Below are 1,153,433 nucleotides of genomic sequence, written 5' to 3'. Positions count from 1 at the left end.
TGTTAATAAAACAGGCTTATTCATGATTTTCAATTATGTTTTGTGATTGAAGTATATCACTCTTGAAAGTACAGACTCTCATTAAGCTACTGCCATTAATTTAGGCAGTGGGCAAACATAATTTTTAGAAATTCACGTAGATATGACGTACCTTACGTATATTGTTGCAACGGACACACTTGATCCTTTGAGTTTCATTAATTAAAAAGCTACACTGTATAAATATAATTACGCTCTGCTGCTGTAATTTTCCGAACTTTGGAGAAATATTTATAACTAAGAAGTGTAATTAAAATAAAGTTGGTCACAAACCTGGAAAAGGATAAAAAATAGTTCTCTCACCCTATGTCTTCTCCAACGAGCGACTAACAAAAGACGCTACATAGCCTAGACATTGTTATATATATATATATATATATATAAGCTTCGTGGTTCGACACAAGCTGTTAGTGGATAGTTAACAAGGTTTCCATTGTCAGTATGATGGATCTGGCAGATGAGAACCCTTGCGTGTCTAATAGCAGACGCAGGAAATGAGCTCACACCTAGCGGAAAGCAGCGGTTGTTCTTGAGGCCGTGACCAAGCTTTGTGAAGACAAAAGGCCGACACTCCAGGATGTTCCTTGCAAGGACACGCTGTTCTCGTTTCCCAAACCGCTAGGTTCAAGCAGAAATCCATTACCAAAGGCGCAATACCTGTGATGCTCATGGACTGTCCGGGTAGATTCAGGGAGGCAACAGTTTGTGTACGTGATCAGTTTGGGATAAAACTATGCACTCTAACAGTTCCATAGCCCCTGCATTGTGGATGAACGCTGATGGTGCAGACTAAGCCGATGTCAACATTATATATAAGCTCACCATACAAAATATTAGTCAGATTAGATTAGATTAGATTAATTATTCATTCCATAGACACATAAAAAAGGGAATTCTCCTGGGTGTGGAATATGTCAAATAAACACATTACAAAAATGTAATTAGAAAAACTTGAGTTTCATTAATTTTAATGATCCTCAATCAATAAACAGTAAAATTATATACATGAATTAAATTTAAACTTCTAATATTTACAGGTTTAATACTTACATCTGCTTTCATTAAATCCATCATTCAGACATTTTCTAGTTTCTTGGCTATTACAACCAAGTAATGTCAAAAATTAAAGTAAATTATTCATTTCAATGATCCTCAGCTTAAGAACAGTCAGATTGTGTACAAGATTCAAAATTAAACTTCCACTATTTAAAGGATTAAGACTTACATCTGCTTTCCATACATCCATCATTCACACTGTAGGTAGTTGCTTGGCTGTTACAACCGAGTACTGTCAAAAATTAAATTATAATAAATTTTCATTAAAATGGTCTACTGCACTTGTTGAGAAACTCATGGATGGAATAGAAGGAGTTGTCCACCAAAAATTATTTTAAATTATGTTTAAATTGTGCCTTGTCTGAAACTAAACTCTTAATGGTTGCTGGTAACTTATTGAAAATATGCGTTGCTGAATACTGGACTCCTTTCAAAGCAAGAGTAAATGATTTTAAATATTTATGTATATTGTTCTTATTCCTAGTATTGATACTGTGTACTAAGCAGTTAGTTGGAAAAAGAGATGTATTATTTGCAACAAACTTCATTAAGGAATAAACATAATGAGAAGCTGTGGTTAATACGCCCAATTCCTTGAATAGGTTTCGACATGATGTTCTTGGATTTACACTACTCAATACTCTTATTACAAGCTTCTGCACCCTAAAACTTTTTTCTCTGTTTGTGGAGTTACCCCAAAATATGATACCATATGACATAATGGAGTGAAAATAAGCAAAATATGTCAGTTTTTTTATATTTATATCTCCTATGTCTGACATCATTCGCATTGCAAACACAGACTTGTTTAGGCGCTTTAGCAGTTCGTTAGTATGTTGCTCGCAACTTAATTTATTATCAAGTTGTAATCCCCAGAATTTTACACTCTCAACTTCTCCTATTTCCATGTCATCATATTTTACACACACAGCAGAAGGAGATCTCTTGGAAGTTCTGAACTGCATACAGTGGTTCTTTTCAAAGTTTAATGACAGTGAATTGGCTACAAACCACTTATTAATGTCAGTAAAAATTTTATTAACTGCCCTTTCTAAATTTATATTTGATTTACTGTTTATTTCAATATTTGTATCATCTGCAAATAAGACAAACTTGGCATCTGGTAATGTAACAGATGACAGGTCATTAATATACACAAGAAACGGTAGTGGACCTAGTATGGAACCTTGGGGAACACCACATGTAATTTCTTCCCAGTCAGATGATGTCTTATTGCCTACTGCTGAAGTGTTACGTAATGATACCCTTTGTTTTCTATTAGTAAGATATGACTGAAACCACTTAGCAGCACTACCAGTGACGCCATAATATCTTAATTTACTTAAAAGAATGCTGTGATTCACACAGTCAAACGCCTTTGACAGGTTACAGAATATGCTAGTTGCCTCTGATTTGTTGTCCAATGAATTAAGGACATTTTTGCTGTAAGTGTAAATTGCTTTCTCAATATTAGGACCCTTAAGAAACCCAAACTGTGACTCTGACAGTATGCTATTTTCACTAAGGTGCTCAAGTAGATGCTTGAACATAACCTTTTCAAAGATTTTTGAAAAAGCTGACAAAAGTGAGATTGGTCCGTAGTTTGACGGCATTTCTTTGTCCCCTTTCTTGTGGAGAGGTATAACTTCAGCATATTTAAGCCAGTCCGGGAATGTTCCTGTGACAAGTGATTGATTGCACAAATAACTTAAGATATGACTAAGCTCACATGCACACTCTTTTATTAACTTTGTTGATATGTTATCGTAACCACTAGAATGCTTTGATTTCAAGGACTTTATGATGTATTCTATTTCTTTGGGTGAAGTAAGTGTCAATTCCATTTTACTGAGATTGCTTGTGTGCACTGGTCTCAGATTTTCCATTGCATTATTTACTAAACCTGACAACCCAATGCTATCAGTAGCAGAGACAAAATACTTGTTTAAATGGTTTGCAACACAACATGCCTTTGTTACCAGGGTTTCATTTATTTTTAGAGCTATTTGTTCCTCCTCATTTCTGGTCCTACCTGTCTCTGACTTGACTATATCCGATATTGTTTTTATTTTATTGCTGGATGTATTTTTCTTCTTCTCATAATGCAGGTGTTTAGATTTCTGGATAACCTTCTTCAATATTTTGCAGTAATTTTTATAATGAGCTGTAATGCTAGTATCAAAGGTGTCCCTACGTATCAGATAGAATTTCCTTTTTGTCTCACATGATATCTTTATCCCTTGTGTGATCCATGGTTTCTTATTAGACTTCTGCTTAATTTGAGTTACCTTCAGGGGAAAACAATTTTCAGATGAGATGCTAACTCTATTAATGAATGTTTTGTATTTTCCATTTGTGTCTTGGATGCTGTAAACATTCATCCAATTAATTTCTTTGAGCAATCTCCTAAATTTCTCAGTACCTTAAATGAGCAGACTGGTCGCTTTGGACCGCTGTACATGATGTGAAACTGGCACCAGACGGTCATGTGACTCCTCAACACTGACGTAAGTCATGACAGTGAAGCGGTGTGAATGTTCCATTCGGTTGTACCAGAACAGCGCAGACGGTTCGAAGCGGAGATGTGACAGAATGGAGGAAAATTGGACGAGCCAATGACCACACCGTGAACAAAGTTATTTGATTGTTGGTAGACTGTATCAATACGAACTGCCCACCTACAAGAAATAGTATACCACTCGCAGCAGTATAGCATGGTGAAAGAACAGTACTCGCAACAACAAAAAAATCCTCGTTTTTAGTTGGCTCTATTTGCGAGTGGTACAGGAAAGGAAACAACAAGGTACCCTTCGCCACGCACCATACGGTGGCTTGCAACGTATGTCTGTAGCTACGGATATAGATCCTGACCGACGGGAACAGGAGAGGGGGAACACACCTTGTCAATGATAATCGGTTTCAAACTCAACATGAATTCCTGCCGTCAGTGAACGCCGGTGCATCTCCGAGTTTCCGAGCGAACGTTACGAAGGGAAGTGCATGCAGTTGACATTCGGAGTGTGATACCTCGAGCCGGCCGGAGTGGCCGCGCGGTTAAAGGCGCTACAGTCTGGAACCGCACGACCGCTACGGTCGCAGGTTCGAATCCTGCCTCGGGCATGGATGTGTGTGATGTCCTTAGGTTAGTTAGGTTTAAGTAGTTCTAAGTTCTAGGGGACTTATGACCACAGCAGTTGAGTCCCATAGCGCTCAGAGCTATTTTCTGATACCTCGCTAAAGACTATTTCTCACAGCGGCGCATAAAGCTATGCGTCGTCAGTGGACCAAACACCACTAGATGCGTGTTGACCAACGAGTCACGATTTTACACCATTCCAGATGATACAACGATTCGAATGCACCTATGGTCCAATGAGGCATTTAACCCACAGTGCGTAGAGAGTATAGTTCATGCCGGGTGTGGTTCTGTGATGTATCGGGGATGATTTGGATCCACTCAGCCAGGTTACTGTGAGCATAAAACAGGCTGTTCGTTTCAACATTCTTCGTAAGCAAGTGATATTCTTTCTTTTACATCTTCGCAGTAAGTACGCTGCGAACACTCCCGTCTTCCAAGATGACAACAGCAGTGTTCCCGGTCCGACAACTACGGGTACCTCATCGACCCTCGACTGACCCGCTAAATGATCCGATATTAATCCTACAGAAAGTGTCTGGGACTATCTGCAACGGCGAGAGGCAACGTAGCAATCAACCGCTGTACATCATGTAGTAATTACCACCACTTTAATATGAAACTGATTGGATATTCATGAAATAGTGCTATATATGGTCATGTATATCGTGTAGTACACCAATGTATCATCCTCCGTCCATTGTTTCCCGCCCCTTTGCCTCCCCTTCTTCCAACTCCATTCCCCCTCCCCCCCCCCCCCCCCCCCCCTGTCCCACTTCCATACCTTTCAATAGTTCTTCTATTAAACTACTCCGCTGTAAACACCACCTAGTTGTCCGCCCCTGGTAGCTGCGTGATCAGCACGACTGATTGTCATACCTAACGGCCCGGGTTCGATTCCCGGCTGGGCCGGAGGTTTTCTCCGCTCAGGGACTAGGTGCTGTGTTGTCCTTATCACGTTCATTTCATCTCCATCGACATGCAAGACACCGAAGTGACGTCAGCTCGAAAGACTTGCACCAGGCGTGGTCTACCCGACGGGAGGCCCTAGCCCCACGGCATTTCCATTAGCACCTAGTTACAATCCTAGGTACATATTGTTTAAGTAATGACACTACTGAATCTGTGACTGTATGTCTGAAATTAGCAGAGTTATGTAAGTTAATGTAGTCTCAATAAACTACCTCTAAATACAACCATATATCTCATAACCTTTCATCAATATTTAGCAATTGTTTAAAACTTTATAGTTCCTAATATTTTTTGATAGATTTGTTATTTGTAAAATGAATATATAGTTATGTCACTTTAAAATACATGTAAAACCTATTATTGTACACTTCAGATCTTCACATGCTGTATTGGCAAGACTACATTAATATGACATTAATGAATATTCACGTAATGCAGGAATTTATGGTTAGGTACATAATATAGCATATTGATGTATTCCTCCATGTCTAACCCCATCTGCTCCCTCTCCGCCTGCCAACCCCCCCCCCCCCCCCCGCCCCCGCCATCTAACCCATACCACCATTACACACCACTCCAATCTCCAGTGCCCCACCCAACACCTGCGCCTATCCTTCTACCGTCGTTTATCTATCGCTCCTTTCTCCCCTATAACCCCAACCCCTACCAGCCCTCCAAATCACTTACCTAACATTCCACCACCTTTTGGCTATCCCTCTGCCTACTACAAGTTCTACTCGCTGCTTTGTTCATTCTCTCTCTACTGTACAGTACGGTTTTTTGGCAGTGTATTATGGGAACAGTCGTGAATTGGAAAAGTAAGGTTAGTGTCATTGATCGTGTTCTGGATCGAGGTTTTTGGGTTTTGTTGTGTTGCCTGCTTTTCGGGTGGGTCTCCCGCAATTGCGAATACGTCTGCTTTCTTTTATACAAGTCACAAGGAATCGGGTGATTGCGATTTCATAATATTACATCCTTGCGATTATGTTTTGGGATTGTGTCTAGAAAAGGTTATATTTAGACTCTGAGAAGGGAGTAGTGCAGTGTAAGGAACTTCCTCGCAGATTGTGCTGGACCCGGACTCCACCCTGGGACGTTTGCCTTTCATGAGCGAAAGCTCTACCAACTGAGCTACCCGAGCACGACTCATGACCCGTCTTCACAGCTGTACTTCCACCAGTATCTCATCTCCTAACTTCCAAACTTCATAGTCCCGCAAAATTTCACAGGAGAATTTCTGTGAAGTTTGCAAGGCAGGAGGTGAGGTATTACCGGAAGTACAGCTGTGAGGACGGATCGAGAGTCGTTCTTGGAAGCCCGTTGGTAGAGCACTTGCCCGCGAAAGACAGATGTACCAGGTTCGAGTCCCGGTGCGGCAAATAGTTTTAATTTGCCAGTAAATTTCATGACAGCGCACACTTCGCCGCTGAGTAAAAATTCATTCTGTTACATGGTATATCTGTAGGAGGCTGTATGAGCATGTAGTATAAGGCTATGTCAAGCACTTTGCCTAAGACCCGTTACCCTGTCCTGGTGTTTTTTCAGTCCAAAGGTTATGCACTTCACACGGTGGTGCCGCTTTGTAACGATCTCTGCGGTTGTTTTGACAAATGGTATCGTCAGTTATTGTATCGAAATGATGAACGGAGATCACAGTAATGTATTGGCTGTCAAATATGCATTAGTTTGTTAATGTTTATTCGCTGTGCACAATGTCAGCCAGCCTTATTATGTGTTTTTCATATGAACACTATCCTGCAATACGACTACTAGTGCGTAAGACCAGATATATGTTGAAACTTCCAGATATAAGTTGTTTCGACTAGGACAAATGATTTAAGTACGTCGGACATTTTATGACATACAAATAATGTTCTTAAATTATGAAATGGCATTTTATTCCTCAGATATTATAGTGCGCTGTATGATCTGCACTTTTTATTTATTTTCAGTTCAATTTTTTATAAGATAATGCCTATGAAGTTGAAATCACGATTGTGTGAATTAAGTGAATAGCAGTTTACAGTCAAATCGTGGAAATTTCTTTCAAAACTTATCTCATGACTGTGGTTCCCCACGAAGGAAAAATCATTAAATTTTGTTATAATTATCGAGCACTGGGACAAAACAAAACTCCATAGGAGATAGCAACGAGTTGATTTACGTATGAATTAAAGAAAAACAATGTAATAGTGTTTTGTGTAAAGTTGAAAGTAATATCAGTTTTTCTTTTTAAGCTCATAAATTAATAACTGCTATAACATCCAGCGGATTAATCTCTTTTCGTAGCATCTTCCTTACAAACACTATTAGTAACGGGGTGGGGATTTTATTTCAACGGAAGTTTTAGTGATTTTTCAGATTCCAAGTTTTAATGCTTTTTTGTACGTGTAAGGAACAGTGATTTAACTAGTACTTACGGGCACGTAGAAATGTTTTCGAGTTGTCACGTTACTTACTTAACGCACTATGCAACAAAATGAATACAGAGAAAATATCATTATAAGTGACAAAATTTTAAATTGTACGTAAAGTTACCATATCTGATGTACATAATGTCAAAGTAGTCGTAAGTTTTACAAACAAAAACATCCGCTGGTTATGAAACAATTACCTTTAGGACAAGATTCGTATATTATTCCTGTTACAGCCTTGGAAAAGTCTTGGTGCTTTATACCACTAAGAGTCGTTTTAAGCCTGTATTTTCTTATTTACGTAACCTTTAGCGTTCTGTCCACTGCCCCTAACGGTATAAACATAGACACCAAAGTGCCGTTGCAGAAGGAAGCGTAGAAACCAGTTTCTTCCCAAGAATCCTCTTAACGTATTTAAAGCTGCTAAGAGCAGTTTATTAGCGAGTGAAGAGACGGGAAAGCAGGAACGAACGAACAAACAGCATTCGTTTATTTGTTTCCTGTTAAGTACATGTGTTAACCTCTTCATATGCTAGTCTACAACACATTGCCTCTTTTTCCACTTACTGTCTCTTTTTTGTCAGAGTAATTTTACGTATTTCGACTTATGTTAATATTCCTTGTCCGCAAGGTATCACGAAATTAGAATCTCAGATGGATGTTAATCGTGTAAAGAAAGAATGTATACAGCCTTAATTTATAGCTGGTTATATTTTCGCCTAATCTTTTCGAGTTCCTAAATTACATACATTAGAGACTTTTCTTAATGTATCAAATTTTTTCTGCACATACTTGTTTGGTAAATTAAGCATCAATATGAAGTAGGCCTCTTTCTGGAACTGTTTCGGGTCTTTGCTTCATATATTCAATTTGTCGATAATCATCTGCCTAGAATATGGCAAAACTTGTAGCCGGTGCTACTGGACGAAATCGTATTTGTCGTGAAGGCGAGAAGGTCTACTTCAGCAAGTACTCCAATATGACTGCCTAGAAACCGAGACTTCCTTTTTTTTTTTTTTTTTTTTTTTTGAGACTGTAGATAATTTGTTTTGATGTTTAGAACGATGCTTAAAGAAATGCATCAAGAGTATAACAGTGTACTGTCCGCTTAGACCTCAACAGAGCAAAGATACAAGATAGTAAACTCGATCACTTACAGATTTATCACGGTGATTTGAACACTATAAATTTGGCTCTTATTTTTCTTCTTACAGCTAATAAAATGCTACTGGGCACATAATCACTGAGACTGGACCGTGGATCAATGGAAACGTGTCGTCCGGTAAAACGAATTACGTTTCTTGTTACACTAGGTCGATGGTTGGGTCCCGATACGCTGTCATCAAGGTGAACGGCTGTTCGAAAAGGGCACCGTGCCACCGACCCAGGCCGGTGAGGGCATGTCCATGGGAGCTGTGGTTGTAATCGAAACCTCCGTGACAGCTGTGGACTTCGCGAACATCATTGCCGATCAAATGGCTCAAATGGCTCTGAGCACTGTGGGACTTAACATCTGAAGTCATCAGTAGCCTAGAACTTAGAGCTACTTAAACCTAACTAACTTGAGGACATCAGACACATCCATGCCCGAGACAGGATTCGAACCTGCAGCCGTAGCGTTTGCGCGGCTCCAGACTGAAGTGCCTAGAACCGCTCGGCCACACCGGCCGGCCATTGGGGATCACCTGCTCTTTCACCTACTTAACGTCTTCCTCCACGGCGATGGTATCTTCCAGCAGGACAACTATCAGTGTCACAAGGCCATAATATTGCAGCCAGCCGAAGTGGCCGTGCGGTTAAAGGCGCTGCAGTCTGGAACCGCAAGACCGCTACGGTCGCAGGTTTGAATCCTGCCTCGGGCATGGATGTTTGTGATGTCCTTAGGTTAGTTAGGTTTAACTAGTTCTAAGTTCTAGGGGACTAATGACCTCAGCAGTTGAGTCCCATAGTGCTCAGAGCCATTTGAACCATAATATTGCTGCTGTGGTTTTAGGAGCATAGTGAACCCACGCTGATGTTATCCCAACAAATTCGCCTGCTCTGAAAGCGGCAGAATACATCTTGGAACGTCGGACACCACCTCCGCATGCAGACCCCACCCATCCGTAATTTACAGGAATTGACCTGTGCGTAGACATCTGCTGCCATATACCTCCGGAAACCTACCAATGACTTATCGAATCCATGTCACGCAGAATCGCAGCTATATTGTGATCGAAAAGTAAACCAGCACACTGTTATTCAGGCGGAGTAATGTTTTGTCTCATTACTGTAGTTAGGAGTAACGTAAAGAAAAGTCCACACGTAAGTGTTACGCGAAAAATCGTACATGCGAGTTGTTGGAAAAAGGTGAATTTCTTGTAGCGAAGGACTGGTGGATTAATTTGTAGATGCTTATTTGTGTAATGATGCGAAAGCAGGTGGTCTTAGTGCGGAAAATGATAGATTGCTACCAAATGTTCCGGAGAGGGGCCGCGCAATCCGTGACATGGCGCCCAAGACCGCGCGGCCATTCCGCGAGGCGATTGCTACCACTTGTGCAGTGAAAACTTACTTTACCGTTCTTTTACATATAAAAGGTGTAGGGCATCACACTTACTATCGAATGGTACGCCAGGACAGGAGATGCACGCGAGATGCACGGAACTTGATGAATTCATTGCGGTTATATTTGTTTATTATACGCCCATGTAACCATCATACATTTTAACAGCATATACTCTCCACGTGGCTCTAACTACTGACTCAAAACGTTTACTTCACATTAAAAACTCTTTGTAAAATTTCCTTATGACCGTTACACGTTCGTGTCATTTTGCGCCTTTTTGCACAGCATCGTGAGACGTCACGTGACACATGAACTTTTACAAGATTTTTCAAATGATAATTTATCCAGACTGTTTCATCACCTGTTCATCTCGTATTATCGTTTATGACTTTATAAGAGGGTGACGCTTCAAAACATTGTGTAATACGAACTATGACATATTTTTCCAGCAGAGGTGGTAGATTTGCAAGAAACTCCTGCTCTCGATACTACAATGCCTGTGTTAAATGTTCCTTCGGATGTGAATGCATGTCCAAAGGAACACAGCATCGTACTTATGAACAACACAGACACTGCAATATCTTATTTACCCACCGACACCTGGCAAGCGACTTTCAATTAAAATGTTTCCCCTGTATAGGGAACGTCATATGGAAGTTTGGTGCACGGATAGCCTAATTGTAAGGCTATTGTTCGCGAAAAGCGGAAAATCCAGGTTGGAGTCCCAGTCCGGAGCAGATCTGCATTGTCGTCATTTCACTATACAACAGATGGTAGTCCATATACATTTCGCGCATTCCTGTACTCATCTTAAATACATTTAAAAGAAATACTTCACGAAGGCAGTTCATTCGCCTACAAGGTGTGATTAGCTTAATGAGGCTTGTAGACCATTTGCCTACTAGGTGTGCTTAACTTAATGAGGCTTGTAGATGAAAATTTATTCCTGTCCTCCACCTGAGAACGGGACAAGAGAGAAAGTCCCTGGTAATACTAAGAAGTGTCTTCCGCTAGCCACTGTACAATGACCTGCGGGGAGTATGTGTGGGTGTAATGTGAAACAGTTACAAACCTTCCAGAAACAACTCTCTCCATCGATACAACAGATGAAACAAAGGAACAATAGCTCGTTTTCTTGCATTTTATAACAGTAAGTGGGAACTTGAAACGTGTTTCAATTAAGAAAGTCCCGTATTATCTCCAGTTAATTTCATTAGTGAAACCTTACGCAATAAGTGGTAAGCTATCATCACCCCGTGGGCGTTACTTGCAGCGCACCATGCGCATTCTTAACGAATCTACCTTCCAGAGAAATTCTGAAAAAGAAAACTAATAAGTTCTAATTTTAACAAAATATTTGCAAGCGCCTAATTATACTGGGCGTTCCAGAAGTGACGGCCAATATTCAGGGATGTGACAGGAATGATCATTCGGAGCAAAAACGTAAAGTAAACGTGGGCTGTAAAACGCATACCTTAAGAGCAATGAGCACTTGTTCATCTTCGCTACTTTGAAACACAACACTTCTAATGAACAAGTGCTCATACCTTTTAAGGTATGTATTTTAGAGCACAAGTTTACTGCACATTTTTTGCTTCTTTTGGTCCATATTAGCATTGCCCAAAATATGGAAAGCAACGAGCCTGCAGTAGAAGAGATTCGTTTCCAAGTATCGAAGATCAAGTATTGCCTACAGTTCTTAAGGTATGCGTTTTAGAGCCCATGTTTACTTGACGTTTTTGTTTCGAATGATCGTTCCTGTCATATCCCTGAATATTGACCATCACTTCTGCACACCATGTAGACAAGGTACTCATTGATCTATAGGTATAATACATTAAAACTCGGAATGGAACTTGAGTTCAAGAACAATTTTCAATACGTTGGCTTGGGTATAGTTCAGTTAGAGCAACGAAGCCATCCTCAATGCGGATTTGCACCCTCACTCTAGAAAACACTATGGAAAGGACTGTAATTTAAGCACAGACTTCCTCCCGGCTCCTGCTATCACGAAGTACGCTGCCATCGTCTACTCACTGGCCGGATAAAATCTCACTCGATATTAGGATGGAAACACCACACTTCTTGTGCAAATAGACATTTTCGCACCGTGTCGATGACGTAAAATCTTCTCAGATCTGACTATACCTGAAAATGGAAGGATAAACGTTCCGGACAACCTGAGAACTGACGCTATTATTAAGTCGAGAAGACTGTGTGATATTTGACCTCTTTCTTGCCAGTGAGCTAGTGGAGATGATTTGCCAGTGCCTTCATCTGACCTGTCAATGAAGTGTTTTACGCAATGATGACATTTTCAATGGAGGTGGATAAGTGAAAATGCATCGATTTGAGGTAGAGGCTGTTTGTTCATGCAGTACATGTAGCATATGCTATGGGTCCCACATCAACATGGGCCCAATCCCCATTGCCCATTTATCGTGGGATAGCAGTTTTGAACTGAAAATAATACAGAGTGCTTCTTAAGTACGTCTGGAGTTTCAGAAGTTGACTTTGCAAAAAGTATAGGACGTAGAGGAAATAGACACATATCATATCCCAGCAAGTTTTAAACTCATATTACAGTTGCTCAATATGGGCACAATTTGTGACGGATTGAACGTCAATACGATAATCAAACTTTTGCCATACACCTCCCAACACGCCGTGATCGATATCAGCTACCGAATTAATCCTTCCTTGCAATTCTTCCACATTAAGTGGCAGTAACGACAAGAATACACTACATTTGACATCACCCCATAAGAATAAATCACATGGTGCTATGTCAGGGAGTCATCGAGGAAGGATAGAGTCATGACGTGAAGTGCAGGAGGACGGCATAGGTTATCTTCAGTCAGAAAGATTCCCAATAATTAGTAAAGAAATGTATTTATTAAACCATCATCATATTCTGGGTCCTTTTTCCCACTGCAACGGGACGGAAGTAGTGTACCCAGCTGTCTGCGTCTAGTGCGAACGTTTTCAAATGTCTGCGAGCTGCGAAACTGAGGCGGGACATGGGGACCAGCCTGGTATTCACCTAGGAGATGTGGAAAACCGCCTAAAACCACATCCAGGCTGGCCGGCACACCGGTCCTCGTGGTTAATTCGCCGGGCGGATTCGATCCGGGGCCAGCGCGCATACCCGAGTCCAGGAAGCAGCGCATTAGTGCTCTCGGCTAACCTGGCGGGTAATGACATTTATTAAATATGAAGAAATATTAAACTTTACAAGTCCCCTAAAATACTGAAGTCTAGAGTTGGCCTATGATGCCTACGGAGCCAAAGTCTCGGACCGACGGTCGAACACTGCAGATTGTAGACTCGGCGGTAACTGGAGACTGTACAGGACTTGGAACACTGAAGAGAACTGTCCGCCGTGGCTCAGAGCTCCGGTATTTAAATAGGCATCGACCAATCGCTATGCACACACGGGATGCCCATGAGTAATTCTATCGTTTATAGTCGCCGAACCTTGACAATGATTTTTTTTTTCTAATGGAAAATAATTTTCTGTTGCATTCGAAAGAAGCTTGTAAAAAGACATCGACATAACATGTATGGGACTTAATCAAATAGTACCAACACAATAGCGTCGCAAACCACCGCCATCAGGAGTCAGGAGAAGAGGTTCCACAAGCGACTGCCCTATTATGCCAAAGTAAGGAACCACTTAACTCAGGTGCAATTCGTGTGTTTATTACCACGGCGGTCATACCAGTTACTCAAAATGGCGACCTCGAGAACCGCTACACGTTATAAAGTGATTCTCGAGAAACAATACTGCACGTTGAACATCTGGATTTAACGGCTGCACAGCCCCATGTTATAAGGCATTTCATATCTTTGAGAGTCGTCAGTGTTTCCTAACACATCTCTTGTTTCAATTTACGCCACAGATAACAGTACAGATGCGTAAAGTTTTATGAGTATGCAGACCATTTGCCGTTTCCTGAACGACAATTCCAAATGTTTTCTTAGCATGTTCCGAATGGGAGGGACATCCTTTTTGTTGATACCACAGTGATTGCCGTATGACCAGTGGGATGGCTTCCAATAACTGCGGCAGCAGCACATCTTAGGAACTCTAGATATTTGAGTATATTTAGATTCCCACCAATAAAACAGGGACCAATGATGTGTATCTTGTAAAGCACTCACCAAACATCGATAGACCAAGAGCGTGGTTTTTATCGACTTCTTTGAGTCAGCGTGTTTTTCAAGTTGACGATTAATGCATGTTGCACAACGGTCTTACCGCAGTGGTAACACCGGTTCCCGTCAGATCACTGAAGTTAAGCGCTGTCGGGCTGAGCTAGCTCTTGAATGGGTGGCCATCCGGTCTTCCGAGCGCTGTTGGCAAGTGGGGTGCACTCAGCCCTTGTGAGGTAAACTGAGGAACTACTTGATTGTGAAGTGGCGGCTCCGGTCTCGTAAACTGACATACGGCCGGCAGAGCGGTTTGTTGACCACAAGCCCCTCCATATCCGCATCCAGTGACGCCTGTGAGCTGAGGATAACTCGGCGGCCGGTCGGTACCGTTGGGTCTTCCAAGGCCTGTTCGGACGGAGTTAAGTTAAAGATTAGTGCATGTTGCGAAGATTCACTTGAGTATGGTTTGTGAACGATGCGTCTTCCGTAAACAGAATTTTGCATACATCTGCCATGTCAATTTGCACTTTTCGTAGCTAACTTTCGTAGATCTGTAATCAATTTTGAAAGTCATTGCCATGAAGCTGTAGATTCAGCAATACGTGAAGCGAATGAAATGTGATGGAGTGTACTGTTCCAGAATACTCGTTTGGTTGTTCCCTCTCGTATTTGCGAGATCCTTCTTAGTGACACTTGTATTGTGTGTTACTGCTGCTAAAATGTGTGTTTAATTTCTTTCAACAGTTGCTCTTCTTTCCCACTACGTATTTTAACCTCCACGCGTCCAGGATCTATAACTTTTTTTGTAATTACTAAAAATCTGACAAAACAGATCTATCGCGTTTTCAGATTTTTTTTTTAAATGTATGCAACCAGTTTCGGTCCTTTCTTGAGGCCACCTTCAGGCTTTTGACCGCCATTATGGCTGCTGGTAGCGGCAGACAGGGCGAGATTCTTAACAGTAAGGTTGCCATAACGGAGCGAGATTCGTAAAAGTAAGATTGCCACAAACTTACTTACAGCAGCTGAGGAAAGGACCGAAACCGTTGCAGACAAATTTTTTTAAAAATCTGAAAACGCCATAGAGAATGTTTTTATTTCATTTTCAGCATTTGCACCGATCGCTGTGTTCCAGAACGTCTTCTAAAAGTTTTTTGTATTGTTTGCAAAGAGAGATTGTGAGTGCTTGACATGATCTGGATACTCTTCAGCTTTCAAACGCATCGCTGTTCTAACATTTCGGCGGCATTCGCCATAAACGGCATTCACTTTACCGACTGTCACATACATTGTGAATGTCTCGAAAGCTTTACGGCAAGTTATCTGACTGCTACATCAGCTGTACACTGACTGATGGGCTTCAACCGCGTAGTTAAATACAAGAACCATTCGGTATAATAGGACAGATGTTTGTGGAACCTCTTCTACTGGTGGCGGGACAGTGTTTTGCGGCGATGTTATCTTGGTGTTATGTCGTTGAAGTTCTCATAGAAGCATGTATCAAATACCACAGATAAAACCATGTAGTTTCATAAAAAAAGACTGTAAAGGACAGAAATTACTTGTGAACGTCAGGAAATCCGCCATACTCTCCGATACAACTTGGCGAAAACCACACCTGGATGTCCTTAATCTTTCTGAATACCAGAAGGAGAACTTCTGTGAAGTTTGGAAGGTAGGAGACGAGGTACTGGCGGAACTACAACTGTGAGGACGACTCGTGAGTCGTGCCTGGGTATCTCAGACGGTAGAGAACTTGCTCGTGAAAGGCAAAGATCCCAAGTTCGAGTCTCGGTCCGCAATACAGTGTTAATCTGCCAGGAAGTTTCTTTCTGGATGCATTTTGGATGGCCTGTATTAGCTGGCTCTCCCTGTACATGTGAATGATTTTTCACTTAACATTCATCAAACAGAACAAATACTGTTAGAGAGAAATCAACAGAAGAAATTGTTAATTGACGTTTTCAGTGAATTATTAAGTGGTTCTCTGAAAAACTACTCCCTCTAAATTTTGAGAGAACACACTGTATTCAGTTCTGTATAACAAACAGAATACCAGCGACTGCTTTATCACATGAACAGCAGTCAGTATACAAGGAAGAATGCTCCAAGTTTTTGGACGTATGTATTGATGAGTACTTGAACTGGAAGAAACATATTAATGAGCTCATCAGACAGTTAAATTAAACTACTTTTGCTCTTCGTATAATGCTAGTTTTGGAAATAGATGAATCAACCTTTTAACATATTTTTCCTATTTCTACTCAATATTGTCCTGTGGAATAATTTTCTGGGGTAGCTCACCACTTAGAAAGGATTGATTGCGTAAAAGTGAGCAGTAAGAATAGTATGTGCAGTCCACTCGCAGGCATTCTAACTGTTCCTATACAATACAAATATTCGCTAATGACATTCGTAAAAGATAATCCTCCACAGTTTGAAAAGGACAGCGATGTCAATGCCTACAACACTAGAGGTAAAACTGACCTTCATTGCCCATTAATTAAGCTGTCATTGGCTCAGAGAGGAGTTCAGTATGCAGCAACAATAATATTTCTTCATTTGTCCTGTATCTTAAATCTTATGACAGGTACAAAGGCATGTTTCAAATCTAACCTAGAATCATTTCTCCTGGACAACTCATTCTGTTGCTTGGAAGAATTTTACTTAGAAATCGGTAGCTTGAAAATAAAATAAAATGAAACCTAGGTTTTAAATGTAGTTGCATGATTAGGACTAAAAAAATTGTTCGCTAATGTTAACACTGATCATGTGCACACATCCTGTAAACTGATTCGTTATAAATCATGTTGGTAAAAGTATCATTCAAATGATCTGAGGAACATGTAACTAACAAACTAACTAAGCTCCAGGCAAAAAATTTGCCGAATCTGGAATTCTTTTTGCTGTGAACAAACCTTTCACATTTTCGAAACATCTTTCTCCTATATATTGTCTGCTTCTTACGTCTCCCGCACAACTTTCGTTTTCTGTCAGCAAATCTCCTAAATACCCAAAAGATGCTACATGTTCCAAGGTCTTACCTTACAATGATATACTGCCGGAACCTTCATCTTTGCTGATTCTCATCACTTCGTCTTTCCTAAATCTATCCTGATCCCATATTCTTTTCCCAACTTTTGCAATCCCCTTGCATCATAAATTCTAGTTTCCCCTCAGATGTAGCCAACACCGCTTCATCATTGGCGTACTTAATTGTCTATATTCTTTCTCCACCTGCTATTATGCCTCTTGATTTTGATAAAGCTTTGTCTGTTAGTTTCGCAGCATAAATATTGAAAAGCGTTGGTAAAATCAACACCACGGACCAACCTCTCTTCAACATCTCGTCTCATACGTTTCCTCATTGTCAACCTTTACCATCACTTTTTGTGATCTGTTGTTGCTTCGTCTTTCCAGTTTACACCACCTGCCAAACGCCTCTTCCCATTCAGCAAAATTGATGTAAATATTCCTGTTCTATCATTTTTGTCCGATCTTCGGAAAACATCAAACAGCATCTCTATCCTGTATGTTTGAATTCTTTGGTGGTGCATTTCTTTTAATGCGGTTACAAATCTGCTACGACATTATTCAAAATTTCTCGTTCTCGTGGACACTGGCTGTTACTGGGAGACTAAGAGATGAGCCAATTAACTACTTACACACGTACGTGAAATCTCATGTTCGAAAATAAATACGGGACTACGAGAATTAGACATAGTTTTAATTATCGACTCGGAAAAAATGTTTCATAATTAACTTTATGGTTTTGCAGCTACGTATTTGCAGTACTGGTACGCATTCAAATCTCCTAGCTACAGAACCGTAGCATGCCCGAAGGAAAGAAAAATTAAAATGTCACGCTCATTGATGAAGCAGAGTAATACATGACGCACTGGTTATGTGCTAAACAAGTCCGATTATGAAGAACGAAGCGATGCACCATCTGTCTGTGAAGAACCAGGAATAACAAGAGAACTGGATGCCCTGACGCTCCAAGGCCAGCATATCACAATCGAGGCGACAGTGGAAAAAGTGAAAATGAATCATGAATCAGTTTTCAACATCTTGCATGACATTTTACGCCAGACCAAAGTCCCCTCTGGGTTCTGGTTCACCAGACCCACTGAGAACACCCGCCGAACTGAGTCACCAGTGAAAAGCTGGCAGCTGTGTCAGCCCAGTCCAGATGACCCCAAGACAAAGAAGAAAAGCGAGCTGTGGAAACATACCCTCCAATGCTGGAAAACGCCAGCAGCTAACTATCATGGAGCAAGGTTATGCTGAACGTGTTTGTGGACTGCCATGGTATGATGCTGGCAGATTCTGCTCATAAAGGGCAACTAGTCACGGGGACATATTACTGAGATATCTTAACGTGGTTACGAAACCTAGTGGGAAGCTATCCAAGGGACTGTTTTTGCTCCACGCCAAAGCCCTAGGTTATTCTACACGGGACGTACATGGTCACACATGTTATTTCTCTGAACTATCAAATATTGCCTCACCCCCGTATGCACGTCACATGGCAGCCAGCGACTTCTTCCTCTTTCCTACGAAGAAGAAACCATTGCTTGGCAGCCATTTCCAGTATCAGAACAAGGGATTTTCTAGAGGCAGCGGATGGTTCTATTGAAAGTGCAGCTACTACGGAAGTCCAGTGTGGGCTGTTATTATTGTATGACAGCGAATCTTGGTACATACGCTAATAAGTTAATTCGGATCCGAGTTACGCTGGGAAACAAATCAGTTCCAGTTGTGGCCAGCAGGTGCAAATTTAGCTCTGTTCACTGTTGGTACGATGGTACGACATCCATGCTGTTACGTGACATGCCCTAGCATCAGTGCAAAGTACGGCTACCGAGAAGAGAGACGAAATCAATGTGAACGGTACCAATTACAGTGCTGCATTGAGAGAGTATCGCCGACTGAAACGTCTCAGGAGAGGCTCGATGTCATTAAATGGTCTAAACGTGATGATAATGAAATTCGAAAACAAGGGTGAGCTTGCTGTAGCACCTGAAGAGGAAGGTATCCTATCCCTGTGGAAGCTACTGACGAGGTTCTGTTCCTGCAACTGAATATGCAGTGCGTGCCTTGGGTAGTGCCAATGCTCGCCGAGTTTCACGAGAACTGTCCATCCCACCGTCAACAGTACGGAAAGCTTTGCGATCTGTTTTACTCTGGTACCCGAACGAGAGCCAGGCGGTGCAGCAAATGAATCCCCCTGGTCCGCAACGACGTTCTGAATATGCTCTTCGGTTTCTGGCACAGATCGACGTTGATGGCATGTGGTTGGATAATATTCTGTGGAATGACAAGGCACATTTTACACCACAGGGCGCACTTAAACACAGCTGCCGAATTTGAGGTGCCGTGAAACCGCGTCTTGTGGACGGAGAGCCACTGCACTCGCCGTATGTTACTGCGTGGTGTGGATTCACAAGCACTGTTATTCGCGGCCTGTTCTTCCCTGAAGAGAATACACTCAAAGGGCCTGTCAGGAGCAGGATGACGTCCGCACGTTATGGAGACACTTTTGTACAGCATATGATTCCTACTTTGGATGATCGCACGAACCTGTTATCTCCAGATGTTTTCCAGATGCATCACCTGCCAGATCATCTGATCTGAATCAAGGTGACTTTTGGCGCTGGGTATATCTAAAAGAGCGCGAGGGACACGTTTGGTCTCTATCTGATCTGAAGGCCGGTGTATGGTTCAGATTCCTCTCGAACTACTGCGATCAACTGTTGTTCATGTCGTTTTACGGATGAAACATCTCGTCGGCGTCTCCGGTGCTCATATTGAATAAACTGTGTAAGCGGCGATTAAAAATAAAATCAACTTTATGCTCTTTTTCGCTTGTTTACCCGTTTCTGTCCACGTCCTCTTTCTAATCCAATACATATGGAAATATTTCTATATGTCTCTTTCATTCACAATGTCAAATTTGCACCTGGTGGCCAAAATTAGAGCAATTTTTTTTACAGCGTAAATCTGTTCTTTATGAATGCTCTACAATATCTACGAAGTTTCGCTGCCGTATGATAATTATTATAGCTCACACTAGACCTGTGTGAGTAGCTGAAATTTAATTATAACCACCCAGTGGAATGTTCCTTGACCAACCAAAATGTAGATTATTCTACAACCAAGGCCTCTGCTAAGTAACCCATCATTGTGAAAAAAATGGTTTCGTTGAAAGCTGAATATTGTACTGGTTGTCCTGGGGAGAACAATATTTATCCACATGGAATTACGAACAGTGAAATGAATTAAGATCTTTATATTCTTGAAAGAAGTACATAAAAAAATCATTCAATGTAATTGTATTTAAAAACAATATCGATTTATTATGTACATTATTCTTCGTTTTCTCTTGAAAATATTAATAACTGTGAAACAATCGAATGATTTTATGTAGTTACTTACTCTGGTCTTGATCTTCGATCAGGACAGACACGAGAGACATTCTAAGTGTACTCACGTTGCATTTTGTTTAAATATGTGTGTTTGTTAGCTCTTAAAACCTTTATTTATGTATCTTTAGCATCCTTACATGTTAGGAAAGTGTGACTTATTTTTTCAGAGTATCAGAAAGCGCAATACAGCGCGACCCTATGATTGACTGTCGTCGGCCATTTGCAAAGGCGCAACGTCTTATTTGAATATTGCTAACATTAAACGGTACAGTGCCGCGGAAATAACTTACATAGTTTACATTTTGATTATATTATTTAACTTCAGTGTCATTTTAATTTACTTGCCAATATTAACAGCACTTTTCATTAAATTCCTGCGGTCGCCGTGTATCAACTACCTTTTGTTTCAGTTACGTAAATTCACAGAAATTAATTTCTTCCGAAATGATCAGTGATAAATATGTCACACAATAATGTTTCGCTACGCGAACCGAACCGAACCATGACATCAAGGCGGCATTACTTTGACTGAAACGGCAATGCAAGAATAACTTGAGATATCTTGTTAACATACGAGCCAGTACGATGCTTCACAGCGCTCTTTACGTGTTTCATATTGTGGGCATTAAACCTTCAAATAGTATTTCCATAAAAAAGACTGTGTCATTTGCCCGTGATAAGTTGTGTTGTCACTTTAATGTGTGTGGCGTCATTTGATGTGTTACTATATGTAGATGTGCCTAGAAATCATACAGTTTAATGAACTGCACATGCACAGGCAATTAAAGCACACCACTTGACGTACGGCCGGCCGTGGTGGCCGAGCGGTTCTAGGCGCTACAGTCTGGAACCGCGCGACCGCTACGGTCGCAGGTTCGAATCCTGCTTCGGGCATGGATATGTGTGTTAGGTTTAAGTAGTTCTAAGTTCTAGGTGACTAATGACCTCAGAAGTTAAGTCCCATAGTGCTCAGAGCCATTTGAACCATTTTTTCCGAAATTCTTTCACCAAAACAGACGAAGTAAATATTCCAGAACTCGAACCAAGAACAACTACCAACGTGAGTAACTTAGAAGTAGATATCCTCTGTGTAGCAAAGCAGCTTAAATCACTTAATAAAGGCAAGGCCTCCAGTCCTGTTTGAATACCAGCCAGATTCCTCTCAGAGTATGCTGATGCAGTAGCTCCATATTTAGAATCATATACGATCGATCACTCATCGAAACATCAATACCTAAAGACTGGAAAGTTGCACAAGTCACACCAAAATACAAGAAAGGAAATAAGAGTAATCTGCTAATTTACAGACCCATATTGCTAACGTCGATATGCAGTAGACTGTCTAGTGCTCAGAGCCATTTGTGCCAAAAACAACATCATATGTAAGAAGGAATAACACCAAGTACCATGGTCACAGTTCGATATTTTACAATTTGATAACAACTTAATGTTGGGTCTAGTTTTAAAAAATGAGTGTGCACTTCCTAAACAAGATGCGATCTACTCGCAGATTTAGACTGCAGTGTTTCGCAGCCTCTGCAAGCCACTGCCTCAGTGAGACGGAACTGGCCCGTGACGGGACTCCAGCTGTGACCGCGTGTAACAGGTGCGTGACGCCCTTCTGGTTTCCACATGCTTGCGTGCTCGTGCGTCGACCCCGCCTGAGTACGTGCGAGCCGGTCGCTGCGACGCGCGACTAATTGGCCGCAGGCTGCGGCGGCGACTACTCACCACGCACACTCTGTCTGGCGTTCGCGATGAATATTTACGTACCTGTCCCGCAAGCGCAGCTTCTAACGAGACCATTTAGCGGAGTGCATTTCATGGTCCGTCGCCTCGCTCACTGTTCTACGATATGTGGCGATGACGGCGTAACACGCTGCTGATTAATGATTAACCACGTTCAACTCCCTCCTACCCCCCCCCCCCCTCTCTCTCTCTCTCTCAATCTCTCTCTCTCTCTCTTACACGCGCGTGCGTGCGCGCCCGCTCGAGCATTATTTTCCTCTGCAGACTATGCACTAAAAAAACCTTCTACGGAGTAAAAAGTTGTAAATTACATAACCAGATATGATTGAAGACTGTGACTGACTTTATTACATATAATTCGACAATTCGTATGGCTTTCTGCGCCACTGAATGATGTCTATCGCCATTTCTCCTTCTAGTATAATATTTAAGAACATTACGGTACCTTAGTTTTCAAATGGCTCTGAGCATTATACGGCTTAACATCTGAGGTCATCAGTCCCCTAGAACTTAGAACTACTTAAACCTAACTAACCTAAGCACATCACACACATCCATGGCCGAGGCAAGACCCGAACCTGCGACCGTAGCGGCCGCGCGGTTCCACACTGAAGCGCCTAGAACTGCTCGGCCACACTGGCTGGCCCATAGTTTTCCAGTTAGAATTGTTTATTTGCAGATCACAGCATAAGGTGATAAATGTATTGTGAGACAGTGAGCCCAACTGTTTAAAGAGCTTTCAACAATTCTAGGGTGACCACCGCACGCTTCGGTGCAATAGTTTCTTCCACAACCAGCACCCCCTGCCCTCACAATCCATGATTATTTAAATAATCTCTCACTTATTAAACCGCTTCAAACGTCTGGTTATTTTACAAACGAGTGAGCCGTGGTGCGCCTTTTCTGGCACACCAGCTCTTTGGCAGTACTATCGATTACCCGGCTGTACTACGATCTTTGCCCCTGTTGTGATCTGGCAGCGGGTATTTGCGATAGGGGAGGTGGTTGCCGGACTCTCTTCGAGGCGCTAGGACGTGCTTGAGGGGACGACGGAGCGAACACGCGGGCTCGGGCAGTGGTGGCGCGGCCGGTCTACCGTGCAAGACGGTCGCGAGTTTGTGGTGGACCTGTCTGATGTCAATTTCGGGCGCTGCTCGTAGCATTGGTTTGGGGGCCTGTTTTCTCGGAGAGGCCCATCCCTCGAGACCATCTTGAACAACGCTCTCCATCGTACGTGTAAGTGGTTTTGGTGCCGTCGTTTCGTCAAACGATTTGCGTTGCAGCAAGTGAACTTGTTGGTCGGTTGGCAGCCGAAAGAGTCTGTGTGACTGTATGCAGATCAGATTTTACTATTTGCTTTAAAATCCGCTGGCTGGATGACTATTAAAAGGCAGATTAGCATGAAGGCGTGGGTGTGATTTTGGGTTTATTGCCATTAAGCGACGTCCCTGGTATATTGCTGAAAAAGAAAAAAAAATTGCAACCAGTTATTCTGTTATTAGTAAAACTTGTATTTGCTAAAGCTACTCATTTATATGTAGTTCCTTATATAGTGCAATTATTGAATGTCATCACTCAACGGTAATTGTTTCTGTATTTATCGATTTATTAACGTATATTGATTGATGTTTGCCGTGTCTTCTGCGGTCTGTTTGTGTTCCGGTTTCTGCGAGTTGGGGTGCGTGGGTGTGGCGCCACGTCGGCTTCGGTGCACAGAAGCTGTGACGTGTGACGTCCCATCTAATGGGAAGTGACTCCCGGTTGGGCCCCGACGTATAGATGTTGTTTGGACGGCTGGTCGGGTGCTTCCGGCATTTAAGTTAAGTCACCCTTGCCGACGTCAGTCTGGGGTCACTGCCCGTTTGATATACATAACCTATTTCATGTGTGTTTTTTTAAATGGGGTTTTAAAGTTGTTGAATATGAATTGTTATTATAGTCACGTGTTGTGCTGGTTGGGTTTTTGGGGGTTCTAAACGAACTGATGGTTTCGGTAAATTACCTTCATATTGTACATCCATTTAAAAATTTTGTGCCTTTTTTAAAAATCAGCTTCATACTGTAATTTATTTGAAATCACTGTGGGTTATCTCTTTAAGTCTATTGGTAATTGTTGTCTGCTGTATTGCCTGAGAAGCAAGATATCTGTAATATTTTATAAAAAGATGCCCACGTTGAGTATCTCTTACCTGTTTTGACATAAACAATGAATTTGGTAGTTGTTGTTTAAGGAGTGGCATTACAAGGGCCTTGACCTTCCATCCAAAGTAAACCCCTCACCCCTCCTAAATAACAATGAGTTATGTAATAAATATTTGAAGTTAAGCGCAAAACAAGGTAAAAGAGTTAGAAAAGATTCGAAATCCCTTTCAAAGTTGATAAAAACAACAGTCGAACTCGCATTAACATTTGTTAAAGCCATCCTCAGACTTTCAGGCCGCTTATGGCTGGTGCTGCCGGCTCCCTTGGTTTTTCACGTGGTACCACGATCGTACAGTGTCGTCGTGTCACATGGAGAACCGAGGACACGCCAGCACCAGCCATAGGCGGCCTGAACGTCTGAGGATGGCTTTAACATAAGCCGAAACCGGCAATATTGAACAAATGTTAATGCGAGTTGGACTGTTGTTTTTATCAAAGTCAGCACCAGATCGCTGCACTCCACTGACGACGTTGTCTAAATTTGCGAACTTTTAAGGATTTTCGAAGTCGCTAAATGCTGTCATTATCAAAAACTAGTTGAGTATAATCTGCGTAATTTGCGCTCGAGGAGCCACACTGCTTCAAGAATTATAAACACTTCCCGACTTCAGTACTGACTTATTGTGTTAAACCTTTACAATAAGATCATATCTCCTAATCAATAGATTATGACAATATTTTAAATTTTTAAGTTCGTTGAATAAGTGTATGAAAAATTCTGAAAAATCATATGTTTTGGAACCGTTAGATAGGCTATCTGCATCTGCGACCCGGTATTTGTAGCCGTATGGTAACACAGGTTACGATTTATCACAGAATATGACCCCAAAGGAAATTAGTTAATGAAAATATGGAAAATAAGCAAAATTTTGACATTTTCATTTCATGTGACTTCTTGCTTAGGTTATTATCAATATAAACACCTAATAATTTAAAGTGTTGAGTTTCAGTTGTTGATTTACTACCACGTATTATTTATAATCATGCAGCAAGAATTACGGTAGCACAGAATTGCATTTACTATACTTTATCCACATTCTATGACTACCAAGGCAACCAAGTACGAATTTTCAAGAACATTTTATTTACATTTTGAAGTTTCCGTGTTAAGCTTGACTGCAGTCCTGAGGGAAGTTATTTTCCGGCGTAGGCTGTTTTTATTATTACGTAATTTTATTATATATAATCACTTTATTCCATTATTCAGGTGTTAGCTAATTTGGTCCCGCTTGGGCATTTTCAATCTAGAAAATGAAGTGCCAAGTGGAGAAATCAGGACATTTCCGATATATTCTTCTGTTTGAGCTCAGTAGAGGGATGTCATCAGCGGGGGCAGACAGAAACGTTTGTTCCGTGTATATGGATAATGCCACTGGAAGGATCACGGCATGGAAACGGTTTTCTCGTTTTCAGGAGGATATTTTTGACATTAGTGACTCTCCACGTTCAGGAAGACCTTCAGGGTTTGATGTCGTCGTGTGACTATGGCCTCCCGTCGGGTAGACCGTTCGCCGGCCGCAAGTCTTTCGATTTGACGCCACTTCGGCGACTTGCGCGTCGAGGGGGATGAAATGATAATGATTAGCACAACACAACACCCAGCCCCTGAGCGGAGAAAATCTCCGACCAAGCTGGGAATCGAACCCGGGCCCTTAGGATTGTCATTCTGTCGCGCTGACCACTCAGCTACCGGGGGCGGACCAGGGTTTGACGAAGATCGTTTAAACGCATTAATCCACAATGATCGACGCCAGTGTACTCGAGAAGTGGCAAATGTCAGTAACAATAGTCATTCCATCATCAAGCGAAGTTTGTATGCAATGAGGTAGGTTCAAAAACCGAGTGTATGTGTACCGCATGCTCTAGGCCAATAACACGAAAATCAGCGTGTGGTCTTCCGTACATTTCAGCTTGCTCGTCATTAATTAGCTCCTGAAGAAAACAAAACGTTCCTATCGTGCATCGTTATTGTTGACGATTAATGGTGTCTTTATGCTAACGTAAGGAAAAGAAAGGAATTGTTAAGCCCAAACAAAACAGCAACTCCCCACACAAAGACATGTCCGCATGCATAAAAGATATCATGCGTCTGGTGGAACAGTGACAGTGTGGTGTACTACGAACTGCTTCTCCGAGGTGTAAGCATCACTGGTGACGCTTACTGTCAACAACAGAGACGTCTTGTAGACGCAGTTCAAGAACAACGACCAAGAAGATAGCGTGAAAACAACACTACACAGTAGTTTAGTTGCGAAGTTATTCCGCACTCATGAACTTGCGCCCACAGATTTTCTCCTTTTCCGCTATCGATCTGACAATCTTCAAGTAACTTTCTTTCCGGATGAAAATGCTCTCCGAAAATGTCTCGACGAATTTTCGGCTCATTTCTACAGTCGTGGTTGCAAACAGTGAAGGAGAATATATTATTGATGACTAAAGTCTCTCGGCCGCGCGATCTCAGGCACCTTGTCACGGTCCGCGCAGCTCCCTCCGTCGGAGGTTCGAGTCCTCCCTCGGGCATGGGTATGTGTGTTTTCCTTAGCGTAAGTTAGTTTTAAGTTAGATTAAGTAGTAGCGTAAGCTTAGGGACCGATGACCTCAGCAGTTTGGTCCCATAAGACCTTACCACAAACTTCAAAATTACTGAAGTCTCTGTTATTTGTCTCTGCTGTGTTTGTTAAACTTGCAGGAAAACGCCACGAACTTATGCACCAATCTAATAAAAACAGACTTTACAGGAAAATGACTTCCCTGAAGAAATTTATAGCAGCTGTGGGCCGATGTATACAAAACAGTTGATTATAATACTTGAATCATCAGCAAAGAAAACTATTCCGCCTTCTTGGTATGCGGTGGCAGATCATTTATAAACAAGAAAAACAATGGAACCGACATCGATCCTTGTGGTATACCTGTTGTGATTATTCACTCTGTGATATCGCTGTCTCGTGTACACGGCGAGTGTTTTCTAGTGCGACACTCAGCCAGCATTCTTTGTCAGAGGAGGCTGGAGCTCTGGTGTGGGTGAGGTGACGAGGCACGAAGCGCTGACCTCCCAGCTGGTATCCCGCACGCTCATATCCTGCTCGTCTCCCCCGGGTGACGCCAGCCCGCCAGCCCCGTCGAGCCAGACGTCTCGGCGCTACGTGACTCCCCGAGCCTTCCCATTGTCTCACGCTATGAACAATGGGAGACAAAGCAGCAGCCGGACGCTGCCCAGCCGCGGACAATACGCTCCCCAGCCGGGAACCTCCCACCACTCTGTTCTGCCGGTTCTTGTCCCACAGTACTCGCCAAATCGGGATTTAGACGGTCAGTTTCGGCGTGGAACGCGGGCGCAGAGCAGGCGTGACGGCTACTGTGGACGCTCAAGGATTTGACAGCTGCCGGGATGGATTCGTCTGCCATCGGGTCGCTCCAGTCGTGAATCACACGCGAAGGAGCGGGCGAATAGTCGACAGCATTCACATGGTTCAGAGAAGTGCTTACTCGACCATTACAGATATTTCATTGTTATCTCCGATTCTACACCCAGTCATGAAACCAGCCTCCATAGCCGAGGCCGCTAACGCACGCTTTTGAGCTATAAAGGTAATGAAACTTCCTGGCAGATTAAAATTGTGCGCCAGATCGAGACTCGAACTCGGGACCTTTGCCTTTCGCGGGCAAGTACTCTTTTTAATCTGCTAGGAAGTTTCATATCAGCGTACACTCCGCTGCAGAGTGAAAATCTCATTCTGAAAAAGGTAATGTTCTTGGAACAGTATAGTGTACAAATTAAGCTCAGTGGGAAAAATAATATTAATCGCTCCTTTAAAAAAACATCAAAAGAGTGTACTGCAGTGCTGTAGTTGGCGTAGAACTGGCACCAGATAGTCATGTGACCATCCGCTGATGACGTAAATCATTGGTAGCAGAATTGTGGAACTACCGTTGGCTGCTGCAGACTATCGTAAGTAAGCGTAGACTACAGTAGCTTCCTTAGTAGCTTAGGTCACTTAAAGTTGTAACCGCATTACCTGTACATTAGGTATGTTGCATATCTGTCAGGCGTTACCTCATAATGATTGCTTTCCTTGCCTACGCTACCAATTTCTTAGTAGATACCCCTAAAACCGGAAGCGGTGAATCGTATAGAAACTCAGTGAGGATATAAGTATAAAGGGTCGAGTAACCTACTGAAAACTTTTGTTCTACATAAGTTATCCTCCTGTCTGTTACGTAAAAACAATGGTAATCCTACGATTTATCGCATCATTTATGTAGCGTAACAAAACTACCGAACCATTGTTTTGACAGAGTGCAACTCTAATTGGCAGTGAAATGGTGTGTGGGGGGGGGGGGGGGGAGAAAAGGGGGGGGGGGCGCACCAACGATCAGCGCACAAAGACGAGACGATGTGAAGTCGTGACAGAATGGTTCTGGCAGAAAGGGGCCCATATCTTCGGACGAATCCACAACCACCCCGTGAATGATTTTGCACTGTATGTTAATATATGAAGATAGGACTGTTCAGCTGAGTGTGATGAACTACTGGCAGCCAAATAATTTGGCATAAGAATAATGATCGTAAACAGATCTACATCTACATGTACATCCATAATCTGCAAACAACTGTGAAACGTTGCATGACAGAGGGTACGTCGTTATTAGAGCTTCTTCTCGTTCTATTCACGTAAGGAAGAGTGATTGTTCCAATGCCTCTGTGTATGTCATTATTCTAATCTTATCTTCACGGTCCTTGTTAGAGCGATATGTAAGGGGTTGTAGCATATTCCTAGAGTGACCATTCAAAACCGATTCCTGAAACTTTGTAAGTAGGCTTCCTCGGTAAAGATAGATAGAGGTCCCACACAGTAGAGCAGCATTCCAGGATGGGTCGCACGAGTGATTGTAAGCAGTCTCCTTTGTAGACTGACAGCATTTCCCTACTGTTCTACTAATAAACCTAAGTCTGCCACCTTTTATAAAAGTATTGAAACCTTACAGGCGTATACTGAAAGTGATACGCAAGTACAGTGTAACATCTTTTCTGAGTATACCTTGTCAGTATTTTAAAGGTTGGTCGAAGTATGACAGCTACAAAACCAGCCGGAAACGAATCTCTGAGCATTCTCGACCCCTCCCACTGGGGTTTTCCAATTAGAAGACAGCTACAAAAATGGTTCAGGTGGCTCTAAGCACTATGGGACTTAAAATCTTAGGTCATCAGTCCCCTAGACTTAGAACCACTTAAACCTAACTATCCTAAGGACATCACACATATCCATGCCCGAGGCAGGATTCGAATCTGCGACCGTAGCAGCAGCGTGGTTCCGGACTGAAGCGCTCGGCCACAGCGGCCAGCAGAAAACAGTTACAACTTTGAGAAACAAATAGAAATAATTATTAACTTTATGATGATGTAAAATTATTGAAACAAGTACAACAGAGTGCTCGGAGATGGCAGAACAAATATAAATACAAAATCAACAAAAACTGTATCAAGATTGCGTAAGAACTGAAATTAACCATCAGCAGTGTAATTACATATTTTTTAATAAATGAATACTGATAAGAAGATTGGTTTACTATTAAAACTGTTGTTATTCGCTAATAGACATCCAGCACACTTTACTCGCATTTGGGAGGATGACGGTTCAATCCTGCTTTCGGCCATCCTGATTTAGGTTTTCTCTGATTTCCCTAAATCGCTTCAGGCAAATGCCGGTATGGTTCATTTGAAAGGGCACGGCCGACTTCCTTCCCTAATCCGATGAGACCGATGACCTCGCTGTTTGGTCTCTTCCCCCAAATAACCCAACCCAACCCAACCCAACCCATCCAGCGTATCTGAGGCGCTACCTTCCAGCAGCCAATGTGTAGCTGAGCTGATGTCGAAGCAAGAGCACAGTGCGCCATGGGGTGAGCCTGTGTTGGTAGTCCATCCCGTGTAGCACATTCAACATATGTCCATCGGCGCACTATGACCAGTTGCACCAGGGAAACCGCAGAGTTCGCGGATATGCGCTCGCAGGCATTGGTCTCCCGCTGGTTTTATACGTTAACGGTCATGCTGTGGTCAGCCTTTTATTATTGGCAGGTTATACTTAGTAATGATGCGGTATGGTCAACACTGTATTGTATGTTTTTTAATATTAATATGTTTTCACATTAACCCTTTATGTGACAAACTGTTTTATCCAACATAAAAATGAAATACACACAGCAAAAAAAAAAAAAAAAGGTTTTCATCACCCCAGAACGTTCTCTTCGCCGATAAGAGTCGCATATGCCTTCAACCAGACAATCAAATGGCTCTGAGCACTATGGGACTCAACTGCTGAGGTCATTAGTCCCCTAGAACTTAGAACTAGTTAAACCTAACTAACCTAAGGACATCACACACATCCATGCCCGAGGCAGGATTCGAACCTGCGATCGTAGCGGTCTTGCGGTTCCAGACTGCAGCGCCTTTAACCAGACAATCGTCGGAGAAGTGTTTGAAGGCAACCCGGTCAGGTTAAACGCCTTGGATACACTGTCCAGCGAGTGCAGCAAGGTGGAGGTTCCCTGCTATTTTGGGGTGGCATTATGTGGGGCCGACATACGCTGCTAGTGGTCATGGAAGGCGCCGTACTGGCTGTACGACACGTGAATACGATCCTCCAACCGATGGTGCGACCATATTGGCAGCACATTGGCGAGGCATTCGTCTACATGGACGACAAATCGCGCCTCCATCGTGCACATCTTGTGAATGACTTCCTTCAGGATAATGACATCGTTCGACTACAGTGGCCAGCATGTTCTTTAGACATGAACCCTATCGAACATGCCTGTGATGGATGGAAAAGGGCCGTTTATGGGCGACGTGACCCACCAACCACTCTGAGGGATCTACGCCGAATCGCCATTGAGGAGTGGGACAATCTGGACCAACAGTGCCTTGATGAACTTGTGGATAGTATGCCGCGACGAATACAGGCATGCATCAATGCAAGAGGACGAGCTACTGGGTATCTGAGGTACCGGTGTATACAGCAATCTTGACCACCACCTCTGAAGGTCTCCCTATATGATGGTACAATATTCAGTGTGTGGTATTCATGAGCGATACAAAGGGCGGAAATGATGTTTATGTTGATCTCTACTCCAATTTTCTGTATAGGTTCCGGAAGTCTCGGAACCGAAGTGATGCAAAGCTGTTTTTGATGTGTGTACATGTCAGTTTATACACTTCTGATAATAATGAATAAAATTGCTCAATTTTTTATGTGCTTTCAACTCCACCGTCTCTTATGGGTGGTAAATATTCATACCAATGAATGAGGACCTCGAAATATGCGTTGAAAAAGTTTGAAAAAATGTGCAAGAAATTAGCAGTGTCAACCTCTGTTAGAAAACTTGTGTCCCCAGGAGAAAGGTATTTCTCAAAGGTGCTGGGCTCCACAACAATTTCAGACCCTGCATCTAAATACGCATCTGCAGCCACAGCTTCACGACTGTCATGAAATAGTTCTGCAAGCGCAGGGTAACAGTCTGCTCTACCTGCTGCATCTGTATTAGACGTTTCACCCTCTGGCGCACCTGACACTGTGTTATCCAGACTACTATCAGTGACTGTAGTATTGTTGTTTGAACTTGTAGAAATAGTAGCTACGTCGTCTGCATCAGTGTGCTCCAAGTTCTGAATCGTCCGCGTGCTCTTCTGTGACCCCTTCCCAGCACTTCATTCCAAGATCAGCCAGAAAGTCATCTGCCATGGAATTACGGCAACTCCATGAAACCCTTCTTATGGAACTACAGACGATCCCTCTAACTATGAAAAGCAAACATAAAATGTATCTATTACATTCCAGGGCGTACATAAACTGTTTTCGTCATATTTTCAGTAATCATCCTACACAGGCATTGTCAACGGCAATAAGATATATTATCTCAGCGTCAGACAATTTTCAAGGTAATTTGCGAAATTATATTATTTGAAATGTTCATTCTTCATTAGAAGAAGCATTTCACAGCACACAAGCAGTACAACTCGATGTAATTAGGAACTGTATTCATGACAATCTAGTTATTTACACGTACGGCGCGGAAGAAAATTATATGTAAATACTCTTACAAACGACTCCCGTATAGAGTTCATGCTTTGTAATGTAGAAAATTTTGTGGCGGCGTTCGTAGCGACAAGCAATTCGCTGTAGAAACGGCTTACGAAGTCACCGCCACACTTTTAATAGCGGGCCGACCGGTCCGCTGGAACAGTGAACAGAAAGATGAAAACCCAAACACTGATTAAATAAAAGTCGGTACTTATCTTTATTAACGAAGATACAGAAACAGTAGTGAACTCCGTGTCTACAGAAATCTGTCTAGTTCGAGTCGGAGCGGCTAGGTCAGCGTCGGCTGACGACAAACAACAACTCTGCTGCCATGAACACACAACTGACTAGCAAGTACACCATTCGGTGGCGAGTATACAACTCAGCGGCGAATACAGAACTGTCCTAGCGCTCGCGACTCCAGCGCTTAAGAAACCAGAAGCCAGCCGGCGCGCGCAGACTTGCGGCGATTTCCTGTCTCGCTGGCGCTGCTTATGCGGACGGCGTCCGGACTTTGATGCTGCCAACCTTTTGGCAGCGGGCTCGGGTGGCATTACTGGCTAGGATATAACAGAAAATGTTACTGTGAGTTGAACTTACCGTCGTTTATACCACAAGATATGAGAAGGGTAAATATACAGGTCACAAATGCTAGCTGAACACAATATAAGCTCTGAAGAACAGCGCCTCAAATGCCATCGGTAGGTATTAATACCATTACTCATTTGTTCGTAGATATCCCAAGCCTACTGGTTTAGCAACATATAAATAGTATTTAATAGTATTGATACTTATCAGAGAAACTACTGTGAATAAGTTAACGCCGGTAAAAACGATTGTTTGTTGCAAATAAGTTAATAAACAACTTTTAAGACTGGTGCTATACCTATTTACCAGAGTTACTTAAATGATTGACTGAAATAAGTTTTTTGTCTTTTTGAGATCATAGGGTGGTTCCTTGCCATCCAACACCGATAGTTATCAGGCTGTAATTATATTCTGTTGCTATCGAGACCATTAATATTTATAATGTATAATACAGATCGTTGTGGTTCCCTCAACCGAAAGTGTCAATTCTTACACATGGATAGTTATTCCAAACTAGCTGAGTATGTGGCGTTGCCCAGGTATGTGTTTATTCCAGATCTATTAGTCCATCTTCTCCTTCCCCCACTGTTTGTCCACCTCTTCCACCCTTCCCACTCTCTGTCAACCTCATCCATCCCACCCCCCTCCCCTCTCCCACCAGGCCACTCTCTGTCCATATTCCCCCCCGCCTCCGTTCTCTCTCTATCTCCTCCTCCCTCTCTGTTTTGTCTTGCCCCCCTCTGCTCCTCATCCCCTCTAAGTCTATTTCCCCCTCCCCTCCCACTCCTCTGTCGATCTCCTCTTCCCATCTCTCTGCCCATCTCATCCTCCTCCCCATTCTCTGTCTATCTCCTCCTTCCATCTCTCTGCCTGCCCACTTTTTCTCCTCCCTTCTCTTTCCACATTTTATCCCCACACTTACAGATGTTGATAGTTCTTATCCCCAAAGTATTTCTGTCCATATAGTAAGTAATATTTTTACCAAGCTTATTTGAAATTGATCCAGGAGTTTAGAACGAGCATTTTCACCCACAGCTTTGCCCGCATACGCATATTTCACACATATTTTACATATTTCAGACACATATTTCACCTGTATTTGTAGCGGTTTTCGCCGTGCATTTTCATTTTCACGAAGCTCGATGTTTATGACTTCATATCTCCTGAACTATGTGTCGTACAACGATATAATTTTGCAGGTAACTCCAGTTCTGTAAGTCGAAATTGTCTGCAGAATCTGTTGCGAATAGAGCTGTTAGTAACGAAGTAATAGATTAAAAGGCCACGCTTGATGCGACGGCTTTACTCCATGAACAACGAAAATGTAGTGAGCGATAAACTTGTTTCCTTTCATCGTTTTGTGGGAGGGGGGGGGGGGGGTTGGGGGGGAGGAAAGTGTCGTAGAAGTTTGAAAATGTTCAAACGTGTGTGAATTACACACTATTTAAACTAACTTATGCAAAGAACAACACACACACCCATGCCCGAGGGAGGACTCGAACCTAGAGCGGGAGGGGCCGCGCAGTCCGAGACATGACGCCCTAAACCGCGCGGCCACTCGGTGCGGAGCAGAAGTTTGAAATTGTGTGTTCAATTTGTTGCAAGACACTAAGTACTATCACTTCCAACAATTGGATGAATATACTCTGGCTATTATCTGCACGTGGTGAAGTATGCTTGTTTTTCACCCCCACCCATTTGAGAGGTAGATGGTTTTTGTTGTGTCTAGACAAGACAGCCTAGACACAATGAGAGGAAGCCGAAAGGCACGCGCTAAGCTAAAGCAGGATGGCGTGAGGTCTGAAACAGGATACGTAATGAATGCTATAAAGAAAAGTACGTAGCTTCTGGAATACTTAACTTTAATCCATCCTTTTGGTACATCTGGAGATTGTGGCGATACAAGTGAGACTCTTTAGATATATGCAATGTTACTAATGGCGCCTTGCTAGGTCGTAGCCACTGACTTAGCTGAAGGCTATTCTAACTATTGGCTCGGCTAATGAGCAATGCTTCGTCCATGTAGTCGCTAGCAAAGTCGTCCGTACAACTGGGGCGAGTGCTAGTCCGTATCTCGAGACCTGCCTTATGGTGGCGCTAGGTCTGCGATCACACAGTGGCGACACGCGGGTCCGACATGTACTAATGGACCGCGGCCGATTTAAAGCTACCACCTAGCAAGTGTGGTGTCTGGCGGTGACACCACAGTTTTTACCCCCAGACCGGTTCTTCCCAGATAGTAAGCGATATGTGATCCAAGTTTGGCTGGATTCAGTCAAGTGCTTTAGATGGGTGTGTGGAATGTACATACATGCGAGGGCTTTCGGAAAGTAAAGTCCGATCGATCGGGAAATGGGAACTACAGTGAAAATCCTATGAAACTTTGCGTAGACGTGTTGGACAGCGTCTCTAGCATGTCTGTCGAATGCGTCACGGCGCTCTTTTCAATTCTGAACGTACAGTGAGCTCGTAAAGATTCCTGGAACAATATTGTGCTTGTGAGAGATTACGCATGATTCCGTGCAGTCCACGCAACGTACCTATCATGCGTTTCCTTCTTCGTGAAAATTCAAGGCAAGGACAATGAGGACGCTCCTGTAGCTGTTTCGATGGGAAGCGTTGGATCACCCACCACTCAGCCCGAACTTGGCTCCTTGTGATTTATGAATGGCTGCTGAATATGAAGACAAAATTTTGGCACAGACAACAAGCTGCAGGTCAGCGTAGAGAATTGGCAGAAAGCAGAGGGTATTAGAAAGTTGGTACAATGCTACGACAAATGTCTCAGTCGGAGCGGCGACTATGTAGAGATGTAGGTGGAACTGGTAACTAAATGTTGCAAATAAAACATTTTAGATTTTCACTGGGGTTTCCATTTCGCCGACAGGTCGGACATCAGTTTACGAATGACCCTCGGACTTACGTATACACATTGAAAAACATTTAGTATGTATTGGAATTTGATTTTATGTAAAGCCACTTCACGGACCTGGTGGCGTGGTCTTCGTTGCTCATAAACATGCAAAGTGGCGAGCGGACCGCACCACGCGCCAGGTTACGGAGGATCCTGCAATGGTTGGAGCGTCGCCAGACGCCGCGGACTCTGTGGGCGCGTTGACCAGCCTTGGGCCCCTCCCGGAGCAGGAAGCGGGCCGGGTTCCCCAATATGGCGAGCGGCCGCTTCCGCGAGACCTCAGCAGCCAAGTTCACGTTCACGGCCACGCCACGCCGCGGGCTGGCACGCACTTTCGCCGTCAGCACGCGACGCGCCACAGCTGCACTTCCGTGGCGTTCCTTCCAGCACGCAGCCCTTCACTGTCTCACAGCGCTCAACACTCTCCATTTCTGAAGCTCAAGCATCACAAACTTGCTGGCGTCGGGGACCGTTTCGACCCCATCACACTGCCACACTGCTGCTTATGCACTGACAGTACATCTACATCTACATCTACATCCATACTCCGCAAGCCACCTGACGGTGTGTGGCGGAGGGTACCCTGAGTACCTCTATCGGTTCTCCCTTCGATTCCAGTCTCGTATTGTTCGTGGAAAGGATTGTCGGTATGCTTCTGTGTGGGCTCTAATCTCTCTGATTTTATCCTCATGGTCTCTTCGCGAGATATACGTAGGATGGAGCAATATACTGCTTGACTCTTCGGTGAAAGTATGTTCTCGAAACTTTAACAAAAGCCCGTACCGAGCTACTGAGCGTCTCTCCTGCAGAGTCTTCCACTGGAGTTTATCTATCATCTCCGTAACGCTTTTGAGATTACTAAATGATCCTGTAACGAAGCGCGCTGCTCTCCGTTGGATCCTCTCTATCTCTTCTATCAACCCTATCTGGTACGGATCCCACATTGCTGAGCAGTATTCAAGCAGTGGGCGAACAAACGTACTGTAACCTACTTCCTTTGTTTTCGGATTGCATTTCCTTAGGATTCTTCCAATGAATCTCAGTCTGGCATCTGCTTTACCGACGATCAACTTTATATGATCATTCCGTTTTAATTCATTCCTAATGCGTACTCCCAGATAATTTATGGAATTAACTGCTTCCAGTTGCTGACCTGCTATTTTGTAGCTAAATGATAAGGGATCTATCTTTCTATGTATTCGCAGGACATTACACTTGTCTACATTGAGATTCAATTGCCGTTTCCTGAACCATGCGTCAATTCGCTGCAGATCCTCCTGCATTTCAGTACAATTTTCCACTGTTACAACCTCTCGATACACCACAGCATCATCTGCAAAAAGCCTCAGTGAACTTCCGATGTCACCCACAAGGTCATTTATGTATATTTTGAATAGCAACGGTCCTATGACACTCCCCTGCGGCACACCTGAAATCACTCTTACTTCGGAAGACTTCTCTCCATTGAGAATGACATGCTGCGTTCTGTTATCTAGGAACTCTTCAATCCAATCACAAAATTGGTCTGATGGTCCATATGCTTTTACTTTGTTCATTGAACGACTGTGGGGAACCGTATCGAGCGCCTTGCGGAAGTCAAGAAACACGGCATCTACCTGGAAACCCGTGTCTATGGCCCTCTGAGTCTCGTGGACGAATAGCGCGAGCTGGGTTTCACACGACCGTCTTTTTCGAAACCCATGCTGATTCCTACAAAGTAGATTTCTAGTCTCCAGAAAAGTCATTATACTCGAACATAATACGTGTTCCAAAATTCTACAACTGATCGACGATAGAGATATAGGTCTATAGTACTGTACATTTAACCTTTTTTTGTTATTAAATTTCCCTGCGCCGAGACGATTGGGTGTTGTTGTGTCGTCTTCAGCATTATCATTCATTCTCATTACGGTCGGAGGAAGGCAATGGCAAACCACCTCCGCTAGGACCTTGCCTAGTCGTCGGTGCGGGTCTCCCGCATCGTCCGCTACGCTCCTCAGAGTGTGGGACATCATCGTCATTGTTATTAAAGAAGCAAGTTCAGATACAGATGCCGGACAAAAATAAAGAAGCACCGCGAGAAATGCTTGTTTGGATATTAATGCAAGCCTGCAGGTGCGCTGTTGTATTTGACCACGAACGGCACCAGTTGAATGTCCTCACTCGTAGTCAGAACAATGTACCGTGTAGTTGTGAGTGCATTATGTGGGAGCAACCTGTTGGTGCTCGAATGGTCTGTACTTTATAACGAAGGCAGCCGAAGTGTCAGGTGTTTCAATAGGCACCATATGGAAGATTTAGACAGTGTACAGAGAAAGCGGAAAAATCATTTCCTAATCCTGAAAATTTCTCGGGTATTCAGCCGGGTGGCGTCGTCCAACAGGTTCAATATTTCGGCAAGCCGACTTCTTGCCGAAATATCGCACAAGTTGGACGACGCCACCTGGCTGAATACACAAGAAATTTTCAAGCTTTCCGTACGGCGGGAAAACCTCAGATCACCCATCATCCGCTAAGTCACAACTCGGACGAAAGTGTGTGTTGAACGATCGTGAGAAACGGTCACTAAAGACGGTTGTGACGAAAAATAAGAGGACAACAGCTGCAAAAGTCACAGCGAAACTGAATGTCGCACTCTCGAACCGTGTCACCATCAAAACAATACGAAGGGAGCTCCATAAGCAGGGAACTGCAGCATAAGTTGGAATTCCAAAACCATTCATCAGTGATGCAAATGCCAGTAACAGGAAAACGTGGTGACACGTTATAAAACCTGGACTATAAGCAAGAGAAGAAATTCCTTTGGTCGGGTGATTTTCGTGGCCCACTGTTTGCAACTTCTGGCCGAGTTGACGTACCAAGAGTGAAGAAAAGCAGGGGTTCGCTGACGAAGTGAGCAGGCTTATCGGGGTATTCCTTAGGCCCCATGGGTACTCTGAAGGTTGACGTTACAGTCATTGAATAGTGGCGTTTTGTCTAATTACATCCATCCCATGGTACAATGTTTCTTACCCAATAGCGATGCTGTGTTCCAACACGACAATGCCCCAGTTCACACAACTCGCATCGTCCATAACGGTTTTTGCGATTACGAGGATAAATTTCGCATCTCCCCTGACCACCACATTCACCAGATCTCAATACCATTGAGCCTTTGTGGTATACTGTGGAGAAAAGGGTCGTGACCGCTATCCATCTCCGTAATTGTTACCTGAACTTGCCACTATTTTGCAGGAAGAATGGTATAAGATTCCCATGAAAACCATACAGGAACTGTATTCAACCATTCTGAGATAAATGGAAGCTGCACTGAAAGTTAACCGTTTTTCTATACTGTTTTAGGGAGTGTAGTACAATAGTTTTGCAAGACAGCTTTATTCATTTAATTTTTCCGAAATAATTTCCGCCACATTGAATAAACCTCTTCATCTTCTGGAACCAATCCCTAAACCAGTTCTCCCAAGTTTCTGTAGGGAGTAAGGCACACTCGTTGTCGCAAGTCTTCAGGAGGTCCTCATCACTCGAAAAATGTACTCCTTTAAGCTTCATTTTCACATGCGGGCGGTGCTCAAGAAGTTCCAGTCCTGTATCCCGGAAATATGCGGTGCACGCTTTGGCGCGGTGAGCTGGAGCGTTGTCTTGATGGAGGCACCCAGTGTCCATACTTGACTTCGGTCGCAGGTTCTTAAAAGATTGGATGACATTGGGCAGGCACTGCTCAGTGTGGCACTTAGCTGTGACGGTCTTCTGTGTCTCCAAAACAACGCGCTCCACAATTCCTCTCGATCTGAGAAAAACGGCTATCATTTTCTTCTTTACTGATCGTGATTTTTCGACAGCTACGGGTGTATCGTCATCTTCAAAGACCTAGGCCTTGCTTGGGCACTCGCCTGTCTTCGTCTAGCAGTTTCCTCGCAGCATCAATGTTTTCCGTACCTGGTGTTCGTGGCCTTCCCATCCTTTCAGCGTCCTCCAGAGTGAAATTTCCTCTTTGGAATTCTCTATGCCACCTGAATATGGTTGTACGATGTGAACTAGTCACCGAGTGCAAGAGTAATTTCTTCAAAGCACTGATCTATGTTTAGACCAAGCCCGAAATTGTACAGCAAAACTGCCCGAAACCCACTTCGTGACCACGATGCCACAGCAAGCACTTCGCTGTAACTCTGCTAAAGTGCGCGTCATTTACGACGGCGGCCGAGTTTAGGTTCGTTCTGCGCATCTGTCCGTTGTGACGAACACAAATTGTTTGCGCACTGCGCCTCACCGACAATATATTTTAGTTTCCATGTTTTATTACGTCCACAATCTAGTTTTGTGTACTTTGCCAACTTTGTTTTAATCAGAACGTTTTAGAAAAAAGCTAAATGACTCTAGTACAAATAAAAGTTTTATTACAGTCGCGAAAGACGGAATAAAAAAATGGTTCAAATGGCTCTGAGCACTATAGGACTTAACATCTGATGTCATCAGTCCCCTAGAACTTAGAACTACTTAAACCTAACTAACCTAACGACCATCACACACATCCATGCCTGAGGCAGGATTCGAACCTGCGACAATAGCGGTCGCGCGGTTCCGGACTGAAGCGCCTAGAACCGCTCGGCCACAACGGCCGGCAAAGACGGAATATTTCTCAAAATTACGTACGGCACCTATCTGGTACTTAAATTAAATGAGATATTGTTATACAGTAAATTTTATATGAAATTTAGGTATCTGGTCACATTTCATTCTGAACATTGTGGCAACTAAAATCGACCATACGGAAAGTATACACTATGGACTTTTACCTCTGCAAACTCTTCAAAATTTCGTGCAATGGTTTACTACATTTAATACTGCACAATAACTGCGTTGAACATCGAAACAAAATTAAGTCATTTATGGGGGGAAGGTATCAGTCAAGAAGATGTGTAAAAATCAAATTTTTGGGCCAAATAGATTTTGTGAAATCGAATGACAAGTGTGTCAAAGCAGTCGGAACAACATGTGTCTGCACAGGCGAGCAGTGCAGTGATGACAAAATCGCGCACAGCGCGGAATGCGGGGAACACGTCTCTGTAGCAGCGAAAGGGTTAATGCGGCCGTGGTGGCTTTACTTCATAAACTGCGCGCTCCCCCATAAACGTAAGTTAGCGAATTATACTAATACTATGGCGCTGCTTCTCTTGGCGCGTGCGTCATTTGCAACTGGCAACGCAGCAATCTCCTGCGTCTGGCCGGGCATGCGCGAGCCGCCAAGATAAAAGAATTGAACTATAGTGAACGACTACACCCACAGACTTGGCGCAGAGGCTACAATGCAAGTACGATGTATTCTCAGAATAGAGCAACAATCAGCCTCCTGCGACTTGTTGTTGCGTCGTATTACAAAACTTTCCTGGTACCCATTGTATGCTGTGTTTTTGGTGTTTGTACCTCACGCACTTGATAAGGCAGATGACAAGCTGTAAACGGAGCAATGACTCAATTACAGCCCATCACGAACTGTAGACGATCGCAAGGGAAGAAAAATGTTTCGTCATGTTTTCCCCATACAGAAGCTCCAAGGCGCTCTATAGAGTGACAGCCGTGACAGATGCATAAATAGTTACTGAGCCAAAATAACATTTCTAGCTGGAAGGCAGCTGGTGTTTGTCCACAATGAAACTGCGCAATCATTGAGCGAAAGTGTGCTGCCGCTACATTCAGTTTCAGGGCATTGTTAACACTATCTGGAACATCAACGATTGTATAAGAGGTTGATACGAAAAATTGTGGAATTTTTAAAAATGTGTTTTTATTACTCCGTAAATCACCACCTATGGGATGTATTAGGTTTGTACCAGCGATTCATATCCAAAACAGAAAAATCATGAGTTCTAAATATTGTAAATTCTGCGAAACTGCTAATTCGGAATTTGAAGAGAGAAATGCAATTCAATTCTATCTCTCAGAGCTATTACACTTGCAGCATAAATTACTATAATTAAATTTGAAAAAGTCAACTTAATACTAATATTTCTGGAATTAATATAGCTACGACTACAGGCTAGTTAGTAAGGACTTTTTGACAATTTGAGCGAAAACAGAATTACGATATCTTAAACGATTCAGGAAATATTTGAGTTTAACATCTTAGCTGAATCACCCTGCATATTAAGTCAAAATACTTCCATAATTGTGGGGTAATTCTCAGCTCGCAGTGTGACCTTCTGCAAGCAATTTTTTTTATTCTATTTTCCAAGTTTTGAAATATAAAGTGAGTTCCTAAGAACATTTGTGAGCAGCGACGCTTCTGCGGAGATACATTTTCGCAAGGCCTGAGGCTATTGCTAGTGCTAGGATAAAAGGCTTTCTACCAATAACTAGCAAGTGTAAAAATTAAAAAAAAAAGTCTGGCTATCGTGATCGACTGACCTTTACCCTAGCCCGAAGTCTAGGTTAGAAACTGGTAGCGAGTTGACGAAGCCAACGAACGCGAAAGCAAGAATCTACCTGAAACACGTTGGGCTCCGCAGAAATGTCAACATATCCCACCTCTGTACAAGTGTCACTCCCCACAACTGTCACAGACTCTTATAAAACAGCCTGTTTGCGAGTATTTTTCCACCAACGGAATTCTATCGACTATTGGAACCACAGAGCCACTTGCACCAAGAACGGTGTCCCGATCCACCTCCACATTTCGAAAACTGTGCAATCTACGTGGAAGAGGAAATTTTTTACTGCAGCATCGATTCTTCTTCCTACTCAGTTCGTGGACGTATCACCAGTAGAATGAGTTCTTATATATCTCTGCGACCTAATACCAGTCATATGCTGTCATCTTGGCCTCCCACGGAAACGGTTCACTGTCGCTGTAAGGCGTTCCTAGAATCACTCCCGAAAATCGGTTTTTGAAATGTTGTGTCCAGGGTTTTGCACAGATTAACGTACCTTCTCAGATTTTGAGTTACTTCAAATTTACCAAACTTTTTGGGGTGCTCTCGCATGTCCCTTAATAAAATCTGTGATTATTCCCTCGCTGTTCTTTTTTTTTTTTCTTTCAGACTCTCAGTGCCCCTGTTGATACATTTCAAGACTGGAATACAAGTCGTACAGGTGTTTATGAGCAATTTATTTCGTAGAAAGACTGCACTATTCCTGTCATCCCAATCATAAATGAAAGCTCCTCATTGTGTGAAGATGATTGTTACCATCAGTTATTTGTATGACTTTTCAGATTCCAATTTAGATCGGTAATCCCGTAGTTAATGGCTGCTTTATTTCTACGTCTTGTGAAATATGGAAATTTACATTTACGTGAATTTAGATATGACTGAACGAGGAACCTTCGTAGCGATCCGACTCGAAATTTGTACAACATTTTTCGATCGACATTTCAAAGGCTCATTATGGACGTATCAAAACACCACGACAGAGAATACAGCATATAAATCTACATTTACATCTACATGATAAATCTGCAGAACAAGAATTAAATACCTTAAAGGCACATCTCTACCGTTCCACTCTCGAACAATACGCACGCGAGAAACGAACACTAAATCTTTCCGTGCGAGCTCTGATTTCTCTTGTTTTATTATGACACTCTTTTATCCCTATGTAGGAGGACGTCAACAAAATATTTTCAGATTATGAGGAGAAAGTAGGTGACAGAAATTTCTTGAGAAGATTCTGCCACAGAGAAAAACTCTTCTGTTTTAATGATCGTCACCTCAATTCGCATTCATATCTGTGATACTCTCTGTCCTTTTTCGCGATAATACAAAACGAAACAGCCTTTCTTTGAACTTTTTCCATGTCCTCCGTCAGTCTTATCTGATGTGGACCCCAAACTGCACAGCAGTACTCCAGAAGAGGGCGGACGAGTGCAGCGTAAGCACTCTTTTGTAGACGCACTGCTTTTTCTGAGTGTTCAGCCAATAAATCGCAGCCTTTGGTTTCCTTTGCCCACAACATCATATATGTGGCCGTCCCAGTTTAAGCTATTCGTAATCGTAAACCCTCAGTATTTAGTAGAGTTTACAGTCTTCAGATTTATGTGATTTATCGTGTAACCGAGATTTATCAGATTCCTTTCAGTACTTGACACTTTTCATTATTTAGAGTCAACGACCACTTTTTTACCTAACAGATATCTTACCCAAATCATTTTGCATTTGCTTTGTATCGTCTGTTGGCTTTACAAGACGGTAAATGACACCATCATCTGAAGACAATCTAAGAGGGCTACTCATATTGTCTCCTAAATCGTTTATGTAGATCAGGAACAACAGAGCGCCTGTAACTCTTTGGGGAACGCCAGATATTACTTCTGTTTTACTCGATGACTTTCCGTCAGTTACTAGGACAGTGTTCTTTCTGACCAGAAGTCATGGATCCAATCGCACAATTGAGACGATACTCCATACGAAAACAATTCGTTTAGAAGTCGCTTGTGAGGAACTGTGTCAAAAGCCATATGGAAATCTAAAAATATGCAATGAATTTGACATCCCCCTGTCGATAGCACTCATTAGTTCGTAAAAATAAATAGCTCATTAGTTTCACAATACCCATATTTTCTAAATCCTAATTGACTATTTATCAATAAATCGTTTTCTTCGTGCTAATTTTTAATGTTCGAGGACAGTATTTGTTCCAAAATCCTGCTGCAGATCGACGTTAATGATACGTGTCTGTAACTAAGCGGATCACTCCTATTTCATTTCTTGCGCACTGGTGTGGCTTGTGCTACTCTTCAGTCTCAGGTACGGACCTGTCGATGAGCGAGCAATTGTATATGAGTGCCAATTACGGAGCTATTGTATCGGCATGCTCTGGAAGAAACCTGACAAATATATAATCTGGACCGGAGGCCTTGCCTTTATTAATTTAAGGTGCTTCGCTACACCTACGGTATCTGCTTTTAAGTTACTCATCTTGGCAGTAGTACCCGATTCGAATTCTGGAATATTTACTTCTGTAAGTAGGCTGTTTAGGTTTTTATGTTGGTAACACCACGTAGTGCTCCGTATGAAAATCGCTGACTGCGCTATGTGCAGTCTGTGGCTGGTTCGACTCATTGTTGGAATATTTGCTTGCGTAGAGTTGGGCGGTTGGATGTGAACAGCGCGTAGCATTGGGCAGTTGGAGGTGAGCCGCCAGCAGTGGTGGATGTGCGGAAAGAGATGCCACAGTTTTGAGAGCGGACGATCTGGGCGTGTGTCGGTCAGAAAAAGGAAATTTGTAAGACTGGATGTCATGAACTGATATATCTATCATGACTTTTGAACGCTATTAAGGTAAATACATTGTTTGTTCTCTATCAAAATCTTTCATTTGCTAACTATGCCTATCAGTAGTCAGTGCCTTCAGTAGCTAGAATCTTTTCTTTAGCTGGCAGTATTGGCGCTCGCTGTATTGCAGTAGTTCGAGTAATGAAGATTTTTGTGAGGTAAGTGATTCATGAAAGGTATCGGTTATTGTTAGTCAGGGCCATTCTTTTGTAGGGATTATTGGAAGTCAGATTGCGTTGCTCTAAAAATTTTGTGTGTCAGTTTAGTGATGATCAGAATAAATAAAGAGAAAATTATCTGAGTACGTTGAGTTTTGCTCAGCTGTTTGAAAATCAAATAACGTAAGAGTTTTTCCAGCACTGTCATTCTTTACATTCAAAGGAGAAATTTCATTTCGTTTTCCTTGGTATTAAGGTTCATGCCTAAAAATCCAGCAACCAATCATTACATCATTGGGGTACATGCCGGTTGTTAAAAAAAATTCAACGAGAGTGATTTGTATGAGTTGGGTGGTGAAGTGCTCTTGGACGTCTCAGATGGTAAGAAGTTAAGGCTACGGCAACGACTGGTGAAAGCTCGGTTTCAGCTGATTACTTGTCAATTCTCTGAACACACAGTTTGCAAACGTAGCCACTTCACAGGTCAACATCCTTCTGGCCACAAAGACATTCTTACAGTCTTTTCTGAGAATGGTGTAAATGGAGATTTTCACAACAGGTCAATGTACGTAGCGTTCGCTTTATAGTTACTGACGATCACATTAATATGAGCTGCCTGCCAGGACGGGAACAGACTGAACACTGTACAACGTCTTACTTTCTCATCTGCTGTTATTAAAGCGAGACGAAGTTAATGCAGCTTGTTTATGATACAGTATCTGACATACGTTAATTACGAGTTGTTTGTACAGCAGCAGAGCGGTAATCAGTCTGTCTTTGTGTAACGACCGAGAGTAAAGCCGAAAACCAAGTAATAAACATCTCGAAACTAATTACGTTTAATTACCAAGCGCGTACACAAAACAACAGTGAGACAAGTTACAACAGTTTCTTAAAAACATCGTGCAGCACCAACAAAAGATTTTGTGCTTAGAAGAAATTTTTATTTCTTCCGTTTCATTTTAATGTACAAGAAGACAGACTTCGCAGTTTACAGCTTCATTTACACTCCGCAAGCCGTAGTAGCAGAGGTTATTTCAGGTGTTACTATCACAACCCATTCGTGAAGGTGGAGAGGGACTGCCATGCAATAAATAGTTTATATTAGTTTCGAATGCATAGTTTTCAGTTCTCTAGGTCCATTGGCTCCATTGGCATTTACGAGCAGTTTTGATCATCTGTGCAACTCCATTGGCATTTACGAGCAGTTTTGATCATCTGTGCAATTTGCAATATGTAGGAATCATACGTACTTAAACGCTAATGCTGACTGATGATGTAGCATGAGTAAGTGCGCTCTCTGGCAGTTTATGACTGACAATGTAATTTATATTTCTATGTGGGAATAGTGACGAATTCATGGGCTTTACATTGTCTTACTCTAGTTTTTTATGAAGCCTAGTACGATAGGCTCTGAGCACTATGGGACTCAACTGCTGTGGTCATAAGTCCCCTAGAACTTAGAACTACTTAAACCTAACTAACCTAAGGACAACACACACATCCATGCCCGAGGCAGGATTCGAACCTGCGACCGTAGCGGTCGTGCGGTTCCAGACTGAAGCGCCTTTAACCGCGCGGCCACTCCGCCCGGCCCTAGTATGATACTGTAAATTCTTTTTTGAACCTAATGATGGTCTGTGGACAGAAACTGGTTGTTAAATAAAGACATTTTATCAGTAGTTCTTGGCGATAATCATGACGTTCTTCAGAAGTTTATGAGCTGTGAGGCACTACTTTCTGAAAGCATATTTGAAAGAAGAGGAATTACAGTTGTTACTTGACATTATTTGGTCAACACGAAGATAAAAGATCAGGCCAGAATAGGTTGATGTTCTCCTAAATCATTCAACTGCTAGGATGCATCCCACGAAAAAACACTTCCTTTTTCCCATCCCAGAGTATTTAGATTTCTCCCTCTTCTCCATTACACGGGAAAGGCTGAAGCTAAAGCATGCAGATCCAAGTCGCCGTATGAGCTACGGCCCGTACCCAGCTCTTCGAACTGTATGGGCCTTAGCCAGAGCGCCACGTGCGTATGTGGGGCAAATGGATCTCCTAAACAAGTGGCATTACATTGCGGCACCTGCAACAGGACATAATGACATCAAAGATATATTATGCGACCCACACAAATGGTGTGCTATTGGCAACATCGCTGATAAGGTTTCAAGAACACACGATGACGTCTATAGCCAAGAAAATTTATTCGGGAGATCTCAAACAGTCACCCAACAAATACGATAACAGGAGCGTTGGAAGGACACAAACTGAGATACAGCCACAGACACCCATATAGACGCAGATACAGAAAAAGATGCCAACGCAACAACAACATTATAGACAGACTTAACACAAGAAGTATGACACGTAGAACAGATAAACTAGATAATCATAAGAAAAGCAGACGTATCACGTGACTGGTTCATGTATCTAAACTGCACTTTAAATATAAATCATGTAAAGGAAAATAAGCAATGTAAGGAACGAGACAATCATTATATCTAAGTAATACGCCACACGGGGAGGCGAGGCTCAAGTTCAAGTTCCACCGCTTCCTTCCTGCCTATGGCGCTGGTCAAGGGAAACAGCATCATGTACACAAACATATGTAACAACAACACACACACAACGAGTAGAACTACGTCTTGATATGTTGTTGTTGTTGTGGTCTTCAGTCCTGAGACTGGTATGATGCAGCTCTCCGTGCTACTCTATCCTGTGCAATCTACATCCTTCTGAAGCTGCTGAGTGTATTCATCTCTTGGCCTCCCTCTACGATTTTTACCCTCCACGCTGCCCTCCAATACTAAATTGGTGATACCTTAATGCCTCAGAACATGTCCTACCAACCGATCCCTTCTTCTAGTCAAGTTATGCCACAAACTCCTCTTCTCTCCATTTCTGTTCAATACCTCCTCATTAGTTATGTGATCTACCCATCTAATCTTCAGCATTCTTCTGTAGCACGACATTTCGAAAGCTTCTATTCTCTTCTTATCCAAACTGTTTATCGTCCACGTTTCACTTCCATACATGGCTAAACTGCATACAGGTACTTTCAGAAACGACTTCCTGACGCTTAAATCTATACTCGATGTTAACAAATTTCTCTTTTTCAGAAACCCTTTCCTTGCCATTACCAGTTTATGTTTTATATCCTCTCTACTTCTACAATCATCAGTTATTTAAGTCTTGATATAGTAACACAAAAAATGCAATGGGTATGCCCCACGTTGTATTTCGTTTAGTGATGTAAGCAAAAATAATTCTGTACGCAACTTCAGGTGGGATAGGCTCGCTGTTTCTGTCGAGGCCCTCCCACCTGGAATAGCAACAACACGAATCATAATTTATATGTTATATTTCGTTTTAACAACAAAAGAGAATTTTCAGATAGGCACTTTCCTATCTTTCTATTATTTTCATCTAAATTTCTGATATTTATAATTTTAACATTTCGCGTCCTACAGCTAATTTAGTTTTCTTAGTAACTAATTGTTATTGCCTCTGTTTCATTGCTCAAAAAAAATTTTGCTAGTAATGTGGAACAATGCTCTGTTACATGCAAAACTATAAAGGGTGAGTCACTAGGTTTTGCCTCGGTTTCTGGAACGTATTCCTTAGGTTATTTGGAACAAAAAATGTAAATAAAGTAATGGGATCAGATCCATAATTAAGGAGCTATAGTAACTGAAAAACTCAGGAAAATGGCAGAAAAAAACCTGTTGTAGGATTTCACTATCAAAAATGCACATACTAATTAATTTAAACAATTTTGTAGCAGTCTCTTGCATTCAGAGTGGATTTAAAACAAGTGTTCAAAATTCCCTCCCTGAATTTGAAGGCAAAGATTCGCACGGGAGTGAACCGCGCTAGTAGAATTGTGTAATTTCACATGCTCGTTACTTATTGACGTTACGGCATCTAAAATACATTGTATCACTTCTTCTCGTGTTTCCGCCTTAACTTCGTACACGATATCGTTCATCCACTCCCAGATGCAGTAATCTAGCATTGTTAAACCTGGGGATCTGGCAGGCCAGTTGATATGGCCGCCGTGACCTACCCATTGATGTGGGAGTTACTGATTAAGATAAGCCGTTACCACATGGTGGAAGTGTGCAGGCGCCCCGTCATGTTGGACGTACATGTGGCGTCTTGCTTCCAGAGTAACATCCCCAAGAAGTTGCGTAAGTCTTTTCGTAAAAAGTTACCGTACATTTGATAATTTAAATTTCCAGGGAGAATAAACGGCCCCAGTAACTGGTCACACACAACACCACACCAGACACTGACACTGAATATGCAATGAAATAGAGATACTACCGTGGCAATGGGATTTTCGTCTGCCCAGACATGCATGTTATGCATGTTGTTGATGCCATCTCTTGTAAAGGTTGCTTCATCACTGAACATTATGAAGCGATACAGCTGCTGATTTCCATTTAACCAGTTCCAAAAGTGCAAACGGTTGACACATTCATGTGGCTCTAAATGGTTAACTTTCTGCACATGAAAATGATACAGTCCATTCTCATGAAGAATCCTACATACCTTAGAGTGTGAAATGTTCAATCGGGTTGTTGGGTGTCTTGTACTTGAACGAGGACTGCGCTATTCTGAATTAAGGATGTTTTCCTCTTCTTGAACGTCACGACTGCGTTCGGAGTGAATAGGAATACTGGGAAGAGTACCTGTTTCTAGCCATGTTCCATGTGTTCCACTAAATGTTTTGGCACTCAGAATCCTACGATTAGGATACCGACGGTGATACTCGGCAACGGCAGCTTTCGCGTTACCATCACAGAAGTCCAAACTGTGCACCATCTCTCCATACTCCTGCGATGAAAACTTGTACGGCATCGCAAAGTGTACTGCACACAGGAGACAATACCAGTAAACAGTGACTGCAGCATCAACAAAGTGGTTGTTATGGAAACGTACCACTCGCTGCATTTGTCTACCAAAGACTGGTCGTGTGTGGCTTCTAAGCACTGTGGGATTTAACATCCGATGTCATCAGTCCCCTACACTTAGAACTACTTAAACCTAACTTACCTAAGGACATCACACAGGTCCGCAGCTCGTGGTCGTGCGGTAGCGTTCTCGCTTCCCACGCCCGGGTTCCCGGGTTCGATTCCCGGCGTGATCAGGGATTTCCTCTGCCTCGTGATGACTGGGTGTTGTGTGATGTCCTTAGGTTAGTTAGGTTTAAGTAGTTCGAAGTTCTAGGGGACTGATGACCGTAGATGTTAAGTCCCATAGTGCTCAGAGCCATTTGAACCATTGACATCACACACATCGATGCTCGAGGCAGGATTCGAACCTGTGACCGTAGCAGCAGCGCGGTTCCGGACTGAAGCGCCTAAAACCATTCGGCCACAACGGCCGGCAAAGACTGGCCGTGTGTCCTGTGAACACAAGTGTAGCACTCCATACACTGTGGCATGTTTCAGAATTCTGTTGCAGCTCCTTAATTATGCATCTGATCACATTAGTGTATTTATATTTTATGTTCCAAATAACCTAAGGAATAACCTTTACCAACTGGGGGAAAACCTCGTGACACCCTGCATAACGTATGACCTACTTTTTAAAATACCAGTGAGCAAATCTTTAAATATGCAAGAAATGAAACGAAAAATGAAAATTTCGATTTAGTGACGACACTGCGTAAAACCCTGATCTTCCATTACTGTTCCCCTCCGTTATTGTTTAGATACGTCCTGCCTGGAGGTGGATGCACATCTATGAAATGGAGATACACGTACCAAACGACAGAAGAAACATTACAACAGATTCTCGAAGTTTGCAGCTGAGAACGCAAGGACAACATAAGTCGATTAGGCATGTGGCGATGACGTCACCAAAAAGGCACTCGCTGGACGGCTCACCCGTTTTTCCAGTGTGAACGACCTGGCTGGGCAGACCGAGGAACAGGTAGCAAGCGTCAGTCGAGAGCGTCGTCTGGGTAGGACCACGAAGCGCCCGCGTGACTGTGTTAGCGCCGCGGTAGCTGCGCACGTAATTACGACTGTAGTGTGCCGGAGGTAGCCGACACTGGTGACTCGTTCTCCGCGCCCATTACTCTAACGCTAGTGGTCATTCTCTCAGAAGATTTGCCGTCTTATTAGTATACGCACTTACAGGAGGAAAACGTCCGTTTGAAAATATGAAAAAATATACATTCACGGAAAAAAAGCAACACCAAAAAGTACTTGATGCAGAGTAAAGAAATCTCGGCATTACATTTCTCTAGGTAACGCATTTAAGTGATTAACACTGCAAGATAAAAGGTTAATGTAAGCGCGAGATAAGCCAATGCAAATGTGAAATGCTGGTACATTAATAAGCGGTGTGACCACCGGGATGTTGAATGTAAGTATGCAAACGTGCATGCTTTGTGTTGTACAGGTGGCGGATGTCGGTAGTACAGGGACGGTTAACACTGTTTGTGGCGATGTCCCATGTGCTCAATTGGAGACACATCTGATGATGAAGCAGGCCAAGGCAACATGTCGAGAGCATTCTGGGCTACTACAGTGGTATGTGAATAAGCGTTATCCTGCTGGAAAGCACTCTCTGGAGCGCTTTCAATTAATGGCAGCACAACAGGTCGTGTCAACAAACTGAGATACAGATCTGCAGTCAGGGTGCGTGGGACAACCACGAGAGGTCTCCTGCGGTCATACGAAACGGCAACCCGGACCATAACTCCAGGAGTAGGTCCAGTGCTTCTAGCATGCAGACAGGGTGGTTGCAGTTCCTCAGCTGGCCTCTTTCTAATCAACAAACCGCCATACTGACTCCGAGGCAGAACCAGCTCTTATCAGAAAACACTACATGCCTCCACCCGGTCTTCCAATGAGCTCTCGCATGACACCACAGAAGTCGCAAATGGCAATAGTTTGGGGTCAGTGGAAAGCACGCTACGGAGCGCCTGGCTCAGAGCTGCCCTTTAAGTAATCGATTTGTAACAGTTGGTTGTGTCGCTGTGGTGACAGCAGCTGGTCAGATTGCTGCTACAAATGCAGTGCGACAGGTCAGAGTCATACGCCGACCATATGGTTTTCCCTCCCGGTGGTTCCACAAGGCCGCCCGTAGCCCGGTTGTCTTGCGACGGTACATTCTCGTGACCACCGCTGCCAGGAATCATGTACCGTGGCTACACTCCTGCCATGTCTTTCTGCAGTATAGCAGAAGGAACACACTGCTTCTTGTAGCTCTATTACGCGACCTCGTCCAAAGTCAGTGAGGTATTGATAACGGCGTCTATGTCGCCTTAAAGGCATTCATTGTTGACTAACATCGAGTCACCACGTCCAGTCTCAAAGGTAACTAATAGAGATGGGTCGTTCACGAACTAGCGGGTCCAAAGGAGCGGTTCACCAAGATGAACGGAACGAGCTAGGAACGAATTCTAAGGAACGGTCCTTCATATTTCACTTCGGTCGCGGCTCTCTACTTATAGCTCCAGGGAACGGGATACGGTCGGTCTCGTTCCCGCTACGGCCCGTCGGCCCGTCTCGTTCCAGCCTCGGTCCCGTTCCCGTCTGTCTCGGTCTCGGTCTAGCTTGGCCGGACTCGTCCTTCTTCGCGTGGCCGTTCTTCGCAGTTCCACTGCCGACTGCTCATAGTTCAGTATCGAGTTATTGTTTTTCGTTTCGTTCGCTTCGCACGCCCATTCTAGACCTGTTTCAAACCTTTTTTTAACTCTGAACTTCTGGTTCTTTCCGTATTCTATTCAGCGTCCACGGCCGGTAATTCCGAGCGGTCTCCGGCGCTAGTCATAGACTGTGCGGCTGGTCCCGGCGGAGGTTCGAGTTCTCCCTCGGGCATGGTTGTGTGTGTTTGTCCTTAGGATAATTTAGGTTAAGTAGTGTGTAAGCTTAGGGACTGATGACCGTAGCAGTTAAGTCCCACCGAGTGAGGTGGCGCAGTGGCTAGCACACTGGACTCGCATTCGGGAGGACGACGGTTCAATCCCGCGTCCGGCCATCCTGATTTAGGTTTTCCGTGATTTCCCTAAATCGCTCCAGGCAAATGCCGGGATGGTTCCTTTGAAAGGGCACGGCCGACTTCCTTCCCCGTCCTTCCCTAATCTGACGAGACCGATGACCTCGCTGTCTGGTCTTCCCCAAACAACCCAAACCCCCAGTTAAGTCCCATAAGATTTCACACACATTTGAACATTTTTGTGGACCGGTAATTAAAATGTATTTTATAATTACGTAAATTACATAAAAATTACGTGATATGTAATACATACATCTCTTCAGGCAACAAAACGGCGTATCAGCTTACTTCACTCTTTCGATAAACAGCAAAAGAAATATTTGTAAAAAGGCAAGATTCTTTGTTATTAGACATGCAAAGGTCGTCGGCAAGTGAAAGGTCGCTACACTGAGCCACTGCGCCAGAGATTGCGCCAAAGAGTATTATTAAGCCGCCTCCACAGTGCTTGGAGAGAACTCGTAGAAGTCAGTGCGTGGGCAGAACTCGTAGTAGTCAGTGCCTGTCGAGGACTCGGAGTAGTCTGTGCTGAGATGTCGTAGTGAGGAGTGTTTGTTGAGACGTGCTAGTAGGCAGTGCTTGCTGAGATGTGATATTGGAGAGTTCTGGTTGAGATGTGATAGTAACGAGTCGGTGTGGAGAGATTGTAATGTCTAGAGTGCTTTTCATCAATATAAATTAAGGTAAAAAACTACTTTTCTTTTCTTCTCATTATTTCAGTGTCCTGAATAATGCGTCATTGCAGGTTCAGTCAACAAAGCATCTGGCGTGTGTTCTTGTATTAGAGTGTAATTCTGGGTTTCTTGCGCAATTATAGTATTTCTATTTTTTTTAGTTACTTCAGTATAAATGGTATTTGAAATTTCTTGTCTTGTTGAAGAAGAACCGTGTCAGATGTGTACGTTGAGTCACACTCCCACACACAGAACAATTACATTTGTGCTTTGGTTTCGTAGGGTTTATAGTTGCTGGAGACTTAATTAATTAATTGTGTTAACAGAAAATTTTCATTTCATTCTTTGTTGTTGTTCTATGCAGTCAGATTGCGCACTAAGACTAGTCAGGGCCAACCGTTTACGAGACACAGCGTAATCGGACATACAGCGACGAAAAATAAAAAAAAATATTTTCAAAAATATAATTAAGCCCTCATGCACAAGGCACACAAGAGTGGCCATTTTCCGTCTTTATTTTGATCCCACGTAAAAGAGCATGTTCATTGTTATGAAAGGCAGACCGTCTTACAACCGAATGAAGCCCGCGCTTCGTAATCTAATGTATGGTGTCACATATCGTAAAGACAATATGATAACTCCTACAATATTATTTCAGTGGTGCAGGGTGGCGCACGAAAAATCGGCCCCGAGTACTAGACTGCTCATTGTCGCTTACCAATCGTCATCTATTGTTTCGAAGTTGTTTGCGTTAGCTTATTTGTTATTTCTTCACTGCCTAATTATTACATGTTTATCTATTCTGCTCGTAGCGGTCAACATCTCGTGCGTAATTGGCGAGCAGTCTGTACTCGAGGCCGGTTTTTCGTGCGCCACCTTATATTATTTCACTACGATCAGCCACATGACGCTACAGTTGGCTAAACGAGATGTTCTGCAGAATCACGAAACTTAGAAGTGTATGAGAACTCTGTTATGAATAAAAACTCTGTACTCCAGGGGGGAGGCAAGTGCCCCCTCTTGGCGCCTCCCACCTTCAGTCACCTATGCTACTCATTTTCAGTTTTTCATAAGAACTATAGACCAAGCAAAATGAACGGTGAACATGTAAAAATGAACGGTCCCCAAAAAAGAGCGATCATCGGTGAACTAGTTCCCAAGGATCAACGACGTTGCCCATCTCTAGTAACTAACACTCACGACCGTTACGGGGCGTATTTAAAGCCAACCTGATTTGCGTTCTCTTAATTACGCTCTTATGCCACTGGCGCGATATTTGAATAGACATCATTTCTCAGATACAGAAACACGCCTACAAACTTTCGTTTATATTGCACAACTCCTTCTTGGTGCTGCTATTCTTTTGCCTCAGTGTATATAGAAGCACAGCAAATGAATACAGACGACTAAAATGTGGTACTGACATGAAGTGCCAGCTGGAATGACTGGAAGACAAATGCAAAGCTGTGGAAACATGTATGACTGTGAAAAAGACAAGTGCAAGGTACAGTAAACGTAGAGACACCTCTTTTGTAGAAAAGGTAAGCATTTGTATGAATATTAAGAGCAACGATAGCAAGCTTTTAGTACCAGAAAAGGTAAAGCTGAAAAGAGGAAGGAATACACAGATAAGAGGAAGATGCAAGATATATCAGGCAGGCGAAATATCCTATTCCAAAGAAGACATCGGTTTAGTAAGTCATGGGTGCAAAATAGTAACACGAATTATATACAGAAGAATTGAAAAACTGTCAGAGATCGTTCTTGGGATGGATCACCTTGCGCTCCGAAGAATTGTAGGAACACACGACGGCATTCAGTCACCACAACTTATCTTAGACTGAATAAAGCTAAACTTACGTTTATAGCGTTTGTACGAGAGCGTGCTGAAAAGTAATGCCTCCGAATTTTTGTGTGTGTAAACTCTTAAAGCTTCTGAAATAAAACAATCCTTGTTACCATTCTACATTCTCAGTACTGAAATCTGCAGCAATTTGTGGAAGGGTTGCTCTTCTGTCATGTTGAACGATTCTCTTCAGTCATCGTTGGTCCTATTTATGCAGGATCTTTTTCCTGCCGCAGCGATATCGGAGATTTGATGTTTTACCAGAATCTTGATATTCATTGTACACTCGCGAAATGGTCGTACGGGAAAATCCCCATTTCATTGCTACCTCGCAGATGGTGTGTCCCGCCTCTCGTGCGCCGACTATAACACCGAGCCCATAGTCTCTATTCTTCATGTCTACACACTTAATTCGCAACATAGTCACCCTGGCAACAAATGCGTTCTTCCCAGCGAGGCCGGCCGATGTGGCCGAGCGGTTCTAGGCGCTTCAGTCTCGAACCGCGAGACCGCTACGGTCGCAGTTTCGAATCCTGCCTCGGGCATGGATGTGTATGACGTCCTTAGGTTAGTTAGGTTTAAGTAGTTCTAAATTCTAGGGGACTGATGACCTCAGATGTCAAGTCCCATAGTGCTCAAAGCCATTTGCACCATAAGCGAAATTGAGAGATATTACGGAAAAATCCTGTTAGCACTCAGAAATAATGCAGATGGTCGTAGGAATACCGGAGAAGAGGAGATCTGTGAGCACATCCGGGTCAGGGAATTTAAACATGTGTGAACCGTAAGCAAACCAATTCATCCAGCGAAGCACGGATTAATTTCAGAATTCAAAATTCAGGCAGGTAGTAAATGCTTCCACGTTCTAAATATGTTCATCACGTAGGTAAGAAAAAACATCGTCTCTAGCGACTTAATGTTTATTTCATGTATTACTAAATATGTTTGAACTTCGCGTACTAGGTACCATCGAGTGATCTACAGGGTGTGGCAGAACCGACTAGGCAGTCTCTATCGATTACCGTTGGGGCTGTGGTGGGGGTAGGCAGTTGCACGTAGTCTGCCTTTGTTCAGGCGTTGACCACATTTCAGTAGCCAACATGGTCTGGGCCGGTACACATCGTGGTTTTGCCGTTCGCGCTTATTATGAAAACAACAGATCTGTGATCGCTACAAAACGAGCTTTTCGGCGACAGTTCAACATTCCACACAACAATGTCGTTCCTAGTGCATACACAGTTCGGTCCTGGGTTCGGCAGTTGGAGGAAACTGGTAGCTTGTAAGAATAGATACACATGGCTGACGCAGAGCCATCAGAACGCCATAAAATGTGCAGCGGGTGAGAACAGCAGTTCAACAATCGCCGCAATGTTGTGCTCGACAACATGCTGTTGCATTGGGGATTTCAGAGCGCAGTGTAAGAAGGATTCTGCAATGCGATTTCAGGTTCCATCCTTTCAAAATAATGATTGCTCAACAATGACGACCAACAGACTACGCCAACCGCCAAAATCTGTGTGAGCAAATGCTTGGTCAGACCCCTCCGAATGCAGCTTCCTTCAGTAGTGACGAGGCACATTCTCATCTTAGTGGGTGCGTGAATAAGCAGAACTTTCGCTACTGGGCTGAAAACACCCCCAGAATTATTCATGAAAGACCGCTACATTCTCCTGAAGTGACGGTGTGGTGTGCCATATCACAATCTGGCGTGGTAGGCCCTTTCTTGAGGAGGAAGGAGTGACTGTGACAGTGAATTCCACAGTGTTTCAATGTTGCATAATTTTCTGCAACTCAGAATGACGAGACTGTTGAAGAACATGGACTGGGGGACATGTGGTTCCAACAGGATGGAGCTACTGCTCACACAGCTCGAATTTCACTTGATGTTTTGAGAGAAATGTTTCTGGGACGCCTCGTCTCCTTGAAGGGTGATGTCGGGTGGCCTGCGTGGTCACCAGATTTCAGCATTTGTGACTACTTTCTTTGGCGATGTCTGAAGAAAAAGGTTTTTAAAAGCCGCCCTCACAACCTACCAGAGTTAAAAGAGCGTATTATTGACGAAGTGAATGCTATACCCTGCATTACGTGTGCAAGAGCTGCTCGAAACTTCAGGGATCGTTTACAACAATGTATTGTGCTAATGCCACCATCTTGAGGACATTATTTTCAAAACTAAATGAATGTAAAATGGAATGTTGTACTAATTTAGAAAATTAGAGAATGTATTTGTTAAAGAGTTTCTTTGTTATAAAAGAGGAATCATGATTCCTTTAAAAGAGAAGTTTAATTTGTTGAGGGAAGTTGTATCCCTGTATAGGCTGTTTTTATTTTTGAAATACTTTATTTCATGATTTAGCTATTTGCTAGTTTCGCCACCTTATGCACTTCCAAGCTAGCTCTGTTACTTGTATCGCAGTGAAAAACTGTGACGGTAAGCATTTCCGCACACCTACGTGGAGAAAACAGCATCTGATAGGGTCCTTAATGAAGTTGGTTTACTTCCATGATAGTTATGGGCACAACACTGTCAGACATTAATTCTTAATTACAATTAAATGAACACCCTTAGCTGCTTACAGGCGTTGACATACGTCAACGAGGACAGATGGAAATGTGTGCCCCGACCGGGACTCGAACCTGGGATCTCCTGCTTACGTGGCAGACGCTCTATCCATCTGAGCCACCGAGGACACAAGAGGATAGCGCGACTGTAGGGATTTATCTCTGGCATGCCTCCCGTGAAACCCACATTCTCAACGTATTGTCCCGCACTACATTCGTAGTGCCCCCGCCCATTATACTCATTACTCGCGGCGCGTTGCCGATTCCCGTATGAGTTCGGGCACTGTTTGTGCATTCGCACAGAAGAAGAAGATGGTCAAGTGGCCGGTGAGCCTTATATATATATATATATATATATATATATATATATATATATATATATATATATATATATACTAAAATGGTATCTGTTCTTTCGGACATGTCGATATATTAATTCTTAATGCAAAAAAGGGTCCTATTTGATTCAGAAGAGGAGTTTTATTTGCTCTGGGAGAGGAACCCTTTTATTCCTATGAGGAACGGAGATATGTATGTTGCGTTGAATATGCGTTTTTTATGTTACGCTGAAGATGTGTATAACACGTTACGTAATTACGTTTCGTTGAATACGAGTATTACATGTTACGTTGAAGATGGGAATAGTATATTACATCTTAACAAAATGTCCAGTAATACAGCGCCAGAAGCTACCTGTAGATGGCATTTTTGGAGAGACGCAGGATGGAAATTAGGCAGCCGCAACAGAAATTTTTAAAAAAGTCGGTGGAGAAAATGCCCGCGAAAGGCAAATGTCTGGTAGTGGTTTTAGTCTGTCAGGAAACTTCAGATGAACATACAACACTCTGATGTTAGACTGTGGAGCACCGGAATCCGCATGACCGTTTGACGCGTTACTCTTGGGCACGGTGGAGAATTGCAGCCCTCGGGTATTTTGATTACGTAAAGCCTTCTTATTCATACTGAAAGGTTTAGTGATTACGCTAAGTTAACCGTGACCACTTCTTACTTTGGAATGTAAGATGTACAGGAAAAGGCCATATCTCATATAAATGATAATTGATTGAAACCCTCAGCTGCCGACAGGTGTTGTTGATATACCTTGATGGGGACAGATGAAAATGCGTGCCCCGACCGGGACTCAAACCCTGGATCTCCTGCTTCGAGTCCCGGTCGGGGCACACATTTTCAGCTGTCCCCATCGAGGTATATCAACAACACCTGTCGGTAGCTGAGGGTTTCAATCAATTATCACTTATTCTAGAGAAGCTGCACGGTCATCAATGGTATCTGCTCTTTCGAGAACAGTTACTACCTTCATATACATATCTCATATTTTCAATAGACACCCATCAGAAAGGGGTCGTAAAAAAGTTATAACAATAGGAAGAAGATTAGGTAGAAGCGTTTTGGTCCAAGGACAATAGGAACCGATTACAGCACGACACGATCTAACAAAGAACACGTAGTACATGCAGTACGCAAATGACGAATGTTCTTCTTCGGACTTATGGCTAGAATGCCTGACAAACCAAACCTTTAGTAACATTATGAACCTGAAAGAACAACCAGAAAGGTTTACAAAGACATTAAATGACCTCAAAGAAGGAAAAATCAACATAAAGAACAGAAATAACAGGAATTTATTTTAAAAAATTTAAAAAGTGGTCTTCAAGGATGAACAGGAAAGTAAAAGAAAAGCTCCTCATAACATCTCCGGAGCAAAAATCAGAACATGTGAAACGAATGTGGGAGCAGAGGTAGAAGAATGCATGTAGCAGGAGTTGAAATATTGGTTTTACGTGCTCTGTAAAAGAGCTATTCGATTCGAATAAAGGTAATAAATAAATAAAGGAAGAAGGTTTTTGAAATTACTTCATTGCCATGGCGGTCTCACTGTCGTATTTTATCTCTTACAAGGAGACGGCACGACCCTGGGGTCCGGGATTTGTCCGAAATTTTGTGTGGTGAAAGAGGACCCCTAACACCTCACGTGGTTGAAATATTAGGACGTACTACTAGGAAAATTCCGAGAAAAATCGATCCAAAGTTTCTTAGGTGCCTTATGAGTATAAAATGTTAGTACACTGCGAGCCGCCGTCTGGCTTACACGATTAGCAGTTGGACCCTTACGCCAGAGGTCTCGGGTTCGATTTCTCCTCTGGCACTTTTTTTTTTCTTCTGTTGCTTGCAAAATTGCAGCGCATTGTTACAGAAGAATCGTGAAATTAATTCCCAGGAAGACTGTATAAAAATTCATTCTATAATTCACCATCAGTTATCGTCACCAATATTCCGAGACATGATTCAATATGCCTGGTTTGGCTCAAAATTATCAGAAACTCAAAACATTTTCGTAAATTTTAATGGTGCATATTTTTGTACAGATTTATTGCAAACGCCCTGCGATCGCAAAAAATCCGCTTTTATATGTTTCGCAAGATGTCGCAGAAATTATTGCTTTGTTTGTTTTTACGATAATTACCACTGCGGTTCTTGTTTATAATTATTATATGTGTAAAAACTGAATGTTTCCCAATCGAATTTGTTATTCTGATTAAAAACCCAATGATTCTCCTTGTATACTTTACTATGAAAAATGGAAAACCCACCGCCATGACTTGTGTTGTTGGAGAAAAAGAAAATAATTTTTATTCAATAATGTAACTAATTTGTTAAAGATAATATAGGTTTGGGAAACTTTCTGAATAATTGGTGGACTAACAAAAGAAAATGAAACAAAAGAAAAAAAAGTGCCAGAAGAGGAATAGAATCCAAGACTTCTGGCGTAAGAGTCCGAGCCCTAAACATCTAGGCCAGACGGCGCCTCGGCAATGGACTAACATTTTATACTCATAAGGCACCTAAGAAACTTTGGATAGATTTTTCCGGGGATTTTCCGGGTAGTGCGTCCTAATATTTTAACCACGTGGGGTGTTAGGGGTCCCCTTTCACCACACAAAATTTCGGACATATCCCCGACCCCACGCTCGTGCCGTCTCCTTGTTAGATTTGATTTTCTGACCGGTACGTTTATGAAACAAATGACTGAAATACAACCAAGTGTCAGAGAGGACTTCACTTATTTTATTTAGCTTATGGCATATAACACATCATATAGAAAAGACATAAAAATCATAAGACACAGAAATAAAGAGTAGTCACAGTGTGTAACATATAGTTGTAGATATAAAAGTGTTTAAAAATAGTGTATATAACAAACAAAAGTTCACAAACAAACATCCAGATTTGTGACATAATCTATTGCACTTTCAGTTGCGGTCAGAAACTCATTGGGGTCTCCTGCAAAACGTCTCAGAGGGCAATCTTCCACGATGTGACGAATCGTCTGCCGGTCCGCACCGCAGTCACATCTCGGGGTGGTGATTTTACCCCACCTGTGGAGGCTGTCTGCACATCTGCCGTTGTTTGTCCGAATTCGATTCAGGGTCGTCCAAGTTTTCCTTGGCAAATTGAATCCTGGTGGTTGGACATTGATGCATGGCATATTCTGCAGGTTTTGGGGCACAGATTCTCTCCACCGCATTTTCCAGAGGTTGCCATAATCCGGGTTGAGAGGATGCGTATTTTTTGCCTTTTTTAAAGAGGGGTGTCTTGAGCGCAATCTGTTCATCTCCAGGGCAAGAACATCCTTATGGATTGGCAGTTTCTCGTTGTTCAGCACTTTTCCATACTCACGTAAGAGAGCGTTCTCTCTGCGCAGGTCCGGTGGGGGAATGTTGCTCAGTATAGGTAGCCAGTGTAAAGGCGTTGGCTTTATTGTTCCTGATATCATCCTCATTGTGTAGTTTAGTTGAGCATCGATCAAGCCTGTGTGTTTACTGTTTAGCCATACCGGTGCGGCATATTCTGCTGTTGTGTAGACAAGTCCCAGAGCCGAAGATCTCAGCACAGCCGCGGAAGAGCCCCACGTGGTCCCACATAGCTTCTGTATGATATTATTTCGAGTTTTAAGTTTTGCGGCTGTATTACGTAGGTGTTCCTTGAATGTTAGGGTTCTGTCAAAGGTGACGCCTAGATATCTGGGGTAATTGTTATGGTTTAGCTGCCTGTTTTCGAAATGAACGTTGAGCTTTCTTTTTGCTTGGGCATTGTCGAGGTGAAAGCATGTCACCTCCGTTTTTGTTGCGTTTGGCCGTAATCTCCACCTTCGGAAGTAATCTCCCAGCTTTGTTAGATCCGCAGTTAATGTGTTTTCCGTTGCCTCCATTGATCTGCCTCTTGCAGCTATTGCCCAGTCGTCGGCATATCCGAATTTTTGAGAAGTGGTTTCAGGTAAGTCAGATATGTAGAGGTTAAACATCAATGGCGCCAGAACGGAGCCTTGTGGTAAACCATTGTTGAGCTTCATTTGGTCACTTTTTAAGTCGCCCATTATGACTCTGAAACTTCTATCTGTGAGCATGTTATCAATGAGGTTGGCCAGCTTATTACATGGTATGACCCGCAGCAACTTAAATATCAGGCCTTGTCGCCAAACGGTATCATAAGCGGCTGATAGGTCAATAAAGGCTACTGATGTTTTGAGTTTTTTCTGAAAGCTCGCCTCTATATGAGTTGCTAGGGAGAGGATCTGGTCGGTGCAACTGCGGTTGGGTCGAAAACCTGCCTGTTCAATCGGTACCACTTCAAGAATTTTTCCGCTTATTCTGTTGTAGATGATACGTTCCAACAGCTTATAGACACAGTTCAGCAGAGCGATAGGGCGGTAGTTTTGGGGCATGTCATTAGGTTTGCCTGGCTTTAGTATCGCTATAATCTTTGCTCGTTTAAGCTGGTGTGGGATATTACCCAATTCTAAAATATCTGTTAAGAAGTTTGCGAGCCATGTTCTAGTATATTTTCCACAGTGAAGTAGGAATTCCGGGTGGATGCCATCGAAGCCGGGAGCCTTGCCACTTTTGATTTTTGACAAGGCTGCTGCAACTTCTTCCGCTGTGATAGGCTGTGAAAATTCGGAGGTAGGCGATGCCCTTTGTTTTAAGGATCTTAATTCACGTTTGACGGTCGTGGTGTGTGTTCTGTCCCTTGGTGCTCTTGAGGTTCTAACTATATGTGTGGCCACTTTGTTAGGGGTTATCGGGTGGGTGTCTTTTATTTTACGTTTACTGCCTCCCAGGTTACGGAGTAGGGTCCATGCTTGCCTACTGGATTTAGTGAAATCTAGATTCTCCACGGTGTCCATCCATTTTTCCCGTCGAGCTGCGTCTAAGCTGTGCAACAGTTCGTCCGCGATTTCTTGGTTGTTGGTTTTGGTAAATTCCTGGTACAGGTCTTCGCATCTCTCATTCCAGCCAGGGATGTACTCTTTCCGGTAGCCTCTGGGTACATTCCTCTTAGCCGTGGCGATGACTGCTCCCACAAATCTGTCATAGTTGTCCCTAGTCGGGGGTATCCAACCTAGACACTTGTCAAGGTTTTCTGCAAAGGTGGCCCAGTCTGCCTTCTGGAAATTCCATCGTGGGCGAGGAAAGGATTTTATGATTGGGATGTTAATTCCGACTTTTAAGATAACAGGGCGATGCTGGCTATGTGGGAAATCAGACAGGACTTCACGAGTTGCGGCTAGCGGTTGGTTGTTTTTGTTTTTAGTGACAAAACATAAATCAGGGTTATAATCTCGTCTCCATGCTGCTGATCGAAATGTTCCGCGGTCCTTGGCGTCGAAAATCAGGTGGGTGTTAGTCTCCTCACTCCAGCTCATCAGGGATTCACCGTTCTGGTCGTTTCGTGCGTACTTCCAGTTCTCATGGTGACTATTAAAGTCTCCTACGTAGACAGCAGGGTGGGGATATTCTTGGAGTACTTCTGGAGGCCATGGACAGCCGGGAGGCTTATAGATGTTAACTATAATGGTCTCGCCAATTTTGACAGCAACTTCATGTATGTTGTTGTCTGTAGATATCTTACACAGGGAAGCATTTTCTATCTTATTTCGTATGTAGGTTGCCACGCCGTAATTACGGTGATAGGTGGCTCCCAGTATCTCGAATCCAGGGATTTTTCCTCTAGAGGCCAGCTGATCTATGTTTTCCGCATGAGTCTCTTGTATCGCGACTACGTCGATTTTGTTCTGAGTGAGAACTCTCTGGAGAAATTCACATTTGCTCCTACTTATGCCTTCAATGTTTAGGTGGCAGACTCGGAGGCACGGTCCGAGTGCTCTAGTCAATTCTTCATCGTTCATTTGGTCGGTATCACTCATGATGTGTTTACCAGGAGATCCAGCACAGGATTATCTGGATTATCTGGTTGCCTTTAGTGCTAGTTCATTTAGCGTTACCCAGGGTGCACGTGTAGTATTCTACTACGGACGCGAACTAGCCTTACACCCCGAGGACTTCACTGTGCGGCGTCTATGGAATTCCAGCGTGTGGCCTGTTCGTGTTTGTGCGATGGGCAGGAAGCCAGTGTTGGTGTTCGGGAGGCCTCTATCTTGCGGTTTGTTTGTACAGCAAGTGTATGTGTGTGTGTGTGTGTGTGTGATGTGTGTGTGTGTGTGTGTCTGGGGAATGCCGCCACCATCCGTCACTGTCCGTCAAGGGGGCGTGGCCGCTTGTCCCCCAGAGCCCGACAGGTGCAGGTAGCCGGCACACAAAGCCGGCTGGCTCCGCTCACCTGCCAAACACACCGGGCAGCGCCTCTTCACGGCCTTCCCGTGACAGATAATGACAGTGTAGAGTGCCAAGCGGGGAGAGGGAGACGTCGCGGCACGAGTTTTATTAGCTGTACGTTGCTCAGCGCACGTACCTCACTGTAGATCTGATGTGGTGAACATTTGCTATTCGCCTCGAAGTAAAGCAGACAGAGTTGCGCTCTACCAAAACTATGGCTCGGCAGTTTTGGTACAGTACATAAATGAAGTAATAAGTGGTAGGATTAGTGGCAATATTGGTAGCATTGGTAGGGGAAGAAGTATGAATGTGTGAGAGGAACTGGGAACCGTCGACTTCTCTTTGTTTTTTGTTTACTTGTCAACGGCCTTACCGCGCTGGTAGCACCGGTTCTCGTCAGATTACCGAAGTTAAATGCCGTCGAGCTTGGCTAGCACCTGGGTGGGTCACGGTCCGCGACTGCTAAGTGCTGTTGGCAATTTCCAGGTATTTTAGATTACTTTTGTAGATTACAATCTAGAGAACTAAGTGTCTCGAAAATGTCAAGAAATTCTAAACATTTGCAAGTTTCGTTTAACACTGGATTTTTTAAACTGCTTGCCTTATATATATCATATAAAATATTTAACTAAGTATTATTTATAGAGGATATCTTCACCGCCAGTACGTAAAGAGAAAGTAAGAGATGAACGTATTTTGGCAAAGAGATAATTATAAAACTGACTTTTGGGATTAGAATGTGAATGGAAATCAACAGTAGCCTTGCCAGTTAAATATACCGCCCTTCACCTCAACTATACAGGAAATCGATGTAGCAACAAAGAGGATGCCGTGATGTAAATCTGAAACTACTTCTTTCCGAATAGGAGCGGAGAACGTTAACTACTTATCCATCAAGTCACGCGCCAGCGTGCAGTGTAACTAATAAGATGGCTGTGCAATTGGCTCAGAGCACTATAGGACTTAACATCTGAGGTCATCAGTCCACTAGATCTTAGAACTACTTAAACCTAACTAACCTAAGGACACCACACACATCCATGCCCGAAGCAGGATTCGAACCTGCGACCGTAGCGGTCGCGCGGTTCCGAACTGAAGCGTCAAGAACCGCTTGGCCACACCAGCCGGCCCTATGGCTGTGCAGAACGCCAGAATGAACGCACTTTGCTTTGTGAATCACCTTCACTTTCTCCATTGTCTTTTTAGCATATGGGATATGCGCGGCATGTCCTTCGTGATGCCTACGTCTCCATTCTCAGAACTCCCGTAATTAATGCAGGCGAGTGTTGAATGGCAGACCTTACCATTGTATGCATATTCGTCGATGCAGCACAAAAATAATTCGTAAATAACCGAAGCCCCAAATTGTATTTTAAAGTATGGCGAAGATAATTTGTGTTTCTAACGAACACATTTTCAGGATGACTCATCAGTTCTTTACTTAATAATTACTCTTTTCGAGTAAACTGTTTGAGTAAGTGGAGTGCTACACTAGTATCTTCTCTTATATTAATTTTTGGTCAGACCAATATGTAATAGAATTTCACATAATTTATTTCAAAAAGTTCTTTCTCTTGTGGCTCGGGGCAGATGGCAGGGAGGCTTCTCTCATTTCAGTTACTTATTTTTCTTCATCTAATCAATTCTACGTTCAATGTGAATTACACAGATGGCGAACGCTACGGAATAAAAAGTCGGCGTCGACGGGACAAACTTTCATCTTCTTCCATCTATTTGTGGGGCCATCTGTATGACAGTCGAATGAGAAATCGGAGAAGGCCGACCGTCACTGACAAAGTGACAATACTGTTTCCTTTGAGAAGTGCTGGAAGCAATGGGACTTCCGTGCGGAAGTTCGATCAATAAACTTACAGTATTATAGAGTACAGAATCAGTTGTGTGTGTATGTTTTTTTTTATGCAACGGCTTTGGGATTATGACTTACGAGGTGCATTCAAGTTCTAAGGCCTCCGATTTTTTTTCTAATTAACTACTCACACGAAATCGATGAAACTGGCGTTACTTCTCGACGTAATCGCCCTGCAGACGTACACATTTTTCACAACGCTGACGCCATGATTCCATGGCAGCGGCGAAGGCTTCTTTAGGAGTCTGTTTTGACCACTGGAAAATCGCTGAGGCAATAGCAGCACGGCTGGTGAATGTGCGGCCACGGAGAGTGTCTTTCGTTGTTGGAAAAAGCCAAAAGTCACTAGGAGCCAGGTCAGGTGAGTAGGGAGCATGAGGAATCACTTCAAAGTTGTTATCACGAAGAAACTGTTGCGTAACATTAGCTCGATGTGCGGGTGCGTTGTCTTGGTGAAACAGCACACGCGCAGCCCTTCCCGGACGTTTTTGTTGCAATGCAGGAAGGAATTTGTTCTTCAAAACATTTTCGTAGGATGCACCTGTTACCGTAGTGCCCTTTGGAACGCAATGGGTAAGGATTACGCCCTAGCTGTCCCAGAACATGGACACCATCATTTTTCAGTACTGGCGGTTACCCGAAATTTTTTTGGTGGCGGTGAATCTGTGTGCTTCCATTGAGCTGACTGGCGCTTTGTTTCTGGATTGAAAAATGGCATCCACGTCTCATCCATTGTCACAACCGACGCATTCATACTGTCGTTGCACGTCAACATGGCTTGGCAACATGCCACACGGGCAGCCATGTGGTCGTCCGTCAGCATTCGTGGCACCCACCTGGATGACACTTTTCGCATTTTCAGGTCGTCATGCAGGATTATGGGCACAGAACCCACAGAAATGCCAACTCTGGAGGCGATCTGTTCAATAGGCATTCGGCGATCCCCCAAAACAATTCTCTCCACTTTCTCGATCATGTCGTCAGACCGGCTTGTGCAAGCCCGGTTGTTTCGGTTTGTTGTCACACAATGTTCTGCCTTCATTAAACTGTAGCACCCATGAACGCACTTTCGACACATCCATAACTCCGTCACCACATGTCTCCTTCAACTGTCGATGAATTTCAATTGGTTTCACACCACGCAAATTCAGAAAACGAATGATTGCACGCTGTTCAAGTAAGGAAAACGTCGCCATTTTAAGTATTTAAAACAGTTCTCATTCTCGCCGCTGGCTGTAAAATTCCATCTGCCATACGGTGCTGCCATCTCTGGGACGTATTGACAATGAACGCGGCCTCATTTTAAAACAATGTGCATGTTTCTATCTCATTCCAGTCCAGAGAAAAAAATCGGAGGCCTTAGAACTTGAATGCACCTCGTATTTTGACAAGCGAGCCACGATTTCTTATGTGCTACCATCTCGTCTCAGAGTACCACTTACAAAGTACGGCCTCAGGAATTTGTTGCACAGTTACAAAAGTCACGGTCTACCTTATTTTAGCAGCTTTCTTCGACCAACGTCAGCGATTCGACAGCAAAATGCGCAGAAGACATTGCAAGTGACTGACAAATGTTAATCGAAACAATACTTGTTTAAACAACCTTCACGCTTCTGATGCACAGTACGGTTGATTGTGATGTAGTGTTTTAAGGATCTTTCACTCGCTTATGAATAGTGGTCAACATAATTCAAGGAGCCATAACAGTGGAGGTAGCTGAACACACTGTAGCCGTTGTTAACTGCTGTACAAGATGGCGTGCATAATAATAAGATTCATTTGCAGAGATGTGGCAAAACATTACTCCTGCAGACGATTTCTCTGTTTCCTGGAAAGCGAAGAGGTTTGCCATTTATCTTCCTCTGGACTTCTGTTCCGACCATGGCTAGCACCGAACTAATCCTCTTCCTGCAGTGGTTTAGTTGACAGTTAACTGAAGTGATCAATAAGACAACAGAAGGAAGCTATAGACAACAGAAATGCATCTGTTCTGGTAAAATCGAGTATATTGTTCCTCCAATAACACTTAAGAAATTTTGGAGGTATGAATTAAACAACGCCTTCAGTCACAACTTTTTCGTGTTTTATTAACTACACGATGCATTTCGGACCCTGTGGGTCCATCATCAGCTGCACTTTGTCTTAATACATGTTTTATTTCGTCTCCTGAATGAGGTGAAATGCGTTTTCCTGTCACGAAAAGGTTTAATGTTAGGTTATGAATTTCGTAAGTCGAACGCGGGAAATATGTGCAAAATAGTGGAAAATGAACAGTGTAAACTTACCACATAAACCAAGGAAAGCATTTTCAACGTTTTAGTACCGCAAACATTCTTTTCTCCGTCGTTTTAGCACATGTCACTTCATTCAGGATGTACATTTGCGCACACATGTTTATAAACACTTCACAGATTTTTTGTACCTGGTATTGTCAAAGATGAATTTATTCGTAGTGCTAAGGATATGACTATAACCAATAGACACATGCAAGGAATAATTTTAGAATAGGTCTTTAAAATTATTGAAATAACTATGGCTTGCGAAATCTGTTTGTTCATTTAACATAGATTCTAGTTTTTTTATTATTTTATGTGGAGGTATACCTCCAGTTGTTCTAACAGACTTAGAGTCTTACCATTGGGTTCGTTACGTAGAATTACCAAATTGTTTTCTAGACTGTTGATGACATGTTTAGTTTCCAACATATGTTGTCCGCCGGCCGCAGTGGCCGAGGGGTTCTCGGCGCTTCAGTCTGGAACCGCGCGCCCGCTACGGTTCCATGTTCAAATCCTGCCTTGGGCATGGATGTGTGTGATGTCCTTAGGTTAGTTAGGTTTAAGTAGTTCTAAGATCTAGGGGCCTGATGACCTCAGATGTTAGCCCCATAGTGCTCAGAGCCATTTGAATCATATGTTGTGCAATGACTGATTTTTCGAAATTCTTGAGCCTGAAAGCATTTACATGTTCTTGAAAACGGGTCTTGAAGTTTCTGCCTGTTTTCCCTACATAGTAGGCAGGACAAGTGGGGCATGATACTTTGTACACTCCGCTGTTGTTGTATGTTTGTGTATTTGATTTTACATTATGGAAACTAAACATGTCATCAACAGTCTAGAAAACAATTTGGTAATATTACATAACGAACCCAATGGTAAGACGCTACGTCTGTTAGAAAAACTGGAGATATACCTCCACATAATCAAAAAACTAGAATCTATGTTTCGAGCGGTCAACGGGCGTTGCAGTCACGGACTGTACGGCTGGATCCGGCGGAGGTTCGAGTCCTCCCTCGGGCATGGGTGTGTGTGTTTGACCTTAGGATAATTTAGGTTAAGTAGTGTGTAAGCTTAGGGACTGATGACCTTAGCAGTTAAGTCTCATAAGATTTCACACACTTTTTTTTTAGAATCTATGTTAAATAAACAAACAGATTTCACAAGCCATAGTTATTTCAGTGATTCCAAAGACTGTTCTAAAGTTATTCCTTGCATATGTCAATTGTTTATAGTTATATCTTTAGCACTACGAATAAATTCATCTTTGACAACACCAGGTACAAAAAAATCTGTGAAGTGTTTATAAACATGTGTGCGCAAATGTACATCCTGAATGAAGTGACATGTACTAAAATGACGGAGAAAAGAATGTTTGCTGGTACTAAAACGTTGAAAATGCTTTCCTTGGTTTATGTGGTAAGTTCACACTGTTCGTTTTCCACTATTTTGCACATATTTCCCGCGTTTGACTTACGAAATTCATAACCTAACATTAAACCTTTTCGTGACAGGAATATGCATTTCACCTCATTCAGGAGAAGAAATAAAACATGTATTAAGACACAGTACAGCTGATGATGGACCCACAGGGTCCGAAATGCATCGTGTAGTTAATAAAACACGAAAAAGTTGTGACTGAAGGCGTTGTTTAATTCATACCTCAAATGTTTTGAATACAGTCACGTTTTAAGCTGCAAAGTATGGATAAAATTAAACTTCAGAAATTGGCGAGGTAGCCTGACACACGAGTATAGCCGTACATTTATGAAAGCCAGGTCCTACTGCTTCTTGCAGGACAACAGTATAAAACACACACACTCATTAGTATGAAAAGCATTAAGTTAAAACGGTCTAGCCCTGGAACTACGAGAGAGTGGAAGGACAGAGAACGTGTAGATGTTAGTTCAGTAGCATGAATGGCAACGTTAGCGGGGCAGGGGGGCAGGGCACTTCAAACAACTATTCCGGTATCGTCCTAAATATCGCCTGGTCTGCTGCGTGATGAATGATTGGCAGCATAACTAAGGACGCTACTGAATGTGTACTCAGAGATCAATTTAACCTCGCGAGCGGAAAGGTTCATGGAGGCAAACTGTGAACAGAGCATGCTCACTGTCGCTAAGATGAAGCCTGGTCGCGAACTCACGACCTTCGTAAATGCTCACCACCGTTCAGCACTATCAGCTAGTCACAACAGGGCCGATCATCGTGTCCCTCGTCACTTCAAATGTTTCAAATGGCTCTCAGCACTATGGGACTTAACTTCGGTGGTCATCAGTCCTCTAGAACTTAGAACTACTTAAACCTAACTAACCTAAGGACATCACACACATCCATGCCCGAGGCAGGATTCGAACCTGCGACCGTAGCAGTCCCGCGGTTCCGGACTGCGCGCCTAGAACCACTAGTCCCTCGTCACTCTTGTGGCCGACGAGCTCTCGACACAATAACTTGGGTTGGGTAGAGCTGGGGGAGAAGACCAAACTGCGAGGTCATCGGTCTCATCGGAGTAATGAAGGATGGGGAAGGAAGTCAGCCGTGCCCTTTCAAGGAACCATCCCGGCATTTACCTGAAACGATTTGGGGAAATCAAGGAAAACGCAAATCAGGATGACCGGACGCGGGACACAATAAGCACCCGTCAACAAAAAGATCTTATATCCATCCTAAGCAGCGCTGCGGTTACCGTTAGATCCCTTTTGCAGCGGTCAGAAACCACCCCCTAGGGTCGGGACTGCTGAAGAGGGGGCAACTACGGCGAAAACGGTGGGCACTTTCGTGTCCTTCCGCGACTAGTAGCCTTGGCCTGAATTTGAAACTAACGGCTGGCTAGCCGCTGCCAATATTCGCCATCTTGTGGCATTGTAGAATTGATCAAATTCGGACCCAAAAAATTCGTCCGCTGCTCGACCCTGTAGTCTGCTGGTTACACAAGCCGAGGATGGTTTCAGATCGTTGGGGAAAACCAGTCGATTACGAATAAATGGAGATTAATTATGAAGGCTTTTGAACTAAAAAGCCGGCCGTTGTGGCCGTGCGGTTCTAGGCGCTACAGTCTGGAACCGAGCGACCGCTACGGTCGCAGGTTCGAATCCTGCCTCGGGCATGGATGTGTGTGATGTCCTTAGATTAGTTAGGTTTAATTAGTTCTAAGTTCTAGGCGACTGATGACCTCAGAAGTTAAGTCGCATAGTGCTCAGAGCCATTTGAACCATTTTGAAATAAAAATTTAATCAACTCGAGATGCATGCCAAACGAAAGGTAATTTTCTGACCCGAATGTGATCTCAAAGGTACTGAGTTGATTTACTTAGTGCCTTCTCCCTTTGACACTGAGTTGGAACATGCAGCAGCATAGACCGGTGGCAGACCTTGTGGCCAGTCCACGAAAAGTCTGCGCTCTACAACATTGCGGGAAGACAGGCATGTCATATGAACAAACTGCGTGAGCACTTTACAAAATTATATGAACATCAGATCAAGGCGCTAAATGAATATTCCCTTATAACGTACTGGGCTAGCCTCCTCCTTCCTCAATAGGATAACCGCAGCATATGCCAAAACTGCACAAACAAGTTTCATAGCTATACATACTTCTGTTAAACTTTTTGTATTGCCACTGTAGCCTGAAGTTAGATTTATATCTCGAAAAATATTGTTTAAGTAAATAATTTAATTGCCGCGCGGAGTGGCCGCGCGGTTTGAGGCGTCACGTCACTGACTGCACGGCCCTTCCCGCCGGAGGTTCGAGTCCTCCCGCGGGCATGGGTGTGTGTGTTGTTCTTAGCATAAGTTAGTTTAAGTAGTGTGCAAGTCTAGAGACCGATGACCTAAGCAGTTTGGTCCTTTAGCAATTCACAGACATTTGAACATTTGAAATAATTTAATTAATCAACAAATTTTGTGACTGACAGCTGTCTCCGGAAAAACCTTTCCATATTTTTGAAACAGTCGAGGTCAATTAACAATCAATATGGCTTTAAATCGTTCCCTACCACTATCCATTGTTAGAATAATTATCATGGGAACTGCTTAATATTTCCTTTTCTGTTATTTTCTGCTAGTTTAGAATCTACGGTAAAAGAACTGTAATTTAGAAACAATGTGATACGTTTCTGTATGATGTATGTCAATATTGAACCTATACAATCCGCCACAGTGACCAGGAGGATATAACATACCATTGTGCAGAAAAGAAAAAAGGCAAATAAACAACGGTGTCTCGGGGTGAGGTGGTAGCAGGAGGAAGGGGGGGGGGGGCGCAGGATCGCCCTAAATTTTACACTAGGACAGCGCAAAAACCAAATAAACCGAGAAGTAACTACTTCTTGAGCTAGTGACAGAAGTGATACCTGCTTCGTAGTGGACTGCAGAGGGAGTTATGCCATTTCGCTATGTTAAAGATAGTGCTCTGGCAATATCGAAACAATATTTTGAGTGAGTACCCTTCTCCAGTGAGTCACATTTTCATACTTACCCTTCGCTTGAGTAGACTGTATGGCTAGCAGAGATTTTTTTTATTTGAACAAATTATTATGTTGTTCACAAATCCCAACACCTCCTAAGTTATCCGCGCTAATTAAGGCCACATAAGCATGGTGTTTCGCGAATGTACTTCTGACCAAAAGCAACTCTCGTAGCTAGAGTCCACATGTTTATTAATCCTGCCTTTTGCGTTCTTGTGGAGATATTTCCATAGCAACTTTCATCCCCTAACAAATATATATTTATATCTAACCAAGAAGTGAAACACCAGTTTTCATAAATTTCGCCTTAAAATTCTTTTAATGTAACGAAATATTTTCGTCCTCTATTGCACTCCCTTAGGGACTGATTTTCCAGAAACACAGTAAAACACTTTTTTTTTTATTTCCAACCCACAAGTCAAATACCAGTTGTCATGGACGTAGCCTTAAAAAACCTTTGTTGTTGTTGTTGTTGGCCGGCCGCGGTGGTCGTGCGGTTCTAGGCGCTCCAGTCCGGAGCCGCGCTGCTGCTACGGTCGCAGGTTCGAATCCTGCCTCGGGCATGGATGTGTGTGATGTCCTTAGGTTAGTTAGGTTTAAGTAGTTCTAAGTTCTAGGGGACTAATGACCATAGCAGTTGAGTCCCATAGTGTTCAGAGCCATTTGAACCATTTTGTTGTTGTTGTTGTTGTTGTCTTCAGTCCTGAGACTGGTTTGATGCAGCTCTCCATGCTACTCTATCCTGTGCAAGCTTCTTCACCTCCCAGTACTTACTGCAACCTACAACCTTCTGAATCTGCATAGTGTATTCATCTCTTGGTCTCCCTCTACGATTTTTACCCTCCACGCTGCCCTCCAATGATAAATTTGTGATCCCTTGATGCCTCAGAACATGTCCTACCAACCGGTCCCTTCTTCTAGTCAAGTTGTGCCACAAGCTCCTCTTCTCCCCAATTCTATTCAATACCTCCGCCTTAGTTATGTGATCTACCCATCTAATCTTCAGCATTCCTCTGCAGCACCACATTTCGAAAGCTTCTATTCTCTTCTTGTCCAAAGTATTTATCGTCCATGTTTCACTTCCATACATGGCTACACTCCATACAAATACTTTCAGAAACGATTTCCAGACACTTAAATCTATGCTCGATGTTAACGAATTTGTCTTCTTCAGAAACGTTTTCCTTGCCATTGCCAGTCTACATTTTATATCCACTCTACTTCAACCATCCTCAGTTATTTTGCTCCCCAAATAGCAAAACTCCTTTACTACTTTAAGTGTCTCATTTCCTAATCTAATTCCCTCAGCATCACCTGATTTAATTCGACTACATTCCATTATCCTCGTTTTGCTTTTGTTGATGTTCATCTTGTATCCTCCTTTCAAGACACTGTCCATTCCGTTCAACTGCTCTTCCAAGTCCTTTGCTGTCTCTGACAGAATTACAATGTCATCAGCGAACCTCAATGTTTTTATTTCTTCTTCATGGACTTTAACAATCCTTTAGTAGTTCTTTATTAATTATTTATTATCAAAAAACCGCCGGCCATTGTGGCCGAGCGGTTCTAGGCACTTCAGTCCGGAACCGCGATGCTTCGAATCATGCCTCGGGCATAGATATGTGTGATGTCCTTAGGTTAGTTAGGTTTAAGTAGTTCTAAGTCTAGGGGACTGATGACCTCAGATGTTAAGTCCCATAGTGCTTAGAGCCATTTGAACCCTTTTTTTTAAGAAAACCTTTCACCCACTATTGACTTTCTAAAAATGCTATACACGCACTTTTTATTTTCTGACTTAAACCAAAATTCCGGTTTTCGTAGTTCTAGCTCCAAAATTCCCTTAATAACGACATATTTTCAAAAGGTTTCTCGTCCCCTATTTCACCCTCTTAAGAGTGGATTTTCGGAAAATCCTTCTTAGACGATACCTATATTATCAGATCCACAACCTTTCCAAATTTCTAGTTTCTATCCTCAGCGGTTTGGGCTGGGCGGTGATGGGTCAGTCAGGACATTGCCTTTTATTTATAGAGATGTAGGTCATTGTTTCCAGGCAACACTCAGTGAAGAGACCTTCTGCAACCATTAGGTGACAACCAATACGACGAGTGGTAGTGTTATGATGTCACCAGTGATACAGTAGCGTTATCTACACCCTAGAATGCAAAGGTAACGAATCATTCCTTGGTCATCACAGTCACTTGACTAGGATAATATCATGTTTCAACAAAATAACGCCCTTTTAAACCAAGTTTTGGTCAATAGTAATCAGTCCTCATGATCTTTTTTTGTTTCTTCGTAATTTCATTCCCCCCATGGGGAGAAAGGAGGAGGGAATGGTGATTACCGAGCAGCGATATAGACTGAGGTGGCAGAAGTCTTGGGGTACCTCCTGACATCGTGTCGCATCTCCTTTTGCCCGGCGTAGCTCGGCAACTTGTCGTGGCATGGACTCAACAAGTCGTTGGAGGTCCCCTGCAGAAATATTGAGCCGTGCAGTCTGTATAGCGGTCCATGACTGCGAAAATCTGCTGGTGCGGTATCTTGTGCGCCATCTGACCTCTCGATTGTGTCCCATACATGTTCGATGGGATTCATGCACCATTATGGAGCCACCGCTAGTTTGTACAGTGCGTTGTTGTCAACCTGAGTCCAATGCTTCGTGGGGTATGCGCCACACTTGAATCCCACCGTCAGCCCTTACCAACTGAAACCGGGACTCATCTGGCCAGGTCACTGTTTTCCAGTCGCCTAGGGTCCAACCGATATGGTCACGAGCCAAGGAGAGGAGCCGTAGGCGATATGCTGTTAGTAAAGACACTCCTGCCGGTCGTCTGCTGCCATGGCCCATTAACGCCAGATTTCGCCGCACTGTCATAACGCATACGTTCCTCATACGTTCCACACTGATTTTCTGCGGTTATTTCAAGCAGTTTTGCTTGTCTACGAGCTGTCACAACTCTACGCAAACGCCCCTGCCCTCGGCCTTTAAGTGAAGGCCGCTGGCCACAGCGCTGGTCGTGGTGAGAGGTAATGCCTGAAATATGATATCCTAGTAACACTCTTGAAAGAGTGGATCTCGAAATACTTAATTCCGTAACGAGTTCCCCAGGAATTTCTCATGCGTCTAGTTCCAAATACTATTCCGCGTTCAAAGTCTATTAATTTCTGTCGTCCGGCCATAACAACGTCGGAAACCTTTTCACGTGAAACACCTGAATACAAATGACAGCTACGCCAATGCGCTGCTCTTTTATACGCTTTACTACCGCTATCCGTTTTGCCATCTCAGTGTACGCATATTCTGTCACATATTTTCACCCTGACACATTCGGGACCTGTACCACTCTTCAGTAATGTACCGATGTTGACTGTGGAAATCTAGATTTACTACAATAAATTACCGATTTTTTGCGACTGACTGCTGTCCTCCCTTAAATTTTTCCTAAATGTTGCGTAGGATGTTTCTGCGACGGGACTTGGTTACCAGCCCGATATTCACCTAGAGGGATGAGGAAAACCGACTAAGAATGAAGTCTACGTTGGCCGGCACACCAGCCCTCATCGGTATTCCGCGAGGCGGATTCGATCCGCGCCTATCGTGACTTACCATGTCCTTGAAGCGGTCGCGTTGCAATCCAGAGGGGTGGAAGGCAATTCCATTGAAGGACAGAAACACTTGTTTCTGACTTTTTTTGGTGCCGAGAAACAAACAACACACTGAATGAGATGAAGTATTGTCTAATGTGTATCTGTGAGTATAGTTTTTCTATGGTAATAAAGCTGGACATTTAGAAATAAATCTATACATTTCGAAATATATGAACATTTTTTCTACTGTTTCGGTTCTCATCAGTTTACCAAAGAAACTTGTAAAGAACATCTGTTAGAAATTTAATTTCAAGCTAGGAGGGAGAACAGCATCGGGAGTAAATTTTTTAATCTATTTAACGAAGATTGATTTCAGCTGCTGTGTAGTTATCTTCAGTGCTATTATATCCAAGTAGTGATGAGTCATCGTAAATAAAATCGCACGTGGTACCACATTGCCATTACAGATACCAAACAGTTAAAATAGCGTTATCTGTAATGACAACGTGGTAAGATATGCGATTTTTTTTTACGATGAGTCATGACGACTTGGATATAACTGCTCTGAAAATAGCTACACAGCAGCTGAAATCGATCCCTGGCTGGATAGCTGGGGTAGATCAGGGATCGATGCTGTACCTCCTCCTATGTTCTATCTCATTAAAACGGTTGTGCAGCACGCAGTTCCTGATGGAAGCAAACCTGAAGTTAATAGTTCCTAGATCCTGATACTACATTCCAACTCTTATGTTAACTCTCTGTCCCCAAGGTGGATTGGAAGGACGTTAACAACAAGGTCGGGTGGGACCCCACCCGAGTAGAGCGTACGACGGAGAAGGAGACCCCTCCAATACTGTGAGCTTGACGAGCCAGAAGGATATTCTAGCTGGGGATAATCCCTGAGCTACATCGGGCATGCGCTCAAAAGCAAATAGGGCGCGCGGGTGATTTTCCATCCCACGTTGCGGGCAGAGGGTTAAGGATGGTTTCGGGCCTTTTGGTCCACTGCTCAAGCGCGTGCCTAGAAAACCGAGAGGTCGAGAGATTGAACCTTGGTCAGACCACGGAAATTTTCAGTCTTCCCTCTGTCTAACATTCAACTATGTGAGGAATCGCCAGAAACGGATTTCAATTTAAACTGTAGGACCCGTTTCGTCAGTTGGATAACTGGTATGGCTCAGTGACACGCGAAGTCGCCAAAATGGCGTCCAGTTGAAAAACATGCGCACAGCCATTGACTCATACGAAATTATTATTATTACTATTATTATTACTATAACCTCACTTAAGCCTTTCTCCGCAGAGATAGCCGAAATGACGTGTTCGTTTTCCGTCCAGCGTGAACACATCAGTATTTTAGTAAACAGAAGGTGGTGGAGGGAGTAAGGAAAGGAAAGGAAAGGAAGTGATGGTATCAGCTGCATCGGAACTTTAAGCAGAATCTGCGGCATCAAGTGAAAATGTGATTCACTCTCTCCCACTTAGCGCCACGACTTATCCGCAGGTCCGTCCGTGTCGTTTTATGCTCGCTAATTGTACATTCCCACTGGAGGTCGAAAGTAAATGTGCATCTGCGCTAATGGTTTTGGGTTCATAGCCCATCGAGCTGTATCAATTACATTAATGCTTGGTGTCTGTACTTTCAGACACGTCCAAAAAAACAGACACCACATATTCAAATAATACATCGACCCGCCAGGGTAGCCGAGAGCGCTAACGCGCTGCTTCCTGGACTCGGGTAGGCGCGCCGGCCCCAGATCGAATCCGCCCGGCTGATTAACGACGAGGGCCGATGAGCCGGCCAGCCTGGATGTGGTTTTTAGGCGGTTTTCCACATCCCCCTAGGTAAATACCGGACTGGTCCCCATGTTCCACCTCAGTTACATGGCTCGCAGCCATCTGAACACTTCCGCACTATTCCACGGATTACACTCGACGCAGACAGTTGGGGTACACTCATTCCGTCCCGGGGGGTACGGGGTGGCGGCAGGAAGGGCATCCGGCCACACCGTAAACATTAACATGCCAGATCCGATTAACGATGGCTGACCCTGCGTAACTGTGGGACAAGGCTCAAGTGATAGAATTCATATAATACATCACCATTTGATTGTGCCGTCGTCTTGCGGTCCGTTCCTTTTCGTTGATGACCAGTGTGAATCGGCCTCAACACTACAGAAGAACGTGCACCACGTACATTCCTGTGGAACGGTGCATTGAGAGAGATACCCTGAAACTAACTAGCTGGGTGTCTTAGCAGACGCTGCACATGGAACGGCGTCACTCCTAGGGGAAACCAGGCCCTATTTTTTACAGGTTTCCTCCGGTGCATGATTAGCATGTCAGAGACAAACGTCCGGTGTTTGCTCCCCCACGGCTCCTTTGGAGCCGCCGCCTGTGCCACGTCGCGTCGCGTGCTCCGTCTCGGCCCCTCCCCCCCTAACCCTCCACTGCCCTTCCCCTCCCCTCCCCGCCCCCTCCACCACGTGCATGTGAATGAGACACGGCACGGCGTGGCGCGGCCCGTGTCAAGGCCGGCCGCTGGCTGGCTGGCTATGGGGACATTACCTGTCAGCGCAGGCGCACGTGCGCGCGGCGCAGCCCCACCTGCCCACCACAGCCGCAGCCGCCACAAAGGGCACACCCCGCACAAAAGCACCCTCCTCCAGCGTCTAAAGCGTTATTGCCTCACAGCCGTTCAACAGAGTTCTCTGTCGCTGTTGACTCTCAGTTATTTATAACGCACCGCTACCGAGGGCTCAATTCGTAATGTCGCAGAAGCCCGCCGCGTTCCCGTAGACTTCACGAAGGGCAGCGTACGCGATTTCGCTGAACGACACATGTTCCCCATTGTCTATAACGAAAAAAGAATCAAAAAACCTTACAGTTCTACTTTTATTGTATTTGAAATGACATTAATGCAAACCCCCACAAATAATACAGTGTCCCAAACCCTCAGCTCCCGAGGATATATACAGGGTGAGTCGCGTAAGACGTGACACTCACTTTATTCCGGGGGCGATTGGACGTATCGGCATGCGGTTTTCGGCGAACCATAGCTGACTATGGGGCACATACGTTGGTACATGCACAATAATCACAACGTTTATATTGACCGAGATAATGAAGGCAAGTACATGTTTTTTAAATGGGACGTGTTGTGACTTGGCAAGACTGCCAAGCCACTATGAGATAGCCGAAAGGCACGCGTTTAAGCTCACGCAGGCTGGCGTGAGGTCTGGAACAGGTAAAGTAATTATACTAACAAAAAAGGTACGTAGCTTCTGGAATACTTAACTTTAATCCATAATTGGTAAACATCTGTCTGACGGTACATGCATCACAAGATAAATAGCAAATGATAATGGCGCCTTGCTAGGTCGTAGCAAATGACGTAGCTATGCTAACTATCGTCTCGGCAAATGAGAGCGTAATTTGTCAGTGAACCATCGCTAGCAAAGTCGGCTGTACAACTGGGGCGAGTGCTAGGAAGTCTCTCTAGACCTGCCGTGTGGCGGCGCTCGGTCTGCAATCACTGATAGTGGCGACACGCGGGTCCGACGTATACTAACGGACCGCGGCCGATTTAAAGGCTACCAGCTAGCAAGTGTGGAGTCTGGCGGTGACACCACAGGACGGTATACTTTTTTACCATCATTCGAACACTCTGGAAAAGACGCGTATAGTGATGTAACGCATGTTGCTATTGTGATTCAAACTTTACTTAAAAGAGAGCGGATGAGGATTTACCTCCGTAGCGTTGGCCGTGCATGCTGCAAAGAGCACGGCAACTCGGCCTGCGGGTCACGCGAGGCGTCTTTATAGTCTGCAGCCGCTTCCGACCTGCAATCGTACAATATTTCCCAGCGTCTTTTAAGCGAAGTTTGAATCACAGTAGACCCAGAGCGTTCGAATGATGGTAAAAAAAGTATAGTGTCCCATTTAAAAAACGTGTACTTGCCTCATTATCTCGGTCAATGTAAACGTTGTGATTATTGTGCATGTACCAAAGTATGTGCCCCATAGTCGGCTATGATTCGCCGAACACCGTTTGTCGATACGTGCAATCGCCATCGGAATAATTGGGGCGTTAGTCTCACGCGATTCCCCCTGTATATCCTGTTATGATTTACTGTCCAGGGTTGCAGGCCCACGGTTCATACGTTGATTGGTTTTTTAACTTTACAACTAAGGAACAAAGAATTTACGTAGTGTCTGTATTTGGGCTTCAAAAATAAAAATTAACTCTAGTGAGAGGCGGGGGATTACTTTTAAAACTTCAATTATACAATGTGTGTCGGAAAAGAAGCAACATCCCAAAATCACGGACGACTGAACACGTCATATCGATCTTCAAAGAAGGTAAGCAAAATGAATGCAATAATTACCGTGGTATAACATTAGCAGGCACATCGTGTAAGATTTACGCCAAGATAATAAATCATTATCTACAAATTATTGCCGAAAAATTGGGTCAAATGGCTCTAAGCACTATGGGACTTAACATCTGAGGTCATCAGTCCCCTAGACCTTAGAACTACTTAAACCTAACTAACCTAAGGACATCACACGCATTCAAGCCCGAGCCAGGATTCGAACCTGCGACCGTTGCAGCAGCGCGGTTCCGGACTGAAGCTCCTAGAACCGCTCTGGCACAGCGGCCGGCTTTTGCCGAAAACAAAATCAAGTTTCTGTACTGATAATATTTTCATACTTGAATAAACTGCATAAAACAGAGTTCAACAGGGAAAACACATAGCTTTTATAGACTTAGAGAAAGCCTTCGACAATGTAGATAGGAAAGTCTTCTGTAACTTATTACATATGAATGGATATCCTCAGCAAATAATAAAGGTGATAGGAAGCCTATATGAAGACTCGGAATAAAGACTTACCATGCTATATCAGAAGACAGACCTATGAACTAAGCGGTTCGAAAAGGTGCAGCTCATCACTCACACTTTTTAATATATACATTGACGACATGATTGAAACATGGAAGCAACAAACCGATCCACGTTGGAGATTATCACATAGCATATATTTTTATACGATACTTTTCGCAGATAGCGTTAAAGTTGTACAGAATAGCGAGACTCCGCAACAAAGATCCATCTGTATACTGAACCAGATATCTAGGGATTATGATATGAGAATAACCCTTCCAAAAACAAAACTGATGGCTATGAAAAGGACAAAACCGCTGAGAAGTAAGATCGTGATAGGTGAAAACCCATTGAACAAGTTACTCGCTTCACTTGCCTCGGACATAATGTAAGCTATCAGAGTAGCTTCCTCCATGAACCATGGAACTTGCCGTTGGTGGGGAGGCTTGCGTGCCTCAGCGATACAGATGGCCGTACCGTAGGTGCAACCACAACGGAGGGGTATCTGTTGAGAGGCCAGACAAACGTGTGGTTCCTGAAGAGGGGCAGCAGCCTTTCCAGTAGTTGCAGGGGCAACAGTCTGGATGATTGACTGATCTGGCCTTGCAACACTAACCAAAACGGCCTTGCTGTGCTGGTACTGCGAACGGCTGAAAGCAAGGGGAAACTACAGCCGTAATTTTTCCCGAGGGCATGCAGCTTTACTGTATGGTTAAATGACGACGGCGTCCTCTTGGGTAAAATATTCCGGAGGTAAAATAGTCCCCCATTCGGATCTCCGGGCGGGGACTACTCAGGAGGACGTCGTTATCAGGAGAAAGAAAACTGGCGTTCTACGGAACGGAGCGTGGAATGTCAGATCCCTTAATCGGGCAGGTGGGTTAGAAAATTTAAAAAGGGAAATGGATAGGTTGAAGTTGGATATAGTGGGAATTAGTGAAGTTCGGTGGCAGAAGGAACAAGACTTTTGGTCAGGTGAATACAGGGTTATAAATACAAAATCAAATAGGGGTAATGCAGGAGTAGGTTTAATAATGAATTAAAAAATAGGACTGCGGGTAAGCTACTACCAACAGCATAGTGAACGCATTATTGTGGCCAAGATAGACACGAAGCCCATGCCTACTACAGTAGTACAAGTTTATATGCCAACTATATCTGCAGATGATGAAGAAATTGATGAAATGTATGATGAGATAAAAGAAATTATTCAGGTAGTGAAGGGAGAGGAAAATTTGATAGTCATGGGTGACTGGAATTCGACAGTAGGAAAAGGGAGAGAAGGAAACATAGTAGGTGAATATGGATTGGGGCTAAGAATTGAAAGAGGAAGCCGTCTGGTATAATTTTGCACAGAGCATAACTTAATCATAGCTAACACTTGGTTCAAGAATCATAAAAAAAGGTTGTATACATGGAAGAATCATGGAGATACTAGTAGGTATCAGATAGATTATATAATGGTAAGACAGAGATTTAGGAACCAGGTTTTAAATTGTAAGACATTTCCGGGAGCAGATGTTGACTCTGACCACAATCTATTGGTTATGAACTGTAGATTAAAACTGAAGAAACTGCAATAAGGTGTGAATTTAAGGAGATGGGACCTGGATAAACTGAGTAAACCAGAGGCTGTACAGAGTTTCAGGGAGAGCATAAGGGAAAAATTGACAGGAATGGGGGAAAGAAATACAGTAGAAGAAGAATGGGTAGCTTTGAGGGATGAAGTAGTGAAGGCAGCAGAGGATCAAGTAGGTAAAAAGACGAGAGCTAGTAGAAATCCTTGGGTAACAGAAGAAATATTGAATTTAATTGATGAAAGGAGAAAATATAAAAACGCAGTAAATGAAGCAGGCAAAAAGGAATACAAACGTCTCAAAAATGAGATCGACAGGAAGTGCAAAATGGCTAAGCAGGCATGGCTAGAGGACAAATGTAAGGATGTAGAGGCTTATCTCACTAGGGGTAAGACAGATACAGCCTACAGGAAAATTAAAGAGACCTTGGTTCAAATGGCTCTGAGTACTATGGGACTCAACTGCTGAGGTCATTAGTCCCCAAGAACTTAGAACTAGTTAAACCTAACTAACCTAAGGACATCACAAACATCCATGCCCGAGGCAGGATTCGAACCTGCGACCGTAGCGGTCTTGCGGTTCCAGACTGCAGCGCCTTTAACCGCACGGCCACTTCGGCCGGCTAAAGAGACCTTCGGAGAAAAGAGAGCCACTAGTGTGAATATCAAGAGCTCAGATGGAAACCCAGTTCTAAGCAAAGAAGGGAAAGCAGAAAGGTGGAAGGAGTATATAGAGGGTCTATACAAGGGCGGTGTACTTGAGGACAAAAGTATGGAAATGGAAGAGGATGTAGATGAAGATGAAATGGGAGATACGATACTGCGTGAACAGTTTGACAGAGCACTGAAAGACCTGAGTCGAAACAAGACCCCAGGAATAGACAACATTCCATTAGAGCTACTGACGGCCTTGGGAGAGCCAGCCCTGACAAAACTCTACCATCTGGTGAGCAAGAAGTATGAGACAGGTGAAATACCCTCAGACTTCAAGAAGAATATAATAATTAAAATCCCAAAGAAAGCAGGTGTTGACAGATGTGAAAATTACCGAACTATCAGTTTAATAAGTCACTGCTGCAAAATACTAACACGAATTCCTTACAGACGAATGGAAAAACTGGTAGAAGCCGACCTCGGGTAAGATCAGTTTGGATTCCGCAGAAATGTTGGAACACGTGTGGCAATACTGACCCTACGACGTATCTTAGAAAATAGATTAAGGAAAGGCAAACCTACATTTCTAGCATTTTTAGACTTAGAGATAGCTTTTGACAATGTTGACTGGAATACTCTCTTTCAAAATCAAAAGGTGGCAGGGGTAAAATACAGGGAGCGAAAGGCTACTTACAATTTGTACAGAAACCAGATGGCAGTTATAAGAGTCGAGGGGCATGAAAGGGAAGCAGCGGTTGGGAAGAGAGTGAGACAGGTTTGTAGCCTGTCCCCGATGTTATTTAATCTGTTTACAGAGCAAGCAGTAAAGGAAACAAAAGAAAAATTCGGTGTAGGTATTAAAGTCCATGGAAAAGAAATAAAAATGTTGAGGTTCGCCGATGATATTGTAATTCTGTGAGAGACAGCAAAGGACTTGAAAGAGCAGTTGAACGGAATGGACAGTGTCTTGAAAGGAGGATATAAGATGAATATCAACAAAAGCAAAACGAGGATAATGGAATGTAGTCGAATTAAGTCGGGTGATGCTGAGGGAATTAGATTAGGAAATGAGACACTTAAAGTAGTAAAGGAGTTTTGCTATTTGGGGAGGAAAATAACTGATGATGGTCGAAGTATAGAGGATATAAAATGTAGACTGGTAATGGCAAGGGAAGCGTTTCTGAAGAGGAGAAATTTGTTAACATCGAGTATAGATTTAAGGCTCAGGAAGTCTTTTCTGAAAGCATTTGTATGTAGTGTAGCCATGTATGGAAGTGAAACATGGACGATAAATAGTTTGGACAAGAAGAGAATAGAAGCTTTCGAAATGTAGTGCTACAGAAGAATGCTGAAGATTAGATGGGTAGATCAGATAACTAACGAGGAGGTATTGAATAGAATTGGTGAGAAGAGGAGTTTGTGGCACAACTTGACAAGAAGAATGGACCGGTTGGTAGGACATGTTCCGAGGCATCAAGGGATCACAAATTTAGCGTTGGAGGGCAGCGTTGGGGGAAAAAAATCGTGGAGGGAGACCAAGGGATGAATACACTAAGCAGATTCAGAAGGATGTAGGTTGCAGTAAGTACTGGGAGATGAAGAAGCTTGCACAGGATAGAGTAGCATGGAGAGCTGCATCAAACCAGTCTCACGACAGAAGACAACAACAACAACAACATCAGAGTAGACTTAGCCGCGTGGGATTAGCCGAGCGGTTTAAGATACTTCAGTCATGGACTGTGCGGCTGGTCCCGGTGGAGGTTCGATTCCTCCCTCGGGCATGGGCGTGTGTGTTTTGTCCTTAGGATAATTTAGGTTAAGTAGTGTGTAAGCTTAGGGGCTGATGACCTTAGAAGTTAAGTGCCATAAGATTTCACACACATTTGAACATTTTTAAAGTAGACTCAACATTGACAACAAAATGCAGAAATACCAAATGATATGCGAAATAATCCATAGAACACTGAGAAATAAAGTGAGAAAACGCAAAAACAGGTTTTATAAGGTAGCGACTACCCCCACATAGCTATTTGGAAGCGAAACTTCTATAACTACTAAACAGCAAGAAAGCAGAATCCGGGAGGCAGAAATAAAATTTCTAAGAGGATTTAAGTGCTATACAAAACAACATACAAGAGCAGAGCTTGGGATATATGCTTTAAATGAGAAGATCAAGTCTAATCGACAAATCTGTCCAGAACATCTATAAAGAATGCCCGATTCATGACTACGAAAAAAAGCCTCAAATTTTAAACATTTGGGTACAAGCTAGCTACGTGTGAAGACCAAGAAAAAGATGGATGGATACTTGGAAGATGGAACAGGCCTATGATGAAAACAGAAGAAGAACTCTAGTGAAGTAAGTTCAACCATTTCCCAGCATCAGTGTCACCACTTTTACGCCAGGCAAAAACAGCGTAGCGCCATCTTCAAAACACACGCGCATCTGCAGCTGTGGAAGCGTCTGCTTACTAAATTCTTCGATGGCGTGCCAAGACTGTCCCCATAACCACTACTACTGCCGGAGAGCCCATCTTCAACTGCGGCTAGTAGCGAGTGACGGCGTTCCCAGTACATTAAACAAGCCCTACCACAAAATTATGGCGCGTCATATGAAATACATTACGTTTCATGAAATGTTCTGCTATGCTGGTGGCCAATTATTCAAATGACAATGTGTGTCCGTCAGAGACTGGCGGTTCTAATCGCAAGCAAATCGTGTTTGTATATTGACTGAACTGGTATGAAAAGGATTGGAAGGACTAAGAGCATACAACAAACTTTAGAAGAATATCGAAATAAAAATCAGAGCTATCGTGACACATATCAAGAGACTCCCTTTGATCAGAGGATTACGAAACTGAAACTGGATTTTCTCTAGGCAAAGTTTTACGAAACCGCAGCGAACGCAGACATTTGTCTGCAGGGGAACAGCGACCAATAGAAATTAAAATTGTTGTGCCGCCACAAGTTTATGGAAAATTCTCGCTTTAACTTTATCTATGTTTTAATTAATTAATACTAATAAAAAGATTATCTTCTAAGTAAATCTAGTTATAAGAATTGCAATATTTTGACCTCCTTCTTCCACTGAAATACGTCAATTACTTCAAAGGGCCTTTCTAAGTAAGTGTCTAAAATTAAGATGGTCTATGCTCTCATGTCAGGCTTTGCGGGATGACCTACTATATCAGTGCGAGTAAAGGATGGTTCTGACTTCCAATGCACGTTAGTAAAGCCGGGGATAATTTGTAAAAGATAAACCAAACACGAAAACTCTAACCACCTCAAGAAAACTGATAAAGTAAATACTACTAAAAAGATCGGCATGGAAAGGGGCGTAAAATTATCTGTCATGTTACATGAGAAGCAATGCTTATTACGTAGAAACTCATGTTATAGTTTGCAAACGGATTTTATTTTATCAATTTATTTTAAGACATACAGTAAGCAGGCACTTTTTATGTATTTTTATTTAAGCCAATACGTGTTTCGGGCTTTCGCCCGTCTTCAGCTGGCCTACTACATACCCAGCCTACAGTTGTACATCGTTAAAACATCGACAGCAAATTGGATGCTGCAGCTGGCCTGTGCAAATTAACAGTTTTGTTTAGCTACAGGTACTATCCTTCATGATTTGTATGTTTACGATATATTACTGGCTAGATGTACTTACTTTCTAGCCTGCATGTTGTTGTTTCGATTTCCGCCTTTACAATCGTGACACAAACTCTCTTCCGCTTGTATTATGCACAAAAACAGCGCAGTATTCGCTATGCTGTCGACTTACATCTTTGTTTACATATCTTTGGTCAAAGCTATATTGAACTTATACTTCGTGAAAGCATTACTTCTAGTTTAACATTCTGTACGACCAAAAAGCTGTAATAGCTTAACACGAATATGCTGAGTGCTTGTATGATTATTTAATAAGTGCAATTTTGACTGGTTAATTAAACGACATCGATTATTACAAAATAGCGTACTGCATTTCATATAAAATAATGACTATTACATACTTTACATGCGGTTGGAGTGACATTTACAAACAATAGGGCAGGAAAACTGACTTTCTTGTTGTGGAATTACTATAACACATTGGCTGGGCTCAACTGGATTATGTTTTTTCGTAGCTAGACTTATGTTGGAGTGTGGCTGTGTAAGTAAATTATGAAAATTCTGCTAGACACCACCAAGTAACCTTTCAGCTGGTAACATTTTGCATCCTTCTGTTTCGAGAAAGTCTCGGGTTTCACTCTGCAGCGAAGTGTGTGTGTTGTGCCAGTTTCCTGGCGCATTAAAGTGTGTGCCGGGATGAGACTTCAGTCTTTAACTTCGCTTTCCGTATGCAATACGACTGCCGTCTGAACTAGGCGTACACGTGGCAGTACCCGTCCTCAAGGCCTCAGTTCTGCCAACACCTCTCCCACATACCCCTACTTTTCTTTGTCATCAGTCTTCTGGCTGGTTTCATTTGGCCCCCACGACATCCTCTCCTATGCCAACCTCTCCACACCCGACCAGGACTTCCATTCTGTGTTCTCAGGTACTTGCTGGATACAGGGTGATTCAGTTAAGCCGTTCACCATCTTCAACTTTTGTCGTCCTCAGTTTCCAGTAATATGTTGATGATTATCATTTTGGATATTTGCAACTGAATAAAATCAATAATATATGCAAATTTGTGTTTATAGCATTTTGTATCACGTTCTGGAGATTATTTACTGAGGTTGCAAACAGTTAGATGCTGCTCTACACGTGTTATTCTTTTACATTTTTACAGCTGTTCTGCTCACTACCGTCCGAAGTAAGAAGGTTCAGCCAGTAATGTGGAAATTGTCCGACGGTGAGGGGAGGCCTGTTGTAGACCTACTAACTCACTAGCCATATTGGTGACACTAATCCTCTGAGTTAAGACAAGTTCACACTGGCCTTCACAGCACCATCACGTCATGGCACTGTTACTTCAGGGTGTATTCACACTGTTCGTCACGTCACGCCAACTCATTTCAAGTAGCGCAACGTGATTTCAACTCGCAAAGCTGTCCTCAATAATGTATGAACAAAAACAACAAACAACGAATAACAGAGATACAATAAAAATGATGTAGAATAACATCTGACACTGAGGTGGCAAAAGCCTTGCGATACCTCACAATATCATGTCGGACCTCCTTTTACCCATCTTCGTGCAGCAACTCGAGTTGGCATGGACGCAACAAGTCGCCGGAAGTCCCCTGCAGAAATACTGAGCCATGCTGCCTCTATAGCCGTCCATAATTGCGAAAGTGTTGCCAGCACAGAATTTTGTGCGCGAACTGACTTCTCCATTATGTCCCATTAATGTTCGATGGGATTCACGTCGGGCGATCTGGATGGCCAAATGATTCACTCGAACTGTTGAGAACATTTGCATCCATGAAAACTCAATCGTTGTTTGGGAACATCAAGTCTATGAATGGCTGCAGACGGCTTGAAAGTAGCAGAAACTAACGATTTCAAATCAATGATGGGTTCAATAGGACCAGAAGACCCACTCCATTTCATGTACACATCCCACACCATTATGGAGCCACCACGAGCTTGCACAGTGCCTTGTTGACACGTTGGTCCATCGCTTCGTGGGGCCTGAGTCATTCTCGAATCCTACCATCACCTGTTAGCAACTGAAATCTGAACTCATCTAACCAGCCCACGGTTTTCCAGTCGTCTAGGGTTCAAATGGCTCTGAGCACTATGGGACATAACATCTGAGGCCATCAGTCCCCTAGAACTTAGAACTACTTAAACCTAACTAACCTAAGGACATCACACACATCCATGCCCGAGGCACGATTCGAACCGGCTACCGTAGCAGTTGCGCGGTTCCGGACTGAAGTGCCTAGAAAAGCTCGGCCACCGCGGCCTGCAGTAGTCTAGGGTCTAACCGATATGGTCAGGAGCCCAGGGGAGGCGCTGCACGTGATGTCGTGCCGTTAGGCAAGGCACTCGCGTGCTGCCATGGCGTATTAACGCCAGATTTCTTAGCACTGTCCTAACGGATAGGTTTGTCATACGTCCGACATTGATTTCTACGGTTATTCCAAGTAGTGTTGCTTGACTTTGAGCTGTGAGAAGTCTACGCAAACCGGGGAAACCACGACCTAAGAAAAGCACGATGAAATGTAGTATGGAGGCCGAGAGCAGGGCTGTGTATCAGGAGCATATTAGTTTGGAGGACGGGGGAGGGGCTCGCGTGATCAAAAACGGACGATAACGTCAGCCATCGAAATTCGGCGTGACATGACGCGATCGAAACTTAGCGTGACATAACGTGCCGTGACGGTCAGTGTGATTGCCAGTATTTGAAATGCATTATGGAATGATTTGCCGTGACCTGACGTGACACCGTAACGGCCAGCGTGAATTGACCTTTACCTTCCCCGTCACTACGGTCCGTCACTTCTCGGCCGATGCTGTAGCTCTTTGCTTCCGGAAGCAGTAGGATGTGGTGACAGTGCTGGCGATAGCTGCCGGTCTACTGACGCTGGAGGGATGGGCTCTGCGAGTGTGTCCTGAGTCAACAGCGCGCCGGCGTCGGCGTCGGCTCGTTAGCAGGCGCGGCCAGAGGGAGCCTGTGGAATGCGCGCCACGCACGCGGCCGGTCATCCTAAGCGGCTTTCGGCGTTTTTTGCCGCCGCGCCGGCCCGACAGGCAGGTAGGTAGGTGGATGGATGCAGGCTCGGCAGTCGACAGACAAGCTCATCACACGCTGCGCCTCCCCGTGTCTGCCGTCGACATCCAGGCGTCGCCACACGAGCTTAGAGCCTGTGCAGCTCCCGAGACCCGGAAGTCAGAGTGACGTCCACGTGTCCAGCAGCGCATTTCGAGTAAACTGAGCGTGACACTGACACCACCTTGTCCAGTGGTTGAGGGATCCCTCGGTAACTGCGGAAACAACAGCTAAATATTTCACTTGCAGCAATTTCGTCCAATTTGGGACGTAAGAAAGACGATAAAGTTCGTTGTATACTGGAAAGCCAAAACATTATGAACACTGCCCACTGAGGTGGCGTAGTGGTTAGCACTCTGAACTCCCATTCGGGAGGACGACGGTTCAAACCCACGTGCAGCCATCCGGATTTAGATTTTTGGTGATTTCCCAAAATAGCTTCACGCAAATGACGGGATGGTTCCTTTGAAAGGGCACGGCCGATTTTCTTCATTATCCTTCCCTAATCTGATGGGATCGATGTGCTCGCTGTTTGGTCCCCTCCCTCAGTTCAACCAACCAACCAACGCTGGGACGGGTATTACCCTAGCGAAGATATGGGCTGTAAATGAAGAAATCCGTTGAGATAAGCGACTTGGACGAAAGGCAGATCATTATTAGCATACTGCCTGCTGTTTCCAAAGCACTTGAATATATTGTTCATGATCAAATCACTGAATTCAACCTACATGACAAATTTCAATCCGGTTTCCGTAAACATCACAGCACAAACACTGCTCTAATTAAAGTAACTGATGACCTGAAATATGCCATCGACAGCCGAAAGGCAACAATATTGACGCAAGTAGACTTCAGCAAAGCTTTTGACACTGTTAACTTTGAGATATTGCTCAGAAAAATGCAACAGCTTAAATTCTCAGATAGTGCAATGAGATGGTTTGAAAGCTATTTAAAAGACAGACAACAATGTGTTGTCTGCGTAAATGAAAATCTTCCTGGACCCTTGTCTCCTCGGGAGTGTCACAAGGATCAGTCTTAGGACCACTTTGGTTTTCTTTATATGTCAACGATATTTGGTCGGTTCTGCCCACCTGTAAATATCATTTCTATGCCGACGACCTCCAGCTCTACCTAAGCGTCAGACCTGAAGATATAAGCACTGGAATCGCTCAGATGAATAATGATCTGTCTTCAGTAGTGACATGAGCGAAAAACCTGGGCTTAAACTAAATGCAAAAAAGACCCAAGTAATCTTAATAGCCCATCAGAAATTAATAAGTTCAGATTTCCGCGAACGGCTGCCTCCTATTCTGCTCGACGGTATTCCAATACCATATCAGAAAAAAGTTAAGAACTTGGGTGTAACTTTGGTTGAGCATCTGAACTGGGCGGAGAATACAGTCGCGGTGTGCCGGAAGACGTCCACTTGTCTCTATGCTCTCAAAAAGTTTCGGGACGTATTTCCACAGGACTTGAAACGCCAGCTCGTGTAAGCACTCGCTCTACCGAACGTCCACTATTGTAATGTAATTCAACAAGGCATGAGCAGTGAAAACAAAAGACGGCTAGAACTAACAATGAATGCCTGTCTGCGTTACACCTGCAACATTCGCCGATATGATCATGTTAGTGCTTCATACTCCCAGCTAGGGTGGCTGCGGCCGGACAAATTGCGTGACTACCATACTCTATGTCTACTTCACCGATTCCACGTCGCGCAAGCGCGCCAGTACCTTGCTTCAGAGATTAAACACCTTTCATGCCATCATAATCGTAACACGAGGTCATTCTTATTTGGTATTCTAACTGGGCCCACTCACAAAACAAAAACTTTTGCAAACTCCTTCCCAGTTGCCGCTGTCCGCCTCTGGAACAAACTGCCCGTTACCTTGCGCAAAATTCAATCCCCTGCTGCTTTTAAGAGTAAGTTGAAGCATTTCCTACTATCATCCTCATAATGTTTTCCACTAAATAAATGTACAAGACAAATCCTCTCCTCTGTCAAATAGCAAAGCTAGTGTCTCCTATCTTGCTCCTTTCTCTTCTTCCTCTTCATCTCTCTCTATTAACCACGCAATCTTCTTTTCCTCTGTATTTCCTTAATTATGTTACATCATGTCTCTATTCTTCTCCTCCCTTCACCATCAGTCTCCCTCCTACTCCCTGCTGCTAGCACTCCTATCCAAAATCTCTCTACTTCATAATGTCTAATTATAACAGTAATTATCATCTACGAATATAAACTCTATATGTATGTATTTTTCCAAGTGTGCCTTTGTAATTGTTTTTTTTTTTTCACTTTTACTTGTACTAGATGTAGTTTAACATGCCTGCTGAAACATATGAATGTAAAATAAGTAGAATGCCTGGTTAGATGTAAGAGAGGGCCTGATGGCCTTAATCTTGCCAGGTTAAATAAATAAATAAATAAAAATAAATGATTTATTACGCAGAGCCTGTGAATGAGTATCTAAAACGGTGAAGCTGGTCGAAAGTTCACTTTCTATTGTCGTGGGCATCTTCAGAAAGAGGAAGAACGACAGTGGAACTACTACTAGGCGCTAAATAGTTGGACGTGCAAGACTCATCACAAAACGTGGGGTTTGGAAGCTTGTCCGCTCTGTAAAGAAGGATGGATGGTGATCTATGGCATCTCTGCCGAGAACATGGAGCTCCACAGCAGACCACCCCTAAATGTTTACATGTTGACATGGTCAACTGTGATTGAAGTGGGCATGGAACCATCGGGATTCGATCTTCGATCAGTGGAAACGTGTCAGCTCTTCGGGTGAATCACATTTTTGCTGCACTACATTGCTAATCGTCTCCACAAACGCCGTCATCGATGTGTACGGCGGCTCGAAACGTGCAGCGCGCCACAGACACAGGCTGGTAGGGGCAGTATTATGCTATGGGAGACATTCTCCTGCGCTTGCATGGAACCTATGGTAGTAATCGAAGACACGCTGACATTTGCGAACCACCTGCATCCCTTCAGGCTTGATTCCTTCCCCGCCGTTGATGTCATCTTTCAGCAGCATAATTGCCCGTGTCTCGGAGCCAGAAATACTACAGTGGTTTGAGCAGCATTATAGGGAACTCACGTTGATGTCTCGATACTTCGCCTGATGTAAATCCTATGGTAGTCATCTGGGTCGCTATAGGGCGCCATCACCCCTTACTAAAATCAGCGGCCCGTTATTTTCGCGACTTACGTGACCTGTGCGTACACATCTAATGCCCCATAGCTCCACAAACCTGCCAACAAACTGTCGGATCCCTGATAAGCAGAATTAGTGATGTATTTCGTTCCAAAGATAAACAAACAAGCTATTAAGCGGATGGTCATAATGTTCTGGCTCATCACTGTAGATTCTTGCACCAGGCAGAAGCGGAGTACATAATCGCACGTTTTATTTCCGTGAAAGTATGCTGATTAAAATTAAAGATATACAAAAGACCTGATCATTTTCGTTGCCTGCATTCATGCTATCTGGAATTACAAGACTTAAGTATCATTGTTATTTGGAGATTTCTGATGATAAATAAAAATGATTTAACTAAGATCTCGCTGTCTTACCTCTAACAAGCTATATAGCAGGTTTTATCAAATAAGCTTTATGACAGGCCGTATGTCTATTTCACTTTTCTTTAATTATATTTTATTGACATTATCTTCCTGATGTATAAGTTTTTTTAGTAAAAACCTTGAACTGCTTCGCATATGTCACTACAGACTTGAGAAACTACCTCATGTAACCAACTACCGAAATACAAAACAATCACTATCGTAAATGTCTCCAGTTGCAGATAGCCAAGGTGTTAATGCTAGTATTTCTTCAAGTTACGTTGGCCATTAGTAATTAGTGTTCACTTTTAAATTTTACTCCTCAGTTGTAATGAGAAGCCGGCAGAAAGTGTCAACCTTCGTATGCCCAATTTTAAGCTCTAACTTCAGTTCAGTGCTCAGAGCACTACTTCCACACATTTACTTACATTTTTTGACACCTTAGCAGAACAAATCGCAGTAAACACATACGAATTTTGGAAAGACTTTTAATGTGCTGTAACACTAAAACTGTGTATTTTCATAAAGCTAAAGTGTAAATACGGAATTCACCAAATATGGCATGTTAGCTTCGCACAAAGACGAATACAACGTTATTTTTTGTCCCAGAATTTGCTAGAATAGGCGAAGATGGGAAAAAAATCTTAGCATACAGCTGAATATGAACCTGATTTCTTTGGTACCGTAGCTTGGCGCCTTTATCCACACGGAAATATACTGTGTCCTGCATTCCATAACAACAGGGTAAGTATTTTCGTTAGCTGTTAATTTGCTGAAACAATCTAGCGTGATTTGGTTCTTTTTTTACCTTAGAAATGTGTATTTCTCAGTCGTTGCAGTGTGTAACTGGTTCTTTTCGTCAGTCATCTTTCAGATCCATGGAAAAATGCACTTTCTGTGACAGTATGTCCAAAATTCAGCGTCCCTGCAATTAGGTCCGATAGAGAACACTGGAGAAAGTGGAAGTATTTGAAATGTGATGAAATACCAGTTCGTTACCCATTACGTGGACGCACGAATGAGGAAACGAATAAAATTTGCGGGGAGCCATTAAAGAGCAGAAGGAAGCTACTCGTGGGTCATGTCGACCTGGACAGAATTATACGCTGAAATAGAACAAATGATCATGGAAAATGAGTGTACTTGCCCCCCCCCCCCCACCACCCCTAACGAGTTCGGTATGGAAATAAATTCGCCAGCAGGGCTGAAAAATTGTTTCTTGGATGCAGGGTTTGTTGCAGGTGAAGGAAGGACAGATAATCTAAAAATAAGACGTTGTACTACGCCACCATACTTTTCCCCTCGCCAATATTCCACATAGCCTGAATCGTTGAGGTACTAAAACTCCTTTCCATTAACAGGGAGGGATTCAAACCCTCTTCGCCAAGTATACTCTTATCGCTACCTGTTGCCGGAGGCCGTTGTTATTCTGTATCCAGTATGGGCTAGCAGCAAAGCATAGCGCCTGTAACTTTTTAACCAGTAATACAGTACTACTACGCTGGTTGCATAGCGGCGTCTCTAAGGCGGTATCAGGTGAAGGCTGCAGACGAGTGCAAATGGGAGTAGGTTAGACACGCACTGGAGTGGTCTGTCGGTGCTGGTATACGGGCGTCAGACCACAAGAACGTGCCTCCTTGCTGCGGCTTCATTTCTAGCAGCACCGGCCAAATTGTCCGAGGAATTCGTTCTCGAGCTATGAAACTTTGTGGTTAACGCATCTAAACCGCTAGTGATCCGTTGACGAACGGCTTGTAATGACCTCAATCGAGTTGCGGCAGTGCGCATTACTAAATGATATATCTGGTTAAAGACGGACGGTGTACACGTAAGCTGCTCGGTTAATGGGTCAATTACGTGGTCATGTAGCCCGTAATAGTAAGAAAATTGTCAGCTTTTAACGCACAGCAGAGTGAATCTAACGAAACTGTAAGCAAACGGGACGAGCAATAAGTGGGAATGAGGTGAAGTTTTCTCGGTGCGTGTGAGCGTGACCCTTAGTGTGTGGCGTCATTGGGGGCAGATGCAGGATGGACAGAGGGCAGGAAGCAAGGTCGGCATTACGATGGCTGACTCGGCACCTACAAACCCCCCACCCAAACACTCCACCTGCTGTTGGTTTAGGCCCCGCAGCTGTTTGGCTTCTGGCGTCGAGCCGTACGACCGCATCTCGGCTCCTCTGCTGCGTCCCAGAAGCCAGAGAAAAACCAGCACTCGGGAGAAGAAACGGGGAGGATTTCCTTTGTTCAGCGCCGCTAGTTCGTCGCCAGTGACGTCCAGCCGATGGCTGATAGTAAACCGCGAACAGCGGCACACGTTGTCGTGTCCTACAGTAGAATGTGGCCATAAGAATCTGGGCAGCGCACAAATGGCTCTGAGCACTATGGGACTCAACTACTGAGGTCATCAGTCCCCTAGAACTTAGAACTACTTAAACCTAACTAACCTAAGGACATCACACACATCCATGCCCGAGGCAGGATTCGAACCTGCGACCGTAGCGGTCACGCGGTTCCAAACTGAAGCTCTTAGAACCGCACGGCCACACCGGCCGGCGGCAGCGCACAGACACAGTAACACTGCAGATATATTTTTTCTTCAGATCAGCCAATCCGAGAAATTTGAAAGACTCCAAATGGGGACCCAACTAACCAACAGTTAGTTGCATGTTCCATAGATCATATGAACGATTCTTTCACCGAAGTAATGTGGAACATGTTAACATTAATGAACACTATTTTTTAGTCCTACTCGCGCAACAACACTTGAAAGACGATTATTTTTTTTCTTGTTTTTTACTGGTTACCAGGTTTTAAGTAGAAGCTCGTCAGTAGAATATAAGGAGTGAACCTGGAGGAATCACTTGACTACAGATGTAAAACGTGCTTTACTACTTGCCAGACATCTTGATATGGGACAAATGTTGCTGAACAGTGAACTCTTTTTCTAAACCACCGACAATTTTAATTCCTGTCTTTCGCTGAATTTTTTTGTACTGCCTTCTTCCATCGAAGCACTGAAGTATTTCTTCTATACTCGCTGTTTCTTCTCAATTACTTTCCTTGTACCTAGGTTTGTCTGCCCAACTTCTGTGGTTGTTCTTTCCAGAGACGACCATTCCTTTTCTATTTAAATTTCTACTGTGGTTTTCCTTACCGCAGTAACTACAATCTTTGAGAGCCTCAAACACAACTTATTATTCCTCATTACTTCAGTACCCCACTTCTTTGCACGTTGGATCTTCCGGACCAGCCTCTTAAACTTCAGCCTATCCTTCGTCGTTACTAAATTGTGTTCCGAGGTTATATCTTTTCCTGCGTACGCCTTGCAATCAGATATCTGATTCTGGAATATCTGCCTGATCATGACGTAATCCAGCTGGAATCTTCCCGTATCTTCTCCTATTGTGATTCTTGAACAGAGTATTCGCTATTATCATCTGAAATTTACTGAAGAATTCAATTAGTCTTTCTCCTCTTATTACCGCACCAACCTTATATTCCCTGTAACTGTGTCTTCCTTTCCTTCCCCTACTAGCGCATTCCGATCCTCCATGATTGTTAGATCATCATCTGCCTACCTCTATCTACTGAACTGCACGTCCAGTATATTCAAGTACTCTCTGAAACTCTTCATCTGCCGACCGGAGTGGCCGAGCGGTTCTAGGCGCTTCAGTTTGGAACCGCGCGAAAGCTACGGTCGCAAGTTCGAATCCTGCCTCGGGCATGGATGTGTGTGATGTCCTTAGGTTACTTAGGTTTAAGTAGTTCTAAGTTCTAGGGATCTGATGACCTCAGCTTTTAAGTCCCATAGCGCTCAGAGCTATTTGAACCATTTGAACTCTTCACCTGCTGTTGTTTTCCCTAACATTACTTCGTGAATAAAATTAAATGGCATCCGTTTTGGAATGTTGGCCTCATCAGGTAATGGTCTGCCTGAGATTAAATATCCGGGTCACAGTAGTATCAGTCCACTTCATCCAACAGTACCTGATCAAAATCCGACGTGTCGCCTTGCAATGCGGTGGAAAACGCCAGGTCAGTACAATTTACGGAAATATGTGATCATTTCCGAACTGTTAAGATCCAACTGCGTAACCCACACCGACTGCAGTGTTAGTGCAAATGAAGCCAGTAGCTTGGAATCAGTGGTAAAGCTATAACGGTCAACATGACTGTGTAGCGTCCTATTCGCACTCGAAAGTGCAAACAGGAGAGCAGGGAAACGTGGTGGAACCCTCGACTGTTTAGACGGCGGGTTCGGCGCCAGTGTTTGCGCAGAGATTTCGGCCCGTGGTGAACACATGCCGTGCCGGCGTTCCTCACGAGGGCCATTTCCGTGTCCGGCAGGGAACTCGCCGGCCCACTGGAGTGGATGGCCGCCTGCGGGCGGGCCGCGGCCGGCACGCACACGCACGGCGCGTCAAGGCCGGTTCCCACTAGAGCGCGGCAGCGCGGCGTGCGGCAACGGCAGCGGCAAGCGTTTTCCGCGTTGACGCGGCGGCTCGCGGAATTGGCGTTCCCATCTGGAAGCGGCAGACGTTAGCGGTAGCCAATGACGGACAGCCACTGAGGTACGAGGTGGGACCCACCGAAACGCGCGGTGCGTTTGATTAACTATATCTTACACCTACATGAAGGAAAGACGAAGTTGGGTGAAGACATACCAATTTTTCATATTCTCATATTCTGTACAATGTACTCTTTCACATATTTCATTTTTCATGTTTTCTCATTTCACCATGAACAGATTTCATGACTACCGTTCACGATTGTTCACTATCTCCTAACACATTGAAACAATGTACGACAAAAGAAATTATTCAGATAGTTAAGCGAGACAAAAATTTAAAATGTGATACGGTAGCAGGTACACGAAACAGTAAGAACACAAAGGCTAGGGGGAAGGGATGAAAGTGGAAGCCACCTGATAGAATTTCCCACAGAGCATAATGTAATCATCGCCAGCACCTTGCTTAAGAATCACGAAAGAATAATATATATTTCGAACAGTTTTCGAAACCAGATTTTAAATTGTAAGGCATTTCCTGATGCAGACGCAAACCTGACTGAAGACTGTCAATAGCAAGAAAAGCGTTCTGAAAAAGAAAATTTGTTCATGCCGAATATAAATTCTAATGGTTGGATACTATTTTACAAAGGTATTTGTGTGGAGTGCAGCCTTGTACGTAAGTGAAACGTGGATGATGAACAGTTCTGTCAAAAAGACAATAGACGCTTTCAAAACGTGGTGATTCATAAGAATGCTGAACATTAGATACGAGGATCGTGTGACTAAAGAAGAGGTACGGAATTAAATAGAGGAGGAAGAGGAAATTATGGCACAACTTTGACAACAATAGGGGTTAGTTGACAGGACGTATTATGGGGCGTCAAAGAGTGAGGACAAAGGGGTTGGTTGATACTATTCTGATAATAATCATCTGTTGAAATACTATTCTACTATTTTATCTGTTAATGTAAGCAGTGAATTTACTCTTCCATGCACTCCTCCACAAAACATTTAAACCAAAACTGAAATCAGCTGAACACCAAATCTTTCAACCACTGTCTGACAACTACTGGATTCACTTTCAACTTTCTATAACTATCACCGGCTAGCCACACACACATACAGATATAAGGAGAACGAAAATAAACAAACATTAGTTTTCAGCATATAATTCTGCAGTTTGGCAACATGTACATAAACAAACCAGACAGGAAGGGACATGAGGTGAACACACTGTAGTTACGACGTCAAATCAGAGTTTTCAGTAAAACGTCTACTGCTAGTGACAGAAGAAAAAAGAGCGAACATGAAAATGTGCTTATGTTCCATAATCTAAGTTTTAGTTCAACCTCCAGCATGTGACCAGGTGAGGGGAAACGCATATGTCCGCCAAAAATTCGATTCACTGAAAGTAATCAGTCATTCACGTAAAAAAAGATGTGAACTGTTTTATAATCTCCAAGTATCACATATCAAAACAAAACTGAATCATTCTAGATTCCACCGAAGATGCCTTAAAGTAAAAGGCGAAACGCGTCTTGAATCAGTAAAGTACACTGGATAAAGAAAAAAAGAAAGGAAATAATCAATAGCTCTACATATTTAGTAAATTACATCTTATGAGATACCAGCAAATTAGTTTCGGTTTAACTTCTCATTCGACATGCTATTAATGCCGTTTAAAAAAATTCATCTATCCCTTCTGAAAAACTGTAGTTACTTTCATATCTTGGTAGATAAACAGATTTAGGATATTTATCATGCGACGAAATACATGACTTTTCACAAGTTATCGTTTGCAAAAAAAAAACAAAAAAAAAAACATTTCGATTTCTTGAACCGTTTACGAAATTTGCGGTTGATACAACCACATGGTTTACGACGAGCAGGACGAAGTACCGGTCGCGTCGCCGAGCAACACGCGCGCGGTCACGGCATAGCCCGTCCGCCGACATATCAGACAATATCTCGAGAACGGTGATAGCTATCGATCTGCTCTCAGCTTTAAAAACAATTTCGATATGTTGACTAAATTTCATACGCAATAATGTATTGCCTAAAATGGACTGTACGCAAAGTCCACGCAATGTGTTTTTACCTCTGCACACTCATTAAAATTTCGTGTAAAGGTTTACGTAAATGCGATACAGCAAGTAACCACGACGAATAACGAAAAGAAATTCGGTCCTTTATCGAGAGAAGATATCAGGCTGTAACATGCCCAAGAATCAAATTTTTCTACCGAATAGTTTCCTTGGAATCGGATGATAAGTATTTCATAGCTGCCGCCGCGTCCGCGCCAGCGGTTCGGCGAAAGTTCGTGTGGCCCGGGAGTCCGTACCTGACGTCACGCTCAGCGCGTTCTGTGATTGGCGGCGCGCACCTGGAGCGCGGCACGCGGCAGCGGAAGCGGTTCGACATGGTCAAACCGCGACGCAGAGCCCGCCGCGCCTTGCCGCTGACGCCATTTCCATGGCAACCACGCCGCTGACGCGCCGTTTTGACGCGCGGCAGCCCTAGTGGGAACCGGCCTTCACGCACATCGCTGTGCCAGCCGTCCGTAAGGCGATCTTTTCTGGAGACTAGAAATCTACTCTGTAGGAATCAGCATGGGTTTCGAATAAGCCGATCGTGTGAAACCCAGCTCGCGCTATTCGTCCACGCACTCAGAGGGCCGTAGACACGGGTTCCCAGGTAGATGCCGTGTTTCTTGACTTCCGCAAGGCGTTCGATACGGTTCCCCACAGTCGTTTAATGAACAAAGTAAGAGCATACGGACTATCAGACCAACTGTGTGATTGGATTGAAGAGTTCCCAGATAACAGAACGCAGCATGTCATTCTCAATGGTGAGAAGTCTTCCGAAGTAAGAGTGATTTCAGGTGTGCCGCAGGGGAGTGTCGTAGGACCGTTGCTATTCACAAGATATATCAATGACCTTGTGGATGACATCGGAAGTTCACTGAGGCTTTTTGCGGATGATGCTGTGGTGTATCGAGAGGTTGTAACAATGGAAAGTTGTACTGAAATGCAGGAGGATCTGCAGCGAATTGACGCATGGTGCAGGGAATGGCAATTGAATCTCAATGTAGACAAGTGTAATGCGCTGCGAATACATAGACAGAAAGATCCCTTATCATTTAGCTACAATATAGCAGTTCAGCAACTGGAAGCAGTTAATTCCATAAGTTATCTGGGAGTACGCATTAGGAGTGATTTAAAATGGAATGATCATATAAAGTTGACCGTCTGTAAAGCAGATGCCAGACTGAGATTCGTTGGAAGAATCCTAAGGAAATGCAGTCCGAAAACAAAGGAAGTAGGTTACAGTGCACTTCTTCGCCCACTGCTTGAATACTTCTTACCGGTATGGGATTCGTACCAGATAAGGTTGATAGAAGAGATAGAGAAGATCCAGCGGAGAACAGCGCGCTTCGTTACAGGATCATTTAGTAATCGCGAAAGCGTTACGGAGATGATAGATAAACTCCAGTGGAAGACTCTGCACGAGAGACGCTCAGTAGCTCGGTACGGGCTTTTGTTGAAGTTTCGAGAACATACCTACACCGAGGAGTCAAGCAGTATATTCCTCCCTCCTACGTATTCTCGCGAAGAGACCATGAGGATAAAATCAGAGAGATTAGAGCCCACACAGAGGCATACCGACAATCCTTCTTTCCACGAACAATACGAGACTGGAATAGAAGGGAGAACCGATAGAGGTACTCAAGGTACCCTCCGCCACACACCGACAGGTGGCTTGCGGAGTATGGGTGTAGATGTAGATGTAGATGTAGATCTCCGAAAAGAAGGCAACCACTTCACACCGCACACGGTCGATTACTTGCTCTTACCATTCGCTATTTTTAACGTGTTAGTCTTGTCCGTGCTTTTCAAAACGACAGTTCACGGTACGAATAACAAAAATCCATAGGAAAGGTAGATTTCTTGTCTCTGTTGTGGCTGACAAAGTGTAACAGTGATTTAAATTGGTGGCTTACGTAGGCATGATATGCAAGCAGCCGTTTTTTGAATTTTATACGATTTTTGTACCATTAACTAATTTTCCAGTTACTGTTGGCTGATTACCAAATGGACATGTTACAGGAACAGTGCACCTTCTGGTTAACTGACCGGACACCTATCAGTGGACGTTAATATGGGGTGTATCTACCCCTCGCTTTGATCATGGATGAAATCTGCTGGGGACAGTTTCAAGGAGGTGCCTGAATGTCTGTGCCGGAATGACAGCCAATTCTTTCTCAAAAGTCTAAGTCAGAGGAGGTAGTGACATTGGATACTGGTGACTGGAGCGAAATCGACGGTCTGTACCAAAGGTATTCCATTTGGTTCAGATCGGGACTCTGGGCAGGCCAGTCCATTTCCGGATTACCATTGTCCACAAGCCATTGTTTCACAAATGACTTTATGACAGGGTGCGTTGTGATGGTGATGCAACAAAAAATGGTTCAAATGACTCTGAGCGCTATGGGACTTAACTAAACATCTGCGGTCACCAGTCCCCTAGAACTACTTACACCTAACTAACCTAAGGACATCACACATATCCATGCACGAGGCAGGATTCGAACCTGCCACCGTAGCGGTCGCGCGGTTCCAGACTGAAGCGCCTAGAACCGCTCGGCCACACCGGCCGGCCGCTGATGCAACCATCGTCTCCAAACGGTTCGTCCACTGTACGCAGGACACACTGCTTGACAGTCCCTGTCCGTAAGTACGTGAGATATGCCTGACGTTGGTTTAGATGTGATTGTTCCTTCACGTTTCCATTTCACACTTACATCATCAACTGTCGATTTGGGCAGCTCTGGAAGGATTGAAACGTCCCTGTTGGTTCTTTTTTTTTTTCAGCTGATATCCAAAGACTAGGTCACGTCCAAAGCCACTGACCTCTCCTGATCGACCCACCATTCGACTGTTACTGTCTCTCTACTGACAATCCAGTTCTCCCCCTCCCTTTTTTGTACTGACGCATCCTCCTCTCCAGAGGTCAAATGCGCACTACGTGAGGTGGTCCGAATACTTCTGATAAGATACAGCCGGCCAGAGTGGCCGAGTGGTTCTAGGCGCTTCAGTCCGGAACCGCGCGACCACTACGGTCGCAGGCTCGAATCCTGCCTCGGGCACGGATGTGTGTGACGTCGTTAGGTTAGTTAGGTTTAAGTAGTTCTAAGTTCTAGGGGACTGATGACCTCAGAAGTGAAGTCCCATAGTGCTAAGAGCCATTTATTCACACGACGTGTTGAGTGCTATCGACAAGCGATTTCAAACTGATTCCGTACTTCTAGATTTCCAGAGGGCTTTGGACACCGTACCTCACAAGCAGTGCATAATGAAATTTCGAGCCTATGGAATATCTTCCCAGTTTCCAGAATGAGATTTTCACTCTGCAGCGGAGTGTGCGCTGATATGAAACTTCCTGGCAGATTAAAACTGTGTGCCCGACCGAGACTCGAACTCGGGACCTTTGCGAAAGGCAAAGGTTCCTTGTTCGAGTCTCGGTAGGGCACACAGTTTTAATCTGCCAGGAAGTTTCATCTTCCCAGTTATGCGACTAGGTTCGTGATCTGTCAGAGAAGTTTCACTTTCTAATAATTGACGAAAAGTCGACGAGAAAAACAGCAGTGATTTCTGGTGTTACCACTCGTGTGAATAAAGAATTGCCTTTCTGGAATACTAGTGTGACCTGTTGAACTTTCCAGTCTTTGGGTATGGGTCTTTAGTGAAGCGAGCGTTTTTATATGATTGTTAAGTATACTTTGAAAGCATACTCTGAACGGAACTTAATTGGTATACAGTCTGGACCGAGAGACTTCCTTAATTAAGTGATTTAAGTTGCCTCAGTACTCCAAGGATTTCTACTTCTGGGTTACTCATGTTGGAAGCAGTTCTTTATATGCATTCTGTAACATTTATTTCGTCTTCTTTAATAGTGTACGACCCTGGCTCATATGAAACTCTGGTCTCTGATAACAAATTTTAACTCGCTCGTTTACGCGAAAGTAAATCTAAGGAATGTGTTCAAGGCATTCAATCGATTTTACGGTAATTTTTTTTTAAAATTTGCGATTTATCTTGATTTTTAATGATCAGGAAGAATTATGATCCCTCCCAGTCAGAATAAAAGAGGTTCCGCTGAACTCGTCACTGTATAGAATACAGTACAAGAACCTGTCTCTTAAATCGCTCGTCTGCTGCAAGTCAACAGAGCTGGTTTAACCAGTGTTCGTAGTATCGTCGCGTATCGAACCTGGAACTTGTCACGGTGACGACAGCGAAGAACGCACGGAATCCTGTCTCCCACCGTTTTCAGCCAGGTGATTTTGGGAGGTAGTTCGCATCTGGCGAGTGCCAGAGGCGGGATTACGGAGGACCGTCACGTCGGCGTCTGCGGAATTCCGCAGCTGTGGCCAGCGATGCAACGCTCGGCACGTGAGTCGAACTGCAAGCAGAGACACGCCCTGCTCACGAATAGCTCCGTGTGATGATGACCTTCAGACCAGCAGTGGCCTACGTGGTGAATTCCCATGTACCTGCTTACCCATCAACTACACTCGTAGGATAAGAGAATTCAGCACTCACCTGGTGTGGATAGGTGCGCTTTCAGCATACAAAACGTTACTACTGTGTACTGAAGCAGATAAATCCAGACTGTAAGGAATTTAATTTTTAGAAGTTGTCTGTCGGAAAGAACTCCCCCCATTCATTGACGATCTGTGATCAATTAATTATCCATGGCATTTACTGCACCAGTGTGACTAGTTGAAATAACTACACGTTAATCAAAATAGCAATGGAAAGGCATTGGTTGGTTAGTTGTTTGGGGAAGGAGACCAGACAGTGTGTCATCGGTCTCATCGGATTAGGGAAGGATGGGGAAGGAAGTCGGCCGTGCCCTTTCAGAGGAACGATCCCGGCATTTGCCTGGAGTGATTTAGGGAAATCACGGAAAACCTAAATCAGGATGGCCGGACGCGGGATTGAACCGTCGTCCTCCCGAATGCGAGTCCAGTGTCTAACCACTGCGCCACCTCGCTCGGTGGAAAGGCATTGTTTCGACCATACTCACAGGGCTGGACAACTATATTTTGGCCGTGCATCGATTCCAGAACTGCGAAATGGATGCGGGCTAGTCGTCTAACATAATTTATAAACACAGAAATCCTCGTAACTAAAGCGTAATTCTCAATCCATTTCAATGCGCAATCTGTAATGATAGCACCGCACAGAAATTCGTTGAGCGTAGGAGAAAACCCAGGAAAACATGTTGCGCGATTTTGCTGCACACAGGGAGGTTACTACCATACTCCTGCAGGGATTGAGCAAAAATCTGCATGTTTGAACATAAATGCAGGTGCTAGCCAAGCCTGCAGGCAGCGCTGCTGTATTTGAGACGGAACGGTACCTGTGCAATGCTCTCAAAAGGTTTCAAGCGCCAATCGTGGTGAGACTAGTGTTCTGTGTAGTCGTGAAAGCATTGTATCGGACCTAAGTGGATTCGAACTTACGCAAGTGTTGGTGTTCATTTGATGGGTGCTTCCGTAACCAAAGTAACTGAAGCATTTGATGCTTCAAGAGACACCACAACGAAGATTTATGCCGCATACAGGGAAAGCGGAAAGACATCATCCGCTAAGTCACAATAAACATCGTTCGTAAAATCGAAGGTTTGTATTGAGTGATCGTGACAGACGTTCACTGAAGAGGACCGTGACGAAAAATGTGACGACAGCTGCAAAACTCACTGCAGGGCTGTATGTCGCAAACTGAGTCAGAACGAAAACAAAACGAAGGGAGCTCCATAAGCTGGAAATTGCAGGACGAACTGGAATCCCAAAACCACTTATAACTGTTGCAAACGACCATGGCCAGAAAACGTGGTGCCGAAGCTATAAAGCCTGGGCTATGGAGCACTGGACGAAAGTCATTTGGTCGGATGAGTCTTGTTTCACAATGTTTCCAACTTCTGGTCGTCATTACGTCTGGCGTAAGCCGTCCCAGCCGGCCGCGGTGGAAGAGCGGTTCTAGGCGCTTCAGGCCGGAACCGCGCGACTGCTACGGTCGCAGGTTCGAATCCTGCCTCGGGCATGGATGTGCGTGATGTCCTTAGGTTAGTTAGGTTTAAGTAGTTCTAAGTTCTAGGGGACTGATGACCTCAGATGTTAAGACCCATAGTGCTCAGAGCCATTTGGACCAACCATAAGCCGTCCCAGGCTGGCGCTGCAGACCACCTATTGCCAAGATTGAAATGTGGAGGGGTTTCGGTGATGATTTGGGCAGCCATTCGTAGTATTCCATGGCCCCCATGGTACTCCGCAGAGTCATACTACTGTCAAGGAGTGCGTTACCGTTTGGTCTGATTAGGTTCATCCTGTTGTACAGTGTTTCTTCTCTTAGTGTGATGTTGTGTTCCAAGAAATTTTGACCACACTAAGGCAGCTCGCACCGCCCAGAACTGGTTTATTCAGTACGAGGACGAATTGTCGTATCTCCCCTGGCCATCACAGTCATCAGATCTCAATGTTACTGAGCCTTTGTGGTCTACGCTGGAGAGAAGGCTGCATGATCGCTATCCACCTCCATCGCAGTTATCTGAGCTTGGCACAATTTTCCGGGAAGAACAGTATAAGACTCTCTTGGAAACCATGCAGGACCTGTATTTATTTATGCATTCGAAGCTGACTGGAAGCTCTTTTGGATGTCAATGCTTTTCCTACGCCGTAGCCGGCCAGTGTGGCCGAGCGGTTCTAGACGCTTCAGTCTGGAACCGCGCGACCGCAACGGCCGCAGGTTCGAATCCTGCCTCGGGCATGGATGTGTGTGATGTCCTTAGGATAGTTAGGTTTAAGTAGTTCTAAGTTCTAGGGGACTGATGACCTCAGATGTTAAGTCCCATAATGCTCAGAGCCATTTGAACCTACGCCGTGTTACGCATGGTAATGTGTTGTATTTTTGGTGTTTCCATATTTTTGTCCACTTCCTATATGTTGTTGGATATGGCAACAATGTTCTCAATGGCGTACGGGCCCTGAATCAGAAGCAGACGGACTTCCTTAATATGGATACGGCCGCATGGTACGTCACGTCTCTCTGTCCGTCGACGAAGAAACTCTTGTCCCATCCCAAAAACGTAGGCCTCTCTTCAACGAATGGTTTCAGAGAATGTGTTGCACTGGCTGCTTCTACCGTTACCTACCCTGCCGGTGTCGTAGGAATGCTCCTTCTATATGAACGACGGAAAAACCTTCTTCTGTTCTGATAAATTTGATTTTGTACGAGTCCTGAGACTGGCATTCTATTCTTCGCCGAATCCAAACTTAACAGCCTCGCTCTGATTTCATGTCCGAAGAAGCGGCCACTGGACATACGCCTCCCCCCTCCCTCCCACCCCGCACACGGCCAAGAGCCACGTGTCACCAATTGTGCGCCATGCAGTTGTCGTTCATCTTATTCGCCACGCTCATGTCATACACGCTGGGTGTAATGGATGTAAGTGTAATATTTCTGTTGGTTATTGTGGTTGGTGTACTGAACAACATTAGATCAATATTTACTTCATTTGCAGACTAGTAATTATAGCTATTTGCCTATGGCCTCGCCGTAGTGGTAACACCAGTTCCTATCAGATAACCGAAGTTAAGCACTGTCGGGGTTGGCTAGCACTTGGGTGGGTGACTGTGCAGTCTGCCAGGCGATGTTGACAAACTGGGTGCACTCAGCCCTCGTGAGGGAAATTGAGGAGCTACCTGACCGAGAAGTAGCGGCCCTGGTCACGGAAACTGAGAAACGGCCAGGAGAGTGGTGTGCTGATCACACGCACCTCCATCTCCAAATCCAGTGAATGGCTCAAATGGCTCTGAGCACTATAGGACTTAACATCTTCGGTCATCAGTCCCTTAGAACTTAGAACTACTTAAACCTAACTAACCTAAGGACATCACACACATCCATGCCCGAGGCAGCATTCGAGCCTGCGACCGTAGCGGTCGCGTGGTTCCAGACTGAAGCGCCTAGAACCGCTCGGCCTCCAGGGGCCGGCTCCAAATCCAGTGACACCTATAGGCTGAGGATGACACAGCGGCCGGTCAGCACCGTTACGATCTTCCAAGATTTGTTTGGACAGTGTTGAGAGAGAAGAGTGAGAGAGAGAATTTTAGCTATTATGAGCAGTATGTTTTTAGGTTGGTTAGTACCTCCAAGTGCATGTGGAAAGACCAAGCCATTAATGCTTACTTTCCCCTGGGTAGCAGGTCAGCTGTTGAAGTGTGGACATGTTGGCACAAAACGGTTCGACCATATTGACAGGCATAATACTCTTAGTGGTGCAGTTATGGCTATACAGAAAATATCAGGTTCAAATGGTTCAAATGGCTCTGAGCACTAAGGGACTCAACTGCTGAGGTCATCAGTCGCCTAGAACTTAGAACTAATTAAACCTAACTAACCTAAGGACATCACACACATCCATGCCCGAGGCAGGATTCGAACCTGCGACCGTAGCGGTCACGCGGTTCCAGACTGAAGCGCCTTTAACCGCACGGCCACACCGGCCGGCTAAAATATCAGGCCATAATGTTTGTGACGTTCTTGTAGAAAAACTGTTTGATGCAGAGAAAAACAACCAGCACACTGATGTGTGTACAAATTACGGTACCAGATATAAAAATATTTGCTATTAACCAGTTTAGGCGGCCGGGGTGGCCGAGCGGTTCTAGGCGCTACAGTCTGGAACCGCGTGACCGCTACGGTCGCAAGTTCGACTCCTCCTGCCTCGGGCATGGATGTGTGTGATGTCCTTAGGTTAGTTAGGTTTAAGTAATTCTAAGTTCTAGGGGACTGATGACGTCAGAAGTTAAGTCCCATAGTACTCAGAGCCATTTGAACTTATACCCATTACACCCTACATAAATACCTCATGGCATCACTATCACACGACCAGCTTTCTGGTGACGAATCAAAATTTTCTGATCACTACAAGGGCCTGTTCGATCTGAAATCAAGGAAGATGGTCTTGGGGCTCTTAACTGATTTATCTATGGCCATCACAATGGAACAAGCAATAACTGTGAGGCCCAAGGAAAACGTGCTGTTTCAGGCACATTAGCCAGTCTTTATAGCTATGAGACTGGAGTTGTCACCACATTGAAAGCAATCGCACCACTACGATCAGCTAAAATGAATTGTTGGATTTCACCAATCAATTTGCCTTTAACATCGCTCTACAATCTATTGAGAACAATCAAATGAAAGTGAAACAGATGAAAAAAGTCAGTAAACTGTTTATTATTTCAAAATTGATAGCCATAACTATTAATACATTTATCCCACCATGGGACTAGATGGCCAGTGCCTGCCCACATGTTCTCATGTTTGTTTAGACCACGCTGCAGAAGTTTCGCTGGGAAACACCCATTCTCCATACAGTTGCGATATCTTCCCATGCCACTTCCATATTTTTTTAATCCTGAAGAAAGACAATCGTGGCTGTCGATTTGCTTTGACAAAGAGGTTCATGCCTGGTTACAATCATGGTTCCGTGGGAAAGCACCAATATTTTTTCATTAACGTCTTGACCTTTTGGTATCACTGTTTGAGGAATATACCGGGGGATCAAAAAGTCAGTATAAATTTGAAAACTTAATAAACAACGAAATAATGTAGATAGAGAGGTAAAAATTGACACACATGCTTGGAATGACATAGGGTTTTATTAGAACAAAAAAAAAATCAAAGTTCACAAAATGTCCGACAGATGGCGCTGGTCAGCAAAGCGTCAGTAACGGCTACCGTGACCGGTGAGAGGTACGCCGATATGTTACAGAATCGCATCATCCCCAGCCTGGCTGATAAACACCTGCTGGAATGTACGATGTTTATGAAGGATGGCGCTCCACCCCATATTGCTAGACGCGTGACAGATCTCTTGCGCGCGTCGTTTGGTGATGATCGTGTGCTCAGCCGCCACTTTCGCCATGCTTGGCCTCCCAGGTCCCCAGACCTCAGTCCGTGCGATTATTGGCTTTGAGGTTACCTGAAGTCGCAAGTTTATCGTGATCGAGCGACATCTCTAGGGATGCCGAAAGACAACATCCGACGCCAATGCCTCACCATAACTCCGGACATGCTTTACAGTGCTGTTCACAACATTATTCCTCGACTACAGTTATTGTTGCGGAATGATGGTGGACATATCGAGCATTTCCTGTAACGAACATCATCTGTGCTTTGCCTTACTTTGTTATGCTAATTATTGCTATTCTGATCAGATGAAGCGCCATCTGTCTGACATTTTTGAACTTTTGTATTTTTTTGGTTCCAATGAAACCCCATGTCATTCCAAGCATGTGGGTCAATTTGTACCCCTCTATCTACAATATTCCGATATTTATTCAGTTTTCAAATTTATACTGACCTTTTGATCACCCAGTATATATAGTTATGGCTATTTCTTTTGAAATAATAAACTGATTGCTTAATTTTTCCATCTGTCTCGTTTTCATTTGACAACCACTTCCACTAAAAATTTCAGAACGGCCATTCGAATACAGACTGTAACTTGCTTGGTAGTCCGGAATCTAGATGCGGATGCGGAAGCAGAGTTAAAGTACATAATTCAGACGACATAACAAACTTACACAGGTCCTTAGTCTGGAATTTAGAACTCCATGAACCAATGAATCCTCATTTCCACTCATGTTGTTTACAATTTTGGCCAAGCTTCCCTACAATGAGTCTTTTATATAAATTCCGACCGCATTGTTGCCACTGTTACTGCCTTCGAGAGACGCTGTGGGAGTACTGTTAGAGGTATCAATCCTCTTTATAGCTCTCCTTCCGTTGTCAGTAAACGTACTGTTTCTTCCAATATAGCACACTGTCATGAACACAGACCACAATTGTTGCTGGCGTACTGGCCGTTCAGAATACATCCAGAGACATCGTGATAGAAAGTGCGTTACAAGCAAGACAGCGATCATACTGTGGTGTGGAGTGTTCACACAAGGTTGTTAGTATTACTCCGACAAGCCGTCAAACGTTACTACAGAACAATGTCTAACGGTTTCGTGACAAAGTTAACTTTGAGAACTGACCAATAAATATTGCTTTGGAAAATGGCCTCCAGTTCTTTACATTCAAAACTGCTAAATCTGATATGATTCCATTTTATGCACATATGTCTGAAGAGAGACTCTCCTTGATCCATTTCTTAAATTTTTACCTTTTATCCTATATACAGCGCGTTATTTTTGTCAGAAATTTGGCGGCATGTGACACAAAACAGCTATATCAGTAATTTCGCATTCACTAGGCCGTTTACTCTATGGTAGCGTCGTCATGATGCTCATCTGGTTACAAAGATCCTCACTCATAGGTTTTGTACTTCAGATAGTATTCTTCCTGTTCGTTCTAGCAATTTTAGCATTTCCAAAGATAGCACATCGATTTTAACTGATTATCTAAGCAACTGACGTCCACCAGCTTGGGTGTATATTTGAAAGATTTAACAGCAATTTGACTGCACAAAAAGCTTTATTCCACAATCTAAATTTCGGCATTTGTGTTTCAAGCATCAGAAATCATTAGAATTGAGTAGAGCGCAAGTCATCGTCAAAATATGCATCTTTCGTTATCACACAAACCAATTTTGTCAAAAGCAAATGCGAGAACATTTGTGTAATAGGCTAATTTACTGGTAATTAGCATTACACAAATGTTCTCGCGTTTACTTTTGACAAAATTGGTTTGTGTGATAACGAAAGATGCATATTTTGACGACGACACGTGTTGTACTACTCAAGTCTAATGATTGGCGATAATTGTTATACTTCAAAATGGCCTAAGGACGAAATCTAGATTGCGGAATAAAGCCTGTTGTATAGCCAAATGGCCGTCATATTTTTCAAAAAGTTGTGGCTCCACACCAAAGTAAAAAAATCATCAACCATTTCGCTCATCATCGGTGGTTTGTAAATTCTGTGCGTTGTAATTTTCTTTGTCTCTTGTCATTCACAACAATCTACCGATGAGCTAATTTCTCCATACGGTTCTATTAACGACAATAATTATTTGGTGCACCCGATAGACTATTGTTAGTCGTTATCATGAGTTTACATCAACGGATTATTTTGAATTCACCTACTCAGTACTCTAATTAACTGTAAAATGGTTCAAATGGCTCTGAGCACTATGGGACTTAACATCTATGGTCATCAGTCCCCTAGAACTTAGAACTACTTAAACCTAACTAACCTAAGGACATCACACAACACCCAGTCATCACGAGGCAGAAAAATTCCCTGACCCCGCCGGAAATCGAACCCGGGAACCCGGGCGCGGGATTAACTGTAACGGCAGTATTGTATCTCCTACTTCTTCCCGCTCCTCCTGTGAGCAGATGTCAAAAAGTATGGCAGGGCGACTAACTTTTATTGAACGCTTCATTGCACTTTAAAGTGACACCGATACGTAACACAAATTTTCAACGTAGGCACCAGGCATCTGCAAACAACGGTCGGAACGCTTTAGCTATCGTTCAGTTTCTCGACGATGGAAATCCGCTCCTTCGTTACGGAGTCATTCGACAAACGCTGGATGAACGTCCTCGTCGTCGGAAAATCTGCGACGACTGAGAATCATTTCCTCGATGCCGTCGACATTGTCGTCTGTGATCGATGTCTATGGTCTTCCACCCCGATTACCATGACCCACCTCTCTGGGTTCTTTATAAAATTATTTGCACCATTTAACTACCGCTGGACGCGACCTTGCCTTTGGGTCACATACTGCCAGAACTTCACGCTGAAACTGTGTGCAGTTTAGATATTTTGCCCATAATTTCAACTTTGGAGTATTTTTCCAATTGCTGTGCCTTTTCACCCCCACGCTGCGATGCACCTGCTGCCCGTGCCGCCTCAGAGCTGTGTCTGCAAGAAACCCGGAACGTGTACTCTCTTTAGACAACAGTCTTAACGTGGGATGAAACGTGTAAGTTACTTTCTAAAGTCATTTCGTATAAAAGATCGAAAAGACCTGGTGGGACCGCTACTGTTTCTGTAAGAGGGTTGCCCAGAAAGTAATGCACCGCATTTTTTTCTCAACCGAAAACAATGATACGAATGCGAAACGTTACATATGTATTATTCGTAGCCTTCTGAGTGACCTCGACAAGTTTCCATCACTTCCGACAGGTTATCTGAGTTTTTAGCATTTTATACCGACCGCTGCTTTGCTCCAATTACAGAATGCTTTCCAAAATTTCAAGATATTTCTGTTCAAATGTTCAAATGTGTGTGAAATCTTATGGGACTTAACTGGTAAGGTCATCAGTCCCTAAGCTTACACACTACTTAATCTAAATTATCCTAAGGACAAAGACACACGCTCATGCCCGAGGGAGGACTCGAACCTCCGCCGGGACCAGCCGCACAGTCCATGACTGCAGCGCCTAAGACCGCTCGGCTAATCCCGCGCGGCAGATATTTCTGTCTGCTGTTGACACTAGCTTGGTAGTGAAGGATATTCAGTGCAACATAGGCAGTGTATCAAACAGTGAAGTTCAGGATACAAGTGCATGGCTTGTAGAAAATAAACTGATGCTACCTCACCGCAGTACGACTCAATTTCTACAGTTTCCACCACGCAATTCAACTGACATGATTAGTGAGTCTGATCAAACCATATTTCTAGGTGTTCAAATAGACAGTAAACTGTCATGGAAATCACAAGTTTAGGGTCTTGTTCAAAAACTGAATTCTTCTATATTTACCATTAGAACAGTACCGGAATTAGTGAGGACCCAACACTAAAATTAGTCTACTTTGCCTATTGTAATTCGCTTTTGACACGGCATTATATTGTGTGGGAACTCTTCCCATTCAAAAAGGATATTTTGCGCTCAGAAACGGGTGGTTCGAGCAATGTGTGGTGTAAGTTCGCGAACCTCTTGTCGACCACTGTGCAGGCGTCTGGGAATCCTGCCATTAGCCTCTCAATATTTATTTTCTTTAATGTTGTTTCTTCTTAATAACGTGACCTTATTCCCAAGTATTAGCAGCTTTCACTCAGTTAACACTAGGTAGAAATACAATCTGCGTTTGGACTTGTTTAGAGAGGCGTGCAGTATTGTACTGCGTCCGTTGTCGATAGGCTACCAAAGCATTAAAAAAAAATCTTAGCAGTAACCCTCGCATATTCAAGTATAAAGGGAAGAATCTTCTCGTGGATCACTCCCATTTTGTCGGGGAGTTCCTGGAAAAGTTGCTAGTTTCTGTATCATATTATTGATTAAGGTAATATACATTAGCAGCTTCTCATCTGCGTATGACTTTGTTGGTCCTACGGAAGTGGAGGTGTAAAATACACTCCTGCAACCTACCCGCTCTCTTTGTTAGGTAACTAACTGAGGTATAACGTGTGCATTTATCGAGGCACACTAAGCATTTCCAGTGACTTAACATTGGAAAAATTGCCTGACGACGAGAATCAAATACGCACACACTGGATCGTTAATCTGACATCAAAGTAGCTGAGCTAAGGAGCAGTGGAATGAAACCGAGCGGTTTTCCGAGAAATTTGTGTCGGTGAATCATTGCGGTATTGCAGGTGATTTCAACAAGTTTGTGAAAGGGTGACAGGGAGGACTGTAGTCACATTCCTCGGTTGCTGCACGGAATGGAGAGCTATGCGTGAGCACGCAGCTGGGCTTCCCGCCGTCACGGCAGGTCGACACCTGTGGCGGCCTTTGTCACGACGCGGCGCTGCCGGAGACGAGTCTCCAAGGCTGCAGTCCTGCTGCTGCGGTTGTCTCCACCTGGCAAGCCGTCGACGTAGTCAGTAAAGCCTGATATAAGGGAATACAACGTAATCCGACAAGAGGCGGCGGCTCGGGACACTGGCGGCAGTTTGTCAGGTGTTTCATCGCCCACCTGGCGACAGACGGCTGTCTTAAGCCGCCTTAGGACGAAAAAAAAAATAATGGGGAGGAGGAGGAGGAGGAGTAGGGTCACACAGGATGTACAGGATTTCGGGTAAAAGTCAGCGACATTCCCCCGATGAAGAAACTAAGCGTTGGAAGCTCCCTCCGGCCAGCATGCCAGGGGGTAACAATAACAGAGTCTCTAAGAGCCGCATTATTCTTGTAGAACACATCGATAGCCTTCGGTTCATCACATCATATTTAACAAGTGTAACGACTAATTTGGGGCCTCCTCGATCAGAACAACTGCTTATGAACTCACATATCAATCACATAATACAGCGTAAGGACAGTGGCTCATGGACCGAAGACGAGTGATACGCCTTGTGAACGACAGTTGGTTTCAAACCCGTTGACAGTTAATAATCAGAATATGGAGTGATGATGACATACACTGATCAGCCAGACCACAAATTGCACGGATAACAGTGGCGACGCGTCATGGTATGGAAGGCAATGAGGCCTTGGTGGGTCAAAAAAATGTTCAAATGCGTGTGAAATCTTATGGGACTTACCTGCTAAGGTCATCAGTCCCTAAGCTTACACACTACTTAACCTAAATTATCCGAAGGACAAAAAAAAACACACACACACACACACACACACACACACACACACACACACACACACACACATGCCCAAGGGAGGACTCGAATCTCCACCGGGATCAGCGGCACACTCCATGACTGCAGCGCTCCTGACCGCTCGGCTAATCCCGCGCAGCGATCATAACACTCTGTCTGATCAGCGTATAAGTTACATGGCAGATATGTTTTGAAGTTCTGACATGTGCTAAAGCACAATTTTTGTAGTACTGCACTTCTAGATTTTGTCAATAAATATTTTCACAGACAACGGAGACCACGATTAAAAAAAGAAAATTATGTGACTATGAATTCCAGCCAGAAGTAGTTGAAATGACGGTATTTGCTGCTGTCGGCGAACGCACAGCGAACATTGCGAAGCGAACTGCATGTAATGGACATGCGTAGTCGCGTACCTCGTAACAGACCATTTGTGCAGGGCGGGATATAAAACTGGACGTCTTCAATAGACCAAGAAACTCAGAAACAAGACAGTAGATGGTATAAGGCGTGTAGTGTCGCCCGAGGAGTCATTCTGCCACTTTTCGAATGATGCAGGACTTCGAGCGCAAGGAAGGCCCAATGAGGCGTTAAACCTGCAGTGTGTGTAAGATATAGTTAAGCCCGGAGGTGGTCCTGAGACTTTTGGGGCTGTTTTCCGTACTGTGACTTGGGTACACTTATTGAACTTACCGTGAACATTAATCAAGATATTTATTTCAACGTTCTGAGACACTATGTAAAGCCCTTTCTTCTACTTCTTCATACGAGGGTAGTTCAATAAGTAATGCCCCACATTCATTTTCTCAGAACATATTTATCGTTAAGAGTCAGAATTTGGTGACAACATACATCAACATGTCTTGTCCATGTCCTATTTTTCTACGTAGTCTCCATCACGTTCTACGGCCGGGCGCCAACTTTGTGGAAGAGCATGTATTCCCTGCTGGTAAAAGCTCTTGTCCTGTAGGCGTAGCCATGTTTTCACTGCATCACTGACACTCTCGTCATCTTCGAAGTGTGTTCCCTGTAGAAAACCTTTAAGTGGCCCAAAGAGTCCGAGGAAGTCCGAGGGTGCCATGTCTGGACTGTAGGGTGGATGAGGCAATGAGATCCAACCCAATTAAGCGATGTGTTCCCGGGTTCTCAGACATGCGTGTGGGTGTGCATTATCGTGTTGGAGCAAGATTTCAGTTGGATTATTGTCCTATAGAACATGTCGGAAATGGTACTAGAGTTAATTCAGAGTCTTCACGTATGCCTCTGAATTGATGGTTGACCCTCTTGGCATCACATCCACGAGAATGACGCCATCACAATCCCAGAAGACTGTACCCATGACTTTTCCGGCAGAGGGGGTTGTCTTGAATTTCTTCTTTTGTGGTGAATGAGGGTCATGTCATTCCATGGACTGCCCTTTTGTTTCCGGCGCAAAGTGGTGCACCCAGCTTTCGTCCCCCCGTAACAATCCGTGACAGAAAGGCCTCTCCGCCGGTCTCAAAACGCTTCAACGATTCAGATGAAATGGCCTTTCTTTGAATCTTGTGGTCCTCTTTGAGCATTCATGGAACCCATCGTGAGCACCTCGTTGAATATCCGTGGTCTCCATCATTGCAGACGCCCTTCGTTTGTTGACCGATAGCTGCAGAGCCGATTGTCGAGTTGTGATGCTCCGGTCGGCACGAATAATAACATCCGCACGATTCAGCATGTCTGGAGCAGTGGTTGTGACAGGACGTTCCGAGCATGGCTGATCAGGGAGCTCTGTTTCTGGGTTTTCTGAGGCTGTGATTTTCTTTACCCATCGCCCAACTATACTCCTGTCAACTGGAGCATCGCCATATACTGCACACAAAAGCTTATGGATGTCCACCACAGTTTCTTTTTCTACACAAAAGAATTCAACAACAGCACGCTGCTTGTAACGTGAGTCGTATGTAGACGCCATTTTGACGGTGTACTACGGCTCTGCCATCAGCCAGAACGGTTCGAAACTTCACCGGCGAACAGAACAAACATCAAATGTGAAGCACCAACAAGGACGTTTGTCAGTGTATATTAATGGTTTTGTATGCTGTGGACACTCCAGTTTTCCAAGATGGCAACAGCCATGTTCACAGGGCCTCACATTTAAGAGTCCAATCTCCTTTTTATCATTTTTATTCTTCGAAAAATTAATGAAGCAAAACTTTTCTGCACATTATTTATCGATTCTTGGACAACATTTTCTGATTCTTTTAAAGAAATTCAGTCACCATTAAGCCCCCATCCGAAGATTTAACGTTCTCTGTCCAAAATAAGGCGTGTCCATGAGGTAGTCCTGAAGTCTGCAAATTTTGTCTGAAATCTAAAGACAAACAATTTTCATCTACTGTATCTTGCGCCCAGAGCAACAGCAGAGCTTTTTTTTTTTTAATTTGAAAAACTAATAAAATGGTGGACGTTTTTAACAGACATGTAATTTTGTCGTGCTAACGAATACATTTAAAAAATTGGCTGAATTACTCCTCGCGGATGACCGTAAGGCGTAATAGGCTATTTTTTACTTTATTCATTAATTATTGTAAAAAACATGACCAAAAACACACGACAAAAATACATCTTTGTTTCAAACGTATGCTATTTTATTATTTTTTCAAATTTCAAAATACTGTGCCATTACTCCGTGCGCAATATCCTACAGTTTAAGAAAATTGTTTGTCTTTGGATTTCAGGTAAGATTTGCAACCTGCAGAACTTCCGTCATGGACGCACCTCATTTTGGACCCAACATGTTTAACTCCTAGGATGTAGGGGTTTAATGGTAACTGAAGTTCTTAAAAAAATTAGAAAATGTTGTCCAAGAATCAATAAACAATATGCCTAACAATTTACCGTGATTGTTTCAATAGTTCTCCCCCCAAAAAATCGTATGAGTCACTTACTTTGTAGGATGACTGAGGAGAACGGAATCGTAAGTGGGACGTCAGCTGATTAACAGGATGCTTTACTGGACAGTGTGACCGTTGAAATTCTCTGCTACAGATTGCACAGAAAATCGTATTTACATGGCGTCTACGCTTCATTAATGTAAATAAATATGTCTGTCGATGGAGGCATAATCCGCCGAGAAACGTACGGAGGAAGTTAGTAAAAGTGCCTGGTAACATGGCAGACAGGATTTGGTCCTCGCACACTGCATATACGAGTCCACTGCGCCACTGTTTATTCGCTAATTTTAGTCTGATGTGCTGCACTGTATGTATGTTTGGACGAGTAATGTGTTCGTAGAACTCTCTGTGACGACAGATTCAGCAGAAATTTAAAAATAGTTGAAGTATGTGACCATCTCTTTAATAGCCTACTTCCCAGCAAATAAATGCATCACGAATCACAGCCACATACAGTTCCCTTCCGACGAATCAACAGATTTATTACGACTTCATTTCCTTCTGTCATTAGAACAAAATTAACTAAAAAAGTGCTTTTCCTTAAATCCTGCCGAACTTTTAGCCAAATTAGGCTAACGTAAAAATGAAAGAAGAAATTACAACAACCGGTCATTATATCACCAAATTTATATTGTTATCTTTTGCCTGTTGCGTATGTTCTCAGACCCGTCTCCAGACGTTACAGATTTAGATTATTACATAGAACAAATAGTGGATCTAATATTTGTTAATGTTCTTATTTTCTCCCTCTTTTTCATAAATGTGGCTACCGAAACATGAGCACAATGCATTGTAAAAAATCGCATGTCTTTTGCACGTGAGGTTACAGCACAGTAACATGTATCTGATAGGTTTCTGGACATCCTTCCTCAGAAATTCTCCACAGAGTAATGGTGTTCCTTAATCCATTATGGAAAAAAGAAGCATTACAATATTTTTGGGGACTCTTATTGTAGTCGTGACTAATACAAATGTAGTAACTATACAAATCTCTTGAGCCGGCCGGTGTGGCCGTGCGGTTAAAGGCGCTTCAGTCTGGAACCGCATGACCGCTGCGGTCGCAGGTTCGAATCCTGCCTCGGGCATGGATGTGTGTGATGTCCTTAGGTTAGTTAGGTTTAATAAGTTCTAAGTTCTAGGCGACTGATGACCTCAGAAGTTAAGTCGCATAGTGCTCAGAGCCATTTGAACCATTTGAACCAAATCTCTTGAGCAAAAACAGTTCTTCTTGTTTTAGTACCCAAACATGTTTTGGAGACGTTTTTCCATCTTCAGAGTCTCCATCTGTTCTCTAAGCACTAAATATTGATGTTAATTCGGCTGTTTGATGACATGAGATAAAAGAAATTATTCAGGTAGTGAAGGGAGACGAAAATTTAATAGTCATGGGTGACTGGAATTCGACAGTAGGAGAGGGGAGAGAAGGAAACATAGTAGGCGAATATGGATTGGGGCTAAGAATTGAAAGAGGAAGCCGTCTGGTAGAATTTTGCAAAGAGCTTAACTTAATCGTAGCTAACACTTGGTTCAAGATTCATAAAAGAAGGTTGTGTACATGGAAGAATCCTGAAGATACTAAAAGGTATCAGATAGATTATATACTGGTAAGACGGAGATTTAGGAACCAGGTTTTAAACTGTAGGACATTTCCAGGGGCAGATGTGGAGTCTGACCACAATCTATTGGTTATGAACTGCAGATTAAAACTGAAGATCTGCAAAAAGGTGGGAATTTAAGGAGATGGGACCTGGATAAAATGACTAAACCAGAGGTTGTACAGAGTTTCAGGCAGAGCATAAGGGAACAATTGACAGAAATGGGGGAAAGAAATACAGTAGAAGACGAATGGATAGCTCTGAGGGATGAAGTAGTGAAGGCAGCAGAGGATCAAGTAGGTAAAAAGACGAGGGCTAGTAGAAATCCTTGGGTAACAGAAGAAATATTGAATTTAATTGATGAAAGGAGAAAATGTAAAAATGCAGTAAGCGAAGAAGGCAAATAGGAATACAAACGTCTCAAAAATGAGATCGACAGGAAGTGCAAAATGGCTAAGCAGGCATGGCTAGAGGACAAATGTAAGGATGTAGAGGCTTATCTCACTAGGGGTAAGATAGATACAGTCTACAGGAAAGTTAAAGAGACCTTCGGAGAAAAGAGAGCCACTTGTATGAATATCAAGAGCTCAGATGGAAACCCAGTTCTAAGCAAAGAGGGGAAAGTAGAAAGGTGGAAGGAGTATATAGAGGGTCTATACAAGAGCGGTGTACTTGAGGACAATATTATGGAAATGGAAGAGGATATAGATGAAGATGAAATGGGAGATACGATACTGCGTGAAGAGTTTGACAGAGCACTGAAAGACCTGAGTCGAAACAAGGCCCCGGGAATAGACAACATTCCATTGGAACTACTGACGGCCTTGGGAGAGCCAGTCCTGACAAAACTCTACCATCTGGTGAGCAAGATGCATGAGACAGGCGAAATACCCTCAGACTTCAAGAAGAATATAATAATTCCAATCCCAAAGAAAGCAGGTGTTGACAGATGTGAAAATTACCGAACTATCAGTTTAATAAGCCACAGCTGCAAAATACTTACGCGAATTATTTACATACGAATGGAAAAACTGGTAGAAGGCGACCTCGGGGAAGATCAGTTTGGATTTCGTAGAAATGTTGGAACACGTGAGGCAATACTGACCTTACGACTTATCTTAGAAGGAACATTAAGGAAAGGCAAACCTACGTTTCTAGCATTTGCAGACTTACAGAAAGCTTTTGACAATGTTGACTGGAATACTCTCTTTCAAATTCTAAAGATGGCAGGGGTAAAATACAGGGAGCGAAAAGCTATTTACAATTTGTACAGAAACCAGATGGCAGTTATAAGAGTCGAGGGCCATGAAAGGGAAGCAGTGGTTGGGAAGGGAGTGAGACAGGGTTGTAGCCTCTCCCCGATGTTATTCAATCTGTATATTGAGCAAGCAGTAAAGGAAACAAAAGAAAAATTTGCAGTAGGTATTAAAATTCAGGGATAAGAAATAAAGACTTTGAGTTTCGCCGATGACATTGTAATTCTGTCAGAGACAGCAAAGGACTTGGAAGAGCAGTTGAACGGAATGGACAGTGTCTTGAAAAGAGGATATAAGATGGATATCAACAAAAGCCAAACAAGGACAATAGAACGTAATCGAATTAAATCAGCTGATGCTGAGAAAATTAGATTAGGAAATGAGAAACTTAAAGTAGTAAAGGAGTTTTGCTATTTGGGGAGCAAAATAACTGATGATGGTCGAAGTAGAGAGGACATAAAATGTAGACTGGCAATGGCAAGGAAATCGTTTCTGAAGAAGAGAAATTTGTTAACATCGAGTATAGATTTAAGTGTCTGGAAGTCTTTTCTGAAAGTATTTGTATGGAGTGTAGCCATGTATGGAAGTGAAACATGGACAATAAATAGTTTGGACAAGAAGAGAATAGAAGCTTTTGAAATGTGGTGGTACAGAAGAATGTTGAAGATTAGGTGGGTAGATCACGTAACTAATGAGGAGATATTGAATAGGATTGGGGAGAAGAGACGTTTGTGGCACAACTTGACTAGAAGAAGGGATCGGTTGGTAGGATCATGTGCTGAGGCATCGAGGGATCACAAATATAGCATTGGAGGGCAGTGTGGAGGGTAAAAATCGTAGAGGGAGACCAAGAGATGAATACACTAAGCAGATTCAGAAGGATGTAGGTTGTAGTAGGTACTGGGAGATGAAGGAGCTTGCACAGGATAGATTAGCATGGAGAGCTGCATCAAACCAGTCTCAGGACTGAAGACCACAACAACAACAACGGCTGTTTGACATAGGCAATACAGCTATTATTTTGCTCCAGCTTGTAATTTTTTATAGATGTAGCTTTTTCATGCTTCTACTTGATGGTTGAGCTATGCTTCCTAACACCCAGTATTTCACTATTTGGGTGATATAAACATTGTGTGTTAAGAAGTACAGGTCAGCCGCTCTGTGGAACACCGTAAATGAAAGCACTGAAGATAGAGAAACTTCTCCGAAACGTGTATGGGTACTACAACAAGAATAATTGTAATATATTGACACTGTCCGGAGGATAGCGATATCTGTATCAATGCAAAAAAAAGTTCCAGAAGAATATATTTGCACAGGTAGCAATTGTTACATATCCTGATTACTAGTTTGAGCAAAGTTATATTGCCATATTCAGATAATCGGATACATAAAATATAAGGACCTTACGCATGGCACATTGCCATCTGCCCTTTGAAAAAAATGGAGGTAAACTCACAGAAAAGACGGTTCCATGTAACACTAAGAACACTAAAATAAAAACCATAGGTGTATACGCAAGCCACAGAAGTGTGAAACACGTCAGTTAGAGCACACCCACTGTTGTCAGATGTGTGTACGTTGATAACCGGCTATTTATAATCGTGTTTTCTCAAGGCAGAACTAGATTTTCCATTTATAAATTAGGAAGCTCAAATGGTTCAAATGGCTCTGAGCACTATGGGACTTAACATCTGTGGTCATCAGTCCCCTAGAACTTAGAACTACTTGAACCTAACTAACCTAAGGACGTCACACACATCCATGCCCGAGGCAGGAATCGAACCTGCGAAATTAGGAAGCGAAGGTGGACAAAAAGAAAGAGATTCAACCAGAAGACGAATGTAGTAAGCTGCACTCCGCAATCCAATATTATAATTTATAGATGCCTTCTAACTGTTTTATAGTTTCTCATTTCGTTCTTAATAGATACGACTGGCGTTTTACGTGCGTTAATTGCCCTTGCCTTAATATTATTAATCCATCATGCTAAACAAAATTAGAACTAGGCAGAATCATCAGCGACACGTCATCGCCGGCCGTGGTGGTCTCGCGGTTCTAGGCGCGCAGTCCGGAACCGTGCGACTGCTACGGTCGCAGGTTCGAATCCTGCCTCGGGCATGGATGTGTCTGATGTCCTTAGGTTAGTTGGGTTTAAGTTGTTCTAAGTTCTAGGGGACTGATGACCACAGCAGTTGAGTCCCATAGTGCTCAGAGCCATTTGAACCATTTGACACGTCATCTTTACCAGACGACCCTGTAAGGTACCCCTTATCTGCAGACAAGAGCGCATTTCTATTTCCAGTTTTGCTGTTTCGCATATGTGAAGTGAATGTATCGGCTCTGCAGTATATACAGAGTGAGGAGCGAGCGGTAGGTAGCAGAGGCGGTTGACCATCTGACGCATTCAGAGCCAGTGTGATGAGGTGCCGATGCAGAGAAATCGCTTGTGACGTCAGCAAAGAGATAAGTTGGGAAAGTACATTTATTCTGGCACGAATCAAGTAATTATTAATAATAAATATGTGCTAACAAAAGGTGCCTTTTGCCACTCGGGCTTTATGAGAAATCTACGGGTCATAAATACTATCTTTTAGTAATTTTACAATGCCAGGAAACGCTGATATTAAGAAATAAATGAATAACTTTGGCAAAACCGAAGATGTACGATCTTATACGAACTATACTGATTCTGCGCTCTAGTTTCAGATTGGGTGCCGTGGTCGGCAGTCGTCGACAGGATGCCTTCGATCTAGTCATGCGGTAGACCATGCTCTCATATCATTAACAGCTTATAATCAGTGTGAACAAGTTCATTTTATGTTGTGATTTAAGTAAATTCACCATGAAAGCATCCCGTGTGAAAATCATTTGCACAAAAAAACTTCTTCTCACTTAATTACGTAAAAATGTAAATGCCGTGTGACCAGGGCCCCCACGTCTGGTAGACCGTTCGCCTGGTGCAAATCTTGCGATTTGACGCCACTTCGGTGATTTGTGCGTCGATGGGGATGAAATGATGATGATAAGGACAACACAACACCCAGTCCCTGAGCGGAGAAAATCTCCGCCCCACCCGGGAATCGAACCCGGGTACTTAGGATTGACATTCTGTCACGCTGACCACTCAGGTACCAGCCGGCCGAAGTGGCCGTGCGGTTAAAGGCGCTGCAGTCTGGAACCGCAAGACCGCTACGGTCGCAGGTTCGAATCCTGCCTCGGGCATGGATGTTTGTGATGTCCTTAGGTTAGTTAGGTTTAACTAGTTCTAAGTTCTAGGGGACTAATGACCTCAGCAGTTGAGTCCCATAGTGCTCAGAGCCATTTGAACCACTCAGGTACCGGGGGCGGAGACTTAATTGCGTAATACGTAGACAGTAGTATTGCACTTTCAGAATCCGACGGCGCTGCTACGGCTCTGCAAGGGGACATAAACTTGGAGAACCTCTCCACATAACAGATAGGAAGAATTTCCACGTTCCCGCTTACAAAGTTCAAGTCCGGACTGGCTTAATTATCGCAAAACTCGGGTGGGGAAAGTGTGGCGAGCTGTAGTGTACGCCCCTTACGCCACCATCTGCAGACACACCGGTTAATCTGAGACATTTCTGGAGGTTTAGTAATAGTGGGGGGTCCCTGCAACCCGCTTCTTATATGCGGCAAGGGACAAGCACTCGTTTCTTGCATTAAACCCAACAGCTGTTCCTGTGTATCTATAAAGTTACGTTAGTATCTGCGGTTCTAGACGGCTAGTGGAAGAGTGCGGCTTCGTGGGAGATTGCTACAGCGGCTACTATGTAAAATGACGCTAACCGCAAAGCAGAGGAGTTAGTTGCCGCAACACTGTGTAAGGGAGCGCGTAACAAGCGGTGACCAGTCGCGATACCATCGCTGCCTACCGCGGGAAGACCTGAAATGGTCAAGGGCGGCAATCTAAATTTCCAGCAACTGCCTATTTGGTTCCCACTCACCTTACACAGCATCTCTTCACGTGCCTATACAAGTGCACGCAACCTGCACGAATGTTCCTTAATACACGACCGCGGATAGCTAATCTCAGGAGAAAGGCAACAAAAATAAAGACTGCCACGTAAGTTTAGCCAGAGACAGTGAAGGTGGCTCCATCATTACTTCTCAGTTTACGGCACAGTGCATCCCAAACGTTGTCCATAGAGTACAATCTCAAGCATCCACGATGGAACTGAGCCGTTGCCGACCGAGTATCTACGACGAAACATCTGCAGTACGCCTACCGTACCCTTTTAGAGAAAGACGCGATAGGCGATATAGGGGCCCAAACTTGGTTGTTTCATGCAGCAAAATAAAGGCAGACGCTAATGCTTTGACTGTGGTCAGCGTGATAACAAAATACACCTAACCTCTGGTGAAACTAAGAAACACCAATGGAAAAAAGGGTGATACAGCGGCAGTCTGAACCATTTTTGACACCTCAAGACAGCCTCGGCACATGCTGAGACACGTGCATCAGCGCTCCCGCGAAGTCAGATAACAAAAAAAAGGGGCCCCAGTTTATTAGTCAGATTTATTCTCCAAACACCAACGGCCCCTTGCCGCAGTGGTAACACCTGTTGCCGTCATATCACCAAAGTTAAGCGCTTGTCGGGCTTGGCTAGCTCCTGGATGGGTCACCGTCCGGGTGTAGCGTCTTCTGTTGGTAAGTGGGGTGCACTCAGTCCTTGTGGGGCCAATTGAGGAGCTACTTGACTGTGAAGTAGCGGATCCGGTCACGAAAACTGACAACGGCCGGTAGAAAGGTGTGTTGACCACATGCCCATCCGTATCTGTTGGATCTCGCCCACTCGTCGCTTATAGGGTGCCTAGGGGATACAGCGTTCTCGGAATGCTATGCAACAGTTCAAAAAAATAACATTAATAGTTTTATTTCTATAAAACAGTTTTGACAATACTTAACTTGTATCTACAAAATGTCGGAAACGAGGGGGGCGACATGCAATATAACTCAGAGTCCTTTGATCAGGCAAGTTGACACACGTCACTGATAACGGTCGGTATACTGAGCTATGGATGACACGGCGGCCGGTCGGTGCCGTTATGCCTTCAATGCCCGTTCGGACGGTTTTTTCTTTGTTTTATTCCCCAACCGAATATTGATACCATCGTTACAGGTAACGCTCCGGTGTATTTCTTTTTTTAGCGTCAATTTTATATCAATGCATGTATAACTGCCCATGCTGATTTTCTCTAAAAGAAACATCGTAGAGTAAAGGGAGAATCATAGCATTACATACTGCAGAACAGTGGCCTGGTATCTCGTCCATGATCCAATCATCATAAGAGAACTTACTAATTTCTCCAAAAGGCGGTCACTTTCAGAATCTGCTAAAAATTTTATGACGCTTTCTTCTTAAAAGAGGCACATTGGTTCATAAAATGTGGTGTCACCGCCAGACACCACACTTGCTTGGTGGTAGCCTTTAAATCGGCCGCAGTCCGTTAGTATACGTCGGACCCGCGTGTCGCCACTATCAGACCGAGCGCCGCCACACGGCAGGTCTAGTGTAGAGAGACTCCCTAGCACTCGCCCCAGTTGTACAGCCGACTTTGCTAGCGATGGTCCACTGTCTATATACGCTCTCATTTGCATGACGACAGTTTAGCATAGCCTTCAGCTACGTCATTTGCTACGACCTAGCAAGGCGCCATATTCAGTTACTATGTCTTCTGAACAGATAATATTGTGACTCATGTACCGTCAAGAGCGACATTCATCATTAATGGATTAAAGTTAAGTATCAAACTAATTACGTCCGCTTTCTGAATTCTAATTCCTTGTCATGTTCCAGACCTCACGTCAGTATAGTTCTTCCCTCCTCACGCTAGCCTGCCTGAGCTAAAACGCGTGCATTTCGGCCTCCTCTTGTAACACGGTGTTGGCTCTTCTGCCAGCCCAACATAAAACGTCCTCCTTCACGTTGGTTGGCACTTGGAAAGGATGGGAAACCTCTGAGGAACGAAGGCATTATCTGATTTCTGTGTCACATAAGGAAAAACTCGGCCGCTGATAGCAGGAGACAATACTTGAACTCGCAAGCTTACTAGATATCGGTCACTGCGAGGTCATAAATCTACGGTAAGCGGCCGTCTCAGCCCTCGTTCTCTTTGTTCGCACATCAGTTGTTGCACGTTTGAAAGACTCAAACGGTTTTGGCATTCAGTTCCAACTACTTGTAACCTTCAGGCTCGTTACAACTTTGCTGTTCTTTACCTCACACTGAGACGTGTAATGGCGCTCGCGATAAAGCGCTACCGTTTTAAAGCATCATGGGCAACTGTTTCGAGCAGGTGTGCTTTAGCAGCCAACTGGTTGGTAAGTCATCTTCGACATTGCCACGTGGTAAGAGGATATTGCAGTCACGCTCTATGTTGCTTCGACTGAACTCCCATGAGTACAGTGAGCTCTCTCTTATCTTCCTCTTTCATTCTGAAAGCTTTCTTTGAACAGTATGAGCAGTTACATTTAGCTTCTAGAGTAATAGTACACTGTTCTGCAGTCCGCAGCTACTACTTGTTTAGTAATTTATTAATGATGTTTGTTTCCCTTTAAGTGTCAGTGTTTTGCTTGTGGCTGACTGCAGTGGATTTTTGGCTGCAACCGTATGCTAGCTAAGTCTGTTCTTTAAATTGTCACAGTATCTGTTTTTAATACATGAAGTAAATATTCCACAATTCTAATCTAGAACAAATGCCAACATGAGAAATTTAGAAGCAGATATCCTCGGTGTAGCTAAGCAGCTTAAATCCCTTAATGAAGGCAATGTCTCCGGTCCAGATCGTAGATCAGCCAAGTTCCTTCCAGAGTATGGTGATACGATAGCTCCACACTTGGCAGTCACGCACAACGTCTCGTTCTTCGAAAGATCCGTAGCTAAAGCCTGAAAAGTTAGACAGCTCACAACACAATACACGAAAGGGAATAAGAGTAATCCGTTGAATTACAGATCCGTTTTAATAACGTCGATTAGCAGTAGGATTTTGGAACATATACTGTGTTCGAACATTATGAATTACCTCAAAGAGAACGATTTACTGACAGTCAGCACGGATTCAGAAAATATTGTTCTTGCGAAAGACAACTAGTTGTTTATTCTCACAAAATAATGAGCGATATCGATAGGGAATGTCAAATTGATTCCATATTTTTAGATTTTCAAAAGGCTTTCGATACTGCTCCTAATAAGTGTCTTCTAATCAAATTATGGAGTGTCGCTCAGTTGTGTGACTGGATTCGTGATTTACTGTCAAAAAGGTCACAGTTCGTTGTAGCTGACGGAAAGCCATCGAGTAAAACAGAAGTAGGCCTAATATGTAGCGTCCCCCAAGGAAGTGTTATAGGCCCTCTGATGTTCCTGATCTACATTAATGATGTAGGAGACAATGTGAGCAGCCTACTTGGAATGTTTGCCGATGATACTGTCGTTTACAGTCTTTTAAAGTCAACATACGATCAGAACCAATCGCGAAATCTATTTAGATAAGATATCAGTATCTTGCGAAAAGTGGCTATTGATTCTAAATAATGAAAGGTCTCATGTCATCCACATGAGTACTAAAAGGAATCTGCTAAATTTCGGTTATACGATAAATCACACAAATGTAAAGACAGTAATTTCAACTAAATACTTAGGGATTACAATTACAAATAACCTAAATTGGAACGATCGCATACGTAATGCTGTGGGTAGAGCAAACCAAAGACTGCGATTCATTGGCAGAACGCTTAGAAGGTGCAACAAGTCTATTAAAGAGATTGCTTACATCATGCTTGTCCACCCTATTCTGGAGTACTGCTGTGCGGAGTGAGATCCACATCAGATGGAACTGACGGAGGACATCGAATAAGTTCAAAGAAATGGTTCAAATGGCTCTGAGCACTATGGGACTTAACATCTGTGGTCATCAGTCCCCTAGAACTTAGAACTACTTAAACCTAACTAACCTAAGGACATCACACACATCCATGCCCGAGGCAGGATTCGAACCTGCGACCGTAGCAGTCGCGCGGTTCCGGACTGAGCGCCTAGAACCGCTAGACCACCGCGGCCAGCTAAGTTCAAAGAAAGGCAACTTGTTTTGTATCTCCGCGAGAAAGGAGACAGAGTGTCAGGGACATGATACGTGAATTGGGGTGGCAATCATAAATAAAAAGGCATTTTTCGTTGCGGCAGCACCTTCCCGTGAAATTTCAATCACCAGTTTTCTCATCCGACTGCGCAAATATGTTGGCGGCCACCTACATAGGGAGAATTGATCATCATGACAAAATAAGAGAAATCATAACTGGCACAGAAAGATTTCCCGCGCACCGTTCGAGAGTGGAACGGTAGAAAAATAGCTTAAAGGTAGGTCGATGGCCCTCTGTCATGCACTTAATCGTGGATTGCAGAGTAATTATGTAGATGTTGATGAAATTTTAATCTTTTCCATTGTGTGTTGTATCCCAATTCTTTCTCCTCGGTTTCTTAATTTAGATACCCTTATATGTTGGGACTAATTCGATTTTCTTAGGCAGTTAAGACAGAGAGTGGAAATAAATGATTTTTCCGTAGAAAGGGCACAAAGAGGAGACATTCTGCTCCGCTCATTAAAACGGAGTGACACCCTGTCCAGCCGAATTACACATGGAGGAGTCAGTAAGGGAAATAATTTTACCGTACTGTTTCAATTGCAAAAGCTGATGACGCGCTTCAGTTTGACATCATTACGTCATAAAGAACGTTGCAATGTGATTTCTCAGGTTTTATTGGCAAGACTGGTTAATCACGTGCTTAGTTTTGTCCAGTGGAGATCTTTATTCGATTTTTCTGCAGAAAAATCACACCAATGGCTCCGCTGAACATTCTAAAATCCTTTAAGCGTTGTTTGTCTCTACTGTGCGAGGGGAAGTGCATGGACTATAAACACTCTTACCTGCGGTGTGGACACTTTAACTCGGCAGCCGGTCATGAGCGTAAACAACCGCCGTGGGGAGAGGAGTGGTGCGGACAGAACAAACCCTGCTTCTCTCTCACAGGCCTGGCAGCCTACAACCGTGATTCTTGCTACTGTGAAACAGAACGGATGTATCGTCACAGGGATTACACACCTGTCTGAGGTGAAGGGCGCCGTACTCCAATACCTTGATGAGCCAGGAATAGTCTTCCTTCTATGCAAAATAAAATAAGAAAACAAAGAGGGACGTTCAACACAATGCAAAATGGAGTGCTTGCTTTCTGACTAAGTTGTAAATGAGGGATAGTACAGGCCCAACCCCTTCTGGTATCGACCGCCATCATAATTCAACCCCTCCATCCCTCCCCCCCTCCAACCTACAGCTGTCACATTAAAGTCTACGTACAGTAGTATGTGAATTACACATCGCTTTTGACATAAGGCGCTCTAGTGAGAAGTGTTTACTGCGCAATCAGTTATTGGAACACTGTGCTGACAACTGCATGTTGCACAACTATGAGAACTTTTATGTATGCTTCTGGTTTGACAAACACTGACGCCCCCTCCCTCATCACGATTGTCGCTCTAACTCGCCTCAATCTTAATCCTATTTAAATGTCTATGTCTACTTGGAACAGCGACTGAAAAGCGGCGTCACATTCCCACAATTTGGAAGTGTACTGGATGCAACCATCAGAGAGCGACTGCAACTGGATTTAGGAGAGCTAAAGAAACTTAGTTGCTCTCTTTCTCACCAAATTGCCAGTATCAGGTCTAGAAGTAGTGATACGCTGTAGTTACGTGATGCCTCCTAGGGCTTGGAATACTTGTGTGCAGTAACACATCTGCGGAGAAGCGTTTCTTCGGAGCCTGGAGCTCTTGTTGGGATAAGCGGCTTTTCACAGGTGGCATACAGGCACACTACTTTGTTGCCTATACAGCAATGTAACACAGTGTGCTATAGTGTACAATATGTGTTACTAGGAATTACTTTTAATGTATTTAAAGGTAGAAAAAATTGCGACCATTCGCTTTTTTATGATTGTTTTGTCTTTACCAGTTTCAGGCTGCTTGCACCATCTCCAGATGGTGTCTAAATTGGATTAGAATGTGACAGTTTGGTTGTGGGTTGGGTAGGACAACGAACGTGAAAACAGTCTCAGGTATAGGTTACGTTGGAATGTGATAGTCTAGTTGTGAGTTGTCGAAGCCAACGAATATGAAATCGTCTGACACAGCAGAAATGTCAACACATCCCATGTCCGCTCAAGTGTCAGTCCACTGTTACTTACCTTCAGTCATTGGCTAACAACTGCTCTCGAATAATGAAATGAGAAATGACGTCTTACGATGTATAGGCCACTACTTGTTTTAACCACACGAAACGATGTCACGGGACTATCGCTTGAAACTATGCGGCAGGTGTAAGCGGTCTTAGCCGTACTGCTAAAGATGAGTTGGTTTCTTGGAGAGACGAGGAGACGGGCGCTCCCGCGGGGGCTGCAGACTCACTCTGAGTGCACACAGAGGCGGAAGAGGAGGAGCCAGGCAGTTAATGGTGGCGCCCGCGGCAGATCCGCCCCTTTTTGCAGGAGGACCACCTGAGTCACCGGCTGCAGGTCGTTACGGGTAGGCCGCTGAGTAAACACGCTATTAGGCGCTGAGCCGCGTCTCGCAGCGCCTTGCCGGCTAATATCGATTCCGGCGTCGCGACACGCAGTCGATACGTGGTCCCCCGCCGTGACCGCCCCCAGTCCCGCCACGCACCGCCGCCTTAAGAATGCCTCGGGCTGCAAAGCGTGTGGGGAGTGTCTCGCGGCAGGACCCCAAATGACGCGCAAGGCCGCTGTACTGAAGATCGCCGTCAGCGACGTTGTGGTTGCTTGGGCCTCCTAGCGCCATTGGCACCTAAGTCTTCACAAAACTGTCAAGACGCGTACTCTTGATGAAATCTTCTCGGCCTGTCAGCCAGATTGTGGCGTCGTATTGCTCCTACTCGTCATCCTCAAGCAAGACCTCAGCTGAAGATTACGAGTAGAAAACTCGTCGAAACGTTGCGACAGGCGGTGCCACGACTTGTCTAATAACCAGCGTAGATGCCATCAACGAAATTCGCTGAGAAAGCCTGCATTCCCAAGAAGACAATTCATACATTGTTGCTACTTTGATAACTGTGGAAATACTGTCATACGTGATCTACAAAGTATCCGACACAACGTAGCTCGTACCGAGCGAGTAGGTCTGTAAGTAGGCTGTTTAAGTTTTTATGTTGGTGACGTCATGTAGCGCTCTGTATGAAAATCACTGACTGCGCTGTGTGCAGTCAGGTGCTGGTTGGACTCACTGCTGGAATATTCACTAGTGTAGTGTTGGGCAGTTGGATGTGAACAGCGCGTAGCGTTGGGCAGTTGGATGTGAGATGCCAGCAGTGGTGGATGTGGGGAGAGAGATGCCAGAGTTCTGAGATGTTAATATGAGCGGACGATCTGGACGTGTGTCCGTCAGAAAAAGGAAATTTGTCAAAACAGATGTCAAGAATTTTATAATGACTTTTGAACACTATTAAGGTAAATACATTGTAGGTTCTCTATCAAAATCTTTCATTTGCTAACTATATGCCTATCAGTAGTTAGTGCCTTCAGTAGTTAGAATCACATCCAAAAAATTAGAATCTTTTATTTAGCTGGCAGTATTGGCGCCCGCTGTATTGCAGTAGTTCGAGCAACGAAGATTTTTGTGAGGTAAGTGTTTCATGAAGGGTATAGGTTATTGTTAGTCAGGGCTATTCTTTTGTAGGGAATATTAAAAGTCAGATTGCCTTGCGCTAAAATATTGTGTATCAGTTTAGAAACGACCAGAATAAGTAAAGAGAAAACTGAGTACGTTCAGTTTTACTCAGCTGTTTCTGTATCAAATAAAGTAGAAGTTTACCAGCATAGTCTTTCTTAACATTCAAAGGGGAAGTTTCAGATGTTCACAGGTGATTCGTGACTGTGTGTGTGTGTGTGTGTGTGTGTGTGTGTGCGTGTGTGTGTGTGTGTGTGTGTGTGGAGAGAGTGCACAGTCACCATAAACCGTCTACAACTGTGTGGATGGCTGGAAAAGTGGCCGCCCGTTATTCAATTCTGAAAGGAAGATGACAGTGGTTCAGAACATTCAAGGTTTCAAGTATACCCAGGAAAATAGGAGCATCACGTCCATGGAACTGGAGGCTGCTCCAGAACTTGCCAGAAGCACACTAAACCGCATGGTGCACGAACACCTTAAGCTTTTAAAGATGTCTGCCAAGTGGATTCCCAAATCCCTTCAGCGCCACAGCCAAGACCCAAAAGGTTTCATGTCCAAACTTGTGACAGGAGAAGAGACTTTGGTCCACTACCATGAACCAGAGACCAAAGCCCAACCAATCCAGTGGAAGCATGAAGTCAGCCTCCCGCCGAAATAGCTCCGTGCAGCACGATCAGTGGCAAAACACATGCCAGATCGAGCGAGGTGGCGCAGTGGTTAGCACACTGGACACGCATTCGGGAGGACGACTGTTCAAACCCGCGACCGGCCATTCCTGATTTCCGTAAATCGCTACAGGCGAATGCTGGGATAATTCCTTTGAAAGCGCGCTTCCGACTTTCACCCATCATTCACCAATCCGATGGGACCGATGACTTTGCTGTTTGGTCCACTCCCCCAAATCAACCACATGACCAGTCTTTTGGGACAAGGATTCAATCCTTCTCATAAACTACCTGCAGCCATCAACAACACGACTTATACGGAGACTCTGCCGAGGATACGCTGTGTAATTCAAAAGAAACTGTCAGCAAAATGGACGAAAAAAGAGCCCTTGCCACTTGACAAAAAGCTCTTCGCTATACGACTCAGACATCCAATACTGGCATCGCTGACATGTAGTACTGCCACACCCACCTTATTCTCCGGACTCGGCCCCTTCTGATTACCACCTATTCGCGGCTATGAAGAAACTTCAGCGCTGACATCATTTCGAAGATGTTCGGGAATTGCGAGTATCTGTCCTGCGGTGGGTGTGACCGACTTCAAAAAAGTTGTCAGAAAAAGGCCTGCAGGAGTTACCACATCTGTGGCCCAAGAGTGTGCAGATCAGTGGAGACAATATTGAGATAACGCACATATCTGCCGAGGCCTATAGGTTCCAAATATAAAGTGTAAATCGATGTGAAAGTCCCCTAGGACAATGATGGTAAAGGCCAAAGTGGATCGGAGTAAACAGTTCAGCGCACATTGTTGAACATGGGGTCGCGCAGCAGACGCTCAGTACGTCTTTTCAAGCTGACCGGACAAGATCGCCAATTACGGTTGCAGAGGGCACCGGACTATCGAGATTGGACCGTGGATCGATAGAAACGTGTCGTCTGGTCGGATGTATCATATTTTTAGCTGCAACAGGTCGTATCCGGGATATGCCGTCATCCAGGCGAACGGTTATTCTAAACGTGTACGCCGGTGGAGGCACTATTATTCTATGGAGGACATCGAAGTAAACTTTTTTCGTGTTCAGCTGTCCTGCTGTCGCAAGGCTGGCGCTAAATAGGGCCAAGAACGCCGTCTGCGCAGGGCCGGGGCGCCCCTCGGTTTGTTTCCTTTTCCCCGAGGTCGGCAGTTAGTTACCCGGCGCCAGCGCTTTACAAGTAAACCGACCCCGGCGCGCCGTATACAAACCGCGGGCGTTCCCACACGCGATTAAGATACGTCGCGCCTCCCAGCGTGTGTATACATCCTCCACCGTCTTTCTTGGGAACGTGTCTGGCAGAGGCGTAATCGGAAACCGGGCCGGCATACTTAATGCAGCACTGAGGCCTCCTGAAAAACGATCGGGGCGCCATTCCAAGCGATACGTGAGTCTGCTGCAACAGTGCAGCGAGTTTATAGGCGCTGTCTGGGTTGCTTTCAAACTGCACAGCACTCGCGAATGTTCTCGTGTTCAAAGAACGCCGAAAATAGACTTGTTATGAACGTACCACAGTCTACGTCAACGCATTCGCCGTAATGTTCTGCTCTCAGTAATACGAAATCTCAAATTTATCCTTGTTATGCGGATCTGGATGAGGTCTGCTACTCTTCGGATTCCTTCACAGCTGCGTGCCTTAATAAAATCATTTTGGTTTTCAAGACGCCTCGTTTCTAATAAAATCGTTGATCTTTCGGCAGTTATCCCCGCCATAGTCATCAGGAATAAAACCGATAGTAATTTTTACTCTTCATGAAGTTAGCGGAGACAGGTATCGATAGGTCGAGTATTTTACTCAAAATAATGTGGCTTGAAAACAATAAGAAGATCTGATTCAGGTCAGCGACTGTTTTACAAATTTTAAAAACGACACACGATGGTGCTTACGTTACCTTTAATAGCACTACTTACCTTAGCGTGATGCGTTTCTTCAGCATGCTGCCATCACCAGGTGACGATCTTTGTTTTATATTTCTTCGTATGACTAAATAGATGCGATGTTTCTATTCTTATTGCCATTGCCACTGCCACTGATGTTAGCTTACTAAGTTCTACCGAGAAACATCCTCTGAGAGTCAACAATTTTTTGTGGTATTGTATGGTACATTTTCAATGAAACATCCCATTACTTTCAGATGGTCTGAATATACATCTGAGGTTACATCACTGACACATGCGATATAATAGTACAAAAATTGTTAGATCGTGACTAACAATGAATTTCTCGGTGAAACTTCACCGTCTAACCTTAGCGACTAGCAATAGCAATTACCTGATGATGGTAGCATGCAACCGGAATGGGTTATGCTAAGTTAAATATTGCTATTGTCTCTGGCTAAAGGAGCAAAGTCTATTGTTTATAAAAATGAGATTACTTTGGCGAAGACGTTAACTGGAGTTGTACCGTCTTAATTTATTCTCTCTGGTAAAATGACGAAACGCGGCTCAGTGTAAATTCTAAAATGAATGTAAAACATCGTCATCACTTTTTAATATTGTCGCTTTAGGGGCCATTCTGTTAGCACGGGCTTTCAGCAACTATTGACACAAAGAAAGCTACTACATATTAGTAGACGTAACATTGCATTAGTCAAGTCAGTAACAAGGAGTACCTGTTTCAGAGAAATAAAAGCCAACTTCATCTCATTATTTAAACTTTGGTCAGGTTCTTTAGAACCGTGTACACCACAAGAGGAACGTTAACTGACAAGATTTTTGTTACCAAAGGTTGTTGAAATAGACTGAAAGTTACTCATGAATGGTGTCAAGAGTTTCAGCTATGGGAATGTGTAAGTGGACTGAACACTTTAAATCGTATAAAATTAGGGTCATTGGCGACCATTCAGAATCTCGACTGAGTACGAAAAAGTCGCATAATGATTTTGTTCGAAAGAGACAGACGTAAAAAAGTCATATCAATAGTTAATTTGTGCGGTGTTAGTGTTATAATTATGCATTCAATCATTTATCACAAGCTTTCTTATCGGGTAACAGTTTATCAATGGGATCCAAGACATTTTACACTCGTTCATAGAGGCTCCCATGTTCACATTTCTTAAGATCTCAGATAACGATTTTTAACAATCGGCGATGACTTTCTAGACAGTGAATATGAGACACTGTGATATTTTAGGCTGTAAAGGAGTATTTTCTACATAAAAAGTGAAGCCGTTGTCAAAAAGAGAGCATCAATTAACAGCGTTTTAACTAGCAACTACATATCGTGCCTCTATTGTAGGACAGGATTGTTTCCTTCCTTTCGATGGGCGACACTTATCACCTCGAAAGCTACAGTTACAAGTGCGACACAAACAACGACGTAGCCATGAGCGTTTCAAACACCCAACAACTATTTCTTGTTCAAAAGCGTAAATACATCATAAATACGTTTAAAATGAAGGAATAATTAAGAAACAGTAGTCAATGGGAAGTCGAACTCTCGATTTCTGAATTATTACAACCAAAGAATTTGTCTCCAACTTCCTGATGATGAGTTTTTATCGGTCTGAAATATGGACTTTCAACCGGAAGTGGACGGTCAGAGACACCAAATAAAATAATGTTTCATTTAACTCATTGTTCCAGCAACAAACACTTATATTCAAACGAAGACAATATGTAATCTTGTCTACTCAGCTCGCATGGACGGACACCTACAACGGACGCTGAACAATAACAGCCGGGTCGCTGACGATTGACAATTAACGGACCTCACAACTCCAGTGGGGTGGATTTTGTGCTTGTGTACTATGTTGGGATTTTACACATCTGGACTCCGCGAATTCATTAGCTTACAACTTATCCTTTGCCTACCACTTCTATCGCGTGTATTTTGCTCCACGTTTGAGTACCTAATATTGGTTTCGTTCGAAGCCTGTTCCACACACTTACTTTGCATTTTGCACAGGGGTGAAACTGCACATGCGCACCACGCTTGCGTTTACTTTTGTAGGAGACTTCAGCAATACAGGTAAGTTGGCGCTGATGCAGTTCTTAGAGATATTAGACGGCGCAGACGGCGTCGTCGTAAATCATCATGATGAATCAGTCATTCAGTCAGTCAGTCAGGAGATTGCCTCTTATCTATAGAGATTGTCGCGTCCTGTCTAGGCATGTAATACTATACTGCAGTGTCTGTGTTTACGGCGTATTATGCAACGTCCTTGTGCGGTAATCACAGCAACTATGCTCCCTTAAAGCGGGAAATCCGGGTTCGTGTCCTGTCCATAGCAGGTTTTCATGCACCGCTAATAAACTGTGCAGCTGAAGTCTAACCGTATTCGCAATTGCGAGTACACTTCTTCTATTTCATACAGCTGTAGATCGTAGCAGAGTCTACTCCTTCGGACATACATGCACAGTACACCGTAAACACAGACACTGAAGTATTGTATCTCTATTGTCAGTTTATTAAGTAGGGCATGTAACAGACGACAAAAACTTTTGTCCTTGTAGAAATATATTCCATAGCGCGGAATTTCGTAGTCTGACGCTGTATACTATGAGGTTGGCTGGCTCTGAGCACTATGCGACTTAACTTCTGAGGTCATCAGTCGCCTAGAACTTAGAACTAATTAAACCTAACTAACCTAATGACATCACACACATCCATGCCCGAGGCAGGATTCGAACCTGCGACCGTAGCGGTCACGCGGTTCCAGACTGAAGCGCCTTTAACCGCACGGCCACACCGGCCGGCTATGAGGTTCAGGTTCAGTATTCAATTGTGTTATTCCAAGTAGCCTCGCCTCCCTCACGTGGGCGCTTTGCATAAGCTTCACCATGTCCTATTGCTACTTCAGAGTCAGATTCGCTTTATTAATGAGTCTTATCCACTATAAAAAGTTTGAGGTTTGCCGATGACATTGTAATTCTGTCAGAAACAGCAGAGGACCTGGAAGAGCAGCTGAACGGAATGAACAGTGTCTTGAAAGGAGGATATAAGATGAACATCAACAAAAGCAAAACGAGGATAATGGAATATAGTCGAATTAAGTCGTGTGATGCTGAGGGAATTAGATTAGGAAATGAGGCACTTAAAGTAGTAAAGGACTTTCGCTATTTGGGGAGCAAAATAACTGATGATGGTCGAAGTAGAGAGGATATAAAATGTAGACTGGCAATGGCAAGGAAAGAGTTTCTGAAGAAGAGATATTTGTTAACATCGAATATAGATTTAAGTGTGAGGAAGTCTTTTCTGAAAGTATTTGTATGGAGTGTAGCCATGTGTGGAAGTGAAACGTGGACGATAAATAGTTCAGACAAAAAGAGAATAGAAGCTTTCGAAATGTGGTGCTACAGAAGGATGCTGAAGATTAGATGGGTAGATCACATAACTAATGAGGAGGTATTGAATGGAATTGGGGAGAAGAGGGGCTTGTGGCACAACTTGACTAGAAGAAGGGATCGGTTGGTAGGATATATTGTGCGGCATAAAGGGATCACCACTTTAGTATTGGAGGGCAGCACGGAGGGTAAAAATCGTAGAGGGAGATCAAGACATGAATACACTAAACAGATTCAGAAGGATGTAGGTTGCAGTGGGTACTGGGAGATGAAGAAGCTTGCACAGGATAGAGTATCACGGAGAGCTGCATCAAACCAGTCTCTGGACTGAGGACCACAACAACAACAACAATTCACTGTCTGTGGGTACACAGGGGTTGGACAAAAATATGGAAACAACACACTCACAACACATTATCATCCCTAATACAATGAAGCAAACCCGTTGGCTTTCAAAACAGCTTCCAGACGTCTGGGAACGGATAAATACAGAGTTATTACAAATGATTGAAGCGATTTCACAGCTCTACAATAACTTTATTATTTGAGATATTTTCACAATGCTTTGCACACACATACAAAAACTCAAAATGTTTTTTTAGGCATTCACAAATGTTCGATATGTGCCCCTTTAGTGATTCGGCAGACATCAAGCCGATAATCAAGTTCCTCCCACACTCGGCGCAGCATGTCCCCATCAATGAGTTCGAAAGCATCGTTAATGCGAGCTCGCAGTTCTGGCACGTTTCTTGGTAGAGGAGGTTTAAACACTGAATCTTTCACATAACCCCACAGAAAGAAATCGCATGGGCTTTGAAACGCCCCCTTTGAACAATTATACATGACTGTGCTTAACCTGACACACAATATTTTTAGCGCAACGCAATCTGACTTTCAAAATTCCCTACAAAAGAATGGCCCTGACTAACATTAAACCATACCTTTCACAAATCACTTACCTCACAAAAATCTTCGCTGCTCAAGCTACTGCAATACAGCGAGCGCCACTACTGCCAGCTAAATAAAAGATTCAAACTATGGAAGGCACTAACTACTGATAGGGATAGTTAGCAAATGAAAGATATTAATAGAGAACAAACAATGTATTTACCTTGATATCATCATATATAAATATAGCAGTTCATGACAAATTTCAAAACTCCGTCATCTCTCTCCCCACATCCACCACTGCTGGCGGCTCACCTCCAACTGCGCAACGCTACGCGCTGTTCACAGCCAGCTGCCGCTGCCCAACACTACAATGGCGAGTATTACAACAATGCAAAGCAGACACAGACTGCCCACAGCACAGCCAGTGATTTTCATACAGAGGTGGCGTTACCAATGAAAAAACCTAAACAGCCTACTTACATAGCCCCCATGCTCCCCACAAAATTTTTTTACAAATAGGATTGGGCAGTGGCCAATACAGAATTGAAAAAAATTTTTCATAATTACAATAACAAAGAAATCAAATGCACACACTTATTGATACAATGTTGGTCAAAAGCTAAAATTTTCTCACAGTCCATAAAGACAGCCCTGATTCATCACAGTAAAATGCAGTGTTTTGCCTTTTTTTTCAAAGTCTGAACAGTAAAGGAAAACGCACACAGAAGTAGTGGATTTCCATGCAATCTTGAAGAAGTAGTGTTGTCCTTCCAACGGAACGACAGTGCTGACTCTTGACATGCATACAGGTAATGGGCCACAACAGAGCAAACCCACAGCAGAGTCAGTCGAAATTTTGAAGAGTATTGGTGCTGACTCTTGACATGCATACAGGTAATGGGCCACAACAGAGCAAACCCACAGCAGAGTCAGTCGAAATTTTGAAGAGTATTGGTAGGTAGGTCATCACAGAGCAGACTCACTGTAGTCCTGGTAGAGATTACGGTATTGGTGGGCCACCAGAGGTGCAGACCCACTGCAGTCCTTGTAGAAATAATGGTATTGATGGATCATCAAAGATGTAGACCCACTGTAGTCCTTGTAGAAATAATGGTATTGGTGGGCCATCAAAGATGCAGACCCACTGTAGTCCTTATAGAGATGGCCAGCAGCCATGTGTTGTGACTGTGCAGGTGCACAATCACCATCGAAGAGTCTTGCGGATAATATAGCAAGTCCATAAACCACCACTTGTGCACTCACAAAGTTTTTGAAATTGTCCTTAGAACCAGCAATGCTGTTATCCAGTCCCTTGCTGAATCATTAACACACGTGCAAACACTATCAGTCCCTACTTCTCACATATTGTCCATATACTATGACCAACAGAAATGTGTGCAGTGAAATGTAACTTACAAGTTAATAATAAGATGAACTGGTGTCAATTACAATTTTATAACAGAAGAATACAATAACAAAGGTACAAAATACATCATTAAAGAACATAACAATACAGATAACATTTGTAGTACAGGCTTTACAAAAAAGTCGAAATAACATATACATCAGTGTTACAGGAATTATGACATGAGTACAAAAATAAAAGATCAGAATCACTTTTGAAACATCAACTTCACACATGAGCATTAGACAGAAAAGAATTAATAATGTCTAACTTCTTTACAAAGTAAATAACATATTATTAATGCCAATTATATTCGAGGATAACAGTATTCCTCATCATAGTGAATGTAGCTTAATACACTCCTGGAAATGGAAAAAAGAACACATTGACACCGGTGTGTCAGACCCACCATACTTGCTCCGGACACTGCGAGAGGGCTGTACAAGCAATGATCACACGCACGGCACAGCGGACACACCAGGAACCGCGGTGTTGGCCGTCGAATGGCGCTAGCTGCGCAGCATTTGTGCACCGCCGTCGTCAGTGTCAGCCAGTTTGCCGTGGCATACGGAGCTCCATCGCAGTCTTTAACACTGGTAGCATGCCGCGACAGCGTGGACGTGAACCGTATGTGCAGTTGACGGACTTTGAGCGAGGGCGTATAGTGGGCATGCGGGAGGCCGGGTGGACGTACCGCCGAATTGCTCAACACGTGGGGCGTGAGGTCTCCACAGTACATCGATGTTGTCGCCAGTGGTCGGCGGAAGGTGCACGTGCCTGTCGACCTGGGACCGGACCGCAGCGACGCACGGATGCACGCCAAGACCGTATGATCCTACGCAGTGCCGTAGGGGACCGCACCGCCACTTCCCAGCAAATTAGGGACACTGTTGCTCCTGGGGTATCGGCGAGGACCATTCGCAACCGTCTCCATGAAGCTGGGCTACGGTCCCGCACACCGTTAGGCCGTCTTCCGCTCACGCCCCAACATCGTGCAGCCCGCCTCCAGTGGTATCGCGACAGGCGTGAATGGAGGGACGAATGGAGACGTGTCGTCTTCAGCGATGAGAGTCGCTTCTGCCTTGGTGCCAATGATGGTCGTATGCGTGTTTGGCGCCGTGCAGGTGAGCGCCACAAACAGGACTGCATACGACCGAGGCACACAGGGCCAACACCCGGCATCATGGTGTGGGGAGCGATCTCCTACACTGGCCGTACACCACTGGTGATCGTCGAGGGGACACTGAATAGTGCACGGTACATCCAAACCGTTATCGAACCCATCGTTCTACCATTCCTAGACCGGCAAGGGAACTTACTGTTCCAACAGGACAATGCACGTCCGCATGTATCCCGGGCCACCCAACGTGCTCTAGAAGGTGTAAGTCAACTACCCTGGCCAGCAAGATCTTCGGATCTGTCCCCCATTGAGCATGTTTGGGACTGGATGAAGCGTCATCTCACGCGGTCTGCACGTCCAGCACGAACGCTGGTCCAACTGAGGCGCCAGGTGGAAATGGGATGGCAAGCCGTTCCACAGGACTACATCCAGCATCTCTACGATCGTCTCCATGGTAGAATAGCAGCCTGCATTGCTGCAAAGGTGGATATACACTGCACTAGTGCCGACATTGTGCATGCTCTGTTGCCTGTGTCTATGTGCCTGTGGTTCTGTCAGTGTGATCATTTGATGTATCTGACCCCAGGAATGTGTCAATAAAGTTTCCCCTTCCTGGGACAATGAATTCACGGTGTTCTTATTTCAATTTCCAGGAGTGTATTAAAAGAAGAAAAAATTCTATGAAACTACACAGAGACAGGAAGAAAACAAATACACAAGGGTACACAAACACATAGTGGGATAACACCAATAGGGAAAGGACAGGGTTTGTTTACTGCAGTATTTTGCATGGAGATCTCCCTTTGTTCATCATTATTCCCAAAAAGTCCTATCTAAGCCTGCTTTCTGTATTCTGTTCATATTTCTTTCAAAATAATTATTTCTGATTGTACAATACTCATTTGGGCCCAAATCTTTTTCATATAACTTCGCAATGCATTCTTTACCTATTCTCCATAGTCAGTTTCTCATATAGTCTACCCCCTCTTAAGCTAACTTAAATCTACTGAGCTCAGATGCTAAACTAAGGGACGAGGCAATGCAGCAGCACATAAAACAATTATTATAAACAGCAATGAAAAAAATGGAAAATTGCAAAGCAAGCTACAGTATAAATTAGCATAAGTCAAATTCAATAACACTATGCCTGGCAAACAGCAGCAACTTATACCTAAACATGACATAGCGCAAGCAGAAAAAATATTACACTAAAATGGCCATGTCTAATACCTATGTCACATCTTAACATTAGAGTGATGCATCACAATTTATTCTACAAAAGAAATTACCAAGTACTTGAAAAGAAAATTATGTGTTACTGTTATTAGTTCCTTCTTATTGTTCTTTCCTTTCCAAGTGCTCCTTTTTTTTTTAAAGAATGTGGATCATAAAATAATTATTTAATAGATCTGTTGACAGAAAGTGTTCACATTAGCAAATGCATTTCATTTTATAAAAGCAATGCTGCAACACAGCTGAAAAACGGGTATCAAATGAAATAAGCAGTTACGCAAACCAAAGCATAAAAATATCATTCAATAGTCATGTGACATTTCATAAGTTAGTAGAAATTCTCTCAACTCTCGTAGAAAGGCGCTTGTCGTAATCAGGTGTACAGATGTACGAATATTTCCCATCAATTCATAAGCATTTCAGTAATTAGCACAAAGTGCGAGTAATCATATGTTTTCAAGTAACGAGGGTGTCGCATTAGCGATGAAAGGCACACCCTAATGGCTTGTTCTCCAGGTGTTTGACACGTCCCACGTCCCCTTTTTTTTTACCTGTGCCGCTGAAAAGGGCTCGCAATAATGGCTTTTTCTCCAGGCGTCTGACACAGCTGGGTGCCCGCGACGCATTACGTGCAGGTGGTCACTTAACATTCGTACGAAAATATTTACCGCTACAGTGACAGCCTCACATAAAAATATTTCACAGGTCAAGAATTAGTGTTGCAAATCTGTAGAAACAAAATCCTATGAATATAACAGTGTCCAAAAAATGTTCAGTGGCATTGTGATACATTCACACATGATTCACACATGTCATAACTCTTAAAGTACGATTCTTGGTTTCCAACATCCTTTTTCACAAGTCAAGAGTCCCTACCCACTATTCATTACTCCTTACCTTATTACACATATACGTATCCATCGACACTCGTCAATATTTCGTCATTATAAATATGAAGCATAATCAAATAACTCATATAGCCTCAGCCTATTAATCGTAAACATACCTCATCAGCATAATACACATCGTCGTCGTAAAAATAACATCATAACACCTCAGTCAAATCTCAAAATCGTCGTAGCTTCCTCCAATAATAAAAAAAATTCTCTGCTCATGTCAAAAGTGTCACCTGCCTCAAACGTACTTTAAAAATCATGAATCCATACCAAATACATCATTCAAAGCTCTCATAGTATCACAATGGTTCCGAAAAAATATGAGCATTTCACAAAGTACAGACAAAATACAATTTCATAAGTGTGAAGTTATCCAACTGTGTAATTGCGTAAACATCTGTCACTGATGTAATAAAAAAGGTTAATCTCTCAGTTACATGATCAGATAGCTGTGTAATTTGTGTGTTAGAGAAATATGGTACTGATGTGTAAAGTTGTATAAGCAAATACCATATTAGCTAGGGCTCCTTGTGTTTGCCAAACACATGGTACACAAAGTAGGCGTATACCCCCCTGAGGATTAATGTAATTATACCCTCAGGTGTACAGATTACAGCAATAGAATGAAATATATCACGGAAAACTTTCTTTGTAATTCAAAAATCTTGAAAAATAAATGGCTTAAGTACAAAATCTCTCAAATGCGTGTCCTGTAGCGCTAAATGTGCGTCTTGTTGCAACATAATCTCTGTGGAAGTGTCGTAGTTATCGTCCTCCGAAAGCTAAGTTCTGCAGAAGTCAATGTACTTTCCTCATAATACACAAAAGTGAAATGCTTTGCGTATAAATGTCTTAGTTATTACGCTTATTGCCGTAATGAGGAAAGTACTGTGCTGTAACGTATTGTTGTGCTATGGAAAAGGCAGTCTCATTGTAGCTATACCACAAAAGTTACTACTAAAACCTGTTTTACTTTCCAGAAAAAAACAGAAAACTGTGCAGATATAAAACAGAAACACTGCAAAAGCAACATTGTAAATTGTCACTCATTAGTAGCGTCGTGATAAAGTCGTGTAGCTGTCACATAAACTAACCACTGTGCCGTCTGGTATCTCACAGAAAGTACTTTAAACCCAGAATGTATTTTCGAGTAAACCAAAATGTTGCATTAAAATCTCATTAGCAGTACCAGTATGTGTCCTAAGTGTGTAAGCCTGATAGTCGTTACGTAATCGTGCAACTAACAAGCAAGAATGTACAAATACAACACTGTGTCGTCTGTTCACTATAACAATGCATTCGTAATTTCTGTTTAAATAAGTTCTCTTGGTTCATGACTGGATATTTAACTACAGACATTGTTGCATGTTAACAGATTCTAAGTCTGACAAAGCATACTAGAAATGTGAAGTGAAAAGTTTTATGGCAAAGACAAAGTTAAAAAGCAGATTATCTCTCAATAAACGGTTTTACATGTGAAATGTGGTGTAAACCTTTACTCTTCCTAGTACGCAGAGTTTCAACTTCAACGCAATTATCATGTGATATACGTCAGTAAAGAATACTGGAATTTTTCTCAAGGTTAGCGTCTATGTTATTTTTCTCTGAGCCAGCCGGCGCACGCGGATGCCTGCGGTGCGAGTCATTGTCTGTTCCTTTGTTGGCGTGCGTCGTTATTGGGATTAGGAGACCTAACTTCTACAAATTCACCTTGCCGAGAGGGCCCAGCTCTGTTAGAATCCCGCCAGTTCTGATGAAATTCACGTCTGTCGTTTTGTCGGTACTTTACATAGTTTCTTGTTTGTCGGTCATGTGGTGGAGAATTTCTCCCTGAATCGTAACTCTGCGCCGAACTGTTGCGTCTGAAGTTATTCTGCCTCCCTTGATAGTATTTATTTTGGTTCCCATATTGTCTGTTTCTCTTATTGTCTCTGTGATAGTCATTACCACGGAGAGGTGATCTTTCCCTGTAGTTATTACTACTCTGCCAACGGTTGTCATATGGGTGGTGTCTGTTTTGGTCACGATTTGCGTTGTAAGAATAGCCTTTTCGTGTCCAGTTATTGTTTCTGTCATCACGGAATTGTGACGTATGTGACCTGCAGTGATTGTTTTCCTGTTTTCGCATCCGGCGACTGTCTGTGTCAATTTCTAATTCTTGTAGGAGTCCCTGAAATGCTTCAATATCGTCTTTGCAACGTCCTGCCAAAATAATATGTCGTAAATGTTCAGGCAATTTGAGTAAGCAAATGCGGATGAGTTCTGAGGGGCTGTATGGGTTTGAAAGATACTGATTCTTATGCAACATGTCTTCAAAATATTTCACAAGACTGGAGAATTCTGATTGTTCGAAATGTCTCATCATTATGATGCTATGTTTTACTCGGTCTTGTGTGGGTTGAGACCAATATGCTGAGAGGAAGGCATGGTAAAACTCTCCTTCACTGTGGCAATCGTGAATTACCGATCGCATTCTTACAGCGGTTCATTCTCCAAGTAGCCACACATAAATTCTAATCTGTGTTCTAACGACCAGTTGGGAGGAAAACAATGAGAGAATTGATGGAGCCATGCTTGTGGATGAATGTCGTTGCCAGAATTCTTAAATGTTTTGAATTTACGTGTAGTAATGAACAGCTTATAGTCAAAATCATCATGTCGGCAAGTCGCATGTCGGTCATTGTTATTTCGTTTCGGCGGTTCCATCTCAAAATTCGGCGTACCTTGCCAACTTCTTTCACAAGTTCTGAAGTGCCCTGTGTTGTTATTTTGTGTCTGTTCCGTATTTGTATGTCCCTCTTCCCGTATTGGGGCGCGAGTGTCCTCTGAAATACGTAATTCTTGTACTACTTGTGCCAACTGATCTTGCACCTCCCGGATTTCTCTTTTGTACTGTGTATTGATTTGATTTTGATTTTGTTTGAATTTTCTAATTTGTTCATACTCTTCAGTGTCCATGAAGGCTACAGGTGTTGTGTCATTCAGATCATCATCTACCTTTGTAGATAAGTTAGTGAACTGATCTGAAAGTTCGGCTACTTTATCCGATAGTGAAATCATTTCCTCTCTATGTTTTTCTGAACCAAGTTTCAGAGTGTCCATTTGTGTTGAAATTGTGTCTACTGTGACCTTTAAGTTTTCCTGAGTTTTTGCAAGTTGCATAACCGTTTCGGTAGATGCAACTGAGTCAAATTTTGCTTGCAAGGTCTCATGATTTTCATGAACAATAGTTTGCAGTTCTTTTATGGCTGCTTCGTGATTCTGTAGTGCATTTTCATGACGCGAAAAAATAGGTTGGAAATGCTCACAAATTTGTGTTTTTACGTCATTACAGACTTTTTGACATTTCGATTCAATGTGATGTAACTCAGCAGTTAAATCCTCACGTGTTCGTTCAAGAGTTTGCTCCAATGAGTCTAACTTTTTAAGATTTTGTTCCATTGTGTCTAACTTTTGAAGCTTTTGCTGTGTTTGTATCTGATTTTGTTCCATTGTGTCTAACTTTTGAAGCTTTTGCTGTGTTTGTCCCATTTGTTGTATTAATTGTAATAACAATGCATTGGTGTCTGAAACATGTTCCTCAGTGCTTTTCGGCAGTGAATTTACACCGGAAACATTCACATTTTGACAAGCAGAAAATGTGTCTTGACTTATTTGAGAAAACGGTGAGGATCCAAAACCTGAATCTACAGTATTTGCGAGATCGTGTCGTGTCATTTCGGCTTCCTGAGGCGAGCTATTGCCGACCGATCGATCGATAATGCTTCCCTCTTCACTAATTGTTTCACTGTCCACGCCATTGTTTGCCGCCCGCTCCATTTCCCTATGCACAATTACCAAATTACTACTTTGAACATCAGTTAATTCATTACTCGGTGGCGCTAACACACTGCTTTCATTTTCACTGTCATTTCTCAGTTTACTTTGGAGCCTAGTATTACGTTTTTCACACGCCATTATTGTCACAGTATTTCACACGACAACACAGAAAAACACAATTTGAAGAGCAAAAATAAGAGAACACATTAACATAACACTGAAAATAATATCTAGTTAATTGCAGCTGCGAAATACTTGGTGCAAATCTACATGCATGCCACAACTGTTCTACTGTACAACAATGAAAGACTGCAACTACAAAGGAGATTTTCTCTACAATTACGCGCTAGCAATAAACAAAATCTACACTAATTAAACAAACTACAACAAAAGATCAGAAGATTCCAGTGAGGTATCCTCGGCTAAGGGTCGACATATGAAACTTCCCCTTTGAACAATTATACATGACTGTGCTTAACCTGACACACAATATTTTTAGCGCAACGCAATCTGACTTTCAAAATTCCCTACAAAAGAATGGCCCTGACTAACATTAAACCATACCTTTCACAAATCACTTACCTCACAAAAATCTTCGCTGCTCAAGCTACTGCAATACAGCGAGCGCCACTACTGCCAGCTAAATAAAAGATTCAAACTATGGAAGGCACTAACTACTGATAGGGATAGTTAGCAAATGAAAGATATTAATAGAGAACAAACAATGTATTTACCTTGATATCATCATATATAAATATAGCAGTTCATGACAAATTTCAAAACTCGCGTCATCTCTCTCCCCACATCCACCACTGCTGGCGGCTCACCTCCAACTGCGCAACGCTACGCGCTGTTCACAGCCAGCTGCCGCTGCCCAACACTACAATGGCGAGTATTACAACAATGCAAAGCAGACACAGACTGCCCACAGCACAGCCAGTGATTTTCATACAGAGGTGGCGTTACCAATGAAAAAACCTAAACAGCCTACTTACAGCTTAAGTCGGGAGAGCGTGGAGGCCATGACATGAATTGCTGATCATGATCTCCACCGCGCCGAAAATTCAAAGCGTTTGACTTTGTCATCGGGTGTCAGGGCTTGTAGCAATTGTAAACGGTAAGGCTTCTGCTTTAGCCTTTTCCGTAAGATTTTCCAAACCGTCAGCTGTGGTACGTTTAGCTCCCTGCGTGCTTCGACTTCCGCGGGCTACGCGTGAAACTTGCCCGCACGCGTTCAACCGTTTCTTCGCTCACTGCAGGCCGACCCGTTGATTTCCCCTTACAGAGGCATCCAGAAGCTTTAAACTGCGCATACCATCGCCGAATGGAGTTAGCAGTTGGTGGATCTTTGTTGAACTTCGTCCTGAAGTGTCGTTGCACTGTTATGACTGACTGATGTGAGTGCATTTCAAGCACGACATACGCTTTCTCGGCTCCTGTCGCCATTTTGTCTCACTGCGCTCTCGAGCGCTCTGGCGGCAGAAACCTGAAGTGCGGCTTCAGCCGAACAAAACTTTATGAGTTTTTCTACGTATCTGTAGTGTGTCGTGACCATATGTCAATGAATGGAGCTACAGTGAATTTATGAAATCGCTTCAATCATTTGTAATAGCCCAGTACAAGTCCCATATGGCTTGAAAATGAATGTTACACCATTCTTCCTGCAAAATAGTGGCAAACTGAAGTAACAGAGATGGACATCGATACTGATCACGCACCCTTCTTTCCAAAGTAGACCACAAAGGCTCAATAATAGTGAGATTATGTGACTGTGGTGGCCAGGGAACAGCGGCCTGTCGTCTTGGGACACAGTATCACCATTGGGGAATAAACATCGTGCTATGGGGTGGACCTGATAAGTCATGATGGTCATATAATCCTTGGCAGTAGTGCCACCTTGCAGAGTAACCATGGGGCCAACGGAATACAATGATTTGTCGCCCAAACCATCACCGAACCCCCGCCAAGACTCATATGAGCAAATTATTTTCTTCCACTCCTCCATAGTCTACTTTAAGGTTTCGACACCACGTTTTCCTCTTACGGGCATCTGCACCACTCATGAAAAGATTCGGATTTCCAGCTCACACTTCAATTCTCTGCTTATGGAGCTCCCTTCGGGTTGTTGTGGTACTGAGTGGGATCGTCAGTGTGACTTTCAGCTCTAGTAACTATCGCTATTGTCATCCTTTTATTTTTCGTCACGATCCTCGGCAATGACCGCCTCTCATGTTTACTCAGTACACCCCCTCGTCTGCGTTGCGACTTGGCGAATGAAAATTTCCCACCGTCCCTGTTTGCGGTATAAATTTTCGATATTGTGCCTCTTTACCTCTTGAAACATTAAACACATTAGCTACTTTGTTTACCGAAGCACGAACAATAAGAGCACAAGCAATTTTGGAAAAATTGGAAATTTTTTGTAAGGTCTTATGGAACCAAACTGCAGAGGTTATCGGTCCCTAAGACTACACACTGCTCAACCTAACTTAAACTAGTTTACGCTAGGGACAACATTCACACCTATGCCCGAGGGAGGACTCTAACATCCGATGGGGGGAACCGCACGGACCGTGACAAGGCGCCTGAGACCGCATGGCTACCCCGCGCGGCACAATTTTCCCACATTCGAATTCACTTAGCTCCGGCATAATGCATTCAAAACTACACAGAATACTGTTCTGAGCACGACTGACAATTGAAACGTATTGAGTACATAGCACGGGTGCCGTTCGTGGTCAAATACAGCAGTGCAATGTGCAGGCTTGTCTAGCTTCTGCGCTTACGTTTAAGTATGCGTTTCTCGTGGAGATTCCTTTAAAGGGAATGGCAGCTTATAACCGTAAAGTGACATTAGGGGGACACATACACTGAAGAGCCAAAGAAACTGGTACATCTGCCTAGTATTGTGTAGGGCCCCATTGAGCACGCAGAAGTGGCATGGACTCGACTACTATCTGAAGTAGTGCTGAACAGAATTGACACCATGAACACAATAAATCCGTCCAGGCCGAGATGGCCGAGTGGTTCTAGGCGCTACAGTCTGGAACCGCGCGACCGCTACGGTCGCAGGTTCGAGTCCTGCCTCGGGCATGGATGTGTGTGATGTCCTTAGGTTAGTTAGGTTTAAGTAGTTCTAACTTCTAGGGGACTGATGATCTCAGAAGTTAAGTCCCATAGTGCTCAGAGACATTTGAACCATAAATCCGTAAGAATACGAGGGGTAGAGATCTCTTCTGAAGAGCACGTTGCAAGGCATCCCAGATATGCTCAAGAATGCTTATGTCTAGGGAGTATGGTGGCCAGCGGAAGTGTTTATACTCAGAAGAGTGTTCCTGGAGCCAGTTTGCAGCAATACTGGACGTGTGGGGTGTCGCATTGTCCTGCTGGAATTTAGCAAGTGCTATGGCATGCACAATGGACATGAATGGATGCAGGTGATCAGACAGGATGCTTACATACGTGTCACCTGTCAGAGTCGTATCTAGACGTATCAGAGGTCGCATATCACTCCAACCGCACACGCCCGACACCATTACAGAGCCTCCACGAGCTTGAACAGTGCCTTGCTGACATGCGGGGTCCATGGATTCATCAGGTTGTCTCCGTGCCCGTACACGTCCATCCGCTCGATACTATTTGAAACGAGATTCGCCCGACGAGGCAACATGTTTCCAGTCAACAACAGCCCAGGCGAGACCTAAAGCTTAGTGTCGTGCAGTCGTCGAGGGTACACGAGTGGGCCTTCGGCTCAGAAAACCCATTTCGATGATGTGTCGTTGAGTGGTTTGCACGCTGACACATCTTAATGGCCCAGCGTTGAAATCTGCAGCAATCTGCGGAAGGGTTGCATTTCTGTCACGTTGAACGATTCCCTTCAGTCGTCGTTGGTCTCGCTCATGTAGTATCTTTTTCCGGCCTCAGCGAAGTCGGAGATTTGATGTTTTTACCGGATTTCTGACATTCATGGTACACTCGTGAAATGGTCGTACGGGAAAATCCCCACTTCATCGCTACCTCGGAGATGCTGTGTCCCATCACTCGTGCGCTGACTGTAACGCTACATTCAAACTCACTTAAATCTTGATAATCTACAATTCTAGCATCAGCAACCGATCTAACAACTGCGCCAGGCACTTGTTGTCTTGTATAGGCGTTGCCGATCGCAGAGCCGTATTCTGCCTGTTTACATATCTCAGAATATGAATACGCATGTCTATACCAGTTTCTTTGGCGCTTCAGTGTAAAATGTAGCGATGAATCTGCCTATAGAATCGGCCATCATGAAGAATACTGAGGAAATAACTGCCTGCTAGGAACACAAGCAGAAAAGACAGGAGTCGGGCGTAAGGCAGACGCGCCAGCAGAAGAGCCTATAGGAACGCGGAGGATGGAGAAATGCGCTCACCCTTGGCGGCAGAAGGTGCCGAGGGCGACAGGCCATCGGCCGCGGAGAATGCTGGGGAGGAGCGAGGATTCCTGACTGCCCGTAATTGCAGGTTTCCACAGCAGGGCCTGTCGCCTCCCGCGTTGAAGGCGGAGAGGCCGTTTCCCTGGAAGTGCAGACGTAACTGGCAACCCAGGCTCGGTCGGACGACAGTATTCCCACACGGCGAATACCACACGTTAATCGTATCCATTGTGTCGGAAATAGCCCTGACTCTGCATACCCGTACAAACGTATGTACACTGCCGGAAAAAATGGAACACCCTCAGTGATCGTCCAGTGGCACCTGGGTATAATACGTTCTGTTGTTTCTGCTTATTATAATAGACTACTAATCGATTGGAAAACCATAGATTTGCTAATAGGTTGAAAGTCTTTGATTTTCTAGTTTGAAATACTTGCAAAAAAAGAAAAAGAGGAAAGTTGCTCGTAATTTCTTATGTAGCTCCAGCTTGTCTTGGGCAAGGTATCTGAATTGACTCCGGCAGATAATGTTATTGCTTTGACCTAGAAAATTTGTTCGTCCAGTACTTCTCACATTTATGGGCATTAGGGAGTCCACACGTGTACAAGGGTAGCGCCTTAAGTGGAGAGTTTATGGTAGCTGTCGTATTGTATGAAAGAAGAAAATAAACGTAATGATAATTTCCCCAAACAGGGCAATGACTGTGATGCAGGTTCGTGCTACTCGTCTGTCTTACACACATCCCTACGATCCACAAACTATTGATAGTAATACATGGTGATACCAACGGCAAAGTATTGAAATAATGATAACAAACGAACCTTGAAATTGTAATTATATTCTTCAATAACATTATAAAGCGAAAGGCAAAGTCCCGAGTTCGAGTCACGGTCCGGCACACAGTTTTAAACTGCCAGGAAGCTTCAACATTTACAAAACGTCCCTCTCCTATGACGTCAACCGAAACTGAAACAGCGTCCACATGCGGACGTAACTTTTACATTCAGATAAATTCCTTTAGTGGTGGCTACAGCAACGCTAGCTATTACACAAAAAAGTACGAGAACTGTTCGGAAAATAAGGTCCAATCGGTGGCGAAATGGAGAGCACTGCGAAAATCAAAAATGTTTTATTTGAATCAGTTATCTACTCCTTCCAGCTGCTTGTAGCTACTTAACTCTACAGTCGCCGCTCCGAACTAGACAGCCGGCCACTGTAGTCGAGCGGTTCTAGGCGCTTCAGTCCGGAACCACGTGGCTGCTACGGTCTCAGGTTCGAATCCTGCCTCGGGCATGGATTTGTGTGACGTCCTTAGGTTAGTTAGGTTTAAGTAGTTCTCAGTCTAGGGGACTGATGACCTCAGATGTTAAGTCCCATAGTGCCTAGAGACATATGACCCATTTTGATCCGAATTAAACATTTATCATAGTGTTGTACCACCTTTACAACACCCTCTTCACAGAAGGCAACCGCCTGTGCTTTCCACCAATCCTGTATGCTGATCTACAGCTCGTCAGTGTGCCAAAATGTTGTCTATATAGTCAGCGGCTCATGTGAGCAGAGATGAAAGTCAATGGGAGCCATTTACGGGATGCATTGTGGCTAATCAAACACACCTCATCGAAAACGCTGCAGGAGCATCTTCACTGCCCCTGTAAAATGCGGCCGAGAATTGTCGTGAAGGAAGAAACGCGTGACAGTTAAGTCATGTGGACTGCATAACATGAGGCGGAATCTCTCACCAGGACCTTATATTTGGCGGGAGACACTGTTTTCTAGGCGTCTTTTACGTGATTGACGTGCGCTCATAACGGAAAAGAGCGACATGACGCGATAGACGGGCACACCGGAGACAAATGGCTCTGAGCACTATGGGACTCAACTTCTGAGGTCATTAGTCCCCTAGAACTTAGAACTAGTTAAACCTAAGGACATCACAAACATCCATGCCCGAGGCAGGATTCGAACCTGCGACCGTAGCGGTCCTGCGGTTCCAGACTGCAGCGCCTTTAACCGCACGGCCACTTCGGCCGGCACACCGGAGACACATCTGTGCAAAGGTTCAGTGGATCTTCACTGTGGTTTCCATTTCTCGCCCGCTCGGACCTTACTTTCCGAATAGCCCTCTTACATCCAACCGCACCCATACACGTGTAGAATAAGAATTCCGATGTTTTTCTTCATTCTTTGTGAAACCATAAGTTCACGGAATAATGCGCCGTTGCAATCAGAGCGAGTAAGTGTCTCACTGCCGCGTCGGTCCGTATAAACATTATCGTTGGAGCGCTGTTCGCGCTCGGCGTAACGTTATTAAACTTTTCTGCAGTATTCAATAGGCACAGCACAATAATCGATAGCACAATGTGCGTACTGAGGTTTTGTACTGTTAGTGGTTCGATTGTCACGGTCGTCGGCGTTCAGATGGCGCTCAGAATGCCAGTCTGTGCGCCCTCTGTTTTGTCTCTGAATGCAGTAACTGTGCTGAGTTTTGGGGGTGAGCAGTGTGTGCGATATTCATTTCGGGATGCTACCATGCCCCGCCGACAGGAACGTACTCCTGGTGACAACTTCAGCCATTGGTACAAGGTCGCTTTATGAGCTTGTGGGAATCTGGAAGGAAGTAACGACGCGTCATGTGCGTGTTGTTCACTGTCGCTGCTTTCAGTGACGGTCCGTGGAAGGTTTCCACACCCGTGGATCAGGCTCTGAAAGTTCACGTAGTACAGACGCACATCAAGATCGACGCATTATGAGAAAGCCTGTGGCCGACCGACCATCATCTACGTCTTCAAACCCCTACGACACTTCAGGAGCTCCGACAGGCACTGGTGCATGAATGGGAGTCTGTACCCTAGCAGCTGCTCGACCACCTGATCCAGAGTATGCCTGTGTACATGTGCACGGCGATCATACCCCACATTGATGCCGGGGTATATGCGCAGAAAACAGCAGCGTTTTGTAACACAAGTGTTTCTGGGCGGGTTTCTCAACTTATCACCAATACTGTGGACTTACAGATCTGTGTCATGTGTGTTCCCTATGTGCCTATTCCATTAGCGCCAGTTTTTTGTAGTGCCACGTTGTGTGGCACCACATTCTGCAATTACTCTTAATTTATGAGCATGAGTGTAACAGGCTTACACATTAAAGACAGGCATGAGCAAGGATGCCAACCGCATTTCGGTCCAGCAAACCACTGACGTGAAATTACTAATGTTCTGGAAACTTTTGAACACATCGTTTCATTACTCGTTCTCAGTAGCCTGCAAGATCTAGTGCAAAAACATCTATCGCAGGATGCCACTTACGATCATTTGTTACAGTGCCATTTCTTCGATATGAAGGTGACTCGCTTTTTCAACAGGACAATGCAGGTCTACATAGGGCTGCTGGGACGCAACGTGCTCTTCGTAATGTGCAGCTGCTCTGGCCAGCAAAATCACCAGATCTCTTGACAACTGAATACGTATGGGACATGGTGAAAGAGGGGGGGGACTTACTCTTTCTCCAGAGCCTGCAAGAAGCATTGCAAATTGCATACAGAAGGTGCGAAGTGTTTGGGAAAAACTATCACAGAATGCCAACCGGCACCTTTCTGATAAATTGCATGCGAGAATACACGCTCGCGTTGCCGAAGAGGGGGGGGGGGGGGGGGGGGGGAAGGGATGCACGGTGTGTTGATGAAACTATCTGGGCAACCTCTGCTGTGACATGTGTGTTTCATTTGGTCTGAATTTTTTACGGCGGTGTATAATTACCCCTGAATGACTAAAATAATTATCTTAAACGTATCCTTTGGGCACATTTGTTTTTCAAAGGTGTCCTCATAAAAAAGGACAGGAACCCTTGTAGACGCTGTAACAGCCAAACCACCTAAAACAGCTTCGTAAGTTTCCCTCGCCATCAATATTTACGCCTATATCTCTACTCAGATGCTCCGCAAATCACCGTTCTGTGCATGGTGCAGGATAGCCTGCAACACTACTAGTCATTTTCTTTTGTATTCCAGTCACTAATAGAACGAGGGAAAAACGACAGTCTATATGCCTCCGCATGATCCCTAATTTCTCGTATCTTGTCTTCGTGGTCTTTTCGTGAAACGTATGTTCGCGTCAGTAGAATCGTGTTGCAGTCAGTTTCAAAGGGCCGCTTCTCGAATTTTCTCAACAACGGTTTTTTTTTTGTTTTTTTTTGTTTTTGCTAAAAGAATAATTCCTTCCCTCCTAGGATTCCCTTCTGCTTTCCCAAAGCAACTCCGTAACACTTGTGTGTTGTTCGAACCTATTGGTAATGAATCTATAGCCTGCCTCTGAACTGCTTCGATGTCTTGCTCTAAACCGACCTGGTACGGATTCCAAACACTCGAGCAATGGGGGGTAACTTGTACTAGCTTCCCATATGCGATCTCCTTTACAGGTGAACCATACTTTCGGACATTTCTCTCTATAAACCGAAGTCGATCATTCGCCTTCCCTACCACAATCATCACGTGCTAGTCCCATTTCATGTCGCTTTACAACATTACCGCCAGATATATAAACGACGTGACTATGTCGAGCAGGACACTGCTAATGTTGTATCCGAACATTACGGGTTTGTTGTTGTTTTTCCTACTCATCCGCATTAACTTACATTTTCCTATATTTGGAGCAAGCTGCCATTCATCACACCAACTAGAAATTTTGTCTGAGTCATCCTGTATCCTCCTACGGTCATTCAACTTCGACAACTTGCAGCATCATCAGCAAACAACGGCAGCTTGCTGCCCACCCTGTCTGCCAGATAATTTATGTACATAGAAGATAGTGGCGGCCCTATCACACTTCTCTGGGGTTCTCCTGACCATACCCTTGTCTCTGATAAACACTCGCCATCTAGGACAACACACTGCACTATATTACTTAAGAAGTCTTCGAGTCAATCAAACATCAGGGAACCTACTCCATAAGCTCTTACGTTCGCCAACAGTCTACAGTGGGGCATCGCTTCAGCCGAATAACTACGCCAACCTACATCCTTTTGAACCTTCTTACTGTATTCATCTCATAGTCTCCCTTTAAGATTTGTACCCCCCCCCTCCCCCCCCCTCCCCCCCCCCCCCCCCCCCCCCACACACACACACTGCCAGTGCTAAATTGGTGTTACGCTGATGTATCAGAATGTGTTCTATCAAGATATCCCTTCTTTTAGTCCAGTTGCACCACGACTTTCTTGTCTGCCCAATTCCCTTCAGTACCTCCTCATTATCCTCATTAGTTACAAATCATATCCAAGTAAACTTCAGCATTCTTTTGTAGCACCACATTTGAAAAGCTTATATTCTCTTCTTGACCAAACTGTTTATCGTTCATGTTTCACTTCCGTACATATCTAAGTTTCACACAAATACTTTCTGAAAAGACCTCCTAACACCTAAATCTACATTCGATGTTAACAAATTTCTCTTCTTCAGAAACACTTTTCTTGACATTACCTGTCTACATTTTATATCCTCTGTACTTCGACTATCATCAGTTATTTTGCTGTATAAATAGTGAAACTCATCTCCTCCTTGAAGTGTCTCATTTCCTAATCTACTTCCCTCAGCATCACCAGTTGAATTTCACTACACTCCGTTGCCATCGTTTTGGTTTTGTTGATGCTCATCTTACATCCCACTCTCAAGACATCGATCATTCCGTTCATCTGCTCTTCCAAATCCTTGTCCGCCTCTGACAGAATTACAGTCTCATCGGCAAAGCTCAAAGTTTCTGTTTCTCATTCCTGGACTTTAATTCCTACTACAAATTGCTTTATTTCTTGCTCAGTGTACATATGGAATAATATCGGGGATAGGCTACAACCCTGTCTCATTCCCTTATCACCCAGAGATTCCCTTTCAAGCATTTGGAAATCTAGAAATACGGATTCTGCCTGTTGCCCTTCATCCATAGTTCGCAGTATATCATGTGAGAACATGGAAAAACTGCGTCTCACACGAGCTACGCTTTCTGTAACCTTGATGATTCATGGACATAAGCTTCTCGTTCTAAGAAAATTTATTATATTCGAACCAAGAATACGTTCAATGATTCTGTTAGGGATATTTGTCTGTAATTCTGCGGATCCCTTCTTATATACTGGAGTCACAATACGCTTTTTTTACAGTCACTTGGGACTTTCTGTTAGCCGAGAGATTGGCAATAAATCCAAGGTAAGTAAGGGACCAATGCCGCAGAGTAATCTTTAAAACCGAATTGGGATTCTATCCGGAACTAGCAGCAGAATTGTCTGCGAAGTTTGTTTCACATATAACATGAAATGCCATTTCTACATGCAGTAACAGCTGTTGAATATCTGACGTCAGATAAATCCCGAAACGCATCATATGAGCAACAAAGTCATTCCTTGCTTGATGTTTGACTTTCAGCATTGCGACCAAGTCAGTTTGAATGCAGAACTATAGATCGTTTTAATTTCAAGTTTAACGTCGGATAACAAATGACAAAAGTAATGTTTTTTTCATGTGATATAATTAAGAATTAATAATATTAGGATTTTTTTTCCTTTACTTGTACTGTGAGATCTTACTTCTTGGCACATTTCATGATTCTAGATCAACGGGAAGTACCCCATAGGTTTTGATGATTGAGTTTGCGAGTATCAAAATGTGTGACAAATGGTCGTATCTTCGACTGCATTGACTTGGAAGCTTCAATATTTTACACTGACAAGAGATCGTGGTCCTTAGCAGGTGACACAAATTTCAACTTGGTACGTCCACTCGTGCATGAAACATTTTAACAGTTGGAAGGACAGACGGACGGGTAACAAAGTGATCCAACAATATTCTATTTTTATCAATTGAGGTACGAAATCCTAAAAATTAAAACAAAAATAAATAAAAAAGTGAATGCAGCACACATAGGCGGACAGCCATGTGAAAATATTAATCTTACATTTCAGTGGTGAAAAGGTAATTTCATTACATATATTCTGAATTACGTATTGGATACGTAAGTAGGGCAGTGTGCGTGTAACAAGAGTCCACAGAAATTTACTGCAAACCCGGAACGGGTGGAAAATTCGGAATGAATGAGAACATTAGTTCCCGAAGAGGTGGTTAATACTGTGTATACGACAGAGCTGCGCGTTACAGGCAATTAACGTGCAAAAATATAGCAGTGCAATGATTTGCGGCCAATTTTCCGCTACATTTCCGACATTAAACTACTGGTTCGTGGTTTGCTTGTCGGCCATCAGTTCAGCTGTCTGCAGCAGGAGCACTCCATCATGGCTGTCGGCTGCTCGTTGCGCCCCCAGCCGCAAAGCAATTAAAGCGCCGCTATTAAGTACGAACTCAGTGGCCACACAGGCCGAAAGCACGTGAAGATATCTCTGTGTTAGACTTGAAGCACAGTCTGATATATCACAAGGTTTCAGCCAGACATTCTCTCTTGCCACAAAGGATAAGGATTTTGTAAAGCTCCGAGCGGTCATCTCTCAGGTCGTTTAAGCTACTGTTACACGCACTTAGTAGAGACATGAGTTCTTCGTAATAGTTTCGCTGTAACTATTCATCAACAGAGCCCACAGCTGAAAGAAAGAAGGGTGGTGTGCAATTTTGTGGACCAAATTTTCTCGTTGGGAGCGTCTTGTGTTACATAGCAATTTCTTCCTCTGCACACGAATGTTATAGGACATAAAACCGCTAGTACTGATACGAAGTACCCTCCACCATTCCCTGTACAGTGGCTTTCTACATATGTAGATACAGGTGTCTGAGGAACCTTCCGCGAATTTGTTTTAAGGAACCATTCCGATATTCAAGTTAGGTGCCTTGCAAAAACTGCGAATATGAGGACAGTGACCTAACCACTGTGCCTCAGTCGTTCCACGACTGAAATTGTGTCGTTTCGTTTCATGTCAAGTCGTATGGAGAAGGGGAACACACAGAACCGATAGGCCTAGGTAATCGGAAAGCCTTTGACAGAGTCCAGTATTGTACACCGTTAACAAAAGTCCTAGTGTACAGTAGGATTGTTGATATCTTTAAAAATATGGGTAATCCGACATATCGATGTTTAGAAAAATATCATTATTCATATCATAATTCATTAAGAAGAATGGGTAGCTTTGAGAGAAGAAATAGTGAAGGTAGCAGAGGATCAGGTAGGTAAAAAGACGATGGCTAGTAGAAATCCTTGGGTAATAGAAGAGATACTGAAAATAATTGATGAAAGGAGGAAATATAAAAATGCAGTAAATGAAGAGGGCAAAAGGAATCCAAACGTGGGATCGACAGGAAGAGCAAAATGGCTAAGGAGGAATGGCTAGAGGACAAATGTAAGAATGTAGAGGCATATATCACTAGAGGTAAGATAGATACTGCCTACAGGAAAATTAGACCTTTGGAGGAAAGAGAACCACTTGTGTGAATATCAAGAATTCAGATGGAAAACCAGTTCTAAGCAAGGAAGGGAAGGCAGAAAGGTGGAAGGAGTATATAGAGAGTCTACACAAGGGCGATGTACTGGGGGGAAATATTATGAAAATGGAAGAGGACGTAGATGAAGATGAAATGGGAGATATGATACTGCGTGACGAGTTTGACTGAGCACTGAAAGACCTGAGTCGAAACAAGGGCCCGGGAGTAGACAACATTCCATTAGAACTACTGACAGCCTTGGGAGAGCCAGCCCTGACAAAACTCTACCATCTGGTGAGCAAGAATTATGAGACAGGACAAATACCCTCGGACTTCAAGAAGGATATAATTCCAATTCGAAAGAAAGCACGTGTTACAGGTGTGAAAATTACCGAACTACCAGTTTAATAAGTCACGGCTGCAAAATACTGACACGAATTCTTTACTGACGAATGAAAAAACTCGTAGAAGCCAATCTTGGGGAAGATTAGTTTGGATTCCGTAGAAATGTTGGAACACGTCAGGCAATTCTGACCCTACGACTTATCTTAGAAGAAAGATTAAGGAAAGGCAAACCAACGTTTCTAGCATTTGTAGACTTACAGAAAGTTTTTGACAATGTTGATTGGAATACTGTCTTTCAGATTCTGGAAGGTGGCAGGGGTCAAATATAGGGAACGAAAAGCTATTTACAATTTGTACAGAACCAGATGGCAGTTATGAGTCGAGAGGCATGAAAGGGAAGCTTTGGTTGGGAAGGGAGTGAGACAGGGTTGTAGCCTGTCATCGATGTTACTTAGTCCATGTATTGAGCAAGCAGCAATGGAAACAAAAGAAAAATTCGGAGTAGGAATTAAAATCCATGGAGAAGAAATAAAAACTTTGAGGTTTGCCGATGACATTGTAATTCTGTCAGAGACAATAAAGGATGTGGATGAGCAGTTGAACAGAATGGAAATAATCTTTGATGTGAGAATCACTAGCTTTTTCTTTCTTTTGTTCTTGTTATCCTACTTGTATATTTTTATGTTCATGTTCTTATAGTTCTATTAAAATTGTAATGTCTAAGTGACAAGTAAATTCAATTATGAATTGTAATGTTTATTGACAAGTCCTATGTCATTTTGATGTACTACAAGGACGCTAATAAATTGAATTGAACTGAATGGACAGTTTCTTGCAGAGGATGTAAGATGAACATCAACAAAAGCGAAACGAGGATAATGGAACGCAGTCGAATAAATCAGATGATGCTGAGGGAATTAGAATAGGAAATGAGACACTTAAAGTAGAAGATGAATTTTGTCATTTGGGGAGCAAAATAACTGATGATAGTCGAAGTAGACAGGATATGAAATGTAGACTGGCAATGTCAAGGAAAGTGTTTCTGAAAAAGAGAAATTTGTTAACATCGAGTATAGATTTAAGATGCAGGAAGTCGTTTCTGAAAGTATTTGTATGGAGTGTGCCCATCTAAGAAAGTGAAACATGGGCGATAAATAGTTTAGATAAGAAGAGAATAGTGGCTTTCGAAACGTGGTGCTGCAGAAGAATGCTGAAGATTAGATGGTTAGATCACGTAACTAATGAGGAGGTACTGAATAGAATTGGGGGGGGGGGGGGGGGGGAAGAGGAATTTGTTGCTCATCTTGACTAGAAGAAGGGATCGGTTGATAGGACATTTTATGAGGCATCAAGGGATCACTAATTTAGTATTGGAGGGCAGCGTGGAGGGTAAAAATCGTAGAGGGAGACCAAGAGATGAATACAATAAGCAGATTCAGAAGGATGTAGCTTGCAGTAGGCACTTGGAAATGAAGAAGCTTGCGCAGCATAGGGTAGTATGGAGAGCTGCATCAAACCAGTCTCTGGGCTGAAGACAACACATCATTATCTGCCATCATATACCGATATATTGCTGGAAAAGGTATCGGCATACCAAATAAATATTGGCTGCACATTGCAAATATGCTGCCTGTTTTAGATCTGTATATTTAAGTATTGATTTAGTAGATATTCTCTACTTCAACAAGCTAGCAGCCTACTTATCCCCCTTAGGGCAAGAATTGAAAGGAAAATGATGGAGTTCGTGCTTGGCCATAACCACTTTGCCAATAATGGCAACTGCAGGTAAGAGAAACAATAAAAGGTCGTTCGGTTTCGTTATATGTCGGATTTGTCTGGAACACTTCCTGTCTTCTTCCCTGTTTTTTTTTTCCATTTCTGCAAACACCAGCTATGTAGCAGTCGTAGAGTCAAAATTGCGTGGTGAGGTTTAACGTTGCACTTTCTGCTGGTAACTCCAAGCGTCATTTACGTCAGCGTTTCCCTCACACGTCTCCGCCCACGCCAAAGACCAATCTTGTCATTTAGATGTTTGTTCATCAGTTTCAGCAACTGTTTTTGAATGTGAAGAAATAGCACACTAGTTGCATTAAAAAAAATTATTTTTGTTTTTAAACGCAACTGATGTGTAATTTCTTCACCTCGGATATCTTGTTGTTGCATTCACACCGCCACTCCACTGTGCAACCAGACTACTACTTCGTGCCATCTAGACTTGCTTCACACAGTCTAAAGGAAAGACTGTACGTGATGAAAGCTGAAAAAGTAGTTAGACTCCTTCACACAGTGAAAGTAAAATTATTTTCTACTACAATTAAAAAAAACAGTTTCAAATATTTACCAAAAATTGCGAAAAAATATAATATAAAATAAAAACATCGGAACTCGATACTGTCTTTTCCACATCGATATGTCGGTAAAGAAATGTCGCTGATATGTATCGATATTTTTGGAATAGATAACGATATATCAATATTTCTTTCAACAGCCGTAGTGTACAGAGCAGGTTCTCAGATATGAGAGTGGGTTGGAGACTATTTAAGTAACAGAACACAGTATGTTGTCCTGGACGGCAAGTGTTCATCGGAGACAAAGGCAGCGATAGCACTGCCCGAGGGAAATGTGATAGGACCCCTCTTTTTCCCTGTATACATAAACGATCTGCAGGTTAGAATGATCAGCAACCTTCTACTGTCCACAGATAATGCTGTAGTGCACGTTAAAGTATCATGTCTGAGTGAATGTAAGAGTATATAGACTGAGTCAGATTTAATTTCTATTTTATATGATGAATGACAGCTTTCTCTAAGTGTGTCAAAATTAAGTTAATGCACATTTGTGGGAAAAGGAGTCCTGTAACTTTCGAATGCAGTACAACTGGTGTGATGCATGACACAGCCATGTTAGTTAAATATCTAGGGGTAACGTTGAATAGCGACATGAAATGGAACAAGAAAGTAAGGTCGGTTGTAGGGAAGGTGTGTGGTCGACTGCGGTTTACTGGGAGAATTATAGGAGGGTGTGGTTCATCTATAAAGGTGACCGCATACAGAACACCTTTGCAACCCATTCTTGAATACTTCTCTAGTGTTTGGGATCCATACCAGGCGGATGAAAGTAATACTTCGAAACAATTCAGAGTCGTACTGCTAGATTTGTTAATGGTGGACTTGGTTAATACGCGAGTATTAGGGAAATGCTATGTGCACTAAAATCGGAATACCAGGAGAGAAGAAGTTTATTCCACGAAACACTGCAAAAAGATCGTACTGTCGGCAAAGGAAATCTCACGTCACGAAGACAAGATAAGAGAAATCAGTACTCATACGGAAGCGAATAGATAGTTGTACTTTTCTCGCTCCATTTGCGAGTAGAACAGTGTAGGTAATGTAGCAGTGGTACAAGGTAGCCACCGATATGCACCGTATGATGATGGCCTGTAGGGTATGGATGTCGCTGCAGATGTAAACGTATTGTGCCTTCGGTTGCAGCAATTTTAACTCATTAATAATGAACAAAATTTTTGTGCAGTGCATATACTGGTTCTCTGGAAAGGAGAAACATTTATTTATGGTTGACACGAAATATTTAAGTAAAAAATGCGAACAGCTATTCTGTGTACAAAAGAGTATGTAAAAATATTAATTACCTCACTGTGATTTATATGGAAAGCAGTATCGATATTTCTTGATAATTTACTTTTTTTTTTATTTTGGAAAGAAAGATGAAAATAATACAAATAGATTTCCATAATTATTTTACTCTGGTTCATTTCTTCCAACAAGAAGACATGGATGGAGGCGTATGTATCTTGTAACGTATTTCTGGTAAATATATGCTGGTATTGGTAACCAAACCACTTATTTCAGTAGCATTAGCATTCATAGATGCGTGTAACAATTAATTGTACAAATTTTCAGAGGTTAATAACGAGCGGAACAGCGCGAGTTGTAATTAGTAGTGTTGGCCGCCACTTGCGAGACGGCAGATTCTTTTTTCAAATTGCTGCAATATTACGTGATATAAAACAAAAAGGACATGGGTTGCAATTGATTTCTTGAATAACCAGACTAAAGTCAAGTTAATTTCCTTCATTTTGCAGTGAGTCGTATAAATATCAAGAGAGACTCTTTTGGTTGCTGTTTCAAGGCTACCTTTTGTTCAAGTTAGAAGATTTTCGCAGTTAAGAAAGTGCTCAGTTTTGAGTTAGTGGTAAGTGTACCACGCAAACGGTGTTTCTCCACGCGAACTTGCGGAAGTATAAATTATTATTTATCTGAAAGGACATTCCGTTACAACCCTGAACTGGAGTACTTCAGCATTGAGAATCGAATAATCTTCTACAGAAAGTCTGCGCTCACAAAGGGCTGAGGTGCCGACAGTCATGAACATTATGGTCAACCCACAGTAAGAGTGACACCATACAAGCTCCTACAACATTTTCATGTTATCTCATCATGGTCGTTTCGACAGAAACTGGCAAAAAATATTTGTTTTATTAGGAGCTCTTTGTAGTACAGAATTATGACTTTCTTTTAAAGCTTAAGATTTCTTGCTTCCAAAATTAAATGCAACCCGGAAGTATTTCTTGATACGGAACATACAGTTAGTTCCATAAGAAAGTGTACGCCGTTATCTGCATGAAATAAGAGACCCTATTAAAAATGTATGTTTACATGAAAATACATGTTATTAATAATTGCACATTACCTAATAGTTAATTCGATGGCCTCCATTATCGATTATAGCTTGGCACCTTTTTGGCATACTTTTCACGAGATTTTCTGCGTATTCTCTCAATAACAATCTCCATATCGTCCTGATTTGATATGACCACTTTGTCTTGTTTGCACGTTGTACAGAGACGGCTGCCATGTTTCGGATCATTATCCTCTCGAAGCACCCAATTTGGGCCTGACTTAAAGTAGGATTTGGTTTCTGCTTAAAAAGACGCACGATCTCAGTCTCCTAGTTTTTGTTGTCGCGCACGTTAGTCCTCTCGCCTCTAAATCATCCACGTTTCCAACCTCTAAATATCGTTTGACTCACTTCGCAACAAATGTCTTTGACTTTCTAAGAATTTTTGGCAGCAGCTCCATATGAAAGCTTTGGTCCCTTTGGATGGTTTACAAGGAACACTGCCTCGTGACGCTTCAGATATTTTGCACTCATTTTAAACTGCAACCGACAAAACAAAACATTCAATTCTCACACTGTTCGTCTAAACAACGCGCAAAAGTGCATTGATTACAGATTCGAGACCACTACCAGAGATGACGGTGCGGACGTTAGATTTAAAATTATGGCCTACACTTTTTAGTGAAACTGACTGTACCTGCAGCTCCAACCTGGTTACAACACGCCGCATTCGGATGCAGCCATCCGTACAACTTCCAAGGAGAGTAGCTCAGGATTGTGCAAGCTGAGGATGTGCAACGACTGTGTGCACAACACTAAAACCCGGATACGACCAAAGTCGTATCTGATGGCCTTCCCACGTAGACATTAAAGTGAGTAGGCTGGTTAATTATGCCTCGTTTCCCCACGATAGCCGCAGTAGTTAACTCCACAAATTACTTGAAACTGCAGCGAGACTACTGAAACTTTGTTCGAGTACCACGTGTGAATCCTACCGAACCATCTGTTTTATAATTCATGATTGCAAAATATTGACACGTATTGTTTAAAGAAGACTTGAAAAACTGGAAGAAGCAAAATTCGGGGAAGATCAGTTTCAAAAATGTTGAAATGTGTGTGAAATCTTATGGGACGTTACTGCTAAGGTCATCAGTCCCTAAGCGTACACACTACTTAACCCAAATTATCCTAAGGACAAACACACACACCCATACCCGAGGGAGGACTCGAACCTCCGCCGGGACCAGCCGCACAGTCCATGACTGCAGCGCCCTAGACCGCTCGGCTAATCCCGCACGGTGAAAATCAGTTAGTGTTCAGGAGAAATATAGGATCAAGCAAGGCAATACTGATCGACTTACCCTAGAAGATACATTGCAAAAAGGCAAACCTTCGTTTACAGCTCTTTAAGACTTGTAGAAAGCTTCTGATAATGTTGATTGGAATACACCATCTGAAGATATGAAGGTATCAGGGATAAAATACAGTGAGCTAGAGGTTACTTTCAACTTATAAAGTCCGCCTCCGTAGCGCAGCGGTAGCGTTAATGCCTGACACGCAAGGGGGCCCAGGTTCGATTCCCAGCAGGGGACTGGGTGTTGTGTGTCCTTCATCGTCATTTTCATCATCACTGACACGCAAGTCGCCCAAGTGGCGTCAACTAAAAAGACTTGCAATACGGCGGCCGAACCCCGAAGGGGATATCCCGGCCAATAAATGCCATACGATCATTTCCATTTCCATACAACTTGTAAAGAAACCAGGCTGCAGTTACAAGAGTCATAGGGCACGAAAGGACGTGAGAAAGCGTTATAGCTAATTCCCAAGTATTACTGAATCTGTACATTGAGCAAGTAGTAAAGGAACCCTTGGATAAATTTGTAAAGCGAATTAAAATTCGTGGAGAAGAAATGAATACTTTAAATTTTGGCATTGATCTCACAATTCTGTCAGAAACGCGAAATATTTGGAAGAGCTGCTAAATGGAAAGGACAGAGTCTAGAAGAAGGGCTAACAGATGAAGAGTAACAAAAGGAAAACAGGGGTTATGGGAGGTAATCGAATTAAATCAGGCGGGTGCGCAACCTCAGCTAAGTTTGAGTTAATGGCCAGTAATCTGAAGACAGGAAACGTTGAGAGGAAGTCAAAAACAATCAGTGCACGGCGAAGAAGTTGATGGTAGCAAATGTAAACGGGGAAGCACTTCCAATATCTTGCAGCAATACGCATAGAAAGCACAAGTGAAATTAAGGTTTAGGCCAGAATTCTGGCAGGTAACAGGTGTTTCTATGCTCCCGAGCTCTCGGTGTATGTCACTATCTACGTCTACATTTACAGCAACACGGATACTCTGCAAATCACACTTAAGTGCCTGCCAGATGGTTCATCGAACCACCTTCACAATAATTCTCCATCACTCCACACTCGAACAGTGCGGGGAAAAAACTAACATTTATATCTTTCCGTGCGAGCTGTGATTTCCCTTATTTTATTATGATGATCGTTTCTTCCTATACAGGTCGGCGGCAATAAAATAGTTTTGCATTGGTAGGAGAATGTTGGTGGCGTAACGAAAAAAGCTTTTGTTATAGTGATGTGTATCCTGTATCATTTCCGTGACACTCTCCCCCCTATTTCTCGATAATACAAACCGTTCTTTGAACTTTCTCGATGTACTCCGTGAATGGTAAGGATCCCACACCACCACCAGGCATATTAGTCGAATTTACGGCCTTTAGATTTGATTAATTTATCGTGCAACCGAAAGGTAACGGATTGCTTTTGGGCACTCATGTGGATGGCCTTACATTTTTCGTTATTTAAATTCAGTTGCTACTTTTCGCACCATACAGATATCTTATCTAAATCGTTCTGCAATTTGTTTTGATCTGCTGATGACATTACTAGACGATAAACGACAGCATCATCTGTAAACTATCTAAGATGGCTGCTTAGACTGTCTATTAAATCGTTTACATGCGAGGCTTGGAACTTAAATAGTGGCAACTATTCATTCACAACCGATACAAAAGAGTTGTATGTTTGCACCTGTTACTGTCCTTCAAAGTAGTCACCAGCGTTGTGTAGAACCCGTTGCCAGCGATGTGGAAGCCGTAGTATATCGTTAGCAGAGCCTGTTCTGTTGATGGTGCGACTGGAGCGGTCTACTGTTCGTCGAATCTCTGGAACAGTTCTGAAGCGAATGCAACGAAGCTGTTCCTTCATCTTCGGAATCAAATCAAAGTCACAAGGACTTAAGTCCGGGAAGTAAGGTGTATGGTACAGTACTTCCCAGTCCCATCGACCGAACAGAGCAGCCACAGCTTGCGCTGTATGCGCCCGCGCATTGTCGTGCAAAATGATGGGTGAATTGCGCAGAAAGTGTCGCCGCTTCTTTCGCAAAGCTGGTCGCAGGTGATGCTCTAAAAACGAACAGTAATACTGTGCATTGACGGTCTGCTGTGGAGGAACGTAATGCGTTAGGGTAACACCATCACAGCCGTACACGAGAATCACCATAACTTTCACCATACTTTCGACTTTCGCGGCGATCCATAATGACGCTATTTGTTGGATTGGCGTTTCAGTTTTGGCTCTTACGATGTGGCCAGGTTTCATCCAGTGTTACGATACGGCGTAAGACAGCCTCTCCTTCGCGCTCATAGTGCTCCAAGTGCATCTGAGCAGCGTCGTAACGCATTCATTTCTGCATTTCTGCCAAGTCATGCGGAACCCATTATGATGCAATTTTTCGCATGCCTAGGCGTTCCTTCAGGATGCGAAGCACAGTCCTATGCGCTAATCCGATTTTGTGGGCGAGCTCACGAATTGTATGGCGTCGATCACTGTCCACTAACGTGGCAACAGCATGCATTTCTCCTATGACGACCTGCCCGATATATGTCTGCCACAGTTTGCCGACCTTCGCTGAAGGCTTTTACCCAACGTGCCACTGTTCTCACGGCAATGCCGATTCCCCACGGGCCTCTTGAAGACCTTGAGGACACTGTCGTGCTGTACGAACTCTGGCACATTCAATCTTGATCCAACTCCATTGTTCCTGTTTCGAAAACATAGTGACAACGAACGTTAGACCGCTCACTCACAAGTGACTGTTTTTCCCTCGATTGCGCGCACACCGGTGATGTGGGACGGGGGAGGTCCATTCGCTCGGAGGTAAGGTAGGTATGTCAACAACGTGTGATATCAGCGACAATAGTAAATTCCATTGCATAGTGTCTCCACAGCAGTGTTGCCACTACTTAAGTTGCAATCCCTACGTAGATAGGGAACTGTAGAGGGCCTATAACTCTACCTTGGGGAATGCCAGGTATCACTTCTGCTTTACTCTATGACTTTCCGTCAGTTACTACGAACTGTGACCTCTCTGATAGATCACGAATCCAGTCGTATAGCTGAGGCGATATTCCATAAGCACGCTTTGTGAATACAAGCCGCTTGTGAGATACAATGTTAAATGCCTTCTGGAAATTTAGAAGTATGGAATCAATTTGAAATTCCTTGTCAGTAGCACTCAACACGTCGTGTGAATAAAGAAGTGTGTGTCAATAGAACGTTCTCTTCAAGGTAATTCATAATTTCAGATACAATATATGTTTCAAAATCCTGCGACTACCTACAATAGTGATTTGTTGCTGTTATTTAGAAGATTACTCTTATTGTCTTTCTTAAATACTGGTGTGACCTGTGCAACTTTCCACTCTATGGGTACGGATCTTCCGTTGAGCGAACATTTGTATATGATCGTTAAGTATGGAGCTATTCTATCAGAGTACTTTGAAAGGAGCCAAATTGTTATAGAGTCTGGACCTAGACTAGAACTGATATGTGATTACATTTTCACGCAATTTGGGTGCATAGATCCTGAGAAATCAGTACCCAGAACAACTACTTCTGGCCGTAATAACGGCCTTGTTACGCCTGGGCATTGAGTCAGACAGCTTGGATGGCGCGTACAGGTACAGCTGCCCATGCAGCTTCAACAATACACCACAGTTCATCAAGAGTAGTGACTGGCGTATTGTGACGAGTCAGTTGCTCGGCCACCATTGACCAGACTTTTGAATTGGCGAGAGATCTAGAGAATATGCTGTCCAGGGCAGCAGTCGAACATTTTCTGTATCCAGAAAGGCCCGTACAGGACCTGCAACATGCGGTCGTGCATTATCCCGCTGAAATGGGGTTTCGCAGGGATCGAATAAAGGGTAGAGCCGCGGGTTGTAAGACATCTGAAATGTAACGTCCACTGTTCAAAGTGCCGTCAATGCGAACAAGAGGTGACCGAGACATGTAACCAATGGCACCCCATACCATCACGCCGGGGGATACGCCAGTACGGCGATGACGAATACACGCTTCCAATGTGCATTCACCACGATGTCGCCAAACACGGATGCGACCATCACGATGCTGTAAACAGTCTGCTCCTGTCTGTGATGCAGCGTCAAGGGTAACCGCAGCCATGGTCTCCGAGCTGATAGTCCATGCTGCTGCAAACGTCGTCGAACTGTTCGTGCAGACGGTTGTTGTCTTGCAAACGTCCCCATCTGTTGACTCAGGCATCGCGACGTGGCTGCACGATCCGTTACAGCCATGCGAATAAGACGCCTGTCATCTCGACTGCTAGTGATAAGAGGCCGTTGGGATCCAGGACGGCGTTCTGTATTACCCTCCTGAACCCACCGATTCCATATTCTGCTAACAGTCATTGGATCTCGACCAACGCGAGCAGCAATGTCGCGATACGATAAACCGCAATCGCGATAGGCTACAATCCGACCTTTATCAAAGTCGGAAACGTGATGGTACGCATTTCTCCTCCTTACACGAGGCATTACAACAACGTTTCACCAGGCAACGCCGGTCAACTGCTGTTTGTGTATGAGAAATCGGTTGGAACATTTTCTCATGTCAGCACGTTGTAGGTGTCGCCACCGGCGCCAACCTTGTGTGAATGCTCTGGAAAGCTATCATTTGCATATCACAGCATCTTCTTCGTGACGGTTAAATTTCGCGTCTGTAGCATGTCATCTTCGTGGTTTAGCAATTTTAATGGCCAGTAGTGTACTAACAGCTATTTTTTGCGGATAGACTTCGGGCGCAAGAAGGAAAAACCTCAAGCACCTCACTTCTGAGACAAAGGTACTTAGGAAAATGTACAGTCCGATGTAGAGAGTGAATACGAGAAATGCCTATTTCCAGCGCTTGACATGCGTAATGTACAGACACGGTCCACTCATACTGATGTGACCACCGGCTATGCCCGATACAAATTTGCAATGACAACTCACAGACGGCAGGTGACAGTACCAGCAGTGGAGTGTGTAAAAACCGTGCTGGGGGACGTAGAAAACAGTGCAGTCTTTGTCGTAATGCGGGAACTGTGTGAGTTATCTGACATCCAAAAGGGCACGATCAGTGGGTTACGGACCAAGGCTGCAAGCATTTCCGAAACGGCTAAACTTGTAAACAGTTCACCTGCCCCCGTGGTTAAAGTATACCGTGCGTGGCAGAATAGCGCTATCCAAACCCGGTGACGAGGCATCTGTGGGGCATCAAGGACCATGGATGATGGCGGTGGTAGACAGCTACGGAGATGTGTGAGGGCGAATAGAGGTGCAACTGCAGAGCAACCAACCCGCCGTAGCAGGCATCGGGGTCATGCACTCAAGCTGACTATTGTTCATCACTGACGGAGGCTGGAATCTGCAAGCCATTACCGAAACTGGACGTCCACTGAGTGGCGACAGGTGACCTTTTCAGAGAAGCACGTTTTATGCTCCACCGAACAGATGGCCACTGGTGTGCATGGCATGAAACGTCTGAGAGCAAACACCGCGAGACAATCGTTGGAACAGTCCAGGCTGGATGAACAAGCGTTATGGTCTGGGAATGTTTTCGTGGCATTTGCTGGGTAATCTCATCATTCTGGAAGGCAGAAGCGACCAACATAAATATGTGTCTATCCTTAGGGACCATGTCCACCCCTACGTGCAGTTTGTGTTTCCTTAGCATGATGGCGTCTACCAGCAACACAGTCCAACATGTCACACAGCTTGGAGTGTACGTGCGTGGTTCGAAGAACACCAGGATGAGTTTATCGTACTGCCCTGTCCGCTAGACTCCCAGTATTTAAACCGAATCGAGGAAATCTGGGACCACCTCGATCGGGTTGGTCGCGCCGTGCATCCTCAACCGAGAAACCTAGCACACTTGACCACGCCACTGGAGTCGGCACGGCTCCACGTGCCTGTCCATACCTTCCAGAACCTCACTGGCTCTTTCTGTACGTCTCACAGCGGTCCGTGCTGCAGGAGGTGGTTATTCAGGCTTTTTATAGCTAGCCACATTTATGTTACTGCGAAGTGTATAACGTACTTAATAAGTTACAGCACGTATTTGTTTTTTTGAATCTGATAACAAGTACTTCTGTCCAGCCTGTGTTTATCTGTATCGTTCCAGAGCCTAGGCGTCAAATTACATTTCGGAATAATCACACGTGTCAGGAGTGTGGTCTTAATTTATTTACAACAGCAGAGTTTCATTAGGCATAAACTGTCATATTACAAAGCGATAAGCCAAAAATTTCTGTAAACATTAAAAATGGTTGAAATGCCTGGGCTAGAGGGACAGAGAGGATTAGGTTGTGGAAAGGGGCCAAAATAAGTTGCTGTCAGTTGCACTCAACATACAAACTTTATTTATCAACACACAATATTACAATAAGGATGCAAAACACTCCAAGCTTTAACCGACCTCGTTTGATTAACTTTTGATCGGCTGAAGGACACACTCAAAATCGAAGACGCAAGACATAAGCAAGAAATTGAAATAAAAGGTTCTTATGGAGATTTCATCGAAAAACAATTTCTAGATCCTCAATCTACACAGGCTGATGGCCTTAGCAATTTAATTTTAAAGGAACTTGGCTGGAGGGCGCATGTTAAGCAATAAGAAGAGTTACAATCAAAAGGCAGAAGGCCTCATCTTGAAACATTTCATGTAAAATTCGGCTGGAGGCCTTGCCTTAACGGCAAGACAAGAACATTAATTTAAAAGGTATTAAAACTCGGCTGAAGGCCGCATATCAGCAAATAATTTAACAACTTAAGCCCTAGAAAGAAGAGTTTCAATTTTAAAAGGCAGAAGGCCTTATCTTAAAACCTCTCATGTAAAATTCGACTGAAGGCCCCATATAAAAGAACAACAATCCCATGCCTTAAGGGCAAGACAAGAACATTAATTTAAGAGATATTGATACTCGGCTGAAGGCCACACATCAACCAAATAGCTAAAACCCAAACAGGGAAATTACTATGTAATACATAAGGAATGGCACTCACAAGGGAACCTCCCCGTCGCACCCCCCTCAGATTTAGTTATAAGTTGGCACAGTGGATAGGCCTTGAAAAACTGAACACAGATCAATCGAGAAAACAGGAAGAAGTTGTGTGGAACTATGAAAAAAATAAGCAAAATATACAAACTGAGTAGTCCATGCGCAAGATAGGTAACATCAAGGATAATGCTAGCTCAGTAGCGCCGTGGTCCCGTGATTAGCGTGAGCAGCTGCGGAACGAGAGGTCCTTGGTTCAAGTCTTCCCTCGAGTTAAAAGTTTAATTTTTTATTTTCAGACAATATTAGTGTGGGAGTAGACGTGATTAGCATTCCTCCAGGTTGTACACCTCTTGTGAAACCGTTAGATGTGTTTGGTTTTCGGCAAGTGAAATACTTTGTGTAAAGATTCTATGATTTTGCGAAGCTGTACAGGTACACAAATCAGTATGGTTTACGTGATCGTGTGTCAATTATGAAAGTTCAGACACTCACACATAATCGGTTCCCATTGGAGAGGCACGTCCTTTCATCTACTAATCGCACGGTTTTGCGATGCGGTCGCAAAACACAGACACTAAACTTATTACAGTGAACAGAGACGTCAATGAACGAACGGACAGATCATAACTTTGCGAAAATAAAGAAACGAAACTTTTCACTCGAGGGAAGACTTGAACCAAGGACCTCTCGTTCCGCAGCTGCTCACGCTAACCACAGGACCACGGCGCTCCTGCGGTCACGCTATCCTTGATGTTGCTTATGTTGCACATGGACTACACAGTTTGTATATTTTGGTTATTTTTTTCATAGTTCCACACAACTTCTTCCTGTTTTCTCGATTGATCTGCGTTCAGTTTTTCAGGGCCTATCCACTGTGCCAACTCAGAACTAAATCTGAGAGGGGGGGGGGGGGGGTGCGATGGGGAGGTTCCCTTGTCAGAAGTTTCCAAGGGTCGGCCTGGGGTTGTAACACTAACGCCCGTTTAGGTGAGACAGGCAGCCTGGCCAACGACTTCGTAATCTGAAGGCAACCCAACCGACAGACAGCCGACCGAACAAGCAACAAAATCAGTTCCGCTCCACACAGCCAGCAAACGACCACAAGATTTCAATACAATGACATACAGAATATTGGCACCCACAACGACCAGCAACACCTCAGCTGTCGAACTACACGCTTCGCTGGACAGCAACAACACGACGAGGAAAATACACTGCCGAAAATTACGTCAACGACCAGGGCAGGTAATCGGAACGTCAACGGCCACAAGGCAGAAGATACCGCTGACCAACTTCAATAACAGGGAATAAATTAAGTTAAACTCCACACGAAGACGACTGGAATCTTAGCCGACTTGAATACACACATGTTGTTGCTTGCGGGAATGTCCCAAAGGCGACAACCAGGATCGAATGAAGAGATGTAAATAGTTGAGGCTCGATAGTAGGTCAAGTGAGGAGTCACTTTCATGACCAAGATCGGTGGGTGACGAACTTCGTAGCACCCGCAGGCAGCATCTCACACTCCAACCGCGCGTGCACACCGCCAGCGGCCCCGGCCACAGTCCGCGCGACGGAGACTTGCTTGCTCCTCCACGCCAACCGACCGACTCGTCACACACCGCCCAGCCGGAAACTATATCCGCCACACCAGTGGTGGTGGTGGTGGTTAGTGTTTAACGTCCCGTCGACAACGAGGTCATTAGAGACGGAGCGCAAGCTCGGGTTAGGGAAGGATTGGGAAGGAAATCGGCCGTGCCCTTTCAAAGGAACCATCCCGGCATTTGCCTGAAGCGATTTAGGGAAATCACGGAAAACCTAAATCAGGATGGCTGGAGACGGGATTGAACCGTCGTCCTCCCGAATGCGAGTCCAGTGTGCTAACCACTGCGCCACCTCGCTCGGTGATAGTACAGCAGTACTAGTATCAATACACACTGCTGCTCCCACTCACGGAGAGGACAGCAACATTATCGCGATAACTGCAGGAGAAATAAAACCACAGGACTGCAAGCAATGTTTTACTCAAGACAAGCATAACTCGAGCCAGCCACGGCTCACTAGTGCCAACTATTAGGTTACAGAACAACCAACACATAAGTATTGCGTTACAGATTGGCTATATTGAATCTACCGTTCTTTTACTTGAAGGCGCTGGGTACTGACAAGTGGTTTAAGGTACTTTGTGAGTTCACTCCACGTCAGACCAGTAATTTCGGTCTCTGCCTGATGACGATATGTGGAGCTGTGCAGTGGACTGAACAGGGTAAAACAAGTTGAGAACATCATGGACGTAAACTACAGATGGGTGCCAAACGAATTAATTGTCAAAGGAACGTCGATGCCACTTGTTACCGGCGAAGAGACAAAACAGGCACGTCGACGAACTGTCGTAAAGTTGCACAGATAAACGTGTCTAAGCAAACAGCCGACATTCGGAAATTCATGGGCTTGCTTGAAATATCAGTGTTTCAGTGCCGTATTCAGGGTCTTTGTAGGAATTCCTGCTTCTCCGCGAGTATAGTTGTTTGCCTGCACAATAACGAGCGCCAGCATTTCTGCCTCGGCACGGGGGAAGTGCCGCCACAAACCTAGGCTAATGGCCTGCCCGTGGTGGGGGCACACTGCACCTCGGCGCAGTGCGCTCGCTTCGCCGCTTCCCACCTGTTGGCGCCATGCGAACCGCTGCCTCAGACGAGGTTCTGGTAACTGCTTCCGTAAGACGCGCCCGCAATTAGCCCGACTCCACTAGCAGCGCATTCCTGGCTATTCCCTCGCCTGTTCCGATCTTCGCCGCTGAAGTTTATTGCCAGTTGCCTCTCCTGCACCAAGTCCTATCCGTAACGAGTCAGCTTACTGTACACTAGGTTGTCCTATGCAACTTTAACAAAACGTTAATCGAAACAAAACCTTTTCACCTGTCGTCATTTAGCTCATTTTTGGTTTTCAATGAAAGTAATTTGAGCTCTGGATATTTTTCAAATAGAACTCTTCAATAGGTGATACGTTATGCCTTCCCCCCCCCCCCCCCCCTTGGTGTGTGTGTGTGTGTGTGTGTGTGTGTGTGGGTGGGTGGGTGGGTGGGTGTGGGTGTGGGTCGTGTTTCCAAAGTACTACTATCCGAGAGGCTGGCCCTGTAGGGAGGAAGGTGAATGGTTGAAGTTCAACTTTAGTAGTCTTAAGCAAGTCTTGACAAGGCATAAGGTAGGTGGTGGTGAGTGATGCCTGTCTGTATGCTCTTCGAATTTGCCTTGGAAGTTTGTCAATGGCTTCATCAATACAGGTTGCAGATGAAAACTCTAAATTGGGTCGGACATCTTTTTGCAGCCACCGTTCAAACTGGTTCCAAGTCGTGAACGTTCTTGATGGATGTCGCATCGTGTCCAAAGCTTGTGTGATATGTTACGCCACAGATGATCTGAGTACAAGCAGTGTGATCTTTGGTTAGCAATAGCACTGTCGTTGCCTGTAGCATTTGGTAAATATTGATTTGAGAAGTGAGAAGATTTTCAAGTAATCTTGCTTGCTCGCGCGTAATTTATCATGAATTTCAGAAAGACAAATACTTAGCGATTTTCTCTGTACTAGTTTGGGTCAGTTAGGTTATTCGTCAAGACGTGACTGAACGAAATTATCACTTGCATTCTGAGCTGGGAACTCACCACTCCTTTATTCTTTCAGTAACTAGTCTCATGGCAGAGTAGTGTGGGATCTGTACCAGATAGGGTTGATAGAGGAGATAGAGAAGATACAACGGAGAGCAGCACGCTTCGTTACAGGATCATTTAGTAATCGCGATAGATAAACTCCAGTGGAAGACTCTGCAGGAGAGACGCTCAGTAGCTCGGTACGGGCTTTTGTTGAAGTTTCGACAACATACCTTCACCGAGGAGTCAAGCAGTTTATTGCTCCCTCCTACGTATATCTCGCGAAGAGACCATGAGGATAAAATCAGAGAGATTAGAGCCCACACAGAGGCATACCGACAATCTTTCTTTCAACAAACAATACGAGACTGGAATGGAAGGGAAAACCGATAGAGGTACTCAAGGTACCCTCCGCCACACACCGTCAGGTGGCTTGCGGAGTATGGATGTAGATGTAGATGTAATATGTTTCTGGATAAGTGATTTTTGTAAGGATGATTACAGTTGTTAAGAAATAAAAGTTTCAATAAAGTTTCGGAATACCAGTCTCTTTTCAGTCATTCAGTAAATGCAGTATCTTCCACCGTCTTCTCACGAAAATCATATTTCGTAATTGCGTGTCCTCGCATTGCATTTGGCGGAACACAGTAGCTAAAACTGAAGCATGATCTGCTTAGAATAGCTGCAGGTCCTTGCACTGCACTGTAAAAGGCTTTCTTTCCTTTCTAGGTAGTTTGCTGCTACGTTGCATTTTATGTTCATCACTTTCAATCAGTACAGAGTCTCTGTGGGGACAGGTAAACCATGAGAAATTGTTACTGTGAGTTTTACCTTACAGCCGGGATAATAACATCATTCACAGTTAAGCACTGCATTACACTTTGGGTTAAGATAAGTTCAGATTTCATTTTTTATGCAGAGAATCTAATTGTTACAGTGCTGTGTTACATTTAGTGTCTGAAACTTTATGTCAGTTTGCGTTTGTAAATTTACACTGCATTTTAATAGCTCGATTTTGGACAGTTTATTCTTTCAGAATCTTATTTATGATTTCATGCAGGATTTTTTATTGTTAGTCTTGTGTGTTGTAACTGTGGCGTCACGTATTGTAGCACTGTTTACTGCACACCGCAACACAGCAGCTTATTTAATATACAGTTTTAGATTTTCTGATTTTTTTAATTTAATGTCGTGTGACTAGGACTTCCCGTCGGGTAGACCGTTCGTCGGGTGCAAGACTTTCGATTTGACTCCACTTCGGCGACTTTAGGATTGACATTCTGTCGCGCTGACCACTCAGCTGCCAGGGGCGGACAATTTTCTGATTGATTTTGTTAAAGTTAATTGCAGTGCAGTATTAGTGTGTATATTTGTGTACACAGATAATAAGGTACGTTATAGAAGAGGTCTTATATGGACACCACGAGGCAATGCACTGTAAGCACCTAAGGCATAAAAAACTTTCGGGTTCGTTCAAATGTGTGTGAATTCCTAAGGGACCAAACTGCTGAGGTCATCGGTCCCTAGACTTACACACTACGTAAACTAACTTAAACTTCTTATGCTAAGAACAAAACACACACACACACACACACACACACACACACACACACACACACACACATACCCGAGGGAGGACTCGAACCTCAGGTGGGAGGGGCTGCGCAATCCTTGACATGGCGCCTCAAACCCCTCGGTCACTCCGCGCGGCTTCGGGTTCGTAAATGTTCCGTCACCGATTACTAAAATTCCGTCATATCCGCCAACAGCACCAGCACTGCATCAAGCTACATTTGGTCCACAACATAATGTTCTTGTAACAGACCCCCGTTTCATGATGGCCCGCAGAGGCTCGAAAACATGTTCATGGTTGAGTAAATCGTAAAATAGCTACTGGTTGCATGCTTGTTACCAGATAAATCGCCAAGAGGAAGACATATTTATGTAGATACATCAACTGCCGTCAAAATACTATTGAGTTGCTACCTGTTTCGCTTGTATACAAGGACCATCTTCTCACCCTGGCCAAAAACTTCGGTACAGCATTTTTCTTTCTGGCACTTTTCAAACTGTTGCTTTAATACCGAAATAAGTAGGCAACAATAAGTGTCGTTATTACATGTCACTAATACACTTGCTATCAAAAGTGCAGATGTGTCTACATAGCAGAAGTGTAACAGTGACATGTAATAACAACACTGATTGTTGCCTGTGCAGCCCAATATTAAGGCAACTGTTTGTAAAGTATCAGAAAGTAAAATGCTGTACCGAATTCTTTGACCATTGGCAGAAGGTGGTCCATCTAAATGACCTAAGCAAGCAGCAAGTTAATGATGCTTTTTATAACTGCCGTTGGTGTAACTATACTGAAGGAAAAAAATCGCAACGTCAAAAAATAATTAATGTAGAGCAATTAAATTTAGAGACTACATTTGCCTACGTAACATATTTAAGTGATTAACACTGCAAGATCACAGGTTAATGCAAGCGTCAGATAAGCCATTGCAAATGTGAAATGCTGGTACGTTAATAGCCAGTGTAGCCACCAGAATGTTGAACGCAAGCAGGCGAACGTGCATGTATTGCGCTGTACCGGTGCCAGATGTCAGTTTGTGGGATCGAGTTCCACGCCTGTTGCACTCGGTCGGCCAATACGCGAACGGCTATGGTAGTTGTGGATCACGCTGGGGTTGTCGTCGGATGATATCCCACATATGCCAGATTTGAGACATATCTGGCAATCCAGCAGGCCAAGGCAAGCTGTCGACATTCTGTAAGGCATGTTGGGTTACAGCAGCGTTATATGAGTGAGCCTTATTCTGTTGGAAAACATCCCCTATAACTGCTGTTCATCAACAGCGGCACAACATGTTGAGTCACCACTTTGCCTTACAAATTTGCCGTCAGCGAGCGTGGGATAGCCACGAGAGTGCTCCTGCTGTCATACGAAAACGCAACCCAGACCATAATGCCAGGTGTGGGGTCAGTGCATCCAGCACGCAGATAGGTTGGTTGCAAGCCCTCAACTGGCCTCCTAACCAACACACGGCCATCGGCGGCACCGAGGCAGAACCAGCTTTCATCATAACACACGACAGAGCTACACAGTGCCTTACAATGAGCTCTCGCTTGAGACCACTGAATTCGCAAATGGCGGTGGTTTGGGGTCAGTGGAACGCGTCTGCCTCGGAGCCCTCCTTCAAGTAACAGATTTGTAACAGTTCATTCTGTCAGTGTAGTGCCAACTGCTGCTCAAATTGCTTCTGCAGATGCAGTGCGATGCGCCCGAGCCACATGCTGAAAACGATGGTCCTCCATCTCGGTAATGCCACTACCATCAATCATGTACAGTGCCTGGATTCCTGCCAAGTCTTTTCCCAATATCGCAGAAGGAACATCCAGCTTCTTATTACACGACATTGCCCAAACTCTGTGAAGTGCTAGTAATGGCGTCTTTGTCACCTTGAAGGCGTTCTGGATTAACGTCAGCACACCACGTCCAATCGCAAAGCCGAGTAAAGCTCATGACCGTTACAGCGTTTATTTAAAGCAAACCTTATTTGCATCCTCATATTGGCGCTTCCAGCACCACTCTTGTGCGACTGGCGCGTTTTATGAACAGACATCATATCTGAGATGTAGAAATACGCTCACCAACTTTCGTTTACGTCGCCCAACTCCTTCTTGGTCTCGCGACTTTCTTTTACCGTCACTGCGTTTTCCGGGTCAGTTTTATTTTGCCCAAACCGTAAATCTTTCATGATGGTTCAAATGGCTCTGAGCACTATGCGACTTAACTTCTGAGGTCATCAGTCGCCTAGAACTTAGAACTAATTAAACCTAGCTAACCTAAGGACATCACACACATCCATGCCCGAGGCAGGATTCGAACCTGCGACCGTAGCGGTCACGCGGTCCCAGACTGAAGCGCCTTTAACCGCACGGCCACACCGGCCGGCAAATCTTTCATGAAACGTAAGCAAGCACTTTGCAAAAAATACTAGGAAGTTGAGAAATTTGAGGCTTACACTGAGTTATAGCGACAGATTTTCCTCAGCAGTAATATCCGGGATAGTTCATGCATAAAGCACACCAGTGGCAAGACGCAATCAATACCTTCACTGCGCGATAACAATGGTGAAGTCACTAATGACAGTGCCACTACAGCAGAGTTATTAAACACGGTTTTCCGGAACTCCATCACCAAAGAAGACGAAGTAAATATTCTTGAATTCCAATCAAGAACAACTGCCAAGATGAGAAACATAGAAGTAGATATACTCGGTGTAGCAAAGCAGCTTAAATCAGTTAATAATGGCAAGGCCTCCGGCCCAGACTGTATACCAGTCAGGTTCCTCTCAGAGTATGCTGATAAAATAGCTCCATGTTTAGCAATTATATACAACCACTAGCTCACAGAAAAATGCTCAAGTCACACCGATACCCAAAAAGGGAAGTAGGAGTAATCCGCTGAATTACAAGCCTATATCACTAACGTCGATCTATACCAGGGTTTTAGAACATATACTGTATTCGAACATTATGAAGTACGTCGAAGAAAACGATTTATTGACACATAGTCAGCACCGATTCAGAAAATATCGTTCTTGTGAAACACAACTAGCTCTGTATACTCATGAAGTAATAAGTGCTATCGACAGGGGATGTCAAATTGATTCCATATTTTTCGATTTCCAGAAGGCTTTCGACACCATTCGTCACAAGCGTCTTCTAACCAAATTGCATGCCTACGGAGTTTCGCCTGAGTTGTGCAACTATATTCGTGATTTCCTGTCAGAAAGGTGACAGTTCGTAGTAACAGACGGAAAGTCATCGAGTAAAACAGAAGTAATATCCGGCGTTCCCCAAGGAAGTGTTATAGGCCCTCTATTGTTCCTGATCTATATTAACGACATAGGAGACAATCTGAGAAGCCGTCTAAGATTGTTTGTAGATGATGCTGTCATTTACCGTCTTGTAAAGTCATCAGATGATCAGAACGACTTGTAAAATGATTTAGATAAAATATCTGTATGGTGCGAAAAGTGGCAATTGACCCTGAATAAAGAAAAGTGTGAAGTTACTCACATGAGTGCTAAAAGAAATCAGCTAAATTTCGATTACGCGGTAAGTCACACAAATCTGAGGGCTGTAAATTCAACTAAATACTTAGGGATTACAATTACAAATAACCTAAATTGGAAGGATCAGATTGATAATATTGTAGGTAGAGCAAACCTAAGACTGCGATTCATTGGCAGAACACTTAGGAGCTGCAACAGGTCTACCAAAGAGACTGCTTACACTACGCTTGGCCGCCCTATTCTGGAGTATTGCTGTGCGGTGTGGGGGGTCCGCATCAGGTGGGACTGACGGATGACATCGAAAAAGTACAAAGAAGGGCAGCTCGTTTTGTATTATCGCGAAATAGTGGAGATAGTGCCACAGACATGATACCTGAATTGGAGTTACAATCATTAAAACAAAGCGAAAACGTTCTGTTGGCACCCACCTACATAGGGAGAAATGATCTTCACGATAAAATAAGAGAAATCAGGACTCGCACGGAAAAATTTTAGTGCTCGTTTTTCCTGCGTGCCGTTCGAGAGTGGAACGGTAGAGAGACAGCTTGAAGGTTGTTCATTGAACCCTCTGCCAGGCACTTTATTGTGACTAGCAGAGTAATCAGGTAGATGTAGATGTAGACTAGGGAAACTCGAAAAATAGACCAGTACACTGCGTACTCTCCACCAGGCACCGTACGCTGACTTGGGAAGTACGGCTGTAATGTAGATGTCGTGATGTAGTGCCCAGTGACTGGGGGAGAAGACTTCGTCGTTGCCGGACATTTTTGTGCTCTAGTGTAGCAACCTCATTAATTGCCAAATAAACAGCTTATATCAGCCTGTACCTTGTAAGGACACAGACCTTCCTTTTTTTGTGCCCCTCCCCTCCCCACCTCTACCCCCGATTCCAGCCAGCAGCGCACAGTGGAAGTTGTGGGTGGCCGGGCGTGGCGGCGCGCTGGCGCCGGGCGCGCACTCTTGCAGTCGGGAACCCCGGCTCTCCTCTGCTCTGCTCGTCCGCCTCTGCCTCAGTCACGTCTGTCTGGGGCGAAGCCCGCGCCCCGCCCACCGTGTCTCTGGGCAGAGTAATGGCACACCGTCCGTCTGGCTGCCCGATACGTTAGCTGGGATTCCGCGCCCTGACAGCTGGCCCGAAATAGTTCTTCTCCTCGTTTCCGCATCACGAAACCGGCAATATTCTGCTTCTCGAGGAGCAGCGGAAAGGAAAAGTGGTCGGCCTACGGACGTTTCGTTCCGTCCGCTGCCTTCCGAATAGTGGATCCATATAATTAACTGCTGTGCACGAACTGTCCCTCCTGTAAATGCTACTTCTAACGTAGCAGCGAAATCGTGAAGCTGCGTGCTTCATCGCTGTGTCGACGATGTCGTTTTATGGACGTAACGTTACGTTAAACAAGGTGTTTTAACAAGGATGATCTGATTTCCCCATTTCATCTTCATCTACAACGTCTTCCATTTCCGTAATATTGTCCTCAAGTACATAGCCCCTGTATAGACCCTCTATATACTCCTTCCCTCCTTCCACCTTTCTGCTCTCCCTTCTTTGAAATGAAATGGCTCTGAGCACTATGAGACTTAGCTTCTGAGGTCATCAGTCCCCTAGAACGTAGAACTACTTAAACCTAACCAACCTAAGAACATCACACACATCCATGCCCGAGGCAGGATTCGAACCTGCGACCGTAGCGGTCGCGCGGTTCCATCTCCCTTCTTTGCTTAGAATTGGGTTTCCATCTGATCTTTTGAAATTCATACAAGTGGTTCTCTTTTCTTCAAATGTCTCTTTAATTTTCCTGCAGGCAATATCTATCTTACCCCTAGTGAGATAAGCCTCTACATCCTTACATTTGTCCTCTAGCCATCCCTGCTTAGACATTTTGCACTTCCTGTCGATCTCATTTTTGGGCCGTTTGTATTCGTTTTTGCCTGATTCGTTTACTGCATTTTTGTATTTTCTCCTTTCATCAATTAAATTCAATATATCTTCGGTTATCCAAGGATTTCTACTAGCTCCCGTCTTTTTACCTACTTCATCCTCTTCCATTAGAACTACTGACAGCCTTGGGAGAGCCAGTCCTGACAAAACTGTACCATCTGGTGAGCAAGATGTATGAGACGGACGAAATACCCTCAGACTTCAACAACAATATAATAATTGCAATCCCAAATAAAGCAGGTGTTGACAGATGTGAAAATTACCGAATTATCAGTTTAATAAGTCACGGATGCAAAATACTAACGCGAATTCTTTACAGACGAATGGAAAAACTCGTAGAAGCCGACCTCGGGGAAGATCAGTTTGGATTCCGTAGACATATTGGAACACGTGAGGCAATACTGACCTTACCACTTATTTTACAAGATAGATTATGGAAAGGCAAACCCACGTTTCTAGCATTTGCAGACTTAGAGAAAGCTTTTGACAATGTTGACTGGAATACTCTCTTTCAAATTCTGAAGGTGGCAGGGGAAAATACAGGGAGCGAACGGCTATTTGCAATTTGTACAGAAACCAGATGGCAGTTATAAGAGTCGAGGGACATGAAAGGGAAGCAGTGGTTGGAAAGGGAGTGAGACAGGGTTGTAGCCTCTCCCCGATGTTATTCAATCTGTATATTGAGCAAGCAGTAAAGGAAACAAAAGGAAAAATTCGGAGTAGGTATTAAAATCCATGGAGAAGAAATAAAAACTTTGAGGTTCGCCGATGACATTGTAATTCTGCCAGATACAGCAAAGGACTTGGAAGAGCAGTTCAACGGAATGGATAGTGACTTGAAAGGAGGATACAATATGAACATCAACAAAAGCAAAACGAGGATAATGGAATGTAGTCGAATTATGTCGGGTGATGCTGATGGAATTAGATTAGGAAATGAGACACTTAAAGTAGTAAAGGAGTTTTGCTATTTGGGGAGCAAAATAACTGATGATGGTCGAAGTAGAGAGGACATAAAATGTAGACTGGCAATGGCAAGGAAAGCGTTTCTGAAGAAGAGAAATTTGTTAACATCGAGTATAGATTTAAGTGTAGGGGCGTCGTTTCTGAAAGTATTTGTATAGAGTGTAGCCATGTATGGAAGTGAAACATGGACGATAAATAGTTTGGACAAGAAGAGAATAGAAGCTTTGGAAATGGGGTGCTACAGAAGAATGCTGAAGATTAGATGGGTAGATCACATAGCTAATGAGGAGGTATTGAATAGAATTGGGGAGAAGAGGTGTTTGTGACACAACTTGACTAGAAGAAGGGATCGGTTGGTAGGGCATATTGTGAGGCATCAAGGGATCACCAATTTACTATTGGAGGGCAGCGTGGAGGGTAAAAATCGTAGAGGGAGACCAAGAGATGAATACACTAAGCAGATTCAGAGGGATGTAGCTTGCAGTAGGTACTGGGAGCTTGCACAGGATAGAGTAGGATGGAGAGCTGCATCAAACCAGTCTCAGGACTGAAGACCACAACAACAACAACAACAACAACAATTACGAAACATGGGGCGTGCTGGCAAGAAAACGTGTGTTGTTTGAATGGGCGTGGTCCAAAGTTTCAGAAAATCGCCCTTAGATGTCAGTCAGTTTATCATCTCAGTTTGCAGTCAATCAGAAGTCAGATGGCGCCCGCTCAACAGCTTGCAGTTTACAAAGATTGAGTCAGTGATTCCGGTCCAGCGTGCTTTTCGGCCACTTTTTGGCGTTGGTCTGCGGGCACCCAAAAACATGCAACATTGCTATCGCCAATTTGAAGTGACAGGATGCTTGTGCAAAGGTAAGGGTCCAAATCGACCTCGCATTTCTGATTACATCGTGGAAAGAATTCGGCAAACATTTTAACAGAGTCCACGGAAGCCTACCCGCCGCGCAAGCAGAGAACTGTCATACGAATGTTCAGCGAATTTTACGGCGTCGTTTGGTCTATAAACTATACACAATACAATTAGTTCCCAATGACATTCTGCCTCAACGCTACATAGAGCTCACGGGACCCCTTGACATTTCCCTGCACTCTTGGCCTCCAAGATCGCCAGACGTGAACCGATGCGACTTTTTCATTCTTTTGTGGTGATATGTGAAGGAAAGTGTGTTCGACTATCCTTTACCTCGTCATATAGAAGAAGTGAAGAACGGAACAATAGTCGCCAGATCTTCTGTAAAAGCAGATACATCGTGTAAAGCTTATGGCGAATTTAGCTATCGTCTAGATGTTATTTGTGCTGCTGGTGCTAAACACATACCTAAAACTATGAGATTTTCTATTGTTGTCGTTTTCAGTCCAGAGACTGGTTTGATGCAGCTCTCCATGCTATACAGTAAAGCTACATGCCCTCGGGAAAAATTACGGCTGTAGTTTCCGCTGGCTTTCAGCCGTTCGCAGTACCAGCACAGCATGCCAGTTTTGGTTAATGATACAAGGGCAGATCAGTCAAAAAATGGTCCAAATGGCTCTGAGCACTATGGGACTTAACTGCTGAGGTCATCAGTCCCCTAGAACTGATAACTACTTAAACCTAACTAACCTAAAGACATCACACACATCCACGTCCGAGGCAGGATTCGAACCTGCGACCGACGTGCCCGATCAGTCAATCATCCAGACTGTTGCCCCTGCAACTACTGAAAAGGCTGCTGCCCCTCTTCAGGAACCACACGTTTGTCTGGCCTCTCAACAGATACCCCTCCGTTCTGGTTGCACCCACGATACGGCTATCTATATCGCTGAGGCACGCAAGCCTCCCCACCAACGGCAAGGTCCATGGTTCATGCTTGTAATATGTTTTCATCAATAAATTTGGAGCTCTGAAATCAGGTCATTGTTTTTGAAACACCCTGTGTACACGATCCTACCGCAGAACACAGATGCAGACACAAAGCTCACAAGAGGACGACCACTGGGAGGACACGAACACAGACACTAGCACGTACACAGCTACAAACGTGAACACAGAGACTCACTAACATCAACGTGAAAATATGGTGATTTAGCACTTTCGCGACGGAATCCGAACAGGATTCGTACAGCGGCAGTTAGACAACCGCACTGTGTTCGAGTCTTGCTCGTGCAGTGCCTGAAACTCTGTAGCTACCATTACGGTTCCTTTCCACCATCGATAACAATGTAGCTATCACAAGGAATGGTCTCTGTGTTGTCCTACCACTTAGTGTACGAATTGCGACTTATCTGTACTCAATACCGCGACTCGTATGTCGCTGATCTGTGATACGTCCATACTACTTTCGTCTGTCAGTAACGAACCGTAAGTGAAAAACATTCCGGAAAGCGACGTCCAGGTGGGGTCCAAATTGTAATGAAGTTCTTTGTATGCCCGAGTCCATCAAAGCATACCACACTCAGGCTAATTCTGTGTAAGAATAGCATGAACAATTTTTTTCCAAATAAAAACATCGTTTAGTAAAACTTTTTTTATATATGATAATATTACTGAGAGACCAATATTTTACGAATACTTCAAGAAGGTTTCATCGTTTCATATGCCACATCACATGAATTCATTGCAGTTATAGTTACAATTCGTTTTCGTCGTAAAGCTCATCTGTCCCAACCATGGAGACTGATGGCCGCCTCGAAAGTGTTAAAAATTGCAACTTAGATTCTTTAAACTGTGTAGACAGCAATCAAGTCACCTCCAGGCTACTGTACCTAAGAAAAGATGTAAAAAGATAGTGGGCTGCACAAATAACGAGAAGAGAGACTCTGCACAACGCTCTTCACTACGTAGCATTGTTAGCACAAAACTGATTGTCTCTAACTGCTGCGATCCAGGAATGCAACGCTCGAAGTATTTCCAAGTCTCTCGAGCCCTCCTGGTTCGGTGAGGGACACTGCTTAACTTTTGAATTCGTCTCTTTTTTTAAAGTTCGTAAAATTATTCAACTGCTTGCAATTTTTCCTTTTCTTCTCACCCAACGTAGTTTTTACTTCAGTATATGAATGAAATAATGGAAGCAGAAGGAGCAAACACAGAATTTACCGTGAACGAAAACAAGACAGAGAACGTGTTTAAGTCCAATTCTAAGGCTAGGAGAACATCACATGATCTGAAGGCCTCTAATAACTATTTTAAAACTTTTAGTTTCTAGTTGTCTTCTTAACACGCGATAATAATAAGAGACAATGTATTACATAAAAGATCCATGCCGAAAACAGAGCCTATTATGTGAACTTATCGCTCGGTTTTTAAGAATTCTCTAATTAAAAAAATAACTACGTTAAGCGTGTATTCTTCCCTTGTACGACCAGTTAATGCGTATGGGTCAGAAACGTGGACAATGACAGTCGTGTAAGTGAACAACCTAAGCGCACTTGAAAGAAATATCCTGCGAAAAATTTATGGACCTGTGAAAGAGAGACGGGGCTTGAGAATAAAGTAGAACCATGACATAGAAGAACTTATAAGAGAGAAAAATGTTTCGAAATTTATTAAATTTCAAAGAAAAGCCAGTTAGGACGAATGGAGAGGATGATAGATGACAGGCTGCCCATTTTGATGATGAAAGGCAGGTTGTATTTTAAGAGGGGGTAGGGCCGGCCGAGAGCTAGATGGCTGACCAATGTTTTGGATGCACATACCAGAATTGAGATGTGAGGATGGAAGAGAACAGAGCTGTATGACGGCAGATTGTCGAGGAGACCAAGGCCCATCAACAGCGGTAATGCCAAAAAGAAGACGACGAAGAGGAAGTGTATCCAAACCACAACTGTTTACTATTAATAGTATAGGTGTCCCATGGTAAACCTAAAAGAGGTAATACATCCGAAGAACACAAAACTGGTATGCTTCCACAGGGCAAGGGGCGCGCAACATCGCTGGTATTGGGAGATAGCATGCTTGTGACTGACCACGACAGTTAAGAGACCAGGAAACCATATTGAATGTATTAAAAAACAAAGTTTCTCAGTTTTTTTGTTAAAAAAGAACCTGCCTTATTACCATCTCACTTGGTTTAATGAATACATATCCGTCTTGTCACTAGTATCATAGGAAAGTATTCTGTAACAAAAAAGAAAGTAGTAAGCCATTCTATTTGAAGCCACTTAGGCGTCTTTTGGGTCAGTTTCGCTGCTAATTTTAGTCGCGCTGCTTGTCATGTGAGTTCACGAGAGTGAGTGCATCCCATTTAAAATTTTCCGGGTTGACCACCAACATTCGAGCTAGGACCTGTACGTTAGAAGTGAGGCACACGAAGCGCCAATTTAAAGAGGCTATGATTCGATAGTAAAAATGCCTTTTTACGTGCTTATATGTTGGCAGCGCTATGCAGCGCTTTAGGCAGCATTAATATCACTGACAGCGCTGTGCGCCCTCGCTAAGAGACTCTGTGACTGGTCGGACTCGCAGCTGGTAGGTAATAGTCAGCAGTGACGGAAGTTAGAGGTTATAGTTAGCAGTGATGGAGGTTAGGAGCAGTGCTAGCGCGAGCGGACGGTCTGGACATGTGTCCGTCATGGTGATTTAATGTTGACTGGACATGGATTGTAAAATATGGGTAATGGAATTATTGACGATTATATAATTTTTGGAGCTGGATGTCACATGATTGAGGTAAAATCTGCTAAATACATTGTTTGCTCTGAAACAAAATCATTTCTTTTGCTAACCACATGCCTATTAGTAGTTAGTGCCTACAGTAGTTAGCATCTTTTTATTTAGCTGGCTGTGTACTTGCTGTATTTATTGCAGTTCGTGTCATGAAGATTTTCTGTGAGGTTATTGTTAGCATTACTTCTAATTCATGGCCATTCTTTTGTATTAGTTAACAGTGAGATTGCGTTATCAAATGGCTCTGAGCACTATGGGACTCAACTTCTGAGGTCATGGGACTCAACTTCTGAGGTCATTAGTCCCCTAGAACTTAGAACTAGTTAAACCTAACTAACCTAATGACATCACACACATCCATGCCCGAGGCAGGATTCGAACCTGCGACCGTAGCGGTCTCTCGGTTCCAGACTGCAGCGCCTAGAACCGCACGGCCACTTCGGCCGGCGATTGCGTTATCCTTGTATATTGTAGGTCATAAGTGAATAGAATAAGCTTGAGCTGTATTTGTCAGGGAAAATTCGGTAGGTCAGTATTCAAACGATAAAGACAAGAAAAGTGACAGTGATTAAAATTCTGTCACCAGTTTCAGAAATAAATAAAGAAGTCCCACAGTTTTCATTACATGAATAATTTTTAGTGGATGCATCGAACTTTTAACACTACAAATATCGAGCTTAAACTCAGATTCAGAAGTAAATAGGGTCATAACCACACAACCACAACACCATGTCATTCGAGACTGTGTAAGTAGGTTGTTTAGGTTTTTATGTTGGTAACGCCACGTAGCGCTCTGTATGAAAATCACTGGCTGTGCTGTGGGCAGTCTGTGGCTGGTTGGCATTGTTGGAATACTCGCTATTGTAGTGTTAGGCAGTTAGAGGTGAGCCGCGAGCTGTGGTGGATGTGGGGAGAGAGAGCGGATGGTTGGCTCTGAGCACTATGGGACTTAACTACTGAGGTCATCAGCCCCCTAGAACTTAGAACTACTTAAACCTAACTAACCTAAGGACATCACACACATCGATGCCCGAGGCAGGATTCGAACCTGCGACCGTAGCGGTCACGCGGTTCCAAACTGACGCGCTTAGAACCGCACGGCCACACCGGCCGGCAGAGAGCGGATGATCTGGACGTAAGTCCATCAGAGACAGTAAATTTCTAAGACTGGATGTCATGGATTGATATATATATATATATATATATATATATATATATATATATATATATATATATTATGACTTTTGAACACTATTAAGGTAAATATGTTGTTTGTTCTCTATCAAAATCTTTCATTTGCTAAGTATGCCTATCAGTAGTTAGTGCCTTCAGTAGTTAAAATCTTTTATTTACTGGCAGTATTGGCGCTCACTGTATTGCAGTAGTTTGAGTAACGAAGATTTTTGTGAGGCAAGTGATTCATGAAAGGCATAGGTTACTGTTAGTCAGGGCCATTCTTTTGTAGAGATTATATGCCAGATTGCGTTGCGCTAAAAATATTGTGTGTCAGTTTAGTATTGATCAGAATAAGTAAAGAGCGAACGAAATGTCTGAGGACGTTCAGTTCTGCTCAGCTGCTTGAAAATCAAATAATGTAAGAGGTTTATCAGCACAGTCATTCATAAATTTTTCTATGGGGATGTTTCAACTGTGAAAAGCTTTTGAGTTTTTCAGCGTCAGACTTCAAATGGCTCTGAGCACTATGGGACTTAACATCTATGGTCATGAGTCCCCTAGAACTTAGAACTACTTAAACCTAACTAACCTAAGGACAGCACACAACACCCAGCCATCACGAGGCAGAGAAAATCCCTGACCCCGCCGGGAATCGAACCCGGGAACCCGGGCGTGGGAAGCGAGAACGCTACCGCACGACCACGAGATGCGGGCAGCGTCAGACTGCGGTACGTACTATATACTGGTACACATATTCCGGCACTGTTCTTCTTGAGTTTGCAAAGCTCAACTTAATGTCATGGCCACCTTATACGATGACAATGCTTACCACCAAAAATTGGTTATTAAAAATCCAACACAATAAGGCGACATGCAACAAATTTCGAACTGGCACGAAATGCAACATATCATCAAATACGCAAATGACTAATATTTTTGTGACACCACACAAAGAAGCGGCTTTCTCATTCCGATATAGCATTCGAATGTTGTTTGTGAGAGGATCATTTCATGTCTCGTGTAAAATGGAGAAATTTCAACTCAGCATGTGTCAGAATTACACTTGCAGGGCCTTGGCCCATGAAGACTGCAGTTTATCATCCCTTGATGTTGCTTGTCACGATAGTAACTACCTGACGACTGGCACTCGAATTTTGGATTGACAGGTTCAAGAGGAACATAATGAAACACAGTATCTGAATGGCCGCACACCACTAGCGTTTGAGAGGACCAGTACACTGTTCAGTCTACCGTATAGGAACATACAGCAGCTTCACAAATCTAGACTGAGAAGACTGGCTTCTTTGCTGGAAGACAAGTTTGTGACAACATCTGAAGCATATCCGACTGTCAGCGAGGCGACCCCTGTTGCAGCCTTTCCTCTACCTGGTAGCAGAGAGTGATGCACCCAACAGTAGCAACAGGCACTCACAACAGACGTGCCCTTATGAAGAGGCTCCGAGGAGAGTTGACGCTGTCAGATTGCATTCGTTATCACCATAGTGCCACAGCATCTGCCAAGATGGTATGAGGTACACAACATGACCACCTATGGTTTGCATAGCTATTAATTTCGACAGGAGCCATTGCATTCCTCAAGTTCTAAGGCCGGTGACTGTACCCTGTCTACAAGTTGTCCGTGACTTTATTTTTCAATGAGATAGAGCAAGACTGCATGATGTCCATGCCCTCCTGACCTATCTCAGTACAGAGGATGTTCCACTGTTGACCTTGACAGCACATTCTCCAGATCTCTCATCCAATGAAAACATGTGGTTACGGGTTGCTGAAAGACTGCCAGTGAGAAGAAACAGCGTGAAGTGACAAACCTATTTACGTCACCCAAGGTCAGTTCAGCTCGATGCAGAGCCAAGTTAGTCACAGTTGCTGCTAGATGTTACACCTGTGTGTACTAAATTTCGCACCGTGTATATTGTAAAATCATGCGCTCTCCATTCTATGTTGCATATGAAAAATAAGTTAAATTTAGTTATTTGCTACTGTAAAGGACAGGTGCAAATAAATTGGGAGACAACCACCCTGTTTAATGACAGGTATCGTGAGAATGGTGGAAACCAGCGTGCGGGAGGAGACTGGGAGAAACTGGCTGGTCAGGCTTGGCGACGGCGACAGAGTCACATTCTCCTACTGCAGAAAGATGAAGGGATGCACCACTGCGAAATTCCTCCGAAGGGGTGACATCCGGACTCCTATAGTGCCGCAAGCAACGGTACTTCCTCCCTAGCATGTCTATATGTTGGGTCACTAGAAATTGAACTCGACAAATCGCAGTCCTGCATTTGGACTGTGTACTTCCTGTTTACTATAAACAACAAACAAAATATTGAAGACTTGTAGGCGGAGAGGATTGTCCCAAACTAGGTCATCTAGGTAGATGAATTACTTTCCAAAGCTGCAGTTACTGTATAAAAATTATTTGAAGCTGGTGTAGAGGGAGATACAGACTCCAGACTGGCTGATACAAACACTGGTCGTTTGGGCCAATCTGGAGATAATTTTTTTTTTTTTTTTTTTTTTTTTTTAAGAAAAGGTCACGGTCCTGGGCCCTGATGAGCGACAGACAAGTTAGACTTCATCAGCAAGTTTACTTATTGCACAACATTGGTCGTTTGATTTGGAGGAGGGGACCAAACAGCGAGGTCATCGGTCCCATCGGATTAGGGGAGGATGGGGAAGAAAGTCGGCAATGACCTCAAAGCAACCACCCCAGCATTTGCCCGAAACGATTTAGGGAACTCACAGGAAACCTAAATCACAATGGCCGAACGTGGATTTGAACCACCGTCCACCCGAATGCGAGTCCCGTGTGCTAATCACTGCGCCACATGGCTCGGTCACAGCACCGATGAGATGTTGTATATAAATTACTGTGCTTGTGTGGTGTTGTGCCGAGAGTGATACTATTTTTCCTTTGAAATCGAGGTAGGAAATACTCCGGTTTGATAACCCACTAGGCAGTGATGCTATGGCCTCTGTGGCGGAGTGAGTGGTACCTGGTGGAGCCGAGTCGGGAAAGAGAGAGTTGATGCTGAGCCGAGAGACGGGTTTGTTGACCATGGAAGACGGCCGACTGTAGTGAAGTTTGCTGTCAGTCGAGTGCTGGTTTGTTGACAGTGGAGGACGACCGACCGCAGCGGAGGTATTTTGTGGCCTAGCGGGCAGAGCGTACACTTGCCGTGGTGGAGCGTATGGCTCTCTGATGTTGAACAGCAGCTGTGCGTTAATGTGTATGGCCTGAGAAAATGATTAGTTGAGTTTTGTCCGCAGCTCGTGGTCGTGCGGTAGCGTTCTCGCTTCCCGCGTCCGGGCTCCCGGGTTCGATTCCCGGCGGGGTCAGGGATTTTCTCTGCCTCGTGATGACTGGGTGTTGTGTAATGTCCGTAGGTTAATTAGGTTTAAGTAGTTCTAAGTTCTAGGGGACTGATGACCATAGATGTTAAGTCCCATAGTGCTCAGAGCCACTTGAACCACTTATAAAAACAAAAGCTAAGCTGAGTTTTTGGAGACAGATTTCATAACAAAATGTTTTAATCGGACTGGCTGCAGATATGTAGCACATTCTTACATGTAGACTGTTATAACTGAGTATGTTAAAGAGACTGGCTGTAGTGTACGATTGGCTACATCCACTTTACTAACGTTCGCATAGGTTTGCTGTGTTTTGTGCTTAATTCTGAACTGTTTCAGGTAAATCACTGCTTTGATAACTTTCGTGTACACTGTAGGTGAGGATGTTAACAGTTCATCTTGTGTCAAGGTAGATGTTAGTGGTAGCCAACAGAAACAGCAAAAATTGGTACTCGTTCTAAAAGGGAAGCTACTGTTCTTAATTTTTATCCCTGTGACCTTCAAGATTCAATAAGAATAATAATTTTGGTTTTTAAAATTGCAGTATCATTATTCAGCTTATTTAACTGTTCTCTACTATAGTGGTGCAACGCGAAAGTGGACAGTTCGGCTGGAGACACCAAAGTGGACAGTGCTGGTGGAGACGCGAAAGCGGACGGTTGTTCATTAGGTAGTTCGGAAGTGAAACGACTTAGAAGCTTTCGCGTTGTTTGGTATCGCGGGACTTAGTCTCTGAGCGGTGAGCAGCCGCGCGCCTGGTCTGAACTCTAACTTTTCGCGTAGATAACTTGTATATCGCGATGAGATTGTGAATGATCGAAGAGTGTCAAATGGATGTGCGTTCGAATGTAACAGTAACTCTAAATACGACCACTTTCACTATTAGTTTGCTTTCGGAATAAACATTATTCTAACCAAATGGCAACTATGTGGCGTACATCATTTATGGGTCGTCAATCTAGTTCCCGATATTATTATTACTGTTATTATATGTTATATTAACTTTGTATTTCGCAAAATTACCATCAGCCAGACAATTTAACCAAAGGGTCACAAGTTTTTTAGGGCGTGTAATGCGACATGTGCGGTTCTACCCCTATACGAGTTTGAGCCAAGACATTTCGACGAAGAGGAACCGCGTGAGAGCCCGAACGTCTTTGGGATGATATCTCGCATCAGGAAACCTTTGATCTACAAAACTTGGTGCGTGCTTCATTTCTCCTTTGAAGTAAAGTTAAAATCTGTCTCTGACAACTGTTTGTTACGTATTCTTACGTTACTTATGATAAAAATAAATGTAAAATTATTGTTTTGGTACTTCAATGCCAGTCAACTGAACGTACTGGCTAGCAGCACCACAGTGTTCGGTTCTATTTTCTGGGACTAGATGGTTGCTTAGCCGTTTTAGCGTGAATAATTAGTGTAGAATTTAACTTCTGCTTCCTAAAAGCAAATCATTACCGGATTGTAAATGGAACGTGGTGATCGTAATAAATTCCAATCTTTTCTTAACTTTGTTTATTGCGGATTGATTCATGCCGATGCCGTTGTCCCAGGTGCATGCAGAGTGTTGGGTATCCACTGTGCGACAGGGCACAAAGGGAAAGAGCAGGATGGGAACAATTGTGCCGGAGCATTTCAAACCAGATCTCTGCTGGATTCCGCACAACCCACAATGCTACCAACAACTTACATCATCGCACTACCCTTACTGGTATTACAAGTCTAATAGCCAGCAGTGTGAGATGCATTCCTCCCGAAGATGGCCGTTTAAGCGTCAGTACGTATTGTCGATGAAATAAGAAGCTCATAACTGACAAAGAGTTGTAATGTTTTCACGGAGAAAATTTTCTTCCCCTTTGACAGTATGCTCTTTCTGTTTTGCTTGTTTCCCACATCCTTGGCGTGCTACGTGCGTTGTCAGTTCCTATGGTATGTAGAACTATGTGCCTAGTAAGTGAATTAAGGATGGAGAAAACCCACCGTTGTTTAAAAACGAAATTTGGAAAATGTTGAGGCCCTTACACTCTCGATTCAAAAAAGAACGCGCAAAAGGCGACCGGCAGAGGCTGGTAGACGTTCTTTCGTCTGTGAAAAGATGTATGAGCGAAACATAAAACAAATACCGCAGCCAAACCTTAACAAAAGTTCTGGTCGATAACCCGAGAAAATTCTAATTCTATGTAAAATCGTAAAGCGGATCCAAGGTTTACATTCCAGTCGCTAGCTGACCAGTCTGGTATGGCAGTTGAAGATAGAAGAACGGAGGCCGAAGTTTTAAATTTCGCGTTTAAGAAATCGTTCGCGCAAGAGAAGCGTACAAACATATTGTCGTTTGACCATCGAACAGACTTCCGTTTGGACGACATAGTAATAAACGTTCCTGTCGTAGATAAACAACTGAAAGAGCTGAAAACAAATTAGTCTTCAGGTCCGGACGGAAAGCCAGTTCGGTTTTACAGAGTACTCTACAGCATTGGCCTCTTACGTAGCTTGCATTTATCGCGAATCTCTCTCCCGGCGCAAAGTCCCAAGCTGCTGTAAAAAAGTGCAGATGACTCCTGCGTACAAGACGGGTAAAAGAACGGACCCGAAAATTACAGACCAATATCCCTAACATCGGTTTGCTGTAGAATCCTTGAAAATTTTCTCACTTCCAGTGTTATAAATTTTCTTGAAACCGGGAAACTTATGTCCACTAACCACCGCGGATTTTGAATGCATCGCTTATGCGAAACTCAGCTTGCCATTTCCTCACATCATATATTGTGAACTATGGACGAAGAGCAAGAGGCAGCTTTCATATTTGTAGATTTCCGGAAAGCATTCGAAACGGTGGACCACTGCAGACTGCTGTCGAAGCTACGAGCATATAGAATATGTTCCCAGACACGTGATGGTCCGAAGGCTTATTAAGTAACAGAACCCAGCAGGTTGTCCTCGACGGCGAGCGTTCATTAGAGAAAAGGGTGTGGTTCAAATGGCTCTGAGAACTATGGGACTTAACATCTGAGGTCATCAGTCCCTTAGAACTTAGAACTACTTAAACCTAACTAACGTAAGGACATCACACACATCCATGCCCGAGGCAGGATTCGAACCTGCGACCGCAGCGATCGCGCTGTTCCAGACTGAAGCGCCTAGAACCGCTCGGCCACACCGGCCGGAAAGTGAGGAGGTGTTTCAGGTTTCTCCTTCTTGTGCCCGAAGTCTATCCGCAAACAACAGCAGTTTGTATTAGCGCCATGTAGAATCTTGGGCCTTCTCTGCGCGATAGCAATGGAAATACCATACATGATAGTGCTGCTAACGCATAGTTACTAACAACAGCGTTCCGAAATTCCTTCACTGAAGAAGACGAAGTCAATATTCCAGAAATTGAATCAAAAATACCTGCCAATATAAGTAACTTAGAAGTAGATATTTTCCAAGTAATGAAGCAACTTAAATCACTTAATAAAAGCAAGTCTTCTGGTGCAGACCCTATACCAATTTGGCTCCTTTCAGAGTATGCTGATGCAATAGCTCCGTACTTAACAATCAGCAGTGCCCCAGGGAATTGTGATAGGACAGCTATTATTTTTTATATATATTAACGATCTGGCGGACGGGTTGGGCAGCAGTCTGCGGTTGTTTGCTGATGACGCTGTAGTGCACGACAAGGTGTCGAAGTTTAGTGACTATAGGCGGATACAAGATGACTTTGCCAAAGTTTCTAGTTGGTCTGATGAATGGCAGCTCGCCCTAAATGTAGCAAAATGCAAGTTAATACGAATGTGTAGGAAGATCAAACCCGTGGAGTTCGGATACAGCATTACTAGTGCCCTGCTTGACACAGTCAAGTCTTTTAAATATCTGGGCGTAACGTTGCAAAGTGATATGGAATGGGACGAGCTTGTGAAGATTGTGGTAGGGAATGGGAATGGTCGACTTCAGTTTATTGGGAGAATTTTGAGAACGTCTGGTTCATCTGTAAATGAAGCCGGATATAGGAAGCTGGTGCGACTGCTGCTGAGTACCGCTCGAGTGTTTGGGATCCATACCACGCGGAATTTAAGGAAGACATCATAGTATTTCAGAAGCGAGCTATTAATACCTTCGAGCAACATTCAAGTGTTACGCAGACGCTTCGGGGACAGAAATGGGAATCTCTGAAGAGAAGGGGACTTTTTTTGAGGCACGACATTGAGAAAAATCTGAGAACCAGCATTTAAAGCTGATTGCTGAACGATTTTGCTGTCGCCAACATACATTTCACGCAAGGACCACGTAGGTAAGATACCAGAAATCTGGGCTCATAGGGAGGCAAATAGTCATTTTCCCTCGCTTTATTTATGAGTGGAACAGGAAAAGAAAAGACTAGAAGTGGTACAGGAAACCCTCAACCACACACCGGTGGCTCGCGGAGTATGTATGTAGGTGTAAACGTAATATATGTTTTAAATTTTTCCCCTTTTAGGGCTAAATTTTAATCTGTCCTGATCTCGTGACTCTTGGAGGCTTGTTGCTGACTTTTCTTCCGCTTCCCTTACTGATCTTTCAACAGCCTGCTTACCCGTTTCCTCCGGACGTTGGTCCCTGTTCCTCATGTCCCCTGCGACAGCAAGCGCCTTACAGAGGAGCTCTAAGAAGTCTCCTTAGGCAGCAGTGCTGCATAGCTTTCCGGCTGCGTCCCGCGGAATGCGAGACAGGCCTAGGTACTGTCTCCACAGCGGGCAGCTGTCGTGTGTCGAGTCGCGGCCGTAGATGGCGGCAGCCGTGTAAGGACGGGAGCACTGCGCAGGCACCCTCAAAGGGCACGCCGCGCCCGCAGCCGCTTATGGAATCCCGACCGGCGCCGCCGGGTCTCGAACCGAGGACTCCTAATTGGAAGGCGGCTGCCGCGGACACGGTGCGCCGACGCAAATGGGCAGAGCGGGGGCAGACCACGAGGTCAGGGCAGCGCACTGCCTCGCAGAGTCCCAGCCGGGCGTCCCAGCCGGCGCACGGACGGTCGCGATCGCAACCTGACGACCACTCTGCCGCCTCGGCTATTTTCTTGCCACGGCTCAGTAATTGCGGTTGTCCCGTCCGGTATTACGTCCGAGTGCACCCGACAGTAATCTGCCCAGTCCCCTTGTCCTTTTCAGTTCAGTAGCAATTTCAGTCATAAGATTGCTCTCTGCTGTTCAGTGATTGACAAGATCCCCCCTTTAACGACGGACCCAGTGTCCTTATAAGTAGAACAACGTAATAGAAACGTTATTGCTTTTTCGTTCGACGACGCGCAGGAGCGTGTTGTCCATTACGTGACAGCAGCGACCGCTAGAATGACAATATGGACTCTGACGGCGCTGCACATTTGTGTGTCCAGATTGTCCTTTCGACTAATCGTCTTCTAGAAACACTAATTCCTACGTACTTCCAGAATACGGATCACATGTGTGATTCGACTGGAAAATTACGAGGAAACGTAATTGACTATGTCGATGTTAATGAGGAGTAGCCCTGAAGCATGTGAGGAAGAACTTGTGCAGTCAGTTACGGTATAGCCGCGCGGTCTAGGGAGTCCTGTCACGGTTCGCGCGGTTCCCCCCGTCGGAAGATCGAGTCCCCCCTCGGGCATGGGCGTGTGTGTGTGTGTGTGTGTGTGTGTGTGTGTGTGTGTGTGTGTGTGTGTTGTCCTTGGAGTAAGTTAGTTTAAGTTAGATCAAGTAGTGTGTAAGCTTAGGAACCGATGACCTCAGCAGTTTGGTTCCATAAGATCTTACCGCAGATTTCTAAGTTACGTTATAGGTGACGTGCAGTGAAATATTTAAATGTGACTTATTAACTGGAAGAAACCAGTACTACGTGCACCTGGTACATACACAAGATGATACGGATGTCTGAAAACTACATACAAAATTACTAGCACTGAAAATTACTAGCATGAACAACTGAAACAAGTTCAGTACATACAAATAAAACATTCATCTGCAAAACACTGATTTTTCTCTTACGTATATGATGACGCATAATTGAAGTAGCAACTGAGCAGGAGCGACTGAAGTATTAACATTAACGAAGAGGGGTTGTCAGAAGTTGGACTCTACTGGAATACGCAGTGGAGTGTCAAGATATTGTTTCAGCTTTATTAGTGCCCACATTAGTTTCATTTTCTTAGAATGGACTCTCTTCCGATCGTCAGACAAAGTTATCGAGTATTTCTGACAGAATGTCTGCCCAGCCGCGAACTTTTTGCCCAAAAATTTTTATGTTTGTTATAGCAACTTCGTGCTCGTCTATCTCAGTCTGTAGAGCACTTGCCCTTGACAGGTAAAGGTCTAGAGTTGGTGTCTCGGTCTGGCACCAATTTAGCCGACAGCATTGCCGCAGTGGTAACACCGGTTCCCGTCAGATCACCGAAGTGCTGTTGGGCTTGGCTGGGGGGTGTGCACTCAGTCCTTGTGAAGCCAATTGAGGTGCTACTTGACTGACAAGTGGTGGCTCCATTCTCGTAAACTGACAACGGCCGAAAGAGCTGTAAATAGGCTGTTTAGGTTTTTATGTTGGTAACGCCACGTAGCGCTCTGTATGAAAATCACTGGCTGTGCTGTGTGCAGTCTGTGGCTGGTTTGCATTGTTGTTGGCTATTGTAGTGTTGGACAGTTGGCTGTTAACAGTGCGTAGCGTTGCGCAGTTGGAGGTGAGCCGCCAGCAGTGGTGGATGTGGGGAGATAGATGGTGGAGTCTTGAGAGCGGATGATCTGGACGTGTGTCCATCAGAGACAGTAAGTTTGTAAGACTGGATGTCAGGAACTGATACATATTTTGACTTTTGAACACTGTTAAGGTAAATACAGTGTTATGTTCTTTAATGATGTATTTTGTACCTTTCTTATTGTATTCTCATGTTGTAAATTTATCATTGTATTGGCACCAGTTCATCAAATTAAGTAACTTGTAAGCATTCATTTCACTGCACACATTTCTGTTGGTCATAGTATATGCACAATATGTGAAAAAAAAGAGGACTGTTAGTGTTTGGACATGTGTTAATAATTCAGCAAGGGATTGATTAACAGCATTGCTGGTTCTAAGGACAATTCCAAAAACTTTGTGAATGCTCAAGTGATGCTTTATGGACTTGCTATATTGTCCGCAAGACTCACCGATGGTGATTGTGCACCTGCACAGTCGCAACAGATGGTTGCTGGCCATCTCTACAAGGACTACAGTGGGTCTGCATCTTTGATGGCTCACCAATACCATTATTTCTACAAGGACTGCAGTGGGTCTGCACCTCTGGTGGCCCACCAATACCATATTCTCTACCAGGACTACAGTGGGTCTGCTCTGTGATGACCTACTTACCAATATTCTTCAAAACTTCGACTGACTCTGCTGTGGGTTTGCTCTGTTGTGGCCCATTACCTGTCTGCATGTCAAGAATCAGCACTGTCTGTCCGTTGGAAGGACAACAATACTTCTTCAAGACTGCATGGAAATCCAATACTTCCATGTGCATTTTCTTTTACTGCTCAGACTTAAAGAATAAAAACTGCAATTTTACTGTGATGGATGATCAGGACTGTCTTTATGGACTGTGAGAAAATTTTAGCTTTCGAGCAACATTGTATCCATAAGCTTGTGCATTTGATATCTTTGTTATTGTAATTGTGAAAATTTTTTTCAAATCTGTATTGGCCACAGCCCAAAACAATTTGTAAAATTTTTTATGGGGAGCATGGGGGCTATGTAAGTAGGCTGTTTAGGTTTTTATATTGGTAACGTCACCTAGCGCTCTGTATGAAAATCACTGGCTGTGCTGTGTGCAGTCTGTGGCTGGTTTGCATTGTTGTTGGCTATTGTAGTGTTGGGCAGTTGGCTGTTAACAGCGCGTAGCGTTGCGCAGTTGGAGGAGAGCCGCCAGCAGTGGTGGATGTAGGGAGAGAGATGACGGAGTCTTGAGAGCGGATGATCTGGACGTGTGTCCATCAGAGACAGTAAATTTGTAAGACTGGATGTCATGAACTGATATATATTATGAGTTTTGAACACTGTTAAGGTAAATACATTGTTTGTTCTTTATCAAAATCTTTCATTTGCTAACTATGCCTATCAGTAGTTAGTGCCCTCAGCAGTTAGAATCTTTTATTTACCTGGCAGTATTGGCGCTCGCTGTATTACAGTAGTTTGAGTAACGAAGATTTTTGTGAGGTAAGAGATTCATGAAAGGTATAGGTTATTGTTAGTCAGGGCCATTCTTTTGTAGGGATTATTAAAAGTCAGATTGCGTTGCGCTAAAAATATTACGTGTCAGTTTAAGCACAGTCTTTTATAATTTTTCTAAGGGGACGTTTCAGAGCGATGTGCTAACCACATGCTCCTCCATATCTGCATCCAATGACGCCTATCGTCAGAGGATAACAACGCGGTCGGTGGGTACCGTTGGGCCTTTCGAGGCATTTTCGGACAGAGGTTAGAGAGATCAAGTCATGTTATTCTTACTACCTTCAGGCCTTCTTTCATTTTATTGTTTCAGTTTCACTGTGACTTTCGTAGAATTCCACAACCTGCGTTCTTAATCTGGCTGGCTCTATTCTTTTACAGGCGCACAAACTTTTAGCCTGCTTTTTTTGTTTCATCCGAATAAATGCTAGTGTATTTTTCAATTTCTTTAATTGCTCTAAGTCTGCATGTTCCTTCTTCAATGTACTCTGCTGTTCAGTTACTGTCTCATCACAAAAGGTCGGTTTCACTTAAATCAGTACACACCCCTCTGAAGAGTAAAAGATTCATTTCGAAAACAATACCTAAGCTCTGGCTAAGCCGTTTCGCCGCACTGTTTTTTCATGCAGGTGTGCTAACAGTGCAAGATGTACAAGAGAGCTTCTGTAAATTTTGGAAGGTAAAAGAACAGTTGGTACTGGCGAAAGCAAAACTATAAGGGAGTGTTGCCAGTTGTCCCTGGATAGTTCTAAGCTCAGTCGATAGAGCATGTACACTTGCTATAGTTTAAGGCGGCTTTTCTAGCAGAAGTTTAGAGTGTTTCGCTGTGTGTGTGTGTGTGTGTGTGTGTGTGTGTGTGTGTGTGTGTGTTACATATTGATTTATATGATCGGAAGTAATTTTTTGTCCTATTTTATTTCTTAGTTTTCTCCAATTCCTAAAATTTTTATCAGAATTTGTGACGAACATATTCTATGACGAGGTAGCTTTGATTCACATGCCCTCACAGAACCAGAGGAAATTAAAATAGAGTCAAATGCAAATAAGAACATACGTATCGTCCCACGTCGTTCAATGTTTCTTAACATCTCATGGATCAGTTCTTAGAGTTGTTCACGGCAGAAAAAATCACCCTGTATAACTGAAATCATATGATGATTTGGCCGATGGATTTGCTGATGCAAAGGGTTTAAAGCTACGGTACTGCACAATTGAGGTTTACAGCAGGATGCGTAGTGGAAACGGTATGTGTGAGGTTCTTGGTGAATGTTATTGCTGTTTGTCCTACCTTGCCTGGCCTTGTTAAACGATGTGTGTATTCTAATCAATATGGAACCATCGCACGTCATTTGTGTTGAGCACCAGGTTGAAATTAAGGAAATGCGTCAGTGTTTGCTGCAAGTGGTCTCAAACAGCGGGGCTAATCTCTGTACGTTCCTGTATTACGCTAGTCTGTTGGGACCACCACTTGGTACTGCTGTGGTGTCTGCGGCAGCGTTGCCGGCCTGCTGTGTGTGTGTGTGTGTGTGTGTGTGTGTGTGTGTGTGTGTGTGTGTGTGTTCAAAAATGGCTCCAAGCACTATGGGACTTAACATCTGAGGTCGTCAGTCCCCTAGACTTAGAACTACTTAAAGCTAACTAACCTAAGGACATCACACACATCCATGCCAAAGGCAGGATTCGAACCTGCGACTGTAGCAGAGGCGCGATTCCGGACTGAAGCGCTAAGAACCACTCGGCTGTGTGTGGGTAGATGAGCTCGCGCCATCGTTAATTGCAATTAGTGAGTTCACCTCATCTGGTTCTTTGGTTAAACGGTTTGTTACTGAGCTGCAAGTGGCTATTGGGAATTGCGCCTAGAAGATGAAATGTAGCGTCGCCACTTCTACTTAAAATTTTGTTATTTACTGAATGTTGCATCTGTTAGTATAGTTTATTGGTTAATTCAGTGGTATCTGCCTTGTTGTTGTTGTTGTGGTCTTCAGTCCCAAGACTGGTTTGATGCAGCTCTCCATGCTACTCTATCCTGTGCAAGCTTCTTCATCTCCCAGTACCTACTGCAGCCTACATCCTTCTGAATCTTCTTAGTGTATTCATCTCTTGGTCTCCCTCTACGATTTTTACCCTCCACGCTGCCCTCCAGTACTAAATTGGTGATCTCTTGATGCCTCAGAACATGTCCTACCAACCGATCCCTTCTTCTAGTCAAGTTGTGCCACAAACTCCTCTTCTCCCAATTCTATTCAATACCTTCTCATTACCATCTGGCTTAGGGACCGAAATTTAAAAGTGTTATACAGTAATTCTTAATTTGGGGACTCTGCAGTTTTGTGGTTGTAACACACGGTGTTATTGTGGTATCATTTGCATTATTTGTGTCGGCCTAGTTCCAGCGACGTCCGTGGACGGATGCATTGCATACAACAAAGGCGTTCACTTGCGTTGACTGCATTGTGCTGGAGGTTTCAGCTGACACGGGAAGATAATAAGTTTAATTCAAGCTATGCATTCTCTAAATACACTCCAAGCGTGGTGGTAAAGATTTGATTCATTGTTCAAAGGAATGCTTAAAGTTTGAGTTTTGAATTTTTATTTAATTGCTTTGGCAATTTATAAATGTTTAAAAGGAAACTCTGCACTTACTGGACCCAATTCCCGTTGCACTCCTGTATACAGGGTGGTCCATTGATAGTGACCGGGCCAAATATCTCACGAAATAAGCATCAAACGAAAAACTACAAAGAACGAAGAAACTCGTCTAGCTTGAAGGGGGAAACCAGATGGCGCTATAGTTGGCCCACTAGATGGCACTGCCATAGGTCAAACGGATATTAACTGCATTTTTTAAAACAGGAACCACCATTTTTATTCCATATTCGTGTAGTACGTAAAGAAATATGAATGTTTTAGTTGGATCACTTTTTTCGCTTTGTGATAGATGGCGCTGTAATAGTCACAAACGTATAAGTACGTGGTATCACGTATCATTCCGTCAGTGTGGACGGTATTTGCTTCGTGATACATTACCCGTGTTAAAATGGACCATTTACCAATTGCAGAAAAGGTTGATATCGTGTTGATGTATGGCTATTGTGATCAAAATGCCCAACGGGCGTGTGCTACGTATGCTGCTCGGTATCCTGGACGACATGATCCAAGTGACCGGACCGTTCGCCGGATAGTTAGGTTATTTAAGGAAACAGCAAGTGTTCAGCCGCCTGTGAAACGTCAGCCACGGCGTGCAACAAATGATGATGGTCAAGTAGGTGTTATAGCTGCTGTCGCAGCTAATCCGCACATCTGTAGCAAAAAAATAGCGCGAGAATCTGGAATCTCAAAAATGTCGGTGTTGGAATGCTACATCAACATCGATTGCACCCGTACCATATTACCATATTTCTATGCACCAGGAATTGCATGGCGACGACTTTGAACGTCGTGTACAGTTCTGCCACTGGGCGCAAGAGAAATTACGGGACGATGACAGATTTTTTGCACGCGTTCTATTTAGTGACGAAGCGACATTCACCAACAGCGGTAACGTAAACCGGCATAATAAGCACTATTGGGCAACGGAAAATCCACGATGGCTGCGACAAGTGGAACATCAGCTACCTTGGCGGGTTAATGTATGGTGCAGCATTATGGGAGGAAGGATAATTGGACCCCATTTTATCAATGGCAGTCTAAATGGTGCAATGTATGCTGATTCGTACGCAATGTTCTACCGATGTGTCTACAAGATGTAGCACTGCATGACAGAATGGCGATGTACTTCCAACATGATGGATGTTCGGCACATAGTTCGCGTGCGGTTGAAGCGGTACTGAATAGCATATTTCATGACAGGTGGATTGGTAGTCGAAGCACCATACCATGGCTCGCACGTTCACCGGATCTGACGTCCCTGGATTTCTTTCTGTGTGGAAAGTTGAAGGATATTTGCTATCATGATCCACCGACAACGTCTGACAACATGTGTCAGCGCATTGTCAATGCATGTGCGAACATTACGGAAGGCGTAGTACTCGCTGTTGAGAGGAATGTCGTTACACGTGTTGCCAAATAATTGAGGTTGACGGACATCATTTTGAGCATTTATTGCATTAATGTGGTATTTACAGGTAATCACGCTGTAACAGCATCCGTCCTCAGAAATGATAAGTTCACAAAGGTACATGTATCACATCGTAACAACCGAAATAAAATGTTCAAACTTACCTACGTTCCGTATTTTAATTTAAAAAACCTACCTGTTACCAACTGTTCGTCTAAAATTGTGAGCCATATGTTTGTGACTATTACAGCGCCTTGTATCACAAAGCGAAAAAAGTGGTCCAACTAAAACATTCATATTGCTTTACGTACTACACGAATATGTAATAAAAATGGGGGATCCATTTTTTAAAAAAACGCAGTCGATATGCATTTGACCTATGACAGCGCCATCTAGCGGGCCAACCATAGCGAAATCTGGTTTCCCCCTTCAAGCTAGAGAAGTTTCGTGCCTTGTAGTTTTTTCGTTTGACGCTTATTTCGTGGATATTTGCCCCGGTCACGATCAATGGACCACCCTGTATATGACTTGCATAATACATTGACGTAAAAAAATCGCAACGCCAAAAAGTAATTAGTGTACAGTAATGAAATTTCGAAAGCACATTTATCTAGGTAACATGTTTCAGTGATTAACAATGTAAGACCCAGGTTAGTGTGAGTGTGATATAAGCTGTTGCGAATGAGAAATGCTGGTACCTTAATAACCGGTGTAATGAATGTTGATTGCAAGAATGCAAAAGTGCATACATTGTGTCGTAAAGGTGCCGGATGTAAGTTGGTGGGATGGAGTTCCGTGCCTGTTGCATTTAGTCGGCCAATACAGCGACAGTTAATGCTGTTTGCGGATGACGCTGGAGTTGTCCGATAATGTCCCATACCTGCTCAATTGGAGACGCATCATGTGATCGAGCTGGCCAAGGCAACATGTCAACACTCTGTAGAGCATATTGGGTTACAGCAGGGTCAACCTGGTCATGAATGACAGCACAACAGTTAGAATCACCAGACTGAGAACAAAGTTTTAGTCAGAGTGCTTGGGAGGACCTCGAGCATGCTCCTGCTGTCATACGAAATTGCAACCTAGACCGTGACTCCTGGTGTAGGACCAGTGCATCTAGCACCCACAGAGATTGATCGCATTCCCTCAGCTTGCGTCTTCCTGAACAACATGCGCCCATCACTGGCACCGAGACAGAATCAGGTTTAATCAGAACACACAAAAGACCTCCAACCTGCCCTTCAATTAGCTCTCGCTTGGCGCTCTGAAGTCGCAAGTGGCGGTGGTTTGGTATCAGTGGAATGCACGCTACAGGGACTCTGGCTCGGAACTGTCCTTGAGGTAGCCGATTTGTGACAGTTCGTTGTGTCACTGTGGTGCCAACTGCTGCTCAGATTGCTGTTTCAGAGGCAGTTCGGCGCGCCAGAACAATAAGCCGAAGACGATGGTCTTCGCTGCCATCCGGAGCCTGGTCTTCTTGCATTCTCGTGACACCCGCTACCAGCAATCATGTACAGTGGCTACATTTCTGCAGTATCGCAGAATGAACACCAAGCTTCTCGTAGCCCTGTTACACAACTTCGTCCAAACTCATTGAGATGTTGATAATGGCAGGCACGAGTGGCAGAGCTGATCTAGGCGCTTCAGTCTGGAACTGCGCGACCGCTACCGTCGCAGGTTCGAATCCTGCCTCGGGCATGGATGTGTGTGATGTCCTTAGGTTAGTTAGGTTTAAGTAGTTCTAAGTTATAGGGGACTGATGATCTCAGATGTTAACTCCCATAGTGCTCAGAGCCATTTGAACCATTTTTTTATTGGTAATGGTGTATTTGCCGCCATAATGGCATTCTTGACTAACATCAACTCACCACGTCCAGTCTCAAAGGTAACTAACGCTCACGACCGTTACAGTCTCTGTTTATGTATTCTCACAGTGGCACTACTAGCGCCACTCTTATGCGACTTGTGCGAAATCTGAACAGACATGATTTTCGGATGTAAAAACACGCCTACCAATTTTCGTTCATCTCGCACAACGCCTTCTTGGTTTTACAATTTTTCTCCTATAGTGTATTACTGTAGACGTACAAACGAAATCAATTCTCCTACTTCACTCAGCGTGAAACAAATCTGCGCTAACGAGCCCCGACGTTACGACCACTGCACACGAAGGCCGCGTCGAGGCTTTATGGGCAGGGAAAGTGTAGGTATAAACGACTTTGACGAATGGCAGATTGTTATGGCTCAGAGCCCGGGAAGCAGCGTCTCGAAAGCAGCGAAAGTGGTCAGCTGTTGGCGTGCTACTGTTGCGAGCAGCTATGGAAAGTGGTTGAAGGACGTTGAAACCACTACTTAGGCGACATGAAGGTAAAGGTTCACGCAGCACACAATGTGATCGGAGGCTTCTGCGCTGTGGTTCAAATGGTTCAAATGGCTCTGAGCACTATGGGACTTAACTTCTGAGTCATCAGTCCCCTAGAATTTAGAACTACTTAAACCTAACTAACCTAAGGATATCACACACATCCATGCCCGAGGCAGGATTCGAACCTGCGACCGTAGCAGTCACGCGGTTCCAGACTGTAGCGCCTAGAACCGCTCGGCCACCCCGGCCGGCTCTGCGCTATCTAAAGCAAGATAGGCGACGATTGGTGGCACAGGCACATGTATCCTGGCTCGAGCACCCCATGCATTCGTTGAAAATAAGACTCAGCAGCAGACCATCCCTTCGCGTTCTCATGTTGATGCAATGACATCGGTAGTTACGATTGTAGTGGACGCAGGTTTCATCGAGATTGGACTCTGGATCAAAAAACGTGTAACGTGGTCGGATAAATCAAGTTTCTTATTATTCCACGTCGTTGGTCGTGTCCTGATATGTCGTCGTCCAGGCGAACGGCTGCTGGAAACGTGTACTGCGCTACGGACGCAGGCCACTGGGAGCAGCACTGTGGCTTGAGGGACAATCACAAGGGTTTCCATGAAGCGTGTGGTAGTCATTCAATGCACCACCTGCATCTTACCATGCTAGATGTCTTCATCGATAGCGATGTCGTCTTCCCACAGAACAACTATCACAAGGCCTAATCGTGATATAGCACACTGCTGGCCATTAAAATTGCTACACCGAGAAGAAATGCAGATGTTAACGGGTATTCATTGGACAAATATATTATATTAAACTGACATGTGATTACATTTTCACGCAATTTGGGTGCATAGATCCTGAGAAATAAGTGTCCAGTACAACCGCCTCTGGCCGTAATAACGGCCTTGATACGCCTGGGCATTGAGTCAAACAGACCTTGGATGGCGTGTACAGGTACAGCTGCCCATGCAGCTTCAAGATGATATCACAGTTCATGAAGAGTAGTGACTGGCGTATTGTGACGAGCCAGTTGCTTGGCCACCATTGACCAGACGTTTTCAATTGGTAAAGGATCTGGAGAATGTGCTGGCCAGGGCAGCAGTCGAACATTTTCTGTATCCAGAAAGGCCTGTTCAGGACCTGCAACGTGCGGTCCTGTATTATCCTGCTGAAATGTACAGTTTCGTAGGGATCGAATGAAGGGTAGAGCCACGGGTCGTAACTCATCTGAAATGTAACGTCCACTGTTCAAAGTGCCGTCAATGCGAACAAGAGGTGACCGAGACGTGTAACCAATGGCACCCGATACCATCACGCCGGGTGATACGCCAGTATGGCGATGACGAATACACGCTTCCAATGTGCGTTCACCGCGATGTCGCCAAACACGGATGCGCCCATCATGATGCTGTAAACAGAACCTGGATTCATCCGAAAAAATGACGTTTTCCCATTCGTGCGCCCAGGTTCGTCGTTGAGTACACCATCGCAGGCGCGCCTGTCTCTGATGCAGCGTCAAGGGTAAACGCAGCCATGGCCTCCGAGCTGATAGTCCATGCTGCTGCAAACGTTGTCGAAATGTCCGTGCAGATGGTTGTTGTCTTGCAAACGTCCCCATCTGTTGACTCAGGGATTGAGACGTAGCTGCACGATCCGTTACAGCCATGCGGATCATACGCCTGTCATCTCGACTGCTAGTGATAAGAGGCCGGTGGGATCCAGCACGGCGTTGCGTATTACCCTCCTGAACCCACCGATTCCATATTCTGCTAACCGTCATTGGATCTCGACCAACGCGAGCAGCAATGTCGCGATACGATAAACCGCAAGCGCGATGGGCTACAATCCGACCTTTATCAAAGTCGGAAAAGTGATGGTACGCATTTCTCCTCCTTACACGAGGCATCAAAACAACGTTTCACCAGGCAACGCCGGTCAACTGATGTTTGGGTGTGAGAAATCGGTTGGAAACTTTCCTCATGTCAGCATGTTGTAGGTGTCGCCACCGGCACCAACCTTGTGTGAATGCTCTGAAAAGCTAATCATTTGCATATCACAGCATCATCTTCGTGTCGATTAAATTTCGCGTCTGTAGCATGTCATCTTCATGGTGTGGCAATTTTAATGGCCAGTAGTGTAGTTTGAGACGCATGACGGTGAATTCACGATGATATCTCAGCCATCAATATACTATGAGACGACAAAAGTCAAGCTATTGTCACATGGTTGTGACACATCAGTGTATGTTAGCGCCGTGTGTGCCAGCCCGTATCTTCAGGATGCAAGCCTTGATGTCAGTTAGGCGTGAGGAAACATTTTAGCCACACAAGATATATTTTGCCACCGACGGCCACACTTGACGAATCCCATCCGTTCTGGAGAGGACGTGACCGCGCGAGGGCGTATGCCGGCGCCCCAGGTGTGTGATAAGGGGCCGAGTGGCGGCGGGCGTTGGCCCCGGGTTCAACAGCCGGCCGCGGCCGATAGCGGCGCCACTGTCGGGTCGCGACCTCACGGCGCAGCCTAGCCGGCACCTCCACCTCCACCTCCACCACCACCACCTCCACCTCCAGTTCCAACTCCAGCTGCGCTGCCACGCCTCTCCTGTCACCTGTCGGCATGTCGGCACTCTCTGCCTTCCGTCTGCCTTTGGCAGTCGTCACTTACGCTCTAGGCGCAGGCAGAACTGGTAGTTTGGAACATCGCTTGGTTCGTAGTAATGCAGAATTAATAGGCTGGTGCATAAGTTCGTTTCCGTTTGGCTGTTGGTATTCCGGTTACCGTGGGTTTATTTATCGATTATCATTTATTGTCTGTATTTCACTGTCCGTATTTGAGTTTACGTATTGTCATTTTATCATTTGAGGATAGTGAGTGGAGCTCTGAACGGTAGAAAATTGGGTACCAAGTGCAGAAAATGAAACATTTCCGACGTATTCCTCTGTTGGAGTTCAATGGAGGGTTGACAGCAGCGGAAGCACTGAGAGATATTTGCGCTGTGTATAGGAATAATGCCACTGGACAGAGCACGGTAAAGAACTGGTTTTGAGGAGGATCGTTTTGACATTAGTGACCCTCCACGTTAAGGAAGACCTTCGGCGTGTGATGAAGATAGTTTAAACTCATTAATCCACAATGATCCACGATAGTGCACTCTAGAAGTGGCGAACGTGTTTAACTGTGATCATTCCACCATCGTGCGAAATTTGCTTGCAATGGGGAAGGTTCAAAAGTCGGGTGCATGGCTACCGCATGCTCTAAGCTAATATCACAAAAATCAGCTGGTCGTCACATGTGCATTTCTTCTTGCTCGTGACCAGTTGCCTAGTGAACAACAGCGATCATTCCTATCCCGTATCGTTACTGGTGACACGAAATGTGTCTTTATACAAACGCAAGAGAAAGAAAGGAATGTTTGAGATCAAACAAAGCAGCAACTCCTCGTTGAAAGACCTGCGCGCATCCACTTAAGATGATGTTACGCATCTGGTGAAAGCGAACCGCTTCTTCGGGGAAGGCGAATTGGTTCCTCGAGGTGTAATCATCAATGTTGACATTTGTTAGATGAAGCCAAGATGGCCGCCGAGTAAGTGACGCCAGAAACCATTTCCAGAAAGTTAAGTGATTTAGACAGGAATATAATTTAGTTTAACGCTGACAACAAATTAAATACGTGCATTAGTGTATCGTTTAGTCTTGCCGTTAAAGGTTTGACTTTTCTTTGCGTATTTTTTCAGAAAACACGAAAAGATCGTAACTTCGCGAAGTCGCGCTTAGGCTTAAATTTTGTAAACGTGTTTGTTTCTTATTTCAAGGTAATTTAACTAGTTTCTCGGTAACAAACAAGTAAACTACCGTAAATAGCGTATAACTTCATTGTTTTAATACAGATTTCAGAAAAACAGCGTAACTTTATATCAGAAACTTGCTTATATACATTTGTGAATAGTCTTAATTCTTGTAACGTCTTTTTTGATTTTCGGTAATTTAATTGATTTATTCTAGCTAAAGTATTATTTTTGCCATGAGTGAGAAGTGCCTGACTTGCCGTAGAATTGTTAGTTCCGGGGTTTGGTGTGATGGATGCAGTAGTTTTTTTCACTGGAGGGACTGCAGTGGCGTGGGTGTTGGGAAAGTGGATCAGGCTCATCAGTGGTTATGTAGGATTTGCAGCAGAGATAGGAAGACAGTGGAACAGGAGGGGAAAATTGCTGCCCTTCAGGCTGAGCTAGATCAGGCTAGGGAAGATCTGGACAGGTTAAGGAGGGAGAAGGGCAAAGAGAGGTGGGAAGTGGCAACAGGTACCAGAAGGAACAGGCCTAGAACTACGTCTGACAGTTTTGTGGTGAATGTCAAAAATAAGTTTGACCTGTTGCTTCAGTTAGAAACTGATGAGCCTCAAGCAGAGGTAGGTGTAGACAGGACACAACAAACTTTCAATAGGAAATTGAAAAAGAATGTAGGAAAGTCATCGAAAAGGAAGAAAGTTTTGTTGTTAGGCAGTTCTCATGCCAGAGGTGTAGGCCAACTTCTGCAGGAGGAATTAGGACCAGAATACCAGGTCACAAATTTTTTCAAACCAAGTGCTAGTCTGGATCAGGTGACAGAGGATTTAGGTTCACTCTGTAAAGGATTTACCAGGGAAGACACCGTGCTTATTGTGGGAGGGCCAGGGAACAGCATCGACAGAGATCCTGGGTACAGTATAGAGTGTGACCTGGTAAAGATTGCGTCGGCATCGAGACACACCAATGTTGAATTTGTATCTGTCCTGAGACGCCATGACCGGCCTCATTTGAACTCTTCTGTTGGGAGAGTTAATTTGGAGTTGGAACGGCTGCTTGGGTCGGGTGCGGGGGCTCATATTGGTGTGGTTCCTGTTGATTATCTCAGTAGGTGGGACTATACCAGGCACGGCCTACATCTCAACAGGAAAGGGAAGGGGAAACTGGCTGGGGTAATAGCAGGAAATTTAAGGGGGGGAGGCACTGCCATGAATGGTAAAATACCAGTGGTTACAGGTGTTGGAGCAGCACCTTTTTTAGGATAGGTAAGACAGAAATATGTCAAGTTCTACGAGAGGTCAGGATTGAAACAAATCTTCAGTTTAGGAAAGAAATTAAACAGCACAATTCTAGCACATTGGATCACCAATCACAGCTATCAATTATAAATTTTCACCAATCACCAGAAATTTTATCTCCACCAAGTTGTATCTCAGTCCTAGGTAATTGCATTGATGAATTGAAGTCACCCAACCCAATTGACATAATCTGCCTCTCTGAACACCATGTGACCACTGGTATAGGAACTAGGCCTAAGCACAATGAGAAACTCAGACAGGAGAGTACTGCAAATGTTAGAATAAGGAAAGGTTCTCATAAAAGTATAATTAAAAATAATGTAAGTATATTTCATCAAAATATTGGGAGTTTAAAGAATAAAGTAGATGAGCTTCTGGTTTGTTTAGAAGATTTAGAAGCTGAGAATGAAATAGATATACTATGCCTGTCTGAGCATCACATTGTTACTGATATGGATAAGGTAAATGTAAGTGGTTATAAGCTCTCTGCACATGTAATGAGAGAAAATATGGAGAAAGGAGGAGTTGCCATATATGTCAAAAGTTATCATTGTGCAAAAAGTATAGAAACAAAAAAGTTTTGTGTAAAGAAACGTATAGAAGCATGTGCCTGTGAGCTTAAATTAAATAAAGGCACATTTATAATTGTAACTGTATATAGGTCCCCATCAGGAAATTTTCATCTATTTCTGAAAAATTTGGACTCCTTGTTGTGCTATCTCTCAGACAGGGGGAAGCAAATTATTATTTGTGGGGACTTCAATGTAGATCCTCTGAAAGAGGGTAATAGGAAAAATGACCTTGAAGTATTACTCGGTTCTTTCAATTTGACACCTGTTATTGATTTTCCTACTCGGGTGGTAAAGGATAGCAGCTCACTGATAGATAACTTCTTTACAGACCAAGATAAGTTTAACCAGATAAATGCTCAGCCTGTTGAGAATGGTCTTTCTGATCATGGTGCACAGCTAGTTACAATATATGACATAGCTCCATTCAGCAATACTAAACAGTCCTCCAAAGTAGTACGTTCAGTCAACGATTTAACAATTGCAAATTTCAGGGAAAGCCTACAGCAGTTAGACTGGGATGAGGTGTACCGTGAACCTGATGCCAATTTAAAATATAATTTATTTCATGACATTTTTGTAAATGCATTTGAAAACTGCTTCCCCAGGAAAATAGTTAACTATACTCGTAAGAAACCTTGTAACAAACCATGGCTTACTAAGGGTATAAAAATATCTTGTAACCGGAAAAGGGAAATGTATCTGACAGCAAGAAAGAGTAGTGACCCAGAAACTATCAAAAATTATAAAAACTACTGTGTTAAATTAAGAAAAGTTATTAAAAAATCCAGGAGTATGTGTATCATGTCTGAAATCAGCAACTCTGATAATAAAATTAAAACAATTTGGAATATTATTAAAAGAGAAACAGGTCAACCAAGAGCAGAGGAAGACAGTATTACCATCAAATTGAATGAAAACTTTACGAACAAAAAGTCAGAAGTTGAAAATATTTTTAATAATCATTTTCTAAATGTTGTGGATATAGTAGGATCCAGGTGTTCATTAGAAGATGCTAGGCTGTTAATGGAAGAGGCCATATATATGAAATTTGATACAATTAAAATCTCACCCACTTCTCCCTCTGAAATCAGGAAAATAATAAACTTGCTTAAAAGCAAAAACTCACATGGAATTGATGGCATTTCCAGCAAAATACTAAAAGCTTGTTCTCAACAGATAAGTAAGATTCTCAGCCACCTGTGTAATAGCTCTCTGGAACAGGGCATTTTCCCTGATAGACTGAAATATGCTATTGTTATACCTTTGCATAAAAAAAGGGATAGATCTGATGTCAACAATTACCGTCCAATCTCCCTTCTAACAGCTTTATCCAAGATTTTTGAGAAAGTAATGTATTCAAGAGTAGCTTCACATATCTGTAAAAATGAAGTACTAACAAAATGTCAGTTTGGTTTCCAGAAAGGTTTTTCAACAGAAAATGCCATATATGCTTTCACCAGTCAAATTTTGAATGATCTGAATAACCGAACACCATCCATTGGGATTTTTTGTGATCTTTCAAAGGCTTTTGATTGTGTAAATCATGAAATTCAGCTAGACAAGCTCAAGTATTGTGGCATGAGTGGGACAGTGCACAAATGGTTTAATTCATACCTAACTGGAAGAGTGCAGAAAGTTGAAATAAGTAGTTCTCGTAACATGCAAAGATCAGCACATTCCTCAAACTGGGGAACTATCAAGAATGGGGTTCCACAAGGGTCAGTCTTGGGTCCTTTGTTGTTCTTATTATATATTAATGACTTGCCATTCTATATTCATGAAGAGGCAAAGTTAGTTCTCTTCGCTGATGATACAAGTATAGTAATCACACCTGAGAAACAAGAATTAACTGATGAAATTGTCAATACTGTCTTTCAGAGAATTACTAAGTGGTTCCTTGTAAACGGACTCTCACTGAATTTTGATAAGACACAGTACATACAGTTCCGTACAGTGAATGGTATGACGCCATTAATAAATATAGACCTTAATCAGAAGCATATAGCTAAGGTAGAATATTCCAAAATTTTAGGTATGCCCATTGATGAGAGATTAAATTGGAAGAAACACATTGATGATCTGCTGAAACGTTTGAGTTCAGCTACTTATGCAATAAGAGTCATTGCAAATTTTGGTGATAGACATCTTAGTAAATTAGCTTACTACGCCTATTTCCACTCATTGCTTTCATATGACATCATATTTTGGGGTAATTCATCACTGAGGAATAAAGTATTTATTGCACAAAAGCGTGTAATCAGAATAGTAGCTGGAGTCCACCCAAGATCATCCTGCAGACATTTATTTAAGGATCTAGGGATATTCACAGTAGCTTCTCAGTATATATACTCTCTTATGAAATTTGTTATTAACAACCAAACCCAATTGAAAAGTAATAGCAGTGTGCATAACTACAATACTAGGAGAAAGGACGATCTTCACTATTCAAGATTAAATCTAACTTTGGCACAGAAAGGGGTGAATTGTACTGGCACTAAAGTCTTTGGTCACTTACCAAATAGTATCAAAAGTCTGACAGATAACCAACAAGTATTTAAGAAGAAATTAAAAGAATTTCTGAATGACAACTCCTTCTACTCCATAGAGGAACTTTTAGATATAAATTAAGAAAAAAAAGAAAAATATTAAAAAAAACACAAAAAAATAAAGTTGTTATATTAACTTAAGTATGTTGTTAAATTAACCTAATTATGTCATGTATTGGAAAATTCGACTCGTCCACATCATTACGAAATATCGTATTCATGATCCATGGAACTAGTATTAATCTAATCTAATCTAATCTAATCTAATCTTATTTATTGTCAACAACTGAGACTTCTTGCAGACACGGTCGAAGAACAGCAACCAGGAAGATTATCTCACATTCTGCTAGAGTGACAGAAAACACTATACGATTTGTACTGTCTCGTAATTCCAAAGTTATGTCAGCGTTGGCAGACTGTTGCAAATAGTAAAGAAGAATATACTATTGCTTACTAAAGTCTCTATTGAATTATTCAAATGGCTCTGAGCACTATGGGACTTAACATCTGAGGTCATCAGTGCCCTAGAACTTAGAACTACTTAAACCTAACGAACCTAAGGACATCACACACATCCATGCTCGAGGCAGGATTCGAACCTGCGACCGTAGCAGTCGAGCGGTTCCGGAATGAAGCGCCTAGAACCGTTCGGCCGCCGAGGCTGGCAACGTTTCTATTACGTGTATCTGTTGTGTTTATTAAACTTATGGAAAAAAGCTACGAACCTATGTACCACCATAATATTGTTTTGCGACCAGAATGCCCTACATAAGCATAAGCTACTTTTGTTGTTGCATAAGCCTGTATATTGCATCCCATGTACGTATTGAAGAATACACTACAGAATAACACCACTGGATCACTTAAAGGCATCTACAGTAGCTAGTGGTGTACTCATATGACGTATATTGTTTATGTGCCGTCGACGCCTACCTGCTAACCAGATCCCACGATAGTACGCTTCACATACGCTATAATCACAAACAAAACTGAAACATTGCAAGGCAGATTGGAGGGTTGTAGTACAAACATGTTATTTTAGGAGCAGAAGACCTTGTCTAGGATAGGCTACTCTTGGTGTTCTACAGAGATGTATATTGAAGACCATGGTCCTTTCATGTAATGAGCTGCAGAATCACATCACTACGACCAGACAGCGTCTTCTACAGTAGCTAATGATATACTCATGTGACATGTATTGACTACGTAGGCTATAGGGGACTAAATAATTTGCCTGTCACTCATTTCGTACACTTCTGTCAATGGTAGAGGAACCATCCCTCGTAAGAATGCGACTAGGTTGACCATTGGCTTTTATGTGAAGAGGGAGTGGCAGTATTCCTGAAACAGCGGCGTTTATGGACTGTTCACATGACTCTGTAGATCTTCTAGAGCTCGTTTTGTTTCATCAAGAAATACGGAGAAGGGATGGGGGGAGAAAGGAGAGAGTAGAGTCAAGGATATGGTAAGCAAGTCAGCCCCTTATATTAAAGTAGGGACTGCCACTGTTTATAAAGCTTGGTAACAGGTGAAATGTTCTTTGGGGTGGTGGTCGGCCGAGGGGTATGCAAGCATATATTTCGTCCGTGAATTACATGTACTTTCACTTGTAAGAGCTGATATCCTCAGCTGAGGGAGAAACAGCGACCTGTGTTATACACTATAAATTTTAATGGTCTTGATCGCGATATGATGTATTATATTGTGATAGAGGCCATCAAAATATATAATACTTCCTTTCACATTTGTTTCAATAAATCAGAGTACCACTTGCTTTTTTTACTAATTTTTATGTGGTCATTACATTTGAATCACTCCCATCAGAAGCTCCAAGATATTTAAAAGATGGGACTGATTACTGTGACATATCGCCGATCGTATACTCGTACGCTGATGTGTCTTTTCATCTATTTACGTGCATTACATTACATTAATTTATGATTAGAAGCAGTTGTCAGTATTTGCTCTAGGCTCTAATCACATGTAAGTCTTTCTGCATTTCGCAGCAAGCTTACCACTGGATGCCACATCCTTGTACACAACTGCAGTGTCTGGAAACGGCCTCATATGGCTTCAGACTTCATCCACCATGAGATGTGTCCTTAACAGCAGTGGCCCTCCTACACAACACTGAGGCCGGTGGCCATATATGTTTCTGACGCGACAGGTGTATCATGAAGTATCACCGCCGCGCAGGGTAGCCGCGTGGTCTCAGGCGCCTCGCTATGGTCCACGCTGCTCCCTCCGTCGGAGGTTCGAGTCCTCCCTCGGGCATGGGTGTGTGTGTTGTCCTTAGCGTAGGTCAGTTTAAGTTAGTTTAAGTAGTGTGTAAGCCTAGGGACAAATGACCCCCAACAGTTTGGTCCCATAGGAACTTACCACAAATTTCCAAATTTTCCAAAGTATCACCACCAACAACTTAATGAAATATGTGAAGCTTTAAATGCCACTCACCATCGACGTTGCATTAATTATAACAATGTACTAGGATCAACTGGTACGTTACAATGGAACTAAGCCCTGTCAGAATAAAATCTAGCGAAACTGAAGTAACTGCTAGGCCACTGGCGTGGCCTTAAACAGAAGCATGGTTTAAATGCAGGAGTTTTACATGGTTTCCCTACATCAGTCAAGGTAAATGTTGGTATGCGTTATTTTTTTTTACGTTTGCAAGCTAATCCCGTTAGCTAATAATTTTCCGAAGCTGTGCGTGCTAGTCTTAAGTCGCGCCTGGATGGCTTATTCAGTAAGAGTCACGTCCGCGAATGACAAAATTCCAGGGTCAATACCCGGGAGGGTATACTGTTTTTATCCGTCACGTAATTTGAAAGTAGCTCACACTCCACTGTAGAGGGGAACAGTCATTACGGTAGCAGCCTGTAGGCTGTGGCTAAGCCATTTTCTCTTATATCCTCTCTGATAAAGGTCCTAGTCCAGCAAGGTATACATCTACTCTATAACAATAATATGGGATTGTGGTCCACTTTGATGCAAAAAAACTTTTATTATTTCCTTATTCTGAAACTAATTTGAGCGACAAATATTGCCGTCACCAGTCGGTTCTTTGATTCTATAGCAAGAAGAAACAACAGGGGGAACCACAATCTCATATTGTTGTTTTGTGTGCTAACACGGTCCATTGGAAGAGTTTCAAGATAAAATTATCTACATCTATATTTCGCAAAATACTAAAGTGCGTGGTGGAGGGCAGGTGCCGTTGTATGAATTATTACCGCTTCTTGCTGTTCCATTCACAGGAAGAATGATATCTTAAATGACTATGTGCCTGCTGTAACTAGTCTGCCCTTGTCTTCGTGATCCCTACGGGAGCAATACGTCGGGTGTCATACTATATTCATAGATACATAACTTAAAATTGGTACCAGAAATTTTGTAAGAAGATCGCCTCAACATAATTTGTGTCCATCTTCAATCGTCGCCAGTTCACTTTTTCAGCATTTCGTTGACTCTGGCACTATGATACACGAAAAACAAGGAAGCACAGAGAAACCGAAACATGAGTCTTGCCATGACGGAACCGTCGTGCTTCGATTGTCCTTGAACAATATGATCCTGGGTTAGAGCCATAGTCCGACAAACATTCTGATTTTCAGTTTAACTACTTTTTGGTGTACAAAGCATACAGGCTTCACCCATATTATATGAGGAGAAAAACTGATAATTACAATTGCTTCATACCATTACATACAGAGAACATACATACATCAAAAAAAGTTCTGCATCACATCGGTGCCGAGAGTTCCGGAACCCGTACAAGAAATTGGAATAGAGATCAACATAAACATCATAGTATGAAAGCTTTCACGACCGGATGACATATCTTCTGGTAAACCTTCCGGGATGTAAGGTCGTGGTCCATGAAACTCTTCAGCTCCTAACGTTTCGTCCAGAGCTGCGCTGGACATCTTCAGAGGGGTGTTTCTCCTCCGGTGGACAGTAGCACTACAGAATTGCTAGACAGTTTTATCCGTGACGAGATTACGATCGATAGTTAAGTTTTATCTCTGACAAAGATTATCTCTGCATATCACGTGTAACTCTGGTCACGCCCACTTTCTACGATATATAAGTCGCTCTCAGACGTCCGACCCGTCAGTCGGCAAGACTCACCGGAGGAGAAACACCCCTCCGAAGATGTCTAGCGCAGCTCTGGACGAAACGTTAGGAGCTGAAGAGTTTCATGGATCACGACCTTACATCCCGGAAGGTTTACCAGAACATAAACATCATTTCTGCCCTTTTCACTGCTCATGAAAACCACACATTGCATGTTGTACCACCATACAGCGAGACCTTTAGAGGTTGTGCCCAGATTGCTGTACACATCGGTACTTCTAATATCCAGTAGCACGTCCTCTCGCATTGATGCATGCCTGTTTTCATCATGGCATACTATCCACAAGTTCACCATGGCACTGTTGGTCCAGATTGTCCCAATCCTCAACGGCGATTCGGCGTAGATCCCTCAGAGTCATTGGTGGGTCACGTCGTCCATAAACAGCCCTTTTCAATCTATCCCAGGCATATTCGGTAGCGTTCATGTCTGGAGACCATGCTGGTCACTCTAGCCGAGCGATGTCGTTGTCCTGAGGGAAGTAATTCACAAGATGAGCACGATGGGGGCGCGAATTGTTGTCCATTAAGACAAATGCCTAGCCAATATGCTGCCGATATGGTTGCACTATCGGCCGGAGGATGGCGTTCACGTATAGACAGCCATTACGACGCCTTCCATGACCACCAGCGCGTACATCGACCCCACATAATGCCACCCCAAAACAGCAGGGAACCTCCACCTTGCTGCACTCGCTGGGCAGTGTGTCTAAGGCGTTCAGCCTGAACGGGTTGTCTTCAAACACGTCTCCGACGATTGTCTGGTTGAGGGGATATACGACACTCATCCGTGAAGAGAACGTGATGGCAATCCTGAGCGGTCCATTCCGCATGTTGTTGGGCCCATCTGTACCGCGCTGCATGGTGTTGTGGTCGGAAAGATGGTCCTCGCCATGGACGTCGGGAGTGATGTTGCGCATCACGCAGCGCATTGCGCGCAGTTTGAGTCATAACACTACGTCCTGTGGCTGCACGAAAGCATTATTCATGGTGGCGTTGTTGTCAGGGTTCCTCCGAGCCATAATCCGTAGGTGGCAATCATCCACTGCAGTAGTAGCCCTTGGGCGGCCCAAGCGAGGCATGTCATCGACAGTTCCTGTCTCTCTGTATCTCTTCCACGTCCGAACAACATCGCTTTGATCACTGCTAGACGCCTGGACACTTCCCTTGTTGAGAGCTCTCCCTGGCACAAAGTAACAATGCGGACGCGATCGAATCGCGGTATTGACCGTCTAGGCATTGTTGAACTACAGGAAACACGAGCCATGTACCTCCTTCCTGGTGGAGTGACTGGAACTGATCGGCTATCGGACCCCCTCCGTCTAATAGGCGCTGCTCGTGCATGGTTGTTTACGTCTTTGGGCGGGTTTAGTGACACCTCTAAACAGTCAAAGGGCCTGTGTCTGTGATAGAACATCCACAGTCAACTTCTATCTTCAGGAATTCTGTGAACCGGGGTGATGCAGAACCTTTTTTTGATGTGTTTAGTAGCTGACAGTTACATGTGCAAGCTACTTTCTGAAAAGGAATGACTATTTTGTAAGTTTTAAAATTTTCTGGTACGAGGGTTGTGACGATTCTAGTAGGTAACCGGCGTTTAATTTTTTAATTTGTAGAACTTAGTTCCAAACTAATCGCCATAACGCTCACAAGAAATTAGTGATTTGTATCACACACTGATGTTTGAGTAGTATAAATAAGAAGAGAAACAGTCAGGTTATTTTAAAAAATCGTTTCTGTTTTCACATTTGGCGCGATAATTGCTCCAGGGTGCTTTCTGCCTTTGGAGGAGACGATGAGAAAATATAAATTAAATACGTGTCTAACTGTAAAGTCTGCTATAACTACTAATATTCTCCATCCTGAAAGATCCTATATATTACGAAGCGTTGTGTTTGTGTTAACTCATTACTCAGGGAAAGGAGAAAGACGTTCTCTTCTAAGTGTATCTGGGCTTGGTCCCGTCACAGCAGTAAGTTACTGCTGGCGCAGGTTTTTGGCGCTCTTAATAAGTTTTGAAACTGGAAGAAGTTGTAGATGCATGAACTTCGGCGCCAGGTCCGGAGCGTGCTGTCGAGAAGCGTTGGTCTGTTCGCGCGGGCTTCGAGTGAACGGGCTGCTGTTTCCGACACGGAGGTGTTGCAACCTCATTCGGAGGCGGAGAAAGTAACCGGCCCTATCGCAATTTTGTTGGAGCCGTAATTTCGAAAGGGGTCCGCCGCTGAATGAGAAGACGTTCGAAGCCGCAAACGAGACGTGGACTAACAGGGGAAAAAACCGAAAACTACGATTTTTGCCTCTTATTCACATCGATACTGCCAAGATATCGGTCACAGGAATTCCAAGTCTCTATCGAAATACTTACAGCAGTTCCTGAGACTAGCCCGAACATACAAAAAGCGTGCAGGGCACTTCCGTTTATATATGTGGAGAGAGAAGATTTTATTATTTACTTACTAAAACACAACTACAGCTTACATTTTATGTTTGCAAGCATGAATATTTTCCTATTTCGCTTGTCAAAGAAGATGAACGCAGTGTAAGTTCTAATGGCAAAGAGGTATTTTAAGTGATATTATTATAATATAATATATTATAGTATATAGTTTTCCATTTTTCTACTTTACTTGTGCCGTGGAACCTTGCTTCTTGCCAAATTTCATGATTCTAGCTCAACGGGTAGTACGATATAGGTTTTGAAGAGTGAGTTTGCGACTACCAAAATATGTGACATACATAGCCGCATCTTCTCATTGCATAGATCTAGAAGCTTGAATGTTTTACACCGTCAAGGGCCCGTAGACCTTAGGGTCTGAATAAATTTGAACTTGAGATGCCTACCCGTTCATGAGTGCAAGGTGTCTTAATAGACGGATGGGCAGACAGACAGAGAGGCAGGTAAATTATGACAAAAAGTTTTTTCGTCTGATATAATTACAAAGTAACAATTTTCGTATTGTTACTTTTACTGTGAAAACTAGCTTGTTGACATATTTTATCATTCTAGGTAAACGGGAAGGGAAGTATCGTGTCGATGTGGTGAGTGAGTATGTTTGACGTAAATGGCCGTATCTTCTGATTGCATTAACTTAGAAATGTAACTTTTTTACATCACTAAGAAACCGTAGAACTTAGCGAGTGGCATAAATTTGAACTTGAAATCGAAGAAAGGCGAAAGTAATGATAAGTATCAGAAAGGAGAACTGCGAGAATCTTAACATCAGGATGGATGGTCACGAAGTAGATGAAGTTAAGGATTTGTACAACCTAGGCAGCAAAGTAACGAACAACGGACGGAGCAAGTTGGACATCAAAAGCATACCAGCACTGGCAAAAAATAGAGATGGGGCCCCTCCACGCTCGCACCAACGTGGTGACCAAACCAAAAGTTCTACTGTCACCTCCGTAAACATGTTTGTTATCTAGTAAGTGGATCACAGGATGCTGGGCTGTGATGTTGTCCGTGCCTACTAGTAACAAACATAGGCCTCAATTTCAGGAAGAAACTTCTGAGAATATACGTTTGGAGCACAGCATTGTATGGGAGTGAAACATGGACTGTGAGAAGACGCCGGCCGGCGTGGCCGTGCGGTTCTAGGCGCGTCAGTCTGGAACCGCGTGACCGCTACGGCCGCAGGTTCGAATCCTACCTCGGGCATGGATGTGTGTGATGTCCTTAGGTTAGTTAGGTTTAAGTAGTTCTAAGTTCTAGGGGACTGATGACCACAGATGTTGAGTCCCATAGTGCTCAGAGCCATTTAATTGTGAGAAAACCGGAACAGAAGAGAGTAGAAGCATCTAAGATGTGGTACTACAGAAGAATGTTGGACTGAGAAGGTTAAGCAATGAGCAGGTTCTCTGGAAAATCGGCGAGGAATGGAATTTATGGAAGACACTGACAAGAAGGTTCAAAAATGGTTCAAATGGCCCCGAGCACTATGGGACTTAACATCTGAGGTCATCAGTCCTCTAGAACTTAGAACTACTTAAACCTAACTAACCTAAGGACATTAACACATTCATGCTCGAGACAGGATTCGAACCTGCGACCGTAGCGGTCGCGCGGTTCCAGACTGAAGCGCATAGAACCGCTCGGCCATTCCGGCCGGCCAAGAAGAAGGGACAGATTGGTAGTACAATTGTTACGACATCAGGGAATAGCTTCCATGTTACTAGACGGAGCTGTAGAGGGCAAAAACTGTAGAGGGAGACAGATATTGGAATACATCCTGCAACTAGTTGAGGACTTTGGTAGCAAACGCTACTCTGAGATGAAGAGGTTGGCACAATACCCATATCTGAGACAAGGGGTTGTTAACAGACGGACAAAAAATGACAAAAACTATTTTTTTAGTGTGATATAATTATAAATTAACTATTTTCGTGTTTTTTTCAGTTGTACTGCAAATCCTATCTTCTTGCTGTATTTCATTATTGTAGGTCGGCAGGAAATGCCGTATAGGTTTTGATGAGTGAATTTGCGAGTACCAAAATATGTTACCTAAATGGACGTTTCTTTTTATTGCATGGATTTAGAAACTTAAATCTTTTACACGGCTAAGAACCGCTAAGAACTCGTAGATCTTAGTCTCTGAAATAAATTTCAACTTGATGCGTCTACCCGTTCCTGAGATAAAGTGTTCTTAACCGTCGGACAGACAGATGGGCGGGCGGAGGAACAAAGCGGTTCTGTAACGGTTCCATTTTACCGATTGAGGTGCGCAACCCAAAAAAGCTAAATTAAGTAGCAACGAAGTAGCTAAATATGTATAATGTTCTTAAAATCAGGAACGTAAATGTAATTTCTGGAGTACCTCAAGGAAGTGTTACAGAGCTGTCACTATTTGCAGTTTTATATAAATGATCTAGAGCAGGTGTGACCAAACAGCGACCTGCGCGGCCCATGGGGCCTGCTAATGGTTTTTGTACGGCCTGTGCAGACAGTCATAATTTCTACGTAAGAATTTCTGAAATGCAAAGCTAACTAATGTATGCAATCATTTTAAAATGTGCGCCGATCCGCTAAGTTCTGCTTCCACAAAATGGCCTGCGAACCAGAAGTGTTACCCAACCCTGAATAATCGTTACAAGATGGTGATTTTACATGGTTCAAATGGCTCTGAGCACTATGGGACTCAACTGCTGAGGTCATTAGTCCCCTAGAACTTAGAACTAGTTAAACCTAACTAACCTAAGGACATCACAAACATCCATGCCCGAGGCAGGATTCGAACCTGCGGCCGTAGCGGTTTTGCGGTTCCAGACTGCAGCGCCTTTAACCGCACGGCCACTTCGGCCGGCGGTGATTTTACATCTGGCATTTTGCGGGGAGACCATATTTTTCTTCATTTATGGTCAGCTTTGAGCCTGAAAAGATGTTAAGTATCCTGCAGTTTATGTTAAAGACATAAGATCAAGTACTTGAAAATGGCATAAAAGGCCTAAACCTGGGTTGTATTTAAATAAACAATAAAACAGTCAAATGGCTGTGTGTGCCTTCAAAAGATTCTATGTGACTGTTGCTCAGCTATATCAAAAACTAATCATAATTCCCATTGGCCATTTGTGAATGGGCCAGGAATGGGGATGTAGACGGCAGGATCCGCGATGTTCAATGTCACACTGTGGCTGTTATATGAATAACAAGCAGAAAAAGGCGACAGTAAAGGAACTGCAGTTCAAAATAATTTCACATTGTGTGTGTGTGTGTGTGTGTGTGTGTGTAAAATTCCTAGTGACTAACATCAGAGCACATACAAAACCGAAGACTGGGGCTACAGTCCAGTCGTTTGGTTACAACATAAACACCGACTGGTCCTATAAGCATTTGAGTACGTAATTAAAACGTTTGTGCAGTAGCTGAGAGACGAGATTACTATGCTGAAGGAGCGAATTTCAAACTCTTATGTTATCATCCAGATGTGAGTTTTCCGTGATTTTACCAAAAGTTTAAGACAGATGCTGGACTGATTCGTTTTAAGGACACGGCCGATTACCTTTCCCGTCTTTGCTTTAATTCGAGTTTATAACGAAGGAAGTTGAGGGCTGAACCGCCCGTCGACGACGTCGTCATTGGGGACAGAGCGTACCGAGCTGTGAGTGGATAATTGTGGGGAAGACAAAAAATGGCTCTGAGCAGTATGGGACCTAACATCTCAGGTCATCAGTCCCCTCGAACTTAGAACTACTTAAACCTAACTAACCTTAGGACATCACACACATCAATGCCCGAGGCAGGATTCGAACCTGCGACCGTAGTGGTCGCGCGGTTCCAGACTGAAGCGCCTCGAACCGCTCGGCCACACCATCCGGCTGGGGAAGACAATATACCGCGTTTTTTTCAAAGGAAACATCCCAACAGTAACCTTTTTTCGGTTTAGGGAAACCACGACGAACCTACATCTCCGTCAAAATGAGATTCGAACGCTGCCCTTGCGGAATGAGTGAAGATTGTTCTACCAATGCGCCACTTCCGTATAACTTGTTTGTGTTCGTCTCTAATGACCTAGACGTCAATAAAGCTTAATCCTTTTCCTTCCGATAACTGCTGAATACAGTCTACAGGAATCTATTGAGAAATTCTTCTCGACAGTAATTTTTTTTTTGCTTTTATTTTAGAAACAGAAAGCTTTCTACCTTCAGGCCAAAGCATATAAAGGACTTATTTAGCAAGAGGAAGCAGCAAGTAGGTTTTCTCACAAAGTGCAGCGCAATAATCAGACAAGTCTCCAGAGCGTACTGCCGAATCGATTCTCCCTAGCGCAAAGTAGACCCCCTAGATCGGGAATTTGTGCGCCACCTTTTGGACCACCCTGTAGGTGTTCTGTCTTCGCTTCTGCGATGTAATCAAGCCCAGTTTCCTGCCAGCAAGTAGTCACGCAGCCATTAGCCGGCGCTGGCGCGGACGCAGAAGGTGAGGTCCGAATGATTTGTAGTTACAGGGGTGAAGAGGGGAGAGGTTGCCGTCGTGTGTGTGCGTGTTGTAGAGGGTGGCGCGTTAATGTTTGATGGGAGTGCGTGCTGCGTGCCCCGCGGCGCTGCTGAACCACCCGCCAGTAGGGTAGGTCCGGAACAGCGGGGGTGGTACACGGACCTACAACAACTGCTCCAGTCCTCCAGTGAGTGAAAGAGCTCCGCTCTGGTTATTACTGGTCGCGGGATCCACCTCGCAACTGGGAATTTGCCGCTTTGGTGACTGTGGGTTTCAGACGACTTTTAACTCTAGTAAAGGAAGTTCAACGAGGTCAGTGCGAAATAACTGCAGGATAAATGCGAAGAAATTGAAAAAGAAATGGTCGTCGGAAGGACTGAATCAGCATATAAAAGTCAAAATAATCTTCAGTGAAATTAAAAGCGAGGGCGTCAACACTAATAGTTCAACGGAAATTTTACTGTTAAACGCAGACAGCGGATAAGTGGGAAAAGTAAATTAAAGGCCTCTACAAGGGAGTGAACCTCTCTGATGACGTGACTGAGGAGGAAACTGCAGTCAGTATGGAAGACATAGGGGATTCATTATTACTTTAAAAAACTTGCAGTAAAATAAAACACAACGGACAGGAAACATTCCTTCGGAAATTCGGATATCATTAAGACAAGTGGCAACCAAACCACTACTGAAGTTGGTACGGAGACTATATGTGCCTGGAGGCATATAATCAGATGTTCGGAAAAATAGCGACACACTTAACATCAAAATTAGGGACCATGAAGTAGATTAAGTTAGGGAATTCTGCTATCTTGGAGAAAAAGTTACACACTACAGACGAAGCAAGAACATAAAAATCAGATTAGTAGATTCATAGAGGGAATTCCTGGCCAAGAGATTTCCACTAGTATCACACATCGGCCTTAATCTGAGGAAGCGATCTCTACTTTCTGGGGTGTCTGGAGACGCTCGAGAGAGCAATGGGATACCACCCTTACAAGTCGCCCACCATTCGGCTCGCCGGCCAGGAGTGATGGTCTGGGGTGCCATTCCTTTTCATTGTGGGACCCCATTGACTGTCATCCACAGCAGCCTTACAGCACAGCAATAAATCAACGATATTCTACGCTCCATTTTGTTGCTCTTCATGATAAGCCATCCTAAGCTTAAATTTCAGCAAGATAATGCCCGCCCGCACACTCGGAGAGTTTCTACTACTTGTCTTCGTGCTTGTTTTACATATAAAGTCGCGTCGGGATGAATCTATGGTGTCAGGTTGAAAGTAAATTTGCTACCAGATAGCTTATATTTATTTTTTATACATATACAGCTACATATAAGTTCCGCGAAATTTAATGGCTTCACAGATTGCAACGAACCCCTCAAGTTGAAACTATAGGCAAAACATGATTTCGCTGCCTGTGTACAATAATGAGGCAAAACATTAGACTTGCTGTCCTCGCGAGACAGAATGCTGCCTGGTGCGTCGTAGGCATGTAAGGCAGTAGGTATATAAGCGGTGCATAGACGAGTGGAGCAACATTAGGGCGACGATATGTTCTGTAACTCTTCGTATCGACGGACGCTAGCGTTTTTGCCAAAAGCTAGATTGTTATGGCCAGTCATTAATTCAAAAACAGCCTTAATCGCATTTATTATTATTATTATACCGACAAACGGTTTCAGCCCGACATAGGGGTCATCTTCTGGGCGTTTACACCATTGGTCGACTGCTGGTGGTGTCACTCCTGTCTACATAACGGCAGGAAACTATCATGTAGACAGGAGTGACACCACCAGCAGTCGACCAATGGTGTAAACGCCCAGATGACCCCTACGTCGGGTTGAAACCGGTTGTCCTTATAATAATGATAATAAATGCGATTAAGACTGTTTTTGAATTATTGATTAATCATACTAATCGCTGCTTCTCTCCACAACCATGTTATGCCCAGTACCTGGGAACGAGAATATCGAAAACAACGAAGCATGTCGGATGTTCGTGTGCAACTATTGCTCCGGGAAGTTGGACCATTGCGGAATACGGAGAGTAGCTCACAATTGATTCACCTATTACTTTAGCAACAAACAGCAAAAGGTCATTATTCACAGTGTTGAGAATGTCTGTGATGTGGGACCTGAGTGCGGTACGGTCAAGTGGGGGTGCCCCAGGGATCAGTGTTGGGCCCACTACTGTTCCTTTTTTATGTAAGTGATATGCCCTCTAGTATTACAGGTATCTCTAAGAAATTTCTCTTTGCTGATGACACTAGCTTGGTAGTAAAGGATGGTGTGTGCAACATTGGCTCGGTTTCAAATAGTGCAGTTCATGAGAGTTCATGGCTTGTAGAAAACAAACTAACGCTAAATCACAGTAAGACTCAGTTTTTACAGTTTCTGAAACGCAATTCAACAAAACATGAGTTTTTAATTTCACAGAATGGGCACATGATTAGTGAAACTGAACAGGTCAAATTTCTAGGTGTTCAGATAGATAGTAAGCTGTCGTGGAAAGCCCACGTACTTAATGCTGCTATTTTTACTATTAGAACGGTATCTGAAGTGCGTAATCGTAATTTGCTTAATTTCGTTCGCTTATGTCGTATGGTATTGTGTTTTGGGGTATCTCTTCCCATTCTAAAAGGATATTTTTGGTTCAGAAAGGGGCAGTTCTGCCAGTAAGTGGTGTGAGTACACGAACCTCTTGTCGACTGTCGACCCCTGTTCACGAGTCGGGGTATTTTGACATTGGCCTCTCTCTCTCTCTCTCTCTCTCTCTCTCTCTCTCTCTCTCTCTCTCTCTCTCTCTCTCTCTCTCTCATATATATATATTCCTTACTGTCATTTCTTATTAACGATATTACTTTATTCCCAAGAATAAGCAGCTTTCACTCAGTTCATATTCGGCAGAAATCAAATCTGTATTGGAATCGGACTTCCTCAACTCTTGTGCAGAAAGGTGTGCAGTATACTGCTGCATCCATTTTTAATAAACTGCCACTAGCATTCAAAAATCTTGGCAGTAATCCACGTTCTTTCGAATCTATACTGAAGAAGTTTCTCATGGGTCACTGCTTTTGTTCTGTCAAAGAGTTTGCTTGGACGATTAACGTTACGTTCTCGGCCCAAGTCACTCCTAAGTGCATTTTACGTTACCTGACTGTTCGTCCACGGTCGCTGCCTAGAGGGTGCTTTGGTCTATAACATGTTGGATTTGTGCCGCCGCATTTGAAACTAGTGAGAGTCTGTCTCTAGAAAAATCTTGTGAGCGTAAAGGTTTCTTGAAATTATTGCAGTCAATCGTCTCTTTTGTGTTCTTCAATTTTTATCATCCCATTATCGGTTTCGAACCGCCTAGTTACTCATCATCAGATGGTAGATTTTTATTTATTTTTTGCAACAATGTGGGAGTCGTGTAGCCGTGGCAAGATGTGTGAACGAAACATGCAAGCACTGAGTATGGCGAGAATTATTCACATTATGAGATCGATTTTGTTGAATTACTTACAGTTATTAGTATGCGTTGGCTGGTTGTTTGTGCACAGAAGGAATGTTTTCCAGCACTTCACACGCTTAGTCACAAGTAAAACGTTCCACATGCTTTACAAAACGTAAATAAACAAAGTATCTGTGTCAATGAGACTGTATTACGGCAGAGTATCTCTTTGTTCAGTTCTTGTAATACACACTGGCGATACTAAGTATGTCTCTATTTTTCTATTGCAAAAATAACATGCAATTATGTGGCAAAATTGACATGCGCTGCTTAGGAAATCTATTAGAAACGAGTTTAGAAAATATTACATCTATAATTTTAGCACTTAAATTTCGTCTGACATTTTATTTATCTTTTGTTAAACTGCATTGATCAATAGCTATGAAATAAACAATAAACGTCACAGCATAACTTAAAAAAATAATAAAATGTTGAGCAGGGCGGTATGTGGGAGGAGATTGTGTATACGTGTGTGTGTGTGTGTGTGTGTGTGTGTGTGTGTGTGTGTGTGTGCACTAGAAAGAGAGAGAGTGTGTTCAGTAGGTGCGCCAAAGCGGAAGAGAGAGAGAGAGAGAGAGAGAGAGACACAGAAATAGTTGCTAAGTGTGTGAAGTACAGTAAAATTAACGTCACTGGAAAACATTCATTGCCGGCCGAAGTGGCCGTGCGGTTAAAGGCGCTGCAGTCTGGAACCGCAAGACCGCTACGGTCGCAGGTTCGAATCCTGCCTCGGGCATGGATGTTTGTGATGTCCTTAGCTTAGTTAGGTTTAACTAGTTCTAAGTTCTAGGGGACTAATGACCTCAGCAGTTGAGTCCCATAGTGCTCAGAGCCATTTGAACCAAAACATTCATTATATCTTCCTGAATACCATGTGCACCAACGATCAACCAACGGATATTAACAACTATTAGTAATGCAAAAAAGTCCATCTCATAATGTGAATAGCTCCCGGCACACTACATGGTTCGTTCATACTTCTTGCCGCAGCTACACAACTCCCACACTGCTGCACTCAATCAATAAATATGTACCATGTGATGATGAATTGTTAGGCGGTTGGTAACCGGTAACAGGGTAATAAAAATTGAAGAACAAAACAAAAGGCGACTGGTTACAGTAATTTCAAGAATCCTTAATTCATCACAGCTGCAGTGATCCTCATCCATAATGGATAAAAGTTTTATCTTGTGACTGTGTTCAGACCCTCGTGTTCTTTAATGACCCTGGCGGTACCCTGACGTTTATTTCATCTGTGGTAGTCTGCCTACCCCGTGAAATAGTGTACACATTTGAAAGCTGCCACGCAATTAGTTGTTTCTTTTATTCGAGTGTTTCATCGCAATGCCTGCAGAAGTCAGTTTCTGAATTCGTGTTCTGCATCAGCTACCTTTTAATGCCAATTGTACAGATCACTGGTAAAATTCTGTTGTCTGTTTTACTTCCGCAATTCCGCAGTATCTACAGTGAGCTGTTATTGCTGTTCTGGTAATTTGACTTTTTTTCTATGTTATTGTAAGCGGAGTGTCGCATGATTCTTTGTATTAAGCTGGGCCTCATGAGCGACTGGGCGAGCGTGAAAGCTGCAAACAGCACCCGACATTCCTCTTCTTCCGATGCCAGTTTATTCACCAGTTCAGTTCATGTGATTCTTATTATTAAATTTTCTCACAATGTAAGACATGTATGTCCTGGTAAGTACATCAGAAGATTGTGTAAAAATTTCTTAAAATCAGTTGGAATTAATGCTTTCGAAGTCTTAAATTTTAGCTGGTGATTTAAGTTTTACGTAATTTCATACTGAATATAGAAAGATTCGCTAAAGCCCATTTGCGTGAAAACCACTAGATTTTCTTAATTCTATCTTTTGTTTTAGCTGAAACGTTTTCTTTCGAATTGAGATAAAAGCAATAATAACGGAGATCTGTAGATTAGTCTGGTAATTTAATTATTGTTAACGAAGAGTTGGTTTAATATAAGGGTTACTATTGTACCAAATTTCCTTTCTTAAAAAAAAGAGAAAAAACGAAACGCCGGCCGCGGTGGCCGAGCGGTTCTAGGCGCTTCAGTCCGGACCCGCGCGACTGCTACGGTCGCAGGTTCGAATCCTGCCTCGGGCATGGATGTGTGTGATGTCCTTAGGTTAGTTAGGTTTAAGTAGTTCTAAGTTCTAGGGGACTGATGATCTCAGATGTTAAGTCCCATAGTGCACAGAGCCATTTGAACCAAGAAACGAAACGACTCTGGGAAAGGAATGTACTGCAGTTTGACAAAAACATATCTTTTCTGGGTGACCAGCCCTTGCCATTTAAATGTCCATGCCTTTGGTATTAAGGACCATTTCATATGTATAGTTACATGTATACTCTGCAAACCACTACGCGGTGCGTTGAGGAGGGTACTTTGTACCACTATTAGTGACTTGCTCTCTTCCTCCAACCGTGTATCGGTGGCGAAGTAGAACATTTATTAGCAACTACGTCTGTAGGCATCGCAGCTGTGCAGGGGCGGATGAGGGGAAACTTGTTGTTCTGTGTAGAAACTGTTCAGCCTTGTGCTTTTGTAACTTGGAGCAGAGTGGTTCAATTGTTTGACAGTGGGCGTATTGACTTTGAGGGCTCGTATTGCTACATAGGGGAGAAAAGTAAGCGTCGCAGACATGAGCTTTTGGGACAAAGCGGAAATCCTAGAAACATTAACAAGGCTCTATAGCTACACAATAATCTCCGGTGCATAATTTATCGCAATTGATCATTATCACAGGTCTGTTAATTCTATGGAATTCTCTCCCTCCCTCCCCCCCCCCCCCTCCCATCCGGAATTAGCACTGCCAGGTTGGAATAGGCGCGGACAGAGCTTAATTGACTCGTGCTTAATTGACCCTCTGTCAACGGGATGTCAAGCCTCCCCCAGTACAGTACTAGTTCAGCGGCAATTAATTACGAGCAGTGGTGCATTACGGGACGTGATTAATTGCTCACGACGATCGAAACAATGCGGTAGCATGGCAACAACAGACACGCACGATTTGCCCGTGGCAAATGCGTATGTATGCTGTGTCTTTTGCTGAATATATGTATCCAAATTTATAGCTACACCTGTACTCCGCAAGCCACGTAATTTTTGTGGCATAGTGCACATCGTACACCACTGCCACTTTTCTGTTTTTTATTCGCATGTTTACGGTGTTTCTTCCAACAGATAGCCATTTCTTTGTCTTCAAGCCCTTTCTTAGCAGCAACCAAACCGACATTCACAGGATTTCTACACCGTCTTATATTGTTCTTGCGGACACCAGCTGCTAAGTCTCTTAGCCGACAGCTTCGTCTATACAACATTGGAGGACAGTCGTCGAGCTCATGTCTCTCCCAAAATTACTGGTTACGACACAGGAGACAGCTGCAGCGGTCACGCCAATACCCAAGAAAGGAAATAATAGGAATCCGCTGAATTACAGACCCATAGGTCTGACGCATAGCGATTTGCTGTAGTATTTTCGAACATATTCCAACATTATAAATTACTTGGAACAAAACAAACGTTCTATTGACACAGAGTCAGTAGGGATTCGGAAAATATCGCTCCTGTGCAACACATCTAGCTCTTTATTCTCGTGAAGAAATGAGTCGTATGGACAGGTGGTCTCAAACTGATTCCGTATTTCCAGAAGGCTTCTCTTGATAACGCTCCCCTCAAGAGTCTTCTAATTAGTTTACGTGCCTATACTGTATCGTCTCATTTGTGCGACTGGATTCTTGATTTTCTGTCAGGAAGGTCACAGTTTGTAGTAACTGATAGAAAGTCACAGTGTAAAAGAGAAAAAGAGAAATGATGTCTGGCGCTCCCCAAGGAAAGTGTTAGGGGTGCTCTGCTGTTGCTAATCCATACAAATGATTTAGGAGACAATATGATCAGCCCTCTTAGATCGTTTGCAGATGATGCTGTCATTTACTGTTTACCAAATTCATCAGAAGTCCAGAACCAATTGCAAATTGTTTTAGAGTTGTGGTGCATAAAGTAGCAATTGATCCTTCAAAAAACAAAGAGTCTGAGCTCACCCACACGACTGATAGATGGAATCAGATTTCAGTTAACGAGTCTCAGGACTGTCAACGCGACTAAGTATCTAGGGTTTATATTACGAACCGCTTGAACTGGAGCGATCACGCAGGAAATGTAGCGGGGAAGTTCTAAACAATGACTGCGTTTTATTCCCAGAACACTTAGAAGATGGTTCAAATGGCTCTGAGCACTATGGGACTTAACATCTATGGTCATCAGTCCCCTAGAACTACTTAAACCTAACTAACCTAAGGACATCACACAACACCCAGCCATCACGTCTTAGAAGATGAAACAAGTCTACTAAAGAGACATTTCTACATCTACATTTATACTCCGCAAACCACCCAACGGTGTGTTGCGGAGGGCACTTTACGTGCCACTGTCATTACCTCCCTTTCCTGTTCCAGTCGCGTATGGTTCGCGGGAATAACCACTGCCGCAAAGCCTCCGTCCGCTCTCGAATCTCTCTAATTTTACATTCGTGATCTCCTCGGGAGGTATAAGTAGGGGGAAGCAATATATTCGATACCTCATCCAGAAACGCACCTCTCGAAGCCTGGACAGCAAGCTACACCGCGATGCAGAGCGCCTCTCTTGCCGAGTCTGCCACTTGAGTTTGCTAAACATCTCCGTAACGCTATCATGCTTACCAAATAACCCTGTGACGAAACGCGCCGCTCTTCTTTGGATCTGCTCTATCTCCTTTGCCAACCCGACCTGGTACGGACCCCACACTGACGAGCAATACTCCACCAAGTATAGGTCGAACGAGTGTTTTGTAAGTCACCTCCTTTCTTGATGAACTACATTTTCTGAGGACTCTCCCAATGAACCTCAACCTGGCACCCGCCTTACCAACAATTAATTTTATATGATCATTCCACTTCAAATCTTTCCGTACGCACACTCCCAGATATTTTGCAGAAGTAACCGCTACGAGTTGTTGTTCCGCTATCATATAATCATACAATGTATTCGCAATACATTACATTTGTCTATGTTAGGGGTCAGTTGCCACTCCCTGCACCAACTGCCTATCCGCTGCAGATCTTCCTGCATTTCGCTGCAATTTTCTAGTGCTGCAACTTCTCTGTATACTACAGCATCATCCGCGAAAAGTCGCATGGAACTTCCGACACTATCTACTAGGTCATTTATATATATTGTGAATATACATTATGCTCCTCCGTTCTCTGCTAGGGTATTGCTGCGCGTTATGGGATCGTTTGCCGGCAGGATTGAAGAAATACATCGAAAAAGTTCAACGGAGGGCAGCTCGTTCTATCGCGAAATAGGGGAGAGAGTGTCACGGGTATGATACGTTGGTTGGGGTGCCCATCATTAAAACCAAGGCGTTTTTCGTTGCAGCGAAATCTCAGTCACCGACTCTCCTCCGTATGTGAAAATTTTCTGTTGACGCCCACCTAAGCAGTGACAAAAGATCATTGTAATATACAGAAACCAGAGATCGCAAGGAAACATTTAGGTGTTCGTTTCTCCTGGGCGCTGTTCGAGAGTGAAACGGTAGAGAAGTGATGTGAAAGTGGTTCGATGAAGCCTCTGCTAGTCACTTGAGTGTGAATTGCACTGTATCACTTACTTCTTCTAGTAGCTCCACAGTCATCCTCACCGAGCACAGTGATCCCGTTGTAGTCCAGCAATCAGTAAAACAGTGATAGTAACTCAGTTTTAATATCACCAAAATTCAACTTTTCTAGAGAACTTCTTCAGCCGAAACTTCCTGGCTGGTTAAGACTGTGTGCCGGGACATTCACTCCGCTGCAGATTGAAAATCTATTCTGGAAAGTTTTCATATTCTTGAGCCGGGGAAACGAAGAAAAACTACGAGGTAATGAAAAACACCTAATCGACTTTCGTTTTATCACGACATGGTAACGTCTGTCTGGAGTGCGAATAAATTTCAGCAGGAGATCTAACATGAACAAGTTTGAAAGTAGACCTGAAAGTTAATTTCAACTCAAATGTAATCAATGCAGCGAAAAAACTACCAACTAACCATTAGGTCATAGACCACTTTATTTGTTGTATGGACAGCAACGAAAGATAGCGCATGGATGGACAGCAGTAGAAAGAAAAAGAGTAAAAATAACGTGCCGAACATGTGTACATTCAACAAATTTTTCAAAATCTGCTTCAGTTGGTATTTGTTGCCAGTTCCGGTTTGTAGAAGTGAGACACGGGTTTTAAATGAGAAAACCATTCAAAAACTGTTAGTAGATCTAATTAGCTGAAATCATATGAAAATTCACCTGAGAACTGACAAATATAGTTGCGTTTTTGACGAATGTTGTCTGGAAGTAGAGCGCAATGTACCTAAAGAATGTCTTCACTGTTTGTTTCAGGGTTTTGCTTTTTGTGGAAGCTGAGACTGTAAAACAACTCGTTCACGCAATCTATTCCCTCTACATCGAGAAAACATTGTAACGAAGTGATGGTGAGAGATTTACACTATTTCGCTACAACGTTAAATGAAAAGCTACGTAAATCCTTGAGACTCCAACCATATACTTGTTTCGGATCTTTTGAAGAAAGGCCCTTGCATCTTATTGCTTCTGGTTACTGTACGTGAAAACTCCCAGGTAAGAATATCACACACAGAAACATTGCGCTCTAAGACACGTGGCGTAGTAGATAGTCTCAGCTGAGGATGAAGCGAAAAATCTTAAAATTCACCTGGAAATATATACTGGACTTGACGTAATAACAAAAGCTCCTCGTATCATGTATGTTGTGAAAACGTACTTAAGCTACTTGCAGCCACAAGTTTTTACGACTGTAATCTATAAACGATAATCTAGTGGAATTACATCATTATATTGTTTCAGCTCCCGACACTCACCCTTTCAACCCGTGTATACAATCTTGGCTGTAAGATATCAGATGGCTCCGAAAAAATTGTGATTACACTATAAAAATTCCTCCATTTTAAGTGGCAACACTCTGCAGACAACAAATCACAGCCCGTTCCTTGAATCCACCAGGAACTCAAACTTCAGTGTTTGATAACTGCAAAAATATTATACCAATAATTTCTGATAAAAGGCAAAGTAACCCCCCGGCTACATTTCAAATATCAGTCGCATGTGTTGGTGGGAAATGAGCAGTGACGGTACGGCACGAAGCGGACGCTACATTAAGACACACTATCACCGAAAATAGTCGTTTTAGTGCTCGTGAGTTATGGCTCACTAATCTTGCAGCTGTAAAGAACAACGGTCCTACAGTTAAAAACGACTGGAAAATTGATCATTTCGAACTGAGAGAATGAGCACAGAAAATGTAGGAAGTTGCTTTGTATCGTACAATACCTACAGCAGGGCAGAATTCGTTCGTGAGTCACTGCGCGGAGATCCTAAGCAAGCGAACGTGCCGGCACTTGATGGAGAGATCTGTTGTACCTGAAACGAGAATAAAAATCATAAGAAAATTTTGTGACAAGCAGTGTGTAAAGTGGGAAACATCATGCTATTTTTAAAGTAATATAGATTCTACGTTGTAATCGTTACAAAATATGAAGTAATAACACTGTGTAGTGTGACAGAGATAACGTCACATTCCATACCGTAGTCTGGAGTTACTTAAAAATGTTTCTGTACCTCAGTTTGTCTTTTGAGATCAAGTAGGAAGAGATAAATCCCACTGTCAGTGTTAAACTGTTTGTCATAATTACACAAAAAAAGTCTGTGACAACATTGAAATGTTGAGTCATCTACGAAGATAATCCATCTGATTGTATCGTGATCATTAGTTGACAACAGGTTACAGTGTTCTACATGTACACACATACATCACAAGCTACCGTACGGTGCGTGGCGGAGGATACCCTGTACGGCTGTTAGTCAATTCCCTTTCCCGTTGCACGTGCAAATGGAGCGAGGGAATAACTGTCTATATGCTTCCATACGAGCTCTAATTTTTCTTATCTTCGCGGTCCTGAAGTGAAAAGTGCATTAGCGGCAGCAGAATCGTTCTGCACTCAGCTGCAAATGCTGGTTCTCTAAGTTTCCTCAACAGTGTTTCGCGAAAGGAACGTCGTCTTCCGTCCAGAGAATTGCATCTGGATTCATGAAGCATCTCCGAAAATACTTGTGTGTTGATGGAATCTATCGGTAACAAATCTAGCATCACGGCTCTGAATTACTTGGACATCTTCCTTTAAATCGACCTGTTAGGGATCCCAAGCACTCGAGCCGTACTGAAGAATGGGTCGCACTGGTGTTTTATACGCGATCTGCTTATATGCTTTTTGTATGTCACCGCTTTGTTACCTTACGCCTAGATATTTAAACAACGTGCACACAACTAACACGGTATTCGTACGTTACAGCATTGTTTTTCCTACTCATCTTTATTAATTTACATTCTTCTACATTTAAGGCAAGCTGACATTCATCAAACCACATAGAAATTCTAACCAAACTCTTGAGGAAGGATGTGCTGCCATTGCGCCCACAGACATTAAGACACGTAGCTGAAAGTGTTCCCAGTAGATTTCAAGCCATTGAAAAGACAAAGTGGGGCACACCTCATTTTGACGTCCACTAATACTTGCCTGGATACTTTTGATTAGAAAGAGTATTCGTGCTTTGTGGATCTATAGGCAGATCGCACCACTTGGTGACCGAACTGCTGCGATCTGCCGCTCGTGTGTGAGAGCCCCTTATGGTTCTTTATGCGACACCGCCAGAGATAACTTCTACTATGAAAGAAAAAACAAGAAGAAAAAATACTTCAGAGGCAATCACTCAAATCATCTTTCGTAAAGAAAGAGCTTACTCGAAAAATTTGGGGATGTCTCCCGAGCACCCCTCGCCACTCAAGCATCTCAGAGGCTGCGTCTTCTGGGAAGACGTCCTCGTCCAACTTCCCGCCTCCCCCACGCAACTCTTCACGTGTCGGCTCCACGAGAGGGCAGAGCGTCTCTCCGCGGCCGCGCCCTCTTCTTTCCTGTGCCCTTGCCGTGCCCTTCTTTGCTTGCTCGCTCGCTTCTCCGCTCTGCGCCTTCTGCTCCGCGCCCAATGTCTCACAGCCAATTGGCGGCCGAGCACGGCTGACGACGTGTGTGGCCGCCAGATGTCTCCGCCGCTTCCCGGCAACACCCTGCCGCGCAGTCTTTTGTTTCCGAACGTCTTTTGTTTGTGCGCCCGAGGGTGGAACAGCAGCGGCGAGTAGCTGGTAAACGTGAGGCTCGTCTTCACGCTTGGGACGTCTCAGGATACTGGTGCTTGTGCTGCTGCTGCTAGCAGCTTGTCACAGCCTACATTTCTTCTAGGGAGGTGACAGTCCGCCGGAAAACTTAGGGTGGGCTCAAAAATAAACAGTGCGGACGTTCGATTTTGTTTGTTGGTTTTTGTCAACTGCTTCTCTGTAACATCAGACCCGCAGACTTCGACGTACTGGGTGAGGGCGACTGTTGCTCGCGAGTTCTCTCAGTATGTATCATATTCTCTACATGACCTCACTTAAAATCACTACGAAGTGTGTAGCACAGGTATGCCACTACTACAGGGCAACAGAAAATGAGTATCACTGTTGATCCATTGCGGACAGCGGCTGGGCAAATATTTAACAAAGAAATTCGCCAAAGAGTCGTGCAAACTGAGAAGTAATTTTATTTTGTTTTCGCTACGAGTTTCGACAGTTCAGTCTGCCATCTTCACGTGCCATATGCACCTCTAAAAAATTTCCGATATTGGCATACTGGGGCAATCTGTTTCTGGGTGTCGTGAATTTTCAGGTGTTTTCTTCGAGGACTTGACTGGAAGGAAGCACTTGAAAATTCACGACACCCACAAACAGATGGCCCCAGTATGCCAATATCGATAATTTTTGAGAGGTGCGTATGTGACCTGCGGATCAACACAAATATTCATCTGTACTTGAGGACCACCTTCGTCCCTATAGGCAATTTGTTTTTCGTCGGCACGATGGCACATATCAGCAGGAGACTGTAACATGTCACACAGCTTGCAGTGTACGTGCGTGATTCTAAAAGAACCAGGATGAGTTTATTGTACTTCCCTGGTCCCCAAACACTCCTGATTTATGCCCAATAGAGAATCTGTAGGACTATTCCGACCAGGATGTTCGTCCCGTAATTACTCAACTGCGAAACGTAGCGTAGCTGGCCACGGCAGTGGAATCGGCATGGCTCCACATGCCTGTCGGTAGTTTCCAGAACCTCACTGGCTGTCTTTCTGCGCGTCTCCCAGTGGTCCGTGCTGCGAAAGTAGTTAATCACAGTTTTGGCAGGTGGTCACATTAATGTGACTGGACGGTGCAGAATAACAGGTAAAAACGTGACCAGATTTTTGATCAGATTGAACAGAGTGTGAAAACGTTAAGATGAAGCAAAGAAGAAAATTAAGCGAGAATTATATGTCTAACTAACGAACATATCGCTATAAACGGACTAATTAGGCCTAATACCGCGAGAATGAAGTACTCCGGCAAGACCTTTCTTGGAGATCGTACCATTAGATGTCACTAAATGACTGGCATGTCGAAAGATCGAGCCGAACCCTAGATTTCCCGAACTCGACGTAAACAGCTTACGAGTTCGAGTCATTCTCAACGACAGTACTAAGCAATAAATCGATAAGACTTACTGAGAATGTAAAAGAAAGTTCATAATTGCAGTCGTTGCGTAAGCACAGTGAATCGTAAAACCGGTACATGCGCAGTGATGCGTCAGTCAGAAATTTCGTACGTGTATTTGCTTCCTCTGCTTAAAATAACTTCAGAACTCGAAATCCACATTTCTAATGCATTCGGATCTGTGACTCAACATATGCCTGAAAATGTTGGGTGTAAAATGGATTATCGCTTAGACATAGTACTTACAAAGTATGCAAAAAAAACTGAACTTACTTTCGCACTCTCTGCAAGACTTACCGTTGCTATGCAATAGTTACATCCGTTTCTAATTGGTTTTTGAGTTACCCATTAGTTGTCGCACTTCGTACTCTGAAGCCGTCTTCACACGGAACGTCAATATGTACACGCTCTCCAAAATGCTTGGTGAATGCTCAGATAACGATCATACGGCACGAACCCACAAGCAAAATCAGCAACTGTGCCGCTCTCCAGTGGTGCTTGGCAGTGTATCTGGCGCAAAATCATACACACGTGAAGTATTTGCATGACTTCATTTTTTATTTTCGAAGCCGTTCTTCTACTTTTAATTCATCTTGCAATGTCTGTATAAAGCGGTGCAGATCAACATTTGTTCTAGATTCGATGTACTCTACCACTGTTATCCACATCTGCCTCCTGGATCATGGGCTACGCCATCTAGGGTGCTTTCGCTGTATTAGCACGGCTACATGGTGTTTAGTAATTCTAGTGCCGCTGCTGGTTGGAACTCTCAGCAGTTTTGCATACAGGTGAACACGTATGCTTGGCTCTACGCTCTACTTGCTGCTATAAGAATAGAGAGGTATTTGCAATTCTTCGTTGTCCGTGACGGATTGTCAATCCTCTGGGCCCGGGGTCCATTTCCGGCTGGGTCGGTGAATTTTCTCCGCCCAGGCACTGGGTGTTGTGGTGTCCTCACCATCATCCTATCATCCTCATCGACTGCAGGTCGCCGAAGTGGCGTCAAACTGAAAGATCGGCACCCGGCGAACGGTCTGCCCGACGGGGGCCCTAGCCATACGATTAAAAAAATAATAATTCTTCGTTGGTTTCCTTTACTCTTCGTTTACGTTGTGGCTGTGGGTTGATTTCCGAAATTCTCTCTCTACGTTCGCTAAGTTCCCTTTAGTTGCTGTATGGTGTGGCAGGTGGCAGTTGACGCTAAATAACGAAAAGTGTGAGGTGATCCACATGAGTTCTAAAAGAAATCCGTTGGAGTTCGATTACTCGATAAATAGTACAATTCTCAAGGCTGTCAATTGAACTAAGTACCTGGGTGTTAAAATTACGAACAACTTCAGTTGGAAAGACCACATAGATAATATTGTGGGGAAGGCGAGCCAAAGGTTGCGTTTCATCGGCAGGACACTTAGAAGATACAACCAAGTCCACTAAAGAGACAGATTACACTATACTCGTTCGTCCTCTGTTAGAATATTGCTGCGCGGTGTGGGATCCTTACCAGGTGGGATTGACGGAGGACATCGAAAGGGTGCAAAAAAGGGCAGCTCGTTTTGTATTATCACGTAATAGGGGAGAGAGTGTGGCAGATATGATACGCGAGTTGGGATGGAAGTCATTAAAGCAAAGACGTTTTTCGTCGCGGTGAGATCTATTTACGAAATTTCAGTCACCAACTTTCTCTTCCGAATGCGAAAATATTTTGTTGAGCCCAACCTACATAGGTAGGAATGATCATCAAAATAAAATAAGAGAAATCAGAGCTCGAACAGAAAGGTTTAGGTGTTCGTTTTTCCCGCGCGCTGTTCGGGAGTGGAATGGTTCGATGAACCCTCTGCTAAGCAGTTAAATGTGAATTGCAGAGTAATCATGTAGATGTAGATGTAGTTATTCTGACGACCAGATTTTCATACTAGCGGTGATGTGTATGTGGCTGACTTGAAGCTTTTGTAACCGGGCAGTGAACTTCATTTGACAGGCTACGTGAGTGTTGTTAACGGTTTTAACTACTTTTTGAAACAGTTCAGAACGGTGCCTTGTAATGTATACAGGGTAGTTATTTAATTACCTCCTTTTATCCTTTTAGTAATCGGATGATGGCTAACCACGGCAAAATGCGTTATTTTTAATAAAAAATACTTTTGCAGCAGTGACCGTTTTATTTTTAATTTAATATGATTTGTCGAATTATTTTAAACGGTCCCAGTGTTTTCACCCTGTACTCGAGAGAAAAAATTGCGTCCGCGCTGCACTCCAAAGGCGTGCAACCACGTTCAGTCAGCAGGCAACCCCACAATGTCCTCAGAGAAGGATTTAGGCGTCCAGGAGGTGTCAGCTGGAAAGTTGTCAAGAACGCCGTACTCATTGATCTGCGAATTTACGTTTTCGTCCGCGAAACGTGCGTGATTGAAAGGCCCAAGGAAAGGGGTGTTATCACTGACGACCGTTGTGCCGGAATCCCCTGATGCCTCTTCGTGTCGATAATTAGAGGCGGTGTATCTGAATTGTTTTCCTCGGCCACCTGCAATGAAACCCCGTGAATTCAACGCTCGGTGACTCCGTCTGACCTCCATGGCGGAGGAGGGGCCTAATGTGGATAAGACGGTGCGAGACGATGTTTTCATCGTATGAGGCCACCGCAATGGTGTTGGGCAGAATTATGGTGAAATTTGGTCCCAGTGTTACACTATTAACAACTTTAACTGCACATGAACTTCTGAGCTGCCGGCTTTTTTCCGCCTGTGTCGACACTTTGCTGTCTGAAACGTCATCGAGCCCGAGGATGACGTCTCAGGGTGCCACCCTTTTTCACTATTACACTATTATACCTTTGAGCCAAATTTCATTCTTACGTGTAGCAAATTAAGCGACATTTAAGAGGTTTCGAAAAAGTGACTCTGTAATTCTTTTGCGCTGTGTAAAAAGACGCGGGACAGGATAACTCAAGTGACTTTCCCATTGATTCTTGAATTGTCTTTCTCGTTTATTTTATTTTTGTAACTGATCAGTTTTTGCGCTCCCTCTGTGACTGCGCCCTTTAGGGGGGGGGGGGGGAGGCCGCTACCATATCTCGTCACAGCCTCGGTACGGCCCTGACCTCTAATAATGGCTTATGATTCCGAATAATACGCGTGATCTAGGGGTAGCGTCTTCGGTTAGTATAATTAAAAAGTTCAGGATCCCGGGTTCAAATCGCACCACTGCTTAAATTTTGAATAAAAATCACCAACCATGGTGGCCAAAGACTTTCGACGTAAGAAGTCATCCCCTATCCTACAAACGGCTTTGTCAAAGAAGGTGGAGGAGCAGGCAAAGCTTCAGGATACTCTATTGCCCTTGGGGTGGGAAACTACCCCTGAAAGGTGGAGGAATCAGCAATGGTCGACAGCACGAGGATGCAACAGGCAATAGAAACCACCTAATTAAAGACGCATAACGTGTATCCACAGGACATGTGGCCTGTAGTCGGTGTCATGATGGTATCTCCACTGGCAAAAGATTTCGAACTAATACCCCATTCGGATCTCAGGGAGGGAACTGCCAAGGGAGACGTGACCATGAGGAAAAGGTTTGGTAACCATTGAAAGGATAACGCTCTACTAGTCTGCGCCGGGAATGTCAAAAATTTGATCGTGGACGGAAAGCTAGAAAATCTGAAAAGGGAAATGCAAGGATCAATCTAGATACGGTCGGGGTCGGTTAAGTGAAATGGAAAGAAGGCCAGGATTTCTGGTCAGGTGAGTATAGGGTAAGATCAACAGCCGCAGAAAATGGAATAGCGGTAGTAGGATTCGTAATGAATAGCATGGTGTTACTGTGAAGAGTTCAGTGGCAGGGTTGTTCTCAACAGAATCGGCAGCAAATCAACACCGACAGCAATAGATCAGGTACACATGCCGACGTCGCAAGCAGATGATGAAGGGAGAGAAAGAGGTATATGGGGATACTGAACAGGTAATTCAGTATGTAAAGGGAGATGAAAATTTGATAGTCATGGGGAACTGGAAGACTGTTGTAGGGGAAGGAGAAGAGGAAAGGATTACGGGAGTATACGATTGTGATAGTAGAAATGAGAAAGGAGAAAGACTAACAGAGTTCTGCAATAAATATCAATTAGTAACAGCGTATACTCTGCTCAAAAATCACAATAGGAGAAGGTATATTTGGAAAAAGCCGGAAGATACAGAAGATTTCATTTCAGTTAGATTACATCATGGTCGGGCAGAGATTCCGAAATTACATATTGGATTGTAAGGCGTATGCAGGGGTAGATATAGACTCTGACCACAATTTGGTAATGACGAAGAGCAGGCTGAAGTTTAAAAGACTAGACAGGGAGAAGCAATGCGCAAAGAAGTGGGATACGGAAGTGCTAAGGAATGAAGAGATATGCTTGAAGGTCTCTGAGACTATAGATACTGCGATAGCGAATAGCTCAGTAGACAACTAAGTCGAAAAGAAACGGACCTCTCCAAAACGAGCAATCATAGAAGTTGGAGAGAAAAAACGTAGTTATAAAGGAAGCTAACTGCGGTGTTAAGAAACACTTCAGTTGTGCGATGAAAGAAGGAAGTACAAAAATGTTCATGAATATTCAGGAATACGGAAATACAAGTCACTTAGGAACGAAATAAACATCAAGTGAATGGAAGCTAAGGCGAAATGGCTGCATGAAAAATGTGGAGAAATCGGTAAAAATGATTGTGGGAAGGACGGACTCAGCATACAGAAAAGTCAAAGCAACCTACGATGAAATTAAAATCATGGACTGAAACATTAAGGGAACAACCGCAATTCCACTGTTAAATGCAGAGGAGAAAGCGGATGGATGGGAACAGTACGTTGAGGACCTTTATGAGAGGGAGAACGTATCTGATGACATGATAGAAGAAGAAAGAGGAGTTGATGGGGGAAGATATAGGGTTGGTTGGTTTTTTGGGGGAAGAGACCAAACAGCGAGGTCATCGGTCTCATCGGATTAGGGAAGGACAGGGAAGGAAGTCGGCCGTGCCCTTTCAGAGGAACCATCCCAGCATTTGCCTGGAGCGATTTAGGGAAATCACGGAAAACCTAAATCAGGATGGCCGGATGCGGGATTGAACCGTCGTCCTCCCGAATGCGAGTCCAGTGTGCTAACCACTGCGCCACCTCGCTCGGTGAAGATATAGGGGATCCAGTATTAGGATTAGAACTGAAGAGAGCTTTGGAAGACTTAAGATCAACTAAGGCACAACGGATAAATAACATTCCATCAGAGTTTCTAAAACCAATAGAAAACGACTATTCACGTCGTTGTGTATAATGTATGACTCGTGTAAAATGTTGCGGAATACCGAGAAAAATTTGGGGTTAGGCTATAGGCAGCTCGTGTAGTAAACAATACATATATTAACTAAAAGGGAACAATAAGAGTGGAAGATCGAGAACGAAGTCCACGGATTAAAAAGGATGTAAGACAGGGATTTAATTATGTGCTATGCTGATCAGTGTGCATGTCGAAGAAGCAATGACGAAAAAAAAAGAAAGGTACAACAGTGGGGTTAAAATTCAAGGTGAAAGTATATCAATGTTAAGATTCACTGTTGACATTGCTATCCTCAGTGAAGGCGAAGAAGAATTACAGGATTTGTGGAATGGAATGAACTGTCTAATGAGTACAGAAAAAGGATTAGGAATAAATCGAAGAAAGACGTAAGTAATCTCAAGTAGCAGAAATGAGAACAGCGAGAAACTTAACATTACAAGCACGAAGTGTATGAAGTTAAGGAATACTGCTGGCTAGGGAGCAAAATATCCCATGAAGCACGGAGCAATGGAGACATAAAAAGCTTAGAACCTGTAAAAAGGGCATTCCTGGCCAAGAGAAGTCTACTAGTATCGAACATACAAGATCTTAATGCGAGAAACAAATTTCTGAGAATGTACATTTGGAGCACAGCTTTGTATGGCAGTGAGACATGGACTCTGGAAAAACCGGAGCAGAAGAAAAATGGCTCTGAGCACTATGGGACTTAACATCTATGGTCATCAGTCCCCTAGAACTTAGAACTACTTAAACCTAACTAACCTAAGGACATCACACAACACCCAGCCATCACGAGGCAGAGAAAATCCCTGACCCCGCCGGGAATCGAACCCGGGAAAGAGCAGAAGATAATAGAAGCAGCTAAGATGTGCTACTACAGAAGAAAGTGGGACTGCGAAGATTGAGCAATGAGCAGGACCTCCGGAAAATCGGCGAGGAATGGAATTTGTGGCGGGTCGCATAAAAACAAACAAACAAACAAAAACATTTGCATACTCCTTCGCTTTTGCTGCCGTCCACTTGGAGCAAGGTACCTTGCACTCTCCACACAGTCCAGTGCCCCACTGCATTTAAAGAGTAGATCAAGTCTAGAGTGTGTGTTGTGTTTCTACATGTGTCAAACAGCAGGTAAAATGCTCCTCTCCCCTCATAGTTACGCCTCTTTCTCCTTCCATTCCTCACTCAGTTACGCCAGTTACTTATCCCGTTCAAATGGCTCTGAGCACGATGGGACTCAACTGCTGAGGTCATTAGTCCCCTAGAACTTAGAACTAGTTAAACCTAACTAACCTAAGGACATCACAAACATCCATGCCCGAGGCAGGATTCGAACCTGCGACCGTAGTGGTCTTGCGGTTCCAGACTGCAGCGCCTTTAACCGCACGGTCACTTCGGCCGGCACTTATCCCGTATCTTCATTACTAATGTTTTATTATGTTCTCCGTGAACCCCTTCTCCACCCCCTCCCTCTCCCCTACTCCGACCAGTCCACGGATTGATTAGCTTTGTTTGTCTTTACCAATCTTCCGTAAACGTTGTTGGATGGTTAATCAAGGTTGATTAAGAGTGTATGATATTTCCTCGATTTTCTGACGCAAATTGCTTCCACTTCTGCCCTTAACATGTCACTGCCCAAAGTTGTCAGTGTTCCTGACGTGCTGGAACGATCAGAATTACCGGATCTGAACTTAGAGAACCACCTTTGGCGGTTACGATCGTCTAATGTACTTGAATAAACGTCGCAAATGTTTTCGGTAGCAACTGTTGCGTTACTGCCCTTACGAAACCCAAACAGCATACAATACTGGATATGTACCTCATATGGTATTTGGCTGGCCATTTCGCCATAAACTGAAAAAATGAAGTATTTATGGGTAAACACATTACTCTAGCCTCAAAATGTCTTTGGCAAGACTTTGAAGAACAGTTTTAGCTGATATGGACAAGTACAGGAACATTACTTTCCGGTCCCCTAATAAAAATTTTTACAAGGAAATACTGTTTAGCTACCTTCTTTCCTTCTGTCTTTTGCTTGAGCCTTTGTCCCGCAGTTTCCACATGGTCGGCACTGTTACAATCGCATATGGCATGGTTAATTCGAAAGGGTGTCCAGGTTCCCTTCCTGCCACCACCCTGTACCCCCCTGGGACAGAATCAGTGTACCCAAGCTGTCTGCATCTAGTGTAAATCATGGGATAGAGCGAACATGTTTCAAATGTCTGCAAGTCGTGTAACTGAGGCGGGACGTGGGGACCAGCCCAGTATTCACCTAGTGGGATGTGGAAAACCTCTTAAAAACCACATCCAGGTTGGCTGGCACACCGGCCCTCGTCGTTAAACCGCTGGGCGGATTCGTTCTGGGACCGGCGCGCCTACCTGAGTCCAGGAAGCAGGGCATTAGCGCTCTCGGCTAACCTGGCGGGTAACTGTTAAGATACCATAGGGACATTAACCAGAAGGATTGCTTTTCTTGTAACATTTTTCCTTATGAAGATACGAACATTAGTACACCTTTTAACTTTTTTACTCAGTGATCCACTTCATCGTCTCAAGATCTGTTTAAAAACGTAGCGCACTGTAGCATCCATGTAAACACAAACTTACTAAAAACGTAACATAAAACTGACATTGTGTCTCCTATACTAATTTAAGATCCAGGTATCTGGGCTAATGTATCTTGTCCACTTGCTATAGTTGACAGTAAACAAGGAGAAATAAAAGGAAAACAGACTCCTGTCATTCAGTCAACCTATTTCAGGTAAAATTTGAGTCCATTGTACATCTACGAAGGGAAGATGGACATCCTACTCATCTATGGAGAATGCTGGTTTGCATTCCCCTTGTGTTATGACCAATGCCTGCTGTGGGAAGTGAACAATTTCCCACAAAATTTCCCTTCCTCTCAACTTCTGCTAGTTAGCTCCTCCCAGGCCACACATGAAGGTTAGCGTCAGCACAAAACACCAATTTTTCCAGAATTCTAACTCCCAGGAGAGTACTTCAAATTCCTCGGTCCTACGTTCCCATCGGAAGCCGGCATATTTCATTCTGTCGCTCTTCACCTGATTTACTTCAGACTCTGCGGACCGTGAATTCAGTGTGAAGTTGCTATAGTCACGAACACACATATTTTGGCCTCTGTTGACCCCTCCACCATAGCTTTGATCGGCTTTCTCGCATGTTTCACTTAAAACGGGACACCGGACATTTATCAACAGGCGTACAAGTTCTCCGTCTGCTTCCGGGTACACTAGCATGGGGTCAACCACCCACACTCTGTCACTCATCTTAAGGCAGCTGGAGGCCACGCCTCATTACCGCTTTCTCAGAGCTTGAGCCACCCTAAGCTGCCTATTGTCGCTTCCCTTCGCCGCTCCCAGCTGGCCTCTGTGAACTCTTGAACACTTCCCTGGGATAAACTAGCCTCCAGTAAATCGACGCGTTTCCACAAAGTTTTCATGTTGTGTGAATTACTTTAAAACCATCACCTGACATTAATTATTCCAGGTTCGAATCCTGCCTCGGGCATGGATGTGTGTAATGTCCTTAGGTTAGTTGGGTTTAAGTAGTTCTAAGCTCTAGGGGACTGATGACCACAGCAGTTAAGTCCCATAGTGCTCAGAGCCATTTGAACCATTTTTTTAATTATTCCAATACGTCCATACTATACCCTCTACAAGATCCATTGTGCCTTGTCAGTCATTTTTGTTCAGCCCTACTATTCGCTCAACGTGTGTTAGGTGATCTTTAATGACTTCATGTAAGGGGCATGGTTCTTGCCATCTTACGCCTGCTTTCAATATACTGTCTGTTCCGTTCAATCTTCCAATTCCTCTGCTGTCTCTGAAAAAATGACAACGTAATCGGGAATCCTCATAGCTTTTATTTCTTCTTCCTGAAGTTTAATTCCTATCCAAATTTTTCCATTGGTCCGTATAATGCTTGCTCAGTGCTCAGATTGGATAACATGGGAGGTATGCTACAATCACGTCTCACTCCGTTCCATGTCCTTCCGCTGTGTGATTTCCGTACACGTTGTATATAACCTCTATCTCTCTGTATTTTTCCCCGGTACGATCAGAATCTCAACGAGTGTATTCCCATCAATAATGCCAAAAAGTTTTTCTAAGTCTACAAATAGAAAAAGGTTTGCTTTTACTTAAGCTACGTTCTGAGATAAGTCGCAGGACCGGTATTGCTTCGCAAGTTCCTAAATCTCTTTGGTCACCAAGCTGATCTTCCACAGGGTCGGCTTCTAACAGTTTTCCATTTATCTATAAACAACTCGTATCAGTACTTAGCAATAGTGACTTATTAAACTGACAATTCGGTAATATTCACACCCGTTAGCACCTGAATTCTTTGGAACTGGAATTATTAAATCCTTCTCGAAGTCCGAGGGAATTTCGCCTATCTGATACAGCTTGCCCACGAGGCTGGAATAATTTTATTCATTATATAGACCTGCTACTATTCTTTTTGCCTTGTTTGCTGCTTAATCTATTCATATAAGGTCCCACTCTTATGCAAAACACTGTTCCTTCATGTGACGCAAACATGTTTCAGCACCTCTGTGCCATCATCAGTGGTAAAACAACCAAAATACGTTTCTTTAGCATTAATTTTCGTAGATTAGTTATCACCCAAACTACACCGAAGTGCCGATGGAAATGGTACAGATGTGCGTATTAAGATACAGAGATATGTAAACTGTCAGAATGCGGCGCTGCGGTCGGCAACGCCTATATAAGACAACAAGTGTCTGGCGCCGTTGTTAGATCAGTTACTATTGCTACAATAGCAAATGGTTCAAATGGCTCTGAGCACTATGAGACTTAACTTCTGAGGTCATCAGTCCCCTAGAACTTAGAACTACTTAAACCTAACTAACCTAAGGACATCACACACATCCATGCCCGAGGCAGGATTCGAACCTGCGACCGTAGCGGCCGCGCGGTTGCAGACTATAGTGCCTAGAACCGCTCGGCCACTCAGGCCGGCTGCTACAATAGCAGAATATCAAAAGTGAGTTTGAACGTAGTGTTATAGTCGGCGCACGAGCGATGGAACACAGCATCTCCGAGGTAGCGATAAAGCGGAGATTTTCCCGTATGACCATTTCACGAGTGTACCGTGAATATCAGGAATACGATAAAACATCAAATCTCCGACATCGCTGCGGCTGGAAAAAGATCCTGCAAAAACGGGATCAACGACGACTGAAGAGAATTGTTCAAAGCGACAGAAGTCCAACCCTTCCGCAAACTGCTGGAGATTTCATTGATGGGCCATCATCAATTGTCGGCGTGCGAACCATTCCACGAAACATAATCGACATGGGATTTCGGAGCCGAAGGGCCACTCGTGTACCCTTGATGACTGTACGACACAAAACTTTACGCCTCGCCTGGACTCGTCAACACCGACACTGGACTGTTGACGACTGGAAATTTGTTGCCGGGTCGGACAAGTCTCGTTTCAAATTGGATCAGTCGGACATATACGGGTATGGAGACAACCTCATGAATCCATGGACCCTGCACATCAGCAGCGGCCTGTTCAAGCTGGTGGAAGATCTGTAATGGTGTGGGGTGTATACAGTTTGAGTAATTTGGGACCCCTGATACGTCTAGATACAACTCTGACTCGTGACACGTACGTAAGCATCCTGTCTGATCACCTGCATCCATTCACGTCCATTGTGCATTCCGACGAACTTCGGAAATTGCAGCAGGACAATGCGACACACCACACGTCCAGAATAGCTACAGAGTGGCTTCAGGAACACTCTTCTGAGCTAATACTTCTGCTGGCTAGCAAACGCCCCTGACATAAATATTATTCAGAATATCTGGGAGGCGTTATAACGTAGTCTTACGGATTTATGGACAGCCCTGCAGGATTCATGGTGTCAGTTCCCTCCATCACTACTTCAGACGTTAGTCGTGCCCATGCCACGTCGTGTTGCGGCACTTCTGCGTGGTCAGGGACCCTACACGATATTAGGCAGGTGTACCAGTTTCTTTGGCTCTTTAGTGTATGATCACAATTCACAGATTTTAATAGAGAGAAACCACTGATGATGGCGCAGAGGTGCTGAAACATGGCAGTCACATGGAAAAACAGTATTTTGTGTAACAGACGGATCTTATATATAATAATGAAACAGTTATCTTACGACTGGATGGCTTCAGGGTGTCAATAGGTCTGAGGGGATGTCGTCTACTCCAGCTGACTTGTTTCGACTCAGACCTTTCAGTAGCCTACAATGTGAAATCTGTAGATTGGCTGGTTAGATTTCAGAGAGGGCCTGATAGCGCTAATTTTAGCAGCTTAATGAGTCGTCGACATAAGTGAGACCCCGTATAATCACAGATATGGTAAGTACCAATGATGTATCCATGGCTTGATGATCTAAAACGACGACAAAATGTGTATTTCTTCCTGTGGGGTAAGCACGAAATCTACGAGCGTAAGAGTTGTAGATCTCCTGACGTGCGAAAGTTTGGATGGGTCCTGGAGGTGTGATCTGATAGGCGAAGTCGTCAATTTTTTTGTTTTGTCTTAGAGCGCAAAAACAACTAGGGCCATAAGCGCCCACGTCAGAATTGTAGAACACGAAGACAAAGAGAGGAGTGAAAAACGGCTAAACGTTAATGCCAATCGACGGAAGATGAGACAGCTAAAAATAGGGATGTGGAGAAAGATTTATAAAAAATACGCCATAGAGAAACGGAGGTCCTGAACGAAAGAGTAAATGTCCTTCGCTATTAAGCTACGACTAATAAAAAGTAAAACGCTGTCGACAGCCATCGCGTCGTTCGCTAAAACGACAGATAACTCAGACGGCAAACACAAATGGCGGACCGTCAAAAGTTGAGGGCAATGAGTACAAAGTGGTGGGGGAGCACCACTTAAGAAATGGCGATATCTAAAAAGACAGTGACCGATACGCAACCTATGTAAAATGATGTCCTCATGGCGTGAGGGCCGAGAGGAGGTCGTCCAAGCTGCTGGAAGATGCTTAATAACCCAGAGCTTGTTCCCTTGAAGAAAGGACCAGTGGTGATGCCAAACTGACAGCACCTCCTGACAGATGACAACACAGAGTCGATAAGGCGATCGCTCGCGTTAAGTGGGAAATCCAGTTTCGAGTCCCAGTCCGGCACAAAATTTCATTTGCCCGAACTGCTGACGTCGATCAAGATTCGTAAAATGCGAATCAGTGTCGTAGTAATTACCCGTACTATAATCGTCAGAATACTGTTCCCGCAGACGTGCATGCACATTGTGACCATCAATAAAAAATGTAAATAAAACGACGTGGTGTTCAAGCCGATGTACTTCCACGTTGCTGGGATGCGTTGTAGAGATTCACAGTAAGAAGCTAGCACATGGCTCACGCAGGTGAGGCGAGGCAGGGGAGCGTGACTGATGGGGGTGGACCGCTACAGCAGAGGCGCACAGTGCTCCAAAAACCCGGCAGACGGCTGGGCAGGGGCCCCCGGCAGAGCGGACCAGAACGGGACGCTGCCACCGCCTCGCCTCGGCAGCCGCCGGCTGAATGGGCTGTGCGGAGTGAGTCAGCGCCTCCCGCGGGGAAACAGTTACGCTGAGCTAGCTATGCTATCCCTACCTGCCGACCTTACCCCACCTCACAGCAGACGGGCTGCCGCGTTCCAACACGCCTTCGCCATCCCTCCAGCCCATCGCGAAGCGCGCCACGACGTGGGGTCCGCAGTGGTTGCTGCACGTTCTGTAACGACCTGCTACATCTCACGAGACGTGCTTCTTATCGTGATTTGCGATCGCAGCGTTGTTCAGCGACAGTTCTCGGATGCCTCTAGCGGGCTATTCACACATTTTGCTTACCAAAACGGGTTGTGCGTAAGATCTGTTGGCGATCGTCGAAGAGGAGCTGAGAAGGCCATGGATGAGATTCTGGACTCGTCGATGACTCGAACAGCTAACTGATGGGACATTACTTACGCTGCACAACGATCTGAGATACTCTCCGGGTGGTTATAATTAAATTGCAGCTACTAACAGAGATCCAGTGTGGGCTGTAGATATCGTATGGCAACGAAACTTGGTAGATATGCTTATGCATTAATGCGGAACCAATTTACGCTGGAAAAAATTAGTTCCCGTTTTGGCCACTGTGTAAAAATGTGGTGGTCTGAAGAAACGAGTGTAGAAATGTTTCCGTGTGTAACAGATTAGGAACGGGACGTGGGCAGAAAAATTCAAACGAGTGGGACAGAAAAAGTTTATTTTATTATAAACCGGTGCTTAGACAATTTGTACTGTATGAACATCGGAGACGTCGACGAGATCTTGCACAGCTCCAGATTTAGACCTGTGGCCAAAGTAAGAACTAATTTTTCACAGTGTAGATCGTTTCCACATTAACGCATCATATCTACAAAGTTTCGCTGCCTTACGATAATTATAGCACACAGTGGACTCCCATGAGTAGCTGCATTTTAATTATAAGCAGCCGGTACTAGTTCAGGTAACATGTTAACTCAGTTGAATCGACGGAAGATGATGTTTCACCGCAGAAGATCGTAACACTGTCCCTCCTTTCAATCGTCGTACGAACATCGAAATGGCAGATATTGAGATAACCAATCGCGGAACTGAAAAGTACCTACAATCGCTTAGTAGTGGAAAGGCGTCAGGACCACATGACACACCTATAAGAATCTATAAAGATTATGCGAAAAACGTGTTCCCCTTCTAGCAGTAATTTATCGTAGATCGCTTGAGCAACGAAAGGTACCTAACGACTGGAAACAAGCGCAGGTCATTCCCGTTTTTAAGAAAAGCCGTAAGACAGAGCCACACAATTATAGACCTATATCGTTGTCGTCAATCTGTTGTACAATTACGGAACATGTTTTATGCTCAAGAATTATGGCGTTATTGGAAAATGAACATCTCCTCTACAAAAATCTACATGGATTTCGCAAACAGAGTTCCTGCGAAACTCAGCTCGGTCAATTCCTTCATGAGATCCACAGTGCAGTGGACAACGGGGTTCAGGTTGATGCCGTGTTCCTTGATTTCAGTAAGCCATGTGACACCGTCCCGCATTGCCGTTTAATGAAATAAATACGAACTTAAGGAATATCGGAGCTGACTTGTGACTGGTTTCAAGATTTTCTTGCAGATGGAACTCAACACGACGCTCTTTACGGAACTAAATCTACAGACGTAAAGGTAATATCCGGAGTACCACAGGGAAGTGTGATAGGATCGTTGCTGTTCACAATATATATAAGCGATCTACTAGAAACCGTCGGATGCTCTTTAAGGCTACTTGCAGATGATGCCGTTGTCTATACCAAAGTATCAGGGCTGACCAACGCCAGAAGATACTAAGAATTTGCAGAACGACCTGCAGAGAATTGATGAGAATGGTACAGGCTCTGGCAGTTGACCCTGAACGTAAATAAATGTAACATATTGCGCATACACAGGAAAAGAAATCCACTACTGTACGGATACACTATTGATGACAAAAAGCTGGAGACAGCGTCTGCCGCAAAATATCTAAGCGAAATTATCCAGAGCGACCTTAAGTGGAATGACCACATAAAACAGATAGTGGGAAAAGCAGATACCAGACTCAGATTCATTGGAAAGATCTTAAGGAAAAGTAACTCATCCACGAAAGAAGTGGCTTATAAGGCACTGTTCGCCGATTCTTGAGTATTGTTCATCTGTCTGGGATCCCTATCAGGTAGGACTGATAGAGGAGATAGAGAAGATCGAACGGAGAGCGGCGCGTTTTGCCTCGGGATCGTTTGGCTGTTGAGAGAGCGTTACGGAGATGCTAAACAAAACTCCACTGGCAGACGTTACAAGAGAGGCGTTGTGCATCACGGAGAGATTTACTATTGAAATTTCGGGACAGCACTTTTCAGGAGGAGTCGGGCAACATATTAGTCCCCTCCCCCCCCCCCCCCCCCCCACACACACACACACGCATCACACACACACGTATATCTCTCGTATTGATCACGAGGAGAAAATTCGAGAAATGAGAGCCAATACAGAAGCTTACCGAAAGTCATCACTATTCGCGGATGGAACAGGGTTGAGGGATCAGATAGTGGTACTGAAAGTACCCTCCGCCACGAACCATTAGATGGCTTGCGGAGCATGATGTACATGTTCAGCTTTAAATCCAGTACAGTTAAGTTTTAGTACCTGATGTCAGTTTGTGCGTGCGTAACATCCATATTCTCGATGTTGTACTGAGTACAATCTCACTCAAGTCACGTACTTCATCACACAGATTTCAAGATCGAGATTCGTTCAGTAATTTCACTCGAATAGAAGAGATTTTTTGTAAGTTATTCACCTCATTGAAAGAACAGTTTACCGGATACAAACGTGAGACAGTCCGTAAACGCAAGAAACATTAAGTCTCATAACAGTAAAATCTTCCAGTGTCTAACGGGCGTTTCATTTCTAACATGGATTGACAGTCACGTTAAGATTTTTGGCCACCGGGGGAAATATTCCAGTCGTTCGCCCACGCAGCAAGAATTGCAGCAGAAATATTATTTATAGTAAAGAACATCGGATATTGGAGATCATACATCTATTAAATTAATAAGAGAGTTCCAGAATCTTTTAAAAAACAAAACGTGAAAATTTTCTGCACGTAGCTAGATGCAAACCTGCTGCCTTTCTCTTTGTAGTTCACGATGTAATCAATTACGCTATCATTTAACGGGACAGCAGTGTTTGAGTTACATGGTACACAATTTCATCACTTGTCTAAAGGGTGGAATTCCAGATGTCATTTTTTCAAATATTTAGCTATAGAAATTTTGCTGGAATTATTGGGGTCATCCAGTTTGTAAACAGATAATTTTAACAGTTTTCTTTTTTAGAACAGTGCAAGACATAGCGTACCTGTCCGCATTAACTTGTGGTTTGCACATTTTTAAAATTTGACAGTGTCATTTGGACATTCCAGCGTCAGGTGAACGTCAACACTTTCTTCCAAGGAATTCTCGTCATACACGTTTCGGTCGGTGGTTGGTGTCACTGCTTCCATTTGTAGAACATTGTGGCCTGAAGTCTAACGTGAACTTCTACGCTAAGAGAAACGTCTCTATCGTACCATCAGCAAGTCCAATTGGAACAGTATCTCGAACACAAGATGTGGTGAAAACGCCATCAGCCTAATATACCAATTTCTTTTGAACGAGCGAGCGTCCTCTTGAACGCTAAGAGTCCTTTCTAAAACGAGTACCCTCCGTGCCCGCATCGGTTTGACCTCGTTAATTTGAGGCGTGCTTTATCCGATCGGCGTGTGCTACGTGCAGGGAGGGAAAGGCGCTTTGCTGCCGAATTCTTGTCGGTTTTCCGGCGGCAGTGGTCTGAGGGTCCGCGCCCATTAGCGGAATGAGAGAGCCGACTTCCGGCGGTGGAAGAGGGAGGGTGTGGAGGGGGAAGGGGGGAAGGGGAAGAGTGGGAGGAGTCGCCATTAGGAGGGCAGGCTGCGGGGGATGAAAGAGAGAGCCGCCCACGCGTGCGTCAGCTGCCCGCCAAATGTGGACAGCCGCCGCGCTCCTGACGATGCCGCTGTCCCGACTGCGCGAAACGATTCCTCGTGCTGAGGTGCGAGATCGTCGACATAATTTACGGTACACCAGTCTGAAAATAGCCTTGTTGTTGACAGGCTAGCGAGAGTGTACGTCTTGTCTTTATTCTAAGGAAAACAGGTACTCATATCAAAAATACAAAATTTGATCGGAAGTATCAACACGCTTTGAAGTAATGCGGAATTGGCCACTGGATGCCAAGAGAGGCGAACTCAGTAATACAGGGTGATTCAAAAAGAATACCACAACTTTAGGAATTTAAAACTCTGCAACGACAAAAGGCAGTGCTAAGCACTATCTGTCGGCGAATTAAGGGAGCTATAAAGTTTCATTTAGTTGTACATTTGTTCCCTTGAGGCGCTGTTGACTAGGCGTCAGCGTCAGTTGATGCTAAGATGGCGACCGCTCAACAGAAAGCTTTTTGTGTTATTGGGTACGGCAGAAGTGAATCGATGACAGTTGTTCAGCGTGCATTTCGAACGAAGTATGGTGTTAAACCTCCTGGTAGGTGGTGTATTAAACGTTGGTATAAACAGTTTACAGAGAATGGGTGTTTGTGCAAAGGGAAAAGTTCTGGACGGCCGAGAACGAGTGATGAAAATGTAGCACGCATCCAGCAAGCATTTGTTCGCAGCCCAGGAATTGGCTGTTCCCTCAGCTCGAACAAGAAGCACAACAATTCATATTTCAACAGGATGGAGCGCCACCACATTGGCACTTATCTGTCCGTAACTACCTGAACGTCAACTACCCGAGGCGATGGATCGGCCGCCAGGCAGCCCGTGACAGAGCACTTCATCACTGGCCTCCAAGAGGCCCTGATCTTACCCCCTGCGATTTTTTCTTATGGGGGTATGTTAAGGATATGGTGCTTCGGCCACCTCTCCCAGCCACCATTGATGATTTGAAACGAGAAATAACAGCAGCTATCCAAACTGTTACGCCTGATATGCTACAGAGAGTGTGGAACGAGTTGGAGTATCGGGTTGATATTGCTCGAGTGTCTGGATGGGGCCATATTGAACATCTCTGAACTTGTTTTTGACTGAAAAAAAAACCTTTTTAAATACTCTTTGTAATGATGTATAACAGAAGGTTATATTATGTTTCTTTCATTAAATACACATTTTTAAAGTTGTGGTATTCTTTTTGAATCACCCTGTATAAAAGGAGGCGGGGAGTATTGTGTTGTGTTGCCAGTACAGAAGAAGTAGCAGCAGAATGGGTCGGTCAGGAGAGGTGAGTGAACTATAGTCCGATTACAATTACTTTGTAGGTAACGTCTGTCACTTACCGTTACGATGTTGCCACACCCATCGCCAGCTACCACTCGGTTATAGCGACGCGCAAACACGGCGGTCCACTTAATTAATATTGTAAATATGTAGCGCGGAGCTATGTTGGAAGCGGCCGCCGTGAGGTGTGACAGAAATGGAAGATGATCTGTTGACAGCTGATTTTTAAGTGACCAATGACTGACGACGGGTGTTGTAGCCCTGGATTTAAGCTCGCGTCCTAACCTAACCACAACCTCGTGATGTATCCTAGGAAAAGGTAATCAAGAATCTGCGACAAAACTAAAACCACGACCGCTTTGCTTGCGGCTTTTAAGGCTAATATGTTTGTCGGTATAGCCGTCTTCTGGAGAAAAATTTCTATTTTAGCGGTAAGAGCGAACCGTAATTTCTCACCGTCATTGGTTATCTGAAACTACCCGAACAGGCTACACGAGCTGCCGAGTTACCAACGAGAGAGTATTCCTGGTTGACACTTGGTTGCAGATTGTAGGAGACACAATCAGATTCCAAATGAAAAAAAAGGAGGAAGAGAAAGAACAGCAAGTAAAAAAGCCAATACGATAATCAAGATGACGTGGCGAAGTACTAGAAATAAACAAAAAAACATTTTAAGTTAGACTTTACCGTGATTGTTACTGACATTAAACGAAACAACAAGTTCACTGTTTATTTATCTCCATGACGCGTTTCAAAGGTTTAAGCCTCCATCATCAGGTGGTTTTACATTTGTTAGTATGACAAGTATGTGTGTGTGTTGTGTTACGATTTCTTGGAGGAACTATGGCACTGTCTCGAGTGGTCATATGTTCCTTTCACTGTCGTAACACATAACACATATACTACCATATTTTGTAAACAAAATATTTGGCTCTTGTGTTGGCAGTTGACATGATTGTCTGCGATGCTGTCGTTTCCGCCATAAGAATTTCAATGAGAACTCTGTGCTTGGACCGCACCTCCGTTACAAATGCCATTTTGAAGGATATGTTCAGTGCCACCACCCGTCGGAACTTCATGAAACTGTAAGGGCTAAATCAAGATTATTCCATGATGTTCCACAAGAAATTCCGCTTTTCTTCAAGTGAAACTGACCGAGAAAAAGAAATGTGTTCCACACTTATTAAACGCCAGTCGTACTTGAGGGTTGTGGGTCGTTGCCTTGTCAAGAACAGAGGTTCCCTGCCCTTCTGAGACCAATACGCCCAAGTGTAAGAAACTTTTATTTTCAAAATAGGTAGGTTCATGATATTTAATTTTTGTAGATGTTTTACTGAACGACGAACTAATGAGTCAACGAGACAGTTGGCACTGTTTATTTTTAAGACTTTTTTTTTTATAGATGATGAAGCAGTTCCCAATGCTTTATTACTGCCACAGATTGGTTTTTCTCATAAAAGAAAGCTATCTATCTAGACTGAGGTTAGACACTTACTTCCTCTGCACCACCCCCGTCACTAGATTCAAGGAAACGTATTACAATGAAACTTAGAATGCGTTCAAGAATTCTGCAGCATACCGGTGACAAGTAACTCTTTCTTTCATACGTTTCGTGTGAACTGTCGAACTAGCTACTCGGTAAGTGCTAAGTACTGTATGAAATGCACATTGTGGATACACACAGAATGCTGCTAGATTATTTGTTTTTATTTTTAACCATCCGTCCTTCTGGCTATATTAAAAACAAATAAATGACATGATAACATTATGACATTATGATTCTTTAGAATCTCGCACTAGGTATCTATAACAGTCGACATTAACTGCCCTTATGTATTTGATAATACCATATCGTTCCCAAACTTCGTAACTCTCCCTGGTGTATATTGTTAAAAGCCGTATACTTCAGGCAGTTGTTATGGTCTAAAAAAGTTCTAATACTCCAAAGGATCTTTCTGCATATTCAATGTGGTAATCGTGTGGAGACGCCCGTGATAGGTATATTTATTGAAACAGTTTTTATTTCCCCACATAGTCACGTTTAGATTTTTGTATTTGTCAGATAAGTGTGCAGTTTATTGACACCTCATTGTGGCCTGTGAATCCTCACTGAGGTAAGAGGCACATCCACCTGAAGACGACAGTTCGATACATTTTTTTTTTCTTTTTCAGTCGTCTGAATGGTTTGATAAGGGCGCCACGAATTCCTTCCCTATGCCAACCTCTTTCTCAATTATTTGACGGATGGATTCCAGTCTCTGTCTTCCAACACAGTTTTTACCCTCTACAGTTCCCTCTAGTGCCTCAGAGGTAATTTCCTCATATTATTATTATTATTATTATTATTATTATTACTATTATTTATCGTATGGAAATACGCATGCAATTTACACCTATATTTACACGATACAAAAGAAATATTTATACATAACAAATGAGTTATGGTCACTAATTATATCAAACTGATATCCAGAGAGTGTATCCAACCCAGTGCTGTTGGCGAGGCATTGATTGTGTCGTTCCAGCCTCCACTAAAACATCTATTGGAACATTCCTCTACAATGTGTTCAACAGACTGTTCTGCTGCTCCACAGACGCACATCGGGGAGTCTGAGACTCCCAGTTTGTACGTGAAGGACGTACTTCTTCCATGTCCACATCGGATTCTGTTGAGCACACACCAGGTTATTCTAGGTAGTTGGAAGCCGGATATGCATCTAGGGTCTTCGTGGCCACGGCGAAGTATGCTGGTATCGTTTTTCCATTTCTCCTTCCACACCTCATCAATCTTGAATAGTTCGGGTTCTCGAGCTGTCCAGAATGGTTTTCTTGATTTGAGACGCGTGCAGGGTGGATCGAGCAGTATTTCCTGGACGGGTAGCCTTTGGGGAAGCTTTTCGTTATTAATCTGCTTCTTGTCGTCTCGAAAGTGGTGGGGCGATGCTACTGAGAGCAGACAGCCAGGGTAGTGGGGTTGATCTCACGGTACCCGTTACAATTCTCATGGTGTCATTCAGCTGAACGTCAACCTTACTGGCATGCACACTACTGTACCAGACGGGTGCTCTGTGTTCAACCACAGGATATACGAGAGATGAGGCCGCTGTACGGAAAGTGTCAGCTTGTGCACCCCAGGAAGTTCCAGTTAGTTTCCCGATAATGTTGTTCCTGGTCTTTAACTTTTGTGCTAGTGATGTGAGGTGAGTCCTATACGTAAGTGATCGGTCCAGCGTAATTCCGAGATACTTAGGATGAGGGCAACTGACTGCAAGAGCAGGACGGCTAAAAGTCTACACAAATGGAGTCCGAACTAGATCTTGTATCTCTCACCGCCAAAATGACATGCAGCGACCCGACAACGGCACTTTTAAGAGCCAAACATCAACAAAAGCTATAGGACCGTGTATACGAGTCTTACAGCTAAATATAGAAGGAATATCAAGAGATAAATGCGACTATTTGAGCAAAATAGCGATAGAAAGCGAAGTCGATTTCCTGATATCTTAACAGATCTATCAACCTTTCCCTTCTTCTTTTCAGCATGTTCCTAATGTTCATTACCTCGCCAATTCCGTGGGAAACCTCATTCCTTACGTTATCGGCCCACCTAATTTTCAACATTCTTCTGCATTACCACATCTCAAATGCTTCTAGTCTCTTCTCTTCCGGTTTTCTCACAGCCCATGTCTCACTGCCATACGACGCTGTGCTCCAAACGTAGTCTCAGAAATTCATTCCCCAAATTAAGGCCTACGTTTGATCCCAGTAGACCTGCCTTGGTCAGGAATGCCATTTTTTGCCATTTTACAGTCTGCTTTTAATTTTCTTGTGCTCCGTTTGCCATGTTTTTTTTTTTTTGTCGAGGTAGCAAAATTCCTTAATTTCGTCCACTTCGTGATCCCCAACTCTGATGTTATGTTTCTCGCTATTCTCATTTCTGCTACCTCTCGTTACTTTCGCCCTTCTTCGATTTACTCTGTCTACATTCGGTACTCATTATGCTTTTTATTCCGTTCAACAGATTATGTAATTCGTCTTCTCTTTCACTCAGGACTGCAATGTCATCAGCAAATCTTATCGTTGAAATATTTCCACCTAGAATTCTAATCCCGCTCTTGAACCTTTCTTTTATTCCCGCTATTGCTTCTTCGATCTAGTAAAGGGTCCGCTATCTAACACGCACATTACGGCCGAGAATGTGTACCTGTTTACCGCACAGATACTACTGCACAGTTACATCTCTCGAAGAGGAGGGAGGAAGTGTTGCTTGAAAGAACTGCGTATTCCTGGGCCTGACAGCAGATTTAATTTACAATCGCAAGTTAACCATACAGTAATTTTATCAGTCCCTTAAAAGGGCACACTGGTGCGCTGTAGATGCTGTACAACTGGCACCAGAAGGTCACGCGAGCCTCCGCCGTTGACGTACGTCATGGCAGAGCAGTGGTTCATATGTACCTGCGGTTGTATGAGATTAGCGCGGTAATATGGTTTGACATGAAGATGAGCCTGGAGGCAGAAGCTGTCGTATGGAATTACGTATTCCAGGTGTAAGTAGGCTGTTTAGGTTTTTATGTTGGTAACGCCACGTAGCGCTCTGTATGAAAATCACTGACTCTGCTGTGTGCAATCTGTGGCTGATTTGCATTGTTGGAATATTGCTATTGTAGTGTTGGGCAGTTAGATGTGAACAGCGCGTAGCGTTGCGCAGATGGAGGTGAGCCGCCAAGCCGCCAGCGGTGGTGGATGTGGGAAGAGAGATGGCAGAGTTTTGAGAGCGGATGATCTGGACATGTGTCCATCAGAGACAGTAAATTTGTGAGACTGGATATCATGGACTGATATATATATATATATATATATATATATATATATATATATATATATATATATATATATATATATGATCAGAATAGGTAAAGAGCGAAATGTCTGAGTACGTTCAGTTCTGCTCAGCTGTTTGAAAATCAAATAATATAAGAGGTTTATCAGCACAGTAATTCATAAATTTTTCTAAGGGGACGTTTCACAGGGACATACTAAGCTCAAATGGTTCAAATGGCTCTGAGCACTATGGGACTCAACTGCTGAGGTCATTAGTCCCCTAGAACTTAGAACTAGTTAAACCTAACTAACCTAAGGACATCACAAACAACCATGCCCGAGGCAGGATTCGAACCTGCGACCGTAGCGGTCTTGCGGTTCCAGACTGCAGCGCCTTTAACCGCACGGCCACTTCGGCCGGCGGACATACTAAGTGCCAACTATATCTATGATTAATACACCCATGAGCCAAAACATGATGACCACATGTTTAATAGCGTGTTATTCCAGTTTTCAAACACAGTACAAAAGAGATTCTGCTTGTCATGAATTCTGCAAGTACTTGACTGGATTCTGAAGTATGTGGCACCGTATGTTTGCGGACAGGTCAAGCAATTCCCGCAAATTACGGGCTGGTGGTTTACGGGTACTCATGGGTACACATCAGGCACATTTTCTGGCGAATATATCAATGTGAGTTCACTGTAATGCCCCCCCCCCCCCCCCCCCCCAAATCACAGTAGCACGATTCTGAACTTGCAAAACGGACAGTTATCCTGCTGGATCTCCGTAGGGGGAGACTTCAAGCGTGAAGCGATGCAGGTGTTCCGCAACAACGTTCAAGTAGTTCACTGCTGTCATAGTGTCTTCGATTAATACCACAGGTCACATAAAAGCCCAACTCAATGTACTTTATAGCGTAATTATGCCCTCACAGGCCTGTGGCGCGGTGCATGTTGGTGCAGCCACTCTCCCGGATGACAGCGTGTAAGGGACAACCATCTACCTTTATAAGAAATGCGATTCATTCGACAGGTGACATGTTTCTGTTGATCAACAGTGAAAACTCAGTGATGATGTGCCTGCTGCAATCATAACTGATGTCATTGTATCAACACAGGAACACGAAGAGGTAGTGTGATGTGGAGCTCCATGTTCAAGAATGACCTTTGAGCGCCGAGCTCAGGAAAACTTGCGTGCCAGCACCGGCATTGTGCTCAGTCGTCATATCTTCCACAGATCACTGCCTATCCGAGATTGCACAGAGGGTGATCCTCCTACCTCTATGTTTCGTGACGAGACGTGGTCGTCCAATATCATACGGCCTACTAGTTATTTCACCGTATTTTTTTCATAGGTGGTCATGACAGTAGTACGCCAACATGTGACCAGCGTCGCAGTTTCAGAGATTTTTGTTTCCAGCCGCCGCGCCACAACAATATGCCCTTTGTCGAAGCAGCGTATATCAGTGGATTTCCGCATTTGCGGCCATTATCTTCGCTATAATGACTGCCCATTCTTCTCCATTCCGCCTACATTCTTTCATTATTGCGTCACGTGTCCGCATCACAACCAGGAGGTATTCAACCTTGCGGTGAGCAATGGTCATAATATTTTGGTTCATCATTGTGTATCACCTACGCCTGAGGGAAAGGCAGGGTTATCCCCATTTCGCTCAATGCTAACGTGCTATTCCAATGTTGCAGATCCTCTGAAATACTGATACGATTTAGGAAGGCGGGCATAAAATGGGCTGTGTAAACTGGAGTCTGTATTAGAGAGGAAGACTTACTACTGTAATCCGTGCGGGTGTGTTAGATACAATTCCGTAGTGATTAAGCGCATCTGCCTAATGAGCAGGAGACCTGGGTTCGAATCCTGGCCTTGGTACAAATTTTAATTCATTGCTTCTGACGGTATTCTTTATCACAAAAACTATCGTGTTTGAACGCACCAATGACCACACCGTGAATGAAGCTGCCCGATCTTTTGGAGTATCAAAGTGTATTGCAGATTGTTCAACGTCTACAAGGAATGGTACATCACTGACAGCCATGTGGCACGGCCTACGAACAGTGGTCGTAAAAAGATGCTGACTGACAGTGACCAGAGATGCTGGTCGTGCCTTGTCGGTGACGATTGATTTCAAGCTCGACATGAATTATTGCAGTCAATGAACGCAGGTACAGCTCAGCCAATTTCCGGGCAAACATTATGAAGGCAACTTTCATGAAATGGGCGTTTAGTGGCGGGTACCTCGCAAAGATCTGAAACCGACACGTAAAGCTGCACATTCCCAGTGGGGAAAACAACACAGGAGCTAGAAAGTTGCTGACCGCAGTCATGTAGTATGGGAAGGTAGTAGCAGCGAATACTCTGTCAAGAATCACAAGAGGCAGAGGTATGCTTGGAAAAGCCCGGGAGATACTGGAAGATTTTAGTTAAAATACATCATAATGACGCAGAGGTTCCGATATGAGATACTGCATTATAAGGTGTACCCAGAAGCAGAAACACTACGTGATCAAAAGTATCCGGTCACCGGCTGAAAATGACTTACAAGTTCGGGGCGCCCTCCACCGATAATGCTGGAATTCAATACGGTATCGGCCCACCTTTAGCCTTGATGAGGGCTTCCACTCTCGCAGCCATACGTTCAATCAGGTTCTGGAAGGTTTCTTGGGGAATGGCAGCCCATTCTTCACGAAGTGCTGCACTGAGGACAGGTATCGATGTCAATCGGTGAGGCCAGGCACGAAGTCGGCGTTCCAAAACATCCCAAAGGTGTTCCATAGGATTCAGTTCAGGACTCTGTGCAGGCCAGTCCATTACAGGGATGTTATTGTCGTGTAAACACTCCGCCACAGGCCGTGCATTATGAACAGATTCAAATGGTTCAATTGGCTCCGAGCACTATGGGACTTAACATCTGAGGTCATCAGTCCCTAGAACTTAGAACTACTTAAACCTAACTAACCTAAGAACATCACACACATCCATGGCTGAGGCAGGATTCGAACCTACTTAAAACATCAATGTAGGTTTGTGCTATGATAGTGCCACGCAAAACAAGGGGTGCAAGCCCTCTCCATGAAGAACATGAACACATCATAACACCACCGCCTCCGAATTTTGCTGTTGGCACTACACCCGCTGGCAGATGACGTTCACGGGGCATTCACCATACCCTCCTGCCATCGGATCGCCACATTGTGTACCGTAATTCGTCACTCCACACAATGTTTTTTCACTGTTCAGTCGTCCAATGTTTACGCGCCTTACAGCAAGCGAGTCGTCGTTTGGCAATTATCGGCGTGATGTGTGGCTTATGGGCGGCCGGGATGGCCGAGCGGTTCTAGGAGCTACAGTCTGGAACCGCACGACCGCTACGGTCGCAGGTTCGAATCCTGCCTAGGGCATGGATATGTGTGATGTTCTTAGGGTAGTTAGGTTTAAGTAGTTCTAAGTTCTCGGGGACTGATGACCTCAGAAGTTAAGTCCCATAGTGCTCACAGCCATTTGAATCATTTTTTGTGGCTTCTGAATAGCCGCTCGACCATGAAATCAAAGTTTTCTCTCCTCCCGCCTAACTGTCATAGTACTTGCGATGGATCCTGAGGCAATTTGGAATTCCTGTATGACGGTCTGTATAAATGTCTGCCTATTGCACATTACGACCCTCTTCAACAGTCGGCGGTCTCTATCAGTCAACAGACGTGGTCGGCCTGTACGCTTTTGTGCTATAAAAGTCTCTTTACGTTTCCACTTTACAATCTCATCGGAAACAATGGACCTAGAGATGTTTAGGACTGTGGAAATCTCGCGTACAGACGTATGACACAAGTGACACCCAATCACCTGACCACGTACGAGGTCCGTGGGTTCCGCGGAGCGCCCCATTCTGCTCTCTCACGTTGTCTAATGACTAGTGAGGTCGCTGATACGACGTAGCTGGCAGTAGGTGGCAGCACAATGCACCTAATATAAAAAACGTGTGTGTTGGGGTGTCCGGATACTTTCTATCACATAGTGTATAAGGAAGAAATCGAAAAAGGTATGACTGTCTGAAGAGTTGACTCAGCATATAGGAAAGTCAAAACATCTTTCAGTGAAATTAAAAGCAAGGGCGGTGACATTAAGAATGCTATGGGAATTCCCTCTGTTAAATGCAGAGAAGAGAGCGTGTACGTGAAGAGTACATTAAAGCCTCAGTGAGGGAGAGGATTTTTCTGATAATATGACGGAAAAAGAAACATGAGTCGATACGGATAAGGTACGCTGGAAGTGGCAACAAGAGACTGTTCACTTTGGTGTGCAGAATACATGGGATTGGCGATATACTATCAGACTTTCGAAAAACATCATCCGCACAATTCCGAAACTATCAATAGCTGAGAACTATCGCACAATTAGCTTAATAGCTCATCCATCAAAGTTGATGTCAAGAGCAATATACAGAACAGTGGGAAAGAAAATTGAAGATCTCCTACGTGACGATCAGTTTGACTTTAGGAAAAGTAAAGGCATCATAGAGATAGCTCTTACGCTGCGGTTGATAATGGAAGCGAGAATGAATAAAGCCAAGACACGTTGATAGGATTTGTCGACCTGAAAAAACCGTTCGACAGTGTCAAATGGTGTACCTTGTTCGAAATTTTGAGAAAAATAGGGGTAAGCTATAGCGAGAGACGGGTGATGTGCAAGAACGAAGAGGGAACAACAAGACCTTAAGACCTAGAAAGAAGTGCTCGATGCGAAAGGGCATAATACGGAGATATGGTCTGTTCAATCTATACATCGAAGAAGCAATGACGGAAATAAAAGAAAGGTTAACGAGTTCCAGAATGTCTACGGAGACCACAGACAGTGAACAGAAGCACATAGAGTCGTCGGGCGAGGCGTCTGTCATCAGCACAACAGGGTCGTGCAAACCTGTCCGACCGTCCGCGTGGCGGTCGTCCTCACACAGCTATGACTCCTGCAATGTCGGATCGTGCGGACCCTCTCGTTCGACGTTATCGGCGAATCACAGTCAAAAGCCTCGCTGCTCAACCTGTCGTCTCTGTTTGTAGTGCTGACACACTCGTCCACCCGTTGACGTACTCAAAGATGTGTGCACACTGTGTTCGTCGCCGCCTAAAGGAAGGACCATATGTGTGGAATTGCTTGAGCGTTACGAGGCTGATCGTGACAACTTTTTTGATAGTCGTCGCAGGCGATGAAACATGGGTTCGTCACTTCGAACCGGGAACAAAAGGGCAATCCACACAGAGGCGCCACACCACCACTGCTACGAAGAAATAGATCAAAGCTGCATCCTCAGCCGGTAACGACATGGCGACGATCCTCTGGGACTCTGAAGGGGTTATTCTGTTTGATGTCCTCCCTCAACAACTCAGTGTATTGTGATAGCCTTAGGAAACTGGAAAACGATTTCAGCGTATTCGTCAGCACAAAAATACAAACGAATCTCTTGGTCTCCATGACAAGGCAAGGGATCAAACAAGTCTTCGCACACGAGAGGATCTTCGCTCTAGTGTTCTTCCTCATCCACCCTACAGCCCGCATCTCGCGTCTTCCGACTGCTATCTGTTAGGATCCATGAAGGATGCATTCCGTAGGAAGCAGTACCGAGGATTGTTGGTGTTGTGGTCTTCAGTCCTGAGACTGGTTTGATGCAGGTCTCCATGCTACTCTATCCTGTGCAAGCTTCTTCATCTCCCAGTACCTATTGCAACCTACATACTTCTGAATCTGCTTCGTGTATTCATCTCATGGTCTCCCTCTATGATTTTTACCCTCCACGCTGCCCTCCAATACTAAACTGTTGATCCCTTGATGCCTCAGAATATGACCTACCAAGCGATCCCTTCTTCTAGTCAAGTTGTGCCACAAATTTCTTTTCTCCCTAATTCTATTCATTACCTCCTCATTAATTATGTGATCTACCCATCTAATATTTAGCATTCTCTGTAGCACCATATTTCGAAAGCTTCTATTCTCTTCTTGTCCAAACTATTTATCGTCCATGTTTCACTTCCATACATGGCTACACTCCATACAAATACTTTCAGAAACGACTTCCTGACACTTAAATCTATACTCGAGGTTAATAAATTTCTCTTCTTCAGAAACGCTTTCCTTGCCATTGCCAGTCTACACTTTATATCCTCTCTACTTCGACCATCATCAGTTATTTTGCTCCCCAAATATCAAAACTCATGTACTACTTTCAGCGTCTCATTTCCTAATCTAATTCCTTTAGCATCACCCGATTTAATTCGATTACATTCCATTATCCTCGTTTTGCTTTTGTTGATGTTCATCTTATATCCTCCTTTCAACACACTATCCATTCCTTTCTCTTCCAGGTCCTTTGATGTCTCTGACAGAATTACAATGTCATCGGCGAACCTCGAAGTTTTTATTTCTTCTCCATGGATTTTAATTCCTATTCCAAATTTTTCTTTTGTTTACGTGGATTATGGGATAGTTATTCATGCAGTAAGAATTTAGCTCCGACGTCGATCACAGCCGCGTGGTACCACTCGGGCATACAGGTCGTCTCAGTAAGGTGGTGTAAGGCTGTCGCATTTAAGGGAAGTTATGTTGAAAAGTAAGGGTTTCTAGCCAAAAGAGTGTGGAATGCTACGGTGTACTGGAACCCTGAATAGAACTACTCCGCTTTCGGAAAAGGCGTGTTGCATTACTTGTCAAACGCCCATCGTAAATGAATTTAAGAAGTTTTAGATCAGTAACACGTATGTGACATTTAAGATACTTTAGGAAAAAGATACTACATTGTATCTAACGAAATGACTGGAAAGGTGACCGCCGCTTTGGGATGATGGAAACCAGGAAGGAAAAATTGAGCCATCAGAGATTCTGTGAGCCGCAGAAGGCTGGAAGCCGCTGTATCAAGGCGCCGAGCGTAACAAACGTGCAAATTGCGGGCCTTGCCGCTTGATGTGCGTCAACGTAGCGTGACGGACGAAAAACTGTCGTGACAAACTTACATTTATCCGACAAGGGAGCGAGTGCTCTTTTGGAAGAACAGTGGGATCGGTAGAGCACAGCCTGTAGAAGAGAGAGATACCTGTCAGTTCCGGCGCTTGTTGGCAGCCCTGTGCTTTTAATATCTTGTGAAAACACCACGTGTCCGTGTAAACTTGCGCCGTCGGCAAACACGTACGTCACGAGAGGGGCACGTGCAGGCCACTGGATCCTAACTAATGCATGAGTCTGGCCACGTACAAGAGCTCGCACTCGCGTGTCTCACGTTTCACCGTGACACGTGGCCGGCAGGGCAAAGCAACATTCCTTCCTTTTGTTTAGACATACCTGAGGCCAATTCTTGCTTATCACTTCCTTCAATCAGCCACTCTGGTGCTGACCGTGTTAGTGACACGACGGCATTAATTTTTGATTACTGAATGTATCAGATGTCACATGGAGGTTGTTTAATTTAACATCCTCGTCGTCTATTGATCTCCAGAAAGTTGAATTAACTGCGCGATGCAGTCAGTGCTTTGACTACTGAGCGGTATAGTGCAGTATAGAGTGAGGTTCAGTTCCACTTTCGGGTATCCTAATTTAACTAAATCGATGGAGGCGAATGTTGGGGTAGTTCGTTGGAAACGAATATTTACGAATTCCGCCCCTATTCTCACCCAGCATAAGATTGTGACTCATCCCTAATGGTCTCTCTCTTTTTTTTTTACCATTGGTTGCGGAGGGAAAAACGTCATAAACTCCACTTGTGGAGATCCTATGTATAGGCACAAACGTTGACGATGTTAAACATGGTCGTACTTTGTGGCTCAATTAGAGTGAAAACTATGACACTGAAAAACCACAAGAGAATGAATAAATATGGAGTAAATTGGACATCGTACTCCTAGGACTAAAAATAGTGTAGAACAGGGATACAGTAATGGAGCTTCCACCGCTACTGTGTGAATCTATACATTGAAGAAGCAATGACGGAAAAAAAGGTTAGGGATTAAAATTCAGTGTTAAAGGATATCAGTGACAAGTTTCGCTAACATTGCTGTACTCAGCGAAAGTGAGGGATAACTACAGGATGTGTTAGATGCGATGTGCAATCTGAAGAAAGAAAACGAAAGAAAGACGAAACGAACATCTACGAATTCCTTCCCTATCCTCGCCAAGCATAAGAAAGTGACTCATCTCTAATGGTTTCATCATCACTTTTTTACCATTTGTTACGCATAAAAAAAGAAACATAATAAGCTCCACGATGAAGTGTACAGCCAAAAACTTTGACGATGTTTAACATGTCGGTACTTTAAGGCTCAATTTGATTGAGAACTAAGAGACTGAAAAACCACTAGAGAATGCATAAATGTGGAGTAAATTGGACATCATACCGCTCAGACTAAAACCGATGAAACTCCGGGATGCAGTAAAGCAGTCGATTACAGCTACTGTTAATATATGCATTGAAGAAGCACATATGGGGAAAAAAATTAAGAGTGGGATTAAAATTTTTAGTTAAAGGATGTCAGTGACAAGATTCGCTAACGTTGGTGTCCTGAGCGAAAGTGAAGGAGAAGTACAGGAGGTGTTGAACGCAATGTGCAGTAAACGGAAGACGAAGATGAGGCGGTGCAGCAGAAATGAGATTAGCGAAAAACCTAATATAAACATTGGTGACGATGAGGTGGAGAGAGTTAAAGAATTCTGCTATCTTATAAGCAAAATAAAACGTATTTTAGTGCAGTGTGAAACACTACGTTGACGATCAGCAGAGGTATTCAGATAAAAATGAAATCGCAAATTGCGCTTATAGTTCAGCATCAGCTGTAGTACACTTCAGAACAAATGAAAAGTTGTACCGAACTGGGACTCGAGCCAGATTTCTCGCTTATTGCGAGTGGTCGCCTTAACAATTTCGGCTACCTAAAAACACCTCAAGGACATCCCAAATCTCCATTTATCCTTGCGGACCACAATACACACATATCACTCCTTCATCGTCTATACACAGGTTTCAAGTTCATATAGCTAGTAATCGACAATTATATTTGTTGTCTGCTTTTTCAGTGGCTACGTTCTTTGATAGCCAACTAGTGTCTGTGTGGTTGCTAACACCATCTGATAACGTGATTTGTTTTCCATACCCCTACGTTTCTCGATGTATGGTCAGTTTGGCACTTGACTACATGCATGACAGCTATATTTTCAGCACCTTATGTGTCCACTTTTGTGTGGTTTGTTTTTGTATTTCATAGTAAGTATTGATGGAAACTGCTGTCCACGGTGTATATACGACCTGTTTGAACATCAATAGTGGCAACTATTTATTTACATTTCGTACAAAATAGATACGTGTTTCAAAGTTTGACTGACCTTCAAAGTAGTCACCAGAATTGTGTATAACCCGTTGCCAGAGATGTGGAAGTCGTACGATACTCTTAGCAATGCCAATTGTGTTGACCGTTCGAGCGGCTCGGTCTATTGCCGGACGAATTTGTAGCAGCTCTGAACGGAATGCCGTGAAGTGTTTTCTTCAGTTTTGAAATCGAGTTAAACTTACGAGGGCTTAAGCCAGGGGAGTGCAGGAGGTGGTATAGCACGTAGCAGCCTCATCAGTCAAACAAATCAGTAACAACTTGCACTGTACGTTCTTGAGCATTGTCCTGCAAAATGATGGTCAGGTCCTGCGGAAAATGTCATCACTTCTGTCTCTATGATGTTCATTTTTGGAACACAACCTACGACCTACTCTATGTTTAAAGACTCTTCGACACCAACACATTTCAAAGGCAACAGATTTCTCATGATCTCACTTCCATATCTTGCTCTGTGTGCGCTTTCGTGAACTTCTTTCTAATTTACATTTGAACGTCTGATACCATGAGACTTGTATTAGGGAAACCTTTCTTCGCCTGCGCCGGTCTACCACTCATTTCTTCTTCTTGAACAATAATGCGGATATCACTCTCTTAAACAGACGAAATCATTAGCTTTTTTCACTACTACGTCATTTCTAAAAGTTGGTGTTCTCTTTTCTATTATTCAGTGTCATATTTAACATAGCTTTGTTTCTCCTTCAATCATATTCCGTGCAGAGTGCTTTGTCCATACCATTCAGACGGCCTAACTCTCCTTCACTTTCGGCCAAAAGAGTTTACTTCGCCTGCGAATCTTAGCACTTGTATCTGCTTCTCCTGGACTTTCACTTTCTTTCTGATATAATCTGTAACTTCATTCGTTAGTTCGTCTGTATAAAGCAGCAGTGGTGACAGACTCGGCTTTGGCTTGCACACTGCTTAACACAAACTTGTCTTTCTCTGTTTTATATATTATTTCCTACCACTTCTCTCCACACTATCTGTCAATGAAGCCTTGGAAGAAGACGCCAGTATTTAGACCATAAAGCGTGTAGGATTTCGATATTGAAAAAGTGTTCGGAAATGCAATGTGATGCAAGATGTTCGAAGTTCAGGAGTAGGACTAAAAAAATGGCTCTGAGCACTATGGGACTCAACTGCTGAGGTCATTAGTCCCCTAGAACTTAGAACTAGTTAAACCTAACTAACCTAAGGACATCACAAACATCCATGGCCGAGGCAGGATTCGAACCTGCGACCGTAGCGGTCTTGCGGTTCCAGACTGCAGCGCCTTTAACCGCACGGCCACTCTGGCCGGCCAGTAGGACTAAAATTCGGGCGGCAATAAGATTCTTTGGTGACACTGCTATCGTTAGCGAAAGTGAAGAAGAATTTCAAGACGCCAAACGGAATAAACAGTCTAATGAGTAGAGAATATGAACTGAGAATAAGCGGAAGAAAGACGAAAGGAATGAGGAGTATCAGAAATGAGATTATCAATAAACTTCACATGAAAACTGGGGACCACGAAGTAAGTAAACTTAAGGAATTTTGCTATATTGGAAGCAAAATAAGACATGACGGACAAGGAAAGGACGACATAAACAGTAGACGAGTATAGGAAAAGAGGCCATTTCTGACCAAATGAATCTACTAGTATCTAACAAAGAAGAAAATTCTGAGAATGTATGGTAGGATATCATGGACCGTAAGTAAACCAGAAAAGAAGAGAATCGAAGTTTTTGTGATGTGGTTCCGAAATTTTTGTGATGTGGTTCTGTAAGAAGGATGTTGAAAATTAGGTAACTGTTAAGGAATGAGGATGTTCTTCGGAGAATCGGCGAAGATAGAAACATATGGAAAACACCGACAAGAAGAAGCAACAGGATCATAGGACACCTGTTGAGATGTCAGAAAAAACTTCCGTTGTACTACAGGGAGCCGTAGAGTGTACAAACTATAAGGGAAGTCAGAGATTGGAATACATCCAACATATGCTTTAGTTGCTGCGTTGATATTATACTTGCTATATGCTTATTGCTGCTCAGCACCTGAAACTCTGCTCGTAGATTTTTGTCAGGCTAGTACTGTCTGCATTAGACATCGTATCGATTTAGACTGTTCAGCGTTTCTGTGGTGTATTCGTCAGAGGAAGAAAATTGTTGATGTCCGTGTTGTGCATCTGGTATCCTGCTGACGTGCCACGGCCAGTCATGTTATGCAATAGGAAATGTCATTAACCTTTTAACCATTCTCTTCCCCCCTTTATAGCTGCGCCACGTCCGTGTCAAACGTCCTTTGCCGCTGGCCGCGCACTGCTGTTCTTTGTGACTCATGCGACTCAGTTCCTCTGTCGCGGAGGAACTGTAAATCGTCGAATCCGGACCTAGTCTAAGCACTGCTATATTTCGAAAATAGTTTTTATAAGTTTCCACAACTCCACAACTACGCTTTAACCCATACGGCAAAGTTCAAAGTTACGAATGTGATACAAGTGACCCACGAAGTGTAGTAGTCAGCTAGACTTAGATAAATTCCAAGCTCGGACCATTCGACGCAAAATGTGTACCATTAAGGGGGGGGGGGGGGGAGCGTCCGTGAAAAGAACACGCCATTTAAAAGAGGCACCAAACCCATAATTTCGAAGATGTTGCAGTGAAATTTTGAAACATTCTTTATGTAAAATTACTTTCTTTACGGAATTTAAAAATCTTGCATGTATTAAGTTCTCTCATGAGGATATTTGAATATATCGAACAGGAGAACTTTAATAATGTTTAAATTATAATTCTGTAAGTGTAATTTAAAGTTTATGCAAGCTTCCAAGCATTTTGCCCCGTATCTCAGCTTGCACACAGAATATCAGAATTTTGTTTTTAGAAAACGTATGTTTAAGCGTACAAAATTTAGTAATTCTAGCCTTGATAGAGTCTGAGAAAATATATATATATATATATATATATATATATATATATATATATATATATATATATATTTTTAAGCGTACAAAATTTAGTAATTCTAGCCTTGATAGAGTCTGAGAAAACATAAACATTAAAAACAATTTTCAGGTATTACAAATTAATGTTCAATCTACCTTTTCTCCTTATGTCACCTCTTCAGAAGACCCCACATTTGTACTCAAGGTCCACTTTCCCTTCTAGACTTCTCTTCTAGTTTCTTGTATTCAACCTTCCTTCCTTTACCAGGTCTTCAGCTGACTTTTCAGCTGCAGAGAGGGGCTGTAAACCTAATTTTCTCAGGATGAATGAAATATCGTACCTTAAAGCCCATTCTCTCTAGTACCTTCAGCCTTCCTGTGTTCCCACCGTTACATACAAGAACTGCACCAGAAACTGCTGACGAAAATGTGGCAGAACAAGAATTCCTTCTCCATAAACAAAGCACCTGGTTTGTTACTGTCTCTAAGATACGGAACACAGTCACAGATGATCTGTAAAACCAAAGACCTCATATCACAGCCTTCTAGATGTATCCCGAGCAAGTTTGTTTCACAGTAATCCACGGAATCTTCGTTCACCTAGCTAGTATTGAAGAGTTGCTTCAAAAAGTGGGCGTGGCACTTCGGATGCGGTTTCATGATTAAAACTTCGGGAACTTATTGTCCATGAGTTCTATTAATAAAAATAAAATAAACTGAAGATTAACATTACGGGTCAGTTTCATGAACGTCCCCCTCCCCCTCCTTCACACACTCTGCTGTACTTCCAACACACTCCTTATAACGTCCTTGGGAATCTTATGGCACGGGATGAGAGTGAAAAGATACGAAGTCAGAAAGTCGTTCCAAAGTAAAATTCAGTTTTCACGGATACAATACAGTTTAGTCCTGTCTTAGTGAACCAAGCTGTTCCTATGATTAGCATCTTCGCAAGCAATCTATCAGTTTCCTGATCTAATACAAGAATAATAACGACTATTTGGATTAACCACTGTGCACTTGGCTTTGTATACTTGCAGGAAACTACTGGGATTGCTCACGCCGCATGGCCAGTCGCCAGAAGTTTTTTGTTAGATTACGTTTCAGCATTTCCTGCCGATCTATGTGACACCTATTCTGCTTTACAGGTCGGCAAGCTTTCGTCACGAGCATCCTTGGATGAAGCAAGGACAGCCAACATCGGTCCGTTTACTTAATGCTTCTTCGTAGTTGTCTAGTCATCAATGTTTGTCTCCTCACACTTCGAGGTTTCGCGGTACATCTGTTGAAGATTCGCTGTACGGATCTGTCGCCATAACCTTTTGCGTAAGTACCGAGATATTCCACCGACTCAGATGCCCGACATCCGATAGCTACTGCTGGTAACTGATGGCAAGTGTTCGTATGATTTACTACACTTCGCGCTGTAACGATTTGTCCTGCGCGAAAATCGCCTAAATCATCGCCTCTCGCCTCCCTTTCTTCACACCTAATCGTCTGAATAGAACTCTTCTTTTTGTTCTTGACGGTTATTATACAAGGTTTTTATTATTGTATGTATCAACACAAGTCCCGGCGGATGTTCTAGTCCTCCCTCGGGCATGGGTGTGTGTGTTGGTCCATAGGATAATTTAGGTTAAGTAGTGTGTAAGCTTAGGGACTGATGACCTTAGCAGTTAAGTCCCATAAGATTTCACACACATTTGAACATTTTTCATCAACACAAGGTATGAGTAGAGCACAGTGAAACAAGCGAATAATCCTAATAAAAGCAGGTCGTCAAACTAATGATTTCCCCTTTTCGACGTACTTTACAACACTGTTGATGTTTAAGCCTACGTTTATTATGAAATGTAAATCACACAGGGATAGACAGCCCTCTATTCGATTTTATAGTCATTCTGGATATCTGAGTACTGGTAAATAGCGTTTCGACAATTCTATTGGTAGTGGCTCGCCTGTGGCGACGTGTATTCCAGCGCTGTTGATAGGGGCGATGAACTCCGGGAACAGGTTGCGAATGGTTGTCAATGTATTCAGAACAAACTTGGGATTTTTGTATGTGTACAGGAATCGATGACAAGATACGAGGGTAATCCCAAAAGTAAAGTCTCCTATTTTTTTATAAGTACATAGACCTGTTTATTTCTACAATGGTTTACATCATTTTACAGCTTGAACATTTAGCTATTTTTCGACATAACCCCCATTTCTGTCGATGCATTTTTGTAGACGTTGTGGCAGGTTTTGTATGCCCATGTCATACCAGCTCGCCACCATGCTGTTCAGAAAGTTACGAACCTCTTCTTTTACCTCATCGTCGGAGCTGAATCGCTGGGACCACAATTAACGCTGACAGATACCGTGAGACTCTGAAAAAAACTCAAACGGGCAATTCAGAACCGGTGAAGAGGGATGTTGAGCAAGGGTGTTCACATTCTCCATGACAACGCTCGCCCACACTTCGCTCGGCAAACCATTGCTCTCCTGCAACACTTTCAGTGGAACATAATCACCCACCCACCCTATAGTCCTGACTTAGCGCCCAGTGACTATCACGTGTTCCCCAGGTTAAAAGAACATTTGGCTGGAAAGCGATTCAGCTCCGACGACGAGGTGAAAGAAGAGATTCACAACTTTCTGAACAGCATGGTGACGAGCTGGTATGACATGGGCACACAAAAACTGCCACAGCGTCTACAAAAATGCATCGACAGAAATGGTGATTATGTCGAAAAATAGCTAAATGTTCAAGCTGTAAACTGATGTAAACCATTGTAGAAATATCCGGCCGGGAGGGCCGAGCTGTTCTTGGCGCTACAGTCTGGAACCGCGCTACCGCTACGGTCGCAGGTTCGAATCTTGCCTCGGGCACGGATGTGTGTGATGTCCTTAGGTTAGTTAGGTTTAAGTAGTTCTAAGTTCTAGGGGACTGATGGCCTCTGAAGTTAAGTCCCATAGTGCTCAGAGCCATTTGAACCATTGTAAAAATAAACAGGTCTATGTACTTATAAAAAAATAGGAGACCTTACTTTTGGGATTGGCCTTGTATGAACGGTGGAATGTGGAATAGCCTACTTGTTGTAATATGTTTGTCCTCAAGAGCGTATCTGCATTTTGTGTCCTCGGAGATTCTGATTTCGCTCAGTCACAATATATTGTATCGAGGTAACCTCTGGCTGTTGTACCTGTGTTTGTTAGGATTGTTTGGTTGTTTCCTAGTCCTCTGTTTGCTTCTCGTTTGTTCATCTTTTGCATTTACAGCTGTTGTATTTTTTCGTGATTGTAGTTAAAATTATTGGATATGGGTTCAGGTTCCACATTTTATGAAAAACACTGTTTTTTTCTTGTTACCCGAATATGTTTTGGCATCTCTGTGCAATCATCAGTGGGTTTTGTTTATTGATAAACTGTAAAAGTGAACATATTTCAGATTGTAACTGATCTAACACTCACAGGTAAATTCAGCAGATCAGGAATATACGAACTCACATGCAACACTTACCAATCAGTATACATAGGACAAACATGCAGGAACCTTAAAACAATATACTCTGATCTCCTCAGAGAAAAGCAACCAGCATCCATAGCACATTTACCGGCCGCCTAAGAGCCCTAACCACCACCCAACTACTATAGCAACAGATTTAAAACAACTGAAATCCAGCCACGACCTATACCACCAACTAGCAACAGAGGATAGCTTCCACATGCAGAAGGCAATAGCAGAAGACAAACAAGCCTTAAATGAATACACACACTCTGTAAAGGCAAATTGTTTGACACATTTAATGAATTTTACAGAAAAGGCAACACAAAAAGAGAGAGAGAGAGAAACGTAAACAAAATTCGAAGTCGACGCCAAACTCACTGGCGAACAAATGAACGCCGAGTAGGTTAGGACAAATAACATCGTGCACACTGTGTTTTGCGAAGGGAAAAGGCGTTTGCAAAGCCGAAATTACACACGTACATTTAATATGTGTGTGAGTGCCCTCAGAATGCGAGAGAGGAAGAAGAAGTCACAACAAAACATGAGTTATAACAAATATATACGCAAATCTAGTTTGTAAATATCAAGGGATGTGTTAACTCGCTGATAAAATTCACATTGACATCGTTTGGTTTGCAGATGACAAGCTGTCAGTGCAGGACACCATACAGATGGTCCTGGAAAACACGTAATATAAAACCAAGGTAAGAAAAGATACGAACAGAAATTGTCTTTAGGCTTCATTTTGTTACATCAGTTACAACCTAAAATATGTTCACTTTTAAAGTTTTGCAATAAACAAAACCCACTGCCGATGACACAGAGGTACTGAAACATGTTTGGGTAACAAGAAAAAAGTATTTTGCATAAAAGGCGGAGCCTATATCCAATAGTTATTTCGCTTGTATCTACAATACTGAAACATTGATTTTACAATATTCTTATAGACGGAGATGTAAATGTTGGACGAGCAGCATTCTGGTAACTTACTGGCCACCGCATTAAGGTGAATTTGAAATGTTTTGTTCACGAAACGTTCTGGTGTCGATTTCCACGCATCAGAAACTCTGTCTTCATCCCCACTCATCCGTGACACTCCAGATGGACTTACCACAGCCGGTCGCCAATCGCGCATTCCGCTGTTGACTCAGGAAAAAGCTTCCACTAACAAGGTAAGAAGACACCGCATCATAGTAAAAGCATTATACCGCAACTGCGGCTTCGTCAGTCTTATTCTTGTAGATGTAATTTCCATTCTCTACGCCATCACTGAGGAATTACGCCAGTTCTAGGGAGCATGCCTTGACGATATGTAAAAAGGCGACACATGTGACAAACTGGCCTGCGTATTAGCTTAGAACGCTATCTCATTGAATCTGGAAGCTCATTTATTTCGTCTACGTTTCCGTAAAAATTTTCCGCGACAACTATTATAACATATTTTAATAAAAAGCAGTCCACATCGCATTAAATCTTTAATTCTGTTTACTGGTCTCGTCTATAAGACCTTCCTCAGACCAAGGTTCCAGATGACGTGAGCAGCGGGTACACGAAGAAGCTGTGAGATACCGACTGGCAGCTGTCACGTATTGTTGCTCACGAACAGTTCGTCACGGGTACCAGTAGGTATCTCACAGCTGCTTCGTGTACCCGCTGCTGACGTCATCTGGAGCCTTGGTCTGAGGATGGTCCTCTAGACCGAAACAGGTAACCATAACTAAAAGTAAAAACCTATTCTGATCTGGACTGATTTTTATTAAAATACGACCGTTGTTTTTCCATAATGACGCCAAAAAAGTTATAATTGTTCTCTTTTCCGTCCTAAATGTACTGCAAATTGAGAAGTTTATCAGCAGATAACTTCCTCAGTGGTCATATCATAAACATTTTAAATACTTAATCCTATTGTGTACTTCCATTCCTGTTTGATTAAAAACATTTTGCTTTAGAACGACTCTTGAAACAAGATACTAACAGTACAGTGTTGATTTTCACATTTTCACAAGTTAAGATTTCTAGCAGCTCTAAAGTGACCGAAATACCGAAAAGGATTACATATTGAAATTTTTACAATATCACTGCTGAAAACGCGGTGGAAGTAAACGAAGGATAACTTCTGGAGAAAAAGGTTCAATTTTCAGTATGCGTAAGACCAAAGAAAAAGAAAAATATTTTCCACCCCTTTTCCCTTTGTTTCGAAGTTCATATACGTTTCGGCGATGTCCCATCTTCTGTCTCTTTTTACTCATATAAATATAGTAGAGTTGTAACTGGTTTTCTCTCGCTGCAGATAACTGCCCGCTGTGGGGCTGCTTGCAAAGAGTACTCGACATTAATTTATCCATGATAATGATGGTTGAGCTCCGTGGCATAAAAATATGTATAAAGATTAGTTGGTTGTTGTATTTCTTCAAGTAAACGGCAGTGCTTGTGGTGACAAAGGTCCAGCTTGAGGTCGTAAGTGCCAACTGCTGACTAGTTTAACCGTTTAATTGTATAATAATCTCACAAAGATGTTAAAAGTTTTTGTTTCATTATTCTGCAACCAGCTTCTAAATAGCGGGTATTATGTGGAAAAATTGTTCTAGGTGAATACCGCTATTACTATTGAGGTTGAAGCTCACTCTAGTGTCAGTGTTTGCTTACAAATAAAATTAGTTGGATAAGTTCCACTTTGAGGAAACACACACACACACACACACACACACACACACACACACACACTTTCAAATAATGAGAATCACAATAGTCTAGCGTTCCGAGTTGCAAGCTTCCGAGTTAACGACGTTCTTTTGAGTTAATGACGTTCTTTTATGGTAGGTTCTCAAATCGAAAATGGCTCTGAGCGCTATGGGACTTAACTTCTTGGGTCATCAGTCCCCTACAACTTAGAACTACTTAAACCTAACTACCCTAAGGACATCACAGACAGCCATGCCCGAGGCAGGATTCGAACGTGCTACCGTAGCGGCCGAGTGGTTCCAGACTGTAGCGCCTAGAACCGCTCGGCCACTCCGGCCGGCTATTAAGTTCTCTACGGTTGCAGATGACCAACTGTGAAAGAAAAACAACTGTAACGCGAAATACACTGAGACACAGAAGCCACAGCATGTGTTAAAAAGATGTAAGTAAAAAAATTTTTGTTTTCAGAACTCATAAATACTCTGCTTAAAAATGGAAATTCCGGATGTACAGATAGCAAAACGCAGTTTTCCCTGTAACACTGATGCTGCTTTAATTTCAGCGAAACAAGTCCGAGTAGTAAAGATGAAAAAATGTGTTTGCTCAAGGCGGAGTCTATCCAAAAACAAATTTTATAAATCTGTATTTCTGAACAGTAATCAGACTTTACTTATCGCTTTCACGCTCATGGCATCATCAATTTTGGAATTATTCAAATTAGACTACGAATATCGTTTGGGTAACCTATTTCACACGCTGCAGGGTGATGGCGCCTCCCGTGGTGCCAACCTGCTGACAATCGCGTCAGCTGCCGCGGCTGCTGGCTACCTGCTACAACCGATCACCCACAGTGTGTTTTCCTCCCCGGCAGCCCCAGGTGCACGCTACATTCGCCGCCCCACCACGGCCGGAATGCCCCACTCTGGCGGCACGCTTCATTTCCCTGATTGTAGCGCCGTCCCCTAACCCTCTCCTGTTCAATTCCTCTCCTCCACGCTCTCACTCTCCCGATCCTCGCCCTCCATTTTTTTTCCCCCGTCCCGAACGTGACCCATAGATTTACGACTCGCCGCTAGATTTACTTCTGACAGTGGAGCGCCCTCGGAGCTCTACTCTGTACCGCCGCACCACGCCTCGCAACGCTAAAAAGGAAAGCCGCCCCTAATGAGCGAGCAGCTAATTGGCAGCTGCAGCCTCCGCCACAACCACCACCACGACGGCCAACACCAACATCAGCAGCCCGGCCGTCCCGGCACCCCGAGCGACGCATTAATCTGTAATTGAATCTTAACGCGGCGTTAATCAACAGGTACGGCGGCTTCACAAAGACCGTCGGCCGCCTTTGTGGGAACAACCTCTGTAATTGAAACGGTCGCCAGACTCTACGTCCTTGCGACTGCTCCGCTCCGAACGGAACAAAATGGGTTGGCGACGGGTTGGGGGGGAGGGGAACAGCCCACGGTAATGAGCAGAGCTACGGCGTCTCTCTCACAATATTTCCTCAATTTCCGCCCTGCAGGGGATTACGTGCTCTCCATTACGGGAAATGAAAGAATTTTCTTTCCAAATTAAGTTAGATAAATCCTGCTCCTAACGGCTCCACAATTTCACTGCCCTGGGTGGAACACTTGGTTGCGCCTCCTGCGCCCGGGCTTACAATGGGGCGGCAGATTCCGGAATATACTGCCTCCTCCATTTATGACTAGAGCTCCTTCTCAGAAAGAGTAAAATTTCAGATACCGTCTTCCACACTAAACTATTTGTTAATCTTTGTCTTGCATTTTAAAATTTACACATGGAATTCTTGATCAAGATTGTGCTTGGATTACAAATGAGTAGTTTGAATCAAACTGCAATCAAAATAAACCAGCGGTCTATCAGACGAGTGATTATCTCAACTGTTCAGCGGGGCGTGCAGCCCATAGGGCTACGAAATAAACAGATGGTATTTGTCCTCAAATTTGAAAGACTATAGAAGCTGGAATGCTGGTCATATGTGCAGTTCTGGAATAATTTGCGCTTGCGCTTCATAGGACGTATGAACTTCGCCGTGGTCGGTGACGGCTGTCAGAACACAATGTATTTATATTGAAGATATGTTACTTTTTTTTTTTTTTTTTTTTTTTTTTTTAATTATCAGTCTTACACTGGTTTGATGCTGCTTGCCCCGAGTTACTGTAACAACATACGGAACAGCTGGACGTGTTGGATGACTAAAGGATAAACAAGAGCATCTTCACGTCGGTTAGGTTTGCTCACCAAGTAGTGAAGATAACGAAGGAAGAAACAAGAAAGAGGTAGGACTCAAAAATTGCACATGCGAAAGGTCTCTTTAAAAAAGAAGCAACTTTTAGCCCTGCAACGGAACGACTGGAAGCCTTTGAAGTGTTGAACGTTACAGGGGTTTATTGAAGATTATATGAAATGATCAAGTAAGAAATGTAGACGTAAGATTACGCAATTATGAAGAAATATCTAATAAAAAAAGAGTGTATGGGTCCACAGTTTTGTTACTTTTTGGGTTCCGTAGACCTCCGACATGTCTGATGCGGCCCACCAGAAACTACACTCCTGAGCCAACCTCTACTTTTCTGACCAACACATGCACACAACGTCCTCCAATATTTGTAGGATTCATTCCAATCTCTTTTTCGCTGTACAGATTTTACTCGCTATATCCCCCTAAATTACACGGAGGCCTAACATCTCCTATCATCCTGTCCCTTCTTCTTTTCAAGGTTTTTTCAACGTTCCTCTCGTCGCTGATTCTGTGGAGAACATTCTCATATCTTTTGTTATAACTCCACCTAATTTTAAACATTCTTCTGTAGCTCCTCATCTAAAACTGGTTCCCATCTTTCTGTTTTCCCTTAGTCTATGTTTCACTTCCAGACAACGGTGTCCTCAAAACGTACATTCTCAAAATTTTCTTTCTCAAATTAATGCCGATGTTGGATGCTAGCAGTCTTCTTTTGCCCAGGAATGTCCTCTTGTGTTATTTTGCTTACAATGTGGGAGAGTTTCTTAACTTCATGTACTTCGCGGTTCCCAATTGTAATATTAAGTTTATCTTTAATCTGCTTTCTGGTACCCTTAATTACTTCGTCTTTCTTTTGTTTACCGTCAATTCGTATTCTGTCATCATTAGACTGCTCTTTCCATTCAATGGGTCCAGTATTTCTTCTTCACTTTCACTGAGGACAGCAATGCCATTAGTGAATCTTATCACTGATACCCTTTCACAATGAAGTTTAACCACACTCCTGAACCTTTCTTCTACTTTTGCCATGGGTTCTTAGATGGAAAAAGTCTGCATTACTGTGTTATACCCTTTCCAATGCGAGCACTTTGTTCTTGGTCGCCCATTCCTCTTTTTCTCTCTCGATACCTCTACATATTGTATACTACTTGTCTTTCTCTATAGCTTACTCCTATTTCCCGGAGAATTTTGACAGCTTTCAGCATTTTACATTGCGGGACGTTTTCTCTATGTCGACAAATCCCGTAAAAGTACCTTGATTTATCTTACGTATTGCATCCATTATCATGCGCAACATCTGAACTGCGTCTCTGGTGAGGTTTTACCTTCACCAAAGCCAAACCGATTGTCATCTAATAGACCCTCAATTTTTTTCCATTGTTCTGGCGGCAATTTGGATGCATCCGTAACCACTGGAAACTTAACCAACATAAGACGCCTAGAAGTAATCGTGTGGAGCGACCTAAAGATGAATGACAACATAAAACTAGCTGCAGAAGAAGCAGATGCCAGGTGAACAATCACTAGAAGAAGTTTAAGAAAATATATTTCATGTGACGTTACGATCACTATCAGAAAGATTTTTGTTAAACTTACCGCTTTTCCCCACTATATCGGACCTGAAATCGGAATGCTGCTCTCCCTCTTTATGCTACACCCCACGAAAAGTGGGTTATCTGGCGTTGCTTCTTTTGCTCTTTTCGTTGTTCCACGACTCTCTAAGCTGTCCTTTCTCATCATTTTGAAATAAGAGTTTCCATTCCATTTCAGGTTATTCTTCCAATCTACACCCATGACATTCCAACACCAATTTCAGCAGCAATGTTTTTTCAATAGTTCTCCCTTGTCCTACAGATGCAGTGCTTCTTTCTTTCTTTCTTTTGCTGGTGCCTTGTCCCGCGGTTTCGTAGGGTCGCCACGGTTAGGAACGGATTTGGCAAGGTTAGTTTTAAGGGGTGGCCGGATGCCCTTCCTGCCGCTACCCCGTACCCCCAGGACGGAATTAGTGTACACCAGCTGTCTGTGTCTAGTGTAATCCATGGAATAGTGCGAACGCGGTCAAATGTCTGCGAGTCGTGTAACTGAGGCGGAACGTGGGGACCAGCCCGGTATTCACGAAGCGGGATGTGGAAAACCGCCTAAAACCCACATCCAGGCTGGCCGACACATCCGCCGCCGTCGGTAATCCGCCAGGCGGATTCGATCCGTGGCCTGCGCGCCTACCCGAGTCCAGGAAGCAGCGTATTAGCGCTCTCGGCTCACCTGGTGGGTATGCAGCGCATCTAACTTTATTTTCGTGTACTGCTCTTTCTTGTTATTTTTCATACTCAACAAACGCGGAAAATAAATTCCTCTGCAAGTCAATGTTAACTTGGCATCCGACAGCGTGCTGAAATCTGTGTATGGCGTTTGGCTGCTTTTAAATTAAATGATGGCCGTTGTCAATTGTTGCCATTCTTTCTACTGGTGCATCAAATACTGTACAGTTACTGCACTAGAAAAGTAGCAAATATTTATTTATTTAGCGTATGGAAATACAAACTGAAGTGTAATTATCACACTTGAATTGTATAATTTTACAAAATTAATAGAATGCTACCCATCAGAATTAAAGGACAGCTTTTTTGAAACCCTGTAATTTCCACCCATTGCGATGCTTAAGTTTGAAAAGTTTGAAAATTGAACCAAAGGTGAGTAGAACCTCTGCATGGACTCGAAAAGCGTGCTGTCCTCTGACATCACCTTCGGGCTCGAAACGCTTCAAACAGCAATGTGTCGATACCTGCGAAGAAAGCCACATCTCAGAAATTCATGTGACGCGTAAGGTGGGTTAAAGACGTCACGTGGGCACCAAACTTCATTAAAATTCTACCCAACGCCTCCGTGGATGTGTCACAGGATCGGAAGGTCGTCCCACCCTCTCTTACGATCATTTCACCCTTTCTTTTGACGCCTCTGCGAGGGAGGTCAGAAACGCAACGAACAACGTGAAATCACGGGGTTTCCGTATGAGTGGCCGAGGAAAACATTCCACAATCGGCACAAAATGGCAGCAGGGGCGTGGTTTAGAAGGTTTCGCCTTTCCCTGGGGCGTTGATTCCCACCCATTTCGCAATCGAAAACGGTAGTTCGCAGTGTGATGAACAGCAGAAACAAACAACAGAAAAACATTCCTGACAACCTTTGACACTGCTAACACCCTCAGATACCTCAACCATTCTCCAAAGACATTGTGGAGCTGCATCATATTAAACGTGATCCGACGCCTTTGGAGTGCATCGCGATCGCAGTTTTTGCTTTTGTGTGCAAATTGGAACCACTATGGACAGTTCAGTACCATTCGACGAAAAATATATACGTGATCCGAGGCAGCCCCAACAGGTGACTGTGTGGTGTACAGCATCCAGTCACGAAATAATCGGTGCGATATTCCTTGATGGCACGGTGACTACTGATGTTATGTTTTGGAAGATGATTTCATCCCCATTATCCAAAATGACCCTGATTTCGACAACATGTGATTCATGCAAGACGGAGCTCGACCCCATCGAAGGAGGAGAGTGTTTGATGTCCTGGAGGAGCACCTTGGGGACTGCATTCTGGCTCTGGGGTACCCAGGGGCCACTGAAATGGGCTTCGATTGGCTGCCAAATTCTTCACAAGGTGTACGGCAACAACCCCAAAACCATTGCTGAGTTCAAGACAGCCGTTCAGGAGGTCATCGAGACCATCGATTTTCCGACACTTCAGCGGGTTCAGTGGCTCACGCAGGATATCGCTCTTCGTCTGCGCTACATCATCGCCAATGACGGCAGGCATGTGGAACATGGCGTACCTAAATCTGAATATATGTAGTGACGTTTACATGTTGCATGAAGTGTGTGGACGCCGTAGTTTGTAACTAATTCATGTTTTGTTCATATAGTTCAGTAATGATCACCATGTATGTGTGAATAAAAACCCTCGTGCCACCCACCCACCTTTTTTGAGCACCTGTAAAGACAGAACCCATGACGGCAGTCCCAGGCGCCGGCAGGTGGGTTAAGCTGCTGCTCTTTCGCCGCTACACGACTGCACTTGCACTTGATATTAAACCATTCGGAAAAGGAAAATGACGAAGTGGTTGCGGGTCTGCAAGCACCTAAGAAAACTCAAGGGTTTTGCTCGTACTGGTATATTGTTAAAATTCTCAGAAAATGTGGGGGAGGGGGGGGATGAGGGTGCCATCGAGGGTTTTGCCGAACTGGGGTGCCTTAGAGGGTCACACTGCCGTTTTATTCACACATGTGTCAATGTCGCATGCCGCCATAATCTCACCACAGGAGGGTGTAATGCAGGAGCGCTGAAAAAGCATAGCATCCTTAGCTGCTTCCGATCACGCTCAGATTTCGGCGAAAGGCTTTGAACGGTCCGTAGTGGTTCCATCCAGTACACAAGTGAAGAAATTGTGGCCGTCCAGGGCTCTAAATGGCTGTGGTCATGTTCGATAGGAATGGAGTCCCACAATGTCGTTAGAGAAGGTGTGAAAAGCCTAGGGTGCCAGCAGTGTTAAAGATTCTGAAGAACATCATCTTGTTGCTCTCAGCACTGCGCTCTGTCGTTTTTGACCGCGAAACATGTGGGAATAAACGGCCAGCGAAACGCGTGGTTTCATTGACGCCCTTTATGCCATCCACTGCTGTCTTTCCGTGAAGATTGGCAGCGACAGTGAGTTTGGAATATTTTCCTCATAAGAAAACTACGTGATCCCAAAGCTGCGCGCTTTGGTTCTGATCTCCACTGCAGAGGCGTCAAAAAAATGAGTCAAATATGTGTAAAGCGGGTGTGACGACTTTCTGATCGTGTGACACGGCCACGGTGGCATCGGGCGGAATTGTGACAACATTAATCTACCTTAGAGGTCACACAAACTCCTGAGCTGTGGCCGTTTTTTCTCATGTATCCACACACTGCTCTCGAAGCATCCTCCAGACCGATTGTGTTGTCGGAGAGCGCCAAGCTTTTGCACCAATGCAGAGGAAGGTTGTGTACACTTTTGAGAGAAATTTCAAAACTTAAGCATTACGATGACTGGGAATTATGGGCTTTCGAAAAAGTGATCCATTAATTCCGTTACGCAGTGTCATGTCGATATCTACACTACTGGCCATTAAAATTGCTACGACAAGAATAAATGCAGATGATAAACGGGTATTCATTGGACATATATATTGTACTAGAACTGACATGTGATTACATTTGCACGCAATTTGGGTGCATAGATCCTGGGAAATCAGGATCAGAACAACCACCTCTGGCCGTAATAACGGCCTTGTACGCCTGGGCATTGAGTCAAAGAGAGATTGGATGAGCTTGGATGGCGTGTACAGGTGCAGCTGCCCATGCGGCTTCAACACATACCACAGAGTGGCGTATTGTGCCGAGCCAGTTGCTCGGCCACCATTGACCAGAGGTTTTCAGTTGGTGAGAGGTCTGGAGGCAGCAGTCGAACATCTTCTGTATCCAGAAAGGCCTGTACAGGACCTAAAACATGCGGTCATCCATCATCCTGCTGAAATGTAGGGTTTCGCAAGGATCGAATGAAGGGTAGAGCCACGGGTCGTAACACATGTGAAATGTAACGTCCACTGTTCAAAGTGGCATCAATGCGAACAAGAGGTGACCGAACCGTATAACCAATGACACCCCATACCATCACGCCGGGTGATACGCCAGTATGGCTATGACGAATACACGCTTCCAATGTGCGTTCACCGCGATGTCGCCAAACACGGATGCGACCATCATGATGCTGTAAACAGAACCTGGATTCATCCGAAAAAATGGTTTTGCCATTCGTGCACCCAGGTTCGTCGTTGAGTACACCATCGCAGGCGCTCCTGTGTGTGATGCAGCGTCAAGGGTAACCGCAGCCACGGTCTCCGAGCTGGTAGTCCATGCTGCTGCAAACGTCGTCGAACTGTTCGTGCAGATGGTTGCTGTCTGGCAAACGTCCCCATCTGTTGACTCACGGATCGAGACGTGGCTGCACTATCCGTTACAACCATGCGGATAAGATGCCTGTCATCTCGACTGCTAGTGATACGAGGTCGTTGAGATCTAGCACGGCGTTCCGCATTACCATCCTGAACCCACCGAGTTCCTATTCTGCTAACAGTCATTGGATCTCGACTAACGCGAGCAGCAATGTCGCGATTCGATAAACCGCAATCGCAGTAGGCTACAATCCTACCTTTTTCAAAGTCGGAAACGTGATGGTACGCATTTCTCCTCCTTACACGAGGCGTAACAACAACGTTTCACCAGGCAACGCCGGTCAACTGCTGTTTGTGTATGAGAAATCGCTTGGAAACTTTCCTCATGTCAGCACGTTGTAGGTATCGCCAACGGCGCTAACCTTGTGTGAATGCTCTTAAAAGCTAATCATTTGCATATCCTGTCGGTTAAATTTCGCCTCTGTAGCACGTCATTTTCCTGTTGTAGCAATTTTAATGGCCAGTAGTGTACGTTTTCAATCCATTCAAAGGCTGCTTTCTACATTTCGACGGTGAGCTCACCTGCTACATCTTGATACAATAATGGTCTGATGTCTATTACCACAGTAACATAGAGGATATGAAGCTCTTCCCTTCCGGTGAAGGCTTTTTATATACATGCCACTGCCTTTACGGATCATGTTAATAGTCTTAATAGTCTTCCAAGCACGTAGTGGCAATTACGTGCCGGCTGGCCTTGTACCATGTCGAACGAGACTCTTATACTCCTGATGGGCGATGCCATTTCACATTTATAACCACTTTCTGTTCATTTCGAAATCGATTGGTTGCAGCGATTCGGCTAATAAAACGGTCCACTTCCTGGATTTTAACTGACCCAGATGTCCGCTTGAATGGTCCTGAGAAGAACCGTTGCAACGTAGTTACGCATTCATTTGCAAGCCAGAAGATCTCTAATAGACGGTTCTGGCTGCTTGCTTTGGTACTTGTTCAGCACCACCTAAGAGATAGGTACAGCTTAAGGTATGCTAGCACACCCAGATAGTAAATAAATCTGTACGAACTGGTTACCTGTTTTAATGAGAGCCAGATAAACGAGGTTCCACTTCCCGCACAGGGCTAGATCTTAACAAGCATCGCTTGATGAAGCTTAGATCTCCTCGTGTATGGAGAAGTATGCCTCGTACTCCTTACACATTGATTATTCACAAGCAGTGGGCGAATGGAAGTGGTTTTTTTCCCGTAGCTGTCTGCTCTGCTGTGTTGTGTTTGGAGCATTGGTGAACATCTGTCCCTGGAGGACCCCCTTTCCTCGGTGGACGGGCCGGCCCAGCCTCATGTATTGTTCCGCCAAGATCAATAATATCTGCGCGCAGACGGGTCCGGCAGGGACGGATCCCCGTCTGGGGTGAGTGGCCCTCGGCGCGGGGGCGTAGCGCCGCGACTCACTGTGATGGGGGCGGCGTCTTCGTTACTGCAGCCGCTGCCGCACCAATTACGACTCTGACCGGACGCCGACGGGTCGAGAGCTGCTCTGCGCAGAGTGCGTGGTGTCCGGGGACGCGCTGACAGCTGTCACAGGGCGCTCTCGGTTCCGGATGCTGGGAGACCCGTGCCCTACGGGTGCTCTTGCGAATGCGAGCAGAGGGCACTTCGTCCAAATCAAGAGCGCTTCTTTCGGCACTGCCCTACTAACGAAGGAGTCTTCCCACCTTCTAGGAACCCAGTTATCACATCCAACACTCGATATCTTTGGTAAGCGTCGAAGATATCCTTCAGCTTTACTGGAAAAATTATAAAGACGCAAGGGAAATGTCACTGATGAAGTTCCACAAGGTTCAATATTGGGTCCTCTGATTCTCATACACATTAATGATCTTCCATGTAAAACACACCTGCTAGAATTAGCTCTTCTTGTAGTATGATAATTCCAGAACACATGCAGCAATAGAATAAAGTGAAAACATTGTGTAATGGAGTTCCACAAGGTTTAGTACCAGGTCCATTTTTGTTTCAAACATACAAGACGTTTAAAAACCTTGTTACATATTCTTACAGGAGGTGATATCAGTCAAAGTTAGAATAAAACCTCCTATAATATGTCCAGAAGTCAAAAAATGTGAGATACTGGACAATCTGTTAACTCATTCCCGTCCGTCTGTTGCGAAGAAGTGGACACTACAGGCAGTCTACATGTGGCTACCACGTAACGTGATACAACCTTCAGGCACTCTATCAAATACGCCAGGCTCCTTTTGGACTATGTCACATGCAATGGTCTCACACACATGTAACGTTTGCACGTTATCCATTGTTGAAGTACGCATAAATGCCTTTCAATATCTCCACGGCTAGAAATCCAGCGGATTCAAGTCCGTCGAACGAGGAAGCCACGCTACCGGGCGTCCACGATCAAGCCGTGGCCCAGGAAACGTTGCAGGGAGATACTGTGGCACGATCCATAGAAAATGGATGTAGTTACGTCGTGCATAAACCACAGATTTACCCTTCGTGCGTGGGTAACGTTTTCCAACAGTGCTGGTAGAAACCAGTGGTACACAGAACCCGGTAACCAGTTTGGTGAACACTGTAACTACAGAAGTCTGTCACCGGTAATTTCTTGCAATAGACTGATACTACAGCGATCCTGATCCCTCACCTCCGTAGCTGATCGGGGGTTTTGTGGAAATTTACTACGCCATCTCTCGTTAATCCAGCCTCATCTGTAAACTGCGAGCTGCGGATTTTCAACGGCCCCTATACCTACATTTACCGATTTCCAGACATTTCATTACAGAAATATCTCTTCTACTTGCGACAAATACCACCACCTGCAGCAATATATCACACTTTTTAAACACATGTTGCCGGCAGCTATGGTCGAGAGGTTCTAGGCGCTTCAGTCCGGTACCGCGCTGCTGCTATGGTCGCAGGTTCGAATCCTGCCTCGGGCACGGATGTGTGTGATGTCCTTAGGTTAGTTAGGTTTAAGTAGTTCTAAGTCTAGGGGACTGATGACCTCAGATGTTAAGTCCCATAGTGCTTAGAGCCATTTGAACCATTTAAACACATGTTCTTCGTTAATGATCTTTAATAAGCATAAAGAAGAATTAATTCTTTTTTCAGATACGTATTATAGTCAGTGACAACAGGCACTAAGCGACAGAAGTACATAATAGTAAATATGGGTTTTAGAAAGACTATTGACCGTTTTTCCGCAAATGGTGTTTCTTCTAATTGAAAGAAAACGTAGAATATTTAGCTCTGCACATAAAGCGTACAATCCCATTGTTACATTTAATTCAATAGCGTTAGTTACTAAATAATACATAATTTTCATACTTTTTGGGTCAGACATTGAAAATTTAAACGGAAAAAAAGAATTACAGCTTCTTAAACAACTCAGTTAATCAGTTAAGCTACTTTTGCACTTAGTGTCATTAAAAGCCTTGAAGAAGGACAAATTAGCGAGTTAACATCGCTTTCATGCAGTAATGTCATATGGTGCTGTATTCTGGGGTAACTGACTTTAAAAAAAAGCAACAATGCCATATGAAAATTATGTGTTGCTCTCACCCTGGACCCCGTTATAGACCTCCGGTTAAGGAGCTGGCTATTGTAACTACAGAATGAATATATACACTAACGGAAAAAAGTCGCAACACCAAGGAGGAGTTTTGCGACATAAACGAAAGTTGGTAGGTGTGTTTGTACATTGGAAAGATGATGTACATTAAAATTTCGCACAAGTCGAGTAAGAACGGCGCTAGTAGCGATACTATCAGTATGCAAATCAAGTTTGCATCAAGTACACGCTGTAACATGGACGTGATGAGTTGATGTTAGTCAAGAATGTCTTTCAGACGACAAAGACGCCATTATTAACACTTCACTAAGTTTGAAGAAGGTCGCGTAACAGGGCTGCGGGTTGTTGGATGCTGTATCTGCGATTTTACAAAAAAGACTTGGCAGGAATGCAGCCACTGTACATGACTGCTGGCAGCGGTGATCACGGGAATGTACGGTCGAAAGAAGTCTGGGATCCGAGCGGCCACGTGGCTTTTGTCGCTGTAGCGTAGTACTGTATCTGCAGCAGCAGTTTGAGAATTAATTGATTCCACAGTGACACAACGAAATGTTACAAATCGGTTACTTCAAGGACATCTCCAAGCCAGGCGCCCTGTAGCGAGCATTCCATTGACCGCCAACCACTGCCATTTGCGAATTCAGTGGTGTCAAGCGAGAGCTCATTGGAGGGCAGGGTGCAGGTCTCTTGTGTTATCTGATTCAAGATGGTTCTGGCTCGGTACCAGTGATGGCCGTTTGTTAGGAGGAGACCAGCTGTGGGCCTACAACCAACCTGTCCTGGTGCTAGACAGATTGGAGTTATGGTCTGGGGTGCGATTTCGTATGTTGGCAGGAGCGTTCTCTAGGTTATCCCACGCATGCTGACTGCAAAACTGTACATCAGTCTGGTGGTTCGACCTGTTGTGCTGTCGTTCATGAACAGCACCCAGGTGGCTTCTTCCGAAAGGATAACCTGGCCCACATACCGCTGTTGTAACCAACGTGTTATACAACGTGTCGACATGTAGTCTTGGCCTGCTTGGTCATCAGATCTGTCTCCAATCGAGCATGTATGGGACATCATCGGACAAAAACTCCAGCTTTATCCAGAATCAGCATTAACATCGCTGTATTGACCGAGCGAAGGCAATAGGCGTGAAACTCCATCCCATAAACTGACGTCCGGCAACTATACAACACAATGTGTGTACCTTTGCATACTTGCATTCAACATTCTGGCGGTTACAAAGTTTATTAATTTACTAGCACTTCACATTTGCAGTGGCTTATCTCAAGTTTACATCAACCAATGATCTTACCATATTAATCACATAAAACTGTTATCTAGACTAATTTATTATTCCAGAAATTTCATTAAATTAAATTAAAGCGTTTCTGAACAAGATAAATTTGTTAACATCGAGTATTGATTTAAGTGTCAAGAAGTCGTTTCTGAAAGTATTTGTATGGAGTGTAGCCATGTATGGAAGTGAAGCATGGACGATAAATAGTTTGGACAAGAAGGGAATAGAAGCTTTCGAAATGTGGTGCTACAGAAGAATGCTGAAGATTAGATGGGTAGATCACATAACTAATGAGGAGGTATTGAATAGAATTGGGGAGAAGAGGAATTTGAGGCACAACTTGACTAGGCGAAGGGATCGGTTGGTAGGACATGTTCTGAGGCATCAAGGGATCACCAATTTAGTACTGAAGGGCAGCATGGAGGGTAAAAATCGTAGAGGGAGACCAAGAGATGAATACACTAAGCAGATTCAGAAGGATGCAGGCTGCAGCAGGTACTGGGAGATGAAGAAGCTTGCACAGGATAGAGTAGCATGGAGAGCTGCATCAAACCAGTCTCAGGACTGAAGACCGCAACAACAACAACAACAACAACAGTCTTTTGGTATTACGATTTTTTCCTTCGTGGTAGAAATGGCAGTAACACTGTTTATGGCAGTTACAGACTCGTAACCTAAAGTGTTTTGAAATTTTCAATAAGATGAAGCGATACGTCTCATTTTGCCTGCAATCTAGTGAACAGTGTTAGTGTATCATCCCCGCCACATTTTCCTCTGCCACTGTAGAAGTTTATTGCAGAAAAATACAACGTGATTCTCTACTCACTTGAGAAGTACAGAAATAATGAGGTCGGTACGTCAGTAGGTATTACCAGCGGCACCCACAGGTCGTGAGAACTGAAAGGCGAGCATGACTCCGCAGAGGTCGAACCCAGGCCCGTTAGGCCCCGGAGCTTTTTACGCGATCATCGCGAGGCGCTCCACGCAGAGTCACGTCGCCGACCGACTTACCGACTAGCGGAGCATTCTACCCATAATGCCTCTGCGCAGAAAAACCTCCGGACGGCTGGCTCCCCTCCAGAACTGGGAGCTCTCAGGAGTGGCCATGAATACCAACCGTGACGTTATGGGGCTACGGGGGAACGCCCTTCCCGTACTGCCTTAACGACCCCGGTTTCGGGATGCTGGATTGCTGAGCAATTGTTTCTGATAGCCTCTGCTGCCCAAGGAACTGTCATTGTCGTTCCACCTACAATCTTCTTTCCACATTCCAACCATCTGCTGAGTCCAAATCAAACGTGATGATTCAACGCATCAACAATTACTGAAAGAAGTACCAGAGCATACACCGCCCAATCGTTCTGCAGCTACATTAACATCGTGCTACACCGGGATTGGGCAAAAATATGGAAACACCGCGAAAAATGGATACTTGAAAGTACAGTGAGGTGACGAAGATCATGGGGTACCTCCTAGTATCCTGTCGGACGCCCTTTTGCCCAGCGTTGTGTAACAACTCGACGTGACACGGACTCAAAAAGTCATTACAGGTTCCTTACAGAAATAATGAGCCATGCTATCTCTGTATTCGTCCGCAATTGCGAAAGTGTTGTCGGTGCAGGATTTTGTGCACAAACTGACCTTTCCATTACGTCCCATAAATGTACGATAGGATACATGTCCGTCGATCTGTGTGGCCAAAACATTAGCTCGAATTGTCCAGAATGTTCTTCAAACGAATCGCGGACAATTGCGGTCCAGTGCCATGGCGCACTGTCATCCATAAAAATTCCATTGCTGTGAAGGAACAGTTTGCAGTTGTTACAAACACTAAGGCCTACAGGATATTGTGCCAACTTCGCAAACGAAGTTTTGTTGTATGACGATTAAGATTTTCTGGATCGTATTGTCTTCAGTGATGAATCGACGTTTCACCAAACGGAAATGTGATGCGACGCTTGCAACGATACTCTCCTAAACTGAATGGTTTTTGTGTCATACGCCGGCCGAAAGTTTATTAGCCTTTCTTTTTTGGTGAAACACCTGTAGCTGGTGTTTCTTATCTTCGTGGGCTAGAACCACGGCTGTTTCCTCAATCGGAAGAAGCTAAATCGCAGTACTTTATTTCGGAGCAGCGTAGTACGCCGCCATACTGGCGTAACTCAGTGCGTGATTGTTTAAACGACGTTGCACCCGACTGCTAGACTGATCGCAAGGGGCCGGACGATAGAGTTCGCTTTCCCTGACCTCTACGTTCATACACGATCTGACATCATGTGATTTTTATCTTCGGATGTTCATAAACGGTCATTTGTACCAGGTATGTGCCTACGTTACCAGCTGATATAGTCGACTTCAAAAACAGCATTGTTGCATGAATTACCCAAGATCCACTGGTCAAGGTTTAAGAAGAACTCTCCTATAGACTAGTTGTGTGACGAAATGTGCTTAAATTGAACACTTGTGAGAAGAACTGCGAGCTGCTCTTGATTTGATGTATTGTCTACAATTGTGAGCTAAATGTAATATAGGCTACGAAGCCTTAAAATTGGTATATTCATTCTGAAACACCATGAAGTTTTATTTGGTTATAGTTTTCTGTCTAAAATTTTGTCGTAATGCATAACTGTGTCGCATGTTATTGGAGAAGAGACTGCAGCAACCAGTCATCATTTATGCTATCAATTGTATTTTATTGTCCTTTACTAGTTTCGGGTGGTTTTCACACTCGTACACCTCGAAAGATAAAGACTATGGTTATGACGTAAATGAGATAGTACGCCTCACATTTTTTCTTAACACACGCATTTTTTTCCTATTTTTCGCGAGTATAGCTAGAGATAAGTGACAAAATGCATAGTAAACCCAAACTGAATGTCTTTTTAAACATGAGGTCGCAGACCAGTAACGTACACTTTTGTGTAGCGATCTATCAAGCACGTGTTTAAAGTAGAGCGTGCTTGTAAGTGATGAGTGCTATCGGTGTTCATTTGAGATGAAAATTCCAAATTCCTGTCTGTGCTAAGTAGCCTCTGGCGAGAGAACGCGTCAAATAATGTACCGACAAGACGGTGTAGCTGTGCACGTTTCATTATTCGCCAACGTTCACTGACACCAGAAAGGACCCGCTTCTGTCAGTTCCACAATGGCTGAAAGAAAGGTGTGCTGGCACCCTAATTAGAACGGGGTGGTAGTGATGGTAGTGGTGGTGGTGGTGGTGGCGTGGGATACGCTTAATGAGTATGACAGGAGGAGAGCTAATTAGCATAAATTCAATTTTCTGGCGGCACGTATAAGAGTAGCTTTAACAGGAGATTAGTACGATCCCGAGAGGAGTTCGCTTATTCTTTTATTTATAGTAAGATCGTGACAGTGATTACAGCGGAAGGAAAGCTTGGGGAGGACTTTGTATACAGAAAAAAAAGATAAAAGTAAAAAAAAAAAGAAAAGAAGAAAAGGACTTGAGGAGGCAACGGAGGCGCTGGATTCTAACAATGAAAAAGGAACAGGGGGAAGTGGGAGAAAAGAATGCATCAGATCATCCCGGGCAATGACGAGCTCTTTAAGAGGGTCGCATCAGCGGAATGTGAGGAGAGAGGAAAGGAAGGCGCGAGGGGCGCCAGAGGGAACCAGAAAAGGATAAAGGATTTGTCAGGCATGAAAAGAAATAACGGAACGAGGTCCTGGTGGGAGTAGCGGTCCGGCCGAGATAAGGAATTAACTGAAAAAACTGAATGCAATAATCGTCAAGCAAAGAAGACAAAGTATAATTTGTAACTTGGTAGTATAGCACCACGAAACCAATTCAGAATAAACGAATTCACGCTGATTTACGAAAGGGCACATTTTTCAAAGAATAATGAAGATATTACGGTCGAATCCGCGCCTGAGAAACTCTAAAGGAAAGCAGGTGGTCTGCCACCTATTTCTTTCAATTGCGTCCTTGAAAAAGGTGATACAAGAATGATAAAAACTCAAAAAATGTGGAGAAAATGACTACGTGAAATTCGGCTAGAAAAAAATCTTAAAATACAGTAATGTAGGAATACATTGTGCCGTGGCTTCAGCCTGGGTGGTAACGTGCTTGCCTCTCGTGCAGGCGGGCCTGGGTTAGATTCCCGGCCGGGTTGTAGATTTTCTTCGCTCGTTGTCTGGGTGTTGTGTGATCCTGATCATCATTTGGCACGCAAGTCGTCCAATGTGGCGTCGACTGCAATATGACTTGCACTTGGCGGCCGAACTTCCCCGAATGGGGCCTCCCGGCCTACAATGCCATACGCTCATTTTCATTGTTTCGCTGCCATATGTACGGACAAAATTCTCGAGAGAATTTCATCACTAAAATTCAGTGCCCATGAATGCAGTTTGATAAAAAAAAACTGAAAAGTCAGTAAAACGAAATACACAGAGGAATGGTCACGACGGGGATGCTAATAAAATCAGGGCAAGGAGGATGGAAATGGGATTTCAAGTGAGTAAAGATGTCTATGCAGCAGATCGATTTTTTCTTAAGTGAAGGATTGTGGTGTGTGTGTGTGTGTATGTCTGTGTGTGTGTGTGTGTGAGAGAGAGAGAGAGAGAGAGAGAGAGAGAGAGAGAGACAGACAGACAGACAGAGACAGAGAGAGAGAGAGAGAGATAAGGTTACTTGCACAGAATCGAAACAGGCATGTTGTCTAAGCCTTGAAGTGTAGAAGAAGTAGTAGTTTGATACTATGATCGTTCCGTAGATATACTTGGCTGCTTTTAAAATGATCTTGAAATTATATACAGAAAAATAAAAGTATAAGCAGCAGCCTTAGTGGACTACGTCGAAGCTGCGCAGGAAATCTTGAGACGGAAGCTATAAGAACCAGTAAGTGGAGTACATTCATCCAATAAAATGAACAAGAACAGAAACAAGTTCTACCGGTCAACAACAAGTCTACCTTTAATTTCAGCGCCTTGTGCCACAAGTACGACTATCTTTTGTTTTTGTTTCATCCCCCTAGCCACACATTTAAATTATAAAAAAAGTGGTTTAAAAACAATAACAGGCGTGAAAATACGTAAGGTTTAAAAGTAAAAATGTTGATTTGCTAGAAGTTTGCCGTAAAAGATAAAAGGATGATTTTTTTTAAAAGTACGTAAATAAAACTTTTTACTTCTACAGTTATTTGGTGTAACTGGCGCTGAAGGTGTTTTACGACTTGTAAGTACAAGAGTGTAGTGGATGAAAAATGGGATTTGTCAAACTGAAGAACATGGGATTAGTAAGTGAGAGCTATATGGGCGAGTGAAGGAAAATTATACGAGATGGAAATTGTTGTGTTCATAGTCCCGCGTAGTAAGCGTGTACGCAACTTTCCCACTAGAGCGCGCCCCGCTAAGCACAATAGCGCAGGCGCAGCGCTCGTCCGTCTCCGCACTACGAGATGGCGCTGTCTTAGAAACGGACCAAATTCTGCTTCCGCCGGTCCGCGTATTAATATGTCACGCAGCCAATGAGATTGCTGCTTACGTAGAACCTTTTCTCCTCGCGGATCACACTCGCGCAGTGATACCTGAACGCTCGAGGTATTATAACGAGTGTACAGACCTCCGATTAGTCAGTCTGCATTATTCTGCGTTAGTCTGCATTAGTCTGTACCAGTCTGTAGTCAAGTTTCAGTCTGCGCCTAATAAGATTATCATATTCCTGTACATAGCCATGAAGATAAATGTATAGACACTTTGTCAAGTATCAGAGATATGTGAGAATAAGATTAACGTACCAAGACCAAAGGACTTCAGGTTGTCAATTGTAAATAGCATCCAGAATCAAGTTAAGTTAGGTGTATGCTTTTTATTATTTTAATAAATGTGTGCGAAAATTAATCAAGTTCTGTTTAAAGTTGGTCACCGTCAATCTGCTACTCTAAGTGTGCAAGTGGCATTTCTATCGTCTGACCTAACAGCAGAAGATAAATACGCCACAATAAGACCACGAGACATATTGCTGACACTCGCCTACTTCATTAGAGCGACAAGTCAAATAATCTGACGGTGTATGTACCGAAGGTCTTACAGTACACACTCCACAGAAATGATGGCGAACAGGACCTTGGAAGCGAAGAGTAGAGAGGATCTCTAATACAGAGAGGAAAAGTTATTTTAAAACTGGAAGCATGGATGGGTGGCCAGACGCGCGTTTCATGGTGAGGAAACAGTGTAGGGGAGGGGTCAGAGTTTCACGTGATGCGGTGAGTGTGGTGGAGGATGGAGGGTTGTGTATCACATTCGTGGCAGAGTACGACAGACGGTAAGCAGGGGTGAAACGACTGAGTGATTAGGAAGTGTATGGAATTCGACGGCTTTCCTTCAAGGTGAGCCTATGGGGTGGGCGAGGAGGGAGAGGGGGGGGGGGGGAGATTAATAAGCGCATACGTGCTTAGTGGGGAAAGGTAGACAGATACCAAAGGCGAGGAGGATTGTATAGCTTTCGAGGATTTGGAGTGAAAGACTGCACGTGGCAACAAGAATAAATAAAATAGAACAGTTTACGGACTGCCGCCGTGTCTGAGGGAGAATTTCCGGTCTGACAGTGCCCTAAAACGAGGCAGCCGGTTCCCTGAGGTTCCCCGAGAATGTTTAGAACGCCCGACGCACCAGGGGGGCTCCGTGGCGGTCGCTCGTAAAATCTCATGTCCTCGTAAATCAGCTACCAGTGTTCGCGCCCGTATCTGCCATCTAGAACACGCCGCCGCAGCAAGCGCCAGGATCTCTATTACTGAACCGTAACCTGCTGCTCACTCAAGCTTTCCTTTATTTTCAATTCAAGTTTTTCTCTTACTTTTCATATTTTCTCTCCTCCTCCTCGTCGTCGTATGCATCTTGCTCCTCTTTTTTCTTTCTTTTTTTTTTTTTTTTTTTTTTTTTTACACAGGCCTCTGTCGGTGGAACGTTTGAGACTGCTCACGTTCGGAGACTTTTACTGTTTACTCAACACACGCTGGGTTTGTTATAATTCGTACACAGTTAACCATCCATTAGAAATTGTAATAACGTGAGGTGCAAGCAGTAGGCATGGGCTCCTGAAAGGTCTCTTTTCCCCTGAAAGGAGAACGATATATAATAAATTGCTAGAGCGGTTCCTTCTCTTAAAATGCTCTTTACTTATCAAAAACACGAAAATATAATGACGATGAGTGGCACATCTGTGAATTAACCCCTCCCTGATCCGCGCTGGTGGCACCATCGGGAGTCGTAAAGGGAAGAAATGCGAAGAGGCAGTGCGAAGTCGAGTGCTGTAGTCCGGCGCGGCATCACTTTGATGTTCCGGTATAGCGTTGGACTGTTAAAGTAATTGTCTGGAGAATAGCTATGTCACTGCTTACCTGGGTTGGTGGCTAAATCGGCATGTGGTGTTGTCTTATAGTTATGAAATGAGACGGATAAGACTAAAAATCATTACGCTTCCTTATAGGAGTAATACGATGGCGTGGAATGAAGCCCCAAAGAAACTGGTATAGGCATGCGTATTCAAATACAGATATATGCAAACAGGCAGAATACGGCGCTGCGGTAGGCAACACCTATATAAGACAAGAAGTTCCTGGCACAGTTGTTATATCCGTTACTGCTGCTACAATAGCAGGTTATCAAGATAGAAGTGAGTTTGAACGTGGTGTTACAGTCGGCGTACGAACCGAGGTGGCGATGAAGTGGGAATTTTCCGAACGATCATTTCACGAGTGTAGAGCGTACCGTCAGTATCAGGAATCCGGTAAAACATCAAATCTCCGACATCGCATCGCTGCGGCTGGAAAAAGATCCTGCAAGAACTGGACCAACGACGACTGAAGAGAATCGTTCAACGTGACAGAAGTGCAACCGTTCGGCGAATTGCTGCAGATTTCAATACTGGGGCATCACAAGTGTCAGCGTTCAAACAATTCAATGAAACATCATCGATATGGGCTTTCGGAGCCGAAGGCCCGCTGCATGTCACAAAGCTTTACGCCTCGCCTGGGCCGGTCAACATCGACATTGGACTGTTGATGACTGGAAACATGTTGCCTGGTCGGACGAGTCGCGTTCCAGGTTGTATCGAGCGGATAGACATTAACGGCTATGGAGACAACCTCATGATTCCATGGACCCTGCATGTCAGCAGGGGACTTTTTAAGCTGGTGGAGGCTCTGTAATGGTGTGGGGCGTGTGCAGTTGGAGTGATATGGGACCCCAGATACGTCTAGATAAGACTCTGACAGGTGACACGTAAGTATGCATTCTGTCTGAATACCTGCATCCTTTCATGTCCACTGTGCATTCCGAAGGACTTGGGCAATTACGGCAGGACAATGTGACACTCCACCCACGTGTAGAATCCCCTCGTACTCTTACGGATTTATGGGCGGCCCTGCAGGATTCATGGCGTCAATTCCGTACAGTACTACTTCAGACATTTGTCGAGTCCGTGCTACGTCATGTTGCGGCACTTCTGCGTGCTCCCGGGGTCCCTACATGATATTAGGCAGGTGTACCAATTTCTTTGGTTCTTCAGTGTAAATTCATAGCCAGCAAGGGATTGATTTGCTACGTTAACTTGAACACTCCTACACCCAGTATTTCCGCTATGTTGATAAACGTTCAGCATTGGGTGGCTCAAGCTGTTGGTGTATTAGAAGACCACGAATTATTCACTTTAGAATCTTAAAGCCGATGATCGAGTAATTGACCTATGTGATTTTATTCTGTGCGTCATAACATTGTTCTCACCTCGCCATAGACTTCTTAATGTCACATTATTGCCTACATTTGCTTGTGTGATAAATCATATGCCCTTTTGTGTTGGAAAAGGTACTGTGAGTCCTAAAACTTGTAATACCTGTTGGCATAAGGACACAAATTTGTAAAGGATTGCTGCTAACACCCGAGGGCTTGATTTAATACTGTATGTTTTGTACGTACGGGCTTACTTGAAGTTACTAATACTGTGTGAATATTTAACTGATCATGAATACCGTCGTGTGATTACTACGATGACTGAAATCGTGGATGAGGAAATCCTCTTAATGCTGTCATTTGAATATTTGGGAAGTTGGGACTCGCCGTGGCTATCAGTTGAAAGCCTTTTGCTTTCCAAGTGTCAATTATAGTTCTTGTCAGATTATGTTTGACTTATGAAGCACTGGATGGACACTGGAGGTGCAGTAAATGTTTGTCTTTGAAATGGTCCGGTGTCATTTGGCACCGACTGGAAAACCACGACTGTTGGCAATACTGGGCCCGTAGCCGACTGGGGCCGCTTGATTGTGCTGACCGTGGTTCGGTCACAGGAACCTACCTAACTTGGGTGGAGCCTTGTGTCTTATAATAGTTTAAACCACTGTCATGTCATTGTATCGTAAGTTTTGAATATTTAGTTGCTTTCATGGTACGTAAATGGTATTGTTTAATACGTATGGATTACTTAAGGGATTTGCTCAAGTGACTGGCCTATGATTCAAAACAGAAAAGTGTACCTTTGCCAGAGTATCATAAGGATTTAAAGATTTTACAAGGAATTATTTTCTGTAAATGTATGGCTCATATGGATGTGTCTGGATTTTTATGTTTTTAATTTCGACTGATTGCAAGTAATGGTTCTTATGAAAGATTTTAATTTCTTTTTTTTCCTTTCTTTCAATTGATCCGGTCGGGCGTAAGAATTTAGAAAAGTGTAATTAATGTTCGGTTTTAATACATTTTTGAAAGTGTTAGTCTACCTTTTGACCCACAGTCCTCTCTCCACCGCCCACTTGGTACAGCATTGATGCTATTAAATTTTTTATGGTGAAAATGATACGTAAATTTGTATCGATACATGAGGAGAAATGCACGTGACTTTTGTAATTCGCCTGTATGTTGTCCTTTGAAATACATTTATATTGGGTGGGTGTAGAAAACGAGCAGTAATTCTTAATGCTCAGAAAAACCGGTTGACGACTCTTGAAAGATTGCCTTTAATTTCCGGGGCCCTTTCTGAAACTGCACGCATTCAGAGTGGAAGTGTAGTACAAAAACTGATGTAGTAAACAGAAAAAAGGCAGCAAGCCGCTTTTTACCCTTCTCAGTATACTGTTTACGACTATCCGAACTGGCGTTGACGCAAAGACCAATGGAAGAAAACGTGGGTTCGTAATTTCACGAAGTTATCGGCTAGCCCGAAACGATGTCCAGTAAAAGGCGTCACAAGCGGAAAAAAAAACAAAATAAAACAAAATAAAAGCCTGTAAACACAGCCAAACCCAATCACTCTTCTATCAATGGCGTGTATGAAAGATTGGCGGGAACTACCGGAGAAGTGTGGAGGCGTGGTATTTGCGGACACTAGCGCCAACAGACGGGCCCACGTGACATGCACTGGCGACGCCTACCACAGGAACAAGCCGCAGCACTGGTACAACTACCGAGTGTCCCTGGCTTGCTCTCCGCATCGATTAACGGGCTGGGCGGGGAGTCCGAATCCCTGTGTGATACTAAATGCTGTAAGTAAATTACACTCATGTTGAGAAAAAACAGAACACCATGAACTACTAGAGACAGGGCATTCATATTTACAAGATACGAACATCACTACATGATTAGTATTTGAACCATGTCGGCCCGCGGGTTAAGGGTCAACATCGATATCGCGTTGCAACGCCATCTACCGGTAAAATGTGCCTGCGGCTCTCGTCGCTCTAAACCGAAGATAATGAATCAGTGTGACCTGAACAGACGTGCAGGATGCCTGGCGGACGTATGCGCGAACCGTACCGTCAAATCAGTAGTTCGAAAGAGGGTGTATTACTGGCATGAGAGAATGTGATGCATCCATCCAGGAAACTGCTGCTCGTGTGGGACGAAGTGTGTCGGTAGTGCCACGGGTGTGCACAGCCAGAGGACATGACGAGGTGGGTCAGACAGCACCACCCATACCACCCCACCGAGAAGATCGACATCTTATCCGAATGGCATTGCAGGACAGATCTGTGCCCTCCTAGGCTTTGGCGCTACAGTGGAACTGTGTAACACGTTGTACACTAATAGGGGTAACCGAGCGAGGTGGCGCAGTGGCTAGCACACTGGCCTCGCATTCGGGAGGACGACGGTTCAATCCCGCGTCCGGCCATCCTGATTTAGGTTTTCCGTGATTTCCCTAAATCACTCCAGGCAAATGCCGGGATGGTTCCTTTGAAAGGGCACGGCCGACTTCCTTCTCCGTCCTTCCCTAATCCGATGAGACCGATGACCTCGCTGTTTGGTCTCTTCCCCCAAACTAACCAACCAACTAATAGGGGTGACTGTCAGTCACCGTTCATTACAACATGAGTCACGTGCCCGTTGTCCACTTTTCCGCCTACCTTTGACGAATGTGCAGAAACGAGTTAGACGACAATGGTTTATGGAACGACGTCACTGGGAACAGGAATAACATCACTGCCTTCGCACAAGATATACAGCGACATCTCAAGGCTTTGTAATGTAGGGCGATATTGGATACAATCACAAATCACGGTTGGTGCGTTACCAGGGCAGTGTGACCTACGTGAATGACACCCTGCCACTCGTAGCCACACCCTTCCTGTGCAGAACCTCAGACGGCATTTTTCAGCAACACAATGCACGACCACTTGTTGCTGCACGAAGACGTTCCTTCTTAGTGTCACAGGATGTCAGCCATTTGTCCTTCCCTGCCAGATCACCAGACTTATTGCCAATCGAAAATGTGTGGAATATGGTGAAACGACGGGTGCAGTGCTGTGGTCCAATGCCAACAGCCACAGATGAACTTTGGAAACACGTGAATGCAGTATGGATGGCTACACCACAGGACATCATTTACGCCTTATATGCGCCGATGCCAACACGCATGGAACAAGTTATTAGTGCCCATGGCGGACACTGTACTTGCTAGGCAACAAGACAAATGCTGAACCGAGGTGACTGAAATGCTAATCATTTCTACAGAACATATTAATGTACATGTCGAGTGAATAATAACGTCCTATCTCTAGTCGTTCAAGGTGTTCTGTTTTTCTTTGAACCTGAGTGTACATACCTTACAAACATTTTGTAATACAATGCTTCTGAGCATGGCGATACTAGAGTTCGGGGGAGTAATTGTCTGATTTAGTTTTCATTGGTAGAAGTAATTTCAGGCTTTTTATTTATTTTCGTCTGTTCCGATAGACAACCGCCATTGGGTACGTGACCCTGAATGCCATTTAGCAACGCTTGAGCCTGCGACTGACTGAACTCCTACGTCTGTGGTGGACTAGGGCTGCTTGCTTGAGGCTGTGACCTGATGACTGGCTTCACTTATTTCACCTTAAGTAGGAGTGTTTCACAACGTTCGGTGAATCTTACGTTCCGAGTCCGCTAGGCTGGTTAAGTGTAAGTGGTTTTCTGATGACGTCATGTGTTCTCCCAGTACTATTGCATCGCCGCCTTCATGCGAGCAAGGAGGGAAAAGGCTCGTTGCAAGACGTTAGGTGGGTTCATCTCGCAATGAAGGTAAGGTTTATTTGTGTCATGGGACACTTTTAGTACTGAATGTTATGAAATAGTCGATGACTTAGGGGAGATCGCTTCTGAAAGGGACACGTTTATGTCACACTGCTGCCATTACACCTGAAGACTGCGTTATACAGAAAAGAAAGACGCAAACAGATAGACCAGTATCAAGTACAGAAACGAAATATACGGAACTATACTGACTGAAAAAAATAAAAAATATAAAAAAGAGAGAAACGCACCACGTAGGAATTATCCGATTGGGACGAAAATCGGTAGATGATGAGATGTCCACGTACAGTCAAACAAATGATTACCATTTCAGAAAAACTGAACGATTTATAAAGATTTGAATTTCAGATGGTTCAAATGGCTCTGAGGACTAAGGGACTTAACAAAAAAAAAAAAAAATGGTTCAAAAGGCTCTGAGCACTATGGGACTTAACATCTATGGTCATCAGTCCCCTAGAACTTAGAACTACTTCAACCTAACTAACCTAAGAACATTACACACATCCATGCCCGAGGCAGGATTCGAACCTGCGACCGTATCGGTCGGGCGGTTCCAGACTGAAGCGCCTAGAACCGCTCGGCCATACTGGCCGGCGATTTGAACTTCAGAAAAACTGAACTATTTGTAACGATTACAATTTAAGAAAACCTTAATGATGTATTCAAGAGAACGTTCCACAAATTGGGGAAGTGAAAAACGCTTTGGTTCACATCTGGACCTTATGCAAGCAGTTATTCGGTTCAGCATCGAGTGATAGATTTTTTTGGGTGCCCTCCTGAGGTATAAAGTGTCTAATTTAGTCCAACTGGCACGTTAGATCGTCAAAACCCCGAAATAAAGGGCCCTATCCATAATGCTGAAAACGTTCTCAACTGGGTAGAGATCCAGTGATCTTAATGCCTAAGGCACAGTCTGGCAAGCACGAAGGCAAGCAGTAGAAATCCTCGTCGTGTGTTGGCAAGCATTACCTTGCTGAGATATAAGCCCAGGATGGCTCTCCATGAAGGGCAACAAAACAGGACGTAGAATAACGCCGACACACTGCTGTGTTGTAAGGGTGCCGCGGGTGACAACCAAAAGGTTCCTGCTACGAAATGAAATGGCACCACAGACCATCACTCCTGGCCGTCGGGCCGTTTGGCCTGCGACAGTTAGGTTAGTATCCCACCACTGACCCGGCCTTCTCCAGACACGTCTCAGCTAGTCATCGGGGCTCAGTTCGAAGCGGAACTCATCACCGAAGACAATTCCACTCCAGTCAGTAACATGTTTAATTATTCGAGAAAGAAGTTTAATATATTGTGTATTAAACCGGGGATCTAGAAACGACGGAGAGGCTTCGTCCCGCCGTAGCCTTCAGTGGTTCACAACCCCACAACAGGCCACGGCAGTCCACCCACCCCACCGCCACTCCACATCGAACCCAGAGTTATTGTGCGGTTCGGCCGCCAGTGGACACCCCCCCCCCTCTCCCCCTGTAATGTCTCACACCAGACGAATGTTGGCCCAAAGATTTGCGTGGTAGAGTAATTATGGTGCACGCGTACGTGGAGACAGTGTTTGCGCAGCAATCGCCGACATAGCGTATCTGAGGCGGAATAAGGGGAATCAGCCTGCGTTCGCCGAGGTAGATGGAAAGCCGCCTTAAAAACCATCCACAGACTGGCCGGCATACGGACCTCGACTCTATTCCACCGGGTGGCTTCGTGCCGGGGACCGGCACTCCTTCGCACTTTGGAAGCAGCGCGTTAGGCTGCGAGGCTAGCTGAGCGGGCACTTTAGTACATACTGAAAGTAACTTTAAAGTATTGACAAAGTGAAGTGATATATTACGACTAATACAAGTGATTATAATTTATTTGTTCCACAAATATGTCGTATCATATAGGTTCTCGTAATTTCGGCATTCCATACACTGACTGCTGCTAATTGTGAAATGTTGGGTTTAGTTATGATAGAATTATTGATCGCAGGTATTGTTTCACAGAATCTGACAACAGTCAACTTTGCTGTGAATAACGTTGCTCGCCGGCCGCGGTGGCCGAGCGGTTCTAGGCGCTTCAGTCCGGAACCGCGGGACTGCTACGGTCGCACGTTCGAATCCTGCCTCGGGCTTGGATGTGTGTGATGTCCTTAGGTTAGTTAGGTTTAAGTAGTTCTAAGTTCCAGGGGACTGATGACCTCAGATGTTAAGTCCCATAGTGCTCAGAGGCATTTGAACCACTTGAATAGCGTTCTTCAATCAATACAGCGCTAATTTTGGTAGAAGCTAATCAATATTGCTTTTCATTGATCCTAAAGTGTTCAATTCATCACTAATCAGCTTTCATTCAAGTCACTCACGGCATTTTCAATTTACCTTCCACGTGCCCATCTATCGCTCCCGCCTAAATGTAACCCATTGTTATGTAACATCAGTTTCAAACAAATGTACAGAAATTCGTAATTTTTACTCAGAACGTGAGCTGGCGACCGTGTGTCCTCATTCAGTAATTAATAGTTCAGTCTCTTTCAGTTACGTAATTAACTCCAAACTTGAGTGATTACACATAATTTGTACCGCATATACAGTGCTCCAATGAGACCAGTCTGCTATTTTAAAGGTCTACTAATGTTTTTCTAGGCCAGGTTAAAGGTTAATCCACATGAAAATGGAGCCACTAATACGAAAATTATCACTCAAAATTATATATGCACATAGCTTCACATGTCCTCCTAAACCACTCGATCGATTTCAACCAAACTTGGTACATATATTACTTACTATCTGGAAATTATCACTGTAGCTGTAAGAACCACCTACGTCCCATAGGAGTAGGGGATGGGAAGAATATGACATAGAAGCGCAGCTCAGGAACATCAGAATCAATTTCAAAATTTTTTTGTATAAAGCAGACTCTTCATTTGAATAATAATTTGTATAAAAATACTGAGGGGTACTAGATCCCTACCACCCCTAGGGTGGTGAAGTTGAGAAGCCGTGTATATAAAAATATTCTAAAACGGCGGATAATACTATCAAATCAGTATCTTCATAGTTTCTTAGATTTCCTTAGGCTCATTGGTGGCAGTATCGATGACGTTTATCCCTCACAGGTAGGGGGAGGGCGAGGAAGGGCTACAGAGACAGTTACATATCAGGAAGTCTCTATAACACCTGCAGCAATTTCCACCGAACTTGGGTTGACACCTCGGATACCAAGATGTGACATAAAACCGTAACTCAGGAACGCCTGGAGCACTTATACCAAACCATTTGTATAAAAATGCTGTAGGAGTAAGATATTCCTACTACTCCATGGAGTGGGTATGGAAATAAGAAGGGAGACTTGAAAAAATATTTGAAAAGACCTGTTGGTGCTTGTTTCCTGTGTTAACGTGACTTGGAATACTTTAAAAATATGAAGTGCAGTCTGTTTCTTATTTGTGTTGTTCAGTTCTGAGAATGAACACTGCAGTGAGAAATAGATATATGACTGTAATATGTGTGACGTATACGTACGCGACTAATGATTATTAAAAATAATTATGACGTTTTCGTGTGAATGCAGCCTTACCAAGTAAAATGCTAGAAAACTTCTAAAATACTGCACGCCCGGGTTCCCGGGTTCGATTCCCGGCGGGGTCAGGGATTTTCTCTGCCTCGTGATAACTGGGTATTGTGTGATGTCCTTAGGTTAGTTAGGTTTAAGTAGTTCTAAGTTCTAGGGGACTGATGACCATAAATGTTAAGTCCCATAGTGCTCAGAGCCATTTGAACCATTTTTCTAAAATACTGAGAGATGGTTGTATGGTCTACGAGCCAAAAGCCAGTAAAAGTAAATATTAACAATGTGCTTCTCGACAAGTTTTATCGCATCGTTGTGCGAATGGATTCAAACTGACACATTATCCTCACTTCTATTAGGTCGGAGGAAATAATTATAAGAAATTCCTCTTCTTTGACGTCACTCCTTTGAGTTTTTCAGGCAATCTTCAGGGGACGTGCGGCGGTTAGGTCCCATTTCCCTCGGCTGTGGCATACATTATCAATCAGCGTATACGTCGGCGTAGTTATCAGCACGGAGGAACGGCATCTGCGGTCGCGCCAGCTTCTGGGAAGACGCGGACTCGGACGTCGGAGTTCCCCTCCACTTCTGCCGCTGACAGCTGCCACGGACCGCCGGCAACAATAGTTCCAGGAGGGTGTTTGCCCGGCGATGACGCGACGTGTTCCCGCAAATCAGCTGAGCAAACGTTCCGTGCCACTCTGTTGCTACTGCGATTGCGCAGTAAAGCTTCTCCGCTTTCCTCACGCCACATCTTAGTCCAGCAATACGATGGTTTGTTGTGTTGAAATCTGGTGAAATGGGTACGAACTGGTGACAAATAAGATTTAGTCTAAAATGTAGTAGTCACTTTACCCGCTAGGGATGTACATCCCAGCTTCCCGCGCGAAACTCAGCCTGGGCCAACTGCTGTGACTGCAACGACTTCGGAACCTGGTGATCAGAGCGAGGAAATTGGAACAATGGTTAGACATTGGACTCGCTTGCATGTGGATAGCAGTTCGAAGCTCAGTCCGTCCCGCCTTTCAGATTTAGATCTCCTGTGGTTTCCGTTTGTCGCTTAAGGCAAATGCTGGAATTGTTACTTTCATGAGGACATGACTGATCTCCTTCCGCATTCCTTCCCAGTCGAAGTCTGTCCTTCGTCTCTAATGACGTCGTTGTCGATGGGATTGTAAATCATAATCCTCCAGTATCAAACTGTGAGTTTTCCAGAATAGAATTCGCCACTATTAGTGGTTAAATGTTTCGTTAACTTGCATCTCCTATACAAACGAAGAAGCAAATAATACATGTTCGCCGGCCGAAGTGGCCGTGCGGTTAAAGGCGCTGCAGTCTGGAACCGCAAGACCGCTACGGTCGCAGGTTCGAATCCTGCCTCGGGCATGGATGTTTGTGATGTCCTTAGGTTAGTTAGGTTTAACTAGTTCTAAGTTCTAGGGGACTAATGACCTCAGCAGTTGAGTCCCATAGTGCTCAGAGCCAATACATGTTCTTGTAAGCAGCGAAACACGAAATTTTACTTCTTATATAGTGAGAAGGTACAGGGCGGGGTAAATAAAAGTGGCCCAGAGAACAGGGATCCAGGGTACAAAGAAACACAGCGCCGCAAAGTAAATAGTACTAACCTGATTCCAGCAGATGCTGAGTGACCACAATTCATCTCTTGGCACGTATGGGTCCTGGTCAGCAAGATGCTGAACGTGATCGAAGCCGGACTGCTGAAATTTCTGCAGTCTCGTCCGCAATGTTCTGCTGCAGTTCTTGAAGACTATGACGGTTGCTGCGATATATCTTAGACCTGAGTCCTCCCCACACGAATTAATCGCACACTAACAGATCAGGTGACTTGTGTGGCCAGCTAGGGCGACACCAGACTGACATATTCGGCTGGTCATCGAATCGAACTGAGATTGGATGAAAAGGTGAGGGTGCGTCACTCCATGCTGCTTCAACTCTACGCCAGAATCTATCACCAGTAGTGGCTGGGGAATTGTGACGTTACAGTCTCTCGACAATCCAAGTTTTCATTGGGTTAAAGGGTTGGAAAACGTGCTGGCCAGGGCGACAGTCAAACACTCTCTGTATCGAGGTAGGTCAGGACAGCAAAGGTAACGTGCGGTGTGACTGTTATTAAATTCTTCTCGGTATTGTGCCACGTCATTATAATAAATATCTTAATAATAGATTATAAAACCAAGGTTTTGACAACAGTATAACAACTTCTGTCAGGGCAAGACTGATTTTTTATGCGGATAGGTGTGTCTTTGTGGCAGACGATCGGTGTCAATAAGTCAAATGGCTCTGAGCACTATGGGACTTAACATCTATGGTCATCAGTCCCCTAGAACTTTGAACTACTTAAACCTAACTAACCTAAGGACATCACACAACACCCAGCCATCACGAGGCAGAGAAAATCCCTGACCCCGCCGGGAATCGAACCCGGGAACCTGGGCGCACGACCACGAGATGCGGGCTGTCAATAAGTCACATTTGTGAAACTTCAGTGACCCTACAATACAGTAGTCTAATCATGAAGAAAGGGAGAGGGTAGCAAAGAAGCTGAACGTGGACTATCGGGCTTGTCAGTGTTTGGTAACAGTCTGCATCCTCTCTAGCGCGCACGCACACGCACACGCACACGCACACGCACACGCACACGCACACGCACACGCACACGCACACGCACACGCACACGCACACGCACACACACACACACACACACACACACACACACACACACACACACACACACACACAAAATAGGCGATAGCGGAACACCACCGTGACTGTGGACAACCTACCATTTTCAGGGAAGGCGAGAGTCGTGGAAGTTCAAACTTAAAATACAAGAAGCGACTGAAATCGTTAAGCAGCCTGACATCAGTAGAGAGGATGGTTACAAACATACGCCGTCATGACTGCCGGGTATCCCAGTCCTACGGGCCATGAGCGGTCTCGGGGTTGAAGACTCACCGGGCACGGACGCTACAGCCTAATAAACAAACAGCAGTAGGGGAACTGTGAGAGCATTTCCGCGAGCATCAGGAGGAAAACATGCCCACCAGAGACCAAACGGTGATTTTCAGACTGTCGTCAATCAATGACAAGCCGGAGATTCACTAATAGTTTCTTTCCTATACTCTTTCCTATACATTTTAGGGCGTATAAAGTTCCAAAAAAATGACGTACTGACATCCATCGGCTGCAATAAGTAGGGGCACCTGTCCTCCCCCAAAACCAATCTTGCCCTGAGGAAGACCGTTGTAATCCGGTCGAAACGTAGTTTTATAGTTTATGATTAAAGTACTTTATATAATTATGTGGTACGACACCCAGAAGCCCTGTGGTTACGTCATGCTGTATTATGTCCTCTTATTGAAATGCAAGGACCAGAGATCTCGCCGGCCTCTGTGAGTGAGCGGTTCTAGGCGCTTCAGTCCGGAACCGCGCTGCTGATACGGTCGCAGGTTCGAATCCTGCCTCGGGCATGGATGTGTGTGATGTCCTTAGGTTAGTTAGGTTTAAGTTGTTCTAAGTCTAGAGGACTGATGACTTCAGATGTTAAGTCTCATAGTGCTTAGAGCCATTTGAACCAGAGATCTCGAAGCTAGGACACAGCAAGGGCCTTAAAAATTCAGAAATCTAGTCATCCGAATTACAGGCTACTGCGAACCAGAGGCAACAGTGCTGAGCACTCAGTGGTACCGTACACCATCAGCCAAGGTGCTGATAACGACGACAGCTGGAATCTGGTAACGTTCGTTTGCCTCGAAATCCCCATTTGCGAATGCACTCCATCGTGATGCTGTATGCGGAAACGGAATTTGTCTCAAACGATGACGTGACTGCTCGTCCAGTGTCATCTTTGGACGGATCCCTGCCTGCTACCGCCTCAAGGGACGCCGTATGTCGAAGCAACGTCCGTGCCGATGCTTGTCTTGCTGCGAGCAAGTCCATATCGTGGTTCAAGGAACATGACGTCGCACTACGATCTTGCCCGACGTAACGAACAATATGTCTGACCTCTTGGGCGTCAGTTGCTTGGGGTCGTTGAGTTCATTCAAGGCGCTGAAAATGGCCCTCTTGAACCCATTGTGTCTATACTCTCATGACATCTATGGAATCGCGACCAACGTTAACCACTAAAATCCGGAACAGTTAACACTAGTCTCGATAGTTAGTTACATGTCCACAGGCGATTTGAACAACTGTTTTATCAACATGATGTGAAACTAGTCAGTTTACAATAAAAGCATTTTTTTCATTTCTGATCATGCGACTACACTTAAAAACACAGTTGTTTTTTACAGGCTACCAATTTTTAAATAGAAGGTCGTCCATAGAATAGAAGGAATTGTCCAAGAGAAATGGTTTTATGTTAGATTTCAAATACGCTTTGCTAGCTACCAGAAATTTTATATTGCTGGGAAAATGATCAAAGATTCTTTGTTGCCGCATGTTGAACTCCTTTCTATAGTGTTGTAGGCATGGTCTTTTCAAATTGCGATGGATTGTGTATGACGAGTTATTCTTACTACTCGCTTTTCTGCAATCTATACTTTCGTTTTAAGTGGTGAGCTACGCCACAAAATTATTCTGTACAACATTACTGAATGGAAATATGCAAAGTACGTGAGGACGTTAATTTGTTTACTTCCAAGATTAGTGATTATACGAAGAGCAAAAGTAGATGAACTTAATTGTTTGTGTACCTCAGTAATACGCTTCTTTCAGTTCATGTTTTCATCAATGTGTACAATCAAAAATCTGGAACATTCTACTCTATTTACTGGCTCGTGCTCATCTGTTGCATGAATTGTTTGTCGCAGATAAATGATTATAATATTTTTTTCAAAATTTAAGGGAAGTCTATTTTTTGAGAATCAAATAATGATGTTTTGGAAAATTTCATTTATGGTCTTTTCTATTGATTTTCAAAACAAAATCTGTCTAATAATATGGATAAGTCTCGCCACATTCAGTAAATACGCGTTTCGTTTATACATCTTGCCACACCTACACGATTCCTACAATGCTGCCGTTCAATAAATGTATACGATCTGATGATGAATCGCTAGGTGGTTCGAAACCGCTAATGGGGTAATAAAAGTTGAGGAACAAAACAAAAGGCGAATGGTTGCAGTAATTTCAAGAAACCTTTATTCATCACAGTCGCAGTGATCCTCATCCATAATGGATGAAAGATTTCAATAACCAACATACCAATGCGATTTATGAATGTAATACCTTCTGTGCAATGTTTCCTTAGCGTCGTGCGCTATTATTCCCTTATATGTGCGGTTGTTCTGCAATGCGAATCATTTGCATTTACAATCATACAGTGCATTTAATGCCAGATTGGCATTTATTGCATGGCGCCTTCATGGTGTTGCAATTTTAATGGTCCGAATGTACATTACAAGATAATAATTTCGATTGTATAAAATTTGATCCGCGACCAAGCATCTTGTAATCAGATAATAAACCGCTCCAGCAGTAAAAGATTTATTTGTTCAATCACGACCAGTTTCGGGCGTTTATAAGTCCATCATCAGGTGAACAAGACTGCAATAGGGACATGGATATCGTAGATTACTTAACTCTTGTTAGTTATAATAAAAGAATTTCACTGCACAAAAGTAAATATCAAGCTGATACGGTCTGGCCAGTCAGAAACACAGGTTACGCGCCATATAGGCAACAAAATTACCCAAAGAAATCGGTGGCCAAAAGGAGACAAAAAGGAGAAAAACTAGGAGAATATCAAGAGAACTGACACGACGAGGCGTGTGGCCGACAGTCTGGTGATTGGCTTACTCGTATAATCACCAGAAACCGGTCGTGACTGAACGGATGAATCTTTTACAAACAAAGCGGTTTATTACCTGACTCTTATCTAGATTGCAAAATACGATGCATTTAAATATCGAGTCTTGGCTTAACAGATAACATACTGTAGCGAAAAATTGAAAAAAAAAGAAAGAGGTGCATACTACGAGAATCTCCTGACGAGAACACAGGTGACTGTGAAGGCGAAGCGTCGCAGGAAACAGTGCAACGGCGTGACTTCGGTCCTCATCATCGCCTAATCTCTTTCCGCACAGGCCATCGCGTATGCTGCTTCCGTGGATTATCAAATTTTGTCTTACAATCCCCCTGACATGAGACCAAGTTACTTCTTCCTCTTTAATCGGATGAAATGGAGCGATTTTATAGGTGAAACATTTTCTTAACAACCGAAATAGAAGGTCTTCCCCAAGGCGGGGAAAAATTTGTCCCGTTGAAGGGTAAAGGGCTGACAGGTGAATATGCAGCAGAGGACTAACACCTAATTTCGTGATCGCAGCTTCTTTTTTTCGAAGTAATAATTAAAACTTTACGTCGACCCTTTGTATCAATTGTAAATTTTCAAATCTACAGAGGTTGCGCAGAAATTTGAAAACACCAGAAACATAACACATTATCATGACTAATACAGTGTATGAAAACAGTTGGCATTCGAATGAACTTCCAGTCGTCTCGTAATGGATAACTAAAGATCCTGTACGGTTCTCTTGGAACATAGCATCATCATTGGGGAACAAACATGGTATCGTGGCATGAACCTGATCAGTCAAAATGGTCAAATAATTATTGGCGGTAATGCGGCTGTGCGGCTCATGGAATAGCATGATATGACTACTCAAATTATCACAGAATTGTGGCATGTTTCATATTTGGAACGTAAACTCGACCAGAAGTTGCGAACAGTGAGAAACATGACTTGCTCGACCAAATTATTTTTTTCCAATGCTCCACAGTCCAGGTTTAACGGCTTCCGTACCACGTTTTCCTGTAACGGGCACTTTAGTCACTCATGAGTGGTTTTGGAGTTACAGGTCGCCATAAAATTCCCTGCTTATGGAGCTTACTACGGTTGTTCTGATACTCACAGGTTACGAAAGTTCGACAGTCAGTTCTCCAGTGACTTTTGCAGCTGTCATCCGCTTACTTTTTGTCACAATCCTCTTCAATGAGAGTCTGTCGCTATCACTCAGTATACACTTTCGTCCGCGTTATGACAGCAGATGATGCTTTTCCGGTTCCCCTGTACGCAGCATAAATCTTCGACCACGGGGTCTTTTGAAACACGAAACACTTCGGCTCCCTTGTATACGGAATCACCCACCATACGGACACCAACAGTTTGCCCACGTTCGAATTCACTTAGCGTGGCCGTGCGGTTATAGGCTCTACAGTCTGGAACCGCGTGACCGCTACGGTCGCAGGTTCGAATCCTGCCTCGGGCATGGATGTGTGTGATGTCCTTAGGTTAGTTAGGTTTAAGTAGTTCTAAGTTTTAGGGGACTGATGACCACAGTAGTTAAGTCCCATAGTGCTCAGAGCCATTCCGACAAAATGCGCTACATCAGAATACTGTTCTGACCACGGCCGTTACTTGCAACGTACTGAGGTATGTTCAAGTATTCATTTTTTCGTGGTATTTCTTTGTTTTTGTCCACCCCTGTACATGGAAAAGTGTTCTGAATAAACAGAAAAAAATTACTTGCCTTAGTCTATAGTGACAATTTTATTTTGGCTACTGGCTGCCGGTTTCGGTGCCAAGTACTGTCGTCAGGCCGTCCTATGATAAATCAGTCACAGTATATAATTAGAAGAATCTTTTTAAGAAACATTTACAGTCTATTTGTTCTTCCGGCCGGAGTGGCCGTGCGGTTCTAGGCGCTACAGTCTGGCGCCGAGCGACTGCTCCGGTCGCAGGTTCGAATCCTGCCTCGGGTATGGATGTGTGTGATGTACTTAGGTTAGTTAGGTTTAATTAGTTCTGAGTTCTAGGCGACTGATGACCTTAGAAGTTAAGTCGCATAGTGCTCAGAGCCATTTTTTTCTATTTGTTCTGTGTGATAGCAAACGAATAGTTCAGGGTGCAACCTTACAATACAGGCAGCCCCTTACTTCTGGCGCAACTGGATGTGTTATATACTAAAAGTAAGGGTCAACTTTTTCTTAAAAAATCATTTTAACTATGTACTGTGACTTTTTGAGCACAGGATGGCATGATGATGATACTACAGACTAAAGAAAATAATCTTTCTGATTGTGTAGGTCGCTGTTCCAACCCACAGTACGTCGAGAATATAGAATAAAAGGAAGTTAATCGATTCAGGCAAACCACGAGGAATGTAAATCTGAATGACTGAAACAGGGATTTGAAGCCCGCCACTGAGGAATACGGGTAGAGTGGCATAATCGCTGCGTCACCTTGCTCTGTAAGATCGAAAATATAAATGATTAAAACGAGGGGCTGTAGCTTCAAGTTTCATGAGTCTTTGAAAGACAGGTGCTTGTTTGATGGAATCTGTCTAGGTCTGTCGACAGCACTGGAAAGCGAGTCACGCTGAAGGCAGTGGTGCAAAGCTGTTCTTGGATCCTCAATTCCAACAGCTCGACGATTTTTCCGTCTCGGAAGAGATGGCAGCCACTTTGCGAAAGAGAAGCAAGCAAATACTTGGCTTAACAGAGATTGTGCGGTGTCACGTTTCTCTGCAGCAGTCCTTTCTGTGAGTGCTGTACGTGTTTGCGTTTGTTTAACCTGCTCGCTGCCAGCTTCGCTTGCGATAGCCGATTCGCCAGGAGAGGCGGGTTAAAGGCACTTCCGCGGAGTACTACGCGGCCCCTGCAGGAATTCCCGAGCTGATCCGGTTGTGGGTGACGTCAGGCGTCCCTGAAGGTCGCCCAGCTCGGCTCAGCCGCTATACAGGAAGAGCGGCCAGAGTCAACGACTCCGCGCCGCCAGCCGTCACTTGTTTACCAGACACTGTGCAGCGTGCACCGCGCCACCGCCCCTGCATCTGCCGCTACCGCTACTGTTGCGCTTCGTTTGTTATTCTGTCTGTGCCCCCTTGTTTACTATCCTGCTGGCTCTGGCGTTGATCCATTTCCACTACAATCCAGTTACGAGGCGCAGTCATTGCTACATTGTAATTGTACACGAAAGAAGCTGGCTTCTGAACCGGGACTTTGATTGTGAGCGACTTCGTTCATTGCCTGCGAAAGAAAATGGCAGCATAATCACTATGTACAAATAGAATCCTGCCGAAGCTTAAATTGTTTACTGAAGAGGCAAATAAAGGAAGTAAGGAAGTATCTCATGTCCAAGTTGTTTGTCAAGAGCAGAAATTCAGTAGCCGTGACGGCAGAATAAAAATTAGTGCTTACTGAAATGGAATGGGTGCTAATTAAGCACCTGTAGCATGCACATATACGGAAAGAAATCTACGGTAACGATGTGCAGAGCAGTTGGGTATGCAGGATGGCTAAATGGCTAGAGGAGATCGTTTTAATTTTGCTCTCGGAAGTAGTGCCGATTAGGAAAGAAGAAACGCAGCAAGCAGCAGGGATTGCAGAGTGCAAAGCGCCCTTCCGTTACTTCACTGTTTCCGGTCTTCTTGTCTAGCTCGTGAAGATGTGTCCAGTTCTCCAAACAGCCAACACAAATGAAAATATTGCATGACTACAGAAATTAGATTAATTGATACACTAAGCACCGAAGAGGTCCTACAAAAAGTAAACAAAAAAAGAAAAAATAAACCGAAGAGAGAGAATGAGTGGCCATATAAACATGATAGAAAGCTGAAGCACCTACAGACATGGCCGGATGTCAATATACTCCGTACACGTACACACTATTGGTGGGTATGTAACTGATCGGCGCTGCAATCCTGTGTGGCAGGTAGAACGGGTACCAGAGGGCGTTAGTGTTGTTCGCTTTTATTATTGCTACCAGGCCTGGTATGTAAGCGGCGCAGATAGCGTGAGGTATTGAGCGATCAGTGTGAAGGGCAATGACACAACGTAGTCGTCTGAGGAAGCGTTATCAGTGCCTGAGAGAGTTGGAAAGCGGGGCTCATTGTGGGTCTCCATTTGATCGGCTGGTCGAATCGTGCAATATCCAGATCTATGACGCATTCGGATGTGACAGTGGCTCTATGTTGGACTGTATGGATACGTAAGGCCAGGCATACTCGCCGTCAAGATTTCTGTCGACTGCGTCTGACCACCGTATTATGAAATACATCTGCGCCTGCAGTCCTATAACAAGTAAAGGACTCACTGCAAAATTTGGTGTCATATCCCACCATTGATCAGCAACCAGTTGCAGCCAGGCTAGGGAAATACCGTCCCATGCGTAGACCACAACACAAACAGCTGCGTTTGGAATAGTGTCGTGACTGGGAGGCATGGACTGGATCAAATGGCTCTGAGCACTATGGGACTCAACTGCTGTGGCCATAAGTCCCCTAGAACTTAGAACTACTTAAACCTAACTAACCTAAGGACATCACACACATCCATGCCCGAGTCAGGATTCGAACCTGCGACCTTAGCGGTCGCGCGGTTCCAGACTGAAGCGCCTTTAACCGCGCGGCCACTCCGGCCGGCGAAGCATGGACTGCTGGTGAACGGTGTCACATTATGTTCAGCGATGATACGCGGTTCCGCACAACCTCGGATGACCATCGTCGGCGGTTTTTGAAACCCACAGCGGCGTTACTCCTGGCATCACGATGTGGGGATCCATTGGGTACGAGCAGGTCACGCATTGTAGTTATTGACGGAACTCTAACAACAGACGCCTTGTGTCTCATGTGTTACCACTTATGATACAGTATTGCGATGCCGTTTTTCAACACGACAATGCTTGTCCAGATATTGCACTTGTCTCGCTGAACTATCTGTGTGATGTTGAAATGCACCACTGGCCAGCAAAATCCCCACATCCGTTCCCGAAAGAACAAAGTGGGACCAGTTTGAACGACAACTCTGTCCCAGTGGCAGTCTCCAGCATATCAAGGATATTTACAACAGTTGTTTAGCCAGCTTGCCTCAGTTGAGGATAAGGTCTACAATGGCTTTATGGTACCCTTCCCAACCGAATTTGTGTAAGGCCTCCCGTCCACGGGGGTGCAACCTGATACTGCTAAGTAGATCAGTCTGCCAAGTTCTTTGTAAGGTAAGTTGCTGAAAAGTGAAACAATTCGAAAAGTGCTGTCGAAACATTTTGAGGCACCGAAACATGAAACAATATTTACAGGACAATACTTAGAACCTTTTCACCATATTCGTACTGTATAATTTTTCTTCAAAAGTATCGAATAACGTCAAACAACTGTGCCTTACTTTCCCTATGGAGCAGAGGTTTTCACTGTTAAAAATGTTATTTAGTGAAAACTGTTTTCATCTATTTACAATAAAGAGCCAAATAAACTGGTACTATTGCCTAATATCGTGTAGGGCCCCCGCGAGCAAGCAGAAGTGCCACAATACGACGTGGCATGGACTTGACTAATGTCTGAAGTACCGCTGGAGGGATCGACACCATGAATCCTGCAGGGCTGTCCATAAATCGGTAGGAGTACGAGGGGTTGGAGGTCTCTTCTGAACATCACCTTGCAACGCATCCGAAATATTCCCAATAATTTTCATGTCTTGGGAGTTTGGTGGCCAGCGGAAGTGTATTCCTGGAACGACTCTGAGAAATTCTGGACATGTGGGGTGTTGCATTGTCCTGCTGGAATTGTCCAAGTAATTCGGAATGCACTATGGAGATAGTAGATGCAGGTTATCAGACAGGATGCTTACGTACGTGTCACCTGTCACAGTCGTATCTAGACGTATCAGGGGTTCCACATCACTCCAACTGCACTCGCCCCACACCATTACAGAGCTTCTACCAGCTTGAACAGTTCCCTGCTGGCATGGATTTATTAGGTTGTCTCCATACCCCTACACGTCCATCGGCTCTATAAAAACTGAAACGAGACTCGTCCGACCAGGCAACATGTTTCCAGTCGTCCACAGTCCAATATAGGTATTTGCGGGCGCAGGCGAGGCGGAAAGCTTTCTGTCGTGCAGTCTTCATGGGTACACGAGTGGGCCTTCGGCTCCGAAAGTCAATATCAATGATGTTTTGTTGAATGGTTCGCACGCTGACACTTGTTGATGTCCCATCATTGAAATCTGTAGCAATTTGCCGAAGGATTGTACTTCTGTCACGTTGAACGATTCTCTTCAGTCATCTTTGGTCCCGTTCTTGCAGGATGTTTTTCCGGCCGCAGAGGTGTCAGGGATTTGATGTTTTACACGATTCCCGATATTCACGGTACACTCATGAAATGCTCGAATGGGAAAATCCTCACTTCATCGCACTTCGGAGATGCTGTGTCACATCGTTCGTGCGCTGACTATAACAGCGCATTCAAACTCACTTAAACCTTGATAACCTGCCACTGTAGCAGCAGTAACCGATCAAACAACAGCGCCACACACTTGTCTTATACAGGTGTTGTCGACCGCAGCGCCGTGTTCTGCCTGTTTAGATATCTTTGTATTTGAATACGCATGCCTATACCAGTTTCTTTGGCGCTCCAGCGTATTTTCTTATTTACGTACAGTGTACATTTCTCCTTTTCTCAGGAACTGTAAAACCAGCTTTTCGCGTTAAGGTATCTGGACTTTCGTGGAAGAACATCTTTCCCAGGGAACGCGTTCAATTCCTCATCCAGTCTTAACAATGCGTCACAACAAAACACTAAGAAAGTTCAAAAGCACAAACTTCATTACTGTAACATGAATGAGCGTGGCTAGAAAGGAACATCTTCCGATGTTGGTAGACGACGCCCCTTTGTCGGTGGTGGGGGTACGCACCACCAACGTCAGCGTCCAAACTTTCTTCCCGAGAAATACTGAATCGCGTTCCATTGGCGGCCTGTGCGCCTTCCGTTGGCATCCAGTGAGAATCCTGAAATCCTGTGTAGAATGTTTTGGCGTTTTCTCCTTTTCAACTGTGAATCATCCCTTATTCAGTGGTGGCTGGAGGACGTAGGACGGCTCTCACATGCTCGTATGGAACGTCACCATCTCTCATCCCACCTCAGCGACTCTCATCCCAAGTCCAAAGCGCAAGACTTAGCTCACAAAATAAAGTATGGATGAGCTGCTTACTGGCTGCAGTGATAAGGTGGTTACGCTAAATCCCCGGGATGGTTCCGCAGCGGCGTAAAGAATGCCTGATGAGCATCAGGACGCGGTTCACTGTATAAAGCTCCCAACAGACGGTACAGAGTGGACGCTAGCTGAATCTGGCATTCATACGGCGTGGCTGCCCACGGCGGCCCTCTGCAGCCCGCAGTCGCTCTGCTATCAGCGGCCAGAGCGGTTTATCTGCTCGCGCAGGCGGACCCGGAGCTGCCCACGCACCACAGGGGGAGGAACAATGCCGCCACCGCCCCCATCCCCCTTGCCAGGGTTGTCCGCCACTTTGCGCTGCCCGGCTCCCTGCAAGCCGTAAGGGTTCCCCAGGCGAGGGGGGCGGTCACTGGAACACGCAGCTATGCAGCTGCCCAGTCCTATACTCGGCTGTTCCGCTCCTTCACTTTTCCCAGTCTACTCGTCAAACTTGTGCGCTTTATCCAGCTCTCCAGTAATTCCCATGTTTCTTCTTTTTTTTACAGACTTATTGGACCACTTCAGTCAATCACTTTATGGTCATCTTCTTCAGTGGGTTTTCTTTCCGAATTACTAAGTATCTTTTCATTCGTTCATCTACATCAGGGATCCCCAAACTATTATGGACAAGTGACCCCTTTTTCAAAATGAACTGTTACCTCAGACCCCCATGGCCATATTACCTACTTTTAAGATCAACCCCCTTATTCCGCTAGCTTAAAACAGCTGCTACAGAGTGTTATTTTTCATTTTGACTTAAGTCAACATAAGAAGACAGAGTGAGAATTAGCAATGCTTTAAGTTTTAAATAAGAACTTGTGTTAATTTAATAGGAGTCGATTTTTAGACCTCGTCGACCCCCAAAATCAGTTTTCGTTTATGTCGACCCCTAGGAAACCGATATCGATCCCAAGGGGTCGATATAGACCACTTTGGGAATCCCTGATCTACATCATACTCCGCAAGACACCTAATGGTGTGTGGCGGAGAGTACTTTCGGCACCACTGTCTGATCCCTCCAACCCTGTTGAACTCGTGAATAGTGCGTGTGAAGAATGATTGTCGGTAAGCCTCTGTATTGGTTCTAATTTCTCAAATTTTCTCCTCGTGGTCAATACGCGACATGTATGTGGAGGGAAGTAATATGTTGTCTGACTCCTCCTGAAAAATGGTGTCCCGAAATTTCAATAGTAAATCTCTCCGTGATGCACAACGGCTCTCTTGTAACGACTGCCAACTGAGTTTGTCGCCAGCTAAACAATCAATTGATTCAAATGGCTCTGAGCACTATGGGACTTAACAGCTATGGTCATCAGTCCCCTAGAACTTAGAACTACTTAAACCTAACTAACCTAAGGACAGCACACAACACCCAGTCATCACGAGGCAGAGAAAATCCCTGACCCCGCCGGGAATCGAACAGCTAAACAATCCCAAGACGAAACGCACCGTTCTTCGTTGGATCTTCTCTATCTCCTCTCTCAGTCCTACGTGATAGGGATCGCAGAAAGATGAACAATACTCAAGAATCGGGCGAACAAGCGCCTTAGAAGCCACTTCTTTCGTGGATGATTACATTTCCATAAGACTCTTCCGATAAATCTGAGTCTTGTGTCTGCTTTTCCCACTATCTGTTTTATACGGTCATTCGCTCTGGACAGTTAGGCCTAGATATTTTACGGCAGACGCTGTCTCCAGCTGTTTGTCATCAATAGTGTAGCTGTACAGTGGTAGATTTCTTTTTCTATGTATGCGCAATATGTTACATTTAATTACGTTCAGGGTCAAGTGCAAGAGTCTGCACCATTCATCAATTCTCTGCAGGTCGTTCTGCAAATCCTTACTATCTTCTGGCGTTGATACTTTGGTACAGACAACTGCATCATCTGCGAATAGCCTTAAAGGACATCCGACGCTTTCTCCTAGGTCGTTTATATAGATTGTAAACAGCAATGGTCCTATCACACTTCCCTATGGTACTCCGAATTTTACCTTTACGTCTGTCGATTTAGTTCCGTTAAGAGTGTCGTGCTGACTTCTACCTGCAAGAAAGTCTTGAATTCAATCGCGGGTCTGCTCCGATACTCCGTAAGCTCGTATTCTTTTCATTAAACGTCAATGCGGGACGGTGTCAAATTCCTTACTGAAATCAAGGAACACGGCATCAACCTGAGCGCCGTTGTCCACTGCGCTGTGGATCTCATGGAGGAACAGAGCGATTTCTGTTTGCCTAATCTATATTGATTTTTATAGAGGAGATGTTCATTTTCCAAGAACGTCATAATTCTTGAGCATAGAACATGTTTCATAATTCTGCAAAAGATTGACGTCAACGACATAGGTCTGTAATTGTGTGCATCTGTTTTACGGCCTTTCTTAAAAACGGGAATGGCCTGCACTTTTTTCCAGTCGTTAGGTACCTTTCGTTGCTCAAGCGATCTACGATAAATTACTGCTGGAAGGGGAACAAGTTCTTTCGTATAATCTTTATAGAGTCTTATAGGTATCTCATCTGGTCCTGAAGCCTTCCACTACTAAGCGATTGTAGTTGCTTTTCAGTTCCGCTATCGGTTATCGCAAAATCTGCCATTTCGATGTTCATGCAACGCTTGAAAGGAGGTACAGTATTACTATCTTCCGCCGTGGAATTCAGTATTTCAGTCTTCTATCTGTTATCTTCAATTTTGGTGCCCGTGTGGTCGCTGAAAGAATGAACAGATGATTTTGACCCACTTACTGACTTTACATACGACCAAAATCTGGGTTTTTACTCAGGTCGGTTTATAACGTCTTACATTCAAAATCAATGAACGCTTCTGTCATTGCTCACCTTACACTCATTTTCGCTTTGTTCAACTTTCGTTTGTCAGTTAGGTATTTACTTCTCTTGAAACCGAGATGAAGTGCTCTTTGTTTACGTAGCGCTTTTCTAACACGGCTATTAAACCATAGTGGATCATTCCCATCCCTTAAAACCTGCCTCAGAACATACTTGTCTAGATAATATTGAACGATGGATTTGAATTTTTTTCCATTTGTTCTCCACATCTTCGTTCTCATCGCCGAATATGCTGACTGCTGAGATTTTTTGAAATTTGTATCGTGTTACCCTTGCTGAGCAAATACACTCCTGGAAATTGAAATAAGAACACCGCGAATTCATTGTCCCAGGAAGGGGAAACTTTATTGACACATTCCTGGGGTCAGATACATCACATGATCACACTGACAGAACCACAGGCACATAGACACAGGCAACAGAGCATGCACAATGTCGGCACTAGTACAGTGTATATCCACCTTTCGCAGCAATGCAGGCTGCTATTCTCCCATGGAGACGATCGTAGAGATGCTGGATGTAGTCCTGTGGAACGGCTTGCCATGCCATTTCCACCTGGCGCCTCAGTTGGACCAGCGTTCGTGCTGGACGTGCAGACCGCGTGAGACGACGCTTCATCCAGTCCCAAACATGCTCAATGGGGGACAGATCCGGAGATCTTGCTGGCCAGGGTAGTTGACTTACACCTTCTAGAGCACGTTGGGTGGCACGGGATACATGCGGACGTGCATTGTCCTGTTGGAACAGCAAGTTCCCTTGCCGGTCTAGGAATGGTAGAACGATGGGTTCGATGACTGTTTGGATGTACCGTGCACTATTCAGTGTCCCCTCGACGATCACCAGTGGTGTACGGCCAGTGTAGGAGATCGCTCCCCACACCATGATGCCGGGTGTTGGCCCTGTGTGCCTCGGTGGTATGCAGTCCTGATTGTGGCGCTCACCTGCACGGCGCCAAACACGCATACGATCATCATTGGCACCAAGGGAGAAGCGACTCTCATCGCTGACGACGACACGTCTCCATTCGTCCTTCCATTCACGCCTGTCGCGACACCACTGGAGGCGGGCTGCACGATGTTGGGGCGTGAGCGGAAGACGGCCTAACGGTGTGCGGGACCGTAGCCCAGCTTCATGGAGACGGTTGCGAATGGTCCTCGCCGATACCCCAGGAGCAACAGTGTCCCTAATTTGCTGGGAAGTGGCGGTGCGGTCCCCTACGGCACTGCGTAGGATCCTACGGTCTTGGCGTGCATCCGTGCGTCGCTGCGGTCCGGTCCCAGGTCGACGGGCACGTGCACCTTCCGCCGACCACTGGCGACAACATCGATGTACTGTGGAGACCTCACGCCCCACGTGTTGAGCAATTCGGCGGTACGTCCACCCGGCCTCCCGCATGCCCACTATACGCCCTCGCTCAAAGTCCGTCAACTGCACATACGGTTCACGTCCACGCTGTCGCGGCATGCTACCAGTGTTAAAGACTGCGATGGAGCTCCGTATGCCACGGCAAACTGGCTGACACTGACGGCGGCGGTGCACAAATGCTGCGCAGCTAGCGCCATTCGACGGCCAACACCGCGGTTCCTGGTGTGTCCGCTGTGCCGTGCGTGTGATCATTGCTTGTACAGCCCTCTCGCAGTGTCCGGAGCAAGTATGGTGGGTCTGACACACCGGTGTCAATGTGTTCTTTTTTCCATTTCCAGGAGTGTATATCTCCCTACCTTTCTTAACATTCCTTGTAGGACACGTCGTCATAGATGCTGTCACAGTCCTATGATCACTGATACCTTCCTCTACGTTAACTGATTCGGTAAGTTCAGCTCTGTTTGTTGCCACTAGGTCTAAGACGTTACCCTCACGAGTTGGTTCTCTAACTATCTGCTCAAGGTAATTTTCGGACAAGACATCCAGAACATTGCCACACCATTCCCTGTATCTGGCAACGGTTTTGATGGCATAACACTCCCAATCTATACCTGGCAAGTTGAAGTCACCCCCTATTACAACGACATTATCAGGAAAATTACTAATGATATTCTGCAAGTTCTGTCTGAAGCGCTCTACAACTACAGATCCTGACCCAGGTGGTCTGTAAAAGCATCTGATCACCATTTTTTACCATTGTTTGACACTCAATTTCACCCAGATTAATTCACATTCGGAATCCGTGATAACGTCGCTAGATTGTTACCAAATTTTTTACTGCAGTAAACACACCGCCACCATTGGCGACTAACCTGTCCCTTACCATAAATATTCCAGTCTGAACTTGGCATTTCGTTGTCATTGACGTCTCGTTTCAACCAGCTTTCTGTTCCCAATACTGTCTGTGCATAACAACCTTCAGTAAGCGATACTAATTCTGGGACCTTTCCTTGGATGCTCCTGGAGTTTGCTATAATCATATTAATCTTTTCTGGTCTCCGAGGATCAAGATTCTCTGAGATCGCTGCGGATGATTTAACAGGCCAATCGCCTTTGCTCCCAAGCGAGGGATTCTCTAACCTAAATAAGCTCCATGTGCACTCCACACGTACTCCGCTACCCTTGTAGCCGCTTCCTGCGTGCAGCCCATGCCTGACCTATTAAGGAGAGCCCTACAATTCTGCACCCGATAGCGGAGGTTTATAAATTCCCATCCTATACCGTCTGAGCCTCTGGTTTAGACCTTCCACTCTGCTCAAAACCAGAGGACCACGATCAACCCTGAGTACGATGAAACAAATTGACAGCTTAGCCTGCATCTCGTGTGCGTTGCTAGTTGCGTTCTAATATCTTTTGCCGTACTTCATCTGTAAATACCCTTTTAATTGAAACTTTCTGACGGATTAAAACTGTGTGCAGGGCAGCAGAGACTTGAAGTCGGCACCTTTGCCTTTCGCGGGCAAGTGCTCTACTACTGGTGGAATTAAGGCTGTGAGGACGGGTTGCGAGTCGTGCTTGGGTCGGTAGAGCAGCTGCCAGCGAAAGGCAACGGTCCAGTGTTCGAGTCTCGGTCCGGCACACAGTTTTAATCTACAAGGAGAGGAGGGCATCCATGTGGAGCACGTGTTGATCTCACCGCGGACTTCTAGACTGAGCCACACACAACTGATTTCATCCAAGTGTATGGGCCTGAAGATGGCGTTGACGCAACGTCGAAACTAGTGGCGAAGTAAATAAAAATTTTTAAGTACAGCTGGAGGAATTTCATTTTTAATAAAAATTATACCAGCTGTGTCACACCTCCATCCATATGGATGTACGAAGATTGAATCAAGGTAGTCTCTTTTTGTTATTTCTACCTTTTTATTTCTTTTAGCTTAAAATTTTTAGTACCTACCCCATTCCCTTAAATTGCACAAAATTCATATATTATACCTATACATTTATTTACTCCAATTCAAGGATTCATCTATGGTGTAGAAGGAGTTGTCAAGGAGACATGATTTCAATTTATTTTGAAAACAATTACTGCTGTCTGTCATTTCATCTGGTAATTTGCCGAAAAGTTTTACAGCGGCATATTTTACCTCTTTCTGAGCCAAAGATAGATTAACTAGAGGACAGTGTAACTCTTTCATATGATCACGATTGTCACTGTTGTTTTTAAGCTGGTGCGTGTTGTTGAGACCAAATTTCATTACTGAGTTAATATAATGTGAGGCTGTTGTAAGAATTCCTAACCTTTCAAACAGATGCCTACAAGATGTGAGACTATGTGCCCCACACACTATTCTAACCACTTTCGTTTGAGCAGTGAATACTTTTTGCCAAAGTGTTGAGTTACCCCAAAATATTATTCCGTATGACATCAGAGAGTGAAAGTATGGAAAGTATGTTAGCTTGCTAATTTCTATATCCTCAAAATTAGCTATTATTCTGATTGTAGAAGTTGCTGACCCTAATCGCTTTAGGAGATCCCAAATACGAATTTTCCAAAAAATGGTTCAAATGGCTCTGAGCACTATGGGACTTAACATCTGAGGTCATCAGTCCCCTAGAACTTAGAACTACTTAAACCTAACTATACTAAGGACATCACACACATCCATGCCCGAGGCAGGATTCGAACCTGCGACTGTAGCAGTCGCGCGGTTCCGGACTGAAACGCCTAGAACCGCTCGACCACCGCGGCCGGACGAATTTTCCAATTAAGATTCTCATCTACATGTACACCCAAAAACTTAGTATATTCTACGCCTTCTACTGACTTCTGTAGATGTGTTATATTTATTGAAGGAACTGTACTCCTTGCAACTGGATGTAATGTGCTTTTTCCAAGTTCAGAGCAAGCCCATTCGCAGAAGACCAATCAATAACTTTTCTAAAGATATAATTTGTATCATCTTCTATTGGAGTTCCTTTTACTGGATTAATAACCCCTGGTATCTTTAGCAAACTGTGTCAGTTTAGATTCTTATTTCAGATAAGATTGGTTGGTTGGTTGTTTTGGGGAAGGAGGCCAGACAGCGAGGTCATCGGTCTCATCGGATTAGGGAAGGACAGGGAAGGAAGTCGGCCGTGCCCTTTGAAAGGAACCATCCCGGCATTTGCCTGGAGCGATTTAGGGAAATCACGGAAAACCTAAATCAGGATGGCCGGACGCGGGATTGAACCGTCGTCCTCCCGAATGCGAGTCCAGTGTCTAACCACTGCGCCACCTCGCTCGGTTTCAGATAAGAAGGGAGGTCATACATGTACATCAAGAACGGGAGGGGACCCGTGATCGGACCCTGTGGAACACGTAATGTAATTTCACCCCAGTTACATTAAGTGGGAAACTTCTTTAAATCACTTAACCATATAAAGAAACTTTTTGCTTCCTGTTCTGTGGATAGGACTTAAACCACTCATATGCTGCTCCATTTATGCCATAGAACTGTGATTTCTGCAACATTATGTCATGGTTCACACAGTCAAACGCTTTGGATAAGACACAGAAAATTCCTGTTGGTGTCACTTTACTATTTAAAGACTCTATTATGTTGGCAGTGAAGTTGTATATTGCTGTTTCAGTGGAACAGCAATTTTCAAATCCAAACTGTGATTTATCTTATTACTGTGATGTATCCTATTACTGTAGAGATGGCTAACCACTCTTGAGTACTTTCTCGATCATTTTTGAAAATGCTGTAAGCAAGGATACTGGCCGCTAATTATTCACATCTGTGGCGTCCCCTTTTTTGTAGGGAGGTTTGACAATGGCATATTTTAACCTATCTTAGAAAATACCTTAGGTTATTGATGCATTGCAGATGTGACTCAGAACATCAGCTATAATTGCTCCACATTGTTTTAATATCTTATTCGAGATGTCATCTACTCCAACAGAACATTTATTTTTCAAAGATTTAATGATTTTCCTTATTTCGCAAGAGGTTGTTAGATGAAAATTATTCTGACTAGGATTTCTCGAAACTGACTCTTCCATGTACTGATTGGCTTTTTCTTTTGAACTATTCTCGCCAGGATTTCACCTACAGTTAAGAAATAGTTGTTAACAACATTAGCTACCTGCGTATTTTTTTTCTTCTCTAGGGCTAGCAGCGTAATATATGCCTGATAACGATATGACTGTTAAAGTAGATGTACCAAATAGCTGCAATTACAATTTTGGTGAGAATAGGTATGGATGTCAATGTCATTCATATTAGCTGTCATGTACTCACGTCTAGATTGATGTGACATCTATATTACGTCGTTAGTGGACTGTTTTGTAACTGTCACTGCTTTAATAAGATCGTAGATGTTGCTGTCAAGATGGTAAAATTAAAAATTAATTGCGACGTGACAGCAGTTAGACAATTCCACTATTACGGCGCTATATGCTTACAAAGATTGTGCAGATGAACAGCGATATCATTTTACTAACTAAAATTTGTTACTATTATCTTTGGTTGTTGCATGTGTTACTTCCTATTTATCCATTTTCGTGTTCTGAAAGGTCAATAAAGTTTTTAAAGTAGTATTTGTGTCTAAATTCTGTATGTTGGTTTTATATTTCCTGTGGGTATTTTCTCGTGTACATATAAATTTCTAATTCCTCAAGAATGTTCATTGCAAAACCTTTTGGTATTCTGTGCAGAATCTGTAGAGCATTTTCGATCGTGTCAGCAGTGTGATTTTTCAAGTGTAGAAAGACTGATTGTATTCGCTCTCTCTAGTGTGTTCTTTATATCTCACGTTAATATTTCTTCCTGATTGTCCAATGTAAAAGCTATTACAGCTGCCACATGTGATTCTATATATGCCTAGGATATCATATTTCGATGATCTAGTGGTGGCGGAAGGTAATTTTATTGAAAGGTTGTTATTAGTTCGAATGGCTAGTCAAATGTTTGTGGGATATGACGGGACGAGAAGTGACTCGTGCGAGTCGCCAGCCCAACAACTTTCACAGAACTACGTTAACAGGTGGAGCAGGCGTGGCATAATGTAATCCAGGAGAGTATTCGCCATCTGTACGGTCGACTGGATGCCCGAGTCAGCATCCGCAATGCCGCCCGTGACGGCTACACTCCGTAGTAATACGGCTGTTTCAGCGTGGGTCGGTACATGGTACCTCAGAACCGATTGTGGTATTGACCTGTACATGTAATCGTTTCATGTAGTCCATATGCACAATAATTCTTTGAAGTGAAAACCTCTAAGGGGGTGTACTATTTTTTTAACGGCACTGTACTTGTTGAACTCAAATGGGAAACACTGGAAGGAAGACGATGTTCTTTCCGAGAACGACTCTGAGAAAATATGGAAAACCGGCGAATGGGGCTGATTGTAGAACGACTCTACGCCGCCAACATACATTTCACGTAAGAACAGAGAAGATAAGAGAAATTAGGACTCGTATGAAGGCATAAACAGTCGTTTATCCGTCACTCTGTATGGGAGTAGAACAAGAATGGAAACAACTAGTAGTGGTACAAGGTATTCTATCCCACGCGCAATATGGTGCCTTGCGTGTTATGTATGTAGATGTACGATCGTACTTTTGTGGAAATGACACAAATGCTTTTTGGAATTCAAGTGATGAAAACCTCTCGGGTGACGCCATGACTGTCAGCTGATTTAGGCCTTGGCATAAAAATGACAAGAAAAATGCACTGAAGTGCCAAAGAAACTGGTACACCTGCCTAATATCTTGTATGGCCCACGCGAGCTCGCTGAAGTGCCGCAACACGACGAGACATGGACTCGACAAATGTCTGAAATATATGACGATGGTATCTGTCCGAAAGAACAGACACCATCTTCATGTAGTTAAGGCTAACCGGCCATTGACCTTCTCCTTCTGTGTTGGATGCACAGGCATTGCCCGAACTCTTACGGGACTCGGTAAGATTGTCTGCCGCGAGTAATGAGTGTAATGGTTCAAATGGCTCTGAGCACTATGGGACTCAACTGCTGTGGTCATAAGTCCCTTAGAACTTAGAACTACTTAAACCTAACTAACCTAAGGACAGCACACAACACCCAGCCATCACGAGGCAGAGAAAATCCCTGACCCCGCCGGGAATCGAACCCGGGAAAGGAGTGTAATGGACAGGGGCACTATGTATGTAGTGTGTGGACATTAAATTGGGAATGTGGGTCTCACGGGGAGCGTGAAAGGGATTAATCCCTGCAGTCACACTATCCTCTGTGCCCTCGGTGGCTCAGATAGATAGAACGTCTGCCATGTAAGCAGGAGATCCTGGGTTCGAGTCCCAGTTGGGCACACATTTTCACCTGTCACCGTTGATGTATACCAACGCCTGTCGACAGCTTAGGGCCTTGATTTAATTATCGATTCAATGTTTGAAGTAGTGCTGGAGGAAATTGACACCACTATGAATTTTGTAGCGCGTTCCATAAATCCATAAGAAAACGACAGCGTGGAATATCTTCTAAACAGCACGTCGCAAGGCATCCTAGATATGCTCAATAACGTTCAAGTCTGGGGAGTTTGGTGGCCAGCGGAAGCGTTTAAACTCAGAAGAGTGTTCCTGGAGCGACCCTGTAGCAATTCTGGACGTGTGGGATGTCGCACTGTCCTGTTGCAATTGCCCAAATCCGTGGGAATGCACAATGAACATGGATGGATGCAGGTGATCAGACAGGATACTTGTACTTGTCACCAGAGATCCCATATCACTCCTACTGCACACGACCCACACCATTACAGAGCTTCCACCAGCTTGAACAGTTCCCTGCTGACTTGCAGGGACCATGGATTCATGAGGTTATCTCCATATCCGTACACGTCCATCCGCTCGATACAATTTAAAACGAGACTCGTTCGACCAGGGAACATGTTTCCAGTCATCAACAGTCCAATATCTGGATTGATGGGCCCAGGTGAGGGGTAAAGCTTGGTATCGTGCAGTCATAAAGGGTGCACGAGTGGGTCTTCCGCTCCGAAAGCCCATATCGATGATGTATCGTTGAATGGTCCGCAAGCTGACACTTGATGATGGACCAGCATTGAAATCTGCAGAATTAGTGGAAGGGTTGCCCTTCTGTCACACTGAACGGTTCTCTTCAGTCGTCGTTGGTCCCGTTCTTGCAGGATCTTTTTCCAGCCGCAGCGATGTCAGAGATTTGATGTTTTACCGGATTCTTGACATTCACGGTACACTCGTGAAATGGTAGTACGGGAAAATCCCCACTTCATCGCTACCTCGGAGATGCTGTGTCCCGCAGCTCCTGCGTCGACTATAACACCAAGTTCAAACTAGCTTAAATATTGATAACCTGCCGTTGTAACAGCAGTAACCGACCTAACAACTGCGCCAGACACTTGTCTTATAAGGCGTTGCCGACGGCAGCGCCATATTCTTCCTGTTTAAGTATCTCTCTATTTGAATACGCATGCATATACTAGTTTCTTTGGCGCTGCAGCGTGACTCGTGTGAAGTGAACTTTACTCTGAGAGGAGTTCTTGTCCACTTAGACGGTTAAACTGCGCTGTACCACTGTGTGCGCCTAGCGGAAGAATGCGGCCATCCGCCGCCGCGTCTCCCCCATGTGTTTCCTCCAGCCGGCCGTGGCAGCCCTAAATAGACGTGGGCGGGGACAAGAAGTTCCGGACGTGCTCGCCGACTGTCCCCGCTCCGCAGGGCGTCTCTTCTGTAACGGGAAGGCCGTCGCGCCACGACGACACACAGCACAGCACAGCACAGCAGCACAATGCGATACCGCCGGCAACCGCCTCCGGTCCCGTCCCGTCGCGGGGTCGGCGACCTGCCGACCACCTGACCCGGGGTCGCGCCGGCCCACACCTCACGCGTGAGGCGAGAGAGAGAGGGGTTCCCACAGGACGTGCCGTGGCCAGATTCGCCAGGTTGGAGGGCAAGCGTGGAAATCAGCAGATAACACTAACCCGACGCCGAGGCGCTATGCCTCACTGTAGATGTAAATAACTGTGGGGTGTCTGACTTATCTACACGAAACGCTGTTCATTCTAGGGATGACAGTTATAGATTGAACCACCGGTTTTCGGTTGTATCAATTTATTTCAAACCCAGCTTAACCCTCCGTTACTCGTGCGAAAATTCGTGACATGGTCACTCGCGCGGATGACTGGTGTCATCCACAAAGCAAGCGGTCTATTTGCACACATTGAACGGTCTTTATGACTGGTTTTATGATTTCTTATTAAATCTAAACATAATACATTTAATATTTGTATACAGTATAATATATTCTAACGTTTGAAACAGTTTGACCATTCGAAGAACAATGTCTTCAGCTGAATTACTGGCATTCATGGTCCCTCTTGTTGCTTACTGACGTACGGTTCTAAATTCGAAGTGTAAGCTGTTTTTACATCAAGCAAAGCAAACACTTTTAACCCATACTTTGCTGGTTCGCTAGGAATATATTGCCTGAATGGGCAATTTGCTCTAAATGCCAAAAGCGGTTGGTCAACAGTAAGATATTCACTAGGTGAAAAATACTTTTGGCAATTGTTCTTGAATAATTCAAGTACCTCACTGATAGCTCTGATAGCACCCAACTTGTCAGTCTCTCTGCGAACACCTCTATCACGGGTATTTTCAAACCTCAGACATCTCAACAGAAAACTGAATCGGTTTTCACTTTTGCATAAATAAGGTGATTCAAATCCATTTCCTTTGAGTTATCCCACAACTTCCATATAGTCTTCCTAGAACATCTCAAAGATCCACATAGACATAACAAACCAATGAAAGCTCTGATCTCTATCGCATCTGTTTCTTTAGCGTCCGTTTCCCTACAGAAGTTACCACGAACTTAGATGATGTATGTATTACTGCATGTTGCGATAATGCTTATTATGTTTTCATCCAAGAACACATTCAGAATTTCTATTTCTGTCTTTTTTATACGAGCTTGATTATTTGGTCCAGGCAAATGCGTGGTAAAATTACAAGATCTGCTTCTAACACTGGTAGGATATTTATTTTTCATCCGTTTAGTGATTCCATCTTTCCCTAAAAAAAATGCATCCTCTTGTTTACTTTTTCCTGTGATTCATATTCGTCATTTTCTGACACTTCTTGTTCTGTTCCTGAATCATGACCGCATTCATTAACAGCTCCTCAGTCTGTGAGTCTGCGCTATCACTGTGAGCATCTTCATCACTCAGTTCATTGAACCATTCCAACCGTACATTAGGATCTCTACTAAACTCTGTCCGAGGTTTTTTGCCTTTGGCATTTCTTCCATAGTTTAAAAATGAAGAGAATACTAGGTAACATTGAAGGTAACTGCAATCAGTTTCAATAAGTCTAAATTTACCTACATGAAAGATCGATTGAATCTAGGAAAACAAAAAGTAATACAGACTTACTTAGTTTCAGAGTGTGGCAGCAGAGCTAGCGCGCATGACACTGTGTCCTCCAGACTATAATAATGTTTCATATACAATGTATCTTTCGTAACTGAAAGACAACAATGACTGGAGCTAACAGTCGGAGAGCTAACAGAAAGGTACTGAAAATGGAGCGAACTCAATCCAGCACTGTCAGACAAAATTGAGCGGGAAAGTCATGTGGATGACGAGCAACGGAGGGTTAACCAGACTATTAAAATGGCTCAAAATAACCGGTTTCTGAAATATCCGATTTTAGGATTTTTAATCCTATCCCTTAACTACTGTGGATGGTCCCTCAGAGCCGCTACAGTCTTTTTTGTCTTGTGGTATTTCACACACCCCTGTGAGGTGAAGTAGACGCTTCCGTGTACCTTCCTATCGGATAGCAAGTTACACATGTCATAAATTTGGCATTGTTGTTGCAATTTGTTTCTCATTTTTGGGCCTCGAGAGATCTCACAGACGTACCATAGTGTTTGCGTATCGTGTTTTTATTGAACGTTACCATTTCTCCGTGGTGTGGAAAGGTAGATCTTCTATGCAACGTTTTCTGTGTAAGAGTGATGTGGGTGTTCAAGAACGCTTCGGTGATTTCTCAGATGAATACTTTGATGACAGTGATAACGACACTGATTTCGAGTATTTAGTGATCACGACACTAATTCGGAGAAGGAAACTAAATGTGATAAAGATGTGACAGGTGATGACGATGGAGAAGGGTACTACTTCGGTAAGGTATTTTTGATGAAGAAAACAGAAGCTGCTAACTAACGTAAGCACAAGGCAACTCAACATTGTCTTGCAGCTGTCTGGACTGCAAAAGATTCCGAAATGTCTCGGACAAAACTTCCCGTTTTGAAGATGTGAGCCTCAAATACAGAAATAATTTTTTGAAAAATGAAAAACAGCAGCCTTTTATTGTGCTTGTTTGAAGTTGAAAACAAGACGTCCGTGTCAATAGTTTGATGTTCCGATTTGTTTGGAGAATTATAGGAGGATCTCAGTGAAATGCATGCAGGCTAAAGGCAATTAAAATTTTATTCAGGGCCTCAGAAGAATACAGAAAGTAATTACTTTCTTCTTGATTGTTAAATCAAAAATTTGGCGAAATTTCTCCCTTGATAGAATTATGGGATGGTATAATCGCTCCAAGGCTGAAACGATGAATACTAAACTCAAAGCTGATTCCAGACACAATTTGTCGTAACTGAAATGTGTTTTTCCGTGCAGTTAAGTTGCGAAACTGTATTGTTATCTCTCTAATAATAATCTGTGACTAGTAGACTACAAGCAGATAAAGGCGTGTTATGTAGACACAGGGAGCTGTTCAGCTGCTTTCTATTTTTATTGCAAACTATGAATGAACTGTTAAGTTTTCTCTTTATGTTATGTGACAAATTCGTTGTGGCCCCTCCCGTTCTAACCATTAAAGCAAGTGGAGCATTGCACTACACTGATGCTGCTCTTCGTAAAAGAACTTCCAGACTCAGGATGGTGCCATTCTGTGATATAACTGAAGTCCAAAGACGACAGTCAGAAACTACCATATACACCAGATGGGGCGAGTCTTGCACTCTGCATGTACACACGTACCATCTAATAGGTCACACCACATGCCTTAGCAGTGCTACACCATTTCTTATGCCATGTGTTTTTCGAACTGAAATACAGGTATTTGTTTTAACCGGTCGGTTTTTTTTCCATCCGTATTTCAGTCTGGCGTAGTTGCGGGAGTTTCTCAGTCATACAGTGACAAATATATCTCGATAATAATACATGATCACGTGTTCATGAACGCGGCAAGCGATAGCGCTTTGCACCTATAGTGGATACAGTACACATTCAAGTCACACTGCAACATAATGTATTACATTAGTAGAAGCCTTACTACGCTCTGATACGATGTTCTGGGGTCCATTAAGTGTTCCCACTTCTCGCCATAAGAGTGTACGTCCAGCGTCGTCGAACATGATTTGTTTTGCTGGTCCAGACATTATGGTGGGGAATGGAATTACACTGCGTGGGCGTACTGGCCTCCATATCTTTGAACACGGTACACTCCCCGCTCAGCGTTATTGTGACGCCATTCTCCTTCCCGTGTGAGCGTTTCCAGGGCTGCACTCGCTCGTGACTTGGCATTTAATGGATGACAGCGCGCCCGCATCGAACTGCGCAGGCGAAGGAGATCTTGGAACGAGTGAACATTCAGCGAACGGACTGGCTTTCCTTTTTCCACGACTTAAATCCCATCGAGCACGGATACGATGCGTTGTGGAGGCGTACTACAACACGTCCAGAGCACCACCCAGCAGTTGTCAACCGCACTGGTGGAGGAATGGAATGCCGTACCAAAAGAACTTCTCACCAATCCTGTGACCAGCATAGGAGTACGTTGCAGAGCGTGCAGTGCCGTCCTTGACGATCAGATACCCTATTAAGAACCATGTACCGCGTTTTCTAATGTCCATGGGACCATCTTAAATCTCGATGACTTGTTTTCGAATAAACGTGATATTTCTGTTCGTCTCACTGCGCATTTCTTTCAGTTACCTTCTGTACTAAACTGCAGCATTCCTCGTATACAGTGATAAGCTGAAACATTATGAGCACTGTCCACCGTGACGTTGGATGACGCCTCGTGCCGTTGCGGGCACATGACGCGGAAACAGAAGTATGTAAGCTGATCGGATCAGACATGGGCGGGGATCACCCAGCGAAGATATGGGCTGCAAATGGGGTATATCCATTGAGGTAAACAACTTTGCCAAAGGGTAGATTATTATTTCGCATAATCTGTGTATGAGTATCTCGAAAACGGCGAAGCTGGTCGAATATTCACGAGCTACTGTCGTGAGCATCTACGGAAAGAGGTAGGAGGACAGTGAAAGCACCACTACGTGCTAAATGGTTGGACGTCCACGACTCTTCACAGAACGTGGGGTTCGGACGCATGTCTGCTCTTTGAAGTAGGACAGATAGCGATCCGTGGCATTTCTGCCGAAAGTGTACGCACAAGTGTTCCGTAGCATATCTTTCACTGTACACTGTTGAACATGGAGATCCGCAGCAGACCACTCCATGTTCACATTCTGACCCAACAACATCGTCAATTACGATTGCAAAGGGCACGGTACCATCGGGAATCGACCATCGATCAATGGAAACGTATCGGCTCTTCGGGTGAATCAAATTTTTGCTACACTTGATCGATGATCGTTTCCACAAACGGTGGCTCGCTCGAAACGTGCAGCGCGGCACAGACGCAGGCTGGTGGGAGCAGTATAAAACTATGGGAGACATTCTACTGGGCTTCGATGGGAAGTGTGGTAGTAATCGAAGACACGCTGACAGCTGCGAACCACCTGCATTCCTTAATGCTTGATGTCGTCCCGGATGGCGACGTCATCTTTCAGCAGTATAACTGTCCGTGTCTCGGAACCAGAACCGTGCTACAGCGGGTTGAACACCATTATAGTGATCTCACGTTGATGTTTCGGCAACTAATTTCACCTGATGTAAAACCTAGGAAATCCATATAGGTCGCTGTAGGACGACATCACCGCGTACGCTGTCAGCGGCCCGGCGTTTACGCGAATTATATGACCTGTGCGTAAACATGTAATGCCGCACACCTCCACAAATCTACCACCAAACTGTCGGATACCTGATAAGCAGAATCAGCGATGCATTTCCTTCCAAAGACGAGGCAGACAGCTATTAAGAAACAGAGACCACTGCATAGTACGTGCAAAAGAAAGCATAGAGTTATAGATAGACAGACGCGTGAAGCCTTCAATAACTACAGTAGCAGAATATAATTAAATGATCTTTGACAAAACCCAAAGAAATTCTGGTTGTACGTAAAAACTGTTAGTGGCACCGAAGTTATGTACAGATACTCATGGATGAGACAGGAACTGAAACTGAAGATAACAAAGCAAAGCAGAAATTCTTAACTTCGTTTTCAAATGCTCATTTACAAAAGAAAACCTAGGAGTAAAGGTCAAATTTCATTTTCGTACCTCCGACAAAATGAGTGAAATAGATATTATTGTCGTTGAGACAAAGCTGAAATCTTTAAAACTGAACAAACTTCCAGGGCCCTGTGGACCCTATTCTATATTAAATTTGCGACTGAGTAAGCGTCTCTGTTAACTATCATCTACCATAGATCCCTTAAACAAAAACAACGTGCACAGTAACTGGAAGAAAACACAGGTCACACCTTTTTGCAAAAAGAGTGATAGAAGTGACCAATGAAATTACCGTCCAACATCCTTAACATCGATTGTAGTAGTACCTTAAAACTTATTTTGAGCTCAAACATGCCAGCCATTATGGATTCCGAAAACATCTATCGTGTGAAACTCAACTCGCAGTTTTCTCACATGACTTACTGAGAATTTTGGATGCAGGCAGTTACATAGGTACTGCAGCTCTTTGTTTCAGAAAATTGTTTGACTTAGTATAACATCTGCGCGTTTTGTCAAAAGTGCAATCGCATGGGGCATAAAGCGAAATTTGTGACTGAATTGAGGATTTCTTGGTAGGGAGTACGCAGCAAGTTATCGTGGCTGGTGAGTCGTCGCCAGATATGAGTAACTTCTGGTGTACAACAGGGAAGAGTGGTAGGACCCTTGCTGTTCATGCTGTATATTAATGATCCTTCGGACAGTATTATTAGTAAACTAAGACTTTTTGCAGATGATGTAATTACGTGTAATGAAGTACTGTGTAAAAGAAGCTGCACAAATATCCAGTCTGATCTTCATAAGATTTCTAAGTGGTGCAGGTACTCGCAAATTGTTTTAAATATCAACCTGGCCTTGGTTGATGAGTTTCATGGAGGTTTTTGAGCAGGATCAGATATTCTTTCTTCCACCTGTTCCAGAAGTGTTCTACCATCTTCTACAGCCGTTCAAATTCCTTGGACAAGTCCTTTCTAACTGGTGATTCTGGACCAGTAGGTAGTGTTGTGAGTCGATCACCTACAAGGAAATGTGCGGGCGACAGTGGCTCAGATTCCTCTCCCCCTTGCGTAATTGGTCTAGAGTTTAGTGCTGCTTCTATGCTGACCAGGATTGTGTTGAGACCTTCTTCGTCCAACTGTGACTGTCCTAAAACTTTTCTCAGGCAGCGTTTGACAGATCCCACCATCCGTTCCCAGAATCCTCCCCACCAAGGCGCGTGTGGGGCGATGAATTTCCAAGTGATGGCTTGCTGGACGAGGTACTCGTGCGTCTTGCTTGCCATGAGAGCCTGCCAGAGCTCCTTCAGCTCTAAGTGCGTGGCATGGAAGGTAGTAGCATTATCAGTGTAAATTGTGCTGGGCACTACTCGTCTTCCGACAAACCTTTGTAGGGCTTGAAGAACTCTGTCAGTTGACATATCTGAGCATAGTTCCAGGTGTATGGCTCGTGTTGTTGCGCATGTGAATAGAGCAATATACGCTTTCTTTGTAATATGTCCTTGTCTGACATACAATGGACCAGCAAAGTCAATACCTGTTACTGTCAATGGTTTCAGTGGTGAAACTCGTCCAGCTGGTAATGGAGCCTCAGTTTGTTGAACAACGTGAGCTTTCACCATCTTATAAGGTAGGCAACGGTGTAGAACATGTTTAATTGCCCGTCGAGCTCTAAGGATTCAGAATTCTGTTCTCAGTTCAGATAACACTATGTTTACTTCAAGGTGATGGAAACGAATGTGAGTCTGCTGGATCAGTAAACGTGTGAAATGATGATGTCCTTCAAGAAGAATCGGGTGGGGTTGATCTCTGGGTAATTCACCAACCTGCAGCCGTTCACCGAGATGAATAAGACCATTATCCCAGAATGGGTTGTAACGAGCTATCTGAGATATACGTGGTAGAGGCATGTTGTTGTTTAGTGCATGCAGTTCGAGCGCAAAATGTTGCTGTTGAACAACTTGAATCCAGTAAGTGCGTGCTTCGCCCAAATATGATGCTGTTAATTCTCTAGATGTTCTGTTTTCTTTCAATAAGTACCGTTTAAAGCGAAGTACCCATCCTGTAACTCTTAACAGCTTGAAGTAGCTACTGTACCGTGTAGCTGTTAAAATAGGAATCGTTGTCTGTACCCTGAAGACTTGGTCTGTTAATTTCTTCTTTTCTGACAAGGAGTGCTCTTCCGTCTGTAAAATTCGAGGCCACTGTGTTCTGTTCTTTGTTAACCAAGCAGGTCCATGGAACCATGCAGATGCATGGTGAAGTTTATCTGCTGTGGTACCTCTGGAGGTTAGATCATTTGGATTTTCGTCACCAGGGCAGTGCCTCCACTGTGACGGATTCGTTAGTCGTTGTATTTCCGTAACACGGTTTAACACAAAGGTTTTCCATTGTTTAGGGTTATGTTGTATCCATCCTAAGGCTACAGTTGAGTCAGTCCACAATGTTGCACGACTTGCATTATTGCTCGTGGCCTTACAGGAATAATGAAGTAGTCTTGATCCAAGAAGTGTCGCTAGAAGTTCCAGCCGTGGAAGAGTTATTTTTTTGATGGGAGCTAGTCGGTTATTACTGCAAACTAAATGGACTGATACCATATTTGTTGTGGTGCACCGCACATAAAGGACTGCTCCGTAGGCCTCTTCTGATGCGCCACAAAAGACATGGGTTTCTGGCTCAGTGTTTTCAGATACACCAACCCGTCCGGACATTTTTATGTGTGAACATGATGGCAATGTTGATACCCACATTCGCCAGCGTTTGCTAAGATCAAGGGGTAAAAGTTCATTCCATTCAATTCCTCTTGACCAAATTTCTTGAAAAATTATTTTTGCAGTGAGGGACACAGGCGACAACAAACCCAGTGGGTCATAGAATCTAGCAGTGTTTCGTAGCACTTCTCGCTTAGTGGCAGGACGATTTATAACATTGTCGGTAACATTGTTGTGAACAACACTGAGCGTATCAGTCTGTGTGTTCGAGTGGACTTCCAGTACCTCCGTATCTGTAGTGTTTATGACACCTTCTGATTGCCATATTCCAATCAGTTGGCTTGAATTTGTGGCCCACTTTGCCATTGGTAGACTGATCTGTCCCACGAGTGATGTAAGCTCATAATATAAGTTAATTACGGCATTGTCATCCTTAGCACCTGCTACAAAATCATCCATGTACATATTATCTTCAACAAGTAAAGCAGCTTGCGGAAAATTCGTTTTGTGCATTACAGCAAGTTCTTTCAGCGTGGCTGCAAGAAGAAACGGACTGCAGGTAAGTCCGAAAGGTAGCCGGATGAAGCGGTATGTAATCCTTTCGTCAGTTGTAATATAGTTTCCTTGTTGATGTACGATTACTTTGTATCAAAAAAACCTCGTGAGATCTCTATCTTTCCTGTGAAGAACTAACTGTAGAAATGCTTGTTTGATATCGGCAATTAAGGCTACTTGATGTAGACGATATCTCAGTAATATTGAAAGAATGTCAGGAAGTAAATTAGGACCTATTTCAAAAGGATCATTCAATGAACGTGCATTCTGGTCGTGCGACGAACCATCAAATACAATCCTCCATTTGATGACACCTAACTTTTCTTTCTTTACTGCATGATGTGGCAGATAAAATGTGTCACGCAATTTCTGTCCAGAAGGGGTGACTTCCACATGTTTCTTCTTGATGTGTTCTATCATTTGCGCCATGTAAATTTGTTTCAGTTTCTTGTCCTTCGTAAAGTTTTTCTCCAGTGAGGCAAATCTCTTCTCTGCTTGCTGAAGATTATTAGATAACATAACGTTGGGTTTTCTGGGGGAAGACACGACTCTTCTTTTGTCTTCGATGCAGTAGGATTTTGAGAAATCTTGCAATAACGTCAATTCCGTCTGATTCAGAGTTGTTGTTTCATCTTCTGTGATTCCCATTGTTTCTAAATTCCAGAAACGTCGTAAAATATAGTCTGTTGCTGGCGCTGTCTCTAAACTGATGTAGTTTGCCGTCACAAGGTTAGCCGGGGTGCTTGATTTGCTTCCACTAAAAATCCAACCTAGAATGGAAGGTACCAGAACAACTGATGACGTTAGTCGAATCGGAGGGGAATTTTTAACGATTTTCCAATAGTAATCTGCTCCGATAAGAATCTCTATGGGAAGATCTTCTGTACCATCCCTTAGGTCCGCAAACTGAAGTCCCCGTGTGCGTACAAGTTTTCTTAAATCGGAAGGCACAGTTGGGTGCGCGGAAAATGAGTATGTGCTTTCAAACGCAGTCATAGACGTCTTGGAATTAGTCCATGTACCCTGTATTGTGAATTCTACGACTCTACGATGCGTTGAAGTTGCGGATGGCATTTCAAAGGCGTTGGCAGATAGATCACGATGTTCTATAGTTCTTAAACCTAGCTCATCAATCAGGAACTTGGAAATGAAGCTTGACTGACTACCGCTATCCAGAATGCAGCGAGTAAGTTTGCTTAATCCTGCGGGTCCACTGACCCAAACTCGAGCTGTCTGAAGATAAGTAAAACCTGCTCAACTTACGTCGATTCTCCCTACAGATGTAGAGCCGATTTGGTGAGAAGATGAAGAAGAGGCAGCAATGTCAGTACAGATAGCTTTGTGATGACTTTTCCTGCACTTAGAACACGATACCTTGCCCTTCTTACTGCAGTTTCTAGCACTATGACCTCGGTTTAGACATATAAAACAGCGATTATCTTGCTTTAGTTTATCGATACGTTGTTGGCTGTCAGTTACTATGTTGCAGTCTTGGGCCCAATGAGAGCGAGCTTCGCAAAATACGCAATATGGTTGTAGCGGTACTTCTCGTTTAGGCTTTTTCGCTTGCTTTGAATTTATGTAAAGCGCTGCTGCAGTGGGCGTGAAGCTAGGAGATGACTGATATTCTGTACGAATCTTTTGTGCAGTGAGAACACCACGAACGTCTTCTTCCAAAAAATTAAGTAGTTACAGTACATCTCCTTCCGCTACTTCGGTTCTTCTAGCATGAATGACCCATTTCTGGCACGTTTTAGCGGGAAACGCACGCAGAATTTTCGGAGTGAGTATTTTACCGTATGCCACGACGTCTTCTCCTAAGGCACGCGGTGCTTGAATACGACGGTTACATTCCGGGAATGTACTGTTCAGCGTTTCAGGTGTCGCTGACTGTACAGGCCTTAGCGCATCCAAATAATCGAGGTGCGCCTGTATAATGCGATTGCTATCTCTGTATCTATTCAATAAAATTTTCTTTGTTTCTTCATACAGCCGTTATAGGTATTCCATCTACTAGTAACTTCGGTTGGCCTGACAGATACCCTCGTAGGAAAACATGTTTGTTTATTGTAGAAAGGGATGGGTCTTTATCAATGGTCGATTCAAATTGTTCCCAGAAGCGGGACCACATTTCGACATCTCCACAAAATGACTCAAGCTTAATTGCTGGTAGCTTGGCAGAGTGGAATACAGTTGGTTGTGTGAGCACTGGTGGTGACGTGATACTCATCTGCGACGTAGTGGCTGAAAACTTGTAATCAATTGCCTTGTGTATAGGGCGTTTGACTTTGTCTATATATTCCTCACAGCTCAGCACGTCTGCATTGTATTCATCGTCAGAGAGAAAATTATGAATAGCGTCATCTAATGAAACGAGCTTTTCTAGAGTTTCTTGAAGACGTTCCCTGTAATGTTCAAAATCATCAAACGGGCTTTCTGTCGTAAGAGCATCAACAGCCGCACAAAACCGCGTAGCATTAGTCCTCTCCCTAGTTTGCTTTCTTTTGAAGTTTGCTAACTGTATCTCTGATTCGTCCTGCATTATGTCTTACTAAAGACGGCTGTTGTAAGATTGTTTACGAGTGCGCTTGTGAATAGCATAAACGTTTTACAAGCAGAGTATGCGCAAACGTAAGTGAACGAAAACCTTTTAATAAAACTAGCTACTCTGAGTGCAAGTTTCAGGCTTGCAATACAAAGCCGCAAAAATTGTTTTGAAGTAACCAGTTCATGCGATCATATTATATTGGAATGGACTTAGCTTGTGATGCGGTCCGACGTCGTCTCTTGTTTCCTACAGCGTGAAGTAAGCCGTTAATTGTTGAAATCATGCAGGAAATCGCAATTTCTTCCCGGGTTTCGGCACCAAAATATTACGGACACACAACACCGTGATTCCAATACAACATTAATTTTCTTTCTCTCCAAGGAACGTACATCATGGAACATAAAACATTAATTCAAGGATAATCAATATTTCCAGAGTGTCTATAATTAAAAATATCAACCCGCTGCAGACGTACAACAATGAAACTTCGGGCATTTACACGTTAAACATAGGCGTGCGCAGAGATGCCAACCGTATTTCGCTCCAACACACCATCGTCACAAAATTACGAATGTTCCCGAAATTTTCGAACAGACCTCGTACATGTAACGAATAACCGTGGACATTGCGTGCAAGTGCTATTCTGAGATGAAGAGGCTGTCATACAAGAGGAATTCGTGGCGGGTTATATCAAACCAATCAGAAGACGCACGAAAAAAAAGAAAGGAATGACCTGATGATGCCAATAGCCAAAACGCCATTATAAATAAAGAAATAACTTAAGCGATCTAGACGGTTTTATTCGCAAAATATTCACCATTGTCCCCAACACATTCACGAAATTTATTTTCTTTATTGATAAATTCGTTTAATAAGTAAGGTAAAATAAATAACGAGCTGTATGGCAGTGTTACCTAATAAATGCCGAGCAGCTTGGAAAGCTATTTCTTTCTCCGCGCACAGTGGTACCTTTCGAAACGGGTGTACGAGAATTGTGACTTAATTGTACTGGAGTGATAGTGACTGTAATGGCTGTGTGTATTGTGTAGTGTCGTTATCGTGTTGTAAGAAGATCAGGGCGAAACCGGGTGCCAGCGCATAGCTTACTCCACCGAAATTAGCGTCCCTGCCCCGACGGAGATGTCGCAGTCAACAGTGTCACTCAATGGAACACTGCAGACGGGCATGGAGTTTAATTCACGAGATTAGTGCAAAGTATGGAGCTCAGGAAACTTAAGGCATAACCTCTTCTCCTCTTGCCGCCGATAACTGATAGTGAAAATTCTTTCAACAGCCAGGATCCGAAACCGGCACCTCATTGTCGAGCGCCATTGCTACGGGAAGCTAGTGCCACAGAAGGGTTCTAAAAGATCGAAACTTGAGGCTCGTTTTGCTCAGACTTCTATAGTAGTAGACTGCTCTTAGTTATTTACGACCACGGTAGTAATCACTGCCAGGCGGGCAGTTGAAACCGACCACACATTACTGCAATGTAAAAGTTTCAATCGCTTTGGTATTACAGTTATTACTTTATTTTATAAACATTTATAACATTATAACTACCGTAGAAATGTAATTCTAACCCACTAGAGGTTGACTGGCATTACACGTATAGCGAGATAGCTTTACGAAACAACCACCTGGTCCATAATCTTGGGCGGTAATTGAACGCGTAAATAACACCGCACAATAAATTTTGCTACTAAAGAAAATTTTACAGATTAATTCTTATGAGCCACTTTGTAAGATAAGGGTTGCAGTGATTATGGAAGCAATAGAGAGAGTAATTTGCGGAGGATTCTTTCCCTTCTCAATTGAGATCGAGGCCTCCCTTCGCTAAACACCGGAACGTCTAAAAAGAAATGTAATTACCAGTTTACGCGCAGAGCAGTAAACCCGAGCATTACAGGGTGGCTGGAAGTGCTGCTATGTCCGGCAACGCGGTAAATGCCTTTGTCTAGGGCAATTAGCATAAACTCAATGCGACGCGGCAAGAATGCGGAAGGTAGAAGCGGAATAACTACGCAGAGCCCCAGGAATGCGCCATTACAGGATTTTATTTTTAAAGAGGAACATGTTACGACCAAATGAAACACGTTAGCTGGAGTTGCTAATTTGTATCAAGTTTGTGCGATCCAAACAGTACTTGACATTTGATACACGTAAAGTGGCCATGGGCAATGGCGAATGTAAGAATACTCACTTGTTTGTCTGTCACGCTGCATCTACAGCTACACCCCGTAAGTCATCTTACGGTGTGTAGGAGGATACTATTGGTACCACTATATTTTTGCCCGTACCGTGTTCCAATCGTGAATGGCACGTGAGAAGTACTAGCTCTAATTTCTCGGATTTTCTCGTTGCGGTCATCTCATGTGGTAGGAAATATTGTGTCGGTAACCTAATCTCGGCACTTGTATTGTGTTGTATTGTATGGAACAGGGGACCTAGAAACGACGGAGAGGCCTCGTCCCTGCCGTAGCCCTCAGTGGTACGCAACCCCACAACTGGCTACAGCAGTCCACTCACTTCACCGCCGCCCCACGCCGAACCCAGGCTTATTTTGCGGTTCGGCCCCCAGTGGACACCCCTCCCCCCCCCCCCCCCCCCTCCGGGAAAGTCTCATTCCAGACGACCTAACCCCAATGTTTGCGTGGTAGAGTAATTATGGTGTACGCGCACGTGGAGAAAGTGTTTGTGCAGCAATCGCGGACATAGTGTAACTGAGGCGGAATAAGGGGAACCAGCCCGCATTCGCCGAGGCAGGTGGAAAACCGCCTAAAAACCATCCACAGACTGACCAGCACACCGGACCTCGACACTAATCCTCCCGGCGGATTCGTGCCACGGACCAGCACGCCTTCCCGCCCGGAAAGCAGTGCGTTAGACTACAGTAATAAATCTCTCCGTGCTGCAGGACGCCTCTATTGTAAGGTCTGCCAGTGGAGTTTTCGATCATCTTCGTAATGCTCGATCGCCGACTATAAGATCCTGAGACGAAGCGCGCAGCTTTTCGATGGAAGTTGTCTGTCTTTTCTAGTAATCAAAATTTGGTGAGCGTCCGAGACTCATGATAAATATTCAAGAATATGTCGAACAAACAGTTTGTAAGTCTCTTATTTCTTTGAGACATCGTTTCCTTAATATTTCTCCATTGAAAGCATGGCATCTGCTTCTTCTAAAGTTTCATGTCGCCATCCCACTTCAGATGGGTCCAGCTGGTCAGTTCTAGGCTTTTTTTCGATACTGATAAAAAGAAACTGTTGTGTAATCGTGCAGCAGTAGAGTTTTCCGCCTATTTATGTACATTTCGTTACATGTATTTACGTTCACGTCATTTGCCAGTCCCTGCACTAACCACCGATCTTCTGCAGGTCCTCCTGCACATTGCTGCAGACCTATGGCATTGCTGTCTTCTTATACACAACCACATCTGCCAATAGCGTCCTGGAATTTAACCCTTTGACTGCTACAGATGTTTTTTGCTCCCGTGGGGAGCGACAGCCTCTAATGGCTCACGGCCGAAAATAGCTATTAGCACGATTTTAGTAAAGCACAATACAGTATACAATGGGCAATGTATTCTTTTATTACGCTGCAGATGTGTGCTCTCTGCATTTCATGGTGACTGCAGCTTTGTTGACGCGACACTGCTTGCCCAACTCTGCTAGCTGTGCCACGAGAGAGTGCTGTGGCTGCTACGAAATACTTGTCATCCAATTTTAAGAAAAAAATATTTTTGCACGTCTCACAGTCTGATATCTACGCTCGATAAAGGAGCGAATTTATATTCGTTATTCGTCATACTTACTGTGCTCCTTCAAATTAAGTAACGCATGGCACGAAATTTTGAAGAGCTCGTAGAGGTAAAAAGGCATTGCATAGACTTTGCATACGGTTGATTTTAGCTCATACATTCCTGTGTATGAAATGTAGATTTTGTTGCTGTTGTTGTTGTTGTTGTCTTCAGTCCCGAGACTGGTTTGATGCAGCTCTCCATGCTATTCTATTCCGTGCAAGCTTCTTCATCTCCGAGTAACTACTGCAGCTTACAGCCTACTGAATCTGCTTCGTGTATTCACCTTTTGGCCACCCTCTACGAGTTTTACCCTCCACGCTTCCCTCCAATACTTAATTGGTGATCCCTTGATGCCTCAGAACGTGTCCTACCAACCAATCCCTTCTTCTAGTGAAGTTGTGCCACCGATTCCTCTTCTCCCCAATTCTATTCAGTACCTTCTCATTAGTTACGTGATATAACCATCTAATCTTCATCATTCTTCTGAAGCACCAAATTTCGAAAGCTTCTATTCTGTTCTTGTCTGAACTAGTTACCGTCCGTTCGTCACTTGCATACATGGCTACACTCCACACAAATACTTTCAGAAAAGACTTCTTGACACTTAAATCTATACTCGATGTTAACAAATTTCTCTTCTTTAGAAACATTTTCCTTGTCATAGCCAGTCTACATTTTATATCCTCCCTACTTCGACAGTCATCAGTTAATTTTCTCCCCAAATAGCAAAACTCCTTTACAACCTTAAGTGTCTCATTTCCCAATCTAATCCCCTCAGCATCACCGGATTTAATTAAACTACATTCCATTATCCTCGTTTTGTTTTTGTTGATGTTCATCTTATATCGTCCTTGAAATGTAGATACTATATCGAAAATTTATTAAAAATTGAGAGCAGAACGGTATCTAATATCGTTCCCAAGATATTGGTTTTCATATGCGGCATATAGTCTACACGGTGCCCCCAGCTCTGTCCCTGAGCACTGGGAATCTTTCAACGATTCTCAAATTTTGTGAACTGTTCTCGAAATCGAAACGAGGTTTTCCTACATATGGTAGCACGTCAAAAGCTACGCATGTTATATAATGAAAATTGGAAACTTGTTTCATTCACAGAGATATGGAAGTAATTCGGCCGCACCAGTTAAAGTTTCGGAGGAACGAGATGCGTAAACACATCAATAGCGCTTAAGCAAAACATAGAGGCAGTGATCAAACACGTCCTCAGCAGCTACAGAGTGGCGGAGTGTGGCGAGTGAACTCGTCCACATTTAATATTACCCATTACAGATGTGAGGTAATGGTTGACAAGTTTTTACAGTAATAATCGGTAACGTTTAACTGTATTTCTGTCGTAAATACACTTCAATAAAGGGTTTCGAGAGGCAGTGCTCTCATAACCAGGTTATAAAACTTAGCTCACGAGGTAAAAACATTAAAAAAGTCTACCAGCAGTAATAACAGCGACGTTCGCAAGACAATATAACATAATAATATGAATTCCGCAATTATTACTGTTGGGTGATTTTTTAGTGCTTTAAAATCGTGAGCTAAGTTTTAGAAGCTGATGACGAGCCCACTGTCTCTCGAAAAGGGTTGTTAAGCTTCTTGGAGCTTCCGACGTTATCCAGACACACAACCATAATTATAGCCCCCTCCTAATTCTACGTTAATGGTCTTCTGGAGAAATACACGCATCAACAAAAGTTTTGCGTTACCTCGGTTCCCAGAACTCCCGAAGATAGACGTTGACTGTGGATATTGTATCACGGACACAGTCCCTTTGACTGTTCAGAGAGGTCACCAAACCTGCCCAAAGATGTAAACAGCCATGCATGAGTAGTGGAGTAGCGTCTATTAGACGGAGGGGCTCCGACAGCCGATCAGTTCCAGTCACTCCACCAGGAAGGAGGTACACGGCTCCTGTTGCCTGTAGTTCGACCATGCCTAGACGGTCAGTATCGCGGTTCGATCGCGCCCGCATTGTTAATTTGTGCCAGGAAGGGCTCTCAACAAGGGAAGTGTCCAGGCGTCTCGAAGTGAACCAAAGCGACGTTGTTCGGACATGGAGGAGGAGATAAAGAGAGACAGGAACCGTCGATGACATGCCTCGCTCAGGCCGCCCAAGGGCTACTACTGCAGTGAATAACCGCTATCTACGGATTATGGCTCGGAGGAACCCTGACAGCAACGCCACGATGTTGAATAATGCTTTTCGTGCAGCCACAGGACGTCATGTTACGATTCAAACTGTGCGCCATAGGCTGCATGATGCTCAACTTCATTTCCGGCGTCCACGGCGAGGTCCATCTTTGCAACCACGACACCATGCAGCACGTTACAGATGGGCCCAACAACATCCAAAATGGATCGCTCAGGAATGGCATCACGTTCTCTTCACCGATGAGTATCGCATATGCCTTCAACCAGACAATCGTCGGAGACGTGTTTGAAGGCAACCCGGTCTGGCTGAACGCCTTAGACACACTGTCCAGCGAGTGCAGGAAAGTGGAGGTTCCCTGTTGTTTTCGGGTGGCATTATGTGGGACCGACGTACGCCGCTGGTGGTCATGGAAGGCGCCGTAACAGCTATACAATACGTGGACGCCATCCTCCTACCGATAGTGCAGTATAGTGACGAGTCATTCGTCTTCGTGGACGCCAGTTCGCCCCCATATCGTGCACATCTTGTGCATGACTTCCTTCAGAATAACGACGACGTACGACTATAGTGGCCAGCATGTTCTCCAGAGCATCTCAAGATGACTGTCGGCCTGTTACGCACTGTACATTAATAACAAACCAAAGGTATCTGGCAGAGATCATTCTGTTTCACCTAAAATACATTCCCTGGAAGAAACATGAAGCACCCAGACGGGAATGAAGAAACGAAATGGAACTCCACGTTTCGAGAAGGTATGTGGTAGTCTTTCAGTAATTACAAAATGGAGTCAAATTACAAAGAATGTGATAGTATGAGGCAGCTTATCAGTATGACATTCCATATGATCTGGATGAGATGCATGCACCGATTCGGTTGGGAAGGGTGTCGTAAGGCTGTTGAATCTTCTCCTCAAGCAAGTTGACTCACAACTATTCTAACTAGTCCTTGATATTGGCACTGGGACGAAGTTGAAATCTGAGTTCACCCCACACATGTTCTGTCGAGGCAGATCAGGAGACGCGTGTGATTTGTGTACGACCATTGTCCTGCTGAAAAGTGGCACCACTGTACTGTGACACTATTAAGCAGAATGCCCGTGACATACCGGTGTGACGTCAGAGTTTCCTTAATCGTTACCGGCCATGACCTGAAGTCATACCCCATAGCTCCCTGCACCATGATGCCAAGAATAGCACCGTTGTGCCCCTCCAAAACACTGGAGGAATGTGACCGCACCCGAAACCGTCATGATGACTCGCTGTAGATGGTCATTCGGAGTATTGCAGAACCACCATTAATCGCTGAACACAATCAATTCGACAGCATTCATCAGCAGTCAATGCTTGCCGGTCACGGCACCTCTCAAGACGCAGCCGTTTGTGGTGTGGTGGTAACGGCCGCAGACACATGGGGCGGTAATTCCCCAGTTCGGCTGCTGCTTGTCACCGATGAATGGACATAGAATGTAGCAAGAAGACGGTTACTTGTTACTGGATCGTAGGCGCAAATGTTCAGGGACTGCGATACGTCTGATGTATAATTGAGCCGTGCGTAGCTGGTGTTCGTGCCATCTCTTATTTAACATCCTGTTTTTGCAGTACTGCCACCTCTTTATGCTAGTTTCTATTACTTGTGTCACTGAGTTGCTGCTTTGCCTGCCCGTAAGCGGCAGCAGCAGCTCTTACCGATATATGACCTGCTGTATTATCTTTGCTGGACTGTTATTACTTCCCGGTCGTCGTGTGTCGACCAGTCGGTTGGAACGTGCCAGCAGTTAGTTCGGACCTGGCAGTGTTTGAGTTGGCACGCGGCACAAGTTCAGTCGAGGCGCGGCAGCAGTGAGGTCCGGACCGCCATGACTCGCCCGACGGTTGCCGACACACATGATTGGAGTGGCGACGACTTTGGTGGTCGACGGTCGGTCATCTTGCCGGATGACGTGTATTTGGCCGGCGATCGCTTATGGGTTGGCTGTGTGTGTCGACTCGTGATTCGTCCCTGTTATTGTACAGTCACTGCTGTTAGCATTGTCTGGTTCTTCGTGCAAGTGTTCGTGAAACTGTGTGTAGTTTGTGTGATTTTGATTGACAAGTTATTTTAAATGTTGTCGCCGTACTGGCTCTGAGGAGTCGGTCGGTTGGCGAGGAGCAGCCAGGTATCATCGGCGGGGCGTAGTTTGGCCGGGGCCCGCTGGCGGTCTCTACGCGGTGTCGGAGAGTGTGGCGCTGTTCCCATTGCTACGAGGTCCGTGGCTCACCGACCCTGGACACGAAAGTTGAGTTTTGATTTAACCTACCAGCAAGTCAAGACTGTTCACGTTGTGTCGTTTGGAGTTCGTTGACGGCCGTTAGGATATTCCGGCCAGAAACAACGTGGTTTTCAAGTTGGAAAATTCTAGCCACTCTCTGGTGGAGTTTCACTGCATTTGGTTATTTCAATTGAACTGCACCAGCGGAATCTTCTGCCTTGTGGCCGTTAACGTTCCGGTTACCTGCCCTGGCCGTTAACGTAAATTTCAGGCAGTGTAGTTTCCTCATCGTGTTGTTGCTGTCCAGCACAGTGTGTAGTTTGACAGTTCCGTGCATGATTGGTTGTGGGCACCAATATCTTCTACGCTGTTCCGTTGAACTCCCTGTTGTGCCCTGGTCAGGTGAAGTGGAACTTATCTTGTCGGTGAGCCCGCTGACTGTCGGTCGGTTGGGTTGTCGTCGGATCGTGAATGGTTGGCCCGACTGCCTGTCTCACCTAAGTGAGTGTTAGTGTTAGAATTACAGGCCGACCTTCGAACATCTGGGCGCCCTTGTGTAGACTGCCTTATATTTTTAAAATTTGTTCTTGTTGTTGGTACTTGTGTGGCTTCTAGCCGGTTTTGTGTTTTAAATTAGAGTTGTTTTACTCTTAAGGCCTCCAGCCTAGTTTAAAGTACTGTTTCACGTAAGTCCTTTGGCATTTAAAAAAAATTTTTGAATTTGTAAATCTTAGGCCTTCAGCCGATTTGAATTTAACTTGTTTACTTCAGCCTAGCTAATGAAGGCTTGCCTTTTAAATTTCTGATTATGCTTGTGTTTTAAGTTATTGGCCTTCAGCAGTTTTTAAATTGAAGTGGCTTTCAGCCGGTAATTAAGTCCCAAAGATTAAAGCTGTGTGTTAAATAAATTTTTTTGGGCTCTTGTAATGTTTGATCAAACAATAAAGTTGTATGTTCGAGTGTAACTGACAGCCCCTTATTTTGGCCCATTTCCACAACTTATTCTATCTGTCCTGTCCTGCGGGTTTAGCAGGGCGTCTATAATGCAGTGATCCTCCCTTGTGATGAACAGACGTGGCCGACCGGCACCTTTACAAGTATGCCTGCTCCCACCTTTCCATACAGTCCAACATCGGACCAATGCGCAACAAGTCTAGATGTTGCACGATTCAACTAGCCAACCCTTAGAAGACTCAAAATAATACCGCTTTCAAACTGTCAGGTGCAATAATGCTGTCTCATACCAATACGCGCCATCTCCGCGTCCTTCACCGTGGTCACTCAACAGCTCTTGAAAGGAATGTGTCAGAACTCTCCATTGCATTGAAAACAATATAGTCAACGCTATTCTTTGCATCGTGTAAGCACTCAGGTATCGATAATAACGATCAGAGGGCGAAACATGAGAGCGCGATTCTGAGCATTGTTGTGAGACGATGTCTGTCTGCGGGAATGGAAGTAGTAGTGTCGGTTGAGAGCTCGGAGGCAGAAAACGTATCACGCTGCCCTCACGTCAGTGACGGAAGATCTTACCACACTCAAGGCCTCATTTCTTTTATACAGCAAGGAAAGATTTAGATGGCTTAACTACGCTTGAAAATGGAATTCAAGGTAAAATTCACAAGCAAAGCGCAAAAGCAATTGCGTGGTTAGGCTCGTGATTGAAACTGTGTGCCGGACCGAGACTCGAGCTCGGGACCTTTGCCTTCCGCGGGCAAGTGCTCTACCTCTGAGCTACCCAAGCACGACTCAAGCAAAGGTTCCGAGTTCGAGTCTCGGTCCGGCACACAGTTTTGATCTGTCAGGAAGTTTCATATCAGCCCACACTCCGCTGCAGAGTGAAAATCTCATTCCAGACTCGTGATTGTTAGTTCGATATTGCAATAATCCTATGTTTGCTTGTCAGTTAAAGAAGCCTCCTTATCCTGCCAATAATAATAATTATTCTCCACGTCTAATTAATAAATAAATGCTGTGGTTATTAAATGTTCATGTGACTTTGAAATTGAAATAATTTGTTAATCTGGCACTCAGCCCTTATTGACACTTATACGATCAAAAAATGGTTCAAATGGCTCTGAGCACTATGGGACTCAACATCTTAGGTCATAAGTCCCCTAGAACTTAGAACTACTTAAACCTAACTAACCTAAGGACATCACACACACCCATGCCCGAGGCAGGATTCGAACCTGCGACCGTAGCAGTCGCGCGGTTCTCGACTGCAGCGCCAGAACCGCTAGACCACCGCGGCCGGCACTTATACGATCATTGTGAGGCATTTCATCATTATTAATACTTGTTCATGGTGCTTCTGAAGTTTTATATAGGCTTAATTAATGAAATTATCTAGTAGTTAACAGGACCCAAGAAAACTCCTTTTTATTAAATTCATTCTTAGTAACAATAAGTTTTAGGCGCTGCTGCTGCATGCTGCTCCAAATTGCTGTAAACCACATGGAAAAAGGCAGTCTTCTAAAAAGGTGAGCACAAAACGTAGGGCCAAAAGAGAGGCACTGACACACCACAACATGTCATCTATTCTAATCCAGTAAATTCCGTTGCACAAGTCTGATTGTATATCACTTGAAAGCCATTATTAAAAACGCAGTCAGATAGCTTATCCAAATGTTAGTTTTAAGTGTTTCATGTAACGATCTGTTGAGGGTTTAAATGACAGTGAAACTGACACTCAAACAACACGCACACAATGTTATGTAGGTTAGATTTCGATTACTGATAGCTTAGGTTGCTTATCGAGTCTATTTTCAGTGAGGAACATACGCAATATTGGCTGTAGCTACGTTACAGGTTGGTTGCATGTACGTCACTTTAGCCGCTGCTGCTCCATACTGTTGTGGAGCAACGTTACACTCTTCACGTCTCTTTAATGCCCTACCGGGCCTGTTAGCAACACCATATACGAGCAATACTAATGCACTCTGTTTGTCGTTCTACCTGCCACAGAGAATTACAGTTGTGCTCATTAACATACCCACAGATTGTGTCTGCATGTACCAAGTTACGTTGACATTAGACCAAGTCTTCTAGTTGCCTCACTCTTTTTGTCAGGCACTGTAACAAATTTGGAAATTTGTGGTAAAGTATTATGGGATCAAATTGCTGAGGTCATCGGTCCCTAAGCCTACACAGTACTTAATGTATTTTAAACTAACTTACGCTATGGACAAGACAGTCACCCATGCCCGAGGGATGACTCGAACCTCCGACGGGGGCAGCCGCACGGACCGTAACAAGGCGCCTCAGACCGCGCGGCTACCACATGCGGTGCACTGTAAGATTCCAGAGTCATGGAGTGCTCTTTAAGCTCTTAATGGACAGGAGCACTTTCGAGCTGGTCTTTTAAGCAAACAAACAAACTGTTCCACTAGGAGCACCTGCGTAGTTTTATGGTTTATGTGGATGCAGTAGATCTCGAGTGGCCAGCAGGAAGTGTCCTGTGGTCTAAATCGGCAATTGCGGGAGCAGATGCGCCACTCGGCATGCCACAGCAGCGTCCATCTCTTCTGGGAGGGGCCTTCGCTCTGGTCCCGAAGTAACGGTCCACTGCTCCGGCGGGCCAGAAAACGAAAACAAAACGGGACGAGGCGCCGCGGAGAGGAGCCGGCTATGCTAATGCGGGCAGCGGCCTCAGATGGGTGGGCGCGGAGCCACGAAACCCGCGAGGGGCTGACGATCCGACCAAGAAAGCGCGCAGCGCGGCGTGGGCATCACTGCGTGACGTCATGTCACGGCGGCGAGCATGCGCCCGCTGGTTATTGCCGCGTCGTGCCGCGCGGCCTGCGGAAGGCGTCCTCCGAGATGTTTGTTTTGGTCCGCGCCGACGCCGTTCCCCTTCACTGGAGCAGAGGCTGCTGCGAGGAAGTGGAGCCAGCCGTGTGTGTGTGTAAACTAGCACCGTGAACACGTGTCTTCGCAATTCGCCAGCGCTCTCAGTCTGCTGTTACTGCCTGCGTGTAGACTTCGGTGCTTGCTTTAAGAACACAGATTACATGCTTCACAATTACAGGTTGTTATTAGAAGTAACTACCATTTTACGATTACCGAAGGCCGTCGTCCTTGCGAAAACACCGTGTATTTTGGTTTGCTACTGCGCTGTACAGTAACTGACAGGTGTCCGCGGGTTTCTAGAGAAACACTGCAGCTGTTGAAGCATGCAAGGTAGAGAAACACCACGATCGATGTAACCCCCACTTGCCCAACTGGGTTACAATAGTATTTCACACACTACTCCGAAGCCTTTCAGCGTACAACGAGGTGACAAAAGTCATGCGATACCGATATATACATATACAAACAGCCGTAGTATCGTGCATTGGTGGAACCGTCACTTGCGCTCAGGTGATTCCTGCGAAAAGGTTTCCGACGTGGTTATGGCCGCACGACGGGAAATAAGAGACTTTGAACACGGAATGGTGGTTGGAGCTGTACGCATGGGACAGTCCGTGTCGGAAATCGTTAGGGAATTCAATATTCCGTGATTCACAGTGTCAGGAGCAGGCCAAGAACACCAGGTTTCAGACGTTACCTCTCACCACGAACAACGCAGCGGCCGACGGCCTTCTCGTAACGACCGAGAGCAGCGGCGTTTGCGTAGAGCTGTTGGCGCTAACAGACAAGCAACAGTGCGTGAAATAACAGCAGACATCAATGTAGGACGTATTCGTTAGGACAGTTTTGCGAATTTTGGCGTTAATGGGCTATGGCACCAGACGGCCGATGCGAGAATGCCTTTGGTAACAGCACGACATCGCCTGCAGCACCTGGACTCTAGACGACTGGAAAACTTTAGCCTGGTCAGGTGAGCCCTGATTTCAACTGGTAAGAGCTGATGGTAGGTAGGGTTCTAGTGTACCGCAGACCCCTCGAAGCCATGTAGCCATATTGTCAACAAGTCAATGTGCAAGCTGGTGGTGGCTCACTTGAAAAATAAATTTACTGAAGTCCTTTCAGTTACAGTTGGTATGAATGTGTGGTTTGCTCCACAAATTTCTGAGCATTGATCGAAAAATAGTCCAGGCCGATTTATTGTAAATGTTCCTTGATTTAATCGTCCTCATAATGATGTAGGCTGTATTTAAATGTAATGGGCTGGGTCATCAGGGTTTTCAGCTACTTGGAGACCATTTGCAGCCATTCATGGACGTCATGTTTACGAACAAATGGCTCAAATGTCTCTGAGCACTATGGGACTTAACATCTGCCGTCATCAGTCCCCTAGCACTTAGAACTGCTTAAACCTAACTAACCTAAGGATATCACACACATCCATGCCCGAGGCAGGAGTCGAACCTGTGACCGTAGCGGCTTCCAGGCTGAAGCACCTAGAACCTCTCGGCCACACCGGCCGGCTTGTTTACGAACAATGACGGAATTTTTATGGATGACAACGCGCTGTCTCAGACGACGAGTAATCGTCTTCTTCTTCCTCTTCATCATCATCACTTGCCGGACTATAATTGCTCTCGAGCGATTTGAAGAAAATTTTGAACAATTCGAGCAAATGTTCTGGCCACTCAGATCGCTCAACATGAACCCCTCAGGACATTTATGGGACATTATCGACAGGTCCGTTCGTGTACAAAATTTTTCACCGGCAACACTTCCGCAGTTATGGACGGCTGTAGAGGCTACATGGCTCAGTATTTCTACACGGGAGTTCCAACGACGTCTAGAGTCTATGCCACGTCAAGTCGCTGCACTACGCTGGGTAAAAGAAGGTCCGATATGACATTAGGAGGTATCGCATGACTTTTGTCACCTCAGTGTATAGGATGCCTTCTTCGGCCATTTCTCTAGCTGCAACGGTGAAGAATGTAAAATAAGAAAAATACAATTTTCCCAACGATAGTTGGATAGTAGAAGTCTGCAATTCGGCTGCTAGGAAAACGTCCCAACTTGAAAATTATCTCGTCGTTATTCTGGAAACGTTTGGAACGCAATGGTTGCTTCGTCTACATCAATACTCCGTAAGCCACCTGACGGAATGTGACGGAGGGCACTTCTGGTACCACTGACTGATACGCCTTCCCTGATCCACTCGCGAATGCATGTGGGAAGAATGATTATCGGTAAGTCTCTGCATTAGCGCTAATTTCTCGAATATGCTCATTGTGGTATTTTCGCGAGTGGTAAGAGGGTTACTGAGTGGGATTGAGGCAATAAATGATAGACCAAAGAAGGATGATATGTGACTGAACATGTCAGAGTCTCGTAACATCGTATTGGCAGTACTATTATGTTCATGTGACAGTTTGCGCCTTATTAGGCGTAAATCTGTTAGCACCACCACGGCAGTCCCATAAGACACTCAACATTACTTTGTCCGATGACAGGTCTTTGCCTTTTGCGGGGGTGGTGAATCAACACGTTTCAATTGCTTCCTTACTTTCTGTGGCTACGGTCTTATTAATGCACGCAGCACTCTGCTATGGTAATTAGGTGGCTGCTGAGATGATTCGTAGACTTTCTGAATGAGAGCGACCAGTCAAAGAACCCAGCGGGCGGAGAACTTCGTCGTCTTGAAAATGACGTGCAAGATGCTGAAAAGTGATCCACGAGTGATTTTAATTCTTTTCACTGTCGCCTCTTTTGCGATACCCCGGCCCTCGAATACCTTCGAGTCCCGGTTCTTGGCAGAAAGATGATCTGCCACTCCATTCCTCATCATTTATACATATACATTATCTGATCAAAGGTATCTGAACAGCCCTATATAATGTGGAATTGCCCACCAGATGTCAAGAAAGGCAGTTCTGTCAAAATAAACTGAGGCGACAAGTACCGTGTTGCTAGTATAAAAGCTTTATGACTTGGAACGTGTACTAGTCACTGGACGTCTACTGATTAAAAGATCCATCATGGACATTTCATACCCTTCTAAAGCGGCCCCAAGGTCGACCGAGATAAGACTGTGAAATGGAAACCATAGCTAAACCAAGACCAGGCGGACGCCATGTAGTGATGGATAGGGACCGTTGAGCATGAAGCGAGTGGCAGGAATCAGACTTGAGTTCCAAAGGGCTGCCAGTAGTCCACCAATCACAATGACTGCGTGGAGGGAGGTAAAAATTAACGCGGTACAACGCTAGAATAGCTCCGCGTAAGCCATACATTTCTGAAGTCAACGCTGTGCGACGTGGTGTAAGAACGACACCACAGGGCAGTGGACGACTGGAATAGAGTGATTTCGATCAGTTACTCTGGAGTTGACGTAGCAGAGATAGAGAATTCAGTTTTAGAATAAGAATGCAAGACAGCTATGAAAGACTTAAGATCAAATAAGGCACAAGGGATAGATAACACTCCATCAGAATTTCTAAAATCATTGGGGGAAGTGACTACAAAACGACTATTCACAATGGTGTGTAGAATGTGTGAGTCTGGCGACATACCATCTGAATTTCGGACAAATATCATCCACACAATCCCTAAGAGTGCAAGGGCTGATAAGTGCGAGAATTATCGCACGGTCAGTTTAACACCTCATGTATCCCAGTTGCTTACAACAGTAACATACAGAAAAATGAAAAAGAAAATTGAGGATGTGTTAGCTGACGATCAGTTTGGCTTTAGGAAAGATAAAGGCACGAGAGTGGCAAATCTGACGTTGCGGTTGATAATGGAAACAAGACAAAAGAAAAATCAAGACACCTTCGTAGGATTTGTCGTCCTGGAAAAGGCGTTCGACGGTGTAATATGGTGTAATATGTTCGAAATTCTGAGAAAAATGGGCGTAACCTATAGGGCAAGACGGGTAACACACAATATCTACAAGAAACAAGAGGGAATGGTAAGAGTGGACTACCAAAAACGAAGTGCTCCGATTAAAATGGTGGAAGACAGAGATATAGCCTTTCGCCCCTACTGTTAAGTCTGGACACCGAAGAAGTAATGATGGAAATAAAAGAAACGTTCAGGAGTAGAATTAAAATTCGAGGGGAAAGAACATCAATGATACAATTCGCCGATGACATTGCTATCGTGACTGAAAGTGAAGAAGAATTACACGATCTGCTGAATGGACTGAACAGTCTAGTGAGTACAGAATACAGACAGAGTAAATCGAAGACTGACGAAAGTAATGAGAAGTAGCAGAAATGAGAACAGTGAGAAACTTAACATTAGGATTGATGGTCACGAAGTAGTTGAAGTTAAGGAATTCTACTACCTAGGCAGCAAAATAACCAATGACGGACGGAGCGAGGAGGACATCAAAAGCAGATTAGCACTGACAAAAAACGCGTTTCTGGCCAAGCGAAGTCTACTGGTACCAAACAAAGGCCTTAATTTGAGGAATAAATGTGTGAGAATGTACGTTTGGAGCACAGCATTGTATGATAGTGAAACATGGACTATGGCAAAATCGGAACAGAAGAGAATCGAAGCATTTGAGATGTGGTACTAAAGACGAATGCTGAAATTCAGGTGAGGTAAGGAATGAGGAAAGGATTATATGGATAAAATCTGTTATGACGCCACGGAATGACTTCCCTGGTGCTAGAGGGAGCCGTAGAGGGCAAAGACTGTAGAGGAAGTCAGAGATTGGAATATACCCAGCAAATAATTGAGGAGGTAGGTTGCAAGTGCTACTCTGAGATAAAGAAGTGGGCACAGGAGGGGAATTCGTGGCGAGCCGCATCAAACCATTCAGAAGACTAATGACTATAAAAAAAAAAAAAATCTGTACCGTGTGTCAGTCTTATGGTGGAAGGGTTTGGGTTTGACGAACTTCTGGAGAACGTTAACTGTCAACAGTGAAGTACGGAGGAGGTGGTGTTACAATATGGAGATTGTTTTTCGTGGTTAGGATGCGATTCTCTTTTTGCGCTTAAGAAACAGTTAAATGCGGGAGGATATGAAAACATTTTATAGCATTGTGTACTGCGTACAATAAATGAACAGTTCTGATACGATGATTATATCAGTGTGGCAGTGCACGCTGTTGTAAAAATAGTTCCTGTTTGAGGAGAGTAGCGTTCCTGAAATTGGCTGGACTGCTGAGACCCCTGACCTAAATCCAGTGAAACACCTTTCAGATGAGTTAGCACGTCGACAACGCTGCAGACCGCAGCCTCCAAAATGACTACCTTCTACCGTTTCTGTTCTAGAAGAATAGGTTGCCATTCCTCTGCAGTCATTAGACACCTCTCTACAAGTGTCTCCGCTCGAGTTCAAGACGACACACGGGCCTACTCCTGGACAACTCCATGTTGATATCCACTAACAGGTGTCCAGAGAGTTTTGATCAGCGAGTGTGCAGCTGGCTGTGTATTCCGCCAAGCAACTACAGAGTCATATGATGACAAGTGCACTCCCACCAAATTAGCATGGACTGCTGCAACGTTTTTGCGCTTCAAACGAATAAAACCATTTACTGCAACATACTCCACTTTACCAATGGGCTGGGCCATTTTCTTTCATCTATTGCTGTTGTACTGGTTTCTCTGGGGAGAGCAATATCTCTTCATATGGAACTGCGAACAGTGCAATGAATTAAGACTTTTATGAATCTTCAAAGATGTACGTAAAAATGTACAGAAAACAAGTATCATTCAACGCTACTGCATTTAAAAAGAATATCGATTTATTACGCACATTATTCTTTGCTCTCTGTTAAAAATATTAATAACTGTGGAACAGCCGAAAGATTTTATGTAATTAATCACTATGGTCTTGATCTTGGATGACGATAGACATGAGAGACATTCTAAGAGTACTTAGGTTGCATTTTGTTTGTATTTAAAATTTTATTTATCTTTAGCACTCTACATGTTAGGAAACTGATGACTTAGTTTTTCAGAATACCAGAACGCGTAAGCGAGCCTATGAATGATTTTATTAAAGACATCACATTTACGCCAGTGACTGCAACACTTTCTTTATTCCACGATTGCAATTTCGACCTTAGGCCAATATCAAGTGCAGATTTTTGTGGCTTTAAGCCATGTCAAAATCTGCACTTGAGAATGGCCTACTCCGCCCCCGGTAGCTGAGCGGTCAGCGCGACGGAATGTCAATCCTAAGGGCCCGGGTTCGATTCCCGGCTGGGTCGGAGATTTTCTCCGCTAAGGGATTGGGTGTTGTGTTGTCCTAATCATCATCATTTCATCTCCATCGACGCGCAAGTCGCCGTAGTCTTGCACCAGGCGAACGGTCTACCCGACGCGATGCCCTCGTCACAGGACATTATATAATGGCCTAAGGCCGAAATTGCAATCGTGAAATAAAGAAAGTGTTACAGTCACTGGCGTAAATGTGATGTCTTTTATGAAGTTCTACATGACTGTGATTCCCAGGTATAAAAAGCTATGAATAATTACTGTCGGCCATTTGTACGACCGCGACATCTTATTAGAATATTACCAAAATTAAACGGCACAGAGCCGCGGAAATAACTTACGAAGTTCGCATTTTAATTATATTATTTAACTTCAGTGTCATTTTAATTTACTTGCTAAGATTAATACTAGTTTTCCATTAGATTTTCGTGCTTGCCGCAGGACGACTGTCTTTTATCTCAGCTACGTAAATTCACAGAAATTAACTTACTCCTAAATGGTCAGTGATAAATGTGCCACACATTTCTCTATGCGAACCCATGACATTAAAGCAGAATTTCATCGAAATAGCAATGCATAAAGAATCTGAGATTTTTGTTAAGATACAAGCTAGTAGGGTGTTTCACACCGCTCTTTACGTGTTTCATATTGCGGGCATTAAACCTTCAAATAATATTTCCATAAAAACGAAGACTATGTAATTTGCCCGTGGTAAGTTGTGTTGCCACTTTAGTTTGTGTGCCGTCATTTGATGTGTAACTATACGTATATGTGCCTACAAATCTCACAGTTTAACGAACTGCACATGTACACACAATTAAAGCTCATCGCTTGACGTACGGAACAGAACACATCATACTTATTGAAAACAGTACACTGTGCTGCGGTACTTCGACGCGGGGTAATCAGTTTCAACTAGGACCTACATACAAACAAAAATTTAATTGCGTTACTTCCTTTTTCTAAGTTATTGTTGTTGTGGTCTTCAGTCCCGAGACTGGTTTGATGCAGCTATTCTTGCTACTCTATCCTGTGCAAGCTTATTCATCTCCCAGTACCTACTGCAACCTACATCCTTCTGAATCTGTTTAGTGTATTCATCTCTTGGTCTCCCTCTACGATTTTTACCCTCCACGCTGCCCTCCAATACTAAATTGCTGATCTCTTGATGCCTCAAAACATGTCCTACCAACCGATCCCTTCTTCTAGTCAAGTTGTGCCGCAAATTTCTCTTCTCTCCAGTTCTATTCAGTACCTCCTCGATAGTTATGTGATCTACCAATCTAATCTTCAGCATTCTTCTGTAGCACCACATTTGGAAAGCATCTATTCTCTTCTTGTCTAAACTATTTATCGTCCACGTTTCACTTCCATACATGGCTATACTCCATACAAATACTTTCAGAAACGACTTCCTGACACTTAAATCTATACTCGATGTTAACAAATTTCTCTTCTTCAGAAACGCTTTCCTTGCCATTGCCAGTCTACATGTTATATCCTCTCTACTTCGACCATCATCAGTTATTTTGCTCCCCAAACAGCAAAATTCATTTACTACTTTAAGTGTCTCATTTCCTAATCTAATTCCCGCAGCATCACCCAATTTAATTCGACTACATTCCATTGTCCTCGTTTTGCTTTTTTTGGTGTTCATCTTATATCCTCCTTTCAAGACACTGTCCATTCCGTTCAGCTGCTCTTCCAGGTCCTTTGCTGTCTCTGATAGAATTACTATGTCATCGGCGAACCTCAAAGTTTTTATTTCTTCTCCATAGATTTTAATTCCTACTCCGAACTTTTCTTTTGTTTCCTTTACTCCTTGCTCAATATACAGATCGAATAACATCGGGGATAGTCTACAACCCTGTCTCACTCCCTTCCCAACCACTGCTTCCCTTTCGTGTCCCCCAACTCTTATAACTGCCATCTGGTTTCTGTACAAATTGTAAATAGCCTTTCGCTCCCTGTATTTTACCCCTGCCACCTTCAGAATTTGAAAGAGAGTATTCCAGTCAACATTGTCAAAAGCTGTCTCTAAGTCTACAAATGCTAGATACGTAGGCTTACCTTTCCTTAATCTGTTTTCTAAGACACGTCGTAAGGTCAGTACTGCCTCACGTGTTCCAACATTTCTACGGAGTCCAAACTGATCCTCCCCGACGTCGGCTTCTAATAGTTTTTCCATTCGTCTGTAAAGAATCGTGTTAGTATTTTGCAGCCGTGGCTTATTAAACTGATAGTTCGGTAATTTTCACATCTGTCAACACCTGCTTTCTTTGGGATTGGGATTATTATTTTCTTCTTGAAGTCTGAGAGTATTTCGCCTGTCTCATACATCTTGCTCACTAGTTGGTAGAGTTTTGTTAGGTCTGGCTCTTCCAAGGCTGTCAGTAGTTCTAATGGAATGTTGTCTACTCCCAGGGCCTTGTTTCGACTTAGGTCTTTCAGTGCTCTGTCACACTCTTCACGCAGTATGATATCTCCTATTTCATCTTCGACTATATTCTCTTCCATTTCTATAATATTGTCCTCAAGAACATCGCCCTTGTATAGACCCTCTATATATTCCTTCCACCTTCCTGCTTTCCCTTCTTTGCTTAGAACTGGGCTTCCATCGGGGCTCTTGATATTCATGCAAGTGGTTCTTTTTGATCCAAAGATCTCTTTAATTTTCCTGTAGGCAGTATTTATCTTACCCCTAGTAATATACGCCTTTACATCCTTACATTTGTCCTCTAGCCATCCCTCCTGAGCCATTTTGCACTTTCTGTCGATCTCATTTTTTAGACGTTTGTATTCCTTTTTGCCTGCTTATTTACTGCATTTTTATATTTTTTCCTTTCATCAATTAAATTCAATATCTCTTCTGTTACCCAAGGATTTCTATCAGCCCTAGTCTTTTTATCTACTTGATCCTCTGCTATCTTCACAATTTCATCTCTCAAAGCTACCCTTTCTTCTTCTCCTGTATTTCTTTCCCCCATTCTTGTCAATCGTTCTTTAATGCTCTCCCTGAAGCTCTCTACAGCCTCTGGTTCTTTCAGTTTATCCAGGTCCCATCTCCTCAAATTCCCACCTTTTTGCAGTTTCTTCAGTTTTAATCTACAGTTCATAACCAATAGATTGTGGTCAGAGTCCAACATCTGCGCCTGGAAATGTCGTACAATTTAAAACCTGGTTCCTGAATCTCTGTCTTAGCATTATATAATCTGAGACCTTCCAGTATCTCCAGGCTTCTTCCATGTATACAACCTTCTTTTATGATTCTTGAACCAAGTGTTAGCTATGGTTATGTTGTGCTCTGTGCAAAATTCTACCAGGCGGCTTTCTCTTTCATTCCTTAGCCTCATTCCATATTCACCTACTATGTTTCCTTCTCTTCCTTTTCCTACTATCGAGTTCCAGATCGAGTTTTCTAGGTATTGATCAAAAACTTCTGAGTACCCCTCCTAGGGCTTAGGTAGCCGCACGGTCTAGGCGCCTTGTCACTGTTCGCTCGGCTCCCCCGTCGGAGGTTCGAGTCGTCCCTCCGGCGTGAGTGTTTGTGTTGTCCTTAGCGTAAGTTAGTTTAAGTTATATTAAATAGTGTGTAAGCCTAGGAACCGAGACCTCAGAAATTTGATTCCATAGGTATTTACCACAAATTTCCAAATTTTTCCTAGGGCTTATTTATTTTCCCCGATTCTCTGCTCTGATTTGCGGACTTAGGTTGCGCGAACCATTGTGTGTCAAGCACAAGCGACAGGTCACCCTTGCCTCCGGGAGAGACGGGGATGTGCCGCGTCGGCGTTTGAGCCTCGCCGCCCCGGCGCGGCGAGCAGGGGTGAGAGCGCGTGTCTGGGCACGCACGCTCCCCATACGCACCGCCGCGCCGGGCGGATGTGTGCCTCGTAACCCGACACCTGCCGCGCCGTGCTTCTACACAGGCGCCGCTGCGAGAGGGAGGGCACACGAGATTGCACCGCTGAGGGCGTCCGTCGTCCAGCACCGCAGTCAGCTGGTGGGGAAGCGTCCGCAGAGATCCGCTCTGTCAACAGGACAGCTGGTACAGCAAGCAGCCTGACCAGCAGGGAGGTTTTATCGTGTTGTTATGATTTTTTACAATTTTAACGCCGTCCGCATAGTGGAAGTGCTTCGCATCTGGAAGCACGCCACACGTGGTACCCGTCGTGGTTACTGCACGCTCTGAAACGATTTGCTACGTGTCAAGGAACGTGGTCCATATCGTGATTTGCGACCGCAGCGCTCTCCGGCGGCAGATATTGACTGCACCTGGCTCGCTGATCACACAGTTTGTTTACGAAAATGCACGGGCGCAAAAAAGTTGTGTTAAAGCGGAGAAAATCGCGAAGAAGATTCTGGACTCGTCGACGGACTGAACAGCGAAATGCTGGTAGAGGAACACTGCGTAATCTGCAGAAGATCTGTGACACATAGAAGTCGAGGTTATTCGTTAACTCAGTTGAATATGGAACTTATTTTCCGCTTTAAATTTAAAATAGTTAAAGTACAGTGTATAATGTCAGTTGGGGCGCCCGTAGCATCCGTAATCTCTTGTTGTACTGACTACCATCACGCGGAAGTAACGTACTTCATCACATAGGTTTCAAGATCGAGATTCGTTTCTTAATTTCATTCCCATGGAAAGGGAGATCTCAGTTTAAAGACAACACATTGACACTCCTGCTGCCAGTAAGCTCACAATTTTGTATAAAATGGAGAAAGGTACTAGCATGGATATTTTTGAAGAAATTTAAATGTAATCATGTGCAACCATTGTAAGAACGATGTTCTTAACGAACAAAAAAGACCTGAAAAACATTGTTTCCTTGAGTGCGGTTTATTATGTGTGTGATGTATTATAATGCAAGTAATTTCAACACTGTCACTCCTACTTGCATAGTACAGCGGCCCATTTATTGTAAACATCACACCATGCTCGGATCCTTATGACTACAAGTCACTCTAACATCATTTTTGCATGCAGGACAGCCTTTCCTGCTTTCGTTCGTTTATTATCGTTGGTTCCCAGATCGACGTTTCGTTCATCAAGGGGTTTCTGGGCGTCGTCTGTTGTTCTTTCTCGTTTCCTAACAACACATTTTACACGGATCTTTATTTTTATTTATTATCAGTCCTTTATTTACAATTTGTTTTTTATTTCATCTAACTTCTAAAGCATTTTATCAGCTTATCTCTTCACTTGCCTCTACCTGCTTATCTTCCTGCTTTCTACAAGTCCTGCTTGTAACTTGCCTCTCCCTTTTAAACGCCACGCTGTGGTCCGATGTACATTCTCAGAAATGTCTTCCTCAGATTAAGGCCGATGTTTGATACCAGTAGAATTCTTTTGGCCACGAATGCCCTCTTTGCCTGAGCTAACCAGCGTTTTACGTCCTTCATCTGTCGGTCATATGTTTGTCTGCTTCCAAAGTCGCAGAATTCCTGAACTTCGGCCACTTCACAGTTTCGATGTTAAGTTTATCACTAATCTGATTTCTGCTGCTCCTCATTATTTACAGGGTGGCGCACGAAATGTGTTACCAATAGTTTCTTTCACAATCTACGGCGCACATTAGATATCCCGCTGTGATCTCTCCAGCAGTACCAGCAGAGATTGGAAAAACAAATGAGTTACGAAATGACGTGCAATTCACGATACTGCCGCTAGGAGACTAGTAAGCAGCAATGGCTGATAATGGAAGACTGACGACACAGCAACGATCGGCAATTGTGTTACTTTTTCATGAAACGAAATGCCTCGTTGTGACTCAGAGGCGTTTTCGACAACAGTTTAACACACGATGGATCCCTTTCAAGAAGAAGCGAAGCGACCTCGGCCTAAGCCTGTTTGTTCGCAGAATATTGAAGCGGTACGAGTTGCTGTACAGAGAAGTCCCGGGAAATCGTGTAGAAAGGCAGCAGTGCAACTGGGAATATCCAGACGCTGCTCCGTTCAATGCATTCTTAAAAGTGACCTCCATATGTACCCATACAAGAGGACCTGTGCACAGAAGCTCATTGAAGAACACAAGCAGCAGAGACTACTGTTTGCTCAGTGGGCAGAGGATAGCGAAGAAACTCACAGCAACATTTGGTTTTCAGACGAGGTGCATTTTCATTTAGACGGTGTGGTTAACAAACAAAATGTACGCTTTTGGGCCATTGAAAACCCACAAGTGTTTCATGAACGACAACATTATGCTCCGAGGATTACAGCGTGGGCAGCAATTTCCAGTCACGGACTTATTGGACCCTTTTTCTTTGAAGAAACTGTGAACAGCGAGCGTTATTTGAGCATGCTTCGCAATAGCTTCATTCGACAGCGTCTTGCTACTGCCTAGCCCTTCAACATGCAGTGGTTCATGCAAGATGGAGCAAACACTGTGTTGGAGTTTTTACACGAGCATTTCGACATGCGGATCATTTCACTCAGGTTTCCAGGTCGCTTCAATGACGGACAAAATTGGCCCCCCAGTAGTCCAGACCTCAACCCATGTGACTTTTTTCGTTGGGGGTACCTAAAGGAAAAAATTTTCCCGAAACGTCCACGTGATTTAATGGAGCGCAGAAGCCTTTTTCTTCAAGCTTGCAGTGAAATTACAGAAGACATGTGCCGTAGGATAATCACTAACTTCAGTGTTCGTTTGAAGGAAGTTAGGAAACGAAATGGTGGACATATTGAGCATGTGCTGAGTTAGAACAAATCTCCATGGACGGCTCTTCATTGTAGTATAGGTTCCTTTCAAATTGTATTGACAATAAATTTTATATTCAAAAACAAAACGGTAACACATTTCCTGCGCCACCCTGTATGTCTTTTTATTCTTAATCCATATTCTGTACTCATTAGCCCGTTCATTCCATTTAACATATTCTGTAATTCCTCGTTTTCACTCAGGACGGGAATGTCATCGGCGGAACTTATTATCGATGTATGTTCCACCTACCTTTTATTTCCATCATTGCTTGTTTTGATGTGGAGATCGCACAGTAGAGGCGAAAGAGTACATGCCTGACCTATAACCTTTTTGATTCTGGCACATCGTTTTTGTTCTTCCGTTCTTACTGTTCTCTCATCGTTCTTCTACATATTGTACATGATCCATCATTCCCTACAGCTTATTCCTAATTTTCTCAGAATTTCTAACATCATGCTTCATTTTACGCTGTCGACCCTTTCTCCAGGCCGTCGAATCCTGCGAATGTGTCTCGATTTTTCTTCAGCCTTGCGTCCATTAACTGCTCATACGTTATGAAATAAGGGAAGGATGTTAATAACCCTGCACAAAAAATTTGAATTAAGTACTTAATGTCATCTAGGGTTTAAATCCGTTCTTAATCACGGAGGGTAGACTCCACATTTGCATAAGAACCAGCCAAGCCTTGTGAAGCATAAAGGCTTTTCTTAGGAGTGTCCGATAACCGGCACCCAGCCTCTCTTAGTACATAAATCACGTCTTGCCTTGTTACAGTCCTCTTGTTCAAAGCGCTTTCGGTACGTTTTTCCAATACAGGAGCACAGTAAGATCCTTAGCCGCATTTGTGCTAAATTCCCATTTAACAACCTCTGTTATCCCTTGTAATAAATTACCCACGTTAGAGAGCGAGTATCCACATTAAAATGATTTACGGCTAGAAACCACTTACCTTCGTCACGCCTCAGAGGACGAAATTATTATTGCTATTGCCGTGCTTGTTAAGACTGCCTTCAGCAGAGGCTCCATTTAATGAGGATCCATTGTACTGTAAATTGACTGTCCAGCAGATTTATACCAACAATCGGCCACGGATGACTACTTAAAGTTGATAATAAAGCCAACAGCGGCTTCATAATAATGACTTGTGGGTGCTGTCGAGTGAAGCAAGTGTGTGCGTGCGAGTCGTATTCCAAGAGAAATTCCAGCAACAAGCGGTCTTTCTTGGGCGCATAAAAACTATTATCAGCAGAGATATTAAAGCCAACTACCTGGCGTTTGCTGACAGTTTTGCGATTCTATCAGAAAGCATGGATAAAGCAACTATAAAAGTCGACCTCTCGGGTAAGACCGTTAGCAGAACACGACTGAGTATCTCAGTTAAAAAGTCCAACTTTGTGATGAACACGGGTTAAGATTCCATGAAATATAAATAAGACTGATTGAAATGGCCTGAATGTTTACGGGAATGGATAAGAAAAGGCAGGTGTAGGGGATCAGACCGTAAGAGTGGAAAGAGCTTATGCATTGGAGATAAATATCTACGTAAGAAGTGCATTCTTGGATGCCATCTTCGATGCAGAACGTCTCTGAGGCGCCGAATGATTCGCTATGAATTGCAGCCTGGAGTAGCGAGAGGTTTTAGAAAGGATGATTCTAAAACAAATCATTGCCGCAGTTTGGAGAAGAGACGGATGCAAACTGTGATGTAACAGAGTACTCTACTACAGCGTGGAAAGAACCTTCTAAGCTCTGTGTTGGAGAAGGCTGACTTTTCGTAACACCTGTACGGCAAGAACGACAATAAGTTAGTTAAACAGATATTAACTGTGTTTTAACATCTACATAATCTTGAACTTGGCTGTTAATAGCAACTGCGAGCTTCAGTTAGTAAAATAAACTGCCAATCAGTTGCCGGCACATTATTAATTGAAATCTAACGTAGGTTTCCCCCCATGAACCATGGACCTTGCCGTTGGTGGGGAGGCTTGCGTGCCTCAGCGATACAGATAGCCGTACCGTAGGTGCAACCACAACGGAGGGGTATCTGTTGAGAGGACAAACAAACATGTGGTTCCTGAAGAGGGGCAGCAGCCTTTTCAGTAGTTGCAAGGGCAACAGTCTGGATGATTGACTGATTTGCCCTTGTAACAATAACCAAAACGGCCTTGCTGTGCTGGTACTGCGAACGGCTGAAAGCAAGAGGAAACTACGGCCGTAATTTTTCCCGAGGGCATGCAGCTTTACTGTATGATTAAATGATGATGGCGTCCTCTTGGGTAAAATATTCCGGAGGTAAAATAGTCCCCGATTCGGATCTCCGGCGACTACTCAAGAGGATGTCGTTATCAGGAGAAAGAAAACTGGCGTTCTACGGATCGGAGCGTGGAATGTCAGATCCCTTAATCTGGCAGGTAGGTTAGAAAATTTAAAAAGGGAAATGGATAGGTTAAAGTTAGATATAGTGGGAATTAGTGAAGTTCGGTGGCAGGAGGAACAAGACTTCTGGTCAGATGACTACAGGGTTATAAACACAAAGTCAAATAGGAGTAATGCAGGAGTAGGTTTAATAATGAATAGGAAAATAGGAATGCGGGTAAGCTACTACAAACAGCATAGTGAACGCATTATTGTGGCCAAGATAGATACGAAGCCCACACCTACTACAGTAGTACAAGTTTATATGCCAACTAGCTCTGCAGATGACGAAGAAATGTATGATGAAATAAAAGAAATTATTCAGATTGTGAAGGGAGACGAAAATTTAATAGTCATGGGTGACTGGAATTCGAGTGTAGGAAAAGGGAGAGAAGGAAACATAGTAGGTGAATATGGATTGGGGCTAAGAAATGAAAGAGAAAGCCGCCTGGTAGAATTTTGCACAGAGCACAACTTAATCATAGCTAACACTTGGTTTAAGAATCATGATAGAAGGTTGTATACATGGAAGAACCCTGGAGATACTAAAAGGTATCAGATAGATTATATAATGGTAAGACAGAGATTCAGGAACCAGGTTTTAAATTGTAAGACATTTCCAGGGGCAGATGTGGACTCTGACCACAATGTATTGGTTATGACCTGTAGATTAAAACTGAAGAAACTGCAAAAAGTTGGGAATTTAAGGAGATGGGACCTGGATAAACTGAAAGAACCAGAGGTTGTACAGAGTTTCAGGGAGAGCGTAAGGGAACAATTGACAGGAACGGGGGAAAGAAATACATTATAAGAAGAATGGGTAGCTTTGAGGGATGAAATAGTGAAGGCAGCAGAGGATCAAGTAGGTAAAAAGACGAAGGCTAGTAGAAATCCTTGGGTAACAGAAGAAATATTGAATTTAATTGATGAAAGGAGAAAATATAAAAATGCAGTAAATGAAGCAGGCAAAAAGGAATACAAACGTCTCAAAAACGAGATCGACAGGAAGTGCAAAATGGCTAAGCAGGGATGGCTAGAGGACAAATGTAAGGATGTAGACGCTTATCTCACTAGGGGTAAGATAGATACTGCCTACAGGAAAATTAAAGAGACCTTTGGAGAGAAGAGAACCACTTGTATGAATATCAAGAGCTCAGATGGCAACCCAGTTCTAAGCAAAGAAGGGAAGGCAGAAAGGTGGAAGGAGTATATAGAGCGTCTATACAAGGGCGATGTACTTGAGGACAACATTATGGAAATGGAAGAGGATGTAGATGAAGATGAAATGGGAGATAAGATACTGCGTGAAGAGTTTGACAGAGCACTGAAAGACCTGCGTCGAAACAAGGCCCCGGGAGTAGACAACATTCCATTAGAACTACTGACAGTCTTGGGAGAGCCAGTACTGACAAAACTCTACCATCTGGTGAGCAAGATGTATGAAACAGGCGAAGTACCCTCAGACTTCAAGAAGAATATAATAATACCAATCCCAAAGAAAGCAGGTGTTGACAGATGTGAAAATTACCGAACCATCAGTTTAATAAGCCACAGCTGCAAAATACTAACACGAATTCTTTACAGACGAATGGAAAAACTAGTAGAAGCCGACCTCGGGGAAGATCAGTTTGGATTCCGTAGAAATACTGGAACACATGAGGCAATACTGACCTTACGACTTATCTTAGAAGAAAGATTAAGGAAAGGCAAACCTGCGTTTCTAGCATTTGTAGACTTAGAGAAAGCTTTTGACAATGTTGATTGGAATACTCTCTTTCAAATTCTAAAGGTGGCAGGGGTAAAATACAGGGAGCGAAAGGCTATTTACAATTTGTACAGAAACCAGATGGCAGTTACAAGAGTCGAGGGACATGAAAGGGAAGCAGTGGTTGGGAAAGGAGTAAGACAGGGTTGTAGCCTCTCCCCGGTGTTATTCAATCTGTATATTGAGCAAGCAGTAAAGGAAACAAAAGAAAAATTCGGAGTAGGTATTAAAATCCATGGAGAAGACATAAAAACTTTGAGGTTCGCCGATGACATTGTAATTCTGTCAGAGACAGCAAAGGACTTGGAAGAGCAGTTGAACGGAATGGACAGTGTCTTGAAGGGAGGATATAAGATGAACATCAACAAAAGCAAAACGAGTATAATGGAATGTAGTCGAATTAAGTCGGGTGATGTTGAGAATATTGGATTAGGAAATAAGACACTTAAAATAGTAAAGGAGTTTTGCTATTTGGGGAGCAAAATAACTGATGATGGTCGAAGTAGAGAGGATATAAAATGTAGACTGGCAATGGCAAGGAAAGCGTTTTTGAAGAAGAGAAATTTGTTAACTTAGAGTATAGATTTAAGTGTCAGTAAGTCATTTCTGAAAGTATTTGTATGGAGTGTAGCCATGTATGGAAGTGAAACATGGACGGTAAATAGTTTGGACAAGAAGAGAATAGAAGCTTTCGAAATGTGGTGCTACAGAAGAATGCTGAAGATTAGATGGGTAGATCACATAACTAATGAGGAAGTATTGAATAGGATTGGGGAGAAGAGAAGCTTGTGGCACAACTTGACCAGTAGAAGGGATCGGTTGGTAGGACATGTTCTAAGGCATCAAGGGATCACAAATGTAGTATTGTAGGGCAGCGTGGAGGGTAAAAATCGTAGGGGGAGACCAAGAGATGAATACACTAAACAGATACAGAAGGATGTAGGTTGCAGTAGGTACTGGGAGATGAAGAAGCTTGCACAGGATAGAGTAGCATGGAGTGCTGCATCAAACCAGTCTCAGGACTGAAGACCACAACAACAACAAACAACGTAGGTTTGGATACTACGATGAGTATCTTCTTTATAGGAACATGATGTACCTTGTTACACTGATTAAAACATGTCACATGAATCACGAACAACGGATATCATGCTAGAAAATCTGAAAGTGAGGTGTCTGACCCTCCATCATAGTAGACAGAGCAACCAAGATCTCTGCAACACCGGGAGAGTAAGTTATGGTGTACGTGAACATATACAGTCAGAGGAGATGAAAAGGACTGCGACGAAGTTTGTGCCACGATTGCTCAAGACGACAAAAAGCAATACGACATGGAAATTTGTAGGGAACTGTTTCAAGATGAACAAACTTTCTTTCGAAAGTTACTGCTGGTAACGGAAGTTGGGTTAGGGGTACGACCATGAAACTAATTGGCAATCGTAGCAAAACTGGAGAGGGGGGGGGGGGGGTGATGAAGATGATGATGAGGAACGTCCATATAAGTGGCGCACGAGGGCCGGGTACATAGGACGATGGACAACGCACGTATTCCACACCCTACATTATGCAAGTTTTTTTAATTTTTTTATTTGCTGAAACAAGCCGATAGTTTCTTCCCAGAGGTCTTACTGAGCACACTTACTTCCATGTGACTTCTTTCGTATGTCCAGCATCAAAATGAAGAGGTCAAACTTTACACAATGGGCGAATCGCAGAGGACATTGAACACCTAAAAAATAGCCATAGGCATACTAGCAGAATGCATTTCAAAAGTAGCAGAAACTTTTCGTATTGCTGTATTTGCTCCCACGGGGACTACTTTCAATGCGATGCTGCAGAATAACATCTAGGTAAGACGTAATAGTTCTAATTGACATATATCAGGAACTTTTAGATACTGCACATGTAGCTGGAAAGACCACCTGTTTCTCATGGGGTTGCGTACTATGGTTCGTGTCTCACTATCTGCTCCCACGCACGGCACTCATTAAGGCAGCTTTGCGTGTAGATATCGTAAATGGGCCGACCGCTTCGTTCATCCCACGGCCGCGTTATTAAGGACACATTCCAGTAAACCGTGGCTCACCGCAGTCGTCTCCAGCACGGGCGCCGCACCACGGCTCGCGCGCCAGAGTCGATGACCGAGGCGGCTTCGCACCTCCTGGTAGCCACCCAGACGCACCTGTGGCATCTGGAGAAGTTTTTACAACTGGAGGGCCACCCAGTAGTAGCACGTAAGGCCGTGTCACGTTGTTACAAGCGAAATGTTATTTTCTTTCACCGAAGCTGCAGTTGGAGAAAAGCCCAAACGCGCTGGCGGAGAACAAAAAGGAAACACGTCCTTCAGTTTCGAAAGTGAACCATGACTTTTGTAAGAAGACCTTTTGTTTGGCTAATCTGGATACTTTTCCTTTAGTAGTTTTGGACGGAAGAAACACCTTGAAGATTCTAGTCCGGCAGCATACGATCATTCCGAGCATGACTGGTACTGGCACACATAATTAGAGGTCTGCGTGCATACGGATAATACCGATATATCCGTAACAATAACTACTTCGTGGATAAGAACCTGTGCAAAAATATTACTTTTGTTAAATTATAAATTTCAGTATAATTATTTAGATTTCATCTACTTTCCATTAATTGTAATCGATGGTAGTATTTATAATTAATGTTTTAAGATATTAGTATTGCCCAATTTAGACGGAGTGGCACCACACTGGCTGCAGTGCGGAACGTCCTGCAAAGAGTACGTGCGCTCTTGACAGCTGCAAAGGCTGAAGATGCCCTTCTTCTTGGTTTTGTGCACAATTGCAAGTACATCCTGGTTTCGTCGTATCAGCGACTGCGTTACCTCTGAAGCATTCCTGTTTCGTTTGCTACAACGGGGGTCAGAGATCAGTTACTGAAAGCTACCATAAGGCTCTACCAGGAGAGACTCGATCCATTGCAACCTACACTACTCTGACACCTGATTCGATAACACATACGACTCTAATTGTATTCGGAACAAAATTAGTGAATTACATCAACATTCCTGTTAAAATATATAGATCGCTGTGGCAGCAGCAACGAAAAAAGAATGCCAAATTTATAAGAGAGCGAAATCCCGAAGATTGGCAAAGTTTTACAGAAGTTCAAAATATAGCGGGTACTTCAATGCGAGATGCTTTTAATAATTTCCACAACGAAACTCTGTTTCGGAATCTGGCAGGAAACCCAAAGAGATTCTGGTCATACATACCTCACAGCAGTGGCAAGATGCAATCAATACCTTCACTGCGCGATAACAACAGTGAAGTCACTGATGATAGTGCCACTAAGGTAGAGTCATTAAACACGGTTATCCGAAACTCCTTCATTAAAGAAGACGATGTAAATATTTCTCATTTCCAACCAAGAACAACTGCCGAGAGGGAAACATAGAAATAGATATCCTCGGTGTAACAAAGCAGCTTAAATCACTTAATAAAGTCAAGGCGTCCGGTCCACATTGTATAACAGTCAGGTTCCTTTCAGAGTAAGCTGATACAATAGCTCCATATTTAGCAATTATATACAACCACTCGCTCACAGAAAGATTCGCTGGGAAGCCCTTACACATCCTCCACGCAGTCCCAATCTCTACCCATGCGATATCCGTATTTGACATTTGTGACAGGTGTACACCTGGATACAATAATGGTTTCTTAGACAAGCACGAACATTTTCCCTAAAGGCATTGACTGCTTTGTCTCAGACGGGGGAGGAAATATTACCAGTTATGGAAATTACTTTTGAAGTAATAATAGGTTCGCTTACTTTTTCCCACCTGTTTTCATTTTTATTTGACTGCCCCTTATATTTACAAGTACACAAAACCATGATTTAAAATTATGATACATTAACCCTTTCCTGACAGTCATTTGTATGACTAGCGAAAATCCAAAGAGATTCTGGTCGTATGTGAAGTATGTTAGCGGTAAGAAACAATCAGTGCCTTCTCTGGTCGATAGCAGTGGAGATACACTCGAAGACAGTGCTGTCAAAGCAGAGTTACAGAACACGACCTTCCGAAATGCCTTCAGAAAAGAAGACGAAGTAAATATTCCAGTATTCGAATCGAGAACAGCTTCCAACATGAGTAACGTAGAAGTAAATGTACTCGGAGTAGTGAAGCAACATAAATCGCTTAATAAAAGCAAGTCTTCTGGTCCAGACTGTATACCAATTAGGTTCCTTTCGGAGTATGCTGATGCATTATATAGCTTCATACTTAACAATCATATACAACCGTTCGCTCGACGAAAGATCCGTACCCAAAGACTGGAAAGTTGTACAGGTCACACCAATATTCAAGAAACGTAGTAGGAGTAATCCACTAAATTACAGGCCCATAGCGTTAACGTCGATATGCAGCAGGATTTTGGAGCATATATTGTGTACGAACTTTATGAATTACCTCGAAGAAAACAGCCTATTGACACAGTCAACATGGGTTTAGGAAACATCGCTCCTGTGAAACACAACTAGCTCTTTATTCACATGAAGTGTTGAGTGCTACTGACAACGGATTTCAGATCGATTCCGTATTTCCGGATTTTCGGAAGGCTTTTGACATTGTACGCACAAGCGGCTCGTAGTGAAATCGCGTGCTTACGAAATATCGTCTCAGTTATGTGACTGAATTTGTGATTTCCTGTCAGAGAGATCACAGTTCGTAGTAACTGACGAAAAGTCATCGAGTAAAACAGAAGTGATTTCTGGCGTTTCCCAAGGTAGTGTTATAGGCCCTTTGCTGTTCCTACATGTATTTGGGAGACAATCTGAACAGCCGTCTTCAGTTGTTTGCAGATGACGCTGTCGTTTATTGCCTAATAAAGTCATCAGAAGAACAAAACAAACTGAAAAACGATTTAGGAAAGATATCTGAATGGTGAGAAAAGTGGCACTTGACCCTAAATAACGAAAAGTGTGAGGTCACCCACATGAGTGCTAAAAGGAATCCGTTAAACTTCGGTTACACGATAAATCAGTCTAATCTGAAAGCCGTAAATTCAACTAAATACCTAGGTATTACAATTACGGACAACTTAAATTGGAAGGAACACACAGAAAATGTTGTGGGGAAGGCTAACCAAAGACTGCGATTTATTGGCAGGACACTTAGAAAATGTAACAGACCTATGCTGCGCGGTGTGGGATCCTTATCAGATAGGAGTGACGGACTACATCGAAAACGTTTTAAGAAAGGCAGCAGGTTTTGTGTTATCGCGAAATATGGAAGAGAGTGTCACAGAAATGATACAGGATTTGGGCTGGACATCATTAAAAGAAAGGCGTTTTTCGTTGCGACGGCATCGTCGCACGAAATTCCAATCACCGACTTTCTCCTCCGAATGCGAAAATATTTTGTAGACACCGACCTACATAGGGAGGAACAATCACCACTATAAAATAAGGGAAATCAGAGTTCGTACGGAAAGATATAGATGTTCATTCTTTCCGCGCGCTATACGAGATTGGAATAATAGAGAATTGTGAAGGTGGTTCGATGAACCCTCTGCTAGGCACTCAAATGTGATTTGCTGAGTATCCATGTAGATGTAGGTGTAGAAGCAAGATGCGACGACATCTTGCAACACGACTTCGTCTGACTTCTCCTTGTTGCGCAAATGATCTGCAGAAAATTTCATGATACACATTCAGTACTTACGACAGAAAGCTGTAAAAAAATGGAATGTATCAAGTACATGACAGGCGATGTTTTATGAAAATGAGGACATATGGGCCTCTATATCTTAATCAAAAGAATGTGAAGAAGAAGGTCAGATTTCATGAGAAGAAATGTTAGACCAGGGGCAATCAATCCTACCGCCACAGCTCCGGCACTCCGGCGTACCGAACGCGCTAAGAAGTGTTGACCGTTGATCTGGGTAAGGGTTGCAGATGTGTTAAGACACATGCGGATGCGGTCCAGATTCGGATGTCATTTCTCGTATCTGCGATGATCTATACCGTTAACTCTTTTTTTTCCAATCTGCTGTCCTCTGATAGCCTTACAGTCAGTCATCTAGTGATGTTTGTTATTCTGAATTCCGAGCTGCAGAAAATTGTATAATATCTTTTTACTGTACCTAGTCATAACGCTAAAAGGAACGTGTCTTTTCCCTTGTAAACGCACAATGGATCGAAGTCAGGAATACATTTAAAAAAGAAAACATAAAAGGTGTTGCATGTGTCTTAAAATTTCAAACACTTTAACTGCCTGAGTTTTTATGAATACCTACTGGGAAATAAAAACTGTGAAGGGAGATTTCTTCAGCGAAATATTTGTGGCATGAAAGTGAAAAAGACAATAATGAGATGATTGTAGTGATTACGAATAAACTGTTTAGGTACTGCATATTTAGTCTTAAAATAACCATGAAAGGCACTGATTTAGTTTATGGTAGTTTTACATGGCGTATTTTTAAGTTGTAAACCGCATTATTTTGTCGATAAAGTACACCATCTTTTTTTATATGCACTGGCCTCTTTTATATGATGAATGCGTAGTATCCCTAATAGTTCGTCCATTTATTTTAACTATAAGCAGTTTCCCACTTTAACGAAACACAGACGACTACTTTAAGAAGCCCTATAAATAAAGCTGCTTAGTAGATCAAGTTGACATTTGATTTAATTTAGTATGCAACACAACAAACAGAATTTCACTTCTATCTGCACCCTGCACAAACTAAAAGACTCTCGAAGGATAGACTGGTGTGGAAAACTGCATCAACGCAGTGTTAGGACTGAAGATCACAGCAAAATGCTATAACGACACTTCAGAGCGTTACTACTAAACATAAAATAGCCATCTGCGAGACATACTTCTTCTATATAACTTGCCAATAATCATAGAGCAAATATAAAAGAACCACACTAGCAATTCTGTGTACATGTAAACCTTGTCTATTAAAGGACTGTTGTAATCAGATGCGGAGGTATTTCTGGCTCGTCAGGTGGAAATATTCATGCAGAACCAGCAAGCCATCTGAGGGTAACGCGGAAATTATGCAGTGGGCTCGAGTAGCAGGCGATGTACGGCACCTCCGGAGTGCTGGAAACACTTTCCTCTGTCATTTATTTAGGGTAATCGATCGGCAACTTCCGTGCTGAGTGCCAAGGATCGTGTTCGCAGTCATAGTAGCTTTAATAAGGAGTCATTCCAGTTTGCTGAACAAACTGTCGCGAGGTCAGTGACTTGTGTTGTTATTTATCGTAGCAAGCAGATGATAAGTTAAATGCTTCTCGCCATGCATATAAACTTGACTAATGGAAAGATTTGGAGTAAGTCTGAAATTAAGACTGAAAATTATTTATAATGCAGGGGAAATTCTGTGAAGTTTGGAAACGAGTGTGAAGGTACTGTTGGAACTGATTTTGTGAAAACGTGCGTGGATAGCCTAATCAGCTTAATCTTTAGGAGCAAGCCTGGGACAGTCATAACTAGCTGCTAGCTGAGAATTGTTACAAAACATTCAGGGCAGAGTAGATGTGTCGGATTGCCCGACGATGGCCTCCAGGTGGCAGTACTTTTTTCCAGCGGTTTTGAAAGCAATTATATGTCCAGAAGTGTTACTGAGTTTGAGCACTACTCGAATGGATCAAGTAGTTTACTTCATAGCTCAGAAAATGTCGGTTTCTGCTCTATCTTTCGATAGCCCTCCTGTCCAAGAACTTTTGTTGGCACTGGATCCACAAGGAATTTTAGCATTTTTAATCTACTGTGGATATTAATAATAAAAAGAACTGTGAACCACGGACGACAACATCTTCTAGGCTGCAGGACATCAACAGTTACTACTTAATAAATAAGCAACAGCTTGTAATCACAACTCATTCCAATTCTCGAGTTTCAGCTGGTCCCACAGCAAGAGACGTATGTTGGTAGTATCTCCAACACAGGTCTAGACGCTGTAATTCGCTCTCGCGGTCGTTATTGCCGTCAGATTTAACATTATTTATTTCATTTATTAATTTTCCATTAATTTTCATCGTTGTACCATCTCAGTGTTACCACCCTGCTTTTCAAACATATTTAATATAGGTAGTGTTTTAATCTGCTGTTCTAATATGTGTACATAGATCGAAATGCTCGTTTGCCGCCAACTTGGAAAATCACTACACTAACAATCAAGATTTGATTCTGGTTGCAGAGAAAAATAAATTTTTTTGACGGACGATAATTTCACCTTTGCCTTAAAAATGAGCGTAAATGTAAATGTTTATATACCTATACAAAGTGTATGAGAACTCATACTGCTCTTTTGTTCAAACACAAGAGATTGTACGGTGGTCAGGATGTAATGGTATTCCCTCGACGGTTTCATAAGGCTCTCAAATTTCAAACAGAGTTATAGCGTGCTGTTTTGGTTAACGCAGTGTCTTGCTTATCTCTTGCACTTGCGTCGAGCGAGTCATGTCACGTGAATGGTACTGTATCGAGCTTTGCAGCGCATCGGGAAATATCGAGCCAGTCCGAATGCGGGTAGAGTTTCTCTAGCACTTTTCAGAAGCCCGATGAAGAAATACTAAATTCCCTCGGTGATAATAAATAAACAGATTGTTATGCAGTGAAGAAAAATACCAGTAATGTTCGGAGTTTGATGGTTTTTGTTTATGTTGCATAGAACCAACAGAAAGAAAGCGTCAGCTTTGTTCTTAACTGGAAGCTTGTTGTGAAGAGGACCAGTATTTTTTCTCTGATCTTAATTCTTACGCTTATTTTCTAAAAAAGCAAGTGAATTTAGCTGATGATAGGTTCAACTGACTGTAAATGCTCCGTTTCATTTTTGAGAACTTATGTATTCCAATGAAGTATTACCTACACAGTTCAAAGAGAGGCTTTATTTTGTGGAAACCAAGCTATATCTGGAGCTGTTTTCTATGGCACCACATCTCAAACGCTTAAATTCCGTTGTCTTCCGGTTTTCTCATATTTCGCGTTTCACTTCTATACAAAGCTATCCTCCAGGTGTAAATTCACATTGAATTCTTCCAGAAATTAAGGGCGATGTTTCATGAAGGCAGTACAAGTGTTTTTGGCCAAGAATGTCCTTTTGTCTGGGCTAGTCTGCTTTTTGTCTCCTTGCTTCATCCTTCAAACGATGTTTTGCTTCCAAGATACTAAATTTCCTTCACTACTTGTTCTACACGGTCGCTCATTGCAATCCGAAATTTCTCGCTTATCTCATTGCTGATAGTCTTCATTACCTTACTCGTCCTTCTGTTTACTCCCAATGTACCTATTCCATTTAACAGGTCCTACACTCCTTCCACATTTTTAATGACAATAGGAATATCAGCGAATCTTACCACTGATACCCACCCACTCTACGTTTTAATACCTCTCCTGAACTTTTTTTTATTAGCATAATTGCTTCTTCGATATATGGACTGTATAGCAGCCGCGAAAGGCTAAATCCCTGCCTTATACCATTTCTAATCCCGACACTCCGTTCTTGGTCTTCCTTTGTTCATGTAAATATTGTGTATTACGATCTTTTTCTGTAAGTTACAACCATTTTTCCTGATAATTTCGAGTAAGAACGTTGTCGAAAACTTTTCCTAAGTCGATAAATCCTATGAAAGTGTCTTGATTTTTGTTAAGGCTTGCTTCCATTATCAAGAGCAACGTCTAGACTGTCTTTGGTGCTGGTACCGTTCCAAACGCCAGACTGATCGTCATGTAACTGATCCTCAATTTTCTTTTCCATTCTTCTGCTTATTATTCTCGTCAGCAACTTGGATGCTTGAGCCGTTAAGCTGACTGTGCTATAGTTCTTGGGCTCATCTCGGCTTGCTTATCTTCGATACTGTGTGTTTAATGTTTCCCCGAAAGTTTGATAATATTTCTGCAGACTCAAGGATTCTAGATTCCTACTTCAATAACAAATTTCTTGCGGTGGCTATCTTAGCAACAGCTGTATATAAGTTGCAGCTGTTACAAGAAAAACGCCTTCTGCGCATTGCACTTTAATTTTGTTACATTATTCCTGCACGCAGAGGCATTTCGTCTTTTTATAAACGCATCGCCAGCGGGTGTCCTAGAATCTCACGTGATTTTTATATTTCGTTGCGAAATACTGGTTATAGATTCAAAAAGAGTTAAAGGAATTTTTCATAATAAAATGGAAAAGTATTTACAGATAATCATCTATTTCAGTATTCGAAAACCAGGCAGCTCTCCCTGATGTGGAAAACCGGTTGACATTTTTCGGTTTTCCATGTATCCATTGTGTTTTCATAACTAAACACTCAAAGTGCTATTCTCTGTGCCTAGAGTGTCATTTGTCTATGTTTCCAAATTCCCCGGGTTTTGCTTTCACTTGCTTTTCGTTAGACGATATAATTCATTCTCTCTCTCTCTCTCTCTCTCTCTCTCTCTCTCTCTCTCTGTGTGGTGTGTGTGTGTGTGTGTGTGTGTGTGTGTTTGTGGGTAATTACAAAAGGCGTTTTTCGTAAAATACTGCAATTTATATACACCCTGAACAGTTGTTGGCTCCGAATACCCCCAGCCCCCAGTCATTTTAGTAATTCCGATGAATGTTATGTGTGGATTCCGCCTTATTTGATCGCAAGTTTTACGAAGCTCTATTAAATAAACTATTATCTCCCATATCGATTTCCATTTCTTCTCCTACAATGTCATCAGACGGTTGTCCTCCTCGCAGAGACATTCAACGTTCTCTTTCCACTTGTGGCGTTTAACAGTGCACTTTCTCGTGTGCTCTTTATGTTGACGACTTTGCTGTTAACTTCACGGAAGACTGCCCTGCTGTATAGCTCGTCGCTATGCAGCGCGCAACCACTTACTACGCTGTCGTTTCTGCCTCCTTCCGCGCGCCGTCCTCAGGTCCCTTCCCGCCAGCCCGGCGCCGCGCCTTGCGTGCCGGAGACGCCCACTGCCTCCCCCTGCCCCGCGGCGCCAGCTGCCTGCCTCGGTAAAACACTCTCCGCCTCCCAATCAAAACATTCGCGCACGTGCGCTCGTTCGCGGCGATGTCGCGCCAGATGCTGTCGTCCCACGCCGTGTCTTTCCTCCCCCCCTTTCGCGTTATCAGCTCGCGCACATTGCAATATTGCCGGGGAAATATTCGCTACCACAAGCTGTTACTCTACATACGGAAACTTGGTAAAGTTTCTCTGTGAACTACGACATGTTCGCACCAAAAATAAAAAACGAAATTGTGAATACACGGGGTGCATTCACGGACTTCGTGGACGGGGAGAAGCTCGAAATAAACAGGACCAGTATTCAAGAATGGTAGTAGGAGTAGTCCACTAAATTACAGGCCCATACCATTAACGTCGATATGTAGCAGGATTTTAGAACGCAGGGGGCCTATATTGTGTTCAAACATTATGAATTACCTCGAAGAGAACTGTCTATTGACACACAGTCAACACGGATTTAGAAAACATCGTTCTTGTGAAACACAACTAGCTCTTTACTGACATGAAGCGTTTAGTGCTGTTGACAAAGGATTTCAAATTGATTCTGTAATTCTAGATTTCCAGAAGGCCTTTGACACTTTGGCACAGAAGCAGCTTGTAGTAAAATTGCATGCATATGGAATACCGTCTCAGTTATGTGACTGGATTCGTGATTTCCTATCAGAAAGGTCACAGATCGTAGTAACTGACGGAAAGTTATCGAGTAAAACAGAAGTGATTTCCGGCGTTTCCCCAGAAAGTGTTACAGGCCCTTTGCTGTTCCTTATCTATATAAACGATTTCCTCAATCTGAGCTGCCGTTTTACGTTGTTTGCAGATGATGCTGTCGTTTATAGACTAGTAAAGTCATAAGAAGATCAAGGTAAATTGCAAAACGATTTAGAAGAGATATCTGTATGGTGCAAAAATTGTGTCTAATTAACAAATAGTGTGAGGTCATCCACATTAGTGCTAAAAGTAATCCGTTAACTTCGGTTACACGATAAATCAGTCTAATCTAAAGGCCGTAAATTCAGCTAAATACCTGGGAATTACGATTACGAATAACTTAAATTGGAAGGAACGCACTGAAAATCTTGTTGGGAAGGCTAACCAAAGGCTTTATTTTATTGGCAGGACACTTAGAAGACGTAACAGATCTACTAAGAGGCCGCCTACAATACGCTTGTCCTTCCTCTTTTAGACTAGTGCTGCGCGGTGTGGGATCCATACCATACAGGATTAATGGTGCCAGCCGCGGTGGCCGAGCGGTTCTAGGCGCTTCAGTCCGGAACCGCGCGACTGCTACAGTCGCAGGTTTGAATCCTGCCTCGGGCATGGATGTGTGTGATGTCCTTAGGTTAGTTAGGTTTAAGTAGTTCTCAGTTTTAGGGGACTGATGATCTCAGATGTTAAGTCCCATAGTGCTCAGAGCCATTTGATTGACGGAGTACAACAAAAAAGTTCAAAGAAGGGCAGCACGTTTTGCACTATCGCAAAATAGGGGAAAGAGTGTCACTGAAATGATGTAAGGTTGGGCGGACATATTTAAAACAAAGGCGTTTTTCGTTCCGGCAAAATCTTCTCACGAAATTTCAATCACCAGTTTTCTCCTCCGAATGCGAAAATATTTTGTTGACGCCGAGCTACGTAGGAAGAAACTGTCAACATCATAAAATGAGGGAAATTAATGCTCGCTCGGAAATATATAGGTGTTCGTTTTTTTCCGCTCGCTATGCAGGATTAGAATAACAGAGCATTATTGTGAAGAAGATTCGATGAACCCTCTGCCAGGCACTTAAATTTGATTTGCACAGAATCCATGTAGATGTAGATGAGGAACACATGCTGAAAGAACGATGCGTTTCAGGTAATGAAAGTAAACACAGGTTAAGCGAACTCTAAGTGTCGCACCAAGAAGGAATTACCCGAAGGACACGGAAATCGATATGTATATGTACAGGCAAAAAAATGATTATAATTTTGGAAAAACTGGATGATTTATTCAAGAGAAAGAGCTTCACTAACTGAGCAAGTCAATAACGCATTAGTCCCTTAAACAAGCAGTTATTCGGCTTGGCATAGATTTGTAGCCCCGCGGTCTAGGGCGGCTCCACCCCCCGTCGGAGGTTCGAGTCCTCCCTCGGGCATGTGTGTGTGTGTGTGTGTGTGTGTGTGTGTGTGTGTGTGTGTGTGTGTGTGTGTGTGTGTGTATGTGTGTGTGTCATTCTTAGGGAAGTTAGGTTAAATAGTGTGTAAGCTTAGGGACCGATGATCTCAGCAGTTTGATCCCATAAGACCTTATCACAAATTTCAATGGATTTTTAGAGTTGTTGGATGCCCTCCTGAAGGATATCGTGCCAAATTCAGTCCAATCGCCGCGTCAGATCGTCAGAATTACAAGATGGCTGGAGGGCCTTGCCCATAATGTTCCAAACGTTCTCAACTGGGGAGAAACCCGGCTACATAACTGGCTGATAGAGGTTTTAGCGAGCCCAAAGACAAGCTGTAGAAACTCTCACCGTGGACGAGTGGGCATTATCTTGCTGAAATGTTAGCCAAGGATTGCTTGTCATGAAGGGCAACAAAATGGAATATCGTTGACACACCGCTGTGCTGAAAGGGTGCTGCGGATAACAATCCAAGCGGTCGTACTTTGCAAAATGGCACCCCAGGTCATCATACCTGGTTGTCGGACTGTATGGCGGACAACAGTAAAGTTGAGATCCCTTTGCTCTCTGGTGCGTCTCCAGACGCGTCTTATCTGGTCATAGGAGCTCATTTCGTAGCGGGACTCATCAGTGAAGACAATTCTATTCAAAAAATGTTTCAAATTGCTCTGAGCACTATGGACCTTAACATCTGAGGTCATCAGTCCCCTAGAACTTAGAACTACTTAAACCTAACCAACCTAAGGACATCACACACATCCATGCCCGAGGCAGGATTCGAACCTGCGACAGTAGCTGTCGCGCGGTTCCACACTGAAGCGCCTAGAACAGCTCGGCCACCGGCCGGCACAATTCTACTCCTGCCAATGAGATTCCAGGCCGATAATTTATCTAGAGAGGTTCAGGACAGTAGTGGGATACTAAATTGACTAAATCGCCCGCCATACGAAAAGAGCATACCGAATTTAAAAGAACGCAAAATACCAAAGATCGGCAAAAGTTTACAGAAGTTAGAATTATAACGCGTACTTGCTTTTAATAATTTCCACAACGAAACTCTGTCTCCTCGAATCTGGCAGAAAACCCAAACAGATTCTGGTCATACATAAAGCACACCAGTGACAAGACGCCATCAATACCTCCACTGCGTGGTAACAACAGTGAAGTCACTGGTGACAGTTCCAATAAAGTAGGGTTATTAAACACGGCTACCCAAAACTCCTTCATCAAAGAAGACGAAATAAATATTCCTGAATTCCAATCAAGAACAACTGCTAAGATAAGAAACATAGAAGTAGATATCCTCGGTGTAGCAAAGCAGCTTAAATCACTTAATAAAGGCAAGGCCTCCGGTCTTCATTGTATAACAGTAAGGTTGCTTTCAGAGTATGCTGATACAATAGCTCCATATTTAGCGATTATATATAATAGCTCACTCATACAAAGATCCGTACCTAAAGACTGGAAAATTGCTCACGTCACACCTATATCCAAAATGGGAAATAAGAGTACTCCGCTGTATTACAGGCCCATATCACTAAAGTCGATTTGCAGTAGGGTTTCAAAACATATACTGTGTTCCAACACTACGAATTACGTAAAAGAAAACGACTGATTGAAACATAGCACGGATGCAGAAAATATCGTTCTTGTGAAATACAACTAGCTCTTTATACACATGAAGTAATGAGTGCTATTGACATGGGATTTCAGATTGATTCCATATTTTTAAATTTCCAGAAGGCTTTCGACACCGTTCGTCACAAGTGTCTTCTAACCAAACTGCGTGCTTGTTGCATATTGAATATCACCTCATTTGTGTGCTGGATTCGTGATTTCCTGTCAGAAAGGTCACAGTTCGTAGTAATAGACGGAAAATCATCGAGTAAAACAGAAGTAATATACGGCGTTCCCCAAGGAAATGTTATTGGTCCTCTGTTGTTCCTGGTCTATATTATCGACTTGTGAGACAATCTGAGTAGCCGTGTTAGATTTTTTGCAGATGATGCTGTCATTTAACATCTTGTAAAATCATTAGATGACCAAACAAATTGCAAAATGACTTAGAGAAGATATCTCTATGGTGCGAAAAGTGCCAATTGACCCTGAATAAAGAAAAGTGTGAAGTTATTCACGTGAGTACTAAAAGAAATCCGCTAAATTTCGATTACGCGATAAGTCACACAAATTTGAAGGTTATTAATTCAACTAAATACTTACGGATTACAGTTACAAGTAACCTAAATTGGAACGATCACATAGGTAATGTTGTGGGTAGAGCAAAAAAAAAAAAGACTGCGATTCATTGGCAGAACACTTAGAAGGTGCAACAGACCTACTAAACAGACTGCTTACACCACGCTTGTCCGCCCTATTCTGGAGTATTGGTGTGCGGTGTGGGATCCGCATGAGGTGGGACTGACGGATGACATCGAAAAAGGTCAACAAAGGGCAACTCGTTTTGTATTATCGCGAAATAGGGGAAATAGTGCCACAGACATGATACGTGAATTGGAGTGTCAATCATTAAAATAAAGGCGTTCATCGTTGCGACGGCATCTTCTCATGAAATTTCAACCATCAGTTTTCTCCTCCGATTGTGAAAACATTCTGTAGGCACCCACCTACATAGGAAGAAAAGATCATCACGATAAAGTAAGAGAAATCTGGGCTCGCACAGAAAAATTTAAGTGCTCGTTGTTCCCGCGTGCCGTTCGAGAGTGGAACGATAGAGAAACAGCTTGAAGGTGGTTCATTGTACCATCTGCCAGGCACTTCATTGTAAATAGCAGAGTAATTACATTAGATGTACATACGTCCGATCATAGCGGGATCCATTTGGTTGTCATTCGCAGCTCCCTTACAACGCAGCGGTACGTCAACGGTATTCGTAGATCTTTTGTGTTGCCCTTCATGACAAGTCGTGATCGGCTTGCATTTCATCATGATAATGACCGCACGCACACGGCGAGAATGGCTACTGCTTGTCTTAGTGCTTGCCAAACCCTACATTTGCCTGCAAACCCTACATTTGCCTCCCCAACTGAGAACATTTGGACCATTATGGACGGGGCCCTCCAACCTGATCGTAATTTTGATGATAAAACGTACCAATTGTACAGAATTTGGCACGATATCCCTTGGAGGACATCCAGCAAAACAATCAATGCCAAGCCGAATAACTGCTTGCCATGGACAGAGGTTCACTAATGTATTACTGACATGCTCAATTTGTTAAACTTTTTCTCTTGGATAAATCATCCAACTTTTCTGAAATTAAAAAGAATCCTGTCGGATGAACGTCTGCAACTCAGCATTACAGCAGTGGTTGAAAATACCGCTTCAGTAGTAAGTTTCTTTTTATTTAAATCACGGCCGGTTTCGGGCTCCTTACATGACCATCATCAAGTGTTGTAACTCTGTGCTGTGACCCCGAGCACCGCGGTGGAAGAGTACAGGACGCCGCTCTCGGAGTCACAGCACAGGTTTATAACACTTGATGATGGGTATATAAGAGCCCGAAACCGGTCGTGTTTTAAATAAAAAGAACCTTCCAAAAGAAGCGATATTTTCAACGTCTGGTTTTCTGAATTTGTAATCATTTGTGTGTGTGTGTACGTGTACATCACCTCTACCGATTTCCGTCGCATTCGGATAGTTCCTTCACGATGATCTTTTTTTGTCTTGGAATGTATTAACGATGGAAAAATGCAAAGGTCGCGCAATTCCTGTCAGCAGCGCGCCGCTTGTTTGTGGGCGCGGAGCTGACGGCCGATAACGTCCCAGATGTGTTCCATCGGGTTCACATCAGGCGAGTTTCGTGACCAGGATATCGTCGTTTCACTATCATCATCCTAAAACCAACGTATCACGTCTCTGTATTTAAGACACGGACAATAAATCTTCTGGAACAACGTTGGGAATCGACACAGAATTCATCGACCACGGCATAACAGCCCGGACAATTATAATGGACATGATATTTCCGGCCGTGAAAGTCTACATTTTAGTATCTTCTGGAACAAGTCATCGACAATAGCGGAAGGCAGCAAGCATGGAAGAGTGCAGGTGGTCTACAGTAAGGTTCTCTTAGTCCACAGCCGTCGTGGTGTCTTCGATTACTACCACAGGTCCCATGGAAGCGCAGATGAACGTCCTCCATGATGTATCTGCTGCTGACGGACACAAGTGAATACATGATGGTTCTTAAATAACGGAGCCTATTAGACTTCCAGAATCATAGAGTAAATGAGTAAGTTCCGTGCTGCTTGAAAGAGTTACACTCGCTTCAGTGAACACAAGTCTTACGAGTCTCGCATTAAACACAGTGAATAAAGTTTCTGTAGCTACTCACTTATTAATAAGCAGAGCTTTCGAGTCCCAATAACTTTAGGTTGAAACGGAAAATTAAGCTTCTCATTTCACGTTTAAAAGCAAGGTCCCAGTCCAAGCTTCAGTCAAGACGAAAAATCACTTCACTGAAGCAATACTGAAAACTAATAAGTGCTCTTCGGAGCTTGTGCGCTGACCAAAAGAGCCACTTTGCGGACGGAAACGTGCAGCCCTGCTTTTGGCATGTGACATGGTGAATGCATGAAGAGGTATTATATGTCAACGACGTCTACCGTACCGTGTAGCCGTCTCATGACCTGGCCGGAGTACTGGTTGTGTCGTTCTGGGGTTGCTAAGTTCCGTGTCTTCTGCACTGGCGGGGCAGAACTGGCAGCAACCCGCACAGTGAATAATGTGTGTGTGGTGTCATCGGCGCCTAGTGCCAGCGACGCCTCAAAACCCCATAGCATACACTACGTCCCCAAAATTATCCTTACAGCTATTAATGGACATTAGTATGGGGTGTGGCCAGCCTTTGCCTTCATGACGGCTTGAAATCTCCTGGTGACACTTTCAAAATGATGTCTCGATGTCTGTGGAGGAACAGCGGCCAATTCTTTCTCAAGAGCCAAAGCCAGAGAAGATATTAATGGTGAATGTTGTAAGTCTAGAGCAGGGTCTCCCAAACTGGGTTTCACGGAACGCTGGTGTTCTGCAGGCAAAAGTATTAACAATATAGTGTTCGTTCGACGTTCTGACGATACAATGTTTATGAAAATTTGTATGAGATTTCTGTGCTATTAGTTATGATTAAAAATTGAAGTTCATCACTGAATAAAATAAGTTTCTCTCATTTTTAAAAAAAATTCATCAACCTTCAAAATAAACAGTGTTGCATCAAAGTATGAGGATTCTCAAAGTGTTCCGTCAGCCAAAAGTTTGAGAACGCGTCATCTAGAACAAATTCGACGTTCTAACTCATTCAGAAGATGTTCCATTGGGTTCAGGTTGGGGCTCTGTATCGGCTAGTAGATTACAGGAATGTTTTTGTACACGAACCACTGGCGCACAGTTGCTGCTTAATGACAGCGTGCATTGTAACGCTGATACAACCATCATCTCCAAACTCTTTCTCTACTGTATGCAATACACAACGCTGTGGCTGGAGAAAAACGCGGGTCGTTCATGCTTCCAAGAATAGTAGTCGAAGAGACGCACAATACTATTGGTCTACATTGCCGACATCAACACGTTGCAGAATCTGGGAAGACGTTTTATGCTCACGAATTACATTTATGGTTACTGAAAATCTCCTCTGTGATGGTAAAATGGATTTCCCAAACAACGACCGTGTGAAAACAGTTGAGTGTTAGTCCACGAGACCCAGGAAGCAGCACATACCGGCGTTCAACTTGTTGCCACATTCCTTTACTTACAGTAGGCTTCAGTTTCAAATTTCCACATCATGAACGAAATACGAGCGCACAGAAACACGTACCAGCTATGTGACTGTGTTGAAGAACTCTCAGCAAACAGAACACAGCATCTCGTTCTTAACGGAGGAAAATCTTCAGACGTTAACTTCGGACGTACCCCAAGGTACTCTTACACGACTAACCTACACCACAGTACGGAAAATTTCAAAAATCTTTTGGCGATTGATGCTGCTACATACAGGGAAGTCGCAATGCTATAAAACTACACTGCTGGAAAAAGAATCACTTTTAGATGTCTGCAGTTCACAAAAGATTTACTGTTGCAGCTCAAGCGGTTCTAAGGTACCAGGTATCGACCCAGGTTAGAACGGAAGTTAGCATGTGTGTCGTTCGCCAACTCAAAGTGTAGTGGAAAAGCGCCATGTGGGTCATTCCTTTAATACTTGCAGCCAGAAGGTTCAGTGTGGTGCAAACGTGTGAAGCAAGCTAGCAACCACGCCACGGAGACGCACTCGTGCTTCCTACAACCAAATGAGCGAGTCTGAAAGGGGTCAAATTGTGGAATTTCGGAGGATTACCACACAAGTTGTACGTACTGCGTCTGCTGTGCAACGATGTCGGTGATCAGTGGTCACATGAACATTCTCACACCCGTAGCCGAGGTTCTAGACCTCTACGCACTGCAAACACCAGCCTGTGTCGTTGTATTGTAGGGCAGCATTGGCAGATAATACAGATACCACAGCACAGCACAGCCTGTGTATGTGCTATAGCCTACACGGGCGGCAATGCCTCGCTGACTCTGGCATCCTGTTGATTGTACATACGGCGAATGCTGTCCTGGGATACATTACCCCAGCCTGCTCGATCTATTCACGTTCTGCAAGAGTTTTTGGTTGGCGTGTCGCACGAGGCACTTCTCTACCCATCATATCCCACCTGTGCTCAATTGGAGACAAGTCCGGAGAATATGCTGGCAAGGGAAGCTGTTGCACGTCTTGCAGAGCACATAGAGTTTGACGCGCAGTGCGTGGATTAGCGACAACCTGCTGGGATATCACCTTCCTGTTGCAAGAATAGCAAAAGAACGGGTGTAACAACATTATGCACGTACCGAGTGCTGGTTAGCGTCCTCTCCAGAAACACCAAGGTGAATCGGTGTTACGGCTTATCGCACCCGAGACCATAATGCTGGGATGGGGCCAGTGTGTCTTGGACGAATGAACTCTTCGAGACACCGCACATCAGATCTTTATAGTAGGCGCAAACGGCCATCGCCAGCGTGCAGGCAGAATCTGCTTTCATTTCTGAAGACCACGGTGCAACATTTCATCTTTCAAGTGATCGTCTGATGGCAGCAGTCGAGTTGTGCCAGTCGCTGCTGTGTCGTGAGCGGAAGTCGGCCTAGAGGCGGCAGTGCCCGTAGTTCCACTGCTAATAACCGATCGGCAACAGTTCATGTTGACATGTCTCAGCTCACAAGCCCTCTTATCCGTGCTGTGGTATCTGTATTATTTGCTAGTGCTGCCCTACAGTGCAACGATACTGGCGGGTGTTGTAGTGCGTAGAAGTCCTCATCTACGGGTGCGAGAATGTTCACGTGACCACTGATATCGACATCGTTGCACAGCAGGCGCAGCTCGTACAACCTGTGTGGTAATCCTCCGAAATTCCACAATTTGACCCCTTTCAGACTAGCTCATTTCATTGTAGGAAGCACGAGTGCGTCTCCGTGGCATGGTTGCTAACTTGCTTCACACGTTTGCACCACACTGAGCCTTCTGACTGCAAGAATTAGCTGTTAAAGGGAAGACACAGATTACGATATTCCACTGTTGGTGGACGACACTGAAACTATTATCAGTACATTACTATCCGCCAGGTGGCATATGCCGTCATCGGGTCAGAATCGACTTCGTCTTTCGAGGTGTATTATTTTTTTTTTCTAGGTAGTGTATAAGCGAAATTCAGGAAGGTATCCACAGGATCTATGCTAGAGCAGGGGTGCCAAATGATCCTCAAAGTAAGTAAAGGTAATTTATTGCGCATAAATAGACAGAAAGAACTGTTACTGCACGATTAAAAGACTGCATAACGAATTCACTTAATATCTAGGAGTTTTCGCAGGTAGAGATTCAAAATGGAACGACCGCATAAAATTATCATAGGAAAGGCAGCTGCCAGACTAGGACTTATTGGAAGAATCTATGTAAATGTAGTACACCCACAAAGGAGGCGACTTACAAAATCTTCCTTTGACCTATAAAATATCGCTCGTCACATTTTCTGATCCGTACCAGATGGGACCCACAGAGGAAGCAGAGAGCCAAAGAAAAGCAACGTGTTTCGGTAAAAGTTTATTCATTAAGTAATAAAGTTTCGCAAAGATGCTCAACTAATTTCAGAGGAAGGCTCTACAAGAGAGACGTTGTGTATCATAATGTGGATTACCGATAAAATTCGGAAATCGTACGTTCCTAGAAGAGACAACCAATGTACGGCTACGGCTGCCTTCTGCGTTTATCTCGCGCAAAGCCCGTGAAGATTGAGAAATTCATGTTCACACGCAGGCTTACCAACATTCGTTCATGCGGCGGACCATTCGTATTCGTGTCTGGAACAGGGAAGATCGAGGAAGTGACGACAGTAAGAAAAGTACTCATAGCCGCACGCCGTAAGGTAGCATGTGGAGTGTATATGTAGATTAGATAGATGTAGCTGCAGATGTCTTCTGGGGATGACATTTTTGTCCGGTTAGCTTATACTGTATGTTGAGGTGATAGCGATCAACAATGCTTTAGAATAGACAAGCAACGCACCGAATGAATGCAATGAGGACAGTATTAACAAAACTCGATGAAAGCCATTTTTTCAAAATACATTTTTCCGAATTCTAGTAATTTAATGCGAGCTCCACAAACTGGCTAAAAAAAAAAAAAAAAAAAACAGGACAATACTGAATATGTGCTGTTGTAGAATGAGAGTGAATATGGTAAAATTTCACAAAATTCGATATTCAATTTTTCAAGATCCCACATAACTCAAGTAATCTTCTTTTATATTGCATGGTTGAATCATAGGACATAAAATTTAAAAGTTAAATTTACTAGCCTGTACACTAGCATGTGTTTATTATTAGGCAATCAACGTATAAGATAAACCAACAGTTTGCTACGCGGCTCCAGTTGGCCCCTAGAAACAATGCATTTTGCCCCGCTTAATTCTCGTTGATGTCAGCCACTCTCTTGCTGCAAGATTAGTAGCTGTTGTAGTATGCTCTTGTTGGAACATCATTACTGAAATGTTAGAAGATTTAGAATATTACGAAACAGTTCAGAAGGTGGAAAGTGCAAGATGAAGCAAGACTCATCAACGTCAGAAGAGTGGGGAGCACGATTGCAACCTCAAATAGATATCTGAATATAAACTATAGCCATATCGAAACAACGAAGGAAACATCATGCAAGTAGGATGTTTGTGTTTCAGTGATCTTGCCGTTTTAGAGATAGCCCGTATATGAACATACTAAAGTTGGATAGGATGATTTCTTCCTACGACTGGCGAGGGAGAATTACACTTCTGCTGGCAAATTACAATTCTAATCGACGTAAGGAATCCCAAGTACGAATTAAATTTCTGGCTTGTGCTGAGCTTTTGAAGGCCGAAAAACCAAGAAAATGTTTGGATTTTTGCTTATAACTTGAAAACGATACAGCCTACAAAAACGTTCCCTAAACACCAGAGTGAAAGAGCATAAAATTTCGCGTAGAATGATCTACTTAAGAGCTAAAACTGATTCAGCAATTTATCCACAATCGATCGTCAAAGATACAAATTTTTACCAGTTTGAAATAATACACTGCAAACCACCAGTTGTGCCAATACGATGTTATTTCTCTACCAGTTTCGGTTCATAAAACCATCATCACTGGAGGAAAAGTTGTACGTTGGTGATTTACTCATAGATACCGGTGCAGTGGCACTTCACTGTAGACTTGCATCTGTCTTGGCTGACACAATATTTGCTAATCATTGGAGCAACTCGTGTCAAAGTATCACAATCACAAACTTGAAATATTTCTTGTGGTCGTGACCTTCTGACGTAAGTTGCTGTAAAGATTAGCATATATTGTGTGAGGCAAGAGAGATTCGAGTTTATAGTGAAGTTTCTTTGTATCGACATGTGTCTGTCAATTACCAAAGTCCAGATTTTTGTCCGATGATGAAAGTTTTATGAACAGAAACCGGTAGGAAAATTAAGTCGTGCTGGCACAGCTGATGGATTGCAATGCATTATTTGAAGTACTTGAGAGCTGTAGGTTGTTGCTTCAAGAAAATAATTTTACAAGTTAGGCAGAAGAGTGAGTTACGCTCATGTTCCAATGCCTGTAACTCACGAACGGCTACTCCGAACAATAAGCGTCATGCATGGAAGTTCTAGAGCATCAATTTAAGGGTAAAAAGAGCTCTTGAATTATAAAATTCATTTTTCTCTTTGCAAAGGGACACAAAAAATGTGAAAGTATTCGTAGCGGTAAAGATGACGCATGCATGAAAACGTCGATACGTAGAGTTTTGTAAAGGTTTGTAATTCCTTACTTTTTTTTCAAAAAAATGTTCAGATGTGTGTGAAATCTTATGAGAATTAACTGCTAAGGTCATCAGTCCCTGAGCTTACACTACTTAACCTAAATTATCCTAAGGACAAACACACATACCAATGCCCGAGGGAGGACTCGAACCTCCGCCGGGACCAGCCGCACAGTCTATGACTGCAGCGCCTTACACCGCTCGGCTAATCCCGCGCGGCCCTTTTTTCTCAATGAAGGCAATCAGTAATGAACTTCAATTATTCCGTCAACAGTCTCTATCTACGTGGATGACCAGTACAATATTTTTCAATTTTTTTAAATCAAGGATATTGAGTACAAGCCGGCCGAAGTGGCCGTGCGGTTAAAGGCGCTGCAGTCTGGAACCGCAAGACCGCTACGGTCGCAGGTTCGAATCCTGCCTCGGGCATGGATGTTTGTGATGTCCTTAGGTTAGTTAGGTTTAACTAGTTCTAAGTTCTAGGGGACTAATGACCTCAGCAGTTGAGTCCCATAGTGCTCAGAGCCATTTGAACCATTTATTGAGTACAACTAGAAAAACACCTCTCCTGTAAAATTCTGTAACGTGGTGTTCGTTTAAACGGCCTTCAATTATTTGTTGGAAACGCCTTAGTTCTTCGGTGCTGCAGATATATAGCTGCCAGAAGCAGATCTCCTGCCAACGCCGGACGTTGCACCAGAAGCAAGATGCGTAATCTCGCTTTTTCCTTCCTTTTCACTTTTTTCGCCGAAGAGCTGCTACCAGAGATGAAACCAGTTTCAGCAAACCCGCCTCGAGCCGAGCCAAGCCGGCAGATGTCCAGTTCGGCCTTTCTCCTTCCACTGCGCTACGCGGCGCGGCGTTGAGACAGCGGTTTTGCTCCCCTCCCAGCGTGGACAGACCAAGTATCTCCCAGCGCCGGCAGCGAGAGGGACGGTCACTCGGCGCGAATCGGTCGCCCACCCCCAACTTGATGGGGGTGGGTAGGGGTGGAGTGAGGGGGGTGGTGGGGAGTGGGGGAGACATTACCGGGGTCAGCCGCACGCGCCACGCCACAGCGCCGGATCAGATACGGGCGAGGTTCGTGTCCTCGGGAACATACCTGGCTCGATATCGAAAACCGCTTCACGACCCTCCGCAGCCGGCACCACCCTTCCGGACGAGAAGAAAAAAGGGAGAGAGCATGGAGGGGGAGGGGGATGGGGAAAGCACACGGTAAAAAGAGCAGAAAAAGCAAGCCAGTGATTCGCCGGCGTTGGAAAGAGTGAATTTCCCTCGGGGATGCGGCTCGGAAGAATTCGGTGCTCAAAAATAGATAACAAAATGGAGCCGGAGTTTTACCGCCGGCAGCTGCTGCAGATCGTTTCAGCCCGATGGTGGGCGCTCTTTATGACGGAGAGGCTTGATCGGCGAAAGACTTCAGGAGCAAAGGAAGGAGCAAGCAAAAGCGAAGCACTTTTACTTTTTGTCAACTGCACGCTTTCGCCTCCGTTATTATATACGAGCGAGTAGTTATCTTGAGATAGCAGTTATAAGGATCGAAGGATCTGAAAGGGAAGTAGTGGTTGAGAAGGGACCGATAATTGCGACTCCTCGACTGGATATGTTTGGTGCAGATACAGCTGAGGGTGGTACCATCGTCCAAAAGGTGAAAATTCTATGTTTGATAATTGTGAAAAATATGCTGCAGAAAGCACGATATGTGTCGCCAGGCACCGTTGTCAGTGTTGCGACCAGCAACTGGCAACCGAAATCGGATGCCAATAGCCGGCCGAGAATGTGGCAGGCATCAATATCACATAATTGCGACGGCCGAAGATTAAAGAAAAAAAAAAAAAAAAGAAATCGGGTGATTCGCTTGACCTGCTCATGTACTAATCTGCAAGCCGTCTACCGATTTATTTATTCTTGAACGTTGCAATGAATTGAGAACTAGATACGAATCTTAACGGGTGTATTAATATACTAATTGCAAGAAAATACAACGATGTTGATTTTGAATTTTGATGAAAGTATTTAGTAACTTGGATGTGGATAATTGTTTCTGCTGAACTGTTACAAAGTATGCTGTTATGATGTTGACCCTCTACCGTTCTTGCCTCAGCTGCGCCCCTCTACCTCCCGTCCTCTCCACACATAGACTCCCTTCCACTGTGAAAGTGACGATTCATGTAGGCTCAGGATCTGCCCTATTGATCGAGTCAACCTTTTTGTCAAGTTGGGGCGTAAATTTCCTTTTCCTTCAATTTGATTTAGTACCTTTTCATTAGTCACTCGATGCACCCATCTAACCTTCAGCATTGCCGGCCGGTGTGGCCGAGCGGTTCTAGGCGCTTCAGTCTGGAACCGTGCGACCGCTACGGTCGTAGGTTCGAATCCTGCCTCGGGCATGGATGTGTGTGATGTCCATAGGTTAGTTAGGTTTAAGTAGTTCTAATTTCTAGTGCACTGATGACCTCAGATGTTAAGTACCATAGGGCTCAGATGCATTTGAACCATTTTCTTCAGCATTCTCCTGTAATGCCACCTTTTAGACTTCGTTGGTTGTTTTTGGGGAAGGAGACCAGACAGCGAGGTCATCGGTCTCATCGGTTTAGGGAAGGATGGGGAAGGAAGTCGGCCGTGCCCTTTCAGAAGAACCATCCCGGCATTTGCCTGGAGTAATTTAGGCAAATCACGGAAACCTAAATCAGGATGGCCGGACGCGGGATTGAACTGTCGGCCTTCCGAATGCGAGTCCAGTGTCTAACCACTGCGCCACCTCGCTCGGTCCACCTTTTAGACGCTACTATTCTTTTCTGGTGGCACGTTCAGTGAATTGTCTGAATGTCTGCGAGGGAATGGCAGGACACTCTTCCTCAAGAGCCGAAACACTGGAAGGGGTAGCGCTGGTAACGCTGAGATATGGAGGGGAGTCGACGTTCTGACTCATCCCAGAGGTGTTCCAACACGTTCAGGCAGCGACTCTAGGCAGGCCAGTCCATTTAAAGAACGTTCTTATCCACAAAGAACTGCCTCATGAACGATGCTTGACATCACGCTAATACATTCAGTCATCGTCTCCGAACTGTTTCTTTGCTGTACGCAATACACAGTGACATAAAATGTGATTCATATCCTACGCGTTTATTGCTTTCTTAAGCGCAGTAAAGAGACCACACTCGAAACAAGAGCAACACCCCCATAGCCTGTCACAGCCTCCTCCATACTTCAGTGTTGGCACTATATATGATGGCAGGCGTCGTTTTCCAGGAATGCACCAAACCCAAACCCTTCCATACGCTTCCGCGGGACTGATCAATCCAAATCATCTGTTTTGAGTGATCCATTGTCCAGCGGCTTCGCTCTTTACACTGTTTCAAGCCTCACTTAGTATTGACTACTGAAATGTGTGGCTTTTGAGAAGTGGGTCGACCATTGCATGCTATTTTTTGAACTCTTTGAGATAGCGGGATTGGTGGTAGCACTTTGGAACTCACGAGTGATTCCTTCCGCTGGTTTCATGCGATATTTTTTTACAACCAGACTCCGCAATGCACGCTGGTTCTTGTCGGTCAGTAAATGAGGTCTGCCTGATTTTGGTTGGGCTGTAGTTGTTCCTTTGCGTTTCCGTTACACAGCCACATCGCCAGCAGTAGACATGGGCAGATTTAGAAGGGTTGAAATGTTTCTGATGGATTTGTTACTCAGATGACATCCAAGTCCACATTTCACTGAACTCTCCTGACCGACCCATTCTGCTGTCAGTGCTCCTCCGTTGATGTCACAGTACTCCCTGCATCCCTTTATACTGGCGGGTCCGCCTTTCGTGACAACTAGTGGTTAATTCAGGATTATAGGGGCGTGCCAGGACACTTTTCATCAGATAGTGTGTATACAGTTCCCATAGTTTTGTATTGCGTTGGCAATTCCAGGAGGATTTTCTGGACGGGTGGCAAGTACTCGTACATAAATTCGTAGGATCTGCACAACTGACAGGCAATATTTTCTGCGGCTAAAATCTACTACAATTGTACAAGACCTTCTCCACCCACTCCAAACGATTTGATTAATAATACAGCCACTTATTGATAGCGATTTGCTGGAAAATTCACCAGAAAAACTCTTAGACACGCCTTGAAAGATCACACGACCAATTTAGGGAACTGTATAATGTGTAGAACTGTTACCGGACACACTACAGCCGACGCATGTCATGACACTGAAACGCTCTTCATGTGACCTAATTTGTCGAGAATGAGCGAAGAAAGACAGGGCTACTTGGGGACATGCCAGAATTGTAGAAATGAGTTATTTTCTTTGGACGTGTGCACGATTACGCAATGTGCAAGAAAATGTTTGTTAAATCTTATGGGACTTAACTGCTAAGGTCATCAGTCCCTAAGCGTACACACTACTTAACCTAAATTATCGCCGGCCGGAGTGGCCGAGCGGTTCTAGGCGCTACTGTCTGGAACCGCGCGACCGCTACGGTCGCAGGTTCGAATCCTGCCTCGGGCATGGATGTGTGTGATGTCCTTAGGTTAGTTATGTTTAAGTAGTTCTAAGTTCTAGGGGACTGATGACCTCAGATGTTAAGTCCCTTAGTGCTCAGAGCCATTTGAACCACTTATCCTAAGGACAAACACACACACCCACGCCCAAGGGAGGACTCGAACCTCTGCCGGGACCAGCCGCATAGTCCATGACTGCAGCGCCTCAGACTGCTCGGCTAATCCCGTGCGGCATTACGCCGTGATGTATCGATGCGGACCATGTAGAGTGTTTACAAGAAGGGCTGTACCACACTCTACCATGTTACAAGGCGTAAGAATAATAGATCCTAACCGACAGGGGACGGAGGAGAATAACTCCGTCCACTGAGTCTATCGGTACTGACCGACCGCCGTGCCATCCTCCGCCAATGGCTTCATTGGATGCACTATGGAGGGGGCGTGGGGTCAACACACCGCTCTCCCGGCCGTTGTCAGTTTCCGTGACTAGGAGCCGCTGCTACTCGGTCAATTAGCTCCTTAACTGATGTCACGTGCTGAGTGCACCCCATTCCAGCAGTCCATAGTAATACCGGGAATCGAACCAGGGTCTTCCGCGTTGCAGTCAGATTGGAGATGTGTATCACACTTATTAATAACAACTGGTCTGAAACAAGACAAGAGCTGCTGCGTTTTGGAAAGGAGCACAGTCGTAATGGGAGACACCAGCAATTGTTCAGATGTTTTTTTAGTAAATTTCGGTAAGAAATATCTATAACACAAATCATTTTAGAAGTTAAATGTGAATCTATGCAAATTACGCCAAAATTAAGATTAAAATATACTGATCTAATTTCAATATGTGAAGAAACTGTGACCCTCTTCTCATACACCATAGATATATAAATAAATACATATTAAAATTCTAAAACTGAAAATTTCTTCAGTGAAAACAACATATCGGAGCTGCATGATGATCCGACTCCTAAATTACAGAAAGAAGTAAGGTCAGCCATTAACAATGAAAATTTCTTATAACACCTTTCCAAAAGAAACTACTCATCAATATGAACCCTCAGCACCCTAAACTTCGGTCCCAGTTCAAAATTCATAAACCTAATCATCCAATACGTCCAATCTCCAATAGCATGAATAGCGCATATCACGATTTGGCCCGATTTCTACAAGAAACTTTGAAAAAATCCCTCGTTTTCGAAAATAATTATTCCGTTCCTAACAGCCACGTTTTGGTCCAAAATATTAAAAACTTGGTATGCTGTTCAGACACCAAGCTTTTTTCCTTAGATACTAAAAATCTTTGTACCAATGTCCCGGTACATGAGACACTCATCATTGTGGAAGAAAACTTACGTCAATTTAAAAAGATCTATCAGATGAACAGATTACTGATTTTATGAATCTCATTAATGTCGTTGTCAAGTACAATTACTTTGAATTCAACGGACAACTGTACCAGCAGTCTAATGGGCTCGCTATGGGCAACCCTTTAGCCGGCATCCTCGCCGACATCTTTATCAATTCCTTGGAAAAAATCTGTTTAACCGTGTCTCAGCCGCTTCACTAGGTATCCTTTCTTACACAAGATACGATGATGATATTCTAGTCATCTATAACGGACCCGTCGATAGAATTGATCATTATTTAAACTTTTTAACGACCTCCATGAAAAAATTTCTTTCACTATTGAGCTCGAAAACGATAACCGCCAATTAAGTTATTTAGACTTGACGCTTACAATAGAAGACAATAACATCACTTTCAATATTTTTCGAAAAGAATCGTATACTGACCAAATCGTGCCTGCTTCCTCTTTTCATCCACAGTCTCAAAAAATGGCGTTTTTTCACTCTGCCGTCCACCGAGCCACCTCCATACCACTTTCAACAGAAAAGTTTAATTTACTTAAAACCATAGAAGTCAATAATGAATATACGCCTAACATAGTGGACGATATCCTCAAAAAGAAAACTGCAAGAACTACCACTCTCAACACCACATGCACTGAAATTAACCCAAAAAAACGTTTTTCTATTCCTTTCATAGGACCCATTTCCTATCAGATTCAGCGCATGCTTCGCAACAAATACAACTGCAATGTGGCCTTCTCTACTAATAATAATCTAAAGAGAAACTTCATTCATAATTTGAAGTCCATTCGCTCCCTTACAGAAAGTTCTGGTATTTATAAGATCATCTGTGATACCTGCTCCTCCTATTATATAGGGCAAACCGGACGTGCTTTCACCATCAGATATAAAGAACATCTTTTGAGAAAGAACGGCACCAGTCCCCTAAATTCATCCTTCGCCGATCATCTCTTACTTACTGGACACGTGCCTAAAGCCATAGGCGATAACAATATTCTGCATACCGAAAAGAAGGGGCGTAGGTTAGATGTCTTAGAGGAATTGGAGAATTTCAGACATCTCACCCGTCGTGATGGCCTCATTCTCAACGAACAGCTGCAGCTGCGAAATAAAAACTTTTTTGACTGTATAAAGCCATTGCTTGATCTTTGATTCAGATTTCCTCATGCAGTTTACCGAAATGTTGTTTTCCTGTCACACCTTTGCTGTTTTCTTGTATGTCATAACTAACGTTTTTACGTTACAAAATGTATCTCTATTTAAACCAGATAAATATGTAACTTCATCCTGTTCTTATTAATGCTTACGCTATGCCTGAATCAGCTGCATCACAATTTCATGTGTCTAATTTTGAATGTACAGTAGCCTAGTTGTTTCTGCGGCTACTAGATGGCGCTCGTAGCATCACCATGTTTACTTGCCCACACTTTCTAAAGTGGGCACCGCAGTCTTGTTGCAACCCTTGTTCACAGTACGAGCAGCCCTTAGCGGCTCGCCATCTGACAAGTGTTCATGACGTCGCCTTTCCGGCTTAGATCTTTTTAATATGCGACTTTTAAGTACTGCATCTTTTCGAGTCAGCACAAACTTTAGTTTTATTAATGTACTATATTCCTAATGTTTTAGTACAGTTAGTCTAATTCTGAAGACGATGCTCATAGTAGCGTCGAAACCAGGTCAATTTTGACTTAATATTTCTGACCGAGGGCTTATTTGTTACAGTATAATATATTAAAATGTTACAATCACATTATTTGTCACATGGAATACAAGCTATTGACAGTACACAGTTTAACTCGATTTATTCAGCTGCCACTGAAATACATAACCACTTCACCAGTCAACCACAGTATCTCAAAGAAAACGTGAATTCTTGTAATTAAAATATTCACGTTAGAACTACAAACGTAGACTATTATCTATAACTTACTAGGCGCGTAATTATCGTTCTGAAAAGAACTCAACGTAATGAAAGGTATGCTGAAATAACTACAACGGATGGTAATTACAGCATCTCGTTAGAGCGTGCTATACAAAGTCTTTCATTATTTCTTCGTAGATACTCCAGTTATTTCGGTTAGAAACCCATTAATTAGCGCTAACATCCGAAGACGATATAAAGACCGTTTACCAAGCTCCTTCGCTAATATCCAATTACCCAGAAACGGCGAGCACAAGTTTACAGTCTGCAATTTTTCCGAGATGTAATCCGTTTATTAATTACCGGGCACTACATATGAGGTTTTAACAAGTGATTATACGAAATAAGCTTTCTTCTCAGTGAAACAGGGAAGGTAACGGGTGATATTAATTGGTGGGAGGTTTTAGCATTGTGAAGTTGGCAGACCCTCCGTGCCTCCGTTTGATTAATATCTGGAACAATTTCACCGAACAAAAAGCTTATACGACAGCGACTTCCGGTTTTATGCCTACCTCAGTCTTCTCTCTGCTATAAAAACGTTGAAATCTGAGATTTAGCGAAAAAGTAACTTTATTGGCATATTGTCAAAGTTATAGTCATAATACAAAATCTATAAAGTTATGTATTTTCCACTGTAGCACGAAATTAGATCATAAACAATTTCCGTTTCCCCTTTAGTCGATATATAATTTATGACCTTTCCAGTTCCCAAACTCCAGTCTAACTCATGGAGGTTTCTGGAATCCATAGCTTCCATGACATCTGTCACCCATCTTCTAGGCAGTCTAATTCATTTGGCGATGTATTATCATCCGTTCGTTTTAAATGGTCATCCCACAGTAGCCTCCTTTCAACGGGTGCAATTTATTTCCTTTTGCTTCCATATTTTTCGTAACTGCTTCAGTTTTTACGTTGTATAACCTTGAGGCACCAGTAGTTCATCATAGGTATATTTCATTGATAGCAGTTATCTTTTTCTTTGTCTGTTATTTCTCAAACTTCTTACCCATATGTAATTTTCTGATATTGTTTGGTGTATAATATTTTTGGTTTTGTTTGTGATCTTGTTGCTCCAAGGGACTGGAGTTAATGACGATACTATGTTCCTCTTGCCCAGTCTTATTTTTAAAATCTTCTATAGCGTTCCCACTCGCAGGTGATGATGTTTGGTTTGTGGGGCGCTCAACTGGGCGGTCATCAGCGCCCATACTAAGTCCCAATTTTTACACAATCCAGTCTAGCCATTGTCACGAATGATGATGATGAAATGATGTGGATAACACAAACACCCAGTCCCCGGGCAGAGAAAATTCGCAGGTATAAGTTCACCTAGATATTTACAATATGAAATACATTGAATACTAAAAAATCACTGCATCTAAATCATACTGTTAGGCAGCACTCAAAACATATTCTCAGTTTTTGTAAGTTCCTCTTTAAACACCATATATTCTTCATTCAGCTTCTTCAACATGTAACTAGAGTCGTTATTATCTGTGACAGTAATCACCTTGTCATCAGCGAATATGTGGAAGTGCAATTTAACATTTAGAATTTAACATCCTCCGCTCACATTCCAATCGGACTGCTCTTATTTGTTACTTCTCCCAGCCAAATTTAAGCAATTCAGGAGCCACTGGATTATTCTGTCGAAGCCCTTTCCATATTTCTAATGCGTTTGATAACACTTTACCTACTTGAACTGAGATTTTCATCTATAATATAAGATACCAAATGCATTAATGGAGAGAGTTTAGATACCATTTTCACTGCTCCTACTTTTTTGTGAGTAAAGCTACAGAAATTTATTCGTTTTTAAATGTTTCACAAGTTGCAGCAGATGTCTGTCCATTCTGTTGGACTTGAATATCGATGCTACAATCAGCAATTACCCTACATTTAGAGCCGGCCGAAGTGGCCGCGCGGTTCTGGCGCTGCAGTCTGGAACCGCGAGACCGCTACGGTCGCAGGTTCGAATCCTGCCTCGGGCATGGATGTGTGTGATGTCCTTAGGATAGTTAGGTTTAGCTAGTTCTAAGTTCTAGGGGACTAATGACCTCAGCAGTTGAGTCCCATAGTGCTCAGAGCCATTTGAACCTACATTTAGAGTTTCTCTCATAGTCATAGCAAAATGGTTCAAATGGCTCTGAGCACTATGAGACTTAACATCTGAGGTCATCAGTCCCCTAGAACTTAGAACTACTTGTTTTTGTTGTTGTGGTCTTCAGTCCTGAGACTGGTTTGATGCAGCTCTCCATGCCACTCTATCCTGTGCAAGCTTCTTCATCTCCCAATACGTACTGCAGCCTACATCTTTCTGAATCTGTTTAGTATATTCATCTCTTGGTCTCCCTCTACGATTTTTACCCTCCACGCTGCCCTCCAATACTAAATTGGTGATCCCTTGATGCCTCAGAACATGTTCTACCAACCGATCCCTTCTTCTTGTCAAGTTGTGCCACAAACTCCTCTTCTCCCCAATCCTATTCAATACTTCCTCATTAGTTGCGTGATCTACCCATCTAATCTTCAGAATTCTTCTGTAGCACCACATTTCAAAGCCTTCTATTCTCTTCTTGTCCAAACTATTTATCGTCCATGTTTCACTTCCATAAATGGCTACACTCCATACAAATACTTTCAGAAACGACTTCCTGACATTTGAATCTATACTCGATGTTAACAAATTTCTCTTCTTCAGAAACGCTTTCCTTGCCATTGCAACTCTACATGTTATATCCTCTCTACTTCGACCATCATCAGTTATTTTGCTCCCCAAATAGCAAAACTCCTTTACTACTTTAAGTGGCTCATTTCCTAATCTAATTCCCTCAGCATCACCCGACTTAATTCGACTACATTCCATTATCCTAGTTTTGCTTTTGTTGATGTTCATCTTATATCCTCCCTTCAAGACACTGTCCATTCCGTTCAACTGCTCTTCCAAGTCCTTTGCTGTCTCTGACAAAATTACAATGTCATCGGCGAACCTTCAAGTTTTTATTTCATCTCCATGGATTTTAATACCTATTCCGAATTTTTCTTTTCTTTCCTTTACTGCTTGCTCAATATACAGATTGAATAACATCGGGGAGAGGCTACAACCCTGTCTCACTCCCTTCCCAACCACTGCTTCCCTTTCATGTCCCTCGACTCTTATAACTGCCATCTGGTTTCTATAAAAATTGTAAATAGCTTTTCGCTCCCTGTATTTTGCTCCTGCCACCCTCAGAAGAGGAACACTACCTACGACCAGCTTAGAGACAGAAGTAATGACACTTTCTGCAGGAGCTGACCACCATTTTGCAGGACAATGCTGAAGCTCGTAAGTGCAAGCTGTTACTGGTTTCTTTGACTGATGTGGCTCCTAAGTACTATACAACCTACTGCACTCCCCTGACTTAAGGCCTCGTGAGTTCAACTCTGTTTCTAAACTGAAGGAAACACTTCACAGCATTCGCTTCAGAACTGCTACAAATTCGTCGGGCAATAGACCGCGCAGCTCGAACTGTCAACACAACTGGCACTGCTAAGAGTATCCTGCAACTTCCACATCGCTCGAAACGGGCTATACACAATGCTGGTGACTACTATGAAGGTCAGTAAAACTTTGAAACACGTATCTATTTTGTACTAGGTGTAAATAAACAGCTGCCGCTATTACAGTTCCACCCCTCGTATATAAGAAAATTACAAAATAAAACAGTGAAATCAGTTTATAAAACGAAGGAGTTTATTTGTGTATGAATGCCTTCTTTAAGATAAATTTCCTAATTTTATCTATCCTTACTACAATGTGACCTAATATCTCAATTTATGGTTATAGTAGTGGTCTGACGACTGTGAAAGAAGGACAAAACCAATTACTGAATAATTAAAAATAGTTGCCGAACGTAATAATGTGTTTTTTTACTATAATTACCTGACAATCAGTAACGGAGAATGGAATTTATGTTTGATTTGATAATCCGTGATTCCGGCAGTTTGATGCCTTGAGGCACAGGTCTTTAGAATGAAAAAAAAAAAAAAATCTGATAACGTACGCGATAATGTGATGTAATCTTCTGTGGGGTTTCTGCGTGGCAGTTTGGTGGTTTGATATTGCCTAGTAGTCGCGACTGACATTTAATACTTCGATTACGCTGTGGATCGCAGCTGTCGTACTATCTATTCTACGTGAGTATGCTCACAAAATTGTAATTATTTCGCTGTGATAAGCAACCACAATCTCGCCTGAAGGACGCCGACTCTAAGCGCCTCGTTTCCGATAACCTGCCCGCCGCTGTGGCCTTTTTTATCTGATCGCCTCTGGTACAACGTCCACAGCTGCAACCGTACTGGAGAATAGAATCGCTGCCCCTCCAGATTCCATCAGTCACCGAGCGCTCTCGCGTGAGAACATACGATGTGCTCCCGCGAGCACGTACAATGGCCGTGTTTGGAAATTCCGTGTCCCGCTCGTTATCGCGGCAGTCATTAAGGCGCCCTGGATTAGATGGCGCTGCGGCAGTCCATCGCGCGCGATTACGGAAATTGCGCGGAAGGCGGTGGCCACGCGCGCTTACTATGCATGGCGGCGAACCGCGAACGACATCGTAAATCGCCGGCGTAATTGGCGGCTGCAGAGGTGCCCTCGGCGCACGGTCGGGTGTCTAGTGACAGAGTCGCAGCCAATGCGCGTCACATACGGCCGCTGTTCCAGGAGCAGGCTGCGGTAGGGTTCCGCGAAGGTGCCGGGCGTGCATCTTACTGGTAAACAGCGCCACAGGGCGATGTGGCAATGTCCCTCCACTGTTATCTCACTTCTTATGAGTTCAGGAATTTAATAGTTATTTTCACTGATGAGTCTAACCAGCGAACATTCCCAAGCGTCAATAAAAGATCTTGATGAAGCTTGGCGAGTGTGTGGAGGGGGCAAAATAGGGCAATACGTACGTTTTTGTTTGAGGGCAGTTTGACTTTGAAAGGGTCAAACACATCCCGAAAGGTAATTTGGCATTTTAGGATTAGAGGGAATATCTTCGAATCGATGATATGAGTGTTTTTCATATAAAAGTTGATATGTAATTAATGTTTTGGAAAACTGTATTATCAACTTTTGTAATAATTTGAAATTTTGCAAAATAACCCACTACCATTAAATAAATTTATTAAATGAAAACTTTTATAACAACATAAAGATGCTTTCAAGCCACATACATCCCTGTGCAAGAAAGCTGGTTTATAAAATGAACACTTTAGGAAAATAAACTGTACGCAATGTGCTTTCGGAGTATTTTCAACAAACATAATTAAAGTATTTTATATTTGTTTTATGTTTTAAACCCTTATTTGGCTTTTTATATTCATGTTTTTTTCCAGTTTACCATTTGACATTCGCTTATTTTGTTAGTTGAAAATAATACGTAACTCATTATTGTGATATAAAATAATTACAATAATGATAATCCGTAAGGAAATGCTTTATCTACATCTATATCTACATAGATATTCCGCAAACCACTGTATTCTGTAACACTACTAGTCATTTCCTTTCCTGTTCCACTCGCAAAGAGAGCGAAGGAAAAACCAGTATCTATACGCCTCCGTATCAGCCCTAATTTCTCGTAACTAATCTTCGCGGTCCTTACGCTCAATGTGTGTTGGCGGCAGTAGAATTGTTTGACAGTCAGTTTCAAATGCCAGTTCTCCAAATTTTCTCAATAGTGTTTCTCCAAAAGAACATCTCCTTCCCTCTAGGGATTCCCATTTGAGTTCCCGAAGCATATCTGTTGCTCGAACCTACCGGCACCAAATCTAAAAGTTCTCATCTGAATTGCTTCAATGTCTTCCTCCAGTCAGACCTGGTAAGGATCCCAAACACACGAGCAGTACTCAAGAATAAGTCGCACCAGGGTCCTATGTGCGGTTTCTTTTACAGATGAATCACTCTTTCCGACAATTCTCCCAATAAACTGAAATTACCTATTGGCCTTCCCTACCGCAGTTCTCACTCGCTCGTTCCATTTCATATCGCTTTGCAGTGTTACGCCCAGACATTTAAACGACTTGAATGTGTCAGGCATGACACTAGTAATACCGTATCCAAACGTAACCGATTTGATCTTCCTACTCATCCGCATCAAATTACATTTATCCACATTTAGGGCTAGCTGCCATTCATCACACCAAGTGGAAATTTCGTGTAAGTCGTATCTCCCTATAGTCACTCAACTTCGCACCTTACCGTACACCACGGCATCATCGGCAAACAACCACAGATTGCCGCCCACCCTATCCGCCAAATCATTTATGTATATAAAGAAGAACAGCGGTCCTATCACACTACGCTGGGGCGCTCCTGACGATACCCTTGTCGCTGATGAACACTCGCCGTCGAGAACAACACACTGGGTTCTCACTCGAGCCGCTCACATATCTGTGAGCTTGAAGCTCGTTAGCAGCCTGCAATGGGACACCGTTCAAATGCTTCCCGAAAATCTAGAAATATGGATTCTGCCTGTTGCCCTTCATCCACTGCTGGCAGTATATCACGTGGGAAAAGAGCAAGCTGAGTTTCGCACGAGCGATGCTTTGTAAAACTATGCTGATTTGTGGAGGTAAGCTTCTCAGTCTCAAGAAAGATTATTATATTCGAAGTGAGAATATGTTCAAGGATTCTGCAGCAAACCGAAGTTATGGATATTGGTCTGTAATTTTGCGGGTCATTTCTTTTACTCTTCTTATACACTTATGCGTAAAACATAACGCTTCTTTACACCACGCACATAAAATGACCGAACATTGTTCAGGTAATATACAGGGTGAATCAAAATTTTAGAATGACATAAAAATTTATTGTTACAAATTACAGAATCGGTAGATGTGTCATTTTGAAGCAAACAACTTCAAGTTTGATTCACGTAGTACGAAAGTACCCCGCTTTCACACCAGGCGCGCCATCACAGAGTACAGTTAAAATGGCTACTTTAACTGGTGCGGAGGGATCTTACTGTGTGTTTTGTGTATATGGATATTCTTGAAAGGTTTTCAACTCCGCAGATGGGTGAACATGAGCGAGATAGTATGGGTAACTACCAGCAAGACGGCGCACCACCTCAGTTCTTCACAGAAGTTCAAGGTTTCCTCGTTAATCGCTTCCTAGGTCAGTGGGTTGGCCGTGAAGGGACAATCTCATGACCACCTCGCTCCCCAGTCTTGACTTCACTGCATTGCTTTCTCTTGGGTGTGTATGTTCTTCCGCCGACCGCTGTGACCGAGCGGTTGTAGGCGCTTCAGTCTGGAACCGCGCGACCGCTACGGTCGCAGGTTCGAATCCTGCCTCGGACATGGGTGTGTGTGATGTCCTTAGGTTAGTTATGTTTAAGTAGTTCTAGGGGACTGATGACCTCAGATGTTAAGTCCCATAGTGTTCAGAGCCATTTGTATGTTCTTCCCCTATGAAACAATTTAGCTGACCCATAAAATCGAATCTACGCTTCCGTTCCACAAGTTACGCTTCGTTTGCAGCAACGACTGTGGGAAGAAATTGATTGCCAGTGGGATGTTTGCCACATCACAGATGGTAGTCATATCAGACTAAAATGACACTTGACATTTTTATGTAGAACTTTAAAGAAAGTTTAGTTTAGGGTTTGAAGTCTCAACGACATCGAGGTCATTAGAGACGGAGCAGAAGCTTGGATTGATTCAGGGATAGGGAAGGAAATCGACTGTCCCCTTTCAAAGAGACCTTCCCGATAATTGCCTGGAGGAATTTTAGGTAAATCATGGGAAGCCTAGATCAGGATGGCTGGACACCGGTTTCAACATGAAACATGAGGTTGTTACCAAATGACGCATCTACGAATTCTGTAAGTTATCTCAATAAATTTCTATATCATTCCAAGTTCTTTTTGACTCACCCTATACACGAAGGAGAAGCCGATGTAAAACAAATTTCAGCAGGATTTCTGTCAGAGATATTTTAGTACATTGGTAAAACAGTTGATTATGTAGTAGTGACTGCAGCTTGATTGTATTGTTTCCCAAGTGGGTATTGATATCATAATCATTCAAAAAACTAGATCTGAAAGTCTTGTCACAAAGTTCCTTCTCGCACTACAGATGTGCCTGTGCTGTCAAGCCTGTTGAAATCATCAAATGAACAAGTTCCTTGCTTTCACCTACGATGCTCTAAATGGTCTTTCAAACTGACAACAACAAGATTCTAACAGTTATACGGATGATTCTCCTTCACTAGGAAAGAAACACTCTCACAACCCGTCTGAACAGGTCATGGAAGGCCCAATGGTACCGACTGACCGCCGTGTCATCCTTAGCCGAAAGGCATCTCTGGATACGGATGTAGAGAGGTATGAGCGCAGTTTTCTGTTCTCCCGGCCGTTGTCAGTTTTCGTGGCCAGAGACGCTACTTCTCAGTCAAGTAGCTCCTCAATTGGCCTTACAAAGGCTGAGTGCACCCTGCTTGCTAACAGTGGTCAGCAGATCCAGACCGTTATCCATTCAAGTGCTAGCCATGCCCAGCAGTGCTTAACTTCAGTGATCTGACGGTGTTACCACTGTGGCAAGGCCGTTGACACTGGGAAAGAAGATATCTTTCAAAAATCTTTTGACCTTGTGAGACGTTTGTTTACCAGATTTCGATGCTGTCACAGGACGTTTGGGACTTCAAAAAGAGATTCTCGATTTCTCGGTCCAAATTCACCATTAATATTTTTTAAAACTCTGAAAAGGCGGGTCGACAGCATGAAAAAAATGTTTTGAGTGTTGTATCCGAGGACAAGAAACAGCTGTTGATCCCAAAGGGTTTAGGTACGTTGAAAATACTCCAACAGCGCATTGGGTACAACTTATTTTCCAAAATCGGCGTTTCAGAAACCAGCTTTATTATACAGGGACGTTGCAGCTCGAAAGCTTCTTGAGTTTATGTTGTAATAAAAGTCTTCATTTTTCAGAGTTAATTAATTGTGGTGGGATATTTTGCAAAATTTTAACTTTTATATGAGAAACATTTTTTGTATGTCATCGTTTCAAAGATATTCCCTGCAAACATAATATGCGAAATTACCTAAAAGTGAAACTGGGCATAAACAAAAAAATACATATTGCTCTATTTTGCGTCCTCTATACGCCCTCCAAGTTTCATTAAGATCATTTGTTACGTTTTGGAATGTTCCCTTGTAAGCAGAAGCATACTGTCAACTGCTCAATTATTTTAGGATTAGCCAACCATCTGGACAATTTTGATGTTCATCTATACAGAATTCTAAAGGCACTGGAGAAGATTGGATACAATTGACAGAATAGCTTTCTCATATTCCATGAGTGCTCTACGGGTTATTCAAGAAATGTATCCATTAGACAAAAGATCCAAAACATGCAAGATGCACTTCACATTCTGCAATGTCGAGGAAAATAAGTATCGTTCCACTGGCTACCGAGTCATGTTGGAATCCTGGGAAACGGCCAGTTGGCACAGCAGCAGGGACGCAGGCAAGGTAACTAGTTTACTACCCTGTGCTACCCCTTTGAGTTATACAGGATTAGCATAAAGGCTTCCTCCGCTTAAAAAAATAAAATTTAAGGCATTAAGCTACTTGGAGCTATTCAGTTGTGGCAAATTGCAGCTTAACTCAGGAAGACTTTATTGATAGACGTATACATGTACTCTGGCAACATCTAATTTGTTTTCTCTCTCTTATCACAGGTAACGTAGTTTTGATGTCAGAGTAGGATGTTCGCAGTAGAAAGTGCAATGTGTTTAGAGGTTTCATGAAACACGATCACCTGTTAAAGTTAAGTGATAGTTCTAAAGTGCCAGTAGTCGAGATCTGCCAGATGCAAGAGGATTAGAGCATAGCCGGCCGCGGTGGCTGAGCGGTTCTAGGCGCTGCAGTCCGGAACCACGCGACTGTTACGGTCGCAGGTTCGAACTCTGCCTCGGGCAGGGATCTGTATGATGTCCTTAGGTTGGTTAGGTTTAAGTAGTTCTGAGTTCTAGGGGACTGATGACCTCAGATGTTAAGTACCATAGTGCTCAGAGCCATCTGAAACCGCGCGACTTCTATGGTCGCAGGTTCGAATCCTGCCTCGGGCATGGATGTGTGTGATGTCCTTAGGTTAGTTAGGTTTAAGTGGTTCTAAGTTCTGGGGGACTGATGACCTCAGATGTTAAGTCCCATAGTGCTCAGAGCCATTTGAACCAAGCCAGAGCCATTTGAACCATTAGATCATAGTATGAAACGTCTAAAGGGATTGCCATTGTTACTGATATGTCAAGAAGCAGCAGACCTGGACTGAGTGATGCCACTGTAGATACCGTGAGCGTAGCATGACAATGCAGTCTAAGAAAATAGACATGTCAAGTTTCCAAAAAACAGGTGTGGTATTATGTAGTAATTCCATCCCATGGGCACCAAAGAGTTGGCAACGGAATTACAAGTGTCCGTCAGATGCTGATAGTGGTCGCGTGGGATCTGGTGGGCACAATGATGTGTGCTCACTGAGCCACACCTCCAGTGGCTGTATACCACGAGCTCCCCCTGGCGCCATAATGCAGGATGGCCAGCAGCAGCCACACAGCACACTGCACTTCCAGCCTCTTCGCTACATGACACTATGCAGACGCTGCTTATGCGTGGCTCTGACGCCATCGTTTGAACTTTAATTCAGAGAGACTCATCCTTGTTGCTACTGTATGAGCTGGAATTATTCCTTGCTGATTTCCGATGAGTCTTTGTATGCCTGGAGAAATACAAGTTTAGTAAATCTTCCGTTTACTGTGTTAACTTGTTCGCTAATCATTACTGTTTCTGTCCACTTTTCCCACATTGACAGTTACTGCGCCACTCCGTAGATCACCTCTTCTTACCACTGTGTACAAAGTCCTACACAACAACAGCAGGCATGCCTCAGAACAACTGTGGTGAAGATTTTACACAGACGACTGGATTCCATGCATGCGAGGTGCAACTCCTGCAGTATCTGCAGCCAAATGTTAGGCTCAGACTTGATGCGTCTGCTAGGAACATGCTGGAACGAATCGATGCAGACAATCAGTACCTTAAAAAGTTTGTTTTTCCAATGAAGCGACTTTTCACATCTCCGGGAAAGTAAACAGGCGTACGATCCGGATCTGGGAGTCGGAGAACTCATAATGTCATAAAACAGATACAGGACAGCCCAAAAATGAATGTTTGGCGTGGCTTAGTGCACAGCACAATTACTGGACCATTCTCTTTCACTGAGCCTTCCATTGCGGCAACAATGTACCTGCACTTGTTGGATCTATGTACTGCGCCTCAGTTAAAGGAAATTCAACCACGGGTTGTGTTTCAACAAGACTATGCAGCGCCATACCAGATGTTATTTGTTCACCAGATCTTTGATGAACTTTTACGGACAGGTCGATTGGTAGCGGTGGTCCAACATAATGGCCAACACGTTAACCAGAGATAACATTTCTTGGGTTTTATTTGTGAGGTTTACATTAAGGATGAAGCGTTCAGTTTTCACCAGCTGTGCAAACTCTTACGGAACCAATAAAAGATGCTGTTGAGGCCGTGATGGAAGAGATGTTGGGAAAGACGTGGAGAGAAATAGGGTTTCCCCTAGACGTTCTTCGGACAAGAAACGGAGTACATGTGGGAATTAACCTGTAAAGGAACTTTATTACTTAAGCTACCATTTACAAGGAACCGCATTTTTGTGTCTAGAAAAGCTCTTTATCTATAAATTTTTGTAATCAGGTACAAATTTTATGCTCACCACTTATTACCTCGTTGAGCAAGAAAGCTCACGGAACGAGAAATAATTTACGGACTAGAAGATGCCAGAGTTTTATGAAATCGTAGACTGTCACGTTCCACAGTAGTCTCTAGCCTCTAAGACCGGATAAGGCAAGTCAGATTTTTGCTTCTCGGAAAGGAACGTAGTCCAAGAGATGTGAGACTGTCCTTCTGCACGCCACAAGCAGAACTTGGGAGACACCATACCGGGTTTCGTCGTTCTTAGTTGTAGTAGTAGATCGCAAACTCATAAATTATACAGGATGTCCTGTAGTAGTAGCTCGTGAACTCATAAATTATGCAGGATGTCCCAGGAGGAATGGTCAATATTCAGAGATTCGACAGAAGCGATCTTTCAAAGCTAAATAAGTGCTTTAAACTTGGGATGTGAAGTGCACATCGTACGAGCTATCAATATTTGTTCAACTTTACTACTGTCTGCCTTTAAGCAGGAATTTTGAGCCGCATAGTACGTAATACGCCCGGGGTAGTGTGTCGTCCCCTCGACACTGACAAAATAGTGAATGTGTTTGCCGACAGTACGCCAACGCTTTACGTCAGGCGTGGCAGGCCAACTGTTTCTGCGTTCTAGCGAAGCAATTGCTGGAAGCCAGGTTAGATCGTACAAAATGGCTATAAAGTGTGCTAAAAAGCTACAAGCACACGTCAGTGCCGAGGAAGGTGAACTGCTAATGGACGAGCAAACTCGTGACGAGTAAATGTGGACTACGCTTTGAATCTCTCTTCGTCGTCGATCAAGTGGTTGTTAATCAATATGTTCAATACATCCTCGTTCCCTCGACTCAAAAACATATTGCTGGCTGTTTCTAGCGCTTCGTACAAGTCTGGAGCAAATATTCCTCTTCTTCATCGTTCAGTAAACGTTTAGCTGTCAGAAAACGCAGGAGATAGTTTTTGCTTCAACCATGTAATCCGTCAGTTCTGTACAGTACGCTAAAGTGTAAGTCATGGAATAGTAATATGTGTAGATATAGATGGCAGCAGTATCGCGTAGGCGAGGTATAAAAGGGCAGTGCATTGGCGGAACTGTCATTTGTACTGAGGTGATTCAAGTGAAAAAGCTTGCAGCGTGATTATGGCCGCACGTCGGGAATTAATGGACTTTGAAAGAGGCATGGTAGCTGGAGATGATGCAGGGGACATTCCATTTGTAAATCGATTTAACAAATGGAATATCCTGAGAGCCATAGTGTCGAAAGTGTGTCGAGAACACCAAATTTCAGGTGGTACGTCTCACAATGGCCAACATAGTGGTCGACGCTGACCCCACGAAGCCACGGACCCAAACAGTCACCAAGAAACTGTCAAGCTGGTTGTGTCTCCATAATGGTGTCGGCTGTGTTTACGTGGAATGGATTGGCTTCCCCGGTCCAACTGAACCGATAATACTGCCTGGAAATGGTTATCTCTGGCTACTTGGAGACCATTTGCATCCATTCATAAACTTCACATTCCCAAACGACGATGGATGACAATGCGCCATGTGACCGGTCCACGATTGATCGCGACTTGTCTGAAGAACATTATGGGCAAATGATTTGGACACCTTGAGTAACGACGGAAGAAGAAAGCGCGACTGATGTCCTCTCTCGCTTATCTGTCGTGGTGCCGAGATGAAGGTGCTACACCGAAGTTCTTGAATTGTAAGCGCCTATTCACCACCGCCCAAGCACATAATATCTACGACAGAATAGAACGAGCTTTTCTTCGTGAGCGAATTCATAGAACACGGAGACTCTTGGCAAGAACGGATCAGGAACTTCTGGACATTTTCTATCAACTATGTAGCAGAATGCATCGAGAGGCCTGGGACAAGTTCGACAGCATCACTCACAGGAGCATGCAGAACGAACTCGAGCGCCGCACAGAGCGACAGAAGAAAAAGTCTGAATGATGCCGGAAGCATACTGACAAGGCGATTCCCGACATGTCACGCACAGTGGTTAACCTCACTGAACGACTATTGACCGAAGGAAGTGTCTCTTCTTCAAAAAGGAGGGCATTTCGCTATCATTCCGAGAACTGTACCTATGGAGGACATTATTGCTAACACCGAAGCGGCCATTCGGACCCTTCCTTGTGAAAGGGCAGAGAAAATACGCACTGGAACAGCCAGGATGCTGCGCCGAGAAAAACAACCGGCTTGCAACCTGAAGAAAGAAGAGGTTTTGTTTTGGTCATCAGTCTACTGACTGGTTTGACGCGGCCCGCCACGAATTCTTTTCCTGTGCTAACCTCTTCATCTCAGAGTAGCACTTGCAACCTACGTCCTCAATTATTTGCTTGACGTATTCCAATCTCTGTCTTCCTCAACAGTTTTTGCCCTCTACAGCTCCCTCTAGTACCATGGAAGTCATTCCCTCATGTATTAGCAGATGTCCTATCATCCTGTCCCTTCTCCTTATCAGTGTTTTCCACATATTCCTTTCCTCTCCGATTCTGCGTAAAACCTCCTCATTCCTTACCTTATCAGTCCACCTAACTTTCAAAATTCGTCTATAGCACCACATCTCAAATGCTTCGATTCTCTTCCGTTCCGGTTTTCCCACAGTCCATGTTTCACTACCATACAATGCTGTACTCCAGACGTACATCCTCAGAAATTTCTTCCTCAAATTAAGGCCGGTATTTGATATTAGTAGACTTCTCTTGGCCAGAAATGCCTTTTTTGCCATAGTGAGTCCGCTTTTAATGTCCTCCTTGCTCCGTCCGTCATTGGTTATTTTACTGCCTAGGTAGCAGAATTCCTTAACTTCATTGACTTCGTAACCATCAATCCTGATGTTAAGTTTCTCGCTGTTCTCATTTCTACTACTTCTCATTACCTTCGTCTTTCACCGATTTACTCTCAAACCACACTGTGTACTCATTAGACTGTTCATTCCGTTCAGCAGATCTTTTAATTCTTCTTCACTTTCACTCAGGATAGCAATGCCATCAGCGAATCGTATCATTGATATCCTTTCACCTTGTATTTTAATTCCACTCCTGAACCTTTCTTTTATTTCCATCATTGCTTCCTCGATGTACAGATTGAAGAGTAGGGGCGAAAGGCTACAGCCTTGTCTTACACCATTCTTAATACGAGAACTTCGTTCTTGATCGTCCACTCTTATTATTCCCTCTTGGTTGTTGTACATATTGTATATGACCCATCTCTCCCTATAGCTTACCCCTACTTTTTTCAGAATCTCGAACAGCTTGCACCATTTTATATTGTCGAACGCTTTTTCCAGGTCGACAAATCCTATGAAAGTGTCTTGATTTTTCTTCAGCCTTGCTTCCATTATTAGCCGTAACGTCAGAATTGCCTCTCTCGTCCCTTTACTTTTCCTAAAGCCAAACTGATCTTCACCTAGCGCATTCTCAATTTTCTTTTCCATTCTTCTGTATATTATTCTTGTAAGCAGCTTCCGCAGTGGTTAGCACACTGGACTCGCATTCGGGAGGACGACGGTTCAATCCCGTCTCCAGCCATCCTCATTTAGGTTTTCCGTGATTTCCCTAAATCGCTCCAGGCAAATGCCGGGATGGTTCCTTTGAAAGGGCACTGCCGATTTCCTTCCCAATCCTTCCCTAACCCGAGCTTGCGCTCCGTCTCTAATGACCTCGTTGTCGACGGGACGTTAAACACTAACCACCACAACCACTAAGCAGCTTCGATGCATGAGCTGTTAAGCTGATTGTGCGATAATTCTCGCACTTGTCAGCTCTTGCCGTCATCGGAATTGTGTGGATGATGCTTTTCCGAAAGTCAGATGGTATGTCGCCAGACTCATGTATTCTACACACCAACGTGAATAGTCGTTTTGTTGCCACTTCCCCCAATGATTTTAGAAATTCTGATGGAATGTTATCTATCCCTTCTGCCTTATTTGACCGTAAGTCCTCCAAAGCTCTTTTAAATTCCGATTCTAATACTGGATTCCCTCTCTCTTCTAAATCGACTCCTGTTTCTTCTTCTATCACATCAGACAAATCTTCACCCTCATAGAGGCTGTCAATGTATTCTTTCCACTTATTTGCTCTCTCCTCTGCATTTCACAGTGGAATTCGCGTTGCACTCTTAATGTAACCACCGTTGCTTTCAATGTCACCAAAGGTTGTTTTGACTTTCCTGTATGCTGAGTCTGTCCTTCCGACAATCATATCTTTTTCGATGTCTTCACATTTTTCCTGCAGCCATTTCGTCTTAGCTTCCCTGCACTTTCTATTTATTTCATTCCTCAGCGACTTGTATTTCTGTATTCCTGATTTTCCCGGAACATGTTTGTACTTCCTCCTTCCATCAATCAACTGAAGTATTTCTTTGTTACCCATGGTTTCTTCGCAGCTACATTCTTTGTACCTATGTTTTCCTTCCCAACTTCTGTGAAGGCCATTCCTCTTCAACTGTACTGCCTACTGCGCTATTCCTTATTGCTGTATCTATAGCGTTAGAGAATTTCAAACGTATCTCGTCATTCCTTAGTATGGCTCTGAGCACTATGGGACTCAACTGCTGAGGTCATTAGTCCCCTAGAACTTAGAACTAGTTAAACCTAACTAACCTAAGGACATTACAAACATCCATGCCCGAGGCAGGATTCGAACCTGCAACCGTAGCGGTCTTGCGGTTCCAGACTGCAGCGCCTTTAACCGCACGGCCACTTCGGCCGGCATTCCTTAGTACTTCCGTATCCCACTTCTTTGCGTATTGATTCTTCCTGACTAATGTCTTGAACTTCAGCCTACTCTTCATCACTACTATATTGTGATCTGAGTCTATATCTGCTCCTGGGTACGCCTTACAGTCCAGTATCTGATTTCGGAATCTCTGTCTGACCATGATGTAATCTAATTGAAATCTTCCCGTATCTCCCGGCCTTTTCCAAGTATACCTCCTCCTCTTGTGATTCTTGAACAGGGTATTCGCTATTACTAGCTGAAACTTGTTGCAGAACTCAATTAGTCTTTCTCCTCTTTCATTCCTTGTCCCAAGCCCATATTCTTCTGTGACCTTTTCTTCTATTCCTTCCCCTACAACTGCATTCCAGTCGCCCATGACTATTAGATTTTCGTCCCCCTTTACATACTGCATTACTCTTTCAATATCCTCATACACTTTCTCTGTGTGTTCATCTTCAGCTTGCGACGTCGGCATGTATACCTGAACTATCGTTGTCGGTGTTGATCTGCTGTCGATTCTGATTAGAACAACCCGGTCACTGAACTGTTCACAGTAACACACCCTCTGCCCTACCTTCCTATTCATAACGAATCCTACACCTGTTATACCATTTTCTGCTGCTGTTGATATTACCCGATACTCATCTGACCAGAAATCCTTGTCTTCCCTCCACTTCACTTCACTGACCCCTACTATATCTAGATTGAGCCTTTGCATTTCCCTTTTCAGATTTTCTAGTTTCCCTACCACGTTCAAGCTTCTGACATTCCACGCCCCGACTCGTAGAACGTTATCCTTTCGTAGATTATTCAATCTTTTTCTCATGGTGACCTCCCCCTTGGCAGTCCCCTCCCGGAGATCCGAATGGGGGACTATTCCGGAATCTTTTGCCAATGGAGAGATCATCATGACACTTCTTCAATTACAGGTCACATGTCCTGTGGATACACGTTACGTGTCTTTAATGCAGTGGTTTCCATTGCCTTCTGCTGATTCTTCCGCCTTTAGGGGCAATTTCCCACCCCTAGGACAAGAGAGTGCCCTGAACCTCTATCCGCTCCTCCGCCCTCTTTGACAAGGCCGTTGGCAGAATGAGGCTCACTTCTTATGCCGGCAGTCTTCGGCCGCCAATGCTGATTATTTATCAAAATTTAGACAGTGGCGGGGATCGAACCCGGGACCGTAGACGTTTTGATTATGAATCAAAGACGCTACCCCTAGACCACGGGTACAAGCTAAAGAAGAGGTACATGCTATTAAGAATCTTCACGCCGACAAGAGTATATTGGTACTGTCTGCCGATAAGGGGAATGCGATCGTCGTAATGAAGACCGAAGATTATGAGTAAAAGATCTGAGACCTGTTAGATCCGACGACGTACCGAAAACTAAGCGCAGATCCGACACAGGGTATCACACGGAACGAATCGGTTAATCAAGGCTATCTGCCGGCGAACAGACAGAGAAACCTGCGCAACACAGAGCCCTCCCACCTCGGCTGTATGGATTACCTGAGATCCATAAGAACAAAGTTCCACTAAGACCGATTTTTAGCGCTTCTGGCTCACCGACGTATAAACTGGCAAAACACTTGGCCACTCTGCTCCAGCCGCACGTGGGAAAGGCCGACACATACAGAAAGGACAAAGGATGTGTCATTGACAAGCTGAAGAAATTAAAATTTGCACCAAACGACATCGTGATCAGCTTTGATGTTGTTTGTTTGTTTACGAAAGTGCCACTCAGTGCCGCTCTAGATCACATCGGTTCGATTTTCCCGCACGACATCACAAAGCTACATTTTTTCTAAACCATAGCCAATTTTTCTCCTCTATATGTTATTCAAAGGACGTCATAATTTATAGATTACTCATTAGATAATTATATTGATGTCTACAATGCCATGTCCTATTCAAAATGCCCGCATCTCGTGGTCGTGCGGTAGCGTTCTCGCTTCCCACGCCCGGGTTCCCGGGTTCGATTCCCGGCGGGGTCGGGGATTTTCTCTGCCTCGTGATGGCTGGGTGTTGTGTGCTGTCCTTAGGTTAGTTAGGTTTAATTAGTTCTAAGTTCTAGGCGACTGATGACCTCAGCAGTTGAGTCGCATAGTGCTCAGAGCCATTTGAACCTATTCAAAATACACTGAAGAGCCAAAGAAACTGCTACACCTGCCTAATATTGTGTAGGGCCTCCGCGAGCACGCAGAAGTGCCAGAACACGACATGGTATGGACTCGACTAATATCTGAAGGAGCGCTGGAGGGAACTGACACCATAAATCCCGCAGGGCTGTCCATAAACCCGTAAGGGTACGAAGGGGTAGAGATCTCTTCTGTATAGCACGTTGCAAGGCATACCGGATATGCTCAATAATGCTCATGTCTGGGCAATTCGGTGGCCAGCGGAAGTGTTTAAGCTCACAGGAGTGTTCCTGGAGCTAATCTGTAGCAATTTTGGAAGTTTTAGGTGTCGCATTGTCCTGCTGGAACTGTCGAAGTCCGTCGGAATACATAATGGACACGAATGGATGCAGGTGATCAGACTGGATGCTTATGTACGTGTCACCTGTCAGAGTTGTATCTAGACGTATCAGGGATCCCATAACACTCCAACTGCACACGCTCCACATCATTACAGAGCCTCCACCAGCTTGAAAGTCCCCTGCTGACATGCAGGGTCCATGGACTCATGAAGTTGTCACCATACCCGTACACATCCATCCGCTCGATACAATTTGAAACGGCACTCGTCTGACCAGGTAACTTGTTGCCAGTCATAAACAGTCCAATGTCGGTATTCACGGGCCCAGGCGTGGCGTAAGGTTTTGTGTCGTGTAGGCATCAAGAGTACACGAGTGGGTCTTCGGCTCCTGTAGTCCACATCGATTATATTTCGTTGAATGGTTCGCACGCTGACACTTGTGATGGCTCAGCATTGAAAACTGCAGCAATTTGCGGAAGGGTTGCACTTCGGTAACGTTGAACGATTCTCTTCAGTCGTCGTTGGTCCCGTTGTCGCAGGTTCCTTTTCCGGGGCCGGCCGGTGTGGCCGTGCGGTTCTAGGCGGTTCAGTTTCGAATCCTGCCTCGGGCATGGATGTGTGTGATGTCCTTAGGTTAGTTAGGTTTAATTAGTTCTAAGTTCTAGGCGACTGATGACCTCAGAAGTTAAGTCGCATAGTGCTCAGACCCATTTGAACCGTTTTGAACCTTTTCCGGCCGCAACGACGTCGGAGATATTTTGTTTTACCGGATTCCTGATATTCACGGTACAGTCCTGAAATAATCGTACGAGAAATTCCCCAGTTCATCGCTACCACGGATTTGCTGTGTCCCATCGCCCGTGCGCCCATTATAACACCATGTTCAAACTCAATTAAATCCTGTAAGCTGCCAGTGTAGCAGCAGTAACTGATCTAACAACTGCGCCAGGCACTTGTCTTATATAGGCGTTGCCGACAGCAGCGCCGTATTCTGTCTACATATCCCTGTATTTGAATAAGCATGCCTATATCATTTTATTTGGAGCTTCAGTGTAAATGATTGCAATAAAAGGCAAGTCGAATACCGAACTGGACTACTGAATACAAACGAAGTTTGTTTTTCGCTCCAGAAATTCCTGTCCTCCAAATTCTTCAACTGGAAAACCAAGCTGAAACTGTACAACACAATCATTAGGTTAGTGTTGCTATATGGAGTCGAAGCGTGGAGCATGACCGAAAAACAAGAGCACAAACTCTCGGTAAAGTATACAGAAAAATCTCTGTGACAATATTTGATCAAGCAACGCAAAGATGGGTTTGGTGATACAACTAGCTAGCCGACCAACCCACGGTTGTTAACGACGCCAAAGCGATACGTTTGCAATGGGCAGGCCATGTCATCAGAATGGACCATGGCAGAATAAAGCGTTAGATATATGAGAAGAAGATGGAAGGCTCAAGATCCACTGGAATACCGAGAAGAAGATCTCGAGACGAGCTGACCTAAGATTGCAAAGTGCTGGGTATCACTGAATGAGAGTAAGCGGCACATACCAGGAAGAACTGGAGTCAGATAGTAAGAGCAGCGCGGGATTGCCACGTACCAAAGAAGACAACGGAGTGAGTGAGCGACTCTACTGTTCCAATTTTCTTTTTGTACACATAAACCGAAGGCAAAAACATCGTGACTATCTGCTTGAAAGCTTTGTTGGTCCACTTTTCGAAGGCAACACAGCGGAGATTCTGCGTGACAGGCATTCAAAAACTCTTAGCGCCATTGGTAGGTTTTCGGAGATATGTCACACCACTTATCTGCGCATAGATCGCTCATGTTCTGTGAATTACGGGCGTTTAGTTTGTGGCTGTGGAGCTGGAGCAGGCGAAGTGTTCAGGTCGGGCAAATTTGGTGGCCTCAAACCACTGTAGTGCAATTTTAACATAGTGATGGCGGCTTGCGGAGTATCTATGTACATGTAAATGTAGATGTAGAAAGATGACATAGCCAGCAGATGAGACAGCAAACATGAATGGATGCTGGTGGTCCGCAACAGTGTTCTGTGGTCCACAGTTCTCATGGTGCCTTCGATTAATACCATAGGTCCCACGGAAGCCCAGGTATTTGCCCCTACAGCGTAATAGCCTCTCCCCCAACGCAACGGCCTGCATTCGAGCGCTGTGTGATTTTTTAATCAATCGTTTTTCTAGAGCACAGAGTATCCAGGCATGAGTATAGAACAGGTGTAACAAGAAACTTGATGCGTTCGACAAGGCGACACGTGTACACTGATCGAAGGTTCACTCTCGTAGGGTCAACTTGTGTTTGTCTCCTGTGGAGCCTCATCTTCAACAGTGTGCTCTGCAACACTTGTTCCTGCTCCAATACTGTCGTCAGATATGCCACAGATCTCAGCCTAACCATCTTTACAGAGCGACCAAGCCTCAGGTTTCCATGCTCTGTGGACGGCCAACAGTCAAGTTACCTACTCCTGCTTTCACCGTTCTTCATTCGCTTTCCATAGATGCTCACAACAACTGACACCAACTGCCGACCGACTTAGCCGTTTGCGAAATGCTCAGTCATAGGCACTGGTCCGTAACAATTAGCCCTTTGACAGAGTCGCTTATATCAGTTGATTTTTATATTTGCAATCTGTACCGTAGCAGGAACGATTCACCATTCGTTTCTGTTCCGTTTATACATACACACATCAAAAAAAGTTTTGCATCACCTCGGTTCCGAGAGTTCCGGAACCTGTACAGAAAATCGGACTAGAGAGCAACAGAAACATCATTTCCACCCTTTTTACTGCTCATGAAAACAACACATTGCATATTGTACCACTATACAGCGAGACCTTCAGAGGTGGTGATCCAGATTGCTGTACACACCGGTACCTCTAACACCCAGTAGCATGTTCTCTTGCATTGATGCGTGCCTGTATTCGTCGTGGCATACTTTCCCCATTTTTTCAAGGCACTGATGGTCCACACTTTCCCACTCCTCAACGGCGATGCGGCGTAGACTATTCGTAGTGGTTAGTGGTTCACGTCGTCCATAAACAGCTCTTTTCAACCTATTCCAGGCATATTCGATAGGGTCCACGGATGGTGAACATGCTGGACACTCTAGTCGAGCGATGTCGTTATCCTGAAGCAATTCATTCACAAGATGCGCACGATGGAGGCGCGAATTGTCGTCCTTGAAGACGAATGCCTCGCCAATATGCTGCCGATATGTTTGCACTATTAGTCGGAGAATGACATTCACGTATCACACAACCGTTAACGCATCTTCCATGACCACCAGCGGCGTACGTCGGCCCTACATAATGCCATCCCAAAACACCAGGGAATATCCACCTTGCTGCACTCGCTGGACAGTGTGTCTAAGGCGTTCAGCCTGACCGGGTTGCCTCCAACCATGTCTCCGACGACTGTCTGGTTGAAGGCATATGCGTCACTCATCGGTGAAGAGAACGTGATGGCAATCCTGAGCGGTCCATTCGGCATATTGTTGGATCCATCTGTACCGTGCTGCATGGTGTCGTGGTTGCAAGGACGGACCTCGCCATGGACGTCGGGAGTGAAGTTGCGCATCATGCAGCCTATTGCACACAGTTTGAATCGTAACATGGCGTCCCGTGGCTGCACGAAAAAAATTATTCAACATGGTGGCGTTGCTGTCAGGGTTCCTCCGAGCCATAATCCGTATGTAGCGGTCATCCACTGCAATAGTAGCCCTTGGGCGGCCTGAGCGAGGCATGTCATCAACAGTTCCTGTCTCCCTGTATCTCCTCCATGTCCGAACAACATCGCCTTGTTTTACACCGAGACACCTGGACACTTCCCTTGTTGAGAGCCCTTTCTGGCACGAAGTACAATACGGACGCTATCGAACCGCGGTATTGACCGTCGAGGCATGGTTGAACTAGCCGTGTACCTCCTTCCTGGTGGAATGACTGGAAGTGATCGGCTGTCGGACCCCCTCCGTCTCATAGGCGCTGCTCATACATGGATGTTTATATCTTTTGGCGGGTTTAGTGACATCTCTGAACAGTCAATGGGACTGTGTCTGTGATACAATATCCACAGTCAACGTCTATCTTCGTGAGTTCTCGGAACCGAAGGGATGCAAACCTTTTTTTGATGTGTGTGTTTTCCTTACCATGTCAAATGTACACAACGCCGCCAGGCAGAATTCTATCTCGCGGTGGACACGAGTGAAGATGTTTTCGCTTATCATTGTATACACTGAGGTGCCAAAAGTCATGGGATAGCGATACGTACATATAGAGATGGCGGTAGTATCGCGCACACAACTAATGAAAGAGTAGGGCACTGGCAGAGCTGTCGTGATTCATGTGAAAGTTTCAAGCGTGATTATGCCAGGACGATGTGAATTAACGAACTTAGAACTTGGAGTGGTAGATGGAACTAGGCGTATTGGGACATTCCATTTCGGAAATCGTTAGGGAATTCAATATTCCGAGATCCCAGTGTCAAGAATGTGCCGGGTTATCAAATTCCAGGTTTTACCTCCAACAACACAGAACGCTATAGCAAAGGGCCTTCACTTAACGACAGAGAGCAGCGGCTTTTGCAAAGAGATATCAGCCCTAATAGATATACAATACCGCGTCATTGTGGGACGTAAGACGAACGTATTCTTAGAACAGCGCAACAAAATTTGGCGTTAATGAGCTATGGCACCAGACGACCGACGCGAGTGCCTTTGCTAACAGCATGTCATCGCCTGCAGCGCCTCCCCCGGGGCTCGTGACCATATCGGTAGGACCCTAGATGGCCTGATCAGATGAGCCCCGATTTCAGTTGGTAAGAGCTGATGGTATGGTTCGAGCGTGCTGCAGACGCCGCCAAGCACTGTGCAAGCTGGTGACGACTCCATAATGGTGTGGGCTGTGTGTTCGTCGAGTGGACTGCATCCTCTGCTCCAACTGAACCGATCATTGACGGGAAATGGTTATGTTCAGATGTATGGAGACCGTTTGCAGTCATTCATGAACGTCATGTTCCCAAACAACTACGCGGTATTCATGGGTGACAATGCACCATGTTACTGGGCTACAATTGTTCGTGACTGGTTTGAAGGCCGGAGTGGTCGAGCGGTTCTAGGAGCTACAGTCTGGAGCCGAGCGACCGCTACGGTCGCAGGTTCGAATCCTGCCTCGGGCATGGGTGTGTGTGATGTCCTTAGGTTAGTTAGGTTTAATTAGTTCTAAGTTCTAGGCGACTGATGACCTCAGAAGTTTAGTCGCGTAGTGCTCAGAGCCATTTGAACTAGTTTGAAAAATGTTCTGGACAATTCGACCAAATGGTCTGGGGACCCAACGAACGTTTATGGAACACAATCAAGAGGTCAGCAACACTCTCGCAATTGTTGACGGCTACAGAGGCAGCATTTCTAAACGTGACTTAAAACGACATGTTGAGTCCATGCCACGTTCAGTTGTTGCACTGCGCCAGGCAAAGGCAGGTCCGACACGATGCTGAGCCACCATCTGAGGTCTTAGGAAAAACTATATAGAATGAACATAAACATCTGGCGATAATGGGCTATGGCAGCAGACGACCGAGGGGAATGTCATTGCTAACAGCACGACATAGCCTGCAACGTCTCTGCTGGGCTCGTGACATGTCAGTTGGACCTAGACGACCGGAAAAACTTGGCGTGATCAGCACCCTTGGACTGCTCTTGTCGCTCGGACTTGAAGGCGACGGTGCTGGTACCGCGCCTGCATAATACAGAACTGACCACAAGATGTCGAGAGAGGAGGACCCGCAAGTATGAAAGGATGCGGGAAGTATTGTTGACGATGTTTGGTTTGTGGGGCGCTCAACTGCGCGGTCATCAGCGCCCGTACAAAGAACCAATTTTTACACAGTCTAATCTAGCCACTGTCACGAATGATGATGATGAAATGATGAGGACAACACAAACACCAAGTCACTGGGCAGGGAAAATCCCCAACCTGGGACCCTGAGATCCAGTGGCAGCAACGCTAGCCACTAGACCACGAGCTGCGGACGGGGGAAGTATTGTGCTATCGATAAACATGTAGTAACAGCAGAATGGGTTTGTCAAGAAAGCTCAGTGACTTCGAACGTGGACTAGTAACTGGATGCCACCTAAGTAATAGAACCATTACGATGTATATATGTAGGCTTGTGGGGACAAATGAAAATTTGTATCAAAGGGAGGGTTTGAACCAGGATCTCCCGCTCAGTATGCAGATGTGCTAACCACTACACCGCCCTGGCACAATGGCTTTGCACTACGGCACGGACTACCCTAGCATGCCTCCCACTCAGCTGAAATTCCCATTCACGCCTCAGCCTACTTGGTATTCCCCCTGAACTCGAACGGCATTGAAGCAGCTATGCGTGTGTTTCGGGCATGTCTACAATGTTGTTCGAGTTTAGGAGGGATGACAAGTGGGCAATGGGAATTTGGATTGAGGAGTGAGGTCTGCTAGGGTAGTCCGTGCAAATCCACTGTTCCAGGGTGGTGTAATGATAAGGCATCTGCTTGTGAGCAGGAGATCCGGCTTCAAATCTCGGCTTTGGTACAAAATTTCATTAGTCGATACAGTCTACGTATATACACTATTGGCCATTAAAAATGCTACATGAAGAAGAAATGAAGATAATAAACAGGTATTAATTGGACAAATATATTATACTAGAACTGACATGTGATTACATTTTCACGCAATTTGGGTGCATAGATCCTAAGAAATCAGTACCCAGAACAACAACCTCTGGCCATAATAAATGCCTTGATACGCCTGGGCATTGAGTCAAACAGAGCTTGGATGGCGTGTACAGGTACAGCTGCCCATGCAGCTTCAACACGATACCACAGTGACTGGCGTATTGTGAGAAGCCAGTTGCTTGGCCACCATTGACCAGACGTTTTCAATTGGTGAGAGGAGAATGTGCTGGCCAGGGCAGCAGTCGAACATTTTCTGCATCCAGAAAGGCCCGTACAGGACCTGCAACATGTGGTCGTGCATTATCCTGCTGAAATGTAGGGTTCCGCAGGGATCGAATGAAGGGTAGAGCTACGGGTCGTAACACATCTGAAATGTAACGTCCACTGTTCAAAGTGCCGTCAAACCGAACAAGAGGTGACCGATTCAAATGGTTCAAATGGCTCTGAGCACTATGGGACTCAACTGCTGTGGTCATAAGTCCCCTAGAACTTAGAACTACTTAAACCTAACTAACCTAAGGACAGCACACAACACCCAGCCATCACGAGGCAGAGAAAATCCCTGACCCCGCCGGGAATCGAACCCGGGAACCCGGGCGTGGGAAGCGAGAACGCTACCGCACGACCACGAGATGCGGGCCAGAGGTGACCGAGACGTGTATCCAATGGCACCCCATACCATCACGCCGGATGATACGCCAGTATGGCGATGACGGATACACACTTCCAATGTGCGTTCACCTCGATGTCGCCAAACACGGATGCGACCATCATGATGTTGTAAACAGAACCTGAATTCATCCGAAAAATGATGATTTGCCATTCGTGCACCTAGGTTCGTCGTTGAGTACACCATTGCAGGCGCTCCTGTCTGTGATACAGCGTCAAGGGTAACCGCAGCCATGGTCTCCGAGCTGATAGTCCATGCTGCTGCAAACGTCGTGGAACCGTGCGTGCAGATGGTTGCTGTCTTGCAAACGTCCCATCTGTTGACTCAGGGATCGAGACGTGGCTGCACGATCCGTTACAGCCATGCGGATATGATGCTTGTCATCTCGACTGGTAGTGATATGAGGCCTTTGGGATCCAGCACGGCGATACGTATTACCCTCTTGAACCCACCGATACCATATTCTGCTAACAGTCATTGGATTTCGACCAAAGCGAGCAGCAATGTCGCGATACGATAAACCGCAATCGAGATAGGTTACAATCCGACCTTTATCAAAGTCGGAAACGTGATGGTACGCATTTCTCCTCCTTGCACGAGGCATCACAAAAACTTTTCACGAGGCAACGCCGGTCAACTGCTGTTTGCGTATGAGAAATCGGTTGGAAACTTTCCTCGTGTCAGCACGTTGTAGGTGTCGCCACTGGCGCCAACCTTGTGTGAATGCTCTGAAAAGCTAATCATTTGCATATCACAGCACCTTCTTCCTGTCGGTTAAATTTCGCGTTTGTAGCACGTCATCTTCGTGGTGTAGCAATTTTAATGGCCAGTAGTGTATATATCATAGATATTTGCAACTTGAAAAGGTTTTTGAAACAAATAGTTTCCATTACGGAAATTCCAACCCTTCGAAAGTTGCCCAAGTGAACTGTTTGTTATGTGATTGTGAAAGTGGATACGCGAAGGAACAACCACAGATAAGGCAAGGCGAAGCATAATGTATGTAATGATGGACATGGAGTGTCGAGCATTAGACAGTGGACAACTGGAAGCAAGTGATTTGGAGTTATGACAATCCGATGGAAGGCTTTGGTTCAGCGTGGTTCCAGCATTGAAGCATGGTGGAGGTGGTCTTATAGTTTGGGGCTGTTTTTCGTGATTAGTGAGTGGTCTTCTCAAAGCCTTAAGAAAATGCTAAATGCGGATGCATATGAACACAGCAACTACAGAGGAATAGTAGTGAGAAGATGAATGATTGTATAAGAGTGACAGTGCACCCTGTGATAAAGGAGCATCTTCGAGGCAATGGTTGGTGGACAAAAGCATCCCTGAAACGGAGTGGTCTGCCCAGAGTCACAACCTGCACCCAGTGCAACATCTTCGGGACGAGTTAGAACGTCGACTTAGCTCCAGATCTCATTTTAGTTTCTAGTAATCTCTAAAATAGATTGCAGGAACGCCAAACTAAGAAACAGTCTCGTTTCACGGAATGAGCACACCACATGCAACAAGACATACTGCTGTTCAGAACGGCGCGGTGGGCGAGGCAGAAGACGTCGCAATCTGTTGCAACAGCAACCTGTTACTCCAGCGGCCACAAAACAGTGGCCAGCGTAGCCCTAAACATTGGACGATACGCAGCTAATTCTAAGAGATTTCACAAACACGTGCAGAGGTGTCTACACTCTCTGGAGTAGAAACACTTATTGAAACTGCTAGTGGCTGTTCCCCTACGGCGAATATTTGCTGTTCCCCTACGGCGGTGCTTCCGCAACTGGTTTCCAAGACAATATGTCGTTATGTATGGGTAAGGCAGGAGTTGTACGTCATGTGCTAACACGAAAAGTACTCTGTTTTCCGTTTGGAAGCCCAGATATGGGGTTTCCTGACGGAAGCAGTGTAGAGAGTGATCGTCAACTACCGGCAGTCCGAGCGTGGCAATTTAAGAACAATATCGGGCACAATAGCTCAAAAATGGCTCTGAGCACTATGGGACTTAACTTCTGAGGTCATCAGTCCCCTAGAACTTAGAACTACTTAAACATAACTAACCTAAGGACATCACACACATCCATGCCCAAAGCAGGATTCGAACCTGCGACCGCAGCGGTAGCTCGGCTCCAGACTGTAGCGCCTAGAAGCGCTCGGCCACTCCGGCCGGCGGGCACAATAGCTGTGACATTGCACTGCATGACAGAAGTGTAAAACGCTGACCTGTTATTTTAAGGTAAAGTCGTTAGTCCGAAAATTGTTGGACAAGGCATCCTCAACAAACAAACAAAATGAACCACATAATGTTACAGAAAGAGCACGAGCGAGCGAGAGAGAGAGAGAGAGAGAGAGAGAGAGAGAGAGAGAGAGAGAGAGGAGGAGGGTGGGGGGGGGGGGGACGCAATTTATCTTAGGCAAACTACAGATATCTTACAGGTTGATGCCTGTAATCCTGTAATTAAAATCCTCTACTCGTAGCAGTTAAAACACTTCATAGTGGAAGACAAATTGATACCAGAAAAAGTTCTACATATACAAAAAAGCACTCTGTCATTGTTCTGATGCACATCAAAATCACTTACAAATAATGTGTAAGTGAGACATACGAAATCCTCTCTGGTGAGCCATGCACCGTTTACCGAAGAGAAACGAAGGGTATACAGAAATATACAAATATGCACGATGAAAGTAATATCACCGTAATGGGCAACGGAACTCAATAATCATTTATACAATCTGCGAACAAAAAGGCGGAAAAGAGCGATTGCCTGTCGAAAGACGTAACAAACAAAAACGTAAAAACTTGAGCGTCGGTCCTTTAATGAATATGCTAAAGTTTTCCTAATTAGCAAACTTTATTTTCCTATTCTGGGCTAATTAGTCTCGCTTATTTTTACCTGTTCTCCTGTTTCTTCGGCCACGAACATAATAGCGAGAGACCACCTTTTACATAACATTTCCATGCCATTTCGCACACGAAAACAACGCGCTATCGTGAAACCAGTAATTTAGAAAGCAAATTTGCTAAAATATCCGCAGTTTTATGCTTAATTTACAAACAACAAATTTCTCCAGTGACTCTCTCTTACCGCGAATCATTACAATTTTAACATTGAAGAGTCTGTTAACATAAATCTATATTGCCAACTTTCAAAGTAAGTGTTTACGAATGAGTCATCCTCTGAAGTTCCTAAAAGCCACCAGTCAATCAGTTTACAGACTGTTTTTGTTGACAATTTTCCTCGTCATAGCAGTTGGCAGACGATAGGTTTTTCAACGTGTCCCTCGAAAGCAGTTTGTCGCGTTGTCAGTGAAGCAGTCCTTCTAAATTACATTCAGGAAGAAGCCGAAGGCTTTAAACAAACCGCTGCTGAATAGAGCACAAAAATGAATGGTTAATAATATTAACCATCATCATCATAATCCCACACGGCATCCATTGCTGGACGCTGCAGGAACAGAGATTTATTTATTGACTGCATACGTATACAAGTTCTTTCCCAGATACTGATAGATTATTGTTTTGTACGTAACTGTGGCTATGTACCAGACTACCGAGCGGGACGGCGCAATAAGGAAAAGCAGGAGATTGAAAACTACATGTGAATAACCAGATTTAGGTTTTTTGTAACTGGCTTAAGAAATAAGGATAGTTCCTCTGAATGGAAACGGCCAGTTTCCTTCCCCGAGACTTTTCCTATCCTATCGTGCTCTCCGTTTCTAATGACTTCGTCGTCTACGGGTCGTTAAACATCGGCCATACTTCGTTTTCTTTCTTTCCATGTCCCTTACTGTCCTGTCGATTGCAAATGTAAAAAATAAGTTGCCGAGAGAAAAAATATCAACAAACATATTAATAAAACACTGCTCTTCTGCTCATTGATTAATGTAAATAGTAAGTTTGAGCGTATGTTGCTAGTGTTTGAATCGTCTTAGCGAGTGGGTAATATGTAGAACCCGATGTTGCAAATATAATCGCCGAAATGTTAGGGGGAGAAACAGAAGGGGGAAAAAGATGTAGAATCACAAAAAGGGTAAACAGAATTATCGTGAAATATGTTCTCAAATCTTTTTAGTAGCTGTTTCCCCACAGCTTGCACATACCTTCACCCAAAATAGGAATTTACCACAACCAGCTTTTTGTAAATCTTGGTTGTTGCTACATAACAGTTTTGACTGTAACTGGTCAGCATCAGCACAAGAAGTTTTTCAATTACGTTGCCTGCAGATATATGCAACGTGTTCCATCGCACAACACATAAAGTCAAAAAATGCGAACTGAACAACAGAATTCAATACATGGACTGTATGCCTAGAATTCACACAGCGTTTAACTTTAGTGTACTGAGTTCTGCTGGCCAATTCGTGTTTCTGGCGTTATATAGACTGAGATGCGATGTCATGTATTTACTCACGTGGATAATGAGATTGAAAAGCTTCTTACGCATGATTAAGTTGTGAAGCAATAAGAACTGGTAGCAATAATAAAAGGGCTTCACAGCAGCTGAAGCCGGTACTATTCTGTGGTAAATATACTCGCGCATTTATTTTGTCGTAGTTGCATTATTGGGGGCGTTGGTTTACCTGAGCGAGGAGAAGCGCATGTTGCCGGCAGGTCAGCGGGGCGTGGCTGGTGGTGTGGTGACCAGGTCCTCAGCAGGAGCACGTGCCACTTTCAGCGTGTGTGGCGCGGAACGTCCACTGTGTGTCGTGTCGGACGCAGAGGGGCGGTCCCCAGCGCCAACAGAAAGCGACGGCCGGTCCGGATTAGGTACTTCTGGCCGGGAGAAAAGGAAAAGAAAAAAAAAAGAGCTCTGGGAGGCGAGGACAAAAGACGGATAGCTGGCCTTCCGCACCAAATCTCGAAAGCAGAAGGAAGGATCCGGGGAAGAAAGGGCAATAAATCTCGTCAAGCTAGGCCAAAACCTCCTGCGAGGGGTTGCGGAGGGACGGGGTGTCCGGTAGCGCGGTAAGTCCTGAAGGCGACGTGGGACGTACGCTGTCCTCCGGAGCGGAGTCTACCAAGCCGCGAGAAACGACTGTGCGGGCTTGTGGTGTTGACGGCGCGGAGTACGCGACGCGACTGCCGGGAAGACGCGCGCGCGGCGACAGAAGACGCGCGGACGCCCGCCGCGCCGCCCTCGGCCGGAGGGGCAACTACAGCCACCCCGGTGGCGCGACTCCGCTGGACATCTCGTGAGCTTCGGATGCAGGGAAAATCGTCGGGCCAAACCTGAGGCCACCGTATTCCATTCATTCCTCTGGACTGCGTAAGCACGGCGGTGCAGTGGTTAAGACACGGGACTCGAGTTTGGTAGAATATGGGGGTGAGTTTCATTTGCGGCCACGGTTCAGGTCACTGCTACTTAATTCCTTTTACTGGATAGAAGGTCCGCTTCCTATGCGAACAACTGTGTTTCACATAAGCCGAAACATGTTTCAGCATCTTTGTGCCATCTTCAGTGGGATTGTTCATTCAAAACAATAAAATGTGAATGCATTTTCACTAATTCTAATGAAAATTAACTCTAGAACACTAAATGGAGAAAAAATACTACATTTTTTCTAAACCATCGTAAATTTTTCTACTCCATATGTTATTCAAAGGACTTCATAATTTATAGATTACTCACTAGATAACTACAATTATGTTTCCAATGCCATGTCCTATTCAAAATACACTGAAGAGCCAAAGAAACTGATACACGTCACTAATATTGTGTAGGGCCTCCGCGAGCATGCAGAATAGCCGCAACACGACGTGGCATGGACTCGGCGAATGTCTGAAGTAGTGCTGCGGCGAACTGACACCATGAATCCTGCAGGGCTGTCCATACAGCCGTAAGGGTACGAGGGGGTGGAGCTCTCTTCTGAACAGCACGTTGCAAGGCATCCCAAATGGTTCAAATGGCTCTGAGCACTATGGGACATCTGAGGTTATCAGTCCTCTAGAACTTAGAACTACTTAAACCTGAGGACATCACACACATCCATGCCCGAAGCAGGATTCGAACCTGCGACCGTAGGGGTTGCGCGGTTCCAGACTGAAGCGCCTAGAACCGCTCGGCCACATCCCAGATATGCTCAATAATGTTCATGTGTGGGGAATATGGTGGCCAGTAGAAGTTGTTTAAACTCATAAGAGTGTTCATGGAGCCACTCTGTAGCAATTATAGACGTGCAGGGTGTCGCATTGTCCTCCTGGAATTGCCGTACCTCTTCGGAATGCACATGGACATGAATGGATGTAGGTGATCCGACAGAATGCTTACGTATGTGTCACCTGTCAGATTCATATCTAGACGTATCAGGGGTTCCATATCACTCCAACTACACACGCTCCTCACCATTACATAGCCTCCACCAGCGAGAACAGTCATCTGCTGACATGCAGGGTCCATGAATTCATGAGGTTGTCCCCATACGCGTACACGTCCATCCGCTCGATACAATTTGAAACGAGACTCGTCCGACTAGGCAACATCTTCCCAATCATCAACACTCCATTGTCGGTTTTGACGGGCCCAGGCGAGGCGCCGGCCGGGTGGCCGAGCGGTTCTAGGCGCTACAGTCTGGAACTGTGCGACCGCTACGGTCGCAGGTTCGAATCCTGCCTCGGGCATGGATGTGTGTGCTGTCCTTAGGTTAGTTAGGTTTAAGTAGTTCTAAGTTCTAGGGCACTGATGACCTCAGAAGTTAAGTCCGATAGTGCTCAGAGCCATCTGAGCCAGGCTAGACGTAAGGCTTTGGGTCGTGCAGTCATCAATCGTACAAGAGTGGGCCTTCGGTTCCGAAAGCCCATACCGATGATATTTCGTTGAATGGTTCGCACGCTGACACTTGTTGATGGCCCAGCTTTGAAATCTGCGGCAGTTTGCGGAAGGGTGCACTTCTGTCACGTTGATCGATTCTCTTCAGTCGTCGTTGGTTCCGTCCTTGCAGGATCTTTTTCCGCCTCAACGATGTTGGGGATTTGATGTTTTTCCGGATTCCTGATATTCACGGTACACTCGTGGAATGGTCTGTAACGCCGGAAATGCATATCCTCCTATTTCCATCTATTGTACTGTAAAGATTTTCCTTATTTTGTTACCTGAAGATGACATTTCTGTGTCTTTATATATTGTAGTTGTTTTACTATTTTTATATATATATGCATTTATGTCGATGTATAATTGGTGCCGGCCGCGGTGGTCTAGCGGTTCTGGCGCTGCAGTCTGGAACCGTGGGACTGCTACGGTCGCAGGTTCGAATCTTGCCTCGGGCATGGGTGTGTGTGATGTCCTTAGGTTAGTTAGGTTTAAGTTGTTCTAAGTTCTAGGGGACTGATGACCACAGATGTTAAGTCCCATAGTGCTCAGAGCCATTTTATAATTGGTTTTGTAAATATTATTTGTATTTTTACTCTGGGTCTGGCCTAGGGAAAACTATGCAATCGAACGATTACATCGATAGGTCGTGTGGAGAACCAAAGTGTTTAGGATCTTTGGTAGTGTTAACTCTGCCGCGTGGAGCGCGGGCGGAGCAGTGAGGGTCTGGCTCAGGGGGGGCCCAAATGGCCTGCGCGGATCGGCGAATATTTCGTCGTTCTGCGCATGACGTCAGCATAGGAGCATGTTGTGTCGAGGCGCCAAAAGAGCTTTTTTACCGGTGTTGTTGTTTTGCTTTAGTTTGTGATGTAGGCGCCAAAAGAGCTGTTTTACCGGTGTTGTTGTTTTGCTTTAGTTTGTGGTGTTGTTGCGGTACTTTGTAAAAGTGTTGCGTTAAAATGCCTGGGTGTGCTGTAACAGGGTGTCTGTCGTACAGCCGAAAGACAAAAGGCACGGATATAATTTATCATTCGTTCCCAAAAGATGTTAAAATGCAGAAGGCCTGGATTATAAAGTGCCACCGAAAAGATTGCTTCAATATTGCGATGTCAACTGTTTGTTCGTGGCATTTCACATCCGAGTGTGAATATACCACGAAGTGTTCCCAGTGTTAGTGGAAATTCAGGCCCTGATGACACAGTTTCTCCGAATAGGGCAGACAGGTTGCAGGCAAGAAAGACAATGAAAAATGCAATTGAGCACCTGGCTAGTGTGTCTCCGAAAAAAAGAAAAATAGACCAGTCAACAGAGACAGATGACTGTGACACTGATAGTAAACAGATCGGCGAACTCTGTAAACGTATAGAAGAATTAGAATACAGGAACCGCAGACTGACAGCTATGTGTGCAAATCTCAGGTGTAGTGAGAAGCGTTTGAAACTCAAAGTGAAAGCTTGTGGTGAGAAAATAAAATATCAACAAAAGTGTCAAAAGAAGCAAGTGCGGGAGAAAGTGTCTCAAATATTAGGCAAATTGTTTTCAAAAACACAGATAAACTGCTTGTTGAGTGGAAAGAAACGACCAAAATGGCAAAGGGAAGATATTCGTAAAGCGGTTACACTTCGTGCTGTGTCTAGGAAGTGTTATTTGTTTTTAAGAAATCAGGTCGGTTTCTCACTTCTACGACTGTCAGCATTTAAGAGATGGACGTCACGCTCTTTCAGATACTTTCCTGGTGTGCTGACAGATGTTTTGCAACTAATGAAAGCCCACTCATCTGTATTGACAAAAACTGAACGAGTGTGTGTGCTATCATTCGACGAAATGAATGTAGACAGCAATATTATTTATGATCCTGTTGAAGATCGTGTTGTGGGGCAATACAGTAACGTGCTATTTGTTATGGTACGTGGTTTGTTTTCTGGATGGAAGCAACCCATTTACTATGATTTTGACACACAACTAACAGCTGAAAAGTTAAACAGTATTATCTGCTCTGTACAAGATGTTGGTTACGATGTTGTTGCGGTAGTGTGCAACCTTGGAAAAAAAAATCGATCTGTGTGGAAAGATTTTAATGTGACAGAAACAAATTTCTGCTTTTCCAATCCGCAGTATGAAAATAAACGAATCTGGGTGATTTCAGATGTTCCACATTTGTTTAAATTAATGAGGAACCACTTTCTGGATGACAGACTAAAGCTTCCAAGTGGGAAAATTGTTAATAAATCTATTGTAGAAAGACTGCTCGCATTAGATAGGAGTGAAATGAAGTTGGGTCACAGCTTCATCACAGTGTCAAGGGGAGAGAGCGTCAAAGGGTTTATTTGGCAATGCAACTTTTTTCGAGTACCACAGCTAAAGCCATAAAGTATCTAATGCCTGAAGAAGAGGAAGCAGCAAATTTTTTTCAGTTAGCAAACGACGCATTTGACATTCTGAATGCTCGGAGGTACAATAAGAATGCGTTATCATGTGGTTATCGGATACACAAGGATGTTCAAGAAAGAATATTGAGAGAACTGTATACGTGTGCCTAAAGAATGCGCGTAGGCAATGCAAATCACTTGCTCCCATTCCAGAAAGGCATTATGACAACTGTTCGGTCACTATTTGGACTGTTTTCAGACCTTCAGCCACTACAAATAACATATATTTTAACTGCAAGATTGAACCAGGATGCACTGCAAAAAATTTTCTCACAGATCAGAGGAATTGGTCATTTCCATTTGAACCCTTCTCCAACAGAAGTAAAATATCGATTATGGCTGTTACTGCTGGGACACAATGCTCATGACATTCCTCTGTCAAGTGACACAGCAGTAGAGGCAGATGAGTGTGACGGATTCTTGACGTCACATCTGTTCACAGGAATTTTGCCTGACATGAGCGAAGCACTGCAAATGATAGATGGTGAAAAAGAGCTACGAAAAATTAACTTTCCTCTTCAGCCGGCACCAGAAGAATCTGCTGTCAAAGAGGGATGTGACTGCTCTGCAGAAGGATTCCGTTACCTGGCTGGCTACATTGCATATCGTGCAAAGAACTGTGACAAGACACTGGGAACGCCGTCTGCTGATATTTTAAGTCCTCCAACAAATGAAAATTATGGTTGGATTGAATTTCTATCTCGCGGTGGGCTTACAGTTCCAACAGATGAGTGGCTACAGAAGGTGTCTCAGTTTGAACTAATTTTTAATGAATTTAATGGATTGGATAGTATTACCAAGGAAAAAAAATATAGTGAAAACAATATGCACTGCTGTCCAAACTAAATATCGGGAATTTTAGTCACACGTTATAAAACTGTATGCCAGAACACGTCATTTTATTCGTATGCGGTTCCTCAATATGAAGCATAAAATGCAGAAAGCAGCAGCAGCACAGAAGCGGAAATCAAGACAGTGGCACTCTTCTTCTACTGCAAACATCTAAACAGGTAAATTAACTGTTTTAAATAATTTCCTGAGAACTTATTGCTGTTACAAGTAGTTGCTTGTCCTTAGTAAGATTCGCTTGCTGCGCTAGCCACTGCCTCGTTTTGCTCCTACAGTGACGTCACTGCGCCAGCCAACCACAGCCGATTTAGCTTCGGGCCCAACCTCCCTTTTAAATAACCTTGGTCTGGCTGGAGGAGGGCAGTGGAGCATGCGTGTTGTGTGACGCTCCCGCGAGTTGCCGCGCTTTCGGTGTTTGGCAGCATGTAATTGTGCTCGACTTGCTATGTTAGTTTCTAACATGGTGTCGCGGACGGGAGCGTTAGCTGACACACATCAAGAGCCAGTTTCGGCTGGAGAGCGTGTCGAGAAGAAGGCGCGCCAACACCCACCTTCTGCAACAGCGACGGCCGACAATGAGTGACTGTCGCCACCTCCTCGATCGACGACTTCGAACCTTCAATCAACCAACAAGGAAGACTGGTAGCACGTAAAGTTTTAGAACTGTATGGCAGACCTCAGCTTTTCAAACTGTTAAATTTTTCTCACTAAATTACAGCAACGTAGCCTGAACCTTTGTTGCTCATTGTCCCAATTGCATTACCAAGCAGGGTCCCATCCTTTTTCGGAATGAACCCGAGTGTCGTTGAAATTCAAACGCCAGCATTAAAGTAATATCATTCGATTTCACTGCTTTAATTTCAAAGTTCAGTTAAGGTATTCATAGCTGGCTACAATATTTAGATTACACAAGCACAAATTAAGAGTGCGAGTTTTGTTACCGTATTTTAACTTACCTGTGACTGCAGCTCAGCTTGGTACGTACTAAAATTTACTATTGTTAATTGTTCAGAACCATTTAATTCAAGTTCAAAGTTAAATCTCTTATTTCTAAATTGCGTAGATTCAAGTAGCTTGGTAGCCCAAGACTAACCGTATTTTACTGAATTTCGATGTGCTTCAGAAACAAAGCTCACTATTAATTTCAGTCACTAAATTAACTTTTAATTTTCCGGTTTTATTAATTCTTTTGCTAAATTAAGTCAGAGTGTAGCGAAATTTATTACTTCTGACAAACTTTCAGTTTTCACACAACACGTGTCAACCTACAGTTGCCACGCTTCTATTGCTAATTATATGTGTAATAACCTTTCTTTTCAGTTATTATAGTAATTGTCCATGGGACTGGCGACCGTAATTTCCCCCAAATCTCAAATACCTAATTACCGCTAGTTAATTGTTAACGTAACGGACGCACATTTACTTTCTTTATTAACTTTACCCCTTTTCAAAATTAATTTCCACCAGTTTCATTTGCATTTTTCCTTCCATTTAGATGTAACCCTTTCCTCCCTCTTTACCGACAGATTAACGTCGGTGACGATTGCTTTTCCCAAATTTCCATTAGGTACACGCGGTTTAATTTTTTCACTGTCATTAAGGTCGATAAGTGAGGGGGAGGTTACAGGTCGTATAGAAAAATCCCCTCTTGATCGCTACCTCGGAGATGCTGTGTCCCATCGCTCGTGCGCCGACTACAACACCACGTTCAAGCTCACTTAAATCCTCATAACCTGGTATTGTAGCAGCAGTAACCGACCTGACAACTGCGCCAGACACTTGTTGTCATACACAGGCTTTACCGACCACAGCGGCGTCTTTTGCCTGTTTACATACCTGTGTCTCTATATTTGAATACGCATACCTATACCAGTTTCTTTGGCGCTTCGGCGTAGTATCGTATTACCCCTGTTAGGAAGCTCGTGAAAGGATGACTGGTCGCATGAGACATTTGTCATTTGTGGCTGAACTGGTGCTGATGGATCGCTGCCACCTTATGATGTAGATTCTCCATAGCCCTAAGGTAGGTGTGGTGAACGTTGACGATACCGCTCCTCGTACAAGGTAGACTCATCTGTCACTTGGATGGATGACGGATATTTCAACATCCTGGTGGTCTTTGGTAGGGAAGCAAGTTCGTAGGTAAAGGCGCGTGTCCACTACCAAGTAACTTCTGCAAGCACTTGCTGAAGAGTTTGCATTAGAACTAAACTTGCCCAAGCTTACTTCTGCAAGTCGCTTGGGCAAATTAATTCCAGGACCTTACTGCAAGTGCTTGCAGAAGTGTTTGTACTAGAGTCGCACCATGATGTAGGGAAGTGGAAGTTTACAGCGTCGTGTTTAGAAACCAGAGCGACCGTTACCGATATTGCATTATTATTACTATTATTGAAGAAAAATCGCAATGAAAAATAAAAAGTTAAGAACAAAGTAAATGTTTGGGAGAATAAATAGATACTCGACTGTACTAAAATTAGATTACCTAGCTCGGATTATAAACTTTCCGAGAATGTTGTTCACAAGTTTCGAACATATCTTGTCAATTGTACAGGTAATATTCGAAAACAGGGCAAAAACATGCGGCGAGCTGTATCACCAAGTTTTAAATAAATAATTTGGCCGGCCGAAGTGGCCGTGCGGTTAAAGGCGCTGCAGTCTGGAACCGCAAGACCGCTGCGGTCGCAGGTTCGAATCCTGCCTCGGGCATGGATGTTTGTGATGTCCTTAGGTTAGTTAGGTTTAACTAGTTCTAAGTTCTAGGTGACTAATGACCTCAGCAGTTGGGTCCCATAGTGCTCAGAGCCATTTGAACCATTTTTTTTAAAATAATTTCTCTCTCTCTCTCTCTGAGAAATTCAAAACAACCGCTAATGACATCTTCAACTGTTCCACTGTCGGCCATCTTGGTTTCACACCTTCTGCTGTTCCACTGTCCGCCATCTTGTTATCACAGCTGATAGGCAGTGACAGTGACAGTGACAGTGACAACTCAACACTGAACTTGGCAATGAAGAAGATGACGGAAAAAGAAACCGTAAGTGAAATATAATGTAAATAGACACACACACACACACACACACACACACACACACACAATCTTTCACATACATTATTAGTCTCAGGCATAGCCACAACATTTTAGAAATCGTAATTTTTGCGTAAATGTTTTGCCTACATTAAGTTGTATAGCGGTCAGGTGACAAACTGTAAAGGAAAACAGACACTATAAAAACGTAATACAGCAGTAAAACCACACCATGATGTAAGAAGGTATGAATACACACTTTTTGTGCTCCTCAGAAACCTGTAATTACAATTTAGAAACTAATATTTGTATGTATTTCAACAGTAGAGAACATTCCTTACGTTTAACAGCCATAATAATAAAAACAAGCCACTGATTATGCTGCAACTGTAGTGAAACACGTCTGGCGCAAAAACAAAACAGTGTTTTGCTAAAGGTGGACCCCACACAAAAACATGTTATTAATATTTATAACTTTTGTTATAGGTGTGATGAATTTATTTTTGCACTAACATTACGAAAAGTAGCTAAAATTTAAAGACGTCGGTACTGCCATTCAACTTCCCCTTCTGGTGACACAAAGTAATTGATAAATTCGTTTCGCATTGCCTTGCCTGACGATGACCAATTATACAGGCCTAGTCACGAGGAAAGTTACATGCTTTGAGGTGTGATCGTGTTATAGATTCTGAGAACATATGCCCTGTTCTTAACAGTGTCCGAGGAAATTACTGAAAAAGAATGGGGAAGAGGACAAATGTAGGTGACAGTAATGAAATATTGTCGTTTAATGTTTTATCTGTGTGCATTTCCTCACAAAAGATGTTCAAAAAATCCACCGTTAACTGCAATGGATTTTACAGCTGTCGTAGACAGCCGCTGTGTTGCTGAACTGAGATCATTTGTACGGCACGTAACATTCCGCGTATTCTGTTCACTGATGAGTCTACATCTTCCCGCAACGGTATCAACAACACGCCCACGGGCGATGAAAATGTGCGCGCTGCTGTGGGAACAAATTTTCAACGACGTTTCTCATTGTGCCTGAGGCGAGGTATTATTGATGACCATCACACTAGTCCAGTTGTTTTCGATAACCGTCTTAATAGAGTTCGGCATCTTCTTTTCCTTCAAAATGAGTTACTAGAATACTTGAAGGATGTTCCTTTCGCAACAATACGTCGTAGAGAGTGATCACTCAAAACATTATGACCACCTACCTATTATCGATACAAACCCGTCCAGGTGATAGTTGCGTCACCTGGTTAGGAGTAACTCTTAGTCAGAGATACGCACGGTGCATGTAGTATCGGTGAGCGTGCTGTCCGTGTGTAGAATGCGGAAGGCGGGCTATCTACACTCCTGGAAATGGAAAAAAGAACACATTGACACCGGTGTGTCAGACCCACCATACTTGCTCCGGACACTGCGAGAGGGCTGTACAAGCAATGATCACACGCACGGCACAGCGGACATACCAGGAACCGCGGTGTTGGCCGTCGAATGGCGCTAGCTGCGCAGCATTTGTGCACCGCCGCCGTCAGTGTCAGCCAGTTTGCCGTGGCATACGGAGCTCCATCGCAGTCTTTAACACTGGTAGCATGCCGCGACAGCGTGGACGTGAACCGTATGTGCAGTTGACGGACTTTGAGCGAGGGCGTATAGTGGGCATGCGGGAGGCCGGGTGGACGTACCGCCGAATTGCTCAACACGTGGGGCGTGAGGTCTCCACAGTACATCGATGTTGTCGCCAGTGGTCGGCGGAAGGTGCACGTGCCCGTCGACCTGGGACCGGACCGCAGCGACGCACGGATGCACGCCAAGACCGTAGGATCCTACGCAGTGCCGTAGGGGACCGCACCGCCACTTCCCAGCAAATTAGGGACACGGTTGCTCCTGGGGTATCGGCGAGGACCATTCGCAACCGTCTCCATGAAGCTGGGTTACGGTCCCGCACACCGTTAGGCCGTCTTCCGCTCACGCGCCAACATCGTGCAGCCCGCCTCCAGTGGTGTCGCGACATGCGTGAATGGAGGGACGAATGGAGACGTGTCGTCTTCAGCGATGAGAGTCGCTTCTGCCTTGGTGCCAATGATGGTCGTATGCGTGTTTGGCGCCGTGCAGGTGAGCGCCACAATCAGGACTGCATACGACCGAGGCACACAGGGCCAACACCCGGCATCATGGTGTGGGGAGCGATCTCCTACACTGACCGTACACCACTGGTGATCGTCGAGGGGACACTGAATAGTGCACGGTACATCCAAACCGTCATCGAACCCATCGTTCTACCATTCCTAGACCGGCAAGGGAACTTGCTGTTCCAACAGGACAATGCACGTCCGCATGTATCCCGTGCCACCCAACGTCCTCTAGAAGGTGTAAGTCAACTACCCTGGCCAGCAAGAACTCCGGATCTGTCCCCCATTGAGCATGTTTGGGACTGGATGAAGCGTCGTCTCACGCGGTCTGCACGTCCAGCACGAACGCTGGTCCAACTGAGGCGCCAGGTGGAAATGGCATGGCAAGCCGTTCCACAGGACTACATCCAGCATCTCTACGATCGTATCCATGGGAGAACAGCAGCCTGCATTGCTGCGAAAGGTGGATATACACTGTACTAGTGCCGACATTGTGCATGCTCTGTTGCCTGTGTCTATGTGCCTGTGGTTCTGTCAGTGTGATCATGTGATGTATCTGACCCCAGGAATGTGTCAATAAAGTTTCCCCTTCCTGGGACAATGAATTCACGGTGTTCTTATTTCAATTTCCAGGAGTGTATGTGAGTTCGACCGAGGGCAGATTGTGATGGCCCGGAGGCTCGGCACGAGCATTTCGGGAACTGCACGATTTCTGCGGTTTTCAAGGAGTGATATGGTGAGTGTCATCAACACGTGGCGTAATCAAGGTGAAATCACGTCCAAAAAACGTCTTGGGTTTGGGCGGCCACCCCTCATTATGGATGTCGGGCATCGTAAGCTGGACAGACTGACAAAACAGGACAGGCGGCGAACTGTGCCGGAACTAAGATCAGACTTCAGTGTACCGACCACTGCTAACGATGGGTCTGCGCAGCCGACGACTCATTAATGCGTCAATGTTAACACCATGACAGCATAAAATACGACTGAAGTGGGCGCTTGACCATCGCCACTGGCCGTTGGCGCACTGGCAGAGAGTTGAATGATCTGACGAATCTCGATACCTTCTTCGTCATGCCGATGGGAGGGCGCGAATCCGCCGTCTTCGAGGTGAACAGCTCCTTGACACCGGCACTGTGGGACGGAGACAAGCTGGCGGAGGCTCCATTATGCTCTGAGGAACACTGGTTACACACTACGTACACCTCTTCATGATGATCATGTTTCCAGACGGCAGTGGCATTTTTCAACAAGATAATGTGCCACGTGACAACGTTAGGAGTATGATGGAGTTATGTAAGTCTGCAGGCTTTCTTGGACGCTGTCACTGAAGTTAAAATCTTCTGGGTTATTAACCGCGCCACATCTCTTCTAAAATGGTCGACGTTTCGACCTCTCTGCTGGGATCTTCCTCAGGATCTTCTGGTGTCCACTACTGCTAGCAGATCTTGAGGAAGATCCCAGCAGAGGGGCTAAACATTGATAACTTTGGAAGAAATATGACGCGGCCTAATAACCCAGAATATTTTAATTTCTGTGATGGAGTTGTTCGAGGAACACAGTGGTGAGTTCCAGTTGACGTGCTGGCCACCCAACTCGTCGTATCTGAACCCAATTTAACACATCTGGTATGTACGAGGGTCACTCCAAAAGAAATGCACACTATTTTTGTAAAAATACAGTTTTCATTCTGCATGTGTGAAAGTTTTACCGTGTGTAGATACATCCTTCCCGCTTGTTTTCAAACTTGGTTCAACCTGTTCCCGTGAGTGGCGCCGTCACAGCATGCCTTCGAGATGGCTGCTACACTTGACGTTCGTCAGAAGCAACGAGCTGTCATAGAATTCCTGTGCTTTAAAAACGAGACAATGGGAAACATCCACAAGAGGTTGAAAAAGGTATATGAAGATGCTGCTGTCGATCGCAGTACAGTTGGTCGGTGGGCAAGCGGATTACTCGTGATGACTGGGTGTTGTGTGCTGTCCTTAGGTTAGTTAGGTTTAAGTAGTTTTAAGTTCTAGGGGACTGATGACCATAGATGTTAAGTTCCATAGTGCTCAGAGCCATTTGAACCAAGCGGGTTACGTGATGAAAGCGGGCACGGCAATATTGAGGACTGTCCTCGCAGGGGCAGGCCTCGTACTGCACACACTCCAGACAATGTGCAGAGAGTTAACGAATTGGTGGCTGCTGACAGACGCATCACAGTGAACGAACTGTCACGCTACTTTGGGATAGGGGAAGGAAGTGTTTGCAGAATACTGAAAGTGTTGGCGTTAAAGAAGGTTTGTGCCAGGTGGGTTCCCAGGATGCTGACAGTGGCTCACAAAGAAACAAGAAAAACGGAATGCAGCGAACTTTTAGAACAGTACGAGAATGGTGGAGATGAATTTCTTGGAAGAATTGTGACAGATGATGAAACATGGCTCCATCATTTTTCACCAGAGGCGAAGAGGCAATCAATGGAGCGGCATCATGTAAATTCACCCAAGAAAAAAAAAAAATCAAAACCACACCTTCTGCTGAAAAAGTTATCGCTAAGGCGTTTTTCGATTCTGAAGGACTCTTGCTTGTGGACATCATGCCAAGTGGAACCATTAATTCTGATGCATATGTCACGACACTGTAGAAACTTCAAGCTCTACTGAGTCGTGTTCGACCACATCGGTAAAAGCAGGATGTTTTGCTGTTGCACGACAATGCACGGCCACATGTCAGTCAAAAAACCATGGTAGCGATCACAAAACTCGGGTGGACAACACTGAAACACCCGCCTTACAGTCCTGATCTAGCTCCATGTGACTGTCATCTCTTTGGGAAACTGAAAGACTCTCTTTGTGGAACAAGGTTTGAAGATGATGACTCCCTTGCGCACGCTCCCAAACAGTGGCTCCAACAGGTTGGTCCAGAATTTTACCATGCGGGTATACAGGCGCTGGTTCCAAGATGGCGTAAGGCAGTTGAGAGGGATGGAAATTATGTGGAGAAATGAAAATATTGTTCCTAAAGGATGTATCTACACATTGTAAAACTTCCAAACATGTAGAATAACAGATGGATTAAAAAAATAGTGTGCATTTCTTTTGGAGTGACCGTCGTACCATTTTACGTAGTCAAAAGTTACCCAAAGTCGACAGATCCAATGAACTCGTCTTGTGTTCTTCGTAACTCTCGCTTCCATTATCGAGCGCAACGTTCAATGATCTCGTGTTTTCTTAAGTCTCGCTTTCATTATCGAGCGCAATGTCGGCACATAATCCGCTGTATCTTAAGCCCTGGTGTGCATTGTTCATGAACAGCTGAAAGATTACCTTAAATCTAACATCCACAGTAAATATCGGTCAAAATGCGGAAAACACCGTAGCGCAGCAGCAGCATTAATCAGAGTCACTGACGAGATAACGTATGCTTAGACAGCCAGACAAGACCATTTTAACAGTGCTTGATTTCTTCTAGGCTTTCGATACATCAACCAAACGGTATAAAACTGTCATTCTACACTCGGTCAGAAAGAGATGTCAACGAGACGTCTGTGAATTGAAGAAGTCGTCATGGAAAAACGTGCTTCTGGAGTCCTGCACCGTTCATTTCTTGGTCCATTGCTTTCTGACCGCATATTAATGATAATTCATCTGTACTGTATTCTTATAACAAACACCAAGTGACGACATCCTGTAGCATCCAAGCGCCAGCCATACGAATATTGATACTGCAGTATCAGGTATGAATGACGAATTTTTTTCAGTACCACAATGAACTCAAAACCTGGGTCTTAAACTAAACTTTAAGATGTCACAGGTAGTCCTTAAAACACACCTATAGCTTATCAGAGAACACTTTCGTGAAATAGTGCTTCCATTACTTCTTAATGGCGTCCAGTCATTTCAGCAAAAAAGAGCAAAACATATCTGTGTAATCTTGGATGAGCATCTGAATTTGTAAGAACAAACTGAATTGTTGCGGAAACCTCTTATCTAAATAGCACTGAAAAATTTAGAAATATAGTTTCACCTCACATTAAGCAAGAAAATGATCGATTCTTCAGTGCTTCAAATCTTTACTACTGTGCTGTAAGTTAACGAGACGACTCGAGCTAGCTATGTATGGTTGCATCAGATACGCGTGTCGTTCGGTGGTTCCTATCCTCAAATAGGCTATATGCAACCGTATAGTTAATGTGATTGACTCGCGCGCTGTTTTGGTTCAAATGGCTCTGAGCACTATGGGACTTAACTTCTGAGGTCATCAGTCCCCTAGAACTTAGAACTACTTAAACCTAACTAACCTAAGGACATCACACACATCCATGCCCGAGGCAAGATTCGAACCTGCGACCGTAGCGGTCGCGCGGTTCCAGACTGTAGCGGCTAGAACCGCTCGGCCACTTCGGTCGGCGCGCTGTTTTCTTTGCAGGTTCGTTGGTCACTCGTGTCATTAAGTCCTCTTTTCACATCATCAAATACTTACCATCATTCCATAACAGTAATACCATATTGGATATGTTCGGTGTCTTGGCTGTGGCTTTGCAATCTTTCTCCAACTCCTTCTCCATTTAAACCATTCGATCCTGATTGTATTACCCTGTAACCTGCGTCTTGTCCAAAACAACTCTGCTTGAAAGAGGCGATTAAAGCTTAATCAGTGGCCGAGCGGTTCTAGGCGCTGCAGTCTGGAACCGCGCGACCGCTATGATCGCAGGTTCGAATCCTGCCTCGGGCATGGGTGTGTGTGATGTCCTTAGGCTAGTTAGGTTTAAGCAGTTCTAAGTTCTAGGGGACTGATGACCAAAGTAGTTAAGTCCCATAGCGCTCAGAGCCATTTGAACCAGTTATCATTGGCGTAGTTTACCTCTCATCATATAATAGCTGTTTTCCTTCTAACAGGGAAGCATTATTCCTGCAAGGATGTAAACTATCCATGTTTTTATAATCCCTTTCTGTCTCTGTTTTCGTGATCCGTCTCACCTACTAGCCTTACCCTATTATTTTTAGCTTTCTTCTTACCAGTCTTCTATGTACTGATTCCTTCTGTGCTGATGCCATATGCATCTGTTAGACGTCATTACTCACATTCGACAAGAACATAACGAGGAAATTGCTTACCACGTTGTTAACAAGAATCCATATACTCATCATTAAATGTGCTATTATTTTTATCATTATTACTATTATTATCATCATTGTATATTTGTCATGTACTATATGTCTTGTAATATGAGTTACTAAATATACGTGGTAAGATGTAAGAAGTTACAAGTCCTAATCGTGCCAAATGCGATAAATGTACAGATAAATAACTTGCATCTACGACAATAAAATTGGTATAAAGGAAGTGAAAGATATAAAAAAGTTAATTTTGTTTAAATAATATGAGGAATTAATATTGCGTGAATCCAGATGTAAGTGTAGATGTAGATTTCCGGTGCTGTTTATCTTGTACGTCTAAGACACAGTGGAGGGAAAAAAGATAAGAGGAACAAAAGCTCAAGTAAAGAATATATCTATGCTAAGGTTCCTAGGCAAGATAGCCGGTCAAATGCAAGGAAGGAAGAGTTGAATAGAAACGGCAGGTGGCTCAGTACAGTAAGTATATTGGCAATAAAGAACTGAAGACGGTGATCAGTAGTAGTGAAGAGAACAACAGCAATTACTGTATCACCAAATTTGAGTACGCTACTGTTGTAGCGGAGGTGAAGGAATTCTGTCTAGAAAGAAAGATTAAGCACGATATCAGAAGGAAGAAAGGTACTAGGTTGACGTAGGTGACAAAAGAACTTTGCGGGTATAATTTGTTGACTTGGATTTGAGGGACAGTGTTCTGCAAATATACATGGTGATTTTTCTAAATGAGGACCGAAGTGAGTTTCACATGCATTTATTATTATTATTATTTTTATTTTTAGTCGCAGCAGTCATAGTATGCATTTACTTGGTGGTGCATTTATGTCGAAATTAGGGGCGGAAGTATTTCTCACTGCCAAGGGGAGGCAAACAGCTGAATTAGGCCCTGTCTGCCACTGTCCATATCACTTACTACGCGTGCAAACCTCATTAAGGCGTGTATCCAGTAGCAAGCTCTGTGCAAGTTCTTAGATCTTCGAACGTGGAAACACCCTCCCCCCCCCCCCCCCCACCCAAACGCATCGACAAGCAAGCCAACTACAGCAAGCTTCAACTTCCAGAAGTAGTCTCCACAAGCTAATGGAAACAGATTCTTGTATCTTCCTGCAAGTACTTGCCAGTTTCTGGAAGCTTTTCTCAACTTTGTGTAAGTTTTGTGTGTTGAGCACAGATACGGGAACGTCAGTGTCGAAAATGGGAATGGTGCAAAGACAGAAGAGCCGTAACGAATGTACCACTGAGACCACAAAACATTTGCCGGATGAGTCAGGAGCAAAGGTACATGCTTTAAGGGATGATAGAATAGTTGATCGTGAACAAAAAGTACTTCAAATGCAAACCATATCAGGCTTACAGCTGTATGAAAATCACGGGCGTCAGTCTTGCTGAAAGTAGATCTACACACTCATCAGCCAGAACATTATAGCCACCTACCTAATAGTCGATTGTGCCGTGGTGTGCCTTTTCTGGACACCAACTCTTTGGCTCGACACTACCAATTACCCGGCTGTACTGAGATATTTTTTCCTGTTGTGATCTCGCGGGTGTTGCGCGCTCGCGGCAGTTGGTGTTGGACTCGCTACGGGGCGCAAGGACGTGCTTGGGTGGACGAAAGACGAAAACACGCGTGCTCGGTCAGCAGCGGCACGCCGGGAGTACCTCGTAAGACGGTCTCGAGTTTGTGGTGGACCTGCCTGACGTCAACTCCTGGCGCAGTTCGTCGCATTGCCTTGGTGCCTGTTTTCTCGGAGAGACCCATCCCTGGAGACCATCTCGAACAAAGCTCGCCATCGAAGGTGTAAGTGATTTGGATACCTTCGTTCCGCTGAACGATTTGCGTTCCAGAGAGTGTACTTGTTGCTTGGTTGCCCTAATGTACGCGTTGTTGAAGTAAGAGCAGCCGGCAAAGTGTGTGACAGCATGGAGACCAGCAGTTACTAATTCCTTTTAAAAATCCGCTGGTTGCATTACTGTTAAGAAGCTATTAGCAAGGAGGTGTGTGTGTTATATTTTTTGGCTTTTTGGGACAGTATCCATACGTTTATGTATTGTCTGTATGAGGTTTTCAGTGTATTTTGATTGCCATCAAGTCGACGTCTCTTGTATATTGCTGTAAAATTTGAGTCACTTATATACGTGCATTTATTTGAAAGCACTCACTCAGTTAGTAGTAAACACTCGTATTTTGTAAAGCTAGTCATTTATACGTAGTTCCTTTTTTTCGTGCATTTATAGGAATGCACTCACTCAGTATTAGATCAATTGCTTCTTCATTTATATTGTTATTTATTGATCTCTTAACTTATATTGATTGATGTTTGGTTGGTGTTTGCCGTGTCTTCTGCGGTCTGTTTGTATTCCAGTTTTCTGCGAGTTGGGGTGTGTGGGAGCGGCGCTACTTTTTGCTTCGGTGCACAGAAGCTGTGACGTGACGTCTAATGGGAAGTGACTCCTGGTTGGGTCCCGGCGTTTAGGTGTTGCTTTGGACGGCTGGTCTGCTGCTTCAGGCATTTTAAGTCAAGTCGCCTTTTGACAAGGGCAGCCTGGCGTCACTGCCCGTTTAGTAAACTTTAGTGTTTCACGTATATTTTAAAAAATTTAAATTCCTTGCGAATGAATTGTATTAATTGGTAACTTTTAAATCACCTCCAGATTGTAATTTATTGTTCCTTTAACTATTGAAATCTTTGTGGCTCATCTCTTTAAGTTAGTCTTGGTACTTATAATTCGCTGCCTGATTTGGTATTGTCTTAAAATAGCCACGTGTTGATTGTCTCTTAGCTGCTTTATAAATATTGTCTTGAATAAATTAACAAAATTTTGTAGTTTTTGCGTTTAAGGAGTGACATTATAGGGGCCTTGAACTTCCATGCCAAGTGTACCCCTCATCCCGACTTCCTGAGTCGATCTGTCTACCTTTGCCACGGGTAACAGAGGCGAGGCACGAGGCCTTGGTAGATCGTTGGAGGGAATTGGCACCGCATCTGAACACACAATTCACCTAATTCCCCCAGAGGTGGGCGATGAGCTTCGACGCCACGTTTAATTACATACCAGATATGTTCGATCGGGTTCAGATCTGACGAGTTGGGTGGCGAGCTCATCAACTGGAACTCACCACTGTGTTCCTCGAACAACTCCATCATAGAAGTTAAAATCTTCTGGGTTACTAGGCCGCATCATATTTCTTCCAAAATGATCGACGTTTCGACCCCTCTGATGGGATCGTCTTCAGGTTCTTGTGGTGTCCACTACTGCTACCAGTAGGTATACTTAGTGCGTCCGAGGACGGAGCTAATGTAGATAGGCAACCTAGATCACAAGCTCAGACAACTGTACCGAAGGGTGGAACACGGGGTCCCGGGTTCGATTACTGTCCGAGTGGAGGATTTTCTCCACCTGGGGACTAGATGTTTATGTTGTCCTCGTCCTTTCATCATCATTCTGGAAAATGGCGAGACAGGACTGTGAACAGATTGTCCTACTTGTGTGAAGTTACACAGCTCCATTCAAATTCAGTATGAAACGTCCCCTCAGAAAAATTTATAAATGACTGTGCTGATAAACCTCTTACGTTATTTGATTTTCAAACAACTGAGCAAAACTGAACGTACTCAGACATTTCTCGTTTTACTTATTCTGATCATCACTAAACTAACACACAATATTTTAGCGCAACGCAATTTGACTTTCAATAATCCCTACAAAACAATGACCCTGACTAACAATAACCTCTACCTTTCATGAATCACGTACCTCACAAAAATCATCATTACTCGAACTACTGCAATTCAGCTAGCACCAATACCGCCAGCTAAATAAAAGATTCTAACTACTGAAGGCACTAACTACTGATAGGCATAGCTAGCAAATGAAAGATTTTGATAGCGTAAAAACAATGTATTTACCGTAATAGTGTTCAGAAATCATAATATATATGTTCATGACATCCAGTCTTACAAATTTACTCTTTCTGATGGACACACTTCCAGATTATCCGCTCTCAAAACTCCGCCTTCTATCTCCCCACATCCACCACTGCTGTCGGCTCACCTCCAACTGCGCAACGCTAGGCGCTGTTCACATCCAGCTGCCCAACACTACAATAGCAAATATTCCAACAATGTAAACCAGCCACAGACTGCACACAGCACAGTCAGTGATTTTCACACAGAGCGCTACGTGGCGTTACCAACATAAAAACCTAAACAGCCTACTTACAAATGCTAATTCAATTCAGTCTCAATTTAGTTCAAAAACTAGAAGCCCTACAAGTTTGCTAGCCCAGCTCTCCAAAATTTAAAAAAGAATGACCTTCCGACATCGCAGTTTATACAATTTAATCCACCCTATATTAAAATCGAAACCTAAGAGCTCACTTCTCTTAAGTTTTAAATGGCGGGAAAGTTCTTCTAAGATTAGAATGGCGAGAAATTCACTTATCCTAACATTATGGTAAACCGTCTGGCTGTCGGAACTAGACCATTTGTCCTGACTTAAAAACTGTATAGTTCGCTGGTGCAACATGTATGGTTGTAAAACACTTGTCGCTGTTGTGTGTAGTATGATAGGATTGGGAGAGGTGTGCACTGACGTCTTTTTTAAATCCCATACTGTTCCTTGCCAAAGGATCATACAAGTGGCATCATATCACGGCAAGTCTATCAACCACCTAATCTGCACAGAGCTGGTTCCGCTCAGAGAGGCCCCAATACGCTGGTGACTCTTATGTTCAACAGATCGGTGGCAGACTGCGCGTTCAGGGGCCTAGTGAGCACTACGCGTAAGGGTACGACAGCAGCCAACATCACGTACGACATCGGATGGTATATGGTACCCACCAAACAGGCTAGAGCCAGTCTGTACCTGGAGTTTGGAGTCAGGCAAACACCTACTGTGTTCTACAGGTAGTGAACTCCTACTGCTGTTGGCAACGTTATTTTGCACTTGATACGAAGTCGTATCGTGCTGCATGCTGAGTCACGTCAGTTATCGCAATTGTAGCCAATGCTCAGCGATCTCGCACACTGTAATTACTTGGCTATGTACATCTCGAGCTTGTTGGGACATACAGTACTTTCCAGCACCCCACTAAACAGGTGCTTACACAGATGTATTCCTAAGGCCTTAAACACACCTCAGTTTTAGAATGAGCGACACGCTATCTGGCTGCACAAACTGACGTGACCATTACAGCCGCGAATCTATAGCTGATCGATATTACATGCCTCAGCAGGTGGACATTCTTTTCGTGAAATATTGATGCTAAAGTTTACAGAACATGCAGTTGTGACAATGATTAAACACAATCCTACAACCCTTAGTCTCATATTTTAAAGTATAATCAGCTGGACAGCATTGCACAGATTCGTTGGAGACTTGGTCTGCACTCATGCAACGAAGCCCTGTGCTGGTCTAACCCCTATGAATGTATATACCCATTAAGACGCCCTGACATGCTATTACGCTTTATAGTTACCTATATCAGCCGTAACCCTGGTAAAATTTGAAAGGACTGCAGTGATATATCTGCTTCTCAATGTTTTTGCAATGACAGTTCTCTGAAAATGATAACAATATGATGATCCAGACAACAGTTTTTTCATATACTACAACATAAATATAGCACAATGGGCTTTATGATGATGCAATCAGACTAATGGAAGGTATCAAAGTAAATCACGGGTGTGTTGACATTCTAATTGCGAAACCGTAATGCATATGTTTAGAGAAAAATTGATTTGCGAGATGCAGCATAATGATTCACATCTCACTTAATGGCCTCTGAGACGTGAGAAATCAGGACTGAAATGGAAGCATACATTCGCTTTCCTCTTACTTTATGGTCTGTTAAATATAATACAAAGTCTAATGATATAATCCCTACTTTCATACACTTCTCTTTAAGCAGTGGAATTGTCAGTATGCATGCACTGTCCCTATGCTTAGAACTGTCACCGGAAGATGGCCAACAGCCCTACTTCCTCTAGCACAATTGGGCTGTTCTGAATTTCCCACATTTTTTTGAATTTCCCTCCATTTTGTACATAGGGCAATTGGCCTATGTCGGGGATGGGAAACTGAGAGGGGAAAAGTCTGGCGACAGTGAATTACCTTGAAGAAAGATAGTGGAGTGAGGGGGAAATATGGCAACAATGCAGAGTGCACTGCAAAGTCCACTGCATACTTACTGTCTGAATTTCGCGCCATTATATACTCAGGACAATTGGCAACAAGTCTGCCGTGATGTCTGAGTGTATGGACGGTGTTGGTCATTAAAACTTTGGCAACTAGAAGACTTTATTTTTGGCATAAACCTTTGTGCACTTTTGTCAGGGAGGGTAAAAGATGTAATATAATTTCTTCTGAGACTCCAGCAGTAGAGAGCAAGTCAAAGTGCGAAAGCTTTTCGCTAACCCAAAGCTGACTGAGGCGTGAAGCATATGGCGAAGAGGCCAGACACATGTCAGACCGCCTGTAAATGCTCGGTTGCCCTGGTAACATTTATGTTACTTTCATGTTTATAGACTAAAGCGGTGCTTGAAAATTTGTACCAAGGCCGGGAATCGCACCCGGGACTCCTGCTTCCTAGGCAGGTGCGTTAGCCACTAGGCCACCTTGGCACAGAGGTTCACACAACTGCACGGATTACCCTGGCACCCCTCCCACCTGTATCCAAATTCTCACTGCCGCCCCAGTCTACTTTAAATTTCCCCTTACACAAGAACAGAACTGCCGACGCTCGCCATGTTCTGGAACAGCACCTCAACATCAAACATAAATGTAGGATTCAGCCTGGAAACCAGGTGCAAGTACTCAACGAATGAAATGACACAGTTTCAGAGGCTTTACTGGTCTCGCACAGATATTTTATGAATACAGACTGAAGTGGTGAGCAAAATTCTGTACCAATGTCAGAAATCGAATCCGGGACCCCTGTCTACTAGGCATGTCGGTTAGACATTAAGCCAACTTGGCACAGTGATTCAAATAAGTACACTGACTACCCTGGCATGTCACTCTCCTCGGTCCGAGTCTGTGAAATTGTGTCATTTCATCTGTATAAGCACCTGCACCTGGGTTTCAGACTGTATCACGCACTCACGTTCGATGCTAAGGTGCGATTCCAGAACATGGGGAGCCTCGGCAATTATGTTTGTGTGTAAAGGGGAATTTACATCTACATCTGCATGGTTTCTCTGCAATTCACACTTAAATGCCTGGCAGAGGGTTCATCGAACCATTTTCATACTACTTCTCTACCATTCCATTCTCGAATGGTGCGTGGGAAAAAGGAACACCTAAATCTTTCCGTTCAAGCTCTGATTTCTCTTATTTTATTATGATGATCATTTCTCCCTACGTAGGTGGGGGTCAACAAAATATTTTCGCAATCGGAAGAGAACGCTGGTGATTGAAATTTCGTAAATAGATCTCGCCGCAAAGAAAACCTCCTTTGTTTCAGTGACTGCCACCCCAACTCGCGTATCATATCAGTGACACACTCACCACTATTGCGTGATAACAGGAAACGAGCTGCCCTTCCTTGCACTTTTTCGATGTCCTCCGTCAATCATATTTGGTAAGGATCCCACACCGCGCAGCAACATTCCAGCAGAGGACAGACAAGTGTAATGTAGCTGTCTCTTTAGTGGGTTTGTCGCGTCTTCTTAGTGTTCTGCCAACAAAGCGCAGTCTTTGTTTCGCCTTCACCACAATGTTATCTATGTGGACTTTCCAATTTAACTCGCTCGTAATTGTAATTACTAGGTATTTAGTCGAATTACCAGCCCTTAGATTTGTGCGATTTATCGTATACCCAAAATTTACCGGATTTCTTTTAGTACCCATGTGGATGACCTCGCACTTTTCTTTGTTTAGTGTCAATTGCCACCTTTCGCACCAAACAGAAATTCTCTGTAGATCATTTTGTAGTTGGAATTGATCGTCTGATGATTTTACTAGACGGTAAATTATAGCGTCATCTCCAAACAATCTAAGGGGGCTGCTCAGATTGTCACCTAGATCATTTATGTAAATCAGGAACAGCAGAGGGCATATGACACTAACTTGCGGGACGCCAGATGTCACTTCTACTCGATGATTTATCGTCTATCACTACGAACTGTGACCTCTCTGAGAGGAAATCACGAATCCAGTCACACAACTGAGACTATACTCCATATGCACGCAATTTGATTAATAGTCGTTTGTGGGGAACGGTGTCAAAAGCCTTCTGGAAATCTAGGAATATGTAATCGATCTGAGATCCCTTATCGACAGCACTCATTACTTCATGGGAATAAAGAGCTAGCCGTGTTGCACAAGAACGATATTTTCTGAATCCGTGTTGGTTATGTATCAATAAGTCATTTTCTTCAATGAGATCCATAATGTTCGAGTACAGTATATGCTCCAAAATCCTACTGCAAATTGAGGTCAGTGTATGGGTCTGTAGTTCAATGGGTTACTCCTATTTCCTTTCTTGAATACTGGTGTGACCTGTGCTACTTTCCAGTCTTTAGGGGCAGACCTTTCGTCAAGTGAGCGGTTGTATATGATCGCTAGGAAAGGCGCTATTGTGTCTGCATACTCTGAAAGAAACCTGATTGGTATACCATCTGGACCGGAAGACTTAAAGTAGACAGGGACGGCAGTGAAAACTTGGATCGAGGAGGGAGTCATGCCACGGTAACCGCTGAAGTTGTGTGAACTGCTGTGCCAAGGTGGCTTAGTGGCTAAGGCACCTCCCTATATTTAGGATACCCGGGTTCGATTCCTGACCTTGGCACAAATATTCACTCGCCGCTTCAGTCAATACACTTAAAATCATATCTGTATGAGACCAGTAAAGTCTCCGATATTGTGTCATTTCATTTGCATTATGTCACTAATAGAAACTGGAGAAGGGAAGGTACTGGCTGCCTGAGCCACGTTGCCGTGCACTTTCACGTCACAGTAGGCCAGCTGCCGTGCAGCTGCCTCCCTAGGTTTCTTACGCTACTTGTCTTATGTGCTGTGAATGTACATGAAGCCCAACTTTTTACAAGTACTTATGTAACGCTTTAGTGTGAGGACATCATTACTTCCTTGCAGGGTCTTCCGTTTTTCAGAGATGAAATTTTGAAGAAAGGACGTCCACCATCAGTATTACACCTTCTTCAGAAAGATATGTTCGAAACACGTGCGCCGGCCTCTGTGACCGAGAGGTTCTAGGCGCTTCAGTCCGGAACCGCGCTGCTGCTACGGTCGCAGTTCGAATCCTGCCTCGGGCATGGATGTGTGTGGTGTCCTTAGGTTAGTTAGGTTTAAGTAGTTCTAGGTCTAGGGGACTGGTGACCTCAGATGTTAAGTCCCATAGTGCTTAGAGCCATCTGAACCATTTTTGGCTGCGCAGGATTAGCCGAGCTGTTTAAGGCGCTGCAGTCATGGATAGTGCGGCTGGTCCCGGCGGAGGTTCGAATCCTCCCTCGGGCATGGGTGTGTGTGTTTGTCCTTAGGATAATTTAGGTTAAGTAGTGTGAAAGCTTAGGGACTGATGACCTTAGCACTTAAGTGCTATAAGATTTCACACACATTTGAAAATTTTTTTGAACCATTTTTGAAACACGTGCATCCCAAACCTCATGGTATGAGCCACACCAATGGTTACTTGCTAGCTCTACAAAAGGAAAATTATTCTTCTGGCCATGTTTGTTCTTAAGCGTAAGAAAAACTGTGTAAGTATGGTCCACTGAGGGTTTTGACGCTCTGAAGAACGTGTGTAGAGGTTTGGCAACGTGCACTTCTCAAGTCCATCTAAATAGTTTTATGACATTTCAAAAACTATCCAAACAAGTGTTTAGTATTTCAGAGCTACTTCAGGAACATCACAAAAAAAATGGTTCAAATGGCTCTGAGCACTATGGGACTTAACAAATGGTTCAAATGGCTCTGAGCACTATGGGACTTAACATCGGAGGTCATCAGTCCCCTAGAACTTAGAACTACTTAAACCTAACTAACCTAAGGACATCACACACATCCATGCCCGAGGCAGGATTCGAACCTGCGACCGTAGCAGTCGCGTGGTTCCGGACTGAAGCGCCTAGAACCGCTAGACGACCGCGGCCGGCAGGAACATCACAAACTGATAAAAATCAAACATAACAGACATCATCAGAATTCGAATTCAGAATGAGATTTTCACTCTGCAGCGGTGTGTGCGCTGATATGAAACTTCCTGGCAGATTAAAACTGTGTGCCGGACCGAGACTCGAACCCGGGACCTTTGCCTTTCGCGGGCAAGTGCTCTACCAGTGGAAGGTAGGAGACGAGGTACTGGCAGAAGTAAAGCTGTGCCGATGGGGCGTGAGTCGTGCTTGGGTAGCTCAGTTGGTAGAGCACTTGCCTGCGAAAGGCAAAAGGTCCCGAGATCGAGTCTCGGTCCGGCACACAGTTTTAATCCGCCAGGAAGTTTCAGAATTCGAATTGATGTCACAAGCTTTTTGTATAAGGATAGGTTTCAGAGGTTATGATGATAGAGAAGGTTCCCTGAACCACGAAATTTCAGAGCCATTCTTTAACTTATGCTAAACAAAACGAAAATTTGACAGCACACTGGAAGAAAATGGACTTTTTCTGGGGATTCTGAGAAACTGTATAAAATGAACTGGTTGCATGTATAAATGAGTCGATTTGTGAATATATACGAGTACATTCAACTTCAGTTAGAACCTCATTTTATGTACGCACTGTGGATGAAGCAACAGTCGTTTTGGGCAAGTATTACTCTGCTATTGTGAGTATGGTGGACCGCAAAGGCGGCATTTAAGAACATTTCTTTAAATTTCATGATGTTAGCCAAGCTGCGTTATTCACTGTGCTGATGTCGTATTTCAAAATTATGAAACGAAGAACAAATCGATGGCCCTAATCTATGCTGGTGCTTTCTGTCTGGCAGGGGAACTAAACGACCTGCAAGCAAAGGTCCGTGAAATTGCCTTACAAGTTAGTTTCACTCAGTCTTATGCACATCATTTAAATTTAGTTTTGCAGCAGAGCTGCTGTTGTATAAAACCAATAAGAACTTTTTTTTTCTCTACGCCTCAGGGTATTTCCGCTTTCTTTCACAGGTCCTCCAAACGCACAGCAATTCTCTACAGTGTTGTTGGTAAACGAATTCCTTCGGACAGTAAAACAAGATGGAACTGTAACGTGAGAATAATATCTGCCGTCCACGAAAACCGCCCGGAGTCAAATGAGGTTTCATGTGAAATAACTGCCACTTCAGAATCTAGTGCAACGATGACAAGGCAAGTCTGTGGTTTTAAAAAACAGCGTCCTAGAATTTGATGTTTCCTTCCTTCTCTCTGTTTTTCAGAGAATATTTCTAGATACTCAAATGCTTTTCAACATTCTTCAGAAGAATAATAAGACCTGTTGATCGAAATGAACAGTTTAATCAGTAAAAAATATGGACTGAGAGAAAACCGAAGAAAGCTGTACGTAACGAGGAGTAGCAGAAATGAGATTAGGGAAAAAGTTAAAATGGTTCAAATGGCTCTGAGCACTATGGGACTTAACATCTGAGGTCATCAGTCCCCTAGAACTTAGAACTACTTAAACCTAACTGACCTAAGGACATCACACACATCCATGCCCGAGGCAGGATTCGAACCTGCGATCATAGCGGTCGCGCGGTTCCAGACTGAAGCACCTAGAACCGCTCGGCCACACCGGCCGGCGAAAAAGATAACAATAAAAGTGCTGACAACGAAGTAGACAAAATTACGGAATTTGCTAACTTGGAAGCAAGATAACGCAGTAGGGACGAAAGGAGAACGACATAAAAAGAGAATATCTGCCCAAAAGAAGGTTAATATTTAACAAACATAGGCCTTAATTCGAGGAGAAGATTTCTGAGGGCATAGGTTTGAACAAAGTATTGCATGGAAGTCAGTCATGGACAGAGCGAAAACGGGAAAATACGAGAAGCGAAAAATCTGATGTTCTGAATTATTGCAACTTGACAGCTGGCTACTGTTTAGATTAAGCCGTTTAATTCGTCTGCAGCTTCTTGAATTACAGTATCTGAATTTGCCTTTCATACGCAGAGGCTGCGAGGTTTTTCCACAGTGCTGCAGCTTCGACACGCTGCATTCAACAGAGCGGGCATGGACGATTTTGCCGTTGCGCACGTTTTGGTTTGCTTTGTACCTCAGCTTCCTGTATACATTATACAGTCCAGGTGGAGAATGCGTTTGAAACCTTTGTGTGCAGAGTCTTTTATCCATAACCTGTTGTGGTTCTGTAGTTACCGATGGATCACGAGTTCACTTTACTTTGTCAGTATCTTTAAGGTTCTGTTAGCCGTACAATGCACTAAGTCTGCAACTGAATTCCCGGTTTTTACTGTGTAATGTCAGATCGTTGCTTTTTCATAGCCACGGAATGTGTGGATTGTCCTTTGTAGGTCATCGAGGTTAAAATATTTTAACTATCTGTGGTTTATTAGGTTAAATTTATTTCAGGTAGTCTGTATGGAGGATATACAAAATACATCATGGGCAGAAAGGTCATAGTGATAGTCTGATTCGTACCAATTACTTTATCTGGTTTCTTCTGGCTGTATAGCTACAGCCGTTTGGGTTGGTTGGTTATGTGTCGGACACATAGATTTTTTAGCATCAGGTCTATGTACATAAAATAACGATTACATGCTCGTGCTCAGTGTGACATTAGCTGGACGAATGACTGAAAGGATGATACCACGCACATTTCGGACGGCTTATAGAACATTCCGATTAAGTGTTTCTGGTTAGATACATTTACTTTGAGGCACAAGAACTCTGCTTCTCTTTCACGATTAGCATCCATTTTCTTAGCACCTTCGGTTTTAGATTCGAGCGAACGTATCAGAGGGGCCCCGAGCCCAGATCTACCCACCCTGCCTGCCCCTTCGCTTCAACCCCTCAACCCCCCCTATCGGACGAGTTACGAGTTCCAAGCGGACGTTTTGTCTGAGCTATGTCTCTGACATTCTCCTTATTTTCACACCTTTTGTCTAAGGATTCAGAGGAACTGAGTGAATGTTTCGCCGCCGTACTGTCTGAGTCCACAGATGATAGGAAGTTTATTGTTGTTTATTCTCCCGTCCATTAGTGTATGTGAAGTCTGAATTACTTTTATGAAAGCAACCCACTTTAGTTTACTTGTATTCTCGTTTATTTTACCCTGTTTAGCTGTTTCCAACTGCTCGGTCTTCAGCAAGGTCCTGGAATCTATCCTCACCCGCCGCATCCACCAGCATCTCCGCCAGCACCGCCTCCTTCCCGTCACCCAGTGTGGCTTTCGGCCATCCTTCTCTTCCGACGATCTTCTCCTTCACCTCACTCATCTCCTTTCCGAACAGCTTAATTCCCGTCGCTCCGCAATCTTCCTCTCCCTTGACCTCGAGCGCGCTTATGACCGCGTCTGGCATTCTGGTCTCCTCTTCAAGCTCCAAACCTTCGCCCTTCCCATTAACTACGTCCGTCTGATCGGTTCCTTTCTCTCCCGCCGTCCTTCCTATGTCACCATCCATAACACCGATTCCTACACCTTTTTCCCCTCCGTCGGTGTGCCCCAAGGCTCCGTCCTCTCCCCCCTTCTGTACCTTTTGTACACGGCGGACATGCCGCCGCCGTCGCCCCCCGTCCACCTCCTCCAGTTTGCCGATGACACCGCGTTCCTCGCCCTTGCCCCCACCCTGCAACGCTCCCAACGCCTTCTCCAATCCCATCTTGACCGGTTCACCGCTTGGTGCAACCAGTGGTTGCTCAAGGTCAATCCCTCCAAAACCCAGGCGATCATTGTAGGCAAAACCACACCTTCCTTCCGCCTCCTTCATTTCTATCTCACCGTCTATGGCCGTCCTATCGCCCTCACTCCCACCCTTAAGTACCTTGGCGTCACCCTCGACCGTCGCCTCTCCTGGACTCCCCATCTCCAGACGATCCAAGCCAAGGCACGTTCCCGACTCCGTCTCCTCAAGCTCCTTTCCGGCCGCACGTGGGGCCTGGACCCCTCCACAATCCTCCACACCTATAAATCCCTCATCCGCCCTATCCTTTGTTACGCCCATCCAGCCTGGATCTCCGCCCCCCCTACCTTCTATAAATCCCTCCAAATCCTTGAACGCCACGCTCTCCGCCTTGCCTATCGCATCCGTCTTCCCTCCCCCACGCGGATCCTGTATGATCTCATCCCCTTCCCCCACCTCCTCCTTTTCCTTGAAAGGATACGGATCCTGTACACCTCCCGTAAACTTGATCCTCCACACCCGCTCGTGTCCCCGATCCTCTCCCACCCCCGCCCGCTGCCGCGCCTGTATTCCCACGTCCCACCCGGTCTCCATCTCTCCACCCTCCTTACCCTCTCCCAAGATGGCTTCCGCCAGTTCCCCCTCCCTGATGCTGTCCTCGTCCCCTCCATCTACCCCTCTTATCAACTTTGATCCTCCCTCCCACCTCCTGTGTCCTCTCCTTTAGGCACCCTCCCTCCCTCCCTTCCCTTCCCTCCTCTTTCCTTTCCCCCCTCCCTCCTCCCCTCTCCACCGGGCTTCCCCTCCCCCTTCCTCCCTCCCCCTCTCTCCTTTGCCCATGGCATCTCTGCTCCCCCCTCTCCCATTCCCCTTCCCATTCCTCCTCCTCCACCTCCTCTCTTGGCAGGTCCCCGGACTCGTACACGCTCAGTGAACATTCGCGCGCCGGAGATCATCGCCGTCAGTGTTTCGTGTGTGTGCCTTCGTTTGTGTGTCATGTTGTTCGCCGTCACGCCCCCACCGTTCACGTGCCGTCGCCATCCTCCATGTTCTGTGCATCGTGTCGCCCAGTGTTAGTGATATTTCTCGTCCAGCGTGAACGGCTACATGTTTTTTCGATTTTTAGTGTCTACATTTTTTTGCACACCGTTTTTACTGTCTACTCTGTGCCACCTTTATGTACTACTTGTTGTAACACTCAAGGCTGAAGAGCGGCGTATTGTGCTGCTGCCAGCCCGCCTTTGTATAAGGTGTTAAAATACAATAAAGGAAAAAAAAAATTTCCAATTGCGTGATGTAAGACTGATGTTATATTTTGTTTCTGTTATTTGATTTTTTTAGTTGGACACGAGTCAGAAACACATCATAGAACACCTCGTACCATGTTACTGATACAAAATAGAACAGAATAACATGATTAATAAATATCGAATCGGAACTAACACTAAAACACTAACAATGCCGCCCGTCCACAAAGATCCGAGACTTTTTTCCTTCCTGGTGTATAAGCGACGTTGACAATTTCAATTAACAATTGTAAACTAAGATGCTCATATGACCAGTCAGTTGTGAGCAGGCAGTGCTACGTAGTGAACGTGCGACCGTAGTCTGTCTGCGTTGCGTCACAAATCGCAATGGTGCAACATCTCTAAATCAAGTCTTCCAGACAATCTCCAGAACGTTCTGAAGAACAGAAAAGTGTGTGCAAAGTTTGCCTCGTACGCATACACTCCCGAACAAAAACGATGAAGCGTGGACGACTCCCACCACTTAACTGAAAAGAAAAACACATACAAGTCTTTTTTGGTAAAAGTCTTTACGGGTGTCAGGACTTGATGTTAATTGCCCGAACCTGCCACAAAAACGACCAAACGCTGAAATTCACGTGAAGGGTCAACGTTTTCACGAAATTCAAGCCAAAGAACAATGTGCTGCACTAATTAAGCAGCAGCCCAAAGAAGGACTTTTCTAACGATTTCATTTGGCTGTATGAACTTTCCGTGTGTTTAGTCAACTGTCGTATCTGCGCCAACGGATCGATTTTCCATATACTCATAATCGCTTCTGCTATCCCACTTTATTTTGGATAAGAACTCTGAGGCAATCGCGGACTCGGCGAATGAGGAAAGAGGGAGCTATTACGGCCAAAATAGCTTGGAAGATTGAAGTGAGGCTAAGGTCCTTCCTTTCTCTTTCTATTCCTTTTGACTCTGTTCTAGAATGAAGATGTGATTTTGCTTGTGTGTGATGTAATGCGCTAATGAGCATGGCTGCCCTGAGTTATACTGAGAAAGGTGAAGGGCGATGTATGAAAGCAGTTTTCGATTTGGTCCGAGAAGTTATACTGAGAATTGTACACATTTTTACATTACTTCACTCGGCAAAACAAAGTTATGTTTTCCTGCAATTTCGAACTTGGTGAGACTTACGGGAACAGTAATATTCCCTGGGTATGAAAGCAGGATGTAGAGCAAAGTCGTATTGGTGGTTACGATTAATATGGAGCTGTGTCCGCTTTGTTTACTATCTGATTCGTAATCGATTTTAGCAGCCCGGTATTTCATTAGCCAAAGGTTTCTTGCGCTTCGTATATATCACGACTGCCCTGAAGATTAGGTTTTTGATATCGCCGTGTGTGCAACGTCATTCATGTAATATTAATCTTCTTCTTCTACGTTAAAAATTTGTAATCTTCGGGATTTAATAATCACAACCCAAAAGAAAATTTCTTATCTTTAATAACATTTCGTTCCATTATAAATTTAATTAAATAAAATACACTTCTTCATGATGGTGGCAATAAGTAACCATGAGGTCTTACAATAATGCTTGCCACAGGAAAAACAACAGAAATAATTTTATTCCTTCATCTCACACGTTAGTTCGAAGAGAAACAGTTCTCATCCTGTATCAACTGTACGGACACAAAAGATTCCTACTGCTGTCGTAAATTGTTTACAGATTCCAGATGGTAAGTTTTCCGCGAGAATTCTAGACCAGCAGCTGTATCGCCGTACAGATAGATTGTTTTGTGGGATCGTTCTATTACTAGATCCTAATAGAAAACTGTTATAACTACAAATAAATCCACAATAATGGGATATGTCTTGCCTACTAGGCGTAATCTAGATGAAGGTCATGGGATCGAAAGCTAAATTCAGCGATTAAAAATTTTCTTAGTAAACAATAGTGTATCATTTCAGATGCCAAAGAGTATCGTTTGTGGTAAGCTGTATGTGTCTCTGCATCGAATCATACACGAGGGACAGTCAGATTGCGTAATAATATCATCTTTTGGGCCTTTAATCACTTGGTATAAAAGACGTCTTCACTCAGGGCAATTTTAAGTGGAACTTCTAGTCAGCATACACATTATCGAAGATTTTTAGAGTGACTGGGTACAGACAATCAGTACTAAGAATATTCTGTCATGTGCAACATATGCCTTCGACTGTGACTCACAAAGGACAAGGTTAAGAAAAGAAATCGTCTTAATCAGTGGGGTAGCTGGTTGATTAATTGTAGGTAGGCTCACCTTATGTCTTTTTATACAGGGGATTCATGCTACGATTCTTGTTGTTAAACAAGTTATCAATCGTGTTATTTTTATATTTCGAATCACTTGTAAATTATTTAACTAGTTTATTTCTATGGCATTTGTGCAGAGAGAACTTATCATTTGTCACTGAACTGGTAACGCAGTTTTAATTATTTTATGTGCGTACATACTTCTTTCGATAGAAGCTGTAGCGACAGCGAATGAAACAGTTAGATAAATTTTCCTACTTTGTTATATATCTTTTGTAGATACTTGTACACTCATGTCCAGAACAAAAAACAGAACACCTTGAAAAACTAGAGATCGGACATTCATATTCACAGTGCAGTTACGTTAGTAGGTTCTGCAGAAATGATTAGCATTTCAGTCACCTCTGTTCAGCACTGGTCCTGTTGGCTAGTGGGCACAGAGTCCACCATGGCATCTGATAACTTGTTCCACACGTGATGGCATCGACGCCTACAAGTCGCGAATGCCATTATGAGGTATAGCCGTCCATGCTGTATTTACCTGATTCCAAAGTTCATCTGTGGTGGTCGGCATTGGGTCACAGCGCTGCGCCAGATCGAGGCCTTATGGTGTAGGGTGCTGTTGGGTGCAGCCACAAATCACAGTCGGTGTGTATCCAGCGCACTGTGACCGACGTGAATGACATCCTTTGACCTGTAACCATACTATCATAACATCCCAAACGCCATTTTTCAATAAGACAATGCACTACAACATGCTGCTGCACGATCACGTTGGTTGATTAATTGGGTTCAAAATGGTTCAACTGGCTCTGGGCACTATGGGACTTAACTGCTGAGGTCATCAGTCCCCTAGAACTTAGAACTACTTAAACCTAACTAACCTAAGGACATCATACACATCCATGCCCGAGTCAGGATTCGAACCTGCGACCGTAGGAAAATTTATCTAACTGTTTCATTCGCTGTCGCTACAGCTTCTACCGATAGAAGTATGTACGCACATAAAATAATTAAAACTGCGTTACCAGTTCAGTGACAAATGATAAGTTCTCTCTGCACAAATGCCATAGAAATAAACTAGTTAAATAATTTACAAGTGATTCGAAATATAAAAATAACATGATTGATAACTTGTTTAACAACAAGAATCGTAGCATGAATCCCCTGTATAAAAAGACATAAGGTGAGCCTACCTACAATTAATCAACCAGCTTTCCCATACCGCATACATTTTCGATTGGCGACAAGTCTGATGATCTGACGTGCCAGGGCAAAAGGCTGGCACCCTGTGACACCAAGAAGGCACGTGTTCGTCACCGAGCGAGGTGGCGTAGTGGTTAGCATACTGGACTCGCATTCGGGAGGACGACGGTTCAAACATCCATCCGGCCGTCCTCATTTAGGTTTTTCGAGATTTCCCTAAAATCGCTTCAGGTAAATGCCGGGATGGTTCCCCCATCCATTCCTAATCCGATGGGACCGTTGACCCCGCTGTTTGGTCCCCTTCCCCCAATTAACCTAGCTGGCCAGAGTGGCCGAGCGGTTCTAGACGCTACAGTCTGGAACCGCGCGACCGCTACGGTCGCAGGTTCGAATCCTGCCTCGGGCATGGATGTGTATGATGTCCTTAGGTTAGTTAGGTTTAAGTAGTTCTAAGTTCTAGGGGACTGATGACCTCAGCAGTTAAGTCCCATAGTGCCCAGAGCCATTTGAACCATTTTGAACCCAATTAAGCAACCAACGTGATCGTGCAGCAACATGTTGTGCATTGTCTTATTGAAAAATGGCGTTTGGGATGTTATGATAGTATGGCTACAGGTCAAAGGATGTCATTCACGTCGGTCACAGTGCGCTGGATACACACCGACTGTGATTTGTGGCTGCACCCAACAGCACCCTACACCATAAAGCTTCGATCTGGCGCTGCATGTCTTCTGCGAATGCAGTCACTGTGACGCCGCTCTCCCTGTCTGTGGCGAAACAAAATGCGGCCATCTTTTTCAAGAAACTGGATTCGTCCGAAAATACTATATGATGCCATTTCTGTCCCCAGTGAAGTCATTCCATAGAACATTGCCATCTAGCATGTTTCTGCACATTCGTCAAAGGTACGGGAGAAGTGGACCGCGGACGTACCTCATGTCATGATAAACGCCGGCTGACTGTCACCCCTGATAGTTTGTGATGTGTTCCACTGTTGCACCAGACCAGAGGAGGATGAAAATCTGTCCTGCAATGCCATTCTGATAAAGAGTTGATCTTGTCGATTGGGAGGGGGACCGGGGGGTGATTCTGGTGATGCGACCTGACCCATCTCATCTGTTCTGCAGCCTTCTGTGAACCATTGCACTACTGAAAAACTTCGTCCCAGACGAGCAGCAGATGGATGCATCACGTTCTCTCTCATGCCAATAATGCGCCCTCTTTCAAACTCACTGATTTGACGGTTCGGTTCACGCATACATCCGTGAGGCATCCTGCTCTTCTGCTCAAGTCACACTAATCCATTACCTTACGTTTATGGCGACAACGAGAGTAGCAGAGACATTTTACCGGTAGGTGGTGTTTCTCCGCGATATTGATGTAGACCTTGATCTTGCGGGCCGACATTTTTCGAATGCTAATCATTTCTGCAGGAAATACTAATGAACATGTCCTGTGAATATGAATGTCCTATCTCTAGCCATTCACGGTGTTCTATGTTTTTCTGAACGTAAGTATACATTATGAAATAAGTCCTGCAGATGGTAAATATATGTATTTGTTATTTTAAATTTTTCCTAACACACTTTGCAGTCGTGTTTCGTTGAAGAATGGTTAAGTTGTAAGAAGGCCGATGAGTTTCATTATAAGGAAATTAGATTTACATTTTCCAAACTAATTCTATCAAGTAACTCTAGAAACTGATTATTCTGAAGATCTACAAAACGCATGCCATTTCCACGATGATGTTATCTAAGATCTCATAAGACAGCATCTTAAGTGACTGGGAGTCAAGCTCACAAACAGTTACTTCGCTCTGAAATTCCTTGTTACAGGTTTCAATACATGAGGTCAAGATTTTCTTCTAAACTCACGTCCTGTAACAAATTGACGGTATTCTTGAATTAAGCGTGGCATACACGAATATCTCATGCAATTTTGTGTTGAAGAAGTGTATGGAGACGTTCAACATACATAAATATTCTTTTGTAAAGGCAGAGAAAAGGAGGAATTGAGTTTTATTAAGAATTCTAAGCAGGCCAGAAGCACTGTTGAACAACTGTGCAGCACGGCATTCATCATCTGTAATGATATTTAGGAAAATGTCTTTCAACTGATAGTACTTAAGATATAGCGTCTGAAAAGCTCCTGAGTTGATATTCCAGTATATAGTAAATGTTAGAGGCAATATGAATCCTTTATTTTCTAAGAATTTCATTCTCTTTGAGGGCTTGCTGATAATGAACGAAATTCTAAAAGACTGTTAATGACTTACTAACTACTTTGATATTTTTAGAACAATGTAACAAGGCTAGATTAACTTTATGTGCATGGCAATGCAAAAATGTAGCTCGCGGACATTTCTGCTTAACAAAGCTTGGACACCTCCAGGTTTACCTGCCATTACTGAGGATCCACCATATGTCTGGCTCACTATTTTGTCAGTAACTCCCGAAACTTCAAGTACACTGAGTACAATTTCAGGTAAGTCCTGAGCAGTTTTGTCACTAGAAACATCATGGAAATCAATAAATCTTTCTAAAGGACCGGCTTGTGTTCAAAACCTGAGAATAATATTCATTTGTGCCTTACAAGAATCATGGAGCGTTACGTCTGCTTGCACTCCAAAATACTCACATGACTTTAACTCTTCTTTAATGCGATCGCTAACGGCATCGTTAACAGATTCATTTAATTCGTTTTAAAGTCTGCTTCACGTTTCTTTACACCCAGCAAGTGATCTCCGCCAGTGGTCACGAATAAACTGTTCCTGTATAAACAAAGGGTCCATTAATTCCAGGTAACTGTTTGTGTCGTCAGAACTTTTATCTTTAGAGCGTTGTCTGAATACAATCTTGCCCAAGAAACAAACAATATCAATAAATTTCTAGATTGCGAATCTATATTATTTCACAGTTGCATTGCATTTAATGACCATATGTTTGAGTATTTCAGAAGCTGAATGATCATTTCGTCCATGACCCAGCAAAACTCTCTTGATTCTGAAGGTGCCTTCTTCAGTTCTGATGTTTCTGGGCTTTTCGATCAAAATTCTTTGTCACACGTAGTCCAAAAGGCGCAGACGAATTCTTTTTCAACCTCAGACCCACCAAACAAAATAAATGTATAACATTACAATTTCTTGTTACATAGTAATCCGTAAGCCAAGTATACTTCATACACTCCTGTTCAGAAAGAAAACAGAACACCTCAAACAACTATATTCACATGACATGTACATTAGTACTTTCTTCAGAAATGATTGCCGGCCGTTGTGGCCGAGCGGTTCTAGACGCTTCAGTCCGGAACCGAGTTGGTGCTACGGTCGCAGGTTCGAATCCTACCTCGGGAATGGATGTGTGTGATGTCCTTAGGTTAGTTGGGTTTAAGTAGTTCTAGGTCTAGAGGACTGATGACCTCAGATGTTAAGTCCCATAGTGCTTAGAGCCATTTGAAACATTCAGAAATGACTGGCATTGGAAAATGTCGGTCCACTGGTTCAAGGTCAACATCCATATCACGGAGCAGCACCACCTACCGGTAAAAAGTGCCTGCGACTCTTCTTGTCGCTATAAACTGAAGGCAATGGTTCAGTGTGACATGAGCAGACGTGCAGGATGCCTCGCAGTTCTATGCTCGAACCGTACCGTCAAATTAGTGAGTTTGAAAGAGGGCACATTATTGGAATGAGAGACTGTGATGCGCCCACCCGGGAAACAGTTCACCATGTGGGAAGAAGTATTTCGACAATGCAACGAGTGTGTATAGAATGGTATACGGTAGGCTGTGGAACACGAGGATATGGGTCAGGTCGCACGTCACAGGCCATCCCCTGAGAAGACTGACACCTCACCCAAATGGCATTGCAGGACAGATCTGTGACCTCCTCGGCTCTGGTGCAGCAGTGGAACAATCTACATCTACGTGATTATTTTGCTATTCACTATAAAGTGCCTGGCAGAGGGTTCAATGAACCACCTTCATGCTGTGACATTCCACTCTCGAACGGCACGCGGGAAAAAAGAGCACTTAAATTTTACCGTGCGAGCCCTGATTTCTCTTATTTTATCGTGATGATCATTTCTCCCTACGTAGGTGGGTGCCAACAGAATGTTTTCGCAATCGGAGGAGAAAACTGGTGATTGAAATTTCATGAGAAGATCCCGTCGCAACGAAAAACGCCTTTGTTTTAATGATTGCCATTCCAATTCACGTATCATGTCTGTGACACTATCTTCCCTATTTCGCGATAATACAAAACGAGCTGCCCTTCTTTGTACTTTTTCGGTGTCATCCGTCAGTCCCACCCGATGCGGATCCCACATCGCACAGCGGTACTCCAGAAGAGGGCGGACAAGCGTAGTGTAAGCAGTCTCTTTGGTAGACCTGTTGCACCTTCTAAGTATTCTGCCAATGAATCGCAGTCTTTGATGTGTTCTACCTACAATATTATCTATGTGATCGTTCCAACTTAGGTTATTTGTAATTGTAATCCCTAAGTATTTAGTTTAATTTACAGCCCTCAGATTAGAGTGACTTATCGAAATTTAGCTGATTTCTTTTAGTACTCATGTGAATAACTTCGCACTTTTCTTTATTCAGGGTCAATGTAACACATCGTACACTATCAGGGGTGACAATCCGTCGCCGTTTATTACGGCAAAGGATATGTGCGCGTCATCCACATTTACGCCAATCTAAGACGAATGTGCTGAAACATGCTAGACACTAATGGTGCATGGAACGACGTCACTGGGGACAGGACTGGCATCAGATAGTGTTTTCGGACGAATCCAGGTACTGTTTGTTGAAAATGATGGTCGCATTTTGGTTCGCCGCAGACAAGGGGACCGGCATCACAGTGACTGCATCCGCAGAAGGCATACAGCACCAACTCAAGACCTTATGGTTTGGGGTGCTGCTGGGTACAACCACAAATTACAGTTGGTCCGTGTCGAGGACACTGTGACCTGTATGACGTACGTGAATGAATTCTTGCGGCCTGTAGCCACACCCTTTCTGCACAACATCCCAGACACCAATTTTCAGGAAGACAATGCTCGATCACATGTTGCTGCACGAACACATGCCTTCTTGGTGTCACACGGCGTCAGCCTTTTTCTCTGGTCCGCCAGTCTAAAATGTGGTGAAAAGACGGGCGCAGCGCTGTGACCAAATGCCAACGGCACAGATGAACTCTGGACAACTAGATGAATGCAGCATGGATAGCTACACCACAGGACGGCATTTGCGCCTTATATGCGTCGATGGCATGACGTGTGGAACAAGTTATCAGGACCCATGGTGGACCCTGTGCCTGCTTCTCAGGAGGACACATGCTGAACTGAGGTGACTGAAATGATAATCATTTCTGTCCTGTGAATATGAAAGTCCTATCACTAGTCGTTCTGGTTTTTTTTTCTGCGCAGGAGGAAATTTAAATGTTCTGATTTGTTTTCATCAACTGTTTTAATGTCTAATTGTGGTGTGAATCGCCTGTCTTTATAAGCGCACTCTGTTTCATCAGTCCAGCTTGAAATTGCTTTGTTATATAAATCGTGAAATAAAGACACAAGTGTTCCCTCTGCACAAGACATAGTACAATTACTTAATCACCTGTGATCTCGAACTAAAAGAAGTTTTTTAAACGAGAACTGAACGGCGCATGAAATCACATGGGTGAGGTAAGCCTCACTGCTATGCACCTCAGACACATGTAAATGAGAACCACCCTGTTAGATGCCGCGTGTAAACAAGAGGCTATTTCTAGAAGCCTCCAGCGAATGTTTAATTGGACAGCATGCATAACGCTGTGAACTCTCAACTCATGGACAGATCGAATAAAAGCTGTAGTAACATACAGTATTTTCAACGCATTGTTATTACTCTAATTGTAAGTTTGCTTCAAATTGTTGGGAAGGATACGCCCCAAAAACCTCTGAAGAGGTTTATCACTAACCTTAATCAAATCTAATAAAAAAACTTATAAGTATCTATGGTCAAATGGATGGCTGAGTTCCCATCTCCTAGTGATTCATTTCCAAATCTAATTCCCTCAGCATCGCCTGATTTAACTGGAATACGTTCCATTATCCTTGTCGTACTTTTGTCGTTTTTAATATGAGAACCACTTCTGATACATTATCCGTACCATTCAGCTCCACTTCCCACTCCTTTATCGCCTCTGACGGAAATACAGTGTCATCGGCAAACCCTGTTCTTCAATTTTAATTTCTAAATCAAGCACCGTGTCAAGGGCGCCGGAGAAACCAATGGTACAGCTCTACCACCGTGTCATCCTCTGCTAACGGCGTTCAAATGGTTCAATTGGCTCTGAGCACTATGGGACTTAACTTTTGAGGTCATCAGTCCCCTAGAACTTAGATCTACTTAAACCTGACTAACCTAAGGACATCACATACATCCATGCCCGAGGCAGGATTTTTTTCTTTTTTTTTTTTTTTTAAATCGCATTTTGTTCGCTTTTGTTCGTTATATCTGCTCGGGGCGGACGTCGTAAGACATCCGTTTTAAGTTCGTTGTTGATCGATGAACTCAGTTTTTTTTATTACAGAGGGCAGCTAACCCTCTGACCGAACACGCTGAGCTACCGCGCCGGCTTATCACGTCCTGGGACTCTTACAGCTGCAGTTTGTTTCTGTGCGACTTGTAGGCAACTTTTCGCTCCCATTATTTGATGCCTTTAATTTCAAAGAGTGTTTTATGACTTGTTGTACATCGTACTAGCTAAGCGCAGATGGCCTACGTCCTGGCTCAACCAGGCCAAGGATGTTAACAATGCCGCGCTGTGTGTCCTCACGACTAGTACATTATATCCATGCTGATGGGCAGGATGTCCGCTGCTTCTGCTGCAGTCAACTTTCCTGTTTAAAGTTTTAAGTTTACGTCCTGTTTAATGTTGAAGCTGTTAACGTATACTCTCAGTATGATCGAGAGCCTAGGTGAAACGTTCCTGCGTGGTGCTTGGAATTGCTGTCGTCGTCTGAATGAACTTGAGAGATACGCAATGCAGGTGTTCTCTCATAGGCACTGATGCAAATACGGAGGAAAGGACAGTGCTAGGTAACAATAAATCAAATGCTCTCACTGCCGTCGTCTGTTTTCGACTTTCAGGCTGAGATGCCGCAGTCGATGTTTAAATCTGTCTGGTGGTGTTTCGTCTCGATTTGGGGTAACAGTTATCAGTTTTATCTCTGAAAATGCCTTCCACAGACGGGAACGAAATGTCAGTACGAAAGCTATAACGTAAGTTTTATCAAATTCTGGAGACTTTTGCAGCAATACTTTTTGCTTATACTGTCTGACATAGCATACAAAGTCTACCTTTTTCATGCACCAGATGGAAGCAGTAATATTTTTACAATAGTCCGTACTTAGACACAGAACCAAAAGTGAAGCAAAGACTCAAGATTCTCAGTTAACAAGCTATGATTTTTTTAGTACGCAAAATATAGACTGGCTTTCAAAAAATGGCTGTTTACGGAATCTGTATTAATTCCTTCTCTCTTCCCAAGAAAGTCGTAATAAGGCAGCAAATGTAACACTCGCCATGTGCTGCATAACAAAAAACACTTGTTTATCACTACAGCTTCGAAATAACTTACAATATATTTTGCAGATCCTAGAAAGAGATGGTCAATTGATGCTATAAATGTACTTTAAATTTTTTTTACATGGCTGTACTAACAAACCGCTGGATAAAATATTCTTGTAGAAATAGTAAAGAGCCAGTCAGCTGCAAAATGGAAAGCTTATTAGAACCTCTTTACAGTGGTTTAACGTTTGTAAAAAGTCTTCCCCAGAAGGAAGTATTGACAACTGGATTACCAAATGACAGCAACCATGTTATACATACTTAAGTTTTTATGGGGGTGATGTTTTATATTTCACTGGCGCCTTTCGCCTATATGTTAACGTACCTCTGCTACAACATGTAATCCAGTTGTCAATATTTCCTTCTGAAGAACACGGTTTTATAAACGTTGAAACCATTGTAAAACATATTTTCGATCTATTTTGTATCTGTATCGATATTTCTGTGTCGTTTTGTAGTGTTGCTTATATGTAATGTTGTATCTGTCATGGAAATTCTTTAACTTTGTATACAAATTTCAGTTATGTGAACTTTTGAACGATGTTGTTTAAATTACGCTTGTGCATTTAAATACCTAATGGAATGATTGTTATGCAATGTACTGTAAATGACTTGGTCCATAGTTAGGGAACATATGGTTGAATGTAAAAGATGTGGAGAAGCCCCGAAGCTACGGAAGTGGCCTGGCGGAGTGGAAAAGGTGTAATTGGCGCTCAAGTGGCAACTCGTCCTTTGTGACGGGTAAGGAGTCTGGGCTGAGCAGTGCTGTGGTTAAAACCTCGCTAGCAGTAGCGGATCATAGTGGCTCATATTCCCGGAGTTTTGAGGCCGGAAGAGCTTAAGGGCAGTATTCATGGGCCTCGGATGCTGGATTTGGTGATGCCATTATCATGGCATGGTTTCTGCCCCTGTAAATATAATTCCGATGCCAAGAAGACATGTAACAGGACGAGGCCAACAGTATCGCTATGACTGCATCGCCGCCAGGTTATTAGCCACTGTAAATTATGCCATCAGTACGGCCAGCCTTCTACTAAATTGTTTATATTTGGCACTCTGTAAATGGACCAGGTATCTGTGACATTTGCTTTATTTTATAATAATAATTGTGATATTACTAAAAACTCTACCTTAGACCTGTGATTATACCAAATCACAAATCTGGAAAATAAACCAATCTTAGTGAATTTAATTCCGAGTGTCCTAATTTATTATGAGAAAGTGGTTGAACTTGAATTTAATGTTGTGTTGTCATTTGCACTGCCAATTATATTTTTTAAAAGGTAAAATGACTACTTATTAAAGTACAGTTGTTATTTGAGGAGTTACAGTTTGTTGTGCTTTACGTAATTAATACGAGGCGAGTTTTTTTTAAGAAGTACCGTTTTGAAATTAAAAAAAGACGTGCTAAGATATCTCAATAATTTCATTTTTACATGAAAGCTGTACCTTAATCTACTTTTCTACATAATTTCCATCAATATTGAGGCACTTATCATAACGTTGTACCAGTTTTTGAATACCCTCCTCATAGAAGTCTGCGCCTGACTTGTTAACCACTGCATCACCACTGTTTTGACTTTGTCATCGTCTTGAAGACGCTGACCGCCCAGGTCTTTCTTAAAGTGCAGGAGCAGATGGTAGTCACTGGGCGCAAGATCGGGGCTGTACGGAGGATGATCTAGAGTTTCCCGTCGAACAGATGTGATGAGATCTTTGGTCTGATTCGCCACATGTGGACGGGCATTGTCTTGCAGCAAAACGATGCCCTTGCTCAACTTCCTTGCTTTGATTCTGGTGTGAGGTAGGCCACCCATGTTTCATCGCCCGTAACAATTTGGCTTAAGAAATCATCACCGTCGTTGTGGTACCTCTCAAGGAAAGTCAATGCATTGTCTAAACGTTTGGTTTTGTGCACATCCGTCAACATTTTCGGTACACAACGCGCGCACAATTTTCGGTAATTCAAGTGCTCGGTCACAGTGCCATACAAAACACTAGCAAAGAAACGTTAGCAATGTCATCCCGCAAGGAGGAAATCGTAAAGCATCTGTTTTCTCTCACCTTATTGTCCACTTCCTGCACCAAACTTTAGTTAACGGCCGAAGGACGCCCACTCCGTTGTTAATCTTGCACATTTATGCGGCCATCTTTAAATGCTCTCACCCACTTTCTTACCATTCCATCACTCATAATGTTTTCTGCGTAAACTGCACAGATCTCACGATGAATATCGATCGCTTTTAGGCGTTTAGCACTAAGAAATCTTATAACAGCCCGTACTTCATAGTCGGCGGGACTCATGACTATCGGAGGCATCTTAAACACTCAGTAAACAGCGTAAACAAGGAAGATTCAGACTGTAATCGCGTCAGTGCGTACATTAAGGTACAGGCTTTCATGTAAAAATGAAATTATTGAGACATCTTAGCACGTCTTTTTTTAATTTCGAAACGGTACTTACTTAAAAAACACGCCTCGTAATTAATGCTCAGAATACTTTTAATTGCTCATACACACTGGTGTAGTTTTGTTGATGAGCATGGTTCTTCAAACCATGAAAGTTTGTGTCCTTATGTACTAGGCTAGTTAGTTAATGAAGCAATGCAAAGGCTTCTTCAGAGCCAGTGTAGCTAGATTTGTATTCTGTTTATATTGCTTCAAGCCGAGTTTAAGAAAGAACTACTTACTATGTTACCTATGCAAGCTGGGTAATGCACAGGCATAGAGACACTGTAGTAAGTAATGAAATTATAGATTATGATCATTAGTGAACCCCCTGATTTAATTTCAGAATCATTTCAAGCTTTTTACTGTTCAGTTATTGCTACTAGTTTCATTTGTGTCAGTAGTTGGTTTTATAAACTGTTGCACATAGTTCATTTGAGGTATGTGTGGTTGAGAGGCATATGTTACTGTTTACTAACTCACTGGCCATTTATCTGCAAGGTTAAGTCACGTGTTGTAGTACGAACAGATATAAGGAAAGAGTTAAGTGTCTGTATGTCAAGGAATGTTAGGTTAGCCTTAGCATTGCCATTTATCATTTTGCTTGAAACAAGAAAGCCTGATAAGGCTGGCGACTGGTTTTAATATGCAATGTTTCAACTTGCTTTTGTGCTGGGAGAACGTCTGTTCCTGACACACCTGTTTACTGTTACTTATACTCCGCTGGAGTGTTCCGGAAACTAATCCCAGTTTGATCAGTTTGATTGTTCTGTTTCCATTAGGTAATCTCACGGTCATAATTTTCAAAAACTCCTCGCAGAGGTATAACGTTAGCATCGATTACCGTTTAAAGGTGGTCGGTGGTACCGTTACACCACATGGAGGGATTTTAATAAACCTTCCATTTTGTAAGTGATTGGCTGTTTACTATTCCTACAAGATTATTTATTTGCGTAGCTAGAAGGTTTCAGGGCTTGATTATCACTATTTTAGGGAGAAATCTTCGTTTTTTATCACAACACATGTCTTTCAGTTTTCGTGTATCCTTCCATTTCAACTTCCTGACTCACTGTTGTTGCAAGTCATTGTGTATTGAATTGCCCTCTCTGTTTATTGATTGTATAGCCACTGAATTGCTATTTATTTGTTTAAAGCGATAATAATAATTATTAAAAGGTGGCAATTCTATTTAAGCATTGATTTTACTCTTTCGATTGTTGCGAGTCAGCGATAGTGCAATGCTGCTCGCTTTGGAAAATACACATTTTATAAGAATTATTTGGTCCAGGAAACACTTTTACGATCACGGTTGCGATTTAGACGGTATTCGCGTAATTGTACTGATTAAAAGTTATCGTTTCCGAAAGACGCAGGTTCGATTAAAGCTGTGTGCACTTTTGCGCGTATAATGAAAATATTCATAACACGTCGCGTAACAAAAAGAAACATGCGAATCACAACTGTGATCAAACGAAGAAAATATATGATAACATAAATGTTATTCGCTGTTATTCAGACAGGCTCAGATTAGACCATGCAATTTTTAGTTATAGGAAATGACAAGACGTTACACATGGGAGATATTTGTTTTGAATGACTTGTATTTACCTTCTCTCTCTCTCCCTTTTATAGCCTTTATACCTTCACATCGATTAAGGAACTTTTCCTTCTCTACCAACCAGTACGAGAACAAAATTCAGACTCAACAAAATGTCTTACATCGAATTATTACATGCTTAACCCTTAACAATCATATATAGTTTCGTAGTACAGACAATGCTAATTTATTCCGTGCACTAGAAAGTCTTTGATACACTGAGCACAAAAATGAAAATAAAATTATAATCACATTTTTAATATCATGAATACTTCTTTAAATCATGAAAATAAGATTTGACATCGTCGTAATATTAATTTTCATCGTTGTAGCACTACATTGCCCCCTTTGGATGTACAGTCACACTTGTTTGACTGGACATCCAAGCTGCCTTATTTTCCTTGTCTGTTCTGTTTAAAGTTCACTGTGTTCTTTCACTTGGAAGCATGTGCCTTGTTTACTTTTAAGCCTCAGGGATTTTGAGTTACGCTCCCCCATTCGGGCAAAGGCCAATGGGGAAAACCCCGGAAAAAAAACCATGGCGGAGCGAGCACATCTCCCATACCCTCTTTTTGAATTTTCAACATTTGAATATTCACTTCGTATGACATTTAATAATTGTACAATTTCGTGATAGTGCTGCTGGCGACGACGGCTGGCGACTTGGTGTACTGCAACACCGATGTCTCGCCCCATCTGGTAAGTCTGTGATGGACTGCGATGACGTGGGAGGGCGCGGCAAGGGATGACGGATGATGTCGCTGCAGTATGCTGTCCTCACCGACACGTGTGCTCAGCATCCCAGCATACAGTCACATGAAATTCAAACAGCAGTATCAGTTCCTTAAATTAACATCTAAATTACATCATATTTCACGCACTCTGTCACTCAACATGAAGAATGGTTTTTTTTTTTTTTTTTTTTTTTTTTGTGAAGTGTTCGACTGTTTGTGAGTTTCTTTATCATGATGCAAGTCCATTCGTCCTTCCGACGTACTGACTATCTGCAATTAAAGGTTCATGTAATTACGTTCCAATATTGATACAGTTCTGCAACGGGTTTAATGATATAGTCAGTAGCAGTTCCCAACACTGTTACGACTCACCACTGTTGCTGACTGATCGATAAAAACACTTGCTCTTGCGTTTTAGTTTGCCTGGAATGTTACGTCCACGCATGTGGTCCCAATAACACTCTGAATATTTGGCATTACTAAACACTCGAAGCACAAAATTTGAAAACGAAATCATGCTAACACAACGCATTCATTGAGCGTCCACTTTTGTGTTAAATTCGACTCTTTCGCCAGTGAAATAAAGTTCGTACGCGTAGAGGATAATGTTCACAGGAAGTCTTTGCTCATAGGTCATCTGTGACATGTTCACTCCACCACGTAGTCATTTGATCACAGTTATCACGTCTGACAAGGTAAAGTCCTTGTGCTACCCATAAGAATGTATTTGCACAGTTTACTTATATAAAGATGAATAACTGAATGATTGTACATATCAAATGAAGTACATAATTGTAGTCATTTACAATATAAAAGCAAATCCTGTCATATATTTTCTCGAAAGGGTGCTCCTGGACTTACAAAGAATTGTGCAGTGATAAACACAAGTCTGTATATGTTTGTCTGTGTAATGATCTGTTCAGTCATGGACAACATCTTGTTCGACCTGGTTTATAGCTCATGCAAGTCCGAGCACTAACTTACGGTGGAAAATTTGTTAAACCTATACGTAACTCGCGTAAACTTTACATGTTGTAAGTGTATCCTGTACACAGTCTGAAAGAAAAGAAAAGAACATAACCTGCTCACCCTAGTGAGTTCAAAATTGTTAACAATCAACAAAATGAAACGTTTATTTTCTAAAGTCACTATATCCTACTGTTGTGTGAAATATGCAGTTCTGTTCACTGTTCGTAGTTTCACACGCATAAGTTCCTGAAAGTTTACTAAATCTCAACGAGTTTGTATTATGTTTGATTAAGTGTCTTAAGGTGGAATCATCTTGAAGCAATTCTTCTTCTCCTTGCTGCAGCTCGGCGTCCTCTTCTCCGTCGAACTGGAGCTGTATTTTTCATACAACTAATTGGTATTCTAAGAGTCTCTTCCTCCCAGCAGTACTGATGCTTCCAATGTTGTATGTTCCTATACTCCCACACGCCACATCGCAGTGTGTCCATGAAATACTTATACACTAGTCCATTAATTAATAATTGTCACTTAGCCTACTCGCACAGTACTTGAGTCTTTGATGTTTGACTTCACCTCATTACGACACACGTAAAAGGTCATCTGCTGTACTTAAGATAAATATCTTTTCAAGTCTTTGTGATTGTATAGTCCTTTCTGTCTATTTGAGTTGGGATAGACCAAGAAATAACTATTTTTATGTGGTGTACCTAAGATCACAAATGGTCCTGAATGTAACGGAAACCACTTCTTTATTTTTTCTTTAATAATGACGACTTCGGATAATTCCTTACTAACACCATATCTCCCGCGCTAAATTGTTGAGTATTCTGTAGTCTCCGGTTGTGTGATTCTTGCCGTTTCTGTGCATTCTCGTATAGCATGACCAATGCTTGTCCAACTTTGTCCTCCCAGTCTTCCGGTTCGGTATTTAGTTTTGGAAGTGGGTTGACCCAACTATTGTCCTCTTTTGTTTTTAATGTGAGTTCTGCTGGAGTAAAACCTGTCGATAAATGTGGTATGTAGTTTACAATACTTTCAAACGGCTCTATGTATTCTACCCACTTAGTTTGTTTAGCTGAGCAGTACGTTCTCACAAAACGATTAAACTCGGGGAACACACGTTCTGTGAGATTACCTTGGGGGTGGAACTTCGAAATGAAAATTGGTTTTATATTATTTATTATTTATATTATGTTTCTCTAAGAATTTCTTCCAAGTAACACTCGTAAAATTTGAGGCATTGTCAGAGAGTAATGTTCCCATGTTTCTGGCGTTCCGAATCGAGGTATGTAATCATTTTCCAATCGGTTTATTATCGTTCTCGTAGCTGTTGTTTTTGTAGCAAATAGCTTTACAAACTTAGCAAAGTTATCTAGCACTGCTACGAGGTATTTGACCCCTCCTCTGGCAGCGATGTCAATACTTAAAAGTTGGCGCGAAGCAGTTGGAACAATTGACTGCATTAGTGTCTGCGTTGATAAAGCACACGGCTTTAAGCGCTGGCAAATGTCACATGCTCGCATCATCCGTAGGATCTTTCTATACATGTTATTAAAATGACAATAAGTTCTTAGTTTCGCCAGGCACTTCCTTGAACCGAAATGATCCCAAACATTATGTGTATATATTATTAACTTTTGCTCACATTGCTGCGGAATACATACTAGTCAGTTTTGTGAATCCTCATGTCTTCTAAAGAATTACACATCCTGATGTAACCTGTAATATTTATGCAATTTCGAAGTAGGATCCGTCCTCAGTTGATCCTTTATCTCGTGTCAAATATTATCTATATCCTGTTTTTGTGCCATATTTTTACACATGTCTAGAAAATATTTACGATTAACATTGTCCGCCATTAGTAACACTTTAAATTCCGATGCTTGCTCTGTGAGTTCACTAAATTGAGGTAAACCTTGGGGTAGCCTAGACAAAGCATCTGCCACAATATTATTACTTCCTTTGATGTAAATAATCTGGAAATCATACTCCTGCAACGCTAATGTCCATCTTGCCAAACGTGCATGGAGAAGTTTACAGGTCAGCAGGAAACTCAAAGCCTGATAATCACAGTATACCCGAACGTATCTACCATAAACATAGTAATGAAATTTGCGAAACGCCCATACCACTGCCAGTGCTTCAAGCTCTGTAGTGGAATATGCGCGTTCGCATTCCGATAATACACGACTTGCGAAAGATATTATTTTTATCTGCTCGTGTCCGTCTACTGTTTCTGTTTGAAATAAACACGCACCTAACCCAGTACATGAAGCATCTGAGGTTATGCAAAAATCCTTACTGAGATCTAGATCGTGCAAGATTTCAGTATTTAACAAGCAATTCTTGATCGTGTCGAAATCATGTGTACACTGATCAGTGCACACCCACGGCGCATTCTTTTTAAGAAGCCCCAATAGATGTTCGCTGTTAAGCCATTGATTAGGCACGAACTTTCGGAAAAACGATACAAGACCCATATATGCCTTTAATTGTATTTTGTTGGCCGGATATGGGCAATTTCTGATAGCCTCGAGTTTCGTACTATCCGGGAAGATTCCTTCGGATGATACTATATGTCCTAGAAACTTTATCTCCGTCTTTCCAAACTTGGACTTCTTAAGGTTAACCGTAGCTCCTGAAAGTTCAAATTTGTGTAACACCAAGTTAATTAGTTTGATATGCTCGTCCCACGTTGGTGAAGCAATCAATAAATCGCCCACATAGACAGTAACTTGCTCTAACAAATCCGGGCCTAGGACAGTGTCAAGCGCATTAATAAAGACTCCGGCACTGACATTCAATCCGAATGGCAATACTCTGAATTGATAGCTTCTTCCTCTATAAATAAATGCTGTATATTTCCTAGATCTTGGCATTAAGACCACCTGCCAGTATGACGCGTGGAGGTCGAGGCTTGATAGATACTTTATCCCATGGAACTTCTGGAATAGTTCTTCTAGATTATCAGGCCGCGTCCTGACAGGCATAATAATTTGATTAATCCGGCGAGCGTCGAGAACCAACCTTACGCTTCCATCGGATTTCATTACCGGTAAAAGTGGGTTACCATATGGTGATAACGAGGTCTCAATAATTCCCCATTCCAGCATTCGTCTAATTTCTTTTTTTGTTACTGCTTGCCGGCCGGAGTGGCCATGCGGTTCTAGGCGCTACAGTCCGGAACCGCGCGACCGCTACAGTCGCAGGTTCGAATCCTGCCTCGGGCATGGATGTGTGTGATGTCCTTAGGTTAGTTAGGTTTAAGTAGTTCTAAGTTCTAGGGGACTGATGACCACAACAGTTAAGTCCCATAGTGCTCAGAGCCATTTGAACCATTTTTTTGTTACTGCTTCCCTTTTCGCGCTGGGTATTGAGTACGTTTGATGACAGTAAATTGCATGGGGAAACACTTGCATGTCGTACACGTAACCTTTAATTAGTCCAGGTTTTTTCAAAAATACTTTACGATAATTAGTAAGTGTGTCTAATAATTGCTTTTGTTGCAGACTGTCAAGACCAGAGGATTGTTGTACTTTTTCTACTATTTCCGAGAGGTGGATATTCTCCTCGTCCTTCACATCTTCCACGACCGGGAATGTACTGCAATTTAAACTGTCTTGAAGCCGCCATAAATGTGCGCGAATCGGTTCTATCCTTAAAATTTGACAATATTTGCCATGCAATTCTTTGGTCTTTACCAAGTCTAACGTGACTCTCGTGTCACCGAAACACATGCTGCATTCACCCTTTGCGAGATCGATTATAGTTTCCGTCTCCCGCAAAATATCTAATCCGAGGAGACAGTCCACGGACCAAGCGAGGTGGCGCAGTGGCTAGCACACTGGACTCGCACTCGGGAGGGCGACGGTTCAATCCCGCGTCCGGCCATCCTGATTTAGGTTTTCCGTGATTTCCCTAAATCGCTACAGGCAAATGCCGCGATGGTTCCTTTGAAAGGGCACGGCCGACACTCATCCCCGTCCTTCCCTAATCCGATTAGACCGATGACCTCGCTGTCTGGTCTCCTCCCCCAAAACAACCCAACCCAACAGTCCACGGCTAAATTCTTTACAATAAGGAAGGTGCACTCTTTGGCTCTCATTCCAAAATTAATAAAAATCTGTGTCTTTTCCCGAACTAGTTGGGCTTTCTGACTAATGGCTCCTGTAACTCGACAATTAGTGACTGGAAAAACCGGAATCTTTCTAATCTTCTTTAAGTGAAGAAAGAACGATTCATTCAGCACAGAAACAGATGCTCCAGTATCTAAAATCACCGTAGTTTGAATACCATAAATATCACAAACTATAGCTGCTTGTACAACTTCCCGTTCAAACAAATTACACTTCTTCCGAAAATCTTGACATAATTCCTCTCGTATATCGACTCCGTCATTATAGCTTAACATCTGCATAGTTGAACTACGTTGCTGAGCAACATCAACAGAATTATTCCTACACACTGCATTTTTCGCGTCGTTCGACCCGATCGCTGCTGATTCTATGCGACACACATTCTCATTGTTACTACAGCTGGTTGTCTGCACGCTTGGTTGCTCGTTATTACTAACATCATTCATGCAAGTGCCCCCTAGACACCGTGCGACTGACACACGGGAGCAGAATGTCGTCGCATCTAGTTTGACTGACTGGTACTGGTTGATGGTTGCGGTTCACTTACCTCAATGATCTTGATATTTTGATTCGGTGGTTACCACGGCTGCGCATTCATATGCTGCTGCATGTTATTTGACATATTTGTATTGTACGGGGGTTGTACATGATTGTTGTTGTGATATTGCGGTGGCCTAGGCTGCTGCCATTGCTGTTGTGCACAATTCTGTGTTGACCAGTTATGTGATGGTTGCATGTTTTGCTGCTTATTTGAAAAATTACCGTTATTGTAACTGGCGTTAGCTCTAAAATCTCGGTTTCCGTTGCTTTGAAAAGTTTCCGTTATTGTTTTGTCCACTATTGTTCTGTGGATGATAATTGTGATTCAGTGCATTACCGTACTGTCCATTTGTGTTCATATTGTGGTTCTGCCAACCTGAATAATTCGGACTATTCCAATGATTTTGATTCCCATAGTAGGTGTTTCTATAACTATTGTTCTTGTGGTTTCGCCCATTGCCATTACCATTACCATTATTCGACGAATTAATCCCATAATGGTGTCTGTCCTCTTCGATAACCAAATCTAAAGAGTCCAGTACAGATAGAAAATGTTCCACGTTGTCTTCAGGAATGTGAAACAATTTCTCCCTTAATATCTTTAAAACATCACACTCAGGAATTGGTGTGGATAAATATTTCACTTTGTCCAGATACTTTTCGAAATATTTCCGCAAAGTACCGCCTTTTCTATTAAATGGCTCAGGACTATAAACTTCTTTTCTTAATCGTTCTTGTACCCCACGCGACCAATAGAAAAACTTGTTCAAATTCATCGAAGGAGCTGCACTGTTCAGCTTTCTGTGTCGCGAACAACGCTGGCTCACCTTGAATATAGGTAATGGTAAAGACAATTTTCTCCCTTTCGTTCCAACTTTTTGGCATTATTCCGCGGATCCCTTTGATAAACACAATTGGATAGGGTTCGTTCTTATCATTGGTACACTTCTGAAACTGTGAATTCTTCACTAAAGCATCCTAAGTCAGCAATGATTGTGTATGGTCCTGATAAACGGATGTTACTCCAAGTGTTGGATTGAAATTATTGCCCGTCTGCCCCCTACTTTCAGTTAAAGGCGTTTCATAATGATCAGGGTGTGTTTCTGTGATACTAACACACCCCGGTGAACTGTTATGAGATCCAGAATGAGATTTTCACTCTGCAGCGGAGTGTGCGCTGATATGAAACTTCCTGGCAGATTAAAACTGTGTGCCGGACCGAGACTCGAACTCGGAACCTTTGCCTTTCGCGGGCAAGTGCTCTACCAACTGAGCTACCCGAGCACGACTCACGCCCCGTCCTCACAGCTTTACTTCCGCCAGTACCTCGCCTTCTACCTTCCAAACTTTACAGAAGCTCTCCTGCGAACCTTGCAGAACTATCACTCCTGAAAGAAAGGATATTGCGGAGACATGGCTTAGCCACAGCCTGGGGGATGTTTCCAGTTTTACTCTGCCAGGAAGTTTCATATCAGCGCAGAGTGAAAATCGCATTCTGGAAACATCCCCCAGGCTGTGGCTAAGCCATTATCCGCAGTATCCTTTCTTTCAGGAGTGCTAGTTCTGCAAGTTTCGCAGGAGTGCTTCTGTAAAGTTTGGAAGGTAGGAGGCGAGGTACTGGCGGAAGTAAAGCTGTGAGGACGGGGCGTGAGTCGTGCTTGGGCAGCTCAGTTGGTAGAGCACTTGCCCGCGAAAGGCAAAGGTCCCGAGTTCGAGTCTCGGTCCGGCACACAGTTTTAATCTGCCAGGAAGTTTCTGTTATGAGATGTTTGCATACGTGTTTCATTAAGCACTTTCTGCACGTTTTGTAATTCAGTCTGGAGTTCATGAATCTTTGTGTTGTTTTCATGTATCAGTTGTGTTCCTGCTCGTTGTAACATCACAGGTAGTTCCTTCTGTATAACAGTACTAATTTGTTTGTCTTTGTCATTTAGCCATGTGTTGAATGTGGTCACAACGCGTTCTTCTTGTTCTTTGCATTTTTATTCTATTACGTTTTGATTATCAACCGTAAGTTTTTCTATACGTGTACTTATTTTGCGTATTTCTGCTTCCAAAGAAGTGTGTGTTTGCTGTAATTTGTCCACATCCTGGGTTACTTGCTTTACATTCTGTGGTAAGTCATGGTATGTTTGTGGCATACTTGAAATGTTGTTCTGTATAGCAGACAACTGGGCATCTATTTGCCGTCGCAGCTGGCGATCGTGTTCTTTTAACCGGTTTTCAAGCTTTTGATCTATCTCTTTTGAGAACTGTGAAAAGCTTAACTGCGTACGCTCGTCTAATTGACTGATGCGTTCATCCGAGGTCCTAATCCGTTCATCTACTCTGCTAATACGTTTATCTAAATTATTATTAATCTCAGTTGCAAGCTGTTTAGCAGTTTCTTGTTCTCTCTGTATCTTGATTGTTCCTGTATTTTAAACATTTGTTCCTGTGATTGTTCCTGTATTTTAAAAATTTGTTCCATTTTCATCATTAAGAGAGAAAATGGATCCATTACTGTTTGTGTTGGCTCTACCGGTGGTAAATCGACTGTAACTGGTGTTTCTTGTGGTTCTGCTTCAGTATGCACTTGAACTACCGTCTGTATTCGGCCTGAGTGTTCTACAGCAGATGGATCACTGACTAATATTAGTGTCCTGTTCTATGTCCTGTGTCTGATCTAAAAAAATATTATCAATTTCTTCATCACTAGTTATTCCTTCCTCCTCTGAATGCTCTACAGTTACTTCCTGCTGTGTAGCTTTTCTTACACGTCGCACTGTTTTCACCATGTCTGCGAATGTTTGGGTGCAAGTCTAATCGGGAATACGTCACACGCAACACATCAATTATTCCGTCACACAAAACATAAAATAATTACTACACTGCACCAGATTGGAATCAGTACTATAAATGTTCACTTTCGTTTGATTAAAATTCAGTTCCAATCTCGTTCAGTTAACCTTTACTGAAAACACTTGATGCTGTATTTTACTTATCCTTCTCGCAGTTATTTAAATATAATTGACTCTTAATGCTTCCTAACAGGACACACTCACAACTTGTAAATTTGTTTTTCTTTAGTAATACACAACACCAGGTCGAAGAAGATGTTGTACCTGCCTTATGCAATGCTTCGTTCTGCTGCTGCTGGGATGGAATGGTACAGCAAAAATATCGTGCTTAGGGTCGTCGTAGATTTCCGCTCATTACAGCATGAAACAACTAGATAAAACACACATTAGCACACACATATAAGCTAGTCCTGTCACGGTCGCCACTGAATTGCCACCTCTGTTTATTGATTGTACAGCCACTGAATTGCTATTTATTTATTTAATGGGATAATAATAATTATTAAAAGGTGGCAATTTTATTTAAGCATTGATTTTACTCTTTCGATTGTTGCGAGTCAGCGATAGTGCAATGCTGCTCGCTTTGGAAAATACACATTTTATAAGAATTATTTGGTCCAGGAAACACTTTTGCGATCACGGTTGCGATTTAGACGGTATTCGCGTAATTGTACTGATTAAAAGTTATCGTTTCCGAAAGACGCAGGTTCGATTAAAGCTGTGTGCACTTTTGGGATAAATTCTAGTGTCCGATACCACCCGTCGGGCTTGACCAGTGACGTCATACGTAAGGCAAAGATGGTGCAATGAACTATCTATGAATGGAACGGATCGCAGTCATAAACAAACGAATGTAGCATACCATAAAATAATACATTTAACGCGACTATTATTTACGAGCGAATTTCATTTAAACGAGTTGAAAATGACTGAAATAACTAAGAACACGAGAGAAATAGCTAAGAACACGAGAGCAATTGCGAGTGCATATATTATATTATCCGCACGTACTGTAAAAACGGTGTAAATAATGAAGCGTCGAATATTTGGAATCGGTAACTAGAAGCAGCCTATGTAGGAAGTCGTTTCTAGTTATCGATTGCAATACTGCTGTTTGTTGCGCAAAAATGTTAAAACATATCAGAAACGTGCTAAAAAATAATCTTGTTAGTGAGCTACAGAATACGACTAGACTTTGAAGAAATGAAAAAATTTACGCACATTACTGCACACACAAGGAAATAAAACGCTAAAATGAGCAAACCTTGCAACCGATAACTATGCTGCACGAAAGTCACACCAAGTACAGTAGCTCGAAAACAACATTCAATAAAATCGATACAGCAGGAGTAACAGTAAAAATAAGGGAAGTGTAGCAGAAAAATCGGTAAGGAAAACATAAACGTGGCTACATGAAAAGAAACTTACCGCATATGAACTTCCAAAGGAGTCAAAGATCGAGGCTGACAAGAACGAAATAAGGACATAACAGAAAATAATAACGTTACAGGGTGAAACTGTAACGATAGAAGCAAAATCCAGAAAACAAATGAAGAAAATAATAAAAAACGCAAACTGTCTCGCACGAATGAGGTACCAAAGGAAAAAAAAATGAAACCACGAGTCAATGACATAAACCCTCCGGCAAAGAAACAGCAATACCCCTCGGTCCAACCATTGTAACCAGAAATTATTTAAAGGGACAGAATAACCTCCCTCCAGAAAAACCAAAAAAGTAGAACTCGCAAAATATAGTAACATAAAAAAACGCAACGCAAAACAAGAGCAAAGTATCAGACCCACTAACACCTAACTAACAAAACGAGGCTTGTACTTTATACTGACAACTTTCATAAATGCAAGAAATAAACAATAACCTTTAGGAACACTCTTCCTCCAGCAGTATTCATCTAAATAGCCTTGCAAAACTGAAATCCTTCTCTTTCGCCGCCCGACAACAGATTTCACAGCCCCCAATACCCCTCGATAGTATTAGTATATGCCCCCGTGTTATAATCTTTAAAGTGAATATTGTGATTCACGACCAAGTGATGATAACCCCTGTCACCCAACCCCTTGTACGAAGCAAACCCATCCGGCATGGCTACAGAACCTTCTTCAACATATTCTTCTATTAAAGATGTCAAGACTTCCTTTGTCCGATTTGGTACGACCCTAAATACATCAGCACAATCTCCTCCAGAAATTACTACTACTTCCTTTCTTAAAGATGAGTTACATCAGAACGTTATTTCTTATGACATTATCGAATGAAAACACGCAATTTATATGTACTTATTTGTCTCTCCCCAAGATATGAAATGATTCTAAGTCCAAGTGTGGCTGAACTAAGCTATTTTGGAGTTCCAAAATGTGCTTTTTCGAGTTTAAATTCTTCCATATGAACACCTAACAGTTTTGAAGTTTCCACCATATTTATTATTTCCTCGCCATGTGTTACACTTATCGCTGACGTTGTAGCCCTAAATGTCCAGAACTAAATAAGTTGTGTCTATTCAAAATTGGAGGTGAGACCATTCACAGAAAACCAGTCATAGAAACTTTTCTGAACATTGTTCACCATTTCATCTATTTTTAGATTTATTGCTTGGATTCACTACAGTACTAGTGTCGTCTGCAGGAAGAACCAGTTCTTCTGGTTCTGTCGTTTGCATATATGAGGAACGATAGTGGACGTAAGAGTGGGCCTCGTGGAACCCCATATGTGATTTATTATATTCAAAATTGCGTCGACGGACTATATTGATTGAATTACTAAGTACAACTTTCTGTATTCTTTTGGTTATATATGACATTATTCGTTAGTTCGCTGTACCATAAACACACACAGTCAGATGCCTTAGACAGGTTACGTAACATACCTACTGGAACTACAATGTTATTTAGTGCTTGTAAGATTGGGCGTGTAAACATGTAAATGGCATTCTTGTTATAGCAAGTCTTCTGAAATATGGACTGCCAGACTTTGATTTCCTGAAGAAATATGTTGTTGCTAACCTGAGGTACTGTTCTAGGGTACATCACCAAAATTTCGAAGTGATGTCATCTGACAATTTGGTTAGATGTCTGTTCTGAGAGATGTCTTTGAACAGGAATAATTATACCGAGGTTTTCTCAGTCTATTAGTGGCATCTATAGATAAAACATTTAAGTGAAGTAACATGACCAGTATAAAGGCGCTTGGGGTGGATTTAGTGGCTAGTAACAAAGCACTGATTAAAAATTTGTCAGAGAAAGTAGACTGGTATGAAACGACTCGATAAGAAATGTGACGAAGAATTTAGGCCAGTGCAAGGGAGTTCCCTCCTAACCATCCCCCACACTTCAGTAATTAGGATTTTAATCAACTGTGTGCCTAAAGTGCCCTGGTGCACGGGAAAGGCCTCTACTCCAAAGAAAGAATGTTGGTACAGTTATAACGGAATCGCCAATGTTTAGTACTTGCACTAATGACGACATGGAAGGAAAACTCGGTTAAAGCAAATGAATATAAAATTGGGTTGAATGGAATTACAGTGCTTACCTAAATTTGGAGAAATGTTATATATTAAATTAATGAATCGATGAAAATTAACGGTTGCCAGCTCACTACATGAGCAAAATTACTATCTCTATAATTACTGTCTGTTAATACTGAGAAACTTACATAAGAAGGTCTGGTTTTTTGCAAGGCGAAAACAGCACATTACTGGTAAACATTGCCCTGGTGTAATTTCAGTTGGATATGTTACAGTGAACAAATACCTTTCAGTTGAGTAACAGCTCACAGAACTCAGTTAGTAATAATCAAAGAACAACAAACTCTCATCAGTAGTAAATGGTTACCTAAATGCAAAAATTTCATTACGTCCTCACTGTAATGCTTACTGCGTTTAATTTTACTCAGAAAGTTATTGATTCATCACTGAATGCTGTCGTTTAACTTGAAAATATTGATAATGATACACTCCTGGAAATGGAAAAAAGAACACATTGACACCAGTGTGTCAGACCCACCATACTTGCTCCGGACACTGCGGGAGGGCTGTACAAGCAATGATCACACGCACGCCACAGCGGACACACCAGGAACCGCTGTGTTGGCCGTCGAATGGCGCTAGCTGCGCAGCATTTGTGCACCGCCGCCGTCAGTGTCAGCCAGTTTGCCGTGGCATACGGAGCTCTATCGCAGTCTTTAACACTGGTAGCATGCCGCGACAGCGTGGACGTGAACCGTATGTGCAGTTGACGGATTTTGAGCGAGGGCGTATAGTGGGCATGCGGGAGGCCGGGTGGACGTACCGCCGAATTGCTCAACACGTGGGGCGTGAGGTCTCCACAGTACATCGATGTTGTCGCCAGTGGTCGGCGGAAGGTGCACGTGCCCGTCGACCTGGGACCGGACCACAGCGACGCACGGATGCACGCCAAGACCGTAGGATCCTACACAGTGCCGTAGGGGACCGCACCGCCACTTCCCAGCAAATTAGGGACACTGTTGCTCCTGGGGTATCGGCGAGGACCATTCGCAACCGTCTCCATGAAGCTGGGCTACGGTCCCGCACGCCCCAACATCGTGCAGCCCGCCTCCAGTGGTGTCGCGACAGGCGTGAGTGGAGGGACGAATGGAGACGTGTCGTCTTCAGCGATGAGAGTCGCTTCTGCCTTGGTGCCAATGATGGTCGTATGCGTGTTTGGCGCTGTGCAGGTGAGCGCCACAATCAGGACTGCATACGACCGAGGCACACAGGGCCAACACCCGGCATCATGGTGTGGGGAGCGATCTCCTACACTGGCCGTACACCACTGGTGATCGTCGAGGGGACACTGAATAGTGCACGGTACATCCAAACCGTCATCGAACCCATCGTTCTACCATTCCTAGACCGCAAGGGAACTTACTGTTCCAACAGGACAATGCACGTCCGCATGTATCCCGTGCCACCCAACGTGCTCTAGAAGGTGTAAGTCAACTACCCTGGCCAGGAAGATCTCCGGATCTGTCCCCCATTGAGCATGTTTGGGACTGGATGAAGCGTCGTCTCACGCGGTCTGCACGTCCAGCACGAACGCTGGTCCAACTGAGGCGCCAGGTGGAAATGGCATGGCAAGCCGTTCCACAGGACTACATCCAGCATCTCTACGATCGTCTCCATGGGAGAATAGCAGCCTGCATTGCTGCGAAAGGTGGATATACACTGTACTAGTGCCGACATTGTTCATGCTCTGTTGCCTGTATCTATGTGCCTGTGGTTCTGTCAGTGTGATCATGTGATGTATCTGACCCCAGGAATGTGTCAATAAAGTTTCCCCTTCCTGGGACAATGAATTCACGGTGTTCTTATTTCAATTTCCAGGAGTGTATATTGCCGTTCAATAATCACTTTCTTGTGAGTTTCAGTTATGTAATATGTAAAGTCAAAATTTTGATTATAAAAGAATGGAAGGTATGTAATATGAGTTTACCGACTTGGTGGTTTTACGCAACTTCAACTTTTTTGTAACTAATCATTAAAAATTACTGCTAATCACTTTGTGCAATTAATACAGTTATTTTCTCAAGATGTTAACAAACGATTCTGACTACTTGCAGTTGCGTAAAGTTGAATACCTCTTTATCTATGAAAAATACACGAAAAGTATCTTTTAAAGGAGCTTGCTATTTGAACACTTCTGTTAATTTTAATCTTACAAAATACTAAAATTTTTTATTTCTGTTATTTCTTTCATAGAACAACGCAGTAGTTTCTCAGCCATCAGAGCTCTCTTGGGTCATCAATAATGAAAAGGATGGATCCTATTCAGATAATTCATCATAGGTGAAATTGAAGCTCACACTTTAGTGTAAGTCGGTGTCATTCAAACACGAATTTTTTATTTCTGTTATTCCTTTCATAGAACAACGCAGTAGTTTCCCAGCCATCAGAGCTCTCTTGGGTCATAAATAATGAAAAGGATGGATCCTATTCAGATAATTCATCATAGGTGAAATTGAAGCTCACACTTTAGTGTAAGTCGGTGTCATTCAAACACGAAATCAACTGCGACTCTGGCTAGCTGTAAACGTGTCTAACGAAGAAATTAGCTGGGTCTTACTTCAGGATGAGATGTCGTCAGTATAATGTCAGGAATTTTTCGTTGACAATGTGTGGTAGGCTGGTCTTTTTGTAGGACTGTAAAAAACAAAACTGAGCTCATAGTGCTCTTCATTTTAACTAACATCCTCTTGCGGTAATTGTACTGTGCCCATTTAATGCCACATACTTCGCACTTCCATAGCATATTATTCGCTGAGCCATTACATACTTTAGCATGTAACACCAATATCGATTGTAAGTAGGTTTATACTATGTAAATGTGTGTCTATGATTATGAAGTGTTTATTCTTTTTTAGTTAAGGTTATTTATTTGTGTCAAGAAATTTAAAGTTTTTAATGTATGTATGATATTTAAAATAATGAAATTTTATAAAATATGTATCTTCATAAAGAAAAATTTGTATATTGGTAGCTGATTCATACTTAGGGAAGTTGTAAAATACAAAAGCTGTAGGGAAGCCCCTCCGCAGCGGAAGTGGCTTGGCGCGAGGTAAAAGGTGGTTTTGGCGGTCGATCTGGGCGGATCCTTGGTGTGAACAGTACGCAGTCAGTGGCTAGCCGTTGCACGGTACACAACGAGGGTGCCAAGGGAGGCATTTGGAAGCCGTTTTCTATGGAATGTTGCCTCGGATGTGGATTCGGCAATAAGGAATGGCTCTAATACGATAAAAATTCGCCGCCGAAAAGAAATTGTTCAGAGCATTCATCGTCAGGAGACGTGAGTACAGTTATCCACCACGTCGTTTTCCACCACTATTTCGCCACTGCTCCACGAACTTGAGGCACACAGATATGTATCATAGCATGGACCAGATAATATGTATGAGTGTTTTCAACAATAATCCAAGTACTATAAACCTGTGTTTGAACCCTAATGTTATCCTAATCGTGAACCAACGAAGGATCGCCTCCTAAGTGTGCAGAATATCGAGTATCCTGGTTCTATCAAAATAGTGATTTGTTTCTTTGGATTAAATGTGCAAAAATTCAGTGCCCGAGTGTGTAAATGTTACTGTCTAAAGTACCTGCTTCACAGGTGATGAAAAAAGGCACATAACGTAATTTAGTCTTGATTACTACCATGAATTATTTATTGAAGTTAATTGAGCACAGTGTTGAGTAAATTGCTTTAAAGGATGAAAAAATAAACTATTAATTAAACATTAATTTTGGTTGGATTGAACTTTGCTTATTAAATAATCATAGAGTTTGACTAATGAGACAGTGTCAGTTTATGGGACCCCACTATATTCTTCTCTTATAAAAAAATAAATGGAATGTGGTCACTACTAAAGAGATCTGATGTATTTCCGTCACATGAGGATATAAACAGTGTAACTGTAGTATTATTTAATTTTATTTCCGGTATTTGCATGTCAGTTAAGTCAGAAATATTGTCAAGCCCAACTTTAGTTCAGCCTTTCCTGCAGTAACATCTAAGTACTGAATGAAGTGATGATAGTAATTGTAACTGTTATTATTATGAGTGGGGTACAATCTTGCTTTCTATAATTCCTGGTTGGTGCATTAATGGTAACTACTGCTACCCACAACTTAGATCGTCCTGTATTCGTGTGTATCCAGTATGCTATTCAAAGGGAATCTTAATGAAAGTCACTTCTATAACTAATATTCAATTTCCTTAAACTTAGTGTTTCAAATTAATGTGCCCAATTAGGCTGGCGACCGTTTATTGTTACATTCGTATGAACTTTTCTACTTTCATTATCCTCAAAATAAAGCCTGTTTAGTTTTGCTGTTAATTACAATATATTCAAAATTACTGTCTGATACCCTTTTATTCATTAGACAAACACACAGTCAAAATTAAAAATCCTTCCAGAGGGTAACACTAGTTTGTGCCATAGCAAACTGGTAGCTAGTGTTATAAGCACTACTGCGCTAAGACCATTTCTCAACAAAAGAGCCTCTGAAACACCCTCTTACGTTCTCCTCTACACTGTACTAACCTGCTGGCCCGCTTTCGAGCCCAGTAATAAGGCAACTGCCAGTTCACTACGCTCTTTGACAATATCGCTCTTACTAAGCCAGCATGGCTACTTACACTAGCTTACAGCCAACATTTCTTTAACACTTTACAATAAAGAAACATATCATTTCAGCATACAAACGCCGACCGCTGTGGCCGAGAGGTTCTAGGCGCTTCAGTCCGGAACCGCACTGCTGCTACGCTCGCAGGTTCGAATCCTGCCTCGAGCATTGATGTGTGTGATGTCCTTAGGTTAGTTAGGTTTAAGTAGTTCTATGTTCCAGGGGACTGATGGCCTCAGATGTTAAGTCCCATAGAGCTTAGAGCCATTTTTGAACCATTTTCACCCTTGCTTTCCGCGAATTGTTTACGACACAGCACAATGATCTGCCAGAACATTATGACCACCAGCCTAATAGCCGATATGTCAGCCTTTGGTACGGACAACAGAGGCGAGTTGTCGTGACGTGGAAGCAATGAGACCTTGGTAGGTCGTTGGACGGAGTTGGCACCATATCTGAACACGCAAGTCATCTAATTCCCGTAAATTTCGGGGAGTGGGACGATGAGCTCTGACGCCAAGTTCAGTCACATCCCAAACGTGTTCGATCGGCGAGTTAGGAAACCAGCACATCGATTGGAACTCGCCACTGTGCTTCTCGAATCATTCTTTCACACTTATGGCCTTGTGACATGGCTCATCATACCACTGCCGTCAGCAAAAACGATTGTCATGAAAGGATGTACGTGGTCTGCAACCAGTGTACGACACTCTTGGCCACCAAGGTGCTTTGCACGAGATCCACTGGACACATCGATGCCGACATGAATGTTGCCCAGAGCATAACAGAGCCGCCACCAGCTTGTCTCCGCCCCCTGGTACAGGTGTCAAGGAGCTGATGCCTGGAAGACGACGCATCTGCGCCCCCTAATCGGCATGATGGAGGTGGTATCGGCATTCACCAGACCACACGCAGTCACTGCGCCAACGTCCAGTGCCGATGATCACTTGCCCATTTCAGTCGTAGATACTGATGTCGTGATGTTAACATTGGCATGTGCGTGGGTCATCGGCTGCGGAGGCCCATCATTAGGAGAGTGCGGTGCACTGTGTGTTCATACACACTTTTACTCTGCCCAGCATTAAAATCTGATGTTAGTTCTGCCACAGTTCGCCGCCTGTCCTGTTTTACCAGTTTGCCCAGCTACGACACCCAACACCCGGATTTAGGGGTAGTCACCAACCCGACGACATTTGGACCTAGTTTCATATTGATTCTGCCACGTTTTGAAGACACCCTCACCTCAGCACTCCTCGAACAACCGACAAGTCATGCAGTTTCCGAACTGCTCGTGCCGAGCCTCTGGGCCATCACAATCCGCCCTTGGTGGAACTGAGATAGATCGCGCGCCTTCGTCACTCTACACACGCACAGCACGCTCACTAAAGGCCGGTTCCCACTAGAGCGCGGCAGCGCGGCGTGCGGCAACGGCAGCGGCAAGCGTTTTCCCGCTTTGACGCGGCGGCTCGTGCAATTGGCGTTCCCATCTGGAAGCGGCAGACGCTAGCGGTAGCCAATGACGGACAGCCGCTGAGGTACGGGGCAGGACCCACTGAAACACCCGGTGCGTTCGATTAAGTATATCTTACACCTACAAGAAGGAAAGACGAAGTTGGGTGAAGACATACCAATTTTTCATTTTCTGTACAATGTACTCCTCATGATTGTTCACTATCTCCTAGCACAATGTACGACAAAAGAGATTATTCAGATAGTTAAGCGAGACAAAAATTTAAAATGTGGTACGGTAGCAGGAACAGGAAAACAGTAAGAATACAAAGGCTTGGGGGAAGGGATGAAAGTGGAAGCCACCTGATAGAATTTCGCACAGAGATTAATATCGTCATCGCCAGCACCTTGCTTGAGAATCATGAAAGAATAATACATATTTGGAACAAAGTTTTCGAAACCAGGTTTTAAATTATAAGACATTTCCCGGTGCAGACGCCAACCTACAATAATTAATTGGTTACGAGCTGCAGTTTACAACCAAAGAGACAGTAAACAGTAGCAAATTAAGGAAATGGAACTTGAATAAGTCAAGACCCACAGTTTTTCGATAATCTTAAAGTTACCGTAATGCAACGACTGACTGAAACAAAGGAAGGAATCCGCTACAATACGAATGGATATCTTTGAGAGAAGATGTGGTGAATGCAGCAGAGTATGTGAACGGGAAGAAGTTACAGTAGGAATCGTTAGATAAAGCGTGATATATTAAATTTGACAAGAGGGAAAAATATAAAAATGCAGCAAATAAAGTAGGCCATCGGTAATAGAAATGTCTAAACATAACGTTGGCAGAAAGTTTAAAATTGCAACGCGATTGTGCACTTGGAAAACATAGGGGAATGAAAATGAGAAAGAACAAAGAACACTTTGCTCAAAGGAGAAGCAACTGTCAAAAACTCATTTGGCAAGCAAGAAATAAGCAAATACGAGAAGGCTAGAAAGTGGAAGGAATATGTAGAGAGGCAATACTGATCCTACACTGAGAACTGCGAAACTGTGTTTGTAGTATTTGCATGTTAGAGATAGGTTTTCACAATCTTAATTAAAACATTCTTTGAAGCTCTGGAGATGTCGTCGATAAAACGCAAGGCCACAAGATTATCTACAACTTGTACAGAAACCAAACTGCATTTCTAAGACTTCAATGACTTGAAAGGGAAGCAGTAATTGAGAAGGCAGATGTAGAGAGGCTATAAAATGAAGACTGTGAATAGCAAGAAAAGCGTTCTGAAAAAGAAAATTTGTTCACATCGAATATAAATTCTAATGATTGGGCACTATTTTACAAAGGTATTTGTGTGGAGTGCGGTATTTGTGTGGAGTGCAGCCTTGCATGTAAGTGACACGTGGGCGAACAATGGACGCTTTCCAAACGTGGTGATCAATAAGAATGCTGAAGATTAGATATGAGGATCGTGTAACTAAAGAAGAGGTATGGAGTTAAATAGAGGAAGAGGAAATTACGGCACAACTTTGACTACAAGAGGGGTAAGTTGACAGAACATATTATGAGGCGTCAAAGAGTGAGGACAAAGGGGTTGGGTGGTAGTATTCTGATAATAATCATCTGTTGAAATGCTATTCTACTCTTTTATCTATTAATGTAAGCAGTGAATTTACTCTTCCATGCACTCCTCCACAAAACATTTAAACCAAAACTCAAATCAGCTGAACACCAAATCTTTCAACCACTGTCTGACAACTACTGCATTCACTTTCAACTTTCTATAACTATCACTGGCTAGCCATACACACATACAGATATAAGGAGAACAGAAATAAACAAACACTACTTTTCAGCATAATTCTTTAGGTTGGCAACATGTACATAAACAAACCAAACAAGAAGGAACATGAGGTGAACACACTGTAGTTACAACTTCAAATCAGTGTTTTCGGGGAAAAATGTCTACAGCTAGTGACAGCAGAAAAAAGAGCGAACATGAAAATGTGCTTATGTTCCATAATCTAAGTTTTAGTTCAACCTCCAGCACATGACCAGGTGAGGGGAAACGCAGATGTCCGCCAAAAACTCGATTCACTGTAAGTAATTAGTTATTCACGTAAAAAAAGATGTGAACTGTTTTATAATCTGCAAGTATCACTATCAAAACAAAACTAAATCATTCTAGATTCCACCGAAGATGCCTTAAAATAAAAGACGAAACGCGTCTTGAACCAATAAAGTACACTGGATAAAGAAAAAAACGTTTGTTACTTACCAAAGGAAATAATCAATAGCTGTAGATACTTAGCAAATTACATCTTATGACATACCAGCAAATTACTTTCGGTTTAGCTTCTCATTCCACATGCGATTAATTGCCGTTTAAAAAAAAAATCATCTATCCCTTGTGAAAAATTGTAGTTGCTTTCATATCGCGGTAGATAAACAGATTCTGGATTTATCATCGACAAAATACATGACCTTTTTTCATGTTATCGTTTGCAAAAAAACACGTTTCATTTTCTTGAACCGTTTACGAAATTTGCGGTTGATGCAACCACATGGCTTACGACGAGCAGGACGAAGTATCGGTCACGTCGCGAGTGACCTGCGCGCGGTCACCACACAGCCCATCCGCCGACATATCATTCAATATCTCGAGAACGGAGATAGTTATCGTTCTGCTCTCAGCTTTAAAAACAATTTCGAGATGTTGACTAAATTTCATACGCAATAATGTATTACCTAAAATGAACAGTACGCGAAGTCCACGCAATGCGTTTTTACCTCTGCACACTCATTCAAATTTCGTGTAAAGGTTTACGTAAATGCGATACAGCAAGTAACCACGACGAATAACGAAAAGAAATTCGGTCCTTTATCGAGAGAAGATATCAGGCTGTAACATGACCAAGAATCAAATTTTTCTACCGAATAGTTTCCTTGGAATCGGATGATAAGTATTTCATAGCTGCCGCCGCGGCCGCGCCAGCGGTTTGGCGAAAGTTCGTGTGGCCCGGGGTTCCGTACCTGACGTCACGCTCAGCGCGTTCTGTGATTGGCGGCGCGCACCTGGAGCGCGTCACGCGGCAGCGGAAGCGAAAGCGGTTCGACATGGTCAAACCGCGACGCAGAGCCCGCTGCGCCTTGCCGCTGACGCCATTTCCATGGCAACCACGCCGCTGACGCGCGGTTTTGACGCGCGGCAGCCCTAGTGGGAACCGGCCTTAAAGGCCGGTTCCCACTAGAGCGCGGCAGCGCGTCGTGCGGCAACGGCAGCGGCAAGCGTTTTCCGCTTTGACGCGGCGGCTCGCGGAATTGGCGTTCCCATCTGGAAGCGGCAGACGCTAGCGGTAGCCAATGACGAACAGCCACTGAGGTACGGGGTGGGAGCCACCGAAACGACCGGTGTGTTTGAATAACTATATCTTATACCTACATGAAGGAAAGACGAAGTTGGGTGAAGACATACAAATTTGTCATTTTCTGTACAATGTACTCTTTTACACATTTCATTATTATGTTTTCTCATTTCAATATAAACAGATTTCATGACTACCGTTCATGATTGTTCACTATCTCCTTACACATTGAAACAATGTACGATAAAAGAGATTATTCAGATAATTAAGCGAGACAAAAATTTAAAGTGTGATACGGTAGCAGGTACAGGAAAACACTAAAAACACAAAGGCTTGGGGGAAGGGATGAAAGTGGAAGCCACCTGATAGAATTTAGCACAGAGCACAACGTAATCATCGCCAGCACGTTGCTTAAGAATCATGAAAGAATAATACATACTTGGAACAAAGTTTTCGAAACCAGATTTTAAATTATAAGATATTTCCTGGTGCAGACGCAAACCTACAATAATTTATTGGTTACGAGCTGCGGTTCACAACTAAAGAGACAGTAAACGGTAGCAAATTAAGGAAATGGAACTTGAATAAGTCAAGACCCACAGTTTTTCGATAATCTTAAAGTTACCGTAATGCAACGACTGACTGAAACAGAGAAAGGAATCCGCTAGAATACGAATGGATATCTTTGGGAGAAAAAGTGGTGAATGCAGCAGAGTATGTGAACGGGAAGAAGGTACAGTAGAAATCGTTAGATAAAACGCAATATATTAAATTTGACACGAGGGAAATATATAAAAATGCAGCAAATAAAGTAGGCCATGGGAAATAGAAATGTCTAAACATGACGTTGACAGAAAGTCCAAAATTGCAACGCGATTTTGCACTTGGAAAACAGGGGAATGAAAATGAGAAAGAACAAAGAAAACTTTGCTCAAAGGAGAAGCAACTGCCAAGGACTCATCTGGCAAGCCAGAACTAAGCAAATAAGAGAAGGCTAGAAAGTGGAAGGAATAGGTAGAGAGGAGAGGGGGAGGGGTTGTACAAACTAACATAAGCACAATGTTAGATTCCTGTGAAATGTCTGTACACGCAAGGCAATACTGATCCTACCAGTTAGTTAAGTACACACACTGAAGAACTGCGAAACTGTGTTTATAGCATTTGCATGTTTAGAGAAAGATTTTGACAATCTTAATTAAAACATTCTTTGAAGCTCTAAAACATAGGGCCACAAGATTATCTACAACTTGTACAGAAACCAAACTGCATTTCTAAGACTTTCATGACTTGCAAGGGAAGCAGTAATTGAGAAGGCAGAAGTAGAGAGGATATAAAATGAAGACTGTGAATAGCAACAAAAGCGTTCTGAAAAAGAAACTTTGTTCACATCGAATATAAATTCTAATGATTGGGTACAATTTTACAAAGGTATTTGTGTGGAGTGCAGCCTTGTATGTAAGTGAAACGTGGGCTATGAACAGTTCTGTCAAGAAGACAATGGACGCTTTCAAAACGTGGTGATCAATAAGAATGCTGAAGATTAGATATGAGGATCGTGTAACTAAAGAAGAGGAACAGAATTAGAGCAGGAAGAGGAAGAGGAAATTACGGCACAACTTTGACTACAAGAGGGGTAAGTTGACAGGACATATTATGAGGCGTCAAAGAGTGAGGACAAAGGGGTTGGGTGATAGTATTCTGATAATAATCATCTGTTGAAATGCTATTCTGCTATTTTATCGATTAATGTAAGCAGTGAATTTACTATTCCATGCACTTCTCCACAAAACATTTAAACCAGAACTGAAATCAGCTGAACACCAAATCTTTCAACCACTGTCTGACAACTACTGCATTCTCTTTCAACTTTCTATAACTATCACTGGCTAGCCACACACACATAAAGATATAAGGAGGACAGAAATAAACAAACATTAGTTTTCAGCATATAATTCTTTAGATTGGCAACATGCACATAAACAAATCAAACAGGAAGGGACATGAGGTGAACACACTGTAGTTATGACTTCAAATCAGTGTTTTTGGTAAAATGTCTACAGCTAGTGACAGAAGAAAAAAGAGCGAACATGAAAATGTGCTTATGTTCCATAATCTAAGTTTTATTTCAACCTCCAGCATGTGACCAGGTGAGGGGAAACGCAGATGTCCGCCAAAAACTCGATTCACTGTAAGTAATCAGTTGTTGTTGTTGTGGTCTTCAGTCCTGAGACTGGTTTGATGCAGCTCTCCATGCTACTCTATCCTGTGCAAGCTTCTTCATCTCCCAGTACCTATTGCAGCCTACATCCTTCTGAATCTGCTTACTGTATTTATCTCTTGGTCTCCCTCTACGAGTTTTACCCTCCACGCTGCCCTCCAATACTAAATTGGTGATCCCTCGATGTCTCAGAACATGTCCTACCAACCGATCCCTTCTTCTAGTCAAGTTGTCCCACAAACTTCTCTTCTCCCCAATTCTATTCAATACCTCCTCATTAGTTATGTGATCTACCCATCTAATCTTCAGCATTCTTCTGTAGCACCGCATTTCGATGGCTTCTATTCTCTTCTTGTCTAAACTATTTATCGTCCACGTTTCACTTCCATACATGGCTACACTCCATACAAGTACTTTCAGAAACAACTTCCTGACATTTAAATCTGTACTCGATGTTAACAAATTTTTCTTCAGAAACGCTTTCCTTGCCATTGCCAGTCTACTTTTATATCCTCTCTACTTCGACCATCGTCAGTTATTTTGCTCCCCAAATAGTAAAATTCCTTTACTACCTTAAGTGTCTCATTTCCTAATCTAATTCCATCAGCATCACCCGACTTACTTCGACTGCATTCCATTATCTTCGATTTGCTTTTGTTGATGTTCATCTTATATCCTCCTTTCAAGACACTGTCCATTCCGTTCAGAGTAATCAGTTATTCACGTAAAAAAAGATGTGAACTGTTTTATAATCTGCAAGTATCACATATCAAAACAAAACTGAATCATTCTAGATTCCACCGAAGATGCCTTAAAGTAAAAGGCGAAACGCGTCTTGAACCAATAAAGTACAATGGATAAAGAAAAAAACGTTTGTTACTTCCAAAGGAAATAATCAATAACTGTAGATAATTAGCAAATTACGTCTTTGACATACCAGCAAATTAGTCTCGGTTTAACTTCTCATTACACATGCTATTAAATGCTGTTTAAAAAAATTCATCTATCCCTTCCGAAAAAACTGTAGTTTCTTTCATATCTTGGTAGGTAAACAGATTTTGGATACTTATCATGCGACGAAATACATGAGTTTTTACAAGTTATCGTTTGCAAAAAAACACGTTTCGATTTCTTGAACCGTTTACGAAATTTGCAGTTGATACAACCACATGGTTTACGACGAGCAGGACGAAAGTATGGGTCGCGTCGCGAGCAACCCGCGCGCGGTCACCGCACAGCCCGTCCGCTGACATATCATTCAATATCTCGAGAACGGTGATAGCTATCGTTCTGCTCTCAGCTTTAAAAACAATTTCGATATGTTGACTAAATTTCATACGCAATAATGTATGACCTAAAATGAACTGTACGCAAAGTCCACGCAATGCGTTTTTACCTCTGCACACTCATTCAAATTTCGTGTAAAGGTTTACGTAAATGCGATACAGCAAGTAACCACGACGAATAACGAAAAGAAATTCGGTCCTTTATCGAGAGAATATATCAGGCTGTAACATGCCCAAGAATCAAATTTTTCTACCGAATAGTTTCCTTGGAATCGGATGATAAGTATTTCATAGCTGCCGCCGCGTCCGCGCCAGCGGTTCGGCGAAAGTTCGTGTGGCCCGGGAGTCCGTACCTGACGTCACGCTCAGCGCGTTCTGTGATTGGCGGCGCGCACCTGGAGCGCAGCACGCGGCAGCGGAAGCGGTTCGACATGGTGAAACCGCGACGCAGAGCCCGCCGCGCCTTGCCGCTGACGCCATTTCCATGGCAACCACGCCGCTGACGCGCCGTTTTGACGCGCGGCAGCCCTAGTGGGAACCGGCCTTAATACTACATGCACCGTGCGTGTGTCGACTTGCAGCCATTTCTCGGCAGGTGACGCTGCTATCTCTTGGGTTGGTTTATATCGACATTCATAATGTTCTGACTGATCAGTGTATGTCTTACTCAAGAGTATCTGATAATGTTTTTCATTAACTGAACGTCCTAGAACTTGGACATAGGTAACCTTATGAACGGGATGCTGCGACGTGTTGAGCAGCCGCCGTGAATATACAACTGATAATTATTGCATTACAACAGCGTTACTTTCCCGTGAGTGACACATATTATCAAACTTGTTTTATTTATACTACTTCGCTGTAAGAATGTAAGTAATGAAGTCCGTATTTTTCTACAAAGTTTCGTCATTTTAACGAACTAACTGTTAGTAATAAGGGTATGTCCCTTAAAATTATGTAATTGGAATTGTGTTAACGTAGACTGGTTAATAGGAATGTTGCATAACCGTTTTTCTATACATCCGGACCTCCTGTTAGTTTGAGAATGCAGCAAAAACTTGCCACTTGTTTGTTATGTAAAATTCGTAACACGCTATGTAAAGATGTGCAAGAGTGGTTCGGATTTAAGATGCGACGCGCCGTTGGCTGCAGGCACGCACACGTATATTCAATGAGACACTAGCGACATCAGCTGTTTTCCTACGGAAGTATTCTCAGAGCTAGTTCTTAATGTATTTCATGAACACATCTACATTATGAAATTGGTTATGAATCCTGACATTCTACGCTGAAGACACCTGCCTAATATCATGTAGAGGCCCCGCGAACATGCAGAAGTTCCGCAACACGACGACGTGGCGTGGACTCGACTAATGTCTGAGGTAGTGCTGGAGGGAACTGACACCATGGATCCTGCAGGGCTGTCCATAAACCCGTAAGAGCACTAGGGGGTGGAGATCTCTTCTGAATAGCACGTTGCTAGGAAACCCAGATAACGCTCATGTCTGGGGAGTTTGCCTGCCAGCAGAAGCGTTTATATTCAGAAACGTGTTACCGGAGCCACTCTGCAGCAGTTCTGGACGTGTGGATTGTCGCATTGCCCTGCTGGAATAGCCCAAGTCCGTCGGAATGCACAATAGACACGAATGGATGCAGGTGATCAGACAGGATGCTTACGTACCAGTCACCCGTCAGAGTCGTATCTAGACGTATCAGGGGTACCATATCACTCAAACTGCAGATGCCCTTACCATTAGAGAGCTTCCACTAGCTTGAACAGTTCCCTGCTGACACGCACGGTCCATGGATTCATGAGGTTGTCTCCATACCCGTTCACGTCCATCCGCTCGATACAATTTGAAACGAGGCAACATTTTTCCAGTCATGAAAAGTCCAATGTCGATGTTGACGGCCTAGGAGATGCGTAAAGCTTTGTATCGAACAGTCATCAAGGGTACACGGGTACACGAGTGGGCGTTCGGTTCTGAAGCCCATATCGATGATGTTTCTTTGAATGATTCGCATGCTGACACTTACTGATGGCCCAGCATTGAACTCTGCAGCAATTTGCGGAAGGGTTGCACTTCCGTCACTTTTAACGATTCTCTTCAGTTGTTGGTCCTGTTCTTGCAGGATCTTTTTCTGGCCACAGCGATGTCGGAAATTTGTTGTTTTACCGGATTCCTGATATTCACGGTACACTCGTGAAATAGTCATACAGGAAAATCTCCAGTTCATCGCTACCTCGGAGATGCTGAGTCCCATCGCTCGTGCGCCAACTATAACACCACGTTCAAAATCACTTAAATATTGACAATGTACCATTATCGCAGCAGTAACGTATCTAACAACTGCGCCAAACACTTGTTGCCTTATACAGGCGTTGCAGACCGCAGCTCCGTATCCTGCCTGTTTACATATCTTTGTATTTGAGTAGGCATTCCTACACCAGTTTCTTTGGCGCTTCAGTGTACGTGAGTATGTTGTTGTTGTTGTTGTTGTGGTCTTCAGTCCTGAGACTGGTTTGGTGCAGCTCTCCATGCTAATCTATCCTGTGCAAGCTTCTTCATCTCCCAGTACTTACTGCAACCCGCACCCTTCTGAATCTGCTTAGTGTATTCATCTCTTGGTCTCCCTCTACGATTTTTACCCTCCACGCTGCCCTCCAATGCTAAATTTGTGATTCCTTGATGCCTCAGAACATGTCCTACCAACCGGTCCCTTCTTCTTGCCAAGTTGTGCCACAAACTCCTCTTCTCCCCAATTCTATTCAATACCTCCTCATTAGTTATGTGGTCTACCCACCTAATCTTCAGCATTCTTCTGTAGCACCACATTTCGAAAGCTTCTATTCTCTTCTTGTCCAAACTCTTTATCGTCCATGTTTCACTTCCATACATGTCTACACTCCATACAAATACTTTCAGAAACAACTTCCTGACACTTAAATCTATACTCGATGTGAATAAATTTCTCTTCTTCAGAAATGCTTTCCTTGCCATTGCCAGTCTACATATTATATCCTCTCTACTTCGACCATCATCAGTTATTTTGCTCCCCAAATAGCAAAACTCCTTTACTACTTTAAGTGTCTTATTTTCTAATCTAATACCCTCAGCATCACCCTACTTAATTCGACTACATTCCATTATCCTCGTTTTGTTGTCGTTGATGTTCGTCTTATATCCTCCTTTCAAGACACTGTCCATTCCGTTCAACTGCCCTTCCAAATCCTTTGTTGTCTCTGACAGAATTACAATGTCATCGGTGAACCTCAAAGTTTGTATTTCTTCTCCATGGATTTTAATACCAAATCCGAATTTTTCTTTTGTTTCCTTTACTGCATGCTCAATATACAGATTGAGTAACATCGGGGTAGAGGCTACAACCCTGTCTCACTTCCTTCCCAACCACTGCTTACCTCTCATGCCCCTCGACTCTTATAACTGCCATCTGGTTTCTGTACAAATTGTAAATACCCTTTCGCTCTCTGTATTTTACCCCTGCCACCTTTAGACTTTGAATGAGAGTATTCCAGTCAACATTATCAAAAGCTTTCTCTAAGTCTACAAATGCTAGAAACGTAGGTTTGCCTTTCCTTAATCTTTTTTCTAAGATAAGTCGTAAGATCAGTATTGGCTCACGTGTTCCAATATTTCTACGGAATCCAAACTAATCTTCCCCGATGTCGCCTTCTACCAGTTTTTCCATTCGTCTGTAAAGAATTCGTGTTAGTATTTTGCAGCTGTGACTTATTAAACTGATAGTTCGGCATTTTTCACATCTGTCAACACCTGCTTTCTTTGGGATTGGAATTACTATATTCTTCTTGAAGTCTGAGGGTACTTCGCCTGTCTCATACATCTTCCTCACCAGATAGTAGAGTTTTGTCAGGACTGGCTCTCCCAAGGCCATCAGTAGTTCTAATGGAATGTTGTCTACTCCCGGGGCCTTGTTTCGGCTCAGGTCTTTCAGTGCTCTGTCAAACTCTTCACGCAGTATCGTATCTCCCATTTCATCTTCATCTACATTCTTTTCCATTTCTATAATATTGTCTTCAAGTACAACGCCCTTGTAAAGACCCTCTATATACTCCTTCCATCTTTCTGCTTTCCCTTCTTTGGTTAGAACTGGGTTTCCATCTGAGCTCTTGATATTCATACAAGTGGCTCTCTTTTCTCCAAAGGTCTCTTTAATTTCCCTGTAGGCAGTATCTATCTTACCCCTAGTGAGATAAGCCTCTACATCCTTACATTTGTCCTCTAGCCATCCCTGCTTAGCCATTTTGCACTTCCTGTCGATCTCATTTTTGAGACGTTTTATTCCTTTTTGCTTGCTTCATTTACTCCGTTTTTATATTTTCTCCTTTCATCAATTAAATTCAATATTTCTTCTGTTACCCAAGGATTTCTACTAGCCCTCGTCTTTTTACCTACTTGATCCTCTGCTGCCTTCAATACTTCAGCCCTCAGAGCTACCCATTCTTCCTCTACTGTATTTCTTTCCACCATTCCTGTCAATTGTTCCCTTGTGCTCTCCCTGAAACTCTGGACAACCTCTGGTTTATTCAGTTTATCCAGGTCCCATCTCCTTAATTTCCCACCTAATTGTAGTTTCTTCAGTTTTAATCTACAGTTCATAACCAATATATTGTGGTCAGAGTCCACATCTGCCCCTGGAAATGTCTTACAATTTAAAACCTTGTTCATAAATCTCTGTCTTACCATTATATAATCTATCTGAAACCTCCGAGTATCTCCAGGATTCTTACATGTATACGACCTTCTTTTATGGTTCTTGAACCAAGTGTTAGGTATGATTATGTTATGCTCTGTGCAAAATTCTACCAGACGGCTTCCTCTTTCATTTCTTACGCCCAATCCATATTCACCTACTATGTTTCCTACTCTCGAATTCCAATCACCCATGACTATTAAATTTTCGTCTCCCTTCACTACCTGAATAATTTCTTTTATCTCCACATACATTTCATCAATTTCTTCATCACCTGCAGAGCTAGTTGGTATATAAACTTGTACTACTGTAGTTGGCATGGGCTTCGTGTCTATCTTGGCCACAATATTGCGTTCACTATTCTGTTTGTAGTAGCTTACCCGCACTCCTATTTTTTTATTCATTATTAAACTTACTCCAGCATTACCCCTATTTGATTTTGTATTTATAACCCTGTATTGGTTCAAATGGCTCTGAGCACTATGGGACTTAACTTCTGTGGTCATCAGTCTCCTAGAACTTAGAACTACTTAAACCTAACTAACCTAAGGACATCACACACATCCATGCCCGAGGCAGGATTCGAACCTGCGACCGTAGCAGTCCCGCGGTTCCGGGATGCGCGCCTAGAACCACGAGACCACCGCGGCCGGCTAACCCTGTATTCACCTGACCAAAAGTCTTTTTCCTCCTGCCACTGAACTTCACTAGTTACCACTATATTTAACTTCAACCTTTCCATTTCCCTTTTTAAATTTTCTAACCTATCTGCCCGATTAAGGGATCTGACATTCCACGCTCCGATCCGTAGAACGCCAGTTTTCTTTCTCCTGGTAACGAGTAGTCCCCGCCCGGAGATCCGAATGGGGGACTATTTTATGTATTATATATTATGTATTATGTGTACATCATCTACTTGTGAATTGATTGTCACCTAACGATTTACTTTATGTGTTCTTATAAATGCTTTGTATATTAGCATTAATACGCCTGGCTTGAAAATGATCGTGTTAATTCGAAACAAGTCTCCAAAACAATAAGACGCTAGTGTCACGGAATTACAATAATGAATTTAATTCTTTGAATGTTGGGTTGTGGCTGGAATGGGAGGGAGATGGAATTCACTCCCCTGTGCCTGGGCGAGTTCGCTCTGGGGTTTAATCATCACACTATGGTTACTGAAAAGTGGTGTTTGACAGGGAGCAACATAAATGATAGTAACAATTTTTACCGTGAGTCCATTTCCCACAGCAAGTTTATTGTAATTATAATTAAAGTTCCATTTTCAAAACGCTGTAAAAATACTGCTTCTCGCAATGATGTAGTACTACCGAAGGAGGATGAAAAGATACGGAAAAAACTAAGGAAAATTTTATCACTACATGGCGCTGTGTCATTCCATAAGTGGGTTCAGCTACAAATGATAGATGAATAGCAATACGACAGTTATAGCGTCAGATGCACATTAAACCAGCAGTACTGTGTAATGTGCACGACTATAGAAGTTTGGCATTCAACAGTTGGGGCACAATTAGTTGGGTAAGCCCATACACCACAGCAAGGCCGTACAACATTGGATGAGAAAAATTAATTTTTAGGTATCCTGAGGCCAAAAACCACATAAAAACATCAATTACATCTATTTTGAATTCTCCTGAGGCCAATTATCGCATGAAAAACAACAATAAAATTGGTTGTTAACTGTTGTGAGACTGGCGCAAGGCATGTTCAGTATACTCTCCACCGTTTTCTGCCACAAATCGGAGCACTGAACATTGCATTTTTCAGATGAACGACGGCTGATAATGCTAGCGTTTCAGAAGTACCTCTCCAGCAGCCGCTTCATGAGTGGGGAGGAGCACCATCTTGAATAAAAGTGCTCCTACGAACCCATTTACGCTGTTGAAGTGTTGGAATGATGTTGGGGCGCAATAGATCTTACAGCGTTTGCCAGTGATTGCACAGGCACCAAGACGCGCACGATCCATGTGCTCGAAAAAATGTGGCCCCATGATAAACGATGCCATCAGCCCACACCACACAGAAACCTCTGCAGAATGAAGCAGTAACGGTTTATGTGCGATAATCCATTGCCCGTATTCTGCAATTCTGTGTGCATACATGGTCTTGCAACTAGAAATGGGCTTCATCTGTCATCAAATGTTTCGTGGTCTTTCACTGTCTATTTTCATGCGAGCAAGATGTTCTATAGCAAACGTTTGTCTGACAGGCGGGTCAACATGAAGCAACAAAATGGTTAATTTTGTATGGAAGGCGATGTGAGATGTCTCGTAGACTCATGTGCCATGCTCACGAGCATGTACAAAGTTCATGCAATTCTCCGTGGCCGGCCGCTGTGACCGAGCGGTTCTGGGCACTTCAGTCCGGAACCGCGCTGCTGCTACGGTCGCAGGTTTCAATCCAGCCTCGGGCATGGATGTGTGTGATGTCCTTAGTTAGGTTTAAGTAGTTCTAAGTCTAGGTGACTGATGACCTCAGATATTAAGTCCCATAGTGCTTAGAGCCATTTGAACCATTTGAACTCTCCGTGCACCCCTCCTTCGATGCTGCGGCCACATCGTCTACTGACGTCGGATCAATTGTTTTCCTCCCTGTGCCACCTTGCACTTCAAAAGGACCTGTCTTTTCGAATTTCTTTGTCTTTTCCTTGGGACCTTCAAAAAAAATGGTTCAAATGGCTCTGAGCACTATGGGACTTAACATCTATGGTCATCAGTCCCCTAGAACTTAGAACTACTTAAACCTAACTAACCTAAGGACAGCACACAACACCCAGCCATCACGAGGCAGAGAAAATCCCTGACGCCGCCGGGAATCGAACCCGGGAACCCGGACGTGGGAAGCGAGAACGCTACCGCACGACCACGAGATGCGGGCTTGGGACCTTCCCCAGATGTCGAAACAACGTCTTTTTTCACACCCTTGAGTGTCCGGACTTCTGCAGAGCTACTGGCGTGCAGTCACCGTTCTTGTGTACAGTACAAACTGAGAAACAGCCATGTACTCCGCGTCTTGTATTTTGCATTTTCTGCCGCGTACAGCGCCATCTAGTGGTAAAACTTTCATTTTTGTTTTGTTTCCATAGCCATTCCCCCTTCTTCAATAATATTCCGCTGAATTTTGACGTTATTCTGAGCAGTGGTACCTCTTTTAGAGAGTTTTGTAACTGGAACTTTAATTACGAGGTGCATCCAGAAAGATGGTTCCGATGAGTGATAAGTAAAACAAAAATATTACTAAGTAAGAAATATCTATTGTAATATTTACGTACATTCGCAGAGTACTTCTTAACAATGACTACTTGTCAACATAGTCAGCACCATTTTTGAGGCGTTTGTCGTAAGGGTCCACCATCAATTGTATGCCTATGTCGTAGGAATCCGCCGCCAACTTCCGGACCTACGAAGTCGCTTCAGTGTGCGCCTCAGCGTCGTTGTGGAAACGTTTCCCCGCCAGGAAAAGCTTCATGAGACGGAAGAGATTAAAGTTACTTGCAGCGAGTTCGGGAGTGTAGGGTGGATGGTTGACCTCCCCTCCAAACTGATTCAACACATTTGAAGTGGCGTTGACTGTACGGGGTCTTGCATCATCATGAACAAGCGTAATACCTCTTGTCAACATCCCGCGGCTTTTGTGGGTTGCCCTTCTCATATTTTTCAATGGCTGACAATACCGATCAACATTTACGGTCTCCCCTCGCTGTAAAACTTGCACAACAGGATATTACGTCGATCTGAGAAGGCAGTACATACGATTTTTTTCGTTTTTACAAAGACTTTGTGCTTTAACTTTGGCGATGGATCTTTGCCGGAGATTGTGTCTGAGCGTGCAAGGATCGGACAAATGCACGAGCATTGCAGTTGGCGGGAGACAGTATCAAAGCAGACATTCTATCCAAGCACTATGCGCTAACCACTGCCACCACAAGACTGAAACTGCACTGCCTTATTCCCAGTTACCTCCTATCTGCTCCTGCATACGGGCATTCTCATCGGAGCACTCATGCCATCTGTAGATGCGATTGTAACTCACTTTCTGGATGAAACTCGTACAATAACGATGTATATAAATATTACTTTTTATACCTGTAAATGCAATTTTCATACTGAAATAGAATTAAATTTGTTCCAACTCATAGCGAGATTAGTACAGCAAACAATAGTATACGACGAAGAAAGTAAAAGTCTTGGCTGCAGGGGTGTAACGCTTATTTACCAGCGACGCGTTTCGCCAGATTCCCGCATCTTCAGACTGGCTGATATTAAACGGTGCTAGGCACACGGGATACCGAGATAGCAAATAATTGCACTCGACAAATATTCAGAAACATGGCGCTGTGTCCTAGTTGAGGCACGCAACGTAGTCCAATGGACACAAAACAGGACCAAGCCTACATAGATCTGCTCACAATTTGCCTTTGCAAACGGTACTGTTTACGTAGTCTGAATAAGAGCAGCTACACCTTCAACATATTTAAATAGTGACAGATTTATGTAGGTATGATCTTGTTTCGTATTCATTGGACTCCGTTGCATACCTCAACAAGGACAACGCCTAATATTTCTGAATATTTGACGAGGGAAAATATTTACTGGGACGTTTTGTATGCTCAGTATCCTATGTGCCTAACACCATCTATTACTAAGCCAATATGAAGCCCACCCGGTTGGCCGTGCGGTCTAACGCACGGCTTTGCGGTCGGGAAGGAGCGCCAGGCGGATTTGTGTCGAGGTCCGGTGAACCGCCCTGTCTGTGGGGGTTTTTAGGCGGTTTTCCATCTGCCTCGGCAAATGCGGGCTGGTTCTCCTTATTTCGCCTCAGTTACACTATGTCGGCGATTGCTGCGCAAACAAGTTCTCCACGTACGTGTACACCACCATTACTTTACCACGCAAACATAGGGGTTACACTCGTCTGGTGTGAGACGTTCTCTGGGGGGGTCCACCGGGGGCCGAACCGCACAATAACCCTGGGTTCGGTGTGGGGCAGCGGAGGGGTGAAGTGGACTGCGGTAGTCGTCGTGGGGTTGTGGACCACTTCGGCTGCGGCGGGGATGAAGCCTCTCCGTCGTTTCTAGGTTCCCGGTTAACATACAGTTTAATACAATACAAGCCAATATGAAGATACCAGAATCAGGCGAAACGCTACATTGGTAAATAAATAATTATTACAACCGTTTGTTCGTTCACGAAATATATAGGTATTTACGTTTTAGATGTGTTATACGTCTCACATTAGAAGCGCCTTCTGGGTATATTTTAGTCAATAGTCTGTCCCGCTAAAATCTGGGTTTCTTCTCATCTTGTCATATCAGTATGGACATTCCGTATTTATCCCACTGTTGCAGCAATGTGAATATTTTCTAGTCAGTCCAATGTTCTCTTCGATATGATCAGCTAATAAGGAACGCCGATTTTGACATGACAGATGGGTAACTAAAAATTTCGCTGAAGATATCTTTAATAGAAAAGGCGAAACGCAATCGAACTTAAATTAATAAGTTGTTGCGACAAGAAAAATTCGTTTAAACTTATAAAGCGAACACTCAGATGTTTAAATTAGGAAATTGCACACTAGAAGTTACTATTTGGGCAGCAGGATAACTGATAATGGCCAAAGTAAAGGGGATATAAAATGTAGACTGGCTATAGAGAGAAACCACATCTGTAAAAGAGAAATTTGCCGTGCAATATAAATACAAGTGTTGGGGAGTCTTTTCTAAAGGTATCTGGCTGAAGTTTTGTCTTGCAGGGAAGTGAAATGAGAGCGATAAGAAGTTCAGACAAGAAAAGAATAGAAACTTTTGAAATGTGTTGCTACAGAAAAGTGCTGAAGATTTTATGGGTAGACCCAGAAACTAATGAGGCAGTTCTCTGTCTAATTAGGGAGAAAAGAAACTGAACAAACAGGTTGGCTAAAATCAGGTATCATTTGATAGGACACGTCCTGATGCATCAAGGAAGCGTCATTGTGTTGGAGGGAAATGTGTGTGTGTGGGGGGGGGGGGGGGGGGGGGCGGGGGGGGGGGGGGGGTAAAAATTGAATAGTGAGACCAAAGGCTGAATTCCGTAAACAGGTCCAGAGAGATGTAGATTGCATTCGTTATCCGGAGATGAAGAGGCTTGTACAGTGTAGAGTAGGGTGCAGAGTTACATCAAACAAGTCTTAGGACTGAAGACCACAACAGCTTGTAAGGACAGTCATGTACTAAGTCCTGCGGTACGCAAGACCTCTCGTGGCACGAATGTGCATTCAGATATCAATATAAACGGATGCGGTCGTATCAAAACATCTGTCCGGAAATTCTAGAAGTACTTTCTTTTTTTAATATTTATTAGCCTTTGACGTTGATCAGTTAGCTAGAGAAGATTTGGTATACAGTATCATATATACAGAATCGGCACTAAAAATTAAATTAATTGTAGGCAGACTTCATCGGTGGTCTAGGAGTAGCGTCTCTGATCAGTAATTAAAACGTCGTGGGTCCCGGGTGCGAAACCCGCCACCGCTTAAATATTGATTAATAATCAGCATTGGCGACCGAAGACTTCCGGAATTAGAAGTCAACCTCGTTCTGCCAAGGGCCTTGTCGAAGAGGGTGAAGGAGCCGACAGAGGTTCAGAGCACTCTTTTGTTCTTGGCGTGGAAAGCTGCCCCTACAGACGGAAGAATCAGCAATAATCAAAGGCATGAGCATCTAGAAGGCAATGGAAACCACTGCATTAAAGACACATAAAGTGTATCCACAGGACATGTGGCCTGTAAATAAAGGTGTCATGATGATCTATCCATTGGCAATAGATGCCGGAATAGTCCCCCATTCGGATCTCCGGGAGGGCACTGCCTAGGGGGAGGTTACCATGAGAAAAAGATTCAATAACCATCGAAAGGATAACGTTCTATGAGTCGGAGCGTGGAATGTCAGAAGCTTGAATGTGGTAAGGAAGCTAGAAAATTTGAAAAGGGAATTGCAAAGGCTTAATCTAGATATAGTAGGGGTCCGTGAAGTGAAATGGAAAGAAGACAGGGATTTCTGGTCAGATGAGTATGGAGTGATATCAAGAGCAACAGAAAATGGTACAAATGGAGTAGGATTCGTTATGAATAGGAAAGGTAGGGCAGAGAGTGTCTTACTGTGAACAGTTCAACGATATGGTTGTTCTTATCTAAGTCGACAGCAAACCAAAACCTTCAACCATCGGATTGAGAGTAAATCGAAGAAAGACGAAAGTAACGAGAAGCAGATATGCGAACAGCGAGAAACTTGACACGAGGATTGATGGTCACGAGGTAGATGAAGTTAAGGAATTCTGTTACCTAGCCAGCAAAATAACCAATGACAGACGGAGCAAGGAGGACATCAAAAGCAGACTAACACTGGAAAAAGGGCTTTCCTGATCAAGAGAAGTCTACTAGTATCAAACATAGGCCTTAATTTGAGGAAGAAATTTCTGAGAACGTACGTCTGGAGTACAGCATTGTATGGTAGTGAAACATGGGCTGTCGGAAATCAGGAACAGAAGAGAATCGAAGCATTTGAGATGTGGTGCTATAGACGAGTGTTGAAAATTAGGTAGACTGATAAGGTAAGGAATGAGGTGGTTCTATGCAGAATCGGAGAGGAAAGGAATGTATGCGAAACACTGACAAGGAGAAGGGACAGGATGATAGGACATGAGGGAACCACTTCCATGGTGCGAGCGAGAGCTGTATAGGGCAAAAACTGTAAAGGAAGACAAAGACTGGAATACATCCAGCAAACAATTGAGGCCGTAGGGCCGCGCGGGATTAGCCGAGCGGTCTCAGGCGCTGCAGTCATGGACTGTGCGGCTGGTCCAGGTGGAGGTTCGAGTCCTCCCTCGGGTCTGGGTGTGTCTGTTTGTCCTTAGGATAATTTAGGTTAAGTAGAGTGTAAGCTTAGGGACAGATGACGATAGCAGTTAAGTCACATAAGGTTTCACACACATTTGAGCATTTGATTTGAGGCCGTAGGCTACAAGAGCAACTCTGAAATGAAGAGGTTGGCACAGGAGAGGAATTCGTGGCGGACCGCTTCAAAACAGTCAGAAGACAGATGACTCAAAAAAAAAAAGAAGTAAACTTCATGGCAGTCACTTTTTACAGTTACGCACTCACTGTTCATATATCAGAATTTCTTACTCTGGAACGTTTACGTCTGTCTTATAAATACATAACCGCTTCTTGCAGAAACCGGGCAATACTGACACAGTCCGTTGTGGACAGCTGTCGAGACAAGTCCGTCGTATATGTAGGTTGGAGAATTCCCGCTCTGATCAAGGCCTTAGGAAAACAGCGGCGTATCTGTCATAGCGCGTCACACGGCTGAGGTATGCCATCTGGGTTGGGTGAACTTCGCAGTACGGAGATGGCTGAACTTTCAACCTATAAAGAAGTGAAGGATAACAACCGTGACCCAGCTGGACGAGCGTTATAGTAGTGGGATGACGTCTAGATAGCTCTGGTTGGGAGATATATGTTTTCCACGGAATGACTGGTTGTATTGCGGCGTAGTGTCTTCTTCTGGATTGTTTAGAGATCTCCCACGTATGTGACCATTCTTGCTTCACCTTCTTTTTGACGCCAGCAATAACATCCGTACGTGAAAGGCAATTACACTTTGTTTCACCAGGTGGTCAGCCACCTCGTTACATGAGGTACCAGAGCGTCCCTTGATTCACAAGAACTGGGCACGTTTATGTTGACTTTCACAATGATAGATTAAGTTAATTACATCGAGTACATGGCAGTTACTGTCGGAGCCCCCTGCTGCTTTAGCAGGTTTCCCAGTGCACTCCTCGAATCCGTGGCAACGAGGATGTCTTGGAACTGATTTACCGAATCAATACGCTTCCTTTACTCCAAGAACTTGTACAATGAAGATGCTGGCTTCTGTCGGAAGCTTAAATATAGGCCAAGATAGTGGATGTTTGGTGAAGTAAGCACAGATGCAGATGAGTCCTCTGCAGCCCGCGCGGCGCCTCCTTGTGCACCCCTGGCGTGCCGCTACCTGCTGCTCTGCGCTGCGGGCGACCGCCGCCCACCGCCCTGTTCGGCCGCTCCGTTCCGCGGGAGTCACGTCCGGCGTAATCGCGGTCTGCGCCTGCCGGCTGCTATAAACACTGTTATCGTCGGCTAAACACCAAATTGAATAGACCTCGGGCGGGGCCGCGAGGGCCCTAGCGGCGATAAATAAAAACATATTTGATAAATGGCTGCCGGCGTCCGACTTAGCGGGACCCGAGCCTCGGAATCCGGCTAGCGGCTTCCTCCTGCTCGCCCCTTCTGTGGCAGTCGAAATCTGAAATCTGTTCGTGTATGTGCGTCTGCGCGAGAGTGAGCTGGGGCAAGAAGTGTGAGTGATGTATCGGTGTGTCGGAGCGGGGGAAGTTGTAATTCTGGGTTTCAAGCGTAGTGACCAACGTAAAGCACTCTCTAGACGATCAATAATATTGCGCAATATTACTGAAGTTTTTCCTTACACTGTTCAATAATATTGTCAATAAAATTGTGCAATAACGTTGCCGGCCGCGGTGGCCGAGTGGTTCTAGGCGCTTCAGTCCGGAACCGCGCGACTGCTACAGTCGCAGGTTCGAATCCTGCCTCCTGTCTTTAGGTTAGTTAGGTTTAAATAGTTCTAGGGGACTGATGACCTCAGATGTAAAGTCCCGTAGTCCTCAGAGCCATTTGAACCATTTTTGCAATAATATTGTTATTACGAATGCTGGACAATAAAGACATTGTTGGTGTGATAATTGCTCCACTTTACTGTTAGCAGAAAGAAAGTTGGATGCATAATTGATTCGAGGTGTGTCAGAGATCACTTACGTAAACGTGGTGTGAAAATTGGTGCTAAACGAAGAACGAAAGGTTGTAATAAATTTTTAGCTGCTGATGGTCCAACATTTAATAAATTGAAACTTTATGGCAGATTAAAACTGTGTGCCGGACTGGGACTCGAAATCGGGACGTTCGCATTTCCGCCTTTCGCGGGCAAGTGCTCTACCAACCACTTTTTTTTAAATGTCATTTTCATCTATGTTGTTCGTTAATTGTGTTCGGGCTGGACGTCTGAGGACACTCGTTTAGGTTTTACGTTGATCCTTTCACTCAGTTATTTTGTTGCAGAGGGTAGCTAACCCTTTGACCAAACACGCTGAGCTACCGTGCCTGCAAACTGAGCTACCGAAGCACGACTCAGGACCCATTATCACAGCTTCAATTCTGCCAGTACCTCGTCACCTACCATCCAAACTTCACAGAGACTCTTCTGCGAACATTCCAGAACTAGCACTCCTGGAAGAAAGGATATTGCGGAGACATGACTTAGCCACAGCCTGGGGAATGTTTGCAGAATGAAATTTTCACTCTGCAGCGGAGTGTGCTTTGATATGAAACTGTGATGACGAATACCTCAGTTGGTAGAGCGCTTGCTCGCGAAAGGCAAAGGGCCCAAGTTCGAGTCTCTGTCTGTCACACAGTTTTAATCTGCCAGGAAGTTTTTTCCTATACCTTTCTTGCGGCCCATCCCCTATCAGATATAACGCCTTCTTCGTAATAAATACAACTGTAATGTCGCCTTTCCAACCAATAATAGTTTGAAAAAAAAATTTTGCTCATAATTTCAAATCGATCAGTTCCTCTTTGAAAAACTCTGGCGTTCATAAAAGTCTTTGCAACACGTGCTCTTCTTACTACACAGGACAAACAGGACGTGCTTTTACAGTCAGATATAAGCACTACGGGACTTAACATTGTAGCACCCCACCTGTCACTTATCTGGTTTTGGCATGTGTACACCCCAGCTAATTGAGTAACAGATCAACAGAGAGTGCAAAACTGGCGCAATATCGGATAACACAAAGAAAGTAATAAGGCCCTGTGACTCCTGATTGAACTGCTGTGGCAGTGTTGACATTAATTGATTCAGAATTGAGCACTTTTAATTAAAAAGGGGTGCACATTGATGTTATATTCAGCTATTGAACACCAGATGCAAATGTTGAACATAAAATTAATTATGAAAGTGACTTGGGATTTCAAATACTTGATTGAAAACAGATGCAGTCGATTAGCACAAATGTATTTTAACTCACGACCTTCAATCATCACATTACATGACACTCCTACCAGGCAGTGGTAATAAATTGCATTTGCGTGGAGTGAAGCGTGATAACTCAAAAGTAATTCCTATCGACTGACCCAGGCGTAATGCGAAGTGCGAGGAGAATTCTACAATACATGGTCTATGAAACCCTCGTGGAAACTTTTCCGGCGTGATCCAACAAATTAATCAGTGGCCGGAGCGGGCGCAATATCACCGAATACAGTGTGGCGGAGCGGCGTCATTGTGTGGACGTCGGCCGACCTCATGGTGCTGCAAGGCTGCGCTCGTCTATTCACTCCTAGCTATCTTGCTCAGTACATAGCTGAACCAAAACTTCCTATCTCCAAGCTCAATCGTTCCATTTGCTAAGTCCTAAACTGCAGAGATGCTCACTCTTTCTCAGGCAAGCTGAGTAAAGAACGCCACGTCCGCACTTTAGGCAAGCTGGGAATGGAAGACCTCTACGGGGACTTCTCCCAGTCCGCTCTTCGCCTCAGTTTCCCCTCCAGCAAAATCACTTACGCCAATTGCAGCGCAAGTCACGTTAATTATGCGTCGCTTCCCAGCGCCGACCAATGCCTGCTCTGGGAAGTGAACATATTCCCACAAAATTTCCCTTCCTCTCAACTTCTGCTATTTAGCTCCTCCCAGGCCACCCATCAAGGTTAGCGTCTACACAAAACACCAATTTTTCTGGAATTCTGATTCCCAGGAGAGTACTTCAAATTCCTTGGTCCTATGTTCCCATTGGAGGCCGGCGTATTTCATTCTGTCGCTCTTCACCTGATTTACTTCAGACTCTGCGGACCGTGAATTCAGTGTGAAATTGCTATAGTCACGAACACGCATATTTTGGCCTTTGTCGACCGCTCCACCATAGCTTTGCGCAACTTACTTGCATATTTCACTGAAAACGGGCCGATGGACATTTATCAACAGGTGTACAAGTTCTCCGTCTGCTTCCCGGTACACCAGCATGGGGTCAACCATCTTAAGGCAGCTGGAGGCTGCGCCCCATTACCGCTTTCTCAGAGCTTGAGCCGCCCTAAGCTGCCTATTGTCGCTTCCCTTCGCCGCTCCTTAGCCGGCGACAGTCAACTCTATACATTTCCCTGGGATAAACTAGCCTCCAGTAAATCGACGGGTTTCCACAAAGTTTTCATGTCGTGTGAATTACTTTAAAACCATCACCCAACATTAATTATTCCAATATGTCCATACTATATCGTTCGCTCAACGTGAGTTAGGTGATATTTAATGACTTCATGAAAGGGGCATAGTTCTTGCCATCCTACAACATCTGAGGTCATCAGTCCCCTAGACTTAGAACTACTTAAACCTAAATAACCTAAGGACATCACACACATCCATGCCCGAGGCAGGATTCGAACCTGCGACCGTTGCAGCAATGCGGCTCCGGACTGAGGTGCCTAGAAACCGCTCAGTCACACTGGCCAGCCATCTTTCACACTGAGAAGAAAAGGCGTAGAGTAGATATTCTCGAAGAATTAGAAATTTTAAACATCTTTCTCGAAATGATGACCTCATTCTTAATGAGCAGCTACAATTACATAATAAAAAATTCTTCAATGGTATAAAGGCGTTACTTGATATTTGATTTCGAGCTCCCTCGTGCAGCTACCGAAATATTTCCTCTAAGTCGATTCGTAACTGTTTCTTCATTAAATGGTTTAAATTAACTACATTTTATGTTTCACCGTTTTTCTATTCGCTGAGTTATTCAGCTCCTTTTGTAATTATGTATTTCAGCCTTTAAACTGTACTTCTAAGCTCTTATGTAGACAAATTGCTACCATATCTGCTGCTGTCAGATAAAATATTGCCTCTTACTTCATGTATTACACATTTCACCTGTCTACAGTTGGAATGGTAAGTAGACGGTTTGTATTTGCGGCTACTAGATGGAGCTTTTGGTACAACGTTCACCTGCCCGCTATTTCTAACGCGGGCGCCTCAGTCTGAGGGTACCGCAGCTCGACATGTGGTGCAATCCTTACTGGCCTGCTTCTATGTTTCCTAATTAATATTTTGTGACTACAGCGTTATCGCTTCATGTTTATTTTATACGTGACATGCCAGTTTTAAATGTTTTCTTTCTAATGAAGGCACTCTTGGAAGTGGCCGAAACCTAGGTCAAAAACACTTCATTTTCGCGACCGGGAGCTGCTATTGTTTTAATTTTATTCTGGGATTTAATAAACTGCTGGAAGCACTTTCCACACTCATACCTTCCGCCTCCCTAAACTGTTGGAGTACGGAGTTATTTATTCATTCCTCTTGTTTTGACAAATGTGTCGCTACATGGTTGATTACAGTGAGTCGTTATTATGGCTTTAGTATTACTATATAATAGTTTGTTTGTTGATTTTAAACGTAAAAGTAATCTTCTTATACTAAATATTGAGTGGACAACCATCAGTGCTCTAGGACGTAATACGTTTCTTGTGTCATTATAAAATTTAGTTCGTGTAACACAACTTGTCTCAAAACCGATCACCTTATTTGCATCAAAAGCGGCAATTTTAGTCTTGCCCCCCTAATTTCTGCGGGGGACCACATCTCTATGATCAAAAAACAACGTATTATGTTGAGAAAAGCATTTCGCCAAATCATAACTTATCTATTACACTATGATACCTTGCCACTGGCAATGCTTTCGGAAGCTTGAAATTTATAAGTGCATCTTCACCTTAAATTACGTGAGACATAGTTATGCAAACGTGTCACGCAATATTCGGGGAGGTAATGTGTACACAGCCACAATTATCTATATATACTTTTATTCATAAATTTACATTAATTTAATTGTTTTAAAAACACCTTCCATCATGGCTGTAGATGACCGTTCCCCGCATTTTCTGAGTAGCAAATAATACGATTCCCTCTTAACATTTTTGTTTTCTTGCTCATCTACCCTAACATCCCATAATTCCAGCAATAATTTATGAATCTCGATACGATCATTAAGAACGTTCTTTCGTCTTGTTTTCAACTTACTTAGAATAAAACAACAACGACTATTGAAAGGAGATATGCGAAGAGCCTGTAGCATGCGACAGATTGACGAGCATATTATCAGTTCTGCTCACAGCCTTCACAACATTTCCACGCAGCGCAATATGTTTCAAAATTCCTTAATCTGCTCAGTATCACTGCCCAATTTCTGTCTCACCCCTAAACATTCGATATTATCGCACATCTGGAAATATTGCGTAATAATATTGATCATCTAAGGGCCACGTAACGCACTTCTTCGGAAATGTATCTGCATTCTCAAATGGTTCAAATGGCTCTGAGCACTATGGGACTTAACTTCTAAGGTCATCAGTCCCCTAGAACTTAGAACTAATTAAACCTAACTAACCTAAGGACATCACACACATCCATGCCCGAGGCAGGATTCGAACCTGCGACCGTAGCGGTCGCGCGGTTCCAGACTGCAGCGCCTAGAACCGCTCGGCCACCCTGGCCGGCTATCTGCATTCTGTTGGGCTACGTAGTATATAGGTCCAATTGGCAGTAATAGGCCTCTTACAGTGGAAAGATTTCTGATTTCTGTTTCAGATTATGAAACACCCAGTTTCATCGTTTCACGTTGTTCATAAGACTGATATTTGCGTCCACAAAAAAGGCATCTTCAAATGTTTAAATAAAAGACTCATCTAGCCGTGGCAGTTCAGTATTGTACGAAACCCGTTTCGCGTCGTACACAGTCCGACAGTCCATGTTCCAAATCTATTCGAAAAGCACGCTACTTCTTCCAACATATCACGTAATGATAACAACGCTAGAATTAGACAATGCTAGAACTGGAGATATTCGGGTATGCACGAGACGGAACGCTAGAATTAGACAACGCTAGAATTGGAGACATTCGGGTATACACTAGACGACAAAACACGGGCGGAAATAGGAGGTGTTGCATCACGAAGCACCTACCCCATTTTTATCAAAATTCGTGGAAGTGTTCATCACCTAACGAATATTAAGTGAATATACATTAGTTACTTTCGGGACGTCCGTCATCACTATCAATATGAAGTTTGACCCCATGGGCACAAATACACCCTTGTCTTCGTTTTTCCTTAAAGCAAACAGCGTCTGTATGTCAATGTAAGAAATTTCTTGCCATACCTCAGAGGTATGGAGTGTCACATTCATGAAGATTGCTTGCTGGAGAGTGGTATGAAGTACAGAACTCATCACTGCATCCCAGTTATGATGTATGAGAGGATCTGGACAGCCCAGTCAAAAACCTCTACATTTCCCAAGGTGCATGTGGTGGCACCTGATATGTAGGTTCTTGCATTATCTTAGTGAAATACGCCATTTCGTAGCCTAGTCATGAAGACAACAGGGTTCAGTATTCTTGCCTCATACTAGCGAACAGTCAGCTACCTCTCATGACATACTGAATCGGCTACCCACACCATAACTGCGGGAGCGAGAGAACCATGGATCCGGAGCATCACTGCTTCCTATGGCTTTTAGCGAGATCGTCTACAAGCACATTGTTGTCGATTTGACCGCCACAAACATAAACGCCCCAGCTGATTCTGGCTCTGTATCATGCAAGTCTCTTTTGTGTATGGCGTAATGTTATCAATAAACGACGCATGGTATCTCGAGAATTCAATCGAGATTCCGTTAATCGGTTCTCGAATTTCATTTCTGAAACACTGCTTTTAACAGCTACCACGCATAAGCTGCGTACAACATCCCACTGTAATGGGGAAAAAGCGTGGGAACCTACAATACCACGCCCTCTGAGTTGAGACACTCCAAACAGAAAGGTGTCAACAAATGTGAAAAAGGCCACAACCCAGTAGTTCATGCGACGTTTAAGGTGCGTTAATGACGTTACAATGGAAACAAATTTCACCAAAATTCTGCCCAGCACCACCGTCGACGTGCCTCAGGAAGGGAAGATCCTTACAGCCCCTCTTACCTACATTTCACGACTCTGCGATGGAGGCTAGAACTGCGAAGCCGAGCGCTGAAATCATGCTGTTTTCTTATGAGAGACAGAGGAAAAAATTTCACACACCCCGCCACGTAGAATCGGCACTACAAGGTGTCAGAGATTGACATATAAGATACCAATGAAACCACCCCTATACCTGGGGGATGATGAACGCGAATTTTGGGGCCGAAAATATTTGGTACAATAATGAACAGCAGGAAGATGTTTTTGACAATATTTCACATTGCCGACATCTCGGGCGTTACAACCCTTCTCTAAGGACATTGTGGGCTGCTTCTCCGTTAAACCGGCCGGCTCACGCTTTTTACCCATTACAGTGGAATGTTGTACGCAGCTTATGCGTAAAGCACACTCCGTCATCAGGCCACAAGTTGCTCATCGGGACCATCCGACCGCCGTGTCAACCTCAATTGAGGATGCGGATAGGAGGGGCGTGGGGTCAGCACACCACTCTCCCGGTCGTTATGATGGTTTTCTTTGACGGAGCCGCTACTATTCGGTCGAGTAGCTCCTCAATGGCATCACGAGGCTGAGTGCACCCCGAAAAATGGCAACAGCGCATGGCGGCTGGATGGTCACCCATCTAAGTGCCGGCCACGCCCGACAGCGCTTAACTTCGGTGATCTCACGGAAACCGGTGTATCCACTGCGGCAAGGCCGTTGCCAGTTATGCGTGGTAGCGGCTAAAAGAAGTGTTTCAGAACTAAAAATCGGGAATCGATTAACGGAATCTCGATTGAATTCTCGAGATGCCATGCGTCGTTTATTGATGACATTACGCCATACCCAAAAGAGACTTGCATGATGTAGAGCCAGAATCAGCTGGAGCGTTTATGTTTGTGGCGGTCAAATCGACAACAGTGTGCTTGTAGACGATCTCGTTAAAGGCCACGGGAAGCAGTGATGCTCTCTATACAGATGGGCACGACTAGGTACAATTAAAAACCAATCGACGAAATTCGATCGTGATCTGTGACAGGAAAGGGTACTTTTACACTTTTATTCCTCATTTTTCGCTGCCTCCTATGGCGTGATCACTGGAGGGGGGGGGGGGGGAGGGGGAAGGGAGGGAGGGAGGGAGGGATGGAGGGAAGTCAACATTAAGCTGGGCCTGAATGAAAGGGCTAAGGGCAGTGTCCCTCTAAGAAACCCCGTTCCGCCAACATCCTGCATGCCACCCATGCACCTAATTGAGCACGTTACAAACGTACTTGTCTGGAACTTCGACGCACATTCTGCCTTGCAGCTACTGCATGTGTGCCTGAAAGCAGGCAAACACCGTATGTGGAGTGGCAAGGGGATGCCAAATCCTCAGGTGGTAGAGCAATTACGAGACTTAAAGCGTGTCGAAGTTTCAGAGAGGTACATTTGTAAAGTGCTCAACTAAAGTGCCTAGATGGCACCCAGGGTTTGCCGATCTGGGGGTCTTTGCCGTTTTATTCAACCCATCTTAATGTGATTACGCCGTTGGGGGATGCGGAAAAGGAGGATGAAATTTCATATGGCATTTTCCTGTCGAGGATCTCGTTAAAATTTTGTCGAATGGTTGTGAACGGTCCCTAGTGGTTCCAGTCTGTACGCGAGAGCAAAAATTGCGGTCGCGCTGCCCTGCAAAGGCGCCAGATCACATTTAATGGGAAGCAGCCCCACAATGTTCTTAGAGGACGGTTGACCGCGGAATGTAAGGAAATCGACGTCCCTGGGAACGGAGGGAATTCAGTGACACCCTTTATGCCAGCCTATGAGGCCTCTTCCTGCCGATTATGAACGGCTTTGCATCTGGAATGTTTTCCTTGGCTACTTGTAAGAAAACCGCGTGATTTCAACACAGGGTGTCGCTGTTCTAACCTCCATCGCAGAGGCGTCAAAAGAATGTGTGGAATGAGGGTAAGGGTAGTGTGACGACCCTCCTATCATGTGCCACGTCCACGATGGCAGACCTACGTTGGCAGAACTGTGTTGCTGCCAATGTGTTATCATTTAAGCCGCCTTACACGTCACCTGACCTTCTGAGCTGCAGATTTTCTTAGCTGAAGGGGCCCTCACACGCTTATTTTCTATTGTACAATAACATTGTGTCAGTATGTTGCATGATTGATAGAGCTGAATGACGGCACAATATTATTGCTCAATATTTATGCCCGGGACACGTCAGTTAGAACTCTGCCTTTGTAGCTAATACGTTGAGCTCGAAGACTATCGAAGTTTTTTTTTTTTTTTTTTTTTTAGGATGAACGAGGAATGTTTCAACGAATTAATGAAATTCGTTAGATCTCATGTACATAGAAGATACTCGTCAGCTTTTACGTTCCAGAATATTGGAATTGGTCTTTCTGTAATAATAAGGCTTTTTAATGATAATGATAATGGGAAACTGCATAGTAAAATTCACTCAGCAAAAATTCAAAATTTCGTGGTGGGTGAGCACCGTCTTCTAGTGTCCGACTGAACTGAAATTTTGCACATATCGGAATTTTATTGCTACAAAATAGGGGGTGGGAGATAAACTTTTTGAAAGCTGAAAAATAAGGGCCATTCTATTGACAGTGTAGAAGAAGCACATAGCAAGAAGCTTTCGCTTTCGTATTAGAAGTGAAAGGCACGAAGAAAAAGTAAAGATTATTCATACAGTCTGAAGCAAAAGATTGCTTCTGCCCTTTGCCTGCAGGTAAATTCTCTGACATCTACCTCTGTCTGCGAAGCTGTTGTTTCGTCAGTTCGATTTTTATAATTCATGAGTCCATTCCCATACAATCGCATCGTAATGCACGTAATGTGACTCGCGGCCAAGCCGTGGGAACACAGCTTCTGCCTACGGGAAATGCTGAGCTATCCGTTGCTCGGCGGTGGAACTACCTCCAGCTCGCGGGGAAAAACACCAGACGCTCGTTTTGCTCTGCGATAATGAGATGCCTCGGCACCCCATAGCCGATTACCTGCCGCCGTGTGTGTGGCTTTTGAGGAATGCAGTTGCGTCACCTCAGCGCAGGCTACGCAACGACGCACGAAATTGCGCGGTCGCACGCACGCGCACGCGTCCCTACACGTCAGTCGCTACGCCAGCTCGGACCCCGCGCATGCGCACAGAGCGGTTGCTGCGGTTTACCCTACGGCGAATCTTCGCCGCGGTCACGTCCGCTGCGTGGAAATACGATTCCTGCGGAACCTGGCCGTCTGCCACCGCTCCGCGTTACTCGCATATCACCGACGAGATATCACTCTACTTACAAACAAAAGTTAAGAACAGGTTTCGATAATGCTAGTGAGTTTTCCACAAATTTTCCTTTCGCCTTTCCTGATTAACCATTTGAAAAAATCTGTTTCGTTTGGACACTATGTCCAAAAACACGTTTTTCTGTGTTTTAAACTTGTACTTTTACCTTGTACGAATCAGTTCAAGCTTTGGACGATGACAGATAAATGGATAAGGTCAGAATGAATTATTTTTATCCAAGAATATTTATCCGTTATCTACATACGATGGGTTAAATTGGAGGTAAAAGCAGCACGTAAAATTCTTTCTTAAGTGAATCGAATGCTTGGAAATGGTTTGTAGTTTATCAAATAAATAAGAAATGCTTTCTTCCAGTAAAATTGGAAACTGTCATAGCACAAGCCATTCCAGTTATGGTTCAAATGGCTCTGAGCACTATGGGACTTAACTTCTAAGGTCATCAGTCCCCTAGAACTTAGAACTAATTAAACCTAACTAACCTAAGGACATCGCACACATCCATGCCCGAGGCAGGATTCGAACCTGCGACCGGAGCGGTCGCACGGGTCCAGACTGTAGCGCCTAGAACCGCTCGGCCACCCTGGCCGGCGCCATTCCAGTTAGCCGTGCGGTCTAACGCACAGCTTTCCTGAGTGGGAAGGAGCGCTTCGTCACTGGCACGAATCTGCCCGGCGTACTTGTGTCGAGGTCCAGTGAGCCGGCCAATCTGTGGGTGGTTTTTAGGCGGTTTTCCATCTGCCTCGGCGAATGCGGGCTGTTTCCCCTTATTCCATCTCAGCTACACTATGTCGGCAATTGCTGCGCAAACAATTTCTCCACGTACGCGTACCCACCACTTCTCTACCACGCAGATATAGGGGTTACACTCGTCTGGTGTGAGACGTTCCCTGGGACGGTCCACCGGGGGCCGAACTGCACAATAACCCTGAAAGAGTGGTTCGGTGTGGGGCAGCGGAGGGGTGAAATGGACTGAGGTAGTTGTCGTGCGGTTGTGGACCACTGTGGCTGCGGCGGGGAAGGAACCTCTCCGTCGTTTCTATGCCCACGGTTAACATACTATAAAGGCACATTTGCATGCCGTGCGTGAGTTTCTTCGGAAACACGAAATCTTAATTAAATAATTAATCTCTGACAAATAAATAAAGCCTATGGCACAGAACTGCAGCGCTATGTCGCTGATAAAACAAAATACAATTAGGACACTCTTACGTTTTATTAAGAAGTAGGTCTGGAGCGGGGAAGCACGTATATTTTATTAACTGGCACACCGCCATATTTAATGTTATATAAGAACACTGCGAGTTGCAATCTTACTAGGCACTCGATTCTGTAAAGAATTTATATTTATGAAAGTAAGTAGAATTATTTAACTGTAGGCTTATTCGTTGAATATATCTGATTTAACTGTGTAAACTTTTTATGTTTAGTAGACAGTCACCTCTGTACGACGTATTGACATGGCTGGCAAGTTATTCATTTTGAGTCCGCACCTACCGCAGCAGTCTTTGGAAACGATTTAAATACGAAGTCCGATTATTTGAGTCTTATTTCACGGTCAACTACGAATAACATTGCATTTACGAAAAAGCCATTGTCAAGCGTCTGATACCTAATAATTAAACGTCCACGTTCCAGATAAGCAAACATTAATTACAACCAATCACTATCATACATAATTAATAATTAATATTTTATTTTATTTTATTTATTTTATATTGGCGACTGCGTGTCGGACTTGTTATTTTGTCATTTGTTACATTGTTCTCTTTGTTTCATGTGAAAAATCAACTTTCTGGACCTGGACGTGAATGTATGAGAAATAACAAAAATCTGAAGATATTTTCCAATTCTAAAATTTTGCGGGAAGACGCAATGAAGCTTCCAGCAAAATAAGGTAAGACGCAGCATCTTTGCATTGGCAGGCTTGACCAGGCGCATAATTCAGTGTATTAGCTCTTCAGTGGATTCTGTAGTATTTCTTTCGCGCGTAGCAGTTTTCAGTGATAAATTTCATTCTCAGTGCTTTTCCTTAAACAATAACTTCTGCAACAATACCAATACACGAGTGCACAATATGGCCGACTTCTGTACGATGCGTTGTAACATGGCCAGCAGCCATTAAGAATAATCCGATATTCAGTTTACATTTTTAAATTAACAAACAGCCATTGTTGCTACGAGCGATTCATGTTCAACTGCATTTTATTTTAAAACCAGTGTCAAACTTTATTTTCTTGAAGCATACCATACGTGTGTCATGGTCATAACTAGAAAACAATACGCAAAGATGGAACAGCAAAGACATACTATTCAGACGCAATCCGACTCGGACGAGAGACAAATGTTAGAAAATGACTTTACGACAGCAACCGGTAGTGACGATTCATCAAATATTGACGCAAGTGTTAACGGAAATTTTGACAATAGGCCGTACACCACAAAAATTTCAAAGTCTCAGTCAGAGCCCATGTTAATACATGACGTCACGTCTAATGACGCGGCGGGGGCAGAGACCATGCAAATAGTAAACATTGCCAACATGTTACAAATGCTAATGAAACAAAACGCAGAAAATATGGCAACCTTAAGGATGCAGAACGCGGAAAACCTGGCAACCTTAAAGGCACAAAATGACGAAATGAAATCTGACCTCATAGCAATCAAGGCATGTAATGACACTTTATGTAAACGTGTGGAACTTATAGACGCCACACTGACCAAACAAATGACTGAACTCAGTACGAAATTTTCCAAGTTTAATACGAGACAAGAAAAGACTACAAATGACGTGGCACTTTTACAGACACAAGTAAAAAACCTTAATGTCACGTGTGAAGCTCTTACTGAACAAATTCAAACATATCCTTCAGTACATGACAACCTTGAAAAATGAATTACTGACGTGCAGAATAAATTTGGCGATGTTGAACAACAACTGACTGACAGATTACAATCTGATGCCACAGCTCATTTTCAAAATATTAATAAAGAATTTCATGATTGGGTAGAGAGCAAAGACAAACATTTTGATAGATGCATACGTGAAAATTTACCAACAATTGTGCACGACTCCGTAGCGGAATACATCACTAATAACAAACAGCTGATTAGTGACGCAGTACAATCCGTCACTGCACCAATGACACAATTCACCGATCAACCACAGTCTGAATGTAACGAAAATATCAGTCAAAATGTACAGTTCAGAAACCAATATACATACGAGTATGACGCACATATACCGCACACAACAAACACACAAGAACAAAACACACCACAACTACAACACATACCACGTCGTGCAAACACAAACACAAGCTATTATCATGCTAAACCACAGCAACATTATCGTAATTACTCGCCATCTGAACATTACAGTAATTACAGTGGAACAAATCCATATCATAATGCAAAGGAAGAAGAAAGCTTAATAAAACACAGGCAATTTCAGACGAACCATTCATCCGGTGATTTTTCTTAAATCTTTTAGTAACGCATTTCCACGCACTTGGTGTGACCGGAAAAAGATTTCATATATTGTCGGTTACATCCAAGGCGATGCAGCTGTCTGGGCATACAGTCAAGCTGACGTATGTACCACGTACAGTGAGTTTGAGCGTGCCTTTCTGAACAAATTCTGGTCGCAATCCGTCCAGGAGCGACTCAGAAGACAAATTTTAGAACCCCAAACTTTTAATAGTAAAAATGGTAACTTACGCAGATATTTTGAAAAATACTTGAACATGGGACATTTTTTGGACGATCCAGTCGCAACACGTGATATACTCCGCGCGTTGAAGGCCAAATTGCCTTTCAACATTAAAGAAAAACTCTTACATATTCCGGATGACGATCCAGATTATTTTTTAACTGCTTTAGATTCGGTTGACATGTTACTAGAAGATCAGCGCTTCGCGCGGCAAAACAGCAGCCACAATGTTTGTACTAGTGGTATGCAAAACATGCAGGCTTGCCAACTCAATTCTGGCGCGCCCACAGTTGGATACGCGGTACAGCAGAAACAGCAAACTCACATGCCGTCTCAATACGGAAATCAAAATCAACACGCGTATTCCAATACAAACAACAGTTACAACAGTAATAACACTTCATGCGGCAATCCATACAAAAGGCACCGCGGTAATAACAACAACGGTAACAACGGATACAAATGTAACAACAAAAACACAAACAGAAATAGAAATAATAATAACTACGAGCCAAGACAACATCAAGGCTGGACTCGTAGCGATCAATACTTTCATTCAAACACTGCTTTACCACAGCAGCCACAAGGACAAAATTGGAGCATACCTTACGACCGACAGGTAAGTTATAATGCGCAACAGCAACAACAACCGCAAAAGTTTGGAGATCACAACAGGCAATATCCGAATGTGAATATAATAGAAATGACACCTGATACACAACCTCAATCTGTGTCAGTACCTAATACAAATGCTAATCCAGCAAACTAGAAACAGTCACTTCTATGCCCCGGGTCGTGGCTGAAGAATTCTTCGGGGGCGACTTCAATGTTAATCAGTTATTTGACACCACCATTGAACAACAAAATTTTGATATGCCTAATAATTCTAAAGAAAAACTACCTGTTTTATTTATAAGATACAACCACAATGAGAATATATCAGATGAACTTTTGCAAGACAGTACACAATGTCGTTCAAACACAAATGAAATTGTTTTAGCCTCTACTACTGGTGTAGTAGGTGGGATTCCAACTACTGTTATCTTAGATACAGGTGCAGCTGTGAGCGTTTTGTCTTTTAATTTCTATAAAAAGATGTGTGAATTGGAACCTGTGCCTGAGTTTCCTGTCCAGAACTGTAAAATAACTACTGCTCTAGGTAATAAGTCATGTAGGGTTACGAAGCAAGTTTTTGTAAACATTAAAATAGGTAATGGAACCGTACAATGGCCATTCCTAGTTGTACAAAACCTTGTGACAAATTGCATATTAGGAATAGATATTATGAGCGAGAAGGACTGCATTATAGACTTCTCCAAAAGTAAATGTATTTTAAATGATAAAGGCAGTGTAGTTATTATTGATTTGGACAGGAGAACTCTAAAGCATGACAAACACTGTACAGGGTACAAGGTTCAGTTAGTACTTGACAATGACATTCAAGACATGCAAACACACTCATCTGACACAGAGCTAATGGACTTGAAAACATTGCTTGATCATAAAATAAATGAAGCTACAGCTCTCAGTGTACATGAACGTATAAAACTATAGGAAGTGTTATCCAAATATTTACAAGTTTTTACCAAACGATTAGGTGTTGCCGGCCGAAGTGGCCGTGCGGTTAAAGGCGCTGCAGTCTGGAACCGGAAGACCGCTACGGTCGCAGGTTCGAATCCTGCCTCGGGCATGGATGTTTGTGATGTCCTTAGGTTAGTTAGGTTTAACTAGTTCTAAGTTCTAGGGGACTAATGAATTCGGCAGTTGAGTCCCATAGTGCTCAGAACCATTTGAACCATTTGATTAGGTGTTATCAACACGTATGTGTACAAGATTGAAGTTAAGCCTCACAAGATCTTCTACCACAAGACATATAACGTACCGTTATCTCAACGACTTGCTATGTGGCAAGAATTAAAACAAATGTTAGACTGGAAGGTCATTGAACCATCCACCTCACCTTACTGTAGTCCTCTCCTTGTTGTCAAAAAATCAAATGGTAGCATTAGGCTAGTGTTAGACGCACGAGCAATTAATGAAATAATTTTATCGGTTCACACAAAACCCGAAAATTTAGAAGAGCAATTACAAAAATTTCTAGATGCAAAATATTTTTCCACGATAGAGCTCGCTAATTCATTTTGGCAAGTAGGTATCTCTCCTGATTCTCGGAAATATACTGCATTTATGTTCGAGGGGCAAACCTATCAGTTTTGTGTTCTACCCTTCGGAATGAATGTCAGTTCTGGGGTATTCATTACAGCCCTGGATACCGTGCTTGGCGATGATTTAGTTGAGACAGTCACACACTATGTAGATGATATACTGATAGCTACACAGTCTTGGAATGAACACGTTGACACACTTCAAAGAATTTTAGAAAAATTTGCACAAGCTGGTGTCACAGCCAGCCGGCCGAAGTGGCCGTGCGGTTAAAGGCGCTGCAGTCTGGAACCGCAAGACCGCTATGGTCGCAGGTTCGAATCCTGCCTCGCGCATGGATGTTTGTGATGTCCTTAGGTTAGTTAGGTTTAACTAGTTCTAAGTTCTAGGAGACTAATGACCTCAGCAGTTGAGTCCCATAGTGCTCAGAGCCATTTGGTGTCACAGCCAATCTTAGAAAATCAAAATTTGGTTGTAGTGAGATAAAATATTTAGGACATATCATTAATTCACAGGGCATACGTCCTGATCCCAGTAAATTAGATGCTATCAGAAACTTTCCTAGCCCTCGAACTAAAAAGCAGTTAAAATCATTCCTTGGGCTATGTTCATTTTTCAGACGTTTTTTTACCACAACCACTTTTGAACAGTAAACATCTATTAAATCTACTCAGAAAGAATCAAGTTTGGATCTGGTCGGAACAGTGCCAGAATGACTTTAATACAATTAAACATGCTTTAGTGAATGCAAACATATTGAGCCATCCAGATTTCAATTTAGATTTTTGTATGACTTGTGACGCTTCATGTACTGGCTTGGGCTGTTGCTTATTTCAAGTTGTAAAGAATAAAGAAAAGGAACAGATAAGAATTATTGGGTTTGCAAGTCGTACTCTAACTGAATGTGAGCGTACATACTTCACTATTGAGTTAGAAACACTTTCCATAGTCTGGGCATTCAAGAAATTCAATTATTATTTAATGGCAAACATACAGTAATTTATACCGATCACCAGGCCCTGACATTTTTTTTAACTTGTAAACTTGTACATCCTAGATTATCACGATGGGCAGTTACTCTTCAGAACTACTCTTTTGAAATTAAGTACATAAAAGGTAAGAACAACACCATTGCCGACGCTTTGTCTAGACTTCCACAAGGTATGAATGAAACTAACAGTGACTTAGAAAATATAAATGACTACAGGATTCTCTTAATGCAAGACAAGCAGTATCACCAATATTATATTGATATGTGCAGAAACATGGCTAAATTACAAAAATCTGATCCTCACTGGTATAAGATAATAACATTACTGGTAGAAAAACACAATCATCCTTTGACTAAGTATTACAAGTTACACAATGATGTGTTATTTTACCGCCGACATCCAAATGCTACTAACTGGTGTGTATGCATTCCCAAAGAGTCTGAACGTAATTTGATTTGGCACACACACTTAGTTTGGGGTCATTATGGGACGAAAAAGTGTTTTGCAAAGCTCAGCACATACTGTTATTTTAGCAATATGAGAAGAAAAATTTACAGGGAACTGAAAACATGTGTCATATGTCAAAAATCAAAACCTCAGAATTTATCCACAAAAACAGATTTAGATTCTATTTTACCGAGTAAATCCCTGGAAATTCTGTGTACTGACATCAGTGGACCGCATCCAGCAAGCTCTGGAGGCGTCAAATATATCTTAGCTTTTTACAATATATTTTCTAAACATGTAAAACTTTATGCTTTAAAATCCGCCACTGCAAATGCTATAATACGAAGATTCTCAAGTGATTACCTGACGCACGTGGGAAAACCTAAAGCAATTCTGTCAGATAATGCAGCATACTACTCTGGGTACAAATGGAGAAATTTCTTGAAGGACAATAACATTAAAAGTATATTTATTTCAAGGTTTAGTCCACAATGTAACGCGACTGAGAGACTTTTCCGAGAACTAAACCGATTCATGAGGACCTATATTTCATCAAAACATACTAATTGGGTGTCCTACCTAAGTCTTTTCGAAGACGTACACAATAACTTAAATATTTACAATACAAATTACACACCTAACGAGATCATGTTCAATTGCAAACAGAACGATCAATGGATAGAACCATTACCTAAGTTGTCAGACAAGGAAATCACACCTGAACAGAAAATAAAAGAAGTATTGACTACACTGACACATCACGCACAGATACGAAACAAACATCACACAAACATAATAAAGATAAAACAAAAATTCAAGGTAGGAATGCTTGTACTACTTCGTACTCATCATAAATCTGTAGCACTCAAACGACGCAACGCTAAGTGGCGTCTGCTATATGAAGGACGTTATATAATTGTTAACATACCGCATCCTGGTGCGTATCTGTTACAACATCCTAGAACTAACAAAATTATCGGGCTATACGCACACCGAGATCTTAGAGCATTTCATGCTAAATAATGTCAAAGTCATACCCATGAAAACATTGCTAAGCAACTCGCAAAACTCTGTTTGCTACAACACAGATAATAAGTAGTATAGAAATTTTCATTTCAGCGGTTCCAGTGACGCAGTTGAAGACAGAAGAACTTTTCTTTCAACGCCGCGGCACCACCGAGAAGACTGAATATTAAAGTAAAATTTATGATTACGTAGCAGTGAATGATATATTAATTTTTCACGGAACATTTGTGACTGTAGGTACCACTGACTTGGTATGACACCTGACGAACCCACAGACGTCATCTGTGAAGCGATCTTTTACTTCGAGAAATAGATTAGACGCACATCTCTCAGCAAGAAAAGCATCTACCAGTAGCCAAGGCCACACAGGCACTATACACACACGCACAAAACGCGAGGAATCTAACGGCTTTCCGTCTCTTATTATTTTGAATATTCATTGAGTAGTGAAAACGCCTGGTCTTGCCTATTGATGTAATGAATGTTGTGTCTAACCTATCTTAATTTCAGATGACATCACAAAAAACATCGATAAAATCCCAGCAACACCGTTAAAGAGGACGTAAATATCTGCAATTCATGTAATCAAATGTGACACAATGTAATAATTTATAGCTATGTAATGATGATGTAAACATGTTTATGTGTAACTGTATTATGTTTATGCTAAGAAAATATGTGACGTGTGTATGTATGATTACTTATGTTTTTTTTTTTTTTAAACTGATGTATAATGTAACTGTTACTATGTGAAAATTTGAACGATAACGAGTGCCAAAATGTGAAAAACTTAAAAAAAATTGCGTAGTGAACCACTGTTAACGGACATTAACGTACATTACTAAGTCTGCAACTACGCAGAAACCTATGTGTAAGAAACTGTTAATGACATTTATCATGCATCGTACCTTTGAAAACGCGATGAACGATTTCTTTGATAAGTAACTACGAACATTTAGGTGAGCTATATTTAGCAAAAAAACTGAAAATGTGAAGTGCGTAATTGGTGCATCGTCTAGTGACATTACTACAGTATCTAACTTCAAGATGTTAACTGGATTAAATGGTCACACCGTGCCTGTCCAGAAAACAACACGACGAGTGGAAGAATTTTGGTTGGAACTTCAGGGAATGGAATGTTCTCGAAATGTGACGGACACACTTACCTGGACTGTCCAAGGATCGACGTCAGCTATGTGCCGTCCGAGGTTCTGCAACCAAGCTTCCACGGAATATCGAAAAAGAACTGCATATGGACCAATTACTCGACGGGTCACGTCTGATCTGTAATAGAAAATGCTTTTTGTCACAACGAACTGCATCACAACGACTATAATGGAAATAGGAAATGGACATGCTTATTTATCAATCACGTTGTTATACAGCGATGTTACTGTGATCAAAAAACTTTACCACGACGACACTAACCTGTGAAAAATTATTATGCAGCAGATGAATATAAACTGTAATAACGACACGATGTGTATAGGTCAACGGACCTGAAACAAAAAGACATTTTTCTTTGAAGCATTTCAATGCAATACTATGTAACTAAGAACATTCAACAATCTAAAGTTGTATTGTATTATAACAAATATTGTAATTTTAAAACTAAGTTACCTGTCATAGAATATAGTCTTCATATGTAATCTTGGTGGAATATTTTCTTTGTGCACCGACTAAGAAATGCGCGCGCACACGAACAATATGAACTGCAATACTGTGCCGCGTGATCTAAATTTACGATATAACGGCAGTGCCGGAGTCACACAGACGCTTCTGCGCATGCGCGCACTCTATTTTGCCAACATAAGAACTTTTACGGCGCACGCGCGTCATTCAAATTTTGTGTATAATATACAGTCTAATGTAAGTCATGTAAATAGTTGTAGATAACTTAGATTTTCTTGTGCCTTTAGGTGAATTGCTCGCCTGCAGGTGTGTCCTTTCGCCTCGCAATTCAGGGGGCAATATAAAGGCACATTTGCATGCCGTGCGTGAGTTTCCTCGGAAACGCGATATCTTAATTAAATAATTAATCTCTGACAAATAAATAAAGCCTATGGCACAGAACTGCAGCGCTATGTCACTGATAAAACAAAATACAATTAGGACACTCTTATGTTTTATTAAGAAGTAGGTCTGGAGCGGGGAAGCACGTATATTTTATTAACTGGCACACCGCCCTATTTGATGTTATATAAGAACACTGCGAGTTGCAATCTTACTAGGCACTCGATTCTGTAAAGAATTTATATTTATGAAAGTAAGTAGAATTATTTAACTGTAGGCTTATTCGTTGAATATATCTGATTTAACTGTGTAAACTTTTTATGTTTAGTAGACAGTCACCTCTGTACGACGTATTCACATGGCTGGCAAATTATTCATTTTGAGTCCGCACCTACCGCAGCAGTCTTTGGAAACGATTTAAATACGAAGTCCGATTATTTGAGTCTTATTTCACGGTCAACTACGAATAACATTGCATTTACGAAAAAGCCATTGTCAAGCGTCTGATACCTAATAATTAAACGTCCACGTTCCAGATAAGCAAACATTAATTACAACCAATCACTATAATACATAATTAATAATTAATATAATACTTTATTTTATTTATTTTATAATACAGTACAGTATAACACAATCATAGCATAAAAAAGGTGAATATATCCTGGGCAGATTTTATGATTTAAAAGAAGGAAATTAGCTTTTCAACTTACCTGGCATCTTCAGAGACATTTAAAGCATTTTGACGTATTCGCGCTGTTTGATAGCTAATCCTACTTCCACAGTACAGTGAGCTCTCTTAGCTGCAAAGTGTTGGCACACCTACATCTTGAAATTTGTGTGCCACAGATCCCGATCCTAGGTCAGAAATCCAGAAACTTCGCCAGCCATAGTAAACGAAACGTAGTATGGCTGAAGAGCATACACGTAACAGCTAAAAAAGTTTTTGTAGTGGTACAAAATTTCTGGGGGTGGATTTGTTCCTGGGGAAACGGTAAAACAATTGTTTTTGATTCCTGGGTGGGTTCAGGTTTTCCCTGAGAGGATCATTCGCCCCACAGACCGTTACATGTATAGTGAGAGGTGTAACAACAAACCGAGACGACGTTATTGTACTACTTGTGGTGTGGGGGTAGTGTCTTTGCTTAATAGTCAAAACGTTCTCGGCCCTAGTACCGAACCTCTCCACCTCTTACATTTTGAATAAAAATTATCAGCAATGACGGCCAAAGACTTCCGGAATTAGAAGTCACCCTCACTCAGCCAACAGCCTTATAAAAGAGGACGGAGGAGCTGACAGGGGTTCGGGGCAATTTCTTCTCTTTGAGGTGGGAAACTGCCCCTAAAGGCGGAAGAATCAGCAATGATCAACTGCATGAGGATGCTGAAGGCAAAGGAAACCACTGCATAAAAGACACGTAATCTGTATCCACAGGACATAGGCCGATTACTGAAAAATGATACCAAACTGGTCCTCCGTTCGGATCCCCGGGAGCACACTGTCGAGGGGGAGGTGTCCACGAGAAAAAAGGTTGAATAACCAAAGAAGGGATAACGATCCATGAGTCGGCCGTGGAATGTCAGAAGTTTGAACGTGTTAGGGGAGCTGGAAAATCTGAAAAGGAAAATGCTAAGGCTCAGTCTAGATATAGTCGGGGTAAGTGAAGCGAAAAGGAAAGAAGACAAGTGGAATCTGGATTCGCAGGACAAAGCGGATCAGGTTGTGGAAAGGGGCCAAGGTCAATTACTGTTAGTTATACTGTTAGTTATTCCTTAAACCAATGCACAGTTTTCTTTTTAAAACAACAAAAATCAATTCATGGCTGAGGGCCCAAGTAACTTCTCCAGAATAAGTTTAAATGATTGCTTTTAAAACGCTAGGATTTAAAGTGACTGCTGAAGGCCTTACTTAAGTAAAATTACAATATCTTCTCGGCTAAAGGCCGAAATAATGTTTCAGATCAGCTAAGGAAATTCTTTAAAAGCTAAGCATTTACCAATTCCGGCTAAAAGCCATATTAAGGAAAATTCAAGTTAATTCTTCGGCTGAAAGCCTGATTTAAAAAAGATTCTTTACATAATAAAGAGAGACCTTAAAGATAAGTTTTTACACAGTAGAACAGAAAAACATCTAAAGAAAACTAGAAGTATCTTGTCAGATGAAGGCCCAAACAATTACTCGAGAATAATTAAAGACAACCTTAAGATAAACATTTACAGAGCACGGCTGAAGGCCGTTTCAAGAATTCAAGATAATTAAAGAGAAGCCTTAAAGACAATGATTTACATATTAAAGCCACAGATTCTAAAACAAACGCGGCTGAAGGCCTAAATACAGAGCAACAAGAATTTTAAATGAAACACATCTGAAGGCCTAATCTTAAAGTTGTTATGAAGTTCAGCTGAAAGCCATATACTAAACATAAAACAGACAATATTAATACACGGCTGAAGGCCTGGCACAGTACCTGCGACCAAATAAAATGGCAATCACAAACAACAACAGTGGTGGTAAGAAGTGTTCCAAGGGTCGGCCTGGGAAGAAAAGTCTAACCACAGTTTAGGTGAGACAGACAGCCAAGCTTAACACTAAACAATCAGGTTGCAACACGACCTACAGACGGCTGACTAACCAACGAACCGTCCAATCAATTCCCTTCCACCCGACCAACGGCACGAAAACCAATAGTACCAGCGAAGACGAGGATCGCAGCAGGATTATGTCTTAATAATTGGCGTATAAACACAGTCAAGGCACCATAAACACTCAAAGAGAAAAGGGGAACAACACCAAGCTGTCGAACCACACCCCATGTCGGACAGCATCAAGACGGCGAGGAAAAAACACTGCCGCAAAATTACGGTAACGACAGTGCAGGTAACTGGAACGTTAACGGCCGCAAAGCAGAAGATACCGCTGGTGCACTTCACTAATAAATTATAATCATTTCAAAGGTTAAACACCACACAGGGAGACGGCTGACAACACACCATCACGTTGCTGCTTGCAGGGACAGCCCAGGATGCAACAACCAGCAATCAACGAAGAGATGTCACAACGGTTGAGTTATCATGACAGGCTCACTGATTACTCAACTCCAGTATGCAGGTGCGGTGGGCGACGAACTTAGCAGTTCTTACAGCTAGTGCCACACAACTCCGACGCCATGTGCACGCCACCAGTGGCCCCGGCCTGATCACACACTGCGGAGATTTCCTCGTTGCTCCGCCGCAACTGATCAACTGTCACACACACAATGACACGGAAATATAACTGCTACACCAAATAAGTTGCAGCAGTACTAGTATCGATAAACGCTGCTGCGATTTATGAATAAAGAATTTTTTTAAAATATGCTGCTGCTGCCACTGACGAGGAAAGTGAGCAACTCGTTCAGATAGTAACCGAGTGGTGAAAAAATCCCCAAAAGGAAAAACGAAATTAACGAGAGCCGACCATGGCTCAACAAGGATTGCTGGTCAGATGAGTATAGGGTAATATCAACAGCAGAATAAAATGGAATAGTTGGAGTAGAATTCGTTATGAATAGGAAAGTAGCTCGGAGAGTGTGCTACTGTGAACAATCCATTGATAGGTTTGTTCTCATCAGAAATGACTGCAAACCAACATCGACAACCTTATTTCAGGTACGCACGCTGGCGTCAGAAGCCGAAGATGAAGGGATAGAGAAATTATACACCGATGAGCGGAAACACCATCAACAAGCAGTTTAACAGCGTGTTGTTCCACTTTTCAAACACAGTACAACAGATGTTCCAAATGTATGGATTCTACAAGTTCTTAACTGGATTCCGAAGTACGTGGCACCAGATATCTACGCACAGATCAAGCAGTTCCCGCAAATTACGGGCTGGTGGTTTACGGGCTCGCAACTGGCGCCCGATATGCGTTCCACTGGGTACACATCAGGCACGTTTGCTTGATAAGACATCAATATGAGTTCACTATAATGCCCCTCAAACTAGTGTAGCAGTATTACGACCTTGAACACAGACAGTTATCTAGCTGGAAAATGCCACCGCCAAAGGGGAGATTTCAAGCATGAAGCGATGCAGGTGGTCCGCAATAATATTGATGCAGTTCAGTGCAATCACGATGCCTTCGATTACCACCAAAGGTGTCATGGAAACCCAACTCAATGCACCCCACAGCATAATACTTCCCTTAACGGCCTGCGTCTGTGAATCTCAGTCATCGATCTGGTGTAATAAGAAATGCAATTCAGTCGACAGACGACACGTTTCAATTGATCCACGGTGAAAACTAGGTGATGCTGTGTCCATTGAAATCATAGCTGACGATGACGTTGGGTCAACACAAGAACATGAAGGGGTCGTGTGATGTGGAGTTCCATGTTCAAAATGGCCTTTAAACGCAGTCCTCCGAAACAGTTGACCTTTACGCTTTTTGATGAGACGTGATCGTCGACCCACTCGTTATTCCACCACTCGTTATTCCACCACTTTCCATAGGTGCTTATGACTGTAGTACGCCAACAGGCGACCAGCTTCACCGTTTCAGAGATTATCTTAATGCCAAAACATTGTGCCCTCTGTCAAATCCGCCTACATCAGTGGATTTCCGCATTTGCGGTCCTTATCTTCGCTATAATGACTGCCCATTCGTGTCTGTACCGCTTACATTCTTTCCTTATTGAGTCACGTGCCCGCAACACCTACAGGAGGCATTCAGCCTCGCAGTGGGCAGTGGTTATAATGCTTTGGTTCATTAGTGTATGAGGATACCGAACGTGAAATTCAGTACGTAAAGGCAGATGAAAATCTAATCGTCATGTGTTACTGGAATGCGGTTGTAGAGAAAGGAGTAGAAGAAAATGTTACAGGAGACTAAAGGCTTGATACTAGGAATGAGAGAGGAGAGAGACCATCTGAGTTCTGCAATAAATTTCGACTAGTAATAGCGTACTTCGAAAGGGCAGCGAAATACGGAAAGATTTCAGTTAGGTTGTATCATGGCCAGACACAGATTCCGAAGATGATACTGAATTGTAAGGGGTACCCTGGAGCAGATACAGACTCAGATCCAATATTGTAGCAATGAAGAGTAGGCTGAAATTTAAGAGGTTAGTAATGAAGAATTAATGTGAAAAGAAATGGGATATCGAAGAGCTACAGAATGAAGAGATACGCTTGAAGTTCTGTGAGGCTATAGGTACTGAGTTAAGAGATCACTAAGTAGGAAGCTCGTTTGAAGAGAATGGAGATGTCTAACAAGGACAGTCACAGAAGGTGGAAAGAGAAACACAGGTGCAAAGGAGTTAAATACGAAGAAACCGTGGGAAACAGAAGGTATACTTTAGATGATCGACGGAAGAAGGAGGTACAAAAATGTTCCGGGAAATTGAGGAGTACAGAAATACAAGTCGCTTTTGAATGAAATAAATAGGAAGTGCAGAAAGCTAAAGCGAAAGGGCTGCTTGAAAAATCTGAAGAAATCGAAAAAAAAAGATTGTCGGAAATATTGACTCAACATATAGTCAAAACAACTGTCTATGAATCTGAAAGCAAGGGTAGCAAGAATACAATGGGAATTCCACTTTTAAATGCAGAGGAGAGAGCGAATATGTGGAAAAAGAACATTGGAGGGCTCTATAAGGGCGAAGGCTGACGTGATAGAAGAAGAAACAGAAGTCGATATAAACTGATGAGTTAAAGCAGAATGCCCAACTGCTTAATAGCTTGTTTGTCCGTCTTTGGAACCAAAAAATTCACTAACTCTGCGTATGATGGTTACGACAGTTTGTTGGTAGTTTCGTGAAAGTAGGTAGCATTAGATATCTACGCACAGGTCATGTAATTCGCGTAAACAACGGGCAGTTGATTTGCGTATGCAGTGATGGCGCCCGTCAGCGACCCAAATGGGTCCCATAGGATTTACATCAGGCGAATTTGCTAGCCGAGACATCAACGTGAGTTTACTACAATGCACCTCAAACCACTGTAGCACGACTATGGCTTCGGGTCACGAACAATTATGCTGCTGAAAGATGAGATCGCCGTCGGGATGAAGGGATGCAGGTGCTTCGCACCTGTCAGCGTGTCCTCCATTACTACCACAAGCACCATGTAAGCGCAGGAGAATGTCTCTCGTAGCATGACACTGCTCTCACCAGTGGCGCGCAGCACGTTTCGAGCCATCGTTCACCTCGATGACGGCGTTCGTGAAGAGATCCATCGACTAGTGTAACAAAAATGTGATACACCCCAAGAGCCGACACATTCCCATCGGTTGACGGTGGAACCCCGATGGTCCCGTGCCCACAGAAATTGTAACTGACAACGTCGTTGGGTCGACATGTGGACACGTAGGGATGATCTGCGGAGCTCCATGTCCAACAATGTTCGATGAACACTCGAGCGTTCACCATCATTGTGCTCTCTCGGCAGAGATGCCACAGATCGCCTTCTATCCTACTTTAGGGAGCAGACAAGCCTCCGAACCCCAAGTTGTGTGAAGAGTCGCGGGCATCCAATGATTTAGCACCTAGTGGTAGTTTTACTGTCCGTCTACCTCTTTCAGTAGTTGCTCAGGACAGTAGCACGTGAACACTCGACCAGCTTCGCCATTTTCGAGATACCCGTTCACAGGCTCTCCGTAATAATAATCTGCCCTTTGTCAAAGGCGCTTATACAAATGGATGTCCCCATTTACAGCCCACATCCTCTATAGGATGATTGCCAGTCCTTGTGTGCTTACATACCGTAACAGGGCATTAAGTGGAAGGTCTGGTGGTGAGAAGGTAGGCTTAGTACAACAGTTCTAAGCATAATTTTTTTTAACCCAAACTTTTAAAAACAACACGAAATAATTGATTTAACAAACATGCCAAAAAAGTTTACAATGAAACATTTAATTTAACGTAATGTGGTACCTTTGACAAGAAAAACTTAACACCCACATGTGAATATAACACATGTGCTCATCCTATCAAAATTACTGCTGAGCCACATAGTATCCAAGGTGTCACAGATACCGACCAAAGGAATCTTGTGTCCGGACCACGTCATGTAGCAGGTTGGTGCAGTCCGGGGCTCCGCTCTCCCGTCTCGCTCTCTAGTTGCAACATTTCTCCACGTATCTGACTCCGGCCGTCCCTCGTGACAGTAGGCAGGGGGCGACACTTGAATGGCGCTGGTTGCGCCATACTATAGTACCGATGCGGGAAGGTTGCGCGCGACATTCAGAGGCGACGGACATGTGGCGATGATACCATCGGCACATTCTCCCCCGCCAATACCACCTATGAAACTTGGACCATGCATTAGCCTCACCGGAATGCTTGGTAACACATATACTGAAAGGGTCCTGTAGCCACCTTTCATTAGTCCGGTAGCCCATTTTCATTACCATTTCTCTTTCTTTTCCTTGTTTCTCTTTTCTCTTTACTCTCATAGTGGCGTGATTGAATGAATGTGGTTGTGTGTCACGTTGCTAGACGGTGGCGTAGTCTGCTGCAGAAAGTCTGCGATAGTCGTACAGATTCAGCAGGAGTTGTACAGAATAGCCAACTCTCGTAGTGGTCAAGTCGGCAAAGAGGTTTTCGCTACTTGTGAGAAATCCACCTGCGTTAGGTTGGTGCCGGAAATGGCATCTTTGGGTTTTCCGGGCCACGCGGAGCGTGGAAGAGGCTGGAGAAGCGGGAGGCAGTCTGCCGCCGGTACGGGAAGCGTCCACAGCTGTGTTCCAGTCGAAGAAGGGTGAGTTAGACTGACCGCGTGGCGCGTTGTTACTAGGCGAGGGGAGAGCTGTTAGCTTTTGGTCTCGCTTTTCAACTCTGAAAGATTGCTTTGCCTTGTCGCAGCAAGGAATGCAAAACTTTGGTAGATGTTTCATTTAGTAAATTTCTATAGCAGATTTGCATCTACCGGAAGAGCGCCACACAAAGGTGTCGATATGAAGTGAGCACTCGCTTCTGTATGAATCTCTGTTTGCCTTCAGCTGTGCCTGTATAAACTTTCATTTTTCTAAATATTAGTAGCTTTGCCTTCTCGTAAATTTTCCTTGCTTTATGTATCTTTCGTCCGTGGGGAGCCGACCACGTGGTTGAACATTAAACTTTTGTTGGGCTACCGTCATCACTAACTGTCCGATCGCATGTTTGTTTTAGATAGTGTTAACATGATTGTGTGATGTGATATTGTTGGAATTTGGCACTATACCTAGAAATTGTGTCTCCATAAACCACGTGTTATCAGGAATCGTGTACATGCCTCACATCCTTATCTTAGGAATAAATGATTTTATCTACAATTTTCTCTTGTGTTCCGAGATTACGTTTTTGCACCTAAGCCACTCACCTCGTAGCTTTCCCGCTAGCACATCCAATGCGTTTCCTTACGCACAGGTCCAGTGATTAGTCTCCCCTTGTATTTCATAACAAATTCTTTAGATGAAGTCTTATTTTCAGGTGTGTTGCTGGGAGCTGATCTTATGCAGTGTTCATGCATTTTCTATTTTATTTTAAATGTTTGATTGTCGTGAACAGTGCACAGGCAATACTATTAATTACATCGTATCCGCTATGAGCGACCTCACAACGTATGCATTTTTGTGAGTTTTTGGTCTGTGATCAAATTAATTTATTTTCCGACTCGACCAAACCTTCGATTAGTTGTATGGTTAGAGTCGGTGGCGACCCTAATCTTCTCAAGTTAACTTCGCAAGCAATAAGTATTTACATTCCCAATAATAACGTAATAACACGTAGTAACAGGTTAGTTACACGTGGCTTACCCTGCTCACGGATTTCGGTAAACCAGAGATCTTCTGATGAGCAGTGAGGGTTAGTTATTTTCGGTTGGATGTGCTAATTGGTTTATTGTGTTTCTGTGGTACAGAATTTACGTGAATTTATGATATAAGTGTGCATTTTCTTACATGTTTTATCTTGTATATGTATTACTGTATAGACATTGTGATTTAGTATTCAATTGTGTTACAAGTGTGGGTTGATTCTTGTCCTGTGAGGTGTATCGGTGTCATATAGTAAATCTTGGGTGCTTTGTGGGGACTGTGAGTCCATTAGGAGACTTTGGCATTATTCTTGTTGTATTTTGGAGCACGGAGTAACTATCCTTATGATGGAGACGCGTAGCTGTTCAGGGAGCCGCGATCGGAAAAACCTGCCAGACAATAACCCTGAACAAGGACGAGGTCAAAACGTCGAGTCCGACCGGGAACGAAACGCTGAAAACGCAAGTACAAGTGTTGTACATCCTGAGCCCGTTGTAGTGATTTCGAATCATTCGATAGATGCAAATTCATTACAGACTATGCTACGACAATTACTAGACAGTAATAGGAGACATATCGAGGAAGTGAATAAAAAACAAGCGGAAGAAAATAGGAGGCATATCGAGGAAGCAAATAAAAGATTGACTAGTGAAATAGTAGAGGGTGTTGGGGAGAAACTGGCGATCATTGACCAACGCATCTCCGCCTTAGAAGAGGGGCAGCAAGTCATTAGCAAGCAGGTGATGGAGCAAGAAGAAATGTTCGCTGGGAATATACGTATGCTAGCAGAACAATGCCAGAGTGAACAAGCGGCTCTTGAGTCCCGAGTAGGACAAAATTCCGCCAGGGATCTCCGCTAGTTAGCAGAACAATGCCAGAGTGACCACGCGGCTCTTGTGTCCCGAATAGACACTGCGGCTAAGTGCCCGGTCCACCTCAGCGCGCAGGTAGAAACCCTCAGCCAGGCGATAATAGCTCTCGAGCGAGAGCAAGGGCTTACGCAAACACAACAAGACACGGCCCACCGAGAGGTGCGAGAAGAAATAGCCAGGATCTCAGACGCAGTGGCGCGTAATTCTGGCAATAATAGGGAAACGATTACCTCGTCATCAGCGGATGCAGACGAAATACGGTCGGTAACGAAATGTCCGCGTGGACAGTGTGAAATAGAAATACAACAAAGAGGGGTTACCGAGGGAATATGCGAGCGCATGGCCCGTTTAGAACTTCACCTAAAAGGGTTAAAGGCCCATGAAGTTGAAAGAAATGAACGAAAGGGCCATTATTCCGACGATGATTCTAGGAACGGTGGCGAATTTGATCATCGTCACGATCACAGATCTCGTACCAGGCGGGAACGGCGCGGATACCCCCAGAAACGTTCGCCAAGGGAAACTCACGAATTTGACTTTAAACATTTTCTAACGGTGAGGAAGTTTGAAGTCTTCCGTAACTCGGCTACGGGGATTCACCCGCGGGCCTGGTTACAGCAGTTCGAGTTCTCCCTTCCTCCTACGTGGCCCAGTGCGCACAAAATAGAGTATATGTGCGGCTACCTCGAAGGTGAGCCAGCGGCGCGGATGAGGTCAATTGCACGCAATTGTTACACAGTCGGGGAGTTTCGTCTACACTTCCTGTCGATCTATTGGTCAGTGGCAGCGCAGAGTCGTGTAATACACGGACTCATTAAGCTACCAGAGTTAAACCGGTCGAAATTCTCCAGCCCTGTGCAGATGTTCGAGCACATGCTGCAGGCGAATGAACATCTTGACGATCCTTATGGACCTGAGGAAATTATTCGTATTTGCCTGGAAAAGTTTCCAGTGCAGTTGCGGCACGTTATCCTTGCAGGACGATTTAAGGATGACGTAGAGGGGTTTCGCAATCTCCTTTTAGAGCTTGAGTGCGATGCGAATGGCACCACGCAGAATTACAGTCAGAGCGCCTACGAGCAGCGGCCGCGCTAGCGAAGCCGCAGCCGTAGAGACAGGTGGCAATACAGACGTAACGGGTCGCCTGAGTGTTACAGAATTCGCGAGCGTTGGCAGCGCCGCTACTCCTCATGGAACGCGGGTAGAACGAACTATGCCATTGGTCATCATTCGCCTAGAGGAAATCAAAGACACCCCCGGGAGTTTAGAAGATATGTTAATGAGCAGAGATTTAGGCGCAATTATAGCGGACCTAGGAACGGTAGTCGTGATCGACCACAGAATAATTATCGAACAAGCAACAACAGGGGTGCTGTAAACAGTACGGGTGGTCCTCCAGTGGGTGTTGAAATTCGTCCCCCAAACCCGCGTCACAATCCGCCACATGACCCTCATCAAAGGGATCAATGACTAGCGGCTGACTCGGTTGGCGTCAACTTAATGAGGACCAGTGCTATTGATGTGCATTTGGTAAAGGGAGACGATATTAGGGAAGATTTGTTGAGGGAGGACCACAGTATTGGTGTGCCCGCGGTAAACCCAGTCGCTTCTGTTTCGTAAAATTACAGTGTATATTTTCCAATGTTTTGATTCACTCTAGTGTGGTTAAAATTAAAGTGTATATTTTCTATGAATTGTAAAGAGTCCCCCAATATATGTGTAGTTATTTCTTCCTCTAAGCAGAAAAGAGTAGTGTTATGCAGCTTGAAAACGTCTGAATGTGAATGATTATGAGGCTCAGATCAAGCGTTTCCTTTTACGGTATGATGGCTTTTGTTTTTTTTTGATGATTAAAAAGGTATCGGGTATGTTGGTGTGGCGGGTCAACGGTCGTAAGGTAATTCTTGATGATAAATTACAGTTGTAGTGTTCTTATTCCCCTTAGGTGAGCATGATTCAGTGAGATTTTTCAAATGTACTGCGATGTTGATGAAGCGACTTGGTGACTTGTAGGCGAAGAATTTGTATACGAAGGGAGATTAATAGTGTTTGATTTTCAGAGTTGCCGTCTTATAAGATATTTGGAAAGTGTAACTTGCCGCCACATACTACTAGGTACGGTTGAGGGCACCAGAATGTGAAACCCCAGAAGACGTTATGGAAACAGCTTATTAACTCAAGCAACTTGATATTTAATAGAGAATCTGTGCGACTACCTCCAAGCTGAAATAACATGATGGCAGGTGAGGACCCCCTGGGGACATGTGGTGAGTAATTGTGTAATATTATGAGTATCTTATGACAGCAGTAAGTTGGGTACTCGTGGCTCTGGACAATGGATTTCTTGTGACAGTCTTTTGTATGTAATTATAGGACAAAGTGTTTATGTGTTTGCTAATAGGACAGAATGATTTTTATTTCTATTGTTATGCCCACTGACCTTTTGCATTAGTCTGATGAATAGATGTTGAAACATTTACCATGCCAGATGTGGCTTGAATGAACCTGCTGTGTCTCATTAATCATAACTTGTATTATGCAATGTCCATAGAAAAGAAGTGTCGGAAATGTTTCACAGATCAGCAAACGTGTGCTGCAAACCTTGGAGCAGCAGTCAATGAACAACGATATGGATATTGGTGTTGAAAAGAATATTTTGTTTATATGTGGGAATTGTAGTCGGGCTATATGGTGATGGTGACTAGTACGAGCTCTGTAGATTGTGTGTGAGGGCGTAGTTAGTAGGTATAGTTTTGTGTCTGTAGTTAGCAGCGGCGCCAAATCCTATCCAAACCCTGACCAAATCTTGTACAAGATCTACCCTAAGTGATAGACAGCAGATGTAATGCTGGAACTATATTTTATAAAAAGGATTTTTTGTTTGTTTGAATATTGGTTATGTAATTTTCCTTATTGTTTTTTATTAGTAATGTTAAGAAGGCCCTTTTTGTCAAGTTAATTTTGGGCACTATTCCATGTATTGATCAGGAGTGAGAAACTCCGATGATTTTGTGGTAATCTGTACACATGATATTTTGTAACAATCTCTGTGAGCGCAGTTCTCAAGTGGGTGTAAGGCCGCCTCCGCATCAGAAAGCACAGGGCTTGGTCCACCGACAGGCGTTGCAAAACCCTGCTGTCAACGGCGAGGCAGTGGTGCGGCGAGGGGTCACAGCTGTTTCCCCATCAGAGGGGAGGGGATGCTGGTCTTCTCCCAAGCCCAGGCTCACACTGGGGCCCGCAGGCGTGTCACCACGGCAGCGCCAGCTGATGGCCGGCGTTCCACTCCATGCGCTAGCCATCTGACAAGCGAAAGGGAAAGTATGACGCACACCAGGCGAGGCCGCCGATCCCTGAGCGCCGCTAGTCCAGACGGCCGCTGCTGTGTGGTAAAGCCCACTGCCCAGAGGGACACGGGTCCCACCACTGACGCATCAGCTGAGACGGTGCAAAGAGGTGATAAGCGGGTCTCAAGCCCGACACCCGCACGAGTTTACGTCGACCTCGATGCGACGCAGAAGAGCGCGTGTCTCTCCATTGACACGACAGGAGACAGGGGCGTGTGTCGTAAAACACATTCCTCCGCTACACACGGACGACGACCGCCAAGCCGCCTTCTCGATGATGAGCCAGGGCCCACAAGCGGCGATGTCCTGCAAATCTGCAACGCCGAACCATCCCACAGTATGGACGCAGAGGGTGGAAACGGGCACGAGGCAACGTCACGGGGTGCTGTCTAGGATGAACAACCTGGGTTACAACGGACGTTACAATCAACGCCGCTGCGAACTCCCCAGTTCAGTGTTGTGGTCCCCTAGTAGCTTATCCTCCAAGTCGCCTTTAGAAGAGACGCCCACCCCAGCACCTAAAGAGAATACCCAGTGAAAATACCATGTGACAAAACTGCAAAATGACAGCGTGTCAACGAGCTGGTTTCTGGATGTGTCTTTGTACTCATGTCTTATTTTCCATAGTTGGTTATTTACCAGCTGTCATTCATTGGTTCATTGGTTTCATTAATGATTTTGTGTCACTGTATTTGTTATGCACATTGAGCTTTGCACTTTCACGTAGAAGTTTTTATATATGTCAGCACCAGCTGACACTCCTTTGGTCCTTGGTAATGATTTTGAATCATTGTATTTGTTTATATATGTATATATTTTGTGTACCTGTTCATCTATGTCTCTATGCTAACTCTGATAGTTGGTTAAAGCAACTTTAAATAATAGCTCACATTTGTTGTCGTAGTAGGTCAGATGACATGATGTTAGTATACATTATCACGCTTAATTTATTTTGTTCTGTTTGCCTTGCGGACCACATGAGGTCACAATTATTGACTAAGGTCAGATAAAACTCATTCGGATATAAGAGATCAATCAATTCTTTTGTGCTGCTGTTTGCCTGTTGCACTTGTTGCTCGTTAGGGTATGTTTGTTTCGAAGACTGTTGGCGAATCTCCTAGCATGGCGAGAAAATTCGCGGCACAGTCTTCTCCGGGACGTTTGGGGTGATGAAAGGGTCCTGTAGCCACCTTTCATTAGTCCTGTAGCCCATTTTCATTACCATTTCTCTTTCTTTTCCTTGTTTCTCTTTTCTCTTTACTCTCATAGTGGCGTGATTGAATGAATGTGGTTGTGTGTCACGTTGCTAGACGGTGGCGTAGTCTGCTGCAGAAAGTCTGCGATAGTCGTACAGATTCAGCAGGAGTTGTACAGAATAGCCAACTCTCGTAGTGGTCAAGTCGGCAAAGAGATTTTCGCTACTTGTGAGAAATCCACGTGCGTTAGGTTGGTGGCGGAAATGGCATCTTTCGGTTTTCCGGGCCATGCGGAGCGTGGAAGAGGCTGGAGAAGCGGGAGGCAGTCTGCCGCCGGTACGGGAAGCGTCCACAGCTGTGTTCCAGTCGAAGAAGGGTGAGTTAGACTGACCGCGTGGCGCGTTGTTACTAGGCGAGGGGAGAGCTGTTAGCTTTTGGTCTCGCTTTTCAACTCTGAAAGATTGCTTTGCCTTGTCGCAGCAAGGAATGCAAAACTTTGGTAGATGTTTCATTTAGTAAATTTCTATAGCAGATTTGCATCTACCGGAAGAGCGCCACACAAAGGTGTCGATATGAAGTGAGCACTCGCTTCTGTATGAATCTCTGTTTGCCTTCAGCTGTGCCTGTATAAACTTTCATTTTTCTAAATATTAGTAGCTTTGCCTTCTCGTAAATTTTCCTTGCTTTATGTATCTTTCGTCCGTGGGGAGCCGACCACGTGGTTGAACATTAAACTTTTGTTGGGCTACCGTCATCACTAACTGTCCGATTGCATGTTTGTTTTAGATAATGTTAACATGATTGTGTGATGTGATATTGTTGGAATTTGGCACTATACCTAGAAATTGTGTCTCCACAAACCACGTGTTATCAGGAATCGTGTACATGCTTCACATCCTTATCTTAGGAATAAATGATTTTATCTACAATTTTCTCTTGTGTTCCGAGATTACGTTTTTGCACCTAAGCCACTCACCTCGTAGCTTTCCCGTTAGCACATCCAATGCGTTTCCTTATGCACGGGTCCAGTGATTAGTCTCCCCTTGTATTTCATAACAAATTCTTTAGATGAAGTCTTATTTTCAGGTGTGTTGCTGGGAGCTGATCTTATGCAGTGTTCATGCATTTTATATTTTATTTTAAATGTTTGATTGTCGTGAACAGTGCACGGGCAATACTATTAATTACATCGTATCCGCTATGAGCGACCTCACAACGTATGCATTTTTGTGAGTTTTTGGTCTGTGATCAAATTAATTTATTTTCCGACTCGACCAAACCTTCGATTAGTTGTATGGTTAGAGTCGGTGGCGACCCTAATCTTCTCAAGTTAACTTCACAAGCAATAAGTATTTACATTCCCAATAATAACGTAAAAACCCGTAGTAACCGGTTAGTTACAATACGTGGGGTAGTCTGAACGGGCGGAGCGTGCGAAGTGCATTATCATCAAATGACTCCACATGAAATTATTCACATGAGAGACAAGGTTTATAGAGAATCTCTGCGGGTATCTCTGATTGAGGGTCAATGATATCAATGTTTAAGATCACTTAGCGTAGAAAAGCAAATGACTCAGTCCACTACAACTCATAATATTGCGTATCCCCACTAATGTTTAATTTTAAGAGACTAAAGACCCTAAGGTATCCACATATTCGATATTCACAATTTCCAGCACAGAAACTTAACAAAATTATTTGGTTGCACCCACTTTAGCGTACGACTTAACCTGCGACAGGCCGGCTATTTTGAACCTGCGATATGTGGACCCAAAAAATTCGTTTATTTGCCGGTTTCTCACCAGGAGGGAATTACGTTTGAAAGCAAACATTAATCTCGCGGGGGTATCCTCACGGCTTCATGGGTAGCAGTATTGAAGGCATACCCAAACCATGATAAGGAACTATCCCAGCGACCCTGATCATTATAGTGGAATGCCATCAGTGCTGTCCTCAACTTCCGGTTCAACATTTCTGCCATAGACGGGTTCGGATAACATGGTGTGGTGGTAGTATGAAATACTCGCGCTTCGAAACAAAAGTTACGGAAAACAGTGGACTTAAAGGACGTTGCATTGTCAGAAACCAACACACGATAGGGTCTAAATACTCCAAACACAATTTGTGAACACCGTAAGGAGGCTTGCGAAGTTACATAGCGGGTAGGCATCAGCTGGCAAAACCGCGTGAACGCATCCACGCAGACCAAAATATAACGGTTTCCATCTTTCGAACTCGAAAGGGGTCCTACATAATCAATATACAATATCTCCATGGGCTCCATCACCTCTTCCGAAGCTAAGTAACCCTGCTTTGCGATCCCCACTGGCTTGCTAAACCCACACGTTTTACTCCCTGATACCATTTGCTTAATCTGCTGCTCCATGCCTCTCCGAGTAAAATGCTCCTTAATTTTTATGCGAGTCTTAAAAATCCCCAAGTGTCCACCTATTGGCGGTTCATGATAGTATTTGAAGACCATAGGGGTCAAAGTTTGAGGCAGCACTACCTTGGAGCACTCTTCCCACGGGTCACACAACAAAACGTTCCCCTTGAGGCAATAGGGCCTAGCAACCTCCCCGCGCTGTATTCCCTGTCTAAGCTTGTGCAGTACGGGGTCTTCTTCCTGCTGCAGAGCGACATCTTTGAACAGCAATGGCAACCCGCTCAAAATGGCACAAGTGAGCTCATATAAGTCTCGCGACAGAACCACATCACCCACAACCACACAGTTACTGTTATCCCGACCACTGGCCTCTCCGAAACCTCTCTTCGTCCTGCTGCTCCTCGAACTCCGACTCGAACATAAGCTGTCAGCCGATATTCGTATCGCCCACCTCGCTATTCTGTCTGTTCGCCTCGGTCCTGCAAGCACCCAACTAAGCGTCTGATGGTCCGTTTCCAACAGAAATGGTTGTTCTTCCCAGATATAATTTGATTTTTTCGCGCGCGAACAGGACTGCTAAGGCCTCAAGTTCGTATACGGAATACCTTGCTTCTAACGGAGAAAGACAACGTGAGGCGTAAGCGATTGGGCGTCTTCCCGTCTCTTCTTCTTGCAACAGAACTGCAGCGGCGCCCGACGTGGAGGCATCAGTCTGAACTATAACCTCCATGCTGAAATTGGCCATCGCTAACACAGAGGCGGTGATCAATGCTTTCTTTAAAGTCTCGAATGGTGCCTGCTGCGAAGCTCCCCACTCAAATTTTCTACTCTTCTTCCTAAGCTCGTTTGAGGGGGCAGCTAACTGGGCTAAATTAGGAATGAATTTTCAAAAGAAATTAATCATTCCTATGAAACGAACCGCGGCCTTCACATTTTTAGGGGCTGCGGATGAATAAATGGCCTCAGTACGACTTTGGTCAATTATCACTGCGTCCTGGGGATAATATACCCCAGGAAGGATATTTCACGCTGCGCAAACTTTAGATAGTTTGACAGTACATCCAGCTTTTCGCAACCTTTGGAGTACCTCGCAAACATCACAACATGCTCTTCAAATCTCTCACTAAAACTCACCAAATCATCAAAATAATGATACACACACTGAAACTTAAGATCCGAAAAACGTCTGTCGAGGATACCGGACAACACAGCTGCACCTGTCCATAACCCAGACCTAACTCTATTGTACTCATACAGTGACGAGTCGGTAGCAAAACCTGTCACCGGTTTCGATTTTTCCGCTAGAGGCACTTGATAATACGCCTGGTTCGAGTCAAAGGTAGTAAAATCCTTCGCATTGTGGAACCAGGGAAAACACGAATGCAAATCAGGGAAAGGTATAGACTGTAGCACAATATGATCTACCACCGATCTCCCCCTCTGGTAAAACCCCCTCCCTTCCCACCCTACATCCCAGAAATTGGTGGGAAAAAGACTCAGTTGATCGGCCATTTGGAGGGAAATCGATTGTTGTGTATGGAATATTGTTTTCTGGGATTCAAGGCAGTGTATGAAATATATGGAAATTGGTGGAAAGCAAGAATCTCATAACAGGAAATTCAAATTATACTGTTTATTTATAAAAAATTCAGTTTTTGGGGGTTGGATTTCTCTTGCTCATCATTCTCTGCTGTTTGGAAACATGTAGGTCTTGCAAGAAGCAATTACATGGGCCAAACAGGTTGTGTAACCTAATGTTCAGCACTGCTCTCTGGCTGTCTTAACCTAGTGTTTGGGTCTTTGTTGGTACTTAGCCAATTGTTCTGTTAAGTGGTTTTCCATGTCACCCCCATTTCCTTAAACTATTGTACTACATTTGCTACCAAATTAAGTAATCAGTTATGTCCTCCCACTATTCTCTGGTATACTTTTCGAATTTCACACGCTTTTGAACTCCATTTCTGGTGCATTCTTCTTTGTCATCCGTCCCCTTAAACTATTGTACTGCGTTTTACATAAAAATTATGCAAATTAACGTAGTTTTCTACACTTAACCTGCTGTTCTGCTCCATGTCGCCCCATCACGCACACCCTCCCCTTAACTGTTGTACCGCCAACACCGCATTATTTAAAAAAAAATTTATGCAAATTAATTAAATAGATATTTTTCACATGTATGGGGCAGTTTTTTTTTAAATTTTCAGCACCCTTTGTTTCGTAAAATCGATGGAATACAGTTTAAACAAAAGATTGCTAATAAAAAACACATCCCACCACTCGACATGCAACGCCGCCGTCACCGCCGCCCCCCCCCCCCCCCCATCGCCCCTACCACCACCGCCACCACTGCCCCTGGCCCCAACCCTATCCTGAACGCGGCCACCACAGCATCGCTCTGTTGTCTGTGGACTGCTCTCCCTCAGACTAGTGGGTTAGGGCTGCAGCAACCAGGCTGCTAGCTGTGGCCCGATTCTGCAGCGTCTCCTCCTCCACTGTCACGTCGCCAAATACGTGAGGTACAGCACACACTCCTGTCCAATTCAACAGAGAACAAGGCACTCTCACACCGATCCCATATGTGAAACGCCTCTGGGAAGCACATGTGTTTGCCATTGCTGATGCTGTAAATGTGGATACTGATGTTTCAGATCGTGTTATAGAAATCTGTTCCACAATAGCACAGGCTGCTTTCTCCATAGCGATCCTAACGGGACATACAAGCTGCATCCAGCCATGCATACCTGCCCCAACGTGACTGATACATCCCTGCGAAATGCACACATGTAGCTACACACCATCGCAAGCACATCTATAAGGTTCTCTATGTTATACTGATGTCATATGGCTATGTAAAATAAGAACCAAGTCGCCTCTCGGAATTTCTATAGTGTCCCAGAAATAGTTAACACTCGCTTTTCTAGGAGCTTTCATGATGTCTCAGCTTGTATGCATGGAAATACTTGCCCCAAAAGAACCTGTTTAAGAAAATAGCCAAGATTAACGTCGAATTCATTCTTCCTCATGGTCCTAACGCGTCACCCTGTCCATCACGTCTTCCCTTCCTGCTTTCAACATACACAAACGTTCTCACCGCTATGTAGAGACTCCTATATCCCAGTACAAAGGATGTCTTGAGAATAAATGTGGGAATATGACTGGCTCTTATCGAATTTACCTGCCGAATTACTGATGCCACAGGTGTGGAAGCGCTGTACGCCTTTTTTGTTTTCTTTCTGCAGTAGAGACTTTCAGCTGCAAAAAACTGTTTTATACAGATAGCCATATTGCACTCACAGTTAAACCCTGGATAGTGCCCTACACATCGTCAAATATGAAAAGAATCTTACTCAGTTACACTGCTATCTGATTGGGGAAAGGAGCTTGAATATTATAGTGTGAAACCGATCTAAAACCCAGCAATATATCACCACATACCGTGTCCATGTAGTAAACATACAATTCGTATCCTGCGCCATACAAAATCACCCATTTTACATCATTCGTACATATACCACAGGGACAGACAACATAAGCACATGCTTCGTAGGTATACTTGCGGCACTAGATATTTCCTGTGAGGTCAGGTGGTCATCCAATCCCAATGCATGACCAGAGCACCATCAGTGGATCCAAGTCACTCTCAGAACTGTAGTGGAAAGACTGACTTGTTTCCCCCTTGGCACAAATGCGTTACTGTTCCTGGTACGGACCTGCCTGATTGTTCGCTTTTCTACACACATCTCCAGATTCTGTCATTACAAGAACATATCTAATTTCGCATGGTTTGCTAGAATATCATACCATTTTCGCGGTACTTCTCGATATCAAACACATATCAATATGGCTTGCATGGCAGTATCGCTCACACAATGTAATTCCGAAGATACACACTGGAATTTATTTCTCTACAAACAGCGTGCTGTAAACCATAGAGTATTCCAGAAAATTATCCCGTCTGCAATGACCTTTACCTGAAGAAACCCAACGAAAGAAAAATAGAGTAAACTGATATATCCAATCTCTAATACCGATGTCGGTGATGTAACAGATTCCAAATTATCCCTATAATTTACAAAGTCAAATAACATGTTTCTCATGTCTAGAGAACCAGCAAACGTGTCTTCCACCTGCTAGATGCACACACTACAATCGATGTTCTCTCAACTAAATAAAGATGCGAAATTTGAAGAAGCCATCAACTGAACAATTTACAAGGACAAGAATAATGGACCCGTGCAAATACACGCCCATATTGAAACTTCTCAAATTTCAACACCATCACGAAAGCTGTCCAACACATACTAAGTATTAGTTTGCTATTCAGCCGTCTAGAGGACTACACGGTTAAGTCAGCTACATTCCTATACTCCAACAGGTCTTTCCATTCGGACAGCTCCTGCCGTTATCGGGAAACGTGAATCACTGGCATTGCATGCCAAGCACGCATGGGTAGAACCATCCTAGAAAACCGGTCACCTATATGTTTTGTCATTGTACCTACAATTAAACGTTCGATCCCAGTCTCAATTGAACGACATTCGACAATGAGCGAAATATCAGAAATACACCCTGCTGACGACTGTGGCTCTGGAAATAGAAATATCTGTACCATTCTTATGACCTGATATACTCTTCCCTTTGCTGTCACAATATTCCACGTCATATCCATACCGTCTTTTGCACATGTCTGGACACAAACACATACTTCATAAGCCTGATGCCCAAGGCATTTGCTAAGTCTAATACTTCGTCAATAATAGATAGCTGGCGATACGAAATAATACTGACCAAAAATCAACCATTGGTGGGCATGTCTAATAAGTTTTTCTTGCGAGCAGTACCTCTGTGTCTTAAAAAGAGAGGCGTAATCGTCTTACAGACTGTCAGATGCTAAAAGACACAACCATATTACCATCGCAAGTGGTCTTGGTTCTAAAGGTGCACACAAGTATCCATGTTTAAAAGCTATACTGGCTTTTTAAATCGAGGTATGGTTTTTCCAGACAAATACCGAGATGGTGATTGTAGGATTGTATATTATCAGAGCAGCAGTTCAGTTACACTTAGCCCACGATGCCACCTCATGATAAACATGCTGAATTTTGAAAGTGATTCTGCTAAGGAACGTGGTATGAAACCACTATCTGCAACTCCCCACGCCGCCAGATATTTCTCCAGTATTTGTAACGTACTCTGTCTCGATACCACGTCAGAGGTTCGATGATATAACCACTGAGTTATAGGCGATGACTGACTGAGGAGGGTCACAAACAGTAGTAGATGTTGTCCTGATTGACGTTGTGAGAAATACACACTAGCTTTTCAGATCTCTAGTGCCACGCTTTCCACTAGAAATGATGTCTATGATTTGGAATCAAGTCCTTGGAATCAAGACCCTCCATTCAAGCACATACCTGAGTTGGATCCTATGGAGAAGTGCTTTAAGGATTACAACCACTAGTGAATCAGATTTCTGACACTCTCATATCTCGAAATGAGTCATCTCTCTTGAACCTATCTGCTACAGTAAAATTCCAACATGGTTTTAGGTAGCCCCAAGGATATTTGCTACTGTACTGTGGTGCACCCCCAAAGTACTTACAAGTACTACAGATCCACATCCATTCACATATATCTCCCCAACATGCTATCTTCATTATTCTGTCATATCCATCAGAGAAAAATTGCAAACTAAAAAAGGTCAACTAACTTCATCTGATAGAGAAATAGAGAAAATTTTTACTGCATCTCTCTCCTCCCATACAATGAAAACAAATCGGACACTGATGCAGTTGATGTCATTCAAGACGGTTGCTGTGATGTCAACTGATGACGCCATTGGCGTCATTCATTAAGAAGTTCTGATCCACGGCTTCTCGCAGACAACAAGGACATCACCCCAAAGTACCTTTATCCAAGACGTCGCATTGTGATGTGACTGACATCATTCAAGATGGCTGTTGTGATGTGAACTGATGACGTGATTGACGTCATTCAAGATGGCTGCTGTGACGTCAGCTGATGACGCGAGTACCGTTACCCAAGATGGCTGCCAAGACCCCTTGGTGGGAAGTTTGAATTTTGGAGGGTAGATAGGTCAAATGGGTTACCTCTAGATGTTGCTTCTGTTACCATAACACACCGCACACACTGGATGATTTTAAATAAAAGTCATTAACAACATAACGAAATTGGAAGAGTTTTGCGGAATTGGTGTGGATTTCTAAACTACATGTAAACTCATCTCTCACACTGACGGAATAGCTGATTGCTCTGCATTCTGTTTCCACTGATTCCTCATATTGCAGTCATGCACGTGATCACTGGTTTGGTGCTGGCCATTCCCTGAAGGGGTCACCCCTTCACGAAGCTCTCTCTCCAATTCAAACAAGCGATGTCAGTCAATCACTATATGGTAACCAACAGCTTGCTAGTGGACGGATGGGATGGAAAAAGCACCCCCAATGTACTGAAATAATAAGCATTACAGTTGATTCTGTGAACAATATTACCAATGTTACAGTAATTTCGACACCGACCAATGATGTGACAGCATGTTTCCCAATTTCAGTATCATTGCTAAGCCATCCCTCCCAACTTTACGACTATCATTGCGAATGTGGATAGATGACTGTGCAGTACGTCCATGCATTGTTTATTCTCGAACACATACATCATCAACGTTAATTAGACAGCGCTCTACATATTTCTAACTCTTCGAGCATAGTGCTTTATTTACGATCTATCTCTATGCTGATGGGAGTCACAGAGCATTCTCGCAGCCTTAGGGTAAAACCAGAGACTGAAAGACCCCCCACACACTGTCATTGACCAACCCACCCTGCAGCAGCGTTACCGATTTAATCTGCAATCAACCAGAAGTAGACCTCTACATTCCATGGTGCATGGGCCTCGCCGTGTTCGTTGCCCTTGTCTTTTGTCGCGCCGGATGTACGGTGCCAATCATTGGGCACCTTGACGTGCAAAATTGTGGTGGGTTCGTCGTCTCGCGATGAACAGCCTCCCAGTTCGCAATTTGCAAGCTTCAAGCTACGTATGACTTTTATTCTGTGTTTAATTAAGAAGATTGTTGACACTTATTGTGGCATGAGCAGCTGCCAGAGATGGTTCTGAACTTGGTTCCACAGTGGCTATTTTAAGGAGGCTGATGTTCCTCATTTCGTTTCTCATCATCTCTGGAGTGTGTGTTTTAAGTGGTTTTTATGCAAGTTTTAACTTGTTTTGGGACATATTGACCACTTGAAGACAAGTTGCCGTTGTGTACGCGCCCGGCAGCCGTGGAGTTACTGGTTTAATCATTTGTCATGGCAGCATTTGGTATGTTTGTTTAATGTTGCATGTGTCTTAAGGCAATTGGAAGTGATCTCTAAGTTTCCTTCTAATTTACTGGGAGACGGGTAATGTTAGAGTATTGCTCCATAAGAATTTGGGGGCATGCTTTTTATATATTCCAGTGTGGCTGTGATTTGACCTTTTCACTGCAATCTCTCTGTGCTGCACGCCATTTATTAAGTCTGCTCGTTCCCTGGCGTCGGTGCGGTTATGGATTCTCGTCAGGACCGCTCATTGTGAGGCCGGTCGGACTATATATAAATATATACAGCCTGCTGGTGGTCCTGTACATGAGCCGTGGGGAGTGAACGCTCGTACTGCCTGCTGGCCGTAGCGTTATTGCTTTCAAATACTGCTGTGGACCTTAACGCTGTTCTCTTAAGTTAAGTGAGGCCACTTTGTTAATATTAGCGTTTCTGTAAGTTATTTTACTGGTTGATATTACTAGCCATTCTTATTTAACACTTAATCATTTGTGTATCTTTAATGCATGTGCTACTTGTTATTTTTCCTGCGTGCCAGTTTGGCGACCTTGGTGGCCCACTTTGCATTTTTAGTATAAGCATGTGTAAGTAGGCTGTTTATGTTTTCTTATTGGTAACGCCACGTAGCGCACTATATGAAAAGTCGCTGGCTGTGCTGTGTGCAGTCTGTGGCTAGTTTGCATTGTTGTCTGCCATTGTAGTGTTGGGCCTATGTAAGTAGGGTGTTTATGTTTTCTTATTGGCAACGTTACGTAGCGCTCTGTATGAAAATCACTGGCTGTGCTGTGTGCAGTCTGTGGCTAGTTTGCATTGTTGTCTGCCATTGTAGTGTTGGGCAGCGGCAGCTGGATATTAACAGCGCGTAGCGTTGCGCAGTTGGAGGTGAGCCGCCAGCAGTGATGGATGTGGGGAGAGAGATGGCGCAGTTTTGAAACTTGTAAGACTGTCATGAACTGCTATATATAATATGACTATTAAGGTAAATACAGTGTTTGTTCTCTATTAAAATCTTTCATTTGCTAACTATGCCTATCAGTAGTTAGTGCCTTCCTTAGTTTGAATCTTTTATTTAGCTGGCAGTAGTGGCGCTCGCAGTATTGCAGTAGTTCGAGTAACGAAGATTTTTGTGAGGTAAGTGGATTGTGAAACGTATAGGTTAATATTAGACAGGGCCATTCTTTTGTAGGGATTCTTGAAAGTCAGATTGCGTTGCGCTAAAAAATATTGTGTGTCAGTTAAAGCACAGTCTTGTATAATTCTTCAAAAAGGGGACGTTTCACATGTTTCACTGTGGACCTTCGTGTGGGCAGTTCAGTTTTATTAAGCTTTAAGGTATTCGTTTTTTTAATGAATTTGTGGTATTATGTGGCTGTGTAACTTTGGCTTGGAAGTGTAGTGTTACTAGTCTTTTGAGATATGGTTAAACAAGAACGATTGTTTATGATTGATTATTCACCTTGCCTACTATCTGATTTTGGTTGCGAACGCAAAATATGATTTTTATTCGTGTTTATGTAATTAAATTAAAGTCAAGATTTGTATATTGCATCAGTAAGGGGGCAAATGTCCGAATTGAAGTTTGTAATAAAGTCTGTTTTGAGTCAAATTAAAATTGTAAAACAATCACAAGCTTGTCCATCACCAGTGATCCCGGGCTTCCTATTTCTTTTAAATAACTGTGGTGAGATTGTAATTTTTGATTTTCTAAAGAATTGAGTAGTTCCACGGTCCATCCCTGCGATCATAACATAACCTCTCGTTCTGTGTTATAAAATTGCTTGTAAATGTAATACATCTGCCAAAACTTTGTTCAAGTGCACTGATCGGGAGGCGTAGTATAGCACTGTACTAAGTTGTATGCAGTGACCTACACATTTTGAGAACGTTTGCTCTGTTTTCTGTATGCCTGTGTATAAGCATGTGATGCGGATGGCCCTAACAAGACTGATACATTATTAGTATCCGTAACAGGGCTATCGTTAGCCATGTTCTGAACTGATTCCTCGAGGATGGTCAGAGGAACAGGGTAGCGATGCCAGTGCCGGGGAGTCGTGGTGCCAATGTTTTGTAAGCAGTGACGTGTCGCGCAGGGCATCCACTTTATCATAGAGACGCCTTGCCTTCTCTCGAATGGGCGTCTCTACGAGTACCATTTTGTCTCCTCGTGTAGGATAACAACCCTCGTGAGTGGAGGGGCATGTAGGCCCCAGCGAACCACCTTATTCTGCAGGTGCTGGATGGTCTGCTACCGGGAGGCACTAATCGTGGGCCACACAGTGGAGACATCGGTGAGGGAAGGTGGACAACCGTCCTGTACAGTCGGAGATTGGTACCTAAGGTCAGTTTCCATCTGCTGAACGGCGGGTACAATGCTTTTATCAGCCTCTGTCCTTTTTGAGTGACGTGTTGTGCATGTCGATGGAGGAGCAGATTTTTATCCACGCGGACACCTACTCATTTGGTATCCGGGGACCATGGGACCGAAATATCTGCAGCAGTGATGTCGTGGTGGCGGATTGGGCGCCGTTGGAAAAGGCACTGAGCTGACCTATTTAAGACCCTGCCGGCACATGCGTGGTGTCTAGTTTCGCTGTTTGTTTGCGAGTATGTACGCTGAACCGCGCGCCCACCATGGTGAAAGCTGGATTCAACGATATCACATCGAGTGTCTTCGTACGGCAGACAACGCGGTCCACGCAGATCACGAAGTGTTTCTGTTACGGGACTTCGTGCAGAATTTAACTGGAAACCGCCGTCTCTATTAATAAGAGACTGAGACGGTCGTATTTCCACTGATTCATTAATGAAGGAGCTCCAAATGTCTTACGTACGGGCCACGGTTTTCGTATGGCTGTATTTCATCAAATGACCAGTGTTAGACGATGGCGGAATTTCTGCCTTGAGGGAGGCGAGTATGCCGCAATGTTCTACTGTGCGTTCCTGCATTGAGTGCGTCGTTTGCCTTATATAAGATTTGCCGTGTTCGTAAGGAATTCTTTAAACGTGCCTGTTGCGCAACTGTGCCGCGTGTTGGCAACTAGTAACTTGCAGATACATGTCTGTGTGAGTGTACTTTCTAAACACCGAATTCCCAAGCGTACCATAGCTCTTAAGTCGTACCAAGACGTCTAAAACCGGCAAACAACCATCTTTCTGTATCTCCATAGTAACTTCATGTTTTCATGTATGGAGTTCAGATTTCGAAGGAACTCTCGGAGACTGTGCAAACCAAAAGGCCAAACTATAAAAGTGTAATCAACGTACAGCTAAAATACAGTTAGCTTTAAAACAGCCGAGGCGAGTGCTCGCTTCTCAAAACCTTCCACAAAAAGACTGGCACCGCTCTGGTGCGGCAAGTCGATTAGACACCATGGCCTCTTCATCCAAATACGATGCGGACACTCTCGCGTTCTACATCTACATCTACATCTACATGGATACTCTGCAAATCACATTTAAGTGCCTGGCAGAGGGTTCAACGAACCACCTACAGAATTCTCTATTATTCCAATCTCGTGTAGCCTGCGGAAAGAACGAACACCTATATCTTTCGGAAGAGCTCTGATTCCCCATATTTTATCGTGATGGTCATTTCTCGAAAGTTAGGTCGGTCTCAACAAAATATTTTCGCATTCGGAGGAGAAAGTTGGTGATTGTAATTTCGTGAGAAGATTCAGTCGCAACGAAAAACGCCTTTCTTTTAATGATGTCCAGCCCAAATCCTGTATCATTTCTGTGACACTCTCTCCCACATTTAGCGATAATACAAAACGTGCTGCCATTCTTTGAACTTTTTCGATGTACTCCGTCAGTCTTATCTGGTAAGGATCCCACACTGCGCAGCAGTTTTCTAAAATAGGATAGACAAGCGTAGTGTAGGCAGTCTCCTTAGTAAATCTGCTACATTTTCTAAGTGTCCTGCCAATAAAACTCAGTCTCTGATTAGCCTTCCCCACAACATTTTCTATGTGGTCATTCCAAAGTAAGTTGTTAGTAATTCTAATACCTAGGCATTTAGATGAATTTACGGCTTTTAGATTAGACTGATTTATCGTGTAACAGAAGTTTAACGAATTCCTTTTAGCACGCATATGGATGACGACAAACTTGTCGTTATTTAGGATCACTTGCCACCTTTCACACAATTCAGATATCTTTTTTAAATCTTTTCGCAATTTGTTTTGATCTTCTGATGACTTTATTAGTCGATAAACGACAGCGCCATCTGCAAATACCGAAGAGGCTACTCACATTGTCTCCCAAATCGTTTATATAAATAAGGAACAGCAAAGGGCCTCTTACACTACCTTGTGGAACGCCAGAAATCACTTCCGTTTTACTCGATGACTTTGCGTCGGTTACTAAGAACTGTGACCTCTCTGACAGGAAATCACAAATCCAGTCACATAACCCAGACGATATTCCATAAACACGCAATTTCACAACAAGTCGCTTATGTGGTACAGTGTCAAAAGCCTTCCGGAAATGCAGAAAAACCGAATCGATCCGAAATCAGTTGTCAATAGCACTCAACTATTCATGTGAATAAACAGCTAGTTGTGTTTCACATGAACGATGTTTTCTAAATCCATGTTGACTGTGTGTCAATAGACAGTTTTCTTCGATGTAATTCATGATGTTCGAAAACAATGTATGTAACAAAATCCTGCTGCATATCGACGTTAACGATGTGGGCCTGTAATTAAGTGGATTACTCCTACTACCTTTCTTGAATATTGGCGTGACCTGTGCAAATTTCCAGTCTTTGGGTACGGATCTTTCGTCGAGCGAACGGTTGTATATGACTGTTAAGTATGGAGCTAATGCATCAGCATACTCTGAAAGGAACCTAATTGGTATACAGTCTGGACCAGAATACTTGCTTTTATTAAGTGATTTACTCCGAGGATTTTTAATTCTACGTTACTCATGTTGGCAGCTGTTCTCAATTTGAATTCTGGAATATTTACTTCGTCTTCTTTTGTGAAGGCATTTTCAAAGGCTGTGTTTACTAACTCTGCTTTGGCAACACTGTCTTCGACAGTATCTCCATTGCTATGGCGCAGAGAAGGCATTGATTGGTTCTTGCCGCTAACATACTTCACATACGACCTAATCTCTTTGGATTTTTTTCCAGGTTTCGATACAATTTCGTTGTGGACTTCTATCCCCATCTGCTTCCCTTGTGGCAGTCACTTACGCCCTACCTATCCCTTGCCGCCAAAAGGCTCGTCACCGGTCACAAAGTTACGATCCACTGCGGTCCTGTCACGGGCATTCCCTCCAACCGAGAATCGCGCCAAAAATTGCGCGTCTTTCTCAGCCTCCAATGAAAACATGAAACTCTCACCTACTACCACATCGCCAAAGTCCACAGCCATGCAACTCGTTTCTGTAACTTCGTGGAGGACCGTAAGGAGGTTAGCGTTTGTTTCCTGTGACCCTCGCTTTCTATATATGACACAGGATTAGCTTCAGAAGAAACCAGAGAACATGGAAAGCGCCCCCAACTCCCGCACAAGGCTCCACACTGTCCTCCGGGCGGACACTGGCTGCAAGCAGTCGTGTTGGAGGTCAGCGCTTGCCGCCCTCTGGGGGTTCTGGGTCGACTTACCTTCCAAGAATCTTACACTACCCAGGCATCTGTTCTGACCACCGATTATCGACCTGCCTGGCCGAAGCTTTTGCTGTTGCTGTGTCTCAAGTCAAATGTGCTACACATTTGCACGTGTCCCAGAAACATTGACAATCCGTAAAAAACCGTCACTGAGTTAACAAAGAAAAAAACGTGTTATATAGGGCACCCTACTGCCAGCAACCTTGATTTATATCATCAGTAACACTTTTATATTGATTTTCCCTACTGATGAAACTGATATGCAGAATTCTTGTCGCATTTGGCGTGGGGGGAGGAATCATTTCTGACAGCCTCTTAAGCCTTTTGACTACGATCTAGGAAAATGAATTTGTAAAGAGTTGGGATTAAATGAGCCAAAGAATTTGCGCGAATTCTAGGATAACATGAAGCACTCTCAGAAACAGCAACAAAACGTCGTACAACACAACAGTCTCTGTGTCTTGCTGGGTTTGTGTGTTCTCTAACATTCTGTGACGTCAGTGACGTGGTATCTGGTCGACGATTATAGCTATGTGTGAAACTTATGGGTACTGCAGGGCAAACGCTTTCGCGTTATCACACGATTGGCGTCTGAAAATATCAATTTGTTAGCTGTATTCCTGCCCACTCTTTGTTGAAATGCCATAGCTAACAGACGTCCTCCGTTGTATTTTGTTAATCTTTATAACCTACAACTCCCCATTCGTATACGTCTCTCAACTAGGCACAAGTAGTTTATGTTCCCATCCTTTATTGCTGGTACAGTTTTGATTAAAGAATTGGAATATTCGACTTGTGTTCAGGAAGTAAAAACATTTCATACTGTGTCAAATGCGTTCATGGAGGAATTACCGTCAGTGTTGCTTATGTTTTAGCGAAGCCTAACTAACGCCCATCTTTGTAAGTCATATTAAGACATCATTTATACGTCAGTTTATAAAAGGACGATGTCAGTGGTTTCCAGCTACAACGCCTGGTATTCAGATGACACACCTAAAGATTACGGGAAACAGTGTAAGAGTTTGTATACGAGTGACTTGGAGATGTCAAGTGTAATATCTCATGACAATACTTTATACACTATGTGATCAAAGGTATACGGACACCTGGCTGAAAATGACTTACAAGTTCGTGGCGATCTCCATCGGTAATTCTGGAGTTCAGTATGGTGTTGGTGCACCCTTAGCCTTGATGACAGCTTCCACTCTCGCAGGCATACGTTCAATCAGGTTATGGAAGGTTTCTTGGGTAATTGCATCCTATTCTTCACGGAGTGCTGCACTGAGAAGAGGTATCGATGTCGGTCGGTGAGGCCTGGCATGAATTCGGCATTCCAAAACATCCCAAAGGTGTTCTATAGGATTCAGGTCAGGACTCTGTGTAGGGCAGTCTACTACAGGGATGTTATTGTCGTGTGACCACTCCGCAACAGGCCGTGCATTATGGAAAGGTGCTCGATCGTGTTGGATGATGCAGTCGCCATCCCCCAGTGGGAAGCAAGAAGGTGCTTGAAACATCAGTACAGGTCTGTGGTGGGATAGTGCCACGCAAAACAGCAACGACTGCAAGCCCCCTCCATGATAAACACGACCACACAATAACACTACCACCTACGAATTTTACTGTTAGCAGTACACACACTGACAGATGACGTTCACCGGGCATTCGCCATACCGACACCCTGCCATCGGATGGCCACATTGTGTACCGTGATTCGACACTCCACACAACGTTTTTCCACTGTTCAATCGTCCAATGTTTACACTCCTTACAAAAGGTGAGACGTCGTTAGGCATTTACCGGCGTCATGTGTGGCTTATGAGCAGCCGCTCGACCACGAAATACAATTTTTCTCACCTCCCGCCTGACTGTCATGGTACTTGTAGTGGATTCTGATGCAGTTTGGAATTCCTGTGTGATGGTCTGGATAGATGGCTGCCTATTACACATTACAACCCTCTTCAACTGTCGGCGGTGTCTGTCAGTCAACAGACGGGGTCGGCCTGTACCTTTTGTGCTGTACGTGTCCCTTCACGTCTCTACTTCACTATCGCATTGGAAACAGTGGATCTAGGGATGTTTAGGAGTGTGGAAATCTCGCGTACAGACGTATGACACAAGTGACACCGAATCACCTGAGCACGTTCGAAGTCCGTGAGTTCCGCGGAGCGCCCCATTGTGCTCTCTCACGATGTCTAATGACTGCTGAGGTCGCTGTATGGAGTACATGGCAGTATGTAGCAGCAAAATGCACCTAATATGAAAAACGTATGTTTTGGGGGTGTCCTGATACTTTTGATCACATTGTGTATGTTAGGTGTTGTTCAGAGTAACTGTTTATTAGCAGAAGATGTTTAGAGAACATTATGTGCACTGTTATCACTAATATCTGCTACCACTCTGCTGCTCCAGATCATTTGGTACGAAGCAACAAGCACTTACGATGTAGGAGCTGCAGCTTGGTACCCCTGTTTGGGAACTGTTTTCAAATGTAAGAATCAAATAAAAATACGATTCATATCATCGCTGACCATAAGCTTGCGATAATATTGTGCACTGCACAGAGCTCGATATTTTTCCATCTGTGGGTTGCTGCAATATCTGCTCTTAAATTAAGAAACAAAAGTAATAGTAAAAAATTATTTTCACTTGAAGAACACTTATGAAGTAGTCCTTGAAAGATATGAAAATGTTCTCTACGTATGGTGTCAAGCAGACAAAATATACGAAAAATGTAAGAGAATTAGTTCATTCTTACGTTTTGTTTTTATCTGTGTAACCACGTTACGACGTCTTACAAGAACTGTCTCTGTAAGGCAGTACACGAACTTCCTAAGACTTCTGTGTTTCGTCTTGGTTTCGCAATTATCAACTACGCGAATGAGAAGAAAGTGGCTTGACGTAAGTGCCAGATCTTTAAAGAAGTAGGTTAGCATATCCTCAAGAACTATTAAAAAAGATCAGAAGAGATAATTAACATGAGTGGTTCGTCAGTTGCTTAAGTATTGCTGTAACATTTCTTGTGGCTACGTCAGCAGTACTTTATTAATACAGATATTATTTCGTATTGCTCACTTGAAAGCTGGTTTCGGAAGACGGGAGGCTGGTTTTTTATTAGTTCGCAGGCACTTTTGGCCTGGAACGGCCAATTAGTCTCCAGTGAGCTCTCTCGTAATACGTCTCGAGGATAAACCGCCGCACAGCTGATCGCTCCGTCCATTACACGCTAACTTTAGGTTACCTCAGTTCGGAACAATTTTATATTTGCAGCCAATAGCGGGCCGTCCGCCTCGCGACTAATCGTTTTGTGGACGGTCTCTTTTGATGCTAAACAGCAATTGGCGAGTAAGAAATGAGCAACAGAACCCTGCTATTACCCCTTATTCACATCCCAAATCCATTTCGCTTCTAGACATTTGAGGAAATGATTGGCAACGTTTACTGTTACGTGTTCTTATAGTAGCGTGGAGCACAACACCGAGCGAGAAGTGAAACATGAATAGTGGGGAAGTCGAACACAGTGGAACTGAAACAATCTGAAACGTTGCGCTATCTCAGGTCATTAAAACTTGAGAGTAAGCACAATAAAGAAGAAGGGGAAGAAATATTTTTTGTAGAAAGCACATGTCAGACGACGAAACAGTTTGGTTGTAGGTACGTTCCAACATCCACCAATAATTAACTTACTACAGGAATCATTTTTTTTGGGGGGGGGGGAGGGGAGAGGCATTAAAGAAATTAATTAAATTAACATTGCGGAGCATCCACAATCACGTACAACTTCCCATTATTACCGGTTTCGCTAGTCAGACGCGTGCATCTTCAGAATTGTGGGAAACTGCTATTTATTACAACAAAATAAAATCGAATAAAAATACTGATTCACCTTCCAACGTAATAACTCACTGGCCACACGTTAAATGTATCCGGCTTTGTACAGACAAAATGGAGTAAGTTAAGAATTTTCATAAACTCTACGGTCAGGTACATTAAAAGACAAGTCAGCAAGTCGTACCATTTCTTGTCGGGCGAAGTAGAGCTCCGTCGGTGTACACATTAGTGGAAAACTAGCTCACTAAATTTGAAGCAATCCGAAAAATATAACGCCTCTAAACTGTGTCAAATGACTGCTGGTTTACGGCCATTAACACCAATACCTTTAAAACCGACAGTTTAATGGGCGCCAGTGTACGTATGCGTATGTTTGAAGCTGATTATTAATACCATTAGAATGAAAATGGATTGTAAATAAGTGTATATTAAACGTACAGGTCAGACACAGTGGCAGGATTTCTCTTAAGTCATGTTAAGAGTGTCGTTAGGGTGCAGAATATGGTAACGCAGGTAGTTAAAACATGCATATTTGGTACAACAGCTCCGATTTAAAGTGAGTATACTTCCGTGCGCTCATGAGTGTTGTAAAATACAAACTGCATGAAACTTCCGTATTTAAGTTAGACAGTAAAAAGTAAGGCCATTCGTGGAGCCACAGACAACGTCATAAATGTGGCAAACAGACTCCTCTATTGCGGGCAGGAACATTTCGTAATCGTTAGCAAACAACACTAAAAGTGGCGTAGAATGTAACGACAAATTAGAACCGTAACCGCTTCTTTTACGGGAACTAACCTACCTATGTTATACTGGCAACAACAGTTACACAGCTAAATTGCTCCATTTTCTGAGTGACGCCGGCGCTCTACAAAGCTAGAGACATTTCACGTGTGGCCGTCGGCTACTAAATGTGAGTTATTATGTTGCAAACTGAATCTCTGGTTTCACATTGTTATAACACATGGTGCTTCGCCACATTTCTGAAGATGCTCTAGTCCGCAGAGCGAAACCGGTAATAACGGGAAGCAGTATATGACTTGTGGCTGCTCCATAATTTTGTTACTTACGGTCTCTGTTTCCCCCTGTAGGCTACGTCTCAACCTTTTCCAGTATGTTAAATTACCGCTGATTGTTTGTGTTCACAGCACTTGTGTTTTATACATGCGCGTAGACCATATAGAGTATCTCACACATTTATTAGCGTAACTTTATGCATAGTAGTTGTTACAAGTAATTGCACTGGGCAGCAATGAAAATGATTCGGGCTTAAAAATAATAAATTTACATGTATTTCCATCTGCTGAATTCAAAAATCACCATAAAAATGACAGATTAGCTCTTGTTTTGAAGATAAAGTGACATTTCATTTTTGAGAGTGAAGATTTTAAATTCGGGATTTTTTTTTTTTTTTTATTTTTTTTTTGGGAGTTTGCACACCTGTCAAATAACAAAACACAAATGCTCTTCAGCTGTTTGTTAGTCATAAACATAGATACTGTTGCTGTGACTGTGAATTACATGTAGTTTCTACTCAAAGTAATGCAAAATTTCTGGTTCGCGAGCGCTTCTTTAGGGTAAAATTTGTAAAAATGCCACGAAAATGTGTAAATATGGTCAATAACGTTTGTTATATTTGGGGTGAAATAACATTTTCCTCACAGAAACGCAGTCTGACGCCTCTTGTAAAGACTGCCTATCAGTATTATTTTTGTATGAAAGTAGGGTACCAGGATAAGTCTTTGGCTCCACATATATGTTGCAACACATGTTCAGTTACACTGCGAGAATGGCTGAAAAAGAAGAAACGATCTTTGGCTTTCGCTGTGCCTATGATTTGGCGGGAGCCTACAAACCATACGGATGACTGCTATTTCTGCCTGACTCCACCTATAAAGGCAGGATTGTCTATGAAGAAAAGAAGATCAGTTCAGTACCCGAATCTTCCATCTGCTTTTCGACCCATTCCACATTCGGATAGTTTACCAGTTCCTACTCCACCAGAAATTCGTGTGTTTGAAGTAGAAAATGAAGACAGTGTGGAACAAGAAGAACCAAACAAGCCTTCTACATCCCATGACCCTGAGTTTGAGGGAAAAGATGATAAACCGAACAGACTGAGTCAAGCGGAATTGAGTGATCTCATTAGAGACCTTGGCCTGTCAAAGGAGAATGCAGAAATTCTTGGGTCTCGACTGCAGCAATGGAATCTTCTCCAAAGTGATGTGAGAATCTCACAGTACAGAAAACGTCACATGGAACTACTTCCCTTTTTTGAGAAGAAAAATAATCTTGTTCTTTGCTGCGACATTAATGGCTTGATGAAATGTTTGAATTTGAACCATGATCCAACTGAATGGAGGCTAATCATAGACTCCTCCAAGCTTAGTTTGAAAGCTGTGTTATTTCACAGCGGAAATCTTCTTTCATCTATTCCTGTTGGTCATGCTGTTCACATGAAGGAGACATATGCAAATATGACAGGTCTCTTGGACTCAAATATCATGAAAACAAATGGAAAATCTGTGGTGATCCAAAAGTCGTTCCCATACTCTCAGGAATGCAACTGGGTTATACATAGCATTGCTGCTTCTTATGTATGTGGGACAGTAGAGATAGGAAATTGCATTATGTTAAAGAACACTGGCCTGCAAGAAATCTTCACCTTGGTGAGGAAAATGTCGTTGCCAAGCCTCTTGTGGACCCAGAAGACGTTCTTCTTCCACCCCTGCATATCAAGCAGGGTTTGATGAAAAACTTTGTCAAAGGTATGAACCGAGAAGGACAGGCCTTTAAGTACATAACAGAGTAATTTTCGAAATTAAGTGATGAAAATGTTGAGGATGGCGTTTTGTCGGGCCACAAATAAGAGAACTTGTAAAGGATCCTGAACTTGACCAAGTTTTGGAGGGGAAAGGAAAGGAAGCTTGGGAAGCCTTCAAGGGTGTTGTTCATGGATTATTAGGCAACAAAAGAGATGACAACTACAAGCATTTGGTGACAGCGCTCCTGCAAAAATACCGTAACCTTGGATGCAACATGTCCCTTAAGATCCATTTTCTCCACTCCCACCTAGACTTTTTCCCTCCTAGTTGTGGAGCTGTTAGTGATGAACATGGTGAGAGATTCCATCAGGACATTTCTGTTACGGAACAAAGATATCAGGGCCGTTGGAATGAAGTAATGCTTGCACATTACTGTTGATCTTTGTTTAGGGATTCTGCGGAACTCCATTACAAGAGGCAAGCTAAAAGACGACGAAGTCAATAGGCCACCACATGATTCTCTTCAGACGCGACCATCTGTGAAGTATTTTTCCAGCAATTTAGAACTCGTAGCATGTAATTACCATTTAAAAAAATCAAATGCACTTTCATTGTTGTTAGCATGTATGTAATTAAAATGTATCCTTTTCCCTCAATCCGTTAATATGTAATACTTCCACCTTGTGTGTATCATAGAAACTAGAGCTAATAAAAATTTTTCATTGTCATATTTGTTTTTCTCGACCCAAAATTAGTAGGAACTGCCTCATGAAGTGCTCGAAACATTCAAAAATTATTTTTTTGTTGCCTAGTGTTATCAACTCAGTCACCGCATACATGGAAAATTAGTTTTCTAACAGATAATAAAAAGAAAACTCACATTCCTCACAGCGGCGCTAATAGTAATTCATATCATACACTGCTTTGGATAGCTTGTAAATTACACATCACCATCATTGGTTCGAAAATGATAGCGACACCAGTTGTTTCGTCCAAAGTAAACTCAGGCTGGCAGGTTATTCGTCAATTCAGAACAGCGTGTGGTGAACAGTGGCTTTCGTTACTTAATGAAGAGCCACGTACCGGCAGTTCGTGACGGCGCGAGGGAGTATTACCGCGATTATGTAGCCACTAGGGTGAAAGGACGGTGAAAGTGCAGTTGGCTACCGACATGTTTTAAAGCGAAAGCGATCAGCGTCTGCTGCGAATTGGATTAATCTGGTCTTGCGTGCGCTTAACGACGAAGAAGGCACATAGCGTGGCGCAAATTGGGAACGATGTAAAAACAGTGGCTCACTCAGCTCGGCATCTGCCGAAATATTTCACGCATAATAAGTGGTGAGCAACGCTTTCCTTCATTCCTTTTAGACAACGAAAAGGCAGACGAAACACATGGTAGAACGCTGGGTGGTGACTTGAAATGTATTCCCAACGACAGCAGGTACACAGGAAGGTCTTTACTGAATGCAATCTCATCTTTAATGAGGTGTTATCACTGAAGCTTAGTTAGTACTTCAGAACGTACTATACTAATGTCGCTACTACTGTTTTGCGTACAGCACTCCCTCGAAGTGAGGGGACAATAAAAACACACTAACTGTATTAAATTATACGCATTTAACGAGAAAAAATTCGTAGGTCGATACAACGCAAAACTAAGCAGCCATATAGTTAAAGTCCCTATGTTCCCATTCGTACAGTTTTGTGAGAATACTACTAAAGGAACAAAGAAATGTTGTGGTACCTCGACTGCAATATTCTATGACTACTTCTTTGAAAGCCACATAAAACTAAGATTCACACCATAGTGACCATTCTACGTTTCAAGGGTTCTCACGTTTACTACTGCAATGTATGCGATGTTCATGGCTGCAGTGTTTCTCATGCGTGCCTAGAATCATGGAGAAAAAGAGTTGTCATTAGGCATAGTTAATTTGTATGTCCTAATAGGTGACCGCGGTAAGTACACCAAATCCAACGTGCTATGCTGAAAACTTTTAGCAGCAACATTTTTGCAATCACAGAGGTCAAATGTAAAACGTTCTACACTCCTGGAAATGGAAAAAAGAACACATTGACACCGGTGTGTCAGACCCACCATACTTGCTCCGGACACTGCGAGAGGGCTGTACAAGCAATGATCACACGCACGGCACAGCGGACACACCAGGAACCGCGGTGTTGGCCGTCGAATGGCGCTAGCTGCGCAGCATTTGTGCACCGCCGCCGTCAGTGTCAGCCAGTTTGCCGTGGCATACGGTGCTCCATCGCAGCCTTTAACACTGGTACCATGCCGCGACAGCGTGGACGTGAACCGTATGTGCAGTTGACGGACTTTGAGCGAGGGCGTATAGTGGGCATGCGGGAGGCCGGGTGGACGTACCGCCGAATTGCTCAACACGTGGGGCGTGAGGTCTCCACAGTACATCGATGTTTTCGCCAGTGGTCGGCGGAAGGTGCACGTGCCCGTCGACCTGGGACCGGACCGCAGCGACGCACGGATGCACGCCAAGACCGTAGGATCCTACGCAGTGCCGTAGGGGACCGCACCGCCACTTCCCAGCAAATTAGGGACACTGTTGCTCCTGGGGTATCGGCGAGGACCATTCGCAACCGTCTCCATGAAGCTGGGCTACGGTCCCGCACACCGTTAGGCCGTATTCCGCTCACGCCCCAACATCGTGCAGCCCGCCTCCAGTGGTGTCGCGACAGGCGTGAATGGAGGGACGAATGGAGACGTGTCGTCTTCAGCGATGAGAGTCGCTTCTGCCTTGGTGCCAATGATGGTCGTATGCGTGTTTGGCGACGTGCAGGTGAGCGCCACAATCGGGACTGCATACGACCGAGGTACACAGGGCCAACACCCGGCATCATGGTGTGGGGAGCGATCTCCTACACTGGCCGTACACCACTGGTGATCGTCGAGGGGACACTGAATAGTGCACGGTACATCCAAACCGTCATCCAACCCATCGTTCTACCATTCCTAGACCGGCAAGGGAACTTGCTGTTCCAACAGGACAATGCAAGTCCGCATGTATCCCGTGCCACCCAACGTGCTCTAGAAGGTGTAAGTCAACTACCCTGGCCAGCAAGATCTCCGGATCTGTCCCCCATTGAGCATGTTTGGGACTGGATGAAGCGTCGTCTCACGCGGTCTGCACGTCCAGCACGAACGCTGGTCCAACTGAGGCGCCAGGTGGAAATGGCATGGCAAGCCGTTCCACAGGACTACATCCAGCATCTCTACGATCGTCTCCATGGGAGAACAGCAGCCTGCATTGCTGCGAAAGGTGGATATACACTGTACTAGTGCCGACATTGTGCATGCTCTGTTGCCTGTGTCTATGTGCCTGTGGTTCTGTCAGTGTGATCATGTGATGTATCTGACCCCAGGAATGTGTCAATAAAGTTTCCCCTTCCTGGGACAATGAATTCACGGTGTTCTTATTTCAATTTCCAGGAGTGTATTATCGAGATGCAGAAATAGGTTCTGCGGTGTAGCTTACAACATTACATGCTCCAATGAGAAGACGTGTAAATATGAATCATCACTATTATTCGGTACACTAAACTGAGCCTGGACATCGTGCTAAATGTGTTACGAGTAGCAAATTACGAGCATAATAACGTTTATTAGCTCCTGCGAATCTTTTACATTCTTTAAAAGACGGGCTGTTGTGTTCTACTGTAGTAATGAGCCATAGATGCTTTATACCAGAATCCTGTAATGTTCTAATAACGATAATTATAATAACTATAGTACTGATAATAAATAAAGGCAAAGCAGATATCGATACCAAGACTGGTTTGAACACCACAGAGCTTTACTGGGCACGGTTCTATTGGAGGTTGCCCTATCTGTCAGCCGGCCGCTGTGGCCGTGCGGTTCTAGGCGCTTCAGTCCGGAACCGCAAGACTGCTACGGTCGCAGGTTCGAATCCTGCCTTGGGCATGGATGTGTGTGATGTCCTTAGCTTAGTTAGGTTTAAGTAGCTCTAAATTGTAGGGGACTGATGACCGCAGATGTTAAGGTCCATAGTGCTCAGAGCCATTTGAACCACTTTGAACCTATCAGTCATACAGTTTATCGTGGATGCCCACTACCGAGGCTCGAACTCAAAACCTTTCGGTTCGACATCTGGCGCTTAACCACACTCAGTTTTCCCCTTCCCCTTCAGTCCTGTCTTTCAATCGCCGTTGTCGTCTCATTTTGTCTTTTTTCGACCTGGAAACGAATTGCCTTCTAGGATGTTTTTTTATTTTGTAGTGAAATTAACATTTTCTTTTGTGGCGATGATAATGTGTAACACTTACAAACATTCATGGGCGCGTTTCCCTGCAAGTCCTTTGTGTTCTTCTACACCTTGCTATCGCAGCACCCATATAATGGCAGCAATAATAAAGGTATAAAAGGTAACTTCCAGAAATTTATTGACGATGTTGCTATACTTTAAACCAGACTTATAAATACTGAAATAAAAGTCTCTTGGTTGAAACAGGCTACACAATAACTGAAAAAAACTTTATTATCAAGATAAGGAAGTTCTCCAAAATTTATCTGGCGGTTGAAAAACAGAACTGTTGGGAGAAGAAATTAAGAAAAAGAAGATTTAGAATAGCCTGCTGTAGAGGAAAGTGTTATGACCAGACGAAAGTAATATCATCCGGCTATTACAGTGAGTTCTTTCATTGCTCTGGCAGATGGTTTCTTGGAACTGCAACAGATGGAACATTAGTTCACTTTATTGCATGAACAGTAAAAAGATCCTTTGCCTCAGGAGTTCCTGGTAATTTGCAACTGACTATGAAAGCAACACTTGATGCACTAGTTAACAAACTCTTCTTTTCATGTACGAGGGGTGGTCGAAAAGTCTCTAGCCAAAAAAAATAAAGAATGACCGAAATTTCATACAGTTATTTTTCAATGTAATACCCGCGTGTACTTGCGGGGACGCTCAGATAACTTCCACACACCATTCAAATAAAAGGTCTTGATTTTGAGTCCCACCAAAAGTTCACAGCGTAAATCACTGCATCATCATTGTCAAATCTCTTTTTTTATTTTTTGTACGTGCACAGACTGGACGAGAACACATATTTGAAATACCTTCTGTAAAATACATCAATAACAAGTGGAATTAAAATGGTCAAGAACAATCTACGAAGGAACATAATAAGAGAAAAACAATTAAAAGACATAACTGTAGAGATGCTGGGATAGTAAAAGAACACGTCAATCTAAATTTGTGAAAAATCAAAACTCAAAGAATTAATTATTATTATAAGGAGAGGAAATGAAAATAACTGGGTATGAAAAATTGAAAGCCACACTTTGAGGGCGTCAACGAGATACGAAAAGTAACAATTATTATAGAGAGAGTTCAGCCTTAGTTGCAATGAAGATGGATTTATTAGTTCTTAATTTGCGACGTGTTTCGCCTGTATTGAAAGGTATCTTCAGATAATCTAGGAAAAATAAAAAAACCAGTACAAATATAATGGCCTTATACAGAAATACTAAAATAACAAAAACACGTAAAAACCCTACAACATAAAAGTTACAGGAGGAAGGGGATGGTGACTAGAGAGTGTGCTGGTTCCCATAGTATGAAATATGAAATTTAACTCTTACTGGACTATAGCTGCATAATCTCCTCATGAAGTGAGAACTCATAAATTTATACGCGGAAAAGAATGGGCCAAGAGCATTTATAACTCTAAAATTTAGGACATTGCCGATGGTCGTAATTTGTACCTAAAACAAGAACGACGTTAGGTCGTATACAAGATTATTAGCAACAGCCATAAAAGAGAAACCGGCAAAAGACTACCTTATGAAGTTAACAGTAATGTAGTAGCACATAATTATTATTAGGATAGCCGGCCGGTGTGGCCGTGTGGTTCTAGGCGCTTCAGTCTGGCACCGCGTGACCGCTCCGGTCGCAGGTTCGAATCCTGCCTCGGGCATGGATGTGTGTGATGTCCTTATGTTAGTTAGGTTTAATTAGTTCTAAGTTCTAGGCGACTGATGACCTCAGAAGTTAAGTCGCATAGTGCTCAGAGCCATATTATTAGGATAATTTGATATAGGATACCGATAAGTACTGCACTTCCGCCATCAGACTAAGATTCAGATGCAGTAGGGTTAAACTGTGTTTCAGGTATCATGTGATGTTCAAATGTATAGGAGAGCGTCACCGATGGAGCACAGTGCAAGGGTGACTAAACACGGGGACATAGAGGGGGCTACCCCTCTATGGCTCTTAGGGAAAGGAAAAATTGTAGTCAGGTGTTCGTTTATCAAGTAAATGATTTAAATGCCGGTATTATGTAGATTTTTAACGGGTCAGAACTGAAGCTACTCACAAGTCGCCATTCATCTTCCAAAATTTTAAAAGTACTCCATACCACAGGTCTAGCCCCCCCCCCCCCACTCCACCCATTTCTCCTACAAACTATAGTGTGAGAGGCCTTGGCTGAATCGTCTGTAATTTACGTGTTATCAGAGGAATTCATCAGCTACCAGCTGTAACTCTCAGCCCATACGTCAGCGTTATTAGCGAATCACAGAGTACACGTATACTGAGGCGACAAAAGTTATGGGATGCCTCCTAAAATCTGGTCAGACCTCCTTTTGTCCGGCATAGTGCTGCAAATCGACGTGCCATGGACTCGACAAGTCGTTGGAAGTCCCCTGCCGAAAAATTGAGCCATGGTGCCTCTATAGCCGTCCATAATTACGAAAGTGTTGCCGGTGCAGGATTTTGTGCACAAACTAACCTTTCGATTATGTACCATAAATAGTCGATGGGGTTCATCTCGGGCGATCTGTGTGGCCAAATCTTTCGCTCGAATTTTCCAGAATGTTCTTCGAACCAGTCGCGAACAATTGTTGCCTGTTGACACGACACTTTGTGATCCATAAAAATTCCATCGCTGTTTGGGAACATGAAGTCGATGAATGGCTGCAGTTGGTCTCGATGCAGCCGAACATAACCTTTTCCAGTCAATGTCCGGCTCAGTTGGACTAAAGGACTCAGTTCATTCCGAGTAAACACAGCCCACACCATTTTTGAGCCAGTACTAGCTTGCATAATGCCTTGTTTATGGCTACTTTGAGTCTGCTCCACACTCCAATTCTGCAGTCAGTTCTTACCAACTGAAATTGGGACTCATCTGACCAGGCTACGGTTTTCCATTCATCTAGGGTCCAACAGATATGGTCACAGGAGAGGCATAGCAGGCGATGTCGTGCTGTTAACAAACGCAATAGCGTTGGTCGTCTACTTCCATAGCTCATTAACGCCCAATTTCGTAGCACTGTCCTAACGTCCCACCTGGATATCTGCAGTTATATGACGGAGTACAAATGACAGTTCCGCCAATGCATTGCCCTATTATACCTTTTGTGAGCGATACTACCGACATCTATATATGTGCACAGAGCTATCCCACGACTTTTGTCACATCCGTGTACAGTAAGCTTTTAATCAGATCATGTATGACATTTGAGGTACAAAGTTGTGAAATTATCGTGACAATTGCTGTCTGTAGGCAGCCGCCACAGAGTTCCGCTCTTCGTGGTGTCAGAAAATCGTTTAATGTCTTTACCTCCTATAAAAATCACATAAAAAATCTAAAATTAACTTTCGCTGTAAATCTCTATAGTGCGTCCATTGCGCCCTCGTTTCAACGCACATCGCAAAGCACGCGAAATTAAACATTACACTTTTCTCCTACAGCAACTATGAATCGAGAGCCGACGGACACAGTGCGTTGCTCAGCTGACGTGGAAATGCAGTGGGCGCCGACAATGTTGGTACGTCTTTCAACCGTACGGCGTTAGTTGGATCAGTCTAAAGCACTGTCAAAAGCCAATTATCCTGATTATCCAGGCATGGATTATGGTTGCTTGAGGACTGATCGTACATAGTTCGGAAAAGAAAAGCGAAGCCGGAAGTATTCTGCTACGTTTAGAGCGAATGTTTTCTTTGGAATACAAATTTCAGATTATGAAAATGTATATGAAGAAAACACATGTAAGTGCTTAAAAAGCGATGTCTATACGTAAGGATTTGGCCAGGGAAGTAACGAGGATGTAGAAAAGAAAATGTGTGTGATACAAGAAGAGGCCGAAGACGAGGTAATGAAATGTATTGAACTGTTCTTAGACTATGCAGGAAATAAAATTTGTTTGACTTTGTAACCTCCCCACAAAATTTATTAAATTGAAATTAAAATAATTATTATGGATAGCGATTCTAATTTTTGTGTCAGCTCAGAAAAAAATTGGTTCCCATTTATAATCTCCGTGCACAAATGCATTCACATTTAATGTACCCACAAAATTCTTTTCTCATTTGATGTAAGCACGAAACAGAAAAATTCTTAAACCTCATAATAAAAATAAATTCAGTAACCTGGTAAAAATTTGAACGACAGCAGTGCTGCGTAGAGATGGGGGATGCACTCTTGAACTAATTCATAGAGTTGAATCTTTCAAAGGAGTGAACAATCAGTGATTCAGAAAAAAAGAACGGTAGCTCCAAACGTTTCCCACGGCAGAGAGAGAGAGAGAGAGAGAGAGAGAGAGAGAGAGAGAGACGGAGCATATCAGCGGCGCCTCTGCTGGTCAGAGCACAGTGCACGCCACACAACACAGCCAGCGCCGGCCTCTGCCCTGCTTCTACCTTGGCTGCCTGCATTGTGCAGTGCCCCATTGGATTTTGTGTTTCACATATGCCGTGTCGTCTTTGTGCGTCGTCTGCCGCGAGCAGTGTCTGGCGCAGCTTGACTTCGCATCGCACTCTGTCGGCGATCGTTTCAGTCGCACGTCCTGCCCTCTGGGCAGTTGATGCGAGCAACAGGACAGAGAGCCACCTAGCGGATAACATAGGAACTACTTGCAACAACCTGCTCGCAAGAGAACAGACGATTTGTCTCGGAGCGGGTGAGTTCACCGCTCCCCCCACCCACGGAACTCGCCCGCTCAACGCTCAACCCACCGTCTCGACTCTAGCCAGAGCGTTGAGCAAAGCGACTCAGGTGTCACTCTGGTCTCTGCGGTCTCGGCTCACGCAGTAATACAGCTCGCGGCTCGACCTGCTCGACTCAGCGGCTCTGTATCGGAGTTCGTCTCTACTGGATATTGTTCTTCGTAGTAATACCGCTACGTATATTACATTATTATGTTATGTATACATCATTTGTTTTTATTTTATTTTTATTTGTTTAAACTGATTAGATTAGGTTCCTGACGACTCCTCTTACTATAGGATTTTTATTATGGACACTCGAATTTACGCTTTAATTACGAGCGAACCGATAAACGTATCGCAAAATGTGATACACCAATATTTTCCTTGTTTTATTCTGCGTAAGGCTATATGCAGCACTTTCGTTTTACAGTTAAATTTACAGTTTTTTTCTTATTCTGGTACGGATTTTGCGATTTTAGGCGTCCTCGGAAGGAAACGTTCACTTTAAAAATATATGGCTTGCGATGTATTTGTATGAGGTTAATGAAATTTTAATACATTGTAGCCAAATATATTGTTAATGTAAATCTCAAGTTACAACATTTTCCGATCACCCAAAAAACCACGATAGTGCAAAATAAATCAATAATCAAAAACTTTGTCATATCGTGGAAATTTCAATAAACAATACAAAATTCTTACTCATTATCTGTGTTACTTCAAAATATGATCAAATAAGATCAAAATACAGGTATAGTACTGGAATAAACCAAGTTTAAAGGGCAATGTGCCTTCCATTTATTTTCTATTGTAAATGAGTGGTGAGTCATGAAAAAGAGCTAATTCATTTCAGGGAGTGAACAGTTCTGATCCGATCTCTGAAAAGAACAGTTTTGCCCATCTCTAGTGCTGCGTCGTGGCCCTGTAAGATCATTCTGAATAAAAAGCAAAAATTCTTACCTCAATAAAAAAACTTCGAATATATCTGCTCTTACCTAAAAATTTTTTCGGCTCAGCTCCGTGCAATGCTGCCTTATACATTTCTGATTTGTGAAAGGAAGCAACTGATTTTTTTGAAATGAATGCTTTTTTTTTAAAAAAAAATTCTTTATCTTACCAAAATCATTATTAGGACATTTTTTTAAAACATTTGGATAACAGTTCAAATACGCGCGACTCTGCTTCTTTACCTTATACAACAATACTCCATCTCCAGATTCCCGACCGGAGCAGACTGCAGACAAACGCAGACTACCTCAGACAAGCGACTAGCCACAACTAACTGCTACAGTTACACAGTTCGTACTGCAGTCAACACTGCTCTCTGGTCAGCGATTCTATATCGCAGGCAGCGCATACCTCTTACAACTTTACCAATGTTTTTACTTCCCTGAAAAAGGCAATTCTCGGCACTAAAAAAGCGAATGAAAAACAGGAACAGAAGAAACAGAAATTCGACCATTATTCGCCGAAAGTCACCTGGAAGTAAGTTATAGTAAATACAGTGTGTATTAAATGTAATTTCGTAAATAAGTGATCTGATCCTGGGGAGTTACGCGTAAATAATGCACCGGCCTTTCAAATCTCACATGTATCACGTTTTTTAGATACAGTTAATAGCATTTTCCGGTAAAAAACATGTTTGTTCTGGAATATTGTTCTGACAGCCATGCCGTTTAAAGACCACATTAAACTGAATAAGTGAGAGATTGCTGTACTTCTAAATCGGTCTACAATTGCATCGATAGTCTCCTTACTTTACATAATTTTACATATTATGTAAGTCGAAGGTGGAGGGGAGAAAGGAAAGGGAAATAAAGGAACTGTTGATGTCAGCTGCATCGCGACATTATGCACGATCAGCGACGATCAGGATCCGAAAGCAGAATTTGCAGCCTACAAGGCAGATGCGTCGATCATTGTGCCATCCAGAGACAGCATTTATTGGAGCTCCGGGCACTATGATGGTATGCCTCTGGGCCGAATCACATTCACAAGTAGCGCCACCTACCTACAGTTCCCAACCATATCCCCCATGCTCGCTACATTGAGATTACTGCAGAAAGTCGAACATAATCATGCATCTGCACTAAAGGTAGTGCATTCATCGCCCACTGAGACGAATCCATTGTGATATCTGTTCCACTGGTCATGTTCGAAAGAACAGACACTACCCAATCATATAATTTCACTTCCTTAATAATTTTTTTCTGCCGTTTACTCTCCAGTGGCAAAACTGCATTCGTAATGAACATATTAAATGTCGTGTGTATTCAGAGTGCTGGTCACATCTCAACTTTACAAAACACACACATCAAAAAATGTTTTGCATCACCCCTGTTCCCAGAACTCCTGAAGACAGGCGTTGACTGTGGATATTGTATCACAGACACAGTTCCTTTGTCTGTTCAGAGATGTCACTAAACCCGCCCAAATATGTAAACAACCATGCATGAGCAGCGCCTATTAGACGGCGGGGGTCCGACAGCCGATCAGTTTCAGTCATTCCACCAGGAAGGAGGTGCACGGCTTGTGTTGTCTGTAGTTCAATCATGCCTAGACGGTCAATACCGCGGTTCGATCGCGTCCGCATTGTTACTTTGTGCCATGAAGGGCTCTCAGCAACGGAAGTGTCCAGGCATCTCGGAGTGAACCAAAGCGACGTAGTTTGGACATGGAGGAGATACAGAGAGACAGGAACTGTCGATGTTATACCTCGCGCAGGCCACCCATGGGCTACTAATGCAATGGATGACCGCTACCTACGGATAATGGCTCGGAGGAACCCTGACAGCAACGCCACCATGTTGAGTAATGCTTTTCGTGCAGCCAAAGGACGTCATGTTATGACTCAAACTGTGCGCCATAGGCTGCATGATGCGCAGCTTCACTCCCGACGTTCATGGCGAGGTCCATCTTTGCAACCACGACACCATGTAGCACGGTATAGATGGGTCCAACAAAATGCAGAATGGAACGCTCAGGATAGGCATCACATTCTCTTCACCGATGAGTGTCACATACGCCTTCAACCAAACAATCGTCGCAGACGTGTCTGGGAGCAACCCGGTCAGGCTGAACATCTGAGACACGCTGTCCAGCGACTGCAGCAAGGTGGAGGTTACCTGCTGTTTTGAGGTGGCATTATGTGGGGTCGACGTACGCCGCTGGTGGCCACGGAAGGCGCCGTAACGGCTGTATGATAAGTAAATGCTATCCTACGACCGACAGTGCAACCATAGCAGCAACATATTGGCGAGGCATTCCTCTTCAAGGGCGAAATTCGCGCCCCCCATCGTGCGCATGCCTCAACGCAAGAGGACGAGCTACTGGGTATTAGAGGTACCGGTGTGTACAGCAATCTGGACCACAACCTCTGAAGGTCTCGCTGTATGGTGGTACAACATGCAACGTGTGGTTTTGATGAGCAATGAAAAGGATGGAAATGATATTTAGGTTGATCTCTATTCCAATTTTCTGTACAGGTTCCGGAACCCTCGGAACCGAATGATGCAAAACTTTTCTTGATATGCGTATGTTGGTAATAGCAATATTGCATGCTGTTAACTAATTAATTAATTAAAGATTCCAAAATGTTTTGTCTGCTAATGTACCTCTAGCTATAAAGTATCGCTATAGTCTAAGACATACAATCACGGCACTCCTTCTCATTTTTGTTATACACTGTGACAGCAGCACTCCAAGTGGCTAGAAAGCTGTAGTTCTGAATACGACATTGGAGAAATGCGAATAGTATCGTTTATACTTAAAATATGTAGCGTATGTAGAGCCATATAATTCGCCTGATTAAATACATTACACATTTGTCGTTCTTTAGTACCTTAATGATCATCGGAGATATGAAATGGTATTTTAGAGAAAAGCTTACTTAGAATTCTATTGTAAACTAAAGATATTTAATAAAGAGTGTCGTTTTCTTTTAAGAACAGATAAAGGTTAGTAAACATCAGAAAACATGACCTTAGCAGAAGGACGTTGTCAATCTCCTCAACAAAGTGAAAGTTTCTTCACAGAACTTCCAGTCAAATCAAAGAATGTGGGACGTAGGAACCTTGTGCAGAATCCTATACCTACATTATTTAACGTAACAAATACGCCACCACAACTGTAACTTAAGGAAAAACGTCACAGACATGATAATAAAAATTAAAAAGAAATAAAACTGTTTCCCAACGCAGAAGAAACCCATTCCACAACTGTTGCTACAGCTGAGTCACAAATGGCAAGAATCTTCAACACAGTCACTTTTGATACGTAAGCGATTACATTCACAAAAATCTTCGTGTATTAGAAAGTCCAGTGAAGTGTTGGAATGTGTGAATAATCAAACTCTATACAAAATTCTTACATGTCAAGAAAAGTACCTATTGTAATAAAAGGAAATGAAATGTCGTGTGGCGAGGGCCTCCCGTCGGGTAGACCGGTCCCCTGGTGCAAGTCTTTCGATTTGACGCTACTTCGGCGACTTGCGCGTCCATGGGGATGAAATGATTATGATTAGGACAATACAACACCCTGTCCCTGAGCGGAGAATATCTCCGACCCAGCCGGATTCGAACCCGGGCCCTTTGGATTGACAGTCTGTCGCGCTGACCACTCAGCTACCGGGGGCGGACACCTGCTGTAATAAGAACGGACATCAACAGATATATATGCTTCTAGCGCATGAAATATGTGTTTATATTATCTTGCATTCAGGGATGTAAGCTGTAGCTATGTGCATATTCGAAAATATCTGTTTATGTATAAGTTCTAGCGTATGTCACTGAATCAGTGAGATTGGGCTGTTATTGCATTTATTTCACGTTCATTCACGTCTCTTGATCATTTAGAAATGTCTGGAATGCAAAAATAAAATAACTATTTCGTTAATTAAGTAGAAAAATGATTAAAAACACACATTCATTTTTACTGCTGTTAGTCATGATTTTCTTTTATTCATATTTTATACGACGCTTTTCGAGAAATGATTCCCATTTTCAAGTGAATTGTCTGTTTGTACTAGAAGGTATCAAACAGATTATATAATGGTAAGACAGAGATTTAGGAACCAGGTTTTAAATTGTAAGACATTTTCAGGGGCAGATGTGGACTCTGACCACAATGTATTGGTTATCAACTGTAGACTAAAACTGAATAAACTGCAAAATGATGGGAATTTGAGGAGATGGGACCTGAATAAACTGAAATAAGCAGAGGTTGTAGAGAGCTTCAGGGAGAGCATTAGGGAAGGATTGACAAGAATGGGGGAAAGAAATACAGTGGAAGCAGAATGGGTAGCCTTGATCAAGTAGGTAAAAAGACGAGGGCTACTAGAAATCCTTGAGTAACAGAAGAGATATTTAATTTAATTGACGAAAGGAGAAAATATAAAAATGCAGTAAATGAAGCACGCAAAAAGAATACAAACGTCTCAAAAATGAGATCGACATGAAGTGCAAAATGGCTAAGCAGGGATGGCTAGAGGACAGATGTAAGGATGTAGAGGCACATATCATAAGGTGTCAGATAGATACTGCCTACAGGAAAATTAAAGAGACCTTTGGAGAAAAACGAGCCACTTCCATGAATATCAAGAGGTCTGATGGAAACCCAGTTCTAATCAAAGAAGGGAAAGCAGAAAGGTGGAAGGAGTATATACAGGGTCTATACAAGGGCGATGTTCTTGATGACAATATTATAGAAATGGAAGAAATGTAGATGAGGATGAAATAGGAGATATAATACTGCGTGAAGAGATTGACAGAGCACTGAAAGACCTAAGTCGAAACAAGGCCCCGGGAGTAGACGACATTCCATCAGAACTACTGACAGCCTTGGGAGAGCCAGGCCTAACAAAACTCTACCATCTAGTGAGCAAGATGTATGAGACAGGCGCAACTCCCTCAGACTTCAAGAACAATATAAGAATTCCAATCCCAAAGAAAGCAGGTGTTGACAGATGTGAAAATTAGCGAACTATCACTTTAATAAGCCATGGCTGCAAAACGCTAACACAAATTCTTTACAGACGAATGGAAAAGCTGGTAGAAGCCGACCTCGGGGAAGATCAGTTTGGATTCCGTAGAAATGTTGGAACACGTGAGACAATACTGACCCGACGGCTTATCTTAGAAGAAAGGTTAAGGAAAGGCAAACCTACGTTTCTAGCATTTGTAGACTTAGAGAAAGATTTTGACAATGTTGACTGGAATACTCTCTTTCAAATTCTAAAGGTGTCAGGGGTAAAATACAGGTAGCGAAAGGCTATTTACAATTTGTACAGAAACCAGATGGCAGTTGTAAGAGTCGAGGGGCATGAAAGGGAAGCAGTGGTTGGGAAGGGAAGGAGGATATAAGACGAACATCAACAAAAGCAAAACGAGAGAAATGGAATGTAGTCAAATTAAATCGGGTAATGCTACGGGAATTAGATTAGGAAATGAGACGCTTAAAGTAGTAAATGAGTTTTGTTATTTGGGGAGCAAATTAACTGATGATGGCTGAAGTAGAGAGGATATAAAATGTAGACTGGAAATGGCAAGGAAAGCGTTTCTGAAGAAGAGAAGTTTGTTAACATCGAGTATAGATTTAAGTGTCAGGAAGTCGTTTCTGAAAGTATTTGTATGGAGTGTAGCCATGTATGGAAGTGAAACATGGACGATAAATAGTTTAGACAAGAAGAAAATAGAAGCTTTCGAAAGGTGCTGCTACAGAAAAATGCTGAAGATTGGATAGGTAGATCACATAACTAATGATGAGGTGTTGAATAGAATTGGAGAGAAGAGAAATTTGTGGTTCAAATGGCTCTGAGCACTATGGGACTTAACTTCTGAGGTCATCAGTCCCCTGGAACTTAGAACTACTTAAACCTAACCAACCTAAGAACATCACACACATCCATGTCCGAGGCAGGATTCGAACCTGCGACCTTAGCGGTAGCGCGGTTCCAGGCTGTAGCGTGTGGCGTTTGCTGTGTTATTCAGTGGTTTGGTATTTAACTAATTTGTTAATGGAAATGATAATCTTATTTTATAATATTGAGTAATTACTAAATAATTTTTCTCCCGGCTAAAGATTTGATCAAGTTGCTAAAGAACTCCAAGTTAACGTCGTGTTAAATTGTTGTCTGTAAGTTGCATAATTGTCACTAAATCACAGTTCATACAACAGATTCAATACAACTATTGATTAAGATGGAAGCAGTTATCTTCAGCAAAATGATCATTAAAACCACCGAATATGAGCCGCGCACAGCACTGACGTATGTTACCTGAAACAATATTCTTCGCAACTCGTGCGTAATTAATTTCGGCTCCATACATCAGCTAGAAAAGTTTCTTATAAACATCGTGCTATGAGCACTGTTTTTAAAGAACCAATCTGATTCGAATCATTTTCATTAAAATGAGTTCGGGACCACCGGAGCACATTTATTTTTACACATTTGTATTACCTTCGGCATTTATTCTACAGAGTTCGTAATTTAAATTTGAATTTGCCGCTGAGATAATTGTTAAGATGGCGGCAGACAATTGATACAGTCTTTCTATTGTTAGAGCAAATAAGTAAATATTTAAAATGATTATTAAACGCTATAAAATCTACTTTCGTATTGTGCACTATTTAGACTTCATCAAGCAAACATTTGATCTGTTTCTAAGGAAATCAGACAAAAACGCGATACAAATCGCTATCATTAATGGCTGCGCTCTTTGCAGCGGAAAGAAATAATTATAACAGATAATGCTTACTGAGAGAGGAATTAAAGTTACAAATAATTATTCACTCATATTTATAATAATAATGAGCTCTATTTTCAAGTAATAATCAACAAATAATTATAATTTCCCCCCCCCCCCCCCCATGAACCATGGACCTTGCCGTTGGTGGGGAGGCTTGCGTGCCTCAGCGATACAGATAGCCGTACCGTAGGTGCAACCACAACGGAGGGGTATCTGTTGAGAGGCCAGACAAACGTGTGGTTCCTGAAGAGGGGCAGCAGCCTTTTCAGTAGTTGCAAGGGCAACAAGGAGGAGGAACAAGACTTCTGGTCAGGTGACTACAGGGTTATAAACACAAAATCAAATAGGGGTAATGCAGGAGTAGGTTTAATAATGAATAGGAAAATAGGAATGCGGGTAAGCTACTACAAACAGCATAGTGAACGCATTATTGTGGCCAAGATAGATACGAAGCCCACGCCTACTACAGTAGTACAAGTTTATATGCCAACTAGCTCTGCAGATGACGAAGAAATTGAAGAAATGTATGATGAAATAAAAGAAATTATTCAGATTGTGAAGGGAGACGAAAATTTAATAGTCATGGGTGACTGGAATTCGAGTGTAGGAAAAGGGATAGAAGGAAACATAGTAGGTGAATATGGATTGGGGGACAGAAATGAAAGAGGAAGCCGCCTGGTCGAATTTTGCACAGAGCACAACATAATTATAACTAACACTTGGTTTAAGAATCATGAAAGAAGGTTGTATACATGGAAGAACCCTGGCGATACTAAAAGGTATCAGATAGATTATATAATGGTAAGACAGAGATTTAGGAACCAGGTTTTAAATTGTAAGACATTTCCAGGGGCAGATGTGGACTCTGACCACAATCTATTGGTTACGACCTGTAGATTAAAACTGAAGAAACTGCAAAAAGGTGGGAATTTAAGGAGATGGGACCTGGATAAACTAAAAGAACCAGAGGTTGTACGGAGATTCAGGGAGAGCATAAGGGAGCAATTGACAGGAATGGGGGAAATAAATACAGTAGAAGAAGAATGGGTAGCTTTGAGGGATGAAGTAGTGAAGGCAGCAGAGGATCAAGTAGGTAAAAAGACGAGGGCTAGTAGAAATCCTTGGGTAACAGAAGAAATATTGAATTTAATTGATGAAAGGAGAAAATATAAAAATGCACTAAGTGAAACAGGCAAAAAGGAATACAAACGTCTCAAAAATGAGATCGACAGGAAGTGCAAAATGGCTAAGCAGGGATGGCTAGAGGACAAATGTAAGGATGTAGAGGCCTATCTCACTAGGGGTAACATAGATACCGCCTACAGGAAAATTAAAGAGACCTTTGGAGATAAGAGAACGACTTGTATGAATATCAAGGCCTCAGATGGAAACCCAGTTCTAAGCAAAGAAGGGAAAGCAGAAAGGTGGAAGGAGTATATAGAGGGTCTATACAAGGGCGATGTACTTGAGGACAATATTATGGAAATGGAAGAGGATGTAGATGAAGATGAAATGGGAGATATGATACTGCGTGAAGAGTTTGACAGAGCACTGAAAGACCTGAGTCGAAACAAGGCCCCCGGAGTAGACAATATTCCATTGGAACTACTGACGGCCGTGGGAGAGCCAGTCCTGACAAAACTTTACCATCTGGTGAGCAAGATGTATGAAACAGGCGAAATACCCTCAGACTTCAAGAAGAATATAATAATTCCAATCCCAAAGAAAGCAGGTGTTGACAGATGTGAAAATTACCGAACTATCAGCTTAATAAGTCACAGCTGCAAAATACTAACACGAATTCTTTACAGACGAATGGAAAAACTAGTAGAAGCCAACCTCGGGGAAGATCAGTTTGGATTCTGTAGAAACACTGGAACACGTGAGGCAATACTGACCTTACGACTTATCTTAGAAGAAAGATTAAGGAAAGGCAAACCTACGTTTCTAGCATTTGTAGACTTAGAGAAAGCTTTTGACAATGTTGACTGGAATACTCTCTTTCAAATTCTAAAGGTGGCAGGGGTAAAATACAGGGAGCGAAAGGCTATTTACAATTTGTACAGAAACCAGATGGCAGTTATAAGAGTCGAGGGACATGAAAGGGAAGCAGTGGTTGGGAAGGGAGTAAGACAGGGTTGTAGCCTCTCCCCGATGTTGTTCAATCTGTATATTGAGCAAGCAGTAAAGGAAACAAAAGAAAAATTCGGAGTAGGTATTAAAATTCATGGAGAAGAAATAAAAACTTTGAGGTTCGCCGATGACATTGTAATTCTGTCAGAGACAGCAAAGGACTTGGAAGAGCAGTTGAATGGAATGGACAGTGTCCTGAAAGGAGGATATAAGATGAACATCAACAAAAGCAAAACAAGGATAATGGAATGTAGTCTAATTAAGTCGGGTGATGCTGAGGGAATTAGATTAGGAAATGAGGCACTTAAAGTAGTAAAGGAGTTTTGCTATTTGGGGAGCAAAATAACTGATGATGGTCGAAGTAGAGAGGATATAAAATGTAGGCTGGCAATGGCAAGGAAAGCGTTTCTGAAGAAGAGAAATTTGTTAACATCCAGTATAGATTTAAGTGTCAGGAAGTCATTTCTGAAAGTATTCGTATGGAGTGTAGCCATGTATGGAAGTGAAACATGGACGATAAATAGTTTGGACAAGAAGAGAATAGAAGCTTTCGAAATGTGGTGCTACAGAAGAATGCTGAAGATTAGATGGGTAGATCACATAACTAATGAGGAAGTATTGAATAGGATTGGGGAGAAGAGAAGTTTGTGGCACAACTTGACCAGAAGAAGGGATCGGTTGGTAGGATATGTTCTGAGGCATCAAGGGATCACCAATTTAGTATTGGAGGGCAGCGTGGAGGGTAAAAATCGTAGAGGGAGACCAAGAGATGAATACACTAAGCAGATTCAGAAGGATGTAGGTTGCAGTAGGTACTGGGAGATGAAAAAGCTTGCACAGGATAGAGTAGCATGGAGAGCTGCATCAAACCAGTCTCAGGACTGAAGACCACAACAACAACAACAACAATTACAATTTCTTTACAGACCTCAGTTTGATATGCGTCCGCAACCTACAAAAGCCAACCAACAAAAGGTAAAAACAAAGGAAGACAAACGCAGATTGTAAAAGGAATTTACAATTATCATTGCCTTTGTATGATACACATCGATATGTCCAATTACATCATAGAATATTATATAAATAATTAATATTTATGATCGTTTTCATTATTTTTTTTATATGTCGAATAGATAATGTTTATAACTGTTAGAGGCATAATTTTCTCTCGTCGCACTGTAGCTAAAATTTATCTTGTGGATGTTACAAGCGCCTAGAACCGAACGGCCACCACGGCCGTCAGAAATTTGTGGCACAACTTGACTAGAAGAAGGGATCGGTTGGTAGGTCATATTCTGAGGCATCAAGGGATCACCAATTTAGTATTGGAGGGCGGCGTGGAGAGTAAAAATCATAGAGGGAGTCCAAGAGATGAATACACTAAGCAGATTCAGAAGGATGTAGGTTGCAGTAGGTACTGGGAGATAAGCTTGCACAGGATAGAGTAGCATGGAGAGCTGCATTAAACTAGTCTAATGGACTGAAGACCACAACAACAACAACAACAACAACAACTATGGCATTTATACGTAATGTTTTCGATGTGTGAGGTTCTGCTTCGTTTTGTTGTCTTTAACATAAAAAAAGCAGAACTTTTAGTTAGTTTTCGATTTTTGTATGTAGTTCGTGATGAAATCTGGAAGAACTTACAGTTTTCTTACCGTCCATTTTTGCAGAGTCTCAGACATGTTAAACATCACACAATTTTCAGCGTACGGTATATATCGACAGTAACTTACATGAACAAATAGTTACAAAGATTTTTGTAGATGTAGTTGACAGAGATAATGTTACAGGTCTCTCACATGATATGCTTTTGTACAGTGGATATTTGTCTTAACAATGTGGATTATAATTTGATTGCATGTGTTCTACAATGTTGCTTATTTCTGTTATTATTTTTATTTAAACATATTGTCAAAGCTTTTCAAGAAATTCCCTGATGCACTTTCAGGTTTTTTAATTTAAGATTTTGACTTCATATTTTCTATAATGTGAATAGATCCTCTTCTAATAAATCCATTTAATACCCCTTACGTAGCCGGCCGGTGTGGCCAAGCAGTTCTAGGCGCTTCAGTCTGCAACCATGCGAGCGCTACGGTTGCAGGTTCGAATCATGGCCTGGACATGGATGTGTGTGCTGTCCTTAGGTTAGTTAGGTTTAAGTAGTTCTAAGTTCTAGACCTCCGATATTAAGTCCGATAGTGCTCAGAGCCATTTGAACCATACCCCTTACGTAGTCAGTGGAATACTTTGATATTTTGTTCTACTTTTGCAAGTTGGTGTCCTGTATTATGTATGTGTGTGGCTAATGCTGATGTAGTGATTCTATTGTGTGTGTAGGCGTTATGTGCTCTGTGTACCTGGTGTTGAAATTTTGGCCTGTTTGTCCTAGGTGGAACATGAGTGTTTCTGGCATGTTCCTTTGTATGTTCCACAGTCTGAGTATGGGCCATGATTACACTTTATACCATGTAGTTGTAGTTTATGTGAAGTACAAAACACATCTTTCATTTTGAGATTTATGAAAATATTTGCATTCTTCTGGGATATGTTGCCAGCGGATGGGATGCTAGATATACATTTGTTTTTGTGTCTTTCTTCACTTTGCCTAGGACTGTGTCAACCACAGAAGCAATGTAGTAATTGGCAACTGTAATCTGTTTCATTATTTTATTGCTTGTTGCATGTACTCTTGGTTCAAAGGCATTTTTGTTGCACTATATAGCTCTGACGACTGTGATGACAGTCATTGTATTTTCCTTTCAATTCTGAATGTGCATGAATTGTCGTTTCTTGTAATATTTAAACCCTGGTAATTGATGCTTTAATCTTGTTCCAGTTCCACTGTAAATATAATTTTCTCATGTAGATTACGGAAGAAATTTAGAATATCTGCTATGTCTATGTCATCACCTTTCAGTAACAGTAATGTGTCACTACAATTATAAAAAATTCAATTTCTTTTAGGCAGGGTTCTTGGGTGCCAAATAACCTTTGTTCCAAGTGGTTTATGTATATGTCAGCTCACTGATATATACTGTGCACTGAAAGTTGTGTGTGATGTTTAACATGTGTGAGACTCCGCATGAATGGACCTAAGAAACATGTAGGTACAAGTTCTTCCAAATTTCGCCACTAACCAGACATAAAAATTGGTAACTAACTAAAAGTTTTGCGTTTTCTATACACTGCAGTAAAGTCAAAAAAACAAAGCAGAACCTCACTTCGAAAACATTATGTAAAAATGGTATAGTTAAATGTGAAAACATGCTTGACAATAGGAATCATTTCCCGAAACGCGTTGTGTAAAATATGAATAAAATAAAATCGTGACCAGTAACAGAAAAATCATTTATAAATAAACTCCTTGTTTTTACCGTCGCTGGTTTTCACAGAACCACTTTATAATGGACAAAATTAGAGAACATTAACCTTGCGGCTGGCTTACTCGTCGCTAGGGGTACTAGTGTCATTGAAACTGCCAGACGATAACAATTTCCCCAGCTTGTCACGACTCTATATGTTTGACTGGTATCATGCAACTATAGCTGGCCATGCGTACTGGATGGTACCTACAAGCGCGCTGTTGCCGAACTAGTGCCTTGTCTCGCCTTGTTTCTAACATTTGAAAATGGCAATGATGAGCGCCCATAGTTGCCAATTTCGAGCGCCGGTAGAATGCAAGTAGTGAGATGATATGCAGATTTTCGCTCAGTCCTTGTTTTCCATTCCTTATTTAGTTATTGGTTTCGATAGTTTGACTCGAAGGAAAAAGTGTTTCTCTTGGTATTATTTGTGCAATTTACTTACTAGGTTGAAGTATTTATATAATTTGTGGAAGAAACGGAGATTTTCCCTATGCCATGTGGGTCGGGTTTCCAAACAACTGCAAAAAGACCGGACCTTGAATGTAGGAAGAAAATACGACTGAAATAGGTTACTGAGTTTCGGCGGTAAAGCAGATTCACTCTCCACAGTGTCTATAAATATTTAAAACATCTTGTGGACAACGATGGTGAACTGTTAGAATCCACTTGCACGCACGTCATGAAATATTTCTGGAGGTTAGACATAATCAATAACGATGATATGAAGAAGTGCGGCACTTTGTTACCGAAAGAAACAACAATTGTAGGAAAAATCTTTGCTATTGTACAGGGTATTTGTGCCGTAGCTTGTGGCGTTGGTTTAAGAACTACACGTCGCATGTGTCGCGAGGGAAAATCCCCAACGTTCAATTCTCCAAGGAAAATTATTAAACAACACAGCTCTTTAATCAGACTAAACGACTTTGATAAAGTTGTGAGAAGGACCGTCGTTGAATTTTACGGCAATGGCGAGAACCCAACATCAACCTTAGAAAAAATGAGAAAAACATAAATTAAAAAATAAATATTACTGGATCTGTGACGCGAATATTAAGCTTTTGTTCAATTTTTACTTGAACGCAAGGACATAATTGTCTCCAGAATTAAATTATTACCGGAGAACTTGGTGCTTATGTTAGGTGAATACAGCCTATATTCTGTTTGGATGAAATTTGAGCTACTCACATCTATTCACTGAAGTACGTATGGCATAATTCGAGCTGAAGTGGAGGCCTTAATGTACCTGTTGGGAAAGGAGCCAAGCTGATTGTGCTTGTTTGATCACCGAAGACTGGTTTTCTTAAGGAAAGGAAATCGGTCTACAGATGTAGTAAAACAAACAAGACAAGATTATTATTCCTGTAAAGAACGTGGATAAGTCTGACCAATTACGCATTTTCGTTAGCGTGCTAATATGCTTGAAATTCCAGTAGTATACTTTTTTACTCTTATATGCTTTTTGTCACTGTGTTATGTACAATCACACATCGTGTAAATCTATAATGCCTAATGTTGTATAATAACTTTAAACACTGTGTACTGCAAATGAGGAACATGCAGCTGTCGCAACCTAGATCAATGTTTGGCAGACAGGCCGAATTTATAATGAATTTGAACACGACAGGCAATACAAACAATAAAATATATAAACTGTCTGGCATATTTCTCCAGCGAGTTTCCTTTTTTTTATTTTTTACATGAGAGATGGACGTTTTCTTGCTCTTGTTAATGACGCTGGACACAGTTTACTTTGTTCACTTTTTCAATCAGTGTTATTCAATGTCCAAAGAGATATGCAGAGAATTCTCTCCTATCTCATGATATGTCCAGACGGCAGCTGAGACTGCAATCCCTGACTTTGTTGGTTCTGGGAAGATGGAGTGACAGCCTTTCTCGATTTTAAGGGAATCCACATCTAAATGGTTATTAAAGCCGTAGGACGACAAACTGGCTCTAATCAAACAGTTTTTCTGAGAAAATCAAACACCCATTGTAGGATTCGGATGAAAATCTGTAGGTATGATATACATATAGAGACAAACAAATGATTAAAGTTTCAGAAAAAAATTGATGATTTATTCCAGAGAAAGTACTTCACCAACTGAGCAAGTCAACGATGTGTTGGTCCACGTCTCGGCCTCATGCAGTCAGTTATTCAGCTTTGCACTCATTGAGAGTTGTTGGATGTGCTTATGAGGAATGTCGTGGGAATATCGTGCCAAATTCTGTCCAACTGTGCACTAGATCGTGAGAACCCCAAGATAGTTGGGGGGCCCTGTCAACAATGTTTCAAACGTTCTCAGTCAGGGAGTGGTCCAGTGACCTTGCTGGCCAAAGTGATGTTTGGCAAGCACGAAGACAAAGTGCAGAAAATGTGTGCAGAAGGGCTTTATCTTCGCGAAATGTAAGTCCACCATGATCAAACAAAATGGGTAGTATATTGTTGATAGACTGCTGTGCTGTATGGGTGCTTCGGCTGACACCAGTAGCAGGGTAAGAGCGTGTTTTGTTAGTGCAGGTTGCATTCATCAAGGGCAAGTATACATTCAGGGGCAAACCTTTTGTTATCTTTTGATTGACAGACATTTAATCTGTTGTTCTGCTAAGTAGTTTAAGTCACCCTGGGGATAATCCATCCTTCCAAGAAACTCCCACCCTCCTCGTTCCCCTCCCTTCTCCATCTCCCCCTCCTCCTTCCCCTCCCCTTCAGGTATTCCCCTCACCGATACAAGTACACTTCCATTCCTGAGTTATTCGAATAGTCACCCCCCACGCTATCAATTTGATTGACTAATTACTTAAATTGATCAATTAATTAACTCTCCCCTCTGGGAAATCCCCCAGCCCTCCCCTTCCCCTCCCCCACATGGAGACTGTGGTGAAAAAGACTCAGTTGATTGGCTATTTGGTGGGGAATGGGATGTATGGAATATTGTTTTAACTATTTCAGGTACACAAGGCAATATGTGCAATGTTATTTATTTAAAGAATTTATGGGATACAAGGCAGTGCGTAGAATCATTGATTTAAAGAACTTGTTGAGAAATAGATTGCAGTCTATGGAATCCTGTTTATTTAAAGACTTCATGGGTTACAAGCTGTGTATGGAGTAGAGTTCATTTAAAAAATTTGTCAGTAAATCGATTACAATGTGTGGAATATTTAAACAATTGTGTCACTTTTTCATGCTGGTTGTGCGAGGAAGCACATAATTACAGCGTTGCAGATCGATTAAACATATCTGAAAAACTTTCTCACGGTTCACCTCGCATGCTGGCTGCTCTGAGTTGGGGTTTGCAGAAGGGACTTCGAAGCAGCAACAGGTTTGCCGCACTGCTGTTGGCTGTCCCACAGCTTAATGAGGTATCACGCCAATTCCCTGTAGTGTTATGTCCTGTTTCTGTATGCGTGAACCAACCTATCGGACACCAGTGCTTGTGAGACTCCTTCCTTCCAAAGTAAATGCCTGACTGGTAATCAAACAACGGAGAATCCAGGATGGAATGTAACAATACGAGTGAAGGAAAGTTGCTACTCACCATATAGCAGAGATGCTGAGTTGCGATAGGCACAATAAAAAGATTCACACAATCATAGCTTTCGGCCATTAAGGCCTTTGTCAGCAGTAGACATACACACACACACACACACACACACACACACACACACACACACATACACACACGCACACACACACTCACGCAAGCGCTTGTGAAAATCCTGTAACAGTCTCGCACAGGATACATTTCCTCTAAGTATTTTCTCATCATGTAGAAAAAAATTTATTCTAATCAGCTTGATATCTGTCACATTGTACATCGCAGGGATAGAGTATTAAAGTAATTTTAGGTTCATGACACAGTGCTAAGATCTACCTTTGTCATAGGACGCCTCCTCACTTTCGAATTCCCTTGAAGTGACCAAATGCCTCACCACATACGAAATCTCTTACGGTAACAGCACAGGGAAATTGTAAACATAAGTTTTATACTATGTATAAAATTATAAATTTGGTAATAGATCTGGTTTTGTTACGATGCTTACCTCTCCCTGTCTACATGAGAGATTGAAATTTCGTTAAAAGATATAGCTGCAAACGAAAAAGTGCCTGATTACCGCTCCAACTCAACAATTATGACCATGGTATCCCAGCCATCGTTTCCACCCGCCAGACAGCACTTCATTGATATCAAATTGATAGGCTAAGTAATTAAATTGATCATGAAAGTTACTTTTCTTGGTGCGTAAACTTTTTTTTTTCTTTCAGCAGTCGGATTACACTCACAAAGTAACTTAAATGGGAATCCCCGGAGGGCAGAAGATGTTCTTTTCGAGGAACATTGCTGAAAACCGAGATTTGAAGCTGACTGCAGAAGGATTCTACCGCCAGAAACATACATCTCGCATAAGGACAGCGCTATTAAAAATACGATCACGACGACTATGTTACCGTCACTCTGCATAAAAAGTGGTCTTGGTTCTACAGGCACATACAAGAATCGCTGACAGAGTTGCCGTTTCTGGTAAAAGTGCTGTCTGTGATTTGGAATCAAATCCTTCCATTCAACCACGTACCTGCATGTGATCCTGGCAGCGAGCTGGTATGACATGGGCATACAAAAACTGCCACAGCGTCTACAAAAATGCATCGACAGAAATGGTGATTATGTCGAAAAATAGCTAAATGTTCAAGCTGTAAACTGATGTAAACCATTGTAGAAATAAACAGGTCTATGTACTTATAAAAATATAGGAGACCTTACTTTTGGAACTACCCTCCTATTACAAACCCTTGAAATCGTAGATCTGCTACTTCAAATGAGTCGGACTCTCGTGTGACAATCATAAAATTAGTCTTTTTGAAGTTAATGTTCAGGCCTAGAGTACTGCTGTAATCTCCCACTGTGAAAAAACGAAGTGAAATGTCGTGTGGCTGGGGCCTCCCATCGGGTAGACAGTTCGCCTGGTGCAGATCTTTTGAGTTGACGCCACTTCGGCGACTTGCGTGTCGAAGTGTTGACGAGTTGTTGAAGGTCATCTACATTATCAGCTATCAATACAATGTCATCAGCAAAGCTATTGTTGTTGATATACACTCCGTTATCCTTTATGCCTTTTTCTACATCATCAAGTCCATCCTGAAAAATACTCTCAGAATATAAGTCACTCATCGCACTGAAAAATCTTTTTTTCTACCGCGATATGTGTGAGAATCAGCGTCTCAAGCGAAGGGGTGGTTTCATTGACGCTTTTTATGCGACCTTCTGAGGTTTTTCATGTCAATTCTGAACGGTGGTGTGTCTGAAATGATTTCCTCAGCCGCCCATATGAAGACAGTGTAATTTCAAAGTTGGACGTCGCTGTTCTAAGCTGCATAGCAGAGGCGTCAAAAGAACGGGTGAAATGTGGGCGACAGCGGGTGCGACGGCCTTCACATAATGTGACACGTCGACAGTTGCAACGAGGAGCATTGCAGCAAAATTTGGTACCAACATGACATCATTAGCCCATCTTGCGCCTCACATTAACTTCTGTGCTCTGGCCTTTTCCCCGCGTTTTTTCTTGCTGTTTGAAGCTTTCCAGAGACCGAGAATGAAGACGCTGGGAATCACGCTTTTGGATCACTGCAGAGGAAGTTTGTAGGCAGATTTGACCATAATTTCAATCTTCTACTTCGAAATGGGAAACATTTACTACGTTTCAAAGAAGTGATCCTTAATTATGTTTTCTAGTTCAACACATCTTCCTGACCAAACTGATCCCTTTCGTCTTGTGTGAGGACCTGCGCCGCTCTGTATGTGTGTCTGTTCCGCCAACAGTAGCGCTTTTTAGTCGCCAAAGTAGTGGAGGCTATTGTACCGTCGCATCAACCGGATGATAAGTTTACAAAGGTTGTTCAATAAATAATGCCCCGAATGTTATTATGTGTGTATTAGAGTCAACATTTTCTCTACATGCATTGATTTTCGACATTGTCCTTTCGCCAGCGTTGTGTAAAAGCGAATTTCTCTCTTGGTAAAAACTAGAAGAGATGTACCCAGATATTGCAATCTGTAACAATACGTGACAGAAGGGCCTCTGTATTGGCCTGTGCTCCAACAATTCAGATGAAATGGTTTTCCATCGAATCTTGGGATCTTAAACCTAACTAACCTAAGGACATCACACACATCCATGCCCGAGGCAGGATTCGAACCTGCGACCGTAGCAGTCACGCGGTTCCGGACTGAGCGCCTAGAACCGCACGGCCACCGCGACTGGCCGGGGACTGATGACCTCAACAGTTAAGTCCCACAGTGCTCAGAGCCATGTGAACCATTTTAGAACTTCCAGTGCTCACCGATAGCTGTAGGACTGTGATATGCTAATCCGCACAAATAACGGCAAGCAAGCGAATCAAATCGTCTGAAGTAGTGGCTGTGAAAGGACGTCTCAAACGTGGCCAATCACAGAGATCACTTTCTGCTCTTCTTGACGGTTTAGCCCAACACACTCCTGTCAACTGCATTATTACCATACACTGCACACAAAACGTTTACGGATGTTCCGTTTTTCCGTATCCAAGAATTCAATATTTGACTGTTTCCTGGAAATCGTCTTAAAAATGATGTCCTTTTATGCCCATAACATGATACTTTTACCTCGTGAAGTCCAGTATTTTTTTTAGGAAAACGGAAAGAAAATTCAAATAATTTGAAAGTCTGCTACAAAGCTGCACCTAAGTCATGTTTGCCTGTGACGTCACTAGCTAGCACGCTGCACCTATTGTTCTAAAGTTCATTCACAGTGATGTCTTGTTTTGGGTTACAAATGATGTGTAGTATCAGCATGTATTGTACATCAGACATTTATAAAAACTCCTGAAAAATTAAAATTTTCCTTTTCTGTAGGCCGTAGCATGTAAAAATTGTTTTTAGAGTTTTCCAAAGAATAAATAGATGCGCACAGTGTGGTGGTCACTATGTGTGTTTCTGTCTGTGAGAATGCAAGTTAACACTCTACTCCCACCGATCGTTGCTTGTAGCATAAGAGGTAGAGAGCTTGACTTATAATGCAAAATTCGCAAGATCGATCCCCATTTAGCAAAAGTCTTTATTCCTCCCTATTCTCTTCACCTAATACCACTGTCTTCTTAAATTTATTTAATTTGTAACACAGTTATGTAAGAGCATTGAATTCTATATCGTAGTACATTTGAAAACCTATTTTCATTTATTAGCTTCATTTTACACCTGACCTGTTTGGCATGTAGCGCAACGATGCTGATAGCAAATTGTATTTCATGCCTGATGTAGGTCTTGTTCTGAGGCATCTGAGAAACCATTTAACACTTTGGAATCACATTATTCATCCCAAACAAGTCAATAAAGACAGTAATTTTCCACTTCCAACTGTCTCATCTGTGGCTGTTAAATAGCTATAGGATTTTGATAAATAAAAAAATTGAACGTTGCTTGTAACGTTCGGGAAAATGTTACAAGACCAGGGCATTACGTTAAAATGAAAGTTGGTGGTGCTTAAGCACTTTTAACTTATAGCGTGTCAGTAGCAGCTACCTACGTTGTAGAACAACAGATACTTTAAGGTTCTGCTGTACAAACAAGATGTTTTATAGACACAGTTCCCCGGTAGTTTAAATTAATGACCGGGAGGAAAAGAAAAGATGCAATTTTCAAAGCTGTCGAAGGTGAACACGATTGTGTTCTGCAGTTTTCCACTTCTATTACGATGAAGGAAAATTTGAAAACTGAGGAAAGTGGTAGTTGGGAAAGAATAGTAGTTCTGGCAAAAACCACAGAATTATCTTCTCAACATGTGTTGTTGTTCAGGCTTTCACACGTTTCCCTGGAAATCTTTTCGGCATGGTCTGCACAAATAATCCATTCTAGATTCCCTCGATTTTAAGACAATACTGCGACTCAGTGTTGTGTCATAGTGCTTCCGTATCAGACGTCAAGCTATGTAGCTTTCACGTTTGCTATTTCCGGAACATAAAATCTGGGCTATTTTTGAAGAACGAAGAGACCATAAACACATCAACTTTCTGATAGTTTCCGATTTCAGCCTTCACAAAATTCCTTTCCGTTGTTACTTAAAAGTCGTAAACGCGGTTTTCTTCATTAAATAATAACTGTTTGCAGAAAAAGTGCGGAATAACCCCAGTAGCCTCGGCCAACACTCCTGTATCAGACGCATCACTTCATTTTACTCTTAGCCTGTGACGTCACCAGAGCTTTATCCAACAACAGAGCGCTTTCTGTCACGTGACCAAATATTGAAATTTAATGATTTTAAGCTTTAATTTCATAAAAATAATATAGTTTTTGGAATACTAACCGAAGACGCTATTTGGGCATCATAATCACTCAAATTAACAACGAATTTTAAACATAGAGAAATAGCCTATTACAACACGTTGATTATAACGAGAGTCTTTGGAGACGCCATTTTGATGGTTCACTACTGCGCTGTTGTCTCAATTGTTCGAAACTTCGCAAAAGTGCAGAAGAAACTTCTAACTTTCGGTGCCTAAAATGACTTTTCCTACCTGTATTAACGGCTATAAAAAGAAGGTGGAACATTATTTGTTGAAAGATCCTGTTATTTCCTTCGCCCTGCTGCATCTCCTCATTTCACGAATGGAAGTGCCAATATCTGCTAAAATACCACAGATGCGCCTGACAGCTCTTAGAAGACATACCCAGTGTACCGAAGTTTACTTACTACATAGATGGCATAGATGTCAGAGAAGAAAATACGATTAATAGTTAATCAAAGAAATGTCACTTCCCGGCAAAGGTCCAGCCATCAGCTTAGGTGAAGGTGTGGTCTGTGACGCGCAATCAAGATAATGATGAGAGTGTGGGCTGAGGTCTACTAAGTCACATAGTGTGAGAGGAAGGAAGTCTCCCAGGGCGCTTTGCATTATTCCAGAATGAGATTTTCACTCTGCAGCGGAGTGTGCGCTGATATGAACTTAGAGGAAAAGTCGCGATTCGTTGAAACTGAATGAGGGTGCAAACACTTACGGATCCAATTCAAAATAATTTATTTTCTGAATAGTTTAACCTTTTTTGTAGGAGTATCTTACAGTAGCTGTACATCTTTGCAAACCAGTGACTACATCCCACCACTCTATTTGCTGGACAACTCCCGTTTATTGATTTCCACCTTTCCTATCAGAGTCGAGTGCTCTGTTTGCAACTCTTTCTGACAGAACACAGTCAGATACTTTAACCACAGCTGGAGACAAATGCGATTCAGTGGCTGTTCCTCTTTGTATTCTGACACACATAAAATACCAAGTTCTGCGCAATTTAGATGTCCTTTCTCACATCTGAACAGACTTCTCGTAGTTTACTGCAGCAGCATCAAAGTGTCAGTCTACAGTGACTTCGAGGCTCGGTCGTGGTACTGTTCCTGACATCTCGCTCAACCTTAGCTTCTGTGTCTGCTTCCTGGTAAATGAGTGCCTTGGCTCTCTGCGCTAGCCGTTCATATTTTTTCAGAGCTCTTGGAGGAGTCTCTCTTCGTGGTGTTCTCCCCTGACGCCTCCAAAGGTCTTTCTAAGGGCTGAAATTTTACTATAAGCTTTTGGAACACACTGACTGGTCGACCATATTGATTTCGGTGGATACTGTGAACTTGGCATATCCAAGCTACCCTGGGGATGTTGTTCTCACCAGCAGTTAAAGCACGACAAATCTCTCTGCTGGCTGTCAACATGTCTTACTTCACTCAGAGATCTGGTTCACTTCCTCGTGCCCAATAGACCCTGTACCTTGTCCACAGCCCATTGAATGTTGTACGTTCATATTTTTTGGAGAGTTAGCCACTGATTCTGCTGTTGCGAGCAAGTTATTATTATCGAAAGTGGTAGCGAGCGAACAGTTGTTGAGATTAGTCGGAGGTAGCCTGGCGTGGAGAGAAGCCGAGCGTCAGGAGAGGTCGCAGTCTGCTATGACTTGCTAGTGGAGCCGGAGGAGAGTTTGGTGTTAATCGAGGGTTTTTGGTAATCTGTCTTTTTGCTGTACGAAGTTGTTGCTTGCTTGTGCACGAGAGGGATTTTGTCAGATTTCTGCATGTATACATTGAGAGTAATATTCGCATCTTTGTTGTGACCAGTTACATAATTATTCCAGAATGAGATTTTCACTCTGCAGCGGAGTGTGCGCTGATATGAAACTTCCTGGCAGATTAAAACTGTGTGTCCGACCGAGACTCGAACTCGGGACCTTTGCCTTTCGCGGGCAAGTGCTCTACCAACTGAGCTACCGAAGCACGACTCACTCCCGGTACTCACAGCTTCACTTCTGCCAGTACCTCGTCTCCTACCTTCCAAACTTTACAGGCAAAGGTCCCGAGTTCGAGTCTCGGTCGGGCACACAGTTTTAATCTGCCAGGAAGTTACACAATTATTGTTTATATACATTGTAGAATAACTGTAGTTTTTAAACTGTTCAAGGAAAAGAAAGATGTGAATGAAATTCGTTAATGTATGAAACTTCATTTTCAGAATACAGTAAATTAAAAGTTTTTATTCGTTCCTTTCTTTTTTCTTTACATCGTTTAAGGCTTGTTGACCAAACCCCTCCCATCATTCAGTTTATATATAAAAAGAAACATAGACGCAGTAGCATCAGTAGTTGTAACCATGCATTGCACTCTGCATGGATTGCAGTATTGCATTTTGAAATATTTTAGCACGTTGCTGGTCACGCAGTTGTTTTGGCAAGAAGAGGTAAGTTGTCTGTTGCGTACAGGAGCATTTCACTATAATTGGTACGAGACCAAAGAGAATATTTTAAAATTCGTAGTCAGATACTACAGAACTGATTTTACATTATCTGTAGGAAGAGTAATTAATATATGTTTTTCATCTTTTGTTCTCTGTCAGAATACTGACGTGTGCGATAGTAGGAGGCTCCAGAAAATGTTTGAATACTGACATCTACTACATATGTACTCCGCTAGCCACCGAGCGGTGTGTGGCGGAGGGTACAATTCGCGCCAAGTCAATGTTCCATTCGCGGATCGCGCGAGGGAAAAACGACTATCTGAACGCCTCAGTACGAGTTCTAATTTCCCTTATATTTGAATGGTGGTCATTTCGCGATTTTAAAGTTGGTGGTAATAATACATGCTCTACATCCTCGGCGAAGATCGGATTGCGGAATTTAGTGAGGAGACCCTTCTGTTTAGGGCGTCGCCTATCTGCAAGTGTGTCCCACTTCAAACTTTCTATGAGCTTTGTAACGTTCTCGCGATGGCTAAATGTACCAGTCACGAATCTTGCCGCTCTTATTTGGACCTTCTAAATCTCTTGAATCAGACCCATCTGGTAAGGGTCCCATATAGACGGGCAATACTCTATGACTGGACGAACTAACGTATTGTAAGCAATTTCCGTTGTTCAAGGACTGCACCGCTTCAGGATTCTACGAATAAAACGCATTCTAGAATTCGCCTTTCACGTTACTTGTGTAATCTGATCATTCTATTTGAGATCATTTCGAATAGTCATACCCAGATACTTGACGGATGTTACCGCTTCCAAAGACTGGGCATTTATTTTGTACTCATACATTAATAGGGATTTTCGCCTTGTTATACGCAGTAACTTACACTAACAAATATTGAGAGATAACTGCCAGTCATTACACCACGCATTTATTTTCTGCAAATCCTCATTGATTTCCAGAATGAGATTTTCACTCTGCAGCGGAGTGTGCGCTGATATGAAACTTCCTGGCAGACTAAAACTGTGTGCCCGACCGAGACTCGAACTCGGGACCTTTGCCTTTCGCGGGCAAGTGCTCTACCATCTTTTTTTTAGCGCCTAGAACCGCTTTTTTTTATTTATTTTTAATTTTTTTTATTTTACTTGGAGGCCTGGCCACGGTGTCCCCGTCTCCTGACAGGATAAGGGAGAGGCAGCGGGAAAGAAACATTGTACATTTATGTAATTTTTTTATTAGTAACAATAATATTTTATTTAGTCATTTAATTTTAATGTCCCAAAAGAAGAATCATATATGAAAAAGAAGGGAAAGAAATATACGGACGAAGTGACATCCTCGACACTTCCCTGGGAGTAAATCCTATCCCCTGGGACTCCCCACCGCTCCGGGGGGTTGTGAAACAAGCTGCCTAGAAAGTTCGCAAAATGCGTTTTATATTTAGAGTGGCGTTGGATGATTTCGTGTTGTTCTAGTAGATAATGCCAATAGTCCATACCCGATATCAAGGTCCGCGAGAGCACGTAGTGCGATGCGTGTCCTCCAATCCATCGGATTGCCGATGTTTTTTGTGAGGGGAAAAAGACAGCGCCAGGGAAAAATAAATCGTCCGTCGTGATCGTAGATTCGTCGGTGCGTCGGAGGAGGGCCATGATGCGTTGCGTCAGCCGCCAAACATCCTTCGCCTCACCGCACTGCAGAGAATGTTCGTCGGTGTCCTGCATGCCACATATAAGGCAGAGTGGGGAATCTACCATGAGAATGTCGTACAATCGTTGGCGATTGACTGTCTTGCGGTTGAGGAATGTATACCATGACAATCTCGCTGCCGTGGTGAGGAGAGGTGTATGGACACCTCGCCAAATCTGTCGCCAATCTCGCGTTGGGTATTTAAGTTTGACAACATTGCTGCCATGATGACGCCGCAAGCATCGATATATCTCACGGGGAGTGGGGAGTCTTGTAGAAGGTATCTGGAACTGAACATAAGTAAAATCAACAAAGGATCGCGGCACGTGAGAAAAAGGGGGCGAAATTGTGCCTACCGCCACCGGCGGTTCAAAGGACGTGGGAAGAAGCCCATCCAGGATGGCCGATGTGATGGCGTGTTGCCGTTGGTTCTAAGTTCGTTGCGTCGCTCGTAGGTATAGAGCTAGAGCCTTTTTCCGCACATCCGTGAGGTTAAGTCCTCCAGAATGGTGTGGGAGAGTTAAAGTCTCGTATTTGATCTTAAACAACATTCCTTGGCTGACATAGTATCCAAAGGCCGCCATTAATCTGTCAGCAATACCATGTGGCATTGGCAGTACCTGTGCCAGGTGCGGCAGTCGCGAGGCCAGGTGAACATTAGTGTAGTCCACCCTTTGGAGCAGGTCGTGCGTCCGGAGTGAATTGTTGCGTATGTGCAGTCGGACGTGCTGGAGGAGACGTCGATAGCTCGCCGCCGCTGATGGCCGTAGCGATCGGGTGAATAATACACCTAAGCATCTCAAGATGTCCACCGTCGTAAACGGACTGCGCAGAGCGTCTAGCCCTCGACCGATGTGCATGATCTTGGTTTTATTCATGTTGACCCTGCTTCCCGCAGCTACTCCGTACGTAGTAAGAAGGGTAACCACCTTACTTACTTCGTTCTCCGACCGGACGAATATCATCAAGTCGTCGGCATATGCACGACACGTGAAGGAGCTCGCACGGAGTCGGACGCCTGTTAGAGTCCGTCGAAGAGTCTGCATCAATGGTTCGAGCGCTATTGTAAACAGTATCATCGACAAGGGACATCCTTGCCTAACTGAGCTGCAAATAGGAATCGGTCCTACCTCCCTGCCATTGACTCTCACCGTGGAAGAAGCACCGCGAAGGAGGCGCATGAGGACGGTAATAAAATCCGGAGGGATCGCCATGCGTCGCATGGTCGAGTCAAGGAAATCACGGTTGATTCTGTCAAAGGCACGATCAAAATCCACCGATACGAACGCCGCTCGCATGCGACAAGCTTCCGTCAGGGAAATTACGTCACGGTATTCGCCTAGGATAGAATGTAAGTTGCTCCGAACCCCTAGACAAGCCTGGTCTGGTGGTATTGTCTTGGATATTACAGTCTTGAGCCTTGCCGCCAACATTCGCGCAAAGATCTTGTAGTCAGTATTGAGCATCGTGAGCGGTCTAAATTGATGGGCGCTGACACTCGCTATCGATTTCGGTATTGGTATAAGCAGTCCCGCCGTGAACTGCGACCGAACGTCCGTGTCAGCGCTCAATAACTCATTATACATCAATACCAACTGGGACATCATTAAATCCGCAAATGCGCGATAAAATTCGAGTGTCAACCCATCTGGCCCAGGGGATTTATGCATCGCACCCTTCGCGAGTGCGCCCCGGATATCATCTTCCGTTAGGGGCTCCAATAGCGCCTCTGCATCCGGACCATCCACCTCCGTTTGCATCTGTCGCAAAATTTCTTCTCCTGTTCGATTGTCCGTCGGCGTCCCAGTGAAAAGGAGGCGGTAATGCTCCAGAAACTCAGCAGCAATGTCCTGTTGTGACGTCAAGGGCCGACCATCGTCATCATGGAGCACTGTGATCAGGGATAGGCGATTACGCGCATGTCCCTTGGACACATGATGCATGCCAGGGATAGGCGATTACGCGCATGTCCCTTGGACACATGATGCATGCCAATACGTTCTCCATCGACGTTGTCCAAGCACCGAGCACGGATCGAAAGTCCCTCCAGTCGACGTCTCGTGATCGATAAAATGCAGGCCTGAATGCGATGGACTTCCGCTTGACGCTCGGGCGATGGGGCCTTGGAGGACAGGTTGCGGAGCACCATGTAGTAATAATCAAGTGTATCTCGGCGCCATTTCGCTTTTTCATTGCCATACATTATGAGAGCTCTGCGTATCGCCGGTTTTGTGCATTGTAGCCACCATGAAAGAACCGCACGGTGCAGCGGCAGACGGCGAGTGCATGTCTGCCATGTTTCTTCGATCCGCTGGCGACATTCGAGATCCACCAATAAGGATGAATTAAGTTTCCAGGAACTACGACTCCGTCAGACCCGCTGCTGTGGGAGGGTTAACGTGCATAAATATGCAAGGTGATCCGTAAAAGCTGTGGGCCAACGTTCAGCAGCCAACACGTGATCCCGTAATCTGTCAGAAATATAAATCCGATCCAGCCTGCTCGCCGTGTGGCTAGTAAAGTATGTGTAGCCCTTTCGCTGCCCATGGATCTTTTCCCACGTGTCCATTAGGGCCATATCCCGGCAGATCGTGTTCAGAGCGTGGCAGGAGTTGAAATTAGGAGTTTGATCCTTCGGTGCGAGTACACAGTTGAAATCTCCCCCTACCAAGATGTGGTCATACCTCCCATGGAATAGGGGGGCAATCTCCTCCGAGTAGAATCGTGCACGCGCCTGTCGATTGTCAGATCCGGAGGGTGCATAGATGTTGACGATACGAATGCCGTTCACGGTCATAGCCAAACCCCGAGCCGAAGGAAGGTAATCGAGGTCACATATCGGAATCCCTTCCCGGACTAGTATCGCTGTGCCACGTCCTCCATCTGGAGTCGGCGCTAGATAAGTGTTGTATCCATGCACGTCTGGAAAAGCAGCATTGCATGTTTCCTGCATCAGCAGAATATCAAGGGCTGTGGCGTAAATCATGTCCCGGAGAAGTTGCATCTTTGCAAGCGAACGTGCGGTGTTAATGTTCACTGTGCCCCCCTTATATGCTTGGTCCGTTGTCGTGTCATGTCATTGAGAACTCCAAGGGCTGTAGTCCAATATTCGTGCTCAGAGAGGTGCCCTCCGTTGTTGTCGTTTCGTGGTGTGCGTTCTGTAAGTGAGTTGTCATCATTTGGGGGTGGCAATTCCTGTATGTCTTCGACTGGTTCCGCCCAGTCGCAGTGGTCATCAATCCGAGAAACGTCCTCTGATGTGTTTCGATGTGGCTGCCGGGACATTGGCGTCCCTGACTCCTTCGTCGGCAGTGCTGGGTCAGTCGGTGTCAATGAAGAGGGACCGTCTGAAAGGCAGGACATTCGGTCACCATCTGACGGAATCCTGTCAGCGTCCTCTAAAGGCACGTGTTCCGTGTCAGACAGTTCTTCGGCTAGGATAACTTCCGTGTCCCCTACGCTAGGGGGGGACGCGTCACCCGAACTATGGCGACGCTTTTTGCGACGCTTCGGCGATCGCTGTTTGCGTGCCCTGCCCTCTGTTGTCTCACTGTGTTCGTCAATCGTTCGTTGGTCCGTTGCTGGCGCCACTGTCTCGACATCTACTTCCACGCCGCGTGCTACACGTGAGTTTTCGGAGGGTTCCTCTCTCATCTGACGTGACGTGGGTCTAGGGACATTCTCCAAGTCACCTCCATGCTCCCGTAACTCGGTCTGCTCTTGCAGAAACACGTCCTTGTCACGCTCCGAACTTGGCAACACCTCCCGGCGGGCCACCGACACGTACGTCATCGGCAGTTGCGTGGGAACTTCTCGCTGTGACGCTTCTCCGTGTGGCAGTTGCACGACGCGGCGTTGTATGCACTCCGAGCGGATATGTCCTTCTCCACCACAGCCAGAACAGGTGCGTGGCTGGCCATCGTAAATCACAATAGCTCGACATCCTCCAATGTATAAATAAGAAGGGATATGTTTAGTAAGGACGATCCGCGCCTGTCGGACGCCATTTAGCACAGGATAGGTGCTAAAACTTGCCCAGCGCTCAGGCGTATGACTGAGTACCGTTCCATATGGTCGCAGCGAATCAGTAACCATCGATTCTGGCACCTCAAACGGCAATTCAAAGATCCGAATGACCCTCACACCCAGTCCTGAAGGAGCTACTGTTACATCGCTGATATGGCCATCGGAGTGTCGACATTTTAAATCCTCTTTGAGCAGCGGAGAGAGTTCTTTCACACGCAGCTTCATCGGTCATTTTTACGTACATTGTACTGCTTACAATGGACAGGTGTATTCCAATTATGTCTGCAGCAGGTAAACGAACTTCTTCCCTCAAAAAACGCTCTATTTCGAAAGCTTTGGGTCTGGCATATTCGTTGTCGAACGTAAACTGGATCGTAGTCTTTCGAAAATTGTGTGCCATGGCGATCGACTCAGACAACAACACGCGCGAGAACCGGCGGTGTAAACACTTCCTCGTCCACGCGCGCCCGCGGCCGGGACAGCAGGTCCGTGCCGCGCCACCGCCGAAAGCAGACTGTCTGAGCTACCGAAGCCCGACTCACGCCCGGTCTCACAGCTTTACTTCTGCCAGTATCTCGTCTCCTACTTTCCAAACTTTACAGAAGCTCTCCTGCGAACCTTGCAGAACTAGCACTCCTGAAAGAAAGGATACTGCGGAGACATGGCTTAGCCACAGCCTGGGGGATGTTTCCTTTCTTTCAGGAGTGCTAGTTCTGCAAGATTCGCAGGAGAGCTTCTGTAAAGTTTGGAAGGTAGGAGACGAGATACTAACAGAAGTAAAGCTGTGAGACCGGGCGTGAGTCGTGCTTCGGTAGCTCAGATGGTAGAGCACTTGCCCGCGAAAGGCAAAGGTCCCGAGTTCGAGTCTCGGTCGGGCACACAGTTTTAATCTGCCAGGAAGTTTCCTCATTGATTTGTTCACAACTTTCGTGTGATACTACTTTTCTGTAGACTACAGCATCATCGGCAAGCAGTCTAATGCCGCTGTCAGTACCATCAACCAGATCGTTTACGTAAATAGTAAAAAGCAGCGGACCTATTACGCTGTCCTGGGGCTCACCTGAAGCTTGTTTCTGTTGAAGTCACCCCACTGTGGACGACATACTGTTCTCTGTCTGTTAGAAAACTTTCTATACAACCGCATATGTCATCGGATAGACCGTAAACGCGCACTTTTTGGAGCAAGTGACAGTGCAGAACTGAGTCTAACGCCTTTCGAAAGTCGAGAAATATGGCATCAGTGTGGGAGGCGGTATCTAGAGCCTGTTGTATATCATGCACGAAGAGGGCCAGCTGTGTCTCGCATGAACACTGTTTCCTAAAACCGTGCTGGTTTCTGCAGATGAGCTTCTCAGAGTCTAGGAAGGTCATTATGTCTGAACATTGGATAATGTAATCTTGACGTCTCCAAGCTACACTGGGGGTGTTGTAGTCACCAGCAGTTAAAGCACGACAGCTCTCCCTGTTGGCTATCAACATGTCTTACTTCGCCCAGAATAACGGTTTTCATAACACAAGTTGTACGGCTATATGTCAGATTTTATGATAATTGCATTGCAATTTTAGAGAAAAAAATATAGATAACCATAATTTTGTAGGAGATGGAGGTTTACACATTTTCAAACTTCTTTCACCTGGCTAACAATAGTAATTACTATTTTTGATAGTTAAAGCTGACAACTTTCAACATTATTATTAACAGTTTCTTCTCTTGCTAGCAGCCCGTACAGAAAATTTGGTCACACGACTGTAGTAAACCACGTCTGGCTGAGTTGCGATAGAGCAACACAGTATCCGTGGAGAGTGAATTTTCGATGCCACTACATTAAGTTTATATGCTGCATTCAGTTGTGGAGAGAGTACCGAATACGATACTACTGCTTCGTTGGAATCAGGAGGCTCTACGTGCGCCGCACAGTAAGTGCCAGGAGACTACACTGGGTGAACCTCCGGTTCTCGGCACACGAGCAACAGCAGCAGCCGCCGTTTACTGAGGAGGCAGTTGTGAGTCGCGTCTCGTCGACGGTCAGCCGATGGCTGCGCGGACTCGGGTGGCTACTGCCGGCGGGTGGGCAGTAAAACTGGGCGTCTGCGGCCAGAGTGGCGTCGTAAAAAGCTGAGTGCCCCTGGGGGACCGGCGTGCAGGCGGTAATGAAGCGGGAGGTGCGGCGCGGCGCCTCGCGGCAACAGCAAGTAGCAGGTAGCGCCGCGCCCCTTACTCTGCACTGACCCGCTCTGCACGCCTTCCAATGCCCGCTCTGTTCAGTACAGTTCATAGGTTGCTGCCATTTCGCTTCGTTTCACTGCTTAAGCCGTCGGCACGTGGAACAAGTCAGTTAACGCTGACGTGTACGCAGACTGGATGTCCTACGTCACGAGGCGCAGCGCCGGGCCAACGAGATATGCACTACTGGCCATTAAAATTGTTACACCAAGAAGAAATCCAGATGATAAACGGGTATTCATCGGACAAATATATTATACTAGAACTGACATGTGGTTACATTTTCACGCAATTTGGGTGCATAGACCCTGAGAAATCAGTACCCAGAACAACCGCCTCTGGCCATAATAACGGCCTTAATACGCATCGGCATTGAGTCAAACAGAGCTTGGATGGCGTGTACAGGTACAGCTACCCATGCAGCTTCAACATCATACCACAGTTCATCAAGAGTAGTGACTGGCGTATTGTGACGAGCCAGTTGCTCGGCCACCATTGACCAGAAGTTTTCAATTGGTGAGAGATCTGGAGAACGTGCTGGCCAGGGCAGCAGTCGAACATTTTCTGCATCCAGAAAGGCCCGTACAGGACCTGCAACGAGCGGTCGTGGATTATCCTGCTGAAATGTAGGGTTTCGCAGGGATCGAATGAAGGGTGGAGCCACGGGTCGTAACACATCTCAGATGTAACGTCCACTGTTCAAAGTGCCGTCAGTGTAACCAATGGCACCCCATACCATCACGCCAGGTGATACGCCACTATGGCGATGACGAATACACGCTTCCAATGTGCGTTCACCGCGATGTCGCCAAACACGGATGCGACCATCATGATGCTGTAAACAGAACCTGGATTCATCCGAAAAAATGACGTTTTGCCATTCGTGCCCCCAGGTTCGTCTTTGAGTACACCATCACAGGTGCTCCTGTCTGTGGGTGCAGCGTCAAGGGTAACCGCAGCCATGGTCTCCGAGCCGATAGTCTATGCTGCTTCAAACGTCGTCGAACTGTTCGTGCAGATGGTTGTTGTCTTGCAAACGTCCCCATCTGTTGACTCAGGGATCGAGACGTGGCTGCACGATCCGTTACAGCCATGCGGATAAGATACCTGTCATCTCGACTGCTACTGATACGAGGCCTTTGGGATCCAGCACGGAGTTCCGTATTACCCTCCTGAACCCATCGATTCCATATTCTGCTAACGGTCATTGGATCTCGACCAACGCGAGCAGCAATGTCGCGATACGATAAACCGCAATCGCGAAAGGCTACAATCCGACCTTTATCAAAGTCGGAAACGTGATGGTAAGCTATTTTTCCTCCTTACACGAGGCATCACAATAACGTTTCACCAGGCAACGCCGGTCAACTACTGTTCGTGTATGAGTAATCGCTTGGAAACTTTCCTTATGTTAGCACGTTGTAGGTGTCGCCACCGACGCCAACCTTGTGTGAATGCTCTGAAAAGCTAACCATTTGCATATCACAGCATCTTCTTTCTGTCGGTTAAATTTCGCGTCTGTAGCAAGTCGTCTTCGTGGTGTAGCAATTTTAATGGCCAATAGTGTACGACAGCTGCAACGAATTTGGGACGTCACACTAGTAGGCTTGTCCGCCACACTTCGGGAACGTTCGGCTCCGTGCAGGGCCCACGGGAAATTAATACTGAAAAGATACCCCCTAAAGGCTTTATTTTGTCTTGTGCTATCGAGGACTGGCAAGCATTTAGATGTGCAGTTAAAAATTATTAAAATTCTCTGAAACAGTTACTCGCTCCCCGCCGGTGACGGGCGCTGGCACTCGTAAGACCTGCAGTGTTACGTGCTGTGAAGTGCGGACCACGGACTGTCTTTCTCGTGGGCCTCGACACATGGCTGTCGGCACACAGGATGGGCTTCTAAATGTGATTTTGTGCTGTCAGCGCTCTGCAACGGCAGTTGTCGGCTTTATTTGCCTCGTAAACATTACAGTTCGTTCACGGAAATGGACGCGCGTTAAAATTCCTACATAACTTCTATTGAATCACACAATTTATCCCTTGCCCATATGCTTGGCATGTTGTTCTGTCGATGGTATACATAAATAAAAACTTCAGTAGCCGGGAGCAACTAATAACACAAAAGGTGAAGACACATGCCCAGGTCAGTAAGGACACCAGTTTATAAAAGTTCACCAAATCGAACAAATTCACTCCTGACAGAGAACGCACTTATATTCACATCGCCGGCCGGTGTGGCCGAGCGGTTCTAGGCGCTTCAGTCTGGAACCGCGCTACCGCTACGGTCGCAGGTTCGAAGCCTGCCTCGGGCATGGATGTGTGTGATGTCCTTAGGTTAGTTAGGTGTAAGTAGTTCTAAGTTCTAGGGGACTGATGACCTCAGATGTTAAGTCCCATAGCGCTCAGAGCCATTTGAACCATTTTTATGTTCACATCACGTTAAGTGTTACAGAAATTATTTCTGTTAAGTTCATAAGAAAGCCCCACAACCTTTCGGAAAACGAGAAGGCGAAAGAAAAAAAATTATTAAGTGCAGCAAAACTTGAACCCTATACCTACGTAATTTCTACACTGTAATATGATACACAGTACGCTAGTCTGTGCCTTCGTCATAAGAGACCTTGAATTTTTATTTACAGTATTCTCTAGGCTTTCATCGCCCATATGTAATTAACCTACATCTCGTAATTATGAGAAATCCTAACGACAACGACATTTTTTCCATGGATCTTTAACGTGCCGCTGCCTAAAAACGTCTTACTCTGATTACACGCGAGTCATGACGAGATAATAAGTAAATATGAAAATTCCTTAACCACCAGCACGACATTTACCGTACTTTTATTATAAAAGATCGTACTAATAACGATTCGTTCTCGATACCTTCAGTGTGCTGGTGCTTAGAAACGCTACATATTCGTGTGGTGTAAAGTATAACATACAACCCACCGAGTATGGGGTTCTACTCAACAAGACAGCCCTTGTGAGACAAACTGAAGAGCTACTTGATTGAGACGTAGCGGCACCTGTCTCGTAAACTGACATTTGACCGAGAGAGCGGTGTGCTGACCACATGCCCCTCCAGTGACGCCTGTAGGCTGAGGATGATACGGTGGCCGTTCGGTACCGTTGGGCCTTCATGGCCTGTTCGGGCGGAGTTTTGTTACTGAACAAGTACAATATTAAGTCTTGCTTTCTGCGAGCCTCAATGACTCTGAGCACTATGGGACTTAACTTCTAAGGTCATCAGTCCCCTAGAACTTAGAACTACTTAAACCTAACTAACCTAAGGACATCACACACATCCATGCTCGAGGCAGGATTCGAGCCTACGATCGTAGCGGTCGCGCGGTTCCAGACTGTAGCGCCTTTAACCCTTTAACCTGCGAGCCTCAAGTTTTCTGCTTGTGGCATAAGGAGCGTTCTTGTTATCTACGTCGACGAAATATCGTAGAACTTATTTTGTGCATCACTTGACGAAGTGGCTCCTCAACGTGAAATTATAGGAAGTGATGTCACAAAACTCGTAACCGGCTAATCAACGTTAACTAACTCTTCCCGCGTGTCGACGGCTTCGGCGTAAGTTGCTATACGGAATGAAATGCCCAAAGCTTTGCGTTTGTGTCAATCGATGGCACACCTTGTGCAAATATCTTTGGGTTCAAACGGGTCATGGCGATAGCAGTATCCCGTGGAGTCCTTTAGAGCGCTCGGCAATCACGGCTTCGCTGGCGGAATTTTGAGACGACCTATTTTTCATTTATCTCATGCCTGGAGTTTCGGAGCTGAACTGACGGAGAGCTACAGGTGGTCGCATGCTGCTTTTAATGGTAGGATGGCACGATGCTCTTTCTCGTCCGTAACGCATTGCTACCACAACATTCTGCACTGACGTTATTTCACTTGCTATGTTTCTTTCAAGCCTGCTAAATTCACTTATTTTAGTGACAGCTCACATGAGCCAGGATTCAGTATTTTGCGAATAGGCTTCAGCTTACAATGAGGCGACGGAAGTCATGGGATAGCGACATGTACATATACAGATGGTGATAGTATCGCGTACACGAGGTATGAAAGGGAAGTTTGTCGGCGGAGCTGTCATTTGTACTCAGGTGACTGAGGTGATTATGGCCTCACGAAGGGAATTAGCTGACTTCGAACGCGAAATGGTAGTTGGGGCTAGACGCATGGGACATTCCATTTTGGAAGTCGTTAGGGAATTCAATCTTCCGAGTGTTAAGAGTGTGCCGAGAATACTAAATTTCGGGCTATTACCTCTCATCACAGGCTACGTAATCTTCGACGGTCTTCATTTAACGACGGAGAGCAGCGGCGTTCGTGTCGAGTTGTCAGTTCTAAAAGATAAGTAGCAATGTGGGACGTATGATGAACGTATCCGTTAGGACAGTGCGGCGAAATCTGCTGTTAATGAGCTGTGGCAGCAGACGACCGACACGAGTGATTCTGCTAACAGCACGACATCGCCTGCAGCGGCTCTCCTAGGTTCATGACCATATCGGTTGAACCCTTCTTTTTTATTTGGTCATCAGTCTACTGATTGGTTTGATGCGGCCCGGCCCGCCACGAATTCCTTTCCTGTGCTAACCTCTTCATCTCAGAGTAGCGCTTGCAACCTACGTCCTCAATTATTTGCTTGACGTATTCCAATCTCTGTCTTCCTCTACAGTTTTTGCCCTCTACAGCTCCCTCTAGTACCATGGAAGTCATTCCCTCATGTCTTACAGATGTCCTATCATCCTGTCCCTTCTCCTTATCAGTGTTTTCCACATATTCCTTTCCTCTCCGACTCTGCGTAGAACCTCCTCATTCCTTACCTTCCCAGTCCACCTAATTTTCAACATTCGTCTATAGCACCACATCTCAAATGCTTCGATTCTCTTCTGTTCCGGTTTTCCCACAGTCCATGTTTCACTACCATACAATGCTGTACTCCAGACGTACATCCTCTTCCTCAAATTAAGGCCGGTATTTGATATTAGTAGACTTCTCTTGGCCAGAAATGCCTTTTTTGCCATAGCGAGTCTGCTTTTGATGTCCTCCTTGCTCCGTCCGTCATTAGTTATTTTACTGCCTAGGTAGCAGAATTCCTTAACTTCATTGACTTCGTGACCATCAATCCTGATGTTAAGTTTCTCGCTGTTCTCATTTCTACTACTTCTCATTACCTTCGTCTTTCTCCGATTTACTCTCAAACCATACTGTGTACTCATTAGATTGTTCATTCCGTCCAACAGATTATTTAATTCTTCTTCACTTTCACTCAGGATAGCAATGTCATCAGCGAATCGTATCATTGATATCCTTTCACCTTGTGTTTTAATTCCACTCCTGAACCTTTCTTTTATTTCCATCATTGCTTCCTCGATGTGGAGATTGAAGAGTAGGGGCGAAAGGCCACAGCCTTGTCTTACTCCCTTCTTAATGCGAACACTTCGTTCTTGATCGTCCACTCTTATTATTCCCTCTTGGTTGTTGAACATATTGTATATGACCCGTCTCTCCCTACAGCTTACCCCTACTTTTTTCAGAATCTCGAACAGCTTGCACCATTTTATATTGTCGAACGCTTTTTCCAGGTCGACAAATCCTATGAAAATGTCTTGATTTTTCTTTAGCCTTGCTTCCATTATTAGCCGTAACGTCAGAATTGCCTTTCTCGTCCCTTTACTTTTCCTAAAGCCAACTGATCGTCACCTAGCGCATTCTCAATTTTCTTTTCCATTCTTCTGTATATTATTCTTGTAAGCAGCTTCGATGCATGAGCTGTTAAGCTGATTGTGCGATAATTCTCGCACTTTTGTCAGCTCTTGCCGTCTTCGGAATTGTGTGGATGATGCTTTTCCGAAAGTCAAATGGCTCTGAGCACTATGGGACTTAACTTCTGAGGTCATCAGTCGCCTAGAACTTAGAACTAATTAAACCTAACTAACCTAAGGACATCATACACATCCATGCCCGAGGCAGGATTCGAACCTGCGACCGTAGCGGTCACGCGGTTCCAGACTGAAGCGCCTTTAACCGCACGGCCACACCGGCCGGCTTTCCGAAAGTCAGATGGTATATCGCCACTCATATATTCTACACACCAACGTGAATAGTCGTTTTGTTGCCACTTCCCCCAATGATTTTAGAAATTCTGATGGAATGTTATCTATCCCTTCTGCCTTATTTGACCGTAAGTCCTCCAAAGCTCTTTTAAATTCCGATTCTAATACTGGATCCCCAATCTCTTCTAAATCGACTCCTGTTTCTTCTTCTATCACATCAGACAAATCTTCACCCTCATAGAGGCTTTCAATGTATTCTTTCCACCTATCTGCTCTCTCCTCTGCATTTAACAGTGGAATTCCCGTTGCACTCTTAATGTTACCACCGTAGCTTTTAATGTCACCAAAGGTTGTTTTGACTTTCCTGTATGCTGAGTCTGTCCGTCCGACAATCATATCTTTTTCGATGCCTTCACATTTTTCCTGTAGCCATTTCGTCTTAGCTTCACTGCACTTCCTATTTATTTCATTCCTCAGCGATTTATATTTCTGTATTCCCGATTTTCCCGGAACATGTTTGTACTGCCTCCTTTCATCAATCAACTGAAGTATTTCTTCTGTTACCCATGGTTTCTTCGCAGCTACCTTCTTTGTACCCATGTTTTCCTTCCCAACTTCTGTGGTGGCCCTTTTTAGAGATGTCCATTCCTCTTCAACTGTGCTGCCTACTGCGCTATTCCTTATTGCAGTATCTATAGCGTTAGAGAACTTCAAACGTATCTCGTCATTCCTTAGTACTTCCGTATCCCCCTTCTGTGAGTATTGATACTTCCTGACTAATGTCTTGAACTTCAGCCAACTCTTCATCACTACTATATTGTGATCTGAGTCTATATCTGTTCCTGGGTACGCCTTACAATCCAGTATCTGATTTCGGAATCTCTGTCTGACCATGATGTAATCTAATTGAAATCTTCCCGTATCTCCCGGCCTTTTCCAAGTATACCTCCTCCTCTTGTGATTCTTGAACAGGGTATTCGCTATTACTAGCTGAAACTTGTTACAGAACTCAATTAGTCTTTCTCCTCTTTCATTCCTTGTCCCAAGCCCACATTCTCCTGTAATCTTTTCTTCTACTCCTTCCCCTACAACTGCATTCCAGTCGCCCATGACTATTAGATTTTCGTCCCCCTTTACATACTGCATTACCCTTTCAATATCCTCATACACTTTATCTGTTCATCTTCAGCTTGCGACGTCGGCATGTATACCTGAACTATCGTTGTCGGTGTTGGTCTGCTGTCGATTCTGATTAGAACAACCCGGTCACTGAACTGTTCACAGTAACACTCCCTCTGCCCTACCTTCCTATTCATAACGAATCCTACACCTGTTATACCATTTTCTGCTGCTGTTGATATTACCCGATATTCATCTAACCAGAAATCCTTCTCTTCCTTCCACTTCACTTCACTGACCCCTATATATCTAGATTGAGCCTTTGCATTTCCCTTTTCAGATTTTCTAATTTCCATACCACGTTCAAGCCTCTGACATTCCACGCCCCGAATCGTAGAACGTTATCCTTTCGTTGATTATTCAGTCTTTTTCTCATGGTAACTTCCCCCTTGGCAGTCCCCTCCCGGAGATCCGAATGGGGGACAATTCCAGAATCTTTTGCCAATGGAGAGATCATCATGACACTTCTTCAAATACAGGCCACATGTCCTGTGGATACACGTTACGTGTCTTTAATGCAGTGGTTTCCATTGCCTTCTGCATCCTCATGTCGTTGATCATTGCTGATTCTTCCGCCTTTAGGGGCAATGTCCCACCCCTAGGACAAGAGAGTGCCCTGAACCGCTATCCGCTCCTCCGCCCTCTTTGACAAGGCCGTTGGCAGAATGAGGCTGACCTCTTATGCCGGAAGTCTTCGGCCGCCAATGCTGATTATTTATCAAGATTTAGGCAGTGGCGGGGATCGAACCCGGGACCGAAGACGTTTTGATTATGAATCAAAGACGCTACCCCCAGACCACGGGTACCCTAGACGACTGAAAAACAGTGGACTGGTCAGATGAGTACCAACTTCAGTTGGTAAGGGCTGATGGCAGTTTTCGAGTGTGGCGCAGACCCCATGAAGCCATGGGCCAAAGCTGTCAACATGGCACTCTGCCAGTTAGTGGCGGCTCGACAATGGCGTGTGCCGTGTTTACATGGAATGGGCTGGATCCTCTGGTCCAACTGAACCGATCATTTACTGAAAATGGTATGTTCGGATACATCGAGATCATTTGCAGTCAATCATTAACTTCGTGATCCCAAATAATGAGGGAATTTTTATGGATGACATTACGCCACATTACCTGGCTATAATTGTTCACGATGAGTTGGAAGAACATTCTGGACAAATCTAGCGAATGATTTCGTCACCCAGATCGCCCGACATAAGTCTCATCGAACATTTATGGAACATAATCGAGATGTCAGTCCACCCACAAGATGCTGTACCGGTAACACTTCTGCTGTTATGGACGGCTGTAGAAGCAGCATGACTCAAGATTTCGGCAGGAGACTTCCAACGACTTGTTGAGTCCATGCCACACTACACCAGAGAAACAATAACTCGTGGGGAGTTCTTTGGAGAGGTCGGCTATCACAGCTTCCTGGAGGACAGTTTTAAAGGGCCGATATTTCATTCGGGTCACGTCGTGGATTTTCGGAGCTGGCCGGATGCAGATCTACAGGTAGCCGCATTCTACTTTAAGTGGAAAGGTTGCACCTTGCAGCCGGCCGTGGTGGCCAAGCGGTTAAAGGCACTACAGTCTGGAACCGCGCAACCGCTACGGTCGCAGGTTCGAATCCTGCCCCGGGCATGGATGTGTGTGATGTCCTTAGGTTAGTTTGGTTTAAGTAGTTCTAAGTTCTATGGGACTGATGACCTTAGAAGTTAAGTCCCATAGTGCTCAGAGCCATTCGAACCATTTTGCACGTTGCTATCGCTCTTACGGAACACGCTGGTATTGTAACTTTCTTCTACCTTCGATGTTTCTTTCAGGCCAGGTAAATTCACTCACTTTATTGACGTTCGCGCGAACTAATACTCGGTATTTTACGAGTAGGCTTTAACTTAATAGCCACATGGATAAAATAATACGCAATCTATTCTCGAGATCAAAATATCTCTACAGCTCCTTTAATCATAGCGTAAGGAGCCAGATAGAGCTGTAACTTCCCTACTGCTAATAATGGTTGCACCCTTGCATGAACTGCCGCTATTAGTGGTAAATGCCCATCACTCGTCCAGACTGTAGCAAAGGCTTTTTTCCCCACATTTTCTCTCCTCTCTGCCCTAAACTGCTAGCCTTGAAAGCTTTCTGTATATTTATCGCAGATTGGGCTATATTAATGAGTAATCGCACCCAATCATATTGAATATATGTCATACCAGTGTTCTGATAGCAATGATAACCGTTTCTTAAACATTAGGAAGTTCTGTGACTTTTTGTTGATCACGTTACAAACACAGCTCCACTTCCCTCAAAAAAAAAAAAAAAAAAAACAACCTCAACACTCACCCAACGCATAGCACAAAGGCATGTGAAATGTACAATATGGGAAATTGAAAGTTTGTTCTTTTATAGGTTTATTAGAGAATTCATTTTTTGCGTTGATGTTAGGTTTATTTGTTTGTGTGGTACAGATATTTATTGAGAGCGTACTAACAGCTTCTGCAAGTAAATTTTTTAATGCCACTCGTCACTGAATAGATCATATCCTGTTAACAAGCTTTCTTGCGGCTGCACACCCGAAACTTAATGGAACAACAAGCTTATTGTTTGTTAAAACTTGTTAACTTACTACCACTGACAGAGTAATAAGAGTTTTTGGATTTTTAGTTTTGAAACGAAATGGTTCAAAAATGACCAGGTGGATGTAAAAAATCTTCGTTGAATATCATCTGCGAAAATGTTAAATACACTCCTGGAAATGGAAAAAAGAACACATTGACACCGGTGTGTCAGACCCACCATACTTGCTCCGGACACTGCGAGAGGGCTGTACAAGCAATGATCACACGCACGGCACAGCGGACACACCAGGAACCGCGGTGTTGGCCGTCGAATGGCGCTAGCTGCGCAGCATTTGTGCACCGCCGCCGTCAGTGTCAGCCAGTTTGCCGTGGCATACGGAGCTCCATCGCAGTCTTTAACACTGGTAGCATGCCGCGACAGCGTGGACGTGAACCGTATGTGCAGTTGACGGACTTTGAGCGAGGGCGTATAGTGGGCATGCGGGAGGCCGGGTGGACGTACCGCCGAATTGCTCAACACGTGGGGCGTGAGGTCTCCACAGTACATCGATGTTGTCGCCAGTGGTCGGCGGAAGGTGCATGTGCCCGTCGACCTGGGACCGGACCGCAGCGACGCACGGATGCACGCCAAGACCGTAGGATCCTACGCAGTGCCGTAGGGGACCGCACCGCCACTTCCCAGCAAATTAGGGACACTGTTGCTCCTGGGGTATCGGCGAGGACCATTCGCAACCGTCTCCATGAAGCTGGGCTAAGGTCCCGCACACCGTTAGGCCGTCTTCCGCTCACGCCCCAACATCGTGCAGCCCGCCTCCAGTGGTGTCGCGACAGGCGTGAATGGAGGGACGAATGGAGACGTGTCGTCTTCAGCGATGAGAGTCGCTTCTGCCTTGGTGCCAATGATGGTCGTATGCGTGTTTGGCGCCGCGCAGGTGAGCGCCACAATCAGGACTGCATACGACCGAGGCACACAGGGCCAACACCCGGCATCATGGTGTGGGGAGCGATCTCCTACACTGGCCGTACACCACTGGTGATCGTCGAGGGGACACTGAATAGTGCACGGTACATCCAAACCGTCATCGAACCCATCGTTCTACCATTCCTAGACCGGCAAGGGAACTTGCTGTTCCAACAGGACAATGCACGTCCGCATGTATCCCGTGCCACCCAACGTGCTCTAGAAGGTGTAAGTCAACTACCCTGGCCAGCAAGATCTCCGGATCTGTCCCCCATTGAGCATGTTTGGGACTGGATGAAGCGTCGTCTCACGCAGTCTGCACGTCCAGCACGAACGCTGGTCCAACTGAGGCGCCAGGTGGAAATGGCATGGCAAGCCGTTCCACAGGACTACATCCAGCATCTCTACGATCGTCTCCATGGGAGAATAGCAGCCTGCATTGCTGCGAAAGGTGGATATACACTGTACTAGTGCCGACATTGTGCATGCTCTGTTGCCTGTGTCTATGTGCCTGTGGTTCTGTCAGTGTGATCATGTGATGTATCTGACCCCAGGAATGTGTCAACAAAGTTTCCCCTTCCTGGGACAATGAATTCACGGTGTTCTTATTTCAATTTCCAGGAGTGTAAATAGCTTGTCTCACGAGTTGAAAGAAAAAAGTCCTTAACCAATTTTTTTACTCGAAATACAGCTGTTATAATCTACGAAATGATGCATGTCACAATTTACTTTGTTCACAACTCTGATAGTTGTCAATATTTTTCGGTGACCAAAGATCTATGCAAGGATGCTGCTCTTGCGTAACGGTTAATGAGACTGGCGGCTAATACTGCAAGCTCTGCTTTCACTGTAGCTTTATTCAGTATTGTGGCTCTTCTATCTTCAGTTTCCCGTAATATTCATTGTTGCAATTACTGATGTTACTCACAAGTGCAAGCTCACTATAACAAACAAGTTTTTTTAAAAAAAATCACATAAATGTAGAACAGTTTATGAAGATACGTTCAGAATGAATGAATAATGCACACAGACACCGTTTTCATTCTTGTAAGATCTAACAACCACTTTACATTTGACAGCAGGAGCCCGTTACTTGATCATTAACCGCAAGACATAAGATGTTTCACGCCCTTAAAGTGTCACTTTATAGACACATACTTCCTTCCTTAGCAGTACTCATACATATAAAGAACCGCTTCGAAATCGTCACGTTCTTCTTCCGAATATGTGCAGCACATCATAGACACTCACCCTCTTGCAGTTACTTTTAACCATACCATTCGATCTCCGGCAGTCTGTGCTGTCTTCACACCGCCTTTTTCATAGATAATAATTTATTGGCGTTGTGTAACTTTTCATGCCTTTCATTCGTCGTACAAACAACCCAGCCAACAAATGCTACTACTCTCTTTTAGAACACCCTGTCCTTCAGTCTTCATCTCCCTTGTACTCTGAGATTACACAACTATAATTATTCTGGGCTTAGCACAGAAATTATGCATGTGTAATACTTTATACATAAACATATATAACAATAATTAAAGGAAATAAAGAAAATATTAAGGAAATTCCATCAAAGTTTGCAGTTAACGTCAAGAATAAGCTACGCTAGTGAGTCTTGTCCTCTCTACATTTTATACAGCAACAAGCAGAAAACTACGTCACTGTCTTTGTTGTCCCTCACCTCATTTGTTGTCTTTATCTGTTAACCTAAATACACTGGCGTTCAATACTTACGGACATTAGCTTTCGCATCATGTATTACTACCAAGCAGTATTGCTCAGTGAAACTTGGGCCATACGTAGAACGAACTGCTACGTATTTATATTTACAGCTACATGGATACTCTGCAAATCACATTTAAGTGCCTGACAGAGGTATAGTATGGAAGGTACCGTAACTGAAAGAAAATGGTACTGAGCCGATAAGAAATGCCACTTCTATTCAAAGACAATAATTACCGGTAAACTGAAATTATCGTTATTCCTGGTGGTCCCCTGTACATTACAAATGCCGTGAAAAGACACGCTTGGGGAAAATGTACAATATAACGATATTGTTGACAGGTGAGCGTACTGTGTTCAAAGATTTGGAGGTCAGCAGACACATACAGCATTACACCTCTCCACACCATAACGCCTTGACCACCAAAATTATTATGTTCGACATTGCTGGATGGACGCTCATATGGCGAGAAGTGGGAATAGGTAACGAACATAGGAAGACTGCCGAAAATGATAGTTACGATGTGGAGCGACATAATGTTGCATGAGCTTACTGACCTCCAAATCTTCCAACATGGCACACACAACAGTAAACGTTCCCCACGTGCGTTTTAGGGGTACTTTCTGCCCTGACTGCATTTTTGTGGATTACAGTGCGCGACCAGGTGAATAGCGCGGGTGTAGCACCTTGTCGAAAGAGAGGATATCCCATCGAGTACGTGTGGAATTCGTTGTGGAGACGTGTAGCACGTCCACATGTACCGACGACCATCTAGCAGGTGTCAACAGCTCTAGTGGAGGAATGGAACGCACGACTGCAAGCACAAATTTGTGGTCAGCATGGGAACATTTTGTGGACTGCTCTCCGTGGTGATCACACACCCTATCACGAACCATGTTCCGCCATTTGTAATGTGCAGGGGACCATCATAAATCGCGGTGGCTTCAGTGAATTTGTTGTGTTTGAACAAAGATGTCATTTCTGTTCGTCTCATTGCGCATCTCTTTCCGTTACCTTCTGTGTAGCAGGTCTTTCGGTGTAGGTCCTACTTCCATGAAACTTAGCATTGACGCATCGCGTGAAACCTATTTTCGTCCTTAATTTTTGGCCGTCAGTATATCTACTAGTAATTTTTGCTACAAAAATCTTCCTCATGCGTGAGACTGGCTTAAAAACTATCGACCAGGCATCCTGATTTATGTTTCCCTTGGTTTTTCTACATCGTTCAAGGCAACTGCTCGAATGGTCCTTAACAAATGCTTGCGCTCCGACTGTTATAACTTCGTCATTGATGTCACGTTAAGCCATTATCTTATTTTTCATTCCTTCCTCTCAGATCATCACACTCCCTCTTTCAAGGATGATGAGCAAAAAGCATCCCAAGTGTATCTCAGAACAGCAGAGGCTAAATTCACTTTGTAGATTTTTCTTTTCAAGCAGCCTTCGACCTCGTAAGTTGTTGCTTCGTTTCGCAGTCGCGGAACCCCCTGCAGCGACCAATTAGAGACGGTTGTTGTCAATTTTTTTGTTTCCTTTTTGTATGAAATCCGAGAGCCCGTTTATGCTGTAGGGGAATTTTCTTGCGTACTTAACGGGAGGAGGATTCTGCGATATTATTCTTCAATTTCCTGCGGAAGGCAGCTACGCACAAAGCGGAGAGCCGGCGTGATTGGCAGGAGATCCCATAAGGCGGCCCAATTACATCTGCGCGGCGGGACTGGCAAACTCATCGAGAGGCGATCGGCCCCCACGTAATAAGAGCAGCGTCCTCCCACTCCCCCCTCGCGTATCAACACAACGAGCGGCTCTCGTCACAGCATCCCTGCAAACAGGTTTTAAGGAGCCTTCTGTGTCCGTGAAAATTTTATCAGATCATCTCTTCCTGCTCCGCTGCTTCCGTAATTGCTCTTCAAACAATGTTTGAGAGATTAGGTGAAATCTTTTCTGGGGGAGGGGGGGGGGCTTTGGTACTGTTTAAACTTGTAACTTCACTTATTATGCTTTACCTACATATGATTTTAAGCCTTATTGAGACACAAGAGCGATGACACACTTGGGCATTCGATCCACCGAAAACCCACTCTTACAGAGTTGTATTTACGGGCTACCAGTTGCCACCATTCCGTACTGACACTGGGTATTCAAAGATCTTGATTCGCCGAGACGGTGTCACCTCACCTGTCTGAGTAACACAGACTAGATTTGCCTTTCATTACGGCTTTGAGCCAGTGTAAGCCATCTTCCTATCCAGATAGCAAAAAGTTGTTATGACTCAGTTGACGACTTGCAACTGTTACTAGGACTCGTTTCTAGATAGCCAGATGTGATGGTATGAAGTTATAATGAAATCTAGACCTTTCGCTGCTTACAGGCGTTGATAAATATCAACGGGCACAGTTGAAAACTATGTGCCCCGACCGGGACTGAAGCCGCCACCTCCTGTTTCATGGCAGACTCTCTAACCGACTTTTTTTTTTTGCATTTTGTTCGTTATAGGTCGTTGTATTTCGTCGTAGCGGACGTCACATGACATCCGTTGAAGTTCGTTGTTGATCTTTTCACTCAAGGTTTTTTTTTTTTTTTTTTTTTTTTTTTTTTTTTACAGAGGCCAGCCACCTCTCTGACCGAACACGCTAAGCTACCAAAAATTGGCTCAGATGGCTCTAAGAACTATGGAACTTAACATCTGAGGTCATCAGTCCCCTAGACTTAGAAACTGCTTAAACCTAACGAACCTAAGGACATCACACACATCCATGCCAGAGGCAGGATTCGAACCTGCGACCGAAGCAGCAGCTCGGTTCCCGACTGAAGCGCCTAGAACCGCTCCGTCACAGCGGCCGGCCGCTGAGCTACCGTGTCGACTACTCAGCCACCGAGGACACACATGATAGTGCGTCTGCAGGGACTTATCTCTGGCACGCTCCCCGTGACACCTACGCTTTTCCATCTTTCTGTCTTCACCCTATATTTGTAGTGCCCCTGCCCACTATACGTCTGTAAGCAGCGAAAGATCTAGAATTCATTATAGTTTCGTACTTCGAGAGCTGCAGGATCACCAATGATATCTGTACTGATACCAGCTTCATACAGATGTGATGGTGGCTGAAACATCTCATTAGAAATAAAGATATTGAAAATAAAGATACTGTAATCTAGACTGTGTTACTGAGACAAATTAAATGTACAGAACTGCGTGGTGTCTCTTCGACTGCATTATGGAGTCTTTTAAAGTCGCAGCGTAAAGTCAAGCGCACGCCAGTCGAGAGCGATAGAGAAGAGAAGGCTGCGAGAAGAAGTCAGCCAATAGCACGCTTACCGACCCCTCTCCAGGACGACAACGCGACAGCAGTGGCCCCTATGTGAAGTGCCGCGACTGACTGGTGAGGGTCCAGTTCAGTAGCAGCTTCAAGACTAGCTACTTGGATAACAGCGTCAACGCTAGATCGCTTCGCTTGTACACTCTACATAGAACTTAGGATTGTCTATACTGAAGAAAATTGCTTATTTTGTATTTCGCCCTTTGCTTGCGAGACATCTGTGTCATTGCAAAGTTAAGTATTGGTATTTACATTTTGTAATAAAACTCATTAATACGACTATTTGAATGTTTGTCTAGAGAACCGAGTACTCAAGATTCCTAGACACCACATTTAGCGTAGAATCTCAGATGCCGATAATATGCAGTCGGAATTGGGACATCTCCAAACTGCGTTCGTAGAAAATGGGTATTAGTCACATGACATATGTTAAGCACTATGGACGTATAAACTGCAGGACAAGGAAAAAGATGAGGTCTCTAAGATCAGAGCTTATCTGCCATACACATATTAGCCAAAACATTATGAACATTGTCCACCGCGACATCGGATGCCGCCTGAAGGAGTTTCGGGCACGTGACTCGATAACAAAAGTATGTAAGCCGAGCAGACACGAATGGGAGATCACCTCAAGGAAGATATGGGCTGCAAATGGGGAAATCCATTGAGATAAGCGACTTTGACAAAAAAGCAGATCATCACTACACAGAGCCTGATAATGAGTATCTCGAAAACGGCTGGTCGAATGTTAACGTGCTGCTGTCGTAAGGATCTACGGAAAGACTTAGAAAGAAGTGAAACTACCTCTAGCCGCTAAATGGCGGGACGTCCACGACTCTCCACACGTGGGATTGGGAGGCTTATCTGCTCTCTAAAGTAGGATAGATGGGTGATCCGTGGCGTCTCTGCTGGAAGAGCAAAATGCAGATGCACGCACAAATGTTTCGGAGCGTATACCTCCGCAGCAGACCGCCCCTACGTGTTTAAATTTGACCAAACAAAATCGTTAATTACGACTGCAGTGGGCACGGAACCATCGGGATTCAACCGTCGATCAATGGAAACGAGTCTGCTCTTCGGATGAATAACATTTATGGTCTATAGTAGTCTCCACAAACGCCGTCATCGAGATGAACGGTGGCTCGAAATGTGCAGCGCGCCACGGATGCAGACCGGCGGGAACAGTATTATGCTATGGGAGACATTCTCCTACACTTGCATAGGACCTGTGGTAGTAAATGAAGATATGCGGATAGGTGTGAACCTCCTGCATCCCTTCATCCTTGATGTCTTCCCTGACGGCGATGTCATCTTTCAGTGGTATAATTGTCCATGTATGGGAGCCAGAACCGTGCTACAGTGGTTTGAGGAGCATTATTGTGAACTCACGATGATGTCTCGGGGATCAGATTCGTCTGATGTAAATCCTATGGAATCCATCTGGGTCGCTAACGGGCGCCATCAGGGGCCCGTTATTTATGTGAATTCATGACCTGTGCGTAGACGTCTAATGCCACATACCTTCACAAACCTACCAACAAACTGTCGGATCCCTGATACGCTGAATCAGTGATGTGTTTCGTATCAGAGACAGACAAACAAGCTATTAAGTAGGTGGTCATAATGTTTTGGCTCATCTGTGGGTGCCTGCGTAGTCATGTTACTCACTATTTTGCACGTAAAATAACATGTATTTTGGAACAAGATTTCAAAACACGTCGAGCAGAATGTGTCTGCCTTCCCTCTCAACTTCCCTAGCCTTCAACATCACGCAGTAAGAGCTCCATCGTTGTCACTCCAATGTACAGTTCCGTACTTTGCGGTCGGGTATTAGGTGGCCGAAGTGGGGCAGAGTGAATGGCAAACATACGATGCGAGCGAAAAGCTTAAAAGCTGTAGTCTCAGGTCATAGGTGCTATCTGTCGGAATTATGGCCCATATTTTCGTATGGGATCGGTTGTTGGGGCTACTACCTTTCATCTTGTTTGTTTTCCTCATTAAAGTATGTGGTCAGGCTGTGATGTTTTGTTCTGAGAATCCTATCAATCGGGACAGTGGTTTCAGTTTGGATACTACATGACATCCTATTACTGGAAAAATTCGAGCTCTGCGTAGCTTAAGTCGTTCTTCGACTTTATTGAATGAAACCAATCGATGAAGCGAGCTTCCACTATTTAGGAGGTTCGAAGAAACACAAATACAACAGAAACGCACGTTCTCAAATAACGCTTGCGGAGCGACATTCTCCGGCGAGGTCTTATACAGCGAAGCTCAGTGTAATTTCGCCAGTAAACACCTGAAGTCAAAAAAAGTCACAGAAACCATCAGCGAAATTATGAGGAAGTGCAACGGGATTTACACTGTTAAACCTAGAGGAAAGAGTGGGTAGATGACAGGAGTGCATTTAAGGCCTCTACGATGGGGATGAATGTCTGATGGCGTGACAGAATAAGAAACGAGAGACGATATGGATGACATAGGGGATCCAGTAAAAGAATTTAACAGAGCTTTGGAACATTTGATATCAAATAAGGCAGAAACGATAGATAACGTTCCTTCGGAATTTTTAATACCACTGGGGAAAGTGACAACCAAATGTCTATTCAAATGGGTGTTTAGAATCTATGAGACTCGAGACGTGCCGTGAGAGTTTAGGAAAAATATCGTGCACACTATCCCGATGGCATCAAGTGTAGGTAGGTTCGATAAACACGTAAATGCTTCTGAGAGGTATTTATGAGACTGCGAATGATAATGGAAGCAAGACTATTCAAAAACCAAGACAAATTTTTGGGAATTATGAAACTAGAAAAAGTGTTCGAAAATGTCAAATGGTGCAAGAATTAAGAGGGAACAATAGGAATGGAAGAGAAAGAAAGAGGTGCTCGCCTTAAAAAGGGCGTAAAACAAGTATGGAGTCTTTCGCTTCTACCGTTCGACCTAAAGATATCGAAGAGACAATGACGGAAATAAAAGAAAGATTAAAGAGATACGCTAATGAATTGCTGTCCTCAGTGAAAGTGAAGAAGATTACTGAACGTGTCGAATGGAGTGAATAATCCAATGTGTACATGATATGAATTGAGAGTATATCGAAATAAAAAGACGAAACTAATGAGGAGTAGCAGAAGTTAGATTAGTTATAAACTTAATATCGAAATTGGGGACTACAAAGTAGAAGAAGTGAAGTAACTATGCTACTTGGAAGCAACGTAACACATGATGGTCGATGCAAGGAGGACATAAGAAGCAGACTAGCACGGGGAGAGAGCACATTTCCGGCTTAGGTAGTTCTACTATTATCAAACATATTTCATAATAAGAGAAAGAAACTATGTGGCAGTGAATAATGAACCGTGGAAAACCGCAAAAGAAAGGGACTGAAGCGTTTCGGACGTGGTACTATAGAAGAATTTTTGAAGTTAGTTGGATTGAAAAGATAAAGTATGAGGAGGTTCTTCGCAGATTCGGCGAAGAGAAGAATACATGCAAAACGTGAGAAGAAAAATGCCAAGTGCTACTCTGAGTTGAAGAAACGGACACGAAAGAGGGGTCTGTGGCGGGTTGCATGAAAACAGTCAGAAGGCTGATGACTCTAAAAACAACCTGTGCGCTGAAGAATCGTGCAGTGAGGTTTCACATATTTGCTAGCAAGCCTCTTAACGCTGTACCAGTAATTATTCGCACTCCAGATTTAAGAAACTTACGGCAGAGGTGGTCACCGGGAGTTTGGTTTTGGATATTATTCGACACTACAAGGGGCGTCCAGTAAGTAAAGTAACACTTTTTGTTCTGAAAGCAGGTTAGCTTTATTCAGGATTCCAAAACACCATAGTATTTCCCACTCTTTTGGCTACAAAACTCTATTTTTCAATATAATCCCGTTCAATGCGGCGATATTGGGCCACCTTACTAAGCTGACCTGTATGCCGTCATGGTATCACTCTAGAGGTCTACGTCGGAGCCGTCTTGCTACATCAATAACCTCCCCAACATCCTCGTAATGTTTCTCGCTAAGTATATGCTTCATAGGGCCAAACAGGTATGTTGTTGTTGTTGTTGTGGTCTTCAGTCCTGAGACTGGTTTGATGCAGCTCTCCATGCTACTCTATCCTGTGCAAGCTTTTTCATCTCCCAGTACCTACTGCAACCTACATCCTTCTGAATCTGCTTAGTGTATTCATCTCTTGGTCTCCCTCTACGATTTTTACCCTCCACGCTGCCCTCCAATACTAAATTGGTGATCCCTTGATGCCTCAGAACATGTCCTACCAACCGATCCCTTCTTCTGGTCAAGTTGTGCCACAAACTTCTCTTCTCCCCAATCCTATTCAATACTTCCTCATTAGTTATGTGATCTACCCATCTAATCTTCAGCATTCTTCTGTAGCACCACATTTCGAAAGCTTCTATTCTCTTCTTGTCCAAACTATTTATCGTCCATGTTTCACTTCCATACATGGCTACACTCCATACGAATACTTTCAGAAATGACTTCCTGACACTTAAATCTATACTGGATGTTAACAAATTTCTCTTCTTCAGAAACGCTTTCCTTGCCATTGCCAGCCTACATTTTATATCCTCTCTACTTCGACCATCATCAGTTATTTTGCTCCCCAAATAGCAAAACTCCTTTACTACTTTAAGTGCCTCATTTCCTAATCTAATTCCCTCAGCATCACCCGACTTAATTAGACTACATTCCATTATCCTTGTTTTGCTTTTGTTGATGTTCATCTTATATCCTCCTTTCAGGACACTGTCCATTCCATTCAACTGCTCTTCCAAGTCCTTTGCTGTCTCTGACAGAATTACAATGTCATCGGCGAACCTCAAAGTTTTTATTTCTTCTCCATGGATTTTAATACCTACTCCGAATTTTTCTTTTGTTTCCTTTACTGCTTGCTCAATATACAGATTGAACAACATCGGGGAGAGGCTACAACCCTGTCTTACTCCCTTCCCAACCACTGCTACCCTTTCATGTCCCTCGACTCTTATAACTACCATCTGGTTTCTGTAGAAATTGTAAATAGCCTTTCGCTCCCTGTATTTTACCCTTGCCACCTTTAGAATTTGAAAGAGAGTATTCCAGTCAACATTGTCAAAAGCTTTCTCTTAGTCTACAAATGCTAGAAACGTAGGTTTGCCTTTCCTTAATCTAGCTTCTAAGATAGGTCGTAAGGTCAGTATTGCCTCACGTGTTCCAGTGTTTCTACGGAATCCAAACTGATCTTCCCCGAGGTTGGCTTCTACTAGTTTTTCCATTCGTCTGTAAAGAATTCGTGTTAGTATTTTGCAGCTGTGACTTATTAAGCTGATAGTTCGGTAATTTTCACATCTGTCAACACCTGCTTTCTTTGGGATTGGAGTTATTATATTCTTCTTGAAGTCTGAGGGTATTTCGTCTGTTTCATACATCTTGCTCACCAGATGGTAGAGTTTTGTCAGGACTGGCTCTCCCACGGCCGTCAGTAGTTCCAATGGAATATTGTCTACTCCGGGGGCCTTGTTTCGACTCAGGTCTTTCAGTGCTCTGTCAAACTCTTCACGCAGTATCATATCTCCCATTTCATCTTCATCTACATCCTCTTCCATTTCCATAATATTGTCCTCAAGTACATCGCCCTTGTATAGACCCTCTATATACTCCTTCCACCTTTCTGCTTTCCCTTCTTTGCTTAGAACTGGGTTTCCATGCCAAACAGGTAGTGGGTGCGAAATTCTGGCTGTAGGGTGATTGAAGAAGGACAGTCTAATGACGTTTAGAGAGGTTATTATGTGAGTCCTTATGTTGTCACGGAGAAGAAGGAGTTCGTTTACAGTCTTGTGGCGACGAAGACGCTGATGTCGTCTCTTCAGTTTCCCGAGGATATCACAGTACACTTCAGAGTTGATTGTTGTATCACGAGAGGAGGGGAGGACATCAAATAGAATAATCCTTTCAGAGCCCCAGAAGACCGTCCCCATAACTTTACCAGCTGAGGGTGTGGCTTTGAACTTTTTCTCCGGAGGCGAGCTGGTGTGGCTCCACTCCATGGATTACTGTTTTGTTTCCGGTTCGAAGTGATGAACCCATGTTTCATTGCCTTTTACTATGTTCGATAAAAATTGTCTCGTAACGCGCAAGCTGTTTCGCGAAGATGGTCCTTCGTCGCTCCTAATGGTCCTCTGTTAGGTGGCGAGGAACTGGGCGAGCACACGCCTTTGAGCACCCCAGTTGGTGGACGAGTATGTCAGTACTACCAACAGAAACGTCCAGTTGAGCAGAGAGGTGTTTGATTGCGATCCGTCGAATGAGAGTGTCCTCTCATCCCAACATTGCAGGAGTCACAGCCGTGTCCGACCGGCTGGCACAGGAGGAAGATCGGACAAGTTTACGCGGCCTTGTTGCGATGATAACAGAAGCCGCGCCCAACGACTCATAACGTTTTCGTTTACTGCCAGGTCCCCGTAGACATTCAAGCGCCTATGAATATCTGCGATGGCTCTGAGCACTATGGGACTTAACATCTATGGTCATCAGTCCCCTAGAACTTAGAACTACTTAAACCTAACTAACCTAAGGACATCACACAACACCCAGTCATCACGAGGCAGAGAAAATCCCTGACGCCGCCGGGAAAATATCTGTGATGTTCTGGTTTTCCGCCAAAGGACACTCAACGACAGCTCTTTGCTTGGAACGCACCTCCGTTACAGACGCCATTCAGAGGCCTACATATAGCGCCAACACCTATCGGAACTTCATGAAATTAAGCAGCTGAAGCGGAAATATTCCACGATGTCCCACAACCAATTCCGAATTTTTTCAACCGAAACTGGCTGAGAAAAAATGTGTTGCATCACTTACTGAACGCTCCTCGCAGAAGGCAGCTCAATCTTGAGTTTTCCTTCCTTGTGACACTGTCGTACAATGAAATACATTTTTTACTAAAGGCAGTCGCCCTAACCGAAGAATTGCAGAGAGGCTTCAAATCAGCTGCTGCAGTATGGAGAGAGTACAAAGAGAAGTCCTGTTCAAGTTCGGAATGATACGTCCGTACAAGAAGCTAGTAAGTTTATTCAACAGCGAGCTCTCAGGTCGACATTTTTCAAGTTTTACTGCATAGAAAAGCTAGCAGACGGACATACCTGACAATATCCTACCTCATGATCAGTCCTGGCTCCCATTCTCTTTAATTGGTATCTGTACAACGTGTCACCTCTATGAAAGTCTACTTTACAAATGACCTGGCAAAACATATCAGAACGAAGATATCAAGAACTGCGAGAGAACACTGTTAAATTATTTTCCCTTATTAAATGATCAGTTTTTCAAATGGCGCCTACAACTAAACACTGATGAGATAGAAGTCACAGAGTTTCACCTCCACAAAAACTGCCAAAGGAACTAGGCTCAATCTCTGATAAGCAACATGACCATTCTCCCTATTTTTCTTCGAAAACCCCCATAATTTCAAGCCCAAATACAATTCTGTTTCCAAATTTCAGCACTGTACTTCTTCCCAAAATTTTATTAATATTCTCAATTTTTCTCTCATTTGCATTGTTATGTTTTAAGTAGACTACCACGTAGAAACATGTGTTGTCATCTTGTGGTCTGTAGACCTTCCCGATTGTCTCTCTTGTGCAAGTCTCGTCCTATCCAAGCGATTAATTGCAAACCTGTATTACGACAGGAATATGTCACTCCTCATAGTTTATTTTGGTTGATCTACTTGTTTAAAAATAGAGTGCTGCAAAAAATCTGTGTATCCTTTTACAGGTTTCCAATTAACTCAAGATCTACTGTTGCAACAGTACATATGGAGTACGTGAAATGATTAAACTTACAGATCAATAGGGCAAGCGGTTGAGAGGTACCAGGAGTCGAACCATGCTGAAACACCCATATTAGCACCTGGTGTATCCTCCACGGGCGCCAGTGCAGGCACTGACTCTGGCATCCAGTCGATCATACGGATTGCAGATACTGTCCGCACTTCTCGACCTGTTCACGTAATGTAAGAGTTATTGACTGACGAGTCAAATGAGACATTTCACGTCCCATCATACCCAAGACGACCTCGACTGAAGAAAAGTCGTGTTGGCTAGGAAAGTTGTTGCACGCCTTGCAGAGCACATTTAGTTTCACGGGCAGTGTGTAGGCGAGCATTGTTCTCTTGGAACAACACGTCATCTTCCCGTTGGAAGAACGGAAAAAAGAACGGATCTACCAACATTCTGCGCTACAGAGCACTGGTTGGCGTTCCGTCCAGGAACACCAAAGTTGAACGAGAGTTGTAGCTTGTGGCATTCCAGACCCCAAGGTCTAGGGAGGGGCTGGTGGATCTTGTACGAATGCACTCTACGGTACAGAGCCCAACAGGTCTACTTCGCACGCGCAAATGACCATCACTTGTGTGCAGGCAGAATCTACTTTCATCACTGAAGACCGTTGCAAGTGATTCTCTAATGGCACCAGTCGAGCTGTACAGTCGATTGTGTGGTTTGAGTGGAAAGTGGGTTAGAGATGTGGGTATCTGCAGTCCTGCTGCTGATAACCAGTTTGCATCAGTTGACACCTCTGGACTCACAAACCCTCTTATCTGCACTGTGGCAGCTGTACGATCTGCCACTGCCGCCCTTCCAATACGACGATCCTGGCGGGCGTCTGTGGTACACGTAAGTCTAGAACCTCGTTTACGGGTGTGAGAATGTTCATGTGTCCACTGAGACTAACATCGTTGCACAACCGACGCACCACGTCCAGCCTGTGTTGCAATCGTCCGAAAGGACAAAAATGTAACCAGTGACCTAAATTGTCCTGCCTCTGCTGAGACTTAGCATGCAAAGTAATTAATGCGGACCTCAGATTTCAATTACCTCTTTCATAATCAGCTAGCGGCAACAAACCGAAATTCGACCAGAGTTGCCTCGCATCTAGCTATGAATGTATGTTGGGGCCTTGTAGCTACCACACCATACTTATACCGCTATCTGTTTACCAGTCTCACTCCCACTGTCTGATCACGATTGTCCTCTATTCCACCTTCCAACAACGTTCTCTCATCTCGACCTTCTGCCTTAGTACTCTGCTAAGCCTTGTGCTCCATATGGAGCTCCTTCGAAAAGCACAATCGATTAACGAGGTGTCCCGTATTTTCCCACCAATAGCATATTTTTTAATACCCGATTCTGTCACTTTCCAACAGATGGACAGATCTTTTCCCATCAATCCTCTCCCTACTGCATCATCGACTAGTCGTCCTCTGGTACACACCTCGATGCCACAATCATCTCGCTGAACAAGACAATCGATGCACCATTCACACAGGAACGCTGGTATGGGAGCCAGCATGTCCCTCAGAAAAATGCAACAGCTCTAGGACCGCCAGTGTGATAGATGTCAAGCCTTCATGATCTACTGCACTGACCGAAGCGAAATATTTTCTTTCACAAGCTGATACGGCGTTCTCAGGAATGTCCACGGAGAAAAACTTTGTCAGAGCTACCTGTGAAAGCTGAGGAACACTCTTTCCTCTGCAGGGATCAATTACAAGTGCCCCACGTTGACATGATCTTCCAAACAGCGAGAAAAATTAAGTGCCAGCCTATGCACAAAAGTCTGGAGCCGCGCGATCGCTACGGTCGCAGGTTCGAATCCTGCCTCGGGCATGGATGTGTGTGATGTCCTTAGGTTAGTTAGGTTTAAGTAGCTCTAAGTTTTAGGGGACTGATGACCTCAGAAGTTAAGTCCCATAGTGCTCAGAGCCATTTGAACCTATGCACAAAAGTGTCCTGTTTCCCGTTAAGTGTGTGTCCATGTGGAACACAAGCAAACATTCTGCTGCTCAGGCCTGTCCGCCATCATTCCTCATGCAGGGGGAAGCAATGACCACAACTCCTTGCTCATTACCCAAGGGTACCTGAGCACTGCTCTTCTCTAAACTGCTAGCAATAAAGTGGCTGTTCTGTTATCTGCACCAGTGGCGGCCACTGCACGGAGCAGTAACCTTAACTGTCATGAGAAATACCTGCTTCCAACTTGAGCACAATTCTTTAACCTCAAAACAAAGCATGCAAAATTACGCTACAACTAACACCATGCAAAATTACTGTCAGTCTTCTGTACCGTTCACTGAATTGGTCACAGTACCTCCTTAATGTGACATGATTCAAAGAGAGGTGAGCCCAAAGGACTAGCCACTTTTCATAGACCTCCGCTTGAATAAAATTTGTGCGTGGGCAAAGTTGCACCTGTAAGTATCTTCGTGGAACTTTGAAAACTGAAATCGCTTTATGTAAACAAATTTAACTAAATATGATTTTGTAAAGAAGCAAAAATTGAAATCGATATGTCCACCTCCACAGAAAATAAACACACATATATAATCACCGCTCAGCACAGGAATATTCTCAGGGATACTAAAAGATATTTGTATGTATAATTACTGTATTTAATGTTGGATACAGGGCTTAAGGGCATCCTGGACGTTGTTAACGTAGTTATATTGAACTGGATAGTCCCAGCAGTCATCGCCAACACAATTCAACAATCAAAAATATACAGTAATGTATCCCATGAGATAAACAAAATTTAACTCAGTTTTCTGAGGACATAGTGGTAAAAAGTGTAACACATACTAAAGAGTATACTAATTCATCTCTGTTTTTCCTCCAAACTATGGTCTCCCTGTGTTGATAGTGAGGGTTTAAACTGATTGAGGGTCTAGGCATTCTACAATTCCGTGCAAACTGACACTCATACACAGAACAAATGCAATAAACATGTTAACACCGGTAAGTGTCTTTGGAAACAAGAGGTAAAATGCATAAATGTGTAGGTAAAGGAGGTAGATCATTGTGTAAGTGGACCACAAAATGTAATGAGCATATAAATCATTGCATGTCAACTATAATATGTGTGGCACGTGTAACTGTGACAGTTGTAAGCAGATTAAAATTTTTGATCAAAGTGACAAAAATTTTAGAATATTATTATCATATGATATAAAGTAAAAGGACATTGACAAAACCAAAGTGTGTATAATAGACGTCGAAGTTTCTAGTATCATAAAACATTAAGACATTTAACAATAAGGGAATTAATGATAATGGCACTAAAAATTACCAAAAGTTGCTCGAAAACACTTCACTGACTAACATCAAAAAGAAATGATTGTCTGAAAATACTGTGCTGTGCCAAGTGTGAATGTAATGTAAATAAATAACATTAGAAAGATATAAGTCTAACATATTGTAGGACAAAAGTACACAAAAACGTGTCATATAAAGAGGAATGACATGGACAGTTACAAAAAATTCAAGATGGCTTGTATGATGTGATCCAGATTCTGTAGAGAAAATAAAAGCGTAATGGTCAAATGACAGTTGCGCTAGGAATTTAATGAACTATACAGCTACGAAGTTGAGTTGGAGATGCAGGACTGGTGAAGTGTCCAGGGTTTGGGAGCAAGGCCAGGACTTTCTACCAGTAGCATCTCAGGATGTGAGACAGTTGTTGGCAGTGCCTGACATCCATCCTTCCAGACAAAGACTGGAGCAGGTTGCTTTTGTTGTCATGCCATCTACATAGCATCACGGCTTTCGAGAGGTTTACTGTACTACTGTCGCTAATATCTTAGTGGTAGAGTTAGAATGGCCTAATACTATTGGAACAGTTTCGTTAAAAATATTAATCGAACAAAATGCAGTTTAACTTATTTCTTGCGGTGGCTAATTTTCACAGCACCTTTATATCGACCTGCAGTTTCAAGAAAGACCCCTTTTACATGCTGTACATTAATTTTTTTGTTTCTGTTATGCACCAAGAAACGTGTCAGCTTTTGCATACTTTTTTGTTGTCACAAACTGGTTATAGAATTTTTAAAAAGGTTCATGCAATTTTTTGTAATTAAAAAAAGTACTTACAGTAATAATTATCATTTCTCACTTGAAAACAATGCAGTGTTCCCTCACCCGGAAAACTGGTTGCGAACCTCCACTTTTCCGTAGGTTCGTAACACAACATTTGAAATGTTTTTTGCAGTTTATAGAGAGTGGTTTCTGCATTCACTTGTTTTTTGTCCAATGGTATGTACATCCATGTAAGTGTGTGTGTGTGTGTGTGTGTGTGTGTGTGTGTGTGTGTGTGTGGGTGTGTATACATTTCTTTTATGGGTCCTACTTAGGAGAGGAATAGGATTTGTGACTAGCTATTGCGATGTAAACAGTGAATGGTTAGTCATATTCACTGGTTCATTTACTAGTGGTACAGTCGATGGGATATGTTTGTACACCTTTTCACCATTTTTGAAAATCATCACAGTAAATGAAAACAGCCAAACAGCTGCAGGATAACGATTTATTGAAATGCTTGACCACGGTTTCGGTATATCTAAATATACGTTCATCAGAGGCAAAAATACACCTGAAGCATGTTTAAAATTTTGAAGTTTTTGAAAATACTGGACGCATATAGCTCAAAGCAGTTCACATCTTTAGCTACTGAGTGCTTCGAAAAGAATTAAATGTGCTACCTTAGCCCTATTAGAATAAAATTTATATATTAATACTGATACAAATGTACACTGTCATTCAGAATAACATTGTTGTTGTTGTCTTCAGTCCTGAGACTGGTTCGGTGGAGCTCTCCATGCTACTCTAACCTGTGTAAGCTTCTTCATCTACCTACTGCTACCTACATCCTTCTCAATCTGTTTAGTGTATTCATGTCCTGGTCTCCCTCTACGATTTTTACCCTCCAGGCTGTCCTCCAACACTAAATTGTGACCCCTTGATGCCTTAGAACATGTCCTACCAACCGATCCCTTCTTCTAGTCAAGTTGTGACACAAACTCCTCTTCTCCCCGATCCTATTCAATACCTCCTCATTAGTTATGTGATCTACCCATCTAATCTTCAGCATTCTTCTGTAGCACCACATTTCGAAAGTTTCTATTCTCTTCTTACCCAAACTATTTATCGTCCATGTTCCACTTCCATACACGGCTACACTCCATACAAAAACTTCCAGAAACGACTTCCTGGCGCTAAAATCTATACTCGATGTTAACAAATTTCTCTTCTTTAGAAAGGCTTTCCTTGCCATTGCCAGTCTACATTTTATATCTTCTCTACTTCGACCATCATCAGTTATTTTGCTCCCCAAATAGCAAAACTCCTTAACTACTTTAAGTGTCTCATTTCCTAATCTAATTCCCTCAGCATCACCCGACTTAATTCGACTACATTCCATTATCCTCGTTTCGCTTTTGTTGATCTTCACCTTATATCCTCCTTTCAAGACACTGTCCATTCCGTTCAACTGCTCTTCCAGGTCCTTTGCTGTCTCTGATAGAATTACAATGTCATCGGTGAACCTCAAAGTTTTAATTTCTTGTCCGTGGATATTAATACCTACTCCGAATCTTTCTCTTGTTTCCTTCCATGCTTGCCCAATATACAGATTCAATAACATCGGGGAGAGGCTACAACCCTGTCTCATTCCCTTCCCAACCACAGCTTCCCTTTCATACCCCTGGACTCTTACAACTGCCATATGGTTTCTGTACAAATTGTAAATAGCCTTTCGCTCCCTGTATTTTACCCCTGCCACCATGGAATTTGAAAGACAGTATTCCAGTCAGCATTGTCAAAAGCTTTCTCTATGTCTACAAATGCTAGAAACGTAGGTTTGCCTTTCCTTAATCTAGCTTCTAAGATAAGTCGTAAGATCAGTATTGCCTCACGTGTTCCAACATTTCTACGGAATCCAAACTGATTTTTCCCGAGGTCTGCGTCTACTAGTTTTTCCATTCGTCTGTAAAGAATTCGTGTTAGTATTTTGCGGCCGTGACTTATTAAACTGATAGTTCGGTAATTTTCACATCTGTCAGCACCTGCTTTCCTTGGGATTGGAATTATTATGTTCTTCTTGAAGTCTGAGGGTATTTCGCCTGTCTCATACATCTTGCTCACCAGATAGTAGAGTTTTGTCAGGATGGGCTCTCCCAAGGCTGTCAGTAATACTAATGGAATGTTGTCTACTCCCGGCCCCTTGATTCGACTCAGGTCTTTCACTACTCTGTCAAACTCTTCACGCAGTATCATATCTCCCATTTCATCTTCATCTACATCCTCTTCCATTTCCATAATATTGTCCTCAAGTACACTCCTTCAATCAATCTGCTCTCCCTTCTTTGCTTAGAACTGGATTTCCATCTGAGCTCTTGATATTCGTGCAAGTGGTTCTCTTTTCTCCAAAGGCCTCTTTAATTTTTCTGTAGGCAGTATCCATCTTACCCCTAGTGTGATAAGCCTCTACATCCTTACATTTGTCCTCTAGTTATCCCTGATTAGCCATTTTGCACTTCCTGTCGATCTCATTTTTGAGACGTTTGTATTCCTTTTTGCCTGCTTCATTTGCTGCATTTTTATATTTTCTCCTTTCATCAATTAAATTCAATATTTCTTCTGTTACCCAAGGATTTCTACTAGCCCTCGTCTTGTTACCTACTTGATCCTCTGCTGCCTTCACTACTTCATTCCTCAAAGCTACCCATTCTTCTTCTACTATATTTCTTTCCCCCATTCTTGTCAATTGTTCTCTTATGCTCTCCCTGAAACTCTGAACAACCTCCAGTTTAGTCAGTTTATCCAGATCCCGTCTCCCTAAATTCCCAACTTTTTGCAGTTTCTTCAGTTTTAATCTACAGTTCATAACCAATAGTTTGCGGTCAGAGTCCACATCTGCCCCTGGAAATGTCTTACAATTTAAAACCTGGTTCCTAAATCTCTGTCTTACGATTATATAATCTATCTGAAACTTGTCAATATCTCCAGACTTCTTCCATGTATACAACTTTATTTCATGATTCTTGAACCAAGTGCTAGCTATGATTAAGTTATGCTCTGTGCAAAATTCTACCAAGAGGCTTCCTCTTTCATTTCTCTCCCCCAATCCATATTCACCCACTATGTTTCCTTCTCTACCTTTTCCTACTATCGAATTCCAGTCAGCCATGAGTATTAAATTTTCGTCTCCCTTCACTATCTGAATAATTTCTTTTATTTCATCACACATTTCTTCAATTTCTTCGTCATCTGCAGAGCTAGTTGGCGTATAAACTTGTACTACAGTAGTAGGCGTGGGCTTCGTGTCTATCTTGGCCACAATAATGCGTTCACTATGCTTTTTGTAGTAGCTTAACCGCACTCCTATTTTTTATTCATTATTAAACCTGCTCCTGCATTATCCTTATTTGATTTTGTATTTATAGCCCTGTATTCACGTGACCAAAAGTCTTGTTCCTCCTGCCACCGAACTTCACTAATTCCCACTATATCTAACTTTAATCTATCCATTTCTCTTTTTAAATTTTCTAACCTACCTGCCCTATTAAGGGATCTGACATTCCATGCTCCGATCCGTAGAACGCCAGTTTTCTTTCTCCTGATAACGACGTCTTCTTGAGTAGTCCCCGCCCGGAGATCCGAATGAGGGACTATTTTGCTTCCGGAATATTTTACCCAAAAGCACGCCATCATCATTTAACCACACAGTGAAGCTGCATGTCCTCGGGAAAAATTACGGCTGTAGTTTCCCCTTGCTTTCAGCCGTTCGCAGTATCAGAACAGCAAGGCCGTATTGGTTTGTGTTACAATGCCAGATCAGTCAATCAACCAGACTGTTGCCCCTCTTCAGGAACCACACATTTTGGCCTCTCAACGGATACCGCTCCGTTGTGGTTGCACCTACGGTACGGCTATCTGTATCAGAATAACGTTAGACCAGCATAAAAAACAAAGAGTTTTTACTACGTCTAATTTTCTGTGTAAAATTAGATCGTGACAGAAAGAAATCAAGTGTTGGTAAGAAAGTGAAGCAGTGTTATCCTGCCATGGAGAAAATCCTCTCCGCAGGAACTGAAGTCGCTAAACACCAAAAAAATTTAATGGCCTTTACATGCAACATACTATTAGATTTTGCACAATATTCTGATACACAAGCATGCTCGTCTATTATAGGTTTTTCAAAACATTGATATAGGTCAGTTATGGAATCACTCATTGGTATAACGACACCAACGTTGCGCTGTTGTTAACTGAGAAAGAAAAGTAGATCATCCGATTTCAAACAGTTAGTCGTATCAATAGACGTATTAGCACTGTTCATGGAAGCTTCTGCTTCAGATATTATTCTTTTAGTTGATGAGATGATAGCAACATACTCTTTCTGAAGTACTTTCGCAGCATTCTCTGCCTCTTGAAATGTCATGACACAAGTTTTTTAAACCTAGGATCAAATAATGTCACACGCATATTAGCAGCTAATGTGTTAAATGGTTTCACTCTTTCATTGACTGATTTAATCAAGGCATCCAGAACACTTCGTCCTCCATTAGTTGTTAAGGTGCTTTACAAGTCTGAAAACTTTGCAGCAATATCTCGTATAAGAGGTATAATTAAGGAAGCAGTGATGTATGACTTCCCTGAGATTGTTTTTGTTGCTAATTCAAAAGGTACAACACGCTCTATTACCTCTTGTACAGCTAAGTAATTTTCTGGTGTGAGGGTAGGCAGTGCTTTTACACTTTCATTGATCGCAATCTCAAGCTGACTTCGTACTTCTAAAATTCTTTTGAGCGTGTGGCATGAGCTGTTCCATCGAGTCGGCACCGTTTGTATCAGTCTCAGTTCGTTTTTGAACGTTGCGAAGTTTGTCACTGGCTAGTGTAGAGTTGTGAACGAAAGTCACAGTGGACGTTGTTTCCAATTAAATTTTGGAAAATATTTCTGTTTCGGAAAAATCTTGCACTGTTAAGTTGATGCAGTTGGCAGGACAGGGTGAATGTCCAATCCTTAAGATTTAGGCAGCTTTTTCGTTACTGCGGCGTTGTTTGTCACCACTGCTGCTGTCTTATCACGGATATTGTATTCCAAGATTTGATTGACGACCTGAGAAAATGTAATGTTAAAGTAGCCAGCCAGTATGTCCGAAATTTTGAATAATATCGTCAAAAAATTCTGTTTTTCAATGTCGTTTTCTCTGAGAAATTACTTTAGTATTATTAAAAAAGTAATTCTCATAAAAATTGGGCCAATATATTATTTGTCGATCTTATGTTGAGCTTCAGCGTCTTAGAAGCATGGGGAAAGCAGGAAGAGGAAGAAGAAGAAGAAGAAGAAGAAGACGAAGAAGAAGAAGAGGAAGGTCACCATAAAGAATAGGGATGCGAGAGGGGAAGTGTTTACTGATCTGCCACGCAATGTTGTTAACTTAAGTGTGCATGCTTGCTGATGAACTGCAGAAGATACGGTGTAAACTGTAAATCTACATCTACATTTACGTCTACATTTATACTCCGCAAGCCACCCAACGGTGTGTGGCGGAGGGCACTTTACATGCGAATAACAAGATTGAAACTGCGTTGAAGAGATCTAGGGTGGCTTCTTCACTCATTATGTTTTCTTTCTCAGAAGAGATGACACTCAGTTCAAAACAATAGGGCCATCACTCAATTGCAGTACTACAGGTGCTACATAGCTAAGATCGGCAGCACTTGTGATATTAGTGCAGTCGACATAAAGAGTGTAGCTTGTAGAAGTTTTGTTGGGTGTTTCGCCTTTCGTCGGGGGAAGCGCACGGAGTGGTATAAAGTGCACAATACGGTATTAATGAAGGATTAGGAAAGGTGTGGCAGAGACAACAGTGCTGGCACCTTCACCCATCACACCAATGTATTCTTATAATATACCCGAGCCGCTCAAACCTGATAGCGTTTCGTCGGCTTCACTGTAGTGACGATATAGCAGCTTCCATTACACAATAGCTGAGAGTTTCCCATTACCACTGGAAAGTTCCGATTCGGTTAGTAAGGCCTATATTTACAAATTGTATGGTTAATATTTTTTGGCAAATATATGAATTGATATTGACTCTGTTCTATGAGCACCGAAAGTTTTAATTCTATTCCGATTCGCTACCACAACGGAAGCACTTCCACATAAATCACGACAAACCCAAGTTGTTTACGTACTCGGAAAATAGCAAACAGTCATTGTAACGCCACTGCCAGCTGACTTGGCTATGCTGTATTAATTTCAGTTCAGAAGTTGTTGGGGCTCGCGATAGTTTCTCACTTGCTAGTCTGCTATCGCACAAACTCTCAAGTAAAAACTTTGGGCGCGGAAGTAAAAATGTTTTGGGAAAGCACATTATAGAGACACCTATGGTCAAATGTGTTGCTTATTTGTAGTTACGAATAAGAAAATATATTAAGCCTGTTGCAACTCAATTATTCAATGAATTGTAACGGTTGGCAGTGTCCGTAAACAGAACACAAGTGACATGCTATCGAGAAGAGGGGTGAGAGGGAGAGTGGGCGGTGAGAGGAGAGGTGAAACTGACAAGAAATACCTTAAAAGTTACGTCACCTTGACCTACACCGACATGTACCGGTCACAAGAATGAAATGAAACTCAGCATGGCAGTGACGAGTTAATGAAAGAAGCATTTTTAAAAAAAAGTTAGGTACCTGTGCATAGAATCTGTGTTGTGATGACCTTCAGCTTTTGTCACTTTTAATAGCGGTGAAATTAAATTTTTCGTCTGTAATAAAGTTACAAGTCATTGGCATTATACCTTCATTCAAGTTGTTTGTCCACATGTTAGATGTAAACATTAAAAAAATTACGTTTTCTAAGGGCTTTTTGAGATCAGTAAACATTTAAGTATGCTTTTATCTCGCAACTCACATGTGCTGTCTAACGCATAAACAAATTTTTCAAACCTTGATGGTCGGAAGTTCTGTACAGCAGCATATCGATAGCAATCATTTGTGCATAAAGAGAATCAAGTTCTATTTTTACTTCTGAACTGGCCATCTGACTTCTGTTAAAATAATTTTTATAGAGCTTTTCGATTCTTTTGATTGTTTGTCTTGCACTTGATCTAGCTCACAAGTTGACCCCTCGCCTAATTACTAATTCGTGGTTGCTAGTTTTTCACCACGATTTCTTTTTAGTTGTCTCTTAAATTAGTTTTACTCCCTGGTCAGATTTATAATTTTTAATGCAGACGGTACACTTTACAAACTGACTATTATCCCCCACTTCCTTCAAAAAAATTCACGCAGATGACTGATTTTAAAGTTTATTTTCAAAACAATAAGAAAAAACTCTTTTTACGCCCCTATTACATAAACAAAATGAGCTTGGAAGCACGTAATTTCCTCAGCCAACAGAGAGCATCGGTGGCGTGCGAGAAGTACCGATCATTTCATGTCGGCACCATTCCGAACACTTCTTCGCTACTGCGCTCTTTGCCTTACTGCTGCCAACGACAGCGATTCAACAGTTGTGGCACTATAGTTGCGTGATGAAGAATAATCCTGTTGTGTGGCGGTTAAGTAATGAAATGAGTGACAAAGAAGAGGTCACCTCCTACGATACCCCGTAGAGCTGGAAGCTTTAGAGGCAGAATTCTTCCTCGTGACGCTTGGATCAGGTTGTAGAATGATGTAAACTTGAAAAAATGAAAAAAATAATAGTGAGCTTATTCACCCGCTGCAGAAGTATCAAACAAGAGGTTTCAGCATTAACGGGCAAGCGTTTGAGAAATACCTACAGGATTTGGAGTTTTGCAAACACGTTCCTGGACATTCACAGTCAACTCTTGGCAAGAAAAGATTAATTTTATCTCACATCCACTGAAACATTCACATTTCACATTTCGCCCAAATTACTTATGAATATGCACTGCAATGCTGTGAAACCAGATAGCATGTAAATACAGCTGTATATTTTAATGATTATGTGCAGCACCAAACAATAAAAACGTTTGACACGCGACGGGTTGTGCTATTACTATATTTAGTTTTGCGGGAGCTGGTGTACCCTTGAGGGGACAAGCTCCGCTGATCAACCACAACATGGGCAACCAACATATGAATGATATTTGTGCTTCCGTAAAAGCAGAAGTGACGCAGGGGCATTAGGATTGCGTCGGTGTTATGTGTTTTCGAGTCACAACTGAAAACACTTGTAAGTATAGTGAGGACACAGAAACAGAAGAGGAGAGTAGCAGATGTGTTCAATTAATAACGACAATTTTAAAATACACCGTACAGTACAGTCAGAGACACTTAACAAATCTTTAAAATCTCATTTTTTCATCTACTAACTTTGTTGTATTACAACAGCCTTACTTACATTTGTATTGCTTGCTTCAAATAAGTGTGCTCACACATTTGAAGATGAAAATCAGTATAATGCACATCCACGAATTCATGTTATTTACGTGTGTAGTATTTAACATAAGCACCTGTTCGGTACGAGATGCGCACGACCGTGAGTTGTCATCGCTGGAAAACAAACAAGAAAATTTCCTCTTAGCCGGCCACTGTGGCCGAGCGGTTCTAGGCTCTTTAGTCTGGAACCGCGCGACCGCTACGGTCGCAGGTTCGAATCCTACCTCGGGCATGGATGTGTGTGATGTTCTTAGGTTAGTTCGGTTTAAGTCGTTCTAAGTTCTAGGGGACTGATGACCTTAGATGTTAAGTCCCATAGTGCTCAGAGCCAATTCCCTCTTGCACGACCCTCCCCTCCCCCTCCACCCTCCAGCGACTAATCTATTAACAACATTCTTTATAAACATCCTAGACTGGCTAAAGCGCCACCATATTTGTTGTTGATTAAATACCTCCATACAGTCTACTTTCCCTCTGCACTCGAAACACCATGGAGGTGATAGGAACTGACAATATTTCAGGCGCCAGTTCAAAAAGAATTACATTATAATTGAAAGGACTATCGATAGTTAAACCAGGCTACCGATAGTGACGGTCTGCAGATACTATCGATTAATAGATAGTTTATCGATGTTTGAGTAACACTACCCGCGAGTGTTGAGAGCAGTGTAGGAGTGCACAGGTGGAGGAAGCTGCAGTTCTAACTACCGCCTGTCCCGTAATTATCCGTGGCTCTGGCGGCGACTCGTAGGTCTCAACGAGCAGCAACAGCGGCAGCTACATTCTTTGTTGTCCGCACAACTCCAACATCGTAAGGTTGTTAACTAATATTGTACAGGCATTACCCAGTGGCATTTCTTTCACAAACTTTAATAATTTCCTTCAGTAATAAACTGCAATAGCTAAAACTTGTAGGGGACCTGCGTTGCCATTGTCGTCAGACATGTTTATCAAGCAGAGTCCCTTTCCTTTCCATGCAATTACCGAGCGACGTACAAATATGGATATTGATTAACTATTTATTGGCAGTTTTGTTTGTTTGTTAATGACCAGTTCCACATTACATTCCACTGCCTCAGTAACTGTCCGTTCTCGTATTGCATAACAGAAGCTTAACTAATTTGCAACTTGGAGTATTAACTTCAGTCACTTAAAGTAACGTAAAATTTCACCAGCAAAACTAATAACTAGATATACAGCAAAAATTAAAAAGTAATAGATTTTAAACTTTACACGCTGAGAAGAAGTAATGAAAGCGCAAGGTTTAAACGAGTAGTTAAAAATGTATAATGAGGAGGATCTTCGTGCTCGGAAACACACCTTAAACCTCCTAAGCTTATTAAATTTACCAAACAGAGCAAACTACTGGTTCACACGTAATCGGCAACACTCCGCAGTGGCACACACCAAACGATCCGCTATAATTAACTTGAGCCACCACGACGGGACCGGTAGGGGCGCCAGACTGGCGGCCAACCCAGACGCCATGCGACGACGGAAGCGCCGTCGCGGCAGAAAGCAAACACGCCTCTGCTCCGTGCCTAGGCAAAAGGAACGCGTCGTTTGGCGCCAAAGCTGTGATGCCAACACACATCAAAAGGGAACAGCAATCTAAACAAATAAGGCTACACACAAGAATGCCTTAGGAGAAAATGTGAATTAATGGCACAAGTGGCTACCGCCACAGGTTACAAGTATAAAACTCCTTAAAATTACCATCATTCGGAAGTGAAAATATCACCACCTGCTGATGTGGTAACTCAAGCATACGTATATACCAAGATTGCTTTGCCTCCCACACAAATTCTATTACAATTTAATTCCCTTCATGCAACTTACAACTTACTTGTACGACATATGGCCTGGAACACAAATTGCAATTAGTAACACTGACCGATGAACATGCAATAATCACTCGCAGGCGCGTTAACATAACAGGTCTAATTCCAAATAACACAGTCGCGGCCTTACCATATCAAGTACTCAAAACTAAGAAAGCAACACTTAACTCCACTCAATTGTAAAGGAATCGTGACTTGCAGGATTGCAGTCGGGGTGTTACTGCCTCCAATCCGTACAGGCGGTCGTTGAGGTGCAGTAAAATTTAAGCCTGTAGAGTAGGCGGGGAACTTGCCGACCACGTTGCACGCGACGCCCGTAGGTCTTCCGCAGCCCGCCGCTACCAATTGTTAAGCGAGCCGGCAAAGCTTACCCCAAACCGATTTAACTTTTCGCGGCTTCTCGAGCCTCCCCCCCCCCCCCCCCCCCCCCACCACTGGACAGCCGGAGTCCCCCAAAAGCAACAACTTGTACCAACGTGCCCTCCAGCCATTTGACTCTTCAGGCCCAACCAAACCAAGAACACACACATCTCGACCAAAGACCTTAGCTCGCTTCTCACGTTCGAATCGGTATCGGCAACCTAAGTACACTACGGCACATTAAAATTGTTACACCAAGATGAAATGCAGACGGTAAACGGGTATTCATTGGACAAATATATTATACTAGAACTGAGGGATTAGCCGAGGGATTAGCCGAGCGGTCTCAGGCGCTGCAGTCATGGACTGTGCGGCTGTTCCCGGCGGAGGTCCGAGTCCTCCCTCGGGCATGTGTTTGTGGGTTTGTCCTTAGGATAATTTAGGTTAAGTAGTGTGTAAGCTTAGGGACTGCTGACCTTAGCAGTTAGGTCACGTAAGATTTCACACATTGCAACGTGTTTTTAATTACATTTTCACACAACTTGGGTGCATAAATCCTGAGAAATCAGTACCCAGAACAACCACCTCTGGCCGTAATAACGGCCTCGATACGCCTGGGCATTGAGTCAAACATACTTGGATGGCGTGTACAGCTACCTATGCAGCTTCAACACGATACCACAGTTCATCAAGAGTAGTGACCGGCGTATTGTGACGAGCCAGTTGCTCGGCCACCATTGACCAGAAGTTTTCAGTTTGTGAGAGATCTGGAGAATGTGCTGGTCAGGGCAGCAGTCAAACATTTTCTGTATCCAGAAAGGCCCGTACAGGACCTGCAACAAGCGGTCGTGCATTATCCTGCTGAAATGTAGGGTTTTGCAGGGATCGAATGAAGGGTGGAGCCACGGGTCGTAACACATCTCAAATGTAACGTGCACTGTTCAAAGTGCCGTCAGTGCGAACTTGAGGTGACCGAGACGTGTAACCAATGGCACCCCATACCATCACGCCGGGTGATACGCCAGTATGGCGATGACGAATACGCGCTTCTAATGTGCATTCACCGCGATGTCGCTAAACACGGATACGACCATCATGATGCTGTAAACAGAACCTGGATTCATCCGAAAAAATGACGTTTTGCCATTCGTGCACCCAGGTTCGTCGTTGAGTACACCATCGCAGGCGCTCCTGTCTGTGATGCAGCGTCAAGGGTAACCGCAGCCATGGTCTCCGAGCTGATAGTCCATGCTGCTGCAAACGTCGTCGAACTGTTCGTGCAGATGGTTGTTGTCTCGCAAACGTCCCCATCTGTTGACTCAGGGATCGAGACGTGGCTGCACGATCCGTTACAGCCATGAGGATAACATGCCTGTCATCCCGACTGCTGGTGATACGTGGCCGTTGGGATCCACCACGGCGTTCCGTATTACCCTCCTGAATCCACCAATTCCCTATTCTGATAACAGTCATTGGATCTCGACCAACGCGAGCAGCAATGTCACGATACGATAAACCGCAATGGCGATTCGCTACAATCCGACCTTTATCAAAGTTGGGAACGTGATGGTACGCATTTCTGCTCCTTACACGAGGCATCACAACAACGTTTCAACAGGCAACGCAGGTCAACAGCTGTTTGTGTATGAGAAATCGGTTGGAAACCTTCCTCATGTCAGCACATTGTAGGTGTCGCCACCGGCGCCAACCTTGTGTGAATGCTCTGAAAAGCTAATCAGTTGCATATCACAGTATCTTATTCCTGTCGGTTAAATTTCGCGTCTGTAGCACGTCATCTTCGTGGTGTAGCAATTTTAATTGCCAGTCGTGTAGTTAGCGGCGCTAGTGGAATCCATCCCGCCACGATTAGAGCAGCTACGGCTCAACCTGGCAGGTAAAAAGTTACTCTGATTGACTGTAGCACAAATCTACAGTCAAAAACAAAGCGCGAGAAAGTTGGAAACACTTTCAAAAATAAATGACACTCTTGACAACGATTGCGGCAATTGAAATGTTATTACGAAACTACAGTGACTAAAGTAGTAAGAGGAACTTTCCAATCGGTTTTATACACAAGGGGAAGCTGGATGGTTTTCAAATAACGAATCGGACGTTTTACTGTATCTTTCCATTTTATTATAAAACAGGTTCCATGAAACGTTTTTAAATTTATAGCCAAAATGTGGCAAAGAAAACATGTAATTTTTAAGGACACCAACTGGATATACCTTGTTAAAAAAGGCGAAACCTCTGCGAGCATAAAATAAAAAAAGAAATTAATATGCAGTATGAGAAAGGCGAATTCCTAGTAAAAATCTACAGAGTATAGTTTGGGTTGTTTTCATCTTTAAATAAAAATCTTTTAGAGCAAGAAATGATGGAAAGAATTCATGAACATGAAAATAAAGATTGTCGACAAATTAAGGCAGCTGCAGATATCACCACATTAATGAGAACTCTGTGGATGAACTTAGACATCCATGAACTTGCCACCAACAGAAATTTATTTTGCATGTAATTGCTTGGCTCAAAACGTCACGTTATGACAGCATGTGTTACGAATCTTTTTTCAACAATATCGACGGAACGACGTTGGCTGGAGTTGATAATGTTAGAGAAAATTGGGCAAATTAATTGTTTCTCTGTGGATTTATGTGACCGTAGACTCGCACCAGCTCGTTGTCACTGGTCTCCCCACGAGGGAGCACAAGTGCGACGTTGATTAATGAGCCCGGCGGCCACATATTGCATTACTCGCCCGCGTCTCGCCTGGAGAGCTGCGGTGTGTGATTCACTGGCGTCACTCTCTCCGGGCCAATCAATGAGGGATCAATGGTTCGTCCCCTCCCACACTCTGCTCGGCTGGTGACGCAAGCCCGAGTCCTGAGTGCAAGGTCATGCTGCAGGCGGCATTACTGACTCCTGCGTGGAATCCGCTATTGGAGCTCCAAGTGGAGGGTCAGCGATTGCAGGGATTTCTTTGCTGATCAAAGTAGTGCGTCAAGGAAAAGCTGAATTATCTAAAAAGTATGCAAAGCAGTTTTCGTTACTGCAGCTCGATTTGTTAAAGGAAGAGTCATGATTTAACTTAGGCTGAAATATTGCCAAATCTTGATGCGATATCGACGCGGACCAGGCAACTTGGTGCAAATGTTCAGAAATGTAAAACTGTGTATTACATTAAAGTAAAAGAAAAGAAAACCTATTGTCATAAACCAACTAAACGAGTCACGAGTGAAATAAGTCAACTCATACATATAGGATATGATATGGAATGATCATCTACGCTCACTTTAAATGCGAACATTTTAGGTTAGGCTTTACCGTGACTGTTATTGACATTAAATGAAACAACAAGTTTACTGTTACCAGCCATCGTTTTATTTATTTCCATGACGCGTTTCAAAGCTTTAAACCTTTGAAACGCGTCGTGGAAATAAATAAAACGGTGACTGGTAACAGTAAACTTGTTGTTTCATTTAATTAACATCTAGGCTCAATCATAGACTTATCAGGTAAGGTACTAAAAATGCAATCAATCTGGAAAGGATATGGCTTAAAAAACACTCGCTCGACCCATCATAGATTACTGTTCAAGTTTATGAGGCTCGGACCAAATACGAGTAATAGGCCATATTGAACGTATACGGAGAAGGAGGTTGGGTTGTTTGGGGGAAGAGACCAAACAGCGAGGTCATCGGTCTCATCGGATTAGGGAAGGACGGGGAAGGAAGTCGGCCGTGCCCTTTCAAAGGAACCATCCCGGCATTTGCCTAGAGCGATTTAGGGAAATCACGGAAAACCCAAATCAGGATGGCCGGACGCGGGAATACGGAGAAGAGCAACTAGAGTGGGTGATGACACACTACTCTCTCTATACTTCGTCAACTATCAGGTCATTTTCGCCGAGGAAAAAGAGGATGGTAGGAAAGAGTAAAGAAGAATGTGAGGAGTAGGGTAGGAAAATAAACTTCACAAGGGCTGAGTATATGGTTGTCAGGGGTATAGGGAAAGATCTTGTTATGGTGGTGGATCTATAGTAAAGTATTGTGGATCAAATAAATATTTAGGGACAATCATTGCAGGCAGGACGGAAGAAATGAGGAATCAAGTATACAACAGAAAAGAGAAAGCTGGTAATTAAACAGCTTCACTCCACCGTCTTTGATTAATCCTGAGAACGCCCTCTCTCCCCGGTTCTAACACCACCACCGCTTGAACTTTGAATAAAAATCATCAGCAATCGCGACCGAAAACTTCCGGCAAAAGAAATTACCGTTATTCCGTCAATGGCCTTGTCAAAGAGGGTGGAGGAACGTAAAGGTTCAGGGCACTCCCTTACCATTGGAGGAAACTGCTCCTACAAGGCGGAAACTGCTCCCACAAGGCGGAAGAATCAGCCGTGATCAGATGCGTGAGGATGGGGAAGGCAATGGAAACCACAGCATTTAAAGACTCATAACGTGTATCCAGAGGGCATGTGGCCTGTAATTGAAAAAGTGTGATGATGATCTCTCATTGGTAAAAAATTCCGGATTACTCCCACATTCGGATCTCTGGGAGATCAGAAAAGACTGAATAACCAAAGAAAGGATAACGTTCTACGAGTCGAGGCGTGGAATCTCAGGAGTTTGAACGTGTTAACGAAGCTAGTAAATCAGAAACGGAAATGCTAAGGCTCAGTCTACATGCAATGGGCGTCAGTAAAGTGAAATGGAAAGAAGAAAAGTATTTCTGGTCAGACGGGCAGCAGACAACGGTATAACGGGAATAGGATTCGTTATGAGCAGGAAGGTAGGGTAGAGAGTGACTTACTGTGAACAGATAAGTGAGAGACAGGCTTGTTCTCATCAGAATCGACAGAAAACTAAAGTCAACAACGACAGTTCAGATGTACATGCCGTTGTCACAAGCTCCAGATGAAGAGACCGAGAAAGTGTATGAGAATATTGAACGGGTAGTTCAGTACGTAAAAGGAGATTTAATCTAATAGTAATGGGGGATAGGAATATGGTTGTAGGGGAAGGAGTAAAAGAAGGGGTTACTGGAGAATATCGGCTTACTAGGAGAAACGAGAGAGCAGAAAGACTAACTGAGCTCTGCGAGAAATATCAGTTCGTAACAGCGAATACTTTGTTCAGGAGTCACAACAGGAAACAGGAGAAGATATACTTGGAAACGGCTGGGAGATACGGGAAGATTTCAGTCAGGTTGCATCATGGACAGAATTTAGATATTGGATCGTAAGGAGTACTCTAGAGCAGATACAGACTCAGATCACAATTTTGTAATCATGACGAGTGGGCTGAAGTTTAAGACACTAGTCAGGATGAATTAATGCACAAAGAAGTGGGATACGGAAGTACTAAGAAATGAAGAATTACATTCAAAGTTTTCTGAGAGTACAGAACTGCGATAATGAATTGGTCAGTGAGCAGTACAGTTGAAGAGGAATGGGCATCTATGAACAGGAAAATCACAGATGTTCGAAAGAAAACCGTAAGTACAGGGAAGACAACTACGAAAAACCATGGATAACAGATTGAATACTTTAGCTGATCGATGAAAGAGAGACGTACAAATATGTTCAGGGAAATTCATAAATTCAGAAATGCGCGTCACTTAGCAACAAAATAAATAGGAATTGCAGGGAATCTAAGGCAACGTGGGCGCATGACAAATGTAAAGAAATTGAAAATATAGAAAAAGTGGCTTAGAAAGTATTTATTTTATTTCATTCTGAACAGGCTGATATTCTCTGTTTCTTGTTGTTGTTAGATGCGAGCTTGTTAAATAGTAGAGTAGGTCCACATACCTCCGTTCTCAACTGTAGACAATGCAGTGAGAATCAGTCTTGTGTCTTGTATTATGTCTGTGTACAGAAAGATAATGTTAGGGAACAGTATTCATATGTGTGTTGTAAAAGGAACTATACAGCTGAGTCACGATATCGTGTCTGCGTATACTTGTCAGTCTAGATTGAAACAGTCGATTGGCGCATTGTCCTGAGCGCAGGAACAGAGCAGAAACATGACTTCTTTTCATGTGATTTTCTGGTGTGCTGATGTCATCGATAACTTCTTCAATGACGTGATGGAGTATCACCACCACCACCACCCTTCCTCCACCCCTACCTGTACATCTCATTTGCCATATGTATAAAATGGCGGGAATTCTCATTTTGGCGGAAAATTTAAAATTTTGGTGATACATTCAAAAATAGTTCAATTGCGCTACTCTGCGTCCTATGAAAATATGACCGTTGCCCTTAATATAAACTGATGAAAAATCCAAGATGATGCATTGTCATGCAGGCTGACATGGAATAGTGACCCTCGCTCTATGACGCCACAATCACATATTTGGAATACGAGAAGTAGCCCATATATGACTTCAGAATCGAAGATGAGTGACCTAGAATACAAGATGGCGATCAAACAGTGTGACAGGGGCATACTGGTACAGCGCATAACGTCACGATCCACCTCAGACAAGTCGGGCTGTTTACTTATTTTGCGCCATCAATCTGACTGGTTTGATGTGGCCCGCCACGAATTCCTCTCCTCTGACAAACTCTTCATCTCAGAGTAGCACTTGCAACCTACATTTTTAATTATCTGTTGAATGTATTTCAATCGCCTCTTCCTCTACAGTTCTTACCCTCTAGAGCTGTGGTCCGTTACCTCTCCTGAAGCCACACTGATCGTCGTCTAACACATCCTTAATTTCCATTTTTCTGTATATATTGTTTTTGTCAGAAACTTAGGTGCATGAGCTCTTAAGCAGATTGTGCGATAATTCGCGCACTTGTCAGCTTTTGCCCTCTTTCGAATTGTGTGGCTGATGTATTTCGACAATTCTACGCACCAAAGTGAATAGTCGTTTTCTTGCCGCATCTTCATCTCAGAGTAGCACTTGCAACCTACATTTTTAATTATCTGTTGAATGTATTTCAATCGCCTCTTCCTCTACAGTTCTTACCCTCTAGAGCTGTGGTCCGTTACCTCTCCTGAAGCCACATTGATCGTCGTCTAACACATCCTTAATTTCCATTTTTCTGTATATATTGTTTTTGTCAGAAACTTAGGTGCATGAGCTCTTAAGCAGATTGTGCGATAATTCGCGCACTTGTCAGCTTTTGCCCTCTTTCGAATTGTGTGGCTGATGTATTTCGACAATTCTACGCACCAAAGTGAATAGTCGTTTTCTTGCCGCTTCCCCCGATGACTTTAGAAATTCCTATGGATTTTTATCCATCCCTTTTGCCTTATTTGATCTTAAGTCTTCTAGAGCTATTTTAAATAATTATGATGATATTGAATCCCCTGTCTCTTCCCTGTCGACTCCTGTTTCTTCCCCTGTCACATCAGACAAATGTTCGCGCGCATGGAGGCCTTCAATGTACTCTTTCCACCTATCTGCTCTTTCCTCTGAATTTAACAGTACAATCCCCATTGAATTCTTAATGTTACCACCTTTGCTTTTAATTTCATGGAAGGTGTTTTGACGTTTCTATATGCTGAGTCAATTCTAACGACAATCGTTTCTTTTTCGATATCTTCAAATTTGGTTCAAATGACTCTGAGCACTATGGGACTTAACATCTCAGGTCATCAGTCCCCTAGAACTTAGAACTACTTAAAACTAACTAACCTAAGGACATCACACACATCCATGCCCGAGGCAGGATTCGAACCTGCGACCGTAGAGGTCGCGGGGTTCCAGACTGAAGCGCCTAGAACCGCTCGGCCACCAACGGCCGGCATCTTCAAATTTTTCATGCAGCTATTTCGCCTTACCTTCCCTGCAGTTCCTAATTGTTTCGTTCCTAATCGACTTTTATTTCTGCACATTAAATTTAGTCGCAGTTGCGAATACGGACAACTATCAGCTGTAGAGCTGAAAGACGACAGTGAAAATCTGTGCCGGACTGCCACTCGAACCCAAGCATCTACAACGTGTACTCATACATCCATTACGCATGCTCCTGTACGGATGAGACATTTTACTTGAAAGTCGCTTGCCCGCTCTCGGTGGAGAAATACGATATTGCAGTGCCTGTGTTACTCTGATAGCGACGGAAAGTTCCTTCGGATGTGCATACATGTACGGCAATACACATAACGGACTTTTTTTTTTTTTTGGTCATCAGTCTGCTGACTGGTTTGATGCGGCCCGCTACGAATTCCTTTCCTGTGCTAACCTCTTCATCTCAGAGTAGCACTTGCAACCTACGTCCTCAATTATTTGCTTGACGTATTCCAATCTCTGTCTTCCTCTACAGTTTTTGCCCTCTACAGCTCCATCTAGTACCATGGAAGTCATTCCCTCATGTCTTAGCAGATGTCCTATCATCCTGTCCCTTCTCCTTATCAGTGTTTTCCACACATTCCTTTCCTCTCCGATTCCGCGTAGAACCTCCTCATTCCTTACCTTATCAGTCCACCTAATTTTCAACATTCGTCTATAGCACCACATCTCAAATGCTTCGATTCTCTTCTGTTCCGGTTTTCCCACCGTCCATGTTTCACTACCATACAATGCTGTACTCCAGACGTACACCCTCAGAAATTTCTTCCTCAAATTAAGGCCGGTATTTGATGTTAGTAGACTTCTCTTGGCCAGAAATGCCTTTTTGCCATAGCGAGTCTGCTTTTGATGTCCTCCTTGCTCCGTCCGCCATTGGTTATTTTACTGCGTAGGTATCAGAATTCCTTAACTTCATTGACTTCGTGACCATCAATCCTGATGTTAAGTTTCTCGTTGTTCTCGTTTCTACTACTTCTCATTACCTTTGTCTTTCTCCGATTTACTCTCAAACCATACTGTGTACGCATTAGACTGTTCATTCCGTTCAGCAGATCATTTAATTCTTCTTCACTTTCACTCAGCATAGCAATGTCATCAGCTAATCATATCATTGATATCCTTTCACCTTGTATTTTAACTCCACTCCTGAACCTTTCTTTTATTTCCATCATTGCTTCCTCGATGTACAGATTGAAGAGTAGGGGCGAAAGGCTACAGCCTTGTCTTACACCCTTCTTAATACGAGCACTTCGTTCTTCATCGTCCACTCTTATTATTCCAAATGGCTCTGAGCACTATGGGACTTAACATCTTAGGTCATCAGTCCCCTAGAACTTAGAACTACTTAAACATAACCAACCTAAGGACATCACACACATCCATGCCCGAGGCAGGATTCGAACCTGCGACCGTAGCAGTCCCGCGGTTCCGGACTGCAGCGCCTAGAACCGCACGGCCACCACGGCCGGCTCTTATTATTCCCTCTTGGTTGTTGTACATATTGTATATGACCCGTCCCTCCCTCAGAATCTCGAACAGCTTGCACCATTTTATATTGTCGAACGCTTTTTCCAGGTCGACAAATCCTATGAAAGTGTCTTGATTTTTCTTTAGCCTTGCTTCCATTATTAGCCGTAACGTCAAAATTGCCTCTCTCTTCCCTTTGCTTTTCCTAAAGCCAAACTGATCGTCACCTAGCGCATTCTCAATTTTCTTTTCCATTCTTCTGTATATTATTCTTGTTAGCAGCTTCGATGCATGAGCTGTTAAGCTGATTGTGCGATAATTCTCGCACTTGTCAGCTCTTGCCGTCTTCGGAATTGTGTGGATGATGCTTTTCCGAAAGTCAGATGGTATATCGCCAGACTCATATATTCTACACACCAACGTGAATAGTCGTTTTGTTGCCACTTCCCCCCAATGATTTTAGAAATTCTGATGGAATGTTATCTATCCCTTCTGCCTTATTTGACCGTAAGTCCTCCAAAGCTCTTTTAAATTCCGATTCTAATACTGGATCCCCAATGTCTTCTAAATCGACTCCTGTTTCTTCTTCTATCACATCAGACAAATCTTCACCCTCATAGAGGCTTTCAATGTATTCTTTCCACCTATCTGCTATCTCCTCTGCATTTAACAGTGGAATTCCCGTTGCACTCTTAATGTTACCACCGTTGCTTTTAATGTCACCAAAGGTTGTTTTGACTTTCCTGTATGCTGAGTCTGTCCTTCCGACAATCATATCTTTTCCGATGTCTTCAAATTTTTCTTGCAGCCATTTCGTCTTAGCTTCCCTGCACTTCCTATTTATTTCATTCCTCAGCGACTTGTATTTCTGTATTCCTGATTTTCCCGGAACATGTTTGTACTTCCTCCTTTCATCAATCAACTGAAGTATTTCTTCTGTATCCCATGGTTTCTACGCAGCTACCTTCTTTGTACCTATGTTTTCCTTCCCAACTTGTGTGATGGCCCTTTTTAGAGATGTCCATTTCTCTTCAACTGTACTGCCTACTGAGCTATTCCTTATTGCTGTATCTATAGCGTTAGAGAACTTCAAACGTATCTCGTCATTCCTTAGTACTTCCGAATCCCATTTCTTTGCGTATTGATTCTTCCTGACTAATGTCTTGGACTTCAACCTACTCTTCATCACTACTATATTGTGATCTGAGTCTATATCTGCTCCTGGGTACGCCTTACAATCCAGTATCTGATTTCGGAATCTCTGTCTGACCATGATGTAATCTAATTGAAATCTTCCCGTATCTCCCGGACTTTTCCAAGTATACCTCCTCCTCTTGTGATTCTTCAACAAGGTATTCGCTATTACTAGCTGAAACTTGTTACAGAACTCAATTAGTCTTTCTCCTCTTTCATTCCTTGTCCCAAGCCCATATTCTCCTGTAACCTTTTCTTCTACTCCTTCTCCTACAACTGCATTCCAGTCGCCCATGATTATTAGATTTTCGTCCCCCTTTACATACTGCATTACCCTTTCAATATCCTCATACACTTTCTCTATCTGTTCATCTTCAGCTTGCGACGTCGGCAAGTATACCTGAACTATTGTTCGTACGGACGTACGGGTGCAATTTGTAGACGCATAGTCGACGACATATGGAAGTTTGTGTCCGGCTGTGAGTTGTGCACGGATAGCCAAATAAGCGGAAATGCAGGGTCGAGTACCAGTGCGGCACAGATTTTTGCTGTCGTCATTCCATTCTACAGCTTATGGTTGTCTATATTCACAACTGCGAGTACATTGCATGCATATCCGAGGGAACTTTGTGTTGTGGTTGGCAGGAGAGCCAACACCGGGTCACAAGAGGAAGCCGAAAGGCACGCGGTTCAGCTCACGCAGGCTGGCGTGAGGTCTGGAACCAGACACGGTAACTAGAATCCAGAAAAACGGACGTAGATGGTGAAATACTTAACCTCAATCCGTTAAAGAAGAACGTCGGTCTTGACGGCACATTATTACAGTATCAATAGTAACTGGTAATGGCGTCCTGCTAGGTCGCAGCAAATGACGCAGCTGAAGGCTACGCTAACCATCGTCTCGGCAAATGAGAGCGCATTTTCTCAGTGGACCATCGCCAGCAAAGTCGGTTGTACAACTGGGGCGAGTGCTAGGAAGTCTCTCTAGACCTGCCGTGTGGCGGCGCTCGGTCTGCAATCACTGATAGTGGCGACACGCGGGTCCTACGTTTACTAACGGACCGCGGCCGATTTAAAGGCTACCACCTAGCAAGTGTGGTGTCTGGCGGTGACACCACACTTTGTATCGTAATTCAGAGTAATACAGGCTCTGCAATACCGAATCTATACCTGTATTTCCCGGGACATTTTTTACTACCTTCATCGATCAAATGAAGTATTTCTTCTGTTACCCATGGTTTCTTCACAGCTGCCTTCTTTGTACCTGTATTTTCCTTTGCAACTTGTGTTTGCCCATTTAAAAGTTGTCTGTTGCTCTTCTACTGAACTGTATGCTAAGTTGTTCCTTCTCGCAGTATCTATAGTCTAAGAGGATTTCAAAGGTATCTCATTCCTTAGTATTTCCTTTCCGTAACCCACTTCTTGCCGTTTTGATTCATCCTGGCTAGTTTCTTAAATTTTAACCTACTCTCCATAATTACTAGAATGTGATCTGAGTCTATATCAGCTCGAGAGAAAGCCGTACAGTCCAGTATCTGATTTCGGAATCTCTCTCTGACTATGACGTAATCTAACTGAAATCTTAACGTATCTACCAGCATTTGATTGAGAGTCTGTGATCCGCACCAGGTCGCATTAAAGGAAGACACCGAAGAAATTCAGAGGCGAGTTGCTAGATTTGTTACCAGTAGGTTCGAACAACGCGCAGTTCAAACAGAGATGCTTCGGGAGGGGAGGTAACATTCTTTTCGAGAAGCACTACTGAGAAATTTTAGAGAACCAGCATTTAACGTAGACTGCAGAACGATTCTACTGCTGCCAACATACATTTTGCGTAGGGACCATGAAGGTTACATGAGAGAGGTTAGGGCTCGTGCGGAGGCATGTAGACAGTCGGTTTTCTCTTGCTGTGTTTGGTAGTGGTACAGGAGAGGAAATGACTAGCAGTGGTACGTGTTACCTGTCAGACGTACACCTTGGTTTTAAAAGTGGTTTAACGACTAAAAATTTTGTATTCTCTTTGCTCTGTGAGGCACTGGGCGGATTAAACAAAAAGCTGCGAACACTAAGCCGCTTCTTTGATTTAACTGAGGCGTTTGACTGCGGTGATTTCGAAATATTACTGCAGAAGTTGGATCATTGCGGGAAGAGATGAGTAGCTCTCACTTGGTTCTTCTCATACATAAAAAACAGACAGAAAAATGAGATTCTAAGGTTCATAATGAGAAAGACTATAATGTTGAGTCTGACTGGGGCATGGTTGAGTGTGGGTATCTGGGGACGGAGGCTCATGTGTCAGTGCTGGTTCAAACTACCGTTTGTATATACACCTTCTACTGTCACCTGTGACAGATAATTCTAAAGTATTTCTGTTTAATGATGACACTAGCTTGGCAGTGAAGGATGTTGAGTGTAACATAGGCAATGTACCAAATAATGCAGTTCAAGACGTAAGTTTATAGCTTGTAGGAAATAATCTGATGCTAAATCACCGTACAACTCAGTTTTTGGTAAATTCTAACATATAAACTAGTACAACTGACAGAGTATGGGTATATGATTAGTGAGTCGGACCAAACCAAATTCCTAGGTGTTCAGGTGGTAAGCTGTCATGGAAAGCGCCTGTTTAGGATCTTGATCAAAAAACTTAATGAGTTAATGCTACCATTTACCATCAGAACAGCATCTGAAGTAAGTGATTGTCGAACACGAAAGTTATTCTCCTTTGCTTATTTCCTTCGCTTATGACGTGCGGTATTATATTCTGGTGTAACTATTCCCATTCACAGACGGTATTTTTGACTCAGAAATGAGCAATTCGAGAAATATGTGGTGTAAGTTGGCGAACCTCTTGTCGGTACCTGTATAGGAGTACGGGAATTCTGAAATTGTCTTCTAGGTATTTATCTGTAGTTTGTTGTTAAAAACATAACCCACTTCCAAGAATTAGTAGCTTTCACTCTGTTAATACTAGGCAGAAATCCAATCTGTGTTTGGATAGCAAATCCTAGACTCTTGTGCAGAAAGCGGTGCAGTAATTGTTGCATCCATTTTCTATAACTTATCACAAGAATATAAAAAACCGTTGCAGTAATCCACGCACATCCAAGTACTCCAAGTATAAACTGAAAAATTTCCACATGGTTCATTCCTTCTATTCTGTCGGGGATTTCCTAGAAATAATAAAGCAATCTGAGCAGTTTGACTTCTAGTTAGTTCCTTAAGTTAATTTCTTGTCCTGACTCGTTCCATTTAGATTTGTTATCAACTTTGTCTTACAGAACTGTACGTTGAAAATAAAAAAGAATTATTAAAATAAGAATGAATATTTAATATAATATGTTTTTAAATCGGACTGAAAAGTATAAATAATTTCCCCTAGCCCCAAGAATATTCCAAACCCCTTACAGATAGCCCTGAAAATCTGTAATTGTGAATTTTAAATAGCTATGTAAACACTTTCAAGATTTAAAACGAAAGACGTCGGGCCTTTACAGTACATATTGATGCATGAATAGCTCATCTCATTACTATTACGCTACTTCCTTTGAATAGTTTATCTTCTATTATCTGTTCCATGCGCCCCACATTTTCGTCTCCTACCTTTTAAGTATTTTTATAGTTATTGAAAATTCAGTCACACATTTTCATTACTCCTGTGTGGACTTAGGAATCTTATGGAGCCGGCCGATGTGGCGTGCGCTTCTAAGCGCTTCAGTCTGGAACCGCGTAGCCGCTACGGTCGCAGGTTCGAATCCTGCCTCGGGCATGGATGTGTGTGATGTCCTTAGGTTAGTTAGGTTTAAGTAGTTCTAAGTTCTAGAGGACTGATGACCAAAGATGTTAAGTCCCATAGTGCTCAGAGCCATTTTTGAATCTTATGGAGCTAGGAGAAACTGTTTTACACTTTTTAGTCCAATTTAAGGACGTGGCATATTAAAAATTTACTTTTCCTTAAGTAATTATTTTATGCCTTTTTTTTTTGTGTGAGTGAAATTTATCTCAAGCATTTTGATGAGGTTACAACAGGGATATGTCGTTAAGTTCTGGTTTGTTTTAGTTTCTCTTCATCTAACTCACCCAATGTAATTCATTCTCCTATGTACATCGCGCGAAAAGATCTCAAAGGTAAAAATTAGAAGAATTCGAGTTCACGCAGATGCCTACCAGCAGTCGTTCTTACAGTGAACCATTTGCTACTGGAACAGGAAAGGATGTAAAGGCATTGGTACCCAAAGTACCCTCCGCCACACACCAGACAAGTACGGGAGTTAGTATTACATTGTTCTCCAGTTCTGAGCTACGTTGAATGGCAGTGGTAAAGAAAGTACCCTCCGCCAACTACCAGACAAGAAAGCGAGTTAATATTGCATTGTCATTACGTTCTGCGCACAGAAATTTCTAGTATCTAGCTCATTGTGAGGTTAAAATCAACAGAAAAATTTGCACCGTATAGACAGCCAAGAATACGATAATCATCTCCTCTCTCCCCCCCCCCCCCCCCCCCCCCCCCCCCCTCGCCCTCGACTAGTTGCTCAGCCATGCCATTGTTACGGTAATACCGACCATCTTAAACGGCAATCGAGGCTAACGTTATACCTCTGCGAGGAATTTTTAAGAAGTTGTGTCCGTGAGATAACCTAATGGAAACAGAACAGTCACACTGGGATTCGTTTTCGAAACACTCCGGAAGAGTATTAGAGGGTCTGTATAAGGGTGATGTACTTGAGGACGATATTATATGAATGGAAGAGGATGTAGATGAGGATGAAATGGGAGATATGATACTGCGTGAAGAGTTTGACAGAGCACTGAAAGACCTAAGCCGAAACAAGGCCCCGGGAGTAGACAACATTCCATTAGAACTACTGACAGCCTTGGGAGAGCCAGTCCTGACAAAACTCTACCATCTGGTGAGCAAGATGTACGAGACAGGCGAAATACCCTCAGACTTCAAGAAGACAGTGTCTTGAATGGAAGACAGTGTCTTGAATGGAAGATACAAGATGAACATCAACAAAAGCAAAACGAGGATAATGGAATGTAGTCGAATTAAATCGGGTGATGCTGAGGGAATTAGATAAGGAAATGAGACACTTAAAGTAGTAAAGGAGTTTTGCTATTTGGGGAGCAAAATAACTGATAATGGTCGAAGTAGAGAGGATATAAAATGTAGACTGGCAATGGCAAGGAAAGCGTTTCTGAAGAAGAGAAATTTGTTAACATCGAGTGTAGATTTAAGTGTCAGGAAGTCGCTACTGCTAGCGAGATGTTAACCACAGCACTGCTCAGCCCAGACTCCTCACCCGTCACAAAGGACGAGTTGCCACTTGCGCGCCATCCACACTTTTCCCATTCCTTCAGGCTACTTCCGTAGCTGCGGGGCTTCCCCACATGTTTTACATTCAACCGTACGTTCCCTAACTATGAACCAAGTCATTTTCAGTACATTACATAACAATTATGCCATTAGGTATTTAAGTACACAAGCATAATTTAAATACCATCGTTCAAAAGTTCATATAACTGAAACATGTATACATAGTTAAAGAATTTATATGGCAGATACAACAGTCTGTTTAAGCAACACTACAAAGTCACATAGAAATATCGATAGTGATAAAAAATAGTTCGAAAATAAGTGTTATTACACCGTCCGCCCGGATGCCACGTCGAGTAATTCCGATACCAGCCGCAAAACACCCCGGTCCTGCAGGGCAGTCAGATGTAAGGCGTTACCGTGCTAGTCTGGTCAGACAGACAAGAAAACAAGTTAATATTGCATTGTAATCCTGTCCTGAGCTATGATTAAAATTTCAGGTCAGTAGCACATCAGCAAGTTAATTTGCAAAATCTGTACTGAACAGATGGGCAAGTAACTCAGTCTGAACAGTTCTCGGACGGGCGAACTGCACTGACCGACCACCGTGTCGTCTTCAGTCGACAGGCGTCTCTGATATGGTGGGGCATGTGGCCAGCACACCACTCTTCAGGGTCAGGCAATGTGACTTAAGACAAACGTGGGAATAATATTATATAATAAATAAATATTAATAATATAATAATAATAAAATTTTAAACGCTACTCTGAAATGAAGAAAGGAGAGGAATTCGTGGCGAGCCGCATCAAAACAAGCAGGTTTCTAATGACAAAAAAAGGAAAGTATACAGGTTAGCCGTGACGCCACTGATTTAGTAGAGTGTTATGTATGGCGCCACTGGCTGAGGTATAGTATCGCCAATATCTATGAGGAAGAGTTGGTATCTGTTTGTTGTGTCCTCAGAAAGTCTTTGATTGCCGATATATATACGGGGTTCGCTGGCCCGAGAGAGAGGCACGAAGTTTGGGGATAAATAAATGTCATGTGACGGGGGCCTCCCGTCGGGTAGACCGCTCGCCTGGTGCACGTCTTTCGATTTGACGCCACTTCGGCGACTTACGCGTCGATGGGGATGAAATAATGATGATTGGGACAACACAAGACCCAGTCCCTGAGCGGAGAAAATCTCCGACCCAGCCGGGAATCGAATCCGGGCCCTTAGGACTGACAGCCTGACGCGCTGACCACTCAGCTACCGGGGGCGGACAGTTTGTGGATCGGCGGTAGCGACATGACGAGTGGTGGTCATGAGGTCCGAGCGGTCGAAGAAACGAGGTGCGCAAGGAGGGCCTGCACAGAGCGAAGATACCGGAGTACTTCAGCGGGGTCAGCGTCGACTGCTATCAGGAGGCCGACATCCCGTTGGTTGGCTGGCAACATTCGTGTCGGACGAGCGCTCGTGGCCTGGCTGCCCTCTTCTACCTGCCTTTCATGGGTACCACTCAGTAACCGCTACGACGCACCGTGGATCCATGGAACTGCTTGCCGGTAAAGGGGAGTAACATTCTGTAATCGTCGTGGTCTTGTTTCATTGTCTACTTGCCCTGCTTATTGTTTTCTGGTTTGTTCTCGACACTTAGTTTTACTCGGTCGACTACATACGAGGTGCGGCTAGAAAAAAAACCGGACTGATGCTGGAAAAAACATTTATTTACAATTATTTACAATTTCATGTTATCTCCTTCAATGTACTCTCCTCCTCGGTCTCTACACCGCTCCATACGAATTTTCCACTGTTCATAACAACGCTGCAGATAATTTTCGGTAAGTCCATACATTACTTCCGTCGCTTTTTCTTTTACTGCTTCAACAGTCTCAAATCTAGTTCCTTTCAAAGCTGACTTGATTTTAGGGAAAAGGAAAAAGTCACAGGGGGCCAAATCAGGTGAGTAGGGTGGATGATCTAAGATGGGAATGTTGTGTTTTGCCAAAAACGTCTTCACTGACAACGCACTGTGAGCTGGGGCATTGTCTTGGTGAAGGATCCATGACTTTTTTCTCCACAAATCGTTCCGTTTTCTCCGTACTCGCTCACGTAGGGTAGCCAGGACGCTAATGTAGTAATGCTGATTCACTGTTTGTCCCTCTGGTACCCAATCAATGTGCACAATCCCTTTGATGTCAAAAAAAAAACAATCATCATTGCCTTGAATTTCGATTTTGACATTCGTGCTTTTTTTTGTCGTGGAGAACCAGGAGTTTTCCAATGCATCGATTGGCGTTTAGTTTCGGGATCGTAAGTAAAATACCACGATTCATCGCAAGTAATAACATTTTGTAAGAAGGTGGGATCACTTTCAATGTTTTCCAGGATGTCAGAACAAATCAGTCTTCGGCGTTCCTTCTGTTCAATTGTGAGACACTTTGGAACCATTTTTGAACACACTTTGTTCATGTTGAAACTTTCATGAAGAATCTGCCTAACACTTTCCTTGTCAACTTCTGTTAACTCAGACACTGCTCTGATTGTTAAACGGCGATCTTGTCGAACAAGTTTACCGATTTTTTCAATGTTTGCATCAGTTTTTGCTGACAATGGTCTACCAGTGCGAGTGTCATCACTGGTGCCTTCGCGGCCATCTTTAAATCGTTTAAACCACTCAAACACTTGTGTTCGCGATAAACAATCATCGCCGTACACTTGTTGTAACATTACAAACGTTTCACTTGCAGATTTTCCTAGTTTGAAACAAAATTTGATGTTAACACGCTGTTCTTTCTGTACACTCAACATTTTCCGACGCACAGACAAAACGTCAACTACTTAAACAGACGCCACGGGCAGACTGAGTGCAGGAGGCAGATGAAACTCGAGCAGTAGGCGGAGCGAGAGTCACGTGACAGGCCACGCGACTTTCAGCCTTATTGCATTCGTTTTATTGTTTCACCAGTACTAGTCCGGTTTTTTTCTAGCCACACCTCGTATAGACAGTAGTGTTGTACTGAGACACTAGTTGTCGTTTGAAAACTTGTTCCGCTATTATATTGCCTTTCCGTTCTGGTTTGTACCTGATCATTAATGTTATAATTAAATATAGCTAGAACAATTGTACTAAGGCACAGTTTGCCGTTAAACAAAAGATGTACGTTGTGGTTAGATTTAGCAGTTAACCGGTTCAATTATTTGATCGTAACGGCATTTCTAAGTCATTAGTTATAATCTGAACAACCTGTTGTACTAAGCTGTTCGTTCCTGTGCTTGAAACATGGAGTCTTTATTGATGTATTTTAGCTGGATCTTGTGGTTCCGCCGAGTGAGTTCTCTTGTAATAAGTGTTTACAAGTAATGTTTTAAGATGTTCCTTCAGAGCGGTCTCAATAACTGACAATCAGTTTAACTTTGAAAATTTTAACAGCGAACTGCCACCAGGGCTTTAGTCAAAATAATATTGTCAGAAGGGACGCTTTGGGTTCCAGTCGAACCTTGGCTGCCGATTGAAATTAAGAGGTTGGTTGCTTTGAAGTAAGCCTTATCATTGTCATACTGTTTGCTAATGTGGATCATCTTAACCCCGAACCTTTCGACATACAGCTTCCAAATCAAAAGTTAAGTCATCTGTTTTGAGTCGGTCATGGAAAACCATCGTAACGACCGGGAGACAGGTGTGCTGACCACACGCACCTCCTATCCGCATCCTCATCTGAGGATGACACGGCGGTCGGATGGTGCCGATGGGCCCCTTGTGGCCTGAAGACGGAGTGCATCTGTTTTGAGTAATTGAATCACTCTTGTCTCCCATGGTGCTTAAATAGTTTTCATGCACTGCAGAAGGGCATTTAATAAGAGAGACGTCCGCACCTCGTGGTCGTGCGGTAGCGTTCTCGCTTCCCACGCCCGGGTTCCCGGGTTCGACGCCCGGCGGGGTCAGGGATTTTCTCTGCCTCGTGATGACTGGGTGTTGTGTGCTGTCCTTAGGTTAGTTAGGTTTAAGTAGTTCTTAGTTCTAGGGAACTGATGACCACAGAAGTTAAGTCTCATAGTGCTCAGAGCTATTTGAATAAGAGAGACTGTGTCCAGCGCTGTAGTAAACATCGCTGTTTTACCCAATAACGGGCGGGCTGCAGGTCCGGCCATCTTGCAGTCATTGTCATATTGTATGCTGTTTTGCAATACAGCACTTCAGATTTCTTTTGCAAAGATGAAAAGCTTATTCAGCTTAAGGTTTAAGGGGCTCCGGAAAGGCTCAAAATCATGAAAAGTTCAATTTTTACTTTTTTGCGTTTTCTGAATCTGCAGACTATTACCTTTTAATAGATATATAATTTATTCAATTCCGAAGACTACAACTATTTTTAAATTTTTTTTTGAAATGTGTTCCACATGGGCGTGACCCATTGTGGCGCTGTTAAACTGCTGTCAAATGATGTTATTATTAACGTTCGTGTTCATCAGGTACATTTTAGTGATGTGAGATAAAGTATGTGTTGTGGCTAACCTGTGATGGTTCAATATATATCGCTGGTGTGATTGTCGATTGTTTCATGTTTATTTACTCTTTCGTTATCTCGAAAATATTCGTAATTAATTCTGTTTCTTGAGTCTCTGTTTTGTTGAAGTATAATAATGAGTAAAAGTAAAGTTATTAGAAATCCTCTGAAGGCTTTTAAGAAAAGGAGAAATGTTGGAAAGCCAAAGGTATGTGTTATTACTGTAAACAATAAAGACGATAACCAAGTGAGTGAACCTAACCTCTCAAGTACACCTGCCCATAGCAGTCAAAGTGGGAAAGAAAATACTTCACAGAAGAAGCTTGGTTCAATGAGTGAAAACTATGAATGTTTTATGGGCGAATCGGATGTGAATGAAATATTTGATATGTCGGTTCTCAAAGGAATTTTTTCAAACTGTGTAAGATGTATTCATTGTAGTGAAGTTGGTCTGGAACTCTCCATAATAAAGCACGTAGGACTTGCTAGTGAAATACAACTGAGATGTGATAAGTGTTCATACATGACCACCTTTTGGAACAGTGTTGCAGTAACTGCAACTGAAGAAAATGGTAGCAAAATCTACGAACACAACAACGAGCGATGATTGCTTTAGACAAGGAACGCCTTCGGGCTGCAGACAGGGCTGTAAAGAGTCTAGAAATACAAGCAAGAGTAAACAGGAGGAGGAACAAGAGGAAGCTGGAGGAGGAGTTTGCAGAGGATGAAGATAATCCATCCTATGGACCTGGAATGCACTAAAAAGTTAATCCAATCTTTGTCGCTCGATTCCCAAAACTTTTATTTTCTCATACTAATTACATGTTTTCTAAGGATCTTCCAAACATATTTGTTTCAAACTTTCAGTAAATGTTACACAGTACCTTCTGCATAATTTAACACAGCCTTTTTCCAAAAAACTGTATATTTTTGAATATATAAATAAAAAATTGCAAAAAAATGTTGTGAATTTTCATTACAATTGAAAAAAATCATCTTTAATAACTGAACTAAAATTTTGCAAAATCCCTGTGTTAAGTTGTAGCCCATATTCCAATACAGAATCTGTAAAAAGTTCAACTTCCTACCTCAAATACTTTGTGAGGAAAGATGTAATGTATAAGCGTTATTTTAACATTGCAAGTATAGGGCGTTCCGGAGCCCCTTAAGGTCAAACATTTTGTTAAGGAAAATTTTAGGGTTAAATGCTTCGATTACCTGTAATTGTTAAATAAACAGGTTGTGTGAAAAGAAAGTCATATTGATGGGTCCTCCCTTCCAAATTTCCCTTAATCCCACCAAGTGCCACGTATCAACAGGGAAACTATGGCGTCGATAGTTAAGATGCCACAACGTAGGTGCACGCTCTCATAAGTTGGCACTACGAGAGAAGACTAACTACGCCGACCACAGCGCCCTCTGTCCGACGCTGTGGAGCTCAGCGAGTGCCGTCTTGATTTTCCCCCATTTCATAAAGAACAGACCGAGCGAGGTGGCGCAGTGGCTAGCACACTGGACTCGCATTCGGGAGGACGACGGTTCAATCCCGCGTCCGGCCATCCTGATTTTGGTTTCCCGTGATTTCCCTAAATCGCTCCAGGTAAATTCCGGGATGGTTCCTTTGAAAGGGCACGGCCGACTTCCTTCCCTAATCCGATGAGACCGATGACCTCGCTGTCTGGTCTCCTCCCCGAAACAATCCAATCCAATCAAGAACAGACGGCCTGGAAATATCGCTTCTACTACCGAGTGGGCTAGCTTTCTGTTGACACTTTGTATTAGTTACGTTCAGTTAAGGTTTGGACAGCAACGATTATTTGTTAGTTTTAAGATTATACAGAAGTCATCCTAACTTCACAGGATTATACATGCACTACGGCTTCACACCTACGTGCTCATCCTAGAGACAGTTATGTATGCATTTGATATTTACTTGTGTTTCTGACTCTATTGAAAGTGTTATAAGTTATATGCAGTACCGAAGTGCTTCATCTCTCCTGCTGCTACTCGCTTCCTTCACTCTCGGCGTATATTACAGAAGCAGTTCACAGGAGCAGACCCACGCACCGTCTATCCAGGCGGGATACAAAAGAAACGAATACAAGGTTATTACAAATGATTGAAGCGATTTCACAGCTCTACAATAACTTTATTATTTGAGATATTTTCACAATGCTTTGCACACACATACAAACACTCAAAAAGTTTTTTTAGGCATTCACAAATGTTCAATATGTGCCCTTTAGTGATTTGGCAGACATCAAGCCGATAATCAAGTTCCTCCCACACTCGGCGCAGCATGTCCCCATCAATGAGTTCGAAAGCATCGTTGATGCGAGCTCGCAGTTCTGGCACGTTTCTTGGTAGAGGAGGTTTAAACACTGAATCTTTCACATAACCGCACAGAAAGAAATCGCATGGGGTTAAGTCGGGAGAGCGTGGAGGCCATGACATGAATTGCTGATCATGATCTCCACCACGACCGATCAATCGGTTTTCCAATCTCCTGTTTAAGAAATGCCGAACATCATGATGGAAGTGCGGTGGAGCACCATCCTGTTGAAAGATGAACTCGACGCTGTCGGTCTCCAGTTGTGGCATGAGCCAATTTTCCAGCATGTCCATATACACGTGTCCTGTAACGTTTTTTTCGCAGAAGAAGAAGGGGCCGTAAACTTTAAACCGTGAGATTGCACAAAACACGTTAACTTTTGGTGAATTGCGAATTTGCTGCACGAATGCGTGAGGATTCTCTACCGCCCAGATTCGCACATTGTGTCTGTTCACTTCACCATTAAGAAAAAATGTTGCTTCATCATTGAAAACAAGTTTCGCACTGAACGCATCCTCTTCCATGAGCTGTTGCAACCGCGCCGAAAATTCAAAGCGTTTGACTTTGTCATCGGATGTCAGGGCTTGTAGCAATTGTAAACGGTAAGGCTTCTGCTTTAGCCTTTTCCGTAAGATTTTCCAAACCGTCGGCTGTGGTAGGTTTAGCTCCCTGCTTGCTTTATTCGTCACCTTCCGCGGGCTACGCGTGAAACTTGCCCGCAAGCGTTCAACCGTTTCTTCGCTCACTGCAGGCCGACCCGTTGATTTCCCCTTACAGAGGCATCCAGAAGCTTTAAACTGCGCATACCATCGCCGAATGGAGCTAGCAGTTGGTGGATCTTTGTTGAACTTCGTCCTGAAGTGTCGTTGCACTGTTATGACTGACTGATGTGAGTGCATTTCAAGCACGACATACGCTTTCTCGGCTCCTGTCGCCATTTTGTCTCACAGAGCTCTCGAGCGCTCTGGCGGCAGAAACCTGAACTGCGGCTTCAGCGGAACAAAACTTTATGAGTTTTTCTACGTATCTGTAGTGTGTCGTGACCATATGTCAATGAATGGAGCTACAGTGAATTTATGAAATCGCTTCAATCATTTGTAATAGCCCTGTACATACCGCATTCTTTCAAATACGGTTCCAGTGTCTTAAGCACAATTCCACTCCTCTCAGTCCCCACATTGTGGACTTAACATTGAGACTACAGACGAGTGGATGAGCGGGGATCCCCTTTACGATGTCAGAGCGCCGAGCTGAGCTGCCGGTGGCTCCCCCTGCGGCTGAGCCTGCTCGGCTCCGCCTGACCTTGCGCCACCCGCCGGCAGTTGTCTCCGTGAGTAGCAGCAGCACAGCAGCGCAGGTCGCGTACAGCCCAGCCGTCCGTGAAATGAGTCCCAGGCGAGGGCCCTCTGAAAGGGCCGCCAGAGCGTGGCGGCCGCGGCCGTGCCGCTGACAGCATGCAAATCCCCGGCATTCAGGCGCTGCCGACGCTGAGCCGGCACCCGAGTGATTTCCGCCGCTCCTCCTCGTCCTCTCCCCGCGCCGCACCGGTCCCCAGCTGGCGGGCTTAGGAACGCGTGAGATACCACGCTTAAAGCTCGCACCACGCGGAGTACGATTCGCTGTAAGTTTACCAGATAGCTCGCGCAAAGGCATCCAAGCGGACTCTGTGGAATTCTGGATTTTTCAGCTTCACGTGCTTGTGCTTACTTTCCTACTGGCTGTAAGCAATCCAGTTTACTGATCATGGACACTACCTCTATCAGTGGGTGAAGCGTTTATCCCTTAACTCACGAGATGTGGTCTCTCAAACCGCGAGGAAGTGTTCGGACACGCTCTCCAAGGCCAGATGCGGTGAAGCGCTTCTATACTTCCCCTGTAAGGTGGCTATATTTTCACATCTTACAAGCACTCATCCACATACTTTGCCGTGAACTACAACCACAGTTAGGTATCATTTGATAAGTTGTACATCGTATATATGAATATTTAAAAAGAGGCTGACGTTGTCACGTACGCCTTGTAAATAATTGTTAACGCTTATTGGATGAAAGGTGACGGAGTGTTTTTATTAACAGAACGGCGTAATGGTTGGAATGCCAGTGGAGATGAAACGACAGACAGAACTCAAACTCTGGGTGGAAGACCCACACCGATGTTGGTCCTGCTTAATAACAGGAAGTAACTAGATGGACGTCGCGGCACCTGAGCTCTGGAGCACAATACGGTGTCGGCCGGCCGCTATTGTAGCAGGACCATAAGGATAACCAGGAACTCTGAAAATCTTGGACGCAGATAGAAACGAAGAAGCGGCACCTCAGAAAGAACACAGGCTTGGTTATTTCCAAGGATTTTTACTCAGAAGCGTACCATTGTACGAGTATAGGTATTTCCTCGCAAACTTTCCGCTCTGGACAACAAAAGACTAAAATAAGGTTGGTCGGCATTCGGAAGAATATGCTTCGTTTTCGGAATTAGGAGGGTGGGGAGCGGAGCCCTGCTGGGAAGCCAGCAGTGGAGAGACGTGGTCTTCCGTTGTGAGCGCCCGTGTTTGACAGTCGCTCGGCATCAGCTTTGTTGGTATAGACGGACTTGCTGTCTTTGCTCTCAGGAGAGTTTATAGTTACAACAGTTAGGCACTGTACTGTTGCGAACCTATACGATTCTGAACTTCACCTCCGGGTTCGAAGTCTTTGTTGAGTACGTATCGTTTAGTAATTGAGAGCACTTATTCACTTCTGCCTATACTTAAGTTGAGATGTTAACTGAACTCCGTCCTTGGGGCTGGGAGTTCGCGTTTCTCGTCTGTAGGACACAGAGAGAAGAAGACAGTGTTAGAGTATATCAGTCAGAGGACCGCCTTCTGCCGTCCTAGTGTTTGAAAGCGTTTATTTGTGGCTGGAGTTCTTCCATCCTCACAGACGAGTACGAGAACCAACACTTCGACACACTGGACGCAATACATATGATGATATTGCAAATTGCTTAGGTTTGTTAGGGCTATAAAGCGAAACAGCTGTGATCACGTTACTTTATTTCCACTGAGGTTCCACACCACCGTAGATCATCTTTGAAAGTAGTGTCTTCTTGTGTTTGGAATGTAGATGATGTCAGCCACTTCGCGTTAATCATATTAGACCGCGCAGTCATAATAAGGGGCAGAGTTGGGCAATTGATTAATAATTTTAGTTAGGAAATATAGACAGTTGTCCTTAAAGGGTCATATCAATCTATAATAAATATATTGAACTACAATGTTTATCATTTAATAGTATTAGTTACCTTCATCATTCATTTATGTTTAGAACGTAATTTATATTAAAAAGGAGCATTAAGAGATCCTAAGATCTGCTTCAGGGGGTAGTCAGACAGGACGAAATCATCATTTTAGCGTTTATTATTTTCCGCTGCGCACATTCATTTTCATACCCGCCTGGAGTAGCATCTTGGACCCCTACCTTGCCAAGCGTACGATGTTTTACTGTCGGTTGCGTTACCGGCTTCTGTGTTTATTGTTGACACTTGTTATTGATAGATGTTGGAGTCTCCTAGACCGCCTCCTGTGAACTACGTACCTGTTTTCTTCAGTACGATACGGTGTAGCTCAAAATGTGTTGGCACAAATGTGTCATTTTTAACCTTCCCGAGTTTGATGAAATTGTTAGTCGGTCTATGAAGAAAGGAGCCAGTGATATAAATCAAGAAATAAAGGACAAAGACGACGATTTTGCATCAGCCAGTGATAGCAGTTGGCGCTATCGAACAAGGTACCGCTTAGGAAAGTTGTGATGGGGGTCTGTCTCTTTCTTCAGTGAAATGCTGGAAATGAGCGTATGGCATCGTTGGCCAGGAGGCCCCATCCCGGGAAGTTCGGTCACCAAGTGCAAGTCTTATTTCGTTCGACGCCACATTGGGCGACTTGTGCACCGGTGATGATGACGAAATGATGACGAGGACAACACAACACCCGGTCCACGAGCGGAGAAAATCTGCAGCCCGGCCGGGAATCGAACCCGGGCCCGCGTGCGTAGGAGGCAAGCACGTTCCACCCAGCTAAGCAGGCCGACAATGAAATATTTAAAGTGTCTATTAAAATCGAACGTGTTCTGAGTGGCGATAAAAACGTAGTTCCCAGCAATGAACGTGAATTTGACAGACTTTCTATTTGCATATGTCGGTTGGTATTTTTATGCGAAAATTTAAACCCTGGAATTTATTTGGAAATTTATTTGCTACAGAGAGTGTACAGTTTTTCTGAATGTAAAATTCAGTACTCTAACAGTCTATTTATGTATACAATTTAAAAGAGCCACACAAAATTATGTGTTTCTTGTGATAAAAAGTAAAATGTTGCAGGCTTTGTTTAGTGAAATAAAATGAACTAGAAGCACTGAAACAACACTTAAGTAATTGTAAAAATAAATTTTATATAGCATAAATTAAAAATTTCAAATTATTTTTGGCTAAAATCTCGGTTTAAACATAGGGGTACCAGGGACTCCACATCGTGGTATACGTTACATAAAAGTCACCTCGCGAATTAAGGGTTAACTAAAGTGTATTAACAGTCCATATCAATATACCCTCATACTGTTAAAGCCTCGACTACCTAATAATAATTTGCGTAACGAAACTCTCTATGTACACCCACACATACGATATGCTATGCCAACCCATCTCCAGTCTACACACGATTGAATCTTCCCCAAGATTTATCCATCCAACCAACTCTTCCCCACCTGTCGTACTCCATGCCATGGCTTCTCTCCCTCCCCTTTCTTTTTCCTTTCTTACTCATCCTTCTCCTGCCGGCCGGAGTGGCCGTGCGGTTCTAGGCGCTACAGTCTGGAACCGAGCGACCGCTACGGTCGCAGGTTCGAATCCCGCCTCGGGCATGGATGTGTGTGATGTCCTTAGGTTAGTTAGGTTTAATTAGTTCTAAGTTCTAGGCGACTAATGATCTTAGAAGTTAAGTCGCATAGTGCTCAGAGCCATTTGAACCATCATTCTCCCCTTTGATAGAATTTACTGATTTTTAGAGAATTGAAGGGCGATCTGATTTTAATTGTTAAAAACCATTCAAAAGCCAAGATCGCATAAAAAAGTCCCTTTATGTAAGAAGGCCAGTTTCGAAAGTCATTGTTGTCATCTGCAGGCCAGGCCTTTGACATCTTTTTGGTGTAAAACATGTTCACTTTACGCTGAACCTCACCCATAAGACGTCAAGTGGATAAACCTCAGGACGTTTCTCATCGCTTCACCTCTTTATATCACTGCGCTGCCCACCTCTCACTTTGCCACCTGACTATACACCATACCACGTATCTTCACACATTTCTACCCAACGAATCCCTATATTTTTACATGGTCGACTGACAGTTCATATAGTAAACAGTTTTTGTAGCTACAGCGGACTATTGGGCATTTCATTCAGTTTTGTATTTAATAATTTTAACACCTATACTAAGAACTGTTTACTCTGTGATTTGTCAGTCAATCATGTATAACTATCCTAGCTGTGGTTGCCCCAGTATTAAAATTATCTGTATATTTTTTATCCATAACCTTCTACAGAACGCATTCTCCCGCCCCAGATTCTTTTTTTCCCAGTGAAGGTCTTCAGATTTTTGATGAATGTGCAGTGTGTCTTTTAATTTTTCGTTTTAGAAGAAAGATACAATTTCTGCAATGTGTTTTAAAAATATATTATTTTCAATTTCTAGCCCTTCAGTTTTAAATCTAAACAGGGAGAAAGAGGAAGTTTTAATGTCTTTATGTAAATGCATCAGTATTCTTCCTTTTGATAGATTTCAAAAACGTGTTAAATTCTTAATCTTTTAATCATACGGTCCGTCTTTGATTAGAGATTTAAAGTTCTTGCCCAAAGAGCGGAATGTTGTACCGCTGATTCTCCACCATCTGCCCCTATAGGACGAGTGAGATAAAGTACGTAACAACAAACGAAAAGAAAAAATCTCCGTTTGTGCACCAACACCACTTATCGTAGCCACATACAGCGACAAACGTACCTGATTCGCTGGCAGAAAAACGCTAATTAATCGGCGTGTGAAATGTATATAGTTCAAAATGTTACAAAGGGGCGAAAATGTTTCCATGTGAAAGAAAGGTCAAGGATTACGGGAGACTATGCAGAGCATTACATCGAATAAATCTATATTGAGCTGAAACTAGCAAAAAATAGTGGGAGCTCCAGTCACAGTGCAAGCTTAGACAGGATCAAATACTAAAGGCACAACCCTAGCAAAATCTTACAATAATAATAAGGAAACACCGAAAAATACATTGAGTAAGGGAATGAGGGAATAAAAAGAAAGAATACGAGACACATAATACATTAGTAGTAGTATTAGTAGAAGCAGTAATTTTACTCCTCCATAAATCAGTTTTACATGTATATTCTAAATATCATTGTATTAAAATTTAAGGATAACCAAAAAAAACAAATTTCAGATATACAGGCGTTTATGTCTTACAGGTGTAGTTGGACAAGAATAGGATAGATAAATGTCTGTGACCTTAGAGCAGGAATCTTTCCGGCATTTGTGTGCAATATTAGGGAACCTAATGAGGATGACCTTCCAGTCTCCATTAGCCTACATAAAAGTGCTACCTCAATTTATCCATAGTATTCTGCTCTTTTCAAAGAACTTAGTTGACTTGCAAAAGGATAATGCTAAATCGTTAATCAAAAATGGTTTAAATGGCTCTGAGCTCTATGGGACTTAGCATCTGAGGTCATCAGTCCCGTAGAAGTTAGAACTACTTAAAACTAACTAACCAAAGGACATCACAGACATCCATGCCCGAGGCAGGATTCGAACCTGCAACCGTAGCAGTCGCGCGGTTCCAGAATGAAGCGCCCAGAACCACTCGGCCACAGCAGCCGGCACTCGTTAATCGTTCATCCCTTGCAGTCACTGCACAAACTACACACACGCAACATGTTGTAAGCTGCCCACCTACCTTGTGAAATAGCAATGTGGTGAACATATTTTGTGCCCTACAACTTATCACCTGAAAGCGAATTTTACCGATGGATAACGTGATTTGCTCTTTGATTAATGACAAAAAGAAGTGAGCTCACACAAAACGCAACAAAAATGGGAAGGTCGCAATTTGTACGTCCTATTCGTGCATGTCTTTGCCAACTGTAATCTACTTTGCCTAGTAACGTATAACATGTAGACTATGTGATGATTGCGAGAGTGAGCAGTCATGCATTTTCAGCACTCGAATTCTGGAATAACAGCACCAGCTACGACTTACCTTGTTAGCTGTCCATCACATCTCTGCGTACCGTAATCAGAGAGCCTTGCCACGAGTTTGCCGTGGGGCTAGTTATTTGTGGTCGAGGTGGAGGTGCAGAAGTGTTGACTGGCACAGGCTTTGAGTATGGAGCCGGGAAAGCAAGGTCCTCTGGGGCTCCTTGGGTATTGGCCGTGTGCGATTATGGTAACCCTGATTCGTGTTCGTGGAGTGCAGACTGTTTGTTTGTATGCTACTTCTTGGTGGCAGCGACCATGTGGATGTTGTGGCATAACTGGCTCTGAGTACAGACTATATGTCTGTCACTACTTTGGTACCTTGTACCAAATACGAAACCGAGATGGACGTTGCGGACTGCCTGCTGACGGACATAAGCTGTCGGATCGCCACTTTCTCGCCGCTGTGTGTGAAGCACAGGATCTAGGTACATGGTAAGCCTGTCACGTCCCTGTTAATGGCGATGCCAAGTTGATGGGGCCAGTTTATCATGATGCTCAGCTGCGGCTACAAGAGGTCGATCACGTGTGGGAATGACATTGTTTCGTCGCCAGTGTGGCTTGAAGGATATCGTGTTTCTTCTGGTACCTTTGATGCCATGTTTGTGTAGTTGATGCAATTGTATTAGTCTTGCTTGCCATGTCTGAGCTAGTGCTCTAGTTAAACTATGTGTCTCAGATCACAGGCTGTTTGTGTGGGCTCTGATACAATTGAGTGGGCTGTTTTCGATTGTGAAGCTTCTCCTTGTCTGCTCCTGTCAGCTGAATTTAGTGGTTAGCTTGGCTGGTCTTTTATGCACCTATGATTGTGTCCATGTTTTTTATGTGCTGCGAAGTACATTCATGTTTTATTGAGAGGCTAAATTGTGAAGCTTTCAGCCATTCCAATACTGTCACATATTTATTGCACTGTGTAGTGGCTAGGTGCCAGGAGGTGCCATATTAAAACTCGGGGAGAACTTTCCAAATGATTTATTGTTTCCAACTGCAGTGCCCTCGTACAACTCAGCCTGTGTCACAGGGCCCCGCAATGCTGAGGAAGCACCCCAGCGGCCCGTGCAATAAAATGCTGTGTTGAGCCGGCCCTGTGCACCAGTGGAGATGGGGTGTCATCAGGATGCTGGCTGCCGACTCAGCTGTCCCCATCCTCGTTGCCTCCGCGCCACTCCGAGGAGCTGCTGAGCGGCCTGCTGACAACCACAAGATGGTCCGCACTGTGTTCCGTCATCGGTGTGTCTTAGAACATGGCAACGACAAGCGCCCGTGATCCGGCATCTGAACCTGCGACCCTCGCCTCGGGATGCCTCCGGCGTGTGTTCGAAGCCAGGACAACTGCCCGCGGTAGCGAGCTGTGGAGTGGTAGACCACTGGCTGGCTGGCTACAGACCCCGCATCAGCATCAGCATCAGAACCAGCGACCCACCATGAACTGGAATGCTGGCGCCCCATCTGCCACTGTATGTATCCGGTGGTGGGACATGCCCCATCGTCCAGGAGAGCTGCCACACTTGAATGAACCTAGTTAGAAAATGGCATCTATCTATACTCGGCTGTGCATCTCTGTTTCGCCAAGCGCGCCGCTTTGTGTCACGTACTCATAACTTGCTGGGCTGGCCAGTGGTCCTCTTCTGCCTGTGACTTGCGCCATGAAAACTGCTGTGTGTGTGCCCTCTCTGGCAGTTCTACGCCCCTGTGCCCTCTATTTGCCTTCGCAACAGCTGGTATGCATAACTCACTGCAATCCAGCTCGCACCTGGCTGTACTTGTGCTCAGAATATCGCACAAATCTAACTTGCCCTATCCTAAACAGTTTTGCCGCTACAGCTGGTAGTGCTGAGATTGTCAAGTAGATAGTTCCAAATATATGAAGCTGCTGATCTGAGATTGGTGCACCAGTTGTGCCGGGGCTACAAGGGAATTTCGATGTTTGTTAAGCAAATGAATGCACTTTGTCATATATGTTCGTTTTTGCAGAGTTTTGTATTGGATATTTGTTTTAAAGAATTTCTTTTCCACTTGCAAATGTGTCACCATTTGATCCAGTAAAGTTAACTGCAGCAGTTGCACCACGGTTGACCTTACTGATGTATGTGAGTTATGTATCTTTCTATTTCTAACGTTTTTAGGTTGACATTTGTTTTAAGAAATTTCGGGATTCCTTGTAAATGCCTTCCATGTTTCAGAAGCAGGAAGAGTCACTGATTGTAAGACTGCAGTAACAGTAAATATAAGTATGTGATGCCAGTATTTATGTAATAGTGCAGGCTTTCGTGACCGTTGTCACTGTAGTTAAAATCTTCTGGGTTATTAGGCAGCGTCATATATCTACTAAAATGATCGACGTTCCGGCCACTCTGCTGGGATCTTCCTCAGGATCTTCTGGTGTCCACCACTGCTAGAACGCTGTCAGAGACGAGTGTCGCGTCCTCTTGTAAAGGGGAGTTTTCTCGCGTTAGTGCTGGGGAAGTGATAGTATTGGTTAAAATTCATATGGCTACCATTGGTGGGCATAGTCATAGGCTAATATTCCTACTCTGATGCAGAAGAAGGGGCATTGTTGGCTGACCTCCTGTGGATACTATTGGCGAGCCATCGTCATTGGCATTGGATTGTTGTTGTTGTTGTGGTCTCCAGTCCTGAGACTGGTTTGATGCAGCTCTCCATGCTAATCTATCCTGTGCAAGCTCCTTCATCTCGCAGTACCTACTGCAACCTACATCCTTCTGAATATGCTTAGTGTATTCATCTCCTAGTCTCCCTCTACGATTTTTACACTCCACGCTGCCCTCCAATGCTAAATTTGTGATCCCTTGATGCCTCAGGACATTTCCTACCAATCGAGCCCTTCTTCTAGTCAAGTTGTGCCACAAATTTCTCTTCCCCCCAATCCTATTCAATACCTCCTCATTAGTTACGTGATCTACCCACCTAATCTTCAACATTCTTCTGTAGCACCACATTTCGAAATCTTCTATTCTCTTCTTGTCCAAAGTATTTATTGTCCATGTTTCACTTCCATACATGGCTACACTCCATACAAATACTTTCGGAAACGACTTCCTGACACTTAAATCTATACTCGATGTTAACAAATTTCTCTTCTTCAGAAACGCTTTCCTTGCCATTGCTAGTCTACATTTTATATCCTCTCTGCTTCAACCATCATCAGTTATTTTGCTCCCCAAATAGCAAAACTCCTTTACTAATCTAATTCCCTCAGCATCACCCGACTTACTTCGACTAAATTCCATTATCCTCGTTTTACTTTTGTTGATGTTCATCTTACATCCTCCTTTCAAGACACTGTCCATTCCGTTCAACTGCTCTTCCAAGTCCTTTGCTGTCTCTGACAGAATTACAGTGTCATCGGCGAACCTCAAAGTTTTTATTTCTTCTCACTTTTGTTTCCTTTACTGCTTGCTCAATACACAGATTGAATAACATCGGGGAGAGGCTACAACCCTGTCCCACTCCATTCCCAATCACTGCTTCCATTTCATGCCCCTCGACTCTTATAACTGCCATCTGGTTTCTGTACAAATTGTAAATAGCGTTTCGCTCCCAGTATTTTACCCCTGCCACCTTTAGAATTTGAAAGAGAGTATTCCAGTCAACATTGTCAAAAGCTTTCTCTAACTCTACAAATACCAGAAACGTAGGTTTGCCTTTCCTTAATCTTTCTTCTAAGATAAGTCGAAAGGTCAGTAATGCCTCACGTGTTCCAACATTTCTACCGAATCTAAACTGATCTTCCCCGAGGTCGGCTTCTACCAGTTTTTCCATTCGTCTGTAAATAATTCGCGTTAGTAGTTTGCAGCTGTGGCTTATTAAACTGATAGTTCGGTAATTTTCACATCTGTCAACACCTGCTTTCTTTGGGATTGGAATTATTATATTCTTCTTGAAGTCTGTGGGTATTTCACCTGTCTCGTACATCTTGCTCAGCAGATGGTAGAGTTTTGTTAGGACTGGCTCTCCCAAGGCCGTCAGTAGTTCTAATCGAATGTTGTCTACTCCTGGGGCCTTGTTTCGACTCAGGTCTTCCTGTGCTCTGTCAAACTCTTCACGCAGTATCGTATCTCCCATTTCATCTTCATCTACATCCTCTTCCATTTCCATAATATTGTCCTCAAGTACATCGCCCTTGTATAGACCCTCTATATACTCCTTCCACCTTTTTGCTTTCCCCTCTTTGCTTAGAACTGGGTTTCCATCTGAGCTCTTTATATTCATACAAGTGGCTCTCTTTTCTCCAAAGGTCTCTTTAATTTTCCTGTAGTCTGTATCTATCTTACCCCTAGTGAGATAAGCCTCTACATCCTTACATTTGTCCTCTAGCCATGCATGCTTAGCCATTTTGCACTTCCTGTCGATCTCATTTTTGAGACGTTTGTATTCCTTTTTGCCTGCTTCATTTACTGCATTTTTATATTTTCTAATTTCATCAATTAAATTCAATATTTCTTCTGTTACCCAAGGATTTCTACTAGCTCTCGTCTTTTTATCTACTTGATCCTCTGCTGTCTTCAGTATTTCATTCCTGAAAGCTACCCATTCTTCTTATACTGTATTTCTTTCCCCCATTTCTGTCAATTGTTCCCTTATGCTCTCCCTGAAACTCTGTACAACCTCTGGTTTAGTCAGTTTATCCAGGTCCCATCTCCTCAAATTCCCACCTTTTGGCAGTTTCTTCAGTTTTAATCTACAGTTCATAACCGATAGATTGTGGTCAGAGTCCACATCTGCCCCTGGGAATGTCCTACAATTTAAAACCTGCTTCCTAAATCTCTGTCTTACCATTATATAATCTATCTGATACCTACTAGTATCTCCAGGATTCTTCCATGTATACAACCTTCGTTTATGATTCCTGAACCAAGTGTTAGCTATGATTAAGTTATGCTCTGTGCAAAATTCTACCAGACGGCTTCCTCTTTCATTTCTCAGCCCCAATCCATATTCACCTACTATGTTTCCTTCTCTCCCTTTTCCTACTGTCTAATTCCTGTCACCCATGTCTATTAAATTTTCGTCTCCCTTCACTATCCGAATAATTTATTTTATTTTATCATAAATTTCTTGAATTTCTTCGTCATCTGCAGAGCTAGTTAGCATATAAACTTGTACTACTGTAGTAGGCATGGGCTTCGTGTCTATCTTGGCCACTATAATACGTTCACTATGCTATTTGTAGTAGCTTACCCGCACTCCCATTTTTTTATTCATTATTAAACCTACTCCCGCATTACCCCTATTTGATTTTGTATTTTAACCCTGTTTTCACCTGACCAGATTTCTTGCTCCTCCTGCCACCGAACTTCACTAATTCCCACTATATATAACTGTAACCTATCCATTTCCCGTTTTAAATTTTCTAACCCACCTGCCCGATTAAGGGATCTGACATTCCACGCACCGATCCGTAGAATGCCAGTTTTCTTTCTCCTGAATAAGATGTCCTCTTGAGTAGTCCCCGCCCGGAGATCCGAATGGGGGACTATTTTACCTCCGGAATATTTTACCCAAGAGGACGCCATCATCATTTAACCATACAGTAAAGCTGCATACCCACGGGAAAAATTACGGCTGTAGTTTCCCCTTGCTTTCAGCCGTTCGCAGTACCACAACAGCAAGGCCGTTTTGGTTAGTGTTACAAGGCCAGATCAGTCAATCATTCAGACTGTTACCCCTGCAACTACTGAAAAGGCTGCTCCCCCTCTTCAGGAACCACACGTTTGTCTGGCCTCTCCGATGTGGTTGCACCTACGGTACGGCTATCTGTATCGTTGAGGCACGCAAGCCTCCCCACCAACGGCAAGGTCCATGGTTCATGGCATTGGATAGAAAGGCACTATTCCACACTTACACTAGAGAAGGGGTATTGGTTGAAATTCCTGCTCCTGCCATTGGTTGGTGGACAGAGAAAGAGAGGGGGAATGTTTACCCAAAATATTATTGTTCGCCGATGTGACTTGCAGCGCGTTGTTTATGTCGCTCGCCCACCGCGGCCGCGTATTCACTTCCTTGATGGCGGGGAGCCACGATGCCGGAAGCCTATAGCCGTAGTCTCTTTTGAAATTACATGCATCAGAGCTGGAGTATTAGCCTATGACTGTGACCCACCAACGGTAGCCATATGAATTTTAACCAGTACTATCACTTCTCCAGCACGAACGAGAGAAAACTCCCCTTTATAAGAGGACGCAACACTCGTCTCTGACAGTATTCTAGCAGTAGTGGACACCAGAAGATCCTGAGGAAGATCCCAGCAGAGGGGTCGAAACGTCGATCATTTTAGTAGAAATATGACGCGGCCTTATAACCCAGAAGATTTTAACTACAGTGACAGTATTTGTTTTTATACTGATCATTGCATGCAGTTTCGTCATTATCTTTGGTGAATCACTGTGTTCTAACAGCACGCATGTCTCAGTTTCGTTATGTTTAGGGTGATTCAGCTACCGCTACTGAAGCCGTTTTATATAATCCGCACTACGTCTGTATCAGGAGCGGTATCGAGACAGGTGACAGTAACATAAACGATGTAAACTCTTTCTCAGAACTCAAGGCGACTGTTAGCAAACGGAACCAGACTGTAAAAACTACAAGTGAGGATTTGCCATGCAGTACACGGTGTTTTTGGACCTCACTCCTACTGCACTTCTCCAAGTACCTCCAATTCTTTGTGCAATTAGCAGTGCAGTCATGCAGGTTTAAGATGTTTCTGCGAGTTTATTCCGTTCATAGTGTTAATATTTCACAAATAATTCAGAAACGTTGCCTTATAAAGTGTGTTTCACCATCGGAAACAACGAAATTAGCTGGAGATATGAAAATGGGATGCATGGAAGTAAAAACTTTCCGATATACAATCTAATGGCTGTAGAAGATAGCAAAAGGAAGGGCGAAGTTTGAAATTCAATGTATAAGAAATCGTTCACGAAGGAGACTCATACAAACATACCGTCGTTTGACCATTGCACGAGTCTCGTATAGATGACACAGTAATAAGCATCTCTAGCGTAAAGAAACAAATGAAAAAGTTGAAAACAAGTAAGTCACCAAGTCTGGATGGAATCCCAATTCGGTTTTACAAAGAGTGCTTTACGTCGTTGGTCCCTTGCTTAATTTGGCAAGGGACTAACGGAAAGCGCAGGGGACTCCTGTGTATAAGAAGGATAGAAGAAGGGACCCGCAAAATTACATACCAATACCCTTAATATCGGTTTGCTGCAGAAGAGACCGACAAGCTCTTGTCTACGAATCAGCATGGCTTTAAAAAGCATCGTTCGTGCGAAACCCAGCTTGCTCTTTTCTCACATGATATACTGTGAACTAGGAACGAAAGGCATCAGGCTGCTTCCTTATTTCTAGATTTGCGAAAGGCATTCGACCAGTGCACCAATGCAGATTGTTTACGAAGGTATATGCACACGGAATAGGCTCCCAGATATGTGGCTGGTTCCTAGACTTCTTAAGTAATAGAACGCAGTGGCGAGTGTTCATCGGAGACAGAGGTGACATCAGGAGTGCCCCGGGGATGTGTGACAGGACCGTTGCTGTTTTCTATATACATAAATGATCTGGTAGACAGAGTGGGCAGCAATATATGGTTGTTCGCTGATGATGCTGTGGTATAAGGGAATGTGTCGAAGATAAGTGACTGTAGGTTGATACAAGATGAAGTAGCCTAAATTTCTAGTTTCTGTGACAACTGGCAGTTGGCTCTTAATGTAGGACAATGTAAGTCACTGCGGATGAGTAGGAGAAACAAACCCGTAACGTTAAGATACAGCATTAGTGGTGTCCTGCTTGACAAAGGCACGTCGTTTAAGTATCTGGGCGTAACGCTGCGAAGCGACGTGAAATGGAATGGGCATGTGAGGATTGTGGCAGGGAGCGCGAATGGTCGACTTCGGTTTATTGGGAGAATTTTAGGAAAGTGTGGTTTATCTGTAAAGGAGACCGCATATAGGACGCTAATGGGATCTATTATTGAGTACAGATCGAGTGTTTGGGATCCGCACCAGGTCGGATTGAAAAAAAAAAAAAAAAAAAAAAATCGAAGCAACTGAGAGCTGCTAGATTTTTATCGGTAGGTTCAATCATGAAGCAATGTTACGGATATGCTACGGGAGTTCAAGTGCGAATTCCTAGAGGGAAGAAGACATCCATATCGAAGAACACTACTGAGGAAGTTTAGAGAACTATCATTTGAATCTGAATGTAAAACGATCCTACTGTCGCCAACATACATTTCGCATAGGGAGCACGAATATAAGATACGAGGATTTAGGACTTTTTCCCTCGCTCCGTCTGCGAGTGGAACAGGAAAGGAAGCGGTTAGTTAACGGTACGGGGTACTGTCTGCCACGCACCGTAAGGTGGCTTGCGGAGTATGTAAGTAGATGTAATGAAAAGACTAATATATAACTCAACGTGTTAACGTGCTAAATATAATAGGTCTAAGATGTCTTTGTATATTTTACCTTTTATTCTACGACATTTTTTCAATGTACTTATCTCCAGAGACAACTGGCCAACTACATTGTTCTGTCATGTGGGGCTGTATAAGGGACTGTATCACCCGGTACTTCAAAAGTGGGAATTTATATCGATTAAACGGCTGTCGCATGTCTGGATACCATTCCTGATACAGACTCAGTGCAGGTTGCATAAATCAGCATCGGTAGGGGCAGCAAAATCACCCTGTATAATGTGTATAAGACATTACAGCCACACATTTTTGCACCAGTTGCAAGGCCAATTATTCATTCTTTGATGTTTAAACGTCATTAAGCATATTTCTACTGTGTGTTAATATTTTTTGTCTTATGTTGTGATCACCCAGAATGCAGTCGCTCATACTGTTATGTGCAGTTCTTAGATTTGGTCATTTCGTAATAAATAATAAACAGAAATGTATTCAGTAAAGCTACCAGCATCATCCACTCGCCCACTCCCTACCGTTTCATCGTTTTTGGTGGACACTGTTAATCACATAAAAGTTTAACAGGAAACATGTGTGTATTGTAACGCTGAACACAAGTTCAAGCTTAAGCTAGAAGCGTCCCATCCTACCAAAGTACATGAGAATTCCAAGATGGATACGAATAAACGTGTTTGAAATTGATAATACCAGGGAAAGGTTAAGGAATGAGGAGATACAAACGCAGTAGATAAACCATAAAATTTCCCATTGGGCGCACTATGAAGTATTTGCCACAGTGGCGATGGACAACCATCGAGTAAGAAGACTTAACAGCCTCTCCAAAAGAACATCTCTGATTCACTAAAAGACACAATGTTAGAGATCCCCTGAAAACTTGGAAGTTAGTGTAAAATAATATTCGTAAGTCACTTCTATCTGGAGACGGATTCATATAATCACTTGTTTTGAATGAAGTACAATGTGATCAAAGACACAACATTCTGAGTGTGGGATTTGCACACAAAACTCACGAAACGATTCGTCTTTATTTAACCTGACTTTTAGCTGAACAGGATTGCAAGATTTGCAGCAGGCTCCGATCTCCAAGTTCCGATGTTTGTTGGTCAAATGCCACATAGACACGCTACACCAAAGTCCACAGAACTACTTACTATACTATACTGCTCCGGGCGATGAAGAGAAGGAAGAAGCTCTACCCCAGACAACGAACACGAAGGAAGTAAGCTATATGCCGCAAACGAGGCAGAAACAGAACGAATTTGTGGGAACTATGATCTGCAACTGAATACAGACGGTGTAATATGTTCCATACTTTATTACCTTAATCAAAAGCGAAAGTAATGGAATAAAACACTCCGGAGAAAACCAGAGATGACAAAAAATAGGAGTTCGCATACATCAACAAAGATGCTGTTATATCGTCTGTCATATGGCCACACAACTGGTCCACATTTCCCGTCACATGTTCGACTGCTTGTCTCTCTACCTAGCCCCCTTACTGCAGAGCAGAGCCCCTGGCATGAAACAGAAACTGTGCCGAATCATCCTGCCCGCTGTCGTGCCGACTGGCATCGGTATCGGAGACTGAGAGCGCTCGTTGAGAGAAGTGCCTGATGACGTGTGAGCCAGCCGCTGTGGACGAGCGGTTCTAGCCGCTTTAGTCCGGAACCGCGCTGCTGCTACGGTCGCAGGTTCGAATCCTGTCTCGGGCATGGCTGTGAGTGATGTCCTTAGGTTAGTTAGGTTTAAATAGTTCTAAGTCTAGGGGACTGATGACCTCGATGTGCTTGGAGCCATTTGAATTTTGACGAGCGAGCGTCAGCAGAGGCTGAATCCATAGACGATGACGGCGGGGCGGCGGATGGCGTCGTCGTTGGGTCTGCCTGGTGAGCAGGGGAAGGTCTAGAAGCAGGCGTGGCCGACTTGAAGTGTCGTCTCGCGAGAGCAGGTATGTCGGTTTTACCCGTTCAGTGGAAACGCTGTCTGGTTTGGCTTTAATTAAGAGTGGCACTACGCGAGTGTCTCTTTGTAGGACTGGAAAGGGACCTGTGTAATAGAGTTGGAAGGGTGGTTTAATGACGTGCGTGTGGAGATTTACATGGGTGCTGTGCGAGATGTCTTTATGAACGAATATGGATGGGATCGCATGGCGAGACGCCGTTGAATATCTAAAATTTGAAATGCAGTTCCTCATTTGTAGCACCAATGAGCAAAGGTCTACAGCGTGACTTTGTTGCTGCGTGGAGGAACAGTCCGAAGCAAGTCTCAGAGAATCACTGTACAGCATTTCCGGTGCTGAAGCGCGGAGGTCATTTTTGAATCTAGTGCGCAGCCCATGTAACGCCAGAGGCAATGAAGACAACCAAAAATACTTGTGACACATTACTCCTGGCTTGAGTGTCCTGTGTCAGCACTCCACGACTACTGCTTGCCGTATTTTACCTAATGGAGTGATACACAGTAGCTAAGTAGCTAGTTTGCTGAACAATTTCTAAAACTGTTGGAGAACTTTAAACATGGCTCCTTGGTTCATTGACCGTTTATAAATTGAAGTTAAACTAAATAAGCCCTCAGTCACAAATTTTAGTCTTTTTGACCAGGTTTCAACACTTCTAAAAGTGTCTTTAAATATTTAAAGTGACGTATAACATAATTACAAATTTATGGTAAATGAAAAAAATTTATATAATTTATAGTTACATGTCACCTATAAAATAAATAACAAGCCAAAATTGCTTTAGTTACAAAAATTTTAAAAAGAATACACGAATGGCAAACCACTATGTGCTGCTCATACCTTTACAGCCACAGGTAGCAACATACTGCGGCGCCCGCGTTAGCAAGTGCGGGCAGTTGAACTTTACTCGCATTTTACTTTAAAGTTGACTAAAGCTTCTTCGCTTCCTATTTATTTTATGCGAGACGTGTAAGTACTACTTCTTTTGCAGTTTTCAGTTTTCAATGCTCTCACATAAGCAAAAAGTTACCATGTCTGCTGTTGTCGTATAAAACCTTGCCTGTGAGTTCGTGTACTAAATACTGTTCATTCTAACATTCAGCTGTCTATATTTTAAATGTCTAGTAGCCTAATTATATTTACGGCTACTAGATGGCACTCTTGGTGTAATGCTCACCTGCCCGCACTTGCTAATACTGGCGCCTGAGTCTGTTGCTACCTGTGGCTTTATACGTATGAACAGCCCATAGTGGCTCACCTTCCTGTATTCTTTCCAAATTTTTAGTGGCTAAAGCCCTTCTGGCTTGTTATTTATTTCATACGTGACATGCAAGTATTGTCTCTTTCTTGTACTGGTAGTCAGTACTTACAGTTTCATATACAAAAATTTCTTTTCCCGTAAATATGATACGTTATAGGCCACTTTAAATATTTAAATTCTGATGAAGACAGTCTTAGAAGTGTTGAAAACTGGTCAAAATGACTGAAAATTGTGATCGAGGGCTTATTTAGTTCAACTTCAAACTGTCGGCCTTGATATGTTGTCACATCTGTTGTGCACCCAAACCTTGAAAACCATGTAGTAAAAAGGGCTCGTGCAGCCGTCTCTGCATAATAGGCGTGACTTTGACCCAGCGAGTAGACCTGTCAATGGCCGTGAGAATGATTTGAATCCTTGTAATGGAGGCAGTGGCCCTACAAGGTCTATGTGGACATGACCAACATGGCATGTTGGTTGAAGAAAGGAGCCTAGAGGCTTCTGGAAGTGGCCGACTGACAAGGTAAGCAGGTTTTAACCCCCAAACGACAACCACTTCGTACTTCCAGCCAAACGTGCCTTTGCGTTACCATACGAATAGTTGTGTTGGCTCCAGAATGTTCGAGATCGTGAAATACGTTCAAAACCTGTTACCTACAAATGAAAGGAAAAGAAGGTCGAGGTCGGCACTCAGAAATGTCACACCAGATGAGGAAGTTCACCATAGGTATTTGTTTCAGCTGCAGTCCAGTCGTTTGTTTTGTAAGGAACTCATGTAAATCCTCGTCCATTTCCTGTGCTAGAGACTGTTGGGTTGGATCAACTCTTACAGACATGGCACTGATACTTGAGAAACAGTCGGTAACTACGTTGTCAGCCCTTCGCAGGTGACGAAAATCGCAAGCGAATTCTAACTGTCGAAACTGCCGAGGAGAGCAGGAATTGTGAGGATTGTTAAACACTGAACAAACTGTTTTATGGTCTGTAAAGACAGTGGTGTGCCTCAACTTGTGGTCGTAAATATCTAAATGCTTCGTAGACTGCTAACAGTTACTGGTCGTTGGCACTCCATTTAGTCCTCGCGTCAAGCTACGGGGGAAAAAAATCGAGGCGCTACCTTCACCCTTTTACTTACTGTTTCAGCACCGTCCCCAAGGCAATCTGGCCGGATGTCCTTTACCACAGCCAGTGATGGTGAAGGCGAGGTTGTACAAAGTGGACAACATTTCAGGTGCTCGCGCGACGCAGCGTTTTCCTCGTGAAGTCACAAAGTGATGCTGATAACAATGCCTTGATACCTGCTGCAAGCGGTATGTGGAGCCTGTACACATAGGGAAGGGAAACCAATTGAAAGAAGTCCATCTTAGACTGTAACGGGCTTAATACCTTCGTGAGTAACGGGTGCCCAAAAAGTGCACTGCGAAGCACGCAGTTGTCACTGTTTATCTTCAATACATAATTGGAAATCCTCTAAAAATAGTACGTATTTGAATTTCATGCCCAGAACCAGACGCAGAAAAAATTTAACACTTTGTCTTGGTACACAAGGCAGAAATTGCGGCTGCGAAGAACCTAATCAACAAAACGTTACCATATTTGTGAAGCACACTTTGCCATATTTGTGAAGCACACGTAAGGCCGAATGACATCCGTACCTTTTCAAAGAGGCCAAAAGGCATGATTACTTCCTTATTATGTTCGCGACTAGTGTTGTGCTGGACTCGAATGTCCCTGCCGTCTAACACGACACAGTGAGACCGACGCTTTGGCGTTCTGCAGCTTGTCATCTGAGACACAGCATAGCGTGCAGTCCATCCCTTTGCATGGCTGCTAGACGGCTTCTGACCAGCGTGTATGAAGACTGTGGAAGAGGCCGGTTGGTTTAAAATAAAGATGTAAACATCTCTATCCTGTTTCAGCACAGCAAAAGTGAACAAATCGAAAGCTGAGGTCAAATCAGGAGAGAACTGGACAAGAAGTACGTTTAATGTCAGAGGCGGGAAAACCCATGTAGTAATTCTACACTCACAAAAAGTGACCTAACTGCTAAAAAAGTAGTCCTGCAGGTCACTACATGTCTGACTGAATAATAAAAAAGCCTAAACTCCGCCGAACAGGCCTCCGTTACCAATCGGCCGTCGTGTCATCCTCAGCCCACAGGTGTCACTGGGTCCGTATATGGAGGGGCACGTGGTCAGCACACCGTTCTGCCGGCCGTATGTCAGTTTATGAGACCTTGAGTGAATACTAACCAGAGGGAAAACATGTTAAGTGGCATTTCATGTCACTGAAAATAGGCGGGCAAATAGGTTTTGACTGGATACTACCTCAAGGCAAGGAACATGCAGTTGCACAACAGAACAGTTTAGCTTGGTAAGATATAAACTCTCCAATTTCACCGGCAGAGTATTTCGTCCGCAGCGGGGTCGGTGTGTCAACAGTCATGGCGTGCGTCTTAAGCAAGTACCCTTGGCGAGCAGGGTGGCAGAACAGAAAGGCAGTGTGTGACTGTGAGCGATGCAGCATTAAGTGTGCGGTAAGGACATAGCTAGATGAGCTCGGGGCACCTCCGTGAAATTATGCAAGCAGCACAATTCACTTCGTAACTTCGCTTACTGTGAAACTGTCAAGAGATTTAACAAAGCAAAGCAAATCATTAAGCAAATGTAGTAGTAGGAGAGACTGCTGATGTCTAGGAATAAAAGAGGACGATTGAGTCATTACAAATGTCTTATTGCACAACCCCTTCCCCAGCTGTAATAAGTATGTCAGCGGACAAGCAAGGAGACACTCGATCAGAAGGATCAATGGCATTCACCTCGGTTGCAGTGGATTCTCTGACAGCAGTTACGTAATAATATGGGCAAGATTGTTCCGATTCTGTGCTACATCTATGCCATACTGTTGGGCCAGGATGACTGCATCTTCACGAGCGGCCAGGAGCCATTTTCGAGACCAGAACAGCAACTCTGAGGAACCAGGAGACTGTCACCACTACGTTGAGCTGGGGCACAAGCTGCTGCAACGTTGCAGCCTCTGATCCACCACTGGCTTTCTAAAGGGCGGGTCAGCCTTGGCAAACAGAACGACAATGCGACAGCGCAGTCTCCTGATGGGTAGTAGCGTCAGTCATAATGACAGCTGAAAACATGGCAACACGCAGTGCCTGGTAGAGCAATAGCATTGAGCATCACTGCATCTGACGAAACCATAATGCATTGTGGGAAGGAAGAAGGGTCGTGGAGGGGAAGAAGCACTGCCATATGCTCCCAGAAGCGCAGTCATATGACCACAACAGCAGACAAACTTGAGAGTAAACCCCATGGATCTAGCAGAGGATGGAAAATGCTGTCTGCACTGTAAAATTACTGAATATACTTAACTGACAGTTGAGTCTTCTGTTCATGGACCTGCCAGTGCATCCAGGAACTTTCCACGACCATCCAGAGCACAGTAGGACACCAGCCAGGGCCCTGAAATGCTAAAATATAAATAGCCATCGGGCTCACACTGGCTGGAGGAGAATATTTCTTGTCTAAGAGGCAGCTTGGACCTGCAGGGATACAAACATCTTTTCTGCTGGCTGTCTCCCATGGACGCTCAGACTGGCAAGATGGGTGGGGAGAATCCAGGAAATCTGGCAACAATGCAGACTTTGCCCGTATATCTAGTCAGGCATCTAGGATTTTCACATCGACAGGACAGTGCCCCATTTTGGATTTTCAAATTTCCTGCCAATTTATATTTTGGACAATAGCCATGCTTCCACAGTGATGTAATAGAAGTTGGGAGAAAACCTGTGCCGCCCGGTGTGGCCGTGCGGTTCTAGGCGCGTCAGTCTGGAACCGCGAGACCGCTCCGGTCGCAGTTCGAATCCTGCCTCGGGCATGGATGTGTGTGATGTCCTTAGGTTAGTTAGGTTAAGTTAAGCCAACTAATGGAGTGTGGCGGAGGGTACTATCTGATTTCTCCAATCCTGTTCCATTCGCGAATAGTGCGTGGGAAGAATGATTGTCGGTAAGCCTATTGGCTCTAATTTCTCGAATTTTTTCCTCGTGGTCAATACGCGAGATGTACGTGGGGGAAGTAATATGTTACCTGAATCCTCCAGAAAAGTGCTATCCCGTAATTTCTATAGAAAATCTCTCCGTGATGCACAACGTCTCTTTTGTAATGTCTGCCAGTGGAGTTTGTTTAGCATCTCCGTAACGCTCTCTCGCCAACTAAACGATCCCGTGACGAAACACGCCGCTCTTCGTTGGATCCTCTCTATCACCTCTATGAGTCCTACCTGATAGGGATCCCCGAGAGATGAACAATACTCAAGGATCAGGCGAACAAGGTCCTTAAAATCCACTTCTTTCGTAGATGACCTACATTTCCTTCAGATTCTTCCGATGAATCTGAGTCTTGTGTCTGCTTTTCCCACTATCTGTTTTATATAGTCTTATATCAGAATGTTTTCATTGCATTCTTTTATACTTGGACTTTGGCTCAAAAATACACTCCTGGAAATGGAAAAAAGAACACATTGACACCGGTGTGTCAGACCCACCATACTTGCTCCGGACACTGCGAGAGGGCTGTACAAGCAATGATCACACGCACGGCACAGCGGACACACCAGGAACCGCGGTGTTGGCCGTCGAATGGCGCTAGCTGCGCAGCATTTGTGCACCGCCGCCGTCAGTGTCAGCCAGTTTGCCGTGGCATACGGAGCTCCATCGCAATCTTTAACACTGGTAGCATGCCGCGACAGCGTGGACGTGAACCGTATGTGCAGTTGACGGACTTTGAGCGAGGGTGTATAGTGGGCATGCAGGAGGCCGGGTGGACGTACCGCCGAATTGCTCAACACGTGGGGCGTGAGGTCTCCACAGTACATCGATGTTGTCGCCAGTGGTCGGCGGAAGGTGCACGTGCCCGTCGACCTGGGACCGGACCGCAGCGACGCACGGATGCACGCCAAGACCGTAGGATCCTACGCAGTGCCGTAGGGGACCGCACCGCCACTTCCCAGCAAATTAGGGACACTGTTGCTCCTGGGGTATCGGCGAGGACCATTCGCAACCGTCTCCATGAAGCTGGGCTACGGTCCCGCACACCGTTAGGCCGTCTTCCGCTCACGCCCCAACATCGTGCAACCCTCCTCCAGTGGTGTCGCGACAGGCGTGAATGGAGGGACGAATGGAGACGTGTCGTCTTCAGCGATGAGAGTCGCTTCTGCCTTGGTGCCAATGATGGTCGTATGCGTGTTTGGCGCCGTGCAGGTGAGCGCCACAATCAGGACTGCATACGACCGAGGCACACAGGGCCAACACCCGGCATCATGGTGTGGGGAGCGATCTCCTACACTGGCCGTACACCACTGGTGATCGTCGAGGGGACACTGAATAGTGCACAGTACATCCAAACCGTCATCGAACCCATCGTTCTACCATTCCTTGACCGGCAAGGGAACTTGCTGTTCCAACAGGACAATGCATGTCCGCATGTATCCCGTGACACCCAACGTGCTCTAGAAGGTGTAAGTCAACTACCCTGGCCAGCAAGATCTCCGGATCTGTCCCCCATTGAGCATGTTTGGGACTGGATGAAGCGTCGTCTCACGCGGTCTGCACGTCCAGCACGAACGCTGGTCCAACTGAGGCGCCAGATGGAAATGGCATGGCAAGCCGTTCCACAGGACTACATCCAGCATCTCTACGATCGTCTCCATGGGAGAATAGCAGCCTGCATTGCTGCGAAAGATGGACATACACTGTACTAGTGCCGACATTGTGTATGCTCTGTTGGCTGTGTCTATGTGCCTGTGGTTCTGTCAGTGTGATCATGTGATGTATCTGACCCCAGGAATGTGTGAATAAAGTTTCCCCTTCCTGGGACAATGAATTCACGGTGTTCTTATTTCAATTTCCAGGAGTGTACATCACCTTCGCTACCGAAACTATCGTTTAGCTTGCTGCAAATGGAAAATCTCTGTTCCTCGTGATCAAAAATAAGCTCTCTGGGTAGTTTATTTTGTTCTGAATGATGGAATGAGTTGTATCAGCACTTACTCGACATTTTGCAGCAATCTATTCAACTGTACTTCATCGATCTTCTTGGGTAAATGAATAGATATTAGCTTGCTAGGCTGAGGTCGACTCTGCTACAAGACTCCTGAAGCGGTGCTCGTTGTATGCGCTTTTGCGGCCACTTTCAAACTATTCTATCCGTAAGTAAAATCTTTGATGGTTCATAGAACTACCACCGCATTGTTTACTCATCGGAGAAAGTGCTTCTAACAGTTGAATACTTTCAAAATGTAAAAATTGGAGCACAGTACGCTGTCGTCCAAAACTACTTTCTTCGAGAGGACAACGCTTCGTAAGTAATAAATTAGACGCTACATTTGCATAAATATTAATCGAACAAATGACTACCATTTTTCGCGCAGTTACCTGATAACACAAAAGTTCTAATCCCTATGTTAGGAATTGCCTTCACTAAATATAGAGTGTTATCCCTTTACATTATTAAATGACCCTCGTAACAGACGTTTTGTATCAAATGTGCATTGGTATTAGGTACTGGGTTAGGTAATCTATTATAACAGGATAGTGCCAGTAATTTCTAGTAGGCAGGACCAGAAATCTTTTAAACAAGTAGAATAGATGGAGATAAAGTGACGTAAGGTAGTAATAAATAGATGAAATACAATTTTATACAAAGTATAAATTATAGAATAATAGCGTTGTTGTAAGTATCATAATGGCTATGTTTAATAACGACAATTAAAGAAATAACTGCATGTAGCATTAAATGTATTTCACATGGCATAATGTCCCGGTGAAACGTGACCACTGTAACTACACTGAAGAAAGCCACTGTCAGATCACTTGCCGTCTCCAGACCACAGAACTACTATTGGTAACCACAAGTTGTCACCAGAGGGAGGTTTCACAGAGAACTACGAGTGATTCAGCCGGTGTCTTTCTTCATTAACACTACTGCACATTAATAAAACGAGTGACACGCTACATCGTTGACACGTCATGAACTATTCCATACTTCTTTTAAGTTGGCGCCACAACCGTCGATGCAGCAGCAGATTAGTTCTTGCGAAACGTAGTTTTCAAACAAGTGCCTCACACACAGTGGTCAGTCAACACTTGGTACTATCTGAAATTCGGTCCCCACCGTTGCTTCATTATCTTAATACTGAATTAATGGTACTCTACCAGTTGTATAACATTGACCGTAACGTTTCTTTTTCCTGTTTTATTTCATTCTGCTACCCAAATTGAAGCTTCTCTGCATGAAGCTTCTAGTTCTTCTTCTTTGCCTTTTCCCGTTTCCCTAAGGTATCGTCACTGTTGTTTGGGCTGTGACAAGTGGTGTTGGCATGATGCTCTTCCTGACACCACAATTCGCTTTCAGGAAGGAATCTGTATGCCATATATGTTCACGTGTAAGAACGTTATCAGATTGCTTGCATAATGTGTATTTTAGGTATAACGTGGACTCCAGTCATGCCTTTACCTAGGTGGGTGTTGGGAACTGCCTAAAAACCGCATTCAGGCTGGCTGACACACCGGCCCTCGTCATGGGCTCGATCCACTGCCAGTGCGTCGCCCCATGTCCCAGAAGGGGGCACTTTGCTTGCACAGATATCTGAGTGGGCTTCTTCCGCGAGATAATTAATAAAAAAACTAGCTTTTTACCCACGCCTATTCCCATGTACGTAATGGCAGAAGGTATTGCACATACCTCTTAATCCTCCTCCTTACAACCCTCTCCATTTGCTCTCTCTGATCATCATATCCTGCCCTGATGCCATTTTTCCTCTCTCCCTCCCCCCTGTTCATTTACTCCTCACTCCTCACGCTGTTCAACAATTCCTCCCCCTCTTTCTGATCATCTCCACTTCCTCCAGTTCTCTGTCCATCTCGTTCTCCCCTCTGCCCCACTTCACCTCCTCCTATCCCTTATGTCCGACCATATCCTCCTATCCCTATCTTTCTCCTCCCTCCTTCCTCACTCTGTCTAGCTCTTCATTTTCTCTTTTTTGTTTTGAGTAACCACTCTTCTGCCTGATATAATGAGGCTCCGCATGAAATCCTCTCCTGTGCCAGACTCTTCGTCTCAAGGTATCAGCTGCAACCTACGTCATCAATTACCTGCTGGATGTATTCCAACTCTGTCTTTCTCTACAGTTTTTACCCTCTAAGGCTCCCTCTACAACCGCGGAAGTTATTCCCTGATGTTTCAACAGATGTCCTATCATCCTATCACTCGCTCTTGTCAGCGTTTTCCATATATTCTTTTCCTCTTATATTCTGCGCAAAGCCGCCTCATTTCTTATGTTATCAGTCCACCTAATTTTCAACATTCGTCTCTAGCACCTCATCTGAAATGCTTCGATTCTCTTCCTTTCTGGTTTTCTCGCAGTCCATGTTTACCATACAATGCTGTGCTCCAAACGTGCATTCTCAGGAATTTCTACCTCAAATTAAGGGCTATGTTTGATACTACCAGACTTCTCTTGGCCAGGAATGCCCCTATATCCAGTGCTAGTCTGCTTTTGATGTCCTCCTTGCTCTATCCGTCACTGGCTATTTTTCTGCCTACGTAGCAGAATTCCTTACCTTCATCGTGACCGTCAACCCTGATAAGTTTCTCGGTGATCTCATTTCTGCTATTTGTCATTACTTTCGTCTTTCTTCAGCTTACTCTCAATCCGTATTTTATACTCATTGGGCTGTTCATTCCATCAATACATTTGATAATTCTTCTTCACTTTCACTGAGGATAACAATGTCGTCAGCGAAGCTTTTCATCGATATCCTTCCACCTTGAATTTTAATTCAACTTTTGAACCTTTCTGTTATGTCTTTAATTGCTTCTTCAACCTGTAGATTGAACACTACGGGCGAGAATTTCAAACATCTTGCTCAGTCTGACATTGAACTTGTCTTGGTTTTTCAATGGTCTTGCTTCAATTATCAACCGAAACGTGAGAACTGCCTCTCCAGTTCCTTTGTCTTTCCTAAATCCAAACTGATCGTCATCCAACACATTCTCAATTTTCTTTTCCATCCAACCTGGATGCATGAGCTGCAAAGCTGATTGTGAAATAATTCTCGCACTTGTCAGCTCTTACAGTCTTCGGGTCCGTGTGGTTGATATTTTTCCGAAAGTTAGGTGGTATTTCGCCAGACTCGTACATTCTACACACCAACGCGAATAGTCGTTCTGTTGCCACTTCCCCAAACTAGCCCTTCTGTCTCATGTGATCTTATGTCTTCCAAAGCTATTTTAAATTCTGATTCTAATACTGGATCCCCTACCTTTTCTTTATCGACTTCTGTTTCTTCTTTCATCACATCAGACAAATCTTCCGCCTCCTAGAGGCCTTCAGCGTACTCTTTCAAACTACTTGCTCTCTCCTCCCTCTCCTCTGCATTTATCAATGGAATTCTCATGGCCCTCCTAATGTTACCACACTTTCTTTCAGTTTCACCGACGGTTGTTTTGACTCTTCTGTGTGATGGGTTAGTCCTTCCGACAATCATTTCATTTTCTATTTATTCACATTTTTCATTCAACCATTTCATCTTACCTTCCCTACTTTTCCTATTTATTTCATTCCTCAGCGATTGTATTTTCCTGAACATTTTTGTACTTCCTTCTTTCACTGATCAACTGAGATATTTCTCCTGTTATCCACGGTTTCTTCGCAGTTACCTTCTTTTTAAGAAAGGTGTATTGCTGTTTAACTTCTGTGATTGTTATTTTTAGACATGTACATTCCCCTTCAACTGAATGCCTACTGAGCTATTCCTTATTGCAGTGTCTATAGCCTCAGAGATCTTCAATCGTATCTCTTCATTCCTTGGTATTTCGTATCCCGTTTCTTTGAGTGTTGATTCTTCCTGACTAATGTCTTAACTGTCCACTGAGCTATTCCTTACTGCAGTATCTATAGCCTCAGACAGCTTCAAGTGTATCTCGTCATTCCTTAGTATTTCCGTGCTCCACTTCTTTGCTTATTGATTCTTCCTGATTAATCTCTTAAACTTCAGTCTACTCTACATCACTACTACGTTGTCATCTGAGGCTATATTGGCTCCTGGGTACGGCTTACAATCCAGTATTTGATTTCGTAATCTTACTGAGGATGCTGCAATCTGACTGAAACCTTCCCGTACTTCCCTTGCTTTTCCAAGTACACCTGCTGCTTTTATGATTCTAGAACATTGACTATTTCTAACTGAATTTCGTTACAGAACGTAATTAGTCTTCATCCTCTCTCGTTCCTAATACCACGCCCACATTCTCCGGTAACCCTGTCTTCTGCTCCTTCCCCTATAAGTGCGTAACAGTCCCCCATGGCTATTACATTTTCATCTCCCTTTACGTACTGCATTACCCGTTCAACATTCTGATATACTTTCTCTATATCTACACTCCTGGAAACTGAAATAAGAACACCGTGAATTCATTGTCCCAGGAAGGGGAAACTTTATTGACACATTCCTGGGGTCAGATACATCACATGATCACACTGACAGAACCACAGGCACATAGACACAGGCAACAGAGCATGCACAATGTCGGCACTAGTACAGTGTATATCCACCTTTCGCAGCAATGCAGGCTGCTATTCTCCCATGCAGACGATCGTAGAGATGCTGGATGTAGTCCTGTGGAACGGCTTGCCATGCCATTTCCACCTGGCGCCTCAGTTGGACCAGCGTTCGTGCTGGACGTCCAGACCGCGTGAGACGACGCTTCATCCAGTCCCAAACATGCTCAATGGGGGACAGATCCGGAGATATTGCTGGCCAGGGTAGTTGACTTACACCTTCTAGAGCACGTTGGGTGTCACGGGATACATGCGGACGTGCATTGTCCTGTTGGAACAGCAAGTTCCCTTGCCGGTCTAGGAATGGTAGAACGATGGGTTCGATGACGGTTTGGATGTACCGTGCACTATTCAGTGTCCCCTCGACGATCACCAGTGGTGTACGGCCAGTGTAGGAGATCGCTCCCCACACCATGATGCCGGGTGTTGGCCCTGTGTGCCTCGGTCGTATGCAGTCCTGATTGTGGCGCTCACCTACACGGCGCCAAACACGCATACGACCATCATTGGCACCAAGGCAGAAGCGACTCTCATCGCTGAAGACGACACGTCTCCATTCGTCCCTCCATTCACGCCTGTCGCAACACCACTGGAGGCGGGCTGCACGATGTTGGGGCGTGAGCGGAGGACGGCCTAACGGTGTGCGGGACCGTAGCCCAGCTTCATGAAGACGGTTGCGAATGGTCCTCGCCGATACCCCAGGAGCAACAGTGTCCCTAATTTGGTGGGAAGTGGCGGTGCGGTCCCCTACGGCACTGCGTAGGATCCTACGGTCTTGGCGTGCATCCGTGCGTCGCTGCGGTCCGGTCCCAGGTCGACGGGCACGTGCACCTTCCGCCGACCACTGGCGACAACATCGATGTACTGTGGAGACCTCACGCCCCACGTGTTGAGCAATTCGGCGGTACGTCCACCCGGCCTCCCGCATGCCCACTATACGCCCTCGCTCAAAGTCCGTCAAGTGCACATACGGTTCACGTCCACGCTGTCGCGGCATGCTACCAGTGTTAAAGACTGCGATGGAGCTCCGTATGCCACGGCAAACTGGCTGACACTGACGTCGGCGGTGCACAAATGCTGCGCAGCTAGCGCCATTTGACGGCCAACACCGCGGTTCCTGGTGTGTCCGCTGTGCCGTGCGTGTGATCATTGGTTGTACAGCCCTCTCGCAGTGTCCGGAGCAAGTATGGTGGGTCTGACACACCGGTGTCAATGTGTTCTTTTTTCCATTTCCAGGAGTGTATATTTTCAACTTGCAACGTCGGCATGTATACCCGAACAATCGATATCGAGTTGGTTTGCTGCCAATTCTGATGAGAACAACATTATCACTGAACTGTTCACAGCAACACACTGACTGCCCCGAATTCCTATTCACAAGAAATCTTATTCCCGTTATAAATTTTCTGCTGCTGTTGATATTGCCCTATACTCATCTGAACATAAATCATCGTCTTCATTCCCTTTTGCACTTGCGCCCACTACATCTAGATTGAGCTTTTTCATTTCCCTTTTCAGATTTTCTAGCTTCCCTAGCACGTTCAAACTTCTGACATTCCACGCCCCGACTCGTAGAACTTCATCCTTTCATTTGTCATTCAGTCTTTTTCTCATGGGCACCTCCTCCTTGGCAGTCCCCTCCCGGAGATCCGATTGCGGTACTATACCGGAGTCGTTTGCCAACGGAAAGATCATCGTGACACTTTTTCAGATATCGGCTATATGTCCTGTGTATACACATCATTTGCCTTTAACGAAGTGGTTTCCATTGCCTTCTACATCATCATGCCGTTGATCAGTGCTGATTCTTCCTCATTTAGGCGTAGTTTACCCGGCCCAAGGGCAAAATAGTGCCCTGAAATTCTGTGCGCTCCTCGGACCTCTTTGACAAGGCTGTGAGCAGAATGAGGGTGACTTCTTGTTCCAGAATTCTTCACCTGCCAATGTGGATGATTTTTATTAAAATTTTAAGCAGTGATGGGGTTCGAACACGCGACCGAGGGCGTTTTGATTAGCAGACAAAGACGCTACCCCTTTTATTCTTTTTCTTTTCTACAAAGGAATCTTCCCGACGCCTAAAGGGACGGGGGTGATGGCAAAGTGGGCCGGTGCCGCAACGTGGGGCCTGTCCATCATTCCCTCCACCCAGGAACCAAGGAAAGCTTAGGGAACGTGGAGTAGGAGTACAAGTATAACTGTAATTTATTAATTTACTTTTTAAAATTATTATTAATACCTCCGAAAATACCTGGAAACTGACGTAGCAAGGAGGAAGGTGCGGCAAGTTGCCAGATTCGTTGAGACTATCGGTGCATAGCTTTTTGGAGAAGAACATTCCGGTGACCAGAGAACAACCGGTTTTAAGAGTGGCAGAGACATGTATTAACTTCTCACTACGGTGACACCACAATTCTGGGGTGGGTTAAGAAAAACGCTACAAAAGAAAATTGGTGAAAAATTGTGTTTAAAATTGTGGACATCTGGATTAGGGCGTTCATTAAGAAAGTGCCAAAAACGAGAACATTTTTCTCACCGCCAGTAAACAAGTAGTGAGCTGCGTGTCCACAAATCCACTTCACGGTGTTCGTCTTCATTTGTGGGAAGTCTCCCGAGTCTGGAAAGGGGAGCAGGTGAAGAGGTATCTGATGAGGAGTCGTACGGGTAAAGAGGGCCAGCATCTGTCACACCAAGAACGACACAACTATCGCCGATCATCACACCATGCGATGCTCGCCCGTGTCCACAACACTACAGCCGACACACAACTGGGTGTATGCAACGTGAATCACGTGAAGGCGTGACCAGGATACTTGCTTCCCGTTGACCGTAAGATACCACGCACAATGGGCGTCAGTGGCAAGATGGCCATCAAATTTGCCTGATACATAGAACACGTCTGGGACACTGTCGAGGCCGGCTTCGCGTCTGTAAACAAATGGATCCTAATTTATGGGAACTGCGAGCCTTTTACAAAGACATCTACACCACGTTACAGTTACTAAGGAACAGAGACATTGTTAGACAGGAATAATCACAGCCAGCGGTGGGCGCCATGCGTAGTACATAGAGGTATATAGAGGTGGAATGGTATGTTTATAACGTGCCATAGAACAGATTTCACCACATTGGAAAGTAGGATAACAGACATAAATGACGTTCATGTTCAGCACAGGTCAGACTCCCATTGTAAATGTCGACAACGGATTCTCAATAAGGAATATGTCCTCCTCGCGCACGTTTTTCATCTGTTACTCATGCTAGCTAACAAACTGTTGAGAAGTCCTTGGGGGATATTGTCCCACTCCTCTCTCAAGGTGGTTTCCCGATTTTGCACAGTTCGAGGGTATGTTATCGTTGCGAAATACGTTTGCCAAGAACATACCAGGCATGGTCTATAGACTACGTGGTCAAAAGTATCCGGACATTCCCCAAAACATACGTTTTTCAGATTAGATCCGTTGTGCTGCCACCTACTGCCAGGTATTCCATATCAGCGACCTCAATAGTCATTAGACGTCGTGAGACAGCAGAATGGAACGCTCCGCGGAACTCACAGACTTCGAACGTGCTCAGGTGATTGGGTGCCACTTGTGTCATACGTCTGTATGGGAGATTTCCATACTCCTAAACATCCCTAGGTCCACTGTTTACGATGTAATAGTGAAGTGAAAATGTGAAGGGACGCGTATAGCAGAAAAGCGTACAGGTCGACCTCTTCTGTTGACCGCCAGAGACCGCCGACAGTTGAAGAGGGTCGTAATGTGTGATAGGCAGACATCTATCCAGACCATCACACAGGAATACCAAACTGCATCAGGATCCATTGCAAGTACTATGGCGGGAGGTAAGAAAAATTGGATTTCGTGGTCGCGCGGCTGCTCATAAGCCACACATCACGCCGGTAAATGCCAAACGACGCCTCGCTTGGTGTAAGGATCGTAAACATTGGTCGATTGAACAGTGGAAAAACATTGTGTGGAGTGACGAATCACAGTACACAATGTGGCGATCCGATGGCAGTGTGTGGGTATGGCGAACGCACGGTGAACGTCATGTGCCAGCGTATGTAGTGCCAATAGTAATATTCGGAGGCGGTGGTGTTATGGTGTGGTCGTGTTTTTCGTGGAGGGGGCTTGCACTCCTTGTTGTTTTGCGTGGCACTGTCATAGCACAGGCCAACACTGATATTTTAAGCACCTTCATGATGTCCACTGTTGAAGAGCAATTCGGGGATGAGGACTGCATCTTCCAACACGATCGAGCACCTGTTCATAATGCACGGCCTGTGGCGGAGTTGTTACACGACAATAACATCCCTGTAATGGACTGGCCTGCACAGACTCCTGACCGGTATCCTATAGAACACCTTTGGGATGTTTTGGAAATTCCGACATCGTGCCAGGTCTCACCGACTGACATCGATACCTTTCCTCAGTGCAACACTCTGTGAAGAATGGGCTGCCATTCCCCAAGAAACCTTCCAGCACCTGACTGAATGTATGCCTGTGAGAGTGGAAGCTGTCATGTAAGCTAAGGACGGGCCAATACCAAATTGAATTCCAGCATTACGATGGAAGGCGCCACGAACTTGTAAGTCATTTTCAGCCAGGTGTCCGGATACTTTTGATCAAATAGTGTAGTTTCCAGGCCCAGCGAGTACAGAGGCCATTCCAGACGTGCAACATCTTCACATTCCAGTATATGACACGCCTCGGCTGTACTGTGTGGGCGGGAATTGTCATCCATAAACAGAAAATCGGGACCTACCGCACTCCTAAACACACGGACACGATCCACAATAATGTCCCTGCAATACCACTGTGCGGTAACGGTACCTCGCCAAAGATATATAGTTTTTTTCGGACATTGTGAATAACGCCTGCCCACACCATTAAAATTTTCAAATGTATGTGAATTGCTAAGGGACCAAACTGTTGGGGTTATCGGTCCCTAGTCTTACACACTACTTAAACTAACTTATGCTAAGAACAACACACACACCCATGTCCGAGGGAGGATTCGAACCTCCAGCGGGAGGAGCCTCGCAGTACCTGACATGGCGCCTCAAACCGGGCGGCCGCTCCGCGTGGCCCCACATCATTACCCATAGGCAGTTTCGATGGAATTCATTAGTGTTCTTTGATGTGTAAGGTGCTTCCCTCACTCTCCACAATAACTGATGGCCGGAATATGTTGCTACAGTGAACCTCGATTCGTCAGAGAACATCACTCTACACCACTGTCGCTAAACCCAACCAACGAACTCGTTATCGACGACGGCGTGGTTTAAGTGTCGCGCATTCAACAGGCTTCCGTGGATACAAATCAGCCTGATTTACTTGTCGCGAAATTATTCTGGCAGAGAGAAGTGTACTGGTAGCGATCTACCTAGGGGCAGAAATGTCTGTTCGTTTTCGCCACTAGGGTTTCGTATCGATCCTCAGCGCTGTGTTTTGGTCCTTTTACGACCACCAGTATGCTTTCGCGTAGCATTTCCAACTTCAACTGACTTTTCTATTCGGGAGATAACACTTTTGGGCATACCCATTAGATGGTTATTAATGGGTGAATGGTTATCTGGACAGTGGTTTGGAAACATAAATGGGGGGACGTTAGCCAATATAGAACTCTGCAGTCTACTGTAAGTTTCGTGTGACACAAAATGTTTCTGGTTCGCCACCCAATGCAATTAAATTTGGCAAAACTTAATATAAGAATATAAGAACTTGAAAGGGTACAGTACCGTCCGACATTGAAAATAGGTACAACATACTTCATTATTTTTGTCAGAACAACACATTTTTTTTGTAAAACTAACTCAATTTCAATTAATACAGCGAAGCCGGATACCAGTGTGGGAAAGAATGACAATTTATTTATTTAATTGATCACATGTGCACTCCCACAAAGTAAATCCCTACATCCAGTTTGGTGAGATCTGTGAAATGAATGAATGTATGGTCGTCTGCTAACCGCAGATAGTGAATGTGAATGTATGATCATCTTTGAGTCGATCCTTTGGCCACCTTTGGTGGGACCAAAGAGATGAAATTTACCTGAGCTTTGAGCGCCTGAAATGTGGCTGACCAATACGGTAGCATGGTCTTCCCCCCACCTCGACAGAGGTATGAGAGAACCTCAAGAACGGCCATGTTTCAACACTCTGCCGCTGGATCTTGTGCTGTTAAGACCTGTTTTAGTTGTGCTCCGTAATGACAAAAGAGTGGAGACCTGGTATGCATGTGGAATATTTAAGAGTAGTTTGAAATAATAATTTCTCTATTTCAGGAACTTTTGTGGGGAGAATTAAATGTCAGGCAAGTAATATTAATGGGATTGTAGTAGTCTTCGGAAGTGACCAAAGGTCACAATGAAACCACGTGTAGCAATAAGTTGAAATTCCTCCGTGTGCTTAAGTTAAGCTGAATTACTAGCGTGTGTACAATAAGTTGAAATATCTAAGAAATAGCGTGTGTACCATAAGTTGAAATATTTAAGAAATGGCGTGTGCAGGACTTGAAATTAGAGACGAGTACTTCCACGTGGTGAGTACTGTGTGAGTCTCAAACTGTGTATGAGACAAAAGATAAAGAGAAGTACTCGTCCATGGTATCAGTTGAGGACTCGCGTGTGTGATGAATATGTTCTTAATATTACTTTGCGTGATATGATTCCGTGTGACGCTAGATTCAAACTCTGAGAGAGAAGCAAGGTGAGTCGGCCGTCTATCCAGCAACGCCACTTGGCTTGCATTGCACAGGAAGACGTGCAAATATCACCAGAGTTCATAGTAGGAAAGTAGAATTACAAAGTGGGGCAGTGTCGTGTGAAACTGGGATAAATACTAATTGAAGTGGGAAAGCTGAAAGTGATAGTGTTGTGACTATGTAGTGTTTTGTATTCCATGTTGTAGTGTGGTGTATGTCATGTAATTTGGGTATGTGTGGTTTGCATGGGAGAGTAGCAAGGTAGTTTCAAAAGATTAGTGGGTTATGCTTGTTCCTTCGGTACTGCTCGGTCTGGAGGATAGTTTCGTGATGATGATTGTGAGAGTCGAAGTGTGAGAAATAATAAAAGATCCACCATCCTATCCAGAAAGTGCACTGTAGCGTTAAATAATTACGAGACCGTAATATAGAGATTCACCAATGTAAAGCCATGCCCACTGTGCGGAATTTCTCATGTGTTATTGTTGTAGGTTATAGAATTTGTGTGTTTAGGTTAGAGAATTTATCGGAATAAATAAGATAGTGAAAAGAAAAAGATTGGTGGACTTTTCCTTCGAATTGTATGTTGTCATAATGTCCCGAATTTATAATGTGTGCGCCATTCATATTCAGTGCGGTGGCCACGTGTTGACAAATGGCTCTGAGCACTATGGGACTCAACTGCTGAGGTCATTAGTCCCTCACGTGTTGACAAAAGCCGTTAAATAGAAAAGAAAGAAAATGTGGTATTGCCAGTGCGTAGTGTACAGTCAGAGTTCTGTAAATTACTGATAGAGCGTGTATCCGTTGCGCATTAATCATATAGGAGGATAACTTGTAGCTTAAGTGTGAGTACTAGAGTTCATGTTACTCGATAAATAAGAATGAATCCACTCGCTTGGCAGACCACTCACTTTGCAGGCCTGACTGCTTGATGCCACAGTATGAGCAAGGCATGTGGGAGCCTCTCAAACTAAACGAATCACTGAATTTGTAAGCAGGCCTAACGTGTTAATAAAAAGATCCAAGTGAATATATGGAATGAGTATACGGGAACAATTTAAGTATAACCGTTAAACCAAATAATTCAGAGCAAGCAGGAGCTTAAGCCTCAACAAAAGGAATAAGATAATCAAACAAAGTCTAAGAATATAAGGCCAGATTTTTGCGCTTCAGAAACGCTAGATGGGATGTAGTAAAAATAATCTTACAAAAAGGGGACAAGTTTGCCTGAGAAGCAGTCAACATAGTTTAACATACTTTATTAAAATAAACCATCATATTAAAAATTCACAAAATAATTCTGAACTATGATCTGTCGTTGCCTATTACGTAACTGATTAACTCACTTATGTTATTATTATACTGAGTACTGTGGTACATTGCGGTGATAAACAAAAATGAAATCCTCGGCTCGCTTGGGAAAAGTTGACACAAACGCAAAAGATTCACACAAAAGAATAGAGATAAAGCCGGCCGAAGTGGCCGTGCGGTTAAAGGCGCTGCAGTCTGGAACCGCAAGACCGCTACGGTCGCAGGTTCGAATCCTGCCTCGGGCATGGATGTTTGTGATGTCCTTAGGTTAGTTAGGTTTAACTAGTTCTAAGTTCTAGGGGACTAATGACCTCAGCAGTTGAGTCCCATAGTGCTCAGAGCCATTTGAACCATTTTTTGAATAGAGATAAATAGAATTTTGCCCATCACAGTAAGTCACAGACTCAGAGGTTCATCCCTGTCGCTATGATTGAATTATTGTGAATAAGAATACCTCGGAGCACTTTCCGACAAAGAAATTTATCTGCATCACATTGCACATTAAACTAAGCCATGCTGGCGCGAAATATTTGCAAATGCCGTGAACTCTCAAGGACACATAGGTAAATCGTAGAGATTAAAATATCAATTAAAAATCACTTGGAATTGAGAGTAAAACTTATTAAAGATGGTACTGAAATTACACACGGTGAAAATATCACCACGTGGTATGAAAAAAGTTACACAATCTTAAAATTGAAACAAAATGAAAAGTAGAAGAAATGAAACCACACACACACGCACACACACACACACACACACACACACACACACACACACACACACACACACGAGGAAAGTTCACACATACATTCCGGTTAAAATAGAAGGCAGACAACTGAATTTTAAATCGACTTGAAAACGGACTAGCAGATCAAACGTGTACTTCAGTCGGAATAGCTACATATCACCACACATTAACACACTCACCAGCGTCAAGTCGCCCACAAGAGTACCATCTTCATTCACCGAAGTTCCATCCTCGAGTGCCGAGAGCGCGCTCTCCCTGCAACGAACATCCCCCAAGTAGCCGGAAGTGACCAGAGGAATTCTTTCCGCCGCCAACTTAACTACTGTCGAATCACTGCCTAAAGGGTACAAATCTCTTTGCCTTGACTGAGAAAGCCACATTGGGTCCACTGATGCTACCACAGCAGACAGCTAGATGCTGTACTGCTATTATATATAAGACAAATTCAACACACATAATCACTCGCTGATTCATATACAGATAATACAGAGAGAAAGGAAACTTGGGAACACAAAATGTAGTTTATGTACATAGGATTAGAAGCGTACTGGAAAAATTGATACTTTAATTGGAGTGTGTACTACTGAATGGGACAAACATCAAGTTCAATACTAAATCACAAATAACTGAGCGCGACAGCACGAAATAAAAGTTAAATAAAATGAGATGAATCTAACAGAGACGTTCCACCATTATTGTGGCCACAGTAGTGGCACTTTGACCAGCTTCGGGCCGTCCAAACACTAGTCCACGATCGTAAGCACTCAAATCACGTATTTCAAACATGTTGCCGTACCACACAGAATGTCGTACTAATCGGTGCCACAGAAACCTTCATCAAACACCGCACTACCTGAACTGTTGAATGCATACGGTGTGTTCGGGCATAAACTCCGCTGCAGTTAACGCGTCCCACCGTCTGCATTTCCTATAACTTTTCAACAATTGGCAGTTCTTCCTCAGCAAGTGTCAGTTGATCTTAGCAACTGTCCAGAAGCACAGTAACGTAAAACTCCCATAAACCTTCCAAGGACCATAGCTCGAAGGATCACTGATGTATAGCATCCCAAGATGAACTAACACACTGTTAAACACGTAACTATGATTTTGTGGCTATCAGTGTATATCAGTATGGGAGTGAAGATTATGGGATATCGTGTTGGGGAGCTCAAGCGGATGCGAAGGGAAGCCGGGGAACACGGCTTTCGTGGTTTGCGGGGAAGTCATAGAACCATAAAGGTTCACGAGTGGAATTAAAATACAAGGCGAACGGGTATCAGTGATACGATTCGCTGATGACATTGCTATCCTGAGTGAAAGTGAAGAAGAATTATATGATCTGCTGAATGGAATAGACAGTAGTTGAATAAAAAATATGGATTGAGAGTAAATCGAAGAAGACGAAAGTAATGAGAAGTAGCAGAAATGAGAACAACGAAACTTAACATGAGGATTGATAGACACGAAGTAGAAGAAGTTAAGGAATTCTGCTACTTAGGCAGCAAAATAACCAATGACATACGGAGCAAGGAGGACGTCGAAAGCAGACTAGCACTGGCAAATAGGGCATTCCTGGCCGAGAGAAGTCTACTAGTATCAAACACAGGTCTTAATTTGAGGACGAAATTTCTCAAAACGTATGTCTGGAGCACAGCATTGTATCGATGTGAAACATGGACTGTGGGAAAACCGGAACAGAAGAGAATCGAAGAATTCGAGTTGTGGTGCTGGAAATGGAAATGATCGTATGGCTTCAGTGGTCGGGAGTTCCCAGGCGGGAAGTTTGGCCGCCGAGTGCAAGTTTTATTGAGTGCGACGCCACATTGAGTGACTTGCGAGTCGACAATGGGGATGAAATGATGATGAAGACAGCACAGCACCCAGTCCCTGAGGGGAGAAAATCTGCCACCTAAGCCGGGAATCGCGCCCGGGCCCCCGTGCGTGGCATTCCAGCGCGCTGGGTGTGGTGCTGCAGACGAATGTTGAAAATTAGGTGGACTGATGAGGTAAGGAATGAGGAGTTTCTGCGAAAAATCGGAGAGAAAAGGAATATTTGGAAAACACTGACAAGGAGAAGGGACAGAATGATAGGACATCTGTTAGGACATCATGGACTGACTAGCCTGGTACTAGAGGGAGCTGTAGAAGGCAAAAACTGTAGAGGAAGACAGGGACTGGAATACGTCTAGCAGATAACAGAGGACGTAGGTTGCAAGTGCTACTCTGAGAGGAAGAGGTTGGCAAAGGAGAATAATTCGTGGTGGGCCGCATCAAATCAGTCAGAAAACCGATGACACAAAAAAAGTAGTATAATATGGCGCCGAAAGGCACGAATAGCTTCTGTTCCGAAAGTCAAACTGCACAGTCATTGATATTAGCCTAGGTGTCTAAGGATGCACGTGACTGGTTGTGTCAGTCACAGACGACACGTAGGCTGCTATCAGTGAGGGTACTTGCTGAACAGAGGTACTCGTGATTTTTCGCACCATCTTGTATCACTAGTTATGGTTAATAACAAGTTGTGTAGTCTGAGAATTGGTGTGTCAGCCCAAAATCGGTAACCACTGCAGTAAAAATTGTATAGTCAGGCAAATGAGACAGTGTGTGTGTGCGTGTGTGTGTGTGTGTGTGTGTGTGTGTGTGTGTGTGTGACATTTCCTCGGTATTGAGCAGTTGCGGACATACCATCCTATGGCAGCATGCCTCGAATCAGGATGATCCACACATCATCTGTAATGATGAACTCTGGCACAGACTCGGATGAGCGGCCACGCCGAATATCTAAGGAAGTGGCGCCCCTCACTGGGCGGCTTCATTGAGGAAAGAGGCGAGCGCCGTCAAAGCGCCGACCGCCACCTCTGTTGTGCTACGCCGACGCGACGCGAAGCCCGAGCAGCCGAGCGGCCTTTGCGCCTTGTAGGCGTGGCCCGCGGCTCCCGTCACAGCCTGCGGGCTCGGTTTACTTTCTCCTCCCCGGCGGGGCGTCACGCTCCAACTACCCCGCTATTACACTGGCCGCCCCCTGTGCTGGGGTCGCCATGATTAAGAGTTCTCGCCGTCGCTGCCGCCGGCGTGGGGAGAAAGATATACACGTCGAACCCAATAAATAATAGATTGCCTCTAAGCTCTGGAACGCGGGGACCCAGGGCAGGTATGACGTGGCAGTCTCCGCCCCGCCCCGCCCCCTAAGAACCCGCTACGTTCTTCTGCACGTCGTGTCCCGCTTCAAGCTAACAGCCCGGGGCTGCAGCACTGCAGTATAACAACGTACTGTTAATGCTGATAATATCTGCAGCATTTCTACCTCAGCTGCCACTTCAACTATTGTATGAAATGCATGACACGCAGCTGTCTATATGTCCTTCTTCACAGTATCTCTACACAGCTTAGCACAAAAAGTTTTGAGACAGGATAATATATAGTAGTTTTAATGCTTCAAATGTTCTACATCGTCTGCTCCACACCTGGGTACAGTGTTCAGAGCATTCATACAACCACGTGAGACTGCCGCAAAAGATCTTCGGAAAGTTGTTCAGCTCGCACGTCATTGGCTTCTTTGTCGGTTGTATCATTAAAGCGTTGATCCTACATGTGAATTTCTGCACTAAATCATTCTGTGGTAGATCCGTATTGTTAACACCAGATCTCCCAAACAGTGACGATGTTTTTTCCAGAAAAGCATTGTCCACATTTTCCATTTTCCAAGTCGCGGCTGGTGTCCACATGTTGTTTCTGTTCGGGTGTCAAGATGAGCGCTAGAGACTTTGCACACACTTTTCTCTTCTTCGAAACGTTCTGGACAATGTCTCGAGCACTTGACATGGAGATGTTACCTGACTGCGATATTTAACACAACGTTGACACAATGCCGCCTCACATTCACTACTTAACACTACCTGCTCAAAACTATCAGGGTCGAATACACATCTATCGCTTACAGTTGCCAGTTCAAGCTACCATCGAAGTACCCTACTAAAGTCACGAATAAAACCAGTTTCTGAACTTTTTGGACTGACAGAGCGTTTATCCTATTTCTATGTCTAGAGTCGTTTTTTTGTAACACGTTTTAGTATCGACAATATAGGAATTGTGAGTCCGCCTTGATGCGAAGCACTATTCGTTCTTTGTTTACTTATGTGTTCCCCGAACTAGTTTCAGCGACAAAAATCACCGTCATGAGTGGGTTCTTGAAATCAAAGACATGCAGAAAAGAACATTATTACATATCTACTGTTCGTTTTTTGAATATAGTTTTCTGTGGATACTTTCATACTACCTTGTTTCTTTTACGTTATAGCATGCTAGTAAGAATTGTTGTCGCTGTTTGTGGCATATTTTCTGTCCTTTATCTGTTGCGATTTTTCTCGGCACACATCATGTCACCTGCTACTGTGTGAGCGGCTAAAAGGTGAACTTAACGTATGTCAGAGTTATACACTTGGGATTGTGGTAGTGTTGTGGATACTATTTTCGTGCGTACTAGGTTGTAACTTAACTTGACATGCACTCGTATTCGTTGGACGGCATGCAGCTAATGTTATGCACAGAAAGCAAAACTATCGCACTTTGTTTATGATCCACAACATTACGCCATCTATCTGTTCGCGTGTGTCGCGAGAAATGAAAACTATAGCGGGCGTTCTGATGACTTCTGTTCCTTTTCTATGTTTCTGTGTGTGATGGGGGAAATGGTTCTTTTGCGTGTGTGTGCTTTCTGTTCTTTGTTCTGGGTCAATTCTCTCAAAGCGGTAAAGAGTGTGTTCCTGCAAAGTGTTGTGTTTTCATTTATTACGTTTATCTCTTCTACTATAGCCTTTTCTATGTAGTAATTTTCTTCTGTTGTTAGTTTTTGGCATAGACCGTCTCTATGTTTCAGGATGTGTAGATCGCTTTCGATATTACTGCTGTTATGTGTTAGTATATATTAACCCCGAATGCATTAATCAGTACTATATCTTTGGTTTATTTTTCATAAAAAATAACTGTGGTGAGTTATTGTTCAAATTTTATTACAACTAGCTGATGATCAATTCTAAGTTTTAACTGTGCTTTCACATCTGACACGACATATTTTGACTAAGGATGCTTCTTCTAATATTCAGCAGTTCTGATGGGCTGTATTGATAACACTGTTATATTGATATCAAATTAGATGATACGTAAATAACACCTGGACTTCTGTATTAGGCTATACCACATCATGGATAAATGATTGCTCTCTATGCACTTATTGTTTAGTGATTCTTTCTTTTTTGTGCGTATGTGTGTGCGTGTGTGTGTGTGTGTGTGTGTGTGTGTGTGTGTGTGTGTCTGTGTACAGATACTATGATATACACGGCCGAAAAACAATTAGTACACATCGAAAGACGACGTCTATTTTGATACCTTGACGGCATTTGCCACAAGGGAGTAGATGTACTGATAATGGTTTCAACGTCGTCTACGAACAGAACGCATAGTGGCACAGCCACCAGAGCGCCAGCTGTGTTTATAACAGGGAATGCTTATGGCCAGAAGGCTGTGAACCAAGCAGAGACGCACTCTTGCATCCTACAGAGCATTTTAAAGCGATAAAATTGTGTTCTTCCGTGTGGAGGGATGGTATTTCGGAGAATTGCCACACAAGCTGGACGTGCTGCGCTAGTTGTGTAACGATGCTGGTAAGTGGCCACGTGAACATTCTCACACCTGTAGAGGAGGTTCTGGACTCCCATGCTGCACAGACACCTGCCTGGATCGTTGTATCGTAAGGCCAGCGTTGGCGGACCGTGCTGCTCAGATAAGAGGGCCTGAGGTCCCAGACGTGTCAACACGAACTGTTGCGAATTAGTTATTAGCAGTGTAACTAGGGGCATGCACACCTCTATCCCGTCTCCACTCACCCAGCAGCACGGCTTGACTGGTGCCGTCAGGGGTTAACTTGGAAGATGGAATGGCACGCTGTGGTCTTCAGCTATGAAAGCTGCTCCTTCTCTCCACGCAAGTAGTTTGCGCATGTGACGTACAACCGGTGAGCGTTGTCTCGTAGAGTGCATTCACCCAAGACACACCGGCCGGCCCCATCCCAGGCCTTTTTGTCTATGGTGCAATACCTTACAGCCCTTGTTCAGATTTGGTGTTTCTGGAGGGGTCGCTAACCAGCACTCGGCGCTTGCGGAATGTTGTTAGACCATTTCTTTCGCCGTTCATGCAAACAGGAAGGTGATGTATTGTTCCAACAAGCTAATGCTCGCCCAGACACTTTCTGAGAGACTCAACGTGCTCTGCAAGACGTGCAGAAACTTCACTGGCCAGCACTATCGCCGTACTTGTTTCTAAACGAGAGCGTGTGGGTTGTGATGAAACTAGAAGTGACTCGTGCGACCAGTCAGTCAACAATTCTTACAGAATTACGCGAAGAGGTCGAGCAGGCGTGGCATCACGTATCCCAGGACGGTATTCGCTATCCGAAAAATGGACTGGTTGCTGGAGTCAGCACCTGCATTGCTGCCTGTGGAGGCTACACCAAGTACTAATGTGGTTGTCTACCTTAGAACCGCTTGTGACATTGATCTGGAAATGTAATGATTTAATGTACACCATATGCACTGTTGCAGCAGTAAATATGAGTGAACTCCGCCTTTTTCAACTGGATTTGTACTTTGTTTTCAAAGCAGCGTATTTCGTCTGTCAGTACTAGACATAATCAGTGGTCTAAAATATAAAGGAAATTATATGAATGAGATTCTGAAAACACCCTCCAGGCTGTGGCTGATCCATGTCTCCGCAATATCCTTTCTTTCAGGAGTGCTAGTTCTGCAAGTTTCGCAGGAGAGCTTCTGTAAAGTTTGGAAGGTAGGAGACGAGGTACTGGCAGAAGTAAAGCTGTGAGGACGGGGCGTGAGTCGTGCTTGGATAGCTCAGTGGTAGAGCAGTTGCCCGCGAAAGGCAAAGGTTCGAGTCTCTGTCCGGCACACAGTTTTAATCTGCAAGGAAGTTTCAGAAAATTATATAATTATTTATATTCTCTAGATTTGTAATGCTTCCTGTCAGCACATTTAAATTATTTAACTACTACAAATTGGAAACTGTACTGTGTGCATCTAATGATTGCTGAATGACTGGTAGACACGCGAAAAGAATAGAAAATGACACTACTTGGTGAATCACAACTGTATGTTTGTAAATACACCGAAGAGCCAAACAAACTTGTACACCTGCCGAATATCGTTTAGGGCCCCCGCGAGCACGCAGAAGTGCCGCAATACGATGTGGCATGCACTCGATTAATGTATGAAGTAGTGCTGCAGGGAATTGACACCGTGAATCCCGCAGGGTTGTTCATAAATCTGTAAGAGTACGACGGGGTGAAGATCTCTTCTGAGCAGCACGTTGCTAGGCATTCCCTACATGCTAAATAATGTTCATGTCTTGGGAGTTTGGTGGCCAGCGGAAGTGTTTAAACTCAGAAGAATACTCCTGGAGCCACTCTTCAGCAAATCTGGACTTGTGAGTTGTCGATTGGTCTTGCTGGAATTGCCCAAGTCCGTCGGAATGCACAACGGACATGAATGGATACAGGTGATCAGATAGAGTGCTTACTTGCGTGTCACCTTTCAGTCGTATCTAGACGTATCAGGGCTCCCATATCACTCCAACTGCATATGCCCTACACCACTACAGAGCCTTCACCAGCTTGAGCAGTCCCCTGTTGACAGGCAGGGTCCATGGATTCATGAGGTTGTGTCCATGTCCGTACACGTCCATCCGCTCGATACAATTTGAAGCGAGACTCGTCCTACCAGGTAACATGTTTCCAGTCGTCAAGAGTCCAATGTCGGTACTGACGGGACCAGGCGAGGGTACACGAGTGGGCCTTCGGCTCCAAAAGCTCATATCGATGATGTTTCGTTGAACGGCTCGCACGCTGACACTTGTAGATAGCCCAGCACTGAAATCTGCAGCAATTTTTGGAAGGGTTGCATTTCTTTCATGTCGAACGATTCTCTTCAGTCATCATTGGTCCCGTTCTTGCAGGCCGCAACGATTACAGAAATTTGATGTTTTATCGGGTTCCTTATATTCACGGTACACTCGTGAAATGGTCATATGGAAAAATCTCCACTTCATCGCTACTTCGGAGATGCTATGTTCTCCTGCGCCGACTATAACACCACGCTCAAACTCACTTAAATTTTGATAACCTGCCATTGTAGCAGCAGTAACCGATCTAACAACTGCGCCAGACACTTGTTGTCTTACATAGGCGTTGCCGACCGCTGCGCCGTATTCTGTGTGTTTACATATCTCTGTACTTGAATCCACTAGCCCATACCAGTTTCTTTGGCGCTTCAGTGTTTTTAGATTTGTTAAAAGTGCAGCCAGGAAACATCAAAGATCCTGTAATAAAATATATTGTTGTTTTAGTGGTCTTCAGTCCTAAGACTGGTGTGATACAGCTCTCCATGCCACTCTATCCTATGCAAGGCTCTTTATCTCTGAATAACTTCTGAGATCCATTTGAACTTGGTCGTAGCATTCATCACTTGATATCGCTCTACAATTTTTAACTCCACCCCCCCTCCCCCCCTATCCCACCCCGTTATACAACCTCCAATATCAAATTGACAACTCCTTGATATCTCATGATGTGCCCTATCAACTAGCCCCTTCTTTTATTCAAGATGTGCCCTAGTTCGGCTCAGTACCCCTTCATTAGTTACACGGTCTGTACATCTAATTTTCAGAATTGTTCTACTGCGCAGCATTTCAAAGGCTTCTCTTGTTGTCTCAATTGCTTTATCGCCCACCTTTCATTGCCCATATAAAGCTACAGTCCAGCAAAAACTTTCAGAAAACTCTTCTCATCACTTAAATTTTTAACCGATGGCCTTTGTAGTCTGGTCCCTCCAGCCTCCCCCCCAACCCCTCCCCCCCACCCCTCTCACTTAAATTTTTATGCAGTATCAAGAATTTTTTTTCTGACTTGCTATTGGCGCTCTGCATTTTATATCGTCCTTACTTAGGCTATAATCAGTTATTTCAGTGTCAAAGTAGCAGAACCCATCTACTACTTTTAGCGTTTCATTTCATAATCTAATTCCTTCAGCATCACATGATTTAATTCGACTACATCCCATTATCCTTGTTTTACTTGGTTCATGCCTATAACATCTTTTGAAGACACTATCCATTCCGTTCACCTCCTCTCGCAAGTCCTATGTTGTCTCTGAAAGAATCATAATGTCATCAACAGATCTCAAAGTTTTTATTTCTCGTGCCTGAACTTTAACTCCTTCCCCAAATTTTTCGTTAATTTCGTGCACTGCTTGCTCAAGGTCTAAAATATATATAACTAAATAAACACATCAAAAGAGTTTTTCATCACCTCTGTTTCGAGGGTTCCGAAACCTGTACAGAAAACTGGAATAAAGATCAACATAAACATCATTTCCGCGCTTTTTACTGCTCACGAAAACCACACATTGCATGTTGTACCACCATACAGCGAGACCTTCAGAGGTGATGGTCCAGATCGCTGTACACACCAGTACCTCGAATACCCAGTAGTACGTCCTCTTGAATTGACAAATGCCTGTATTCGTCTTGGCATACTATCCACAAGTTCATCAAGGCACTAATGGTCCAGATTGTCCCACTCCTCAACGACGATTCGGTGTAGATCCCTCAGAGTGGTTGGTGGGCCACGTCGTTCATAAACAGACCTTTTCAATCTATCCCAAGCATGTTCGATAGGATTCATGTCTGGAGAACATGCTGGCCACTCTAGTCGAGCGATGTTATCCTGAAGGAAGTCACTGTCGTCCACCAAAACGAGTGCCTCGCCAATATGCTCCCGATATGCTTGCATTATCGGTCGGAGGATGGCATTCACGTATCGTACAGCCGTTATGGCGCCTTCCATGACCACCAGGGGTGTACGTCGGCACCACATAAGGCCACCCCAAAACAGCAGGGAACCTCCACCTTACTGCACTCGCTGGACTGTGTGTCTAAGGCCTTCAGCCTGACCGAGTTGCCTCCAAACACATCTCCGACGGTTGTCTGGTTGAAGGCACATGCGACACTCACCGGTGAAGAGAACGTGATGCCAATCCTGAGCGGTCCACTCGGCTTGTTGTTTGGCCCAATTGTACCGCGCTGCGTGGTGTCATGTTTGCAAAGATGGGCCTCGTCATGAACGTCGGGAGTGAAGTTGTACATCATGCAGCCTATTGCGCAGTTTGAGTCGTAACACGACGTCCTGTGGCTGCACGAAAAGCATTATTCAACATGGTGGCGTTGCAGTCAGGGTTCCTCCGAGCCATGCCGTAGGCAGCGGTCGTCCACTGCATTAGTAGCCGTTGGGCGGCCTGAGCGAGGCATGTCATCGACTGTTCCGGTCTCTCTGTATCTCCTCCATGTCCGAACAACATCGCTTTTGTCACTCCGAGACGCCTGGACACTTCCCTTGTTGAGAGCCCTTCCTGGCACAAAGTAACCATGCGGACGTGATCGACCCGCGCTATTGACCGTCTAGGCACGGTTGAACTGCAGACAACACGAGCCGTGTACTTCATTCCTGGTGGAATGACTGGAACTGATCGGCTGTCGAACCCCCTCCGTCTAATAGACGCTGCTCATGCATGGTTGTTTACATCTTTGGCCTGGTTTAGTCACTTCTCTGAACAGTGAAAGGGACCGTGTCTGTGATTATCCACAGTCAACGTCTATCTTCAGAAGTTCTCTGAACTGGGGTGATGCAAAACTTTTTTTGGTTTGTGTAATTTTCGTTATTTTATAGGCCACTGATGATAACTAATACGAAAAGACGAAGCATCCAGTTGAAAAAGACAGAATTTTTCTTATCTGTATGCTAAACATGACTTGTGACAGCTATCGTCGGTCATGCCTTACCTCTGAGTAAAAGTGTTGACTGGAGCCATGAGCTCCTATGAAAACCGCGTGATTGTCGCTAAAATGCTGGATAATTTTCACAGTGGAGAGTAGATACTTTTATTCTCTTATTTACCTCCTTTTCTCCACAGCCAAGAGAGTCCTTCTCCAGAAATTTTATAAGGATACAACAACCGACCTCAATACTGCGCCCTTGTTCTCAGTATCGTTTACTGCCTACAAAAATTAGATCCTACGGAGTTTGGACATCATGTATACAAATTATGCTTTCTGTTACAAAATTATTTCAAATTACGAACGATGACGTTTCGGACCGCAGTGGATCCAAGTGCTTTGGATGATACACAACGTGACTGTGATTTTATCTGATTTCGGCAAGTAGTATTGCAAGAAATATTATATTTAAGCTGAGTGTTGTTGTTACGACGTGTTACATTCTACTGGTTGTGAAACTGCCTGTGTTTCTAGGGTTATTTTATGCTGCCGCTCTGGTACAAGAAATAACGGAAAAGAACATGTGTAGATGCACTGAGACACAAAACATCAAAACGGAGCAACAAGACCCGAGCCGTTAGCGTTCATATTTCGAAACAGATCTAGTTAAGAGACTGAAAGCAAAATTTGTAAACTGCTCGAAAAAAGTTTCCGCCACCTGGATATCACCGACCTTGTGAAGGAATACGCCTTATGAAACTAAGCTTTAAAAAATATGTTTATGAAATGAGTAGAAGAAAAACAAGTAAAATAAAGGCAGTTTGAAAGTGTACTACAATGGGATCAAATTATGAAACCGGATAATATTCAGTAACGTGTTGATCCGTCTTTTATATTGTAATATTATAACATTATTTGATTATTGTTCATTTAAATTTTATAATTTTTTTTGTTTTAAAATTTTCGCATATTGGAACTATATTTTCTGTGGATGTAAAGTGAAGTGTGCTATACTGTAGTTTTAAGTTCTTTGCATTGTATGAGAGTAATGCGTGTAAAATACGATGTAAATTGTTTATTACGTTAAATAATTTTCGGATGACATTTTGTATTTAAATACATTCGTGGGTATAAATTGCTCATGTTGATGTAAATTTGAAAATTTAAGAAATTATCACGCTTCAGAGCAATGTAAGAAATAGGTGTTATGTAAAAGCCAGTATCCTTTTGTTTGAAACGAAAGTGGCTCTGGCAAGGGCGAATTGGCACGCTACCTAGAGCAAGCGCGGGAAGTAAGCCACACAGTCTGTAGGCAGAAATGATTGACACGACACTTTTGTGGAGCAGGAGGAGCTTTGCCAGCAGATTTACACAAAAATACTTCGGATGAAGGCTGCAAACCGCTTATGGGCTTATGGCATAGCTGCGAGTTGTTGGGCTACTGTACGTAAAGAAGAGAAATTCAGCCCATACAGCAAGACTCTTGCTGGCTGTACTGTGGATAGTGTAGCCGTCATAATTGGTCGCCACACCCAAGCCTACAACCACTAGATAAGATTTTTTTTTTTTTTGCATTTTTACTTTTGCACAGCGTGAACCATTAATTTAAACTGTGTTTTAATAATCATTCTTTAACTTTAAAGAAAGTGGTTCACCCTGTTATTTCATCCTAATCATACACCTATATAGGGTTCGTTTCTGGTGTTAGATTAATCCGAGTATCCTATTTTACAGGCTTATGAAGTGCCAAATTAATATAAAGAGGCACCATTTAAATTGTTTTTGTGTTTTCTTAAGTACTGAAAAGTCTTATAGTAAAAGTTTGTTTATGTAAAAGTCAATCAGAGTGTAGCCAAATTATTAGAAACTGTTAAATGTCTATACAGAGTTAATTCAAACAATAAAGTTTTTGAAAGTAAATTCTAGTAAGAAAGAGGTTTTCTTAAAGCGAAATGTTCAATAGAAAAAGTGTGTGCTTGAGTATCTAAATATTTTAGTATTTATATTTGTTGATTATGGAAATTGCTTTTCTAAAGGTCCCCCTCACAAAATTTTTGTAGCTTCCTTGAAGTTATCTACCGGGATTTTTCTCTCTTAAAAAAGCGTAGTGTGCAAGGGTGTAGTCCAACATTGTTTAAGCGGAGTAATATTTATTTGAAGAACCATATAAAACAGTAGCGAGAAGATCGGCAAACTTCATACTACTGCTTTTCCAATACTTCACTGTTTCATTGCCTGGATAAGCTGGCGCTCATTAGTTCATGTATTAAACCACTAAATGAATTTGGAACTGAGTTGTCCTAGCTTCAGTATAATATTATTCATACTGCGTTTCTATTTAATCGCTGGGAAAGATCTTAGGAAAAGAAGTGAATAGTCTGATTTACTTTTCCATTGGGCACAACACACGGTCAAATCCTGTAAAAGGGGTAACTCTATTGATTAGTTTTTCCTATAAACAGGACTATCCTCTCATAGTGTATTTTATTTGGAAACTAAACTAAATTATTTCATAAAAATGTTCAGTGTGGATCACATCAGGTGCTACCCATGTCAGCAAATACAAAACGCCATTCCATTCGGTTGACTCTTGACGTCTGAGGAAATATGTTCACAAGATGAGTGCAGTGTGATCGTGCATTAACGTCCCACAAGTCCAACCATCACTGGGATGTTCTGGATAACAAATTGAATGATCCTGTTCATATACTGCACGGCCTTCAAATTACACCGGATAGCAATGGGGGGCGTCCGACGTCCACAGACTTCTTCGCCTGGAGCTCTGTAAAATAGATGGTCAATAACGAAGTTCCAAAGAGTTGGAGGACCTGTTGGAGGGAATTACTGATGTGTGTAAACCCACTACTCCAGATATGCTGACAGTAGTTAGAGAGTCTAACAGCAGTCAGTTCATCATCGATGCAGAGTGTATGAAAGTATCATGGTCCTCACTCTGCACATAATGTTCAAAAATCCACCAACAGAAATGTGACAGCATATAGTAATATATTCATTGTATTCTGTTCACAACCTTTGGTTCCATTTATTTCATTTAATATTTTAACGTATTTCTGATAATTAATTTATCCTACAAAATCTAATTAGTTTGTCATTAACAAATGTTCGCTCCCGAGCATCAGACGTTCTCATGGATATCTGTTTGTTAGATTTTCTGGGAGGCCTCATCTTAATATCGAACGAATGACTTTTCAGCAAAATAACACATTATTTGGTACAAAACAAGTTTATGCTTTCGGTAATTCTAACACAAAAGTATGACATTGCGTCCTAACCCGGCGGCGCGATTTTCCCTGAAGAGTGTCGTATACTTCCGTACTTCTTGTGGCAGACAATTCAACGTCAGAAAAAATCCTCAATACAATATTCCCGTATATTGGTTATTAACGCAAGTGCGAAACGCATTGCGGTATGTTTCATCAATCCTTGCTCACTGTTCGTCTACAGATGTCTTTAACGTCACAAGTAATTGGAGATGAAAGAGTTAAGCGTGAGGCCAATGTATGAAATGCGTTCAATAAGTAAACCAACACTGTTTCCGAAAGTAGGTTGATTTTATTCAGGATTCCCGTAAACCATATTTTTCCCACTCTTTTGGCTACAAAACCCTATTTTTCAACATAATCTCCGTTCAAAGCGATGGCCTTACGCCACTTTACTGGGCGGGTCTTTATACTCGCATGGTACCACTTTACCAGCGATGTTAAATGGGAGGGCCTGTATGTCCACGTGGTTTCACTTTACCAGTCGATATCGGAGCCAGCGTCTTGTAGCATCAATAACATTCCATCATCCATGTAATGCTTCCCGCGGAGGGCATCCTCCATAGGGCCAAACGGATGAAAGCCGGAAGTTACGAGATTGGACTATAGGGTGAATGAGATGGGTGGGGGGGGGGGGGGGGGGAGGGCACACACCGTTGGGAACCCAACTGGTGGGCGAGCGTGTCAGCACTACCAATAGGGACGTCCATTCGTGCAACGAGGTGTTTGCTTGTGATCGATCAGTAACCTTGAACGAGAGGAAATATCAAGCAAAACTCCTCTGGCGGTATATATTTCATATTTTTACCATGTGACCAGTTTCGCCGTTTCACTATGCCATTTTCAGGTCTCCTGATCGACATGTAGGTAGAATCCAATCTCACCTGTAGCCGAAATGGGGCCAGCAATCAGTAGCTGGCTGAGCCGTGTCGCGAATCGACCTATCGCCCCAGACTTTCGTGTACGCTTATCTTTGCCTAGAGGGCGTCCACAGGCGGCTTCTAAGAGGTCTCTAGAGAGCTAACTCTCGAACAGTCCACCTAGGAGGCAGGTGGTTCTTCGCTATAAAGCTCGTCGGGCTTGCGAAGCACTTGGCACTCCAGGGTTGACTGTTAGCTGACGGTATGATGGGAAGAGTGGCCTTTTCCACTGCGGCCTAAGGACTTGTGCTGAAAACCGCTGCCTGTGCCAGAGTTCTACTCTACGTGCCGCCAGGGGACCGCAAACTGCATGTTTACCTCTCTCCTTTAGTGCACAGTGAGCACCTTGAAGTAAGTCCTTACATTTTGCAGTCCACCAGCTGCTGAAACTACAATTACGACACGTTAAGTCAGCCGTGTGTCTTGCAAAGTGCGCTAACATGGGTAGTGCTCGTTAACTGGGCGTACGTCTGAGAGAAGCCGACAAGCGCTAATTATCATCTTGCTGTTTAAGGGGATACGGAATCGGATTTTGGGTTAAAAAATCGAATTTTTTTTTATTGGCGTATTATATTCTGCCATGTTTCCTCTTTAAAATGACGTATCATACATAGCTCTACTACAATTATAACTATTTTATTTTTATATATTTGTGAGATCGGGTATTGCGCTTTAGTTATACACGTCTCTCGTGGCTGACCATGAACTTTTTGGCAGTACCTTTAAAGTGACATGAATTCAAATATCCCGGTTTCCAGCGACTATTTATACACTAGTTGCCCGAAAATGTTTCTCTCTGGTTTCCTCAAGTTACTCTTTGACTTTGTGGCGGGACTGTTTTGTAAACAGTGTGATATAAGAAAGTAGTTGTTGTTGAGTTATTTCGTATTTAGTGCTTCATTTTTCGCAGTGAAAATGCCTAGAGCTAAAGCAAAAGTATTTAAAAAGCGTGTGAACTGGCAAAAGAAAAGAAATAATGATTCATTAGCAAAGCAAAGCAGTTCATCATCATCACTGTTGGAAAATGTGAATCCACTTATTACTGATTTGCCGAACGAACTTACACCAAATGAAAACAGTGCTTCTCATAAAAAACTAAGAGATTTGGAAGAGAAATATAATTTACTTGATAGAGGGAATGAAGTTTTTGAACTCATTGATACGAATATATTGTGTGAAGCTCTTGAAAACAGTTTGTGCTGCAAAAAATGTCATGGAAACGTTTCTCTGAAAGTAGAATCCCATGTTGGCCTGGCTGCCCAGTTTAATTTAATATGCAGTGTTTGTAAATACAGCTGTAAGTTTCCAAGTTCGGTTTCAGTAACTGTAAATAATGGATACAAGAAAACTGAACTTTATAGTGAAAATATTAGGTTAGTTTATGGATTGCGAGCAATTGGTAAGGGCAAAGCAGCTGGTGATATGCTATGTGGTGTTCTAAATCTTCCAAGTGCACCTTCAAAGTTTGAAGCTTACAATTGTGTACTAGGATCTGCAGTTGAAGATGTAGCACAGAAGTCAATGCAGGTTGCTGTGGAAGAAGCAGTGGAAGAAAATGACGGCAGTCGTGACCTCACAGTGGCGTTTGATGGCACGTGGCAGAAAAGGGGCCACACCTCCAACAATGGTGTTGTAACAGCAACTAGTGTTGATACTGGCAAGGTTATTGATGTTGCAATAATGTCTAAATACTGTAGGTGCACAGACAGGCTGAAAAATGAACACAGTGATGACTGTATTGCTAATTATTATGGTAGTAGTGGTGGCATGGAGGTTGCTGGGGTGAAGAAAATTTTTCATCGCTCTTCACAGTGGTATAATGTTCGCTATGTCAAATATCTGGGAGATGGTGACTCTAAAGCATTCAAAGAAGTTTTGGAAAGCAAACCATATGGGAACAGTGTAAATATAAGCAAACTTGAATGTATAGGACATGTGCAGAAGAGAATGGGTGCCAGGCTGAGAAGGTTAAAATCAGTTATGAAAGGGAAAAAACTAGATGATGGGAAAACCTTGGATGGCAGAGGAAGATTGACTGATTCCATAATAGACCACATTCAGAACTGTTATGGCCTTGCAATCAGGCAAAATACAGGCAATCTTGAAGAAATGAGGAGAGCTATATGGGCTTTATATTTCCACACCGCATCCACGGATGAGCATCCACAACATGGTTTGTGCCCCAAAGGTGAAAACAGCTGGTGTAAATACAATAGGGGACTAACAACAGGAGAGAAATACATTCACCACCACAGTCTACCATCAGCCATCATGGCAGAAATAAAGCCCATTTTCAGAGATCTGGCTGACAGAAGTCTTCTGATGAAATGTCTTCACGGAAAAACGCAGAACCCCAACGAGTGCTTGAATAGTGTGATATGGCATCGTCTCCCAAAAACAGTGTTTGTCGGAATTAATACACTACATTTTGGTGTGTATGATGCTGTGGCAACCTTCAATCTTGGAAATATAACTAAATGCCAGGTCCTTCAAAAGTTGGGTATGTGTGTTGGTTCCCGTACGGTACGTGCTATGTTCTTTATAGATCATCACAGACTAAGGCATGCTGATAATATAATCAAGACATTAGTGAAAAAAGCAAGACAGGTGCAGAGGGGTGCCAAAAGAAGACTTGAAGATGATTATGAAGACTGTGAAGGGGGTATTAGCTACGGATCAGGAATGTTTTAATCTTCTTTCTCCGTTTCCCGTAAGTTTACTTTTTACTTCATCTAGGAACATTATCTCAGGTACTGGTCAACCTAGAAGTCTGAAATTTTTATGACGTAGTGACATAGGTCCCTATTACATACTGAAACAACGATTTTTTAATTACTTGATTTAAAAAAGACTTAGGGGTGATAGTCTAGTAAAAACCGATGGAAAAAATTTACTTAAAAATAAATGTACAATATCTCTGTAAGAAAATACTTTGACAATAAACTGTTGTTTCAGTATTGTTGTAACATATGAATGCACATACAGTAAAATTTTTACCTCTCTGTCTCCAGTAGTTTGTGAGAAAATGTTCCCTATAGTAGGCATATATTAACATTGCGGGGATAGGTGATTCCGTATCCCCTTAAATCATTTGATGAGTTTGACAAGGTTCAGCCTCCCGTGGTAAACCTTCCCTCTAATTACGTCCTTGGTGTTTCTTGCGTTGGCCGTTTGGTGAGACAACCTGACATCTGTGTTCCTGCAGCCAGCCTCGTGGAGTTCGCCCTGTCTGGGCTCTCTTAGTATTAATGAAATTGTCTATTTAAGACCAGTAGTGCGCGTCTGGCAATTTCTACTTCTTGCAATTGACGAAAAATTATCTTACTTTGTTGAAGCTTTCTGTTATATCAGCAGGTATCAGGATTTTTTTTTACTTGTACTTTCTTGTATTGTAAAACAGATTGATATTTAAGGAAACAGGGCTGCTAATCGCTGAAAATAATCCCGAGAGTGTGAGATTCAGCTATCTTTTGCCACGCTATATTGCTTGTGTTAATTTAATTGTGTTTATAATGACAGTCTTGTGCATATTTTAGATCCAGTTAATTTTGGGCTACAGTGCGGCGTTCTTGTGGAGTGTCATGGAATCTATCGCCCATTGCAAACTGCTTGCAGTGTCAAAAAGTTGCTCTGAACATTTTGTAAGAATTCCACCTTCATATTTCTTATTGCAGTTGTTATATACATCTTTTCTAAAAATATCCTTTAAAGTGATGTAAGCGACTGTTAGGCGTGGCGCCTTATATCCCTCCTGCCTAGAGCCTGTGTATCAGAAGAATAACTCATGCAGCCACAGTGACAGATGGTCTGAAGCAGATTCAGTCGAGTACATAGTTCTAATTTTCATCTACTAGAGGACAGTAGCGGACGCGACTAAACAGAAAGAACTGTAATGTAGTTAACAATTTTGACCATCAGAGTCCAATAGTTCACAGAAACATTTAAGAAACAGGTCAAGAGACTGTTTTTGTGAGTAGAGGAACGAAGTTCGTGTCACCCCACTCTTCATTGTTGCCAAATTTATTCAAGATGGGGGATATAAGATGGCGGCGATAGATATGGCAACGTCGCAATCGCATCATGGCTGGAAGTTAAAATTTTGGCAGGAAGCTAGGTCAGTTGGGCTACTTCCACTAAACTGATTGCTGGCAGTACGAAATAATACTGAGAGAAAATCAGCAATGGGTAGACATGTCTCATAAGCTTGTCATGTGTCTTAAAAAGAGCGGAGTAATCATCTTACAAACCGCTATATGCTAAAAAAAACACGACCATGTTACCATCACAATCGGTCTTGGTTCTACAGATGCACACAATCATGTTAAAAGCTATACCCGCTTTATAAATCGACTCATGGCATTACCTCCGAATGAATTGGTTTTCCAGGCAAATACTGTGACACTGCATATAGACGGTGACTACTGGAGTGTATGTTACCAGATCAACAGTGCGCTTACATGCAGCCCACGATAAAATCACAGAATTTTGAAATCGATTTGGCTAAGGAATGTGGTACGAAACCGGTATTTGCAACTCCCTCATGCCACCGCTAGATATTTCTCCAGTATTTGTAATGTATTCTGTTTCGATGCCATGTCAGAGGTTCTGCTATATATCCTGTGGGTTACAGGCTAAGGTTGATTGAGAAGGATCACAAACCGTGGATGGTGTGCTGATTGAGGTCGTAAGACATGTACACACGCTTTTCAGATCTCTAGTGTTCCACTCTTCGGTAGAAATGCTGTCTGGGATTAGGAATCAAGTCTTTCAGTTCAATCACATACCTGTGTTGGATCCTATGGAGAAGTCCTTTGACGATAACTGTCACTAGTGAATCATATTTCTGGCACTCTCATATCTCGAAACGCGTCACCTATCTAGAACCTATCAGCTACGGTAAAATTTTAGATAGTCCCTATGCCTTCTACAACTACTGTCATTTCTGCAGCTTTACGCATGTGATTGTTCCAATTTAAGTCAGAACTGAGCAAAAGTCGGAGAGAGCTATATCCACCACCTTCTGCAACCCATGTAGAAACAGAGTGACCTAAGTTAGTGTGATGTTGCGAGTTTTGACCATTCGGTGGAAATGGGAACATGTTATCGTAGCTCACTCCATCCTGCAATACGCTTTGACTATAGAATTTCAAGAGTCGAATACTAACATGCCCTCCATGGAGTACATGAGAGGTTGATTAGTTTAAAAGATAAAATTTCATTCTCCACTAACTTAGTCCATTGAACAGCTATGACAACGTAAATGTGAATTTCACTGATGAAGATTTAGTTGTTTTGCTATTTATAACATTCGAATATATAGAGATAAGGATTTAATAATCACATATTCAATGTCTAAATGTTAATTATTTTGTTGAGAGTTGACAGTAATTGAACTTGGTTGTTACGTATCACTTGAGCTCTGAAAGCAGTGATAAATGTAGAGTGAAAAAGGGAGACGTTGTGTTGTCATCTTAGAAAAAATCCCAAACTCTCATTTATGTCAATTTGTGCATTCTTGTTATGTCACAGTAGAATTTATAAATAATTTCAGATGATCCGCACCTAACATTAGCGGTGTTACAGGGCCGAAATTAAAAGCTATATAGAATGTCTGCTTACCACCCTGGGCTTGAGAAGACATTAAGATACGTTATCCACTTGAGCGCGATTACAAAATTGCTTTACCCACCAGCACTTTAAAATAAATAACTACATGTTACATTGTTATCACTGCTTGATGGTGGTACATGTGGGAGAGAAGGAAATGGTAATCCTTCACCATGAGTGACAGGGTGAATGGCAGGTGGGATATGAGAGTATTGAATATTCATTCCTCTGTCTCTTGGTACTGACTCCTCTTCTCAAGGGAGGTAGCATGCAAAACTAGAACTCCGATGCATGATTTATGAATTCAAGCAAAAATAGAAGTCTGATGCATGATTCGTGTGTTCACGCCAAATAGGAGGCACACCAAACCTTATTGAGACGTTTCTGTGATGCATTCCAGCATTCAGTGTAGACGAACACTAGGTGCAACCCATGCATGGAGGCCACGCAGTATAGACGCGCGGTCTCAGGCATCTTTTCACAGTACGTGCGGCTTCCCCTGTCGGAGGTTCGAGTCCTCCCTCAGTCATGGGTGGGTGTGTTGTCCTTAGCGTAAGTTAGTTTAAGTTTGATTAAATAATGTGTAAGTCTGGGGACCGATGACCTCAGCAGTTGAGTCCTGTAGAAGCTTACCACAAATGTTACCCATGCGTGGAGCCAACGATTTATCTTGGACTTCAGCTCGACACTCGAAATACAAGGTGTATGCATATTACACTGTTTTAGGCAGTGGTCGCCTTCTTGAATCACATATAACAAACGCACAAATGCAAAAAGAGTTATCAAGTTTGCTACGGCAGGCGTGGGGCACTTTGGTGAAAGTGTACATGCGCACAATTTCTATTCTTCACCTCACAGACATTCTCTGCTGACCGTCACAACTCTCATTCCAATAAGAAGTGAACTAACGCAGTACAGGACCACGCTGCCGTGACGAAAGGCAACTAAAATCGGTTCTGGTCGCTACATCCAACAATGATCACGTGACTCAACAATCACTCACAGAGGACCACAATCACTCAACAGGGGAAAGTCCACTGGACTTGACGGGATACCAATTCGATTCTACACAGAATACGTGAAAGAACTTGCCCCCCTTCTAACACCAGTGTACCGCAAGTCTCTAGAGGAACGGAAGGTTCCAAATGATTGGAAAAGAGCACAGGTAGTTCCAGTTTTCAAGAAGGGTCGTCGAGCAGATGCGAACAACTATAGACCTATATCTCTGACATCGATCTGTTGTAGAATTTTGGAACATGTTTTTTGCTCGCGTATCATGTCATTTCGGGAAACTCAGAATCTATTCTGTAGGAATCGACATGGATTCAGGAAACAGCGATCGTGTGAGACCCAACTAGCTTTATTTGTTCATGAGACCCAGAAAATATTAGATACAGGCTCCCAGGTAGATGCCATTTTCCTTGACTTCCGGAAGGCGTTCGATACAGTTCCGCACTGTCGCCTGATAAACAAAGTAAGAGCCTACGGAATATCAGAACAGCTGTGTGGCTGTATTGAAGAGTTTTTAGCAAACAGAACACAGGGGAGTGTTATGAGACCATTGCTTTTCACAATATATATAAATGACCTAGTAGATAGTGTCTGAAGTTCCATGCGGCTGTTCGCGGATGATGCTATAGTATACAGAGAAGTTGCTGCATTAGAAAATTGCAGCGAAATGCCTGAAAATCTGCAGCGGATATGCACTTGGTGCAGGGAGTGGCAACTGGCAACTGACCTTTAACATAGACAAATGTAAAGTATTGCGAATACATAGAAAGAAGGATCCTTTATTGTATGATTATATGACAGCGGAACAAACACTGGTAGCAGTTACTTCTGTAAAATATCTTGGAAGCGGAATGATCATATAAAATTAATTGTTGGTAAGGCGGGTGCCAGGTTGAGATTCATTGGGAGAGTCCTTAGAAAATATAGTCCATCAACAAAGGAGGTGGCTTACAAAACACTCGTTCGACCTATACTTAAGTATTGCTCATCAGCGTGGGATCCGTACCAGTTCAAGTTGATAGAGAAGATAGAGAAGATCCAAAGAAGAGCGGCGCGTTTCGTCACAGGGTTATTTGGTAACCGTGATAGCGTTACGGAGATGTTTAGCAAACTCAAGTGGCAGACTCTGCAAGAGAGGCGCTCTGCATCGCGGTGTAGCTTGCTGTCCAGGTTTCGAGAGGGTGCGTTTCTGGATGAGGTATCGAATATATTGCTTCCCCCTACTTATACCTCCCGGGGAGATCACGCATGTATAATTAGAGAGACTCGAGCGTGCACGGAGGCTTTCCGGCAGTCGTTCTTCCCGCGAACCATACGCGACTGAACCGGAAAGGGAGGTAATGACAGTGGCACGTAAAGTGCCCTCCGCCACACAGCGTTGGGTGACTTGCGGAGTATAAATGTAGATGTAGATATAGACTGGCAACTAGTTTTGCCAGATTTTGCGAGAAGCATCCACCTAATTCACTTGCAGCACAGGAAGCCCTGTCAGACTGCCTTTAAAGGTAGCTTTTATAAGGCCCCATTAGTGTGACTGTGAAATGGAAACGCCTTATTTATTTGTAACCCTGGATTAGGAGGCAAAATTTAACTTACATTCTCGTTTTCAGCGCATGAAATCTATAAAGAACGGTTAGTTTCTTTTCTGTAAAACATGAAAAGTGAAAATATGTGGACCAGTGTTATTTATGTCGATAAATATCTTCGCCTTGATCTTCTTTGCTACTATTATAATTGTATAAAATTAAAGAGCACTAATGAAGATTTGACGCCATTACAACAGATAAGTACAATACTTGTACATATTCCAGTCACTTCCTGAGTGCAGGAAGTTGCGCGTTTGGTAACTCGGATATAGCTATCCTTAAATATGTCACTACGTAAAATTCAAAGAAAAAACAATTTCAGATCCTAGCTATCACCGTTATCTGCAAGGGGCGTCTTCCCCCGTTGTTCCAGAAAGGGTGCTCCATATATCAAGCAAAGTTCTCGGCTATGTGCAGCTTCCCCACAGCGGCGCGGTGATACAGTGCGGCTCCTCATGATGCTCCTAGGCAGAGCTCTGTGACAAACGACGGACTTTGTCATGGCGGAGATGCGAGTGTTTCCTGAAAATTGCTGCCGTTTGTCTTCGCTAACATCTCGCAGACGAACGCTAGCTGGAAGCAAATGAACAGCGGACTGGTCGGGGATCTTGGCAACATCGGCAGCTGAGGATAAGAATGATACGTGCGAGTTTGTTTTTAAATTTTCGTTACAGTACCTGACAAATACTCATTAACAGCACCTTAAACTCCAAATGTTAGCCGTCCCCTTTTTTTTTTTTTTTTTTTTTTTTTTTTTTTTTTTTTTTTTTTTTTTGGGTCGTTGGTATGGGCGGGTGTAGAATTGGTTATGTCACTGGGCTCGGTTTCGGCAGGACGAGGGTACAATTCTTCATCTACAAATAGGTATAAAGTGATTTACCAGAATTGGTACCAGGCTTTAAAATGCCACTTTTGTATGCTTCCATGGAGAGCCCATTACCGGCAGGAATAAAGGTTACGGCTTGGTTTATTTCGAAATAAAGCTTTCTAATTTGTGTTCACAGTCAACAATTCAAAATGGAGTTATACGTTTCTGAAACTAACTTCTCGCATTGACGTCTCATCGACAAGTGCATGTTATTAATTAGTCGATTGTAACCTTTATTATTACATGCTACACAATTTTTTCCAATTTAAGTTTAATAATGCAAGCTTTTGAGAATGAAACATTACAATATCAAATAACATCCTCTCTTGCAACCTCATATAAGCCTTGTACTGTTATATTACTGAATTTTAACTGTGATTCATTTACGAATGATTTCTTTAGGCCGTCGGACTGAAAGTTATTCTTCCCCGAAACAAAATGGTTCAAACTGCCTGAACACTATGCGACAAAACTTCTGAGGTTATCAGTCGCCTAGAACTTAAAACTAATTATACCTAACTAACCTAAGGACATCACACACATCCATGCACGAGGCAGGATTCGAACCTGAGACCGTACCGGTCGCTTGGCTCCAGACTGTAGCGCCTAGAACCGTACGGCCACTCCGGCCGGCATCCCCCGGAACATATTGTAATCAATGTACAAAACCACGTGGATTGTTAATCGTTTCTGCTAGGTAACACTTAATTGCAGTTATGAGCTGTGGCAAGGTAACGTGAAGGTTGCCGATCCAAATCGCACATATATCTTAGTGAGCAAGAAAATGGTTATAGTTTAACCCAAAATCTCAATCAGTAAGTAACTCTGTTCATTAATTACTTCATAAGTAACGTAGTGATCCAAGTTTTAACTGTATTATTGATTATTCACTTTGGTGTGAGACAGTAGGTAGCCAGAGAATTACTCCTTCCCATTAACGGTTACGAAAATATTCTGGACGGTTCCGAGCGTCGCAATATCTAGCTTAACCATGAAAGTTAATCTGCATCCCTACTTTCTTCATGTGGATATCCCCTAAATAACGATACACGTACATGAACATGAACTTCTCACTCTTTGCCTTGCAATGATAACCATATTTTAAGCAATTTTCATGTATGTTTTTGAATATTGCTGTCAGAATGGGTTACTTTTAGGATGAAGGTTAACCAATCATGAAATTCAGGTTCTATTACAACAGGGCGTAAAACTTAAACTTGGAAATTTTTTTAACTAGCCACAATTGGTAAATTTTTTTTCCAGTTAACATTTCTCTAATAGTTTTTGCTAAGAAATCTGACAGTTTTTCATTGTAATTATGACGGTAAGGCAACTTTTAGAAATCAAACCTGGAAGTAGTTACAGGTAACTTGCCTTTTGTCAAAATCAGTCAGCATACATACGTAAACTTAGCTTCCCACTATATTGATAAAAGAATGCACAAACAAGATTGGACCATGTGATTTATAACACTAAAGAAAGCTGTACACTACCTGGAGGTGAAGATGCATGAGTATCGTCTCATGCATGGTTCTTCCTCCAATCAGTAACTGACATGGAGCACTATTTAAACATTTCACATCTGTTCCAGCAGAGCCGAGGCTCAAATTTCTGGTAATTGTGTAGTCCTATCCAAACCAGGAGGTGCACTGTTTGATAGCTGAAGCCTGAGTATTATTTCGTCCTTTTCCATTGGAGCACTTTTGCCTCTTTCTCACAGAGGGCCTTCCATCCGTCTTTTGCTTTCGTATACTTATAATCCTAACAACTGACATCGTACTTGGGCAAGCAATATAAACAATATTTTTACAGGTTAATTTGCAAGTACAGAGATTGTTCGTACTCAGTACGTAGGTACGACGTTGTTAGATAACGTCGGGCGCCTCCCAATGTGGTGGATAGGTTGAATCCTTCCAGATATGCGTGGTACTGGGAAAAAGAAACGCCCAGGGTGGACCAAATACTATCAAAAACCACGAGAGTCTGATCTGGTATCGAGCGGCTGTTGGTCAGTGTTTGTTCACCTACTTGGTGTGGCCCTTAGACGTATCACATGATGTCAGCAGCTAAGTCTTATAATGATCTACATAGGACATTACCAAAATACAATCTTCAACTGGAAGCAACCATTGCAGAACAACAGGGAGGACTTCTGCTACCCTCACTTCCCCCAGAAAAATTGTGGAAGTCGGAATTTAAGTATTATCTGCCTGAAAAATTTGTAGAACATTTTTTTTTTTCTTTTCTTTTGAGTAATCAGTCTCCTGACTGGTATGATGCAGTCCGCCACGAATTCCTCTCTAGCGTCAGCCTTATCGTATCAGAGCAGCACTTGCGAACTATGTCCTTAATTATTTGCTGGATATATATCAATCTATGTCTTCCTCATCAACTTTAACCCTTCACATCTCCTTCTACCACCATGGAAGTTATTACCTGAGGTCTTAACAGATATCCTATCATTCGTCGCTTTTTCTTGTCCGTGCTTTCCATGTATTCCTTTCCTCGACGATTCTGCGGAGAACCTCCTCATTTCCTACCTTATCAGTCCATCTGATTTTCAACATTCTTCTGTAGCACCACATCTCAAATGATTCGATTCTCTTCTGTTCCGGTTTCCCCAGAGTCTGCGTCTCACTGTTATACAGTGCTGTGCTCCAAACGTACATTCTCAGAAATTTCTTCCTGGAATTAAGACCTACGTTTGATATTAGAAGACTTTTCTTGGCCAGGAATGACCTTTTTGCCACTGCTAGTCTGCTTTTGGTGTCCTTGCTCCGTCCGTCATGAGTTATTTTGCTGGCTAGGTGCAGAGTTCCTCAGGTTCATCTTCTTCGTGATCACCAATTACGATGTTAAATTTCTCGCGGTTCTCATTGGTACAGAACCGTGGCGAGTAGCGCTAGTTATGCTCCAGGCTTGCGTCGCTGATATCGACACTCTTCTGGTCTTCTATCTCTGACCGTTCCGCCTTTGGTTTTTCGATTTGGTGTGTGGCAGGGGGCTTTTCTCCGGTCGGCGTTCAACGAGGCAACATGTTTTGAAGGCAGACCCTCGTCTCGATCCGCTGTGCCTGGGCCTCTCCGTCCTCGCCGTCCTTGCCGCTTCTTCGCGCACCGGCTGTAAGTTGCTGATTAGCCGATGCGTTTGCGTGCGAAACGGTGGCGGGTCCGTCATCTCATGCTGGACATCTTCTCATCGAGAAACTGGAAGCATGAAGTTATGTATGATTCATTTTCTGCTGTTAACCTGTGAAGATTTGTGAAAGTTGTGGCGGCATGTTCTATGTACAGGAGATCAGTTGAGGATGGTTTGAATAAGAGAGTGTTATACGGAACTTACGAAGGCTTCGAAGTGTTGTTTCGGCTGAGCGGAGTCTAATTATTTCGGCAAATGCAAAAGGGAATCGAGTTTTACTGCTTGTTTTAAAGGTTCCTTGCAGTGTTGATTTGATGTAGTACGTTAACTAGTGTGTTCTTCGCCCAGTTTTGGTTTTAGACTTTCTTTTAATGTGAAGGGCAGAGCTTTTGTTAAGTTAGTGTAATTTTAATTGTTCTTTTATTCGGTGGATGTCTCACTTTGGTTTCCAGTTATGCTACAGATAGCCACGTAGTTAGTAAGCCTTGCATTGTCTTGAAAAAGGTGAATCACGAGTTGAATTTGTCTGCCGCGTGTATTATTTGCTATTGCAGAAATGGGCTGGTATGTAGGACAGATGGGGTTTGTCGCCTTGGCGGGCAGACTGAGATTGTGTGTGTGCTGCGCGTGTTTTCTGCCCTGGCTTACAGCCTGATCTTCTTCGAAATTGCTTGGCGGTTGCTTTCTACTCGTTTGTTCCGAGTACCACCGTGTATAAGCCACACTTCCATCCTTTAGTTAAATATCCGGCCTGTCCGCCGGGACGGACGAGATCGCTTCATAAATAACTCGAGGTGAATCATTAGTGTTGTGTAAATTTTGGTTACGTAAGCAATGAACTTGATAGTGCGCTTATGATGGTGACTGTCTGTGATCCTTTTGCGATCAGATCTAATTATTATCTTTAAAATAATGCTTGTTACATTAATTCATGATCTAATCACATAGTTTTCTTAAGTTTGGTGATGGACAAGGGTCCGAAATTCAGTGATGGTAACTCCATTTGTATCTTTTGAAAGAAAAGGGGCAGACGGTTAGTCAGTTGTATATTTTCTTAAGAGGTCAAAGGTCCGAATTAAATTTTTATATTGTTACTCTGATTCTGTGATTCTGAAATAATGAAATTTGTTCTTTAGTTGAAATTAAAATTATGTACCAACCACAAGTCTGTCCATCAGCAATGATCCCTAGCTTCCTATCTCCTTTGAGTAGCTGTGGTTGAATTGCAAATTTGGTTTCCCTGGCACGTAACTTGAGCAGTATTACAGCTCAATAGTTCTCATTTCTTTCGTCTTTCTTCGATTTACTCTCAATCCATATGGTGTACTCATTAGAATGTTCATTCCATTCAAAAATGGTTCAAATGGCTCTGAGCACTATGGGACTTAACATCTTAAGTCATCAGTCCCATAGAACTTAGAGCTACTTAAACCTAACTAACCTAAGGACATCACACACATCCATGCCCGAGGCAGGATTCGAACCTGCAACCGTAGCAGTCCCGCGGTTCCGGACTGAAGCGCTAGAACCGTACGACCACCGCGGCCGGCATTCCACTCAACAGATCCTGTAAATTCTTATTCATTTTCACTGAGGATAACAGTGCCGTCAACGAATATTTACACTGATATCCTTTTATTTTGAATTTTTATCCCTCTCTTGAATATTCCTTTTATTTCCGTAATTATTTCTGCGACGGATAAACTGAACAAAAGCGGCGAAAGTCTACATCGCTGTCTTACTCCCTTGTTAATCCGTCGACTTCGTTCTTGGTCTTCCACTCTTCAAAGTCTCTCTTGGTTCTTGGACATCTTTTATGTTACTCGTCTTTTCCTACAGCTTACCCCTACTTTTCGCAGTATTTCGAACATCTTGCACAATTTCACATTGTCGAAAGCTTCTCCAGGTCGATAAATCCTATGAACATATTTTGATTTTTCTTCAGTCTTCGTTCCAGTATTAACTTCAACGTCAGAGTTGCCTCTCTGGTGCCTCTACCTTTCATAAAGCCAAACTGACTATCATAATACTAGGTTTACAATTTTGTTTCCGCCGTTTTTTCTTGAAGTTCGAGACTTTATTGTGAAAAACTCACAAAAAATTTACGATTCAAAGTATTGTCCATCGTTGGCCACTGCTTTTCTCCTAGATTTAGAGCAGCATACGAATCCCGCAGTGTATAAACTGGTCATCTTTTGAGGGGAGCCATGGATCGATCCAGTTTTGCACATGTTCATATGACCGCAAGTGCTAGTCAGCTAGGTCGTGTGTCATAGATCGAGAAAGGTGGCAGTTAGAGGGAGGAATATCTGGAGAATACACCGGGTGTGGTGGAACTTCACACTTTAACGTTTCCAAGTACACTTTGAAGGGATTTTCGACATGGGGTTGTGCACTGTCATGCTGCAAAAGCATTTTTTCGTGTCTATCGCTGTAGTGTGGCCGTTTGTCTTTCAGCACTCGGCTCAAACACATCAATTGTTTTCGATAACGATCTCCTGCGACTGTTCCCGTCGGTTTCAGCAGCATCGAAAGCTTTTTCTCTTTCAGAACCATGCCCTTCTTCAACGTCAAAATCACCATTCTTGAAGCATGGGAACCATTTCATGCGGAGTTCTGCCACTAACAGGCGTCTCACCATAGGGCTTATCCAGCGTTTTATGAGCCTCAGCAGCAGATTGCTCCATATCAAAGCAGAAAATTAAAACCTCCCGCAGATGACGAGAATTGGGCTCAGAAGTTGACGTATTCAGTAGAGAATAACTTTATGATGCTATCAAAAATCGACTGGTGTTTTGATGGCATTATGTCTCGAATGCCTAAGCTTACTATATGACACTCACGACGAACGACTTGCACCACTACTTTCCACTACTGCCGTATCTTGCAAAACGGCGGAAGCAAAGTTTTAGACCTTATACATGAACATAGATAGGGTGCAGTGTTGCTCATAGAAAAATTAAGGAAGTTGGTTTTCAACCACCAAAATTTGTACGATCTTGTAATAAAAATGGATGCCCTGAGAGACATGCTGCAAGCATTTAAGTCGTTCTAATTGCAGGTGTTCTGTTTAATGTCCACACCGGCAGGGTAAAAGAACACGGTAGTGGTATAGGAGGTCACTCGATCGTCGTCAGGCTGCCTTGATGCTACCCTTCAGAATTTTGCCGTAATTCTGTCCATGATCGAATACACGGAAGACGACTGACTTCACTGCTTCTGGATCGAACATGCTCTCGGGAATATTTTGCGCAATGTTCAAAAGTGAACAGTCTTGCAGTAATAGTTTAGTGGAAAGCATGGGTTTCAGTTTCGATGTTTCATTTTGTGTGTCTTCCGTAGTGTTATAGTAATTGAAATTTGTGGGCAGATCTTATGGGACTAAGCTTACACGCTACTTAATCCAACTTAAACTAACTTACGCTAAGGACGACACACACATACCAATGCCCGAGGAAAGACTCAAACGTCCGACGGGGGACGCCGCGCGGACCGTGCAAGGCGCCTCACATTGCTCGGCTATCCCGCGAGGTAGTGTTATAGTAAACCGCGTGGCAAGTGACTTAAGTTAGTCACCATTTTATTAAGGTGATGAATTAACGGTACTTAATCAACAAACGACTCAACAATTATCGGTACTTCAAAATGGTTCAAATGGCTCTGAGCACTATGGGACTCAACTTCTGAGGTCATCAGTCCCCTAGAACTTAGAACTACTTAAACCTAACTAACCTAAGAACATCACACACATCCATGCCAGAGGCAGGATTCGAACCTGCGACCGTAGCGGCCGCGCGGCTCCAGACTGTAGCGCCTAGAACTGCTCGGCCACTCCGGGCGGCTTATCGGTACTTGGAACTTCCAGTAGAAATCGTCTCTGAACTGTATCGAGTGCTGTTTGTGAACTTTTCTTCACTTCAGTATTGAGGGACGTTCTGGGATTCATACCAGATAGGACTGATAGAAGGAATGAAGAAGATCCGAAGAAGAGCAGCACGTTTCGTTCATCTGGTTCACCACAGACGCCACAGTAAAGGTGTTGTGCATCACGGTATGGTTTACTGTTAAAGTTCCGGAACGCACGTTCCTAGAAGATCCAGTCAAGTATAGGTTCCTCTGAAGTGTATTTCGCAAAATTAGAGAATGTGCGATTTACATGGAATTAGGTTGGAGGGCCGTTGTTGGGAGAGTGGTGTGCTGTCCCCATACGCCAGCCAGAGTGGCCGAGCAGTTCTAGGCGCTACAGTCTGGAGCTGCGTGACCGCTACGGTCGCAGGTTCGAATCCTGCCTCGGGCATGGATGTGTGTGATGTCCTTAGGTTAGATGGGTTTAAGTAGTTCTAAGTTCTAGGGGCCTGATGACCTCAGAAGTCCCATAGTGCTCAGAGCCATTTGAACCATTTTTTTGTCCCCACGCTGCTCCTTACCGAATTCAGGGTCCAAGGGAAATACAAGCCTCGACACAAACTTGTGACGTCACACTAGTAGGTTTGTCCGCCACTCCACGCGAATGCTCGGGTCTGTGCAGGGTCCACTGGAAATCAATGTATTATTGAAAAGTTCCCGGTAAAAGTCTTAACTTTGTTGTGTGCTGTCGAGAGCTTGCATGAATTGCAACGCGCGGTCAAGAATTATTAAACTCGTCTGAAACAGTTACTTGCTCCCCGCCGGTGACGGCTGCTGGCACTCGTAAGACCTGCAGTGTCACGTACTGTGACTAATGCGCCACGACCTGTTTTTCTCCTGGGCCTCTACCGAATTCGAATGACGCCATTGGCAGAAGATTACACTGCGGCCACTCGGCCCGATAGCGTAGTTGATGATGCTTCAGAGCTCACGCGTTTAGCAATAACCGCTTTATTGTAATTCTAGTCTTGGATCACGTTGTTTATTTGCAATCAGTTTATTAATTTCGGTTGGTAATGACTTTCTCCAGATGAGTTCAGTCGTAATCCAATTTACAAAACACTCCTAAAAATACGAAATTAAAGCAGAAAACATCTGTAGAAACAACTGTACATCATATCCATACCTGAGTAAAAAATGTTTCGCATTACACATATAACGCTGTTATATGTGATGGTGCAATCAAACTCATCAACCATTTCGGCTTCGTCAAACAACAAAAAACAATAGTATGTAGAGAGCCCTACTAAAGCGTACATAGAGCACATGAAGAGAGACTCAGTTATACTGCCGTTCAGTGGCACGAAACGTGCACGTATCCAAGCCCGCTGGTGGTAGCCGCTGCACGTTACTTTCTGTAATTTCGAAGAAGTACATTCCTTATACTCAAGTATATAAAAACTTTGTTCAAATTTGCAAATGGTAGTGTAGAAGATGAAACGAAAATGATTGTACTTACACTTCAGATTATAAATCTAATTGGAAAAGAGGCTTTCTTAAAACAAAGGCCTATGTTAGTTTACACAGTCTCTTTACACAATCGAAATAATGTAATTACAGAAAGAATTACAGCTCACTAGTGAATTCATTATCAAATGTGGACGCCTGCCAGACGGGAGCTCACAATAAGCCACAGGAAGAACAGTACAATCAAATAAAAAAAATGTCATTGGACACCACAGCATCACTGCCACAGCCATAAAACGAGCATAATCGTAAAGTATCAGTGTGTTAAAACAGGTGTTATGATATTATGGTCTGAAAAGATATAGTAATATTGAGGCCGCATAAGGAACCCCATGCTGCCGTACAATGTAGCTCTTCATGACATTTCAAATGTTTGTCTCTTGTAAATAAAACAATGTTTATTTATTATCAGTAACTGTTCTTTCCGCGGTACATTCACGACTGGGACAGTAAAAGTGGGGAAATGATACTAGTTCTGAGAGTACCCTCAGCCATGTTAAACCATGAGATGGCTTGCGGAATGTAGACGCGGATGTAGACATAGGTGTACACTACATACGCTAGGCCACATACCGTACAGCCAGATGCTCACTGCAGAAAAGCTGGAGACGTCGATTTACAGTAACCAAACCTCTACGTAAACCGTCGGAATTGTCTAATTGTGACGGCATACATTGCTTCAGATGGTGAACATGGAGATCTGACGATAACCAGAGGTGGGAAACAGCCGAAGTTCATGTTAGTAAACACGGTATTAGTCGTCGAGACTGGATTAAGTCATAGTGTAAGTAGGCTGTTTATATGTTTGTGTGTTGGTAGCGCTATGTAGCGCTCTGCATTAATAACTCTGACAGCGCTGTGCGCACTCTGTAAGATACTCTGTTGCTGTTCGGACTCAGCAGTTGGAGAAGTTAACAGTCAGCGGTGATGGAAGTTGAAGGTGAGCAGCCAGTAGTGCTGGAGGTTGGAAGTGAGTGTTAGCAGTGGTGGAGGTTAGAGGTTTGAAATGTTAACGAAAGCGGACGAGCTGGACATGTCCGACATGGAGATTGGATATTATTCATGATTATATAATTTTTGGAACTGGATGTCACGGTCGATTACATAATTTTTGAATTGGTTGTCACATTATTAAGGTAAATACATTGTTTGCTCTGAACCAAAATCTTTCCTTTGCTAACCATATACCTATCAGTAGTTAGAGCCTCCAGTAGTAGAATCTTTTACTTAGCTAGCTGTATTGGCGCTTGCTGTATGGGAGTAGTTCGTGTAATGAAGATTTTTGTGAGGTAAGTGACTTATGTATATGTTAATGTTAGAATTTCCTCTGATTCAGGGCCATTCTTTTGTATTAATTATTTGAAGTCAGGTTATCAGTTTTAAAGCAGTCAGATCGCGTTATCCTTGAATATTGTGAGTAATTAATGAATAGGAAAAGTTTGAGTTCTGTTAGTCAGAGTAAATTCAGTAGGTCAGAAATGAAATGATAAAGGCAAGCAAAGAGACAGTACGTTCAGTTTCACTCAGCAGTTTAAGCAGGTTCACTTGCATTCAGTTTCACTCAGCAGTTTAAGAACAATGAGTAAGCATTCAGCAGTTTAAGTAAAAATCTTAATAAAGTCTGTTCTTTGTGTACAGAGAACCTTGCGCTGCAATGTATTTCCTTTACGATTCACTGTTTAGTTTTGAGGAATCGCATCTCAGATACTAGATCGTTATGATCTGGCGTGTCACACAGATCGACTCCAGCCCTGTTGGAAGCAAAAGCTCTGAGAGCAAACGTCGGCACTTGAGGTGTTCACTGAGCGAGCGGCGATAAGCTATCACCCGCCTTCCGGTCGGCTCCTCAGATTGCAGCGGAGAGCCGAATGAATCTCTTCCCATTTAGTGAATGCAAGTAGAGGATCTCTATAGGAACTGATGTGGATCTGACTGTCCTGAACGATACAAAAAAATAATAGTTTATGGCAGGGAGGAGCTTCCACCAGTAGAGGAGGAGGCCTTCATATAATTCAGAAAGAGAAATCAACCTGGCATTGATTTTTTGTAGTAAAACACTTGAAACTTCTATGACGAGCAAACGTTAAAACGTTAATGGTCTCTCTCTCTCTCTTTAATATCTGATTTCAATTAACAATACGAATATGGAGCAGCACAAGTCGTTTTACAAAACTTTCGGAATTTAAAGTGACCGCTACGGAATCTGAAGTACCTCTGCCGCCTATGCTGTTACAGGTTGTTTAAAAAGTGAAGTGTCTCACAGTATCACAAAATTTATTACTGATCAAATGTGTTCAGACACTTGTTGCTGGCCATTAACATGCGGTGTTTCCACGATTCGCCTTTATCATGGCATTCACTCTGCCGGTGACACTTTCAATGAGGTGTATGGATATCTGTGTAGGAATGTCGGGAACGGGAATTCAGTTTTTTTCAGGATCCGAGACCACAGAAGGTATTGATGATGGACGCTGGATCTAGAGCGGTCGTCGTTCTAACTCATCCCGGAGGTCTATTACTGGGCTCATATCAGGGTTCTGGGCAGGCCAGTCCAATTCAAGAATGTAGCTGTCCACAAACCCTTGCATCACAAACGCTACTTTTATAATATGATGCATTGTCATGCTGATAGGGAATCATCGTTTCCCACCTCTTCCTCCATTGTATGGAATACACGATGCTATAAAAAGAGTTTATATCCTTCCGTATTTAGCGGTTTCCCAAGCACAGTAACGTAACTTCACTCGAAACCAAGACTAACTGCTATGTACCGTAACACCAGCTCCACTGTACTTCACTGCAGGCATTAATGGCGATAACGGGAGGTATTGTTCTTCACGCTTTTCCCACTCCAAAACCCTTCCATTGGATTGCCACAGCCGGCCGGGCTGGCCGAGCGGTTCTAGGCGCTTCAGTCTGGAACCGCGGGATCGCGACGGTCGCAGGTTCGAATCCTCAGAGCCATTTTGAACGGGTTCCCAGCGGCTTCTCCTGAAACAAAGGCCAGATGACTAAGTGACGTTGACATGAGCAGCTGCCAGCTAGCGCGCTCCGGCAACTCTTCCTTGGGTGTAGACCTCCATGAACTGATGTTCGAATGCTTGATTGCAGGTAAATATGTGTCCAGAGTAGCCCCCTATTGAGATGAAATTCTTTAGCTACTGGAAATCACTGGTACTGACACACATTTCATCCAGGTCTGGCGTCAATCTTAACTTCTACATCTACATTTACGTGATTACTCTGATATCCACAATAAAGTGCCTGGCAGAGGGTTCAGTGAACCACCTTCAAGCTGTCTCTCTACCGTTCCACTCTCGAAACTCTCGAACGGCGCGGGGGATAAACGAGCACTTACATTTTTTTTGCGATCCCTGATTTCTCTTATTTTATCGTGATGATCATTTCCCCCTATCTAGGTGGGTGCCAACAGAATGTTTTCGCAATCGGAGGAGAAAACTGGTGATTGAAATTTCATGAGAAGATCCTGTCGGAACGAAAAAGGCCTTTGTTTTAATGATTGCCACTCCAATTCACGTGTCATGTCTGTGGTACTATCTGCCCTATTTCGCGATAATACAGAACGAGCTGCCCATTCTTTGTACTTTTTCGATGTAATCCTTCAGTACCTTCCGATGCGGATCCCATACCGCACAGCAATACTCCAGAATAGGGCGGACAAGCGTGGTGTAAGTAGTCTCTTTTAGTAGACCTGTTGCACCTTCTAAGTGTTCTGCCAATGAAACGCAGTCTTTGGTTGGCTCTACCCACAACATTATCTATGTGATCGTTCCCATTTAGGGTATTTGTAATTGTAATCCTTAAGTATTTAGTTTAATTTACAGCCCTAAGATTTGTGTGACTTATCGCGTAATCGAAATTTAGCGGATTTGTTTTAGTACTCACGCGAATAACTTCACACTTTTCTTTGTTCAGGGTCATCTGCCACTTTTCGCACCATACATACTGTATGCAAGTACTGCTCATTAACGTATAACATCTGAGGCTCTAGTCGATGCGGGTTAATTATTCCCATATGATTAGTCTTTTTAACTCCAGTTTTGTGTTGGTTACAGGAGAGTTTTGGCAAAAACAGTTGCGTGACAACGTATAAGTGGTCTGCTACGATGTTCATGTAGTCCACAGATGTTATGATGCCTTCAATTATTATCACGGATACGAAAGCCCACCGAGCGAGGTGGCGCAATGGTTAGACACTGGACTCGCATTCGGGAGGGCGACGGTTCAATCCCGCGTCCGGCCATCCTGATTTAGGTTTTTCGTGATTTCCCTAAATCACTCCAGGCAAATGCCGGGATGGTTCCTCTGAAAGGGCACGGCCGACTTCCTTCCCCATCCTTCCCTAATCCGATGAGACCGATGACCTCGATATCTGGTCTCCTTCCCCAAACAAACCCCGTGATGACTGGGTGTTGTGTGATGTCCTTAGGTTAGTTAGGTTTAAGTAGTTCTGAGTTCTAGGGACTGATGACCATAGATGTTAAGTCCCATAGTGCTCAGAGCCAACCAAACAACCCCAACCCCAACCCAACGAAAGCCCAGGTGAATGTCTCCATAACAATGTACAGCCACCACCGGCCTGCATCCGGGACGTGGTGCATGTTTCAAGCAGCGCTTCTCCTGAATGAGGTCGTATGCGGACACGTACATCGACCTGGTATAATAAGTAACGGGAGTCATCCGACACGTATCCATTGATTCATGGTCCAATCTAGAGTATTCTGTGTCCAACGTGTTTGTAATTGGTATTGCCGTTGGGTCAACATGGGAACACGTAGAGGTCGTTTGTTGTGGCGGAGACCCATGTTCAACAATGTCTGCTGAATGACGTGCCCCAAAACACTTGGGCCTACACCAGCCTTATACTCTGCCGTCATTTCTTCCATGGATGGCCGCCTATCCTACTTTAGGCAGCAGTCATGCCTCCGACCTCCATATTCACTGGTGAGACGTGGACATCCGACACCTTGCCACATTCGCGTGATTTCACCGCTCTTCAGCCGCTTTTCGTATATGCTCATAATAGCAGCACGCTATGTTTTTTCCTAGATGCTCGATCGCAGATACCAGGCCATAACAGTGTGCTCTTTGTCAAAGTCTCTGATGTCAGTGTATTTCCCCATTTGCAGTGCCTACCATGCCTAAAATGATTCCGAATTCGTCTTTTCTCCGCTTATATACTTTTCTTACTGAGTCACGTACCCGCGCCGCCACCAGGAAAAATTTAATCCTGCAGTGAGCAGTGATTATAGTGTTTTGGGTCATTATTAAGCAAACCGTAATGCACGGGTGTAAAAAGAAGAAGACAATTGGTCAGTACTTTCCACAATTTATTAATACTCAAAATATCGCCATCTGTGCCTTCAGGTGTCGATTTTGAGTGAAGTATGACAATTAATATTGATTCGCTCATCATTGTGGGGTCTCAACCTTAAATTTCTATCACATGGAACATTAATATCGCAATGTCGCATTGTCGTAAAGCTCACAAGTGCATTCAGTACTGCAGTTAGGTTAGCGATCAGTAAGTAGGACGGAAATTTTTGAACAGCAAAAACAAACTTTCAAAGAGCTGAGTAAATAAAAGCTTATGGAAGGTAAGAGGAGACGTGATGAAACTTCAGTTAAATGAAAGGAGGGTGCAGATACAAGAAAATCAACTTGTGTTAGAGGGCTCCGAGTAGCTTTTGTCTTAGGTACCAACATTAATATCTAAGATTTTCGATACTTATCAACGCACTATTTTCTTACACCGACTGTCGTCATAGAAACGTTCCTTGTTTACTAATTAATATTTCACTATATCTAGTACGTATCAGACTGAAATATTCTGTCGCAACAGAGCAGATTATAATTATTGTTAACTCGTCGGTTGAATAAACATTTCTAAATCAGTTAATCAGTTGCATCGAGTGATGGAGCTCCTCAAAAACGGATGTAATGTGTATACCCGTAAGAGAAAGTGAACTCTTCAAAAATGAATTATATTTATTGTCTGCAAAATTTTTAGCTATAGTTGATCCAGTACTACCAATAAAATATTTTTCTTGCGTTTGTAATTTCGTCGAGTTCCTCAATATCTCTCGTCTCTTTGCCTCCTATGGCGTTACTAAGCGTGTTTTCTGTTGATATCTTAGAGGAAAATTTTGTCTGCGTAACTCGTTACTTTCGAACTGACAGAAGGATCTGGCGCAGTTATTAAGTCATTTAGGAGGATCGGGTTTAAATTTTCTTTGTGTTCATCCAGTTTTAGGTTTTCCATTATTTCTCTAAACCGCTAATATGGATTTTCTAAGGTTTCTTTGAAAACAACATGGCCGTTTGCATTCCCAATGCTTGCCCAGTGTGACCTTCTGTTTTGCCTTTAATTACATCGTTGTCGACGGGACGTGAAACTCTCTCTTCAAGTTGTGGTTGGTCTTTTGTTTCTGCATATTTATGCACCCCCACAGTTAACCTGTTTCACCAACCAGAAAATATCGCCTTCAGAGGCTAGCAGTGCTCGCGAAGTCTGCGCGCGACTCCCTCCCTCCATACAGAATCAGGTACGCGAACGCTCTCGCCGTCTGCCTGTGACGTCAGCGGTGCACATCTGCTGATCCTCACTTGCTCAGAGCAGAAGCCGCCTTACGCAAACACTGCAGACTATTTCTGGAGATCCCAGAGCCCTAACTGCTACAAGCAACGTACATTCTGTAAGCTGTTGGCTATTTAAATCTGAATTTTCACCGTCTGCACGATTCACAATATTAATACACGCGCTGTAAATAACACAGCTCTTTGTACATTGCCAAATGTAGCCACGGTGAGATACCAGCCTGTCATCATCACACAAAACCGAAAATATTAAGCATACCTGATAGATGTTGCAGATACACTGTAAAAAGATCGCTAAGAAGTGTTTTATGTTAGCATAACCAAAATTCAGTTTATATCAACACATATTTATGTTCAGCCGAGAACGCTTTCTCTTTCTCACGTAATTAACGTGATAAAAGTGAAGTGTTCTTTGTTTAATTCAAATAGATGTTGATATTAATTAAATTTTGCATATTTTATGTTAATGCATGCTGTACAATATGCTAATTCAGGTGCCAACATGATTGCGATTAGATTTGTTTGTATTTCTTTTCAAATATGAAACGTCCAGCGTTCTCGTATAAATGGATAACCTGGAATATCCCACCAACAGAATATTTTTATTTGGGTAGTATATAGTCAATATTAATTTATACAAGTTGGTCAGAATATAAAGTGCATCAATCCATGCATTATCACGAGTTTAGATGTGGGTGGCTGGGTTCTAATGTGATCGTACATATTTCGTAGATGATTGTCGTGAAGGACATCCCAAATCCGAAAGACCGACGGCTGGTGACGAAAGAAAATAATTGGAGTAACGCATCAGCAAACGGTGTGTTGCCAATATGGAAACGAAGGAATGGTATATACGAACTATTTGTACATCCATTCTTTAAACTTCCACCTATTCCGCCATCCAGAGGAATGTATTGCCGGAAAACTTTTCCAGTTCAGTTGTAGATGGATATTTTATAGACCTTTTATAACCTCTGATTAATTCACAAACGTAAGACGTTAAAGCAATAACCATCTCATAACGTCACAATGTACTGAACAATGTTGTTGAATTTTTCATCAATCTCAGCTGCATGTCTTCGGATTCAGCAATTGATATTTGGTGTTGCCTACTCAAAACAATTTCTATCTAGTTTCATCAGCTAAGCAAAAATGTTTTCCTACATTTCTTAACAGTCCTTATAAGACTCGTAGTCACTGATGTCGTCACCATCTTACGAGCACTGTTGCCCTTGTCTGTGTTAACTCAGGTCTGTTTATTTCCAGGAAGTCTAAGACGTTACTTTCGAGAATTGGTTCTCTGTATGCTCGAAGCGATTTACGGACAAGACATTCAGAATAATGTCACACAAATCCTTGTCTCTGTCACTTGTTTTTATCGCACGACTCTCCCACGATCTGAAATTCGTAACGTCTCTCATTATTACAATACCGTGATTAAGGAACTTACTGACGAACTTCTGCAAGTTCTCTCTGAAGCGATCTGTCGCTACTGCCCCTGACGTCAGCGGAGTATAAAACATCTCATTACGAATTTTGACCCAAATTCGATGCCTAACTTCATCCACATTATTTAAAATTCGAAATACTTATTTTATCGAATCATTTACTGCTATGAATACGCCTTCACACTGGCGTCTAACCTACCCTTTCTATGAATATTTCAACCCGTATTTAAGATTTCGTTGCTGTTCACTTACACTTCAAACCTTTTTTTTTTTTTTTTGTTCGTTATACTATCACGACACTGTTACCTTCGATAAGCTAATTCTGGGACCTTATTATGGACGCTCCTGCCATTTTGGAAGATGTTCGTATTACAGACTTCAGGGAGGCAGAAAATCTTTGCTGTAGGAATGAACATGAATTTCACAGACTTCTGAGCCGTGGCTGGCTCATGCTATGCGCTGGATTAAACTTTCGTTGCAATTCTGTGTTTAGTCTCCCGCGGTTATCGCGATTATGCTGTTATCATCTCCTTCCGCAGGTGGCAGCAGCGGTGTGTATCGATATTCGCACTTTGAACTATCTTTGGCCTGGCGCTTATAGTTTCCGGCTGGGCGGTGTGCGACCAGTAGGTAGGTTGGTGTGGAGCAGCGAGGAATTCTCTGCGGGACGTAGTTTGGCCGGGGCCGTCGGCGGTCTCTACGCGGTGTCGTAGTGCGAGGGGCTGTTCCCATTGCTACGAGGTCCGTGGCTCACCGACCCTGGACACGAAAGTTCAGTTTTGATTTAACCTACCAGCAAGTCAAGGCTGTTCACATTGTGTCCGTTTGGAGTTCGTTGTCGGCTGTTGGGATATTCCTTCGCGTAACGACGTGGTTTTCAAGTTGTAAAATTCTAGGCAGCCTCCTGTGGAGTTTTACTGTTATTTGAATTGAAGTGCACCAGCGGAATCTACTGCCTTGTGGCCATTAACGTTCCGGTTATCTGCCCTGGCCGTTGACGTAAATTTCAGGCAGTGTAGTTTCTTCATCATGTTGTTGCTGTCCAGCACAGTGTGTAGTTTGACAGCTCCATGTAAGATAGGATGTGGGCGCCAATATCTTCTACGTTGTTCCGTTGAACTCATTGTTGTGCCCTGGTCGGGTGAAGTGGAAGTTACCTTGTCCGTGGGTCCGTTGACTGTCGGTCGGTTGGGCTGTCCTCGGATCGTATATGGTTGGCCCGACTGCCTGTCTCACCTAAGCGAGCGATAGTGTTTGAATTCCAGGCCGACTCTCGAACATCTGAGCGCACTTGGGTGTACTGCCTTTTTTGATTTGTTCTTGTTGTTTGTCCTTGTATGGCTTCTAGCCGATTTTTTTTAAAGTTTGTTTTGCCCTTGAGGTGTAAGATTCTTTAGGCCATCAGCCTAATTTAAAGAACTGATTCACGTAAGACCTTTGGCATTATAAAGGTTTTAAAGTCGTTCAATTTTATGTGTTGGGCCTTCAGCCGATTTTGAGTTTGAATTGTTTGGCCCATAAGGCCTTCAGCCTAGTTCAAGGAACTTTTTCACGTAAGACCCTTGGCATTTCAAAAATTTTAATGTTGTTGAATTTTAAGTGTTGGGCTTTCAGCCGATTTTGAGTTTGAATTGTTTTGCTCTTAAGGCCTTCAGCCTAGTTCAAAGAACTGTTTCACGTAAGGCCTCTGGCATTTTAAAAATTTTAATGTTGTTGAATTTTGAGTGTTGGGCCTTCTGCCGATTTTGAGTTTGAGTTGGTTTGCTCTTAAGGACCTCAGCTTAAATTAAAGAACTGTTTCACGTAAGGTCTTCGGTATTTAAAAAATAATTAATGTTTTGGAGATTTAAGTGTTAGGCCTTCAGCCGATTTGAATTTAACTTGCTTGCTCTTGAAGTGTCTGATTCTTTGGGCCTTCAGCCTCAACTAAAGAACCGTTTTAAGATAAGGCTTCGCCTTTTAAATTCCTTTTTTGGTTGAGTTTTGTCTAATTCAGAACTGTTTTACGTAAGGCCTTTGTTTTTTTTTAAAGAATAATGTTGTTTAACCTCAAGTGTTGGGCTTTCAGCCTATTTTGAATTCAAATTGTTTGCTCTGAAAATCTCAGATTCTTTGGGCCTGCAGCATAAATAAAGAACAGTAGTAAGACAAGGCTTGCCTTTTAAATATCTGATCATGCTTGCGTTTTAAGTTATTGGCCATCAGCCGTTTTTAAATTAAAGCGGCTTCCATCCAGTAATTAAGCCCCAAAGATTAAAGCTGTGTATTAAAAAAATTTTTTTTTCGGCTCTTGTAATGTTTGATCAAATAATAAAGTTGTATGTTCGAGTTTAACTGACAGCCCCTTATTTTGGCCCCTTTCCACAATTTAAACTACCTGTCCTGTCCTGCGGGTTAAGCTGGGCGTCTCAGCTTCGAACTAAGTAAGCCAGCTGGCTCTTCGTCGATGAGCCGGCCTGTGTGGCCGTGCGGTTCTAGGCGCGTCAGGCTGGAACCGCGAGACCGCTAAGGTCGCAGGTTCGAATCCTGTCTCGGGCATGGATGTGAGTAATGTCCTTAGGTTAGTTAGGTTAAAGTAGTTCTAAGTTCTAGGGGACTGATGACCTCAGCTGTTAAGTCCCATAATGCTCAGAGCCATTTGAACCATTTTCTTCGTCGATGAGACACGGAAGGTAGTATTTCCTGGCTCCCACGTTGATCCAGATTTTTTTTAATTTCCGGAACATGATCGATGCAGTTCCGCACTGAAGTCCAGTGAACAAAATGCAAGAGTATAGAGTATCGGAAGAGCTTCGTGATTGGATGGAAGAGTTTCTAGAACACAGAGCACACTACGCGCTGCGTAACGGAGAGGAAACTTTAAACGTAAAAGTACCCATAACCTTGGGTGTACACCAAGGAAGTGTCTGTTTTCGGATCATCAATCTTCCTCCTTTTATGAGTACAGCTGAATCCAACGTACTTAATTATGTGGTGGAGATGTTCCAGGCTCTGTCTTCCCAAACTGTTTTTACTTCCTACGGCGCCCTAGACTATTACTTAAACTATTCTTAACACATACTTTATTATCCTGTACCTCCTTCTCGTCAATGCTTTCCACATCTTTCCCTCCTCATTGATTCAGCAGAAAGCCACATTTCTTATCAATCACCAAATTGACGACGTAACTTTGTAGCACCACAACCCAAACACTTCGATCATCTCCTTTTTCGGTTTTTCCAAAGTCCATGACTTACTTATGATGATGTGCTCCAAGCGAGTATTCTCAGAAATTTCTTTCTCAAATTAAGACCCATTTTTCACACTGGCAGACTTATTTCGTCCAGGAATGCTCTCTTTGCCGGCTTTTTATGTTCCCCTTGCTTTGTCATTCGTTACTTTGTTTGTTTACAAGGTATCAAAATTCCATCAGTTCGTCTTCTAGTTGAGCACCAATTCTGATGTTAAATTCAACCCTAGTCTTATTTCTGCTACTCTTCATTACTTTCGCCTTTTTCGGTTTACTCTCAAGTCATTTTTCGTACTCATTCCATTCATCAGGTCCGGTAATTCGTCTTCATTTTCACTGAGGATAGCCATGTCATTAGCGAATCATATCATTGATATACTTTCACCCTGAACGTTAAGTCCACCCTTGAAACTTTCGTTGATCGTTACCTCATTGTTCCGCCTTTTAGGGGCAGTTCTCCGCCTCAAGGGCAAAAAGGGATTCCCTGAACACCTGGCTGTTCCTCCACCCTCTTTCACAAGGCCGTTGGCAGAACGAAGGTGACCTCTCAGATATACTGTCGGCAAAAAAGATTTATTGTTACAGCACTACATAAGGGGTACATGAAATGATTACATTTATATACGCATAGCACAACTGGTTCTGAAGTATCATATATCGACCAACATGCTGAAACACACATAGTAGTACGTGATGTAGCCTTCACCGGTGGCAATCCAGACACTGACCCTGGCATCGTTCATACACTTGGCAAATACTGTCCAAGAATACGTTATGCTACGCTTGCTCGGCGTATTCACGTAGTTGAGTATGAGTCGCACGAGTCACTTCTCGTCCCATCATATTCCAGGTGTGCTCGACTGGAGACAAGTCCGGAGGCTGTGCTGGCCAGGAAAGTTGCGGAATTTCTTTCAGAGCTCGCAGAGGTTCACAGGTAATGTGTGGACAAGCATTATCCTATTGGGACAACACATCACCTCCATGTTGCAAGAACGCCAAAGGAACGGGTCTAACAACATTATGTACGAGGGCTGGAACTTAAATAGTAGGAACTATTTGTTCACAGCGGATACAAAGAGTTACATGTTTGCACCTGTTACTGACCTTCAAAGTAGTCACCAGCGTTGTGTAGAACCCGTTGCCAGCGATGTGGAAAGCGTTTAAATATTAAAATACGTATCATACACTGAGGTGGGAAAAAAAGTCATGTGATAGCAATATGGGACGTATACAGATGGCGATAGTATCGCGTACACAAGGTATAAAGGGGCAGTGCACTCGGCGGAGCTGTTATCTGTGATCAGGTGATTTGGGTGGAAAGGTTTGCGTCGTGATTATGATCGCACGACGGCAATTAACAGACTGAACGAGGAATGGTAGTTGGAGCTAGAGGCATGGGACATTCCATTTCGGAAATCGTTAGGGAATTCTGTATTCCGAGATCCACAGTGTCAAGAGTGTGACGAGAATACCAGTTTTTGGGCATTACTTCTCACCACGGATAATGCAGTGGCCGACGGCATTCATGACCAAGAGCAGCAACGTTTGCGTAGATTTGTCGTTGCTAACAGACAATCAACAGTGCAATCGTAGATATCAATGTGGGACGTACAACGGATCCGTTAGGTCATTGAGGCGAAATTAGGCGTTGACGAGCTGTGACAGTAGATGACAGACACGAGTCCCTGTGTTAACACCACGAAATCGTCTACAGCGCTTCCGATGGGCTCGAGACCATATCAGTTGGTCCCTAGACAACTAGAAAACCATGATATGGTTATATGAGTCCAGTTTTCAGCTGGTAACAGTTGAGACAGGATTCGAGTGTGACGCAGACCCCACGAAGCTATGGACCCCTAGATGTCAAAAAATCACTGTGCAGGCTGAATGTGGGCTTTGTTTACGTGGACTATTGAAAGGTGGCTACACTGAGCCACAGCGCCAGAGATTGCGCCAAAGAGTTTTATTCCGCCGCCTCCACTGGCAGTTCTTGTCGAGAAGTCGTGGTGGAGAGTGCTTGTCGAGATGTGGCAGTAGTCAAGTCGGTGTTGACATGTTGTAGTAGGGAGTGCTTGTTCCATGTTTTATGCAGATGTTTGATGGGCTAGACAGCAGATGTTGTTCGAATGGAGATATTGTAATGATCAGAGTGCTTTTCGTCAATATATATGAAGGTAAAAAACTCCCTTTTCTTTTTATTATTTCAATGTCTTTAATAATGCGTCATTACAGGTTCAGTCAAAAAGCATCTGGCTTGTGTTCTTGTATTAGAGTGTAATTCTGGTTTCCTTACGCATTTATAGTATTTATATTTTTTTAAATTACTTCAGTATAAATGGTATTTAAAATTTCTTGTCTTATTGAAGAAGAACTGTGCCAAATGTGTACGTTGAATCACACTTCCACACACAGAACAGTTACACTTGTGCTTTGGTTTCGTACGTTTTATAGTTGCTGGGGACTTAATTAATTAATTGTGTTAACGGAAATTTTCATTTCATTCTTTGTTGTTGTTCTATGCAGTCAGATTGCGTACTAAAACTAGTCAGAGCCAACCGTTTACGAGACTTCGTAATCGGACAGACAGCGACGAAAATTAAAAGTATTTGCATTTCATATATATATAAATAAGCCCCCATGCACTATTCAGTGGAAATGATTATATTCGGCTTCTTCAGTTGGAGCCGGTCATGGAATTCGTGTTCCCAAACAACAATGGAGTTTTTATGGATGACAATGCGCCAAGTGACCGTGCCATAATTGTTTGTGATTTGAAGAATATTATGGTCAATGCCAGCGAATGATTTGGCTACCCAGATTGCCCTGCATGAACCCCATCGAACGTTTATGGAACATAATCGAGAGGTCAGTTCATACACAAAATTCTGCACCGGCAACGCTTTCGCAATTATCGCAGCTATAGAGGCAGAATGGTTCAATATTTCTGCAGGGAACTTGCAACGGCTTGTTGAGTCTATGCCCCGTCGAGTTGCTGCTCTACGCCACGCAAAAGGAGGTCCGGCGCGGCATTAGGAGGTGTTCCATGACTTTCGTCACCTCAGTGCATACAACCGCTCGTTCCATGAAATATCCATATGCACAGCCGGCCGTAATGGCCGAGAGGTTCTAGGCGCTTCAGTCTGGAACCTCGCGACCGCTATAGTCGCAGATTCGAATCCTGCCCCGGGCATGGACGTGTGTGATGTCCTTGGGTTAGCTAGGTTCTAGTAGTTCTAAGTTCTAGGGGACTTATGACCACAGCAGTTGAGTCCCATAGTGCTCAGAGCCATTTGAACCATTTGAAGGAGGGCGGAGGAGCGGACAGAGGTTCAGGGCACTCTCTTGTCCTTGGGGTGGGAAACTGCCCCTAAAGGCGGAAAAACAGGCAATGATCAATGGTATAAGTATGCAGACGGCTATGGAAACCACTGAATTACAGACACATAGTGGGTATACACAGGACATACGGCCTTAATTTAAAGAGTGTCATGATGATCTCTCCATTGGCAAAATATTCCGGAATAGTCCCCCATTCGAATCTCCGGGAGGGGACTGCCAAGGGCGAGGTGACCATTAGAAAAAGATGGAATAATGAACGAAATGGTAACGTTCCATGAGTCAGGGCGTGGAATGTACGAAGCTTGAATGTTAATTTCACTTTAACAGTAAATCCTAAACTATTATAGATATGATCAATATTCAAGTTTTTTTGGAACCACCATGAAATTTTATGGAGGATGACAGATTAAAATTACTGTGGCTTGATTCCCTGCATTACTACAGAATTAAATAGTTTTCATAAATGCTTCCCTTTATGGGCGATCTTAGGTCCACCATATTTAACACTGCTACATGTCCTCAGCCACAAAAGCCTTTTACTGGGTTTCCTTATGACGCAGGTTCTCGTCTGTCCCACTCGCACGCTACAGCGTTTAGGCCTCAATAGACAACAGACGCCTGAGAATTTCCCCATCTTATGGTGAATCTGCGCCCTTTGTGGCACGTGGTCCTGGACGACAGGGTTCGTTTCACAATTCCTGTAGGCTGACTCTTTCGGCCATGTATTTAAATGAGAGCGCAATGCTCGTTAACTCACAATCTGATGTAAGAATGGATTTATTGACTGCCTATTCGCGATCACGGTAGTCACATGCAAACGTGACGAACAGTTATATCGCGTCGGAAATTATCATAAACAGTACATACAGTATTAAAACGAGAACTAGCCTAACCAAGAAGAGAATTCTCCAGCATACTTCGCAGTGGAAAAGCGATAAAAGGATTTGCTGTAATAACTCGGTCCGTAACATCACAAGCCACCGCTGTCACCTCAAAACGCCACCACGCCTCTCCCCCAACAAACAGATAAGCTGCGTTCCTGTGCACTATCCCCAGTTAAAGACTAACAGAAGTCGGCAGCTCAACTCAAAACAGTTTGTTTCATTCCAAAACTATTTTTCTTTCTTTTCTCTTCTTTTCTTTTGCTGCTTAAATAACATTGTTTGAAGCGGGGCACTAAGTTACAGTGTAGCTTTTTCTTTAGTGTATTATTGTTCTTTTACTCAAACTATCTCTTTCTTTTACGTTAATGCTGCTGCAGTTGCATGTGTTTTATTTGCCTTTCGGAGGGAAATGTTACAAACGTCTGTGCACTTTTACCTTCAAAGTGAGTTTTGCGCATCTCAACGTCTGATACAGTCGCACGCCTAACTCGCGGCGTCCGCCATTAGTTACTGGGCATCGACTAAAAGAATTAAAGTTGCTTGTTCGCTGCTGGTCGAAGCTTTGCAGCGAGGGAAAATTGAATGTGACAGCTGTCAAACGACTCAACGTATCTTTACATCATACTTACACTCACATTAACTCACTTTCACGAGTAATAACCCAGTTGCTGATGATTCCAGGGGTAAATGAACAGACTTACAAAGTCAGATCTCGATTAACCGTCACTCCTGGAACCAGTGAGATAATCAGAGGAGAATTAAAGAAAAATGATGTAATATATCAAAATTAAGCAAAAAAATTACATTCGACATAGCTTTTATGTCGCCATATTGAATTTCCGACTCAGAGGGATGGATTGGGCATTATCTAGCAATACAAACCAAATGCTCCAAAAACGGTGGTCCTTTAAGGAAATTACCATTCATCCAATCACATTATTGAGCTTTGTATAAAAAAAAAAAAGCGCTGACACGTTTGCGTTTTGTAAGGCTCCTTGTTTATTAGATACGGGGATTACAAACATTAATTTATCGTCACCACTTTCGTTGCTGCATGGTGCAATGGTCACGCTGTCCTATGCCAATGACGCGTTAGTGGCTGTTTCAATCTTTGAGGCAAGGGGTTTTTGAGGCAGCATTTTACAGTGTGGCCCAGTCTTGTCAACATTGTAGAACTGAGCAGTTACTATTTTGTTTTCCGATACTTTTTTTTTTCAACAAACTTCCTTCCGGCACCGTCGCCAGCAGGAAGATTGTCACCTGAAATACCAACTTGCCTAAAGACGTGACGATTTTTCCACCGGTGCAGCCAAAATGCACGTACTTCTGATTGGCGACAGGATCAAAATCGATGGACGACGCTGGCTTGCTGTTCGAAGCGGAGCGCAGACTGATAATGGGACACATGGTCGGATAATCCGAGGAGTCGGTTAACGTGTTAATCTTCTGTAGTCTATCCTACAGTGTGTAGGGCATTAATAACGGAATTGTGTGTTGTTTACATAATTTAGTGGACCAATGTAAGGGTTTTGTTTCATACAGAAAATTGTAATTATTTTTAATATTTTGGATGTCGAGCGGAAAAATAAAGCTTGACTAGCATCTGAGTAATAGTGGGCAACATCTCTGCCAAAGAGGTTGCGCTGCGAGAAACTGTTAGTAGAACCTTTGCTTGTGAGTTGAGTGCAGTCTTGGATAGAGAGAGAGGAGGAATCGAGTTGTATCACGTGATGGAGTAAGATGTGTGTACGCCGTGCTGTGTGCCGGCAATAATTTTCTTATTTTGTTTTTCATTTATTGAGAGATATTTTGTAAATTCATTCAGATGACTTCAAAAGGTACTGTAACAGCGCATTTGCCGAGACATCAAGTGCAGTGATTAATTTCGTCAGGGACGTAGAACTGGAGATTTTTGTAATAGTGTGACAATGTGTGCTTTACTGATTTTTCTACAAAGATGGATAGCACACTTATCTGTAAGAAAGTAAAGAGAATTTTTTCAGGTTTTCTCCAATATTAATATAAAGTGAATTTTTAATATTTCAAGTGTTAAAGTATTTTGTTAATTGAAGACATGAAGTCTGTAAATGAGTCCGTAATCATTTTTGGCACTTTATTTTCACAAGTCCGTTTTGGTCACACAGATTTCTCACACTTTATTGCCGGTTTCGGCATACTGCCCTCCTCAGTTGGTTAAAATTTTCTGATGTAAATCATCGTCAAGTTAAACATGTGAGTACATGTTTAACTTGACGATGAGTTACACCAGAATATTTTAATCATCTGAGGATGGCAGTATGCCGAAACCGGTAATAAAGTGTAAGAAATCTGTATGGTCAAGACGGACTTGTGAAAATAAAGTATTTTGTCTTAGTCATGTAAAGTTTTGTTAAAATAGAGTTGCTTTATTGTTTTTTCATCAATCAGCATTCGTCTCCTTTTTTTAAGCTTCACATACATAATTTTGCTTTCCCGAGTTTCTCAGTAACAGAACTTTAATTGATAATGATCTCTGCAGCAATGCGATTTATTAACACAGACATTTTGTGGATGTCTCTATAGTTTATAGCACGCATTGCACATCACGTTGCTAGTAGCTTGAATTTTTAGTTTTTAGGTAACATAGAAGCAGTAGCCGCAGTAATTTGGGGATAGCAGCGGCACAACATTTATTCATTACGCAAACAGGTTGGCCATTTATCATTTACGAGTGATAAAATTAACATTTCAACAGTGACTTGCTTCTTAGACAGGGCATTTTTTTGTAGTTATTTATATTCCATATTTTTCTCGCAGTCAGCCGGCCGCGGTGGCTGAGCGGTTCTAGGCGCTTCAGTCCGAAACCGCGCGATTGCTACGGTCGCAGGTTCGAATCCTGCCTCGGGCATGGATGTGTATGATGTCCTTAGGTTAGTTAGGTTTAAGTAGCTCTAAGTTCTAGGGGACCTCAGATGTTAAGTCGCATAGTGCTCAGAGCCATTTTTTTCTCGCAGTCAGATTACTTGTATTGTTGCTAACAGGAAAGCTTTCTTATATATAACAGAACACACTGTACTGTCGTCATGAGCGTTGCAGTACGCCGTTTAATGTTACATTTCTGATTAGCTTTTACATTGCTGATCGCTTTTCAAGAATTAAAACATTAGTTACGAACTTAAATACGAGCTGTACTGTCGTCATGAGCGTTGCAGTACGCCGTTTAATGTTGCATTTCTGATTAGCTTTTACATTGCTGATCGGTTTTCAAGAATTAAAACATTAGTTACGAACTTAAATACGAGCTTAACTGTTTCTGTAATCAAGAGTTCAGCTTCACATTACGAAACAGACAAAATACCAGTAGATATAACTATACATTGCTATACAACAAGAAACTATTTAGCTACTTTCACCAGGCTGAATCACATTATCCCAATTCGCACAATTCGGAAGTAAAACGAGTTCTTCTGGAGCTCAATAATCAGACATAAACTCAATTAGTTTATTTGTAACAACACCTTGCATAAATACACGGTCTATTCGCTCGCTGCGAGGGATTAGCCGAGCGGTCTTAGGCGCTGCAGTTATGGACTGTGCGGCTGGTGCCGGCGGAGGTTTGAGTCCTCCCTCGGGCATGGGTGTGGGTGTTGGGATAACTTAGGTTAAGTAGTGTGTAAGCATAGGGACTGATGACCTTAGCAGTTAAGTCCGATAAGTTTTCACACACATCTGAACATTTTTTTCTATTCGCTCAGTATGTACACCGCTGAGAATCGTTTCCCCCACAAGGCTCTAAGCTGGATGTAAGCAGTTGTACAAAGGCTTTTCTCGCCCATGTTACGTTGTTTTATAAGTTTAACTACGGGATTAGAAGGCACTAATGAACTGGATTCATTTACATTGCGGTCTCGTACAGAGCGAGTTCACCGGAGCGGCACTGTATGTGAGTCGGGCGCGCAAATTGCGGGTCGCAGTGTGTTATTGAATAACTGTGCCGCGAGCGGCGCCCTCCTCGCAAATTCCCGCCGTCTCCTTGGGGTGAGCCGTGCCGAGCAGAGCAAGGTAATGGACAGAGGGGGTGGCCCGCACCCAGAGGGGATGATATCACGGCGCAGCGCGAGGGTGTGCGACCGCGTCCACATGCAATTTCCTCGATGCCGGACGGAGCTGGCCAGTGTCCGTCCGCTAACTAATTGCATCCCGCCAGTCGCCCTGACGTCAGCCCACCGGACATCTGGCGAGAGCCTCGCATTCGGGATTTAGCAGACTGGGGGTGGACTGGAGGCTCCCCCTACCCGCCAGCCGCCGTCAGATTTTCGCGTTATTTACGTAAGGTGCACCCTGACAGTTTGGGCAGTCACTGCGTCACCACTCTGCGAATTACAGAGAGGTGGTAAGCGGATTTGCCAGTTCAGGGCTCCTTTTACTAAGAGGCTCTTTCATCACTGAAATCGTAATGTGGTTACTCGCAAAATACTCTTTTTATGGAATATTGCTACACAGATGTCTACGTTTACAATTACACTTATCAGTCAGAACAGTCTGACCTTCTATCTAATAGCTCCGTATGTTCACCTGTGGTACGGATATCAGTGGCGACGCGTCATGGCATGGAAGCAGTGGAGCCTTGAAAGGTTGCTGGTAGCACATTTGCACACGCACCTAGTCCTGTAAATTCCGGGGATGGGACCGATGAGCTCTGACGTCAAGTTCAGTCACATCCCAAATGTGTTCTATCGGGCTGAGATCGAGTGATGTGGGGGGGCCAGCACATCAGCTGGAATTCGCCACTGTTTTGCTCGAACTACTCCATCACTCTCCTGCTTTTGTGACATGGCGCATTACCTTGGAAAAATGTGGCTGCCGCCGGGAAACATGGTCGTTATGAACGGTTGTACGTGGTCTGCAACCAGTGCACCATACCCCTTGGCCGTCATGGTGCCTTGCACGAGCCCCAGTGGACCTATGGGTGCACACGTGAGCGTTTTCCAGAGCATAATCGAGTCACCGCCAACTTGTCCCCGTCCAGCAGCACAGGTGCCAAGAGGTGTTTCCCTGGAAGACGGCAGATTCGCGCCCTCCCATCGGCTTGATGAAGAAGGCAGTGGGATTCATCAGACCATGCAACGTTCTGTCAGTGCACCAACGTGCAGTGCCGGTGGTCACTTGCCCATTTCAGTCGTAGTTGCCGATATCGTGGTGTTAACATGCATGACTCGTCACCTGCGGAAGCCCATTGTTAGGAGTTTACTATGCACTGTTTGTTCAGACACGCTTTTACTGTCCAGCATTAAAGTCTGATGTTAGCTCCGCCACAATTCGCCTCAGATCCTGTTTTCCAATCTGTCCAGCCTACGAAGTAAGATGTCTGTAACGAGGGGTGGCCGTCCAACGCCACAACATCTGCACTTGGTTTCACCTTGGTTTCCCCACGTGTTGAACATACTCGCCACAGCACTCCTCAAACTCCCGACATGTCCTGCAGTTTCCGGAATGCTTGTGCCGAGCCTCCGTGTTATCACAATCGGCACTCAGTCAAACTCAGATCGTGGACCTTCCCCATTCTACAAACGGAGAGCAGGCTCACTGATACCGCATGCATCGGACGTGTATCTGACTAGCTGTCATTCCTCTCTATCTCCTGGACAGGTTTATATCGATAGTAGATCGGTGGGCGTAATGTTCTGGCTGATAAATGTACACTCCGCAAGCCACCTATAGTTGTATGGTAGATGATACTTTGTGTAGCACTATCACACCAACTCCCAGCCCGGGCCGCTTCTTTTTCTGAGACGTACTGTACAGGGACTTAAAATCCCAATTTTAAGCTAATTTACTGCTTATCATACCTGTCTACGAGGCATGTTCAGAAAGTAAATGTACTATGTTTTTATCTTCTTTTCAAAACGTCTGTTTGAAAACAAAATTACAGCAAATTGTTGATTCATTTGTTGACTATTTTTTCACGTAATAGCAGCCCCATTCAACGCAGGTGGCACAAGCGTCCTTATACCCTCCGCGAAGAATTCTGTCGCCTTTTCCTTGCCTCTCTTCAGAACTTCTTTCTGCACCCGCTCGTTGGTTGAAAATTTAATTCCCCTCATGTGTGCCTTCAGGAAGGTGGAGAGATGACAATCTGAAGGCGCAAAGTCAGGGCAATACGGGGCATGTTTCAAAACAACCCAACAAATGAGTGCAAGAGCGCCTTGGTGCCTAAGGATGTGTGAAGACGCTGGTTTTTGTGCAACAGGAACACTCCTTTCATCAGGATTCCCTTCCTTTTGTTTTGGATGATAGTTTGGAATATTTCTTGGGGTCTCACGCTATCTTTGTGCAATGATGGTCTCCCCTCGCGCAGAATTTCGACAAAAGTGATGCCTTTTCGGTCCCAAAGCACTGAGATCAAAGTTGTGATACTGAATTTTTTGGCAGATGGGTGACTGGTGTGTCGCCACTGTGGCGACTATCCTTTGGTCTCGGGTGTGTAATGATCCACCCATGTTTCGTCTCCACTCACAACAGAGCTCTGAAAATTCTCACATTCCAATTCAACTCTCTCAAAAAACTGGCAGGGGCTATTTACCCGATTTTTCTTGTGCTCTTCAATTGAAACGTATTCCTGTTCTCATATTACACTTGCAGGCATGCTGTTTGTTGCACCCGCTAAACGACTGGAAATAAAGAAATGCAATTTTGTGGTGCAGACGTTTAGTCAATGATGAAACACTACAAAGCAGAGGCACACAAATTTATTCGTTGACTAAAGGAAATGTTAGTGAGATAAGTGTATGTAACCTGGCTATTGTGCAAATTGTTGCAACGAGAACAGGAAAAAAGATAGCATCTGACTCCTTCACTGAGGTGAGTTTACCAGTTTCTTTCCTGGATGTTTGCGATCATAAGACTTAACATCTTTTTCGATTGGTCATGACTCATGTTCGTATTACCTTTACCGCACTCGGCGAACAGATACTACCATGGCGCTGACGATATAGGTAACGTTCAGTGCATATCAGCGTCAAATAACACTACGGCAGGTACATGTTCTTTTTACCCTGTACAGTACGTAAGACAACAGCGATCTGCTGTCCATTACACCGCACATTCCCTGTACGTGACTCAGAGAGTGATAAAACCGGTTAAGCGCACTAATCATTTTTAGAATTTTTTCCGCCGCCCATGCCGTCAGAAATTCAACCACGCGTGGTAGCACAGTACCTCTCAAGTAAGTGCGAAACTCTGATAAAAGCAGAGATCTTCCTCTTTTTCTAAAGAGAAGGAAGGAAAATTAAGCCCCATCTTAACGTCCACGATGATGCTAATATAGTGACAGCGCAAGTATTTACGTGTGGAATAATACTGCGAAAATACAGTTACGCCTCGGATACCAATGTCTTAATTCACGGTGTCGTCTCGAGAGTCACCATAAGATGTGTGGAGAAGGATACAATATTTTAGTCTTCTTATGTTTCATTGCCGGATGATGCATGACGAGAATGACTGCTGATATGACAGAATTTAAGCCAAAAGTATTCTAATTGTTCCATTACGTTTTATATTCAAGACTTGTTTAGCAGAAACGACTAGTGTCATGTGATCATCCAACTTCAAATTGCTCCGGACTCCCATTTCTAAATTTTTGACAGGTGCAACGATAGTTGGTATTAATTGACAGTATGCAATCAGAAAATAATGGGTCTTTCAACAAATTTACTAGTATTACATTACATTTCCTTCTGTCGAGGATCCAATTCAGTATGGTACTTGAACTAAGGTTCTGTCATCTGTCAGGCATTTTGCCCCAATCTGTATATTTTATGCGGAATTCGTCAGAGGTGTCTCTCCAAAAAGGCGACAGGCTCTTTTCTCTTGAACTTCAAATGGTCTTTGCGATTTCTTTTTAACGTGTCGGTGGAGACAGCCCCAGCAATTACTGCTCATCACGAGTTCCAAGCGGCATCCACTGTCAAAAGAAAAAGTCGGTTTGGTTCTCGTTACAAATAAACAGACTTTTAAAAGAAAATTTGATGCACCTGTTAAAGCGAGCTGTCCAGAATTAATCTATTGTGATATATCGGTTACCGATATATGTTAACGTCAGTGGCTTTATACGAGGAATAAGTAGTAAACCAGCAACGAATCGGTAACGCTTCTGCATAGTGACAGCGGACTGATGGAGCCATGGGATCCTGTAAAAACCTGGCAAGGTAGACATGGAAAACCGTCATTAGGTATCTGTTTTTATAAACAACTGCGCCACAGACTAATGGATGGTAAACCATGTAGCCACAGTACTAACACAGATCGGTACAGTAATATTTTCAATATGGCGTTTGCGTCTTGTCTGCCAGTCACTTGGGGGACACACCCTAACAAACAGAGGGTGACTCACCTGAAACTTTGCACCACAAATACTGCGGAAGCAGAAAGTGCTATTGATGTGCGGTTTTCACGGAACGGACTGGTTATCAGGGACTTATATTATTAGTCAATCAACAGTCTGTAATAACATTTATAAAGTGAATTTTTTGTGCAAACATACACTTTTTTCAAGTGAAACAATGCCTATTGTTATTAATACACCAAAAGTAGGGAGAATCAGAATGTCACTTGATGGAGAGAGATGTCTTGATGGAAAGAGATGTGACAGAGGTGGAATGTATGTCAATGGACAATGCGTAGTAGTCTTGCCTATCTCATGCCGCTTCCTAGTGCGACTGCGCGGGAGCTAATGTGCGGATCAGCTGCAACAGCAGCAAGAACGTTAATTTCCCCCTCGTTTCCTTCTGTTACGTTGCCTATGTGTTACACTACCAGTTTCACGAAACTGGTTGAACACATTGATAAATAATTAGCAATGTAGTTGACGTTTATTGGGATATCTTGTCGCATACACCGTACAGGTAGGAACAGCATACTTCCCACACTCTCCACACACTTTGAAAATGTAGACTTTTTCTGCATTGGTAAATCGCATCGTCCACTCACGACCCTCTGTTTTGACTGTCATACTCAGTGCACTCAAGACACATACAAGCACACTGTAAGCAAACACAACAACGTCGTACCTAGCAACTAAGCAGTTTCAATGGCACAAACAAGTGTTGGTGTGGAAAATTTTCAAAATACGACATCTCGTAAACGATTTGCATTAGAACCCTGCAACGAATACTACTGACATTTTAATTTACCGTACTTTTAGGCTGTGAACGTCTATAGCCACTGTTCCATTTAAAAAAGGTATATGTTTCCTAAAAAACACACGTTCTAACTGTTATTACAATCTGTTGGTTGGCTAACAATACGAGCCCCTGACTACCAATCTATTATGTGAAAACCGCACAGCGATAGCTCTTTCCATTTCCGCAATATTTGCACTGAAAATTATAAGTGATTCACCCTGTATATACTTAATGTCGCTTCTAAAATGTTGGTATACAGGACGGGGTAAATGGGCATATGAAACACACACGTTAGACCTGTATACCGAGGAAGCAATGAAGCAAATAATATAACCGTTCTAGACTCCAGTTAGAATTAAAATTCGCTGTTGACATGCTGCCTTCAATGAAAGTTGTGATAAATTGTAGGACCTATTGTATGGAATGAACACCCTAATAAACACGGAATACAGACTGAGATTAAATGAAAAAAAGACGAAAGTAACAAAGAGTATAAGAGATCAGACTATCGATAAATGTAACATCAACATTGGGGACCACGCACTAGAGAAAGTGAAGTTATTCCTCTACCTTTGAAGAAAATACCACGTCTAGGACGAAACAAAGAGCATATGACAGGCACACGAGCGCAGGAAAGGAGATCATTCCTCGCTAAAACTCCTACTATTACAAATATTTAGCATAATTTGAGGAAGAAATATCTGAGAATGTTCGTCTGGAGCACAGTATTGCATAGAAATAAATCGTGCACAGTAGGAAAGCTGGAAAAGAAGAGAATAAAAGCGTTTGTGTTGTGGTGTAATAGAAGGTTGCTGAAAATTAAGTAGACCGATAAGATGAGAAATGAGTACGTCGGAACCTATAGAACCAGGAGAGTAAAGTTATGTTCGACGAATAATCATAAAATCGAAATTATCACGGCGAAAGAATACCAGAGAGACGACAAGGTGATGCTCGAGGTACAACCTTACCTGAATAGACAAAATGCAAACTTCTACGTCCAAGGTCACCAACAGGCGATCCATTTTAGGAAAAAAGTGTCGTGTTGAAGGTGGAATATGTAGAGGAGGGCGAAAACCGTCACGAAGTTTCACAGTCAGAGCACTTTGAGGTGATAATCAAAATTTTGTGACTACTCCTCGTATGAAAGAACTCACTAGAAGAAAGGTTGTAGGATATGTGATGAGAAGTGAGGAAGTAACTTCTACGTTATTGGAGGCAGCTGTAGACGGTAAAAACTTTAGGGAAATTCATATATCGGTATGCATGCGACAGCACGCGGTCATGGGATCCAAGGATATTCCGAAACGCCGCGAGTAAAAACGGGTTTTGTGGTGCTCATATCTCACAGTGTATTGGTAATAAAAAGGTAGAGTTAAGTGTTTTGGATAGCCCTTGGGCTAGGGACCATTTGTATACCCAACAGAAGGATCATCTTAGGGTCAAAGCACGAATATTACACACTTCCTCATGCTTAGGTGCATGGATCAAATCGGCTGGTTCTCTCCGCATTTGATGTGGTCTATGGTGGGTTGATGGCATATGCGGAGACACCATTAGTTAATTGGCGGTTTCTCGGGAAACACCACAGAAAGAAATTTTTTACTGAATTTTCGCCGTCACCAGCGGACCGGAATAAAGCCGAGGAATGGCTGACATTTTTATGTTCCTAAGATCCCAATCTCGAACTTATTTGAACATTTTCTACACACTTTATCCGTTTTCGGGATGCAGAAGTTCAAATTTCTAGTACATGTACACGTAAAATACGTATTTAAAATCCACTATGAGGCGAAAACACAGTTTGTAAGGTAACGTAGCAAGGAGAAACATGATATAAAGTGTCTCCAGTATGATCAGGGAGTCAAATGTTGTACTACTGAAGCACATGCGAAACTTTTTCGCACGTAAAATCTAGTCTGAGATGTAAAATAAATTTTGCCTAATTTCAATTTCACATTAGTAAAGTATCTGAATTTTACTGACCAGTACATTTGTTTTCGTATGAGTTACATAACATGCTGTAGCATGCACCAGTGCAAAAAGGCTCCTATGAGAACACAAAAAATGCAAGTATGTTCGTGTTTATTTAAGAGACTCTGACTGAGAAGTAGCGTAACAGCTGCCTCACTCTACCTTCTTCAGCACCTTGAAAAATTTTCCCACAAAATATTCAAGAATTTTTATGCTGAGAGGGAAGAATACATTGACAGTGGCAGAGAGACGGAAAAGTAATAAATACTGGAAGTGAGTAGTCAGTGGTTACAGAAAGAGCAGAGGGGACAATGTCAGTGTGATAGCAAGAGAGAGAGAGAGAGAGAGAGAGAGAGAGAGAGACAGAGGCAGTGGAACGTAATTGACAATGACAGTACAGTGCTAGGAAAAGAGTGAAGGAGACAGTGCCCGGTGGTGCGTTGTAGGAATAAAGAGCAAGAGAAAGTGGAAGTGAGAGAGAGTCAGTGAAATTGCGAGACGAAGTATATGACACTGACAACGAGGAAGAGAGATGTAGTGCAGTGAGAAGAGACAAGAGCAGCAGGAGGGAAGGAATGGGATATTAGCAGTAGGAGAGAGCAAGAGGGAGACAGTGTCAGAGAGAGGAGACTGCAATGGTGAGACGGAACGAAGGGGTCTTTCACTGTGACACAGAAGACAATGACAGAAAGACACGAACAGATAATGACAGTGAGTTGAGCTGAATGAGTGAGTCAGAGAGGAAAACTGCGAGTCGATGCGAATGAGCGACTCACAGCGGTGGACTAGTAGGTTTATGTGAATTACAGCACGGGAGATTGTGGGAGTCTGAGGTGAGCTGCATGTTAAACAATGCGCGAATATGTTCACATGCGAAATTTTTTGCGAAATTTTTTAAGGTGCTGAGATAATGAGGCAGCTGGTACCCCACTTTTCATACAGAGTCTAAAATAAACAGGAAAATATTCGCATTTTTTGTGCTCCGATAGACGTATTTTTCCGATGGTTACAATATATTTGAGATATATCTAATAAAATAACAGAGTAAGTGGGTGTAAGTGTTAATCTGAAGTGAGGAGGTTGAGACAGGAAGAAAGGAACGATCATCCCGTCGGCAAGGAGGTTATTAAATATAACTCACAAGCTCTGCTTAGGGACTGGTGGAGAAGCATAAGTATGGTGATCTTTCAAGAGAACCACCACAGAATTAGCTTTAAGGGATTTAGGGAAATCACGGAACACCCAAAAAAAAAAAAAAAAATACTCCGCCAGGTCTGCAGATGTGGAAAGCTCAGTCTGTGTCTCGCCCATATACAATATTAATTATTTGTTCAGCGACCTTTGAAGTTTATAGCAACATCACAGAAGAGGCCTTACTTGCGAAAGGACGGAAAAGTAATAAATACTGGAAGGTAGTAGACAGTTGTTATACAAAGAGAAAAGGAGCCAATTGCAGTGTCATTAACGATTACATATGTTTCCATGAAGTCTGGGGAAACACACTAAATCCTACGGGCCTGACAGTATTCCTAACTGTCGTAAGATGCTAGGCTTGGGCTCTGATGACAGTGGAGCCGACAATGGGCCATTCCTGTGACAACCGACAGTGACCGAAAACGGCCGACCTTTACAAATCAATACGTCGATATGCTACCGATCTCAACGCCCTGAAGTACGGCCTCCGACAAAGGTCGGGGGAACGGAGATCTATTTTCTCTGGTAGAATCGTCTGACTATCCCACACGCAAAATATGATACTACAAGAAAGAAAAAGTTTGTGGCATCCTGAGAATGAGGAATACAATTACAGGATGAACGGGGATACTCCTTGGACTCTAAAATCTGAAATCACTACTTTCTTCTAAACCAAAAGTATCTAGTAAATCAAAAATCTAATAATAATTAACTGAACTTCTTAAAGCGTTTATCAACAATCCTGTCAACTGTTGTAGTATTTGTATTAGGCGACTAGTTTTGGACCTTGCAGGTTCATATTCAAGCCTGGCCTAAAGAAGCAAACATTCATAAAGCATGTGTTGCCAGTTTGATGTTCATTAATCAGATGAGGCACTGTCAGTGCAGCCAAAGAAGGCCAGGCTTGATGTTGAACCTGTAACGTTCAAAACTAGTCGCCTAATATAAATACTGCAACTATTGACAGGATCGTTAATAAACTCTTTAAGGAGGTTGTTCAAATGTATTTGAATTCATAAGGGACCAAACTGCTGAGGTCATCGGCCTCTACACTTAAATTAACTTATGCTAAGAACATCACACCCATGCCCGAGGGAGGACTCGAACCTCCGGCGGAAGGGGCCGCGTAATCCATGTTTGGCGCCGGCCGGAGTGACCGAGCGGTTCTAGGCGCTACAGTCTGGAACCGCGCGACCGCTATGGCGTAGGTTCAAATCCTGCCTCGGTCATGGATGTGTGCGATGTCCTTAGGTTAGTTAGGTTTAAGTAGTTCTAAGTTCTAGGGGACTGATGACCTCAGAAGTTAAGTCCCATAGTGCTCAGAGCCATTTGCACCAACCATTTTTGGCGCCTCGAACCGCACGGCCACTCCGCGCGGCAAGCAATTTAATCAAGTTGTTGATTCCCTGTCAACAAAATGTTGAAACTAGAGAATTAACCGAACGTCAATATACGTTAAATAAGCGAGTTCTGAGACTGTCTAGTCACTTCAGCCTCATGTCTGTACTTAAAATGCTACATGTCATCTTCAGTTCAGACAAAATCTGCATCAGAAATTTTAGGCGTTCGTTATGACCTGAAAAAATTGTGTATTCAAATGGGAAATGTGACGTAAGTGAGTTTCGGTTCTCGAAGTTACTGTAGTGGGTAGTTTAGGTATACATGCCGACGTCGCAAGCAGAATATGAAGAAATAAAGTATATGAGTATATTGAACGGGCGATCCCGTACGTCAAGGGAGATGGATAATTTAATACTGATGGCGCATTGGATCGCGTTTGTAGGGGAAGAAACAGAAGAAAGGGGTTACGTGAGAATACGGTCTAAGCAGTAGGAATCAGAGAGTAGAAAGATTAACTGAATTCTCCAATAAGTTTGAGATGGTAATAGCGAATACCCTGTCAAAGAATCGCTAGAAGAGTAGGTATACTTGCAGAAGATTCAGAAACACGGTGCGATTGTACCTAACTGTTACTGGCCTAGCTGTTCTTCCAAACAGCATCTTATACGAGCAAACCAATTGTATCCTTACTCGTGCCTTAGGTACTTGGCTTATACATTGCCGTGTTTAAAAAAGAATAGCTCGATGTTGTCATAGGGTTGAGCCGCACACATCTACTCTCAAGCGCCGCAGCTAATTCAGTGCAACAAATAACTTGTAGCTGTGACTCTACAGTCAAATAGTCTATGCATTGGATAGGACTGCGAGTTAACAAAATACACAAAATAAAAGTTAATGAACTATTTAATGACTAGGGTTCTATTCTAACGTCTGTAGTTGGTGTAGGCGACAGAGAATTATATTGAATAACGTTTATTCAAGAAAGGACATTTCAGATAAACAGAAAGTGCTCCTACAATATTCAGTTAAAATACAGACAGAAAATATCCGTATCAAATGCAGTAAAGTTACGTTGAAGCATTATGAGAATGGTAGAAAAATCCCCAAAGTAAATAATCATCAAAGATACGTAGCGCCACATCTAAAATGCTTTGATTCTCTTCTGTTCCGGTTTTCCCACAGTCCATGTTTCCCTACCATTTAATGCTGTACAATGCACATTCTGGGAAATTCAGATGTGGTTTGAAACTTGTTGACAATGACAAGCCATGACACCCTAAAACCATTTCGTAGTCACAGTACACGAAATATTCACCAGTTCAAAACTGTTCAGAGATGAACATAATGATTCACAATTAACACACGTGATGAAACGAATAGACCTTATATTGTATTTGTTCTCAGTTCCATCAATCAGATAGAAAAAATTAGTTCTACTCTGGAGCTTATAAAAATATCTCGAAATATAAGTCCATTCAGATGTGAAAGTACGGTAGTGGACAATGACTGACCAGAATCAAATACCCTTATGGCTGAATCACGCACGCTACTTCAGGCAGGTCTGCCTTATTCAGGAACTTGAGATATAGTCCAACACTCCTCCTCCCCCTCCCCCTCCCCCTTGCGCTCTTCACTCGAAAAGTCCCAGTCTCTACTTGACTCCCATAGTGTTCTGCTACTGTCTGCTTCTCCACTGCCTGAAGGCCATCCCAACCAAAAACAGGAAAAGAAATTTTATAAACATGGTGCCACCCTCAGACCATACACAATGATTATAGATAAAGGGTTACCCATAAATAAATGACCCGGTATTCTTGCGGAATTGCGCCCATGTTAAATGTTACGGATTGTCCTTAGATATTGCTTAACCAATTGTTTAGGCCTGCCTGAGAGTAGTGTCTTTTGGCTCTCTGTTCAGTTGTGGTGTCCGCTACCATATGCAAACTTTTAAATTAGCACATTTTTAACTGCACTTGCAGTCATCATTTAAGTAAAGTTACTGGAAATACAGTAAACTTTTCATTTAATAAACACACATGTATCACAACAGTTAGCGGAACAAACACTGGTAGCAGTTACTTCTGTAAAATATCTGGGAGTATGCGTGCAGAACGATTTGAAGTGGAATGATCATATAAAATTAATTGTTGGTAAGGCGGGTGCCAGGTTGAGATTCATTGGGAGAGTCCTTAGAAAATGTAGTCCATCAACAAAGGAGGTGGCTTACAAAACACTCGTTCGACCTATACTTGAGTATTGCTCATCAGTGTGGGATCCGTACCAGGTCAGCTTGACAGAGGAGATAGAGAAGATCCAAAGAAGAGCGGCGCGTTTCGTCACAGGGTTATTTGGTAAGCGTGATAGCGTTACGGAGATGTTTAGCAAACTCAAGGTGCAGACTCTGCAAGAGAGGCGCTCTGCATCGCGATGTAGCTTGCTGTCCAGGTATCGAGAGGGTGCGGTTCTGGATGAGGTATCGAATATATTGCTTCTCCCGAGGAGATCACGAATGTAAAATTAGAGAGATTCGAGCGCGCACGGAGGCTTTCCGGCAGTCGTTCTTCCCGCGAACCATACGCGGCTGGAACAGGAAACGGAGGTAATGACAGTGGCACGTAAAGTGCCCTCCGCCACACACCGTTGGGTGCTTTGCGGAGTATAAATGTAGATGTAGAAAAGTATGAGGCATTGATGCTGTCTTCTTTTGCTGTGTATATGTGTAGAATACGATGTCCTGACAAAGATCTGCAAAGCAAAAAGTTTATAGAAGACGCCACAAGTCATACATACAGATGTGTGGCTTTCAGCGATGATAGCTATAGTGCAATGCTATCATGTGAGACATTGTTTTGGCGAAATCGTGTGAAGCGATTAATAATTGTTAATTCAGAGCTTCATTGTGTAAATGTTTATTCACCGTGCAATATTAGTCTCTGTAGTTATAAGATATTGAGGTACTGTTGTGTCACTGGATGCAGCTCATTTTCTTAGATCTGAAATGTATTCAGGTATGCACTGATATTTGATGTCAGTTATTGCTTAATTTCAAAAGGCTGTTACTTAGTCATCTTTGAGATTGTTTGGAGCATTGTCCGTCCTCCTAAGCGACTGTCTGTCGCCAATATTTCCTGAACTGTGATTTATCCACATCCAGTCCTTAGCTGCTAGACCTTGTACGTGGACTCCCTTGTATGGCTCACTTAGTTGGAAGCCAGCACCAACGCGGTGAGCCTTGAGACCTGAGACCGCAGGCTTTAAACCATACGACAAATTCATCTGACCTTGTACCAGTTCTAGGCGACCGATTAGCTCGCCTACATACACATAACGCTACAAAGGGAAGATTCCAGCTAGATCACATCATGGTCAATCGGAGATTCCAAAATCAGATATTGGAATGGAAGACATACCCAGGAGCAGATACAGACTCAGATCATTAATTTAATAATGATGAAGAGTAGACGGAAGTTTAAGAGAATCCTCGCAGAGAGTCAATGTGGAAGTTACTGAGGAATGACGAGGCGCATTTGAAGTTCGCCAAGGATATGGGTACTGCTGGAAGGAATGTCAGTTTACTTGATAAGGAGTGGCCTTCTCTAAAAACCTTGGGTAGCAGAAGGAAGGAAGGACAACAAAAATCTTCAGGTAAAGGCGGGAATTAAGCAATATAAATCACTTAGCAATGAAATAAACAGGAAGTGCACAGAAGCCAAGCCGAAGTGGATACAGGACAAGTATCAAGAAATCCAAAAAGGAATGATCATGAGAAGAAAAGATATACAGAAAAGTCAAAACAACCTTCGGTAAAATTAAAAGCTTGGGTGATAACATTAAGAGTCCAGTGGGAATGCCACTATTAAAAGCAGAGGAGAAAGCGGATAAGAGAAATCTTCTATGATGGGGGGGGGGGGGGGGGGGGGGACTTATCTGAGGACTTATGATCGAAGAAGAAACTGTAGTGGATAGGAATGACGTAGGTGTCCAGTATTAGAGTCAGAATTTAGAAGGTCTCTGGAAGAATTGAAATCAAATAAAGCTGAAGGAATACATAACATTCCATTAGAACTTCTAAAATCTTGGAGGAAAATACCAACAAAACGATTACTCAAGCTGTTGTACAGAATCTATGATATTGGCAAGGTCCCATTAGATTTTGGGAAAAATACCATGTACAGAATTTCGAAGACAGCAAGGGCAGATAACACCGAAAACTGTCGCACAATCAGCTTAACGACTCATGCATTCCACCTGCTGATAAGAATAATGTGAAGAATAATGGAAAACAAAGCTGAAAATTGGTTGAATGACGACGAATTTGACTTTAGGAAAGGTAATCCTGACCCTGCGCTTGGAAATGGAAGCAAGATTGAAGAAAAGATACGCTCATAGCACTTGTCGATTTTGAAAAAGCATCCGGCGATGTTAAATCATGCAAGATGTTCGAAGTTTTGTGAAAAATACTACTAAGTTACAGGGAAAAACGAGTGATATACAATATGTAAAAGAACCACCGATGGAGTAATAATATTGGAAAATAAAGAACAAAGCGCTCTGATTAAGAAGGGTGCAAGATATGGATGCAGTTTATCGCCCGTGCTCTTGATCCTAGTCCTCTAAAAGCAATGACAGAAATAAAAGAAAGGTTCAAGAATGGGATTCAGAGTGACAAGATATCAATGATAAGATTCGCTGATGGCACCGCTGTTCTGAATGAAAGTGATGAAGAATTATAGAAACTGTGGAATAGAATGGTCTAATAAGTACGGAATATGGATTGTGAGAGTAAACTGAATAATGACAAATCTAATGAGACGAAGCAGAAATGAGTTAACATCAAAATGATTGGTCACGAAGTAGATGGAGTAAAGTAATTCTGCTACCTTGGACGCAAAATAACCCATGACGGACGGAGCAACGACATAGAAAGCAGACTAGCGCAGCCAAAGAGGACATTCCTGGCCGAGAAGAGTCTTCTGGCCTCAAACATAGGCCTTAGGTTGAGGAAGAAATTCCTGAGGACGTACGTCTTGAGCACAGCATTGTATGGTAGTGAAACGTGGACCGTGGTAAAACCAGCACTCAAGAGAATGGAAGTATTTGAGATGTGGTGCTACAGATAAAAGTCGAAAATTAGGTGGACTGATAAGGCACAAAAAGATTAGATTCTCTGCAGAATCGGCGAAGAAAATAATATGTGGAAAACAATGACGAGAGGGAGGGACAGGAAAAGAGGACTTTTTCAAGGCATCAGTACCTTCATGGTACTAGACGGTAAAAATTGTAGGGGAACGCAGAGATATCTTAGTAATCTTGCTTTTCAGTGTCACCATGAATGTTCTTGAGTATGTAGTACAACGTTTCTTTCTTCATCTCATATATTCGTAAAACGTGTCTCGTTATTCCAATAACTGAGGCAACAGAGTGTAGTATTTGGCCTATTAGAATAGATTCTAACCTCCTAGAAAGAGTGCACTCTACCCACCTTGCTAATTCTGCCAAACCCCGATGAAGGAGATTGAACTCACTGTTACCAAGCTACCGGGTGATGTTACCGGGGGATGGTTCGTTACCGTCTCAACGAATACACCGGCCGGCTATTCAGCGGTTTAAGCTCATAGAAACAGACTGAAATCCGAATCGAATTATTACTCCTCTGACAATCCATACCGGCCGGCAAAGAAAACGCAAACTACAGCACATAAATTTAGTGCTGAACTCGGAATCAACATATATGATTTTCAAGTGTAACTATAAAACGAACGCCTTCAGTGTAGTAACTTTGTACCGCAGGCGAGGGAGTGAATGAAGACCGCGGACGATCAATTGAAAGCAGCGAACAACGCAGCGTCCCTCGCACGTCGCGATCTACCTGGGCGGTATTGCTTATTAGTCTGCCGTGAGAAACCCATCACTGAACAGAACGCTATCTATATAGGAGGCGATCCACCACTTCACGGGTTGTTCTTCTATAAGGCATGTTCGATATTGCGTTCGTGTCAGAGAACGGCCGTAATTTATCGTCACGCGAAAAAGCCATGAAGTACGTACTTCGATGCCTGTTCGGCAGGCTTTTTCCACCGACTCCAAGACGACTATCAGGCGCCGCTGACCCTTTCGTGGGTCACTGACGTTTCGTGCTTATTGGGTCCTACAACACAATGAGATACGCTGTTTTACGACTCTCTCACCCTCCCTCACCCTCTTTCCACCTGTGTTAGTATCTTCAGTTTATTAAATGTTATAACCCGCGTTACATCTCTACCGCAGTCTTTGTACTGCTTGTGGAGCAAACTTGTAACACTTCATTAGCGGTCACTACAAAAAGGATCTTCTGTAGCCTCGAAGCCACAAATCTCATAACTGGCTTGAAGCGCAAATGGTAATAAAACGTTTGCAGATTTAGGCAGTGAACATCCTAATGGACTCCGCAGACACAGTAATTCCATAATTTTTCTTTTATCTGATTTACTGAAAACACGATGTTTCAATTCCTTCTCGATCGCATAGCAATAGACAACGAGAACTTGAATTACACAGACATGGTGTACCGCTAGCGCTAGCCGCTATTATACTTTCCATTTTACGAAATTGTAAATTTTGTCTTTTTGTAGATGGCGAAAGTATAGGATCAAAAACTAATATCAATTCTCTTACTGAAAAAGCGGGACATATCATTAAAGTTGGGCCAAAAAAAAAAAAAAAAATGGTTTTCTCGCTTTGGATCGTTTTGACATTGGTTACTCCCCATGTGGAGGAAGACCTTCGAGGAATTACAACGAAATTAATACCCCTAGCTGCATACAGACGTTCATATAAGTCCACAGGGACAGTTGAAAACGTGTGCCCCGACCGGGACTCGAACCATGGATCTCCTGCTTACATGGCAGACGCTCTACTCTATCCATTTTTTTTTTCTACATTGTTCGTTGAATTTGTTCGTGGCGGACGTCCGACGACACCCGTGCGGGTTGTTTGTTGATCCGTTCACTCAATTTTTTATTACAGAGGGTAGCTAAACCCTCTGACCGAACACGCTGAGCTACTGTGCCGGCATCCATCTGAGCCACCGAGGACACAGAGGATAGTGCGACTGCAGGGAGTTATCTCTGGAACGCCTCCCGTGAGACCCACATTGTCAACTTATTGTCCCGCACTATATTCATAGTGCCCCTACCCATTATATTCATTACTCGCGGCTTGTTGCCGATTCCCGTAAGAGTTCGGGCACTGTTAGTGCATCTGCACAAGAAAAGATGGTCAAATGGCCGGTGAGCCTTAACTACACTCCTGGAAATGGAAAAAAGAACACATTGACACCGGTGTGTCAGACCCACCATACTTGCTCCGGACACTGCGAGAGGGCTGTACAAGCAATGATCACACGCACGGCACAGCGGACACACCAGGAACCGCGGTGTTGGCCGTCGAATGGCGCTAGCTGCGCAGCATTTGTGCACCGCCGCCGTCAGTGTCAGCCAGTTTGCCGTAGCATACGGAGCTCCATCGCAGTCTTTAACACTGGTAGCATGCCGCGACAGCGTGGACGTGAACCGTATGTGCAGTTGACGGACTTTGAGCGAGGGCGTATAGTGGGCATGCGGGAGGCCGGGTGGACGTACCGCCGAATTGCTCAACACGTGGGGCGTGAGGTCTCCACAGTACATCGATGTTGTCGCCAGTGGTCGGCGGAAGGTGCACGTGCCCGTCGACCTGGGACCGGACCGCAGCGACGCACGGATGCACGCCAAGACCGTAGGATCCTACGCAGTGCCGTAGGAGACCGCACCGCCACTTCCCAACAAATTATGGACACTGTTGCTCCTGGGGTATCGGCGAGGACCATTCGCAACCGTCTCCATGAAGCTGGGCTACGGTCCCGCACACCGTTAGGCCGTCTTCCGCTCATGCCCCAACATCGTGCAGCCCGCCTCCAGTGGTGTCGCGACAGGCGTGAATGGAGGGACGAATGGAGACGTGTCGTCTTCAGCGATGAGAGTCGCTTCTGCCTTGGTGCCAATGATGGTCGTATGCGTGTTTGGCGCCGTGCAGGTGAGCGCCACAATCAGGACTGCATACGACCGAGGCACACAGGGCCAACACCCGGCATCATGGTGTGGGAAGCGATCTCCTACACTGGCCGTACACCACTGGTGATCGTCGAGGGGACACTGAATAGTGCACGGTACATCCAAACCGTCATCGAACCCATCGTTCTACCATTCCTAGACCGGCAAGGGAACTTGCTGTTCCAACAGGACAATGCACGTCCGCATGTATCCCGTGCCACCCAACGTGCTCTAGAAGGTGTAAGTCAACTACCCTGGCCAGCAATATCTCCGGATCTGTCCCCCATTGAGCATGTTTGGGACTGGATGAAGCGTCGTCTCACGCGGTCTGCACGTCCAGCACGAACGCTGGTCCAACTGAGGCGCCAGGTGGAAATGGCATGGCAAGCCGTTCCACAGGACTACATCCAGCATCTCTACGATCGTCTCCATGGGAGAATAGCAGCCTGCATTGCTGCGAAAGGTGGATATACACTGTACTAGTGCCGACATTGTGCATGCTATGTTGCCTGTGTCTATGTGGCTGTGGTTCTGTCAGTGTGATCATGTGATGTATCTGACCCCAGGAATGTGTCAATAAAGTTTCCCCTTCCTGGGACAATGAATTCACGGTGTTCTTATTTCAATTTCCAGGAGTGTATATATAGACCTTCGAGGCTTGATGAATATCGTTTAAACACATTAATACACAATGGTCCACGTCAGTGTGCTCGAGAACTGGCAGATGCGATGAACTGTGATCATTCCACCGTCAAGCGACATTTCCATGCAATGGTGAATGTTCAAAAATCGGGTGTAGGGATACCGCATGCTCTAAGCCAATATCACAAAAATCTGCGGTTTCCCGTACGTGCATCTCTGCTTACCCGACCATTTGTCTCCTGTATCGTTACAGCTGACGAGAAATGGTATCCTTAAGCTAACGTAAGGAAAAGAAATGAATTGTTGAACCCAAACAAAGCAGAAACTCGCTGTACAAAGACCTGCGCGCACTCACAAAAGATAATGTTATGTATCTGGTGGAATACCGAAAGTGTGGTGTACTATAAACCGCTTCCCCGAGCAGTAACCATTACTGCTGACCTTTATTGTCAACAACTGAGACGCCTCATAGAAACAGTCCAAGAACAACGACCAGGAAGACCGTGCGAAGTGGTACTACTCTACAATAGCGCCAGTCTTCTTTTACATTGACAAAAAACGCTATACAGGAGTTAGGTTGAGAAGTTGTTCCGCACCCACTTTATTCACCTCATATTTCGCCCTCAGGTTTTCACCTTCTACGCTCTCTATCGAAAAACCTCCAGAGAATTTCATTTCCGGCTGAAAATACGCTCCGAACATGGCTCGAGAGTTCTTCGCCTCAAAAACACGTGATTTCTACAGACTCGGAATCAAAAATTAAGCCTAGCGTTGGCAGACTGTTGTAAATAGTGAAGTCGGATATAATGCTAATGAGTAACGTTTCTGTTATGTGTATATGCTGTGTTTTTTAGACTTATGGAAAAAAAAACTACGAACATATGCACCATCCAAATACGTTAAATCAGAATACCAAAGTGTGATGCCACATTTTCAAGTTTTTAGCACATATAGCATAAAACGAGCTACAGAAGTGAATTATGTAAGTCTCAAGGCTGTGAATTATGTTGAAAATGAATTCGAAGCATTGATTAGTTTTTCAGTGCTTGTACTGGGTGGTTATAATTAAACTTTCACTACTTGAGCCGCGGTAGACAGAAAACTTTACCGTATAGGTACCCATTTTTATAGGAATAATGTTGAGACTGTGCGCTGCCGGAATTCCTTTGTTTGTACTGTTAGTGTCTCGATTTGCCTCTAGGCGGCGGTAATGGTACGGCGATCTAGGGCTGAAACACAAGCATCAATATGTATTACTGCTGCCGGGAGTCAATTTATGTGTGGAAAAGATGAGCAGGACTCACGAAGCTGTTTCATGAAAACAATGGCAATGGTGCACCTGCTCCTCAGGAGCGTCGACGCATTAAAGGAATATGGAGAGATCCTCTTTCCATACCAGAGTTGAAGAACGTGATTCGGAAATTGGATTAACTGGTGATTTGCAGACTGCTCTGGGAGAGGCCGACGGCAAATTGCGCAACAAACTGTTGAAGTTACTGTTGCCATGGCTGACAGTGCTGGATACAGTGTGTGGTTTTGAAGCAGTGCAAGAGCCATGACACAACACCGGAACCTTCCATGGACCACCATTCGAAAAGTGCTGCAAACAAGTGTCGAATGGTGTCTCTAGAGCATTTCCCGACTGCCGTGGATGCAGGTGGTCGTCACATTGAGCAACATTTGCACGCAATTAACAAATGCCAGATGCGACAATTTCATGTGGAAAGTAAAATGTGTTTCTTTCAACGGTTTTTTCGTTACTTCTCTTCCGACATATCCACAAGTCTGACTGTCGTACGCTCGTTTTTCATGGAAACTTTTTAAAGTAGTGTAAGTTTAATTATAACTACGCTGTATTTGAATATTAATTATAAGTATGTTCCCAAGAACTCTGCCTGCGGTAAGTTGCCTTGTAACCGCCACTGCCGGTCCCGAGCCCTGATAAAGAAGGAGGGTTGGGCATTGGGCTAACAACCCAATCCTCTAAAAAAAAACTCTTTGTTACGAAACACAGACTTGCATCGGACATAGATGGATACAATGGAATACGAAAACTGCAAAGGAAAAACGATATACAATTTAGAAATTTTAATTTCGGATCTTGGAATGTTCAGAGCCTTTATAGACCAGGAACCATCCAGACTATGGTGTCAGAAATTAACCGATATAAACTGGACCTGGTGGCGGTACAAGAGACAAGATGGCTAGGAGAGGGAAGTCGCAAAGAGCATGGATGCACACTATTCTACGGTGGATGTGTAGGTAAACACGAATTCGGCACTGCTTTTGTAATACACAACAAAGCACCAATTCGGTTAAGGAATTAAAAGCTGTTCCCAAGAGAATATCCTACGTAGTAGTTGGAAACCAAGTGTCAGACATCACATTCATCAATGTTCATGCCCCGACTGAGGATAAAACAGATGAGGAAAAGGAAGAATTCTTTCAGCAACTAGAACAAACAATTGAGAGCACACTAACTAGGAATACTAGGGTAGTGTTGGGAGATTTTAGTGGAAAAGCAGGAAAAGAAGAATTCTACATACGAACTATAGGAAGGCACAGTTTGCATGATGAGATCGGTGAGAATGGTCAGAGGATGATCAACTTAGCTATCTCAAAGAACCTGAGATTAAGTTCGACTTACTTCGAACACAAGAGAATACATAAGGGAACATAGTGTTCACCGGATGGAAGAACCACCAACCAGATAGATCACATCTTGGTGGACCAGCGTTATAGCCATAGAGTCATGGACGTCAAGTCGTACAGAGGAGCCCACTGTGCGTCAGACCACTTCCTCATTGTGTGCAGGCTTAAACTCATGTTCACGTACATGCATAAGAGCAAGGGGACACTAGAGCCTGCATTGAATGCTGAGAAACTACGAGAAAGATCCATTAAAGAACAATATGCTATAGAAATCAAAAACCGTGTTGAGGTCCTAGAGACCCTGGAAGCAATAGACAACGTGGAGGAAAAGTGGAAAGAAATAAAGTACATGGTATTAAGTGTAGCGGAGGATATATTGGGAAGAAAGAAGATAATGAAGAAGAGAAAATGGTTAAACGAGACATGCCAGAAGGCTACAGAAAAGAGAGGGAAGGTGAGGAAGAAGTGGCTAGCTGACAGGGAGAATCAGCAGAAAAGGGAACATTTTATCAACGTCAGAAGGGAGACAAAGCGAATCCTAAGAGCAGAGAAGAGAATATACCCAACCAGTTTGCTAGAACAAGTTGAGGCAGAGAGCCAAATCAAGAATGCAAGGCAATTCTTCCAATAAATAGAAAATGGGAGGCGTTAATTTCAGAGTCCAACTTTTTTCATTAGAGATAAGAGTGCTAACTTGATAAATGACAAGCAAAGAATTGTAGAAAGATGGAAAGAATACTTCTCAGAACGTTTGAGTCCCCCAGACCCAGATGAGATGTTATTGGCAGACACTACGGAGGAAAGGCAGGATGAAGAAGAATGGGAAGTTAGTGAAGAAGACGTGAAGATCGCAATCAAAGGACTCAGAAACAACAAAGCCCCAGGGGATGACAGAATAATATTAGAATTAATCAAGGAGGGAGGTGAGAGCTTACGCTTAGAGATACATAAACTGATCCAGTTGATATGGGAGAAGGAGACACTGCCAGAAGAATGGAAGTTGGGTATAATACGCCCAGTATACAAGAAGGGAAGCAAAATGGAATGTGGTAACTACAGAGGGATCAGCTTCTTGAATGTAACGTATAAGGTACTGTCCATCACTGTTGTTGTTGTTGTTGTGGTCTTCAGTCCAGAGACTGGTTTGATGCAGCTCTCCATGCTATTCTATCCTGAGCAAGCTTCATCTCCCAGTACCTACTGCAACCTATATCCTTCTTAATCTGCTCAGTGTATTCATCTCTTGGTCTTCTTCTATGATTTTTACCCTCCATGCTGCCCTCCAATACTAAACTGTTGATCCCTTGATTCTGCAGAACATGTCCTACCAACCGATCCCTTCTTCTAGTCAAGCTGGCTTTCGATTAAACCGTTCGACACTAGATCAAATATTCACACTAAGACAATTGTTTGAAAAACACGGGGAATAAGATAAAGATATCTACAGCCTGTTCGTCGATCTTCAACGTGCATATGACAGCATCCACAGGAATAGCTTATACAATGCAATGGGTGACTTCAGAATCCCTGAGAAGCTAGTAAGAATGGTGCAAGCTTGTATGGAAGGGCCAAAGGCAGCAGTACGTTTCCGAGGAGCCACATCAGAAAGATTCGAGATTGTGACAGGCCTCAGACAAGGGGATGCTCTCTCATGTGTACTGTTCAATGTCATCTTAGAGAAAGTAATGAAAGACTGTAGACAACAGGAGTGGTCTGGAGAACAGGTGGACGGTAACTTCAATTGTCTCGCATATGCAGATGACATAGTACTACTAAGTGAATCAAAGTACGAGTTGAAAGGAATGTATCAGAAAATGGACAATTCTCCACAGAAGGTAGGGCTCAAAGTGAATCAAGAAAAACAAAGTTCATGCAATTAGGAAGAAGACAAGGACAGGAAGAATTTCTTGAGATAGACAGCAAGAGGTTCAAGAGAGTACACCAGTTCCAGTACTTGGGATCTTGGTTTACCGTGGACAACAACATAAAAATGGACATCAAGGAAAGAATAGCAGTGGGAAAGAAATGCATGCATTTCCTCAGAGAGACGCTCGGCTCTAAATCGATCTCAGTGAACGCTAAGATGAAAATCTTCTGAGACAACGAGCATTTCGTTCTCTTTTAAGTTTATGGCCGAAAGAGTCTGCCTTCAGGAATTGTGAAACGAACCCTGTCGACCAGGACCAGATGCCACAAAGAGCGCAGATTCACCACGAGATGGGGAAACTGAGAGGTGTCTGTTGTCTATTGAGACCGACCTAAGCGCTGTAGCGCGCGAGTGAGACAGACGAGAACTTACGTCATAGAGAAACCCAGTAGAAGGCTTTTGGGGCCAAGGAGACGTAGCAATGTTAAATATGGCGGACCTAAGATCGGCCATAGAGGAAACATTTATGAAAACTATTTAATTCTGTAGTAGTGCAGGGAATCAAGCCACATCAATTTTAATCTGCCATTCTCCATAAAATTTTAGGTGATCCCAATAAAACTTGAATATTGATAATATCTATACTAGTTTAGGATTCACTGTTAAAATGAAATTAACAAATTTTGTAACAAAGACCTGAATGCTAAAATCTGAACTCTTTGATCGATCTTAACGATCGACATTTCATATAGAAGCGTAAGGTTGTAAATATCAACTCTGTGACTTTATTTGTTTGAAAGATATAGTAAATTTAAATTTTCAGTATTTTCAGTTAAGCATCAGATCATCATTTCCTCCACACAAAACACATTGAACAACGACAGTGTGACACCTTATTGAATCATTTCGTAATAGAATATTTGTTGTTAAGTTTAGAGCACAATAGTTACTTTTGTTCTTACTAATTTATCAGAAAGCACATTGGCGCAAGGCTACTGGCCGTGACATTCAAAGTTAAGAAGGAAATTGTATTGGTTTTATGTACAAGAATTTAACGTTTATTATGTAACGGATATTATTGTTACTTTATTTAGAACGAGAAAGTGGTCAAGCTTTGATTATTTCAATATGTTAAAACGTAAAGTAATGTAGAATAAGCTGCACCCAATCAGATGGACGGCTTCAGGAAAGAGAACTGCACTAGCCAGTTGAACGAAGATGTTCAGCGCGCGGAAAACGCGATCGGAGACGGGCAGAGGGCAGTTCTGGTCTAGACACCAGAGTACAGTTCGGCTGGAGACACCAAAGGGTACAGTTCGGAATGAGAGGCGATAGCGGACAGTCGGTCTTTAAGCAGCTAGGAAGTGAAACGACTTAGAAAATTTCGAGTTGTGTGGCATCGCGGGACTTAGCCTCTGAGCGGTGAGCACGCCAGGAGTAAACTCTAACTTTTCGTGCAAATATGGAGGTGGAGTATCGGATTTGTTTCGCAATGAGATTGCGAATGATCGAACTGTGTCAAATGGATATGCGTTCAAGTGTAATAGTAATTCTAAATACGACAATTTTCGCTTTAGTTTTCTTTCTGAATAAACATTATTTTAACCAAATCGGAACTGTGTGGCCTACATCATTTATGGGTCGTTAATTTAATTCCCGATATTATTATTACGGTTGTTATATGTTATACTAACTGTGTATTTCGCAAACTTGCCATCATCCAGACAATTTAACCAAAGGGTCACTAGTGTCTAATTAAGGCCTGTAATGCGACACGTGTGGTTCAACCCCCAGACGAGTTTGAGCCAAGACATTTCGACGAAGAGGAACCGTATGTGAGCCCGAACATCTATGGGATGTTAGCTCGCAATCTAAAACACAGTGATATGGCCAGCAGTAATGTACCGTTCAGAAACACGGAGCATGACTAAGCGAGAAAAGGAAAAAGCTATTAATATTTGAAAGAAGAGAAGATATGGGGACCAGCTTTAGATAACGGAGAGTGGAGGAGGAGGAAAAATGAGGGTATCTGCCTTATGATGCGACAACCAAATATCCTACAGAAGATAAAGAGCAAAAGAATACATTGGGTGGGCCATGTAGTCCATATGCCAGACGGAAGACAGGCGAAGATGGCACTAGAGGGCAAACTAAACACCAAACGTCCCATTGGACGACCAATGCAGCGCTGGACGGACGACCTGGCGAAGGACCTAGCAGTCCTGGGGATGAGGACACTTGGAGGAACCGGGCACAAAACACGAGGCAGTTTGTGGAAGCAGCGCGTGGTCTGCAGGGCCTCTGATCGCTGGGTCTGTGATCGCTGGATATTTATCTATAGATTTTCCCAAGACAAAGATGATTATAACATAAACGTGGTCGCAAGGTACACCAATAATTTCACCAGATGTCTGAACTCAGTTAGTATTTGCATTAATACACTACAAAATTTTCAGTAAGAAGGTGATTACCGTTACTGTGAAGAGTGTGGGAAAATAAATCCAGCTTTCAAGTACAGTTCTCAACGTGCAAGATGAAACTGGCAGTGCCGGCCGGAGTGGCCGTGCGGTTAAAGGCGCTGCAGTCTGGAACCGCAAGACCGCTACGGTCGCAGGTTCGAATCCTGCCTCGGGCATGGATGTTTGTGATGTCCTTAGGTTAGTTAGGTTTAACTAGTTCTAAGTTCTAGGGGACTAATGACCTCAGCAGTTGAGCCCCATAGTGCTCAGAGCCATTTGAACCATTTGAAACTGGCAGTAAGAAAGTAGGAAGAACCCAGCAAGTTAACAAATCACAGTGGTGGATTCACAGCTTCCTGCAAAGATTACTGGCTGATTACAAAAAACTACTTCCACTTTCGACAGTCGTCAATTTTTCCGTAGGTAGCGTTCTTGAAGTATGACTGAGAGACATTCAGTCTTTAAAGGCACAATGCCGTTACATTATCGCTGTAGTCCGTAGGCAAACCAAAGGGCCCCAATTTAGTCCAAGCCTGGCCAAATAGCGCTCCGGCTGTCCTACCTAGCACTCCTAGCGCTGCGGGGAATGGGGATGAGGGGTAAGAAGGAAGAGAAAAATGAAGGCTCCAGCCAGACGCCGTTTGAGTAATGCTTCCACCCTGTCAGACGCCAAGAACTTTGATGGCGATACTACTTATGTTAGATTTATCTTCTGCATTAGAAATATTAGGGCGACTACACATTTGTCTAAAAAATAAAAGGTCGAGTAGTCTCATCGTTCAACGCCGAATGGGAATTGCCTTACTTTTTGTATCGTTTAAAGGCCTTTCGAAGTGTTTAATAACACATCGCACAACCATGGGCTGGATAAACACTAAGTCGCCATTACAACATCCACCAGAAAGACGGTGTGACGCACGTGTCTTCTGACGAATGACTGAATTCTGGCTGAAGTGAAAGCGGTCATCAGAGAAAAAACTGAGTTAAGGGTAGGTAGAGTGGTGAAAAGGACCACGTATTATATGAATTCATCAAGTGTCTCAATGCAAGGGGGAGAATTATTTGGTGGCATGTAGGTGGTACGATTAATACCATTAAACAAGAAGCAATCCTATGGAAAAATCAGCTGCAAGTTGATGATATGGAACATTTCCCATAATGAAAGACAGTTATTTGTGGACCAGACATGGCTGACTACGTTTTAGTACTTGGAATATTTCATCATGATTGTCAGATCGTTCTCGCGTTTTCACTGCTGCCAACTTGAGTTGATAGACGTACAGTGTAACAAATACCTGAACGATATGTTTGTCCAATCCGGGTCTTTACAAGGCTTTTATAAAATATGACCCCAGGAGCAATATCCTCGACTGCACATACAAACCGCGAAAGTTATTTCAATATTTGGTCCAACACACTTGTGTGAACTTCTTTTGCTGTTATGAAATTTAAATCTCGCGCTAACGTTGAGGTGTGACAGTTTTTAATCTTCCTAACTCTGTGTGTCTGACTGCATCACGAACCATAGTTCCAGATATATTACATTGTATACAATATAAATGCGTATAAATTTATAAATTTCTGTATAAAAAAGCTGTCTTCTCACGAACTTACCACTATCTAACGTATTTCTTTAATCAAGTAATAAAAGGTGTGGTTTTGGCAGAGAAATCATGTTGAAAATAAACATATCTACACCTGCACCAAACTCCGCAAGCAACTTAATGGTGTGTGGGGGAGGGTACTTTCTGTACCACTAAATGAGTCTTCCAACCCTATTCCACTCGCGAATAGCGCGTGGGAAGAATGATTGTCAGTAAGCCTCTGTAGTGGCTCTAATTTCCCGCATTTTCTCCTCATGGTCAGCACACGATACGTATGTTGGAAATGGAAATGCCCTGTGGCTAGGGCCTCCCGTCGGGTAGACCGTTCGCCTGGTGCAAGTCTTTCGAGTTGACGCCACTTCGGCGACTTGCGTGTCGATGTGGATGAAATGATGATGATAAGGGACAACACAACACCCAGTAGCTGAGCGGAGAAAATCTCCGACCCAGCCGAGAATCGAACCCAGGCCGTTAGGTATGACATTCCGTCGCGCTGACCACTCATCTACCCGTGCCGGCTAAACGATCGCTTGACAAAACTTGTCGCTCTCTACCTGTCTGTCAGTCCTACCTGGTAGGTATCCCAGACAGATGAACAAAAGAATCGGACGAACATACTTCGAGGATTTACATTTCCTTAAGATTCTTCCTATGAATCTGAGTCTAGCATCTGCTTATCCCATTATTTGGTTTATTTGGTCATTCCACTCACTCCTACATACGTTGCGGTAGATACGGTTTCCAACTGCCAGAGCCTGCACAATTCATCATTTCTGTGGAGGTCATTCTGCACATGGTTACTATCTTCTAGCACTGCTACTTTGTTATAAATAACCGCATCATCTGAGAAAGGCCTTATAGAGCAATCGACCCTTTCTGTTAGAACATTTGTATGTATTGTAAACAGTAACTGTCCTATCACACTTCCTTGGGGTACTCCGGAAGTTATCTTTACGACTGTCGATTTTCTTCCGTTAAGAGCAATCTGCTGAGTTTTATCTTCAAGGAAATTTTGAATCGAGTGGAAAATTTGCTCCAATATTCGATAAGCTCCTATTTTTTTTACTAAATGGCGTAGCAGAACGGTGTGAAATGCCTTCCTGAAGTCAACGAACACGGCATCAACCTGAGCGCCGTTGTCTACGGCGCTGTGTATCTCATGGAAGAACAGAGCGAGATGAGTTTCGCAAGATGTCTGCTTGCGGAACCCATGCTCATTTTTTTGGAAGAGATTCTCCAAAAATGTCATAATTCTTGAGCACAAATTTTACAACACATTGACGTCAACGTTATTGGTCTATAATTGTGTGCATCTGTTCTAAGGCCCTTCTTAAGAAAGGAAATGACCTGCAGTTTATTCCTGTCGCTAGGTAACCTTCGTTGCTCAAGCGATCTACACGATAAATTAGTGCTAGAAACGGAGCAAGATCTTTCGCATAAGCTTTGCAGAATCTCATAGGTATCTCATCTGGTCCTGGCGCCTTTCCACTACTAAGCGATTGTAGCTGTTTTTCTATCCTGCGATCGGTTGTCTCAATATCTGTCATTTCAACGTTCGTACGACGACTGAAATCAGGGCTCGCGGTAAAACAATTTCGGAAGACCGAATCCACTATTTCAGCCTTCTCTCTGTTACCTTCCGTTCCGGTCCCAGTATGGTCATTGAGTGAATGAATAGATGATTTTGACCCACTTACTGATTTTACATACGATTAGGATCTCTTAGGGTTTTTACACAAATTGGTCGACAAAGCTTTACTTTCAGCCATTGAACGCTTCTCTCATTGCTCTCCTTACCCTCATTTTCGCTTCCTTCAGCTTTTGTTTGTCAGATAGGTTTTTAATTCTCTTGAATCTGAGTTGAAGTTCTCTTTGTTTATGTAAGTTTTCTAACATGGCAGTTAAACCATGTTAGGTCTTTCCCATCTCTTAAGACCTTACTCGGAACATACTCGTCTAGTGTATATTGCACGATGACGTTGAGTTTTTCCATTTGTTTTCCACATCTTCGTCCTCATCATCGAATATTTGATGTTGACTGCTCAGATACTCTGAAATTTGTATCTTGTCACTCTTGCTAAGCAAAAATATCTTCCAACGTTTCTTAATATTTTTTTGTGAGACCGGTTGTCATAGACGCTGTCACAGCATATGATCACTGATACCTTCCTCTACGCTAACTGATTCAATAAGTTCAGTTACGTTTGTTGCCAGGAGAACTAAGATGTTACGCTCACGAGTTGGTTATCTATCTTCTCAAAGTAATTTTCGGACAAGATATCCAGAAAAAGTTTCACAAATCGCTGTCTTTGGCACCAGTTTTACTAAAATGACACTCCCAGTTTATACTTGGCATGTTGAAATCACCCCCTATTACAACATCAAGATCAGGAAAATTACTAACGATATTCTGATAGTTCTGTCAGAAGTGCTCTACCACTAGAGCACCTGAGCTAGGCGATCTGTAAAAGCATCCGATTACCATTATTGACCGATGTTTGATACTTTACTTCACTCATATTAATTCACAATTGGAATTCACGATTAACTCGCTAGATTTTATGAATGAACAAGCCGTCACCATGGGTGACTACCCTATCTTTACGATAAATACTCCGATCTGAACTTACGCTGTCGTTTCCATTATGTCCGGTTTGAACCAACTATCTTATTTTAATACCGTCAGTGCATTATAACCTCCAATATGTCATACTTAATCTGAGACCTCTCCTTGAATGCTCTTGCAGTTTACTAACATCATATTAACCTTTCCTAACTCTGATCTGAGACGACAAACATTCTCTGAGGACATTGTGGCAAATCTACTAGGCAAATCGTCTTTGATCTATAAACTAAAAAAGCCCCACGTGCGCGCCACAAATACTCTGCTACGCTAGTAGCCGCTTCCTGCGTGTAGTGCACACCAGACCTTTTAAGGGGGTAACTACATTAAAATTGCTACACCACGAAGATGACGTGCTACAGACGCGAAACTTAACCGACAAGAAGAAGACGCTGTGATATGCAAATGAATAGCTTTCAGAGCATTCACACAAGGTTGGCGCCGGTGGCGACACCTACAACGTGCTGACATGAGGAAAGTTTCCAACCGATTCTCATATACAAAAAGCAGTTGACCGTCGTTGCCTGGTGAAACGTTGTTGTGTTGCCTCGCGTAAGAAGGAGAAATGCGTACCATCACGTTTCCGACTTTGAGAAAGGTCGGATTCTAGCCTATCGCGATTGCGGTTCATCGTATCGCGACATTGCTGCTCGCGTTGGTCGAGATCCAATGACTGTTAGCAGAATATGGAATCGGTGGGTTCAGGAGGATAATACGGAACGCTCTGCTGGATCCCAATGGCCTCGGAGCACTAGCAGTCGAGATGACAGGCATCTTATCCGCATGGCTGTAACGGATCGTGCAGCCACGTCTCGATCCCTGAGTCAACAGATGGGGACGTTTGCAAGACAACAACCATCTGCATGGACTATCACCTCGGTGACCATCGCTGCGGTTACCCTTGACGCTGCATCACAGAGAGGAGCGCCTGCGATGGTGTACTCAACGACGAACCTGGGTGCACGAATGGCAAAACGTCATTTTTTCGGATGAATCTAGGTTCTGTTTACAGCATCATGATGGTCGCATCCGTGTTTGGCGACATCGCGGTGAACGCACATTGGAAGCATGTATTCGTCATCGCCGTACTGGCGTATCAGCCGGCGTGATGGTATGGGGTGCCATTGGTTACACGTCTCGGTCACCTCTTGTTCGCATTGACGGCACTTTGAACGATGGAAACTACATTTCAGATGTGTTACGACCCGTGGCTCTACCCTTCATTCGATCCCTGCGAAACCCTACGTTTCACCAGGATAATGCACGATCGCATGTTGCAGGTCCTGTACGGTCCTTTCTGGATACAGAAAATGTTCGACTGCTGCCCTGGCCAGCACATTCTCCAGATCTCTCACCAACTGAAAACGTCTGGTCAATGGTGGCCGAGCAACTGGCTCGTCACAATACGCCAGTCACTACTCTTGATGAACTGTGGTATCGTGTTGAAGCTGCATGGGCAGCTGTACCTGTACAATGTCTGTCTGACTCAATGCCAGGCGTATCAAGGCCGTTGTTCTGGGTACTGATTTCTCAGGATCTATGCAGCCAAACTGCGTGAAAATGTAATCACATGTCAGTTCTAGTATAATATATTTGTCCAATGAATACCCGTTGTAAGACGTGTATATTTCTATTGTCTATTATCAAACCACAATTTATGAAAGATGTTTACATTTTATTTATAGGATTAAGTAGGAATAATTAATATTTGTCATGTTGGATATAATTGTGGTAGCAGGGAATGTCTGCACCAAAGTATTGTTGGCGGGAGAGACCGCACATTGATATAATTTTAAAAAGGGCGGGAGAGACCGCGTATGGATACATTTTAAGAAAAGAGCGGGAAAGACCGCGCATTGATACATTTTGTAATGGTACCAGGGATTGTCTGCACCAGAAAGCATTGTTGGCGGGAGAGACCGGACTTGAGCGTTCGTCGGAAGTCAGTAGTAAGCGAGATGTGAAGCGAGTCGGTAGCAGGTCTGAAGCGAGAGGTTGAGAGGAGCGGTGTGTCTGCCAGCCACCAGCTATGATTTACAAGAGATTATAAACGGATGTACAGAGACATCAGCTAACTATTATTATAAGAGGAATTAATATTATTGAATTATGTTTTTGAGAAACTCAAGACCACTGAAGGAATGTTTGCGCAATGGTTGTTGTAAGAGTATTGTAAGAAGGAAGTCCCATTTGAACGTTTGTAAAATCATTTCCTTCAGAACATAATTAACTTTTGCCGGCAATATTGCTTTACTGATTACAACCCATCCCAAAAACCATCAACGTAAAACTTTGCAAAATTTTATTATTGTCAAGAAAAGGTTGAACTATGAATTACGTAACGTCAGTCAAATTAATTAAAGAATAACGTTAGCTCTGCTATTAAAGAATAACGTCAGCTTTGGTAATAAATACAGCCACTTATTATGACAGCCCACCAGCAGCTAATAGAGTATAGTAAAACAGAGTAAGTATATTCATGTCGCAGTTCGATGTAGCAGTCAGATGACGATCCACTTACAGCAAAAAAGGTAAGGAACAGTTTTGGGTTATTGCAGATAACGACTGATGGCCACGACGACGACACATTCTATGTTTCGTCGAAATAATCAGAAAATCACTTTTAATAAGCAGCAATTAAATTTGTATGCGAAGATTGAGAAAGAATAAATTTCAAAGGGAAGATTTCATTTTTTATTATTAAGTAAGAGATAGAAATCCTAAGCGAAGGTTTCATAGGTTGTTGTAGAAGCGAAGGTTGCGTAACAAAAGAGATATAGAGGAGACGGGAAGGTTTCACCGTTAATCATCTGCATTTCTTCTTGGTGTAGCAATTTTAATTGCCAGTAGTGTACAATTTTGCACCCGATAGCGTAGGTCGAGAAATTTGCATTTGATACGTCTCAGAGTCTTCTGAGCCTGTTTCAAACCAGAGGACCGCGATCAACCCTGGGTACGATGCTCCAAACAGACGGCTTATCCTTCACCCCTCGTGCGATGCTTGTTGCCTTCAACAAATCAGCCATCCGTCGAAAGGAGCCGAGGATGCCCTCAGATCCCAAGAGACAGTTGTCATTCGTGCCGACGTGTGCCACTATACGCAGTCAGTGCGCTCGATAGCCGCCGGCATTGCCTCCTCCACATCACGGACGAGACCTCCTGGCAAACATACCGAGTGCATACTGGCATTCTTTCCGACCTTGCCTGCTACTTCCCTGAGAGGTTCCATCAACCGCCTAACTTTGGAGCTACCAATGGAAAGCATACCCAACCTCTGCACTTGTCCGGATTCGGCAGGAAAATCGGCCGCTGGCACAACAGGAGAGGCATCCCGTGCTGGCTCGGAATTATCATCAACACCGAGTAGCACCTAGTACCAGTTACTAAGGCGTAGGGAGCAAGCCGCGCTACCTGGTCCCTTTTCCACCTTCCGCCCAGTGACACGCGAACCCACCATTGTCTGCCACCCACTCTCGAGTGAAGACGTACCGGTCAGGTGTTGCATATCAGACGATGCAGCGACACCCTGGTCACCAGGAGATTCCAACGACAACAAAGGTGTCGCAGCTCTCGCCACTAGCGCCTCGACGTCGTCATAACATTAGTCAGAAGCATGTCGACGTAGACAACGCAGCTTCCAGCGTTTTATAGACAGCAGCCAGTTTTCCTTGGGCCCACTCGCAACAAGCACAGTCTCTAGGCCATATTTTACTGTGTAAAAATAGATATAACATCTCAAATGGCGCTACTGAGTCTGGAATGTACGCAGCATATAACGAGGAGAATAAAGAAACACTAAAAACTGCTCTGCAGATTTCTTACTATAGCATGAGGCGGCAAGCTGTTAAGCAAAAATAAATTTCTCTGCTGAAGTGGATAGATCTATCGTTAGTACACTACTGGCCATTAAAATTGCTACACCACGAAGATGACGTGCCACAGACGCGAAATTTAACCGACAGGAAGAAGATGCTGTGATGTGCAAATGATTAGTTTTTCAGAGCATTCACACTAGGTTGGCACCGGTGGAGACACCTACAACGTGTTGACATGAGAAACGTTTCCAACCGATTTCTCATACAGAAACAGAAGTTGACCGGCGTTGTTGTGATGCCTCGTGTAAGGAAGAGAAATGCGTACCATCACGTTTCCGACTTTGATAAAGGTCGGATTTTAGCCTATCGCGATTGCGGTTCATCGTATCGCGACTTTGCAGCTCGCGTTGGTCGAGATCCAATGATTGTTAGCAGAACATGGAATCGGTGGGTTCAGGAGGTAATACGGAACGTGCTGGATCCCAACGGCCTCTTATCACTAGCAGTCGAGATGACAGGCATCTTATCCGCATGGCTGTAACGGATCGTGCAGGCACGTCTCGATCCCTGAGTCAACAGATGAGGACGTTTGCAAGACAACAACCATCTGCACGGACAGTTCGACGACGTTTGCAGCATCATGGACTATCAGCTCGGAGACCATGGCTGCGGTTACCCTTGATGCTGCATCACAGACAGGAGCGCCTGCGATGGTGTACTCAACGACGAACCTGGGTGCACGAATGGCAAAACGTCATTTTTTCGGATGAATCCAGGTTCTGTTTACAGCATCATGATGGTCGCATGCATGTTTGGCGACACCGCGGTGAACGCACATTGGAAGCGTGTATTCGTCATCGCCATACTGGCTTATCACCCGGCATGATGGTATGCGGTGCCATTGGTTCTACGTCTCGATCACCTCTTGTTCGCATTGACGGCACTTTGGACAGTGGACGTTACATTTCAGATGTGTTACGACCCGTGGCTCTACCCTTCATTCGATCCCTGCGAAACCCTACATTTCAGCAGGATAATTCATGACCGCATGTTGCAGGTCCTGTACGGGCCTTTCTGGATACAGAAAATGTTCGACTGCTGCCCTGGCCAGCACATTCTCCTGATCTCTCACCAACTGAAAACGTCTGGTCAATGGTGGGCGAGCAACTGGATCGTCACAATACGACAGTCACTACTCTTGATGAACTGTGGTATCGTGTTGAAGCTGCATAGGCAGCTGTACCTGTACACGCCATCCAAGCTTTGTTTGACTCAATGCCCAGGCGTATCAAGGCCGTTATTACGGCCAGAGGTGGTTGTTCTGGTTACTGATTTCTCAGGATCTATGCACCCAAATTGCGTGAAAATGTAATCACATGTCAGTTGTAGTATAATACACTCATGGAAATGGAAAAAAGAACACATTGACACCGGTGTGTCAGACCCACGATACTTGCTCCGGACACTGCGAGAGGGCTGTACAAGCAATGATCACACGCACGGCACAGCGGACACACCAGGAACCGCGGTGTTGGCCGTCGAATGGCGCTAGCTGCGCAGCATTTGTGCACCGCCGCCGTCAGTGTCAGCCAGTTTGCCGTGGCATACGGAGCTCCATCGCAGTCTTTAACACTGGTAGCATGCCGCGACAGCGTGGACGTGAACCGTATGTGCAGTTGACGGACTTTGAGCGAGGGCGTATAGTGGGCATGCGGGAGGCCGGGTGGACGTACCGCCGAATTGCTCAACACGTGGGGCGTGAGGTCTCCACAGTACATCGATGTTGTCGCCAGTGGTCGGCGGAAGGTGCACGTGCCCGTCGACCTGGGACCGGACCGCAGCGACGCACGGATGCACGCCAAGACCGTAGGATTCTACACAGTGCCGTAGGGGACCGCACCGCCACTTCCCAGCAAATTAGGAACACTGTTGATCCTGGGGTATCGGCGAGGACCACTCGCAACCGTCTCCATGAAGCTGGGCTACGGTCCCGCACAACGTTAGGCCGTTTTCCGCTCACGCCCCAACATCGTGCAGCCCGCCTCCAGTGGTGTCGCGACAGGCGTGAATGGAGGGACGAATGGAGACGTGTCGTCTTCAGCGATGAGAGTCGCTTCTGCCTTGGTGCCAATGATGGTCGTATGCATGTTTGGCGCCGTGCAGGTGAGCGCCACAATCAGGACTGCATACGACCAAGGCACACAGGGCCAACACCCGGCATCATGGTGTGGGGAGCGATCTCCTACACTGGCCGTACACCACTGGTGATCGTCAAGGGGACACTGAATAGTGCACGGTACATCCAAACCGTCATAGAACCCATCGTTCTACCATTCCTAGACCGGCAAGGGAACTTGCTGTTCCAACAGGACAATGCACGTCCGCATGTATCCCGTGCCACCCAACGTGCTCTAGAAGGTGTAAGTCAACTACCCTGGCCAGCAAGATCTCCGGATCTGTCCCCCATTGAGCATGTTTGGGACTGGATGAAGCGTCGTCTCACGCGATCTGCACGTCCAGCACGAACGCTGGTCTAACTGAGGTGCCAGGTGGAAATGGCATGGCAAGCCGTTCCACAGGACTACATCCATCATCTCTACGATCGTCTCCATGGGAGAATAGCAGCCTGCATTGCTGCGAAAGGTGGATATACACTGTACTAGTGCCGACATTGTGCATGCTCTGTTGCCTGTGTCTATGTGCCTGTGGTTCTGTCAGTGTGATCATGTGATGTATCTGACCCCAGGAATGTGTCAATAAAGTTTCCCCTTCCTGGGACAATGAATTCACGGTGTTCTTATTTCAAGTTCCAGGAGTGTATATTTGTCCAATGAATTGCCGTTCATCATCTGCATTTCTTCTTGGTGTAGTAGTTTTAATGAACAGTAGTGTAGAAAGTCTGCATAGAGAAACTCTGCGTACCCAGAAGCTACTGCACGAGATGGGTTTGCAAACTAGGATGCATTGATTTAAGCTATATGCTGTGTGGTAGCACGAGATTTAAGTTTAGTGGCGAGACGTGGAGCTTCTGGTGGTGTGAAAATTACACTAGGGAAGCCGCCTTACACAAGGACAGGCGCCAAGACTTCCGCAAAAAGAAGAACTTTGAGTAATTTGCTAACGTTTAGTCCATACAGTAAAATACAAACGTATAGTTCACTTCTTCGCAGAAGTACATAAAAAGAACTAAATTACTGTGTGTCAGGCAACTGATTATGATGCTCCTGTTACCACTACCGGAGCGTCCGATCGGCTTGGCGTCTGCAGGTACACACGTGATAATATACTGGTTATAAACGTAAGCTACAATTTTCGCTCTTAGCAGTAATAGCGTGTTGTAAACACGTCTTCCAAAGTTTCCCGCGTGTGGAGCATACAGCATGTAGCCGTCACACTCACACAGCGGCCCAGAATAGTACAGTGGTGGAGGAAGCCAGAGTATTGAGCGGACACAGCTGCACTCGCAGAGCGAGAGCGCGCTCTAGGTGTGCAGATCTCGCACAGGCCTGGTTCAGACATTATGGTGGTAAGAGTGCTAACTGAGCACCGAAGCCTCAGAAGAAAAAGATAAGCAACTAATACGATAAGCAATTACAGTGATGACTCAAAAAATTGTGATCACGGCCCACAACGAGATTGAATTCCGGTCAGGGGCGTTGTGGGCTTATGGCACATCGAAAGTGGGAATCATTCTAACAACAATACAGGACGCAAACACGGAAATCTACTGATACAAGTGATTTTGGAGAAGGATTGATTGTTGTAGCCTGGAGTCTAGGAACGAGCTTCTCGAAAACAGGGAAGCTGGTGACTATTCATATACTACTGTCGGCAGCATCTATGGAGAGTGGTTAAAGGACTTTCAAAAAACAGTAATGACCAAAGTACTGGGCGTACACGCCTCATCACCTTGCTCTTTCTGTAAATTAGGATAAGCGGCAAACAGAGCCAGATCTCAAGACAGACTAAAATGTTGGTGCAGCTCAAATGTTTCGGACAGCACCATTTGATGCAAATTGTTAAACCTGATTCTCCACAGCAGACAACTGCTACATGCTCCGCAGGTGACAAAATGGCATTGTCAGCCGCAATTGTACAAGGGTAATCCCAACAGTAAGGTCTCCTATTTTTTATAAGTAGGCCTACATAGACCTGTTTATTTCTTTAACAGTTTACATCAGTTTACAGCTTGAACATTTTTCTATTTTTCGACATCATCACCATTTCTGTCTATTCATTTTTGTAGACTCTGTGGCAGTCTTTGTATGCGCATGTCATACCAGCTCGCCGCCTTGCTGTTCAGAAAGTTATGAACCTCTTCTTTCACCTGTCGTCGAAGCTGAATCGCTGGGACCACAGTTAACGCTGACAGGTACCGTGAGACTCTGAAAAAACTCAAATCGGCAATTCAGAACCGGAGAAGAGGAATGTTGAGCAAGGGCGTACATGACAACGCTCGCCCACACATCGCTCGGGAAACCGTTGCTCTCCTGCAACAGTTTCAGTGGAACATAATCACCCACCCAGCCTATAGTCCTGACTTGGCGCCCAGTGACTATCACCTGTTCCCTAGGTTAAAAGAACATTTGGCCGGAAAGCGATTCAGCTCCGACGACTAGATGAAAGAAGAGGTCCATAACTTTCTGAACAGGATGGCGGCGAGCTGGTATGACACGGGCATACAAAAACTGCCACAACGTCTACAAAAATGCATCGACAGAAATTGTGACTATGTCGAAAAATAGCTAAATGTTCAAGCTGTAAACTGATGTAAACCAATGTAGAAATAAACAAAAATGTTCAAATGTGTGTGAAATCTTATGGGAATTAACTGCTAAGATCCATCAGTCCCTAAGCTTACACGCTACATAACCTAAATAATCCTAAGGACAAACACACACACCCATGCCCGAGGGAGGACTCGAACCTCCGCCAGGACCAGCCGCACAGTCCATGACTGCAGCGCCCTAGACCGCTCGGCTAATCCCGCATGGCAGAAATAAACAGGTCTAAGGTCTATGTACTGATAAAAAAATAGGAGACCTTACTTTTGGGATTACCCTCGTAGTGCACACAGGTCCTTCGAGATTAGACCGTAGATCAATGGGAACATGTTGCCTGGTCGCATGAATCAAGTTGCTTGTTACACAAGGTCGTTGGTCACGTCCGGATACGCCATCAATTATCCGAACCGCTGCTAGAAACATGCACAGCGCCACGGTCATAGGGCGGTGGATATGTATTGGACTGTGTTGTGGAGGACATTCAGCTGAGTTTCAACGGGACCTGTGGTTGTAACGGAAAGCGCCATGACAGCTGTGGACTGGGTGAATATTACTGACAAGTGAGGAGCAACTGCATCCCTTCATGCTTGATGTCCTCACCGACAATAATGGCATCTTCCAGAAGGGTAACTGATCGTGTCATATGGCCGGAATCATACTGTAGTGCTTTGAGAAGCAAGATAGGGAAATTGTTGTCTACTACTTCCTACGCAGCGATAAAGAGATGGACTACAATGTGATACAGCAGCTGTCGTCGTAGGGAAACTGGACAGGCGCAGAAATGATTAGGAGACACGGAAATACAGTGAACAGGAATCTTAACTCAACCTGCAGCTTTCTCCAAGCGGTATGAAAAACTGTACAATAAAACAAACGGCAATAAAATCCACCTATTACAAGCAGCAAACTAAAGAGTTATGTGCAGTGTGAGGCTCCTGCTGCTAATGCATGAACAAACTTTCGAAGGCTAAGACTGAAGGCTGCCGAAGGCTGTAACTGAGACTGGGGCGTGTAGCTGGCGCCGGCCATCCTCTAACGCGGCGGCAAAGGGCGCTCGTAGTCGGAGCTGCCCGATAGTCGGAGCTGCCCGATGCGTTGCGCAGCCCGCACGCATCACTGGACCCACCGGATCCACATGCGACTGTTCTCGGCGTCTGTCACAATCGTGCGTTTCCGTTACCAACTGTGAGACACCGGTGAGAGTGGTATCGATCTATGATACCACAGAAATCACTTCGGTATTTTGGCCACCATATTCGCCGAATCTGAACCCAAATGGAACATACCTCGGGCGGAATCGGGATCCAGCTCTGCATCTACATCTACATGGTTACTCTGCAATTCACACTTAAGAGCCTGGTAGAGGGTTCATCGAACAATTTTCATACTACTTCTCTACCATCCCATTCTCGAATGGCGCGTGGGAGAAAGGAACACCTAAATCTTTCCGTTCGAGCTCTGATTTCTCATATTTTATTATGATGACCATTTCTCCCTACGTAGGTGGGTGCTAACAAAATATTTTCGCATTCGGAAGAGAAAGTTGGTGATTGAAATTTCGTAAATAGATCTCGCCGCAAAGAAAACCGTCTTTGTTTCAGTCACTGCCACCCCAACTCGCTTATCATATCAGTGACACTCTCACCCCTATTGCGCGATAACACGAAATGAGCTGCCTTTCTTTGCACTTTTTCGATGTCCTCTGTCGATCCTACCTGGTAAGGATCCTATACCACGCAGCAATATTCCAGCAGAGGACGGACAAATGTAATGTAGGCTGTCTCTTTAGTGGGTTTGTCGCATCTTCTAAATGTTCTGCCAACAAAGCGCAGTCTTGGTTTCGCCTTCCCCACAATATTATCTATGTGTTCTTTTCAATTTAAGTTGCTCGTAATTGTAATTCCTAGGCATTTAGTCGAATTGACAGTCCTTAGATTTGTGCGATTTATCGTATACCAAAAATTTATCGGATTTCTTTTAGTACCCATGTGGATGACCTCGCACTTTTCTTTGTTTAGTGCTAATTACCACTTTTCGCATCATACAGAAATTCTCTCTAGATAATTTTGTAATTGGAATTGATCGTCTGATGATTTTACTAGACGGTAAATTACAGAGTCTTCTGAAAACATTCTAAGGGGGCTGCTCAGATTATCACCTAGATCATTTGTATAAAGAAGGAACAGCAGAGGGCCTATGACAATACCTCGCGGAACGCCACATACCACTTCTGTTCTACTCGATGATTTACCGTCTATCACTACGAACTGTGACCTCACTGAGAGGAGATCACGAATCCAGTCACACAGCTGAGACTATACTCCATATGCACGCAATTTGATTAATAGTCGCTTGTGAGGAACGGTATGAAAAGCCTTCTGCAAATCCAGGAATATGGAATCGATCTGAGATCCCTTGTCGACAGCAATCATTACTTCATGGGAATAAAGAGCTGTGTTGCACAAGAACGATTTTTTCTGAATCCGTGTTGGTTATGTACCGATAAGTCCTTTTCTTCAAGGCGATTCGTATGTTCGAGTAGAGTATATGCTCCAAAATCCTACTGCAAATGGAGGTCAGTGATATGGGTCTGTAGTTCAATGGGTTACTCCTATTTCCTTTCTTGAATATTGGTGTGGCCTGTGCTACTTTCCAGTCTTTAGGAACAGATCTTTCGTCAAGTGAGCGGTTGTATGAGATTGCTGAGAAAGGCGCTATTGTATCTGCATACTGTGAAAGCACCTGATTGGTATACCATCTGGACCGGAAGACTTGCCTTTCTTAAGTGATTTGAGTTGTTTCGCAACACCTAAGATATCTTCTTTTATGTCACTCACGCTAACAGCTGTTCTGGTTTCGAATTCTGGAATATTTACTTCGTCTTCTTTCGTGAAGGAATTACGGAAAACTGTATTTAGTAACTCCACTTTAGTGGCACCATCATCGATAACATTTCCATCGCTATCGCGCAGTGACGGTATTGGCTGTCCCACAAATCACCGGCCTGCAATTTGGGGTAACTGCATGACCTGCACAACCACTTGTTGCATCCATGCCACGCAAAATCGCTACTATATTGCGTTACAAAGCTAGACCAACGCTGCATTAAGCACACAGACATAACTTTGTGGTTCATCAGAGCGTTTATTACGATTTATTATTTGTGAGTCATGATAACCCACCTGCCAATTTAACGATGGCTGTGGCAGCTGGTTATCACCACCTGGCCTCGAAATGAGCTACGCTGCAGCTCAGGTAACCACTAAAATATTCTGCTGCCTTAGAACCGTTACCCATCAATCTTTCTCTCACTCACGCGCTTCGTTGTTTAATCTTTCTCGTTAATAGTGAATCGCACCTACTGAATTATAAACGCCATCTCTTCCGGATTAGTTCTTTCGCTCATAATTGACAATTTTTCGACTCTTTGGTGCCTTTCTAGCATTATTAGTATTGATCAGTTAATGTGCTTTAGTTGTCTATATTTCCGTGGACTGCAACATATATCTTTTTTCCTTTTTTTGTTTTTAGTCCAAATATGAGATTTTTGTAAAACTCCCATGTCGTTCTATAATTTTATGTGTGTTATGACCACACAGGACTAGAGTCATCATGTCCCAACTGTGGGTTCTTTGATTTCTCTCGGAGATCGCTCTTTGGACTACAACATATGAAATACTATGAATAAAAAGCTTCACTTAACTTGATACAACGCTTTGCCATCGGAGTGGTTGATCATTTACCGCTGTCACCGACAATTATAGCATCAGTTGATGCACTAATCGCCGGCCGCTGTAGCGGAGCATTTCTAGGCGCTTCAGTCCGGAACTGCGCTGCTGCTACGGTCGCAGGTTCGAATCCTGCCTCGGGAATGGATGTGTGTGATGTCCTTAGGTTAGTTAGGTCTAAGTAGTTCTAAGTCTAGGGGACCGATGACCGCAGATGTTAAGTCCCATAGTGCTTAGAGCCATGTGAACCATTTTTTGATGCACTAATCAACAACAGTTCTCTTGAAATATATGTTCAACATTTACAAAAGTAAATTTTCACCTGAGACTTGAATAACTCTTCAGTCCTACTTGATGATGACGTTCATGACGATGGTGATGGTGATGATGATACCGCATCAGCTGAGGTCACGAAATGGGGCAGAACGTTTTCATGTTAGGCTCTATACTGATCTTCAAACGAGGTCCCTACCGTGCTGAGACCGTGGGCGTGTCTTCTTCAGTCTCTCCTATTCGTAGTTGTGGACTCCAGCAGGACATCACTAATGACCGTGGTATCGATGCGCGTTGCCGACTGCGGCGTGGCGCAGCGAACTTTGTACGATACCACAATACGTATAGCTAGGAATTCCAACTGTGTTGGATAAGAAAGACTACCAGCAGGAAAAGAAATTTTATGTTTTGGTATCTCGATTCCGACCGGAAATTTTCAGGTCAGTTTCTATTTTATTAGGACCTGGTCAACGCCTGAATATATTGTGGGTACTATCTTGTCAGATTAGAAGGACACCCAGGTCGTAATTTTCAGTGACATAGGAATATCCGTCAGTCTTTTATCCATGCTCTCTTGGGGACTATTAAGACGTAAATTTAAAACAATTCCCATTTATTTCTCAGTCTCTGTTGCACATTTTTAATTACATGACAGGTTTCGACAACGCTGGATCATCTCCAGATGTAAGTAATTGGGTCAGAAATCTGTCTTCTTTGTGTCAGAACCTCATAATACTACTCAGTACTCCACTATTTACGTATGAGGTTCTGACGCAATGAAGACGCGTTGCTGACGCAAATACTTAAGTTTAAAGATGATCCAGGGTAATCGAAACATGTCACGTAATTAAAAATGTGCAACTGAGACTGAAGAATAAATGAGAATGGTTTTAAAAATCAATACAGTTGCTGATCTTCTCGGGACGAACGTCGCGGATATAATGAATATGAAAATAGGTTGACGTATGCTCATACTTGTGGATTGGTATATGGAGTTCGACATTTTACGAGGATTGCCCAGAAAGTAATGCACCGCATCTTTTTTTTTTTTTTCTTAGCCGAAAACAATGCTACGAGTGCGAAACGTTATGTATGTATTATTTTAAGTCTTCTGAGTGAGTTCGCCAAGTTTCCGTCACTTCTTACTGACAGCGTAGCTGCAGGACTGTTTCAAAATGGCGTCTGTAGGTGATGTTCGCTACAAGCAACGTGCCGTCATTGAATTTCTCACTGCAGAGAAAGAAACTGTGGGGAATATTAACAAAAGCTTGTGCAAAGTCTGTGGAGCATCTGGTGTCGACAGAAGTAAGTCGCTGGGAACAGAGGGCGAGGTCATCAGAAGGCGGTCCTTCGGAGCTCCACGATTTGCATAGGTCGGGGAGACCATCCACGGCTGTCTCACCTGACATGTTGCATCGAGCCCCCTCGGACTTCCACTTGTTTCGGCCATTGAAGGAGGACGGTGAGGAGGTGATTCACCCACCGAAGCACTGGCTCCGCCACCAGGGGAAGGATTGGTACTGACAGGGCAAACACGCCCTTGTTTTGCCCTTTAGGAAGGCCACAGAACGGTATGGAGATTACGTGTAAAAATAGGGTGTGTAGATAAAACATCATACTTTCCTGTGTGTAATTCTCACTATGTTCAATAAAGAATTGTTGAAGGAAAAAATGCGGTGCACTATTTTCAGAGCAACCCTCGTATTAACTGTGTCCTTTAAATGAAATCTAAAGTAACATGTCTAAAAATACGGTACCAGAAGTTAAGAGGAAATGGCCTAAGCAAAGGCCCAACTGTTCTCACTCTTGAGACAAATGTACTGAAGTGCCGACAAACGACGTATAAAGATACTGAAGCCAAGTGGTGCCGTTTTAATGCATGAGAGAATATGAATGATGCGTATCTTTCTGTTGTAATGGTTTGTCATACGTGAATCAATGAACCTCGTTGACACCCCGCTTAAAGACGTTCAACAAGTCGCGTGACGGAGAAGTGTCCTAATGGTTCACCGCTTCTTTTTCGCTTCTCATTCACATTATTTTGTCTTTCTTGTAGTCTCTGCATTACACATATAGTATGTGGTCGTTGGTGTAATTTATTCTCCTTTACCATGTAAGCGGATTGCTCGATTCAGAGATGGATTACTAGTGCAATTAAATCTTAACATGTCCTGATTTGGAAAGCTATGCCCAACCGCATAGAAATTCATGAACCACGCAATTAATTTACGAACCCAGTCTAACTAAAAAAATGGTCAATGAAAGTTACCTGATCAGTTTACACTTGCTTAAAGAACATAAAGGCAAAGAGCAGGCATATCGCTTGGAAACTGAAATTTTTCTGTGGTTGTGAACCCCGTTCCGTAATAATAACAACCACAAAATATGATACATTAAACATATATACTTCCACAGGACCAATTACAGAGTCTTTGCAAATTGCGGAAAACAACATTCAAGGAAAGGAATACGTAATTTTCAGAATAGTGGACGCTATCTTCGATGTAAAATATCATAAGAAAATCGTGCTATGTATCAATTAGAACAGCCCAAGGTTGTATATTGCATTGTGCGATCACAGAATGCTTGCAAAGCGACAGTCACGCTAATGCGTTTATATAACAAGTAAATGATCAGGGAAATCGAATTTAGGGAAAATATTTGGAAATCACTTCATATAACCGACATGAAAAATCAAGTGAAAAATACGAGGGTTGGCCAGAAAGTAAGTTCTTATCAGTCGCTAAATGAAAACCACAGTGAAAACCAGAAACGTTTTATTTTCAAGAATTAGCTACACTTTTCAGATACTTCTCTACATAGTCGTCGATCCCACTTAGACATTTGTTGGAGCGTTGTACGAAATTTCCAACACCATCGTCACAGAAGGCAGTCGCCTGTGCTTTCCGAAAATTCTCTACGCTGGTCTGTAACGCTTAGCCTGCGCCCAAGTGTTGTCTTCGTATTCAGCGTTTCATGTTAACAGAGATTATACTCAAGACTAGCCAATTAGGGCTGTGTTGTGGGTGATCGAACACTTCCCATCGTAAAGGCTCCAGGAGCGTCTTCACTGCCCCTGCAGAGTGCGGCTGAGAATTGCCATCAAGAGGGAAGTGCGTGGGAGTTGTGTTAGGGACTAAACGAACTAAACCCTAAAATTATTTTAATACGAGATGTTCGTGTACCTCACACTAGATAACAATGCTGTAATTAATTAACCTTGGACAGTTCATTGGGGTAGGGAAAACAGGTAACCAAGATTCATCCAACCAAAACTGATCCAAAGGTTTCTCACGCGCCTTGTGTAAGCTAGTTGTTATTAGTAGACCAAATAATGTCTGCAATTCTGTAGAGTCAAGCTCAATACAGCGATCAAGATATGGGTATAGGATTTCACTGTCATGTGCAAGGTTACTGGTATACATTACTGTTACACTCTGCATCAGATTAATAGTAAAAATTCTTAGACAATCTCCCGTTATGTTTAACTGCGGTCCAAGATGACGTGAAATACGTGCTGTATCACGTACCACATTCCTTGAAACCTGCTTGCGCATGTCAGGCGGTGCTATTTCATATGTTATCTGTCAACTTCTAGATACAAGTCTGGAGCACTAGTTTGCTGAATATCATTATCATCTTCATGACATTCATTCACATCAATTTCATCTCCGACCTGTATATCTTCCTCAATCGCATCTACCTCAGCATCATTCTCATCCTCATTTCATAAAATTGATTCATTATTACTATAAGTGTTCTGCAAATCTGCTAAAGCCTGCTCGATTGCATAGCTCCTTTCAAAACATATCTCATCATCCATAACGAAATATAACACTACGTTCTACTTCAACAAAACGCAATTCCTAATTGTGAATTTGTCATAACAATGCGTATGTTTGTATTTTCTACAAATTGTTCACAAAAATGGACATATAAATGTCGGTTTAGAAGATGCATTGCCGCCAAGCTTTTATTTTCGTAATAAAGTTGCAGTATAACACTGAAAATCGCATAACTGTATACCTGGGGTACCTTCTGAACCCACTGCAAGAATTACAAATTATTGTACTAAGGACTGTTATACAATGAATAATATTTTAAAAAGGCCTTAAAAACATATCCGGTGGATTAAAAGTCTATATCCACATTAAAACTGTTTCTTTGCAGCTAAACGAGCCTTGGGTTCTAAAAAGATCCCAGACACCATGCGAGGATTAATGCTATTGGGCAGTGTTCATGTCCTGTTGAAACAATAAGACTAACGGACGATCGATGTCTATTGAAACTTGATGAAAATAATTGCAAAACGGTTTCATTTGCAATTTGAGGATGAATTATGCGAGCGGTGTAATGTTCCTGTAGCAGCACAGGTAGAACTTTAATCACCATTAATAGAGCTTAATACAGTAATACGACCGCTCTGGATGAGAATCTTGGTTTATTAGTATTTTGTGAGAAATTAGAAGACTAAATTAATGCCATACCGACTCAGTACGGTTATACAAGTGGTTATCAACTGGTTTTACAGCGTCGCTCAACTCATAATAAGCTGATTTCAGCGTCCGTAGTAGAAGATAGGGTCCTCGGTAGTACCTAGCGCCACTAGCAGTACACTGCAAATACTTCAATCTGTTGTTACGTGTAGCCAATAGTACATGTGTCCGAATCACACAATGCTGCAATACAGCCAAATCTCTTCCCAAATCCCATTTTGATCACCTTGTACAGGATGTACCAGGAGGAATGGTCAGTATCCAGAGATATGACTGAAACGATCGTTGGAAGCAATAATGTTTAGTAAACATTGGATATAAAACTAATTCATCTTCGATATTTTGAAACAAATCTCTCCTACTGCAAGCTCTTTGATTTCTATATGTCGGGAAGCGCTATTGAGAAAAAAAAACGTCTGGTACACATCTACTGTAATGTCCATACGCGAACAGCTACTGCTAAGAGCACTCGTCCAGTAGTAGAAAGGTCTTTCGCAGTAGCGAACATGAACAAGTGCTAATAGCTCTCATAGCGTACACTTTGCAGCAATTGTTTACTAGACTTTTTTGCTTCGAATGATCGTTCCTGTCTTACCCTTGAATATTGCCCGCTCCCCGTGGGACACACTGTATAGGTGCCTTTTTCTAAGCATTCTTGTAATAAATTGCCTTTACCTGTGAAACTCTGGGCTTTGCTTCTTTACTCGGCTAAACGTTTGACATCTGAGTTTAGTTTCTTTCTAATTAGTTAAAGATGTTTAATTTTCTGCGTAATATATCCTTGCTAACTTGTTTATGTTCTTCCTACCGTTTTATGCACTTCTCTTCGTTCTCCTTCGCCATATGCGCCAGCTTAGCTGAGTGCCGGCACGGTAGCTCAGCGTGTTCGGTCAGAGAATTAACTGCCCTCTGTAATAATAGAAAAACTGAATGAACGGTTCAACGATGAACTGGAACGGTTGTCATAGAACGTACACAGGGAACAAATGCAACAAACAATACCGAACAAAATGAGATCTAAAAAAAGTGGTAATGTGCTTGCCTACTATGCAGCGGGCCCAGGTTCGATTCGCGGCCGGGTTGGAGATTTTCTCCGCCCGTGGACTGTGTGTAGTGTTGTCCTCAAACTCACGTCATCATCAGCGACGCGCATATCGCCTAGTGTGGCGTCACCCGAAATAAGACTTGATAGCCGGCAGACGAACTTCCCTGGAAGCAACCTCCCGGCCAACAATGCCACAAGATAATTTCATTTCATTTTTCCTTAGCTGTGTCGTCAGCAAATTTTAAGGTATACAGTTAATTAACTTTTAACCGTTCCATATCCTCTTACCATTCTTTGTCGTCTTTCGTAAGAAAGATTGGAATACACCTAGCAAATAATTGAGGAGGTAGGCCGCAAGTGCTCCTCTGAGATGAAAAAGATGGCGCAGGAGAGGAATTCGTGGCGGGACATCAAACTAGAACACGGATGACTCAAAGAAAATTACAGGTACAAAGGTAGCTAACCACTTTTGCGCTAACAAATCTTTTTTTTTTTCTGTATTAACGTGTCCCAAGCCTCACGTTTTGGCGTACTTACACAATCTGCCATGCGATGAAGAAGTAATATGTAGGCGGCTCTTTAATAAATTCTTGGGATTGTGTTAGTATCATTACATAGACAAGAAGATCTACAGAATTATAAGGGGTGACAAAGAAGTTTCCGTTTGCGAGCCTGGCTGCAGTACACGTGCAAAGCAGCGCGTCTCCGATGCGGGTGTATGAGCACCGACATGTAGGCGACGGATTAGTGTCGCATTCCTGTCTTTCCGAGGGGCGTGGGGTAGATGTGGAAAAGCGAACTATGTTAACAATAATACGAAACGCGTCCAAATAAGACCAGTGCCGTTATTCTTTTCTTGGGTATCGAAGGGCAAATACCGTAGACATTCATCGGAGAATGGATAATTTGTGTGGGGCAGCCCGTCTCCCGGAAACTACCGTTTTTGAATCGTAATCCAAACTGTATTTATTTATATATTCTTCATAATTAGAGCCTATTACATGAGAACCTAAAATTGCCCGTACAAATCACACGTTCTTGTGTAGTAATGAATTATGTACAAACTATTTCTGATACTTAATTTTTAAAATACTAGAACTGCTTCTGCTACTACAAAACTACAATAAAACCTATAACGATTTACCCAACTACAGAATCTGTTCTATGTTTGTTCATTTATTTTGGTGCATGTAACTTGTAGATGGCTGTTTCTGCTACTGGGCTCGCTTTCATTCTACCCCGGTCAACAGCCATCGTCTGGTGGATTCCTTCGGCGCCGGGCAGCATTTCAGGAGTGTTTCTACTATAGCAAGTAATTTACCCTCACTGTAACGTCTTAAAAGTCCACACTTCCATGATCACTTGCACCAGCGCAATGTAGCTTTTTGGGGCACTATTTCATTCGGTGGTCGCCGACCTCAGTTATCTTCTCTCCATCTGCAGAGTATGTCGTCCACCTACATGGCAGCATGATGACATGGTTTATTGCCTCGTGAAGTCTTCCTCTGACTTCCTGGATACTGTGGCTGCAGTATCGTCCAAGATGCGCCAAATCGACTCGATCCTTAATGCTGCTTTGGGATCCAACATCCTTGATACCTGACGTCCATTACCCGTTGCATCTTCATCGAATGCGCAGACCCACAATGTGTGTTCTGGTGTGTCCACAGTGCTGCAGACGCAGCTACCATTCATCTGTCTTCTGATTTTGTGTATATTCGTAGCTTATGAGCCATGGCCAGTCAGGTAATGTGTCAATCCACTCAGTGGGTTAAGAAATCTCCCAGGTGTCAGGGAGAAATTCGTGTATTCTCCTGAAGAGTTACACTCGTTTTGTCACAGTGGTAATATACAATCTTTTATTGCCTTTTTAGAACTGGCCTCAGTGCCAAGCACCCTTCGTAGTTCCATTGATTGCCTTTTTTTTAACCAGTAAAAGGCTCCCTTTTCATAATTTCCAAGTCCAGTAGGCATATTCCTACAATTACTAAAATGCATCATTCGGGGTAGTGCAGGAGGCGGCCGTTAATCTTAGTAGCACTCCTTGTTGAATTCTTACTAATGAGGCTGGCTTCACTAGTTGCAATCTATGAGCCCAAACGCTCGCTCCATTACCTTTGACTGATGCAAATATAGATTCGTGTCATGCTCTGATTGTTTTTAAGGGAAGCCCAAATTGCCTATTTGAGTTGCTTATAATTTTATTCATCACGTTCGTAGCTTTTAAGCCTGCTTCCTCTTTATGATGCGTAAAGTTACGACGTTCGTCCAGAAAAACCCTAGACATCTCGTTACTACCCTTCTCCTAATCGTTACATCATTTAATTTTATTTTAGGGCTGCTTACTAAGTTCCCTTTCAGCAGAAAGTACGTTGTTTTGTGAGGTGCTAGTGACAATTTAACACTTTGACACCAGCCCTCAAGTTCGTAGAGCGCCACATTATTTTGAGTTCTACAATTTTTCTGGAGTCATCACTTACAACGATTAGCGCATCTACAAATGCTACCAGTCCGCTTATGTTACCACTGCCATGTAACTCCTGTAGCATGGGCTCCAGTGCTTCATCCCAAAATCCTGGACCACAAACTGATCCCTGCAATAGCCTTTTGTTAGTGTTATTGTAGTCGTTTATTTCCTGGGCATGGTAAAGAAGGGCCACTTCAAATCCCTACGGCGACCAAAGAAAGACGGCCACAATAGGTTATTGAAAGCACCAGCAACATCAACCATCATCGCTCTAGCGTACCTACAGTGAGAGTCTGTTGCCAGCGAAATGAGCTTATTAATTGGGTCTTCGGTTGACTTGCCTCTCATCCCGTGTAGAAGTCTATGATCGTGTAATCTTTTGCATAATAGTTTTTCAATATCATGCTGAGAACGTACAAAGGACAAATCGGTCTGTAGGAATTGGGTATCACTGGATCCTTTTTTGCCTTTTACTAACTATTATCATTTCAAAGTTCTAATTATTAGCACTTCAACGTTCTCCCACGGTGCAGGGGTCCTTTCTTGCAACAGACGTTCGTTGTACAGTTCGCGCAAGTTACTGTCTAACTGGCCACGTAATGCTTGTATTACTTCGACAGGGAGCCCGTCAGGTCCTGGAGTCTTTTTTTCTTTTTCAGTGTTAAAATTATTTACACAATTACGTCTTGTGCGAAGTGTATTGTTTCTGTATTCTTACCATAACAGTTTTCGTAACGTACACTGATTATGTCTCGCCTTTCGCTGATTATCTGGCTCGCCTTCTTCTGGAAATAGTGCTTCCATTAGCAGGGCAGCTCACTGTTCCCCACTTTCTGTCACCATGCCATCATTCCTTTAGAGCTTGAATAAGACTGTTGGTGATCGTATTTTCTCGTAGGCTATTTTATATGGTACACACCAGGGATCAGTTTATAAGTTAGCCTTCACGAAATGCTTCCATCGTTCCATTTTCGTTTTCCACAACTCTTCCTTAAAACGTTGTTTAAAATACCTGTATCTATGCAGTCTTCGGACTCTCTCTTCTTGGGTCATGCTGCTCTGGTATAGCTTCATGGCTCTTTTTATTTCACATTTCTGCAGCGCCTCGGTCCAGATGCATGCTTCTCCTTTAGAATGACCTCTGCTCACAGGTATCGATGCGTCCATTGCTCTATGTATAACCACTGTCAATTCTTGGTATTTAACATCTGCATTATCACCCAGCGATGGACTTCCCGGACACTGAAACACCCTTCTTCCCAGTTAGCGTCCTTGATGTTGTATTTGGGCCTTATGTGCACGTTTTCTGTGGCGCCTTGGATTTTCCTCCCAGTGATGGTATAGTATACAATATAGTGGTCACTTAATGTCATTCCAGTCATCAGTCAGGTGGCTGTGACACAATACTGACTTCCAATTTGCATCAGTGGAGTATACAAGGGGCTTAGTTCGTCATAGGTGACTAATATCCTTTAGTGTTAGCAGATATTTGTCGATCTCATCTCTAAACTGAAAGTACATGGACAGCAAGCTGTAACTCTCCCTTCCGGTTACCATTTCCACACAAATTAGTGTTATAATCTTCCCCTACCCGCCTGTAATCCCATGCTATGCGACGAAGTGGCACCACAAAGTGCTTGCACAACGTAAATAAGGAGAATGATTCATTTTTATCTACGAAATCACGTCCAGAAAAGGTAATATACTCATACCTTACTAGACGTCTTATCGCTGTAGTAAGCGTTATCGGCTCTTCCGGTCTATGTATTGCATAACGTTTTCTATGCTTTCACATATCTGTCACGTATCTGTTCCGGTCTGTGTTTTATTGTCTGCCTGTTGATAACAGTTGTTTTCTTTTCCTGTACGAACTGGCCTTGAGTCTTGTACCATTTTTGTTGTAGATTCACGTCCTGCTTGGTGAACTTTCTTTTACTTCTGTAGGCAGCGCTGTGTATTCCTCAGAATGTGTGCTGTCGCATTCTACGTAGAACTGTCAACTTTGTACCATCAAATCCTGATCCCCTGTTTCATGTCACTCCTACATCCGCTTCTGATCTAGTTTCTCTGTTATAGCACATAGTTCTGAATTTACGCCAAAAACTTCTTTCCTGCTTTCTCTTAAGTGTATGATGCTCTACGGTCTGTGTTGCACGCTCTTTTCTATGGTACTTACTCCTCACATTTTGCCAGAAATTCCTCGCTCTTTCGGCATCCCTCCTCATCCTCGATGGTGATTTATGTTTCTTACGTAGACGGCACGTCATGGTGTCATTAGCGTCCTCATTGCTCTCTAATGTTATGAGACACCTGCCCAAAATTCGCGCTTAACATCTGCCTTGTAAGGAGGGTTTGATCTGTGTGACATTCATCGCTGTTCTCCGTGGACTTTTTACCCCTATTTTTACCTGACACACACACTGCCTCTTGTTTGATTTTATTGCAGTCTGTTATGATATGGCCTTCATCCCCACTACTTCCACAAATTACTGCCTGTTCAACACAATGTTTTGCCAAATGACCAAGGTCTTGGCACTGAACGCACCGCCTCGCTACTAGACAATCTTTCACAGCAAGCGAACGAAACCCAAAATATAATTTTGTCGCTTCATGAGAGCTGTTCTAATCTCAGGGCTCACTTCAATAATTTGATGGACCACTTTTCTTCCCATTGCTCCTGTCCTGAATCGCTTTCGAAGCTCTCCTTAGCCAGTTCATCTTTAAGTTCTGCATATATATATTGTGTCTTTTAATGGCTCTGCATCTGTGTCCTCTGGGATGTCGTACAGTATCATTAGAGCTCTCTTTTTCTTAGACTGTTCACACATCAGTGTCTCTTGCACCTTTTTGTTGTTCATGATCTTTTCGGTGTCACCTTGCATGTCTGTTTCCAGAGTGACTATTGGTTTGCTTGATCTTCCTTATAAAATTTTCTCTTTGTTGGGGTTTATTGAGGTCGTTATTTTTTGTTGAACTATCATTGCCTCTTTATTTGGTCTTGATTTTCATGAACAAAGTATTTTGTTGCATTGTTTGCACTGTTGCGACTTTAGCTGCAGGAGCTCCTTTCGTTGCACCTCTAGTAGATGGCATAGTTAGAATCGCACTTGTTATATTTTCGGTGGTTTTTCTGAATCTTCTCTATAACTTTTGTTTCTTTTTGTAGTTGTTCCAACCTGCCAGATAATAACGCCTGCTCTGTCTCCCATTGCGATAATTTCTTCTTTAATTCCACTTTCATTACGCTGCTTCTTTCCTGTTCCATCTTAAGTCCAGCACATCATTTTCAACAAATGTCATCAAGTCTTCGTACCGCTGTTGTATATTCACTGCTTCTCTAATTGTTGCAGTTTTCCCTTCGGCATTATCATTTGAATTAGCCGTGTCTGCCTCCACTGTTGCCTTCCGGGTAGCCATCTAATTACATCTGTTGGTCCATTTGATGTGGAACACGGTGCATTGCACGGCCTCTCCACGTTAAGCTGCGCCGCAGACTTACTTACATCGCTCTCCGCTGAGTCGCCAGAAGCAGCGCCGTACGCGTCTGGTGTGCCCGCCTCGCACCAGTCGCGACTCCTACGCACGAAAACACCGTGTAAACACAGAACCAACGTCAAGATACAACCGACCATCTTGCCTCACCAAATGTACCAAATGCCGTGCTGGTCGCCATTCGACCCCAAACGTCGTAACGCGGAAGTAACGCCAACTCAAGTGAGAGACACAGCAGGTTAAATCCGACGGCCGCTTCCGCTACTGAGCTCTGGCCCTGGTACGTACTCGCTGACTGCTCATAACCCGCCTCCTTGCACTGCTCTCTGTTCTACGTAGGTGCGCTCGGTGGCGCCTGCGTCGCGATGCACGCGTCACACTGCCACCACCGAGCTGCTCAAGCACGTATGCAGAGGAGCAGCGCGGCTTTTAACGTGTGGCAGCTGCGTGACGTCTTGTGACGTCTGAGCTCTGAGGACTGGGGTAGGTGTCATAGGTCTCCAAAACTAGCGGACAACATCAAAGCAACGTCGAGCACCTTTGTACACCACTTCGATCATCGCAAAAAAGATACAAAGGTCCTTCTAACATACTTAAACACTAATTACTATGCAAGACAACTTATATAATTAATGGCCTATCCTACTCCGATATGGTTTTAGGATTGGATTGTTTGGGGGAAGAGACCAAACTGCGAGGTCATCGGTCTCATCGGATTAGGGAAGGATGGGGAAGGAAGTCGGCCATGCCCTTTCAAAGGAACCATCTCAGCATTTGCCTGGAGCGATTTAGGGAAATCACGGAAAACCTAAATCAGGATGGCCGGACGCGGGATTGAACCGTCGTCCTCCCGAATGCGAGTCCAGTGTGCTACCACTGCGCCACCTCGCTCGGTTGATATGGTTTTATCTGAGAAATATGAACTGTATAGATACATCTGGTTATTGGGTCCCTCACTAGTGAGGTAAATGGAGTGAGAGATCTGAAAATTTCAGCCGGCCCCTTAAAGCAAGGCAACAAATTCACCGCAACCTTCTCGGCATCCTTTCTTACTCCCCCAGAGTTCTTAACAAATACCTTATCCCCTGTGTTCAAGTCAGTGGGCCTCCTATTCTCCCCACATTACAGTGCAGAGCGAGTCTTTGATGACTGATCTTAATATTTTTTCTTAGCTCTTTCCCACGACTCGTTAATGTGCACAGCATCAACTCTCTCCTGTAATAAATCATTTAAAACCTACAGATTGGGAGGGGTGAATTCGTTAAATGCAAACATAAGACTGGCAGGTACGACGGTACTGGGCACCACGCACTGTAGGATGAGATTTTTTTGCTCTGCAGCGGAGTGTGTGCCGATATAAAACTTCCTGCCAAATTAAAACTGTGTGCCGGACTCAGGACCTTTGCCTTTAGCGGGCAGGTGCTCTGCCAACTTTTTTTTTCACTTTGTTCGGTATTGTTCGATGCGTTTGGTCTGTCCTAAGATATCCGTTCAAGTTGATCGTTGTTCCTTTGCTCAGTTTTTTATTACAGAGGGCGAGCAGCCCTCTGACCAAACATGCTGAGCTACAGTGCCGCCACCAACAGAGCTATCCAAGCACGACTCAGTTCTGGTCCTCACAGCTTCAGTTCTGCCAGTACGTCTTCTCCTACCTTCCAAACTTCACAGAAGCTCTTCTGCGAACTTTGTAGAGTGAAACTCTCATTCTGGAAACATCCTTCAGTCTGTGGCTAAGCCATGTCTCCGCAGTATCCTTTCTTCCAGGAGGAGGAATATATATATCTCAGCTTAATTGAGCAGCCCAGAGGTGTGGCTGGTTTCAATGTTTGGCTAAGTTTTTCTTCATAGCGTACCAGCTCACACCTTGTGACCTCCCAACAAAATTTCATTCAGATTTAGTGTAACCTCAAAACAGAAAAATTCCTAAACCTCTCAACAGTAAAAAATATAATTATGTCATTCACATTCAGTGTAACGTCCCAACAAAAAATAAATTCAGTAACCTGGTGATAATACGATGTAACTAACCTCTCAATTAAATTGTCGCTCACTTATAACTTTTCAATAATTGACTGTGAATTTAACCTGCTAAATTTTAGACGTCAGCAGTGCTGCGTCATGGCCCTGCAAGATCATTCTGAATAAAAAAGAAAAATTCTTACCTCAATGAAGTCGCCAGATAACGCATATATATCTGCTCTTACAATAAATTTTTCTGGCACAGCCCTGTGCAATGCTGGCCGATAGATTTGTCATTTATGAAAGGAAACAACTGATTTTTCTTTTGCAATAATCGGGATGATCATGGATTGCAGAAATTAGTAAATTCTTTAAATCGAAATGAATGGTTGTTAAAAGTTATTTTTTTATGAGAAAGATTATTATTAGGACATTTTTAAAACATTTACATGGGACTTGAGATAACAATACAGCATATGCGCAAGGCTGCTTTTTACCTTATACAGTACTGTTCAGGCTCCGGCATCGCTGCACCACGACCGGCCCAGCCAACACGATACACCAGACCAGACTGCTCGCTAGCAACAATTTACTGCTACAGCTACACAGTTCCTACTGCAGTCAACACTGCTCTCTGGTCTGAGATTCTCTTATACCTTGCATATCGCAGGCAGCGCGTGAGCAATACATCGAAATTACATCTGCTCGGACCTCTTACAAGTCTTTAACATATTTAGGACGACTGTTCATATTAACAATTGAAATGAAGTGCACACGCACTGTAAAAGTCTTTAGCATATTTCAAGAACTAGGAAAGAAATGGGAAGGATTGCATTATGGTTGTAGCACAGTAGGTTGCACGTAGTTGCACCGAAAGTCCATATCTTTCTACAGAAGCACAACACCAAGTGAGACAATCTGAAGTTCTCTTCCCTGAAGTATTTATCAGTGTAGCCAAGACACTGAAATGTTGTATTAATATTCAATGTTATCATTTTGGTAGTACATTGGGTACACCAAACAGTAGGACCACAATGACATCTCCATCGTTCAAAGTGGTGGACAGCTTGATATGACAACACCACATTCTTGTAGAATCCACACTCTCACATCAACGTAGAATTAGTGCAAAAACGAAATATACTGCTCCATGACCATGAGGATGGACAGGACAAACGGATATTGCAGTAATTTCTGGTAATTAGGTCAGAAGGTGAAGGACATTAAGTCTTATGCTAGTCATCGTTGAGAATTACGCTAGTCTATCAACCGATTTGAGTAATTATTGGCATTCATTGGCTATTTACACAGCATTTAAGTAGTATGTATGGAGTATTACAGAACATTATTCATAAGTCATCTCAATATAGTGATTATTGGCACTCATTGGCCAGTTACGAAGTATTCATATAGTTTTACAAAACATTATTCAGTATTATTCAGAAGTCATCATTCAAGTGACATAGGACATATTTAAAATGTAACACACTGTAGCTATTACTCAAGGTCTGTGGTCCAATAATACATAGATATAATGGATTCAATACATCTGAGAAAGTTGCACTATATTTAGATTTTTTTTTTTTTTTTTTTTTTTTTTTTTTTTTGCTAGCAATGCATTGCGCTGGGATCGATAATTAATTGCTGGGGCATGAAAATATTTGCTTTTGACTTATTGCTGGAAATAAGGATTAATAACGTCATTCGTCATGAGTCAGCTGTAGCAAGGTTATGAAACAAAGGCAGTATATGTGATCACATTCATGAATGATACACACAAATGGGTAAAAAAAAATGCAAGTACTAGAAAAGGTTTAATGACTAACTGCTTATAGCACATTAATTTCATTAATAGCTTCTCCTGGAAAAAATATAGAATGGATTATTGAGCTGAAAGAAGAGACGCATATTATGCTGAAAGGGAGTGAACTTCGAATTAACAGGTAATGAAACGTGTACTCAATACGTATGTACTCTAGCTGTCCTTTCCAAAACATTCAGTCATTATACCATGTGACATAAGACATATTGTCAAAACGAACCGCAACAAATACTTAAATAACTACATAGCACCTCTTAACTAATAGTAAATATATAAAATTCATCATTATTCTCATCTGCAAGGAAAAACTTCATTATTCATATTATAATAACTTCACCATTATCATCATCTGCAAAGAAAAACTTCATTATTCATATTAGCATATTCTTCATATAATTATTCATCATCATTTATTATCATCTGCAAAAAAGGACACTTTATTATTCATTATTCATATTACCATTTACTTCATACAACTATTCATACTATAGAGTTTCTTATTTCTAGCATATTTCATCACTAAAACTAAGATGTGTAGTTCTGTCTGACAGTCTGCATCAATCGCCTCGTATTCTGAAAGAAAAATAATTAGTTAACACTGCTATCATACGATGTGTATAGTATATTCTGGTTAATGCTTGTTAATTCTGATCCATCTACTCTTCATGACAAGATATTGCATTTTCTTTCGTTGATTCCGATGTTAAAATTTCCGTTTCAGAGTAAACCACTGTGGTTTGTTTAATTTATTTCTTGTACGCGTTATTGCTTTCTGAAAATGATGAATAAGGATTAATATCTTGCATTTAAATCATATACCCATTAGATAAAATCTTGTTTCTAGTGATACAACTAAGCATACAGCATAGCATGACAGAAAACGTATTAGGTCAAAAACATAGACAGCTTTCAAGTGCAAAAAATGTACACACAGTATCATAATGTAGTGGCAAATAGTGTAGAATAGTCAAGATGTTGAGATATCATAAGGCAAAATGTCAAAGTCAACTGGTGTTCGTTATATCTTAAAGATTTCATAGTGCATACAGACAAAAATTCTACTTTCAATAGGAAAACAATCATACATCCATAAAAATGGAAAATGTGCACGGTCTGATACATAACGACAAGAAAAGCGACCTGCTAACCTTACCTTGCCGGGCACTTACCAGGGAAAAATATGATAATCATCAGTAAGTGTTCATATAAATATAATTGCATAAGTGACCATATAAAAATCAGGAAATGGCATTACAGTGTGATAAATCATAAAGTATGTTCATTCAATAAAGGGTTTAATATTGGAGACATGGCGATTGCCTTTGCTTTTTCTGGTTCTCAAAGTTTCGACGTGTACTACATTGGGGTGAGGAATGCTGCGAATTCTGTATGGACCTGCGTATAGAAGCTCAAATTTACTGCATCTACTCTTTCCTCTGTTGGATAAATAGTGTGTGCGTACTAATATCTTCCGTCCAACGTGAAAGTCACGGCGTGTACAAACCTATTTTTGCTGTCTCCTCCGGCGCTTTGCGGCACGTTTGATGTTGTTGAGCGCAATTTCAATTATTTCATGGTGGCGTAGTCGACGAGATGTAGGAAAAGATACTAGTTCTTTAATTTTGTTGAGTGGTTCAACATTTTTCAGTATAATAGTCGGAGATAGCATAGTAGATTCATTTGGTATGGAGTTAATTACATCCTGGAATGAGAGTATGTGTGTATCCCAATCAATATGTTTTTTATGGCAGTATATTCTACATAGTTTACCAATTTCTTTCATTAGTCGTTCACAAGGATTCGAAGAAGCGTGGTACCTGGATATATAGATCGGAGAAATGTTTCTTGCTCGTAACATACGTGTCCATATAGCAGATCGAAATTGTGGTCCGTTGTCGGAAATTACTTTCAATACATGCCATACATGAAATAAAAAATGTTTTACAAATGCATTCGAAACAGATTTAGCAGTAGCTTTTCGTAATGGAGTGAAGGTAACAAATTTCGAAGTGAGTTCAACAGCGACGAAGATGTAACAAAAAACTCTATTACATCTGGGAATCAGACCAAAAATGTCTACAGCGGCCATGTGTCTCAATTTAACGGTACAATGGGATGTAACGGAGGAATATGTGAAGTCGTGTCTGATTTAGCTTTCTGGCAGATTTTACATGACGCTAAAACTCGTCGAACACGTTTCTCCATGTTCGCAAAATAGCAGTTCTGTCTCAGTATAAGAAAACATTTTCTGGCTCCATAATGAGCGTAGCTTAAATGAGTATACCAAATTAATTTGTTAACAAGCTCGTCAGGAATGCATAGTAACCAATTGTTGCTGTCAGGGTGAGAGCGGCGAAACAGAATGTTATTGCGTACAGTGTAATGGTTTCTGATGATAACATTATTCCTATCTTGCCAAAGGTGTTTAATTCCTTTCCAAACATTGTCTTTGCACTACTCCTGTGCTATGTCTCGTAATGACGACGAAATAAAATTTTCGAATGCAACTTGTTGAATATACATCACGCTAAAATTTGCTTGGCAGAAGTTGGTTGCGATCTCTTGCTGATTGTAGCTGAGAGAACGGGATAGTGCGTCTGTTACAATATTTTGTGTACCGGGAATGTGAACAATTGTAAAATTAAATTCCTGCAAATATAGTTTCCATCTGCTTAATCTGTCGTGTGTAAATTTTGCGGAAAGTAAAAACTGTATAGCTCTATGATCTGTGTAAACGGTAGTGTGTCTTCCATAAAGAAAATGCCTAAATCTCGTAAATGCCCATACAACACATAATGTTTTCAAGTTCTGTAACAAAATAATTGCATTCAGCAGGTGACAGAATGCAACTTGCAAAGGCGATGTTTTTAATTACTGTAGTACCGTCTTCTTCAATTTCCTGAAAGATGTGTACGCCTAAAGCGGTGTTAGAACTGTCGGTGGCAATGGAAAAATTTCTAGTAAGATCTGGGTGTGATAAAAGTGGTGCATTCAGCAAGGCATGTTTCAGATTAATCAATTCATGCAAAAGTGTGTCTTGGATGTCTTCAAAAGTAATAAAATTTTCGTGAACATGATTCTTTGTGTCAAAAGTATTGCTTGCGTTGCTGGAAGATGCAACCTATACTGTATCTAGTCAAATTCTTTCTGACGTGGTGTTATTTGCGGGAGGATGCTGTTGCATCTCGACTATTTGTACTGTCCTGTTACTTCGTCCTGACGTATTAGGTTCGGGATGTTAGCTACTGTCTGTTTCATTCATGATTATCTGTTGTTGTGGTTGATTATGCTGCTGGTAAGACCGACTGTTATTAAACGTACGCTGAAAATTGTGCTCATTACTTTTACGTCTGTCATGATAATCATTGCTATACGGCGCATTGCGAAAAGAGTTGCAATGACGCGTTTTCTGTACGTAGTGATTTCCTTGTTGCTGTGGGTTACTATTTGGTGGAGCCGACACTATACGTGTAGGCGGCGAAACATTAAAGCTTGATTGACCTTGCAGACTACCTTGTTGGTTAGGTATGCTAACCGGCTGGCTTTGATACTGTTGTGGGGAAAAGCCTCTATTGTTACCAAAATGTGGTTCCTGTTGCTGATAATTTTGACGATACTGATAATTAAAATTTTGTCTGTTATTGAAGTTCTGGTGGTTGTCGTTCCTGGAGCGTCTATTACCTTTGCTACTGAAATAGCGTGGCTGATCGTAATTGCTGTATGTTGGTTGGCCTTGGTTATGATGTGAAAAATTTTTGTTTATGAAGGAATAATCTGGTTGCTGAACTTCCAAAAGCTGTAACAGATCCCTGAATGCCGAAATATTTTCTTTCTGCTGACCTGTTAAAAGTGATCTCTTAACGACCATGGTAATTTAGAAATACATAATTGGATAAGAGCAGATTCACTGTATGGCTCACTTAAGTACTGTTTTTGTTGGACTATGTGTTCAAAAAATTGCGTGACAGTGGAAAAATTTGAGTTCTCATAATTCGGTAAACTAATTAATTGATCCTTGATTCCGCGCTGTGTCGTCTTCGACCAATACGCTGACAGAAAAGCATTCTGAAATTCTTCTACGGTTTGCCTTCCAAAAAACTGCAAATAAATTCAAGTTTGTGTGTTACGGGCCAAGTTGGTGGAAAAGCAAAGCTAAATTGTTGTATCCAATCCAAGGGGTGAATCTGTGTTCTGTCATTTTTCAATACCTTAAATTTTCTCACGGATAGAAAGTGCTTGTAATCAAAATTATCGTCTCTGTATGTCTGAACAGGTTCAGGATTGTATGATAATCTGTTTATCTGAGACTGTTCAGAATCTAACTCACGTACTCTCTGTAAATTACCTAAATTACACTGGCTGTGTGAGTCTGACAAATGTTCGGAGAGTGGCGTATGCTGTGATGGGTTAAAGGCTGAAATATTTTTCATCTCAGTCACTTCTTGCTATAAAGATGACAATTTTCTACGTAATGTATTATTGGACGAACCTATCTCACTGATCGTCTGCTGTAAATTTTGGAATTCGGGTGTTTGATTGGACGAAACTGGTGACGTATCGTCTGATTTGGTGTCATTGTTATTTTCGATAAGGTCAATACGACTGGCCAATTCATCAAATTTTTCAGTCAGTGCTTTTACCTGGTCATCGTTTTTAGTATCACAAGCATTAATTTGTTTTTGTATTTTACGTGTGGTTTTGTTCAATTTCTTAACGCCTGCTTTGATGGCATCGGGATCCTGTATTAGTTCCAACTTTTCAAGTCTGTTGGTCATTGTCTGAAAGTCTAATGTGTGTGTGTCTGTTTTTGTTTTAAGATCGGAGACTTCATCATGCAATTCGGTGTTCAACTGTTTGTTTCGTCTGATGCTGTAGCAATATTGTTGTCTACGTATGTTTTTGCTTTCGTAAACAATTTACGCTTATCTTCCCGTCCCTGTGCAGTAATTGTTTACATGACTTGTTGCTTTACTTTATTCTGTTCCTGTATAAATTTACGGCAACGCGTTTCACTGTTTTGTAGGTGGTGATTAAAACGTTCGTCAATTTGGCTGTTTTGTTGTTCAAATTTCGTATCTACTTTCGCATCCAGTGTGCGTGAAAGTTCTGATGACATTAATTTAAACTCGTCGCATAACTGTGTTGCGTTTTCAGAGCATTGTTTAGCGACTGCACTAATTTCATCTCTAAGTAATTTCGTTGTGGCTGCATGTGTATTACTTAATTCTTGTGCAACAGATCTAATTTCTTCACTACAGTTCCTAGCACAAGCCTTAATCTCCTCACGTAATTGTTCTTTAGTATCGTGACAGTGCACGGCAACGGCTGTAATCTGTTCACTAAGCTGTTTGAAATTGTTGTCTTGTTTTTCATTAAGTTGTTTGTTCGATTCATTAATTTGTTGTTTGAGATTTTCATTCAACTGTTTGGAATTGTTGTCTAGTTTTTCATTCGACTGTTTGTAATTGTTGTCTATTTTTTCATTAAGTTGTAGCAATAATGCCATAACTCGATCCATGCCAAAATTAGCGACTATTTTCTATGATGTGTGATGGTGTATCTGCATGTGACACGTTTTGAATAACCATTTGGTCATTCTGTGATTCTTGAAAAGGTTTGCCAATCGGATGTGCACTGTTGGCCACTACATCGGAATCAAATAAATCTGACGCATTCTGACTACATTGTTCATCTTCGTGGGAAAAATTTATTTGTTCACAATGCAAATTTTGCAAACCCGGTATGTCAAACTGGGCAGCGTTCATTGTATCAGAACGTGCCGCGTCATTTACTGTGGACATAATTGAATTCGTTTGCTCATCATTAGAATTAAAATCGTTACTAGTGGTCGGTACGCACTGATTATCAGTAATTAGAAGATTATCGCTATTACACTGAGTGTCGCAAGTATTATCGGTCAAATTATCCGAGTCGGCTATTTGACTCATTGCACATCGCGATGTACTGTTAACAGTTTTTCGCGGCATTTTCACAAATCAAAATTAAGCACAAAATCAATCAAAGTCAAAGCAAAAAAATGGAACAAATAAAGTTACAACAAAGAGCAATAAATTGCCGATGACCTGTGAAAGAAAGAGTGACAAGTTAGTAAATGCGTTGCGCCAGATGCAGTCTACATTTAAAATTAAGTAAATACCAGCAGATATATAACTAACTACTTCTCAGAAATTCACAGAAATACGATCTCGCCGGTTGTCGCCAAGTGTAACCTCCCCACAAAATACCATTCACATCTTGTGTAACCTCAAAACAGAAAAATTCCGTAACCTCTCAACGGTAAAAATTATAATTATGTCGTTCACATTCAGTGTAACGTCCCAACAAAATAAATTCAGTAACCTGGTAATAATATAATGTAATTAACCTCTCAAATAAATTGTCACTCACTTATAACTTTTCAATAATTGACTGTGAATTTAACCTGCTACATTTTGGACGTTAGCAGTGCTGCGTCATGGCCCTGAAAGATCATTCTGAATAAAAAAAGAAAAATTCTTACCTCAATGAAGTCGCCGGATAACGCATATATATCTGCTCTTACAATAAATTTTTCTGGCACAGCCCTGTGCAATGCTGGCCGATAGATTTGTCATTTATGAAAGGAAACAACTGATTTTTCTTTTGCAATAATCGGGATGATCATGGATAGGAGAATTAGTAAATTCTTTAAATTAAAATGAATGGTTGTTAAAAGTTACTTTTTTATGAGAAAGATTATTATTAGGACATTTTTAAAACATTTACATGGGACTTGAGATAACAATACTACTTATGCGCGAGGCTGCTTTTTTACCTTATACAATAATACTCAGGCTCCCGCATCGCTGCACCACGACCGGCCCAGCCAACACGATACACCAGACCAGACTGCTCGCTAGCAACAACTTACTGCTACACAGTTCCTACTGCATACAACACTGCTCTCTGGTCTGAGATTCTTTTATACCTTACATATCGCAGGCAGCGCGTGAGCAATACATCGAAATTACATCTGCTCGGACCTCTTACAACCTATCGTAAGGCCAGTTATTAACCTGAAATAAAATATATTAAAAAAATGTTGGCAACTATTGGGGTGAAATTAAAAAATATTGAGTTACTCATGTTGATTTATAATTCTAACAAGTAATTTATTTCTATTTTTCCATAAATAGTCTTCAATATATTCACTAAATTTCAGTCCGAAGGTCTTTTACGTAAGGGCGGCCGTTAGTAACTGAAGATTCAACACTTCACTATAAAGTTCATGTGTCGTGATCACGGCACGTGACAATCTGTTCACAGTTCACAAAATGCACTGTTGTCTGCACCCCTAAACCAGTATATTGCGCTCTACTTGATCGTTTTACATACGTACTTGTCCGCGAACGTGGCTGCCAACACACTGCTATTCCCAAATGGGTGGAGCGTCCGGCTTTTAGCGTCGCTCAAACTCAAATGTCCTCTAAGGTGGCCGCCCTGTCCACCCTCGAACGACTGTCTAACTCAAAACAATGTTTGACAAAAATTACGAATATTCTAAAACTAAACACATAAACACATATGGTATATTGAAAAATATGGAAATTTTGAGGGCAATAACAATTTAAAGTCCAACTTTTTGTATCTGCCACCGTTTTTTCGCAAATAACGTACTTGTGGCATGATTTTGTTTTCCCGGATTTTTGAAACTAAACATAAATAAACAAATAAAAATACAAACTTAATTATGATCAGTCACGGCTGCAAAATACTAACGCGAATTCTTTACAGACGAATGGAAAAACTAGTAGAAGCCGACCTCGGGGAAGATCAGTTTGGATTCCGTAGAAATATTGGAAGACGTGAGGCAATACTGACCCTACAACTTATCTTAGAAGATAGATTAAGGAAAGGCAAACCTACGTTTCTAGCATTTGTAGACTTAGAGAAAGCTTTTGACAATGTTGACTGGAATACTCTCTTTCAAATTCTGAAGGTGGCAGGGGTCAAATACATGGAGCGAAAGGCTATTTACAATTTGTGCAGAAACCAGATGGCAGTTATAAGAGTCGAGGGACATGAAAGGGAAGCAGTGGTTGGGAAGGGAATGAGACAGGGTTGTAGCCTCTCCCCGATGTTATTCAATCTGTATATTGAGCAAGCAGTGAAAGAAACAGAAGAAAAATTCGGAGTAGGTATTAAAATCCATGGACAAGAAATAAAAACTTTGAGGTTCGCCGATGACATTGTAATTCTGTCAGTTACAGCAAAGGACTTGGAAGAGCAGTTGAACGGAATGGATAGTGACTTGAAAGGAGGATATAAGATGAACATCAACAAAAGCAAAACGAGGATATTGAAATGTAATCGAATTAAGTCCGGTGATGCTGAGGGAATTAGAATAGGAAATGAGACACTGAAAGTAGTAAAGGAGTTTTGCTATTTGCGGAGCAAAATAACTGATGATGGTCGGAGTAGAGAGGATATAAAATGTAGACTGGCAATGGCAAGGAAAGCGTTTCTGAAGAAGAGAAATTTGTTAACATCGAGTATAGATTTAAGTGTCAGGAAGTCGTTTCTGGAAGTATTTGTATGGAGTGTAGCCGTGTATGGAAGTGAAACATGGACGATAAATAGTTTGGACAAGAAGAGAATAGAAGCTTTTGAAATGTGGTGCTACAGAAGAATGCTGAAGATTAGATGGGTAGATTACATAACTAATGAGGAGGTATTGAATAGAATTGGGGAGAAGAGAAATTTGTGGAACAACTTGACTACAAGAAGGGATCGGTTGGTAGGACATGTTCTGAGGCATCAAGGGATCACCAATTTAGTATTGGAGGGCAGCGTGGAGGGTAAAAATCGTGGAGGGAGACCAAGAGATGAATACACTAAGCAGATTCAGAAGGATGTAGGTTGTAGTAATTACTGGAAGATGAAGAAGCTTACACAGGATAGAGTAGCATGGAGAGCTGCATCAAACCAGTCTCAGGACTGAAGATGGTTGGTTGGTTGTTTTGGGGGAGGGAGGCCAGACAGCGGGGTCATCGGTCTCATCGGATTAGGGAAGGACGGGGAAGGAAGTCGGCCGTGCCCTTTGAAAGGAACCATCCCGGCATTTGCCTGGAGCGCTGTAGGGAAATCATGGAAAACCTAAATCAGGATGGCCGGACGCGGGATTGAACCGTCGTCCCAGGACTGATGACCACAACAGCAACAACCTCTTTGAACTTTAGGAAGCTCCCGCTAGTTTCGTCTCTTTAAATTTATTTATTACCAAAAACACAGTTTCTCTCAGTCGAAGCCCATATACCGACCTCCCATTCCAAAATGGTACATATTCAACTAAATCGGCTATGATTGATCGATGCGGCTGTTCTGGCCACATCCGTAGATACTTTGTTAATATTTATCGGCCAAAACATTGCCGAGATATTAGCTTTTGAACTTTCATAAATTTACAGTCTTTAAGACAACAATAACTTTTAAACTGTCATATATTTTTGGGGCGCGTCAAGGTTATTTAGCTTCATATAATTCTCTGTCCATGAGTGCCAACTCACATCTCCGTGTCACTCTTAGTTCTGTTTTTATCAATTTTTCTCTGGCATATAAACTCCTCCAAGCGCGCAAACACGCACATACGCGCCCCTGCCTAGCTCCCGTTCGGGTTATTCCAAGGCCAAGCTCGTACGCTCACACAGGCGATTCCTTGTGCGCATCGTGAGTAGTAGTGCTAAAGGCATAACTTAACCAACACAAGAATGTGACCCATTTGGAGCGGTCATCATGACGGAAGGCGACGAGCACTGCACTCAAGTTTCTGTTAACTCTCCCAGCAAATGAAGGATTTGGATAATAAGGTGTAATGGTGGTGCAAGCTATTCTCATATCAAAATCAAAAACTCCTGAAGGCCGCAGAGGTAGAGGCCGTTGTGTTACCAGATACAATAGTCCTACATGGACCATAGGTCGCGAAAATACTCTTCAAACATTTTATCGTAGTTGGTAGATTAACGTTCTTTGTTGGGAATAATCAGAAAAAATGGGTGCATGCATCCATGCACTCCAGTGAAAACTGATTCACCTCCTTTGATCACGGAAAAGGACCAACGTAATGAATATAAATTCCACTTTTTGGACAGCCGGGAATTCACAGCCAGTTTACTAGTAGCACAAGCCTCACATTCTGGAAATAATGCACGAATCTGCTTAGCCATAACCTTCCAGATGAACTTCTCACGTATTTTCATACTAATCTTATGGTTACCAAAATATCCTCCCAACAGTGATCCATGGAAATATTTACCTACACATGGCGCAAGCTCAAATGGCAAAACAACCTTGTCGCCTTTGCGACTTCGCGCAGCACAATGTAAGACATTGCCTCTCATTATATAAGGCTTGACTGTATCCCCCTCCCTCAAACGCTCTTTAATGTGTGCCAACTCAGTACCCTTATCTTGCTGTTGACCGATATCTCGAAAAAGGAGGAGTAATCCTGTCAAAATATGCCATACAGCTACGTCGGGATCAACACCAAGGACCTGCATTAACTCATTTGCACCAGCATGCCTGTCATTGACATCACAAACATACAGGTTAGACCGTTCGTATCTACGTCCTCAGTTCCTCTAATATGTTCAAGCTTAAAGTGGAAAGCAGATATCCTTGTGGCCCACCATGCGATACGCACTGTGCGCCTCGGCCGTGTCAGCATTCAGGTGAGAGCTTGGTTAGCTGTCTCTATGTTAAAAATACATTTTAAATGTCTCTAAAGCGAACAAAACTGCCAAAGCTTCAAGTTCGTACACTAAGAATTCAACTTCAAGTGGTGGCAGACTACGAGAGGTGTACCCTACCGATCCTTCCATCAGGATATCTTTGCAGCAACATCATGGTCACCCCCGATGCCGATGTGTCCATCTGGACGAAATCTGTTTTCAAAATTCGGTATATCCAATACTGCCGCACTTGTCAATGCAGTTCTGACACTTTTGAAAGCGGCCACTTGCCAAAGCTACCACTTAGACTTTTTTTCTCTTTGTATGCAACTCCTTAAGAGAAGGCATCTGCTGCGCAAAATTTGGAACGTATTTTATAAAAAAAATTTGCCAGGCCTACAAAACGGCCTACCCCTTTAACATTCTTTGGTTTAGAACAAGTATGAATGTACTCACTTGATCAATACCAACAAGCGATGGCGACATAATGTGTCCCAGAAAGGTAATTTTGGCCTGGACAATTACTTTTTCCAGACAAAAACTGTTAAAGTATGGGCAATGAAATCAGTTTTCTAGGTACTCGAGAAGAATAACTTACTCAACATCAAAATTCTCATTTTACAGTATGAAATTCCAACACAGTGAAAATACATCAAGTATCAGTGCTCTCTCTTAATAAAAGAAATTGATTTAAAATACACATATATTAAAAGTTACACACAAAACGATTACGTAAGGAGCAAATTCTGCTTCAAATATTCAAGAGAATTTTTATAATAAAAATGTAATCCAAGTAAGCAGCACCTGCAACATGGCAGTTAAATAAGGAGCTGGTTGTTTGCATAGAACATAACGAGGAATTCAATTACATCAAATCCAGTGGACGGAAGAATACGCATCTGAAAAACTTATAGAATCGTGAATTGATAGATATGAAGCACAGTTAGAATTCAAGCAATGGTTTTATAATATGCACTTATAAGGCTGAGGTCACTCAGTGCACACGACAGTGGTTGATTGGTTGCTTGGCTGGCGGCTGTGGCCGAGCTCTTCTAGGCGCTTCAGTCCGGAACCGAGTGACTGCTACGGTCGCAGGTTCTAATCCTATCTGGGGCATGGATGTGTGTGATGTCCTTAGGTTAGTTAGGTTTAAGTAGTTCTAAGTTCTAGGGGACTGGTGACCTCAGATGTTAAGTCCCATAGTGCTCAGAGCCATATGATTGGTTGGGGGACGGAACCAAACAGCGATGTCATCGGGACCATCGGGTTAGGGAAGGATGGGGAAGTAAGTCTGCCGTGCCCTTTCAAAGAAATCATGCCGGCATTTGCCTGAAGAGATTTAGGGAAATCACGGAAAACCTAAATCAGGATGGCCGGATGGTTCGAACCGTCGTCCTCCCGAATGCGCGTCCAGTGTGCTAACCACTGCGCCACCTCATTCGCAAACAACAGTGCACACTACTTAATGACATCTGCAGACCCCCAACACAAGAGAACAGCCCTGTCTCCCATAGGCAATTCTGCTGTCTCCCTCCAGGTTCTGGTTCGGTAATACGCAGATAGATAGCCCTGAAGTAGACTGCTCCCAGTCTCGACGTACCGCAAGTCTCCAGCGAACACCCTGTTCGTTGTTGCTGCCGTCCACCACGGCAGCCACGGCGTGCAGCTAAATCCTCGGCCCGCACTAACGAGCTCTGGACCTGGTAAGTACTCGTTCGCCATCCAAAACCATGCTCCTCGATCTGCTGTCCGTTTTGCGAAGGTTCACCACCAGTCGTGCCTGTGTCGCTATGCACGCGTCGCAGTCCTCCAGCGAGCTGCCCAACCATGTAAGCCGCGCAATGGCGTGGGTTTTAGGGTTTGGCGGCTTCTTGACGTCTTGTGACGGCACAACACCGCTGTTGTATATTCACTGCCTATCTCATTGTTGCAGTTTTTCCTTCATCATTATCATTTGAATTAGGTGTGCCAGTCGTCACCGTTCCGTCGCAGGTAGCCATCCTGACTATATCTCCTTGCCCATTTGGTGTGGACCACGCTGCAGTGCACCGCCTCTCCACGTTAGGCTGCGGCGCTTACTTAACATGGCTTCCCACTGGGTCACCGTGTGTGTCGGGTGTGGCTCGCCTCACACAGGCCGTGGTTCGTCGGGACGGCGCAGCTGCTGGCAGTAGCAGCGGCAGCGGGCACCTGACACAAGCGCTGTGGTCCGCGCACCTCACCTCAGCTGACGCACTGCAAACACCGACGCGCACTCTGCACCAACGGGAGACCGTCGATCCCTCCATGTTGACGACCACCGATCCCTCTTAAAACTTCAAGTCACTCTCTCTGCCCTGTTTACAGTTACTGCCTCTTCGAGAAAATACTTGCACTGCTCGTGAGTGACACTTGCCACAAGAAAACACTGTTTAAACTCGGAGCTGACCACAGTCTAACGTAACAGTCGCGACACTTGTTTACTTTGATTTCTACAATGGGTTTTACAAGCGGGAGCGTTTGTGGCACCATAAATTGCAGCAACGACAGGAAGAAGACACCATAGCTGTCTTTTTTTAGGTTTCCTAAGAATCCTGAGAGGTGTATATCATCATGTTACTAACCTGTATCGTCAGGATTCACTTGCAAACTACATGTGTATTAATGATTAATGTTTCGTTTTAGGAGCAGAAAATGGCTAGTTAATAGCAGACGAGAAGATCATATAAAAATAGACCCAGTTTTCCTGTATAATAATACTAGATTTTGTTCGCTACATTTCGAACAAAACCAGTTCATTAACGCAGACAATAATAAACTCGTTTGGAATGCAGTACCTACACTGTTTGACATCACAAATAAGCCACCTCAACTGACGAAGAGGAAACTGACACAAAGATTCGACAATCCATCTAAAGCTGTAAAACAGTCCTATGACACAGAAGCAGCCAGTTCAGTTCTCCATTATCAGTGCAAGATTCGTGTGAATCGTCAACACAGACATGCTTTGACGATGAAGTGGTTAGATTAAGTGCAGTTATTCGTGTCTTACAAAAGTGTAATGTTTGGTATGTATTTCATTCACTTCTGTTGTTAGTTAATTTTCCTTGCTTCCTTCGTGTGACGACAACGTTTTGTTAGCACCTGACAGATTGTTTGAAAATTATTCAAATATTTGATTTTGCGTGAAATGCAAAGTAATCAGCCCATTATAATGTTTTCAACATATTTCTCCCACTATTTAGCAGTTGCTTGTCCCACTTAGAATAATACAAAGATGAAAGTCGTACTTGTGGCAACAGGCGACAATCACAAACACAGTAGGCCTACACAACGATAAATGAGCTGTCGATCGCTTTTGCATGTAGAGGTTCCTGTCTGTGCTTCTTACTTGTGAATCTGTGTGTTTATATTCTTTTGATATTAACGTAGTAAGTTGCAATTCTATCCAACGTCACAAGTGTTTCTTCATGAATGTGTTGTAGCTTGCCACTCGATTCATGGTCTTTGTCCGTACTTGCGCTTATTTTAGAATCATTTTCAGAAATATATATGCCTTCTGATACTACACAAACCCTTGGAGGCAAGGAAAAAACTCAAATACTTCGTAGATCACGTAGGAAATAAATGCAAAACAAACATTATGCTTACGACGCGTCTGACGTTCACCTTACTCGCCGCTTGGAGCGCTAGTGGCGCTCCATCTGTCAAACGGTAACAACTTTTACAGCAGTGAGTGTTGCGACTGTTATGTTAGAGGTTAGACTGTGGAGCTGTCGTCAAGATAACTATCGATCCGGCGGCCACCTTGCCTCAACAAATGCACCAAATACCGTGATGGTCGCCATTCGACCCCAAACGCTGTGACCTAGAAGTTACACCATCTCATGGAGGAGGCAGTAGAGCACCCACCCTCTAGTCATGATCTCTCCCCATGCGATTATCACGCCTTGAGATCTCTAAAAAGGCCTTGAAGCTTCGACGATTCCAATCGTATGAGGACGTTCCATACACAGTCACGGATTTCTTCACTCAGCCGGACTCAACGTTTCACCAAACGGGTATGTATCTTCAGCCAGGTGCGTCAGTGGGACGATTGCGTCAGTGCTCACGGCGCTCTTACCCAACTGGCATACCGATTCCGGATTGTACAGCTCGTCAACGGAAATTTTTTGATCGTCTCCTATAACGTCGTAACATTTTTGATTTTAGGGTTGGATGAAGAAAGAAATGCGTGTAACAAAGGTTTACTTCAATACGGCATCACTCACACGAGCGTAACGATGCACTAAAAGACACAAAGCAACAGTTTTCATTTTGGGTACAAAGCTTCACGAAAACTGGCGGTTCGAGTTGCATTGTCAGTACGTTTTATTTTGAGATCTTAATCAGTATTCTGAAAAATAATTAATAATATGGCACATAAAATTAACCAAATAAAACCGCTTCAGAACTAAATATCTGAGCGACCACTCTAAATAAAACATATATCTAGTGCTGAGTTCCTGGGTGTGCTGTCGGGGATGCATCCCCTGTAGCTTTTTGAATCCTCAGAGGAAAAAAAGGTACGTTTTATTTATATTAAAATGCCAGAAAAATAGTACATCAGTGACGTTATTAGCAAAAGGAAGTAATGATACCAGATTTCGCCTATGTCTGAGGCATTTGCGAATGGTTTGGTGGTATTCCTCTCAGGTGTCATGGCAGCTAATCTCACAGCGATTTCGAAACATGAATCGAATGTCGATCTGTACTGTATTACTGAAATGGTTTCACACGTTTGTGTTAAGAGACACAGAAATAAATAGTAGTCTAATGCAGTCAGACTTTAAAACATATTTCGAGAAGGCACTGCTTCCGTTGTTATGCAGTGATGTCATAATGCTGTTTGTCTACTGCCGTAATCAGTGTTGAAGAGGTAAATGCGAAGTATTGAATTGCATTAGTGTGTCGGAGTCGAAATGAATCTTAAAATTACACAGTATTTCTCATCACCAGCGAATGAAAAGATTATGCTGTATGAGGCTGATGTTGCAAATGGTTGTAGGAAGGAAGACACCTTGCAAGCCGTTGGTTGCTTTAATCATAAATATATGTCTGAGTGATACTAAATATTATTATTTTTACGCAAAGAAAAGTACTATCTTCTCAACTATCTTCAAATCCGGAGCTACACTGTTAAATTTTATGTATGAAGTAGTGAATTTACTCAGGGTACTTTTGTTGCTATGTCTGTGGTCACTTTCAGATCTCAGATTAATAATCAAATTAATCAATTTAGTAAGATTGAACCTGAAGTTTCCAGTGTACCTATGTACCACCACAATAAAATAAAAAAAGTGAGTAATTGAGGGCGTATGAATGAGAACAATGGCGTTTTTAAGTTCACAAAATAACGACAGGTTTTATTAAGGGGATACGTAATCGAATTTTGGGTTAAAAAATCGATTTTCTTTTTATTGACATAATATATTCCGCCAATTTTGCTCTTTAAAATGACCTATCATACATAGCTCTACTAGAATTATAACTATTTTATTTTTATGGATTTGTGAGATAGGGTATTGCGCTTTAGTTATACACGTCTCTCATGGCTCACCATAAACTTTTTGGCAGCACATTTATGTGACATGAATTCAAATATCCCGCTTTCCAGCCACTCTTTATACACTATTTGTCCGACAATGTTTCCCTCTGGTTTCCTCAAGTTACTCTTTGACTTTGTGACAGGATTGTTCGTAAACAGTGTGCTATATGAAAGTAGATGTTGTCGAGTTATTTCGTATTTAGTGCTTCATTTTTCGCTGTGAAAATGCCTAGAGCTAGAGCAAAGGTGTTTAAAGAGAGTGTGAACTGGCAAAAGAATAGAAATTATGATTTATTAGCAAAGCAAAGCAGTTCATCATCACTGTTGGAAAATGTGAGTCAACTTACTACTGATTTGCCGAACGAACTTACTCCAAATGAAAATAGTGCCTCTCATAAAAAACTAAGAGATTTGGAAGAGAAATATAATTTACTTGATAAAGGGAAAGAAGCTTTTGAATTCATTGATACGAATATATTGTGCGAAGCTCTTGAAAACAGTGTGTGTTGCAAAAAATGTCAAGGAAACGTTTGTCTGAAAGTAGAATCCCATGTTTTCCTGGCTGCCCAGTTTAATTTAATATGCAGTATTTGTAAGTACAGCTGTAAGTTTCCAAGTTATGTTTCAGTAACTGTAAATTATGGATACAAGAAAAATGAACTTTATAGTGTAAATATTAGGTTAGTTTATGGATTGCGAGCAATTGGTAAGGACAAAGTAGCTGGTGATATGCTATGTGGTGTTCTAAATCTTCCAAGTATACCTTCAAAGTTTGATGGTTACAACTATTTACTAGGATCTGCAGTTGAAGATGTAGCACAGTAGTCAATGCAGGTTGCTGTGGAAAAAAACAGTGAAAGAAAATGATGGCAGTCGTGACCTCACAGTAGCTTTTGATGGCACGTGGAAAAAAAAGGGTCACACCTCCAACAATAGTGTTGTAACAGCAACTAGTGTTGACACTTGCAAGGTTATTGATGTTGCAATAATGTCTAAATACTGTAGGTGCACAGGCAGGCTGAAAAATGAACACAGTGATGACTGTATTGCTAATTATTATGGTAGTAGTGGTGGCATGGAGGTTGCTGGGGTGAAAAAAATTTTTCATCGCTTGTCGGAGTGGTATAATGTTCGTTATCTGAAGTATCTGAGAGATGGTGACTCTAAATAATTCAAAGAAGTTTTGGAAAGCAAACCATATGGGAACAGTATAAATGTAAGCAAACTTGAATGTATAGGACATGTCCAGAAGAGAATGGGTGCTAGGCTGAGGAGGTTAAAATCAGTTATGAAAGGATAAAAACTAGATGATGGGAAAATCTTGCATGGCAAAGGATGATTGACTGATTCCATAATAGACCACATTCAGAATTGCTATGGCCTTGCAATCAGGCAAAATACAGGCAATCTTGAAGAAATGAGAGGAAAGATACATGGGATTTGTATTTCCACACTGCATCCACAGATGAACATCCAGAGCATGGTTTGTGCCCCAAAGGCGAAAAGAGCTGGTGTAAAAACAGTAGGGGAATAACAACTGGAGAGAAATACATTAACCACCACAGTGTACCGTTAGCCATCATGGAAGAAAAAAAGCCCATTTGCAGAGGTCTGGCTGACAGAAGTCTTCTGATGAAACGTCTTCATGGAAAAACCCAGAACCCCAACGAGTGCTTGAATAGTGTGATATGTCATCGTCTGCCAAAAAGAGTGTTTGTAGGAATTAATACACTACTTTTTGATGTGTATGATGCTGTGGCAACCTTCAATCTTGGGAATATAACTAAATGCCAGGTCCTTCAAAAGTTGGGTTAGGGTGTTGGTTCTTGCGCAGTAGGTGCTATGTTGACTTCAGATCAGCTCAGACTAAGGCATGCTGACAATATAATCAAGAAATTAGTGAAAAAAGCAAGACAGAGGCAGAGGGGTGCCAAAAGAAGACTTGAAGATGATTATAATGACTGTGAAGGGGGTATTAACTATGGATCTGGAATGTTTTAATCTTCTTTCTCCGTAACTTTGCTTTTTACTTCCTCTAGGAACACTATCTCAGGTACTGGTGAACCTAAAAAGTCTCAAATTTTTATGACTTAGTCACATGGGTTTCTTTTACACACTGAAACAACGATTTTTTAATTAGTTGATTTACAAAAGACTTAGGGGTGATAAACTAGTAAAAAGTGATGGAAGAAATTTACTTAAAAATAAATGTAAAATATCTCTGTAAGAAAATACTTTGACAATAAACTGTTGTTTCAGTATTGTTATATCAATGCACATATAGCAAAAATTTTATCTCTCTGTCTTCAGTAGTTGGTGAGAAAATTTCCCTATAGTAGTCATATTTTAATATTGCGGGGATAGGTGATTCCGTATCCCCTTAATCCTTTTGTAACAACAACTAGACGTTAAATCTTACACTAAAATGGCAAACACAAATCAAAAAAGGAATGATGTTTGATTGGCAAAGCATACATTGGGATGGAAGCTATAGAAATTATCCCCTGATTAATCCCGTTTACAACACAACCTTACTTTGTTTACATGAATCCACTGTGAGTCCCAACTCTGTTCAAATCAAATCAGCTACGACCAAGTATAAAACAAACTATGGTTCGCTTAAGAACAAGGAGCTGCGAATATCATTTAGAAACACTATGCCCTGCAATTTTACGACGTATCCACGAGAATTTGCAAACTGAGTGGTCTGGCGTTCTAATCATCAGAATGCCGGAAACTTCCCTATCAGACCCCTGAAATCGTTGTTTCAGTGTGTAAAAGAAACCCATGTGACTAAGTCACAAAAGTTTGAGACTTATAGGTTCACCAGTACCTGAGATAATGTTCCTAGAGGAAGTAAAAAGCAAACTTACGGAGAAAGAAGATTAAAACATTCCTGATCCAGAGTTCGCTAGTCTAGCCAAACCAATTTGACTCACAGGCACGACGGTGCGTGCTGGAATTATCAAACGTCATGCGGCCATGAGCCGTGCTGCGGCTCGCGTTGGTGCCGTGAGTAGGTTTCTGCCAGACCGTATCATTTAGTTGGCATGGTTGCGTTGTTTGTCTTCTTCATGTGTTCGCTGGTGCCATGCGGTTTCGTGAGCGTTGTCTGTCCGCTAGTGGCATCAGCGGCGCTTATCGATACGTAGTTCTGCTGCCCTATCTTTGGGGCGATCTCGTGTTTCTTCCATGTGGTGTGAGTGGGGAGTTCAGTTGGGGACGCAGGAACAGCGACGTCCGCTCAGAGCGACAACACGCCAGGACCGCTGGCGGCGTGCATGGACTGACGGATCGGAGGGCAGTGGTCGCGAGGGTGCGCGACCTCGTCGAAATCGGATCCAGCATGTTTAAGTTGAATGCATTGCAATTCGCGTAGAGAAGCCTCCACCACTGTGAAATCTCGCGATTCTCCAGTGACTGGGGTTTGTGTTGCTGCTCGTAGTGTCGCCGAGGCGAAAAGCAGCGAGTGGAGTACCTGGGGAAGATTAGCCTTCCTGAGCTTCTAATTACTATTTTACTATTTTCAGCTTCTTACATTGATAAGTTCAACCAGCGGTATTTTTTCTGTCTTGTGGCCGCTAACGCCCCAGTTACCTACCCTGGGGGTTAGTGTACATTTCCTCGCCTTGCCGTCTCTGTCCGGTGAGGCATGTAAGTTGACAGCTTCTTGATTGTAGTTTGGGTGGCGTTCTTCGCCGGCCGGGGTGGCCGAGCGGTTCTAGGCGCTTCAGTCCGGAACTGCGCGACCGCTACGGTCGCAGGTTCGAATCCTGCCTCGGGCATGGGTGTGTGTGATGTTCTTAGGTTAGTTAGGTTTAAGTACAGGGTTATTACAAATGATTGAAGAGATTTCACAGCTCTACAATAACTTTATTATTTGAGATATTTTCACAATGCTTTGCACACACATACAAAAACTCAAAAAGTTTTTTTTTAGGCATTCACAAATGTTCGATATGTGCCCCTTTAGTGATTCGGCAGACATTAAGCTGATAATCAAGTTCCTCCCACACTCGGCGCAGCATGTCCCCATCAGTGAGTTCGAAAGCATCGTTGATGCGAGCTTGCAGTTCTGGCACGTTTCTTGGTAGAGGAGGTTTAAACACTGAATCTTTCACATAACCCCACAGAAAGAAATCCACGGGCTACGCGTGAAACTTGCCCACACGCGTTCAACCGTTTCTTCGCTCACTGCAGGCCGACCCGTTGATTTCCTCTTACAGAGGCACCCAGAAGCTTTAAACTGCGCATACCATCGCCGAATGGAGTTAGCAGTTGGTGGATCGTTGTTGAACTTCGCCCTGAAGTGTCGTTGCACTGTTATGACTGACTGATGTGACTGCATTTCAAGCACAACATACGCTTTCTCGGCTCCTGTCGCCATTTTGTCTCACTGCGCTCTCGAGCGCTCTGGCGGCAGAAACCTGAAGTGCGGCTTCAGCCGAACAAAACTTTATGAGTTTTTCTACGTATCTGTAGTGTGTCGTGACCATATGTCAATGAATGGAGCTACAGTGAATCTATAAAATCGCTTCAATCATTTGTAATAGCCCTGTAGTTCTAAGTTCTAGGGGACTGATGACCTTAGAAGTCTGTTAGTACTCAGAGCCATTTGAACCATTTTTGGCGTTCTTCTACCGTAGTGATAGTCATTCCTTCTTGTTCCGTGTGCTCTAAGAACAGCACTCTGTGGGCAGAGCCCAGACCGCCAGGTCCAGTTATGGCGTAATTTTACATCTTGCATTTGTTTTGTTGGATGTCAGGTAGCCTCACCAAGATTATCATCAGTCGCCCGTTAGACTGCCACTAGTGCGAGTTACTATCTTGTGATCTGAATGCAACTCTTGGCTGCCTTTCTCTTCGCTCGCGAAAGTGTTTTTGGTGTGACTTACTCAGAGGTGGATTCCTGGAGCACCACTGTCACTGGCCCTTGTGTTTTGGTTTATTATTATATTACCATCATTTGTCTCACCTGTTTGGTGATCTGTTGTTTGTTTTTTAAAAATTAACTTTTCCTGTGCCATTCGCCGCTTGACAGTATGTTTGTTTAGTTTTTGGTTTTTTTTTATAATTGCCATTTTGGTGTTAAAGGCCTTCAGCCGTGATTGTGGTTACTTGCTTTAGAATTCTGGTTGCGACGACATTGGTTGGTTTCCAAAATTATTTGCTGTCTGTATTTTATGTATGTTTGTTAAGTTTCTTTAATAATTGCCATTTTGGGCGTTAAAGGCCTTAGTAGTGATAGTGGTTACTTGCCTTAAAATTCTGATTGCGACCACATTGGCTTGTTTTCCAAAATTATTTGCTGTCTGTATTTTATGTATACGTTAAATTTTAAATAACTGCCATTTTTCGCGTTAAGCGCCTTCAGCGGTGATTGTGGTTATGTGCCTTAAAAGTCTGATTGCGACCTCATTGGCTTGTTTTACAAAATTATTTACTAAAATAAATTAGTGAAATTGCAAATAAAACCAATAGTAACTGATTCGGGCCACGTCCACAGTCGTAACCCAATCCTGCCTTCCTTAAGTACCAGGTTTTAGGCCGACTCTGATCCAATATGTCCGAGATGATATGTACTTCCACTGTCGGTAGTAGTATGTAGTTTCCACAGTTGGAAACTGCCATTGGCTCTTAGTCTACCACAAGATACAGACCACAAGTGTCACCCACTAGGGAAATACCTGTGGTTGCTCACCAGAAGAGGACTAGAAGACGAAGCAGGGCAAAGAAGCACAACCAGTTTCCACTAAGCCTTGTTACGGGAGCCGTATTATCAAAAACGAAACTGCCCCCACATTGCACAAGCCAATCGAACTATGTAACGTTTATGTCTAAAGTAAGATATGATGTTTGTGTCTAACAAAGTACAGTTATACCAATTGGTGTTTTGACTGCGTATGTGATTACGTGTATCTGTACATTTACCTGACCCTGGTTAAAACAGTCTGTCTACCAGCAAGAAAGAAATACCAGTAAGTCCAAACTAATCAAAACCTGTGGACCATAATGACAAATTAGAGGTAAGTACATCCAGATCTATTCGATATTAGTACATCCCTGTAAATCAGAGTAAGTACAAAAGTGGTCCCTGTGCGAAAATCCATAAACTGCGTGAAATAGATTTCCTACCTCGTATTGATGTCACCTTGGATAACGCACTGTTTTGCTCTCAGCACTTACTCAACCAACTACTGTAGTAAAATAAAAAATGCAAGATATTTGACTGAGACACATTTAGAAAAAAATGGTTCAAATGGCTCTGAGCACTATGGGACTCAACTGCTGAGGTCATTAGTCCCCTAGAACTTAGAACTAGTTAAACCTAACTAACCTAAGGACATCACAAACATCCATGCCCGAGGCAGGATTCGAACCTGCGACCGTAGCGGTCTTGCGGTTCCAGACTGCAGCGACTTTAACCGCACGGCCACTTCGGCCGGCACACATTTAGAATTCGTTTAAATAAAAACGACTTGGAATTGGGAGGCGAGACAAGACTGAGGAGAATGACAATAATGTCTTACTTGAAAATCTTAGTATACTGTGAAACTGACTTGCAGTTGTTAAGGCATATCATAAAAATTACATTTACGCAAACAAATGATCTTTACAAAACAATACAATAAAAAAACTTGTGGTTACATACAAAGCTGGCCTCATTCAAATTTGTACAGCACAAGCGCATAAATACGTGAATACCGATTACCTTATTGTAGATCGACGTAACGATTTGTAGAAAGATTCTTCATCAAAATTTCGTAATAATATTTGTAGCATTTTCTTATTTAATTATACTTAAACCTTATTTCTTCTATAAATCATTAATACACAACACTGAAATTATTACACTGAATGTTTAATACTAGGCGACTGCCCACTCCGGAACATCGCTACGGATATTTCCAGCCTCTGGCGCGCTGCTCCTGCTACTTCCGAGCAACAACTGCCTACTACTGTGCAACCCAATGTACTGTTTCTCCTGGGTGGACGTGGTTTTAAAAAATTGTAAACTAAATATTACGATAAATGTTATAAATACTCGACAAGTACGCCGAAGAAGAAGAGAACTACAATGGACATGTTATCCATGGACTCTTGCACTTCTATGCATGAACTATCTTTCCTTTGTCTTTCGCTTATCTTATTTGCTTGGATTCGGACCTAAGAGGACGTTCTTGTGTAAAGCTCATCTTGCTGTACCAGTTGATAATGTAAGTTGTACTTAAAACCCGAGAAATGAATATTTTGTCAAAAGAATTTTGTGTATGTGGTCAATCTATTGTTAGTCTGATAACTAGACTGTCTTAAGTAGATATGGGCCTTAACAAAGAATTTTCACTGTTAGGCGCCATCTTGGAAAAATCTTCAACAGTTTTCTTTTAGCTCATCTACGAGACGTGCCGTCGGTTAGGACAATTAACTTTATTTCTGATCCCACGAGACCGGAGGCAGCTACTAATAATCTAACAATTTTACTTACAGATTTTCTTTATATAACGAGATAACATCCCAGGCAGAAAAGATCTGGTCACAGGATTCCAACCGAGCGAGGTGGCGCAGTGGTTAGCACTCTGGACTCGCATTCGGGAGGACGACGGTTCAATCCCGTCTCCGGCCATCCTGATTTAGGTTTTCCGTGATTTCCCTAAATCGTTTCAGGCAAATGCCGGGATGGTTCCTTTGAAAGGGCACGGCCGATTTCCTTCCCAATCCTTCCCTAACCCGAGCTTGCGCTCCGTCTCTAATGACCTCGTTGTCGACGGGACGTTAAACACTAACCACCACCACCACCACCACAGGATTCCAGTTCCATTATAAGATTTCATTTGTAGATGCTACTCTTGTCATTTTATATTGGGGAATCGAGACGAAACCACGACATTAAGTTACGTAATACAGTAGTGTACATCGAACAGACTTGGCAAATATTCTCTGGTGCTATAAGCACACGACTTCTCACGAGCCTAGTGCTGGATAAATAAGAAAAGGACAATTAATTATAGACGATTACGTAACTACCCTGAGAACTGAGCTAGTTTACTGAGTGCTTATACACGTCGGGCTAAATTAAACAACATATTACACTGTTAATAATATTCCTACATTAGTTATTTCTCTTTTATACTGAGCCATTGCATTAATGTGTGTTTCTTTTTTGTATAAGTCACGGCTCATATTTTATTTTATTACATTACACTAATAGTCACAAAATAATAATTTATTTTATTTTATTACATTACACCAACATAAGCTCTTTGTTTCACATACTCTGCCTCAGCGATAGCTGCCTCACAACGTTGTTTCACACGAACATCTTTGTAATCGATACATCGCTTATGCTCTTAGATAATATGTTAAAATTTACAATTTTCATTATATGTCCCTATTTCAACTATCCTCTAGCCCTTGAATCTGCCCTTTTGACTGTTCTATTGGCCTGGTGGCCAATACAGACAAAGCACCGTGGTTCCAATGCTAGGGGAGCAAGCCTCCACTTTGCAAATCCTGAGAGGAGCCAAACAGCTACTCCAAATTTCTCTTGTCTGAAAGAAGGAGATTTTAGACCAAGGAGGCCTCGTTCTCACGGTAAGCGTGGCCATGTTTTGGCAAAAAACATCTACCCAGGTGGGACCATAGTCCCTTATTTATGGAGACATCATATCTTAACGAGCCAACCAATTCCTGTTAAGCTTTCCAGACAGCTGTACCTGTCAAATATATGTTTTTCAAACATATGTTTTGCCGCTCGCTAAAATAACTGGACAACTTCCAGGAGTCAGAGGTCTTAAAGTCTTGCCTCCACTAAACACATGCACTAGCTGCTCTGTTCGTATCGTCCCAGCTTCTAACGTCAGAATGCACAGAGTTTTATGACCACTGCTTGCATGAAGGCTCAGTTTACAGCAGCCTCTCTTAAATGGCTTCCTCCACCCACTTTCCGCCAACTGGCTGCCTTCGTGATGGTTTGCCACCTGGACCAGCAAAACGTTTTGTGAACTAGCGCCCTCCTCTCCGACCCTAAGTGGAAGGAGGAGAGTACTTTTGTCAGAAGTCCCTCTGCAGCTACAATCCACTGAGTGCTGCTTCCCAGAATTGCTCGCACAGTCGGGTCGTTGTACTCTGCATTTATGGCCCCAGCTCATTTCTCTCCCTGTTCTCCGTCACCTCCACTATGGAGCCTCCGGTGCCAGTTCTCTACAGGTTACACATGCAGTTACATGAACATTCTGCCCACAATTTTCTCATGTAAAAAGTCGTTAACCCCAGATAGCAAATGTAGTAGCGGGGAACACCGAGATCACGACCTAATATATGAGCGTTAATCTGACTGACATTGTTGTTAAAGTGAGAGAGTGGAGTGTTATGTCTTAAACTGGCTGCAAACAGCAAAAGTTAGGAAGTAGGAGAGACGACAGTGATATTCTGATGCCGATTTGGATCCTGCTTTAATTAACCAGGTTCATCTATGAGATATCTCTATTATTCTTAAATCTAGATATGTAATATCAGTCTCAGTTATCTGCTTTCTTTAATGTGTGTGCTATATTATTTCTTGCAGCAATAATTTGTAAATGTCAGACATTGACAGGCCACTCAGAGTACCACTGAAACTTTTTTCCAGAAAATCAGCACTACATGCAGCTATGTGTAATTTTGTGCTCGATATAGTCATTCTTTTTGGTTTGCAAGATACTGAGATTTCTTCATGTAAGAAGTACAGAGTGTACATTGTACAAGGCATTGAGTGAGATGGGTGTATGTTTGGATGGAGCGGTTTCTGATTCGCGTCACACCATCGAGACTGTAGTCCTCTTAACGCAAATACCGCGATGGTTCCTTTGTGGAAAACACAGCCAATTTCCTTCCCCATTCTTGACCAAATCAGGCTTCTCTGATAACTCTTCGTCGCTGGGATGCTGCACCGTAACTTCACTGATTACTTTATTTTGTTTAAACTGTAATAGTGAAGGTGAATCATGTTTCTGCTAGCCAACGTTTGTTCATCTCGTAATGAACCAGAATATTTTTGTTTCACTGATGGCGGCTGAGGAGTAAATGCTGCCACGTGTCTAACACCGTAGCAGGTAGACAGAAATTTAACTCTTACTATCAGGACAGCGAGGAAAATTCATCCTGCCGTGTTGGTTGTTGAAGGACGGATGTCCCTGTTTACAGCTGTCTACAGTATTTGGGATTCACGCAGGACGATGGGTTTAATTTACACGTACACAGCAGACCGTTTGCTTGCGGTGAGTTATGTGCGGCAGCTCCGAGTGTGAAGTAGATTGCCGGACAAACGACCCACGCTTCCCGCAGCCAGATTGCAGAGGACAGCTGAGTCCGGTGGAATGGGATGGGAAGGGCTCCTCACGTCGCAGGAAATGTCCGCCCGGGTAGCCACCCTCGTCGGCCAACAAAAGTTGTTATTTTTAACGACCCGCGACCCGCTCGCTTCCAATTACAGTGTGGCGGTATTGACAGAGCGGAGGACAGGCCCCCACTGCGGGCGTGACCAGACAAACACAGGCGCCCCCGCTGGCGCGCTTTGATTAAACGCCAGGGGTGGTAATAATGACACTTCGCCGCTCCTCCTCCTTAGGGCAGGCCAGGCTGCGGCGATCCGCGCGTCCCTTCGCCCTGCGCCGCCCACATGGGCCCTCCGCCCCACCCTAGCCCTGAGGATGGGAGCAGGTGTGGAACCAGGCCATGAGAACGACTCGGCGGCAAGTGTGGGATTACAGTAGGGGTGTCAGACTTCGTCACTGCGGTATATTGAGGGAAATGTGAGTAGCACTCGCCACATCTTCGAGGCTTAAGAGACCAAGGTACTCATTTCCTTTGGGACTCAATCATCTTTACGGGAAAACCTGCCTATCTACGGAAAGGGCTTTTCCCTGTGGGCTATTTTCTAAATCCTTCAAATACTCTTCGCTAGGTTCTGTGCTTCCCGTCTGTACTTTCTAGTGTCTATCGGAAACACATTAGTATGAAATTTTCACTCTACAGCGGAGTGTGCGCTGATATGAGACTTCCTGGTAGATTAAAACTGTGTGCCGGACCGAGACTCGAACTCAAGACCTTTGTCTTTCGCGGGCAAGTGCTCTACCAACTGAACTACCCGTGCACCACTCACGCCCCGTCCTCACAGCTTTAATTCCGCCAGTACCTCGTCTCCCACCTTCCAAACTTCACAGAAGGTCTCCTGCGAAACTTGCAGAACTAGCACTCCTGGAAGAAAGGATATTGCGGAGACATGGCTTAGCCACAGCATGGGTGATGTTTCTAGAATGAAATTTTCGCTCTACAGCGGAGTGTGTGCTGATATGAAACTTCCTTGCTATTTCTGTAAGGTTCGCAGGAGAGCTTCTGTGAAGTTTGCAAGGTAGGAGACGAGGTACTGGCGGAATTAAAGCTGTGAGGACGGGGCGTGAGTCGTGCACGGGTAGCTCAGATGGTAGAGCACTTGCCCGCGAAAGACAAATGTCACCATTTCGAGTCTCGGTCCGGCACACAGTTTTAATCTGCCAGGAAGTTTCATATCAGCGCACACTCCGCTGTAGAGTGAAAATTTCATTCTAGAAACATCACCCAGGCTGTGGCTAAGCCATGTCTCCGCAATATCCTTTCTTCCAGGAGTGCTAGTTCTGCAAGGTTCACAGGAGAGCTTCTGTGAAGTTTGGAAGGTAGTAGACAAGGTACTGGCGGAATTAAAGCTGTGAGGACGGGGCGTGAGTCGTGCACGGGTAGCTCAGTTGGTAGAGCACTTGCCCGCGAGAGGCAAAGGTCCTGAGTTCGAGTCTCGGTCCGGCACACAGTTTAATCTGCCACGAAGTTTGGCACATTAGTATATTACGAGAACATGCCATTCTGGCAGTAGGTGTAGCCAGCAGCGTTGTGGCACTGCTGCCTGGTACTCAGACTACGAACTGCGGCGGGCCGGGTTGCACCCTCACTATCCCTTAAACATTCAATCCAGCTACCAGGATAGGCTTCAGGTTGTCTGCCCCTTCACTGATACTGGTTTAGCCGACAAAAGCAGCGGTGATGAAAATTCGACTAAATATCTACCACGCAAAGGCCATGGGTAGTATGTGAAAGTTAGTTAAACTATCGATCGTTCGGGATTCTTGCATGGCTGGTTTGAAAAAATTCTAAAGTTTCTTTTCAGTTCGTTTATAGTCTTTAAAACAAGAAAAATGGCTATCAAGTCCATATTTAATATCCCGACACTAATTAACAATGTTACTGACTGTCTCTGTAACAAGTTCACACCCAAAAGCAGCCAGAAGATATTTAGTCCGTCCCGATGTTTTAAATGTCGTGCCGGCCCGAGTGGCCGTGCGGTTCTAGGCGTTACAGTCTGGAGCCGAGCGACCGCTGCGGTCGCAGGTTCGAATCCTGCCTCTGGCGTGGATGTGTGTGATGTCCTTAGGTTAGTTAGGTTTAATTAGTTCTAAGTTCTAGGCGACTGATGACCTCAGAAGTTAAGTCGCATAGTGCTCAGAGCCATATAAATGTCGTAAAGTCACAGACCCACGACTATTTGCGAGTTAATACAGTTAGTCGTTCAGTAGTCTTCTGCTACAGAAGTGCTCCCCATAACGTCTCGTAATTTGCACGAAACACGACACGCTGAGTTTATGTACGACTTTAAATGTTGACATGCGAAATCTCCTACAATAAATGACTCATAAAGCTCAAACTTTCATCAGTTATGCGAGAACCGATCAAACGTGCTAATTTCTTGGTTTTGGTACAAATCTGATCAGCGCAATTCGATTATCTCGACCGATAGATCTGGGACACAAAGTCGTACTCAAACGAGCGGCTAGTATGTTATGCAGCCAATCATATGATCTCGATCGCTTCTATACGCGCGGTATTTCTAATGTCACCCATCGGATTACCACGAGTAATTTAGACTAGAGATCTCGTAATTCCGAAACTAGATAAAATTTACTGAAAATAAAATACGATTCCTTTCCACAAAATAAATTACTAATAAATTTAAAACTCAATGCTGCTTCTGGCGGCCCTGTACAAAATCCAGCTCACTCGGACACACGTCACAAATTTCCCTACTCCACAACTTTCTCGCGCTTGCATACGTCAGATATCTATGAAACTAAAGAAAATTATATTAACCTATTCGCCTGGTTGTAGTTGATACTATGGATGAATAGATTACAGTCCGTAACTCAATTTCACAAACACAGTCATCATCTGTTTTAGGTAAAAACTTATATCTCTGAAAGTATTGAAGTTACTGAATTGAAATTTTAGCAGTATGGTTCTGTTATCCATAGAATTTGGTACACTAAGTGTGAAAAATATCGACTAATATTTAATAGTACTCCTCAGATTCATAGAGTGTATGTGTAACGTATTGCACGCAGCATTAGTGAAGTTTACCGCTGGCTCAATCCAGCAGCCCGGCTCCACGCCAAGCTACGTTTTCATTGCAAGGTGAAAACTGGTAATAATTTGTTACGTTACAGAGCGTATCGATTACATGCGATTACACTATGGCTTATCACAACAGTTTGATCTCGTAATACATTAGATCACAATTAGTTTTAAGGCAACAACTTTTTGATCATGCAGCTAGTAGAGAAATACATGGTTGTAACCTCTCGTTCACATATTACAACATATAAGAAAATAAATAACAGGACTAAGAGATGCATACGAGTACACTATTAAGACACAATGATGCACCAAAGTTGATAACAAACTGCGTGCTAACGACCAGTATTAAAACAAAGAACTTCATGGCAAATATTTGAATTTGTAACAGAAACTTCGCAGCCAGTGGTGCCTTTTCTTTGTGAATCGTGAAATATATTTACAAGCAATCACTAAATTCCTTAAAGTATATGTCAACGTAGAACGCAGTTTGCTTCAAGAAAGCAGACGTTGAACCAAGCACCCAGACAGGCTGATGTGCACACGGCGATGTAAGTGCTTCTCGATGGGGCAGCCCAGCAGCGAGGCCTTGCCTATCGGCGCATTTCAACCAGTCAGTTGTTCCTGAGTCTTGCTTGGTCACAGCCTGGGTGCCCCTAGTGAGGCAGGCTAGTGATCAGAGTAGCGGGGGAGAGCAGTGATGTTCACATGACGAATGGTGCGGCGGTTATCCGGGTGCTATTTCTAGGTGTCAATGCATAGCCAAGGTGTGTTAATGACCTGCTTGGCTGGCCGAGAGGTGTGGCCAAAGGAGCTTGTTGAGTGGAAGATGAATACAGGGCGATTCAAGAAGAAGGAACAGATTTCAAACGTTTATTGCCTTCAAACTACAAAAGATAGAAACTTAATTCCAACGCTCCTGAAAAGAGGAAAGTTCAACTTTTTATGCATTCAATGTAAGCACCATGTGTTACACGATCAATACCAAACTGGCGGCATTTCCTGCCACATACGAAGCAGCTGGTCTCTCGTTATCGAATTCACAGCGTCAAGAATGCGATGTTGCAGATTTTCAAGAGTGTCGTACAGGGACGATAAAAACGCGGTCTTTTACGTAAACCCACAGATAAAAGTCACACAGTGTGAGATCTGGAGACCTTGGAGGCCAACGGCGATGGAGTTCATCTTCTGCTTCTCCTCTTCTAATCCAACGTCCTGGAATAGTCTCAGTCAGGTAACGTCGGACGTGCTTGGAGAAATGAGGCGGGGCACCATCTTGCATGAAGATTAAGTCGTCTGAATCACCTTCAGGTTGAGGAAATAACCAGTTTTAAAGCATATGTAGATAGGTTAGTCCTGTTACAGTTTGCCCATGAAGAAGGAAGCAGCTGCGCCGATGAGGCCGTGATTGGAGCGTCTACCAGGATTGTTCAAATTTTAAACTAATGTCTGTCCAGGAACGTTGGAATTATGCTGTTACAGTTTGTAATTTAGACGATATAAATGTCTAAAGTCTGTTCCTTCTTTTTGAATAGCCCTGTACTGCCGTATACGTCAGTGCCATTGGAACTTCCCACAGAAATGGGATGCTAATGAGAAAGCTGTCAGTATGACGAAATCCTGCATTGGCTGACCATTGCCCTGAATATGGCACGAGACTCGTATCTTGGCCGGTGCAACACAAATTCACGATTTTCTTCTCTATAAAATGCTGCAGCTCAGGCTGCAGCAACCCCTTGACAGCATCTTAACGTTCTTCGTTTGTTCAAGACGTTGGAAGAAAAGCCACTTCTTCATGTGTATCGAGGTGGAAGACACTCGTAGCCACGTATGCGATTTAGGGCATACGTTTGGAAATTGATGCAACAGTTCATGCATTTCCTGGGAAAACTGTACAGAAAACACTATACAATTTGTATTTTGAAATGCACTTCTCTTGTACCTCAATGTGTCGCAGGGAGCTGTCCTCCCACCTTCCATAAAATCCACAAATATGGTTCTTCTAGCCACAAAAAAAAAAAAAAAATGATTTCACTGTGGATATATGATGAAACAGTATTGTATGGGAAAAACATACTTCCTTGACACTTGTTAACTGATTATTTATTTTTCTGATCTTTGATTTGAGTTATTAACACATCATCTAATATAAGTGATAAATACGTTGTTGTGCATAAAGGTACTGACAAACAGCAACGCATTTACAGTAGAAAAAGTAGCAGATCACAAAAAAAACGAAAACATACTCTATATTGTCGTTAACAGAAAGGCTAAATCAGAAGAAAATACTGTTCTGAGTCTGATACAGTTTCCATCCGGCCCTGGAGGTTTCTTCAGTTTCAGCAGTCTGAGTTGTTTCTGAACGCTACTGGCACTAATATCTCTATCACTTACTTTTTCAATGTGTAAAACAATCAGATGGTCGACCTAAATTTAAGCAGTGTAAATGACCATATAATCAAATGGTAACCGAATCTAGTTATTTACACTGACTGTGTGTTAGTCAAGAGTGATTCATTCCACCTGTGGTGTTCTGGGGTAAAACGAATGAGATTCAGTCTACTCTCAACTCAAAAATGGTGCTCATATACTCGCTCTATACCTTTACCCCAGCATTGAAAAGCAAAATCAAAGAATTTAAATGAACATCATTCTCTGAGATTAAACATGGTTTACACAAGTATATACACTGAAGCGCCATAGAAACTATTATAGGCATGCGCATTCAAACACAGAGATATGTAAACAGGATGAATACGGCGCTGTGTCTGCCGCTGTTGTTAGATCGGCTACTGCTGCTACAATGGCAGGTTGTCAAGATTTAAGTGAGTTTGGACGTTGTGTTATAGTAGGCGCACAGCACCTCCGAGGTAGCAATGAAGTGGGGATTTTCCCGTACGACCATTACACGAGAGTACCGTGCATATCAGGAATCCGATAAAACATCAAATCTCCGACGTCGCTGCGGCCGGAAAAAGATCCTGCAAGAACGGGACCAACGACGACTGAACAGAATCGTTCAACCTGGCAGAAGTGAAACCCCTCCGCAAACTGCTGCAGATTTCAATGCTGGGCCATCGACAAGTGTGAGCGTGCGAACCATTCAACGAAACATCATCGGTATGAACCATCGCATCCGAGTCACAAGATAGGTTCAGAGTGGCCTCCATTAGACTGCATGACACGGATAGTAGTGGTTGTCATGCAGGATACACATATTCGAACTTTGGCTTAACCATGTTGGAGACCCACTTGCCTGGAGCTTGTGCTAGGTTGCGTCTCAATATCCTATAGTACCCGATCCTCCAAAGCTGCTATACGTCAGTCCGCCGCCTCCCTGCGAGTTCGTCTATCTGAAATGACCCACGATGACACAAACGCCCAAAAAGGGCTTGCAATGTTGTGTGATGTTGTCGCTGTCTGTGATGGTACTTGTTTTGGTACAGCCGTGCTGCCCCTCGACTGTTTCCATCTAGTTGGCAGTTCACAAACAACCATCTCGGCTGCCGGCCGTGTGGCCGAGCGGTTCTAGGCGCTTCAATCTGGAACCGCGCGACCGCTACGGTCACAGGTTCTAATCCTGCTGGGGGACTGATGATCTCTGATGTTAAGTCCCATAGTGCTCAGAACCATTCGAACTAATTATCTCGGCTTGTTCGCGACATGAGTATCGTCTCGTTCTGCTGCTTACATTACGTTGCGTCAATTACACAGCCTGCAACACATATGGAACACACGGCCCGTGGTCAAAGAAAATGTCATTCGTCAGCGCCATCTACCGTGGCAACGATGCGTTTCCGGACACATGTTTATAGGACCTATTTTCCTCCATTTCCAGTCAGGAATTCGTCCCTGCAGTTTCTCAGTTTTATTAACGTTCCCCTCCCCCTGTTTACACAATCACACACACATATCATATATGATATTAGACGTGGTGGTTAATAGCAGTTTGTATATGAACTTAGACGTCGTCTTGGTTAATGGCTCTTTGGATTGTTAGCGTATTTTATGTCCAGACCCGTTGTCTCCAAACTTTTGAACACTGTTTGTCCACTCATGTACCCTTGATGACAGTACGACACAAAGCTTTACGCCTTGCCTGGGCCCGTCAATACCGACATTGGACTATTGATTACTGTAAACATGTTGCCTGGTCAAGCGAGTCTCGTTTCAAATTGTAACGAGCGGATGGACGTGTACGGGTATGGAGACAACCTTATGAACCATGGACAATGGATGTGAGCAGGGAACTCTTCAAGCTGGTGGAGGCTATATAATGGTGTGGGGTGTGCGCAGTTGGAGTGATGTGGGACCCCGATACGTCTAGATCGACTCTGATAGGTGACACGTACGTAAGCATCCTGTCTGATCGCCTGCATCCATTCATGTCCATTGTGCATTCCGACAAACTTGGGCAGTTCCTGAATTGCTTCAGTGTGGCTCCAGGAGTACTGTTCTGAGTTTAAACACTTCCGCTGGCCGCTAAACTCCCCAAGCATGAGCATTATTGAGCATATCTGGGATGCCTTGCACGTTCAGTTCAGAACAGATCTGCTCCCCCTCGTCCTCTTACTGATTTATGGACAGCCCTGTAGTATTCATAGTGTCAATTCCCTTCAGCAATACTTCTGACATTAGTCGAGTCAATTTCACGTTGTCTTGTGACAGTTCTGCTTACTCGCGGGGGGCTTACACGATATTAGGCAACTATACCAATTTCTTTGGCTCTTCAGTGTAGCACTTCTGTTGTTGAGTAGTAGATGTGCATGCAGCTGTAAATCCACTCAGTCACTCGAAATAGATTGACGCCCCCAACCCATGCAGATCGCGTAATACCGTAAACAATTCAGCCCCAAATACACTCCTGGAAATTGAAATAAGAACACCGTGAATTCATTGTCCCAGGAAGGGGAAACTTTATTGACACATTCCTGGGGTCAGATACATCACATGATCACACTGACAGAACCACAGGCACATAGACACAGGCAACAGAGCATGCACAACGTCGGCACTAGTACAGTGTATATCCACCTTTCGCAGAAATGCAGGCTGCTATTCTCCCATGGAGACGATCGTAGAGATGCTGGATGTAGTCCTGTGGAACGGCTTGCCATGCCATTTCCACCTGGCGCCTCAGTTGGACCAGCGTTCGTGCTGGACGTGCAGACCGCGTGAGACGACGCTTCATCCAGTCCCAAACATGCTCAATGGGGGACAGATCCGGAGATCTTGCTGGACAGGGTAGTTGTCTTACACCTTCTAGAGCACGTTGGGTGGCACGGGATACATGCGGACGTGCATTGTCCTGTTGGAACAGCAAGTTCCCTAGCCGGTCTAGGAATGGTAGAACGATGGGTTCGATGACGGTTTGGATGTACCGTACACTATTCAGTGTCCCCTCGACGATCACCAGTGGTGTACGGCCAGTGTAGGAGATCGCTCCCCACACCATGATGCCGGGTGTTGGCCCTGTGTGCCTCGGTCGTATGCAGTCCTGATTGTGGCGCTCACCTGCACGGCGCCAAACACGCATACGACCATCATTGGCACCAAGGCAGAAGCGACTCTCATCGCTGAAGACGACACGTCTCCATTGGTCCCTCCATTCACGCCTGTCGCGACACCACTGGAGGCGGGCTGCACGATGTTGGGGCGTGAGCGGAAGACGGCCTAACGGTGTGCGGGACGGTAGCCCAGCTTCATGGAGACGGTTGCGAATGGTCCTCGCCGATACCCCAGGAGCAACAGTGTCCCTAATTTGCTGGGAAGTGGCGGTGCGGTCCCCTACGGCACTGCGTAGGATCCTACAGTCTTGGCGTGCATCCGTGCGTCGCTGCGGTCCGGTCCCAGGTCGACAGGCACGTGCACCTTCCGCCGACCACTGGCGACAACATCGATGTACTGTGGAGACCTCACGCCCCACGTGTTGAGCAATTCGGCGGTACGTCCACCTGGCCTCCCGCATGCCCACTATACGCCCTCGCTCAAAGTCCGTCAACTGCACATACGGTTCACGTCCACGCTGTCGCGGCATGCTACCAGTGTTAAAGACTGCGATGGAGCTCCGTATGCCATAGCAAACTGGCTGACACTGACGGCGGCGGTGCACAAATGCTGCGCAGCTAGCGCCATTCGACGGCCAACACCGCGGTTCCTGGTGTGTCCGCTGTGCCGTGCGTGTGATCATTGCTTGTACAGCCCTCTCGCAGTGTCCGGAGCAAGTATGGCGGGTCTGACACACTGGTGTCAATGTGTTCTTTTTTCCATTTCCAGGAGTGTATTTGGTCCACTCTCCCGCTTCCTTGACTCAAGTTTCAACATTCAGCCGCTAGAGGGCACAAAATTGTTACGTATAACATGGTAATATGTATTGTAACTATGACAGTATGTGAGAACCAGCTCAGAAAACGGAAAGCACGGATCTGTAGAGTTCGTCCGCACCGTGTATTTGAAAATGACAGTGCCAGACCACACACGAGCGCTTTAATGTCTGCAACAATCCGACGCCTTGGGTTGAGTGTCGTCAATCATCTTTCCGACCTGGCCCCATCCGATTTTCATTTGTTTCCAAGACTTGAAGAACACTTCATTTTGACAGTGATGAAGCGGTGCAAGCAGAGGTGAGGTTGTGGCTCCATCAACGGTATCGAACACAGTACATTGACGGTACCAGCAAACTGGTCTTTCGTTGGGAAAAATGTGTTCCTCGCCAGGGTGACTACGTTGAGAAACATATTTGTAGACCTGAACAACAAATACTTAGAATGTTAAAAAAGTTGGAGCTTGTTTAAAAAAAATCTATAATGATTCTCACATAAAAAGTTTGGAGGCGTTACTTTCTAGCACACCCTTGCAAAGAAGTCAAAACAAACTTCGGTGAAATTAGAAGCAATTGTAATTCCAATTTTAAACGGTACGAGGGGGTAGGTGGACAAAGTAAATTGAAAGCCTCTATGAGGGAGAGAAAATGTCTAACGACGTGATGGAAGATGAAACAGGATACGATAAGGAATAGGTAGGTGACTCAGTATTAGAGCCAGAATTTAAAAGAGCTATGGAAGAATTCGTGTTAGTATTCTTGAAAGGAGGATATAAGAAGAACATCAACAAAAGCAAAACAAGGATAATGGAATGTAGTCTAATGAAGTCGGGTGATGCTGGGGGAATTAAATTAGGAAATGAGACACTTAAAGTAGTAAAGGAGTTTTGCTATTTGGGGAGCAAAATAACTGATTATGGTCGAAGTAGAGAGGATATAAAATGTAGACTGGCAATGGCAAGGAAAGCGTTTCTGAAGAAGAGAAATTTATTAACATCGAGTATAGATTTAAGTGTCAGGAAGTCATTTCTGAAAGTATTTGTATGGAGTGTAGCCATGTATGGAAGTGAAACATGGACGATAAATAGTTTGGACAAGAAGAGAATAGAAGCTTTCGAAATGTGGTGCTACAGAAGAATGCTGAAGATTAGATGGGTAGATCACATAATTAATGAGGAAGTATTGAATAGGATTGGGGAGAAGAGAAGTTTGTGGCACAACTTGACCAGAAGAAGGGATCGGTTGGTAGGACATGTTCTGAGGCATCAAGGGATCACCAATTTAGTATTGGAGGGCAGCGTGGAGGGTAAAAATCGTAAAGGGAGACCAAGAGATGAATGCACTAAGCAGATTCAGAAGGATGTAGGTTGCAGTAGGTACTGGGAGATGAAAAAGCTTGCACAGGATAGAGTAGCATGGAGAGCTGCATCAAACCAGTCTCAGGACTGAAGACCACAACAACAACAATGGAAGAATTAAGAACAAATCAGGCAGAAGGAATAAATAAAATTCCATAGGAATTTCTAAATTCATTGTTCGAAGTGGCAATGATACACCTATTCAACTTATTGCACAGAACCTATGATATTTGCGTCATACCAACAGACTTTACGAAAAACGTCATCTACACAAATCCGGAGATAGGAGGAATAGATAAGTGCGAGAACTAACGCCCAATAAGCTTAACAGCTCAGGCGTCCAAGTAGGTGACAAATAGAACATACAAAAGACTGGAACAGAAAGTCATTGTTCTGTTAGATGACTATCAGTCTCTCTTTAGGAAAGGTAAAGACACCATTGAGGCATTTATGACGTTGTGCTCGGAATGGAAGCAAGAATGAAGAAAAGTCTATACACATCTATAGGATTTTTCAACCTGGAAAATGCCTTTGACAACTGAAAATGATTCATCAACGAAATTCTGAAAGAAATAGAAGTAAGCTAAGGTTAGTTAGTTGGGAGGGGAGGAGACCAAACAGCGAGGTCATAGGTTCCTTCGGATTAGGGAAAAAAGTTGGCAGTGCCCTTTCAAAGTATTTGCTTGAAAGCGATTTGAGAAAATCACGGAAAACCTTGATCACGATGGCCGGACGTGGATTTGAACCGTCGTCCTCCCGAAAGCGAGTCCGGTGTCTTAACCACTGCGCCACCTAGCTCGGTGTTAGCTAAGGAGAAAGACGGGTAATGTAAAGTAAGTACAGCAGGGAACAATAAGACTGAAAGACCAAGAACGAAGTGCTCGTATTAAAAAGAGTCTAAGAGAGGGATACAGTTTTTCAGTTCTACTATTCAATTTGTACATCAAAGAAGCAATGACGGAAATCGAAAAAAGGTTCATAAGTGAGATTAAAATACTGTGTAAAAGGATATCAATGAGAAAAAGTCGTTGATAACATTGGTATCCTCAGAGAAGACAGAAAGAATTGCACAATTTGTTGAACGGAATGAACAGCGAACGACTATATACTCGTATTAAGCCTATGGAGAGACGAAAACGGATAAAACAAAATAGGCGGTCGCGAAGTAGTCGAAGCTAGGGAATTATGCTAGCCTTGAAACAAAATGACCCACGACAGACGAAGTAAGAAGGACATAAAAATCAACTACCATAGGCAAAAAGGGCATTCCTGGCCAAGAGAAGTCTGCTAGTATCAAACGTAGGCCATAAGAATAGGAAGGAATTTCTGAGAATGTGCGTTTGGAGCACAGCTTTGTATGGTAGTGAATCATGGACGATGAAAAAACCGGAAGAGAACAGAACCGAAGTATTTGAGATGTGGTACTACAGAAGAATATTGAAAATTAAGTGAAGTGATTAGGTAAGAAATGAGGAGGGTATTCATTTATTACTCACGTTTCCACAAGAACCAGCGCTTGGAATTCCTGTTTCTCCACTATTCACTTCGCACAATTTTCATTTGCTTCCCAAAAGAGAAGAGCCAAACATCAACATACTCGCAACAGCTGTGCAGATACCATGTCCACGTGTGATAAACATATCTTCATACGTGATGAATGCAGTTGATCAACCAAGTGTGTTTTGAGCCTTCATTATCCTGGTCTACATAGTAGACAGTCCACGAGTACATATTTACCGCACATGAAGTGACCTTCTTGAAAGGTCTCCCATTCGGTGGTCTGCTTGGACTTAACAAGAGCTTGATTAAACATGACCCCTTACGTATACTATTAGCAACCCCGAAGGAAGGCATAAGTTCCTCCAGAAAGACTATACCACGAAAAGCTCGTCGGAATGTCCGATTGGTTCAGATTCATACAAAGGTGACAACATCTGAGATCCATCCAGACCTTAGAGACTAACGCATGGGAAATTCCATTTCGGAAGTCGTTAGGAATTCAATATTCTGAGATCCACTTAGCGAAGAGTGTGCTGAGAATAACAATTTCACACATTACTTCTCACCACTGACAACGCAGCGGCCGACGGCCTTCACTTAACGATCGAGAGCACCGACGTTTGCATAAAACTGTCAGTGCTAACAAACAAGCAACACTCCATGAAACTGTTGCGGAAATCAAATGTGGGACGTACGACGAACGTATACTTTAGGTCAGTGTGGCAAAATTGGGCATTAATGGGCTGTGGCAGCAGAAGACCGATGTGAGTGCCTTTGCTAACAGCACGACATCGCCTGCAGCGCCTCTCCTGGGCTCGTGACCGTACTGGTTGGACCCTAGACGATTGGAAAACGGTAACACTGTCAGATGAGTACTGTTGGTAAGAGCTGACGGTAGGGTTCGAGTGTGGCGCAGAAGCCGAAAGCATGGACCGAAGTTGTCAACAAGGCACTATGGAAGCTGGTGTGGGCTGCGTTTAATGGAATGAACTGGCTCTTCCGCTCCAACAGAACCGATCATTGACTGGAAATCGTTATGTTCGGTTGCTTGGAGACCATTTTCAGTCATTCATAGACTTCATATACCCAAAAATACCAATGGAATTTTTATGATTGACAGTTCGCCGTGTCACCGGCCCACAATTGTTCGCGACTGGTATGAAGATCATTCTGAACAATTCGAGGGAATGACCCGGCCACCCAGATCGCCAGGTATGAATCCCATCGAGCGTTTATGAGACTCAATCGAGATGTCAGTTCGTACACTAAATCCTGCACCGGCAATACTTCCGCAATTATGGACGGCTACACGCGCAGCATGGGTCAATATTTCTTCAGAGGACTTCCAGCGGCTTGTTGAGTCCATGCCACGTCGACCTGCTGCACTATGCCGGCCATAGGAAGTCCGACACGATATTAGGAGGAGTCCCATGACTTCTGCCATTCAGTGTACGCGAACTGTTGCCGATCGCTATGTTGAGCATGAGCGTCACGTTAAATTAAAGAATCTCTAGAAATAAGTGGTTATTATCTTGTTTTGCTTCATTGTTGTTTCTTCCCCCGTCGCCCTATATGGGCGGGGGGCTGTCAGCGGTAGTTAACCAGCTCTTCAGTCAGTTGACAAGAAAATTTAAACAAGATGAAAGAATAATAAACAGAAAGAAAATACATTTACAATGAATTAAAAAAAATTGAAGGTGAAATTATTACGGAGGTCTTCGGCTGTATATCTGACATCCTTCGCTTTTATTTAAGAATAGTTGTAATAAAAGATAAAAAACAAAAGCACGTTAATATTACATTTAAAAACATTTTAAAATAACTTGATGCAGAAAACTGATGTTGAACAGAAGCACTTCACTGGCACCAAAGCTGGAACGACTACGTTGGGATGAGTAATTTGTTGTTGAAGGGGAAGGCTGATCGCTGAGAATGGTACAAGAGAGGTGACATATGGATGGAGGACTAGTGCGAATGTATCGATTGGGTAGGAGTGGCAGTTGGGATACAAGAGGGTTTGGAGTAGAGGGAGTACTAGAGAGGCTAAAATTTGATGATGAAAATGGGTTAGGGAGAAAAGAATGAAAGGGGAAAATGGACGTCAGCGAATGTAGGGGAAGGAAGGGAGAGGGAGCCTTGACGAAGTGGAAGTGGTGGGGTGGGGTCAAAGCTGGTGGGAAAGGTAAATGTACGGACAGAATTGATAATCTGGGAAGGGGAGATGGTTTTAGTTGCTTTGGGAGAGAACGTGGAGGATGTGTAGGTGCAGAATTGGTGGAATATGTTGGTAGAGGTGCGGCAGCATACTAGGGTAAGGCAGTACAGGAAACTAAAGGATTACTAGAGTTGAGATTGCGGAGTTGTAAGTTATTAAGTGTGAGAGAGGAGAAATGGAGGTTTGTTGAGTTGGTAAAGGATCAATGTGGGGGAATGGGGAAAGGTAGTCAGATGCGGAAGTCGAGGTGGAGTGCATGGTGTTCAAGGGACCTGTAAAACCTACGGGTCGGGGGGGGGGGGGGATGAATCTCCATGTAAAATATGCATAACAGAGGATACACTGGATAAGGTGTGTCCGAGAACAGTTATTTAATAAACACAAGATTTTAGAGCCGTCTTGAAGAGGACGGGAGCAAGTCGTCGAAACATCGGCAGTTTAGCTGTTTTAGTAGTTGCAATGATGCGGCCCAATACATAAAATTATTTTATCCAGGATTTTGTTTCGTCATACAAGAATTCTTGCTTAGACATCGAGCTATTGGGGCTCTGTGATCAAGGAAGCAGTTGACAGCAGACTATGTGAATAGATGGTGTAATAGAGACAGCAGCTATTTACTCAGTGATGCAAGGAAACACAGAGCAAGACTTCTCTTAGTTTATCAAACAATGCCAGTGATGGCGCTGCGATCAAAATCTATGAAGTTAGAGGGCGCTATTTCAGTACGCGCCATTCCCTTCTTGTCATCATGACGTAATCCAGCCAATAACGTGCCGTCCTTATGGTACGAAAGTGGTATCCTCGCCAGTTTCACGAGGTCAAACTTAACCCCTGACGACGATGAAGGCAATCATCGAAAACTCAGGATCTTATCCGAATTTGAAGTGGCAAGTGACTGAGAACTTACAATCTCAGTTTCGCTTCTGTTTGTAGCCGTCAGGAAGGTTACAGGAAGCTGTGACTCTCGATATGTCTCCAATTCCTAGAATCATGGTGTGGAGAGCTGCTGAATACGACAGCACGACTGATTTGGTAGTTCTTGGAGGAATGCTGAATACTCACCAGTAGGTGCCAAGAGCAAGCACTGTTGCCTTATACTTCAAGACTAGGGTACCAAACAGCGTGTTGCAGCGTTATAATGAAAGACACCATACTGCAAATGAAACTAAAAACGCCTTGTGGATTGTTGATCGGGCTTACCGGTTTCCGGATTTATCACCCGCGCATCTATGGGGCATGTTCAGAAGACGTACGTTTTCATAACGTTTTTCAGCCAGAAATTTTCAAGATTGGCATAAGACCTTTTTGTTTTTTCGGGAGTTTCAAGGAATTTCTCATGATAACATTCCACGCTGCAACAAATGCAAGAGTGTAGTGGTCTTGGCGTCAGATCTCACGATGATGGACGTATGTTCCGAAGGGAATGGAAGTTTAATTATATAATACCCGTTGTCGGGTGAACATCGCTACATCTACATTTTTAGTGAGTACTCTGCAATTCATAAAGTGATTGGCAGGGAATTCAACGAACCACCATCAGACTCTCTACCGTTCCTACCTCGAATGTGCGGGAAGAAAAGAGCTCTCATTTCTCTTATTCTCGAAAAAGTCCGACAAACGTTGGAATGGTGTTTCGTGGTGTAACACTTCCCATCAAGACCAGTGTGTGATCCGTCTTCAGCTCTTATGTGCCCAGTATGAACTCGCATAATTTTATTTTCTTTACTCATCAGCTACCCTTGTGCAATATTGAGCTGCGTGCATTGTATGTACTGCAAGAAGAAAGTAAATGTAAGAAAACTATATGCACAAAACCTTTTTGCTTCATCAGGCTGCTAACTGATCTGATGCAATGGGCCACGGATTACCAGTTGTGCCAACCTCTTCATCTCAGAGTAACACTTGCACCTACGTCCTTAATTATCTGTTTGATATATTCCTGTCTGTGGCTTTCCTTGTAGCTTTCACCATCTACTCCCTGATAGCTTAACACACGTGCTATCATACTGCCCCTTCTTCTCGTTAATGTTTTACATATATTCTTTTCCTCGTCGATTCTATGGAGAACCTCCTCATTCCTTACATTATCAGTCCAACTAATTTTCAACATTCTTCTGTAGCACCACATCTCAAACTTTGCGATTCTTTTCTTCTCTGGTATATCCACAGTCCATGATTCACTATCAAACGGTGCTGCGCTCTGAACACACATTCTCAGATATTTCTTCCTCGAATCTGCAACTAGTATTTCTTTCGACCATAAATGCTGTCTGTGCCTGCGGCAAGGCTGCTTTTTACGTCTTCTATGATTCCTAGGTCATGTGTTGTTTTTCTTCCAATCTAGCAGAATTCCTTAACCTTTACTACGTCATTATTACCAATTTGACGATAAGTTTATTGCTACCCTCATTAACGCTGCTCCTCATTACTTTCGTCATTCTTCCTTTTACTCTCAGTCCATATTAAGTACTCATTAGGCTGTTCATTTCATTTTATGTTTTCTGTCATTCTTCTTTCAACTTACCATAAACAGAGAAGTAATCAGCGATTCCTACCATCGATATCCTTTCACCACGATTTTCAAGCCCACACTTGAAAATTTCTTTTACTTCTGTCATTCTTCGATGTGCAGACTGAAAACAAAAAAAGGTCGAAAGACGGCATCTCTGTCTGACATCCTTTTTATTCCGATCACCTCGTTCTTTGTGTTCGTTCTTACTCTTCCCTCTCGATTCTTTTACATATTGTCTGTTGCCCGATTTTTCATTCAGATTCCTTCTATTTTTCACAGAAGTTCGAATATCCTACATCATTTTACGTTGCCGAACGCTTTTTCTAGTTCGACAAATCCTACGAACTATAACAGAACGTTATAAAAGAGCGTCCACAGCTACCTAAGCTCTGAGATAATGTTGTAAATAACTGTACTGTAAGTAAGATATGTGTAATCTTTTTACTTGTGAATTTCCTTTAAAAAACAGTTGCCAGGTATGGTTCAGCTTCATGGATCTTTTTTTCTGGCCTCTCTCCTGACTGCAAGGGAAGCAGATGGTGGTCATGTTTTATCTCTGCATAACTGATTAACTACATCTGATTCAAAGCTACAATGCTCTTACTTAATATTATCGTTGTTCCTTGGCCTCACCTGATTTTAAATACGATATTGCAGTGCCTGTGTTGTTCAGAAGTACAATGCAATGTTCCCTTGTTCATGGGTGCATGTCCGAAGCAACTAGCCCTCCGACGACTAGAGCTGTTATGAAATACGTGAAATATGTTCGCCGTTGCGAATACAGACAACCATCAGCAGTGTAATGGAATGAAGACAATGAAAATTTGTGCCGGAGCAGGACTAGAACCCGAATTTCCCGCTTATCGCGAGCAGTCCCCTTACCGTTAGACACTCCACAGGCAGACTCAAACCTCTATATGTCGCGAATCATGTGTCTGCAACCTGCACTCGTGCTACCATTACGTATATTCCCGTCAAAGAGATACGTATTAATTGCTTCGTACTTCTGAATAATACAAGCACTGCAATATTGCATTTATACCCCGACACAGGGAAAATGACCTTCAATCAAAATGTCTCCTCTCTATGGGAATATTCATAATATACCGGGTGATCAAAAAGTCAGTATAAATTTGAAGACTTAATAAATTACGGAATAATGTAGATAGAGAGGTAAAAATTGACACACATGCTTGGAATGACATGGGGTTTTATTAGAACCGAGGAAAAACTTCACAAAATGTCCGACAGATGGCGCTGGACAGCAAAACGTCAGCGACTTCGCATGACAATCGTGTATAGAAGGAGCTATAATGAGAGAGAGAATCAGAAGCGTCAGCAGTCGCATCATGTTGACGCTACCTGAAAAGGCGCTTTTAGTGAAGCTATATTACCAGAATGGGGAATGTGCTAGTTCAGCGTTACGATCCTACCGCCATAGTAAGGGGATTCGAGCGGGTGAAGGTCCGTTGACAATTGCAGCTGTGGCGAGAATGATTTCGAAGCTCGGAGACACGGGTTGTTTAAAAGATAGACCCCGCAGTGGCCGACGGAGCACAAAGTAATGCTGCTGAGACAGTTCAGGAAGAAATGGAGACTGTAGCGGGTTCGTCTATGCACGGGAAGTCAGCGCTCGTGGAGTCGCACGTCGCACCAGCATTCCATACACTACTGTTTGGTTGGCACTGATGCGTACCCTCCGGTGCTATCCGTACAAAATCCATCGGCATCATGAATTGTTACCTGGCGATTTAGTGAAGCGGAGGGCATTTGCGGTTTGGGCGTTTCAAAAGATGGCGGAAGATGAAGATTGGTTGAGTAACGTGTTGTGGACCGACGAAGCACATTTCACGCTCCGAGGGTCTGTCAACGCCCACAACTGCAAAATTTGGGCTAACGAAAATCCTAGAACTGTCGTGGAAACTCAATTGCACGACAAGAAAGTCACGGTATGGGATGGATTTACTACATCTACCGTTATTGGACCTTTTTTCTACGAGGAAATGCGTGATTCTGGTTTTGTAGCTGCTACCGTGACGGGTGAGAGGTGCGCCGATATCTTACAGAATCGCATCATCCCCAGCCTGGCTGATAAACACCTGCTGGAACGTACGATGTTTATGCAGGATGGCACTCCACCCCATATTGCTAAAAGCGTGAAATATCTCTTGCGCGCGTGGTTTGATGATGATCGTGTGCTCAGCCGCCACTTTCGTCATGCTTGGCCTCCCAGGTCCCCGGCCATCAGTCCGTGCGATTATTGGTTTTGGGGTTACCTGAAGTCGCAAGTGTATCGCGATCGACCAACATCTCTAGGGATGCTGAAAAACAACATCCGAACCCAATACCTCACCATAACTCCGGACATGCTTTACAGTGCTGTTCACAACATTATTCCTCGACTACAGCTATTGTTGAGGAATGATGGTGGACATATTGAGCATTTACTGTAAAGAACATCGTATTTGCTTTGTCTTACTTTGTTATGCTAATTATTGCTGTTCTGATCAGATGAAGCGCCATCTGTCGGACATTTTTGGAACTTTTGTATTTTTTTGGTTCTAATAAAACCTCATGTCATTCCAGGCATGTGTGTCAATTTGTACCTCTCTATCTACATTATTCCGTGATTTATTCAGTTTTCAAATTTATACTGACTTTTTGGTCACCCGGTATGTACGAGTGTTAATTGTAGACACGTAGTTGACGACATATGGTAGTATGGGTCTGCCCATGAAATGTGCTTTGATAGCCTAATGTTAAGGCGGGCGCTAGTGATAAACAGGAAACCCGGTTTCGAGTTCCAATCCAGTACAAATTTTCGTTGTCGTCAATTTATACTTGATAGTTGTCCATTATGGCAACTGTAAATACATTTCACATAGGAGACGAGATACTGGCAGAAGTGAAGCTGTGAGGAGGGGGAGTGAGTCGTACTTGGGTAGCTGAGATGGTAGAGCACTTGCCCGCGAAAGGCAAAGGTCCCGAGTTCGAGTCTTGGTCCGGCACACAGTTTTAATCTGCCACGAAATTTCACTTACTTTAAATATTCGTACACCTTTGTGACGGTACGGAAGAACGAAATTGGGAGTTACTAACATGGTGATGCTACTGATCAGACACTACTTGTGCAGCCTTGAATGTGTATTGTATGGGCAGTAAAAGGGCCTGCATTTATTTTCGATTCGTTTTATTAAGTCCAACACCGTTCAAAGAATCACTGCAATGCAACGCAAATGCTGGCATTGAAATACTGATATTTCTTCCCACGATTATGCATCACCCTTCTAGCAAATGAACCAACAAATACCGATTTTGCTGATTCTAATCTCTGCTCCTGTCATTAAGATAATTCCTCTTTCTCTTTGTGATAGCCAATTAAAACAAATAACTTCCAATATTTTACTAAATAAAAGATGGAATTATAATGATGAGACCAATTTAGGCCCTTTAGAAACCTCACATTGTCTCTTTTATGCTTCATATTCGATAGAATGATGGAGAACAATTATCACGAAAATAAGTACTGAAAGGAGAAAATATAAAAATGCAGTAAATGAAGCAGGCAAAAAGGAATACAAACGTCTCAAAAATGAGATCGACAGGAAGTGCAAAATGGCTAAGCAGGAATGGCTAGAGGATAAATGTTAGGATGTAGAGGCTTATCTCACTAGGGGTAAGATAGATACTGCCTACGGGAAAATTAAAGAGACCTTTGGAGAAAAGAGAACCACTTTTATGAATATTAAGAGCTCAGATGGAAACCCAGTTCTAACCAAAGAAGGGAAAGCAGAAAGGTGGAAGGATTATGTAGAGGGTCTATACAAGGGCGATGTACTTGAGGACAATATTACGGAAGAGGGTGTAGATGAAAATGAAATGGGAGATATGATACTGCGTGAAGAGTTTGACAGAGCACTGAAAGATCTAAGTCGAAACAAGGCCCCGGGAGTAGACAACATTCCATTAGAACTACTGACAGCTTTGGGAGTGCCAGTCCTGACAAAACTCTACCATCTGGTGAGCAAGATGCATGAGACAGGCGAAATACCCTCAGACTTCAAGAAGAATATTATAATTCCAATCCCAAAGAAAGCAGGTGTTGACAGATGGGAAAATTTCCGAACTATCAGTTTAATAAGTCACGGCTGCAAAATACTAACGCGAATTCTTTACAGACGAATGGAAAAACTAGTAGAAGCCGACTTAAGGGAAGATCAGTTTGGATTCCGTAGAAATATTGGAACACGTGAGGCAATACTGACCCTACGACTAATCTTAGAAGCTACATTTACTTAAGGCAAACCTACGTTTCTAGCATTTGTAGACTTAGAGAAAGCTTTTGACAATGTTGAATGGAATAATCTCTTTCAAATTCTGAGGGTGGCAGGAGTAAAATACAGGGAGCGAAAGGCTATTTACAATTTGTATGGAAACCAAATGGCAGTTATAAGAGTTGAGGGGCATGAAAGGGAAGCAGTGGTTGGGATGGGATTGAGACAGGATTGTAGCCTCTCCCCGATGTTATTCGATCTGTATATTGAACAAGCAGTGAAGGTAACAAAAGAAAAATTCGGAGTAGGTATTAAAATCCATGGAGAAGTAATAAAAAAATTGAGGTTCGCCGATGACATAGTAATTCTGTCAGATACAGCAAATGACTTGGAAGGGCAGTTGAACGGAATGGATAGTGTCTTTAAAGGTGGATATAAGATGAGCATCAACAAAAGCAAAACGAGAATAATGGAATGCAGTCGAATTAAGTCGGGCGATGCTGAGGGTATTAGATTAGGAAATGAGACACTGAAAGTAGTAAAGGAGTTTTGCTGTTTGGGGAGCAAAATAACTGATGATGGTCGAAGTAGAGAGGATATAAAATGTAAATTGGCAATGGGAAGGAAAGCGTTTCTGAAGAAGAGAAATTTTTTAACATCTAGTATAGATTTAAGTGTCAGGAAGTCGTTTCTGAAAGTATTTGTATGGAGTGTAGCCATGTATGGAAGTGAAACATGGACGATAAATAGTTTGGACAAGAAGAGAACAGAAGCTTTCGAAATGTGATGCTACAGAAGAATGCTGAAGATTAGATGGGTAGATCATATAACTAATGAGGAGGTATTGAATAGAATTGGGGTGAAGAGGAGTTTGAGGCACAACTTGACTAGAGGAAGGGATCGGTTGGTAGGACATGTTCTGTGGCATCAAGGGATTACCAATTTAGTATTGGAGGGCAGCGTGGAGGGTAAAAATCGTAGAGGGAGACTAAGAGATGAATACACCAAGCAGATTCAGAAGGATGTAGGTTGCAGTAGGTACTGGGGGATGAAGAAGCTTGCACAGGATAGAGTAGCATGGAGGGCTGCATCAAACCAGTCTCAGGACTGAAGACCACAACAACAACAAGTACTGAAACAATCCGTGGAATGGAAAATAAACCAAAAAGAACGGAAATAAGTTACGAGGCAATCAAAAATAAGGAAAAAGAAGGGAACTGTACTTCCGAAGTGGGCAACATGTTACTAATTAAGATAAGGACAGCATACTTATTTTGCTTGTTCCTAACATGTGTGCAGCTTTCGACATTGAGATCTTAGTCCATTACGATGAAAATTTTTTAACTTCATATAAGATACTTTTTTTCATTCCACAATATTTTGTCACAAAATTGCTATTATAGCAGCGTGTAGCGTAATGGCACAATTTTGTAGGCACTGTGCTCAGTTATTGATTGGGATAAAATTGAAAGTTAAGCACTATTACCATGAAGATTCTTTTTCAGATAATGATTTATTGAAAATCCTTTCAAAAATTTTTGTTTATATTTTGTTTTATGTTAAAAATAGGAAATATTACTCAATGGCTACAGAAGAAAATTGTAACATGGAACTTAACACAGAACAGAGCAGATTCACTAATACAGAAACTGACAATTCATGGAGTTGAAAACGCGATCTTGTATTGCAATCTGAAAGCGACACAGGTGATGTAATTTATGATAATTTATGTGAAGTTGGTGTATACCCAGGAAATCCTTCAAATAATTATTCAGCCGAATAATGTTTCATGTGAAGCAAATGTTCCAATGGACCATGCTTCACGTGAATCGAATTTGCAAATGTAATGTTTTAACAGGTGAAATTTCACGAGGAAAGAAATCCACAGAATCTTTGTCTACATAACAAAAACAAATACAGGATACTGAGGATACTATAGAAAAGTTCGAAAAGAAGGACGACACTTTTGTGGAAGAGCAGGGGGTTTTGAGAGGTATCAAACCTTTTCCGATTGCCCTCTCATTTATCTTCAGTAATTGCCCTTCCGAGGTTTGTCAATATGAAGGTGGCAGGGGCTGTAATTACTCCTTCCTCGAATTAAATCAGGTGACGTGTATGAGAGAGGCATGCGAGGCAGGGGTGTTGTATGTGGTCAAGCCGTCTGAGTTCAAGGAAGTTTGGACGCATGTAAAAGGAAAATTGTAAAACTTTCAATTATTGGAAATATCACGCGCGGACTCTGAAAATGCACATGTAATTAACTGTCAGAACGGTAATCTGTAATGAAAAGAAATGATAACAAAGCAAAGGACTATAAGATAACTTTAACTCGCTGGTGCAAGAAACCAAAAAGACGAGCGTTATTACACACACTCTTTGTTCTAGCCTTGAAGAAAACGCACGCTACGGACTCTATTTTCTTGTCTTGAAGAAAACGCACGCTACGGCGGCCATTTCGGATTGTGAGTTGTTAATTTTAATAATATATGGTAATTTATGCTAATTGTGGATTTTTATTTCATGCAGAAGTAAAAAATATATTATTTTCAAGATTTTCAGTACGCCGGATAAACAAGAAGAACGGCCGAACAATCGACCATTCTTGGCAGACATCTTGCGTAGGAATAATTTCATTTTAACTTCATTGCGTTCCGTCATCAAAGGACGCTTTAAAAGACACGCATCATAGTTAGTAGAAAAAAGAAAATACGAAATAAATAAATTTATTTCGTATTAAAGTAAAAACTAAGAACATTCAGTTCGGTACAGACATTGGTCGCTTCTTGGCAAGACAAAAACTATTCCGTTTAAAAAAGGAAATACTTTCTTTAATTGGGATAGCCTTTTTCTTGGTGTTTTTGGAAGAGACATGTGTGACGATGTGTACACTTGTGATTGATGCCAAATCCGCAACTGACCACTAATGCCAGCCATGCGGCTTTGTGGGGCAAGCACATTCTAATTTCTTTAGATTTTGTGCATAGAAACGTTTTTGTTGAGGACTCTCTACCGGATCGACAGGGAGAGTTGATCTGAAGTAGAGACTGGATATCAGTCGAGTTAAGATTATTCACTGTTTCAATAGCGTGGATATCGTTTTTGTAAGTGCTGTTCAGGACCACTAGCCTTGGTATCACATCTCATAGGAACATCGCTCACAGCGTCAGCCCTTGGGTTGTGTCAGCAGTTCTGAATGCTGCCACTCATGCAGCCCATCGTTGTTAGCAGGCTCCATAGAAATTGAGCACAGTGTCTGGTAAAGTATTTGACAACTCCAGCTAAGTACGAACTCAGCTATTCTGTCGTGTCCACAAAAGTTATTATTTCCACTTGGGATTTTATAGTTGAGTCCTACTACTTGATCACTGTATCACGAGTTAGGGTATTAGCATTCTGTTAGGATAGTCAGCTCATTCATGTTAGAGGAAAGGACACTGTTATTATTTTATAGGAGACCACATTAACTTCGTCAACTAATTATTCATGGAAAATGTTTGTACTTGTCTTTTATTTGAAAAGTCATGCGTTATCATAAGATTTGAGAATTGGATTCATTTTTGCCTAAAATCAATAAATCTCATTGTGATACTAAATCTCGTTATCATTTGAGTAGTTCATAGAACCGTATTAGGATATCTTGCAATGAACCATATTTTTTGGGAGAGATTATTCATTATATTGTAAATTATGTAAATGGGTCAACCCATGAAATTCTCATTAAAAACCTTTCAGGCTAAAATACAGAAACCATTTGACGATCACTGCAAGCACAATGTTGATGACACTTTTCGCAACGGTTTTCACACAGGGACACAGAAATTAATAGCAAATTTGATTCAGAATTATAATAGGTGACAAATGAATTGGTCACAGCCGCAATGTCTGAAAGGGACAACTCTGGTGAATTAACAAAATCAGAATAAGCACAAATAAAATCTACTTCAGACAAAGATTTATTGAAATGGCATGACCAAATTAAAATGCAAATGACAACCATGAAACAGGAACTATCTGCAGTTAGAGCTAATAGAACGTATGATAGTTACGGTACTCCAGCTGTGTATCCGGTGAGGTACAGTAATTAAATGAATTACGATGATTGATCGTCGAATTATGTACCATATTACGTAGAATCGTAGTTTCACTGTCCTCTGTCTTACGAAAAAAGATTATTTAAGCATCTACATCTACATCTACATCTACATGGATACTCTGCAAATCACATTCAAGTGCCTGTCAGAGGGTTCATCGAACCACCTTCACAAATCTCTGTTATTCCAATCTCGTATAGAACGTGGAAAGGATAAACACCTATATCTTTCTGTACGAGCTCTGATTTCCCTTATTTTATGTTGGTGATCGTTCCTCCCTATGTAGGTCGGCGTCAACAAAATATTTTCGCATTCGTAGGAGAAGGTTCGTCACTGTAATTTCATGAGAAGATTCCGTCGCAACGAAAAACGCCTTTTTTTTAATGATTTCCAGCCCAAATCCTGTATCATTTCTGTGAGCTCTCTCCCACATTTCGCGATAATACAAAACGTGCTGCCTTCCTCTGAACTTTTTCCTTGTACTCCGTCAGTCCTACCTGGTAAGAATCCCACTCCTTGCAGCAGTATTCTAAAAGAGGACGGACAAGCGTAGTGTAGGCAGTCTCCTTCGTAGGTCTGTTACATTTTCTAAGTGTCCTGCCAATAAAACTCAGTCTTTGGCTAGCCTTCCCCACAACATTTTCTGTGAGTTCCTTCCAATTTAAGTTGTTCGTAATTGTAATACCTAGGTATTTAGTTGAATTTACAGCTTTTAGATTAGACTGATTTATCGTGTAGCCGAAGTTTAACGAATTCCTTTTAGCACTCATGTGGATGACCTCACACTTTTCGTTATTTAGGGTCAATTGCCACTTTTGGCACCATTCAGATTGAGAGGCACCCACATGCCTTGCTCATACTGTGGCATCAAGCAGTCAGGCCTGCAAGATGAGTGGTCTGCCAAGCGAGTGGATTCATTCTTATTTATCGAGTAACATGAGCTCTAGTACTCACACTTAAGTTACAAGTTATCCTCCTATATGATTAATACGCAACGGAAACACGCATCTGACTATCAGTAATTTACAGAACTCTGACTGTACACTACGCACTGGCAATACCACATTTTCTTTCTTTTTTATTTAACGGCTTTTGTCAACACGTGGCCACCGCACTGAATATGAATGGCGCACACATTATAAATTCGGGACGTTATGACAACATACAATTCGAAGGAAAAGTCCACCAATCTTTTTCTTTTCACTATCTTATTTATTCCGATAAATTCTCTAACCTAAACACATAAATTCTATAACCTACAACAATAACACTTGAGAAATTCCGCCCAGTGGGCATGGCTTTACATTGGTGAATCTCTTTATTATGGTCTCGTAATTATTGAACGCTACATTGCACTTTCTGGATAGGATGGTGGATCTTTTATTATATCTCACACTTCGACTCTCACAATCATCATCATGAAACTTTCCTCCAGATCGAGCGGTACAGGAGGAACAAGCATAACCCACTAATCTTTTGAAACTACCTTGCTACTCTCCCATGCAAACCACACATACCCAAATTACATGACATACACCACACTACAATATGAAATACTACACAAGGAATAGTCACAACATTATCAGTTTGAGCTTCCCACTTCAATTAACATTTATCCCAGTTTCACAAGACGCTGCCCCACTTTGTAACTCTACTTTCCTACAATGAACTCTGGAGATATTTGCACGTCTTCCTGTGCAATGCAAGCCAAGTGGCGTTGCTGGATAGACGGCTGACTCACCTTGCTTCTCTCTCAGAGTTTGAATCTAGCGTCACACAGAATCATATCACGCAAAGTAATATTAAGAACGTATTCATCACACACGCGAGTCCTCAACTGATACCATGGACGAGTACTTCTGTTTATCTTTTGTCTCATACACAGTTTGAGACTCACACAGTACTCACCACGTGGAAGTACTCGTCTCTAATTTCAAGTCCTGCACACGCCATTTCTTAAATATTTCAACTTATGGTACACACGCTATTTCTTAAATATTTCAACTTATTGTACACACGCTAGTAATTCAGCTAAACTTAAGCACACGGAAGTATTTCAACTTATTGCTACACGTGGTTTCATTGTGACCGTTGGTCACTTCCAAAGATTACTACGATCCCATTAATATTACCTGCCTGACATTTAATTCTCCCCACAAAAGTTCCTGAAATAGAGAAATTATTATTTCAAACTACCCATAAATATTCCACATGCATACCATGTCTCCACTCTTTTGTCTTTACGGAGCACAACTAAAACAAGCCTTAACAGCACAAGATCCAGCGGCAGAGTGCTGAAACATGGCCGTTCTCGAGGTTCTATCGCACCTCTGCTGAAGTGGGGGAGCACCTTGCTACCGTATTGGTCAGCCACATTTCAGGCGCTCAAAGCTCAGGTAAATTTCATCTCTTTGGTCCCACCAAAGGTGGTCAAAGGATCGTCTCAAAGATGATCATATATTCACATTCACTATCTGCGGTTAGCAGACTGCCATACATTCATTCATTTCACAGATCTCACCAAACTGGATGTAGGGATTTACTTTGTGGGAGTGCACATGTGATCAATTAAATAAATAAATTGTCATTCTTTCCCACACTGCCATCTGGCTTCGCTGTATTATTTGAAATTGAGTTATTTTACAAATAAAATGTGTTGTTCTGACCAAAATAATGAAGTATGTTGTACCTATTTTCAATGTTGGGCGGTACTGTACCCTTTCACCACCAGCTACCCATGCAGAAATAAATGGCACGGTACTATCCTTGCAATGCGAGGGTAGTTCCGAACATTTTTTTAAGAAAACTGTATTAGAACAAACGTAGCAAGTCATCAAAATAACCAGGAGGAGACCTTAGCCCCTGGTGACCTCAAATAGACGACCAAATGCTGTTACTTTACCAAATTATTGACACAGTTGTTCCATTATTGCACTCTCCACAATCCGAGTAACGTACACATACAAATTTACAATGATCCTCATGACAAATAAAACATTACATCATAGAAATAAAAAATAATGTTGAGATAAAAATTTGCTTAGTTACTGGGATCTTCGTTGTTTTTATGAGTAATCCAAACTTCACTAATTCTATGACAGATAAAAAAAATACTAATTGTACTCATGAAATTTTAAATAGCGCACCGTCCTAACACAGAACAAGTAATCTGACATTCATAAATTGCGTTGTAATAATCTTTACACGCCAATGTCTAAATACAAAACAAAATCAACAAAAGAAAAAAATTGCGTACACTAGTTACACGTAGAAGTCAGGCTCCACATCAGTACTCTAAAATATACATCAAACCTACAGAGAAATAGAACTGAGAAGAAAAACAATGAAATATACCACAAGTTACATACTGGTTACATAATATAGTGAACCTAAGACATCATGTCATACCTCGTTACCTATCATCACTTAAGCAATTGCCACCACTACTCGACTGTGAGTTAAACCTTATCCTTGTCCACCAGTACAAATACCTGCTGCTGAGCCAGTCAGTCCATCAACTTTGATCAATACATGCAGTAAATAGTTTAGCAATAAGTGCTTGAATCCACCAGTATCTTACTCTACTGCTCATTTCCCTGTCGTTACACATTTGGACGACAAGAACTTGCATTTCGACTAGCCTTCGTTACACTTTAACGTGAAATATCACCACTGTGATAATGCAAATAAGTGGCTTCAGTCAACACACCAACAAGATTATTACTGTCCACGACATCAAAATACATCAGTTAATTCCGATATTTGTTGTGCAATGCAAACTTTTGTCCCCTGTGACAACCTTACTGACCAATGCAACAAGAGCCGCTACATTAGTATTACGCCACTGGCTAATAATTAAAGCATCATTGTACCAAATATTCTAATAAACATGCTACGTGAACATGATAACCCAGAACAAACAAAAAACAAACACTAACTATTCTAAACACAAATGTTAATGAAATACAATTACACTTGCTGTCCCTTCAGGAATGAAACATATAAAAAAAACATTTACACAATTACAAATACATTATTCCCTATCTTGCGAGACACACGGAAACATTTCATTCTGTGATTTTCTTGGGGTCAAAAAGTTGCTGATAGTTTTCCTACAAACACTGTCTCGGTGTCAAAGCTCTCCCATGGTTACCCGGACGAAAGTCTTTAATTCACTCAAATCGGCATTTTGAACACGCACTGAACAGTAAACTGTATCTGACATTAAACACAAATGTCATAGTCACTCTCAGAGTACCATCCACACGAATCTGGTCGTCCAGAAATGGCCCTACAACTACTATTACCCACGGTTCTGTCCTTTCAGTTCACGGTGTAATCAAAAGTCATAAGTTCCAACAAACAGCACTTATTCCCACACCAATTAAAGAAATGTCTCCTACTACAAATGCAAATGTCAGTGTCCCACTTTGGTTTCTTGCGTTCATACAGTAATTAGTCACCAAACGACAACTGTCCTCTTTAAGTATACCAAGCGTCCCACATGCAATTCACAAAGCACACTTAACAAGTCACTGCCAAAAGTTTATGGATCCCACCGTTCAGTGGGCAAGACAAAACAAAACGATCGTCCTGTCTGCTAAAGACAAAATCTTTTCCACCACTCACAACGTGGAAACACCAGTCCTTCACTTTCCACCTTATGGAGACATACGAGCAGTCGTCTTGCTTCACGGCTCCACAGTCCAGTACTAGTTAATAGTTGCTGGTTAAAAATTCCCGCCGGACTCTGTCGCGCGTCGTTCATTCTGCCGTGGCGCCGCCGCGTGCGCCGTTGAGCAGAAGAAACCACCGGCTGTTGCCTCCGCAGGATACTTTCCCCAGTCGTAAGGGTGGCGGAACTTATGAATGGCCAGTGGTACGTGCGTGTCGCCCCAGGCCATTGACCTGCTGTAGCGGGCGCGTGGAGTGTACCCCGACTGGCAGTGGAGTGGGGAGTGCCGCGGCTCTGTCGCCCGTCGCCATGGTGACGTCAGCTCGGCCCCACTAGCGGTATGGGCGCGTTCTGCGTAGCATCTCAGCGCTACGACACCCAATCAGTCAGACCCCTCCGTGCATCTCGCAACATTACAGACAAAAGGATATTCTTACAGTATTTAAATACTCATTGATTACATGTATGATCTATTAGATACATTGGTAATAAAAGAATCTTTGTTCTAAAAAACATAAAATTATACACCCTAGTTTTCTACACATATCACATCAACCTTTATCCCTATTCTATATACAGCCCACACTTGTGCTATTGATTGTACCTGTCGTCCCTCATACAAAACATGAAAGTGTAAAAAAAAAACAAAAGGAATAATAAGCAATCTATACAGCCCATAATTACAATATCAAATAGTAGGCTACTCTAACATCCTATCACAGTGAAAAAATTAGAAACTGTTTATTTTAAAACTACAATATACAGTGAACCTTTGTGCTTGTGACAGACTGAAATTAGTGTCTCTTTATATATTTTACATTTTATTATATATATAAACATTTCTAGGACACGTTTGTACCATCCACATTTCAGATCCTGACCTGCCATCGAGGTTCATCCCAGTCAAACAATAAAACAATAATGTTTTATTGATGGATCGGTAGCATCCCCTTTACAGGAGTGTGCGCATTGATCACACTACTCTACGACTCTCACTCACCAGACATCACATTTTCCTTCTCATTCAGTCCATTAATACACTAACAGAATAGGTCTAGAAGTCAGCTAACCTTAGCACCACCACACTCACGACAACATACCATACCTTTGCTCCCTTATACTCAACCACATAACACATGAAGCTGTTTCGGAGATAGCATTCCAGTCTCTGAATTCGTCCTTTCACTCTGGCACCTCTCTCCATCGGCTTACCTCTGCATTCACTTTACCGATTATTCATCCTGCTAAATATCAACTTAGAATTGCGACATTTCATCTAAGAACAAAAAATACAAAAATTATTCATCCTCCAAAATAACTGTACACATTCTTGGTGCCATTTTGATTAGTTATACTGGTACCAGGCTTCAACAACAACAAAAAATTATTTTTGCCAAATTGCAAATCTTATGGTAAGAATTATATTTACACTTATATTACATCCTACATCAGTATTCCACAACGTTCACCATCTGGATCTCATACTCCCTTTATGTCCTTTCACATTGTGCAGTTGTCCTCATCTTTTCATTCGTATTTAGGCTCTCCGTCCGTCCATTACTCCATCATTTCCTGGTCTTCCTTCGCCATTTGCATCAATCTCGATTGCAGCATACACAGGCCTCTCTGTAACATACATCTAAGACATCTCCACGTTATTCAATTCTACTCACCTTTATTTACCACTGTTTCATCACGTCGAATCTCTCTTTATTAATCACACTGCTTCACGTAGCTTCTCTCCTTAAATATCACCTTTATCCACTACTATTTATCACGTCGCTCCTCTATCTACCATCTTTATCCACTTATTAATCATCACGTCGTTTCTGCTTGATCCTTATTCATATGACAAAAAAAATGCGTACAATACCACTCTGTCGACTCCTATTCATGCCTCATTCGACCAGTCTATTCCGTCATACTTCCTGACATTCCGCCTGAAAATTCTTATGTTCGATTTAACCCTGCACAACGTTACACACCACAAATAAATACACTGACTATCTACCATAACTTGCCTACTTTCGATCTATCCTTAACTTTTCCGTAATCTGATGTTAGAAATGTGACGAAGCCCACACAATTGTTTTCCCTTGATCGTCTCAATTGTGACAATGATTGTCCTGTCGTGAACGCAATGACTGCCTATCCTCTCTTCGCCCATCATTTTGATTTTCCCTTCTTCTTCCATCTCTGTCCCATCTTCTATTTTCCCGGTTTGACGGTCGATATTCCCATAAATTCTGTCCCCTATTTCCTCGCCACCTTCCATTCCCGTCATTCCTCTGATTCCATGCTCTCCTGCCATTCTGATAGTTTCTGCCGTTCCTATCCTCGACTCTGTCTGACCCATGAGTCGTGTCACCGTTTACGATGTTGCTCTCATTACCAAGTTCCTGTAACAAGTGCTGAAATGACGCAGAATCGTCTAAGCCTCTGCCTGCTATCGCTATATCTCTGCGCAATCTCACTGGCAACTTCGTTATACAGATCCTAATGAGCTCCCCAGGTTCGTATGGCACATCCAAATATCTATTTCGTCTCAGCATTTCCTGATAGCACGCCACTGGATCTCTTATACTACCTTCGTTACAATTTGGCATCATCAATATGCTTTGCTTAACCTGGTCCTGCTTACTTTTCGGCCAGAAGTCATTTAAAAACTTGTCACAAAATATCTTGTAGCTACTACAGTCTTTAGTAACTTCCTGCATTTTCGCTCTAGCCTCCTCCCTCAAATGGTTGCACACAAACTTCATTTTGAGGAGCGGTCCCCACGATGCAGGTAATGAATCTTGAAATTGAGACAGCCACAGGCATGGATGTTGGTAATTATCAGGATCCAGAAAACAAGTGAACTTTTGTACCGACACGAAGTGCCTCCTACATTCTTCTTCCGCACTTATGTTTTCCGACCTTGGGCTATACCCAGTTGGCTTTGCCACCTGTTTTATCCGACACAACCGTTCTTCTAACTCTCTGAGTTCGTCTTCCTCTTTCTGCCTATTTTCTTTATTTGAATTTATCTCACTCTCCCTCTGCAATCTACCTGGTGGTGAGTCACCTCCACTACTGCATGCTAATTGCAACTGTGCTAGCTCTTCCCTATGTTTCCTATTTATTTCTAATTGCGCCTCTTTAAACTGTAATAGTGATTGTATCTCTTCCTGCTCGGCATAAACCTCTCGTTGCGTACTGTCAGAGCCTGTCTCGCCTCTTACACTGACCTTTTCTACATCTGCACTAATTGTATTCATTCTGACCACTACCTCCGCAACTTCACCCCTGTATTTATTTAGCGCCACTTCCTGCTGGGTGACTTGAGCTTCCACGCTGTCTAATGCCCCTTGTTTATCTGCAAGTAAGTCCTCCACTACCTCTTTGATTCGCTCATCTGGCAACACGTCCCTACGTTCTGTGATATCCCTCTCTATTGCAATCATTCGTACCTCCAAATTATTGGTTTTTTCTTTCACGGCGTCACATACTTGCTTCACCGCACCCAGATTCTTCTCCCCCTCATCTAACCGATTATTAACTGCGGACAGACGCTCATCGATAACTGTGTGTAGCTTCCTCATTGCCTCTTTATTTCCCTTATCCATTGCCTCCAATCTTTCCTTATTCTCCCTATCTCTCTCCTTATTATCTCTATCCATCGCTTACAATCTTTCCTTATTTGATTCTAATCCTTTCTTAGTCTCCCTATCCATCCTCTGTAAAAACTGTAGTATCACATTGTCAATTGCTACTTTCAGTGCGCTCACCTCATTTGCCTGAGAAACCTTAGTGTCGCTAAGGGTAGCTGCACTTTCACTGCATACCTGACCTAGTCCCGGCTCGCCTGCATCGTCGGGAAAAGCCCCCGATTGTGAACAAAGCCCGCCGCTCAAAGGATCACCTAGCAGTAGTCCACTGAACAATTCAGCCCCTTCCGAGTGTTTGCCGTTCCCGCTCATTAGCCCATGGTCGACACCTACTTCCTGCTGCACAACTACGTTCACCCCAGAATCGCTATTCTCCATGGTGACTACACTTTTTGACTGCGACCTAGTTACTATGGACATTACACAAAAAAAAATTATACAACGATCTTCCAGCCTTGGGCGATATAACAATTAATTACATAAAAAAAATAAAAGATCCTCACCAATACAGAAAGAATTTGCAAACAAAAAAAATTTTACTTCTTAGCGCTACCACAATATATTCCATCAAAATAATAAAAAAAATCTTAACAGCAAAATATCCAGGCAAAAATATCGTGGCAGGGTCGAAATTATGAGAGGCACCCCATGCCTTGCTCATACTGTGGCATCAAGCAGTCAGGCCTGCAAGATGAGTGGTCTGCCAAGCGAGTGGATTCATTCTTATTTATCGAGTAACATGAGCTCTAGTACTCACACTTAAGTTACAAGTTATCCTCCTATATGATTAATACGCAACGGAAACATGCATCTGACTATCAGTAATTTACAGAACTCTGACTGTACACTACGCACTGGCAATACCACATTTTCTTTCTTTTTTATTTAACGGCTTTTGTCAACACGTGGCCACCGCACTGAATATGAATGACGCACGCATTATAAATTCGGGACATTATGACAACATACAATTCGAAGGAAAAGTCCACCAATCTTTTTCTTTTCACTATCTTATTTATTCCGATAAATTCTCTAACCTAAACACACAAATTCTATAACCTCAACAATAACACATGAGAAATTCCGCCCAGTGGGCATGGCTTTACATTGGTGAATCTCTATATTATGGTCTCGTAATTATTTAACGCTACAGTGCACTTTCTGGATAGGATGGTGGATCTTTCATTATATCTCACACTCATCATTACGAAACTTTCCTCCAGATCGAGCAGTACAGAAGGATCAAGCATAACCCACTAATCTTTTGAAACTACCTTGCTACTCTCCCATGCAAACCACACATACCCAAATTACATGACATACACCACACTACAATATGAAATACTACACAGGGAATAGTCACAACATTATCACTTTGAGCTTCCCACTTCAATTAACATTTATCCCAGTTTCACAAGACACTGCATCACTTTGTAATTCTACTTTCCTACTATGAACTCTGGAGATATTTGCACATCTTCCTGTGCAATGCAAGCCAAGTGGCGTTGCTGGATAGACGGCCGACTCACCTTGCTTCTCTCTCAGAGTTTGAATCTAGCGTCACACAGAATCATATCACGCAAAGTAATATTAAGAACGTATTCATCACACAAGCGAGTCCTCAACTGATACCATGGACGAGTACTTCTGTTTATCTTTTGTCTCATACACAGTTTGAGACTCACACAGTACTCACCACGTGGAAGTACTCGTCTCTAATTTCAAGTCCTGCACACGCCATTTCTTAAATATTTCAACTTATGGTACACACGCTATTTCTTAAATATTTCAACTTATTGTACACATGCTAGTAATTCAGCATAACTTAAGCACACAGAAGTATTTCAATTTATTGCTACACGTGGTTTCATTGTGACCGTTGGTCACTTCCGAAGATTACTACGATCCCATTAATATTACCTGCCTTACATTTAATTCTCCCCACAAAAGTTCCTGAAATAGAGAAATTATTATTTCAAACTACCCTTAAATATTCCACATGCATACCATGTCTCCACTCTTTTGTCTTTATGGAGCACAACTAAAACAGGTCTTAACAGCACAAGATCCAGCGGCAGAATGCTGAAACATGGTCGTTCTCGAGGTCCTCTCGCACCTCTGCTGAAGTGGGGGAGCACCTTTCTACCGTATTGGTCAGCCACATTTCAGGCGCTCAAAGCTCAGGTAAATTTCATCTCTTTGGTCCCACCAAAGTGGCCAAAGGATCGTCTCAAAGATGATCATATATTCACATTCACTATCTGTGGTTAGCAGACGGCCATACATTCATTTATTTCACAGATCTCACCAAACTGGATGTAGGGATTTATTTTGTGGGAGTGCACATGTGATCAATTAAATAAATAAATTGTCATTCTTTCCCACACTTCAGTTTTGTGACAAGTTAAACTACTTCTGACAGCACAAACAATTCGAAGTATTTTCGCCAGATAAACGTATCCCACACCCAGTTATGTCTATAAAGGCTTTCAAGGGTGTGCTACCTCAATCCTCAAGTGAACAGAAAAAGCTTTGCTTCACAATAGGCTAAATTCAGGGTGACATTGCCTTTTTGCAACCCAAACAGCAGAATTTCGCCAAACATATAAAAATTTTTTGAAAGTTTATCTAAATACTGATGAGGATGCCATGAGACAAATTTTAGGAAATAGGTATTCAGTCCTAAACCGTTCCATACCAAACAGGGTAGTCTCTACAGATATTTTGAGAAGTATTCAGACCAAAGTCGCTACTAATTTCTTATAAATATGTATTGATAACTCTAACGGCAAAGCTTCCTTGAGACATTCAAGAGATACTGGTATGTGTATAGGAATATAACTTACTACATTTTGTCTGTTCTTGAATCTGTAGATGTGAACTAAGAAGATGTAAAGGTCAGTCACAATAGCAATAACAGCCACAATAGCGTTGCCACAGTCAAATCACCTGTGCATGCAGAATCACAATCCAGCCAGAATGAATGCCTAGCATGCTGCAGAAGGGACATCACCTCCAGCATTGCCTGGGTATGATTGAGTATGATGCATGATGTACTGTCCACCGCCCACCAAATCGAAGTAATGACAGAAGAAGGTAAAATAACCGGTATCATTCTAGTTACTAGGGAAACAGGGGTGGACAGTTTAATAGAAATAATAACAATGGTTACTGGAATTCACATAATGCAAAACAGAACCAAGGAGATATTAATAATATGCACCTGCAGAATAATAAGACAAACCATGTTCTCCCTGATACCAGATGGCAAATTCAAGGCACGTCCGGAAAATATTATTGAAGTGGCCAATGAGCCACAACTAGATACGAATAATGAAGCCTCGGCAAACTAATTCTGGCCTCATTAAATCCTTCAGTGATGGTCATTTCATGGGGTGAGGCCAATCAAGATATTTATGTTAACTCGTTAATCTATTACAGGACTGATATGAGAGATCAATTGAATGGATCAACACATCCATTATAATAACCCATATGTATTAGTTCAAACTGTAGTTAAGGCCATAGCTGGGAAACTCCCTACTTCTGTTGTTCTATACACAGACGCATCTGTTAATGTTATATCACAGAATTTCTTCAACAAGGTTGAGTTGATAAAGTGCTGACCTACCCAGTACAAAGCTGTTGTATGATCAGAGCTCTGAGTGCAAAATAGCAACTTGTCAGTGGCAGACATAGATGGTTTTTATAAAAGAAAATGGAATTATGCAACATCGCTTTCTAATTTTGAGGGGTCTTGTAATCGAGTGTTTATTTGGCATGAATTTTTTCTGAGGAAAGGACACAAAATTAGATTTTTCTTTGGGTAAGCTGTTTGTGCAACATGAGCTATGGTATCATAAGGGATTTAATACAAAGCCCAGTAAAACTTGTAAAATATTGCTCAAAGAGTGCACCTGAAAAAGATTTTTCAAGTCTCTGTGACATGAGTGAAAAGAAAGCTTTCATCCATGATAAAGTAATGGAATCATCCTATCTTAGTTCACAACAACAACTGAAACTAAAAAAACAAAATTATAAAGTATTTCCATGTATTTGACAAAAGATCAGGTATGAGAAATATGTATCTGTACCACATTGACTTGATGCCACATGACACATTCCGCAGAAAATCTTACTCCACCCCAGGTGAAATGTGGGCTGTTGTTCAATGCTTGCTCACCTGCCAGACAAATTAACGCTGTATGTAAATGACACCTTAATTGCTACTGGCATGTGGGAGTGACATCTTGATTTGCGTGATAGAACGTTACATAATTTTTCAGAAGCTGAACTGACAGGATAAATAAAACAGTCAAAGTTTGGTCAGGAACAAATTAGATGTCTAGGACACATTACATATCCTTCGGGAATAACATCTGATCTTAGTAAAATATGTGAAAAAGAATTTTCCAGCTCCAGAACAAAGTGGCAACTGCAGGCATTCCTCGGTCTCTCTTCGTTTCTCCACCATTTTCTTCCTAATAAATTGCCCACAAGCCCAGCACTGTTAAGTTCACCAAAGAAAATTGTGGTATGGAATTGGATGAAGACAAGTCACACCAAGTTTGATGCTATACGGTATGATTTAGTAAATTATGAAACCCTATGTCATCCTGATATGATTTTGCATTTTTGTATTGCAACAGATGCATCTTCATGTGGGCTTGGAGCATGTCTATTTCCGATACCTAAGAAGCAACAATAGAGTTGAAGTTAACATGCTTAGTTTTGCAAGAATGACTAACTTTCGGAATGTGAGCTTGCATATTTGTCTATTGAGCAGGAAGCTGTAGCCATTAACTACTACAGTGATGATAAAAATGTTAAGTATTTTATGATCACCAGGAATTGAGTTTTTTTAACCTTTGAGGTACTTCATGCTGGAATTGCAAGGTGGACAAAATTCCTTGAGGAATATAGTTTTGGATGTGTTTGTGAAAGGTAAAAGCCCTGTAGTAGCAGATGCCTTGTCATGTCTACCTCAAAGTCTACCTGATCTTATGGACTTATCTTAACATATGACAGATTTATAGATTCTCTTAATCAAAGACACTGTGCACAGGCAATAACCTAGATATGTGCGCCCACATGGCCATTTTACAAGATGCAGACCCTAGACAGAAAAAAGTAAAGAACTCCCGACTCAAAATTCATCTTACAAACTCCTACAATGCAGAATAACGCATTTTTCTCTAGGTGTAATGCTCAAAATAGTAACTGGTATAAGTGTATACCTAATACTTGCAAAAACACTTTAATTTGACACACACATTATGTTTTGGGACACCATGTTGCAACGAAATAGCCGTGAAAACTAAACTTTTATTGTTGTTTTCCAAATATGCAGAGATATGTATAACAGCTGCTGAAAACTTTTTAATCTGTCAAAAAACAAAATCCACAAACAAATGTTTTTACACACAACTACATTCTACGTTATCAACAGAAGCTCCACAGGTGTTATCACTCAATGTTGCAGGTTCTGTAGCCTAAGCAAGAGGTGAAGTTAAGTACTTACTTACACTTTATAATCTTTTTTCGAAATACTTCAAACAACATGCCATAAAGCGTGTTAGTAGTGAGTGCCTTAACCAGAAGGATTCTTAAACAATTTATACCAACAAATGTGACACTCTTCACAGATAATGTGTCAAACTTCGCATGCAAAAGATAGAAAGACTTTTTACAAGACTGTAACATCACACACATTATAATATCAAAATTTCATCTGCAAAGTAATCCCGCTGCACGTATTTTCCTAGAGTTTTATTTATATGCAAATATACTGGAATGAAGGGTAAGGGAAACACTAATTGCACTCACTAAACGTCCTAGTATCATATGGAACACCTAAGACAAAATGTTGGGACGTGTACAAAAACATTTATCTGGGGGGGGGGGGCTGTACTGCTTAAACACACCCCAAACCTTTTGCACTAAAGAAAAGAAATAGTAATAGCAGCTACTTTAAACAGGACCGCACAAGATTATCTGGATCCCAAATCTACCGAGTTACCTTTTGGCTTTTCCAAAGACAAATATAACGAAAGCACTCGTCAGTCTCCAACAGTTGAAAAAGTATCTGTATGGATCATAGTGATGACCACATTCCTTGAACTGAAAAAATGTAAAAGGTATAAATCCTTGACTAGTGATTCATGTGCAACATACTCTAAGCCGCCTCCAATGTGAAATTAAACAGGGAAACCAATTTACTGTGATGACCATGCTAAACTACCATGTGTCTATAAAATTATACTAGAAAGCACCCATTAGTTGAATAGTTTAACTGTAATATAGAAATATTTTTGAGTATAGTAAATGCTGCAGGACGTTCTGAAATGTTAAGTCACATTTATATAAACGTTTTCCTATGAAACACTGTCCGCCCCTGGTAGCTGAATGGTCAGCACGACGGAATGTCATACCTGACGACCCGGGTTCGATTCCCGGCTGGGTCGGAGATTTTCTCCACTCAGTGACTGGAAGTTGTGTTGCCCTTATCATCATCATTTCATCCCCATCGACACGCAAGTCGCCGAAGTGGTGTCAACTCGAAATACTTGCACCAGACAAATGGTTTACCCGACAGGAGACCCTAGCCACATGGTATTTATGAAACACTTTAAGATTGAAAGAGAAAAAGTGTATATATTAAGTGCAAAAAGATGTACTGTATGTACAACATATTAATATGTAAAACTTAAGACACAGAAGCGCTTTAGTACAAAATTAAAACCTTCTCTGCAAAGAGATTCTTACTTATCTTTGATGGAAGTTCAGGAGCTAATGTTATCCTCAGGGCAATCACTACCTTTCTTACAAAGAAATATAGTATCTATATGTGTGTATATTAGTATTTAAGTTGTATTGTGCATGATTTATGATTATTAGACCATAACATTGAAATGACTGAAGTTGGTATGGGCACTCAAGCAGAGTACAGAGTACAGAGACGCCGTTTTCTTTGAGGTAATTCATAGTGCTCGAATATATTATATGTCCCAAACACCTGCTGCATATTGACGTTAATGGTATGGGCCTAAAGTTTAGTGGACTACTCCTTCTACCCTTCTTGAATATTGCTGTGACCTGTACAACTTTCCAGTCTTTGGGTACGGATCTTTCGTTGAGCGAACGGTTGTACATGATTGTTAAGTATGGAGCTATTGCATCAGCATACTCTGAAAGGAACCTAATTGTTATACGGTCTGGACCAGAAGACTTGCCTTTATTAAGTGATTTAAGTTGCTTAACTACTCCGAGGGTATCTACTTATATGTTACTCATGTTGGCAGCTGTTCTTGATTCGAATTCCGGAACATTTACTTCGTCTTTTTTGGTGAAAGAATTTCGGAATTCTATGTTTGGTAACTCTCCTTTGGCAGCACTGTTTTCGATAGTAGCTGAATTGCTATCGCACAGGGAAGGCATTGATTGTGTCTTGCCGCTAGTATAGCGGCAAAAATGTATCAGAAAGAAGAAGGTTCTGCTGCTAGGTAGTTCACATGTTAGAGGTGTGGGCCAGCAGTTGCAGGAAGTGTTGGGAAGTGAGTACCAGGTCACCAGCATATGGAGCTCAGTGCAGGGTTGGCTCAGGTGACTGACAGCGTAGGGGAGTTATGTAGGAATTTTACAAAGGAGGATCAGGTAGTGGTAGTGGGTGGAGCAGGGAACAGTTTTGATAGGAGCAGGGAATATGGTGTAGGTGGTGACTTGGTAAAGATAGCTACTTAAAGTGGTGGCACTAATGTGCATTTCGTGCAATTGTTGCAGTATCATGATCGGCGCCATCTTAAAGTGGCTGCTGGCGCGTTAACATGGAGCTGGAGAAGGCACTGATGGCAGAGGACATGGCTCACATTTCAGTGGTGCCAGTGAGTCTATCAGTAGATAGGGTTTCAGTAGGCATGACCTGCACCTCAACAGGTATGGAAAGGGGAGGCTGGAAAAGCTTACAGGTGACAGTGTAGTGGGTGGTGGTGGGGAAAATTCCTTTAGTAGTTGGTGTTAGAGCTGGACATTTTTAGATTGAAGTCAGCTGATGGGTATACCTGCTTAAAGGAACTCCCTCTAACTAAGGGCTCACCTTCAGAGGACATCATGTTTCCAAGTAGAGAAGGAATTAGCGTATCAAAATATAGGAGGTATTAGAGATAAAGTTAGTGAACTGCTTATAGATGTTGACTCTGAAATTATTGGTATACTGGAGCACCATTTAAATAACTCGACAGTTCAGAGGCTTCTTTTACCAGGATACCGATTACCTGACTGTTTTACAAGGAGTTCCTTGGGGTGTGGGGGAGTGGCCATGTATGTAAAAAACAGTATTCCATTTGATTCCATAGACATATCACGGCACTGCACTGAACAGATATGTGAATGTTGTTCAGGGGCAGCTGAATTTAGTGAAACTAAACTTCTAATTGCTGTTGTTTATAGGTCCCCTAACTCTGACCTCAGAGCATTATCTGCTCAAGCTAGAGAGGGTTCTTGATTCACTTTATAGGAAGTACTAGAAATTAGTTATATGTGGTGACTTCAATATAAATTTTGTATATGATGGTGCAAGAAAAAGAATGCGGTAGATCTCCTAAATTCAAATGATCTGATGCAGATTGCGTTTCTTCCAACTAGGGTGCAGGGAAACAATAGAACAGCCATAGACCATATTTTTGTTCGTTCTTCATTACTAGATGGGTATTCTGTTAGCAAAAGGCTGAATGGCCTTTCAGACCATGATGCACAAATTTTAACACTAAAAGGCTCTTGTACTCAAACAAATGTCACATACAATTACAAACTATGTAGGCAAGTTAATCCAACAGCAATAGAGAGTTTTTTAAACCTCGTCAAGGAACAAGAGTGGCGGGATGTTTATAGTGCAGATAACATAGATAACAAATATAGTACTTTCCTTAACACATTTCTCGTGCTCTTTGAGAGTTGCTTTCCATTAGAACGTTCTAAACGGGATACTAGCTGTACAAGTCAGCCAAGGTGGCTGACTAGTTAGACAAGGATATCATGTAGAACAAATCGGGAATATATCAAAATGTTAGAAATAGTCACAATCAAGCTACAGTAGCCCATTACAAACAGTATTGTAAGGTGCGTAAAACGATATTAGGAAGGCAAAGAGTATGTGGTATGCAAATAGAATAGCTAATTCACAGGATAAAATTAAAACCATATGATCGGTTGTGAAGGAGGTGTCTGGTCAGCAGCACAAGGTCGACAATATAAAGTCAGTTCGTAGTAAAACTATTTCTGTTACTGACAAATCAGATATATCTACAGTATTTAACAATAATTTTCTGAGCATTGCTGATGAATTAAATAAAAATTTGATTTCTACAGGGAATCATATAACTCTTTTGGCAAATCGCTTTCCGACATTGATGTCTGAATTATTCCTCTGTGATACACACAAGGAGGAGATTGAGTCAATAAATCACTGAAGACTAAGGACTCTCATGGCTATGATGGAGTGCCTTGCAGAATATTAAAGTACTGTGCTGCACATATTAGCTCCGTATTTAGCCATATTTGTAATTTTTCCTTTAGGGGTAGTCAGTTTCCTGAACTATTAAAGTACTTTTAACAACAGAAAATGCTATATTCTCTTTTCTCTGTGAGGTACTGGATGTGTTAAACAAAAGTTTTCAAACGCTAGGCAGATTTTCTTTAATTTAACTAAGTCGTCTGATTGTGTTCAGTATAAAATATTGCTCCAGAAGTTGGACCATTACAGAATACAGGGAGTAGCTCACAATTGGTTCACCTCTTACTTTAGGAACAAACAGCAAAAGGTCATTATTCGCAGTGTTGATAATGGCTGTGAAGTGGGGTCTGAATGGGGTACAGTCAAGGTGGGGGTGTGTGATACCCCAGGGATCAGTATTGGGGCCTCTCCTGTTCCTTATTTACATAAATGATATGCCCTCTAGTATTACAGCTAACTATAAAAGATTTCTGTTTGCTGATGACACTAATTTGGTAGTTAAGAATGTTGTGTGCAACGTTGGCTCGGTTTTAAATAGTGCAGTTCATGACATAAGTTCATAGCTTGTAGAAAATAAACTAACGCTAAATCACAGTAAGACTCAGTTTTTACAGTTTCTAACACACAATTCAACAAAACCTGACGTTTTAATTCCACAGAATGGTCATATGATTAGTGAAACTGAACAGTTCCAATTCCTAGGTGTTCAGATACATAGTAAACTATTGTGGAAAGCCCACGTTCAGGATCTTTTTCAAATACTTAATGCTGTCATTTTTACTATGCGAACGGTATCTGAAGTGAGTGATCGTTCGACACGAAAATTAATCTACTTTGCTTATTTTCATTTGCTTATGTCGTATGGTATTATATTTTCCGTAACTCTTCCCCTTCTAAAAAGATATTTTTGGATCAGATACAGGCGGTTTGGGCAATAAGTGGTATAAGTTCACGAACCTCTTGTCGACCCCTGTTCAAGAGTCTGGGTATTTTGGCATTGGCCTCCCAATATATAACTGTCATTTCTTGTTAACAATATTAGCTTATTCCCAAGAATAAACTGCTTTCACTCAGTTAATACACGGCAGGAATCAATCCTGCATATGGATCGGACTTCCTCCTTAACACTTGCGCAGGAATGTGTGCAGTATACTGCTGCATCCACTTTCAATAACCTACCACTAGAATTCAAAAATATTAGCAGTAATCCACGCGCTTTCAAATCGAAACAGAAGAGTGTCCTCATGGGTCACTCCCAGTGTTCTGTCGAGAAGTTCCTTGAAAAATTAAGCTAATTCTTGTTATATTGTTGATTGCGTCTACTTAAACTCATGGCTTGACTTCACAAACATTTTATTTTTATCTGTAATTACTTTTATGTTATAATTTCATTTACTGACACGTTCCATGACCTTGGAGATTTGCTTCTCGATTTGGCCCTACGTAACTTGACGTGTAAATAAAAAAATAAAAATAAAATACGACTAGAATCTCTCTAGATTTTCTGCCAGGTTTCGAGTGAAAGTTTCGTAGGAGAAACTATCATAAATATCTCGCATTGAAGTCTGAGCTAAACTTCGAGCTTCTGTGAAAGATGGCTAATGTTGGAGATACTGCGTCCGTTAAGATTATGGTCGTACGTGAAGTATGCCAGCGGCAAGGTACAATCAATGCCTTCTCTGCGCGATAGCAATGGAAATACTATAGACGACAGTGCTGCCAAAGCAAAGTCCTTCACCAAATAAGACGAAGTAAATATTCCAGAATTCGAATCAAGAACAGCCGTCAACATGAGAAACGTAGAAGTAGATATCCTCGGACTAGTGAAGCAACTTAAATCACTTAACAAAAGCAAGTCTTCCGGTCCAGACTGTATACTAGTTAGGTCCATTTCAGAGTGTGCTGATACAATAGCTCCATACTTAACAATCGTATACAACCGTCCGCTCGACGAAAGATGCGTACCCAAAGACTGGAAAGTTGCACAGGTCACAGCAATATTCAATAAGAGTAGAAGGTGTAATCCACCAAATTACAGGTCCATACCTTTACGCCGATGGGCAGAAGGATTTTGGAACAAATATTGAATTACCTCGAAGAGAACGCTCTATTGTCGTACAGTCAACACGGATTTGGAAAACATCGTCCTTGTGAAACACAGCTACATCTTTACTCACATAAATATTGAGTGTTACTGACAAGGGATTTTAAATTGTTTCCGTATTTCTAGATTTCCAGAAGGCTTTTGATATTGTACCACACAAGCGGTTTGTAGTGAAATTGCATTCTTATGGAATATCGTCTAAGTTATGTGACTGGATTCGCGATTTCCTGTTAGAGTGGTAGTTGACGGGAAGTAATCGAGTAAAACAGAAGTAATTTCTGGCGTTCCCCAATATAATGTTATGAGTCCTTTGCTGTTCCTTATCTATATAAACGATTTAGGAGACAATCTGATCAGCCATCTCGGATTGTTTGCAATTGATATTGTCGTTCAGCGACTAGTAAAGTCATTAGAATACCAAAATAAATTGCAAAACGATTTAGAAAACATATCTGTGCGGTGCAAGAATTGGCAATTGACCCTAAATAACGAAAAGCGTCTGGTCATCCACATCAATGCTAAAATGAATCCGTTAAACTTCGGTTACACGATAAATTAGTCAAATCTAAAGGCCGTAAATTTAACTAAATATCCAGGAATTACAATTACGAACAACTTACATTGCAAGGAACACATAGAAAATGTTGTGGGGGAGGCTAATCAAAGACTGCGTTTTATTAGAAAATGTAAAACATCTACTAAAGTGACTGCCTACACTTTGCTTGTCGGTCCTCTTCTAGAATACTGCTGGGCGTGTGGGATCCTTACCTGACACGGTTGACGGAGTGGATAAAGTTCAATGAAGGGCAGCACGTTTTGTATTATCGTGGAATAGGGGAGAGAGTGTCACTGAAGTGATACAGGGTTTGGGTTGGATATATTAAAAACAAAGGCGTTTTTCGTTGCAGCATAATCTTCTCACGAAATTTCAAGCACCAATTACCTCCTCTGAATGCGATATTGAGCTGATCTACATAGGGAGAAACGATCATCCAAATGAAGTAATGGAAGTCAGAGCTCGCACAGAAAGATACAGGTGTTCGTTTTTTCCTAGCGTTATACGAGATTGGAATAATATAGAATTAATGTGTAGGTGGTTTGATGAACCCTCTACCAGGCGCTTAAATGTGATTTGGAGAGGTTCCATGTAGATGTAGATGTAAAAAAAGGCACGCTGTCTTCAGGCCCCAAGTGGCCAATTGGTACCATCCGACCACCGTGTCATCTTCACACCACTCTCCCGTCGTTACGATGGTTTTCTGTGACCGGAGCCGCTAGTATTTGGTCAAGTAGCTGCTCAATTGGCTGAGTGCACCCCGAAAAATGGCAACAGTGCATGGCGGCCCGGATGGTCACCCACTCAAGTGCAGGCCACACCCGACGGCGCTTAACTTCGGTGATCTGACGGGAACCGGTGTTAGATGTAGATGTAAATGTACGGATTCTCTGCCTGATCAGAATGTCTTACGGACATTTAACTAATATTCAGTCCTTACTGAGACAATGGTGGCTACACAACTCAGAATTCAGAGATTACAATGTTATCTTTCGATCAGCCACATGTTGATACATTGAAAACAACTTGATCTATTTCTAGTTTCAGATAAAGTAAGGCCCTAGGAAACGGCAGGAGAGCAGGCCTTTGTATTGGAAATAAATGCATTGAAATGAAATGAATAGACCGATGAGTATCATGTATGTACTGACCATTCTGTTGCGCTGAACTTGCAGTGTAGTGAATATGACGTAAAGGTTGGAAATCTGTCCCAGACCAGGATTCAAGCTGAATTTCGTGCTTATAGCAAGCAGTTACCTTAACCGTTACGCTTTCTGAGCAGCACTGCAGCCCTGACTAACTTTTACTGTTACAAATTGTTTGATCTGTGATTTCTGTACAGTACTTTGGGTATGTGGGAATGTTACCACTGGGAGAACCGTGTCGATGGAGGGCAACGAAAGTTTTACCCAAGTCTGTAGAAGTGTTCGTACTGTCTAATATTTGGAGCATCTGGGTGCGATACGTAGGGTATCCGTGTTCGAAACCTAGTGTGGCTCAGATTTTAATTGTATCCACAATATTGTGTTAGATGTAGTATTGTGGAATTTCAAATATTCTCTGCCTAAGCACAAACGCAACCGTAAGGGTAAGAGTCCTATATACATGAGCACCTTTTGCGTTGCAGTTGAAGTGAGCGTTAGGAAAATGGCCATGTTGCTGGGTGCATTGACACGAGTAGTGTGTGAGGTCAAAGACTCAGGAGTTCATGATACCGAGCTCGCTATTACCAGAGGACAACGCTACCAGTAAAGTTGTTTGCATCCACACAACTGTGTTACTAAATGCCAAGCTGCATCTGCTGTAGTAGGCACTCCAAGAATTTACTGCACCACGGCTACTTACTGAGGGAGAGTAAGAAGATAACGAAACCGGTCCCCGAAGAAATGAAACCACTCTTGAGAGTCGACGCTCTCCATAAAATACAGCAACGACTTCGCAGAAGCAGAAGTACTCGTTCGGTTCACGGAGTTCTCTGACCCAGAGGAATTTCCAGTTACGTATCTTGATCACTAAGTAAGGCGGTATGTTTACAGGCTGCGTTCTCTATCAATAATGACCTGCCCAATCACGTACTTCGTGTGCTTTCGAAGAGTCAGTTGTGAACGGACAGGTGTTAAGTCTTTATGTGAGTGGAGATGAAGCGTTCGATTAACGAGACACCGATGAACACTCCAGAAAAGCTCGGTGCCCCTGTGACTGAAGGTGAAGCCATTTTCGTGAACATCTGGTTGCTTTGAGCGTGTTAGGCAGTCACTAGCTCGCAGACATTAGTTGTGTCTTAATGTAAGCGGGTTACATTTTCAGAAACACCTCTGAAAGAATATTCATCACACCGCAGTTGGAATACAGTCTATGAACATCAGTAGCGTCAAAACCTTCATAGATCCCTGGCCAGAAACGGTGCACTTGTGAAGTTTTTTGTTACGTATAGTGTTTCTTTGTATGTTTTCTAAACACCAAAATTCTGCATTCGTAGCATTTTTGTGTCCTGTATGTATCCATGCAAACACACGAGAAATTTTTCAGTTTTCAGCATTAGTAAAATTAAATCAGGTAATGCTGAAGGAATCAGATTAGGAAATCAGACACTTAAAGTAGTAGATGAGTTTTGTTAGTTGGGCAGCAGAATAACTGATGATGGTCGAAGTAGAGAGGATATAAAATGTGTGCGTTTCTGAAGAAGATAAATTTGTAACATCGTGTATAAATTTAATTGTCAGGAAGAACTTTTTGGAAGTATTTCTATGGAGTGTAGCCATGTATGGAAGCGAAACATGGACGATAAACAGTTTAGCTAAGAAGAGAATAGGAGCTTCTAAAACGTGGTGCTATAGAAGAACGCCGAAGAGCAGAAGGGTAGATCACGTAACTAATGGGGAGGTATTGCACAGAACTCAGAAGAAATTTGTGGCACAACCTGACTAGGAGAATGAATCGGTTGACAGGACACATTCTGAGACATCAAGCGATCACGAGTTTAGTAATGGAGGGAAGCATGGGGGGTAAAAATCGTAGCGGGAGACCAAGAGAAGAATACAGCAAGCAGATTCAGATGGACGTAGGTTGTAGCAGTTACTCGGAGATGAAGAGGTGCAATATAGAGTAGCTTGAGAGTTGCATCAAACCAGTCTTTGGACTGAAGACCACAAAAACTATAAAGGTTTTTTATGTGTAATCGTGTATGGAATTGTTCTCAGAGCTGCAATTAGTTTACTGTTGAAAATGTATCAGTTCTCTATCTGTACACTGTATAACTGAAAGTGCGTTCTCTATCTGATTCTCACTTCATTTTAAAACTGATCTGTCGTTGAACCACACAATCTCTAATTATGAGTCTTTGTCATTATTTGCTTTGTGCCTCCACGCATTTAAGCAAAAATGTTTTACCTGGCCTACTTCATCCAGTCAATGCTGCTGTTAAGAAATCTAAGAAATAAAATACAAGACTTAGAAATTGTATACATATGGCCGTATGAGTAGATACCTAAACGCAGATCAAATTTTTAAAATGAGTTATAGCTATACAACGTTTCTCGTGAGTGTAGATGGTGACTTTTCCTTCCGTGCTGTACATCATAGGTGCTATTTTTACTTTATAGAGTTTTCAGGCCTAAACTTGTTGCAAGCCCTATTCGTTTATCATACATTATTACTACTCTCGACCTCTCTTCCCACTGCTGGCCACTCGCCGGCTTGAGTGGCCGAGCGGTTCTAGACGCTACAGTCTGGAACCGCGCCACCGCTACGGCCGCAGGTTCGAATCCTGCCTCGGGCATGGATGTGTGTGCTGTCCTTAAGTTAGTTATGTTTAAGTAGTTCTAAGTTCTAGGGGACTGATGACCTCAGAAGTTAAGTCCCATAGTGCTCAGAGCCAATACTGCTGGCCACTCAATACAGAGATCTGTGCGACAAATTTGTCTTGTCTGCCTTCACATCTGTCCTCTCCGCATTTACTCGGGTCCCAAATGAAGTACACTAATATACATCTACATCTATACTCTGCAACCCATCGTGAGGTGCACAGCAGAGGGTACGTCCCATTGTACCAGTTATTACGGTTTCTTCCTGTTCCATTCAAGCATGGAGCGAGTGAAGAATGACTGAACGCCTCTGTGAGTGCTACACAGGGGGTTGTAGTATATTCCTAGAGTAATCATTTAAAGCCGTCAAATTCGATGGCCAATAGTGACGATATCAACCGATAGCTGGAAGGTTGATATCGTCGCTATTGGCCATCGAATTTGACGCCTCCACGCATGCGCCTAAGACTGACATAAATAGGGGGCTCTAGTCATGCCTTAGCAGTGTGTTCGGCGCACCTGAAGATGTCGGCCAGTTGCGCTGATGAAATATTGTGGAGTGTTCACTATGACATCCGACGTCTCGCCCGAGAACCATATATACAACATGTCCATCGGGAAAGCCTCAAGCAACACAACCTCCTTTGTATGTTTATTGCACTTCCCCACTATTCTACCACCTACTTTACCCACGAGTGAACCCATGTGATCATTCCGTTCCATGTTTGCAGGATATACAATATATAGGAAAAAAAGCCAGTAGCCCCCAATCACTGCCACCGATTCTTTAAAGACTCGAACGCTCCTGTGTAAAACATCTCCATTTTCAAGGAATGGTGCAATGATAAAAATTTTCTGGTACAACAGTGGTATGTATGATACCCTCTGCAAGATGTCTTGCGAACACAGCTGGTAGTAAAGACGTAAAAAACTTAAACGTCATACCCAATACTGAAGTTTTAATGCATAAAACTATAGTACACTTTCTCCCTTTTATTGTTCAGCGATGGTTTTGAAATTATATGTACAGTTTCTTGGAAGTCGGTAAGTGCTGTCCTTCTCATATTCAGGATGAATATAATATAGGTCATTTGCACACCGTGAAACATATACACAATCTGTAGCTTTTTACTCATTCAATGCGTGTAGTTCCGCCCCAGGGCTTGATACCCGCCTTGATTCGGTTGCACCCAGGCTAAGCTTCTCGTGGGGATGTTGATGTCGGCGTTTCACTCGCTATTCCAGCATGTCTCACAGATTTTCTATGGGGTTCAGGTCTGGACATTTTGAGGCCAATCGAGACGTAACAGGGTAGGGCAGTGTTCAGAAAATCAGTCACATATACTTTCAGCCAGATGAACGTTTTTGGCCTTTATGTGTCTGTGTGTCCTATGGCCTCTTGCTGTTCCCGTCGCAGTGGTCGCTGGATCAGAGTTGGAGATGCACCTTGCTGCACTGCCTGTTGCAATTTTTGGCGGCTGTGGAAGCCATTTTGATTCACAAACCGTAAAACGTCTCTCCTGTCCTCTCAGTTAGGCTTTTTTCCCGACCACAATTCTGATGCCGTGTTCCGTAGCCATATGTGTTACAATACGACTAGTTGTGGACACGTTGAAGAGTCAGCCGTGAAACACCAGCAAATCCATTAACTTGGTCACGGGCACTTCCCAACATGATGGCCCCTTTTTCCACTGTGTCATGTCTTCACGTTTACCGTGTCTCTGTACAATGTACTCTTGAAACATAAATGTCTCAGTGATCGCTGCTGCCTTACATTCACGTAGAAGCAGTACGAGTAGGGTTGAGTGCATCACTCGATCGTTGGGCTCACTGTAAAGGCTTAACGATCCATTTGTGCGTATGAAATGGGGTGACAAATTTTTCGTCCGGTGAATTTAAATCGATAAAGCGTGGACCATACATAGAACTAATACAGTCCAAAAGGTAACTGAAACAAATATGGAATGTGGGTAACTGAAAGAAATACGCAATGCGGCGAACTGAAACAATATTATTATTCGAAGACAATACCATTCTGAAGTCAACGTGGTTTATGATGACTCTCAGGACGTTGCATATGCCGGTATATGGTTCTTACAAAGGAAACTCCCCATCTCAACCGTCTCATATTTGATGTAAAGATAGCCCATTGGATATCTCGTCAAAACTGAACACAAATCAAGCATGAAAACAGGAAAAAGGTGTACTCAGCTGTGGAAGAAAGAAGCAAAATAGTAACAACGAACGGTCCATGAGAAACATGAGAACATTGAGGAATTTTGAACTATGGTGGCGTCGTGGTCATGTGGTCAGGCTATTGGATGGTGAAAGGGATGGTTTGGGCTCAAATCTGCCTTACACTCCACTTTTTTTCACAAAATTGTGAACTGTCAGTCCCGTCATCGGCGTGTTTGTTCTCTGTATTCAAATTTGTGTCTGTATCGTACTGTAACGTACGTTTGGAACAGCGACGTGTAACAAAGACGTACGTACCACCTATTTTTTCTACACAAGTACCACATGCAATGCCTCTTGCATTTCGTTTTGGAAGTACTGACTCTTGAATTCCTTCGTTGCAACATAGTTCACAACCGTTTATTTGCTGCTTCCATTTCTGTGAGAGGTCTATACGGCATCTCGTCTGCTCTCATTAGTCATCACATTTGCTTGCGACGGAAATATATTCTTACCACTTGACTCATATCCTATAACAAATGTATAGTATGACAAATTCCAGAATACAGAAGGAGAACGGACATGTCAGTAACCGGATGACAGTTCGTAAATAAGAGGAAAAAAATGGGGCACGAGGGAGGCTTGAACTTGGATCTGTCACTCAACACTCCATAACCGTGACCACATAACCACGACACTGTCGTTCTTTCTTTTTTCCCCAATGTTGCACATCTGCAGCTTGGACTATTCTCTGTTTCTATTTTGCTTCTTTTCTCGCAGTTCAGTACATCTTCTTCCTGTTTCCGTGCGTGATCTGTGTTCAGTTTTTCACGGGCTGTCAAATGGGCCATTTTACGACTAAATCTAAGGGGGCTGCAATGGGGAGTTTCACTTGTTAGTGGGGTGCGTGATCACCGCAATATGTGCTACCCACTGCAGTGTTACCACACTGGCCACAATGTCGGTAAAGAGTTCCTGTGGTACGGCTTTCCATTTGTCCACCAGTGCGGTTAACGACTGCTAGACGGTCGTCAGTGCTGGTGGACTTGCTGCAGCACGTCTCTGCAACGCTTCCCACACGTGTTCGATGGGATACAAGTCGGGAGAACGGGCCAGTTGATTCGCAGAATATACTCACGTTCTAAGAGCTCCTCTGCCTGCGCTGTTCGATACGATCGCGCGTTGTCATCCATAAAAATTAGTCAGGTGCGTTTAGAACTCGCGCACTGAGGGTTTCTTACAAACTTAATTGTGTATATAGACAGTTCGTACATTACAAGAATCGAGAACCTCTAGCTCTTTCGCCTGTTATCGTCACTGATACTAGCAAGATATCGGTCTCAGCGATTCCAAGATTTTAGAGTATGTTTCAGTTTCGGTATTACAAATATGACAAAGTCATGCAGGAGGTAAAAACGAAGACTTAAAGAGAGTGTCCGAGAAGTAGGGACGAGTCTTAAAGTGCTACAGAACATACCAAAAAAGTGGTTCAAATGGCTCTGAGCACTATGGGACTTCAAAGGTCATCAGTCCCCTAGAACTTAGAACTACTTAAACCTAACTAACCCAAGGACATCACACACATCCATGCCCGAGGCAGGATTCGAAGGTGCGACCGTAGCGGTAGCGCGGTTCCAGACTGTAGCGCCTAGAACCGCTCGGCCACTCCTGCCGGCGAACATACAAAATTTATTGAAAAACTAATGCTTTTTTTACAAACACATTATGTAAGCAGAATGAGATTGTCACTCTGCAGCGGAGTGTGTGCTGATATGAAACTTTCTGGCAGATCAAAACTGTCTGTCGGACCGAGACGCGAACTCGTGAACTTTGCCTTTCTCGGGCAAGTGCTCTACCAACTGAGCTACCCAAGCAAGACTCACGACCCGTCCTCACAGCTTCAATGCTGCCAGTACCTCGTCTCCTACCTTCCAAACTTCACAGAAGCTCTTCTGCGAAACCTTGCAGAACTAGCATTCAACAGAGCGAGGTGGCGCAGTGGTTGGCGCAGTGGTTAGCACACTGGACTCGCATTCGGGAGGACGACGGTTCAATCCCGTCTCCAGCCATCTTGATTTAGGTTTTCCGTGATTTCCCTAAATCGTTTCAGGCAAATGCCGGGATGGTTCCTTTGAAAGGGCACGGCCGATTTCCTTCCCCATCCTTCCCTAACCCGAGCTTGCGCTCCGTCTCTAATGACCTAGTTGTCGACGGGACGTTAAACACTAACCACCACCACCAACTAGCATTCCTGGAAGAAAGGATGGCTTAGCCACAGCCTGAGATAAGTTTCCAGCGGAGTGTGCGTTGATATGAAACTTCCAGGAGTGCTAGTTCTGCAAAGTTTCACAGAAGAGCTTCTGCGAAGTTTGGGAGGTAGGAGACGAGGTACTGGCAGAACTGAAACTGTGAGGACGGGTCGTGAGTCGTGCTCGGGTAGCTCAGCTGGCAGCTGGCACGGTAGCTCAGAGGCAGGCACAGTAGCTCAGCGTGTTCGGTCAGAGAGCTGGTTGGCCTCTGTAATAAAGAACTGAGTGAAAGGATCTACAACGAACTTGAACGAATGTCATGTGACGTCCGCAACGACCAAACACAACGATCAATATCGAACAAAATTTAAAAAATAAATAAATAAATAAAAATAAGATGGTAGAGCACTTGCCCATGAAAGGCAAAGGTCCCGACTTCGAGTCTCGGTCCGGCACACAGTTTTAATCTACCAGAAAGTTTCACATTAAGTAACGTCTCCCACTTACGACTAAAAAATTATATCCTCCATAAGACCACCCAAGGCCGCGCAGCATCGAGCAATGCAAGTTCACGATGACGCGTTCACAAACATCTGGTGGGATGTCATTAATAACTCTTTTAATTTCATCCTTCAGTTGGTGTACTGTTTGCAGTTCGTTCACGTACACTTTTGACTTCACAAATCCACACAAAAAAAGTCACTAGGCGTCGTATTATCTAGTAGACCTTTCCTGGTTACCAAGCAGAGATAATTTTTTGAGGAAACTTTTCATTCAGCAGAATAATTGTTTCACGGGATGTCGTACCATCGTGTTGAAACCGAAAATAGTCATTTTCATCAATAAGAGGGGGAAACCGATCAGAAATACTGTTTCGGTAACGGTCGCCGTTCACAGTGACGGCAGCTCCCCCATCATTTTCAAAAAAGTACGGGCCAATCATTCCTTCTGCCCAGAACCCACACCACACAGTAGCGCGTTGCGAATGCGTCTCATATTCCATAGTCACCCGCGGATTTTCGTTACTCCAAATTCTGCAGTGAGGTGGACATGCTCCTCATCTCAGATAATTATTATTTTTGTGAAGTTCCCGTTCTCCGTTTGCCGCGCCAAGACCCACTGAGCAAATCGATGTCTCTTTACATGATCTGCAGGCTTCCACTCTTGTGTAAGCTGAAACTTGTACGCACACATTTTCAAATCATTTGAAAGTATTTCACGCAGTGAACTTGGTGACAAATTCAATTGTTGAGCTCGTAGGCGAACTGATTTTCTGGTGCTTACGGTCACATTGTCAGCACGACAGAAATGTTTTCTTGTGTTCGATAAGAACGCGGTTGTCCTGTTTCCTTAACGTTTGAAACCGAATCCGCTTTCTCAAACTTTCGGATCAACTTCCGAATTTATAATTTGGTTCGAACAGCATTACATACGTGTGTCACATGGAATTCACACACAGTTGTCGAGGGTCTTTCACTGTTTTTGTAATCACCTTTTATCACTTGGATAAATCGCTCAGTTGTCATTTGCTCCATGACGAAATTGAACATCAAATAACAATGCTCACCACACAGAAGCTATCAGACTACTAATGGGAAAGACTGCAGATAAAAAAACACGAAAAAAACACGGCTGCCAGCCGTTACATGAGAAAATGGCGCAAATTTCAAATTCGTTCCTACTTCTCGGACACCCGCTATAATCACTTCGTTATCCGTTTGTCAATCTGTTTGTCCGACTATTCGTGGTCAGTATTCCCAGGAACGGGTAGAGTGGTATCAATTTGATATTTATGTCACATTCAAAGATATGCGGTCTCTTGGAGATGCAGAAAAGTTAAGCTTCTAAGTCAATACAGTCAAAAGATACGGCCATTTGTGTCACATGTTTTGACGCTCGTAAACTCGCTCATTAAAACCTAAAGGGTAATTTCCATTGGCCTAGAATACAGAAATTTGTCAATAAGCAAGGTTTAACAGTACAAGTAAAGGAAAAATATCAGAAAATTTTTAATTTGTAATTATATCACAAAAAATATTTCTTTGGACTTAAAATTAAAACATTTTCGAGAGTCACGGAATCCCTTGGACCCATATCTTGCGAGCATCAATGTTGAAAAGAGACAAAAATCATCGAGTTTCTCGATTACCTGTATATATGAATTGTTTACATACATGATTAAGTTTGTACGTAATCCTCAATGTGGCATCCTAATTGCACCTGGTCAGTTTTTTAGATGACAATTCGCGACGGCATCATTTTGAGAATGTGGACTAGTTCTCGGAAAGGGAGAAAATTCTTCGAACGGATTGGCCTGTCCCTGTGTGCTACACTGTAACGGTTCTTTCTACGTATGGTCCAAGTTTCATCAAGCTATATTAGTTTGAAATGACACGACATGCGAAAGCTTGTTTCATCCTTAAGTTTTGCAACCCAGTGTATGACCCACCCATAACGTGATCTGACTGTAGAGCATCGAGTGAGTGAGGGAGGGGGGTGGGGAATAGGGGGAAGGGGGGCGAGGGGGGGGGAGGAGTTACTCTGAAATAACACTATTTGATACTAAACTTGAACATATACTGCAACCTCTCACTGCACAGTATGTGCAAATTAAAAGAAGAGATTAGATGCAAAACTTCAAAGGAGATACGTGTGCATTTTATGAACGATTATGACGATCAGATTATTGTCGGTGACTCCTATGAACTATTGCATGTATGTTTAGATTTACTGGTATAGTCTGAATGCTTTCATATAACGATCACATGTCTCATAGAAGATGTAGATGTAGATGTAGATGTAGATGTAGAAGTATGGACTAATTCGCCTAAGTTATTTAACAATAGTGTACTGGTTTTTAAATGACTATGTGGTACTTTAATTAATCTCTGTAAAACCTCACATTATTTATTATGCGAAGTCTGGCTTCATTATGGCTCGGCCTATACCGATGTATGATCAACGATGTATGTGTAGTATGAATTCCATTGTTGTTTTACTTGCCACTCGGTACGTGATATATGTTGTTATATTTGTTTTAAAAAATTATTAGGTTTCACTATTGTTGATGGCTTTTCGTTTCCTTGTTATGTCAACCCTGATAAGTTCCACTGTCTTTTTCGATTTATTCTTACCAAAGATGTTTAATGGAAATATGCCGCTTAACTCTTTGCAGCTGAAACAGTATTCCTATGTCACCGCCAGTGGATGTGTCAGAGGCATTACCATCTTTGATGCTGCCTTATAGACTATAGTCTTTGCTTGTTACGTGTATTTATGATCCCCCATACTTGTATCCATTTTGGTATTAATCGCTATGATCCTGTGTTGCTATTGTAAGTGCTACACATGACTTACGCTGACTTTCACTTTCAGTCCATAAGAAAAATGAAATATTCTTTCACATGATCTATTTTCTCCTTGTAAGGACAGATTCGTATGGTGTATCCACATTTTGGTCATGTTATATTATTTTCGTGTACGTTACATGTATTCACTTTTGATGTTGACAGACGTCCTTTGATTTAGCGTTACAGTAATAGAGCCGTGCACTTCCCTTGTTACTCGAAGATGGGTCGTTCCCGCAGACTGAGACGAGTAGTGACTGATCGTCTGTAAATCAAAAAATGGTTGAAATGGCTCTAAGCACTATGGGACTTAACATGTGAGGTCATCAGTCCCCTAGACTTAGAACTACTTAAACGTAACTATCTTAAGGACATCACACACATCCACGCCGGAGGCAGGTTTCGAACCTGCGACCGTAGCAGCAGCGCAGTTCCGGACTGAAGCGCCTAGAACCGCTCGGCCACAGTGGCCGGCGTCCGTAAATCAACAAGTGATTTAACACAGAGCAGACAGTAGCGTAGCATATGCTCTACGAGATGGCTGAATAGCCCTAATAGTGTTGGACCTCTCACCTAAGGAAGAGGTAAACATTCCTCTGGAGAAGCCAATGTCGGTAGTTGGTGAACTGCCGTTCCTCTTCCTAATGTACTCTAGCTGTTTTCTGTGAGATTCAAAACCGAAGATAGGTCTGTAGAGAGCATAGATTACTGCGCATACAGTGTTCCAGGAGGAATGGTAAATGTTTAGGGGCATGAAAAGAACGCTCATTTGAGCAAAACATTTCATATGGAGATAGTGCTGTTCCGAATGATTTTTCGAAGTAATATACATTTATAAGGAATGGGAGTGATCCTAAAATTAAACCTCTACGGAATCCCTTTCCTCAGTACAATTAACAGGCCACCAAGACAGGCACATCTTACGCCGGCCGCGGTGGTCTAGCGGTTCTGGCGCTGCAGTCCGGAACCGCGGGACTGCTACGGTCGCAGGTTCGAATCCTGCCTCGGGCATGGGTGTGTGTGATGTTCTTAGGTTAGTTAGGTTTAAGTAGTTCTAAGTTCTAGGGGACTTATGACCTAAGATGTTGAGTCCCATAGTGCTCAGAGCCATTTGAACCACATCTTACGCCATGAGACTTTTATGGAGTTGGATGAAGTCAGAGGCGCACAAATGGAAGGTAAATATGCCAGATGAATTGTTTTGTCGTATCACTGACACTGCTGCTCACATCAAGGAACGTGCAGAGGCACTCAGGCAAGCAGCACATCACGTTCTCCCAAGAGTGCAAAAACACACTGAACTTGACGATGGAAATTCGAACATTTATTGTGAACTGTACAACGACCATACTATGACGTGTACGAGAGGTTAATGTGTTGAAAAGACGTATTTTTCAATTGATACTTTGTAAAAACAGATGTAGTAATGTGTACTAGCTCTTGCACGTGTGTGCATTGTAAACTTGACAATGTATTTAATAATATAGAAAATAAGTAACAATGTACATCAAATAAGTTCAGTCTGAGAATCCATTCGGAACATGACGTATGTCCACATAAGGTTTTTTGCTTCAAATGATCATTCCTGTCGTTACCTTGGATACTGACCATTCCATCTGTAACACCCTGTTTAGTCAACCCCAAGCTCGGATTGGTACCCGACTTCTGTATAGAGCTGTTCGTTTACGCATTATCGAAGCTTCAGTAATTCCCGCATTTGTCCTGATTGTATGCATCTGGTTATTTATAACTGCAGTGTTGAATTACAGTGGCAAAGAGAAAATTCTGAAAGGAGGATAGTAGCACCACTTTCTGATTGTCGTTATCATACCAGTAGGAGGCTTTTCACAATTGGAAAAATATCAGTACACAAATTAAAGAAGACGTAATACAATGTGTGTGTGTGTGTGTGTGTGTGTGAGAGAGAGAGCGAGAGAGAGAGAGAGAGAGAGAGAGAGAGAGAGTTAGCGTCCAGGTATAATAAACTGACACTACCTGATCAGAAGCATCCAGACATCTACTAATGAACATTAATATGGGGTGCATCAATCCTTTGCCACCTGATCCATGCTGGCCCCGGCTTGTACGTTGGTCAAAACCTTGGCTGTTACTCTGCGTTTGGTTTCGTGCGGTTATTTCGGTTATGCCGTGCTTCTTCCTTTTTCTACGTGTGGCAGCAGCGGTGTGTATCGATATTCGTACCTTGTACTATCTTTTGTCTGGTGCTTATAGTTCCCGGCTAGCCGGTGTGCGGCAGTCGGTCGGTTGGGGATCAGCCAGGAAATCTCCGCTCGGCGCAGTGGGCCGAGCCCGCTGGCGGTCTCTACGCAGTGTCGGAGTGTGTGGGAGCTGTTCCGATTGCTACGAGGTCCATGGCTCACCGAGCCAGGACATCAAAGTTGAGTGGTGATTTAATTAACGAAGCCAGTCTGTTCACATAGTGCCGTTGGTTTTCATGGTTGGCTGTTTGGGGTATTACCGTGAGCAACAGCGAGTGTTCGAGTTGGCGAAAGTTTGGCCACCATCCAGTGGAGTTTAACTGTATTTTGGTCCAAGTGCACCAGCGGAATTTCCTGTCTTGTGGCCGTTAGCGTTGCGGTTACCTGCCCTGGCCGCTGACGTAAAATTCAGGAGTGTCCTTTCCTCACCGTGTTGTCGCTGACCAACACGTGTGTGTGGTTTTTGCATACTTGGTTGTGGCTGCTACGCCTTTTACGTTTTGTCTTTGGAGTTCCTTGTGTGCTGGTCGGGTGGAAAGCAAGTCGTCTTGTCGGTGGGTCCGTGGAATGTCTCTCGGTTGGGTTGCTGGAGGATCGGATATAGCTGGGTCGCCGGCCGCGGTGGTCTAGCGGTTCTAGCCGCTCAGTCCGGAACCGCGCGACTCCTACGGTCGCAGGTTCGAATCCTGCCTCGGGCATGGATGTGTGTGATGTCCTTAGGTTAGTTAGGTTTAAGTAGTTCTAAGTTCTAGGGGACTGATGACCACAGATGTTAAGTCCCATAGTGCTCAGAGCCATTTGAACCATTTTTTTTATAGCTGGGTCGACTACCTGTCTCCTCTAAGCGAACGTTGATATTTCAAGTGCAGACCAACCCCCGGAAACTTCTGAGCGCCGCTGGCTGTACTGCCTTTTGTTATTGATGTTTCATTGTGTATTTTAATGATTCATAGCTGATGGTTTGAATTTGTATGCTTTTAGTTGGGTTCTAAATAATGAGCCTTCAGCAGTTTTAAAATCGAAAGTTCCCTACTTGTTAAGTCTTGCATTGTTTGGGCCTTCATCCTCATTTAAAATATTTTTTCTGAATAAAGCTTTGGGAATTCTGCCTTTTGAAAATTTATTGTAGTTGTGTTTTAAATCATCTGCCTTCAGCCGTTTTAAAAATTAAAGAGGTTGTGCCCTTAAGCCGTAAGATTTTGTGACATATTCAGTCGATAGTTAAGCTCGGAAATTTGTGCTGTAATGTTTGGGCAACTAAATTGAGTTATATGTGTTCGAGTGTAACTGATAGCTGCTCATTTTTGGCCCCTTTCCACAGTTCCAACTACCTGTTCTGTCCTGCGGATTTAACCAGGCGTTTCACCACCTTTCAGCGAGGTGTCTGAATGTCTGTTGAAAAATGGCAGCCCACGCTATCTCAAGAGCAATAGCAACGAAGGTAGTGATATTGGACGCTAGGGTTTGGAGAAAAGTCGACTTTCTAATTCCTCCCAAAAGTTTACCCGTTGGGTTCAGATCAGGCTCTAGGCAGGCCAGTCCATTTCAGGAATGTTATTGTCCACAATGTTTTATGACATGGTGGATCGTCAAGCAGATAAGTCATCGTCTGTGAACTTTTCCTCTAGCATACATGGTACACAGTTCTGTAAGATGTCTTCATATCCTTTCACATTTGGCGTTTTCTTAAGCGTAATAAGTGGGCCATACCTTAACCACGAAAAACAGACCCATACAGTGAACACCAGCACCTCTGTACCTTATGTTGGCGTTGCACATGACAGCAAGTAACACTCTCCAGGCATCTGCAAACCCAAACCCACTCATCGGATGGCGACAGGGTGTAAAGTGATCCAAATCACTCGTCTGCGGTCATCCACCGTCCAGTGGCATCCTTCTTTGCACTGAGGTACAAAGTCTTGATTTACCGTACCTTCTAATATCGTGTCGGGCCTTCTTTAGCCCGGGTTATTGCAGCAACTCGGCGTGACATGGACACAAGTTGTTAGAAGTCCCCTGCAGAAATATTGACCCATGTTGCCTCTACTGCCGACCATAATTGCGGAAGTGTTCCCGGTGCAGGATTTTGTGCACGAACTCACCTCTCGACTACGTCCATTAATCTTCGCTGGGGTTCAAGTCGGACGGTGTGGGTAGCCAAATCATTCGCTCGAATTGTCAAACCAATCACGAACAATTGTGGCCCAGTGACATAGCGCATTGACAACAATAAAAATGAAGTAAATGAATGGCTGCAAATGGACTCCAAGTAGCCGGACGTAGCCATTTTCTGTCAATGATCAATTCAGTTGGATCAGAGAACCCGGTAAACGCAGCCCACACCATTATCGAGCCACCACCAGCTTGCACAGTGCCTTGCTGACAACTTGGGTCCATGGCTTCATGGGGTTTTCACCACACTCGAAATCTACCATTAGCTCTTACTAACTGAAGTTGGGATTCAACTGACCGAGCGATGGTTTTCCAGTCATCTAGGATCCATCCGATGTGGTCACGAGCACAAGAGAGGCGCTGCAGGCGATGTCATGATGTTAGCAAAGGCACTCGCGTCGGTCGTCTGGTGCCATAGCCAAAAAAAAAAAAGGCTCTGAGCACCATCAGACTTAACATATGAGGTTATGAGTCCCCTAGAACTTAGAACTACTTAAACCTAACTAACCTAAGGACATGACACACACCCATGCCCGAGGCAGTATAATAACCTGCGACTGTAGCAGTTGTGCGGTTCCGGACTGAAGCACCTAGAACTGCTCCGCCACCGCTGCCGGCACCTTAGCCCATTAACGTCATTTTTCTTACTAACTGAAATCGGGATTCAACTGACCGAGCCAGGGTTTTCCAGTCATCTAGGATCCATCTGATGGTCACGAGCCCAAGAGAGGCGCTGCAGGCGATGTTATGAAGTTAGCAAAAAAAAAAAAAAAAAAAAAAAAAAAAAAAAAAAAAAAAAAAAAAAAAAAAAAAAAAAAAAAGCTCTGAGCGCTATGAACCTTAACATCTGAGGACCTAAGAACTTCACACACACGAATGCCCGAGGCAGGATAATAACCTGCGACCGTAGCAGTCACGCGGTTCCGGACTGAAGCGACTAGAACTGCTCGGTCACCGCGCCCGGCACCATAGCCCATTAACGCCAAATTTCGCCGCTCTGTCCTAAGAGATACGTTCATCGTACGTCCCACACTGATTTATTTGGTTATTTCACGCAGTGTTGCTGGTCTGTAACAACTCTACGCAAACGCAGTTGCTCTCGGTCGTTGCGTGAAGGTCGTCGGCCACTTCGTCGTCTGTGAGGTAGTGCCTGAAATGATATTGTCGGCGCACTCTTGACACGCTCCATCTCGTAATATTGAATTCCCGAACGATTTCAGAAATGGAATGTCCTATGCATCTAGCTCCGACTAGTATTCCGCGTCCAGTGCCTGTTACTTCCCTCCGTGCGGCCATAATCACGTCGAAAACATTTTCACATGAATCGCCCAACCACAAATGATAGCTCCTCGCGTGGATCTTCACGGAGACAACTTGTCCTCCTATGTGTGATGGAGTTCGCAGCATTTATTGCTTTGCCTCCCATGCTGATGTAATTCGTCCTCACTTGTTGATTGTCTTCATTGTTTTTTCCTCAGCACAGTTCTTCTTTGCTAACTAATCAGCTGGCAGGTGTGGCCATCTGGTGGTTACGCTGCGCGGCAGTTTGCGGCCCAGCATCTGGATCTGGTTGTTGTCTGACCGGCCAGCACGTTCGTAAAAGGTGCGGGCTGTCGTCTTGAAGAGGTCACGGAGCAGAGGTACTTCCACGATGTCGTGAAGATGGGCGCTCGGGAAGTCGTAAGGCAGGTGTAAGGCCAGCCGAAGTATGCGATTCTGCAGTGTCTCCAGCTCCTTCAGGTTGGTGTCGGCGGTGTTCCCCCAGGCGACGGCGGCATACTGTAGTACAGGGCGGAGCAGCGCCTTGTACAGAGTGATGCCCAGCCGTGGTGGTAGTTGGGAACTGGGGTTTAGCACCGGCTAGAGTCTGCGGAAAAGCTCCGACAAAGTACTGACCTTTTATACGTTGTGTACACAATAGTACCGCCATCTGTACATGTGCGCGTAAGTGACTGTTGTCACTTGAATGTACACCACATCAAGCGATGCTTAGCATTGACTACAGACATGACTGGCTTAGTAGCAGCTGCTCGATCACTGTATCCCAATCTTTCTAACTTCATACGCGCAGCCCTTGTGCTAGCTGGACGTATGGTAGCACTTCGTAAATCACAAGTGATTCCTTGCCGCGCGGGATTAGCCGAGCGGTCTAGGGCGCTGCTGTCATGGACTGTGCGGCTGATCCCGGCGGAGGTTCGAGTCCTCCCTCGGGCATGGGTGTGTGTGTTTGTCCTTAGGATAATTTAGGTTAGGTAGTGTGTAAGCTTAGGGACTGATGACCTTAGCAGTTAAGTCCCATAAGATTTCACACAAAAAAAAAAACAAAAAAAAGTGATTCCTTCCTACGATTTCATGCAATGTTTTTCAACCCTCGTTCGCAACGTTCTTTCTTCCCTGTCTGTCAGTAGATGAAGTCTGCCTGCACTTGGGTTACACGTGATTGTTTTTCGCTTTTCTGACTCAAACCCACATCACCAACAGTCGACATGGGTAGGTTTAGAATGGTTTCAATGTCTCTGTGGTATTTTATCTGAGGTGACATCAGATGACCAGTCCACGTTCGACTTCACTGAACTCTCCTGACTGACCCATTCTGCAGTTACTACTTTCCTTCTAACAATACGACACTCCCCGCCTCGTTTTATGCTGCCATTCGTGACATCAAGGCCGCATGACATAGGGGTATCCGGATAATTTTGGTAATCCACACATTCCACTGTGTTTGATAATACAAACTGACTTAGTAAATTCTTGAACTACCGGATGACTGTTATAGGGATTTGACTCACTTTTTTCAAAACTTTAAAAATATTTTAAAGTGCACTGCAACCATTATCCATATTATTAAGGAATGTCTTTACCAGTACCGATGTAGGTCAAACAAGGAGAAGCAGGATAGTGATACTCAGTAACGACGATTCGAACGCAAACACGAGCGTATCGCGGTTTTAAGTTGTAGGAGAAAATGGCAATGTTGTCCACGGGATAAATTTTTTTCGTGGGCAAATACGCCACATGAAGTAAACAAGAAAATGTATGATGGCTTTTTTGAGGAAAGTGAGAGTTCATTTCGCAACAGCTTATTATTATGCACGAAAAAAGTCACGTACATTACTGAAAGACTGTTTGTCCTCTTATAAAACTATTATTGCTGCAAGTAAGTGTTGGAATATGTAAGGAAATACAAAACCTCTAAGTATGATCAAAACAACCATCGTTCATTCATGTGTCACATTTCTAGGTGCATAACAGACGTTTATGTTTCTAAATTAGTATTGCTTACTGAAAACCGGTCCTGGAGTTCCTCTTTTATTTATGAGCCAGGCCTAATTACAGTTACAAATTATGTATTATTCAATTAAAGACACTAAAATCGGAAAAGAGATTTTAAGAACAAAAAATCCAACATTTTTCCTACAAGTATTTAGTTTCCGTTACCGAGTTAGGAATAGCAATTAAATACTTAGTACAAGCAAACTTGGATAGCTCAGTTGGCGCCGGCACGGTAGCTCAGCGTGTTCGGTCAGACGGTTAGCTACCCTCTGTAATAAAAAAAACTGAGTGAACGGATCAACAAACTACCTGAACGGATGTCATGAAACGTCCGCGCCGAACATATACAACGAACAAAATAGAGCAACATGAGATCAACAAAGAGTAAAAAAGAAAAAAGTTGGCAGAGCACTTGCCCACGAAAGGCAAAGGTCCCGAGTTCGAGTCTCGGTCCGGCACACCGTTTTAATCTGCCAGGAAGTTTCATATCAGCGCACACTCCGCTGTAGAGTGAAAAATTTCGTTCTAGAAACTGTCTCCAGTCGGGATAGATTTCTTATATGCCGGTTCACGTAAGAACCTCTGTAAAATGGCTCTGAGCACTATGGGACTCAACATCTTAGGTCATCAGTCCCCTAGAACTTAGAACTACTTAAACCTAACTAACCTAAGGACAGCACACACACCCATGCCCGAGGCAGGATTCGAACCTGCGACCGTAGCAGTCCCGCGGTTCCGGACTGCAATTTTCATAGAAAAGTGAAATGGCGCTGTTTCATGAGAGTGGACAATATTCGGTACAATCGGTTTATAACGTAAATGTAAATTAAATACTGTACGTAACCGATGAAATACACATTAAACATGTGAATAACTTCTCATCGATTCTTTTGTTACAAACACGGTGTGTACTTGTTACGTTTATAATTTTTGTTTTATCATTCAGGTTGAATTATGACAATGGACGAGAACGCCCACAGGAGATTTCATCTTTAGTGTTTGGAAGCCCAATGCAGTTCCAGTATCATCAACATGATAACGACAATGACAGTTTTCAAATACAACGCTCTGGTAGGAGGTATCCATATCTCTCGCTAGATGTCAGCAGCTGCCTTTCTCTCGGTGCCGCAACTTGCGCAGCACAGAGAAATCTAGCGGACGGAATGAAACTTCCATCCAGTGCACTAGCGCTCCGGGTCAGCTTTCGCCATCTCCTAGCGAGATCTGTAACTATTTGGAAACGGCCTGTTTTAGCCAAGGATTCAAAACTTCGAGTAATTAGTAAAACTTTTGTACCCGTGCAATTAATTAATACTTTCCCGCAGTCACAAGCAAATGATTGAAAAAAGAAGTACTTTTTAATAAATTGGTGAACGAATCGACTACTGAAGACAACTTCTTTGATCTCATGGTAACTAATTAATAATTTCCGTACATCCGCCTGTAGATCTTACTTAAATTCATACTATTTTAGAGTTACAATATTTCATCTCCGCTCGAAGTACGAGCAAGAAAGATGATTCATTATAACAGACATCGATTTTTTTTGTATTCTGCATGAGATCTACGTTTAAGCACATGGTTAATCGATGTGCACATGGTTACCTTGTATCGTAGAAGGGCGTGAATATGACATAATTTAACACCGACAGCGACTGCAAATAAATTCAGCTGAAGGAGGTCATCCCTACTACATAAAGAAATAAACAGTCTTTCATTCCTATCACTACAGACGTGGAAATAAATGATTATGAGGTGACGAAACCGGCTTTTAAAGAAATATTATGAAAGGCAGAGAAATATTCCAGCTTAGTAAATTCAACAAGAAACTACAGATTACTCTAGGGTTATCTCTAGGTTTGTATGTTGAGCAGGATGGTAAACTGATCTATTCAACGATGGGGCCCATGTCTGTAGTCTAATTAAAATTACTTGATGGTTGACACTTTGCGTGTTGGAAGTGTCTTCCTCCAACCAGAGCGCTCAACGTCATCCCTGAGCTGTGCGTTGTTGCCAAACGGCCACAACAAGTGAAACTTCCAATACCTCGCCTGGTTTTTTTTTTTTTCTTGTTGTGTTTGCATTCCCAATTCTTGGGTCCGGTCATTTTATTTCGCATTTTATCAGACGTGATAAACACATCCAAAACAAACACCCCCCCCCCCCCCCCCCCCACACACACACACAGACAAAACGATGGTAAAGAAATATGCGTATTTCGTACAACCACTAGCCAAAGGCTACTGGATTCTTTCGCACAAGAAACAATTCGGCCTCACATATTCAATTATCATTACAGAGATCGGCCTCCAGTAGGTAAACTGCATGCGACACAGGGTAAAACCGAACTTCCTGAAAGCAGAAACAAATCGTTACAACTGTTTCTATAGATACATAAATATACGACATAATTATTTCTTTTGAAGCGCAATGTTAACGTCGCAGACCTCAGTGCAGGAGAATGCGAGTTTGAGTAAAACCAAATGGCCATATTTTCTTTGATTATCATTACCTTCAGTTAATTGGTTTCAGTGTAATTTTTTATTTTTAATCTTTTGTTGTACCATTTGTATAGTCATACTGACTTTTTTACTTCTCCTTATTTTTCTTTCTATCAGTCTTCTTTCTTTTGTGTTCTGCCTGTGTCGCCTCTAACCTGTAAATGAGTTTCAACCAGGACTGCTCCTCGGTCGGTATCGCGTAAGCTCGCTTAGCAAAAGCGAGAAGTTGCAGTTCGCTTTCAGCGCTGAAAGTTAATTTTTTTCTTGTCTTGAGTTTGCTCGTTCAGGTAAGCTTTAATCGCCGTGAGCAAAGCAAGCGCCATTAATAGTTCTGCCGCTGGTTGCTTACTGCCGCTTTCTCGGACACATTGAACATCATGAGGTTGCGGTTAGGTTAGGACACGAGTTCAAATTCAGTGCTACGAAACGTGTTGTCTGCCGCTGTTCAGTCATTGCTCATTTGAAATCAGCTGTGGGCAGAAAATTACCAGTTCCCGCCATACATGATGGCAGCGGCTCTCAGGATTGCTCCACAGTATTGCAGCACTTCTGATTACTTGTCCTCAGAGTGCACCAGGCGACGTCCGTGGTTTCGTCACGCAACCTAAAGCAGCAGCTGGCTTCTTAATAACAGTTTTTAGAAAGCCATAAACGTTTTTCAGTTACCCTTCTATCGTTAAGAGTTGCGAGCAACAAGCCAGTACAGATATATAATGTTTCTGATGCTTCCATCAGAGGTCACTACTCCAGCAAATTAGCCCACAGCCATCCTAAAAAGGTGTCAGATGTGCTTATCAGCAGGTGCAAAGACCGATCGTCGCATCATCGCAGTCAAGGTCACCACTTACATTCCTGAAACGTTTGAGTGGCGGTGGAATTTTTCGCCCAATTAAGCACTACCTGAGAAAACTAACATTATTCAGCAACCGCCAACAGGTCACCCTCTGTTGGATAAAGGCACTTTGCGCATTAAGAATGGAACCACTCGTTTGTTATTCCTCTTACATCTGCTGCTTCGATCTCGTTTAGTAGTATTTACGGTAAACAGTGCCAAAGGCCTTGGACAAGTCGAAGAATATGACTGAAATACAGCCATCTTTGTCAGGAGCTTCTAGAACGGAACCACTCTAATGAACTCTAAGGAGTTTCTCCCATTTAGGAAACCGAATTACGCTTCGTTAAAGAAGTTGTGTTTATCTTTTTTGTCTGATTCAGTTATTTTGTGAACGCTGACAGCAGTCAAACTGGCGTGTAGTTTTGTATACTCTTTTCTTTAATAAGGCGCAACTCGTATGTGCTTTATGTACTCCGGAAAAATACCTGAACGAAAGTACTCATTTATTATGTTTGTTAATGGGGTTTGTATGCTATCTATGCTCGACTTCAGAACAGAGACTTAAACCTCATTTGTGTCTAATTACTTTATTTTTTAATTTCTGTGTTGTGTTCCTGACTTCAAGCTCTGTACTTGTTATCCAATTCATTGCGGGTTCAGTATGTATTTTGGGAAAATTTTACTGCAGTTTTTCTACGATACCAGAGAAATAGTCTTTTACAGTATTGACCGGTTCCTGAGTTTTTCTATTACTCTACCTTTGATGCATATGTTATTATACTTGTATCTGCCTCCCTCAGCCTCATGTTGTATGACCTCCCATACCACTTTGCTTTTATTATACATTATTTTGTCACTGAATGACTTTTTTTGCAGGAAGCAGTAGCCTCCCATAAACATTCTTTTAGCTGTGATAGCAATTTGGGAACTGTGGATTAGTATAAATAACTCACGAATTTAATTGTCCGGAAGGTTTTTCTAATACCTGCCCTTATTAATCTATTTTCCGAAGCTGCTGCTGTTGAAGCGGCTACTTTCTCCTCAAAAATTAATTTAAACAATGTACAGAATTTAGGCAACTTAGCATCTCCATTGTTTTCCACACATATTTCATCCTAGATTTGATTTGATAATGCTCTAGAAAAAGTACGTATTTATGTCCTGAGAAGCTTGTGTTCTAGACCTGCAGTGTTGTGAGTTTTACCAAGCTTTACTATCTGACTGTAATAATCGGAGAGACCAAGGTCCTTTACAAATACTTCATAATTTTGACTGTCAATGTCTGTAAGTACTTGTTTTAAGAACGATGGTAAACTTTTTGGTACCCAAATAGCAATGTTCACAATATGTACCACGCCAAACGTGCTCAAAATACTTAAGAAATTATTACTAAATTCACCCTCAACATCTATGTTAATATTCATGTCTTCAAATGTTATGAGTATTATGTTAGTTTTTTGGCTGAGATCCTTTCCAGGACTTCACATTTCGGAATACTGTTCTGCAGTATGTATGGACTATAGCTATGATTCTCTTTATACTCTTCGTTTTTTCGTTGAAAGTATCCACGCAAAATCGTTTCAAAATAAAATAAAGAAAAATAAATCAGTTATTGTAATGAGGGGCTCATATTCCAGAGGAACATAAATATGGTAATTAACTGGTGCCTCTTTCTTTGTTATTTTACCTCACATGACCGCTCATACGTGTATATGTCGCCGCTACGTTGGCTTCTGCCGTAATGTCACGAAAATTGCAATTGCGCTACTTAACATTCATTAGCGGTGCCAGAAACATTTGCTTCACACCGGACTTACACCTCGCAGAAATTATTACGTAAACTATATATTCTTCGGGGTGTATAAATCAGCATAACTGTATAAAATTGTCGTGATATCTCCTCTGTAAACCTCAATAATGTCATAATCGGAGTTATTGTTGTTGTTGTTGTGGTTTTCAGTCCTGAGACTGGTTAGATGCAGCTCTCCGTACTACTCTATCCTGTGCAAGCTGCTTCATCTCCCACTATTGCAGCCTACATCCTTCTGAATCTGCTTAGTGTAGTCATGTCTTGGTCTCCCTCCACGATTTTTACCCTCCATGCTGCCCTCCAACCTCCAATACTTCCCCTGCTAACAACGTCCTCTTATTACGCTCTTACGCAAGTTTTTAATCTATTTTAAGTCCAGGTTTGATAATGAAAAGAATACAGGGTTATTCAAATAGAAAGAACCGATTTCAATTGTTTATTACAGGCAAACTATGAAAGATAGAAACAAACTGCGCATTCACTGGATACACGAAGGTTCAAAGTTTTATGTGCGCACAGACACTATACCATACACTTCACATGATCACCATGTATTGCTCAAGAAACATCATTTCATTCCACACATGAATCTGCAGGTCCCTGTTTACTGTCTTTTATGTACCCCCACTCTACAAACTCGCAAGGTGAGTTCTGGTGACCTGGAAGTCCAGAAGCAACGTACACGATACTGTTGTCCACCTCTTATGTTGTGAGTTGGTGTTGTTAAGATAACGCCGCTCCTCAAGAAGGTGAAAGTGAGTCGGGGCATCACTGGAATCTCCGTGAAATTGACCACTGTACGGATATCACATTCCGGTCACTGTTTCCTCCTGGAAATAAAAGTTTCATAAACTTTGTGAACTGAAACGGCACAAAATACATTCCATTTTGTGATTCTCTTTCGTATTCGACTACAATACCAGGATTTTGAGAAACAAGAAATTCTTATTTTATTGCAGTTTACTTTACCAGATTGATGAAATGTCGATACTTCTGAAAAGATGAGTCGGTCGTAAAAAGTGTCCTCTGTCATGTCCTGGAGTACTGCAATGCAAAATTCGTATCTTCCATCATGGTCACCGGGACGCAACTGCTGCAGTAACTGCAACTTCTGTAGCTTGTAGGGCTTCATATGCAGACGTCGTTTCCCAACACGTCACACCGTTGTTTGAGGAAGTCTTAAGTTCCTGGCCTACCCGCCTCGGGGGACTTCGGAGGGCTTCGTGTGGACGCGTCTCGGATACGGACGACATTTTCGTCAGACGTGCGTCGCTGTCCAGTAGTGCTCTTCCCTTTGAATATGCAACCAACTTCCAAGAATTTTGTACGTTTGTGCAGTGGCGGCTGCTTGCTGAAACGACGGAGGAATGCACGCTGCATTTGAACAATGGATCAACTTCGCACAAATTCCAACACAAACAACAGCTCAGCTGCGCCAAAACTTTGATCCTTCCTCGATCCAGTGACGTGCGTAATGTATTTCTATCTTTTATAGTTTATAATTAACAACTGAAATTTGTTCATTCCTTTTTAATCATCCGGTACTTGGTCGAGGTTGGTAGTAAATATATATATATATTTGATTACATCGAATCATTAGTTATCAATGTGACAGTGTTGGATGTAAGACAGCTTCTCAGGTGCCATGAAAACATGGCTACCAGCCGGCCAAACACATAACTGGATTGTTTTCATGTTAATCTACAGCAGAATTTGATAAATGTGACTGAACCACATAATGCTATTTGCTCAGAAATTCGTCTGTGGAGTAGAAGCAGCTGTCAAGTAGAAATTATTTAAATTCGTTTTCAAAGGTTTCATTGTCTTACAGCGTCCTTGATTCACAATGAAGTTGGTCAAAATTGTTTGTGGGTGCGTTCTTTGCATCTTTCTGTGTGCCTAATGGAGGCTATTTTTTTCCTAGTGTTATATTTATGAATGCTACCTCTGTTTTCAAAATGAGTCTTATTCTTTACAACTAACTCCGTATGAGAGTAAAAGTATTGTAAGGCAATTGTCAGCATACGTAATTTTTTAAACAGTTGCCTACATGAAGTTCAAGGATGGATACATTGCCGAACTTTTCTATATAATGAGCACTTTATGTCTACGTGTGGAATTGCTCCGGAAAATGATTCTAGATGACATCAACGCATGACAGAATGCAAAGTAAACTAGTTTTGTAGTGCTTTAATCAGAAAAACTAGTAAATTTGTGTAGGACAAATCTGCTGAACTCAAGAGTTTGAGAAGACATATAAGCCGGGTGTGAGGTCTTCCGCTGCCTACGAAAACATATTTCTAAGCAAATATACTCGATACAGTTACGCTCTCTTTTGCAAATTGTGGTTGTACTTAGAAAATTTTTTATTTATACACGTCCATAAGTTATGCTGCTTTTTGCAAACCGTGACATAGCTCGTGAGGTTTTTATGGATAAGCTTCTAAATGTGCTCTGACAACATCTGGTTTATTTTCTCTCTCTCTCGTCAAAGGTAGTGTAATTTAGGAGTGCTGCTATCACAACAGTATCTATGTAGGCGAAAGAGAAATGTGTTTTGCGGTTTCGTGAAACATACTCGCCCGGTGACAAGGCAACACCTACAACGCTACAGTTGACATTGTGGGATTGCATTTCAACGCAGTCAGCGCAAATCGAAGCACCGAGTTTCCAGAGAAATGGTCGTGTGTCAGAGCACTCTGGTGAAGACTTTACACAAATTTCTACATTTCATGCATATAAAGTGCAACATCTGGAAACTTTGCAGTCAGATGACGGGTCCAGGCGTGTTGAGTTTGTTAAAAAAATGAAAGAACGAATCGATGCAGAAAATGACTATCTTAAGATAGTTTGCTTTATCCGATGGAGTGACTTTTCTCATCTCTGGAGAAGTAATTAGGAATAATCTCCGTTTCTGATGACCGGACAACCTGCATATCGTGGTAAAGCAAATAAGGGGTGACACGAAAGTGAATTTTTGCTAGGGCTTAATGTACAACACACTTATCGGTCCGCCCTCTTTCACTGAGCCTACCATTACGCCAACAGTTTTCACGGACATATTGGTACTTTATGTTACACGTCAGTTATCAGTATTTCACCCACGCATAGTGTCTTAACAAGATGGTGCACTGATATACTGGAGTTCATTTGTTTCAGACACATGGGTTTATAGAGACAGTCTAATGTCATGGCCACCATGTTCAAAAGACATAAACCCCGTTGACTTTTTCTGAGGTTACGTTAATAATAAAGTGCCCAGTTTGCTGTTTTCTGATGTGTAAACTGTTACTGTGCGAATACGATATTCCGTAGTGGCGGTGATGGAAGAAATGTTTGCAAAGACGTGGAGAGTAATCGAATATCGCGTAGACCACGGGTGGGTCACCTGCAGAGCGCGGGCTGGATCCGGCCAGCGATCGGTTTCAAGCCGACCTGCATAACAAAATCCCGGCAGAAGAAATTCTTGCGAGAGAGAGAAGCATTTTCGGATATTCGTCGGTTTGTTGTTCACGTTACTGTAGTTTGACTTCTGTGTAATACAACCGAGTTATGCTAAGTTCAAGCTCTTTAGACTCTTAAACTTCCAAGACAGTGTCACAGAAACAATCCATACCCATGCGATCAATCATCTAAAGTATTTTAGAACTAATATCTGAAAAAGGCTTGCTAATAGCGTTTGCCGATATTAAAAATTAAACTTCAGGCACTCGACCGGCCTGTTGCAGTGCCTCCTAATTGGTTTTCGTGTGGGATTGCCTGTCTCATAGCCGTTTTTTGTTTTCCTGTTCTGTTTCCTATTAACATTAATAAATAATTCTTTCCATAGTGCATGTATTAGAACACTGGAACTGAATGTAATTTGGAAAACGGGTGTTTTATAAGAGTTCGTTTTTCCATGATGACATTTCAGGACGCTTGGCATACAGTCTTCAGACGCTTACATTTGTTTACGAGTCGTGAATGTTGTTTCTTTACCAGCGGCATTGCAGAATTTTTCAAGGGAAATTTTTAACACGATATCGTAAAACATCGTAAGGAAGGAAACAAGTGGCAATATAGGCTGCGGATTCCTTGACTTGTGCCATCGGGTGGTGGGTTTCTGGGTTCCGCTTAACAGATCAGAAGTCCACTACACACAGGAAGCGGCTACACCGGTAGCGGGGCTATGTGGAAGGGACTGGTCACAGAAAACCACAGAAAGGTCGTCCGTCTACAAGGGAGCAGGTAAAACACAATAAGGTAGTTGCAGCTACAATCGGTGTTATAGTTGTAAATTGTCGTAGCTGTGTTGCGAAAAAACCAGAGCTCCCAGCCCTAATAGAAAGCACTGATGCTCAAATAGCAGAAGGTACTGAAAGCTGGCTAAAGCCGGAAATAAGTTCAGCAGAAAAATTTTCCAACTACCTAACAGCGTTCAGAAAGGATAGATTAAGTACAGTTGGTGGTGGAGTATTTATTGCTGTCAGAAGTAGTTTACCTGTACCTGAACAGTTGAAAGAAAACTTGACTCTCATTTCAAATAGGTACCCCACTCATACGATCATAGTCAAAAAAATTGATCTGAGCACTATGGGACTTAACATCTGAGGTCATCAGTCCCTAGAACTTAGAACTACTTAAACCTAACTAACCTAAGGACATAACACACATCCATGCCCGAGGCAGGATTCGAACCTGCGACCGTAGCGGTCGCGGGGTTCCAGACTGAAGCGCCTAGAACCGCTCGGCCACAATAGCCGGCTGACCTCTTAGCAACAAATAATCCCGGACAAATAAGGAGTATCATAACGGATGCATGGATTAGCGAGCATAAGGCAGTTGCTGCTAGGCTGAATACCGTAACACCTACAACCATCAAAACGAAACGCAAAGTACATCTATTCAAAACAACCGATGAAAATGCTCTTAACGCCATTTTAAGAGACAGTGTCCAGTCCTTCCAATCTGATCATGTAAGCGTAGAAAAGATGTGGAATGATTTCAAAGAGATAGTATCGACAGTAATCGAGAGATATATACCGCATAAATTAATAAGTGATGGAAATGATTCCCCATGGTACACAAAAAGGGTCAGATTGCTGTTGCAGAAGCAACGAAAAAAGCATACCAAATATAAAAGACGCAAAATCCCCAAGACTGGCAAAGTTTTGCAGAAGTTCGAAAGATAGCGCGTACTTCTATGCGAGATGCTTTTAATAATTTCCACAACGAAACTCTGTCTTGTAATCTGGCAGAAAACCCAAAGAGATTCTTGTCATACATAAAGCACTCCATTGGCAAGACGCAATCAATACCTTCGCTGCACGATAACAACGGTGAAGTCACTGATGACAGTGCCACTAAAGCAGACTTAACAAAAACGGTTTTCCGATTCACCAAACAAGACGAAGTAAATATTACTGAATTACAATGAAGAATAGCTTCCAAGAAGAGAAACATAGAAGTAGATATTCTCGGAGTAGCAAAGCAGCTTAAATCACTTAATAATGGCATGGCCTCCGGTACAGATTGTGTATCAGTCAGGTTCATTTCAGAGTATGCTGATACACTAGCTCCACATTCAGCAATTATATACAACCATACGGTCATAGAAAGATCCGTATCTGAAGACTGGAAAATTGCTCAAGTCACACCAATACACAAAAATGGAAATAGGAGTAATCCGTCGATTTACAGGGCCATATCACTAACGTCGAATTGCAGTAGGTTTTTGGAACATATACTGTGTTCGAACATTATGAATTACCTAGAGGAAAATGATTTATGGACACATAGTCAGCACGGATTCAGAAAATATCAGTCTTGTGGAACACAAGCAGCTCTTTATACTCATGAAGTGGTCAGTGCTATCGACAGGGGATGTCAAATTAAATCCATATTTTTAGTTTTCGAGAAGGCTTTCTACACCGTTCCTCACGAGCGTCTTGTAACAAAAGTGCGTGCCTATGGAATATGGCCTCAGTTGTACTACTGGATTCGTGATTTCCTGTCAGAAAGGTCACAGTTCGTAATAATAGATGGAAAGCCATCGAGTAAAACAGAAGTAGTATCCGGCGTCCCCCAAGGAAGTGTTATAGGCGCTCTATTGCTCCTGATCTGTATCAATGACATATGAGGCAATCTGAGTGGCCCTATTAGACTGTTTGCAGGTGATGCTGTCATTTACCGTCTTGTAAAGTCATCAGATGACAAAAACGAATTGCAAAATGATTTATATAAAATATCTGTATGGTGCGAAAAGTGGCAATTGACCCTGAATAAAGAAAAGTGTGAAATTTTTCACATGACTACTAAAAAAATCCGCTAAATTTCCATTACGCGATAAGTCACACAAATCTGTAGGCTGTAAATTCAACTAAACACTTACGGATTACAATTACAAATAACCTACATTGGAACGATCACATAGATAATGTTGTGTGTAGAGCAAACCAAAGACTGCGATTCGTTGGCAGAACACTTAGAAGGTGCAACAGGTCTACTAAAGAGAGTGCTTACACCACGCCTGTCCGCCCTATTCTGGAGTATTGCTGTGCGGTGTGGGATCCGCATCAGGTATCAGATACCATAAAACTTCAAAGAATTTTGTATTATCGCGAAAAAGGTAGATAGTGCCACAGACATGATACGTGAACTGGAGTGGCAATCATTAAAGCAAAGGCGTTTTTCGTTGCGACGGGATCCTCTCATGAAATTTCAATCGCCCATTTTCTCCTCCGATTGCGAAAACATTCTGTTGGCGCCCACCTACACAGGGAGAAATGATCATCACGATGAAATAAGAGAAATCAGGGCTCGCACAGAAAAACGTAAGAGCTAGTTTCTCCTGCGTGCCGTTCGAGAGTGGAGAGACAGCTTGAAGGTGGTTCATCGAACCCTCAGCCAGGCACTTTATTGTGAATAGCAGAATAATTACGTTGATGTAGAATGTTACGGCTCTTAAATAAATGTAAACATCTCAAGATGGCAGGTACATAAAGTGAATGAACCCTGAAAAACGCATTTTTTGAGACACCATTTGTTGGCGTGGTGTGTCGGGATAGGGGTGCCATTCATATCAGTGCGTTACCCCATGAACATTAACGTCACGGAGCTGTAGCTTCGACTTTTGGAGCGCTGGTGTCATGCTACGAGACGAGGCGATCCGCGAGCTTAGGTATGTGAATTACATCTGCGGATCACCAAAGGTTGCCCATACCTGACCTAGGCGTTCTACGGGCGACAATGTGAGCGTACGTGGAAGTGTATCCATAAAAGACTCTTTCAGTTAAGCTATAATTTGCAGCAAACCACATAGCTGGAGCTGGTATAGTTCCGTAAAAATAAGTACCGTTAATAGGGAAAGGTTTTCACCCTGTATAATTTGTGATTTAAAATTCAGGGTCTTATGAATATACGAACACAGGAAGTTTTTTCTTTTTGTGTTAGGGATTGAGAACTTATGAAGTCAAGGTCACACATGAAATCCTCTTCATTTGGATTGATTGCTAATTTCGACTAATACTATAGCCATCTTCAGATAATAAAAAATTCTTGATTGTTGTTGGTATCATTAGGGCATCACACACTGTTAAATTGATTTTTAAGAAAGATTTTAACGATGTGTGAATCCATAGTGGCACTAACACCAATCAAGTAAGTTTTATGATCTTCAGATAGCTATATTGTTTGTCGGAACTAGTAATCAACCCAAATAAAGAAGATTTGATGTACGATCTTGACATCATGAGTTTTCAATCCCTCACAGAAATAAGAAGTTTACAACAGATCGCGTCTCTTCCGGCTGACATTGTCGAGAAACTTGGTGAAGAAAGTTTTAACAATCAATTTCTCCTTTCTCCTGTCCCATAAAAAGGTTTTATTGGTGATAATTGATCTTACCTTGCACGTAAATGTAATTTCAGAATTTTAAATTTACCCCTGTTACCCAACATTACCCCTATTACCCCGTGTTTACAGCTCCTAATGCAGGTGAGCTACAAGTGAATTCGATCAGCGTGGTTTCCCTACCTACGAGACTAACTTTTACCTAGGTTTCTTCGTATTCTAAATCTATAATAAACGGACGAGATCAGAGTGAGGCCATCAAGGGACCTTTAGGAATACAAAATTAAAGTTTTGTAAGACTGTAGCTCTACCAGCAGTAATGTATGGATGTGAGTCACGTGTGATACACAGGAAGCAATAAAGGCGTATGCACAGTACGGAGGTGAGGTTTCTGATAAGTTGAAACTAATTTGCATTAGTAATGGTTTGAACTTCGAAACAAAAACCTGCGAGTGCTATCTTCTCTGCACCACGTTAAACTATAACACCACCACAATGAAACAACACCTTAGTGTATTCCAAATTTTTTTTGTTAAATAAGGGTCTCCTAGTCATGTGAGAAGTTGTAAGAAGTAGGTTTCATACATGGAAATCCATATAACAGTTCCAAAACATTTATTCAAATTCAAATGCAACGCGGAATATTACTGCAGTTTGACTCTTGAAAAACAAAAACACGGAAAACTAACATGAAACACGGAAGCAGGTTGATTGCATTAGGAAAACTGAAAGAGGAAAATAATCAGAGTTTCTCATCTGTACAACTCGCAATTTTTAAATAAGCACGAAAAATACCCAATGAAGCCCACATCTAAAATGCAGAAACAACTTGAGAAATGCTTGCTGCTCGGAGTAGAGATTTTGAAATATGAAAGTAACACCTCACGCTGTAGCAAAAAAGCCACACTTATATTTTCAAACTGCACAGTCAGCATGAGATGACGGCCAGGAAGCGAATGATCAGAATGCTGGGAAACGAATCGTAACAAATCAAAGTTCTTAATCCTAACTTCCTTTGGAGGGGTGGCAGCAAGTTTGCAGTCAATTTTAGGAAGGTAATAGTATGCCGAAGCATAAAAATAAAGAACACTATAGAAGTTTTTCTGGAATGGCATACGAATGTGCATATAAAATTCTTTTAGGTATGGTACCGACTTTGATCGGTCCTTTATTATAGGCTGATGTAGCACACACTGTCTAATACGGCAAGCAAAACACAGGACTGAATGAACAGAAATACTGTTGAGATGGTGTCACGTTGCTCTTGTTTCATGGGAACGGAATGGTGGGATACTTATTGACATCTATAGAATGGAACGGAATACATACTTGCTACATCTACAGTATGCACTTGGAGCTCAGGCACCCTTGCCGTCACGCGAAAGAGAATAGCTCCTGGAAACTTAAACTTCAGAATACAGCAAGTAGATAGTACCGCCAGTTTTATGCATATAAATGAAATGTAACTCAGCCGATACTGAATCGTCAAGAGATCTATACTAGTCATGTTTCAAAGCGCCAGGCGATGCGAAAGAATGGACAGGAAAAAAAAAATGTTAATATGCAGTCATTAGGGAACAGGAGGTGGATTCCGAAACATTACCAGTAAAAATAAAGAAATACGAAGCAAAATGTAAATTAAACTCTGGAAGACCGATGAAAAGATAAACGTAACAGGCAGCAAATAGCTTAAAAAGGAAAATCAAGAAGAAGATGCTATCGAACTCTTTATGGGAATAAACACATTTCCATCAATGACGTGCTGCCTATCTTGCGAAATATAATCCAAACATAGTTTTAAGATTTCGTTCCTCTTCGCTAATGGTTTGAACCTGCTTTCTCCTTTCATAGTTCAGTACGGGTATTATTATCGTCAATAAATGAATATATTTCAGCGACTGCATTTATGGGTCTTTAATTGGTACAGTTTTAATATTTTGGTTTTCTCCACTGAACGGACAAATGTTCCCCTCAGTTTTCAACGTGGCTGATATACTACTCTGTCTGATCATGGCATGTGTTAATCTTCCTGTGGAAGGATGTGTTATCTCTGGTAATACTACACGCACGTAAAACTCTCTAGACGTAACGTGTCCTCGATTCCATCTAGATTTGTGGATGCCGCCATAAAGGAGCAGGTAAGCTTTTTAATGGGACTCGGACTGCAACGACGTTTATGGATAGTAAAAATTTTCTGTTCCGATTTGGACTAAAGATTGCTTCACCCTTTTCCATTGCTGAACATTATCTTATTTTACTGGACTTTGCATCATTCTTGTTCGAAAAAAGTGGCGGAAATAAACGACAAATTCAGAAGAACTGCGGTTATCAGCAGAATGCTAAACTGAAAGCGGCGGTGGAAGAGATTTATTTATGGAGGTCGGCTTGCTCCGAATTGTTGTTTCTAGAACACAAATTCTTTTGATACAGCGCTGTCCACCAAGCAACCGATTTACGACTTTATTTTCCGGCGTATGCGTTTCGCCTCTGCATCCCGTTGGAATATCTACAGAGGCGTAAACAGAGAAGCGCGCTAGACCATCAAGCTTTGTGTCTTAAATAAGGGGTATGTGGAATGTGGAAGCGAGGAAGACATTACATTAGAAAAACACAGGACAGCAGAAAAATATTGCAACAACGCATGCAGTGCGGGTGTCCTACGCCAAGATTTATATATCTCTGGAAACCTATTTTACACAGGGAGAGGGGGGCGGGGGGGGGGGGGGGGCAGTTTCTTATTCCCTGTGTCATATATAAGAAGAGTTCAAAAAATTACAGCCTGAAGGCGTTGCTGCAGCGTGTATGCAACGTAGCGTGACTCCGATGAGTATATATAAGCTCTGACATATAGGCAAGGTGTTGACGTCGTATTCATGTCATTACGACGTGCGGGCGGTAAATACAGATACGTGAACTACGGCGACGTTATTACTGCTATTACCAAATGCGTCCAAACAGCATCAATATGCTGTTATTCCTTCCATGGATACCGAAGGACAAACATTGGTATACATCCATGAAGGATGTGTACAGGGCAGCATGTCTGTCATTGTGGAATGGTACGCCAAGTTCGTTGATGCTCGCGATTTGACACAAGACACCGGCCCACCTGGAAAGCCAGAAAAAGTTACGCTAACTCAGCTGGGAGACACTCAAGCACCCGCCCTATAGACCTGATCCCTCTGACGCCTTTGATCCCTAAGAAAGGGTCGACGATTCCTGATGGACGAGGATGTACAGAAGGGGCCTATCGACTTCTTCACGCAGCGGGACACTGTGGTTTACCAAACGGGTATCTTCAACTGGACGCATCGATGCTTCAGTGATTACGGCGACTTTTCCTGATTGGCATACCGATTTTCAACTACATCGCCTTGGAACGGAAGCAAAAGAAACATTTTACCACACAGAACCAAAAAGTTCTTAAAGATATCTACTCCAGGATGAAAGTTTTAAGGGGCTATATCAGAATAGATAAAGAAAAGAGTTAGCTGCCTGGGATGAAACTGAAGTAGAATGGACAAATACTGGAAAAATCGTTAAAATACTGTAAACGAGACATTAGGAAAGAATAAGAAATATGGCCAGAGGATTGAATTACAAATTTGGTCAACAGAAATTTCAAAAGTAGTACAACAAAAAACAAAGAGCATATAAAAATATGTCTCAGAGCCTCCCCTGGAAAATAAGTAAATCTGTAAACAGAAAAGGAATTAGACAAAAGGATAGTGAAGAGAATCCACCAGCAAACATGGTACAGACAAATTGGACAAACAGAACGTGGTATTCATGGCCACCAACAGATAGGATACAAATTTTTTAAAACATTAAATAAAACACAAAAGGACACAATTCTTTTGAATAACATCTCGAAAGAAGAGTGGATTAAATGTTATAAAAACCTGTAATATGATGTTAACATGGGAGAGAAGAAAGAAAAAAGATCTAAAAATAGTAGTAAAAGAGCTAAATATCACAAAAATAAAAGAACTCACAGTAGCACTGAAAACCACAAAAATGGAAAAGCAATAGGTTTAGATGAAAATAGCGTTGAGTTAATTAAATACAGAAGATTGTTACTACATCTTAAATTGCAAAATTTGCTTAATGTGGACTGGAAACAAAATGATGTACCACGAAATTGGAGACAAGCACGAAAATATCGATGTATAAGAAATAAAAATAAATAAATGTGAAAACTACGGACGAATTAGCTTATTTCATAAAGTATATAAATTTCATACAAGAATTTTAAACGCAAGACTGAAAATACTAACAAGACATTTACGAAGGGAGGAACAGGTAAGATTTAGAAAGCGATGATCAACAACCGCTGGAGTTTTTATCCTACGACAGTTTATTTAACGATAGAGGTAGTTTAACAAAGGGACAAGTTTTTGAGAAATTTCTGTAACGAGGTTAGGGAAGAGTTGTGGATAGTAATGGAGCACAGAGATTTCCCTTTCCAGTTTGTATCAGCTACCAAAAACCTGTGCAGAGGAACGTAAGTAATATCAGATGTAGGGTATCAGCTATCAAAAACCTGTGTAAAGGAACATAAGTAATGTCAGATGTAGGACACATAAATACAGAACCGATACAAAAAAGTAGATGAGCGAGACAAGGCTGTACTACATTTGGTCCCCAGCGTTGTTCTACAATTACAGTGATGATACAGTAACTAGTTGGAGTTCTAGGACAAACTCGGGGCTACGTGTTTCACACACTCAGTGAGCAATGGGCCCCTGCAGTCAATAGAAAAGGTCATCATTACTTATCCAGGTATGGTATGGATGCTGTTTCCGCTGGGGAGCCCTTACACATGCTCCATACAGCTTCGATCGCTCTCCGTGAGATTTCGATATTTTTGAAGCCATGAAGAAGTTTGTGGCAGTCGATTTGCTTCCAAGAGGTGTGAGCCTGAGTAAAATCGTGGTTCCGTAGGGACCAGAAAACGTTTCTCCATGAAGGCATTGACACCCTTGTCTCACAGTAAGATAAATTTACTAATACACACATCAAAAAAAGTTTTGCATCACCCCGGTTCCCAGAACTCCTGAAGATAGACGTTGACTGTCGATATTGTATCAAAGACGCAGACCCTTTGACTGTTCAGAGATGTCACTAAACCCACCCAAAGATGCAACTAACCATGCATGAGCAGCGCCTATTTGACGGAGGGGATTCTACAGCCGATCACTTCCAGTCATTCCACCAGGAAGGAGGTACACGGCTCGTGATGTCTGTGGTTCAACCATGCCTAGACGGTCGATACCGCGGTTTGATTGAGCCCGTATTGTTACTTTGTGCCAGGAAGGGTTCTGAACAAGGGAAGTGCCCAGGCGTCTCGGAGTAAACCAAAGCGATGTGGTTCGGACATGGACGAGATCCAGAGAGATCCGTCGATGACATGCCTCACTCAGGCCGCCCAAGGGCTACTACTGCGGTGGATGACCGCTGCCTCCGGAGGAGGAGGAACCCTGACAGCAACGCCACCATGTCTAATAATGTTTTTCGTGCAGCCACAGGACGTCGTATTACGACTCAAACTGTGCGCAGTGGGCTGCATGACGCGCAACTTCTCTCCCGACGTCCATGGCGAGGACCTTCTTTGCAATAACGATACCATGCAGCGCGGTACAGATTGGCCCAACAACAAGCCGAATGGTCTGCTCAGGATTGGCATCACATTCTCTTCACCAATGAGTGTCACATATGCCTTCAACGAGACAATCGTCGGAGACGTGTTTGGACGCAACCTGGTCAGGCTGAACGCCTTAGGCACACTGTCCAGCGAGTGCAGCAAGGTTAAGGTTTCCTGCTGTTTTGGGATGGCATTCTGTGGAGCTGACGTACGCTGCTGATGGTCATAGAAGGCGCCGTAACGGCTGTACGATACGTGAATGCCATCCTCCAACCGATAATGTAACCGTATCGGCAGCATATTGGCGAGGTATTCGTCTTCATGGAAGTTAATTCGGCCGGCCGGTGTGGCCGAGTGGTACAAGGCACTTCAGTCTGGACCGCTACGGTCGCAAGTTCGAATCCTGACTCGGCATGTGTGACGCTTCAACGCAGTCCTTGCTATGAATTTTTTCGCTTACTTCACACATGAAACTGATTTTTTACGATGTATTGTCTAGTGTAAATATGTATTGTAAATACTATGTTTAAATTATGTAATATTTAACACTGGCAAGTCAGGGCATATTTAGTTAACGTTGAAGTCAGAGAGATTGTTTTGTCGCGCCTCTGGGCGCGGGAGCGCGCCATCGGGTAGTAGTAGCAGTGACGCCGTGCTCGGAATAAGTACTGCTAGTCCTAGCTGTGTTACATCTAACGGCTAGGGTGTGGCTCTAAGTACGGCGGGAAAGTAATGGTCGGCATATCTGGAAGCATGGCCGGGCAAGCTATTATGCATTAATGGGCATAGTGCTGAAGAAAAGAGGGCTTAAATGTGAAGCGCACTGTGGATCTAAGTCGCAACAGTAAAAGCCCGCTGCCACATTGTGTCGCTGCTGTGGACTTCCGTCGATCCACCGACAACGAGGGAAGTAAGATCCACGTAATTTTCGTAGGATAAAATTGTAGAAGGCTTGCCAGTGACTGTGCTTTTCTCTGAAGTTGAACAATTAATAAATAACAAGCACTTTATAATCGAAGTGTCGCAATTACATTCCACCCAACAATAACACCAAGTAGGTTCCTTCCAATCCTTACCTTATTGAACAGTGTGTGTCACGCCATTATCAAGAGAAAATATGTTAATTATCAAAATTATTTGCATAGACGGTGAAGAGTAAATTTCAAACTGGTTATCGCACTTAATTGTTGCACTTAATAAGCTTACGCCAACTGCAGTAACGTAATAATAGACTGAAGTAATAAATTTGATTATTAAGATTTATTTCAATGCATATGCAGCTGAAGTTAATTCAAAGATATTTCATGAAACTACAAAGCTTATTCCACCTGACAATCCCCCAATTAATGAATTATTATCAGTCGAAACATAGTTAATCAATTATTGGCAATATATTTCATTATCAGTAGATTAAACTGTGCAAAGTACCTAATTTTAAAGACAGAATGACAGTCCATTATTCAAAATCTCGATAGATAATTATCTGTGTTGTCGGCATTGCACTTAGCTGACAAATTATGAACAAAATAAGTGTAGTTAGATTGTTATGACATTGTTTTATATGACTACTGAGCCTTACGTAAAAGTCCCCGTTCCACCTGCTGCGCTACAAACAAATATACTTTATTTTTGACACAATTATTCACGTACTTAACAGTACTGTCGCTCATCAGTTAAGCTGGCGACCGATTTTTTTAATTGATTTTACAACTTAATCATTTCTTTCGGCAAAATTTCCACTGTCAAAAATTATTTCCACATTATTTCCATTATTTCATTTACCGATCGTTATTGAATGAAATTACTCATACAGTAACGATCAAGTTATAACGTCTCCTGTTTCCCGCGGAATAATCATTATTTACTTCGGATTCGGATGCCTTATCCCGACGCGAGTCAAAATTCATAATTAACGGTCATTGTCAACTTGTGATTTCGCAAATCCCGGGAAGCAGGGAGGTGTTATACGTGGCGACCGCAGTACAGGACATTTCCCATCTTGGAATTGTCCAGCAGCCCGAACCTGGCACAATTAGAATTCTTTAAAAAACTAAAAATTATCAATGGAAAATTTGGCTGAACAATAGCAGTATGTTAAACTCGACAATGCAAGTGGAACGGAAACTACAAAGGCCTGAGTCAGGCTCAGCATTGTTTGATGCTGAAATGAGTAACGATAGTGGGCTAGGTAGCTCAACTAATACAGAAGGTATGAGCCATGTAGCCATTAAGCAAGAAATCAATGACTCATATCGAGAAAATTATGAAAATATTTTTGCTGCGGATAATAATATTAATGAAGTTGAGACAGGTATGAAACACGTACCAGGTGTGACGGACATTGTTAAGCAACCAGTAACAAATACGGGAGGTAGTTTGGAATCTAATAATTGGGAAAAATTATTTCAGATGACACGTTCGATGAAAAGTGAAATGCATAATCAGATGGGTTCGATGAAAACTGAAATGAAAAATGATCTGAACAGTGTGAATAGTAATATGGGTTTGTCGAAAAGTGAACTTGGTGGGCAAATTAAAACTTTGGCTACGAAAATGGACGAAAAATTAACCGAAAAAGTTAATGAGTTAGAAAGTAAATTTGATAATAAGATGGAAGCATTAAAGAAGTCAGTCAGCAATGAAATTAAAAAGCAAAGAGAGGAATTGTATGACGCGGTTAGCAGTAGGCTTACGGGCGATGTCAATTCAATACGTAATGATCTGAAGGAAAAAGTAAACCAGGAAATTGAAGTGGTCACTGACGAACAAGCAAAAATCCGAAACAAACTAGATCGTTCAGTCAGTACCTTGAAGGGACAGATCGAAAAGGTTCAGGATGACACAGAAAAGAAATTAAATGAGACGGTAATCGCAATTCATAAGGAAGTACAGGATAAAACGCAGCGTGAACCACAAACTCGTAGAGTTTAAAAATACAGAAGTAGAGAGTTTGAGGTCCGAAACCAATAGAATTAAAGAGCAAGTGAAAAACTTAGAAAATGTAGAAAATTTGACGACTACATTCGCGTTGGGTGGGGCATACCCCAGCCATGTGACTTTTGAAATCGAGAAATTCGATCCGAAACGAGGGGTCCACCCCGTTATATTCATGGACGCGTGCAGGAAAATAGTTTCGTCCGCGTTACCCGGAGAAGACAGGATTAGAATTGCGAGAAGTGAATTAATCGGAGGCACGAGTAGCTGGGTCGCCCATGCAACGGATAATTGTCGGACATTGGAAGAATTTCTAATTAAGTTCGAAGATAAGTACTGGTCCGCGGATAAGCAGGACGAAATTTTGCAAGAATTTAGCAAGCTTCTACTTACCGTCCAAGCAAAGATACAAACATGAAGTCATACTGTGAAGACTTATTCAAAAGCCGGCCGCGGTGGTCTAGCGGTTCTGGCGCTGCAGTCCGGAACCGCGGGACTGCTACGGTCGCAGGTTCGAATCCTGCCTCGGGCATGGATGTGTGTGATGTCCTTAGGTTAGTTAGGTTTAAGTAGTTCTAAGTTCTAGGGGACTTATGACCTCAGATGTTGAGTCCCATAGTGCTCAGAGCCATTACATTACTTATTCAAAAAAGTCGAGTACGTTCAGGGACGGATGTCGGAAAAAAGTATGCTGAAGATACTACGCGGAAAATTACGGTGGAGTGTCCGAGACTACTTAATGAAGGAAAATAGTAAAATAGCCTTTTTGAAGAAAGTTGGTGACATTGACGAGTGGTACCGAGACGGTGACAATCGGTTCCACGGCGGTCGAAATAATCAGAGTAGGAACAATTATGAGAGTCACCGAAATAACGAAAGACGTAATGAATATGACGTGAGATTTACTCGAGTAGACCGAGGTAGGAGAGGAAGGGGTGGTCGCGCGCGGGGAAGCCACAACGGGCAACGTTTTGATCACCGTTGTCCGGAAAACGAACAGCCGCAACAGTGACGGGGCAGACTGGTGCGGGTGGCGGTGCGCGGCCCCGACCAAAGAAACAATGCAACTGTTTGAGCGGCGAGGACACAGACAAACGCGAGCGAGTTTACGTAAGAAAGCAAAAATATGAAAAACAAACAGAGGGTAATGACCTAAGTATACGGGCTGTGTCGCTTGCGGTAGTAAACAAGGCTAGGAGCGTTGTCGAAGCGACACCAGGTGCAGCGCGTACGGAAAGTACGGCGGCGCCGGCGAGAGGTCAGTGTCCGGCCGAAAAGCGGCATGTTGATGAAGCGAAGCAATTAGTCAATGAAGGGGGATGGCTACTACAAATGAGCAAAATGTATGAGGGTGTAGAAGAATGGAAAAGGGATAGAAAAATAGTTTTTAGTGGAGGAAGAAGGCAAAGGGTGAAGAGTAGCAAGGAGGCGAACGATCTTACAGAGACGCTGAGTGGATGAAATGAAGTTAATAAGAATAAAATGGATAATAGTGATGAGACAATTTACGTTAGTAATGATGAAGGGGCACGTGACGTGCGGGTGGGTGAAAGTAGTTGGAATGCCATTTCCGAGTCAGCCGAATTCGACGGATCTGACGTAACTGACGAGCGCCGTTCACTGCCGACCGAAGGTGCAACTTCTGGCAGCGTGATGAGTTTGGTGCGCGAAACAAGCGATTACAGCGAATACGAGGTCAAAGCAGATGTGATATACCCAGGTATTAATATTAGTGAGAGTAAACCCACCAAACGGTTCAATACAGATGACGTAAAGCATATTTTGTGTCAAACGAAAGAAAGTAGTAGGGGAAGAACCAAAAAAATCCCAGATAAAATAATTGAGAGAAACGATGCTTTATGGAGTGATTTCGAAGTTGAAAAAGATATATTGTGGAAAGAGAAAAGTAAGGAAGCAAAAACATGTGACCAGATAATCATACCTAGTAAAGTATACGGTGTGGAAGTTCAAGTTTTGATTGACAGTGACAGCCAGATTAGTGTAATCTCGCCGTCATTTTACGAACGGATTAAGGCCGTAACGGAGGTAGTAGAAATGCCTGTTACGGGAATAAAAGTGATAGGTGCTACAGGTGTCTGTAGCAAACCAATTAAGACGCAGGTTCTGATGCAATTTTGTATTAAGGATGTTCCGATGGAACACGACTTTTTAGTAGTACCGCAATTAAGCACAGAGATGATTGTAGGCATGGATTGTATGACGAAGTGTAAAGTGATTATAGATTGCGACAGAAAGATTATAATGTGTTTGGTAGGAGAGTTTAAATTAGAAATGAGTTTTGTTGATGCTGATCAGGAAATTGACATTAACGAGACGAGATTGAACATAATTACATTACCAATGAATGAAGGTCTGAGTGGAGGGTCAGAGTGTTATCATGTTAGGAATATAAACATGATATCGCCGTCTGACGACGAATTTGCAGCGATCGTCGAAAATACTTCGGGAGTCACTAACGAACAGAAAATTCAATTATATGACATTTTAATTAACAACGAAGAAGTATTCTCGGATAAACGAGGTCGCGTGCGGGATTTTGAATATAATATCGATACGATTCCCCACGAGCCGCTTTTTGGTCCGGTTTATCAGGTGCCGATAGCTCGGAGGGAAGCGGTGCAGAAAGAAATAAACCGCATGGAAGAAGGGGGCATTATTGAAGGTTCTAAGAGCCAATCTAATAACCCGCTCGTTTTGGTCAATAAGAAAGACAATAGCATCAGGATTGTGATCGACGCCCGCGAACTTAACAAAGCAGTGAAGCGTGAGACGGACCGTCCGGAATGTTTAGATGATGTGTTGCAGAAATTTCATAATGTACGGTACATGACAACCCTCGATATGACCGCTGGATATTAGCAGATAAGCCTCGAAGAGGAATCACGGAAACTGACAGCATTCCTATTTGCAGGAAAGTGTTATCAGTATAAAGTTATCCCCCTCGGCTTGAACACGTCTGTATCGGTGTTTATCCGAGCGCTCGACAGTGTACTGGGAAAAGAACTGAGTTCCCGGATTACAATCTATGTTGACGACCTGCTGATAGCGACGTCATCATGAGAGGAACATTGCGAGCTTTTGAATGAAGTATTTCGAGCATTAAGACACGGAGGGATGACGTTGAAATTAAAGAAGTGCGAGTTTGTGAAGAAGCAAATTGAATTTTTAGGCCACATTATAACAACTTCAGGAATAACCAAAGATAGGAAAAAAATGGAGGCGATAAGAAATTGTCTGCCACCGAGAACAAAAAAAAAAAAAGAAAAAAAAATTACGAGCTTTCCTAGGTCTTTGCAATTTTTATCGTAAATATGTTGAAGGCCAAGCGTTCAATAATCACGATTTGTGCGACTTGTTAAAGAAAAACAGTGACTTTGTTTGGAACGAGAAGTGCCAAAGAGCTTTTGAGAGATTGAAAGATTAGCTTGTGAAGGAAATAGTACTGTATCACCCGGATTTAGCAATGCCATTTCACGTGGGGACAGACTCGTGTGATTATGGAATTGCGGTGCACGTTTTCCAAGAAGTAGGAGAAGGCGATACCAAGGAGTGTCGGTCCATTGCTTTTACGAACAGGACCTTGACTAAATACGAAAGAAATTATACCGTTTCAGAAAAAGAGGCCTTAGCCATTGTTTGGAGATTTTAAAAAATTAAAGGTTTTTTTATGGGGGCGCAAAGTGAGTGTGCACACTGACCATAAAGCTTTCACGTTTCTAAAAACGTGTCGTTTATTACACGACCGGTTGAAAAGATGGGCGTTGTACATCCAACAATTTGATGTCGAAATTTGTCATGTGAAGGGAGTAGACAACTGCGTAGCTGACGCGTTGTCAAGGTTACCGTATGATCCTGGAGGAGTAATAGATAAAGATAGTACGGAAGGTGTGCTGAAAGTTATGTATTTCAAAGACGTGGAAGGGAAAAAGAAGGTGGAGAATCTGTGTATGAATGTGCGACATTATCAGAATGAAGACGAGTGTCTGAAATTGGTAAAAACAGGTTACGACGCAAAAGATGAGAAAGGTGAGAAGTTGAGGAAATATTATAAGATATATAAGGGTATTTTATATTCACGAAAGAATACAGAAAGAGAGGAGTGGCGTGTCAGATGGCCAAGTAAATATGTGTGCGAAGTAATTGACTATTTCCACTTAGCGTTTGGTCATTGCGGGGCAAATAAATGTGTTGACAAAATATCAGAGTCCATTAGCTTCGATAATATGAGTAGGAAAGTGGCTGACAGAATCCGTACTTGTGACCGATGTCAGAAGGTAAAAGTAACGAATGCAGCCAGTCGCGGCCCTATGCAAAGTATTCAACCGAAGGATAATTTGGAAATCCTAGCAACGGACATTTACGGTCCTTTAACGAAGACATCTGGTAATTTTGCGTACATTTTGGTCGTGTTAGAGACGTTTTCAAAATTTGTAAAGCTATATACTTTGCGTAAGGCTACGGCCAAGGCAGTATTCAGTAAATTCAGCTAAGATTATTTCCTGAAGATAAGTGTACCGAAGGCGATATTGTCCGATAACGGACCGCAATTTATTTCCAAAATTTGGAATGAGGGGATGAGAGAAAGAGGAATAGAGGTTATTCACATATCGGCATATCACCCCTCCAGTAACCCTTGGGGGCGGTATATGCGAGAATTAGGACGATACTTTCGAACATACTGCCGCAACAACCACAAAGCCTGGAGCAGGTATGTAGAAGATGTTGAAAGGATTATGAATACATTATCTCATGAAAGTACAGGGTTCATACCAGAGGAAATTATGTTGGGTGTTAAATCCAAGAGCATTGCAGAGGAAATAATTGACTTTCCACCCAGACAAGATGTCGACATTATTCAGTAGCAAGAAATGGTGAGAAAAAAGATGAAGAAACGTGCTGAGGCTCGGATTAAGAGGCACGATGAGAATCTGAAGCCAGCAAAATTTAAAGTAGGAGACAAAGTCCTAGCGAAAACTCACGAAAAATCGAGTGAATTCGACAATGAAATAGCGAAGTTTAAATTTGATTATAATAGGCGTTTCGAATTGAAAGTATTCCCTACCCTAACGCTTTCTACCTAGTGTACCCACAGTCAGGCAAAAGGTTAGGAGTGAGGAACATAATAGACTTGAAGCTCTATCAGAGCATAAATGATTAAATTTTTTGCGTTGATGTATTCATACACTGTTTGATTGTGAATGGCTGAAGTCATTGATGTGGTATGAAAAGTATGTGCGTATATAACGGACACTAATGTAAATAGTAGACTACAGTAATGAACAAGATAATTAGGTTTTATTTTTTAGCTATAGGATATGTTTTGTGATTTGTAAAGCAAAATGAAAAATGACGTCTAATGTAATTAATATTAAGAGTGTACACTGTGTATTGGCAGTAAATGCAAATGGACTAAGACTGTTTATTTAAGTTACAGGAGGATATACACATTAAAATGAACACTAATTAAAGTGCAGGAAATGATAGTGGTGAAAAAGGTGCCTATTGGACATGGATAACATGCGGGCACCCAAAAGATAAAAGTTGTGTAACAAAAGGAGTGCACAAGCCAGTGCACTAGCAATGTCATTTTCGTTGCTAACGGAGATTTAGAAAAGTTGTGGGCATACAACACCTACTAGCACAAATGTGTGTGCAAATTATACAAGTGTAAATATGTGTGTTGTAATTTTGTTTAATTTCAGGTGGACACAGTTATGTTCAGGCTGTGTGAATTAGTTAATATGTTCTTTGGTGTAGTGCTAATTTTTATTGCTGTTGAATGGACACAGTTATCCACAGGCTGTGTGCATTACTTAGTATATTCCTTTGTTGTTTACGTGATAATTGGTTAAAACGGACACAGGTATGCTCAGGCTGTGTGAGCTAATTAATATGTGTTTTTGCTTAGTGCCACTATAGTAACGTTTAGGTATGGACGCAGATGGTATATACTGTGTCAGCTAATTAATAGGGTTTTTATCTGGTTGTGGTACAGTCTTACCATTTAATTAATATGAAGTGATGATAAATTACTGTACCCACAATATTTACTATTATTTGTTGTAATTTGCAGCTAATTGCTGTACTAAAGAAATTTCGAATGGTGTAAAAAATAGTGTACAAGGAAAATAATTAATGTAAAGGGTGTTTTTTAATAATTATGTATACAAAAGTATTGAATGTCACATGTGTCATAGGTTAAGTTTTACGGAAAGAATGAGTAACTAATGTAAATTTATGTAATGTTTTGAAGTGTTCTGAACGCGCAAGGGCTGGTTGTTGCGTTCTGGACGTTTCGTTGAGTCTATATGTGCTGATAAAAATCAACGAAACGTGGGGCATATGTGACGCTACAACGCAGTCCTTGCTATGAATTTTTTCACTTACTTAACACATGAAACGGTTTGTATACGATGTATTGTCTAGTGTAAATATGTATTGTAAATACTATGTTTAAATTATGTAATATTTAACACTGGCAAGTCAGGGCATATTTAGTTAACGTTGAAGTCAGAGAGATTGTTTTGTCGCGCCTCTGGGCGCGGGAGCGCACCAGCGGGCAGTAGTAGCAGTGACGTCGTGCTCGGAGTAAGATGTACAGTCGAATGCTGCTATTAGTCCTAGCTGTGTTACATCTAACGGCTAGTGTGTGGCTCTAAGTACGACGGGAAAGTAATGGTCGGCATATCTGGAGGTATGGCCGGGCAAGTTATTATGGATTAATGGGCTGAAGAAACGAGGACTTAAATGTGAAGCGCACTGTGGGTCCGAGTCGCAACAGTAAAAGCGCGCTGCCACATTGCGTCGCTGCCGTGGACTTCGGTCGATCCACCGACAACGAGGGAAGTAAGATCAACGTAATTTTCGTAGGATAAAATTGTAGAAGGCTTGCCAGTGACTGTGCTTTTCTCTGAAGTCGAACAATTAATAAATAACATGCGCTTTATAATCGAAGTGTCGCAATTACATTCCACCCGACACTAACACCAAATAGGTTCCTTCCAATCCTTTCCTTATTGAACAGTGTGTGTCACGCCATTATCAAGAGAAAACATGTTAATTATCAAAATTATTTGCATAGACGGTGAAGAGTAAATTTCAGACTGGTTATCGTACTTAATTGTTGCGCTTAATAAGCTTACGCCAACTGCAGTAACTTAATAATAGACTGAAGTAATAAATTTGATTATTAAGATTTATTTCAATGCATATTCAGCTGAAATTAATTCAAGGATATTTCATTAAAATACAAAGCTTATTCCATCTGACAATCCCCCAATTAATGAATTATTATCAGTCAAAACATAGTTAATCAATTATTGGCGATATACTTCAATATCAGTAGATTAAACTGTACAAAGTACCTAATTTTAAAGACAGAATGACAGTCCATTATTCAAAATCTCGATAGATAATTATCTGTGTTGTCAGCATTGCATTTAACTGAGAAATTATGAACAAAATAAGTGTAGTTAGATTGTTACGACATTGTTTTATATGACTACTGAGCCATACGTAAAAGTCCCCGTTCCACCTGCTGAGCTACAAGCAGGTAAACATTATTTTTGACACAATTATTCACGTTCTTAACAGTACTGTCGCTCATCACTTAAGCTGGCGACCGATTTTTTAAATTGCTTTTACAACTTAATCATTTCTTTCGGCAAAATTTCCACTGGCAAAATTTATTTCCAAATTATTTCCATTATTTCATTTACCGATCGTTATTGAATGTAATTACTCATTCAATAACTATCAAGTCCTGTTTCCCGCGGAATAATCATTATTTACTTCGGATTCGGATGCCTTAGCCCGACGCGGGTCAAAATTCATAATTCAAGATCATTGTCAACTTGTAATTTCGCAAATCCCGGGAAGCAAGTGGGTGTTATACATGGATATGTGTGATGTCCTTATGTTAGTTAGGTTTATGTAGTCCTAAGGGCTATGGGACTGATGACCTCAGATGTTAAGTCCCATAGTGCTCAGAGCCCATTAGACCTATTTGACGTTAGTTCGCGCCCACATCATGCACATCTTGTGAATGACTTCCTTAAGGATAACGACGTCGCTCGACTAGAGTGACCAGCATGTTCTCCAGACATGAACCACATCGAAAATGCCTGGGATGGACTGAAAAGGGCTGTTTATGGACGACGTGACCCATCAATCACTCTGAGGGATGTACGCCGAATCGCCCTTGAGGCGTGGGACAATCTGGACCAACAGTGCCTTGCTGAACTTGTAGATAGTATGCCACTGGTATGCATCAATTCAAGAGGACGTGCTACTGGGTATTAGAGAACCAATTTGAATAGCAGTCTGGACCACCACCTCTGAAGGTCTCGCTGTATCGTGATACAACATGCAATGTGTGGTTTTCATGAGCAATAAAAAGGGCAGAAATGATGTTTATGTTGGTCTCTATTCCTATTTTCTGTACAGGTTCCTGAACCCTCGGAACCGAGGTGATGCAAAACTTTTTTTGGTGTGTGTAGTTAAGCCGTGGCGGTTTTAATCTTGGTGGTACGGTAGTCCAATGGCGCCACTAACAACTTTGGTTGCCGATATCGATTCGATCGTGTGTCCCGAACTGACGTCTATGGTTGAGAAGCGTGTTGTTGGTTTTGGCGGGGTTTGGAGGATGAGTTGGCTGTCAAATGGCTGGTTTTGGCGGACCCCGGCTGTTCGGCGAGGGTTCCGAGAAGCCTGCCCGGCTCGCTGAAGGATTGGTAGCTGCTGGCGGCGCGAAGACCTACCGAGGTAGTGTGCAACGTGGTCGGCAAGTTTCTCGCTTACGCAGCACGCTTAGGCACCTCGACGATCACCTGTATGTGTTTGTGGCAATAATACCCTGGATGCAACCCTGCAAGTCACGACTCCTTCACACCTGAATGTAGTTAAGTGCTTTTTTCTAATTTTGAATACTTGAGGCCGTTAACGCGCCTACGAGCGATTGAGCGCATGACCATTGGTCAGTGTTACCAATTGCAATTTGTGTTCCAGGCCATATGTCGTGCAAGTATAAGAGCATTCCATGTTAATAAGTCCGATGAAGGGAATCAACTGTAACATGATCTGTGTGGTTGAGGCAAGGTAGTCTTGGTGCATGTGTATGTTTGAGTTATTGCATCAGCTGGCACTGGTATCTTCGCTTCTGAATAATAGTAATTTTAAGCAGTGTTAAATTTAATCTCTATTGGTACCCACTTTTGCCAGCAGTTCATATGTTTTTATTCTTTGGCCATTCTTATGTTAAGACTTATTTGTGCAGATTACTGTTCCCTTTTGACGTGTGTTGACAGGGCAGCCTTGGGGCAAATGACGCGTTCCTGTTCGCTGGGCCTGGAGCAGAGGCGTGTTTGTTGGCGCGGCGGCACTTCCGTTGTCGAACGGCGTCAGGGTGGACGGGCAGTCGGCCGCCCCTACCACTCGTGTCGTGGTGGCTCAAGTTAAGTAAAGCTGATCGTTTGATGCGTGCCGTGGTGGAGTGTCTCCGTTTAATCGGGATCCAGTAGTTGGATCTATTTTGCGAATTTAAATTCCCGAAGAGGTTAAGCCGTGTTTGCCAAGTCTGAGGTTCTTCCTCGTTATACATCTGTAACTATTCGTTTAAACCTTGCACTCTTTATTACTCCTTCTTGGCGCATGAAGTTTAAGACCTGTTACCTATCAATAAAAACTGCCAAATCTTACCTTGATCGACAGTCATTAGCTACTACACGTGTGCCGGCCGGGGTGGCCGAACGGTTGTAGGCGCTACAGTCTGGAACCGCGCGACCGCTACGGTCGTAGGTTCGAATCCTGCCTCGGACATGGATGTGTGTGATGAGCTTAGGTTAGTTAGGTTTAAGTGGTTTTAAGTTCTGGGGACTGATGATCTCAGCTGTTAAGTCCCATAGTGCTCAGAGCCATTTGAATCATTTTTTACCACACTTGTGAAATTTGGCTGCTCGTTCTTTGTTGACTGTAACGGTCGTCTGCTGTAGCTCTCAGCTTACTTTGAATTTTGGGCAATTGTGTATTGATTAAAGATTGTGTCAAAGTTTCTGCTGGTTTCTATGAGCTGGAAGTGCATTTCAACTGCATGTACTTCCAACTTACCTTGAATTCCGAGCAACTGTATGTTTATTAAGGGTTGTTGTTAATGTGTGGTTGGAATGTACGAGTTGGCAGTTATATTTAAATTTTGCACCTTCCCAGTTTGTCTGTTTTGGGGACTGTATATTTTATTGCTTAATGGATTTTTTATTTTTGGGTTGTGCATTGCTTAGCGACCTTCCAACAGCTAAAATCAGTGGCCTGTCATGTCATCATTCCTGTATTTGGGTGTGTGTTGTCCCATAGTGTAACGGTTACCTAAGCCTGCAAATGGTTAGTACGTTCAATGGCTATTATAGGAATTCATTTCGTTCATAAAACCATTTGTTGATCGTACTTGTAGCTATGCCCAGTTGGTGTGTCTTTTCTTGTTTTTGGGATCTTCCGATTTTCATGCTCTGCTCTTGATGGTACAATTATTTAAGTTGGTCTTTAATGAATTGATCCTGTTCAAGTTTTGGTTAGAATTCTTATTCTTTTAGGAAGCTTTTAAATTGTAATGAAAGTGTTATTGATAAGTAATAAAATGTTTTACATGAAACAACAAATGACGAAATATGTGGGTTCACCTTACATGACTTTTCCTTAAAGCTGTCACAACCCTAGTTGTGGCGATTACTTTTGAAATAATAAACAGTTTACTTTTTTTTTTCTTTTGCACCTGTCTCGTTTTCATTTGATTAGCCCTAATACTAAACAATTCGGTAAAGCTGAAGTCACTTCTATCTTCTGTAGATCTTACAAAGGGGTTTTCAAGACGAGACGAGTTAAAAAAAGGAATTCATCAACTAACTAAAAACGTACTGAATACAATATGAGAATATCTTCTAGTAAGCGTAACTCAATAATATTTTTTAGAAATTAGTCAATGAGCACTAGGGCAGTAATTAATGGAAAAACAACTGAGTAGGGAACCTATTTTAACCGTATGAGATGTAAAATATTCCTTGAGCACGAAGAAGGCACGCAGATTAGGTTGAAGAGATTTGGAAGTATATGTGTAACAATTAACAGAACTTCTAAGCATAGAAATGCGAAAGAAACACTACCAAAATTGTGTGAAACCGTCGCAATGCCAGCCATATTATATGGAAGTGAATCTTGCGTACTTTCTTAGACCGCTGAAGGATTATTAAGGAATGGATAAAATACGAAAATGAAAATATTCGAAAGGAGTTGAAAATCTGGAGTCTGAAAGGAAAAATTGGATAAAAATAACTCGTTATCCCTTAGCACTTCCGTATACCACGTTTTTGCGTATTGATTCTTCCTGAATAGTCTCTTGTACTTCACTCTATCATTCATCGCTACAATATTGTGATCTGAGTCTATATCTGCTCCTGGGTACGGCTTGCAATCCAGCATCTGATTTTGGAATCTCTGTCTGAAGATGATGTAATGTAAATCAAATCTTTCTGTATCATCCGGTCTTTTCCAAGTATACCTCCTCCTCTTGTGTTTGTTGAACAGAGTATTCTCTATTACCAGTTGAAATTTATTGCAAAACTCAATCAGTCTTTCTCCTCTCTCATTGCTTGTCCTAAGCCCATATTGTTCTATAACCTTTTCTTCTGCTCCTTCCGCTATAAGTGCTTTCCAATCCCCCATGACTGTTAGATTTTCATCTCCCTGTATGTGTTGTATTACCCTTTCAGTATTATCACGTACTTTCTCTGCCTCTTCACCTGCAGCTTGCGACGTCGGCTTGTATACCTCAACTATCGTTGTCGGTGTTAGTTTGCTGTCGATTCTGACAAAAACAACCCTATCACTGAACAGTTCACTGTAGCAAACTCTTTGTCCTCCCTTTCTATCCATAACGAATCCTACGCCAGTTATATTATTTTCTACTGCTGTTCATATTACCCTATACTCATCTGACCAAAAATCTTTGTCTTTTTTCCATCTCACCTCACTGACCCCTTACTATATCTAGATTGAGCCTTTGCGTTTCCTTTTTCAGATTGTCTAGGTACTCTACGACATTCAAGCTTCTGACATTCCACCCTCCGACTAGTAGAACGTTATCCTTTCGTTAATTATTCAGTATTCTTCTCATGGTCACCACTCCCTTGGCAGTCCCCTCCCGGAGATCCGAATGGAGGCTATTCCGGAAACTTTTGTCAATACAGAGAGCGTCTTGAGACTTTTTTGAATTACTGGCCACATGTACTGTGGATACACGTTATTAATCTTTAATGCAGTGATTTGCATTGCCTTCTGCATCCTTATGCCGTTGATCATTGCTGATTCTTCCGCATTTAGGGGCAGCTTGGCACTCCAAGGACCAGAGAGTGCCTGGAACCTCTGTCCGCTATTCCGCCCTCTTTGACAAGGTCGATTGAGGATTGAGGGTGATTTCTTATACCGGAAGTCTTTGGCCACTAATACTGACTATTAATCAAAATGTAAGCAGTGGTGGGTTTCGAATCAGGGACCGAGAACGTTTCGATTATTAATCAAAGACGCTTTCCCTAGACCACCCGCCAACTGCTCATAATGCCTTCCTTGCTTCTTCCGTCACTGTTTTTTTGCTTCCAAGGTAGTAGATTTCCTTATCTTCATGTATTTCGGGAGCAAAAATTCTGATGAACTTCTGTTCATTCCATTCAACAGATTCTGTAATTTTTTCTCTTTCACAGATGATAACAATGTCTTCAGCGAATCTTATCACCGACTTTATTTCTCCTTGAATTTTAATCCCACTCTTACACGGTTTTTTTGGTTCCGTCATTGCTTTTCGAAGTATAGATTCAACAGCAGGGGCGAAAGACTGCATCCTTGCCTTGCACCATTTTTAGTTCGAGAGCTTTGTCCTTGGTCCTCCAATATTATTGTTCCCTCATCATTCTTGTACGTACAGTATATTGCTCATCTTTCCTTACAGCTTACTCCTATTTCTCTCAGAACTTCGAACATCTTGCACCATGTTAAATTGTCGAACACTTTTTCCGGATGGTCGAATCCTTTGAACTTGTCTTCATTTTGCCGTAAACAAGGCCTTCGCCTGTTACTTCAGCTACCCGCTGTACATGGGTGTCTGCAAGTTGCTCGTGATCCTTCTCAACAGGGGACACCCCTTGGAAGATCAAGACCCCAACAGAACGGCGTACCCACCACAGCAAGTTGGTTTGCATCCAAAACACGCCAGTCCGTTTTGCCACTACGAGAAGCCAGTTATCGATCAGGGAACATTACCTTCGCCAACTTTGCCGCCCTTGGCACCGGTGCTCAGAGAAGGTATTCTTACGTGAAGCTCAGACTATCTACTGTGCTCAGTAATTGCCATCTTTTAACGACTGAAAGGACTGTGATTCTTCGCATTCCACAAATAGGTGCCAATGCGAACTGATCGCACGACTTACTCTGTGACTTTCGTTAACGTGATTCCCTCTGTGGAATTTATAATCTTTTGATTTATCAATCATTAATTCTAGTTAAGTTTGGTTTGCACTCAGGTCAACGAAGAACAAGTTTCTTTTCTACTTTCGAATTTGTATGTGAAATGAAAATAAATGTTAATTGTATACAACCTGGGACAATCAATTATTGATGTGTGCTACCACATAGGACAAACAAATTTGCCTACGAGAATGGAATAAAAATTTTTGTGTCCCATCATTTGTGATGTATTGTCTCACGTCAATTGGCAATGAGGATAAAAAAAATAATGTTAATCCACAATTTGCGACGGCTTCAATGTTTCATCCCATATCAATATAGTGCCGAGGATAAAAAATGTGTGTTTCGTTGCACCATTGGCGACGGCTTCTACGTTTTGTCCCATAATTTCGTGACGACTAAACATTCCTACCGGACGCAGTGTCACCTCTCGAAGTATTGTCCCATATCAGTTTTAGCGATAAGTCCAAGTACTTTTCAAGTTTCGTCCCTCTTTTCCATGGCGACATCGATAGACCTATCGTTTACACTCCAAATGTCGTCAGTGCATGCACAGACGTTTTTCAGACTTCAGTGCACATGTTTAGATGGTATAAACAAATTTTATTGTTCCAGGGAGGAACGCAAAAATAAGACGAGCTGAAGCACCAACTGCATAGCTTACAGTAACATCTGCAACAACAGACGATTCTCCTGTAAAATGTGGCCCACCTGGACGCTGCCCTACTTCAAATTTTCCAGCAACTGCGGAACCAACAGGATCTTCTGCTGTAGACGTTAGCCCTACACAGTTTCAAGACTTTGATGAGAAGATTGAGCAATGGTCAGCCTTCATCACAAGGTTGGAGCAACACTTTGTGGCCTCCTCAGTACTAGATGGCACCCAACAACGGGCTTTCCTCTTAGCCTCCTCTCGTGCTCACCTCTGTCAAGTTCTTCAACGTCTGAATCCTACTGTAGATAATTGTACAATTCCGTATCTCCTTAGAAATCCCTACTTACTGCCTATTATGTTTCGCGAACAAATTTCCTTGTTCAAGCACACCTTTCCATTCCCAAGCGGTCTTACACCATGCTCTTCTGTGCTCCAGTCCACAGTAACAATCCCAGTCGTGTTCCACGACACCACGACTCCCTACTGGTCCTGTCTACTTCCAAATGTCTTCATACTCAACCGCACGATACAGTCTCAGTGAGTCGGACATGACATTCCAGGGCTCTCAGCTCACTTTTCTTCATGGTAACCGAGCTGGGAACTCAAAGCGTTTCAGCTGCCGCAGAATCAGTTTATGCTCTCTGAATCCAATAAAATTACGTATTTCCACTACTAGATGCTGTTACACTCTTTCATTAAGCCTACTTCATTTCTCTGTAGCTGCTTTTCCAGCAATCAGTCTTTTTCCAGACAGTTTTCCCTCTGCTGCTTGTTTCCTTTTCTTCTTGTTCTTCCCTTCGCTTCTGGTGATTTATGCACGTTGCATCCGATCCCGCTACTTTCAGACAGAAAACTTAGCAAGATGCAGCCCGCTGGCCTGCGATCCACATCCATTTGTCCATAGAACATGAGACCTCAGCGAGATGGTGGCTTGACCTTCTACAAATTAGCCACACGTAGCTATCCCTTCGGACAACCAACATGGACCATAGATATCACTTCCCTGGCTCCATGGCTGCTCCTTCTTGGAAATCTACATGCAAAAAATCGTCCGCTCATGAGCATGCACGCATCACCGATGGCGATCAGCATGTCCAAAATAAAGACAGTATATTCTTTTTCTTTGCAGATCTGCTGAAGGCGGTTCCATTCTCAAGCCATCTACAGTTTTAGCAGCCACAGCAGCGCAGCTGATAGGTCACTCAGGCCCTTGAGTCTACAATTCCAGAGACAGAGGGACAGGGAGCCAGCCTCTAAGGGCATCCACACCTACAGACAATGATCACAAGTCCAAGCAGCCTCATCCGTCGATGTGGGACCTCAGTCACAGATATGACATAGCCATCTCACCTCTTGTGGGGAGGGGGGGGGGGGGAGCAGGATATCCAGCCAACATCAAGATGAGTTTACCATATTTCCCTGGGGTAACGGAACTCATATGCAAGACCTTTGCCTGCGAGGACAGCAACGCACTACACAGACTGGCTCTGCGGGACACACTCCATTGGCAAATCCAGACGTCAACGGTAGGGCGGCACAGGCTGGCCTGTGTTAAAAGCATGCCTGTCTGTTTTGAAGAGCAGCTCCAGGCGGCAGCACAGAAACATGCGATACCAGCTTCGCCACGACAGTTAGTCCTCGAGGCCAGCAGTGCAAGCATTCTAGACGACAGCGACAGAAGTGGAAGGAGTACTTTGTTTCCACCGATCACGTGCTATCCAAGTATCAAGTAGATACCACACCGCTGGGCATGTATTTAGGACATGGCCCAACAGCTCTCTGGCAGTTCAGTTCACTGAGCCGACGCAGAACGATTTCCAGGATCTACCACACTGATCCTGTAGCCGTCCAGTCCTCAAGATACCTCACATCAACCACTACGAACAGCCAGGCTGCCATCATTAACGATGGAAGCGACTTCGACTTCTTGCACTCCGTAATTAGATGCCAGTGCTAACTGGCCGTAAGGCTCATTCTGTGAGACCGTCACCACGATTCCTTTCTGTGGAACCTAAAATACTTTGGTTCCTCGGTCATTAATTCGTGGTTAAGTTAGATCTGTACCCAATCCAACGATGGACTTGTTTTCTTGTTCTTTTCTATTTTTATGTTTAATGAAAATAAACGTTAATTACATGTGACCTTGGACAATCAATTATTATTGCGTGCATCAAGCAGGATGAATCAATTTACTTCACACGTCACGACTGCCTCTCTGGCGCCTTTCTATTTCCTAAAACCAAACGGATCTTCATCTAACAGATCCTCAGTTTTGTTTTATACAGACGGTACATCTGATCATCTTAAACATATTGTGGCTGATATAAAGAGCTGATGTTCCTGAGTGTGATACGCGTTTCCACTTCTCGCCACATTTGGATGATTCATATGTGGAGGGACATAGGCGAATATGACAGTTTTTTTAGTCCAGGATGTGGAGAGGCATAATGCTGCATGAGCATAGTGACGTCGAAATATTTGAATACGGTACATTCAGCAAAAAAAAAAAAAAAAAAAAAAAAAAAAAAAAAGGATCAAATAACTCTGAGCACTATGGGACTTAACTTCTGAGGTCATCAGTCCCCTAGAACTTAGTAACTACTTAAACCTAAACCTAACTAACCTAAGGACATCACACACATCCATGCCCGAGGCAGGATTCGAACCTGCAACGGTAGCGATCACGCGGTTCCAGACTGTAGCGCCTAGAACCGCTCGGCCACTCCGGCCGGCTACATTCAGCAGACAGTGTCATTGTGACACTAGACTCCCTCCACATGCGCGCATTTTAAGGGGTGATTTCAGCCCTGAATTCCTTTTCTTGGATGGCAATGCGCGTCTGCATCGATCTGCACAGGTGGGGGAGGTCTTGAAATGAGAAAATATTCGGCGAAGGAACTGGCCTGCCTGTTCTTCCGACTTAAATCACACCGAGGATGTGTGGGATGCTTTGGGTGACGCAATGAAGCACGCCCACATGCAGCAACGACTATCCAACAATGGTGAACCGCGCTGGTTGAGGGATGTCATACCCTACCACAGGAATTCCTCACCAACCTTGTGGTATGCACGGGAGCGCGTTGTAGAGCATCCACTGCCGACCGTGGTGGTCACACACACTATGTGCAGTCACTCGTAATATCCAGGGGATCATCGTGAACAACGGTGACTTCAATGTAATTATTGTCGTTGATTAAAAGAGTAATTTCTGTTGTAATTTCTGTTCGTCTCAATGCGTATTTCTTTCAGTTACGTTCTGTATTATACTGTACTAGTTCTTTTTATGTATAGTCCAAGTATCATCGGGCTTTATTACTTGCCAGTGACACATGATACGAAAGTTACTTTCGTCCTTAAACTTTGCATTCCAGTGTTTTTTATGACCGCGTGGTTCATAGCGTGTTGATCATCCTGTAGAACGCTACACAGCAACGATTCTGCTTGGCATGGGTTTGTAAGTTTTTAGTACGTTTCCAGAAGTACGTGCCACCACATGCCTATGCACGGGTCACGAAACTCTCGTAAAATACCAACCGGTGATTTTCAGCCTTGGGGCTGGAGCTCGATAGAGTCCCGAACTGTTCCATCAGGTTCAAATCAGACGACTCTGGTGGCCAGGACGTCAACGTGTATTTGCTATCGTTCTGCTTAAACCACTGCTGTGATGGGCAGTTGTCCTCCAGGAAGATGCCATCCCCTTTCGGGAAGACACGAAGTATTAATTTATGTTGTTGTAGTCCACAGTAACAAGAAGCCTTTGATTACCACAGGTTCTTCGAAGTTCAGGTGAAAATCCTCCAAACTGTAATACTGCCCCCACCCGTCAGCGCCAGTGGCGTGCTACTAGTTTGAGCAGCCTTTTGTCTGTATGGTGGCGTATCCGGACAGGAGCATCGGCCAGGTGTAACAAGAAACGTGACTCGTCTGACTGGGCGAAACGTTCTCACTACACCAAGTAGACAGGAGCGAGGACAAGATGTCAAAAGGCAGACTAACAATTTTCAAAAATTTATTAAAACTAAACAGTAATTACACTTTTCTAAATTTTTAAATCCGAGTGGACGAATTAAAAAAAAAAGAAATTATAATCGTTTACAAGAGCATTACTTTTAGTCAGTTGAATTGTAGCTTGATCTGCATGCGTCGATGTCATAGTTGTGAACTGAGAAAGCGAAGATTTTAGGTTATCGAACTTCCTTACAGGAGTAATACGATAATTCGTAGCCAGAAAAGGATTAGCTTGCTACGTTAACTTGAACACGCCCACATCGAATCGTCTACTCTGTTGGCTAACGTCCGTCACTGAGTGGCTGAAGTCAGTGGTATATGAAGTGCACAAATTATTCACTCTATGAATCTTAACGACGATGGACGTGGTGGTATCGAGTAACTGACAGTATATGACGTTACTGCGCGCCGCGACACGCTGTTCTCATCTCGTCGTAGTCTTCTGAATTTCAGACTACTGATTTGTTGGTCTATTATGACATGTCGTTGTGTTTGGGTAAAGGTGTTGTGAGTCCGAAATAGTGTACTACTTGTTAACGTAAGGTCGCAAAAATTTTTAAATTTGTAAAGGATTGTTGCTGGCACCTGAGGAGATTGACTTCATACTATACGTTATATACACTACTGGCCATTAAAATTGCTACACCACGAGAATGACGTGTTACAGACGCGATATTTAACCGACAGGAAGAAGATGCTGTGATATGCAAATGATTAGCTTTTCAGAGCATTCACACAAGGTGGGCGCCGGTGGCCACACCTACAAAGAGCTGACATGAGGAAATTTTCCAACCGATTGCTCATACACAAACCGCAGTTGACCGGCGTTGCCTAGTGAAACGTTGTTGAGATACCTCGTGTAAGGAAGAGAAATGCGTACCATCACGTTTCCGACTTTGATAAAGGTCGGATTTTAGCCTATCGCGATTGCGGTTCATCATATCGCGACATTGCAGCTCATGTTGGTCGAGGTCCAATGACTGTTAGCAGAATATGGAATCGGTGGGTTCAGGAGGGTAATACGGAACGCCGTGCTGGATCCCAACGGCCTCGTATCACTAGCAGTCGAGATGACAGGCATCTTATGCGCATGGCTGTAACGGATCGTGCAGCCACGTCTCGATCCCGGAGTCAACAGATTGGGTCGTTTGCAAGACAACAACCATCTGCACGAACAGTTCGACGACGTTTGCAGCAGCATGGACTATCAGCTCGGAGACCATGGCTGCGGTTACCCTTGAGGCTCCATCACAGACAGGAGCGCCTGCGATGGTGTACTCAACGACGAACCTGGGTGCACGAATGGCAAAACGTCATTTTTTTCGGATGAATCGAGGTTCTGTTTACAGCATCATTATGGTCGCATCCGTGTTTGGTGACATCGCGGTGAACTCACATTGGAAGCGTGTATTCGTCATCGCCATAGTGGCGTATCACCCGGCCTGATGGTATGGGGTGCCATTGGTTACACGTCTTGGTCACCTCTTGTTCGCATTGACGGCACTTTGAACAGTGGACGTTACATTTCAGATGTGTTACGACCCATGGCTCTGCCCTTCATTCGATCCCTGTGAAACCCCACATTTCAGCAGGATAATGCACGACCGCATGTTGCAGGTCCTGTACGGGCCTTTCTGGATACAGAAAATGTTCGACTGCTGCCCTGGCCAGCACATTTTCCAGATCTCTCACCAATTCAAAACGTCTGGTCAATGGTGGCCGAGCAACTGGCTCGTCACAATACGCCAGTCACTACTCTTGATGAACTGTGGTATTGTGTTGAAGCTGCATGGGCGGCTGTACCTGTACACGCCATCCAAGCTCTGTTTGACTCAATGACCAGGCGTATCAAGGTCGTTATTACGGCCAGAAGTGGTTGTTCTGGGTACTGATTTCTCAGGATCTATGCACCCAAATTGCGTGAAAATGTAATCACATGTCACTTCTAGTATAGTATATTTGTCCAATGAATACCCGTTTATCATCAGCATTTCTTCTTGGTGTAGCAGACGTAGCAATTTTAATGGCCAGTAGTGTACGTACAGGCTGGCCTAGAGGTATTAATTTTGTGAGTGTTCAACTGATCATGAACACCGTTTTCTGATTACTATGATGAGTGAAGTAGAGAATGAGGAAATCCTTGTTAATCCTGACATTGTAATTATCTTGTAACTTAGGACTCGCCGGGACTAACTGTTGTAACTCTTTTGCTTTCCAAGTGTTAATTAGTCTCCTTTTCAGATTGTGTACAGAAATGTCTGCCTTATGAGGTGTTGTATGAGTATTAGTGATCCCATAAATGTTTGGCTTTGAAATGGTCTGACGCCATTTGGCACCGACTGGAGAGCCACGGCTGTTTGGCAATACTGGGTCCGCAGAGAACTGGGGTCGCTTGATTGCTTTGATCGAGGTGCCGTTATGAGAAACTACCTTACTTCGGTGGAACCTGGTATTTTATAATAATTTAAACCAAGCCATTAAGTTTGATTGTATCATAAGCTTTGAATATTTACTTGCTTTCGAGGTACCTAAGTGGTATCTTAAAAATTTATTGTTTAATACTTACGGAGTTTGTGTAAATGATTGGCCTATGATTCGAAAAAGAACTGGGTACTTTTACCATAGTGTCGTAAGAACATAGAAATTTTACAAAGAGTTATTGTTGTGTAAATGTATGGTTCTTGTGAATGATTTTTAATCACCATGTAACTTTTCAAGTTAGACGTCCTTGCCTGATGCAAAACGAAGCAAATTAATGAATATAGCACTACGTTCCTTCATTTTACCCTATCCTTCCTCTAGCTGGGGTCTGTGGTCATAGGTTTTCTTTGATATTCGGATTTGATCCAAAGATAGTAGATAGTCATTCCATTTCTTTCTATATTGTTGGATGTTTTCAGCTATTCCTAGAACATGGGGAACTTCAAACAAACTCTCTTTAACTGCCATTAAAGAACATTATTAACTTTACAACTTTGATTGCTGACAGTTAAGTAATGTTAAAAATAAACAATATGTTCAAAGAATTCCAACAGTCTCCAAACAAGACTTTTTCTCCTTAAAACAAATAATTACAACTCACAATTTAACAAACGGGAGCTCTATAAATAACTCAAGACAGTTAATTAAATAACAGATACAGTCCTTGCGAATCTATCACAATCAAGGGATAAACAATAGTAGTAAACTTGTGGGGAGGGGTTATGCGCCACAATATTGGTTTAAGTTTTACAGTGCACTTGCTGGTCTTTCTCTTTACAATAGTCCGCTTCTTGACCCTTCTGCTTGGAATAACGTATGATATCAGTAACATAAACATATTAGCACCAGGCACAGACAAGAAGTCATAGCACTTAATTAAGATGTTTAGTAACGGCAAGAAACATTCATAAACCACCACACACACACACACACACACACACACACACACACACACACACACACACAGAAAATTTGCAACGAAAAGCAATTACAAACTTAGAATTACCTCTTGGCATTAAACGCCACAAACCCATTTAATTTTAAGGTTTTAATTTAGCCATCTGTGAATTAAGCGGATAGATGGTTGCTCCCTCTCATACCAACTTAACAAACCTACAATTTGAAGACTTACAGACACTTCAAGTAAGATGTAACCATTTGACTAATGCAGAAAAGAGCACCTGACTTTATGAAACATTTCCGGATTAGCAGCGGTGCAAACAGTTTAAGCCAGTTAGTCGTCCACACGTACTTAGTAAGTCAACAGCTGGTTCACAAACACCTCCTCGGTTTACGAGAAGCAACAGAATCAGCCCACTTAATCTTCCTGGAATTATAAGCAATTCAGTGATCACCCACACAGCTAATCTTTATATAATGGCGAGTAAAAGGAACTCCCTTTAACGCACAAAATACCTAGACTACAATAAAACGACAACAGCAGCACATGATAGTTCTTTATATACGAACACCGTACTAGATTCCAGACAGCTGAAGTTAAAAAAATTTCTTGACGGGAGAAAGAAGAACAGTACAACGAGAGCAAATTGCTAATATCAGATTTGTTAGACCAACCAGCACTTTCGTGACACATACGCTCAAAACAAACCGGTCACAGAATAGCATATAATAGCTTAACTCTACTCATACTTCTACTGTAACCAGGATGAGAGATACACATGGCTGGTAGGGCCTTCTGGAGTCGTAAAGGGAATGAGTGGTGGAGGCCGGTGCAGCAACACAGTGATGGCCCGGTATACGAGCAGTACGCGCTTGTTAAAGTAATTGTCTGGCGAATAGCACCGTCTGTGTATTGGACTATGTCAGTGCTTACCAGGATTGGTGGCTTAATCTGGATGCGCAGATATGCTTTAAACAGCCTTTCAGTCACCAAACCAACCAGACCAATAAACGGCCGCCGCTGTTTGTGAACACCAGTGCTAATTGGCCCCTGAGACCCTCGTCGGACTCGTATGCAGTGGCCACGCCGACTCCGCAGAATCACAGCAGACAGCACGCCGCTCACTGCACCACCCCCTCGCTCTCTCCCTCACTCTGCCAGCATCTGCGTGACCTGCCACCTCGCGGAGTATCCTCGCACCACCGCGGAAACAAACTTGAAGGACTCCAGAGTAACCGACACAGTGATCTCTATACTAACTGGATGGCCAACTTCGGCTGTCGCAGCGTGCCGTCGTCTGTTAGCGCCACCATATTGCAATTACGCAAGGAACTGGATGTGATATTTCAGTTAGAAAGGCGGCACTCGTTTTCGTTCGAAGGTATCTACATTCTTGACGATAGTAAAACTAGCTACGTTAACATTAAAGCAACGAACTGTCTATTTCTTTTTACGCTCATGAACATTAAAGTCTAGTGTAATATCGTAAATACACTACTGGCCATTAAAATTGCTACACCACGAAGATGACGTGCTAAACACGTGAAATTTAACCGACAGAAAGAAGACGCTGTGATATGCAAATGATTAGCTTTTCAGAGCATTCACACAAGGTTGGTGCCGGTGGCGACACTTACGACGTGCTGACATGAGGAAAGTTTCCAACCGATTGCTCATACACAAACCGCAGTTGTCCGGCGTTGCCTGGTGAAACGTTGTTGTGATGCCTCGTGTAAGAAGGAAAATGTGTACCATCACCTTTCCGACTTTGATAAAGGACGGATTGTAGCCTATCGCGATTGCGGTTTATCGTAGCGCGACATTGCTGATCCCAATGGTCGAGATCCAATGACTGTTAGCAGAATATGGAATCGGTGGGTTCAGGAGGGTAATACGGAACGCCGTGGTGGAACCCAACGGCCTCGTATCACTAGCAGTCGAGATGACAGGCATCTTACCCGCATGGCTGTTATGGATAGTGCAGCCACGTCTCGATCCCTGAGTCAACAGATGGGGACGTTTGCAAGACAACAACCATCTGCACGAACAGTTCGACGACGTTTGCAGCAGCATGGACTATCAGCTCGGAGACCATGGCTGCGGTTACCCTTGAGGCTCCATCACAGACAGGAGCGCCTGCGATGGTGTACTCAACGACGAACCTGGGTGCACGAATGGCAAAACGTCATTTTTTCGGATGAATCCAGGTTCTGTTTACAGCATCATGATGGTCGCATCCGTGTTTGGTGACATCGCGGTGAACGCACATTGGGAGCGTGTATTCGTCATCGCCATAGTGGCGTATCACCCGGCGTGATGGTACGGGGTGCCATTGGTTACGCGCCTCGGTCACCTCTTGTTCGCTTTGATGGCACTTTGAACAGTGGACGTTGCATTTCAGATGTGTTACGTCCCGTGCCTCTACCCTTCATTCGATCCCTGCGAAACCCTACATTTCAGCAGGATAATGCACGACCGCATGTTGCAGGTCTTGTACGGGCCTTTCTGGATACAGAAAATGTTCGACTGCTGCCCTGGCCAGCACATTCTCCAGATCTCTCACCAATTGAAAACGTCTGGTCAATGGTGGCCGAGCAACTGGCTCGTCACCATACGCCAGTCACTACTCTTAATGAACTGTAGTATCGTGATGAAGCTGCATGCGCAGCTGTACCTGTACATACCATCCAAGCTCTGTTTGATTCAATGCCCAGGCGTATCAAGGCCGTTATTACGGCCGGAGGTGGTTGTTCTGGGTACTGATTTCTCAGGATCTATGCACCTAAATTGCGAGAAAATGTAATCACAGGTCAGTTCTAGTATAATATATTTATCCAATGAATACCCGTTTATCATCTGCATTCCTTCTTGGTGTAGCAATTTTAATTACCCTTAGTGCATGAAGTACCTAAAAGCGAATCAGTATTTTTCCGAGGCGCAAGGAACAGTTTTATTAATATATGTAATACACTTATCAGTGGCGACATCATCTATGGCGTAGGAAAAAGACGTAATGGGATTTATTTAAACGTGAGTTTGGATATCCACAACAATATGCTAATTGTTGTCAGCCAACCAAAATTACGTGTGACACTGACAAGAAAATTGTTCTCTTCTTTTATTGAACTAATTCAGATGTACCAACGTGGAATTTGCGATGAAATCAGGTAGTTTAAAGTGCGTATTTAACTGAGAACTAACATATATAAACAGGTCAGTCAATCTGGGTAACTTTGCACCACTTTTTTCCCTCTTTTTGATATTACTGCACACACAGTCAACATCACAACAGATACTAAAATTTAACACGTACTGTTAAGGTGTGCTTGGCAATGAGGAAATATGCACTAGAGACCCTCTCTTGGAGTAAAATTTCAATGTTAATACTAGTACAAAATTACTCAGTCACCCTGGGTAACTTTAGTCTTAAAAATCATAGTATTTTTCCCATATATAATGTTCTGAATAAATTTACATCACAACAAAAGGAAATCAGGTGCTAACAAGAAGTAAAAACAGTGTTGATTCAGTTTCCAGGTTTACTTTGAATTTCTACAGTAGACTGTTCAGTTGTTATTCCAATCTGTCGCCTTGGTTGCTTTTCCTTGGGCATTAAATGCGTCGGAAACACCAACTGTGAAGGCACTGCATCAGGCTTGAGATGCCTTCTCGAAGTACCAGGCCATACTAAATAATCTTCTTCCAAGAAGTTATCTCCACACAATAAACTAGCCCTTGCAGGCCTGAAACCTTTGCGTTTAGTGGCAATGACCCACTGTTTCAGCAAATCGCCTTTTTGCAGAGGAAACGTGTCCACAACAGAAGACGCATTGTACCATGCAAGCCAACGACCAAGATATTTACGAGATTGTTGTCATTTCTTGACATTCAATTATTACCTGTGGAAGGTTAAATCACTTTCCTTGCTCCATCGGTTCGTACAGTTGTATCCAGAGCAAGAAATAACCATTTTACACTCAGAACATACACTTCGTTAACAGCAAGAGAAACTTTCTACCTAACTAAGAGATTATGGAAGTTGTAAACAACCAGTCCTGAAACGGCACGGATAAACGCTGTGATCAAAGACAGAAGATATGCATCCAGATAGTATAGAGATCACTGAACCGACACGCCGCACGCGCTAAAATAATTTCCCAGTCAGAGACCCTCAGACCAGCGTCTGTGATCGGCAGACTAAACCACAGACGACTGTCGATAGCCAGAGAGGCACTGCTCTGGCCGCGAAGCCACCGCGCGGCTCATGTATCCTTAGAAGTCTCGTTTCTGCCACTTCAGTTCTGTGTAATTGTATAGTAGTTGAAGGCCATACTTCGGATCCATACAGCAGTGAATAAAACTGTGGAAAACACCGTGTTGCTGGCATAGAGCCATTATTGAACCAGCTTTAGAGCCGGCCGCTGTGGCCGAGCGGTTCTAGGCGCTTCAGTCCGGAACCACGTGACCGCTACGGTCGCAGGTTCGAATCCTGCCTCGGGCATGGATGTGTGTGATGTCCTTAGGTTAGTTAGGTTTAAGCAGTTCTAAGTTCTAGGGGACCTCAGATGTTAAGTCCCATAGTGCTCAGAGCCATTTGAAACATTTTGAACCAGCTTTAGATTACAACAAACCTAGAGACTGCATCACTTGAACACTCGATCTGGTAATTAGAGTATTTGCCAGCGCAAGGGCAAAATTAGAGGAAAATAATCGGACAGTTCTTTGAAGAAAAATTAACGATAGATACACACGGAAGTGTTTATATATTACTAAAAGGAATATTATCAGGTACAAGAAATACCACAATCAGAAATAATGACCCAGCTAAGAAAAGAAAGGAAGTATATAGGTACATTGGAATTAATATCGACGAAAAACCAAACTTTCATGTAAACGTAGAAATCGACTCTCAGAGAAGCATTAAAATTCTAAACATAGTTGCAACAATTGGCCAAAGACGTTTTCACCTTACACTAAGTTTAATAAGAACGTAACACAAAGCAGTGTTAATCACTATGGTGGGCGACGGGTCGAGCGTCTCGGCGCACAGAGCCATAAAGGTAAGAACAGCACAGGCTCTACGGCGCCTGACAGGCGCGTATAGAACAATTCCGGCTGAGGCACTGCTTGTGATATTAGACATGCTTCTTCTAGACCTACTAGTAAGAAAGACAGCTGAAGGATATTGGCTACAAAGGACGAATATGATAAAGTTAAGGAGATGCTGGGCCCAAGAGCCACATCGAATAAAGAAATAAAGGCATGCCTTGATAGTGAACGGCAAGATATCAGGGTCAGGGCAGAAACAGGGAGGAGAACTTACTAGTTCCTTCCTGGCAAAAAAATGTTCCAGAATATCATACTTCTTTCCGACCAAAGGAGCATTCCATTACCATATCAGAGCTACTTCCTAAAAATACTACAACGCACCGTAGACACTTGTGAATGTGGGACAATCGGGGCCCCAAACCACATCATCCGGAGTGTGCCATTAGACGTGGACAGGAACATCTTTGGTAATAACATCATACCGAATGAGGAACTGAGGTATAAGATGAACTCACTGACAGCTAAAATATCAGCTTATGAATTGCAAGCCTACAAGGATGAGAGACAAACGAGAAGAGGCCATACATCATGACGAGACGCGCCACAACAGAACATCGACCTACACCAACCTCCCAGAAGCAGTGAGGAAATGAGACTCATGGAGGACTAGGAAGGATTTCCAGAGACCCTGACAGCCATCTCCCGATCTCTACACCTCGGGTGGTACAGCAGCACAGCCCCCGTGAATCATCAGTTGTGCCTCAGTGTGCTGGGGGCTTTTTTTTTCCTTTATTGAGTTTCGATTCCCCCCGAAGGCGGCGGGCTGGCAGCAGCTTAGTACACCGCTCTTCAGCCTACAGAATTTTTAAAACAGAAGAAGAAGATAATAAACAATAAAAGCAGGAGAAAAAAATGGTGACTTAAATTGTAAAGTGGTGGAAAATTGTGCAAGTTAAAACATAAAATAAAGGGTTGGTGATACTAATAAAATACACAGGAAGCAGACAGGTAAAACAGTAGACAGACAATTAAAAAAACACGGTGACAGTCTGATTTCTGTTCGCAAGAGATATAAAAATCACATCCAGCGACAGTAAGATTTCTGTTTGCGACACTTTGGAGCAGATACACAAGACTTAATACTCACTTAAAACACTGCACTAATAAGTTGGCACAAAGATGACACACCGCAGCCAAGGGCAGATGGGGGAGACCTGGACAGATGAGGGGAAAAAAGGGGGAAGGAGAGGAAAAACGAAGTGTGTGTGTGTGGGGGGGGGGGGAGGGAGGAGCCGACAGAGGGAGAGGACTCATGGGGGTGGGTGGGGGGGGTAGGGCAGATGCGAGATGGAATGGGGAAAGGCAGAGGAGGGGGATGCAAAATGACTCGGGGGAGAGAAGGGAGGCAGAGAGAGAGTAGGCAGGGACAAAATTGGATGGAAGTGGGGGAGAGGGAGCCAGGGAAAAGGACAGAGGAAGGGAGGGGGAGATGAGGATCAGAGTAAGGAGGGATAAATGGAGGGAGAGAGGGCATCATCTGGAAGGGGGAGTCAATGGAAGCCACCTTGGGAAAGGAGATGAAGGGTGTAGAGGTGGAGGGTAGGGGGGACACAACGTTGAAGGCGCAGCAGAGGGCAGGGGTTGGAGAAGAGAGGAGCAACCAGGGGATGGGGGGATCAAGGCGGTGGGAGGTGTAGAGGATGTGGATATGCTCGACAAAAAGGAGTAGATGGGGGAAATGAATCAGGTCGTACGTGCCGAGGGCAAACTATACAGACAAATACGGAATCTAGCTTTCTTTCTGATACCAAGTACAACAGTGCAGTGTAGTTTAATGCAGCGCTCTGTAGTGTAGAGTTTATAGCATGGTAGTCCAGAATTTATAATTACAAAATCTGTGATCCATCAACACACCATAGTGCAATAGAACAAAAATTTAGAAATATCAGTTTCATTCAAAAGAAACCTGGTCAGTGTGTCTGTCTTTGCCTTACACATACCGTGGCACCACGTAACTGTGGGTATCGTGGCACCGTCTATTGGTAGAGAGACTAACGCGTGCGAACCGTTTGACGCTGCAACACGCCAGTGTGGTTTCAAGCTGAAGAGAAGGTGGTCCTCTACCTAACATGCTGGCGAGTAAGCAGGAACAACGAGGAGTGATTCGATTTTTCGTGGCGGGGGAGTTGGAGGCCGTGAAATGCATCGACGGATGAAGGCTGTGTATGGTGAGTACAGTCTGAGTCGTTCAAGTGTTGTGGAATGGAACAAACGATTCCTTGATGGGCGTGAGTCACTGGAAGACTGTGCTCATCCTGGACAAGCTCATCATGTCATCGCACCAGAAATGGTTGCAGAAGTGAATGCTTTAGTGTTGGACAACCGCAGAATTACCGTGGGCGAGATCCATCGGTTACTGGTTATTAGCGTGGGCACCGCCCACACCATCAACACTTGAACTTTCGAAAAATCTGTGCGCACTGTGTTCCCCACCAATTGACTGCCGAACAGCGCAGTACTCGAATGGCGCTGTCTTTGAGTCATCTGCAACGTTATCATGAGGAGGAATACGGCTTTCTGTCGCGTATTGTCATGGTGTCATCACTTTGAACAGGAAAGGAAGCATCAGAGCAAGCAGTGGAAAGATGTGACTTCATCACCTCCAAGGAAATCAAAGGTAAGGTCATGATGTCCTTTATTGACCACAAGGACCCACCGCTTGTATAGTTCTTGGATGGGGACCCACCTTCAATGCCCACCGTTATGAAGCCAATTTACAGGACATTAGACAAGGCATCGAGTCGAAAAGCCGAGGCATGTTGTCCAATGGCGTTATCCTCCTGCATGATAATTCCCACCCACACATGGTCAATGCGGTGAAGACGACATTGCGGTGGGAAACGCTGGAGCATCCACAGTACAGTCCCGATCTTTCACAAGCTATTCACGGACATCGATTCGCAACGGACGACGAACTGTGTGATTGGGTCCAGGTCGAGATCCGACAGCAGCCGAATAGCTTCTTCAAAGATGGAGTCGGCTGGCTAGTGTCGCAATGTGATAAATACCCCAACAGTTTTAGCGATTATTTTTGAGTATGTGTACTGTTTTTGAGCTAGTAAAAACCTTATTAGTGACCGGGTTTCATTTGAATGCCCCTTATATATACTGCAGTGTGGCATTTTCACTTCAGATACTACCACAAAGTGCTCCGAATGTATATCGTACCCTCCTTGTACTCTAGTATCTTGAACTAAACGTGTGGTTTTGTAATGTATGTACTATCAATTACTCACCTGCCCCTCTTTCACACCAGGTACACTAATGGATATTTTTATGTCCAATTAATTACCCTCTGCTTACTAAATGTTGCAAAGTCTGTTAACTGTTCACCGTTCCAATTCTTACAATCTTCTCCATTAGTTCCAACTATCCCTTTTGAAAGCGTATTTCCTAGCCCGTGTTAAAATGCCCAGCAATTATGATATGCTCTTAACTAAATGCATTATCCACCAAAGACTGTCGGGCATGGTAAAATTCGAGTGAGTCCTCTTTTCTGTCATTCTAGGTGACTATATTGCATTGACGTTGTTGCATTTAAGTTTTAGATATACAATTCCTTCATTAATCCAAGTGAGTTAACGTATTTTCTTTTTCAAACCCAGTTTCATCTTTATATCAACACCAGCTCTTGCTCTTTTCTCGTATCCACTCCGCTGTGCATAAAAAAAATAATCTGTCTTCCTACAGCTAGCAAAAGGAAGTACTTTCCGAAAGCTAGCCAAGCTTTGTACCTCCGATGTGCATCCAAACATAATCGTTCCATTTAATAGATCTTCTTTGTTTCTTTTTTGTGTAAGTTATTACTGCTATATAAATTTTTGCCTTCAGAAGATCGTGATTGAGTTACTGTTCTTTGCTTACAGGCTTATATTTCATGCAGATAGCTTCAGTAATTTATTACTCTGATAACTCTCATTCCTCTTCATAGTCGCCATCGTCGTCAGTCAGCGCGCCTTTTATCTGATTGGATTGCGATAAGTAAATGATTTATTTTCCCCTGTTAGAGTTTACCGATCTGTAGTTAGGATAGCTGGTTGGTGGGGCTGCCACTCGTTTTCCTTTAGGGCTTCTCTCCCTTAGATGGTTGCCCTCACTATGGCTATGGAATCTCTCTCCAGATTTTGTAATGTGTCATTCCCTTTTCTTACCAAGGTTATCTCCTCTAGGCAGGGTCGGCTTCCGTACGCGTAAGAGCCATCCCGCCCCCCTCTACCGCTTTCTTAAGCTGTGGACTGTCCCTCGACTCCTGCCCAAGAGACCTTGCCGATTAGGGTGGCCCTGTCCGCTGGAGGTCTGCTACCTTAACGTGGCGAGGAGGTTCGTGCGCTCTGTTACTAGCAAATTCGTATTCCAGTCTGCTTCGTCATTGGTTTGTTGTTCTCGCTGTCGCTCGTATGAAAAAACAGTTTATTTAAATACCTGAAAATATTGAACTGTACGATTAGGCTAGGGATCCTATGTCACCAATCCTGTGGCAGAGACTGGGAACGATTACGTGATGGAAATGCATCCTTACGTGGACGTTAAGTGGCGTTTAGCACATATATAATCCATAAACTACGATCTTAGGGGGAGAAGGGATTATATTTAGTCGTTAGACTGCCAGTTTCGGTCAGTGATGACCGTCTTCAGATCTGTTTTAAGACACCTCTTAATATAACGAAACCATATTGGGATATGTTTTAAGGGGACACGACCCTGAACAATCGGCATTTTCGGCATTATCTTCACCCTCATAGTGCAGCTGATCTATAATTGAGAGATAGCTCAAATTTCTTACACACAATTAGGGTCATAATTAAAAGCATTTCTCAAAAAATCATTGAGATATTTATTATATTTTGGTACTGACAACAATATTTATAACAGCATAAAAAACGGAACACTATTTCACTGTGGTACCATTTTGTTTGGAACCACTGACTGCACAGCTTGAAGAAAGAGTCAGAGTACAGACAACATTCACATAAGTGTTTTATGCCTCCAATTTCCATCCCTGATGTTGATCTGCGAAAAAGACCAGTAATTTATTTTACTACTACAAAAATATTTAAAAATGTAGCTCAAATATCACCGACATCATCACAACGTTATAAATTTTTCAGGAAATAGTAGGCAAGAGAGGTACAGGAGGTCATTCTAAATATCTGTACCAATTTTTCTTAGTTGAACTTCAGTTATTTAGGAGAAAAAGTGTACCTGAATGATGAAAATTCAAGTTTTCGGTAAATCGCAAAAGAAGATTTACAGATTTATTAACTTACCTCTATGCTCGTTTAGAGTATTCCAGCTGCATACTCCAGTTGTCCTCTTGTTTCATTATCCTCCATACTCTTTCTCTTCATTCTTGACTCCTAGGTAGCAGCTTCTGCAGCTGTCTCTACTTTGGTTATTCGCCGCTTATCAATAGCAGTTAGAGCTGAAGCCGTATTCCTTCCCGTCTGGATGTTCAATTTCTTCTTAACATTTATCCTTGAAATTGCAACGTCATTGAATGTTATTATTGCATCAATTACACCAATCTTCAGCACTGCCAGCTCAATAAATACTGTTTTGGGTATTCTCTCTCATACACTGCTGTTGAAGCTTTCATTTGCATTCTGAGAGAGACCATTCATACATTTCTTAAGTATATTTTTACTTGCTAGATCCATATATATAGGCCTAAATGCATCCATTACAGCAAGTGGTAAGGAATGATTGTGGGTATATTGTGTGCCTGTAGTATTGCTCAACCAGTACTTGCACCACGAATCTTCCCCTTTTGGACACAAACCATGCTGTGGCTTTTCGTCTGTTGATACTCTGTGAAACCATGTTGCCCAAACAGCTCGTCTCATGTTCTCCAAATTTCCTACATTTCTCCTTATTGATAGTCCATAATATTGAGTCAAAGAATCAGTTTCGCTTTTTGTAAGGCGACCTGGACCATCTATGTGTTTTCGGTCTGACAGTTTTTTTCCACTAAAGTCTTTACAAAATTTTCTCAGCTGATCTCCCATTTGTTTTTGTACAAGCCCAACACATTCAAGGTTTTCTATCAGAGTGTCCCTTTATGGTCTGTCATTAACAACAGTAGTGTGTTCTTTACGGTACCCATCCCCAAGGTAGTCTACATACTTCACACCACGACTGCCTCTGATCTTCTAAAAATGTTTAGAACACCTTTCGTTTCCATGTTTCCACTTGGGGCATCAAAGTCATTTACACAAACTTGGGTGTCAATAAATTTACTTGAACAACCCTGGCAGTGCTTTGCCAGACATTCACAACCAGTTTCAATAAAGATGGCAGTTACAACCCCATTCAGAGAAGTATGACCTCTCTTCTGCCGAGATCCATCAAGTGCTGCTACAATGTTTGTATTCTCAGACAAGGCTACTGCTTCTTCTGCTGCTCTTTTCGTTGAATGTTCACTTACTCCTCATAAAGCGTAATGTATTAATTTATTATATGTCAAAGGAGTGGAGGTGGAGGTGGAGGCAAATCCATCACTGCACAGCTCCCCTTCCCCTTCCAATTCATCGCACTGCATAAGGAAGCTGAATATTTACACTGTATTCCCGGCGGGGTCAGTGATTTTCTCTGCCTCGTGATGACTGGGTGTTGTGTGATGTCCTAAGGTTAGTTAGGTTTAAGTAGTTCTAAGTTCTAGGGGACTGATGACCATAGATGTTAAGTCCCATAGTGGTCAGAGCCATTTGAACCATTTGCCCATTTACACTGTAATGTCGACTATCAGTTATTGGCGATGTCATAGTATCACTGTGGATCTTACACGAGTTACAGGCAATCACTAACCGACTTGAAAGACCCTTCTTTGCTGAACTGTCCTCAGAAACGTCAATACTACCTTCACAATTGCAGTACTTACATTTCATAGCAGTCTAGACAGCATATTTAGGTGCACTCTAAGATTTCCGTCGTAATTACTGCTCACAATACTACTAGGCTCGTCCTTATTACATTCAGAGAGCGAAAGTTTACGTGTAGAAGCACTGCCTGTAGACACAGTTTCCGCGGGCGACTTTTGAAGCAACTGATGTGTGTTATTCGGTTGTGTTTGGAACTGGCTGCTACGAAACTTTCGTTTGGGGCTAAATTTTTTACTTTCGGCATTTGTAGCATAGGAAACACACACACAGAAACAAAACAACACACAATAACTACAAAACCACACATGTATGATATTCCTAAATCATATATTCTCAGATCTTTGTTTACATTCGAATCATAGCCTTCTACACAAGCCTGTACTTTGGTTCCAGAAGTCAGTGCCTTCTAGAATACACCTGTGTTAACGATCCGTAAATAACGACGGAAAAAACGGAAGAATAAAATAATGCATCACGTATTCTGACTTACTTCAAACTGACAAATGGGCGTGGCCCCTGTACAACATTACGTTAAACCTCAATTTTAGAACGGACGGAATATAATAATGCCCATAAACTATACATTTTTGAAATAAGCATGAAACCCTCTCATCAACAGAATAAGAAATTTTTTTCAAATTTTTGGTCGTTTTCACGAGCATATCCCCTTAAAACAGATTGGAAGAGAATTATCGTTGACCGAAACTGGTAGTCTAAGAAGCATAAGCATTGTAGTCGTAGACATTAATGAAAGAAATTCACTCTCCACTTTCCGGATCATTGCAAGTATTTGTGATGTCACGTTAGTTTCTACACTCCTTTCCACATGATATTTGCTCACTGCATTGCAGCCGCTATGTGCGTCATTAAGCCGCGAGAGGATATCGCATTGTCTTTCTCTCCGCTAAGAGCAGAGTAAATTACGCATTACATTCGTTGTAATCTGGAACTTTGGGTGATGACGCTTTTGTATGGCAGGAGAAAGACTCTGCAGTCGTGCTATCTTTCAAACTCGCAAGAAGCTACGGCTCGTGTTTGACAAAAGCCGTTTTAGGAAACGTCAATAATGGCTTGGAAGCCATTACAGATTCGTATTCTGTGGTGATGCGAGCTCTGTATCTCCTTTGTGATCTGTCCAAATTACGCGCCCACTACCGGCAAGCAATAATCCCCGTGTAGAACATTCCGACCGACATCCAGTTTGAACGGATGTGTTCTCACGGTCGATCGACCACGCGGGGCTCAGCAGAGTGAGCGCAAACCAACAGGAGGCAGCGGAAACGTGGGAATTCGATGCGGTCTGGATTCCTCGGTTTCGCAACGAACGCGTCCAGCGGGAAAACGATCCAATTTTTCGGAATCCTCTTTGATCCCCCGTAACGAAAACAAAAGAAAAAAAATTGTATGAAACTAGTAGCTGCTGTGTGCCGCTCGTTGCGATCGTTCGGTAATGTTAGTACAACCGCTCCTCTCACGGAATACTCTTCTCGCTGGCTGCAACTATTTTTGTTCATTTTTGGCCGCTAAAATTTTTGCAGAGTTTGGGAACGCCCAGCCGGAGGGTTATCCAATATCAGCGTTTCATCAGCTATGAGCGAAGTTTAGCTTCTATGTTTCTCTTTAGGTCCTACATTCTTGCTTCATTACTGGTTCCTCCTACTGTAAAATTCTCTGGCTATCGATTCTTCTTTGGAGAAATATCGTGTCACGCCTCTCAGAATTCTGGAAAATTTTCTGTTGTTTGCTACTCTTCAGATTTAGCTGCCAAGTATCAGAGAAAATACTGTCGTTCGCCCATGATTCTTTGTCTTCGTACGGAATGACCTGTGCGTAGCCCACATACACGTTTTGGCAACTAATAACACTACACCTTCTGCAGATACTTGTATTTGAAATATGTTTTCAAATTCGTGCTTCAAGATAGGTAATTAGTGTAATATGGCGTGTTTCCGGACTGTACGAGTACTATATATAAAAGCAGAAAATTAATACTTTTTAAGGCACTGTGCATCTTAATAATAGCAATAACTTTAAAACACGCTTATTGTAGCTTCTAGGCTGGTATGTACAGTATAAACATCAACTATTGAATAATAATTAAAATAAATTGACTCCCAATCTTTGTCCGTTAAAAATCCCACAACACCCCTTCAAATGCTGCATACTCGTCCCAGATCTTCGCACTATACTTTTGCATAATTTGGAACATAATTGGATTAGGTAAGAATGTGAGCAATGGTTCGTTTCATATTTAGGAAGCAGGAAGCAGTGTCAACAAACGGGAAGGAGATTTGAATGTCATATAAAACTAAGGACGGCACAGGGCTCTATTCTGGGTCTGTTCTTGTGTTAATAAATGTCAGTTACCTGGGACTTAACATAACAGATGGTTAAACAGTTATTTCTTTGCAGATGACATAAGCGTTACTGTGAAGGGCGCAAAATGTAATATAAACGATGTAGCTAATAGGGTAGTCAGTAAAATCAACACTTGGCTTTCAGAAAGCAGATAAACGCTTCGCTTGTAGCACAATGTGACACGTGCAGTTTTTGAGACAACACTCTAGTAACAGGGATATTTTATGGTCCAAAGGAGTCAATGAAGTTGACCATTTTAAAATATTAGAACTAACAGTAGATGGAAGGTTTCCTAGGACGTATCACGTTTAATGTCTTATGCAGAAACTGTTTTTGTGTACGAACTAAGGAAGGAAACACAAGTAAGGACAGACACTTTATTAATTAAGGAACAACCCAGCTTTCATTAATAGCCTCAGCAGTGACAGTTTACAACAGTGCATGGTTCTGTTTGATACATTGGTGGCCGAATGCTTTCAGCTACATAGTGGACAGTTAACAACCGTGCTGCGACGTAACGGTGGTCCACCCCATTGCTGCAGATGAGTTTTATTTATTTGTTTTATATGTCATGTTCCTTAGGACCAAATTGAGGAGTGAGGCTCCATGGTCTTGGAACGAGTCAGTACATGAAATTATAACAGAAGAATAATAATAGATAAAACGGAAGGAATATTAGTTCTATGCAGTCGAAAAGCCCTAAGTTTAAATACACATAATCAACAACGTAACACAGGAATTACCTTTATTTTTCCAGGCGTTCCTTAACAGAATAAAGGAGTGAGCCATTAGGAAACATTCATTTTAGATTGCGTTGTACCATACGTCATAAGTGAATAAAAGTAAGCGGGCTACTTTTCGTGCTGAACTATGGCTTATCTCAGATACTCTTATGATGATAAATGAAGCAGCATTTAGTTTTTGAAGAAGATCCTGAACATGAGCTTCCCACGACAGCTTCCTATTTATCTGAACTCCTAGAAATGTGAACTGTTCAGGCTCACTAATCATACGCCATTCAGTGTAATAAGAATGTCAGTTTTTGCCACATTGTGTGTTGGCAACTATAGAAACTGAGTCTTACTCCGATTTACCATCAATATATTTTCTACAAGCCATTAAATTATGTCCTGAACTGTATTACTTGATACTGTTTCAATATTGTACAAAGCATCCTTCACTACCAAGCCTGAGTCATCAGCTAACAGAAACATCTTAGAATCATCTGTAATACAAGAAGGCCTATCTTTTATATAAATAGGAAACAGTAGCGGCTCCAACACCGACCCCTACGGCACCTGACACTTAACTGTCCCCCATTGGGACTGCACGTCATAGCCATTCTGAATACTGTGGACAATGACCATCTGCTGTCTGTTCTTAAAGTAAGAGTAAACCAGTTGTGAGAGACTCCCCTAATTTTTAATGGTTCATCTTCTGCAGTAATATTTTGTGATCAACAAAATCAAACACCTTAGTTAAATTAAATAAGAAGCCTAGCGTTTGCAACCTGTTATTTAATCCGTCCAGAGCCTCACAGAGAAAAGACAACATAGCATTTTCAGTTGTTAACCCACTTCTGGAACCAAATTGTACATTTGACAGCAAATCATGTGAATTGAAATGATCAGTAACCGTTCTATGTACATATTTTTCAATGACTTTAAGGAACACCGATGGCATAGAAATAGTTCTGTAATCATCTGCGTGGCTTCTCTACTGAGTACTTAATCGGTCAGGAAACTGACCATTCCGAAAAGAAGAGTTACAGTTGTGGGTAAGTACTGGGCTAACAAATGCAGAACAGTACTTCAGTACTTTACTAGATACCTCATCACATCCATAGTCCTTAGTCACCTGGGGCTGATGACCTGACTCTTCCGTCACGACTGGTCATATGGTTTTAATTTTATCGTGAGATTTAACTATTTTATTTGTGTACAAAATACTATTTTCCTTCCTGCTAACATTTTGAAACAATTTATTATACTGTTTGTAAAGGGCAGCTGTAGCTCGATTGTGACTGCGTCTAACATTTTGATATAATTCCCACTTCGTTTTCCACGAAATTCTCATCCCCTAGTCTGCCACTGAGACTGCCTGTTAGTGCCGGCACCCTGTTTTGAACATTCTAAGGAAAGCCACTTTCAAAGAGCATATAAATGTGTTGAGGAGAACATTATATTTATCGCCTAGACTATCAGCACCACAAACTTTCAGCAACTCTTGTTCCTTAACGAGGTTTAAACGGGTGTTTATTGCAACCAGATTAGCTTTTCTAAATAGTTTATAATTATATTTAGCATGTGATTAAGGACAAAAATCTTTAAGCGTTAAAATTTTTGCATCCTGATCTGAAACACCATTCACCATTTTGCTAACTAAATGCCCGTCTTGTAATGAAGAATGAACAAAAATATTGTATGTGGTTGTGCTACTGTTCCACCGCACTCTCGCTGGAAAGAATACCATTTGCATCAGTTGATATGAATTACGGAGATCTACCAGATTTCTCTTTCATGCATACTGTCACAATTAATGTTGAAGTTATCTCATACAACTAATTTCTTTCACTTTCTATAAAAGTGAACCAAGAACCCTCTCTAGGATGAGCAGGAATGCTCTGAGGTATGAGTCAAGAGACTTAAAAATAACAATAAGAAATTTAGTTCAACTAAAGTTAACCTCACCTGCACAACCTACAAATTCTGTTTCGTGCAGTGCTTTGAAACATTAGTGGTATGAAATGGAATACCACTTTTCACGTACGTGGCCACTCCCCCCACTCTGCGAACAACTCCTTGTAAAACAGCCAGCTAACCTGTATCCTGGTTAAAAAAGAAAAAAAGAAGTTCCTGATTTATAACATTATTTAAGAAGTGCTCTGAAATACCGCTTATGTCAGAGTCGACACCTACAAGCAGTTTACTAACTTTATCTCGTATATGTTATCTATTTTGATTAAATATGCTAACTTCTTCATAACATGGATAGCTAACCTTTGTCGACAGTGATTGTTAGAGACACTTCCTTTAAGCAGGAGTGCCTATCAACTGACTTCAAACCTATAAAAGGTGCAGCTCTAACACTATCTACGCCAGGAATTTTCCTGAGTGATCCCACCAACCCCCGCTACGCTGTCACCTGCAAGCTCTGCCAACCTCCCCTTCCCATACCTACTAAGGTGCAGGCTATGCCTAGTGAAATTCGCCCTGTTGATAGACTCAACTGACAACACTGCAATGAGAGACATGCTTTCCGCCATTAGTGCTTTCGCGAGCCTCATATCAATAGGCCTGACAGCTGTATTAAAATGAAGCCGATCATGACGCTGAAACAGTTGCACGAAATGCACATTGTGCCATCAGTTTGAGTAGCTGGTCACCACCTACGTCTTACTCCCTGTCCCTATCAACACTGTTCCCACATCCACCCACAAAGAGTACCTAACCCTCCTCTCTCAAATTGCTACGCAACTCCCCTATGTTAACAGTCACCTGAGACAACCCTGCACTGGGCTTCCCAATACTGGTGACCTGGTACTCACTCCTTAACACTTCCTGTAAGTGGTGGCCTATACCTTTGTGATAAGAACTACTTAAGAGCAAAAACGTCTTCTTCCTATTAGAATTTGGAATTGACATAGGCTCCCTAACTGCTGAGGTCTGCTGCATACTTCCTACAGCTACAGAGACAAGATGTTCCTCTCTACTTGACTCTGACAGTTGGTAAAATCTATTGGTAACACGCAAATTTCAACATTCTTAAAATCTCCTTCTCCTAGCAGTGTTCTTGCCAAATGCTAGTTCCCATTCCCCAGCCCCTGTTCAGGTTGAGTTACAACGAGTACGTCGAAGGCAGTCCTGTAACGTACGGTAGTACCGTGAACACTTCTAAGAACTAGTTTGGGTGCAGAAGAAACTATACCACTCGTCAGCCTAACTACAGCGCTCATCAGCAAACTCGACGACAGTAATTGACAAGTGACTCTCTAGAATCACTGTTGCGTCTTAAACACTACACCACAGCAAGGGAAATTTACAGTACACAGGAACTACTTGTCGCTTGTGGCCGGCTTCGTAGCAGCACACTACGGCGGTCGCACCTGGGAGCTCCGAGGGGTATGCTGGCACGGTAGCTCAGCGTGTTCGGTCAGAGGGTTACGTGTTCTCTGTAATAAAAAAAAACCGAGTAAATCGATCAACAACGAGCATAAATGGATGTCTTACGACGTCCGCCCGGAGAAGATGCAACGAACAATAGCGAACAAAATGGGATTAAAAAAAAAAAAAAAAAAAAAAAAAAAAAAGAGGGGCATGGCCTGTAGCCCGGACGGACGGCCCCCCATTGACACTGAGCTGGCTTACAGCGTTTTTGCGGTTGTCGACCTCTTACTTCGAGTTTCGATATGCGACAACATCGCAAGAATAATCTCCACTAAAGCGCGAATCCTTGTTTATTTTCCTTACAGCCACTCTATTACCACGTAAGGCGTTAAATTTGCAGGTAATTCTGTGGACTCATCGAGAAATTGTTAGTCCCCAAAATGGCGGTCAGACTGATCTGTGATGTCAGTTAGCAAATTTCGCTCAGGTGTTCAAACATACCAGAATTCTAACTCTACCGTCCTTGTACATATAGGGTCATTCTGCCGCCCTTACCTATCGGTTTCATCCAAAAGGAAATGCCTTCAAATAGCACGAGAAAGATTTTCATATTCTCGCTCTCGCTATGCGCAAACTATGAGTCATACAGAAAAAATTAACAGGATATTTTTGCATGAAATTTTATGTAGTTAAGTTTTGTGCTGGGGTAAGTTTCCGCTAGAGGCCGTAGTTTTCAAATTATTCAAGAAAAACGTAAAAAAGTGTCCTTCAGACACATTTTTCTTGAATGATTCGAAAATCGTCGCCACCGGCGAAAACGTATGCCAGAACTAACAGTTTGCATATAGCGAGCAAGAGAATATGAAAATCTCGCACGTGGTTTTTGAAGGTTTTTTTGAATGAGCACACCGCCATTTGACTGCATTGTTCTTTACTTAATTACACCCGAGGTTCCGGCCTTCTATGCCATTTTCAAGTGATTGAGGTAATGTCGCTAACATATATTACAGGACAGCGACCCAAAATTGACCATAAACTAAAAAAATTATTAGCTCCTCACGAAATACCAGATGTAAAATCATCTTGCAAAAATATTAATAAAGAATAGTGGGAGTATGTCATATCTAATAAAAACAGGTTTATTTTGATGTATAAAGGATGAACTTGTGTCCTTGAGGACACGCCTTCAGATCGGGATCTGAAAATCAATGGTCGTTGAGTGAGTTTAGCGCTGGTCTTGGCATGGCATTAATCTAGTCAGGAATTCCAATCCACAAGGTAAATAATCCTGTATTCAGAATACTTTTTGAGAAGTACACACAAAGGTCAATACCGAACGAGTGCACCCTGAGTAAAAGTTACATATAGCCAGTTTATAAGAACGTTTTAGAGAAAGTGAAAGAGACGTCGCCAAACATGAAGTGGGATTTGTTTTAGATGAAGATACTGATGAGCTACATTATGAATGTGTTGGTTTCCCATTATCTGGTGAATGGGTAAAACTTACGCTTTTTAAAGTGTACCAATTTGAGAAGCAAATGCCTGCATGATAGTACTATAGATAAAGACATATACGAGTATATGAGCCTGTGGCCAGGTGTATACTGTATGAAAAAGTCAGCGTTACGTTGACTGGTCAAGCACTCTACATGCTTTCCGCTTTCCAGCAATTGAAGGGATTCTATCCCACCACAGCCATGTAGCATGTATTGCACATGGTCTACACTGTGCTTGCAAAAATATCTGGGAGAATTATTCAGAGGTAAGTGACCTCATTGCTGTTCTGAAGAAGGTTCTCTATAATTAAAAGGTGGGTTACTTGGAGAAGACGAGCAATTTTCTTGTGCGAAAACTTTGATGAAATCAACAACCTCATATGTACCATGGACTCAATGGACGAATCCTGATGTTATTCAGAGTTTGGAAAAAGACCGTTTGCAGGAAGAGGAACAGCGCACGACGCCGGTGACTGTTACAGACGTCACCGATTGATTTGCTGAACACGAATTCCAATTAAATTTGAATAAGAATCCGGATGTGGAAATCTTTGCAACTTTGACTGAACTCCCTTTTTTTGTACTGGCAAGATATACTCCATTTGTTTCTGTAGATGCCGAGCGGAGCTTCTCTGTATATAAGGAGTTATTGACCCCAAAGCGCCAGGGACTTAGTATCAAAAAGTTGACACGATGTGTGTAATCGAGTATAGCAGAAACCTGTAAATGGGACAAAGAGAGTTAACGTAGCTGGTGAACCAAATAGTTTCATCAGCACCTTTTTCGCACATTTTTGTACGTACTTTCAATATTCCCCACCCCCTTTTCTGACCGTAATTTGCACCTTAAAATCCTTTCAATAGGGGTGACTATCGACAGGATGCTATGTAGGGCATGAAACAAATTTGACAATAGCTTGCACTTGTGTCCGTTGACCAGGGGTCACTCATAGAGCAGTTCTAGACTGCAAAATGCAAACTTCGTGAGTTTACGGTTCTATTTACACGTCATTCATATTTGTATATGTAATAATTTGGGAAAATAGAGCTTTGAAAACGCATGAATCATTCGCAGTAGTCCTGCATATAATGACGGAACTGATTGTGAATTAATCACAGCTGAAGATGGCAATATACTGCCGAAATCGGTAATGTGGCCACTGCAGATATTAGTCGACCTTGATGTAATAAATCTTCATATATCCACTTGTCAATACTACATTCCTGAAAAAATTTCTAGCCAACCAGCATTCTGCAAACTGTGTGCAGATTCGTCCCATGACAGCTAAATCCCCTCTCATGTTCCCGCAGAAGCTGATAAATAAATAAAATGAATGAAATATGAAAGACGCCTTTGTCGCTGGTGGTAATACAGTGAAGAAGTTGTTCGATAGCAAATAAAGTCAATTTCATAATCTTCTCATATTCTTTGTATTCCGTCACGTGAATGTTATTTTATATTACGAGAATTTCGGCCTTAAGGCAGTATCAAGTACAACAGTGATGGGTACAATCGCACTTTTTAAGTCAATTCATCTTCAAAATCCACCCATATCCAGTTCAGTAGCTTTTGACGATCACTTCTCTTAACAAATTCTGATGTATCAAACATTGTTACGCTTGATTATGGGTTAAGGTCGAAACTATGATTGTAAAATAATATAAAGAAGTTTCTACGTCGACTTACAGAAATATCATTCGACCATTATTCCGATTCTTTCGCAACATAAAACGCTATTGTGGACATTTTCAGACTCTAATCTTATGACTGTACACGCTCCGAGAGTGTTAACTGTGACAATATACTCGTACACTGGACGGAGGAACTTTAAATTGAAAACTTTTTTCGATCTAAGAGTTTAATTTTCTCTCTCTCTCCTCTTTCTTTCGTTCTTAATCGACAGAAAAAATCGCCAAATTCGTAGCCCTTTTCTAATCTGGACAGTGTCTCTTTTTCGACACTTCAGTGTCGGAACGAGCCGGTTTCCCCCTTGAATTTCGCTCAGATTTGTCGCCTCTGTCTCTTGCCTTGATTTCGGAGCCTCCACTCTTTACAAAACGTCTTGTTCATCGAAGCAAAACTCCAGAATGAGTTTCTCGTCTGCCCTGTTGGGCGACTCCTTGACAATAGGCCGCAGTTCGCCAACACTTGTTCCATGGCTCCCCGTTGTTCGCGGAGGCCCGGGATTAGCTCGCGCCGTTACTCTTAATTAAATTCGCGCTTCCCAGAACTCGGCCGTCCCAAGGGAGTCGCGGCGCTGAGTAGCTTCTTACATGAGGCGCAGACACTTGCTGTATCAAGTAGCTCTGTTTATGTACTCGCTGAGGATAATTAACTTAGTGGCTTGTGGTAGCAAGAACCGTCCGACGTATATACAAAGCGACTCCCTCAAAACCACGTACGAAAGGGAGTTTTGTAGAAGCTCTCCGTGCAGTCATGCCAAATAGAAAATGTAGTATGAAGTTTTACTTAACACTAAGTGAACTGCCTTACCCGTGAAAAGTTTTGTAAACATTGTCCTTAGTGTGTCCGAGAATTCCTTGTATTCGAGAAGTTACCACACCCCTACATCGAAACAGTAGCTTGTACACTCAAGGAAACAGGTACACATGCCTAATATTGTGTAGGGCACCCGCTAGCACGCAGAAGTGCTGCAGCACGACGTGGCAAGGACTCGACTAATGTCCGAAGTAGTCCTGAAGAGAACTGACACCATTAATCCTGCAGGGCTGTCTATAAATCCGTAAGAGTACGAGGGGGTGTAGATCTCTCCTGAACAGCACTTGCAGGACATCCCAGATACGTTCAATAATATTCGTGCCTGGGGAGTTTAGTGGCCGGCGGAAGTGTTTAAACTCAGAAGAGTGTTTCTAGAGCCACTCCGTAGCAATTCAGGACCTTATGGTGTCGCATTGTTCTGCTGGAATTGTCCAAGCCCGTCGGAATGCAGAATGGACACGAATGAATGCAGACGATCAGACAGGGTGCTTAAGTTCGTGTGAACTATCAGAGTTGTATCTAGACGTACCAGGGATACCCTATCACTTCAACTTGCAAGCCACACTCCATTACAGAGCCTCCACCTGCTTGAACCGTTCCCTGCTGACATGCAGGGTCCATGGATTCGTGACGTTGTCTCCATACCCGTAAATGTCCATCAGCTCGATACAATTTGAAACGAAACTCGTTCGACTAGGGAACATGTTTCCAGTAATCAGCAGTCCAATGGTGGTGTTGATGGGCCCGGGCGAGGCGTAAAGCTTTATTTCTCGTTGAATGGTTTGCACTCTGATACTTGTTGATGGCACAGCATTGAAATCTGCATCAATTTACGGAAGGTAGCACTTCCGTCACGTTGAACGATTCTCTTCAGTCGTCATTTGTCCCGCTCTTGCAGAGTCTTTTTCCGATCGCAGCGATGTCAGAGATATGATGTTTGCCAGATTCCTTATATTCATGGTACACTTGTGAAATGGTCGTACGGGAAAATCCCCACGTCATCGCTACCTCGGAGATTCTGCAGCCCACCGCTCGTGCAACGACTATCATACTAACTTAAATACTGATAACCATCCATTGTAGCAGAGGTAGCCGATCTAACAACTGCGCCAGACACTTGTCCTATATAGGAGCTGCCGACCTCAGCGTCGTATTCCGCCTTTTCACATATCTATGTAATTTAATATGCATGCCTATACCAATTTCATAGTGTTTCAGTATATGTTGTAGTACTTACATACGAAAACTATGTATGCAACGGATCTGTATATGCTCCATCGTGCCTTACGCAAAAATCTATAAGTCTCTACACCTACATACACACTCTCGGTTTGGATTTGTGTACAATTTCTCCCTTTTCCTGTTCCAGTCGCAAATAGTTCGCTGGAAGATAAATTGATCGTAAGCTTCTGTTCGGGCTCAAATCTGTCTAATTTTCTCTCTTCTAGGAACGTACGTTCTCGCAACTTTAACTAGACCTCACGCTGAAGCAGAAATTCTGTCTTGCAGCGTCTGCGACAGGAAATGGCTAACGATTTCGGTAACACTTTTGCACTTCCTTTATTAACCTGTAACGAAAACGTGCTGCTCTTCTTGGGAAACTGTATGTTTCCTTTATCACTCCTATTTGGTACGAAACCCAGTTGAAGAGCGGTATTCAAGTATTTGGTGATAAACTAAATTTCGTAAGTATTCTTTCAACGAATCTGTCTGGCAACTGCCTTCCCCACGATTACTTTTGTGTGGTCATTCCACTTCATATCGCTCCGTATTCATACTAGCAGCTGTTGTACAGAATTAATTGCTTCCAGTGATTGATCTGCAATCGAGTAATCATATGGTAGAGAAACCTTCTTTTTATGTATACACAATACGCTACATTTGTATATGTGCGGCTGAAGTGTGTGGGACCCTACCAGATAGGACTAGCAGGGGATATTGAACGTATACAGTAAAGGGCTACACGAATGGTCATAGGTTTGTTTAATCCGTGGGAAACTGTCACAGAGGGACTGAAGGAACTGAACTGGAAGACTCCCGAGGAAGTCTATTAACAAAGTTTCGAGAATCGGCTTTAAATGATTACGCTATTGATATACTACAACCCCTACCTATCGCTCACATAGGAATCGTGAAGATAAGATAAGAATAATTACTGCACGAACAGAGGCATTAAAACAATCATTCTTCCTTGCATCCGAACGTGAATGGAACAGGAAGAGACCCTTATAACTGGTACAATACGACATACCCTCTGTAATGCACCTCACGGTGATTTGCAGAGTATAGATGTAGATGTAGATGCTAAGGATCAACTGCCACTCCCTGCACAAAGCACCGATTTTCTGCAGATCTTCCCGCATGCCTATACAACTTTGTAGTTTACCGATTTCTCTGATTACAATAGCATTATCCGCGAAAAGCCTCATGGAACTGCCGATGTTATATACTAGGTCATTCATGTGTTGTTGTCGTTGTTGTAGTCTTCAGTCCAAAGACTTGTTTCGGTAGCCATCTCTTGGTCTCCTTCCAGATTTTTATTTCACACACTTCCCTCCAATACTAAATTGGTTATCCCTTGAGGCTCAGAGTATGTTCTTCATTTAGTTCTGCCATAAATTTCTTGGCTCCCTAATTCTATTCAATACCTCCTCATAGTTACTTGACCTACCATTACTTGATCTACCATCTAATCTTCTCCTGTAGCACCACATTGAAAAGCTTATATTCGCTACTTGTCTAAAATGTCTATCGTCCAAGTTTCACTTGCGTGCATGGCTACATTCCAAACAAATACCATCAGAAAAGACTTCCTGACACATAGGTCTATATTCGATGTTAACGAAGTTTTCTTCCTCATAAACGCTTTTGTTGCCATTGCCAGTCTACATTTTATATCCTCTATACTACCGCCGTCATCAGTCATTTTGCTACCCAATTAACAAAACTCGTCTACTACTTTTGGTCCCTCGCTTCCTAATGTAATTTCCTCTGCATCACCTGATTTAATTAGACTACATTACATTATCCTTGTTTTGCTTCTGTTGGTGTTCATCTTATATCCTGCTTTCAAGACACTGTCCATTCCGTTTAATAGCTCCTCCAAGCCCTTTGCTATCTCTGACAGAATTAAAAAGTCATCGGCAAAATTAAATGTTTTTATTTCTTATCCCTGAATTTTAATCCCTACTACAAATTTTCTTTGGTTTCCTTTACTGCTTCCTCAATGTACAAATTGAATAACACCGGGGATAGTCTACAACCCTGTCTCGCTCCCTTCTCAAACTGCTCCCCTTTCATCGTCCTCGACTCTTATAACAACCGTCTGGTTTCTGTACAAGTTGTAGATAGCCTTTCGCTCCCTGTATTTTATCCCTGCTACCTTCAGAATTTCAAAGAGGGTATTATAGTCAACATTGTCAAAACTTTCTCTAAGTCTACAAATGCTATAAACTTAGTTTTGTCTATCCTTAACCTCTCTTCTAAGATAAGTCGTAGGATGAGTGTTGCTTCGCGCGTTCCTACATTTGCCTAGATTCCAGACGGAGATTCCCCGAGGCCGGGTTCTACCAGTTTTTCCATTCTTCTGTATAGTATTCGTGTTAATACTTTGCAACCATAACTTATTAAATGGGTAGTACGGTAATTTTCGCACACTCAAAAACTGCATTCTTTGCAATTGGAGTTACTACGTTGTTCGTGAAGTCTGAGGGTGTTTTACCTATCTCATACATCTTGCACACCAGACGGAAAAGCTTTGTCGTGGCTAGCTCCTCCAAGGCTATCAGTAATTCTGACAGAATATCGTCCGTTAAGCAAACTTTTTTAACCATCATACAAAAACACAAAAAAGTTAAAGAAAATAAAAAAAAATAAGTAACAGAAAATAAAAACTAAAACACACTTCCTTGGCCTTGTTTAGATTTAGGTCTTTCTGTGCTTCTCAGATTCTTCTCACCGTGTCGTATCTCCTGTTTCATTTTCATCTACGTCCTCTTTCATTCCCGTAATATTGCCTTAACGTTTATATCCTTCGTATAGAGCCTCTACATACTCCTTCCACCTTTCACCTTTTGCTTAGGACTGCCTTCCATCTGAGCTCTTGATATTGATACAGCTGCTCCTCTTTCCTGCAAAGGCCTCTTTGATTTTCCTGTAGGTAGTATCTATCTCTCCCCTAGTGATACTTCTAAATTCTTACATTGGGTCGTCTAGCTATTCCTGCTTACCCATTTTGCACTTCCTGTTAATCTCATTTTTAGATGCTTGTATTCCTTTCACCTACTTCATTTGTTGTATTCTGATATTTTCCCTTTCATGATTTGAATTCAGTATCTCTTCTGTTATTCAAGGATTTCTGATAGGGCTTCTCTTTTTCCCTATTTGATTCTCTGCTTTCTTCGCTACTTCATCTCTTAAAGTGACTCCTTCCTCTTCTACGGTTCTTCTACGGCATTCCTGTCCCCTATTGCAGTAAACGATTGCCTAATGCTCCCTCTGGAACTCTCCTTTCAACTTATCCAGGTCCCATCTCCTTAATTTCCATCGTTTTTCAGTTTTAATCTATAGTTCATAACCAATAAATTGTGGTCAGAGTTCTCATCTGCCTCTGGAAATGTCTTAAATTTAAAACCTGGTCCCTAAATCTCTGTCTAGCCACTATAAAATCAATCTGCAATAATCCGGTGTCTCCAGATATCTTCCACGTATACAATCTTTTTCCACGATCCTTAAACCCAGTGTTAGCGATGATTAAATTATGCTCCGTGCAACATTCTGTCAGACGGTTTCTTGTTTCGACCCGTCCCCCAGTCCATATTTACCTACCATTTTTTCTTCTCTTCCTTTTCCTACTATTAAATTCCAGTCCCCATCGCAATTAAATTTTCATCTTCGTTAACTACCAGAATAATTTATTTTGTCTCATCATACATTTCTTCAATATCTTCACCATCTGCGGAACTAGTTGACATATAAACTTTTACTACGGTGAAAAGTGTGGGCTTCGTTTCTTCCTTGGCTACGATAACGCGTTCACAATGCTGTTCACAGTTGCTTACCCGCATTCGAATTTTCTTATTTGTTATGAACTACTCCTGCATTACCCGTAGTTGACTTTGGATTTATCACCCTGTATTCAGCTGACAAGAAGTCCTGTTCCTCTTGCCACCAAACTTCACCAATTCCCACTATGTCCGACTGTAACTGATCCATTTAACTTTTCAAATTCTCTAACCTACCTGCCCGATTAAGGGATTTAAATGCTCCGATCCGTAGAACGCCAGTTTTGTTTCTCCTGATGACGACAGTCTCCTGAGTAGTCTCCGCCTGGAATCCTGATGCCTAATGCATTTGGGTGCCTATTATACCTCCAGAATATATTACCCAAGAGGACATCATCACTTAATCAGTGGAGTTCCATGCCCTCGGAAGAATTACAGCTGTAGTTTCCCCTGGCTTTCAGCCGACCGAAATAACGGCACGGTAAGGCCGTTTTGGTTGATGTTACAAGGCCTGATCAGTCAATCATCAAGACTGTTTCTTCTTCAGCTACTGAAAATTCTGCTGCCCCTCTTCACCAACAACACGTTTTCCTTGTGGTTCGGCTATCAGTATCGCTGAGATATGGTCCATGGTTCATAGGGTCGGGTAAGTAAGTGCTTCCAGTGTTATTCTGAAATGGTGCAAGCTTACGGTAAAGGGTTTTACTGTCTACGTATACGCAAGACGCTATATCTGTGTGTGCTGAGCGACACCTGCAAGAAGCACTGACCCTCTGGAGGACTTCCTGCACTTCCTGTATTCCGATACCATTTTCTAGCATTGCGACTTCTCTGTGTGTGATACCATTACCCGCGAAAAGCCTACCGACGTAATCTATTCTCTTGTTTATACACAGTGTGGATCACATAAAACTTGTGCCTCAAGTATCGCGGAAGTGGAAAGTGCTATTGATATGCGACATTCAGAGAATGGATTGGTAGTCAGGGTCTCATATTGCTAGGTGATTAACATACTGTAATTATACTTATAAAGTGTATTTTCTTGCAAATATACACATTTTAAATGTAACAATGCCTACTGACTTTAGCTGATTAAAAGTATGGTAAAATAGAATATCAGTGGTGTTTGTTGCAGAGTTCTAATGCGAATCATTTACGAAAAATTTGGAAGTTTTTAGTTTAAGTTAATTTAAGTTAGATTAAGGGACCGATGACCTCAGCAGTTTGGTCCATATGATCTTACCATAAACTTGCCCTAAGGACAACACACACACTCACGCCCGAGGGAGGTCTCGACTCTTCGAAGGGAGGAAGCCACGCGGACCGTAACAAGGCAGCTTAGACCACGCGGCTAACCAGCACGGCATCATTTACGAGATATCGTATTTGGAAAAGTTCCCGCACCGACACTTGCACAATAGCTGTGGTAGCACACACGAAAGAATAGCTCAAGTGCATACACTAGTTATATGGACGGCAGCGATAATACACGTTTCCTGTCTAGTATGGAACGACTGCTGTATACGTGCCAGTATTTCAGCGGAGAAGTCCGAGCAGGCTGTAGTAATACGTCGTTGCATATCGTCGGATGTAGATGGTATGTTCTCGTAGACAGTGTCTTTCAGCTTTCTCCATAGAAAAAGTTTACCATCGTCAAATCCGGGGAACGAGCCAGCCAGGGTGATTGTTGATAAACCCATAGTGCATGTGTCGGCACTTTGCTTGGCCTTGATTCGTAAATGTTGCTTCATCACTAAACGAGATACATGGTAAATCTGGAGTATCAAGCACAGAAGTTAACACTATTCTCGCAAAGGTTTCCACACAGCTCCTGATGGATGTGATGAGGTTGTAACCTATGACGATGCAGAAGGCGCAGGACACTTGCCTGAAACACGCCACTTCCTCGTGCGATTGCGCGGGAACTGACGAGAAGATCAACTACAACAGCAGCAAGATCATTAATTTCCCCCTCTTCTGTCGTCATTTGTTTCCTTCTGTTACGTCGTTTAGGCGTTACACTTCCACTTCATCGTAACTGGTTGAAGAGGTTGATAAATAATTGTCGAGGTGGTTGACGTCTACTGGAATATATTGCCACATACATCGTAGAAGAACGAAGTGAGTTCTACCTACACTCTCCATGCACCATGAGCATGTCAGTTTTTTCTCCTTTGGTAAATCCCATAGTCCACTCACGATCTACTGGTTGGACTGTCACACTAAATGACTGGCAAGTCGCAACGCAAACAAGTTCAAATGGTTGAAATGGCTCTGAGCACTATGGGACTTAACATCTGAGGTCATCAGTCCCGTAGAACTTAGAACTACTTAAACCTAACTAACCTACGAACCTCACACACATCCATGCCCGACGCAGGATTAGAACATGCGGCCGTAGCGGTTCCAGACTGAAGCGCTTAGAACCTCTCGGCCACACTGTCGGCGTAGAAACTTTTCAAAACACGATATCACATTAGCGACTCATATTAGAATCCTGCAAGTAACACCACTGACGTTGTAATTTATCCTGCCTTTCGTTTGTTAATGTAAATAGCCATTGTTATATTTAAAAAAGTGTACGTTTACACAGAAAATACACTTTCAAAGTACAATCGGTTTATTACCTAACAGTATCAGTCCCCGACGAAAAATCCGTTCTGTGAAAAACGCACATCAATAGCACTTTCATTTCAGCAATATCTGCGCTGCACTTTTTAGGTGATCCATTCTATATTGTGAAAATTAATGGGCATGCGCTGTGTTACTTTTATGTCGACTCATCTCCTCTGAGAACGACTTGCTGTGTTTTCTGTGTAGAAACACTTCAGTCCAATCACACAACTGGTCTCATACTTCGTACTATTTTATTTTTTACTTTAGTACATAAATGAATTACTTCGTAATTGGTATTGAACGCTTTGATTAAATGTTAGTCTTCTACTTTTAGCATCCATCACTGCAAAGTGGTAGTTTACCTAGCTCTGTGTACTTATATTCGAAATGCAGAATGTAGTTAATGATCATTTAATATCAACCTAACGTTCCGTCGAACATACTGAAAACATAGTTCAGAAAGTCCCTGTCCCTCATAAAAGTCTTCAGTGTACTCTTTCCACCTCATCACACTTTCTTCTGCGTTTAACAGTGGAATTACACTAGCACTGGTTACGTTGACGCCTTAGCTTTTGATTGCATTTCGCCAGCACTTCACATTTTTTTCATTCCTAAACGAACTGTGCTGCTGCGTTACTGCCTTTCCCTGAACATTTTTTTCCTTTTCTTTTGTCGATCAAACAAAGTATTTCTTATGTTACCCATCGTTTCTTCCTTACTACCTTCCTTTGTCCTTTAATTGCTGATCAAATTACTGTCACGTCCTCCGTTACGGTACACAAAGAAGCCGAGTGTTCGTCATCATTGCGTCATAAGACGTCAGAAAACATGGCAGTTCTTTCCACGCCAGTAAATGCAGATAAATGCACCCGAGCAGCAGGTCGAAACCCATCTCTGCACTCTTGTCGAGGCTACTTTCCAACGTTCCCAGTAGGCGTGAAGGTGTTTCAACCATGCACTCAGACTCAAAAATCAGGAAAACTAAACGAGATGGCCATCTGCAGACACCGCCGCAGATGAAAATCCTCCATAGACAGCATTTGCGAATATATCAAGTAATGATATCGACTTCGTAATCGATGGCCAACCAGATCAAATCGATCTTTGGGTTTGATTTTCTGTAACATCGACTGGCAACTGAAGAAAATGTTCCAAGACTGAAAGGGGCTTGTGGCGAACCTAGAAAACGGGAAAATGGTACATACGTACAGCCGATAGAAACCAGTGACAGAAGACAACCAGCATGCAGAATTAATGTAATCTTGTGATGTGGCTTCCTATAGCACACTCACAGTCAATAGAAGCCTGGTGTTCTAGATTCGCGACGCTATTCCATCAAATTCAAGTAACAACGATTGATCCGAGTGGTTGTCTACCCCAATCTAATCAATGAGCCGAGTTTTACTGAACAGTCTTCACTCTCTGTTGGCTTGTAGACGTATACAAGGAAAAAAAAGACTCAGCAGTGCGTCAAAAGAAACCCATACACCAGCAAAAGAAACCAAGAAGTAAGCCGTAAGTATATTTATCAAAATGAAAACTTCACAGAAAGCAAACTGGATCAAAATCTGCCCTTTGAGCTCCTTAAAAACACAAACAACACCAATACGAGCATGTAAGAACATACTAGAAGCCTAGGTATAAACATAAGTACACGGAATCCCAAAAACTTGTAAATCGTTTACGCTACGTGAAAAAAAGTTGCATAACGTTACGAGAAAGAGAACCCGAAATGTGGTTACATGGTTTTAAAGGTAACTGCAATAAAGGTGCTACGTGAAAAATATCCAGAACCATAATGTGTTAAAATTTGTACGGACGGGTCGCAGCTTAATAATACACCTGGAACCGTGGTGCACTGAAAACTTTTTTCTGAACCAGCAGTTACGAAACTTATATTGAGAAACAACTGATTCTCCAAATCCGTAACACTGGTTGAATCTAGAGCAGCCATTCAAACTACCACAACAAACCACCGCACAGAAACAACTACCATAAATGATGTAAGACACGGCTTGAAGAATATCGTGGACAGAAATAAAGGAATAGTATTTCAATGTCTAACATTCTGCGTGGTGCCTGTTGTTCTAAGTCGTGTCTTCCTACCACTTTCGCGCAACGACGCTCTGAGCGTGTTTTTTAGGGAATTGACTTGTTTGAACCTTGGGCCTGTTGCTGGTAAGGAGACGTCAGACCACACATGACATGTAGAGTTCAGAAGAGTTCAGTGAGACTAGCGATGATATAACCAAATACTTAATGATTTCAGCGTCAGCTCCACTGCACTCCCTGTAAAAGAATCTTAATACTAACTAAATTTAGTGGAAGGGGTTCAAGGCTTTCCTATTTTTAGTTAGCTGGTAAAGTAACGTCGAAAAAGCAGTTAAGTTTACCATTGGAAATCTTATTCTACTCACAAAACATTGTTTATAAATTGCACTATTGATAAAAGGAAATGTTTTAATACAGGATGGTAAAAACCAACTGCGTTCAACAAAAATGTGAACGAATATTCCCTGAATGGGTTTCCAAGTTCTACAATGGATCGAAGGATGACCTATGCCATATCACATCTATAATCTAGGTTTAAATTAAGTTTCACAAAAGAGAAAACTATCAAAATGGTCTACAGAGACCCTCGGTTATCTTTAATTACTTATCTAACTTGTCGTAAATTACAGTGGCTGATGTGGCTTCTCAATAATTATATAACAGAAAAATCATCGCGTTTCAGATTTTAACTTACGTAGCAAATGTGAATACCATGAGCTTTAGATGACGATCGACACTAGTATTACGCAAAACGGGGATGTAACAGATGAGACTTCTGCAGTTCTGAGTGAAGCGTTATGCGCTCAAATATGCGGCATCGCGTGCGTTCATTACCTTGTCGGTGTTTAGGCAGCGTCAGGGCGGCGCAGCTCCTCACATCTCGCCGTCTCGGAAGCAACTCTCTCCTGACTTCTCCTTACAATTTACCGAAGTTGGCTTAAAAAAAACTATTTGGCTGTGTTTTCAACTGACCAATCAGGGTCTCAATGTTAACCTTAAGCTCCGCCTACAAAAATTCTGTCTATCCAATGAGAAACGTTATACTTTTCGTGGTGGGGCAATGTTTTTAAAGTTTGCAACGTAACAGAGACGCGAAAAAGTCTCACGCTAAAACTTGCAGCTGGTGTGGTCCTTTTAGTGTTATCTTAAGATCTGTACTGGTCTTCTGGAGGGATCTATCTTTTAACATGGGCTGGGGGGTGGTCCTAGCGGTTAGCTGGCGACGCGGGTGTCTGTCCCTTATCGTAGGGCCTTCCAGCTTAACACGGTTCTGCTCTCGGCTTCTGTTCTCGTTTCTCCCCTCGGAACTGCGTCTGTGTCGCAGTGGGAAGGTATGACATGCATTTAGGCATTCTTGTGTTAGTCTGTGGTATTCCTTTTGCTCACTCGTTACTCGTATTACTTTGGTTAATTTAATGTCACGATTTATTCGGAGCTATGTGACATACTACTGGATTTGCTTATCATGTCAGGGTTTTCATGGAAGGTTTGTCTGACACCTTACGTATATTTACCTTCGAACTTAATTTTTGTACTGTAGTTAGGCAATGATTGAATCGTTGTCTAAGCCAGTCAAAAATTATTCTGTTATCTAAATTTTGTTGCCTACTGTTCAGCCACATTATTCTGTTCTATGCTAGTTTGTATTACTAATTTATATTTTTATATTCTTCCATATTATTATTAAATATATATTTATATGGACAAGGGAAGAATATTTTTATTCTATAATTATGATTTTTTAATAATTTTCTTTATTTAATTGTGAAGTTTGTTTTTTAAGAAGTTTGTTATCGAAAGTGAGGAGTCTTTCACATCGATTTTCTTAGAAATAAGTGGCATATAGTTTTAGTGTTTATTATGCCTTACTTTTGTTCTTTATATACTGTCCATTTCAGAACTAATGACTTATTTTTATCGATAGACTATTTTTTTACTTAAGTCCATAGTCAATGACTGTTATTTTGTAGTTTATGAGCTGTCTGGTGTGCTTAATTTATTTAGTTTTCCACACATTTCTTTTCCACAATTCCAACATCACATAATTTGATTTCACACATTCACACAATCCTATGAATGTATAAGCATGAGGTTGGCAAATGTTTTTGCACGAAGGTGATGGACTTGAGCGAGATGGATGTGGGCAAGTATTTGATGTACAGCTTCGTTCGTCGTTCCTTGTTGGCTTTGCAAGTATGTGTTGCTGTTGTGCAGGTCCCATAATGGAATGGAGCTGTGAGTGCAGAATCTCATGGTTTACTGGCTTTGTATGCGTGAAAGTCATCGTTATGTGACGCTGAAAGCGGTCGTTTTTCGTTGCAATACTTCGCATATGACTAGTTTACAATAGGATAGGGATTTGGGAAGGTATGTCATCTATTCTTCACCCATCTTTTTTCTTGGTCTCAATCTTGCGAATCTTCCTTCAACTTCTGTTCTTCCTGCTTTTTCCCTGCTTCTTACTTGCTTCTTGGTTCTTCTCTGGGCAGGATATGGAAATATTTATTGATAACTAGTCGCTTTGAAGTTCTCCTCTTAGTAACAAAAAAAATGGCTCTGAGCACTATGGGACTTAACATCTGTGGTCATCAGTCCCCTAGAACTCAGAACTACTTAAACCTAACTAACCTAAGGACATCACACACATCCATGCCCGAGGCAGGATTCGAACCTGCAACCGTAGCAATCATGCAGTTCCGGACTGAGCGCCTGAACCGCTAGACCACCGCGGCCAGCTCTTGGTAACAGTTTGATAAATTGTTTGGGCGTGTCATTTTTACTTTGTGGATGTTTTCTTCAGTATTGTGGATCAGTGTGCTGTTTAATAGCAGTAGTGTGACTTTTACACATATTTTTTGTTTTTGCCAGTGTTCGCTTGCCCAAGTGGTCTTCTCGTCAGGCCATTTTTTGCTCACTCCACTGAGTCAGGGCGTTCGGAGACCCTTCTGGCGTTCGGTGTCCTGTCGTGTGTCTGCAGGGTTCCGCCACTGTGTGGTTCCGTGTTCTGTCCCAGCAGGGTTCCACCACCCTGTGGTTCAGCTTGGCAGCAGATTTATTTACTGCCCACTTCGGTTACAAGGGTGTTCTGTTGGTTTCACTGTCCTTTCCCTTCTCTCAACGCTTCTGCCTAGTAGGAATCATGTCTTGCTAATTATGTCCTTTCCTTTCTTGATACTTCTCACATTGCAACTTGTGGGTCGTTGCATCTCGTCCTTGCTGGAGTTTTTACAATGGTTCTTACAAAAAGTTTTACTTATAATCATCTAACATATGTCTAGTACCTACATTGTTTTACCCCTTCTTAAAAGCTTTACAAATTTCGGCGCCCTTTCCATGTTACAATTCTAAGATGTTTTGCGTCTTAACGTCTATAAGAATCCTCAAATTCGTTTTTTATTTTTGTGTAGTGTTGTGGTGTATAGCATTTTAGTATTTCATGCTGTTAGACTATCTACGCTTTATCCCTTCACCTTAATCTGTGGTACTATTGGTGTTATTTTTGTTTTTATTGAAACTACTTTCTTTTTCCCACCTTCCTCTCTCTTCATTCTTCTTTCTCCTAACGATCTTATCTGCAACATAATCTTGAAATATTGTGCTGATTATTTACCAGTAATAAAATTAATCTTCAAACTTTTTGATATGGCTCACATGGTGAAGTCTTAAGGTTTTGTCTGTTTTTGGGTTCATTAGTTCCACAGCATTATCATGAGCGATTCAGCTAATTATGACAGGTCCTTTGTAATCAGCGTAAAACTTATGTATTTTGTGTTTCTGTTTGCTGGAGAGATGGTGTGTTTTTACAAATACTTTCTGACTTACTGAGAATGTTCTTTTAATTGCTGTTCTATCTCCTCTTTCTTTTCTTTTAATGGCTGCCTTTCTGATGTTGGAGAGTGCTGTTGCTATGACTTGTTTGTGCTGCCTATGTGGTACAATAGGAAATCTAACATTTTCTCTGTTTATGTTTGGGGGTTCAATATTTTTAAGTACAGTAACTGGAGGTAGTAGTGTAGTGCTATGTGGCATTTCATTTATTACTTCTTGAAAATCTTTAAGGTATATATCCCAAGTGTTCTGTCTTTTGCCTGCATATAATCGGCATAAAGTGGCTATGTCCTTCATAAACCATTCTGCTGTATTTACGCTAGGTTTGTACTTAGATATGTAGATGGGTTTTATTTTGTGTTGTTTTAATGTGTTCTGCCATTGCACTGATTTGTATTGTGGGCCATTATCCGAAATTATTTGTTCCACTCGACCTACTTGTCTGAGGAAATCTTGTCTAAATGCTGTACTTATAGTAAGACCTGTTGCCCGTTTTAATGGTGTCAAGGTAACATATTTAGAAGTAAGTTCCAAAACGACAAATATGAAAATATATCCATTTTTTGTGCGTGGGAGGGGCCCCATCAAATCTGTTGCAGCTATTTCTTTTAATCTTTTAGGGATTATAGGAAACATAGGTGGTTTGGTTTGGAAAGTGACGTGTTTAGCCCTCATACATTTTTTGCATTTGACTAATACTGTTCTAATTCGTCTTTCTATATTAGGAAAATGGCTTGTTTGTTTTATTTTTAAAAAGCATTTCTTTGGTCCAAAGTAGCCATTACTTAAATGTGTATACCATATGTACTTATTAATTAGTTCATCTGGGATATAAATTAACCATTCATTCGTTGCAACATTTCGTCTAAAAAATAAAACATTGTTTTTTCCAGATAGTGCTGTCGAATGTCTGGAAAATCCTTACTTCTCCACTTGTGTTTGATTCATAGTATTTCGAGATCCTTGTCCTGTTCTTTGCCTATGTTTTTCAATTCTGTCGTAACGTAGTTTTCGAAAGGTACTTGTTTCATATAGTACATTGTAAACTGGTCTTCTGCTGCTTCCAACCTATGTTATTGGATGCACCCTGTGGACATCGTGATAAAGCATCTGCTAATACATTCGATGGTCCTGGTATGTGTGTAATAGTGAAGTCAAATTCTTGTAGTATTAACATCCATCTGGCTAACCTCCCATGAGTTAGTTTGGCGGATAACAGAAATTCTAATGCTTTGTGGTCAGTGTATACTTTTGTTTTTCTTCCGAATAAGAAGTATCGAAAACGTTGGAAGCCCCATACAATGGCCAATGCTTCCAGCTCCGTGACTCAATAGTTTTTCTCGCTTTTTGTGAGTACCCGACTGGCAAATGCAATTGTTCAATATGATCTTAGCCATGCCTGTTCGTATTCTTGGAATAAAACAACTCCTAAACCTGTTTTCGCGCTATCAGTGGCCATACAAAAATTTTGTGTTAGATCAGGATGTGCTAAAATCGGTGCTGTTGTTAGTGCGTTTTTCACTTTTAAAAATTCTTCATTGGCTTGTTGATCCCATACCCATGGCGTGTTTTTTCCAGTCAATGCACATAGACGTAGTGTAGCGAGAGAGTCGATCCAAATAAATTTTTTATAGACTCCGGTGAGACCTAGAAATCCTCTGAGAGTTTTCTTATTATATGGAGTACAGAATTCTTTGATTGCCGTTAGTTTTTCTGGGTCGGGTATTACCCCTTTCTCGGAAATTATGTGTCCTAGAAATTTGACCTCTCGTCTTCCAAATTTGGATTTTGTTATATTTACTGTGACCCCATGCTCCTTCATGATCTGTAAAAACTGATTTAATGTGTCGTTGTGATGTTCCCAAGAGGGTTCTGCTATAATCACATCATCAACATAACAAGTAATTTTTTGTAAAATTTCAGGACTGAGTATAGTATTAAATCCCCTAATAAAAGCTGCTGAGGATGTGTTTAAACCAAATGGCAATCGTTTAAACTGGTAACATCTACCGAATACGATAAATGCTGTAAATTTTCTACATTCTGGGGCCAATTCTATTTGCCAGAAACTACTCCGTGAATCAATTGATGAAAATATCTTAGCACCATGGAAGTTTTGTATCAATTCCTCTAATTTTTCTGGGCGACCTGTCTCAGTGATTATGATTGTGTTGATCTGTCTGGAATCAAGCACTAACTTGATGCTCCCATCTCGTTTTTGTACAATATGGAGCGGGCTGTTATATGTGGAGGTAGCTGGTTCAATAATATCGTCATCTAACAGTTAAGATATCTCCTGGAATACTTTATTCCTGTAGCTTTATGGGATTGTATAGGGTGGCACTCTAAATGGTTTGTGCTGTTTTACTTCAAATTTGTACTGAAAGTGTTGAATACTGCCAGTCTTAGGTAAAAATACCTCTGCTTTATCTCGTAAAATACCCTATAATTCTCTTTTGCTGTGTTCCGAAATACCTTGAACTTCTTGCAATTTTTTGTCGATTTCTTTATGGACTTCTAACATGAGTTGAGACGATTTCCCCTTTTGTGCATACCATTCTAATTCTTCATCCTCTTTATCTCGCATCATTCTTAATTGTTTGTTTATAACTGGTATTTCTTCTAATTTTAGCTTTTGCTCAAAGAGAAGTGTGACATTTCCGAATGTTACGCTACCTTTCCCCATATCTATTATCGCTCGTCTCTCATTTAAAAAAATCTGCACCTATAATTAAATCTACAGTTAGTTTAGGTATAACCACGATGTTGGCTTCGATCTTTTGACCTTGACACGAAAGAGTGAACCTTGTTTGTCTCGCAGCTTCCGCAGCATTGTTTCTAATAGGACCTCTTACATCAATCTTACGTGTTTTCAGAACTGGCAATTCCTCATTGACATTACACTGCATGAATAAATTTTCTGAGATCGCAGTCAGTTCACTTCCGCTATCAACTACAATATTGACTGGGATATGCTTTACCATGGCCTTCACAATTGGTTGAATTTGAAAGGGTTGGTTCTGTTCTTCTTCTTCTTGCATCAACGAATCCTCCACTGAGTCATACATGAGTCTTTTTAGGAATTTCCCTTGTGAATTCTAACTTTCTGTAGGATAAGCTTCGACTGCTACTTCTCTCTCTTTTATTTCCTCTTCTCTATTTCTTCCTTCATTTACGCTTTCTTCAACATCCTCTACTTTTTCTCATCCTCATCTATCTTCTCCTTCTTCGTCGCTACTTCCACATAATCGCATCTAAATGCTCTAATTATCGCTTCACAACTTCCTTCATTATATACGTTGGGTTGTGTGCCCACTCGTAACTTATTTTCAACTTCTGTCGACTGCACATTAACCTCATTGAATTCGCTTTCCCTGGTTTCCATCTGAAATAGCTCTGCAATACTCATTACTTCGTCCTTTCCTCCTACATTCGTTGTGCATGCCTCTGGTAATTCATCTTCCTCGTCAGTATTCTCCCAATTAATTTCGTCCCAACACGATATTGTTATTTTCTTGTCTTCGTTTTAATCTGGTCCCTGCGGATTTGTTTCTTCCTTCTTCTCTTCTCGTGATAAGATTTTTACTTCTCTGTTCAAGGTGCTGCAATTGTCCTGGGTCGGTGCGTCATTCTCTTCGGTATGAGCGCTTAGCTATCAATTCGAACGTTTATCGGGGTTTGGTGGTCTTACCTCCACCTATTCTATCTGTATTCTCTTTTCTTGTTCAGTTTGTTGATAGTGGTTTCTTTGTTGATAATTTGTCGGTCTATTGGTTCTCCAGTATCCGTTCTGGTTGTCGTTATTCCCTCTGTAATAGTTGTTGCCTTTCCTGGGTGAATTATAGTTATTGCCATATTCTCTTCTAAACCCATAACCGGTTCTTTGTTGAAATCTATTGTCGTTTCTTGGTGCGAAGTTATCACATGGTTCGTAATTATTGTTTCTGTTTCTGTGTCTAGTGGATTCCACTGCTTTTTGCTTTCGTTTTCACGTGCGCTTCGTCATTCTCTTGCGTCATCTTCCGAAAATATGAACTCTAGTTCCCTTAGAATACCTTTAAATGCTTCGACGTCATTGCTTCCGCGACCTACTAATGATTGCTGGTATTTCAATGGTAGCTTCATCGCGCATAATTTAATCAACTCTCCGTTACTGTATGGTACATCTAAGCACTGATTTTTCTTTGCCATTAATTCGAAAAATTTCACGGGACTCTTCTCTCCTGAATTTTCAAAATATGGGTTCTGTAATAATTCGTACTTCACTCTGTTCTGTGCTTCGCTGGACCAATATCGTGAGAGAAACTTCTCTCTGAAATCTTCGTACGATCGGCATGTCGCTGCAACATTCTGCATGGTTTCTGCGACTGTTCCTGACATGTGTGCACATATAAAGTCTAATTTGTGTGCTAGCGTCCAGTTTTCTGGCAATCCTACTCTGAATTGATCAATAAAAGTTCGTGGATGTAATGAGTTTCCTTTTCGAAAGTGTTGAAATTTTCTGACTGTTAGGAAATGATCGTTGTCGTACTTCGTCATAGTTCCATATGAAATTCGCGATTCTTCGCCACTTTTGTTTCTGATAATTTCTCCAGTCGTTCATTCCTGTTGTGGTAGATCCATTGGATATTGTCCACTGTAACTTTCGCCTACCCTTGCATAGTATCGTTGGAGTGGTACGCAATAACTTTCTTCCATCGGTTGTGAACGTGTAGCTGAATGCATTGCACTGTACTCTTCGCGACCTGGCTTTCCATTGTCAGGTATTGGTTCGGTATCTTGTCTGGCTAACCTTGCTGCTTCATTGCACGATCCAAACTGTCTTGAAACATACATTTGTGGTTTCGCATGTGTTTCTGATGACGTTTGTTCATCAAGAATTTCGAAACGTGTTTGTTGCTGTGCAGGCTGTCTGATTTCACGTATGTTACTTTCCGCCTGTGATTGGAATCGCAAATGCGTAATATCTTCGTTAATTGCTTGTTTTTCCGGTGCTGTTACAGATACGGATGTGGTTGCATACTCTGTGCTTGTTCGATCCTGTTCACTACGCTCTTCAATGGTTTGCAACAACTCTGTTCACAATTTCTGAAATTGTCGCTTCGTTTGCGCTTCAATTTTGACTATGCGGTTATCATATCTTTTCAGCGCTGCTTTTGTGATACACAAACGTAACACACTGTTTTCAACAACTTCACGCGCTGTACCTGCTGCTTGTCTAGTAATTTCGTTTATCTGTTTCTCGAGTTTCTTGACTTCTCCCTGGGTGTTGTTACGTAATGTTTTGATTTCGTTCTGAATGTCATTACGCAATGTTTGTACATCCGCTTGTACCTTGTCAATGTCTGTTCTCAATTTATTGTGACCTGTTATTAAGTTTCCTATCACTTCTCGAGATTCTTTTGCCTCGTCTTCAATATGACTTAGGTGTAATTGAATTTTTTTGTTTTGTTCTTTAATCTCACGCATTTGTCTCGTGGTTTCTGCATTCTGAATTTTAATTTGGTTCGCTATGTCTTTATTTTGCCTTGTCATGGTTTCCGTAATTTGTTGTAATAATTCTGCCAGATTGATGGGTCCTATTGCGTTTTCTTCCTACGCTCTGTGCTTTCGCCCAAGTGTTGGTTCGCAACCGATTCCATTGAACTGTGCTGTGACACGTTTCTGCTCGCATTCCTTGTACTCTGTGGTGAGGGAGCTCTGATTACTTGTACTATGGGATCTACGTATTCAAGACGCAAGTTAGAATCCTCATCGACTGTCTCTCTACTTTCCTGCTCCTCTGTCGTATGCTGACTTATGTTTTCTATGCATTTACGTACATTATCCTCGTTATGGTGCGTTATATGTCCTATTTCTCGCGATACTGCATGTTGTACTGTCCTCTATTCTCTGTCCATTTTCATGCTGGGTCTCTACTTCAATTCGGTCAAGGTCTCGATCTGCCATTGCTAACCTTTCCGAATCCCTTATTTTCTGTTTTAAAAGCAATTCACGCGCTCTACTTCAAGTCAACATGCGCTCATACGATCTCACGCGTTTCATAAACTTCTTGCACACACGACTTGGCACTTATACCCAAGGCTGACAATCCATTCACTTACTTGTTGGGTCAGAAACAACTTGTCAACAATTTATCCGCCACCTGTGCGCTTGCATTGAGGAGAAAACTTAATTCTAACAATTTTTAAATTCATAACTTAATTATGCTTTTGTCTCTGCTAGAATGTCTCACTATCTATCACTGCAGCTACTGTTTTCAACTATTTATGCCTTTCAAAAAAATTTTTTTTTTATTACGAAAAATTTTGTAACAGGATATTTTTCTGACCTAGTTAGGCATGTGGTCGACCTTCAATCATGGTATTTTACCATCCTGGCACATTATGCGTGGTGTATGTTGTTCTAAGTCGTGTCTCCCTACCGCTTTCGCGCAACGACTCTCTGAGCGTGTTTTTTAGGGAATTGACTTGTTTGAACCTGGGACCTGTTGCTGGTAAGGAGACGTCAGACCACACATGACATGTAGAGTTCAGAAGTGTTCAGTGAGACTAGCGATGATATAACCAAATACTTAATGATTTCAGCGTCAGCTCCACTGCACTCCCTGTAAAAGAATCTTAATACTAACTAAATTTAGTGGAAGGGGTTCAAGGATTTCCTATTTTTAGTTAGCTGGTAAAATAACGTCGAAAAAGCAGTTAAGTTTACCATTGGAAATCTTATTCTACTCACAAAACATTGTTTATAAATTGCACTATTGATAAAAGGAAATGTTTTAATACAGGATGGTAAAAACCAACTGCGTTCAACAAAAATGTGAACGAATATTCCCTGAATGGGTTTCCAAGTTCTACAATGGATCGAAGGATGACCTATGCCATATCACATCTATAATCTAGGTTTAAATTAAGTTTCACAAAAGAGAAAACTATCAAAATGGTCTACAGAGACCCTCGGTTATCTTTAATTACTTATCTAACTTGTCGTAAATTACAGTGGCTGATGTGGCTTCTCAATAATTATATAACAGAAAAATCATCGCGTTTCAGATTTTAACTTACGTAGCAAATGTGAATACCATGAGCTTTAATTGACGATCGACACTAGTATTACGCAAAACGGGGATGTAACAGATGAGACTTCTGCAGTTCTGAGTGAAGCGTTATGCGCTCAAATATGCGGCATCGCGTGCGTTCATTACCTTGTCGGTGTTTAGGCAGCGTCAGGGCGGCGCAGCTCCTCACATCTCGCCGTCTCGGAAGCAACTCTCTCCTGACTTCTCCTTACAATTTACCGAAGTTGGTTTAAAAAAAACTATTTGGCTGTGTTTTCATCTGACCAATCAGGGTCTCAATGTTAACCTTAAGCTCCGCCTACAAAAATTCTGTCTATCCAATGAGAAACGTTATACTTTTCGTGGTGGGGCAATGTTTTTAAAGTTTGCAACGTAACAGAGACGCGAAAAAGTCTCACGCTAAAACTTGCAGCTGGTGTGGTCCTTTTAGTGTTATCTTAAGATCTGTACTGGTCTTCTGGAGGGATCTATCTTTTAACATGGGCTGGGGGGTGGTCCTAGCGGTTAGCTGGCGACGCGGGTGTCCGTCCCTTATCGTAGGGCGTTCCAGCTTAGCACGGTTCTGCTCTCGGCTTCTGTTCTCGTTTCTCCCCTCGGAACTGCGTCTGTGTCGCGGTGGGAAGGTATGACATGCATTTAGGCATTCTTGTGTTAGTCTGTGGTATTCCATTTGCTCACTCGTTACTCATATTACTTTGGTTAATTTAATGTCACGATTTATTCGGAGCTATGTGACATACTACTGGATTTGCTTATCATGTCAGGGTTTTCATGGAATGTGTTGGATTTGCCTGACACCTTACAAGTGGGTTTTCATGGAAGGTGTTGGATTTGCCTGACACCTTACAAGTGGATACCTTTTAAAGTAGGAATCGACAGAAGCGAGACTTCTATGTTGGCCAGAAATGGAAACATAGAGCTAAGAAGCTACTGGTATGTCTATTATGGTACCCCATGTAACAGACATAAGAAGTACATCAAAAGGAAAAATTTGGGACAACATATAAAATTATCGGGAGCAATTCAGGAATGAATCGTGGAAGGAACCAGTGGCTAACTTTCGACTAACAACGGGGCGTGACTTCCTAGGCTAACATCTAAATAGAAGAAGAGTACTTCTCACAAATAAATGTCCTATATGTAAAATTCCAGGTCTGGTGATAAGCTCAGGCTTGTATGCAAAGTACGGAAGGAAGCCATCTCAACTATATGTTGTATAAGGGCGCCATAAATTATATGTTCTAACTTCCTGCCACATTTGCATCATTACTACATTTACTGCTCTAAGTTATTTTGTACTCTGCAAATTTTATTGGAACACCAGGAACGTTATTTTATAACTTTTTAACCTACGTTTTATTATTAATTATTAATATTTTGTGGTAATTACGAAGTGATTAATTCTTCCAAGTTGATATGCAGTGAGATGTTAAATGTATTACGGATTAATTTCCAATAAAACTATATGTAACAACAGCAACAACAATGACCACTCATCCTGAAAAATACAATCGAACCAGGCCACGACAATCAGTTCACTGCCATCGATAGAGAACCGAACTACCCTATCAGACCTCCAGAGGATACTGGAGGAATCCACTATACAGTCCTATCCTGTCGACAGTGGGTCCCAGATTTAACAGTGAACTATAGGTCTACTTGAGTCAATTTTCGTGTGCTTTCATGTCTGAAGAGGAGACACGGAAGGTTCGACGACCCAATCAACAATGGGAGGGATTTTCCAAGCAACAGTCTTACAGATCAATAACAGGTAATTCAGAAGGACGTGCAAGACAGCCTTCAGTCGTCAGAGAGAGACTGATTTTCAAAAGTGGTCCCTGTGAGAAAAGAAATGGCGAATCTGCGCTAGTTACATGGGCGAGGATATACTCGGCCACGAACTAATGACACCTCGGACCGTCTGCTGGGAGCGAAGTATTTTTCCACTACGGATGTGCTGACTGACTTCTGCATATAGTATTTGACGAAACTGAGCTTTCGTGATATTTGATGGTCTGTATGAATTCAAAGCTAGGCCGTTTTTTCTGCGCAACGCTTCATCAACAGATAATGTGCTTCGAAATCCTATAATGTAGGCAATATGTTACTGCTACCACGATGGCTCGTTGTTCTATCGAAGACATTTGAAGAGTATCTGTGCTGCTTGAAAACTGCCAGAGAAAGTGCCTCTTCGCCGCCGAAGAAGTATACATCTTTGGGCACTTAGTTCACGGAGTCTCTCCTCATTCAGAAAAAGTAAGAGCCATAACAGGTTTTTCTACCTTTTCGAGATGTATTGCAAGTTTACTTTTGAAACCCTACATAGTTTACCAAAGCCTCAGGTCACTTTCGCATCATAATTTCCTTATCTGTGCATCCAGTCACTGTATTCCACTTCCCAAAATACTATTACATAAACTCACTAACTAGTTCCTCGACTTCATTATTCCGTCATACTGTTTTCTTTTTAATGTGTTTGATGCACATGTTCTTATTCTTCTTTTTGTTTCCACCATCCGGAAAACAAGTTACTTATTATCAATTTCTTAGGTATGTTACTTAATCCTTGACCTGTATCATTCATTCTTTGCAGATTTCTTTCCTCTTGGCTTATGATGTTTTTATGTTGAGTCTGCATCTGTCCTTCACGCATACGGTAGCCACATTTATTATCTGAAAGTTATACTTCTGTAAATCTTTGTTTCATGTATCCCTATATCATACAGATTCCTTTGCACTTCTTGCATGCAGTTTTTGGTTCAATATCCTATGAATCACCCTTCCTTGTTCCATTCTAATATCTTTCAGGAATATAGTCTCTTTCCCGAAGATTGCGAGATACTCTGTATCTGGGTGTGCAGATCTTGGTTCAGCCTTTATTCGCCGTCTCCTTTTCCCGAGGTCCTGAAACAAATCTGAAACTTTTTCGTTTCTCATGTTCTGTTCTGATAAGTAATCCTGTTCTGACACGTTTCATACGTTTATCTATTTATAGGCTACATGATGGATCACTCTCTGATAATACCCTAATTTTGAGTTGACGGAAACTCTCTTCTTTTTGCAAATTTTTGTAATGAATTTATATGCTTCTTTGGGCATTATTTCCCTATAATTACGAAGGCAGGCACCTTTGAGAAAATAATAGAATGAGTGAAGCGCGCGCGCACACACACACACACACACACACACACACACACACACACACACACACACACACGCACACACACACACAAGGGATAGCATTATAAAAATAGGGGAAACAAAACAGAAAACTCAACAGAATCATAAACAACACAAGAATATCGACTGCAATGAACCACAGTAGTCAAACACGTAATTTCCACGATAAAATCATCAACCTAACTGATATAAAAACAAAAAAAAAGTTATCTGCTTGATAAACGACCAAAACAACAGTAACACACATATCACAACAAAAAAAGACATTATGACAGAATCTGAATATAGTGTAAAGGAATGAGGCTAAACACAACAATTTTTAATTCAAAGCTGACTAGAAAATTTGTTGTAGCAGAAATAACACAGATCATCATAACACACTAATCAACCACACTCTCCAAAAGGAGGGCAGGGCAAGCTACAACAAAAACTAAAACGACACAACGCCATACTAACTAAAGCAGTTAGAGGTAACACAAGTGTGATCATGAATGAACAGAAATATGTAGATTAGATTTCCTGTATCACCAAGATGGCCCAGTTTCTAGATACCAGAGAACCATTCAACAGTAACTGAATGGGACTTTTAAACAATAGTTATTTACATAATAGATGGACCTGAACTCCCATAATTTAGCCTGAAAATATGGCTGATGATTATCACTAATTCTATTCTTTCGAGTTTCTGAAGTTTTATTCGTTCTGGAAGGTCGCCAGTTTTTAACTCGTTCCTATGAATCATACAGTTATAGGTAGTACAGCATTTTAAAAGATATGTTTCAGGAAGTAAGGACACTGACAGCGTGGTGAAAGTGAACACGAATGTGCTGCCTCGAATGCGAGGTAGTTTTGTTTCCACTGGTGTGCAAGCGGCGCGCTGATGAGATAATGGCACTTCGGTCAATGCGGCTAACGTAGAAATTAGTGCGAGTTCCCACTGTGGTTGTGGGGATCTCGTGTGTCCGGCATCAGTGGATACGAGGCGAAATTGAAACTCAGTGCGCCCACCACAATGGATTACAAACAATATCTCATTTTCTTCTGTGTTTTACTACGCCAATGACCAACGATGCGTCAATAGTATCCTCCGGGGAGGCACTGTACACAAAGCTGACAATTTGTTACTGACATGTTTACAACGTGTCTTTAGTTCTATTATAAAACACAATTCGGGTATGAACAAACAAGACAGCTGTGACTGTTAGAATTACTTACTGGAGAACACGACCAGCTTCGCAAATTTAATTTACATCTTCAGTTCGTTCAAGTCAAAAGATGAAAGGTTCTATTTACACCGGATAAAGCCATTCCAACATTTATATCCAGCTGTTTCAAACTTCCGACCTCAGAATGTGTGAGGGCCTATGATGAAATGTATTAGGAGTCACCCCGAGCCTCCAATGAGTTAGCCTCCATTGAGTTGGCACCGGCTGCAACACTTCCTCCCCAGGCTGGATAAAATGGAGGCTGGGGATGGCCTTGGGCCCGAATATAAGTTATCATAGCAGCTCAAACATTCGTGAGTCCGAAGTTTTAAATACGTGGATATAAATATTGGGAATGGCCTGATCCGGTGTAAATAGAACCCTTAATCTTTTGACTTGAAGCACCTGGAGGTGAAATTTAATTTGAGAAACCGGTCGTGTTCTCCAATATAGAATTCGAACAGTCGCAGCGGTCTTGTTTATTCAAATCTTGTAGGATTTCAGCTGTGCTTGTCCTGCATGCAAAGTAGTGTGTGTAATTCAGGGTGTTCGTAAAAGGGCTTCAAAACTTTGAAAATTCACGTACACGGTGAACCAGAACTCCATCGACAAGCTTTTAGAGGTGGTAGTATGGATCAAAACAAGGAAAACAGTTTGATAATCAGGCTTCTAAAATGCATACCTTAACTGCTATGAGCACTTGTTCTTCGTCGTTACGGTGAGGCAGATCTCTTTTACTGAAAGCTGATTGCTTTCCACATTTTGGAGATGGTAGTAACAACCAAAGCAAAGAAAAAATGTCCGGTAAACACGGACTCTAAAGTGAATACAAGCTATGGGTATTTGTTCGTCTTCGCTAATGAAACATCTCATCTACCGAATAAGTGTTCTTACCTCATCAGGTAAGCATTTTAGAGTTCATATTCACTGAATATTTTCTTCTTGTTTTGTTGCAGACTACCTTCTCCCTAGATATAGCAAAGACGAAAAAGTGCTCGTATCTATTAAGGTATGCATTTTAGATCTGATGTTTACTGCACTTTTTCTCTTGTTTTGGTCCATACGCAACGGCGAGGTTATTTTTGGGTCGTCAGACAGAAATGATGCTACCCACTTTGTGGTGATTTCTTCTTCTGCAGTCCGGTCCGTACACCTTTCCTCTTAAAAACGAATAATGTTCCTGTACTAGGAAAACTGTAGTACAATCATTAGGATTATACGAGTCCAGTGGGTGCAAAAAATGTTTTTCAGTGTAAGGTTAGTTGAGAGATTTATTGGAAGGTAGTTTGCGACTATCAAATTCAGTATATTGTCACTTCTTCGATACAAAACACTTCCAGGTCACTGCTAATCCAAAGTTACAGTTTCTACATTGCCACGCAATCACATTCACTCGTTACATCCAGTATAACACTATTTGTTTACGATTCAACTAAATTTTTTATAATTTTTTTCTTTATAATTTTCCCAAATTGGTACTATATTGTATAAAGTAAAGTATACTATATTGGAAATTGAAGTTCTTTGCATTGTATGTGAGTAACGTATGTAAAATTCTACGTAAATTGTTTATTACGTTAAATAATTTTCTGATGACATTTTGTATTTAAAAATATTTGCGTATATAAACTATTCAGGTTGCTGTAAATATGACAGTTGTAACAAATGGCCATACTTAAGTACAGTGTAAGAAATAGGTGTTGCTTAAAAGCCAGTGCGCTTTTGTTCGAAACGATAGTGGCTCTCTGGAGTGGAAAAAGTGGCAAGGACGAATTGGAGTGCTGCCTAGAGCAAGCGCGCGAAGTGAATCACAGAGTCTGTTCGCAGTAGCGATTGAGGCAATGACCTTGTGAAGCAGGAGAAGATTTGCTGGCAGATTTTTTGCACAAAACGCCTCGGGCGAAGACTGCAAACGACTTATGGTAAAGCTGCGAGTTGTTGGGCTACTGTACGTAGAACTGAACGGCACCAAGAAGAGAAATTGAACCCATACAGCAAGAAACTTGCAGGCCGTACTGTGGGAGTGTAGCCGTTATAATAGATCGCCACTATCAAGTCTACAGCCACCAGATAAGATTTTTTTTGTGTTCTACTTTGTACAGCGTGAACCATTAACTTAAACTGTGAATAATCATTCTTGAACTTTAAATAAAGAGGTTCACCCTGTTATTCCATCCTAATCATACGTCTATACAGGGTTCCTTCCTGGTGTTTGATTGATCCGAGTATCCTGTTTTACAGACTTATGAAGTGCCAAATTAATATAAAGAGACACCAATTGTGTAAATAATGAGATAGTTTTCTTTACTATAGCAATGTATTATAGTAAAAGTTTGCTTGCGTAAAATTCAATGTGTGAAGCCAAGTTACTACAATCTGTTAAATGACTATACAGAGTTAGTTCAAAGAATAATAGCTTTTGAAAGTAAATTCCAGTAAGAAGGAGGTTTTCTTGAAGTGTTCAGTATAAAAAGTGTGTGCTGTAGTATCTAAGTATTTTAGTATTTAAATTTGTTGATTATGGAGAGTGCTTTTCTGAAGGTCCCCCCTGGTAGAAATTTATTTAGCTTGCTTCAAGTTATCTATTGGGCTTTTTCTCTTTTAAAAACTTAATGTATACGGGTTTAGTAGTCAAAAGGAAATAGCAGTGTCTGCACCAATATTGTTTACGTGGAGTAATATTTATCTGAAGAAGCAACTTAAACAGTAGCAAGAAAGTAAGCAAAATTCATACTTATGCTTTTCCAATACCTCACTGTTTCATTCCCTCGATAGGCTGGCGACCGTTAGTACAGCTTTTAAGCCACTAAATGAACTTGGAACTGAGTTGTTCTAGCTTCAATATAGTACTACTCATACTGCGCTTCCTTCTAACCGCTGGGTAAGATCTTAGGAAATGAACTGAATAGCCTGATTTACTTGTCCATTAGACACAACACACAGTCAAATCCTCTATTGATTAGCTTTTCCTATTAACAGGACTATCCTGCCATAGTGAAGTTTATTTGGAAACTAACTAAATTTAGTATGTGAGTTATACACGGGTCAACGTAGGGACAGGGTTTACTGTTATTTAGGTAAAAGCATACTAATTTACAATAGTAGTTGTAGGGTTATACTAGCTTATCCTGATTAACCAAATCCGTTACCAAAAGGATTAACAAATGAATTGTCTGTGACAGAATGCTCGCTCAGATATAACACAATTTGACCGCTACGAATGTTAAGTTTTGCGATCATGCCTTGTATAACACGACACGCAGATTTTAGTTTTTCAGCTGTCACAGTTTGCATATTTCACGCCTTCGCGTCCGCTTCGCGACACTCCATTGTCAAATTTTAAGCATTCTTCCGTAAAATTTTCACACATATTCAGAGTTCCTTATCTCCACATCCGAACATGATCACGGCTGAGATCCAAACTGTACTTAGGTTTCCCAAGGCAATTCTCTTAGCCGACAAAATACGTGCGATCGTACCGTCCCCTGATTGGCTGATAGACGTCGTAACCAATCCAATATTGATATTAAATCGCGCAGTCCCGAGTCTTTTACTTTCGTCTAATCTGTACTTAATAGCTTTTATGAATAATTTATCAAAAGAATAAACTTATAAAATTCACAAATATCGAAATAACCTGTAAGTAGGCTGTTTAGATTTTTACGTTGGTAACGCTATGTAGCGCTCTGTATGAAAATCACTGACTGTGCTGTGTGCAGTCTGTGGCTGATTTGCATTGTTTGAATATTTGCTATTGTAGTATTGGGCAGCTGGATGTGAAAAGCGCATAGCGTTGGGCAGTTGGAGGTGAGCCGCCAGCAGGGGTGGATGTTGGGGAGAGAAATGGCAGAATTTTGAGAGCGGACTATCTAGACGTGTGTCCATCAGAAAAACGAAATTTGTAAGGCGGATGTCATGAACTGATATATATTACGACTTTTGAAAACTATTAAAATAAATACATTGTTTGTTCATAATCAAAATCTTTCATTTGCTAACTATCCCTATCAGTAGTTAGTGCCTTCAGTTGTTAGAATCTTTTACTTAGCTGACAGTATTGGCGCTCACTGTATTGCAGTAGTTCGAGTAACGAAGATTTTTGTGAGGTAAGTGATTCATGAGAGGTATAGGTTATTGTTAGTCAGGGCCATTCTTTTGTAGGGATTATTGAAAGTCAGGTTGCGTTGCGCTAAAAAAATATTGTGTGTCAGTTTACTGTTGATCAGAATAAGTAAAGACAGAAATGTCTGAGTACGTTCAATTTTGCTTAGCAGTTTGAAAATCAAATAACGTAAGAGGTTTCCAGCATAATAATTTATAAATTTTTCTAAGGAGATGTTTCAAACTCCCTCTTTAAATAATAAAATTATAGTGAAATATATCTTGTTTCCTCAGTCCCATAAACTGGCTAGTTGCACTTTGCAATTTCCCCTGAGTATGATTCAATCTCTCAGTACACAGTTATTATACCAACGTATACTATGCTAATAGACATATCAATATTCATTTATTGACTACGTCGCATTCATACCATCCTTCACACTAATAATCAAAGAAATGAGCAATAATTAATGAAAGTCGCAATAATCGCACTAAATTCATTTTTTCCCAAATATATAGTTTTAACTACTTGATAATTTCATAATCGGTAGGTCGTTGACACTTTTCGGTCACAGCCGAAACTACTTGCCGATAGCTACTGGATCTGAGTGTATCTGTCATGTGAGACGTGACTCATGTATGAAGCTGTCTGCCTGTTACAGTCTGTTACTTACTACATAAGCGCGATGGAGGGCGCTACGTCTCACTTACTACCAACTATACCTCTGAAACTTTGCCGGTGAAGTTCTGGTTTCCCGTATAGATTTATTCACATAACTTTAAGGACCTATAGTGATTACTGTGTTGGACATGCTACAGCGAAAGTTGTTTCTAGCGAATTGTTGCATGTGAAGGGTAACCAGCTCGTAGATAGAAGGTCCAGCACACCTGCAAGTTTCCTGATTCACCGTAAAAAGGTTTGCTTACCCCGTGCTTGTACTGCCGTCTCGATGTCCCAATCGATTTTACCCGCCGGTCGTGACTTCACACGAGCATAAAATCGACTGTGAAAAATGGAATGGTATGGAAAATGGGAAAAACAAACGCTATTTTAGTGAAAGTCTCGAAATAATGGGATGAAATTTTAGTGTTTAGAGCCAGTCTATAGGTAATATTTCAATGGAACTTGTCGGATTCTAGAAATCACGTACTGAGCACTGTTTCGAATATATTTGTTCACCAATTTAACGAAATTTAACGATAATCGCACACTCGCGAATTCGCATATAAATATTTTCCGAAGCACTTTTAACTCACTAAATCACATATTTAGGCCACTGCACATACGGTGTTCGTCTCCAGAACCTACCTGGAGTCTGCCTAGTAAATGTTTCCCTTTGAAGAATACAAAATATTTACTCACAGTAAGTGTATGTTGTCAGCCTCATTGCTACTCGAAGACTGTCTATGTGAAAGTTCATTCTTTCGAAGACTGTCTATGTGAAAGTTCATTCTTAACTGCATGAGGAGCTATTTGTCTCCGAATAGGTACGACAACGGACATCCTACTGAATCTGCTTACTGTATTCATCTCTTGGTCTCCACCTACGATTTTTACCTCCCCCCTCCCTTCCACCCCTCTACACATACACTTCCCTTCAGTGGTGTACTATTGATCCTTTGACGTCTCATAATGTGGCCTAACAACCAACCCCTTCCTCTAGTTAGGTTGCACCACAAACTTATTTTCTCCCCAGTTCTATTTAGTACCTCCTCATTAGTTACATGGTCCATCCACGAAATCTTCAGCATTCTTCTATAGTAACATATTTCAAAAGCTTCTAGTCTCTTCTTGCCTAAACTGTTTATCGTCCATGTATAACTTCCCTGCACGGCTACCTCCATACGAATACTTTGAAGAGATTTCCTAACACTTAAATCTATAGTCGATGTTAACAAATTTATCTTAATCAGAAACGCTTTTCTTGCTGTTGCCAGTGTACATTGTATCCCCTCTGTTTCGGACACCATCAGCCATTTTGCTGCCCAAATAACAAGACTCATCTACTACTTTAAGTGTTTCCTTATCTAATTCCCTCATTATTACCTGATTTAATCTGCTCAACTTCTCTTCCGAGTCGTTTGATGTCTCTGATGGAGTTGCGATGTCACCGGCAATACTCAAAATTTGTGTTTCTTCTCCCTGAACTTTAATTCCTACTCTAAAATTTTCTTTGGTTTCCATTAACGCTTGCTCAGTGTACAAATTGAATAACAACGGGGATAGGCTACAGCCCTGTCTCACTCCCTTATCAACTACAGCTTTCCTTCCACGTCCCTCGACTCTAATAACTATACAGTCTGGTTTCTGTAAAATTTGTAATTGCGAAAAGAATACTCCAGTTAGGATTGTCAAAATCTTTCTCTAAGTCCACAGATGCTATAAACGTAGGTTTCTCTGCCCTTAACCTACCTTCTAAGAATAGTCGTAGGGTCAGTATTGCCTCGCGTGTTACGACATTTCGCCGGACTCCAAACTGATCTTCCAAGAGGTTGGTTTCTTCAAAGAGGTTGGTTTCTTCCAAGAGGTTGCTTTCTACCAGTCCTTTCCATTTTCTGTAAAGAATTCTTGTTAGGGTTTTGGAACCACGGTTTGTTAAACTGATAACTCGGTAATATTCGCACCTGTCAGGACCTTCTTTCTTTGGGATTGTTATTATTATGTTCTTCTTGAAGTCTGAATGTATATGGTCTGTCTCGAGGAAGATTTCTGTCATGGTTGGCTCACTGTATTTATTCTCTTGGAATAAAGTGTCATTTCTCTTCGTCTTAGTGCATATTTCTTTCAGTTACGTCCTGTACTCTACAGCACTATAGCAGTTGTTTCTATGTATGGTCGAAGTTTTACCAAGCTACATTTCTTGACAGTGACAGATCGTGGGAAATCTACTTCTGTCCTTAACGTTTTGGACACCAGTGTATCTCCACTGTTATTACTTGGATCAGACTGTGGCGGTACGCCACATAACGTGAAAAAAATTATATTGAAGAACTTCGCAAATACAACAAAACTGACGTCGTAGTGAAATAAATTTATGGCAGAAAAATCACAAAGACTCTATAATCAATTAATATGATCTGCAAATGTAATTGCAATCTCTGTTCCATTTGAAAAAGAATCGGGCTCACTTCCCCTTTTGTTTCTTCGTAGTGTAAAAACCATTTTGTGACGAGGCACGGAAACCTTTGAGTTTCATGTAATATTTAGCCTAAATACACTCCTGGAAATTGAAATAAGAACACCGTGAATTCATTGTCCCAGGAAGGGGAAACTTTATTGACACATTCCTGGGGTCAGATACATCACATGATCACACTGACAGAACCACAGGCACATAGACACAGGCAACAGAGCATGCACAATGTCGGCACTAGTACAGTGTATATCCACCTTTCGCAGCAATGCAGGCTGCTATTCTCCCATGGAGACGATCGTAGAGATGCTGGATGTAGTCCTGTGGAACGGCTTGCCATGCCATTTCCACCTGGCGCCTCAGTTGGACCAGTGTTCGTGCTGGACGTGCAGACCGCGTGAGACGACGCTTCATCCAGTCCCAAACATGCTCAATAGGGGACAGATCCGGAGATCTTGCTGGCCAGGGTAGTTGACTTACACCTTCTAGAGCACGTTGGGTGGCACGGGATACATGCGGACGTGCATTGTCCTGTTGGAACAGCAAGTTCCCTTGCCGGTCTAGGAATGGTAGAACGATGGGTTCGATGACGGTTTGGATGTACCGTGCACTATTCAGTGTCCCCTCGACGATCACCAGTGGTGTACGGCCAGTGTAGGAGATCGCTCCCAACACCATGATGCCGGGTGTTGGCCCTGTGTGCCTCGGTCGTATGCAGTCCTGATTGTGGCGCTCACCTGCACGGCGCCAAACACGCATACGACCATCATTGGCACCAAGGCAGAAGCGACTCTCATCGCTGAAGACGACACGTCTCCATTCGTCCCTCCATTCACGCCTGTCGCGACACCACTGGAGGCGGGCTGCACGATGTTGGGGCGTGAGCGGAAGACGGCCTAACGGTGTGCGGGACCGTAGCCCAGCTTCATGGAGACGGTTGCGAATGGTCCTCGCCGATACCCCAGGAGCAACAGTGTCCCTAATTTGCTGGGAAGTGGCGATGCGGTCCCCTACGGCACTGCGTAGGATCCTACGGTCTTGGCGTGCATCCGTGCGTCGCTGCGGTCCGGTCCCAGGTCGACGGGCACGTGCACCTTCCGCCGACCACTGGCGACAACATCGATGTACTGTGGAGACCTCACGCCCCACGTGTTGAGCAATTCGGCGGTACGTCCACCCGGCCTCCCGCATGCCCACTATACGCCCTCGCTCAAAGTCCGTCAACTGCACATACGGTTCACGTCCACGCTGTCGCGGCATGCTACCAGTGTTAAAGACTGCGATGGAGCTCCGTATGCCACGGCAAACTGGCTGACACTGACGGCGGCGGTGCACAAATGCTGCGCATCTAGCGCCATTCGACGGCCAACACCGCGGTTCCTGGTGTGTCCGCTGTGCCGTGCGTGTGATCATTGCTTGTACAGCCCTCTCGCAGTGTCGGGAGCAAGGATGGTGGGTCTGACACACCGGTGTCAATGTGTTCTTTTTTCCATTTCCAGGAGTGTATAATTTAATATTACTTAAAAGTGTCACTAATGTTTTTCTGTAAGAAGTGTTAAGTGAATGATTTAAATGCTTTACGGAGATTTTATAGTGGAGTATTGGTGCAGAGGTCAACGACATTCTTCTAAATGATAACGACCCAGAATCGTAATTAATATATTCATAGTTGCTGATTTTGACAAATAAAAATAAATTAGCGGTTCTTCCTCTGAAAGCGTAGAAGCAATCAGTTTTTCCAATATTAAATAATATTTGGGTGAAGTGACTTCAGTAAATCTTTTGATCCCCGCTTAACGGGAATTACAAGAATCTCCTTAGCATTGCATTTTCACAAATGTAAAATAAATAGCTAACGAAAGTGAACTACTATTATCACTGCACTTATACACATGTGGTAATCAGTGTGTTGGTTGATTTAGTGATATGTATGACGCATTTTTTGTTTGTGATATGTTATAATACATTATCACCGGTCTTTTGCGGTCTAACTGTGTTGGTGAGGCAGTAAATTTATCCACAGGGCAGTGACACTGCGTCACTGCAATACACTTTGGTGGTGTGGCGGTGGGATTTGGAGTCCCGTACCACCCTCCGACGGTCTCAGTACTACATCAGTCAGGCAGAAAAATTTAGCCTAACGTGGGCAGGAAGGGTGGGAAAGTATTCGACGTAGAATGGGGGCTAGTCCGGCCAAAGGATGCATCCGTGGTGGGCGTGCCAAGCTTATCGTTAGCCATGGTCGGAATCCGATTTCTCTAGGATGGTCAGGAGAACCGGATTTCGATGCCAGCGGCGTGGAAGTGTGGTCCCAACGTGGCGTAACCCATGGACAGTAAGCCTCAAGGCATCCACTTTCTCATAGAGCCGCCGCGCGTTGTTGCGTATGGTCGTCTTTAGGGGGACGATACCAGCTTCCTCGTGGAGAGTGTCAATTCTCGTGAGTGGCGGGGCGTGCAGGCTCCACCTGAGCACCTTGTTCTGCAGGCGCTGCAACGTCCGCATCCTGGTGACACTAATCGTGGCCTATGCAGCAGATCCATACGTGAGGGCATGCAGGATAACTGTTCGGTAGATGCAGAGCTTGGTATGCAGGTTACGTTCCCAACTGCGGAAGAGTGGTCAGCTTTTGCCCGTTGTTGGCGACATACTCCACATGATAGTGGAAGAGAAACTTGTGGTCCACCTGGACCCCGAGGGAGGTGGTTGTCGGGGACCAGGGCACCTGCACGCCTGCAATCGAAATATTGCGGCGGAAGACTGGGCACGTTTCGTGAAATAGACTGCCGTAGTTATGGCGGCATTGAGAGCTATTTTGTTTGTCAGGCACCAGATCATGGCGGCGTCCACCTGTCGCGGGAGGCGGGCGACGACGGCGTCAGTAATAAGGCCAGTGTTATATAGCGCTGTGCTGTCAGTATATTGTGCTGGGTGGCATTCGGGGATAACTGGCACACCACTTAAACAGACATTATTATGAGAGGTACTGGTGTCTTTTAATATAAAAACATCGTGTCGGGTGAACTAACTGCGAGAAGTACCACAGCTGAGTCACTGACGTAAATAATTTCCCAGTTGTGAAGCAGCAAGAATAACACTAACTCCAACTTTTCATGCTCATATAAATACCAATACATAAAAAAAGAACCACCAAAAGACTTCAAGCCTTACAATATACAGAATAATGAGGGTTGTATACAACATACTCGGACTTCTTGCCCTGTCAGTTCAGGGTAAAAACTGGAATTTCCTATGATTACCTCCCTCGTCTTCACCAATAGCTCGTGATGAAAACAATGGAGGTAATCGTCCAAAGTTTGAGGTCTTAGCCTGATGTGACGCGGCGAGAAGTCCGAGAATGTTTTACGCAACAGCACCGTCGTGAAAGACTTCGTTCTCAATAATGACAGTTGTATATAAACATGCAATAAAAATGTGATACTAATTAGTTGCAAACGAAACACAACACTCCAAATATAAGTTCGTGCACCCAAAAACTCACTTGAAACAAATTACTTGTTGCCGCTACGAGACGCAATGTTGTTTTGATTCTACATCTCGTCTGCGGTCGTCCAAAATTTAAACTGCAGTGGTTCTTTGGGTACTTGCACAAGTGCTAGAGTTTAGAAACAGCTTCTATAACAAACAATCTGCTGTGTGATTCTACTCAGCATTCTCTTAAATGAACGAAGGAATGTAAATAATTAACTGAACGAGCAAATAACGAGGACTTTCTCCCTGCGAAAATGGGCTGGTTGCCACATAAAACGCGCTAGCGTTGCTTTGATCAGGAGCTGCAAGCGTCTGCTAGGATAAAGCGTGTCTCATGCCAACGTCCTCTGGTCTCGTAGAGCGGGGAAACTTTCCCTTACGCCCGCAACATATTCCAGCAATTTGCCAGCAGGAGAGTCGCCCCGTGGTAGTAGTAGTAGTGGTAGTAGCAGGAAGAGGAGGTAGTATGTGTGTGTGTGTGTGTGTGTGTGTGTGTGTGTGTGTGTGTGTGTATGTGTGGTTGTGTGTGTGTGTGTGTGTGTGTGTGTGTGTGCGCATAACTCAGGCGGTAGCCAGCAGCGATCACAAGGCCCGAGGCGCAGAGAAATTTATTCGGCCGCGATAACCGCCTGGGACAGCTTCCTAACTTATTCTTCCTGTGCGGTCTGCTGAATACCCGCCGCGGTCGGGCGAGACACAGGCTGCCTCTGGCGGTGTAGCTCCACAGGGCATCAAGTTCCGACCATTCGTGTTCGTAGTTAATTTATCAAGTGGTAACAACCACACTAATTAACGGTGCATAGAAAATAGACTCCAGTCATGTTTAATTTGACACATCGCATCCTGTAAAAGACTTAGAATTTGATGGGACCCCGGTTCTTGATAGTGCTCATAACAGGCATTAGCACCATGGGCAGTATTTTTGTAATGGCTGATAGTCTCGTTGTTTAGAACTGCAAACACACGGATGCTGTTTGTAAAGAATCAACTAAGATATGTTCCAATTTGAAATCACGATAAAAACAACAATTCTTTCTTGACTCAATTTATTCCACTTGTTAACAAACTCTGACATCTCAGCTTTGCGCGTGTTCGTCCATTTGCGAACTGTGACATAGTCACTTTCACCCACAAATTGCTACAAAATGTAAAATCTTATTGATTTTCGGTTAATGATAAACAGCTGTTGTGCTCTATAAACGACTGTCGTCAAATCTGTCATACATAAAATGGGAAAGAAATAGGAATGTAGGCAGCAGTGTATATTCCAGAAAAAAAATCAACAATCTGTGGACAAAATGTCGTGATGATAAGTCAGAAATCTGGCGATGATCCGTCATGATTCTCACATCGACCACAACTGTGCAGACTTCCAAGCAATGTGCGTTTTGTCTGCGTAACACATGACGTCATCGTCCGTGCATCATGGATCACTCAGATAGTTGTTTACTCAACGCTAATTCCTTGAGAACGAAACCTAAAACATGCTGTTTTGCAACGTTTAGCAGGCCGGGGTGGCCGAGCGGTTCTAGGCGCTACAATCTGGAACCGAGCGACCGCTACGGACGCAGGTTCGAATCCTGCCTCGGGCATGGATGTGTGTGATATCCTTAGGTTAGTTAGGTTTAAGTAGTTCTAAGTTCTAGGGTACTGATGACCTAAGAAGTTAAGTCCCATAGTGCTCAGAGCCATTTGAACCATTTTTTGCTACTTTTATGAGCTAGGGTTGGTAAAAGAAGTTTCTGCTTTCCACCTCTATTGTATTGTGATCACATCTATTTATTTGGAGATTATCAGCTGTAGCACTTGCAACCTACGTCCTCAATTATATGCTGGGTGTATTCCAATCTCTGTCTTCCTCTACAGTTGTTACCCTCTACAGCTGCCTCCAGCACCATAAAAGTTATTCTTTTTGACTTAACAGATATCCTACCATCCTTCCCTTCTTCTTTTCAGTGTTTTCGATATATTCCTTTTCTCTCCGATTCTATATAGGACCTCCTCATTCCTTACCTTATCAGTCCACTTAATTTTCAACAGTCGCCTGTAGCACCACATCTTAAATGCTTCGATTCTCTTTTTTTCCGGTTTTCCCACAGTCCATGTTTCACTACCACACAATGCTGTGCTCCAAAGTACATTATCAGAAATTTCTCCGTCAAATTAAGGCCTTTGTTTGATGCTAGTAGACTTCTCTCTCCCAGAAGAACCGTTTTGCTAGTGTTGGTCTGCGTTTTATTTCCTCCTTGCTCCGATCGTCATTGGTTACATCCGCGCGGGGTAGCCGCACGGTCTAGGGCGCCCTGTCACGGACCGTGCGGCTACACCCATCGGAGGTTCCAGTCCTCCCTTGGGCATGTGTGTGTGTGTGTGTGTGTTGCCCATAGCGTAAGTTAGTTTATGTTAGATTAAGTAGTGTGTAGGCTTAGGGACCGATGACCTGAGCAATTTGGTCCCGTAAGATCTTACCACAAATTTCCAAAATTTCGGTTGGTTATTTGGCTGCCCAGATGGCAGAATTCATCAACTTCGTGACCATCAGCACTGATGTTAAGTTTCTCGCAGTTCTCATATCTGCTACTTCTCATTACTTTCGTCTTTCTTCGATTTACTCTCAATCCATATTCTGTGCTCGATAGACAACTCATTCCATTCAGGAAACCCCGTAATTTTTCTTCACTTTCACTGAGGATGGCAATGTCATCATCGAATCTTATCATTCGTATCCTTTTTCCTTGAATTTTAATTCCTCTCTTGAATCTTTTTTTTTATATCCTTCATTGCTTAGAATTTCGAACATCTTGTACCACTTTACACTGTCGCATTATCGATGCTTCTACCAGGTCGAGCTTGTCTTGATTTGTCTTTAGTCTTGTAACGACAGTATTTCCTCTCCGGTGCCTTTATCTATCCTAAAGCCAAACTGATCGTCATCTAACACATCCACAGTTTTCTTTTCCATCCTTCTGTGAGTTATTCTTGTCAGCAACTTGGTTGCATGAGTTGTTAAGCTGACTGTGCGGTAATTCTCGCACTTGTCAGCTCCTACAGTCTTCGGAATTGTGTGGATCATATTTTTCGGAAAGTAAGATGGTATATTGACAGACTCTTACATTCTCCACATTAATGTGAATAGTCGTTTTGTTGCCGCTTCCACAAATTTTTCCAGAAATTACGTTGGAATGTTGTCTAGCTATTCTGCTTTATTTGATCATCAGTCTTACAAAACTCTTTTAAATTCTGATTCTAAAATGGGATGCCTGGTCTCTTCCCTGATGACTCCTGTTTCTTTTTCTATCACTTTAGACAAACATTACGCCTCACAGAGGCTTTCAGTGTGCTCTTTCCATCTATCGGCTCTCTACTCTGCATTTAACATTGGAATTCCCGTAGCACTCTTAATGTTAGCACCCTTGCTTTTCATTCCACCGTTTTTTTTTCTTTTACTTTCCTATGCTGAGTCAGTCCTTTCGGCGATCATTTCTATTTTGTTTTCACACTTTTTCATGCAGCCGTTTGGTCTTAGCTTCCCTGCACTAGGTATTTGTTTCATTCCTCAAAGATTGTATTTCTGTATTCCTGAATTTTCTTGGACATTTTTGTACACTGCCAGGCAGAGTAATCACGTAGATGTAGATGTACTCCTTCTTTCTTCGATCGTCTAAATATTTCTTTACTACCCATGGTTTCTTCGCAGTTACCTTCTTTGTTCCTATGTTTTCCTTTCCAGCTTCTGTGATTGCCGTTTTTACAGACATCAGTTCCTCTTGAACTGAACTGCGTTCCTATACTATTCTTTATTGTTGTATCTATAGCCTTACAGAACTTCGTATGTATCCTTTAACTCCTTAGTGCTTTCATATTCCACTTCTTTGCTTATTGATCCTTCTTGACTAATGTCTTAAACCTTGGCCTACTCTTTATCACTACTAAATTGTGACCTGAATCTGTATATGTTCCCGGGTACTCCTTACAATCCAGTGTCTGATTTCTGAATCTCTGTCTGACCATGAAGTAATCTAATTGAAATCTTTCAGTACCTCCCGGCCTTTTCCAAATGTACCTCAACCTGTTGTGTTTCTTGAACAGAGTATTTTTCATTAATAACTGATACTTATTGCAGAACACGGCTGTGATTCGTACAATGTTTTAAGGACTTTTGGGTGTTCGTCACCATAAAAATTGAAAAAAACTTTTCCTTCTTCACGACAACGCAAGGGCTCACCCCAGTCTGCACATCCGAGTGGAGCTCATAAAACTTCACTGTGTTAAGCTTCCTCATTCACCCTACAGCTAGGATCTGGCACCTTCCGACCTCCAGTTTTTTGGCCCAATGAAGGATGCAGTGATGCAGTCCACGGAAAGCAGTACGTGGATGATGTGGAGGTTACTGATGCAGAAAGACGTTGCGGGCATACATGGTGTACTGGAATCCTGAAGAAAACCTACCTGCTTTGAGAAAAAAAATATTTGTCATTACTTACTGAACGCTCCTCGAATGCCGCTGTGGGACAAGACGGTCAATGCCTTCATGCAAAAATCTCTGCAACTGTCTACCGAACTATGATTGTATCCAGGCATGCACCTCTTCCTCCGAAGCTTATCGATGGCCACAAATGTCTTTCTTCAGAGCTCCAAAAGCATCGCAATCGCTTGGGGAGAGATCAGGACTGTGTGGAGTGTAGGGAGCTATCCAGTCTTTTAGACAAAAAAATTTAAGTCTTTAGTAAAAGTAAGGAGAAAAGAAAGGAGGAATGAGGTAAATAGGAAGTGTAGGGAAGCTAAGGCGAAATGGATGCGTGAAGAATGTGAAGAAATCGAAAACGACTCAGCATATAAGAAAATGAAAACAACCTTCACTGAAACTAAAAAGCGAGGGCAGTAACATTAAGAGTGTGATAGGAATACCGCTGTTAAATGCAGAGGAGAGAGCGGATAGCTGGAAAGCGTAAACTGAAGATCTCTATTTGGGGGAGGAATTGTCTGATGACGTGATAGGTGAGGTACTGATTCTGTATGGTTCTCTCTACGATTGGTACTGAAGTAGCTTTGCAGTTTCCACACTGACCCTTAGTTCTACTGCATTTTGAAGACAGTGATTGATTGAGGGGACCATGTTAATTGTGCCTGCAATTATGAGAGGAAGTTGTTGCTGTGTCACGTTCAGAACTGGAAGCTGTAGGCCAGGATGTCCTTTCCAGCTGAGAACAGATGGCGCTAAGAGAGGCTGTACTGCGAGATAAACATTGTTTATCGATGTAAATTTGTGTTAGACCGTCACCTAAAATATCTACCATAGTGTCGATGTAGCAAGTGTGGTAGAAACTGTTCAGTCTCACTTGCAGAAAATCGTGACTCGTTTTGCAAAGTGTTAAGAATAGTAACAAAAATGTAGTTGATTGATATTTAAACACAGTAAAATCAGAACCAGTTCAGAATAATCTTCACGCCTGAATTCGTTCAAACACAGCATTTCGTTTTCTGTTTTCTTCTGTTTGAGGAAACTTATCAGCTTTGTTAACGATTCAATATGCACGGTAAAAGTAATAACTTTTCAAGGTAGTAACTTTCCAAGAACGTCAAATTTTTCAGAATTAATGATGGAGATATTCTTCACCCACCCACACACCCGAGGACGCTACCACAGTCGCTTCTGAGACAGGGTGAGGCAAGCCAACCCTGGATCGAATCCAACTCGTGGATTAGCGACAGGGACTGGTGGAACCACAGTCTGGGTGTGGTTTTTCGGCAGTTTTCCGTATTCAGCCAAGTAATTGCTCCGCTGGCACCCACGTTCCTCTTCAGATACTCCCTATAGAAACACTAAAAAAAAGTTGTTATGCGTAACCAAGATATCTACAGTAGACACAGGTCGATATTGTACACCGGAAGGGTATCTGGCCACCAACTGTCACAAACACTGCCAAAACCGGTTGAAACTAATCAATATTAATAACGGTTTGAGCTATGAAATTGAAACCAGCGAACCAGCGAGCCCTACCCCGTGGTCACCATATTAAACACTCTGCGTGTTATGCAACATTCCGTTTTCAATTTGACCACTGCGCATAACAGAAACACTTTCACATTGAAACAACACCTTAGTGCATTCCTGATTATTGATAAATAAAGATCGCCTCATCAAGGGAGAAGTTCTATGAAGTAGTAGGGTTCATAAATGGAAGTAGCTTTCATAAATAACTAAATTTTTATTCAAATAAAAAAAAAAGACGAAATCACACTCCAACGTGAATTTTTAAAAACAATAACGCACAAAACTAATACGAAATGATGAAGTTAATTACGTGGGACTTCTATTGAAATCGTCAAGAAGACTGAAAAAAGAACAAAATCAGAATACCTCATCTGTGCAACTTGCATTTCGAAATTGAAAAATCACCCAACGGAGCTCGCATCCAAGGCACGAACAACCAGATACATGCGATCTGGAGTATGCACTCTGAGTTACGAAATAACTCTTGACGTTAGCAACAAATAGCGATACTTAACATCCTCAAACGGGGCGACAGCCAGGAGACGAAAGATAGTCGGCACGGAACGACTTTCAGGAAATGAATGATAAAAATACAGAGTTCTGATTTCTCAACCCTAGTCCCATTTGGAGGGGCTGCAGCAAGCCTGCAGCCAACGCGATGAACCTAAGTGTGCCTTGAAGCATGTCAATACTGGGGAATACTGCTAAAGTTTCCATGATGCGGTACACAAACAAAGTCTAAAGTTGGTACTGAGTTTGAATAGCTTTTTACTATTGCTCGACGACCCACACACAGTGTCTAGAAGGAGAAGCAATACACAGAAGTGGCCCAGCGGAAAATAATGTCTGGGAAGCGCTATATTTCTCGCATTTCGTGGTAACAGAAAGGAAGGATTCTTGTTTCCAGAATGAAATTTTCACTCTGGAGCGGAGTGTGCGCTGATATGAAACTTCCTGGCAGATTAAAAAACTGTGTGCCGGACCTTTGCCTTTCGTGGGCAAGTGCTCGGTCCGGCACAAAATATTAATCTGCCAGGAAGTTTCAGGATTCTTGTTGTCATTGACGCTGAATAGACACTTGCTATACCTAAAGTAGGCACGTGGGGCCTAAGGCAACACTGCGACCACACGCCAGTAATTAGCTGCCGGAAACCGCAGCTTCAGAATACGCCAAGTAGGCCCAGGAAACCACGCCAATTTTCACCCCACCCTTGAGCAAAGCTATTGTGTTATACAGTGAGAAGGAGTAGCCCTGGAATCGGCTTCCCTGTGTGAGACTTTTCAGCCACCACTTAAGAGTCTACACTGCCCGCTCTATTGTAAGAAATACAGGGAGTTTCAAAAAGAATGAAATAATGCCTGATTTTAGATGGTAATAATTACCAAACATGGGATGTGCCGGAAAAGAAATGTGGAAATGTGTGTTGTATGAATGGGCGTAGTCTACAGTTTTAGTAAATCGCTGTTAGATGTCAGTCAATGTATAGTCTCAGTGTTCAGTCAGTCAGAAGTAAGAAGGCGTCCGCTGAGCAGAAGGCGTTTTGTGTGCTGTAGTTTGCAAAGGGTTAGTCAGTGATTTCCGTCCAGCGTGCTTTTCGTCGGCGTTTCAACATTGATCTGCCTGCAGCCAAAAACATTCGTCATCGCTGTCACCAATTTGAAGGGACAGGATGCTTACGCAAATAGTTTTTTACAGGTAAGAATCTAGGTCGATCTCGCACTGCTGAAAATAAATCGGTAAACGTTTGAGCGGAGTCAACGAAGGTCTACAGGCTGCGCAGAGAAAACTGTCTGGCGAGTGTTACGGCGTCGTTTGGTCTGTAATACATACAAACTACGATTAGTGCAAGACGTTCGTGCTGGTGACGAAAGGAAACTGGCTAACTTCAAGCAATGCTGTGCTGAAGGACATCAAAGACGATACATTTTTAGCGCGGAAATTATTCAGTGATGCAGCGGCATTTCATGTTAGCGGTAAAGTAAACCGACATAACGTGCGCATATTCGGATTACAGTACCGTCATGACATTACTAAGCTCGAACTTTTTTTTTGTTCCATTTCTCGTGAAAAAATGTACGGAGCCTATTTTCTGAGGAAACCACAGCGACTAGAATGAGCTACCTTCAAATGCTGCAGAACTGGCTTTTTCCACAACTTCAGGCAGACTCTGCTGACTTCATTCTCCAACAAGATGGAGCTCCACCACACTCGCACAGCAACGTGCGTCTGTTTCTCAATGACACACTGTCTCAACGCTGGGCAGGGTGCACGGGACCTCGAGACACTGCCCTCCATTCTTGGCCCCCAAGATCGCCAGACATGACCCCATGAAATTTTTTTTTTGCTGTGGGGTATTTGAAGGACAGTGTGTTCATCTGCCCTTTACCTTGTGACATAAAAGATGTGAAGAGCGTAAGAGAGAGCTAAACCGATGATTTCTCGCACTGCAGTAGAAGACAGTATCATGGTCAGGTGTTGTGGACTGAAACGGATTGCACTTTACGTTACCTGGCTATTCACCCTCAAGCACTTCGAAATTTGAAATGGGATTTTACTCGCGACGTTAGCGTTGGTTACAGTAACAAAACTACAGCCTTCACGAAATCACGTGCTCGACCCGAAAATCCACATGTAAACTATCAAACCATGAAATTAATATAGTTTTTATACAAAACTGAACAGTAAACACAACTTATCTAGTACATACGTCTACTCAGAGCCAGTACGGATCACGCTCCTGGAGCGCCGTTTTGGATAACACAATTCACCTAGTGGTTGCGCTGTTCATAACTTTTCTTATGTTTGGAATGTTACTGTCAGATTATTTTTATTAAAACTTCCTAATGACTACACTGACGAGAGACGGTCACCCATATAGAAATTCCTATATGACGTCTTATTTAACAAATACGTATAGCAATGAAATAGCTAATCAGAGTGTAGAATCGCTCCGACACGTACCACTTAACTACAGTCGTGCGGTCCCTGGGACTGCGCTACTTTTCACACCCCTGTTTCTAGGAACGCTATTGACCTTGAAGAGCTGGGCGGCCCAGTAGCTTCCTTATTCTCAGTCTGCTACTTGTTGCCACGGCAGTCATTGTTGCAATTGCTGTGTTTGCTTTTGTTTCGTTGCAACGACGTCCACGGGACCGCGCGACTGTATTAGTGTAAGTCAGTGACTGCCTGAACATTTTTCCTTTCCGTTGTGGTTGTTTTGTTATTCGCATCTGTCGGTGACAATAACTTTGGAACTACGTCAGGTAATCCTGGTCCTTCGTTTGTGACAACAGACGATCCAAATTTTGAACAAAAACTTCAAGAATTATTGATGAAGTGGGGAGCGACATACCCGATTTTGACTTTTCTGATGTGGAGGGTGGTGATTTTGTACATAGTGAGCATGATTCGGAATCCAGTGTGTCTGGAGAGGGTGAAAGTGACGAGGACAGGTCTGAAGGAGAATCAGATAGCGATGAAGATGAGGAACGTGCTAGGAAATACTTCCATGACAGAAATAGGTTCAAGTGGTCGGCAGTAGAACCGAATAGGCATGTCAGAATTCCAGCTCATGATATATTGAAGATACCAGCACTTCGACACAAACTCAGAGGACAATCACAGATCGACCCACTGACTGCTTGGAGCTATATTTTCATTGGTGATATGCTGAACGAAATGCTCACATGGAAAATACACGAATACGGAGAGAACAGAAGTCAGACCTTGTAAAATGTCTGAAATGAAGAGTTTCATCGGCCTTCTTACGTACACTGCAGTATTCAAATCGAATAACGAAGACATACATTCTCTCTTTTGTACTGATGGGACTCGCCGTGATATTTTCCGTATCACTATGTCATCAGCAAGGTTTGCTGTAATTCTCAACTGCCTGAGATTTGACAACCCTGATGTCAGGGAGTTACGTAGGGTTTCCGATCCAGCAGCTGCTATAACAAACATTCTACATCAATTCAACAAAATTTGCAGCGATCCTATATTCTTGGGGCTAATGCTACAGATGATGAAATGCTAATCGGTTTCAGAGGACGCAGTAAATTCAAAATGTATATTCCATCTAAACCGGCGCGGCCTGTAGCATCAATGCCTCGCCGACTCCAGGACTAGCTGCATCTTCAACACCTATCTCTACTGTGGAAAAGGTACTGATGGAGCAGGACTTTCCACAGACGAGAAGAAATACGCCGTTCCCACTCAGGGCAAGCCAATAGCACATAATAACCGAAACATTACTGCTGATAACTGGTATGTGTCAATCGAACTTGCAGACGTGCTACGGAAAAATGGTTTGACCACAGTGGGAACAATGCGGAGGAACCGAAAGGAAATTCCGGCATCTTTCTTTGTCTCCCGTAGACGTGACGTTGGAACAACGCTGTATGGATTTACCAAACACATCACGCTCATTTCGCATGTGCCTAAGAAAGGAAGAGCAGTAATTCTTATATCCGCAATGCATCACTACACAGAAGATGACGTGAAAAGTAAAAAAACCTGTAACAACAGCCCACTATAATAACACAAAGGGTGATGTTGATACTGTAAACGAAAAGTATGCCAAATATTGTCAAGTCGCCGCACACAGCGCTGGACCATGGCCGTGTTTTTCCGTATTCTTGACATGAGTGTTGTCAATGCATATATTGTTCAGCAGTCATTCAAGGAAACTGTGCTGACCAGGATGAACTTCATGAAAGCCCTAGCGAAAGAACTGATCGAACCTTCACCGTGCGAAAGGATGATAAATAAACGCCTCCCACGAGAATTTAGATTTTCTATCGGTCAAATTCTAGGAACTGAAGTACATCTCCATGAAGAGCTGGAAAAGGAGGACAAACTACCTAGGGATGGAAGGAAGACATGTCGCATTTGTCCACCAAAAAAGAAGAGAAAGACGTTATTTGTGTCGCAAATGAAAGGTCACAATTTGTTTGGAATGCTCTTGTAGGGTGTGTCCGCAGTGTCTGTAAGGTGGTGCAAAATGTGGCCACTTTCAGTAGTGCAGTTTTTTTCTGTTTAATTCGCTGTCAAGAATACTCGTTAAATTTAACACTGATGGTACTTGATCAACATTAACCTGCAACAACCAAGTTTCAAGTAACGAACTACACTTAGATATTTCGACATTTGTCCATCACTGTAAATTTCAATGAGAATTTAGAGTGCAATATGAATAGGTCTTTTTCACAGCACCGAAACAATATTTTGTGCATATTTTACCATTTATGTATAATTGAAGAATAAATATGTAGTACTATATTCAAAAAGCAGCGCCAGATTGGTGATTTTTACGTATTTTTCCCGCCTTCTGAACGCGGTCCACGGGACCGCACGACTGTAGTTGCGTGAGAAGTACTCACGACTGTGATTAAGAGGTACCATGCCGTCTGTAAAATGACACTTGTAGTGTCTGTTGGTCGCTTACACTGGTCAGTACTTTCTAATGACGTCAGCCGCCTGATATAGTTGCAGGCTTCACTGATTGCCGAAAAAGCAATCTCGGGTGCAAGAGCCACATATGTTCGCTGGCTGTTTTGGAAACCAGTGCAGCAACGGTGCGCCATATAAGGAGCCCACTCCACGAGACAACAGAAAAGGAATCCCGAAAGAGGTGGACAAATTCTTTCTTCGAAGCTATTGATATTTGCAGTCTGGTTTGAGACGAGCTGAGAAAGGGGAAGTGAGGTGGGAACGTGTGCCGAAAGCGGTGCGGCAGTAGCTGGAAGGCGCACCTGCTCCCAAGGCACATTCGCCTCTCTCTTCCTGTTTCCCTCCTTCTTCCCCCACCGCCAGCCACTGTCCTAACCCCTTTCTGGCGGCACTCCTTTGTGCGGGTTGAAGCAGCGCGGCGCCGCGGTCAGCGGCCGACCAAATGAGGTCTGCGAACGCCCCCCTCCGTTCTGGACGGCGGCGGCACTGTGCCTTACGGTCCGCACGACGACAATGGCGCCTGATGACAGTGGTGGCTGGAGGCGATTCCCGGATTCTCGCCACGTCGCGCGAGCTGCCCCGCGGGCCGACGAGAGCAGGGACACAGCTGCACGGGACAGGGAAGAACACGGGACACGGCACACTTGAAGTTCCTTGCCGGTTTTTCTGTGAGTCACAAATAGACAGCAGTGTTGCAAATATCAGTCATTTATACTCCGAAAGTCATGAGATTACTGACGTATAAACGACGTTAGCGCAGTAACTGCCCTGGCAACTTGAGCTAACAACTGTAAACGACAGATGTGCATTCGACCAGCCAATTGTGAGCAAGCATTGTTAAATAGTTGACCTGCGACTGCGACCATTTGTTGTGCCACAAATCGCAACGGAGCAACATCTGCAACTGAAGCCTTCAGGACATTGAAGAAGAGAGAGGTGTGTACGAAGTTTCTCCCACACACCTTGACTCACGAAGAGAAACAATCGCATGTGGACCCCTACTATGACTTGATTGAAATGCAAAACACAGGTAACTTTCTTTTCTGGAAAAAAATTATCACGAGTGTTAAGACTTGATATACACGAATCTACGACAAAGTGTAGAAATACACATGTAGGGTCAATGCTTTGACATAACTGACAATCCACGCCGTCTGAAGTGCGAGGTGAACAACGTCTCGAAGAAGGACTTTTCTGACAGTTATGCATGGTTGTGTCAACCATCTGTGCTTTGTACTCAAATGGAGGCATGGTGGAGAATATGTACAACATCTGAAGTATTTGAACCACATCTTAACATTTCTCTGATAACGAGGTAACGTTCTACAAGTCCGGTCGCGGAATGTCAGAAGCTTGAGCGTGTTAGGGAAGCTAGAAAATCAGAAAAGGGATGTGCAGAGGCTCAACCTAGATATAGCAGGGGTCATCGAAGTGAAATGAAAAGCAGGCAAGGATTTCTGGATAGAGCGATTCAAAAGCAGCAGAAAATGGTACAATAATAGAAGGATTCTTCATGGGCTTAGCATAAGGAATGAGAGAGGAGAAAGAGTAATTGAGTTCTGCAATAAATTTCAGCTGGCAATAGTGAATACTCTGCTCAAGAATCACAAGAGGAGGAGGCCGAGGAGAGGAAAAGGCCGAGAGATAAGGGAAGATCTCAGTTCGATTACATCATGGTCACACAGAGATTCCGAAATCAGATCCTGGATTGTAAGGCGTATCCTGGAGCAGACATAGACTCAGGTCACATCAGATCACAATTTAATAGTGAGGATGGGTAGGCTAAAATTTAAGTGGTTAGTCAGGAACAATCAATACGCAAAGAAGTGGGAAACGGAAGATGAAAAGAGACGCTTGAAACTCTCTAAGGCTATAGGTGCTGCAATAAGGAATACCTACGTAGGCAGTTCAGTGGAAGAGGAATGGACAACTCTAAACGGGCAGTCACAGAAGTCGGAAAGAAAAACGCTGGTACGAAGAAGGTAACTGCTCTGACACCATGGGTAACAGAAGAAACTTCAGCTGATCGTTGAAAGAAGGAAGTACACAAATGTTCAGGGAACGGGAATACAGAAATACAAGCCGCCGAGGAATGAAATCAGTATAAAGTGCAGGGAACTAAGATGAAAAGCAGACATGAAAAATGTGAAGGCATCGAAAAAGAAATGATTGTCGGAAGGGCTGACTGATCACATAGAAAAATCAAAACAACCTTTGGTGAAATCAAAAGCGCGGTGGGAGTTCCACCGTTAAATGCAGAGAAGAGAGCGGATAGGTGTAAAGAATACACTGAAGGCCTCTATGATGGGGAAGATTTGTCTAACGTGATAGAAGAACACACGGGATTGGATTTAGAAGAGACTGAAGATCCAGTAGTAGAATCAGAATTTAGAAGAGCTTTGGAGGCCTTAAGATCACATAACACAGAAGCGGTAGATAATATCCCACCAGAATTTCTACAAACTTCGGAGGAAGTGGCATCAAAAGGACTATTCACATTGGGTATAGAACGTATCAGTCTCGCGATACACCATCTGACTTTGGGAAAATATCATCCACACAATTCCGAAGACTACAGAGCTGACAAATGCGAGAAATATCGCAGAACCAGCTTAACAACTCATGCATCCAACTTGCTGAGAAAAAATAACCTACAGAAGACTGCAAAAGAAAATTGAGGCTGTGTTAGATGACGATCAGTTCAGCTTTAGGAAAGGTAAAGGCACCAGACAGACAGTCCTGATATTGCAGTTGATAATAAAAGCCAGACTAAAAAAAAAAAAAAAAAAAATCAAGACACCATAATAGTACTGGTCGACCTGGAAAATGAGTCTGATAGTGTCAAATGGTGTAATATTGTAACACATCCGGGAGTACAAATGGGTGAGGTGCTTCCTTTTAAACTGTTTGTCGTTTCGTGACCGTTTCTTGACCGAGCGCCCTGTCCACACCACGTACCTGGTAATCCCGCGGCGGTCGTACAGTTCTGCTCCACACTGCTTCTGGCTTGCCTGAAATTATCTATCGAATTATGCAAGCGGATATAAGGGAGCCACTCAACGTTAAAACACAACACTGTTCGACATCTGGTATGAACAACTATATTCTGAGACGATTAAAGGAAAATCGCAGGTTGCTATGTTTACATTCCAATTCATAAGTGTTAGCCCAATTAATGGATGATTAATAGTCCACAAAATCATTCGGACGAGCGTACGCGTAACCGACACGACGCGGGTGATTGTTGATGATGCGGAAGCCGAATAATCGCACGAAAGTTCTTGCGCTCGTCACGCATACACAGATATCTGGTCCCCGTCCTCCTCGACATTGGTAATGATATTTTAACACTGTTCACAAAGTTAAATTTTACAGTTCACAGTTCATAGTCGTACGAGCGTGCGCGTAACCGTCGCGGCGCGGCTGATTGTTGATAACGCGAAAACGCGATGAACGAACGCATGTCCTCACGCTCGCTACAAGACACTGGTATTGACTGCACTCTTTTATGGTAACTAATTTTTACTGATTCACATCAGTTCATTCTGGGAGACCGAACACGGCGCGGATGATTGATACAGTACGGTACGACACTGCTCGTTTTCAATCACTTCTTGACGCACTTTCCTCTGAACCATTTACATATATCATCACTAATAGCACTTGTAGCAACACTTCAACTTCCATACTAACAATGTCTCTCACATGCAGAGCTACACACTACACAACATAACAGTTCGGTGACGCGCGCTCGATTCTCTACAGATGATGGCTGCCCGCAAAGATACTCTACAACTAAGCCAGCGATATGACAATACGCTTACAAGATGTCCGAACCTCTGAGGAAAATACGGGTAAGCTATGGGGAGAGACAGGTAATGTACAATATATGCAAGAGCCAACAGGGAATAATAAGCGTGGACGACCGAGAACGAAGTGCTCAGATTAAGAAGGGTGTAAGACAGGGATGTAGTATTTGGTCCCCACTGTTCAATCTATACTTTGAAGAAGAAATAACAGAAATAAAAGGTGAAAGGATATCAGTGATAAGATTCGCTGATGACATTGCTATCCTCTGCGAAAGTGAAGAAGAACTGTAGAATGCATTGAACGGAATGAGCAGTACAGAATATGGATTGGGACTAAATATTAGAAAGACAAAGTAATGAGTAGTAGCAGAAATGAGGACAGCGAGAAGCTTAACATCAGGATTGATCGTCACAAAAAAGATATGGTTAAGGAACTGTGCTACCTAGGCAGCAAAATAAGCCACGACAGACAGAGCAAGGAGGACATCAAAAACAGACTAATATTGGCAAAAGGGCATTCCTGGCCAAGATAAGTCTACTAGAGTCAAACAGAGCCCTTAATTTCAGGAAAAAATTTTTGAGAGCACAGTACTGTGTGGTATGGAAGCATGGACTATGGGAAAGCCGGAACGGAAGACAACCGATGTTTTGCGATGTGGCGCTACAGACGCATGTTGAAAATTAGGTGGAGTAATAAGGGAAGGAATGAGACAAGAAGATGGGGCAGGATGATAAGACATCTGTTAAGCCATCAGGGAATATCTTCGATTACTAGAGGGAGCTGTGGAGGGAAAAAGCTGTAGAGATTGGAATACAGGGAGAAAATAACTGAGGACGTTTGCTGCAAGTGCTGCTCTGAGATGAAGAGATTGGCACAGAAGAGGAATTTTTTATGGGTAGCCTCAAACTAGTTAGAAGACTAATGACTCACTCCTCCCCCCGCACCCCCCCCCCCCCCCCCCCGCCCAACCACCAAAAAAGTCAGTAAAAGCATTTTCACAAGTACGATACGGTTCAAAAATAGTAAATAGCCTTTTCTAATAGTAATTATTATTCCTCAATTCGAATTGCATTCTTCAAGTCAGCAGGTATCTTGCACTACACATTTTTAAATATAGCCTCTGTGTTAAATCTTGGTACAAACTAATTGCATTTCGGACTTATTACAAATCCGTTCAGTCTTTTCAGTGTGAGGAGTAACGAACATTCACACAAATTTCCGCATTTATAATATATATGGGACATTCCTGTTCTACTGAAATTTCCCGTGTAGTCTTCGATCTCATGTCGTGGTCTCATTTCAATCGATCCTTGTGTACGAAATGTTATGTAAAGTGTTCTTGGAAAACATCTTGACATCTTTTGAGGATTTGTTAACGCTCTATGTAAGTGTTTGTAACGTAGCAAGTTATTACGAGATAACATTCGTTGCAATAAGGCACGCAACCATCTAGTACGGTGGCTGCAGGATGGCCATGTTGTTTTTCGCTTTGCTCACAACATAGCTGACGCTGCCTGCCGTGATAACTGCATAGCGTAACATTCAGTTGGTACGAAGATTCATACCTTCTACGAATCTAAGTAATCCATATTAGTTACTATCCGATTTTATTCAAATTTGGTACACAGCCTTTTGTTATTAATGGAATGATGCTGTCAAAATTTCAGATTTTTATTTATTATAGTTCCGGAGACAAAGAGAATTACCTAAAGGTCCTAAAACATACGCTTGTTTTTTAAAACCAAGTTAGGAAAAATAACAGATTGACTTTCATTATCATATGAAGCCGTTACAAAGTTGTCAGTGCATAAAAATCAATTAATTAGAATTTTCTTTTTAAAACATTAGTCGCTTTGCATTATGTAATACAAAAATCGTTCAAAATTATTATTTGATTATATATTGTTGTGAGAGTGATTGAGAGAGTGTATGTGGGACATACGTTAAAATTTAATATTTCATTTTACGTAAAACCTTGTACAAACGAAGTGTGGGATAGTTATGTTGCAACCACTATTCAGGTGACGTATGTCTGTGTGAGCATGCTTTTGTATCAAAGCAGCCAGAATGGAAGGTACAGGAGTAATAAGTTTATTTACCAATTTGAAGAATAAGTCGGACTTTCCAGAATGAGATTTTCACTCTGCAGCGGAGTGTGCGCTGATATGAAACTTCCTGGCAGATTAAAACTGTGTGCCTGACCGAGACTCGAACTCGGGACCTTTGCCTTTCGCGAGCAAGTGCTCTACCATCTTTTTTTTTCTTTTTTTTCTTTTTTTTTTTTACCAACTTTTTTTTTTTTTTTTTTTTGTAATCTTTATTATGGAACAAACGGAGAGTACATATATATATACACAAAGCAAATGTTCTTCAAGGTACCAGTTAAACATATACAAAGGAGTGTTAGGTAAACAAATTATTAGAATAACATGAAATACAACAAATTAGAACATATCCTGTTTTCCTTTTTTTTTGTTTTTGTTTTTGTTTAAAAATTTGTATGGAAGAAACTAAAAGTACATATATATTCACTATGCAAGAGTTCTTCAAGGTACCATTTAAAAATATACAAATGACTGTTAGTTAAACAAAAAAAAAAAAATATTAAAAAAGAAAAACATTAAATACAACAAAATATAACATATTCTGTCTTCTTCCTTTTTTTAAAAAAATAAAAAAATAAAAATAAAAAAAATAAAATTGTGTTTGTTTTTGGTCGATGCATGAGAACGTGGATAAGGGTGTTGTATCATGTGACAGGTAGGCATGGTACACCCCAACTTTGAGGGGGGTCAAGGAAGACGCTGCGGAGATAACCGGCAAAAGTTTGTCTGTAAGATGGTTTTCGGGTGAGGGTGCTATGCGCGGTCACAACTTTGTACCAGAAGTCAAGGACTGTATGCGGACCACTCCGAAAGAGATATTCTAAAGCCTGTCCTCGAAACCAGATTAGGGTATGGTGCTTAGCAAGAGGGTAGTGAAATGTCTGGGGCAACAACAGGAAATCCGGGGTTACCGTCGTTGGCGGGGCACGGAGGTAAAAGCCCACGATTCGTTGGATGAGGAGCCATACGTTTTGTTTCAGGGGGCACGTAAGACGGTGCTCGTCGGTGTCTTCGAGCTGACAGTCAGGACAGAGTGGGGAGGTGGCCAGTCCTATGCGATAAAGTCGACTATTAGTCGGGAATTTTCCGTAGACTAAAACATACCAGAGTGCAGACACAGACGACGGTAAAAAGGGTGCATGCACACACCCCCAAACCGTGCGCCAGTTAATGTCAGGATGCTGTAGCACCATGGGGTCGCAAGGGTTGGACAGCATAAACAAACGATAATAATCTTTTGTACGGGGAGGACGGGTGACTGGAAGATCGGCCCGAACGTAGCTGAGTTCTATGAAACAATTCGCGACGTAGTACAATAATGGAGAAATAGGTGCCACATTGATCGGTGGATCGAGAGAAGCTGGTCGGAGGATATCTAAGAGACTGCGTGTTAAAGACGGGACCGGCCGCTGCCAGTGCCGCAACAGAGTGTGGACAAAGAGTGCAGAAGAGCGTGCCCGCACGTTGATGAGTCCGAGGCCACCTTTTGCAGGAGGCAGTGTTAGAGTGTTGTAGCGGACTTTGAAAAGTGCCCCTGCTGACACGAAATATCCAAAGGCTGATTGGATGCGGCGGCCAAGGAGTAACGGCAGTGGGAGGATCTGGGCGACGTGTACCAGTTTAGGGGCGACATAGATGTTTACATAGGACACACGTTGGAGTTGGTTTAAGATACGGTGCACTTGACCGCGAACATGGTGCCGAATCGACTGCAAAAGCCGCCGGTAAGCCAGGGCCACTGTGCGGTGTGTGGAGCTCGTAAAGTCGATACCCAAGTAACGAAGGGTGGCACTGACTGGGAGTGGGGTCGGCACCATAGTCGGGAGGCCGCGCCCAATGTGCATCATAGTCGATTTACGGACATTAAGAATGCTACCAGAAAGACGTCCATACTGCTGGATCCATTGGATGGCGTCATTGAGTTCCGTGGAGGAGCAGGTGAGAAAGAGGAGATCGTCCGCATAAGCCCTACAGTGAAAGGTGTGGTCACGCAAAGTGAGGCCCTGCAGTCTAGAGGTAAGTCCAGTGATGAGGGGCTCAAGTGCAATGGCATATAGTAAAGTAGACATAGGGCATCCTTGACGCACAGAGCGGCGTATAGGAATCGGTCCTACAAGCCTCCCATTGACTTGTACCATCGAGACCGCGGGAAGGAGCAACCGGCGAATGGCATCGACAAAAAGCAATGGGAACCCCATACGTGTCGCCACCATGAGGAGGAAAGGGTGTCGAACGCGATCAAAGGCACTCGTGAAATCGACGGATACCAGTGCTGCACGAAGGCGACAAACCGACGCCAGTGCAATGAGGTCACGGCATTCTCCCAGGGCTGTTTGTAAGGTGGCCCCACAACCACGTGCAGTCTGCTCAGGAGAAAGGACCGTAGGTAAGACGGTGCGTATGCGCGCTGCTAAGAGGCGTGCATAGATTTTATAGTCTGCATTCAGTAGTGTAAGGGGGCGATATGCAGAGACATGAGACCCTCCCTTCGGTTTAGGCACAGGTAGAAGAATGCCAGTGACGAATTCAGGTGGAATTGGGAAGGACGGAGTAAAGAGTTCCTGAATCATTTCCGTCCAGCGAGGAAGCATTAACGTGGTGAACGCCCGGTAAAACTCCACTGGGAGACCATCTGGTCCGGGTGATTTGTTCTTGGCCCCTTTGTTGATCGCATCTACCACCTCTTCTGCGGTGATTGCAGACATCATGGACGTTGACTCCGCTACGGTGAGGGTCCGTTCAGGGGAAGGACGGAGATCATCAGGAATGGGCGTCGCCATCGGTTCATCATCATAAAATTGGCGATAATGTTCAGCAAAGGCAGACACGACCGCCGCCTGTGTTGTGTGGTGAACACCATCGGAGGTCGTGATGTTGGGGACGAAAAGCCGACGTCGACGACTATGGTCGGATGCGGCATGGATTGTGGATGGGGTTTCGTCGTGGAGGAGGTCTTGTCGTCGGGAACGCACCACGACACCATGCAGTCGTGCACGTTGAAGAGAGAGGAGACGAGCTTTAGTACGTTGTCGTTCCCTGTGGGTGTCAGGTGATGGAGGGAGCGCATCGAGCTCACGGAGGACGGCGTAGTGAAAATTTGTGGTGTCTCGATGCCATGCTGCTGCTTCCTTGCCACATTGTATGAAGGCCTTTCTGATCGCAGGTTTGGCACATTTGAGCCACCAATGGAACGTGGATGTGTACTGCGGAAGGCGTCTTTCGCAAGACGCCCATGTGGTGGCAATACATTGTCGGCAATGTGGATCATTAAGGAGGGAGGTATTAAGCTTCCAGTAACCTCTGCTGCGCCACACTGACTGAGGTGGCAGAGCCAGGGAGCAAATGACGGCGCAATGGTCCGAAAATGCAAGGGGCCATCGTTCAGCTTGGGCGACTTCATTGCCGAGGTGAGCAGAGACATAAAACCGGTCCAGTCTGCTCGCAGAATGTGCTGTATAATGGGTAAAACCGGGGGTATTGCCATGAATTTTCTCCCAAACGTCCACTAGATGAAAATCTTCGATTAAGGTGAGCAGCGCCGGGCATGGCGAATAACCAGGTATTTGGTCCTGCGGATGGAGGACACAGTTGAAATCCCCTCCCATGATAAGGCGATCATAGCGTCCAGAAAACAGGGGCGCCACGTCATGTCCGAAGAAAGTGGACCGCTGCCGACGGTTCGTGGACCCAGACGGAGCGTAGATATTGATGACGCGCGTGTCGAAGATGGTAACAGCCATGCCTCTTCCACAGGGAAGGATTGTCGTGTCCGTGAGTGGGATTCCTTCGCGTATGTAGAAAGCCACTCCACGCCCTGATTGATCACATGTGGACGTGTATGAGTCGTAGCCGTAGACTGGTGGTAGTGTGGCAACGCGTACTTCCTGAAGAAGGGCGACGTCGACGTCAGAGGCCCGAAGCATGTCACATAGGAGTTGCAGCTTGGGTGCAGTGCCGATCATGTTGATGTTCAGTGTGGCAAACCGGTATGTTTGTTTCAGTGGTGGTGGACGCGCATCTACCATCACCAAGGGAAGTAAGAGGAGGGCACCGACAGGAAGTCCCGTCCCATCAGCTGCAATGCCTCGCTTTTGATGTTAACAGGTAGCCTTGTCCGGGGGAGGTAACTCATCCGGAGGAGGGGGCGTACCTTCCTCAATGTCGTCGGCCCATGCTCCTGTGCCGTGGGTCTGTCCAATGTCCATGGGAATTGCGTCGTGGTGAGAGAGATCTGGAGTTGTCGGCGGGGAGACAGGCGTCTCAACCGGCGCACCGATCGTTACATAGTGCGTGGCGACCTCCATAGTGGTCCCGTCCTGCGAAACGTCTTGTTCATCGTGAAAGTTGTCCGCCGACCTCTGCGTGGAAATGTCGGCTGCTTGGGTGTCGTCTTCGTCGTCGCGGGTGGCAACGCTCTGAGAGCCCGTGGGTGAACGGCGACGGCGTTTGCGCCTACGTGGCGAGCGTTGTTTGCGCACGTGTTCCTCAGTGTCGGACGACGGCAAGGAGGAGCGTCGACCTGGTTCGAAGGCGTCGGTGGGTACAATGAGATTGTCAAACAGGTGATGTGAAGATGTACTGGTCTCCTCGGCGTCCGGTGCGGGAGCCTGTTCGGCGGCAAGGTTGTCAGGTGGGACGTCTGTACCGTCCGTTGGTGACTGGGACGGTGGGACGTGCCGATCGGAAGGACCGGGCGACGGACTGGACGAAACTGTAGACGTGGCAAGAGCCGCTGCGTAAGTGACCGGTAGGGCGGTCATCGTGGGTGTGACGGACGCTTCCGACAACGGGAGCTGCGCGACACGTCGTTGAATGCACTCAGACCGTAGGTGACCTTCTTTCCCGCAACCGGAACAGGTCCGAGGTTGGCCGTCGTACATTATAATGGCACGGCAGCCTCCGATACGTAGATAGGAAGGCACGTGTTTCTGCAACTCGATGCGGACCTGTCTAACACCGTTTAAAACTGGATAGGTCTGAAATTGGACCCATCGTTCGGCAACATGTTCCAGAACGTTGCCATAGGGACGGAGCGCCTCGATGACGACGTCTGCAGGTAGTTCGAACTGCAGTTCGAAGATCCTTATCGTCCGTGTGCCGAGACCTGCGTGATCGACGGTAACGGGTCCGACGTTGCCGTCGGAATGACAGAAGCGCAGTCCACGTTTTGCCTCTTGAAGCACCTTGTCGCACGCCGCATCGTTGATCATTTTGACGTAGACGGTACTGCTAACTATGGACAAGTGGATACCAATTAGATCCGTTGGTGGTATTTTAACTTCATCGCGTATAAATCGTTCTACCTCCAGGGCCTTGGGTCGGGCGAAGTCGGAACAAAAGTTGAAACGTAATGTCTTCTTCCGATAGTTGTGCGCCATGGTGGTCTAGAAGGAAAACGGCACTTACAGCGGCCGAAGTAAACACAAACACACCGTGCGCGCCTCGCCCGCAGCGCTCTGGCGCGTGACCGCCTCGCAGCACTGCCGGCGGCAGACTGAAGATTCATACCTTCTACGAATCTAAGTAATCCATATTAGTTACTATCCGATTTTATTCAAATTTGGTACACAGCCTTTTGTTATTAATGGAATGATGCTGTCAAAATTTCAGATTTTTATTTATTATAGTTCCGGAGACAAAGAGAATTACCTAAAGGTCCTAAAACATACGCTTGTTTTTTAAAACCAAGTTAGGAAAAATAACAGATTGACTTTCATTATCATATGAAGCCGTTACAAAGTTGTCAGTGCATAAAAATCAATTAATTAGAATTTTCTTTTTAAAACATTAGTCGCTTTGCATTATGTAATACAAAAATCGTTCAAAATTATTATTTGATTATATATTGTTGTGAGAGTGATTGAGAGAGTGTATGTGGGACATACGTTAAAATTTAATATTTCATTTTACGTAAAACCTTGTACAAACGAAGTGTGGGATAGTTATGTTGCAACCACTATTCAGGTGACGTATGTCTGTGTGAGCATGCTTTTGTATCAAAGCAGCCAGAATGGAAGGTACAGGAGTAATAAGTTTATTTACCAATTTGAAGAATAAGTCGGACTTTCCAGAATGAGATTTTCACTCTGCAGCGGAGTGTGCGCTGATATGAAACTTCCTGGCAGATTAAAACTGTGTGCCTGACCGAGACTCGAACTCGGGACCTTTGCCTTTCGCGAGCAAGTGCTCTACCATCTTTTTTTTTCTTTTTTTTCTTTTTTTTTTTTACCAACTTTTTTTTTTTTTTTTTTTTGTAATCTTTATTATGGAACAAACGGAGAGTACATATATATATACACAAAGCAAATGTTCTTCAAGGTACCAGTTAAACATATACAAAGGAGTGTTAGGTAAACAAATTATTAGAATAACATGAAATACAACAAATTAGAACATATCCTGTTTTCCTTTTTTTTTGTTTTTGTTTTTGTTTAAAAATTTGTATGGAAGAAACTAAAAGTACATATATATTCACTATGCAAGAGTTCTTCAAGGTACCATTTAAAAATATACAAATGACTGTTAGTTAAACAAAAAAAAAAAAATATTAAAAAAGAAAAACATTAAATACAACAAAATATAACATATTCTGTCTTCTTCCTTTTTTTAAAAAAATAAAAAAATAAAAATAAAAAAAATAAAATTGTGTTTGTTTTTGGTCGATGCATGAGAACGTGGATAAGGGTGTTGTATCATGTGACAGGTAGGCATGGTACACCCCAACTTTGAGGGGGGTCAAGGAAGACGCTGCGGAGATAACCGGCAAAAGTTTGTCTGTAAGATGGTTTTCGGGTGAGGGTGCTATGCGCGGTCACAACTTTGTACCAGAAGTCAAGGACTGTATGCGGACCACTCCGAAAGAGATATTCTAAAGCCTGTCCTCGAAACCAGATTAGGGTATGGTGCTTAGCAAGAGGGTAGTGAAATGTCTGGGGCAACAACAGGAAATCCGGGGTTACCGTCGTTGGCGGGGCACGGAGGTAAAAGCCCACGATTCGTTGGATGAGGAGCCATACGTTTTGTTTCAGGGGGCACGTAAGACGGTGCTCGTCGGTGTCTTCGAGCTGACAGTCAGGACAGAGTGGGGAGGTGGCCAGTCCTATGCGATAAAGTCGACTATTAGTCGGGAATTTTCCGTAGACTAAAACATACCAGAGTGCAGACACAGACGACGGTAAAAAGGGTGCATGCACACACCCCCAAACCGTGCGCCAGTTAATGTCAGGATGCTGTAGCACCATGGGGTCGCAAGGGTTGGACAGCATAAACAAACGATAATAATCTTTTGTACGGGGAGGACGGGTGACTGGAAGATCGGCCCGAACGTAGCTGAGTTCTATGAAACAATTCGCGACGTAGTACAATAATGGAGAAATAGGTGCCACATTGATCGGTGGATCGAGAGAAGCTGGTCGGAGGATATCTAAGAGACTGCGTGTTAAAGACGGGACCGGCCGCTGCCAGTGCCGCAACAGAGTGTGGACAAAGAGTGCAGAAGAGCGTGCCCGCACGTTGATGAGTCCGAGGCCACCTTTTGCAGGAGGCAGTGTTAGAGTGTTGTAGCGGACTTTGAAAAGTGCCCCTGCTGACACGAAATATCCAAAGGCTGATTGGATGCGGCGGCCAAGGAGTAACGGCAGTGGGAGGATCTGGGCGACGTGTACCAGTTTAGGGGCGACATAGATGTTTACATAGGACACACGTTGGAGTTGGTTTAAGATACGGTGCACTTGACCGCGAACATGGTGCCGAATCGACTGCAAAAGCCGCCGGTAAGCCAGGGCCACTGTGCGGTGTGTGGAGCTCGTAAAGTCGATACCCAAGTAACGAAGGGTGGCACTGACTGGGAGTGGGGTCGGCACCATAGTCGGGAGGCCGCGCCCAATGTGCATCATAGTCGATTTACGGACATTAAGAATGCTACCAGAAAGACGTCCATACTGCTGGATCCATTGGATGGCGTCATTGAGTTCCGTGGAGGAGCAGGTGAGAAAGAGGAGATCGTCCGCATAAGCCCTACAGTGAAAGGTGTGGTCACGCAAAGTGAGGCCCTGCAGTCTAGAGGTAAGTCCAGTGATGAGGGGCTCAAGTGCAATGGCATATAGTAAAGTAGACATAGGGCATCCTTGACGCACAGAGCGGCGTATAGGAATCGGTCCTACAAGCCTCCCATTGACTTGTACCATCGAGACCGCGGGAAGGAGCAACCGGCGAATGGCATCGACAAAAAGCAATGGGAACCCCATACGTGTCGCCACCATGAGGAGGAAAGGGTGTCGAACGCGATCAAAGGCACTCGTGAAATCGACGGATACCAGTGCTGCACGAAGGCGACAAACCGACGCCAGTGCAATGAGGTCACGGCATTCTCCCAGGGCTGTTTGTAAGGTGGCCCCACAACCACGTGCAGTCTGCTCAGGAGAAAGGACCGTAGGTAAGACGGTGCGTATGCGCGCTGCTAAGAGGCGTGCATAGATTTTATAGTCTGCATTCAGTAGTGTAAGGGGGCGATATGCAGAGACATGAGACCCTCCCTTCGGTTTAGGCACAGGTAGAAGAATGCCAGTGACGAATTCAGGTGGAATTGGGAAGGACGGAGTAAAGAGTTCCTGAATCATTTCCGTCCAGCGAGGAAGCATTAACGTGGTGAACGCCCGGTAAAACTCCACTGGGAGACCATCTGGTCCGGGTGATTTGTTCTTGGCCCCTTTGTTGATCGCATCTACCACCTCTTCTGCGGTGATTGCAGACATCATGGACGTTGACTCCGCTACGGTGAGGGTCCGTTCAGGGGAAGGACGGAGATCATCAGGAATGGGCGTCGCCATCGGTTCATCATCATAAAATTGGCGATAATGTTCAGCAAAGGCAGACACGACCGCCGCCTGTGTTGTGTGGTGAACACCATCGGAGGTCGTGATGTTGGGGACGAAAAGCCGACGTCGACGACTATGGTCGGATGCGGCATGGATTGTGGATGGGGTTTCGTCGTGGAGGAGGTCTTGTCGTCGGGAACGCACCACGACACCATGCAGTCGTGCACGTTGAAGAGAGAGGAGACGAGCTTTAGTACGTTGTCGTTCCCTGTGGGTGTCAGGTGATGGAGGGAGCGCATCGAGCTCACGGAGGACGGCGTAGTGAAAATTTGTGGTGTCTCGATGCCATGCTGCTGCTTCCTTGCCACATTGTATGAAGGCCTTTCTGATCGCAGGTTTGGCACATTTGAGCCACCAATGGAACGTGGATGTGTACTGCGGAAGGCGTCTTTCGCAAGACGCCCATGTGGTGGCAATACATTGTCGGCAATGTGGATCATTAAGGAGGGAGGTATTAAGCTTCCAGTAACCTCTGCTGCGCCACACTGACTGAGGTGGCAGAGCCAGGGAGCAAATGACGGCGCAATGGTCCGAAAATGCAAGGGGCCATCGTTCAGCTTGGGCGACTTCATTGCCGAGGTGAGCAGAGACATAAAACCGGTCCAGTCTGCTCGCAGAATGTGCTGTATAATGGGTAAAACCGGGGGTATTGCCATGAATTTTCTCCCAAACGTCCACTAGATGAAAATCTTCGATTAAGGTGAGCAGCGCCGGGCATGGCGAATAACCAGGTATTTGGTCCTGCGGATGGAGGACACAGTTGAAATCCCCTCCCATGATAAGGCGATCATAGCGTCCAGAAAACAGGGGCGCCACGTCATGTCCGAAGAAAGTGGACCGCTGCCGACGGTTCGTGGACCCAGACGGAGCGTAGATATTGATGACGCGCGTGTCGAAGATGGTAACAGCCATGCCTCTTCCACAGGGAAGGATTGTCGTGTCCGTGAGTGGGATTCCTTCGCGTATGTAGAAAGCCACTCCACGCCCTGATTGATCACATGTGGACGTGTATGAGTCGTAGCCGTAGACTGGTGGTAGTGTGGCAACGCGTACTTCCTGAAGAAGGGCGACGTCGACGTCAGAGGCCCGAAGCATGTCACATAGGAGTTGCAGCTTGGGTGCAGTGCCGATCATGTTGATGTTCAGTGTGGCAAACCGGTATGTTTGTTTCAGTGGTGGTGGACGCGCATCTACCATCACCAAGGGAAGTAAGAGGAGGGCACCGACAGGAAGTCCCGTCCCATCAGCTGCAATGCCTCGCTTTTGATGTTAACAGGTAGCCTTGTCCGGGGGAGGTAACTCATCCGGAGGAGGGGGCGTACCTTCCTCAATGTCGTCGGCCCATGCTCCTGTGCCGTGGGTCTGTCCAATGTCCATGGGAATTGCGTCGTGGTGAGAGAGATCTGGAGTTGTCGGCGGGGAGACAGGCGTCTCAACCGGCGCACCGATCGTTACATAGTGCGTGGCGACCTCCATAGTGGTCCCGTCCTGCGAAACGTCTTGTTCATCGTGAAAGTTGTCCGCCGACCTCTGCGTGGAAATGTCGGCTGCTTGGGTGTCGTCTTCGTCGTCGCGGGTGGCAACGCTCTGAGAGCCCGTGGGTGAACGGCGACGGCGTTTGCGCCTACGTGGCGAGCGTTGTTTGCGCACGTGTTCCTCAGTGTCGGACGACGGCAAGGAGGAGCGTCGACCTGGTTCGAAGGCGTCGGTGGGTACAATGAGATTGTCAAACAGGTGATGTGAAGATGTACTGGTCTCCTCGGCGTCCGGTGCGGGAGCCTGTTCGGCGGCAAGGTTGTCAGGTGGGACGTCTGTACCGTCCGTTGGTGACTGGGACGGTGGGACGTGCCGATCGGAAGGACCGGGCGACGGACTGGACGAAACTGTAGACGTGGCAAGAGCCGCTGCGTAAGTGACCGGTAGGGCGGTCATCGTGGGTGTGACGGACGCTTCCGACAACGGGAGCTGCGCGACACGTCGTTGAATGCACTCAGACCGTAGGTGACCTTCTTTCCCGCAACCGGAACAGGTCCGAGGTTGGCCGTCGTACATTATAATGGCACGGCAGCCTCCGATACGTAGATAGGAAGGCACGTGTTTCTGCAACTCGATGCGGACCTGTCTAACACCGTTTAAAACTGGATAGGTCTGAAATTGGACCCATCGTTCGGCAACATGTTCCAGAACGTTGCCATAGGGACGGAGCGCCTCGATGACGACGTCTGCAGGTAGTTCGAACTGCAGTTCGAAGATCCTTATCGTCCGTGTGCCGAGACCTGCGTGATCGACGGTAACGGGTCCGACGTTGCCGTCGGAATGACAGAAGCGCAGTCCACGTTTTGCCTCTTGAAGCACCTTGTCGCACGCCGCATCGTTGATCATTTTGACGTAGACGGTACTGCTAACTATGGACAAGTGGATACCAATTAGATCCGTTGGTGGTATTTTAACTTCATCGCGTATAAATCGTTCTACCTCCAGGGCCTTGGGTCGGGCGAAGTCGGAACAAAAGTTGAAACGTAATGTCTTCTTCCGATAGTTGTGCGCCATGGTGGTCTAGAAGGAAAACGGCACTTACAGCGGCCGAAGTAAACACAAACACACCGTGCGCGCCTCGCCCGCAGCGCTCTGGCGCGTGACCGCCTCGCAGCACTGCCGGCGGCAGACTGAAGATTCATACCTTCTACGAATCTAAGTAATCCATATTAGTTACTATCCGATTTTATTCAAATTTGGTACACAGCCTTTTGTTATTAATGGAATGATGCTGTCAAAATTTCAGATTTTTATTTATTATAGTTCCGGAGACAAAGAGAATTACCTAAAGGTCCTAAAACATACGCTTGTTTTTTAAAACCAAGTTAGGAAAAATAACAGATTGACTTTCATTATCATATGAAGCCGTTACAAAGTTGTCAGTGCATAAAAATCAATTAATTAGAATTTTCTTTTTAAAACATTAGTCGCTTTGCATTATGTAATACAAAAATCGTTCAAAATTATTATTTGATTATATATTGTTGTGAGAGTGATTGAGAGAGTGTATGTGGGACATACGTTAAAATTTAATATTTCATTTTACGTAAAACCTTGTACAAACGAAGTGTGGGATAGTTATGTTGCAACCACTATTCAGGTGACGTATGTCTGTGTGAGCATGCTTTTGTATCAAAGCAGCCAGAATGGAAGGTACAGGAGTAATAAGTTTATTTACCAATTTGAAGAATAAGTCGGACTTTCCAGAATGAGATTTTCACTCTGCAGCGGAGTGTGCGCTGATATGAAACTTCCTGGCAGATTAAAACTGTGTGCCTGACCGAGACTCGAACTCGGGACCTTTGCCTTTCGCGAGCAAGTGCTCTACCATCTGAGCTACCGAAGCACGACTCAAGGCCGGTCCTCACAGCTTTACTTCTGCCAGTATCTCGTCTCCTACCTTCCAAACTTTACAGAAGCTCTCCTGCGAACTTTGCAGAACTAGCACTCCTGAAAGAAAGGATACTGAGGAGACAGTATCCTTTCTTTCAGGAGTGCTAGTTCTGCAAAGTTCGCAGGAGAGCTTCTGTAAAGTTTGGAAGGTAGGAGACGAGATACTGGCAGAAGTAAAGCTGTGAGGACCGGCCTTGAGTCGTGCTTCGGTAGCTCAGATGGTAGAGCACTTGCCCGCGAAAGAAAAAGGTCCCGAGTTCGAGTCTCGGTCAGACACACAGTTTTAACCTGCCAGTAAGTTTCATATTTCGCACTTTGCTTCCTTTGATGAAAAATAATACAAGAAGTTGAAGTTTTGCTGACATTAATTTCTACCAAATTAGTGATTGGATAAGCAAGATTTGCCGTGAATATGATCAGGAAGGAACGTTCTGATTGGTTGTTTAGATCAACAGCCAATCAGAATTCGGCTGTTTCTGAGCGAATAGAGAAGTGGGCAGAGAGGAGACTACATCAGAGGAGTCGCTTGCTAGCCGGCCTACGGATAACACCATGCTAGGTCGCTCCTTACGAATACTCTGTAAGATGAGAAAATAGTGAGCTAATTTCGGTTCGAACATATCGTGACTGAAGCGACTGTAGTTACGAACATTTTAAAGAAAGTTTGGTGTTTCTAAGTTAAATAGTTTGAGAGATATGAGCGTGTGAACTTTCTGGTCGTAGTAACAACTCCGCGTGGCGTGTTTCGTACTTTGTACGGAATATTATGGCGAGCACTTCTTGCGAAGAAGACCACTGAAACGACTGAATGTTTAACTCGCGAATAGTTGTTGGTCTGTGACTGGTAGAAGGTGAGAATTAGTCGGGTCGGAGTTGCCACAATTCTGGCTGTTTTTCGAGTGAATATTTGTTATACAGACAGTGAACTTTCAAATGATAGCGTTTCACCATATTATAAATGGACTTGATAGCTATTTCGTGTGTTTCAATATAAATAAAAAAGCACAGTTAATCTAATTTTAAACGCTTTTTTGCAAGCAGACTGAATATCCTGAACGCCCGATTTTTTAATCATGAACTTTCCGGAACTGATTTTCAACTAGAGTTATGCGGCCCCTATGTGGTAGGTATTACGTAGTGGTTTCAACAGCGCTGCTTTACACTGCGTAGCACGTATCTGCTACCACAGAGTGAAGGGACATCGGCAAGAATCCTATCGAGGTGGGTGGACTGAACGATAGCGTTAACAACAACACAGACGACCGACCCCATCCCGCCGCACGTTATATCTTCGTGTCCTTTGTATGTCACGTTTTGCCTCTCGGATGTTTTTGCATTTTACTTCTTAGTATTTTATGTATTGTGGTTAAATCGCTAGTCTCGCTTTCTTTCTTCGAATAATATGATCATGTGGTCGTTGCAACTTTTATAATATATGATCCTGACAAATGATAATTAACGAAGAATTTGTTTTCGAGCTCTGTTATAAAATTTCAGCTGAAATCCCTGTAAAACAGCGCCCGATGGCTAGACTATCGTTGTGTTTATAACATTTGTTGTTGATCATAAAGAAGTTAAGCACACCGTATATTCAAACAGATCTAAAATTTCATTTTTTTTTCCTAGTGCTTTTTGTGATATCGATATTTCGCTCTATAGTATCCAGTGCTACTTTAATAAGTATGATATCCTTTCTTCATTAAGCGGTATTTCATTATACAGATTTACAATCCACAAAGTCGTCGAAGTAACATCAACTGGTGTACTAATTTCCTTTACTTTATTAGCTGATGGAATGATGCTGTTTATTGCATGCGTATTCTAAAACAATTTACAATCTCCTGTTGAAGTCAGTGTTAGGTGCTTCTTGCACATTCCAGAGTAGCTACATATTTTGTTCTTATTTGCGTTTATTTGTGCTCTTGCTCTGTGTCTCCTACGATTCATGTTTACTAAGCGACACTTCTCCACTGAACTAAATAAAAATTTTATACCATACATTTGGCTTTTTTTAATGTGACTGAAACGTTTTGACTGGTACCAGTTTATTGGCTTTACATAAGTTTGCAAAAACTTCGGTGTCTGTGTATTCACGTTCATCTATAACTATTAATGTAATACATCCTTCTGATTGCCTATAGCGTTTCCTTCTTTTAGTTTTGAATTTATTTCATTGATAATGTGCAACTCATTTTTGATCTAAGAGCCTATTAAGATTTTGTTTTCAATTTTTTTTGGATATTGTTATTTCTTGGTATTTAGAATGTTTCATTTGTCTACATGCATCTTTTACTTCCAGCGTAGTATGTGTAACGTCGTACTTCTTTAAAGGAATATGAGGGATATACGTAATCCTTTGCTTAGCATTGGTGGTCTTCTTCAGAAAGTTCTATGGTGGTGAGGTTGAGTACTGTCATAGCATGTATGTCTCTACTCTGTTCCTGCATTTTGTTCGTAGCAGATTTTTTGTTTCTTATGGCATTTTATTGTGTCTTTTAGATTTACAGACAGTCCTTCAGAGAAGCAAGACGACGATATCATGCTCACTCTATCATATGCATAGAGAAGAAGAGTGGTACTATCACCCGTCCCTTTGCATCAATTTATTGGTTACTTCTACTTAAAAATGTCTTAGCGGCACTCATATCTCAGAACCCATTCTGTACGCTCGAATCTGCATTAACAGACTGCAATTTGGCACTGAGTCAAACACAATAATATATCTAAATAATTTATCGTTCTATGAAATGGTGCAAATATTATAGGCAGTTGACATCAAACCAACCACTGAGGGATATATTGAAGCAGGCTTGTAGAGAAAATTTTCCGCAGGTCGAAAGAAACAAGAGACAAAATTTTACTCCATAGTCTCCACAGACTCAACACGGTACCTCTGTAACCACGCTGCCTCGTCCCACGAAGTAAAATTTAATAACACGTTGCAGTACTCCGGTAATAGAGGCTTTAGACGTAAAGCCTATGGACCGAGGAAAGGCTTTGAAGCCGTGCGGCCTTGCCTTTCCACACGACAAAAACGTTTTCAGAGCAATTCATTCCTGCCGTCCAGAAGCACAGTTCACACTATACTTCCCACATTTTTTTTTCTTTTCCAAACCTTTTATTAATGGTATTATGTTGTTCTAATGTAATTTCTTTCGTATTCCCACGCAGGACATTTTTCTTGTTTTAAGGCACACAGGGCTGACAGGCTTGTGGGCAATGCGGCAGCGTATTTTTCCCCCAGCAGATGTTACGAGGCGTAAAATAAAGCAATAATTTAGATTCTGGGCGGACAGCTGTGTGTCATAAAAAAACAACGTTCCAGAAACAGCAGTCTGGAGCGATGCAGGAAATATAAAGGTCTTCTCGTACTGTCGTCCGTTTTTCGGATTAGTTGCGGAAGACTATAATATCGGTGTGTTCTCACTTCCTCATCAGTTATTGCAAAGCCACGAGAAGAAGGTACTGATATTGCTCCACTAATCACGAGAAGATTTATATTTTTGGTTATCTTTTCTCTTTCATGTAACTAACCTTCAGCTGCGTTGTATGCCGTTCAGAATGATCACAATATTTTGCGTTGAAATGTTATATTCAAGTGTCAGTCTTTCGACTGATTGATGTTGTCCACGACGCTTTTCCCATCCCGCAGTAAACATCCTTTCAAATACTCACCCCTTCCTCTATAATCAGTGGTGAGTATTCTCGTTGTTCGACGCTACTATTTTTCTCATCTACTGTTCCTTCCAGCGTGAGATTAATAACTCCTTGATGCCGCAGCTTATTTCACTAACCTCTCAATTCTTCTGGTAAGTCATCCATAGCCTTCTTCAATCACTTGTTATTTTACGAAATTTATAACTTTTTACTTTTTTAAATTGCAATTTAATACAACATCGTAGTTATTTCCCCACCTTCCGTAGTCTTCTATCTTTCCGGTAAATTCTTTTCCGCCACAGCTCATCGGATTTCTTCTTCGAATCGTTTCCAGATGTCCTCAGCTACTATTCTATCATCTTCTTAGGCTATCGGTCCTCAACCGAAACGGCATACAAGACCACATCATCTCAGTCGTTTTGTTAACATTGCATCCACTACAGTGGTCTCCAGGTTCGGTCTCCTACTTCATTGTCAATTTTGTCCCGTGGTATGAAACAACGGCAATGCTTATAATTCCCGTCACCTTTGTCAATTAGCTCTTAATTCTTCCACATAGTTCCCATGTTTGTGCTCCGTAAGTTGCTATACTTTCTGCAACAGTTTTAAATGTCCTAATCTCTGTTTATGATCTAATATAGGTGTTTCTCTACCTTGCCTACCTTTGCCAGAGCTGTACTTAATGTCACAGTTACTAGATCCAGCTTCTTTCTTAATAATGACCCCCAAATACACTGCCGGAAAGAAAGTCGCAACTCCAAGAAGGAGTTGTGCGACGCAAATGGAAGTTAGTAAGCGTATTCCTACATCTGAAACATGATGTCTATTCAAATTTCAAGCCAGTCGCATAAGATGGTAACACCATGGGAAGGCAAATCAGGTTTGGTTTATATACCCGCTGTTACAATCGTGAACGTTATATAACACCTATTTTTGACCTGTTCTGTATCTGTATCGGTGTTTCTAAGTCAATTTGTAGTACTGCTTATAATGTTGTATCTGTCATGGAAATTCTTTGACTATGTATACATGTTTAAGTTAGGTAAAACTTTTGAATGATGTTGCTTTAATTATGCCTGTAAATTTAAATAATTACTGAAATGATTGTTATATAATGTACTGTAAATGGCTTGGTTCATAGTTAGGGAATGTAGTGTTGAACATAAAAGATGTGGGGAAGCCCCGCAGATACGGAAGTAGCCAGGTGGAGTGGAAAAGGTGTGGTTGGCGCTCAAGTGGCAACTGGTCCTTCATGGCAGGTAAGGACTCTGGGCTGAGTAGTGCTGTGGTTAACACCTCGCTTGCAGTAGCGGATCACTGTGGTTCATATTCCTGGAGTTTTGAGGCCAGAAGAGCTCAAGAGCAGTAGTTATGGACCTCGGATGCTGCATTTGGTGACACCATTATCATGGCATGGTTTTTGGCCCTATAAATATAGTTCAGACGCCAAGAAGATATGTAACAGGACTAGGCCAACGGTACTGCTACGATTGCATCGCCGCCAGGTTAAAAGCCACTGCACTACAAATTACGCCACCAGTCTTCCACTAAATTGTTTATATTTGGCTCTCTGTAAACGGACCAGGTATTTGTGAAATTTGGTTGATTTTAATAATAATCGTGGTGACGCTAAAAACTATGTCTTACAACACTGATTATCCCGAACCACACACTTGGACAGGAATCCTATCCGAGTGAAATTAATTCCGAGTCTCCAAGTTTATTACGAGAAAGTGGTTGAAATTGAATTTAATGTTGCGTTGTCATTTGCACAGCCAAATATTCTTTTGAGTAGGTCAAAAGACTGCTTATGAAAGCATATTTGTTATTTAAAGGGTTATAGTTCGCTGTGCTTTACTTAATTAATAATTAATGATAAAAATACTTACCATTTCTCATACATACTGGCGTAGTTTTGTTAATGAGCATGGTTCTTCAAAGCATGACAATTTAAGGGTCCTTATGTACTAGGCTAGTCAGTTAATGAAGCAATGCAAAGGCTCCTTCAGAGCCAGTGTAGTTAGATTTGCATTCTGTTTAGTTGCATCAAACTGGTTTGGGAAGAACTATTTACTGTGTTATCTATTCTAGTTTGTTATTGCGCAGGCATAGAGATCCTATATTAAATAATGAAGTTATAATAGACTATGTTGATTAGCAGACCCCCTGATTTAATTTCAGCATCATTTCAAGCTTTTCCCTGTTCAGTATTGTTACTAGTTTCATGTGTGTCGGTAATTGGTTTTATAAACTGTTACACCTAGTTCATTAAAGGTGCGCATTGTTGAGAGGTAAACGTTACTGTTTACTATCGCATTGGCCATTTTTTTGTTAGCAGCACATTTATTTGCAAGATTATGTTAATGTGTTGTAGTATGAACAGAGATAAGGAAAGAGTTTAGTGTGTGTGTCAAGGAACGTTAGGCTAGCCTAAGTACTGCCTTCTGCTTTATAATCTTGCTTGACACAAGAATGCCTAATTCGGCTGTAGGCCGCTTTTAAGATGTAATGTTACAACTTGCTTTTGTGCTGGGAAAGCGTCTGTTCTAGACACACAGTTTACTATTGTTTATACTCTGATGGAGTGTTTCGGAAACGACTCACAGTTTGATTGTTCTTTTCCATTAGGTTATCTCACGGTAACAATTTTCAAAAATTCCTCGCAGAGGTATAACGTTAGCATTATTGACCTTTGAGAGTGGACGAGGTGAGTTGCTGTTAGTCAACAATGCCCTTAAGGCAACGGAGACGTCATTATCAACACCTGAGTTTGAATGCGGTCGTGTAATAAGGCTACAAGAAGCTGGATGTTCCTTCTGTTATACTGCAGAACGACGTGGCTGGAATATGGCTACTGTACATGATTGCTGGCAGCGGTGGTCACGAGCGGGAAGACCATCGAGTTCGGCGTATAGCCCTGGGGCATCGTACTGCATCTGCAGCACCGAAGTGAGGAGCAGTTGGCACCACAGTGACACAACGAACTGTTGCAAGTCAGTTACTTCAAGTACAGCCCCGAGCCAGATGCCCTGCAGCATGCACTCCACTGACCCCAAACCAACGCCATTCGCGACGTCACAGGAGCAAACGGGAGCTTATTGGGGAAGCAGCGTGGAGGTCTGTTGTGTTTTCTGATGAAAGAAAGATTGTTCTGTCTTGACCCCAGTGATCACCGTGTATTTGTTAGAAGGCTTCCCATCAACCTGTCTGCGTGCTACAAGCGTTGGACCTACACGTAGAATTATGGTCTCGGATGAGTGTGTGTTTGACAGCAGAAGCACACTCTTGGTTATCACATGCACTCTGTCTGCAAATTTGTATGCCAGTCTGGTGATTTGACCTGTTACGCTGTCATATATGAACAGTATTCCTGGGGCTGTCTGCCAACAGGATAACGCTCACCCAACATGCTCCATACAGTGTCTATTTGTTGCTTTGGCGTGCTCGAGCAGCAGATCGGTCTCCAATAGAGGACGTACGGGACATTATCGGATGACATCTTCAACGTCATCCACATAAAAGCATTAACTGTCCTTGTATTGACCGACCAACTGCAACAGGCACTGAACTCCATTACACAAACTGACATCTGGCACCTGTGCAACACACTGCATGCACGTTACATGCATGCATTAAACATTCTGACTGTTACGCCGGTTATTAATGTACCAAAATTTCACATTTGCAATGACTTATCTCGCGTTTACTCTAACCTATGATCTTGCAATGCTAATCATTTAAATATGTTACCTAGGATAATGTATTCCCGGTATTTGATTACGCCACATTAACATTTTTTGTGGTGCAGTTTTTTTTTTTCATTATTGTATTTGTAAGGGTCAACAGATCATACCGCCACAGCGTTGGATGTCCGCTCTTCATGCACTGCTCCAGTTAACAAATATTCCGTTTTGATAATATTCTTCTCGGGTGTGCAGTCGGATTATGACGTCTTCTTGACACAATATTTCCGGGGTCCAACTGGCCGCCATCTTCAGGTGAAAGTGCTGGTACACGATCTCGCCGGCGAGATCGTGTACCAGCACTCACCTGAAAATGGCGGCCAGTTGGACCGCGAAAATATTGTGCCAAGAAGAAGTCATGATCCGGCTGCACACCCGAGAAGAATATTATCAATTATTACGCCGGTAAAGCCTTCGTAGTCACAATATTCCGTTTTCTCTAAAACTCCTTTTTCAATATCCTCTTTGCAACTGTCTATTTGGTTCACATTATCCTCATCCTTTGCGAACACGATTTTGTCATCAGCAAAATAGAAAATAAATAGCTTTTCATTTATAAACACACCCATACTACGATAGGAACGATCCCATAACCTTCAGGTAGAACGTAATTTTCATACAATGATGCACATCGAAGTCACTGGCTGACTGCGAGCGATATTTATCGAACGTTCGACTCCCTAGATGTTGATATGAGAGACGACAAAAGACGACTACTGCCAATAGAATTATCGGAATTTCTCAGTTCTGCTCAAATAGGAAATTGACTGCTTCCACGTAAGAGAATCCGACGTGGACATTACACTAGATTCACCCATGTCTTCTACTACTATCAGTTCCGTTGTCAAAGCAGGAAGTAATATCCATATTTTCCTTTTCGAGGGTCGAGCGTTCAGTATATATAAATATATATCGTTCGCAGCGAAGCCGCGATTTCGATGTGTACCGTGTCCTGGAAATTACCAGACGAAATTCAGGTACATTTTGAACGATGTAAATGCTGTGAAACATCGTTGTCGTAACCCTCTCGTCACTGGACCGTATTAATATTTCAGTCCACAATTTTGTGGAGAGGAATGCTGTCGTAGGCTTTGTTAACGGCAATGAATGCGATATGTGTCTCTAAATACCTTGCCTGTCTTTTTTCCATGAGCTGTTGTAGGCACAAGATACACTATGTGATCACAAGTAACCGGACACCACAAAAACATATGTTTTTCATATTAGGTGTGTTGTCCTGCCATCTACTGCCAGGTAGTCCATATCAGCGACCTCAGCAGTCATTAGACATCGTGGGAGAGCAAAATGGGGCGCTCTGCGGAACTCAACGGATTTCCAGCGTTGTCAGGTGATTGAGTGTCATTTGTGTCACACTTCTGTATGCGAGATTTCCACACTCCTAAACATCCCTAGATCCACTATTTCCGATGCGATAGTGAAGTGGAAACGTGAAGGGACACACACAGCCCAGAAGTGTACAGGCCGACCTCGTCTGTTGACTGACAGACACCGCCGATTGTTGAAGACGCTCGTAATGTGTAACAGGCAGCCATCTATCCGGACCATCACACAGACATTCCAAACTGCACCAGGATCCACTGCAAGTACTATGACAGTTAGACGGGAGGTGAGGAAACTTGGATTTCATGATCGATCGGCTGCTCATAAGCCGTACATCACGCCGATAAATGCCAAACGACGCCTTGGTGGGTGTTCGGAGCGTAAATATTGGACAATTGAACAGTGGAAAAACGTATGTAGTGACGAATCACGGTACACAATGTGGCGATCCGATGGCGGAGTGTGGGTATGGTGAATACCCAGTGAACACCATCTGCCAGCGTGTGTAGTAAGCACTCCATCACCAGGCCACAAGTGGCCCATCGGGACCATCCGATACGCAGCCGAGGATGCGGATAGGAAGGGCGTTATGTTGCTTTTCTCTGAGCGGAGCTGCTACTATTCGGTCGAGTAGCCCCTCAATTCGCATCACGAGGCTGAGTGCACCCCGAAAAATGGCAGTAGCGCATGGCGGTCCGGATGGTCACCCTCCAAGTGCCAGTCACGCCCGACAGCGCTTAATTCGGTGATCTGACGGGAACCGATGTACCCATTTCCGGCAAGGCTGTTGCCACAGCGTGCGTAGTGCCAACAGTAAAATTCGGAGGCGGTGCGTGGTGTTTTATAGAGGTGGAGCCCCTCCACGCCCACACCGGCATGATGGCCAACACAAAAGGTCTACTGCCATCTCTGCATAAGGGTTAGTATTCACTAAAGTGTGGTGTCGCAGGATGTGGGTACTGAGATGTTTGCGTACGTCTGGTTAGGATTAACCATTAATACGCGCTCATCTGGAGATAGATTGGTCGAAATCTGACGAAGGGTAGCGGTTAGAAGGGCAGAGGAAAAAAAGTGCCAAGGCAAGCGCCAAGGGAAAAAAACCTCTGCGAAAGTTAGGTCGGTCGGCAAGAGCAGTAGCGGTTGTCTTGCTGCCTGCGATAGGTTGTGCAAGGATAGGCTTTGTTAGTAGTGGGTATCATGCATGTCGATACCTTGACGTTGTGCGTTTGTGCTGCTCGGCGGCTGGCGCTGGGTGCTGGTACAGAGTCCTCGTTCAGCGTCCTGCAACCTGCAACAGTTATGTTTGTTATCGGTCTTGTGTCCGATAGGTCATATACCGGAGGCACAGTGTGAGGGAGTGTTGGGAGATTGTTCGTGCGTCTGTGGGCGAGCTCGTCGGTGTCCCTGCTGTGGCCTGTTGGTCGGCTCTAATAGCAGCTGGTAGTTGCCAGTCAGTATTGCTGATATGCAGGGGCTTACCGACGTTTGTCGCTGTTTGCGCATGTTAGTTTACCATAGGTGGTTATGCCCTAGCTAGCAGTGTCTTTGGTCGCTTGTGTTTCCACCTGTGGTTGTGATCGTAGTTTCCCAGAGTGAGGATGAAAGGATTGTTCGAGTGTCTCGAGTTCCTGTATAGTCGTGTGGCGTGTTTCTTGAATACTTCCTTGAGGGTATCAAGGCGGTATTCATGGTGAAGATCCACGGTGCGTGTGTAGCGTGGAGCATTGCTAATGATTCGTAGCACTTTGTTCTGTATGATCTGCAGGCGGCGCAGTCGTGTGGGAGCTGCATATCCCCAGACAGGAGCTGCGTACGTCATCAGAGGTCTAATCAGTGTCGTGTATAAGGACCTCGACACCCTCCTATTCAGTGTGCTTTCCCTGTTGAGCATTGGGTAGATCTGTTTGAGCCTCGCGTGCGCTCGGTTGGCAACGTATTCGATGTGTTCCCCCCATGTAAGTTTCCGGTCCAGCCAGACACCAAGGTATCTGACTTTCTCTCGGAAACGTATTGGGCGTGTATGTAGTGTTATCGGTCTACAGTGTTGGTGTTTGCGCAGTAGTTTCGGTCTGCGTGTGAACAGAACTGCTTCGCACTTGTCGACGTTTACTTTAATACGCCATCGCTCCAGCCAAGGCTCAGCTGTTCTGAGTGCTGTCTGTATTCGTGAGTTGATGTTCGACGGTTTCCAGTCTTGCGCGAGGATGGCTGTGTCATCCGCGTAGACGGCTAACGTCGTGTTTCGTGTCGCTGGGTAGTCATTAATGTACAGGTTAAACAAGATGGGCCCCAGATTGCTTCCTTGGGGTACTCCAGCTTGGATACCGTGTTGTGTTGATTGTTTATCCTGCACGTTAGTGTTGAAACATCTGTTCGTGAGATATGAGTGTATGAGACGTACGAGTCCGTCTGGGAAACCAGCTTCGCTTAGTTTGCGTATGAGTCCGTTGTGCCAGAGACGATCGAAAGCCTTTTCGATGTCTAGGAACACGGCCCCTGTGGCTTTGTTCATGTTGTAGCCGTGTGTTATATGTTCGACTACGCGGAGGAGTTGTTGTGTTGTCGAGTGGTGATTCCTAAAGCCGAATTGCTCCGGTCTTAGGGTGTCGTTGGCGATGCAATGCCTAGTGATACGTTTTAGTATTACCTTCTCAACAATCTTGCTGAGCGAGCACAGCAGACTGATGGGTCGGTAATTTTGTGGGAGGGAGTGGTCTTTCCCTGGCTTCCTGAACATCAGGACCTTGGCCGCCTTCCAAACGTCAGGGAAGTGTTGGTGTGTCAGGATGGCATTCGTTAGGTGTGTGAGGTATTCTACGGCTTTATCCGTGAACTCCTGGAGGACACGGTTTTGAATGCCATCAGGCCCAGGGGCTTTTCTAGCGTTGGTGTGCTTGATAGCCCATGTGACTTCATTTGTGGTAGCACGTCTGATTTCGTCGCGCGAGGGCTGGGCTACAAGTCGTGTAACCTCCTGGTCCGTTTCAAGTGTGAATGCTGGGTCTGAAGGAACCAGATTCGGCGTGAAGGACGCTGCAAGTGTTGTGGCCATAAGCTCTGCCTTCTCCGTCGCGGAGTAGGCTGGGCCGTCTGGTCCTTGTAACGTGGGAATGTAATGTTTCTCCCTGGTGAAGTGTCTGGCCAGCTGCCACACGCCAGGACGTGTGGTATCCAGCCGAGCGAGTTTCTGTCCCCATTGTTCGTTTCTGAATGTTTGGATTTTATTCCGTATTATGCCCTGGAGTCTGTTGACGTGCAGTTTATAGAACGGGCGCCTGGTACGCTGCCAGTATCTCCTGAGGCGGTTCCTCATTGAGATAAGGCCCAGGATTTCCTGGGGCAGGGCCGTCGAGTGTTGTCTTGGTGTTGTAAATGGAATGGCGTCAGTCATTGCGTCTTGGACGGCAGTTGTGAGAGCCTCCACAGCCTCATCGATTTGCTGTGTGTTGTTAATTTCGTGGGTGTCAGGAATGCGACTATCAAGCGTTTCCTTGAACAGTGTCCAGTTCGCACGCTTGTAGTTAAGCATCCTGCGTGGTTCGATGTCCTGCAGTGTCTCTTCCATGTGCAGTATTACAGGCATGTGGTCTGAGTCCAGATCGTTTTCAACCGTTCGGTTGAGTGTGCATGTGATGCCCTTTATGAGGGCTATGTCTAACACGTCTGGCCTATGTCGGGCCTGTGTAGGCACGAACGTGGGAACGTCCGGCCCAAGTATAATGTAGTTTCGGCCTAGTGCGTGTTCGTACAGTTTCTTGCCGTTGGAGGTTCGTATTCGTGAGTTCCAATCGGGGTGTCGGGGTGTTTTGCGTTGAGGTCTCCAGCGGCTATTACCCGCGGTGCCATGTTGAGTACTGTGCTGATATCGCGTGTTACTATGTTTTTAGGAGGATTGTATAGCGATACCAGTGTGGTGTTGGCTCCGTTGAACTTGACCCTAACGGCCGTAGCTTCCAGTCTTTCAAGTGCTGGGAGCTCGATGTTCGTGTGGTCTATGTCTCTGTGTATAATGATTGCCGTGCCGCCTCCCCTCCTGCCATCCGCTCGGTCGGTACGATAGACGCAATAACCTGGGAGGTTTAGTTGTTTGCGAGGCGTAAGCAGTGTTTCGTTCACAAGAGCGATTGGGATACCCTTTCGCTCCATGAACGCGGCCATCTCGGCTTTTTTGTTTGCGATCCCGTTGGCATTCCAAAACAGGATCTGTGTGATTGTGTTTAAGTCTGCGTTTCGGGGCTGGTGTGGTGTATTATCCATGTAGTAGTGTAAAGAGCGGTGTGATAGTGGCTTGGAAGCTAGTCCAGTTGAGCGTACCCGACATGAACTGCATGAGGAGTTGTGAGACACACCCCATAATCTTCGTGACTATTTCGGTGGTCGTGCGTCCGGGGAATAATGTTTCCATTATTCTCTGGAATGTTGTTGTGATGTTGGTCATGTCGGCCTGGGAGTTGTTGGTCGTGTTAGCGGCCGCTTGTTCCAGTGTTGGCGTTTGGTGAGGGCTGGCCTGCGAGTCGGTTGTTCGCGCAGTAGGCGTGGTGTTATGTTGTGGTCGTGTTTTTAATGCAGGGGCTTATACCTTTTGTTGTTTTGTGTGGCTTTATCACAGCACAGGCCTAAATTGATGTTTTATGCGCATTCTTGCTTCCCACTGTTGAAGAGCAATCCTGGGAGGGCGACTGCATCTTTCAACACGATCGAGCACCTGTTCATAATACACGACAATAACATCCCTGTAATGGACTGGCCTGCACAGAGTCCTGACCTGAATCCTATAGCACACCTCTGGGATGTTTTGAAACGCCGACTTCGTGCCATGCCTGACCGACCAACATCGATACCTCTCCTCAGTGCAGCACTCCATGAAGAATTGGCTGCCATTCCCATAGAAACCTTCCAGCAACTGAGTGAACGCATGCCTGCGAGAATGGAAGCTGTTATCAAGGCTAAGGGTGGGCCTACACCATAGTGAATTCCAGCATTACGATGGAGGGCGCCACGAACTTGTAAGTCACTTTCAGTCAGGTGTCCGGATACATTTGATGAGATAGTGTATTACTTGTGCATGATCTACCTGCACTTTGGAGTGTTATGTTTCGTTTAGGATATGCAGCGGTGATGGTTCGTGCATCGAAGAATCGATAGTCACAGCAAAATCTTATTTTTTGGTGCCATCTGGTGATTATTTCTGAACTAGAATTATGAATACCCCAAAGGACTATGCCTTTGCTCATTAATACCGTCAGCTAGGGGCCGATCGATAACGGACCACTTAGGCTAAAGAAATGTATGAAATGAAATAATAAAGCTTTCATTACTTATCATTTCCCTGTTAATGTTTCACTTCTTACGTAATGCAGATGCAATGACGGATTACTTGAAGCAGAAGTCCTCACTTGGTCTATCCAGGTCATCTTCCTCCAAAGTATCCAAATTATTAATTAGTAAACCCTTGCGCAGACTCACTTCGCACCTGCCAAAACTATCAAGACTGACCAGAATCATGAAGTCTCCATCTAAGTGACTGACGAGTACTGTACTTCTGCGTACAAAACCGTGTGACTTTTCCAGTTTTTCGTTGGTTTCCAATGGCTCTACGACGTATAATGAATCCTTAGTAGGACCGAATCTATGCTCAACCTGATCAGCTTCCCTGTAGTTTGCGGTATCGTATTCCACAAACTGATCGTTAGTGCCTCTGTTCCTAGTTTATTAGGTACAACCTTCATGTTCGATGAACCTAGCGACAGTGTAACACTTGGAGCTGTTGCCCCTAGCGGAAATGTTCCACCACGTTCAGTTGTACGCCGCATGATGTTTGCAAGAAAGTCGAGTCGCAGGATACCACAATACTCAAGACGAGACAATACTTCTACATGCTGAACAGCGTTTTCTCTAATGACCGCAGTCCCTCTCTGCGTAAGAGGTGCAGACTAACTGCTGAGATGTTAGCCCATATGAGCACCAGAAAATTACGTTCGCTTCCATTTACTTTGCCTAACAAACAACTCTCCATCCCTGTGTAAATTTCTGCAGTCTCGTGTTCTACTGGGAACGCCATTCGACGGATGAGGCAGCTCCGTTCCCGTTCAACGACCGATGATTGTTAGGACGTTGCTTGTTCCGTGCGTACTTCAACAATCACGCGCTTTATGGCCCAGTTCCCCACATTCTTAACATTCGGTCTGACGACTTTGTTTTCCGATGTAGTCTGTGCCACAACGAGATTCTTTTCCCTGGCATGCTTCGTGGCAAACGCTTCTACATGTACTACAGGCAGTTGACACAGCTTGAACACATGGAAAGCCATGTCCAGAGAAACTACAGTGCGGCCACCTCACTGGCTGAAAGTAAGTTTCTCTAGCGTTTCCATAGAACTGAGACCAGTCTGTAGGTTCCTGCGCCGGCCGCTGTGGCCAAGCGGCTCTAGGTGCTTCAGTCTGGAACCGCGCGACCGCTATGGGCGAAGGTTCGAATCCTGCCTCGGGCATGGATGTGTGTGATGTCCTTATTTTAGTTAGGTTTAAGTAGTTTTAAGCTCTAGGTGACTGATGACCTCAGATGTTAAGTCCCATAGTGCTCAGAGCTATTTGAACTATTTGTAAGCACCTGCCGTCTAGAAAACGTATTGTGAAGATTCCTACAGCTCAACGTGGCCATAACAAAATACAGAACAAGAAAGCAAACAAGTATCAGTAACTCACCGCACCACACCGTTACGAGCCTCAGCTCGTAGCAGTTGACCTGACGTCAGAGCTGCGTAGATGGTCGGATGTTGCTGTCCTACATGTGTGGGTGTTACACCCGGTGTAGACATGCAACCACTTGCCGGTACTAGTTATTTGTATGCGCTGTAACTGTTCGTTGCATATTTTTGACACTTTCGGAAATACCAATTTCGACTATGTTACGATGATTTGAAAAAGGGTCTTTGCTCAGCACTAGTCGTAGAACGAATAAATAAAAAATTCCGACTGAATGACAGAAGTTGCTGATCCAAGCTACACCGGCATGCTTGAAGTTCGTAGATATAGGTGTCCAGTCCCAGTCTCCTACAGTCGACAGGGGAAAGATGGGGGGGGGGGGGGGGGAGGGAATATGGTGGTGCCGACGTACCTACGCTCGAGAGCGCCAAGAAAACAACATTGGCAATAACACAGTTATTAGGCAATATAGGCAGCAGTATAAAACAGTCTTCCAGAGCGCCGCGCCAAAGTCGAGTCAGCGGACAGCGCCTCGTCAGCAGTGAATTGCTGGAGTGCACTCAACTTGCAGTACCACCAGCACAGCGATGAGTCAGGTGGCGGCTGTCGGCCAGGAGGACCCCAGTGGCCTCCAGCTCTATGAATTGACCTCCAAAGCGCACTCATTGACGTCCGACATGCGCACTCAGGTACTACAACCTTACAACCCTGATCCACCTGAAGTACTCGCTGACTCACAGGAGTCGGCTCTCGGCTACCATTTAGGAAACAGGGGGTGGCAGTAACGATGTGTGCCACAGTAGCGGGATGGGCGGCAGCAGTAGTCCCCCCCACCACTCTAATGTGGATGATGGACAGCGCCAAATTCACACAGGTCAAACCTCCACAGACGTGCAGATCGGTGGCGACTTCCGAGCCCCAACAGCACTGTCTCGGAAGTTGGCAGATCCTCGAGGATCCTTAGACGACCAGGAAGACAGCTAGGCACTCCGAGGGCTGACCTCCATAGCCTCCCTCTCACTGGATTGCTGTAACTGACACTAAGCACTGGGCAGTCGGCAATCAGGCTTCCCATACGCTCTGCGGCGTGGATGTGGCAATGACGTATGTCTTAGCTTTCCATCGCTATCAAACCTCCTAGTGACTCAAGACTTTCGCAGCTTCACCTTTTCTGCTAGCTCAACACCTGAATGTTTATTGTTGCGTTGTACCTAGCCTTCTTACAACACTCCGGTTTGTTTAGTATGGCGTTGTCTCTCGGCTTCCACGATGTCATTGTGCATCGCTTAAATACTTAGGCGCTCCGTCGTTTCCCGATCGGTGACAATTCCAGTGTGTGCGGCAAGTCGCTCAGCATTTCCTTCCAGCTAGCAATCTACTGGTCATAATTACAAGTGGTTCGGCTTCCAGGAACTGCAAAGGTAGAACTCGGACGAATTTTTAATGGCTCTTGGGGATTCTATCCTGGGGCGTAGAAGCTCAAAAACGTTATGCGCTCATGTAGTAATCAGTGGTTCCTATCAAAAAAGAAACTATTAGCTCTGAAACAAACTGTAAGTAAAATGTACTGTAAACGTCAATAAATGATATGCAAGATGTTTTTGTTGCGTTCTTCAGTCCAGTGACTGATACGAAGCAACTGCCCAAGTTGGTCTGACCTGCGGAAAGCTCGTCATCATGCGTATTGCTATCTACGGTATCTTGAACCCGCTTTCTGAGAAGCATTGGTTTCATTCAAAATTTTTACCTCCTACCTCCCCTCCATAACCAAACTGACTATTCCTTGATGCCTCACAATGTGTCCTACCAATCGAGTCTTTCTTTTAGTCAGATTATGTCATCATTTCTCTGAACTGTTTGGCTCGTTTTCCGAGCTATTATATCGTTCTCACTGGTGCGATCCGTTCCCCTGCCGCGCTCCGGTCTTCTTGCAGTGGGCTGTTTGGTTAGAGGAAGTTGGAGGCAAGTTGTTGACGGACGGTTGGGCAGTGCATTTACGGGCCGGATGGGCGGTCGCTTGTCCAAGTGGGCGGCTGCTTGTGCGGAGCCATATTGGTGTGGAGTGTTACGCTCTGCGCTATTGCGTCACATCGATTGTCTGGGTTTGCGAGAGGCAATCTGCTGATGTAGGCGTCGTGATCGCGTTGATTTTCCCTGGTAGCTGCCCGTCCTACCTTATTTTTTGGTAAGGTACTCCTGTTTATGGATTTTCGCACCTATGCTCTGGACTTGTTCCCGTTCGGCTGGCTTACCCACTGTTCTCCGCCACTCAGCACTCAAGCCACTAAATTCGCCCTCGCCCTCTCTGTGTGAAGTCCCCTTATGCGTGATATATTTGAGTGTATTTGAACTGTGTTTTCCTTTTACTGCAATTTGTTCAGCATTTTGGTGATGTTGTTCTTATTGCTTGGGTGTGAAATTAATTTGTAATATGTTCTAGGGCATATATTAGTGATCATTGGGGTCGCATACCGAGCCTGGCCATTAAGGTGGCATGTTCTTGCCCGCTCGTCATGTGCATGAATTGTAACATCGGGCATGGTTGTGAAAAGCAAACGCCAGTGGTCCAATGAATGTTTGCTCGTTTTCTGTACTCACTTTGGAAGGTCTTAGTGAGATCTAGCACTTCTCTTGAAAGAAGGAATTTATTGTTTCACTGTTATATATTTTATTACTCACGTGATCTCACGCTTGGGTATTAGCGGTTTAGCTTGTTTTCTTATTATTAAGCTTTCTCAGGTGAATTTGTTTTTCGGGGCTCTTGTTAATAGTTGCCTATTCCATCGAATTAATTCCTCTGTTTGGTCATTATTGTAAAATGATTAAGAGGTTAATCTTTGTTTCACTTATGCAGTCTTTGTTAACAGATTTTGGTCAGTGCCTGGGCAGGGTTTGCACTTGCTATTCTTGTGTCCGTTCCTTGGGAATTTACTTAGTGATGCTCAGTCTTGCAAGCGCGGCGCCCTCACTTACCACACCACCTTTCTATAAGTTAAGTTCTTAGTCTTTATAGCATCCGAACTTGAGCGTAAGTCATGGTGTCAGCTAACCTAAGCCGTCATAGCCGAGCCTTACCTCTGCCAGCCCGGCCTTCTCCTGTATTGCTGCTTGATTTGGAGATCTCTCGATTCTTAATTGTGGATCGTTGTAAATTTTAAAATCGTTGTTACCTTCTGTTCCAAAATTGTTGGTGCTCGCCGGCCGGAGTGGCCGAGCGGTTCTAGGCGCTACAGTCTGGAACCGCACGACCGCTACGTTCGCAGGTTCGAATCCTGCCTCGAGCATGGATGTTTGTGATGTCCTTAGGTTAGTTAGGTTTAAGTAGTTCTAAGTTCTAGGGGACTGAAGACCTCAGAAGTTAAGTCCTATAGTGCTCAGAGCCATTTGAACCATTTCTTTTAATTAAAATTGCGTTGCAAACCGTTGTCGTAATCCTGGACCTGTAAATTTTAAAATATTGTCAAATGCTGAACTTGTAAAATTTTGAATATTGTTACCTTCCTGACTGAAAAACTGCTAGCGCAAGAAGCGCCATCACGTTATTTTAATGGTAATTCTGAACTTGCGATTTTTTTCTAAATAAGACCCACATTCCTTATTTGAAGTTTACTATCTAATGATGGGTTTTCCATTGTTACGGTAATGCCCTTTCTGTAATTGTAGTGAATTCAGATTTGCCTGATTGAAATCTTACGGATGCCTAAAGGGCTCTCGAGCTGTATTTTTATGAATGTTAAAATCTTTATTTTAAAGAAGTATTATTTGTCCTTATGGTTCGCCGTCATGGAATCAGTCTGACAATTACTATTGATTTATATGTTATTGATGTTTTTAAGTATATCTTGTTAAATAAAGGATTAGCAACTATTGTGAAGTAACAAGTGGCCTTCCGTAAACTCAGCCTGCACCTTCCTCTCGTCCGTTAAGTTGTTGTCGTATCCTGGGACGTCCACTGCGATTTCATTCTCTTCCATTCACGCCATTACTTCTTCAATTGTTATCTCAACTAATATTCAGCATTCTTCTGTTAGCAGCACATTGCTTCTAGTCTCACCTTGCTGGTACTGTTTAGCGTCCACAATTAACTTCCGTACGAGTGTGAACTCCATACGCATACTTTCCGAAAAAAAACTTTCTAAGATAAAAAAATTATGTTAGACATTAAAGTATTTCTTCTTGTCTCAGAAAGGTTGTCATGCCAGTCTAAATCTGCATCTTACGTGCTCTTTACCTCGGAAATCGTCAGATATTTTGCACCCCAAACGGCAACATTCGTGTGTTACTTTCAGTAGTGTGATGTACACACAAGATATGGCAACTGCGCTGTGATTCAGTAACGCCAATGAAAAACGTATCCTGACTAACTTTTAAGTGCCTTATTTTCTTAAGTAAAAATGAGACTGAAGAAATCACATTATTGCCTAAAAATTTTTTTATCAGGCTTGATATTTGAAGTACAGTTTCTAATATATTTCTAAAAGACTACTTACCGAATTAAATGAGGTAAATTATGTTAAATAAATCATGTTAATTTTTTTAGTGTTGTAAGCTTATCAATTCTTAGAATATTAATGTGGAAGAGAAAACGTAACACTGAAACTTCCTGGCAGATTAAAACTGTGTGCCAGACCGAGACTCGAACTCGGGACCTTTGTCTTTCGCGAGCAAGTGCTCTACCAACTGAGCTACTCAAGCACGAATCACCCCCCGTCATCACAACTTTACACAGTACCTCGTCTCCTACCTGTCTCAACACTGTTAAGGTGATGAACAAGAAACTTTAGTACTGATCTACAACAATGAGCAGTGTAAGCGTCATAAGAGGACAGAAAAAAATGAAGAGCATAATTCCTTTCTGTTCTCCAGTAAATGAAAATTACGAGAACCACAAATTTTAAATACGCTACTTACTCGAACTTTTTTTTTGTGGTTTTAGGGCGCACAACTACAATGGTCATTAGCGCCCAGACTACGTTAGGAATGCACCGCGAGGCACAAGTTTAAAACAGCAACTAAAAGGGAAAACACGATAAAAGACAGATTGACAGGCCTAGGATTAAAAAAGCAGCATAATCAAATGTCTTTAGACAGGTTTGTCAAGTTGATAAAACGAAGAACGCGAGCAGCTGCTCCTGGGTCATCCGCTAAAATGGCATCCAGAGTACATGGCAAGCCAAGATCAACACGCAGTGTATTAAAATCCGGACAAGACGTTAAAATGTGGCGGACCGTCAGCAATTGCCCACATGGGCAGAACGGCGCCGGCGCAGCCGTCAGCAGATGGCGATGGCTGAACCGGCAGTGTCCAATTCGTAACCAGGCCAAAACGACCTCCTCCCGCCGAGAAGGGCGTGAGGAGGACGTCCAAGCCGCGGGAAGAGGTTTCAAGGGCCGAAGATTGTTGTCCGTAAGTGCAGCCCAATCGGCATGCCACAGCGATAAAATGCGCCGACAAATGACCCTGCTACAATCAGATGAAGGGACACAACAAGAAGCTGTCCGAGGCTGGAGGACCGCAGCCTTGGCCGCGGCATCTGCAGCTTCGTTCCCAGGGATACCGACATGGCCAGGAACCCACATAAAGCTAACCGGAGAACCGTCGTCCACCAGCTCCTGAAGAGAGCGTTGGATCCGGTGCACGAAAGGGTGAACCGGATACGGATCACTGAGGCTCTGGATGGCGCTCAGGGAATCGGAGCAGATGACATAAGCAGAATGTCGGTGGCGGCAGATGTAAAGAACGGCCTGGTAGAGGGCAAAGAGCTCAGCTGTGAAGACCGAACAATGGCCATGGAGCCGGTATTTGAAACTTTGTGCCCCGACAACAAAAGAACACCTGACCCCGTCATTGGTCTTAGAGCCATCTGTATAAATGAAGGTAATATTAATGAACATCGAACTAAGTTCGACAAAACGGGAGTGGTATACTGAACAGGGGGGTAACCTCCTTTGGGAGCGAGCTGAGGTCAAGGTGAACGCGAACCTGAGCCTGGAGCCAAGGTGGCGTGTGGCTCTCGCCCACTCTAAAGGTTGCAGGGAGTGAAAAATCAAGGTGTTGAAGGAGGTGACGAAAGCGAACTCCAGAGGGTAGCAGGGCAGAGATATACACCCCGTATTGACGGTCGAGAGAGTCGTCAAAAAAGGAACGATAAGACGGGTGGTCGGGCATTGACAGTAGCCGACAGGCATACCGACAAAGCAGTATGTCGCGCCGGTAGGTGAGTGGCAATTCACTGGCTTCAGCATGAAGACTCTCGACGGGACTAGTATAAAACGCTCCAATCGCAAGACGTAAACCCCGATGTTGTATGGAGTTGAGGCCGTGCAGAGGAGTATACGAAGCTCCCATAATCCAGCTTGGAGCGGACGATCGACCGATATAGGCGAAGTAGGACGGTTCGATCCGCTCCCCACGACATACCACTGAGAACACGGAGGTAATTTAGAGAACGGGTACAACGGGCAGCCAAATATGACACATGTGGAGACCAGCTAAGTTTCCTGTCAAATGTAAGACCTAAAAATTTTGTTGTCTCCATGAATGGGAGAGCGACGGGACTGAGTCGTAAGGACGGTGGGAGAAACTCTTTGGAGCGCCAGAAGTTAATACAGACCGTCTTCTCGGCAGAAAAACGGAAGCACTGGCGACACCCCAGGAGTAAAGACGGTCAAGAGATCGCTGAAGACAGCGCTCCAGGAAACATGTAAGCTGCGCGCTGCAATAGACGGTAAAATCGTCCACGAAAAGGGAGCCTGATACATCAGCTGTGAGGCAATCCATTATTGGATTGATCGCTATGGCGAAGATGATGACGCTCAAAACTGAGTCCTGTGGCACCCCATTCTCCTGGCGAAAGGTGTCTGACAGGACAGAACCCACACGTACCCTGAACTGTCGATCTATTAAAAAGGAACGAATAAAAAGAGGGAGGCGACCGCGAAGGCCCCATGTATGCATGGTGCGGAGAATGCCCGCCCTCCAACAGGTGTCGTAAGCCTTCTCCAAATCGAAGAACACAGCCGCGGTCGGGCACTTCCGCAGGAAGTTATTCATAGTGAAGGTCGACAAGGTAACCAGATGGTCAACAGCAGAGCGGCGCCTACGAAATCCACATTGTACATTGGTAAGTAGGCGTCGAGATTCGAGCAGCCAAACCAAACGAGAGTTAACCATTCGCTCCATCACCTTACAGACACAGCTGGTAAGCGAGATGGGTCGATAACTGGAAGGCAAGTGCTTGTCCTTCCCCGGCTTAGGAATCGGTACAACAATAGACTCGCGCCAGCATGCGGGAACATGTCCCTCAATCCAGATGCGATTATAAGTACAAAGAAGGAAACCTTTACCCGCAGGAGAAAGGTTCTTCAGCATCTGAATATGAATAGAATCAGGCCCTGGAGCGGAGGACCGTGACCGGGCAAGTCCATTTTCGAGTTCCCGCATGGTGAATGGGGCATTATAACTTTCACGATTCGAGGAGCGGAAGTTAGGTGGCCTAGCCTCCTCTGCCTGTTTTCGGGGGAGGAAGGTGGAGCTCGAAACCTCTGCGAAAAAGCGGCCGAAGGCATTGGAGACATCCTCAGGTGCCACAAGGACGTCATTCGCGACCGTCAAGCCACAAACTGGTGAGTGGACCTTAGTGCCAGATAGCCGGCGTAGGCTACCCCAGACAACAGAAGAAGGAGTAAAACTGTTGAAGGTGCTTGTGAAAGCAGCCCAGCTGGCTTTCTTGCTTTCTTTAGTAATAAGACGACACTGCGCACGTAATCGTTTATAATTGATATAATTCGCCACTGTAGGGTGGCGTTTAAAGGTGCGTAAAGCACGTCGACGAGCACGTAAAGCGTCTCTACAATCTGCGGTCTACCTGGGGACCGGTACGCGACGTGGAGAAGAAGTAGTGTGAGGGATGGAATATTCAGCAGCAGTGAGAATGACTTCCGTGAGGTGTGCGACCTGACTATCGCAGCTTGTGAAGGTTTGATCCTGAAAGGTCGCCCCGGAAGAGAAGAGCCCCCAGTCTGCTTTGGAGATGTTCCATCTAGTTGAGCACGGAGAGGGGGTATGATGCAGGAGATGGATGAAGCACCGGAAGTGGTCGCTCGAATATGTATCAGAAAGTGCATAACACTCAAACCGGCGTGCAAGTTAGGTAGTACATATAGAGAGGTCTAAATGGGAATAGGTGTGAGATGTGTCCGAAAGAAAAGTAGGGGCGCCAGTATTGAGGCAGACAAGATTGAGCTGGTTGAAAAGGTCTGTTAACAGGGAGCCCCTCGGGCAGGATGCTGGAGAGCCCCAAAGGGGATGGTGGGCATTGAAGTCTCCAGTTAACAAAAATGGTGCAGGTAACTGAGCAATAAGTTGCATCATGTCTGCCCTGGTAACGGCAGACGATGATGGAGTATAAACGGTACAAATGGAAAATGTAAAAGTGGGGAGAGTAATTCGGACGGCAACAGCCTGCAGGCCTGTGTGCAATGTGATGGGATCGTAGTAAATATCATCTCGGACCAGCAACATAACCCCTCCATGAGCCGGAATACCTGCCACAGGGGGTAGATCAAAACGCACAGAGGTGTAGTGTGCCAAGGCAATTTGATCGCATGGGCGTAGCTTCGTTTCCTGGAGGGCTACGACGAGCGGACGGTGCAAGCGGAGCAGCAACTTCATGTCCTCTCGGTTGGAGCGAATGCTGCGAATATTCCAGTGAGTAAGTGCCATCATGAGAAGAAAAAGAAAAAGAAGATGCAAGAATGGGCCACCTCGAAGGCCGCTGAGGGCCTGGCTTCGAGCTAGCACTGCCGCCGCTATCAGTAGGCGGACAGTCATCGTCCATTGGTTCTATAGGTTCATCGACAATCTTGTTAAGATGGCCGGGAGGGGGAGCTTCCTCCGCCGGTGAACGGCCAGATGTTCGGCTACCAGCGTTGCGGCCAGGCGAAACGGATGACGGCCTGGGGCGGCAACCGCTGGGTGGCGCAGGAGAAGAAATGCGCCGTGGCGGAGAAGGAGAACTGTGCTTCCTATGACCCTTCTTGGAAGGTCGTTTAGTGGAAGCACTGGTCGATGGCTGGGAGTTCGAGGTACGTAGGAAGTCTGCACGGGACGGTTCCTTCTTGAAGGCCTGTGCATCTGACTTCTGGGTCTTCGTCTTGGTAGAAGCTGATGAAGGTGCTTGTGTCTGAGGGGTGACGGGAGGAAGAGGAGACGTCGACCGGGCGATCTTAGCACTGGCCGAACGGACGACCGTAGTGCTCAAGGTCAGATCGCATGTCTGCGTCGCCACAGTATTTCCCCGCTGGGAGCAGCGTGGGCTTCCTACTAGCAAATAGCTTGCGAGCAGCCGAGATGGACACTTTCTCTTTGACCCGAATTTCCTGTATACAGCGTTCTTCCTTGTAGATGGGACAGTCGCGGGAGGACGCTGCATGGTTACCCTGGCAGTTCACACTACGAGGAGACGGAGGTTGACAGTTACCCTCATGGGCATCCCTGCCACAAGTGACACATTTAGCCGCATGGGAACAAGGCTGGCGAGTGTGATTAAAACGCTGACACTGGTAGCAGCGCGTAGGTGTCAGGACATAGGGGCGAACAGATATAACCTCGAAGCCTGCTTTGATGCGCGACGGCAGCTGAACACTATCAAAGGTCAAGAAAAGTGTCCGGGTCGGTACAAGGTCATTGTTGACTTTTTCATGAGCCTATGGACAGCCGTCACGCCCTGCTCAGCGAGGAAAGACTGAATCTCCTCGTCAGTCAATCCGTCGAGTGATCTAGTATATACCACACCACGAGACGAATTCAAAGTGCGGTGAGCTTCCACGCGGACAGGGAACGTGTACAGGAGTGTGGCCCGAAGCAGTTTTTGTGCCTGAAAGGCGCTCTCAGTTTCTAGTAACAAGGTACCGTTACGCAACCTGGTACAAGACTTGACAGATCCGACTATGGCATCTACGCCCTTCTGGATAACGAAAGGGTTGACAGAGGAAAAATCCTTTCCGTCCTCAGATCGAGAACCTACGAGGAACTGTGGGGCAGGCGGTAGTACTTTTGTCACTGGTGGCTGGTCAAGTTTCCGTTTTTGGGCAGAAGACGAGAGAGAAGAAGAGAAATCCATTGCGGAGGAATCCCCCATGATTGCCAGCGTCTCCGATAGCGCGCTCCTTCCTTGTGGGGACCCTCTCAGAGGGCACGCCCGCTTTAGGTGAATGTTTACACCTCAGGTCCCACCTCCCGAGAAACGGACGGAGGGACCAATCGGCATGGTCGGAAGGTGTCAGCTCAGGCAGTCACCCCTCCCTGGGCCTGGCTTTTACCAGGGGGTACGTGCGTGCCTTACTTGTCTACCCAGGGCGGGGAATTACGCGTTACCCCGTCACCGGCTACGAGTGCGAATGCGTGGGTCGGCCTTCAGGCACGCACAGGGAGGAAGGAAGAAGAGGAAAAAGAAGGGAGAGAGGGAGAGAAAGGACAGACTGTCTCAAACGCCGAGACGGAGACCAGAGAAGGCAAGGAGAAGAAGGCAAGGAGAAGAAGGCAAGGGAAAGAGTAAGTAAGACAGTGAGATGGAGAAGAACGAAGAAAGAAACCAACCAAAGGAAGGAAGAAACCAGAAGAAGTGAAAAACCAAAATGACCGCAAATATAGGTCGTGGAACCGTCCGTCTCCGGACGCAGGCGCTAACTACCCCCTTGATGGGGAGGGACTCCTATTAGTCGCCTCTTAAGACAGGCAGGAATACCTCGGGCCTATTCTAACCCCCGGACCCGCAGGGGGTTTCCTCGAACGTGCCACCTAGTTTCTGGTATGTGGCCCGTATTTTATATCCTAAACACAGAAATAATGGAGAGAAAAAAAACCTGGATCTTGGAAAGTGATAGATCATGCTCCTTGGTATTATTTAGTTAAGTCAGTTTTTACGGCAAAAATCACTGATCTTTTTCTTGTATTTTCGTTAAAAACAAGTACAGTTTTCATCTGTGTAACATAAAAAAATCAAGTAAAATATACCTAAACTAAAGCACTATTTAAATATGTGAATTTAGGGGACAGTACTTATATTTTGACGAAAATTTCGAAACAAGTGGTAATCTTCATACATAGCGTTAATAAATCACTATTTCCTAGTAGCAGCATTTACCTGGAATGAAAATAAAACGCTTTATTAAAAACAGCTTGGCGTAATGTCCATCAGTTAATCTTAATTTACTCAAAAGCTGATTTACTTCATTGAACTTTTCCTGACTGAGGGTTCTCCCAAGTGGCTCTACATCATATACAATAGAGGGCCATTTTTAGCTTCCTTTTAACTTTGTGGGCTTTTTAGAAGTAAACCAAAACGATATTCTTTCCAACTGACCGACTTCAAGCTCACACAGATCGTTCTCACCTGCTTTTATTGACAGTAAAGAAGTGCGACAGTCTGAAAAAACACAGAAAGGAGGTACTAAAACACGGCGGCAATCCATTTCGACGTGTTTTGTAAGCGCTCCGGTCGCCAATCTGTTTTCTTCCACAGTATATGAATTTTAACAGGCTACACTGCCTGATTCGCCGCCGCTTCATCTCTGTGTAGTTGTGCGAGACGTGTCTCCTAAAGCTCAAGAGCCAATCAGAGACCTTAGAGCCAACTTCAGAGGACACGGCTTGCCGGAGGGGATGGGACTACGGGCTGCGTTGTGGTGTCGAAAGAGCAGTTGCCTGCAAACCGTCTGCACATACTCAGGTGAGATCGCTATATGCCCTAGGCATCAAACTCATTTCCACGCCGTCTTCACTTACCTTTAATGGAGGACGTGCTATGTTTTATTCATATTTCCCAATGTCACAATTATGTTTAAACTGTAGTACATCACAAAATTCCTTTTTTTTAGATAATTATTGAAGTAGAAGAAAGGGATTGTGGCCGGGACTCGAAACCGGGTCTGCTTGCTTCCTAGGCAGAAATGCTAACCATTACACCACCATAGCACTATGGTTAACATTGGTGCTCGAACTACCCAAGTTCAGTGCCCTCCCCAACACAGACTTCAATTCATATCTTCTGCTTATTTTCCCTTACATTGTCACTTCTGCCAGGGCTCTCCGGCATTGGAATAGCACCCCAGCGTTGGACGTAATGGGATTCATAAACATAAGCCCCCGTGGATAATGATTTCCAGTACTGCTTCTCACACCTGTCAGCCCTCATGCAAATCAACCCCTCTCTCACCCACTTCTCAGTAAACAGGTTATGTTGGTGATACTTCTTTACTTGTGAACGAAATTAGGAATGTAATGGGTTTTATGTAACGTCTGAGACGGTTTACAGTCGTTCATTTAGGGCTGGCAGGCTCAAGTCAGATCGAACCTCGACGTAATTCCGCTGATAACTGTTAGGCTTTCAAAATTCATTTCACTATATGCTTAGATTGAGATCGCAGAAACTGGAAAGACATTTGTACAGCGTAAGTTTTTCTTTATACGGTGGAACTCAGTGCACGAAACACTCATTAGTCTTGGAGATTTCCATGTTAAGTTTAATCGGTGAGTTTCCTACATTGCACTTCCATAAGTTTAACCGTTTGTCAATAAATCCTTCGAGTCAAGTAGCTTTACCATAAGACTATGCCTGGAACGATTATGAACTAGTTTAAAAATTGTTTTATAATTCTATTGTGTACTTAAATGTTTTATAATTCTGTTGTGTATTTAAATAAAGTTACAACGGTTAGCTTTCAATACGTAATTTTGGAAGCAAAAGTGATTTTTTGATACCGTTTTCAGTAGGAAACGTGCCACTTCGAAAAGAAAGAGTAAGTAATGTGATGAGAAAAAAAGAACGTGTAGAAAAGGTGTAGGAACTACAAGCTGGATACTGGTCATACGTGAAGATACGCCAGTTTGGAAATGAGCTTTTAGAATGAGTAACAGAAAAAAATTACATCATCGTATGGTATCAGTGGCCGGGAGACCCCGTATGTGGTATGTTCGGCAGCATGACACCACTTGGGTGACTTGCGCTTCTTTGCGGTGATGATGAAATGGCATGATTAGGACAACACACACCCTGGAGTCACCAAACGAAAAAAGTCTCCGTAGCAACTGAAATCGATCCCAGGACGCTGTAATCTAAAGGCAGTGATATTTACTACTAGACCATGGGCCTCGGACTGAGTAGCAGGAAAAACAAGAATTGAGGACATGACAGTTTTTATTAAACTCAAATGGTATATGGCTACCCATACAGGAAGACGAGATGATGGGAGTGACAGTAAATACTCTGCCTTTAATCCGCCGCCCCCCCCCGTTCCCCTCCCCCCCCCCCTCCCTGAAAAAATATGAACTACCTAATGGAAAATGGACTGAAGACTTAAAAAAAGAAGCAGGGCAAATTTCGATGCCTGAAATTGATAGTGGTATATCGTGCAACACATGCTGTTGCTTATGATTCATGATGGTGGTAAGCATCACAAGCAAAATTGTGACTGTTGTCGGACTAATCGTCTCTTAAAAATACTTTATGCTGGTTCCGACAGTGACAGCTTTACAGTGGCGATGACGATCCTGGAAATGTGAAGGAAAACTACTGGTGGAAAAGAGAGTTTTAAGCCACGTAAAATAGTAAGAGACTGAACTGATCCCAAAGCGTACGCAAAACAGATCAGGAAACAGTTTCAGGAAGTGGCCGCTGATCAGAGGAGGCAAGGGAGACAGGGACTTCTTTCTTTTCTGTGGTAGAAGTAGTCACAGAAGTAGCAATAATTGTTTATGCAATAAACATTTATGCACTTTTGGCAGCGGGAAGGAAAGGCATTAGCTTGTGTTAACTCTTCTAAACCACCAGCACTAGAGAGCAAGTCAGAGTGCGAAAGAGTGATCCTAACCAAGCCCGCTCGGCTAGCCGCGCGGTCTAACGCGCTGCTTCCCGAGCGGGAAGGAGTGCCGGTCCCCAGCACGAATCAGCCCGGCGGATTAGTGTCGAGGTCTGGTGTGCCGGCCAGCCAGTGGATGGTTTTTTTTTTGTGGCGGCGTTCGTAGCGACAAGCAATTCGCTGTAGAAACGGCTTACGAAGTCACCGCCACACTTTTAATAGCGGGCCGACCGGTCCGCTGGAACAGTGAACAGAAAGATGAAAACCCAAACACTCTGATTAAATAAAAGTCGGTACTTATCTTTATTAACGAAGATACAGAAACACAGTAGTGAACTCCGTGTCTACAGAAATCTGTCTAGTTCGAGTCGGAGCGGCTAGGTCAGCGTCGGCTGACGACAAACAACAACTCTGCTGCGATGAACACACAACTGACTAGCAAGTACACAATTCGGTGGCGAGTATACAACTGAGCGGCGAATACAGAACTGTCCTAGCGCTCGCGACTCCAGCGCTTAAGAAACCAGAAGCCAGCGGTGGCGCGCGCAGACTTGCGGCGATTTCCTGTCTCGCTGGCGCTGCTTATGCGGACGGCGTCCGGACTTTGATGCTGCCAACCTTTTGGCAGCGGGCTCGGGTGGCATTACTGGCTAGGATATAACAGTTTTTAAGGCGGTTTTCCATCTGCCTCGGCGAATACGAGCTGGTTCCCCTTATTCCGCCTCAGTTACACTATGTCGGCGATTGCTGCACAAACACTGTCTCCATGTACGCCTTTATCATAATTACCATGCAAGCAAAGATTTGGAATTACATTCGTTTGGGGTATGACACGTTCCCGGGCGCGGGGGGGGGGGGGGGGGGGGAGGGGTGTCACTGGGGGCCGAAACTGACAATAACCCTGGGTTCGGTGTAGGGCGGCGTTGGGGTGGGTGGACTGTTGTGAGGCTGTGAGGCTGTGATCCACTGAGGGCTACGGCGAGACGAAGCCTCTCTGTCGTTTCTAGGTCGCCGGTTTAATACGCAATACACAACCCTAATCTAAGGCAGCCGGAGGTGCGAGGTATGTGCTGAGAAGGCCAGACACATGCCAGGACGCCCGCAAACGCCCGGTTGCCGTGGTAACCTGATGTCACTTACTTGATCAGAAGAGTGGGTATAGAAAGGTTCGTGAACGCGTTAATGTGCGCTACATGGGCTGGGGAGGCCAGCAGCTGTGGTATCCCCTCTCTAGGTTCCTCTACGTTTCCTGTATGCAGTGAACATGAGTGAAACCCAGCTTTGTAGAATCACAGATGAAACGCTTCGAGTAAAGACATCATTACTTCCTAGCAGGAGCTTTCGATTTCCAGGGGGTTGTGAAACCGAAAGACATGAAATTTGAAGAAAGGATATCCAACACTGGCGCTACAAATTCTTCGGAAAGCTAAGTTCAAAACACGTGCTTTCCAGACTTCATGGTTTGGGCAACACAAGTTCAAATGGTTCAAATGGCTCTGAGCACTATGCGACTCAACTGCTGAGGTCATCAGTCGCCTAGAACTTAGAACTAATTAAACCTAACTAACCTAAGGACAGCACACAACACCCAGCCATCACGAGGCAGAGAAAATCCCTGACCCCGCCGGGAATCGAACCCGGGAACCCGGGTGTGGGAAGCGAGAACGCTACCGCACGACCACGAGATGCGGGCGGCAACACCAGTAAAGTGCTAACCCTACCAGACGTTAAGTATTCTGCTGCCCTTGTTTGCTCTTAAACGCAAGGGAAAACGGTATGATCTGCTGAGAGTATCTACGATCTGAAGTATCTGTGAAAAGGATCAGCACGGCATGCTTCTTCTAAAGATCATCTAAGCAGTTTTATTTCACGTAGAGAACTATGAAAACTTTTAGTATTTCAGAGCTTATTAATGAAGAACACAAACTGCTGGAAATCAGACAATGAAGTGAAAGCTAAGAGGAAACGATTGCGCCAACTGTTGGCACGATTCTACACAAAAGACGCTGCGTTTTTCAGCTATGGGGAACATCAAATTACGATCAACGCCTTTTGTCACTACTTAATGACATACTCGTTCGGTAAGTCTCAACGAAGGGTTCACTGGTTATTTATCTGCCAGGATTACTTGGTTTAACGCCATTATCCGTGTTACAGGTGTGAAAATTACCGAACGATCAGTTTAATAAGTCATAGTTGCAAGATACTGAGACGAATTCCCTTCAGAAGAATGGAAAAAACTGGCAGAACCCGACCTCGGGGAAGATCACTTTGGATTCCGGAGAGACGTAGGAACGCATGCGACAACACTGACCGTACGACTTCACTCATAGGATAGTTAAGGAAAGGCGGACCTTTGTTTGTGGAATTTGTAGACTTAAAGAAAGCGTTTGACAATGTTGATTCGAAAAACCTCTTGAAATTCTAAAGGTAGCAGGTGTAAAATACAGGGAGTGAAAATGCTGTTTACAACTTGCACAGAAAACAGACGGCAGTTGTAACAGTCGAGGATAATGAAAGGAAAGCAGTGGTTGAGGAGCGAGTGAGAGACGCACGTAGCCTATCCACATTGTTATTCAATTTGCACATTGAGCAAACAGTGATATGGTTCTCCGTTCTACGATTCAGTGGATTACTTCTATTTGCCTTCTTGTTTATTGGTGTGATCTGTGCTTCTATTCAGTGCTTGCTTGCTTGGGTCGGTATCCTCCAACGATAGCGTAGGTGTATTTTATTCCTAGAAATGGATGTATTTCAAGAGAGTATTCCGATAGATTTAACTTGTTGACAATGTAGACCGACAGATTTGCCTTTATTAAGTGACTTAAGTTGCTGTCCTTGACCGAGGGTCTCTGCTGCCAAAGTACTCATTCGAATTCTGGAATATTTATTGTACATCCTTTGGTGAACGAATTTTTGAAAATCATATTTAGCAACTCCGCCTCAGTAACACTATCGTTGGTAACATTAACACAGTTACCACGCTGTGAAGTTGTTGGGTGCGTCTAGCTGCTGGCATTGATACTTCACGTATGATCGGAATCTCTTCAGGTCTTCTGCCAGATGTCGATATTAAAACGTGACACTGTAGTGTGGATACTTTCATTAAACCACGAAATATGGCTAGTTTTTAATCGTAGTTAAGAGTGATTTGAAAATGACTTGAGATAGAGGTGTTAAATACGTGCTCGACAGTGATTCTCAGAAGAAATTAGCTAATCGCACGACTAAGTAAACATCGCGTTACAGCTTATTGAAGACCATGTTTACTTTTATTAAACATCTGGAGGCTGTGTATCCCCATAAATACAAAATTTTGAGAGGATCAGTGTTTAACGTTCCGTCGACAACGAAGAGACTTGCGGCAGAGCACAAGCTCCGATTAGGAGGGGAGGGGGCAGGCGGAGAAAGAAAGCGGCGATTCCCATTAAAAGGAATCATCCCGGCATTTGCCGTAAACGATTTAGGGAAATTAGAGTATACTCAAATCAGGATGGCCGGACGCATGTTTGAACTGTCATCCTCCCAAATGCGAGTTCATTGTGCTAACCACAGCGACCATGTTGTGAAAAGCACCACCATATTGTACCGTAATTACTCGTTGATTAACACAGACTGTCTTTTCCTGTTCGTTCAGCTGCCTCCCGTAGTAGAGCTATTCTCGTTCGGCGGTACCGTCAAACTGATCTCACGTCGCATTTCTGTGCACGACTGAGAGACCTCTTGCTACGTGCTCCCGCACTTTCATTCATCTGCACGGAATAGTCTGAACCGTTTCGAAGCGATACATCGCTGCTTGTGTATCTTTGATTCGCTACCGTGCCGTGTGACTATGTGACGCTTTGGCCGGGAGGTAAGCGGAAGCCGTCGGCACACGGGACGAGACAGCGAACGTCCGCGTGCACGAAGACGGGATGTCCAACGCCATAAGACGCAGCGCCGATGGCACAGGGGACGAGCTACATGACGTGATTTTGCTCTCTTACCGCTCACCAATGGATCTGTCAGCTCTGTTTGGCTCGCAAACAATACTGTTTATCTACGGAAACGGATGCACGTAAAATTACTAATTCAGCTCTTTTAAAACGCACATTTCTTCCCTTTTCCGTGTACTAGTCGTGTTTGTCTTCCTTTGGTATACACGATTGAAAACTTCAATATCTGTGAGCATGTAATAAGACAAAAAGGAAAGATACGCGTCCGGGACAGCGAGAACATCAGCATACAAGAGTTCAGAAAATCTAACAAACTAACTCCTGAAAAAGTATGCACATGTATTTCCACTACATTTAGTTCATCAGAAATTATTTCTGATAATTTCGTAACGAAGTCCCACATCATTACTGAAAAAATGAAGGTGAATAATAAAAAAAACGATAAAAGAGGTCTCATATCCTAAACCGACCTAATTTCTGCACTGTCATATGGTCCCTCTACACATTACGCTAGGCTGTAGCTTCGTTATATGAGATTTTATCTTATAGTTTTCTACAGGCTTTTATCGCCGATATGTCATTAATTTACAGTTATGACAAACAGGAACGACGCGTTCTTCGTCAATCTTTAATATGCTGCTGCCATAGAACGGCTTACTTTCATTACACGTGAGTTTATAACGAAATAAGCATCCAGTTGCATTAAATAAATTTAATTTCGTTAGCGGTTTCGAGCGTTTAGTGCCCTTCTTCAGAAGGTTATACCTATCGCATCACTTGCGAATGTGAAAAATAAGATGTATACAGCAAAATCTCATCGTCATGTGGTTCAGACACTACGCACCAAATGACCATGGCATTTTGTGGTATGAATCTAACTGTTGACAAAAATATTACGACTGGTATAATCTTCTGAAGGAGGGCATTAAGTGCCCAAAACCGGTAACGAAAACAAATTTCTTTTACGCAACTGATACTTATTATTCCATTATATACGACTATAAGTGCCGAAGATGCGTAAAATACTAGACAATTGAATTACAAAGCGATAATAACTGAATACACACATTCTTTAAGCACCGATATGAAGTTTCCCGTCGTTTTATTACCATAGATCGTACCAGTAACGATTCGTTCTCGAGACATTCAATGTGCTGACGCATAGAAACAGCATATATTCATGGGATGCAAAGTACAACATAAACGCCGTTTGATAAGGGCTTCTACTGAGTAAGTCAATTGCTTCCTGCTGGTTCTAGTTTACGTGACACGACATCGAAATATCGCAGAACTTATTTTATGTTCCATGTTCTCTACGTGAAACAGCAGGAAATGACGTCACAAGACTCGTAGAGTGACAAGTCATCTTCAGCTACCTGCTACCGTACAGCGACGGCTTAACCGAAGGAGAGTTCGAGTAGCGGGAGCGACGCGAGTGCGCCGAGCTTTGGAAGACCGTTCGTCAGGAAGAGCGCGCTATTGGGCGTATTGCAGGCCGGTGGTAGCTCCTCGGGCTGTGGAGGCGGATAGCATTTTGCAGTGGTTACTAACCTGGTGGTCGTGCCGTATTTTGGTTGCACTTTGGCCGACGTGCATAGTTGTTTTTTGGCGTCTTTCTTTCGTTGAAGCCATATATGCATAGAGTGAAGTCCATCTTCATGAAGCGACGGTATTACTGTTCCAGGATCCTGGATCCAGGAGTTGTAATTACTTCCTTCTGTATCTGTATTGTCAGCATGGTTGAGAGTAGGCTTGAGGTTGTGTTTTCAGAGAGTGCCTTCACCTGATTTGGCTGCGGCTACGTGTAATGTGACATTGTTTAAGTCTGCATGTGAGCAATTTGTTTTAAATTCATGCATTTATTCGTATTGAAAACTACGGTCACGTCACTGTTTCCCTGGGTGTCTATGACCTGTTATTTACTCGTGGGCTACCTGCTGGACCTATGGTAAACTAAGCTATTGAAGCTTAATTTGCCATGCTTTAAGTTGTGCAATTTTACGTGTCCCATGCTGCGCAACACTACAGGTCTTGATAATGTAAATTTGTGACCTACTTGGTATTTTATTGCAAGTTATATATATATCTATGGTTTCTGTAAATTTTTTGTGCTATCTAGCCAGCATATTAATTGCATTTTATCGTATTTGTAAGACAGTTCGTGTTACTTAGGTTTCGAGGCAGTAAGGTCCATGTATTTCTGGCGACTGCTTAAATTTGTGCCAGTCCCAAGAGTAGTGGTCCGGTGCAAGGTTTTGCTGAAGAACATTTAATATTCATATTGCATTTCAAATTTGTCCGACCCCTTTGTGCATTTACCGCGAGTTTTACCTCTTGTATCTCGACTAATACGTTTTTGTATCGTAGGTCTGCCTCCCACCTGACAGGTGTATTGCAGAGCACATGGCTGGGGGAGTAGGACGGGTAGACCCATTTAAGAATAGAGCCTACAATATAACAGTACCACTTTTACTTCCTTTATTTACCTCACCATAAAAGCATAATAGCGTTGTACACTGGTATCAGCATAAATATTCGAGAGTACAGTAGCGGTTCTTGGCCGTTAAACTGTATTTAAAAGAAACTTAACAATAAAATGAAAAACTAAAACTGACAATATATTGAATTAATATATTGGAGGCAGCGGCGATTAGCCCATAAGATATGACACAATAATTAAAAGTGTATTAAGAAAAATAGAATGTTGACCTATGAATGCCTCAATGCAAAACAAAATCGCTCCTAGGCACGGGTAGTGAAATTACATCACAACTCAACATAAACTTCCGATTCAGATACTTCAGTTCCATAAAAAAATTAGTCATCACAACGCTACAACCGATTCCTTGTCGAGAGACTTCAAGCAAGACTATTTTACAGCTTTTAAGCAGACTTCTTTTAGAAAAAAAATAGAAAAAGTCCTTGAAACTGCAATCTTAGTTTGTCTATTCTGCACCCTGAGGGTCCCAGTAGAATCAGTACCCTCTACTTCCTCTTACTTAAAATAGCATCATTTATAAGTAAAAGAAATTTTTTAAACAAAACATTTTCATCAACATTGTGTTACTGAACTACGGCAGCCTTGTGAGAGCGTAGGCCCCAATGACTGCGACCGACGTTTGTAGCACGTAAGGTATCGTCGGTCACGACAAAAAGAAGTTGCCCTCTACAACATACGGAAAAACCAATAAATTTATAGCCAAGCGTTGTGGCTCTTGTGAAGCCGCGAGCCTTTGACGTAGCAGCGATTTAAGATAGCAAACAATGAATTAACGATTCAGATGAATCAATGATTTCGCTAAATTTCAATACAGCTCGTTTGTGGCTCATATAGACTGACTTTCAGACCAGGAGATGAAAATTAATTTAGTCGAATTCTGCCATTCCTCTTTAGATAACCACAGCGTTACACAAGTTATAGAAGCACTGGGCGGCTATGAGGCTTAACTAAAAAAGTAACACAGAATACCAGTAACGTTCAGCAGAAAGATTTGAAATTTACAGTGTTTGTAATGACACCTGCCAGACTGAATGTTGTTTAAGAATCACTAACGGAACTACAGGTGTTTAGCATTTTTCACTGGCTTTACGTTAAAACATTTTAAATGTTACGTGCCAGCCACGAACATAGAAAACTCGTTATAAAGGCACAACAGTAATTTAAATACACACATATATAGCTATATAATCGCGCGGCACAGTTTCCTACAGAAAAACAACTTTTTTCTGTATTTCGACGTAACTGTCATAAAAAATTGCGACTTAATGAAATTTAAAATGTTTATTTGAAACCTCAAACGGTCCAGCCATAGTCACAAAAGAAATGAGATTTTTAAAACGCTACATAACTGTTTTCTACGCACTGAGTCGTCATTTTCAAACGTGATCACAAACCCGGAAAACTGCATTAATAATTGCAACCACTCTTTCAACAACTGGGAAAAATACATTAAAAGCAGTAAACTGAAGCAAAGGCAGCAGAAACAGGCTAACTAAAGACTAGCCCCAAATGGGAGTACATCAACTTTGTGAGATTTCATTAGCAGGAAACAATACGACTGTGTGCTGTGTTTGTGGCTTGTTGCACGTTATAGGATTACGACATGTGAGCTCTTGTTTGCAAAATGATGGTTGCGTCACTCAGGACGTAGTGCAAGAGTATGTAATATCTTTCATCCCGATGCAGTCTTCTACACTGCATTAAAGTGTGAAATGACTGATCAAACAAAAATTTTCATGACGTCTTGTAACCCGTTCCTACTGCCTCTGCTTCGCTTTTCTGGTTTAAATATATTTTTCACAATATTAGCTATTAATGCAGTTTTCCATGTTTGTGATTAACTTTGAAAATGACGACTCAGTGCGTCGAAACCAGTTACGTAAACTTTTTAAAATGTCATTGCTTTAGTGACTGAGGCTTCACAACCATCTGTGGTGTCAAATAAACATTTTAGAAAAATAACTGCCAAGAACTTGGTATTTCGGAGCACAGGGTTAAAACGGCTCACCATATAGAAAGGACGCCGTCTATAATAGCAACACGAGGGTTGGTGGTACTGCGTGATGCCACAGGACAGGACACAGCCACACCCAGACCTGACGCCCACAGACAGCAACGGCTTCGACTGAGGACGCTGACAACCCCAATTCCGCTACGCCAACGTGGCCTCGCGCGCCGACCCAATCAGCTGTGTCTGTCCTCCGCGTCACGCCAAATCAACATAGCCCCGCACTGTTTCAGGGCTGACTGCTCGCTGCCATCTCATTAGCCGTACCACCATCGGTACACGAGAGTACTGCCCTCCACCGGACGAGCAAATATCTCCCTCCAACCTCACTGGAAACCGACCTGTCATCCCCCTTTTTTTTCTCTTTATTGATTTTCAATTCCCCCCGAAGGGGGGACTTTTTTAAAAACGGAAGAAGAAAATAAACAAGGAAAACAGGCGATAAAACGGTGACTTAAAGTGTAAAATGTCGGAAAAAGGCGGAATGTTAAGACAGAAAGCAAAAGGGGTTGCAATGTTAATAAAATACACAGGAATCAGACAAGTAACATAGTAGACACACAATTAAAAAACATGGCGACAGTCTGGTTTCTGATTGCAAGAGATAAGAAATCACACCCAGCGACAGTATGATGGCCGTTCGCAACACTTCCCAAAAGACACAACACGGAACACTCACTGTAAAAACACTCACTGTAAAACACTGCACGAAAACGGCGGCACAAAGATGACACTCCCGAGCCAAAGGCAGATGGGGGGGGGGGGGGGACCTGGATGAGGGGGAAAAACAATGAGGGAGGAGAGGAAAAAACGAAAAGGGGGGGGAACCAAGGAGGGAGAGGACTCATAAGGGGAGAGAGTGGCAGGGCAGACACGAGAGGGAATGAGAAGAGGCAGAGGAGGGAGATGCAAAAGGACTCGGGGGAGAGAAGGGGCCAGAGAGAGGGGAGGTGGGGAAAAGAGAGGATGGAAGGGGGCGAGAAGGAGCCCGGAAGAGGACAGAGGATAGGAGGGGGTGTGAGGACCAGAGTTGATAGGAGGGATAAATGGAGGGAGAGAGGGCATCATCCGGGAGGGGGAGTTGATGGAAGCCACCTTGGGAAAGGAGATGAAGGGTGTAGAGATGGAAGGTAGGGGGGACACAACAGTGAAGACGTGGCAGGGGGTGGGGATGGGAGAGGAGAGGAGCAACCAGGGGGTGAGAGGGATCAAGGCGGCGGGAGGTGTAGCGGATGCGGATATGTTCGAGGAATAGGAGCAGATGGGGGAAAGGAATGAGGTCATAGAGGATCCGCGTGGGGGACGGGAGGCGTATACGGAAGGCGAGGCGGAGTGTATGACGCTCAAGGATCTGGAGTTACTTATAGAATTTGGGGGGGTCAGATATCCAGGCAGGACTGGCATAACTGAGGATGGGACGGGTTAAGGATTTGTAGGTGTGGAGGATGGTAGAGGGGTGCAACCCCCATGTCCAGCCAGAGAGGAGTTTGAGGAGTCGGAGGCGGTTGTGGGCTTTGGATTGGATGGAGATGAGGGGTCAGGTGAGGTGACGGTCGTTGGTGAGGCCAAGGTAGATGAGGGTGGGAGAGTGTCATCCCCTCTTAGTCCACTTCTTTTAAAGTTCACTTGGCCAATAACGCCATGGCAAAGCAAGCTAAGGCGAAGAACCGGCACGTGGTTGGCGCCAGAGATAAAGAGAAGGTGCCACCGCTCAGAATCCTAGTTGTTCATATCCTCGCTCGCCGGAGGCTATCTTGCTTGAGTCGATCGTCCATGTTGAGAGGAGCGCGGTGACCAGCCCGCACATGTCCTATTCGGAAAGAAGAGCAAGACATTGGCCGACAACCCTTGTTGTGTGTAACCAGCCCTTAGGGACTCCATGTGTATGTTGTGCTTCTTGCAACTAGTCCATGCAAAAAAAAAAAAAAAAAGAATGTTCAAATGTGTGTGAAATCTTATGGGACTTATTTGCTAATGTCATCAGTCCCTAAGCTTACACACTACTTAACCTAAATTATCCTAAGGACAAGCACACACACCCATGCCCAAGGGAGGACTGGAACCTCCGCTGGGATCAGCCGTGCAGTCCATGACTGCAGCGCCCTAGACCGCTCGGCTAATCCCGCGTGGCTCCACGCAACAAATTGACACAGTTATGTTGTCGTTCATTGTGGTTGAAAACTGAATTTAGGCCTTTACTATTACATGTACTAACTGAAATGTTCCAAGAAGTTGCTTACTGTACTGTTTTATGTTCTCGGACATGGTCTGTTACTGTGTTGATTAAAAATTTACAGGCGTAGTCTCCCCATAATTAAAAAATTGTTCTTATTCTCAAATCTTTAATGCATTATTACTGACTAATGTTCACTGTTCTAGTAAATCTGACGTAGCTAATTTTCTTAAAGGGTGCAATTTTTGATTCAACTATTTGTGTTTAATTGGCTGGTTCTCCGTGGTAAATGCATTTTATTGGTTTATTGTAAAAGAAAAAAAAAGATTACTGGCAGATGTAAAGCTGTGAGGACCGGGCGTGAGTCGTGCTTCAGTAGCTCAGATGGTAGAGCACTTGCCCGCGAAAAGCAAAGGTCCCGAGTTCGAGTCTCGGTTGGGCACAAAGTTTTAATTTGCCAGGAAGTTTCATATCAGCGCACACTCCGCTGCAGAGCGAAAATCTCATTCTAAAAAAAATATACAGTTTTATGCTGAGCATTAGTCGACCTTTAAACCTTGAATTTGATGTTATTAATTAAAGTCACACTACGTAGCCTTGAGATTGGTGAATCGAATTCTCGATTAATCGATGATTTAAAATAACCTTCTTTTAACTGAGTGTTTAATTAAATTGTTGTTTTCTGGATGGTTATGATAAATATATATAAGCGTGATTCAAAGTCAATACATGTGCATAAGAAGGAAATTTTAATGACTGAAAAAAAAAAAAAAAAACAGAGTGGGAGACCTATGAGCTTCAATTTTGAGTCCACTTCTATTACTTACATATGCGATGACCTTCCGCTTAACATTCAACAAACAAAACTGGCTCTGCTTGCAGATGATACAAGTATTATAATAAAGTCCGCCCAGTTAGCCGTGTGATCTAACGCATGGCTTTCTTGACTGGGAAGGAGCGCCTCATCCCCGCACAAATCCGCCCGGCGGACTTGTGTCGGGGTTCGGTGAGCCGACCAGTCTGTGGATGGTTTTTACGTGGTTTTCCTCCTGCCTCGGCGAATGCGGGCTGGTTCCCCTTATTCCGCCTCAGCTACTCTATGTCGGCGATTGTTGCGCAAACAAGTTCTCCACATACGCGTACACCACCATTACTCTGCCACGCAAGCATAGGGGTTACCACTCATCTGGTGTGAGACGTTCCCTTGGGGGAGGGGGGGGGGGGGGGTCCACTGGGGGCCGAACCGCTTGGGGTTGTCGAGTGGACAACTGCGGCTGCAGCGGGGACGGAGCCTCTCTGTCGTTTCTAGGCCCACGGTTAACGTACAATACAATACAATTATAATAAAACTGATTAGTAAAGCAACAGAAGAGTTGGTGAATGACATTTCACAAAAAAATTATTAAGTAGTTCCCAGTTTTATTAAGTGGTTGTCTGAAAATGGGTTCTCCACTAATTAAATGGTGAATGCTGTTGAACACCTTGGGATCAAGTCCTTCCATATGAGAGTTTCCTAGAGATTACTTGGGGTGTAATTTGTCCATTGCATGATTAATATGATGCTTTAACTGTCTCATCCTGTGTTTTGCAGAACAGTGTATTTCTATCGTAGCTATCTCATTTTTCGTGAGACGTGCCTCCAATACAGATCGACCGTGGAGGCAGCCGTCAGTAACGGAGTCTACCTGCTAGGGAGAGGGTTAGCCGTCAGGGAGCGACACTACCTGATAGGGGAGCGGGTTGCGCCAGCAGACACCGGCGGCGGACTGCCGGGGTGCCGTCGAGTGCATCATTCCGGACGGTCGCCCCGAGCCCGGCGAGCGGCCGCTCGGCACCGCCGTTATTGGACGGAAGGGACTGCCGCTCCTGTACGGCAGGCGTCCAATATGGGCCGTGGGGGCGCGATATGAGCCCGCGGGCTCACCGGCACGGCCTCATATGTCGCCCGTACGGCGGGAGACTTCCGGCCGGGATCCGCCGCTCTCGGCTTATTCGCGCCGGAGCGGCCGTCGAAGTCTCGCGGGCCGGTGGGAGAGGCTCAGCTTACTCGACTGCCCTTCACTCGGCCCTGTCAGCCGTCTGTCTCTTGCAGAAGAGCAACATAATATGTCGGTACAGACAAGAAAGCATACTAAAGCGTGATTTAAAATCGAAACACGTGCAGAAGTTTGAAAATTTCAGTAAAGGAAAAAAAAGGCAAATGGAGTCCCACAGGGTTCAATCTTATGTCCACTCCAATTCTTTATATGCGTGAATGACCTTCCACTTAACATTCAACAGGAAAAGTTGGTGATTTTTGCAGATGATACTAATGTTATGATAAATCTCCATATTCTTTACTCTGCAACACTCGCACAGAATAACAGGAAAATACCTAAGTTGCAGTCGGCGCCCATGCCACACACGGCAACATAACTTCGCATCTCTTCTCAATTTTGCATACCGGAAACGTAATTCCGTTTATCACAGAGAAATTCTCACACCGGAATTCTCAAATGGTAACTACATGTAAGTACAAACTCCGCCTCCGAGAATCTAACGAGAGCTGGTGCCTGACTTCCAACACTTCGTGAGCTTCACACCAGGCCACGAAAATGTTTAAAATAGAGGACTTTCAGTCATTCAGAAAACAGGAGGAAAAGTGAAAGTGGCATCTTATGTGTTCATTCTTACAGCGTTTCTTAAAGGTGCTGCTCTATAACAAGACACTTAGAAACCTCTCTGCAACGGCCGTCGTTGGGAAATTTCTGTTCCTGTGAAACCAACCGTCTAGGGCTAGAAAAATCCAGCCCATTTCTTCAGAGCGAAAAGAACCTCCTTCGTCCTCGGCCGCTGAAAGTGGCTGGGCGTTTACCACACTGAATCACTTCCCTACACCTGAGCGACAAGGAAGTGACATGTTGCACTATAAATTGTGCTCGAAGGCGTAAAATGTTGCAAGATGTTCGAAATTCTCAGAAACATAGGTGTAAGCTGTAAGGAAAGACTGGTGATACACAGCTTGTTAACTATAGGAATGGGAAACCAAGAACCAAGTGCTAGGATTAAAAACGGTGTAAAACAGGGATGCAGTCTTTCCCCCTACTGCTGAACCTATGCATCGAAGAAGCAAAGACAGAAATAATAAATTCGAGGTGAACGGACGTCAATGATAAGATTCTCTAATGAAGTTGCTATCCTTTCTCAGAGCGAGGAAGAATTACGGGGAATACTGAATGAAACAGTCTACTGAGCACGGAACATGGACTGAATAAAGATGAAAATATGAGAGGTGCTGTAAATCTGTACATCGTTGTTTATGTCAGTGGGACTGGCATATCTTCGCAGTGTGCGGGATGGGTCGACATGAGCGCCTTCTGGAGCCGCTAGCCTGGAGGAGAGAAGGACAGGTAGGGAAGTCAGTTAGAGCGAGCTGTCAGACATGTACGACCAACCACAGAATATCTGTAAGCAGTTGGACGGTATGCCCTGTGGTTGGAAGCATGTTATGTACCTGAGAACTCATGATGGTTTGGTCGATAGATATACTGATGCTAATGGTTTAAACAATTAAGTTGTGCAGCTGTACACTCCGTGGAAACCATACCTATAAAGTTATTGAAGAACCATATTGACAGTTATCGTACCTTGTGAGCTATGGCTGCTTTAAACCTTGGTTGCTATTTTGTGATTATACTCCCGCGGTTACCGCGATTATGCTGCTGTCCTCTCTCTCTCCACGAGTCGCAGCAGTATTTCGTTGTGGGCTGTTGGGACATTCCCAGTGAGCAACAGCGTATGTGTTCTAGTTGGCGAAATTCTAGTCGCCATTCTGCGGAGTTAAACTTAACTTGATTATTTTGAATTGAAGTGCACCAGCGGAATCTTTTGCCTTGTGGGCGTTAACGATCCGGTTACCTGACCTGGTCGTTGACGCAAATTCAGGCAGTGTATTTGCCTCGGCATGTTGTGGCTCTCCAGTACGGCTTGTAGTTTGACAGCTGAATGTGTAATTCGTTGTGTGCGCCGATATCTTCTGCGTTATTTCATTGAACTCCCTCTTGTGTGCTGGTCGGGTGCAGCGGAAGTTGTCCTTTCGCTTGGTCCGTTGACTGTCTGATGGTTGGGTTGCCGTCGGATTGAGAACTGTTGGGCCGACTGCCTGTCTCACCTAAGCGAGCGTTAGTCTTTGAATTCCAGGCCGACCCTAGGAAACTTCTGAGCGCCGTTTGATGTGCTGCCTTCTCTTATTTGTCCTTGTTGTTTGTTTATGTATGGCTTCTAGCAGATTTTAAATTAAAGTTGTTTTGCCTTGAAGGAGTGAAATTGTTTGGGCCTTCAGCCTGATTTAAAGACATTTTGGGATAAGGCCTTCTGCCTTTTAAAATTTAAATTCCTGTTTTGAGCCTTCAGTTATTGGCCTTCAGCCGATTTTAAGTTAAAGTTGCTTTGCCCTTAGGGCGTGAGATTGTTTGGGCCTTCAGCCTAATTTAGAAAAATATTCTAAGATAAGGCCTTATGCCTTTTAGATTCAAATTCCTGTTTTTGAGTCAAGTTATTGGCATTCAGCTGATTTAAATTAAAGTTGTGTTGCCCTTGAGGCGTGAGATTGAATGGCTCATTTAGCCGGAAATTAAGTCCTAAAATTAATGTTTGGCTTGCTCTGTTTTTAATGTCTTCTTTACTCTTGTAATGTTTGTCAAATGAATAATGTAGTATGTTCGAGTGCAACTGACAGCCACTCATTTTGGGCCCTTTCCACAAATTAAACTATCGGTCCTGTCCTGCTGGTATAGCTGGGGATCTCATTGGTAGCCTGCCCTAAGCAGACGATCTGTGTATTCTAATCGATGAGGAGCCACCGCACGCAATTTGTATGGAGCCTGAGGCTGTCATAAATGAAATGCGTCAATGTTTGTTGTGAGTGCTCTCAGACGGTGGACTTAATCACTGTAGGTTCTTGTATTACCCTAGTTTGCTGGGATCATCGCGTGTTATTGTTATGGCGTCGGCGCCCGTGTTGCCGGCCTGCTATGTGTGTGCACGGATGCACTTGCGTGTAGATTAACTCTCATCAAGTCTGTACCATTATTTGTAGTAAAGCTCAATGAGTCTACTTCATCTTTCAGTGGTTCTTTGGTCAGATATTTTGTTACTGTGCTGCAGATGGCTATTGACACTTGTATCTAGAAACTGATGTCTAGTGCTGCCACCTTTCCTCTAGATTGTGTTATTCGATGAACGTTATAACTGTTAGTATGGCTTACGTTTTAGACTCATTAATCCACTGGTATGTGGGATAGTGGCATTAATTTAGCTTGACACAGTGTACAGTAATTCTTAACTGAGGAATCTTTAATTCCATTGGTTTTGATGTATGAGTGTTAAAGACGGAAGTCCCGCCGTTATGAGCAAACAGAGTTCATATTGATGGTTTCTGTGGTCACTTTGTAATATAGTTTCCCCTTCACACGAGCCAGTTGCGATGTCCTTTGTATTACTTCTGAGTGCCTGATTCCAGCGGCGTCCGTTGGCCGATATATTGTACGCAATCAGGACGTCAACCTGCGTTCATTCTATTGTGACAATGGACTCAGCTGACTTGAAAAGATAAGATTAATTCAAGTTCTGTACTGGGTACGTAAAAAATATCCGTTGTGGTAAAGATCTTATTGATGGCTCAAGCCGGCCGCTGTGGTCGAACCGTTCTAGGCAGGTTCGAATCCTGCCTCGGGCATGGATTTGTGTGATATCCTTAGGGTAGTTAGGCTTAAGTAGTTCTAACTCCATGGGACTGATGACCTCAGATGTGAAGTCCCATAGTGCTTAGAGCCATTTTTTGGTGGTTGAAAGCAACACTTCAATTCATTGTTTCGAGTTTTTAATTAATTATTTGGCCGGTTACTAAATGCTTTAAACGGGCGTTCCGCACTTGCTTGAATTAATTCTCGCTCTAGTCCTGTACATGTAACAGAGGAGCAACAGAAATGAGATTAACGATAAACTAAACATCAAACTGAGGATCACGGGTTAACCATAGTAGAGGAAGTCCGCTGCCTTTTAAGCAAAATAAGGCATAACGGACGTAGGAAGGACGACTTAAAAAGCAGACTAGCACAGACGAAGGGGACATTCCTCGTCAAAACAGCACTACTGGTATCAAGCGTTGGCCCTAATTCGAGAAAGTAATTTATTAGAGCGTACGACTGGAACAAAGCACTCTATGGAAATAGAGCACGAGCTATGGAAAAACCGGAGAAGGAAGAGAATTGAAGAGTTTAATACACTCCTGGAAATTGAAATAAGAACACCGTGAATTCATTGTCCCAGGAAGGGGAAACTTTATTGACACATTCCCGGGGTCAGATACATCACATGATCACACTGACAGAACCACAGGCACATAGACACAGGCAACAGAGCATGCACAATGTCGGCACTAGTACAGTGTATATTCACCTTTCGCAGCAATGCAGGCTGCTATTCTCCCATGGAGACGATCGTAGAGATGCTGGATGTAGTCCTGTGGAACGGCTTGCCATGCCATTTCCACCTGGCGCCTCAGTTGGACCAGCGTTCGTGCTGGACGTGCAGACCGCGTGAGACGACACTTCATCCAGTCCCAAACATGCTCAATGGGGGACAGATCCGGAGATCTTGCTGGCCAGGGTAGTTGACTTACACCTTCTAGAGCACGTTGGGTGGCACGGGATACATGCGGACGTGCATTGTCCTGTTGGAACAGCAAGTTCCCTTGCCGGTCTAGGAATGGTAGAACGATGGGTTCGATGACGGTTTGGATGTACCGTGCACTATTCAGTGTCCCCTCGACGATCACCAGTGGTGTACGGCCAGTGTAGGAGATCGCTCCCCACGCCATGATGCCGGGTGTTGCCCTGTGTGCCTCGGTCGTATGCAGTCCTGATTGTGGCGCTCACCTGCACGGCGCCAAACACGCATACGACCATCATTGGCACCAAGGCAGAAGCGACTCTCATCGCTGAGACCTCACGCCCCACGTGTTGAGCAATTCGGCGGTACGTCCACCCGGCCTCCCGCATGCCCACTATACGCCCTCGCTCAAAGTCCGTCAACTGCACATACGGTTCACGTCCACGCTGTCGCGGCATGCTACCAGTGTTAAAGACTGCGATGGAGCTCCGTATGCCACGGCAAACTGGCTGACACTGACGGCGGCGGTGCACAAATGCTGCGCAGCTAGCGCCATTCGACGGCCAACACCGCGGTTCCTGGTGTGTCCGCTGTGCCGTGCGTGTGATCATTGCTTGTACAGCCCTCTCGCAGTGTCCGGAGCAAGTATGGTGGGTCTGACACACCGGTGTCAATGTGTTCTTTTTTCCATTTCCAGGAGTGTATGTGTAGAAGGCTGCTGGAAATGACGAGGTTCTTCAGAGAAACGGCGAAGAGAGGAATACAAGGAAGACACTGACAAGAACAACAGACAGGACGATACGACATATGTCAAGAGAACAAAGAATAACTTACATCATACTAGAGGGAAGCTTTGGGAGTAAAATATGTGGAGGGATACTGCAATATGTCCAGCAGATAATTGTAGAAGTTGTAAAGATGATGACACAGGAGATGAAGTTGAAAAGGACCGGATTAAACCATTCAGAATACCAATAATAATAAAAGAATAAAGTAAGCAGAACACACTATAGGAGAGCTTGGAAAGTATAGCAACAGATATAGATTCTACAATTTTAGACATAAAGTCCGAAGAAATACAGCGATTGCGGTATCTAAGGATTCCTCATAAGAATCTTGGGGCGCATATTTTCTTTCTTTCCCGCTACAAACAAAACGCTTTTTAAAGAGAAATTTTATTGTGCCTATTTGATAGCGCGGCCCCAAACTAGTCTAGGGTGATATTTTTTATCGATATGTCTTAATAGGAACATAAAAAACACAAATAACCAGTACATATAGATAGAACGTATATCGTACTAGACTAAAATAAGACCCGCCGCCTTCTCCGTGATAGTGTTTTCCATATATTCCTTTCCTCGTCGATCGTGCGGACAACCCTCTCATTCCTTACCCTACCAATGAAACTAATTTTCAACATTCTTCTGTAACGCCATGCATAAAATGCTTCGATTCTCTTCTGGTTCTCCCACAGTCCATGTTTCACTACCACACAATCCAGTGCTCAGAACGTACATTCTCAGAAATTCGACCTCAAATTAAGACCTGTGTTTGATACTAGTAGACTTCTCTTGGAGGAAATGCCAAATTTGACGGTGCTAGTTTATTTTTTGTATCCTCCTTGCTCCGTCCGTCATGTGTTACTTTGCTGCCTAGGTAGCACAGTTCCTTAACTTCATCTACTTCGTGATCACCAGTTACGATGTTAAGTTTTTCCCTGTTCTCATTGATACTACTTCCCATTATTTTCGTCTTTCTTCGATTTACTTTCAATCCATATTCTTTACTTATTAGACTGTTCCTTCCATTCAATACATCCTGTGTGACTTCTTCGCTTTCGCTCAGGATAGCAGTGCCATCAGCGAATCTCATCACTGAATTGTTTTTAGCCTGAATTTTAATCCTACTCTTGAATGTTTCCTTTATTTCCATAATTGCATCTTCGATGTTGAGATTGAAAAGTAGGGGCGAAAGACTACAACCCTATCTTCCACCTTTTTTAATCAGAGCACTTCGTTATTGGTCCCACTCTTATTGTTCCACTCGCTTTTGTAGCTTGGTGTATTACCCGTCTTCCCCTATAGCTTACCCCCTTTTTTTCTTTTTTCTTTCAGAATTTCGAACACCTTTCATCGTTTGACGTTGTGAAAGGCTTTTTCCTGATGCACGTATTCTATGAACGTGTCTTGATTTTCCTTCTCTCTTATTTCCATTATCATCCACAGCGTCAGAACCGCTTCTCTGGTTCCTTTCCTTCTCTACGGGCAAACTAATCGTCATCTAACAGATCGTCAGTTTTCTTTTTCTTTCTCCAGTACGTTATTCTTGGCAGCAACTTCTATGCATGAGATGTTAAGCTCATTGTGCAGTAATTCTCGCGCTTGTCAGCTCTTACAGTCTTGGGAATTGTGTGGATGATGTTACCCGAAATTCTGATAGTATATCGCCAGACCCATACATTCTACACAACACGTGAATAGTCGTTTTGTTGCTACTGCCCCCAATGATTTTAGAAATTCTGGTGGAATGTTATGTAGCTCTTCTGCCTTCTTCTATTTTAAGTCGTCCAAATCTCCTTCAAATCCTGATTCTAATACTGGATAAACTCTCTTCTCGCTGTCTACTTCTATTTTCTTCTTCCATCTCGTCATCAGACAATTCTTCCCACTCACACAGAGGCCTTCAGTGTACTCTCTCCATTAATTTGCTCTCTCCTCTGTATTTCCCCTCCATGAACCATGGACCTTGCCGTTGGTGGGGAGGCTTGCGTGCCTCAGCGATACAGATAGCCGTACCGTAGGTGCAACCACAACGGAGGGGTATCTGTTGAGAGGCCAGACAAACGTGTGGTTCCTGAAGAGGGGCAGCAGCCTTTTCAGTAGTTGCAAGGGCAACAGTCTGGATGATTGACTGATCTGGCCTTGTAACAATAACCAAAACAGCCTTGGTGTGCTGGTACTGCGAACGGCTGAAAGCAAGGGGAAACTACAGCCGTAATTTTTCCCGAGGGCATGCAGCTTTACTGTATGATTAAATGATGACGGCGTCCTCTTGGGTAAAATATTCCGGAGGTAAAATAGTCCCCCATTCGGATCTCCGGGCGGGGACTACACAAGAGGATGACGTTATCAGGAGATAGAAAACTGGCGTTCTACGGATCGGAGCGTGGAATGTCAGATCCCTTAATCGGGCAGGTAGGTTAGAAAATTAAAAAGGGAAATGGATAGGTTGAAGTTAGATATAGTGGGAATTAGTGAAGTTCGGTGGCAGGAGGAACAAGACTTCTGGTCAGGTGACTACAGGGTTGTTGTTGTTGTTGTGGTCTTCAGTCCTGAGACTGGTTTGATGCAGCTCTCCATGCTACTCTATCCTGTGCAAGCTTTTTCATCTCCCAGTACCTACTGCAGCCTACATCCTTCTGAATCTGGCTAGTGTATTCATCTCTTGGTCTCCCTCTACGATTTTTACCCTCCACGCTGCCCTCCAATGCTAAATTTGTGATCCCTTTGTGCCTCAGAACATGTCCTACCAACCGATCCCTTCTTCTGGTCAAGTTGTGCCACAAACTTCTCTTCTCCCCAATTCTATTCAATACTTCCTCATTAGTTATGTGATCTACCCATCTAATCTTCAGCATCCTTCTGTAGCACCACATTTCGAAAGCTTCTATTCTCTTCTTGTCCAAACTATTTATCGTCCATGTTTCACTTCCATACATGGCTACACTCCATACGAATACTTTCAGAAATGACTTCCTGACACTTAAATCAATACTGGATGTTAACAAATTTCTCTTCTTCAGAAACGCTTTCCTTGCCATTGCCAGCCTACATTTTATATCCTCTCTACCTCGACCATCATCAGTTATTTTGCTCCACAAATAGCAAAACTCCTTTACTACTTTAAGTGCCTCATTTCCTAATCTAATTCCCTCAGCATCACCCGACTTAATGAGACTACATTCCATTATCCTTGTTTTGCTTTTGTTGATGTTCATCTTATATCCTCCTTTCAAGACACTGTCCATTCCATTCAACTGCTCTTCCAAGTCCTCTGCTGTCTCTGACAGAATTACAATGTCATCGGCGAACCTCAAAGTTTTTATTTCTTCTCCATGGATTTTAATACCTACTCCGAATTTTTCTTTTGTTTCCTTTACTGCTTGCTCAATATACAGATTGAACAACATCGGGGAGAGGCTACAACCCTGTCTTACTCCCTTCCCAACCACTGCTTCCCTTTCATGTCCCTCGATTCTTATAACTGCCATCTGGTTTCTGTACAAATTGGAAATAGCCTTTCGCTCCCTGTATTTTACCCCTGCCACCTTTAGAATTTGAAAGAGAGTATTCCAGTCAACATTGTCAAAAGCTTTCACTAAGTCTACAAATGCTAGAAACGTAGGTTTGCCTTTCCTTAATCTTTCTTCTAAGATAAGTCGTAAGGTCAGTATTGCCTCACGTGTTCCAGTGTTTCTACGGAATCCAAACTGATCTTCCCCGAGGTTGGCTTCTACTAGTTTTTCCATTCGTCTGTAAAGAATTCGTGTTAGTATTTTGCAGCTGTGACTTATTAAGCTGATAGTTCGGTAATTTTCACATCTGTCAACACCTGCTTTCTTTGGGATTGGAATTATTATATTCTTCTTGAAGTCTGAGGGTATTTCGCCTGTTTCATACATCTTGCTCACCAGATGGTAGAGTTTTGTCAGGACTGGCTCTCCCACGGCCGTCAGTAGTTCCAATGGAATATTGTCTACTCCGGGGGCCTTGTTTCGACTCAGGTCTTTCAGTGCTCTGTCAAACTCTTCACGCAGTATCAAATCTCCCATTTCATCTTCATCTACATCCTCTTCCATTTCCATAATATTGTCCTCAAGTACATTGCCCTTGTATAGACCCTCTATATACTCCTTCCACCTTTATGCTTTCCCTTCTTTGCTTAGAACTGGGTTTCCATCTAAGCTCTTGATATTCATACAAGTCGTTCTCTTATCTCCAAAGGTCTCTTTAATTTTCCTGTAGGCGGTATCTATCTTACCCCTAGTGAGATAGGCCTCTACATCCTTACATTTGTCCTCTAGCCATCCCTGCTTAGCCATTTTGCACTTCCTGTCGATCTCATTTTTGAGACGTTTGTATTCCTTTTTGCCTGTTTCACTTACTGCATTTTTATATTTTCTCCTTTCATCAATTAAATTCAATATTTCTTCTGTTACCCAAGGATTTCTACTAGCCCTCGTCTTTTTACCTACTTGATCCTCTGCTGCCTTCACTACTTCATCCCTCAAAGCTACCCATTCTTCTTCTACTGTATTTATTTCCCCCATTCCTGTCAATTGCTCCCTTATGCTCTCCCTGAATCTCTGTACAACCTCTGGTTTTTTTAGTTTATCCAGGTCCCATCTCCTTAAATTCCCACCTTTTTGCAGTTTCTTCAGTTTTAATCTACAGGTCATAACCAATAGATTGTGGTCAGAGTCCACATCTGCCCCTGGAAATGTCTTACAATTTAAAACCTGGTTCCTAAATCTCTGTCTTACCATTATATAATCTATCTGATACCTTTTAGAATCTCCAGGGTTCTTCCATGTATACAACCTTCTTTCATGATTCTTAAACCAAGTGTTAGTTATGATTATGTTGTGCTCTGTGCAAAATTCTACCAGGCGGCTTCCTCTTTCATTTCTGTCCCCCAATCCATATTCACCTACTATGTTTCCTTCTCTCCCTCTTCCTACACTCGAATTCCAGTCACCCATGACTATTAAATTTTCGTCTCCCTTCACAATCTGAATAACTTCTTTTATTTCATCATACATTTCTTCAATTTCTTCGTCATCTGCAGAGCTAGTTGGCATATAAACTTGTACTACTGTAGTAGGTGTGGGCTTCGTATCTATCTTGGCTACAATAATGCGTTCACTATGCTGTTTGTAGTAGCTTACCCGCATTCCTATTTTCCTATTCATTATTAAACCTACTCCTGCATGACCCCTATTTGATTTTGTGTTTATAACCCTGTAGTCACCTGACCAGAAGTCTTGTTCCTCCTGCCACCGAACTTCACTAATTCCCACTATATCTAACTTCAACCTATCCATTTCCCTTTTTAAATTTTCTAACCTACCTGCCCGATTAAGGGATCTGACATTCCACGCTCCGATCCGTAGAACGCCAGTTTTCTTTCTCCTGATAACGACATCCTCTTGAGTAGTCCCCGCCCGGAGATCCGAATGGGGGACTATTTTACCTCCGGAATATTTTACCCAAGAGGACGCCATCATCATGTAATCATACAGTAAAGCTGCATGCCCTCGGGAAAAATTACGGCTGTAGTTTCCCCTTGCTTTCAGCCGTTCGCAGTACCAGCACAGCAAGGCCGTTTTGGTTATTGTTACAAGGCCAGATCAGTCAATCATCCAGACTGTTGCCCTTGCAACTACTGAAAAGGCTGCTGCCCCTCTTCAGGAACCACACGTTTGTCTGGCCTCTCAACAGATACCCCTCCGTTGTGGTTGCACCTACGGTACGGCTATCTGTATCGCTGAGGCACGCAAGCCTCCCCACCAACGGCAAGGTCCATGGTTCATGGGGGGGTTATAAACACAAAATCAAATAGGGGTAATGCAGGAGTAGATTTAATAATGAATAGGAAAATAGGAATGCGGGTAAGCTACTACAAACAGCATAGTGAACGCATTATTGTGGCCAAGATATATACGAAGCCCACACCTACTACAGTAGTACAAGTTTATATCCCAACTGGCTCTGCAGATGACGAAGAAATTGAAGAAATGTATGATGAAATAAAAGAAATTATACAGATTGAGAAGGGAGACGAAAATTTAATAGTCATGGGTGACTGGAATTCGAGTGTAGGAAAAGGGAGAGAAGGAAACATAGTAGGAGAATATGGATTGGGGCTAAGAAATGAAAGAGGAAGCCGCCTGGTAGAATTTTGCACAAAGCACAACATAATCATAACTAACACTTGGTTTAAGAATCATGAAAGAAGGTTGTATACATGGAAGAACCCTGGAGATACTAAAAGGTATGAGATAGATTATATAATGGTAAGACAGAGATTTAGGAACCAGGTTTTAAATTGTAAGACATTTCCAGGAGCAGATGTGGACTCTGACCACAATCTATTGGTTATGACCTGTAGATTAAAACTGAAGAAACTGCAAAAAGGTGGGAATTTAAGGAGATGGGACCTGGATAAACTGAAAGAACCAGAGGTTGTACAGAGTTTCAGGGAGAGCATAAGGTAACAATTGACAGGAATGGGGGAAAGAAACACAGTAGAAGAAGAATGGGTAGCTTTGAGGGACGAAGTAGCGAAGGCAGCAGTGGATCAAGTAGGTAAAAAAGACGAGCGCTAATAGAAATCCTTGGGTAACAGAAGAAATATTGAATTTAATTGATGAAAGGAGGAAATATAAAAATGCAGTAAATGAAGCAGGCAAAAAGGAATACAAACGTCTCAAAAATGAGATCGACAGAAAGTGCAAAATGGCTAAGCAGGGATGGCTAGAGGACAAATGTAAGGATGTAGAGGCCTATCTCGCTAGGGGTAAGATAGATACTGCCTACAGGAAAATTAAAGAGACCTTTGGAGATAAGAGAACGACTTGTATGAATATCAAGAGCTCAGATGGAAACCCAGTTCTAAGCAAAGAAGGGAAAGCAGAAAGGTGGAAGGAGTATATAGAGAGTCTATACAAGGGCGATGTACTTGAGGACAATATTATGGAAATGGAAGAGGATGTAGATGAAGATGAAATGGGAGATATGATACTGCGTGAAGAGTTTGACAGAGCACTGAAAGACCTGAGTCGAAACAAGGCCCGCGGAGTAGACAACATTCCATTGGAACTACTGACGGCTTTGGGAGAGCCAGTCCTGACAAAACTCTACCATCTGGTGAGCAAGATGTATGAAACAGGCGAAATAGCCTCAGACTTCAAGAAGAATATAATAATTCCAATCCCAAAGAAAGCAGGTGTTGACAGATGTGAAAATTACCGAACTATCAGTTTAATAAGTCACAGCTGCAAAATACTAACACGAATTCTTTACAGACGAATGGAAAAACTAGTAGAAGCCAACCTCGGGGAAGATCAGTTTGGATTCCGTAGAAACACTGGAACACGTGAGGCAATACTGAACTTACGACTTATCTTAGAAGAAAGATTAAGGAAAGACAAATCTACGTTTCTAGCATTTGTAGACTTAGAGAAAGCTTTTGACAATGTTGACTGGAATACTCTCTTTCAAATTCTAAAGGTGGCAGGGGTAAAATACAGGGAGCGAAAGGCTATTTACAATTTTTTACACAAACCAGATGGCAGTTGTAAGAGTCGAGGGGCATGAAAGGGAAGCAGTGGTTGGGAAGGGAGTGAGACAGGGTTGTAGCCTCTCCCCGATGTTATTCAATCTGTATATTGAGCAAGCAGTAAAGGAAACAAAAGAAAAATTCGGAGTAGGTATTAAAATCCATGGAGAAGAAATAAAAACTTTAAAGTTCGCCGATGACATTGTAATTCTGTCAGAGACAGCAAAGGACTTGGAAGAGCAATTGAACGGAATGGACAGTGTGTTGAAAGGAGGATATAAGATGAACATCAACAAACACAAAACAAGGATAATGGAATATAGTCTAATTAAGTCGGGTCATGCTGAGGGAATTAGATTAGGAAATGAGGCACTTAAAGTAGTAAAGGAGTTTTGCTATTTGTGGAGCAAAATAACTGATGATGGTCGAGGTAGAGAGGATATAAAATGTAGGCTGGCAATGGCAAGGAAAGCGTTTCTGAAGAAAAGAAATTTGTTAACATCCAGCATTGATTTAAGTGTCAGGAAGTCATTTCTGAAAGTATTCGTATGGAGTGTAGCCATGTATGGAAGTGAAACATGGACGATAAATAGTTTGGACAAGAAGAGAATAGAAGCTTTCGAAATGTGGTGCTACGGAAGAATGCTGAAGATTAGATGGGTAGATCACATAACTAATGAGGAGGTATTGAATAGAATTCGGGAGAAGTCGAGTTTGTGGTACAACTTGACAAGAAGAAGGGATCGGTTGGTAGGACATGTTCTGAGGCATTAAGGGATCACCAATTTAGTATTGGAGGGCAGCGTGGAGGGTAAAAATCGTAGAGGGAGACCAAGAGATGAATACACTAAGCAGATTCAGAAGGATGTAGGTTGCAGTAGGTACTGGGAGATGAAAAAGCTTGCACAGGATAGAGTAGCATGGAGAGCTGCATCAAACCAGTCTCAGGACTGAAGACCACAACAACAACAACTCTGTATTTAATAGTGATATTCCCATACCAGTCTTAATGCTACCGCATTTGCTTTATATTTAACAGAAGGCTGCTTTGACTTTTCTAGATGCTGAGCCAACCCTTCCAACAATCATATTTTTTTTTGGTATTTTCACATTTTCCGTTCAGCCGTTTATCTTTACCTTCCCTGCACTTCCAATATATTTCGTTCCTAAGGGACCTGTATGTATGCCTGAATTTCCTTGCGCATATTTGTACTTCGTTATTTCGTCGATCAACTGAAATACTTCATCTTGAGGCTGAAGCTCTTTTGTCTGTGTTGTCTTTAACATTAACATATGTTTATGGGTGGGGTCCGCCTTTAGCAAAATACAATTTTGTGTTTTGTCCCAAACATGTTTCACTGCAGTTGTAGCATCATCAGTGTTTTTTTATTATTATGCCTGTTAAACATAAGGAATGTTCTTTACTGTTTAAATACTTATTAAATATTAGTGTCTAAATCGTAATTCCAGATTGTGCGTGTGCGTGCGCGCGCGCGCGCGCGCGCGTGTGTGTGTGTGTGTGTGTGTGTGTGTGTGTGTGTGTGTGTGTGTGTGTGTGTGTGTGTGTGTGTTTACATTAATGTTTCACTTACAGATTCTTTTTTCACAATTATGATGAAAAAAGAATCTTTAAGTGAAACATAATGTCAACAAACACACACACACACACACACATACACACACACATACACACACATACACATACATACATACACACATACACGTACACATACACACACATACGCATACACATACACACACATATACACATATATACATATACACATATATACATATACACATATATACATATACACATATATACACATATACACATATATATATATACATATACACATATATACATATATACATGCACACATATATACATATACACATATACACATATATACATATATACATATACACATATATGCATATATACATACGCACATATATACATACACATATACACACATACATACACATATACACACACACACACACACATACATACACACACATACACATATACATACATACACATACATACACATATACACACACAACCTTTCACATAAATGATTAATCTCAAGCATAGCGATAAAAGTTTAGAAATCGTAATTTCTGCGTAAATATTTTGCCTACATTATGTTGTATATAGTTGCAGGTGACAAACTATAAAGAAAAACAGACACTGTAAAAACGTAATACATCAGGAAAACCACACCATGTGGTAAGAAGGTATGTGCTCTTAAAAAAATCTGGCATTACGATTTATCAACTAATATTTATGTGTATTTAAAGTAAAGAACATTCCTTACGTTTAACGGGCATTATAATGAAAAACGTACTGATGATGTTGCAACTGCAGTGAAACATGTCTGGGACAAAAAACAAAATTGTGTTTTACTAAAGGCGGACCCCACCCAAAAACATATGTTAATGAAAAACCTCTTCTGGTTTCGTCGCAGCCTTTTTCATTCCAACTTCTGTGATTGTTTTGTACCTAAACTGCCTACTGAGATATTCAGTATCGCAGTGCCTATAGCCTCAGAGAACATCAAGCGCATCACTTCATTACTTGGTACTGCCATACTCCAGCTCTTTGCGCACTGATTTTTCCTGAGTACTCTCTTAAACCTCAGCGCATTCTTCGTCATCAGTTAAGTTTGATCTGAGTCTATGCTGCTGGATAGTCTCACAATCGAAACTCTGATTTCTGAATCTCTGCCTGTCCATGATGTAATGTAACTTCACCTCTTGTGGTTCTTGAACAGAGTGTTTGCTATTACTAACCGATGTTTATGGCAGAACATAGTTAGTCTTTTTCCTCACTCGTTCCTAATTCGAAGTCCATATTCTACCGTAACACTTTCTCCTTCTCTCTCTTCTAGAACCGCATTCCAGTCTCCCATGGTTATTAAATTTTTAGCTCCCCTTACATATTGAATTACCCGTTCAATACACACATTTTATTTATCTCTCCATCCTCTGCTTGTGACGTCGGCATGTATGCCCGAGCTCTCGTTGTCGGTGTTGGTCTGCTGCCGATTCTACTGAGAACAATCCTATTACCGAACTGTTCTCAGTACCTCACTCTCTGCAATACCTTCTCTACTCATAACCGAACCCTACTCAGGTAATACCATTTACTACTGCTTACCCTTTACTCGTTTTACCATAGCTCCTTGTCTTCTTTATATTTCACTTCATTAACCGCCTACTATATCTAGACTGAGGCTCTGCATTTCCTTTTCCAGATTTTCTAGTTTCCCTGTTACATTCAAACTTCTGCCATTCCATATCCCGATTTGTTGAACGCTATCCTTTCGTGGGTTATTCAGTCATTTTTTCGTGGTAACCTCCCTCTTGGCAGTCCATTTACAGAGATCCGAATGGGGGCTAGTCCGGAATCTTTTCCCAATGTGGATACACATTAGTGTCTTTAATGCAGTGGTGTCCATTACCTTCTACATCCTCACGCCGTTGATCATTGCAGATTGTTCCACGTTTTGGCGGTAGTTTCCCACCCCACAGGCAAGAGAGTGCCCTGAACATCTGTCTGCTCCTGCTCTGTCTTTGACGTGCGAGGAAGACTTTTTTGTGTTGGAAGGTTTCGGTCGTCATTGCTGGTGATTTTTATTCAGAATTTAAGCAGCGGTGAGATTCTAACCCGTGACCAAGGACGCTCTGAATACTAGTCAAAGAAGCTAACATTTTTATTTTAATTTTTCTTGTAGGTAGGCCCGAACCAGCTACACTAGTGGCCATTAAAACTGCTACACCAAGAAGAAATGCAGATGATAAACGGGTATTCATTGGACAAATATATTATACTAGAACTGACATGTGACTACATTTTCACGCAATTTGGGTGCATAGATCCTGAGAAATCAGTACCCAGAACAACCACCTCTGGCCGTAATAACGGCCTTGATACGCCTGGCCATTGAGTTAAACAGAGCTTGGATAGCGTGTACAGGTACAGCTACCCTTGCAGCTTCAACACGATACCACAGTTCATCAAGAGTAGTAACTGGCGTATTGTGACAGTTGCTCGGCCACCATTGACCAGACGTTTTCAATTGATGAGAGATCTGGAGAATGTGCTGGCCAGGGCAGCAGTCGAACATTTTCTCTATCCAGAAAGGCCCCTACAGGACCTCCAACATGAGGTCGTGCATTATCCTGCTGAAATGTAGGGTTTCGCAGGGATCGAATGAAGGGTAGAGCCACATCTGAAATGTAACGTCCACTGTTCAAAGTGCCGTCAAAGCGAACAAGAAGTGACCGAGACGTGTTACCAATGGCACCGCATACCATCACGCCGGGTGATACGCCAGTATGGCGATGACGAATACACGCTTCCAATGTGCGCTCACCGCGATGTCGCCAAACACGGATGCGACCATCAAGACGCTGTAAACAGAACCTGGATTCATCCGAATAAATGACGTTTTTCCATTCGTGCACCCAGGTTCGTCGTTGAGTACACCATCGCAGGCGCTCCTGTCTGTGATGCAGCGTCAAGGGTAACCGCAGCCATGGTCTCCGAGCTGATAGTCCATAATTCTGCAAACGTCGTCGAACTGTTCGTGCAGATGGTTGTTGTCTTGCAAACGTCACCAACTGTTGACTCAGGGATCGAGACGTGGCTGCACGATTCGTTACAGCCATGCGCGTAAGATGCCTGTCATCTCGACTCCTAGTGATACGAAGCCATTGGGATCCAGCACGGCGTTCCGTATTACCCTCCTGATCCCAACGATTCCATATTCTGCTAACAGTCATTGGATCTCCATCAACGCGAGCAGCAATGTCGCGATACGATAAACCGCAATCGCGATAGGATACAATCCGACCTTTATCAAAGTCGGAAACGTGATGGTACGCATTTCTCCACCTTACATGAGGCATCGTAACAACGTTTCACCAGGCAACGCCTGCCAACTGCTGTTTGTGTATGAGAACTCGATTGGAAACTTTCCTCATGTAAGCACGTTGTAGGTGTCGCCACCGGCGCCAGCCTTATGTGAATGCATATCACAGCATCTTCTTCCTGTCGGTTAAATTTCGCGTCTGTAGCACGTCATCTTCGTGGTGCAGCAATTTTAATGGCCAGTAGTGTATCTTTCCCTTTACCATAGCGCAAGCGGCAGTGGAACGGCGTATTAAATGGTGCATTCTGAAGGCAATATGTTTTTTTCGTGTAGTGGCAGGAGGGTGGAGACAAGATGGTCAGGGATGGAATCCCGAGGCTTGGCCATGCTGCCCCCCTCGGCCCCACCCGTCTGTCACCAATCTGACCCTACACATGGTACTAACCTTCTCTGTTTTTTATCTTCGTTTATTCATTTTTTGTTGTAATCTTAGAAATTGCTACTCAAAAGAAAGAAAAGGAAACAGAATCAGACCTAATCATTTATGTATTCCGCCACTTTCCAGTCGTGATCGGCAAGCAGTTTTGCTTATTTTATTATTAACTGAACAAAGAAAAATAAATGGAGCCACAAAAATGAAACAGACTGTTTAACAATACACCCTAAAAGCGACCATAATACTAAGAGGACCGGTTAATTGAACAGTATTTTTTTCGTGAAGTTTATCAGAAGCAAGGTAACAGGAGTGAAACATTCGAACAGAAAAGGGATCCTACACTTCAGCCAACTCTTTGACGATTAAATACCAAATACAGCAGATTCGCAAAAGGATGACGATAGCGTGGCATCCTTTGCCGTATCCATTGGGCCGTAACAGTATACTGATAGAAGGCACAAGGACCCGGGTCATACCCGCTCCCCACCATGCAATGGACATAATGCCCGACAAGCCACATAACTGTATTGTCCTTCATTGTGGCAAAGAAGGTTGAATCAGGACGCAGGAGAATCTCATCGGATATTGCCACTTCCGTCGTCCTGGCAAGAAAGGCCAATAGTCGGCGGAGCCAACTTGAAGCCTGTGTCCGCATTCGATCAAACTGTAACGTAATGTGTTCATTTCATGGCAACGACTGCATAGGTGTGTCTCACTAACAACCATCGTCGACACAGTCGATCGTCGGTGGAGACAAAGTGATGAACGACTTGGTACCAGAGGACGCCGTTTCCACCTGAAAAAATAGGTACGCTGATATTGTACCAAACAGTCTTCCAATCTGTCACTGGCAATATGGATTCAACAGAGGAAGCGCAATTTGGAAACGTCCAGCGACGTAATAGCAGATGCGACTGGGAAAGGACGTCGACCCACAAATAACAGGCATCAATAAAATATTCTCGAATATGCCTTAATTTATTATACATCCTACCAATATCTATAGGAGGGAGAAAAGGCGAACTGTAAATGATCGAGGTAAGCAAAGGCACGTTAAAACAGTGCGTGGAAAAAATAAAGGAGTAGTCTTGGCCAGAACGTCAGGGAGGTCAAAATGTCTTTTCAGCCGGGATCTCGCCATAACAGTAGAAATTTTTGGACAACATAGTTGTGTGGAGATAACAGCGATTAATTTACTTATAATCAATTATTTAAAATGACAGTCACAATCACATTATTTATTTTGCCACCAACCGGTTTCAACCCGCGATGGGGTCATCTTCAGGGCAATTTACACTGTAAAGTTATAATATTAGTAAGTAATCATGTACGTAATCTATAAGCAATTAGTCAAAGTTACGTAAATTAACAGATTTTTATACCTATTTGGTCGCTCACTGGAGTCGTCACCCTGCCTGTGCACGGTTGGTAACTATGCATGGTTGGTTCTCTGCATGAGCTTAAATAACGGCCAAAAACACGTTGGCAGACGGTAACGCCCTCCACGGTGACCAACGGTAGTTACATGCTTAAGCAAGAAATCATAAATTTTAAAGTTTGTTCCAGTTGTAATATAAAACAGAATAAATAATAAATAATAATTATAACTAATTAAATCTCGAGAAATTTACAGTTATTTAAAATTCAGGTAACTGTTGTCCCATTCATTTGTCACATCATTTGTGGATAGTGTAGAGCCCTCTATCTTTTGTGGTAGGGACGCCGTTGCCATGGGCGATGGTATATATCGAACGCCCCCTAGCCTGTGTGGTTGGGACGTTGTCGTCATGGTAGCCGCTTCGTATAACAGTTGAGTTTCGCCAGGTAAACTTGCCTGATTATCGTTTCAACTTTCGTGGCATCATCGCAAGAGCGGGAAAAATTTGAGAAACAAAATACGCTTTACTCAATACATAAGTTCCCAAGGTCCGAATCTCATGACCTAACGATAGGAGCGACGCTCGTATTCAAGGATTGCTCCTTGAATCCTGTCTGTGACGGATTTCCAATTTAACGCTGCCCTCTTCATAGGACAACGATCAATAATAACACTCAACGATCGATGGCGGTGGACGATGAAGGATGGAAGTAAAATCAGTAGACGCTATATCATTTGCTGCCGCTCGCGTGTAAAGATCGGAAGAATACCGAGAAAGTTCTAGCATTATATCAGTTTAGGAAGACCACTCATGGTCCATTTATAGAAAGAACGGTTGTGAGACACGTCTTCTGAGTCGCTTTCGAAGCCGAAATAGATGGTATAGTGACGCCAACTCATCCTGGAGAACTGAGCGTGGCTAAGAACTCAAACCAAGACCATCTCATTGTAATCATTTGAGTTGCAGGAGTTTCCTCTTAACACGATGAAGTTGCATAAGTCTTAGAGGAACGACTCGAGCACTATCATAAAGATCACGAAGGACACCATAAAAGAATTCCCGAGTCCTCTCGATTTCAGCCGCTTTGCTAGTGCTAAGACGCATGACTGCAGTGCGAAGCCGAGTTTTGGCAATGGCAACCCACCAATCCATAATTGAGGGATAATGCACTTTGGAACGGCTTGCCCGCCCCCACACGGCAGCAATGATATCATCCAGAGAGGGGTGGACCAGATGTAAAATATTTAGCTTCCAAATAGGGCGAAAAAGGTTTACACGTTGCGGGATGTGGTTAAGTCACTGAAACAGCACACTGTTCAGTGAAGCTGGCAAGAATGACACCAACTGACAAAAGTTGGCTACGTGGGGAAGGAGACAAAAACGGCGCAGTCGACTACTAGAAGTAGCAGTAAAATACGTTAAATGCTCTAATGAGGGATATCTACAGATCCAAGCATCCTGTGGACCTAACGAATTCACGATATTATTAATTTCACGACAATATAACTGGGAGTCTGATCCACAGGACGTAAAACGGGGTTGAAATCTCCTCGCATCAAAATCTGTTGCGGATTTGTAGGAAGTAAGTAAATATCTTCCTTTTAAAAGCGTGAGCGGTCATACATGCGACCAGATCCAGGTGGGCCAAAAAAAAATAAATTAAGGCGAGATCACAAAAACGACACCCTGTACGCCGATCGTCGACCAGCCAGTAGATTTCCGCCACAACAGAAAAAAGGTAGTATCCAGGGAGAGAAAACAAATCAAATAACTCTTCTTGAAAACACACAACATCAGCTTGGGAGTAGTAAATAACTGTCGTAAAGTGGTAAGCTGCAATGGAGACCGTATCCTGTTAACAATTTTGGTAAGAAACTTATGTGCCTGTGTTAGTTAACACATGTTAGGTATAAAAGGGGATCACCAATTTAGTATTGGAGGGCAGCGTGGAGGGTAAAAATCGTAGAGGGAGACCAAGAGATGAATACACCAAGCATATTCAGAAGGATGTAGGTTGCAGTAGGTACTGGGAGATGAAGCTTGCACAGGATAGAGTAGCATGGAGAGCTGCATCAAACCAGTCTCAGGACTGAAGACCACAACAACAGGCATAAAAGTAGAACTAGAAAAAAAAAATACGTATCACGTCCCGCTCCAAAACATTGGCAGGTGGCGGAGAACAAGATACACGATTTGAATCTTCTCCGTCGGAAGATGCAGAGGCCACGCTTTGTTTTTTTCGTTGCGACGCTGCACGATCAGGCTGAAATGTTGTTTCACGCCTCACCGTGGCAACATAACTTCTTGATGCGGAGGATTGGGGGGCTCATCAAGGTCTGCTGCGGGAGGCGGTGGAGGCGTGCCCACTCCATTCAACATAATGCGAGAAACACAATCGTGAGCGATGATCATGATCACCAGATAAAGAAAAGATAGGTAGAGCAGTGTCTGTAGCTGTCTGCATCATCTGACTAACCGAAGAGAATCCACAGTTCCATGGTATCAGATTGAGAAAGGAAAGTCACTGCACTAGAACCCTGTTCAGGGAAGACAGCAGACGATGTCTCTGTCAGATCATCGGAGCCCACCGGAACAGATGTTCCTACGGGATGAGGAGAGGACGAAGGTGCCACATTCGTGTGAACATCAGTAAACAGAACCAGCCTCGTTATCTCCTGACAAAACAAGAAGCCCAATTATCGTCAGTATCCAAAACATCACCACTGAGAAAAGCACCCTCCACCACAATCTTCTCGAGAGGAAGATTACATTGTGCTACCGGTGCCGGCGCCTTAACGGCAACAGCGGCCTCATTTGATCGCGAAGGTAACAGCGGAAAGCCACGAGGAGTAAGAGGCAGTGTCTCTTCAACGTCCTCTGAGGCTGGGGAAATACTGACAGCAAACCGCGAAGGCACTAATTCAACTAAAATCAACGGACTACGGTTTTCATAGGACAACTTTAAAACCGTAACACGGTGCGGACAACTGGATCAGAGGTGGCCACTTTCATCACAAAGGAAGCAGTTTCCTTCCTGCCCCGCATACATAACATGAATCCAGTAACCACAAACATTCAGGTAAGAAGAAAAAATAATTTGAGCACACACTACGGTTGGGATACCACTGTAACGTAGCAAGCGATGCTGAGCAAACCAGCGTTTCCGTCCAATACGCCGCACGATTCCATATGGAAGCAACGCCACCTTAAGAAATGAGTCTTCCACATCGGGTGGTAGATCGTAAACTAACTGGAGTATACTTGATCGTCGCATTTGCAAGAAGGACTGGACTAATGGGACCATCACGATGTGTAAACATCACAGGAGAACCAACTCGAAAGAGAAACCGGTCTACTAGCAAGGGATCTTGAATCTGCACGAAAAACTTAGTATAAATCAGAATCAAAATAAGCAGTATCTAAATGATCACATATTACTCGAATCGTGTCAACCAACCAATCGCGAATTCTAGAGAGCGCGGTTGTACATGACGCGTACTCCTGTCAAAATTGAAACGAGGAATATTCTTGGGAGACTCGACAGACATCGTGACGCGGGCAGAGAAAGCCGCCGCCAGAGAACAAACCAAAAATAAACTCGCAAGGCAATAACAATGCGAGACCGGTCGATAGACACACAAGACTGATTTGGTTTTGTTTTGCTTTAGGGGACAAAAAAGAACTGGGGTCATACGTGCCAAAGTCGAAACTATAGAACAGGGAGACAGAGAGGAATTAAAAGACGACTATACAACAGTCCCAACGGACATCTAAAAGCTTATTCCCATGCAGGGAGGACCAATGGCGATGCCAAAGGGACACCACCTCCTCACGTAGGACAACACAGGCAGCATTGGAGGGAATATATGAACTAGTGGGCTAAGGTACGAGGACTGCCACCTTGGAAACAGTTCCCTGGCAGACCGAGATGACGAGGAACCCACAGAAACATCACACTGGCTCCACCAAGTGTGACGAAGTGACAGTTTATCTGGACCCGCTGCACTAAGGGATGGGCGGTGTACAGGGCACATAGACTTTAAAGTCAGCTGGGTGAGTCTGGGCAGAGGACGTAATTGAGAAGGCTGTGTCGCCGGGTGTACTCCGTGGCCAGATACAGGGCGAAGAGATCGGCTTTAAATACTGAAAAGTGTGCTGTAAACGGATAACGAAAGACACGGGTGTCAATGACGAAGGCACACCCGACCCCACGAGAGCCATCAGTGCATACAATGGTACTATCGCGAAGTTCCACGTGAATGTTGTGAAACTGAAGGCGATAGACCGAGGTTGGAATAGTGTCATTAGGAAGCGAATGAAGGGCAAGGTTAACATGGGCCGCTTCACGAAGCCAAGGTGGTGAAGGGTGTACACCCACCGGGAAAGGTGAAGGTAGTTTGAAGTTAAGCCGCTGTAGCAAGTGCCGAAAGAGGACTCCAGGAGGTAACAGAGAACAGGGACGCGCCCAATACTGACGAACAAAGGAGGAGGCATAGGATGGGTGGCCACGCGTAGCAGACAGACGGCATGCATACCTGCTGAGGAGAAAGTCATGGCGGTAGGACGGTGGCAGCTCAGCAGCTTCAGCATACAGATACTCAACTGGGCTGGTGTGAAAAGCGGCCGTGGGCAAACGGATGCCATGATGGAGGATAGTGTTGAAATGGCGTTAGAGGGATGGACGTGCAGACGCATAAACAAAGCACCCACAGTCGAGTTTCGAACGGACAAGGGACCAGTACAAACGGAGGAGGGTGATTCGATCGGCACCCCAGGAAGTACCGTTGAGGACACGTAGGGCACATGGGAGAACCAAGAGTGTTTCCTATCGAACATGAGCGCAGGAATTTCGTAGTTTCAACGAACAGAAGGGCAACAGGCCCAAGGTGTAAAGATGGTGGGAGAAACCAATTGTGTTGTCAGAAATTCGTATAAACGGTTTTGTCAGTGGAAAAGCGAAAGCGAATGTCAATGCTCCAGGAGTAAAGACGATCAAGACATCGCTGAAGATTCCGCTCAGTGAGACAAGTCCGTGCAGAACTGCAATAATGGCAAAATCGTCAACAAAAAGGGAGCCAGAGATTCCTGGTGGGAGACAGGCCATTAGGGTTCATGGTGACCACAAAAGGTACGACGCTCAGGATGGAACCCTGAGGCACACCATTTTCCTGGATAAAGGTGTGGGACAAGGTAGAACCCACACGCACCTTGAAAACTTCTTTTCCAAATGGCTGAAGGTAACAGCGCAGGCGGCCACAGAAGCCCCATGTGCAAAGATTAGCCGGACGCGGTGGCCGTGCGGTTCTAGGCGCTGCAGTCCGGAACCGCGGGACTGCTACGGTCGCAGGTTCGAATCCTGCCTCGGACATGGGTGTGTGTGTGTGATGTCCTTAGGTTAGTTAGGTTTAAGTAGTTCTAAGTTCTAGGGGACTGATGACCTCAGATGTTACGTCCCATAGTGCTCAGAGCCATTTTTGTAAAGAGTAGGGGGGATATCAGTTCTCCAGCAAGTGTCGTAGGCCTTCTCCGAATCGAAAAACACGCCCACAGTCTGGGATTTCCGCAGAACTCCATTCACGGCATGGGTAGACAAAGTAACGAGATGGTCAACTGCAGAACGTGGCGCTCGAAAACCACACTGTGTATTCGTTGGTAAATTACGAGACTCTAGCCACAATACCAGCAGGGCATGAATCATATGTTCCACCTTGCCAACGCAGCTGGTAAGAGAGATGGGGCGGTAGCTAGAAGGAAGGTTTTTGTCCTTACCGGGCTTAGGTCTGGGTATGATCGTGGCTTCACGCCAGCGTCCGGGAAATGTGACCTCTGCTCACATGCGGTTGTACTTGTTAAGCAGAAAGTGCTTGTTCACAATAGAAAACTGCTTCAACATCTGAATGTGGATGGCGTCTGGCCCTTGGGGCGGACGATCGGGATAAACTGAGAGCATGATTTAGCTCGCTCGCTCATAGTACAGGTGGCATTGTAGCACTCACGATTCGAAGAAGAGAAGGTATCTCCCAAGGCCTCTCCGCTCCTTTCCGATGGACGAAGGCAGGGTGATAGTGGCCTAAGATGTTGGAGATGGCAATAGGGTCCACCATGATGACATCGTCTGCTACTGTAAGGCCGGAAATTGGGGAATAGGTGTTGGTCCCAGAGAGCCGTCAGAGGGTGGCCTACACGACAGAGAAAGGGGTGGAACTGTTGAAAGAACTAGTGAATGAAATCCAGCTAACTCTCTTACAATGAATGCAATTTGCCATCGTAGAATGACGGTTAAAAAGGCTGAGGACCTCTCCGTGCGCGAATTGCGTCGCGGCGTGACTCAATCCACCAAGGAACTGGGACATGATGTGGTAAAGAGGAAGTGCGAGGAATGGAACGTTCTGCAACCGTAAGGCTAACGTTCGTGAGTTACTCCACCTGGTCATGACAACTAGGGAAATGTTGTTCTTCGAAGATCGCCAAGGAGGAGTAAAACTGCCAGTCAGCCTTAGCAAGCTGCTATTTGGACGTGCACGGGTATGGGGTAGGAGTCAGCAAACGGATAGCACATGGAAAATGGATGCTCGAGTAGATGTCAGAAAGGACGGACCACTCAAGACGATGGGCAAGCTGGCCAGCACAGAACGATAGGTCCAAATGGGAGTAGGTGTGCGAGAAATCGGAAATGAAAGTGGGTGCTCCAGAGTTAAGGCAGAAGAGGTTAAGTTGGTTAAGAAGGTTAGCCAAGAGATCACCTCTCTGACAGGTCCTGGGAGAACACCGGAGTGAATGATGCTCATTAAAGTCACCGACTAGTAAAAATGGAGGAGATAGCTGCCCAATAAGCTGAAGGAAGTCTGCCATGGTGACATCGAATGACGGAGGGACATAAATGGTACACAGGGAAAAAGTCAGGTGGGGAAGGAAAAGCGAACTGCAACAGCTTGAAGACGGGTAGTCAGGATGGGTTGACTATGAATGTCATCCCGTATGAGCAGCATGATGCCCCCATGAGATGGAATGCCGACCTCAGGCGGAAGGTCAAAACGAGGCGAAATACAAGAGGACGCTGCGATGCTAAAAGCAGCCATTAATCCTCTTTGTGGGACCGAAGGCCGCGAACGTTCCATTGCAGAAGAGTCATGATGAGGACGAGATGTAGGGGTGTCATCTCGGCGGCTGCCGAGTGACAGTTGGTGAAGAGTCGCTACTACGGTGCACAGAAGCAGGAGGATCCTGTTCTATGGAGTCCACAGAAGCATCGGATTGCTTGTGCGGTCGATTTGTGGAGTCCAACGCTGAAAATCGGTTGGTGGTGCTCACCGGCGACATGGGGGCCATCTGGGCTAGGGTATCATGTGGCGACACCGTCGAAGAGAATCTTAAAGTTGACGAAGGAGATGGCCGTTTTCCGGTTAGAGAAAGACTAGGGTGTTGTTTGGCTGGAGAGTTGGGGGAAGTTTTCATGGGAGTACTCCTTCTGTCCTTTCCGGCCTACCGGTTGTATAGCTGGTGGCTTCGCTCCTTAAGGCGAGTTTGACGGCTTGTTGCACAGCTTGGTGGGGGGATGGCGATGCTATCTTGACACTGGGCGATTTCACAATTGGAGGTCGCATGTATCCATGGCCATGTCCTTCACACAGCGAAGGGTAACAAGAATAGAACTATAGGTGCCAGACGGGAGAGCGCAGAGTTTGCGACTAGCCAACTGGCGAGCGAAAGACACTGTTTCCTTTACACGGATCTTTTGGACAGCCCACTCATCAAGATACACGGGGCAACCCCGAGAGGAGGCGGCATGGCCGTCATTGCAGTTGATACAGCAGGGAGAAGGAGGTGGCCAATCGCCATAGTGCGCATCCCTACCACAGCTTACACAGTTGGCTGGTGTTGACAAGACGTTCTAGTGTGGTTGAAACGATGACAGTGGTAGCAGTGCATCGGGTTCGGATTGCATTGCCAGACTGTGATAATTTCATAGCCTGCTTTGATCTTTGACGGAAGTACCACTCTATCAAAAGTGAGAAAAAGAATGCAGGTGGGCACTAAGGAGGATTCTACCTTTGTCATTATCCGATTGACGGCAATAACACCCTGATCAGAGAGGTAAGGCTGGATTTCGGCCTCGGTTAGACCGTCAAGCAGCCTGGTTTCAATTACACTACGGGAAGAATTCAAAGTTCTATGGGCACGAACAGGTTAGCCGTGGAGAAGCGAGGCAGCAAGTAATTGTTGTGCTTGAGAACCAGAAGTAGTCTCCAAAAGCTAAGTACCATTCTATAAATGAGATTTCACAGGGCCGGCAACTGCGTCAACACCTTTCTGAATAATAACGGATTTACCGTGGTGAAGGGCTGACCACCTTCAGTATCTGAGTCCACGAGGAACCGTGACGCAGCCGGAAGGGTCTTTGAATCAATAGCCTCATTACGTTTTCGTTTCGTAGATGATTGACTCATTGGGAGAAAATTCCGCATGATTGTCAGCGTCTCCGATGGCGCGCTCCTTCCGAACTGAGGGCCCTCTTCACAAGGGGTGCACCTGTCTTAGGTGATTGTTCATATCTCAGGTCACACCTCCCTAACGCCTGACAGAGGGACCAATCGTCAATTTGGGAAGTTTGCAGCTCAGGCAGTCACCCATCCTTGGGCCTGGCGTGTACCAGGGGGTAAGTGCGAATCCTACCTGTCTACTCTGGGCTGAGAATTAAGCGTTACCTAGTCACCTGTTACGCGTGGGTCGGCCTTCAGGAGCGCGCAGGGAGCAAGAAGAAAAAGACGAGTCTCAAACGCCGAAGTGGAGGAACAAGAGGAAAAGGCAGCGAAAAACAGAGGTGAGACTGTTCTTACGTCAGCGACAGACAGTGCAGAACATTACCAATAACATCCCAGTATGTTCCCAAGGGAGGGGAAAAAGAATAGCAAGCGGATGGACATGCAGCACGGACGGGAAAAATGCTGCAAAGGCTGAGGCCCCGTGGCAGCCAAGCGCGAACGCGGCAAAGAGTGGCGAGCCCCCTGGCGGGACACAAGGCTGAGTACACCCAGCTTCATCACACTCGGCGCTGCTCTGCAGGTGAAAGTAGAACCAACCAGCTCGCTCCACACGCAATGTGGAATTTTCCGTAGACTACCGGTGACTTCAGCTAAACTAGACAAAAACGAAACTTCACATGTCTACAACGTCAGAGAAACTGTGTGTAGACTGCGAAAACCGTTTCAGTCGCGTTTGTTTACTAGTGTGAGCGCTTACGGTCATTAATCCATCGTCAGACAAATGTACTGAATGCTATCACTCAAGCGCTTAGCAGAGATCTGTTAAGGTGTACCCAGATCTCTGCTCAGCACTTGAAAGACAAACATTCTGTACTGCTTCGAATATCACGTCGCTGCTGTCTCAAATGTGTCCAATTATGGTCTACTGACGGGAAGCGCTCACAACCGTAGATAAACGTAACATAGGCCGATTTTTACCGTCAGGGACTAGTCTCTCATGATCAAGACAGTCTCCCCTCAACAGATCATGCAAAATAATGACAAATTTATGTATTCAAAAAAAATTGTGTTTTTACACTGATCTGTGTTTATTGTTATGGATTTATCTACTTGTGCTGCAGGCATTTTGTATACGTCGTTGATACATAACTGGTCGTATTATGTAGAAAGCAACGTTTGATTTGTTGTAACTCACGTCCATACCATGTAACTACAACCCCATCTGAAACTGACAAATTTTCATTCGGCTTTTTCGTTTCAACCTTTCAGCACTAACAGCTTGAAGACCAGTGATATATGTGAACAGAGCTGGTTTCGTCAGGTTGCGGACGGGACAACTTTGTTAGAGATAACGAAATGCCACCTTGCAGAGCGCCGCGTGTATATACATACAAGCTGGAAATTTTTAATTTGAAGTCACGACCAAATGTTAAGATCATTTAAACCCCAGACTGTATGTATTTAAGCAAAAGGCATAGCTTGGGAAAACAGTAACGGGCGCAAATAAGTGAAATACAGTTTCCCCCATTACTTTTGAGAAGAACGTTACAAACTTGCATCACTGGACTGACTCAACATTTAAACAACCACAAAACTAAGGTGCAACGGCCTGATTTTAAAATAAAAAATAAATAAAAAATATGAAATGTCAGGAGTAGATGCTGCGTCTTTATCACCATACAGAAAAACATTTCGGTGTTGTAGTTGACCTTAGACTTCAATGGGGCATGAGGTTTAAGCGAAGTAGTCTAGATTCTATGCTTTTCGTCGTACGAGATTGACTGGTAACATCAAACACAATAAAGAGAAGGCTACAGGGGATTACCTAACAAAATATGGAATAACTCAAAATAATCTGTTTCCATCTAGCCATCGCATCTATGAAATACAGTCCACCATAGCCAAACGAAGCACGAGGTCCCTAAAGCCAATGCTTTTTCAGCCCCCGACATTAAAAGAAAAGGGGGCAGGGCGGCCACATCAAGCAAACTACTAAATCAAAAGAATGAGCAGTTTATAACACAATGTGCTTCCCGTAGTAATTAAAATCTTGGCCAAGTTTAAAAACATATTACACTGTTGAAAGAACGGGTACCATACTCGCATATAATAACGCTCCAAAAGTCCCATAAGACGGCATACCAACCTCACTGTCCATGGTGCTGGAACAGGGGAAGTGCACATCTAAGTCTGGATCACCACTAAATGTTCAACCCTGCCACAGTTACATCTCTCAGTATTGTATCACAAAAGTCGGTGGAATAGAAGAATAATTTCAGAATTTACTGCAGAACGTCGACTAAGGAACCTAAACAGTTAGAAATTTGCTAATGAACTCGGTTCCTCCCCGATTTACAAAGGCACGGGAAATGAGAGGGGCAGGATGGTGAGACTCTTACATGCCCTCAACAGTCATGCTCCATTGGAATAGTTAGCTCCACCCTTTCACAGATGAAGTGATTTTCTCAGAGCCAAAATCCACAGTAGACGAACAAGCAGCAAGGGAGCCTCATTCTGCGGCCACGAATCAGAACCAAGCGCAACTAGAATAGCGCATGACAAATTTATCAGTTCTGGAAGACTTGAGTGAGCAGTACACTAAGACAGCCGTTGTACACACAAAAACTTCCCAATGCCCAAAGTCAGTATGTTTCACCATAAATTCGAGTCAGGTAATCCCCTTGACACAGAGAGGAGGACGCCGCTACCCAAGCACCACCGGTCCCTGCTCACTACTCCCTATGGCAACACCTCACTTCCTAGGTTTGAACACCACAACCATGCCCCTTAGATAAACAGCGATCTCTATACCGCGACCATGAGCTCCTGCGGATGAGGTGGATAATCTGTAAAAGGACAGAGAGCTGACACAGCTCAGATGTGAAAGTCCGGAACGATTTATAAGACATTGTAACTATGCCAGTTTATTTTCTCTTGGGCCAGCTGTCAATCGTATACACAAGCGATAAAAGACCTAGCTTACGTCTGCGAACAACAGCGACTAATAGAGATTAAGATAAATACACACATCAAAAAAAGTTAAGCATCACCCCGGTTCCCAGAACACTTGAAGATAGACGTTGACTGCGGATACTGTATCACAGACAGAGTCGCTTTGACTGTTCAGAGATGTCACTAAATCCGCCCAAAGATGTACACAACCGTCCATGAGCAGCGCCTTTTAGAAGGAGGGAGTCCACCAGCCGATCAGTTCCAGTCATTCCACCAGGATCGAGGTACATGGCTCATGTTGTCTGTAATTCAACCATGCCTAGACGGTCAATACCGCAGTTCGATCACGTCCGCATTGTTACTTTGTGCCAGGAAGGGCTCTCAACAAGGGAAGTGACCAGGCGTCTCGGAGTGAACCAAAGCGATGTTGTTCGGACATGGACGAGATACAGAGAGACAGGAACTGTCGATGACATACCTCGCTCAGGCTGCCCAAGCGCTGCTACTGCAGTGGATGGCGCCTACTTAAGAATTGCTCGGAGGAACCCTGACAGCAACGCCACCATGTTGAATAATGCTTTTTCTGCAGCCGCATGACCTCACGTTACGACTGAAACTGTTCGCAATAGGCTCTGAGCACTATGGGACTTAACAGCTAAGGTCATCAGTCCCCTAGAACTTAGAACTACTAAAACCTAACTAACCTGAGGACATCACACACATCCATGCCCGAGGCAGGATTCGAACCTGCGACCGTAGCGGTCACGTGGTTCCAGACTGAAGCGCTTAGAACCGCACGGCCACATCGGGGAAGTCTCACGGTACCGCTGACGGATTAAAACACAAACTACGAGCCGTAGAATACATTGGAATGAGCACATAAGAGTGGCGCAGAGCTCAGGTAGCCAACCACGATTGTCAGCGATACAGAAAACACGCCCAGCTCACTATTACATCAAACATGATGCTATCCCCGTATCGCTGTGCCTGCCTGTTCAGAGCCATTTGAACCACCCAAGTCGGGCGGTGGGTAATGCTATCTAACCCTCATGTCCCGATAGGGAAAACAACGAAGTTGATTCCATGGTACCAAGGGCACTATCGGGTAGTCGAAACGACATCGCCAATTAATGTTAAAAATACAATTCCCCAGCCGAACCACGGTTGTCCGCGTAGAATCTGTCCGTTTCAAGGTGAGTAGGAAGCACTGCCGACAGCTCCTTCCAAAAGGGGGACGGAAAATGTGTAAGGAAAGCATAGAAAGAAAGTTATAAATAACCCAGTGATGCAAAGATTACCTGAGGTTGTTCCAACACATCCATAGGCCTTAAGAGCACGATGTAGTTTCCCGAGTCTAATGTCTGCAATTACTTATCAGTTAAGTGTTATGGTTATAATTATGTTGTGTTATTTCTATAAGAAAAGTTCACGAGTGACATTTGCATAAAGGTAGTAGATTGGAGCACATTGCCAAGGACATTTCAGTAGGGTCAAGACCACAGAGCTACAAGGTTCACGAGTGACATTTGCATCAAGGTAGTAGATTGGAGCACATTGCCAAGGACATTTCGGTAGGGTCAAGACCACAGAGCTACAAGGTCGAGTATTGCTAATGAATGGTACACAATTCCCACCATTAGCAGAACCACAATTCTAAACACCAGCTACTCGTTAATTTACCTAACAGACCTGCCTTTCGAAATCCTGTCCAAGGGAGACTTGACTTCCGTAAACCCCACGTTGAACTATTATGGTTACACTAGACAAGATAATGGCAGCACAAAAGGTCGTTTAGCGATGGTACACATATCTGATCACGTAAGAAAACTTCGGAACGAACGACGCAACCGACTCATAACTTCAGCCGTTTGCGGAGTTGAGCGTAATAAGTATTGTGTACAGCCACCTCAGTCGAAGAGATGTCCGCATCCAGCCCTTACCTTCCTTGAACCTGTGGGTCCACAATAATCATGCCGGTACCAGTGAAGAGATAACTCAACCATAGTAAACGATAAAAATGTGAAGAAAAAAGAGGGGGGAAAAGGAATGAGAGGCTTAAGCATCGTAGGAGCGGGATACTCTACCTCATGCAAAATAAATCGAAAAGGTGGACACGTCGAAGCGTTATTCAGACAATGAAGAAATACTGATACACGTAAAAGTGTCTGTTAGAGTAATATAAACAAAACCGGCAACTATCGGAACCAGGACGCAGTTCCCAGCCTATGTCCTGCCAGCTCAGCAGCATCAGCAGCCGGCACTTCCACGTGAGAGATGTCACGCAGACTCCCTTTTCACAAGTGACCGACCTACTCATTACGCCACACCAAGCCATCGAAAACGCTATGGTTGTTTCGACACGACCTCGATACAGGGTCGCTCTCAGGCTGACAGGAATGTGTAATGGTTTGTTACAATTTATTTGTAACAAAGTGCATCAGAAATACTGATATACATCTCGTCACCTACTGACGCAAAGAACCGCAATAAATTCCAAAGTGTAACCAGGTGTCTTAACTAATACATGTAAGCGAAACGGAGCTGGATATGGGAATCTCACCGCATAATACGCTATCTAGAGACATCTACCAATAAGTAGTTGATGACAACCACACTTCAGAATGACGCGAGTCATATTCCGTATACCACTATCGTTTTGGGTTCCTAAGCTCTTCAGGAACGTTTACTAACTAAAGATGTTCAATAAATGAGTTCAAAGCTTCGAATACGAACAACCATCAGCTGTGTGCTGGACCAGGGCTCGAACACGGCTTTCCTGCTTTATGCGAGCAGCCGCCCTAACCACTTTTGCTATCCGTGAATGACTCACGGCCACACCCACACTCCCATAGTCGGCATTCCTCCTTCACAACCTGTACTCTTACGCACAATATGCAATTCTAGTTCAGGAGAGAACATTTTAATTGAAAGTTTCTGCACGGTATCGGTGGATAAATACGATACCGCAGTACCTCTGATGTTAAGAATAACCATGCAATATTCCTTCGAAAACGCATGCATGTCGTAAATGATGTTCTCAAGACAGTACCTATAAGAGGCAGTCAAATGAAAACAAGGCACATGCGTAGAAGTAAGATGTTTGTGTATTACTTCAGAAGTAGTCGTCATAACTGTTAATTCATTTATTCCACTGTGTGTGAAGGATTGGGAGCGTATGGAGGATTTATAAGGACTTCACAGCGAAATTTCTTCAGCATGGCAGAAACGGGCTTGGCAGTCTGTGGGCGGGATAAATGTATTAAGAGTTATAGCGACAACATTTGAAATAATAAACATTTTACTTACTTTTATACCATTTGTCTCGTTTTATTTTGACAGCCTCTTATATTTCAGATGCGATTTCATACTAACACATTCCTAATCTAATTGACATCATAAAATAAGCGAGGTAACGTACCAGAATGCTGCTACAATTGTTAACTGTTAGACGTTTTACGTTAGCAACAGGCTTGTTTCGGCGTTATTGCCATCTTCAGGCTACTTCCATATGGCAACACGGCACTGTCGAAAATGTTCAAATGTGTGTGAAATCTTATGGAACTTAACTGATAAGGTCATCAGTCCCTAAGCTTACACACAACTTAACCTAAATGATCCTAAGGACAAACATACACACCCATGAACGAGGGAGGACTTGAACCTCCGCCGGGACCATCCGCACAGTTCATGACTGCAGCGCCGTAGACTGCTCGGCTAATCCCGCGAGGCAGCACTGTCGCTGTCTTGTAATCTTACTGTTGCATAGGTCGCTTCCAACTGCAGCCAAGTTCTTAAATACACATATCAAAAAAGTTTTGCATCGCCTCGGTTCCGAGAGTTCCGGAACCTGTATAGAAAATCGGAATAGAGATCAAAATAAAAATCATTTCCGCGCTCATGGTTCAAATGGCTCTGAGCACTATGGGACTCAACTGCTGAGGTCATTAGTCCCCTAGAACTTAGAACTAGTGAAACCTAACTAACCTAAGGACATCACAAACATCCATGCCCGAGGCAGGATTCGAACCTGCGACCGTAGCGGTCTTGCGGTTCCAGACTGCAGCGCCTTTAACCGCACAGCCACTTCGGCCGGCCTTTCCGCGCTCATGTAAACCACACATTGCATGTTGTACCACCATACAGTGAGACCTTCAGAGGTCGTGGTCCAGAATGCTGTGCACACTAGCACCTCTAATACCCATTAGCACGTCCTCTTGCATTGATCCATGCCCGAATTCGTCGTAGCATACTACCCACAAGTTCGTCAAGGCACTGTTGGTTCAGATTGTCCCATTCCTCAAAGGCGATTCGGCGCGGATCCCTCAGAGTGGTTGGTGGGTCACGTTGTCCGTAAATAGCCCTTTTCAATTTCTCCCAGGCACGTTCGATAGGTTTCATGCCATGAGAACATACTGGCCACTCTAGTGGAGTAATGTCGTTATCGTGAAGGAAACCATTCACAAGATGTGCACGATGGGGGCGCGAATTGTTGTCGATGAAGACAAATCCCTCGCCAATATGCTGCCGATATGGTTGAAGTATCGGTCGGAGGATGGCATTCACGTATCCTGCAACCGTTACGGCGCCCTCCATGACCACCAGCGGCGCACGTCGGCCCCACATAATGCTACCCCAAAACAGCAGGTAACCTCCAACTCGCTGGACTCGCTGAACAGTGTGTCTAAGGAGTTGAGCCTGACCGGGTTGCCTCCAAACACGTCTCCAACGATTGTCTCCTTGAAGGCATATGCGACACTCGTCGCTGAAGAGAATGTGATGTCAATCGAGAGCGGTCAATTCAGCATGTTGTTGGGCTCATCTTTACTACCGTGCTGATTGGTGTCGTCGTTGCAAAGGTGAACCACCTCGCCATTTCAGAATCCAGTTCCTTAAGCGTTAACGCCCAGCAGATTAGCCTGATGGTTGGATCTTTTATTTCTAGGAGCCGTTTTAGTTCGCCGTGATCTGTTACGATCTTAAAACGCCTCCCATACATAATTACTTATGAAGAAACAGTCACGATCTCAAAATATCATTTATTTAATACGACCGATTTCGGCGCATGCAGTAGACCATCTTAGCATTAATCGCACCATTTCCTGGAGCTGGCGACGTGCTGTGCAGCAACGTGTTATCAAGGCGGTACCTTCGATCTTTTTAAAGAAATAATGTAAGGAAGGACTGCTGCTTCTTCGTTTTCTCATTTAATAATCTTACATGGAAAATATTGTAAAATATTTCACTGAAGCTATTAGTTTTTACGTACTTCGTTTCTACTAACTGACTCAGTCACTTTTTAAAATTTTATTCTCTAAATATTTTTTGATTACTGATAGTGCATGTTGTGTACTGTATGTTGTGCACAACATACACATGGAATGTTATCTGTTCCTTCTGCTTTATTTGATTTCTAGTCTTCCAGAGATATTATAAAGTCCGATTAATACTGGATATCCCATGTCTTCCATATCGAATACAGTTACTTCTACTTTCACATGAGACGAGTCTTTCCCCTTCAGTGTTGTCTTTTCACCCATCCGCTCTCTCCTATTGCAGTTTTAATGTTGACGTCCTTGTTTTTAGTTTCAAGAAGTACTTTTTATTTTTTTATTTTATTGTTTCTGAATCAGTCCTATCGACAACCGTTCATTTTCGTTATTTTTCCATTTCCTCACATTTTTCGCCTTAGCTTCCTTGAATATCCTGAGTTTCTCACTGCTAACTGACTTATATTGCTACATTCCAGTCTTTCATTGAACATTTTTGCAAAACCATTTTCTGTCGGTTAGTTGAAGAACTTCTACTGAAAACTAAGGCTTCTTCACCGTTGTCTTCCGAGTACCTATATTTGTCTGCCCAACTTCCGCAGTTGTTGTTTTTAGACATGTCTATTCGTCTCCAACTGAAATGCCTACTGTGGCAGTTGTTATGATCTACAGGCTTAGAGAACTTCGAATGATATGTAGCGACTGAAATCACACAGTAGGATGCAAGAATCAAAATCGAAGGAGGACCACAAAGCTTGGTTCTGCATACTAAAAATAACGGGTATCATGTTGGGTGCGATTAAAAATGGTAGATATGCGGGATGCCGCATCAGACAACTTTATTCATTAAAAACAGAACAAATTGAGAATCTGCTTTGTTAACTTCAAAAATGTTCAAATGTGTGTGAAATCTTATGGGACTTAACTGTTAAGGCATCAGTCCCTAAGCTTACACGCTACTTAACCTAAACTATCCTAAGGACAAACACATACACCCATGCCCGAGGGAGAACTCTAACCTCCGCCGGGACCAGCCACTCTGTTAACTGTTGTGGCAAATAAAATGTCAGTCCAATGAATGTAACTGAACACTTTCGAGATATTTCAAAATATGATTGGTGGAATAACATCTCCAAAGAGATATATCAAATAGTATGACTGAAAAGATGCTTGTGGAAACCGAACCACAATACATCAATAAGTAATTTTCGAAGTAATCCCTCGGTTTATCGATATACGTATCAGATTCGAGGGGTGGAATGACGGTGCCAGCAGACCGTTTGTAGGCGTGCTTTAAACGGTCCACAGGTTCGTTACTAAAGCGCCAGAGAGCCCGCTACACTTCATGAAGATACAGGAAAATACGTTACGGCCGGCGAGCTATAAAAAACCGTAGTAAGTAGTGGACCGTGCCATAAAACACTCCTCAAATAAGTGAAAAAAATTTTCACAACGCTATCTTAATAATGATAATGGAACAGGTGCGCGAGGCGAGTAGCTTGCGAGCGGAGGTGTGGACCGCTGGGTTGGTGGTGGTCCCAGGAACGCACTCGCTACAAATGACGTGGCCATACGTCACACCTGCGAACGAAGTAGGACGCACCATCACTACGAGTTGTGGGCATTTATCTCTGAACTTGTGCCGGCCATTGTGGCCGAGCGGCTCTAGGCGCTTCAGTCTGGAACCGCGCGACCGCTACGGTCGCAGGTTCGAATCCTGCCTCGGGCATTGATGTGTGTGATGTCCTTAGGTTCTTAGTTCTAGGGGACTGATGACATCAGAAGTTAAGTCCCATAGTGCTCAGAGCCATTTGAACCAAGTACAGACTGTCAACAACCTACTCCTAAGCCCATAAGGTGATGTCCAAGCTAAATATTTCTCCTTACTGTGACTTGGATGCGATACGTGTGTCTTTTCTTCATTTCTTCTTTCCGCATCCCACAGCTGACATTGTCGATATTTTATTTAGTGGCAGATATGCGAATAGTGTATAAGTTCGTAGCATGTTTGTTTTGCATGTTGGTATCCATGTTGCTATGGGTTTATTTACCGTCATTTTTTAGTTGTGGTTCACTGCTGCTATTTCAGTTTACATATTGTCATTTTGTTATTTGAAGGCAGCGAGTGGAGCTGTGAACGCTAGAAAATGGAGTGCCAAGCGGAGAAAACGGATCATTTCCGACAAATTCTTCCGTTTGAGTTCAGTAGAAGGGTGATAGCAGCGGAGGCATCCAGGAACATGTGCACCTTCTATGCGGGTAAAGCCACTGGATAGAGCAGAGGCAAGAAAATGGTTTCCTCGTTGAGGAGGATTTTCGGGGTTTGATGAAGATCAAAGCATTAATCCACAGTGACCAACGTCATTGTACTTGACAACTGGCAGATATGTTGAACTGTGATCATTTCGCCAACGAGCGACATTTGGATGCATGGGGAAGGTGTATGGGTAACGCATGCTTCCGAGCCAAAATCGCAAAAATTTGCGGGTGCCCGTGTGTGCATCTCTGCTTCCACATCGGCAGTTGGCTCGTGAACTACACCGACAATTCCTATTCTGTATTGTTACTGGTGACGAGGAATGGTGCCTGCAAGCAAACAAAAGAAAAAGAAAGGAATGGTTTAGCCCGAACAAAACAAGCAATCCAAGAACAAAGACAGAAAGTCTGGCTGAAGTGAAGCATCTCCACGACAAGGACCGCCCGCGTTCTGCTAGACTGACATAAAACGCTATACCAGAGTTGGGTTGGGAAGTCAGTACCCACCCACCTTATTCACCTGACCTTGCGCCCTCAGATTTTCCCCTTTTCCGCTCTCTATCGAACATCCTTCACAGAACTACCTTTCCGAGTGAAAATGCGCTCCGAACGAGGCTCGGCGAGTTCTCCGCCTCAAAACCACGTGGTATCTATAGCATCTGAATCGCAAAGTTACTCCAGTGTTGGCAGACTGTTGTAAATAGCGAAGCAGAATATTATTATTGATAACTAAAGTCTCTATTTTGTGTATTTTGTGTATTTATTGAACTAACGGAAGAAGGTTAAGAATTTATGCACCAACCCAGTATTTCGATCCGTTTTGTATATAGTTGCGCTGATAACGACCAAGTCATTATAACCAGGTACGATTATAATTTGTCAGCCAAATATTGTAATCATACATTGCAGAGCGAGGGCTTCCTACCCATTCCAAACGTCAGTCACACAGCTGTTGCATATGAGACACGAATTCCGAGGTTGGTAGATCCTGATGAAAAGTATCGGGACAAAAATAGTGAACATTAGTATGGTGTGCTATCACCCTTTGCTTTCATGACAGCTGGAGTTCTACTGCGAAGGTTGTAAATGAGGTGTCTGTAAGTGTGTGGAGGAACAGCAGCCCGTAATTCCTCAAGAGCCGAAAGCAGAGAAGATAATGACGTTGAAAGCTGAGATTTTTTTTTTTTTTACATCATGTTGGTGTAATACGTTCGCAGCGCGCCGCTCTATACATGATTTAGAGGACAGCTGATGTTAGCGTCGCGTTGCAAGTACCGACGCAACCAATACGGAGATCACTAGTAATAATAGAAGATTGAGTTGTAACAACAGTGGTATGCTCAGTGTTTGCGCTCTCTAGCCACTTAGCGAACTCTATTTGTTCTCCGTCAACACGAGCCTTCCCGTTTGGACGCCAACACCGGACAATCTCGCATGCTGCCCCACCGAACTTTCGCGACATCAGCAAGGAGTGAATCACTGGGCCCAGGATCGAAGATTGCCTTTACGGGCTGAATCGAACGACGCTAGTACCTATCTAAACAACGATGTCTGTTATAACACTAGCCAACAAAATATTCCTTTTTTGTGTATCTGACATGTAAACAACTAATCGTTTTGTTGTCAGGAGTGTTGATAACGTAAATGTTTTTATGAAACTGCAAGATTAGCTCTCGTTTGGAAGTTGTGATAACTTTACTTTATTGCCTATGAAAGCTTATGCAGGTATTTACCTTGGTGGGATGTTACTGACGACGCAACCGCTTTGCCTGACATTTGTAGTTTTCTGCTGGTGATTCCCTGATGAGTGTTCAGTATTAATCGGCTAACATTGATGTACTTTACTTTCGCTGTTATTTCATTTCCATGCACGAAATTTGCTGAAAGGAGCGTTTTCTGTGCTCGTCGGCTATAGCATCACTTTTGTCATAAAAGAAGTCCAAATGGGATCTAGTAAATGTAACTTCAACGACATAATGCACTTCAGTCTATTGTAACAGTATAAATTTGCCATAAGATCCTTATAGTTTTCTCCCCTCGTATTTCCTAGAAAGTTTGTTGACCCTTGAATAAAAGGATTATAAGATAATTTATCATTACCTGTCAGAGTGGTGTTGAAATGTTCATCTTTGTACAGTTTGCGTATCTGGGGACCAACGAAAATACCCTCTTTTATTTACGCCTCACTAAGATGTGAGAATTTCTCGTGGAAGTAGAGAATTGCTTCCCCATTTTTGTCCATGGTCTTAACGAAATTTTTAATTAAGACCAATTTTATATGAAGAGCAGGGACACTTACGTTATTGCATTCCACAAGTGCTTCGTGCATAACATTGTGAGATCGTGGTTCAAGTGATTGACGCCTAGGTTAACCTTTCTTTTTTTAATTAAGTGCTTCGGCGCGGCCATCCCAGAAGCACAGGAGGCAATAGAATTTGTGTAACCGATAACGTTGTGGTCTGAGTATTATGCCTACGACTTGCAGATTCCCAGAGATCTGCCACTCAAAACGTTTCATAGCTGAATGGCAAAAATAACTGTTCCACGTTATATGTTTTTTTCATGAGTCGATGGTAATGCAAACGTCGTGTGGCTTGGGCCTCCCGTCGGGTAGACCGTTCGCCTGGTGCAAGTCTTTCGAGTTGACGCCATTTTGGCACTTTCTGCCCAGGACCTCCTCATTCCTTACCTTATCAGTCCACCTAATTTTCAACATTCGTCTGTCGCACCACATCTCAAATGCCTCGATTCTCTTCTGTTCCGGTTTTCCCACAGTCCATGTTTCACTGCCATACAATGCTGTACTCCAGACGTACATTCTCAGAAATTTCTTTCTCAAATTGAGACCGATATTTGATATTAATAGGCTTCTCTTGGCCAGGAATGCCTTTTTTGCCATTGCTAGTGTGCTTTTGCTGGCCTCCTGACTCCGTCCGTCATTGGTTTTTTTACTGACTAGGTAGCAGAATACCTTAACTTCGTCTACTTCGTGACCATCAGTCCTGTTCTCATTTCTACTACTTCTCATTACCCTAGTCTTTCTCCGATTTACTCTCAATCCATACTCTGCATCATTAGACCGTTCATTCCGTTCAATAGATCGTGTAATTCTTTTTCACTTTCACTCAGGATAGCAATGTCATCAGCGAATCGTCCTTCCTTTCACCTTGAATTTTAATTCCACACCTGAATCATTTTTTTCAATCATTGCTTCCTCGATGTACAGATTGAACAGTAGGGGCGAAAGGCTACATCCTTCTCATACACGCTTTTTAATACAAGCACCTCGTTCTTGGTCGTCCACTCTTATTATTCCCTCTTGGCTCTTTTACATACTGTAAATGATCCGTCTCTCCCTATAGCTTACTCCTACTTTTCTCAGAATTTTGAGCATCTTGTACCATTATACAATGTCGAACGCTTTTTCCAAGCTGACAAATCCTACGAACGTGTCTTATTGTCTTATTGTTGTGTCTATAGCCTTAGAGAATTTCAACCGTATCTCATCATTCCTTAGTACTTCCGTGTCCCACTTCTTTGCGGATTGATTCTTCCTGACTAATATCTTAAACTTCAGCCTAATCTTCATGACCAGTATATTGTGATCTGAGTCTATGTCTGCTCCTGGGTACGCCTTACAATCCAGTATCTGATTTCGCAATCTCTGACCATGATGTAATGTAACTGAAATCTTCCTGTATCACCCGATCTTTCCCAATTTACCTCCTCCTCTTGTCATTCTTGAACAGAGTATTCGCTATTGCTAGTTGAAACTTGTCACAGAACTCAATTTCTCTTTCTCCTCTCTCATTCCTTGTCCCAAGCCCGTATTCTCCTGTAACCTTTCTTCTACCCCTTCCCCTACAACTGCATTTCAATCTTCCATGATTATTAGATTTTCATATCCCTTTATATACTGTATTACCCTTTCAATATCATATACTTTCTCTCTCTCTTCATCTTCAGCTTGCGACGCCGGCATGTTTACCTGAACTATCACTGTCGGTGTTGGTTTGCTGTCGATTCTGATATGAACAACCCTATCGCTGAACAGTTCACAGTAAATCTCTGTCTGCCCTGGCTTCCTATTCATAACGAATCCTACCACCGTTATACCATTTTCTGCTGCTGTTGATATTACCCTATACTCATCTGACCAGAAATCCTTGTCTTCTCTCCACCTCCCTTCATTGTCCTCTACTAATCTAGATTCAGCCTCTGAATCTCCCTTTTCAGATTCTCTAGTTTCCCTACCACGTTAAAGCTTCTAACGTTCCATTCGCCGAGTCGTATAACTTCATACATAAGTTGATTATTCAATCTTTTTCTCATGGTGACCTCTCACTTGGCGGTCCCCTCCTTAAGATCCGAATGGGGGACTATTCCGGAATCTTTTGATAATGGAGAGATCATCATGAAACTTCTTCAATTACAGGCCACATGTCCTTTGGATACACATTATGTGTCTTTAATGCAGTGGTTGCCATTGCCTTTGGCATCCTCATGCTGTTGCTCATTGCTGATTCTTCCTCCTTTAGTGGCTGTTTCCCACCCCTAGGACAAGAGAGTGCCCTGAAACTCTGTCTGCTCCTCCGCCCTCTTTGACAAGGCTGTTGTCAGAATGAGGGGTCACTTCTTATGCCGGAAGTCTTCGGCTGCCAGTGCTGATTATTAATTAGAATTTAAACAGCAGCAGGATTCGAACCCGGGACCGAAGACGTTTTAATTATGAATCAAAGATGCTACCATCTTTTTAACAATTATTTAACTTTCTTATTTTTATTTTTTATTGTATTTATGGGTTTATTTTGGTTTCATTTAAAAAAGATCCTACAACTGCTGTAGCTGATCGTTCGAATAGTCTTCTATTCTGTTGGGAGGGATTCCCCCTATTCCGTCAGTAGAGAATCAATATGCTCCAGGATTCTTCTTCATTTTCAGCGTCTTATACCAGCCAGTGAGAAGGAGGATGAACCTAAATAATTTGCGAAACGGGTTCTGTACTTTGGGTGGTGGCTGAAAGCTGCATGTGTCGTCATGAGTAGGGACTAAAAGTCGAGTGTGCCTTTGTGAGCATCACGAAATATGTAGTAAAGGGCCATGCCGTTTAGCCAATTAAGGGCGTTCGTCCTGGTCGATGGAAAGTATATGCCATTGGGGTGCAATATATCATCAGGGGAGATAGACTCCAGCAGTTGCTGCAAGAGTAATGCCAGCATGAGCTGCGTTAGTAGCAACCAGACGCTGGTCACAGCACAAGTCAGGTGGTGTGCATCTGAGTCAATGACTGAGCATGTTGGACACAAGGGGTCATCCGTCAGATGAATGGAATGTAGCCTCTGACGATTAGCAATCTTCCCCTTCACAACCACGTACCACAATGAACGCACTGTTGTAGGTAGAAAAGGCGTGTGTACCGCTTCCCACACTGTGTTCCAGGAAATTTCTGGACATCTGTGTGCAACCGTATTGATAGGAGTATTGGGACAAAGCTTTCCTGGCGCAGAGTACCATTATCCAAGATGGCGGCGATGATGTCATCCAAGATGGCGGCTTTTGGAGGGAAGTTTGAATTTTGGCTAGAAGATAGGACAATTGACTACCTCCACTAACCTAATCCCCCCCTCCCCTCCTCCAGAAAATGGCGGAAAGTTTAAATTCCATCAGTGTAATGCAACCTCTATTAACCGAAGAAAATGGCAGGAAGATGGGTCAATTGGGCTACCGCCATGAAACTAAGTCAGCCGACTGCCACCTCTTCCTAGGGATTGGTGCAAAGTTCAAATTCCACCAGGACATTGCAACACACCTAAGAAAATGGCAGGAAAGAAAGGGCAGATGGGCCACCTCCACTAACCTAATTCACCCTAACACCACCTCTTCCTAGGCAGAGGACCTGTGCTGGACATATGTCTTTAATATTTTGCATGCACTGTTTATTTAAACAATTTGATGCAGTACAGCTATCCAGTGTGTTCACCATGAGGTCCGGACTCCCAGTGACCTAGTACACAGTACCACCACCAGACGGCACTCTCACCTGTGATGTAATCTAAGATGGCTGCCATGATGTCAGCTCATGATGGAAGTACCGTTATCCAAGATGGTGGGAAACAGCATGTTCACCACGAGGTTTGGACCTAGTACACAGTACCACCACCAGAGCACACTGTCATCTATTCCGGGATGTAGTCCGAGATGGTGGGGAAAATGGTGGGTAACAGAAAGGTCACTTGGGCTATCTCTACTAGCCTAAGAAAAATGGAGGACAGAAAGGGCTCTTGGATTACCTCCACTAACCTAAATTGTCCAACCACCACCTCTTCCTAGGGACTGGCAGGAAGAGGACTCAACCTATGCTGGACGTAAGTCTATTTCGTATGCACTATTTATTTAAACAAATAGAGGCAGTAAGGCCATCAAGTGTAGTCGCCAGGGGTCTGGTAACATCACCAGACATGAGTGTGTGATGTGCATACTGTCGTCACAGATCATGCTCTAGAAAAACTGTTCCATACCTTGCAACATGTGTGTGATGTGCATACTGACATCAAACATCATTCAATAGAAAAAAATATTCCCCCCTCACGACATGTGTGTGATGCGCTGTGTACTAGGTCACTGGGAGTCCGGACCTCGTGGTGAACACACTGGATAGCTGTACTGCATCACATTGTTTAAATAAATAGTGGATGCAAAACATAAAAGAGATATGTTCAGCACAGGTTGAGTCCTCTGCCTAGGAAGAGGTGGTGGTGGGGTGAATTAGGTTAGTGGAGGTGGCCTAACTGCCCTTTCTTTCCTGCCATTTTCTTAGGTGTGTTGCAATGTCCTGGTGGAATTTGAACTTTGCACCAATCCCTAGGAAGATGTGGCAGTCGGCTGACTAAGTTTAATGGAGGTAGCCCAATTGACCTGTCTTCCTGCCATTTTCTTAGGTTAGTAGAGGTTGCGTTACACCGCCATTTTCTGGGGAAGGGGAGGGGGGTTAGGTTAGGAGAGGTAGCCCAATTGACCTATCTTCCTGCCAAAATTCAAACTTGCCCCAAAAGTCTCCATCTTGGATGACGTCATCAGATGACATGATGGACGCCATGTTGGATGACGTCATCGCCACCATCTTGGATAATGGTACTTTGCACCAGAAACAGCTTTTTGCCAATACTCATAGGTTGCTGCTGTTGATAGAGGCGACATTAGTCTTTCGTGCTGGGCAGCCGTGTTGTTGGAATGTCTGACCATAAGTAGCTGAGGTTAATCAAGGACTCTTGCCAGTGAAATGTGGGATGCAGAGAGTGTGGTGCCACTTCAGTTATCAGAGTGCCCGTCAGAGTGGTGTGGGCAGTGGTACATGTGCAACACATAGTGTTGAGATAAAGTGATCACGCATGGTTATAGCCATGAATTAAACCGATACCGCCCACCCACTGTGGCAGTGACCGGGTGGCATATCGGCTGGAGCTCACGAAATGTCAATATGCTGCTTGAAATCTGTCAGCCATCGTAAGTGTCCATTGACAGATGTGTGAAAAATAGTTCAGTTTTGAGACAAGATAGGTGTTGACACAACGATTTCAGAGGAGTATATCCATGTGGAGCAATTTGTTGTCCTGCAGCAGAGCACGTGTCTGGTGTAGAAGCTGGCGATATGTAGCCACCGCTGTGCGGTGATCATTGCTATAGAACTGCAGTCTTAAGCATTTGAGTATGAGCACCTTGTCAAAGGGCACTGCCATTGCGTGGGAAAGCACCCTCTAACATTCATGTATTTTGTCTTCTTCATGTTGATGACGCTCCCACCGACCGTCCCGTACTGGCGTAGCCACTGAAGGGCAATATGCATTTCATCCTCTGATTAGGCCAGGAAGACCATATCATCGGCGGACGCACCACCACGAAAGGTCACGTCTCGCATGGAAATGCCTGTTAATCGCTGCCATAGACCATACAAAGCTGGTTCAAGCGCTGCCGCAAATAATATACCCGACAAGGGGAAGCCTTGTCGCACTGACCGTCCAACAACAATGTGACCAGACTAGTAACCGTTGACCATCATACGAGAGTGCGCTCCATGGACCAGTCAAAAGACCACCTGTGTAGACTCTAGAAAGAGGCCCAAGTGTTCCAAAACTGCGCGTAGGAAGCCGTGCTCGACGCTGTCTAATATGTTGTCAAAATCGACGGCGTCAACGGCGCCTCGTATTTTGCAGGCCACCGTCAAAGCAATTATGCCGCGGTATGCTCCTAACGCTGTATGAATTTTGCTGACACCACCTAAACATGTCTGATGGGTTGCTTTCCCTACAGTGGTGTGGAGACACGTGCGGAGGATGTGGGCGAAGATCTTGTAGTCGTTGTTGAGGAGTGTGAGTGGGTGAACGTTCTGCCACCGACAACCACCATTCGGTTTCGGTACTGGGATCAAGATGCCGTCTGTGAATTTCGTGTGGACAGTGAAATCAGAGCGGATCAGGTCTTGAAAAATTTGGAACCACTTGTCGCCCATAAGGTGAAACACGTATGTAACATAGCAGCGATGGCGAGGCATTGTAGCATCTGTGACCAGAGAGTATGCGCTTGACCGCGCGAGTGTTGCGAGCGGTTCTCAGTTAGTCGTTGCGAGTCAGTAGCAGTCAGTCAGTCGTAGCAGTCAGTCTGTCGTTGCGAGTCTGTCAGTTCAGTCGTTGCGAGTCTGTAGCTCTGTCTAGTTGAGAGCAGTACTCAGTCTGTAGTCGTCATGCAGAGCGGTCGGTCAGTAGTAGCAGCCCAGTGCGGTTGTGTGATGTAGGCGGTCGGCAACACTGGTCAAGATGAGGAATAAGGTATACTGTTAATTAATATAATCATTAGATAATGTAAAAATTTATTTATTGTAATTATTCTCCAACAAGTTCCCCAATAATAATTTTTATTTCAAAAGCATTTTTTTCAAAAAATTAATTTTTTATTGAACTAAAGATCTCGTTGCACTTCCCATTTCATTCCACTTCTTTTGAAGAAAAATTCCACTAAAATCACAAAAAAAGAGAATATTATTATTTGCAATGCAGTTCCTCCAAGCGGTGCGCAACAACAAGAGCAGATATGTGACATCCATTTATTCTGAGGTAAGACTTTAATTCTGATTGTTTTACACAGGGCCAAAGACCGATATTTCGGTTTAATTAAATTTTCTTATCACTGAATGGACTTTAATTTTTCATGAGGAATTTATATTTGAGTCAGATTGCGAATTTCACATTTTTTGTTGCCATTGTCAGTACATTTCATTGTGGGCAGGTTACGCATAGAGCCATGTCCATCAGCATTTCTAATTAGTATCGTCCTTTTCTTTTAGAATTTTTGTAGGGAGGTTACACTTGGCCCCCATTTCTATTAAGTATTGTCCATTTTCTTTCTTTTAAAATTACGGTGGGGAGGTTACAAAGGTCATAAAAAGAGCGGTACAATTCCAGGGGTAAGCCGTCCGACCCAGCCATTTGTTCGGTGCTCCATGTGCCAAGGCCGATGTCAGCTCGTCGGATGTAATGGGCAACGGCAGAGTATCATTGGGAGCCACGTCCCTAGGGGCGAGAAATTCATGCAACAGCTCGTTATAATCACGTACGTTTCGCAGATCTTGTCCGTTTGCGTCACTGCGCAGCCTCCCTCCTCTGTGCTTACCGCCATAATGAGCTGCCGTTTGCGGTGACGCCTCTCGCTCACAATGTGGTAGACTAATGCTTTTTCATTGGGGATGCAGTCTTACACTCATGCACGGAAGCAGACAACTTCTAGCTGCTCTGCCCTGATGTGAAGCAGACGAGCTTCGATACATTGTACGGACATCTGACGTTCGGGAGACGGCGGTTGCGTTACCAGCTCACATAACGCTGAATAGTAAAATTCCTATGTTGTTCTTTGCAAGTTCGATCTGTGAAGCCCGTGGACCACCAGGGTCTTTCAGAGTGCAGATCTGACACATCTCAGCCACTCCAGCAAGGTAGAAGCATACATGGACAGGCGCCTGAAACAACGACGCCACGTGTCAGTAACTGTTTCGCGACCCGCTTGCTCTTGAAGAAGGGTGACGGTCAGCGTCCACGGGCCTCTTCTGCGTCTTGTGAGTTGTCGAGGTAAGGTTCTAGTGCAGATGATCCGCCAGAGTTCTGCATCACGGGTTGCTGTGCAGAGGGCACGCGAGACTTATATCCGGTCCAGACGACTGTCAGAGTGGCTGGTAAAGTGTGTTATCCTCACTGGTTCCTATGATGTAAGAGGCATGTGTTGTGGAGCGCGAGGTCACGTACCAGTTCTTCTAGTGCCAGGCAAGGGACGTAATGCGGTATCTGGTCCTCGGACCATAGAACACTGTTAACATCACCGCCCACTATGTTGTTGTTGTTGTGGTCTTCAGTCCTGAGACTGGTTTGATGCAGCTCTCCATGCTACTCTATCCTGTGCAAGCTGCTTCATCTCCCAGTACCTACTGCAACCTACATCCTTCTGAATCTGCTTGGTGTATTCATCTCTTGGTGTCCCTCTACGATTTTTACCCTCCACGCTGCCCTCCAATACTAAATTGGTGATCCCTTAATGCCTCAGAACATGTCCTACCAACCGATCCCTTCTTCTGGTCAAGTTGTGCCACAAACTTCTCTTCTCCCCAATCCTATTCAACACCTCCTCATTAGTTATGTGATCTACCCATCTAATCTTCAGCATTCTTCTGTAGCGCCACATTTCGAAAGCTTCTATTCTCTTCTTGTCTAAAATATTTATCGTCCATGTTTCACTTCCATACATGGCCACTCTCCATACAAATACTTTCAGAAACGACTTCCTGACATTCGATGTTAACAAATTTCTCTTCTTCAGAAACGCTTCCCTTCCCATAGCCAGTCTACATTTTATATCCTCTCTGCTTCGACCATCATCAGTTATTTTGCTCCCCAAATAACAAAACTCCTTTAGTACTTTAAGTGTCTCATTTCCTAATCTAATACCCTCAACATCACCCAACTTAATTCGACTACATTCCATTATTCTCGTTTTTCTTTTGTTGATGTTCATCTTATATCCTCCATTCAAGACACTATCCATTCCGTTCAACTGCTCTTCCAAGTCCTTTCCTGTCTCTGACAGAATTACAATGTCATCGGCGAACCTCAAAGGTATTATTTCTTCTCCATGGATTTTAATACCTACTCCGAATTTTTCTTTTGTTTCCTTCACTGCTTGCTCGATATACAGATTGAATAACATCGGGGAGAGGCTGCAACCCTGTCCCACTCCCTTCCCAACCGCTGCTTCCCTTTCATGCCCCTCGACTCTTATAACTGCCATTTGGTTTCTATACAAATTGTAAATAGCCTTTCGCTCCCTATATTTTACCCCTGCCACCTAAAGAATTTGAAAGAGAGTATTCCAGTCAACATTGTCAAAAGCTTTCTCTAAGTCTACAAATGCTAGAATCTTAGGTTTGCCTTTCCTTAATCTAGCCTCTAAGATAAGCCGTAGGGTCAGTATTGCCTCACGCCTTCCAATATTTCTACGGAATCCAAACTGATCTTCCCCAAGGTCGGCTTCTACTAGTTTTTCCATTCGTCTGTAAAGAATTCGCGTTAGTATTTTGCAGCGGTGACTTATTAAACTGATAGTTCGGTAATTTTCACATCTGTCAACACCTGCTTTCTTTGGGATTGGAATTATTATATTCTTCTTGAAGTCTGAGGGTATTTCGCCTGTCTCATACATCTTGCTCACCAGATAGTAGAGTTTTGTCAGGACTGGCTCTCCCAAGGCCGTCAGTAGTTCTAATGGAATGTTGTCTACTCTCGGGGCCTTATTTCGACTCAGGTCTTTCAGTGCTCTGTCAAACTCTTCACGCAATATCATATCTCCCATTTCATCTTCATCTACATCCTCTTCCATTTCCATAATATTGTCCTCAAGTACATCGCCCTTGTATAGACCCTCTATATACTCCTTCCACCTTTATGCTTTCCCTTCTTTGCTTAGAACTGGGTTTCCATCTGAGCTCTTGATATTCATACAAGTGGCTCTCTTTTCTCCAAAGGTCTCTTTAATTTTCCTGTAGGCAGTATCTATCTTACCCCTAGTGAGATAAGCCTTTACATCCTAACATTTGTCCTCTAGCCATCCCTGCTTAGCCATTTTGCACTTCCTGTCGATCTCATTCTTGAGACGTTTGTATTCCTTTTTGCATGCTTCATTTACTGTGTTTTTATATTTTCTCCTATCTATCATCAATTAAATTCAATATTTCTTCTGTTAGCCAAGGATTTCTACTAGCCCTCGTCTTTTTACCTACTTGATCTTCTGCAGCCTTCACTACTTCATCTCTCAAAGCTACTCATTCTTCTTCTACTGTATTTCTTTCCCCCATTCCTGTCAATTGTTCCTTTATGCTCCCCCTGAAACTCTGTACAACCTCTGGTTTAGTCAGTTTATCTAGGTCCCATCTCCTTAAATTCCCACCTTTTTGCAGTTTCTTCAGTTTTAATCTACATGGACCGTATTTCCTTGCAAAAGTGGGCTACTTCCTCTGAATAGAAGACATGCCTGTCACCGTGGTGCGAAGTACCGGAGGGAGCGTAGATGTCAACGAGGCGGACGGCGCCAAGTGTTGCCATTGTCAGTACATTTCATTGTGGGCAGGTTACGCATAGAGCCATGTCCATCAGCATTTCTAATTAGTATCGTCCTTTTCTTTTAGAATTTTTGTAGGGAGGTTACACTTGGCCCCCATTTCTATTAAGTATTGTCCATTTTCTTTCTTTTAAAATTACGGTGGGGAGGTTACACTTGGCGACCCTGCCAGGATCGTATTTCGTTGAGAGTCTTTTGAACAACAGTCAGGTATCTGCTCTTATTTGCTTAAGTATAATTAGGATTTGGCGCTACGCTTTTATTAATCTTGTGACTTTCTCTCTACAGGTCAACGGCAATTTGTTGCTTTGTTGTATTTGTGTGTTGCTTTTGCATTGTGTTGGTTTGTTTTGTGAAAAATTTTGACTATTGTAAAAATGCCGCGAAAGACTGTGAATAGTGTATCGCGAAGTATTGTGAATGAAATTACCGACTTAAACAACGTGACCGATAGTAATTGTGATACGCAACGTAATGATGACAATCCTGCGTTCACTAACAATCAGTGCATTCCAACCACTAAAGATGACTTTCACCTTAATGATGAACAAACGAACTCAATTGTCTCGTCTGTTAACTTGACGACAATTGATGACGCAGAATGCTCTATGGTAATGAGCGCTGCCGAGTTTAACACACCCGATTTAGAAAATCCAAGTGATGTACAGACAAATTTTTCGAATGAAAATGATCAGTGTAGTGAGAGTATGACGGATCCATTTAATTCCGAAATAATGTCTGACAGTGTACATCCGACTGATAATCCTTTTTGTAAGTTGCAAAATGACCAAATGGTCACACAAAGCGCGACAACTGCAGGTACACCATTAAACAGTACTGAGAATGCAACAGCTACTTTAAGTTTGGATCAATTTATGACAATAATGCTACAGTTTAAGAACGATCTTAGGGAAGATATCAAACAAGATAACAAAAAACTCAAACAACAACTTGATGAAATTTTTGACAACCATTACAAACAACTTAGCGAAACAATTGATAAAAGTGTCGATCTCACAAACGGAAAACAAGACGACCGTAAAGAACAGAACAAACAAGTTAGTGAGCAGATTACAGCTGTTACCGTGCAATGTCAGGACAGTAAGGAACAACTACGTGATGATACTAAGACTTGTGCTAATAACAGTAATGAAAAGGTTGGCACTGTTGCACAAGAATTCAGTAGCACACGTGTAGGCACAACCGAATCACATAAAGACGAGATTATTGCAGTCACTGAACAATGTTCAGCAAACGAAACACTGATACACGAAATTAATGCAGTCACTGAAGAATGTCCTAAAAACGAAGTACAGATTCGCGACGAAGTTAATTTAGAGTCAGTGGAAGTTTCATACACTCCGAATACGGAAGTTGACGAGAAAAGTGAACGACACAATAACCAGATTGACGAAAGTATTAAAGTAACAGAATTAACAATTATTTCAGTCACCAATACGTCACAGAATCCGCCACGTTGCGAGCATTTATCAGAGTCACGCAGCGTGTATAATGTGAGCAATTTACAGAGACTACGCGAATTAAAATCTGAAAAGCTACGCAACTTGAAGTACGAAACGACACAGACAAACAGATTCACACACAAACCCGAACGTGTTTTCAAATTCAATGACGAGAACGTAGATTACGAGCAATTTTTATCCGCCAGAAAATGTAAAGAACTTAATAATGACAGCGTACAGGTACACGCTTTGCACTGTATACGACAATTTGTTTTTATGCTTTCACCGCTATTACCTGTAATGCAGAAACTAGCTTTGAACCTGAGGCGACAATTAGCTATAGTATTTTCAACAGCATTGCCTGTAATGAAGAAATTTGAATTAGCACGAATACAACAATTTGCCTTTGAAATTTTACCGCTATTGCCTGTAACACAAAAGCTAAAATTTATTTGCAGTGCGTAAAAGACCTCAGGGGATTCATTACGCTTTAATGAATATGTGCCGTAGCGAGCATAGGGCCCCGAGCTGTAGTAGTGCTGTTTCATCTTTAGTTTTCTGCACTGCTGCCTTTTCTTCTACTATCCTT

The 1,153,433-nt window shown here is 43.3% G+C and overlaps 2 non-coding genes across 2 annotated transcripts; both read right to left on the bottom strand.

The window, feature by feature from the left end:
* Window positions 1-255,287: 255,287 nt before the first annotated feature.
* Window positions 255,288-255,371, bottom strand: Trnac-gca. The gene is given in 2 exon segments: window positions 255,288-255,322; window positions 255,332-255,371. It is a non-coding gene; the product is annotated as a tRNA-Cys (tRNA).
* A 210,528-nt stretch (window positions 255,372-465,899) lies between these two features.
* Window positions 465,900-465,971, bottom strand: Trnap-agg. Its single transcript has one exon. It is a non-coding gene; the product is annotated as a tRNA-Pro (tRNA).
* Between the last annotated feature and the right edge of the window lie 687,462 nt (window positions 465,972-1,153,433).

This window comes from Schistocerca americana, chromosome 2 (assembly GCF_021461395.2).
Source record: "Schistocerca americana isolate TAMUIC-IGC-003095 chromosome 2, iqSchAmer2.1, whole genome shotgun sequence".
NCBI lineage: Eukaryota > Metazoa > Arthropoda > Insecta > Orthoptera > Acrididae > Schistocerca > Schistocerca americana.
This window is presented reverse-complemented; position numbering and strand designations above follow the sequence as displayed.